At 39.1% G+C, this 977,197-nt stretch overlaps 12 protein-coding genes across 54 annotated transcripts; 7 read left to right on the forward strand and 5 right to left on the reverse strand.

Moving 5' to 3' along the window:
- Positions 1-102,088: 102,088 nt before the first annotated feature.
- On the reverse strand, positions 102,089-122,674 carry RRM2B (ribonucleotide reductase regulatory TP53 inducible subunit M2B). 3 transcript variants are annotated; one of them, XM_041470888.1, is made up of 10 exons: positions 122,393-122,657; positions 117,829-117,981; positions 116,300-116,416; positions 115,261-115,394; positions 113,579-113,673; positions 111,492-111,625; positions 106,019-106,123; positions 104,800-104,913; positions 104,157-104,326; positions 102,089-102,511 (listed from the first exon to the last, which is right to left on the reverse strand). In XM_041470888.1, the coding sequence occupies exons 1-9, from the start codon at positions 122,483-122,485 to the stop codon at positions 104,174-104,176; spliced, it is 1,098 nt and encodes a 365-aa protein (XP_041326822.1). In that variant the 5' UTR covers positions 122,486-122,657; the 3' UTR covers positions 102,089-102,511; positions 104,157-104,173. The 3 variants fall into 3 exon arrangements, with proteins under 3 accessions (XP_041326822.1, XP_041326823.1, XP_041326820.1); XM_041470889.1 differs by having other exon boundaries at positions 102,089-104,326; positions 122,585-122,674; XM_041470886.1 differs by having other exon boundaries at positions 102,089-104,326; positions 122,393-122,656.
- A 4,848-nt stretch (positions 122,675-127,522) lies between these two features.
- UBR5 (ubiquitin protein ligase E3 component n-recognin 5) lies at positions 127,523-212,224 on the reverse strand. Its single transcript, XM_041470565.1, has 60 exons — positions 212,208-212,224; positions 195,296-195,340; positions 194,737-194,818; positions 194,484-194,560; positions 193,564-193,683; positions 190,309-190,498; positions 188,455-188,614; positions 181,780-181,929; positions 179,594-179,787; positions 175,780-175,896; positions 175,595-175,705; positions 174,730-174,884; positions 172,734-172,851; positions 171,750-171,934; positions 170,873-170,982; positions 169,158-169,270; positions 162,412-162,555; positions 162,203-162,314; positions 161,842-161,996; positions 160,797-160,994; positions 159,445-159,655; positions 158,769-158,813; positions 155,559-155,685; positions 154,492-154,643; positions 154,001-154,096; positions 153,464-153,587; positions 153,039-153,136; positions 152,089-152,237; positions 151,562-151,653; positions 150,504-150,650; positions 150,285-150,403; positions 150,066-150,192; positions 149,837-149,966; positions 149,452-149,612; positions 148,704-148,943; positions 148,428-148,551; positions 147,709-147,820; positions 146,457-146,588; positions 145,554-145,811; positions 144,941-145,209; positions 142,684-142,895; positions 142,098-142,328; positions 140,233-140,306; positions 139,495-139,667; positions 139,282-139,395; positions 138,510-138,730; positions 137,751-137,871; positions 137,541-137,639; positions 137,036-137,279; positions 136,336-136,447; positions 135,666-135,810; positions 135,235-135,365; positions 134,296-134,356; positions 133,794-133,969; positions 133,338-133,422; positions 132,315-132,470; positions 131,821-131,934; positions 130,435-130,579; positions 129,771-129,856; positions 127,523-128,686 (listed from the first exon to the last, which is right to left on the reverse strand). Exons 1-60 carry the CDS (start codon positions 212,222-212,224, stop codon positions 128,474-128,476), a joined length of 8,379 nt encoding a protein of 2,792 aa, XP_041326499.1. The 3' UTR covers positions 127,523-128,473.
- A 22,894-nt stretch (positions 212,225-235,118) lies between these two features.
- On the forward strand, positions 235,119-235,810 carry ODF1 (outer dense fiber of sperm tails 1). The gene is made up of 2 exons (XM_041470905.1): positions 235,119-235,286; positions 235,474-235,810. The coding sequence occupies exons 1-2, from the start codon at positions 235,120-235,122 to the stop codon at positions 235,763-235,765; spliced, it is 459 nt and encodes a 152-aa protein (XP_041326839.1). The 5' UTR covers position 235,119; the 3' UTR covers positions 235,766-235,810.
- A 25,279-nt stretch (positions 235,811-261,089) lies between these two features.
- Positions 261,090-266,373, reverse strand: KLF10 (Kruppel like factor 10). Of its 3 annotated transcripts, none has more exons than XM_041470808.1 (4): positions 266,238-266,373; positions 264,459-264,698; positions 263,490-264,360; positions 261,090-262,577 (listed from the first exon to the last, which is right to left on the reverse strand). In XM_041470808.1, exons 2-4 carry the CDS (start codon positions 264,687-264,689, stop codon positions 262,318-262,320), a joined length of 1,362 nt encoding a protein of 453 aa, XP_041326742.1. In that variant the 5' UTR covers positions 264,690-264,698; positions 266,238-266,373; the 3' UTR covers positions 261,090-262,317. The 3 variants fall into 3 exon arrangements, with proteins under 3 accessions (XP_041326742.1, XP_041326745.1, XP_041326743.1); XM_041470811.1 differs by lacking the exon at positions 266,238-266,373 and adding an exon at positions 265,243-265,312; XM_041470809.1 differs by lacking the exon at positions 266,238-266,373 and adding an exon at positions 264,836-264,986.
- Positions 266,374-290,724: 24,351 nt separating this feature from the next.
- On the reverse strand, positions 290,725-315,006 carry AZIN1 (antizyme inhibitor 1). Of its 3 annotated transcripts, XM_041470663.1 has the most exons (12): positions 314,700-315,006; positions 308,866-309,003; positions 301,879-302,076; positions 299,689-299,862; positions 299,255-299,427; positions 296,748-296,882; positions 295,191-295,272; positions 294,296-294,370; positions 293,055-293,220; positions 292,399-292,517; positions 292,010-292,224; positions 290,725-291,390 (listed from the first exon to the last, which is right to left on the reverse strand). In XM_041470663.1, the coding sequence occupies exons 3-12, from the start codon at positions 301,978-301,980 to the stop codon at positions 291,279-291,281; spliced, it is 1,353 nt and encodes a 450-aa protein (XP_041326597.1). In that variant the 5' UTR covers positions 301,981-302,076; positions 308,866-309,003; positions 314,700-315,006; the 3' UTR covers positions 290,725-291,278. The 3 variants fall into 3 exon arrangements, with proteins under 3 accessions (XP_041326597.1, XP_041326598.1, XP_041326599.1); XM_041470664.1 differs by lacking the exon at positions 294,296-294,370 and having other exon boundaries at positions 314,700-315,000; XM_041470665.1 differs by lacking the exons at positions 308,866-309,003; positions 314,700-315,006 and adding an exon at positions 300,824-300,994 and having other exon boundaries at positions 301,879-302,014.
- A 28,588-nt stretch (positions 315,007-343,594) lies between these two features.
- Positions 343,595-361,140, forward strand: ATP6V1C1 (ATPase H+ transporting V1 subunit C1). Its single transcript, XM_041470846.1, has 13 exons — positions 343,595-343,686; positions 346,869-347,051; positions 349,168-349,235; positions 350,342-350,427; positions 351,123-351,217; positions 353,570-353,661; positions 354,731-354,829; positions 356,121-356,189; positions 357,491-357,583; positions 357,672-357,765; positions 358,276-358,373; positions 359,487-359,613; positions 360,534-361,140. Exons 2-13 carry the CDS (start codon positions 346,920-346,922, stop codon positions 360,627-360,629), a joined length of 1,149 nt encoding a protein of 382 aa, XP_041326780.1. The 5' UTR covers positions 343,595-343,686; positions 346,869-346,919; the 3' UTR covers positions 360,630-361,140.
- Positions 361,141-381,023: 19,883 nt separating this feature from the next.
- On the forward strand, positions 381,024-403,420 carry BAALC (BAALC binder of MAP3K1 and KLF4). The gene is made up of 3 exons (XM_041470903.1): positions 381,024-381,189; positions 398,003-398,172; positions 403,316-403,420. Exons 1-3 carry the CDS (start codon positions 381,024-381,026, stop codon positions 403,418-403,420), a joined length of 441 nt encoding a protein of 146 aa, XP_041326837.1.
- Positions 403,421-419,242: 15,822 nt separating this feature from the next.
- On the forward strand, positions 419,243-446,275 carry FZD6 (frizzled class receptor 6). Its single transcript, XM_041470834.1, has 7 exons — positions 419,243-419,295; positions 419,793-420,173; positions 436,719-436,915; positions 438,576-439,593; positions 441,969-442,117; positions 443,339-443,767; positions 444,257-446,275. Exons 2-7 carry the CDS (start codon positions 419,994-419,996, stop codon positions 444,411-444,413), a joined length of 2,130 nt encoding a protein of 709 aa, XP_041326768.1. The 5' UTR covers positions 419,243-419,295; positions 419,793-419,993; the 3' UTR covers positions 444,414-446,275.
- A 9,064-nt stretch (positions 446,276-455,339) lies between these two features.
- On the forward strand, positions 455,340-462,649 carry CTHRC1 (collagen triple helix repeat containing 1). Its single transcript, XM_041470566.1, has 4 exons — positions 455,340-455,603; positions 458,648-458,869; positions 460,186-460,402; positions 461,524-462,649. The coding sequence occupies exons 1-4, from the start codon at positions 455,340-455,342 to the stop codon at positions 461,664-461,666; spliced, it is 846 nt and encodes a 281-aa protein (XP_041326500.1). The 3' UTR covers positions 461,667-462,649.
- A 2,025-nt stretch (positions 462,650-464,674) lies between these two features.
- Positions 464,675-479,176, reverse strand: SLC25A32 (solute carrier family 25 member 32). Its single transcript, XM_041470598.1, has 8 exons — positions 478,912-479,176; positions 475,877-476,027; positions 474,754-474,839; positions 473,368-473,528; positions 467,376-467,489; positions 466,682-466,827; positions 465,125-465,263; positions 464,675-465,004 (listed from the first exon to the last, which is right to left on the reverse strand). Exons 1-7 carry the CDS (start codon positions 479,159-479,161, stop codon positions 465,128-465,130), a joined length of 1,044 nt encoding a protein of 347 aa, XP_041326532.1. The 5' UTR covers positions 479,162-479,176; the 3' UTR covers positions 464,675-465,004; positions 465,125-465,127.
- On the forward strand, positions 479,170-506,149 carry DCAF13 (DDB1 and CUL4 associated factor 13). The gene is made up of 11 exons (XM_041470597.1): positions 479,170-479,261; positions 480,450-480,649; positions 483,483-483,590; positions 485,279-485,368; positions 486,248-486,403; positions 487,098-487,175; positions 491,024-491,106; positions 493,020-493,184; positions 496,311-496,446; positions 504,646-504,809; positions 505,594-506,149. The coding sequence occupies exons 1-11, from the start codon at positions 479,192-479,194 to the stop codon at positions 505,679-505,681; spliced, it is 1,338 nt and encodes a 445-aa protein (XP_041326531.1). The 5' UTR covers positions 479,170-479,191; the 3' UTR covers positions 505,682-506,149.
- A 19,689-nt stretch (positions 506,150-525,838) lies between these two features.
- Positions 525,839-971,107, forward strand: RIMS2 (regulating synaptic membrane exocytosis 2). Of its 37 annotated transcripts, XM_041470623.1 has the most exons (40): positions 525,839-526,169; positions 585,648-585,680; positions 586,086-586,172; positions 612,385-612,595; positions 619,403-619,414; positions 639,579-639,886; positions 715,248-716,173; positions 757,198-757,406; positions 758,769-758,888; positions 760,709-760,808; positions 761,540-761,663; positions 766,173-766,219; positions 767,384-767,496; positions 773,118-773,165; positions 780,626-780,756; positions 783,485-783,656; positions 784,200-784,353; positions 792,022-792,048; positions 799,110-799,178; positions 809,634-809,790; positions 813,043-813,159; positions 823,206-823,271; positions 823,866-823,973; positions 827,625-827,690; positions 830,130-830,192; positions 836,160-836,231; positions 837,740-837,919; positions 839,028-839,137; positions 839,957-839,989; positions 858,163-858,252; positions 866,810-866,842; positions 877,095-877,130; positions 882,095-882,195; positions 901,785-901,957; positions 919,882-920,123; positions 966,714-966,855; positions 968,226-968,338; positions 969,050-969,151; positions 970,115-970,254; positions 970,756-971,107. In XM_041470623.1, the coding sequence occupies exons 1-40, from the start codon at positions 526,000-526,002 to the stop codon at positions 970,972-970,974; spliced, it is 5,424 nt and encodes a 1,807-aa protein (XP_041326557.1). In that variant the 5' UTR covers positions 525,839-525,999; the 3' UTR covers positions 970,975-971,107. The 37 variants fall into 37 exon arrangements, with proteins under 37 accessions (XP_041326557.1, XP_041326558.1, XP_041326560.1 ...); XM_041470624.1 differs by lacking the exons at positions 773,118-773,165; positions 792,022-792,048; positions 823,206-823,271; ... (5 more) ...; positions 858,163-858,252; positions 877,095-877,130; XM_041470626.1 differs by lacking the exons at positions 585,648-585,680; positions 586,086-586,172; positions 823,206-823,271; ... (5 more) ...; positions 858,163-858,252; positions 877,095-877,130.
- The last annotated feature ends 6,090 nt before the right edge of the window (positions 971,108-977,197 follow it).

The following is a 977,197-nucleotide window of genomic DNA, read 5'->3' on the forward strand; positions in this document are numbered from 1 at the left end:
TGTTTACACTTTCCAAGTGGCTTATATGTTTATGGTGGGTTATTGGAAACCTCAAGTGTCAGACAGATTGAAGAACTAAATATCACAGTGGGCAGTGGAGAACACTTTGAAGTCAACCAGTGCTGACCAAAGCCTTCTCTCTGAAGACAAGACATTTTGCTTTTGGGGTTGGTCCCATGCAAAGTACTGAACTGTCAACCTTTTAAATGGAGAATTTTGGAACTTCTGATCTTCTCCTACAAACATGGGTTGCTTTTTAAGTGTGACTGAGATAAAAAAGATAAAGCTTTTGAATCTTGAATTGGCAGTTTTATTGCTAAGAAAGTCTCCAAAAATGCATAGTTTCCTCAGCTGAAGAATTCTCAGCTGATTTTGATGAAATTTACTAAGTTACTCAGCATGAACTTAACACATGCCCCTCCCCTTAAAAAGCCAATAAAATATTTTAAACATTTCTGCTGTGACCACAGAATGAAAATACAAAATCTTATGATTGTCAGTCAAATTATACACAGTTTTAGTGGCAGAATTTCTTAAATTTGAGGATAATTTTTTTCAAGCTTATATTGAGAAAACATAAGACTGAAAGTAGACCTACAAATATATCCATGCTAAAATGAGATCCCAGAGACTTTGCAGAGCCTTTTCCAAAAATCTGAGTCACAATGAGCAAACCTCTGACATTGCTTTCTTTGAAGTATTTTTTTACTAAAATAAAAAATGAAAATCCATGTGCTTCCTTCTTTGATGAATTATTCAGCTACTACAGAAAAAGAGACAAAAGGAGGAAAGAAAAAAAAAAAGCTGGGAAGCACATAAATATCACTCACGAAATGCAAGAATAAATCTATGAGCTTTTGGAATTTCTGTAGAAATATATTTTAATGTTCTTTTCAACACAGGAAGCGTGGCCTCCATTCACATGAAATGAATGTGCATCAAAAAGATACTAAAGGTTCTTGTGCAGCTGCAGTGCAGCGAGCTGCAGCCATCCATCATGCAGTTGCTGCCCAGGGGGAACTGCCCTTTTATCCTAATTGTGTGCAGGGCTGTTCAGCTGTCACGTGTGACTCTGACAGTTGTTTCTGCAGTTTTGCTCATATTTTGTATACAGATTTCTGCAAATGGAACTCTGGTCTTTATTTCTCTGAGCTGCTCTCTTTTAACCAAGTACAGTGTATCTGCAAGAGGGGAATTGTGCTTTCAAAATTCCACCAGGTATGGTTCACCTTGTGCACTATCAGAAGGAAAAAATCTAAACCAATATTAAATCCTGGGAAGTTAAACATCTTTTGTTTTAAGCAGTTGATAAATGAAACAGAGACATTTATATTTTACAGTGCTGACACAGATGACTAGGATCCTCTTCTCCTCAGCTGTAATGTCCCAAATAGTTATTTCTAATGATCATCACTTTAAAGTACAGCATTAAAGACCTCCCTTGGTACAAATTAACAGACATCATATTGTGAGCTCCCAAGGGCAGAGGGCTGCTGCCCTTCTGGGCTGCTGAGTGCTTGGCACTCACGTACAGTCCACCTGCAACCTGTCCCTCCATTTCCAGCGTAAAAAGTTAAATTTGGCCAGACATGAAATTCAACTTTTAGTGGCTTCTGAAACAATATTTTTCTACTTTGTCAGAATTGCTTGGTCCTGACTAAAACCCACAACAAAAATCCCCCAAAATTATGTGTCTTGATGTGATGCAGGAGGAGTTCAGACAGAGAGGAGCCTCCCAGCTCTTGCCCGAAGCTGGCCTGGCCTCTGACACTCTGGGCTGAAAACATGGCAAGAGGCCAAATGATATTTTGTGAAAATATGCAAGTCCTTGGGAGATGAGATAAACAACCTTTTATAATAGATTCAAAAACAGCTTTCCTGGAGAAGTGACAAAGAGAGTCCTCATTTTGAAGAGTGGGGTATAAAAGATAACTTCTTGGAGGTCCATGTCAGTCACATTGATGAGAGGAAGATAAATATAGCTGCAGAAACAGCTGCTGTACTCCTGCCCATCAGATTGGCTGTGGAAACTCTGCACAGCCTCCCTTCCATCGTCTCAGAGATGATGTTTACAAGGAATTAAATACATAATTAGGCAAGCAGTTGGCAAAAGACATAATTTATCATATTAAGCAATTAAGCAGCACTGGACAGATTTGGCTGCAGCTCTGAAAAATCCGCATAATGAAACAGTGGCACTTGACATTAAAATTGAACTTTCCTTAGGTCTAATTTTGACTGCCATTCACAGGGACAAAGTTTTTTGGACCAGTTGAGTTGGGAATGTGGCAGCACAGATGCAGACCCTGGCTGTTTGTCTCCACAAGCTGCAGCAGGGCTGTACCAGCCTGGAGCAAGCGCCAGGGCAGAGCCAGGGCTGTGGGCAGGAGCAGAGCAGCCCATCCCTGTGCTGAGCTTGGAGAGCTGTGCCACCAGCATGACTGGGAGTTCTGGGGACTGGGGAGGCCCCTGTGCAATCACCACTTCCCTGCTACGGGGTGTTCCCTTCCTGGGGTCACTCCCTGCAGGTGTGCCTCCCCATGGGCCTCTCAGCACTCAGGGTGGTGGTGTGGATACTCCTGGGGTTTCAGGGTCGTGGTGTGGATACTCCTGGGGTTTCAGGGTCATGGTGTGGATACTCCTGGGGTTTCAGGCTGGTGGTGTGGATACTCCTGGGGTTTCAGGGTCATGGTGTGGATACTCCTGGGGTTTCAGGGTCATGGTGTGGATACTCCTGGGGTTTCAGGCTGGTGGTGTGGATACTCCTGGGGTTTGACTTGGTGGCAGTGTAGCGGAGAGGGAAGGGTTGACCGTGGTCTCTGCTGGCCCAGCAGCCCTGGTGGGCTGGATTAGCTCTGGCTCAGCAACAGCCACCCCAAAACTGCACAGACATTCCCTGTTGCTGTACACCACTGCAAACCCATCATGTTTATATCGACTGAGGCAAACTGATCCCACCTGAAATGGGCCTGAAACCATCCTCTCCTGGCTTAGGGAGAGAGAAGGACACTAGCTAGGACAATGAAGCACCCAAAGCACCATAGCAATGCATTTGTTGTTTCCTTTCTATTTTTGTTCTTTCAGTGAACACCAGCATTTAACTCCAACGGAGCCATTTTACATCTCACCATGATCCTTCATGATTTTGGAGCAGAGAGAAAGAAATCAAAGCACAGCCACAAAGCTGCATGCCCATCATTCATGCACTCAGGTGTGCTGCCAACAATTTCTCTTTTAAAAGATACCAGTTTTGATGTCCAACATCCTCTAGTTAAAAAAATTATCTATTAAATGTAACTTTCTTATAGCTTATGTTGTTTAATTCCATCCAGTTTAGTTGACTGAAGCAGGTGAGTTAGTTCTGCTCTCTGCCTCCCTATACCAACACAACAGTTCATTGTTTGTAGTCTCCAGTGTTGCAAGCTAAATGTTCAAATAAACTGTTCACGCCTGGAATTATTAAATGTTTGAGAAGTTTTCTGTACACAAGAGAGCTTGAAGACCTTTATGAAAACAAAATAATTATTTTAATCAATAACTAGCTAGTAATGGCAGGAGTTTTTAAAAGCTAGTGTTTATTTCAAGAGTCTGACTTGATATGCTGTAGTGGGCTTTCAATTACAGGAGCTTTGTATTAGGTTTAACTCCACAATCACTGTTCACGTTCCCTGGTCTTTACTCCTGAGATGAAGTGCTGAGGAGATGGGGGATCCCCTGTGTTTTGCCTGCAGCAGGTACCCATTATCAGTACTGCTATTATCTCTACGTACACAGCCAGAAAGGATTTTTTGTGCTGTCAGCAATCTGCACATCAAAACATGCTCAGTGCAGAACGAGAGTTAATGAGCTGCCTCTTGTGTGCAATTTTATCAGAGATCAACAGACCTGGGTATATGAAAGGCCTTTATGTAACTGAAGGCAGCAACGGAAAAATTCAGATTTTGTGAAATATCATTAAATTGGTTTTTTAAGCAACATTTCTGCTGTTTGGGTTTTCTCTTCCAGCCCTTTCAGGGCTGCTTGGCCAACATAAAACCTCTATTTTTGTCTTCATTTCTACTTTTTTCCCCTTAGATAAAGGAATAAGATGAAGGCCACTCCAGAAAAACATAACCTGCAGCTATCATATTTGCCTGCAAATTCCTGCTCAAAGCTCGCCTTGTTGAGATGTTTCCAAACATGGCATATCTAGTCACTGATACACCTAAAGCAAACTTGCTAAATGCTACTCCTAGTGTTTTGAACCTGTTGTCACCACTATTTCCAGGACAGATGTAGCTCTGCTGCCCAGCATGCCAGATGTCTGACCAACAGGCTGTTTCTCAGGATGGAAGTGCCCTTGCTTATGGAACTGCTGTGTGAGCTAACCACCCTGGGTCTGCTTAACCCGTATCTTAAACTCACATCTTGCACTATTTTGCTTCTCTGTGCACCCAGGTAAGTTTCTCATGTGCACCTTTCCTTGGGTTCTCAAGGACAAGAAAAGGAGGGATGGGTGGTGGGGGGATGCTCCCAGTGCTCACCCGGTGATGCTGGGTGCTGGCAGGGCTTCTGAGAGCAATCAGACCCAAGGTTGTGTTTGCACTATGGGAGGATGCTGGAAAAAGCCATGAAAGGGAGAATCATGTCCCACTGGTGTTCCAAAACTCAACTGATTTTATTGCAGCAAGTGTTTTTTTTTTTTCTTTTTTTTTTAAATAAAAAATAAAATAATGATTCTGAAATATTTGTTTAGGTCTGAGACAGCTCATAGGCTCTCCTCAGAACAAATCTGATGCAGTGCAGACAAAAATGCTGATTTATAGGCTAAAAGGTTATGTCATCTAGTTTGGAGCACTTAGACCTCCATGCATGCACTTATTCCAGGAAATAGAAGTCAAGGCTCAACCTGAGAAGAAACAATCATGTTTCTGCATTTACTTGATCATAAAAGACTCGAAAAACATCTCTTCTTTGGAAAAACATGACCTCATTTTGTTCCTTGTGTCTTACAAATCAACTCCTTACAGCAGGCCTGGAAGCTGAAGAACACGATCTTGTAACTATGAAAAGCCCTTTCCTCCATGTGTCTTCTTGCAGTAGGCAAATCTGTTGCCTGAGATGTGAGACTAGATAACAGCTCTAGGCTGGTGCTGCTGGAAGGATGTGCAGTTTACAGCATGGATGTTTTTCTGCCTTGATTTTCTGTGCCAGCTTCTGGGGTGTAAGATGCACCAAAAGGAGGAAGGTGTCCACTAGCAGAGGGTCCAAAAAGGCAGGCACAAAGCCTTCAGACATCCTGATGCTTGCCTGCATCTAGTCAGCACAGTGAGATATATCTCTACACATCAATCTCCCTGTCATTTCCTGAACGTATGTAACCCTGCAGGCAAACCCACAGCATGCTGTGGCCAAAAGATGAGGTTATCATCTGCAAACCCACGTTCAAGAGCTCTGCGACAGCTCTGGTCTCTCAGAGACAGCCAGGCAAATGCCTACTGCTTGCAATTAAAGTTATTTTCCTCATGACCATCTCCAAAAACTTATCCCTGAAACAAAAAGCCAACTTGTCCACTAACAAATGCCTCCTAGGCCCAAACAGTTCTTTCCCGCATGCTGGTGAGGCTGCTGTAACTCCAGGGGTTTATGTAGGGTAAACCACAGATCTGAATCAATTCCCCTGTGTCTCAGCAAGCTCTCATTCCTGGTAGGACTAATCTGCCTTTCACTGTACACACAGCCAGTGCCTCTGCTCCTCTGTGCTGTCAAGCCCACACTTCACTGGAGTTTATCCTGGCACTCTGATGACACAATCCTGCAGCTCCATGGTGTTGTACTGGGATCCCCCCTGGCCTGCCCTCCACAATCTCCCTCGCCCTGCACAACAGTTCCATCTCCTTTTTCTCTTTTGTCATAACCTTTGCTTCTATTCTGCTCTTTCTTAAGGGATCTCTACCCTTTCCACTGAACCCATACACATTTTCTGCCCTGACCAGCCTGAATGTCACTGCTTCTTTCTCACTCGTCCTAGTGCGTATGCTGCAGATGTGGTTTAGGGATCTTATTTGGGAAAACACTCACCTGAACCTGTGCATTGTTTCCACACTCATGGGAGCCCCTTTCATCCTAATGCATCACCAGCATGAGCAGTTAATTAGGACCTCTGTGTAGCTGAAAGGTGGAAACCTCTTTTTCTTGCAGAGTGGCAGAACGTGTGCCCCTTATTTCAGTTCCCTGCCGTGGTCCTTGTCCATTTGCAGATTTTTGGCTCTGTGCTCCCCATGTGTTAGTGATTAGCTCTGCTGTTACACCCAAGCTAACAATTTCGCTGTTAAGGCTGAGATCTCGTGGGTTTGAGCAGTGAACCAGGATGCACCAGTAAATACATTCACTAACCAAGCCTTCTTAGTTATTTGTTTAAAACCAGAAGATCAGACACTTAATGAAGTAGGTAATTAACATTTGAAACATATTTTTACCTCCATCTGGCCTGAGGATTAGCCAGTAAGTGGGGTCTTGCCAGGTTGTTTCCACTACAATACAACGGATGATACGTCACGCATATCCCCGGTGCAGCAATGTTTATTTATCGTATGAGACATACACAGAGTCTTGTTTCCCTGAGCACAGAGGGCAAACAAACAGGAGCAGGTTCCTTGCTCAGCAGCCCAAGCCTGCCTTTCCAGGGAGCACTGTGCCCAGAAGAAGCTCTGTCTCCTGGCTCGCTCCCAGAAGCTGCTCCTGGATCTCTTACTACAGCCCTTCAGTGATTCCATAACAAATACATTCCTCTGGAAAGTTGGAGAGCTATTTTTAACCCCCCTCACACACAGCTGCAATCAATCCATCGCCTGGCCCCGTGTTTGCCAGGACCTCTGGGGAAGCCCTCCACCCACACAGCTTGGCTTCTGCTCAAGCCTCATAGGCATGGCCAGGTGCTACTCTCTGATTACACAGAGGTGTGTTATTTGTGGCCTGATAAATACTTGTGGGGCTTTCAGCAGTGCAAGAGATGAAGGGTGTGATGAACACCATGCAGGATGAGGTGCAGACAAGGTACCAGCCATCACACACTCAGGTGGATCTGTCCTCCCATAAGGAGCATGTGAGGACAGCTCAGGAATTCTCAGCTGATCTCCTGAAGCACATATCCATATTCAGTCCTGTGGCACCTGGGCCATCGCACTGGTGGCCCAGCAGCTGCAGACAGCAAAGCAGGGTTGCTTTCTGCCCCTGCTATTGTACTTACACCTGCCTTGATTCTTAGCCCTACAATTCCTTGTGCTGCTCTGCAGACCCATTGCATCACCCTTCAGGGCTGTCCAGCCAGGAACACGTCTCTTTAGATCCACATGAGCCTGTGCTTGGTTTTATTTCTGCAAGTCACACAATGAGACAGTCAACTGTGGCCTTTTCTTTGCTGTTTTTAATGTTTAACAGAGCAAATTAATACTTTGGAACAACTTCATAGTCAAAAGTCCTGAAGGTCCCTGAGAATACAAAGCATTCAAGAAAATAACAAAGATTTGGAGTCAGGATAAATCACTAAGGAGGCACTAAGAGACCACTGTAGACCTGCCTGGGAAAACTGCATCTCTCACACAGAGAAGGTAGAAGGAGGTTATGCAGGGGCTGGAGCACTCCTCCATCTGAGTTCCAGAGGAAACCATTAAAGTCACTGGCTTTTCCACTCACTGCAACTGTAATATCTGAATGTAAACGTTTATGGAAAGAAATTGTGTCTGCAGGAAAGGAGGAGTTGTGGTCCTTTGGGACAGACCAAGGCTACAAAAGAGAGCTCAGCCCAGAACAGGCAATAACACAGCTGCTTAAGGTGCTCGTCCTTGCTACATTAAATCAGGAGTCCAAAACTCTTTTTTTAAGCTCTCCTTCATCAGGAAATCCTTGTGTCTTCATCAGAGAGGGCAAAACATTGGCACCATGTCTGCAACAGGGCAGATGCCAGCTTCCTCCCCAGAAGGCATTTTTCCCTCCTGCCCCACCACCTCTTGTTCCTGCCCTGCAGTGCAGCAGGGCTGGCTGTGCACAGCCCGGTCCAGACCAGCCTGAGCAGAGCCATGGGGGCCTGTGGGGCTGCAGCAGGGCAGGAAAGAGGAAGGCACCGGACAAAGCCACCGCCCCCTCCTGTGAAGCTTTCATACAGCTGGAGGCTGTGTAGGCACACCACAGGCTGAACTGCCAGCGCCAGAGGCTCAGCTACAGCCAAACTAAAATAAAGGCAATTTCTCTTCCTTTAGCCCCCAGGAGAACTGAAATCATACTGCCTCACCATCAGCCTCCACAGGGGAGCTCCTGCTCCCCTCCAGTCCTGCTGGTCCCCCAGCCCTGCAATGGGAGCTGTGAAGGGGCTGCTGGAGGAAAGGCACCTTGCACCCACTCCTGGAGATACTCCCCCTCTCTTTCCAAGCAGAAATCCCACTGATATGCAGAGGGTCAGCTGCTCACTGAGTTACTCCTAGAGTATTATTTCTAGCCCCAAAACACACACAGTGCCTTTAGAAAGGGGAAACAGGATGGTGGACTCCCTGCTGCTCTGTGACAGGGCAGGCTGTGCTTCCCCTCAGCACCAGCTGCATTCAGGCAGGCTATTAATTAATTTTATAGGCCTTTAAAATTTGTTATGAAGAAGAAAATGGTTTTCAGGGAAAAGCAAACACACCCTGTGTTTTCTCCCCAATTAAAGCTGACGAACTACACTGGCTCAGCCAAGACATAAGAAAACAATGAAAACAAGGCAAAAGGTTTCAAAGTGCAAGTGGTCGAATCAACAAAGAAGTGTTTTCCCACGTAACAGAAGAAAAATAATTAAATAAAGTGTTGCTCTTCAGAGCTATAGAAGGAAATGAATGTCTAAAGATGAAGATGTGGCAATGGTAAAACACAAACCCACAAGCCACAGAACATCCAGGTCTGAGAGAAGGACACACTGACCACAAAATCAGTGGTCAGAAAACTTCTGTGCAGCAAAGACCATTATGAGGCAATTGCCAAAAATAGCCAAACTCCATATTTTAATACTAAACAGGTATGTTCAGAGGCAATGGAAAGTTTTCTAGTGCAGTGTCTGTACACATAAGAATAATTATTGCCTGCAGTAGCAGGAAGCTTCATGAAAGATTTGATAAACAAAACTGCACAAAACTAAAGCCAAAGGAAAACATCAGTGAAAAGATCCCAGTGCAAGAGACCCAGATTATACAATTTCATGTCAAGTGCAAGAGAAGAGCCAAGTTATGAGACTGGGTGATTCAAAGTCAAAAATACCCCTAAGGACAGATCCCAGGGGCAATGTGAAGTTTGATGGTCTCACTGGGTCTAAGACAGGAACTGAAATATCAGCAGAGATAAGGCTGGCCTGTGCAATGTCCAGCACTGGAATAACCCAAGGTTTCCATTCAAAATTGCCAAAGCCCCAGAGAGGAAGACGTTTTCACCACTGTATGCTGGGGTGTTTCACAGTCCTGCCTCTGATTTTGCACAGACTGAAACTGGAGGGAAGCCAGGGGAGTTGCAGCAATAAGAGAAGAGAGATCATTTCCCTCATCACCACTGACCAGAATTGATGCTCTTACCAGTGCTCAATTTCTTCTAGTGCAAAATGACAAGAGAATCCTTTCTAATTCAAGATCCAGCAAGGAATAAAGAGTATAGATGGTCAGAGCTGAGGGCTGAAATCATCCTCTAAAAAATGCAAACATTCAAGTGCTCCCGTTTTGGGCAGCCACCTACAACAAGCAGCTGGAGTCTGCTGCAGAGCAACCCTGTACACTTTCAGACCCAAATGCCCAGGAGGGAAGGGAGCAATGTCTGAGGGACAGCTGCAGCAACTGGGTACTGTTACCCTGCTCACATCCAGCACGGTGTCTTCTACAGACACGGAGAGAAAAGGATTGCACAGGCTGATTTTGAAAAGAGGGAACTGGTGCTCTATAAATGTCATGTTTCACAGCAGCACAAGATTCCTTAGCACCAGTGCCTTGCCTTGCCAGCCTTGGGCTGGAGCTTTGGAAGCACAGAGCAAGCAGAAGCTGCAGCTCTGCATGAGGAACATCTCGTGCATAAAGACCAGCTGTGAGGAAATGCAAATCCAGACAGGCTTTCTGCAGGGAAAACTTAAGAATATTGACTTTTAAATTGATTTTTTATTATGTGGCATTCCTAGAGATGTGACTTTTATCCTGGCCCAGCAAATTAAAGAGATTATTTTTGGGTGATTCCACCACCAAACGCATGTGGCTCTAATACCTCCCATGCTTTTAAACATTCAGTCTTTGATTTCTCACCAGCATTTACTCCAATAATAAAATGTGGAAAACTCAAAGTGCTCGTGTCTTCTTCTGCCAAAGCAGACAGGCAAGCCCTATTCCTCGAGCCACAGAGGTGATGGGAAGAAGGCAGGTGAGGATAAGGAACGGGCAGGTGCCAAGATGAATATCAGCAGTGCAAGTCCCAGGGGCACAGCGTGGGGTTGGACATGGCTGAGTCAGGCGCAGGCAGCGCCCTTTACACACCCACTTCAAATTCTGCAGGGACACTGCCAGGGGTGGGTCACAGGCACCTGCTGGGAAAAGCTACAGGCTCTGCAAGGTTTGCAAGTGACTGTGTGTGAACAGTCCTGGAGAGCCAACAGACCATCCCTACAGCTCCAGCACATAATATTGACAAAGAGAAAATACATCTTTTTAATTAACCCTCCCTCTAGAATATTGATCTGCACTGCACAGATTCCCCTAGACCTCCATTAGCAACTACTAATGCTTAGAATATAATGAATAAAACCCAAGAGGCTGTTTATCCTCTTCCCTTTATCCTTTAGGGGTCATTCCTTCTTTCTATCTCCCCCAGCTATTTTTTCCCACGTATCAAATCATTTTACCATGCTGAAGTTGTTTCAGTACAGATGCTTTGCCTCCCACTGCCGTGAGCCCATCACACTGCTCTGCGACCACAGCCACCACAAGGAAATCAACCTCGGCAACATCTCAGCAGAGGAGCATTTGTAAGCTTTTAAAGAGCAGCAGTGCCTGTGGCAGAGCAGCCTTTCCCACTGCCACTGACAGATGGAGATGGAATAGGCTTTCTTAGTCTCTTTTTAGAGAACTGACGTGATGGCAACAACAGTCTGCAGATCAAATTGCAAGAGTCTCCCCCAGTTTATGTCTCAGCTCCCACCAGGCAAATCCCTCCTGAAGGAAGGTCTTGGTCCAGCCCCAGACACCCACATGCAGGTGCCCTGCTGAGACCTATTTTCTGCCATCCTTACCATTTGCTTCATTTCCCACACTGGTCCAGTCACTCTTTCATGGCATCTTATCCCAGCAACAGCCCTGGCCAGCACATTTTTCTAGGAAAATTTATCCCTGCCAACATCCGTCCCTTGAATGTCGACTCTCACCCCATCTGAAAGGATGTGGGGAAGCCTTGAAAACAAAGACCAGAGAAGGAACTGTGACAAAGTCATACACAAAGAAAAGTGACTTCTTTTTTTCTCCATTTCAATCAAAGTCAGAGTTATGTCTATAGTAGCAGAAGACATTTCAGGCAAAAATGGGATTTGTTGAAATTTACTAACATCTCTATATGTCCTTTTATATCCACTAATAGCTCATCTTCCTTGCAACCTTACAATACTTTTGAAGTTTGCTGTATCTGCAGACAATTCTTCACTGGGTGAGCCAGACATGTTTGTTGGCTGTGAGTATACAAACCCTTAGCTTCCCCAAATATTTTCTCATATTCTGCTACAAAGTGAACACAAACTTTTTTCATATGGTGTTACTCCCAGAGGGATGTTGTGCAGTGCTAGGAGTTGCACTGTGATAGTCTGCTGTGGGTCCCTTCCAACTCAGTATATTCTATGATTCTATGATTATTTTATATATGTTTATTATCTTTGATTCAAGACATATATATATAATTTGGTTTACAGTTTTCTTTTTTACTGCTTCCCTCTGTAAAAGAAAAGCAGCTTGACACACCCCCTGGGCTCATTGCTGCCCATCACTTACTTACATTCTTTTCAGGAAGGGCTGAGCAGACTTGAGCACTGTCAGGTAGCTGCAGCACACTTCCAGATGAGTGCCATGTTCCTCCTTTTCTTTTTGCAAAAATGCTGGTTGCCTTTTAAATTGCTGCTGCATTGTGAAGCAAAGCCTGTCCTGAGCCACACAGAGGGATGGCCAGAGATTTGTCCTCTCAAGCACACCTCTCCCCAGCAGTACCTATAATTTAGACTTTAGAAATGGATGCAAGTATTTCACATTTATTCCCTAAATAGGGCAAGCAGTGATTGTCTGTCCCTTCTTCAACTCAGCAGTAAGTCACTTTAGTACATTTACTGACAGCTAAAAATAGACTGCCCATGCCTCTGCTTCCTCTACTGAGTCACCAGCAGTTTTCTGACCAATCCACAGTTGTGCAGCAGATGGCTGGGCTCCAGTTCAGAAGGTGCAGGGCATTTAAGTCCAAGCACTGGCACGCTCATGGACCTCATCCATTGCCTTACAAGGGTGTGCTCCTTGGAAAATGATGGGCAATACTCTTACTTACAGAGGTGCTGGGCAGCAGGGAACACCAACATGGGCTCTGCATTACCTGCAGGGCAGGTGAAAGCAACTCATCTAGCCCCCAGGAACTGTGCAATGAAGCAGAGCCTAAAGCAGGATCAGTCCCAAAGAAGGGGGGAATTCCCAGGGAGCGGAGAGGGCACATCCTGGGCTGAGCTCGGGGACTCCTGCTGGAATGCAGCCAGTTTTTGCACAAGGCAGCTATAAGTAAACACAACCAGAGCTCTCCAGAGAGCTGAGCAAACAGAGCACTGTGCAAGACTTTGTCCCAGTGCTGCAAGAAGCCAGAAATGTGGCTAAATCCCTCACCTAAGTGGCTGTGTCTCTGCAGCCAGCAGTCCTAGCGATGGGAAGGGTGCCTACAGGGATAGGGGCTGTGGAAATCACAGTGCCTCATCCAAATCTCTCTCCTGCCACCCCTCAGCTGCCCTTAGCTTTGGTGCCTTCATGGTACACCTGGGTTTGGCACAGCGAGGTGCTGGCATGGCTCCGGGACCCAGCAGCAGCTCCTGGTGCCCTGCACAGCCCTTCACCAGCTCCAGGGATTTCCACAGGATGTGCAAAACCCAGGGAGGCCCAAGGCAGCACTCTGCTTTCTCTCAAGCAGCTGACAAGCCAAAGCCATGTCCCTTGTTATCCACTGTACCAGCACAGGCTGATTCCTGGCACCGTGTCGTGTTGCACTAAATAGTTTAATTAGTTGTTGTTATGCACTGGGTGATTGGGAATTTGCACAGAGTAGTCTTTACATTGCACTGAATAGCTTATGTTATATCACGTGGTTTATTATCCCTTTCCCCCATCACATGGTCTTTCCCTCACCCACACCTGTACCCCCTGGTGGTCTCTCCCCTGGGTTACCCCTGCCCTTGCCACTCTTCACTGGTATCCCATTGGCTGTGGACCTCTCCCTCTGTCCCCATCCCGGGGTATAAAAGTCCCCTGTCCTACCAGAGAACGCCTCTTTCTCCCATGGTTTGTCCACCTGATGTATCTCTTGGAATAAAGGAAAACATTTCCTGCGTGGAGGAGAGCGCTTCTCAATCTTTTACCTTCGTCTATGAATTTTCGTGGGGGCAAGGGTCCATAGCTAGCCGGAGTGGACCCCGACAGCCCAGGCTAATTCAGCACCTCCTCTGGGAAACTGAGCTGGGAACTGCCTGGGGCAGCGAGGGGGTGGCGAGGCCCTGGTGCCACGACACATCCCTAACATGATAGACACAAATGTCTAACAAGCTCCTTTAAAACAAACCATTAATTAGATTTCTCTGATGAGACAGTATGTTTTACTGGCTGGAATGGGAGACAGGATTTCTGGCTTCCTTTTCAGGATTATCCAAAATGAGTAATTTTCCCAACTTTCTCTTGGCTTGAGAATAATTATTAATATATTTGTTTATTTAAAGTCTCTTCAGATTTTTGTTGTTGTTTGGCCTTTCTGGCTTGTGTTTTTAATTAAAAGTAATTCAGTATACTTTCATATTTTTTTTTAAATCCCATTTTAAATATTCCAGGCTGGCCTCAGTTTGACATCAAGAAGGTGGGTGCGGAGATGCCAGAAAAGTTATTTATACCGTGTAACTTTGTTGCTAACTGTTTCTTTTGGGAGTTTCAATAAACCAGTTAGCCACAGGTTGCTATTTTTAAATGGCATTACCTTATTTAAAAGCGGGATGAGTTCAGAAAAGTGAGACCTGGGCTGCCACTGGCTTGGAAGAAGAGTGGAAACATAGCCTGGGTCCAAGATTTACTGCAGGCTGGGGCAGAGAGGTGCCCCCAAGTGACCAGGCTGTGTCCCAGGACATGACAGGGGATGCTGACCCCACAGGAAGGACCCTGCTCCAGAAAGCTGTCCCATTTCACCATGGTAAAACTGGGTTGTTTTTCACAGCCTCAGGATGAGGGAGCATGGAGAAAGTCCCGTCCTCAGGGCAGAAAGCATGTAAAGTAATTACTTGTCCCTCACATGACGCTGTAAAATCCAGAATAAGTGAGTACCAAAAAAAATTTCTTCCATAGGGTGGAGCAGGGTGTCAAATCTCCAGCCTTGCTCCAGCCTGTGCAATAAACCTGATTCCCCAGCCACTCACTTTGATTTTTTCCACCACCTGCAGCCTGGCAGGGAGAAGCAGATGCTGAGAAGACACAGGATTTCAGAAGGAAATCTGATTTCCCTTGAGTTTACCACTTCTCCCTCCTGGCTCTGCTTGTCTTTTTGGCAGCCATCAGCAGCTCCCATACATGCAGTACACTCCCCCCATTTCCTAGCTGTACCAGGAGCTGTCATAGTAGGAGGTTCAAATAATTGTTTTTGCAAGAGCTGCTTTCCGTAGATCCTTTTGAAGGTTGTGCTGATTATTTCCTCCCAAGCAAATAAAGCACCATGTAATTATTGCAAATTTCACCTGGTGAAAAATCACTTCCAGTCAATAATCTCAGCCTGAAGATAAATGCTGCAGCTCTGCTACTGCAACAAGTCAAATAGAAGTGATGAGGGGTCTCACATCTCTCCTGTCAGGCTTATATTTCCATGCAAAGACAATAAATTAGTTAAATAATATTCATGAGAAGCCAGTCCATAGACTCACTGCTCAGTAGCATTTGCCTGCTGGTGGATCATGCAGGATCCTGCTCTTGCCATGGCTGTTCAAACAAGACAGAGCAGGTTGTGGCTTTCTAATTCCAAGTGCAAACAGGTCCTGTAAACCTGTTACTGCCTCACAGCTGCTGCAGAGCAGGTGACTCAGTGACAAGACACCAATTTGGCTCTGCCAGGACAGTCAGGCACAGGAATGCCACTGGTCCCAGCCTTTTCTGCACTATTAGAGTCCTAAGCCACAAGAAGGTAGTATATGGCATTATATATTGATGGTGTGGAACACTTTCTCCTGTAGAGCTCTGGTTCTACTTAAACTTAATTTGCGATGATCACTATTTGGGACAAAATATTGCACATGGAGTTAATGCTTGATGTCATTGCTCTTTTTAAAAGACAAAGCTTAACAGCAAAGGTGATTCAATAACATCAACAGCAATTAATGTGCTTAATAAACATGGAGGCCTCAAATACATATATATATATATATAATATACATATATATACATATATATAAAATATATATATATGCTTATATATAAGCATATCTGTTTCAGCATGTCTGCTTATCTGTTTCAAACATCTTGGACAATCTATTGTTGTTATTGAAAAAGAATTGTTGAAAATGAGTACTTAACACACCACAGTTATGAGCACTGACCTAAACCTCTCAGCAGGTGAAACTCCTGGTTCTGAAAGCAGCTGTTTAGGTGAGACATGGTGCCTGAGACAAGGTACAAGCCTCCTATTTAACCAAGCAGAGAGGAGACCAAACTCCATACACAGGCAACTGTCAAGCATCTGTCAGGGATGAAATGCAGAGCAGAAACACATGAAGAAAATTTACCTGCTTGTAAGTGTGCCTTGTCAGAATTACTGGCAGAAGTAAAAGGGACACAGCTGACTAGAGAAAAAAAATATTAATGGCATCTTAATTTACCAAAAGTTTGAAGAAAAACTTGTAAGGGCTTCACAGGGATGAAATAGAGGAAAGAGCACGGGTGCTGTACTGTGCCATTCAGCCAAGGGCACACACCCAAAAATGGGCTACTGCCATAACACCCGTGCACCAAATTAGCAAATACAACACATATTTATATATATCTCTATTTAAAAGATTTTGTTTTGGCATTAGCAGCTGCAATCTAAGAAACAATAGTGAAGTTCTCTCTTACCAGAGCTTTGAATAAAGCTGACATGAAGAGGAAGGATTGTTTTGCAGAAATGCTGGAGGAAAATTAGTTTGTACAGATTTTTGTCTCCCTAAGTCAAAGCAGTGTTCTTGTCCACTTACTGAAGGTGTCAAGGAAAACATTCACAGATGTTAGAAAATACAGCCCCAAGCACCAATCTCACACAGCAGGACAGCATCAGAAACAAATGTCCTGGCACCCACATGCTGACTCATGACCAGGCTGGTGTCCTCTGCAAATGGCTTTAATGTAAATTACATCTTCATCAACAATTTAAATAGGGATATGAGAACAAATTCAGAGGTGTTAGAAAAAGCACCATCCAGTGGACAACTCAATGACCATGGAAATCTCCTTGCCAGAACAAAGCACATACTGGAAATCAATACAGGTATTTTACCTACAGGAAAAAAAATACAGGACTTGTGATCCAGCTGCTGTGAAGTCACAGATTTGTGACTTGGTTTGAAACTGGTCTGTCACAAAATATAGAATAACCAAAGAAATCATTAAGAAAGTTCTCTGGTATTTTCTGGCTGGCAAAGAGTAGGCAATGGAGCAAAATTTCAGCACAGGGTTAAATCCAGCCTTGCCAGAAGCCATCTCACCCAGAAATCATTATGTACCTTACTTGGAACATGCAGGGCTCCCAATGGCATGGAGCTGAGAGGCAGTGGGAGCCCTTGCTCTGGCTCCAGGCATCCATGAGAAGCATTTCTCATGTCCTGTCACACCTCCTGCTTGTTCCTATTCCCCATGGCCCAGAAGAGGACAGAGTCACATCTGTGGGATCTGGTGCTGTGGGCGCACAGCCTGTCTGGGGCACAGGCATTCCCAGGGGGATGCTCAGGGAGAAAGCAGGAGAAAGCTCACCCTCAGCCCCATCTGTTCACATCAGAAAACCATTTCAGAAGACTCCACCTTTGTGTTCTGACCCAAGGGCTCTTTGGTAAGTGACTGTTCATGGCACACAGCTGGCATCCTGCAGTGCCACACAGAACTCCTTCTGACACAGCACTGCTGTGTCCCCAGGCTGGGGCTGGGATTCCCTGTGGAGGGCAGGAGGGCTGGGCTGCAGGGAGCTGTTCTCTGCCTGCCAGCTGGGAAGAGGGGTCCCTCTCCCCCAGCATTGATGTTTCTCTTTCCATTCAGTATCCATCTGCCTCAAGAGATGAGGCAGCACGGTGATGGGTGCCTGGGGCTCAGACAGGCTATTTCTAGATCAAAGGAAGCCAGATGCTCATCAGATTGAAGGCAATTTCACCTCTGCAAGATGCAATTCCAGTGTTGGAAATTATGAGAGTTTAACAGAGCCCTTGAGGATTTCAGCATTTGTCTGAAAATTATTTGGCAAGTCTTGAAGCAACAACATTATTTTCTCAATGTATCCTAAGTTCTGACAAGTAAAACCTTAGCAAAATTCCTTATTTTTAGAGGACTGTCCAGTACTTGGTCATATTGACCTGTACCATATTTGCCATTTCTGCTTAAAAATTAAGACTGCTGTTTTCACCTGATCTGTTTTCCAAAATGAGTTCTTGATACTGATCTTGCTGCTGAATCAGGAAGCATGCTGTGCATGCTAAATCACCCAAAACAAAATAGTTCCTAACAGATAAATTATATGTTTTCAAATAATTCTCTCTACAATAGCTAAGCTAGTTTATGTTTGCTTTTGACAGGGTAGCATTTTTTCTCTAACAATCTGATAACTGTCTAACTGAAGAAATATTCCACAGACATGGAAATCCTCAGCACAGGATCCACTGTACGTTACTGTGGTAGATGTAATAAATCTCATTTAAGAGCTTCAGAGTTCAGCAATACTTTAAAATGGCCAGGAGAGAGCTACCAATTGCTATTGCACTCATTGGTCTTTTCTCTCCTGGAAAAGACAGAAGCCTGAAGATGTCATCAGACATGAAATCTGGTTTTCATCTCAGCCTTATTCTGGCCTCCTTATATACATTCTTGCTTCAGATGAGTTTTTTTGCAAGTATCATTTTTGGCCTCTGGGATTTAATTCCCACAGCTGCAAATTCTCACTGTCGCCCACAAGTCAGACCAACATCTAAATTATTTTTAACTCTGCCATAAAAAAATATGGATCCTATAACAATACATGGGGTTTTTTTTTTTTTGAGAATATAATTTGTCCCACAGCATTTCAGATTTAGTTATTTAAGATGAGCTTTTTCTTCTGAGGTGACAGGCATAAAGACTTCACCTTCCTAGCAACCAGCTCTTCAATTATATGCTTTCAATTTCTTTCCAGACAGAAGTGAGCAGACCGTAAGATAGAAGTGAGCACACTGTAAGATGGAAATGAAAAGTACTGCAGGCAGCTGGAAGATAAACAAAATCAAAAGGTCATCTTCCCTTTTGCCTGTTCACATCACACCACAGGTTACAGTAACTCTACACTGCACACAAGCAAGTACTCCATCTCCCCACTTTGCCCCAGAGGTGTTTCCTCTGCAAACACAAGTGCAGAGGTGTGCTCAGCAAGAGATCTTACAAAGGGTCACTGGAAAATCCTGCCAGGATTTGTCCCTTACACATATTAGGGATCTGGGGATCTCACCTAGCCAACACTTGTTTTTGAAGTGTTTCCAGGATCACTTACAATCCTACTGGTGGCAGAAACCACTGAGTGCCTATCCCAGTTCTCTGGTCATACAACTTTGGCCAGCTCAGGGTCAAACTTCCCAAGATGTGAGTCTGGTAAAATGCCCCTGAGGTCAAAAGAAAGCAGTGCGAAGAGCCTGTGACCTGAGCTGGGAAGACAGTGAAGCCCCAGGTGTGTGTGTTAGCTCTTGCAGTCATCAGCTGCTAACAGAAAAGGTCCCAGCTCTGAGGAAGATGCACTAGAGGAGCTAGATTTTGTCAGTCTCAGTAAGGCAGTGCTATGGCGGGCACAAAGGTGCCGTGGTTTGACCAGGAAGTGAGGTTTTGGGAAAGTTATGGTCAAACCAATCAGTGGCTAGATTTTAAATTGGCACTCAGAGTCAATCCATGACAAGAGGGAACAGGTTTCTGTGGACAGTTTAAAGAAGCTGTATTTTCTGCCATGGCAGAGCTCAGAGGAGATGCAGGTTCACCTCTGGAAAGGACACTGGGCACCTCAAAGGCACCTCAGCTGCAGGGTTTGGCCACCAGAGCAGGATGCAGCAGAGGCAGAAGGGCAGGAGAGAATGCCAAGGAAGGAGCTGAAGCCCCAAGTCTTGTTATTTTGTGCCTCCTCAGCTCTGTTGTCATTATGTGAATGTGTGTTGGTTGAAACCTCCTCCAGTCCCAGCAGACACTGTTAATAGCACAGCGTGGGTGAGGAAGGGTCCCCAGGGCCCAAAAGTGAAACAATTTAGAAACTGATTCAAAGCAAAGGCTGCTACTCAGATTCCAGAGTCAGTGATGCATGACCACCAGTCCACCATCAATGGCCAAAACACAGCAAAGAAATTGTGTTTGGAAAGTGATTTCAGCACCTCTATCAAAGCACAGTCAAGCAATCAATGAGCTTCTTTATTTTTTATCATCCCCTAGCAGGTTTTGGACCTAAAACTGGGGATCATGATGTTAAAGAGCAAGTGGGAGGGAGCATTGAGGCAGGTGAGTGTTAGAGTGGGACTTGAGGGATGACACCTCAGCTCTGAGCTGTGGTCAGCTTTAGAAGCAATGGCAGGCTTGTACCAGTAATTCTTCAGTAATTCTCTTAGAAAAAAATTCATTGATCAGGAAAGACTTCTGCACCAAAGGGTCATTCTGTAGAAGTAGAAACAAGTTAGAAATTGTAAGGAACACAGCCAAAAAAACCAAAAAAAACCACTAGTGAATGTGTTTTAATTAATACAACTTATTTTCCCTAAATAGAGTCTTTCTAGTGAGAAACCTTTCCTGCCCACTTTTACCTACCTAGCATATTCTGTAATTTACCATGCAGCTTTAGAGAATGTTCCAAGCAATCTGCATTCTCACACACACACTTTCTCCTGCCATTTGCTCTTAGCAGTGGGTAGGAAAGAGTCTATTGCAGTTCCTCAGTGCCAGTAATGCAATAATTGGATAAACTGTGAATGCGTGAATGAGCAAGGCTGGGCTGACAGCACAGCCTAAGAAGCTGACGAGAGATCAAAAAGAAACAGAGGAAGGCAAGAGCACACACAGCCTGGTGAACAAGCCCTTGGGCATTCTAATGAAATCTTTCTGTTCTTTTCTCCCAGCTGGGCTAGATGCAATATTCAGCACTCTTCCATGCAGTAGAAGGACTCAATAGCACATGCAGGGGTATGTATGTGTACACAGAGAAACAAGACATAGGTTTTCCATTGGTGCTGCATCTTCTCAGTACCCTCTGAAACAATCTGCATCATTGCCACTTTCTGGTGGTGGGCATTTGGATTGACCCCTTGAAGACAGCCCATAACTGCCACAGTCATATCTGCATTGGTTTCTGGCTGGGTGCAGTACTGAAGTTCTCCAAAACCCACCATGCAGGATTTCAGCCAAGATATAGTCATGGGGAAACAGAAAAGAAAAACAGAAAGAACAAGAAAAAGCTCCTTGCCAAACTCTTCCATGCTGGCAGGCTGTCCAGTTGACCTGATAATAGTATTTTTAATCTATAATAGGACATAGTTCTCTCCCATATCCCCATCATTGCTCTGGGAAGTTGCCCAGACTGAGAGGATTACTGCAGATGGGGTGCACAGGCAAGGGACAGACTGCCTGTTCAAAACATGGGTGCACAGAAGGAGGAGCAAAGGAGGCTGGGTACTCCCTGTGGTGCTCTCTGGTATCTGAAGGCTCAAAGCTGCCACCTTTCTGCACCTGAAAGCAGTTATCCACCTCACCCAGCATCCAGGGAAGTGAGAAGGCAGTGAGTGATTGAAGAGTTAAGCAGGACATGGGCTGGATGCTGCTGGTGGGGCAGAACCAATGACCACCAGCTTGGGTTGCCCTGCCTGTACTTTCTGTTTTCTCCTTTGAAGAGTACAGCCCATGCTGCCCCAGGTGGGCAGGACAGGAGGAGGAGCAGCATTCTTTTCTGAAGTCCTGGAAACAAAATCTATGCACTGGTCTGACCCACTGCTTGCTATCTCCTGCACCTCCTCCAAGACCAGTGCCTTCCTTCTGGCACTGCATTGTGTCTGGGAAGGGAGGAGACAAACAGCTTCTCCTCCTTTGTTTCAGGGCACTGGGGTGCCCAGGGCAGCACATAATCACTGTGCATCTCAAAATTAGGCAGGTATCCATCACAACTGGGAAATCTCAGCTGCTTCTGTTGCTGGAATGGGAGTGTGGGCATAGACTTGGTTTTATTTGAGTCCTTGTACTGTCACAGGCAGAAAGTTGCTCCCTGGCAATGGTGGAATGGCAGAGATGGCTCCCAGAGTCAGGTTCTAGGAGCCACACAGAGGAAACCCTTCCAGAGTTTCTTGGATGGGCAGCTTACCTGAGTTCTCCCTTTACCTCATCCCTTCACAAAAGTAACACATTTTTTGGCTAAACTTTTTTAGATTTTCTCAGCCTGAGGCAAACACCTGGCATGCAGAATTTTGGCCCCAGCAGTTGAAAACTGGCAAAGTCAAAAGAAAGTGTGATGCTTTAGTGGAAAGTGTTAGGCAATGTTAACACTCCACCATAGTTCCAGCTGTGCCGCTCTCTGGTTTGGGATGCAAACCCACAGGATAACCAGTGTTTAGTTGTGTTTGTAAACAGCCACAGAGATTACTGATATGAAGTTGTCAGTTTTGCCCTAGGACTGGATCTACAAGGAGACATGCAGTTACAGAGATCTTATCTGTCTTACCTACTGGGAATGTTTTCTGTCTCATTAAGACTTCTTAATGTAAGCTCCAGGCTTTCTGTTTCCCTGTGCCATTGCTCTACCCATTGAACCCATTGGCAAAAGACAGATGTGTTTTACTTCATCTGGATTTTCCCAGCAGAAAACACAGCTCAGCTGGCTCCTACCCAGCAGTGATGAAACCTCAGGTGGGAGAGATGCCCACCTCCCCAGCATGGTCACTCATGGGCCAGCATGGATATTTTCAGGTGTGCAACCTGAGGATGTCACAGGGAAGGGTTTGTGGAGGGGGACACAGCCTGGGAGAGCAGGAGGTCGGGTGTCTCTCTGCAAAGTCTCAGCCATGCCAGGATTTAAGCCTTTTGTAGCCTATCCACAAGCACCCAAAATGCCAAGTTCTTGGGCTTCTCAGCTGATCTGGGACCTCTCTGCTGGATGCAGCAGTGCAAGCCCTTGTTTGATGCAGGCGGGTACGAGTTCTGCAGCAGTCACACAGATTTAGGTCAGATACAAGCCTTGACTGATTTCATTGACGTACACTGCAGAGTGAAGCCGTTGCTGCTAAGTCAGCTTAAAAAAGTTAGAGCTAAGCTTCTGTCAGTGATCCCTGCAGCAGGCTCCCAGCAGCACAGACCTTGCTGGGCTCCCTAGCTCCGCTGCACAGCACGCAGGGACAATCCATGGGCTCCAGCACCCGGCACAGACCCCAGGTTGTAGCATGCACTTTACAACACCCGTCCTCCATGAAACAGCCCAGTGAAGAAACCTGCTCTGGACTTTCAGAACCCACTGCTGAGCTCTTCCCATGCCCACAGAGGCAGTGAGGGCACTCAAAACAGTGAAAGAAGAGTCCCAAAGTGGGGGCTCGTTTGAAAAATTAAATCAAATTCGTCCATGGGGATGATGCACCCAAGAATGAATACCCATGGGGTGTCCTTCACCAGGGACATCTTTCTGTACTAAAACTGGTCAGAAACAGCATGCCTTTTGCTGGCTTGTGTGCTGATGGATCTTTCACAGGCTCAAGGGAGGGAAAGTACAGCTCTGAGTTATGCAAAGGAGAAAAACACATTGCTAGATCATGTGGAGCTTATAAGCCTGAGTTTGCATTCCTAAAATACTTCAGTTTTAGTAACCCTTTAAATTTGACTCCCTGTAGCAAAGACACACTAACTTTGAGTATCACCTTGAGTATCACCTTGAGGTTTTATATTTGGGAAGCCCCATGCTTTTGAGCTAGGTTACTACCAGAAAAAAGGTCAAGCATCCTCCTAGCAGATGGTTTCACAAGAGAAAATGTAAACAACCCCAGCAATCCGATATGAAGTAACACTGGTGTCCAGACACTGCCAATATTTCATCCCCTATGTAAAAAGTAGTGGGCTAGTATTATTTGTAAAGGAAGTCAAAGAGCTGATACAAATTAAGGTTTTTTGAAAAACCAGAAAGCCTACCATCATATCTACACTTATAGTCTGGGCTCTAGACTAAGCACCATCTTTTAACCATTTAGGACTCTGGAAATAACTACCAGGAGAATTTTAAGTTGGTATGTAAACATTTAAACAAATGTCAGCAGTTCTAATACAGTGAAATAACACTCTTATGACCAAGAACACATAGATATTAAAACTAACCCCACCTTTTCCACTGACTTCTCATTGCATATAGGACCAGAGAATTTCTTCACATCATATATATATTCTGAGCCTCAGGTAAGGGTACATCATATATATATTCTGAGCCTCAGGTAAGGGTACATAGTGTGCCTGCTCACCTGTTAGAAAGAAACTTTAACCTGGGGAAGAGAGCCCAAGGCTGGCACACAAGAGAGTGCAATAAGATTCCCAAAACATTTGTGTGATCTTGAATACAATACACTTACTTTCTCTTCTTTCTGGCCAGGATGTCTTTAACCTGCAGGGAATGGCCTGGCTATTGTACAGCAGCCAGCACGATCCAGTTCTAATGTAGTCATTCAATATTAAATTAAATAGTTAAAAGATAATTATTAAATCAATTATTCAGGTCAAAAAACTATCCTGAAATATTGGGAGCATCTTCACCTCAGTTTCAGAGGAAGTGAGAGCTCAGCACCCTGCACTGTTGAATCCTGAAAGGAGGAAACCCACTCATGGATAACATCTGGTCTCACACAAATGCCACTCAACACAGTGATTGTCACCTCTGCTTGCCATCTGGCACACAACACAGGTGGCTTTACAGAGGTTTGTAAGAACAAGACAAAGCACCTAAAGCCCGTGGCCCAGCTGCAGCAATAGCTGGCTGTGCCATGGTCTGAGTGGGGCACTCCCAGTCCTCCCACAGCATGCAGACCACCGTGCTCCATGGCAGAGGCTTTCATTAGGAAATCCCAGATCTGCCCACTGGGCTGACTGGGCTGGGTCTAACTTGCCAATCTTACACACAAGTGTTTGAGTGGCACCATACTGGGCTATGATGAGGGGTCCCACCAGCAATTAGCCCAGCAGGAAACCCCAGCCCGCCCTTCCCTGCAGCATCCTTCACATGGGCCAACCTCACACTGGTGGTTTCCTGGACAAAGATTTGCTTGGTGATGTACGGATTTTTCTTGCCAAGAAATTTTTTGGCATTTCCGGCTCTGGCAGTGACTTCAATATTATCTAAAAAATTAATTTCATACCTCTTCTAATTACTCTTGGCAAATTGAAAGTCAGCATTTAATACTGTTTAGCTCAAGGCCTGCTACCCCAGGCAGCTGCAGCACAGGTAACCATGGTGGCTGTGGTGCAAAACAATCTACAGAACTTGAGTGAACAACATTTCCATGAGGGATGAGTGGATGTGGAAGTCATAAGCTCAGCAATGGCTATCTGTACCCTCTTAATGTTCAGCCACTGGGTTTCATTTCTGTAAACAAAACATCTTCCCCATCAAAAAAAAAATGCAGTCTGCAGACTGGATTTCAGCAGCCTGAGCTTTCTGCACCTTCCCCTCACTCAGATGTATCACCAGAAATGTATCTATACCACAGCTTTGGCTCTGACAAACTCAAAGTCTTTCCTTTGTTCCTTATTTGTTGAGGTAGGGGTACAGTTCTCGGCATCTGCAGCCATGCTGGAGTTTTGTACCTGGGCCTGACCCCTGCCACACTGGATGTGCCACCACAGGGTCCCAGCCAGACCTCTGTGCCTGCCCCTGGACCCTCCACTCCAGCAGTAGCAGATTTTACTTATACTCACTAATAACTTGAGGATGCAGTTTCAAAACTGGCACCCAAGATCATCTCATGAACCCTTCTACTGTAAGTGAAGAACAGGTTTGGGACCACTTGATGAATCTGAGTGAATCCCAAGTCTATGGGATCTGATGGCAGGCATACGGGGGTCCTGAGGGAACTGGCTGGTGTAATTGTCAAGCCTCTCTCCATCCCCCTCATGTCATGGTGATCAGATGAAGTGACTGTTGACTGGAAAAAAAAGGGGAATATTTCTCCCAGTTTTAAAAAGCACAGAAAGGAAGATATGGGGAACTGGAGACTGATGAGCCTCACCTTTGTGCCTGGCGAGATCGTGGGGCAGATCCTCCTAGAAGATATGCTGGGGCATATAAAAGACAAGGGTTAGGGTTAGGTGAACCGAGGCAGCCAACACAGCTTTGTTGGCTGCCTCGGTTCACCTAAGGGCAAATCATGACCAATCTGGTGGCCTTCTATGATGGAGTGATGGCAACAGTTGACCAGGGAAGGTGGCATATGTCACCCATTTACATTCTGTAAAGCCTTTCATATGGCCACATGGCATCTTTATTTTTGAACTGGATAGACAGGAATTTGACTGATTGGCTATTTAGTGGACAAGGAGATGGATGGATGGATGGATGGATGGATGGATGGATGGATGGATGGATGCAGCCAGACTGTTTTGGTCAATGGCTCTACGTCTAGGTGGAGGCCAGTGGTGTCCCTCAGAGCTGTGTCTTGGGACAAGTGCTCTTCAATATCTTTATCAGTGAGTGCAGTCTGTGAGAAGTCACTGAGAGCAGCCCTGTGGAGAAGGACTTGAGGGTTGTTTTGGATGAAAAGCTGGGCATGAGCCAGCAATGTGTGCCTGCAGCAGAGAAGGTGTATTGTGTCCTGGGCTGTGTCAGCCTATTACAGGATGAGGATGGTCACCCCACAAACAGGGACAGAGACAAGGCAGAGGTGTTTAATGCATTCTTTGCCTCTGTCTTCAACAGGGATGGTGGGCCGAGGGATATCAGTGCCCTGGGCTGGAGGATCATGACTGCAAGAATGATAGCTCCCAGCTGACCCTCGTCACAGTCTACAACTTCCTTGTGAGGGGAAGAGGAGGGGCAGGCACTGATCCCTGCTCTTTTGTGCCCAGTGACAGGACCCAAGGGAATGGCCTGAAGATGTGTCAGGGGAGGTTTAGGTTGGATATCAGAAAAAGGTTCTTTACCCAGAGGCTGGCTGGGCACTGGAACAGCTCCCCAGGGAAATGGTCACAGCATCAGCCTGACAAAGCTCAAGAAGCATTTGGACAATGCTCTTGGGCAGATGGTGTGACTCCTGGGGATGGTGATGTACAGGACCAGGAGCTGGACTTGATGATCCCTGAGGGTCCCTTCTAACTCAGCTTATTCTGTGATTCTGTGAAAAGAGAGATGGCCAGCAGGTTGAGGGAGGTGATTTTCCACATATTGTCTGCCATCACGAGACTGATTTGGAGTGCTACATCCAGACCTGGGGTCCTCAACATAAGAAAGATGTGGATCTGTTGGATCAGGTCCAGAGGAGGGCCACAAGAATGCTCAGAGGGCTGGAGCACTTCTCCAATGAAGACAGGTTCAGAAAGCTGGAGTTGTTCATCCTGGAAAAGAGAAGACTCTGGGGAGATCTTGCTGTGGCTTTCCAGTAACTAAAGGAGCTCATAAAAAAAGAGGGAGAGGGACTTTTTATATTGGCAGATAAACACAGGACACGGAACAATGGTTTTAAACCAAGAGAGGGCAGGTTTACATTAGATGTTAGGGAGTAATGCTTTATTGTGCAAGGGATAAGGCACTGGAACAGGTTGCCCAGAGAAGGTGTGGATGCACATCTCTGGAAGTATTCAAGCCCAGGGTGGAAGGGGTCCTGAGCAACGGGCTAGTGAAAGTGTCCCTAAGGCAGGGGGGTTGCAACTAGGTTATCTTTAAGGTCCCTTTCAACCCAAACCATTCTGTGATTCTGTGATTTTATAATGAGGAGTGCTGAGACTCATGTCCATCACTGAATGTTGTTCACAGGCTTTTAGAAAGTGGTTGGCTATATGGAATCTCAGGCCACATGGAGGGAACTGCAAGCACTCTTCCTCTGGAAAGCTATAGGTTTGTATTCTCCATTGCTCTCACTCCTCCTTTCCCTTTGCTGCCCATTATCACGAAGCCAGTGCACCTTTGTACAATAGCATCCTTCATAAAAGAAGTCAAAATGTGTGGCAGAACATTTAAACACAGCTGCATAGATTTAATTATATTATTCTCTCACCACACTTCATTCAGGCTGAGGGAAACCGGGCATTAGACAAATCCCTTGATTTAAAATGTTATTTGAAGGATGATTTTTTGAGCCATAAGGAATTTTATTAACTTGTGACATTCCTATGAAAGCATTATAATTCAGTGCACATCACTCAGCTAAGAAAATATTACTGCATCTCTATGGCAACCTGCAATGAACAACATATTGACCATCTCCAAAGACACAGGGAATTGCATTATTCCTGTACCACAATGGTTTCTACTTAGAGCATGCCTTGTGCTTATACATCTTTAGGATTAAAAAAAAACAAAATAAAACTATGACTTGTGAATCATCAAACTTCCAGCAAAAGGTTTGATGCAATAAGAATTAATTTTACTTCCGGTAGCTCCTGCTTTGCACAGAAGGGTAACTTCATTCATGCTGCCAACATTGCTCTACACAATTCCCAAAGAAAATACAAAGTCAACGACATATGTGCAGTATTGATGAAAGCATGAAAATAAGGCCAACTGCTTTCCTACCCCTTTCATGTCTGATCATTTACACTGTTCATGTCTCCTCAGCTGTTACAACACTGCACCATCACATCAGATGCTCCTTTATTCCTCAGGGCTTAGCCCAATGAAAGGGAGAAAGTATGCATTTCAAAAAATGAGATGGGTCTGGTACAAGCTGGAAAAAACCACAGAGGCCACTGTAAAAGAAAAAGGTTGCAGAGAATGAGTGGGGCACAAAGATGAGTCGTGGGGAAATGTGGCTGCTCTGCTGAACAAGGGCAGCATGCAGAAAGAAGAGCAGGCAGAGAGCAACACGCTGGGAAAGGCAGACACTGATAACACAGCAGTGGAAATCCATCTCCAAAGTCCTTTAAACGCTGTTCAGAAGGTTCACAGCAGGCTTGCAGTGGAGAGGTGCTCACTGATTCACTCATTATAATGCCTTTCAACAACATTGGGACTCCTTGGCCAGACACAATGACATTGTACCCACTCTGTGTGGTTGTAAAATTGTAGCCTTGTTAAAGGCAGCACAGTTTTCTCCAGCTCCTTGCACATGCACCTCAATAAAGCTTCAAGCTTTAGGGCATAAGTCCCTGCCAAGTAATGAAAGCTAGAAAGACTCGTTCTTGCAGAACAGATTATTCCATTTCTGACTGTTTCATGGTTTTTCTAATTTCTCAGAAGTGTATCAACCTAGGAGAGATGGTGCTGGAATAGAAAGACTGCAATATGTGTCTATAGTATGTTCCCTCCCCCTTCCTATCATTTCTACATAGGAAAATTCAGTGGTTCTGGCCACATTTAAAATGTTATACTGCAGAATGCTCCCCAGCAAAATTAAGAGGCAAAGAGCAGCAAATGATACTTTAAAAAAAAAACAAAAAACACTTGGCAATGCTGAGAAGTAGCAAACTGCAGTAAAACTATATGCCTTGCAATCCATTTCCATGATACAGCACTGGCTGCTGTGTCCAGCAGAGCACAGACAGAGCCTCTGGAGCTGGCAGCAGCAGCAGGCAGAGCCATGGGCAGCTCAGCCCTGCCAGCACCAGCTCTGCCAGGCTGCTGAGGAGAAAAGCTCTGCATTAAAATGCAGGAAAACTTCTGCTCTGTATCAGTTTGATTTGATAGTTGATTTAACTTCTTTGTGCTCAGCCAGCTCTCAGTGGCTGAGTTTTGTATTCCATGTTCTCAGAGAGCAGATGACCTACTTTTCTTGTGTTATTATTCCTGCTTTCAGCAGCCTGCCTGCCTGGGAGCAGAGGAGGAGTGCTGGTAGTGTGTTTGTGGAGGATATACAGCTGGGACTTGGTTGGTGAGTGATTTGGAGAGAAAAGGGGTAAAGCTTTTAGTGTGGCTTCAAGGGAGGTGAAAATGTATTCAGCCTGCCACACCACACCCTGCAACGGGGAAGTCTGTTTACAGAGGGGTTTGAAATAAAAATGAGCAAGATGTAAAGAAAGTAAACCTCCATGCAGAGATGGGGGGAGAGGAAAATGTGTGAAGGGTGGGCGGAGTGGAGTGAGGGGCAGCAAGTGGAGAGGGTGGTTTGGCCATGCGTGTCCAGGAGGAAGATGCCCAGGTTGAGCCAGTGCTACCAGAGCCCATTCCAGAGCTCCTGGCTCTTTACACGGAGTGGGGTGTGCAGAGAGAGGCTGTTTTTGGAGAAAGGACATAAGGAAGGATGATGGCAAATGTGTTAAGTGAAAGGGGGAAAGGATAGGATAAGAAAGAAAGGGACAATATGTCTGAAAATGAAATTATTACCAGTGTAGGTAGGTAAGTAGTTCAAATTCACCTCCTATGCAAATGAGCAATCCTTGCTGATTTTGTGTAAACAAAACAGGGCTCTTAACAGGACCTGTGCTTGCAGGCCTGTTGTAGCTGAAACCTTTTAGCATGACAGCAAGGCTTCATCCCACCTGAATGAAAGATGCAGTCAAATTTGCCTTGTAGGATCCAAAAACCCAAACCAAGGAACAGCCTCCAAAACACAGATCACACACACACAGGTGGGAAATATCTTAGATAAAGGCAGGGGGTTTTCAGACAGACAGCAGCATCAGGAGGTCAGGCAAGTGAAGGAGAAGACTTGGGAGCATATCTCAGACAGAAAACAAAGCAAGACATCTCTAGGATGAAGAGCTGTCCGGGACAGGAGTAGGACCTGGGAGCAGGTGCAATAAAACTGATCTCTGTTTCAGCCTCTGTTCCCACTTCATTTGGGAAAAAACAAACCAAGTGCATGTTCTTGGTAAGTAAACATTTTAATCAAATGCTTAAATCCATCATTTTAGTTGCCTGACGGAGCAGAGACCAAATAAAAGACAACTTTAATGGCCATAGCAAAAAAAATATTATTATTATTCTTAGTGCATCTGAGCAGCCTTTCCCACAGCCCTTTGGGCAGTGTAGTGAAAGGCTTTTGATGCTGCTGTAAATGCAGCAAGGTGCCTGCAACCAAGCCCAGAGTCAGCCAGGTATAAAAGTGAGGTGTTTGCCCTGCATCAGGAAAAGCTCATGACCTGCAGGAAGCTGTGTATTCCCTGATGGCCACCAGTTCCTTTCCCGTGTTTCAATATTTGCACATTGAAATGCATTGGTATTCATGAGATTTGATGAAAATAATTCCATTTAGTACAGCATCCAAAGGTAACGAACACTTCTCTGTAGAGGTGTAGTTTGACACTCTGGCTTAATTTTCCAACACAGCTAGAGAAAGTGTCTGAAAAATTATATAAGCAATTGTAATTGAAAGATTCTTAGTCTAATACTTTCTTCCAGTGCTGGTCTCTTAGGGCACAGGCAGGTCAATAGGCCCTGACAGAAGACAGTACTTATATATGAATTTTATCTCACACATTTTATGTACAACTTCTTGAGCAGTATGAGAGTTGATTACAGCTATTAGAAAAACACAAAATAATATGCACATAGCAGTGGCAAAACCTTGTCTGAATGTTTTCCTTCTCTTAGAAATGGCTTTTCTAAACCTCAAAGCACAAAATCAAATTACATGAGAGCAAGGAGAGAAAGAATGCTTTGAGCAAGAAAAAAGGTAAATGGCATTTGTTTCCATGTCATCCACTGAGCAGGTGGAAAACCCAAAATATTCACTGAAGCAGAAAGGCAAGAGATGTGTTGTGTCTCTACTTTATTGCTTAAATATTTTCATGCTAATGAACCCCAGATGACAAGCAGTGCAGATAATTCATGAGTGAATTGATTGCTTGTGACCCTTCAACACCAGGGAGGCATCAGCACTGCTTTCTGGAAAGCTCACCATAAGTTGCAATCTCCAGAGACCAATAAACACTTTGGCAAAATTTAAGATAAGAAGATATTTCACATAATTAACAGGCAGAAAAAATGTCACCAGCTTTTCACCTACCCAGAAACTTGTAATGAAAAGTCAATTTCACGTCTTGATTTACTGAAGAGAGGTCCAAAAATGTATTAAGGAATTCTGTATTTCTGCCCCCCCCCACCACCACCACAGGAAAACTACTTCTTAAGAAACCAGAGGACAGCATCTTTAGCTAACCACAACTGCAGAACAGCCATTGATTTAGGTTCTGCAAAGGAGCAACGGTGGCTGCTTGCTGTTTATCATCCTGCAAGGAACTGATGTCTGTTGCCCTGAGCTACAGAAAAAGGCCAATGAGAATTAATTTGACATCAAAAGAAGAAGAGCCAAGCCATATAAGCCTTCATCAAAGGAGTTCAGCAGACGTGTAATTGGGTGCTCAGAGTGAGCTGGGTTTCTGCTCACTCACCCCAATGCCGCAGTGGATGGATCTGCTCGCGTACCCAGCCCTGGAGTGAGCAGCACAGGGGGCTCCTGCCTACCCCCCTCCTCACTGCCTTACTTCTCCCCAAACAGAAGCAATACAGCCCTTCTGGTGTCTACACTGCTATTCATAGCTTGACTTCCTGGAGGTTCCTTATCAGTGGGAATAATTAGTGTGAACACTAAAAGCCCCTCGTTGGGAATAAAGGGTCAACCCCACATCCCCTAGCACGGAGCAGAAGCTCATTATCTTGCATGAATTCTCCATAAATTGTGGAAGCATATTCAGCATATGGCTTTGTTCTGCTTTTCTCCCCAGAGAGCAAAACCCATATATTTTTGTTGAGAATTTTCTTATATAAATTTGATTGGAAGTAAGAACATTTTTTTAATGGACTGTGTATTCTGCATCTGTGTTTCATGTGTTAAAGAGAAAATTCAATCATTTCAGTGCAATAGTTTTATTTACACCAGTTTAACCAGAAAATAAATGGCTACAGTAATCTTCTTCTGAGTAAGAAATTATGCAGTTCACACCAGGAGGGTAATCAGCAATGAAAAAAAGTTCTATTTTCCTGACAAAACTGGGAATTCATGAATGCTTCCATGATGGGCAAGAAACTAAGCATTGAAATTACCTCAAGTCACTTCACATGACAAAAAACCAATATTTTATTCATCTTCCCCTTTGTCTTTTCACTTCAAACAAATGCAAGCCAGATGATTAACTTGCATTCAAAATCCTGGCCTCAGAAACAGAAGAGTGTTTTCACAGCTAAGCCTGACACCGAGAGGTCTCAGGGACGCACGTCGGTTCTCTTGCAGGGCTTGAAGCAGACAGGAGCTGGAGGAGCTCAGCAAGAGGGAATCTGAATGTCAGTTGTGTCTTGTCATTGGATAGATTTGCTGAAAGAAGGGCTTGATTAGACACCACATAATAACAGTTTGTCTAATTAACAGGCTCAGGAGGAAGCAAGCATGGCCAGAGCAGGGCTGAGGTGCCCAGTCCCCGTAGCTGTGGTGACTCCTTCTCAACCCAACCCCTCATTTCCGTACTGCCCGTGGAGCTCGTCCCCTACAACTCCCTGGCTTTTCAAATCACCTTCCAAACCAGCCTCTCACTAGATGCTGATGTCTAATGCTACAAATCCTCCCTGTGACTTCGGAATGGCAGCCAAGCATTTCCTGGGATGCACCAAAGGGACTCCAGGCTGGGAAGGAAGGAGAATTCCAGAACCAGAGCTCTGGGGATAGCTCCATGATCATATTTGACTTAATATAGAGGTATAAGAAGTATTCTCTTCTGGGTATTTTCTTTTTTTTCTAGAAATTATCTACCTATGAAGGACCTGTGCAGTGAGGCAGGGATTAACTAAAATAACCCACTCAGACATGTTTCATAATGTGGCCACCCAATATGAGACTCCTTTTTTTGAAGGCCAGGATGCTGTCCTGCAAGAATGAACTACAAGTCAGAAACCTGCAGCTGTCGCCACATTTCTCTTCACAGAGAAAAACAAGGCACAATTCTTCCCAAGAATATTTCTGGGTTTCACATTCTCTGAACCTCAGAGAAAGAAAAAACAATTCTTATCTCATTTACTGCTCCTGTGTTGTTCACAAGGGGAATGCATTGTGGAAGACTGTTTACCTGAAGGGAATTGATAATTGGATTCTGGTGTGTTTTGATTCACTGCCCAATTGAATCCATGTGTGTGTGTCAGGACTGTCGACTGACAGTCGCGAGATGAGCGCAGTTGTGTGCAGAGTTGAGTGCTTGGCAGATTCAGTTTAGATGTAATGTAACATAGTGTAATATAATATAGAACAATATAGTATAATAAAGTAATTAATTAACCTTCTGATATCAATGGAGTCCTCCTCATCATTCCTCTCCTTCGTTGGGAGCAAAAATATAATCTGATATGAAGCTGCCCATGGGAATGGTGGAAACAGCAAAAAAAGGGACACTGTCACCTCCTGTGGCACCTGTCCATCCTGCACTGCAAGAGGACAATTCCTGAAAAGCAGTGACTGTCCATTGCCACTGCTGAGGCTGCAGCAGGAGGTGAGCACTGTCCCACAGGTGGGAAGGTGCAAGGGCCAGGCCAGCGCAGCGTCACAACGCGGGCACATACATGATCCCTGAGCGCCAGTTTTTCCCATGCTTTTCTCAAGGAAGTATGATTGCTTTACTTTGCTTTCAGCTTTCAGATATCAGCTTCTAACAAGAAGCCAGAGAAATCAATGTAAGTTGCTCAGTGGTACCTCTGGAGTAGCTGTAAAACTAATTCAGCAATATTATAACCTTGAAAATCCACCTTATCTGAAGTGGGATGGGTTATAGCCAACACTTTAATGACTTCAGACATTTCCTTAGTACAGCAGAGAGCAGTACTGCAGAGCAGAGCTGGCTCAGGGGTGTATATTCTGCCAGTGCCTCACAGCTATAAAAAGGTTTCCATCTGCTTTGTTAAAATAAGGTTGTTTACTCAAAATGCCTTTGAAACAGAGATGAGGAGTAGTACAAATTGCTCTAGAAAGGAGTACTGCTATTGATAATAAATCTGGATGGAAATAAAGGTGATGACAAATGCTAGTGATTACACTTGAACCATGTGGACAGGTAGAATTGTGATGGTTTTGATGTCTCTGCAAAGTGCAGTTTTCAAGCAAGAATTTGCTTTGCATCCATCTTAGAATACATTTAGATATTAGAGCAGACCTTGTAATATCCTTATGAATTTATTTTATTATCATTCTTTGACAGTAGGATATAGAAATCTTGGTCCAGAGGAGAGCTGGAAGGAAGGCAAAGAGTGGCTGTGCAAAGTAAGGCTGTATGGACACTTTTTGTGTCAGGGCAACCTAAAGAAAAATGGGGCACTGAGAGGTCTCACCAACATTGATTTTTTAAAGATGACAAATATCCCAAATGAGAGAATCTTTGCAAAGCTTGAAACCTGTCCCTTGCACTAGGCCTGGCTGAAGGGCTAGGTTGGGTCAACAAGTGGAAGCCACTTTTATGGTCCAGGCAGTGAAAACACCCAGTATCAAAGCCAATGAGCTCCTGTGTGCAGTTGTGCAGAAACCCTGCTCCCCACTGCCTGTGACTGAGCATGGAAAACAAGGTGCTGATAGCTAAAAATTGGGCTATGCACTCCCTGAACCTCACAAAAGCACCTCCCTACCATGACCCCATCTGCTTGAGATGTGTAGGAGCTTACAGGGTTTTCATATCCGTACATCCAGATATCAAAATGTGTTTTAAAAACTGAACCAGTGCCACGCTGCAATTAATATCCTTACTAGTGAAATGGCACAGGAATGACTACTGATGAAATTGCAGTGGCCTGCACAGCTCTCCCACAGGAGGTGCTACTGCATTCTGTATTATGAGGTACATGATCCACAAATTTACAATACCAGCATCCTGCCCTTGGGAGCACTTAACAAAAGGCTTTAAAGAAGAATCCAGGAAAGTATTTGAAATAAAACCTCAAAAAAATGTTCTGAAGTGTCCTTGCTGTTTTACTCCTACATTTGCCGTGCTGCATATCCAACTTGCTTCATGCTTAAGCAAAATAAATTTTTCAGTAGGGCTGCAAAGAAAACATTTCTAATTGAAAGGTAAATAGACTCCAGAGAAACCTCCTCCAGGAAAGAACTGACAAAATAGGAAATAGCAGCATAGGAGTAACACAACACTTGGGGAATAAAAATAACAGAAACATCAACAGTGTTGTAATAAAAACAAACACATCCAAACGTTATGTGAATGACACAACCACTCAGAAGTCATCATTTTTTCATCTCTTTAGGAAGAACTCAGATGTAAGCATGCAATGCCTATTTGAAGGGAAGCAAACTCGATTCTAACCTAGTTTTAGCAGATGAACATGACACATACCAAATTTTAGATCTGCAAAAGTTTAATTAAGGAAAAACAGTTAGTGGCAATTACAGAAAGTGAAGGATTCACTGCAAGCTTGTTTCTTTCACATTCTCTCTTTCCTGTTCTCCTCCAAACAGGAAACATACCACCTTAACTTCATTTTTTCCAGACACTGATACTCCCATTCTTGAGCTTCTAGTCCTGTCAGTGGTTTTTATACACACCTTGTTAGTTAACAGACCTGTTCACATAGATGAAAGATCCTGTTCAATATTATGCTGACTTAGAATTATACCTCCACATTCCTGATGCTGTACAAGAGGAGTTGTGATTCCCCTCAAGGCTCCCCGCAGCACACCCATGGGCAGGGATCCCATAATCAGGACAATAATCAGACAGGGTCACCACCTCACCAAAAAATATCTTTTTCAACTGTATCTTAAGGAACATATGACAAACATCCAACACATGGCATTTTTCACCAGTCAGCTAAAGACATGAGCTAGTATAGGGTTCTCTGCCAATTTTTGAGTTTCCAGCACCTGCTACGGAAACAGAAAGATTGTTCATAAAACATCTGTGAGAGAAAACTCAGCTTGGAGGCAGAGAAGTCTTCTTTCTTTACCAATATTTCTGCAGCTATGGCTTTGGGGTGTACTCACACTTCAGAAAGAGCATCCACCCTTGTGACAGGAGAAAATGTGCAAATAAAATAAAAAAGAACTACGAAAGAGATTGGATGAGGAAATGAGAGTGACCCATTGGACTAATGACTAATCACAGCATCTACAGCTTAGAAAGGCTGACAGATGTACACACTGAGTACTCAGCAGTGTTTGCCAGTGGGCATTGTTTAAAAGTAATGCAGGATGTGGTTACCCTTCCTTCTTGTCAGCCACAGAGTGTTTCAAAAAATGAGTATTTATTGCTACAGAAGAAAGACACCTGATTAAGCAGATAGAGAGTTAAAATTTTGTGACCTTAATGGTAAATATGTAAACATTTGCAGTGGCAGTATCCTTCATTTCTCATCCTCCACACAGACAGATGCACATATCCACACACACATTTACCTATAGAGGGAAGGCAAGAGATGCCGTCACATAGTGTATGGTAGAACATGCAAATATATAGGCATAATTAGTGTGTAAATACATTAATTATTTGCAATTTAGAAATGTAAACTGTATGACTGAAAGGGAACAGCTTAGCAAGTCTGCTACCTTGCACTGCAGCTTCTATCTTGTAAAAATCCTTGTTGCATTGTTAATGGTTTGGGCAGCTTGCTGTGATACTCACCCACGTGCCTCTAATGTCTACTTTATTTACAACAGCTCATACACAGATGGTCTTGGGCTAGCCTTGTCCTTTCCCAAATAATTGTTGTTCACTGTGATCTCTGATCTATTTATGGACAGCATCAGTGTGCCTGTCACTTTCTGGTCCCAGTGTGACTGAGCATTCAACTTGATTCGCTCTATAGATAAATGTGTGTGGATATATGCTCCTGTCTGAGGACATGAATCCAAAAAGATTGTTTAGTTGCTTGGTTTTCTTGTTCCTGAGGTGGAAAACAATTTCCTCTGCAGACAGTTCAGAACTGAGAGTGAGCTTTGTCACTGTCACCAAGCAGTGCCTGGACTCTCACATTGCTCTGCAGGCTGAGTTCTCTGGCCAGATTGCATCCCCCACACACTTGAGTGGAACGATGCAGATGTCAAAGGATACTTCTCTCCAGCAGAAATGATATATATTTTTAATAATTATAATAAAATCCTGACTAAACAGATCTTCCATCTAACTTAACAGATGAAAAAAAAAACTTAAACTCTGTTAGCAGCATTTCCTAGTAGTTGACTTGTGCACTGGAGAAACAGACAGCAAAGAGTTTTGGCTACAGTTACGCCAAAACATTCACTTCTTGCACTAAAATGAACTCCTCCTGCCTGTTTATACATCAGTTAATTAATAAATACCCTCTTTGTTTTCTTCTCTTTGTCATATGCTGATGGTTTTGTTAGCTTCTTTCATCTTTTTGTCTATAACTTGAATAAAAAGAAATAAGTCATAAGAAATAAGATGGGAAGTTCTGCTTTGGGAAAATAATTACTTGAACTTGACTTTGTGGAAAAAAAACTTAGTGAAAGAGGAGATGCTGTGAGGAAACTTGATAGGGTTCTACCAAAGATTGATGCCTCAGAAAATTACTGAAAACAACAACAACAAAAAGAAAGAGATTATCAGGTTTTATAGGTGCTTTCACAGTTCAAGAATACTTCTAAAATCTAAAGCAGATGATACACAAGTCCCCAGGCAGCACTGGGTGGAAATGATTCATACCTGCTCCAGCCACTTACAGCCCCGTGCTCTGCTGCTGGGCTGCCACCCACCTCCTCTCACCTCTCACCAGGAACCTTCCCTCAGCTCCTCATTGCTGGCTGCTGTCTGGACGGGAAACAACATTTCTGTGCCAGCATTATCTGAGGCAGACCCCCGGCCCAAGGTGGGTGGGAGCGAGCCTGCCCTGAGCCCGCATCCTCCAAACCGCGCTGTGCGCCTGCTGCCAGCCAAGCATGCAGAAGATGCACTCTCTGCGGTCCATCAAATCCTTCTGAGACTTTGCTCCCCTGCCAGGAAGAGGCACCATTTTTATCTAATAGATCTGCTTTATCCTGCTGTTTTCTCTCTGGTCTCAGCCGGCCTTCCAGTGAAATCAGCAGTGCTCTTATCCCGGGGAGCAGGATGCTCACAGTGCCATGTAACCCATTTGGCTACCCTGGCCCTGTGCTGCTCAGAAGCTATTCGCAGAGACAGAAATGGTAAGACAAACATATGGAGGGCTACAAACATAGGTCTAGCTTATGAAAAACTACCAACAGTTTTTCTGCTTGGTGCTGCACACAATAGAAAAACAGACACCACTTCTCAGGTGTGATTACGAAAAGGTGAAAATTCGGGGTTGCGACTCTTTTCATCAGCAGGCCTCCAACACCCTTCGGGGTGACTACACACTGTCAATTGCTTTTAAAACACGAAATGTAAGAGCTTCTCTTGTCCCCATCATGAACTCCTCTGAAGAGATCTCCCCCTATCATGAACTCCTTTGAAGAGATCTCCCCCTTGCTTTCCACCTCCTGATTTACAGTGTGGCATTAGAGAAATATGCTTTTACTGACCTATTTTGACCAGACAAATTTGTCATTCTGCATTTCTGCAAATCAGTTGGCAAATCTTTGTCCTTGTGCCTTGATGGCACCAAGAGTAAGTACCCAAGCAGGGAATTTTGGGACCATGGACATTTGTGTAGTGCCCCTGCAGCTGCAGCAGCTGAGCTGCAAAGAGCAGAGCCAGAGTGCAGCCTTGTGCCCTGTGCTGTGCCCCCCTCTCTGCTGTGTGTGCTTCCATCTCCAGTTGTCCTCTTCTTCAGAAACAAGGTCAAAATCAGCACAGCAACCTGAGAGCTACCAGCAGAACTGAGCAGGGTTTCCCCTACCCTCACTCCTTATCCCCTTTATATCCCTTCTCAAATGGCACTTAATGCTTTTTTTTTTCCCCTTTCAACTTAGTTATCAGGGTTTTTTCTTTAGAAAAGATTCTCTCTAAATAAAAATTCATGGTAGGAAAAAAAGGATTACATCTTCTTGTTGCTAAAGCAAATTTTGAGTTCTTAGCTCTAATAATGCCAGGTATCTTCTTTCTGATTTTGCTCAATCAACAGACACAAAAAAATTTATATTTTAATTAGGAATTTATTTTTACTTGTACAACAGAAGCCCAGTCCCAAACTGGTAGTAGCACTGATGTAGTGATTATACCTTAAAAAAAAAATGAGAATAACAAAAAAAATTAAATTCTACAAAAACCTAAAAATCTGGGCCCATTTTCTTTAACACATACTGTTAGCAGCTTGAAGCCTGACTGAACTGGTGGATTGATCCCTTTCATTAATTTAGGTAAATTTAAGCAACAGTGTTAAGAAGGACATTATGGAATTTTGCCAGTCACAGAGATTGGTAGGAACTATATTCCCCTAAAGCCATTATTAACTGTTCTTGCTATAATTACACTTCATCCTTTGTGTGGAAAGGATGCATTTTTGACATGTGCAAACATGATTTTATGTATAAGTAGAGAAATCTTTGTCTAGAAGAATAAATTACGATATTGTTTAATTGCTGGAAAAATCAAATGATATATGGCAATAATTGTATACAATATTGCCATCCAGCAATCACAGGTACAGAGCAAAGTAAAATTGCCTGAAAACATTCAGGAAAACATTCACAAAATGCCATTTCACTTAGAGTGTTAGAGTCTGCAGCATTAATTATTGAGCTCTGCTTGGGAAAAGTTTTGAAAGAATATAAATTGCCTTTTTTTTTTTTTTTTTTTTTTTTTTGTCTACCACAAGAAACAAAAAATTATTATCCAAGATAATTCATTCCCTCTCACATGGCTGCAGTGGCTGCTCATTAAAAATAGCAACCAAAATCAAACAGTGGAAACCAAGAATAAATTAAAAGATGTCATGAGCCTTTCCAAAGGAGCCTTTAGCCAAGTCTGAAATGCTCTTGTTACATGTACCAGATCAAGAGCATCTAAGCTTGATGATGCTTCAGCAAAGGCACCAGTAGAGGTTCTTCACTGCGGCTGTGCTGGGGTTCCAGAGCAGTCCCTGTCCCTGGCTGGGAGCCCCTGGGCATGGGCAGCAGGAGCCAGCTCTGGGGGTGCCACAGGGCTTTGAGGGGACGTGCAGGAGTCCACATCCCCCTGCTCTGGGCCACAGCGGGCTGCTGCACACAGAAGAGACAAGCCAGGGGCTGGAAGGCTCAGCAAGGGGTTACCTCTGGCACCAAAAGGGCTCAGGCCTCAGCTAAGAATCAACATCTTAGCCTGGAGAACTGATGTGGGAAGAGAGAGAGGAGCTACTCTTGACTAAGAGACACTGCTTTACAAACCATGAAAGACACATGAGTTATCACAGAGACAGAAGCCTTCTACACACCCTGGAGGTGTGGGAGTCTCTCCTCGGAGCCTGGACACAGGTTCTGTGGTTACTTCTCTGGAGACTGAGGGAAAGGATTTGATGTGTGCCCCACCAAACACTGGATGGTAAGGTACATTGAATCCTAAGTCATATTATTTCTTCACTAGCTATAACATTAATAGGTACCTTTAACCTCATGCTGTATATATATACCAGTAGTTTCCCCTTTTTTGTTTTTATTCCTGTGTAGTATTTGTTTTAAGTCTTATGTCTGTGAGTTTTCTATTAAATAAATAATTTATTCTATAATAGAATATTCTATAATATTCTATTATATAGAATATATAGTATTATATAGTAGAATGATATATAATTTGAATAGAATTAGAATTCTTACAGAATATATAATGTTCTATTATTCTATTCTATAACAGAATAGAATAGAATATTCTATAATAGATCGAATCAGCCATTATTAAGGAACTTGTGAATGAGAGTGAGTTTTGGGGTGCTGGCCACCTTAAAAAAGCTACTGCCTGCTGACAGAGGCCTGGGCAAAAGGCAAAGATTTATCTAAACCCCCACATCCATTCATAACAGGGGAGGATGAGAAAAGACCTCTCTGGGGACCTGAAGAACCACAACTGCATTTCTGAAGCACTCCAAATCACAGACACTGCATTTTAATAAAAATTACTAATTTCCCTAAACAAAAGTAAGAACAGTAATACTATATACTATAAAACTATACCAGCAACACCATCACTTTCCTCCTAATTTCAAGAGATGCATGCTGGCATAGGCTCAGACGTTTTTCTATTAAACTGCAGATATTTCATCTCAAAATGAAAGTCAAGCAACTGCGTTTTGTACCTCTGATCAGGACCAACTGCTAGACTGACTCCAGTATTATACAGGAACAAGATGTTCTGTCAAAACTATTAATACCAAACCTTTCAGGAAAAGGTGGACTATTTTGGCAGCAAAACCTCATTTCCAGTGGAGAATAGTCCAAAAGGAAGTCAAAGATCCGGGCTCTGAATGCAAAACAAGGACCACTTGTAAACAGTCTAGATGTATTTCCATGCAATGGGGCATTTTTAAAGCTTTTTCTTCCTTCACTCATGTATAATCTCATAAACGGCAGTCAATTAAAAGCTTCAAACAAAGTAAGTCTTTTTGAAAAATGTTCCTTACTTATCTAAAGCCAAGAGCTGGGTGTTTTTTAAGTGAAGGGCTGTGTTACACCCTCTGCAGGCACCAAGGCTGCTCCTGCTTGTCCCCAGGAGCTGGGCACTCCTGCAGCACGCAGCCGGGGTGGGTGCCTGGCTCTGCCACACCAACAAGCCCATGTGTGCAGCACTCTGCAGCTACCCACACCAGGCTCTGGGCTCCAAATCTGCCTTTCTCACCAGCTGAGATGGAGCTGGAGATCGGGAGAAGGTGATATATTGGAAAAGGGGACACTGGCAGGTGTTACACCACCAGGCAGATTTTTCTGAGCTGTTTAAAGCTCAACCCATGCTTTGGCCACCTAGGCTGCAGGGTGAATCTAATGGGCTCTTTCAGCTCTGGCACCTCAGCTCTCCAGGTCATTTCTCCTGGGCTGGGAAGAGTACTGTGCCCTTCTTGAAGAAAAGTTCAAGCTGAAGTCTCCAAAGGTGAAGTCTCAAGGTGAAGTCTCCAAAGCCAACACCTGCACTTGATTCCTGCTTCAAGGGGAGAGGGCAGTAGGGTGTTGCATTTGAACTCAACAGCAGAGCTCAGTCTGAGGCACGAGCTGTGAGGGAGCTTAGCCAGCCCCTTGTGCAGCCAGCCCTCAGCCATGTCCCCTGTCCCCAGCAGGGGCCCATCTCTCCAGGGGGTCTCTCAGCCCACAAGCACAGCACAGCTGGCACAGATGTTGCAAAACAGTGAGGTGTTCTGGCCACAAAAGAAGAAAGATAATTTCTGCTGGTTTCCTTGCTCTCCAGCATCACTAAAGGATAGTAAATCCTCTAGCATGAAGGAAAATAAATGCAGAGAAAATAGCTTGTTTTCTCTTTGAAACATCTGTCCACTATGAAGATATGGCCACCCACGTGAAGGAGTCAGCAAGGCCATGCTGCAGGTAACCACTGCTCAGGCAGACACAGAGAGTGGCAGATGCTGGTTGCTGGCTTGGACAATTTCTTAAAGACAAAATAAACACAAGGATTCTTGGTTTTGCATATTACATCATCGAGTCACCATCCAAAAACCATCTAGTCACCATCAAAACAATGAACAGAAGCTTTTAAGAACAAAACTGAGCAAGACTCGCATGTGTTGTGGTTTAACCCTGGATGGTCACTCAACCCCATACCACTACTTGCTCATTTCCCCATGGGACAGGGAAGAGGATTGGAAGAATAAAAGTGAGAGAACTCATAGAGATAAAGGGAAAGCAAAAGCCACATGCACAACCAAATCAAAATAAGGCACTCATTCCAAAGTGGTTTCCATGGGTAGGCAGGTGTACAGCCACCCCCAGGAAAGAAGGGCTTCATCATGGGTAATGGGGGACTTGAGAAGACAAATGCCATCACTCTGAACATCCTCCCCTTCCTTCTTCTTTCCCCAGCTTTGTATGATGAGCATGGTGCCATATGGTGTGAGATTTCGCTCTGGTCAGCTGGGGTCCGCTGTCAGATAGATATTCTCATTTTGTCTGCTGCATGCTACACACAAAAATTGTAATCTGGCTTTACAACCAGTGAAGAGAACCTGCTCACTAGAGCTGTTTTGAGTAAAGCACTTTTTTAGCACTCCCATTTCCAGCTGATACCCTGCACAGCACTTTTCCATGGTGCCATGCCCAGTGCATTGCCAGGACACCACAGGGAGATTGGCTGCAGACCTATACTTTCCACCAGCAGCACAGCTCTGCATCCTTTCACCAGTGGGAAACCTCATGTGTTCATTAGGCCTGAAAAACATTCATTCCAGTGCATGAGCACCACAGACCTTGAAAAAATTACTCTTCTTAGGTCTCAGTATTTAGCAAATGCTTCTCACTAGCTGGTTATCTCTTCATCAAACAAAAGCCCTGTTCATGCTGTTGACAATCATAATATGTATTGAAACAGAAGAGAGTTGTAACTAATCAAGCCTTGTTCCATGGGTGGGTATTATAGCAATTTGTTTAATTCATTTTGGAAGTCACAGAAGCAAAGCATTAAAGCTCATTTTACAACATTTATATAATTGTAATATTTGAAAAGCCCTTCTCCTTTTGATTTATCAAGGTTCACTTTAGCTGTTTGCACTCCCAGCTGGTGCATTTTTGCAGGAGCACAGCAGCAGTACCAGCACAGCAGCAGCACCCTGGGCCTGGGGCAGAGCAGGGCATTGCCAGCACCTTCCAGCACCTCTGCAGGAGCTGTCCAGGGGTACCCAAGAAAAACCTGCTTCCTCAGCCTCACCAGGGACAATGAGGATGGTCTCTCAACACAAGAGAAGGGAAAAGACATGCCAGGCAATACCTTGCCAGGATATTGTTTGTCTCCATCTGCTCTTCCAGCAGTGGCCAGTGTGTATTAAGTTGTTTTTCCCGGGCCAGTTCTTATAAGCCCTAGAAAAACACTTAATACACCCAAGGATAGCTCAGCTACTACTTTGGGGGCATAAAATAAGCAGGATGGCTTCTGCTGCGGTGTTAGAAACAAAAAAGGTTTAATAAAAGGCAAAATAACAAACAGAAAAACTCGAGCCAGGTACAGAGGTGTGCTCCTGGTAGAAACACTTCACAAAAGCCCCTCTTCTCTTTTGTTCTGTTCTTTTCTACTTGATTGATCAGGTGGGACTTTTTGGCTTCTATCCAATTAAATGTTCTCTAGTGTTTGGTGAAGTCCCTGAGGCCCTATAAGGTGGCTTTTCACCTAATAGCTGAGAGAAGCTTCTGGGCTTCTTTCCTTTTTTGGGGGACAAAGGTTAGTTTTGCCACTCTGTCATTAGGGGGCACATTCCTACAAGTGTGGAACCTCCCCAGGCTCAGACATGACCCCAAACATCATTCCGGTTGTTGAGATCTCTTCTATTTTTGTCCCCACAGCATTAAGCTGCCCATCCCATCTCCCAGTCATGCCTCATCAGCAGCCAAAGCCTGCACCAATTTTCCTACTTTTGCTGGCTCTCTGACTTAGCTGTACCAATCCCTCCCTCCATCTCTCCTGCTCCCTACCCTCCCCTTTGTTACCTCCACAAACCCCTCCAAGCTCCTCATCTCCTTTGGCAGTATAATTATTCAGCCTCCTGCACATTCCTGTGACCTCTGTCAAGATCAATTTGGATGGGGCCCAGAGCAATCTGCCCTAGTGGAAGACATCCCTGCCAAAGGTAGGAGGGTTGGAACTGGATAACCTTTAAGATCCCCTCCAACCCAAACCATTCTATGATTCTGTGATTTTCCCTCCTTTGCCAACAGCAGTCAGCAACTGAAACATCCTCACAGGGCTAGGAAAGTACCAACAATTCACATCATGCTGCATGGACAGCACTTACACATGGCTGTGGGTTTCCACCCATTGCAATCACAAGGAAAGCTAGAGAAAGGATTTCACACTAGGGAGGGAGAAGAAAAAGAGGCAGATAGTTCATGGAGCTTGTGCTACAGTACCATATCAAGTCAGAAGCCCAGTACCAGATGTCTGGAGAAAATGCAGGCGCTGAAATCACGAAGCAGCGTGGCTTGGAGGACAAGCTTCCACCCACTCCCGGCAGCCAGTGTTAGGAATGAGCATTTGGATTGCTGCCACCTCTACCCTTTACTTTCCATTTTAATTTTCACCTTTCACAAGTTGTTCTTCAAATAAGCTCATTCAGGATGACACAATGGTTTACCTGTGGCTGGGGACACGCAGTCTGGATGGCAGAACAGGTGCCAGGAAACACCAGCTCACCCACTGAGCAGCACAACTCTGCTGCAGCCATCATTTGTGCAGTGCACAGGTCCTCCTGCTCCAGTCCTAGCTGCCTTCTCCTTGACTGGGGAATGTCAGACAGTTTAAGGACGTTCAGTAGCATTGTCTCCAGCTTTCATACGACACACCAGGCAAATACCAAACAGTGCTGCATTGTCACTTATTGCACCTTCCACAATGCTCTGGACATATTAGGAAATTAGGAGAAGCAGTGATACACTGTGGCCGTGCAGGGCTTTAAAATCAAATGTACATGGACCTGAACACAGATACAGTTTCTAATTCAACACTCAGTCTTCTACAGTCGTGCCTTTGTGCTGCCCACATTGTGCAATGAGTTTGTGCAGAGCCCACGCTCAGGCCTGGCCCATCTCCACCATCTACGCTGTAGGGTGGAAAAGGAAGGGAATTACAGATCAGCACAGCAAGCAATGTGTTGCAGAATTTGTTTCTTTGGCTGGTGGCAGGAAAGAAAACATGCACCAAGCAGCCTCTTCTTCCTCTCTGGGACGAACCCATGACCCTGAACATGTAGGTAAAACCACTAATCAAAGAGAAGCTTTTAGTCTTTCTACAGAAACCAACCCTTTTGCATCTGCTCCTGACTCCTAGAATCACTAGTGCTGGTGGGCACCACTAGAAGACCCAACTCCATCCCTCTGCTCCTGTGAAGACAGGCTGAGGCAGTTGGGGCTGTTCAACCAGGAGAAGAGAAGGCTCTAGGGAGACCTTAGAGCACCTTCCAGTGTCTAAAAGAGGGCTTATAAGAAAGGTGGGAGCACATTTTTGGCAGGTCTCTTGTGATGGGACAGGGGCTATTGGTTTTGAGGTAAACGATAATAGATAATTTCAGACTATATACGAAAAAGAAACTTTTTATGATCAGGGTGGTGAGGCACTGGAACAGGTTGCTCAGGGAGGTGGTGATGCCTCATACTGGGAAATATTCAAGGTCAGGTTAGCCCAGACTCTTAGCAATCTGAATTAGTTGAAGATGTCCGTGCCCGTGGCAACAGGGTTGGACTAAATGATGTTTAGAGGACGCTTCCAGCCCAAAACCACTCCATGATTCTATGATCTGAAGAGGAAGAGGCCATGCTGACCTAGAGGCAGGACTCCAGACTTCGTCCCCTGCAGCTGCAGACCACGGAAGCACTGAGGTTTCTTGTCTCAGGGCAGGCTGCATGCCCTAGAGCCTCAGAAAACTGCTTGAGGATTGTCAAACCTCATTGCAGGGAACATGGGAGGCAAGTTTACATGGCAAGTGCGCTGTTCTGGAAGGCATGGAGCCTGGAAACACAGGCGTGGAGCCTGGAAACACAACTGACTGCCAGGGAAGTAGATCAGGAAAAATATGCTGTCTTATCAAACTGCTTATCTCAATTCAGGCAAAGCTCTCCCAGAACTTGTCTAAATTTTATTTGGTATTTCTCGGACCAAAGGTACTATGAGTGAGCTAATTTGGAATTAATACAAAATACTAGTAAATATGCTGCAAAGGGAAAATCAGATGTAGCAGAGGTAGGGGAACATTTAGATACTGCTAGGCAGCAGTTTCCAAGGAAGTTCTGATACCTGAGGTGAGGTCCATGCCATGGGCTTGCACAAAAGGCCTGTCATAGTCCTGCAGAGGAAATTTCCATATGAGCTCTGTGTATGTGTATGTGTGTGTATGTGTAAATATATATACATATATAGGTCCAAAACCATGTTGGATTTCTGTCAGCATCAGTTTGCAGACTCCTGTTGCCCTATAAGGAGGTGTTTGGTGAATGACTAATTCCTAAGTTTTCTACTTCTCCCCAAATAAACATTTTAAACTACTTTCCCCAGGAGCCACTTTAGTGCTTTCAGACATGATTTCTGTTTAATTTTTGACCCACCTTTGCATCTTTTTAGTATTCTTTAATGCAATAGCTACTGAGTGGTTATTGAGTGGAAATTTAACTTTACAATCCTTGAAAAGTTTGGTTCTAATTACGATTAAAGATGCAGAGGAAGACAAAACTCCAGTCTCTTTGGCCAGTCCTTGTGGCTTATTTCACTGCTGTTAATCACTACACATTGTTTACAATTTCTCAGCCAATTTTCAATCAACAAGAAACTGCAAACTGCTCACATAAAAGCCAGTCTGAATTACTTCTGCAAGTGAGATTTTCTCAGATGCCCAGCCAAGCTCAGCTCTTACATAACCAAGCTAAGACTGGTGGATTTATCCTAAGGATGAATTTAAACAAGTGGATCAAATTCCAGAGACTCTGACAAATCCCCAGAATCTGGCATCACCGGGTGCGGGATGGGCGGCCAAGCCTTGGCAGCTCCAGCACACGTGCAGGCAGCCGCCTGTGCTGTCTGTGGCTCCTTTAGAGGGCCACAGCCATGGCTGACTGTGACAAATGTGGCACCTCATCTCCTTTTGGTCACTCTCTGTCTGATGGGGCAGCTGCCCTGGGCACAGCTGGCACTGCTGCCCTGGGCACAGCTGGCACTGCTGCCCCACACCTTTGCAGAGCCCAGTTGTGCTGCTGTCGGTGGGAGAGAAGGACAACAGCTGCTTCCTGGCATGCCAAGGGCTGGTTGTCTTCCTCACTCTGCTAAAAGAAGCCAGCCCCACACCCAGATGCTTGCCTGTGGTACAACCTTTGATAATTCCGGCCTGGACTCTGTTGCTGCTCACAATATCTCTCCGTCCTCTCCCCATTGCCTCTCCTAATGTTCAGCTTGCAATGTAAAGTAGGGCTACCGTATCAACGTAACTTTTCAAGAGAATTCTTTTACATCTTGGAAAATGAAGTTCCGTGGAAGCATGGAAGATCCAACATTGTTCACGAGGCTGTATTTATAGCACTGTTGTTTCCATGGGGTGGATGCTGCCAGACATATTTTCAGGGCTTCCTTTTCCAGACTGGTTTTGAGGAGTTTTAGGTAATTTTACAGAGTCTTTGTTCGTCCCAGTCTTCTTCCTCCTCCAAAAAAGGCATGCACCTCCTTTAAGCCCACATTTACATACCTGCTCATGAAGAGGCCAACTGGACCTGTACCTCCCTGCCTGCTCTGAAGCGGACCTCAAGCAAGGTATCCAGCTTCTTGAGATTGGTGCTATTCCTTTTTTCCTGGGGTCCTTATGCAACAAGCTTCTTTCCAAAAGTCTTTAAATATTTCTTATCTTCTCTTATCTCTCTCATCCTTCTTCCTCACCATTTTTGTCTGACCTTTATATGAGCACATTTGGGAAGGTCTCAGAAGCATGATGGTTTACCTCTGGAAGGTATCTAAGTGTTCCTCTATACCTCTGCCACTGCTGCTTTTCCCTTTGCAGCATATTTGCTAGCATGTTTTTTGCTTTTTGTAGATTTGATAAATTTACCACGATGAATTCACATCATTTCTCTTCACCATTTTCCTATCTTTTGTCTTGAGGCATTTTCTGAAATGAATTCAAGGGTGGGAAGCAGATGACAACCTCATAGTGCATGTAACAGTATTTGGGAGACAATCACAAAGTAAGACTAAGGATTAAAAGTGCCCAGCTCAATGTTCCCTAGAAAAAAACTTCTTCAAAATGAAGACCTAAGATCTCGTAAAGTCAATAGTGAGATTGACAGAACTGATCATAATCCACCTTCCTCAATAGTTTTAAATCTATTTACAAAATGGTTAATCCAGTTCTAAAGCATTTATTCAAAGCAGGTAAATATTACCACTATCATAGACATTATAAATTTTTAAAGAAATCTCTCTTGAGCCCAAAGGGAATATATGGGACACCGAAAGATTAAGTAATTAACCTCAGATCATGAAACTCACTGGGACTCAACTACAAATCCATTCTTTCCTGTTAATAAATTACTGGACTACTGATTTTGTTAATGAAAAATATCTCCTAGTAAGTCATAGAATCTTTCATCATCCATCTTCCTGTTTTAGAGGGTTTATTTATTTATTCTGTATTTTTTATATAGTGCCAAACTATTATAGCACTACCCTGCTGCTAAATTCTCTCTAATTTTACTTGGAAAATAATTATTATAGTTCTTCACTTCTGCTTAATGGACTTTCACATTAATCCTTCACCTGACTTTTTCCCTCCTTATCTGTTAAAGACAGAGACCAAAGCACAATTTAAAGACTCAGATTTAAATATCATTTAAGCAATGTATATACAGAGTACCTACATGCCTGGTTATAAGCAAGAGCAAAATTTGCCCAATTTTAGGAATTCCAGTTGTTTTGTCCTCTATGATCAGTAAAAAAATGAGAAACAAAGATACCTTTGTCATGTGGTATCAATAATAATTCACTACTTGGGCACTCAAAAGACTGATGTGTTACAGTACAGTTAGAGCATGTAGAAAAGTTTCAATAAATACAGCTGCAAAGGGAATTGAAGGTAGGAGAGGAAAAAAACCCCAAGAATCAGTTACCCCAAGAGACTTATCATCAGAACATGTAATTTCAGCATTTTTAGGATGAAATGTCTCATTTTGTTAATTATAAAGTTGACCCCACTTCATTCAAAATGGCAATTTTCACTTAAAATTTTAGTTCTAAATTAAAGAAAGGCAAAAAGAATTTCATTTTTGACTGACTGACATAGTTCAAACCAGCCCAAAGTGATCTTTCAGATTTCCCTTCTACCAAAAAACAGGGGGAAGAATTCTCTATAAATTGGAAAGGAATTATATTTTCCAGCCTGTAGGCTTTTGTGTTTTGCTGGGGTGAGGTGGAAGGCAGACAAACAATAAATCCATCATTTACCAAAATGCTCAGGTCCTGAAACAACTTGCATCTCTTGCTTTCATTTCATTTCTGTGTGCCTGAGCACAGACGGTGTGTTTCTCTCTTGGCCTTTTGCACAGGCTGGTCCTCCCAGCCCATCTGCAGCGACAGCCCCACGTGTGGCACTGTGGCAGCCGTGCCTCTGGACAGCACAACCCCCCACAGGCAGCCCACCAGGCCACCAAATTGCAGCTCATGTCCTCCAGAAGCCTGTGGCATCAGACTGCCACGCAGGTCTTGCATCCAGCCACAAATCACTTTTGCTTCTGTTTGAATTGCTTCACCCCTTCTTGTGAAGGGACAAGACCCACCTGGACCTGCCCTGGAAGCACCATCCTTCACCAGCTCAGTTCCCCAGGAGCTTCAGGTAAACCCTCCAAGGACTCACTGCCTTTTTCCTTGGCAGCCAGTTTAATTATACTTTTCTGACCATGGCTTTTCTTCATTTTCTTCTCCTTTCCAAGCCAGATATTTCCCTCCCACGAAATCCAGCTACCTCCATACCTATCCCTGATCCCTTCCTTCCAACAGGGTACCCACCAGATGACTGTCCCCAAATCTTAGATTTTATCTTACTTTTGTTTTTTCAGCTTGTATATGGCAAAAGATGTCTCTTTTCCCAGAGGGGAGAGGGAAGGATGGTCAGCTTTCACTCAAGCAGAGCATGAGAGCTCAAAAGCCTGTGGGTGCAGGAGTGTCTGCTGACACCACGTCCTGCTTTCAGCTCCTCCATAAGCAAAACCAGAGACAGGGCTCTGCAGCCATGTGCACTGCCCAAAATGAGCCTGTGGTCATGGACAGCTCTGATGTGGTGCATCTGTAACCAGGGGTCAGCTCTGGGGAAAGAGGTGCATGACAAGGGGATGAATAACGCCCTTGGGAATTCCACTGCCTCTCCTGGGAGCTGCCCGGGCTCTCAGCCCTGGTCCCTGCCCGAGCCGTGCCACTTGCCTGGCTGGGTCCCCCACTGGCCTGGCTCCACAGCCTCAGCATCCCATCTGCTTTGGGCCCAGCTAAGCCCTTGGCCTTGCCTGTGCTCAGACAAGTCTCTAGAAAATCTTAAAATTCATACACCAGTCACACCGAATTAAAACACATAGACAAGTCTCCATGGCAACTGTATGAAAAATAATTACTACAGATACCTCTAGCCATGCTTCTATATCTAACAGCAGCAGATTGCTCCCCTCAGGTGTGTTTAATCCAATCACTAGCATATTAATAATAAGCAAAATAAAGAAAAAAAAAAAACTTGGAAGATGGTAGAAACCTTCTTCAGGAAAAAATTGCACATGGGAAGAGATCACATAACCAGAGAGTCTTCTATTAGAAAAAATATGTAAGATTGGAGCAAATCTTAAACCCCATGCATTTTTTAAAAGATGCACTCATTACATATCATTACACAGCTCGCAATTAGAAAAAGAAGTGGTTCCAAAGTCTAATTCTTTCCTTGCATAAGTGACCTACTTAAATCAGTTTATTTACTTGTTGAAAAAGTACCTGTCATCTTAACGTATTTCTTATTGCTCTCTTCTTATGGGAGGATCACTCCAAGGATCACAAGTGTTTTTCTAAACTAACATGCTGTAATCTGCTAGCTTTTTAAAACTCATATACTACATTAGGCCTTATTAGATAAGAAATCTGTCTTCCTCTACCACGCTCATCCTGCCAATGAGTATCATCCCTGACACTTTATGATAAATCAGGATTAGACATAAGGAAAGCAGTATTCCATTGAAACTGCATCAGGAAGTTTAGCCCAGCAGCATCTAATTATTCAGATCAAATGGGATATGACATCCTGGTTAAAGACAATCTGGGACCTCACTACCAATTTCTGTTTAATGGTATCCAGTAATAAGACCCATGAGAAAGAAACTCTACATAACAAGAAACAAAAAATCTTCCTGTAGGCTGGAGCAATTGGTTTGAGTTGGTAATTAAATTATTTCCTATTTATTGTTTGGCAGAGTGTTTTGGGATATTAGAACAGCAAATAACTCCACTGTTACTGCTTTCATTGTTAAAAAAGCATTTTTCTCGTAAGTATTGGAAGGCAGCAAACAAACATTGACAAAGAAAGCTGCAACAGAAACCCAAAGCAGGTTGTGGTATTGGGGAGGCAGCTGAAGTGCACAAAAAATTATGGTAATTTCTGATAGCGTTGCAGTTTTGGTGTGGGAGTCTTCATATGTAATATATTTTTATTTAAATGGCTGCAATTCCAGGAATCAGTCTTAAAAGACCAATATTAACCTCCAAGGCTGTGAAATCCATCCACAGCTCTTCAGCTGGATTTCGGTTTAGTGGAAACTCCAGATTTAATGGCTATTCTTGACACTATGAATCACAGGCACAGAGGATCTGCATTTCTGAAAAAAGAGATCATGTTGTCTGGCATCCAGCAGCTGAAATTTCAGGGGTAATTTGAGAAGCCAGCCCTAGTCAAGCTGCAGAAAGCTCATGCAGGGATGCAGCAGGCACTGCTCCCAGGACACTTGTCCTGAGGCACAGTGGGCCCAGCAGCTCGTGATGGGAACAGTCTGCATGGGGTCTTCCACGCAAACACTTGGTGAGACTGCCTCTTGCCCACAGGTGCCTTCTTAAATCACTCTCCTGACTGAGTCAAGGAAATGGGAACATGCACTGGTGCTTCAACAGACTGCTTTTGGTACATTTGCAAATATGCATTTGTGATGGAAAAATGCCTTGTTTACATTATAAAAAGTAGTCTCTTAATGAAGCATTTTCTTAACATATCTCCTTGTACTGACATGTTACTTTAAGATCTCTCATTTCCTCACTTTAATTACTTTGTCTTAAGGAGCTTTTCTTGCAGGAATTATATTGGAGCCCTTGACTGCAATATTACCAAACTCAAAATCTGTGGTTCATAGCCACACTTTCTCTGGGCATTGAAGCAGCATCACTGCAATTTGCAGCAACAGCCACATGCCATGACTTCTACAGAACTACAAGTATTTTTCTGTCCCTTTCTTAGCTCCTCTGTTCCATTCAATTCTCCCCTGCCCTCCTCTTCACCTCACTGCTATACTACTTCCCTGCTTCCTTGCCAAAGCATCTCTCTACAGATCTTTCCTTTTCATAGAAAAGATTTCTGGTAGCATATTAAAATCTGTCTTTAAGTCAGGCACCTCCTGATTGTGATGCAAGATGTAGTGACAAAAAAATCAGCAAGATAAATAATTAGAAACATTATGAGGAAAGGCTGTGGGAGATGAGTTTGTTTAGTCTTGAGAAGTCTCAGGGGGACTTCATAACTCTTCACAACTCTCTGAAAGGAGGTTGTAGTGAGGTGGGGGTCTGGCTCTTCTACTGTTTCTGCAGTGAGAGGATGGGAGAAAATGTCCATGACATGAGAAAAGGGAGATTCAGATTAAATAGTAGGAAAAAATTTTTCACTGTTATGGTGGCCAGGCGTTGGAATAGATTGCCCAGGGAGCTGGTGGAGTCACCATCCCAGGAGGTGTTCAAGAGGTGTCTGGACCTGGCTCTGGGTAATGGGGTTTAGGGTTACAGTGACAGTGCTGGGTGGACAGCTGGACTGGATGATCCCAAAGGTGTCTTCCAGCACTGATGATTCTGTGATTCACTGCTAGCATCAGTATGAACTCTCTGCTGCAGTATTATGCACTCACATTTCTGAAAACTCAGCCGTGCAACCTGATCTCTACCCATCCTCTTCCCCATCCCTTGGCGTGGGAATTAACGGCAGAGCTTATGAGAGGAGCCATGGCAAAACGCCAGCGTCTGTGGAGGTGACACCCAGGTGCACAGAACTGTGCTCTACCTGCAGCAAGAGTGAGGGCACCAATGCCTGCCCCTCTGCAGCAGCTCCTCCCTTCCTGCCCAGTGAGCACAGCTCTTGTGTGGGGCACTGGGCAAGGAGAAGACTCAGGGTTTGGGTTATGTTAGGGTGCTTTTCTTTTACCATAAAGTGCAAGAAGGAATCCAGAAGCAAACAAACAAAAAAATTTTCAAGACAATCAAAACTCGTTTTCAAAGTCTGTAAATATTTTGACTAAAAGGAAGGAAGAAGACGAAATTCAGAAAAGCTGAACACCAACCCTCTGCTCTCCTGCAGTGCAAGCCATGCTGCTCCCAGCAGCTGCTGGGCAGGAGGACAGGAGCTCTGAAGGTCCCATGAGGACAGTGGGTGAGTGATGCTGGGGCTGTGGTCCTCCTGATTTTGGGTAAGGGGTGATAGAGAGAACTATCAGCACCTCCAAATCTGGCACTCCAAATCTGTGCCTTCCTTGCCAGAGACAGGCAGAAGCACATAACAGCAAGAAATAGGCTGGAGGTGTGGCAAGAAAGGAGAACAGAAAAGAACCCCATCACTTTTCCACACATGCTGCCACCCCACTAATCCTTCTCATCCAAATGCTTCTGTCTAACTGAGGAACTTGTTAGGTAAGTTAGGTAAAAGCATACCTTTCTCTTTTTCTCTGGACCCTTTTTCTTCTTTGTGCTCCCATCATTATCATGAAGGATCTGGAGGATTTCTAACTCTTGTGGGTACAAATCCCACCACTTGGTACAACCAGTAGAGTACCCCTAGCTAAGGAACTCCAGCTGCTGCATTTTTACACAAAGATATCTTTCCTGGAATGTTATTGTTCTGTAAATACCACTGTGTTAGCCTTGTAAAAAGAAAAATGAGATATAAAATCAGCAGCATAATTACTGAGAGAGGTATCATCAACCAAAGAGCACAGATAATAGAGATGATGGGGGTGTCAGACTCAAATTATGACCCTCTCTTCATTGGAGAGTTGAGTTTTTCTGTTTGACATAATTCAACAAGTTAAACTTTTTCAGTATGGAGCAAAGTATTCTAAGTAATATGATCCTCTCAGCAAAATTAAAAAAAAAAAAAAAAGAAAATTAAGGAAAAAAGGTCCTCATTGAAATGTTCATTGATGTGGTAAAACCAGTTTTTAAAAAATAAATAGAATTAGCAATTCAGTGGAGAATTATTTATTATATCTAGTATTCACACTCCCACTGGTGCTGTCACCAAGTGCAGGTATAGGTGGAATAATAAATATATAAATAGATATAATAAAACTAAGTAAAATTAAAATTGCAATATTATAATAAATAACAAAATATAAAAGGAAATGGGCTCATGTTTTATGATGAGACAACAGTTATTTCAGTCATGTTTCAATGTAGAAAATACACTCTGACTTCTACTTCACCAGTTACAATGCCACAAGACTGTAATTTATTCCAACTGTACATCTGCAAAGGTACAATTAAAGCAGAAAAATGTACTTAACTCATACAAAATCTGGACAGAGCATATTCATTCTTATCAGTATTTAATTAAAGATAAATCAGGTCATTAAAACAACTGGCAGCTGTTCTAGCCTGGCATTGTTCTATTTCTTTTTAAATATTTGAACGCTTTTACTCCTTAAAAGCCTTTTTCTTTTTTAGAAATAAAAGCCAAACTAATTTCTTAGCTGCCTTGACATGGTGATGACAGCTCTATAAACTGGTGTAATTATAGAAAACTGAGTTCTGATGTTTGGTTTTGAACATACCATTGCAAAGAAATATTACGGAGCAATTTTTGAAAGCTCACTTGCCGAGGCTGGGGGCCGTGTGTTTGCCACGCTGTTGCCCCACAAGCCACCCAAGATCAAAGCCAAGGATGTTCCTGGGGCTGTCACTGAGAAGGGTGGCCCAGACCCCCCTTGCTGAAGGAGCCTTTGGGCTGCACACACAGAGATGCGTTGGTGCGGAGCCGCCTGGCCAGGCTGCTCTGTGGCTGGCAGCAAACAGGTGGGTGCTGCCAAACGTGGGACTGGCAGGAGAAGTAAGGCTCAGTTTGGGCACAGAGCACCGTCTGATGCATCCAGCAAACACAGGCAAGCCCATAACATGAGAGCTGTTGTTCAGTTTGGGCAAAGTCTGTTTTAACTAAAATGAAATTCATATGAATAATTTACTACTCTAGAGATATACAAAATGATAGCCTTTTCTTCCCCATAGTGTTTAAGAAAATCTAATTTCTTCTAGCACAAGAAATCAGGGAGTTAATTAAACCCATCCTTCACTCCACAGTGAAAGTTAAAACAGACCCTAATGTTAAATAAATGTACTGAGAATTGCCAGTCTTTGATTTTGGACAGCATGCCTCTTGTAATTAAATTATGTCCTAACATAATCAAGTTACTTTTTGCCTCTTACTGAGATTTGAGGGACATCAAACAACCCTTCAGTAACAGGATGGCTGTACTGGATCCATTTCACCCACCTAATTAGGCAAAGTTGTGTTTGGGCTGACAGTGGTGGGGTGCTCAAGCTTCCTCCTCCTTCTCTGCATGTTGAGAGCACTGCCAGGGCAGTTCCAGCACTGCCTGCCCCACTTCTGAGGTCAGTGGTATTTCTGGGGACTGGCTTCAGAGGCTGGAGAAAGTCAGTACCACATGACTCTCCTTCAGAAGCATCTTCTGAAGAGAAAGTGCACAGCGTGCAGTGTGAGGATGTGGAGGAGTCATTACAGTGCCAAAATATTACTGCCCTGCTAAGTGGATGTGAAAGATCCCTGCCAGGAGATTTAGATATTCAGAGACTGCCCTAAAATGAACTTGAGGGAGCATTTCTGCAGTAATTTAATACTAACAGGATTTATACATTTATTTTTAAAAATCCTTCTGCAGAAGAAATCCCCAGTGCCTTAGCGACGGTGTGTCAAGAAACCATCCTCCAGCTCCCAGGTCTCAGCCTCACTGCTGAGAAAGGAGTTTTGCAGGAATGCAGAGCCACTAATCCCAGCACAAAATGAGGTTGTTTGCTTTTTTTTCTATAAGAACAACAGGAAAGAAAGAGGAAGGATTTGAGGAGAAGAGGAATACGGGAAAGCAGCAATAGGTGCCATTTAAAGCAGAATTCAAAGTAATAAATAACACAAACACTAAGTTGAATGCCTACGTTGGTGGAGGTAAATATGTTTGGAGGAATGCAGAAAGTTGAATATGCCCTCATGCATAATAGCATATTAAAAGCATAAATGCTTTTTCCTCACATGTTAAAAATAGTGAATATAAGTACAGTGCCTTCATGGCAAGAGGAACTGTATCTCCTCAGCACTTCTGACAAGTCTGTACAGACGTACAGACTCCTGAACCAGCAGAGATCTTTGCCATTGTGCTCTTCCACGCCATCTGCCCTTCATGCCCCCACCCATGGATGTGTGTTGAGCTAGAGTGTGGTGCAGAAAATAGCCCAAATAGCCCCCTAGAAGAGACCAGGCTTTCTGAACAAGCCTGTCCTTTGTCCCCATTGCCAGTACTGCCAGCTCTTGCTCTGCCCACAGTTTGCAGAGGGAGGGTGGGGGGCCTGCAGAGGCCATACCCACCACAGCCACTTTGTATAAATCCTAAAGGTGCTGTCAGAGCATCCCTCAAGCCCTATAATTGCACTCCTACAGAATGCAATGCCTTCTAAATTATTCAGTGGCTGCCAGGGTAAATTCCTCCACCCTGGGCTGCAGGAGCACTGCCACACACCATGCTCACTTTACAGCAATGCTGGGGTGAGACAAGGCAACTCGCTGACAGTGCCTTGACACACATGGCTCCTCCAAAGCACCACTGATCAAGCAAGGATGTTCTCATTTTTTTAGCTAAAAGATATATGCAGTCTTTGCTCCACTGATTATGGCTATTCCTATTTCTCAGCTAGGCATCATGTCTTCATCATGAGCTTGACCTCATTCGATTTCCTTCTGTCAGCCACTGCTGAAGTTGTCCCCATGTCACAGCCAGTTAGGCTTGGGACCAAGTGTACACTTCTCTACAGATCAAGTTCATATGAATTCTATTTTTAAAATCATCAGGGATTCCCAAGAAACAAACAAGCTTTCCTTGAACACAGATTTCTTGTTTTAATAGAGATTGAACTTTCTTCTCTGAGAGACCAGTGGCAGACACAACAGTTAAAATAAATACCTTTGTCAAGGAGAGAAAGGTCAGCAGTCCAGACCTCCATCCCTGAAAGTGGTGCCAGGCACAAAGGGCTGCCATACAATTGGGAAAAACCACTGTGTCTCCTTCAAAGCGTGTTTTACACAAGCAGGTAAAAGAAATGCAATATGCTTAGGGAGGAAGGGATGGGAAAAAAACAACTGGTTCAAAAAGGTTTTAAAGCAGAAAAGAAGGTGGTGGCTTCTGTTGTCTGTTCAAAGTTTCCTTGTAAGACTATTCACCTACCTTATGTAAAAGGCATCTGGAAAGAGTTCAAAAGTTTCCACAAAGATCCCTACAAATCTAATTCTTGCCTAGCTGCAGAAGCAGTTTAAAGCTTCTTTCAGTCTATTCATTTTCTTGAAGTAGATCCAGATTAAAAACAATCCCTCCAAAGAAGAAAGAAAATCCGAGAACCTATTAAATCTGTTCCTTCCAATAAATCTCTGTATCTGTATCAGGTGTCCTTGGTTCCCATAATCCCCATACTTCAGCCTGCCATTCAATAATTTTATTAAATGGTAACTTCCTAAGAGGTTAAATGAAGATTTACTCTTTGACCTATATTCCTCTTTGCAGAAATGTTAAGTTTCTGATGCTCTCCTGAGGCTGAATGGAGGTCAAAGCCACTGTAACTGATCCTGTACACATTTAACTCATAAAAAGACTCTTCTCTAATATCTGCTGACTGTATGCACTGACACCCTGTGTGAGCCACCTGAAGGAAATCTACCCAAGCCTTTCAGTCTTTTGAGCAGTGCAGCCTTGTGTCCCTGCACAGGACACTTTCCAGAGATGTTCAGTGCCACAGCTGCAGGATGCCCAGCAGCATCCCCTGCCCAGGGGCCACCCTGGCACAGCTGCTGCCTCTGCACTTGCTTAGCACCTAGCACTAATCTATCTTGCTGTAAACTCCCTCAGCTCATTCTGCAGAGGCACTTTTACCTAGTCTGCTGGCCAATATTCAAAAAATATGGCTATTGTGGAGATGGTAATAACTAGAAACAGCTTTTTAGTGAAAAATGGCACTGTAGAAATGGAATAATTTACATCCCTTTAAAATTTTTTGATTGTTCCATGCTAAATAATCTTATATACATAATATAATAATGCTTGAATGTGATAGCTCATTTTCTGAAATTACTTGTACAAAGCTAATGTCAAAATAGTTCAGGTCAATTCTCTTTAGTCCCAAATAAATATTTAGATATTTGCTATTTCATTCACCCTGAGAATTCAGGGGACTGTAAACAGGAAATTATTTTACAACAGGCACAATTGCTATTATTTTGTCTCATCAGTCCTCATACCAATTAAATTGACCTTATCCTGAGCAGCAGGCTCGGAAAACCTGGGCTGCTGTATACTCAGAAATATAGGGAATTTTAATTAGCCATGACATACCCAGCAGTATCTGTCTGCTGGCATGAAGGAAGCTGCCTAGCAACAATGCAAAGGAATCCTCCAATAACCCCAGTGGATCACAAAGAGTCTGTTAAAAATGGTAATCTCTGTCACAGACAAGTAGAGATGGTTTCAATTAAAGACAGCAATTCTCAACTTGTTATTTATATGCAGTGAACTAAAATAACATTCATGTAATATAAATACAATATGAAAAGGCCATGCAAAATTACTTAGAGATTTAATTTACAGTACTTAATTTGATTTTCACATCTGTAAGCCTTTTGTTTTGCTTAACAGCAAAAACATTCCAGCTAGGTCAGACCTACACTGAAGCTTATACAAGACAGAAATCCTAGCAAATAGGGCTGGAATGGGCTCAAGGAGTTGTTTAGTCCATCCACAAGCACCAGGCTGGGATAAATTATATATAAACCATTCCTATCAATAACACTTTACTTGTTTCCCAAAACCTGCAAACCCAAGCAGTAGCCAACTTCCCTTGGCACTCTGCTCAGTTATTTGACTCCCAAAAATTAGAACATGTTGAGAAATCTCTAACAGAGAAGAGAAGAGAAGAGAAGAGAAGAGAAGAGAAGAGAAGAGAAGACAAGACAAGACAAGACAAGACAAGATGTTGGAAAGGACCTTAAGGATCATCTAGTTACAACCTTCCCTGGCCAAGGGAAGAGACACTTTCCAGTGGACCAGGCTGCTCAATGCCCCATCCAGCCTGCCTTGAACACTTCCACAAATGGGGCATCCACAACTTCTCTGGACAATTTGTTCAGTGCCTCACCATCCTCATGGTAAAAAATTTCTTCTCACAGGAAACCTCCCTTGCTCCAATCCTGCTGGCTGTAGATGAGCAGACATAAAGAACAATACACATTCTTTTAGGAATTTCTGATGTAATTGGAAATGGCTATCATGTATCAATCTTCTATTGGATAAACAACTCCAGCATTGCTCAGGCTTTCCTTATATAGCTCATACATCTTTATGGCCTGCTTTCTATATCTTTTGGATCCTTTCTCCAACTCTTTATACTCCTTCTTGCCTTGCATGTTGAGTAAAAGCACCTTCCCAATCCAAGTTGGCAGAGATAGCTCTAAGTCTGTGGCCATCACTTCTCCAGGCACTGCAGGACACAGTGGACCTTTCCAAACTCCCTTTCTTTCTCTTTCTTTCTCCTCTTTCTCTTTCTCTTTCTCTTTCTCTTTCTCTTTCTCTTTCTTTCTCTTTCCTTCTGTAGGTTCACGTCACTTTTGTTGCTGATGCTGTTCTTGTCACTGATCAATCCTCACCTCTGGCCTTTCATACAGAAAACTGCACCAGCAGGAGAACAGGAGCTAGCAAAAGCTGGAGCTGCCCACCCAGGGAGGACCCCCCTTGTGTGAGATCCCATTTCTCCCCAGCCAAGGGCAAATGTGGGGTTGGAGGCAACAAGACCCTGAGTGTGCTTTTGTCTCCAGCCCTGCAGTCAGGCAATGGAACTGCCCAGACCAAGAGCGTTGTGGCCAGGTTTGCATCCACTCCAGCCAGTTTATCCTCTGGATAACAGGCCCTGCTTCTTTGCAGATGGAGTCCTGGGGTCCCAGTGGGACTTGTCCTTCCTGCCTCAGTCCAACAAAGCACCAGACACCATGGCAACCCTCAGCTGCCCTGGGCAGTGACTGCTGCAGGCAGGAGCACCCATACACAGATTTTGGTTTCCCCAAAAGACTAACTCATTAAAGAATTAAAACTGAATGCCTTTAGAGACTGCATCCTGGCAAAACAAAGTCCCTAGTCCCTCCTCAGGAACAATGAATCACTTTTTTCTTGATGAAACAATAAAAGGACTCAGAGTCTTCCAGTGGATTAGCATAAACCTTTATCTGAACTTGGCAGAGCTGGAAGTAACAAGGAAAAGAGTCCAAGAAAGGAATAAATAATAGAGAATCTCAGTACCTAGGGTTAAAACACTGGGAAAAGGTTTGCTGTTCAACACAAGCTGTCAACTCCAGTCTTTAGAAACACACATTTTTGAATTCAGAACACAATGCCAAATAAACCATTTTAACGTTGTTGACCAGATGTTTACATTTTGTTGATATTTTTAACAGTCACCTGACAACAATTAATTGAATGCTTTTTAGGGGGTGTCACTGTGTAAAGTCTTGCTATTGGGGTAATCATCAATAGACTTCACAGTTGAGTTTGGTAAATGAGGACTCTTCTAGATCCTGCAGAACATGTGCATACTTACTGTGTGCCTGCAAAGTCTGCATTAGTATGAAAAATTAACTTTCATAAATATATATGTGTGTGTTTGTTTGTTTGTTTATTTATTTATTAGATGTTCTTCCAAAACCTACCAAATACATTAATGTATACACATATAAACATATTTTTATATTTTGGTCACTCTACTTAGTCAATTTTCACCAAAAAAAAAGGTCTGTTTTCATTTTTACCTGTTAATGTGACTGATTTCTTAGCTCATTAGTTTTATTCCTCTGTTCTTCTTGCTGGGAGTGGAGTTTTGATTGTGGCCCACTCTAGAAGCAATGAGAAAATGTGGTCATTCTCAAAGGTCTCAGCCAAAAGCTCTGTATCTCACACTTATCAATCAAGTCCAAACCTTTAAATTTGACTGCAAAAGGCAAAACTTTCCTACCTGTCACTCTCATTTCTCCTCTTCAGGAAGCTGTACCTTGTTGTGCTAACTCTCAGCCTTTGTGCTAACCAAAGTGGGTATTTCGGGGTTTTAATGCAGCTTAAGCAATGGGCTGCAGACCCATTTCTTGTATCTGCATATTTATTCCAGCAAGGGGAAGCTCTACACTCAGGGGCATTCCTTTTATTGCTGGCAACATAATAACATTTGCTTAATTGTGTTTTATTAATGTTAATATGCCCACAGGCTCAGACTCTGCCTGCACATTTTTGTAAATTGAATTAAAGGAAAAATGAATCAGAGTAAAAAGACAGCTGATTAATTTTATTCACTTGCTTAAGGGGGTTTAAGCCAAATGGTCGGCACATCTATTTTTCTTTTGAGAACAGCCTTTATAGCCACAGGGCTGAGAGAAACGTGTCAGTAAGCCATTTTCATAGTCATGCGTCAAGGAGAGCTATTTAAAGCGTTAAAAGAGGGGGACATTAGGGAGAGGTGCTTACCCCCTGCTCTGTACAAATGGCAAGTTTATACAGCCATAGTCTCTCCTGCCTGCTGCTGAGATCAGAGGGCTTCCATAAAGCATTTTTTAATGAAGCTCCCAGAACAGCCCCCAGAGCCTGCTGCTTGAGACAGGCAAGGACACAGGCACAGCTCAAACCCACTAAAAAGAGATGCTCTAGTCCACACAAAATCCAACTTATTAGCAGGTCTACCTCAATACATAGTGTAACCTAAAGACTTTTGTTGCACTGCTTAATAGGCTTTCAGCTAGTCTCAGTAGAAATCAGTTCTTGAGACAGAATTCTAATTTAAAAAAATACAGTTCATTAGAGATGCCTTCATTGGATATATATTTATATAAAGCCTGGGCTGAAATATCAGCATGGATGTGGGGCTGTTCAGTAGGAACCCTACTGTATTTGCCAGCTATTCAGAAGGGTCTGGCCTGACGAGATCCTGTACAAAAAATATGTTGGGCATTTCTGGTAACCCTCCTTTTAATGATTCCTTCACAACTTCCTATTCAAAACTGCTAAGTCAGAAAAGACAGCAAGGTAAAAATCTGAAAGGAAAAGGGACAGTAAAAATATATGCAAAAGTGAATGGCTCGAGCCCCTCTGTGTCCAGAGAAGCTACAGCAGATGTCCCTTGTCATGACTGGGACATCATATCAGGGTCAGGATCTGAATATTTTTCTATCTGATTTGTTAGCAAGGGAGTTGGAAATGAAAAACCCTAATTCATACGAGAAGGATTTCCACTCTTCCAGGTCCCATGTGTGAGATGGGCTGGAGAAGGGTCCCAGGCAGCAATAAACAATCTTCACAACACGGCCATGGCCCACGCCCTGTGTAAGTACTCAGGCCACCTTACACTTTCCCTCCTGGTTCATCCTGATGTCTCAAGTGGCTCCCACCTCTTCTTCCCAGAGCTAATGACATATGAATAATGAAAATGACCCAGGAGGATGAATTGTAAAATTTCTGGTAGTAGAGTAAGTTATTAATAACCAAACAACCTGTGAGGAGTTTTGCAGGCTTTTTCACATTCTGTGTTCCAGACAAATGTCTTGGTTTGGAAAGACAGGTGTCTGCTAAGGAAAGCAGGAGCCTCCCCTGAAATGGAAAATGTAAACCCCCTCCCTCCATACTGCTATAAATTTCAAATTAAGGGGCTCTCAGGCAAAAATATAGGAGCAGGAATAATTCCCTTCTTTACCAGGGAAGAAAATAAAAAGAGAAAATAAACAATGCAGTAAACCAAAACAACACTGACAGAGTCAGAATACAACCTGACACCCTGTTGGTCAGGGTGTTGGTAGCAGTCCAATTGGAATTGTGGCTGCAGTCCTCCTGGAGTGTCAGGTGTGGTTCTGCTGGAGCAGGGATCCTGTAGAAAGGGTGTAGTTTTTCTCTGAAGAGCTAATGGAAGAGGCAGCTGTTCCTCTGGGAAAATCCCATGGAGAAGCTGTGCTGGTGTTCCAGAATCTAACGATTATATCCGGGAAGGAATGCTTGGCTCCTCACTCTGGGTGCAGCATCTCACAATGGGATGCTGCAGTTCTTGTCAGTCATGCAGTGACATTCCATAGCCTGTTATCAGCAGATGTCTCCCTGGAGGAAGGAGTGGTTGTGGAAGAGATAATGAAAACTGCCCACTTAACAGAAGACAAGTGCCATACCGATGGCAAAGAGAATACAATTTGCTTGGCAATCCAGGACAACAGTTAAGATATATTCCAGTAGGTCGTGCATGCTGCATGCACTTGGCAAATAGTCTGCTACACCCCAGCCCATGAGGTACCCCCATGTGCCACCAGGCACAATGAGCAAAGTGATTATGCTTTGCCCAAGTCAACAGCCCCATTGAAATGTGGGAAATTTGTGGCTTTGCTGCTAAGGGTGGCAAGTTCCTCCCTTTTGGTCCCTGTGCGTGTCACCAACACAATATCCTGGTGGAATTTTTCACACCACTTGGATAATCACAGTGTCTACCAAGCTCCCAAATAAGATCTCTGGCCGCTAGCAGGATGTGGGTGCTCACATCATCCTGGACATCCACACCATACCGTGGACACCTCACACATCCAGAGGAATATGAAGTTAGCTGAACTGCAGCCCAGAGCTCTTCATTTTGCGCCCCACTCCCACCCCCCAAGTTGCCTCTCGTCTTTCACTGTTGTGTCTCTATTGCAAAGGCAATGTTCAGCCTGCTGCTGGTGAACAAGAGGGATCCCCACCAGCACAAAGGGGGGTCAGGGCTGTCTGACAGAGCGGTTCTGTTTGCAGGGCTACTGTGACATTGGTCAGAGCTTTGCTTTCTCTTCATTGTGAAGAAAACAAATTTTGCTTCTGTATACAGAGATTTTCTCCCAGACTTGTGGTGTTTTGGCTTGTCCTCTTCTGCTCAAATAATTGTAGGATAGCTAAGGATCTGGAACTGCTTTCTCTTTGCCTTCAGAAATGGAAAAAAAGAATACAAGTACATGCACATGGCTTTGGTTTCTCTAACTTAGCATAGTGTCTATTTTAGTCTCTGAGTATCTATTCTGTAAATAGGGAAAAGTGGACTTGGTTAGGGGTCAGTCACTTCAGAAGTACTCATTTTCTATTCAAATACCTAGCTAGGCATTTTTAAAGAGTAAAGAGACCAGAAATAAGATTTTTATTCTTCAGCACAGAGCTACATACTATGGAGAAGGCTGAAAGCTATGAATTTGCATGTTGGGATTGGTGTTTATGGTGGTGACTTTAAACTGTGTTGAAACACTTGAGTGCTTTACTGATTTGAATATTTTTGATGGCAGTGCTTGCACGCCAGAGAAGTCTATTGAGGGTGAGGAAGCATGCAGCTTGATGGCAAATTCAAAATAATGAACAGTGACACAGAAAATATAACATATTCAAAACATTGTTAATACCTAAGCTTTCAAAATATTTCATAGTTAAGGAAGCTTTTGGGGAGCTCTGATTTCTGATGAAAAATATCAATAAATGGATATTACTGAACTAAATGGAAACCACTGAACTATTATGTTGTTCTTTAACTGTTAAATTTAGAGTAATTTTTGTGTAAAGGGAGTGAGATGTTTAGGGTTTCTTGCCTCACTTTTTTTTTTTCCCATTGGAAGTATCTGAAGTGGTATAAGATGTGAAATGCATATCCCTTACTTAAGGATTTTATTTACCCACTAGGATGCACAATGGAACTTTGACACTCATAAAATGATAGCGTGAAATATTCCATGATTCCATGAAATTAAAATGTGGGATTGTCAGGCTGTGAATGAAAGAAAAATGCAGCTGTCACTCACGTTCCTGTCCTGGCAGGACGGAAAACCTTTGGAGCCTGTCACAGCTGGCTGGGGAGCTATCTTCTCCTTCCTGGCACTCAGCGTGCTCAGGCAGCAGCACAGAGACCTCCCGGAGCCAGGCAGGGCTCTCAACACCCACCCAGAGAAATGGGGGATTCCAGGATGGCTGGTGCACCCCTGTGCTTCTCCCAGGAGACACAGATGCTTTTTAGCATCCTTCCATGCTCCAGGCTGGGGGAGGCAGGGGTGGAAGAGGAGAAATAGCACTCTGCAGAGGGCTCCTCCTTTTAGCTCTTTATGTCCTTTGGCACTAATGCAGTTTTTTTTTTCTCCATAATCTACCATGCAGAATTAAGACTTATGATGACAAAACCCCTATTTTTAAAACTACAGCAGAAGCAGTCACTTTTCAGACAGTTCTGGGCAAGCACAGCTGCTCTCTGGGGTTTTGGCTGGTGGGCCAGGTGGAGCCAGGCTGTAAGCAGGCACTGCTCCTTTGATCTCAGTAAGTGATGCTCTTCCTTGTACTCCTGCTGAGCTTGGTCTGGAGCACCCAAAGCCCTGTAGGAGCCCATCAGCAGCCTGAGAACTTCCCAGGCCCTGCTGGAGACCCCTGAGGATTCATTCACAGGAGGAGCCTCACTTCTGAACTTGCCCTGTCAGGAGGAGAGGAATTGCTGTCATTTAAAAATAGAAATAAATCTTCTACGCATCCCAGGCACAGAACTCCAGTTTGCTTGCTGAAATTGCTTCCAGCTGAAGAGGCAGTGCCCCCAACAGCTCCTGACTGGTAGGAACCTCGTGCTGAGAAGGTCATCCAAGTTTTGGTAATGTTCAGAAAGAGGCTTTAAAACTAGCACAGATTTGCTGTCTCATAGGAAGACCCCGAGGTGCCCCCTTTGCAAAGGGAAAAACCTGACAGGACTGCTGTGCACACTTACAATGCAAATGCTGCTCAAAGAAAGCCCAAAGCATATGCATGTGTGTGAGGAGCCCAACGCATCTGCAAAGCACTGCCACACCCTTCACTGGACCCCACCACAGCAGCCAGCCGTGGTCTTTGGAAGGGCTGCCCCATGCAGGAGAGATGTTGCTTACAGCAAAGGCTTTAAATAAAAGCAATCAGCAAAACAGCTGACTCCCTGAATTTGCATTGACTGAACTGCAGTCTTCATGGGGTATTATCCAGTCTCACAAGACCACGCTGTTTGCTGTTGAATACTGGGGATACAAGAGATGCCTTGCTCCTCCTGTGCCTTCAACCCACTGCGGTGCACCATTGGAGGAACATGAGAAACAGTGCAAGATCCAGCTTTAGATGTGCATGTCTGCATAGCATTCTAGAACTGTCTCTAATAAAAGGTCAAGAAAGGGTCTCTGAGTACCATAAGCACTACAAATGGAGTACAAGTTTCCTTCAGCTAATTTACCAAGGTCTATACATGATTCAGGAGAACATTTATACTGTAACCTTCATCTGCACATCACTTTATTAATACACTGTAACATGTGATCTCATAAATTCCCTAGAAAAACTTTGGTCTACTCTGAAAAGCACCTCATCCTCTTTTAATATTGTAAAATACATTTCACACTGTTATTTTTAAGACTAAGTCTCAAAAATTAGATTTTACTTTTATCAACAAACCCTAGGCTCTAGTGGCATATTATTAGCCTCACAAAGTAACTGTGTACATACATATTTTAACAGGTCAGTTATGCCAGTTACTTAAATGAAATACAACTGTAATTACTGAAAAAACCCCCACATTTAGGTTTTCTAAATATTGCAGAATCAGAAGCATATCTCAATATTGTTATGAATAATCTGTTGATTTTATTGACTGCAGTATATCTTGTTGACTTTCAACTACAAACTGGTAAGGAGTTTCAGAGATCGGGAGCAGTTCTCACTGTTTTGCTAAATGTCAAAGAGAGTCTAGTTCATGCTTGTCACTGAAAACATCTCTTCAGAAGTGATGATTAGTTTCCACAGTTACCTGTGCTGGTTGTTGGAATAAAACCTCTGATTCTGAAATACCCTTGACCTTGTACAAGAACAGCAGGCAGCAAGAAACTGGACTAGTTCTACCTATGCTTCACCTCTCCTTGCATACAAAATCCTATGTTGCCACCTTCTCTGAAAATCCCTCTTAGTGGATTAATGTTATGGGGAAGTAAAGAATTAAATTACCTACTTCAGCTTGAAGACTGACAAAATATTTATTCAAAACATGTATTCAGCTCCAGGATTTCCACCTCATTTTCTTCAGCCTTGCACAGCTTTCAGTCTCCAGACAAGACCTTCACCTTAGAGTGAGCATGGGTTTAGGACACATCCTCACATACCAGTTTTCTCCCTGGATTTTTGGCCAGGTACAAGTCTTTCCCACTCCCCTGAGAATTTCCTGTGATGCAACAGCAACTCAGTGCACCATTATAATTACCTAGTTTGGATTCTTTTCAGTGTTATTGGCAGCTTCCGTTTATCTTTAGGTACTTCTCTCCCTTGGGCATGCTAAAATGGAGCCACAGTTTGGCCAGAAAATAAACATTTCAAATAATTGATCTGATCACTTTACACAACTTGACCAACCATTGCAAGGAAACACTCTCTGTCTTTTGTCACAGGTTCAAAATCATGTGTGTGCTGTTTTAGCCCTGCTACATTTTATCCAGCCATAAGCACTGCCAATCACAGCTCACACTAAAACAGAAGAATGATGCAAATTGTTTTTACCAGCAATGGAGAAAGCCCAGGCTGCTGCAGGCAAAAGGTGATGGAACAGGAGAGACAGCCCCTGCTCCTGCTGCTGGAGGGCTGCACAAATGAACCTCATCATCTTCCCCTCACCTCAGCAGACACAAAGAAAGCTTGTTACTGCAAAAGGCACAGCCAAGGCAGGGTACTGCTGGGAGCAGAGGCTGGACCTCTCAGCGAAGCCCCTTCCATGCTACCAACCTCTTCCACACCGCAGGTCAGCCAAGTGCTTGTTGCTTGCTGCACTTCTAGCTCGCTCTGTGCTTTTGCACCCAAAAAGAGAGAGCAACCAACAGTGAGACAACCAAACTGCTGTTTGTATCTGCCAGAGATGGAGCTCAGTCTTATGAAATGTTGAGTATCTGTAATCTCTGCTACAGTCAGCTGGATTCATGGAAGTTCAGCATGTCCTTTTAAAGATGTAATAAATCAAAAAATAAGTACTTAATTAGACAAATCCAACGTGTTAGCTGGTGTCCCAGCTGGTGGTATGCCATTTACCTTAAATTATGTTCTGGATTTATTGCCCTGTTCTAGCACAGTAACATTAATCTGATACAGAATACTCCATGTGGGAATTTTGGCCTTTAATCAAACTCAAGTGTTTTGCCCAAACATTTTCTGAAAAAATCTGATTCCAAGGGACAGGACAGCAACCACAGTTAGAAAACATTTTTGTCAACAGCCTGTTCACACACAGGATTCTCCATGAGTTGTACTCAGGTAAAAAATTCTGTGCTCCATGTAGTAATAATTGTGAAAAAGATACAGGTTCTTGAATGGATTCTTAAAAGAGGTGTAAAAGCCCAGAAGGAGCTACTGACTAAGCAACACCCCAGCTCTGTGACATGGGGCTGTTCAGCCCAGCAGGGCACTGAGTGCTGCCAAGAGGCATCACAATTAACTATTTCATTAACAGGCAGCAGATGAAACACAGAGGGAGCGAGGTATCATTTTGAAGACAAAACAGATGATCTTTCAGAGAGAGAAGCACAGTGTGCTAGCAGATGATCGGAGCTGAAATTCCAGAAAGGATACACAGACGTGATGTCTGAGTCAGAGAAAGGGCAATAGTTTCCACCATACCTTCAGCTCTGTCCCACAGTAGCTGTCTGTAGAGACTTGGCCTGTTCTACCACCCAAGACAGGGTTCTCAAATATATTATATCAGAGAAAAACAAAATCCCACCCCATGAAGAGGCTTGAGGCCCATAAGAACAGCTTAAATCACCTCTGCATGGTACAGGTTACAGGTATGTCACCAAGTACCACTGAGGAGAGAAAATCCTGGCCTAGTAAAGAGAAAGACTTTATTTCTCACTACACACTAAATCTCTGTGGTTAAAAGCTTACGAGACAATATACAGGTCTTTGGCTCCAAAAAAGCTGCAGATTTGATATACACAAACTCTTCCTGTCTGTTGCACTCTGATTCCTGTGAACTAATGCCTGTCATTAAGGAACAAAAAGCCCCCAGACTACAATTTTCACAATTCTTTGTTGATATAATAAAGAAACTGGTTTGGTAGGTGCCTTAGGAAGCAGAGCTGAATGATGGAGTGACACTTATGTGGGTTAACAAGAATGTCACCCAAAGGAGAAGTGCAATAAGCTGTGGAATGCACTGCTATTCACTCCTTCCCCTCATCTTTCATTCCTGATCAAGTGTCACACAGAAAGAGCATCCCTAATGTTCATAACTGAAACCTGATTGTTCAGGCCATGCATCAGACTGATTCTGCTGTTCAGAAGAGGCAGGGATGGCTGCCAGGCAGGCTTCCTGCTGGTTGTAAGCAGAGCTCATCTCCAGCCTGGTTTGTCTCGGAGTCACAGGGAGAGGCACGCTGCCCCTCCATACCCAGATTCCTCCATCCCTGCTCTGGCAGATGCTCTGCTCTTCCCAAAAACACTCCTCACATTTCTTCCCAGCTGGACAACGTGCCATATGAAGTGGCCATAGAGAATGAACCTGTAGAGGCTTCTGCTACTTAAAAATAGTGCAAACTCAGGCAGATATGTTCTCTGCTATTTGGCTTCCTGGCATGTAATTTTCTTTTGCTTGAACTGTGGATTCAGACAGATTTGGTCTGATCAGATTCTCTATTTTGGGTAAAATATTCCTCAGTCTCCTCGAATTTATTTCCTTAGGTTTAAATGAGGAACAGTAATTTGAATTTTTCCCATGTTATATCTATTAATAATATTTTCCTCTCAACCTCTCTGCCCCCCAATCACACACATATGCTTTGCAAAAGCCTGATAACATCTTTATTCTCTGCCATGGAAGCATATTACCAAACAGCAAAAGGAAGCTTTCCTTTGCATTTTCTCTTCCACGCTAAAATCCTTAAAAAAAAAAAATCCAGAAATAATAATTTTCCTTTTTTCCTTTTTGTTCAGTAGTGTCAAAACAATGACTATGTACCTCTGGGAAAGTGGAGCTCTGTGACAGAAAATAGGCAGAAAATGGTATTTGCGACCCTTTAAATTGAAATCCCCAATCCTCAGCAGTACTGAAGGTTAAGCTGCTTTGAGAGTCACTTGGCAGATACAGTAACCTAAAATACTCTATATAGGAAGATGGTAATTAACTTTTCCAGAAAGATACTACCTTGCAGGCACTACTTTGTCATTGCCAGCTAAGAACAGTTCCCTGCCAGGCTCTGGGGACATAGGCAGGGAAACAAGCTGCCTGTGAGCATCCAGGAGTGCAAGAGGGAAGACAAGGAGCCAGGGAGGACAAGGATCCAGGGAGAGCAAGGAGCCAGGGAGGACAGAGAGCCAGGGAGGACAAGGAGCCAGGCGCCTGCAGCTCCCCAGAGCCAGAGCACACCTCCCCCCAGCTCCATGCTGCTCTGTGACACTGGGAGCACCAGGGCAGACACCAAATCAGTGGATGATTCCCAGTCCATTGGTCTTTCATGGGGAAAAGCAGAAGGGAGTGGGAGGTCAGGAAAAGATAGGAAAGAGCAGAGAGAGGCTCTGAGATGGATTAATTTCTCTCTTCTCCAGATATGTTCTTTACAAACAGGCATGGGGAAGCAGAAGTGCAAACATCTTAGAGACCTCACTGCTGGGTGAAGTTGATTATCAAGAAATACAGCAAGAAGTCATCCATTTTTAAAGAAATATATCTTTCAGGCCCAGAAAAGCTAAGAATTTGTCAGAGCTCTGGGTCAGTAAGTGAGTAGCTGCTCTTTGCTGCTAGCTCTGCTTTTGCATTCCTGCCCACGACTTTTAATACTACACTGCTTTTACATTATTCATACATTAACAGATGTGGAGGCTGAATATGGAAATGTAGAAATTAGGAAGTAAAAATTATTTTTGAATTGTCTTTAAAACAATTTTATTGATCATTTTTGTAGAAAACCTTCCTCATTATATGAAAGAAAGAATTACACTTTAGAAAACAGTACATTACAATTCAGAGACCCGTACACAGACACTTGGATAACATGCAACATATATCATTTTAGAATCCAGCCAGTATCCACTCCAGGAAGAAACAGCAGAAAAACAAACTCATGTGTGACTGTGTACCACCACTACCTGTAGGCATCCACTGATATTTTTAGTAGCAACTAATGAAAGCCTCCCCTTGATGCTACTGCACAGAACAGGCTCCTTACCTGGCCTCAGAGGCACAAGGAGCTGTCAGGAGGCTGCCAGGGCGATTTGCTTGATGCAGAGTGAATGTTACACGCCTGCGTGCACAAGCACACACGCACTCAGAGAGCTCGTCAGGCTCAGCTGCAATCAGCAACAGGGGCAAACTTGCTGAAATATATTTTATTTTGATGAAAGGCTTTCATTTTGCAGTACCCTCACTTCTATTTTTATCATATCATCACACAGACCCTGCTACTCATCCATTTAAGGCAATAACCTTTCTCCTGGAAGGGGTCAGCATCAGACATTATCTCTCCAAAGGGCAGGTGGGGATGCCCTGCTGGAAGGGGCACTTCCAGTGCTGCAGCAGCTGGATGGGGACAAGACATGCCAGAGCTTACAGTGAATTGCATGCACATGCATGCACACGTTTGTCAAAACAGACAAACACAGTGTTTGCTATGACTTTATAGCAGCTATTCAATAAAATATTCAAAGTTTCATTTAGGAGGAAAACGAGAGCAAAGGGATGCTCTGGGACTTCCCACTTCCCTTCTGCTCTACTGCCCATACACTGTGAACACTCTGTCTCAGGCTGTATAAACCAAGTACAGACACTTGTCATCAACAGCACAATGCTACAAACACAGTTAGATTGGGTTCTGTATTTCTGATCACTTTTTTTGACATATAATGCCTTGTCATACTACATTTCAGGAAGGTTGGATGTAGTTTGCCTCTCCTTGTGATCTGTTCTTCTATGGATCTTTACTAAGCCCTTCTTTGTGCAACTCCCACTTGAAAAGTCTAGTCTGGTTCCACAGAAATTTCTCCAGTCTTTTAAATAATTTTCATCACCTCCATTGCAAATGCCTGGAAGGGTTTGGCATGTTTTTTCTTGAGGACTACCAGAACTGAAACAAGTATTCTAGATGAAGGTGTCCTATGAATTTGTGGGTTGGCATGATAATGTGGATATTTTTAAAAACTCTTCCAAATCTAGAATTTTGCTTTCTTTTCTAATCTTTTTTTTGTTCATCAAGAGTTAGATCCAGTCCAGTTCTACATTTTCATGCCCACCTCATGATTAGTAACTTCTGGGAGAGTGGTGTTTCCCTTATCCAGAACCTTTTGGTGCTCTCAGACTGTCAGATTGTCCTTCCTCCCAGGAGGATACAAGACTGGTAAATTTTACAAAGGCTTTTGAGCAAAAGGAAGGATACATGAAAAGTCCATCATAACTCTGCTTTATAGAGATTTAAAGGATATTGCTTTCTTTTCTTCTCTTAAAATGTTACAAAAAATTTAAAATCAAAATAACCTTCAAATGCTTTATGTTTCAGTTTGTCAGATTTTAGAATATAAAATATCACAATCACATGGTGACTTTTGCAGATATGGGCAAGTTTACATTAAAGCATCAAAATTAATAGGTATTTCTCTTTAAGAACATTTTTGCCTAACTGGTATTTCGATAGGACTTGCAGAAAACTCTTTGTGCTGTAAAATGCCCACTAATTACCACATGCCTAAGCCAGCTTCAGAATAATTGGTGAGATTCAGAGAACAGCAAGATGAAAACTTGAGGTCCATTTGCATTTGTCAGAAATTAATCTCACGTGTCTGGACATTTAGTAATGTGCATTCTCTGCAACTGCTTCTGAGGAGAGAGGAGGGCAGCTAAGATCTAAGCTTTATAGAGACCCTGAAGTGCTTCGCCTTTCTTGGGAGGCTGCACTTGGAAGCTCCAAGCAGTCACAATAAAATCTGAAACTCTTACTATATTTAAATTGGAGCAGACAGTAGTTACAGCATCAGGAATATTGAAATGTTGGGATTTGAGCACAAATACATAAACTATGGGGTGTTTTCATTAGGAAATCACTGAAAGGAATCACTGCACTTTTATGAAATTTTGGAGTAAAACTGTGAATGTTTCTTATGTTATTTACTAATTCTGGTGAAGTGGTGAATGCCTTGAAATCTTATTAAAATGATGGCAGCTTACACTTCTAAGCATGACTCAGAATCATGTCATACTTTGGCCTGGAAACACAAAACATTTTTCATAAAAATCAGCTGGAGCATTCTCAAAGACAGTTTCTATTGATAATAGCAAGAGTTCAGTCAAAGATTTAATGAAAAACAGTGGGAACAGGTAAAATCTCATATTCAAGTCCACCATTTCTTTTTCAGAACAAACAGACCTAAAACCTTGATATCAGGTAGCAGATAGCTATGACCAGAAAAAATATCTGAAAACCACTTTCCTCTGCTAAAATGTTAAAAAACCAGATGCATACCTCAGTTTGGATGTGCCACACACTCTGAGGGACTGCGTTGAAATACTAATGATGGCAACACCTCCTGGTTTTGATTCAGGTGACCATTTCAAGTTTAATCCCATTCCACACACAGGTTTTAATCAAAGTTGCTACTACACACCAAAAATACCCACTTTCCCATCTTTACCATTACCCATCACCTTCACTTTAGTGCAGAGAAAAGAACCCCCATTTCAAGAACGGGCCACATTCATGTGCAGACTGAAATCTTCCAGTAGATCCTGCTTCTAGATTTGTTCCAAAGCCAATGAACATTTTCTGTTCACACCTCAATTCTATTGAAATTCCTGTCAAGGCTTTATGTCCACTCCATCTGAAACAGCAACCAGAAGGAAAAAAACCACAAGGCACCTGCACAGGCTTATGTGAAACAGCATTTAATCTTTAGCAATCAGGGTAAGCTGTGACCAAGATCTGCAAAAGGTAGAGGTGAAGACAGGCAGGAAAAAAGTCAAGAAAAGCAGCAGCAGAAGGGAAAATCTGCTCCGCACATCAGGCCCACCAGTTTGCGGGTCTGTTCCTTAGGGGAACACGTGTCTCTTCTGGCAAACTGCATGAGCTCCTAACCATGCCGCTTAAAATTTTTGCACATCTCCAATAGGAGCATCTTACTACTGGACTTCCCACTTCAACATGTATCCAACATTCTGTCCAGTAAAACTCTGCCTTGCTGGCATTTTTCTATTAATATTATTAGAGTCACCCTTTTATTTTTCTGTTTGCCTGAAATAAGGCTCCAGAGTGACCTGGTCCTGCAAGCAGGACCCTCACAAGCTGTTCTTTACCATCCTTCCCCCTGTATCCTCTGTCCACCACCCACAGCCTCTTCTCTCCCCTCAGTCTCTCTTGGCAATAAAGCATTGAGTTTTATTGAAACAGCTGTGTCAGCCTGTGAAACAGCTTTGCAAAGGGTGAACAGAGCTAGCAGCACCATCACCTTCTGCAGACAGCAGGAATGATGCTGGAAGAATTGGTGCTGCCATGCATTGATAGGGCTCACAGGGCTCTCTACTCCCCCCATTTCTGGTGTCCTGATGTGGTGACCTGAGCAGCCCCTGCAGGGGAGGGAGATGCCTGACTATCCACAAACTAGAGACAGCCAGAGCTTTTGCTGTGTTGGAACAGAAGGTTCCTGCAAAATCAGTAGTCAATGACCAGTTATGTAAAAAGCATCCAAGAAGATGCCCATGGGAACTGGTAAGTGAGTGTGGCAGGGGCAGCCAGCAGCAGACTCCTCGATGTGTGAAAAACAACAGCCAAAAAAAAAAAAAAGAACATAAAAGAACCAAGAAATTATGTGCAGTGAAAGACCCCAAGGCAAGCAAAACTAATGTGAATTTACTAGAGGAAAGCAAGAAGAAAAAGAGGAGAGAATACTCACCTGGAAGAGGAGGTTGACAGCACAAATTGTCAAAGACACACAGGAAAGAGTGGAAAGATACAGCACAGAATGACAAGGAGCAAGGAGGAAAGTAGAAGAAAGTAGTGAATGGGCAAGTGTGTGGTGTGGTGCAAAGAGAAAACATCTTGAGCACAGTAACCAAGGGCCAGAACAATGTAAGAACTGGTGCTCAAGCTGGGATAATCTCAGCTCTCGCTGAGACCAAATAAGCTGTCTTGTGTGGTGGGGAGGGACAGTCGGACAAAAAGTCATGTAATAGGGACAAGTCAACCTTACTCTAGCTCATGCCATTGGAGCTTTGAGAGCCATTTCCAACAGAAATTGTGCAGAGTGTAGGAGAGGAATAACTTACATTTATGAACTCATAGCACGTGCTGCAAGCCAGCCAGTACAATAAGCAACTTATCAGAGTAGACATCAGCCTGTTTAAGATCTGCTCTTCTCTGGTATGTCAGACCCCAGAGAGAGTGGGAACTTAGTCCATACTGCAGTGGAAAACACTGACTTCATCAACCACTGATGAATTGTTTTTTTCAATTACTCGGCAGCACTGTGCCTCTAGCAAATACAATTTTTTCCACAGAGAGGGTTGGAGAAATGCACAAACTGAACAGAAATTACAGCCTAGGTCCCCTGAATTTGGGAACTGGACAAGCAGTTAAATTGCAATGTTTGGCAGCTTCTCAAGAAGTAGTCTAGTATCTCTTCCACAGAACGAAAATCTCTCACAGTAGCTTTCTGGGCGCAAGGAAACTTTGGACAATGTTACCACCAAATATTAGACCAAGCACAACTTCATCACAAGATGACAACTGAGCACCAGGAAGCCAACCAGGAGCTTGGCCTGTTCCAAGTGCACCAAGTCATCAATGGTCTTTGCGTCACTCTCCATCTTGGTCTGTATCCCACTTGTTCACAACATCAGACCTGTCTTCCATGCACTGGCTAAAGGGGTCCATAGCTGCCTCACCAAGTGTTAGGTATGAAGCTGAAGTTCAGTGGCAAGAACAGGCAGCTGGACACGAAGCAGCAAGGCCAAGCAGCAGGAAAGGATATGCTGGAGAGTAGGATGTAGGGCAGTGGTGAGCATCTAGCCATGGTGCTGTACCTTCCGAGCTCCGTACATGAAATGCCTTCTGGAAATATATATCTATGGCAGAGGATGGTTTGGTCTTGCTGGATATTTGCAGCTCTTCCTTTGGAGGAGGGCACAGTGAGCCACTGTACAAGGGCAGAACCAAAGTCTGCTGACAGGACTTCTGGTGTTTGCAGTGGTGTCAGGGGGACACAAGTCTGGATGGCTCCATGGCAGGTCTCTGCTTTACCAGTGATTGGCCTAAGTGCTCCTGATCCCCACAGAGGCAGACTTGCTGGAGCTGTCCTGTGTTAAGAGTTTGATTTTCAGACCTCTGCATCTCCCAGTCAGATGAGACAGTCCTGCTCATCTTGTTTGTTTATCAAGTGCATTACCCAAGGGCTGCTCATCTGGGTGTGGATTTCAGATAATTTTTTTGCAAGATCCGATGACTCCAAGATGTTTCTGTGAAGAGCTGCTTGTGTCAGCTGTATTGTATTATTTTTTCTTCTTTCCCCCATCCAATACCTGAGATGGATGTATGTGCCTTAGAGCAGTGAGTGGGGCTGTTCATTCCCACAGAACTCCTGCGGGTACTTGCACAACAGGGCTCAAAGTGAATAGGCAGCTCTAGCAGACAGATCTTAAATCAAGCACTCCTCAATCTACAGCAGCTCAGATAGTAAACTGCTTCTGATCAGTCCAATCAGCCATATCCAAGAAGAGTTGAAATGGGAAGAAGTGCAGGAAAAAAGCTACCAGAATTGTCAGGGGAGATTAAGAAACATGTCCTTGCTTGGCCTCTAACTAAGCAAAAGCTGAAAGGTGATAGGAGAGTTTTTTACAAATATCCCTCAAGGAAGGGGAATACCAGGGAGTGAAAAGAGCTATTCAAACTGGAAGACAGCCTTGGAACAAGAACAAATGATTATAAATAGGTCTCAAATAGTTCTAGGATCGAAATTGAGTTTTGAACCATTGCAGTCATGAAGACCTGGCACCAGCAAGACTGGGAAGAGTGTACTGAGGCAAAGTACCTAATCTCACAGCCTAAATGTTTAGGAAAATGCTTTCTGTCCTTAATTCATTCCAACAATTTAAACTCAAGGAAATCAAGAGGAGGAAGATGAAGCTCTTCCTCTAAATCTGTTGAGGAAAATGTCCAACAATCCTCAAACAACAAAAATGAAACTAGTCTCTGACAAATGGCATGCACTGGCATCCTCTGTCACAAGGCAGAACCAAAGGAGGCTGTGGCCATCAGCTCTTCATGCTCATGAGAGTGTGAAGAGCCATCAGTGGGGGGAAAAAACTCAACCTGAGCCACATGAAATGGCCAAGCACTTTCCAGTCACATTCAGAGCAGCACAGAAACAGCCCTGAAAAATCTACATGTGGGGTGGAAAGCAGATAACTGTCACTCCCTTTATCCATAGTGCAAGGTCTTTGAAAGAGAACACAGCTGCAAGACACCCACAGTAAGACTGGCAGGCACGACACCAGCTTTGCCAAGTTGCACACAGGGTAGCAGAACATGGCCAAAACACCTCAGGGAGGTCTTGTGCTGGCCAGAGCCTCAGGGCAGACCTGGCTCACCTGTGCTTTCAAACAGGCACACTGAAATGTCTCTGACATCTGCAGGAATGACTCATCACAAGGCAAAATCACGAACTAGAGCCAGGCAAACAGTTGCTGTCTGTAAACAAAAACAGCAACAAGCAAATAACTAGGCTTGCTGGAAGGAAAATGTTGAATAAGTAAGACCAGAAAACTAATTTCCCCCAGTCCATTCTGGCTTGGTGAAGAAAGTGTTCTGTTTTCTGCCCATCAGCAGTTCAGTCAGCATGGTTCCCTAAGAAGGCTCCCACCTTTCCACCATCTCAGAGGCCAAGATATGGTCCTCTCTTCCCCAAGTCCCTTGATCCATCCATGCACTGTGAGTTCCCTGTTTGCTCATTCTCTCCACTCCTCTCTGCCCTGTCCTAAATTTCTCACACTTCTTCCAGGTGAGGCACAGCTTTCCATCCCCAGGCGTGGAAACTCAACCTGTTCAGTCAGGCTGTGGTAAATAGACATTCCTTTCTTCTTACCTGCCATGCCTTTTTAAATAAAATGTGTAGCACACATTGTCCTTGTTCACAGATAGGTGTGAACATTCCTAACCTCTTTGTAACTCACATTTGCTAACACAAGGACTTATTCCCTCAGGCACATAAACTTCCTTGGTCAAAGAAACTGAAAGAGCAATATCAAGTAATGTGACTGCAGATCCAGAACTTGTTTGGCATTTGCTGTATTTAAAATTTAAATTTTTTTTCATAGTTGCATTCATAATTTTAGGCTTAACTATTTTTGTAAAGTCTAAGTCTTTTTTCACCTCAAGAATAATAAGCTGGCATGAAGATCCTTAATACTGCTTCCAGTCCTTCTGCCAACTGCTCTTGAATTTGCCTTCATTCTTTGTAAATATTTGATGGGCAGCTATCTCTTTGTAAACAAGACACTATCCCTGTTTGCCTTGGCTAGGATACTTGTGTTTATGAATGTAGCTAAGATTCTTCTTTATGACTGTAAAATATCCTCAATATTCATCTTTCTGCTGATAAACAAGTTTTTTATACTGGGAAGCACAACAGAAAGACAATGTCAAAGCCCCAATCCAAAGTAGCATCTTTTCACAGTATCACAGAATGATTTAGATTGGAAAAGACCTTTAAGATCATCAAGTACAGCTTAAGCCAACACTGAGAAATCTACCAATAGATCATGTCCCCAAATGCCATATCCACACATTTTTTGGATACCTCAAGGGATGGTGACTCAAACGCTTCCCTGAACAGCCTGTTCCAGTGCTTGGTAACATTTTCCATGAAGAAATTTTTCCCTAAACCTTCCCTGGTGCAACTTGAGGCCATTTCCTCCTGTCCTATGCCTGTTACCTGGGAGAAGAGACTAATCCCCCCTGGCTCCAGCCTCCTTTCTGGCAGTTGTAGAAAACAAAAAGGTCACCCCAAGTTTCTTTTTCTCCAGGCTAAACAACACCAGCTCCCTCTACCATTCCTCACAGGACTTGTGCTCCAGACCCTTCACCAGCTCCGTTGACCTTCTCTGGACCCACTTCAGCACCTCAATGTCTTCCTTGTAGTGAGGGGCCCAAAAGTGAACCCCAGATTCCAGGCTTCTGTGTGTATGTAAAACAACCTTAGAAGAGACTCAAATGTATCTGCACTTCTCTGGGTAGGAGCTTGAGGTCCACACACCTCTGGGACCAATCTTTCCCTGCAGAGTCTCCAGACTAAAGACATCCCTCTGAATTTCTCCTCAGGACAGAACATCTCTATTTCATTGCAGAATGGAGCAACAATTTTATGATGTTCTTTCCAATAGCATTTAGTACTGAAACAAAAAAAGCTTCCTTGGAAACCAAGATCAGATTATTAACATAGTCATCTGGATACTTTGTTAGGGCACTTTTTCACCTCTTCTGCTGCTCCAGATTTGAATTGTCTGATGAGAGGCTAAAGAACATCAACGTTTCAAATGGACTTTCTATTTCCAGCCAGTAATGCACCTATCAGTTTTCTTTGCATTTACTCTGTCTTCCACCTCCATCAAATTCAGTAGCATCTGCAGTCAACACCCACTGGGTTCTGCATTACTTCTTGGGCAGCATTCCACTGAAAATACTGAATGGAAAATGTCCTTGTAAATATTTTAAAAGGGAAAAAGTGGAGTCTGTGCAAACAGAGGTGTGGCACAATAAAGTTTTTTATTGTTTTGGTTTACTTTGGTTTGTTTCTTAAGTACTACAGTTATAATTACTTTGTGAGTGCAGAGAATGGTCAACATCAGGAGCTTTTTTTTTATGGAAATACCTTTAACCAACAGTTCTGGATTTTTAGTTTTACTGAATGCATATGAGCTAAAGGAAAAACCTCACAAAGAGGACAGCAGACATTAAATTTTATTGTAGTAGCTTTGACTCATTACCATCTAGGGAAGGGGAGATGTTTAATCCAAGAACTGAAATTAATTTACTTATATTACCATTCAAACTGGAAAACTACTTTGGAGTACCAAGATTATTATCACATTCCCAGAGCACATATAAATGTCACTTACTGAAAGTCAAAGTTGAAACTGCAAACCACAAACATCTAATATTGTTACCACAACATTTATTACAGTCACATATCTTTATATTCTAGCTCTTGCTGTTACACTATAAGTTTGCAACTTCATAAACATCTGCTGTGTGTTCAAGACACAAAAGAAGATGAGGTGTCTGCCTTGGGGGGAGGCTGTACATATGATAAATTACAGTGGGAATAGAAAGGGAGCACATTTAAGTCTTGTCATGAGGTGAAAGAACACCCTGCTGTATTTTAGCTGTTTAGTTATAATCCACTGTATAAACACTATTTTGGAATAAAAGTTAACAGAGGAAGTTATTCCAGAATGCTTTTGAGAAATGGGTATTCATAAACAGACAGCATGTCAGTTCACTTCTGCAATCTGCTTTTCAGTGTTTGTGTGTATCTGTGTGCATATCAAAGGAAAATGAGACTTTGTTTTTGATACAGGACATCCAGAGAGAATAGGAACTCAGGATAGGAGCCAAAACCTGAACTCAAAAGGCCATTAACACCCTGCATGTTCTTTCCCTGAAAGCTGATACATAAATATTTTTAATTCCTGTACCAAATCAAATATCAAGGCTCATACGTGATGACAGAAGATTTAAAATTCTGAAACATGGAAATCATGGAAATATTACAAGTGCGTTAAAAGCACTGCTCCTCATTGTGAGACAGGTAACAGTTAAATATTTCTTTCATGTAGTGATTAAGAGCTCTCCCTGTCACCCTTCTTTATGTAATCCTACCAATACACAGTGGTGGGCTGCCAGCACAGAAGCACATAAATCACTGCTACAGTGCTGGGAGAGCGAATCTGAAGTGTGTGGGAAGAAGTGCTATGGAAAGTGTATCCCACAGACAAGCAGAAGAAGGCAGTGTGAGAAGGGAGAGACAGGCTAACATTACCAGTGCCCCAGAATCCCAAACATGCTGTTGAAATCCCATCCAGCTTCTGCAGCATGGGAAGGGGTAGACAATAGTGCAAAGGGCATTTCTTCATGGTTAAGATCTATCTGCTTTTAATAACAGCTACTTTGTCAAGCCAAAAAGAAAGTAAATGGCAAGAAATTTGCTTTAGGCTGGAGTTAGGAGGAAATTTCACCTACCCAGATGGAGTTACGTAAGGCTTCATGTTTTTTCAGATCACTTGTCAGCTCCAGAAAACAAATATTATTTAGAAAGGTCTTACTTGCTCTCACTATTAAGTTCAGGGCTTCCGATTCTGGAACCACAGTGCCACACAGCCTGTGCCTCTCCTAAGGCTGATGCCCAAGCACTCATCCCTCAAATTAGTGGAAGGAGGTGGGAATGGATGGCTGTTTTTTGCCCTTTGGGTGGCACATCCTTCATTTGTGCCACAGCCTGTTCCACTGCTCTCACTGAGTAGCAGGGCATCTGATCTGCCTTGTGGCAAAGGTCCCCTCCTGTGTCTCATCTGTGACTCCATGGTGCACCCTGACAAAGCTCCAACACATCCACCAGGGAGGTTTGCAGCATCACACTGTCTGTGAGAAGGAAGGAGGTACTCCTTCTGCCCAAGCCTACATCTCCTCCATTTCCCCAGACCAGCTGCACAGGTGCTTCAGGCTCCAGCAGGGAAAGGCTTCACTCAAAGGGTGTTGTTGTCATTGCACTGAAACATTTTTGAGCTGGCAGAGCAGCTGTGTGGTAGTCCTCACCTCCCACTTTTCAAAGCATTCTCTCCCACTTCTTTCTACCTCAAAGTGTGGCTTGTTTCTCAATGACTGCCTGTGAGGAGGGAAGCCACAGCCAAGGCAAGGTCTGCTCCTTTCCTGGCATGAGTTTCAGTGATGTGGGGCTGGTCCACAGCCCATGTGTTCATCCCAACACCTTATGCATGAAGATACTCTCTTTCCACCATATTTTGCAATAGGAGGAGCTCCTGCATGTAACCCATATCAGGCTCTCAAAGCTTTCCAGAGGGGCTGGGAGACTGGCCAGCAGCACTGCAGAGACAAAGGGACACTTTAAATCTGGAGACAAAACTGACTTCTAAAGGCTTCTGTTGCTGTGTGTGGTGTATTTAGCAGGCTTCAAACCACCATGGGAACTTCTGTGGCTGTTTGTCGTGCTTGCTTCTCATGATGGATTGTTGGAGGACAATAAACTCAGGAAGATACAATGAACTCAAGAAAGGCAATTTGCATTTCTTAAAATGCAAATTCTTTTATGTTGCGGCATAAAATGTAAATAATATAAACATTTCACATATTAAACTACAGTTTTTGCTTGAGTATCTTAACATTTGGAGATCTGGCTCTGAACAACTTCGTGAAGCTGCCACTGTGGAAATTGCTTGGCTGGGGAACACCTGTCTGTGGTTTATATGGGATGTCTCTGCCAGGAACAACAGCAGGTTCTTGAGATCAACAGCTGTCTACTGAAGGTAGATCACCCTGAGAAAATCAAGCTGGAAAAGGGAAAGGACAGAAGGAAAGCAGAAAAACTTCCCAGAGCAAAATGAAGAGATTGAAAGACAGGGTGAGAGTAAGAAGTAAAAAGACAGAGCAAGAGGCTGTTAGCACAGAAAAGAGTGAACAGAAAAGACAAACCACAATCTGCTTGTGCACCTACCAGAGGCAGAGGGACTTCCAAGGGAAGGGCAAGCTCTACCTGCAGGGCATTGCACTCGGGAGGGTGTCTTAACCTGGGTGCTCAGCCTGCTCTGTCTACCCACAAAAGCAATCTCCAGAGGTTCAGAAGCTCTGCACCAAGCTGCTTCATTGCTCACAAATCACAGTCTGACTGCAAAATCTGTTTGAGTGGGGATTTGTCTTCCTTTGATAATCTTTCATCTCCTTTAGGACTGAACTTCCAGAGGGAGAGGACACTAGGCTAGCAATAAAGAGTTGTTAATTTTGATGATGGACTAATCATGGGAGAGACTGTCATCATGGAGTGGTGGGCTCTTCACTGGTAGAAATTCCTCAGTCAGAGCTGATTTATGTTCCTGGGCCTGAGGCGTGGAATTCTTTTCTCTGCTCATTGTTACACTCTCAAAAAAAAAAAAAAAAAAAAAAAAAAAGCCCCAAACTAGTATTTAGGATATTTGATGTGAAAAGCATCTTCATCTGTAAAGCTGTAAAGCAATAATTCATGCATTAGTAAGGCTTCATGGGAAAATTCTTGCTTAGGTCTGTTCCCTATGTGTTAATTATAACTGGGACCTATTTCTCTGCTAAGCTTCAAGTTACACTTCAAGAAATAAAGGTTTGTAGGTAAGTATAGAAAACCATTAACAGAGGCAGCAGCTACAGAATATGCAGCTTTTTTATGTCTAAAGAGTGGCCCATGCATGGGCAAGTCAGACAGCTGCAGCATTAGCACCAAAACTCTTGAATAAAAAGGAAAAAATGCGGGTTTATTGAGAAAAGGAGAGAGAAAAAGAAGCCTATAGTTTTGGCATGGAGCTCTGTTTTGTTCCTGCTCCCCCTGTCCTGGGTGTCCTGTCCGGGGTGGAAGGATGGAGGAGTCAGTGGCACAGCACAACCTTCCCTGTCCCCACTGCACCCCTGTCAGTCCCTGAAAATGTCATGGGAGGAGGATGCTGGAAAGCAAAGAATGAGTCTGAAGACAGAGACAATTAATAATGCAGGAAATTTCCTGGAAAGCATGAAGGAAACACTTGAAGAAAAGCACAGAGCTGCCTCCCACCCTCAGCAACTGTATCTCACACTGCATTGTCTTTAATCATTACTCAGGAACTATGACATGCAATAATCTACTTCCTCAGCTTCATTTAGCATTTGCATGACAGAGCCTTATCAAAATGGAACTACTGGGACTGCAAAACAAACACTTCATTAAAGCTGAATGTTTCTAATTAAATCCAGTAGGATGAACACTTTACAATGAATGTCATTTCCAATAGTGTCCCTAGAATGACAAAACAAAGCTGCTGTGAGTGGCACAGAGCAGAGAGCAGCACCCTACATGTGCACGTGGTGCTTTTCCTGAGAGCCCTCTCCAAAAGCTGCTGGCAAACCCTGTGCAGCACAGCCTCCCTCCCCGGAGCAGCGCCCTGCAGCCCCACGGCAGCGCGGTGGCGATGGTCACAGGTGGCACTGTGCCATCTCTGCAAGGCAAAACTGCATGAAGCAGAGAGGAAGAGCGGGGAAGTGAAGCAAAGATGCCTTGCAGCTGCAGCTGAACTCAGCAAGGATACCTGCATGTCCATGGGAAGCCAGCGTGGCTCTTGTAATCAGGGTGTTTTGGCAAAAGAGGCAGGGGACAGCAGTTAAGGTTACCTTGGTGCCCTTGCACAAGGTGCAAAGATGGGAACAGAGGAAGGCCTTTGGAGAGTTTCCTACAGAAATCCTTCCAGAAAAATACCTGAAATTAGGTTTTTCATAAAACCAGTTGCGTTCTGCCCATGAGGTACCAATGGCTTGAGTCAGCTTTGGGAGGAGTGAGTTAGTGGTGAGGAGCCAATAACAGGATGGTAGTTTCTGCCTGAAACAGCCTAAATGCCCTCAATTCCCAAAGGATCTCAACAGAGGCCACCTGAAGCTGACTTCCTTCCCCAGAAAATTACATATTTTCAAGAAAACCAGCAAAAGGTGGCAGGTGCTCCCCTAGGACCAGCACTTGTAATTATGGAGAAACTCATTCTGGGCAGTCTAGATTTGAGATGCTTTTTCTCCTCTGTCCCAGTTGATTTTTTGTCTTTTTCATTGTTCTATGTGGAAAATTACCTGTCCTTTTCTCCTGTACCGAGGCTTCTTCTGGTAATGGCCAACAGAGAATGGGTCCCAACCACCATGGCCAGAGCACATGGTGCAGAGCACTGTCAGTGCTGATGAGAGGAGCCAGATGTCTTCAGCAGTGCCATCTGTGACATTTATCCCTAACACTCATGGTCTGTGATGTACCAAACACTGACAGGCATGGCCAGGGGACTCGGAAGGACTGCTGAGGCAGCTGGGTCGTTCACCATAACCCATGGGGAAAGGCAAGGAGGACAAGGGCAGTCAGCTCGTTCAGAATGTTCTTCAAACACAAAACACACAGTGGCAACGAGATAACTTAGTTTTGGGGGGTTTGTTTTGCATTCCTGGTGAGGAAAAAGTAAAGGAGTTTTAAAATGTTGTGAAGGAGGTCTTGTTTGAGACTGGCTAAGGTGACACACTGGGTTTCACTGCCTGGGATGATGGTGGGATCCAGCACTGGAGCCTGGATTATCCTGTCAAGTACAGGCTTGGCTATTATGTAAGGACTGACAGAAGTGTGATTCATGCTGCCTTAGCCAACAGGAATGACTGGGGTGGTCTCCTGAGGACCCTGCCAGTCCTATTCTTCCATGCCTCACAATTGTTATTTCTGTCCCTTTTGCCCAGTTACAGTAATGACAATCTTACTCCTGACTGTTGACTTAAGCTGCCATATTTCCTGTGCCATATCTGAACTGCATTAAAATCAAGCCTCTGCTGATCACAGGCTGGCCAGCATATCAGTGGGACTCTGCTGTATCTGTACTGCAGAACAGACTTGCAGCAAAGTATTTATAGGAAGTCCATATGTAGAGGAATATTGTTACACACTGGAAACAGATTGCAGTCCAGAGCAAAACAAAACATAGAGAAATAGTCATTATTCACACAATCAATACATATATAGCATAATCACCCACAAGGCTGTCAAATGAGGTCAAACCCTGTTGCATTTTTGGCAATCAGTAGGCAGTGAAGCCATGTGTCCCCACCAGGAAGACAGGATTTGATCCGCAACAGCACTTGGGGTCAACATGGGATAAGCCTGATGGGAACTGGGCTACTTTCAACACTTTCCAAGATCCTCTCCCCAGGACATGTTGATCTGTGACTTTAATCAGCCATGGCAAATCTGGGGAGCAATAATGAAGTTTAATCCCCACACACATGCTCTCAGAGACTCACAGAATGGTTGAGGTGGGAAGGGATCCCTGGAAGTCACCTGGTCCAAGACCCTGCCTGGACCACCCAGAGCAGACTGCCCTGCACCATGTCCAGCTGAGCTATTATTTCTCATATCTTTATTAACAAAATTTCTTTTTTTCTTAAATTTAAGTAATGTGCTAAACCAATCAAAACATCTGGGGAAGATGTGCAGTGATGAAGACTTAACAAGATTAAACAAAAGTGCCATAAATACTTTTTTTTAATCTGATCACATGGAAGACATCAGAAAGCATCTGATAGGCAGCAAATCAAACAAAAAAGGCACAGACACATATGCAAACACACAAATACATAAAACATGAAGGGTGGGAGGAATGCCTTAAATACCATTACAAAGCTTATTTCATTAAGCAGCAGCTGAAAACATCATTGATGCAACACCACAAGGGCTGGGCCTCATTTCTCCTCAGATGGGTTTGACCATTCTCTGATCTTTACCTTGTTCCAGACCACTCTCTTTCAGACTGACAGGCTGCTGCTTATTTGGAAATAGAAAGAACATCAAGTTGCTTTCATGAGGGATGTCTTGTGAGCACTATGCGGGATGTTCAATTATTTTAGGAATCCCTGGCAGGGTCTTGGCCCACACCATGCAGTACTCTTCTGAACAAGACCCAGATGTGGGAGTTAGTGCTGTCCCAGCGGGTGCTGTGGATGCAGCCCTGCTCCAAGGGTGACATGATAACAGTGCAAGACCAGGTTGCCCCATTCAACTTGATCTTGGAACAGCTAAAAACCATGGGTACATTTAATTTAGTACTGTAAGTGTAGCCTGTAAGTCTAAAATGGAATGGGTGAGCTTCACAAAACCAAAAAATTTATACAGCAACACAGTGAAAATATCCACCACAGGACCAAGAAAAGTGAAAATTTCTGTATTTATTTATCCCAAGTAGTTAAACATAACATGTCTAGAAAATCAAATAAGGCTTTCAAGACAACTGAGATCATGCAGCAAGACGTTTTGCTGTACTTCATAAGAAGCAAACCCTGAAGGCTTCAAAACATACATTCTTTAAGCCACAAGGACCAGGTTTTTGATTATTTACCCTGTGCTTATACATTTGAAGAGCTTCTCAGTGGCTGCTGAAGGGGCTGTTACCCCACTCCATGTGGCACCACTATACCTTGGCTCCCAGCTAAACATCCTCTCCACACCACCACGGTGCAGCAGCAGTGACTGACCCATGCTGCATGTACACAGTTTACCAAAGCTGAAATTTGACTCACTGTATAATTTGTTTTAGGAAGTACAAACCTGCTTGTAATGAAAATTTAATGTTCTGTGACTCATGCTCCATTGAAGTTTACAGAAGTCTTCATGGTCATGACATTTATTAGCAAAGCAACTGGTACCCCCCTGGTTATTTAGAGCCAGCTAGAATTATCTTGATGAGTTTTCTTGACTATTTAGAGCCAGTCAGAATTATCTTAATGAGTCTTCTTGTTAGGAGTTCTCAAACAATTTTATCTTCTCTGTATAACAGGAGCAGTTCACACTCACAGACCAAAATAGGTCTCAACCAACCCACAAATTCCAATTACAGATTTTATGGGTTTGGACATTGCCTTTAGACTAAGCTATTGAATAATATATTAACAAATTGCAGTGATAATCCTACAAATGTGTTCAAAGTTATTTTCTTTTACGTATTTCTTTCCACCAATGCTATTTCCTTCAAAATACAAGGTCCAACTTTTTCTCCTATTTCACTGGATTTTATTGCAGTCTGAGACTATTTATCTTTCCTGTCATCTTTTTCACCTCAGAACATTGCTGAGAACAAAAACTTTTGTTTTTTAAGATAGCAATTGACAGATAAGAGCTTTAATATAATACAACCACAGAATTATTAGTTTTGGGCATGACAGCATCAGCAATGACACATTCTTATCCAATAGGGTTGTTACAGACCCATTGGAAACTTGGCAAAAAACAGGGATACCTAGATTTAATCCTTTGAAATTGTATCTGAGGCGTCCCTTCCTGAACCTCTCTACATTTCCTGAGGGCAACTAAAGCTCAGAACAACATTAAACTGTTGAATTACATTTCTGGAGAATTTAAATATTTTTGCCATAATTTACAGATGAAGTTACATTTCAACTAACACAGTTTTACTTTACAATACCTTTTTTTAGCCTGTTTGTAAGATATTTCAAAACAACTTAGATAAAAGGGATAATATAAATAAACATTTTTGCTCAGATTAACCAAAGGATTTTCCTTTAGGCATGTGCTTGTTCACAAACAAGTCAAAATTTTATGGCTTTTTAAGAAAGACGCTGAAGAAAATTGCTTCATACTTTGCTTGTCCCATGGTCTGTGCAATACATTTTTACACTAACATCAAAAATATGGGACTCTTGGAAAATGAACCATAACAACTTTGAAATTTGCTTCACGTGAGCAGAAAATTCTTTTGAAGTCTGATGAGAAATTAAATTATGGATGTTAATGCAATTCCATCTTGTTATCCAGTACACACAGTTCTTCAAAACTTAATCAAGAACAGGCACTGAATTTTTTTAAATGTATGTTATTTATTAAAAATTAAATGGAGATTATGTCCTACGTTACAGTGGCTTTGCTATCTTAAGACCCACCATAAAAAGAACTACAGCTCCTTGATACACTTTATTTTACCTAATACATTTTCCATTTTTCATAGCTTGTTCTATGTGAATGGTAACAAGGATGACCCTAAAAGCAAAACTAAACTGTCTTGTCCCAGCCTAAAGGCAGTGAGGAAACAACCAGCTGAGATAGTCAATTCCTCACTGTTAGAGACAACTTTCACTTACCTGAGACCCTCTTCAATTTACTTCAAAATTCACTCCTGCAAACATCCCAACAACATCAGCATGTCTGTGCCTGGCCACGGTGTATTCCTAGTGCAAGGAGTGGAGCTGGGGAGAAAAAGGGACACACAGCAAAGGGAAAGACATTGTTTGCAAAAAGGATACTTCAGAGGAAAAGAAGGCACACTGAGACTGTAGTAACAAACATCTGAGAGTTTAACTACATCACTAAATTTGCAGTTTCTCATATGACTCTGTAGTAATGTATGTGGTCTTTTAAAAGAGCTGGCATTGATGTTTTTATATGAATGGAAGTTCCACGTAGAAGAAATCAATCCCTTCCAGTGATCCCCAGCATCCATCACCTTTCCCCCCAGCTTACACTGGTGTAACAAGAGGTTGCCTGGTCCCAGCTGATGTCTCTTACACACATTTATTTTCTCCTGCTACAGTATATAGTACACTGACATCTCCACCTTCCAAGAAGGTGGGAGGACTTGGAGCTTTTTTCCTTAGATGGATGTGACAATATGAAATAGGAATAGCTAACTCATCACTTGCAGAGGATGTGCCAGTTCCCCTCCCAGCCCCAGAGGAGCAAACCAGAACACAGGAGCCACTGAAGAAACTGTGCTAAAAGGTAGGGAGAAAAAGCAAGATCAGTAAGAGCTGCTCCTAACACCACAATGTGAGGCACACTTGGCACGTGGAAAGATCAAATACTTCAGGCTTCTTGGCACTGAAGACCACGTAAGCTAAAAAAAATTCCCTGAGCACTTTGCAACAAGCAGAGGCAAATCTGTCACCCCAAGAGGTTGGTTTGACAGAGAAGATAAGGCAGATGTGACAGAGCTGATGAACCAAGATGTGAAGCTGGTAAGTGGAGAGAGAGGCCTGGCCGTGAGTGGGCCCAGCTTAGAAAATCAAAAAGAAGTTTCATGCTGGTTTGGTTTTCTTCTTTCTTGAAAAGCATCCTTTGCTTTGCAGGGCAGAGAGGACAAACCCATCTCCAGAACAATAATCGACCTCCCAAGCAAAGCCAGGAGATAAGCATGGTAGACACTGGCTTCCTCCAGGTACTGCTCCCTGAGGGAATGAGACTGCACTCAAGATTTGGTGCTCCTCAGAAGGGAGCTGCAGCTGGGGATCTACTGTGAGAAAAGCTCACTCACCAGTAAAGTTGGAAAAAGACAAAAGTCTCAAAGCAAGACTATTTATTAATATAAACAAGTCAGCTGAGTCAGGTGCATCTCACTGAGGAGGCACACCTCCCCTCAAAATGCACAGACTTCTGTGCTCTTCCCTGGCCCGTGGGGGTCCCTGTCCCTTTTTTCCTTTGGCTGGGTACTCAGGAATTCACATCCAACCCCCTACTGTGCTCCAACCGACACCTTCTTCCTCTTCCCCTTCTGTCCCCAGCAGCCAGCCCCAGTTTGCTCCCCTCTTCCTCCCCCTGCACTCACAGGCCTGGCCCTGTGCCAGTTACACCTTCGCACAGGTGACATGAGCACGTGTTCTCATGGCTAGTTACAATGGCTGAAGCAAAACTTTATTTTATCCCTCATATCTACCAAGTGTTTTCTTAGCTGTGATTGCCTTGGAATCATCATCATAAACCATCTCTACTTCTGGTGGTTCTTCATTATGAACTGATAAATTCAATGATAGAGGTTCGTCATCTGCTCCAGTTTCCAGTATGACTGGCCAAAACTGCTCCCAGGAGGTCTCAAATCAGGTCCAGCACCTTGTGGTTTGACCCAGATTGTTCCTCAGGATGCCACTTTCACATTTGAAAGGCAAGATTTGGTGCTGAGCCAATGCCAGACATATGGATCATATGTGCCTGTGTGTACAGGGGGTGAAACAGCTTCCAGCACTATCCTGCACCCATGTGCAGAGTTCAACCTTCCAGCATGGATCCAGTTCCTGTCAGCCACACCTGAACCTTTCTAGCTGCTGCTCTGGACCAGAGCCTGCTGGGTGGAGACAGACAAACTGCCATGGTTTGTGGGGGTGCAGGGGAGGAGGCTGTAGCACATGGGCACAAGCCAGGTTGTCTCGTGGCCTCAGAAGAAGAGAAGGAGAACACACATGCTAAAGAAATGATGGCAGTGCAGTGGTTACAAAGCAGCCATGGCTGAAGTTACCTATTGCACTTAATACCTGCAGCTCCTACTCAGCAGTGTGCTCGGGAAACCTTTCCTGACTCACCTCTGGAGCTTTTAACACAGAAAGTGTGACTGAACTGCTCCCTCAGGCCACTTTCAGGAATGGCAAAATTTACCCAGGGGACCTCAAGTACTGAGTACTGTACTGAAAACTCTACAGCTTCTCCTTTCTTCTGACTTTAGCATTGGACAACACAGGTCTTGCAGCAAAACCAGGAAATCCATAGGGTCAAACTTGCTGTGCATCCACCAATGTCCCAGCCTCCATGTTATTTTCCTTAGCTTGGGGCTAGAGTCCTGTGCAAGGAGCATCATCTGCAGTCTGTGTTACCAGAAGTCCAGAAGGATATTGTGCATCCCAAGGGAACACATTTAAGTGAAATCTTCCTCTGATTTCTTCACATAACAGATTCCATGAATTTTCTTAATCAGCAGCCTAAACTTGTGTGGCTGACACTCTGCAGGTTTGGAAGAGAGCTGCAAGGATGTGAGGAAGGTGTAAATTAAACTAGGTCACATCAAGATTATTCTAATTTTCTTCTTCTGGTGCTTGCAGAGTTGCCTTCCACTTCAGCTTCTGCCTCAAGCATCCCAGCTCATAACCAATACTAATTAGACTCCTAAAGCAAGATGCATGCTAATGTGTAGGCAGAAATACAAATACAATTTTACTGCATTACAGTATGACTGCCCAGCAGCAATGATCCATTCTACCTTATAGCCCAGTGCCCCTGCAAAACCAAAAGTGGTGCATAAACACCCCAGTGCTCTGGCACCAGCACCCATCTGCTTCCTCCGGGAGCTTCTCTGGGCAGAAAGCAAGTGCTTCAGTGGCACAAAGCAGGAAGGAATAGTCAGCACCCACCCCAGGGGCCATCAGGATGAGGGGTTGGTTTTCATCCAGGACAGGAGCAGAAAGCCCTGCTCAAGGGGATGAAGGGAGGGAAGGAGACACCAGGTTTCTTGGTGGCATTTCCCACCCATGGGCATAACTCATCTCCAGCCATGCCAGCCCCTGAGCAGGAGGAGCCACTGGCACCCTGGAGCAGCTGGCATCCACTTCCACGTGGGAGCATGCCACATCGTGCAGACTAGTGGCTCTAGGAAAAATAACTCATCAGTCACTAATGGAGAGCCACAGGAGATGCTCCTGCCATGTAGGAGTAGATGCTAAAGAACAGCTGAGCGGGGGGCTGTGGTTTATTTTTAATGCTGTAAAGTATATTTGCCTTCCACATGATCCTCTCATTCTTCCTCTCCCAGCACATGTAAATAGAGAGACAGTGAATGGCACATTCAGGTCCCAAGAGGCTGAGCCACAGCACAGAGCTGCTGCAGATCATGGTGTTTGCTGTGGCTGTCTCTCAGACCCACCTGCATCTTACAGAGACTTCTTCCTTTTCCTCACACTCAGGGCAAGGTCAAGTAAGGGAGTCAGCAGGGCAGCCCCACAGGCACTTTTCAGCCCGTGCTGCTTATCTTGGCTGGCAAATCCAAGCCTGGCACAGTCCCAGACCACCACACATCTGGCCACTGAGGAAAACCTCTGGATGCAAAACCCCTCCCTGGGCAGAATCATGTTTCACTCCTGGAAAGTTTATTGGCTAATCTACAAGGGCTCTCAAATAAAGTTTATGAGCCTGTAAATGCTCCCTGCCACGAAATGGCCCCAGGAGCCAAGGATAACCTGTGTGAGCTTAACCACAGCCCTTTAACTGGAGCAGTGCTGGGATGTGGCACAGGCTGCTCCCAGGGCTGGAGGGAGGGAAGCTGTGAAACAGGGAGAGTGAGCTCCTCACTACAAACATCAGCAGCTGCTTCAGCCCACGACTGCTGGGGTGGCACTCAGGCCACCTGGCAGCTGGGGTGTCCCACATGGATGGACACTGCCCTGGAGGTATTTGCTGTTCCTGAACCAAAATCTACCACCCTCTCATGATCTTATGTTCTTGCCTTTTATTGCAAAAGCCAGGCAGTAGTTATAAAATTGGGACAGCTGCTGCTGACAAAAATTAGCTTCCGATAAAATCTTCAGGGTGGTCATTGGAAAATAAATGAATGCTACTTAAGCCAGCACTGTAAAGTCCCCCTGGCAATCGCTGCCAGACCCCACCCTGCCAGGAGGCACCAGGCAGTCAAGCAAGGGGCCCCGCTGCCTTCTGCTTGCAGGGCTGGGTCCCCACCAGCACTGCACAGCCCTGCACAGCAAAGCCCAGCACAGCACAGCCCAGCCCAGCACAGCACAGCCCTGCCCAGCCCAGCACAGCACAGCCCTGCCCAGCCCAGCACAGCACAGCCCTGCCCAGCCCAGCACAGCACAGCCCTGCCCAGCCCAGCACAGCACAGCCCTGCCCAGCCCAGCACAGCACAGCCCTGCCCAGCCCAGCACAGCACAGCCCTGCCCAGCCCAGCACAGCACAGCCCTGCCCAGCCCAGCACAGCACAGCCCTGCCCAGCCCAGCACAGCACAGCCCTGCCCAGCCCAGCACAGCACAGCCCTGCCCAGCCCAGCACAGCACAGCCCAGCCCAGCCCAGCCCAGCACAGCACAGCACAGCACAGCACTGCACTAGGGCTGGCACACTCTGCCAATGCACTGCTTCTTTGTAGGTTTGTCAGTATATTTTAAATGGATTCTTGTTCTAGTGTGGTCTAAAACACTGCTGGCCCTCAGGGAAGGTGAACACCTGCCCAGCACGGCACAAACTCCACCTTCACTCTAACTTACCACCTCACCTGTGTGAGTAGCACTGTATGCAGGAAGAGCAGAGAACGGGACTTTAGAGGTGCTTAGCACACCAAAGCCACACTTCCAGTCTCACATCTGTCAGGCACTGACTGGGTCCAATGTTTCCAGTGGCTCCCCATGACACTGAAAGAGGGTAGACTTGAATTGGTTATTAGAAGGAAATTGTTTACTGTGAGGGTGGTGAGCACCGAGCAGGGTGCCAAGAGAAGCAACCTGGAAGTGTTCAAGGCCAGGCTGAATAAGGCTTTGAGCCATCTGGTTTAGTGGAAAGTGTCCCAGCCCATAGCAGGGGAATTAGAGCTAGATTCTCTTTAAGATCCACTCCAACCCAAACTATTCTGTGATTTTGTGCTTCTGTACTCATCAATATCCTATGTAAGGATCTGCCTCCCCGTCTTTGAGGTCTATGGAAAGTGCTTCTCACCCCAGCCCCAGCCATCCATCTGCACAAGCAGTATTTGTGTTGAACATCACTGATGCATGTCCAGCTGTGGTAAGCTTCCATTCTTCAGTCTCACAAGCACACTACCTGTTTGGAGGAAAAAATTGCCTTTCCTACCTCTGGCCAAAACCCTGACTTTTTGTGTGGTCGATGTGAGACTAACCAGACCCTGTTGATTTGGACCTACACTCAATAGCAACAGGGAAATGAATTAGCATGACACACATAAAACAGAAGTGGCAGCAATTGGTCTCTGTTTTATGGACTTTGGGTAACACCATTTGAGCTTAAAGTACAGTCAGGATGTGCCAATGCTGCTGCTTCCATCCAATGGAGGTGGAAGAGAAAGATTTGCTTATGCACACCACAAGGTACAGCAGCACCAAGCGTAAATGTAGGTTAATATTCTAAGTAACAGAAGAGCTTTAACATACCTCTCAAGAACCTCATGTTTTCAAAGTATGCAAATCTAATGGGCCCAAGGTGAATAAAATCAGCCAATGGGAAGGAGGTGGGAGAGAGGGGAAAGAAAAAGAAAAATCAAGACAGCGAAAAATACAATTATTTTTTAATTATACAGAGGAATTCTTATCCAGTGACTTGGTGTTGCAAACAGGCACTGCAGTAGGCCATGCCCTGCTGTGAGAATCCCTGCATTTATCTCAGCAGCCTGCAATGTTTCCCCATGAGTTTGTCTGGCCTCAGCAGCCTATGGAGAGCCATAAAACTTCCTGCCTGCAGCAGATGCAGGATGTGCATCCCATGGCTGTGGCCACTGCCTTACAGCCTCGCAGCTCAGGAGGACTGGGGGTTACACGGAGGAAGACTCATCACCTTGTCCCTCTGCCTGGGTGAGGGCTTGTGGCATTGGCCAGCTGCTGTCCTTTCAAAGGACAGGTGACACCCTCACTCTGCCCTCAGACCCTGCTCAGTGTGGGAGAAGCTGGGAAAACACTTTTTGGCTTTACACCCTGCTCAGCTAACAAGGAATTCAGCAAACTGGACCAACTTCACGGAAAGCACTTCTAACAACAGGAATCTTGGAGAAACAAACCAAGCAATGCTTTTTTAATCCAAAAACAAAGCACATGTGATAGTGGCTGTAGGAGCCCTCCAGACACCATCCCATTAGCCCACAGAGGGATGACTGAGCAGGAGACAGAGGGATGACTGAGCAAGGAGCAAGGCAGCTCTGTCAGGGCTTATCATAACACCTGTCTCTGAAGCCAGCAATTCACACACTGTGAATGAAGTAATGTAATAAAAACATTCAGTTCTCCAGTCAGTCTAATAAGTTGTAATCTAAATCTATTTCCCTTCAAATTGAAAGAAAAAAGAAATCAATAACTGATAGGCAAGCCTCTTCTCATGGGGCAGAAATGCTTGCTATAACAACTCTAAACTGGTACTCCTCTGCACCATGGGTTTTATCACTGCCCTGGGACTCCACAACCAAGATTGGAACAGCCTTTATTCACTAACCTGGCTTAAATTCATTAATTCATGGAAACTCTTCTCCATAGTTACCTAGCCAAGAGGAACTCAACAGCTGAGGTAAATTTTAAAGACACTTCCCTGCCTTCCTGGAGCCTCATTTAATGCCCATTCTCCCCTATAGTCCCAGCAACCCAGATTTCCTCCCACCTGGAGAGCTGAGATGTCTGAGGGAGAAGCAGGTATTGGGGAGCTTCTGTGCATCAAAAGATGGTTTAGATGTACCTGGATCCAGGTCTGGTCTGGAGGAGCTGCTCCACAGCTGCCACTTTCCCAAAGGACACCCCAAGTCCTGCTCCATACTCTGAGGATCAAAGCAGGCCTGAGCTCAGAAAAAGTTAACCCAGTAGCAAATAAACCAGTAAAGACCCATAGAAATGTTTTCAAATGCTGGAGACCTGATAATGAAACATTTGGTTTAGTAGAGAATCACACTTGTTCCAAAGCTGTAAATTACCTCTTCAAAGAGATCCGAAGCTTCCTGTGTCTGCCAGGGCTTGCCCACATGCACAGGCCCTGCTCTGGGGAATGAGGATGTCTCCACTGAGGGGCTGTGCCTCAGAGCAGAGGCACCTCAGTCCTTAGCATTGCTGCTGCCAAGGTGACAACAGCAACAGCCCTGCTGGGGCTGAAACTTTCAGGGCTCAGGTGTCCCAGGTCCGCTCTGGGCTCCTCATGTTTAACACTGGCAGCAAATATTCCCAGAACATGTGATTTTCCAGGCCCCCAAGGCTACTTCTGCCACGACTTCCAAGTGAGCAGATGGTAGCAGCAGTGTGACTATTCAGTACTATTATTGGATATTTATTAGTTAGTGTTTGTGCTGCTCACCATTGGGTTCAGCTCCCCAGAGCTGGGTGATGAAGCCCTCAGGGAAGCCTTTGCAGGACATGAGTGACCACACCAGCCGGTGTATGACGATGACTTTTGTGGCACTGCTGCTGGCATCTCAGCAATGAGCAGTGAATAGGCTGTCACTCCCACTGCCACCAGCAGAGTTTTTGCTTGTCATACTTTTCCTACCCAAGGCATGTCACTGCCTTCAGGATTCCCCAGCCCTTCCCTGAATGGTCTCAGTCTCTCAGGAGCTGGCTGATGTGCCACAGCAGCCTGCCTTCAATTAATCTCTCAAAACTGTCTGCGAAGCAGCAAACAGCCCATCCCCTTCTGGAGACCCTCCATGGCAGAGGCCAGCAGTGGTGACCATCATCAGCACACAATGGGCCCTGGACAAGCTGCTTGGTAACAGATCTGCAGACACAGCCAGAGCAGAGCCTGGACAACCTCCTGCATGGCAAGGCCACCAGCTGTGAAAAGGATTCTTGCATTTCCTCATAAAACAACCCAAGTATAATCTCTTCAGAGCCATGTCTGTGGGCTAAGGAATAGTGATGGGGAGGCAGACTTTCCCTGAAGCTCTCAAGTTCAGCTTAGGCTGCACTGCCAGAGGCATTTGTCAGATCAGTAAAAAGTATTTGGATGTTGAGACTTGTTCTTAACTTCTCTTGGATCTGCCCATTGACAAAAAAAAAAAAAAACCCCACCAACTCCTCTGGTATCCACCCAGAGCCTCCAGTGTGATTTTAGGAGCCTCTTCACTAAAAGAAGTAACTTATGGAAGAGGACCTTGTTTGAGGGGCTTATAAAAACCACACCAGCCTCATGAGCAGGCAGCTCCCTCTGAGCCCAGGCTGGGGCAAGCAAACATGGCTCTGGTCAGCATCTGCCCCAGTCTGACAGGCCAGTGCTCCACTGCAGGCCTTTCCTCTCCTCTGGCACTGCACTCTGGGACCAGCAAGAGCCAAGTCCAAGCCAGGCAGGACTTCAGCTTGAGCTGCAGCTGGAAGGGCACAGCAGCACTCTGCCAGCCATCACACAGAGTGGCAGAGCAGCAACCAGCAGGACTGCTTATGGCATCCCAGTGGCCTAATTTTGGTAGGAGTAGGAGTAGGAGTAGAATATGACATTTAGGAGAGACTTTCAAGGATAGCCTTTGAGCAGATCACATCCAGCTGTCACTGGGCTGGCACAGATTTTTTTCTGACATTCACTGAGCACCAGAGGGACAGAATCCAAAGTCGGTCCCTGATGGTGAAGTCATGGAAGAATACAAAAGAACTTTCCATCAGTCTGTTGATCTTATTTAATTATCTGCTGGTGAGGACCTCCCTCTGCCTCTGCAGCAAGTGGCATTTCCTAAAGGAACTGGCAAGGCCTTGGAACAAGCCCCAAAGATGGCCTGTCCCTGTGGCAGGAGTCAACACCTCACCCTTAATGCCAGGCACTTCTCTGTGACAGCTCTCTTACTCCTACATGCTCACTGGAGATGCTGCAGCAATTATGGAAGGCCATTCCCAGAGTAACAGTAACCAACAGTGGACTACAGCACAAAAAGGGATGGATGATACAGATTTGTTCCTGTGAACCCATCAGCAGCCACACCAGAGCCAATGCAGTGATGAATGGTGTTGGCCAAAGCAGTAGAAGGAGGAGGACATTTCCCAGGTAAGCCCCTCAAGCATATTTGTAAAACAGGATCTGCAGGGCAGGAGCCCCCAATCAGCAGCACTCCACAAGAAGCTGTGATATTGACAGCACTGCTGCCTGTCATGGAAATCTCATGTCTCTCATTCACAAATCCTTTTATTTCATTTGAAGGGTCAAAATTCAACAGGGAACTCCCCAGCCTGCCCACAGGAGTACACTCAAACAGTCAAATGCCAAAGTTACTGTTCAAAGCAGAAATGTGTGCTCCACACTGGCCAAAACCAGCCATTCCTGAGATTTGCCTGCGTTTCAGGCTGAAAAAACTTTAGCTAAAGTTAGCAGAGCACAGTTCTATCCCCAGGGCAGCCCTGGTTCCTAGAGCCAGATTATGTACGATGGAATGGGACCACTGCCCATCTGTGCCCAGGCCACGGGAAGCAGGGCAAGGCAGCAGCTGCTGGCAAACCAGGAATAGTATCTCTTAACAGCAATATTACAGTGCCCACCTTGCCCTTCTGATCCAGGGAGAGGGTTTGCTAAAAGCTGCCATTCAACAGCTTCTCCGCTCAGCCATGCTGGTGTGTGTGTGTGGTGTGCATGCACACCCATGTGCCAGGTGTGCACACCTGTACACACAAGCAGGGTCTGTGCACACACGTGAGCATCCCTGCGGTGTGTGGTGCTGACAGCGGGCCCCAGGCACAGGAGCATCCTCCTGGCAAACACAAACTCGGCTGCATGAAATAGCAACGCATCAGCATCGCCAGGGACTGACTCCCAGAAGGGGGGCTAGATAATACTGACAGAAACATTAATATTTGCTGACTCAAGGGCTCCACCAGGAGGAAAAAACAGCCCAGATCATCCCCTTAGGAAGGCCAGAAGGAAGATGCTCCTCTGGCAGGCTGGTGACCAGCAGGGAGGCCACGCTTGCTCTTTCAAAGCTTTCATCATTCAAAGACAAGGACAAGAAATGTGGTGGAAGTGGATCAGCAGTGTCAGCCGGCCAGGGGCTGGCTGCAGCTCTGAGGACGCTGCCACACACACAGCATCCTCACCCACTGCAAAAATGTTACCAGTCCAGAAACACTAAGGAAGAGATTGCTAACTACCCTGCCTTCACCCACTTTCTTTTATTTCCCAGCAAGGGCTGGGAATACTCACTGACCTGCTGCACTGGGCAGCGGTTTCACAGCCAGAGCAGAGCACTGGGAGCACAATGTCTGCCTGTGCTACTGATAACCAACTCATGGGATTTGCCAGGAGGCACATCTGCTTGAATGGGAACAATGGGAACTACAGAGGCCACTTTGGAATTTAAAAAGGGGGATTCTTCCATCAGCCTCAGGTCCTATTGCAGGCCCCAGAGAGAGGTTTCTACTCACCTGACCCTTGCAGACATGTTCTTCACCATGAGACAAACACCTCCAGGAAGCACCTTCTCTGTTGCACTGAAGTCACACACCAGCTTTATGCCAGCTCAGAGCACACAGACCATGCACACTGAAGGGATGCTTCCCACCTTCCCTCCCACACACACCCATCAGCTTGATGGGCACAGTGTGGGACACACAGAGCCCTCAGAGGCCCATGGGGTTTCTGCCCAGTGCCCGGCGCTGGTGGAAGGCACCTTCTGCCCATCATGCCTGCCTCAAGGAAGCACAAAGAGGCTGCAGGGACGACTTTTGAAATGACAGCCCGGACAGGGCCTACACAAGCAGGTGTGAAGCTGTGCCAGCTCAGACCCAGGTGCCCAGTGTTTGGCTTCAGGCAGGTGCCTGGCTGGCCCCAGCTCAGCCTGAACCCGATGATGCTGTGCCCAGGCAGTCAGGGTGCCTGCCACAAGGGCACGATGCTCTTGATATATCAGGTACCACCCACTGACAATACATTTTTGGAGTGTTTCCTCACTGAACCTTACAGACTCCCAAAAGATTTCTCCTTGTGCCAGAAAATCCCAATTAAAAACAAAACAAACCAAACAAACACAAAACCCATTTGTTTGCTCACTAGACTGCAAACCTATTTCCAGGAACAAGAAAGAGCAAGTCAAAAGCTCCAAAAAGACAAGACAATAAATGGAGCACTCATAACTTTCTCCCACAATCCAAAAGCTGTGAATACTGACTTACTCTGTCACATCCCAATTTTATCACTTTGGATTTCACAAGGAAGCGTGTAACTTGTAAATGAAGGCATGGGCTTCCCCACACTCAAATTTTATTGAAATGATACACATATTTTATACACAAATCGAGTGGGAGCCGTTGTACCAGACTTTGGTATCTCACATACATTTACAGAACCTGAGCACATTGCAGTTTCATATCAGAATCCTCTCCATACTCTCATCATAATTCACAAGACTCAAAATAAATACATTTTAGTACTTTCAGTGACATAATAGGTTCCATTACTCCAACAACAGAACCATTTACAGTATTTTCTCTTTCTCCCCTATCAACTCAGTATTTCCAAAATGCACTGAGTTTTCCCTCTGAGTCCACAGTTCTCTTGCAGTTCCAGGATGTTAGTGAGGGCCACCAGTTCCAGCTTTTCTCTGTATTCTGAACGTTCCACTCTGCCCTCTTCCAAGTACCTTATGTCAAATGATGCAGGCTCTTCTCTAGGAAAATGCTCAGTACATACTCCTCATCTTTTACAGAGACTAAAAAAACAGAGTCCTGCTGGTTTTTTTCTGCTTATTTTTACAGCAGGGACAGTTGTTCACTAGGAACTATGCTAAGGCAGTGGACCTCTTTCATGGAACTCAGGTACCCAGGACTATGGGTGGGCCTGGGCTGTCAGTTTGGCTCATGCCAGTATATCAAGACATTTGCAACAGTAAGACTTACAAAAGCTCTTCCACAAAATGCTGAATATTATGAAAAATGCTTGGGTTTAAAAAAGCAGAACCCTTTGTCTAGCTCTTGTATACTCACTTAATCTTGGAAAAAAAGAATCTATTTATTTGCAGATAAGTCAGGTACAGCTGAATAGCATCCCTTCCATCCCAAGTACCACCGCAGCACGTTAACCACTCTTCAATCACTCCATTCTCTCTGTGTGGTATCCAAAAATTACAGTTTTCAGGCACACAATCAAAAACCAAACAACAGTCCTTTGTAAGATGCTGCTTCTCCATACTACTGGGTTTGTTTTTGAAATGTTTAGTATCTTCTTTCAGAAGCTCTTCTGTCACAGTGGTTCCAATGATTCACATTAGATCCACAACCTGATGTACCTTCATACATTAGTGGGTGCTTCCTTACAGCCCCAGTAGTCTGTTTGTAGCACCTCAAGGAATAATCCCTTGGAATGGCATGTCTTCTCACCCCTTCAGTGCACAAGTGCAACCAAGAAGGGGAGAATATCAAACCACCAGCACGACAAGGGGAGATGGACAACACCCAGAGCTGGCTGTTTCAGTGTCAGATGATTACAAATACAAATACAGATTGCTTAATAAGGCACTTGATCAGTGAAGCACGGAAAAACAGGCAGCACAAGCCAAAGAACCACAGGATGTGGTTTTTCTCCACTGTTAACAGGTGTGCCTTTTCAATGACCATTCAAAGTCCACTGACCTGTTCAGTAACAGCTGTAAGATAAGAATCACATGTATTTGAATTAAATGCCTACCAAGACCCATCATTTTTCCAACCCAAGTAAAACTTCTTTCAGACAGAATCCAGGTTAACGGGGAGATTACACATAATTCCCAGGTTTAATAATATTCTATAGTTCAGACCTCATTAAGGTTTTCCCACATTTAATTTTTACTGTATCTGCAACAGGATGAAACAGAAGAGCTTTTACTCTGTACCAAATCTATAAACATGAAAACAGAAAACAGGAAAATAATTTAAAGCAACATTTTTACATGGAGTGATACCTCAGCTGGTTTTCAGATTAAAATACCATAACATGAGGTAAATAGGCAGTTTGCTTTCTTAAAACACTACCAAAGTCTTAAAAAAGTAGTAGCATCCATTCTAGTAGCATCCATTCCATGTCATTTTTAAAGACAGCATTGACAGCAGATGAGTCAAGGGAATCTTTAAGAGGCCATCCTTTTATAAAGCCATATAAATTTTTTACAACTGATCCCCTTTTTTTTTTTTTCAAATGACACAGAGAGAAATATATTTACTCCTCTGACAAACAACATGAAAACCCAGGAAAAATATCCCAGTACACTCTGATTTCCACGAGAGGAAATTAAGTCAACTTCACAGCATAAAGGGAGATGAGGAGAAGGAAACAGTCACCATTCATTGCCAATTTATCAAAAATCTGCATCCAGAGTGAAGACATTGTCCATTGTTTCTGCCATAACAGCAAAACGTTGATATTCTGAAACCCGCTTCTCGAAGAAATTTGTTTTTCCTTCCAGAGAAATATTCTCCATGAAATCAAAAGGATTTTCTGCATTAAAGACCTGGGGAAGGAAAACACACTGCTGATTCTGACAGAGAAATAATGCCTTAAAAACCGTACCACAAACCAAACTGTCAAACTCTTTCAAACTAGACCACCTCCAGCTGCAGTATCCTGTAGGCTCTATGGACCCCTATCTAAGCAAATTCAGTACTGCCACTCCCAGCAGTTCGGTCTGTGGTGGAATTCACTTGTGCAAGGTGCTTGTTATTCTTCAAGCACTGCAGCATCTGAGCACAGCTTACGTTTCCCATTACAAACCTGCTGAGCAGCTGAAGGGAAACAAAAGCCTAAATTGTTCTTGCTCTTTTACAGTGAAGCATAGGTATGAATGCTGTGGTTTCAGCTGTCACTCACAGGAAGTCCATGTGCTAAATATGACCTGCTCCCCAGCATGACAAGGGAGTGCTTTGTGCTGACAGTTCTCCTGGGCTGCACTGGCAGGCCAGCATTTGGGGCAATTGCATCTCTTACCTTTGAGAACCCAAGCTCCATTAGTAACCGGTCTGCAACAAATTCAATGTATTGTTTCATCAAGGTGCAATTCATTCCAATCAGACCCACAGGTAATGCCTCAGTTAGAAACTCCTGGAAGTTAAAATACACATGACATTTAAAGAAATGAAATTAAGAAGAAAAAAAAGGAGAGAAGACACCTGTGTTTCACAGTAACATACTTTGTGATGTTCCAGGCTCCCCAGGATGTTGTCTGAATAAATAACTTGCATCACTAAATTCAACAAATATCTTCTATTTTCAGTAACTGTTTGTATCTTCCCTTATTTTTAGCCTGTTACTCTGGAAAAGGCACAAGATTTTTATCACTGGCCCTCTAATCTGCCTTTTTCCAATCCCCCAGCATAAGCTTCTGTGTAAGCTTAAGCTCCAACTCCAGTAAACCTACAGACCATAGTAGTGGGAGCAGGGATAGATCAAGAAATCACCAATTTTCCTGGCTTCCAGCCAGTACAGAATGACAGATTAGAGGGCACTGATATACATGAGTGCTGAACCCTCAATGTCATGTGTACATTCAGGCACCATTCAGGCATACCTGTCTCAGTGTTGTGAGACAAAGCAGGAGCATTTGTCATCATCACAGTAGTTAGATGACAATAGGAAAGAAAGCTAAACTAAAATCCTGCCAAACACTCAGCCATGCAGAAACTTGTGCCTGCAGAAGGGCAGCACTTCGCATGAAAGAACCTGACATCAACCTCAGGAAATGCCAGAAGACAGCATGATATTCGTGGCCAGAACAGACCCTGCCTTCTCCTGAGGACAAGCAGAGATGTGAATACAACAGGGAGAGACAAAGATCCTGAAAGGACAGATGTAAACAAACTCCCCTCTAAGAGACAGCTGCAGTTGGACTAGATGATTATTGTAGGTCACTTCCAACTGTAACCATTCTATTCAATATAAAATAAGACAGTTTTTCCTCCTTCCTGTCATTAAGGAGAAAACCAGCTGCCAGCTTCAGCTTGCCCCAGTTGCTTGACAACTGAATCAGAACGTCTCTGACTCTTATTGTCACCATTAAGGAAGAGGGAAAGAATGGTGTAATGCATCAGGAATCAAGCCTGAGCCAAGTATCAAACATGGGAATCCCAAAAGTTAGAAGTTAATTTGTTTATTTTCACACTTCAGACTGAGCCTGTGCTGCCCACAATGTTGTCACAACCAGGATTACCTGCTCAATTTCTACAGCATTAACGATGATCTCACACACTCGCTCTTCTGATGGTCTGTTCACTAAATAATGGAACATTAGACAAGCAAAATCACAGTGTAGACCCTGAAATAAGAGAACAATGAAAAACATAGTCAGTTTTCCCCTCTTCCACATAGTTTGCTCTTATTTCCAGGCAGTCTCACTTGGGTTAAAGTTTCCCAGCCTCCTGCTTTTATGAAAGTCTTACTGTTATCACATGAAATGCGGACTTGTAGTTTACAACCCAGTAACATCTCAAATCTTACACATGCCACCTATGCCAAAGTAATGCTCAGCATACATGCTTCTCAGGTAAAACTCTTCTGAGGGCTGCTCTACTGTGAGTGATCTTACACAGAGCCTTGCTGGTCTCCGCCTCCTGTCAGGGATGATTTTGCTGAAAGACCTCTACATCAAGACCTGCAAAACTACTTGTGAGTTAAAACAGACTGCTTACCTGCTCTTTGCTTTGAGATACTTGATTTAAATTCTATCACCAGCATTTCTTCCCTTGCTTCTCCCAACAGCATTTTCAGAAAGGCAGATTCAGATTAAAGTCAATAAACCCAAGACTAACAAATCATCTCTTCCCCAACTAAATTCCCCTTTTCATTTCACCCAGCTATCCTACACAGAGCCTAGTAAACTGTGCTCCTTTCCAGGATTTCCAGAAAAGTCTCCGACCACAGTAAGAAAACATCAGGAGACAAGCAACCCCAGACAGCTGCTCCAAGAGGCACCTCTGCTTCTCTTTAACTTGCCTGGGTGCAGCTTGATGGTCTGGCTTCAGCCATACCTATCACTGCCAGTCTAAAGGAGCACTGTGCTACCATCTCTCCTCTCAACTTCAAGGTGGTGATTACAGCCAATAAACACCAAGAGGGCACATCCAGAGTGAAAACCAACCAGAAAGAATTTGGCAGACTATGGGCTACAAGACAATCCAATATTATCATTAACAAGGGTCAAAATAAAACCTGGGGGCTGACCCACTAGAGAGCTGTTCTGCTGCAAAGGACCTGGGAGTCTCAGTGGGTAACAAGCTGACTGAGCCAGCAGGGCTCTTGTGATCAGAAGGGCCAAGGGTATCTCAGGGTGCATTGGGAAGAGTGTGGCCAGCAGGTCAAGGGAGGTGACCCTCTCCCTCTGCCCATCCCTGGTGAGGTCACATCTGGACTGCTGTGTCCAGTTCTGGGATCCTCAGTATGGCAGAGACAAGGAGCTACTGCAGAGGGTCCAGCAGAGACCACAAAAATGATGAGGGGTCTGGAGCATCTTTTTTATGAGAAGAGACTGCAGGAGCTGGGCCTGTTTACTTTGGAGAACACTGAGAGGGGATCTCATTGATGCATATGATTATCTCAAAGGTGGTGTCGCAGTTTAGGAATGGCACTCCCCAGTTCAGTGCCCCTACCAAGACTCTCCCAAACCAGATGCCACTTGCTTGCTCTCTGCCCCCACCAAGACACCCCCAGCTTCCCCTTGTTCCTTCCTGCTATGTGAATGGAGGCACAAAAGGTAAAAATCACAGGATGAGTAAGACCAATTTACTGGAAACAACAATAAGATAACAAAAGGAATGGTAACAGCAATATGAACAACAAAACGTGTAAGACGAAGCTATTTACGTGGAAACCCATGACAAATATACACCTGCTCTTCCCACTTACATTTTTTCCCACTGGAAAGAACACCCTTCTCAAAAGCAAGAGAGGGAGCCCCTTTTCCCCACTCCTGTCAATGACCTGAGATGGCACCCAATAACATTAGGGTCTTACCCACACAGCTTCAGGCTCTACCCCCTCACAGCTACCGCAAAAAATTAACCCTGTCTTTGGCTGAAGCGAGGGCAGGTAGGTGCCAAGAGGATGGTGCCAGACTCTTTTCAGTGGTGCCCAGCAAGAGGATCAGGAGCAATGGCTGTAAACTAAAACACAAGAAGTTGCACCTCAACATGAGGAAGAATTTCTTTACGTCAAGTGTGACACAGCACTGGAACAAGCTGCCCAGGGTGACTTCGGAGTCTCCCTCTCTGGAGACATTCCAAACCCACTTGGACACACTCCTGTGTCACCTGCTTCAGGTGACCCTGCCTGGATTTCCAGAGCACCCTTCCAACCCTAACAATATTGTGATTCTGTGAAAACCTTTTTGGAAAGGCTATAAAATCCTTCTGATTAAGGTCATGAAGCAATGTAATTTGGGAAATATTCCCCCCTCTAGGGACTGCATTAGCCGCCTGCTGCAAGGCTTCCCATGGTCTTATCCAGGGCAACATCACCAGCAGGATGCAGGACATGCCTGGCTTCTCCATGAACCCATGTGCTCTGCTGACTGGTGCTCCCACCAGCTTTGCACCTTTAAGTATCAGAGATGCACCAGCTCAACAACAGCCTGGGAGCAGAAACAGCAGCTCAAAAAACACACTGAACGTTAATCATTTATCTGTCCAGGTGCATCAAAAAACAGTTTGTAGTTTTCCACTGTGGATTCTTTTTACTGCCACTGGGTTTCAATGCAGGTGCTCTGTGCACCAAGCTTTAACCTTTGTAACAGCACTGCAGCTGCAATTATTCCAGCAGAGCTCAAGAAAATTTTAGTCTTTTGGTGCTCGACTCTGCAGAAAAGTACAGTTATATTCACTCACCTGAAAGTGATCCTTGTAACAAACAAATCCTGCTCACTCAAATGGATCAGTTCATGATTACTCACAGAAGACACAAAGAAGGTGAAGGCTGAAGAACTATTTTTTTCCTTACTCATCATATCACTTTCTTCAAAAGTGTCTTTTAAAGACATATCACAAGATGTCTCATTTCAAAGCAATTTATCTAACCCAGGAAAATCACTTCTGTTATAAAAAAGCTCTTTACACATTAAGACCAACTCTGCTAAGTTACAACCACTAGCATGTTTATACTGCAGACAAAACTGGTCTTTCTACTTTTTCAGCACTGACAGTGACGTAAGCAATGCAATGCACAGTCCCCAGCCATAAACAACAGCTGCCAACTTGCAGGAAGCAAGGAAAAAGAAAGGAAGGAAGCAGTGAAAAGAAGGGGCACTTGTAAGCACATGGTCTGTCATATTTGGTGCGCTGACATGCAGCCCCTCAGACACCTCACATCTTAAGTTAAGAAGCACTCTCCTCAAAGGCAGATCTGTAGTTGCCCCCTCCCAGGAGATTCTATTGCTGTGCAGCAGTACAAGACCATGGAGAGAAGTGGTATCTGCTGCTTCTGCAGCAACCTGCCACAGCTGCCTTGGTGATGGATGCAGGCAGCTGTCTGCAAGCTCTGGGACCCACAACCAGGAGCAGGAGGGAGTGGTGCTGGGAGCCCACCTGAATCTCTCTGAAGCAGCTGAGGCACAGCAAGTCTCAGAGTCACACACTACCCAGGTCCTTGCTCCAGCCAGCCCCTCCCTGCAGCTGGGGACCTTGCAATTCCACCCCACTCCTTGAGCAGCTGGGCCTTTGCCTCCCTTCACAGCAGAGGAAAACAAACATCCCCTTCAATCTAAAAAATCCATCTTTTTGATAAGACTATATACACTGGTGTGCTGGTTTTGGCTGGTGTGCTGTTTTGGGGTAGGGTTGGTTTTCCTCAAGTACAGTACGGGTCTGTGTTTTGGATTTGTGCTGAACACAGGGCTGACAATAAATAGATGTTTTTGCAATTGCTGAGCAGGGCTTACACAGAGCCAAGGCCTTTTCTGCTTCTTGTACTGCCACACTGGTGAGGAAGTTGGCGGTGCATAGGAGGTTGGGAGGAGACACAACACCTGTCCTGAGATGAGACAGGTGACCCAAACTGACCAAAGGGACAGTCCAGACCATGTGGCATTCAGTATATAAAAAGGGGGAAGAAGAGGGTGGTGTTTGCCTTCCCAAGTCACTGTTGCACCTGATGGGGCCCTGCTCTCCTAGAGATGGCTGAACACCTGCCCATGGAAAACAGTGAATTAATTCCTTGTTTTCATTTGCTCATGTGTGTGACTTTTGGTTTCCTATTAAACTGTCTTCATGTCAACCCACGAGTTTTCCAGCTTTTACCCTTCCAATTCTCTCCCTGGGGAGAGATACTACTGGTGGGGGAGTGAGAGAGTGGTTGCATGGGGCTTGATTGCTGGCTGGGGTTAAATCACAAAGGACTCCCTTTAAAAGCAGGTATTTCTGCTGAGGAACCCAGCAGCACCCAGGCCTTAAGTTCATCAGTACGGTTTGCTGGATATAAAACTGGCTGGATGGCCAGGCCAAAAAATGTGGTAAGAATTAAATGCAGTTAGTGGCTGGCCACAGGCAGGGTTCCCCAGGGCTCAGTTATGTTATGTACGCAATATATAGCAATATATATATATATATATATATAGATACATATATATATATATATATATATATGTATGTTACTGGCCTGAGTGGCCAGTCCTGTTTAATATTTTTATGAGTGGTAAAGTGCCTTGAGTGCACCCTAAGTCAGTTTGCAGAAAACACCAAGTTTGGTGGGAATGTTGATCTTCTGGAGGCTGGAAGGCAGAGGGATGTGGACAGGCTGGATCAATGGACTGAAGACAATGGTATGAGGTTCCACAAGGCCAAACACCAGGTCCTGCACTTGTGCCACAACAACCTCCTGCAGTGCTACAGACTTGGGCAGAGTGGCTGGAAAGCAGCCCAGTGGAAAAGGACCTGAGGGTGCTGGTTGACAGCAGCTGAACACAAGCCAGCGTGTGCCCAGGTGGCCAAGAAGGGCAACAGCATCCTGGCTTGTGTCAGGAATAGTGTGGCAAAAGGACCAGGGCAGTGATCATCCCCCTGTACTCGACACTGGTGAGGTCATTTCTTGAATCCTGTGTTCAGTTTTGGAGCCCTCGCTACAAGAAGGACATTGGGGTGCTGTAGCAAGTCCAGGGAAGGGCAACAAAGCTAGTGAAGGGTCTGGTGCACCAGTCTTAGGAGGACTGGCTGAGGGAGATGGGGGTGTTTATGCTGGAAAAAAGAAGGCTCAGGGGAGACCTGAGCTCTCTACAACTGCCTGAGAGAAGGCTGTAGTGAGGTGCGGGTTCCCCTCTTCTCCCAAGCAACAGGACAAGAGGAAAGCCTCAAGTTGCATCAAGCAGGGGATTATATTTGATATTACAAAAAACTTCATGGAAATTGTTGTCAAGGGAAGTGGTTGAGTCACCATCCCTGAAGGTATTTAAAAGACACTGAATGTGGCACTTAGGGGCATGGTTTAGGGCTGGACTTGGCAGTGGCAAGTTAACAGCTTGATTCAGTGATCTTAAAGGTCTTTTCCAATCTAAATGATTCTATGATTCTATAATTATTGGTAAAAGTCTGCTTCTTTCCCCTTCCTCTGTCAAAACTACAGGTTCTTCATAAATATAATTCTACCCTTGCCCTGGAAACTCATTTTTCTTCCCAAACAGTGTGTAGGTTATGCCACATTACCTCATCTCTGCTAATAAGTTCATTGGAGAAAGTCAATCCAGGCATCAGGCCCCTCTTCTTCAGCCAAAATATAGCAGCGAAGGAACCCGAGAAGAAGATGCCTTCCACTGCAGCAAAGGCAACCACTCTCTCACCTGTTTAACATAACACATTTTTTGTTAGACACAAATTGCTCTATTGCTCATCAGCAAGAGGCACCATTTGCATCAGACAGAGTGATGCTGGAGAAAAGCAATCTCCCTTGCAGCACCAGATGCTGCCTTTGACCACATCTGTCAGCAGATCCTGAGGCACAGTGGGTCTACACACCCCACAGCACTCAGCCACAGGCAACCCCAGCAGAACTGAAGAACCACTCACTGAAACTGCCACGGGTCAGAAGCAAAATAAGGTAATTGTCCAAAGAGGCCAAGACATTAGTACTCCATTATCTCTTTCTCCTGAAAGGCAGGAAAGCAGCTGTGTAACTGACAGCCAAAACTGAGAAAATGGCCAACCTCTTATAAATTAAACAAAAAACCCTACACCACAATTTCTTCTTGCTGGGCATCTACATAAAACCATATTCTTAAAAGAGTGAAAGTCTACAGAACATAAGTCAAGACACAAATAACTATTTGTGTTATCCCACCCTTAATCTGAGGAAAGCAAGGCATTATTGGTCCCAGTTCTCCCTGCTCTCTACATGAATGTATTTCTTCAGACTACAAGACTATCTGACTTTTTAGTGAAGCCACATCACTCCATGTACACTATCTCAAACAACTTCACAGCCTCACTGTGTATGTTCTGACATGAAGAGCTTTGGCACTAAGTTCTGGTGCCTTTTCCCAATAAGAACTGCACAGAATTTTGTTTTAAAAAATAACCCAAAGTAGCCAGATGTCCCACTTCCTCTATGAGATACAAAAGTCAACCACTGAAAGTCATCTGAAGAAAAAGCACAGAGAGCAATACCACCTTACAAGTATCGCAGAAGTTATTAAAGAATTTTTCTGGCAACACTAAAAATGTTGTAGGTTACTGCTACAGAGGAATAGAGAAAGACTGCTTATAAAATATAGGTTTAATGAAGCAGAAGACTGATTACTTATTTGGATAAAATGCATTAAGTTTGGAGGCAGGGGGCACACTGCTTTTTGAGTTAGGGAACTTTCTGATTCCTGGCACACCCCACACCATTGGGAGCAAACAAAGGGATGATGAAGGGGTTTCACATTCAGCAAGCAAAGCCAGACCAGGGAGCCAGTGGGAGCTCCAGGACACAACAATGTACAGCTACAAAAAAAGAACCTCCCTCAAACAAGAGCTGTGAATAGATGCTGCAAAAGAATGATGTTCAGATTTATTTTGTTCACCAGGTTGAATCTCTCCATCTCCTACACCTTCTCAAAATATAGAGGATGTTTGCTTTAAAAAATTCACCACAGTGCACCCATTATGCATTTCAGCTACAGAAAACCCTTCCAAGTCAACACTGTAAGAATGCAGAACACTTCTAAGGATGTCCTGCAGCACGCTGATGGAAGCTGAGCCACTGTCCCAGCTCTGAAATGAGATACAAAAACTAGAAACCTGGTCCCAACAGCAAACCAGAAACACCAGAAAATAGATGGTTCTTGAATCATTTCTGTTCAGGCTCAGTCATGCCTCAGTTACAAAAAATTCCATGGATTTCTCTATAGGAACATGAACATATAAAATACCTGGACTTGCAAGAACTTCATCTGCCCAGTTCTGAACACTGAGTGAAAAATAAGAACCAACTAGAAGAAATAATCAAAACCAGAACATAAGGTCTACAAGCAAAAATTGAGGAAACAAGGGTTATTCAATATAAAGACAAAAAAAGACATAGCTTTTTTCATAACATGATTTCAGGGGGCACTGCCATTTCCTTATTTCTCTACCTGAAGATAAAAACATACAAGCTCACCAGAATTTACTTCTAGTTCTTTAGTTAAACCAGAGTCCCAGAAGTCACTACATCTGTGGAGAATTTCATTTCACGTTCCAGGGGTGCAACTTACTCACAGAAGGTCAGTTTGTGATATACAATAGAAACAAGTTTATAAAAAGCTACACACCAAAAGTGGATTCTCGGTCTTCAATCCACTTCAGAGCCCAGTCTGCTTTCTTCTTAACACAAGGCATTGTTTCAATAGCATTAAACAAGAAATCCCTATAGAAGAAAACAGAGACAAGACATCAAAATAGTGATTTAGGTAAATCTGCCCTGGTTGTCCCTTCCAGCTCCACCAGACAGAGGATCCCATTATGCAAGGCTCTGAACGAATCCATTAAGAGACCACTCCCACCCCAAAAAGGTGATGAGCTGTCCTGCCTTTGTCTGGGATAGAGTTCATTTTCTTCCTAGTTGCTTGTACAGTGCAGTGTTTTATATTTAGAATGAGAATTATGTTGATAACACACTGATGTTTTAGTTGTGGCTAAGCAGTGTTTACACGAAGTCCAGGACTCTTCAGCTCCTAACCCCACTCCACCAGCGAGCAGGCTGGGGGGAACAGGAAGCTGGGAGGGGACACAGCCAGGACAGCAGACCCCAAGTGCTCAAAGGGATATTCCATATGATGTCATGCTCAGAATATAAACTAGGGGAAAGCTGGCCAGGGACCAGTGAGCAACTGCATTGTGCATCACTTGTTTTGTATATTATTATTATTATTATTATTATTATTATTATTATTATTATTATTATTATTATTATTATTATTATTATTATTATTATTTTCCTTTCCTGTCCTATCCAGCTGCCTTTACCTCAAACCACCAGTTTTATTTTTCTCCCCAATTCTCTCCCATCCCACTGGGCAGGGGCAGGCAGTGAGTGAGCTGCTGTGTAGTGTCAGCTGCCTGCCAGGTTAAACCACAATGTCACCTGTGATAAAAAGGGCAAAGGGAGGCCAGTGTGCAGAAAGCAACATCCCCAAGGGCTCAGGGGAGGAAGGCTGTGAACTAAAACATCCCATCCCAGGAGTGCTCACCCACCAGATCACAGTCTCTCTCAGACTTGAAGCCAGCTACTTCAGACTATCCATAGAGCACAACCTCATCTTGCCCAACTCCACAAAAGAAACTAGACAAGTCCCACATGTACAGACTCTGTTCCTATGCTAAAAATCTGAAAGGAAACCTTGCAGTCCTCCCACCATCACCAGCACAGGATGCCACCGTGGGAAAGCAAGCTCTGCCCGACCATCACCATGGTGGAGTCTCTGAGGGAAAGTGCCACTTTTCAAATGTGTTCCCTTTGGACCAGGAAGTTCTTCAGACAAAAAAGGTGAAGTCAATCATTGAAAACTAAGCAGTTCAGATTGCATTAAAAAGCACTGACAACAAAAAGGCTGAAAGGATGCAATACATTGATTGCTGTATATTAGAAACACCACTTTGATCATGAGCACTCAATTTCCCCAGGCTGATCCTTTGTGGATGTAAGAGCAAGCACTGCAAGAGCATGATGACCTCAAGGACCTCATCTAACCTTTAACATTTCACATACTCCACGCTTCCAGCAATAAAAGATTTATACAAATATTAACTAACCTTCTGATACTCCCACAATAAGCCTTGGTCAGTAATATTCCTCTCCATTTTGGGGGTCAGACATGCAGGCCTTGAAAGCTTTAAGGAACTTTCCCCAATTCCCCCAGAAAGTCAGTATGAAAACAGGAGACAGCTGCCATGCTACTGTCACTGGCTTCAGCCACAGATTTCCCACCGGTTTGTTACACATCCACAGGTTTACCTTTTCTTGGGATCTTTGATGTAGGTGTCTATGAGCAAGCTGTACATCTCTGAGTGAACATTCTCAATGAGAATCTGAAAGCCATAGAAACAACGAGCTTCTGGGATCTGCACCTCCTGACTAAAACGTGCCACCTGCCAAAACCAGAAAGCATGCAATACAATAACAGTCCTGCACGTCACTACTCCGAGCTCAACAGGAGAGACAACAGATCTCTGCTACAGACACAGGATGGGAGCAGTTCTGTCCCACTTTGTTCACAGACATGTCAATAGGAGAGCTGTGATGCAGAAGAAAATAAAAAAGAAAATAAAGCAAGTAAATACATCTAAGAGCTGAAGGGCACACATACACAGGAGAACAACAAAATTATGCAGTACTAAACACTTACTACTGAACAAAGCCTCAGACTTTGTGTTCATCATTAAAAGTACAAAGAGCACGACATAAGGCATGTTCATGCAATACATGCACATATATCCTACATGTTATAAACATTCAAAAATTTGAGATTTAAACTGGGCATTTGCAGACATATACTACTGTGATGAGATATTCTCCAGTCCAGAACAGATAGCAACACGAAGAATTCCCCACCTTTTTAGCAGCACCCACCTGCAGCCCTAAGAGATTCTAGGATGTTGTTCAGTGAGAACAAAACAGATTTTACCAAAAATGAGGAATACACGGCATGGCCATGGTCTGTATTCCCTACTTTTCAATTAACATGAGTACAGAAAAATATGGGCTTACATTAATTCATTCAGAAATGCACATCCCACAGCCAAGCAGGGGCTGAACTTATAAACAGTGTCCCAGAGTGATGTGATTTGGAGCCCTGATGACCACAGCTGACCCAATTCAACTCAAACACCGTTCCCAGACAAACAAGCTGCTTGTTCCACTTGAAAAAGGTGAGGTAGAAAGAAAAAAAGTACACATTTAGTAAACCTATGAATTAATGTGAAAAAGCCAAAATGGAAAATTAATAAGACAATAACATGACTAAGTATTCAAGCCCTCTGTAAGTCTTTCTCACCAGGTTTTCATTTACAATTCCATCACTGGCTGCAAAAAATGCCAGAACATGAGAGATAAAGTATTTTTCATCTGCTTTCAGCTTGTTCCAGTGAGAAAGGTCCTTTGACAAATCAACCTAATGAAAAGAAAAAAGGAAAATATTATTGTTCTTCTGCATTTGTCATTCTGTAAAAACAAGCAGCCCAGTCAAGTGATTGAGGCAGAGTTTTGGCATTTGCTTTCAAATCTTTACATGTAGGGAATTTAAATATTTGTGACTGTAAAAGACAACAGAGACACTGCAGTACTGCTGTCTCTGTCTGCAACAGTAACATCATGTACTTGTTTCACAGTTTACACTTTTGTAATTTGGAAAAAAAATTGGTATATATTGAATAAATAAATGAGATTTTGAAAAGACTTAGTATCTTTCTGTCCAAGTATGAACACACACCAGTAACCAGACCTCATTCTGAGACACTAAAACTTCACTTGAAATAAATGCTGATACTCCAAGAAAGCTGTACCCAAGCGTGTCAAAAGATGGACTGAGGGGACTTCTGCCTTTGGCAGGTGTTCAGCCTCCATATTGTCAAAGAATGGTATGGAGCAAATGCTGTGCAACTGCTCCTGTCTATCAGACCAAACCCCAGCCATGAGAGAAAACCACAGCTTCCTTCACATGGGCCTTTTCTGTTTGTTTGTAGAATTTCTGAACCAAAACAGCACTAAACTAGAGTTAGAAGTGAAAAATGCAGAGGACCCACAGAAGGTAGGACAGTGTAAGAAACCAGTAACATAGTAAAAGGGAAATGCTGGAAAGGCAGGAGTTCAAATGCTTTTTCTTTAATGGTTTAAATGAAGATCTGCTGCAACAGGGCAGCAAGCCACCCAGCCAGGCAATGAAATACCACCTCCACAAACAGCAGCTCCTCATCATCCCATGATGCCTTCTGGTCTATATAGAGCCTGCCAGTGCTTTCATCTCACTCCTCTGAGTTGCAGGCCACTGCCCACAAATGAGCAAAGGTCTAGCTAACCAGCAACCTCGGGAAAGAACTTAGAGCTTGCACTGTAACATGGGGCAAGCACCTCACCAGGGCAATCAGGAGTCAGCTAAATGCATTTTTAGCAAAACTGTCTGTCTGTAAATTTAGGTACCTAACATTAACAGCATGAAATTTTCAAGAGCATCTTACATGGGCAAGGATGCAGGTTGCAGGTTCAGACCACAGCACAGTAGGAGCTATCTGACCATGAATCAGAACAATCTGATTTAGGATTTCTCTATAACCAGAGAAGCACCCCAGGACACAATTCCACCTCATCCTAAACTAAGCACCTCAAACAGCTCTGCTGAATCACCCTGTGGAAGCAGCTTGCTTTCCACTGTTGATGAAGGGAGTTCTGCTTTGGTGCTGGCACCTAATGTTTGATTAAATTAACTCCAACCTTTGCAACACAGAAGCCAGCAGCAGAGCTAGGAAAAATGTGCCAGGACCCCGGTGCTCTGACTGCCTTTTGCCAACCCACTGGTCCAGGGCTCACCTCTTCTGCTGTCCAAAAGGAGGCCTGAGCCTGCTTATACATCTTCCATATGTCCGGATACTGGATGGGGAAGATGACGAACCGGCGGTGATTTTTTCTGAGCAGAGGCTCCTCATCAAGGTCAGAGCCATTTTCAGCAGCACTTGATGAGCTCTGAAAATAAAGCACAGTTCTGGTTGAAGTTACCACCATTTATTCCTCCTGCTCACACAATCCCGAAGGTGCGGTCTGAAGCCCAGCCGTGTCACACAGACACTCACCCGGCCCCCTGGGGTCGGTGTCCCCCCGCCCTCCATCAGCGCTGCCCGCCCGGCTCTGCCAGCACAGCTCTCGCCAAGCGCCCTCTCTGCTCCCTCCCAGCTGTGCGGGCGCCAGGAAGCGCCTGAGTGCCCCAGACAAAGCCCTTGCAGCACAGAGGGGAAATCTGCCTGGGAGACATCAGCCACTGCGGTCCCACACACGGGGAGATACGAGTGAGGTCACGGCACCGCGCTGCAGGCTGCCACCAGCACAGCTCCAGCGGGCCCACTGCCCACATACCTCCCAGCCATCTGCTCCAGGTTCAGCCATTAGAACCTGGGTGGACTGCCTTAGGAAAGCCATGAGATCACAGTAACTAATCCCAACTGACAGACGACAGCCCTGTGCCACAGCGAGTCTCAGCATGGAGGTTCGTGTATGCAATCTGTGAGGGCAGCCCGCACAACAGCGTGGGTCTGGAGGCTCTCCCTCAAGTGCTGATATGAAGCTAAGGTGCCTCTTCCCAGCAGCTGGCAGCAGGAAAACCTCTGCCTGGAGTCACCCATCTCCACACTGATCCTTCAGTGTGTGCTTCCAGAGGACATCTGTGCACAGCTCCTCCTCAGAGAAGGAAGCCAAGCTGGGGAGCTGGGGACAGCTGATATTCAGGAAACAGGCCAGTGAAAAGGTGAAAAGTAGCAGAGAGCACTCTGAGCAGGGCCTTCACCTCACCTCACCTCACCTCACCTCTGGCTGGGGACATCTGCTCCCAGGATCAATCCCTGCATCCCTGCAGACAGGTCACCAAGCACCTACTAGAAACAACTGCTGTGAAGAGCTGTCAGGACAGCACACTGCAACCCCTGCAGGAGGGCTGGTGACACACACTGATCAGAAGTTCAGCAAGCAGGATGCCTCTCTGGTTCCAAGATCCCACCGACACTGCTGTAGATGATAACTAACCACAGGCAGTATACAAGGTGTTCCATATAATACAGCAGAGAAGGGGAGCTGAAGGTTTTGAACACCATTATTTCTACCTTCCTGGAGGTATCTGGAAGTCCTTTCCCTACCCGGTCTGCTTGTAACTACTCACATAATAAAAATCATTCCTTTACTTCAATTTGGAAAATATTCTCAAACAAATAATGCCATTCAGATCTCAAAAAACAAACAAAACCCAAACATATGTGCACATGCATAGCTACCCCAGATGGCATAGATACCCCAGATGCCCAGTGAATACATCACTTAAACACATTCTGGTTACAATTCTACCCCTTTATTCTATTTTTAAATATTACTCAATTACATGATACAGATTTCCCAGCATCGTCTTGCAGAGTCTGGTGACGGCCATGAGAATTGAAGACCTTTTTTACTTCCCAGGACATAGATGGTTACAATAACTCAGTGGAATTGGGAGAATTTGGGGTTGGCAGGTTCAGCACCTTGTCACAGCACACACCTGCTCAGGGGCTGGTATCCAGCCAACTCCATCTGGTTTTGCATCAGCTGACATCCTTGAAAATGGAAATACTGCAAAAGTCTTCCCTGTTATCCCAGCCACTGCTGGCTCATGGACAGCTTGCTGTCCTCCAGGACCCCCAGATCCTTCTCCACAGAGCTGCTTTCCAGCAGGTCACCCCCATCCTGTACTGGTTCCCAGGGTCATTCCTCTTCAGACCTGCATTCGTCTTTGCTGAATTTCAGACTATTCCTCTCCCCATCTCTCCAGCCTGCCCAGGTCCTTCTGAAGGGCTGCACAGCTCTCTGGGGTATCGGCTGCTCCTCCCAGCCTTGTGCCATTTGTGAACTTGCTGAGGAGGCCTCTGCCCCTTCATCCGAGTCACTGATGGATAAGTCAAAGAACAGTGGGCCCAGCATTGAACCCTGGGGGACACAACCAGTGACAGCCCTGAAACTAGACCCGTGCTCAATCCACCTCACCACCCTGAGCTTGCCTATGAGGGTACCATGGGAGACATTGGCAAAAGCCTGGCTAAAGCCCATGTAGACAAAATCCACTGCTCTCCCTTGTCTATTCAGCCAATTGTTCCCTCACAGAAGGCAATCAGATTGGTCAAGCACAAGTCCCCTTTGGTGAATCCATGGTGACTACTCCTGAGACTGTCTTGTCTTCCACGTAGTTAGAGATGGACTGCAGGATGAACCATCCCATCATCTTTCCAGGGATTCAGGTGAGGCTGGCTGGCTTGCAATTTTAAAAACTGTACCAGTATTTTATTAAATAGATGGTTTTGGTTGTTTGGGGTTTTTTAATTTTAAAAAGGGAAAGGTCAGTCACAGAGGCTACACCATACTATACCTCCTGCTCAACCCACATCCCACGTCCCTTATCACCTTCAGAGTGCAGAGGAGTTTCACAGGCAGGCTCCTCTTGGCAGGCAGACAGTGGCTACAAGATAATCCCACCTTCTCTAACTCAGTTTCAAGTGTGTGGCACATTCTGATCACTGCTGAGGCTTCTGAGCAGTCACCACCTTGTGCTGAAGGAGCATAATGCATTCCCTGCCTTGCCTTCCTGGATCCAGGGGCACTGGCAGGAGTGTGAGGGGCAGGAGAAGATAGAAGTCACTATGTCAACACTACCTTCAATCTGCACCCCAGATCTTTTTCTTAATGCTATGACAGTGCATAAAACAATCAACACTTACCATAATGACAAAGGGCACCCAGTTTATAATGTGTACATGCTTCGTTCTGTTCAGACAATATGATCCAAACACACAAAAGAGCTGAAGCTGGTGGGCACAGGCCAACCCTTGCACCAGCAGGGTCAACCAGATGAGGCTTCAGTATCTCCAAGGATGTACACTATACAACCTCTGTGAGCAATCTGTGCCAGCATCTGACCACTTTCAGAAAAAACAAGTGTTTTCTCACACATAAATGCAACCTCTTGTACTTCAGTGTGTGACTAATGCCCCTTGTCCCACCATGGGGCACCACTGAAAAGAGCCTGGCTCTGTCTCCTTTATTCCCTCCACTAGGTATTTTCACCCACTCACAAAATCCCCTGGAGTCTTCTCCAGGCTGAACAGTCTCAGCACTCACAGCCTTTCTTTGTATAACAGATGCTGAAGTCTCTTAATCATTAGCCCTTTGCTGGACACACTCCAGTACATCACATCCCAGTTATTCTGCAACTGTGAGAGACAAGCTCTTCTAGTGATGACAATAAACCAAATGGACAACAAAAACTGTTTAGGGGTACTGAAATGCCTTCCATTAATTTCAAATTCAGCAAACTAGGAAATAATTAACATATATATACACATACAACCATCACCCCACAGCTACAGCTGCTGGGGTACATGTGCAAGCATCACAGTTACATCAGCTGTAGCCAGGGAAAAAGCTAAAGGCGCTGGCAGAGCCAGCACTGTGATGTGGAAGACACTCAGTGGTATGGGACCATGAACCTTCACACACCCTAGTTAAGAGGCTGCATGTGCATCCCATGAGCTCCCAAAGCACCCAGGCCAGCCCTGGGCAGCACAGGCCATGCCAGCAGTGAGACTGGGAAAACAGACACCATTCCTGGGAGAGAGATGGTTTGCCCTGTAGAGTCTGAGGAGCACAACACCTGCTGGTTCCACGTGCTTGAGGGGATCACAGGACTACCACACACTTCACTACAGGTACAGCACGTCACTGTTCAGGGGGACACAGTAAGGGGTTTCTTACACTTGTATTTAACATGGCACACCTAGTATTGGATACTTCGGTTTCCCTGCCATGATGATCCTTTCTCCTCGAACACCTCAGCCTGGCTTAGCATGGTTATACTGGGGGTACAGCAGAACGTAGCTCCCAGAGGCAGACCTTCCTGGTCCACAGGGCCTGGGAAGCCGGGAACATCCCCAAACCGCACACCTGCCTCCATGGCGGCTCGGGGCAGAAAGGACGAGCTCTACCTTCCCGGCCCCGGCAGGCGCAGCACTGCCCGGACCCGGACCGGGGCCAAGCAGCCCGCGGCCTCCGGTCGGAGGCCCGCATCTCCCGCAGGTGCCGCCCGCGCTGCCCGGGGCCGCGGTGCCCGAGCGGTCCGGCCCCGCCGAGCCCGGCCGGGACAAGGGCGCGGGGGGACGGGCCCGTGCCCTTTCCAGGGCTGTCCGAAGCAGGGTGTCCCCGGTGCCCGGGGTCCCCCCGCGGCGTCCCGGCCCTGCCTGGCGGGGAGGCAGCGCAGCGCCCGGGGAGGCGGGGAGGCCGCGGGGCCCGGCCGGGCAGGGCTGCGCTGCCGCCGCCGCGCCTCTCCCGGAGCCCCCGCCCGGCCCGGCCCGGCCCCGCCCGGCCTTACCCGCTCCGGGCCCGCCGCCGGCCCCCGGCGCTCGCCCATGGCCGGCGGGACTGCTCCGTGAGGGGCGGCGGCGGAGGAAGGGGTGACGGCCATGGCCAAGGCCGCTCCTCCCCCGGGGAGGACTCAGCAATTGCATAACAAACGCAGTCGCAGCGCTGGGAGGCGCTCGCAAGGGCCCGTCAGTGGCAGTACCATTGATAGTTGTTTCTCTCCCTTCTTGCAAGCATAGAGAGCTTCAAAAGATTCGGGTGTCCGCTTTCCAGAAAGGTAACTTTCGGTACTGCTTTAAGGATTCGTGTGCCCTTAAGAATTTTGGGTATTTTTTTTTAAAGGCACCTCCCCTCTCTCCATTCCCAAGCATGGGAAGGGGGAGTCAGGCCAGCTGGGCTCCTCTGGGCTGCAGCTGTGTCCTGCGGCTTCTTTGTGCCTTGGGAGAGACGCCCGGGCCTCACCAGGGCAGGGATAAGAAAAGTTCCGTGGTGAGATCTGTGACTAAGCACAAGAACAGCTCTGGTTTTCTTACATTTCTGAGCATGTGCCTGAGCAGCAAGTGAATTAAAAGCACAGCAGGAACACACAAAAAGTAAAGGAGAAAAGGTGGATTCACATTATCTGCTGTTACCTGAGTACTGTTATTTCTGAGACATCCTTGAAGTTTTATTTCCCAGAGATACCTACACAAGCTGTTTATCTTTACATCCAACAACAGCTGCACTCATATCAGTATATGGACTACCAGGGATTCCAGATTTTTGTCCAGAGCAATCAGAGGAACACTGACTGATGCAGAGCAAACCCGATTGACCCATTTATAGACAAATTCTGTTGGTGTGTGCAATACAGAGTTTGCTGATGGTTTAAGGGGGAGATGCGTGAGTTTGTGGAACCCAAACCAACAAGCAGCAGAGTATTCATATTAAATGACATTGACTGGTCTACCAGTTGCCTTAGCCCCCAAATCTCATTGTCCTGGCTATTGTTTCAGAGTTTCCTAAATAAGGAAATGCCCTGTCCTGACAGGGATGAAGATCTACCATAAATTAGTATAATTAGCAATAGAGAATTGTTCAAGTATTTGGAGATAACTTCCTAAACACCAGCCCTTATGTTTACTTACCTGGTGCCTAAAGATGCACAGCAAAAGAAAAATCCTGGAAAGGATTAACCAAACAGCACGTGGCTGTTCTTGCACCTCCACAAAAATCTGCCAACTTCTGTTAGCTTTGTTTTATAAAAATTAAATCACATACACAGCACTGAAATACAGTCAAGCACATACAAATGAAATACAGCATTATGCACAATTTTGCACGATTTCAGATTACTCAGCTGTACCTACAATGTCCTGTTTAGAACAAGCTCCCTGGTGGTGGAAGCTGTATTCCTCCCTTAAGTTCCTCACTGCTGTGGCAAATGTAATCATCACTGTTTTAACTGTCCTACCTCTTTCTTCCCTCCTCCAAAAGGTGTTACTTTTTGGGGGAATACTCAGCTGCCTTTTACAATGGGTTATAAGTCTAATTTTGTATATGAAAATGCCATTTCAGGTAAATGGAAGAATTTTCATTGATAAAGTGAAATCTGCTTTTCAGCTTAGCACTGTTCCCCTCTCAGAAAATCAATTTGTGAATTATTTCAGTATGTCTAAAGCCTTAAATTTCTTTAAGTCTCCTTGCAGTCTCCATGCAGAGGAACCTCACCATAGGTTGTGGCAACAATCTCTTTTCCAACATGACTGCAGTATTCAAGCATACTCATTTGGTTAGCTGCCTCTGCCACTGGACAAAGGGATACTGAAGAGTTTCACCAATATGGAAAAGCCCTGAAATACCTGGGAGCAACCAACTGCCTGCCTCTTGTTATGCTAAACAGTCTACTAATATAATAGTAGTTTGTGGTGATAATAGACTAAAAATACCTTTATATTAAGCCATTGACAAAGGGGGGAAATAATCTCTCACAGGATCGTGTTTTAAGCATGACATGAAGTTACCCTCTTAGACAACTCCACAAAAAATCCATAAATAATTTATAAAAAGTTAAAAGCCCTCCACGCTTCTCGGTTCAGCAAATCTGAAATAACTGCAAATGAAAGCCACAAAAGCAATTTCCAACTAGCAAAGGATCCATCAGAACTCCTGATAAATGCCAGAAGTCCTGCTGGGCAATGACTGCACTGTGATGGAGGCCACACTTCCAGCTGCGAAGCCTGTTCATGTCCTCCCCACGGAGATCATGTGGAAACTTCCAGCACTGTGACTTCCAGGCAGTCACTGAAGCTTTCACACAACCCATTCACCTACACATTTTAATGTGTGGACAAACCTTCCACCTCAGAATAAGATAATGCCACACACGCTGAAATCCAGCTAATCTGGACATACAGAATTTTCTATTTGATTTTAGCAGACCTGTTACTAAATAGGCAAACCAAAGAGTTCAGAAAAAAGGTCAAATCCTATGAAGTTTGAAAGAGGAAGGGAATCAGAGCTACCAAACAAGGTATCCAGTTTGCCTTACAGAGAGGAAGCCAGAAAAATCCAAGTGAAGAGCACGGACAGAGAAGCAGCTCAGAATGGCATTTAGAGAAGCACACAGCCACATGATCCGCAGGCTGTGGGACCCTATAAAGAGGGAGTCAGGGCACAGCAGTTAGCATAGAAAGGAGCAGGTTAGCACAAGCTTAGAGAACAATCTTTCATGTGGTGTTAAGGGTGACCAGGAGCTGTGCTGAATTCTGGCTCTCTCTGAGAAACAACCACACAGGAGGTGGTTGGTGGTGTCTGGGGAACTTCTCCCACCTGCACACCAACTACCATGGAGGTGCAGCCCTGCTCACTACTCACTTCCCTTCACGCGCATGGAAATAAACTTCTGAAAAACAGCAGGTCTGTATCGCTTGCACAACCTGCATACAAAGATAAACCTTGTTTAAGAGTTGAGGAAAATTTCCTTTCCTCTGCCTCCCTGAATGCTGCTGTGCAAGGGTATTGGTTTGGATTCACAAGATTGCCAGTTTACAGCTTTATCACTGCTTGTGATCTAGGGACCAAATTACTAACTTGCAGGAAAGAAAAACCACTTCCAAACCACACAGGTGGGAAAGACCACTTGATGGCAATTTTTCATTCCTGGAAAATTATCAAAGCTGGAGCAAGTGATTTACCTTTTGCTGGATACAGCTAGCTAAGTAAAAGAAACCAAAGCCAAGAATTAGTCACAGAAATTAGCACTGAAGTATCAAGTTTTCTCTAGATTCAGATTAGGACCTACTCTAGTAGTTGGTTATAACATTTTATTAGTAGCTACCTTTATCTCCTCTTTCAGCAATGGTGAACAGCTAAGGATTTAGACTATTAAAAAAGTGTAAATATTACAGAATTTAACTAGTTTCTCTACCACATTTTAAGTGAACTAACAGAAGGGCTTAAGTCAAAGGGAGAGGAGGTGTATGATTTTAATAAACATTTTTCTTATTAAAATCTTGATATAGTTTAAATATACCATACAGAGGAAAAAAAGCTATTTATAAAGCTACATACATATTTCAAATCATTGACGACAGCATATATCATTCTAAATTCCCTCTCTGCTTACCAGAATGCCTTGTGTGTGTATATATGGTGAGCTACTGTGCTATCTGCATAACTTTTGTCTAGCTATACATTACAGGACTTAAAAAATGCTTAATCTATATACAGAAATATATATACATATAACATATATTTATATGTTATACATACACATACACTTATATACATATACACACAATACATATATATATACACAGTACTTTACATGTATATATGGCCTTTCATCCAAGGGCCTTGGATAATTCTCAGTACATCAAGCCTCACAAAGCTTTGTGAGGAGGGAGCTTTATTTTACAGACTGGAGTTTTGATGCCTATTCTAAACAGTTTCTTTTGTTGCTTTCTGCTAACTTTGCACATTTCAGTTAGAGGCAGTTTTGGAAGTGGAAACAATCACAGCAGTTTGATAGCCAGGCATAAGGTAGATGTTGCTTTGTACCTTTGTAACTTATCCTCCTTAGTATTAGAGAACAGCCATACCAGCATAAATTTTCTCTATACTAAAATGACTCTACCTAGATTTGTGAGGCTGTACTGCTTTTTCTTTTTAGCATAGTAAAATCAGTTTTGAACTTAAGATACATTGGAGGTCACAACAGGAAATCTAGCTCCAATTCTCATACATTGAAACTATCCTTTTCTAGGATGATCGATTTAAAGGAAGTATTAGTACTTGCAGAAATAATTCTACATCTAGTTATTTATCTGCAGTTTAACTACACAAGCCTGAAACAATCCACCTTATTTAGAAAAAAAGGATTTTCAGCATCAATTTGGCAACTGGTGATCAGAATTCGTGGTATCAACTGTACTCCATACCTTTAGCAACTAAATAAATGAAGAGGCTTTTTTGAAAATCAGATGTAGGTAACTTTTGGTCATCCTACAACTAGCTGACAGAAAGGAAAACCCAGAGGAGCTCTGGCAAAGGTGAGTTCTACTAGTATTTGGATGGAACATTACTTCAGCTCTTCCCAACAAAAGGGAGGAAAAAAAAATCATTAACGTGGACTAATGGGGTTGGAGAAGCAAGAAAGTAGAACATCACCACCACAAAATTTCTTATCCCTCAATATTTCAGTCTGCTAAGCTTTCGTAAATTTATTTTGACACTGAAAAAGTAGCTCCTTTCTTCATCAACCAATTTCTAACTCAAAAATCTCTCAAGCCTTAGGGAAAAGAAATCCTAGATTATGGTCAAAGACTGCCCTCCCCAAAAGTAACCAAGCACTTCAAAAGTGAACATACAGTAGAACTCATTACAATGAAGTTGGAGAATTTTATTCTAACCTAATTGCCTTGAGATTTTTCAGAACAAGCCACTTTTCCTTCAAACCAATTCTGTTAAAAGGAGGGGTTGCCTGGCCCATTTCTTTCCGGATTCTCTGCTAACTGTAAAATGTGGGCTAAATGTCTTCTGCATGTCAATTTTTCAGCTACAAAATTCAGATTTTTAATGACCAACAATGTTTAGTGTGTGCTGTTAGCTAAAGTATAAATGGCTTAATAAATAAAAACTATTGTTTCTTCAGTATGACTTGGTATTTCGTCTGTAATTTCTTTATTAAAAAACTGTAACAAGATACTTAAAAAAAGGCTAGATACAAAAGAAGTTAAGCAGCTCACGAACATTAAAGTTTTCCAAAAAATGTATCTTCAATAGTCATGATCTTATAAACATTTTACAGTTACCAGAAAGTGCCCAGGCTGAGTTTACATAGTTAGATAATGTAGTAGTACAAGTGTTGGTTAGAACTGGTAGTGGAACAATCTCCTGACTGTCTGTTCACTGTAACAAGGATACAAAAATGTTGATTGTGAACTATGAAATACTGTGCATTGGCCTCATCAAATATGTACAGGGAAAAAACCCCACTAAAGGTACAGATTACATGCAAAATATTAGTAATGGTATCTGATGTGCCAGATTTCAATGCAATAGAACAAAAATTGCAATGGAAGTGGTTTTCATAAGTGAACAATCCCACCTCTGGGATCTGAGCTGTCAGGAACTTTTTACAAGTTCAATATACATGATACACAACTGCAGCCAGCCACAAATTAAACACCATAAAAAAAAGTTAAAAACACAGAACATACTTAATTTTTTATTTTGAAATTCCCTACTCCCTCTATACAAGAACCTTTGCTGAAACACTTTCCACAAAGGCAGCAGTGAATTTTCAGAACATTTTACATATTTTCCCTCAGCAAAAAGATAAATCACAGTGTAAATTATATTGTTCTGCTGTCATCTTTGGCTGGGGTTAGGCAAAGGAGTTATTGACTAGCAAACTGTTGCAATCACAAATTGCTAGTGCTCCTTAGGCCTTTATGTTACAAATTTAGTACAGGAATGTTTGCATTTAAATCTCTGAAGTACCACCAGGGGTATGACAGCATTAACTTTCATAAACTTTTATAGACAAATGGAAAAATCTACAAAACTTAGCTAGTAATATTACACAGCAATACACACTTTTTATACTCTACACAAAACCAAAATTCTTGGTCTTAATGGCGAGTAACAATTTTTGTTTCAAAATCTGCTTAGAGGAATAGAGTGGGACATAAAGGCGAGAAATGCAAGTGTTTGCTGTTGGAAGATGTTGGTCATCTGGTGGCCTTATTGTGATGGATGGCATAGGCTGGAACCCCTCCTCACTGGCAGGCAATGATGGACTTGAGGTCCAAAAGTAAACCTGAAAAAAGAAGACAGCGTTTAAAATTAAGATTCATACTGCCTACAAATGGTGTAGGGATAGGTTAAAAAAGAACTACACAGTCACAGCAGGATTAATCATACTATGTGCTCCTAAATATGCCAAACTAAACTCCGCAGTCATTCTACTTTCTTCTGTAGTAGCTTCCTTCACCTCCCTTCATCAACTGCTCATTCATAAAACTGATAAAAGCAGCACTCAAAATTATCCTGTATCAACAAATCCTCAGCAAACAGCATGTCCAAAAATCCATCTGGGAAGGTGGTGACTGCCATCAATACAAATTGAATCAGGAATGTCTCACAAACCAGACGGAGACTACAGGATTTAGTACTGGTACAGCCAAAAGAGAGCAACAGAGAGTACTTGGTTTATTATCTCAAGTGTGAAATACTGAGTCACCACCAAAGTGTAAGCATAGACGCCCCTTGAAAAATGTGCTCTAGGGTTTGCACTTTTCAGAGTACTCTTTGTTTCCTTTCAGTAGACTGTGAGGGAGAGATAGTACCTTAAAGAGTAGGAAGTTAAAAACAAACTGTTTTAAGAGGTGTACAATGAATAAAATTTACAGGCAAGTTTTTAAAAATGAAATCCCCTGAACAGCATCTTATTATTTCATGCTTCTCATTCCTAAAGGGCTTTGAGAAGGACATGGTATCACTACTGACATCTTACAGAGAGGACACACGTATTACCCTCAGGATAAACAGAAGTCAGGTGAGTAGATGATGCATGAAAAGAACTTGACCTCAAAACCCTACCAGCCCACAACACAACTGAATAACCACAGTTACTCATCTTCAGAGCAACTGTGCTGGGTGAAACTGTGCTTCTGTAAGAGACCTCTGAAGAGGGAGAAGAACAGACCATGCTTACTTTCAGTTACAAGAAGGTCTGGGATTCACACCTGTTGTTTCCAGAACCAAGTCTTACACAATCCTACTACCCTGCTTTGCTACCTTAACTCTTCACAAAGTCTCTGCAGGTAGACACAGTTAAGAATAGTATTGACACCACTTATTCCAATTCTTCTGCACGTTTCCAGTGGGAATGGACAACTTACCAGATCTTGTCTTTCTGTCATACTCATCTTCTCAACTATGGACCAAAACCAACGCTTGAATTGCAAAAGCTTCTCAGCATTTTCTCCTGTGTGAAACAACAAGTACACAATTCAGCTGCTACACTGGACAATAACACTAAGAGACCTGTTTTACGTGTGCTGCAAGTTGGATCTCGGCTACAATCGCATTCATAAAGTCCTGATACTGGAGACTAGTAATTTCAAAATTAACAGCTTTGAATGCAAGGCCAACATTGACATAACTCAGTACGCTCCCACTCTGCCCTCCTTACCAAAAAGCCCAACAGCAACTAAGCACAGTTTAAAAATTAGGTAGGAAGTATTAAACTTGCATCTATCATATTTATAGTTTTAGAGAATTTTCACAAGGAAGATATACTACCAGTCATACAATCCGTGCATTTAACATCTAGTGACAGCGAAGTTGGACAACATGCTTTCTCCACCCTCACTTAACTGAAGGAAAGTATTTTCTAAGGAATGTAAAAAAATATCCCAAGTAATAACTTTATTACAGGTTTCACTGGCTTATTAACTAATGTCAGACTTAATAGTTCAAGTTTAATGCTAGTAACTACTCCACACAGAAAAAATAGTGTTAAGTTATAGGTGCAACTCTGTTTATGAGTAAGTTATTTTGTACCTGATTCATCATTGAAAGAGGTAAAGCTGATTAGCATTTGCACATTTACTTCACCACAGCCATTTACCAGGAGTCTGAAATCTTCTGCTGTCAAATCTTCTAATGAATTCTTTGGAAGTACATCCAGGAGCCCCTTCCTCATTGCCTTAAGTGAAAACCACAAAATGCAGATTGTAACCCTGTAACTTTTAAGACTGACTTTATACACATTACTCAAGAGTTTCATGTGAAATTCCCATTAACTCAAGATTCATTATTCTCTGAGCTGTTCTTTTAAAGCTTTATCATCTGAAATGCAAATGTTCTGAAACAAAGAACTGCACCAATTTTTAAACCCTACCTACTACAGCAAAAGAAAGCAGTACTGGTTTGAGCTAGTATCTCACCAGGAGCAGAGGAAAATGTTCAGGTATTTTGCTAAGCTGCGCTGAATTTGATGAGAATTAAAAAAAAAAATGCATCTTGCATATTCCTTATACTTTGCTTCCTCAGACACATCTCAACTCTGCTTCAAAAATATTACACACACAGACACACATACACACATATTCTATATAAGTAATATCTAGAAAAGACAGGAAATTCCATATTCAAAATGGAATACTATGAATCAATTTGCTTTAGAAAATTTCAAAATGAATACGAGTATAAGGATTTTCAACTTTTAAAACAAACAAGAGTTAAACTAGTAATATATGCAGACATGGAGATCAAGTATCTTAATTCCAGGAATATGTTCTTTCTGTGAGAATTTGGACCTCAGCTGCACAGAGGTAATCTGGCCTGCTACCCTACCTCAGATGTGAAGCAGGAAACCACAGTGAGCACAAGCAACAAAGTTTAGATGTAGCATCATGTGACAGACTGGCCTTCATTAACTGTCTACAAAAATATATTATTCTGTAAGTGTTATTTGACGAGGGCTTAAAAAAAGCACAAAACTTTTAATATGGTTTTTGAGTCAATTTTTACGTTTCTTGCCAGGCTAGTGTAAGTGATTTTACAAATGATTTTTCCTTAGAACAAGGATGCAAACAAATCAAAGGTAATAAATTATTATGAACAACGTAGCTGCCAAATATAAAGCCAAAATTCCAAGAGGATTTGTGCCATTTGAGCTCAAGAAATAAACATATATATTTAACCAACGAAACCCACAATAAAATAAATTATCTTTCATTCTATAAAATAAATTACTCACTCAGTCTTCACAGTACTGCATGAACAGCTATACAATTACAAAAAGAAATTAAATACTTTTAATCAGGCTGTCAAGACTTTAAAGGAACCTGATTTAACAACACCACAATGAGGAGAATAATTAACTGATGGAAATATTACAGATTTTTTTTTCTTCTTCTTAAAAAAACTCCTCTGAAGACTTACATGTAGAGGCTGCTCTGCTACTACCAACATTCGGTGTTCTGCATATTTCCGGACATACTCATATACATTCTGAGGAGTGACTGGTATATTTACACCATTGGAAATAAGTTCAACCTATGGCAAAGAAATAAGGGACATTTAAAAAGGGGAAAAAGAAAAGGGATATAAAGGAAATGAGATTATTACAACCACCACAGTATGCTGCAGAGAGATTTATTGCTCAATATACCTCCAAACCCAAGTAAAATTCACTACTTCAGGTTAGTTTTAAGGATTCCCTAGAATTGCCTACAGTTACCAGGGTCTATGGTAGGCTCTATATGGTTTTCAAAGAAAAAAATCCAGGCTTCATTATCTAAGAACACTGCACTGAATCCAAGAAGAGTAAAATGTTTTATCTGCCATGTGAGAAGAGCCTGGATTATGTGCACACGACACCCTGCATAAACTGTCAAACTCCAAAACTACAGAGCCACAATTTTAGCTGTGCTTACCTGCCCTCCACCCTCCTCCTTACACAGGTCTATTGCAAAGGCTAAATCCATTGCTGCAAACACTGCATCAGCATCTGTACTCTGGGATGCGAGGATAAGCTGCCGAAGGCTTTCATACATAACCGGATCGAAAAAAGCAAAGTCGTGCCAGTTCACCTATAAAAAAGGATACAAGTTTGAAACATAACAGGTGTTTAAGAATGTATTCGAAATGATGTGATCTGTGCCAGATCTATGCACTAGCAACAAAGGATACAAACACACAGAATAAACGTAGTTGAACTCCTACTTTCAGTCTGCTTTAGAAGGTACACTGGAATACTGGAAGGAATACATATTCAACAAGAAAAACCTTAAGAGAATAATTAGAAGGCAATCACTTTTGGAAGACACCAGGGGGTATTTAAAGGCCATTTCTCCCATTAACTCTTTTTCATTAAAGATTATACTATGTTGGGTAACTGATTATGGGATCAAAACTGAATTTAAGGAAAGGCCAGCAACAGCAAGCCTTGGTTTAAGTTTGCTGGATCAGACAGAACTTACAATGCCACTGACTAATACATCAAAACTGTCATACATTTTTAGCTTTTACTGGGCCAGGGTAGTAGTTTTGTTCTCAGACAAAATTTTAATTACAAATTAATTCCATGAGCTCTCTCAAATATCCAGAAAACTGCTTTTCTGTAAGCTATTGCCTAGTATTATCTAACACTCTCCTTTCTGAGTCTCAGGAAGAAAAAAAGCAGACAGTATGTCGTTTCTGAAGAGAGTTGAAGGCTAACCTATTACAAATCATTACATCTTAGTCAAATACCCGACTTCTAGTATATCTACTCTGTTCAAAATCTAGGAAACGAAAATATTAAATTCTCAAATGAAAGTTCTCAAATTAAAGATCTCCATGCAGTTCTGAGTATCAACTCGGCTAGTTAATACATATATGGTATGGAGAAAAAGCCCAATTCTAGAGATGAGGTTTTAAGTAATTACAGGAAATTAAAATTGTTATGTTCAACTTACCTTTCTGCCAAGTAGAACTTTGATTACGTGTCTATTTAATGTGATGGGACATAGTTCATTCTGCAACAAGCACAATCCTAGGATTCTGAAAAAAATGTGTTTGGAGTTGGTTTTGGTATAGCAGAAATTACACCAGAGCTCTTTCAGCAAACTCACATTTATGAGTTCCAATATTCTAAGAATTAAGCTGGAGCCAGATTTCCAAATGGATCGGTCACAAATGAAAATCAAGGGCATACAGAATTGAAAAAAAGAAGGATCAAAAATTAAAATTTAACAGGAAAAGAAACCTCAAGTTGACATTTGCAAATTCCCCCCTATTTAGGCTCAGTGTGAGAAATAGAGACCATATTAAAAAAAAAAGTTTTTTCCAGCTTGGATCATTGATACTCTCCCTGGTGTTGTGTATGATTGTCTTTTACGTTTTTTCAGACTAAAAAGTTAATGGTAGAATACCTGCCAATGTTTCGGAAACAATTCAGCCTTGCTTCTGTGTTTTTACCAGGTCTTGGTGTATAAAATCCTCGTTTTCCAGGTTGGTAGAAAAGTGGTGCATTATCATCCCCATCATCTGTATCGTCTAATTCCATATCTACTACACTGCGGCTGGATCCATGTCGCTTTCTATTTTCCTGGTTTGAAAGTCAAAACAGCAATTAACACACTTAATTCTAGTTACTGACACACATCAAGCTATTTGCCACAGGACCCAAAGATTCAGGTTCCATTGGTTAAGAATTCCTTTGATATTTCCTAATGATGACATTTTATACTTTTGACTAATTGTTAATCCTTTCAAAACAAAATGATTAAACAGAACTTTGTCTTGCATGATAAAGCTTCCAATTGCTTCCAGTTTTAAAATCAACTAAAACTTAATAAATAAATAAACTTAAGTAAAATTATTTCATTTAAATAAAACTTCATCTTATATAAATTTTGTGCAACAGGTCATTACCTGTACTTTATCTGAAGAGTCTAGCAATCCAAGATCCAATATACTGTCAGCACCATTCTCCCTTGAGAAGGGAATAAAAAGACAGATTTAATTTCACCATCACAGAATCACAGAATAGTAGAATGGTTTGGGTTAGAAAGGGACCTTGAAGATCATCTAGTTCCAACCCCCTGTGGGTGGGCAGGGATACTTTCCTCTAGAGCAAGTTGCTCAGAGCCCCAGCCTGGCCTTGAACCCCTCCAGGGATCTACAGCTTCTCTGGGTAACCCACTGCAGTGCTTTACTATCCTCACAGTAAAGAATTTCTTCTTGTTATCTAATCTAAACCTTCTCTCTTTCAGTTTGAAGCCATTCCCCTTGAATTGTCACTATGTGCTCTTGTATAAAGTCCCTCTCCATCTTTTTGTTGTTTCTCTTCAGGGACTGCAAGGTCACAATTAGGTAACCCATAAGCTTTCTCTTTTCCATGCTGAACAACCCCAGTTCTCCCAGCCTTTCTTCTTAAGACAGGTACTCCATTCTTCTGATCATCTTGGTGATCTCCTCAGCACTTGCTGCAACAGGTCCATGTCCTTCCTGTGCTGGGGACCCCTGAGCTGGATGCAGCAGTGCAGGTGGGGTCTCACCAGAGGGGCAGAATCCTCTCCCTCAACCTGCTGGCCACGCTGTTTTTGATGCAACCCAGAACACATCTGGCGCATTGCATGGCCAGCTCATGCCAAGTTTCTCATCCACCAGCACCCATCAAGTCCTTCTCACAGGGCTGCTCTCAATAAGGAACTGTCGTATTCTGAAACCAGTCAGAATAGATTAAACCAAAGCCAAAAAGTCACTTGTCCAAAGAAAAATATCTAGACTATCAAGAAATAATCTCCATGTATTGGAGTTAGATGGTGAACAGTACAAGTGCTTTGGCCACAAAATCAGTTCTCACTTTACCTGCCATGTGCAATAATGAGTTCCATTGCTTCATCAACTCTTGCTCTAAGGGAATCTTCACTAGCTAGTAACAGAAGCAGCTGAGCAGGAGACAATTCCAACAACATTCCTGTGATTTTACTTGCAAATGCCTGGGGATAAAGGAGTGATAGGTCTTACTATTCTCCTCCAGTTCTCTCATTTTCAAATACAATCTTAAGAATGTTTTGGTATTTTAAACAGAGAATGCATTACAAGATACCTCCTAAGCTAAAAACAAATTAGAGAAACAAAATCTTAACACAATTAAAAATAAAAAATAAAAAAAAATCAGTCTTACAAGTTCGAATACTATCAATTATGTTTCAATTATTTCAATTATGGATAAGGAATTAAATTTTTACATTACAAGATGACAAGAACAATCATTAAGTGTATTAGGGAAGTCTTACTGGTTGCATTGCTTGCACTCGAGGGTAGAGCCGTTCTCCAAGGGCTTGTCTGTGTGCTGGGAGAGGGTCAGGGTCATCACTAGGATTTCCTTCTGATGCTGGTCTAAAAGGTCGTGTGTCAATGGACAGTTGTCTTCTGAAGTCCCTTAAGACAATCAGAGCAGTTTGTACTCATTTCAGAGGAAAAATTCAAAAATCCTCTGGGAACAATATTATTTGCACACAGATTGATATTAGCATTAGCTTTACTGCTGGAATAGTAGTGTTGCTCATAGCTGCTTGGAGAGAATGAATCAGAAAGAGAGAATCAAAATAAACCAGAGATTTTAGTATTACTTGTGTTTTGGATACAGCAATCAGACATGCCACCAATGGCATTGTTGTTTCTAAACTACCTCACAATTTTATTCTAATACACAAGTTTTTGTCATTGCTTTAGCAGAAGAAACTGATGGCCCGTGGGGGAGACATAACCTATTAATGATAAAATAAGAATAATAGTTCTTTAAAGAATTAAAACTAGAGACCGAATTTCAAGAAATTACCCTGCAAATCACTCCTGAAAGAGATTTCTTTAACTGGAGGAAGTAAAAGTATCTTTCCTGACAGTATCCAAGGCTATTACTCTATTTGACAAAATATCTTCATCAAGATAAAGATTATCACTTACCTATCCCTATCTCTCCGAGAACCAGTTCGCAAGCCACTACTTCTCCGCATTTCTCTCTCTCGCTCCCTTTCCCGATCTCTCTCTCCCCTATTTCGCAATCTCTGCATCAGACCTGAAGGGCAAAAAACCTCATAAACTTAAACATCTTTGTATTTCTCTCTCCTACCTAAGTTTCAGTGTAAGGAAGACTAAGGTTTGGAAGAGTCTGACAGACATCAGTGAGAAACAACCATTTCACTTGAAGCAGTGATTGATTGGTTCAGCCAAACTTAAGAAACTACCTGAAGCGTTTGTATCACCTTAAAAATTATAAAATACTTTAACAGTTTATAGATATTTCAAAAACACTAAAATGTGTTTGTGGCAAGTCACATGGAACAGCCGTAATGAAACATATAAGCACTTAGTAGCTAAAATCTTGACAATTATTACCTTCTGGAGAGAAGGACACTCAAAAAATCTGAGCACATCTAAAGCAGACTCATATTGCAAGAAAAACAAGTGATTCCTGTTTCTGAAAACATGGGGCGGGGGGGGAAAGCCATTTCCTTGCTCCAGAGAACTAATGCATAATTTTTATGGATTCTGGGCTGAGCTAACAAGAGATGTCTCTGGCACAAGGCCAAGTATTTCTATGTAAATAAAGCACCCAAGGATTTTATTAATATTTTCTGTAGATTAACTGCTGTGCATCACTTACTTGTATGGGTACCCTTGTTGGCATTCTGAATGCAATCTAGATTTGGCAGTTTCTCATTTGACAGAAAAGCCTGTGCAATAGCAGTATAAAAGCTTCGTGCTACACCGCTGCCTTCTCCAGGCTCATCCTTAAAAGTAACTTTCACTCTGTGTACAGCCATCGGAGTGGTAGCACACCTGCGACCAAAATGATTGTTCAGCTGCCTCATGGTCTGCTGAATTAGAAGGTCTCTGTCTCGATCAACCTAGCAAAAAAAAAAAATCTTTCTTTACCAACTGTCATTTTAAGAGACTTTCATCTTCACAACAGATTTCTGGACACTGCTGCACAGATTCAGAAAATAACATCAGACTGGGAAAAACTACAGAGTAATTGCAATATAACTCACAAAGTATGATTTAAGACACCTGCTTGCAGACTCTGAAATACAAATTTTCCTATGAGTTTACTGTAATAATTCAACTTTTAATGAAAAATTATATGAAGATAAACTAACATTTTTTACCTCCAATGTTAAATCCCTTGATTGCTGGTTTCTAAGTTTTTCCATCTCCCTGCGGAATTTTGACTCCTTTACTTCAAAGCCACCTAATTCAGTCAGGATCTAAAAATTTAAAAAAAAAAAAAACCAAACACAAACACCAAAATCAGAATAATTAGGGAGAGTCACAATTTAGCTGTAAGAAGAAGTGTCCTTACACTGAGAAATACATACCGATCCAGGCTCTGCTCCAACATCTTCCATGAATACTCTACCAAACAACTCCAAAGAAAGGCGCCAACGTCCCAGCAACATGTCATGGGAAATAACCATGCCCATGAAGCTACACTGAGGCCTGACAGAGAGAAGAAAAAATGACAGATGTGTGGAATCAAGTTAAATTTCAGACACATTTTGTGTACTTCAGCTTTTCCTTACCCTCTGCATTCAACTAAGTTTTTTATTCCTGATAGACAACAACACAGTACACTAAGTCTGTGCGCAAAAGCACATGAATCTGCTTAGTTTCAGCAGAAACACAACTCTTGCTTCCAAAGGGTAATTACTCCAAAAGCATGTAGCTTTTGGTGCTGTGTGGAATTCACTGTTACTGGTCTCCCATCAACCAAGACCTTAATTTCTTTTACAACAGCTGCAATTTGAAGGAGGGCAGGTCAATCTGTAACTGTGTTGAGTGTGGGCAGCACCACCAGACACAGACGGCAAGCTGTCAATTCCAACTGCTCAGCCTGGCTACCCAGGACATCACAGTAGGTCTGCAGCAGGAAGTCAGGGAGTAAAGGAATTTGTCTACAGTTTGCACAGACCTCTTTGAAGACTGTTCAACTATTCAGTTTAGAAGCTATTAATCACAAACTACAAATCCAAACTAAATTAGGCTACCCATTTTAATTTCAAAAAGACTTTCCAGAGTCCCAAACAGCCATTTATCAGAGCAGTAATATTTCAAAATGTAATTTTTAACTCAGCTACCTGAAAGATGTGAGGGGTGGCCCTTCACTTTCTGTCAATCCTATCTCTGCCAACAAGCTGCTTTTCAGTTGTGCTGCAAGATCGTGAGCTGAAGGCCCTGGTTTTGAACTCTCAGATTCTTCTGTAGGCACATTTTGTTCTTCCCCTTCCTTCCTCTGCCGATTTTGCATGCTCATAACATTTTTTAAGTTGGCTGCATAAGACATTTTAGTTGGAAGAACCTAAAGGAGAAGTAAAATTTAGCTGCACTTTCAAAGCAGACTAGAAGGCTTTTTCAGCACATATATTCATAGGTGTGTATTTTAAATCACACAAAAATGAACACTGTAACTGACCTGTTAAAACACAGTGACATAAATCATTTCAATAAATACAGAAAAAAAAAAATTTCCCCACTGTATGTTTGCATTTAATATGCTTGCCAATTAATGTTCAGTCTGAAGGCAAGTCAAATCTACTGGAAAGACTATAGGAAGATTTAAAGCTTTTTATCAAAAACAATTATATAATTAGCATTCTAAAATTAACTCAGAATTGTACTGCTGCATTTAAAAATATTACCTGAAAGCTGCTGTAAGTCAATAATCATCAAGTTTCTATATTAAGCATACTTTTCATAAAGACTTCAAGTTTTCAGAAGCACTGGGCTTTTAAATTATCATTCCAAAAGCTACATCAAATTCTCTCTGAAAACATTAAGGTGTCTTCTTAAGGAATGAAGGTTCTAGTTTAAATTATCATATTGTTTAAAATAATAAAGCTTTACATTTACCTCAAGGCAGTTTCTATCCACTGTAACTTCCACTAAGCACTTGCCACTGTTGGCAGAAGATGAGTACAGACCCTGACTGGGTCGGCCGAACAGATCCTCTTTGCGAGCATTTGGCTGAAAAGCAACAGAAGTGCTCTGGGTCAATAATACACTTCGGTGAGGAATGAAAAAGCAAACTGCAGTTTTCTTCCAAAACACCATCTCTAATGTCACCTGTAATAGATGTGGCTGGTCTGCCAAGGGGATGGCCTCTGCCAGAGGAACCTCAAAAGGATTGGGTGGAATGCAGCCGAGGAATGTCATAGAGTCTGACCGTCTGAAAAATGGATGGTTTTGGCCAGTCTCTGCTGGGAGGGTGTCATCATCCTTGTCGTTCAGTGTAGCACCTGAATATCAGAGATTTCAAATCAGTTTTCACAGTTATAAAAGCAAAGGATATAACAAGCGAAAAATTAATATCTTTCCCTATTAGCTACCTGACTAGAGGAGAATCTCTGCAAATTTAGTACTTCCACAGGATGCTTCTGCAAATGCTGTATCTTTATTAATTTGCTTAGTTACAGTTTTTATTCTTTTTACTATACCTAGCTTTACTGAACAGGCACTCCTACACTGTATGTAGGAGTATATATTCTACTGTTTTCAGCACAGTTTCATCGGATCAAAGGATCAGTTTAACTATGACTCAAATTTTTATGTAGAATGGTAGGTAAGGGCAGAAATGCTGAAGTTTATTGAAAAAGGAGATGAAAAGATGGCCCTGAAATTTGAGGCAATGAAACAGGCAATGGCAGAAGAAACTTGGTAAAGTAACAATGCTAAAAAAATCATACTAAACCCAACTTACATACACAAGAAGCAAAATTTATTCAAAATCTCAGCTAGCTAAAGGGAAAAGGCACTAAGAAAGTCTGGCATTTTGGTATGCTATGTCAGTTCTTTTATACTAACTTTGATTGGTATCATCATCATTTTCATGTTCAGAATCTTCGTTGTCAAGACCCAGTTCCAAAAGCTCACGAGTTCTTAATAAAAAACACCCAAAACAACAACAAAACAAAAGAAAACAAAAAAGAGTCAATCATCTTGAAGAAATTATTAGGCAAAACATCTATATCTGTAGCATAATCAGGAAGTGTACTTAAGATTTATACATAACAAAAACAAAACTAAAAATGAAGCACCATAGAGAACTTCTCATTACATCCTCACTGCATCACTCACACAGTTACCCTTAGAGCCATCTGGCCACCTACCAACTTTGATCTTAAAAGTTACAGCTTTGGGCAGTGACACTTGGTTTTAAACACTATATCAATATAAAATCCTAGGAACTCTGCATTAGTGGAAGAAATATGCAAGTGAATACTATTTTGAAATTTAAAAATAATCTCACCTATGTCATTCCAGAAGGTAAATCAGCAAGCTGCACATTAAAAACTTGATTTCACTATATTATACTACTGTTCTGTCAAGAACTTTGATTACTATTAATTTCTGGCATTTATGCATTGTGAAATGTGTTCTGAAACTAGATGAAGACTGATAAAATTCATTTTACTCACACCACTAATATATCATCTAATGGAAGCAACTGTTTGAACCACTCACTTTTAATTGAAAAGGTCTAGGCCTTCACAGTTTTAAAAGCATTTCATGCAAATTTCCCAATTCTTTAATGAAGTTATTTGTCAGATTTCAGTATGTTTCACAATTTTTCCAAAATTCTGAAAAAATTTCAGGTTTTTTTTTTTTTTTGAAAAGCAGCTTCTAAAAGTATGTTATTGCCTGGAAAAGGGTTAAAGCTGTGGCTATAACTACTGTACTACAGCATTCTTACTTGTGAGGAAACTACTGTTGGTAATACTCCTTTTGGTACACCTTTGAGGTCATAACAAACCTTACATTACCAAGATAAACAGAACACATTATTGCAACTGAAGCAGCAGTCCAACATATATCTAAAATATTAATATCTCATATTTTACAGTTAAATTTGTAGAGAAAATGCAAAGTTAAGCTTGACCCGCAGTATTGAAAATTAGGAGCAAAAAGGGGCAAAGATCTGCATTTAACTGTTGACTAGGACTGCTTGGGTACATTACCTAAAAACCTAGTAAGAAATGAGAACAGAGGGTGTAGACTACCAACAGGTGGACATTTCTATTAGCATTAACTGGCATTTGAAATGAAAAAAATATAAAAAGAAATCTTAAGACATCTCAAAATTAATAAATGCACCTTGTAAAATGCCATAGTTGAAATAGCAGTTTTCCAACTCAAGGACATTTCCAGCCATTGATTTCCCTACTGTGCTTTAAATATCAGGTGAGTTTCAAATGCATATAACCAAACAGAAAACAAAACCACAAAGCCCATCATATCAGACAATGACATTTTCTCCAATGTCATCTCTAACATGTTTGACAGATATCTAAGTAAGTCAAATGCATGTCTCATGTAATGAACTGAGAAACTGTCCTGAGTATGTCTTCTAGAGGCACTGCTACAGAGTTAAAAATCCAACTCAAGTTTCAACAGTAAGAAAACATTTTACAGCATAAAAAGAAATGAAGAAGGTACTGCAACAGGCTTATCAAACACAGGTACATTATAGACCATTATAGAAATTATTTTTACAATTTGTATGTTACTACATACATTTATAATATGTATGTTACTACACACGCCCACACACAGACATACAGATTAATGCACATATTTATGTAACCTGCTGAGGAAAATACCTATGACTGAAACAAAAGGGCTTATGCCACTTTTACGTAGGTTTTGTTTCTAGGAGTCAACCTCAGTACCTTTTCCTTTCCAGCTGAGGAGTATCCAACGTTGTCTGCTGATTCATTGCCTTAATCCAATAAATAAGGGCTTGAAAAACATATGCTACGTGCTTTAGTGAGCAGACATCTAGAACAGGAAGAACATCCGAGTGCTCATCGTTGTGAGAACGCATCAAGGACAGTGCGTAGTTCAGGAAATCACCGCGTGCTGACATCATTCCCTGACGGGCACTGAGCAAAGTAGCACGTCTAGTGAAGGAGAAGGATTGAATACAGACACATCAGGCATCACAGGAGAACACGTTATTTATAACCCCTATATTTGCAATTTGGATGTAAAATCTCAATGAAAAATAGTTGTAACAAGCTAAAAGCATAAAACAAGCAGGTCAGATGCAGTACATTGTAAACAGTTAATGCTCAAGATGAATCTAGCATGTCAGAATAAACCGAATAGTAGCAACAACACAGGAAAGCCAACTTAAATCAAAACAGCAACTACATTCCAGCACTGCAGAATTAGATTCCTAAGATGTCTGTGAATAAGATTTGACTATAAAACTGATAATTCATACTGCATGCAGTAATCAAACTATTTTCATACCTTCTTCCCTCAAGTGTTCTCAAGCTGGCTTCCTCACGGGCTGTCATCCTTTCCCTTCTAGCTGAGTTCTGAGAAGCATGGAGAGGATGATTTGGATGCCCAGGATCGCCAGCAGATGATAATGCCGAACCATAACGCAGCTGAGCTTCAGTAGAGTCCATGATACTGACCATCCAATTCCAAGTAGGAATAAGCTTTTCTTCCACATAATTCTATAGAAAATGAGATTTAATTGGTTTTGCAAACAATAGAACTAGATGATGAGAATGAAATCTTCCTGGTTCCCTACAAAGAGGCTGTAAAACCATGCTCAGGAATTACTGATGATCAGTTTCTGAAAGCTCTGTTGACAGTGCTGATTTACAGTGGTGGTATGCAGCTCTCATTGCTTAACACTTTGGTATCTATAAAGCATTCTCACCACCTCTCTCTCTTTCAGGCATCTCTTCTACTCCTCTAATCATGACCACTCAGTATCTCCCAGATGCACACAACTTGACAATCTGAGCTGAATTCCTGACTTTCTATTAGCTTTAACAGCCCTCATCTTGCTGTGGAATTCATCAGCCAGATCTTTCACCATTCTTCACCCCTTGCAAATTACTCACTGAAGACAACAAAGTTAAGACCTGCACAGAGAACTATGTCTGCATACAAGTCTCACCTCCTGGTCTTATCTTTGCTTCATCCTTTCCCACTACTGGCTCTGCAGCCTGCTTTTCTTACCATCTGCTAACTCCACTGACCTGTTGGATTTTTTTGATCCAACATTAGTCTGCTTTCTTCATTCCTCTGCATTCTGGCCTTCAAGAATATCCCTCACACTTCTAATGCACTAAACTAACAAAATGCTGTCTCAACCCCATTTCTGTGTCCAAACGAAACCTCCGCTGTTCAGGTTTCCTGTTCTAATATAAACCTCTTGCTGCCTCAGCTGGACAGATCTCCTGGTCACTTTTCCCATTAAGAATCTCTTGAACAGAAAATTATTTTAGCCTCCTCCATAATAAAACTACACTCTGTCATTTCTTTTCCTGTTTGTTTACCCCAGTGTTTGTCTCAGAGTATCTTTCCAGCCTTCCTCTCACAAATCACAAGTCCTTTCCTTCCATCACACTGTGAAAATAGAGCCATACAAATACCATGTGGCTCAATTACAAAGAAATATATTGTCAGCTGTTTCCACATCCCTGCTAACAGAAAAGAGCATCCCTTGATTTCCTGCCCCCACACAGGAGCTGTGTTGTTCACAGCTGACTTCTGCACTAAATTCAGTACATACAATTTCACCCTACACACTATGCCCAGGTACAAGTTGATACATACTTTCTGAACACTCTGGAGTCCCTCCAGTCTTGCCAGTCTCTGAAACAAATGTCTATATATGAAGGGGAAGACTGCTGTCTGACATGCATTTTCTCTACAGATGCATTTTACACGAATTTTCAAAAACAGACAGTCAAGAGCACTGTATAAAAAGTATGTGCCTAACATGGAAAGGATGACCATGTCCCTGAAGGAAGGGACAGTGAACAGTACATTCACCTGTACAAATATTTTATCTGATTTAATTATTTGGCCCTTACTAACTTTCTTCTTATATAGACTCCACAGTTCATGTCAAATAGAATATGGCAACAGATGTCTAGCAGAAATCCCTAGTCAATTCTGACTTAACTATTAATTATGTACCAGTCAGACACTGTTTAAACAAAATCAACGTAAGATCCTTTTTTTGAAAGAATATATGTATATGAAATACGACCAATTTCATTAAATAAGTGACCACAGTTACTTTAGCTCACACTCTCTCTTAACATAAGAAGAGGCTGAGAATGCTGGGACTACTGGGAATAGACTGAAGAAACAAACTCAGGAGAATCTTACCAGTGTGTACAAACACCTGACAAAAAGGCATGAAGTACACAAAGCCAGACTCTTCTTAGTGATACCCAGTGAATGGACAAGTGGGCAACAATTGAAATACTTGGTACGTCTCTTTAAACTCAAGAAAAATCCTCTTTCACTGTGAAGTCTGTCAAACATTTAACAGAGCAGCTGTGGAATCTCCATCCTTGGAGATATTCAAAACCTAATCAGACAGTCCTGAGCAGCCTGCTCCTTTTGACCCTCAAAGAAATTTAGATTAGCCAATATGCCAGAGGTCACTTTCAATCTCAACAATTCTATAATTTTACCTTAAAAACCCAGTTGTATTGAAATTACGTTTTTTCTACAAAAATTTCCATGTTCTTACCTGCAAGTTAACTGCATCTTGGTAAGTCAGCTTCACTGCAGCTGGAATCTGGGAGTATACTAAGTGATTGTATTTGGGAATCAGACCCATCAGATCAGATATCTGCCGTATCACAATACTGTATGCTCTTGCTAAGCTGCTTGCAGATGTTAAATAGCTGCTTGCATTGCTGGCTTCAAGTGCTGCAGCAGCTGCTGCTGCACTTGTACTGATGGTACCACTCCGACGAAGGTTTGAGGGATCAATATAAATCAAGCCCGCTGAACTTGCTAAATACAAAAGAAAAGATTACATTAGTGAACTCATAGAATCTTTGCTATGTCATTTGTGTATTGATTGATTTAATGAAGATTTGCAGAAATAAACTTGTTAATATTACTGAAATCACAACTGTAACTAACAAATAATTACTAACTACAGTAAGCGTACTCAGATCTTAACTGCAACAGATATTTTCCTTTTTTTAAATTCAAAACTAGAACTGGAACAGTCAGGGTAGATCAGCAGTACTACAAAGAGACAAGACTTCATCCTTCAGAGAGTAAACAAAAGCAGAGGAAGGAACAAAGCCAGAGCTATCTGGCATTGATGCATGCAATTCACTCCGACTTGCCTGCTGGGGTTGACGTACTCGAGGGAGCTGTGCTAGTCGTCCTCTGGTTCTGGGTGTTGCGTACAGCCCACTGCATGGAACGGGGAGCCTGCGCAGCACCGTTGGCGTGGGAGCTGTTTGTGGTTCGCTCCAGGGGCTCATCAAGCATGAAGGTCTCCTGCTCTATGTCATCACTCTGACTGCTGCTGCTATCAGAGTCACTGGAATCATTTGATTGAGAGTCATCTTCAGAAAAAAATGCTGGAACACTGCTAGCTCCTGTTGAGAAAAATAAGCAATAACTGACAGCTCCACACCTGTGCACATATACACATATAGTGTCAGCATAGGAGACAGAGTTCTTCCATGAGAAACTACACTATACTAAAAAGGTTCAAATACCACTACTGAAAATGTTCAATAAATTATAATTATAACATACTGCTAATTCTCCACAGGTGTAACGGAAAAGCAGTCTGATTACTTACACTTCAAAATATAAATTAAGAAGCAATTGGATTTAAAAATACTTTACTGATTCTACCCCTAGGAAAAGAATTCTAAAAATTATGTTTCCAAATTGGACAGTAAGGCAGTTGCCCTCAAAAACCTGTACAATGAGTGCTCAGGTTCTGTGTATTGATTTAAACCATAAGCCATTGTTTTCAATTACTACACTTGAAAATAAGTGAGACTATTTCATTTCACTACACAAGAGCACATGGTAAATTCTAACACATGCAGCTGCTCCATAAGAGCAAAAAATGTAGGTCACATCTTAATGCATTTCCTTGTTCAAAAAGTCTTCACAGTACCTTACTATTAGAGCAAAGGAAAACCAGGAAATCTCGGGAAGGAGGAGAGTACTTACTCCTAATATCTAAATTTAACTAGCTAGATTAGACCCATAAAGATGTGGTGTACCTGCTTCTGACCCAGCAGTAGCTGCAGTGACAACACTTCTGCGCCCACTGGCATTGTCCTGGTTACTGTGGTTACTCTCACTGTCACTTTCTGTTTCAGCAGCAGCTAGCAAGTCCAACTCCATATCACTGCCTATAAAAACAATGGTACACAACATCTCATATTTAGAAGACAAAATTGTAATTACTGTGGTGACTCATATAAGACAGAAACAAACCCCAGACACTCTTACTATAGCAGAAGTTAATGGACCTTCAAATTGCGGCCACCCAGAACCACTTTTCCCATATCGGGGCAGAGACAAATAACAGCGAACCCCAATAAATGGATATGCAAGGGGGTCATAAAAGCAGTGCAGACACCAAACAATACCTGGAGCATGTTTTTTCTTATTTTCCAGCAATTAGCCACCTGCTCTCACTCTGCACTGTACATGTACATTCAACACACCGTGAAAATAAAAGCTTTTAGGATTCAAAATAAGTCACTCCAGCCACAAGACTCCACAACTCTTCATACACATGTACAAGGACAATTTACTATATGCTGTTTCAACTAGTATTTAAGGAATACTTGAAAACTTAAAAAAAAACTAATTAAATATACAGGTTCTATTCCAGTTTTAAGCTTTAAGAATGAAATGTTTAAGTATTCAGCAAATCAGTAAACAGATTTACTATACTGTAAGTGGATTGACTGGAAACACAAAGCACAGTCAGAAAGAGAAGAAAATAGCTTTGGGTCATCTAACCCCAAACTAAGTAACACAAGACAAGTCATATTAATTTCAACCATTTTCACACAGGATTGATTAATTATGTCTACAAAACACTGAATCATAATTTAGTACTTTGTGATTAGTTTGAGAATGAGCTTGCCAGGATTCAAACTGCTTTTGAGAACACATCTACCAATGTCGTGGTTTGCAACTGGCCCAACCATCAACAACATTTTACAGTAGCAAATACAAAAGGTAAAATACATTGTTAATCAAGAATATAATAACATCTGATGCCTTTGGGAATTTAATATTTTCTCCTCAACCAGAAAAAGTTCATGTACCTGTCTACTACATGTTATTTCTAATTTTACACATCTCCTTCTGTAAGATGAGCACTCTGGAACCCTTGGATTCTCTCTACTTGTGAAAATCTCCCAAATCATTTTCACTGGTGACTCCAAGTTGCTTTTCTTTTTGATGCATAGCTACTGCACTCAAGCAGCAAATGTGCAGGATGTACATTATACATACCATCCTCATCATGCTCATCATGCTGTCCTTCTGCTTCAGCATTTTCTTCACCATGTTCTTCCTGTTCATCATGATGGTCTTCTTCACCTGCCACCCCCTCAACCACCTCAACCTGGAAAGAGATCACAGTATTATGCCAGACTATCTTCAATATCAGAGAATCTATGAGTTTTCCAAAGCAGAGTGCAAAGTCTGATTTAAAAAAACACATCTTAGAAAGATGACCTCAAAATTGAACTGATGTGAACAAAAAATGAACTTACAGCCACAGTAGTTGTACGTGGCTGTACAGTTTATAGTGTTGTGGGGGAAAAAAAACACCTATGCAAATAAAACACCTTTGGATGTTAGATTTTAATGCTACAAGGATAAAACTGACTACAAAAACAACAATTAGCTTCTAAATACTGAAGAGAGCAGATAATACTGGTATTATCTGCTATTATCTGCTGAAAAACCCTCTAGCTCTCTAACAGAAACTACGTAATAGCTGCCATGTGCTGAAAGACTTTAAAACTTTTTTAACAGGAAGAAATAAAATAGAAAACAACAATTACGAAGTTCTGTTAAAAATGCTTACAGCACTGTAAGATTTCATGGAGTACTATTTAACATCTTTTTTAAAACAGATGCATGAATTTCAGATTCAGTTGTCAAAGCATGGGCTAATTAGGAGTGCTATATTGAGAAGAAAAAAAAAGTACAAAAAGAAAACCGACCTCTTCTACATCAGCTGAAACAATATCATCTTGTTCTTCATCCCTGCCACGAACTGGCTGTGACTGGCTGATTCGTCTTTGCTGAGGATTCCTTATTATGTAGGATGACTGAGATTGACTAGAACTTAAAAGAAAAATATGTAAAAATAAAACCTCAAAAAAAGTCGATTTGGACCTCTGGATATCACTTAATGCAAAGCTAACAAAGACTCCAAAATAAAACCACCTTTAAGAAGTCTTTGAAAAGAACATATAGTAAGCTTTAACAAGCTTTACCTGCTAGACTGGTCAGATGATGGTCTGGGTGGCAGAGGCTCCACAGAAAACAGTTCTTCACTTCCCTGCATGGCATCTATACTAGTGCTAGCAAGGGTAAAGGGTGCTGTAGGACGTGCAATTCCCATCCTGACTGGAATAATTAGAGACTCTGCTACATTGCACAACTCTTCAACAGCATAGGGCAATAATGCCTGAAATACACGTTTACATTTTCCAATTGGCTGTGGAATAAAATTGCTGGGGGATAAAATACAGAAAGATAAATGTCAAATACACATTTTTTTTTCCCCAAAAACTTCATGTCATTATTAATTGTCCTAATTTTTTCTCGAAAAATAGTTTTTGAGAGATACATGCATTTGCATATATAGAAAGAATATGCACCTATACAAGTCAGTGAAAAACATTTATCATTCAATAATTCAAGACTAAGGCTTGGTATCTACATCTACTACTGACAATCAACCATACACTGTAATTTTAATATGTTTAAAAAAAACTATTTCCAAAAACCCTAACAATGTAAACAAAAAGTTTTGTGCGAACATGTAAGTTTAACAAGCATTGAATTAAGTTACATGACATACCAGCAGCTATTGTCCATCTTTCCAAGTCTGTCTACAGAATACAAAATAATTCAGATGTTTCTGCCTATTGTTGATTTTTATCAACTCATTATATAGGGAAAAAATAGTAAATAAAGGAAAAAAAACCACCACAATCAACACACATCTTCACCACTTACTTTTTCTTTTTGGAGGATGCCATCTCCACACTAAGAATGACAAAGACTCTTGCCACAGAACGCAGGAATCTCATTGTAACAGCAATAGCTTCTTCTCTGCGTCCTGGTGTATACTTGTTCTGCAATTCCTTTACCAGAGTACCCAGCAAAGTATCTAACAGCTGAAGAAAGAGGTCATTACAACTCATTAGCTGCGTGCAATTTTGAAGCATGAAACAAGAGAGATTAAGACTCAAAGGGAGATCACAGTCATAACAGTATAAATTCACAAAACCAAGATTAACTTGAAGTTACTTTCAAATCGGTTTCCAAGCACATGGCCTGAGATACCGCATAATAACCTATTATTCAGAAAACCTATGTAAAAATGGCTAAGAGTGCTTACCAAAATGTCTGCTGTACATTTGACAATAAGGCAGTGTGTAAAACAGTCCAAGCGAATAGTTCCACTTTGCTGATTAAGGTAAACTTGCTCTTCAGGCAGAAGATGACCTATTCTACTGCTTGCACTAAGACTTGGAAAAAACAAGAAGAGAAGAAATAAATTTATGTAAGTCTGCAGGTGTCAAGTATCAGATCAAACTTTACATCAGTAACTATGTGTAGATACACACGGGTCTTTATTTTCCTGGGAGCCAAACATGATCATGGACTTCAGTGCATTCCAGTCTTGTAAAACACGTTCCAGTGCTAGCTGGGCAAAACGAGGAGGTTCTAAATCATGATCAGGCATATCAGAATCTAGAAAGATAAAACAAAAAAAACCAAGAAAGCATAAAGAAGAGGTACCGAAATATGGAATTTGCCATTTATTTAACTGACACAGCTCTTACCTTCAGGATTTGCAGTTTTACGATTACGATCCTCCCTGATTCTAGGTGGTCTGTACTGGCAGTGTTCTACAGTTTGCCTAGCAACTGTCTGTACTAAAAACAACAGCAGATGTTCTCCCCTATAATGAAAAAATTGTTAGTGGAAATACAATATACTACATATATATCTAGAAAATAATTTTTAACATTCTGCCCCAGTCAATGCTAATATGAACTTGCCTGCTATTTGGCATGGTAACAAGATTTGTGGTGGTAAGCAGGCGGTAAAGGAGATCAAGGCGAGCAGACTTTTGTCCAGCAATTAGTGTTTTACACTTGCACTTTTCCCAGCAATCACAGTAGGCTGTTGGGGATGTTCGTTTGAGCCTACAAGAAATAGAAAAGGTGAACTGCAACACTGTTCAGTAACATACCAAATCTTTTCTACACAAGCTGAGGGTGTTAGTGTACATGTTTATATTTCTTTCTGCAGTTTTTTGTTTCTGATAGTAGCAAAATGCCAAAACCTAGCTTAAAAAAGAGAAATACAGATTTTACATGCGGCAGCACTTGACATTTGTCATCCGTGTTTCCTACACTCATCTTAAGAGGGCAGTTTCGTTACAGAGCTTTTCACACTGTCTCACTAAAACTCATCCAAGGCCATTTATTCTTCCCTAAAACAGCCTCCATCCAAGAAAGTTAAGCTGAAAATACTTATGACATGCAGTAAAATAACTGTTAAGGTGCAGAGAATATCTTTATAATTGTATTTGTTAGCTCATTATAGCTGGGATATTAATGCTGTAACTTTTACACCCTGTAACAGCAGCACTGAATACATGCAACTTCAAAGCTTTGGGCTAGGTTGATCTGAGATTTCTTGATTGATTGCTCACTTTTCCCTTTGTCACAGTTGATTTTTAAAAGACTAATATCCTACATTTCCTTCCAAAAATTCACAAGAATGATTTCTCATCAGGATTCATAAAACACTGAGGGGCACCCAAAATGAAAACACAGTATTATTTAGATAAAATGTTCTCACAATATTATGCACTTTGAGAATTATTCCTTTACTCTAAATACTACAAAGTGGAAAGTACAAAACCACTTCAGGTTACTCCTTCAATTCTGACCTATTAAATAGATCTTATAGAGTAGACACAAAACTATTTCATTAATCTTCTGTTCTCTTCTGTAAGTTTCAAACAATGAAAAAATTTATTAAGTATCAGTAAACAAAAGGAAACCATAAAATACTGATTTAATTTTAAGAAATGGAACACAATACTTACTTGCAGTCATGTCCTTTGTGACAGACCCTTGCACATTCTGTGCAACAACAAAGCGATTCCAACAGGCCACATGTTCGGCATTCAAATATATCCTAAAAAAAAAGAGGGGAAAAAATATATTATGCATAGTTTTTCCTTACAGTGCTTGCAATCGCACACTATTTCAGGTTACAGTGAAACTGCACTTGTTTAAATTGATGCCTAAACTTAGAAGTAGGTCATTTCTAGAAAGTGAAACTTAGTTGTTACGTTAGAATATTCAGTGATTTCAAAGAGCCATGTCCATCAAAATTTTTGCCAAAGTTAGCCAGAGGGGAAAAGCCACACCCAGTAACAACCATGTCGTGAGGAACACAGTCAGCTCTGAGACTACATAGCAGTTTGGGGAGGCAGTACTTACACCAGACTTAAAAGTCACAGTAATTTAAACAATGTAATTAGTAATTTAAAAATCAGATTAGTAGACTAACACAACACATGGCTGAAACACATTCCTATTTGCTTTTCAAACAAAAAAAAATTCTTACTTGGTTAATATGTTCTGCACCAGTCCAGGTAAAACTGCATGTATCATTACAACACAAAACATACAAAGGAGAGTCATCTGGATTTGTACCAGAAGGACAAACCATTCCCATAAACACATCATCTTCTTTTTCACTGGACGTTGCTTCAGCTAAAATAATAGAATAACAGTGTTAAAAACAACCCCCCCAAAAATACCCAGCAAAAGAATCCATTCTTGGCAGATGCTTGCCATTACAAAATCTCATACAGCATTAGAAGTTTGAATAAAACCTGTTACAGGTTTTTGAGAAAACTTTCTGCCTGTCACATTATTTCTTATAGAAGCCACTGCAAATTCCTGACTGAAAAACAAAACCATTATCTCTTCCCCAGTTTTAAATTCACTAATACTTTAATCAATTCAATGAATCACCATTTTGGAGGATTATGGACCATATTCTTAAAAAGGAGTACTCCTGTCCCACACAAAGTCCTACAGAACTGTGGTATGACAAGCTCTAATGTGCTTAAGTTTTTCCCTAAATTCAATTTCATGTATTTCTCCCAAAAAATTAAATACCAATATTACAAGACAGTCACAAAATACTTGTTTGTATATAAGTCTTTTCAGGAATAGGATCTAGCTTGGCATATCATTGTATCATAGCAGGTTTTTTCAATTTCAGCAAAGAAGTTCCATGTGATACAACTGTGCTACCAAAAAACAGTACCTTAATTTATAAACAGTACTGGTTTATAAAACAGTGAAACGCCAAAAAGACTATAATCAACACAGAAGCAATAATATTCATAGAAATCTACTGCAATATACAAACTGCAAAAAAGAAAGATACTCCATAATAGCAACATTTCCGAAACATGCAGCAATCTACGGTGTTAGTAATGACTCTGCAGACATGCGAAAGTTTAGAAAGAAGCCACACACTAACAATCACTAAAACTGTTGTACCTTTAGCAATTTTCTGTGCAGTTTCTAGAATTGTAATTGCAGCAGGATATGCCCGGCCACTAACTGCTGACATAAATGGTGTCATGCCTCTTGCATCCCTAGGCAAAAAAACCCCAATAGAAAAGTTAAAACACTGAATTTTTTTCATTGTAACAGGAGACGTAGGATACAAATACATGAAAACTTAGCACCACTGAGCTTGTGCAAACAGAAAAACCACAGAGTGAATAAGCACTCTTGTTTATTTTACTTCTCTGAAACAGACATACATTTAAAGGATTGCAAGACACAACACAGCTGTATTCTAACATTTTCAATTTTAACTAACAGGCCTTTATGTAACCTTTTTAAAAGGCTTCTATGTAATTGATTTAAGATAGGATTACATTACAAAAGATAGTGAGAACTCTCATGAAAATCCTTACTTAGCTGACAGCAGTTCTCGAAGATAAGGCTGTAGAACAACACTATCACACAGCAATTTCAGTATGAAATGAGCATTTGCCTTCCGATCCTTCGATTCCACTACAGAAGGTTCTGTAGAAGGACCTGCAGTAAGAAAAAAAATTGCAGAGGAACTGTTTTTCTTCAAAAAATTACTACCTGCTAAAATCAAGTAGTTCACTGTGGTGAATAACTGGTAACTTGACTATTCAGTGGTTTCAGCAATACTTCACCGAAGTACTGTAAATTTCAGTTCCAAATCATATTTGAAATACAGAGGGTAATCCCAATTTCATGCTTATTTCCACAGTTTTAATATTTGTCACTCTCCATGTATAGTTTTACATAAAACATAGTATGGTGCTTCATTTACTTTCTGCACACTTGAAAGATTCTGCTTCAATCCAATCTTCATCTGATAAGAGGCATTTTCATATGCAGAAACTCTGTGCAAGCAAAGACAGCTTTTGAGATAATTTCCATTCTATAGCATAATCAAATAAGCAGTATGTCCTCACCTGGTATTGTGGAGGTGCTGGGTCCTTGGCCGGTGCCAGTCGCTGCTGTGGTAAGAGATCCCACAGCGGGGGCCAGGATAAAATCAATGTCACCATCTTTCAGTAAACAGAACAGCAGGATGTATATCAATACATAAAAACATCCCTAACAACATGCTCTTGCTGCAATGTCTAACACACTGCAGGTTTTCTGTATTTAACTGGTAATCTTTTCCACAAATGGCCACATTCCTAGGTCTGTAATGTAACTCAGCATTACAAAGCAGACTTCCCAGCAGTTTGACACCAGCAATAAAAAGACATACACTGGATTAAAAAACAGCTGTTAAGTCTTCAGTAAACTCTTAAAGTGATCTCTATGAACACTTGCTACCTCAATGGCATTGGACAGATTACAGTGTGAGACTAAAATAAGTTATTATTCACCTTAATAGCCATAGTTCATTATCAAATCTCTTTTACGGTCTAATGTGATATATGAGCAGACTTACCTGGATCCATTGCAGGAGGATCTGGAACCCAGCTGGGAGGAGCTATTGGTGGAGAAACTGGGTCTTGGTGATCACTTGATGAAGCACCAGCTTCATGTCTGCCCAATCCAGCAGCTCTCAAGGATCTTCTCATCATTTCCCTTAATCTCAAACTAAATACAAAACCAAGGCAGAAATACTATCATTTTCATTTATAATTAGAACACATTTAAAAAAATTCACACTGAAAAAGGAAACCAAACTCCTCTCATCACCACTTTATTTCAGCATAAATAAGAATGAGCCAAGAGATACGTTTCATTACATTTTGTTGCACCAGAATGTTTTAGCCCTGGAAGAGGAGTCACTCAGCAATGTTTCCAGTCAGATCTGAGCCCAGAAGACATCCCTAGGCACCACAGCACTGCCTCCTGCAGGCAGCAGCTGATGGGCATTCTTACTGCTATCTGACATTCCTTTTAGCCCAAGCTCACTGTCAGGAGTGTTAAGCTTTTACAAGGATGTGCTCTTGTTGCTACTGCTTTTTAAAATCTAACTACAAAAAGAGGTTAATGAAAGGATAAAAAATGGGTCTTGATAGAATTTCTTTTTAATGACTGCTTAGAATAAAATTAATCAACTTCAATTCTTCCCCAGTGGTATTATGTTGGTCTCACTATTATCCATCTGCTTAAGTAACCAACTCCCTCAGAAATTCTCTTAAAACAAGCCTGGCCACCATCACAGTAGTTCTGTGATACTTAATACTTCTTGGGAAAGAACACCAGAGCTTGCCCTCAAATTCCCTTTCCCCACAAGGAGGAACATTTCCACTTCACAACTGACAGACAAAGCATGAACCCCAGAAAACAGGATTAGTTTAGAAATATCCCACCATTAGTTCTCACACAAAAAAGGGTTCAAAAAAACTAGAGCTCTAGTTTGGTGCTTAAAGAAGTGAAACCAAATTTTAAGCTAGCAACAGAGACCAATTCTTAAACTACACCGAAGGAAAGAATTAATAACAAGATTGGTAGTTAATACAGAAATTAGCATTCAGACAACAAGAAGAAAGCATGACAGTTTACCTCCTGCTGCTTGATGATCCTGCCCTATTTCCTGGACCATTACTTGACACAACAGAGATTGCATTTGCAATAGCTTCCACAGCTGAGAGCCTTTCAGCAAACGTGTTCCTCTCAGAGCGCTCTGCTTCTGAAAAATTAAGTAAAGTGTTAGTGCTAAAATTTTACTTGGGAAAATTATAAGAAAGGAGTATAAAATATGGAATGTTACTATATATTTTTTTTTACGTTTAGAGAGACAGACTAGATTCATATACAAACTTTTACTTTGGATGAGCTTAACAATGATTCTGAACAAGCTTTCAGGATCATCAACAGACAAGGTCCTGTCATGTAACTGATTCCAAACACATGCTGAGTTAAGGCTTCAAAAAAGCCTTGATAAAAATTATTTTTTAAAAAGAAAACAAACAAAACATGAACAAAAAACAACTATAAAAAGCGCACAAAAAACAAATTAACAAGCAAAACCACCAAAACAACCCACAGCAAAACACCAGACCAGGAGAACAAGAGAACAAACCACACTTCACAGTGGGCATCCATGAACAATGCAAATGTGTGGGCTTGCAATATACACACTCTAGGTATGAACCTGCTTAGGAGAACTATGTGTTGCAGTATAAGAAGGCAGTACAACCAGTTTACATCAGAAAGAACTAGCATTTCTTCTAACATCTACAACCCTAAGCATCATAACACCTACAGGTTCTACTCATACTGAGGACTGAATTTTGTCTAGTGGGATACAGAATATTAAAGTGAGATACAGAACATGATTTTTTTAAAAAAAGGTTTTGGTACAAAGTAGACAGAAAAGGTGTATTTCTGAACAAAGAAAAGCATTTTCCTGAAGTGACTCTGATTGTTCTTTCAGGACATGGCCTCAAAGCTGCAAGGGCTAGTGCTCACTTTCGATTCAAAGGCTCTTCAAATTGAGAGTCACCATTCTCTGCACACTTATTTTCACCAGTGACAGTATTAAGGCCTCGACAGTTCCCTTTTTTTTTTTTTTTAACAGGAAAGTACTATTAATACCTTTCATGCAAAGAATGAAAAGAATAAGGTAATCTGACAGTGTGTGTCAGCTGTTACAATAAGGTTATTTAAATATTTTCACTCATCACTACCCTAAGTAAAATAGATCCTCAGTTTTGCTTTTTCACATGCATATGCAGGCTTCTTAGACAAAGATCACCAACTACCCAAAGCAGACAACTATCAAACAGTTAGCAGTAAGAGAATACAACTCTTGTGCCCCTGGCTACAAGTTAATTCATAGCTGTAAGTGAATTTCCATGGTATTTGTGCTGTACTCCTTTCTCAGACCCACTAGCTCCCACAACTCACGACCCATCACTTCTGGACCTCTCACACAAGGGGCACAGCTCTTGAGAGTGATCCACTCTGCAGCAGAGGTTTCACTTCTTCTGGAGAAAGTGATCTGTAACTGAATTTTCACTGTTCCACTTACAAAGTTAGCTTTTTTTTTTTTGGAGAACCATCAATTGTAAATGCTTTGGCTCTAATGGGTGATTTGCTGTTCTATTGTCTAATGAAATCTGTCCCAGTTCTCCAGGCAAAACCTCTCAGTTTTTATGTGTTCAGTGACCTTAGCTGAAATTCAGTATCACAATTTTTTAATGATTTCACATGCTTTGGACATTTCTTTTAGACATGCTTTTCCCAAGATCCCTTCTACTGGCAAGACTGAGGAGATAACAATTCACAGAGGCAGAGCACTTTCCCCCAGATTTTCAGGTCTGGGGCCACTTTTCCTGCAATTCATTTATCATTTATCCAACACTGCAGGAGCTATAGCAAAACTAGGCAAAGGATGTGAGAAAGAAGAGAAGAAAAAAGGAAAGCTTATCCCTGCCCTCAATATTTCCTTTCTGGCACTTAAGAAGAAATCTGTATGAGCAAGAGTGAAGAATCTCAAGCAGGTACTAGCTGGGAAGTGGCACTAAACTGGTGAGAAATTTTTAAGAAACATCATATCTGTATGTCTGGAATTGAAGCCTTTACTTCTAAATCAAACTTCTTTTACATTTTAAGAGATGACCATGTAACTCACAGACAGTAACATAAGTCACCACTGCCCTCCAGATTATAAACACAAAAAAAGCTTGTCCTAATATCCATCACTAGCAGTTACAGTGGAAGCTAAATGTGACCTGAATGTAAAGACATGAATCTCCTTCAAGAACAAGTTGTATGAGGGAAAAAGAGAGAGGCAGAGGAGTGTCACAAGCCTATCAGGTCCATGTTTTTAATTTTTCACAAAGTCAGATTACACCCAAATGAAGTTACTGAAAAAAAATGTCAAGGTTGCAAAGACAAGCACTCAAATTAGGAAAAGTCAGATTAAGTTTGCCTATGCATCCTTATTTCATCTTCCTTGCGTGCTTATAGTAACACAATCTTCAGTTACACAGCTGGGTTTTGTCTGTTTATTTTGGTTTGGGATTTTTATCTCAGATTGTTTTGTCACCCCACCCGCCCTGTGCCCAGCAACAATACCCCTGCCTCAATCAGTGCACAGGATGGACGACACACTAAAGATGAAGGGTTCTACAGAGAGCAGGCTGTCTATGCCTTGACTGCTGCTACGTTAGGGAGGGGTGTAGTAAGGCAGCAACGGCTTGGGAAGGAGAGGTGGAAACATTGTGTTGTGCTTAATGCCACTGAACATTGCTTTGGAAAACCAAAACCTATTTCTGACACATCTATCAGCACACAGAACTTCGTGAAACAAGTTTTTACCGATGATCGTGATCCATTTTATTCATTTCTGGACACCTAAAAGGTGCCCGACTCACAGAAATAATTAACATTCACAGCACAACTAAAACTACGACTAATCCAGTTGTAGAATTCAGTGTTTTGAAGTAACACCTACTCAAAATCAGGCCCTAGGATTCTCCGACAGAATGCTCAAAATTAGTTCATAGCTTTGAATACAGAAAAACTTCAAGCTATAATAAAACTCCAAGCAAGAGATGAGAAAGCTGCACATTACCCCCATTTTATAAATAGGGATATGAGGAACAATTAAGGTCCATAAATGACTAAAATTCAATGACAGCACCATACAAAAATCCCACAAGGAAGTTCATTCGTTATTCAGTGCAGGGTTTGTATGGTGTGCAAGTGTAAGGAATGGGGCCACACACTGAATGATGAGGATAAAAAGAAATATTGAATAGCTACCCATTCGGTGAGCACCGTCCATCTTGTGCACTGAATGAGGTAGTCCTGTGGAAAAAATAGTATGATGGTGTAATTAAAGACCATTTCACAATGCATACCCGTGTACAGCACATGGGTAAACTTAATTCTGCCATTCTTTAATTTTTGAGTGCTTGACTTAGCAACCTTGCCCTGTTAACATGCTTTTTACATAACAGCATTTAACAGACATTTTTAAATGGTGTCAGTAACTGGCATTAATAGGTCGTTCTTCCACATTTCTTAATACATATCAATAAAAAGTAGTGTTTATAATTGAAGGTATTAAAATATTCTACAACACTTAAAAATTATTAAATGCCATTTCTCATAAATTTTACTAGTGATATAAAGGGGATACTAGCGATACAAAGGTAGAATAGTTTTTCATCTAAAATTAACACGTGAATGTCAGAAGTTTTCATAATCAATTTAAACAGCTTAGTGCTCTTAACTACTGAATTCTTTTAGAAGTTCTCATAAAACCTTAAGAGAGTAGTAAAAATGTTGTCTCAGCACCTTTGAAAGGCCAGGGCACATTTTAGGTGCTAAATTTTAATATACCTGTATATGAAGAATGCAACCTTTATTTAATATTTTCTTGAAAATGCATGAAAATATTATTTTGAAATTATTTTCATTATATTGTTGAGCTCACCCTCTTCCTCTTTTGTTTCCTTGTTGCTGGTTGGAAAGCATACAGACACACAAGCATGCAGAATATTACGGTTTCCATCACATCTATGGCCAAGGAACGTCTGCAGCATCTGTGGATTCTGATCCAAGACAACTGCTTGCTCAAGATTCATCAGATATTGTCTGCAAGCCTCGTAGTCACATCGAAGAATGTGCTGCATCAATGTTTGTTTCTGTACTCAAAAGAATAAAGTATTTTAGAAATGTGAAGCACAAAAGGTAGAGATATAAGTTCCATAAATGCTTCTAATTTTCTTCTAATTTTGAAATTAATAGGAAGGTCTTCATCTCCAGCACTGGCTGGAAGTTAGTGCAGGAGCTGTTCAGAATATTCATCATCTCAATTATAGCACTGTTAAAAACAGAGTTGTGTACATTCAGGCACAGACAAGCAAAAGGAACGGAGCAGCAGATGCCATCACGCTCACAAAAGCATTCCTTTGGCTTCACAGTTGGATTCTTAAGATAGATTACTTCCATTTCATAGCTCCATGAAACGTGGGAAAAGTGATACAACTGAAAAAGCCTAAGGATGTACATGAATGAGTTCTAACCTAGTTCTTTTTAAACAAATTATTTATGTGCTGAGAAGTGAGTGATTAGAAGCTGTTGAAGGTCTGGGAGGTTCACCCCATATACAACCAGTTTCTCCATAATGATGGAAAACTACTTCACTGTGAAATCAATCTCAGTCTAACAGGTACACAGTACCTCCGGGTGGCAGCAGAACACACAGCAGAGCTAACAAATTACTGACAAGATTTTACAACTATGACATACAAATTCACAGCAGAACTACTCAGACAACATCACTGATGAGGACAGAACTCTACAGGTGATTCAAGTGAAAAAACCTTCACTTTCCTCTCCTACTTTCCTAGTATATGCTCCAAATAGATAATTTTTTAAAAATAGAAAAAAAAATAAAGAAGTATTGCATTCTCAGGGATCCAACCAAAAGAAGTTGTTGGATCTCTGAGAAAAACTGCACCCATGAGACAAATGAAACTGCATGGTGTTAGCAGATATAAAAAGGTAACCATTTCAAAATCAATGCCTAAAAAAACTCTACTAATCAAAAGCCTGATACAGAAGTCACACATCCCCACAAAAAAAGGGGTCTTTCACTTTACTTGGCAAATTTGTTGGTGTTTTTGTGTTTCTAAGAGAATCTTCAGTTGAAATTAGCTTCTTTCAAATAGTGAAAACACAAATCAGTATCTAAACATGAAGCTGCTTTAAGCAGAACTTTTTAATAGCAAGAGAAGAAAAAAAAAAAACCCACATAATTCCGTAGCAGAGAAAATATTTTACCTCAACAGCCATAATGATAATAGCAGCTTTCTTTTTGATGGTCGAGTTAGCAGGAAGATTTGTTAAGGAATGAACACCCATTCCAAGACTACTAATAGGTGGAAGATCAAGCCAGTCAGGGTCTCGTATCCCACCCATACAATCTTTTGCCATTGGATAGATTGTACCATTTCCATCTCTAAGAATAATAGGTGATTCCTACATTGGGGAAAAAAAAGTTTCAATATTTAGTCTCCATATTTTATACATATTATCCTTCCCAAAAGGTCCAGTTCTTGACTAAAACCAATTACAACAGTCTATCCAAGGTTCTCATTTATGTCACTGACTCCTATCATTAGAAGTGGTGCAACATAAGATAGGAAATTCCCTTTCACAAATGCCTGAAATGTGTTTAACATAATAAATATTACTAGAAGAATCTTCCTTCTGATAAACATTTATTGATTAACATTACCAGTGAAACAAATAGTAACTATACTTTTAGCTTACTTAAATGCTTCAAGTAAAGTTAAATATATTGAAATGAAACATTCAAATTCAATTATTTTGCAAAAACTGTTTCTTTCAATTATCCTGAACAAAGTATACCACGTTTGTGGAAGAGTTGCACAAAACATCAATCATTTTTAGTGAATCTGTACTTTCAGTCAATTACAGAATAGTTTTTTTTCCTTGCTAATATTTCCATTTATTCTCAAAAGTGGATTTATATCTGACCCAGCCCCAAAATATAGCTAGATCACATTCCAAAATGCAGCTAGATAACAAGCTGATACTAATCCAGAACCATTCTGTCATCTTTTTTCTTCCCTTTTGTACATTCAAGGTAGAGTTTAAATAAGATGTGCTTAGGTAAGCTGTTTGCTATTGCCCTTGTGCCATCAAAATATTAAAGTTAGCAGCAAGGTTTTCATAACCTGTTTGAAAAACTATTTCTTTGCCATATTTTGGGAAAGTCTTACAGAAAGCTGTACCATTTCATTCAAAGATGACAGAAGTGAAGTGCAGTGAGGTTAAATGACTGAGACACAAAACCACAAACCTGTCCAGCTGTAAAAATAGCAACACTTCTCTCATTCTGACCCAGGAATGCAATGCTGCTAGTAGGGAAATTATTTTCCTGTTCAGCCTTTCCTGTGGCAAGGTCAAATATGCAGTAGCGAACCCAGTTCCCAGTTTTCAGAACAGCATGCACTCCTTCAAAAACACACGAAGAAAAAGGTCAATGTTTTATGGATGGCATCCAGTAAAAAGAACTCCTAACTAAAGCACTTTCAAGAAAGTACTAATATCAATGGAAGCACTTGTTTATGTTCTTTTGAAAGCAGGCATTTTTCACTTGGATGAGAGACAGGTAATAAAGGAACCAACAGATTTGGACTCACAGGGTAAGTCCTACTCACCTTTTGAATCTACATTTACTGCTAGGATCTCTGTTTTTTCAGGAATACACAGCTTTTTGGGTGTTCTTTGAAAACAGTCAGGAACTTTTGGAGTTCCACCAGTTTTTACGACCTGAAAACAGATGTAAAATTTTAAGCTGCAATTAAGCACACACAGCACTGACACTTCTAAATACTGGTTGTTTCCTCCACGTTTGACAAACACATACCTGCAGCTCATCTATTCTGAGCAGCCTACAGTCTTGGAGGAGAGAAGAAGGATCAGGATCGGAGTTAGAACTGCTCTGACAGTTTGCATTATTGGAGGTGCCTGGAAATTTCACAGCAACATATGCACCATCCACTTTTAGCACCTACAGGCAGAACACATTAGAGTTTTACCAAAAGGCTGAACAGAATCTGATTTGCTTCAAAATAAACCACGCCTTTTTCAGAGAGAGGAAAAAACTTACAATATCCAGTGATAAAATTGTATAGGTCTTGGTATTAGTCTTGTCATTTTGCTAAAATTACTGAAATTTGAAAAACTTGGATTTTCTAATGACTTCATAATCATCCTGACTCATATCAGAGCTCCCTCCATTTCAGCATCCTACATCCAAGAGAAGCCAACATCAACTGACTAGAGAAGCTCCTACTGGTACCCCCCAGGCCTCTTTCCAACTTCCACCTCCTGGAAACAGCAGGACAACTTGATGTTTAACAGCCTGGATAGACCTTTCTCTAATTAATTTGTGCAATTACTTCTGGAAGAAACACTATTCTTGTGGCAATGAATTCCAAACAATAGCCAACAATTCAACAACAACAACAACAAAGTCTACACTGAGTCTCCTTCTTCAACTGCCCATTAGATTTTATACTACAAGATAAAGGAAAAAACCTTTTTTTGGCCCCACCTGAAAATTTTTAGTGCTCTTTCCTCAACAGGACTGTACACAGTGGCAAAAAGACCCATTAGTTTACTGGTCCAGCACCTCTTCTGCACACTCAATGATCAAGTTCTCCACTCAGTCCCTTAGGACTGAAGGATACAGACCAGTGTATCCAGATGTTCTTCGTGTGTGTGTCTGTCCTTCTCTGGCCTCCCAAGGAAACAGAAGCTATTCAACTCTACACTGACACAGGCATTTCTAAGACTGCAAGCATCTCTAAAGAGTTGCTGCCATGCATATCTAATCAAAACTGTCGAAACAGGCTTCCTTGATTCAGGAACTTCTTGTGCTATCACCAAACAGCGAGGCCCTTTGAATTTCCAGCTGAGACCATAGTTTTCTCAAAACAAAAACAAAGCTAAGGCAGAAGGGGGTGGGGAAAGAACAGACAATGTTTTAATTATGAGCAGAAATAAGAACTCTGTATGCTCTCAGTCTTGATCAAACTAGATATAAGCATCCATCAGTTTTTAATAAGCCCTAATTTCTCAAAAGTTTCTACACAGAAAGTGCTTGACAAACAAAAATCCAAATGTACCCAACTTATATAAAAGGTGTCCAACAATAAAAAACATGTCTCAAATTTTCAAGATACTGTATGTAAGAAAAATCCATGTTTCCTCCCAATTTTTCTAGCTAAGTGCAGTCTATCAAGTGCACTAGAGAAAATGATATATTGACAACCTTAAAGCATTAGCAGATTTTTTTTGTAATGAAGATTACTGTGGACAGAGCTACAGCAATTGCTCCCTAAATTATGAAACTTCACTCTAGAAGCAGAATTACAAGTTCCAGTAGTAGAGCATCACTGATAGCTGTAACAATACTACCCAAAAATTTCAAACTTCAGACCTAGTCAAAAGATTCACAAACATTAACCATCATCTGGACTATACAAAGACAGATTTCTATTGAGATTGGCAAGACAACTCTCAAGAAGAAAACTGTGGTTTAGTAAAAGAAGTTTATTCCATGTATATTTAGATGTTTCTAAGATCATCAGACTAATTTATAAGGCTGTAATCGAATGCCAATGGTTCAATCAGAGTTTTTAGTCTGACATGTAGAATATTTCTCCTTTTTTTAAATGACTAAATGTTGCTACAAGAACTTTATAAATTTGGGCTACTTTCTGATGGAAGAACACAGTAAGAAAAGGTACAATTCCCCAATCTTTAACATAGATCCTGTCTCCATAATTAAAAGGTTTTTACTGCATGCTTTCTGGCTGCTCCTAGTGCTACCAACTACAGAATTTCTCACTTATATCACTTTTGATGTGTTCAGAGAAATGATGACAGTTTTGAAGTGCTGGAACTCTTACGGCATCCACATGACAAATGTTTTTTCTTTCCCATTCTCCAGGAAAATCACATATCTTTAAAAACTGGAAAATATGCTTATTAAGATTTTGCTAAGACGACAATCACCTCTTCAAACTTAAAATCAGTTATTTAGTTAAAATTACTACTACAGATGTTGGTCATTATACAGAATAAAAATAAAACCATCCCCTGACGTAGTGAGCAATGACCTTGAGTGAAGCATTTGACAGCAACTGGACACAGAGAGCTCCAAAGCAAAGATGTGGCATAATGAGCCAGCACCAAACAAGATAGATATGCAACATAAACACTCCTCTTTAATTGAATTTATGTAAGTCTGAGATAATTTTAAAACTCATTACAAAAATAAAATGCAAAACCCTAAAGAACTGAGATGCTTTAGCTTACACAAGTAATGTACTGCCGACACTGCTAACACAGAAGTTTCACCAGTTAGAACCAAGCATTTCCCATCACTACATATGCAATATGTGCCTTACTAGGACTTAATTAAGAGAATGAACTGAATGAAAAAAGCAAGCAACAAAACGGAAAACTAAAGAATTTTTTTCTAAAAAGCAGAATACCTTTTTAGTGCATTTTCAGCTACAAGATAACAACACCTGGTCTTTTTAATAGAATAAAAAAAATTATTTAAGAAACTAAAAGATGAACACAGTTGTTAACTTTATCTTTACTATCAACCCACTTCCACAGTCCCTAACACCAGAATGCCACTGGAAATCATTGAGTCTTTCCTTCTCCAAAATCACCACATTCTTCCTCAAAACACAGCAGCAGAAGACCAGGGAAAATAAAATTTTAACTTCCTATTCAATCTTTTTTTTGAAATGGAAGAAATTTTAACATCACAGAAAGGACTTCTATCTCTGTCCCAAAGGCAGAAAGAAGTATTTCTTCACCTTCAAAGAAATACTGACACAATTTTGAGAAATACTCTATTTTGAAAGATTACAAATAGATTCATAATAGGGAGTGGGTAACTCTTCTAGGGCAAGATCCAGTCTGAGCTCTTTCAATTTATTCTTCTCATTTGGAAGGCTTCAATCTCAGACACGAATCAAAGGAAAAAAACAAAATCAAGTGACTGACTGAAATAATGCAATAAAAAATAGGAACAAACTACTCAATCCAAATCTATGTTTTACAAAATTCCTAGGAGCTGATAGGCTTTCTGGGTATAGGAACTGCAAAATTGGTAATACACAGGATTCTCACCTGGATGAGGATAACTTTGATGACCAGAAGCAGTTTGGGGAGGCCTTGGACACTGCCAATGGAAAGCCTCAGACCAAAACGAACCGCAGCTGCCAAAGAAGAAAAAAGCAGCTCCAACCCAGGTTCCCCATCCCTCTGTTCTAGCAGTGGTTTCAGACACCATTTAAGCCATTTCGGAAGAAAAGATCCAGAAGCTAATGTGGTGAAGTAGAATATCCCAAGTGCATGGGATCAACAGAAAAAAGCTTTTATCCCTCTGATACCAGTGAGCAGTAACAAAGGCTTATTTCAGCCCATATCTTTTCTCAACAACACTAAACACTCCATCAGACTTCTCACCAGTGCAGACAAGAGATGGGACAAGTGCCAGGCTATTTCATTCCATCAGTCTTTCATCAGGTAGATAATCCTGGAATGATTATCTATTCCATCTAGTGATGAACTTGGAGGAATAAAGACTTAATTTCATTCCAAGCCATGAAGGATTTAAATTGAAATGAGATTGGAAAGTAATAAATTCCAAGGAGCAAGCAGATGACTAACTACAAGAGAGTATCTAGCAGACATGCATTCTTATCTCTTTCAACACCACCTCAGTGTAAAGACTTTGCACTCTCTGGTCATTCACTGCTTTGGCATCATATGAGATCCACACTTACAAAGCAGTGTGTAAGATGCAGATTGCACAATCTACTGTTATCAGAATGATCACACTCATCTTGGATCTCAGCACTCAGGGGAGAGCTGTTACATTATCAACAAAGTGCCCAGAGAGACAGGGGCACTTTAGAAGCCAACACCTTCTACCTGCCCACTGTTCTACAGAACACATTAGGGGTCATGGAAGGATTTTAAACAAACATTTTTTAGAGACATCATGAAGCTGCTGCATACATCCAAAAGCATGGGGACGTAAAATTTCTAGAAACAAAACCGTTTCAGGAACACAGGCTGCACATCAGTAAATCTGAATTTCCTATCCCTTTCTTTCCTATCTCTAAATTCCACCTCCTGAAGACTAAGTGAAGTTTTTTTTTGTGTATAAAACCAAGAATTATATAAAAAATTTTAAGACAGCAAACATTTTGACAAAAGCTCATGGCTACCACACATTATTCATTTTATTTTGAAGAATATAAATGTTTAAACTTTCAGATGTTCTTGCAGGTAAAAGGACAAAAATAATTGCTTTATTCTACTTACTCCTTCAAATCTGAATCATTACATAAAGCAAGATTTTTGGCCTCAGAAATCAATTAGTTTAGTGTAATTGACTTCATACCGTGCTCAAAAAATATCCTCTAAATTACCATCGTGCATTTCTAAAAGATGCCCAAATATTCACATGCTCCATGACCACATATTTTACTGGATGACACTTTGAGAGAAGCTAAGTGTTGCTCCACTGACACCACGATTTGTAACATCAAGTTCTTAAAACTCAAAGTGGTTTCAAAGCCTTTCCAATTTTCTGAAACACCAAGGCTAACATGCTCCCAGGTTACACTGGAAAAGTATATTCTCCTGCAAGATGCTCATGCCACTGAAGCCACCCATAACAATACATCAAAGATGTGACTTTTCAGATTGTCAGTCAGTAAACAGAAGACCATGGAAGACCAGATTAATGCATATCTGGGTGGACTGTAAAAGGATAGAATTTCTTAACTCAAGAAGTTCTAAGAGCCCAAATCCATCTAATCACATTTTTGCAGTCTGAACCTCCATATACACACATCCAAAAATTACTTATGGATACAATAGTCAGATTATTCAGAATTCAATCCTCTTTGTGTATAATTCAGCTCACAACAAGCTCAATTACAAACGTTACTGCTCCATAATGAACAATGTTACTCTGGAGTCTGTAGGAGAAAACTGCCAAGGGTAACTCTTCTGCAGACTGAGAAGCCTCTGGTTTTCCTTCATACAATCACACAACTGATCCAAATTACAAACAGAACATGTAACAAGGCTTAAACTTGCTTATTGCCTTGTAATAAACTGCATTTCTAACTTTAACCTGGACACCACCAGGAAAAAAATAGTTATGATTTTGTGTGCTGGATTCTGCCTGAGCTGTGAAGACAAAGTATTACAAAACTGCAGAAGGAAAAACATGAGTGGCAGTATACAACACTGGAAAAGGACAGCGTGCTTCATAAAGGAAAACAAGCGTTTTTGCCATAAACAACTGATCTAGAATAGACTTAGCACCAGTAACTCTGTTCAGAAGACATGCCATATACTGATTTTAGCACTCCAGTGAAAATGTAAACATAAAAATTCAAGCTCTTTTATATTGATTATAGTAGTTCTTGATGCAATGCACAGGCATCTTTGCAACTGTATACAGAAATAGTGAAACAGTCTCTTTACTGAAAATCTTAGGATATAAAACAAGGACAGATAAGGACAACAGGGACTTTCCCAGAGATGGTATCAGAAGAAAACAATGCTTTCAGCAACTTCAACTAGATCTCAAAATCTTATTTTGAGAAATGGAAGTGTTACAATGAGCTAAGTTGCTCCATATTCCCTTCTGCAGAAATGACCTAAACTTGATAATGAAAATTCATTGTGAGCCTGCTCCTTTCAAAGATACTGCTGAAGGCAAATCAAAGTAAATACATTAGGGATGCAAGTAAAATAACTCTTACTAACTTCAGCTGCCTTCTGTTGGACAGTTATTGATCCTCTTCTGATAACATTATTTTAAATCTTCTGTTTAATCAAGTAGAAAGCAAACCAATCTTTTCCTTTTGAGGAAAACCTTATCAGTTTTCTCATTGCTTGTATTTTTGAAAAGCATACCAGAGAACTGTCTAGAGGACCTAATCCCTCCTAACATCACACAACAGTGCCAAAAGAGAAAAGGGAGTATTTTCCTCTATATGGCTCTTGAGTCAGAGCAAAGGTTTATTAGAGAAAAAATGAAAACATTACAAGGATTAAACAACGGGATTTTCTGGAGTAATAAATCAAATAACTTTTTTATCATATTAATGAAGCGTTTAATTTCTAACAAAAATATTTATGTTCTTTGCTTGCCAGAACATGAGATTCATCCAAATATTCTACCTATGTGTATGTAAAAGTCAGTCATAACAGGTGGAACTCTTCACAATTTCGCTGGACATGTGGGAGTTATTGCTCAAGACAACAAAATAGTATTTTGGATAAAACCACATCTGTTTTTTGTAATACTGTGGTTCAACTTAAAATACCAGAATTTTTGAAGATTTATCACGTTTTACTCACAATACACCCACTCTATTATTAGCATTATGTTAGGGACAAATATAAACACAGCTCAAGTCGTACTCATCAGAAATATTCTCAAGCATCCCTGAAAGTATGATATTTTTTTAAACAGTTAGCTTATCTAAAAGAAAAAACCTTTTTTCTCCCCTGCCCAAAAACAGTGGGACGGTGTATTTTAGATTTTAGACAAACCTTGCCAACAGGAACATTCTTAACATCTTCCACAAACACAACTTCCCTCAGAGACCACTGTTCTTCATTCACTTTCTCCTCCTCTTTCGGGGCAGGAGTAGATCGTCGTCGCTCTGAGACAAAAAAGTTAGCACCAAAAAGAAAGACTTGACATACTTAATCAAAGCATCAAAATGCAGTGTTCAGTAAACACCAAACCCTTCCCCCCAAAGATTATCAGCAGTCCAATGCAGAAATTAACAAGAGGTTAACAAGAATACAACTTTAACAGTCAGAGCTATCTAACAAGTATATCATGTAACCTTCATGTTTTTCTATGGATTTGGAAACTAATAAAGTCTATATGATAAGTAAAGCAATTTTAAAGATATTTAAGAAAAGTAATTAGAATATTTTTTAAAATTTTAAATAATACAGTAACTAGAATACAAAAAAATAAAATACAAGGACCAAGCCCTGTTTTGGCAGGGCTCACATACTTGTGCTGTAAGTGAAATGGCTGACACTGTGACAACACTCAGTCACCCCTGCTATAGTGCTTTGTACCAACCTTACAAAAAGTCTGCTTGCCTACCACATATGGCCTACTTGGTAAACTTCTAGAAGAATAGCAAATGAGGCAGAAAATAGCTATTTGGGCTAATGGCAATTGCAGTACAGTTAGATTTGCTGCAGACTTTATCTGAACAGCAACTGTAGTACACTCAGAATCAAATCTAAATACATAACATGGCTAAATTAACACTGACAAGAACCTTTACTCTTCCAAGCTGAGTATATAATGTAATTAACACTATCAACATATTTGAAGTAAGAAGCAGAGAACTTCTAAGCTAATTGCACAGTTAAGTCCAAACACTAGTTCAAAAGCCCAAGCAAAGTTGTAGTCAGTGGAAAATTACAGTTGAATTAATTGCAAAAGTAATCAATAGTAAAAGACTACTAGTAAAATTAGTAAGTACTGCAGATCTGAGCAGATGAGATTCTCAGTCCCTGCACAAGGCCATTTGAGTCATTATGTCAGTGCTGCTTAAAACTGCAGCTTGTGAGCAATTAGAAGAATAAGCTGCAGAGAGAAGATGTCTTCAAATGATGGCATTGTAATTACATTTTATAAATGTATGTGTTTAAATTGAGAGAAAAAATGCTTAAGGAGTCCAGTTACACAATTTGGGTGTAGCCTTTCAGGTTTTTAAGCACAACTTTCACTATGAAACATTCCTGACTGCTTTTGTATGTTAGTAAAGAATGTCTCATTTTAGACATTTTCTGTAATAGATACAAACTACTGCTTTCTACACTGACTTTCAGTTACAAGGCAAGCTGTTCAACAGCAGCTTAATCTTTAAAGAGGTTTTCCAAAACAAGTTCAACTTCCTGGCTGCAAAGAAACTCATTATCACATTGCAACTAAAAATAAATTTCTCTTTAGAATTTCCTCTTGATCACCTCCTGAAAGATACTTTTGATTCTGAGAACTGTTACACTTGCACAGATACACCTTACATCGAGGAGTCACTGCTTATACATTTATTTAACTCTGACAATTCACAGATTATTCAAAGTCTATTACAAAAGCCTTTACCTACACTGCAATATAGACTGAAAGACCAAAGGATTCTGCAATTAGTACAGAATCACCATAGAATTGCCTTTTATGGAAACTTCTTATCTACATAATTATTTACGTTTACTCTGAGCTACACATTACTTACTATATGGCATTGATGCACTGCTTGCTATTGAAGATGCATCACTACAAGTGGAAGCTGGGGATGGTGGAGGACCCATCTCAGTTTTCACTGGTTCCTGTTTGCTTTCAGGTCTAGAATAAAAGTTAGTACTCAGAATGAAGAAAGAAAAAAGTGAAGTCTTTTCTGTGACAATGGACAAAGCACCTGTGTATCCCAGCATTGTTTCTTTAACAACAGCTTAAAGGAGTAACTCCACACTTGCAAACAACCATCCTAACTGAAAATCTTGAAGCTGGGGATGGTACAATACTGCTTAATCAGGGATTAGCTTTTTAACATTAACCGAGCACAGATACACTATTACAGAAAATAAACATGATGAGCTTTGTTTCCTTCATTTGAGGAAACAAAGAATTATTAGCTTTATATAGTAACCTGAAACTCTGGAGCTGCTAAACATTTTCAAGCTTTACTTGAAATTGTTACATCTGTTTTAAGAAACATTTAAATGGCAACTGTCAACCCAAAAGATTTTTCTTTCAAACTATGGAGGGGCTCAAAGAGATCTGTTTAATCTCATGAAGAGCCAGGAAACAGCTGGTTCCATTTTCTGCTATTAAAATATAAAATCTTGGAAACCTTATGAAACACTGTAGACAAGCCTTCATTTAATACTCCTCCTGCATTTCACATGTACGTAGTGCTTTGACAGAAGTGAGACACCTTTCCTGCAGTGAGCATTTCTGCACATCTAGCTAAGCTTACAAGAAACCTAGTACCTCATAAAGATCACAAAATTTTCAAAATTATAAAAATCTGACATTCCTTTTCCATTATTAGTTCAGGAGAGTATCACATGAACAATCTGTGAGTACGTGCACGTGGTCTCCACACTTACTTTGCCTCAGTAGTTTTGCTGGCTTTCTCCATGTTTTTCAAGCTCTCAGGGGACCGAAGCTGAAATCGACAGCTGTCATTCATGTTCCAAACAGATTCCATTAGCACACCAACTTTAGGAATGCCAGCACTGATTGAAAAAGCAACTGCTCCAGCATGATAGAGGGGGTTATTTCTTAAACACACCTAGAAACAGAAATATTTGTTTCTATGAGAAAAATTACTTCTACTGAGGGAAACCGTATGTTATTTTCTTGATGGCATATGCAGTAGTCAAAATAGAAAACTTATGCAATCAGGTGAAGAGGAAAGTCAGCATTACGTATGGAAAAAGAAGCTGTTGTGAAATTCACAGCTGAAACCAACAGCTTTAGCATTGAAACTGTTTAACATGTAATATTTAGATGCTCAACCACAAAAGGAACTATGAATCCAATAACAGAGACTCATCACAGTGACAATTAGAATGGCTCTACAATCAAAAGAAATGTGCTCCCTAGGAAAGGGCTGCTTTCTCTCATATTAGTTCTAGTACTTATAAAAAAAATCCTCTGTATCAGTTATTAGCCTTTTTGGTAAAGGCTTCAAACCAAAGGTCTATCACACTGCATAAATAAATCAAACCCAGATATTAATAGTGCAGGCATTTAAATGCCTCATCATTTACAAAGCTATTTGTTCTACAGGGAATTGTATTTCTATACTTACTAAAATACAGAATCAGTAGGTAAGTTAAAATAGAAGTACTTTGCATAAGAACAGCTTGTTCTTCTGTGCAGCAAGAGTCATACTTGTAGAACAGCAACAATACTAACAGGACACTGCCATATACAGCCATATCATTCACACATACTATTTCCCATTATTGCTATCATTTTGTGCATAACTTTTTGTGCTAATTAATTTTGTTGTGTTTTTTTTAAGAGCACATTTTAAGCTCATCATATAGCATGGTAAAAATGCCACTGCTGACAGCTGTACTTGCCTGGGTTCCAACAGTTATGTTTGGCATAGAGGAGATACCAGCACTAGACTTCGGCTTTTTATTTTTCGCTCTGGCCTTTTCTAGCATTTTCTTCCTTTGGCTGAAAGGAACTACACCCCTGTGGAAAAATGCATGTTATTTTAAAAGGGCTGTGAAAGAAAAGCTTTGTTCTGAACTTTGAACAGTTTATTCCTTCTGCTTAATGTAATAATGAACAAACATTCAAGTGTGTGTGCCACCTTCCCCAAAATTTCAAAGCACTGCAGAAATGTCATCTTTTTCCATATGTATCCCAATTTTCCAAATTCATCTCGACTACCCCAATTTATAAAGAGGAGGAGGAAGAGGCAGAACACACGACTTAGTTCACTGCCAAATGGCTTTCCTTCCAGTCTGTCACAAGTGGAATACTCCAGTCACAGCTTTCAAGATGCAGCTTGCCTCTCTGAACTTGTGGATATCTTTCCCACAAATAGTGATAATTTCCAGAATTTGCGTCCTCTGGGGAACATGATTTTTGTTTCCAAATTCTAAAAGCCTCACTTTCTCTCTGGGTACATGGCTGAAGGAGTCTGGGGCTCTTACAACAACTTCCACTGCGAGAGGGGGAAAAAAACAACTTCTTTTGTAATTGGATCCCCTTGGTTTAGTTGAAAATCATGCCTGCATACACAGTTGAGCATGCTTATTATTTTGATACTTAATGTTTCAGTCAGTAGCTTATACAGTTAGAAGCTTTGATTCAAGAAGCTCTTTTATGTTAAGTAAAACATAAAAAGCATCAGTCCTGTGAAAAAATGGAAATTGGAATCCTGTCTCATGTACTCCAGATCACTGTAATTCGATATCAATAGTAACAGGAGCTTCTGTCTGTATCAATCTGGTAACATAAAATCACCACAGCTGACATTTAACCAGAAAAAGACACATTACATCATTAATTGCTTCCAAAGACTACATGTAAACACTAGTAAGTATTTCTGTATTATGCACAGATTATTCCAGTAAATACGGAAGGTTCTAATAGCCAAGTATCTCCAATGCTACAGCTCAGCAGTATCTATACAAAGAGTAATTAACGTGTGCCGTGTCAGCCATGACATAACGCAAGAGCCAAGAACCAGAAGTTTACAAGTCTAGCTACAAGTCCACTTAAATATTTTCCAGAGTTAACAGAATTTAATGAGAAAGCTGTTTCATACAATTCATTTTCAATGCTCTCATTTCCAGCTCATCATTGAGTATTGAGCTCATCCATGCCTTTAAGCCACTTGAACTTTAGGCATGATATATAATGCAATGACTCCTGACACATTGAAAAATAATGCATGCTGACAATGCATTAGTATTACTCAATTAATTCCCTTAAATTAGAAACTCATTTCAGAGCCCCTTGGAAGTATTATTTTTGAGGGTTTGTTTTTTGCTTTGTTTTGTTTGGGGTTTTTTTTTGGTGTAAGCTTCTTAATCATGAAGCTATCAGTTAAAATATTTTAACTAATATTTCATATTTTATCTCTGAAAGGGTTATATTTTAACAACGAACTCCAGAGGGAGCATTTGATGTTATTTCCCCCCTTCTTTAAGATTTAGACCACAAACTAATAGACCAAATCTTCTAACAGAGCCAGACAGAGGAACATCGACCTCGTATGTGGGAAAGTTTGTTCCATATTTATAATCTGAAAGACCCAAAAGGCATAGAGAAGATTATTCTCTGATCCTGTGTAGTAGATACAGCTGAATGCTAAAGCACTTACACACATCTCCTAAAATAATGACCTTATTCTGTTTAAGATGTTATAATTGGATCCAAAAGCTTTAAGCATTAAAAAAGAGAATAAATATGTTTCATAAAGGGAGCCTAAGATCAAGTGCAGATTTACCAAACTCAGAACAGTGGTGGCTCAGCAGTTTTGCAATGGTTCTCAGAGCCAGAGACATGAAGACACCCAGAGCATCCACACTGTTGTACACAAACACAGTATTTACTCACCACCAATACAAGTTGTTCTCTAGTTGAGCACACGTGTAAAGAGCACAACAATGTAAAGAAACAATCCGTTCTCCCTGAAGCTCTGAGTATGTCTGTGCAGTGTGCTCTAATTTAGAGGCTACGGAGCTTAAAGTTTCATCTACCCATGTAGCAACCTAACAGACAAGGAAAGAAAGGAACAGAGAAGGTAGAGGGGGGAAAAAAAAGGAAAAAGAGAAGTTTCACATCAGTTGCATCTTTAATGTAATATTTACTGGTTTTGGAATGGGGGGAAAAATGTATCACAAAACAAAGAAACAATTATAACCTTCAGAAATGTATCCCCTACCATCTTTCTTTCCCCAAAAGAGAGCTTTCCAGAATTGTTTTCCCCTCTATTTCTAGTCCTCAACCTTAACAAAAAAGGTTGAAAAAAACCAAAGGAGAAACCTGTCAAAGTATATGGATGTGTTAGTGTCTTTACCAAATCAATTTCAAGTTCACTCTAACTGGGCTGAAAAGCATATTTAGCTAACTTACTTTACATCACTGAAAGCTTCAATGTCCTTAGTTTTTCCACTAAATCTCTACAGAACACTAACAAGCTTCTCTACTCTCAAACCAGAGTCAGTTTCTACTGTAAAAGCAAAAACTCAAGTACTTCATATAATCAGGCAACCTTTTCACTGTTTCAACTCTAAATCTGATAGATTATCTTTTTTAAAAAATTTTTCCATTTCATGAGGAGGAAAGGAAAGGAATGAGCAAATGAATTGAGAACTTTCTGGTGTACATGAAGCTGAATAAACAACTTCTCTACGCTATACTGCAAGCAATTGAAAAAACCCAGCTTTGTCAAATTCAGCAACCAGCAAACATTTCATACCTTGTTATTTTCCGTGGCAACAGTTGCTCTAATACTATTTGCAGAAAGGAGCACAATCTTTTCATTGGTTAACCCCAAGAACATGGCTCGTGGATGATGTAGTGAAGGATTCTGTAGGAACAAAAAAGTATTTTAGATACTCAAAGCACATAAATAATTCCGATGGGGAATATTTAAAGCTATACCTGTGCATTTCTGTAAGGCTCTGATTCACTCCATTTCCACTGATAGAGTTCTCCTTTACTGCTAACAGCCACAAGCTCAGAATATAGAGCTCCAATAGAAATAAACTTTGTTCCATCCTACAAACACAGAAATACGAAGTCTAAGACAATTATATTATAAATACATTTATAAAAACATATAAATGCAAAAAAATGAACTTGGAATTTATTTTTTTCAGAGCACTCATGATTGCTGAACCTGAAAATAAAGCTTTATCCAGATTGCCTCAAGATCATCATGCCCCCTCACACAAAACATCATTGCTTCTGATGAAGTGTGGGAATAAAGAAAGATATTATTTCCAAGGCTTTTAGCAATAGCATATACATGGCAATTAACCTGGACAGTTTATTAATGGTGCTTTAAGAATACAACATGGCTCATAAAATTAGAGATAAGATCTTTTGACTTGCGACGTTGAAAAACAAAATTCTGCATGAAATTCCAGCTGTTTGAAATTAACAAAAAAGCAACATAATTACACTATTCCATTACTAAGTATAGTCAGAAAGGTATCTTCCAAGCTACCCAAGAAATCAGTTATCAAATTCACTGTTTTATCAGTTAAACGACTCTTATCTTTCACTTCTGAAAGTAAGTAACTGCAAACAACATCCAGTTTTTAAAACATCAGTATGCATCATTATAACCTGACATGCTGGGAAAGTTTCTAATTATTGGTTATTCCTCTTGCCCTTTTCTTCTTTTGAACATTTTATCAAAATTCATCTGGTATCTTTCTACTACTTACACAGTATCAGGTTGTTCATTTGCTTCATCCTATACCTACAGGGACCTCAGAGGTCTGATTTCCTTCCTCTTAGACTGGGTTTTGTATCAATGCAACTATACAATGTTACAATCTCACTTTTGCAAACTCCTGTTCCTCCTTGCCTTGAAACAGATCTCAAACTACAGAGAATTTGAGTGATTTCACAAAACATTAAATTACAAATGTTTCTCAGTAAACAGAATGTTTCACTCCTCCTCAGCAAGTGCAGCTATAGGACAAACATGTTCTTTCTGAAGTTCCTTACTACTAATAACTCAAATTTTTCCTCCACTTACAGCTTCACAAAAAGTGGGGGGGGATTCTGAGAAAGAACTGTCATCAGAACCTACTGTAGCCTAATGAGATGCATCTCTACTTCATCACCATAGATGAATCTTCAGAAGTTAGCTGGCCTAATTCCTCAGAGTTAAGTAGGAAAAGCAATTAATTTTTGCTCCAAGACACTCATTTTGACTTCTCATCTTGCTACCGTATCTTTTAAAAACAAACAGCTTTGTACCAGAAGCTGAATATTAGAGACCTGCCAATCAAATTTTTTCTCTCCCTTCTATCAAAATACTAGCAGTTGTGACCTAAGTGCTTCAGGATCAATGCTACATTCACCTCCAGAGAGCCATTCAACCAACTGCCCAAAGATGCAAAACAACACAACAGCTCTGTTTCTGTAAACCTGAGACTCGTGTTCAACAGCAAATTCTGATTTCAGACCAGAGAAGTTAACACACAGGAAGATGATGCAGACTACTGACAAAATCTTAATATCTCAAGCAGAACACACTTACTTGAAAAAACTAAAGGCTTGGTTTGCACCTAAATTACAGTGAGGCAGGGAAAGACCAGCCACACTTGCCATTCCTACACTCCAATACACGTGGCTCTGATACACGTGGCACAAGATTGATACAGTGCAAGTGCAGACTGACAGCATTACAGTGTAACAAGATTTGAGTTATCAGAAGAATGTACTCATTGATCTGGATTCCAGAGCAGCTGACGATGTTTATTTGGTGGAGAAAACACAGCACCTGAGCAACATGTCTATACACTGTCAGTCTCAGATTGCTGGTGAAACTGATGCACATGGGAGCACTATCAGCTTCCTAAAAGTTTCACCTATGCCTGCCAGGTTGGTAATTCACCTCCCACAAAAAAAAGTTAACCACCCTCTTCACAGCCTTCTACAGAGTTCTGTCCCAAATGCCAAAGGTAAAAATAATGAAAAACGATGGAAAAATATTTGCAAACATGACGGGTTCTTTTGTAGTGGTTTCTTGTGTGCTTTCACTTGCCCCCTACCTTACTGTCTTTTCAGTAACCTTTCAAGACCCCCTTCCTATTTTCCAAAATGGAAGAGACATATGAACTGACCTCTCTGCTAAACCATCTCCCCCATGATTTTCCCCTTAAAGAATTTCTGTTGGAAAATACCACCAAAAAAAATTCATGCTGGATTTACAGCAGGAAAAGACACAGAACCATTTCTTATAAATGTTCAGCTGAAGGAAATGACAGAAAGTTCAATTACTTTTGAATAAAAATGGAAGGCCTTTCCAGTAAGACACCTTCATTTAACTGGAAGCCCAGGAGCTGGAGTTTATATGAGTGCATATGCAAACAGGTACGTGGGAAGCAGTTCAGTGTATACAAACTGCACAGGCATACAGCTAGGTATCACAGCAAAACAAACAAAAAACCCCCACACTAGTAATAACGGCCATAGTAACGTTACCAAAACAAAGATGATGAGTCAGTATTCCAAATGTAAACTACACTTATTCATTGATGTTAAATTCCTGGAATGTCTCTCTACCAAGCTAGATTTCCTCATTCTAAGCTAGGGGAACAAAAGCTGCTAACTTTCATTGACAGAGAAGTTCAATGTTACTAGACTAAGAAAACCAAAACCAAGAAAAACCAACAACAAACCCAAAACAAACAAAGGGAAAATACTTTAGACATAAAATATCTGTTAGAGAGCAACTACTAGACAAACATTCTTTTTAGGTCTCTTAATTTCTCAGTCTGAATGCCCAGAAGAAGACACTTGCATCTAAAGTCATGCTGCTGTTAGCAGAAATAAGCCTCTATATTCACCTCTGTTTTCAAGCTTTCTATCTAGATTTAGTCTGAAATGAACAGAGACACAGAAAAAGAAAGTGTGACAGATCAAAAAAGCAACCTCACAGATCCCGTGGACAGACACAAATGGGAATACTACAGCAAGTCGGTAAAATTGGTCTACTAAACATAGATGATCACTTCCATTCTTAGGAAGCTTTTTGGTTTTTTGGTTGGTTTGGGTTTTATTTTATTTAGGTTTTTAAAAACTCATCTCCCCAAACATCTAGCTAGTTCACAAAGGCAATGACCACAGATATTCAATTACCAACATATAGCTGGTGTTTCTACTACTTTTATCTCCTGCGGTTATTACTTCTTGCCTTGAAAATAGAATTAGGGTTATAAAGAAAAACAGCTAATCAACACAAAGGATTTTGAAGGAGCAACCAAGTTACTGATCAACTCAAAACACAACTGCAAATAAATGCAAATTTTTGCTATTGTAGTTTAAAAGCACAATCCACTCAAACTGAAAGTATCTCTAGAAATAATAATGCTTATCAAAAAATGTTTCCTTGATGCAGCATAGTTTAGATTGTTTCATGAGTCTCCTACTGCCAATTAAATGCTTTGATCACCCAAATAAATAAAGAAAAAGACAACCCCAAGCTTTATGATCTACAGCAGTATCTTGAAAATACACAGAGAAAATAAAAACAATAGTAACAGAAGTGTAGCTATAAGGGTGTCAATAATTATGTGCAATCTAACTCAGTGCATAATAAGGAATATGCTTTATTATATTGTCTCACAAAACTAAGACATCATAGTCAAAAAGGCAACTCACAGTATTTATTCAGAAAAATAAATAAACAGATCAATTGCACAGCATGCAAATAATAGATTAAAAAATTTCATACCTTATCTGGCCACCACTGCAAGTCTTCTCCTAAAGAAACAGGGCTTTGAACAGGTGTATTCTTCTTGTCCAGGTTTGGTTCTCCTTCCTTACTTGTTGAGCCTCTTTCATTATCAAATGAGGCTCCATCAAGCCACCTTCGCTCACGCAAACGTAAAACGGACTCACGTTCACGCAACAGCTCAGAGTCTCTCTCTAAGGGAAGAAGGAGAACTGGTATGCAATTGGGTCACACCAGTGGGATAAAAGTAAGCCACTCTCTAGTAAAGACCCTTCAGGATGCAACTAACAGCAGTTTAATCTACTCACACAGATTAAAAGTATAGTCCTGACATGCAACATTCAACAAATTAACTCTTTCAAGAATATGTACTTCAGAATCGCTAAACATAAAATCAGCTAGAAATAAAGGCTTACAGTTTTGTTCACTATGAAAAAATGCTAGAGAAATTTCACTTACATCATAAGAGGCCAAATACATTTAACATTTCTATTTCAAGTTTTCTAGTACAATATGCAATTTTGTAGTTTTATCAATGTAGTTATAACAACAGAAGAATCTTAAGTCTATACAGTCTGTCAGATAGCTTTATGCAAACCAAAAAAGAGTATTTATTAGAGAGTTTCATAGCAACTTTCCCAGAAAAAATACTAATTTGAAAAGGTTAATGAAAGAAAGCATTAAAAAAAGCTCTCATACATGTTTGATAATCCAGCTCCTTTCATTTAAAGCAATATTCTATAGGACTGGATTTAATAAATTAAAGTGTATCTGCTTGGAGTAGATTAAATGAAAACTTTTCAAGAGTCAGAGAAGTTTTTAAAAGGATCCTGACAGAAAAATGTTCCTTACCAAAATGCTTCCCTTCCAACTGGCCTATAAACTGTCTAAAGCCAGTACTCTGCAGTTTGCTCATGCACAAAAAATTTTTAAATGAGATAATCAAACTAACTTTCCACAAGTCAACTACACATGGAGAACAAGCACTAAGAAATTTGTGATAACATCCTATATAGAACAACCTCTTAAATAGAATAACTTCAGAAAAGGAAAAAAAAGGAGGAATTTAGAAGGAGTTATGTCAGATGCTGAATATTCACACATGCACATAAATGCATTTAACCTATGAAGTACCTCACTCACGCTCACAAAAATTAACTGGAACTATAGATACGAGATGACTGCATTATTATCTCATAGTTTCAATGGATTACACCAAGTCTTGGGTCTTTTGCTGTATTAGACAAATGGGAAAGTTTTGACATAAGCCAAACACGACAGCCTGTCTTACAGATGTATTTCATGTAAGTACTGCACTTATTTTCTAGCAAACATCACACTGATCCCTGACTAATAATTTTGTAACAGGAACTTACATGTTCAGCAATTAATATATTAAAACATGTTCACAAAAGGCAACAAAACTGTGCTAAATAAACAGTCACACCAGAGGTTGGATTAACAGTTTGGAAATACTCTAGCTATTTGTGGCAACAGCTTCAAAAGGATAAGAAATTGCTGCATGGTCTGTTATAAATGTTTCAAGTGTATAATGCTTAAAAGAAAAAATGCCCTAACACTGCTCAAGGAGCTTTTTTTATCACCTGCCAATAGTTCTCCTTATCCAACTATAAAAATGCTTCAAAAAAGTAAAATTTAGATTTCTTCTCTCTCCTTGTTATCTAAAGTTCCTCGTTCCGTAAAGGTAACTTCTGTCATGGAACAACTAAGGAAATGTGAAGAACAGTGTACATAGAGCAACCCAAAAGAAAGAAAGAAGAAGAAGAAGAAGAAGAAAGAAAGTATAAAGAATGCTGCATGTCATCAATTATTATGAATTTTTGAGCCAAATTATATATTTGTATCACAATTTATATATTAGTAGGTACATACACTACAGTTTAAAATAAACTTAACATGCAATAATTTTATAATACCTTGCAACACCAATGATCAACAATTATATTTTTAATATATGACTATCAACGTTCTTGCAGAACTTACCTGCTAACAGTCAGAATTCATTAATAATTTTGATGAGCAGCAGTCTACTTGTCTACTCTGTATTTGACAACATATCACACTCTACTTTCACATTAAATCAGCATCTAAACCACCAGTGTGTACTATCTCTAGCTTTTCCCACAGCAAACTACTTATTACAAAGAAAAAAGGTGCAAAATTACCTCTGGATGAGCCTAGCCTGGAAAGTGATGAGCGCCGAAAGGATGGATAACCAAAGTAACTAATATCTTCTGAAAACATAGCATCAGCATCAATAATGACACTTGGGTGAGCAGAATGTATGTCAGCATCCAGAAGAGACATAAGATCCTCTATAAGAGGAGACAAGGATCTTAAGTGAATAATCAGCTACTTAAAACATCAGCTAGAGAGACCATCAACTAAACAAATATCGAAAGAAAAAAAATCCTATCTATTAATTGAATTTCTGCTCTTCAGATTCACCAGTGCAAACTCATGTGCCTCCTATGCAACCACATTTACAATCAAGCTTGGCAAACTAGTGAACAAAAGCAGCTCCCCTGCAAGAACTGCTCTGTCACTTACCTAACTACAGTTCCCAAACAAGACCTTCCCAAAACATATTGTTCTGTATCCCAGAAATTCAAACTTGTGACTGTCACTTGAAAGAACAAAGCACTAAAGATAGAGACATATACACACATGTGCACACACACTCATGCATGTGATGCAGAACTCCCAAGATGACCTAGAATGGAGGACAGAGCTGACGGAGAAAGGCGGCCTTTGCACAGCCACGTCTTTGATGCCAAAGACTGCACCATTTTCCATGCAATGTTTCTTTCAGAGAATGATGTACTCATCTAATTCACAAGATAGTGACTTGCAGCTCTCAATACAATGCTTTAAATGGTAGCTACATGAACAACAACAGTTATCTGGAAAAAGCACAGTGTTTTAATACCATGCAGATTAAAAAAAGACCCAACCAAACCTAAAGGCTGAACTTAAATACTGTGACTGCCCTAGCTTCTGTGTTAGAAAACTTGAGTTTCCCTGGAGTAATGATCATCATTAAAATGCAAAACAATCTCCTTCCAGTAACTAAACTAAAGCTTCTATCCACACACAAAAGAGGCTACTGGAAATTCATGTGACTTATTGAAGGCCAGCAATATGGACTGTCAAGACAACTGAACCTGACCATCTTACTACAGGTCAGTCCTACTTCCCTCCTTTATCCCTGTGGTGGGCCCCTCCTTGGGACAAGGGGGGATTTCTAAATCTACAACTAGCGCATTCACCTGGCTTGAAACAGAAGCTCATTGGGTTTAGAAGTAAGGTGGTGATGGATCTTCAGAATGACTTAATGGAGTAATCACAACCCCAGATGTGGAGCTTCACCACATGCTGCAAAGCTGACCAGACCCCACTGCTTGCTGCTAAAGGAAATAGTTCTGCCCTTCCCAAACCTTCAAGCAAATCCAATATTTAAAAAAAAAAAACAAAAAATTAGTCTCCCCAGATTAGGTTTCACTAGCCCATACAGGCCCAAAAAATCTCACCCCCATGCAAGGGAATGGCAGGATAGTGCCTTCTGGCAGCAGGACAACCTCATCAGCTTAACCCACCCCTGAAGCTCATGTGAGGCTATACACAGACTCCCTTCAGGAAACCTGGAAGGAGCACAATTCCTGCACATCCAGTTCTCAGCCTCTATCTCATAGGCAGAAAACAAAACAGTGGCTAGAAAACAAGCATTTTTGACAGCAGAATCTGATTATTATGAGTCTTTTTCTCAGTGTCTGGAATGAAACAGAGGAAGGAACCTGAAGTAGAGGGTATCAAAAAACTGAAAAGGAGACAGAAGTCTGCTCTTAGAGCTGGTATTAATTCACTTAAGACTTTCACATGCCTGCAGATCAGAATATTCATCCTTGTATTTCTAAACTCTCATCTACAGGAAATGTAACACATACCACAGACTGTCCACAGAAAAACAGCACTGCAAATCAGTGAGCACAGTGGGTTCAAGGCAAGACCTACAAAAATGTTTTTTGCATTCATTAAGTAATCCACTCAAGTGTAGGCTGTGCTTCTAAAAGCACGCCATTTGGGACTCTATAGTTCACACAGTACACTTTAGGAAGTCATCCATGACAGACTGCTTGGAAATCTTAGAAAGAAAACTGACATTTGGCCAACAGGCTTTAGCTAAAACAATTCAGATCACTCAGAGTGTCCTTACCCTGCCTGCTACTGGCTTTTCACAACTATAAAGCTGCAGTACACCTCACCTTCAGTGTCAACTTGTAAGTAACAGTTTTCAGAGCTGGGAACACAGATGAGATTCTGTTGTATTTCCCAATATTGACATACTGCTCCCTCCTCCCACAACCATCTTTTCCCAGGTAAGCTCCAACCCCTCCATACTCTAACAACTAGTTCTGATATCTTCTGGTCAGTGTCCAGGAAAAAAAAACATGCAAAGAACTTTGATCTCTTTCTAGGAACCAAACTGCCCAGTACAGAAAATAACTTTCCACCCTCATTCAAAATGGACAACACTGGATTTTTTTAAGTTAAGCTACGTGAGAAATCCTCTTGACAGAAAACACACACTAACTTGTAACACACACACACACACACACCTTCCACCAGGTCAGGCATCTTGAGTTTAGCTGTGTTTCCAAAAAAAAAAAAACAAAAAAAGGTAAAAATTCAAGTGTCAGACGTAAGAACCAGAACTATGTGGCTTTGGGCTAAATACGCATTAAGATGAGTAACGAAATGAAGCCTTTTCTTACCCTCTTATTTCAGCTTCAAATCAGATTTTAATTTTCTTCCAGTATTTCTGAAAGAGATCCCCCTTCTTCCATTTTCTATATCAGCAAAGAAAGGTGCTAAAACCAGTAGGGATAGGAGCCAAATCCACTCCCCTTCAAACATCACTGGAATTTTTTTAGCGCTGTGAAAACACAGATACTGCAAGGCTACATCCAGTTTAAGAATCCAGTTTTAAAAAAATGAAACAAAACAAAACCAAAAAAAACATTCTCTATGTCTTTATTTTCCTGCTCTTCAGACAAATCCCATGGGATTATATCACTCATCTCTTGTGCTGTGTTAGACCAGAATCAGACTGCTCCCTTCACATCTAGGTGTGATATTTCTGATGAGCCTATTTTTGTAAGAAAACATCTATGATTCTCTACTAAATGCCAAAGAAAATCGGAAGGAAAAAGAGATCTAGTTCAGAGGAAAAAAAAAATACCCACCCGAAACAAAAAAAAACAACAAAAAAAACAACAAAACCAAAAAACCTAGTTTTCAGTATGCACATAAGCAGCAATTCAAATAGCATTATCACCTGATTCATTAACTGAAGGTGTTGCTTACATCAATTCTGATCTCAAGCAGAGTTCACTTTAAACCTTTTCCCTTAAGGGGGCAATCGTAAGTTCTCTCCCCTCTTCTCAGCTGCACTCTTTTATGAAATATTCAAGTATTCAACATGTTCAGTACCTCCTCCTCTTTCAAGTTTGGATTAAATTGGCAAAACTGTGACAGTGAAGGGAGAGAAACATTTGTTTTGGTTTCCTAGGAAACTAGACTAAAACAGAACTCCAGAATTCATTCTTGATAATTATTCAAAATATTACCCAACCTGAAGTTCACAAAAACAGAAAAAAACCCAACCCAACAACAAAGAAAATCAAACCACAACAACAAAACCACAAAAAACCCCCAACCCCATTATCTAATTGTTTTCCCCAAAGGCAAACCACTGAGCTGATCCTACACTATGCTGCAGCTCCCATTCCACTCCCTGGAAGCCAGCACAGCAAGCCCTGCTGTGATACCAGCCCATCTCCGTCCACTGCAAAGCAGCCTGGATGTTGTCAAACCCACGTTTCACAAGTCCCACTAGCAAGAACCCACTGTACCATGCAGAAGTTACAGAGCAAATATGCACTCCTCTGAAATGCACAAACAACAAAACTTTTTAGCATCTACAGCATCTCTATTCCAACTATTAACAGAACATAAAGCCCACAAGAACCCTCTAATACAGTCTGGTATGCGCCTCACAGAGGCTGTCAAGACTTTCCTATGTTAAATGATCTTGTTCTGTATATTTTTACCTTGATTATTCTCCTTACGTATTTGTTATGAAACAAATGTACCCAGAGTCCTCTCTGCTAACTATCACAGAACAAAAGAAACAGGACTAGATTAGAAAAGCCAAAAATCAAAGTACACTGGGATCCAAAAATAAGTATTTAAGAGACACTCATTGATAGCGATCTGTATAGAAAAGTAACATTCTGCTCTTCACTTACGACACTCTGAAAATTCAGGAAGAATTGAAACATGTTTTTTGCTATCTCAAAAAGTCAGATGCATAACATTTACAATACTAATAATATCATCACAACTGATCTATTAAGAAATTATGATACATTAAACAATAATATATTAATTTCACAGTACCTGGAAAGTATCTCCGCTTATTAATGACTTTTTTTTTAATTATATGTAAAATTTCTTTTTAAAAGAAAAAAAATTTGGAAAGCTTAGAGAAGTAACCCCTAAATTTAAGGGTCACAAAGCATAAGACATGCAAAAGGCAGAAAGACAAAATTAACATATGCTTTTAATCGAAATGCAAGAGCCTCAGAAGTCCATAGGCAAATTCTGTCTTCTCATTTGCTTTTTTTGTGCTTGAAATGAAAATCAAAAAACTTTAAAGCATAATTTGGCATAACTTTAAAAATTTATCTTAAAATTTATCTTAAAATTTATCTTAAAATTTTCTTTATCTTTCAAAACAATAAAAAGCCTAACAATTGAATGCATATAGCATTTATCAGTTATCCACAGTTTTCTCAGATGATGCTATAGTTCCAAAGGGGCATCCAGACATGAGATGACAAGTAAAAGCAGAAAGACTGCAAAGTTTCTAGAGCAAAAATATTTTTTAAAAGAGCTATAGGCAACTTTCTCTGACCATTTGGTTTTCCTGAAAACTAACCTGCATGGTCACATGACACAAGCAAAGCTGCTAATTTTTACTATTCAATGTTTCAACAGTAGAGTTATGACAGCACTGCCTAGTGTTCAGCTAGATTTCTGATCAGTTTCAGATACCACACTAATTAATTTCTGTGCAACAAACTGATTTTCACCCATAAAACTTAGGACAGAAAAGACATGCACATTCTACAAATCAGAAAATACATCTTTGAAGAGTGGTGTTAAGACAGATCAAGTGTCATTTCAGTCATCGTTTCCATATCTTTTCCCATAAAAAAACTGGGAAAAAAGCCCAATTTCTCTGTGGGGTAAAGCAGGGGAAAAACCCAATTTTAGGACATTGCAGTCCCTTACAGGAAATTTACTCTGAACAGGGAAGAAGATTTAAAGATTAAGCCAAGGAAAATTTTTTTTTCTGGACATCCAGTGAGGACAGTGAAACTCTGCATTCTACTTTAACCTATCTCAAATAGATGAGACTCACAGACTGTAGTGGAAGCACCTTCAAATAAATGTTACCAGTCACAGGTTGTCAGACAGTCCCTATTAATTGATCCTTAGGATCACAAGGGGTACTCAGAGAACAGCTGATGCTGTTGAAGGCTGGTTAGTATGGTTAAAAGCAGTAATTTACAGTAAAAGTTCCCAACTGTGATTTGTCTTCTTAAGGTCAGTTCTGGAGGAATGCATTTGGGTATCCTTAAGACTAAGCAGTGCTTTGAACACTTGGAAACTTCAGAGAATCAACTTCCTCCAGTGCATCTGTCTAATCCTATTAAGCTGATCACTAAAAAATAAGACTGAGATTTAAGATTTTTTTCACCCCTTTCACCAAAAGAGTCTTGATTCTACAGCAAAATAAAGATGCTTGACAGATGCAACTAAAACTAAAAGAAGCAAAATGAAATGCGAAGTTTTTGTTGCAGAAATTAAAAAACCCATTCTCTAATCACATGACTGACAAGATAAAGATGGACGAAGCCCATGAACCTTCCTGGTGAACCAGATGAGCAGAAAGAAAAAACCAAAATACAACCATTTATTAGAAAAAATATCAAAACATCATTTTGACACACAGAAGAAAAGCTACTGTGTAGTCAGAGTTCAGACGTGTTCTTTTCGTGCAGTGCAACTAACACAACACTGGATTTGGCTATGTTTTCCAATCTGTTCACTCAGCAAGAAAAGATTGCCTAAATTATTTAGCCAATGCAAAAGAAGATTCAAAGTATTTTATAAAAAGCAATTTTATGGGACAGCCAGTATTTCAAAAACATCTGCATAGGATTTTGCCATTATAGCCAGAAGAGCATTTATAAGGGGAACTTGAGATGAAGACTAAATTCTCGATCTAACTGTAACCACTGTAATGTGTTTTGCCCTCTATTAAGGCTTTTTGATTTTAAAAAAGCACGTAATTTTTGCTCTAAAAACTTATATGAATATTAAGAATATATGTTAGTAGTAAAAAACATGCAAGTCATTAGAAAGTTTTAGAATTAGCTTTTCTGAGCAAGCCACACAGCAGTCTCAGCATCTCACTGAGCAGCAAAATAGACGAAATTAATGCTAGTGTTACAAAGCCTGAGATTCTGAAAAAAAAACATAACTTTCATACCCCGCCCCCCACATATCAACAGTTATTCTTCAGTGACTATTCCAATCCCTCAAGACATCCCAGTCCATCTTTTGTTTTATACATCTTTAGACTTTGTTCCTATAAGCAACAATTGTCTTTGCTCTGTACCTTGCACAGCACAGAGTTCACCGTCAGTACTTAAAGACAGAAAAATAAGAACATGTTGGCCATTTTTTATCAAAAGTTGCACGATACAAACCTCCAGGAAGATATGATTCACTTGCTGTGTCATCCCCATCATCTCCATCTTCATCATCACGACTCAACAAATTATTTACAGCAAGGTTTACATCAAGATTTGTTCGTTGGAGTTCTCGAATAATAATACTTCTGGACTTCCCTTGTAAAACAACTTGTGCCTATAAGAGCAGAGTGAATTGGTTACTGGTCATTCTCAGATCACCAACCACTATTCATAGGAAAATGCTAAATTCTAAAAAGTCTAATAAGAATCCAAAGTCAATAACAGTACATACAGACACAGGCTTCTATCAATTTTTCACAGTATCGCGTACTTGATATCCAGCCTCCTCTCAGTTCCAGTTAGGCCACTGAACTTCAACTTTGGCACTAAATTTCCCAACAGAATCTTAGAATCTACTTCTTGGAATGTTTAATGCCGCAGTTAAATAGTAAGTAAAATCTGAATTGAGAGTTTCTGTATGTTTCTGTAATTGTGTTTAAACTTAGTATGTCAATCAACAGAGTTTGCAACTAATTGCTGTGCCGAAACTACACCTCAATCCCTTTTACACTGGTTTCTCTTTCCACTGCCCTTCAAACAAAACCACTTTAATGACTCCATTTTCCTCACCGTTCTATTTCTAAAGGCTTATCATCAGCCGTTTCTGCAACACTGAAGTTTTTATTAATAAAGTGCAAATGCAGATAAAACCTCCCAAACATCAGATGCAATGAATTTACAAAAAAAGAGAGAAACTCTGATTTACTCCGCTGAGCCTAGGACTCAGAGCACTTTGTTTTTCCAGACTAGCCTCTACCAAATGTCAGACATTATGAGAGTTTTGAAAGATCAGAAATAAAAGAACTTGAGAAACAAGTACTGAGTATTTTCACAACAGAATAAAAATAAGACACCAAGTAAAGTGGTCTGTTGGCAAGCAAAACAAAAAAAAAGGGACATTCTAATAGCACACAAAGGTAAATTTTTTTGCCATGAACTTCTATGCCAGAAGTTTACAGATTTTTGAGACGTCCTAGAGTCTACAGACCATTTGCTAAGATCTTTCCCACTGCTCTGCTTTCAAGTTACCTCAAAAATGCTTTAGGCACCTTCTATTTTAAAAGTAAACTAAGTATGCTATTTAAAAAATAAAATTAAAAAATAAGGAAAAATACCACAGCAAGGGAAGTAAAGCAGATTATCTTTCACCTAGCAACTAACTTCTGTATTTTAAATGTCAACCAGCAACTAGTCACATATTTTGAATGCATTCTTTTCTTCAAATAAAGAGGAAAATGTTTTAACAGACTTAACTGCCTCTTCAGAATTTAGTGCATTAAAAAGCAAAAGCAGAGGAATATATACCCAACATTCCTCAAAGTCACATTTATAAAAAATTAAGCAGAGGTGGCCACGAAGAAAAATTACCAGTATTTTAAAGAGAATAAATAAATTTTATGTCTTTCATTTACATCTGAAATGGACCATTCCTTCTATCAAACACAAAAAAAAAGTGTCAGTCTGCCCTTCTTCGTCACATTCCTTCAAGAAACTTAACATTTTATATTATTCTCAAATATCTGATTCTCTCACTAAATCTCCCCTCTGCAACCAAACATGGCCTTCCACATCTACATTAAACATATACCTTGTCTTGGGTGATGTTTGGAAATGAAAATTCTAGAACCCAAAAGTTTATCTCTTCCACTATGTACTTAAGAATAAAACAAGTCAGCTAAGGAAAGTCAATTTCTTCAATTGCATGCCATTACTCCTCGGAGAACGGGCACTACTACAACACATTCTGGTACACATGCTCTGAGAAGCTCTCCCAAGTTTTTGGCAGCAAGCAGTTTCTAGCTCACGTACCTGTGAAATTAGTTCCTCTGGAATGACTGACGCTGGAATCACTGGTTGTGGCTGACTCCCCAGTAGTCCAGATCCTCTATCACGTCCTGTGCGTATAACTCTCGTCTGCCTTCGAGAGTCTCGAGCTCCAGCAGATGATCTACCAGAAGATCCTCCTCCACTTCCACCAACCCCTGAACTCCAGCGACTTCTACAAGATTTAGAGTATTTGTTTTTTTAATACAGCAGCATACTTTGGGGACTACTTCAAACCTCTTTAGCTTTATTATTAATAACTTATAAACAGCCTCTGAAAAATACTGCAGCTTGACTTCACAGACAAACACTACAAAAGTAACTCTCAAAACTAGAAAGAACAAGAACACTAGGAAACTGATAAAGTTCTGAAATATGCAGAAGAAATAAAAAAATCAGGACTCCAACTGGAACTTGCACTCGCCCCTACTCATATACCTGGGTGGATGTATACATACATAAACACATAAAAGGATCAATTCCCAGATTTTCTAAAAGCAGTAGCAGCAGCATAACATTTAACACTTATCTGTCAATTTCCTGCTATAAAAGCACACATGCACCAACTTCACTGTCAGTGGCTCTGACAGAACATCACTATGCTTAGGTGGATCTTCTAAAGATTCTGCTACTTGATTTACATTAAGAAATTGGTTAAGATTACCCTAGAAAAATCAAGTCATCTTCTCTACAGCAAAAGAAATCTTACACTAGATAGTTCTCTGATCCTCAGGCATAGTTTTCAAGAGACACTCTACTTTGTACGTATTCCTATTGCAGAAATCAACAACTGCACACATTGCAAAAGCATGCCTTAACTGACTGAATGGTTTCTTCACTTCTACAAATCAGCATCAAAATAAGGCAACAAAAAGACAGTGATTTGTAGAAACAGACATCTCACCATCATTACAACTATCCACTAATAATTATCATCACAGAACTGTGTCAAATGAATCTGCTCTGAATTTAAGACAAGATAATCTGCTGCCATGAAAGACAAGAGACTCTAGTTTGTTCTTCAAGGTTAACTGAGCTTTATCTTGTAATACACCTTAAAGGTTATTGGATATGGTATTACTGCTACTTAATCACCTCTATCAGCAGAATCTTCCTGCTATCAACCACTTGAAGTCTCAAACTCCTTTCAAGGAAAACATTTAAAATCAGACATGAAAATAAAGATATGTTCTCTGAAACAGTACCTAATAAATTTACATTAAAAGTCTATCATATGTAGCTATTAAAAGCTAATTAAGTAAGAATACTTGTCTTGTATTGTATGCCTTCAGTTGATTACTAGCGCCCTTTTTCAATTGGGTTTTCTTTTTCCTCCTGACAAGACCCTGCAATCACAGAGTAAGTTGAGTGTCTGCTTAAGACAAGGCTCTGTCAGACACATCTACATTTTCAAAATTCTAGCTAGCGACCACAGACAATGACAAGACAAGACCAAAAGCAGTTCAATTATGTCTTTAGGAAAAGTCTTGTCTCATGAGTTAGAAAGAGAATTCTAAAAAATAAAAAAATACTACTGAAAACAGAAAAAAAGAAAGAAAAAAATACCAAAGAATATGACATTTTAAATAAAATGAGCCACTTAAACTCTTCTAAAGGTGGGAAGGTGGCTGAGAGGAAAAAGAACAGGGCTGAGGAGAAGTCAAATTCTACCTACAGAGCAACTTTCAATTCAACAATCTGCAGGGAGGTGTGGGGTTAAAGAAAATGTTCTGTGTTAGATATTAATACTTACTACAGATCCATTTTCTACTTTAATTTATAAACTATCAGTGGCATCATTTAGACATCTAACAGTTAGAACCATTTCTATTTGTGTAATAATTCAAATACTCCCTTTGTGTCCTACCCTGGTCCTGTTAAGGCAAATAAGGACACAGCCATTGCTGTTAAAGCCATCTAAACCTAAAATAAATATTAATATAGAACAGAAATCTTTTGTCTTATTTCTGTTCACCTACTAGTTTACCACATCTCTCCACTATGCAGCAGCATGCTGGCAATTTTCCAAATCCCGTTACCTACTCTAATGGCTCCACATTTTGAATGGGTTTAGATTCAATTTATTAAGGTAATTACTCCCCCCATTTAACAGACTATTTACAGTGCCTACTGCTATTCTACTAGTTCAGTGACGTTCAACTACCTAGTTCTGAGACATTCAAGAGAAGACATTAGGAACACTTCAGGGTTAGTCTCTAAGATTCAAACAATTTTAACACATTATTATGCTTAGCTAAGAATAAGGAGGGGGAAAAAAAGTGTTACATGTCCCACAGTAAGTTCTTAAACATGACAATACTAGCTTGTCTTTGACGTTTAACAAATGGATTTTTAGGTTCAGATGCGTAATGACTTCAGAAAAAAATTGGGAAGGTTATGGGGATGGTTATTCTTCATGCACCTAAGGCCCAAATGAAATTAGTTTATTTGGTAATAAAAAAACAACACATTTTCTGGAAATTCATGGAAAATATGTAGCTCCCTTCTCCTAACAAATCATTCACATGCAGAAACCACAGCTCTCATTACTGCAATCAGTAACGTTAGGAAGCAGCATAGTTAGACATGTCTTACAAAAACGTGTAACAAGGAGCTCACTGTCATTACAGAATGTAAATTACCTTTCTATAAAAAGGGACACCATCAATTTTAAAGCTAATGATAAGAAATCTGGATCTATACAGTACATTTTGCATACAGTACAATTTTAAAGGTTCTGAGAAACAATATTTTCCAAATGTTCCTTTTTTATTCCTATGTATAGGACCCTGGCTATCAAAACACCACTTATGACGTGGGGCAAGGAAGTGGAAGGCACAAAACAATGGAGCACACAATGAAGGTTCTTCCTGCATAAATACACTCATTTCACTGTATGCTCCTAGCCTATCATGGTTTACATTGATAGTGTCCCTCTAAAAGACTGTTTTTCAAAAATCAAGGAACTAAAAAAACATTCAAAAGAAGACAACACAGCCTAAACCAAGTTACTCTTCACACATATATGAAGAACTCTCTGTATCCTATGTGCTGAAGGGTCACTTAAATGTCTGTTATTTTAACCAAGTCAATCAAGCTGGTTTTTTGTTATACCCTACCTACACAACTGCTGTGATTATACGTTCCCTTAGACATACTGCATACAATTTATATATGTGTATACACATATACTCAAATATGGAACAAACAGATTGCAGCCTCAATCCTATCAAAACTTACCCAAGGGTGTTGCCTGCCAGTCTGCCCAGAGTTTCAGAACCAGACAGAAACCATGGGGAGTCACTAGTCCTGCCTGGCCTGGATGTCCTTCCTGCCCCTGAGCCACTGCTCAACTTTGAACTGAAAGTAAAAGATGGTAAATCAGTCACAAAACAATCCCAAATGGGTTAAGAACAAAACCTGGAATCCCAGGTTGAAATTCTCAGGGACTTAGTCTGGTAACATACCAGCTTAAGCAACACCCTTGGGGAATATTCCAAACTAATCTAACTGTATATCAAGAAGTACACTGGAAAAAGAAATTGGAAAGCATGCCTAGCAGACCTTACGTACAACAGCAATCCATAACAGCACAGATGCAAATACATATTATGCTAATTAGTGATTGGAGTTAGCCACTGTGCTAAGTTTTCCATTAGTGTATATGTACCAATTGTAATCAGCAGGTGTTCTATCTATAAACCTGAGCCTGAGTATGCTACTTCAATATTAAGTGGTTTAAATTCAAATGTGAACCATTAATTAGTCCTGTTAAGGGGGACTTACCTGGACCAAGGACCACAGACCTAGAAAGTGAGCCTTGCCAGATGGGACCACTTTCAGAGTGGATTCTACATTAAGCTTAACAGTTTAATACAGCTTCTTTCTTAAGGATTATTTTTGGAGTAGTTTATTTCTTCAAGTTAAAGAGAGCCTGTCTCACTTCTCTCAGAATCACATCAGAATCACATATACTATTTCTTCCTACACCAGTTTGTCAAGCTAGGCTGTTTGGCTGCATCACCATAACCATTGTGTCTCTACTTAAAGTATCCATTTCAAAATCTAGTTTGAAAACAAACAAATAAAAACAAAACCAGAAAAGCAGCCGAGCTGCTTATCAAGTTCAAAAAATATCTTAAAAGAAAAGCATTCCTTACCCATCACTATTCTCAGGTTTACCCAATTCCAATCTGTCTGGTTGAACTGAAAAACCAATCCTGCAGACTCTACCATCCTGTATTTAGAACAAGAAAAGCAAGTGTTCAAAACTGAAATGTAAGTCAAGTTTACAAAAAAAAAAAATAAAACACAAGTCTTCAGTTATTGAAGAGTACTAATCAATTTAATGTTAGAATAACTAAATTTAACTGTATGGTTCCAAGTTTGTTATCTGAGATTTCAGGAAGTTACCTCCAGAAGAAATGCAGCGTGATTTGGTCCCACCACACACTGTTTAATAGTGGCCTGTTCCAATACATTCAAAGGCGGGTGGCTGAAAATAAAAAGTGAGAATTTATATTATTTTAGAACTTTTGATGTCTGGGGAAAAAAAAAAGTCAAGCTGTACATGAAAGGAAAAATGTGCAGTGGTGGTTACCAATACGAAAAACTTCCAAAAATTACTAAACATGCATTCATTGAAGCATACAGCACATAAAATCCAGGGAAAAGATCTTAAAAGGTGATAGTTTTCACATAATCTGATCAGCAATAAACAACAGGGTTTATACCTCATATTAAGAAGCCATTCTGTAAGATTTTAATAATATAATTTATTATAACTGAGAACCCCTCATTTTCTTCCTGTGTTATCTTAACTGTGTTATCTGAAGCATGTCTGGACTTCAGTATCAGTAGCACTGACGATTTCTAAGGCTCCATCATCTACTGTACAATCTTCTGCTTCTTATTGCTGTTAGAAAAATTCTACTTTACTAAATTATTTACAGCAGCATATGATATGCCTTACCTGTTTAAATTATATTTGTTCAGCTTCTCTGAAACTTCCCTTAATCTGAAACAGAAAGAAATAAAGCTGTTATTTGATTACATAGTCCACAGTCCATAACATCCACTCACATAGCATATTTATGATGTTATGGGAACAACTTACCACCACATTTATTGAAGTTTAATATAAATGCTACTTGGCGCTGGGAGTCTGTTTTACTTTGGAATTTAACCCTTGCCACAGAACCAACGTTTGCTTGCATTTCTGTGTGTTTTGCAAGTCACTATCAAAAAACACTACTCTTGCCTTGTTACAACCATTTACAATTTCATGCATGAAATAAATATACAAAGCAATGACCACGAACTGTAGATATACTTGCATTTCCTTGTATAAGCTTGAATACAGTATCCCAGAGGAGAAAGGATTATAATCTTCAAGGAAATCCAAGTATGTGGCATGTGATCGCCAAAAATATGACAGCAAATTCCCCAAAACAGAAAACACAAGGAAATAGATGGACAAAAGCCAACAGCAAAAGGGACCAAAACAATTTCTGACTAACAGAAGAAACAATCCAGAGAAACATCACTTTTTATAGGGTCATGTAGAACATTACCTTTACTAAAGGTAAACAATGTTTCCAAAAGCTCAAAATAACAGAGCAGAAGAAAGGGCCAATCCATATACCACTCCTGCTTATCCTGAGGATACTGCCTCCGAAAGTGGAAAGCAACAGAGTGATTTCTAAGGTAACTTCCAATCCACTGAGGAAAATTCCTCTATGGGCAGCAAAGACACTGGAGTACTATCAGGTGAGCATGTCAATTAAAGCTTGGGTTTCTTTCTTCCCAAAGGAGACAAGCAATCTGAAAAAGCCCCCAAAGAGCTTCCAATTATAGTCAGAGTACATGAATTTTATCAAGATATAAAACCAAGACTAATTGTGTGAAGATTGTGTAAGATCTTCTTAATTAAGATAAAAAAATCTCAGCTTTGGTACCATGCTCATCCTAGCATAAATCAGCAACACGTTTCTAAACCAGCACTGTTTTCCTCTGCTTGAATCCATGTCTTTAAATCCTTCATTTTTACTTGCTTCATTTCAGTTTCTACACACAGAATATGGACATCAGACTTCAGCTACTTGCAAACCCTGAGCACAAGAAAGAAAACAGACTAGAGGTTCAAACAGTGAAATCTTAACATTATCTACAGTGTTTAACTCTAAAGTACTTGTCCTAAGGGAAAAAAAATAATGAAAAAAATCTCTAAATCCGTTTGAAAAACAAGGTATTTTATACTGATAGAAGTAACTTCCAAGACCAAGAAGAAAGGAGAAGTGAAAAAAAGACAGAAGGATGGAATTGAATGTGTTTAGAATTGCCTTTTGCTATCCCAGCCAAGCTGCCAATTTGTAAGTAGGCGATTTCACACTCCCAATTTCCAGCCACAACTACTTCACACGGGCCAAGAGTACATACGCAGATAAGGTTTCTGTGAAGACAACCCACAAAAGCAAGAGAAAACACAAACTTCCCATGCAATCTGTGCAAAAGGTACCCCACAAGAGTGTACTGTGGGAGACTATGGAATGAACCCCAAACTGAACAGCGTACACTCCACACCTCATCATATGGTTTTATACAGCAAGCAGGGATTGCTGCATAATATCTGACAAGTTAAACATCCCTAAAGTTCCATGTCTTGAGTTTATCACGTAACAATTTCCCACAGGAATCCTGAACAGTTTCCCATCAACATTTCTCTCCTGGCAAGCATGAGTAATAATTACAGAATAGGAAAACCTACTTTTAAATTCATTGCACTGCCTTTAAGAAAAGCTGATGGCAAAGAAAGTAGCACTTCATTGGAGATGGTTACTAGACTAGTCTATGAGCAACATTTAAAGCTTCCTTATCTGAGCCTTGGTCACAAGACCAGACCACTACCAAAGAAATTGACATTAAAATTTGAAAAAAAATCATCATACTCCCTTTATACCTGTAAAAAATGAAGTAATAGTAAAGAAATGTGCTCAGAAAGCTAAAACTTGAATAGGCAATGAATCCATGAGTAACATCAATCTCAGGAGAGTAGGTCTATCTGCAATAAGCACAGGCCAAAAGAGCTCTAATACTGCTGAAAAGAAGCTGCTGTCAATCTTTGACAGGAGGGAACAGAGAAAGCTGTAAGCAGCAATGCTGAAAGTACTAAACTCCTCTATAGAAAGAAAAATTAAAGTAAAAACTATCTCACACCTCAATCATCTCATATGCAACTGCTGTAACAGCAAAATTAACAAGTACTGCTCATAAGCTCCTGTAAGTTCACGAGGACTTGAATCTGATGCAGAACACCAGTGGAGCTGTTCCCTGCTGGGCTGCTGGTTCCACCCTCATTCCTCCCCTTTCTTGCGCTGGCACCAGCATTCACATGAACACCAATCGTGGAACCAAACCAGCAGGAGAACAAGAACAAAGCAGAAAGATGTGTTTGTATATTTTGTATGGAGAGTCTCTCTGTGAAAATAAAAACTTGAAATAATTTCCTGCAGCAACCTAAGCCTTTCTACCTGCACAGTTGCAGGGTATTGTACCACTGACCCTGTGAAGGGAAAAGCTTATTTAAGATCAGGTTAATTTTAATTATACAGAGCAGTAATTTCAACTCACGGTGCTCTGGAGGAAAAGGTAAAGGTAGAGATGATTTAGTCAATTCTCACATCAAGGTCAACATTTTCAGTAAGACTTTTCTGAGGTAAATTAAATCTCCAGTATAAATGCCTTGACAGACTACACTTCAAAAAGGTCTCATTAAAGGCAATTAAACTACTTTAAAGGACAAAATAAATTAGAAGCAATAAGTATTTTCATCACAAACATTTTTGAAGAAATACTAGCTTGGCAACACTCTTAGACAAGAAGTTTAGTGATGATAGCTCTTATCAAGACTCGCATTCTTTAGATATTATCCAAAAATAGTTGTGAGGAAAATAAACTCAGTTTGTCCAAGCCAAGGGGGGATTTCTTTAATTTCAAGTTTTGAAGCTCCAATTTCTAGCCTCTAGAAACATATCAGAATAGAAGGGATCTATGCTCACACTAAGCAACTAAAAACGCTCCAGGTCAGGACTACCACAGCTCAGATTTCTGACATGACACTTTTACTCATCACAAGACATTACTTTTCTCAAAGTAGATTTCTATTTCCAGACAAGTTTATCTCAGGAACCATCCTTCCACCATATCTTGCTTTATAAAAGTAAATTAGGCTCAAAAATGCAAAAGAGTTACAGAGAAACTCGATTTCAAAATACTGAAGGTAAGAGTTGCAGAGGAAGAAAAGGTACTTTTTAAAAAAACTAACCAAGAAAACAAAACATAAACCAGCCAAACAAAAAACCACACACCAAAACCAACAACAAACCACCCCCCAAAACCCTAAAACCCCCAAAACCAGCTTGGTATGATGAACAACTTCAAGTAGGGAAACAAGAAATAAAGCTACTTTAGGCCTGCTGGATTTTTCTAAGTGATCAATTCTCTTCAAAACAACGTAATATGTCAATGAAGTCTCTATGCCAACATGAGACTTCCACACCAGAGCAGACAGAAGTATCCAAGTACCACTACAATGCTTTTCCAAGGGAAGGCTAATAGTAATACTAATAAAAAAAAACCAAGCAGATAGCCAAGGGGACACACTCATATGACACAATCCATTTAAGCACTTAAAAGGTAAATACAACCTTCATCCCAGACCCTCAGCTGAGATCCTGATGTGCTCTGAGCACAGCGAGCCAGACCCAAGGAAGCACCGCTGGGGCCAGCTTACAGGGCTTGGTCCAGCAGAGCTGCACAGCCTCCAGACCAAAGACCTCTCACCTGCCTGTCTTGGATCACATGGAAATGAGATCCTGCGCCAGTCTGCCTGTCACAAAAACAGTCTCAAAAATGCAGAAAATGGACACCAGTGAAAAGCTTAAGCAAATACATTCGTTCCCTAATCCCAGGATAACTCTGACACTAGATACTGTCATTGATGCAAAGTCACACCCAGCTATCTTCCGTGCCACAATACAGCATACAAAAGGATCCTGACCCTCACTGCCATCTCAAACATTAGAGAGCAGCTTCCAAGGAGGCAGCCTTCCACAGCTACACCTTTCTACTACTGGAATAAATGAAGATTTAGAGTGTGCTTTAAGTCATTCTGGGTAGAAAGGGGGAAGAATCCAAAAAAATCAAATGCTAAAGTACCACAAAAAAACAGGCAATAAGATTATCTGTAGAAAATAAAGTAATGCACGTAAGAAAAAAAGAAATCCCAAGCACAAGTACAAAATGACAGGCTCCAAGGTAACCCATACTGCTCATCAGGGTAGTGGGATAATGTGTTTAGACTATAATACACATATCACTGAAATTAACTAGATGACAAAGAAACCCACTGCTCTACTCACTTAGTACTCAGGGGAACTATGAGTACTTACAGTGTCCTCTCCACATTTCAAGCATTATAAATTATTTGGTTATTATATACTAAACCAAAACCTAATGCTCAGGAAATCCCCAACCTGCAATTCTTAGAAGTTGAAAAAGCATCACTGTATGTTTGCCCTATTCTAACACTGTTCTCCTGCTAATCTAGCACTGGTCCTGTTAGCAGAAAATAGGAGGAAAATAAGATGGACTTCTTGTCTGACTTGAACAGCTGTTCTTGTATTTCATAGTATCAGCCAACACAGGTTTACAGAACATGGATCCCAAACTTTATTTCCTATTTTGCAGGATTGACAGTTTGGTTGATAAAGGTAGTTCTGATCACTTCATAGTTCTCTCTGGAACAATGGTAACACATTGTGCTGAACCCGTAATCTGCAGCAGAATGTTAATATGGCAAAGACCAAACAAATTAATGTCCTGAAAACAGCTGTCACAGAAAAGTCTTCAGGTAATAAAATGATTGTAGAATGAAAATTCTCTAACGGTAGACCATTACTATTTAATAACAACACTGATATAGACAATGACCTAAGTTGGGTGTAAGACAGCCCACAAAAATCTTAAAGCATGACAAGAAAAATTAGCAAAAATAGAACATGTGTTTTAGTTCCAGTTTTAAGAAAAGAAGGCAGATTTCATATCACTGTAGAGAAGAACAAGGGAAGAGCAGTGTATATTGCCTAGCAAGGCTTACAGTGCTGTGTTCCACGAAATCCTCACAGAGAAGCTGTTGATGTTCAGGCTGGATGAGCAGACAGGTGAACCAAAAACTGTCTGAACATCTAGGTCCAGAGGGTGGTGATTAGTGTCACAAGGTCTGGCTGGAGGCCAGTGACAAGCTGTGTGCCCCACGGGTCATTACTGGGTCCAGTCCTGCTCAACACCTTCATTAACAATCCAGATGATGGGGCAGCGGGTACCCTCAGCAAGTTTGCTGCTAACACCCAGCTGCAAGGACTGGTGGATATGCAGGACATCGCTGCCATCCAGAGCACAACAACCTCCTGACAACCAAGGCGAGGCAAGGCACAAATCCCTGCACCTCGGCAGGAACAACCACATGCCATAGACTGTCCAGCTGGAGAACAGCAAGGCAGAAAAGGACTTTGAAGTCCTGGTGGCCACCAGGTTGAACAGGAGCCAACATGCCTTGCAGCAAAGAAGGAAAACAGCATTCTGGCTGCAATAGAGAAACTATTGCCAGCATGCTGAGGCAGACAATCCTTCTCTTTATTCAGCACTCATGAGGCCACATCTGGATTTCTGCGCTCCCCACTACAAGAGAGACGTGAGCATACTGGACAGAGTCTAACAAAGGGACACAAAAATTATTAAGGGACTAGAGCATCTCTCACAAGAGGAAAGGCTGAGAGAGTTGGGACTCCAGCACAGGGAAGAGAAAGCTCTGTAGGGGATCTTAACAACATATATGAACACCTAAAGCAAAGGTAGTAAAGGCAACAGAGCCAGGCTCTTTCCAGTGGCACCCAGTGACAGGACAAGAGGCAGCAGACACACACCAAAACACAGGAGGTTCTGTCTGAACAGCAGGAAACACTTTCTTTGCTGTGAGGGTGATCAATTACTCAGGGTGCTCAGGGAAGTTGTAGAGTCTCAACCTTGAGAGTTATTGAAAAGCCATCTAAACACAGTCCTGGGCAACCAGCTGTAGATGGCCTCGCCTGGGAATGGGACCAGATGATATCCAGAGGTCCCTTCAACCTCAGTCATTCTGCAATTGATATTGAGGACTTAATGCTTCCAATATGTGATCTCCTTATATTTGACTTGAAGGCCCAGCAGGAAAAGAAGGGGATTTGCCATTGAAAAGCTAGGAGCTCATGTTTTGCTGTACAGAATCCCTCTATGGTCAGTGACACAGGAAAAAAGTTACACCAATGAGTCAGGAAAGTGTCAGAGAGTTACACATTCAGTAAAAAAAATCATGGGTATTTAAATATCCAGCTGGAAGTACTCTGCTTCTTTAGCAGGAACAGCAAGACTGGGGGCAGACACCTATAGAATTTGTGAAATGCCTCTAACTAGCAATGAATTCTTAAGCTGGGCAACTGGTTCCTCTAGCTCAGAATCTACTTACACCCTTTCTTCAGATTTAAGTGACACTGAAAACACCCCCCTCTGAATAAAAAACCATAACCCCACACCACAGTGCAGAGGATGGTCATAGCCTAGCTCAAGGGGAATACAAAGCCAATCATGCTTTTTGAATAAGCAAACACCCATAAGCTATGAAAGTCCCCTTTTCTGAAAAAAAAAAAAAAAAAAAAAAAAAAAAAAAAAAAAAAAGTTGTAGTTCACAATCTGAATACAAACAGGAAGAAATCACAAATGGTATGATCCTGACAGGACTGCCACAGAGGAGTTAACATCATGCCTACAAGTTATTTAGCACATTTTCTTGGGGATTTGGTAGTGAAGTAGATCTATAGCTACAAGTTGCCTAAACACCTAGTGTTGTTTCTGGGGGTAAAAAAAAGAAAATACACTACAGGAGAATTAGTCAGACTCAATCTGACGTCCTTCTATGGCAGTAGATTCCCAAAAGCATAGTTTGCGAATCCAGACAGAAATCTACTCTCTGGTACAGAATGCATCAAATCATCATTTTGTGGTCCCACATTCTGTTCAACTACACAAAGTCGTTCCAGCTGTTTTGTTTAACATTTACCAGAAGGCCATGTCTTTAGCCAGAACACCACAGCTAAACAACTGGATCAACCAACTCAGTAGGGTGAGTTCTGAATCTTAAAACAATTAAGGCTGTAAGCTATTCAACTATCCATCATTTCAGAAAGTATATCCTCTTATGATAATAAAACATGAATAATGGGAATTTAGAACCACATGGTTATAAATTCAAGGATACCTGAAAAATGCACACATGATAATAGCATGAGCATTGTTACTACACTGAACAACAAAAATTGCTAGCTATCAAAACACAGCTAGGAAGCTGTATACTTGTTTAACTAGAATGAGTGAAAATTAAAAGATACCATTAAGGCAAAGAAAACTAAAAATCCCATTTTTACAGTCAGAACATTGCCGTAGTGATTCCATTAAAAATGCTATCAAAATAAAAATCCAGTCACTGAAAATCACAGAACCTTTTTGTATCCCATTGTGGTAAGATGGTTAATGTTCCTTCAGGAGTTCATTACGAGCCACCAGGGAGGCTGTGAATTTAAAGCCTGGAGAGCCAGATTCTGGTCCCAGCTGAGGCTACTGCAGGAACCCAAATCATCTCTTCACCATTTTCCTTTGCTCTAAGCTTTTGGGAGCTGTGATCACTTTGTGCATAGTTGGAAAATGGCCTTTGATTACAGCATTCAAATGCTATAAAAATATTTTTTAAAGTAAGAACTGTCACATTGTTAAATTGTCTTGACTAGAGAAAAGCAACTGTATATTTTGTACAAGTGATTTAATTAAAAACAAAGCACAAACAAGAACTGAATTCTAATTGCTTTGCTATAAAGTCCAACAACCTTATTCTCATTCTGAATTAGTTTTAGCAACAGGGAAAGATCACTTAGCATGTCCAGTCCTTTACTTGCCAATTCCTCCAATTCCAAGCTTTGAAGTATTCAACAAAAACTCTGACATCACAATGTTATCTGCATGTCACTTTTGCAAACTTGCTAAAAACTGCCTTTTTAAATACCAGACCTCCTCCTCACACTGCTCTGTCTTCCACTAAAAACACATCTTCATAACCTTTCTCTCCGACACTGCATCTTTGATTTAGATAGGAATGGACCGAGGCCTGGAATAAAGAGCAGAGAGCAAGCACTACGCCAGAAAAACAAGCAGCCAAATCGCTTTGTCTGATGCACAGTGCAGGCAAAATAAGAAACTCCACCTTCTGAGGTGCACAGCTCATCCCGATACTTTTTTGCACTGCCAAAAAAAAAACCAACTCTTTTTTCCATCTGCCTGCACCCCGGCCATGAAACTCCAGGTGCTTCCCTCAGTGTAACCAGTGTTCTGGTTCCCCTGGAAGAGCTCAGGAAGCAGCACACTGAGTACCTCCTGCTTCACATTTTGCCTAGGGCCATATTTTTTCTGGTAACAATCTTGCCAGATACAGATTGTGCACCACAAGAGAAAAAAACCAAACTTTGGCCATTCCAGCAAAACAGCCTGTTAGTCCCCAGCCTTCCCATGAGGAACAGGGCACTCCTTGGCAGATTACCTCCTGCCTACCCAATCTGCCCCACAACGACAAGATGTTATGATCCATCTCATTTGAAAGTTTAATTAAGTACCTTTAAATTACTGCTCTAGAGACAGACACATTTTGCCAAAGTCAGTGAATTGTGTATACAATGACTTAAAAAAATGGAAAATGAGAGAAGAAAAACTGCTGTTAATAACATACTGTGGTCAAAGCCGAAGAAAAGAGTTCCAACAACCTAAGAAAGATCTTTATTAAAGATCAGACAACAATAACTCACACTAAAAAAATATGAAATGGATTAAAAGCCATAAATTCTCTTCAGAAGAACATATCTTGATATTTACTAGAGAGAAAAAAATACAGCTCTGACCATTTTTAGGCTGGATAGAGAATAGCAAGAATTTAATACAATAAATGAAAGAATAAATACAGATACACACTTAAGAAAATTAATTTTGCAAAATGAACAAGAAATTAAAATTGTACCACCCTTACTGAAGGAAGTGACATAGTCCAATGGCTTCAAGCAAAAGCAGAGTAAGGCGTACATTCAACTTTATTCCCACAGGCAAATACTTATTCTCCAGCTAAGTTTTTGGAAAAATGCTGTAACACAAACATTTGTTTATGCAGAGTCAATGTCAGATTCCACGCTGACACCTACAGAGTGAAATTACAATTTTCAGTAAAATCCAGAGATCCCAATCAAGATTCATTTCACTGTATCAGAATTCCCTACCTATACAGAGAGATAATCCATGCCAAAGGTGAAAAAGGTGAGAGGTTGAGGAAACATAATGGATAACAGACAATGAAGCACAATGAAAGATGGTACGCCAATGTTTAAAATGCTGGTTTATGACAAGTTTGAATTAAAGTAATCAACTATTACAGCACATATAGAAAAAAGACAAAATTAGCATCCAGCTTAACTAGAGATGATGGCAAATATGCTGCAGAAAGTAACAACAGCAAGACCCAGGTACAGAGCAGTTTCTTTCTGGGCTATCTTCTCATGAATAGGCAAATTACAGCTGCACGGTTATTATCACCCTCAGCTATTCGAGATATTCTGAACTGATTCATCTGACAAACAAAAAACACACTCTCTCAAATGTGGATTATTTTTGGGGCTTTTTTTGGCTGAACACAATTTCAGCAACCTTGGTACCTTTATCTGCTGCATTACACTACTGCTGCCACAAATTAAACTGGCAGACCTCATGGTTGGCAATAAAACAAGAATGATAACAAGAAATCCCAACACAGCTGATGTCCAAAATAGCACTCATCATGGAAATGTTTTCAAAGTTTTTATTCTGCACTCTTTCATAAACACCATAATGTAAAAACTACTTCAGAAAGATAGACCAAAATATCTTTGGGCATCTTTTCTGATAAAAGCCAGTAACCAGTTTAATGATCAAAAGCTGTCCAAAACAACATTACAGAAAATACATGTTTCATCTCCACTGTAGATAAAAGCAATTTGAGAAATCACCTCAACTGGCTTGGGATTACAAAAACCAGCCAGTTAGACAAACTAAGATGCTACACCAAAAATCATTTTTAGAACTGCAACAAAATAATCAAGTTAGGATTTTAAATATTCACTGTACCAACATGGATTGCTGCTGTAAAACACACTGCACTTTAAAGCGCAGCAGCTAGGATTTGCTGAAAGACTGGGTGAAGCATATTTAGCATGAGAAATTCCCCTGACAAGTGCTGGGTGTAGCAGTGAGACTTGTGAGATGAAGACAAAATTTTCAAAGACAGCAAATTTAATGGTTACATCTCTCCTCCATCTAAAACTGGCAGTTTTAGATGCAAATGCCTAAATGCAGACAACCAGTGTTCCCACCTTAAACCTTTCTGTTTAGGTTTACAGTATGTTTCAACTGTTTAGAGCTGTCACACTTCACACCTTTGTATCAGTATGTGTTCTCTCCTATATAAAACAAAAACATTCTTTAAATTGAAGCAAAATACTAATTTCCCTAGAGGGGAATGGTAAGAGAAAAGAAAGCAATGTTGGTGACCTGCATTTTTTAAGCACAGAAAGACTTTCAGAAACAGAGCACAGAGTTTATTGTCAAAATAGCTCTATGCCAGAAAGAGCAAATAAGATCTGAAGTTTGGATAATTATTCCCGTAATGGAATACCTAATGCTGTGTCATCCTCACTTAAACTGTCAAGCTTAAGGGTCTGGACAAAATACACGTGTGCACTGTGAAAACTAGATTTGTGTATTTATTTCAACATCTTTTTTCTCCAAATTGTTCCTCCCAATTTAAAATCCTCTAACTACTGCAACCAGGCCTTGTCTTCAGGTTTTCTCTGGGGCACACACCGATGCCAACTACTGCAGTCTCCTACGTGGAGTTGTTGCCAAGAGCCAAATCCTTAGTGGACTTCAGTGAACTCAAGGTTAAAAAAAAGTCTGTACAACTGAAAAGCACAAGTAGTTTTTCTGTATATGTTTTTTTCCTGCATAAATGGCTGTTGATGTGGAGAAAGACAAAACAGCAGCTTTGACACTAAGCATCTTGCAAAAGTAACTGCAAATTAGATTGCTACTAGTGTAATCACTAAAAGAAAATACCTTGAACCCCCTTCTCTTCTTCATATAAGATTCAAATACACAATACCACCTATTTAAGTCACAAATTTATTAACTGTGCCAGGAATGTGAAAAGGCAGCTACAATACCTTGCAGTTTGCCAAGCTTAGGCACATCCTTGGTTGTTTTTCCTCAAGTGTCAAGTCATTTTTCATGTAAGTATAATTGTGTACTAAACAGTTATCTACTTTAGATAGTTCAAGAAAGAAAAGTGTTACACCCTTCACATTTATTTTTTTTGACTGAATCACAACTGTGACAAACATCCTACATGGCAATCAGAATATTTCATAAATACATACTATACCAAAAATTACCTCAAATGCATGTCATTGTCTATAGCTTTTAACTTTTACAAATATTTAGCACATAAATGTTGTTGACTTACTGTTCTTAGAATTAAAAATGTTGTTCTCTGACAGCTTTGACTTGCAGTGCCAGCCTTAAAATACAGCTACTAATATCTTAGTCAATTAGTCTTACTTTATTATTGGTCTAACAAATATGCTCAAACCTTACATATGATTTGAGAAGGAAAAAGAAAGCAACATTTGTGCCCCAAATACTATTTTTCCAAATTCCTTGTGACAGGTCACAACTACTCTCAGCCCAGATCACATTCACAGTACAGTTTCACATTACAGTAGCCAAAATAAACTTGCTGCTTTCAAAATGGAAGGAACTCAACCCTGCTTCCTCTTTCCCGTTCTTCACTACCAACTCTCCCTCCTGCAGCACTTTTCAAAATATTCTGACGCGCACTCAACAAGGAGATAAACCAGCTCAACTTCTTAATGCACTGAATTATATTTACTTCACTTTACCAGGGCTATCTTTATATCATTTTAGCAACTGAAGTCAGTTTCCTATGGGAGCAGAAACTTACAGATAGTGCAACGTAAGAGGCGGGGAAAACAAACCTCCGCCTTCAGAAGAGAGCAATTACTGTGACTTACAACATCTCAGGAAAGTTTCAGCAAGAACATTCACAGACAATTACATATGTACTCTCTAAAAAGCAGCATCTGGGGTGTAGCACGCAATTGTAATTAGAAGAGGACCCTGGCGAAGTCCAAAAAGGCCTAGACTGCTGGCCTATGTAAAAGTAACCTTCCACATTCAACCAGACATGAAATAACACTGTACATTCTGATGCTTAACCTCCCAAATTATTGTTCTTAAATAACAATACTAAGTAAGATCAAATCCTAATGCACTGCTGCACGTATGAATTTTGTAACAGTCTATGTTACCATAGTGGTGGTGCAAATCTTTTGAGACAGCCAAACCATTTTATATTTTAAAAAGTGTTTCCATCTAAGAAAGAGTCTGATGATAATAATAATGTCATGACAGTCATACTGTTCCCTTCTTCTCTTCTGAAAGAGCACAACCTAAATTTAGATATGCTTTCAAGAAATTAATCCTAAAACCAAGTTCAACACTTTGCCTGTTCCTAAAGTTTATCAAGCAGCTGTAACTCAGGGAACTCAAATAATACATCAGTTACGGCTTCCCAGTAATTAAATCACCTATTCCTGTTTGAGGTGGGCTACCTGCACTTTTGCTAAGTAGATTATGAAGAGTTTAAAGCATACCAAAGTAAATCTCTTAAGATAAAAGAAGTTCTGTATTATCTGCACAAAACTTGCAGATTCTCTATTTAAGAACACATCTGTCAATCCCTTCTTTTCCCCAACTTGGGGCAGCAATGCAGATCCCACGTAAGTAACAGCAGAGAAGTTTGTGCTCAGGCTGCCTTCCCCTACACAAGAGGACAGTTACTCTCCCAGCACGCCTGGGGACGTAGCAGAGGGGGTTCAGGTCGTGCAGTATCACTTTAACATGAACACTTGCATTTTCACGAGCTCTCCCTCCCTCCCTGTGCATGGCTGCTGCACACATGTGGGGCCAAGACACCAGCTCCACATCCCTGCTGGCTCCCTGCACAGCCACACCACACCCTACGCCAGCTCCTTCCAGCAACATCTGCTTGAGATTTTTAACAGATTTGCTCATCAGTAAATGCAAGGGGGGTGGCGTTTGCCAGAGCAGCAGCCACATATTCACAGATCACTTGCACGGTACCTTACATTGATGTGCAGATTAAAAAGGTATGTTCTTGCTAGCTATTTTTTCCACATAAATTCAGAGCGTGCAAACAATGCAGGCAATGCAAAGTACACAACTTAAATTTTCAGTTCAGGCACGGCCTAAAGTAAGTAACATTCAAATAACAGAGACAGGCACTGAATGTATTATTAAGGGAAAACAAAGTCATGTAAAGAACGAGATCATCCTTTCTTCCCCCAAAGCTGACTCTACATACAGACTCGCTGAAGCTTCAAATTAACTTTTCTCAGGTGTGTTACTGGTTTCAAAGATGTCATTGCCAGAAAACTTACTACATGACACTTCTAAACCCTCATATTCAGAATACCCTCTATTTAACCAAATTCATTAGAGCTCATCTTCAGGAGGAGAGAAAAGACCACATTAACATTGTGTCAATGACCACTTCAAAAATTACATCTTACTCTACACTAGGACTTAAATGGTTTCGCTGACAAGAATTTTCTTAGTACAAGGTAAAAACAAAGTCAAAGCTTTGACATAAATCTCGTCTGTGAAGGTTACTTCATGTATGGAAGGCCATTTCTGTAAGGTGAAAGACTCCCCTTCTCCTTCCCAGAGCAGCAAGTTAAACTGCTCCTGTGAGGTTTCATAACAGCCAAGAAAAGGCTATTTGTCATGGTTACACCCACTTCCTAGCCCAATAAAATTAAGAAATATACTAAGAATTTACTAAGATTAACGTATCTATGAAACTGTGTCAAACTTCCTTCACAAAGCACAAAGTCTCCAACCCTGAAAGAGGTGGATAATTGACAAAATATACGTAACTCCCATTGCAGCAGAAGCTGGACACTTCTTTTTCAAATACTAAAGCCATTAATTATCTACATCCCAAATATCCTACCGAGTTGTTTCTCAAACTGCAGGCCATACTGAATTTTTCTCCCATAAAACTCCTCATATTCAGTTTGCAGACAACAAATGCTTGGGGAAAAAATTCCAAGTTACCTGTCTTCCTTAATAAACATACTAGAAAAACCTTAATTACCTCAGTTCATCCTAAACAAAAGCTTAGCCTAGTATCCATTTCAAAAGATGAATCCTAATAAAACTACAAAATTAAGTATGACCTTGTCCTCTGTGAACTCTTGTCAGGGTCACCAGGTCCCAGACACCTGAGTGAAGAAGTCAACACTGTTTCAGCTCATTCGAGAGAGGACTAATAATTACCATCAAGGTGCAATACTAACCTACATTTTCAAAAACACTAGCTAAGAAGTATTTTCAGATGATGAGTAGATGTACTCAGGAGTCCTCTGATTATTTGTGGTTCTACAGCTACTTTCTCCTCTTTTCTTTGAGGTGTTTTGCCATTCGCACAGCTGCTGCATGAATAAGTGTGATAACAAATTACACAGAAAACCTAGTAAGAACTGTAGAACAAAATGACAGAAAATGCACCAAACCAAACTGGGAAAAACTACTTCCTCACATTTTTTTGACTACTCAAGAGCAGAGCAATACTTCAGGAAAAGGATGGTTCCCAAAAACCACTGCCTTTATATATCTACACTGGTTATTAAGCATAATGTATCAAACACTTGATTACAAAATTCAACAGTGTCCTCTATCCTGAACACACAGGGACTGCAGCAATAAATGCCTTGGGTTTTAAGTGATTACTCCTCAGAAGCAGAACACAAATGCATTACTGAAAGCATACAATACAGAAATACGATCGCAAAATCTGATTTTGAGAAACAACTATCATTCAGAATAGAGACAGAAAAACACCCTGACTGACCACTGGCTGCAGCACGGACTCAAAAAAGCCTATAAAATGAGAGAGAAAAGAAACATCACAGAGACACGAGATGTTCCAAGATCCTAACTTCCATGAGTATGTGTATGAGAATTTATTAAGCTATCTAGATCTTGATCAACATTGACAGAATAGTAATAAGCAGCAATGCTACTGATAAAACTGAACTGGCATTTCCAGCACATATGTGTGTGCCTCAACCCTATTTATGAATCATTCTGATTTCACTGCATTACAAGTTCTGATACACAGCTACTGCACTTTTAGTAAAATTACATTTATGAAGTCGAAATTTCTGACTTGCAGCTCAGATCAAGGAGTCACTTGATTTTTCAGAATAGTCACTACCTAACAGCACTGCTACAGCTTTCTCCATATATTAATTACCACCCATTTTGAAGCTTCCTGTATCAAAAAGTAGGTGTAAAAGCTGCTGCTGTGGTAAGAAGAAAAAAAAAAATTTTAAAAAGAGAAAACATTATGAAGACTGAAAGGGACTTCTATTTTATATAAATATATCAACAGAAGATGTAACATTAAAGAAAAAACATATGAGCTCTCTCACTTGGAGCAAAGAGTGATAATTACATGCTAAATGTTTTCTAAGGCCCTATCAACATAAAAAGAAAAAAAAAAAAGAAAACCCACTGGGGTCCTTTCAAGTTCAAAGGCCTAGATCTTACTCCAAACCAAAACAGTGCAAGCAGTAAGTCCTAGTACAGCATCATCTCCCAGTTTGTCACTCTAAAGGAAGACGGTCTATGCCAAATTTGAATGCAGTACCTATGGAGAAAAGCAAATCAACTCTGTAGGAATGGCTAGGCCTCCAAGGAAGCAGGATTCCGTAAAATGCATTATCAGGCTATGGGAAAAAAATACAGTTCACACTAACACACTTCAGGTTTTAGATCTGTTTTATCTATTTTTTTTCCCCTGTGTAAGCATGTAGACTATGTAGTTAGGCAGAAATTCTGTCTTCAAAACTACCCATTTTCCACACTGTACACACTCAAATCTCACCTGCTCTAAGAGGCATCTCAGCAAAGCCCGGTCTAGGAAAAGTGACATAACTACAAACAACTGTGAAGTGACCTGGACCCTGACCTACAGGTGGTATCAAAACCAGGAGAATATAACCAAGAGCTTATGCTTTTTAAGACTTAAAAATACTTAAATATTGTTCAGAATCATTAAATAACATTTATCTTTCGTGTAAAAACACTTTAGATTTCTATCCAGTGATGATTAAAGATCACGATTTAATCACACATAAATTTGTGAGAAATTAAAGATGAAGTTTTTAAGAATTCCTGTATAAAAGAGCAGACGCAAAATTTGCAAGCTATTACACATACCATTAGCAATTGCTATAGAAGAAATATTTAACAGCCACACAGATCTGTCAAATAAACGTCAAGCAGTGAAGAAAATTTGGTTCGTGGATTCATTTTCTCTCAAAGCACTCCAGTCTCTCCCCAGCCTGCAATTTCTCTCCCCCAGTCCCACATAAAGTTAGCTGCGTGGTTTCCAGGCTGGCAGCTGTCATCCCCATCTCAGCCAAGCCGCACACCATCAGTGATTTGGAGATCGGGCCTCCTTTTGTATGGAGCACCGGGTGCGCGAGCGGGGAAGGCAGCGCACACCGGCGCTGCGTGTGACAGCGCTGCCGCCTTTATCCCCGCTCCCGTCATTCTCTCACACACCGCGATCCCCCATGCGCATTGTCTGCCTCGCTCCATCCCTGATTAATATGGACACGTTCTCGTTCCTCCGCCAGGGATCCCCGGGAACCCGCTTCCTCGGCCAGGGAACCCCGGCAACCCCTTTCCTCGGCCGGACGCCGGGATTTCCCTGGCCGGCCGGAGCCCCCGCCGGGCCCGCGGCGAAAGTCGCGGCCCCGCAGCCCCGCGCGGGGTGAAGCCGGCGGCGGCGGCTGCCGGGAGAGGCCGCTCGGAGCGGGACCTCGGCCTCCGTCCCTCCCCCGGGGTGGTTCGGGGCCGCCCGGCGGAGTCTAGGGCTCTCGGCGGCCGCGGCGCTGCGGGCGCGGGGCGGGGCGGAACGGCCGCAACGGCGCCGCTCGGAGCTGGGCCCGCGCCGCGCTCACGCACGCGCCGCCATCTTGGCTTCCAGCGGGCCCTTCTCCCTCCCCCCTCCCCCGCCCTCCGTGCGCCGCGACAGGGAAGGGGCGGGGCTCGGCCGGCGCGCGCGGCGCCGCGCGTGCAAGCCTCGTGCTGACTGGCGCGCGCGGCTCCCTCCCCTGCCACTAAGCGCGCCACCGATTGGCCCGGTGCGTCGCCCTCGCGGCGGGCCGCGATGACGTCATTGCGCAAGAGGGACGTAAAGCACCACGTGCCTGCCCCCGCTCTCTCTCCCCCCGCCCCGGAGCGGCTCCCGGCGGGCGGCGCGCGCGGCTCCCCTGAGGCGCGGGGCGGGAGCGGCGCCGCTTCCTCCGGGCCGGGGCGGGCCGGGGCGGGGCGGGGCGGCCGCGCCGAGGAGCCGGGGCGTGCGGGGCCCTGGCGGGGCGCAGGGGTTCCTCCCGATGCCCGCAGGTGTTTCAAGCCCGGCGCCCGTCGGCACCCGCGGCCGCTGCTGGCTCTGTGCTTTCCAGTTGCGTTTCGTGTTGCATTTCTAGTCAGTCTTCCCTGCAGCAGCCGTGGTTTTTCACCATTTTTCAGGGAGGTTCCCAGAATCATTAGGGTTGGAAGGAACCTCTGGAGATCATGCAGTCCAGCCCCTCTGCCAAGGCAGGGTCATCCGGAGCAGGTGACACAGGAACGTGTCCAGGTGGGTTTGGAATGTCTCCAGAGAGGGGTTCACATCCCGGGCACCCGTTCCAGTGCTCTGCCGGTCTCTGCCTAAAGCAGCTCTGCCTCACGTTGAGGTGGAACTCGTATTTCACTTGTGTTTCTGGCCTTTTGTCCTCGTCCTATGGCTAGGCACCAGCAAAAGGAGTCTGGCACCATCCTCTCGACACATTCCTTTGAGATATTTATGTCTTTGGTGCGGTCCCTTTTCAGTCTTCTCTAGGCTAGCTTGGTGGCACATCAGAATAAAAGGCACCACGCTGTGGAACTCCCGGTGCCTCTGGCCTTGCATGCCTTCCCTCTGGACGGGGTTCGGCTGAGCTGTTCCACACCTTGCCAATGGAGCTGTTTTAACAAATTAACATGTCAATGTACTGCATGTTGAGTAGCAAAGTCAATAAAACAGCCATTTGTTTCTATAGAAACTAAACACCTTAGCAAGGATTGTACCAAGCTTTGATTTTGGTGATTTTTTTTTTTCTGGAATTTACTGCTTTTGCAGCCTGCTCTTGCTTGTTTTCAGGAAATCAGAAATTTGGAAAACTGGCTCGGAATTTTTTAGCATGTGAGGAATGACGGTAATCACATGATAGCGGTGCCAAAAAAATTTCTAGAACCTAGTTCAGAGAGTTAGAATTGATTTCTGAGTCTGTATAATCATAAACACTAAAAATCTCTGTTTGTTCCCCCACTTTCCGACCTTAAGGAACTTTGTAACTTCCCATCTTCCACTCCCCTTTCTTCCTAGGCTCTTTTCTCATTTCAGCTGAAAAGAGCTAATGCAAGCACAGGCTGATGCAGCTGCTTGCTGCCCAGAGATTTGGGGGGTTTGTGAAGGTTTGTTTCCCAACTATCATTAATGTGAGGAAATGTCATAGAAGAAATACTCAATTGATGCATTCCAGATTTCTTAGATGAAGTTTCTCCATATGTTCTGTTCTCAAGTGGCAGTGATACTCAAATGCCTTCAAGAATACAAATAATATCCTGGGAGGGAAATACTAACAGGTTTCTGGAAATCTACAAGTCATGGAATAGCACTCGTTCTGTGTGGTAGTGAGACAGTGCAGTAGCTGTGCTTTTAAAAACTTGTAGGTCCAAGTTTACCTTTTTGCATTTTTTTCCTGTTAGGACAGAGCATAGAGTTTATTTATTTTTTAGTTCTGTGTTTGACTGTACCTAAGTTTGTTAGGTTTTTTCTGCCTTTTTTTTTCCCAAAATCAGTCTTTATGCCTTCCCTGAAAACATTTGTGGTGTTTATCACAGTGATTCCCGTGAGCTGTGCTGACCTCAGTTATTTTATCAGAATCACTTGCATGTTTTGATAAGCACCTGAAAACCCTTGCTTCTCAATTTGACTATTTTTTTCCTAGACAAAAAAAAAAATATTTCCCTTTGGCAGTCATTTCTTTTTTCCATTGAGCAGTAGGAGGATGGGTCACGTGGATTCCCGCAGAGCCCTTCTGAATGCTGTCAAGAATTTTTGGTAGGTTTTGGGAAGGTCTAGATAATTATATTTGGTTTTCTGTTCAAGATTTAGCTCTCCAAAGCGTTTGCATTTCCAAATGCAGTGACTTGTTCTTTGGAATTCTTCAAGGGGATGGGTATAAGGAAGAGATTTCCATTGCTCTCTCCATTCAACCATTAACACACAGCCTTTAAAAGTTAATGGGTTGTGGAATCCTGCTAGATACAGGAAAGGAGTTGGGAAAGCCCTAAGGGGTGCACATCTGTTAGGCCTCAGCATTCTGCTGCTGGCCGTTTCCAAGCAATCCTTTTCTGACGCTTTATTTATATTGTGTCTCAACCCCAGTTTTAGCCATTGCTTGTGGCTTTGCCAATGCAAACACTCAGCATGACCAAAATTTAAAAAAAAAAAAATTAAAACGGATTCCAGTGGAACTTGTATTCAGAGCCAGAATAAACTTGAGTAGTGCAAATGTCAGCTCTTGTTCACACGAAGAGTTTACACTGCTGTCTAAAACGGCAGCTAAGCATAGGTGAGAGGACACACAGCCAAGTGCTCAACTGATGATGTTATTCTGACAGGAGTTTGGAATATGGAGAATGTTCCAGCTCAAGGATGTGAGGCTGCATCTTACTGGTTGACTTTTGCATTACTGGGAAGTGGCAAGCATTGAATGCCTGCTTTGGCCACTTGTTTTTGGAAGATAATTACAGGAGTTGTAGCTTGATGGCCCTTTGATTATCTGAATTTGACTTCAAATAGAATTGCTTTCTGATTGCAGAACTACTCATTCTTACAACTTGTGTTTTTTAAGAACTGCAAAATAGATGATTTGTCCGAAGTTCTCTCGATTGCCCCAGTCTTGGATGTGAGCGTCCAGTACTGAAATGTTGTTTTAAATTCATGTTTGCCAAGTCATGAAAATATCCTTAAGAATCAAACCAGATTTTTTTTCTTTACAAAATGTATCTTTAAGACAACACTGTATGTCTTGGCCTAAGAAATTTGGCTGCCTACATTGCACAGCTCCTCCATGTGTAGATAGTGCTATTTTCAGGTCTACAGGTAAAGCAGCGCTTCCTTATGAAGGTGCAGCTATAAATACACCAACACCCAACCAGCAGAACAAGTTTCTTGCTGATATATTTTCTGTGCAAGAGTTTTGTCAACTTGGAAATACCATACAAAACTCCTGTGGGATCACTGCTGTCATGTCTGAAATTCAGTTTTGATGAGAGTCAGTGTTTCTTGAAGTTTTCAGACTGGTAGAAGCACATAGTTTGGCAAGGATCTCTGGAGGTCATCTTATCCAGCCTCCTGCTCCACAAATGTTCAGTTCCAGTGGATCAGGAACTTTCACATCAGAAAAAGCTTCTGAATAATATGCACTGGGACAGATTTATTCCCCACTGCTTGCTACGCAGCAGCTGCAGGCCTGGTGGATTACACAGAAGTCTGTTCGTTCTGAGGGGAGGGGACCTGCTAAAGATGGGAGGGTTGGAGTAAGAGGACTGCAACGGACTTTGCTCTGTAAACAGTGGGAGCAGATGCCAGCAGGTGTACTAGAGGCTGATGGCTGCACCTGATGGGATGTGCAGAATTCAGGGAAGAGGCCCTGAGTAGAAGAAAAGGCTTCGGGCAGTGAAGGAGAGCTCCAGAGTGCAGTTTCCGGGCTGTTAACTCCAGATGTCAACAGAGATGACATCAGGCTGGCACTGTAAGATTGTATTTTGCTCTGGAAGAAATGAGGCCAGCATTCCTAGAGATGTCAGGCAAGAATGCTATGCAGAAAACTGCAGTTTCTAGATTGTTCCCAAGGCTGAAAAGAAGTTCCTATAATGAGCAGTAAAGTACATGGCAAGGTTTCCATCACCTTGTGTCACAGACTGAATCAAGGTAGCTCTTTCATAGCAAAGCTGATGAAAACTCATTTTCCATGGAACTTTTCTTACACTGGGATTTTCAGTGTCTAATAGTGCACACAACATTTCTCTCTGTCCTGGGATTCTTCAGCAACTAAAAAAAGTTGAACTCAGCTTTGATCTTTATCTTTCCCCTAGCTGGAGGACTAGCTCTCCTGCTGCCTCTCCAATGCTTGGGTCAATTAAGCTAGCAGAGACCTCTGAGACCAGAAATTTGTGTCAAATTTTGGCTGAGACTCAGATATTCAGAAGTGTGTATGTTGAGCTTTGACACACGGCCTGGACTGAAATACATTGTTTAAAATCAAGCAATTCTGGAGGTGCCTGATCTCCCTTCTCTTCCTTTGTCTGATCTGCTTTGCATTTCCTTTCCTCAGCTCTGCAGTGAAGGACTCCAGGGACAGAAATTAGGATTCTGCAAGAAATGTAGCCTCCAAGAAAGCTGGAGAGGGACTTTCTACAACCAAAGGCACTTAGTAATGGCTTTACACTGGAAGAGGGCAGATTTAGATGAGAGATAAGGTAGAAATTATTCAGTGTGAAGGTGGTGATGCACTGGAGCAGGCTGCCTGGAGAAGCTGTGGATGTCTCATCCCTGGAAGCGTTCAAGGTTGGATGGGGCTTTGAGCAACCTGGTCTGGTGGAAGGTATCTCTGCTCATGGCAGGGAAGTTGGAACTGGATGTTCTTTAATGTCCCTTCCAACCCAAATAAGGAGCATTGCTTCTCGCCATGTTTGCAACCCCTTACTTGCATCTTTCTCTTCCAGCTCCTGCAGAGCTGGGCATCCTGGTGAGGATGTGTGCAGGAGCTGAGGGAGGAGAGGCTGTGGGCAGCCCCTTGTGTGACTGTCCCTGTAAGGTGGCATGGGCACAGCTGGCATGCACAGCGTACATGGTGGGTGTATCTCTGAGATTTCGTGTCACCTGGGCAGGTGTTCCTGTGCAGGCAGCTGTAAAACAGAGTTGTGTTCTTTTGTATCAGAGCAGCTTCCTTTAAGTAAGGAAATACAGAATTTGTTTGAACTTTGGCAAGTTTAAGGTGGGCATTTGTTCCTAGAGTGTTGTCTGTGTTCCCTAGGCAATTGCCTTCTCCTCCTTATCTGTCTGCAGGCTGTCAAGGGAGTCCAGGTAATTAACTAGGACAAGAAAAGGGCTTTTTATTTTCCTATTAGTTTTATTTTATTGGGTTAGCTACTCTTGTCTTAACCGTATTTACCTTCAAAGAATGCAGTTTTGCAAAAAAAAAAAAAAAAATCACCATTATAAAATGTGTGAATGAAATGCATTCACAGCAATAGTTCTGTGTGGCCTTGATTCAGGTACTGCCTTCTGAAATTATTGCAGAGTAAATTTGTTTCTGGCAGGGAAAGGAATGGAGACCTTCCAGGTCAAAAGCAAGTGAATTATTCCATGGACTCTAGTGGGGCCAGGATTTACCTTTCAGCATACATACTTTCAGCCTACTTTTTAGCTGCTGTTCCTCTGTCATTAAATAGCCATTTTTCATGGATGGCTATTTATAATATAGGAAGAAATGGCAGATAGTTCTTGGGTTTTAATTCCCTTTGAAAAAAATAATAAAATGTAAACATTTCCAGAGAAGTTCAGTGTAGCACAAAGCAGTGGGTGCCAGGTCCCCAGCCATCCCCCTATTGAGGGTGGTTTTGTTGGCCAGCTCTAGCTGTTCCTCATGGACTGAACATCCACAGCTTTCCCAGAGATAACAAGGCACTTTGGGAGCAGAGTTTCCTTTGGTTTTACCCCAAGGGAGGCCACGTTGTGTGCTCTCAGGCTGCTCCACAACATCAAACAGAAGAGGTGAGAGGAAGATGAGTTGTGAGCCCAAACTGCTGTTTTGAACAGTAGCACAGGCACACAGACAGAAAGCTGAAAATGCTTGTGAAACGTCTCCAAAGCAGCCTCCGTTTACAGCTGGCACTTGAAGCAAACCAGAGGCTGTGTCATTCGAGAAGTGGCTTATAAACAGCGGCTGTTCAGGAGAAATTTGGTCTGGCAAAAATGAGTGTACACAGAGGCTACAAATCCACCATCCCTTCTGAAATATTTCTACCATATTTCAGCAGTTTGAGGTTCCCGTCAAGAGGTGCAGGCAAAGTGTCAAGCACAGCCCATTCCCTTTAAACGATGGGTTTTGCTTCCAGGGATGACTGCACCTTCTGCTAAAAATCTTATGAGCTGTTTTCTTCTTTGTTTTCTCTCTTTCAATCACTAAGAACATTCACATAGAACAGGATGGTTGTTTTTTACTGTTCTTCCATGTCCCTATAGCATCATCCCTAGATGAGAACACAGTTGCAGTGGGTCTTGCAGCCAGTCACAGAAGTGATTAAATGTCAAAAAAAGTAGATGTTGAATTCATGTGAAGAGAGGCAGCTCCAACATTTGGTAGTCCCACAAAACAGGATTTTTATGGTGATGGTCCTTCAGTACTGAAAGGCAGAAAGAAAATTGCAATGGAGACAGTGGTCAATAGGAAATGCAGCACACAAAGACTGTGCTGGGAACTGCTTTGGCAGTTAACATTTAGCTTTATTGAAACCAATGGAGGAAAGAAAATATGAATAAATAGTGTGGAAGGTTTTTCTTCCATTGCAGTTAAGAGGAAAGGGACTGTCCTAGATTGCCAAGCAAATTGTATTCTATTTGCCATCTGTATGGCAGTTGTCTTCTGTTAAGTGGGCAGTTTTCCTTATCTCTTCCACAACCACTCCTCCCTCCGGGGAGACATCTGCTAACAGGCTATGGAATGTCACTGCATGACTGACAAGAACTGCAGCATCCCATTGTGAGATGCTGCACCCAGAGGGAGGAGCCAAGCATTCCTACCCGGATATAATCGTGAGATTCTGGAACACCAGCACAGCTTCAACACTGGATTTCCCAGAGGAACAGCTGCCTGTTCTACTGAATCTTCAGAGGAAAACTACACCCTTTCTACAGGATCCCTGCTCCAACAGAACCACACCTGACCCTCCAGGAGGACTGCAGCCACAATTCCAATTGGACTGCTACCAACACCCTGACCAACAGGGTGTCAGGTTGTATTCTGACTCTGTCAGTGTTGTTTTGGTTTACTGCATTGTTTATTTTCTCTTTTTATTTTCTTCCCTAATAAAGAACTGTTATTCCTGCTCCCATGTTTGCCTGAGAGCCCCCCTTAATTTAAAATTTATAACAATTCAGATGGAGGGTGTTTACATTTTTCCATTTCAGGGGAGGCTCCTGCCTTCCTTAGCAGACACCTGTCTTTGCAAACCAAGACAGGGACATAGTTAACTGATGGCTGAACATTTTATTGTGAATAACAGAAATTGCAACACTGTTGCTTATGGCTGCCTATGTGTTGGCCATATTTCTATAGACAGGCAGGTAGCTGACACGAAACTGCAGGCCGATTTGCACATTCAGAATTACTTGCTACTAACTGAACATACAGGTAGTTTCACTTGCCTTCAGTTCACTGTGAACTGAGACTTTAATTATTGGGCCTTAGATGTTTAATACTGTATATATACTTTGTCTATTTTTTAACAAAAGTGTCAAGCAAAAGGTTTAGGTATTGCAGAATGGGAAAGGAGAAGAAATATGGCCCTAAGTCATCTCTGAAACATTTTCATGAAAATTGTAATGCCACTAGAATCTGAAGGAGGGCAGAAAAACTGAACTAAGTAAGGCAGGTATAAAACTTGTTAGCATTTGGCAGATCTGTTCACTCATGAGTACATTCTTACACTTGGCCTTTCCCCCCGTACATTTTGTACAACCTACCTAGACCCAGCTAAATTTGCCTGAAGTTTTCCCTGTCACCATGCCTTCCAGCTGGCAGGGGAACCCTTTGGCTGCTCCTCTGGGCAGAATGCCTGCTGGGCACACTGCTGATGTCCATTGGGAAATGTCTTCTTGTGTCACCTAGCTTTTGGGACAACAGAGGCAAGAGCACAAATACATTGGTTTGGGATGTCCCATTTAGAAATGCTGTTTATTTTTAGTGCAAAATTTACAGGCTTTTGCCTGAGGAATGTACAGAAGTTAATAGTATGTAAGGCACTAGGGCAGGAGTTCAAATAGGCTTCAGTCATAATGACAGGCAACTTATCCATTTGGCTTTCTATTTCCTAGGATTTATTCTGCTGTTCTGATAAGCTATGATTTAAAACACACTGAAGTGCCAGCACAGGTTAACAGCCCCTTTTCCTACACTGAAACACATCACTTAGAGTAGAAGGCACAGTGCTTTGTATCTGCCGCCCAGCATGAGGGGGAGAATAACTGAGAGGTATGGGGCTCTGCCCACAAAGACCACCTCACAGGCTGTCAGCTGAATTTAGAGTGGGAATCAGATCCAGAAAACAGATACCTGAATTTAGGTGTCTAATCTCCCACACTAGGCAGTGGAGACTTAGTTATGGCAGTCGATGGAGCTGGGAGTGTGATTCATCTGAGGAAATGTAGGTATCCATCCTCTGTTAAGCCGAATCCCTCCTGGCAGTGGGAGGTGGGACAGGAGCTCATCGTGTGTCGACACCTCTGAGTACACAGCTACAGCCTGGAAGCCCATCCCTGGTAAGGATGTGCTGATGACAGGGATTCAGTCTCCAGCTGCTGCATTGTTTCTGCAGTTTAATGAGAGGGGTGGGCTGTACCCCCGCCCCCGGCAAAGGATGGAGCTGCGGAGCCCTCTGGAGAGCCGGAGAGTCTGAGCCTGTGTAGGCAAGCTTCATCCCCTCTGTGACCACATTAAACCTTATTTAGAAGTCAAAATGGCACTCAAGGCTGTGCAATAAAGAAACAACATCTCTCTGTTAAAATTATTTTCACAACCTCTATTGTTGAGTTCAGAAAAATAGACTTAACCAAGCCTTCTTAGCATATGAAACATTAGTATTTGCCACTTATGTCTGAACCTATGTTGGAGATTTTATTTTCCAGACAAAAGAGTAATTTAAAATTATGCAAATGAGCTGCCAAAGCAAGGCATTATGCAGATTTGTGAGGCAGGCAGCAGAATGTTAACCCTTTGTGCTGCAGCTTGCTGTGGAGGAAGTGCTGCTGCAGCAGCTCTGCGTGAATTCCTTCCAGCCCTTGTGCTGTTTAATTACAACACTCCTGTGGCAGGGCCTGAGGTGTGAGGCTCACCCCCTGCGCACCCCCACTGCCAAGTGGATTTAGGTGGATGGAAAAGCTGTGTTTGCTGCACTGTTCACCTCACAGTCCTGCCCAGCACAAGCTGTACACAAATCTGGTCTGGGCATCTCAGAAATGACAAGTGTTGTAACTGTCATCCGTGGTTTCATATGGGTTGTTTCCAGAATATTTGAAGTGACTGTCATGGGAGAAATATTAAATTGCTTTTCAAATGCCAGCACTGCAGTAACACTTTAAAAACAATTGACACTGTCAGCTATAAGTCCTCTAGCTTGCTGGCCTGGCTTGTATACACAAGATACACTAGCAGCCTTGACTTTCTGCAGAGGAAAGCTATTAAACAAACTCCATGTTGTGCTAATTTGTGGGTTCAATAGCTCATTATCCTACCCAGAAGGTAGGATATAAAGGTGATGGTAATAACTCTCAGTCAGAAACAGATGGGTTTTGATCGAAATCCAAGGTCTGATCTGCTCCGCAAGTTTGCCCTGGTCTCTGCCAGGGCAAGCTGTTGTTGATGCCAACAGCTGACACAGCCACATTGGTGCAAGCACTAGTGCTGAGCAACAAATCCAATGTTTTATAGCAGTAAAGTCTGGCAAATGGCAAGAGCAGGCAAATCCCCAACATGCATGAGGATGTAAGTGCAGCTGATCCCTAGTGGAGGTGCCTGATGATGGGTTAAAATAGTGGCAGCCAAGCCCAGGGAAAGAGGGAGGGTGTTCACATTAGGCAGTTTTGGAAGGCCTGGGTTTGTGCTTCATGATCATGTGGATGCCACGCCCTGTGAATATTGGATTTGTTCAGCATCAGGCAGGGGTGGATCCTGGTGAGGGCAGGAAGGAGTCTGGCTTCAGTATGGGAGGACTTGAATCCACATTTCCTCCTGCACTCCAGTTTGTAGAATCATACAATAGAATTATACAATCATAGTTATTCATGGCTCTCTATGAGAGGGCTTACAGAGCAGTGCAGGTTTCAAGGAAAACACCAAGAATATGTATTTCTGTAGCGAATTACTTCAGGAACAAACAATGTCTCAGTGCTGCTCCAGGACACAGAAGTAATCTGGGTTTCTCTCTTGCACCCTCTTACACCCAAATCATTTAAAGTTTTCTCCACTCACCAAATTACTCCCTCACTTTCTTTCTAGTTAAAGGTGTCATTTCAAGCTGTCTGTCAGAAGCTGCCTGTCTCAACCAGCAATACTGAATAAACACTTCAATATGTTCAAACCTGGATGCTATTGGTGAATTTACAGGCTTAAAACCTATGGCCATTTTCAAACTGGATACACATGCATGCACACAAAGGTTATCTCAGTTTAGATGCTTTGGTTTTTTCTTGTTCTTAAGAGCATTTTTGGCTCAAAAATGTGATATCTCTCACATATTTGGAAAGAGTTATCCAAAGCACATGACCAACATCTGTTGGTTTTGATATGCCAGAGGAGCTATGTAAGAGATGCAGAGATCAGAGAATACATTGCTGCTGTGTATATTTGTTTTTAAATTTGGATTTTCTTTTCTGAATTTGGAGTTTTTCTACTGCTCAGCAATTTAAGCAATGGGCTGATCTGGTTAGTAAAAAAAAAAAAAAAGGCATGAAACCCACTTATATTGCTTCAGGTTTTGTTAGTTTTGGAGGAAAAGAATATAAGGATAGAAAGCTGAAAATTATATAAATCAGACACTGCTGCTGTACTGCCAATGCCTGGCCAGCTTAAAAGAACTAAACTAGTTTAAATAGGCAGAAACACTGTTTTATGATGGCAAACAACATGACTGGAGCACCAAGACCATGAAAGGAAGTTGCTACAAAACCTCTACAGTCCTCTGGAAAAGTTTTGCAGCACCTATAAGACAGTTGTCACCATGTGCCAGCCTGGGCATTTCCTAAAAACAGGGGTGTAAAATTGTAGTATACCTTGATCTCTATAAATACGGCACCAAAAAATGCCTTACAGCTCATTTTAAGTCAGTGCAGCTTCAGGGGACTGTAAGCTGTTCCCAGAACCACCTCTGAAGACTCAACACTGAGGTCTTGTCCACAGTAACACTGAAGCCCTGACTTCTGTGTCCAGACAAGGTCTGCCCAGACTGCACTCACCTTAATTAGGTTCTTAGCAAAGATCTTTGCTTCTGTGAGCTCTAACCTTGCCCGTGCTGAGATTTCAATAAGGTAAACTGTAAGACTAGCCCTCTGCAGGCACAGCCACGGAGTCTCTTTACTTTTGCACTGACCTGCATGGTGGCTTTGCCAGCAGAGATCTCCTGCAGGCATGCTGCCAGCTTAGGTGGATTCTCTCCTTGGGTATGCTTCACAAAGTTGAGGGGCATCAATCAAAAATGTTACAACTGCAGGTCCACAGTGTCAGCATGCACGTGTCAAAATCCCAATTTCGGTACCAAGTAGTTGTAATTGTGATGAAATCTTAAGGATGGTATCTTAATCCTTTTAACACTTGATTTGTTTTGTATGGCTACTTCATAGTTTAACCAGTTAAGCCCATTTCTGTGAGGAAACTGGTAGGTAAAAGATTGAGGAATCAACAGGGACCAAGTTTTTCTTTCATCATGAAGTCATCTGTCAGTGCAGCTCATGACTGGAATTAAGACAGGCAATGTCTATCAGGGGTTGCTAAGGATTGCTTGTCTACACACTTCCTTGGTAGCATTTTGCAAAAATGGGTAATGTGAGGTAAAGTGATGGAGGAATGGCTGCTGTGAGCACAATGACCAGAGCTGTGAAATTCCTAGTCTGTGAAACTCCCTTTGTGTGGGAACCCCCCCGAAGGTGCATCACCAGCAAACTCCTATTTGCCACCACCCATCCTTGTTATATACTTCATTCTGCACTCCTTGCCCACCTGGTGAAACGACCCATCATCCTACAAGCCATTTGCACTCGAAAAGTGGACAAGGGGATTTCCTGCTCCTTCAAAGACAAGCAATAAATTAGGAGAAATAAGAAATACATGTTAAACCTGAGGACACTCCTTTAAAGAAAGATTCCTTTTATAACAACAGTGTTCATTCCACAACAAAGAAGGCACTCCAGAGAAGATGTGATGCTGATATGCAATACTGATACATGAAGTATGGCTCTTACAGGATTTTCCACTCTGGTCTATCTAGTCTGTTGACACATAAAAAAGATCCAGATCTTCAGTTTAACTTTAAAAAACAAACCTCTTAGGAAATCCTTTTTTACACAGCATATAATTAATGTATGGAATCAACACAGGATATTCCTGACAGGTTTAGACTAGCTCTGCACTTGATGGTCTAGCAGCCTTTTGAGCTGTGTCCCTGTGAGATGCTGTGGGAGGTAAGGCTCAAAACAGTGTGTAAGGCCAGGAACTCAGCTGTTAATTTAAAGAAAAGCCTTTAGTTTCTGGAACAACAAAACTGCAAGAGCTATAGTAACATCTGGAGCTTTCGTTGTTCAAAGAAGGTTTTTTTCTGCATTTCAGAAAGGATTATATGCATGCACAGAAAGCAGTTCCAGTGGTGTCACTGGAGCAAGGTCACATCCAAAGACTCAGATTCCACACTTGATGACTCAGAAGATAGCACCCACATCACATGCTTTTACAGCAGTGACATCCACATCTGAGCGAGTTCCCTGCACCTTCCTTAGGGCAGGTAAGGATAAATGAGGACTCAACAGACTCAGCTGGATAGCTGCTGATGGGAATTGCCATACCCTAGCAGCACCCCTCTCCTTTGTCAGCTGCAGAGAAAATTTAAGAGGGAGGTGGATGTTTTTGCTAGAGATTTGAAGAGGTTTGAAGAGGGTGAAACCCATCTAGGTGCCTGCTGACTGCAGCTGGGGAGCGTTCTGCTTTCCCTGCTCTGAAGGCAGAGCCACCCCCGATGGGGTGCTGGGGGATGCAGGTTCCACTTGGTGCTGGGTGACTGAAGCAGGCCCCCCATGTCCATCCTGCCCCTTTGGTAGGCACAGCTGCCCCGAAGCAAGGATGCGCTCCTCCCGTGAATCATCTCCTCAGCCATACAAGTTAATGTGTCACTACATCTCTTGCTTGGTCTCTGGTCACTGCAGCCACGGGCCTAAGATTGGTGCAGAGCAGGCAGGACCTGGGCAGGTCTTGCTCAGATGCAGGACAGCTGAGTAGTGAGGAGAAACAGGAAAGGCAAGTTCAGAGGCTGGTGTGACACAGAGGAAGAAGGTGACGTAGTAACACAAGCGAGCAGACACGGCCCCGTGCAGCCTAGTGCTGTCCCCTGGAGCCCTCCCATCAGGATGTACTATGGCAGCACCATCTCCAGCTGGAAATGAGAAGGGGTCTTCCCCAAAGTATCCAGCACAGGCAGAACTGTTAGACAGGATTCTGGAGCAAACCTAAGCCTCACTCATCCTTGTGCACAGGTAATTGCCTCTTCCAAAGCAGCAGCCCTCACAGACTGGGAGGTGCAAAACATCTGGGCCATCTCAGAGATCAGTGCTTCTGAAATCCGGTGTGATTGTTACGTTCATCAAAGCACAGGCTTAACTTTAAACTCCTCAGTCAAAGCACAGGCTTAACTTTAAACTCCTCAGTCATACAAGTAGTTACTGCTGACCCTGTCTCACACCCTAACAGTGCTGCCAAAGGAGGAGGGAAAGAATTGAAATTTTATACCATGGCATATGGAGTGATTCAGAATTCTTCTAAAATGGAGATAGTGAGAATGTTTTTGTCAGGTCTTTGATCCCTTTCAAAAATAGAAACCCCTGGATGTGGTTAGAGAGGGCTCATGCTGTGAGCTGGAGTTTTTGTAATCACTGCTGACTGGAACTGCCTGTCAATCTGATTTGTGCATTTTTCCAGTCTGTTTTATAATACGATCAAATTGCTGTTCCCACATTGTAAGAGACACTTCACAAGTTTCTTGGGAGGGGACATCAAGCTCCAAGGCTAATTCATTTTTCCTCTCAAAAAATAATTTTTCCATTTTTTCTTCTTAAACTATTTAATTTTATAATTACTCACAGAGGCTGAAAATTGATTCAACAAGTCTTGGGTGTTCTCTCCAGGTGTTCTCCAGATTGGAAATCAGCAATTGAAAAGAGAAAAAATATAGAAGAAAAGAAAAATTAGTTTCAAAATTGAGGAACTTCTTATTTCATGGTACTTAAATAGTTAAACAACTTTTGTAGAGTGGCAGGTCAGGATGGATTTCCAGGTAGATGTTCACATCCCTGTAAGTGGCCCTAATCCACTGCAGAAACAAGATAACAGAAGCCCTTTGGTTTTAGCCACCAGCCTTATTTACCTCTGCTCTGAGGACACTGTAGATAAAACTTTTGAGACCCTAGGATAGATTTACAGAAGAACGTAAGGCTGGCACACCTCCTGTTTCACCATGCTTAGTGCCATGAGGTAGGACCTGTAAAAATAGGATTGGGGTTTTCTTGTCATCACAAGAGCCCATGCCTTGTTCCATCTGTGTGCAGAAAAGCTGTCACAGAAATGGTGGTACCTGGCTGCCAAAGGAAGACACTGCTAGTAGCCTGGAGTGTACAGCTGATGTTAATGAGTGGTATAAATTTAATTGGTAACTCGTTTCTTATTAAAACTGACTTTTTTTTTCTTCCTAGCATAACAGACAAGAATGGAAATGTTTCGCATAATCACTGATTTCACTGAAACTTTGACAGCATTATCAAGTACTTTTAATACATTTTGATTTTATACGAATCCCATAAAACATCCAAACACCAGGATGTAAACAAAAGACTTCAAGAAGCTTCGTTTTGATATTTCTATTTCATTCCAAATTTGGAACGAAAGGAGGCGTGAAATAACCTTTCCCAAGAAAATGTGACACCTCACACAGCTCTAACCATTCTTGCCTAAGTCTCAAGGATCTCTGCTGATGGACAAGTCTCCTCCTGCACTCAGTGATGCTGCAAACATCCAGCACACCTGCCACAAAGGGAATTCTCATTCACATCCCACTGGATGCTCAGGATCACCTTCCAGGGCAGCAGCACCAATTACCAATACCATCTTTTGGGAGAGTACTTTCTGGAAGGGTAGAGGTCTTCTGTTACTGTTCAAATAACCTGGACACATCTCTGAAGTGGGTAGGCCTTACCTTCATCTTTTAGAAGAGAAAACAAAAGGCACATGCAAACTCTTTTATTTTGAAGAGAACATGGATGTTGAAGAAATGAGAGAGTTCTTGTTAAAAGAGAGCTCTCTCATATTGCACTAGTGCCTTAGGTTGCAACAGATGTAACTGAAAGTATGTATTCTATTACCATCTGTTAAAACCAGGTAGGGCAGTGCTCTTTGTCTTTCCCACCATCCTCCCTCCAGAGGAATATCTTCTGTTAATGGGCCATTGAGTCTCACTGCATGACTGATAAAATTACATCATCCCATTGTGAGATGCTCTGCCCAGTGGGAAGAGCCAAGCATTTCTACCTGGATATAATCTGAGATTTAGAACACCACAGTCAGCCTTTTTCCACTGGATTCCCAGAGGAAGACTGGACCCTTCCTTCCCAGAGGAAGAAGGACCACCACTGGACCTTCAGAGGAGAACTGTACCCTGATTCTGCAGGATCAGTGTTTCAACAGAACCACATTTGTCACTCAGGAGGACTGCAACCACCATCTAATCAGACTGCTACCAATAGGGTATCAGATTATACTCTGGCTCTGTCAGTGTGGTTTTTTTGTTTGGTTGGATGTGGTTTTTGTACTACTGCTTTTTTATTTTAATTTTCCTAGTAAAAAACTGTTATTCCCTATTCCCACATCTTTGCCTGAGAGCACCTTAATTTCAAAATTATAATAATTTGGAGGGAGAGGGTTTACATTTTCCATTTCAAGGGAGACTCCTGTCTTCCTTAGCAGACACCTGTCTTTTCAAACTGAGACAACTAGCACATTGATTTCTACTCCTGCAGCAAAACTGTGTTTCATTTGTAGAGGACTCTCCTGGACCGCAGCAGATATCAGACTATTGACCAACAACATAGAATGCAGATTTTGTAGCAAATAACTTTTTGTTTGCACTTAGGTAGACAAGATACCTACAATGGAAGAACAAGAGCCAGTAGATTCATTACACACTGAACTACACAGGCACATGTGGCTCTTGGCCCTTGTTCACAGAGGGGGGTTTGTACCTGGGGTGTTGTACATGGATGGCTAATACCATGTACCTTGTCCGTATGTCTGAGGACTAGAAAGCACAAATAATGACCATTTTCAGCTACTCCACAATTTACATCTCTTCTGGGTGCTCAGTTATAGCTGAGCTATTTGTACTAAATGGGAACAGTAGGAATACAGTAATGTTGGCTGAAAACAAAAGCTGAAGCAAGGGGATTTTCAGAGCAGCTTTAGGGCCTGAAAACTGCTTCAGTCTTCCTCATTTTGTTACAGAAAGGTGGTAAGGAGTCCTAGAAATTACCCTGGTTGTGACAGAGAGAAAAAAAATTTTGATTTATCAGCAGGCTGCTACCTTTAAGCATTGCAGCAGCTTTCAGATACTATCTTTGGGAAGAGGGACTGGCTTGATGGAGGGAGTGAGGAGCTCTCCCAGAGTATCACTCCTCCAAACGTGCAGGATGGCAAGCAGCTGCTGCAAGGCCTGGTGGTCTGCACTGCCCCACCAGTGCAGGAGCAATGGCAGGGGTGGCCCAGCAAGGCCAGGCCCTCATGTGAATTAGCACCACTGACATTCCACTGATGGGCTTCTGCTCTCCATGGCATGGTGCTGCAGGATGTTTTAGTCAAGATCCCGTGTGCACATGGGACAGAGCATCTTTAGCAATGATGCTGGGCAGCATGATGCCCTGAAGTATGCTGGGGAAAGACTGGTCACTGCTTTAATTACATTTAAACATGCTCACCTAGAGTGAACAATCCCATGAGCAGGTCAGAAATTGATTAACCAAGCTGCTGCGAAAGGGAAGGGTATCCCCTTCCTTTTCTTCCACCTGGCCTGTTTAGAGCAGACCTTGTTAGGAAGAAGGACATTTATTCACTTAGGTGTAATAAAATATGGTCCTGCCTCTCAGATCCCCACCACTGTGTGCCAGTGGGAGAGCAGGAGTGGGAGAGAGCCCAGGATAATGCAGAAACATTATTTAGAAGGAAGACATGTTAGGACAGGACTAGGAAAACAAGGAAAAGACAACTCTTTTTTAAAAAGTTGACTAAGAAAAAAAGTTGCTCAGACACACATCAGTGTGTCTGAGCAGCAGCTTCAGGAGTGAGTGCAAAATATTTGATGAATCACATAAATTTGAATTGAAGGAATTCAACTGTTCCATTATGAGTTTCAAGTGGAGAAAGAATTCCATGAGGAAAGATATAAAAAGCAATTATTGATATAACAAGTATTTTTTTCCCATGAAGGTTAAAGAGTGTTAAATATATTTGTAAAACCAAGAGAATATCAAAGGATGTCTTGTTTACATAAACAGTGTGTTGGCAATCCAGAAATACCATCCCCAGGAGTTAATTCCACAGGTTCACTCTGGAAGTCAGTGCCACTCCAAGGAGCAGGAGGCTGAGCTGGGTCTGCTCCAAGCCTTTCAGCAATACTTGGCTGGAGGCAGGGGCACAGTTACATGGCTAATTACTTCCGTTCCATATGGAAATGAGAAGAGGAGAAAATTATCATTATTATCCATTTGAGCACATGATTACCTGAGTGCAGTGTGTGGCTACAGTGCTCTCTTTGCAATTGCACTCTCAGTTAAACAACACCTGGATTTCTTCTGAGGGTTGGTCCAGACTCAACTTCAAGTGATATCCTTACACCCCACTTAACAAAGTGATTGGGGTGTTTAGAGATTCTGCCTGATACCTGTAAATCAGTGCTTCAGACAATGTCAAAACCTAGTAGGTCTGAAAATATGTTGACCAGACCCTGAATTGATCTGTACTTGCTGAACTTGATGTGCTCTTGCTCAAAAGAGACCAAGAGAAACCTTGAAGGAATGGTTAATTCAGGAATTTTGTTTGAAAGGACAAAGAAGATAACAGTGCTTCCAGCCCTGGGAGTTAGATTTTGGGGTTTTGGAGGTTTATGGTCGGGTATTTTATTTGGTCAGGTTTTGGGGAGTGTTTTTTGGGGACTTTTTTTTTAGGGGCTTTTTTTTTTTGAGTTTCAGGTCATATGGAGTATCTTTAAGTCCATCTCTGTTTACTCCCCAGGCAATTCACTGGACTCTGTGAACTCAGAGTGGAGAGGTCCCTGGCTCTGTGCTGTGAACAAGGGGAGACAGTTACACCTGACAGCAAGCAATGAAGGACATCTGCCAGTTTCCATTGCTCCATTCTGCTTTTACATTTGAGGAGCTTCTCAGGTTCATTGGTATCAGGAAGACCTTGACAGCCAGGAATGCTTAAGGAGCCAAAGAATCTATACTGTGTTTGACTTGTCTATGTTGAGATGTTGTCTTTGAGGTCACTGTGGGAGAGGGTTCAAGACAACCTATGAGACTGACAAGGGCTGGATCAGACATGGATGCTGTAGCACATGCACTGCTTCATCCTCCTCCTCATGCCAGGTCAGAGCTGACTGTGCAGACTCCCCAGGACTGCAGCAGATACGAAACAGGAGGATTTCCTATTCCATTGATTAGTAAAGATCATTTCCAAGCAGCACTGGTAAGTTAGGCTCATTAATGGACCCACTTCCTTAGCATCCCCAAACATGGGGCTTGGTCTTCGTAGAAGTCAAAATTCACCTTGGCTTCACTGGGCAGGGACCTGCTTAAGTTGAAACCACAGTGGTGTTACCCTGCTGATTCTCCATGCGCCCAGTAACATGCAGCACCCACATACCAGCATGCCACCAGCAACTCCACATGGCATTTACAGCACCAGCTGACTTGCTGTGAAAGAGAAACACTAAGAAATCCTCTCTACCAGAAGGAGTACTGGAACTACACCACCAGCAGCTGCAGTAACACACTGTGTGCCAGAAGTCAATCCTTCCCCTAGGGAAATGGAGATGAGTTGGTTCTTGAAATGACAGACAGCACACCCTCAAGGTGGAGTTGATCTGTACTCAATTCTTATTCATCCATCTACCTTCTAGGAAGTGTTTGGTGCTCCTTTCAAGTGGGGCCACCTAGGCAGACCCACAGAAATGTGAGTGCCACTTCCCTGTACCTGAGAATCACCAGCTCCACAGTGGTGACGTTGTCCAAGTCACATGCACGAGGTTGCTTATTCCTCCAGTGTGGGCCCATAATTACCCATCCGTGCCCAGAAGGGCAGGCAAGCTCTCCCACAGCTCACAGGAAATAATTACAGAGCAGCTCACCTTCCTGCAGTACAACACTCTTCCTGATACGTCCCAGAGGCAGCAGCAGTGCATTACTCATAGTGGGTGACGTTTCCCAGCCTGATTCTCATGCCCTGGCTCAGCCATCCATCCCACTCCCATCTGAGGACAGCCCAGGCCAGCATGGGAGTTGATGCAGGGGAGTTGGGGAGGAAGTGGAGGACACGGCTGTGGCTGTGGGAAGCAGCTGATCAAGAAATGCTTGTTTAACACATGTCAGATCAGCCTGCTCAGGAGTGAGCTGTTTCTGTAAATCAAATAACTTCTCATGAGTCAGGAGCCCAACCCTTTATTACAGAGTCACATATTTTCAGAAATCGCTGTAATTCAGGGATTTTTATTGTTAACAGTTTTTGGCTTTCATGTGCCAGCCTGAGGTGGGATCTGACTCCTTAGAACTGTTGAGAGCATGGGTTTCTGTGTACTGCCAGCACCCAAAGGGAGTGAAAGCCTGTAAAGGGATACCAGGCAACCCATCCTCATTTGCCAAGAGAGACAGATCAGTCCCTCTTCTCTGAATGCTTTTGAGGGCCCCTTTCCTAAAAATGACATCCACAGACTGTAAGCTCCCTGGAGGCACTACTGGAACTGACCACATACATCTGAGAATGCTGAAATTAAATTTGTAATACTTAGCTCTGTAATCTGCTAACAGTGCTAAGTGGTAGAAAGAGGCAGCAAGAACCTTCCAAAGCTCTTTCCAAGTACATACGATCAAGAGATTAACTTGTCAGACACAGCCCACTTCTGCTCAGCCCCCAGGAAGCCCCACTGAGGATAACTGCCATGCAGATCTTTATAGAAATTTCATAAAATATAAGATGAAAAATAATTATTGAGTTGTCTAGTCTAGCCACCCATCCATCTTTTATATGTGCAAAGTGAACAATTTGCAGCAGAAGACCAAAAGTTTAAAGTGTGTGGGAGTAACGAAAAACAGCAATAGAAGCATGAAAAAAAGCTCTTTACCAACATTGCTTAGCTGCTGCAGTAATGGAAAACAAGGCTACAAATTACTTTCAGAGCTCTGTATTTCCATTGTTTTAAAAGCTACAGCCCTTTTTTCAGAGCATTACAAAAACATCTTGCCTGCAGATAGGCTTTTATGTTTTTTAAACACTGCTTGCAAACATAAGTGCAGGTATGTGTCTGTTTTGAGAGAGCCCTTGGGGATGAGGAGCTTCACACAGGGGTGTTTCGGGAAGTCTCTGTAAACCAGTGTTGCCACCCCTGGATTAATTAATTCCACAGTGGGCACTCGCTGACTGTTTCATCCGACTGCAGGATCTCATGGGAGATTTTGGGACACAGTAAGACAAGGCAAAGCACACACTGCTCCCAAGGCATGGCAATGCAAGCCAACAGCACTGCTGGGTACTGCCCTTCTGCCTGTGATGATGGGTGGGAAAGGGGGCAGTGGAGGAGAGCAGAGCTTGGCAAGCACCTGCTTGGTTGATTTGTGTCCACACACGCCTGCTTATCCTACATAGGGTATGTGGTGATGCCCCCCCAAGGTTATTTTGCCTGCAGGTCCCTCTGCTCAGTGTTCTGCTTGCAGACCATGCTGACGCTCTCCTGCTCTGGGGACAATCTCCCTGGATGAGCACGCCTATGGAGAAAAGTTCACATCCCTTGGCATAAAGATGTATCCCAAAGGAGTCAGCAACCTATGCGCACCACTGCCTGTAGACCCTCCTCAATCTCCTGTGGGGCACATGGCAAATCCTCAACCCCCCAGTTTCACGTACCAGGAAGGTTTAGCTTCAAATTATTTTTTGAGCTGTTGTTTTCCCTGCAGAAGTTTTGTTTTGATACACACCCTTGTGTTCAGCATCTCTGCTTTGTAGGGGCTTTTGCAGTCCCTATTCGTGTAGCAGAGGGAAGACAGCTCGATGCTCAGTTTGAGCGATCTGCTCCAGACCTCATCTCTTCAGATTGGGCTTGGCAAACAAAACCCCCTCTGGGAAATAAAGGGTTCAGGCTCACCAGGCAAGACAGACCTCCTGAAGGACTCTTTCATGTAGAGCTGAAGAGAATGGAGTTTGTCAGAGTTCTAAAGACAAAGTAGTGCCATCAGAGGGGTGTGCAGGCTCCACACAGGAGGGACACTTCATATGTTGTCAGCCTTTGAATTCAGCTTTTAAATAAAAGATTGGTCTTCAGACCAAAAAAAGTGATGCCTTTTATGAGTAATAAAGCACAAAGCAATTTATTCCTTTTTATGGATGAAACTACCATTCAATATAAAATAATATAAAATATAAAAATATAAAATAATATGGCTCTTTTGATTTATTGATAAGCCAAATTCATATTTCACCTTGGGAAAATAACACATCATCTGGCTTGCCACTGGGCAGATGTCTGAGAGACAAGGGTGTTGGTGCTGCTCAGGCTGGGATTAGCCTTTGTGTCACAGGCCAGTCTCAGGGAATATTTTCATGTCTTGGGCTCCAGCACTTGTCAGAGGTGATGGGATGGAAGCTGATGGTCAGTATCATTGTTGGGCATTTTGGGCAGCCACACCGAAGCAACATTGTGTACGAAACTGCATGCAAGTGGTGCTTCCCATGGCCCACGGCTCTGCAGCCCAGCCTTTGTGCACATGTCCCTGCATGTCCAGCCCCGCCATGTCCCTGCCATGCCCAGCCCGGCCTGTCCTGCTGCCCTGGGCCCGCCGGGCCGGGCTGGGCCTCGCAGGCCTGCGGCAGGGCGCGGGCCCGGCCGTTGTTCCCATGGTGACGGTGGAACGGTGGCGTCCCGGGGCCGCGCTGTCGGAGGCGGTGCTGGGAGGCTGCAGGAACAACGGCAGCCCTGCCCCGCACTCACCGGCAGATGAAGCTCTCCGGGCCCTCCAGACCGCTCTTGCCCTGACACACTTACATCCTGACGATGTCGACCCACTGTTACTTCCAGGAGGAGAACATGCAGAACCTGCGGCACATCAACAGGCAGATGAGGCTGCTGGACCTGCGCCTGCAGCTGCTCCGGGAGAGGCTGTGCGCGGCCCGCTTCAACAGGTGCGCCTTTTCCTGCTGCTGCCTGGCCCAGCCCTGCTTCCGGAGAAGGTGCCTCGCTGCAAGGAACGAGAGGTAAGAGAGAGCTGCCTGCTTTTACAGACATTGGCAACCTTTAGGCTAGGATAAAGGGAGGTTTGACATTTCTATCGGGAGCAAAGGTTGATACAGGTAAGTAGGGTGGGGGGGAAATAGCCATTTTGGAGAAATAAATTGAAAGGGATACAGGAAAGTAAAGATTGTTCTCTTGTTTTAATTCCAGAACGAAAAGACTTGGCATGATGTTGAATTCATGCAGTGGTCAAAATTTGGCTTTGATCGATGTGAAGGGTTTTGACCCCAAAGACATCACGGTGACGGTGAAGGATGGGAAGGTGACTGTGTCAGCGGAGCGCAAGGTGGAGTGCAACACCGGCTGTACAAAGACAAGCAACTACAAAAAGTTCGTGAAGGAATTCAGCCTGCCACCAGGGGTGTGTGACAAGGAGGTGACCTACTCAGTGGAATCCAAGTGCCTCGCGCCACCCAAGTGTTGCCCTTATCTCTGCAACTGAGCTGCAGCAGGAAGCCAGACCAGCCACAGCCATGCCTCTGCCTCAAGCCTTGTCCCCATGGCATTTAGATCTGTGTCAGAGCTTCTCTTACATTTTCCATTAAAGAAAACAGCATTCTAAGCAGGTTGTGTGAGCCTCATTTTGAAGGGTGTTAGTGGGCAAAAAGGGGAGTGCCATCAGGAAAACACAAAGATATTTTTGGGCATACATGACTGTGGTCACTTGCTGGGTACTGAAGGCAGGGCTGGAGGTGGCGGATTCAGGGCGTACAATCTCATGGTTTTTAAAGGCTGAGAGGCACCACTTATGATCAGTCACATTTCTGTAAGGACACTTCTCTCAATCCAACCTCTTCCATTTGATCTCTAGGGTATTTCTAGGAGGAAAATCTTGAAGAGAAACACATTGAGGGGAGGAGCCTTTTCCCCAAAAAATCAAGCTGTACCCTTTGTTCCCTTGGCTTGGTTCTTGCACAGAGTGCCTGGCTGGGAAAAGCTGTGGATAAAGAACAGAGAGCTTTTCCTTAGAAGAGTTGGGATTAGGGTAGAACTCTTACCAGCTGAGGAGGGAATGACAGCATTTCCTGCTGAATCAATGGCTCCAAAATAATAAGAAAACATTTTTCATGTTGGGAGAGGGGGAGAATTATCAGTAAAATTGCTTGAAGGCAATTTTAATTTTGCTGCCCTAGCCTCAGCACTTGGGTATGCAGTCCTGTGGGAAGTAGCATTACCTCCCACTGCCAAAAGGTGTGTAACAGAACATACCTGGTGCCTGCATTTACCAGCCACCTGGGCCAGCATCTCCCCAGTGAGCACCACCTGGTTCAGGCTTCATGAGCCCCTGGGGCTGGAGGGAGGAAGGTTGCCACCTCTTCATGTGATGCACTCCCCTGCAGCAGACTTTCCTAACAGGGAGCTCAATGTTTTAGGTTGTGCTGGCACAGAATCTGATGTTCCCTAACCTGCCGGGGGAGAGGGTGAGCACCTGTGGGCTGCTGCTGTGCAGGTGTGCTGCACAGCTGAAACTCTTCAGAGTGGAGTGCTGTCCCTGCCATTAGCCTGGTGAGAAATGCAGTTGGTTGCTTTCACCTGTGGGAACCCTGACTCCTAAAGGACCCTCACATCAACTGGATCAATGTGTCTCAGAGCATCCAAGAGGCCCCCAGTGCCATAAGCACCCACTCACTGCTGCAGCAGGGAATATTCCCCTGGAAACGCTGACACCTGAAGAAAACAAAGCCAGTCCTTTATGCACAGTCTGCAAACAGTCACTTTCACAGTTGACTTTCACCTCATGAAGGTGGTGAATCACAGGGGATGGGTTACAGAGCGGTGAGTCCATGGCTGGGAGCACCATGGCTGGGGGAGGCCCTTGGCTCCATCACCACCCACTCCTGTCCTCTGCGTGGGAGCTCCTCCAGCCAAACATGTTACATGCAGATCGTTGAGGATCAGTTTAGCTTGGCTATAAACAGCTTGGTAATTTAACTGTGATGCAAGAAATTAACTGCTTCTAGAATACTTTTAGCATCCAGCTTAAATTTAAAATAACACCTGTTAAGAAATATTAAACTTTATGGGCTTAGTGTATAGCTGGGTCAATATAGAACCATACAACCATGGAATAGTTTTGGAAGGTGACCTTGTCTAATGCCCCTACCATAACCAGGAACATCTTCCAGGCTGCTCAAGCACCCATCCAGCCTGGCCTCTGGGCAACCTATTACAGTGTCTCACCACCCTCATCATTAAAAAAAAAAAGTTCCTTATGTCACATTTAAATCTAATCTTTTTCCATTTAAAACTGCTTCTCCAGTCACTACAGGCCTTGGTATCAAGTGTCTCTCCACCATTCTTATAGACGTTCCTAACATACTGAGAGGGTGCCCATGCACAGGTAGTCTGATTCTGCTGGTGTTGGCCAAGGATGTTTAGACCTAAGGCACCCCTCACTTGGGAGGCCACAAGGGAGCCTCCAGTGAGAGCACACAGCAGGGATAGGGACTGGAGATGGACTGGGAAAGACCATCTTCCTACAAAGCAACCCACCAAGTAATAAAACCAAGACCCCTCTGTGATAGGGTTTTTGCACTTCATAATGATTTCTACAGAAGTTGTCTAAGCATGCAGAAGGGAAACATATTTCAACACCTCCCCTCTACCCGTGACTTGCAGAATACATCGAGTCCCACGGCAATCACAGGGCTGGCTATGACTGCTCTTATCCTTATTGCTCATCCTTCAACACATGCTCTTCACACGCTGTTCCTAAATTAGGCTCCTTGTGCTCCTAAAACCAAATTACACTCTTGAGCACTTCTTGACAGATATAAGGAATTTTCTGAGGAAAATTCTGAATTCGTATTACATCCTGTGAGTTGCTAGTCTAGGCTGGTAGGAGTATCTTGGAGACCTTTTCTGTAATAGAAGCAAATCACTGAAATAGTCACTTAGTTTTGTTAATACCTACATGCTGTTAACAGTTTGGAACTTAGTCAAAATCTATAATAACCATATGCTGAGAGTTTTCAAGGAGAAAATACCTTTGGAAAGCCACCATTAACCCAGCAAGCTGTAACATCATCATCTCCCATTAAAAAAAAAAATCATTTACCACTAGGTGGCAGATACTATTTTTTACAATTTACCACCGTGCAACTCTTTTATTCAGAGCAAGCACACTGAGGGTGGTATCACAAAGCAATAAAGTTGGCACACACTGGAGCTGGCATTTTTTTCTGTTACACTAATAGCAAGTGAAGAGGAGGACAAGAGACAGGGCTGTTTTGTGATCCTGGGTGTGCAAGAGCTCTCAGGACAGACCACCATCACATTAGGTTACTACACTGGATTGTATTGACCTTTGATCCTGCAGCTCTCCCCCATGGAGATAAGGCTCCTGTTTAAGGCCACTTTCATTTGCTTCAGCAGCCTGTCTCAGCCACAGTTATCAACCCAACAGGAGCTTCCAGTGGTTCATGTATTCTTCAGCATGTTGCCGCAACAAATTATTTTTGGGGTCAATCTTGACCATCCTCATGCAGCAGATACTCTCTCTGAAGTCCCTAGCATGAGGAAGGTATCAGAGAGGATGAATTTGCTCTGTAGTTCTAAATGTTAGTACATTCTTGAACTCTAGTCTTATGGGGGGCATTTATAAATAGCCAAGGAATTTGTAATGAGAGGTCATCTGAGGATGTTAAATCCAGACCTTTCCTCAGTCATCAGCTTCTAGGGGTTTTCCTACAGCCAGGCAGTGCTCTGCTGTGCTCTACACAGGCTTAGGCTGTGTTGAACTGTTATTTCTCTCCCTGCTATTGAAAACCTGGGGAGAGCAGTGCCTTCATGAGAAGGTGAAAAGATCCCATCTTTCCTCTCCCCAGGTGCCTCGGTGCCCTGCTGCTCCTGAGGGCACAGCACTGCTCGGGCAGGGGGCTGCTGCTCCCAGTGGGCAGTGCCTACTTGGCAGGGCTCTTTCTGCCAAGCACTAAATTAAATGCCTGTCACAGGGCCCAGCTCCACTGTTCACACCTCCTGTCCTCATCCTCAGAGCAGCAGCATGGCGAGGCTTTTGGCATCACCCCAGCCAGGTGGGGCTGGTGCAGCTGCCCTCCACTGCACCTTCACATGAGTATAGAAGCTTCATCCATCCATCCATCCATCGTGTTTGTGCTTAAAGTTAAATTTAACCATTGCCCTTGCTAAGTTTTTTGGCATCTTAGTCTCTTAGGTAAACTTTCCAAGCCTGTTTTGCATCATCTCTCCTGGAGAAAGCCCTAAGAATTTATAAGAGAGAGCAGGACCCATGTCTTCAACTCTGCCTTTGTACCAAAGACTCCATAGATTTGTTGTCATTCTGGACTCTGCACTTGCCACCTCATTAATAACTCTGCACTGAATTTAGGTGAGGAGTAAGCTGATCCTTCCAGCACATTTGGCATGACTGTTGTGAAGCTGCCACCTCCACAAGCATGGGACACCAGCCCTTGCTTCTCCTCTTTAACCCTGCAGGTCCTTTCCCTGGTCTCTGGAATGAAAAGGAAGTTTTCCATCTCTGTCTGTCTTCTAATTCCCTCTGCCATCCCATTTGTGCCCCTCCAATTGCTGTAGGTCAGGCCTTTCTTTTGACAAGTGATGTATGAGGATTTGCTTCTTCTCTTGAAATCCCACTCTACGTGAAAAAAGCTTTGCTGTCCTGGAGGTTATCCTTTCAATTGCCCTGCTATGTGGTGTGAAATCCTGCCATGCAGTTGTCTTTCTCAATTGCAACATCAATTATAAATAATAGCAGGTCTCTCTGCCCTGTAATTGCTTGTGCTGGTCCCTGTCTTGGGGTGTTACATAGTCTTTAAAGGCCTGCAAGTGACAATAATGCTATAATTTGAAAATCTGAAAACTAAAAATCATCAGCACCCACACCTCACTAGAACAGATTTTAACTTGCTAGGAAAGTAAAATACAGCTTCCTCTTTTTCGTTTGTTTGGGTTTGGGGCTTTTTTGCCATAGTTTTTTTGCATCTCCACACGTGTGTGCAGAAAAGCCTGCAAAAGGGAGAGCTGCCAGGGCTCTGTCTCACAGTCACGCAAGTGCATGTGGCACTTTACAACATGTCAAAAGAGAAAACAAAATCCTCTCTCTGCTGGGGTCTGGGCCCCAAAGCCCTGGAGAGTCCTGAGTCTCGACAGAAAGGAGCAGGGCCCACAACAGCCACAGCACCCGACGCTGTCCCCTCCCACCCCCTGCCCCGGGGCTGCCATCTGGACGGTCACCAGCCACCACTGCCTGTGCTTGTGGGACACAGGGCTGTGCTCCTGCAAGCACAGAACCAGGAACATCACCCAGAGCATCTGGCTATGGCCCAGTGAGGACCTCCAGGAGAGTGTGAGCAGAAGCCCCATCAGTGGGAAGGCAGAGGGACCTGGGAGAGCTTGTCAGTGTGGTCACAGCCCAGGACAGCAGCCTGACACCAGCCACGGGCAAGGCACTGGAGCCCAGCTTTGGGCAGCCACTGGCACAGACTCCTCCAGAGCCCAGCAGGGAGGGAAGGCTCTGTCCTCTGCTAGAGCAGAAGAGGAATGGGGAAGAGCAGAGGCTGGGGTCACGCAAGGTGCACTGAAGACACTCAAACCTGAGCACAGCCCACCAGAACAACTCCAAGGTGCTTCAGAGCCATTGCCTCCTGCTCAGGCCAGCTGCAACAGCAATGCTAAGCTGTGACTACCATTGCTTTGTGTCTTGGCTTTTCCCTCTCTTATGGAAACCTGCTAGAAATGTTTAAATATGAGCAGAATCTGCAGGATGCAGAAGAGATGACTGTGGTAGGAGACATGAAGTTGAGAACAAATTCGGCATAAGGACCTCATGCAGATAAATAATTAAAATCAGTGAGCATCTTTTGGTAGAGAGGCAGCAGAAGAAAAGGAAACCAGCACTGTAGCAGGCAGTAATAGCTGAATGTAGCCGCTAAAAGTCATGCAGCCTTGCTGAGGTTTTATTGACTGCAAATTCATTAAAGCTCCAGGACACTGAAAAGAGATTAATAAATTAAAATTCCAGCACTTGGAGCCCACTCATGCCATGTCTTGAGCACTTTTTATTCCCACTAAATCCTCTGGACAACAACAGCACACAGCAGAACTTTACCATTACTGTGAACACCTACACAGTTAGCACCCTTGGAGAAACACTGAGATATTTACATGACCAGGACACAGAACTAAGAGTAAAATTCAATCATCTTGGGGAAAGGGTCAAAATCCCACCTTGTCTGACCATGTGGTACCCACCCATTCTTGGCTGCTTGGTGTGCCTGGAGAGCCAGGCACTCAGCTTGAAATTCTGGGCTGGCACCCAGAGAGATTTATGGATGGTAGTGCACCAGTGTAATGTAATCCTCACCTCAATATTTAAAAATAGCCCAAGGGACTGACCTACATAAACTCCAAGCCATCCAGTCTGGACTGGGTGCCCAGTTAGCAGGACATTTCTAATGTGGTGCAGCTGACTCCATGACAATATGGTAGGTTTCTCCTAGGAGGGGTATGCAAAGTGTGCACAGAGAATGATGCTTCATATTGGATTAAAGCACCAAAACAACTTGGAGGATGGAAGCACTCACTGTTTACTTTCCTACTACTAGAAGAGCTACTAGAGAAGCAGGAGCAATGTTTGTACTGTAGTACTATTCAGCCGTTTATATGTGCTTGCTTCATCTGGAAAACAAAGGAAAAGCAAGTCCTGACATGGCAGAGGATTACTGCACGCAGGGAGGGAGCAGCAGTAAATAGGTCAGTAAACACCGGCCAGACAGTGGCCCTGGGGGCTGGGCATCCTGCTGGCTCCCAGCAGTGCCTTGCACAGGCTGCCTGGGGTCCCTGGAGGCTGGGGTCCTGCTGCCTGCAGCTTGAGCCCTGTCCTCATGGGAGCTCCTGGAAACTGGCTCTTGTCCTCCTGGCTCCTAGGCAGGCACAGTGCAGGGATGCAAGTTCTGCACCCTCGGTGCTGAGCTCCTTCAGCACCAGCCCACCCAAGGACATTAGTGAGAAGAACAAGTTTCCCGCTCCTGGGTCCCCACTTTGTGTGTTTTTGCAGGGTTGAATACCACACCAGGGTTGAATTCTTCTCCCAGAGTGCCTGCAGCCTGCTGTGGAAATGGAATCAACCACCTCAATCCCACCACATGCACCCAGAGCCCTTGCAGAGAGGATCTAGTGAGGGCAAATGTGCCACCTGTGTTTGAGGGGAAATTTCCTAAAGCACAAACAAACCTGTTATAGATGGATAATGAGATGATTGGCTCTCGCAATTAAGGGATAACTATTGTGTGAATATTAAGAAAAGCCTTAGTGATGTATAGTTATGTCATTGTAGTTTAGATGTCCTCTGTTCTCCCCATAGTTCCCTTTTCCTCCCCTGTATTGTGACCATCAGACAGCCTGGGTTGTCTAGGCCAGATAGAAAGAAGGCGTGCACGTGTCCCTTACCTGGGACAGTTGGGAATGGAAAAGCTTGTTGCTGAGGGGGTGCGGCATGGCAACACCTGATCTCCAATCAATTTACAAGAAAGCAGTCTCCACCGTTAAATGGCAAAGAAGAGCTGACTGACAGACTTTGGGAGGGGCCAAGGCTGGCTGATGTAACCCCCACGGGTATAAAAGACTGAGCATCCATCATGAAGAGGAACCAGCCATGTGGTATGCATGCGAGCAGTTCCCAGTGCTGCAGCTTTTTTCTTATGTAGTCCTTTGCTGTATTTTTGTTAAGGGTTAATAAATCTTTTTAAATTTTCAAAGTGAGCAGTTGTTTCTCACAAACCCTTAAAGAGGTGTTCAATCACCCTGACAGAAATGGAGAGGACTGAGCCAGAAGCCAATGCAGGACTTGATGTCAGCATGTGCACTTGGGAGCCACAGCACATGGGGCACCCTGCATGGGGTGCAGCTAGATGTTTTGCACACTTGGTTCATTTTGCATAAACCCTTGAGTTGTACAAGAGAAAACACACATGCACGGCTCACCAGGGCTGCCCACCCACTGCTGAGCTGCCAGCCCTGGGCCTCAGGGCCATGTGCTGCCAGGGAGCAGGAAAGCCAGTGCAACAGAGCTTGGCTCCAGCCAGGAGATGGTAAGATTTAGATGCAAGGTAAAATCTGTTCTAAAAGAGGCCATTTAAAAATGAACCATGGAGGACCGTGCAGCTGGGGAGCGAAGGGATGCCTTGCCTCTTGGTGTCAGTAGCAGCAGGCAGCTCTGCAGGCAGCACAACCAAAACTTCCCCTCTAGTAGCCTATGTGACAGGAATTTATCAGTCATAGACTGTCCTCTGGGTGCTGGTGACCCTAAAGCAAAAGCTATAAGCAAAACCTTGCTTGCAGCCAGATCACTGAGCCCTCTTCTCTGTGCCATGTCCACAGCTGCTGGAGACAGGAGTCACCCAGGATGAGAAGCAGTGGTGCCTATGGATCTGGTGGACCTGGTGGTGCTGGGGCCTTTCTGGTTTTCTGCCCATATCTCTGGGAATGTTTTACTGACAGAACAAGGATAAGGTTAGTCAATGGTGTCAGAAAAAAAAATCCAAGTAACATTTCCCATAGACAAGATAAGCACAAGCTTGAGGACATTGGAATCATTGTGTTGGGAGATGCTGCACCCTTAGACTGCCTGGGAACCATGTCCAGTACCTAAATGTTTTGGCAGAAAGCTTCTATGTCTGAGACTTGGCACAGTATGGTACAGAGAGTGCTCGAGTCTGTACCTCATCTGAGTGAAAAAAACATAGATGAAATATTAAAAGAGCAAAGAGTATAGGTTCCAAACAACACCAGAAGGAATCAGAGTGAGGGACAAATTTAAAGTAAGAGCATTAAAGTGCATGTTAGGAGGAAAGCTGACTTTGGAGCAATGCAAACAGGAAAAGAGTAGGCATGGCTACACAAATAGCTTGCTCCAAAAGCAGGGAGAGGCACAGGCTTTGGAATATGGCCGACGTGCCAAAAGCTTTGGTGCATTTCCCCCTGCTGATGGTGTGTCATGGCAATACTGGATTCCCCTCAACAAAAACTGGGGTAGAGCCCAAGGTTTTGCTCAATTCAGGGGTAGTCAGCTGAGATGTAATGGTCTGAAGCAAAATGTGCTGAGCAGATGGCCTGATGTGCCTGCTGGTCTGAAAGGCTCATTAGCTTCTACAGAGCATCCTGGGGAAGTCTCACCACAGGGTGTAGGAAGGAGCTCCTGTACCTCCCCTGCCAATGACAGCAGTAGCTCAAATCCCAGCACATTTTGTATTTTGTAAGGGAAATTTTGTCTTTCAAACCAGAAATAGATGAAATTACCAGTTAAACACTCCCATTCTTGCACAACAGGTATCTTCATACAAGAAAGCTTAATTGGTTCTTTGTTTGTAAATCACCTCAATACATCTTGTAGTGCTCCAAGAAAGCCTCTGGTTTCTCCAGGACTTGAATTTTGGTCCTTAACCTCTTTTCTTCTAGCAATATTAGGTCAGTCCTGGCCCATCCATGTTTTGGAGATGTAAATCTGAGGCTTGGGATCTGTGCAGGAGTGTCTCCTGACAGCACCCAGAGACCTGACTTCACCTATGCCATCGAGGGGGCTGGCTTGGAAGCGAAACATTCCGCAGCATTCCCTTCTCACCCACTTTGTTTCACCTCAGGGAGACCCAGACTTTCCACTTAAATTCAGGTGCCTTTCTAGGACTCAGATTATTCTTTCTGACCTATTAACAGCTTTCTACCCATCAACCTCTTTGAATTCCAATTAGAGATGAAGTTCAGTTAGCTTCCAATGATTCATGTGGGAAGGCCCAAGAGATCTGGCAGAAACAGCAGCTCATCAGTTATGTTTGTTATGCTGGAGCAGAGTATGACAAATCACAAGTAGGGAGATGAGCTGACCTCTTATAATCTAACATTTTTAGAATATTCCTTTTATTTTTACAGAAGGAAAGGTAACTGAATGTGTTTGAAGAGCCCGAGGCTCTGTCCCTTGCTTAGCATTAGCATCAATCTCTCTGACATTATTTGTGCTAGTTTTCTCCTGAGTATAGAGGTTTAACTGGATTTCAAACATTATCAAGAAGACTTAAGATGTAAAGGCCAGATATTTTCATGTTCACTTGCTGAAAAGGTTTTTATGCCATTTCCCTGACTGTGATTATAGATACACTTCTTGCTCCTTGAAAACAGTCTTAAATTCACAACTGCTTACAAAGCCATATAAAAGCAATTTATTGCACATCGCTGAACACCCTCAAGATGCCCGAGGCAGCATTAACATTTTAAAGAAAGTGCTGGTAAATCCTTTTGCACATACCCCACCTGCTCTTTTGTTCCTACCCGATGTCTAGGAAGGCACATAAATGCTTGCCAAGAGGTGCCCAGCTCCACACAAAGGGCTGAGACAGAGGGCACAGGATTACAAATCCATCCATGCTGACCACATAAGGCTGGGTTCTTCTGACCAGATAAGCCTTGACTCCTGTCCCGTCCAGGTGGGATAGGGACACCAGGCTGGGGCATGTGGCATTCAGAGGACCCAAGAGGACAAGACACTCACGCTGCCAAAGAGACTCTCCAGCAGGTTTTAAGACGCATTTCAGCTGAAATAAAAGTGACCATCACCAGCGTCATTGACTGCAAAGAAATAAAATTAAAATTTCCGAATAAAGAAAAATAAAGAACAAAAGCAAGCCACACAGGCTCGTGTTTTCCACCAGCCACAGTAATTCACTGTGTTTTCTACCAGTAAATGCCACAGTAATTCAAATTCAAAACACCAAGATAGTTGGGCTTTAAAATCAACAAAGCAGTAGCAAAAGAGTTTCATATGAGCTAATATAGATAGTGCAGATTGAAAGTCACTTGGCATCAGAGAGAAGTAAGGGAATTGCTCAATTTTTGGCCACAGTTCTAAGGGGTTGTAAAAGTTACATAAGCAAATGGATTTGTTACTTTATCAACTGACATTCCTTTTGATAAAACTTTATTTTCCCCTCTTTTTTGCTTGTTTATTTTAGGACATTCACTCCTGGTACAGAAGGGCAGCAGTTGCTGTTCATGGACTACTCTTGGCACAGAGAAGCTGCAGTTTGGATCTTGGATGCAGGTATATTTACAGAAAAGAAGCATTCAAAAACATCTGCAGCACAAAATTATTTTCTGTTTAGTTACAGGCCTAAAAAGAAAAAAAAAAAGTCTTTTCCCTGGGCCACTGCTGCACCTGGCTCCAATTCCTGCTCTGCAGAGAGCCAGACTGCAGCAGGCTGAAGGCAGCTGCCCACGCCGCAGCGACGTGCTCGCTCAGCACACCGAGGGCATCCACGTGTCAGGGAGCACCAGGAACATCCACGTGGTGTCAGGGAACACCAGGTTCACCACAGCCTCATCACCAACTCCAGTGTTTGCTCAGAAGCACCACAGTTTGTCATGCCCTGCTCCCAGCTCTGCTCCCAGCTCAGCTCTCCCAGGATTTGAAGATGTCTTGGACAGGGCTGAAATTCTTGGAGAGGTTGTTTCAGCCTCTGCTGAGCACTGAGCCCAGCCAGCTAAAGTAATTTTCTCTCCAAAATTCCATTGCAGGTGCTGGCAGGGCTCTTTCTGCAGCAACATCTCAATATCACACCCAGAGGAGGCTGCAGATTTGGTCCTAGGCAACCTCCTGCCCCCAAAGGACCACTTCTCAGGGAACCCACCAGGCAACAGCAAACAGTGGGCAAGCCTAGATCAATTCTCCATGGCAGGAAAGGCAGAGCTGGGCAAGAAAAGCCCACAGCAGGGAATGGGCAAAGTCTTCCTGACTGCAGCCTTGGGTGAGCATCTCTCCTGTGTTTGCCATTAGGAGCATCTACACCAGATGCGCAGGAGGGTGTTGTGGCTGAGGAGTTGGGTTCTCTCCCACCATCCAAAGCTGACCTTTCCAGGGATGCAGTGACCAATGTCAGGAGAGAACAAGCTTGTCCTCCTCACTGCTGCTCCAGAAGCTCTGGCATTTACCTGGGCAATGCAATCCACGGGCTGGAGTACAGGTAGGCACAGACGAATGTCCAGGCAGACACAGAGGAATGTCCCAGGCTCTTTCCCTGGGCAGGATGTGACTGTTCCCCATGCTGCTCACCCCTGACCTAGCCCAGCCAGCTCAGATCCTGACAAGTGCCTGACACTCGGGCCAGCATGTCCCCACACCAGTTCCTGCTGAAAAATCATGGGGAAATCTCTGGAGAAGAGAGACCTTTAAGTCCCTCTGATCCCAACCCTATTGCCATGGGCCACCCTAGATCAGGTTGCTCAGGGCCCTGTCCCACACGGCTTTGAACACTTCCAGTGGTGGAGCATGCACAGTGTCTCTGGGCAACCTGTGCTACTGCCTCAGCATCTTCAGGCTCAGCACCAGGATCTGCAAACAGCAAGTGGAGTGACCTGGGCTGTACACTGGGAGAGGGGAGCCCTTGCTGTGGGGTTGCTCTGGAGGTACCCACATCCCCACAGGTGGCACCACTTGCTGAACAACCTCCTGCTGTGCTGGCTTAAATTTCTTCCAGCAGTGCAGTGGCAGAGAGAGCAGTGTCATTGTGCGAAGCTCTATGTTTCTATCTTTCACTACTGCAGACTTTTACTAGAGAACTAACTTCCTAAAATCTGGTTTCCATGTAGTCACCAGTGCTCTTCATACCTCTGGAGTCAACCATAGCTTAGAAACTTCCTTTGTTACAAACTTTCCTAAAGGCCCTTATTGTATTTATGATCCCCTAAACGACCTTGGAAACACCAGGAGAATGATAAGAATCAGGCTGGAGGCTTTTTGTCAGCTTTGACTAATGAAAAACCCATTTAATGAAACATAGTGACCTTCTTTCCAAACTGCTGTGTCCATGTCCCAGACACCAAGGTCTGGGGATGGGGGACTTCATAGTTTATGGCTTCATTTCCAAATCAGTATATTCAGATTCAGGAAAGGGGAGTGGCATTTTTGCTACTTTGGTTTGGTTGGTTGGTTTGTTAAAAAAAAATAAAAAAAATTCTGAGAGCAGCTACAGGGACTGAAAAATAAACCTCCCATATTTCTCAGTAAAGCAGTATTTTTTTGGCTTGTTACTGAGTTACCTGAAGCACTGCCATCAGCACAGGAACAACTTAGAATTTAATCAGATCAGTCCAATCTGCTGAGAACTGCAATTTGCCTTTCCAATGCCAAAATAAAAATTAATAGAAGCAGGTTTTCTCTGTTTTTCTCCTGAATTGCAAAACGGGCCGTCACATGGCAGCAGAAGGGGAAGGGTGGCCGCCTTCATCCCAGCTCAGTCTGCGGGAGGAGCTCTGAGCCCCGGGGAGGCCCCTTCTGTGCAGGACGTGCCAAGCGCTGTTCTGTCCCACCACGGTGGCTCGTGGGGACTGACACGCAGGCAGAGGCAGTTCCAGCAAGGATGGGAAGCAAAGCCTTGGCAGCACAGAATGTCATCCATGCTTTGCATGGATGTTGTGTGTTACAAAACCCCTCTCAACCCCTTTTTGCCTAATTTTAGGACTACTTGGAGGAAGGGGAAATAAATTACCTCAGGACAGGAAAAAAAAAAATAAAATAGAAGACCTTGCCAAGATGAAACTCCCAGCTGCAGGTTCTGCAGGTCCTGCAGGTCTTGCCTCAAAGGAGGTTGCAGGTGATGTTACAGGAGCCACAGGCAACAGCTCTCCCAGCTCAGCAACAGCAGAAAAGGAGCTTCCTCTGCTTTTGCTGGTCTCCGCTTCCTTCTTGACAGGCACATTCAGCCCTTCTTCCCCATCGTTCCCTGTGCCAGGGACATCAGTGTTCCTGTCAAAGGGTCTTAGATCTCTGCTGGAAGAGTTCATGCCCTTGATTTCAAAACTCTGAAAGGGGAAAAAGGAGAACAGCTACAATAAAAACAGCCCGCGAACGATTGCTCCCTACGCGTCATTCCCGAGCTGCCACCCTGCAGCGTCGCGCTGGCCTTGGCCTGTGCTGGACATGGGCACGGCAGCTGCACCTCAGGGCTGCCGAACTGGGGATCCTGCAGCCCTGGCCTGGCCCTCGGGCTGCTGAGCAGGGTATCCTGCAGCCCTGGCCTGGCCCTCCGGGTTGTCAAGCTGGGGATCCTGCAGCCCTGGCCTGGCCTCCCCTCAGGTTGCCAAGCTGGGGATCCTGCAGCCCTGGCCTGGCCTGGCTCTCGGGCTGCGGAGCTGGGAATCCTGCAGCCCTGCCCTGGCCTGGCCCTCCGGGTTGCCAAGCTGGGGATCCTGCAGCCCTGGCCTGGCCTGGCCTCCCCTCAGGTAGCCGAGCAGGGTATCCTGCAGCCCTGGCCTGGCCCTCTGGGTTGCCGAGCAGGGTATCCTGCAGCCCTGGCCTGGCCTGGCCCTCGGGGCTGCAGACCTGGGGATCCTGAAGCCCTGCCCTGGCCTGGCCCTTTCGTTCTCTCCCCCCGGGCTCTGACTCAACGAGAGGAATGCGTGAGGAATGCCAACACACTGTACTTAAGAATGGGAAGAAAACAGCAAAAGGAAAACATTACTTGGGCTTATTTTTTTGTGGGAAGCTCAAAAAAAAATGCCCTAATTAGAAAGGGAAGCTGAGCTACAACTAAATTTGTCATTTTTACAGTTTTTATGCTTTGCACAGTCCTAAGGTAACATATTTTTGAACCCCGTGAGCCATAACTCCAAACTAGCAGCGTGCCCGGAGACACCCTGCCCCACCCACACCCTGTGCTCCCTCAGGGACCCATTGCAATTCCCACAATCCGGGGCAGCAAAGCCCCTGTACCACAAGCAGAGCCCTGGCACCCCCAGCAGCTCCCTGTGGCCTCCTGTGGCAGCAGCTGTCTGGCTACAGAGAGGAACAGAAAACTTTCCCAGGCATGGTTCTGAGAAGATCAGCGAAAAGAATGAGAAACAATTCTTAACTTACTGCACCTGGTATTGTGAACATGTGGAATGTGTTATGGAGCTTTGTTTACCAAAGGGTGGTTTCTTAATTAACCAATGGTGACGGTGTTTTGATTGGAGGACCAATTAGGTCAACCTGTAACAAACTAAGGTATAAAAGCTTGGGTTTCTTAATAAAAATATTCAGCCTTCTATAGAAGCATGAAGTCTATGTAGCTTATTAGTCGGTCCTGGCCTGTTACACTGACAACCTCCTCCTCCTGTAGCTCCATTTGCTGCACCACGGTGGCCGAACAGCTGTGGAGCTGGGGCTGCTGTGTCCAGCCACCACCCCCAGCAGCCACTGCTCGCCCCAGAGGCTCTGCCCAGTGGAGCACATTGTCAAAATGGTCCTTCTGCAACAGCCTTCCCCTGACTGCTGCCTCCCCCGCTGCTCAAGCCTTGGCAGTCCCTGTGACATGCTCCCCCTGCTCAGGCAGGTTTATGAGGCCTTAGAAGACACATGATGTGTCCTACACTGTCACGTAGGAAAGCTGTACCTTTCAGGAACCTCTCAGCAAGCAGCTGCACAAGTGCTGGTTCAGAATAAAATGTCAGGAATAAACAATTTTGGACATTGGTAGGAAAAAAAAGTGGGTACACACACACTTCTGTATGCTTCTCTCTGAAACACAAGGTAGTTCAGTCCTGGCTGTGGTATGCTGGGAGTACAAAAAAGGAGAGCTTAAAGGAACTCCACCACGGATTTAATTTTCCTCTTGTGGCCTCAGGATCAGGAGGGTTTTCCTAGATGTCCTTAGAAATTGGATGCAAAGGAAATAGCATGGCATAGTGGAATTTCCAAGCCTGGCCAGCCAGGAGGAAAAACAAGGCCAGAGAGCTGGGCAGCAGCTGGGTAAGCCCAGCTGGCTCCATGGTGGCACGTCCTGGGCTGCCTTGGAAATGCTTTGTCAGACTAACATGTCAACAGGTCAGCAAATGCCCGGGTCTGGAACACTCTGCCATGTGCTTTGCGGGCAGTGGTGCCTGCTGTCTGTGAGACTCAGAAGGGTGCCAGAGCAAAGGGGACTTTCAGGAAGAGGTTTGTGCACCAACTACTGTCCTAGCAAAAGCCAAAAACTCTTCATCTTGCAGAGTTTCAGATCACATCCAGTAAATTGGTGTGGTTAATTTTGTTGTATCCAGCATAGCCCTGGGGCTTCCCCCATCCTACCCAAGCCACAGAACCCCATTTCATATCTCATCTTCAATTAAACAGAAAGCAGTTGACACTGCAGAGCTACATTTGTTTCTGCAAGAGCAAGGTTTGTGCTGAGTGTCGTATGGAGCTTGTTGCCATGGGAAATATCAGTGTTTGTCAAAACTTTAAAATCCAACCCAGCGTATCAAAGCATCCCACTTCCACTTGTGCACCCACAAAGCTGGGGACAAATTACAATGATGGCAAATCAGCTGTGGAGAGGATAGGAAATTAAATTTGCTCAAAACACGTTAAAGAGAGAAAAAAGTAAGCAGCAGCAAGGAAAACAGCAAGGAGAACATCAGTGTGTAAACAAAAAGTACCAGGGAAAAAACAGGCCAAAAGGCAGAAGGGTTAATTAACAGCAACAATTTATTTTACTTTGGTGACACTTAGAGGGAGTCTTGTGATGTCAAAGCCAGCCCTGAAATGACACTGCAATCAGTACTCAGGGTTGCAAAGTGCTCCTGTAACACGGGCATTAATTACACTCACACTGGCAAGGCCTCAGCTGTGGTTCCTGGTGCAGGGGTGGCCCCAAACCTCCGCTCTTCCTGCCTGGTTTTCTTCTCCTCCTCCCCAAACCCCACATCTGAGGTACCAATACCATCTGTACTAATGCAGAGGCTCACAATGGGGAGGGCAAAGTGCACCTCCCTTTCCCCAGTCAATCAACACCCAGCAGAGGAAAAAAGAAGGGAAATGAAAACCACTCTTTGCCCTTGAGCCCAAGCGATGCTTGGCCCTCCTGACTCCTCTCCAACACAGCACAGGCAATCACCCCTGCCAAGCACAGCCAGGGCAGGTGCCAGTAAGACAAGAATCAAAGTTTTCACAGAGTAACTACCAAAGGCTCAGAGCTCCAGACAGGAAAGTGAGTCCAGGAGAAAGACACCCAGAACCAGATACAGCCATCCAAATATTGACACTCAGAGGTGTCTCCAGCCTGCAGACACCTCAGGCTGTCCCACCTGGCACTAAACCGAAGCAGCAGATATTGTAACATCTAAAACCTGCTTTGAAGCTGCCAAACCCTGCAAGCCCTGCTGAGCCTCTGTGGAATAAGGCAGTGCCTTCCCCAGAGCTCCAAGCCAACACAGACTGCATGCTGCAACAATGCAAGCAAAAGAAATGGTTTATTTACAGCCTATTTGAGCAAACCAACATTAGCAACATGCAAAAATAAAGCAGATAATTTCCTCACTGTGGAAGTAAAAAAAAAAAAAAAAAAAAAAAAAAAAATTGAAGTGATTTAAGAAAACAACATCTTTCAGGTTAAAAGGCAAAACAAAAGTTTGCCTTAGTGTTGAAATGGTCTTCAACATAGGCTGAAGTTTTTTCAGGAGGCAGAGTCTGTGTTTTTTGGACATGATGCAATGAACCCAAGACAGCACTGTCATACTGCTGAGGAATTCTCCTCCCCAGCAGCAGCACTGAAAAATTAAATCTGTTAATACTTTGTTGCAAAGCTTTTATTGATGGTGATGGTAAAAGCCACTGAAATAGCCTCACAGGAACACTTTTCTTTTTTTTTTTTTTTTTTGCTACTTACTAACACCAAAAATATTGTAAGTACATCAAATTGGGTTCCTCTTTTTGTTCCTTAAAGGCTGTGGCTAACAAAGGCAGCCAACTTTCTTAACTATGGCAAACAAAACTAACTTTCCCCAGTAAGGCATCACCTTGATTTCCCTTTGGAAACATGCTGATCTGGGTGGTTTCTTTAAAGATACACCAGGTGAGGAGCTGCCACACAGCTCACACTGCTCACTCACTGGACTGCTGCTGCCCATTCAAAGCCTGAAGTGGTGTGCAAATAGTACTGACCATATTTTCACCTTGAGTACACTCAATCAAGAGACACTGTCAACTAAACTCTCAAGATCGTCCTCCTTCTTCCCCAGATCCAGTGCTTTATGAAACTAGAGCCTAAATAAACTCCTAAAGATATTAATCTCATTAGGTGTGCAGGTGTCCCACAAACTGGGGCGTGCTGAACATCAGCACCAAGCCATGTCTTAAATCAGAACTGTGAACATTAGATCAAGCCACCAGCACATAATCCGTGTCTAAAGCGATAAAGGAAGCTCATGACCTTCTAGTCCCCCTGTCCTGTTTAAGCACCTGTTTGACCGCGCCATGACACGGTTTTGTGACAGGCTTTTGGATTTTGACACAGTGCCAGAAGTAGGGATGATGTGAGCGTAGGGCAGGGATGTGAGGACAAAGCTGTGTGAGCCACCGTGCTGAGGACCCCTCTGCACCCAAAGCATGAGGTATTCATGCAGTCCCACCCCTTCCCACAGGTACTGGTCTTGTTCTGCAAGTGGGACTTCTCAAGCTGTCAGGTGCTCTTTGCCTCCCGACAATGGATCCTTCCCTCCGACCCTGCCCAGCTGTATTCCAGAGCAGCTACAACTATCCAGAATTTAAGTGTCAAAACGCAGAGGAATGTGTATATTATACACAAATATCTGCTGTATCAGGAGACCATGCCACGTTTGCCCTTGGCATCAGCTCGGGCGGTGCTTGCCGGAGGTGAAGCTCTCGTTGCTTTCCGCCGCTCAGCCTTCTGTCAGGCAGCGGTATCTCCCGTCTGGGGATGCCCTGGGCCGGCTTGCACACGCACTAATGCCTTTGCCAGCCATGCCAACACTGCAGAATTACTGCCAAAGAGCTCTTTTGTTCGGTTTTTTCTTCCCGCGGCACCTCCGCATCCCTCCCTGTGGTACGATGGTGTGAGCTGGAGAGCCGAGCTGCAGGGGCTGAACTACGGAGAGCTTTCCGGCTCGGGGCCCGGTGCTCCCGGCGGCGGCGGAGGAGGAGGAGGAGCAGGAGGAGGAATCCCCTCCAGCCTCCTCCGCCGCCGCTCCAGCGGAGCGCGACGCCTGCGCGGCCGCGGCGATGACTCACACGGGGGTACCGGGAAGGGACACACGGGGGAGTGCCGGGCGGGGACACACACGGGGGTACCGGGCTGCGCTCGCCGGGAGCCGCCTCGGCACACGCAGCCCACGCTGGTGCCGTGGCGCTGGGGAGCGGGCTGCCCGGTCTCCGTCCCCTCCGATGGATGCGCGCAGCCTGGCTGCCGGCCGTGCCCCTCGGAGAAGACTCGGAGAGCCTCGCTCCCTGCCGCGCCAATGAATCCTCTCCGAAAATCCGTGCACGCCCTGCCAGCGCTTGCCCGCCCTCCCTCCCGGGAGGTTTGCCGTCTGGCGCCTGGGAATATGCTATCCCGCAAGAGAAGTTGGAGTCACCATCCAGATCTAACTGCATCTAGAATATATTTCCTTTCTTTCTTTTACATTTTATAAATAGTCCAGCCTTCCTACAGCGGCGGCGGCGGAGGAGGAGGAGGAGCAGGAGGAGGAATCCCCTCCAGCCTCCTCCGCCGCCGCTCCAGCGGAGCGCGACGCCTGCGCGGCCGCGGCGATGACTCACACGGGGGTACCGGGAAGGGACACACGGGGGAGTGCCGGGCGGGGACACACACGGGGGTACCGGGCTGCGCTCGCCGGGAGCCGCCTCGGCACACGCAGCCCACGCTGGTGCCGTGGCGCTGGGGAGCGGGCTGCCCGGTCTCCGTCCCCTCCGATGGATGCGCGCAGCCTGGCTGCCGGCCGTGCCCCTCGGAGAAGACTCGGAGAGCCTCGCTCCCTGCCGCGCCAATGAATCCTCTCCGAAAATCCGTGCACGCCCTGCCAGCGCTTGCCCGCCCTCCCTCCCGGGAGGTTTGCCGTCTGGCGCCTGGGAATATGCTATCCCGCAAGAGAAGTTGGAGTCACCATCCAGATCTAACTGCATCTAGAATATATTTCCTTTCTTTCTTTTACATTTTATAAATAGTCCAGCCTTCCTACAGCTTTTTTCCTGGCCTGGTGACTCATCATCGACTCATCATACTTGTTGCTTCACTTAAATAGGGCATTGAAAAGTCCCTTGCTTAAATGGAAAAAAAAAAAAAAAAAACCAAAAAAAAAAATCCCCCAGCTGCAGATTAACAACTGACCACTTCATACTGAAAGACCTGAAGTAATTCCTGCTGTCCCATGGCTGTGAGGTTCATGCTAAGATGAATCAGTGCGAGGCAGAGCAATGCTATGTAGGCCAGCCAGTCTGTAAGTGCTCCTCCTTTCTGCCCGCCCTGCTTCCCTCTGGGTACTTCCAGACAGTAACAATTTCTTTTCCTTATCTCAATGATTGGCATTTTTGACACGTGTACTGCATTGAGAATTTCACAGGAATGCTACAGTTTTCCCTTTAATTTCAAAAAAATTGCATGACTCTCTTGCCAGCACGGTTTTCCTAGCAAAAGCACATGGAGATTTCACACCACCCTCCTGAGCAGCCAACAGCTTTGCTGGCAGCCTGGGAAGCTCCAGGGACACCTCAGCTGCAGCCAGTTGAGGAGGTGAGGACCCAAAGTCACTAACATCTCCCAGGCTTCAGGAGAAGAAGAGCCCCCAGTTTTGGACTGCTGCCAAGCTGGACTGGGTGTTTGGTGGATTCCAGTGCTGGAAGGGAAGGTGAGCCCATGAGTCAGGGCCAGTGAGGGATGCAGCCAGCAGCATCAATGAGAGGTTGAAGCTGCCCAAGTGCCCCCAGCAAAGGCTGCCATGGCACAGGGCTGCTTCTGGTTTCCTATTCCCCAAGCCCTGCTCTGGGCTGCCGAAGCTGGTGAAGAACCAGGAACAGAGTGGTGCTAGAAGGTGGGGTGGCAGGGTGACTGTCACCTGCAGGTGAAAGAAATGTGGTACCAGTGGGAAACCTAATTCCCTGTGGTGGGAGTTCCTGGTAAGGTGCCCCACGGCCTAAGGGTGGGGGGGCTCCTCTTCCTAGGACTGCATGCAGCCACTTGCAGGTAGGAACAGGTGCTCTCATCTCCAGGAAGGCAGGAATCCTGACATCTCAGAGCACCTGCGTGGCACTGTGAGGGGAGGTCATGGTGGGGATAAGAAAAGGAAGTAAAACCACTTATGCTCAACCAAGAGTATTAGAGACAGCTACTCCCTAAACCTGCGTAACAACCAGATGCCAGCAGCAGCACAACACGCTCAGCTGCAAACAAGGGAATCCCTTTGGTTTTCCTAGCCCTCACTTCTGCATTTGCAGCCCCTACTGCCTCAGTCAGGATTACTTGAGGAATACTGATTGCAGCTGATCAAGTGTTTTGTCTTCATTGAGCTGATTGCACAGCTTGTTTGAAGATGGATGCTCTGTCCTCTTATTATACTGTGCCTCCTAAATGCCTTTTTATTTAGCAGCTGCTCCTCTGCTGTGCAGGGACTGGCAGTGTTACATCACAGCTGATGGGTGGTCAGGGGACTTGCTTTGTTGTTTGCTGGATGGGAGTTTCATTAACATTTTGATAATCCTGCATTTTAGGCCATTAAGGTACTCTCTGTATCTTGTTTTTCTTTCATTCCAGTCAGGTTGCATGCGATACTCTCTCTTTTGATTTAGGGGAGGTGAGGATTGCTCTTTCCAAGTGACTGCCAGGCAATTAAACATTAAAGGCTCTGTTTCCCAAGCAAAAGGGTTTTAACTGCCTGAGGTTGGTGCTCACAGTAAGTACCCCATGTCAGTTTCCTGGCTACCCCTGAGAAGATCCCAGCCTTCACCATTAAACAAAGACAATTGTATGGAATTCAGCCCAGATGGCAATAAAGAGAAGTTTGTGAAAGGTTTTGGTTTTTTGGGTGTTTTTTTTTGGGTTTCTTTGGTTTTGTTTTGTTTGTTTGTTTGTGGGGTTTTTTTTGTTTTTTTTTTTTTGGGTTTTTTTTTTTGGGTTTTTTTTTTTGGGTTTTTTTTTTTGGGTTTTTTTTTTTGGGTTTTTTTTTTTGGGTTTTTTTTTTTGGGTTTCTTTGGTTTTGTTTTGTTTGTTTGTTTTTAAAGGTAGACTTGACAAATGTCAGATCCTTTTGCATGTGCTGGAAGCACATGTCAGGAGATGAGGTGGGCACAGAGGAGACTCTGTATGTCCTAGCTATTCAAAGCCACATAAGTTTTGCTGAGGCTCTGGGGAATATTAGCTGAGGCAGGGTGTGCTTGTGCCTCTCCACAGCTGTTAGTGCATGGGCAGTCCCCACCACAGCTGTGTACAATTTTTTAGGAAGTTGTTGCCATGCAAGTACCTTGACACCTATCAAAACCTTCTGAGTAGTTGAAATGAAGTCATGGTAGCAGCAGAATTTGTTTTCCTCAGACAACTATAACTTTCAGAGTAGACTACACAATCAAGTATGAAGTTTCATCAAAACTGTGTTATCCTAAAAAACCTTCTCAATTATTTAATGCATTTTATATGATGATTACCTGATTTATATCACAGCACAGGACGTGAGTTACAAAGTTTATCTCCTGTCCTCTCATTAATATAACAAGATAGCTAAAGATGTGTTTTGCTCGTGTTCTCTTACTGCCAAAGTATCGCATTTTCTTTTGGGCACAACAGAAAGATCCAGATCCCCATATTCCTACACATGGAAGCTCTGTGTAATATGTTAAATTATAATGTAAGACCCAAACCCAGTTGTTCTAGCTTAATATTACTCTCCCTGACCACACGTTCCAGGAGAAGCAAAGTTTCCTGCAGAAAATATGCGATACAGAACTAAAAGCTTGAGCCCATAAAGCACATATTCATTCATCATTTTTCTTGACCTGATTTTGTGCTCCAGCTTTTCTAACAGATTGTTTCCTTGGTTATCCAAGTTTGTTTCCAAAGCAGACAAATGAATCATCCATTTACAGTAAAAGTGGGGAACTGCCAAGGGAATACCTGATGTCGCTGCATGTGGCATGCAAGTCTCAGGCCAGCTGATGATAAACTCTTTCCTCTCAGCATTTTGGGCACAAGCCACATCTGCACTGTGGCACCCACCCTGGCACAGAGGCTGAAGACAGCCTGTGCCAGGATGACAGGACTGGTTGGTTAAAGGTGTCTTGAAATAGTGCTGCTGAATGGTAAATCTCAGGAGGAAAAGCCTCAGGAAGCCACACTCACCAGGAAGGATGGGTAGACAGGCTGCCCTGGTTCCTGTCTCAGCTGCATCTGGGGGTCCAGACAAGCTGACCCAGCTCAGGACCCTTCTATTTTTAAAATACATATTAGTTCACTCATAGAGCATCTAAGTCTCCCACAAATACTCCTGCTGTAATGGAAATCATTCTTTTCCAAACCACAAGGAAAAATGCTTGCTTTTTCCAGCCTTCTCTCCATCCTCTCTGGAGACTAAAATCCCTGAACACTCGCAGAGTGCTCTGGACATATGCAGGGTGCCCTGGCACCGTAGTTCCCTACTTCTGATCTGTTGGGTGGGATAAGCAGACCTCAGGCCCCCTAACCTATCCTGCTGATGCCAGTCCTGTGGCCAGAATGAGCTGCCTGTGCTACACCCAGGGCAGGCAGGCACCCTCAGCCTCCCTCTCCTGCTCTCCCCCAGTGCCAAGGGAGGGACACCGAGCGTGGGGCTGTATTGCTTTGCTTTGGACACGGGCTAGCTTCCTCCTTTCCCAGGACAACTTGTTGTGACACCCCCACTGCTCTTCCCTACTGCAAGCCAAGACACGGAATGTGTCTCACTCCAGCTCCTGTAATCCATGTCAGCACTGCAGCATCAACTTTTCTGTGTGTGCATCACTTCAGAGTGCAGTGCTAAGCAGCAAGCTGGAGGGTTTATCGATACTTCCAAAATCTTCTACCAAGAATGTATGCTATCTCTTGGATCCCTTTGGATTAGCTCCCCAGAGCCAGGTGTCTGCACAGCAAATGACAGCCGTGGCCACCCTGGCAAGCCCTGCCACAGCCAGCGCCAGCCAGTGTTGGCATCCAAGTACTAATTGTGGGCGTTGCTGGGAGCGTCTTGGTTTGCATTTCTGTTTGGCTTCATCACTGAACCCAAACAGGAGGAAAAAAATATGAGGTGTGCCTTTGTTTTACATAAAGGAATAAGGAGGTTCTAATTATTTACAGCAATCTGTAGAAAATTCATAAAAATCAATCTTCCTACTATGCAGCCAAATTTGATTGCACAAGAAAGTTAGCATTGAAAAGGTGTTTAATAATGCCCTTTCAACTACATTTTTCAGGTTAGCCTTGGATTAAACCCCAAAACAGCTGATGTAATTTCCAGCTGGCCTTCACGGTTAAGCTTTAAAAATGGCATGAGGTAAATTCACAACTATGACTCTGTCTTCAGCCGAAACCAGCCAGAAGTGCACTTCTTGCTGCTAAGTTCTGTATTTAGAGGAAGAAGCTGTATTTTATTTAGCTCACAGCATGCCAGAAACAAGCTTCCCTCAGCAGCCTCCCAGCAGTGCAGCCAGTGGGTGGTCCCAGGGTACAGCCCCTGCATACCTCCACAGAGTGTTTTGCTACCCAAAAAGCACCAGCAGCTGCTTTTACTTCCGAAAACACAGGCAGCCGAGATCGCGGCATGGAAACCCACCTTCTTCCTCTCTTATTGCATGGCAGCATGAGAGCGCTTGCCTAGAAAGTCAGATTTTAAGTTCGGCTCCATGCTTAGAGAGGGACTTCAAAGCCCACTGCATGCACTGCTGAGGAGAGGGACAGGGCCATTGCACAGGCAGAATGCCAGTGCGGAGGTGGCACCTTCTTTATGCTCTTCTTCTGCAGGGCTGCAGCAGAAGATGGCATTCAAGGAGCAGCGTGCCAGGCAGAGCTGGTGAGGGGACCTCGTTCCTAGTCCAGTGACTACTTGCAGATGTGGAAAAGTCTCAGACCCAGAGCTGTTAAAATATTTTATCTCATTGCCATGAAACGAGAAATACCATGAAGCAAGATGGTGGAATGGGACTCATATCTCACTTTTCTGGGGAAGGAGCCTCTCTTTTGCATTGGGCTAAGATGGCATATCCCACCTGGAACAAGAAGGGCAATGACTCAGATGCTCCCTACGCAGGCCCTGTGTCACACAGGATAAAGTAAGGAGTGCCTCTGCCCCAAACCCACAGCAGGGAAGGGCATTGAGTCAGCATCCGTGCGATTGTGAAATTTGGGGATCCCGGCATGCAGGGATCTGAGCGGAAGGCACGAGAGCCCACACGGGCAGTGCCAATGGCACGCAGGGGCAGCAGACAGAGAAGCCAGACTGCCCAGCCTCTGCGCTGAGATAGAGAACCCCAATTCCCTGCTCTCCTCCTGGCAGGGGACACCTTTAACAGGGCAGACACACCTCCAGGCTGGAGCCCATCTCAGTGCCAGCACCACATGCCCACTGGCCCTGGGGAGGGCCACAGATCCCACACTGTGGGGCAGCAGCCACCAGCCCTGCCCGACGGCCAGGCCATCAGGAACACGAGCAGGTTCCTTCCTGGGGAAGGCAGTGCAATCACCAACATAAAGGAAATGCTTTTCACCAGAGTCATAACGGCCCACATAGGCATGATTAGCTTTGGGTGCTGAAGAAAAGCGGGGGGATGAAAAGCTGGGACAAAAAATACAAAACCCAAAATCAAACCAAAACAGAGATGCAGAGTAGTAAGCACAGACTTGAAATTCCATTCCTGTGGGCTTTATAGTGCTTGAAAAATATTAGAAAATTAAGACATGGTGTTCCATTGGTCAGGACAGTTTTATTTTGAGGTAATGTTCCTTGCAAAGGGGTAAGTTCCACTATGAATTAAAAAAAAAAAGAAGAGGTCAATATTAAAGAAAACTGGTTTATTGTAAACAAAGTATAAAGTACAACATAAGAAATGTGCAAATCTTTAAAGTAGTCACAAAAAGCAGATCTAATACACTATTTTCAAACCATTCACTTTCTGATATGTGTCCTCAACATAATATGATAAAATACAAATAGTGAAAATTGATGCATTGTCACAAAAGCTGGTTTAAATTCTAGGCCGGTGTCTTTGCTGCCTTGTTTTCCACTTTGGATCACAATTTTCTAATTTAATACAATATATAATATATCCCTTTCAATTTTAGCATCAACTGCCTTTCAAAGAATAACACAATCAAGAAGCCTAAGATTCTTGGTTTTCTTCTTTAATCAACCAGAGTAGTTTACAGCTACCAAGTTTGTCTTCAAGGTGCCCCGTTATCCGCTCATGACGAGCGCAGTGAGAAGGTGGAAAGGAAACCATAAGCAACACAAAAGCAGAAGCATCATGCGATGCCCAGGTACAACCAGCTGTAACAATCACAAAGCTTGAAAAGCAGCTGGAAAAACATTACAAAGCTAATAACGATTCGGAAATGTTCCTGCCCTTTGGCTGCCCATGCATTGCCCCTGCATGCCCATCCCAAGCCCCTCTGGACACAGCAGTGTAAAGGTGGGTGCGTTAAGCACCCCATGCAGAAGGAGATGTCTAAAATCTCCAGGAGTCTGGCACCAAATCATCAGTTATGATGGGGCTGGAGAACGGTTAAGAGAAGAAGACTCCTACCAAGCAAAGGTGGCAGAAGTAGCAAAACAGATTTAGATTATCTTAAGCAGGTGGGTTCTGGGCTTTCAAGCCTGCGCCTGTACATTGCCGCTTTCCTTGTCCGCGCCTACTGAAGATGGACAACCGACAGCTAAAACTGGAGCCGGTCTCAGGCATGAGCAGCAAACCCTCAGAAACACTTGCACGGGACTGGATCTAGAGCATACACAAGCGATTTGCAAAATTCAAAACTGGCACAAGGTGGTTGCTCTGCTCTAGAGCCTTCCCCTTCTCTCGTCACCAGTGCAAAAGACACCCGCTACTCCAGTCAGCCACTGGTTCTCCCAGCAACATTTTTGTGACTGAGTGCAGGCTGCCTTCGCTTCTCTGTACTGCTGTCAGCAGCCAGTGCAGGAGAACCACAGACCGGGAGAAAAAGCCTTTTTTCAGCCAGCCTATCCCAGCAACAACAGTTAATTCCAGCGTCTTCAGATCAAGTCCTTTCACTGGGCGGTCGCAGACGCTGGCGGCACGGCACCATCACTGAGCTTGCTCACTTCCATTTGCCAGTTCGGTAATTTCTTTGCCGACAAGTGGCGACGCGCGTGCTTCGTGAGGTGGTCGCTGCGCATGAACCGCCGCTCGCACATCGGGCAGGCAAACTTCTTCTCCCCAGTGTGCGTCCTGCGGTGCCGAGACAGTTCATCAGACCGAGCAAACCTCCTCTCACAGCCTTTCCAACTGCAACTGAACGGCTTTTCTCCTAGAAGGGAAGAAATTACAAAGGAAAAAACCCAGTGAGTACTGAGCAATAAACAGTGCTGCCTTAACTGGCAGGATTTCACTTAACTGGCAGGAAAGTTTCTATTAAGGCAGCTGAGCCAAAAATCTACGTAAGCATTATACATACAAAATGTGGAAAATTGTTTATATACTGATATTTAAGCATGCAGACTCGCTATCTGAAAGGCTAAGTAGTATGAGTGAGAGTTAAAGGATTAAAAAGGGTTAAAGGTTAAAAATTCTCCGGAATCAAATTGTTTGAAATGCTCTTCGCATCTCAAGACAGCTGATTTTAACACTCAGCTCCGTGTAAACTGCGGATAATGATGACTCAGCATGCCCAAAATTCCCCTCTGAAGCACAGCCTGCGATGATGCTTTATGTAACTGAGCTCTAGAAGTGCACTGCGAGCCTGTGTGAAAATACATGGACTCTTTCTGCTACTGCAGTTAAGGGCTGAACCTGGAGAAGTTACTCTAGAACAACCAAGGCAGGGATAGTTTGCAGTGGATTCTCACATCCTCTCATAAAACAATCTCCAAGTTTTACCCACTTCTGGCAAAGGCATTCCTGAGAAAAAGCCTACTAAGGCATCTTTAACTCTGGAAAGCATGTTCCACGTTGGGCAAGGCCTTGCTTCCAGAGATGCATTACTGAACACCTGCTGACACAAAGCGAGTCCAGCACAAAGTGCTGAGTCAACTTCCCCTCGGGGAGATTCCCGTCAGAGATTAGGCAGCATTATAATGCATGCTGGCAAAAAAAGTAGTTCATAGCTGGCCCACAATTTGTTCAATAAACAGATCCAGAAATCACTACAACTATAACAAGCTGTATATACAACCACAGTCTTTTCTACGTTAGATTTTAACATGCAGCAGCAGTAACCAACCTGTGTGTGTTCTGACATGAGCCTTCAAATGGGAGCTCTTGAAGTACGTTTTCCCACATCCTGGGTAGCCGCAAATGTGACTTCTTATTCTTGAAGAATCAGCCTGAGGAGTGGTTTTTGCTGTAGAAGGTACAAAGCCAGGAGCAGGGGCAATGGGAGAGAGTCTCGTGCCATTTGGACTAACAATGGGAGCCTTTGTGCCCTGCACAACTGGCTGGGGCACAACAAACATGACAGCACCTTTGGGAACCTGGGTGCCCATGAAGACCATGGGCTGGCAGAGAGCTGGCTGCTGGCTCGGAGCGGCGTTGGGCACCACGGCCGTCACGACGTTGTTGTTTGTGGGCAGCGGGACCATCTGGCAAATCACTGGCACAGGGGGGGCTCCGCTGCCCTGGGCAGGGGACAGCGGTGCTGCCACCGCCGGCTGCTCTGCTGGTTCAGGGACAGACTCCTCCTTGCTCACCGAGGGCTTTGTCAAGGGCACGGGACCAGCAGCTGGCTCTGCAGTTCTTCCTTCTGCCACTGACAGTTCGCTGGTTTCAGCACTGGCTGCACTCGGGGCAGAGCACACGGAGTGCTCTTCCTTGGCGTTCTGTTTCCTGTTTGTTTCCCCCCAAGCACTGTCCTGAAATTTGAGCACACTGGCCGTTCTCACAGGGCAGGTTTTGTGATCACAGAGCTGGGCGTCAGCCGTGTGGCGGATAACACTTGTCACTCGAGCTTTCAGAGGCCTGGCTGCTGGAGACCTCTCTGCTTCTCGCCGAGGTGTGGCCAGAGGAGGCTTGGCAGCCTCGGGCAGCGCCTTGCCGAGCGGATGGATCACCTGCGACATCTCCAAGTCAGAAGGGCTGTAGGGAGGGGTCAGGCACTGTGAGGGAGACAGAGGCACAGTAAGGGGGAGATGCTAACAGGACATCACCACTAATTGTTAAAAACAAGCCCACACACACAAATTGGAAAACTTACAAATGCTGGTATTGCATTGAAGTCCGCTGCTCCAGGAAGCAAAGCCTCGTCACTTTCTTCTGACATGTCAGATGCAGGAGTTATAGGTCTCATTTCTGCATGCCTCTTGAGATCTGATTTCCAGTTGCAACTCATAGAAATAAGGGCTTCTACAGCCTCATAATCACTTTTTTCAGGCGTATTGTTCCAGAAATACCTCATATCTCTCTGTTTTTCAGTCATCATCTCCATTTCTTACTCCTGTTTTGTTTAGAGAAAAAAAAAAAAAAAGAAACTTTAAACCTGAGGCTAAGTTTGAGCATTTTGCAGCTGCTTGTAAAAAGACATTGCTAAAAACAAACAGGGCAACCTGTGCAAGATAAATACACTTAATGTACCTGTCTTTTCCTGCCTTCTTCCTTATATATGTAATATTTTCCTGAAGTTGTTAGCAAGGAAATCTGGCCATCAGATGAAAATTCTATAATTACTTGAGACAAAAGAAGTACTCTGGATCTTAAGTATGCTAAAGTTATTCCACACTGCAAGAGCTGTGTCTGAGAACTTAAGAAAAATCTTCCCACCCCCCAAAAAAACTAAATCAGAGCTTCCTCCACCATCCCACCCTCCTTCTATTTTTGCTTTGGAAACACACAGCCCTCTGGATTGTACTTATTTTGGCACATGAGAAAGGACCGCATTGGGGCTGACTCACATTTTCTTCGAAAGATATTAGCAATAAAAAACGTTCTAGAAAATACTCAAAGGATCTCTCTCACACACACGTGCACTGAAGGGAAATCACCTGCTTGGAGAACCGAGATACACACGTACACACACGCGTCCGCACCCCCACTCCGTGCACTCCCTGCCCGGCCCTCACGCAGGGCTGTGGGCGGGGCTCAGCCGCGGGCCCCGCCCCCGGCTGTTGGGCGCGCGCCACCCTCACCTCAGCGCACCCCGCCGGCCGCCCCCGCGCGCACCGCCCCCGCCCTCTCCTATTGGTTCCCCCGGAGCCGCGCCGGGCGCCTATTGGTCCGCACCGAGCAGAGCGCAGCCTGGGGCGGGGCACCTGAACAAAGCGTGATCGGGCGCCGCCGCGCGCCGACCTTTCCCCCAGTTCCCCCGCGCGGCGCCCCCGCCTCCGGCGCGCGGCGGCGGCCGGCTGTGAGGGAGGGCGGGGGAAGGAGCCCGGCCGGGAGGAGCCGTCACCGCGGGCGGGGGCCGGGCTGGGGTCAGCGCCGCCACACCCGACGCCTCCCGCCGCGGGGGAAGGGAAGCGAAACGAAGCGGCGACCCTGCGGGGAGCGGGTTACGGGGGTGACGGCCGGCCGTTCCCGCAGCGCCGCTCCGCTTCCCTGCCGCCGCGCCAGCCATCCCTCGTGGCGCCGGGATCTCCCCGGCTTTCTCCTCCTCCCTCACCGCTGCCACTTGGTACATGCAGCCGCCGAGGCCAGCGCCCGCACCCGGTCGGGAACGCGGGCACAAGAGGCTGCACGGCGCCGGACCGGCGCTGCCAACAGGTTCTCGGCGGTTTCTGTCCCTCCCGCGGCTTCCCTCGCCGGCTTGCCCCGCGGAGGGCTCTCCACGCGGGCGGCGCTCCTACAGCCCACCCCAGCACTTCCAGTCCCCCACCGCGACTCAGCCCCTCCAGCCGCTGCCCCAGCCCGACCTCCCGCCCGCTGTCCCTCCTATCGAGGGTCGCCCCCGCACGTGCCCCGGGGATCCCCGTGCCGCATCACCCCCGGGGACTCCCTCCGTCCCACCCGCCCCGACCCCCGGGATGCCCGGTTCGCTCACCGGAGGAGCCGAGCCCGCCCCGAGGTGCCGCCGCCGCTCTCCTGGTTTTCCTCTTTTTGTTCGCCGCTCCCCACTCGGGCGGCGGCGCCCCCGGACCCGCGCGCGGGGGGGTGGGCGGGGCCTCTGCCGCCCGCCGGCCAATCGCCGGCAAAGGTGTGTGGTGCGGCGGCCAATGGGCGCCGGGCGGCCGCGCGTGATCGGCGGCCGCGCGGCGGCGTGGCCGGAGTGTCAGCGCGGCGTGTCCCCGCCGGCGGCTGAGTCAGGGCGGCCGCCCCCGCCCCCCCTGCCGTGCCGTGCCCTTCCCTCCCCTCCCCGGCATCCGTGTGGGAGCGGCGGGGGCGGCCCGGCGCTTCCTCCTGCATGAGGTCACACGGCGGCGGGGGAGGGAGCAGCCTACCCGGTGCGGCCTCCGCTCCCCGCAGGGCTGAGGTGAAGCGGGGCCGCGGGCGGGGGGAGAGGGAGAGAGCGGCGCGGTCGTTCCGACCTCCTCGGGCCTTTCTGGCCCATCCCCGTGGCTGGGCGCGCCCGCGGGACCCGCTGCTGTGTCCTGGCAGCGCCCTCGGGGTGGGGGAATCGCTGCCACGCGTCGGGACCACCCCAGTCTGCAGCGGGGTGCAGTCTGTCCGTGTCAGCCCAGGCGCTGCTGTTGGCGGGAGGTCCGAGGCAGCCGCAGTCTGAGGAGACCCCGGGCCGGGCCGCTCGGCCCCGCGGGGCCCGGCCGTGGCTGCCTCGCCCGCTGCCGCCGCCCGGCCGGCTGGGGAGCAGCTGCGGCTTGGCTGGGTCACTGCTCATCGCGTTACCCCGCGGGCTGCGGCCGCCGGGAGGGCCAGAGCCGTGTGATCCGCTCTGCGCCATGCAGGGTTTAAGGCGGGCTCTTTTTCCCGTCAGAAAGTTGTAATGCAAGCTGAAAGAGCGACTGTGTGTGTCAGGACCTGAGAAGCCAGATCCAGGCCAGGCTGCAGCTGTGACTGGTGTTGGGCTCCAGAAATGCCATTGATGCTTCGTTATGGTTCAGTGTCTTTCCTCCTGCTTATTTAGCCTCACTTAAGAGATTTACCCTCCTTCTTCTCCTAAGCAGTCATTTGGTGAGAGCATTTTTTTTTTCTTTTTCTTTCTAACACCACCTTTAACACCTTCTTTGCCTCAGTCTTCCACAGTAAGATCCTCAGGGCCTCCTGAGCTGGTAGACAGGGACAGGGAGCAGAATGGACACCCTGTAATCCAGGAGGAAGCAGTCAGAGACCTGCTGTGCCACTTAGATGCTTACAGGTCCATGGGACTGGATTGAACTCATCCTAGGGTGATGAGGGAGCTGGTGGAAGAGCTCGCCAAGGCTCTCTTCATCATTTATCATGAGTCCTGGCTAACCAGGGAGGTCCCACATGACTGGAAGCTGGCCAGTGTGACACCCATCCACAGGAAGGGCAGAAGGTGGATCCAGAGAACTGCAGGCCTGTCAGCCTAATGTCACTGCCCAGCAAGGTTATGAACCAGATCCTCTTGAGTGCAGTCACTTGGCACATACAAGACAACCACAGGATCAGTCCCAGCCAGGATAGTTTAGGAAAGCCAGGTCTTGCCTTACCAACCTGATTGCCATTTTATGACCAGGTGATCTGCCTAGTAGATGAGGGGAAGGTTGTGGGTGTAGTCTACCTGGACTTCAAGAAAGCTTTTGACTCCATGTCCCATAGCATGCTTCTGAAAAAGCTGGCAGCCCATGGCTTGGAGAGGAAACTCTTCACTGGGTTGAAAACTGGCTGGATGGCCAGGCCCAGAGAGAGGTGGTGAGTGGTGCTACATCCATTTGGCATCCAGTCATCAGTGGTGTCCCCCAGGGATGAGTGTTGGGCCCAGTCCTGTTTCCTGTCTTCATTGATGATCTCAGTGAGGGGATCCAGTAAATTTGTGGATGACACCAAGTTGGGTGTGAGTGTTGGTCTGCTGTGGAGTAGGAATTCTCTGCAGAGGGATCTGGACAAGCTGAATCCGTGCCCCAAAGCCAGTGGTAGGAGGTTCAATAAGGAGAATTGCTTGGTCCTACACTTTTGTCCATGCAGCACTACCTGCTGTGGGCAGAGTGTCTGGAAAGCTGCGCAGAAGAAAAGTACCTGGGAGTGCTGCTCAACAGCTACTGAACATCATCCAGTGCGTGTGCCCAGGTGGCCAAGAAGGCCAATGGCATCCTGGCCTGTATCAGCAAGTGTGGCCAGCAGGAGCAGGGCAGTGACCCTCTCCAAGGTGAGGCCACACCTTGAGTGCTGTGTCCAGTTCAAGGCCCCTCAACTCAAGAAGGACATGGAGGTGCTGGAGAGAGTCCAAAGAAGGACAACTGAGCTGATGTAGGGTCTGGAGCACAAGTCTTGTGAGGAGCAGCTGAGGGAACTTGGGGTGTTTAGCCTGGAGAAAAGGAGGCTTGGGGGGTGACCTTATCACTCTGTAACTCCGACTAGAGGCTGTCGCCAGGCTGAGCTCTTTTCCCAGACAACAAGCAACAGGATGAAAAGACAGCCTCAAGCTGCCTCAGGGGCAGTTTAGGTCGGACATTAGGAGGAATTTCTTCACATAAAGGGTGATTAGACACTGAAATGGGCTGCCCAGAGAGGTCCTGGAGTCATTGTCCCTGAGGGTGTTTAAGGAAAGACTGGAGGTGGCACTCAGTGCCATGATCCAGTTGGCATTGGTGGTGTTCAGTCAAAGGTCTCAGATGCCTTTTCAAACCTAATTGTTCTGTCATTATGTCATTCTTCCTGTCCTTCCCCTTTTCAATGGTGTCATGGTCCTATTCATTCTGCTTAATTCTTCCCCATGTCAGCCAATCCCAATTGGCAGAAGGGGTCTGGCAGCAGGTGATGTGTTCCTGTAACTTGCTGGAAAGCAAGGAAACAAGAAACACCTGTCCTAGAGAGTTTAGTTATGCCTAAAAGAGGAAAAAAAACAAACCAAACCAAAAACAAGCAAACAAAAAAAACCCCCAAAAAACCCACCAAAACAAACAAACCAACCAAAACCATCCTGCAAGAAATGAGCAGTTTCTTCAGCCTGAAAATAGAAAAAGGATATAAATATTGCAAAACATGACCATAGATGTAAGTAATTTAAAGTAATACTTAATCATTTCACAGACACGTATTGACAAAAAAGTGGTAGTTTTATTCCCAGGAAGACACTTTTTTAATAGATATATTGCTTTAATTCCAATATTTCAACTGATACATTGTACAGAGGGACTCTCTGTTATTTGGCTTCACAGTGGTACCCCAGACACATCTGGTAGGTTGTGCTCTCCTACTATGCCCCCTTGCACCAGGCTGCCAGTGGTGGGATCCCTTTCTCCTTGCTCCTACAGCTGCCACACTTGGCACCTGTAGGGAAACATGCCATAGGGAGAAATCTGCATCTCCCATCTCCTGTCTCTGCAGCCTGGGTATCTGCCTGACTTTCTGACAGATTTTATAAGATCCCTGCAGTACCTGCAGGGAAACAGACTGGCTTGACTGCCTTATCTAGAGGGAATTCCCAGAAGAGAATTCACTTCAAGATCATCCAAACTCCTTTCACTTGTAGTAACAAACAGTTGTTTACAAATTACTCCATTGGATCCCACGTCTCTGGGTGGAGAAACGAGAAAGTGTGTTTATTGTGTGCTTCACACTGAAATCAACGGGGAAAACATGTTGATAAAATGTTGCTTGGCTCCCAGAACATGCTGTCCTTTGCCAGAAGGTGCTACTGTCACACAAGGCACAGCTGGGGAGAGAGCTTCTGCCTCACTCAACACTGCCCTGGCTCAAATAAAGGCCCTGGCTCAAATAAAGGTGGTGGAATAAATACTCAATAGTTCTTGGTGAAATTCTGTGTTTGCTGTTTATGGCAAGTTCTGTCATAGTGTTTGTGATTGTAAGCGGTTTTATTTAAAACATTCCAAAATCTCATTTGAAACAAATTATTGCCACTAAAATGAAATCTGTAAAAGTTGCACCAGCCAACATAATAAATTCACTCATAAAACTAATAGTTTCTCTGTACATTCAGCAGAAAATTGTCACTTTTTCACCCTTACTTGTATGTAATGCATATATACAAATATTTTACTGATACAGCAAGAACCTTAGTGTTAAAAATCTAGTTTCCAACATGAACAGAAGATCTGTAACATGAACTACTGTCACCATTTTTAGTTTGCTTGCTATGGCAACGTGTTAAAGGTGTGTGCTGGACTGTCAGAAGAAGTTACAGTGATTCTGCAGTAATCTTCTATAAGTAAAGTGCTCTTTGGAGGGCATACAATTACTTTCATATAAAATGGAAAGGTGAAAAAAGGTGAAGTTAGCATAGTTATGTTTAATCTTGATCACATGCATTTCAGATTTGTCATAAGGGTGACTTTCAGCTTTGTTAAATACTCTGGAGTTTTGGCCATATCTCTTTGTTTATGTAACGTGAAGTAAGTTATGGCCCAACATTGACAGGTACTTCTCCACTCTGCTATGGTGTGACTATGAGAAAATAAAGGGCTGACCTGCAATGGGAGCTCATGCTTCAGGTGGCCTGTTCTGTTTTGTTCTCTTCCCACTCTTATTTCTCTCTCCCCTGTCCTTGCTTTACCTCCTTGCCCATGCTCCTGCTGGTTTCCTAGTAAGCCATTTCAGGTCTTTGTTGCTGTGGGTGCTGTGGGACTGCCCTTGGCACCACTTTCAGCAGTGATTCTCCACAGGTCCTCTCGGCTTGCCTGTCCCAGCTGCCAATCTCATGTGCCCCTGGCACAGACAGTGTTTCTTAATACCCCTTAATGCACCTTCCTTTCCATGATGTCTGTACTGCTTTTGCTCCATGAAAGCCTCTCCCTGTGGCCTTTCTCAGTAAGCTGCACTTGCTAGAGCCTGTTGTCCATCACTTATGGCCATTCAGATCCTGCTGCCTCCTCCACCATTTCTGGATCCTCCTTAATGTATTCCTCCTCCACTGACACCTCCAGCCACTGATGTTTCCAGCCCTGCCTCCCCAACTGCCCTCTTTGCTTCTTTAAACCAGTTTCTTTCAACTTTAATTTCCAGAGCAGCCCTCTGCAGCCACACCTCTCTACAGTCTGCTTGTCTGGTTACTCAGGAAGCCTCTTGCTCATTCTCCCGTGTGAGAGATTCTTCTCACCCTTGGGCTCTGTTCCCACCATGTCAATGCTTGTCTGCTGCTGCTGTCATCCAGGTGCAGGACCATGCAAGTTTTGCACTGTGCACTGACCAGCTGCAGTCAAAATACACAGAAAGACTGGGGTTGGACTGGTAGGTCAAAAACCTATTTCATTTCCCCTCCTTTAGGCCAGATCTTCAGATGAGTTCTGGGTTTGGCGGGGATTATGGGCTCTGAAAAAGAGACTGCTTGGATCGGGATGCAAGTGGGGTGAAGGACTTTTTGAGAAGGTGGAGAGGGGGTTTGCTGTCCCTGTCCTCCACAAGCAGGCTCGACTGTCATCTCAGTGGCATGCCCTGTAGCTGTGCTGGTAGCAGCTGGCCTTGGCTCAGGAAAGAGCAGTCCTCAGAAGTGAGGAGACATACCTGTTCCTTGGCTCCCACAGTCCACAGGAGCTTTGTGTCCCCCCAGAGACCTCCAGTCCCTTCTAAATGCACAGTCGGGAGCCCTGTGTGTGTGTTCATACGTGTATGTTCTTCCCCTGCTCTGTGCTCTGCCTTTGAATTACAGAGCAGAACTGTCAAAACCACCTCTCCCAAAAATAATCTCTTGCTTCAGAGGCTGGAAAATGTGACAGCTCATTTTCATATGCAGAACGATGCAGTGGGTGTCTGAAAGCAGCTGAGGCTGAGGGGGTGGCCAGGGAAAGGCAGCTCTGAAATGGCAGCTGGGGAACATGAGAGGAAGGACGGAAGGAAGGGAGCAAATGAAGAACGGGGAGGGGGTGGAAAGAGGGCCGGAGGCAGCAGACAGCAAGTCCAGGGCATGAGAGGGGTGTACAGTGTGGGGCTGTTCTTTTTTCCCTGTCCTTCTACTGTTCCTGTTCAGTTATTGAATTAGAAAAGTATCTCTGCTGCTACTGACAGCAGTTGCTAAGCTTGATATATCAGATAACTGGGGAGAGGGAGCATACAGTCAGCAACAAGACAGCTTGGTGCATTTTTCGTCTCCTTTTTCCTTCTTCATGCCCCATTTTCCTCACATATCCTAACCTTAAGAAAAATCTGCTTCATCCTGGTTCTTCAATTGCCTGTTGGAGTACTGAGTGAAAAACAGAACTTGTCATTAAGATTTCAGTTTATGGGTTTTATTTTGCTTTACCAGTCTGATTGCCAGATGGAGCAAATCCTGTTTGCCTGGCAGTGCCATGTTCCTCCCCAGCTCTATGTGATACTCACTCTGGTTTCTGTGTACGTGCATTTTACAGATTATTGCTTGTGGCCCTTTGTCTCTGGAGCATTTGTGGCTGTGCCTGAGTCACTGCAGTTCCAGTCCTGCTGTGCCTGCTCAGTGGAAGGCTTCAGAGGCTGTTGGCAGTGTTGATGTTTGCAGTGCTGCCATAGGAGACAGCCTCGTGGGGTCAGGGGAAACCTCAAACATCCCTAGTGAAGCCAAAGGGCAGGTGAGAGAAACTTCTTTTTTGGCAAGTGAGCTGTTTCCAGTGAAGTTGATCTCTGGCAGCACTGGAAGCAGCTAAAGGATCACTGTCAATTCACAAGTATTTTCCATTCAGTTTCCCAGAGAAGCTGGGGATGTGGTTTTATGCCACCCAGGAGGAAATGTGTGTTTCTTTAGGAAGATGTTTAGGATTTTGACTGTTAAGCACTTGGTTGGCTATTATGTATGCCTCTTACATTATATCTCAAGTTTAAAATTCAAAAAGACCCACTTGTCCATCCTGCACGTCATAGAATGGTTTGAGATGAAAGGGACCTTAAAGATCATCTGGTTCCAACTTCCCTGCCACAGGCAGGGACACCTTCCACTAGACCAGTTGCTTAAAGACCCATCCAGCCTGGCTGTGAACACTTCCAGGGATAGAGTACCTTATTTTTCTGAGTGAAAAGCTAAATTGTCATGGGATTGGAACAATAAATTAGAGAAGAGAATTGGGAACACAGCTAGTAATTTACTGGCTAGCTTTGTAACTGGTCTAGGGGCTGAGGCTAAGTCAGGTGAAACTACAGTCTCCTGAATCTCACCCCTCACTTAAGAAAAACAGCTTTGTTATCTGTGGCTTATCTTGGCTTTGGCATGCAAAATTAAGAAGGTGTTTTAAGTTGTTCCTTTATCCTAAGATCTTTGATTTCTACCTACAAATATGCAAGAATAATTTTCTACTTCTCATGACAGGACATCAAGGGGTATTTTTTACTTCTGATGAGTACATGTTTCACATAAGACTGTAGGATAGATGGCTATTTTAGTCAGCACAGAAAGAACCCAGATAAGTAAGTGATTGCTTCAATACATCCTAAAAATTGTGAGAGGTTTTATACTCAAGTGTTTCAGTGAAGGATTAGGTTGTATGCCAACAAGAACTTTCCTTGGGTCCTGTGGCTGTTTCTTCTGAGGACACTGTGCAGGATGGTTGGTCCTGTACAGCTACAGCCCATCTTCCATCTTTTTGGAAGGTCAACCAAAACAGGAGTCTGGTCAGCTCAAACTAGCCAAGTCACATATTCACTGGGTGTCTTGACCCAAGAAATCCTGGGAATCCAGTGGCAATCAGGAATTAATACTGGAATGATTTGTTGATTCCTTCAGTGCCTCCTATTTTACTTCCTATGGTGTGACCATGTGTTTATTTTTGTTTAGTGTCTTGTGTGATCTTTCTTCACTTGTGCAAAGCTGGTGGGTTTGTTGATACTTCCAGTGAAGTGCAACACTGCTGTGTCACATGGAGTTTGTCATTTCACAACAATATAGGTACCTTTGGAGAGCTGTGGAAGAGTGTGGCAAAGTGGCATTGCTTTTTTTGCAGACAGAGCTTGGAAAATATTAGAAAACACAACAGAGAATGTTTTCTGCTTGAGAGGATAACATACAGGTCTGTGCATTCCACCACTTGGAAAGGTATATTTAATGTATGTCAAGTTTTCTCAGTGTCATGATTGATTTAACTATTCAGTATAAAACTTAACTGATCAATTTGAATTTGTGCTACCAAAATTAGGAGCTGAACTGTCAGCCAATAAAATGAGAAGCAGACAGCCTGTAAACGTTACAGAATAAGCTTGTGTAGCTAACAAAGCCACCTGTTCCTGCTATGATCAAATAAATGTTTTTCCCAATGGAAGTGTTAGAAACACATTTGTGTCCTTTTCCTACCAAAACACAATTTGCTTGTTACACTGTGACCTAAAGGCTGCTACATTTTAAAATTATCTGATGGGCTAAATCCTAAATTACCATCATAAAGGTATGAAGGAGATGAGGTGGTGGTGGTATGGGACATAGAACTATAATATAAAAGTCAGCAGGGACGCTTTGCCTTTCCTCCTCAGACAGGTAACAGCATTTCCATACCTCCCACTGTAAGTATTGTCCTGGTTTTGGCTAGTATAGAGTTAATTTTCTTCCCAGTAGCTGGTACAGTGCTGTGTTATGGATTCAGTATGAGAATAACATTGATAACATGCTGATATTTTAGTTGTTGCTAAGTAGTGCTTCCCCTAAGTCAAAGACTTTTCAGTTTTCCATACTCTGCCTGTGAGGAGCTGCACAGAAGCCTGGAGGGAGCACAGCCAGGACAGCTGAACCAAACTGGCCAAAGGGGTATTCCAGACCATAGAATGTCATGCTCAGGTCTCCACACCATGTGGGACCTGAGCTGACATAAATGGTGTGGAATAAGGGGTGGAGAAGGTGCTGGCATTGGCTGCTGTAGAGTTCATTTTCTTTGTGGTAGCAGGTTTGGACCTATGTTTGGGATTTGTCCTGAAAACAGTGTTGATAACAGAGGAACATTTTCATTATCACTGAGCAGCACTAATACAGAGTCAAAGCCTTTTCTGCTTCTCACCTCATCCCCCCAGTGAGGAGAGTGGAGGAGGACAAGGAGCTGGGATAGCTGATCCCAGGTATATATCCCAGCGGGATATCCCACTCCCTATGGTATCATGCTCAGCAATAAACCTGGGGGAAGAAGAAGGAAGGGGAAGATGTTTGGGGCAATGATGTTTGTCTTCTGAAGTCATCATTACATGTGATGGAGCCCTGCTTTCCTGAGGATGGCTGAACACCTGGCTGTCCAGGGGAGGGGTGAATGAATTCCAAATTCCTTGGTTTGCTTTGTTTGTGTTCCTATTAGACTGTCTTTATCTCAGCCCCTGAATTTTCTCATTTTTCTGATTCTCTTCCCATGCCACTGCCAGGGAATAAGCAAGTGGCTGTGTAATGCTTAGTTGCTGGCAGGGTTTTAGCCATGACATGTATTTTGATAGAAGTCATGGGATCTAAGGATCTTCTTTCCTTTCAATCTACCTTTAATTATTTTTGAACAATTGACTAATTTAATCTTCATATGACAAGTGAGATAGAGATGTTAATAGCTCCCACAGTGCTAATTTATGAATGTAATACCTGAACCCACTGTCTTAGTTTATATTCAAACAAACAATCTCTAGATAGGAAAATTAAAGTGAAAAAGGGCAGGTAGCATGTCCTTCATCTGACACACATTAACTGCATCTAGTTTGGGCCCCTGCAGCCAATACACTCCTTCTGTAAGTGTCAGCAGGGCTTGAGCTCTCCCATGTCCTGCTGCTGTCTCTTGCCAAATTCCTGCCTCACATACCACACCCTTGGCATCATGGTACAAAACACATCACTAACACACTGTTAAGCCACCCACTTGCAATTAGTAATTGATTTCCTTATTTTTCTTAAGATTTCGCAGGAATTAAGGCAAGGGGCACACTTGTGAGACCTGTGGAGATCAAGGCCTTGTGTTTCATTTAAAGAGACATCATAAGACCCACGCCTTTGCTGCTCACATAGTCCCTTAGCAGCAATATAAGGACTAAGCAATTCTACTTTAAATCCTTAAAACAATTCTGAAAGCCAGCGTTGATGTTCCTCAGTGCAAGTATCTCCACCATGAGCTCAGACTGGCATGTGGGGCTGCAAGGAGATAGATCTCTATTCTCCAAATGCACAATGTGTAGGGACGGTGTTGGCTTGGTCAGAGACTTCAGGGAGGGAACTGCTGTCAGTGAGGTTGCCCTCATGACCAGAAAAACTTGCCCAATGATTTTGATCATTCTGCAAGATCCCAGGTGTAGCTGGAGATTGTGCAGGTTATATACAATGTGCATATGTGCCTGCATATCAAACCCTGCATGGCAGCAGGCTGCCAGCATCCATCTGCTCCCTGAATTTTTCTCTGTGTGTCTCACTTGGCTCTTGCAGCTCAGTTTTGGGGACACACACTTCATTCCTGCAGCTCTGCATGGGACATAAGCACTTTGGTCTTGCAGCTCACTGTTGGAGAGTCACCTCTGTCCCACAGCTCATCCTTGGTCCTACAGACATTCACTCTGTGGGAGCCACAGTATCCTGGTTTTGGCTGGTATAGAATTAATTTTCTTCCCAGGAGCTGGTACAGTCCTATGTTTTCAATTTAGGATAAGAATAATGTTGATAACACACTGATGGTTTAGTTGCTGCTAGTGGGGCTTGCCAAAAATCAAGGGTTTTTCTTTGTTCTTTCTGTGTTCTGCTTTCTGTGTTCTGCTAATGAGGAGTTGCACAAGAAGCAGTAGGGAGCACAGAACAGCTGACCTGAACTGGCCAAGGGGATATTCCATGCCATAGAATACCATGTTAGGTACATAAACTGTGGGGAATTGTCTGGAATCTGCCAGTCACTGCCCAGGGATGGGATGGATGTTGGACAGGGGTGGTAAGCAGTTGCACTATGATCACTTGTCTTTCTTGGGTTTATTTATAGCTCTTTTTGTTTCCTCCCTTATCATTATATTAATATATATTTCATGATTATTAATATCTTTTATTTTATGTCAATTATTAAACTGTTGTTATCTCAACTAATGGGTTTTACCTTTTTTCCAGTTCTCTTCCTCATCCCACGGGGTGGAGGGACCAGTGAACAAACAGCTACATGGTCTTTAGTTGCCAGCTGAGGTTAAACCACAACAAACAGTAAGAAGAAAAGGGACAGTATGAGCCTTGTTTGAGGTGACATGCACGGTGGCATCCTGACCTAATGGAAGCTTTTCTAGAAGAGGGCACTGTCTTGTCTATAGTAGAGAGGATACATTTTTCCAACTGGATCTGTGGTGCAGACTGAGTCCATGTAGCTGGTTATGGTACCCACAACTCTGCAGGGCCTGTGAGTGCTGTGTTGGCATTAAAGAGCTGGCAAGCAGCCTTCTAAAGACCTCATCAATCTGAGTCTGCCTATGACTGCTGTTGCCCTGGTCCAAAGTCTCCTCTCCACGAGGGGAAGAAGGTCAGTGTCTGAAAGGGTGTAGATATGTAGTCATGTGTCTGTTACAAAACACCTATGGAAGGCTCTGGAGAGTACACAGCCATGGGAAGGCGAGGAGGCCTGGGCAGCTGGGCCTTGTGCTGACATGCTCCCTTTCATCTTCTCTGTAGGTGCAAAGCATCTACTCCAAAGGATCCTTGTTGTCCGCAGCAGAGAACTGAGCCAGTTTGCAGTGTTTGACCCTGGGCCCACGATTGTTCTTGGTTTCAACAGCAAAGCATATATAAATGTGCCCAGAGTCACTATGGGCCAAGTTCATTTAAGATTAGATGTTTATAACACAAGCATCTGGTTTTATACTCTTTTTATCATCAATGAAGTGCTAATAATATAAACTACCAGTTCCAAGCAAGTTATGTTTTTCCCTGATGGGGAATGAACTACATTCTGAGCTCTGTTGACTCCATCTCCCTGATGATAATGGAAACCTGGGCAGCAACCACAGTGGGTGACTCTAGAAAGCAGGTGGGGTGAGGTGGATGCCACCACAAGTGCCCACAAGAGCCATCAGCTGGGCAGAGCAGAGTCCAGCTCCAGCGGGAGCGGGTTCGGGCTGTTTGCTGGCTGTTGGCATGCCGGTGTTACACACATGGCTGCAGCTCGAACATTGCACCCACTGCCCTTTGCTGCCAAGAGACCTGGGGAAAAACTGAGGGGAGAGAGGACACACCGTGATGGGCACTCACATTTAGAGAAGGTGAAAAGGCTGAGGGACTTGCAAGGGTGCCAAGGAAGCAGAGAAGAAGGTATGGTGTAGCTGTTGAGACGGGGTACATAGAGGAGAGTTTCAGATGCTGTAGTGTACCAGGCTCTCACAGAGCAGCTGCCTCAGGGAAAGCTTGGTTACCTCTGTCCTGCACCAGAAGCCTCCATTTTGCCCCATTCCCCCTGGATGTGCTGCACAGCATGGCAGCTGCCGCTTGCAGGTTTGCTCTGGTGAGGGGCTCTGTTCCTCCAGGTTTTTCAGGAACGTGCTTGTCCATCATGAATCTATTCTTTGGTCCCTGGCTCTGTCTCTTTGGGTGAAGCTGAAGGACTGATGTAAAAGGCTTTGTGATCCCTTTGGTTTTCAATTTAGTTTTTACAAGTATATCTTGTACTGAAAAATAATTTTAAAAGTCAGGAGACAGTCTGTGTGTAACTGGCTCCATTCTTCCAGGAGAGAATTGACATTAATTTCTCACTACTTCCAGGAACGTTTGGTATTGTAAAATGTTCTTTTTTTTTCTTTCAACATTTTTCTAGTATCTTCCTGTTTCTGAGTTAGCTTAAGGTGGGTTTTGCAGGTAAGCTCTATTTCTACACAAAGAGGATTGGCTGAAAATGGACTGATGTGTTCATTTCCATCACAGACTTTCAGGTAGCCTTGTCACAGGTGCTGTTGAAAAGTTACTGGTTTGCAGTAGTGGAAGGAGTAAATGATTCTTGCAAAATACTGTTTCATCTCCCTTTTTTAGGGACTGAAAATGCAGATACTGGACAGAAATAAAGAGGGTGTGATTCTGCAGCTCTTGATGCCACTACAGTGAACTGTTTAGAGCAAGGACTAAAAGGCAATGGGAAAGAGGTGTCTACCAGAAGAAAGCTTGCGTCTAGTTGCTAGTTTCAAGAAGCGAACAGGATGCTTTGGTTAGTTTAAAGACACCTCATTTAGTTTTGAGAAGTTTTCAAGATGGTCCTGAAGACCATCTTCGTATATTTCATGGCACCAGATGTAAAAACCCCCCATTACTGATGTCGTAATATCTGTGTGTGTACATGTGTTTGTTTTGCAGCTAGAACAGTTTTAACTATCAGAAAACTGTTATATCCTGCTCTGTGCAATCAGGGTCATGCACTCACCAGGAACAGTCTTCAGAGCCCCCCAAAAAAGGGCATTTCCAGCATCAGTGTGGGTGTGGGTGGAAGAGAAAGCAGCAAGTGAGGGTCAGGGGGTTCTTGTGCCTGCAAAAGGCTTTGTCAGATAAAGTGGGTCACATTTTCCCCACTTTTATTCTGCTTGTGTGTTCAGCCTTCAACTGTACAAACCTGGGTGCACCAGTGGTGGGTGTCACTCTCAGGGGTCGTGCTCACAATCAGTGAGAACTGTCTGGGACCAGTGCTGGAACATGAGTAAGAAAAAAAGGAGGAAGGTGGAAGCCCTTTGGGTTCCTTTGTCCTCAGGAAGCTTTGATGTTAACCTCAAATCCAGGTCAGTCTCATGAGACAGTGAATGATCTAAGCTGTAATTTATCTGGAACCTGTAATATCCATACAATTCTCCAGAAAGCTTTGCCTGCTGTTTGAGCTTCAGGTTCCCAAGACTTCCTGCTTCTGGTGAAGTCCTGGGAACTCCTAAAGCTGGTGTGACACCTCCTTCTCCTCCACCCCAGTGTTTTGTGTGAGCTGCATTATCACATATTGTCAGCCTGCCACAGGTTGGGTCTGTTTCCTTAGGCTCAGTGAATTAGAAGCTCAGTTGTCATTTAAGAGCAACTGGAGGAGTTGCTGTCATAGAGAAATCAGTGCTGTTCCCTCCTGGTCAGCACATCCATGGAAAGCAAAGCTGAGACACTAAAGTACATGTATGTGAAATAAAACCATGTCTGGAAAGCATTTCCTAAATTAAAGAAATATAGCAACCCATGCGGAAGGAAGCTTTTTGGATCCAAATTAGGATGACACAGATGATACAGCAAAGACATGTTTTTAGGTGCAGATCTACAAGTGGGTCTGCATGCACAGACCCCTCTCCTCTCTTTGGGGTGACTGTTACTGGCACAGTATCTGACCAGCCCAAATTCAAGTGGTGTGTGGGTCTGTTTGGTTACTGAAGAGCTATTTGGCAACACTGGGTGAATGCCCTTGGATAATCCTGCTGACACTGGGTGTTGGACAGCTTGAGGTTTTAGAAACTTTTGGATCAAATTTACTCTTGTTAAATAAACAATGAGTATTGATTAGATCATATGACAATCCAACAGAGCACTCTTTCAAATACCACAACTCTCCAGAGTTCATTTTTATGTATTTATATCCTCAGAATGCCTTGAAATGCTTGCTTTGGTCTGTGCTAGATATTTACTCATGAAGCTCTATATACTTTTATGTGCATGGACCTGTGCACACAGGATGATTTTCAAGGCTGCTTAAAGGATTTGGGTACTCACTTTGTTTGTTTTAATTGAAGACTTGAATCCCTTAGGTAGATTTGAAAATCTTAGCCATAATTCTTTGCTTATCTTAGTATATTGGGGTAAGACCTTTTCCACGTTAAAATAATTTCTAAGTGATCTTTTCTTGCTGCCATGAAATAAATATGTGTTTAAGTGGAATTTTAAGAAGCATTTGTTTTTCTAGACATATTAGTTGATTTTACTCATTTGCTGTTGTTTTTGGTTTTTTGTTTTTTTTTTTTTTCTACTGAGGAAGCTCTTAAATCACTGTCTGTTTATAATTTGTACTGAGCAGAGTAGCAAAGGGTTTGTCTGGACTAAGCCTACACATCTATAAAGGCCTTTTATTATCATTATTTGTACAGCTTAAATGTCCTGGAAAGGTTTTCTCATCTAAAATCCCTCAGCAGTACAGTTACGTATCTGGCCTCAGATGTGTGTCAGGAGAACACCACACAGCCCTGCCAAGGGCAGCACCACGCGCGCAGGAGCTGGTGTGCCGCGGTGGGAAAAGCGAGCCCTGGAATGTGTAAACAGAGCGCAGTAGGTGAAAGGCTGCGCTGCTGTGTTTACATGCGTGCCGAGCGGGAAGCGCTCGTGTTGCACAGGCAGTTCTGTCCGGGCAGGAAGGGGAAAGCACAGCCTGTCTCAGCTGCTCCCCAGGCACAGCCTTGTTGCGCCGCTCTCCATATCTGGCAAGGGGCTGCTTGAAGCTCGGAGGAGCCTCAGCCGCAGAGCGTTCCATCCATCCATCCATCCATCCATCCATCCATCCATCCATCCATCCACCCATCCATCCATCCCAGTGCCTTCCCAGCTGCTCTGCCACAAGTAAAACCCCGGCCCGCAGCTCGGGGCAGGCCAGGGCGAGCAGTGGAAGTGGCTGCGGGCAGGGACACCAGGCTGGCTCCTTGCGCTGTCAGCGCGGCTACCCAGCGCGGTTCCAGGCTGCACAGGGTGACTGCTGCCTCTCTGAGCTGCCTGGATGATGGAGATCAGCTGGTGCACTGCGGAGTGCTGGAGCAAACCCAAGTGTGGGGAAAACCAGCCCATCCCCAGACCTGACCTGGATCTTGTTGCCAGTCTTTTGGATGGCACTCTGTTGGGTTTGATTTCTAGTTTAGGGCAACATTTTCCTCTTTCACTCCCAGCAAGGAGAGGATTTCATTGGGAGTAACATGTCAAAATAAACACAACTTGGGAATTTGCTTATTCTCAGAGTGAGCAAGGGACTGGCTGTGCTTTAGGCACACCCAAAAGAAGATGCAACTCAATAGTTTTAGACCGGTTTTTAAACATTGCTTTGCCTTACCTGTACATGTTGAAATGCCATGGACCTCAGCTCTCAGATTTTGGTTTGCTTGCAAGTGGTGGAAATGGTGCAGGTGTTTTGTTAAAGAAAATACTCACTTGTCCTCAGGAGTTTATCAAAGGTGCCCCCCCCCCCCTCCCATTTCCTCTCCAGCTCCAAGAACGAGAGCTGACAGTTAAGACTCTGAGCCCTGGAAGGACCACATGCCTTGCAGCTATGCCTGTGATCAAAAGGGCTGAGAACTCCCATGGAGCACCAGCACCTTCTCCTGCACTCCTGCACTCCTTTTTGGTTTTTTTAATTGTAGCCTGACACATGGAGCTGGTGACATTCAGGAGGGGGGGGATGTGGCTGTCCCTGCCATGAGTGTAATCCCCTCTGCAGGGCTTGCTCAGCCAGCCTCGGGGTGTGCCTCCTTTGCACACTTGCAGACACACTCTGGTTTGACTCTGGTTGAACAGGAGTGGCCACAGAGCAGGCTGGAGGCATCAGCCCATCCCCAGGGCCCTGCTCCCTCGGTGCCTGCAGCAAGAGCAGCCCCATGTTCTGCCAGGGGCATGAGGAGTGGCCAGCAGCTCCTCTCCACTCCAGGTGAGAGGGCTGAAAGCACCTACAGCACCTGCAGGGAGTGACAGCTCTGGCTGCATCCATCATCCTTCAGTTACTCATCTACAACCCATGCCAGCTCGGGAGAGGCCTGAGGAACACAGAGTGCCAGTAGCTGGGTGTGCCAGCTGCTCACCATGCCTTGGGGGATAAGTTGCTTGCAGGCAACGAGCCATGAGTGGACACCGAGCCTTTGCCTGCAGCCGGCGGTGGGCGGTCACCCGGGGACTGCACGGCCCGATGAACAGCACGGCTGAGACCAAACATCATCACCAGACCGAGATGTGTGCAAGGCGTGTGAAGAGCAGGTGCATACACTGTGAAGGCATAAAACCTCGGGGATCTCTTTTGGGGTTCCCTCCCCAGAGGCACTCGCTCAAGCTGTTGTTGCTGTACCACAGTTAAAATACTTAAAGGAGCCAGATGTTTGAAATTCTGCTACGGGAGAGCCAGGGTGGGGACGGTGACTGTGAGTGATGTGTGTATGGAGTCAGGGAGGCACCTGTCAGTTCACTGGAGCTGCCCAGTTTGGGGTGATGTGAGTGAGACTCCCAGAGTGGCTCCCAAATGGACAGAGAAACTTCCTTAACAGTGAGACAGGCATACCACCGTGTCATCCTCCTCCTTTGCTGTTTTTCCATGGGCACAGGACAGCCTGTGAACCATCCAAAAGGACCTTTTGGAGATCTGTTGTGAAATCCCACAATCACTGATTTTAAAACATCCAAAGAAGCCACAATCATTTAATAAGCTGTCTCTACTGATCTGTCCTGCCATTTGTAGACAGTACAGACACTCTGTGAATTACAGACTAGATACCAAGCCAAACACTGTGCTTCCATCTGGAGCACTACAGTTCTGCTTCTTGCTTTTATCAGTTTGCTCAACTGGGCAAGGGAGCCTAGTGCAGAAACTGATTTTCTCTGGAAAAAAGTTAGCAATCTACTTAATGCTGAAACAATGCCTTCTGACTAGCTGTCAGGGCCTTCAGCTGGTTTGAGTGTAGCTTATTCCAGACCATGATGCTTTATATGTCATGGTGCATGTCCTCAGCTTCACCTTGTGCACCTTGTCTGAAACCCTGCTCCTGGGACTTGCAATCATTCATTTGGAATTAAAAATGAAACAAATCACCTTAGATCTCATTTATGTGGGAAGCTGAGAACTGTACTGGGTAAAGAAACAACTTTTGGTTTATTGAATATCCTGAGGACATGCTCCAGAAAGCCCAGTATGCTGTGTGTGTAAAACGCGCACAGTGTGGAAGTAGAAGCTTACAAGACAGCGTGTCTTAAGGTGAAATTGCTGCAGTGTGAGACAAACCCCAGAAGCCTGAAGGGACAACGTCAGTCTGAGTTTGGGGGCTTGTTAGTCACTGGAGAGGCAATAGAAAGTCACGGGTAGAAAGAAAATGTGATCATATGGAAACAGGCAGGTGAAGCAAGCCCAGCTGCACCCTCTCCAAGCCCAGAGCAGCATGTTGGGCAGACGGGCTCAGTCTGTGGCACAGGGAGCCTGCACCAGCTCCGAGGAATCCCAGTGCTGCTGGGGGCAGGGGGCTGTAACAAACTGCAGAGGGCTGTGGTGTGACAGGGTGTGGCACGGCACCATATCCCCTCCCTCCTCCCCTGCCAGCCATGTCACATCCAAGTGGTCTCCTGCCTCGTCCTGGCAGGTGCAAGGCTCTGGCTGGCGGCTGTGGAGGGTGCCAGTGCCTCGGCAGCCAGGCACACTGCTTGGCTGTGGCTGCAGTGCCAGCCCTGCTGTGGCAAGCAGGCTGTCTGCATTCCTGCACAGGGGCTGGTGGCCACCATCTCATCCTGAGCGCTTCAGTCCTGCATGGATGTGTGATGGGGCACTTGGCACGTGAGACAGACATCTCTCCTCTGAAACTTCTCTAATTCCAGTGTCCTCCAGGGTTTTGCACTGGGGCAGGACTCATCCTGCTCAAGGTGCATCCAATATAACCAGTCTGATGGTTTAATAGGTTTAATGTCAAAGAAACTCCCTGCTCTGAGCTGGAGGCGTTACCTCGTGGTTGCCAGAGACTGCTTGGGCCAGTAGCAGCTTTGTGTGCTGTGCCAAGCTAGTGCCTGGAGCCACAGCCCTACATGCCTGCAGCCAGGTGAGAGGCACCAGAAGGTTGTCCAGAGCACCAAGGTCTGGAGCCAGCTCTGTGTGTGAGCCGTGGGCTGCAAGGCTGCTGTGGGTTTTATGTGCCTGCCATTTCATGGCCAGGCTACGGGTGACTCCCCTTATCCTGACTTTGAGGTTTGAAATGGCTGAACTCCACAGAAATGCCCAAGCAGGTGGCATCCTCCAAGGCCTTAGGCTCAGGGGAGAGCAGCTGCATGCCAGCCACGCAGGCAGAGCAGCAGTGGCCCATGGAGGTGGGTGTGGGTGGGTGCATGCCATGGGTGCAGTGGGGCTGGGGCTGTGGGTGCCTGCTGCTGCTGGAAAGGGATTCCAGCCCTTTGGAAGCACCAGTGATGGGAGAGCCCCTGTTCCAAGGAGATTGCAAAATGCATTTGGCAGAAGCAGAAGCACAGCATGCTAAATGTGCTAGGCTAAACCAGCTTTGCTTTGTGGATTGTTTGTTTTTCTTCTCACAAGCCACCAAACACCACCTTGGAGCCTGAACAGAAGCTGGGAATGCCCCTTCTGTTTCTGCCTTTCCCCCGCTTGTCCATTCCACACTTGTCCAGCTCCTTGCAGGATCTCACAGGGCCCCCACAGCACTGCAGCAGCACCGTGGAAAAATGCACTGTGGCTCCATGGGACTCGGCATGATGGTCCCAAGGGATGGAGGGCTGGGACTGCCAGGGGAACAGCGGCTGAGCCTGAGTGGTTCTCCTGGTGGGGCTGCCCATGCAGTAGAGACTTCCTAAAGCCATCTAGAGGGTGTTTTAAAAGCAAACATTGCAAGGCATTGCCTGGCCTTCCTCTAGCTAGCAGGGGAAAAAAAATAATACCCTGGAAAGCTATTCTGGTCTCGCATGATTCTCAAGTGGAAAATTTCATCTGAACTGATTTCGTCTGGCGGGGTTACGGGAGGTGAGGCCCAGCTGCCGCTGGCTCTGCAGCACGGACGGACGGACGGACTGACGGACGGCTCCACTGGAGCCCGTGCCTGCCACGCGGGCAGGGCTGGGTCTGGCAGCGGCTCCGGCGGGGAGAAAGGAAACCTGAGCCCAGGGGAGCGCAGGGCTGGGATGCAGCCTTCAAGCGGCGTGGCCGCTGCCGCCGCTGTTACCCGTGCCCGCCTGGGCATACACCGTGCCTCTCTCGGGTGCGAGGCTCCCTTGCCTCCTCGTCCCCGTCTCCCAGCCGCAGTCGCTCCCCGCGGTGCAGCCCATGGAGCGGGCGCAGCGGCAGGGACGCTGGGTGCGGTGGCTGGCGGAGCTAATCCCTGTCCTGCGGGAATAACTTGGGCCATGTCACCGGCCCTGCTGACGGCACAGCCCTTGAGCACCTTGAGCCCTTGAGCACCGGCCTTGAAACCGTGCCACGGGAGCTCGCCTCGGGCCAGGGACCGCGGCGTGGAGCCGGCGGGGGCGAGCGCCTCGCGGTCAAGCCCAGCTGGAGAAGGGAGTGTCCGCTCCTCATCCTTCCCCTCAGGGCTGATAGCCCGGACCACGCACTTTAAAACCTAGGGCAGGCTGGGAACTTGCTGTTCAGGTGTTCGTTGTTGGAAAGCAGTAGTAATTTGTCGAAATTGCAACTTTTAATGGGAATGTTCGTATGTGTATGAGAGACCGAGTCCCCTGGTCCTGTGTCCTGGATATCTCCCACCCTTCCTCTCTATCTGGTACTACTGTGGGTAGGTCAGTCCCCATCTCACATGAAACAGAAAGGCTTTGGATCCTTATAATGGGTTTTCCAGCCAGCCCTACGCACAGCACCTGCCAGCACGGCTCCAGCCGTGTGGGCCAGCAGCGCTCACGGGGCGGTGGTGCAGCACAAACTGCAAAGGGGGTTTGTGCTGCGGTGTCAGACTCACCGGGAAATTCTGTGGGGAAGAGGGCCCGGGAGGTCCTAGGCTCAGCTGCTGGCTCTGGGCGGGTTCAGCCACTGGGTCGGACCAGGCCGCTCAGGGCTGTGTCCCGTCGGGGCTGGGAAAGCCTGCGGGACAGGATCCCGACAGCCTGTCTGGGCAGCCCTTGGCACTGCCTCACGCATCCAGACGGCTTTCCCCGTTCGCAGTTCCAGGGGCATTTCAGGAGCGCGCTGGAGCGTGACGTGGCGGCTCGGAGCGTGCGGCGGGCGGCTGTGCCTGCCCGGCGCCGCCGGGACGCGGAGCGGCCGGGCACGGCCCGGGCTGCAGCGGGCTGGGCTCTCCCTCCGCCCGGGCGCTGGAGCTCCCTGCTGGCCGCAGCTCCCGGCCGCCTGAGGAGGGAGAGGGGCTGGGGCGGCTAGCAGTGCCCCAAGGCTGCTCCGAACTCGCACAAGGCAGTACTCGCACTGGGGCTCGCTGGGTATTGCTCCAAAAGGGAGTTACCGGAGGAGAGTGTCCACCGTGGAGCCCATCACTGCTGCCCAGGACAGCCCCCGGCCATCCCTGGCGGCAGCAAGTAACTGACCTGTGGTGCACAGCTCCTCTCTGCTTCATCACCTTCACCCCGGGGATTTCCATTGGAAAGGTGTAATAAGCTGCTGACACATAGCTAAGTGCTTTGTTTAAGGGAATTGAAGAAGGGAATTCAGAGAGAGGGTAGCTGAGCAAAATATACAGTCAGGATCTAAATGCAAATTCTTGGGTCTGCATTCTCCCCTCTATTTGACTGATACGAAGGAGTTGCTCTGTACTGACATGGCACAATAGGATGAACATGTGACAGATTGGGCTCTGCATTACTGCCCACTGCAGCATTCAAGCATTTCAAGAGAACATTAAAATAAAAGATTATATTTAACAGAACTTATGGGAAGCAGCCGGTTGAAGAGGGGCGGATCAGCAGGGAGTCCCTGCTGCCACACCCGCACTCTGGCTGACAAACACAATTAGCTTTGTCCTGTGAGCCAAGAGAATAATCCTGTTAAATGCCCCTAATTCAGCTCCGAGACTGTGCAGCTGCAAATAGATGGAAATCTAGAGGGGAAAAAAGCTCGCCAATGAAGTGCCTATGTGTGCTACTCCAAGTATAAGGACTGCAATAGGAAGGATCCCCACGCTTCCCAGGTCTGTGAAAGGACCAGCTCTTAGGGAATAGCCCCGGAGTCCTGGGTTAAACAGACCTTCACCTGCCTTCTCTTGGCAGCCCCTCTGCCAGTGCCACCGACACCCCCACTCCCCTCAGCAATGGATCCAACAGATCACGCTTTTCCCTAAAACTCAGGTCAAGTACGTATGCACAAGTACTGACTCTTGCACAGTAAAGCAATAACTAGCAATAAATTGGTGTAGTGAATTACATGCTACTACTTACTTCAAGTTTTAATAAAGGAATGAAATAAGAGCTCAGAGAAGAAGCAAGTCCGCAGTCAGTGCAATACTTCCAGCAAAAGGAATTATTTGGTGTGTAACATCTGACACCCTCCTGCAGTACATGTGGCAGTCACAGATATTTTCTCCTTCAATTATGATCAGGCCAGTTAAGCCATCTTTGGTACATACCCTATCCTGGCTCCTTGCAGCAGTCAGCTGGCACTGCCAGCACCCACTGAGCCCCTCCTACGGGCAGCCACTGCCACCCTTGCTGGCATCCAGGCTGTTTCCTAGGGCTGCATTTGCTTTCCAGCTGTTGCCCAAGGCCATAGGAGTTCTCCTCTCCTCACAGAAAAGGAGACTAACAAGGTATAGTCCTGGTTCAGCATGATCAGCCTGGACCAGAACAAGGGCAGTTGCTTAGCTATCAAGGATTAAAAGCTGTTTTCCAGCCCAAGGTTTTTTTTTGGGGGGTGTTTTTTTTGGTTGGATGGCAGCTTTTTTTGTTTGTTTTAGTTTGGTTTTAGGGTTTTTTTTTAATTTTAAAAACCCTAAGGGTTCAAACCTGAGATACAGACAACTCCACACACCCCATCCCACCTCCACTCTCCCCCCACAAAAAAAAGCAAAACAAGAGCACAATAGGAAGCAGCAAAATATCCAGTGGTGGATCCAGGGCACCCACTTTTATTCTGATCCAATGTAAGCCAGTTGTGCAGCTGCTTGGGCACACAATGAAAAGTTGGAACCATTTTCTCCTGTTCCTAAGAAGTAAGTGGCAACACCAGTACCACAGCCTTGTCTGGGCCCACAGCCCTGGATCTTCCTTAGGAAATGGAAGGCAGGCTGCAGGGCTGGGTCAGGGAAGTGTTCAGGCCAAAGCAGGCAGGGCTGTTTGCCATGCACAACCATCACATCACACAGGGCAGCAGCGTCTGCAGGCCTGGGTCAGACACCCCTGCTCCTGCCACAGCCTCGGCAAGCAAGAGGGGCTGCAGCTTGTCTAGCAAGCACAACAGGGCTACATCATTTCCAAGTAATCTGAAGAAATCATCCAGCTTTCATATTTTGTAAAAATTCTGAACTGCAATTACAACATAAACAGTAGCACGCAGCAAATCAAACTGAAATACATACTGTGTTCAGACTCCAGGTTGGCTTTAATGGCAGACTGTCTTCAAGTACAGCAAGTATTTCTGCTCTGACCACTGCTGCATTTATAGAGAAATTCTTTTCTACTTATCTGTAAGTTAACATAAAACAACTTTTAAAGACCGTATGACAGAATCCTGTTGGGTTATCGAACTTTAGGCAACTGAAGTTGCATTTAGTCAAAAACCACACAGCAGTCTGTCTTGCCTAGAAAAACCTCAACAGGTAAACTGAAGAGCTTATCACTGCTTGACATGGGTCAGCTAGTAACTTCAGGTAAAAAAAAACAAAAACAAACAGGAAACCAAATCCAAACCACAAGTTTCCCCCTTTAATTTACTCCCTTTCCACTTCTACATTTAATTACAGTAATAAGCATTTCTTAGACTACATCCCCAAAGCATAAGCCATTTTGTATCTCCTAACTGGCCTGTAAAACTGTCCTGACAAATCCAAACTGAGGATTTACTGTCCAAGTCCATGAAGTTTCACAAAATTTTTGCTTTACAGAGTCAGAAAATAAAATTTCCTACTAGCTGGCACTCATGTGAAGTACACTTGCAGCCAAAGGGTATAAATTTTACCTCCAACTAAAGGGTTTAAAAAGTCCCTTTTATCTGTAGGATCCAGACCTCAGTGCATCATTTTAAAACCCTAAAACTCCCTTCTCCTCCTTCCCCCAGTTTTCAAGTAGGGAAAGTCAAAGTGAGAAAGTAAGCAAAGGACCTTGAAGAAATCAAGAGGCTGCAGTAACACAATAAAGAAATTCTCTGACCAGTTCAGGCAGTTCATTACTCAATGCACGTATATTTGCAGCAGTCTGATTTACCTTTACATTATGGATACAGCTAAATGAAGTCCAGTGCAAGAGAGCATTTGAGGTTTCTGTAGTCTTGTGCAGCCCTACCCTAGAGTCAGCACTATACAGAACTAGCTAAAGTTGAAAGTTAAGACTTTTCAAATAAACACTATTAAAAAAGGAGCCAAAGGTTCTGTGACAACATGCAGAATTGGACTAACCCATGCTGCCTCAGGGCACTGCATGCACACGAGCTGGGACAATCTCTCCGTGCACACCCATGCCTAGTGCAGGTTAGCTGGTTGGTGTGAAGAACTGAATCTAAGGTCATGCTCTAAAAACACACCACAAATTGCCTTTTAGCCTTCCAGGAACGTACATGACTTTCACTTCATACAGATTGATCAATCTTAACATTTTTACTGTTTAACACAAAGCTGAACCAATGGGCTTGAGAAAAGAAAGCTTCTCAAATCAATCACATATACATCTACTTTATCTGCCTAGCTATCTGCCTAGCTCCTCCCAAAGTTAGCCTGAAAAACAGTAAAATCTACACAAAGTTTTATTGCAATCATACAAGGGATACATCACGGGTCAAATACAACAAATACTATGATGCAATTTTACATTTATTAAACTACAGTTCAAAGCACAAATTTACACATTCTAAATACACTAAAACATCTAATGAAGTCACACTGGTCTCCCACTGACATTTGATATATCTGGGCGAAAGACAATAACTTTACAAGACTTTTCTAACAGGAATCCTTAGTATAAAAACTGTGTACTTGTATGTAAACTGTTGAAGAACCCAAGTGATGGGTTTCCATCTCCACTAAGTCATCCATTTTGTTGCATATTTAACGCTCAGGGGTTGAATGAACTTGATTTTGAATTTGGACACCGTTATCTAACCCTCCCACCCCCCACTGAATTGTAGCTGTAGCTTGTTTTGCCTGGTCCCCATTACTATCACTATTTTTTCAAGTTTTGAGGAGAATGAATTGAATTCAAGATTGTTCCATTTCTTCCACATTGGAATGTTGACCAGACAAACTACAGACTTGCAACTGCAGGTCTAAATGAAGCGTTAATGCCTGTTTAAGCTGCAGTGGAAAAGCGTTCTTCCGGGCTCAGCTGAATGCACGAAGGCACAAAGAAGAAGTTCTTCATCAATGTGTCTGAAGCAATTCCAGCATCTTGCATCTCATCCCTGCAGCAGAAAAGGTCAAGAGATGTAATAGCATGTTTTCAGGTTCAATTTCCCTTCAGAAACCAGCCTCCATGCAGCATTTGAAGCCAATTGCCCCTGCGTGGCTGGGCCCTGGCTCAGCAGAAGGGAGCCCAGCTGTGCCAGTGCCTGGCACACAGAAATGCTGCCACTCACCAGGGTGGGAGTGCAAGGCTCTGCCTGGGTGCAGGAATGGGTTACCACACTCTCCATCACCACAAGAGCATGACTGCCTTTCCTGCCCACGATGGTGCCAACACTGCACACAAGCTGCGGTTACATGTATTAGGAAAGCTCAAAGGTTGAAATTAAACAGCTTTTGTTAAGCCAGTAGAAGACTTTACAACTGCCACTGAACTCACAGGTGAGATCAGTCAGGTATTCTGCTTTCCTCTGTCAGCCTTAAAGCAAAGTAGGCATTTTATCACAGATCTCAGCTTAGTCTCAGCAATCAGACAGAGACAAAAAGAAAATCCACAAACTAAAAAGGCACATTCTTGCACTCAGCATTTTCCTGTATTTGCCACTGAATGTAATTTTTAAGTGTACACTCCTGAAGGAAGCAAAAGCAACCTTGCCAGTACCAAGATAGTTTTCTTACCAGTCACTGAAAGACATCATGTAGTAAATCAGTGGCCTCTGGTAGTCGTTAAAGGCAGACTGTTCACCCAAGGTACCAGAGCCCATATTGTCAAAGATCAGCCAATCTCCAACGCTCAACTCGGGAAGAAGACAGTTTTCCACAATTTGATCAAGCTCATCACAGGATGGACCCCAAAGGCTGCTTGCAAACAGAGGCTCATCTTCCTTGTATTTCTATATGGAAATGATTGAGGCAATTCAGGGTTCAGTTTACTGAATAAGAATTTTCAAATATACAGAAGGTTAATTTAATAAATAATATGCAATTATATATATATGAAATGATAAATATATATTCAATAGACAAGGATAGAAAGGACTACCTCTGAAGAACACAGAAGGACTCACCTTGTGAACCTCTGGGATAGTATTCAGTTTCTCAGACAATTTACTTGCAAAAGAACCATAAACACCATCATTTATGTAATATGTAAACACCGGTTCATCATCATTCCTGGTTTGCTCCACTGGAAGTAAAAAAAGAAGTTGTCTTGCATGCATGTTTTGTCATAAGTAGTCCTTTTGCAATCTAACTTAAGTCAGCTGCTTTCTCCTGACAAGGGGTTCCATATATACTGGAATAGGAGAATTACAAGCAGAGTAATCTGTATGAGACCAGATTATAAATTCAGTTATAACTTTATAGTTACAGTGAGAGGCTTAAGAAAATTAATACTTTCAGTAGTAACCACTGATAAGAACATAAATCCAGAGAAGCAGAGAAGTAGCTTGCTTGCTCTGGGACATGATTTTTTATGTTCTAATACAGAACCTTCTAACACACCACCTGTGATGCACCCAATATAGGTTTAACCTAGTAAGGATACAAGAAGTGCCACATAAAAGTGAGACACACAGGTAACATATGGTCAGAATCCAGAAGGCATATTACAGTGCAAGAACTAGGGGATGCACTAAATAGATAAACAAACTAGTCAATCCCAACTAATAGTGGGCAGTCACCTGTACTGAGTCATAACACAGAAAACAAATCCAACCCTTACCTCCAGAAGGAAGAAGTTTATCATACTCAACAGTCTTCTTTGCAATGACATTCACTGCCAGTGTAAATGCAGATGAAACATAATAACATCCAGGCTCTGCAATCACATTAACACCAGATTCCTTAGGAAAGTAGACATCCAGCAATGGCCTGATGACGTGATTAACCTAGGAAATTGAAGTCAGAGGTAAGGCCAATGAACTCAGCTTACAGATGTATCACACACACTTCCACTCAGCAGCAAGTCTAGTCAGCACACCAAATGCTTTCTCTGCTCCTCCAATCTCTGAGAAATGCCTTTACCGGAGGTCCACAATTTATAAAAAAAACCTGTAAGAAAACTGGTCATTCTGCTAAACACTGAAGATTGAGAACCATGAGTCTGAGTACCACACAGTCTCTTTTCACAACCAAAGTTCAAGCTGTGGTACACTCATAACTGCACCAGCAACTTCAGTGCCCATCAAGCACAACAGGTAATGTAAAATTGCATATGAACCCACAAGAATGAGCAAAGGGCCTTTTCATGATCAGTTCTGAATAGTATCGTATTAGAAACAGAATTATTTAATACTAATGTTCATATCTTAGGACAGATATTTGAAGATTTACAGATATTTTGACAAGTAACAGAACCATTAGAACTGAGAGAAAAGCCCTGATTGCAGTTACTAACTCCTCACTACATCACTTTCACTGTGCTGAATTCATGGAGCCTGCATTTAAGACAACATAACATTGTAAACTGGGTATCCTGTTTTACGTGCCACTTCATACTAAAGATGGCGTTTAGGCCAAATCAGAGGCCAGTAAAATCAATACCTTTAGCTTTCAGTTCCAGAGCAAAATACTGGAAATTTTCATCCAGTAGCAACAGGATTTATGATCCAAAGCATGCTAAGGCACCCTGACCCAAACCATGCAAGAGTCACCAGCTGGACAACAGTCAAAAAAACCCTTGAATTATTACTGCTAGGGCTGCTTCAGATAGTAATTTAATCTCTAGCACACTTAAATGAGCATTCACCCAGGATGAACAGGATCAAAAAGAAGTCATGATCACCTCCAAAAACAGATTACACTATCCATGATCAAGAATACAAGCCCAACTAGTGGGATCCTGAGTTACAGTCTAACATGGAACTTAACTAAGTTTCAGCTATCAATTCAAGCTGCAGTTCGAAGGCTGAACACTTCAACATCTTCAAAAGTCAGAGTTTCAACTTCCAACACATTGCATACCTCCTCCAGCTGAAGTTCTGAACCTGTGAAGCCCCCACCAATATCCAACATGTTCATCTTAAAGCCAAATTCTTCCTAAAATGCATAGGCAGAATGTAAGTACACGAACAACAGTAAATGCAAAATTATTTTGTTGCTGCTTACTGTGGTTGTTTTCTGGGTATTTAAGCTTTTGAAACTATTTAGCTGAGTACATCTAATGAGGGAGTAAGGGCCTAGTACAGCTCCATTAAATCTAGAAGCAAAGCACTGGGACGTCAATAGAGGCTGGTTACACAATTCTCCGCAAGCCCCACAGCAATACCAACTCCCATCTTGGGGCTTTTGTTATATTCACACAGTATTTGCTGAACAGGTGGTGTATTGACAAAAGACAGTTTTAGGATTTCACAAATTTTGTGGCAAGACCACTGCAACAAATTTGCACAAAGATCAGCAAGATCCTCAATTTTACTGCCCCCATATGCTACCAGCTACAGCTAAGGCACTGCAGTAATAAGAGTGAACAGACTTGGAGTCTTCTCTGTTTAATTTACAAACTCCTCATACCACAATAGATGCCAGCATACAGTTGTTCAATTTCAATGTAACCTAAAAGCATCAGTTGTGTATTACAGGACTGAGATTTGAGTATCAAAAAGCCTTGACCCAAAGTGGGAAACTAATTTAAATAGCATGTAAGGCTACTGCCTGTCAGTGGGACAGTATTCATTACCATAATTAGGACAAAGTTGGTTTTACCTCTACCACACATCACAAAGGAGTATTTAGTCCCTTACTAAAAGTTCCATTTCCAATGATTTATTCTGGAAAGAACATAGTTGGTTTGTTAATATGATTGGAATAGAATGGATCCTCTACTGTAGCAATTGCATGTGTGTATAGATGTACTTACAGCCATGTCAAACACACACCGAGCATCAGACAGAGCATGAATGTATGTTTGCAGATCCTTGCAAGAGCCTGAAACATGAAATCTGAAAGAAATAAAAACACAGTAAATGCACTGAACCATGCAGCTTTCAGACCAAGCAAATTGTTTCACCATATAAAACAGCAACAGAAGCAATTCATTCCCAAGTGTCTCAAAACGAACTTAAATGATAATATACAGCAGCTGTGCAAAGCTCAGACCACTACTGCCTTCTATTTCACTAAATTTATACTTGAGAATTGTCTTCCTCTTAATCCTAAGAATGTCCCACAATATTCTCATCTTCAAGAAACAACAGATTTACTGACTTTTTCAGTCTTCACTGTCAAAGTGGCTGAAAGTTGTTTTTCAGTAGCAGAAGAAAAAGCTGCAGAGAAGTACCGATGCCTACCACAAGCTCCTGAATCCCCTCTTGTTCCATGTCCAAAAGATTCAAGTACTGCCACATGCACTTAGTCACTGAGGTGCTAAAACAAGTGCCAGCATTCCCATAGGCTTCCTCAAAAGGAGTGTGGTCTACTGGTTCTAGACAGACCAAACGCACACCCAAGCCACAGTATTCTTTACTGCAAGTCTACTCATTTAAGGAACGCCATTCTGAGGCAAAGGTCACTTTTCAAAGTTACCTGCATGAATCCATGTGTGAATTTAAAAATTATTTAAATTTAAAAAAATGCACAAGAGCCACATGGTTTTTATAAAAGTTGGTTAAGACATTATACAAAGAGGAACGTTTTTTCAGCAGTATGTATATTCTTAAAGATATTTGTAGCTTATGCTTTAACATTCCTTTCAAACAGATTCAAAACATTTGTGGTTTAAATCATAAAAATCTGGGTTAACATTTTTTTATTGTCTTGATGACCCATTTATTTGTTTGGTTGCTTTCCTAAAACAGTCATGAGAATATGAGAGATTTGTAGCTGAAGGTAGACAGAGCAGACTTGTGCATGCATTTTTCTCAGATACAGTAAAACATCCATCAAGCTTCCAATTAAAATACCACAGATCATCTGTACAAACTTGGAACTCTAGGATTCATTCCTGCCACCTACAAGTCAAAAACTTATTTTGTCTCAAAATGATCGAAGAGTGACATAGAACCTTAACTCTTACACAACCTGACCCCATGTTCATCTTGTTCTAACTAGCCAACCTATTCCATGCTGTACTAGCACTTCTGTTATGATGTTTATTGTTGGAAAAATACAAATTGAGTTACCACAGAAGTTCCAGAGTACCGTTACAGAATAGGAGAGGCTTCTAAACTTACTTTTCATGCTGACAGAAGGAATTTATGATACTTCATTTCATATTGTTTTGATGTCCGTAATAGTTACTTTGTTTCATACTAGTTTGTGCTTGCAAGCAAAAGCTCATGATTCTACATTGAAGTGATATTGTTTGTCTGGGGTTTTTCTTGATTTTTTTTAACCTTGTAAAATAGTGTCACCAGGGAAAAAATTCTATTTTCCACCTTAAATACATCAGCCAGCAGAGGAATATGAAGTTACTCACTTGACACCAACTATTTGGACTCCCAGCTCCTTAGCACATTCCATAAGGTGCCTACAGTTCTTCAGAGTGGTGCCAAACTTCATATTCATCTCCTCACCAGCAGTAATGTCTTCTGTGGCAATGTGCAGTAAGAGCCTAAGAGAAGGGGAAGATGATTGGGGCAGTTGGTTTACATCATCAGCACATGTGAAGCCTGAAGATTGTCAGAAGTGTGTTGATTATGTTGTCAGTACTCCAGCTCCATCGATGGATGAATCAAGGCAACCTAATAATAACAATCCTGTACGGAGAAAAAACTAGCAATTAGGGGCTAAAACATGGAGCCAACAAGGACAAGGGATTTCGAAATGCAGCAACTAAGACTCTTGCAGCAGCAAGAGTCTGTTGAGTGCTGTAATAAAAAATAATGTTACCTTCTAATAAAGCATAGTTCCTCATAAAATCAGTAAGACTAATATGATTTTTCCCATTTCTGTACTCCTCCCCAGCCTAGAGGTTCCCCTTCAGTCAGACATGCATCAGATTTAGTTAAACTCAGCATCCAGGCTGAAAGCACATCTTGGCCATATCACATAACCTCCTCTTCTGGCTGAGCACATGGACTCAGGATGAGGGGGTATGGAAGTCAGTCCATTCCCTGCGCCTTCTTCCAGGACACTGTAGAGCAGAGAAGCAGCAAGTACCATTTCTTACATTCTTATGCAGTGGGACATCTTCCTCTGTCTGGTCAAAGCCTGATTTTGGGTAGGTTTGGCAAACTGCAGTGCCAATGCTGACCTTTCTCTATGTTAAAGCAACACTTGAGGGGCAAAGGCACGGTCACATCCAAACCTCTAGAGACATACCCCCAAACCTCCCAAACTCAAACTGGTGTCCACTGAGAAAGTCACACCACCACAAGATCACGTAATTAGTCACCCAGTAAACTAAACAGAGGTGGTGTCATGACATACATGCAGACTGGCAGAGCACACTGCAGTTAACCAGGATGGGGAGTGCAAATGAGTGGAAGAAACTCAGAGTGAAACAGCTCGTTACAAGACAGGCAACAAACAGAACTCAGCCTGGCCTAACATCTAGCATGACTTCTACAAGTACTTTCCAAATGTTTCATGGTGTGTTTAACATGCATTTTGTAAAGAGAAAAAAAGTCCTAAGTTCTCAAACAGGTTGCCCTGCAATCCTTGTTAATTTATAGAATTTTGTCTTGAAAAACTGACAATTTCCTGCTTCTCACTAGCAGAGAAAATTCTGTTAAAAAAATCTGTAGTCAGACAATATTTTGTGAAGCGTTTGGAAAAATATGCTAACTGTAGCAAAAAATTGCTACAAATCAAACTCTTTAAAATGTAATAGAAAAATTAAAATCCATATTATGATTTGTAACCTCATATTAAGATTAGTCAAAACCCCTCCTTAAAGACATCCAATGTTAAACCAACAAATTGTTATAGCAGCATTTTAAGGGAATCAAGATATTTTTCAAGCAAAAGCCACAGAAATTTTTACAGAAACTTCTCTCCAGTATGCACACCACAGACAGACTTCCAGGAGGATGAAGTGTAATCACCAGCAACAACATTAAATCTTGTAGTCTTGAACAAACAAAAAAGCTCTCTCAAACACCACCATGCCCCCAAAAAAACACCAAAACCAAAAGAAGTCACAGTTTTGGGAGAAGACACAATACTTTAATAATGACTTCAGAACCAAGGAATTTGTCAGGCATATCAGGAATTCAGTTTCTCCAATGACATTTATGGAAAGCTGTATCTTGAATCACTGCAAAGCACTGTAAGAGTCACTTAGGCTCTGGCTCCACATTTCTTAAAGGCATGGCCCAAAGCTAAAGCATTCATATGTGAGGGATGTGATATTAAATGAAAGGAGTGCCTATCAGTCCAAGAGACCATTATACATTGCCAGCAATAAAGTTGCCATATTTAACAGCCAGATTTGACCACTTTTCTACAGAGAGCAGCTGAGCTAATACCAAAGTGACTGAAAAAGTTTCTCACTGTTTTGTGTGGAAATACCTGTAGGTGTATTTAATAGACCTGCAGAGTGTGCCCAAACCCCAGGTGGGATCCAATGCACACGGTCATTCGCTGGTAGCTCAGCCCTGACTTCAGCCAGAGCCACTAATATCCAAATACAACTGCCTGGAAGATAACACTGAAGCCAAAACAGAGCAGGAGGAAGATGTTATTTGCAGATGATGAAATACTAGACTTCTGAACTTTAAGCACTGAAACCTTTCTGTGAAGATTGCCCTAAAAAAATAACTTTCTCCCAAGATTTTTCCCAAACCAAGGGCCATTGTATTAGGAAGCCAAGACTCAGTAGGAAAAGATGCAAAAAGCTACTTACAAAGGAGACAGAAGAAGAACAGATACAAGTGATTTGTACTAAAGAAGCCATGTACTTTGCTTGCAACTCAAACCACCCAGAAGACAGGCAAAAAGTTTCCCCCACATTAAAAGCAAAACCAGGATTTTGACACTTACTTGGCATTTGGATGGTTACGTGAAATTTTCTTCAGCTCAATATCATTGTCACAAGTCATGATGTTTATCCCTGCTTTCGCTGCATACTTGATCTGAGAGGCTTGCTTGCAAGGGTTTGTGTATATGATGTTTTCAGGAGAAATGCCCAGGTCTTGTACCAATGCCATTTCAGACTGAAAAACAGGCGCATACCAGAGTTTGACAAAGTGCACAGCACCATCTTTCCTGAATTATTATTAGATGTGCTCTACCACCACAGTAAAGAGAAAACTATCTACTGCTTCTAAGGCAGAAGTACAGATTTTCAACAGCCAGTTACAAATGAATTCACAGTTCAAATTTTATTTATAATTGTGGCACTTAGCACCAAAGAGATGAATTTAAACCAGCAGACATATGAAAGAAAATAAAGCACATAGGCAAGAAAAACTTACTTTACTGGAACATGCAAAACCAACACCAAGGGTTCCCAGAATTTCGAGTACACCTGGAGTAGAATTGCATTTTACAGGATAAAATGGCTTTATTGGTGCCATCACATTCTGCCATTGCATGTTATTCCTTACAAGCTTTCCAAGATCTCCAACATAAAATGCCTTTTTTCCGGTCTGCAAAAGGAAGAATAGGAAAATAAAATGTCTGAAATTGTAGGTTTGCTGTCAAGACAAACAACCCCAAGTCTTAAAGAACTAGGTACCTTTTTTTACCCTGCTCTTAACTTTTAGATTTGACCTTGAATAATGTTTTTCTGTTCACCTAGCAATTTGAACTAGTGTAAAAAAACCAAAGGGAATACCTACCACTTCAAAGATATTATGATTGCTATTGACAATATTCTGAGATTCCTGAATAAAAGATTCTACTTAAATACCAAATGCTGATTTTATCAAGAAACACAGATTAAGTTACACACTTCTTTCAACTTTTTATTTTCAGAAGTCTGCAGCTATTTATAGGAAGAAGATCCACTGGGATGAAAGCTTCCACAGTCTCAATGTAATTTATATCTTACTATACAAGGAATAAAATCTGATGCACTAACATTATTTTAACATCTAATAGCTCGTTTTGCTAAAAATTTGTCTGATGGTATTTTAGTTCAGGAAGTCAAGTTTGAGACTGTTCTCCACATCTTGTGAAGAATGAAGTTCAAAAGGAATTTTTAGAACTAGACTCCATGTTAAAGATGACAGAATCAAGTACATTTTTTAAGAAAATGCACAGACTTTTCTGGAACTGTTAAGTTCTGCACATCTGTTACAATATAGTCTTTCTCACTATCAGGTCATGATGCAGGTGTAGTGGATCAAACTGCAAACAGATTTTTCTAGATTTGTTCATAATGTGCGCTCAGTAAAAGTACTGTAGGTGAATGCCCTACTGTAAATCAATTAAAGACCATCACAAAATATATGATGGATCTGAATAGAGACTGTACATCAAATGTTAATTCTAGCACTTGACTTTTGCAGATATGAAACTCTACAGGTTGTGGCTTATTTTATACAAAGTCTTTATTTCTGTTTAAAAAACACAAATAGAAATTCCATCGGGTGGAAGCATACTGACCCCCTGTACGGGTCACCAGCAGGAATGGGATCTGGAGCTTTAGATCCATGGCACAGGCCTCTACCCCTTGAGCTAAAGGAGTAAATGAAAGCAGCAGGAGGCAGCTATCCTCTGTGAGCCAGCCAGTGGTTGGAGACATGACATGTTGCCAGTAGTTTACCTATTTATTTGCTAGACAGAAAAAGAATATTAGGAATCAGGATTTGGGAATCCTACACCTGAGTTCAGAAGGCCATGGAATTTAGCTATTTGCTGTACTATAGTTGACCACTTGCACATGAATATTAGTTCTGATAAACCAAGAGAAAAGTAAGCAACTCACAGTATGGCATATGAAGAACACAGGATTTTGCTTAATGAAACTTTTTCTAAAGTTTGCTCTTTCTACAGTTTTGTCTACATCTTCCTGCCTCTTCTTAAGAGATGAGTGAAGCCTTATTAAAAAATGACTATTGTATACACAGAATTATTCAACTTTCTTTCTAGTTGGCTGCTAAACTTCAGCTTTTACACCAGTTTTGCTTGAAAGATAGCACCTCACAATGTGCTTGTACCAGAGTTTCCAGTGGGGAGAAGGGTTAACAGGAAGATGTATGAATATTAACCATGATGGCCCACAGAAAATTTAAACATGGCTTTAAAAAGGCTCAGCATACACATTTGTCAGAACTCTGCCATATTTTCAGGGAAATAACAAGAACAAAAACATTCTAACTGAATATATCCACTTGCATAATTGCAGGTGCCTCATTGCTAATAAAATCTCTTCAAACAATGAGATGGGAACCTGTATTTAATTACATCAGCCAGACTACTTTCCTGCTAGTCACACTCAGGGCAGTAAGAGTTGATCACCAAATTTCCCCAACAGAATTCTGCCCAAAGCAAGAAAACAGCAAAGAAGCAGAATTAGAAGAGGAAACTACTTTATAAATAAGGTGAGTGAGGCTTAGCTGACTGTTTCTCTGTTGCTGTCAGCTCATCAGCTCTAAAATACTTCGACCTTGTTTGAAGACTTAGGGAACTAAATGAAAAGATCTGGAAAGCAAACTTACATGAGTATGTTCATAAATACAGTTGTCAATAACATCTGCAAGAGTTGCTCCTTCATCCAACAGACCAATGGAGTAATTTGCATCCTCAAGAAATCCTTTCATCTCAGCCGTATTCCACAAAGCCGACAGTCATAAACCAAGAAACACAAGGGATGGGCTTCCAAGCCTTATATCCGGGTCCTTAAATTATGCAACAAACTGTAGAAAGAAAACGTGTCAATGGAAAAAGAGGCACAAAGCATACCATGCTGCTGTTTAAAAATCAGCTTTCTATACCTGATGTCCTACAGACACTAACACACCCTCCGCAAAGACCAAAGATGTTTCTACTCTGCTCACCCTACATTTTGTCAGAGACATGGATAGAACAATTCTACTGAAGCCAAGAATAAAACAGAAGCTGGGTACTTTAAATCTGACTTCCAAAAACAACTGATGCAAGGCTGGTCTTGAGAAGAATTCCAGACTGTATGCACACTGATCTGCACTGAGTTTATGCAAACTATTAAAATACTGCAAGGGCAGCATAATTGTACAAATACCTCAGCTCAGTTCTTCTCAAGTACAGCATCTTAAGCAATGCTAGCATTCAAGTGTGCAACTGGAAGACTGCCTGTAATAGAACGTTCCTAAAATTGTTATGGAAAACTTGCAGCTTATTGATTAAATGTTACCAGTGATATTTGTGCTAATGTTCTAGTTCTTTTGGTGCTAATTTATAACCACTGCATTTATTAGACATTTTGTTGTTCTGTTCATAACATTACCTACAACACTCACAAAGGTTAATTGCAACAGAGGTTAATATAAAGAAGCCACTAGGCTAGAAGTAATTTTCAAAGTGATAATCTTAGCAAGAAGATTTGTCATAAAAATAAAGTAACAGTTACAGTCTAACTTTATTTGCATCTTGCTTATCCTCAGATCTTCACTGCAAATTAGCTTAGTAGTTAGTAGTTTATACAGTGTTTTCCAAAAGACATTCTAAATCAACAAAGTCCAAACACTGAAAAAACTGTTAAATATAGTCTTAGAATACAGATTGACTATTTAATCACAAGTAAAAGTCAGCAGACAGCAGAAAATGACAAACGGCTGACTATATACACCTTCATTTGCCTTACTTGATGAATAGAACAATCTGCAGTTTACATTCCATTAGTTGTGGGTCTCGTTTAAAAGCAGCTTATTAGCTTACATCAACCCACTGACCAGATTTTTGTTTCAACTGTCATCTTTATGACTAACACAAGATAGATTAAAACCAGCCAACTAAATAGATTCCTTCTCTAAATGAAGACCTAAGGTTTTTTTTTTTAATATCTCAACAGAAGTTGCATAGTACTTGCAAAAAAAGTGACGGTTGTTTTCTAAAGCCACCTGCACTTAGATTTACAATAGCAGAATTATTTTTCTAATTCAAAGTGTTTGTAGAAACCACAAACATTACAGCTGAAAGCCAAAAATACTTCATTAGTACTACAAAAATTAAGATAATTTTGGCTTCAAATCATCACAGGGCCATGGTATTAACTCAGTCTCATGTTTCATCCACCACCTTCATACAGTAAAAAAAACATACACAATTTGCAACATAGGTTTGGTTAATGTTGTCAACAACATGAACAAAGTTACTTTGCTGTAGTTTAATACTACCACAACTAAGCAGCAGTTGGCTCCTGCTTGTCATTATGCCAAATAATGGGAAAGGAGCCAGCAGGGCTTTTATATGCTTTCTGCACAACTCAAACATGCCCCCTGTGTTTGTTACAAGAGGAATTTACTGCCAGGTGAGCTAAGTCAGTGGCAGCATGAATATCCAGTTCTGTTCAGAAGCAGAATGATAAAGACAAGTACACTGGGTAAGAAATAGTTGTTTCACACATAAACAGCGAGTCCTATGATTATTTAAGGGAATCCTGAAGATCCAAAACAATCACAGAAGAGCAAGATAATTATCACATTGATGAAAGGATTTAATGAGTTATAAAAACAATGACTAGGTGGTAGACTATAATAACCAGAAAAGTCTTTAGTCAGTCATATCTCAGTAAGAGACTAACAACTAAAACTCCTTAAAAAAATACCACCACTAAACAAAAGAAGCTTGTGAACTAAGCTTGCCTTAGAATCAGTCCAATAAAGATGAACACCACAGTCATCTTCATAAAATACTCATGGTTTCCAGAGGCAGAGGAACAAAAAGGCTGAGTTATCTTTTTCCCCCACAGAAAGAAATGCTGGCATCAACTTTTCACTGATTTTTTTTTTAAGGAATTACTGTATATATAAGGGTACTATTTAGCTAGATTTTAAAATGTTGGGTTTTTTTTTTTTTTTTCATGCTACAAGCCACTTCCTACACTCTAAAGCTTGCAGACAGTCAAGAGTCCCTTCCACCCCAGATCTACCCTACTTGAAGGTCTCAGCACACCCACTGGAAGCAGTCACAGCCCTGAATGATTTTTAGACTCCCCAGACACACAGAGCTAGTTGCTTGTACCTTCTATTTCAAATGAAGCAGCTCAATCTAACCAACTGCACACTTTCATCTTCGAGTGTGGATGTTCATCTGAGTTACAGTGGAGTAGATTTAAGCTAGTTGTTTTATAGTCTTAAAAGACAGGCTTTTTTTTCCCCATAGTTAATGACTGTGGTGTCTACAGCTTTCAGACAGATGGTGTAGAAGCATACTTTCCTTGACAAGCTGCCCCTTTAATTTTGGGGAGACTCAGTTCAAGTAAAGCATGGGGGGAGGCCTCTTTACCACCAACTCCCAAAGCCACTATGAACAAAAAGAACAATTATCTAGTAAGTTAGTTTTGATAAAGATTTCCTAAACAAGACTTGTCTCTTGTCCATTCATCAAAAATCATCTTATGATCAGAAGGCAGGTACCAAAAGGAATATATGCTAGTACAGATTCAATGACAAATTGCAACAAACCCTAAACAACCTGATAAAACCTTTCCCAGGATGCTAAACAGTGATTGCTTTCTCTAAGCACATCCAAGACATGAAAGCTTTTCCATTTAACAAAATTAATCCAGTAGAAAAAAACCCTAATGTTTGACTACTGTCCAATTTCCCCTTTTTGGAATAAATCACATCTCTTCAGTCTTGATAGGAAGGAAATTCTACAAAGGAAAAACAAATTCCTAGAAGCAGTACTACAACACCACTACAAGACAGTGGCTAGAGAAACAATTCTTTAAGGGGTTAATACCTTACAGTAGGATTTGGGATTCCGCTGTCACCTTATTCTGTCCTGACTGGTTCCCTCCTGAGGGGGGAAGGAGAATCAGTGATAAAATTTGCAGAAGGAAATCTAAATGATGGTTTAGGACTTTTTTTGATGTCTGTAAGATGAGTCAGAACTCATTAGAGTGCAGAGCTCACTCCTTGCTGGAAATGCTGACTTGCTGCAAGTCATTATTTGACAGACTTAGTGTGGTAACACCACCCATTTTCACACCTGAAATGTTAGTCTCCACAATGCTCCAGGACATATATTTTAAGTCAAACAAAAGCTGTCAAGTGGTATGAGACTTCTACATAGGCATGTAATTGCTTTCTTTGAAGTAAGCATTACATCCTCAGGCTCTTTAACACAATGACTTCCCAGATGAAGAACTCTAAGATAAAAGTGTACATATTTAAACACTGCAATTACTGCAGACATCTGGAATAAAAGAAAATGAAAATTCTCTGAACAGAGTCTAAACACATGCTTGTCACATGTAAGCATCCACAACACACACAATTTTCATTTCTTTTCTTTACGTTGTCCAAACTATGTATTGTTTGGCCTAAGAAAAGAACTTTAAAAACCCCACCTATAGGTTTGGATCTTTCATAAAAAACTTCCTCTGCAAAAAAAGTCTCTGCAAATGAAATGGGCTCCAAATAATGCCTTTCAACCACATCTTATCAAACAAAAGTATTTATGACCTATAACAATTATGCTGATGCAAAAATCATAAAGGGCTAAAAACAAATTATTCTCTCATTCCTTGCAATACTGGTTCTTCAGGGGTAACAAATCAAAAAAAGAAACATTTTGTCACTGACACCGGCAATTCAGCACAGAACAGGTATACTAGAAAAGTATATATATTCTATATATACTCACTATACATGAATCCTCTGCTTTCAGTGTAGGGAATGCCTACTTATAATGGGAGTATCTTTTTAAAAAAATTCCAAGATGCCATTTCACCAACTTGCATCCCTGTAATTCAATTAGCTGAATGTAGCCACTAACCAGCTGATGGAAATGCTGAAACAGGTGTCTTTTTTTGCATTACTCAAGTTACCTCTCAGCACAAATCCACGGAAGGCCATAAGTAGGGTACCTGTACAGCTTAGGTAAGTTGCAGCCTACGCTATTCTCTCAGCAGTGCTCCACACAGTTAAGTGAGCAATGTAGAAAGAACAATTCTGCTGAAGCAAGGAACCGGGATTGACACCGAAAAAACAATGGCCCATCCAGCATCTTGTACAGGAACAAAAACCTTCTGCATTCTTGAAGTCTGAATACATTATTCAGACCCAATAAGCTCACAAAACTTCCAAAAGAATGGTTACTCTTCTAAGTGCACATATACTTCCGTGGTAGCTGACCAGCACTTCTCTTTTACAACAGTGCCAACAGTCACTTCCCTATTCTATCTCCTTACTCGCTCAGTGTTAGTATCTGGCCTCCCCACTGCCCCCTTTGACTCCCAACTCCCAGCCCTCCTGTTCCCTGAATGCCACCACCTCTACCTACACTAAGTCATGAAGGCTTTCAAAGTTAGCCAGTCCAGATAGCTACTGCTTCCACTTGGCATAGACAGAACTTGTTAATATATCAGAGTTCCATTGCTGATTCCCATCATTTCTGACCAACCAGATGGGGCAATAAAGAGAAAAGATTTTAAAGGAACAAGACTTCAGGCCACAGTTGCTGGACTGCTCAGGGAGTGAGAGCTTGAAGAACAGACAGAACTAAACCCCAAGTCTTTCCCTGCCAGTGTACCACAAGGAAAAAGTGAGATGGAGAAAATGATAAAAAGGAAGTGAGTTTAATGGAAATGTAAGTACACCTTCAGACAGAAGATTTTTCTTTTAGTTCCACTGGAACATTAACATATAACATTACAGTTATATTTAAAAGCTCAGTTGACCTTTTTCCCATTAAATCACTTTGCAAGTTGAACAAGACTCAAAGTACCAATTAGCTCTCTACCTTGCGTCTTAGCTGCTTTTGAGGCAATGACTTGTGCTTCAGCACATCAAAACAGATACAGATTTCCTGGCAAACACCACCGCTACCTACAACACCACTAGACTCAATACAGAAATACTTCAATTTGTGTACAATTCATTGTTGCTGAACATGTAATAGATCCAACCTCAAAATAAATACACATCATCTGAACATTCAGCTGCAAATAAAGCAAATCCAGTGGCATTTCCATTCTAGGGCAACTTATATCTCATATCATTTGTCACAGCACAGGATCTACCAGTTAGAGAAGGAATATCTCAAAGAAGGTACCAGAACAGCCTTCACCTCAAGAGTAAGCACTTCTGTCACAGCCAAAATTCTCTTCAGAACAGTTTTAGAAATTAAGATGCATGTATAGTACCTTAAGATTGTATACTTTATTCACTCCTTTGTAACAATTCTTCTGTCTTTCCTAGCTTTTTACTACTTTACTTTATTCCTGTTCAAGTGCAAAATGTCATGCAAGAGTTCTAGCCACATAGAAGAGCAAACCAAAACTTAAACTGAACAGGAGAAGCATTTTTCTCAGCTATTTTGCTTGTAAAAACCACACTAAACATAACAGTGATATTCAGAAAATTCTCAGTGTTGACTGAATTCACTTGACTAGACTATTCAACTACAAAGAACCAGATATATGTAGTTAATTCAGTAAGTCTCAAACAAAACAAAGAACATAACCTCTGGAGATATAGCCAGAAATCAGAATAAACCAAGCTCATCCTGTGCCTCAGCAATTGTGGTTTTTTCAAAGAATGAGTTTATCTACATTAAGTACCTTATTAGGATGCATACTAACACAACTGGCATTTGGAATCTTTGTGGTCTTTAAAAAGTACCTGGCTCAGTAAGATGTACTTAACCATTTGCAAGTTCTACATTAAAAAGCGTTCCATAATTTATAGGTAGTAAACCAAACAAAACCGCCTTCAGCTAGACAGGAAAAAGTAACACTGTACAAATACTGTATAAATGCATTTGTAATATCTGAGTTAAGACTATTGTTAAAAACCACATAAAGCTATTTTAAGTTAGCAGAACATGATAACCACATACATTTCATGTTTTCTGTGCTCCTTAAGATCAGCTAAGTGCATTCATTTGTTTTCCATTATCATGGTCTTGTTTTTCTTTAATACCTGCCACTTCAAAATATAAAGGCATTTATAATTGGTACACATTTTCCTTCCAACATTAAATTCCACATTCTACTGTAACCCCACTACAACTATTTGTGGAAATGGATAGCAATTAACAAATAATGGAGACGGGCATTTGGGAAGGCACACCCTTCATGATCAGCCTTAGTTACTGTTTACAATAGCAAATCTTAACTATTTCAGTATAAACTACTCTAAAACGGTACTGTACTCAGCAAGTCATGAGTTGATATTAACAGCCATGCAGTCCAATTCCTGACTTCAGAATTATCACTGAGAGACTAAAGTTACAGCATTTCAGGATTATTTCAGGATTTCTGCAGCCAACACCCCTAATTCAGAAAAGTAGCTTTATTTACCAAGTTTACTGCAGAATTTCATCAGATAATTGTACTGAGAAACAGGTGAGTAAAATGTTTAGTTTAGTCCCTCTCATCATCCTGAATGAAAGTCCTATGCAATTTTGTTAATCTACATCCAGACCTTGCTTATCAAAAAACAAGCTGTATTTTTGCAAGTGCTTATCTTCCTGCACACAGATGAAGAGAGACTTACATGGACAAGTTAGGAGATGGAACCCTACTATCATCAGCTAGGTTCCCAAGGTGGCTCAGCGTTGAAGTCGAACTGCTCTCTATAAAGCACTTCTCCTAAGCCCTCTGGATAGTTGTAAACTTGATCAGAGATTTTGCCCTGTAGGGAGAAAAATGCACACAAAAATAAAATTCATAGCCAGAACAGAATAAAAGCTTTATGATAAAACATGTAACAAATGTCTTTTCAGTAGTGCCTTTAAAGAGGCTTGCAACACCCCACCATGAAAGTTTATAATTACATCAAACACCCAGTTTTCATGAGTTAATGTAAACTCTGACCAGAACAAGCCAGATGTACAAAGAACTGCTAAAACACGAGACTACTTATTCTACTTTTCACAGTCCGAGTGAGAAGGTTTTCAAAACTAATGGCAAAGATCTCTACATGATCCTGCTGTAGGGCAGTATGCCTTAACACTGGATTACTCTCCCAGAAGTGTTTTTAACCCTGTAACCACTGCATTCTTCCCCTCCCCACTTCCTTTCTATTTTAGAATTCCCTTGCCATGTTCCTTCTCCCTCTGCTGTGAATGAACACGGCATGTGGGTGAAAAAGCTATGTGGGTGAAAAATAGTGCTTTATATAGTGAAACTGAACACCACACAGACAAATCCAGAAATGAGCAAGACAGCAAAAACAAAGAAACTTATGCTTGCCTTCAGGAATGAGGAAACATTTCAGCTGGCCCTTAAAGGCTATTACACACACCACCAAAGCAGCATTTTAAAGTACAAGGCTAGCTTACTCAAGGTAAAGTAATCACACAAACAGAACAATGAGCGCTGGCCCTTAAAGGCTATTACACACACCACCAAAGCAGCATTTTAAAGTTACTCAAGGTAAAGCAATCACACAAACAGAAAAATGAGTGTAAAAGCAGTCAAGGAAACATTCATTAGGCCTGTTGAGAAGTTACTCCTCCTAAAAGCAACAATAATTTTCATGGAATTAAAAACACTACCAAACTGGTCACATGTAAGCCCAACATACAACATGGTTTCTACAAATTCGCTGTGATATATGGCATGAAACATACCAACCTATTGTGAAAATGAACCTTTGCTACTTCCATTATTTAAGTAATACTACATGGGCTGACTACAAAAGCCTGACTTCTAGGAATCACCCAATACAAAAGGTCATCTTCACAGCCACGTTAGTTAAACTCCTGAAATATACTTTTCCACTTATTCTTGCTATTGGAAAACTAAACTAGTACACTGCATAAAGTACTGCATAACACACAGAGGTAATGCAACTCGAGGGTAACTGTTTCACAGCAACTCCCAGAGAGCAATCCCTGCAGCTTTACTACATAAATTAGCATTTACTAGCATGCAACATTAAAAACAAAACTCAGTGCTTCAAAACTGAGATATAACAGAATTTTGCTAGCTAGAATTAATGCATATGTATTACATTTAACCTTATCCTTTTCTTTCACTACAGCAAGAAGTCAGTATTAGTTCTGCACACAACAGTTTTACAAAAGGAAGGTGTTGCCAACATTTAAAATTAACTGGTAGTTACAATACTTCCTACTGCTGTTCTGATTATACTCAAGAATTCATACAAATTTTCCAGGATAGGAATTAAGTTTACCTTTCTAGCCAAACAAGCCATTAAACACAAGTGCTTCTAGGTAGAGCACATGACCTTCAGTGCAAAACTTAAAATGCAATGCTTCAGCCAAATATCACCTGCAATATTATGCCCATGAATATTCTCCCATGTCCCAAGGAGGAAAGTTTACAGTGAAAATTCCTGTGGAGCAGAAATGAAACCCAACAATTTTCTGTAGCAACAGTAAACTTTGAGCTGTGCTGAGATGTAACTACCTTTCAGAAATTCTTTTAAATTAGAATTATTTATGTAAAGGATCTACATAAACATATGTAATAGTCTGACTGCTCTTTTTGTGCAGCTTTGCCACCTCTAAACATTCAGAGGAAAATGGAACAATTTGAGCCTTTCCAATTGCAGTAATTTTAGTCTATTTTAACCAGCAGAAAGGGAATTTGCTGTCAAGTGGCAGAGCTGGGCTACCACTTTAAGAAGTGTATTAGATGCCCATAACCCATATGGGCAAACCCAGTTTTACAAAAATTGCACGTTATCAACCACAACGAAACATTCCTTGTTTAAGGGTTTTAAAGTAGGTATAAAAGTACTCTTTGCTAAGCAGTGAGCTTTGAGTTGTGGGAATAGCCAGCAATGTAGCTCCACCTTTTAATATTCAAGTGGCACCTAGATGCATGTGTTTATCTCCCATCTGTTGGTATACTCTACTAGCAGGTTCCTGAAGTTTGTCTACAGCTCAAGCAACAACAGTCACAACTCACCTGAGGATCCAAATCACCCCCCAGCAGTCCACAGCACACAGTTTTGTCAGAACACCTGCATTCCTGCAGCAAGCCCTGTAAGTGGCCAGCAGGGCTGGGCTTTTTCCAGCTCACTGGCCCCCCTCACGTCCCCATGTGTGATGCCAACAGGCCTACAAAACCAGGAATCAATCCATTTTCTTAAAAAAAAAAAAAAATCCACTGCATCTGTTTCTGAGAAGAGACCCTTTAGTGGCTTGAGCTAAAATGTCCATTAACCAAACCCTAAAAATCTAGAATTACAATGACCTTGCACATTTACACCAAGTGGCGGACTCAAAGGCACCAAAGTTACTCTGGTTCACAGAAAAACCTAGGTATTTTTGAGCTACAACAAGCCTCTTCCAGAGCAGGGAGAGGACACTGTGGCAAGGAGATCCCGGGCGGGGGAGCAGGTCCTGAAGGAAGCACAGGTCCCTGAGGAGTTCTCCCACGAACCACACTCTTGCTCCTGTGCTACATCAACAGCATCTAGAGCTGAAATCTACCATTATACCTAAATTAGCGCACTGCACAATTACGCCTCGCTTCTAGGAAGGGACAGTCTTAATTCTCCTCCAGAGCACTCTGTCTCCCCTTTAACTTGGAGGGATGGAATCATTTCCAGCAGCACTGCTGCAATCGCACACCTGCAGCAGCCTTCCAGGGAGCAGCGAGAGGCACAAGCTGTGTGTGGGTCCCGGGGCCGGCTGCAGAGCTGAAAGGCAGTAATGCTGCCTCCAGTAAAACTGTGCCCACAGGAGAAACATTCCCACAGCTGCTCACCACCAAACAACACCCGCCCCCCTCCCAAAGACCCTCCTTTTTCTGGGGTTTAACAGCCTTCCCCTGGAGCTCAATGCCCAGCGGGAGGGATGGGGAGAGCAGGCCGGGGGTCTTGGCCTAGGAGGCAGAGAAGGGAGCTCGGCACAGCCAGAGGCACACGGGCAAGGGGCTGCCTTGTCACAGGCATCAGCCACAGCAGCATTGTTCACACGGTGACAGGAAGGAAAGAACTAGACTGGACCAGTCCAGACTGGAACAAACCCCTCCTACCATCACCATTATTCACAACCCCCACCTCCCCCCAGCACCACTGCCTCCCACGTTTATCCAAGGAAGAATAATGGGCAAGTGCAGTGTCTTCAGAGACAAAAATCCGGCAGCCGGGGAGGGCAGAAGAAGCAAGGCAGGACCACCCCCCAACCCACTCGCACACAAGAGACCCAATCGCGCATCTGACTAGATGGTAGGCATTTCTACGCTGTTTTATTGGCCTTCACACCGTGTTTTCATTCAGGGTGCCTATAACCGACTGGGACTACACAATTGTATCCTGGTTAGTCACCGGAGACTGCTGCAGAGGTCTGAAACGCAGTGCTTCTCCTGCCTACAGGCACAAGGCAGCTGTGCTGGATTTTGTACTGCAGGAGATGCACTTCAGAAAGGCTCAAAAGGTTTAAGCTCACTTTCTTCCCTCTTCACCACAACCAGGTAACCCCCAGCACACACAGACATCTTCATGGGCTCAGACGGATTACTGGAAAAGATCTGCAGTGCTGTCTAATACCCAGCCATAAGAGCATCCTTTTCAGCCACACCACGATCCCGCACTTGCACTGTCCCACTTACGCACGCACGAGCCCGCTCGGTCACCATGCCTTCAGCTCCCCTACCACCAGGAACAGACAGACACCTCTACTGATCTCCCACCACTGTAACTCTGCTGACCTCCTACCACACAGGACGGCACGGCAGCCGACACGCAAACACTTCGGCTACCCCAACATTCAGATACACACACTTTACACACGTGAATTCAGCTGTCAGCTGAGCAGGAACCAGAATCTCTTCTCCATGCTTTCCAAAAGCCACTAGTACACCAGTGGCCAAATGGACCACAATATGGTTGGCAGAGGCAGCCAAGCCAAGAAGGATGAGCTCAACCAAGAGACCTCCAAAAGGACCAGCAGCACCAAACCTGCTACTGCTACACTAAGGGTCTGACCAAGGGGAAGGGTAAAGAGTGCACCCGTGAAATGAGCAGAGAACTACTCCCCGGGCAAAGGGAGGGGACTGCTAATGGGAGGGAAGGACTCCCTTTCCACATGCCGGGTGACCCCACGGCCCTTCTCCGTGAGGGCAGTCCCGGAAAGCGTCACTTGTGCAATGGCCTCACAACTCGTGCGTTGCTCTGACAGCCGGCGCTGCCACCCCGCTCTTCGGCGCGGCCCTTGCTGTCCATGCCGAGGGGGACAGGTGAGGAGGCCTCGTGCAGGCGCAGCTCAGGTGAGGGGAAAAGTGGAGCATGGCAGTGGGAGCCCGGATGGATAATCACGCTCACAGAAGCACAACATGGCCCCTGAGAAGCAGGCGAGGAGACGCCGCGGCCATGCCACCAGCACTTCTCCTGCCTTTGCCCCCGTCAGGCTGCCCAGCCCTGAAGCCCGTCACACACGGCTGCCCCCGGGGGCTCAGAGGAGCTTATGGCGTGTGGGTCACACGTGTAAAGGGACCTTTGCAGCACCCGCACGGCAGCCCGTACTGCCAGCACAGGCTACTGCCACAGGACATTGGGCAGCCCCTCACCCTGCGGGATCCAGGCGAGGACGCCCCTCGGCCCCCGCTCCCAGGCAGGGGCGCCGTACGAGAGGCAGCAGCGCCCGGTGGACGCGTGTCTCCAGCCGCGGGCACTGCCCCGGCTGCGAGGGGGAAGACACCGTACAGCCCCCCTCCGCAGGAATCCGCCATGTTAGGGCGGCCGCCGAGCCCCCGCTGGTCGCGAAGCCGGCGGCCTCGCCGCCCTTCCGCGTCCCGAGGACTGCGGGAGAAGGGGACCGGCGGCAGCGCCGCAGCGTTCACCCCGGTGCCCGGCCTCCGCTCCCGCCCCGTCACCGCTCGCACGCAGCGCTGTCCGCCATGTTAGCGCGGCGGCCGTTGACCCTCCGCCCGCCGCCGCCACCACCCTGCCGGGTGCGGGGGTCCCGCTGCCCGCCCGCTCGGTCCCCGCACTGCGGCCCCGCACCGCCCGGCGCGCCGGGGGACAGGGGAGCTCCGGCTCTGACTCATTCCGCCGCTCTCCATCTGCCGCTGCCGGTGGCAGCCGGTCTCGCCCCACGCCGCCGGGCGGAGAAAGGGCAGCGGGAGGAACCGGCTCCATCCCCAAACCTGCCCGGCAGTCACCGCCACGGTACTGCCCGCCGGCTGCCCCTCCGCCCTTTCCGGGCACCACGACCACCGCTGTCCGTCCTTCCCTGCACTGCCTCAAGCCCCGGGCAGAGGGAAGCCCCTAACGCTACCACCGGTAGCCGGTGACCATGGACGCTCCGGCCCGGTTCGGAGCTTGGGGTGGGCGTCGCCACTGCTCCCCTCCCTCACTCCCACCACCTCCCCCACGGGCGAGAGCCCCAGGACTCCCGCTCCGGTACTCACGTGAGATAACGGCCCGAAAGATTTGGTAAATCGTCTTCTCTTTTTAGGCGGAATTTTTAAAGAGGGATGTGGGAACCTACAGCAGAAATACAGGCGGCGGCAACGGCGCCTTCCAGGGCCATAGGCTGCGGGGGCGGCCGGCGGGGAAAGCGCAGCGCAGCGCTGGGACCAGAGGGCACAGGCGAAGAGAGACAGAACCGGAGCGGGCCGGGGGCTGCGGTAGCGGAGAGCGGAGACGGGAGCGCGGCCGATGAGCTGAAAGCGAGCGAGCGGAGACACAAGACGAGAAGAAGGAGCCGTCGCCGGCAGTGCTTTTATAGAGCGGGAGGGTGGGGCGGGATCCGGGCCGTCGTCACCGCACCGGGGGCGGGATCCACCGCCTTTCCCCGCCGCGGCGGCCGGGGCGCGCTGGGCCGGGGGAGTGAGGCGCGTGTCCCCGGCGGGGCTGGGGTGTCCCCGGCGGGCCGCCCGCCCTGGCTGGCACCGAGAGTGCTGCAGGAGCCGTCAAGTCTTTGGTTAGTTCCTGACACAAGCCGCCGTCAGCATCCCCCCGCGATCCCGGGCAGGTGGTTACCATACGTGTCTTCACATGGCATCTGGGATCTGTGCTTCTGTCATGGTTTCCACTAACCCGAGACCTATTCTGTGTCACTACGACTTTAAGCAGGTGGAAAAAGAACCCAGGGTTCAATGGTCAGCCAGAGGCCTCGTTCACCGAGTTAACAGCAGCCTGACAGCTCGCCCTGATTCCCTGGGCATTGAGAAGCTGCTCATAATGCTCACCAGAGGAAACTAATTACACTGCATAGCTGGCAGCCTCAGTCTCCCAGCAATTTCAGCCCTTCAAGAATCCTGTAAGTAAATACATGAATGGAAGGCTTTAGCTGACCCATGCAATTCACACAGTTTCACTGAAGCTCTGGGACATCTTCGGCACACCTCAAAGCCTGTACTTCTTTCTTAACACCCTTATGAGGGAGCGCTGCTCAGCTGCAAGTAGAAAAGAGCCACCCTATGTTGAGGTGCCTCAGTTAAAAGTCACAAAACTGTTTCATGTTGGAGCTGTGGATGAACCCTGATATACCAGCCTGGCTCTGCCATGTCAATTTTACTAAACCACACAGGGCTGCTTTTTAAAACATTAATTCCAGCAATCACAATTCTTTCCAGATACCTAAATATGTAGGTATGCAGTTCACTGAAACCCACCAAAAGATATACTTGTTCAGGAAAGTACTTCTTTCTCTCAAGGCACATTTATTTTCTTTTTAAAAGGTTAGCACAAATTTGCTTTTTTCTAAAGCAAATTTGGGTTTGTTTAGTTGTATAGCAGAGAGAATTAAGAAAAGGAGTGAAGAGATACACACCTGTCATATCATCAGAAAAAGAACGGGACTGAGGTTTCACAGCACACAGAGATGGAATTTGTTTACTCTTTTCATCTGTTACCACATTCTCTTTTGCAAATAATTTTAAATGAGGAGGAAGTGAACTCACAAATATATGTAGTCCCATTATCATGTCTCCTTTTTTTTGTGATAAAAGCACTAGTAGGTTATAGATGAAGTTAGTAAAAGCAGGTACATTGATTAGGAAGTCAGAAAACCTCTTACACACACTTGCAACAAACCCTGTATTGAAGACCAAAAATTCAATATAACAGTTTACATTGCTGTTTTTTCAGGTGTGTTCTGTATTACACCCTTCATCAGTGACTTACTTGTTTTTTGAGTTGCCATTCCAGAATGTAATTACAAGAGGAGGGATCAGATTATATTTAAAAACAAAACCAACCAACCAACAAACAAACAAAACCAAACTAGAAAAAGCTATAGAGAGATAGGAAGAGAAATTTGGGCAGAGCTTGGTTATGGTACAGTAATTGTGAATTATTAACAGGCAAAGAAAGGAGGAAGGGGTAGAGGGAAGGACAAAGGTTATCGTGATATATACAGAAGAGCAACCCAGAAAGCTGTATTCATTAGGAAGGTCGATTTTTCAAAACACATCTTTGGAAGGGATATAAACTAGGAAAAGGACTGGACTAGTTTGGAGATGTTACTATGTATTTTATATATGTTCTTAGAGGTCTCCTGTTGGTAATACTTAAAGATATCCCAGTGATATATGAGTGATCTCACTGGCACGTGTTGCTGCCACATTCATCTTCCCAGGAGAGTTTTTGTTTTGGTAGGTAGGGGATGTTTTCAATATTCTTATTGGGAGTAAGAAAACAGATGGACTATTTAAGAGGAGTGCATAGTCACGTAGGACAGGAAAAAGAACTTCAGTTTGATATGCAATTAATTGGGGGATCTGTCAACTATTTTAAAAATGCATGGAGGGAGGGAGGATTTCCTGCTCGTGAAGGAAGCAACACTTGAAAACAGAAACATAAACTTCATCCTCTCAAATCTACTGGAAAAAGAAGAGTGGCACACTATTAGGGAGAGTATAAGACTGAACTGTGTAGTAACTTTACACAAAATAAGAAAAAAATTATGGATGAATGCTTTATACAGTGTTTCTGCTACTACAGATGATATTAATGCAGAACTAGAAAACTGATGCCACAGCTCAATGTATATGTACATATTTTAGCAGTCCTGTTTTGTCTGGAGAGGCAAAATATAAAAAAAAGCTTACATAAAATTTCCTTCTGCCTCATTTCTCTGCACTCAGTTTTAATACTTGGATTCCTAACATTGTATGGCTCCATATCCACATTTTGTAGGTTAGTAGAGTAAAAATTTACATTTTCTGCTCCAAAGAGACAAAGTGAACAAAGTACAAAATGCATCTCCAGCTCTGAGTTCCCTTGCTTCCAGCTGTGAGGCACTTCTATTTTTTTTTTTTTTTTTTTCGCCTCCACACTTTCTTTTCAGTATGGTTCACAGTTGGATATAGTCAAAATCAGGTGTTATCCCTATGACGCAGATAAACAGGAGCAGGAAAGACATCCTTCCCCACCTCATCTTTTGGAGTGCAAAAAATACTAATGAGGCAACCCAATGGCCAGGAGCTCCAGATTGGTTTGGACAGATGTCTGAAGGCTGCACAGCCTGATGACCTTCCCTGCTAATCCCAAGTATTTCCTTCTCTTAAGGATGTCTTCCTAAGGGCTCTTTTCTCCTCTGGTTCTCCCATTTCCTCTCCCTCTCAGATGCTGCCTCTATCGCCACTCATCAGCAGCAGGGTCGGATTCCACTCCTGCAGTGAGAGAATGAGATTATTTCCTCCTCCATCTCCTCTTCCTCTTCCCCCACTGCTGCCAACTCCTGCAGCGGTCAGTGTTTTTTCTTAAAGCCTCAGGTGCAGGAATTACGTGATTATGCAGGAATTTCATCTTCCATTGAAAATAAAATGTTCCTAGCTACTGCAAACTCAGTGCAACAGAAGGCAAATATAAATAATGATCCACCTTTCAAACTAGGGAAAAGGTTGCTTCAGTTTCTGAGTGCTCGGACTTGAGAGTCTGTTCCCTGTTCCATCTCCTTTCACATGTAGTGGCACTTGGTATAGTTGACACTGGGTATAGTTAAAAATCTGTAGCCATCCAGCTGGAGCACTCAGCTCTTGGGGTGGGAGGAAAGAATCAGTCCAAAGTGCATTTTTGTCTGAGCTTCTCAGGGCAGGAATGCGTGTGCAAAGGGAAGACTTATGAGAAAAAGAAAATGAAGGCTGTGATAGCTCTGGATTCCTCATACCAACAATGACATAGAAATACTAGAACTTCAGTAGTTCCTCTTTTTAGTAAAATAATCTGTATAAATAGGACCTTGTAGTAGTAGTATCAATTCATACTCTGATCTTTGGACCTTTTTTATTGCTGCATACTTTGGAGCTATCACTGTTCCAGCCAGAAGACAGAAATGCTGATAACCAGTTGGAGGATGATTCATAATTATTAAAAGCTCAGAGGCAATGGGAGGAAAGACATCTCTGCCTTAACTCACAGGGACAGTCACCTTTCACCTATATTTACTGACTATTTTTCTGGATCAAAACAACTGGGGCAAAAATAGGGTTCTACCTTTCTATTGGTTTCAAAAGAGTGTAATTTCTATGGAGAATAGTAACAGAATAGATCTCATACTCAAACCAAGTAGTTTACACAAAGTTAATGGAAACATCAGCTCAAAGCACTACATAAAGACATCACAAGTAATTAAAATTAAATTTGGGTTGTTTTACAAAGTCAAATAAAAAGAGGGAAAGGGCAAGAGAAAAGTCAGTTTTGGTTTAGAAGTATTCAGTGATTTACCATAAGGTGATTGCAGTTCAGTGCTAGAACAATGTCAGCTCAAAAAAATCTAGACTGGATGGGCAGAAACTAAGAGAAAAGAAACAGCCAGAAACCAAGTATCACATTACTGCTCACTCACTCCCTCACCAGCAGGACTGGGAGAGAATCAGTAGGGTAAAAGCTGGAGAACTCCTGGGCTGAGATAAAGACAGTTTACTAGGTAAAGCAAATGCCACTCACAAAAGTAAAGCAAAACAAGAAAAGAATGAATCACTGCTTCCCAGGGGCAGGCAGGTGTTCAGCTGTGTCCAGAACAGCAAGGCTCCATCAGGTGTAACAGTTACTTGGGAAGGCAAATGCTGTCACTCCAAATGTGCCCCCCTCCCTCTTTCTTCCCTCCACTTTTTTTTACTGAGCATGATGTCATGTGGTCTGGACTATCCCTTTGGTCAGTTTGAGTCACCTGTCCTGGCTGTGTCTTCTCTCAATCTCCCATGCACCCCCAGCCTCCCTGCCAGCATGGCAGCATGAAAAGCAGAAAAGCCCTTGGCTCTGTGTAAGCCCTGTTCAGCAATCCAAAAAATTTCCAAATCATAGCCCCATATCAGCCATGGTGAAGAAAACTAACTCTACCCTAGCCAAAACCAGCACCATCCAAGCTACTAAATAAGGGCCATTTAAGAGAATATTCAGCTATGAGCATTACTTAAGGGTCTAGCCACCTGCATGCCTACTCCACATTAACTGGTAAAGAAAACTTGAAATATTCAAGTATCTGCAACATGATATGGACTTTTTACTGTAGAAAATGTTCCCAAGTTGAAAACAGATTAGAAATTGCTTGAGTTCATTGGGTTCATTGTGTGATAGATTTTGAGCTGTCTATTAATCACACCCATTCCAGTTCCTGTTATCCAGGTGCAATGGATCATCACTAATACCTGAAGGGTCAGCTGAAGACCAAAGGTTATGCCTCTGTGGAATTTATCATTTCTCATTGCAAATATCTCTGAAATGGAGAAGTGGCATGGAGTTCCCCTCTGCAGATAAACAGGAGGCGCTGGTTCCCAGAAGAGTGAATGGTCAGCAGCAATAAATCAACTTTAAAATGCAACAGTCCAAACAGTAAGCAGGATGAAGTGGTGTGTGTGCCATGCAAGGAGGTTAAAAGTATGCATATCATGTGCTGTGACTGATGGTTACTGAATGGGGAGATTCTTCTTACTAACTTTTTTTGGAATGTTGTCATTGGTTGCATTTGCAAGAAGTTTTTGTTCCCAGATGTTTATTCTCAGTCCTGTATTTCTTGTGTAAGTAGTCTTCCTCAAATGTGATCCTAGCTTTATGCAAAGATTAAGAGTTTTTTCAGGCTGCTTGGCTTGCTAGTTGTTCTTGACAGTCACGTTTCAGCTTTCTGAACATGCACATGTTTGTCTCATGATTTTTAGTAACAGCATCCCCTGATAGCCTTCAGTTTTGCTGAGCTTCCCCAGGCTGCTAGGGCATTTTGTTAAGAGTGAAGACGCACAGTCTTCAAAAGAAAGATTTCCAGCTAACCCCTGGAGAAGCACTTTCTACTTGTCAATGTCTTTCATCACCCTCCCAGCTCTGAGAGGTGGTGATGATCTCCTCCTTGTTATCCAAGAGCAGCAAGAAGGGAAGTGGTCTCTTGAGATTGCACTCCAGTGCCATTGGAGATGCCTCCAAATGTGTGCCTGCATTTTCTCTCTCACTGACAATGCTGTCTCACACATTTTGGGGTTGAGAGAACCACAAGTCAAGACAGAGGCCTTTCCCACTAGCATGAAAGGAGCAGGACTCTTACACAAAACTCAAGCAAATTCCTCTGCTGTTTCAAAAGCAAGTAACAACACATTTGAAAAGTAAAATTGACCCATTTAATATAAATCCTGTAAATCTTGTTTACTTTGCTTGCATGATTAGAGTTGTTGTGTTAGCAGGAGGAAGATGAGCAGCATGTAGCACTATTCACTTCCCTCTGTGTTTGAATTTTCTGTGACATATACATTTTCCTCTTAGAAATTGAAGGCTTTTTAAAAAATGAATTATTTTTTCTTCCACATAAAAAAAAAAACCAGAAAAACCACAGGTTATTGGTTGTCAGTAGTGACCAGCATGGAATAGTTACCTCTTTAACACAGCTCAGAGATACAGAAGGATCTGTCACATCTGTGTCACCTGCATACAGGAAGGAACAGGGTGTTGTCGTGTCCATTTGGTTGTCAGAGCACTGCAGAAATGATGCTTCTGGTACTCAGGGTCTTCAAATAAGTTGTTTGTCAACATGCTTTTGAGTCCCTAATTGTACTCAACCAAATTTGATCTTCACCTCAAGAAATTGTGCCTGTGTACCTTCTACTCATTCTCTCTAGGGCCTGGGCCTTAACGCTAAGATTTGTAGCTTGCAAATTGTTTTCCCAGCCTCAGTCTTTTTTGTGGTCCTCAAAAATGAGGAAGGAAACCCCTTTTTAATTTTGTTGCCATTAAGATCCCTGATCGTGTTTGGGACCCGAGACATCCTTGGCTCAAGAATGTGGAGCTATGTCCTGGCTCAGATACATTGTTGGAGGTGAAACAGTAGCTGTGGATATCCTCTGCTCGGGGTACTGTGTCAGTGCTATCCCCCGGCTTTGCTATTTCCAGCCAGATTTGCAGAAGCAACAGGAAAGTTAGCAAAGCAAGGCAAACAGTGCTGGGTTATTTTTGTTACATTCTGTTTCCTTGCAGCTGGTCAAAGTGCTCAGTACCTTCCAAATCTGACCAGATAGAAATGCAAGTGAAAACTGAACTTGAAGTGAGCACCAGACAAGCCTGGAGCAGTGTATTGTGTTTGATGCCCTTTGTCCTGCCCTGTTTCATCAGCAAGAGTGAGCAGCCTTTTGTGCACACTCACACCAGAAGATGTAAGTGCAAAGCCAGGAGGTCTCACCTATTTTTAACGTATCCCAAACCCCAGGGCAAGACCCAAGGAGGATATTGTGCAGGACAATGGGGTCACACCAGCCAGGAAGCCCAAGGACAGTGGGGGCTGTAGCCAGGGCCCCGCTGGGTGGCTGCAGAGCAGGAAGACCAAAGGGCAAAGAGCTGCTGAGATGAGCTGAGCTGAGCTGAGCATTCAGCCCCAGCCAGTCCTCAGGGGTCCTGGCCCTCTCCCTGCCATGGTGTTCTGCCATGTCTCTGCTGTTTACCTCCCTGCAGAGAGCTCCCAGGCCAAGGGATAGTCCCTGCAAGCTCCACTGCTGCAAGGAGCAGGGAGATGGTCTGATTTTAGGAGCTATTACTGGTACCAGTAAGCACACTGTAGTGGCCGTTTCCTGCATACTTAGTCTGCATCTGCTCATGAAAAATACTACCTAAACTGGACTTGGGCCATTAGCTTTGCCTGGTGCTCTTACACTGGGATTTGTTTCTTTTTATTAGATACAGTTTTCCAAAGGGACAGATAATTGCTGTTCCATCTTGAAACTAAAACAAAAAAACCAAACAAAGTCACCATCAACTTTCTTGCATGTGTAATTTTCTTGCATGATTTAGAATTTGTTTCCTCTCTTTTCTCCTGATGGGAAATGTGGGGTAGGGACCTAACACAGCATCTGAGAAGCTGCTGTAGTCCCATGGCTGAGCTGGATCATCAGGTGCCACAGGAGCTGGAATGAGAGACGGCTGCCCCCATGTCATCCATCATGGGAAAAAATGCCCAAAGCAGTGTGTATTTAAGGTTGCCATCTCCCAGATGGCCCTTTACTCAGATCATCCCAATATGTTGTTAGTTATGGAGCAGGGCTTTGGGCTTAGGTTTATTGTGAGAAACCAAAGGCGTGCTTACCATTTTCTGTGATAGCAGCAGAGTTTAAATGAATGATTATAATAATAACTGCAGATAATAATATATAATAATAACAGTTATAATAATAACTGTTTCTGAGGTTTTACTACATGTAAACACAATCATAAGTGTAATCAATGTCAATGACTTCCATTTAATTCTCAGACAAAGTTTGCTTTTAAATACCACACCAGATTTGACACGGTCAGTGATAAATGGAATGCAATTAGTTCTACTATTTGCTTTGATGATATGCTAAATTATTTCTTACAACAGACCATTTATTATCCAAAGCTAATGGTTATACTTTTGCATTTAACAAATCTAATATATATTAAACCGTAGCAAACTGATAAGCTTCAAAATTAGATACTAAAGGCTAGAAAAAAGTGATTCCATGAATGAGTTTCATTTAATAAATCCTTGTCAATGCTCAAGTAATAAAACCTTAAATTGGAAGAGTTTTGTATATATTTCTCATAATTGCACAAATAAAAAAAATAATTATGTTGCCTCTTAGTGATTTGCAGTCATTTAATGGATATTTAATCTCAAGGAAAATGTTCACATTTAAATGTTCTTATGGCATTTTTAACATAATGCATCTTCTAATTGTTAACAAGAAAATTATTTCCCTCCAGAAATTTATTATGAGCTTACCGTGATAATTGAAAAATTAACAGAGAGTGTAGTATTTCAAAAGACAAAAGTAATTTCCTAATTTTTCACTTTGTGTTGGTTTTGCATGGCCTGGTTTTTGGTAGCAGGGGGACCACAGAGGTGGCATCTGTGAGAAGCTGCTGGAAGCTTCCACCCTGTCTGGCAGAGCCAATCCCTGATGGCTCTGAAGATGGACATGCTGCTGGCCAAGGCTGGGCCAATTAGAAAGGATGGTAATACCTCTGTGATAACAGATTTAAGAAGAAATCAAAACAAAGGTGGGAGTTGCAGTTCTAATTCCAGCCAGAGAAGAGGAGGAGGTGAGAACATGTGAGGGAAACAACACGGGGACATTAAGGTCAGTGGAGAAAGAGGGGGAGGAGGTGCTCCAGGTGCCAGAGCTGAGATTCCTCTGCAGGCCGTGGTGATAACCATGGTGCAGACCATGGTGAAGCAGCTGTGCCCCTGCAGCCTGTGGGCATCCACGGGGGATGCAGAGATCCACCCGCAGCCCCTGGGGATCCACGGGGGGATGCAGAGATCCACCCGCAGCCCATGGGGGAGGTGCCCATTCCAGAGCAGGTGGATGCCTGATACACTTCTGCCTGTGATCCAGTATATAGAATCCAAATAGAGACAGAGGGCCCTTGCTTCCAGGTTGGAGCAGCCTTCCTTGGAGGACTGTACCCAAGGAAGTGACCAAGACCATAGAAATTTTGGGAGGACTATGTGCCTGTGGGAGGGACTCATGTTGCAGCAGTTTTGAGAGGACTGCTGCTCATGAGAGTGGATCCACATTGGAGAGGTTCATGGAGAACTGTCTCCTGTGGGAAGGGACCCCATGGTCTCAAGGGGAAAAACTTCTCTCCCTGAGGAGTGGAAGAAAACCTCAGTTTTTTTTTTTTTTTTTTTTTGATGAACTGATCAAAACCCCCATGCCCTGTCTCCCTGCACTGGTGGGAAGGAGGGAGGCACTGGGGTAGGAAAAGGTGTTTTTAAGGGCATATTTTACTTGTCATTATCCTCCTCTGATTTTGTTAGTAATAAACTCACGCTGTACCTCTATGGTGAGCCTGTTTAGCTCTTGGAGTGTTTTCTCTGGGTCCTTAGCTCATGATTCCTCTGTTAAATTTTACTCTCCTCTGTCCAGCTGTAGCAGAGGATGGTGAGTGAGCAGCTTTCATGGGTGCCTGGCATTTGGCCAGTGTCAAACCACAGCACACTTATTTCCAAATTTTCTTCTATCTTCAAAAGGCAGGTCTGTCCCATCTTGATTTATATTATTCAAAGTCTCAAAATAATGCAGGCAGCAAATTCTGGTTGTTGTTAGAGAAAATACTTCCATAACATGAGGGGTTACAGAAATGGATAAGTAATTCCTATTTCTGTGGTTACCTTAATAACAGCAAGCCAGGCCTACACCAGATTGCTCTGCCCCAGTCACCCTGCACACACTTGTCTGCCCCCTCTCAAACACCTCCTGCTCTCCCTGTTCTTCCTCCTTTCCTTCCACCCACACCTGGCTGCAGCCCCTCCAGGCACACCCTTAAATCTTACACTCTTCTGCCATTTCCTTAATGTTCTTCCTTCTATTTATCTAATTCCTCAGAGATTTTTTCTCACCCTAGTACTTTCTCCCATTTTCTGAGCTCCATGTCTTCTTGCTCCTTGTGTGCAGAGGTTATTCTCAACAGTTCAATCCCACTGAAGATGATAGGAAGAGCTGACACTAGGGATGAAGGGAAACTTAGAAAATATACCAGTGTTTCATGAGGAACACTTAAAAACATCACAAATATCATACTGGTCTCAGTAAAATCTTAAAAATTTGCAACATGGATTGCCCCTTCTGCCAAGGATTACATAGAAATGAAAAGGGCATCTTGGCATTTTTTCTTAGAAGAAAAAGAAGTGCCCTAGACATTAAAATCATCCTTCCAATTTTGTTGTCCATACAATGTCTTCATAAATCTGTTAATCTTGAATAAAAACAGCTGCAACAGGGAGATTTGACTTGGGAAATTCCACTTGCAGGCCCACAGCCAATAGACTGCTGTGTTTGGGAGCCTTTACTTTAAGGCTCTGCCTCATTATTTTCTCTGTAAACTGTCTGGTCTCTAAATTCTGATCAGAAGTAAATTCCCATCATCCAAATGACATTCTGTCTCCTGCCAACATTTTGGCTGGGATAACATTTCCCTTGAGGCTCTCCATCTAGATAAAAGAGACTTCCACAAATTCTGCATGACTGGCCTAGGGCTGCCTGAAGCTGCAAGCTCTGCTTAACTCTGCCCCTACACTCCATAGTATGTATTCATCTCCCCTGCATCTTTATTTATCATCTTTATTCATCTTTATTTTAATAAAATTCATAAAGATTTTTGACAGACAATATATACCTTCTAAACTTTGGTTTTCCAACAGAAATATCAGAAAGAGGCAGAGAGCTGCTTCTTTTTCAGTTTGAGGAAAACTGCAGACACCAATAGTAGCAGCCTGTCATTGCAGCAAAGGCAGTCCATCATATTTGCTATACCTTCCACTCAGCTCCAGTCAGATATGGCTCTGTGGTTTTAGCACTACAAAGTCTCTGCATTTCTCCAGAGTAGCAGTCATCTTTTTCTAGGGAGTCATGTTAAAATAACCCACCTGCAGAAGGTTTTGTTTCCAGATTTTTCTTCCAAGTAAAAAGGATTTATTTAGCTAATAGAATCCTCTTCTTTTGGGGAGCAGGCACTGGGTAAACACATTCTGCTCATAATTTTTTTCTGCAGCCGAGTGGCTGCTTGCACTGAGATGAGGCATCAGCAGGAGCTCAGTGATCATCTGCTCTGTTTAGCCAAACAGCACTGGCTTGGACCAACCTCAGCATACACTGTCTTCTCCCTGGCCAGTCCTTGGCAGGCTACTGCGGGAAAAGGATGTTAGGAGATATGGAGGGAACCTGGGGCTGTGGAGGAGGAGGGAGACAAGGATGGGATGAGGTGAGATAGGATTTCTGCACAAATCGTGGGAAGCAGATGTGGTTACTGTTGCTGCCCATGGGGCAAATTGTCTCCTCCTCCCACACCTCAGATGAGCTTCTATAGGCCAATGACACCACAAAGCCATGCAGTTCATGTACCATTACCTGTGCCAGAGCCCCTAGGGGAGATTAAATCACATGTTCACATGGCATGCTTAATGACCCCATGAGTGAAGTATAAAATAAAGGTAATGATAAAGAGCTGCAGTGAAATCCCTCAGGACACTGCTGAAAAAGCAGGCAGCTCTGCTTCCTGCAAGACAGGCACTGATTTCCTCCGATGGCAGCCCAAGCTCTCACTGCTTGCTTCAGCACAGGATGCCAGCTGCACGATACCATTAGCATTCCTCATCAGCCACGGCTTATGTCTCCCTGTGCACAGTGTTGGAAAACCAGGTCATTCTCTTGGCTCATCCTCCTCTGATAACTCCTCTTTTCTTTCACTGCTGGGAAGCCGAGGATGGTGTAATTAGTTTTCAGTAATGTTCAGACTCCACTTGGAACTGCTTTTGTGCCAAGCCAAAAATGAAGTTTTCACATAGTTTGCATGCCCTAAGAGGAGGAAAATTGGAGAAAAATTTGTGAGGCACCTATTTTCCTTGTATCATAATGATTCAGCTGATATTTTTCAAAATACCACAGAGAATACAAATGACATGTTAAACTTCCAGTACTCACTGAACAGAGAATAAATGAGTGTGATTCCAATGAAAATACAAAGTTAAATACTTACCTATGCCAGATAACAACTGGTACTGCAAGGCTGTCATAGCAAGCAATCTGAAATCATGCCCTTAAGCAGAAAAGCTGCCCAAAGTAGTATTTAACTGCTTGGGGTTTGCAGGCAGATCAGAGACCTGATATTCCAAAGAAGCTGTGGGGGAAGATAAAAATAAAAAATTCAACCCAAACCCCAGATAAGAAGTTCAAGTTTTCTTAATAATATAGTGGAAGTGATGACTTCTAAACCTGTGAGGAATAAATTTTGAAAGGCTTGCATAGGGCATGATACAGAGAGATAAAACAACAAACTTAATTAAAGGGCGAGTGATTTTGGGCTGTGGGTTAAATCATAAGCATAAATGCCCACAAAGAATTAAATGGCTGGTACAGTGAGGTTTATATACTGGTAGAGTAACTGTATCAGTAATTAAAGCTGCATTAATGCTTGACTGATGCTCTGAAAGTGTCACTGTAACGGCAGTCACAGCGCCAACTGGAGCAACTAAGCTGTGAGATGAGGAACTACTGGTTACAGAGGCTCCTTGTCTGGAATATGCTTGAAGTTTGATATGTTGGTACACTATTAGAAATAACAGTATTTAAATGATAATACATCCCCATCTCTCAGTATCTCAGTTTAGTATCCACTGCAGTAATTGCAAAATCAACCAAATTATATGCAGTATTTTAGGGGATAAAATATGAAGCAGAAAATGATTTAGCAGTCATTCATATCCTCCCATCACCAGGGGGGCTCTTTGAAAAGAAGTACACCAAGTTTCATGGCACTACATTATATTTTGGGAGGCTGGGAAAGATCGAAGTCACCCTGAAATTACAGTTGGATGTGATGACACTAGAAACCTTTAAATTTATCTTTTTTCAATGATGTAAGTTAAAAAGTCCTAAACGTGGCATATAAGCTGTCCAGACCTCTGAAAATACAAATCTGTTCCTTCAACTAGGTGAGAATTACAGCTCACTGGGAGAAAAATATCAGCCAGGAAAGTTTGCAAATATATTTAGTGGGAATACTTGTGCTCCTCAAGCAAAAGAAACATTTAAAAAAAACCATACTCAAGCATAGGTGATCCTAGTTGCTCAAATTCAGCACAGTAATTTTACAGAAGATTCAGACACATCAGCATTATTAAAATAGGATTTGGCCCAGAAGGCCACACATCCCTTAAACTTGTCATAACAACTCCAGATATAATAGAAGCCCAAGGTCAAACTATGCTTCAGATATGTGGTCTTAGTTGCAGACATTTGTCTTATTTTTCAGCTTCATCTCTTGCAAGCCATCAGGTTTCAAATAAATCCTGAAGAAATAACTCATTTTGGTAAATTCAGTGACCTATTACCTGTTTTCTGAAGTGGTCAATTTAATAAAAGCTACTTCAGTGTTACCCACAATCAGCACCAAAATGATAATGGATATCATCTCAATCCTTTATGTTGTGTGAAAACAGTACTTTGGTTCACAAGGGGGTAATCACAATTTCATACATATACAAGACCAATAGTAAGGACTTAATGGCTACAATGATGCACAAAGAATTAATTCAAAGAACCCCTGGACAGGAATCCTTCCTTGAACCATGTTCCAGATTTGAGCCTGGAATGTCAATTGTGCTTAAAATGTAATTTGCAGCAACGAGCATTTTACCATGACTGGGCTTTTCTTATGCATTGCAAAAAGTGAGATAAAGGAGATTCTCTGACATTGTTAGGTCCAGATTCTTGTAGTCTACATGCTTTGGTGATATTTAGACTATGGAAATATGGACAGTATAAGCGATGGTCTTTTGTAATGCAGCTACTGAGATGTTAGGAAGAAACATAAACCTTGCAGTTGCTTCCTCTCATAAATCAAACAGTGCCTTTTTCATTACTGGAGGTGCAGAGTTACGTACCCTCTAGTTAGATCTTGCAGTAGAAAGAATCACTCTGCTTTAGAAATTAACTCTGCAAATAAAAAAGTACAAGCAGCCACATTTTTTTATGTTTAATACATATCTTCGGGGGAGTGGGAGGAGAGAAAAAGAGATTTCCAGGTTCACAATATATTAGAATAAATGTCCTTCTAAAAACATTGCATAAGATAGTGAAATAGTTCTGGTTTGATTCATTTATGACTAAGGATTTTCTTTACTGATGGAGGGACACCTCTCCCTGCTGCCAGCCCTAGGCCAGCTGCTGCTCCTGGCACTTTGTGTTCATCCAGCAAACAGGGGCTCACATCCAGGCTCTAGCAGGCCATTGATCAGTTACTGACACTTTCAGCTGAGTAAGACTTCCATGGCAGGATAAAGTGACAATAGCAGGGGAGGCAGATTGTAAAAATCCTACCAGCCATAGTAACATGCACTGAAGGACAGCTTGAGTTTGCATATTAGCTTCTTTGTTTGTCCTTCTCCAACAGATGATACTTCTATTGCATAGTAAGTGAGCAACATTATTTGGTTTTATGGCTTTAATTAAAAGCTAGGAAAGCTAAGTCCTCTTCTATTCTTATTTCTTGCAGCTAACTATCTCAAAAGTTTTCACCAAAGAGTTGTGCTAATATTCACATATCAAGAAGCCGGAAAAGTAGAGAACACTAGAAACTTAGAATCATGCAGTATTCTGAGTTGGGAGAGACTCAAGAAGATCATTCAATCCAACTCCTGCCAAAGGGCAGACTAAAACATAAACCATATATCTAAAAGCATTGTACAAAGTCTTCTTGCCCACTGTCAGCCCTGGAGCTATGATCACATCCCTGGGGACCTTGTTGCAGTACAGATCTCTGAGCACTCAGCCCAAAAACCGTGCAAAGAGACCTTTTGTTGACAGCACTGTCATGGAGAGTGCAAACCTTAGCTGTGGTTGTGCAATTGTGCAGCAAGGGTACGAGAGGATAGTAATTAGCTGTATAGGAAGAGAAGGTCTGTGGGACTGAGTTTAGGCCTCAGGCTCTGAACAAGAGCCAGCATGGTGGAGCTGCTCAAGACTGCCTAGAAGCTGGTGGAGACACTGCCATGGTAACGCCTGCGGTTGTTGGATCAGGTTCAGAAGGTTTGGCTCTAGCACACGTGGCCCATTAATGTTTATGCAGTGTAATATATTATAAATGAAAAGCAGTTCTGGGGGGGTCCTTTGTGCTGCTGGTGATGAGAAGATTCTTTCCACAGTTTCATCTTTAGTAGGAAGAATGGTTTCTAGATCATGCATGTCTCGTGAAAATGTTGCTGAAAGAGTCTGTGATCGTCATCAGGTTCCTAAAAATGTAGATGTAATGTCAAGATCTATCTACCTTTGTGTGCTTTTTCATTAAGAGAATATTTTATATGCAGATCAGATCCATTTACCTCCAGCTTATTGCAGTTACACATCTAAAGCATCACAGCCCTGAATGTTATCCACGAGTTGTAGTCTTCTACCCAGTACCACAGTGCATACATACCACTAACCTCACAGATACAGTCAAACTGAGAAGGAAAATTCATGGTCCTTCTTTTCAATAAAACAAAATTTTGTGGTCACTTCTCCCTGCCTGAAGACATATTAAAAATAAGAAAAACACCTGATGAAAATATTCTGAAAAAGGCAGAGCAACAAATGACCCAGTAAAGTGTCTGGCTCTTTGAGCACCAATACCACTGAGCAAAGAGCTATCTTCTCTTTGTGCATCATAAATCCCATCTTCAATTCTTAAATTGTTCACAAATAATCTTTCAAAGCAGAATATAAAAACAGTTCCTGCATATCTGTGTTACAGGGATAAGGGCCTCCTACAGGAGCAAGCCTCACTTTTCCACCATCATCATGTTTCACCATAATCTCCTACACTTTGTGGTACTAAATGCTTGGTACTAAAAACAAAGTTTAATTACTGAAAAAAAAATTCTAAAATTACTGAAATTATTTTTAACTGCTACCTCAGAACATTTACATGGCATTTAAATATAGTCCTAAAACACATGTGGCTAGTACAAACTGTATTTGCATTTCCATATTTGTGTGCTTTTAGGAGTGAAAAGGATTTAGACCAGCAGTTAAACAATCCTTTAAGGATGATACAGTCCTTACCGAGCTACTGTGCACAAATTGCTACACACTTTTGCACTGCAATTCAGGCCCCTTCGAAGTTCCTCAAAGTCTCTTTAATGTTCAGTGATATGATAATCATGAGCAAGCAGGCATGGCAACGTCACTGACGCTGCTCGTCTCCAGGAGCCCTGAGACACCTTTGCCTAGGGTGTGTTATAGCACAGATGGTTTCAATCTTTTCTTTTATCTATTTGACGCCAGCATGACAGAGCAAACACTTCCAGGGCGTTGGGGAACCTGACACACAGAGCAGGACTGATGCTGTGTATGCTCTTGCAAGCCCCAAATGGCCAGGGACCTGGAGCCACCTCTGCCCTCCTCCGGTCCCGTGTGCTGCACTGAAGCTTACTACAGCTTTCCATCTTAGCTGGGTTCAGAGAAAGGCCAAACTGAATCCCAAACCAAACAAACAAGCCCTAAGTGCCCCTACAAGCTTATCAGCATTGCTGAAGCTTTTCTTTAATTTCTTGTTTGCTTGTTTGTGCAAGAAAGCTGCAGTCACTTAACAGACTTGGCATTGTGTGTAACTCTCTGCATCAGCAACTAGGTCAACCAGCAGGGTAAAGCACCGTACAAGTGAGAGGCTCCCTCAGCTCAGCCCATGCCTGCTGATTATATTTTGGGAATTAGCTAGGTAGGAGAGAATGTCCTCCCAGGCATGTGCTATCCTGAAATTTTAGTACATTTGCACCAGTCATTTGAAACCTCTTCTTGGCCCCAGCTGAAAGGAGTGCTAAGCCCATGGCAGCTAAAGCAAGACAAAAACAGTGGAAAGTTCAGGGGGTCTGTCTTCTTCTTTGCTCTTTTCAGCACTTGTAACTACCCAGTAATTAGTCACAGCACCCAACACTATATAGGGCTTGTGCTGTGTTCAGGGAGTATCAGCTTTCCCAAGTGATGCAGATAACTCTTGGGTAAGATAAAAGTGAGAGGATAAAGACACAGGATATTTTTACCTGGACTATTTTTATTTACCATATGAACATAATTCCTCCCAGTGCCTTAGGCAAAGACAAATAAAACTGAAAAGATGACAGCTACCCTTACGTCTAGGCAGGCAGAACTCCCCATCCTGCCAAAGCGTGGGCTTGCTTTCTTCGTCTCTGGTGGAGCTGCCTCTGTTGTAGTGCCATCAGTTTGGAAACACTGCTGCAAGAACATATTTTTGGCCTTCTCTCAGAAACTCCTGCCAGCCCTCCACAGAGCCTGGGAGACCTCTTAGGCTGTGAGCTTGCCTTTAAGGGAAAAGTCCTTACAGAATAAATGGTGTCCACATTGCTCTTGTAGCTCAAATATTACAGATATTCTGTAAATAAATAAAAAAAACACACACAAGACAACAACAAACAAATGAAACTGACAGCTCTGCAGAGCTCCACCTGGGACATACTATTGCTCTACAAGCTAAGGAATTATACCAAGATTACCTCCATACTCACCCATATGACAAAATTCTCCTTGAATCAGAGCACCAAAGCATTTGTGACTGCACAGCAAATGCAGACATGAAAAATGGAGGGACATTTCTGCTTTTTAATCTTATTTTTTTTCTACTTCTTTTTTTAATCACTTTAATCTTCCATATTATGCAGAATTTGTGAAATAACAGCCAAGTTATTTACCTACAACCCTCCCTGCCCTTTCCTTTGCACTGTGCCCAGCCATGTCTATGCACGCAATGACAGCAGTTCGCCCTATTTCAGGAACAATAGAGTCAGAGGGGCTTAAAAGAGGCTTTGGGGAAGGTCATCAACAACCTTCTGGAGGGGCTGCTTGCACAGGGGTAGCAGTGGAGCTTGCCTGGGGACACGGTTGTCCTGCCCAGATGGTGTTGCTGTGCACTGCACCTGGCTCAGCACATCTGCCCTGCTTATTGAGGTATAGTGGGAAAGGATCTGAGCTGTGGGGAGTAAGCTGGCACCTTCACAATGTGCTCTCAGTATGCAGTAGAAGCAATCTGGAAGACACTTTTAAAAGCCCTCCAAGTGCAGAGAAGGGGTAGCTGCAAAAAAGTTTGTGCAAAATAATATTGACCTTCAATTTCACACTCTAACTTCCTTAATAACAGCTTATTTCTAGGGTGGATAAGCCTGAAGATGGAAAAGTCTGCTTTAGCACAGAAACACGAGCAACAGAAATGCATCATATGATAACAATACAGAAAATGTGTAGTGTGGATTTCTATTCTCTCTCCTGATACCAGGAGGAACGGAGAACTGAAGAAATCAAAACGTGACCCATTTAGGCATGATGTGCATTTAGGCTCTTTCTCATGAGAGACAGTTCAGCTGTGGGACTGCCAGCTGATAGATATTACCCATGGCCAGAACTCCATAGGAGTTGGTAAGGGTATGAACACCAACACCAGTGTTCAGAGTTGCAACACACTGAAATTTTGAAATCAGTCATGGTTTACCCCAATCCTCAACTAAACATGATTAGGATAGTTCTTGCCCCTTCCTCTGCTGAATACTGTCAGGGAAAGAATATAATGCTATGTGAGTCATGTGGCTAATCCAGCAAAACAGCTGGTGTGACATACACATGAATGTTGCATTAAAAACAGCATGACTTTGTAATAGTTAGAGGCCTTGGTGCAGTGGCTTTCCTTTTAAGGAGTATCTCACCCATTTGTGTATTCTATGTCTTGTATAAATTCATTAAGAACTTGAAAATGAAAATGACAGAAATGTAAAATCTGGAAAATTAACTACCTAGTGACTGGATGGGAGGTGGAAGCTGCCAGGAGCCTGTGTTTGCTGCCCTTAAAAATCAGATACATGGGTTAGATTACAGGTATGTTATGGCCTTGGATATATGAGGCTAGTGCTCAACCATAATTAGCCCATGCACACTTCCTTTCCATAAAGGGGCACTTTAAAGAAACCTATTTAAATATATATAACTCTGTAAAAATAGCCTACTTTGAGTACTTAGAAGTCAAATTTAAAATATAATCACACTAGCGGAAATATCCAGCAGTCTGTGCACATCTCCAGCTCAGCAAAGGACATATCAAGTATTAGATCTCCAATACCCTGGGTTCCCTGCAAGCACCAGCTCTTATCAGTTGTCACAGTCTGGATTAATCCTTCAGACTGGCTGTGTGCCATTAAGACCAATGGGATGTGCAAGCTACCAAGGCAAAAGGTCTCTCTGCAAATGTGGTGAGACAGAGGCGGTGTCACAATGCTTGCAACAGGGACTGGAAGAGCCTACAGTATTGCATTGGTTTTTGCCCAGTTACTGCATGTTCACTAAAAGAAAAAAATAATGGGCTGTGTAGAAAAACTCAAATGTGGGGATTGTTAGTGGCATCAGAAAGGAGCAAATATCAATAAAATGTAATCATAAGGGATGTTTAAAAATTACTTATTTTGTAGTTTCTGTAGCTTACAGGCGGCAAATTGTACATTATTATCACTATTTTGGTGCAGAGCAATGAAGCACAGACATGGCACCTACTCTTTCTGCCAGCCAGCCCTTGCTCAGCTGTGTATCCTTCACACAGACACGAGATCTACTTCACCATGGAGATATAAATGGAACCAGAGAATCACAGCATGATTTGGGTTAGAAAGGACATCAATGACCACCTGTTTTCAACCCCATGTCATAGGCAGAGACACCTTTCACTCAACCAGGTTGTTCAAAGCCCCATGCAGCCTGGCCTTGAACACTTTCAGGAAGAGGGCATCCACAACTTCTGTGAGCAACCTGCTCCATCTTGCAGAGCTGTGCTGCTACGCGTGGGTCCCGCAGCTGCAGCATTTTATCTGGGAATGCATTAGTGGCACATCCAGGCTTTCTCAAGGCACTCTGTCCTCATGACCACAGCATACAGTAGCTCCTACCAATCTACAGTATAAATGTAACTCCAGATATTAGCAGACAATGACTCCTCAAACTCCAGTGATGCAACTAGAAGATCAGATCAGATCAGATCAGATCAGATCAGATCAGAATAAACTCTTGCTCATGGTAGCCTGGAAACCTGTGAGCCTCTGGGCCAAAAGATCTCAGGAGTTGCTGTTATTAAAGAAGAGGGGTGACAGAAACTCAAGAGCTACCTCCAAATCATGGCTACCACATCACAGCAATCATAGTGGTCCCTCACTTGCAGGACAGCATTGCCCTGGAGGGCTCATGGAGGGGAGGAGCAGATCAGTGTGCAAAACGTGAGGAAGAATGGGCATATAGCAAAAACACCGTGAGAAGAAGAAAAGCATATGAGAGTGAAGAAGTCAAGATAAATTAACTTGCTCAAAGAAGAAATAGAACATGCAAAACACCCTTAAAGAAAGAAAAAAAGTAGTTACTATCCCAATAGTAGTTATAAACCAAAGCAGTTGCTGAGGTTAGCATAGGGATCTTATTCAGTTGCACCGGAAGGGAAGTGATCCACCAAGTACTTCTGTGAGCAGTATGTGTTCTGCATTGCCACAAGCATTGTCTGCCAAAATGTCTCTTTAAACACGTATATAATGTGAAGAAATAAGGTTTTCCATTAATTGCTGTCCAGCTAGATGACCTTTCCCTCTGTCACAGCCAGAGAAGGCCATTTCTTTCCTTTGGCAATTATGCCCTACTTAAATACATTTTTACCTGAAACACAGGTAAAATACAGCATTTAGACAGTTGATTTCAAATATAATGATCCCAAGTTGAACTGCACCATTTCTGTCCTTTTTGAAGCTCTTCTGTGCTCATTTTCCTTTCTGGGAAGTGCATCCTTTCAGCCAGCCTTTGCATGGTAAGAACCAGCAGTCCTATTAGTAGAGGTACATCCTCAAATGCAAATCTAAATTCCTGCTGTTGATGAGAAAAGACAGCCTGGAGAAGGCAATTTCCACAGTGGGGCCATTCTTCCAGCTAGGGGCTGGAAGCCTGGATTCAATCTTCACTCAAACACTGCTTGAATGAGAGCAAGTCAGATCCCTTCCCAATGCTTCGTTCTCCTCTTTCATAAGATAAACATATATGAGAGATCTATATTTGAGATTTAAGAGTTAATGTTAAAGACATATCTTTGCTATTGTAATTTATTATTATTCACACTTTTACATGTCCTTTCTCACCTGCAATGTGTTAGGCATTACCTTACATGAAGTTTGGAACTGCATCTACCAAATTTGGTTTTGTGCCATCCAAATTGTGCTTTAGGCAAGAAAAGGTGCCTCCATATCTTAGTGCTGTCTCAAATACATGTAACAAGTGTCAACAGTTCTTCCAGCTATCCCTTTTCTTCTCAATGCATGCCTTCTCTTCAGAAGGTGGTGTTTCACATTGTATTTTCCAAACCCAGGGAATTCAGAGCAAGTTCGTGTCTATCTTCATTGTTTAATTGAAACACTGTTGATCTCATTAGTAATTCACCCAAGCAGAAAAAATGTGATTGAAAGGAATTTGACATGGAAGAATCTAGTATGTTATTTAGCCCAACTCCAGAAGAGCCTGCTAAAAAGAGAGACTTTCAACATTTTTAGTGCCAGAATAAACAAAAGGCAAAAAGATGCAAGGGATGTGATGGAATTAACTGAAAAATGTTTATTGTGTTTCTGCATTCCAGGTGTCAGACAGAATGAAATGTACTGCTTGTCTGAACTTTGGGATACACTTGTAGAATAGACTCAGAGATAAAATAGCCAAAATGCCACTGCTGGTGATCACTCATCCTCATAAATAAGGAGTAAGTGCTACCATAAACTTTAGTGCCTCCTGTGAGATCATTTCATTTTGATAAAGAAATGGGGAATATACTCAAAGATCTAAATTTACCAGCAGGTAAATCACTGCCCTTTTGGCAAATTAAAAATAAACTGGCAGTGATAAGTGTCACAAAGTCCATGTGATTACCTTGGAAGTTTGTGTGACAAAATGAGACTTCAGCTCCCAGGAACCTTGAGTGAATTATTAGCTCTGCTGCACGTCTGTGAAGAGCCAGACATACCATCGTTTATAGACTGTGAAAAACAAGGACAGAAGATAAGCTGTTCTAACATTGCCCTCTATCAGAAATTTGAAGTAAAGACAAAATTTACATGACTTATTAATTCTGTATGTAGCAGATGTTATTGTTGTAGTTAGCAAAATAAACATATAACATCACATAAACCACAAACATATACGTAATTTTATTTATGTGATGACAAGATTCAGAGGAAGTGCTGCATGGATCAGCCTCTTGCTCTGTCCTTCAAGAACTGGCACACTTACAGCTACCAAGTAGATTAGGTTAAAGAACCAATTCCACTGAAAAATAACTAAGGGGATGGAAAAAGGTTGTTTTCCAGCCACATGAGTCCACTATGTGGTTGCAGATTGCCCCTGATGGGCAAAAAGAGAGGTAATGTGGGACAGGACCAGCAGACAAGAACACAGAAGGTAGATGATGACATTATAAGCTGTCTTTGCAATCTGATATCAAGCAGTTAATTATCAAAACATACCCTAAAACATTTTCTAACATAATGCTGTGATGAGGAAAATATTTGGCCAGGATTATAACCAAAGGATTTAAATGAGAGGAAACTGAGAACTTACAAGAATACAATGAATTACTCAAATTGGTTTTAAAAAAATAATTTTAAAGGAAAACTGTCTAGGACAGTTTTACAGTAGCAATACAGGGATTTTGCCTTTCCTGTCAAAACTAATGTGGTGGTAGTCTGTACTATGTCTTCTTCAGTCAGCGACATCTGTGTTCCAATGTGTCATCTACAAAGGCACAAGGGACACACATCCTGCTAGGCTGAATGAGCGCTTCCAGAGCTGGGTGCCAAGTTATAACAGCTGGTATTTTATTGTCACTCGTATCTTCTGAATCTGTCATAAAACATAAATTGCCAACCCATTATTGCTATTACTGATGTGATTATATATAGCTTCCATTTTTCAGAATATACAGCCATATAACTCACTTAATACTACTCTGTGATAATGAAATTACCTAAATGGAATTGTAATTCAGTGTAGGTTCCCAGTAGGGTTCAGGCATTTAACTCCAGGGAAGTGATACCTGGCACCACTGGTGTTCCGAGACCTTGTTCATGGTTTCTCCCTCAGCTCCTAAAGCATCCAACCATTCTGCTGACAGACCCCTCTGGACTTGGAGATTTCTCCTACTGTACAGATTAGTAACTGTGCACTGCTTTGCTGTGCACCCTGCAAAGTCCTGCTGCCTGAGCCCAGCCAGCTGGGCTCTGTTGAAGATACAGGTGTACTGGACAAAGAGGGAACTGCCTGACTTTGGATTATTTGGGAATGGGACTAACACGAGATCTGGATGCAGCAGGGTGTGGATGGAAGCGCTGTGCAGCCACAAAGCTGAATGTGTCCCCAGGTGTTGCACACTGTACAGGGCTACAGCCTTCCCAGCCCCTTCTATCAACGCAAGCCTGGAGTTAGGGCCCCACAAGAAGCCCCCATCAGCTTGTCTCTACACCAGGACTCTCAATGAGGGGCTCTGAAACACAGATCCATGGCAATAGTGAGCTTCCCAGTGCTCCCTTCCATAAATCAGGTGCTCTCCCAAATAACAGCAGAGTATATGAGAACTCTGTTCTGTTTGGAATGAGGGAGGCAGGGTCAATGCTGTCCATGCGGAGTACAAACTGGGATCACAAATGCTGTTCATAGCTTCCTTCAGCTTGATTTGGAACAAGGCTTGGGACATGGATTTCAGCTCTGTCAGAGTACAGCCTGCCCCACAGCTTTTCCGGCATGATGGTTTAAATCTTTCTGCACCTGTCCTGAACACGCTGCCCACATTGTATGGAATAATTAAATTTATGCTCATATGCATAAATACATATAAATGGTGACTTCAATGTCAATTGTGGTACTTTAGGAATTTTAAAAACTTTGTAAAATTCAGATTTATTACCTGCCTCAAGTACTTGAACTGAAGCTGAAAGTCAGGGATGAAGTTTTAAAACACAGAAGCAGCTAGGAAAGTGACATTCTGTCTCTGGCACAAAGCTTACCTGAAGAAAAAAATATTTTCTACAGTTTGCAAACGTCTTTTTTCAAAGACTTACATTTCAATCTTTAGGCTTGTGTCTCCCAGGCAACATCAGGAAAGATTAAACTGCAGTGTGCTTTGATAGGTATTTTTTATTAAAATGCTTTCAAAAGAGCACCTCCAGGAAAAATAAATAACAAAGTAATAGAATTTTTTTTTTCTCCACTTTCTTTGAATAATTTTGGGAAAACAATAGTATTTTTTATTTCATTCTCATATCAGCCAAACTGATGGAAGCTGCAGGATGGGGTCTTATATTGCAGTTTACCCATGTTACAGAGAACATTATGACCTTACCTAATTGTATTTGTTTTTCAGATATTTGAATACTGCACAACATGATACTGGAATATAACTACAGCAATATTATTCTTCCCTACCTTTTGATCTACAGATATTATTCAGCTGTAAAATTATAACTTTCTATTTTTAGAGCTTTAGTTTTGCAAATTGTATAGCATCCTTATTTTACCACCTTTATTACCAGAACAAAAAAAAATCCCACTGATATATCAATAAAAAATAATTTAAAATTATGATCACGTTAGAACTGATGATAATATTCCCATTGTCTTCAGCAAGTTAGTTTGTCAGCTTTTCTTAGTATAGGAGAAGCCTCAGAGGACACCAAGAAGCAAGGGAAATATGTACCATCTCTGATGATCTCTGCTGTATTTGTCCACATATCAAAGAAGAACACACAGCTCTGCAATAATAATTGGAGGAAACTTGGCTACGAATCAAATAAATAAATTCAGAATAGGTGAATAATCAGAATTCAAATAAAATTCGTATTTCCCTCAAAAATGACCAGAGATGTCAAGACCCATCACAGTAGAATGAAAAGCTAAAATCTTTTCACCACGTTCATTCCTTGCAGTGAGGGGATGTGGAATGTCAGTCCCGGCTCACAGCTCAGAGGTTTCTGCAGGACAGAGCCCTTGGATGGCTCCTGGCAGCTGCCTGCAATCGGCTCTGTGGCCGAGGCTCCTGCCCAGCTGCCCTGGGCTCCTCACTGGGGACTCCCCACCGCTGCCCAGTGCAGCACACGTGCTTGGGGTCGTATAAAAAACCTGAGTAGGGTTACTTTCATCACCAGGATTTTCAAACAGCAGCAGCTACTTTCATAACCTATCTCATGTGTTCTAGTTTCTGCTCTAGAGATCTAAAAGAGCAACCACTTCATGCAGCTGGTAAAAGACGGTGTCTGAGGGCAGCCCTGCCCCCAGCACTCCTTGCTAACTCCCAGGTAAGCTTTCTCAATCCTAAGTAGTTTTATCTCAAATACCTCTGTGCAGCCCGGTGCACACTCAAGCCAATCTGTGTTTAGCCTGTGCATAATAAGAGTATTCAACAAAAACGAGTCATTCAGATAGATATTCAAAGCTGAATACAGGCCTTCACAGAGACCTGACCCAAAGTAATTCTTGACATATATTTTTATTATAGAACAAAACTTCTATGCAATGATTTAAATAGATAATTACTTTTTAAAAAATACAACAGAAAATAACTGAGGTCAAAAAGACACATAACAGTTCCCTCCTCCCTGAATGAAATTTCAACAAATAGATTTCTCAATACATAAAAAAAGAAGAAGTGTCTATTTTTTTTCCAGGCTTCAGAGTCTTCATACAAAATATCCCTGTCAGGCCAGATGGAGCAATAGTACAGGGAAATATTATTATAAAAATATTAGTGAACATATCTGTTTAATCTACCATATATCTACTCCTATTGTAGCAGCTGTGGTTTTAAGTGCTACTTACAGATTTCTCCCTAACAGCATTTATAATGATTACACATCTGGCTTGGGTTTCCCACCAACAGCTCATTTAATGACCATAATGCAGCTCACTGGTATTGTGCATTTATTCCATGGGTGCTAATATCCTGCTTGTTTGATTTGTGCTAATCACTTTTTCCTTTTTTTTTTTTTTGTCTTCTAGTGAAGAGTTATTGATTGCCTACAGCCTTGCTTTGTACCTCATTGATATCAGTTAATCAAATGGCAAATATCATTATAAAACCAATCACAATTAGGCAGTGGACTTTAGCAGATCATAGGTCCTTATTCTCAGAATCCCCTTCTGCAGTTTTACAGGCATGTTGTCATTTTGCAGGTGAGAAATGCTTGCTGTTAGTCTCTTAAAGACTTTTAGAGTATCATTTACTAACCACTCTGTTTATTTATAGATGTCAATGCCAAGTTTCCGTCTGATAGCTTGGAGCTATGGATCACTCAAAAAAATCTTATCTTGTTCCAAAAATAACACAGATAATGTCTTGCATTTGCTGGTTAGTGTTTGAATATGGCACATATTGCCACATTTTGAGGAAATGGCTTGCAATACTAATGTGAAAATGTGCTTATTGTGAAATTGTATAGGATTTTTCATTGAAAACTCAATAATGCATATATTAAGAAATTATTCTCGCTGTAATTGTTAATTTGGGATTTAAAAATAAGCTTGCCCACTTTTAAGGTAGGCAAGTTTCTGTTTTACTATGTTAGTTTAGGGTAAGTCTTTTTATACTGATATGAGAAAAGCCTCTAACAAAACTGTACCAGTAGGAGTGTGTAAGAGCATTTTAAAGGGCTGTGGGCATTTCGACAATGGGAACATTTTCAGCAGCCTCTGGTGGTTGAAGGACAACATAAATGGCTGAAGGAAAACGGATTTGTCAGATCAGGTCTTGTTTAACAACATTCACACTTCAACTAAACAGAGTTTGGAGCTTCTGCATCTTTAAATGCCTAAAGGCAGAAGAGCACAGGACTGGAGGCCTGAAGTGGCTCCCAGAGTCACAAAGCTGCATCCTTGGCTGGGTTGGAACTGTGTGAAGTCACCTTTCTGATATCTCTGGTCACATTTGTGCCTTCTCTCTGCTGCACTTCCCCACAAGCCACGCACGGCTATATAATGGCTCCAACTCTTGCTTATTTGGAAAAAGAGAAAAAAAAAAAACCACAAACAATTGAAGAAAAATAGGAACAAACTATTTGTTTCCCTAAAACCAGCAAACCAAAATAGTTGCCTTTTGTGTACAGTTTCTGCTTTCTTCAGATAATGTTGTGAATTACCATGACAGGCAGTTTCACGCAACTTAGCTAGCAATAGAGCAATTTACAATCTGCTCTTTTTCACTCAGCATTTCTACTCTGAGCTAAGACAAATGGGCTTAGGTGCCAAAATAAAACAGCAGTTTTATTCTCAAGTGCATGTTTTCCCACTGTCACCTGCATGCAAGCCTCCTCTTTTCTCAAGCCCTTCACGGCAGACTGACAGCAGTAAAGCACGCCAGCACCCGCTCCTATAGTTGTGATCCCTGAAGTACACTCTTTTCCAGCACTGTGTGTTTTCCCAAAGCTGATCTTTTCCCCTCTACAGGGCGCTTGTGAGGACGTATCTCGAGTGCTATGTGCAATTCCGGGCCCTTCAGTTCAGGAAGGACATTCAGGAGCTGGAGCGGGTCCAGCGGAGCTGGGGCAGGGTCTGGAGCACAGGTCCGGGGCGCAGCAGCTGATGGCGCTGGGGCTGTTTGCCCGGAGCAAAGGAGGCTCGGCTGTGCCCTCACCGCTCCCCACAGAGCCCTGAGGAGGCTGAGGCCGGGCGGGGGTCGGGCTCTCCCCATATGGAACAGGCAGTAGAATAAGAGGACATGGCCTCAAACTGTGCCAGGGGAGGTTTAGGTTGGACATCAGGCAGAATTTCTTTACTGGAGGAGTGATTAAACACTGGAATGGATTGTCCATGCCTAGGGAGGTGGTGGAGTCGCCATCCCCAGAGGTGTTTAAAGATAGACTGGATGCGGCTCTCAGTGGCAGTCTGGTTTACACAGTAGTCTTCAACGCGGTGGATTCGATGATCCTAGAGGTCTTTTCCAGTCTAAATGTTTCCTTGACTCTGTGTTTCTATAATCTGAGGAAAATCTACTGGCCGCAGCAAGAACAAACACACATGCTTTCAAACGCAACCATCCTTCTCTGCCCAAAGGGCAGAATCGTACAAAGCCTTCTTGACACAGGGCCGCCCTGAGCCATTGGTAGTTTTCACACCAATTCCCTAATCAAGCCCAGATTAATCAGAAGTGGCCCGGGCCCTGAGGCAGTCGGTGCCCTGAGGTGCCTGTGGCGAGAGCGGTGCCCGGGGGCGCCCCGGCAGCGAGGCGCGCAGCAGCGCAGCCATGCCGCCGGGGCGGGGCTCGAACCCGCGGCCCCAGCGCACCCGGCAGTCACTGCGCAGCCGCGTCACAGCGCCGCCTCCCGCCCCTCGTGCCCGGCGCTGCGGCGGCGTCAGCTGACCGCGGGTCACGTGACCCAGCGGCGGGTGAGCGGGCGGCGGCGCCGGGGATGGAGCAGTGACGGTAACGGCGGGGCCGGGCCCGGGAGCGGGCAGGGGCAGGGAACGAGGGAAACACGGAAGGAAGGACGAGTGTCTGGGCTATCCCGAGCGGCTACCGCAGCGCCCCGGCCTTCCCTGGCGTAGGGCCTCCCCCGGCGCCGGGCCGCGCAGGGCCTGGCACGAAGGGCAACGCCGGCCGGGCCCGGCGGTACCGCGGTTCCAGGGGCTCTGCCGGGCCTCGGGGCCGCCGGGCCCCCGCTCTGCCGCTGCGGGGGGCGTTTACCTGCGGGAGGGCGAAGGGACAGCGCGGCCCGGGAGCCCGAGCCGGCGGTGCCGGGCTGGGGAAGCTGACATCGAATCCCCGTGATCCGGGTCGGCGGCTCCGGGGGAGCGAGGGCAGCGCCCCCCGCTCCCGGTGCCAGCCCCAGGTCGCCTCCGCACAAGCGCGGGGGCTCCCCACGGCGCAGCCTCCCCGGCTGCCTCGTTGTGGCCGCTTATGCTTAGGGAACGCGGAGGCCAAGCACCAGTAGTGATTTCTGAAAAGGAGCTGGAAGAAGTGACGCTCTAGGGACTTAGTGCTGAGGAGCATCAGTAAACTGAGGTTTCCTACTGAGCTAAATGGAAGCAGTTGTCCCCTGCTCCTTGCCCTGTTTGTTTTTCGAAAAATGCAATGCTGTAGTTGAGGTTCTCTTTTGACATCGCTCTATGTTTTTCTGGGTACAGCGCTGAAAACACTTGTTCGTAAGTTTTATTTTAGATTGTAATATACTGCATGAAAGATTTTTTTTTTTTGGAAATCCATTTTCATAGGGATGAAGCAGTGTACATTAAAAAAAAAGTCCTGGTCATAGAGGTGTGAATAAACGACCCATTCTTACTGCTTATTCTAGGTTTTATTTTGAACACTTGGTATTTCCTGCTTTATCCTGTGATTCTTTTCGTTAATTTGCTTGGCTTTCATTTTACAATCGGTCTGTATGTATTTTTTCTCTGACCAGCATTTGTATCTGTTTTTCGAACCATTCTGTAGCACTTCTCCTTTCTTCAGTTCTTGTTTGGTATTCTCCATTGTTCTGCTTTCACGGCCCCTCATGTAAAAAACACTTAAAATTCTTCTACCAAGCTTTGTGTTCCATTGTGTGTATTTGATAATACCTCCATTTTACCTGAAATGGGAAATCATGTTTCTTCACATAACTGTTAGAAATGGAGCAGAGCTTCAGGAAAACCAATCACACAGACAAAAAATGGTGAGGGAGAAAGGGAAGTCCAGTGACTTAATGATTCCTGGCAGCTACAACTGTGCCACTTCTGGAAACTATAAATATTCTTTGGAGAGTATTGATGTTTGTGGAAAACATGAGAATGCAATGTTCCCTTTGTCTTCCCTGAGCAGGATCCTGGATTTCTGTGTTACTGCTTTTCTGTCTTTTACTTGGATATTTGCAAGTTGCTGCTGCCACCACTTAGTTTATCCAACATTTATTCCACAACTTTTTCTGGTCCTAGTCTAGTGAAATCCAGACAAAAACAATTTAAAAGCTTCAACACTTTGAGAGTGTTGAGAGTGTGTCAGCTGTAGTGGTCTCTCCCTGAGTAGGTGAAGTTTACTGTAACCTTGGCTGTGCTTTTATAGGGCCAGAGTTCAGTGGAGTGCAGGAAAACCTCTCTTGTGCCAAGTCTGGCAGGCATTGAGGAAGATAATGCATCATAGTAGTCTGAATAAGAGGAAAATTTGTTTTGTTCCAAATCATCAGTAATTACTAGACCTCCTGTGGATACCTGTTATGTGAGATGCTGCAGCTGGTGCTAACCAAAGGAGCCCTGTAGCATGATGATAACTGATGTTGTGTGTCTGGTCTTGTAAATATTGTGATTTCTCAGCTACCTGTACCTGCCTTGGCGTTGTCTGCCTTTGGGTTTGTGGCACTGCTGTGCAGTGCCAGGTGTCACAGAGTGTGTGCTGTCCAGGGCCTCAGGAGCTGGGTGTCATCTCCTGCTGGAAATGAGGCCCCTGAAGTCCAAGGGGATGGATGACTGCTGTGCCAGGCCGTGCTTCATGCTAGTGATTTAATGGCTGGTAAACTTCTGCTTTAGGCTTCCGAAGTAGCTGAGCAAAAGAATCAGCAACCAGGCCTGTATCTTACCTGGAATTTCAACACCCTTGATAACTTGCCACCCCTAGAATGAATACACAGGTGAAGCACCTATGTGTGTTGTTTTGGGCAAAGTTTGCTACCACATACTAGGTCTAGCAAATACAACATTTGGTTTGTTCTCCCTCAAAAAACTTGAGTGCTGTAGTCTGTGCTCATGAAACATAGCTAAGTCTCTACTCATTCAAAGCTGCTACAGAAGACATTGCAGATATCAAAATTTGACATCTAGATTCTGTCAAGGTACACTTTGATTTTGTTCTTCATTCTCTTATTAAAAATATCCAGTAGCTCTCAACCAGCTGTTTCTGCTTCTTGGTGACAGAAGAACATATGTACTCTTAACTTCCTGAGCTTGTCTGCAAAGTAAACCAACATCATTTGTATTTAGTACCAACACTTTCTTGACTCATGTACGTGTAATCTTATTGATGGTTTGCAGTTGTAACAGAGATATCAAGACTGGAAAGTGTTCTCCTTTTGGATGAAATTTTTAGCTGCCAGGAGAAGCTTCCTTACTTGAAAGAATAAAGTAGATTTTATTGCATTTAAATAATTTTAGGCATTTATTTACTTTAAAACACTGTCCTAATCTGAAAAGTTATTAGAAAAGAGATGTCAGAGTTGAGATTTGTCTGATTTTTCTTGTTTTTTTCTGGTGTTTTCAGAAAAAGTTGTCTGTTGTACAGATGCTGGAAAATATATATAGCTGTGAAAATATAATGTGGGTTTAGTTGATTTCTTTTCAGTTAGATTGTTTGCTTGTTGTCTTTCTATGAAATTGCAGTTGAAAGGTGCTAATATTGTAAACTCAGCCCACTTTAACATACAGGATAGGCAGTTAAAAAAAATTCAAACTGTGTAAATGTGATTTGAAAGATAAGAAAAAATGAATTTGAAACCACATGATACTTCTGGTAAAATCTCTCGCAGTGACTGGAGCTGCACTTTAGTAATATGGAATGAGATGTTTTTCTTCAGGCAAAGCTTTGACTGCTGTATTAATGGCAGATATTTTTTCTTCTTTCTCTTCCTTCCCTTCTGCTAGCATCTTGCCTTTATCCTCAGAATCAACAACCATCAAGATAAAGGCACAAAAATGACAGAGTTTTGGCTGATTTCTGCTCCTGGGGAAAAGACCTGTCAACAGACATGGGAGAAGCTCCATGCAGCAACTACAAAACATAACAACCTTTCCACTAATTCAAAGTTCAATATTCCGGACTTGAAGGTATGTGAACCCTGTGTCGTGTCCTAAGAAGGGTGTTTGTTTTGCACCATCTTTATTTCTCTAGATTAAAACCTGCAGATGTTTTAGAGAGAACAGCTGACTTCTCTTGATGTTTATGTGTGGATCTAAGAAATCATTCAGACAATGGTTATCTTTTTTTCTGAACTTCTAAGTTAGGTGTTCACTCTGTAAGTTTTCAAGATTCAGCAACCTGTGTTCTTTCAGCAAATAAAGCATTTTTTTCCGACAGTAGTCGTCTTGATCTCATGATGGTAGGAGTTACTTGGAGAAGAAAAATAGGAACTTATGATCTGATTATTGAGAGTTTCCTTTGACTGTTTTGTTTTGCCTTTTTAAGAAATTATTTTAATTTTTTCCCCTTCTGAATTGTCTGCTCCTTTTCTCTGTCTGAGATACAGTGAAAAGGTTCAAGTCAAAGTACAGGAGTTGATCAAAGAGCTGCACTGCCTTTTCTCTGTCCAGAAGTAGCATTCTTCTATAAGAGAAGAGGTTTATCTCTGACTGAGCATTCTAGTGTGGCCTGCCAGTGTGTTGTGGAAAATGGAAAAAAAACTATTTGAACTATTCCGTGAGAAGCAAATAGTAACAAAATCTGAAAGTATTTAATCTTGGTTTAATACAATCATCAGGGTATGGAAAAATTATGACCCAGTATATTCATTTAGAAAAAGTCTTTCCTGATGCCTCAATGTTTCTTGAACAAGAATTTGGAGCTCAGTTTAATGTAGTGAAAGCCCATCAAAGCTTACAAAATTGAAGAGAAAAATGTCATCGGTCTTGGTCTGCAGAGTGGATCAAGTTCAGGTGGCATAATGCCTTTTTCCTGTCTCTGCTAAGGAATGAGCCCAGGACACAGAGTACTTCAGTGTGCCTCTTAAGATCTTCAAACTCCCTTAACTTGTATTCACATTTGGATTGTCCTGAGTTAGAATAGGGACTAGACCAAATGTCTGTCTCCTCCCAGGATATCCTTGGACATGAGTCAGGATGGCTTTCAAACTGTAGGGTGCCTGCAGCATTTAGAGGAGTTATTGCTGAAAACTGTTGGGGCCCATCAGGGTTAGAAGCCATTTGTTTTGCTTCTACTGTGCTTCCTAAAAGGGGCAGAAGCTGAAGATACCGTATATACAGTGGGAAATAGTCTGGTTTCTGTGGTCCTAGTAAAACTGTTTAAGCAGTGAGATCCTTTAGTTGAAGCTCATTTAAACAGCGGTTTAGTCTCCACTGGACAGCAATCTTATTGCTTAAAGGATTTGCTTGTCCTGAGGCTTTTAAGTGACTAGTTAAAATGAGCTTCTTTATTCTGCTTGTGGCCCACAAGAAGGTGAGGCATGGAAAGTCATTTCATGTGACGTTTCTTAGGTAATTCTCCTTTCTGCTTCAGAGCTAAACAGAAAAGGACTAATGTGAATTTGAGTGGTCAGATATATAGAAAGTAGTTGCTAGGTTACAAATATGTTAAATGTTAATAACATCTTGGGTAGACAGAAGATTCATTTATACCCTGTAATATTTCAGTAAGAAATGTGTACTCTAGATAAATGAGATTAGGGAATAAAGTGTTTTTCTGGAGGAGAAAGGAAGAAAGAGTGAAAGTTTGTAGACAAGCTAGATATTTTATTACCCAAGATGCAAAAAGTCCAGACTCTTGTTGATCTTACTGCTGCAGTACTGTTGTATTGTCAAAGTTTTTGATGTCCAGGTTGCCTCCAGGGCTGAGACACCTGATCAGTGAAATTGCACATTTGATCTAAAGTAGCGAATTAAGTGCTGAAGCAACTGCTTTGTGAAAAATGCAATAAATTCTTAGCATAGACATTGTTTTAACATGTTTTGGATGGCTGGATTGCAGAACTGCAACTGAGCACCAAACTAGTGAGTTAGATCTGATCCTGTGGTGCTTTGAGGGGGTGTGGTATCTGACAAGTGAAACAGAGTGTGACTTTGGTAAATCAGGATGTCTGAAATCTTAGAGTCCAGCATTTTATGTAGTTCTGGAGAGATACTTGTTGGGAGATGTAGCTTTTACTGTTAGCTGGTTTTGTCTTTCTGTGTTTACATACATCTGCTAATGCATTTTGATCTTTGCTTCTAGGTTGGGACACTGGATGTTTTGGTTGGTTTGTCAGATGAGCTGGCTAAACTGGATGCATTTGTGGAGAGGTAACAATTTATTTTTACCAGGATGCAAATATTAGAATAATGATGTGATGGTTTGCTGAGTCCTGATAATACACAGGTTATTTTCAGCATTTTTTGTATCACAGTGATCCTCTGCAGGCAGTCAGCAAGCTCAGATTTAAGAAAGCTAAGGATGCTGGTTTTCACAGTATCTGTTCTTGAAAAAAGAAAAATAATCTGGATTTCTTATGAAATAGTCAAACATTATGCATTGATGAATGATGATTCTCTCTACAGTAGTGCTGTGTGGTGCTGGGTCCTGGAGAACTGTTAAAAATTTTAAAAATTGAGCCTGAAAGGTGCAGGAAGTGGTGAGGAAATTAAGTAAAAGCTTGTAATTCTAGCAGAAATACTGTTTACACACTTTGAGAAAGTAATAATGTAATTTCCTAATCCATAGAAATACTTAAAAATATTAATATTAAAATGCAAAAACGATTCATTTTGAAGAAACTAATGACCTTTTGAAAGTGATTTTAAGCAAAAGTAGCAAAATTTCACATAACCAGAACTCATGGAGCCCTCTTCTGTTTCAAAGAGAGCAATCTTAAATAGACATTTTTGAACAGAAAAGGAAACTATTTGGCCTGGCACATGTGAATAATATTATACCTGGCTTTTCAGTTAGGAAGTCTTGAGTGTCAGATTGCATTAGCAGGGTTACCCTGTGTTTAGTTTGTATTACTGTTGACTTCTGCCTCTCTACCTGTTTCTAAAAAGGGCTTAATGTTTTGGAAGTACAACAGAATTTAAAAAAAATTGCAATATAGTGACATTACACTTAAATTCAACACCAGTGTGAGGGAGCTAGCCTCACCTTGTTGAGAACTGGTGAGTAGCAACAGTAGAGATTTTAAATAAAGTTGTGGAGTACTGAGAAATTGGTCTCCTTCAGATACTGAGCCCAGCTTGTGCTCTCAGAAAGTTTGGATGTAGAGCAGTCATCATCCTTGTTTGATCCAGTCACTTTTCATCCAATCTCAGGCAATTTAAAATGAGTTTTATGAATGGTATTTCTCAAATGGCAGGTTTGGGGTTTTGTTGGTTTTTAAAAAAATATATTTTTATCTTTATCTTCCAATTTTCAGTGTTGTAAAGAAGGTGGCCCAATATATGGCTGATGTTCTAGAAGACAGTAAAGATAAAGTTCAGGAGAATCTTCTGGCCAATGGAGGTAAAGTGTTAACCATGATATCCTAATGTATTCTAAAACTGTAGAAGGGAAGGCAACGATCCTGAAACTTACTGAGGTACAAGGAAGCCAAGTGCAAGGGGTTGCACTTGGGTCAGGGCATGTGGGGCATGAACAGTTCAAGAGCAGCCCTGCTGAGAAGGACTTGGGGGTGCCAGTGTGCATTTTATTTCAGTAAAGAGCTGCACTGTTCTCTGAACCAATACTTTATTTTCAGAGCAGTTTAATAGAATTATCACAGCTTGTATGGATGCAAGAGAGGCTAGTATTGAGTGGAGAAGGGCTTGGAATAATGTCTTTTGTAGACAGCTGTACAAACCTGTCACTTCAGGAGGGCCACATGGTCATTGCTGCCTTTTTTGCCATCATAACCTTCCCTTCTCCCACGCATTTTTCACACAGAGCAAAAAGTAGTTGCACTTGTCTGTAGTTCTCCAACCATCCTTGACTTGGTAGTAAATGTCATTTATGGTCTACAGAGGTGGTGAAACCAATATCTGAAGGCAGAGGTCATGGATAATTTACAGCTTGTTTATTTTCAAATTTCTTAAGCAACAGGGTCCACACATGGGAAGGTCCAGTCTGTTACAGTTCTCTTCTGTTAGAGCAGTTCTACATAGAATATAATACAGTGGTCTTTTTATTGTCAATCTTAACGAAGTTCTTTAAAATTTTAGTTGACTTGGTCACCTATATAACAAGGTTCCAGTGGGATATGGCCAAATACCCAATCAAGCAATCCTTGAAGAATATTTCAGAAATTATTGCAAAGGTAAGGTAACTTGTTTAGTAAAACTTCCCTATTTGAACTTGAGATATTTATGCACAAAACTTGTTCTCAAAGCAATTTGTCTGTTTTGTCAGCTAACAATGCGGTTAGTAACCAAAGAAATACGTTAGGATGTGGCTAGGGTTTGCAGAGTGCTCCCTGAAGGCCATCATGATGTCTTTGCTGATTTTTGTTTCCTAGGATCACTGAACTAACAAATTGCCAGGAAATGATGTTTACATTTCAGTTTTGCTGTACTAGCGTATTGTTTGTGTGATGTTGTCAAACCTTGTGGGCTGTTAGCAGTGAACCAGGGACTTATTTACATTCTGAAAGCTGTGGCACTCACTTGTGAGGGGAGAAATAAGCCTTCATTGTTAGATGTAAAGAAAGCTCAGTTGAGAGTTATCATGCATTTTCCTTATCTTTACTTTGGCAAAGTGTTTCATACATGGAGGGTTTTATTTTTTAGCTTGCTTGTGAGCCTATACAGGTTCCTCAGCAGTGGCTGACTGATTTAGACAGTGAGAGAGTTCCCTGTAGAAAATCCTTGCTTTAAGATCTTCCCAGCCTCTTCAGGTTGTTTTTTTCCCTTCCCTGTTTTCTGTAATCTGCAGCCTGGCTCTTGGAACTGCCTGTGTTATTAACTGGAAATACATAACTTGCAAAAAAGAAGAGATTTTTCAGGTGTAGAAAGAGTCTTAGGTGGGGGATGGGTAGGGACTATAATGGGGTTGGGATGGGGGTAAGTGCTGGCAGACTTGTGCTTTGCTATAACTGCAGATTCCTGAAAGTATTACATTATTTTTTTGCAGAGATTACAAAATCTTAATAAGTGCTACAAAGCTGACTGAGAATGCAATTAGTACTTCCATTTTTGATATTTTCTTTGGGACTATTCCTGTATCTTGAATTTATTTTACAAATTACATTTAGTAAGTATTCCTGGAAAATACCTGCAGTGTGGCCTTTTGTTAAAGGATGACTGGCTGTCTTATGGCTCTGAAGATTTGCACATTAAAAAATGTCTCAAAGATATAAAATAATAATCTTAATATCTGATGCTAGCACATAGTATTTGCTTCTTCAGAAGAAGGTACCAAAATGAAGCACTGAACTTTTTACAGCTCTTTTAGTACAGCACTTGTTTTTGCAGAAATTAAATTTGTTGGAAAAGAAACATAGGACATGAAGAGATATGCCCTTTGTTGAAAATGATCAAATATTCAGTACATGTTATTCTGTGTCCCAGAGTCTGCTAGATAAATAATCTGCTTCAACAAAGCTCTAGAACCTGAACTTCAACTGTCTTACATTCTTCATCTACTTTAGGGTCCTCACTGACCTGTTTTATTGGATAGTAAATGTAGAGAAACAAGTCTGCTGGAGTTCAGCCTGAGTCATCCTGTTGGGGGTTTCCATTTTGCTTCATGTTTAGCTGTGCTTGTATTCTGTAGGGACAGCTTTAGGACATCTGTGTCATAAATCTGATTTCAAATAGTTTATAAAATATTTTTAACTGTGAGCCACAGATGTGTGTCCATAAAGTAGAGAAGAGAAGGAAGATGACTGAAGATGCCTTATGTTCCATAGAAATGACCCCAAGGAGATCATATCACAGGAATTGAAACAGTTTTGTCCCAAGGCAGAAAGAGTCCTGACAGAGATGAAGTCTTCATGTGATCACGTGCCAAAGTGAAGATATAGGAAAATGGATAGAGCTACATTAATTAAAATCTAGGAAGCCTCTCGACAGGTTGATGTTAAATAATTTGAAAAGTTTGCAAATAATGAATTACTACTTTTCCTGTTTGGTTTTATGTCATCCTCACTCACACAGGCAGCAGATTCTGATGTCTGTCAAAATGAGTAATGGCAATTGCAGTGGGGGGTTTGTCAGTTGAGAAGAAATTACAGCAGTGTTAGAAACATTTAAAATAAAATTATATCTGCTGAAACTATCCATCAGGTTTTTTCAGCTTTTAACTTCCAGAAGTTTTGCGAACGCCAGCGTCAATACAGAAGACATTTGAGATGGCATCTGTGCTATGTGAGAGCTGTCACTTAATCGAGTTATTCTTTGAATTTGAAATTAGTGACACTTCCTAGTATAGGGTACATGCTGATATGAGTATGGTTGGCAGTTTAACATGTACTAAAGTCCTTCATTTGTTTTGTGTTCTTCCACTGGCTGCCAAGTTATCTAAGCTGGGAATGCATCATTTTTGGTAATCATGCTAATTAAGCCATCCTTCTCAAATCCATCCTCCAGGATTACTTGAGCAGCAGTGGCAAGCTGACCATAAGTTCTATTCTAGTTCTTCAGACGCAGTTCCTTTCCTTTTTGTTTTTAAGGGAGTAAACCAGATTGACAATGATCTAAAAGCAAGAGCCTCGGCATACAATAATCTGAAAGGGAATCTTCAGAATCTGGAAAGAAAGAATGCGTAAGTTGTATTATTTTTTCTAATGTAGTGCAGGAACATTATCTCATCATGAAAACGTAAGAAAATGTTAACTCTAAGCTTAATGTGTTTTTGAGGTGTTTATCAGTCTTGAAGAGCAGCTGTCATAAAAGAACATTTATTACCAGCCGTCTGGTTGGTGTTAACTTAGCTGTGACTGAAAAGCAATTAAGAAATCACAAAAGCATGTACAAATAGCATAAATTGCTGGAACTTCTGAGAGGAGCTTGCTGTTAGTGATAATGCTGCTACTTAGGTGTCTTGTCTAAATAAGAAAATCTTTCCTTCACACCATCTTAACTGGTTTTCTTCCCTCAGAATTTACCAGCAGAGACAGCTGTTGGGTACACACAGACATTAAATTAAACGAGGACTGTGTGTTGTCTTGTCACGTACGTGTGATGATTATCTGAAGTACAGTTGAGGTACAGTAGTTCTTCTGTGCACATGGGGTTGATTAATGTGCCTGAACCCTGCCATTACTGTGAATGGCACAAGCCTGCTGGCTGATTCAGAGCCATGATCATGCCAATGACAGTAGGTGACAAGCTGTTTTAGGAGTGAGACATAAGTTCTGTGCTAAGCCATGGCAGTTTGCCAGCTGAACGCCATTAACCCTGTGTGCGCTCTTGGTCTTTTGTGAATACAAGGAAATACACTGCTGTAAGTTTTTATTGATGTTCTGCATGTAGGTCTGTACCACGTTAGTTATAACTCTGAGGGTTCATGGGCTAGAATCCACAGTTAATGGTTTTAATGGTTCTTGTAATTTTAAATCACTTTTAAAAAGACAAGTTGGCCATTTAAGCGTGTGACCTATTTGGAATATGGAAATGATGCACAGCAGTGGAGATACTGATAAAAATGTCTGTGACTTTGGACAGTGAGATATAGAATGCATATAAGGACATTTTGTTTGCTCTGCTAATAGCAACTGTGTAGGTAAAATGTATTTTTGAGAATGCTGTATTATTAAGCACTGGAAACTGTTATGCAGACAAATTCAATTCTTAAACATGTTACTGTTCTGGCTGTCTCTGTTTCTCTGCAGGGGAAGCTTGCTAACCAGAAGTCTTGCTGATATTGTAAAGAAAGAGGACTTTGTACTTGATTCAGAATATTTGGTCACATTATTAGTGATTGTGCCGAAGTAAGTTTATTCATCCTAAGAGTAGAATACAGTAAGAAATATAAATCATAGATCTCACAACTCTATAATACTGTCAGAATGACATCTGAATTTACTTGGGGCTTTCCTGGATGAGCAAACAGAACTGTTAAGATGCTCAGGAGAGATAAGTGAGCGTCTGTGCTGGCGTTCCTTTGTTAACAAAAACTTCTCATAAGGACTGCTGAGTGCTCGTGAATTTCTTAAAGAAAATGGAAATTAGATTTATGTCTCTTATCCATTGTTTGCTATGACTAGTCATGTTCCAGATGGTGTCCTTATGAAAATAAGTGCTGAGTAAAAATATGACTTGTTTTACATTAAAAGGCTTAATCATTAAATTATCCTGGTTAGGACTATGCCAACTTGCACACTTAGTGAGTGAACTCTTTATTGCTTTGCTCTGCACGTTTTTAGATTGCCTGGACACTGTTTTTTTGGGTTTTTTTTACTTAACTAAGTCTGTGCCATTGGAACCCTGCTTATGTCCTGTCAAAGACTTGCTGGGGGAACAGGTTGTTCTTAGTTGAAATGTTTGAACAACAGAAACCTCATAATTTCCCCTGACCAAGGAAAGTGGTGATACAGATACCCTCAAAACTGTTGTAAAATGAAAAAATGGCCCTTGGCTGGAGCTGCAAGCAAAGAAAGCTGCTAATTTATGAAAAGCCCACTGGCTCTCTTTACCACAGGAGCCATTAGAGTCTGTCGAATGTCAAACTCTAGTGAAGGAAAACCAGTTTTGCAGTGGCTTTAGCAGAAAGCAGGTGGTTAGAATATCTCAGCTGTTATTTTTCTTTGTCTTGTCTTTGCTGTTGAAAGGATGAAACCTCTTCACAACTAACTACAGAAAGGCAGGTCTTCCAAAATTCCTTCAGGCAAGTGCAGAACTCTAGGGAGCCTGTTTATAATTGTGGAAGTATTCCTCCGCTCAAAAGAGCAGAGTTGCATGAGGAGTTTCTGATTAACCTTGACAGTTAATTCCATTTGGTCCCCTGATTAGTAATGATTTAATTTCTTTGGTTTAAAAAATGTTGCACTTTTAAACTGACATGAAAACTGAAAATATGTTACTTTGGCAATCACTATAGTTTATTTATCAATAATTATAAAAGCAGTATGAGGAGAACTGAGTGTTTCTTGAGTCTTGCATATTTCTGACAACCTACACCTGAGATGGAAGATGTGGTGATGAAATGTTTTTACCTTTAAAAAAAAACTTGATCCATTAATCTCAGATTAAAAGTCTAACAATAACCTGTGTATTCTCTAGGTTAAATTACAATGACTGGGTCAAGCAGTATGAAACACTAGCAGAGATGGTTGTACCACGTTCCAGCAAGTAAGTTGTGAAATGCTAAATCTCATATTTGCATGTGCTATGTTTCTGGGGTGTTCTTTATCTGGAAAGACTTGCAACTTTAAAGATTGGTCAAAAACTTGTCAATATGTCTAGCTTTATAGCTTTATCTGATCAATCAAATAATTGAGGAAAGATTTAAATGAACTCTAGGGTTACAAAGTTATCAAACTTAACTTATGTGAGAAGAGTAAGAGGATTGAAAAGTTAATCTAGTTCTGGTCAGATATATTCAGCCTCTAGCTGGAGTGTGGTGGAGATAAGCAGCAAATGCTGGCTGCTGGCCTGTAAGCTTTAGGTCTGTATTCACAGGACTTGAAACAAGTTGTATGAACTCTTTGAAGACTTCCAAAGAATGCACAGCTGGAAGTGTAAATGGTTTTCTTGTGTACAAAGAAAGGTAGCTTGTCTCTTTGGGTCCCTGGTATCAAGCTGTGGTGGGCAAGATTAAACCACTTTAACAACCTTGTAACCACATTGAAGAAAAAGTCCATGTGTAGCACAAAGCATCGATTTGTGGTTAATTTATCGGGCAGACTGAGGTTTTGATCAGGAAAATCTGATATTACCAGTTCTGTGCCACTTTAAAAATCTGAACTTGCTCTGGATAGTTTCACATTTGGAAGTCCTGCTAGTGCTTCTTATTTAATTATTGGGAAACCATGGCCTAGGGCCAGCTTAAGAAAAGGCAACTTGTTAAACTGTTGGATAATGCTTGTGTTGAAGACACTATGACATTGAGGAACAGTCTTAATCTGTGCAAGCTTTTTTTTCCCCTAAGGTAAAGCCTCAAAATAAGCAATATTATTTTTAATTATAAAATAGTAAATCTAGGGATCATCTTTGCAGCTTAAGAAACATTTTGTTTTGCCAACCTATATATTTTTAATTTGTGTATTTTTCTATTTCATATCCATTTAATTTTTCTTTATAATACACATTTCTAATAAATCTGTAGTCCAAACGTTTCACTACTAAACCAGCCTCAGTTGCCCTTTTTGTTGAAAATGTTTTAATTTGAACAAGTATTGTATGAAGTGGTTTTGTGTGATGAAGTCTCTGAATGTGAACTGTAAGCTGCCATCGTTTATGAAGGGAGCAATTAAGAGCAGTCAGTTACATTCTGTATGAGGTGCTTAATTTGGGAACTAAATCTTGTATAATTATCTACATTTATGTCTTGTCTTGTAGCAATAAAGCACAACATGTGGTACTGTGTGACTGATCTGTGCTGACTTGAACCTGGTTAATTCTGACACTTGGTTTGTTTTCCTTCTGTGTAGTGTACTCTTTGAGGACCAAGACAGCTACCTTTGTAATGTCACCTTGTTCAGGAAGGCAGTGGATGACTTCAAGCACAAAGCCAGAGAATATAAGTAAGGTTTATTTTGTGTGCATTCTGTCTCTCATACTTTGAAGGATCTCTAGATAGGCACTGTTGATTTTATTCACTTCCAAATGCAGATTTATGGTCCGTGACTTCCAGTACAATGAAGAAGAGATGAAAGCTGATAAAGAAGAAATGAATAGACTGTCAACTGACAAGAAGAAACAGTTTGTAAGTCTTAATAAAGTGGTCATTACAGAAATGTGAGACATCTAAGACTTGTTGTTGCTACATAAAATTTTAATGAAGTTGTGATTCAGATAAAGCATTGTAGGGATGACATGATGTAGCCACCCAGCTAATCTGCTCTGGGATAATTGAATTTCATGCAGCACATGTGCTCCTCAATGCATTGAACCAAGGGCTGGTATTGCAGCTGAAAATGTTTGAAGTTTGAAAATGGACAAGTGTTTGAATTACATAATCAGATATTACTAAAAGGATCTTTAGTATAGTTAGATCATGACAACTGAGATGGGGAACTGAAAGGACAATGGGAAGTGTCATTAAATGTCTCTTTACTTTGTATCAAAACACTCTCAAGCCATTATGTCCATAGTGAACTCTGTCTTTAGCTTGTCTTTTTTATGGTACAGATATTGAGTAGCTGCTCAAACTTGCATAATGGGCTGAGTCTTTTTCTGATGTTTGAATAGCTTTTATTTTTTCCCTCTTTCACAGGGACCTCTGGTTCGGTGGCTGAAAGTTAATTTCAGTGAAGCTTTCATTGCGTGGATTCATGTGAAAGCATTGCGTGTTTTTGTTGAATCTGTTTTAAGGTAATGAGGCAGACTTGAATAGTGATTTTTTTTCCTAGACTTCGTAAGAATTCACATCTAGCTTGGGTTTACCAAACTGAAGCATGTGAATGCTGCTCTTCTGGGAAGGAGGAAGCAAAAAGTAGGGCAGTAAGAATAGCTGATGGCAATAGCTCTTGTTGCCAGTTGTGAAATATCTGAGGTAGATAATTGTGTATCTTCCCCTTGGATAGTCTTTTCACTATTGCTTTAGGAGTTACAGATACTCTGTACATAGCAGGGAGACATATTTGCTGGTTTTTAGGTTACTTTATGAGCTGCTTGTAACAAGAGCTAACTACATCTTATATTTAAATGGCAAATTTGGATAGTTCAGAATAACAACTATTTGGACTTTCAGTAACATAGCTTGGCATCATGAAATCTATGCTTTTTTTTGAGACATGCCTTTTGTAGTCTAAATTTTTCAATTCAATATTCCAACTAGAAAATTTACCTGCTTTTTTTCTTCATACTATCCACAAGTGTTGTTACTAGTCAAGAACAGCTGTAGTTGTTCTGCAAAGACCTTTATTTTTTATAGCTGAAGACATTCCTACTGTGGTCAGTAAAGGGCAAGGTGTTTTTAGCCTTGTTGATCAGTTGTCATAATGGAGAAAAGCAGAGGAGAAAAAGAAAACAAATCACATGAACTTGCATTCTTGCTGCTATGGCCTTATTGTGAAGACAAAACTTGAGTAAAGAGGAAAACTGAACCTGACTGGAATGGTGGCAGCTGTTTCCACACTCCTAGAAAGGATTAAGTACCCTGTCCACCAAGTGTCATAAGCAACGTAAACTAATGGAGTGTTCAAAATTTAGTCTATGTTCAGGTAACATTGAGAATTATGCTAAATACTCAAGCATTTAAAATAATTTAAAAAATATTTAGGCTTCTGATTTGTTATTTTAAGCTTGAAGTTCTACTTTTTTGATGCCTTATGAATTGTAGACAAGAATGGTTTTTTGCAAAAATGGAAATTATCAGAATTTCATCTTCAGCAATAGGATCCTTTCTCAAAATAAAATTCTGCTTTGAATTATGAAGGAAGGTTTATTTCAGCATTTCCATGGTTTTCTACTTGACTTCCTCAGGTACGGTTTGCCAGTTAACTTCCAGGCAATGCTGCTTCAGCCTAATAAGAAAACAATGAAGAAACTGAGGGAAGTCCTGTATGACTTATACAAACATCTTGACAGCAGTGCAGCAGCTATCATTGATGTAAGTACTTTTTAACTGCTACTAGCATGTTTAAACAAAGTCTGCTGGCATCATTAAAAAGCTATACCTCTTCATATTCTTCATTTTCTTACAGTACAGAGAATTTTGTCTCCTTAAAAAAATGCTGCTTCTGTTTTACACTTTTGCAAGGCAGATGGTGTTTAAAGTTGCAATCAATATATCTGAAGAGCTGTCTGGTTTAAAAGTCACATGTAATTTCTTCTTACTGCATTCTTTCCTACTACTGATGGAAAGATACAGACTGCAAGTTAGCATAGCAGTCCTCTGTAGTCCTCGAGGGAAGAAGGCTGAATCATTGTCAAAATGGAATCAGCCTTTCCATCTGTAGAGGTCTCATTTTCTTGTGTAAAAACTGGTTTGTTGGGAAGCTTATTCTACTAATTTGCTTTGTATTGAAAAGCGATGATGTTTGTAGTTAAAGGTTAACTGGAGATACCATGAGTTTAGTGGAATTAAAAAAAGATTCTTAACGTTATATTGAATGTAATGTATTTCCAGGCCTTTTTGTGGAAAGAGGATGTGAGACAGTTTAGGTGAAAATGAAAGATGCTGAACCTATATAACGTCCTGGATCGTTCAGCACCCTATAACATTCTCATCAGAAACTGACAGTGTTTAGATGTAGTAGTGATGATGTGTTTGCTATAGCAATGGATGTGAATTACTGATACAGAACTACTTAAATTTTGAAAAAGCACTTTGTATTTACTTTTGAAAAATACTGTTAGTCATTTGTAAAAGTTCTAACTTTACCTGTTATTTAAAGAGTCACTTGAATGTGAAAATTTAAGCTTGAAGTCTTACCTGGCCTATTTTCTTCTAAAACATGAATATTTCATCTACTTCTTAATAGAGTCTGAATTGTAAGAGTATAACTGGTTTCAAAACTTTATTTGCAGGCAACTATGGATATTCCAGGTTTAAACCTCAGCCAACAGGAGTACTACCCATATGTGTACTACAAGATCGATTGTAATTTGCTGGAATTCAAGTAAAAGTTCCCTAACATGACAATCTTCTCAGTGTTGGTGTAAACAAACAGAAGTGAGGTTGAAGTATAGTAATACTTTTAACATTCTACTAATCATATGCTTGCTTCTTATGTTAGGTGAATTGAACACACTGTGGTCCATCTCTAGACATTTTCTTTATAAAGAGCGGTGTAGGTAACCAGCTTTTAATCGACTATGTCTGTAAATGTATATTGAGAGAATTGAAGTATTTATAAACAGAGTGATTTATTTAAGGAAAAGCTTATCCCTCTTTCCTATGGTGGTCTGTGTTAATTCCATTTACTGTTGTTTATAAAAAAAAACTTGTTTACAGAAGACTAGTGTAAATGTTCATGGCCATTTTGTTCATTTGATTTAGTAGATACAACTGTGTTAACGTTGTTGAACTGTGATGTAAAGTATGTAAAATTGGTATGAAATCGTGCTTTCTGAATGGTTTAAAATTACAATTGATGCACTGTAAACACAGGGAAAATAAACTTACCTGTGCAAATGTGTCACTTTCTTCTGCCACATGAAATTGCAGATACTTGTGTCTAAACTGAAGCAATATGTTAAGCCTTTAATAGTGCTGCATCCTGCATGCACTGGTACAGAAATGCAATTGGCTTCAGCACAAGTACTTTTAGGTGATGCGGGAACTAATTTTGCTTTGTGCAGAAAGTCTCAAGTATGTTGTTTGGCCACCACACACATGTATGAATGTTTTTCATGTTTATATCTTTTTGACTCTAAAGAAAATATGTGAGACAATTACTGGGAAGATGATGGCAAGCTGGGATTTTGATAATTCTTTCTTTACAGTCAGTTGAAGCTTGAGACAATTTTATAGCTTTGAATACTGTACTATTAGGTGCTCGCTTTTTTTTTTGCCACATCTATTCTCCACACAGGGAATATGATGGCTTCCTTCTAATGTGGATAGAGAGGAGTTGTTTATTTCAGTAGCAGCTATTACAAGTATTCTACCTGAGTAGCTAAATATGCAGTAAAAGCTGCAGTATTGTTTAAAATTGACTTGAATCAAGAGTGAGACTGGAGGAGTGCTGATTTATCAGAATTCATATTTGAAGTACTGTAACCACTGTATTGTTTTCTCATTTAGTCCCTAACTGAAAATATCAGAGCTCCACAAGCACTATAGAGCTTTCAGTGCTATTTTTTAGTGGGATCTCTAATCATAACCCAGCAGCACCTTTGAGGAATTGGCTAACTTTGTAAGCCTACATTGATATCTCTAATTATTAAAAGGGAAGTCTAGGTTTTGAGTGCAAGAGTTGCATCTAGCTATTGATTTTGACAGGGTTTGACATCTATGAAAATATTTTCTGTGTAAATTTGTTTGCTTTTCTTCCTATTTTTATAGACAAAAAGGGAAATAGTGAGATCAAGTGTCCTGTTGTGGTCACATTTCTGCTTCTCCCACTTCTCAGTTCCTTACAGAAGATAACAGCTGTTTAGTCTGTTGTCCAGGTTGTTAAAAGTGTGCCCAAGTGGAAGAAGTTTTCCCTTTTATCACCCAGCTCTGCCTCTTCCACTAGCTTTTGTTACTGCTGCTCACAAGGTTGTCATCTTGGTTCTGAGCCCACTATAACGTGTACACTGCTTAAAGGTAAAGAGGGTTTTTTGTCCTGCCTCTCTAATCACAGGAGGAATCGGGCTAAACTGTTGTCTCTGTTCTTCACCTGAGTCCTCTTTTGATTTTGTTTTCAAAGCTGTTCTACAAACAAGTGCAGGTAAGGGCTTAGGTTTCCAGTAAGTGCTGTATAAAATGCTTTGCTGTGTATTTCACCCTGTTCAAGATACTGGTCCCTGCTCAACCAGCCTTAGATCCTTCTGGGATGAATGGAAGCAAAGGGCAGGTGGACAATAGAATGACACCACCATCCAAAGTGAGGGAAGCAGTCAATATGCTGAAAAACAGAGATGTGGAAATGCTGGAGAAATGGGCTGACAGGCCCTACATGGAATGCAGCAAAGAGAATTGCCAAGTCCAGTGCTGGGGGATGAATAACTCTTATGCCCCAGTCTGGGTTGGTCATGGTAGCCAGGAAGCAACACTGCAGAAAAGGAGCTGGGATTGCTCATGGGAAACTAGTTTTGCTTGTGGCCAGCCATCTCCTGGGATGGCTGCTAGCAAGAGGGTAGCCATCCTTCCCCACTGTTTGGTACTTGTAAAGTCCTGTCTGGGCTCTATAATGCAAGAAAATGGGGTACCACAGTAGAGGAAGTCCAGTGGAAGCTACCCAAGCTTGTCAGGGAGATGGAGCATGTGACACTGACTAGGAGAATCGTATCTCTCCATGCTGGGGAAGAGATGGGAAAAGCAAAGAGCAGATTTTACTGATATTTCCAACTGCCTGAACAGAGGATACAGAGAAGATGGAGCCTTCTGATGTGCCTGAGCACTTCTCAGAGGTACGTGACAATAAGGAGAGGCAAAGGATGCAAGTTTGAACGTGGGAAATGCTCACTGGAGGCTGTGGTGGGTTGATCTTAGCTGGTGGCCAGTTACCCACCAGCTGCTCTCTGACTACTCCTGCTTGATGGGACAGGGGAGAAAACAGGGTGCTAAAGCTCCTGAGATGAGATAAAAATGTAGAGATTGCTTACCAGTTACTGTCGCTGGCAAAAGAGGCTAGGCTTTGGGAAGATGGGAGAGTTGGTGTTGCAGAAGTTTACTGGCAGTTCAAGAAGATTTGATTTGTGAGAAGCAGACAAAAAGTGAAACACCTTATCCCCTTTTTTTTTCCTGAGGCTCAGCTTAACTCCTTTACTTCTAACCTCTGTCCTTCTGTCCAGCAGCTTAGCGGGATGGGGAAGAGAGGTTATGATCATATGTTCATAATAATTCCTCTCTGCTTTATCTTCCCCCTCACATGTTTCCCCTGCTCCAGCATGGCTCCTTCCACTGGCTGAAGTCCCTCACAGTAAACCTAGTCTAGCACAGATCCTCTTGAGTCACGTTTCCTTCAGGGCTTGTCCCCCTGGTCTGATTTGGGTTCTCCAGAGCTGCAGTGTGGATATGTGCTCTGGCACACACCTCTAATGAGGCTGCAGGACTGTTCCTGCTCCACTGTGGTCCCCTCTGTAGGCCATAGGGAAATAAATAACCTGCAGTGTATTTCCTTCCAATGATTTATCTAGTCTGGCATTACCTCTGGCTGAGTAGACTCAAAATTGCTGTTTAAAAGAAGGGAAAATTGCAGGGTATTAAATATTAGTAACCAGCCTGGAATAGCTGATGTCTGGATATTGTTGGGCCTTTCTAGTGATGAAGAGAGATTCTTTGGATACAGGAGCTGGGAGTCAGTTAGATTAGTTAGTCAGTCTGTTAGATTTGATTTATAGGGGAGAGCTAGAACCAGACCCACAGAATTTTACTGTTTATTGTATATCTGTGGTTCTTCAAAGATTTCTGGCAACTGAAACAAAACTAAAACTGTGCAGATTTTTCATTTTGTTTCCAAGAAGTACAGCAAGTGATTAGGTTAGAGAGTAATTTGTGTAAGAAATGAAAAACATAGTATACTCTGGAATGTGAGGAGTATGGGAATGTTATTTTTCTTATAATTAAGTAACAACAGATGATTTATGTCTTAATAGGAAAAGCAGACATAACTGGATTGTTACAATTTACGTGTCTGTAATCAAAGTCTGAGAAGGGGAGATAGCTGCTGCGCAGCAGAAGTATCTAAAATAGCAATACACTAGTCTTTGAGTAAATTTAACTTAGATCTTGAAATGCTGATGGATGCCATTTGAAAGCTCACAAATAAAACTTAGTAATGAAATTATGTGACAAAGCAATACCTGCAGTGTGTTCCAGGATCACCAGGACTGGGAAGAAGAAGCAGCAGAGAACTGGGGAGAGGCAGTAGGAAGGTGGCAGCCAGGAGCTTGTAGGAGGGGCAGTTAAGCAGACCTAGTAACTCCTTACTGAACAGGAGAGGGTGTGGTGAAGCATCACAGAAGCTGAGGTCAGAGCAGGAGAGGATTTCAGTGAATTTTAAGGAAAATGAACCATGACAAACTTGTTGGAAGAAACCAGGCATCACTCTGTCTTGAAGAAGGGCAAGAAGAGGATCTGGGGAAACTACTGATCCAGATCTACTGATGAGGTCAGGGCAGTCTGACCTCCATCTCTGAGAAGGATGAAGGAGCAAACTGTGCCAAGGACAGGAAGGTGATTAAGGGTAGTCAGCCTGGATTTGTGCTTTAGTGACCTGATGGACTTCGGCAATGGGATTATTGGATCAGTGGATGAGAGCACAGCAGTAGCTGTTTGTGTATCTTGGCCCTTGATGCTGTCTCCTGTAGCATCACTGGCAATCTGATGGAATACAGACTAGCTACAGACTAGGTTAAATGCATGGTGAGGTGGACTGAAAAGGAGGTGAATTTGTGGAGGTTTGTAATCAGTGACACAAAGTCCATGCAGAAGCCCTTAGCTATTACTGGTATATCCCAGGGTTCAATACTGGGGCCAGTATTTTTAAACATTTTTATTAGTGACCTGAATGATGGGACAGTGCACCTTCACCAAGTTTGCTGGTGACACAAAACTGGGAGGAGAGGTTCATATGCCAAATGGTCCAAGTTCAGGGGCACTCAATACACTGCAGAAGTTGGAACATGGGAACTTTATGAAGTTCAACAGAGGGAAAAGTCAAGTCCCACATGTGAGGAAGAATACCAGATTGGCCACATACCAGTACACACTGGTAGCCAACTGGCCAGGAAGCATTTTTGCATAAAAAGGACCCAGGGCTCCATTTGGAAAAGCTGAGCATGAGGCAGCAATGTGTTTTGTAGTGGAGAAGGCCAACAGCACACCTTAGGAAGGGCACTGCCAATGGGTAGAGGAGGGTGGTTAGTCCCTTCACCTCAGCACTAAGGAGACACACCACAGCTTGGCAGTGGCTGAGGTTGGCAGGCACCACTGGACACCATCATCTAGTCCTCCCTCCTCAAGCAAGGTCAGGAAGAACAGATTGCTCAATACTGTGTCCAAGAAGGGGTTGAAAATGTCCAAGATTGGATCCTCCACAACCCTCTCAGTGCAATCTTCCCTGGTGTTCAAACATCCAGGTAGTAAAACTGTGCTCTGTTTAGACAGGATAAGATGTGTCTCTGTGCCCGTTGTCTCTGTTTGGGCACCACTGAGAGGTCAGGCTCCCTTTTTACACCCTCCCATCAGTATAAATAAACATTGATAAGGTGTTCTTGAGACTAATTATTTTCTTGAGCAGAGGGTACTGGAGGCCTCTGCAGTGTTCAAGCACTTGTTTTCTGGGGCTATTTCTGTTAGTATAGCTCTTGGATATCGCAATGCACAGTGACCAGCAGATTTGTTTCAGTTTCTTTTTAATATATAATAGTCTGAAATGCTTAGCATTTAAACCTCTGTATTAATTCAGTTTTCATAAAGACGATTTTGAAAGCTTTCCGAAAGATAAATGTATCTATGATCTGCTGAACTATTAGATATAGTCCAGGCAGTGACTGGTTTCTGAGAAGTGATTAGAAAGTAACTTCTTCCCAGATATCTTTGTACTTTAATTGTGGTTTTCTGGCAGAATTCCCACTGCAGAAGGAATGTTTGAATTGTGCTCCATCACTTGTGTCAACAATTGCAGTGTTTGTCTTCCGCCCAACCAGGACTGGATTCTTAGAGTGAAAGACTCCAGTATTTGCCAGTAGCTTAGTATTTGTTTCCAGGCAGACAGTGTGTAGTTTATCTTATACTGACTTAAATATCTTTAAGAACACAATTGGTGAGATGAGTCAGAAGCAAATGATATCACGCTTCACTTCATGGGAATAGAATCCCTGCCTGGGATCATTTAATGGTGCTTCAGTTCATAAACAAATGAACTATGTCACTCTCTGTACTGTGACATTAATGGCAAGAACCATGGATAGACTAAGTCATGAATGTTTCCTCTTGCAGAGGTCTGGGGTTTGTGTTTCACTAAGAAGCTCACATTTTGTAGACTCTGGGGAAATCCAAGTGTAATGTTTGTATTCCTGCAGCTTCACTGAGTGGAATGTGGTTTTCCTGAGGTTCTTTGGAGTCTGTAAGTAGGTTGTTGCAATGCTGTATTTCCCTGAAACACTGGGTGAGATGGTGGTGGTGGCACCTGGGAATCTATGGCTGTGTGGACACTTCTGGACAGTCCTACATTGGACAGAGCCAGTGAGAAAACTACAGGGAAAACTATGTTAGGTGAAAGGAGGTGGTGGAGAGCCAGCTTTGAGCAGATGACAGCACTGTCATGCTAAAGAGTTACTAAGAGCAATGTGTGCGCACACCATCGTAGGACTGATCGCTTGGTTTTGGCCTCACTATCACTTTTCTGAAAATGTAATAGGTTTAGCTTTTGTCGTCTGTAGGCTCATCAAGGACCTCTCCTGTCTAACTCTGTCCGGGTGCGTGTTGTCACGTGTTCTTGATGAATTACTTTGGTTGCATCATCTGCAGAAGTGAAATCTGTCTTTTCCACCTCTAGAGAGCAACCTCGAGCTGCTCTCAAATAACTGCCGGGGTAAAGCTCTCACGAAGCCTTTGCTGAATGATTTGAGTTTGAACTGAAATGTTTGGTCTTTGAATGGCCTCCTGGTCTCATAGTACCAAGGAAGTTTTTAATATTGTCCATAATTCCTATGTTTTACTTCCCCGTACTCCCTTCATGTGGTGCCATGCACATATCCAGCTTCTCTCTGAAGAGCCTGAAGCAATTGGCATGTCCCAATGTTGGAAGAGAATTCTGGTGGACTCAAAATTGCTACTTAAAATGGTATATGTCTAATTTAAGGTACATTATAAGATTTCAATATTTTAAAAGTAGCTTCTTTTACTACACTGTTTACTAGTACTGTTTATTTTACCAAATATTAAATGAAGGAATTTGAGGCATCACATGTATTTTCCATCAAAGCAAAAATCTTCAGCTTCCAACCTTCTGGTTTTTTCTTCTCCTTTTGCAATGTTCAACTCTGCTCCACACCCATAGCAGCGGGAGAGATCCTGCAGCTGAACGCTGTAGAACTTTAATGCAGGTCTTTTAATCTTTTAAACAGATTTGTGAGGTTTTTGGTGTGAAAATAATTTTGTGTGAAAATATTCCTGTAGTTCCTGAGCTACTAAATTTTATTTCCATAACAAACTTAGATTTTTAAAATCAAATACTCAAAATACAGGACTTTGATAACTTCTAGTAGAGCCTGGTCTTTTCCTTTCAGACTCTTCAGGAGGAATTCCTGGTCTCTGGGGACATGTGGGAACCAAGAGACAGTTACTTTATCTTGCACCTGTCTGTTTTGCCATTCTCTGCCTTCAGATCAGCGGCATCAGTCTACAGCAGATCTGCCAGCTGAACCCCTTGTGTTTTCCCATGTCCTGGTTACCTCCTTTGGCTAAGAGAAAACAGAAAAGCTGTTTTCAACCAAACTTCACCTGTAAACACGATGGAGAAAGCAGCTGTAAGAAGTGTCAGTCTGGCTTACATGGGACAGTCTCATGTGGTAAGGCCCTGCTTTCCCACAGCAGAGCAGCCAAGAGCAGGGCCTCAGCCCTGCTAGCTTCCCAGTCTGTTCTGCTGCCACATCACCTTGGTTACATTACTCTGTCACTCCTTGCATGTTCCTTACTGAATCTCTTAATTCTCTGTCCTCCTGCAGCTACAACTCTCCAGTTTTCCCCTTTTCCCCACTTTTTTACACTATTCTACTTCTCCCTTTCCTTGTTCCTCTTGTATTTATAAACTGCCACGCTACCAGAGGCTGCATTTTTTAATGTTTTCATGTTACTAAATGATGTTTTTCCTCTCTTCTCAACAGCCTGGTTTTCTTAGAAGTGTTTAGTACCTGCAGTTCCCACTTAGCTGCCCTAAATTCAGATGCATTTTTGTGTTTATCTCCCATAGCTAAACAACTTGTCTTGTTTATCTTACCTTGCCACATTCACCCTTGTGAAAGCTTGTAGTCATTACTAAAACTGTTTTCTTGGACAATACTGTTTCAGAATTGGTTCTATTTCACAATGTATTTGTTGACTGTATTGTGTGTTGTTACAAGAGACTTGCAACCTCCTCATAAGGGATTATCCAACCTGGACCAGGCTCTGGAGCTTGTGACTTGAAGCCCATCATGCTGCAGCCATCATCAATGCCCCAAAGTAGGGGCATTTGTGAAGCAAAGGACAGGCTGTAATCTGCTCATTATGCTCCTTTGATTAAGGGTCTGGAAATACTAAATTACATATGGATTTTTGGCTACTAATGGTACAGCAAGTATTCAAGATGAAAATACACTGTTTTCACCAGCTATTGGAGTCAAACTATCCATAAAAAATTCCACTTTCCCTTTGTGAAACTGTGGATCAGAGTTACCTATGTCAGTGTTCTTTCAACTTAATTCAAAGTTGAATAGGTGTCAAAAAAACCCCAAAAAAACAAGCATCATGAGCTTAGATGAATGCAATAGGAGTACACAGCAGGTACAGCCAGAGAGAGTTTATCCCCAGCTGGCAGGCCTGTACTGCTTCTGGGACTGTGGGAGGGGTGTTAGTGCCACTGTGGCACCACGGAGGCTTTGCTAGCCTGTCACTGATACACTGGGCATTCAGATGGCTTAGAAGTGCTCAGCACCTTTAGAGACACTGTAGGGGCAAATTTAAATGTACTTTTTCAGACCATGATGAGTAATCTGTGCACAGAGAGGAATATGGGCCATGCAGTGCCCCAGCCTGTAGGAATTTCTTACTGTCATTTGCTCTAAACTAATAAGTATTTTTGGTTCTTTCTTCCCCCAGCAGATAACTCTCCATTTAAAACAGTGTTGAACCAGTGGGATGCTGTTACTCTGCCACTGCTGTTACCTGCACACAGCCTGGTGTGAGGTGGCAGGGTCTGCCTTCACATGCCATTGTAGCACTTGCTGAGTGTATTTCCCCATCTGAAAAGGATTATTCTGACACCATTGCTGTGCTGATGGATCCTGGCTCTACACCAGTGAAGCTATTGTGTCAGCAGAGTGTTGTAAGGGTCCCTGTGTCTGCGCTTCCAGAGAAACTGTAAAATATCAGGTTTTAATTCCTGGTGGCAACAAAATATGAAATTAATAATGATGAACAATTTTGTGCTAAATAGTAAATCAATTATATTTTTAACTGGGGTACATAAGTTTGAAGAATAAAGCTTATATCAATTTTACTTCATCAGGATGAAATAGAAATAGCAAGTTTCTTGCCAAATACCAAACTGGTGTAATATACTCACTTAAACTGTCCAAAAGGGTTAGTTTCTAAAAATGTGACACACACCTGTAGTGGCTAAATTTTCATAAGAATGTAGAAAAATGCTTGTAAGTAAATATCCATGGGCATCTTTGTTGCCAGCTAGAGGTGCTTTTAATCCACTTTCCCTCTGGTCTTCACCTGGCATTGTCACCCTGTGGAAATGTGGTTTAGAAAAACATCTTTGCCCAGCTTTGGCAGAGAGAGCTTTGGCTGACTCTTCTGCAAAGGACTTTTTCCTCCTCTGAAGATTTGAGGTGTTCCAATGGCACTGTAGATGAAAGAAGATGGATGAAAGAACCAAACCTTTTGGAATTGTGTCTCTGAGGGGACAGCACTAAAGCCATCTTGAAACACCAACACACCTCATGGGCTTGGGTGTATTTTTTGTAGATTCTAAGTAGACATTTACTGACACCATGTTCAACATTGTGACTGCTGTGGCAGTCATTAGTACTGCAAATAACAGTTTCGAGCCTAATACTCAGTGTTTTTCAGTGGGACCAAACTCAGTGGAAAATTGATAATTAAACTATTTAGGAAGAATTAGCCCAGCTGATACCAGAATGGGTTATGGTACCTGCATCTTGGTATTTTTCTAAAAATTACTGTGGTTAGTGCTGTAAAGTAGTGGTTTAAAATTATTTTAGTACATTTCCTAATGGAAAACATATTAATACAGTAATTAGGTAAAAATAACTTTACATTCTTTTAAAAAACCCCACTTCTAATTCTTAAAAATCAGGTTTAGAGTTATTAAATATTTCAGCTGGCCTTATTAAGAGGTATTACTTAAGACAGATAGGGGTTCTCTTTTGTTTCTGTGAAAAAAAGCTGTTGTAATAAAAAAGTACATTTTTCATTCAAGCACTTCAAATTTCAGAGCTTCAAAACTTGGAGCTAAAATGAGCAGGTTACATGCCATCCCCATTTCAGTTAATGATCTCTTGCCACTTGTTTCTGTCAGACTTGGATTGCACTCAAAATGCTATAATTTTCCTGTTGTTCTGCTTTGCTGGATGACAATTCAGGCTCCTAATTCAGGCCTTTGCATCTCTCATTGGCTCTCACACAGCTGACCCCAAGAAATGTAATAGTCAAATGAAAATAATAATACAAAATCCATTTTTGTTTAAAATAACTATGTGGATACATTGTTCCTCTTAAACTATTTCCTAATTAAAATTTTTAAAAAACCAAAAACAAACAACAAAAAACCCAAAAATGAAACCCACAAAAACTCTCTCCACAAAAAACCCCAAAACCCACAAACAAAGTAACAACAACCAAAAAAAAAACCAAACCAAAACCAACAAACCCACAACAAGTGGTCCTCCACAACAATGAAATTCAAGTTTCAGAAGGTAATTGTGAATTTCACAGCAGCCTCTGGAAGTGGATCAGCTGCTTTACAGAACTATTTTTTAAATGTAATTACACCTTGTCTTATCTTAAGCTAATATTGGCAAAGGACAATATCTAAAAGCAATACATTCTGAAGCAGCCAACCTTTTTGCATAACCTGGCAAGGGAACCAGGATGTGAAGCATTTCCTGCGAAAGAGTGGGAGGAGCAGGGTTAGCAAACAGAAGGCAGCTTAACCAAAGTGTGAAATTCAGCTCTATACAGCAAAAGTGGTGATGTCTGTGTGTAAGCTGGCTGGCTCAGCTCTCAGCATAGACAGCCTGAGCAGCACTTTGTCAGTGCTGTGCGAGCAGGGGTGGCCAGTGCTGTTTCAAACACCATAAGGCAGCTGAGATCTGCTGGTAGAATCACAGAATTGTTTAGATTGGAAAAGATCTTTAAGATCATAAAGGGTAGGATGATAGGTAAGACATGGGGCCAGTGGGAGGCCTATATCCATCTGGATCCTACCTGGATCATGAAATGCTTTGCTTGTCTGCCGAATCCCCTCCGGCTGAGCAGCTGAACTCTGTTCTTTAGATCCCCATGGACTGTAGTGGGCCACAGATAGGGTTACACATCTTCATCTCTAACTGAATCCCAAGGGCTTCATTTCCACACTGTGATGTCTCCAGCTTCCTCAAGCTGCAGCTCTTACCTGGAGCTCTCTGCAAATCACTGTTTTGCTAAGCTGCTTTATTTTTTGTGGGGCTTTTTGGGTGTATTTTGTTTGTTTGGTTGGTTGTTTGTTTGTTTTTTTTCTGTTGCTTTTAACCTTTCTTGAAGCTGTTTAAATTTGTGGGGGTTTTCCCTGTCTTTATGGTGAATCACACACAGAACATGAAAAAAAGGTGCTGCCAAGTGTGAACCCAGCCAAGCATTGAGTGCACTGGGATTGTATCAGCGATCCAGCTGTGGTCTGACACAGCAGCTTCAGGCTCATGGTTTGGTCTCAACCATCAGGTGTGCACTTGGTGCCCTCCCAGCTGCTGGTCTCCTCTGGGGCCAGCTGACTCGGGCTGTTCTGCTTGCACAAGTGTAGCACAATGCAGCCGTAGCACACAGCAGGGATAGAGTGAAGCTGAATGAACACCTGGGCACTGAAAGGATGTCATGGATAGACCTAATGGACAAAGAGGTGATACCCTCCAGCAGTGTTTTGGTCCACAGAACAGCTCCTTCTGAAAAGAGCAGCTGGGTGAATCAAAAATTCAGAGAATGTTCTGAACCTGAATGAGCCCATGTCTCCTCAAAAGCAGCTGGGATACTCCTCAGGATAGATCTTCCTGAGAGACCTCTTTGCTTTTATACATATCCTAGCTTTTACACATATGTCCTGGTTGGTGTACTGGCATGGTATCCCATACAATGTGTTCATTTATTTTGCCAGCAAACAAGGGCTGGAATATTCCCTTTTTGCAGGTTTGTAAATGAGGGAGAGAGCTAAACTTCCAAATTTCCAAATATGTTCAGGTTTGCAAATCCATCCAATCTCAATTAAATTTAAGCCCAAATATTCAATGACACTTAAATGTTATCTACTCACGTTGAGACACTGTCCTGATTCAGGGCAAATTTGGGAGATAACCCTCAAAGGGGCTCCTCTAGAAAAGGGAACAAGATGATTGGGGATAAAAGCACCATATAGTCAACTCAGGAGAGACACAAAACATGCCAGACAGAGAACCATGAAATTCATAATTTAATAGAATTTCTTAAATAAGAATGCATTAGTTATTTACTATCATCACCAGGTGCTTCCACAAGACTGAGGTAGTGTCTTACAACAGGAGAAAAACTAACATTTCTAAAAGAAGATTATCTTCGTTTTCCTTTCCTGAATCGACGGACTTCCCACTGCAGTTTATTGGACTATGGAGTTAAAAAGTGTAACAATTTTACACTGAGGCAAATGATCCTGTTTAAGTCAAGCAGCCCTTCAACTGTCACCATTTTCAGACACCATTTCCAGACTGTCACATCACAGCAAGCTGAGATCAGTGCTACCTTACGTTAATTCACAGATGAATCAACTCTTTAAGATACAAATGAATGGAACTGATCTTAAGAGAGCAGGAAAAATCTTAGCTGGAAAGGGAAGCCTCCATCATAGGAAAAGGGCTTGGTCATTTGATGGAGAGGCAGCCCTTGCCAGCATTTCTGCTCCATCTGTAAGTGAAACCTTCTGGCAAACTGAGCTCAACCAGGCAGGAGGAGCCTCCGGCCCTGCTCTGCTTCTGAGAGGAAAACGCAGCAAAATGCGTTGTCATCATTCAGAGAAGGAGTGGAAGGAAGAAATAAGTAATCTGCTGAGGTGGGAATGGGAATGAAGATATATTTTGAAACTGATGTAAATCCTGTTTGGTGACGTGCTGGTGAGTCACCAGGGTAGGTGGAAGTGATTTTGCATAATAACAGTATCATCTGCTTTCCGCAAGAGCAAACACAGGCTCTGTGCAGCAGCCAGTGAGTCATATGCTGTGTACCAACCTAAAAGGGGGAAACCTCAAAATATTTACAGTTGCATTTCACATCTCAGTGCTAAAAGGTATTGGGAGTGGGCACGGGTGGTGCACAGCTATTCTGGTTTCCCCTGGACTGACCACATCCAACCCAGGAGTCAAAACTTTGGAGGAATCTTAGGAAGATGCTGCTCTAGGCTCCATAGTGTTTCGACAGAATAAAAGAGGAGAGACATGGACAGGAGGACAGGAATTTCAGAATTAGCGTTTATAAAGAGTGAGGCTGAATTCAGAATAATTATACTGTGGTAAATTTTCTGTGGCACTTTCAAATAAGCTCAGTAGAAGCAGTGGAGCTCAAAGGAAGACACATGTACAAAAGGTTGTGCTGAAACTTAGAAATATTCACAAGTACTTATTGAATGGAGGTGTTTTTCTCCTTTTTTTGAACATTTCATTTTTTAGATGACAAAATATGGTTTAAAATTCAGCATGATTGCTCTTAATTGGACTCTTACACACTTATAACACAAATGTAATTAAGTCCAGCCAGTTTCCATCTCCTTTTTCCTGTCCTCCTGGCACTGTAGGGAACAGAAAAAAAGCCTAGGAAAAGAATACAGCAAAATACTGTATTTACTAGGTTTGTAGCTGACTGAGTAGACCCTGTATATGTAGAATTAGAAATTCCTCAACTTACAGAGCTTTCCTAATGTAGAACACAACTAATGGAGTGTCTGACTACTTCCTTTTTAATTGCATTTAGATTTTCCTGCACTGTTGCATTAGGCTGATAGAGCATCTAGTCTATTTCAAAACCTGTAAACAATTAAAATATGGCAGTACATGCTTACATGCTTAATTTTGTAATACCCAGAGAGAAAAATGCATCCAAAGGAAAAAGTCAAAGATATTTTAATTAAGACTTGGGTATTAGAGCCGTAAAATTTCAGGCTCGCTCTGCCAGGAACAACTGAAGTGCTAAATGTTTACCCAGTATGATACTTAGTTACATAAAATACTGGTTTCATAACTAGGTTTTATGATTTACCTTCTTAATTAGGAACAAAATGTAGTCTTGGAACAGAGCACAAGGTAAACAGATTTTATGTGGAGGAGCTCTGCAGAGACTTGGATAAATGAGAATAAATCCATCACTGCTCTGTGCTACAGCTCTGTTGGCAGTCTGAATTTTCCAGGGACATCACAGTTAGTGCCCATGTCAGCTTCTGCAAGGCAGCAGTGACTGATTTGCAGCCTTTTAGGGACAAACTCAATGGCTCTTTCTGCTGGGGAGCACCACCCAAGTACTTTGAGCTTTTCTCTACATTATCCTTTCTTACTTACACTTAATATCCTTGCTGGATATTACACTTGATGTCCTTTATTCAGGCACCTCAATCAATAGATATTTAAACATTCTCAAATGAGGCCTAGTGCACAGCTGACAATTGTTTTTTCCCAGAAAATAATTTTATTTTACTAGCTACCTGTTTATTTGAACAAGCCTGGGACACCCAAAAGGACTGGAGGAAGACCTCAGACCTTCTTTAAGAAAGAGACCTCAGCTGGGCTGTCACAGCCTAGCAATACTTTGTAGGATGTGTTTCCATTGGTGGCTATTGCACCCTCTAAATAGCCTGATGAAGGGAAGGATTGTTTAGAACAACCAGCAGCTTCTCCATTATGATCTTTTTCCTACCTCCTTTCCTTTTATTCCTTTGAACTATTTGAACTCACAGGAAAGTAAGAGATATTTTTCATGAGGACAAACACAGCTAGCCATTAGCAAGCATGCTATCCCCCAAGCACCCCCCTTTCCTGAAAACCCAGGCTCCACCATCAGCCAGTCTCTGCTTCTGTGCAGTGGTTGCAGTCTACTTTCTATCCTTGACTGCAAATGGGGTAACTCTGCATTCCAAGAGCAGCAAAGGGCACTGCTTCTCAAGTCACAAATGCAGCAAATATCCTCATGAACTTTGGAATGTTTGAACTTCCAATGTGTCAGATGAGGCAAATCTAAGGTTTTGTCTTTCCACATACTGATTTTGAAGATTTCTGTTCACAAAACTCACAGAAAAGGCATGATGCACCTTGTACAAACAGGCACATCTGCCCCAATTTTCAGCCACAAGGTATCAGAGAGATGCCATGCAGTGAGGATACTTTGATGCCTGCTGTGTATTGGTTTCTCACTATTTGCTGGGAAAGTGAGTATGATTATACTGATCCTAAACTTCCCACTTATGCAAAGCTTATGGTTTGTTCACTGGGAAGCATTCACTATTCACAAGGGAAGGAGACTGGACCATGGCAAGTTCAGGTCAGCATTGAACTCCAGCTGTGGTTCAAAGGCTGAGAAAACTGAAAAGGAATGACCACAAAATTTCCTTGGTAGTACTCCATCACAGGAAACTTCTGTGCTGCCAGGCTACAGTTATTCACAATTGAGAATCTAGTAAATTATTATTTTCAAACTAAATTGAAAGTTTCAGATGGGGGAATTCAAGGCCTTGCTCTCTGACTCTGTGAAATTGGAATTTGAGGTTCTGTTTCAGAGTAATTTTCAAACGTGAAATAGATGCAGTGGAAGAGTGAGTTAATTTACTTCTCTCTATGAGCTGTTTGGAGATATCTTAGCAAACCTTCACATGTAGCTAATATTGAGTATCACCCACCCATGTCCAGGAAGCTGTGAATCTAAACTGAAAACTTTCCTTGTTTGAATGGCTGTATCAGATAAATGAAGGCTACTATTTCCTTGTTGAAAGAAATGCATAATTAATGCAATTTGGAAATTATATGGTATAAATTTGAAAACTTTTAAAGACAATTATTTGAGAAATCAAGGCAAGCAAATTATATTTTTCAAGTGTTCACAGCAGTAAAGAAGAATGCTTAATCATTTACTCATACAAACAGATGAAAGCTGCAGAAGCAATCTTGCTTCCAGGCATATTGCAAGCTTGGAGTGATGATGTCAAATGGGTATAAGACAGCTAAATAATTCTATTTGTCCTCACATACACAGAATATATTACTAGAAAGAAAAAGTTTTAAATTCAAATTCTTCTCCCCCCTCTAATAATGTTCTTGAACCACAGGGATCCTGGGTAGGTCAGTAAAATGATCTCCTGTCTACTTACTGAGGTGAAGAGAACAGACTTGTGAGAAAAGCTGGGATCTGAAACTGGATTTAATACCATCTAATAAAACAAGCCGAGATGCCACACATAAAAATGAAGAGAGGCAGGACATCTCCTAAACCTCCTGTTGCTTCTTCTGCACCTAACACTGAAATGGTCATTGGGATGCAAAAAATTAACTGACCCAGTACCACCAAAAGGAAAATTAATAATGGATCCTACAACAATTACACAAAGATTTTATGAGTAAGAGTTTCTTTTCATTATTTTAAACCTATTTTAGAGGTAAATGTAAATTCCCTGAAATCCCCCTCCCTTGTTCATCCCTGCCCACCCTGTCCTTTTATTTTCTACTCCCATTATTTCAAGTAGCATATTTTGAAACCAGCATACACAGGGCAGACATCACTGGCAGCATGAGGAGGAAAAGCATCACTGCAGTGCGCACCAGGCAGCACAAAACCGGAGCAACTAAAACACAGTCCAAGCTCCACTAATAGGATCTGTGGGAGACCACCCTTTTTTAGCAATTAATGAAGAGAGGTCAGATTTTAATGCCTTAATCATCTCCCAGTGTGAGGGTAGCAGCATGACAAATTAAACTTGATCCAAAAAAATTGCATTTTTAATCCCTTTCCTGCTAGGCTACACCACCTCAGATGATGAAGTAAAGGAAGAAAAACAAATTGTAACATTTTTCCCCTCTCTGCAGTGCTCTGCAGATTTTAATTCTTCACTTGCACATTGCCATCAACCTCTTCCTGCCCTGCATCAATTGCTCTCCACCCAGCTTCACAGGCTGAGTAGTTCCCATATGATTACACTTCTGGAAGAGACGGAATCAGGCCAAGGATTCAACTGATCCTGGGGATTTTCTGTTTCTGGAGGCAGATCTCCTTGTCTGTCCACTTTCTTTCCCAATACAACTCTCAGTACAAAACTAACATTATCAAATTCCTACCCTTGTACTGTTACCTTGCTGTATTACAGATGCCATCACCATTTCATGCCAGCCAACATGCTCTTCCCTGCCACAGGCTGTGGTATTTCATAGCTACAGCACACGCCCTCTACACCATGGCTGTGTGCCTCTGTGCCTCAGAGTTTGCTCTTAGCTCAGGAGGGGATCAGAATGGTGCAGATCCATCAACATTGTGGCCTGCACGCTTAGTAGTGAGGAGTAATTTTCGATAATTCAGAATGAATTATGATAAAAGGGTACCCACAATTGTATTTGGCACTTTTAATAAAACAATGTAAATGTCTTTTTTTCTCCTAGTCTCTTAAATTTATTTTAAACACACCAAAGAATGAAACTTCCTTTAGCTATGGAAAAAAAATTTCCAGTTTCAAAAAGTAGTTCTCAGTTCCTCTAGGAGCTGATGAAAATAAAACAAAATCATTTACTTACTAGAGTTAACAAACATTTTATTTTAGTCATACAAGAAAGTCTTATTTGAAAGTATGTTTTAAAATTCAAAATCAAAATGACACCAGAAGTCTAAACATTAAATCTGTAATAATTACATTATTATTTTTCTGCAGTAATTTTCTCAATGTTCCACCAAAAGTGGAAATTTGAAAGATGATGTGAAATACTAGTGCAAGGAAAATGGACATGGTTCAATATAATGCTTTAAGACCCCACTCCACATTTATGGTCTAATTCCTCTCTAGTGGTAGTAGTAACAACAGGAAAGAAAGAGAAGCCCTTTGTTGCTCTCTCACCATTGGTTTTTCAAGGGTTTGAAAACTGCTAGGAAAAATAAGTGTCAGAAGACAGAGTTTCTGTAAGTAGAGCTAGAACTGAAATCGAAGTGATGTCAAAGCATGCATGTCAGCAGGGAGCAGCCTGCCAGAGCCCCTTAAACTTTTAAGTTAAAATGAAACAAAATACAAAGGCTCCCCCAAGGTTCTGCTCCAGTGTGTTCTTCATTTAGAGCTCTTGGTCTAGTGTTGCTGCGAACTCTCTGTGTGTGGAGACACAAGGCTTGACTCCATGTTTCTCAGAAGGCTGATTTATTATGTTAAATATTATATTAAAATGCTACATTAAAACTATACTAAAAGAACAGAGAGAACAGAGAGATCAGAAGGCAACCAACAAGAATCGAATAGAATAACAAAATCCTGTGACTGCTCACAGCCTTGGCACAGGTGGCTGTGATTGGTCATCAATGGAAAACAATCCACATGGACCAATCACAGATGCACCTGTTGCATTCCACAGCAGCAGATAGTAATTGTTTACATTTCTCTCCTGAGGCTCCTCAGCTTCTCAGGAGAGGAAAAATCCTGGCAAAGGATTTCTCATAATATCATGGCTACAGTCTAGGAAGTTTTGCACAATTGCAGTGTGAGCCACTGATGTGTTGGTCATGTTTTCATTTGAAGACTCAGGGATGTCTGGCAGTTTTTCCTAGGCCATGCACTATGTTCACCTAGGGGACACACAACTCCTGGGAAGGCAGATGTGTGTCAGGCTTCTTTATTGGCTTCAGACACCATTATATCCCATTGCCCTGGGGACTATTTGCTGGGGAGCAGTTTGATTGAAATACAATATCTTTTGAAACTCTCTTTTTATAAAAGTAAAGTATTTTTAATCTACCAAAACATTACCACAGCAATGAAAAAGTGGCTCAGACCACTGTCCCAGTCACCCTGGGATCTTGGTAGCATGGGGATCAGAGCACGGGCAGCACCCACGTGAGTAAGGGATCTCAGCAAAACTCAGTCAGAAAGTAAGATTGCTGGGAGTCAGTATTTGGCTGGGAAGCTGCTTAGAAACACCTCAGTGGTCATCTGTTTTGGGAGGCACAATGGGTGATCTGGCTGCTTGTTGAGCAGTATCTGACCTGGGTCCCTTCAGAACAAGAACACGGGACCTACTGCCTGGGGTGCAAAGCTAAGGCCTTATGGGATCCTGGTAAAGATCTCGAGCCAACCTTAGGGACCAGAGCTTTTACTCCAGAGACTTTGTGTTCCTACTTGCAGCTCCCATAATGCTGGACAGCTTGATTTTGGATTTCAGAGGATGAATCCTTTATAGCCAACAGCCATGCTGGGTAACAGCATGAAGTGCAAAACATCTGCATTGCTCTGTAAGTTCTCATAGGGGAAAGACTCATTCCTGCTGCTCTACTGCGAAACTACTCCAGGAGAGAAACATTTATCTGGGATAAAGTCCCCCCTCAGGATATGATCCACAGTGTCTAGTGTTCATGGGGTTGGTTCCAAACCAGCAGGGACCTGTGAAGCAGCTCTTGCAATACAAACTGCAATCACCATCAATACGACTCAGTGCCGATTCTCTGTCTGCCACTTAGATTACCCGAGCATCAGTTTAAATTATAATCTGTTTTGCAGGAGTCTCATGTTTTTGGTTGTTTCCCAAAGTGAGTATTCAAGAAGAAAGAGTGGAAGAGTTGAGCACTCAGTATTGCACCTTCAGTTCCCAATTATACAGCAGCAAACTGCAACACCGAAGCGGGAGCAAGGCTCTCCCGGCTGAAACAGGGAAGGGACAGACGGTTCAGTGAAAGACCCAGTCAGGGCAAACGAATTTGTACAGGCCGAGGGGCTGCTGTGCATGTACATGTAAATCCTGCCCGTCCAGACCCTAACCCGGGGAGGAGGGAGCTGCTGCCCGCCCGCGGTGTGTGTCTGTCCCCGGCAGCGGGCAGCCGGAGGGGCTCGGCAGGGCAGAGCCAGCGCCGCGGCGGCAGCCGCGTCCCCCTTCTGGGAGACACCGGCGGATGGGGAAAGATCGGGGACGAGCCGGGAGGCGGTGGGATGGGAGAGCGGAGAGAAGCGGGAGGGGAGGGAAGAGGGTTGCGGGAGGAGAAAGGGAGGGGACAGCCAGGAGTCGGGGTGGGCTGCGGGGGGGTGACAGCAGAGATAATAAAGCCGGGGAGAAGAGGGAGAAGGAAGAGCGGAGCCGGGGAGAGCTGGACGAGCGGCGATGGTGCTGAGGGCGTGAGCGGGGCCGGCGGGGCGGTCGTGCCCGGCGGGGCGATGGTGCCCGGGCGGCGGCGGCGACGGCGGCTGTGAGCGGGGCGTCGCCATGGGCTGCGGGGGCAGCCGGGCCGACGCTATCGAGCCCCGCTACTACGAGAGCTGGACGCGGGAGACCGAGTCCACCTGGCTGACCAACACGGACTCCGAGAGCCCGCCGCAGGACGGCGGCAGCGCCGAGGGCCCCGGCCGGGAGCAGAGCGGCCCGCGCCCCGGTGAGTGCGGGAGACGCGAGCGGGCACCGCGGGGAGGGGAACGGCGGCGACACCCTGTGTGTGCTCCTACACACCGTGTGTGTGCACCTACATATCCTGTGTGTGCACCTACACACGCTGTGTGTGCACCTACACACCGCGCGTGTACACCTACACATCCTGTGTGTGCACCCACACACGCTGTGCATACACATACACACCCTGTGTGTGCACCTACAGATCCTGTGTGTGCACCGACAGCCGCTGAATGCACACGTACACACACACGCTGTGTGTGCACGGACACCCGCTGCATGTACACGTACACACACGCTGTGTGTGCATGGAGGGGGTGTGCGCCGATCCCCCCGTGTTCCTGCTGTGAGAAGAACGCCCTCCGCCACTCCAGCCCCCCCGCCAAGAAATGCAGGCACCCGAGTCTGCTCTGATGCCGCGGCGCCTCGGAGCGCTCTGAGCGTCTGCCCTGCCCGGCCAGCCCCGCCGAGAGCAGCCCCGGGACCGGGCAGTGCCAGGAGCGGCCCCGCCGCGCTCCGGGCTCTGGGCTACCGGAGCCGGTTCGGGCTCTAGAGACCCTCTCGCGGCGGTACTCGGCTACGAGCGAGAGCGTACAGACGCCGTCAACTGTGAAACAATGTTATCAGAAGGGACAAGAACTCGGTCCTTGAGGCTCTTGCTGTGGAATACATGGCTTTTTCTTTTGCATGGCAAGTAATTTAGAAAGTAAATTGAAATTAGAGAAGAGGTAGCTTTCTTCCACACTACCTCTGATGCCTTCTTTCATACAGAAAGTTGACCAGAGGGGTTGGACAAGAACAGATCATCAAGTTTGAATTTCCCAGTTCTTGTCAGCATGCTACCTCCTCAGCTGTGCACCTGAGGTGTTACAGAAGCGACAGGTATGGGAAAGGGATTGAGGAGCTCTGATCTGATGTGCAGTTTAAATTGATTAAAGAATTATTGTGTATTGCAGCAGTATCTAGAAAGCTCAGCTTAAGTCCAGAAATTCATTGTGCTAGATATTGTACAAATGGTTGCTGCACAGAATAATTACAATTTCCATGTAAAGCAGTAAATGCCTATAGGCAGGTTCAGATGTAAATAAGTAGCTTTACAGACTTTTGTAGAAAGTAACAAAGTACCAGGAAGAAATTATGAAAGTGCAGGAGTGAAAATTCACAAAGGTGGGCATCACAGGCCGGCTGGAACAGGATATCACAACTCTCTGCTGACCAAAATATGATAGGGAGGGAGAAGTCACAAAGGGTCCATGTTGTACTCCTAAAGGCTCAAGAAAGACTCTGTAGTGGTCACATGGGAAACTATGAGAATTTGAAGGCGAATGGGTCTATGAATACCATATTAAAGAAGATTAGATAAGGAATTTAAAGAGGATCAAGATGATGCTGAGTAAGTTCAAATTATAGGTGACAGTGTTGTCTCCAGCAGTGAAAGCTAAACAGAGTGTTAGCTTTTTACCCACACTTACCATTATCTTAGCCATGTTTACTTTGAGTTGGTGCCTAATCATAAACAGAAGCTAGACAGTCCAAGATCTGACTCTGAATAGGAGGTAATAAAGAGGTAGATCAGTAAGTATTCTTTCTAGAAACGTGTGGTAATTGACTTTGTGTTTGGAGATGAGAATACCAGAGATAAGGAGAGGAGAACAACACAAGACCAGCAAAGACTGATGAGGACATGAAAAGCTTTATAAGACAACCTTGCAGAAGAAATTAGAAGGAAGGTGAGGAGGAAAGGACAGAGTATAAGCAAAAACGATGAGTAGGACTTCAGTTAGGGCAAGGTTCACTCTTCAACAGAGCTGTGGTGGCAGCAGTTTAAGGAGCCTGAGGAACACACACTGCTCCCAGTTAGTGCCTCAAAAGTCATAAAGTACTTCAGGGAGAGCTTTTGTAGGGTAAGGTTTGAGGTAGGGAAAGAATAGGGATAAGGAGAGGCACTCCAGGGACTATAACAGTACTTTAAATGAATTTACAGATGAAAGGGAGAGGAAGGAGCAATTGAAGAGGCAAATGAGGTCAAATATGGGTTTAAGACATGAAGAGGAATACATGACTTTATTGTGAGAACTGAAAACTACCTTAGAGTGAGAGACAAAAAGGAAGGGTAAAGGAGGGGACAAGAGCAGGATGGGAGAGATGGGAAAATGGGAGATGACACTGGCACAAGGCAAGGTGGGAAGGAGCTGTAATTGGGGCACAGAAAGGAGGAGGCAGCCAGGGAAGGGGGCACCAGCCAAACGAGGTTGGGAAAGAGGATGAAGATCTTCTCTGTCATTTTTCATTTGGAATAAATTGGTGAAATTCTGTGAAGAGAGAGACATAGAGATAGGATGAAAGAAATATTTTGTGAAAAAATATTGTTTGGGAAAAGACAAAAGCAGTAAGATGTGGTTGTGATTGCCAACAAGTCTCAGTTGTAGAAAAAACAGCAGAATTTGACATCAAAATATAAAGAGGAGTAAATCACTCAGGGATGAAAGAATGTCGTGTATACAGAATCAGAGTGTGTGCCAGTGAGGAAAGGGTTAGTAACTACCATACATTAATCTTAGTAATTTCATACCACCACAAATTTCATCATATGCTTCTCTTTTTTCAGCCATTGCATTCAGCTATCTGTGCCTGCTCTCATTGGAACTATATGTATTTCTGTAGCCAAATGTTTGTACCTTTACCAAAGCATTTTGAAAGTTTAAATATTATTAAATTAATAGGAAAGTATTGAGGTTTTTAAATTTTCTAACTTGCATTTCTATTTTTCCAATTTCAATTGATCCCTTCTTAGACTATTTGTTAATTTCCCTACTTGATTTTTTACATCCATTTTTATAAAGTGTACTGTAATCTCCCAACTTTTACAGGAAGACATAGAGGCCAGTATTAGTTGCTATAACATACCTAAAATAAGAGAGATGGTCTTAGGTTCGTGAGAAGTGACTTAGGTGATGAGAAGTCATGAACAGATACAAATATAGGTGGTTGGAACTTATATAGTAATTTATATTATGTAACTTGATGGTGTTGCAGTACACTGCTGAGGCTTTGGCAATGAGGAACAGGGCAACAAAGTATGGGTGAAGAGGGATAGAAAAGTAATAACTTCATGAAGCACTGCAGGTGCTGGAATTGAAATAACAAGTAATAACTTCATGCAGCACTGCAGGTGCTGGAATTGAAAGGCATTTTCTGGAAAATAAGTGTACGTACTGTTCATAGGATGAGTGGCTTCTGTGAGGGAGAAAAAAAGGAAAGAATCACAATGAACCCTTACAATAAAGCAATTTCTTGGAAGAACATCCATTGCTATGTGAGCAAAGAACTTTTCACAGGACTGAGCTACTGCGTAGGCTATAGCTGGGGGAAATAATGGACTACATTTCTGCTTTGTAACCATTCCTTGATCCTTGCAACTCTTTGCACAAATTGCTTTCTCTTTAGAGGGTCTGATTCAGCTAAGTAGAACTGTTAGCAAAGTAATGACTTTCGGAGGAAGTAATAATCTGTGGGTACAGATGAGTCCCCAGGGAGGTCACCATGGGTTGCACGCAAACCATGGGGAAAAGGTTGAATTCACAAAAAGCACAAAAAACTGTCAAGTATTTTGGAACACGTTTGCACAACCTATTATGTTATATTGGGACAACTTGCTGAAATGTATATGTATATGTATATGTATATCCTAGAAATTTAAGATGTACAATTTACTGCCAGAAACCAGAACCATAAATGTACTCTATAAACACATTCAATATAAACTAACAAAAATTAATTTTGTTTGTTTTAAAGCAGGTTTAAAGCAATTTTATTTCTACTTCTTTCTATTTTCACTGACGAAGTTAGCTGCTGTATTCAATTATTTTTTCTTTATTATACCTGAAAGTGCCTCAGAGTGGATATGGCTTGTTGTCTTGTGGTTAGAGACTTTACAATCAATTTAACCCGTGGGCTGCAAGTAACTTAGGACAGGATCTCTCTCTGTTTTCCCACAGCAATCAGTGCAGTAAGAGCCCAGTCTCTAATAGGGATTGTTATGAAATGCAAATAAAAATAATTAATTTTCAAATGATGTAGCAACCAATTAAAAAATAATTCTCTTGTCTCAGAATGGAAAAGTTGAATACTGATTGCCTGAGGGCTGACTTGTTCCTCAGCTATTAAATTATTTGTTGATTTTTTTATCATGATGTGACTCACAGTGTCAGCTAAAAAATTGCTTTTTAGTCTTTGAACTTTACACTTTTTCCTTAGTGAAGAATTTTTTTTTCTGAAGCATATTAAAGAAAATATTATCCATATATCACACAGACTCACCTGATCTACTCAGAAGGAAAACCTGCCCATGGCATCAGCAAACAAAACTGCACTAAGTGGTCTGCCAGGAATGAAACCTGCAATTTAGGATCAGTGAAGACATTTGCAAAACAGCTATGAAATGGGAGGTCAATCGAGTCCTTTGTAAAATAAATAGAGATAATCAGAGGAATACAGGAGAAATTTTATCACTGTCTAGCAATCTGGCTGGCTTACAGTTTATCTTGCATAATTGCCCTAATATGCTCATGTGTTTATGAGTGATTCCTGCCCTGCTCTCCGGGGCTCAATGCCTGGCTCATGTTGCTGCTCCACTGGTTTCTTGTCGCTGACAGCCATGGGATGTTTTAAGGACCAGGCTCATCATTTGCTTTGGTCAAGTCTCAGTATGCCAAACACGGCGTTTCAGAGGTAACCTTCTACGGGACAGTCGGTTTTGCATCGTGTGTGGCAGAGGCTGTGAGCTGTGAGGACTGTAAGGGCTGTGAGGGCTGTGAGGACTGTGAAGGTTCTGAGGGCTGTGAGGGCTGTGAGGACTGTGAGGGCTGTGAGGGCTGTGAAGGTTGTGAGGGCTGTGAGAGCTGTGAAGGTTGTGAGGGTTGTGCGGGCTGTGAGGGCTGTGAAGACTGTGAGGGCTGTGAAGGCTGCGGGCGCTGTGAGGGCTGTGAACGTTGTGAGGACTGTGAGGACTGTGAGGGCTGTGAACGTTGTGAGGGCTGTGAGGACTGTGAACGTTGTGAGGGCTGTGAGGGCTGTGAGGACTGTGAGGGCTGTGAGAGCTGTGAGGGCTGTGAGGGCTGTGAGCAGCCGCAGCCGAGGGCCGCGCTGAGCGGGCTCCGGTTTCCGTGACAACAGGGACCGAGGCTGGCTCGGACCGCGCTGCCGTCACCGCTCCGTCCTTCACCTGGTATACGCAAAGTCAAGAGCTTCACAGACATAAGTAAACAAGCATCAGGTTGTAAATTGAGAACCCGGTGCAGCAGAGTGTTTTTCGTGAATTGGGCTGCAGAGAAATGTTTAATAAACCATCTCTTTTAGGTCAAGAGGTAAAGATGAATCAGTGCATTACATAGGTATATCAGGATCTCTTTGTGCTCTTATGTCCTTATGTTCTTTTATTAATGAGTTGTTTCAAAATCTGCTATGTTTAATAAACAACTATAACAGTGATTCTGATGTCATATTTTCAGGACATAGCCTTATTACAGTTCAGAATTACAGTAAGAGTGAATAAATGCAGCTCTTCTGGACTGTAGACATATTGTAGCAATTTTCTTTCCATCTTAGTCCAGACCTTGGGTATAATAATGTATTGTGTTTGCATGGCAATATTTTGTAGCGAGGAGCAGGGTACAGGGTTGGTTTCTGTGAGAAGCTGCTAGAAGCTTTCCCCGCATCCCGAGGAGCCAGGCAGCTCCAAGATGGAGCCACCACTGGCCAAAGCTTAGCTCATCATCAATAGTTGTGACACCTTTGGGATAACATATTTAAGAAGTAAGGTGGGGGAAGAACCTGCAGAAGAGCAGCTGGAGAGAGGGGTGAGAATATGTGAGAGCAGTGCTTTTACCATTTCCCATTCAACACTCTGTTGTGGGTTCACCTGGGCCAGATGGCAGGCTCCTACCAAAGCACTCACTCACTCCCCTCCACAGCTGGACAGAGGAGAGAAAACTGAATAAAAGGTTCATGGGTTGAGATAAGGACTGGGAGAGAGATCACTCGTTAAATACTGTCACTAGCAAAACAGGCTCAGCTTAGCAATATGAAGTGAGTTTACTGCACTAACAAAATCAGAGCAGGATAATGAGAAGGAAAATAAGCCCTCCTTCCCAGCTCTACCTCCTCCCCCAGTGGCTCAAGGATGCAGGGAATGGGGGTTATGGTCAGTTCATCATCGAAGGCTTCCCCTGCTGCTCAGGGAGAGGAGTCCTTCCCCTGCTGCACCATGGGGTCCCTCTCACAGGAGACAGTTCTCCATTGAACTTCTCCAATGTGAGTCCATCTCACTAGCAACAGCTCTCTGTGAACAGCTGCAGTGTGAGTCCATCCATCCATGGGCAACAGTCCTCCCACAGCTGCTGCAGTGTGGGTCACCCTTCCATGGGTGCAGTGCTCCAAGTACAGGCTGCTCCAGCCTGGGGGCAGGGCTCTCTCTCCACTGGCTCTTCCACAGGGTCACAGCCTCCTCCAGGCATCCACCTGCTCCAGTGTGGGTCTCATCTACAGGTGTGAGTGACCCCTGCATCCCTTTGGACCTCAGTGGGCTGCAGGGCAGTGCTGCCTCACCACAGGCTGCACCAAGGGCTGCAGGGGAATCTCAGCTCCAGTGCCTGGAGCACCTCCTTCCCCTCTATCTCCGCTGACCTTGGTGTCTGCAGGGTTGTTCCTCTCACATATCCTCACTGTGCTCTTCTCTGGCAGGAAAATTACCACTACACTACAACCTTTGTTTGGATTTTCTTGCACAATACAGTACTTGGGGTTTGCTTGGCGTAGAAGCCAATCAAGGATTACAGTATTGGACTAAACCACTATGTATTGCTCCACAAGAGAGCATTGAAATTGTTGGAAAAAATCAGACTCAGATGATAAATACAACTTTTTGTAATGACCATATTTTTCAGCTGAACCCTAGCTGTTAATTCTTCCATTCTATACATTTTCACCTTTGCTGTCATTTGATAGTGCAATAATAGTGTAATTTCACATTTCAGTTAAAAATTGGCATCAATACTTATTTAGCCCATCAGATCATGCTAAGAAATCTACCCCACCACCTCTGGAAGTATTTTTAAATTAATTGGTTTTTAATAAATATCCACTGCCATTAAAAAAAGGATGCATCCATAGATATCAGAACTTAAGTAAAAGTGTCAGAGGCAATTGAGAGATGAGAATTTTTTTTCTATTATGACCCTTCAGCTTGCTATTCTGTGAGATGTATCAACCCAATTGCTGGGGAAACTTCAATCTTGTTTGAGAGTAGGTGGTTCAGATACTGCATGGAGCCTCCTGACCGGTCCTCCTGTCTCAGGTGGGAGCAGCCACCTCTCGGCCCTGTGACAGGAAGGGAGGGCAGGGGCTGGACAGGATCCTCCAGATGCTCCCTCCTTCCCCAGCAGCCTCTTCATTGCCTCTGGGATTTTCTCAAAACACTGCAAGAGCTGTAATGCCAGTCAACCCAAACTGTGATAATCTTACCACAAAACCTCTCAGGCTTTGATTAGTATCCATTTAGTTAGTGGCCAACAGCCTTGATAAACTCTCCCCACAGTTAAAGCAGACCTGCTAGGACTGATCACCCACAGTTGACCCCACAATAATTTACCCTCTGATAAAGTAAATTTGCTAAAAAATGTCACATACAGGAGCACTTGAATTACATGAAAGGCTTTCCCAGCTGTCACAGTACCAGAAAGCCAAAGGGCTGTTGAGCATCAATAGAGATGATTTGCAGGAAGATGAACTGGAACCATCTCTCCAAATGACTTCCCTGTGAAAAAAACCTCTTTTTTGCAGCATTGGAATCTTTAAGACAAAAATATTCCTAGTTATTGAGAGCCAAAGGTCTGTCATTAACTAAAGGAAGAGGTTTTACACTGTCTCTGCAGCAAGTGGTGGGGAGGAGGAATGGTGAGAGAGGGAGAGTGTCTGAAAGGGTTTGAGCAGGAAACCTGAGTCGTGATTTTGTCAATGGCAGATCCTGCCTGCAAAATGCTGAGAAGGAAATTGCTCTGCAAAATTACTCTTTTTGTGGAAATAGCACTCTTTGCCCCATCCTAGCCTTTATATCCTGATTCAGGACATTTAAAAATTCTTTTTTCTTTTCCTTGGGAATGTATTTACACTTTCCAGCCAATTCTAATTCTGCATTTTCCAGTTTAGGAATGTAGCATTCACAGCAAACAATTAAAAATTTAATTAGATTTAAGCGAAGATTCCTGCCAATCTCAAAGCAGAAGAGCAATGTATTGCATACAGGAAACACAGTTAAGAATGCAGTTTACCTTCTTGTTCAGTGATTAAAGTTTCCAAGGTTTCAACATAAAACACATATTGCAGTAATTCAGCATTGAAGTGGCCAAAATCTCTCTTTTCTTTAACTGTAATCAGTTCTAGAAAAATATGTCTTCATAGAAGCAGAAATGATATTGCTAGTTCTAACATTTTTCCCTCAGATGTTCCTGCAGTTTAAAACAGATTGCAGCTAAAAGAAATCTGGGGTTGAAAGTTGGGTTTTATCTTCAATTGAATCTGTAATACTTAGGAACAGAATGATCAAAGCCAGCAGTTTTTTGAAAGGCTTTCTCTCTGACCTGCACCCAGCACCCCTCTTTTCTGGAGTACAGGACGAGATCTCTGGCTGTGTGGTGAGTGTGTACATTTTTCAGCAGCTGTCTCACATGAACCAAGTGCCTTGGTCCTTTGCTGTGCACAAAGAAATAATGCAATAAGGCAATTTTATCTTGATGAATACATTAGAAAATAAAACACCAGTCTGCTTCCCTAAACTGCCACAATGGCTTTTCTGTTCTGTTTAGGAAAAATACAGGTTAAAAGTAAGTCAAAGAGGTAGATGAAGGAGTGGTGTTTTATCCATTAACATGGGCAGCTGGAGGCTGTGAGGCAGGACTTTACATTTTAAGTTTTTCCTGAGTTCACTGAGCCCCTCTGCATCACTGTTTGCTTAACTGAGCATAACATTTTAAGCAGCTGATTAAAATGAAGCAATGTTGAGTCTCATTCCTCCTGGGAGATGGAAGATTTATGCTAGCTGGTTCAGGTGCATGCTAGCTACCGAAGAGAAAAATAACCAGCCCATTCTTTATTAACTGACTAAAATATTTTGATTGTGGGTTTTTTTACCAGTTTCCAAACAGCGTATATAGTTGTGTTTTTGTCTCCATACATTCTGTCTGGATATTGTCCTCATGTTGCAATTTTCAATTTTGTAAACTGCTAGCGTTCCCCAAGTGGGCCATCAGAGTTGTTTCAAGCATTTGCAGTACTAAAAGCACTTGCAGTACTAAAAGCATCTGACATTTGCACAATGCTGATGCCTGAGTGCTTTCTGAGCGTTTACACCATGTGTGGAAAATACGGAAAAAATGCAATAGATTTATCTAGAAGATGGTTGATGGCTGACAGCCTTAAGTTTTAATGTAGTTACTGCCATCATTTTAGGGTGAGCACTAAATGTGAGTGATGCCTTTTTCACATACAGACACCTTAAAGCCAAAGAACTTCATGATTATAGTTACACTGGTTAAGTCAGCAGTATCCTTCTGTATATTCATACTGTAAGGCTGGGAATGCCACCAGCCCACTGGAGTTTCCTGAGTTAATTCCCACAAGGAACATGCCTTTGGGACATTGAGACTGAATTTACAGCTTTCCAGGGGTTGACATTTTGCTTAAGCCTTTGCAAATTATCCCAGTAGTCAATTACTATTTTTAAAAAATAAATGTGCAATGTACTACTTGGAACGTTTAACTTCAATTCCAGCTGTTGAACCATGGTAATCAAAAGTGAGGAGTCATTTCAGCTCACATTTCATGTACCTTTAAATGCTTTTCATGAGGATTTATATTTAGTCTGCCTAAATATTTTTGCTGCTCCTCAGTGTGATTAAGTGAAATGATTCATTTTGCTCATCTTAAAACTCCACATGTAACTGGCTAAGTAATAAGACTAATAATAATGCTTTCCATATCTATGTTGGAAATTAGTCTATATCATAATGAGAGATGTTTTATTACCATATCCCAAAGGAGAAGGAAAGCCCAGGTAATGGGGAGGGAGGGAAAGAGCATGTGAACACCTACAGCTGTAAGGCACTGCTCAGAACAGGGTGGGCACTGCTGTGGGAAGGATGACTGAGAGAGAGCCAGCAGCCTGCTGCTTGTTTTCCATCTCACACAGTGCTCTCCTGCAAGGCAAAATTCTTTCTTGGCATTTTAAGGACAGGTTTAGACAGGAACTGAGCCAAAAGCCAGCACTTTGGGAAAACAGGATGATTTGCCATAATTTGGATCCATGATGTAAGGTATTATGCATGGAGTGTATAATTTTTAACATGTATTTTGCACGGGCTTTATTGAAACACAGCTAGTATATTTGCATGTGGAAAAGCAAATGCTCCCATCTCTATCCTTCTAAAATCCAGTACCATAAAAAGCACGTCAGACCTTTGCTATTTGTGTGTTAGGTTTTCAGGTTGGAGGAAGGAGTGATCTGTTTCTGGCATACCATGTGGCACTGGTTAGTTCTTAATCCATTCTGTGTCATTTTCCCAAGCAAAAGATGTACTCAGCTGTCAAGGTCTTCTAAAATGTTGCTGATGCTTATTCCAAAATATAGTGAAAATTTGGTTATTCTATCTTGTACCAGTTATCAAAATTCGTATCTTCATGCATTAAACTCTTGTCTTTCTGGTTTTAAGTCCTTGCCTAGCACCATGATTACAACTCTTTCAAGTTTACCTTTTGTATCTTCCCTTGGTGGTCAGGCCAATGCCATTTAATTTAATTAATCTTCTGGACTCTATTTGCCATGAAGAACCCTTTGTCTGGAGCTTTGAAATGATCACACATTTGTTAAAGAATGTTGCATCATGCTTTTCTTATTTGGGATAAATATAAATTTTATATTCACCTTTATTTCACAGACATGGTTGCAACACTGTTAAATTTGTTTACAAGATAGTTATTCTGTGATCCTGTATCCCCATTTGAAATTGAAATATACCAATATGCAAAGATTTAGCATGTACTTGTGAATTTAGGCCATGCAAGTGATATCAAGGTTTGCAGCTTGAGAGTTTGTTTGTGCTTTAGGAGGAGCTCCCTTCAAATAAGCATTCCCCTGTAAGTTGGAGGAAGGCACAGAGCTCCTGGCTGCCTCCCCACACCAGTGGTGTGCCTGGGCATGGCTCAGCCCTGCCTGCCTGGAGACAGTTTTGGAGAGACCTCCAAAATGTGTGGAAAGTGAAAATGTGTTTGTTGTATTTTGCTTCAGTGTCTAAAATTCATATCACATTAGAGTTCAGAGAAATCATTCTGGCTTCTCTGAATGTCTGGGAAGAATATTTATTGCATAATTATATTTACAGATACAAAACATTGTTTCTGATAATATTTTCCTGCTGCAGCAGGTCATCCCTCTGTAAATCTGGATCCTTCATCCTAGCTCACAAACCTACTCTCTGCTATGCCTCAAAGTTTTTAAATTGTTTCTTGATAGGTAAAAGAGCTATTGCATATTTCCTGAGCATCTGGTCTCATCCCCGAGGCTATTGCTTTGGAGGAAATGACTTAAATCTGACTTTTGCCACAGCCCCCACTCAATTTTTTATTGGATCCTTGCTATGTCTGGCTGTTTCAGCCAAAATGTGCACCAGCCCTCAGGCCTGCAGATGTGTGGCTTTCCCAAAAATATATAGTTTCAAATCAGGAAAATAGATGGAGAAAACAGATGTTTCAGTGCTTTCTGTTCTTATTATCACTCTAGCATTAAATACAAGAAACTCAGTGATGATTGCAAACACATATTTCCTCTGGAAGCACCTGTATGTGGTGACAACACTTGCCATTTGTCTTCCCTGTGAGCTTTCTCAGAGGAGTCCATCTTTACAGTGCAGCATCTTTTTAGGCAGGCATTTTCTAAACCAGCATCTTATGCATTATACATGAGATAACAGCCATGATAAATAAAAAAGGGTGTTGCTGAACTAGAAAATGGAACCCTACTGGTTTGTTAATTGTCAGTTCCAAAGGTATAAATTTAGCTAATCAACAGCTACCTTCTCTAAACAAACGTATGCTTGTTACTCCATAACAGAACACCTGACAGCACGGGTCTCATGGGTACTGGGTCAGATCTAGAGCATGTTTGGGTCAGAATTCATGTCCTGCTTCGTTCACTACCTGTTGCTTTAAAATGAATTGGGAGAATACCGTGGCAAACACACATGGAATAATTTTCTCCACAAATAGTTGATTATTTTGGCTAAGATTAACTTTGTCTCCTCACTACAAGGTTTCATATGCTGCCCAAACTTCTTGACAGCATTAGCTACTGCAGCATTGCTGATTTTCTTAGTCACAGAAATTTTCAGGTCATCTTGAACCTTGCTAAGATTTACTCTTTGGATTAAGCCTGTGCAGGAGATCCAGGCAGAGCTACCTGTGTGTTATTTGTGGTTTGAGAAGTTTCCTATGGTCCTGACAGTTAAGGGCTACAGAATTGTCCCTCCTAGATCTCTTTTCTGTCTCTCTGTGCTAGATGTCAATCCATGACACAACTTTGCTTTTAAGACTAGTTTTACATTCACAAACTGAAAAAAATTAGATTATTTCCCCCCTTTTTACGTCATCTTTATACAAAGGTGATACAAAAATCTGGTTAGAAAGAGTAAAAATTTCCTCTCCTCTTTATGAAATACTGTTATTAAGAATAATTTGAATTCTTAGTGTAACCAGGCTATATGAAGAACTAGAGCAGCATGTATGCAATGTTTAGCTTTGTTTACATTAGTGTTGTCTTTATAATAAAAGAAACCAGAAAAAATAAGAAATACAGGTCTAATGTCTTAAATTTTCATTCTGTATTTTACATTTTCAGTGACTTCTCTGTGTTGAACACCCTGTTTACTAAAATAAATATTTTTAAAGCTTTCTTAGACAGCTCCCTCCCCAGGTAAATGTTGGGGGCGGGGTGGGGGGAAGGGTGGAAGTCTAGAGCTATATGATTTAAGCATTTTGAATGGACATAAGCTTGCAAGTCTGTGAGCAATTATTCAGACTGCAATTTTAAATATCTGTCTCCTAAACTACAAAACCGGGACGATGCTGTCTGACAATTTATGAAAACCCATTCAAAATTTTGAAATTATTGTGTTTGTTTTGTTTTATTGAAAAACACACCAAGCTAAGCTGCTTTCAGCTGCTTGTTCTGATTCCTGTGCTACCTCCCAAGTTGTGCCAGTCTGAATGCTTGCGTCACTGGGGGAAGAATGAAGTCTAGGATTGATTTCAGTTTAAAATAACCCTTTTTTCCCCCTGAGGGTGCTGAAAAATGCATTTGTCAAGTTCCAGCCTAAGGGATTTCTATTGGCATGGTAAGAAAGGCAAGACTTAGCGAGCCTGTGCAGCCCAGCAAGCAAAGAGGAAGGTGGTAAATGCTGCCACGGGAGAACAAGTTTTTTAAGCAGACTTTGTATTGGAAAAGTAGACTTGGATTTATGAATTTATGAGCAGTGGGGCTATGGCAGGGGTATTCTCCCTGTGGCCATTGAGAGACAACTCGTGTGTGCTCCTTACAAATAAACCTGATTACACGCAGTGAAATACCTGCCACTGGTCATCCATTCCTCCCCACAGAGGGAGCAGCCTGGCAGTCCCCAAACCCCAACCAGCCATTCCTGAGGGAAGGGTCCCCATCGCATTCATGGGCATTTAATAACCACCCAGAAACCCAGGTTTTGGGAATGGAGCCTTTAGAATATTGGAGCCTTGCCAGTTCATTTGAAAGTAAAACATGTATTTGACAGAGCATTGAGGTGGGATCTGCTGTTTCCCCTGGCCTAAAGAGGCCCACAGACTTTTGGCAGGGGTGCCATGAATGAGAAGATGAGAATGAAAACATTACTGAACAACATTAATTTAAATGTCTACAGTGATTTAACAACACTGATATAAACTGAAGTTCTACCATGAAAGACCAAGGAGATTATTTACCAAACCCCTGTTGTGAGGATGGCATAAATACCTCAACAGTTTGCTTGTTTTAAACCACACTGAGACAAGACCCTCAGTATTGCCACCCTGCTGGCTTTTGAATTAACTCTTAATTGAGTTAACTCCATTTTTGTGTACTGAGGCAAATCCCAAATAGCAATGCAAAAATATTTGCTATTTTAAAAGCAACCCTGTGTTCCTAATCCTTTTTAAACATAATATCTGTTTTGCAATCGTCATTTTGTGTTATATATCTAGTCTATAAAATAGGTGTTGCTTTATGGATTGCCAACAAATCTCGTGCTCTGAACACCACTGCTTATGTATTCTCACTGTAATTTCTTCTTGGTGTTCATACATAAAGGGCAAGTCACCAAAGCCATTAAACTGTTGCCCACTGTCTAAATCATCTATTTGCTAATGAAAATGAATTCTAAAATAGTTTCTTAATTTCAGAATAGCAAACATATTACAGGATAAAATAAAAAATCTTTTTGTCTAGTATTGGTGACCACTAGGTCATCCATATAAAAATATAGTAGTGATACTGGAAGGCTCAAATACTGACACCTGGTTTATATTTGACAAGTGTTGCAAAAAAGGGCACATCCTTGCAATGCAGGATGCAGCAAGTATGCTCAGGCTGCAAAGTAACAGCGACAAAAATGATCCAGATATACCATTTTCAGGATTGAGATTTTCCATCTGCCTCTGGAAACGGATTAATGTAAGAAAAAGTTTTCTGTTCAAGACCAAAAGATGCAACACAATCTGATAAATGAACAATTGGACTTAATAACAAAATGGCTTTTTAGCTGACAGATCATTTACCAAACAATTTAGTCAGAGGCCAGATGGCCAAAGAGATACATGGTGGAAAGCAATTTCATATGATGACCCCACAGAAGGAAAAACTCATCATTTGGATGTTTGAAATGTCAAAGGCTCAATTAATGGAATTAGTGTGTGATTCCTGCAGTTTGCCTGTTGAAAGCTGTGCTCAAGCTTTTTCTCAGAGCTCCACTGCAAAGTGAAGCAGTGGACTCCTGGCTGAGAGCTCTGACTCACACGTGGCTCACTGCCTCTCATCTCCCTTCCTGACAGCTGCTTTTGTCTACAACATCAGCCTGTGCCACTTACTGCTCTGCACCAGGCATTTTTTTGCCTCTCCTCTGGTCCTGTGGACTGATAGGGAGAGGTAAGACCTAAAACATAACTGGGTGGGGAATTCTGGGAGATGCAGGAGAGGTGAAGTTTGCTGTTGCCTTACTGAAGTTGCATCTAAACTTAGACACAGGAACAACATCAGTTTTTATATCTAGCAGAAAAGGCAGTTTCCAAAGACAGAAGTATTTTTTTAAAAATAAATTATAATATAATATTTTCAAGTTTCAGCTCAATTTTTTTTCTATCAAAAACTAGACGACATCACTATTAGTAACCACCAGTACAAGTTAAAGTGTCTTTGGAATACTCTGCCTCCATCTTCTGACTGCTGAGGGAAATGCAGTGACTAGTTTGTATTCAGACTTCTTAAATCACAGAATCATAGAATGGCTTGTGTCAGAAGACATCTTAAAGACCTTCTAGTTTCACAAAATTTTATATATTTTCAAGACCAAGGCTTTGAATATTTGGGTGAAACTTTATTGAGTCCAGTCATTGCCTTTGCTAGCTAATACTGACAAATGTTGCTTTCTACTGACAAATCATATTTTCTTACACATTTCTGAAAAAGAATTCAGGACTTTGCTTCCTTGTAAATATCTTTAATACAGCTCTTGAATTCCTACCTGATTAATATAGAAGATTTTGATGACACAATGTCACTTCATACAGCAATGGCTTGTCATTGGTTTTTCACATACTTTTTTTCTCCTTTAGTGTCTGTGACTCCTTAATTTTTCTAGGTTTGACACCTGCATTACCAGTTAGTAAATTTGCCTTCTTTGTTTATCTTTTTAACATAAAGCTCTTCATAAATAAGCTTTGACAAAAACTAAATTGAGAGCAACAGTCATGCATCCCACTTACTCCTTATATTTGGATTTCAGACCCATTGTTGCAACCAGATGTTGAGTGCTCTGCACCCACCATAAATGTAATTTTTGTTAATGCATTAAGATGGGAAAATTCATCTATGCTGTCCAATATCATATTGTATGATCATGTGTATCCACACAGCTAGACCAAAAAGCAAATTACTCATTTATTTGATTGCTGATAGACAAAACAGCATGAAATAATTTTTTTTTTAATTTCTCAACTTCAAATGAAAAAAATATTCAAGGCAAGGCCATGCATAGAGCACCCTTTCCATCCATATTGGTCTCATCTGTTATGCTCACATCTAACCTCTTCATTTCCCAGAACTGGAACAGATTTAAGGGGGTCTTCTCTGGATCCTACGTTCAACTCTTGGTTGAGTTGAGGCGTGTGTGTAGAGAAGTCAGTGGAGACCTGCAGGTGACAAAAATCTACTGACATGCTGCACTCATTGACTTTTTCCCAAGATTTCCTGAGCCAATGTTTCTCAGAGCAGTGGACCATAGGAAAAAGGCCAAATGATGTCAAATGTGAGGATGAAGATGCCACAGGAAGGTAGACTGCTCTCACTGTGGTACTGTACCATACCTTGCATCACTGACACGATCACAAAATGAGGCAAAATAGAGGGACACCAGAGCCAGCTGCAAATTGCTGCTCAGTATTAAATGCCCTATCTCATGTGTCCCTACTAGGTCTTCTGGAGGATGGGAAATTGGCTCACACAGGTGTATCTACAGCATCAGCCACAGCTGGAATGCTGAACCCTGAGAAGAGGAGCAACTGTGGCTCTCAGTGTGCAAACCCCATAGTTCACAGCATTGGAACTGCAACACAGAGACAGAATGGCTTCAGGACCACAGAGGTATGAGCATAATTATGTTCCCTAATGCCCAGCACTAGCTTCAACCAGGTCTAAATTACTTTTGTGACAGCTTTTCTCTTTGCAGTGAAACTGTATTCAATGTCTTGAAATATGAGAAATTTGTGCCAGGCTGCACTACAGGCATGGCATGATTGAGCTGAGCACCTCTGGAAATGCTTCATGCCTGAACAGCCACAGAATTGATGATTTATTTGTCAATCAGAGTAACACACACACACATGCTACAGTGAAAAACAGCCCCCACACTCATTTGTTTCCAACTCAGTCCAGCTGTAGCATGTATCGTGCAAACTACTTAGATTAATTATCCAAAAAGGATAATTACATGTTTTCCCTTAATTGCTGTTCTGCTTAAAATATGTGCACTGCATGAACCCTGGTTCATTCAAAGCTGGACATGAAGCTTGAAAAAGTCAATGGGTATCTTTTCAATAAGTTCAGTGGGTTTTGGATTGGATCCTTCCTCCCTTTTCCCCCTCACATACGTGTTGTGTACATTGTATACGTTGTAAGAACAAGGCTTTGGGGCTATACCAAAGACCAGCCTCCTCCTGTCACAGCTGCCTGCCCACCCACCTGCCTCCTACAGCCTTCCACTTGCTGCCCTGTTTGCATAGCAGCTGCTGAGCTGCTGCAGATTAAAGAAAGCCAAAATCTCTGGCTGGCTTACTGCTTCCTTGGTTTCTTATATGAGAAGGTGTTAGGTAATAATTTGAGGAAGGGAGACTTCCTTGTCTTCTGGGTTATCTGCAGATGTAGCAGATAAAGTCCTTTACATGGTCCTTGGCATTTCTGGGGGAATCTCAATTTCTACTTTGAGAAGTGCTTGCCATGCTGTTGTTGCTGCTTCTACTTTTTCAGGGGAGTCTCCTCTTACTACAATATCATCTAATTTCACATCTGGGGAGAGTGAGACTGTAAAAGTTTGGCAATCACAAAATGTGCAGTCATGGGTGAATGTTTACATCCCTGTGGGAATGTGTCAAAGGTACACTGCACTTCCTTCTGGGTGAATTGAGCCTTGAGGTATTCCCAGAGTGGAATCATAAATAACATCTTTTATGTCTAGTTTTGCCCTCTGTGAATAGGTTGCTCCCTGAATTTGCATTACAGTACCACAAAATTTGGCACAGCAGTAGTTAAAGGTGTAATATTGGCATTCAGTCTCCTGCAGACAATGGTGAGTGGCCACTGTCCTCTCATCTTCTTCACCATTCTCCAAAGGATACAATTGGTTTTCTTATCTGTACAATGCTGGCTGGATTGGCAGCATTCTTAAGCATAATTTTTACCTTTTCTTCCAGTTTTTGCTTTATCTCCTTTTCTTTCTGTAACTGTTTGTGCAGCTGCTCAGTTTCCAAAGATAGTAACAATTCAGTTGTTTTCCTGCCCTCTATTTCCTCTCACAGATTTAGTTTCACACTGCTATGGTTTTTTTCTACCTAATTTCTACAATAATTGTTTTTCCCTGTGCTCTATCGAAGCGCGTAAAATCTTAAAATTTTCTTCCTCAGTAATAAGCTCGTTTTTGGGTTTCCAATCTTTCTTTTATTTCCCTCTCAACAGCCAATGATGACTTTAATACTTCATTTTCTGATTTCATGATAAAGCAGCATGTCCTGTATATTTGAGGGAAGAAGGACTCTTTGATTCCTTTTTGCATGTAAGATAAGTGAGCCTCCAATACTGCACAAATAATTGCTCTGTCTTTCCAGAATTTTTGAGCCCATTCCTTGCCTGCCTGGGAAGGAGCACATTCATACTTCTGTAACTGTTTCTCCATGGCAATCCTGTTGACTACACCAGTTCTTCTGTCACATAAAAAATTAGGGAAGGGAGACCCCCACCTTGCTTTCTCTGTTGTCTGCAGATGTAAGTGGGCCTGGAGGCCTTCCTTTTCTCACTCAGTATTGTCTGCCTGTCTGAGATCCTGGAAGACCTTCACAGACAACATTTCAGAGTAAGCAATCTGACACTCCGAGTCTTGTGAGGTGCCAGAGGTGCAGTAATTCTCGTCAGGACCACAAGCCCTGATGCAAAACCGGCATGCATTGCACTGAAAGTCTGGGCAAATTCAGTGAGACTCCACATTCAAAAATAGTGCAATTTCTTGCCTCTTGGACAGAGTAAGGTCCACAAACTGCTGTTGATAAAAACACTGGTATCAGAATGCATAAGCAATAGTATTACTGTGGAATAAAGCTTACCTGATGGGTGTCCCCATGGGGGAGGAGAGAGTACAGCCTGTTGAGCATCCCAGGACACAAAGGAAGAGTCTCCTCTGACCTCGCTCCCCTGTTAAGTCATATTTTATTGTTCTCTTTGAGAATGGGGGAAAAAAAAGTTTCATTTGACACAATTTCACACTTAAATGGAGTTTGAGTGACTTTATATACATGTAAAGATTGTACAGGTTTTGCTTTGTTAGCATTCTACTTGGTGCATGAAAAGGAATATGTGTTTTCACATATTCAAGCAAATTTCAGCTTTTGGTCACTATTTGGGTCATTCTTTTGGCTTAATTCCTGTCAGTTGCATTGTTTTAAACAGAGAATGACTGCAACACCTCTGTGCAATTCCAGCCTTTGATTCTTGCCTCTCTCAGACATGAAACAAGCTCCTCTGGTGTCCCTGCTGCTCAGGCATGCACAGTTTGTTCCTGCTGAATTACTGCCAGTGTGAGCACTCCTCCTTGCTGAGCTTTGTCTTTTGACATTTTTCCACAGAAAGTGCCTCAGCACAGCATGTGGCAGAACAGCTACACCCACTCCATCAGAAGATGTCCCATCTTCATAGTCACATACTTAAACCAAGGGGTCTGAGCAAATGAAAAAGGGAATTTGGTTTGAACTTCATCTTGCATTTGCCAACACACAGCACATCAGTTTATACCTCCATCGTATTATTATCTTTTGTATTGCTATAGTACAAAGATATTCCCAGGTGACATAAAAGATACTGCTGTATCTTTTCATGAGATACTGCACCTCCAGGTGGACGGGACACATTCCACAGCAGCATGACATCTAGAGCCATGGGATTTCTGTAAATGAAAAGCCCAAATGCTTGTCATCGCCACTAGCCCACAGAGAAATTTTAATTAGTGAGGTTGGATATGGTCGAATAGAACAACATAATTATTAATCCAATTTGAAAAAGACTTGGTCACAATTTATAATTACAATGTGTACCTGTCCTACTGTTAGAGAAAATTGTCTAATTTTGCAATTGAATGGAAAATTACTTCTGTATTGCACTTAGTAGGAAGTAAGGGCAAATTCCCACAACATATTAATAACGTGAGTGTTGACTGTAATGGTACTACTCAGTGAACTGTGGGTTCCTGCCCTGAGGCCCCATAACTGAAGATACCCCCCTGCATTTTCTAGCTGAGATACATTCAATAACATGTATCTGTGCTGTTGCAGCTCAGTGCAAAAAAATTCTGATGATAAAGCCTTTACATTATTCTCCACATCCAATGCAGGTACATAAGAAGCTCTCTAAACTTCTTATAGTCAGAAAAGAAATATATATGCCCAGAGAGAAAGTGTAGTATCCAATGTAGGCAGCAGCTCTGGTCTGCTATTCTGCATCTCTGTTTTTCCACTGTTTAGGGAACCATAAGGTGAGCATATAATGTGAACACCTTAAGTTTAGATGCCCAGAGTTGAAAAGGTGATTATTGCCTGCAGCTCAAGACGTACCCATTTTATTTACCTGAACAGTCACATTGTTACAGTTTTTCTTTTGTCTCGACATGCTGTAGAATACAGTGCAATGCAGCACATGGTGCTCTTGCAGGGCTTGGGTTGTGCCATCATCCCGTGGGCTAGCAGGGGATAAATCATGTCACCTCTCTGTTTCACACTTTCTCCTGTATCAAGCTCTAAAGCAGCCATCTGCCTTATCCCATGATACTTGGTTATGACAGGGTACATCTTGTGCTGTTCAAAGGGAAAAGGTTTGACACCGTGTCTGGGAATTTTTATTATCCTCTCATGACCATAGTGTCAAAACAATTTAGAAGTAAAAGATGATGATGATGATGAAGATGGTAATAAAGAAAGGAGTGCTAATACCAGTGAAGGTAACAGGTTAGTCAGGTACCTCTCCTAAGAAAAGGTGGTATCCAGATAATGACCCTGACTGACAATAATCTGGTTGGATTCTCATTTTAGTCTTTGGCAAGAAGTTGCATGAGCAGTAGCACTGGAGGAGCAAATAGGAAAGGAGCTGGTGTATTCAGGCTGCAGAAATGTGAAATAATACACAGCAACAAATTAATTCTAGGTGTTTCTCTGTGATATGTATGAACCTTCCAGTATGTCAGTGTCTGAACTTTATCAGACATTATTTTACCTGGCACTCTTACCATGTAAATAATGCCTAATTTACCTGGCATTCCTCACACTAACAAATAGTCTCATGGAACACTGGCAATGCAATAAGCAAACCCAACTAACCCAGCTATGTGCCTCTATCAGCCCAGATCTGGGTACACTTTATTAGACCTATCCAGCTTCCTGTGCATTATGGTGCGTTGCTTATGGCAACAAGCAGACAGTCTGGGAGATGGAAAAGTATAAATTTAAATTAGGGATGCACTTGCATGCCTCAGACAGACTGACTTTTTTGAATATTGAACATAAACTGATGAATCTCTGAAAGGTATATATTGTGCTTGGATCTTGTATGCAGGCAGAAGTAAGTGTTACTTTAAAACTATATTTTCACATCAGAAGTATAAAATCAAGTACAGAAAATTCCAGCTCAGGCTAGTGATGTACAATTCACAGTGACATCAAAAGGAATCTCTAATTTTCACTTTTGGACTGAAAACAGATTTATTTGCTCTGCCTTTACAGTACACACCTGCAGAGATGATAATTATAGGCAAGAAGGTTGATCCAAAGCCTACTGACATCCGCTGCCTTTGCAGCAAATAAAAGCTTGTGTCCATGCTGAATGAGACAGTTGCTCTGCATCACAGTGCTGTGTGAAGGACGCTGGAGATGTTCTGTTTATTACATAGAACTGTTTTTGTAAATTAGGGGTTAATCATCAGTGACTCTTTCTGCTGTCATCATGGAACTCACTGTACTGTTTAAAACTCTCACAGAGTAAATGGGACACACAGAAAACGTCCACGCAAGAAGTCACCATTAATGTTACAAAAGGCATCAGACAAAGTGAAAGAAGAAAAACAAAGAATTGTGCCAATTAATGAAGAAAATTGCAGGTGAGGATGGACTTAACAAAGCTTCACTGCCCTTTAAATGTCAGTCACTGAAGACATGAAGATCTCTAGGTGTTCCAGGTTGAATACAGCAGGCAGCTGCTACTGAGTGCCTCCAGAATCAGGTCTTGTGGAAAGCAGCTGCAAGCCCTGTAGACATCTTTTGTCTAAAGCAGTGGCACTACACAGACATACACAGAAATTCATGATATTTGTTTTTTACTGACTTCCATGTTATCCCATGTGTATGTCCTGTTCCACATTGCTATTAAGATGAGGCTGAATAATAAGGGGTACAGCTCATCACAATTAAAATCAGGAAATGAACAAATGAATCTGCATTTTTAGTCATAAAGCGGTTTTGAGTGTGCACATTCAAACCCACCGAGTTAATTTAAAGCAGTCACATATTTTAAAACACAAACCCAGACATATCAAGAAAGTGAGACTAAAGTCTAGTCTTCCACTAAATCTCTTTTCAACTAGATGTATAGGTTATATATAGTTAAGTCATACAGTAATGTTTTTATATATTAAATGTTCAATTACTTAGTTTTAATTTATTGTTCATATTGACACAATTTTGGTCTTAAAAACAGTAGCTTTCATATTGGTCAGCCTTACTTGAAGGTCCTAGTCTCAATGAGCAAGTAGAGTTGTGGCTACTTGGTTGTTTTATAAATGCCCCTTTGATTATGTTCAAGGCCAGTCTGACCAGGAAAAAAGTTACCATTAACATTACAAGAAAATAACCACAATTTTTAAAGTCATATTCTAATGTCAGTTCAAAAAGTTAACTTTCTTTGATAAGACATAATTAATTCACTGTGCAGAATTTATTTAATACATTGTGAGCATCCTGTACCACAGTACTCAACGATTATAGTAAATATATATCTAAAAGGAATATAAGTGTTCAGTATAATGAAGTCCAGGAATTAATTCAACATATTACTTCTTAATATGGAAGTAATAATATATATTCTCTGTGAGTTTCCATGTTTATGAAGATAAAAGAGGTAAATTTATTTGCCTCCCCTATCAGACACATATCCATATATCCATAATATACATCCATATATTTATGTGGATGTATATTAGTATCCTTAAAGGGTCATTTAAAAGAACTATTCAAAACAGGCATACAAGAATAGTATTGTGAACTGAACCCTAGTTTATTCTGTATTAGGATCATTTTAATAGCTTGCTGCTTAGGTGTGTGAGTTACTTTCCTTGCTGTACAACAAGTCTATGCAATAGGAATTGTTTATTAATTACTCCAACAAAAAGGCAAACTGGAATCCAGAGTTAGAGACAGAATTTTGCATACCATAGCATATTCTAAAGGGATTTACTGGCAGAGAGAGTGCAGTATAAACTTGTATGATACAAGAAAGCTACAGAAAGTGATTAATGATCCTGAGCTCTTGAGTCTTGTATTCCAGGCATGAGATGTGACAGGATGGTTTGCAGGAGATGGCCTTGGTACACAATTGTCTGGGCAACAGCACAGACCTTGCTCATGCTGAGCACATCCCACGTCAGGGTGGCAGCTGGAGAGTGCTGGATGCTGCCTGCTCTGGACTGCTCATGATAATGCTCCTGAGCTACTCCAAGATCCCCTAAACCTACTTATATCCTGAAACTTAACTTTATGGCATTCAAAGTTTGGATCCAACTTCTGTGGTAAAAGCCATGTTTAGTAGCAAGCAATTTTATACACACTTCTCAAGTAATACATTACTGTTCTTATTCATTAGGCATTAGTAACTGAAAAGAAATTACATTATGTCCTGGGTGGCTTCTTAGTGTTTGATGTGCAAACTTCCAATGACCTTAATAAAACTAAGAGCAAGTTGTGGAGATGTAGATCTTGTCTCTGTACACAGATTGGAATATACTTATGTTTACTTTCCTTCTACTAGAGATAACCACAAGTAGAAACAACCAATTTATAAAATAATACCCCACTCTGTACAATTAGGGTGACAGAATCTAGTCTATACCACGTTAGACAATTTAACATCCTCATAATAGATTCCCATGTTGGTTTTAGTGGAAGAAGCAAGCCCAAAGAATCACCTGGACATTTTCACTCCAGGTGGCCTCCCTAGAAATGAGGAGTCTTATTTACAGGGTCTGTTCTTTGAGCATCATCTTTCAAATACAAATGGCTCAAAGACATCAAATAAAATAACCATGTTAAAAGACATGGACTTTCAGATGAAGGACCTGTGGGGATCTCTGTCTTATATGCCAGGATTTTTAAAATGTAATTTTCCCCAAAAAGACATAATTTGTTTGATGTCTCTCGGATGCACCTGAAGATTTCTACAGGCACACTGAAACAACACACTTTCTGCTGGAATGATTTGCCAACAGATGGTGAGTTCTTATGATTTACCTAAGTCCAGATTTTAAACAGAAAGGAACTTTGTCATGTTTCCACAATTCCAACACAGTATATACATCAGATTTTCCTATATATCTTGGTATATCTTCTTCCACCATATGAGAAATGGAATAATCCAAAAGAAAGAGGATATTGTCCAAAGAAGAGAGAGGATTTACAGTTACCAATTCATCATGAGGCAAATTAATCTTTTCAAAGACTCAGTACACCTTTATCTTGCACTATTCCTTCATCTTCTCCCTTATGATTCCTTAATGTATTTCATCATTTCAGCATCACTGTAGGACATTGACTGGAAGACACACAATTTTAATGTGTGACTGAAATGATTTTGTACTGACATAAAGAGGAAACACTAATTATTGCATAAGCAATATATGAGTACTACATTAAACATGCATTCTTGTTAGTTGAATTACTGAGATTTCATAAAAACCAGGACACAGGTATTTTTGATCTTCATAGTATGTTCATATACATAGATATTATTTGTGCATGTCTCTGCATGTGTATATTGTAATGTCTTTAGTGTGTACTTCTGCAGTTCAGGCACTTTTTTTTTGAGAACCTTTAATTTCTGTTTGTAATTCTGATACCCAAGTGTAAAATATTTTAATATTTGAACTGAAGTTTGTTTTACATGCTTCATGAAAAGAATGAGATATATAATTTGTGCACAAAAATGGTATTTGAAAAAGCAGGCTTAGTTTTATTTACAAATACATCTAAATTCAAACTAGACTAATGGGAACATTTTTGTACTCTGCAAACTAATGAAGATTGACCTTAAATTTGAAAATAAAAATAAAGAACATTTTTAAACTGTCTATTTATTACTCCACTTATTTCACATTTCTGTGTGTGTGGTTGGGTTTGCTTTTAAAACTGAGTTTAAAGAGGGCAAAGGTGTAATGAATGGTTCCCACATCTGCTATTCATGGAATCAGAATGTTTCTGTATCTGATGTCCTCAGGTTGTGGCTTTTGGACTGCTTGGTCATATGAAAGAAGGTAAAATATATATATTCCTATAAGAAATCAGTGTATTTGCCAAAGAGGGATTATGAGGTCAAAATACAGTCATACTTCTGTAATTCTAAATGGGAGAGTTTGTGGTTGCTGTCATGGCTAAAGTGGAAGACACTGGGAATCTGAGACACTTTCTCTACTAAGATGCCATGAGGCAGCTATGAGGCAGCTAGAATACATAGATAAAAAAAGCTCTTATTGCTGACTGAACTGGAGAGCAAAGGATGAAAAAGTAGCTGTGGTGTTGTTTGACTCTGCCATAGAAATAAACTCATAACTTTTACAGATAATGCTTCTTATGTCTTCCAAAATTGCATTAAATTTTCATTATATTTTTCCTCACTACCAGAAAGGCTCTTGCTGAAATATCATCCCCATCCTAACTGTATGTGCCCTGGCTGTTGCCTGACAAGTTGCTTGTTCTCTTTGATTCCTGGCCAGGATGCTGACACAACAACTGGTTTGTTTCCTGTGGAAAAAGAAGAGTAGTATCAAAGGAATGGCTTTCAGATGTGCCAAAAAAGAAGAAGGATTTAAGGACACAAGGAAACCACAGTCCAGCAGTCAGGCATGTAACAGCCCAAGGGAACCCTACAAACAGGATGCTTCAAAATCTGGGATCAGACAGTACCTTGCAAGAGGAGCTTTTGAACTCAATACATTGTTTAGTTTTGGAACACTAAACCTTCATTGTCCTCAGGCCAAGCATCCCTCATTGCACCAATCCCTTCTTTCCAGACTGGCTCAGTGAAGCATGTGGAAAAGGTGCTAGCAAGAAATAAGATATACTCTAAGATGCAGGGATGCAAGATTTCATTCTGTCCTGTTACCACCCTCCAGTTTTCAAATCTTTCCTTCTGATTTTCAATTTTTTTTCAGGTAGCCTGTGCATACTATCCATAGTTAAAAGCCATTCTTCTCCCCTTTGGTAAACTAATGGCAAAGTTGGATCATTAATATAAGATAAAAAGTGAGCTGGTCCACCAGAAATTACATTTGTTGACATATGCCACTTAATCAAGATAAAGCCCAAGTTTATTTGTAACATCTCCTTGCACAGAAAAACACTAAAATCTAGCAAATACTGTAATCCTAATGGTAGAACTAGGACGTTCATAAGCAAGGAGGAAAAAGGGAGAACATAATAGCTTTTCACTTCTTTCCGGAGGATTGAATATAACTTAAGTCCTGAGTGCAAAAAGTGAGATGCTGATGTATATCTATCCATTCAAGACTGTATAAAACAAGTAGCTTTGGGTCCCTGCTTAGGAAAAAAAATGGGATTGAAGGAGAAGGAAAGAGAGAGTGGTGTCACAGGGCAAGATTGAGCTATGCTGCCAGTTGTATTAATTAGTTTTGCTTGCACACTCTTGCATTATAATCAGTATTATTCAGCTTTAATTTAATTTCCATTAACCTCTGCAAAACACCCACATGTTTGGATACAGGGAAACATGTCTGGGGTATTACTGCATGGATAGAAAAACCAGTTTGCTCACAGTAAAAAAGCAGCTGAAGAAATGGCACCATAGCTAAGCAGCAGGCTATTCTTTATCAGCTATGAAGAGCTGTCAAATACAAAAGGCATGAAATTATTCATGTTCATCTGTATTTGGTTTTACCAGGAAATTAAATATTGGGCTTGTTCATGCAAGGCAGGTAGAGCTTTCCAGGTCACATTTAATAAGTGGTTTTAATGTTGTTTGCCTGACTCAAAGACTGATTTGAACCTAAAACACTGGATTTGTGGCCTGTCCAAGTCCCTAAACCAGCCTTTCTGCAATGCAGTAGCACCTCCTTTGCCGTCAAATTAGTTCCCTCCTAGAAAATTTTTTCCACCTTATTATTTTCCACTTTACTACTAATATGACATATTTTTGTAGCACATTATTAGATACATTATTATATTATTGGGAGTATAATTTTACCAATTCAGACATGGGCCTGAAAACTAAAGCTCATGATCACAACTGCCAAGAACAGGGGCAAAATTAATTCTCATTAACTCATAGCCACGACCCACCCAAGCAGTATCATCGTCTCTGGGAACTGTTGGGATGTAGGGAGTTCAATATTAATGTACATGTACAGTGTCCTACGCAAATGATATTCATTATTCATATTTCTGATTCAAAACCATCTTTCAGATGAACTAACATGTTTAAAATCATTGTGGAAGCCAATACTTTACGCCCATTCCTGCTCTAGCTGGGATTTAATATCTGATAAGGATTTTCTGTCCCTGGTCTGTGCTTGACATCTTTTGACAATTTAGAAGAATAATTAACAAGTATAACAGAATAACTTCCAGAATATACACTGATATATATATATTTTTTTCCAGCACAAAATTGCTGCCATCACTGCTGCACATCTGTCTGCATGCTGTATTTTCTTACAATGTATTGATTACTTGAATCCATGGTGAGAAATAATTTCTTATGTCTTCACCATTTACGTATTTTTAATTTCTGTCTAATAAGCTCTTGCTGGTATTTCATGTTACAGATGTATTTTTATGACAGGGTGAATTTATGCTGCCAAATCTCTTAGCTCCAATACCTGCTCCCGGGTCCTAGTCCCAGACCATCTGTGTTGCACACATGGCACATGTGCAAATTCACCTCTGGTGAACACACAGGAACAAAACAACCAGTTCCCTCTTGCAATAAAACTGTCTTGGTCCAGGACATCTTCAGATGCAAATTTATGATCTTATTAGCTCAGGATATCCTCACTTATGTCTGCTCAGCTCTTTGGACTTTTTCTCTTCAAATTCATGTGGGGTTTATCCCACATAGTTGAACAGTCAGTGCCACTCAGATATATTTCTGTGCTCTCAAGAACCTGTTGGAGATTTGCTTGAGCAAGTCCAGGTGACCACTTTTTTCACATGTGTATTATAATAAAATATATCTTGACAATGCTCTCACACTGCCTGCTGTATTCTTAGAAAAGTAATAGCACCTTCCACCTCTGCTGGGTATTTGGGATGTCTTTGGGATCAAAAGAAATAATGATTTGTGTCTTCACATGACAGACAAGTTTAAGCTTTGCTTACACTTTAGTACTATTTAGTATAAATTCTGCTCTATTATTTTCTTCCATATATCTAAATCTCTGTGGCAATAGGTCTACATAACATCTTTCTCCTTCCATTAACTGACCATTCTGGTTGCATTTAGCAAAGGTAAGTTCTGATTCAAGAGACACTGATTTTCACTACTACTAAGGCCATTGCATACGACATTGTCTATTTTGTTAGCATAAAAACTTTAAAGTGAGTATGGCTTGCACACTCTACACACTTTACATTGGCATTGTCATATAAAGTGACTTAACTGTGGGCTCAAATCAGTGCATTTGTATCTTTTCCTACAGTTTTGCTTATATAATTTTATACAACATGAAAATAACTTTTCTATCATTTTAGACAATACTTTATAAACATTTTTAATACCAAAAAATTGCTTTCCTGTATACATTAGTGTGCTTCTGGCTTCATTCATTCAACGTGGATTATGCTGCTGCTGTTCTCCCACAATAGAAGAAACCATGTTATTTTACTACAAATTAGTATGAAAGTAGAAAGCTCTAGTAGTGCAGGTTTGATTTTCTTTCCTTTTAATTGCTTTCAAATTCAGAAACAGATTAAAACCAGCACTTCAACTGACACAGCTAGAGCTTCTGAATATAAAGCAACTTTAGATTTTTCCAAATTGGTAGAGATTTGAGAACTTGTTCCTGGCATTCAACAGTTTCACTTACACAGTTCTTGTAGAGCTCAAACAAAAGCTTAGCTAAATTATTCACTTTACTCACAGGTGTGTAGAAACCTTGTATTTGCTAGTGGCTGAGGAAAAGACACAATGCAATTGGCAGAGATGCAGAAACAAGTATATCTTGCCAGAAAAGGCACAGAGAGAAGAATGGAACAAGGGAAACATGCAAATTATGAAATTATGGGAATGTCAGTCCATTGGATAAAATCATTGTTCTAGTTATACCTGTATAAATCAATGAATACATTAACATTTTTATATGATAACAGAACTTGATATTAACTTCTATTAAAATTGTTTCTGTTTTCAGAATAAATTACTCCACAACACTTCCTTAAACAGCTTCATCTGAGTTTTTCTAACGAAGTGGAATTAATTTGGTGCAAAATATAATGAGGCATGCAAGTACAAAGAGAATAGAAAAAACGCTGTCTTACGCTGTCTTTGTTGTTTAATTTCAGTCCCTTTTATCAAGAGCAAATAACTGCTTGAGTGGTGAAGAATGAAGTTTCTAAGTACTTATGCTAGCTGTTGTGACATCTGATGCACAAAGAAGACACAGGACAATTGAATTTATGAAGGATTTATGAATCCAAGGGCCAAACTGACAAATTCTAGTAACAGTATTCCAATTGCATTTCCATCAGAAATTGAATTAGGTGAGTTAAACTGATTTTTTCTTGTCTATTGATTTTGCTCTACTGACATTTTGAAAGGGTCCCAGAAGGCGCATTACAATACCTTTGGTATGGAATATCTTTCTCTTTCTGACCTCTGTAAACAGGGTTGCCATCTCTGGATGTCCGTGCTCCTCTTTACATGGATTGGTTGGCCTATTCCCTTAAGTGTTGTCAGTATCCTTAGGTCTGGAGTGGCTCCCAGCCATGATCAACCTTTCCATCTTGCTGCTCAGCAGACCTATAGCCTCTGCTACTATACTGGGATTGTTTTGCCTTTCTTCACTTTCCACCAAGAAAGTATCAGCTCTACAGAATGATACCACTCTGAAATTAGATCAGACATAGAACGTAGTTCCAAACTTACCCCTAAATGCAACCATGAAAAACAATGTTCCAGAAGAATGTGTACTTCCAGCATATCATGATCCAAATTTAACCTTTTGGATGGTTCTTAAACTGCCTGAAAGTTTGAGCAAAGGATCATCAGTGCATGAGGTGACAATTGGTGGCACAGGATGACTCACTGTGGTCTTTTGTGCCCATATGGCCCAGCACAGGTAGAAATGCAACTTATTGCCATGCAGGACTAACATTAAAGCCCTGAGTTGGACTTGGAAAACAGTTAAATACAACAATGAGCAGTTATCCATTGCTAAGTCATTGTCCTCTGCTACTGGAAGGCTCTGAAATTCTGTTCTGTTGCAGGACAAGGGCATCACCTCATGCTCCATGGAAGAGGACATGGACATCTCTATAATTCAAGGGCAGTTTGGGTCCTCTGAGGACAAAGACAACGATGGTGATGAGGCTGCCATTAGCAAGGAAGGCCTGAGAACTTTTCCATGAATCCTAAGTGTCTCTGTTTCTCAGAAGGCCTCTAGGATCCAGGAGCTGATGGCATGAGTGTCTTTCACTTTCTGTTTGTAATAGGGAATGCTTTATGGATGCTTCTCTGCCATATACCCTGTTTGGAAAACAAGACCATAGGCCTTTATGACCCAGTGCTCTGAGAAGGGTGGGTTAGGATTCCTGTGTCACACAGAGGCATAAATCCCACCTGGTATCTCAGGCTTCCCTTTTCTTCTTGCTTATATGCCACATTTCTGCTTTGCTTTGCCATTTTGGATGCTTTGTAAGATCCTGAGCAATTGCTCACAGCTGAGCTTTATAATTTCTATCCCCATACAGCAAGTAAACTCTCACCCAGCGTCCCATACACTCCTCTCAGAGAAGCAAAGAACCTCCTGGCCTTTCTCCTCTGCTTCTCATACATATACTTTGGAGAATCCTGCCCCTCTGTCCCCGTTGGATCCTGGCCTTCCTTCTCTATCTGAAGCTTTAATTTCTGACTTTTGGCCTCCTCTTTCACCCTCAAGTTGAACACACTCAGCTATATGTCAGAAAGTCCAAGAAGGGAAATAAAGGCACAAACATGAAATCAGTACACTTTGTACAAAAGTAATGTAAAAATACATGAGAGTAGTGGTTAGCCCCTTGTCTGCATCCTTGTGTCCCAAATTGTCTACTGTCACAGTTGATGACATCTGTGAATTACTGAAACTCTGGCATGCCAGGTGGGAAGACAAATTTGAATGTTAACTAGATGTAGTCAGAAAAAAAGCATTTTTATGGTTAGACTCAATCCCTTGCTAATGAAGCTTTTTTTTTTTCTGTTTATGACCTACTGTGATTACTACTGATGCATACTAAAATCTTCCTATCTCATTCATTATTGGCTTTGTCTATTTTAATTTTTTCTCCTGACAATATTCCATGTTCCACTTGCCTTACCCTTGCAGGTGTTTAAGGCCAGGTGGGATGGGGATCTAGGCAACCTGATCTATTTGGAGATGTCCCTGCCCATGGCAAGGAAACTGAAATGAGATGATCTTTAAGATCCATGTACAACTCAAACCATTCTATAATTCCATTATTTTATTTTCTGCTATAATTTGTATTTGAGATGCTTTCACACTCACACAGTTGTCTCCATCATCTGACTACAAATGCCTGGATGGAAAGGCTTAGTTTCCAGACACTGACTGGTTATACAATGGTTGATCTTAAACATCAAGGATGAAAAAACACGGAAGGAAGCCAAGCATATGAGGTTTATATAATTTGGAAGCCTTAAAAGTGGTCAGCACTATCTCCCAGGACATGGTATAACTGGTTCCAGAACCCTATTTTGCAAATCCTAATTTAAAACAGTTATGCTGACACAAGTCCTGGAGTGTAGCAGGTTTTATTAACCTGAGAAATTAGTTCTCACGTGGTTATACTTACTATAAGATCTAAAGAGTGACTCATTTTTGTATTGTGCATTGATCTCAGGCAAAACTGTATGTCTCAGCTGAAAACACACTTAGTATTCTGCATGATGCTTCTATTTATAATAGCTTAGGAGCACCTGCAAACAGGCTTAGGAGAAGCATTATTTTTGAGCATTAAAACCATTATTAAAATAAGTTTTTGTTGTCATAAACAGTGACCAAAAAAAGACAGAAAATGACTTGCTGTTCTGTTTGTAAAGGTAATGCATACAGTGATCATGACACTTTCTAATACATTTTCACACATTAACAGTAACCTTATTCCACAGGATTTAAAAGAAGTGTTATTAAAGAAATTGAGAAGCAATAATAATGAAAAATTTGTGCTTCTTATCTGAACTTCTTCCTTCATGGTTTAGCAAACAGTGAATCTGTTACTCCAGAATTCCCACCGGGAGGAGGTTATGAGAGGATGTATTTACAGGCAGATCTGTTTTATTTTTACAAGGTACTCTGTTATGTAGTTCATCAGAACCTGGGAAATCCCTGCAGCACAGGATTGTTATGATGAGGAGAGATGATACAGTAGCTGCTTAAGGGACGGATATAATTATCAATGTCCTGAAACACTGCTGTGGATGCTCATTAGTCTGCCTTTAACAGGCTGACATGAATCACCTCGTAGTAGGTGCCTCTGAACTTCCAAAGCTATTGTTTTCTTGTATCTCCAGCATGCTCATGTTTCAATAAATATCTTGAACTACCAACTTAAATTTGAAATCTGTGTGAAGTCACTCCTGTGTCGCTGTGAGGAGGATAAAGACGGACATAACACTTTCAAAGTCAAGCAGCAAAAGCTGCACTTTAATGTTCACAGCCTATTTTTAGACGGTTTTCAAAAGCTTTGTGTTTAATTCTAATTGGTTAGTAACTTTCTTACCACTCAATTCATTGGTTCATAGGTGCTTGTGTGGGCACGTGATAAGGCCCTCTTGTTCAACAGATGTTCACATTTTTTCTTCATGGATTCTCACAGGAGAGACTTCTTGTTTTCAAAGGTGTCAGATAGTTTTCATGAGCAATGGTTGATGTGCTTGCAGGTTCTCATGGGACAGGCTAGCTGTTAGCTATACTTAGCTGAAGTAACAAGGCCTGAACCATAGTTTTACAAAGACTTTCTTTTGTAAGGTTTTACCTATATGTGACACTCCTGCTTTGATTGTATTGAAATGGACAGTTCACCCCAATGGGTCGATGTTTTGGAGGGAGTAAAACCCAAAGCTACAATATACCTCATTAAACCAGGATTTTCTGCTTTGCTGTCAGAATTACCTGCAAGTGGACCTTGTCTAACAGATAATTTGGTTTGTATCAGTCTTTTCCATAGGAAATTACTCATGCTCTAAAACATAGGTTTCTTTTTCCCCAGCCTGTGTGACATTGTCTAAGGTGAGTTCCACTCCAGCCACAGAAACAATGGGACAAGAGGGGCTCTGCCATGAAAAATGCTGGCTACTGCTGCTACCATTACTGTCACCCACCCAGACAGGCTTCAGATTTATCAGGAGTGAAGGCAGTTGCTAAAGGTCCACAAGGAATGAAGTGTCCTTGGCCTTAAACTGTTAGGACAGTTTACTCTTTACAAGAGTACTTCCTGTTTAGTTTGCATTGTGCTTAATATCCGAGGGTAGGTGAGGTAACCTGTTTGGAAAGAAATACTATTAGCATAATCACTGTTTTATTAAAGCAATGCTGTGAAGGCATGGTGTTGTCATTTACAGACAAATGAAAGATGAAATCTTTCTTGAGATCCTTCTTACATCAAAGAAATCAGCATGTTCTTGTGTGTGGGTGCCACAACCCACACAGCTGTAATATTTTGAAGGACTAAAGTCTAAATAACATACTTTGTTCAGGGAGGAACATGACATGGGTTCCAAGTACCCAGTAATGAGGTTAATACACAGCAATGCACCAACATTCTATCTTTCTCTATATGATTCCTTCTCTAGTCTTCATTGCTGTAGTGAGTTGAGGTGGGTGACTTTAAAGTTTTATGGAAGAAAATGTTATAAATAAGGTTTAAGCTGACACAGCTATATGAGACCGCAGAAGTACTCAGAAGGCACAAACTCATCAATGACTGGATTTTCTAAATAAGTGGGAAATTACTATTACTGTAAACTAAAAAGTAAAATTTTGTCAGTAATGCTGTTATGTCTAGTTTTTTTCATTTCCAAAATGCATTTGAGAAAAAGACAAGAACTACACTTTTTCATTCTAAGTCTCACAACAGGATTTATTGGTGCCATCTGCTGGCTATTTAGTCCTTTTAAATTCCAACAAATTATGAATAATGTATTCTAAATACAGAATAATAAGAACATTATGAGCCTTATAACTGGATCAGCCAACATCAAACTATGTAATTGTAAAATCTGTAACGCTTAAATTGCATTAGGTGAAGCTATGGTACCATGTTCCAACAGTGCAATTCAATTATGAAGCTTTTAGATGTGTCAAGAGGAGAAAGCTCATGTACAAGTACTCGTGTGCAGACTCCAAGCATTACCACCACACACATCCTCCTGTGTGTCAGAGGAAGGTTTCTTCCTGACAACTGCCACAGCTTGAGAACCCTCCTTCATAAAGCATGAGCACGTGGGACACTAACATGTTCATGCAGCAGGTAAACATGGTCACCTTGCTGTTTGCCTTGGCTGGAGGGATGTCACCACAAAAAACTGGATGGAGAAAATGGTTTAGCTCATAGCCCAAGCAAGTTGTGAATGTTTCTGCTGAGGGTGGGTTTAAGCAAGCTGGAGGGAGCATGGGCTTGGAGAGGATGGCACAAAGCCTGTTCCAGCACATCCATTGCAAAGATGGTGGGAGCAAGCAGAGCTTGGAAAGGACCTGCTGTGCGTGACTGCTGAATTTCCTTCTGCTAAACTTGTTGAAAGACATCTGAGATGACCTAGGATTTAAATAAGGCTTTAAATAACTTATACTCATTGCAGTAAAAATTGCTAAACTATAATTATTTGAGGCAGTGCCAGGGAAGATCAGCAAATCAATATTAACTAGAATGTTAACAATATCTTCAGTACCAGGTAAGAGAAGTATTTACACATCTGAGTAGCTGCATCCCTAATCAGCAATACAGCTGAGCACATGCTTAAAATACTTAATCATACTTAAAAATGCTTTGCTAGATACCAAAGAGAGTGCTCACATTCCCCACTCTGGTTAGTCAAGACCTTAATAGAGCCAGAAACAAATATATTTAGATCACACTCTGAGAACCAACCTCTGGAATAACTTGCTTAACAACTAGGTTCTGAGCAAAGAAAGTATATTAATAAAGTGGCTGAAGATAGGGTTCATGCTTCCTGTTCTCTGCCTTTTCCTGTCATCTAATAAAAATATGAGAGTCTTTAGGGAAGGAAAAGAATGTTTCTTAACCATATCTGTTTTTCAGAGATTTATGTTAAAAAATGCATTCTGATGGAACAAACTAAGCCACGACTTTATATAATGCCTTAGTCAATGGAACTAGAAAGGAAAAAGAGTTCATTAGAAATCTGGTGGAGTGTGAATCTGCACTGAACATGCTTTGTCTCTGCAAGGTTTCAATGTGTCTGATGGTGTTCCCAGAGCTGAGGGCAAACAGTTCATTAGAAATCTGGTGAAGTGTGAATCTGCACTGAACATGCTTTGTCTCAGTGCAAGGTCTCAATATGTCTGATGGTGTTCCCAGAGCTGAGAGCAGCACTGCAACTTCAGCAAGGCCTGATCAAGACTTCCCAAGAAGAACTTCTGCAGAAGTAGAGTGGGGAAACTGTCCCTTGCATGCTCCTGAGACTCTCACTTCCAGACCCCTAGAGTATATGGCCTCTCAGAGCTCATGAAAAGAAAAAGATAGTATTTCTAGGATAGGAAGAGCTACTGAGAGAGACTAGGACAGAAGACAGCTGGAAGATGAGAAATGGAGCAATGACAAAGGATAATGTAGATAGGGGTTATCATACAGTAAAGTACATTAACCTCCACAACCTGCAAATAGCATTTAATTTAGTATCATTTGCTTGTTTGTACAGCAAATTTAATTCCAACTATCAAGTTACTCCATGTGCTCCAGTGCCAGAGCTATGTGGATATGCAGCAGGTAGGTATAATCCTCCTCATGATTCACAGGAGTGCTAAAGTGGTTTGGTGTAAGGGAATCTGGAGCGGTTTTATGTTTCTTTAGGGTGACACAGGCAATGACACACAAAATATCTGCACGAATAGAGAGCTTCTAGATACTTATTGTCTTCTGAACCACATGCAGGTTCATACTCTCCACACACAATCCATGGAGGGGTTCTCTGGATGAATGTGCCAGACTGCACGGACTATCTAGGGGCTCATTAGAAGAGAGGCAGTGCGGCCTGAACATCATCAAACCATGCCTAAATCTGGTTTGCATGTCTCGGCATCTGGTGTTTCCTGTTCCAGTCCTGGAGCATGGAGCAACTTGCATGGCTGAACAACAGCCTGATGAGACCTTGGATGGCTCCATGCTGAGAAATTTGGTCACCTCTACTTAGTAACCTTCCGAATTTCTGTAGTCAGGTCTCATTAGCTCAGGCCTGTATTTGTGAACACAGCTGAGCACTACTGGCCAGTACTTGTCTGGTATGTGTGGTCTCAGCCAGCAGCAGGAGCGGGAGCAGTGGGAGGACAGTTCATACATCCTCGAGCCGCGTTCCTGGAAGACAGCAGTAGTCTGAGCACCAAAGTCACCACAATGCTCCTCCTTCACTTGAACAGTCATTTCCCTTTGTTCTCACCACAGCGTCTCTTTCCTCAGCAAATATTTCTGATTACTTCCCTTTCCTTCATCAAATTCAATTGCTGAACATCGACTTCTAATATCAATCTCTTCCTCAGCTGTAGCCTCATCTACTGAGTGTCTGCACCCGTCATCTCCCGAGGAGTTGGGCCTTTTGCAGGACGGTGGCAGCTGGGGGGCCAGCAAACGTGGCAGTGAATGTAGAAACCAAGGTGGCAGTGAAGGTCGCAGCACGGGTGTCAGTGAAGGTGGCAGTCAAGTTAGCAGTGAAGTTGGCAGTGAAGGTGGCAGCAAGGGTGTCAGTGAAGGTGGCAGTGAAGGCGGCAGTCAAGGTGTCAGTGAAGAGGCAGTGAAGGTGGCAGCGAAGGCGGCAGCGCGGTGCCGGCCGCCCTGTGTCGCGGAGCCCTCCCGCCTGGCAGAGGCCGAGGTGCATTTGAAAACAATCCTTGAGATCGCTTCCAGTGGCGGGACAGGTTCATGGCCCGACTCTCGAATGTCTGTAAATTGCCTTCAGAATTTATAGTGTATTACAGATTTTACGAAAACCCCAGTGCCGAGTCCGCTTGAAGGGATTTTCACGCCGTTTTCGTCTGTGCTGCAGTCCCGGAGCCCTTCTCAGCCGGGGCTCCCCCGGCACACGAGGCGCGCTGGGACAACACGGACGGCTTTGGGGCCGCGGCCGCACGGCCGGCTCACTGCTCCCCACAGCCCGGGCAGCCCCGGCCGGGGCCCCGCCCGCCGCCACCGGCCCGCAGCCCCGCCGGGGCGGGAAGGTGCAGCCGCCCCGCCCCGCCCGCCAGACGCCACATCCTGCAGGTGCCGCGGGGCGGCCATCGCGGAGGGGCCGCCACCGGTGAGTGCGGCGGGCAGCGGGTCGGGCCCCGTCCCGTCTCGTCCCGGAGAGCAGCGACTCCAACTCGGAGCGTTGCCGCGGGGTGCCGCCGGGGGGCGGGTCCCGGTGAGGGGGCGGCGGGGGCGCGGCCCGGGCGTGGCGGGGATGCGGCGCCGGGGCCGCGCCCGGCGAGCCCCGGGTCCTGGGCCGACTGCGCTGCCGAGCCCGCGGGCGCCGCTTCCCAGGGCGGGGCTGGGAACGGGGCGTTGGGAGCGGCGGCGGCTCCGGGGCTCGGGCGGGAGCGGGGGACGAACGCGCCGCTCCTGGAGCGCGGCTGCGCCGAGCCGCGGCCCCGGCGGGTGTGTGGGGTCGGGGAGGCGCCGCGGGGGCACCCGGCCCGGCCGGAGCCGCCCTCTCGCCTGCAGGCCGGCCGGGAGGCTGAGCTCGGCCTTCGGACGGGTGGTCGCGGTCGAGTTGATTCTGCTGTTCACTTCTCTGTCCCGTCTTTGCACGTACAGGCTCGAAGAAGAAAGGATTTAGTAAAGTCGCGCTCAGCTAAAATGGGGCAATAGCTAAAGCAGCTCTGAGGAGTCTGATTGTGTGCCTTACTGCCTTGCGCTGGAGCTAGCAGAGGAAGATGCGTGTTTTTATCCTTGTGCAACGCCGGTCTGTCTAACTACTGAACAGAGCAATGTGCTGAAGTTGGAGATCCTGACAAAATGGGAGCGCTTGTGTTGTCTGTGACCTGCAGTTTACTTCTAGCTCTGGTGCAAGGGCACAGTTTATTCACATGTGAGCCAATTACTATTTCCAGATGTTCAGGAATGCCTTACAATATGACTTTTTTCCCAAACCTCATGGGACACTATGATCAGGACACGGCTGCTCGCAAAATGGACGTAAGTTTCTCACCCCTGTCTCCCTCCACCCTAAATTGTATGTAACAAATTTGTCACTAAGAAGTTATTTGGGATACCTGTTGCACTGAATTACAAGACCGATAATATTTAGTGAGTAGATGTTTCTTCAGACAGTGTTCTAGAGCTCCTTAGTTGTATAAGCACTATGCAAGGGAGCTACCAACTTCCTCCCTCCACCCTGCCTTGGATCCTGTATTAGAGTGGAAAGAGGAATGGGTGTAGCACAGCAATGTGGCTATTCAGAGCATTTTGGCAGAGCTGATCACGAATAGCTCAGGCACCTTACTGTTATACAGAACAATTGTTGAAATTCTCAGGAGAAGTAGTTTATGATATCTTGGCCTGCCTGAACTCAGTGCAAAAATCATATTTAGAAGATGCTCTTTGCTCCTGTCTCACCTTACATCTACTAAGGAGGCTGAAAATAAGCACTTTCCTTACCTGAACTGACTGTAAGTGTGGCTCCCCTTAGAATATGCCATGTTGTGGAAAGGCTTTGCCCATAGCAATACCTGTAAAGGGCGAGAGCCTCTCTGGGTGAGAGGCTTGTAAAACAAGTTTTAAACCTGTTTTAATAATGGCTTTTCAGTGGTATGAGGAGGGGGAAAATCTTAACACAGGTCTTGAAAAGCTCAGTGTCTTGTACTATGCACAGAGTGCAACAGAAGTGAGGTGAATATTAAGTTTCTGTTTTAGAAAAAATGTGTGGTGTTGGAGGTACTGCTACTAAAATCTTATTTGCATACTGTTTACTGAGCTTGGAGGAGGAGCTTGGTTCAGTTGCCGAAACATGTTTTTAGTGTTGCTGGGGATAATCAGGATTCCCTGTTTGGCTGCCAGTTGCCAGCCTGGAATAGCACAGGCTTTGGTCTCACATTGGTTTTGTCAGCTCGGTGTAGATGTGTGGGAAATTCTGGTATCACATGTTAAGCTATCTTATGCAAGCAACTGAGTTTGGCTGCAGATCTCTGACAAATTGAGGGCTTTTTAGTTGGAAGGCAGGTGGTAGGCTTCAGCTGTGAGCTGTGCAGTGCTTCTCTAGCCATCACTTCCCAGGAATGCTTCCTGCAGTGTCTGCCACTTTATCTCCTCAGGTACGCTGCTGCTGCTTGGTGTGTGTTCACTGCAGCCGTTGAGCCAGCACTTGTCATTATTTGTGCCTTCCAGTCACGCTGCTGTCAGGGCAGAGACACCACAGTGCCATTTTTATTTGGTTGCTATGACTGACTTTTTTTAACTGTCAGTAACTTGTACCTATTGCCTGTGTGGAGGGAGTTCCTCCTGGAAAGTATTCATGGCTTGCCTTACGTTTAGCTACCTACCTCTTGTATAGCTTGTATATTTTATTAAAAATTGTGTGGTAGTGAGAAGTTTTCTTGTTTTCTCTCTTTTTTCCATCCTGTCACCCTTATAACCTGGCTACTAGTGTTGGATTACTACTCGGCTGGGTGGCTGCAGGGAACAACAGTGTCTATTAGAATTTAATTTGCCTACCCTCTTTGATTTGCTTCCTAGTCTCCTGTCATTCCCACTGCCTGGTCTCTAATTTGGTAGTCCTAACTACTGTGGTGCTGTGCAGACGTTTCTGAACTGCCTCTTGTGTGGTGGTCTGCTTGCCTTTATTGTGGTCCAGCAGTGATGGTGGATTACTTGGTCAAGTGATTTTTTAAGACAGCTGCTTACAGGTGAAAGGGTCTTTGCTCCCATTCTGTATGAAGTTCATGTTGAATCCACTGCTAACAGTTAGATTTGGAATTAATATGGTAAAAGCTTATGGTGGTTCATTGCTGGGCCTTCTTTCTGAGAGGGATCAGTGTGTATCAGTGTCGTATATTTTGATGTCATTCATTCTTCATGTCATTCAGTAATGGTGCCAGTTTGTCCATAGTTGATTGCAACAGAGAACCTTCTCAGGATTGTCAAAGGGTTCTGCTTTTCAGGAGATTTTCAGTGTTGCAGCAGGGGAGGAGGAGTCACTCACTTCTGGAATAATATTTAATTTCAGTTTGCAACCATAACAAGGCAGTGGGTTAGGAGGTGGAGGAGACTTCTGTTGTTTTAAGAGCTTAAATTTTTTTGTAATTTTCAGTCGGACCTTCATTCAATACCAAAGAAAGAATTTTAATGGCATGCTTTCACTCTATAGAAGTGCTTTCCTTTGATCCTCAGTAGGAATGCTTAAAGGCTTTATTTTTTAATACTGTCTTGCTCTTCCCCCTCCCTTCCCTCTGCCTGTTCTCAAAATTGGGCATGAGATTTATGTATTTGCATGTAAGATCTCACAGGGTTTTGAGGTTGAGGCCTGCAGTAATTTGCTCCCTGTATCATAACTGACTTCCAGTAGGATCATGCAATCCTAAGGAACAAGGTAGGGACTTCTTCTAGAAATCACAAATATTTTGTGCAGAGGGCCCTAGTGTTAATCCAGGTTTATGTTCTATTCCCTCTAAGAATTTTTGGGGAGTGTTTACTCCCCAAAAAGATTTGTCAAGGGGGCAAGTCTCACCTCAAGGTAAAGTTCACTCTCCGAAACAATGGTAACTCACAATGCCCCACTCTGAAGACTCTACAGGTATGTTCTTCTGCAAGGGAGTGTTGTGTCGCAAGAAGATCTGTGCTGGGAATGTATTAAATTGGTATTTCTGGATGGTGTCTTCACAGTAATCCTCCAGAAGAGGATGATCTGGAGCTACTGTCACAGGTAGTGGTTGTCTTTGAGGAAAGCAGCTGATACATGGTTTTACAATCCTGCCTCATGTATCAGGTGTTCATAATGATGTGCTATAAACCAGAACACTGAAGCACTAGAGCAGGAAGATGACTAACTCAGTCCTAGGGCCTCTGTTATGGATGTTCTGGCTAGTGAGGACAGTCCCTCTGGGATCTTGTTTTCTGCAATAAAAAATAAGTAATTTACAGTTGCTTCCTCCATTCACATACTTACTTATTTAGTTTAATTTTGAGCTTTCAACTTGACAGACTGAGTTTTGGTTTCTTGAATTTTACTTTATATTTGAGTTCATTTTGTTTACACAACAAATGGTGGCTTTAGGAAAGTAAAACCACATGGATTTGTGGTGTGGAGTTTTGTGTATGTTTGCTAAACAGCTGCATGACTGTGGAATGTGATTATTTGCAGATGCCTGCCATCTCTGTATCTCAAAGCAGTTTATCAGTAAGTGTTCTTGTTACTACTAGTTCACATTGGGAGGTGGAAGATCTAGGGTTTGTCTGATGAGGAAAATAAGTGGACATAACAGGAGATCTGGTTCACTACAGCTGCACTTAAATAGGTGTAACACCCCCTCGTGGTCATCCACAAAAACAAGTCACTTCTAATTCCAAAGTAATCCTACTTTAACTGTCCTGGAATAGGTTGTCAACTGAAGGCATTATTCCATCAAGGCAGAGGGTTACTGTGTTGTAACTTACATTCATATCTCTTAATCTCTTCTGCTGCAGTTCTGGAATGTGTCCACAGAAGACAAGCCCTTAAGACTTCCTGATGTGGGCAAGATCCACAGATCTGTAGAAGTACAAAGGGAAAAGGCTTGCCAGTGAGCTTTTAGAGCAGACTATAGAAAACACTGGAAAATGTTGCGCAGAGAACAATGAAGTACCTTAGAGAGACCAAAAAAATTATTCAGTAGTGAGTTTTCCATTCACTTCTGAGTTCATGGCCATGTGCCAGAATATGTGTGTGCATGTCTATGGAAGGTTAAATGCAGCTGGCTGCAGCAGTGGCAGAAATTGTGTGAGAACTGGGGTCAGTTTAAACAAAGCCATTTAGAGGGGGTTAAAAAGTACCTTCCAGAGTTTAATACTGAAGTTGCATGAGTTAAAATTAGTAATGTAATGGCTTCATTTGCTTCCACTAACCCCAAATTTACAGTTAATTTAATATAATGATACTTACAAAAACCTGCAAACCTGGTGTCTGCAAGCTTAAATTGGTACATGTGTGTATACACATTGGAAGAAAAAAGCTGTCTACCACTGCAGGTTGGGAGTTTTGGAGAAATAAGTGCTGTTTTGTGAAAAGGTTATTACTGGTATAGCCTGCAAAGTAGCACAGGTGTGAATTTACTTAATCTCTAGAGACAGCTGTCTTTGCTTCTGGATTGTACACTAATATGAGCAGTGCTTGGTGTAATACATGAACCACTAGTAATTAAATCTTGAAGCTTAAATCTCAGCATCTTTTAGGAAAACAGTCAGTATTCTTGATCTGCTTGGGGTTATGTTTTGTCCCTGATGCTGCCTCAGACCCTAAAGTGGAGAAATGTGTGCAGAGGTGTGGACATTGACCCAATGGAACAAGCACAAAGGAGTCTTTAATTAATATTTTGATTGTAACATTTTTGTTGTCTCTTTACCGTGGTACTAAAGAGTAGGGAAGGCTTTTGTAAAAAGTGGTAAATTTAGAACATCATGCGTTACTGTTTACTAACTAAGGTAACTTTTCTAGTGTCTCAGAATGTAGTGGATGTCACAAAAGATTGTGGTAATGAAACAGCTAAATTGATACTTGTTAAATGGAAGTTGGCAGATACCAAAGTCTTTTTTATACATACTTCATATGGATCAAAGGAAATACAAGACAGAACAACTGACTTCTCTGCTGTTTATGTGTCAAGAAATATGGAATAGTTGGACATGAGTAATTCTTTTGAGCATCACCATGGAAGTTGCAGAAAAGTGTTGACTAAGGGTTGGAAAACATGTGAATTATCTGTGTTTGTAAAATAACATAAAAATTTGGGATGTGTGTTCATTTTTTGTGCTCTCTTGCTCTCAGGTATTCCAAAGAAACATACATCATGTTTAGTTCTTAGAGTGGTGCTTATAGCAACATTCATAAACCATTTTTGCTGATTCCTATGGGTACAGTAAATTACAGCCACTAAAAAGTGTTTGTTACCTGTAGAACTGAGGCCCTTCAAGTGTGATTGGCTTGTGCAGATTGTCTGAAAGCAGACAGGCGAATCTGTGTAATCCCATTACCCTGGCACTAAGCATATCAGTCATCTGCAAAATCTGCTGCTGCTTTCTCTGAGCAGCAGGACTTGCCCACTTGATAATGTGAATAGCACTGCCTTGCTCTTTGTTCTGCAAGGATGCTGTTCAGAATGCATGGGGGTCCAAAGTACTCCTTGCTTGGCAAAGAGATGGTGGCTGGGGTTCTTGGAGATGGTGTTGACAGTGTGATTCCAAGAGCCTCCTCTTTCTCCATCTTCAGAGGTTATGCCTACTCTAGCAAGTAATTTGGTGTTACAGGAGTGGATCACTAGGTGAAGTTGTCAGCACACTTCTTACCTGCCTGAGACAGAGGAGTTCTACTCTGGGTTAGATTTTGGCCAGTCTCACTGTGCATGGGGTCTGAAGCTGGCCTATGGAAGGCTGTCTTGCAGATCTTTGCCAACAACAGACTTCTAGTCTTCTGAGAAATACCATGGAATCTTGTTGTTTGTCTCCTGCAGATGTCTCTCCCTTCCGCAGTGCCCTGGTTAGTGTTCAAGTGTAGCTGCAAGCTGTTGGTGGTTTTTTAGTCCTGCTGTGCAGCCTTGTCTCCAATTCCCTCTTCTCCACACTCAAATCTGCAATTACTGGCTAAATCAAGGCAGTGATGGACTTAGACCTGTGGCTCTATCCTACTCCTGGAGGACACCTGTAGAAGAATGGAACTTCTTCCCTGAAACTCTTTATATAGAGAAGGAAAACAGGAACAGAGCTACTGAGTTTGTAACTACTTTGCCTTCACTTATAGGAGGCAGTTAGGGACTGAGAGCTGAACTGTCTGCTGGGAACACATCATCCTTGGAGCTGGGGAGAGTCAGCAGTGGGTACAAAGCTTTGAGACACAGGCGCAATTTCCATGTTTTCTTAGTGTTTGTATGGAAGTGGCTGCTGCCCAGTGGAACCTTGTGAACTTCACCTGGTCATTAGTAAAACCTGTCATTAGATTAGGTAGGATAGGTCTGCTGAGGGTGATGTGGTGACCATGATTTTGAAGGTCATCTTCACGTATTTTCTTTGAATAGTAGGCAAGTAGGACAAAATTGTATACTGTTATGTGCTGGTGGTCCACACTGTTTGCCCTCTGCTGTCCATGAGCTGTCAAACTGTGGGATCAACAACTGGGTAACAACTCACACCCAGTGCATTGGCCCAGCAGCTCTGGCAACAGCAACTGGATTGTCTTGAAGGATTTGATGAACCCACGTACATAGTGGGACATCTTTGCAAAGCTCCTGATGTTTGTCTTTTACAAATCTAGCCTAAGAATGGCAGAGGATCCTGATGTCTTTCTGAAGCAAGCTTTGTGGTGTTTGGCTGCAAGATGCTTTTTGCCCACAGTGCTGCATGGGTCAGGAGGCTGGATGGAGCTCAGGCCCTTGTTGTGTGCTGGTGGAGCTGGAATGCAGGCTTAGTTTTCCATTTGCAGGATGGGTGTTCAGGGTGACAAATTGGCTACAAGATGTTACCTATGCCATCCTTGATAAAGACTGTAAAAAGCAAACGGTCCAGAAAATAACCACATTGGATGGGGAATTTGTTTGTCCATGGTTTCTTTTCTAGTTTGACAGTGCAGTGATTAAAGCTGACAGTTTCTAAAACTACTGTTGTGTCATCTCTTTAGTTCTTTACTGTATTCCAAAGGAGGGGGTGGGAGTAGCTGTGCCACAAAATTTGCTGCCTTTTTCTGTCTCTCAGTGCTGACTGTTGATTCACCAGCCCTTAGGGGCAAACATAGTTCCTTTTTCACATGTTTGCCTTTTTGGGTTTTATCTGTGTATTTGTGTGTGTCTGTGATTGCTGTAACATATTGGTAATTTGTCTGCCAGAGTAAAAGATGTGTATATCTGCCCTCTTCTTCTGAGCTGTGTAGTGCAGACGAGTGGAGACTTGATAGATTTCTGCTTAGCTATTGGGAGAGGTGTGCAGGGGTGTGTAAGAGCTGTGTAAGTAGCTACTGTATATGGGGGGAGAGAGGCCTGGACAATCAGTCTTTGTAGGATAGTAAGGATACCTGAAGATACCTCTCCTCTAGACAAGAGCTATCTGGGAAGGGGAAAAAAAAATCCACCTTTTCTGTACTTAAACTTCTGGTAGATCAAGTTATTTCAGAGAATAACCACATCCTTCCAAGTTTGGCTCATGCTGTATTCCCCAGAGGGCCTGCATAACCAGATTTCTTTAGACTCAGTAGCTACTGCCACAAAACATTTAGTGGCCAAACTCTCCACACAGTTGTCCTGCACACAAAATTAAAAGCATTACTTTTCTGGTGAGGAGCTGTACCCATCCAGCCTCATGGTGACCCAGCAATACCTGTTTGCTAGGATGCCTTGTCCCAGCTGCATACTGTTTCACATGAGCTAATGCTCTTGCAAGGAAGGTACAAGGTGCACCATTCTAAGAATCCATTTGGGTGGGGGATCTTGCTGGGAATTGTACACAGAGCTACAAACAGAACATTAAATGTCGAAGGCTAACGTGGCCCACAAATCATAATGTGACAGGGAAAAAGAAAAGATAGCCTTAAGTTTTTAGAACAGGAGAAATAGGGAGGATAATGAGGGGAATGTCACCAAGATGAGCGCTGTGGGCTAACAGTAAGGAAACAGTGTCTAGTGCAGGCATTCAAAACTGGGGAGTGTCTCAAAGTATGACCAACTGGAAGTAGTGAAAGCAGAAGACAGAGGTAATGATTGCAGATGCTGAGGTAGGTGACTGCAGCTTCACGGGCTTCAGCTTGGTCAAACGACTTGTGCATGCCTGACTGACATCCCCTGCATCATAACAAAGTTGTTTTTTTAAGACTACTAAAGTTTTCATTTAAGACTGCTTAAAAATAAATGAAGTAGGCAAGAAATAAATGGTGCAGGTTTACTACTCTGGTGACTTGGGTGGTGCTGTTATGCTGAAGTGTGTCTCCACACTCACAGAGAGAGGGGGAAGCATAAATCTGGATGACTTTTGGAACCAGAGCAGTGATGGCTTCTGCTGGAATTTCTTAGAAATGGGGGGCCTTTTTAAAGATAAGACTGTCTATCAACATTATTACAGGTAATCCTTTACATTCAGTGCTACACAAAAAGTTTAGCAATAAATCCATGTACTCCTGTAACACATGGCAAATACAAGGAGAATTTAAGATTTGTGATACTTATGCTAATACAGTCCAAATGTAATGAAGCTCTGTCTAGACTTCATATGTCTGAGGGCCTGCAGTATACCTTCCTTCAGTTAACTTATAGTTGTCTGTCTTTTATGCTGTCTAGTTTACACAAAACCTAAACCAGATACAATGTATAACTGAAAATCTTTGTAAAAATAGTTCAGTTCTGTAACACTTGGGAAAAAGCTCTCATGTTTGTTAAGGACTGTAAATTGCAGAGGCTGGAATATCTATAATTTAGGTCAAGCTATAATTTAGGTTAGAACAAAAAAATGCAGTGGATTTTGGTCATAAAGATATTTGAAAAGTATTTGAAATACTTGTACTTTAGTTTGCTTCAGATAGCGAGATGTAATATTCCTGTTTATATTGTTTATAACCTTTGCTATAATTAAAAATATAGGTATATATGTATTTTTATTTTGCATGTGAAAATACTTAAAGAGAAAATATGGAATTAAGTTGTTTTACTACAGAAAGAAATTTTGTTGTTAGATCCCTGCGTGGGCCGTTCTCTTGAGTTGGACTTGGTCCTAGTGAGTCCCTTTCAACTCAGAATATCTTGCAGCTCTGTGTAGTTAGTACAAAACCATTCAGAGTGTATAAAAGTAAAAAAGCAGAATAGCCTGCTTTATCCTTCTGTGTCTGTGCCCATTTATAGTGGGCATCAATGACAACCTTAGTGCCAAGGTGTGATATTGGAGTAGTTTTATGGAGTTTGTTTTACCTTTTTTGGAAGGTGCATGAGTGCCTTGCTGTCCTATTGACCTTTGAAAACATTCCCCCATGTGCCTTAACCTTGCCCTGCTAGGATTTTTGATTTATATTCCCATAACCTTTGAATAGCTAATATGAAAGTTCAGACTAGACTATGTATGCAGACACATAGATGTGTGTGTGTATGTATATTGCATGTGTTGGGGGAGTGATGGTGAAGAGTTTTTGGACAGACTGGTTCTTGTTGCAGATGCTCTGAACGTTTCGCTGCTGGGCGATTCGGCTCCCTGCGCAGTTGCACAGCCCGGCATCTGAACTCTTGCCTGCACGGGTGATGAAGCTCAGTCCCGCCGAGCCCGCCCCCACGGACACCTGGCTGCCTGCCAGCCGGTCCCTGGGCACTTCACAGCACAGGGGTTTTTGGGATCAGCTGCCATCCTTTGCCATCCTTTGAAGATGAGTAAACACTGATCTTCAGGCGCTGAGCGGCAGGCAGCTCCTGGCCCGTCCGGCTGTGGGAAGAGCGCTGCTGGGCACAGTCCAGCTTATCAGCCACTGCACGCTGGGCTGTCCCCAGGCTTTGTTCACAGCCCTTTGACAGTCTAAGTGCATGTGTTGCCTTTGCTGTTCGGTCGAAGGACAAAAATAAGCTTGTATCTTGGCAAACGTCTTTCGGCAGAACAGCATCATTTGTACCACTGCTTATTTATTACCCATTTCTTTCTCTGCACCACCCCTAGCCTCTACCAGCTCTTTGAACTTCAGATTTCCTGGAGTAGGAAACTTAAACTATTGTCTTTTAAGCTACGGGGGAAACCTACTTTGTACTCTGACAAAATACTTCATTCTTATCTATGTAAATGTTAAGTTGATTACATTTTAGAAATGTTTGAAAAGCTTTTAGATTAAACACAACTTCATGTACTTTTTGTTTATTGTGGAAGCTGCAGAAGGTAATGCTAATTTTTTTAAAGCAGCTTATTAAAATAGAAATCAAGTTAATGTGTGTTTGATGGTTTTCTTTTTACCTCTGTTAAATCAAGATGCACTAATAATGCATATTAAACTTAAAAGTATTCAGATTTATAGTATATATCTTACATACATTTATAGCTAAAATATAAATGGTGACTTTTAGTCCTGAAAAACTTTTGTTGGTTTACCCATGTAATTTTAACTGAATTGGGAAAATACAGATTACAGCTGATACTTGCTGCTGGCAGCAGTAGTTGATCATTACTCACAGCTCAGGTAGAGACATGGTGTATATGGGCTCTCAAATGAGCTCATACCATGTTCCTTGCTGGCTTAAAGGGTGGTTGGCATTGCCCTAATGTTTCTGGGCATTCCCATGTTCCTGTTTTGCAGTTCTGTTAAGTAGCAGCTTTTAGCAGGCATGTAGCAACAAGACACTGACACTTTTGCAGCTTCCTGCAAAATCCTTACATACCAAATTAAGTGTATTTAACTTGCCTTTGATCTAAATTCATCAATGTAACTTCCAATGGGAAAAACCTAGTCTTTTCTCGATGTTGCTTTGAATCTATTGAACTTGTAAATTTCATCCTTCATTTAGTTTCATGTGTTGGGACATTTATTTATCATGACTTAGTTAATTGTGCATGAACTAGAAGTCGGAGATTCTTGGCAGCTGATTCACTGTGGCCATCAGCAAATTGCCACCCGTGCCAGCCTGTCTAGGAATTGCATGAAGGCATTAATCTCTCTGGGTGTGATGCTAATCTTGTTTGCATCCAGTCGAGAATAACTCAATTGTAACAATAGTGTAGAATTAAATCAGCAGTGCCATACTTGCTCCACTGTTTTTAATTGAAACAGATTATCATTGTAAAAGTGGCTAAAGATTCTGTGAAGATTGTTAGTGTAGCTGTGTGAGTGTCAAGAGTAATTACTGTCACCTCTTCTGAGATAGTTTATATGCACTGTGATTGACAGTGGCTATATTTCCTGACAATCACATCTGAAAACTTATATGTTTATAAATATATTTTGTTTAGGGTTTGGGGCTGTACTTCAGTTCTGTAGTGACTGGATAGTAGGTTTGTTTGTATGGTACTGTAAATTATTAAAAATTAATTTTTAATTATTAATCATTAAGATGTCCTGCAAGAAGCAAGGGAGTTGGTGATCCTTCTGGGTCCTTTCCAATTTGAAGTATTCTATGACTCTAATTATTCATTATTTAGGTAGATGTTATTTCCTGTAAAGCAGATACATAGTTACATGAATAGCAATGTGTATCTTTAATACAGGTAGGAATCTGAGGTACACAGTGTAGTACAATTGTAGAAATACAGATTTAAGCCTGCCTTTGCTTCTGTGACTGAAATACAGAGTTCTGTAAGCAACAAGGTTGTAATGTTGTTCCTTTAGTCACAAGATCTGTATCAAAGAGGTGATATGGCTTAACACTGAAACAGTTAGTGTTTGTCATTGTTTAACTCAGTTAACCTCAGTGTTAACTAGATTAATGGGGCTAAATGCTCCCACATGGTAGGTAGAGCCCAGTGGGTAGGAGAGCAGGTTGTTACTGTCTTAGGTATCTGATTCCAGCGGCTGAACAAAAGCTCAAGTCCTCTGTGTGTCTCAGCAATTCAAGGTACTTCCTGTCTCTTACAAAGGTTTGCCACAGATGATTGTAAAAAAGACCTTGATATTTCAGTCCACAGTTTTCTCTGTTTTGAAAGTGTCTCTGTGACACTAATCAGCAGAGTACAGGAGAGTGTTTTCACTTGTTTTGGTATATGCTGGTAGTTATCATACATCAGAACCTCAGAGACTGATCATCTCTAGGGTCAGACGGAGGTGAGGTACAACAGAGCATTTGAAATGTCTGCATGGAATAATGAACTTGTTTCTCTTGTGTCTTGGAGTTGTAAGCCTGCTCAGCACAAAACAGAGAAGCATGGTGAGCACAGGATCCATATATAGTTCTAGGTTGCAATTTATTTGTTGGCAAAACACATTTAAGAACATGTTTGCACTTAGACATTTTTTCTTTGTTTTGCACCATTTGTTTTCACTTGTCTCTGTTGTGTTACTGTTTGTAGAACCACACCATAACTGGATTTCTGAGGTAGCTTGTCTTTGCCGTTGGAGAAAATATAACATAGACACACCTTGTAAGGAATCTAGGACTTAATAACGTGTTCATGTTTGTTAGTGCAAAGTTTGCATCCCACAATCCTTGGTTCTTCACTGATAGTGCTTGAGGCAGTGCCCCTCTTGCTGTTGCAGGCTACATCATCTTTCACTTTACAGCTGCTATTAGTTTGTTGGTTTGGGTTTTTTTGTGTTGTTGTTTTTTTTTAAAGATTGTTACTGTATTCTAGCTTGCCTTATATTTACTGACTTTTATTTCCCATTGTCAAGAAGATGAGAATTTATATTTTATAACTTATATTGGCTGTGTGAGGCTCCTTTTCTGTTTTTTCAAGAGTGTGGTTTCACTCTATTTTTAATGTTCTCATCACCCAGTGTGCAGATTTTCATCTCTTCTTCATGTGACAGGGCAGTGGTTGCTAATGCTTGAAATGCCTTAGTTTCCTGGAAGAGCGAATTTTGTTTGTTTGTGCCACATGCAGACCGTGAACTTCCTGAAGAGAGGAGAATTATGGTGTAAGATTGTGAGTTTAATCCCAGACTTGCATGCTTAGGACACCAGTATGTACAGGCATGCAATTTACCCAGCTGCCCATGTGGGTAAAATGTGGTTTGTGGCTGGGACATCCACAGTTCAGATAAAGTGCCCTTGAAGGAGCTGAATTTTACTGTCAGTGAGCTTGAGATCTTGGCTTTACTTTGTGCTTCCAGGCTATGAAGCTGGAGGAGCAAATACTTCGGTTTTGGTAAGATTTTGCTTTTATGGTCCATCAGGAAATGCAGACATACTATTTTCTATGAGCAAACTTTTCCATTTTGGCTAGCTGGAAGTGAAGCCCACATTTAAAGATACCTCATTTTAGCAGAGTTCCAGGCACTTCAGATGTTCTTAAATGGTAAAAGTAGGCAGTTGCTGAAAATAAATCAGTGTTTTACAAATCCCATTTGTGTGTGCTAGAGGCAAAGTTTTACATTTTATAGAGGTTTTTTTTTTTTTTTTGAGAAAACTCATTGACTGTAAAATCAATTAGTTTTTTGAGGGACTCCATACTTCTGTTGAAAGGGAAAATTCAGATTATATATACTTTCAGTTTCCAAACACATGGTCACAGCCTATATTTTTTTAAGAAACTGTGCTGGTAACCCATTGTAGACTTTGTTTTCCAATGCCTGCCTAAAGAACAAGAAGAAAAGTAGGTATAAATAAATAGATATTTTTTTCCCCATTAAGAGGGATTAAATCCTGAGCTGATAGTTTCATGCTATACCAAGTAGAGTGGTTTCCCTTAGTTACTTGTACTAAAACCTCTGATAACAAATTAATTCATAAATGGATCTAGAAGAAGGATAGGAACTAAATTTGCTATCAAATTTAAACAAATGGGATGAAAGAATTGTAGAGAGATCATGTGCTAGAAGCAACTGGACAATAACATGGTAGGTGTGATTTAGGGTAAGGAAATGCAGAGTAATAAGTTTGGGGGAAAACAACCCCCAGAGTAATAAATGTGGGGGAAGAGTAACGCCCTCTATCTGTACAAGTGGGTGGGCACAGTATTTTTATCAGTTACTGTCACTTAGAAAGTCTTTGTTGTCACTGGAAATGTGATGTCAGTCTTAAAATTTAGTCAAGGCAAATAGAAGACACAGTATATTATGAAAGGAGCAGAAATCAAAATATAAAGCATTACTATATTAATATATAAATATAATGTAAAAATTATAACAAGAAGACAAAATTATGTGGAAAAAGCATAGTGCAATCTGTTAGCTGTTTTTCAAAACACATATTAGGCTGCAAAACCAGGAGTTACAATAAACAGGTAAAATGCAGTATTTTCTCACCAATGACTGCTTAAATTATGCAGGACAACTTACTGCTGTAGTATTTTACAAAGGGTTCAAACTTAAATGATTGAAAAAGGGGTAAGCTGCATTTTAGGAAGAAAGGTTTTTCACTGTCTTCTCAACACAGTAGTTGTGTTACAATGTGCAGCTTTCAATGGTTTCCTAAACCATTGATAGCAGGAAACTGGAACAGATGTCACCTTGTCTTATTACAGCCCCCTTGCTACCAGCCAGGGTGGAATAGGTGTCCAGGAGGTCAGCTTGTGTTTTCAGAGCATCAAACTTCTTGCTCTTTTGCTCATACTTTCAGGTGTCAGAAGGTAAATATTTTTAGCAAGCTGAAAGAAATAAAAGAAATATTGTAAGGACAGTTACTCTTGGCAGCCAAGTTCTTGGAATCCTACTCTGATTACATTATAGGCTGAACATAGCATTCTTCCTAAAAATTTTTAAATTTATCTTTTAGGGTGGTTTTGCATTTAAATAAAATATGCTCTTTAAACGAGTGTTTAGACGATGATAAGATGCTTTAGTAAAACTCTTGCAAACATTTTGTTTTTGCTTGTCATTCGTTATCTGCCTCTAATATACAGTGCCATTATACATATTGTGATTTTTGTGCTATTTTAGCTTTTAGGTAGCTTCAGATGACAGAAACTCTGTTAGAGTGGTAGGGGTTGGTTTTATGTCCTGACTTTCTTCTCCGGATGTTTTATTTATGCTCATTTTCTGTATCAAAGGAGCAGGCTTAAAATATGCAAGATTATTATCTGTATTGGAAAATGCTATTTAAAAACTGTCAAGTTGCTTATAAAAATAGTTGGTAAAATATCTCTGTAGGTAAACTCAGTTTCATTGATATAAATACTGAGATTTAAAAAAATCTTTACTTTCCTAGATAAGATTGATGAAGAAGTTTTTGGCTGGTAGTCCAAAACTTGCTCTAGAAAATTAATTTTACTTTTTATTGAATGAGATGAACTGTGGGTGACAAAAAGGAAGAATTCAGAACAATCAAGACAAATTCTACAAGACAATGTCAAAAATAAACTCAATTTCTGTAACAATTGAATATGAACTACCCAGGCTATTTTGTTTATCCTAAGTTCCGGGAAAAACAGAGCAAATATGAATTAACAATTGAGAAGAAAAGAAGCATTATAATCATGCAAAAGGAATTTGATTCATTTAAGGTAAACTGACTGCTTTTTTCATCTGAAGCTGTGCAGCCTTTAGGAAATAATCCAACTTATAGAACTGGAACACAGTATACCAGAACTGCATTTCTGTTCTTGTCACAAAATACTCAAATCTTGGGTTCCAACCAAGGCAGCTCGAGAGGAGACATTCAGAGAGGGGATCAAACTAATGTGTGCCTATTTTAATGGCATGTGTAGATGCAGCACACAGCTGGAGTGCTGTGAAGAGTACTGCCAGCACTTTTTTGGTTTATCATAAAGCACTTGTATGTTATTCTTCTCTGCCTTATCTTCTTCCTTCCTCCCCACACATTCCTGTATTATCAAGGTCCTTTAAGGACTTATAGATATTCCATTTTTTAAGGGAAAATTACTTAGCAATGTCTTTTCTTTTAAACTCATGAGTAAACTCATGTTCAGTAGTAAGACTTGTTTCTTGGGTAAGGAGATGTAGGTAGGTAGGTAGATAGATATGGGGTACTTAAAAGCTGAAAAAAGTAAGGATACTCTTCTGGACTCAGAATCTAATCTTTCCTTTTACAGCCATTGGTTGAATGTTTGAGACATAAATATTGATGGCAAATAATGACATAAAATTCTTACTAAATAAAAATCTTACTAAAATCTTGGCCTACTTTGAAAATTGCATGCATTCTCCCTGTTTAACATTACACATAACATTTGCACACACGATAGTATTTTGGGCAAAATAATTTACCTTAACAATAAAGCTGAGAAACTGTAGACCAGAAAGGCTGGGGTTTTTTTTACTTAAAAGCCTGTCTGACTGTGAATAAGCAATTGAATGCATTGAGCAGAAAAAGTTAAACTTCATTCTGTGAATTCTCTAGTAAGAACAGTCATCAGTTACTCACTGCTTGGTACGTGGTAATTCAGGCAAAGAAATTCTCAGTGTTGAGAGAGATTTTAAATGAGATGTTTAAAAATGAGAAATAATGTTTAGACCTCATTAACAACAACAAAAAAAGCCCTAAATTTCTTTAGTGTGAGAGATGACTACATTACACCACTTAGGACTGAAAATGTAATCTAACAGGAACTACAGGAACAGACACACCTTGGAAGACCCCAGGGCATTTGTTTAGAAGCTGATTAGTGTACAGAGAAACTCAATGTTTTACTTTATTTTTGAATATCTTGGGCATTCATAATACCTTTCAGATTTCTAACATTGTCAGATAGGAAAAATGAGGTTTGGATAGCCAAAGGTTGTCCAAGATCCTGGGACAAGGGCTGGGCTGGAAGTGCCAACGGAGCCTCTTACCACTCAGGCCAGTGGGTTTTGCTTTTTCAGAACTGCTGAACAAACACTATTTTCTAGTATCTTTTCAAACCTACATAGGATTAAATGTAAGCCCTAGTGATGAAAGTTAGTTTTGATGCTTTGAATTATCTTTTAAAAATTGCTGACCAAAGCCTTTTTCTTCCCCGTAGCCTTTCCTTATTCTTATGAATCTTCACTGTTCGCCAGACGTCCACACATTTCTGTGCAGAGCCTTTGTCCCAGCCTGCCTAGATCAGATTCACGTGATTCACCCCTGTCGAAGCCTCTGTGAGAAAGTGTATTCTGACTGTAAGCAGCTGATGGACACTTTTGGAATTGCATGGCCTGAAGAGCTGGAATGTACCAGGTATTTTTCATACTGACAGGTGGTGGGAGTGGTATCTTCATGTTTGACACAGACTGAGGTGAAAATCTGAGGCAGAATGTTTAGTGTCACCTCGCAGTAACTTGCTTAGTATGCTGACCCTGCAGTGCTTTTGCATGGGACCATTTCTTTTTAAAACTTTTTTGTTATTCAAATTATCACCTGCATTTTCTGCCTGTGACAGTTTTTGCAACAAAGCTCTGCAGCAGTTCTTTTCAATAATCAGATCCTTGTAAGAGGTAGCCTTTTCACTGTTCATTTCTAAAAGTTTAAAATATTATATGTTACAGCATAGATTTTGCTTTGGTTTCTGATCTCTAAACTAGGGATGATCATGTTTACTTTATTAGGGGTTGTAGAAGTAACTGCTCATAAGATAATGACATATAGAATATTCTGTATTTCAGCAGACCCAGAACATTGCATAGCAGAAACCTTATGTTGGTCCTAACTGTTTAAATGTGCCAACCTAGTCTTGTGTTGCTTTTCCTCTACTGCCTGCCAAAACTCCTTTTTTTGAAGTGTCACCTTTTCCTCAAAGGTGTTCACATGTCTGTTTCAGATAGAGGACAATTAATACTTCATTTGGGGAAAAGATGTCTATATATTTTAAATGGAAACCACTGGAAGCACTCCAGTGCAATCTTTTTGTGATTATGACCTCCAGCTGTGAATATTTATAAATTATTAAGGCCATTTTTTTTTTTTGTTGTTGTTAACACACATCAGGTCAGGAGGTACAGGAAAGGAGCAGAGACTGGAAACTCAGTTTTTCTACCCCACATGCAGTTGCTAATCTGTGATGGGGCTGAGGGAGAGCGTGGGCAGTAATTGGAATACTGAGGTTCACACTTCTGTATTCTTACAGATGAACATGAAGCCGATTAAGACAATGAGTGAGTGAAGTTCACTCTGTTTCCACATGTACTGCTCCAGCCTGTGGTTAATGAAAGAATCTGCCATAGAATCAGCTTTCTTAACAGTCTGGGTTTAGTTGGACAGCATGGTAGTGCAGTAAAACAAAGAACTGAAGGAGTTTTTAGCTGGAACTGAGCTTGGATACTGAATTGAGAGGCTCTTGTAATAGTGTTTGACAAAGAATGTCGAGGTAACAGAATTTTACTTAACATACACTTAAACTTGGAATGCATGTGACCATAAATCCCATTTTGAGTAAATGCTTACCTGCTTGAGTTATATGATCTTGTTTGAAGATACATCCAGCACTGCTAATATGGTATTATCCTTATAGAAAGATCACATCCTGTGTCCAGTTAAATCCTGGAGCAGTTGAGTCTTGAGCAGTTTTTAAATTAATATCACAGAACTAGAAAATTGCTAAAATACTAATAATTTTGACAGTGCTTGATTTTCTACATAGGTTGTTTTTTTCTCTTCAGTCCACACAGTTTATGCTCTTAGGCCTGAAATTTGGGTAGTTGTCCTTGGTTCCAAGCTAGGAAAGGAAATGTTTTTGTCTAGCTGCTCTGTGAAGAGAGCTTACCATCCCTTAATACGAAGCTCAGAACTACACACTAAAGCAGTACAGAGTCTGAAAAATATAAAATTTAAAACCTAAGGCATCAATTCTAGTTGAAAATGAAGGCTATTGAGATATTTCCTCTTCTCTTTACTTACTCAGGTTAATCAATTGTGATGAGGCTGCTCCTGCCACTGCTGCTGTAACCACAAACATACATGGAACTCAGAAGACCCCAAGCCAGATCCGAAGGGATTATGGATTCTGGTGTCCCCGACACCTACACACCACCAATGGACAAGGCTACAAGTTTCTAGGAATTGATCAGTGTGCACCCCCATGTCCCAATATGTACTTCAAGAATTATGAATTAGATGTGGCAAAAAGTTTTATTGGAATAGTTTCAATCTTTTGTCTTTGTGCTACGCTTTTCACGTTCCTTACTTTTCTGATTGATGTTAAAAGGTTTAGGTACCCAGAGAGACCAATCATCTATTATTCTGTCTGTTACAGCATAGTCTCCCTAATGTACTTTATTGGATTTTTACTTGGGAACAGAACTGCCTGTAATGAGGCAGACGAGAAGTTAGAAATTGGTGAAACGGTTGTTCTTGGCTCCCAAAACAAAGCCTGTACTGTCCTTTTCATGGTTTTGTACTTTTTCACTATGGCAGGAACTATATGGTGGGTGATTCTGACCATCACTTGGTTCCTTGCAGCGGGAAGAAAATGGAGCTGTGAAGCTATTGCACAAAAGGCCATGTGGTTCCATGCAGTTGCCTGGGGAATACCTGGTTTTCTGACCATTATGCTCCTTGCAATGAACAAAGTCGAAGGGGACAATATCAGTGGAGTTTGTTTTGTGGGTCTCTATGACCTGGACGCCTCCCTGTACTTCGTGCTTTTGCCGCTGTGCCTCTGTGTCTTTTTCGGTCTCTCTCTCCTTTTAGCCGGCATCATTTCTCTAAACCACGTGCGGCAGGTCATTCAGCACGACGGCAGGAACCAGGAGAAGCTCAAGAAGTTCATGATCCGAATTGGAGTTTTCAGTGGTCTGTACTTGGTGCCTCTCGTAGCTCTTCTTGGATGTTACGTTTATGAACTGGTGAACCGAAAAATCTGGGAAACTACTTGGGTGTTTGACCACTGTGATCAGTACCATATTCCTTGCCCTTATCAGGCAAGTAATGTTTTCCTTTATAAATAATACTGTAAAGTTAATTAGGAAAAACCCTTATGCATATCTGCCATGCAATGAGTAAATTATTTTCATGTTAAGTAATCAGTTCAAAAACATGGAGTGATTAGTTCCTCTTTAAGTCAAAGACAGTGGAATATTACTTTTGCTTTGAAAATTTTAATCTAATTGGTGGCATTCAGCAATTTAATTCCAACTTGCAGCTCTAACAGAATATATATATAGCATTTTTGTGAACTTTGAACTTCATGTTACAAATTGTGATGGAGGAAGGTTGTTCTTTATGATATTTGTTTCTAAAAGTATTTGCTTAGTACTTTGGTGCCAAGCTCAGTATCAAAGTACATAAGTGAATTTTCATCAATTTCAGTTGAAGCTGAAAGAATGATTCTTAAAAATTTAGACTAAATGGGATTTTAAATGCTGCGTATAACCACACAGTTAGAATCACTTTTTACTTTTTTCTCAAGTGTAGAAGTGTAAACCATGTGAAACTACAGAACGAATTTCCCGTATTTTTTTTTTCCACAATAGCTGTCATTTGCAGGCTGATTTTCAGAACTGCAAAGTGCAAAGCATTCTTTATTAAAAAACCAACAAAAAAATCAAATAAAAGAAAAAAACCTCAACTTAAAATTGTGGAGGTGGTTGTGTTTAACATTTGCCTCTTAAGATCCAACTTCCTTGGAAATACTTTTAAATTAAATCTGCCTATGTTCAGTGGATTAAATCTGCTGCAGTTGCAGGGAGTTTTATATACTGACAAGTATTGTTTCTTTCCATTTAAGAAGAAATATATAAGAAGACAACATCACTAAGAAATACAAGTGTCTCGTGTCATCTTTCATTGCATTACACTTCCAACCTGTGTTTTTGCTGCAATAAACAATCAATAAAAATGAGGAATATAAACACAGGCATTATGGAATGATCAGGATTGATCTTTTCACATTCTTAAACATCATTTATTATCCTCTGGATTGAAGTCAGTGTAGGCTGAGAGTAGCACAGCTCACAGACAACTTGGTAATTTTGGTTTCCAATACTGTTTCTTAACAAGTGTGTTTTGACTTCAGTGGTTTTATTCTGAGCTCTGTATAAACCTAAATGCTTCAGAATATACAAGTTTGAAAACAAGACTTCTATGCTTTAAAAATAATCAATAAATTTGTTTTGTAGTGCTTAAATATAACAGCTTGGCATAATAACACAGAGCATGTATTTTTAGCCTTTAACCCATTGGAAAGAAGAAATATCAACATTAAATATTACACAAAGATCTACTTTATGGGATCTGTCCCTTTGATAGACAGTGTGTGCTAATTGTGGAATAGCTCAAAGTGGTGTGCTTGGCCTTGGCTTACCTGAGCTGGCTTGTAGACTTTTGTTGCATTTGCCAGATGAAAACCAAATAAAAACAAACAGAAGCAGCTAATGTTACCTGGCCAACAAAAATAGTGACTTTCACAGATGGGTGCTGCAGATAAGACAAGTGGCATAAATTAAATTTGCAGCATGAGAGCTGAAGATAATGATCTCTCACTGAGTTTAATGTCTCAGCACCTATGATACAGCTCTGCAGAAAGGTGGATTAATTTTGCAATAAACAGAAAGCTACTGTGTAGTTCCCTGCAGCTCCTTGAAGATGCTCTCTAATCAGATTAACTCCCAACTAATCCTTCCATTACCTGAAGGGAGCCTACAAGAAAGAGGAAGAGAGGCTTTTTACAAGGGCATGTAGTGACAGGACAAGGGGGAATAGCTTTGAACTGAAAAGAGAGTAAGTTTAAATTAGGAAGATATTAGGAAGAAATCCTTTACTTTGAAGGTGAAGAGGCACTGAAATGGGTTTGCCAGAGAAGTTAAGGATGCCTCATCCCTGAAGTGTTCAAGACCAGGCTGGATGGGGCTTTGATCAACCTGGTCTAGTGGGAGGTGTCCTTGCCTGTAGCAGCTGGGGTGGAAGTTGATGATCTTTAAGGTCCCTTCCAACTCAAGCCATTCTGTGATTCCGTGATCCACTTGCTGTTCCTTTTAAGTTGAAGGGATAAATCTTTCACACGTGCCTCTGGAGAACATTTTTACTAATACTATTACTCCCAAAGTTACCTTTCCTTTCAATTTACAAGAAAAACAATTCCTTCTGACAGATCTCTTCTGTGTGTATATTCAGCTAAACCACATCTGACTTGTCTTTACATGTCTGATGTTTGTCCACAGTACAAGCCTCAACAAAGAGCAACAGTCGTAAGGAGAAAGTCTCTCATTTAAGAAATGTATTTGTTTTCTTCATTTAGAAAAATAAATCAATGAGTACATTTTCTTCTTTGCATTTATTAAATTTTGTTATCTTCTAGGCGAAGGCACTAGCAAGACCAGAAATATTTTTGTTTCTGATGAAATATTTGCTGACATTAATTGTTGGCATATCTCCCGTGTTCTGGGTGGGAAGTAAAAAGACCTGCTCCGAATGGGCCAATTTCTTCAACAGAAACCGCAAAAGAGAGTAAGAAATTTTTTTTCCTCTGTTTTTTAAAGTGTATACTTAAATTTGGCTTTCAAACATGTTTATTTTATATATAGCTCAGGTAACCAAAATGTTGTCCTCAGACTATAAAAGCTGCTTTGGGCACAGCAGAATTCCACTGTAATATGGGGATGTTTTAAATATGCAGTGACTTTTTAGCACCAGTCTCAAGAAGACAGAACATATTTTCCTTTGCTGATTTCTCTTTTGTAGAGCAGAGGGTGTGTTGCTGTGTTTAGCATTGGCTAATACATCTCTGGTTCACAGTCAAAGGAGGAAAGATAATTTCAGCCATCAGTTTAGTTCTTTTCAGGTGTTGTGACCACTTCATTTGACACAGTACTTAGTACTGCGTTTACTGGTATGCAATAATAATATCCTCTTTTCTCCTCTGCCAGGCTTGTCTTCTTTTAAAATTAATATTCATTGAACCCTCCTTACTATCACTTTTATTGCATTAATCTAGTGTTCCTTTTTTTTTTTTTAATTAAACAGAAGAATTCAGTTTTATTACCTAGTGGATTTAAATAGCTTATAAATTTTGTCTCCATTTCTTGTAGTTGTCATTTTTTTCAATTCTTTTGTATGTCTTGATTATTTCTTTTCAGATTATTTGTTACTTATAAATGATAACTGTGGTTTTAGATAATTTTGTTTCTTTGGATTTCCCAAGGCAACAGTCTCTAAGCTCTTTTTATTTTACATCTCCATTCCTCAATGGTGAATTTATACTTCCTTTCCCTCTCCCTTCTTTTTCCATTTCCTGTATAATTTTTGCTTGTGTTTCAGATGTTAATTGCTTTTAGCTACAAGGATTTAAAAATAATGAAGTCATATTTACAGTGCTTATATTTTTTCATTTGGAGGAAGTTGACTCTATATAAAGTTGTTAATGCAGTTGCTTATGAGCTACTTCTTCTTTTCTCTCTAGTACATCATTAATTCACTGTAGTCATTGAACCTATTTGCAGAAGTAAGAAATGTAGAAATCTGCTTTATTTATTTGTTCCACAGACAGTTACTTTGGAGCCATTATGATTTTTCCTCCTCTTTTCACATACAATTTTTTCCCTGTGTTCATTAACACCCAGCTCAGATTGCGTCACTGGTTGCTGTTCTTTCAAGGTTTTGTGTACTCTTTTTTGTATTATGGCTAAACTTATCCTCTTTGTTCACTGATGTGCTTGTACTCTCTTCCAGTCCAATCAGTGAGAGTCGAAGAGTGCTGCAAGAATCATGTGAATTTTTCTTGAGGCACAATTCCAAAGTTAAACATAAAAAGAAGCACTACAAGTCAACTTCACACAGACTGAAAGTCATTTCAAAGTCAATGGGGACCAGTACAGGTGGCACAACAAATCATGGAACTTCTGCAGTAGCAATCACTAATCATGATTACTTGAGCCAAGAAACTGTGGCAGAAATTAAAAGCTCTCCAGAGACGTCTGAGAAGGAGATGGAGGCAGATGGAGCATCTGCCCGAAGAGTGGAGGAAGGTGAAAACAGCGGAGATCAGACGCTACGCAGTGCTAAACTGACCGTGGATCAGGGGGAAAGGAGAAACAAAGCTGACAGCACCTGCCATATGAGTGCTTTGGCCGAGAGTATTAAGAGAGTAGGTGAAGGAAGGTAAGGCTCCTAACTCAGTATTTTCTTTGTGTCTACATAGTACCACTGGTTTTGTAAGTGTTCTGTTTCTTCTCTCTGAAGAATCAGGGTACTCTCAGGATGCACTTGACCTTCAGTAGCTGTCAAGAGAACTTGCAGACTGTGGCCATATATGTTTAGTTTCTGGGCTGTTTTGTATTTTTGTAGGACTCTACTTTTTCTTTTAAGCATTGTGTGCTTGAGCCATAGCTTGTAGGATATTCTTGCCTTGCTGAACAGTGACCCTCAAGAAACCTGTGTCTGCACTGCAATCACTTTGAGAGGTGATGGGTCTGAAAAAGAACAATGGTGACTGTAGGCTTGAAAAAGTGTACAGAACTGTACTACATTCTTTTGAAAATAATACAGCTGAATATATTTTATGATTTCACTACTCAGTTTTTTCCAGTGTAATGGAAATTAAACTGTGCTTAAATTTACTGTCTGTGTTTTATTTTTCATTACTTACAGAATAACTCCTAAAAATGATTTTAGTGAATCTCCTTCACTGCAAAGGAGCTGTTCCCAAATACCTGATGTCCCCCAGTCACCTTCCGTATCACTACTCGTCTACTCAGCTTCAGACGCCAGAAGAGAGTTGGATTCAGGAAACAGTTCTAACCCTTGAAAGATTGAAAATGTGCATGAACATTTGTATTGCATAAAACTGAAAGATTGGAAATTTGTATGAACATTTGCATTGTATAAAACTGACATGAGTTCTTTGTTACACTGGAAATAATGGATATTCTGTGCCTTATTAAAAAACACATATATCCTGCTTTGCACTTAAAAAAATGTATGTTTTGTTGAGGGGACAGCTAGCAATAATGTACTGTATTTAATCCTATCCAGGACTAAAGGAAATTGAAGTTCTGTAGGACATGGCAATAATGTAAGAAAAAGGTGAGAGACATATATTATTCCTTATATAAAGAACACTTCGTAATGAATTGCATTAAAATAATGCTTTGAAAGCACTGTTACTTCTCAAGGTATGAAATTCTGTCTGTCTCTTCAATATTTTTCAAAACTTGTTAATTTTTTGTTTTTTACTGTCTCTTAAACAACAGTATCAGTTAAGTAAGTGATGCACAAATTTCTAAATACTCTAAATTATGCATCATGCTGTAGCAATTATAGCACTGGTTTATGGTAGCTGGTACACTGAATATGAAAGGGAATCTGAAATTACAGCAGTTTATTTTGTACATAAAAATGAATTTTGTAAATAAGTGACTGCATAAGGTCAATCTTTAGAACTACTGTTTTGTATGTATTGTACAAACTTGGTAAAGTTCTGTGCTTCCCTTGGGGTGTTGCTGAAGCCAGCAGTCCCCTGGTGATCAGCCAACGTGACACAGTTCTGAGAAGAGCAGGCTGGACCTTTATCCACAGCATGCACTGATATTTGGGGTGAGATGGGTCCTGCTGCAGGGATGCTGCAGAAGGTGCAGCACTGTCTCAGAAAATGCCTCTTGGAGCCTCTCCTGGCCTGGTGTTCCAGGGCATGGTGCCAAAGGGAACACCTCAGACTCCTGGGCTCCATGGGCACAGCCTGACGTGCAGGCTTGGGGCTTTTGTCCTGAGCTGCAGCGACAGCTCGTCTCGTGCTGTTTCTACATGAGTAACTTCATTTTTTAAAAAATGCTATAAAGAAATATCTTGCAGATAACTGCTGCAAATAACTGGTGAGTTATTAATGTGCAGGCTTCTTTAACAATCTATTTACTGAGAAGACAGGCTTAGTACTTTTCCTCCAAAGCCTAATTTTCTACAAAGCCTAATTTTCTACAGCAATATATTTTCTTTAAATCAAAAAGGCCTCAATACATATAGCCTTTCTTATGCTAGGTGGCTCTCAGGAGCAAGTACTGCTGATGTGGATAACAATTTCGTTGTCTGATTCATTTAAGTCATAATTTTTTTAAGAGCCAATGGGATTTATTACTTGAGATAATTTGGAGACAGATTTTGCTGTTTTCTAAACCTGAATGTCCGTGCATTTTGTGAAACTGTCCAGCATCTTGCATTTGACCACTAATAAGGATATGTCTCAATGTTATGGTATTATGCAGAAAATTTACTGTGAATTGGGGCAGCATTCATGGTGATGCATTGAACAATGAAAATTGCATGGTACAAAGGACATGTAAATGCTGGAACAACAGGAACTATGGTTCTGATAAACCAAAGTTATTTGTTTTATCCATCATGCATTAAAAATGAAATTTCTTTATATTATAGTATCTGCATTTTAGCATTTGTAATTTATTGCCTTCAATGGGATATGCTCTTTCTTTTATAATTTTCCCATTAAAAGTACACAGAATTCTTGCTACTGAGTGGACAGTAAGAAAGATATGAAAAGGTGCACTAAATACCCTTCATTTTTCTAGTTCTGTTTGTAACCAGGTAACTTTATACCCATGTTCAGTAGTTTTGTTATTACTGTATTTGTTAGTAATAAAATATGCTGTTGTATAGTAAGAGCTTCTGAGTGGATATTTCTCAGTAACTAGATGTGGCATGTTTGTTGCTCTACCCACTAGTGTAGTATTTTTGCACCTAAAACACAAGTATTTTTTAGTAGGGCTCTGTGAGTTAGTAAGTATTGCAATGTTTTTATTTCTCCTGTGTGAGAAGCTGAGACAGAACAATGCTGGGAATTGTTCACATGAACACAGACTTATACAGGAGTGAGGAACTTGAACTAGTTCTTTCATCCTAATGTTTACAGCATCTTTTCTTTCATGACCTCTAAAGACTTCCTTTAGGTTATGTAGAATGTGTATTTCCAGACTGCTCATGCTGCCACCTTCTTAAAATATTGATTTTTAATTTTTTAGTGCTGTTCCTCCTTTTCAGGAACCTCTGGAAAAAATTGCTTTTGTGGTAACTGCTCTACAAAAGATAAATGCAAAGTAATTTTGAAGTTACAGCAATACTGTGGGCTTAAAAATCGGTAAATTATCAAAGTGTGAAATACGAAGCAATAATCAAAACATTGACTGGCAGTGAAACGCATCAGTGGCAGATTGAGACTGTAGCACTTTGTATGTTCCAGGGCAGCTGCACCAGGAAAAAGAGAATTCCCAGGGTGATCCTTGCAGGCAAAGAGGCTGTGACCTCTCTGGGTGCTTAACCACCAAGTACCCAAGCAGTGAATAGGAAGTTGAAGTGCTGTTTGAATGCTCACAGCAGTGATGAGGAGAAGGAAACTCAGAGAAAAGGGGCACAGAGATGAGTCAGGGCCTGGAAGACTGACTCCCTTATGGTGAGGGGCAGTGCAGAATCTCATAAGCAGCTTCTCTTACAAAAGGTATTTATTTATTTGCTTTCCTCTTGTTATCTGAATGAAGTTAAACCATTCGTGTTTGAATGAAGTTAAACCATTCATGTTCAAAAGGCGTTTCTGAGCCTGTGAGAATAACTTCTCCCTGGGAAAAGGGGAGCTGATCTCCATCAGCTGAAGTGTTTAATGGAGGCTGGCAGTCTTCTGGAAGATATACTGTAAATCCAGCTATTTACATTGATACAGCCATTTTAGTCTTATTTGGTGCCACTGTTTGCAAGAAGCTAGACTACAGGATACTGACAGCTTCTCCAAAGCTGGAATTACGTGTGCCAATAGTCTTTCTCTGAATGAAGATGTCATAAATCAGTTCAAATTATGCATAGCACTGAGTTTTCAGGTTGCATAGAAAATCTTTCAAAGGACAAGATAAATTTAGCATATCAAATAATATTTGATTTGTGAAACAAACAGCACCTGAAATTACCAATATGGTACTTTTATGGTGCATGTTGTTTGTACTGTATCTTACTGCTCTATTTTGCTAAATGTATTTAGTGAAAACCAGGGTAGACTTTGCCTAGAGGGTAAATCTATGCACATAGTTGAAAAAATAAGTCTGAGTTTGAAAATATAAACAAAATAATATTTGTAACATTTAAAATGTGCTATTACCAGAGGGAAAAAAAAACCTAAAAAAACCCAAAACCCCTGCAGTATTTAAAACCTGTTTAAATCCTGGTTTTTTTAGAGCAAAAACCCCAACAATTCAGCGATGGAGCACTAACAAGCTGAAGTATCACACTATTTTCTTTGACAACTGTTCAGCTGGTTTACAGAGAACTGTAGCTCCTTTTTCCTTACAGGATACAGAATATATTTGATTTAAACAGTCAAATCCAGTTGAAATTCTGAAGCAAAATAGAAAAAAAAAAAATATTAAAAGTTGAACTTCTTTAATAAAAATAAGTTTAGCATTCTGCAAAACACTGAAAAGTGCAGTAGCTGAAGAGAATAAGGAATCCTCTTTTGCTGTGGAGTTTGACCACCCAGTCTCAACGTGCTGTTTCAGAAGGCTGCACATCAAAGGACAAATTCTGCATCCTTCCCTTCACACTGGCCACTTGTTGGATCAGTCTTTGAAGGCATCTGGCTGCTCTCTGCCTGCCTGTTCACTGGTAAAGCTCCCTGCCAGTATTAACCAGTGGTATTTGCAGTAATTGAGATGGCTGGCACCAAGGCTGTTTCACAGTCTCATGAGTATAGATGTTATTTCCTGCACGTTACCTTTTTTTTGCACTTATTCCTTCATGCCTTTACACTTATCATACTTGTATTTTTTAATAGACTGGAGTTTAATCAAAGCAACTTATAGCATGCATTCATGAGCTTTCTGCTTTGTGTACCTAGAAATGGAGCTCAGAATGTATTTCTGATGTATGTCTACGGAATCCACTTCTATTTATTAACTGGATTTTACTTCCTATTAAAAAGCACTTGAGATTAAAATTATAATTAGTCTTAAAATTATTAAAAAATATATAATTTAAGTTACAATTAAAAACATGCCAGGACATTTATATCTGAGCTCTTTGTTAAGGTTTATTCCCCGCATTTCAAACTTTGATCACTGAAACAAAATGTGAAATAAAAGTTTGCTTTTTTCAGGTTTTACTAGTTGAAATAAAGTAATGGCCAATGAGCTCTTTAAACAAATAATGATCTGCCTTCATTAAATGGGTCAGAGCCAGTTTCTTAGCACAGACAGGAGCTGGAGAGGGGAGTAGTTTCTGCTGTTTGGAAGAAAGCACTTTTTGTGGAAGGGCAGTGCTAAACAGGCACTCAGTAGTGGGTGGAGGTGATGTGGAGGGACACTGACCTCCCTCCCAGAGAGCACACTCAGGTACTGCAGGATAGTCATGAGAGAACATCAGGTATTTTAAGGGGAAAGGTATTTTAGGACTCATTTTTGCCATACAAGGTGAAGAGAAATAGCAAGAAGGTGTTTTGTTGCCATTGGGTAGGTTTGTCAGAGAGGTGAGGGGAGGATGATTAGGCATGGCCACCAAAGGGGTCTTAACAGGAAAAAGGATGTTCCATGCTGGTTGTGTATGAAGGACTAAGAAGAGAATGTGTGTCCCAGTTTATCTTCCTGATGTTCTACATTACCACATGAAACTAGATCACAAGAAGTTAATAGTAAATTATTTATTAGTTGAAGGCTTAAGCTATCTGGGAAGCATTCCCTCCAGACCCAAATCTAGTGGTATCATACCTACTATCCAGGAGTTCAGGTAAGTCCTGAATGACCAAAGATGGAGCAGAAGAAGCTGAAGCAGTTGAGTGCTAGGTTTGAGTCACTGGTGTTGCCCACTGGTCCTGTCTGGGACTTGCTCTCCTCCTTCCAGATTCCTACAGGCATGGCTGTGATCCAGACTTCCAAGTAAAGAACAAGTGGATGCACTGCAGCGATAAATAATCTAGACACGTGAATCTGTGAAATGTGGGGACGTGGCACTGACCTGTGTGATGTGCCACTGGGTGGGTGAGATGCAAATGTGGTGGTCTGGCTGATGTCAGGGCTCACCATGCAAATTAATTTATTTTTCTTAAAATCATTAAATTTTTTCTTAAAATTTTAGTAGGCAAGATTATCCTGAGAAAGACATCTAAATCTGCTGATAGCTGTGATGAGGTTCTCTATGGAGAGAAAAGGACAGTCACCAAACCAGCAGGAAAAGGGAATTTGCCTTTTAAATTAATATTACTTCAACAGCATTTTTAGGGTACACATCCTGAAACTTCCTCTACTTGACAATGAGAAATGTTGAACTCATAAATAAGATCTGTAATTAACCAAGAGGTGCTGTAATTACAGCAAAGTTACAAGGATAGAAGCAAGGAAATCAACACTAAGTTATGCCTCACAAAAGATGAGCACCTGCTGTAAAAATATTAAAGAATTGCTCAAAATCACATTTTTCTTCACAGGAACCTGGTGGGTCTTTTGCTGTTCTGGCCAAACACAATTCGTCTCCACATGAGCCAGGGATTCAGGTGTTTGATCCTTTCCAATGCCCTTGTACCAGTCACTTGTTGATGCAAGTCTAATATGATTCCTATATTGGCACATAAAACAAATTAAATGCAAGAGTTTACCTGTTTCAGTATCCTCAGGGCTGAAGGATGACCCCACTGAGCCACTTGTGGTGAACCTCACCGCGCCTGACCCAGCAGCCCCTGTCCATGCTTTGCCCTTTCAGTGACAGTGGGTCATGTGTGAGCAGATGCTGGAGGTGGTGCCCAGAGGCTCCAGAGCCCTGCTTGCCTCAAGCCATGGCACTTTTTCACTGAGGTCAGTGTGGGCATGGGGAGCCAGGTAACAGGAATGCCACAGGCTTCAAGCTCCACCACTACATCCAAGAAGCAGAGCTGCAGTGATCACGTGTGTTCCCATCTGTCATTGTTTTTTGGCTCTGCTCATCTGTCTCTGCTCTGAGTTGTGCAAATGGGCAAAGTAGTTTTTTTTCTTTGGCCAAATCTTTCATCTACAGGCTTCTGTGCATTTTGTGTGTACCTGTTATGGTGGCTATAGACCTCTGGTTTCTGTAAGCCACCTGTAAGGGTTGCAGAGCCCTGCCTCAGCCCTGCTCATAGCTTGCTTATCCTGAGCAACTCCTTTTCAAAGGGTTTACTGGACACAAATAAAATAAAACTTTTAAAGTTCAAGTCTATTCCTTTAATTTCAGGATTATCACTAATTCGAGCTACTGTCTTCCAAAACTGGAAGGACAAACTTCTGGCAGTGCATTTGATGAATGGTGTAGAAAAATGCGGATTGTGCCTTTCATTTGAAGAAGCCTTCCTGTCTGAATGGAGCACTGTATTTCACATCCTAATAACCATTTATTAGCACAGGATTTAAGGAAAGTTAGCTTTTCGGTTCTGTATAAGCCTTTCTATTCATTGAGGTTTCATGAGGTAGCCAAGTGATTTTTCTACCACTGACTGATTCCCAGCTGCTCTAATGAGCAAATGCTCCTCCTGAGACTCAGCTCTCCCCTTGCACGTGATGATTCACTGGACACCCAGTGAATTTAATTCTGAACTGGACTGAAATAATTTTATCTTTCTACAAGTCCTTGAACAACCCAATCTAAGTGGACCTGCTTTAACCAGATGTTCTCCTGATGTCCTTGCAGACCCAAATGTTTCCATGACTGCAGCTGGGATTGCTCCAGCTGCTCTTGGGAGCAGACTTGCAGAGGCACAGACCAGACCCCTTCAGGGTCTGAAATTTGCAACTAGCAGTTAAGGGAAACAGTATGGGCTTTTCATAATAAATTTTGCACTATGGAAACATCTGGATGTCCTGATTTATCCTTTATCAGTGAAGCAGACAGTTCTCCCAAATAGTTTTATTAAAGTTTATCTCTCTCTGACTGTTTGTGAATAGTGTTTAGTTTAAAATAGTCAGTGCCTCCATTATTACTGTAGAAACACAGCTATAAGCAAATGCAACTATAAATCAACTGATGACTTGGACAGAAAAAAACCAGATTTGCCTGGAACCTCAGCAGGCAATGGAAGGAACTGTTTCCCTAAGTTTTCACTGGTATCTGACCTATATCCTGGTCTTGGCTTGTCAGAGACAACGTTAAATATTTCTCTCCATAGAAAACATAATCATTATGAATAACAAAAAGTGTTGATTCTCTCATGTTCTATTCTCTGTTGATTCTCTGTTTCCATTGTGTAAAAATACATTTCCTATAGTAACATTAAGAACTGCCATGTGCTTATTCAGAAACATAGAATTAACATTTACCGTCAGGATTTTTTTTTCTCAGGCTCAAAAAATGCTGTCCTCATGTATGTGAACACGGGAATTCTCTTCTGCAGACAAGTCTCTGAAGGGTGAGCACATGCCCCAAATTAGATTTTAAGATTCAAATATTAATATGTGTACCTGCAAAGTACTGCTGTGGCTATAATGCTTTTATAATTTTATTGAGAAGCTACTGGAATATATTTTTTTTTTAATAGGTGTATCTGTGCTAGTAAAGTAATAAAATAGAGGAAGAGATGTTTTGGATTTTTTAAAATATTATTCATGCTATATGAATAATATATTTAAATTAAGATGTGTTAGAAGGGACTAAGACCACAATCCCACTGATTTTTATGCAGTTCCAAAGGTTTTTTTGGTGGAAGAAGTTGGAATCAATTTCTTAAATCTGTAATAAATTACCAAAGAGCTCGTACTTTGGTTTTCTTCCACAGCAGTACAGACAGCTCTTTGTCTCCTTGATCAGACAGGCAGCCTGCAAAGAGCCATTTGAAAAATTCAACAGTTTTCTCTGATCTCAGCCTTTTACACCAACTTACAGCTCACCCTAAAATGTCAGTAATAAAGTGAACAAGATCTAAAATGATGACCTCCACAGTTAAAAGCACCAAGGACAGGTTGGCAAGGAGGCTGAGTGTTGTGATGCTGAGCACTGCAGTGCTAACCTCGAGTGCTCTGCTGTTACCCACGGTACAACAACATGCTCCCCAGAGTGATGCAGAGATCAGGCTGCCAGCCAAAGTCAAAATCCCCAGACATCCTCAGAACAGGGAAATGTATGAAGCAATAAGAGTTAAAGGCAGATGAAAAGTCCAAGTCTTGGCACTTACCTTACTGGGCCTCTTTTGTCTCAGGATCCTCAGCCTCAAACTTTCTGTAATGTTTAGACACCTAAGTCTGGTGCTCCTGGTTCCCTGCAGTTATCTCACACTGGAAAGACTAAGGACTGAATAACAATTGGATTGAATAACAAACACTCACTGGCTGAATTCAAACCAGTGTGCTAACAAACAGTATTCATAAACTGGAATAGTTTGGACAGGAAAGGCAGAGAGACCCAGTGACCCCATGGGCAGTCCCTTGAATTTAAATATGTTATAGCTGAGGTGAATGGAAACACATGTGTGTATGGGAACATCCTCCTCTCCAGACTTGTGTGTCTGGATTTTTGGGATGCTGAGAGGCTGTGTGAGGGGGAAAGCAGCTCAAGCTGCAGCAGAGAGACTGCACTCATGCCATCAGCCTCATCTATGGGAATCTGTGGTTCAAGATGCATTGGCTGTGCCACAGTGACCTTGTGTGAGCCTGCCCAGGCTGTGCAGGAGCAGACTGGCCATCTGGGAGATTTTAGTGACATTAATAACAACTCATAATATGTGCTGATATGTTTGTGAGGCCACACATAAAAGATAAACCCTATATCATATGGCAGGATGGATAAAATGAAAGAATCACTAGTTGATGTAATACGGATCATGGTCAGAGGATGCTCAGGCAAGTTTATTATCATTCCTTTGAGCTGCTAAGTAGTTAAGACAAAGTAGATCAGTAGTTCTGATTCAGTTTCAGTATCTCACCAGCATTTGGCAGTGGTTGGTGCCCTCAGAAGCATTTAAATGTATTAGAAGACCACAGAGCATAATCCTAACAGATGGCAAGGCTTGCTTGGGCTGAAGAAGGCTAAGGAGGATGTTGACATTTCTGTTTTCCAGATGGAAACGCACACTGCAAGTCAAATGAGTGCTAGGAGCTGCACAATGCACTCACCAGAGCTCAAAGCAGATGTCCCACTGTTGTTTGCTAAGACCTTCTCTTACAGTGCTCCTCAGTTTGCTTCCTCTGGCAAAGCCATTTGGGTTTTCAAAGCTTCTAAACCACACTCAAACATACGGTGAGCTAACCCAGGTGGGGAAATAATTGTGAACATCCATGCAAATTTTGTTCTCTAAAACCCTGAGTGATTGCCTTAGGAAGGTGTGCAGTGCTGCTGCACTGTGTACTTCAGCTGCTGCACCTTGCCTGAGGAAATTAATTCTGTAATGCAGAAGTTTGGCACTCTGTGAAGGGACACACCTTAGCAACAGGCTGTGTTGATGCTGAGGATCCCCAGCCCTTGGTAAGGACGCTTGTGTGAACATGCAGGTGACACAGAAATCAAACATTACCGCCTTCACAGCACTGCCACCAGCCCAGAGGCAGCAGGGTTTGCTGGCAGCACTGAGCAGTTGCTCAATGAAGCCTCTGCCTGTGTGTGTTTGTGGATGCTGACTGAGGCTGTCACCAAAGCAATTGTTACAATTAAGGGTTTACATCATTCCATAAATTTTCCCAGCTGGTTTAGGGAACCATTATTATTTAGCAGCTGTTTTTTTGAAGTTGGCAGGGTGCAACGCTGCCCTTCTTCGCAAGGTAGGAGCCCTCACCTCAGCAATGTGGCTGACGTCAGTCCCAGCTCTCAGGACAGCGTGTGACGGGGCTGATGGCAGCAGTGGGACTGACCTGTGGTGTAGCTCTCACTTCACTGCTATTGTTCCACCAGCACAGACGTGGAAAGGGGAGAAAGGCAGAAGTGGCTTAAAGTGCAGAGCCACATGAAGGGGTTCAGTCTACACAAAAATGTGGTTCCACGCAGCCTGTTTGAATGACTCAACTTCTTGTAGCATTCTTTCCTGCAGGAGAAATGTGTGGTTTTGTTAAATACTTCAGGAAAAAAAAAAAAGTGTTAAAGCTTATCTCCCCCTTCTGGAAATTCTACCTCTATAAATTCCACGTGGCTTGCAGTATACAGAAGCTACCTCTCAAACACTTGTTATTTCTATCTTGAATTCTTGAGGTCATATCACATCCTTTATTTCACAGTGCTTTTCAAGTCTAGAATGATGAAAAGCAAAGTATGATTTCGAATGAAAGCAGTATGGGATGGTTTACACTGGGTGGCCAAGAACTTCACTTCTCTTGCTAAATTGGCAATGTTCAGCCTGGCAATACCAAGTTTTTCGAAAAAGTCCAAAATCCTCTATTGTTCAGAAGGATTTTGTGTCCTTACCTTGACTTTTGTTAAAGCGAAATCTGCGACCGATGCCCAGCTGATACTTGATCACAGTTTCCCCTCGCGGTGCACCAGCATCCCGCTGTCCCGCTGGGCGGTTTCTTGCAGACACAGCTCCTTCATGGGAAAGGAGCCACCGAGTGCCGAGCAAACACCTGAAGACGTGGAAGGGAACTGCCTGGGGCTCCGGGAGAGCCGGGCATGGCCCCGCAGCGCTGCCGCCGCCCGGCTCGGCCCGGCCGGGGGCTCCGGCCTGGCCCGGGGACAGCTCGGCGGGGCCGGCCCGAGGGGGCGGGAGCCCCCGGCCCGTGCCAATGGCTGAGGGGGGGTGGCTCTGCCGGCCGTCTCGCTCGGTTACAGGATGGAAATTCCCGGCCTCCCCGGGGAGGGAGCTGGGGCTGCGCGCTCTGAAAGGCTCATTTATCGCCGCGCTGCCGCCCAGAGCCGGGACCCGGGCTGCTGCTGCCGCCGGCCCCGGCGCATCCCGCCCCGCACCATGCCCCGCGCCCGGGCCCCGCTGCTGCTGCTGCTGCTGCTGCTGCTGGCGGCGGCCCCGCCGCACGGCGGCTCCGAGAGCCCCAAGGGGAAGCAGAAGGCGCTCCGCCAGCGGGAGGTGGTGGACGTGGTGAGAGCGGCGGGGCCGGGGCCGGCAGCGGGGCGGGCGGAGGGGCTGGGGGAGCCGTGCGGACGGGGGGTGGCTGGAGGAGCCACGCAGCCGCTTTGTTATTGCAAAGATCTGAAAAACGCCAAAGATCCGAGGCTTTCGGAAAACCTCGCGGCCGCTCCAGGCGGGGCAGCGCCGGTCCCGCGCCGCTGGGCATCTCTGGGGTCAGTTAATGACGCCCTTGTTGTGCTGAATCGGGGAAATGCGGAGAAGGCGCTGCACGGGCTTTGACACAAGCCGCAGGGTTTCGGCGGCCCGGAGTGTGTTTGGGAGCTTTCCCGTCGGGCCAGGGCCCGGGATGGCGGCGGGAGCCGGCGGAGCCCGCACTCCCCGCCGTGCCCGGAGCCGGGGGACGCCGCGGGGCAGCCGGGGCAGCGCCCTGGGCTGGGCAGCGCAGCAATCCTACAGCCCTTCCAACATGAGTAGTAAATGCTGCTTAGTGCCTTCCAACATAAGCACTTAGCTGCTGTTTAGCTCCTAAAATGCTAGTGGATAAATAGTAATGAGAAAAACTATCTGCCTGCTCTGAAAATTATCTGCATGCTCGCCGAACACCCTTTTCCTTGGAGTCGCATGAATGCATTATTTCCTTTGGCGGCAGGGACTGCACACCATTGTTTGCAATTCCATTGCTACTAGAAACCTGAAAGCATTGGGACTATCCCATCTCAGGGATAGATGACAGGAGAGAAATTTTCCAGTCCTTGGAATGTAGAAAGCAGATGTGAAGGTATTTCTGTGAGTTGCTGGACTGCCGTTCATCTTCTGTAGAAAATCAGTGGTATGACCATTTCTTCCATGATCTCCAGAGAGATCCCCTAAAGTGGTGTGCTGGAAGCACCACTGCTAGCAAAGCTCCTTTCCCTTTCACACTACTTCATTGCCTTTTCACTTTTATTGTGCAAAATGAATTGCATTGAGAATCAGGAGTCTGTACACATGGATGAGCTAACATTTTCTGAGCAGTGTTTCAGGGTCCCTCATTTCTTTGAAATTGCTCGGTGCTTTTTGGGTGCAGCAGAGTGAGCAGCAAAGTGCGGATAAATCAATGGCAGCTGACTCATGCACAGCCCAGCTGTACAGACTGCTTCAGCAGAAGCCCTGCCAGGGCAGAGTGGAGGCAGGACCGAGGGGGGATCCTGCCTTCAGTGGATGTTTAAAGTATGTTTTATGCATTTCCAGCTTAAGAAAACATGAAAAAGACTTGACTTGGCAAGACAGACAGTTTTAGTTGGAGTGGAGCCCAAAGCCCAGGTGATTCTTGTGCTCCCATTTATTTTTTGGGATGTGCCATGGCTGAGGTGCTCTCCCTGTCTGGCTGTGGGTGGCAGCTCCTGTGTGAAGGCAGATCAGCCCTTCTTGGTGTCTCTGGGGGTGGGGGGCAATAGGCCAGAGCTTTGGCCTGCCCCAGCTCTTGCCTATTTCCACATGTAGGATTTCTGTGGTGAGTAACCACACGCAAAAGCCAGAGCCAGTCATCGTTACAAACAGAGTCCAGTGGGAAAGCAACAGCAAAACCAGATAGCTGTTGGTGTGTGAAATAGAAATGACCTTGCATTGTTCTCCTGGCTTGGTGTGTGCTTTGCCAACCAGCCTTCTCTCAGCTAACTTTTCTAAAACATGATTTTCTTCATGAAAATATTCCAATATTTCCACTGCCTTTAGCCAGCAGGGTTTTCTTTGTGAAGGTAGTAAGGGAAAGCTAACAACCATTAGTCAAACCCTCATCTGAATTCTTACCAGACCTCTCCATATAGTCACTGATTTTACTTTTGGTGTGGCTCCATCTAAGGCTGTGATGGCTCTGCTGGTTTTTGCACCAGAGCCTGTGAAAAGGCACAGCCTCAGTGAAGAATTCACCGGTCTGACAAGGGAAAGAGGGCAGGGGCTGTAGTTTACAGCTCCTGCAGTGCAGAGAGGGGCATGGCTGGCACAAGGGGGAACAGCTGCAGCACTGTTTGTTTTTGAAACAGATGGGGATTAGGTGGTTTAAACTAGATGAAGACAAAAAAAATGTGAGAAAGTGGAAGAGCAGAATACAGCTATCTGTGAGGATTTGGGATGAAGACTGGAGGAAGCAGTCAGTCACCAGACAGGACAGAGCACACGAAGAAAAAGCCATGGCCAGCCCCTGCAGGTTCCTGCTCAGCATTCCCATGCCCAGTGCTCCTCCCACATCCCAGCACTCAGGCTGCTGGGGGAAGGAGCTCTGGGCTTCACAGACCTGCTCTCCAAGGTGGGCAATCCCAGGTCTCAGAAGGTGAGAAGTCAATGTGTGTTAACATGGAGTTTGGGAGAGCAACATTTGACCTTTCCTAATACTGCGATGTTAGGAAGGATGTTAGTGTGCCTTCCTCCTCCCACATGTGCCTTCCCACTGTTACAAACAGGATTCCTGTTCAGCTTTATTCCAAGGTGCAGCTTCCCACACCCATATCACCATCCATTTGTGTGCATATTGGAGTCTGAATTGTGGGGCTTCATTATCACAATGTGGTTGTCACCTCCTCACCAGAGGAGCAGTGACAGAAGAAAAGTGGCATTAACCTTTGCTCTCTATGAAATGGAAAATCTTCTTTAAAAAAAAAAATACTGAACACGTATTAGCATAGAGAGTTATACAAGTAATGATGGGTTAGGAGAAAGTAACAATTAACATGTGACTTCTTTTTTTTTTTTTTTCTGTATTGAAATGTTTTGACTCTTGTGAGGTTTTCCAATAGATTTTAATTCTTGGACTAGGTAAATTTTTAATGCTAGGATTATGTATCTTTTCATTAAAAAAAGGCATCTTGTTTTACAGCAAATTCTGCTGGCACTGCTTATCTTTGAAAATTTGTTCTTCCTTTCTTTTTTTCCCTCTGTGGAACCGTTTTCTCAGAGATACAGAAATAGCCCATTGTGGCACAGGAGGGGGTTTGTGTTTTGTTGTTATTCACTTGTGTTTGGCTTGGTTAGCCTCAGAGTTGAGGGATGGAAGCAGCAAAATCTGTTCTGTCTTCCAGTATAATGGCATGTGCTTACAAGGCCCCAGTGGCGTTCCTGGACGGGATGGAAACCCAGGAGCCAATGGGATCCCTGGGACACCTGGGATCCCGGGACGGGACGGGCTGAAAGGGGAGAAGGGCGAGTGCATGCGTGAGAGCATCGAGGAGTCCTGGACACCCAACTTCAAGCAGTGCTCGTGGAGCGCGCTGAATTACGGCATCGACCTCGGGAAGATCGCGGTAAGCTGGCTCTGCACCGAGGGGCTGCACCAAGCACGGCGGGCTCCGGGGCTGCTCTGGGAGCTGGGCTGCACCAGCCCCACAGATTTCCTGCTGGGGCCTTATTCTGCATGCAAGGGTGAACTTCTCAAAGGATTAGCTACTTTGGATTGCTCTCAGCTGTGTTTCAGCTATGTGCCTATTTCATTCCTGGAACAGGGTTTCGGAAGAATTTTGTAACTGGTGTAATAGTACGTTCAGTAGACCAGATATGTAACTGTAAGGCTGAAAGTCACAGTACCAAAACAGTACCTCTAGCTTGCCCAAAACAGGGCAAGTTTCACCATTTCAATCCTAAGAAGGGGTGAACATCTTTAATCTGTTAATTGTACTCATCTTTATAACTCTTGCTTCATAGTGGTTATTCACTGAAACACAGCTGCAGTTGCAGGATGCTACTGCAAAGGATCAGCATTGCTCAGGAGCAGAATTGCCAGTGTCACCCAGACTGACACAAACAGTCTGTCCTCCACTGCAGCCCTGGGTGTAAAACTTCTAGAAAAAATCCCTGCTCAATCCCAGCTATGAAGCAAAGCCCAGAATAATTAGAGTGGTTTAACTGCTGTGCTGTGGCTAGAGGGAAAATCAACTTTTTCAGTAGACTTTTCTTACTGCCTGCCTTGTACTTGCAGAACTGTCCCTAGCTTCTTTTTTTTTTAATTTTCTTTTCCTTTAATTTCTTTTTTTTTTTTCCCCATGATATCAAGCATTTTGAAGACAGGTTAATGATCACTTAAAAACCTGAAAGTATTTATTTTTATTTATTATTTAGCTTTTATTGGGTATAAACTGCTCAGAAGTCTTGTGATAATCGTTAAGTCCAGGATTTCTGTTAGCAGAGACAGAAACTGTGCTGTTTGGTCATGCAAGGACTTGGGGGTTGGACTAGATGATCTTCAGAGGTCCCTTCCAGTCCTTATGATTGTGTGATTCTGTGGCTTGAGTGCAGCTTTCAGAGAGCTTATATCCCTTTTCATAAATCCCAGAAGGTAACTGGGCTACCAGCTTAACAGCAGGTGTTATCTAAATAAAGTTAAGAATTTCCATAATCCGTTTCTCCTTTACCATCTATGAGGAGCTGTTCTGATTTGCATCTTTGCACCACAAGGGATTTCCCAGGCTGTAATTTTTTTTTCCCCCCAGAGGGGCTGAAAGAGAATAGCCAAAACATTTTGAAATAAATATATTCCTAAATCGGTGTCCTAAATATAAATGTATAGAAAAAGAATGGGCTCAAGCCCAGAGGTTTGTACCAAAGCACGTTTGTCTCCTGTCAGGAATGCACGTTTACCAAGATGCGCTCCAACAGCGCGCTCCGCGTGCTCTTCAGCGGCTCCCTGCGGCTCAAGTGCCGGAGCGCCTGCTGTCAGCGCTGGTACTTCACCTTCAACGGGGCAGAGTGCGCTGGCCCGCTGCCCATTGAAGCCATAATATACCTAGATCAAGGAAGCCCAGAGCTGAATTCTACTATTAACATACACAGAACTTCCTCAGGTATGTATGCCGGGAGAGCGGAGATGGAGCAGAAGGCAGCAGCAGCAAACTCAGAGTGGCCAACTCACACTTGTTCTCTTACTCTGCTGTCTCAGAGTGGGCTGTTGATAAGTAACAGTATTATAATTATTTATTAAGTGGTACTTTCTTGCTGAGGTACTTTTCATGGTACTTATATCCTGAGTTTTAGAAATGGAAGAGATTTCTGTCCAGGCAGGTCTACTGATCTCTGCCACAACATGATTACAGAGACATTCTGTGCTGTATTAACCTGTGGAGAAGCAGCCTTACTGACAAGTAGACAGTGCCATCCTGGCTTAAAATACTGGTATTTGCACATTATCTGTGCAAAAGTGAGACTTTCCTCCTGCAATTTCTACTCTGATTTCAGGTGGAACGCAAAAGTACCTCCATAGTGAAATATCTGGGAGCAATTATTCATTTGCTTAGCAGAGGCAAATTAGTGAGTTCATTCACTTAGTGATATTAAGAAAAAGGAATGTAAAGTCTGTGTCCTTTCTCCATTTTCCTCCTTGTACTGTATGACTACATGAAGCCTAAGGTCTAGAGTTGTTTTAGGATTTTTTCAGCATAGGGGTAGAGCTGACTTGTACTTCACTACCCCACCTCCATCCAGTGGTGCCAGTGGAGTATCAGGAGGGCAACTGCATGTAGAAGCAGTGTGGAAAAGTGTGGAAAAGCTTAGAGGGTGGCAATCACCTTTACAGAGCTGAGCTGTAAACCAGGCCTGGCTGTGCCCCCATCACTGCTAGGAAGGTGTCTGGAAGGGTATGAAGCCATATTCCAAATCCCAGTGTGTAAATTTGGGTATTTAAAGCAGCAGGTATATCTCCCATTTAGGCATCCTGCGGCTGGTGATCTGCTTCAGGTAGTGAATCAGTCAATCAGCAGCACAGAGGCACTGCATGGCTGTAACTGATGTTGCCACACCTCTACATAATAGTTTTTATTTCTGAAATTGTTTTAAAATTCTAAGAACTTTTTACATTTAACTAAATAGCACAAGCTTGCAACAAGCTGCTGTTCTTGAGTCCACCTTAATTTGTGAAATACAAAGGGATTGTGTCTGCTGAGGTAACCTGATTTTTGTCTTTAACCAGTGGAAGGTCTGTGTGAAGGGATCAATGCTGGCTTGGTGGATATTGCCATCTGGGTTGGGACGTGCTCAGATTATCCACGGGGAGATGCTTCTACTGGATGGAATTCAGTCTCCCGAATCATCATTGAAGAACTGCCAAAATGACTTCCCTCCCTTTTTATAATACCTTTTTTTAAAACTTTTGTACTATTTTTTTCAGAATTTATTTCAATAGAGTTGGATGCAAGTACTGGACTGAAAGGCACCAAAGCCTTGCATCTGTAGCCTTTGTCTTGTTTTGCACATGGCAGAGGCTTTTTATAATAATCATTTTAGAATACAAATATCAAAACCAAGTTCATTAACGTTTTAATTTCTTTTTTGATGTAATACCACCACTGTTTTTAGAATTAACCTTAACTTTTTGTATCAAATAAATAAGACCTTTTACAAAAAAGAAATCCGGGTTATTTTATTGAACATTAATCTGTTTAAGGTATTTTACATGGTGTTATGATACACGATTTTTTTAGAAGGCTTTACAGATAAAGTTCTAAGAAAGTAAAATCAGGTTGGCTTTAGCCTTCAGAAAACATAAAATGCACTCCTGTAAACCTGACTGCAGAATAGGATGCTCTGCTGTTACAGTCTTGTCTCAAGGAACTCCTGGTGACTTAACTGTGACCTAGACAACATGGTAAGTGTTAAATACCTCATCATGAATAACTGAGCAAAACCAGACTGTCTGAGCTCTTCTTCCCTCTCTTGCTTCTCGATAGGCTGGATTTCAGTCTAATATCTATGACTGGTCTCCAATACTAAGATGCAGACATGAAATAATTTTACAGTTACAACACTTAATTTCATTGCTGCAATAAAATAATTCTCCTGGATTTAGCCTTTCACTTATACAGAATCACTTTGGTGTTGGTTAAAAGCTAGATATATTAAGCATTTTAGAAGATACAGACATAAGACAGGTTGAAATGCCTAGGCTTTCCAAAATTGACCTTGTAAAGTGAAACAATGATGTCAGAGCTGTTTGACAAGTGACAACACTGATCACGCCAACAGACCACAAGCTTCAGTGTTTTAAATATTTTCTTCCAAAGGCTGCAAGTGACATACTCAAATATTTTTTAAAACTGTACACATTCTAAAGAGAAACAACAGTCATGTTTGTATTACAAAACCAATTTTACATTAATGAAATAAAGAACTCATGAAAAGCATGTACAACATGCAAAAATATCCACTCTTCCTAGAAATTAAAAGGAAAAAAACCCCATTAAATCTGAGATAATGAATTTATTTTAGCTATTTAGCTATTAATTAAATCTCATTTTCTTTTCTGAACAAGCTGTAAGATTTCCCCCAGGCACCTCTCAGATGGGTCGCTCTTGCCTGTAGCTGTTGTTGCAGATACCAGGGGAGGACACCTGCAGTGAGGGGAGCACTTGGGCTTGCCCGACTGCAGGATGGTGTGTGAGATTTGCTGCAAGCCAGCAAGTTACACAGCTGGTATTTTGTCTCTGAAGAACTGCAGTGTTTTCACTGGCTTGGACGATGGTTTTAAGGTACCTGAACACAAACAAGTTACTATGAGCTGAGCTGAGCTGTGAACTTACAGAACGTCAGCTAACACACAGGGAGTGATTGTGCACATGCTCACAGCCTGCCCTTGCATTTATCCTGAAGCACGAGGAAGCTGTTCTGCACCCAGAGAACACTAATCCAGGCTAGTACGTGCACAGCTTTTTCTCTTTTATGATGTTTTCATATGTCTTCACAATGTATTTTGGACGCTGGGTGGTAGAGTGAACTCAGTGTTCCATTAACTTCATTCTGTGTACCACAAAACACACAAAGGCCAGTAAGCACCCTCCAAAGGCAGAGGCTGCTGGTTTGGATCTACATTATTTACATGGTAAACTTCCAGTAAATTTATCTTCAGCTAAATACACACGGAACCTTCCGTAATAAAAACCAAAGCCAGCCATGCTGGCCCCAGATGAGATTATTCTTTCCAATGAGATTATCAACTCTGTCAGGGATTGTGGAAGACAAAGTGTAAATTATTAATAAATTTAGTTACACAAAATGTGGTGTGTGGCAACAGTAGCTACAAAGACAAGCAAGTGGATTGCTGAATGAAGATGCAAAATAGCTTTCCAGTTTTTAGGTTACAATTTAAACAAAGTCCCTAATCTGTTAAATTTTTGTTAAAAATGGTTCTTTCTGCTTTAGGTTAATCTGGTAAACAGGAAACTTCTCAAAGTGATTATTCTGCTCCCTACGAAACTGATGATTTCTCCCTAACTGTTGGATAGCCTTTGCTAACTTATTTCCTAGTTAAATTATATATACTAGATACTTAATATCTTCTTACCAACAGCAAGAGGCAGATGTTAGGGTCAGTAATGTTTTTTCTTAAAGAAGTAAAAAACCCAAACCCAGAACTCTAAAAAGTACATATCCTTGATGGCAATTATTGGTGTGGAAAAAACCCATCATTATTATAGAAATTTACTGAGAAGGGAATTTAATTTATCAGTAAATTAGCAATCAATATATTAACAATCTTTTCCTTAAACCAAACCAGAAGACATTAACAGATTGTTCTGGTTTTTTTTTTAAGAAAGTCCTGTGCACAGGATTGTTTTAGACTAGAAACACTTTTTTTTCCAGAGAATATTATTGAAAGTAAATGTGGTCTTATTTGTTACTACACTGGCTTGAACACTGCATCACTATGGGATTACTAGAAAAAAATCCTCATCTTTAAAATGTAAGCCCACTTTCAAATATGCATTTTGTTAGTAATATCTGGTCAGCTGTATCATTAATGGAGACAGACTCTGACACAGAGGGAGATGGAGAGAGAGTGAAAGAGAGAAAATGAATTAAGTGGCCAGCAAGTCATGCACTTTTAGCACATCGGTCTGCTGCTAAAACCAAGTCAAAAACCACAGTGCAAGTCTGGCCTGGTATGAGACAAGAACTGAGCTTCACCAGACTTGAAATTATTCAAACACAAGAATGGACAGCTGTTTTAAAAAAAACAATTTCAGTTTCCAAACTGCACCCCACTGAGGCAGCATTTTTATGTTGGATGAACAATGGAGTGTGAAGCATTCCATATCCTAAAATCTGATGAGTAACACAGAGGTGGATTCAGACGACATTCCTTGTTTTAATGAGACTCAGAGATTTGTGAAAGTTTTGACAGGGCCCAGGGCTGCTTTCATATAAAGTTTTCCACTTGTGCAGGAGCAGAATCTCACCAACTGTTATCTTGAGACTTGCTGAAACTGCTTAGTGGGTTATTCCAGGCAGGCCAGGATGAATGGATTGCTGTGCAGCTGCCTTCACCCAGTCACAGCACTCTTATTTCACAGTTGCAGACATCTGCCTCAAGCAGGCACAGCTGACTCAGAGAGGAAGGCAGCAATGCAGGAGCATTCAACAGGAGAGATGTTGGCAGGGTTTATTGTCTCTACATTCTTTCCTCAAAATAACAGATCAAGTCACAGTGTCAAAGAAGACTGCTGAACTAAATTTCTCCCAGATCATAAATATAAAAAATAAAGGATAGATTCCTTCCTAGGAACACAAGTTCATACCTTTTAATTATTTTCTTTCCTAAAACCAAGTAAAAAGCCAGACACATTTTCATAAACTACAAAGGTAATACAGCAGGCAGGAGTCACTCTGATTACATTAGGTATAATTCCTTTGTAAAATCCATGAACACCTTCTTTCCTTTAAAGAAAAAAATCAGACATAAAACAAAGCCTGGCATTTTATTTCTCACACTCCCATTGAGAGATGTACTTCAGGTTAGAAATAACAATTTCAGACAGTGTTTAAAGTGCATCAAGTATTAACCCATTGTTTTTTCTTCTGAACATATAATAGCATTATGTAGATCAGTTATTTAGCCTAGACTTTGAGTGTTTTTTGTGGGTATTGTCCAAGTAAGGCAATTTACCATCTTGCTTCATGCTACAAGAACTGGCTAAATAACTAAGAAAAGCCAGCATTCATGTTTTGAGAATTTAAGCACCCCTTCCAGAATTTTGATTCTACTGGCCAATAAATGAGAATCTAATTTCACCCAATTTGAATCAGTGTGTCATGCTAGGGCTATTAAAAAGTTTTAGAGACATTAAATCCCAGCTCTTTAGGTGCAGGCCTCACAGGCACAGGACACCTTGGAGGATGAGAAAACAGATCCTGAGAAATGTTTGGGTGTGGTTTACACAACCCTCCCTAAGTCCCATTTGTTTCATCATGAGCTCAGCAGTGGCTCCAGAATGGCTGCACTCCACTTCACCAGAACTAAAAAGCCTTCCTGTAGCCTGCAGCACTGAAGGGCTCAGCACTGACACATCAGAGCTACTTCTGCTCTGAATTGCCTCCAGTCAAAATGGTTGCACAGCATCTGAACCAGGGGAGCTCCTGGAACAACAGAGCCTCGGTCACCTACTGAGCTGGCCCCTCTTCACAGCCCAGGAGCCCATTCCCAGCTCTCCAGCAATATGGGCCAAGCCAGAAGCACTGCCCAAAGCCACGGATGCACATGCAGAGGTGGCCACCCTCAATAACTACACAGGGCTGTGTGAAAACTCCCCTGCACTGTGCAGCTCAGGGAAGGTTTGTGAGAAGATACGAATAGGTGTGAGGTCACAGGTCTCTCAAGGTCCTACAGGAAGCTGGGACCAGACTACAAGTGCAGTCAGGCCCCAGGGTAACCCAGGGACATCAGTATAAGCAGCTCTGGCTAGCTCACTTCACCTTGCCAGGAATTTGGATTAGCCACAACTCCCAGCAGCACAATGCTCCTGTCCTATGTGACAACCCAAAGCAGTTCAAGTGAGACTTCATTCAGTGTCCCAAACCAGCCATGACAATGTTATTTTTTGGCCTGTGAAATTTGCTGGAGAAGAGAGAAGGGAGACAGAATAAACAGCAGAAACCTGCAGGGGGCATTGACTCTCTCCTATCTCCTGGGCTTACTGCTGTTGGTGGCATCTTGCACAATATGACTTTGTACAACTAACACTTTGTTTGCTCTGAACTGTACTGGTTCTGCAAGTCAGCACAGAAGCCAGTAAAGGTAGCTCTGATTCTGTAAAACTCAGTTTCCAACGTGTAGGCCTTTAATTTTGCACACCTACCTCCACGTCCTGCGGATCACATCAAACACCCCGGAATATGTGTTATGCTGGTCTTGAAGACGAGCTCGCACAACTTGATAGGGATATGTCGCTACCACAGCAAATATTTTGGATACAGCTGCCATCATTATGTATTCCACAGTGTTCTAAAAGCAACAAAAATGGTCAGGCTTGTCTTAGGTATGGTTTAAATTAGCCAGTTCCCAAAATCTTATTTGATTTTTAAATGTACAACCAAACAATACTCTAGATTTTTCCCTCTTATAATACAACACATTAAGAGAAATGTCAGCGTTTACTACATGCAGTGCTACAATGTAAAACATGTGTTGTGCCTTCTCATTCCCATCAAGACAAACACTTCTTCCAAAGGTAGCTACCTTTGCCCAGCTTGCACCCCAACAGTTTTCCAGGGTTTAATACCACCCCCTCTGGTTCCACAAGTAAGGAAAAACCCTCATTCCATCCTCTAAAATTCTCAAAACACTTGCCAAAGTAAGAAGTTGGTTTTCAAAACCAGTGAAAACCAGTTGCTTGTTCCTAAAAAGTGACAAAGTATTATCTCCTTCTGTATATTCTGCACTCAATTAATGTACCAATACTTTGTACATTTGGCCGCTGTACAACCTGATAAATGGAATCCACTTGTATTTATTTACATGCCACAACATAATTTTATTCTCAAGCATCCTACCAATTTTGTATCTGATACTCTGTTTCTATACTTGTTGTATCTCTCTTTCAAATCCTCGTAGGCCATGAACTGAAGTGCTCCATGTGATGTTCCGAACAGGCCAGGCACAAATCCCTAAAAGAAGGGCAAAACAAGGTTAAAGGGTAATGCACAAACCTAAACAAATTGACAGAGCACAGCTCACACCCCTACATTTGTCCTCCCTTAATGTACAGACTGTGCTGCACAGCAGCTGCAGTCTGACCCAGGTGTCCTTAAGGCAGGCATCACACCAACACTTAATAAATGCTACTTTTCTGACACACAGCCTAAAGTCACCCACTGAGTCACTGAGATAAAACAAGTGGCCCAGGGACTCCACCTCACAGAGCACAAGCTGGAAACACAGATTAGGATTGCAAGATCACAAATCAGGCTGTGGTCTTGCAAATGTGCCTCCAGAGACTGGCACTGAGGGGTTTGGGTCCCACCCGAGACTGGTAACACATGCTGGCAACTCAGAGAAGAGCCACCAGGAGCAGAGGTACTAAACGTTATTGTGATTGAGCCCAGGAAATAGATATGCATGTGCTTGCACTTGTGTCCCTACAAAAATGTGTGTCTATGAGATATACAGATATATATATTTCTATACTAAAAATGTTTGTGTCTATATAGAATCATTTCAGTTGGAAAAAATCTTTAGGATGATCAAATCTAACCATAAACCTGACACTGCCATGTCCACCACCATAACATGTCCCTGTGGCAGAAGAGAGTGAGCTGCTCCAGCACTGTATTTCTTACACAAACACAATACAATACACATCAATCTTTAGGTTCAAAAAAGTTGAAATGAAGGGGGAAAACAGGTACTTTCTGAACTGTCTCCACAAGAAAGAGAAGACAGGAGTTCCCCCAGGAGCAGGACTAGCTCCATTAAAATGAGCTGTCAGCTGCAGGGGCTCTGAAAAGCACTAATTCTTTTTGAAGAGTTGGTAATTTACATTGAAAACCACAAATAAATGGAGGATTAATCATCTTGGACAGAAAGGGACTCAAAAGCTTGCTGCAAACTGTTGGGGTACAACAGAGTAAGTGAACAAAATATGGTTAAAAGCACTCAAAGAACCAAAGTTTTAAAAAAACCAACCAAACAACCAAAAAAACCCCAGTTTTTCCTATGATCCATTCAGACAAGAAAAAAGAATTTAAAAATGTGCTCAGATGCCAAACTGTGTTACACTAAAAGGGAAGCCCAAAATGTTGAAGACTTATCAGAATACGAATAAAAACCTGGAGAAGGTGAAAAGGAGAATAGATCTCTGAAGGAGTCCACTGAATTGGTGTTAACAAGACAAAATAATAAAACTCCTAAATTGCAGAAAAAACCTCAACAACTAAAACTACAGCAGGAAGAAAAGTTGCACGGATAATACACAAAATACCACTTCAGGGATCAGCTTTCCAAATGCTACTTATAGATTTCTAAAGTTTTTCAGTCATTCAGGAAATGATTTTTTAGAATTTCTTTAATACATGAGGATAAATTTCTTTTCACAGTAAGAAATAATGGTCATGAACTCTCCATCAGTGACCACAAAGTGATGAAATGCATTAAGGGCTAGTCAAAGTCCCAGAAAAAAAACTTCCCCAAATAAGAACAAGAGGAATTAAACCACATATCTCTATTTTGTCAGCTGTAAGCACAAAGTGAAGTTTGAAGCCAAAGGGCCCCAAAAGAGGGAAAAAGACAACTTTGGTCTTCAGAAATCCTGCATCAGAGAAAAAAAATGAATGCAATATAAAAACAGGAGCAGAAAAAAAATTTGTGCAAAAATGTAAAAAAAAATTATCTGGGTCAGCAAAAAAAACCAACCAAAACCCAGTACGAAACTTATGGACAGTGATAGCAGGGAAAATCTTCACAAACATTTCCCGGTGATTAATCAGTAAAACAACTAAAAGACAGTGGAAGTAATTGTTCTCCACTTGGAAAGAATTAGAACAATGTATTTATATCATAGAAAAATGAGGTAATGCTTTCTCTGCCAACAAAAGAAGAACATTAAACAACCTTTAAGAGAGCTAAACTCTTAAACTTAAGCCAGAAGATTTGGATAACTCGCACCCTTGAGTCCTAAAGCATCCACTGGTAGTACTTCATACACAAACACCAGCATGCTTAAAGTCCTGTGCTGAGCTTCCAAAGACTGAGGGACCTTTAATGTTGGGCCAATATTAAAAAATCCAAGAAGGGAGTGAGGCAACTGTCAGCCAATGTGCCTCGGTAAAATAGGAGCTGACCCAGGCTTTTATTGATCATAGAAAACAATGCATTCTTATGGAAAAACGTTTCAAAGCAAAACTGATTTCTTCACAGCACTGAAATATCTTGGCCGGGGAAGTTTTTGAAACATATTCTATTTTCTTATTCTTAGAATAATTTAATTCAAAATTCTTTCTTGCCACAAAATTTGATAGAATTTCATATTTATTTTTATCCAAAATATGACTTCAAAGAGAAATTTTATAATAACTTCATGTATTTCTTGTTATTTTTTACTTTAATATTTGAAATATATCTTTAGAAGATTTTTGCCATGAAGGAATGACAAGATGAATGCTTCCTCAAAGAAGTCCTGCTTGAATTCTCTTTCAAAGGATTAGAACAATAGACAAAATTAAATATAGTTCTATATTTATATTCTATAATTAGAAACTTAAATGGCATATAATTCTGAGCAGCAGACAGGGAATAAAGAAATATTTTAAAGTTGGCTCAAAGTGCTTTAAGTGCTGAAAATCCATGACAAGGAGAAAATGTCCTGTTGGTTGGTGTTTCAAAGGTTACCCACCACAATAAAAAGAAACACAGGCAAATGTACACACTGGAAAACCTGTGCTTCTTAGAAAGAAGGGAACAAGGTTCATCTGGTGATGTGGTACTCACATCACTGCCTGAAGTGTTTGACAGCACGCAAGCCAGAACAGCCTCTGCTGTCTGTTTCAAAAGAATGCAGCAAATACCCCTTGTAATCTCTCCAGTGCTGCCTTCATTTGGGCTCTAGTGTGTCCAAGACCTGCAGCATCTCAGTGCCCTGCTCTGACAACTTGTGCAGATAAAACACTGAAGTCCTCATTATTATCTTGATTCCCTCATGGTGAAAAATGTTGCCATCTTTTATGTGAAAGCCACTTTTGCTTATGTCTCTGTGTAGAACCTGCAACTTAAGTTAAAATCAAGATGGCCAAATCTCAATGGGTTACAAGTACAAAGATATAGAAAGCTTACAAGCTTCATATTTATAAGAAGAAAAATAACAGAAGCAAAAGCATTGCAAAATAAAGAGAGCTAAGTGCCTTAGCCGTTGAGGGACCAGGAAAAGTACTTTATCCTTGCCTACCAAAAGTGAAATGCCAACACAGAAGTATCCAAATATATTTCACTTGCACACATTACTGTTATGGCTTTTGTTGTTGTCAGCATGCTACATTTTTATTCTCAGTCTTGATGAACCTGGATTTTACTTTAATCTCCTTAAATATTCTACATTTCCTGTGTATTTTACTCTTGTTTATTAAGCATTGCTCTATTTCCAACTGCTGCTTCTATATCATCAACAAAGGAGAATAAAAAATGCACATATAGAAATATGGAGGCCATGCATTCCTGACTGGTGTCTTAGCAGTCGCAGTCTCTAGAGAGAGACATCTAACATCTAACAGTTAAACACCTCATCTAACAGAGAAACATCTAACAGTTTCTCAACAGCTCAGAGATATTTTATGGTTTCCTAAAAGCACCAATCCTACAATCTTACAACTATTTTACCATGTTTGGGCACTCCTACCTTATGCTTGAAAAGAACACCACAGCACTCATAACATGAAGATGGTTGCACGACATCTATTAATGGCAAAGCAATCTTTAGAGCTCAAATCTCCAGCAGATCCATAGGTGTGTTCAAAGTACATAACCCCAAGCTGTTTTTTAATTCAGCCTGGTGTGCAGCAGAGCAGCTCTGTCCCCAGTCATCAGGGGACCAGAAAACAAAGCCCAGTGGATGGAGGGTGTGGAAGATCACTGACTGGATGAGTACTGGGATAATGAGCGAAGGAGACTCCTCCTGCCTTTTCAGAACCAGGCCAAGTCCAAGAGGAACAACTTACTGAGAAACCCAGATTCAGGCAAACTATATTTGATGAACAATCAATACCCAGCAGAGCTAATAAAGACAGCTTTGATCCCTGCTAGAAAGATTGATGTAGCCTGACATTACCAGTGTGTACCTCAAAGGACTGAAGGGATTTGCTCAGACCAGGAACAGCATCTATGCAATAAAGAGCCATATCAAATTGCTTGGTCAGAAATACCACTCTTTAGAAGACAAATCTCAAACAGCAAGAAACTCCTTCCAGATTTTATTTCCCATTCTATCTGAGACAGTTGCTCTATTTGAGATCCCTTCATTTACTATAAGGTGGTACTATCTGAGATCCCCGTATCTGCTATAAGGAATGCTATCTGAAATGAAGATTATGAGGAAAAAGAAGACAATTGTGTGTATTGCAACTCCTGACTCAGGGCAAAAACAAAGCTTTAGCTGTACAATTTCAAACAGAGCAAGAAAAAGAAAAGCTTCCCCAAACACTGAAATGGAGGAAGGCTAAATCATGTTCAAGTCAAAGAGCCATCTGAAGAGGTGCCTTTTCCCCCAGTATAGACAAGGCTGAGAGAGTCTTGACGTCAAATGGAAGTTGCTCAGTGTGCACACTTATGTAGGTCACTTAGGACCTATTTAGGTCACCTTCTTTGCAGATTTAAGCAAGTAATTTGCTCTTTCAAAGGAAGTAGCTGCTTTAGTCCCACACTTGCAGATTAACACTACAAAGAAGTGTCTAGTGCCAAAGGCGACACATGCTACATGCACAAATAATCTGAAAAGAAGGGGGGGAAGGATATCTTAAAACCTAACAGATCCAAGAAATCAGAACTTATCTACATGGAACAGAGCAGACATCCAGGCAGGCAAACCAGAAATACTGACAATTTCAATTTAGGAATAAGTAAGGTGCCTTGATCCTAGTGTTAGAATTTGGCATTCATTGCCACGAAGCACACAAGTCTTACAGAATAGGAAGGATCACATTTTTCACTGAAAATAAAATAAGCTAATGTTCAGTAATCAGAATAATTTCTAAGAGAAAGTGGTCTTGTTCCCTATCCCTGGCAGTGCTCAAGGCCAGGCTGGATGGGCTCTGAGCAGCTTGGGCTAGTGGAAGGTACACCTGCCCATCACAGGGGTGTTGGAACAAGAATATCTTTAAGATCCCTTAAAACCCAAACCATCCTATGATTCTATGATTCTGCAGCATTACTTGCAGGAGAAGAGCCAGACTGAACTAAAATAGGTTTCTTCACAACTTCCAGGCACTGATGAACGCATCTTGATGTCATGACCTGAAGGGAGGAGGAGGCAAAAAGTTCTAATCTTGTTGCCATCTGTTTCCCTAAATTAAAGGGAACAAAAAACCCCACACATATGCAGACCATATTTAGAAGTCTGCAAACTTAATACATCTAGAGCTGACAGATTACAGACATCAATAACCAGAGGGCAAGTAAGCAATTGTGAAACTATCCATTATAGTTTATATTCATTATAGAAGTAAAAATTAAGTCATGTTATCTTCCAGAAGAGGTCAGAAACACAGAGATAAGGGATAAAACGCAAGGAAGTACTACCAGCAACATAGGTTACATTTTTGCTGTCCTGCTTATCCAAATCCTAATTATAGGAAGATTCAAAAAAATTACAGAGCAGTTTATCACCAGTATAATGGCTTTTCTTCTGACTAAGCCTTTTTGCTGCAGTTCTTCAGCGGGAAAGACTCACAGAATGAAAGTGAGCTATCACAATTTATTCTTTTTGCAGACAAATATTTAGAAGTCTCACCATGCTACCGGGTGGTGCCAGGCAATCATGGAATTTTTCTGAAATGTGATTACCTTATATAAGCCACGTATGCCCTCTGTCTTGTATATCTTTATAAGAGCATCAAACATTCCTCTGTACTGCCGCTTGGATGGATCCACGCCAGCGTTATATTGTAGCACAAGTCGGGTCTTGGTTACCCATATTGGGTTTGTAATGCAGAGGGTCATGGCTCCTGAGGACAGACAGAATTTACACTCATTGCTATGCCAGCTCCACAGATTGTCCAGTTTGTTCAGTCCCACGTAACTTCTACAATGACAAAACTGCTTTTCCTACCAGAGTACTCATATTGCTCAAAACAGGTGAAGTTTATGCCCTCCACTGCTCCCTCTCTCTCCCTTCAAAGCTCACAGTCAAGTCCAATTCACTCCTGCTGTGGTACTTTTGTAGGGTACATGTATTTTTGCACATTCCTAGTACAGCCCCTTTTTTCTTTCACCTTTCCACAGTCAGTAGTATAATCTGAAGTAGACAGTAAATGTAATTTCTTAATGCACCACTGATTATCTGAGTTATTCTTCAGTATACAATAATTCAAAATTTAATGGACACCTCCCTGATGCGAAATTTGCTTAATAATTTTGACAGGTTAATAGCAAGAACCTGTTATAGCTTTATAGGTTATTGAAAATACCATTGTAGCAGAATCCATTACTGTATTTCATGTCATACAATATGCCCTATATTTCAACGTTAAATGAATGCTTCAAAATCCTAATGAAGTCTTCCAAATTGCCTGTACACCATGTAGTGACAGGAACAAGGGGGAATGATTCAAACTGAAAGAGAGCAGGTTTAGATTAAGTATGAGGCAGAAATTCTTTACTGTGACAGTGGTGAGGCACTGGAACACGTTGCCCAGAGAAGCTGTGGATGCTCCACCTCTGGGAGTGTTCAAGGCCAGGCTGGATGGGGCTTTGAGCACCCTGGTCCAGTGGGAGGTGTCCCAGCCAAAGACAGGGGGCTGGAACTAGATTATTTTAAGGTCCCTTCCAACCCAAAGCATCCAACCCAAAGCATTCCATGATTCAATAGGCCACCTCCTTTCCAGGTCCAAGTGTAAACATTTAACAGGCTAACAATCTGATAGCAGCAGATTTCTGTAGTTACATTTTGGGACCCAATACCGTACTAAATATGGGAAGTACTTATACAGAATGAAAACCAGGACAAAAGACATTTTGACAACTGTTAATTCTGCACAAAACTGAAGGACCACAGTGATCCACCTATTTGTGCTAGACATCTTTGTTTTATTTACAGACAACAAACTATTGCATCTGGGATGGAACACTTGCACTTGCCACCTGTAAGAAAAAGCTGCACTGACACAGAAAGGCAGGTAGCAGCATATGGGAAGGGTACAAGTGAACATTAATTTTTGCATTTAACCTCACCAGCCTCTGCAGCTGACACCAGATGTTCGCTCGCACTGAGACTTTCCATCTTCCCCTCCTTCTTGTAAGCTTTGATGGCATTGTAACTGGAAAATAAACAACGTAGTTTAGTGAAGGTGAAAACAGACCTACATCACAAAAAACCCAATCCAGAATGACATACCTGGCTTAAGATCATGGTGGTACACAGCCTTTGAAGAAAAGGCATCCAAACTACTGTTATTTAATTGATTAATTGTCTCTGAGCAGTTCGCTCTTAAAGTGAACCATGGAAATATATATTTAAATTGTACAATTAAAGTGTCAGTATCAATGGGACTGCATCTTGAAAATTACCAGATATCCAGAATTAACTCTAAAAGAAGTTTATTGGGACCCACAGTGCTAGGTATGTACCTTCTAGCTCAGAAATACACTGAGAATTATTCTCTTGATCCTCTTGATTCTCTTGCAAAGTTTGCAATCTTTGTTAATTAAGGAATTGCCAACAGAAGATGAAGTGTCAATAGCAGTCTACAGCAAAGCTTAAGGACTGAAGTACAACAATAACACTCTAGACAACTGATAAGTGAGCTTGCATAGGCATACCAGCTAACTAGTCCCTAAAATGTTTCAATTAATAGGGATAAGCAGTAACAGAGTTAATAAAGTAGAATATTAAAAGATGGGCTTTAAAAGCAAAGCCCATAAACTGACAAAAACAATGAAAAAAACTGTCACTAAAATGATTAAAAACAATCAAACGTTTAGTTTCAGTAGAAAACTTCACGCTCTTTAATTTTTAAGAAATCAATTTAGGTTCTTGTTTTTCATGAGGTTTTAAGAACAGTGTATTGGCACTTTTAGAGAATTCTTTATGAACAGTATCATCACCTCTCAAATTCCTTAGTATTTTCACAGCATCAAGAGAATGCACTGTACCTGACAAAGGATCAGGTCTCTGACTCAAACTGCTTAAATTCTAAAATGGTAAACCATAATAAACCTTAACAAACCTGGACTAGCTAAGAAAATTACAAGTTTGTAAGTCCCTTAGCACATTTTTATACCCCACAAAGAAGATGCAGTGTATATCTGAACACTACATTGTGCAGGCAGTGACACATTTTACAGTTCTACTTACAAGAAGAAGTAAAGTCCCCAGGAGGCCCCTGCTCCCACCATGTTTGGAGTCACCCCTTGGTACAAGCCTCGAAGCCCTTCATGCTTCCAGACTGTGCTCATACAGTGAAGAATTCCATTGTACTTTGGCCTCAGCTCCAACCCATCGCTTACTACAAAAGAAAGAAATGATATTGGAAAACATTTCAGGAAGCATAAAGTTCAACTGCCTCCAAGCCAACACAGGAGCCCACAGCCTCTAAAGCAAGCAATAAATGAACATGAAAGGTAACTGATCAACTGTATTACATGAATGTTATTTCACAAGTATGCAAGAGTTGGGGTTTACAGCTTTATAAGCTTAGAGCTCAAGAACTTAGGGGAAAAAGGGGGGAAAGGAAATAAAAAAGAGTGAAACTACTTAGTTCAATAAGAGGAAAGTTCCTATTAATCTGACAAAGCTAAATAAATGCACTTTAGTACATTTTTGATAAGCAGCAGATCTGAAGTTTTCTGTTTCTTCTTTTTAGCACTCCAGCGATTTTGCATCATATTTCAGGTGATACGGATGGCATCCTTGACATGTTTCTCTAAGCTGTTTAGACAAGTCCCAAGTAACAACCCTTAAATTCAAATTTTCTCTTTAAAATGTTCTATAAAGCAATGGGTCACGTCTTACTGATTCCCAAGTCAGTTTTTACCAGAATACTCAAAGGTTTCTTCTCTCACCTAATAACCTAACAGCCGGTTGTCCACATGTTCAGAAAATACCACTTCAAAAACATAGAAAACACACAAGTTTTTGTCTGACAGATCATGTAGAACATGGATGTCACAAAACTTGAAATTACTATTGCTCCTACCACAACAACAAAGGAGTAAGTTGATTACTGATGAGATATGTGATGCAGTCCATGGTGAGAAGACAAAAGGTAACAAACGCAAGCTGAAATACAGGGAATTTTGACTAGCACTTTTTATCCAGCAGAATGGCCAAATAATTGAACAAGTTGCCTGAAGAGCATCTTTGGAGCTACTCAAAACTCCAATACACAAGACTGAACAAACTGATCTAAGCAGAGCTTATCTGAGTAGGGGGTGAACTCCTTGGCTCTCTTCTGAGCTAAATGACTCTGTGCTGCCAACAGAGCAGCAGTTTTCATTCTTCCTACAGACGTATGGCTAGACTGCAACTGCACTGAAAACTGATCTCAAAGTTTTACAAGTGTAGTTTTTGTGTCCCCATCAAAATTAATCCTGGTAAACAGGCATTTTCTGTTTGGTGCCACATTTATTATTAATTCCCCTTGAACTCCGTGTATGGGACAGACTCTGTATAATAATTGTGTAATAATTGTGACAGACTTCAGCATTGAAGACAAAATGCTTTGCTGAGCACAGTGGGACAATGCCTCAACACCTTGACAACACTGAAAACTAGAATACAAACACCTCTTTTCTCCTTCCTGAATAAGTGTTGCTAGACCTTTCCCACAGATACTTGTGAAATTTTTACCATGCAGACACCAGATCAAGTTTATAACCATATTAAACAACATCGGAAATCAGACACACGAATGCAAGTCTTTCTGTCAATGATACTGCCAAGAATCTTCACAGAATTAACCAGACCTAATTAGACCTGGCTACTTAGGGACATGACCAGCTGACTACTGAATGTTTCCATGGTTGAAGAGATTACAGCCTGTCTGGGTAAACTTTTCCAGTATTTAACCATTCTCACAGTAAAATAACTGGAACTTTCCATGTTCACGCTTGTGCCTGTTCTTTTTCAGCCTACTATCTCCAAGAATCTGACTTTACCTTCCAATAACATTGTCATAGACCGCAATTTTGCAATCCCTCAGCCCTTCCTTTCAGAGCCAAAGGGATGCTGTTCTGTCAGCCTGTTCTATGCCATGTGCTCCAGCCCCTTCACCGGTCTGGTGGCTTCCACCGAAGTCACACCAGTGTGTCATTGTCTTCCTTCCTTGTCCTGGTAAACACAGTACTTCTGATGTAGTCTTACAAATGGAAAACAGAGAGAAAAGAGCCCTTCTGCTGGTTGTGCTTTTTGTAACGCAGCCCAGGATGTGTCCAACGTTTTGAACTTCATAAAATGTCTCTGGGATAGTTTGGTTTTGAGATCTTAAAAAAACCATGTATCTATTTATGAAAACAACCCAAAGATACAGGAAAATGTTTCAACCTCTGAAAGAAAATATGATATGGACAAGTTTCTCAAATACGCAGAAAAGTCAAGAAAAGTTGCCATGTTTCCTTGGAAAAAACAAATCAGTTACAGAGTTTTGTGCAAAACACCACCACTATTGTTAAGGACCAAGGTTATTCCACAACCACCGCTACACTCTGAGTGCTGAGAATCTTTGGCATAGAGGTGAACTTTGAACGTGGGTTTGGGCAAGCCGCCTGCTGAAAGCGGGCAGCGCTCCGCTGCCTCTGGCACCGGCGGCCACCGGGGGAACGGCGGGGGAAGAGGCCGGCAGCTCTCCCACCTGCCTGCAAACACCTCGGGGCACACCGCACACGATACAGCCCCTACAAGAGACAAGAAGCAGCTTTGGGATAGCGGGAAGAGAATGGGAGACCGTCCCTTTAGGCTTACGGCTATTTGTTCCCAGCCGTGGGGCTGCAGAGAGAACGGGCTTGGGGCAGGGAGCCGGGCCAGAGAGAGCGGGCCTGGGGCAGGGAGCCGGGCCAGAGAGAGCGGGCTTGGGGCAGGGAGCCGGGCCAGAGAGAGCGGGCCTGGGGCAGGGAGCCGGGCCAGAGAGAGCGGGCTTGGGGCAGGGAGCCGGGCCAGAGAGAGCGGGCTTGGGGCACGGAGCCGGGCCAGAGAGCGCGGGCTTGGGGCACGGAGCCGGGCCAGAGAGCGCGGGCTTGGGGCACGGAGCCGGGCCAGAGAGAGCGGGCTTGGGGCACGGAGCCGGGCCAGAGAGAGCGGCGCGGGCTTGGGGCACGGAGCCCGGGCTCGGCGAGCTCGGGCACGTCGGTGCGCCCTGAGCGCAGGACGGCGGCGGGCGGCCGGTCCGGCCTCACCTGCGAAGCGGATCTTGACGAGGTCCAGCGGGTGCAGCGCCAGGGTGGCCAGGACGCCGCCGCTCATTCCCGCCGCCAGGTTCTCCAGCCGCACGTGCCGCAGCACGGAGCGCAGCGCCGGCTCCCCCGACAGCGGCTCGCGCGCCGCGCACGCGGGCCCCGCGGCGCCCATCGCCGGCCGCGCGCGCGCAGGGGGGCGGGGCCGCGGAGGGGCTCGCGGCCTCGCGCGAGAACGGCCCGAGCGGCGCATCCGGTCACGTGTGCGCGCGGCGGCGGCGGGATGCGGGTGAAGGTGCTGAGCCGCAACCCCGATGACTACGTGCGGGACACCAAGCTGGACCTGCAGCGCGGTGAGCGGGGCTCCGGCATCGGCCCCCGGCACGGCCCGGCCCGGCCCGGCCGGAAACGGCACGGCATGGCACGGCACGGCCCGCCCGGAAGGCGTGAGGCCGGCGGCGCAGGAAGGCGTTCGGGCGCCCGTCGTCCGCGCCCCGCTCCGCTCCGGCCCCCTCCCGTCCCCTGCCGCTGCCCGCTAGCAGCGAGAATCGGGCAGTGCGCTTTGGGCTTCCCTCCTTGCGGGTGCCGGTCCGTGGCGGGGATCGCCGGGCAGACCTTGCCGTGCCGGGCCCAGGCCGCGGCTGCCGGAGCCGCAGCTCGGGGTGGCGGAGCCTGGAGCTGCCACAGCCTGGTCTGGAAGCGGCGTCACAGCAGGAGGGCGAGGCTGGGGGTTTAATCACTGGTCTGGTACCCCCAGATTGCGCTTAGTATTTCCTAGGTTACCCTTTGCAGTTTTTTGCTCTTAATGCTGTTTCATTCCTGGTATGTCGCGTTCTGCTTCTTGCACGTTCATTCTTAAAACTGCCAAAAATTGTGTTGGTTTTGCACACAGAATAATAGAGTTTTGGAAGGGAACTCTAAAGGTTGTCTAGTCCAACCCCCCACACCCTTCCCTGTGGTGAGCAGAGACATCTTCAGCTAGATCAGGCTGCTCAGAACCTTGATGGGGCATGTGCCATCTCATTGTAAAAAGCTTATTACTACTGCCTAGTCTAAATTGACCTCTTTAAGTTTAAAACTGTTACTCATTGTCATGTCATAACAGACTGTCTAAAAAGTCTGTCCCCATCTTTCTTATAGCCCCCGTTAAGTACTGAAAGGTCACAGTGGGGTCTGCCTGGAACTGTCTCTTCTCCAGGCTGAACAACCCCAGCTCTCACAGCCTTTCCTCATGGGAGAGGTAGTCCATCCCTCAGCTCATCTCTTCTCTGGACCTGCTCCAGCAGGGGTTTCTAATTTGTGTTCTTCCTGTTGCAGTTCCAAGGAACTATGACCCTGCATTGCATCCATTTGAGGTTGCATAGCCCCCATTAAGTACTGAAAGGTCACAGTGGGGTCTGCCTGGAACTGTCTCTTCTCCAGGCTGAACAACCCCAGCTCTCACAGCCTTTCCTCATGGGAGAGGTAGTCCATCCCTCAGCTCATCTCTTCTCTGGACCTGCTCCAGCAGGGGTTTCTAATTTGTGTTCTTCCTGTTGCAGTTCCAAGGAACTATGACCCTGCATTGCATCCATTTGAGGTTGCACGAGAGTACACAAGAGCTCTGAATGCCACAAAACTAGAACGTGTGTTTGCAAAACCCTTTCTTAGTTCACTTGATGGCCACAGAGATGGAGTTAATTGCATGGCCAAACATCCAAAAAGTTTGTCTACTGTGCTGTCTGGAGCTTGTGATGGAGAGGTAAGCTTACAATCCACATCAAAGAAGGTATCTTTTCTTATTTTTGTTTTTCTCTTTTGTGTTTTGTTGGGTTGTTTGGTTGGTTTTGTCACACCTTACTTTTCTGTCTCTGTTTGGCCTGTTGCCTTCATCCTCACTCGGAAGGTGAAACTTTTTGCTGCTCTGTAGCTCTGCCACTGTACAGGGGAGAAACTGGGGAGACAGATTGTAGGAAAGGCTCATGGGCTGAGATAAGGACAGCGAGGGATCCCTCACCTATTACCACCAGGGACAAAACAGACTGAACTTGGGGTTATTAATTGAATTTACTGTTAACAAACTGAGAACAGAATAATGAGAAGTAAAATAAGACCTTAAAACTACCTTTTTCCCCACCCTCCCTCCTTCCCAGGCTCTCCCTTCTCCCCAGCAGCACAGGGAAGTGGGGGAAGTGAGTTACAGTCAGTTTATTACAAGTTCTTCCTGCCTCTACTCAGGGGGAGGAGGTGCTCTGCTGCTCCACTGTGGGTCCTCCCGTGGGAGACAGTTCTCCATTCCCCAGCAGCACAGGGAAGTGGGTGAAGTGGGTTACAGTCAGTTCATTACAAGTTCTTCCTGCCTCTACTCAGGGAGAGGAGGTGCTCTGCTGCTCCACTTGGGTCCTCCCGTGGGAGACAGTTCTCCATGACTTCTCCAGTGTGAGTCCTTTCCACAGGCTGCAGCTTTTCACGAGTTGCTGCTCTGTGGGTGGCTGTTCAACATTGTATAATCCTTCAAGCAGAGGCTGCTCCAGTGTGGGTCCCCCACAGGGTCACAAGTCCTAGGAAACCTGCTCCAGTGTGGGCTTCTCTCTCCATGGGTCCCGAGGTCCCTGCCAGGAGACTTCTCCAGTAAGGGCTTGCCATGGATCACAGCCTGCTTTGGGTGACTCCCCTATTACCACCAGGGACAAGACAGACTGAGCTTGGGGTTATTAATTGAATTTACTGTTAACAAACTGAGAACAGAATAATGAGAAGTAAAATAAAACCTTAAAAATACCTGCCCCCCACCCCTCCCTCCTTCCCAGGCTCTCCCTTCTCCTCCCCAGCAGCACAGGGAAGTGGGTGAAGTGGGTTACAGTCAGTTCATTACAAGTTCTTCCTGCCTCTACTCAGGGAGAGGAGGTGCTCTGCTGCTCCACTTGGGTCCTCCCGTGGGAGACAGTTCTCCATGACTTCTCCAGTGTGAGTCCTTTCCACAGGCTGCAGCTTTTCACGAGTTGCTGCTCTGTGGGTGGCTGTTCAACATTGTATAATCCTTCAAGCAGAGGCTGCTCCAGTGTGGGTCCCCCACAGGGTCACAAGTCCTAGGAAACCTGCTCCAGTGTGGGCTTCTCTCTCCATGGGTCCCGAGGTCCCTGCCAGGAGACTTCTCCAGTAAGGGCTTGCCATGGATCACAGCCTGCTTTGGGTGCATCTGGCCTCAGTCTTCTCCACAGGTGCAGGTGGATCTCTGCACTTCCATTAACCTCCTCCATGGGCACCAGGGGCACTGCTGCCTCATCGTGGTCTTCACAACAGGCTGCAGAGGAACCTCAGTTCCTCCTCCTCCTTCTTCCCTCACCTTGGTGTCTGCAGAGTTATTCTCTCATGTATTCTCTCTCCTCTCTTCTCTGAGTGCAGTTACGTTTGCCCACTAACTTTTATTCCTTTTTAAAAGTGTTATCACAGAGTTGTTACCACCATTTCTCCTTAGCTTGGCCTTGTCCAGGGGTGGGTCTGTGTGGGAGCTGGCTGGCATTGGCTCTGCTGGATGTGGAGAAAGATTCCAGCAGCTTCTCACAGAAGCCACCCCTGTCAACTCCCACTACCAAAACCTAGCCATGCAAAGCCAATACACATTGTGGTTGCTTTTTGCTGCCTACATGACCCCCCTTCTCCACTCCTCCCCCTAAAGAAGTTAAACTGCCAGATTAGCTAGGGTGAAGGGGCACACAACCAAAAATTTTTTGGAATAACAGGGTTTTGTACTGCGTAAAGAAGGCTAACCCTGTATATATTTGATTTACATAGCTATTGTAAATAGCGGTCAAGGACACTTTAATTGGAACTAGTTGCAGAAAAAACTGCCTGTCTTTTCTGAATTACCTGTCTTTTCTCACCCTTACATTGCTCATTTGATAGTACTTGAATACTCTGAAGGTATTCAAGGGCAGTTTAAAGGTCTTCTAGGCAGTTGGTTGCTTTCTGCTTTTTTATAGAAAGTACACATGTCATGCAGTAGTATAAGGGAAGTTAACCTTTTCAGAGAGAAGTGGAACACATTTCTGTGAAAGTTCTTATCCAAATTTCTTATCCACTGATAGAGCAAGTAAAGTACTTGGTACCGTAAATACATAAAAATATAAAAAGTGACCTCCATTTCTTTGTTGTTGGTTTTTAAATGAGCCCAAAAGCTTTGAAACAGAAACCTCTGTGAGAGGTGGACATCCACACACAATGTAGTACAGCAGCTGGACAGAAAAAAATCTGTTGGTTCCAATTTCTTTGTGCTTTTGTCTTTAAAGACCACTTTCTGCTAATTTTATAACTGCTTCTGTTTTTTAGCAAGAATTCCAGTTCAAAAATAGGGGAGTGCAAAATGCAGAAAGTATACAGCTTAAGTCAGGATGGAGGGTAGGAATGAAAGAACATCACTTTTAAAATTATTTTCAAGAAAGAAATTATTAATTTTTAACATGATCAAATCTGACCTATGTCCAAGCCAACTCTGCCATTTCATTACAGCATATGTGGTTTCTTATACTTGAATTATGAACTGCCGCTGTGGGCTGTAGAAAGCTTACAGAATAATTGCTTTTTGTTTTTATCAGGTTAAAATTTGGAACTTGACCAAACGACAGTGCATCCGCACGATACAAGCCCACGAAGGCTTTGTTCGAGGCATGTGTGCCCGTTTCTGTGGTACATCATTCTTCACTGTAAGTATTCTGTGTCTCCTTAGCAGTGCAGCAGCACAGAGTACCTGCTCACCATCTGTTTTCCACTGAGAACCTTGCTCTCTGCCATAGAACATTTAAATATTGTATGACTACACTTATTAAATGTGTCGGTGAACGCGACAGTTCTATTTAGGATGAAGTTTTTTCTGATGCTGTGATATGGATGTCATTCAAGACCATCAAAGGGATAAATACCAGCAAAGAGCTAACAGATGGTCATGTAATTAAAACTCCAGTAAACTAGTTTTTGTTAAAGTAGTAAATGGATTGTGTTCATTGCAAGATGTAAAAAAGTTAAAAAGTAACCGTTTGCATATACATATACCATGTAAAAAAGTGACCATTTGCATATATTATGATTAATCTGATTAAGTTAAGATCATTTTTTATTGTTTTATAAAAAACCACAACAGGTTCAGTTGCATGTAAACTGCTTTGAAATAGTGTGTCTTCCTGTTGGCATTAAAACAGTTCGAAGACAACACAACAAGAAGTTGTTTTTGAAAACAGGAAGTGTCATGAGTTTGTGTTTTGTTTGAAGTGGTCATAGAAGAGCCATTTTCCCTACAGTATATTTATTTTTTCTAAGGTACATACTAGGTCACAGGGATGTAGTTAGGATATAGGGAAAGCCACAGTAAAAAATCTTAAGTGACTCCAGGTTAGTTACTCCCCTTTTGACAATCTGCCTGAAAATTGAGAGAGGGAGAGAAACAGCAGTAGTGCAGTCAGGGAGGGGAAGATAAACTTGTAAAGTTAACAATTTTAGGCCTGTTTTCGTGATCCAGGCACTGTACAGCCCTGCAAAAGCTTGTGCTGGCATTAGTGCAAGAGGTAGAACAAAATTTGGAGCAGGTAACCAGAGCAACTGAGGTGGAAAGTGCCTTTTAACTGATTACAGGTTCACCAAAGTGACTTCCAGAAGATAATTTGCAGCTTAGGGTGCCAGTTGATTAAAAATCACAAAATGTAGCCTTACAAAATAGCTATCATTCCAGCTCACCATTTTCCTGTTCAGCTATCTATTTTGGAAACTGGAAAAGCCTCGTGGATCAAGATGGACAGTGGAATAGATGAAGGAAAGTTGTGGTGGGAAACAAGTGACAAACTGGGAATCAATCGCCTGCTCTCAGAAGCCGACAGATCCCCAGACAATCTCTGAGCAGCCCCCACCTGCTCTTTCTGCTCCCAGTACTGCAGCTTTTATTGCAGAGCATTGTTCTGTGCTATGGGATACTCCTTTGGCCAGTTCAGGACATCTGTCACGCCCGTGTCCCCTCGCAGTCTGCTGCCCACCCCAAGCCTGTTTGCTGGTGGGTGAAGCAGGGATGATGGACACAGAGAGGGAGCAGGGGAAATGCACAGCCAGGGCTTGGGTGCTGCATCAGGGCTGTTTCAGCCACACATCAAAAACAGTGCCAGGTGGGCTGATACAAAGAATGTTCACTGCAGTCAGACCATGTACATGTTTTAATGACATGTTATGGCCAGGAGAGCTAATCTGTAGCTTGGAGGTGTAAAATGGAACAATGAACAGGCAGGAGGAAGCATGTGTATATCAGAATATTTTTTTAAAGGATGCCTGTATTTAATTGCAAAGCACATCTAGCAAAATAAAAGGGAATATATTTACATAAAACTGTACATGATTTCTCTAATATTTCCAGGTTGGTGATGACAAAACCGTGAAGCAGTGGAAAATGGAGAGCCCAGAATATGGAGAAGAAGAAGAACCTATTCATACAATTCTTGGAAAGGTAGTAAATCTGAGTTTTGATTTTCCCACATCTCTTCTTTTGAATTAAGTTTGAATCATTTCTTATCTAGCTTTTGAAGGAGAGAGAAATAATTTGATATCACCTGTTATCATAATTGGTTGTAATTTGCTGGCAAATTTTATAATGGCACTTTTAAAATATCATGTTTTTATTACACTTACTTTACATGTAACCAGAAAGGACTCTTCAAATGCCAACAGAGACTGCTTAGCTCTGTCTGTACTAATTATCCCTTTCCTGCAAACTGGTCACATTTCTCTGTAGTCTTTTCAGATGTGTATTGTCAGTGCTTAGTCTGCATTACTTACTTTTCCTACCAATATCTCACAGCCATTCAATACAAAATACTAACTTTACATCTTCCTTATTGACAAAAGCAATCTAAAAATAGATATTTTGGCACTTTGAATTTATGAAAAGCTTGTGTTAAGAAAAACATTAAATGCTTTTTTCAAATAGATAGTTTGAGACTCTTTAGTTATTGCAGTGTCTGTGGAATTCAAGTCCCCACTGAAAATACAGTTGCACTCTTAAAATTTTCATTTGCTTTAAAATCAGCCAGGATTTTGTAAATATGCCTTCAGTGCCAACTCCATTGTAAATTCACAAGAAATGCATACATGCACTTTAAATGGAAAAGAAAGCTTGCCTACTGGAAGGGGTACATCTGATAAGGCTTAGTTTCTAGTAGCAATGGTGAGTTAATTTTCAGTAATATGAATGAGAAAAACCATGTGAGACTCCACATGCTAAGGTTTGTTGATTTTTTTTTTTTTCTAACAGGACATACTTGAGTATTTAGGCATACAATTGGGTTTTAAAATTTTTGCTTTGTTTTTTGTTTTTTTTCCCTTAAAGACAGTGTATACAGGAATTGATCACCACTGGAAGGAGCCTGTTTTTGCTACCTGTGGCCATCAAGTGGACATTTGGGATGAACAAAGGACAAGCCCTAAGTGTTCTCTGACTTGGGGTTTTGATAGCATAAGCAGTGTAAAATTTAATCCCATTGAGGTAATGATTGTGTAATATATTGGAAATTAGTATTTTTCTTGAGCAGTATGAGATATAAACTCTGTTTACACCATCTTGATTATTTTTTTTCTTCCAAATTTAGATTTTATGTTTCAATGGAATATATAGGGGGATGTATACATAGATTTTGATGGTTATATTATTTTGGAATGTAGTACCATATAATTTTATCTTTTGTCTCTGTTAGTGTGGGAGAGGAGAAACAAAAGCAGGGCAGTCTCCATTCTGCCCACAACAATACATCCCTGGTACCTCAGTCATACAGTGTAGCAGTTAAGTGGCTGCCAGTTCATCTGTTCCAGTATTCTACTCCCTGTGACTGAGACTTCCCACCCTCCCCATGGCAAAACAATTTCATTTCATCTTTTACAGCACTTCTGTTATACCCCTTGACTGGGCTGTGCTCATGGGAAAAGTGTTTATGAGGAATTGTCTGTTAGTTTTAAAGTAGAGGGCACTGCATGGATTCTGAATCTTACAAGGAAAGCTATTTAAAAGTTTGTGCTGGGTAATTAGCTGTACAGAAAAATTAATGAATGTATTTTCTTGACTGAAAAGGAAACTCATGACCAGCTTTGTGAAATAGCTGAGGTATCTGATGTAAGTTGTTAACCACACTCTAGAAATATTCAAAAGGCCATACACACTGGTTTTGGTGGTTTTTTTTTTTCAGACTTACCTTTTGGGAAGCTGTGCTTCTGACAGAAATATTGTGCTATATGATATGAGAAAATCAACTCCATTAAAGAAGGTAATATTTTTCTTTTTAAGATTAATTACTGTTGCTGATAATCATACTGAATATATTAATGGCATGTAACTGTTGGTGACAGTAGAGATCGGGGAGCTCTGAAATCTGAGTTCACTGAGTTTTCATTGTCTCAGTCTTGAGTTTCAATTAATGTTGGGATTTAAACAATACAGAGTTGGAAGAGCCTTTTTCTGCATTCAGACAGGCTGTCATGCTCACTCTGTTGTAATTCTTGATCAAGTGCCTGAGCTGACAGCAATTTCATAATAAGAACTTTATGTTCCTATATTGCATTCTGTCTATGTGATTTTTTTAAAATTTTTTTTTTCACTTCCTTGCCAGAAGGAAGCAAGGTAGCTTCACCACTGGAGAGCCTTGCTGTGTGTTTGAAAAGGGGTTTCTCCTTCAAAGGAAGATAAACCCTTCCCTATACACCTACTATAAATATTCAGAAATCCTGTGCAGTGTACTCAAAATATTTGTATGTGGAACGTACCGATGACCTAAAGGTTCCTATTTAACAGAATATTTGTATTTATTTAGATAAGAGGCTGGTAATTCATACACACATATCAAACCTCAATCAAGTTCAGTAGTTCTGAGCCCCAGAACTATCTTAAAAATATTCTTCTTGAAATGCAGTATTCTGGCTTGTGAATGTGCACTCAGTGTTCTCCTGTGTTACATACTGTCTGCAGCATCACTGAGCTGATACACACTACATCATTGAAATGGTACTTAGTTATAAAAAGGAATGTTGTTGGCATAGCAATATTTGTTTCTCTCCCAATTGTGCCCCAACAATTTTTAGTGAAGTTTCATTTGGGCCACTGAGGCAGTGCTTATAGAAACTTGTAAGTGATGCCAGCTAAAGAGCTGAATGTTGAAATGAACCCAGCCAGTGCTGTAGAGCTGCAGCATCTGGTCAAAGGATGCAGCTTGATCCTTTGTGAGCTAAGTTTGAATCTAACAGAATTTTACATATATGCTAAATATATGACTGTACATACATGTGCATATAGAATTATTGTAGACTGTGTGCACTGTTGTAGACTGTGTTTGTATATGTGTATCTCATGTAAGCAGCGTGCTGAGGTGCATTTCCTGCTGTAGGAATAAAACACTGGCTAGTACTTCCTTGCTTCCATGGGCACAGTACTGGCTTTCTTCCTGCGACAGGGATGATTCTGCTGTGGAGAGTAGGTGAAATATCCATTTCTGCATTGAGAGCTAAGAGCTCTGGAACTCCTAAGAGAAGGGTTTTGCTTATTAGTGGTACCTTACTGATGCATGGGCGCTGGTTTCTGGCACTGCTATGTTCCTGGGACTTGATCAGCAAAGCAGTTGGAGCTCAGTGGGAGTCCCTTCATTAATGGAAATAGGAGTACAGCTTTTCACATCATGAAGCAATAGCTCTGTTGCCCTTTTGTCCTGAGTGTGAGTTTCAAAGCCTTAAGTTTTAAAAAGGGAGGGATGAGATAGTGAGATGCTACCTAGGTTCAAAAGAGGAACTAGTCTAAAAAAAGCTGGGAAAGATGAGTGAAAGCAATTCTGTTGAAAGACAAGAGGAAAATGTTTTGGTAGGAATTGGTACTCTTCAAAAGTCATTCTTGTGCAACCTGTGGGATCAGGAAAGCTTAGGGTGTTTTAAAGATAGACTAGCATTTTAACAGCTGACAGGAACTGTGTTTTCTCTTGCTTGATGCATTCTTAGGTTTCTCAACTAGAAACCTTGTAGGTAGTAAAGGAAAACAGGTTAATTATTTGGGTAATGTTTCTGTGTTAAAGTCATCTCAACATTTCCAGGCTGACATTCTTTGTAATCAACTGTTCACAGTTAAAATAATTAAACCCAGAGAATCAAGTCTTCAGGGACTTCACAATTTGGACTTGTCTTAATGGGGACTTAAACTCACCCATTTTCTAAGAAGATGTACAATAGATTAAAAATAGCAGTTAAAAATGGTTCTGGTGTGGGTTTAGATAGTTCTGAAATGCCATTATTAATGTATTTACAGCAACTTAAATCACTTCCAGCCCAGGCTGCCTTACATAGTTTTTACTAAACCTTATGCTAGAACTGTACAGACAATCTTATTTCTTAGGCACTATTTTAATTCCAAAAGCCACTGCTGAAATCAACTGAAGGCTTGTAAATTTTGGTGAAAAAATAAGAGATTCGGAGCATGACAGAACTTGACTCCTTTGGAAAGAGCTGGATTTTTAGCAATATTGAAGTTATTTTGTAACATGACTTAAAGTACTTACTATACATACAGTGGGTTAACATTGTGTGCTCATTTTGCAGTGGTTGATAAACTTGAAGGAATTAAGAACAGTCCTTGATTATTAACTTCCCAGTTTTGTGCAAGTTTTATAACTAGGACAATACTGAGATCTGAGCAGATTCTGGTTGTCGCATTAGTGTAAACAGGAGACATCTCAGTGTCTACTTTTTACACTAGAGATCACTTTAGAGATCTGATGATTACATTCACTTCTGGTTGCATGCAGTTCCTGAAAATAAGCAGTGTTCTGCAACACAGACTTTATAATGAACTTGATGGTGTCACCTAGGAAATTAGGATTTAGGGAGAATGAGAGGAATAGACACACATTCAATGCAGTCTTTTGGAGGGGTGTTCAGTAAAATCATCACTATAAACTTGTTTTGAGACTGTGTTAATTACTGGAAGGGTTATAATTGTGCAACTATATTCTGAAATATGTGTGTAAATTTATGGTTTTCAGTGTAGTAAGCCAAGAACAAAAATGGGGTTTGAGTACCATAGTGTTAAGCACCCAAATTTCAGGATTTTTAGGTAGGATTATAGCTGGCCTGGAGCATTGTAGAAAATCCTGTTTAGAGTTGTTCAGTTTGTTAATCAGTTGCTCTGTAATTACACATCCACTTTGTGTCAGGCATACTGTGTAGTTCTTATTTTCAAATAAATGGTTGGAAGTTCCTCTCAGGCTCGGCAGAAGCCAAAGCTGCAGTGTCTGGTGTGTCAGATGATTTTCTCCCTGCCATGTCTTGTCCCACAGGGGCCCAGCTGTCCTCCAAGGTGGGGACATCCAACATACAGCTTGCTAGTGCCTCCTGTCTAGTCTGCAGTTAGAAAGTAAAAGGGTTTTATTAGTCTGTTATCAGCTGCCTTCCTCCCACTTCAGGGCCAGCTGGCCTCTTTGTTGGCCATATGCTTACAAGCAGCAAGCAAATCTTACAAACGTGTGAGGAATGATTCACTGCTGATACAGTGAGAGTGCTGGGTACCTGACAACACAGTAACTTCTGTGTGCCTTGGTTGGCACTTCCTCAGGAAATGGCAACTGGCCAGGAGAATTGGTGAACTGCAATTTTAGACATAAAATAATGAAGGGGTAATAACTGGGGGAACATAAACATGTTACAATTGCTTTGCAAATGCTGGTTCACAGCTTCAGTGAATGACTATATCCCTTGAAGTAACCACTTAATTAGGTGTTTCTATAGATTACTTAACTAAAGGTTCCTGTAAATAGGACAGAGAAGTGAAATTTTTGGAAGTTCCAGATTTACTTGTTGACCACTAGCAGGTTGCCATGTTAAATGACCACTTAGAAGAATTAGTTCTAAGGTGATATACAGAGGAAAATTTAATTGTTGTGTAGCCCAAAGCAGTAAACATGTAATGAGGGACAGGAGGTTCTTGGGTTTCACTTTAACACTATTGAGGAAACATTCTGTCATGTACTATTCCTCTGCCATAGTTATCTATCTACTAAGTGCTTGTCTTCAGGGGATGTTTTGAACTGCAGTGAGTATTTTACTGCCTTTAACAAGGTAGCAACGTGTAAATATATTTCAGGTTATCTTGAACATGAGGACAAACACACTGTGTTGGAACCCTATGGAAGCTTTCATTTTTACTGCAGCAAATGAAGATTACAAGTAAGTGTAACCTTGATTTTTGATAATCCTGGACAGGTTATATTTTTCATCTGTATCTTGGTTATTTATGATCATGCTGAAATAAATTTTTAAAAGACTACTCAGACTCTAAATTTGAATTGCTTTATAACCTAGAGAATTATATACAGATTTTAAGAAATATGAATTGATAGTAGACTGCCTCTCTCTGTGTGTCTCAGTACTTGAGGGGTAAAGAGCAGTGTAATTTAGAATAAATGCAGCTGAACCAATGCAAGTATAACTAGAGATGGGTCCTGGAAAATAAGTACTGTTGGTCCAGTCTGAGGCAATATAAGTGTTTATTTTCTTGCCAGCTCTTGTGAAGCTTGATACATTGTACTGATCAGCTATTTTCATGAGAACATTTCTTAAAAAAAAAAATTTAATCTTTTGTGAGACAGTTCTGGAGACTGCAGTACTTATCCTTTCAATGTCTCAGAGCAGTTTTTTACTTTTGAACAATACTATTCATGTGAACAGCTAATCTGATATTGAAAAAGCTGTCTCTTCAAAACTAGGCCATTGCAAATATGCTCCATATCCTTTTTTCCAGGAAGTCAGTGATCTAACAATAGATCACTGTTTTCTTCTAGAACATAGGAATTTTATCACTTATCTTAAGGCTGTTTTTCTAAGGAAATGGAATCTGGCTCAGACCTTGAAAATGGTGTTAAATTTAATGTGCTGTTTTTCTTGTATTTATGTTATGTTATGGTAAAACTATTAGACATCCTAATCTGTTTGTTTATAAGTTTGGGTTTCTTGTTTATGAATTTGGGTTTTGGCTGGTTTGGTTTTTTTTAATTTTTGTTTTCTTCCTCTGGCTAAACTAAAAACTATAGCTGTTGCTGTCAGGGACAACTGTCCTCTGGCAGCCTAAAGCATTTAGTATGCAAAGGCAAATGCACACATCAATGCATATGCAAGTATTTGCTGATTATATGGAGTAGCAGTTTTGAATAAGATGCTGCATACTTTCTCTTGGGGAATTTAGAAGGAAAAATCAATAATCACCATTATAGTATTCAGTAAGATGTATTTAATTTCAGTTATGCATTCATCTGCAGAAGGGAAGGTGAGAAACCTGTTGAATTAAATTTTTTAACCTGATAGTTCTACTAAATAGTATATCTTAATCAGATTCCAGTAAATGCATTGTCTGTAAAGCACATATGCTTATTTGATGATCTACACAATGATTATGCCTAGCTTCTTTATTCAAAGGGAGTAGAGGTAGGCCTTATCTGAGCTTTAAAGTCCTTAAGAGCAAACCAGCTGTGGTCCAGCAGCTGGGTGTTTACTTTTAACATAATGTTTTTCTATAGATAGTGTGCTCTGCGAACGAGCGTCTCCGTGGGTAAAGACCAAGCTTTCCCTGCGCTCCTAGACTTGCTACACCAAGCTTTCCTTGCACTTGTCTGCCTAAGATAATTAGGCAGTAACAAAGGGTGCCAACCAAATGGAACTTTACAGTAGACTCTGAATTACTAGGAGTTCACAGCATGGGAATATGAAGAAACCTCTCAGAACTGATAGACTTGCTGTAATGATTAAGAGATGCTTTTACAAGTTCAGGGTGCATACGTATATGGGCAGATGGAGTAAAGGAGGCCAGTGTGATACCTGGAGTCTGACCCATGGACAGATAATGAAGTGGAGCTTATCTGTCCTTTGATAGGGAGCAAGAAACCTGATCCAATAACTAAATCCTCTGATTAACAAGCTTCTTTCAAACCCTAAACAATGTAGTTTTCTTTCTTTTCACGTATTATGAGCTGTTTTAAGGAGTTCCCTCTGCAATATGGCTCTGTCCTTTAGTGTGGTTTATGTAAAATGTACTGTTTACTTAGGACTTGTTATGATATTAAGCTGCTGATGTGTTTATTTTAAAGCTTATATACTTTTGATATGCGCTTTCTTGAATCACCCGTGATGGTGCACATGGATCACGTGTCTGCTGTTCTTGATGTGGATTATTCACCCACTGGGAAAGAATTTGTATCTGCCAGCTTTGATAAGTCCATCCGCATTTTTCCTGTAGACAAAGGTCACAGCAGGTGAGTAGTTTTACACCTTTCTCTCTTGCCATCATTCATTCCAGTGACATCCTCCCAAATCCTCAAAATTACTAATTCATTCATTAACATCTTCATTGGGCCATTTGCTTCCTTTGAGTGTTGAAGTCTTATTCTGTCGGTAGCTTGAAACTGACAGGCTGTGTAGTTGGCTTAATTCAGGAGTATGGATGAAGAGTAGAACTACTTAACAAGTAGCAGTATTTCCACAACATGGAATTAAAATTAGACTGGATTACTGTGCCCATGTCATTTGTATTTCACCATGGTGAATCCCGTTGGATTTCCCTGTCGATGCATCTTTAATGTTTTTAGGTTGCTTTCTTCTGTTTCTGTCACCACTTAAGTTGCAGTGTATTACAGCATTGAAGCATTTGGTTTTTAGGGATTGTCTTCATCCTGTGTGGATGATTGCTAAAGGCATTATGTAAAAATAGATTGCTGTGTGAATTCCTGAGGATCAGTTTGGGACCCTTTTGTGATCTGTTTCAGTTCACTTACTGCCTTTTGTTCATATTTTGTTAACCTGACTTTGATTTGTAATACAGTGTTTTGAATACAATTCACATGGAGTTTGTTTTTCATGTAAGGTTTCATAAGTCAGTATATGAAATATTTTGCTGGAGTTCAGATTGAATCTACTGTGTCTCCATTATTTTTTGGTTTTCTTTCAGTTTGATGAAAACTGGAGCAAGTTATCTGATCTTTCTGGTATCATTTGATCTTCATAAACCTGCCTTCATTATTCTTTCTTGTCAGTTCTTCCTGCTTTTTCTTTATTCTTAACTTTATTTTACTTCTGCTTGACTTCCTCTCTCCAGCCTTGTCCTCCCAGAAGGTTGTTACTAAGTCAAGTTCTGGGTGGTTTGAGGGTGCAAATGTTGAAATACTGGTTGGTGAAGGAGTATATTTGTATTATTGATTGATGAAATTGTGCATGCTGTGTAACTGTTTGTGCTCCTATGCTGCATTAAATAATGGGAGGGGCTATTTACATTCCCTCTATATCTAATCTACAGATAGTTTTCGTGTTCTCTTTGTCTTGCAATAATACTTTAAATGTAATTAGGCGGTGCATTTTCTTTGTAGGTTTGGGGTTTTTTTCTGACTTGCATTATTAAACAATGTGGTTAGCAGCTTCTTTGTAGGAATTAATAACATTCACAGAAGTGGTGATATGTAAAGTTAATACACATCACTGAGGAGAAGTTTGCAGACCCCGTAACACAACAGTAAAAGGCTTTATTTCACATTTTAGCAGATTGTTGCCAAGGCCTGTGGAAGGAGTTTTTCTTTGTACACACTTTTCCCCCTTTTGTGTTGTAGCCATAAATCTAGTGAGGAGAAGCTTTACAAATGAAAAACTTTGCCTTATGTAAGCTGATTAGAGTGTTCTGGCACACTTAAAATTTTTTAGAAGCTGGGCTTCTTTAGAATTGCACAGTTGATATTAATCTCATGGAATGGAGAAAGTCTCTAAATAGAAGATCTGATCCTGCTTGGAAAACTGAGAGGGCAGTTAGGAATACCTGTAAATAAGGATCCTGGTGCTATTCTAGTTTTTACTTCTGATGTCCTGCCAATCTGAAAAACTCCTAACTTCAATTGCTTTCTATTTTATTTTAAAATGAAAATTTAAATAGTGAAATTGTTTAGCCCTAAGAAATAAGGTTTTTTATGAAGTTGATTAAATTTAGTAAATGCTTAGTAAACAGAACTGTATTTCTGTTCAAACTTCTAAATGACAAATCCAGGTTATTTGGCCATGTTTCCTCTTTTTCCTGTCCCTGAAAAATTACATTTAATACAGTCACAGGATAGGCAAAGGTTGCAAATTCAAAGTGTGAAAAGGAAAAGGACTTAGTTCCCCAAAGATGGGTGAAGAAAAGCTTTGTTACTGAGTCATGTGATAGAAGGAAAGTAAAACACAGAAATTCTTGTGAAAGTGCAGATGGGCACACGTGTCATTAAACAGTGGAAAACTGATGTGAGTATTAATACTTTCTGATGGTAGTTGTGCTCAGTCTTCCACGTAGTTGTTCTTGTAGAGTTGCTTGCTGGTGAATTAAAAGAGGTGATTAAGCTCATTAAAGCTTATTTATTCTGATGTATTGATTACTTTTCTTTTTCTCACAACCACTTCAGCTCAATCCCACTTTAGTTTTTCCTCACCACTTCAAGGTGTTGCTTACATGTTTCTTTTACATTATTACTTGGGTTTTCCTTGCAAAAATAACTGAGTGGGAGAAAGAGAATAAGCTGTAGTGCATGACTGATGCATCAAAGGAGTGGTTATTGGTAGACAATAAATAGGTCTTACTTTTTCCTTCTTTTCAGAATGCTAATAAATAGCTAAAACTCCCAAAAAATGTATTTAGTCCTTTATTTTTACAGCAGAAATAAAATAATAAATTTTATACACACTTTATGAAAAATAGACAAAAGTTCAACTTAAATATTAGTTTAACTGCAGCATGCAGAAACATTTTTCAACAGCACTTGTTGAGCAGGAGTCTGATCAGCAGAAATTAAAAAAGAAATGGAATCCATTTTTAGGTAAAGGAGGGAAATCACAGTGAAGAGTAGCAAATCCATTGCCGTATCATAAGTGGACAGCTGGGAGATGTTTCCTTGCCTGTTTGGTGTCGGATTCTTTGGCACCTATTTTTCTGCATTCCCATTCTGTAATACAGAATACAGTTCTCAATGTAATACAATTCTCAATGCTTTTACATTGAGAATACAATTCTCAGTGTAAAAGCATATGAATCAAAATTATTTCAAGAAGAGTATACATTTCATACTGTATACCCTTAGCACGTTTTGCAAAAAGAGTTATTATTTAACTCTTTACTATAATTTCTGTGAAAGCACTGGTTTAAAAAGCATGTTATCCTAGGTGGTCCTTTATCAGTCTATCACACTTCCTTTGTATCTCTGTCTATAGAAAGGTAAGATCAGCAGTGTTTAAAAAAGTCAGTTTTTTAAAAAACAACAGCAAGAAAATACAAAAATATTTTGCCTTGAACAGAATGCTTTCTGCTGTTTGAAAGGTAATGGTGAGAAAAGTGATGATAGATCGTTTTAAAATGTTTCTCTTTGCTCTAGGGAGGTTTATCATACCAAACGAATGCAGCACGTCATCACTGTAAAATGGACTTCAGATAACAAATACATTCTGTGTGGCTCAGATGAGATGAATATTCGCCTGTGGAAAGCTAATGCCTCTGAAAAACTGGGAGTGGTAAGAGTTGCATTTTGCTTTTTTTTATCACAAGACGTTTGGGGGTTTTTATTGTTATTACAACCAGTTAGCCTCTTCAATATTTAAAAACTCCTTTATGAAGGGAAGCTGTAAAATTATGGTTTGACATTTGTGTTTAATTTGTAGATTGACATGTGCAGTACAGCTCATTGCATTTACTGCAGCTTATAATAATAAGAAGAGGATGAGATACCTCATTACTGTTACACAAGATGACTTCTTTTGGTCTTGTTTAGTGTTAATCATCAGTTCTGTCTAAACTAGATTTGAATTTTTTACCTGTGTGCTAATGGTTAGAATTCATCCTTTACCACTGGGAAAAAGGTAATAAATTCTGTTTAGCCATACTTAAGTAATTCTATTGCTAATGCCTCTGAAAAACTGGGAGTGGTAAGAGTTGCATTTTGCTTTTTTTTATCACAAGACGTTTGGGGGTTTTTATTGTTATTACAACCAGTTAGCCTCTTCAATATTTAAAAACTCCTTTATGAAGGGAAGCTGTAAAATTATGGTTTGACATTTGTGTTTAATTTGTAGATTGACATGTGCAGTACAGCTCATTGCATTTACTGCAGCTTATAATAATAATTATTATTATATAATAATAATAATTCTTATTATTATTACATCATATATTATTATGAGATACCTCATTACTGTTACACAAGATGACTTCTTTTGGTCTTGTTTAGTGTTAATCATCAGTTCTGTCTAAACTAGATTTGAATTTTTTACCTGTGTGCTAATGGTTAGAATTCATCCTTTACCACTGGGAAAAAGGTAATAAATTCTGTTTAGCCATACTTAAGTAATTCTATTGAAGTTTAGAGTTACTGCTTTTAAAGATTTTGACTGGCATGTGATTAGTTTGTGTTCATTCATGCAGTTTGTTTGTAAAAAAAAAAAAGTATAAAAAAATTATGCTGTGATAAGCATATGCACTGTAAAGTAGACTATTTGCACTGATGTGTAGTTAGACAACGAGATTGTCCCTAACCTGTGTAACTCAGATACCAGCTGGGCAAACTAGGGTGGTATCTGAAGTCTGCTTAATTCAGTGTAAGTCTGTTTGGTCGAGGTGTTCCTGGTGTGAACGATCACCAGCCTCATTAGAGAAATGTAGAAAATACAAATCAGTTATACTTGTTCAAATGTTTGTGTACCGACAAAGCCCAAATGTTCCCTTTCAGTTACCAATTGCATAGATTAATCTGCACAGTTGTGTCAAAGTATTGAGTGACTTTGGAGAATGAATTTGGCACTTTGTGTGCTGGAAGTAATCCCTTTATGTAGCTTTATATTGTTATGGTATTTTGCATGTGCTTACATTGCCTTTTCTGAGCCCATCAGCAGAGCTGTCAAATAATGTCTGGTGGAGTTTCTGCTTGATCTTGTGAAGGGTGGTGGGGAGAGGAAAGGGAAGCTGTGATTTATGGAAGAATGTGATACAGCTGAGGTGCTGGATCTGTTGCATACTAATGTTGAAGACTGCTTGTGATTACCTGAAGCTCCATCAACTTGCATCTGTAGGAGGGAAGTGAAGCAGAGCTGGGAGAGGTGGCAGGTGGAGGGAGTGGAGGAGTACTTAGGGCTACACTGGAAACAGGATAATTCATGGACTGCTGTGCACTCTGAAGCACTGGATGTGGAGTAGCACAGTTAAAACAGCTTGTCTATCTTCAGTCATGACCCACCATAGGTATTGGGAAGTCCTGTTAGTATTCTCAATTTTGCTACTGAGCAGTAGATTAAAAAATCCCACAGCTTTGTGGTCTCTGCAGTAACTGTGATTACAAATTACTGTTTAGGTTGATTTTTTTTTTACTTTAATTTTTTAACAGATACCTTTTTTTTTCTTTTTTTTCTTTTTTCCCCTGCTCTTCTGTATTGATTATTGGTATTTTCCCATGTGGTGCTTTGGTCAAACACTTAAATATCAGTTCCATAGTTGCTAATTTTGGGGATTCCACAAAGCTCATTAAATACTTTATTTTTGGATTTAACGTTTGTGTTGAATTTGTTTAGATAGTGCAGTGTTGGGTAGAAATATTATCTGTGTTCCTTCTGTTATATCCATATGCCCATGGCAACACCCTTTTCACCTAATTTTATTATATTAGCTGAAGCTTTCTCTGTTTGCTCACTATGTTTTTAGCAAGAGATCACGATGTTTCTCTTTAAGATGCTGTTCTGTAACAGAATTATCTGGTATTTTTGACGTGCATCTTTACTCTGAGCCCTTCTTGTGAAGGACAAGTGGGTAACAAGAATGTCACAAATACCTTTTCATGTAGAAGGGTTCCTAATGTTTCCAGATGTGTTCAAAAAGTTCACTGTACTGACTACTAGATGGCATTGGCTCCTTTTCTTATGAAAGAGTAAGGATAATTGACTCTGGGAAGTAATAGGCAAACACAGCTACTCCTATATAGCATAAATATTGCATACCAAGAGGACAACCTAGCTATCGTTTAAGTGTTCAGAACATAGACTGGTAAATGACATTCTGCTGTTTTCTGTAGTCAGTGAAAACTGGCCATGGATGGGCCTAAAAAAAGACACTACTTAGTTGTGACTACTGGCTATTGGATATGGTCTGCATGTTAATACTCCTGTGTTCCTTGACCTGGCAGGAATCCTACACAAAACAGCCTTTGTTCTTTTTCTTTGTGACTACAGCGCTGTTGCTTGATGTGCCCCTTGGAGGCTGCACCCACAATATGGTTCTGCTCTTGTGGGATCATTCCAGTGAAGTTTTTGTAAGGTGTGTAAGGGTGTGTATTTCTGTCACAGCACTTGCGCTGTCGGCTCCCAAGAGAACCAAATCGATAACTATCTATGACACAGGTCAAGGGACATGTGGTCTATTTTTTCCCCCCTGTTTTTTGAGTTGTTCTTGGCGGGATTTTTTTTCTGTGGGGCTGTTTTTTATAGGTTTTTTTTTTTTTTACTGTCAGTAAAAAGTGAAATAAATTAAAATCCTCCCATAATTTATCATCCTATCTTAAAGAAAACACCTCACAACACCAAAAGTCATCTTAAGAGGCAAAACTATTTAGAAATACAGGAAGAACTTAAAAGGGGCATAGAAAAATTGCTCTCACTTCACAGGATAGAGATGAACTTGTGAAGAATTACATTATAATGAGAAAAAAACATTTCACATCCCTGTGTCTTATATGGAAATGTGTTCAAGCATGGTGTTGAAGCTGTGAATTTAGCACGACACAGAATTTGAAGCTGTCTGAAGTAGCTATAGTTATTTAAAATTTTTTTAGAAGCACTATGAAGTTTTATTTTTCAGAGGTTTAGAGAGCAGTTGTAGCTAATAGGACTCAGGAGGCCTCATGGCTTATCACGCTCTTGGATAGATCTTGGGAATGTTGCTTGGATTCAGTGCAAATCCCTGTTTGATCCAGCCAGGTAGTTCCTGTGATTCTTAAGAATGCAACTGTTAATGGCTATTTAGCAGGTTCCACTGATGTTTTTTTAGTATCTGCTTATTTTTTAGAGTGTTGGTGTTCTTATCTTCACAGGCATATGCTTGCTTATTTTATAAGTGTCCAGTCATTCCACAGTCTGTGGCTATTTTTTGAATGTTTTGAATATTCAAAGCTGAACATTCAGTAATTCTGTCAGAAGTGTCAAAATATGTCTTAAATGCTTAGTTGCTTGGTCTGCTGTTTTTCTTTGCTGAGAAGATTTGATTGAATGACTCATCCAAAGGTCACTGTATTTCTGATATAATGCTAAAATCTTGCAATACATTGTATTTTAAGATGGATATTTTTTGTGCTGGGGGTGGGTAGAAATCAACATCCCGAAAGAGAAAGAAAAATAGTAATCAAATTTTTTTTTTTCCTTTTTCGAGTACTTAGTTGTTTTTTCACATTGCTGAGTTCAAAGGAAGTTATAGTGAATATATGATACTCATGTTGTAGCTGGTGAACATTTATCCACTTGGAAAGTTGTACTTTCTGAGCTGTTCCCTAGCAGTCATCAGTTCTGACATGCATGTTTCTTTTGGGTTTTAATGTATTTGGCACTGCACTCATTATTCAAAATCAGTGAAACATGAAAGAAAGAGGGAAAGTTTCTGGAGGAGCCAGAGGCATCTTGTGTCTCTACTCCACCGACAATTAAGTCTGCACAGGTTTTACATAGGGGTAACAAAACCCAAATATCTGTGTTGGAGCTACTGCAGAGGTTGCTTCAAAATAATTTTCTACATTTAGCTTTTAATAAATTTTCATTAATTGAGTAATATGTATTATTAAATAGGATGTAACAGGTGTTATTTTTAAAGCAATGAACATCTATCTCTGCATGCCCAGAAGCAAAAGACTCAGTTAAGACTTGAGAAACTCTAGACTGTTCAAATACATAAAATATGGCTTGTTAAGTATGTTTGTTGCTTTTTTTACCTGTGCTTTTGAAGAAGTTTGGGGTTTATGAAAAGATATTGATTTTGACTTTTGAGGAGGAAAATAAAGCCTGGTCTGAGTGGAAAGGCTGAAAAAGCAGCAGTCATATAGTGGATTTCAGTTAATAGTACAATTAATGTAATTGATAGAAAGGGATAGACTAGGTTTTTCTGAATTGTACTGAAAGTAATGAACCATCAGTAAAACTTGTAAAAGCTGTATTGCTCTTCAGTCTACTGCCACATTAAAAAAGAAGCTATAACTTCACTTCTTAGAGTGTGAATTCTTAGTAACTTTACTTCTGTGAGTAACGGCTGCAAAATTTTGTCTGTTACTTTTATGAATTAGAACCGAGCAGTGGGTTAGGATGCTTAGAATTTTAGTGAAACTACTGATGAGTGAGTGGACAGTAGTGGAGCCTAGGTTTACTGCTTTCTTAAAAAATGTAGAAATACCAGATTTTGAGTATGGGCTAGTAGAGAGAGGGGAAAGTGCTGTTAGAAATCTTGTTTTTGATCTAGCAAAGTGCATTAGCAGGAGCACGTCAAAACTGTCTTAAGCAATTGTTTATCCTTTCAGTCTGTTTCTAGTATGTGGTTCCATTGTCTGAGATAATGCTGATAACAAGCAGTACCAGATCCTGTGGGTCATGGCATTCTTTTCATAGTGATTTTCAGCTTGTGATTCAGTGCACCTGCAACTTCAGCCCTGTAGCTATGATTTTATTACCTTATATGTATATCTACATTGCCCTACATTACCTTTCTGGTTTTTTGCTTTTGTCATCCGTTTAGATGTAAAGAGATCAAAATTTTTGGTCCAGGAAAGAATGAATAATGAACTTCATGGCTATAAATTTAGAAGATGCTTTCAGCAGAGCAATAGAAAAACAAATAAAGACAAGCTATGGTCTAGAAAATTGCTGGGATATATCTGGATTCTAAAAATATATTGCATCTGTGCTCTTGCCTGCCCTAACGTAGAAGGGCAACCTGAAGAGGACAGATAAACATTCATTTCATATTCTCATGCTGAAGTACAGAAGTCTTAATAGTGTGGAGTTTTAAATACAGCCCTCTTGAAGAGAAGAATCTTTTAAGGGTGGTTTTAGCTTCTAATCAGGGCTCTGCAAAAATGCTTACTTTCCTTCTGCTTAGATGGAAAAATAAGCAGTCTGTGTCATCAGGAGGGAGAAGAGGCATGGGCAGTTTACTCGAGGAGGCATTTTCCTATTGGTGACAACTTGGTTGCATTTAAAGAGTTCTTTTTCCCCTTTTTTCACCCTCAGTATTTGCTGTGAAGTCCTCCTGTGTAAGTGACACAAATCAGCTATGTTTCTGCCAATAATCTTCATTTTCCTCATGTAAGAAAGAAATTGCACATTTATTGTTTGAACATACGAAAAAACAGTTACATGTCACCTTTAAGCATGTCTTCCCCTCATGATGTCACATAAATCCTAATCTATTACATATATTAAATTGGAGAGTGTTCTAGTCCCTATAAATGAGATCTCTAATCAAGCAAATCGTGCTGTGCATCTTCTCCAGCCCAAAACAGAAAGGGAAGTAACACTGTTCTCTTGGGCTGTTCACATTGACCTTTGTAAAATGACTTGCAAGAGAGAGGTAAAATTCAGTGTTTTACTGCTATGTGCCTTCTTAGCTATCTGCTACCTCTCATGAAGGAAACTTGTCATTACTGCAAAATTTTCTTTTCCCATGGTGTGGATGAGGGTGCACTTAGCACAGCCAGGTGTATTGGCCACTGGCATCTGGTAGTTGGGTTGAAAGTCACCATGTGTCCCTTTCTCTGTACCACATTACCCATAAAAATGGAGTCAGGCTCCACCACCTCTTAATCTATGTTATTTTTTAAAATAAGATGTCCTGGTTGTGTCTTTAATTTACAGATTCACCTCTTGTCTGTAGAATCATCAAGGTTATACTAAATCAGCAGCAATTTGCTCTTCTAAAATTAAAGGAAAATCATTGCATTTAATTAAAATAAAGCTCTTTAATTTGGATTATGGTTGCAGTTTTCTGCAAAGTGGGAACACCTGGGATTTACTGAGAGTGAACCAGCTATTCACAGGCTGGCTCACAAGAAGGAATTTCAGTGAAAGGGGGAGGGTAGCTTTAGTGGGCTAAGACTGTAAAATATACTCAATTTCAATTTCAGAGTCCACAATGAATGTAAGTAAAGCAGAAGCATGTGGATTTTATGAGCAAGAGGGTGTGGAGAAACAGGTTAAGAGCATCATGTATCTTTGTCTGAATAAGAATTTTTTGAGCCATGAGGAACTCTGTATCTGATACCTGGTTTCTTTATTGTCCCAAATCTGAAGCTCCTTTGGGGTAATTTTTATCAATACTTGTTTTCAGACCATTTATGGTATTCTGGACCAAAATCATCTGAGTGCGATATTTATTTATTTGGAATTCATGAGAAATTCTACCAGAATTCACACACAAAAGTGATCTCCATAGTGGAGAATAAATAGCCAATTGCTGATTTCAAGGGGAGGGAAATAGGTGTTTCATTACATTGTAAGTGAAATTTCCAACTGTGTGTGTAATAAAATTGTTGATTTTGTTACTGCCTTTTTTTTTGGTTAGCATCAGTTTCTGTCTTTTCTTGAAAGTGAGAAGTTAGTGACACTGAGTCATTTGCAAAGCTGAATAAACAGAAGTTGCCTGAACTATTGTTTTACAGGTGGAGATAGTGTGATATAAATGTGAGATGGCAAATGTCTAGTGCCGTGGTTTAATTGAAAATATGAAGGGTTTTTAAGATGTCTGAAATATTGGAATTACAGAGTTTGGGCAGGACGTTAGGAAAAAGAGGATGGGATTAAAATCATATAAATATAAAATCTGCTAGTATAAATTTGATATGAAAACTCACTAGGCTGAAATTCCCAAAGATCCAAGTAAATCCACAATACATAGAGATTGCTCTTCCTCACAAAGCAATGCATGCTTTAAACAAAACCACAGGAAACACATTTTTTTCTTTTTGATAAATAAACATTAGGACCAAAGGAAAAAAGCCGTGTTGAAAAAAAAAATTTCTGTGGATTGGCTGTCAGGAGTAGGTTTTTCTTACTTATGGTGTTGTTGGTGGACAGAATTTTAAACATTAATTAAAAATTAGTCTTTTATGGCAATACCAGCTCTCCTGTATTTCATATGATTGTGATACTAAGACTTTTCTGCTGCCTGATGAAAGTTGGAACTCTCTGTGTGCCATTTAGTCAAGCTGATACTTGAAATCTGATCCATGCTTTGTGCTTCCCAAGGGATCAGGGTACTGGGTAAGATTCTGTAAAGCTGTTCATGAAGACAGTTCCTCTGCAGCATTTGTAATTACACTGGCTAGTGATTAAAATGCCTGAAAATTTTTGGTTTACAGGGAAAGTTGGTCCTCACCCGAGGTTAGGAAAGACTAATCAAAGAGTGTTTACTGTCAGCTATTTGTGTTGTCATTTGTCACTCTACAGCACATTAAAATCTGATTCTCGAGAATTAAATTTGGTTACTTCACTCAGCTTTAAAATGATAATGTTTTGTGCTTGAGCATTGGGGTATTGTTGGAATTTTAGGTTTTTTAATACTTACCTACCCGTACTCTGAAGGAATGTACTAGAAATAAGCCATTTGAATGAAAAGTAAAAATTTTGTTTTGTAGAGCAGATTGACAGTTAAATCCCTGTTCCTTTATAACGTGCTTGTCTGTGTTATTTTCCCTGTAGCTTGCACCCCGAGAGAAGGCAGCTATGAATTACAATCAGAAGCTGAAGGAGAAGTTCCAGTTTCACCCCCAGATCCGGCGCATAGCTCAGCACCGACACTTGCCCAAGAGCATTTATTGCCAGATCAAGGAGCAGCGCATCATGAGGGAGGCTCGGCGGCGCAAGTGCGTGTTCCTCTTTGTCTCTACTTTCTCTTCCTCTGAACAAAACCCATCCCTGCAGTGCTGCTGTGGCAGTGGCCTGTGGGAGTGGTAGAGCTCCTCTGAGCACCTAAATGAGGGATCATGAGCTACTGGATTGATTGTAAGGATAACGCAGATGAGTGCCAGTGGCAGAGAGGGCTGGCTGCTTCCCAAAAGTACAGTGAAGACATGGCAACAGATGCCGTGTTGGAAGGAGCCACAGTGCTGAGTTAAGCATGGCATGATGCTCCATTGCAGTGGAAATAGGATGGGCTGTTATGGGGTGTGTGGAGGGTTGTTTGGTTTTTTGTGGGTTTGTGGTTTTGGTTTTCTTGATAATGCCAGATTCCAGGATGAATGTTTTATGCCACCTGGATCATTGCCATATTGGAATTTCTAGGAGTAGAAGGTGGCATACTTTGCTGTAGCCATTGAATTAACAGTAAAGTGGTGGGTTGTAGTCATCTTTATTAGCTAAAACCTCCTCAAACTTGAGTAGCTGATTGTGTTGACATGAAAACCAAGCTGAGCTCCCAAGGAAAGGCTCATTTGAAACCTTTCTAAATTAGCCAACTTTAAAGTTACTTTCAAAAGGGATGGTCCTTCTTCCCAAAGGAGTATGTGGCTTTTGGTTATTAGAAACAGCAATTCTTAACTTTTTTGGCTTTCTTTGTAGGATAACTTCGTTAGTAGCTTGAGGAGGAAGGCAGTATTTCTTAAACATTTGTGCTGACTACTGAGTTTCATTTTTCTGTTTTGTTTCTAGGGAACTGAATCGTCGTAAGCACAGCAAGCCAGGATCTGTGCCATTGGTGCCAGAGAGGAAGAAGCATATTGTGGCAGTAGTGAAATAATTGTTTTCACGTGTACAAAATGCCACAATGAAAGAAAAACGTCACTATTAAAAGAATACACTGTACAAAATTGGATGGACTTTGGTAAGACAGCATGTGGTTCCAGAAACAAGACTTCTCTTCCAAGTTTGTGCATCCTCTGACTTCTCAAGCCATCATCTGTTTTGAGTAGTTATGAGAATTTCCCCTGTAATGTTTTTTTGCCATTTGTCTGATGGTACTGGCCCAACACTGCATATTGCCGTGGAGTTTGACCCTTTTGATACAAGCAGATAACTTGGTGGAGAATATCTGTAATTCCAGTTCTGTTCCTTGGTACTGTTAATAACAAAAAATTATAAAATAGGTTAATACTTGTCAAAGCAAAAAAAACTGCTCCATACGGAGTTACAAAAATTGTCCTTATATGCTGTCCTTTTTAAAATTTTTTATTTAAACAAATTTAATAAAGTGACCTTAAGCAATGGACTAGATTTTGATTATTTCGACTGATTATTCCAAATGTCTGCATTATACTTCTTACAGTACAATGTATTATTTTTCTTTTATCCAGAAAAAAATTCAACAGGATTTTCAGACATCTGTAAACATTTATAATTTTGCTCTGTCTTTTTAACTATTGTTATATAAGCTGACCAAACTTCAGACTGTTAAGTTGCTAATATTGATAATTACTTAGTTGAATAATTTTTTCTCTTTAAAACTTGCAAAATCTGGATGAAAAAATTACATAAATTTTATAAAGCACAGAAACTCTTTTTGATATTTATTATAAGCTTTCTATTTTACATTTATAGAAGAAAAATGCAAGTTTCACACTTTACAAGGTGTCTGTATCCGTAAGTTCCTTTACAGTTTGCCTGGGAAACACTGTTTTTCTTCCCGTGCAATAAACAGGCTTTTACTGAAATTACCAAGGTGATGAGAAAACTCTGCTGGAATTAAACAAAGCTGTCTAGACTGAAGAGAGATATGAGATATGTAATAACTATAATGTTGCTTAACATCATCTGTACAAAAACCTCTTTTTAAGTCTTAACACAACATTGTGTAACGACACTCCTCTTGTCCTGAGCTTATGCACCAAAAAAAAAAAAAAAAAAAGATGAGCTCAATTAGAGTAAACTTAATACTTTTTTTTTTTTTTTTTATTCTGGAAATTGAGCACTTTGAGCACTTGCCTTCATATAGTATCCTGTTTAATGTTTCTGCTGACACTAATCCATATGCATTTCTGGTTCTTACTCTTTAACTTGTCTCTTGCAGTACTGTTTGGGCAAGATTCCTGAATCATCATGGCAAAATTATGGCTCTTTGGTGATAAGAGGCCATAATGTATCTTTTACTCTCTGGATCACTTACCTTTATGGGGTGATGCAGGAAGAGAAGCAGATCTGAAGAGCTATAAGTAGGATGATGAGAAGAAGTGGAACAGATCAGGAAATAGGCTGCTGCTGGCTGTGTGCCTGTTGTACTAATACAGTGCACTCTGTGCCAAATACAGTTTATTTTCTTCCTGAAATACTGAAAAATTTGAGGGAGAATATGCAGTTCAAAATGTGGCTTGTGACACAGCTGTAGTCAAGTCTTGCACGATTTGCAAAACCAGACTAATCTCCTGAAATGTGATTAAAAATTTTCAGCCTTGTCAGTTTTGCGTGAGTTGAAGCTGTTGATTATTGATTTGTTGAGTCATGGTAACCTCTGGTGTGAACAAGCCCTGCTGCTTGGAATTTATTAGCTTTGCTGCAGAACTCTGAATGTAAAGAGAGTTTTCAGCTGTGAAGTTGGTTAGGTTGTCGTGTGGCATTGGTGTGGAGCAGTGGGTGTGAGCCATGTCCAAAGGATCTTCTCATGTTCTAACACCTTTGTGAACTGTTGCTTTCAGAGAGAATTCAAGTGGTGCAACTGAAAGGATCAGGATTGGCTAAAAATTGCTAGAAAGATTGTAACTGTGCTGAAAAAAGGAATTTTAATGTTAGGAGAGTACCCAGTCTGTGCATTCGGTTGTGAATTCCTTCTCCAAAATCTGTGGATGTAGTTTTACACAGAGATTTGTCTTGGCATCAAGTGGGGCACCTCTTATCATTCCAGGAAAAAGTCTGTTTTTCAAAGTCAAGTCTTGGTGTGACTTCTAGAAACATGCTAGTTGTAAAATCAGTGTAAGTCTGAGCTGGGGCTTTCTGCTTGTAAATCAGTTATTTGGAATTTTGCAGGTGGTGGTTGCAGTCTGTCAGGTCAGAGGATCCCTGGCCATGGATTTGTATGCTGTTGGGCTAGCTGCTGTTGATTTATCCCTTTTGGAAACCTTTACAGTTTGTCTCTGGTGCTTTTTGTGGTCATCCACCTGAAGTACATAATGCCACAACACTCAAAAACATTTATTTAAATGCAGTAGTTGCCAGGTGGTAGCTGTGCTTGCAAGAAGTGCTCCTCTAAGTCTGTTACAGGCCATTGCTGAAATGGTTTAGAAATTAAAATAAAGGAGCTGGAGCCCTTAATCAGTTTTTATTTGGCTGGGGTTTTTATTATTTTTTCCCCCTCAGTGATTTGAGGGGTGTAATCAGACCTCATCTTAATTACCTTAATGGAACTACCTAGATTTATCAAAATGATTATATGTAAAAAGACTATGGATACATGAATCTGCATGTATGTGTACCCAAGTGTATGCAAAATAAAATCCTTAGTACCCCATAAAATACTGAAAATCGAAGGAAACTGGTAATGTTTCCTTTCAAGATTTTGGTATTGTTGGTTAAAGAAAAAAAGGGAAGATGACAGATTATTTTCTAACCCAATGCATTGCCTACAGACCTGCTGATTAAAAAAACCCGCAAACTTCCGTGTATGTTCTTTCTTTGGGAAGATACCTAAGGAGTGGTTTGAAAGAAAAATAATGTCTTTATTGCATAAATACTTAGAACAGTATTCATAGCCTTGGTGAATTTAGCTGTTTCATGATACAGCAGCTATGGAGTCATCAATGTTTTATTTCTGTTTTATCATAGTCAAACTATATAATGAAACAGATATTTGAATAAAGTAATTTCTTTTTACTCTTCCTATGTTACAGATACCTAAAACAAACTAAATGACCACTCAGATATGTGGAAATATATAAACCTTGTAGACCAACTGAAAATTTCAACCAGAGGGTTTTTTGCCAGTGTCTGTGTACCCTTCTTCACTTTGCTCATGATGGAGGATACCCTGGCTTTTGGGATGAGGACTTTTTTTAGTTTCCCCTCCCAAGCCAAAGGATCCCAGGCTGCTGTGATCCCTGTATCATCAAGCTTGTAACAATACAAAACAATACCTGTGTGCACACCTACACACAATACAAACAATAATCACTGCCAGCCACAAACCCCAGGGGCAGAGTGCAGTGCCTGTATTGGCACCTGTGTAAACAGAGGCTGGGCTGGGTATTGCTGCTCCTCCCTCTTCCTTCTCCCGCTGGCCAGGCTGAGCCTCACCTGTGGCTGTGCACACAGCGGCAGTGGGGCTCTGGGAGCCCCTCCAGGAGTGCCTGGCATGTTTCCCCTTTGCAGGCCCCTGGACTTTCAGGTGCCTTGGCCATGTGGTGCTGCTCCAGTGGATCACACTCCTCTTGTCCTGCTTGTGGGCTAGTCTCACTTGAGGTTTGCTAGCCTTGACAGGTACATGCACACAAGACTGGTTAGGGTGCAACAGTAATATGGGATGGACTGCAGCAGTGCAGTGTAATTGGTAAGCTGTCTACATGGGACTGGTCCCCTTTATCCTCTTTGTCCTTGGTTTTCCTGTGCCTCTTTCTCTCCAGTCTACTTTAGTCACTCCTTTTACACACTTTTCATGGTTACCTTAAACATCCCAGAGGAAGTTTGGCACACTGCTGCAATCCACTAAAAAAATAATCCTCTAATAAATTTTACCCATTCCCTAAGTTCTTATTCCTCTGAAGTCTTATAATCTTTAGGTAATCCCTCAGTTTGTCAGGTTTTCTAGGGAGTTTCCTGCACTTGTTTAGTGGGTTTTGCACTAAGCAGTCATATCTGTCGTTCCCCTTCCTTGTTTTTTGGATTGGTGAGTCTTTGCACTTGATTTTTGCTAATTGTTCTGATCCTTGCCATGGCTTTGTGTTTAATTGGTAACCTTCAGTCAGGTAACATGCTCTGTTATATGGAAGTATCTCTGCATCTTTCCCAGTGACTGGACCAAGAATGTGGTGGAGGCAGTAGATTTCATCTTGCTTAACCTTAGATGTCTACAGTGCAGGCCCAGTGCACAGCTTTGCATACCCCATCTGTACTTGCTGGGGCTAAATATTTATTTCAGGAAGTGTTTATCCCATGCTTCAGACATTTATATTTTAGTTAAAACTTTATTTTTATACTTGATATTATGATATGAAATATGACTAGTTAACTTACGACTGTCTGTCTAGGTTTGGACAGAATTGCACACAGAGGCAATGAGGTTTAAGATGAGCAAAACCAGTGACAAGCGAATACCTTGTGCCCCTTCTGTAATTCTGCACCTAAAAGTCTAAAAATGTTTGAAGAGGGATGAATGAGGTTTTGTACCTGAAGACAAATTTCTATGTATAATGGTTTGTGGGAAACAAGCTCAGTGTTAAAGTAGAGAAAGATGGAAAGGTGTTTGAAGAAGAGGGACTTTAATTGGAAAGAAAAGACTGTGATGTGCTCGCCCAAGACTTCTGGGGCTTTAGAAGGTATGTGAAGAATTCTAGCACAAAATCAAAGATCACAGTTCAAATACCACCAACTAAAAACTGCTGAAAGTGTAATGGCTTACTATATTAAATGAAAAAAATACACACTTCCTCTCAGTTGAAGATCGTGTACTTTATACACAGTTTGAAACAACCTTAAGGACTTATTTTCAAAGGTAGTGAGTAATTACTGTTAGACTAACTTAAGGCAGAGCTGATGTTTTCCAGTGCCTTCAAAGTTTGATCTATTATCTCTGAAGTTTCTAGAATATAAAGTGGAATGCCTTGAGATTAATTTTTTTAATATTAATGAATATTAGAATACTTAATGATTTCATTTTGTCCAGGGCTGGAGCAGTTTCAGCAGATACAAAAAATGTGAGCTTATAGCATGTTGCATCACGTCTACTTTTATGGCTTGTGTGAGCAAAACCAAAGATCTTTCAGTAGACAAAAGAGCATTGCTGATTATTAAGAAGATAAATGGATGGAGATGGTATTTTGTCTGTCATTGTAAAAATGTGATTAAAAAACATAATATGATAGAAACCCACAGATTTAATATAGATTCAGTAGACATATTGTGTTCATGTATTTATTACAATACTGACATCCAAGCCTCTAACTTGTATTCAGTCAGAGTGGAATTATTTGAAGAGGTGGCTTTTTTCCTAAGAGCCTTATTGTAGAATATGTAGTATTGTATTATTTCAGCAACCTGAAAAATGCCAATTATTTACAAAACAGTATATGAAAGCTGTGGTGGCATAAGGTACAAGTGGGCTGTGGGGTGTAGCAAGGCATAGGGGATCTGTTACACCTGCTAAGAGAGGCCACTGCATCAAACAACTGCCTGAAACCACTCCACCATTCATGACAGAGCCAAGCCTTATCAACAGCTGCAGAGTCCCACTCTGGGCACTCCTGCTTTTGCTATCTGGGGCAAACATCCCTGGGTAGCTAAGCAGCAGCATTCGTCATTACTCATTTCCCTTTCACTCAGTGCTGTGAGAACAGCTGTCTGCTGTTTTTCTGCACTTTGAGATCTAGGGTAGAGATCGAACAGTACCTGAGGATGAAATCACTTCTTCCTATTTGTAAAACTGTTTTGATCTGAGGATTCCAGATTTTCCAGCATTATGGTTTTCTTTATCTTCTGTTTTTGTTCTCTTCACATCCCTGCTTCCCAAAATAACACTTCAGAAATTCTTGCTTTCTCTGTGGTCATCATTGACTTGGCTGAATGACTTAGGTTTTGCTAATCAGAAAATAGAAATATTTCTTGAGGTTATTTCTACTGTATAATATCTGGGGCAATATTACCCCTGATCCCTCCAAAAATGAGGATAGTTTTGCTTTGAAAGACCTATGGTTGCTTTAATCATTTGCAGATGCCTGTGAGTCTACACTATGGTGTGCACAGTATTTGGGATGCATTAAGGGAAATGAAACCTGGACTCAAAAATTCATGGAGGATGAGAAGCCAGGAGAGCCAAAGGGGAAAGATTATTACCAGAATATAATTGCAAACTGACCAAAGGGGTGCAGTTTGGCATGGCAGGAGATGGGGGAGCTATAAGGCACAGATGAAAAAGAAAGGGTTATGTCAGCAGTTTTCTTGCTCAGTTTGAGTGAAGAATAAAGGGAAAATTCAATCCCTCTTATGCTATAAGAATGTAAGGTGAAATATCAAAAATGCCTATTTTTTTTCCCTTCACAAATGGGATAATCCAGCATTTAAGTCTGAAGGCAAAAGAATCATTGGCTCAGCTGGGTATCTAAAGGTATCATATTTATAGACCAGTTATTTCAGGAATAGAGCCTGTGTTCTTTTGCATCACTTAAGGCAAAATATAACCTTGGCAAACAAAACCACTGGCAATATTTGCAGTTGCATCATTCTCAAGTGAGTATTTCACATCAGAAAACGTTAGGACATTCATGATAAGCTGCTGTTTTTACATAATCCTATCAGTTATGGCTGTCCAGTAGCTGAGGTCCAATATCTCAAACAGAAAATGTTCACAATCACAAGTTAAAGCAGCATGGGATAGGTAACTGGATTATGACACTGATGTCAAACTGTGAAATAAACTTAATTCAGTAATTGGGTGTCTAAATGTGATTTAAAACTCAGGTTTAGTCAGAAGAGGGGTTTTTTTCCACTCCAGGAATAAAGGAATAAAACCAGAAATCTGGCTTAGTGACAATTCCTTAAATTATGGACAATGTGTAGTAATTTGCTTCAAAAGACAAATACCTTTGTGTTTTGTGCCTTACTCTGTGGAGAATCTTTTGTGTGAACAGCCCTAGACAGAGATTTTGACAGAGCTCTGTATGTTGAAGAAATGTCATAGTGAATTTTGGACAGAGCCAAAATTCAAAGGGATGGTCACACTAAAGCATGCAGTCACAGTAGCAGACACGGAAAAATGTGGCAGAACAGATCAGAACTAAATTCTCAAAAAATCTATTAAAATGAGTTTCGTTAAAATGTTTAGTAACCAAAGATTTTATTCATAAGATGGGAAAAGCTAAAATAGGATGCAGTAGATTGCTAAACTAACTAGTTACATATTTCAGTGAGAGAAATGAAGGAAGAAACTGCAAATCTGTCAGGTTCTCATTTTATCTGTCTTAATTCAACCTACTTTTCATATCACCAGAAGTATAAGACTGCCTTGAGGAAGTACTATCAGAAGCCAATGCCATCACAGTTTCCCAAATTTTCTTGCAAAACTGCTGCTTTAGTGAATACTGTGCTGAAAATGTCTCTCTGGTTTTCTTGTGTTTGGGGATGCCAAAGGTCAGGTGTTTTGAGCCACAGTGTCCAGTCCAAGATCAGGGCCTGCTTTATTCTGTGCAACTGTTTCTGAGTAGCCAAGGGGAATACCAATGCTGACAGCAGTTTTCCATCTGTTCCTTCCTGACCTGCAGATATATGTTTAATGCATAGCTACAAAAGACTCTCAGCTTGTCATGGAGGGCGTTAGATTTCCCTGCTGGAGGCCGGCCATGGCAAAGCAAAGCTTTCCACTTGAGTCATTTGCTCACACTTGAAATTGTGCAAAAGTTGCTGTTTTAGTGAGGTAATGATACTTTAGACTTCGCTCTTATGGAGCAATGCAATTCTCTGAGGTCACACTGGTTTTTATCACCTTTGTTTATTGACTTTCTGACTTCAGGACATTTTATTCAGTTCTGACAGTTCTTAAGCAGCATGTTTTTTATCAATGTCTCCAGGAAGCAGATACCATCAGCAATGTCCAGACCTACATGTGCGTGACCTGACCACAGAATTTCACTGTCTTGAAGATGTGTTACCTCCAAATACAGTAAATTCAGTATTAACTTCAAGCCAGTCAGTTAGAGATCTTGGTCCATCAATCTGGTGTCCTAATGAAAACCATAACATTTTCTGGGTATTGTACAGATTCACTAAAAAAATTCAGAGATCCTCTTGAAAGTTTTCTGAAAGTCAGTATCAAGGACCACAGTATAGGTATATTTGGTATGTGCCCTGTGTCCCACTGTGCACTGGTTGTTCAGTGACAGAGCACAGCCTGAAAATACAGTCAGTGCAAGAGCAGCTGCCAGAGGTAATCTGCTATTCTTAAGGTACCTCAAGATACAGTGATGTTACAAATCCAATTCAGTGTAAGTATGTAGAATAATTTTCTGGAGAGGACTGTGATGTGTCTATGTCAGTGTCACAGTCACTAAAATTGTCTTTCAGGTAGTTTTGTAGGTTTTTCTTCTACTTTCTTCTAAAGTGGATCCATTCTCTTGTGCTCAGTTCAAGATTTAGAGCATCATTTTGTGATTCTTTTTGCTGCCTTTGAGCAGATCTGATCTGTTTTATCCTATATTGTGGCATGCCTTCCAGTTCTTCACTTTTAAGCTATTTTTGTATTAATGCAAAATTATTTTCTCACAGTTATTGTCTTATTTAAATTAGCCAAATAGATTATTTTTCGATTTATAGGACAGTTTCAGTATGAAGTTGAAGTCTCCTCCTTAATTTGGGGTAGGGTTTCTTTTATGGTAGTGGTATTTCCTCCTTTGTTTTTTATTAGTTAATTCTAGCTATTATAAAAATCAGGAGCCCCCTTTTTGCTGTCTGCCAGTGTGATTGTCTTTTCTTCATAAACATTTATTCCCTTTTTCCATTTTAATGGGATTTTGTCCTGGCCATTTGGGAAGTTCTGCTTTGCTGGTCCCTTTCTGACACTGCCATTACACAGCATTACAGTGACCGAGCCCTCCTATTTTTATTGAAAAATACCAGAGAAGTCTTAGTTCTATTAACATATTTTGCTGAAGATACTCAAGTTTTGTTTTTGTAAAACCTGAAAATTATGCCTTTCAGTGAAAAAATTGCTTTTTAAAGAACTACATTTAAACAACATATATTTGAGTGGCTATTTTTTGTTCACTTCTGTAAGTATTTTATTTAAATTTATTTTCCACAATGGCAATATATATGTCACACTCACTGTTGGCACCTAAAACTTATGTGCCCAAACATTCAGAGGAACAAATGAGTATAAGTTAAAACCATGCTGTGCCCATATTTTATTATCACCATCTGATGTGATTTTATGGGCAGAAGAACATGCTCTCACCATTAAGAGATAACTTAGTTATCAAAGTTGGATAATGTCTTTATTGGTGCTGCTGTGTGAACAGATTCCAGATACCCAGTCATGTTCTGTCCATAATTAGTTCTCCCTACTTTCCCATTTATGCCCAGCCATGGCAGTGAGGGTGTGCTACTGTTGATAAGGTTCTGTAAGATGTTTTGGGAAGTGGTTTTGTATCATGGTACCATTTGGAGGGTTGTCATCCTCACTTACTTGAACTGTGTACCTGCTGCTTCGCTGCTAATTGGTTCCTCATCAGTCTCACAGGGCTCTTTGTGTGGTGTCACTCACAATCAGTGCAACTCCTCTGTTTTCCTCCAGCAGGGGAACCTCAGTACTTCATGATTTTATTATTGTTCTTCAATTTGATACAATCTGTTCCTGACCATCTGTACCCACTCATCCTGAGAATATCGATACTGTAATTTTCCATCTCCCTCATAACTTGAGCTGATTTTTCCAGCTTGCAGCATTGGATGTACATGCCAGGATCTTGTACATAACATGGAGCAGCAGATACTTCAAGGTTTGAGCTCCTTGCTGAGATGGGATTGGACTGATGCTTGTTGCACAGATTCGTTTGGGGCTATCCACTAAGCCAAGGAACTGAGATGGATAATGTCATGGAGACAAAGTGAAGGCTTAGCCAGTAATATTTCTGAAGAGGAAGGTGGTCAGCCTTGCATCCAGCTCCCATGATTGAAGAATCAAGAGAGAAATTCTGTCTGGCCTCTGTCTTTGATTTACCCAGCCTTGGTAGACCTGTTGGGAGCTTCCATAATCCTGCTGATATAACTTTGGATCAGAGTCTCCTAAGCAACCCAACACAGCAAGGTACCAGGTTCAGAAATGGGGGAAAATGTGGGTTTGCCTCTGTGTGGGGTGTACACGCATGCACGTGTGTGTGTGTGTTTGCGTAATTCTGGCAATTTGTATTCCACTGTGCTTAGAATTAAGCAGGTTAATTTAGCTTTTCCTCTATTTGTTCATATCTGGTGCTCAGAGGATTTGGAAAATCCTATTCTCAGCCATCAGCTAATTACATAGAACATACTGCAACTGTTTCATGTTGTCTGATGGACTATTTTATGATTGGTTTCTTTTTTGAATTTTTTTCTTCACATGATGTCTTGAAGTAAAATACTTCTAAATGACATATGATTAGAAATCTGATAAATTAAATCCTTTCAGTACTTAAGTAATCCTTCAGGTCATGCTGACTGCTACATTTGTGTGTGTGAGAATATAAGAGAAAATAAAGACACATAATGGACTATAACAGGCGGTTTCAGTGGTGTTATAAAGCACAGGAGTAAAGTTCAGATAATTTATGGTCCACTTAACAGAAACCTTTAATGGAATAATACCTCTATAAATCAAAATTTGTGCATTGCTTATTTTAAATATGTGATTCTGACTCATGAATCCATGCCCTGTAGAAATTTCTATACCTTCTTGAGTCATGCAAATGTTGTCTCCTATCACTGTAGATATTGCTTTCTTGAGTGACAAGCTCTGTTTCACCCTACACTGTTGTCATATATTTTTTACTTCATCTAACTTCACCATGTTGGGGAAAAGATACTGTGCTAATTTTTCTTTTTCAAAAATAGTGTAGAATTCGTTGTACCAAAATTGGAGAAGTACAAGAGGCAAACAGTATATACATGATGTAGAACTAAATATGAAAAAAAAAAAGTGTACACAAGCTGAATAATTTGTGCTGCTTTCTTCATGTTACCTTTTTCCTGCTTCAAAGGTCTGATCACAACAAAATGTCATTTTGAAGGACATGTGGATATCATCCACTAGGGAGACAATGTACTTCTCCTCAGCTAGTGAACAGGTTTACCTTTTCCTCTTTTTAAGATATTCTGTGAGGGAATAAAGCAAAGCTGAGACATCTTTATATGTCCTTCTCATCCTATGAACTGATAGAAAGAAATGTGACATAAAACAATGGAATTAAATGCTTGCTGGATATGGAATTATGGACAGTAACAGTGTAGGGCAATAGCAGGTAACTCTATGAAAGCCAAAGATGTTACATCAGGTGGACAAAGTCACAGGAAGCAACTTTCTGACTAGAAATGAGAAGTAGTTCCTTGTGAGAGAAGCAAACAGCCATGTGTCCAACATGTGCTCTTTGCTCTCAGGATGTGAGTCAGCAGTGTTGGAGTTGTTTGCAGTCATCTGCTACTGCATTTAGGGGCTAAGCTAAAAGGCTTTACTGAAGTCCAGGCAGACAAGATCCACAACCTTTCCCTCATCTACAAAGCAGGTCACACCATCACAGAAGGAGATCAGGTCGGTCAGGACCTGCCTTTCATAAAACCAACCTTGCCAGGCCTGATTGCCTGGTTGTTCTGTACACGCCCCGTGTTGGCACTCAAGATGATCTGCTCCATGACTTTCTCTGGCACTGAGGTCAGTCTGAAACCTCGTTCCAGCCTTTCTTGTACACATTTGCTAATTTCCAGTCAACCACAACCTCTCCAGTTACCCAGGACTACTGGTGGTGACTGAAAGCAGCATGGCAAGCTCTTCTGCCAGCTCCATCAGTACACTTAGTTGGATCCCATCTAGCCCCATAGACCTGTGGATGTCTAAATCACATAGCAGGTTGCTGGTTATTTCCTCTTGGATTGAGGGAGCTTCATTCTGCTCCCCATCTCTGTCTTCCAGCTCAGAGGACTGGATATCCAGAAAATAACTGGTCTCGCTGTCAAAGACTGAAACAAAGGAGCCATTAAGTACCTCAGCCTTGTTCTCATCCTATGTCACTGTTTCCCTCTGCATCCAGAATTGTCAAATGTTGATCTGTCCTACACACCTTGAGGACTGCAGTGATTTGTACATAAGAAGCAATGCTTTATTTTAGTGTATAACTCAGTTTTCTGTATTTTTATGGCTGAGTGTGTTACAGACTCTTTTTATACGTTTTGAGCTCTTGACGGCCATGAATACTTTTGAAAACAACTGTGAATAATGGATGAATAACTATGAAATTCACAGTATCACCAACAAAATGCCATCAGCTGTTAATGATGTTTTATCTTGGTATCTTTTGAAATAGCTAGCACAGGGGAGACTATGAACACAGAATATGGCTACTCATCAGACCAGCTCATATTCAAGACAGAAACATAGGAAAGAATGCACCCAGATAACTAGAAAAGTTTATTTGGATATTTAATGTTAACACATACAGTGGGAAGTAAAAAAGGTTATTAATCTGCCCGCTGTTATGAAGAGAAGCACAGCAGTAGTGAGACAAGCATTGTAAGGACAGGACTGCTTTCCTGAAGCAACTATAAACATGTGCCCCTCAGTGCAGCTCAGTACTTACCAATATCTGCTCAGTTTGCTCTATGGGAGAGCATGTACAATTGCTGTGAAAATATTTCCTATGGAAAAGTGAAACAAGGCTGGGAAGTCTTTCTGCGCAAGTGTATCCTCTTTGGCTTTGTAGTATATCAATTCTGTAGCACTAATCTGAACTGTGGTACGGTGGTTAATGACATTTAGGCTAAGGAGCTGTGTTAACTCAGTGTTTCATACTTTGTTGTTATTAGGGTAGTTACTGGTCTTGTTCGTTTCTTTTCCAACTCATAAATCCTCTGTTTTTGAAAGTGCCATCCACTAATTTTATAGTGGATGTAGTCCCTTTTCTAAGAGACAAGGCAGACTTTAGCAGCTGATAGTCTAAAGTACTGCCATTGTGCTTTTAGGAAAAGTTTCACAATGCTACCACTTCTGCCTTTATATATTATTTGAATTAATTGAACTTCCTGATAATTTTTTGTCATTTGACAGATGTACAACCTAGAAAGGTAGATTTCTAGATAGAAAATACCAGATGCTAAACTTTAATTATCATCCCTTTCAAGCATGTTTTCATTATCAGAGCTACTATAGTCCGGATCTATGAGAATATACTGTAGTTGAAAATCCAAACAGCTAAAGCCATGCTGCCTTTGGATTTCGAGGAAGGCAAAGAGTCAAACCAGTATTTTCTACCTCTTGCCAATGGTCAGAACTTAAACTCTATGCAGTAAAAAAGGAACCTCTGTAATGGGCTGGTTTTGTATAGATGTTACCTTGAGAACTTTCCACTCAAATGCTACTTTGGGAAAATTCTAAACAGTTCTACTGAAGCAATGATGCTCTGTCTCCCAAATTGTGTCTCATTTTTCTTCGAAGATCAATTTAACACCATCTCCTAATAACGTCTATGAAACAATAGTCATCTTCCACTTCTCTAGTGTTGCTACCTCTATCTTACTGCTGTCTTATCGTTTCAATTGCATTTGTCTGAGTTACCCATGTATTGTGTTTTGTCTGTGGCTCTCTGTGTTTTCTGTGGCAATAGGCTGTTGCCTGTGCCATTTTTTTCTATTGATTTCAAGGGCACTAGACTCTTCATACATGACTAGGCTTTCTAAGCGTGACTGTAACAATAATAATAACAATAATAATTCAGGATATTATTAATACTTTTAATAATGAATAATAAATTGAGAGACAGAATTACATAGTGCAGTCTACTAAAAAAAAAAAAAAATAAATTGAGAGACAGAATCACATAGTGCGGTCTACTAAAAAAAAAAAAAGAAAAAAAAACGAAAAGAAAAAGAGCAAACAGTCATTTCTCTCTTGTATAAAATCAGGAGATTTGGGACTTTCAAGATGTCACTACAATAGGAATGAATATATTCCTGAGATCTGGAACAGGATATTCTGTACAAGCTCTGGAGGACAATCTTATGACTGAATTAAAAACAATCACATGGGACTTAAGAATACTGGTGTTTCTTCTGAAACAGCTTGAGTTTCATAAATGCAGGAGGGGTCAGGGAAGAGGGATTAGAAGGCAGCAAAGAGGGAAGACAACGCTGCATCCATAACTTACAGGAACATATGATAATGTTTTAAGCACCAACTGTGCTAATGTAAGCCTGTGCTTTTCATCATTTAGAAACCAGTGTAGTATCTGAAAACTCCAAACAATTAAAAAGAAACTAGAGTGCTCAAGCTGGGGACAATTTTTAATACCAATAAAGGTATTAAATACCAAGGAATGGTCTGTAAGTTACCAAAAGAAACAGACTTGTATGGTTTTGGTAGGATTCTTGATTCTACAAGTCTTTTAGCTGGACAATTGCAACACTGTTGATTTATTACTATCAGGATTGTTAGATTATAAGAATAAACTTGCTGCCCAGTTACTTAGAAACATTGCTGGTACAGGTAGAGAATCAAATAGAAATGTATAAATAAAATGTATAAAGAACTGTCATTACATGGGAACTTCTAGGTTCTTTCAAAACTTTCTCCTTTGTCTTTCAATAAACTAGCTGAACAATCAAAATTGAACTGTCAAATTCAGAGAGAAAATACTGAGTTTAAGAGCCTGTAAAGATTTTAGCGTGCACCTTTAATTCAGCATGTTTTATGTCACAAATATGACAGAATGTTTCAAACTGAGCATGGAAACAGAACTGCAGGAATGAGACATAATAAAGTTTATAGCATTGATCATATTTGCAAACTTATGTACCCTGTGTCTAACTGCTCTGGACAAAATATGCAAGCTGCAGAAATCATGTTTAGCAAGTATCCCATTCATAGAATAGTTCAGGTTGGAAGGAACCTTTACAGGTCATCTAGTCCACCACCTGTCTGAGCAACACATTCCAGTTTTACTACCCCTATGATAAAAAAATTTCTTCCTGCTATATATCTACGTTAGTCTGCAACAGGCTAAAACATACTTCCCCATCTAACTTACAGACCCGCTTTAGGTATTTACAGGCCTCACTAAGGTTACCAGAGCCTTCTCTTCTCCAGGCTGAACTACCCCAACTCTCCCAACCTTAAAGCAGAAAATTATCTAATGGATCTGAGCCTCTCTTGAGTTTTCAGCCAGCTGTGCTTGGAGAAAACCTACGTGCTATGGCCTCTACCATATTGTATTTCAAAGTACAGCCTGGATCCCAGCTCCTCAGTCCACTGAGAGAAGGCAAATCAATCTCTTCCTAGCAAAACTAATTTAGAAATAAGGTTGGACATTCTCCATAACCCAAGCAGTTCTCATGATGCCCATGAAGAGCCTCCAGTCCTCTAATCCAAAAGGTTTTTGTTAATGGTTCTGCTTGAGCAGGAAAGGATTTGGAAGTGGGTAAAAATTAAGTTACATATTTAAGTACAACTTAAGAAATTCACCCTTCTGACTCAGTGAAGGTACTGATCATATGCGTAGAGTGGAGGAAAAAAATGTGTTCTCTAGATAAAAGACCAGCAGACAGATACTTAACACCAGTTAAATTGGGAGGAACTATTTCACTGATATAGTTGGTTATGGTTAGTACTATGTATACTATGGATGACCCTCTTTTATAGGGAATGAGATTAACAAACAAAAAAATCTAACTTCTACCCATAAATATCTAGTATTATTCAAATCACTTGTGGGGAAGTATCCAACTAATAGAAATTTGCTTGGATCATAAAAAAAAAATGCATAGAGAGTAGCAAAATCCTCCTGAAAGCGATCAAATGACAATTTGATGACATTATATAATATGTTTCCTCAATTTAGACAGGAGAAAGCTGGGAAAGATCCAAGACTGCACCAGAAAACCAGTTCATGATGGTTGGGTAGCACTTAGTACAGGACCTAGAAAACACAATTTGTTGCAATGTAGTTTTTCCTTCCTGTATGGGAATATGAGGAGTCCTTTGCAGATTGCTTCCATGAAGTGTCCTGCAGGAAACATTTCTTGCTGGTTATACATCTGATTTGATCCACTGAGAGTCTGAGTATGGTCATTTTCAACCAAGAATATGTCTTTAATTTCCTCCATTCACTGATCCATAATAGAATACTTTAAAGTTCCCTTCATGGCAGCTACATAAAACTGTTTTCTGAGCTTCAAACTGGGACAGAAATAATAAATAATTAGTTACACTGGATTTTTCCCCCTTATACAAAACATTATAAAGCAGATGTTAGCACTTCTTTTTCAGAGAAGACTTATACTTGACATGATTAAACAATGAATCTACCAGCTCATTTACTCTTGTAGTTGCTATGAGGAAGGAAATGGGAGTAAGTATAATGAGACCCTTAGAGAAAGACATTTTGTGGTGATATATAAAACTAGGTTACAATATCACTGTTTCCTTGGGAACCCCTCATGTCTAGCAGAACTGAAAAGGAACAGATGAAAAAAGGGTATCAGAAAAATTATATTAATAACACTGCTGGTGTCAGTACATTTAGATGACTTACAGAAGCCACTAAAATAAAGTATCACATGCCTTTGATATACAATTAGAGTGAATTTTCATTTACAGATTTTGCAGTGAAGAACAATTTCAGCAGAGGATTGTAAACCAGGAATGGGAATCTGTTTTTTTGGAGGGTGGTTGTGAGTTCAGAATGAGAACTGAAAAGAACAGGAAGGGCAGGAAACTGGAGACACATGAATGGGAAGGTCAGAATTAAAAATGAATGCTCCTTAAAAATAATTTTTGTAAATGATCATACTACATGATAGCGTGATCATTTGTTGGTTGATTATAGACTACTGTTGACCCCATTACACTGGAGTGGGTAGGGAAGTCTGTGCTGTATGTTTTCATTAATATATCACCTGAGTAATGTAAATAACAGTAACAACATGAGACAATCCTGTGCAGGCTGACAGGAACATGAACAAATAATGTTTGTTTCCAATTGCAGAAAAATGTGAGGAATGATAGGTGAAACTGATTGTGAGAAATGAAGATAGAAGCTTAGAAAGGTCAAGTTGAATAATTTTTTCATTGTCATCAAGATAGGATGTCTTCTACTCTGAATCTGCTCTCTCTTTTCCAAACAAATAGCTAGATAACATATGGGGATTACAGTTCCTGTCCCTGTATTTGTTTGTTTACTGTTACCCAGTAATGGCAGAGGATTTAGTGGAAACAATACACATACCAAGAGAAAAGAAAGCGCTTGAAATTCTACAGTAATGCTGAGAGCAAGTATTTGTCATTTGTGGATGAAACATCACAGGCACATTGAAATGAAGCAGGCACTGTAATTCCAGAGAGTTCAAAGGTAAATATCCATTGGAAAGAATCTCAGCTGAATGGGGCAATGCACAAAAAAACTGTAGTGGTGTCTTGCAACCAAAACTACAGCCTGAATACTGCTTGTGTTTATGGTTGAGGCATGGCATGAAATATTCTTGAACCAACTGTGTAGCCTGACAGGAGTGACTACTTTCAATTGGTCTGGTTCTTTGTAATCATTCTCAGAAGTGATTGAGTGATTTCTCTTGTTCTTCACTTCCCTGGGATAAAATATATTTTCCAAAGGCTTCTCTACAGTTAATTCTTCCATTCAACATTCATAGATTGCTAAAGAATCTACTATCTTTGGGAAACTGATGACACATGGTTCTAAATTTCCTCTTTTTGACTTCGATGCCAGATTTATCTAGTGCCTGGAAGAAACAAGGAATTCGATGAGAGCCAGCTGGCTGGAATCCAGTCTGAAAGGTGAAGGTGATGTGAACTAGAGGAGCAGAATGCTTTCAGGACTGAATGAAAAATCATACAGTTTATTTTACAAGGATATCTACTTAAATATAATACGCTCAGTGTCTTACACAATGGTTTATGGTTCTTACCACAGGGTCTATTATAAACAAGTTTGCATCAAGAAATGGAAGAGTCTCCATTAGCTAAGGATGCTAGTGACATTTCTTAGAAAAAATTAAAATACAATGAATATATGTGCTTGATAATAGGTAGAGATTATTGTTAAGACCTGCTTTACCGCAGCAAACCTCTCATGTCCTTCTGACAATCTGTTCCTCCAGAATTTGTTTCCACAAATGAATGGTGTTTTCACATGCAGGCAGAAGTCTTTGGTTTGTGGGCCTGCATCCTAGAATTTATTTTCTGGAAATACAGCTAATGAGGACCACAACAGGTTCTGGTAGATGACTTTTTTCCCCATGTCTTTGCACCTGGTTATAAATTGATGTCATGGCAGATAACAAATAACACCATCTCCAAGACTATATGATCTGGGATGAGATTTCAAACTGCTCAAATCAAACCTTTAAAAATCACTTTATTATTGCCGTATACACTTCCATGTTATCCAGCACTGATGTTATGTCTCATAAAGTGAGAGAACAGCAAGCAGAACTCTATTGTCTCTTACAAAGTAAAGACCTACAGATTTAGATTATATTGTTTCTTTGGCGTTCTTGGATAGGGTATTTCCCATTTATTTGGTCTGAATGGCATCTTGGGATGCTTTTTTCAGAAATTATTTCTTGCCACAAAATGACTGCTCAGGTGGGGGATTTATAGGTAGCAAAAGAGTTTTGAGAGGTTTATTTCACCACTACCTGGTGCCCGTGTAGGAGGAGGACTTTCTTCTCCACGCTTCTCTAATGGGTGTCACATTCTTACTTTTCTGGGTTAGAGGAATCTGTCCAGACAGAGGCTGGGGTAGATTTCACACCTTGCGTGAGGTGAAGGACACTCCAGCAGGACCTTATGTGGGCGATCGTGGAGCAGCAGGTCTGTTGGGCTGGATGCGCACGGCTGAACAGCGATGCTCGGGGGAACCGGAGGCCAGCCCGGCGCACACCCCGCCGTTCCCTTGATGTTGCTCTGCGGTTCTCTGCCCGAACTGCGAACCGTGCCGTGGGGCCTATGAGGGGACGGGGATATGGGTGCTCTGCCGCCCTCTCCCCCTCGCCTTTCCCTCTGCCTCCATTTCCTCCTCCCGGGGCCGGCGCTTCCCCGCGCCACATCCTCCTCCCCAGGGCAGCACTCGGGGACCGGGCCGGCAGAGCGGGTGCCCCTCTCCGGCCGCCGTGCGGGCGGCAGGAGCAGCGGGAGCGGCGGGAGACGCGGGAGCGGCGGCCGCGCAGCGTCTCCCCGCCCTCCCCCTTGCCCCCCCGCGGCCGCCGGGCTCGGTCCTCCCAGCGCGTCGCCGGCGCCTTGGCTCCTCCTTGTCCTTCCTCGCGTGATTTTTATCGCGTCCATTTTTTGTGCGGGGATAAATAAATAAATAAGGGCAGCTGCCGCCCGCCGCCCCCCGCCGCGAGCCCGCGCGGCGCCGCTAGGGGCGGCAGCCGGGCCCCGCATCGCCCCGCGCCGCTCGGCTCAGGAGAGGGAGGCAGCGGGGCGATGCGGAGCCCCCTCCCGTGACTCCGGCTCTCCGCCATGCCATGGGTTAGGCGGACTCCATCCCGCAGCCGAGAGGGCACCAGCCAAGCGAGGCGGCGGCAGGAAGCGGCGCGGTCCGGCAGAGGAGCGGCGGGAGGCGGCGGCGGCGGGAGGCGAGCGCGGCGCCCCGCGGCCCCTTCCATGGACGGCGGCGAGGAATTATGAGCCGCGGCCGGCGGCCGGGACTGGCGCTCGCCCGCTGGGGCTTTCCCCGCTGCGCGCCCCGGGGCGCCGGGGCTCCGCTCTCATACGGCACCCCGCTCGGCCCCCTCGGCAGTCGCTGCCCCCGTCTCCTGACCCCCCGACGCTTGCTCCGTCCCCTCTCTCCCTGCCTGGCGCTCGGGGTTGGGATAATCTCGCTCGCACCCAAACCACAGCGCTCCCGAGGCTAATCCTGCCCTCTCCCCTCTCCCTCCCCACCCCGCCCCCGGCCCTTCCTCTCCCGGCGCTGCCCTCTCCCCTCCCCGCTCCCCCTGCTCGCCCCCCGGGGCCCCTCCATCCCCGTCCTCCCGCTGCCGCCGGCGGCCCGGCGGGTGGGTGCGAGGTCGGGGCTGCCGGGCACCCCGCCCCTCCCCGGCGGGGCCGTCATTAGGCTGCCGGTTGATTACAGGGTATTGATTTGTATGTGCTTCTCCCGGCGCCGGCCGCTCCCGCTGGTGCTGCTGGAGTTCGGGCAGCGCTTCTCGTAGCGGCGGCGGCAGCTCCTACCAAACATGTCGGCTCCCGCCGGGCCCCGGAGCGGCCCCGCCGCCCCTCAGCCTCCTCCGGCCCCGCAGCCCGAGATGCCGGACCTCAGCCACCTCACGGAGGAAGAGCGGAAGATCATCTTGGCCGTCATGGACCGCCAGAAGAAGGAAGAGGAGAAGGAGCAATCCGTGCTCAAGTAAGGGCGGGCGCATCCCTTTCTCGTCCTCCCGGGCCCGCGGCCGCGGAAGTCTCTCCTTTGGCCCCGGGGGCGGCACGGCCAGGGCGGGAGAGAGGAGTCGGGTGGCCGGGGTCGGGCAGGGGTGCTCGGCGCCGGGCGAGTGTGGGGCACGGCGGGAGGGACCCGCGGGAGCGGCCAGGGACGCGGCAACGCTCGGCGCCCGCCTTAGTCGCGCTCCGCGGGGCGGCTCCGGCTCCGCACGCCCCGGCGCCGGCGGGAACCAGGCGCCCAACATGGCCGCACAGGTGCCGTCCTCACCCGGCGTGTTCCATCGGGAGGACGGGGGTGGGTCGGGGCGGCGGTCGGCGCCGCCGGAGGGGGCGGACCGGCAGCATCGGGCCCGGTGCCGGGGGCGCGGCGGGCTCTGCGCTGGCGGCGGCGGCCCTGCCGAGCGGAGCGGCACCGCCGGGGCCTGGGCTCCGGCCGCCTGGCTGGGTGGGTTTGCCACAGCCGCCATCTTCCCCCGACAACGTGTCTGCCGCCCGCCCCCGCCCCGCTGCTCTTTCCAAGCGTGAGCCCCGGCGCCGGGGAAAGCGGGACGCCTTCCGCCTGCCCGGCGCGGGCGTGGGGGGGCGGCCCCGGTCCCGGCCCCGGCACCGGGAGCTGTCCGGAGCGACCCGGCTCAGCACTTGGAGCTAGCTGTTCACAGCCTCCCATCCCGGCTCAGCACCGGGAGCTGTCCATAGCCGCCCAGCCCAGCTCAGCACCGGGAGCTGTCCATGGCCACCCATCCCGGCTCAGCACCGGGAGCTGTCCATGGCCGCCCATCCCGGCTCAGCACCGGGAGCTGTCCATGGCCACCCATCCCGGCTCAGCACCGGGAGCTGTCCATGGCCACCCATCCCGGCTCAGCACCGGGAGCTGTCCGCGGCCCCCCTGCTCGGCGCCGGGAGTGTCCGGGAACGAGCTCGGGGCCCGGGGAAGGGCGAGCTTTCCCCGTGCGCCGTGCCCCGTTCCCGGGGTGACACCGGTCTCCTTGCAGGCCCGGGGGTCCCGCTGCCGTGCACGGCGTAGGTCACGCCCTGCCCCAGTCGGCTGGCAGACACTGAGTAAAGTCGAGAAAATTGTTCTCCCTTCGCTGACTTCTAGTGGCTTAAAAATAAGCAAAGCTGCTGCTGTCGTGAACGTGACTTTTATGAGTGTGGTGAAGCTGAAGCTCTAAGCTCTAAGTGTTTTTTTTTTTTTTTTTTGTACCAAAATTAGCGTTGTGTCTTGGACATGTTAATTGCAGCTGGCCTTTCACACTCAGCACCTGGAAGCTGTCTGGGCTTTAGTTGTAACTTTGGAAGTCTGTTTCCAAGATTCACTGCATCATACCAAAAACTTCAAATATACTTTGTGTGACAGCTCCTAAAAGTTGAGGAGATCTCCTAAAAACATTTCAAAGTCTGTTTAAAAAGGTTTTTTTTGTTGGATGAACATTCTGAAGCACGTCAGTGTAATGTGAGCACTGGAAATAAAGTACCATATCTTCTTTTGTCACCACATCTTAGTCTCTTGTGCTACAGTTTGTTTGCTATTGGGATACTTTATTTTGAAACAATTTAGACTATTTTATTAAGTTGCGTGATATACCAAAATAAATGCAAATTTTTGTCTCAAATTCCTGCACTCTTAAAAATCACTAACAAAAATAGAAGTTCAAGTTGGAAGCTGCAGGAATTAAAGGAATTAAGGTTACATTTTAAATATATAATAATAGCATTAAGGTTTTAAAAAGGGTTCCTGCCAACTTTTGCTGTGGAGAGTAATATTTATGGTCAAATATAAAGTAAAATATCAGTACAGTACTAAGATCAGCTTAAATGGTTAAACTTGCAAATGAAGAATAAACTGTTCTCAAGTAATGGTAAGGTAAAAGTAACTTAAGAAATGAAGCAGAATTGTTTTAATTTGTAATGTTGAGAATCTTGTAAGCAGACAATGGAAAAAGAAAAGGTCTTGATCAAATCTAAGGACAAAATTTATGTGGGGTTTGGTTTCTCATTATGTCTCACTAAAAGTGTCCTCTTGAGTTCTGTGTAAGCCGTGAGGGAGATGGTAAGGTGTAAAGTCTGTATATAGGATATGGCCTAAAGGATAGCCTAAAGGATATAGCCTATAAAGGATAGCCTAAAGCAGTGCTATTAGGAAAACGCTGTTGTCAATGGAATTTGAATAGATGGCCCACAATATTTTAGAGGGTAGTGAGAAGTGAGCTGGTGTCAAATGAATAACTCATCAGTTTCATTTTTCTGAAAATGAAGTGTTTCCTTGAACCATCAGGTACATGTTTATTTTAAAAATATCTACAGATTTATCAAGCACAACCCTCCACCAAAGTCCTACCAGAATCTTTATGTAGATATTACTGAGTTTAATTCTCTTGGGAGATCTTTTCCTTCTGAGAAAGAATAAAAAAGAAACCCCCCCCCCCTCCATGTTTATATGAATGAACTACTGTTATTGCATAGAGATAAATATAGAGCTAAATCCTGCAGTCTTTGTTCAAGTGTAATTCTCCTCGAAGGCAAGCTTCTTTTGAAGTGGAAGGTATTTTTGCCTCAGCAATAAAATTGTGTCATTTCATTCCGTGGAGAAATATAGGAGGATTAAAAAAAAATGCTGAAAACAAGAGTTGACATTTAGAGATATTAACACAAGGACTGTTTGAATGTTGAAGAAAGCAGCAAGCATGTATTCCCTCTATTTATTTTTAAAATAATTTATGGTGATTGAGTGTCAATATGAATGGCTATTCCCTGGGCTCTCCTTTCCTTTTCCATTCTGTTTCTGTCTTGTGCTTTTCAAATTCTTATGCTGCTCCCATCACTGTGGTATTTGAGCATTTTCCAAAAGAGCATTAAGTAGTGTGACTCACATCTGTAATGTGGACTATTTATTCTTTTCCTTTCACTCCCTGGGGTAAAGATGTGTGGGTTTAAAATAGATACATAATTTCTCCTTATGCTTGTTTTACTCTTTTTGGGGAGAGGAAATACAGATGGTATTGAGTTGTAATCTGTAGCAACTAATAGTGATCGGGTCAGCATGAATTCTTGCCAGGATTTGATGGAACATGATGGCATGGAAAGCAGAAGCCTTCCAGATTTGCTCTGTCCTTTGGCCTGGTTTGGTCTGTGAAATACGCTGAGCTACAGTTGTGCACTGTGTTCCTGAGGTGGAGCTTCTGCTTTAAAAAGGATGGGTGGCAAACTCTGCTGCTTTGACTGTCTCTCTTCTGGAATTTTTGGGACCCTTGGAGTGCATTTTGAGTGTTATGGCTAAGAAGTTGTCTTTTTGACAAGGTTATTGAATATATATTTTGCATAATATTTAATATGCGTAATGCGTGACAGAATGAATTTATGTCTGTACTCTGGGTGTAAGTCTTTGCTGTTTAAAGAATATTTGCATATTTACAACTTTTTTCTTTGTGGATATTTTACTGACTTGGACAGAGGATAGAATTTTTGATGATCACTTTTCCTTTAAGTTATGCGTATCCTTCCTCTTATAAAATCTGGTTTTGTGTGTGTAAGCTTTTAAACAGATTTTAGACAGCACATTTCCTCTATACAGACTGATTTATGGGATCAGTCTTGTGCCTTTTTACTTTTAATTTGTACTTTATTTCTGTATCAAAGAACTGCATTGAGAGAATGCACACAGGAAAAAGAATAGATGTTAGGACGCTGCCATTATTTATTAAGACTTCTGTTTCAGTCTGTATGATGTGCATCTACACGTTCCTACTTGAAATGTCACTAGTTTCCATCTCCTTTGCTGAGCAATTCTAAAGATAAAATGCTCTCCTCATAAAGTCAGACTCAGCTCTGAAAAGACATGCATTTCAACTTTTCACGAAAGTAGTAGAGAAATTTTCCCAAGAAATTTTTTTTTGTAGAATCATCCAACTTTTCATATATTTGCAAAGCATTGCAGGTTTATCATGAGGTCCTTGTAAAAGATTTCTTTTAAAAGTGTGTGTCTTTGTCAGCTGATTTACCTAAGAAAGGTGGAAACATAGTGGGCTAGCTAGAGGATGGTGGCTCTCTGTGAACCACCACTGTCAAGTCCAGAGTGAACTTTAGGAAGGTACAACTGACTGCAGGCTCAGTTGCTGGGGTAGTGATTGCAGAGAGGTGATAAAAATGGGATAGCTACACTGAATGAAGCAAAATCTCTGTCAAGCAAACCTCATGCTTTGTGAGCTCTGTATGACACTGTGAATGAGTGAGGTGTGGGGCAGGATGCTTACCTGGGGAAGAGGTAGCAATAAGTTGATGGCCATGACTCACAGAAATGTAAATATCAGACTCACAAAGCTATTGTACCATTTTTAAAATAATTATCCCACTTTATAAATAATCAGCTCTGATTTACACTGTCTTAAAAGCATTGTATATTTTGGGTTTGGATTTCAGGGAGATATATGTGGCGATTATTGATTTTACTTTTGGAAAATGGAGATATGTATAAGAATTCCTAAAGTTTCTAGAGTAAAAGGCAAAAAGATTTGCTTTTGACTAAACAGTAAACTAGGACTCCAGACAATGTTAGTGATGTTATGCTTCCATAATTTTACACTGCATTTTGTCTGAATTTGGAGTGCTGATTAGAACAGTTCATTGCTACACTACTCATAATTTTGCTCTTGTTTCTATGTATTATAAAATCAAATATGGTCCAAGTGACTTTAAAAGTAATAACTTTATGCAGTATAAAATAAGTGATAGTGGAAGTTACACAGACATATATATATATCTATAGCTGAGGAGAATACTTGCCCTCTTTCCTGCCCTGCCATGTGCTCTTCCCTTCCTACCACCTCATTCCCCTCCCTTGTAATATTCTTTATAGTCTCCCCTTTCTTTTAATAATTTGTACTGCTTTTTGGGCCTCTCTCAAAGTTGTCATTGTTCCTTGCTCTTCACTCTTATCACATGCTTAAACATTTTATACTATAGATAATACTTGTCAGGTTGTTATGGCTTGTACAATTTTCTCTTCAAGAAGACTCAGTGTTTACAATTGTTCTCTAAAGAACCTAACTCACTTTTAGACACTGTCTACAAATGATTAGTAGTACTTCCTCTTAGTGACTAAGCAGAATATATTTGGAGATTATACAGGGTGGCAGTTACACTAATTATTTGGCTTGATAAATTTTATGTTGAGTAAAGTTTTAGAAGACCACAATAGTGCTGATGTTTCCACATTCAAGAAGTACAAGTAGGATTGGTTGGATGTAGAAAGGCTTGACATCATATGGGGCTGAGAAGTCATCTAACAGACACAGGTTTTAGTTAAAAAAGAACTCCCAAAATAGACATTCAACCCCAGATAGTATGTGCTTACTGCAGTCTTGTCAAATAAATATCTTTCTGCACTTCTTTGAAAAAAAAAAAAAGATAAAAAACCACTTAATTTTAAGTCTAAAAGAGAGGAGTGGAGATCATAATTTTAAGGTGCTGGGACTGTATACTAGAAAGCAGTGACTGGGTGACATGCAGTGGTCTCTGGGGGTGGATGGTCCATCCTGGGTTTTGTCTGCATGCGTCTCTGAGTTGGGTAACATTTAAATAACTGAGAATGTCAAATAATTGATTTTTCCATTGAAACAATGGCTAATTAGTGTATATATTGTAAGTGTCAAAATACACAGAAGTGATAGGTTACTGCAGAACTGGTGTAAAGTGTGGTTTTACCCTGCCAGTGAAGTTTTAAAACACTTGCAACATATTCAAAGTTCCATAATAGGGAGGAAAAAGTAAATTAATTGTTTGAACTTGCAATTTTAATCCAGTGGAATGGGATTTTCTTCAGCTTAATGCCACTCAAATAATAATGCTTTAGTGGCTTCCTTCAAATTTTGTTATCATATTTACAGTCAGTCAGAATGCTAGGGCGGTTTCTAAGACCATTAGATCAACCTTTTCCAAGAAGAATTATTTTGGTGTGATCTTTCCTTTTCCCCCAGCGTTTTCACTGATGATGCATTTTGACAGAAACTTGGGGAGATAAAATCCCAAGAACACACTGAGTGATGAGTTATCTCATCAAGTGATCTCATTTATACCTGTTTTACTGCAACAGACATTATACATTAAGAATGAGCTTTGAGGTGGGGATGATTTTTTAAGTTAAGTTTAGATGACATGGGCTGTTTTAATAATATGTTTTACTATATCAAGGTTATTGGCTACAATTTACCTTAGACAACCTCATCTCTCTAGGAGTGGACAAGTCTTTGTTTTAATTTAAACTCATAAGCAGGAAGAATGTCTTGAAGTACTAGTTGTCTACAAATGGCATTCAAAAGCAGTCATTGTTCAGGCAAAGTTATTCATATTATCAATCTGAAGTTCGTATTGGCCTATATTGTTTTCAATGCTTACTGAGTTTAGATCTCTTTTGCAGGACTGTATGGTGTAACAGGAGGAACTGTTACATCCTTGAAGTAACTCTCTTGAGGGTAGCTTATGGTTTATTAATAAAAATGGTTTACACCAAATCTGGTAGTGCATATGTAAACTCAGTAAACTCCAACAACTTCATCTCAGGAGTTATTTATACTTCTGGTGAGCCAGTAACATTGCAAAATCAGTGCTGTGCTGAACAGCTGCCTCTGCATGATATCATGTGGTGATTGTGTCCTCATGTAGTTTTTCCAAGCTATGGTCTTGAAGCTGCAAAGAGGTCAGTAAGGACTGAGACTGTAAGAGTTAATGCGACAAACAGTAAGAGACTGTATAGGGGAATAGCAGAGCATATAAGAAGTAAATACATGTAATTTTTGGAGAGTAAGAGTTCAAAGCAATTTCTGCTGGTTTCTGTCATTGAAGGCAGAAGACAGTATTTTTATAGTCTTGAATTTAAGTTTCAGCTGTCATCACATTACATGCTTGCAGAGTGATCTCAGTTGCATTTTGACAAAGAAATCAAACTCATTCATTTTGATAGAGGAAAAGTAATTGTCATAATAGTTGACTTTATGTATCTGTATCTTTAGGAGTTTCTAAGTTTTGATGTGAGGCCATAAAGAATATCTTTGATTTAAACTTGAAAGTTTTTATTAAAAATATAGTGAGATATCCTGTTTGTTCTAGTAGGAGAAAGAGTTGAACTCGTGTTTCAAACAAGTCTGAGTCCTTCTATTTTGAAAATTCATAAGAAAATCTTTAAACTTTAAACAACACATAAAGCCTATTATCTTCTTTGTTTACTGTCTCTGTGGGGTGGGTTCTTTCTTTTTAAATCTCATATGACGTTGCTTAAATACTTCCTGATGACCTATTCTTTATTTGACATTAATATTTTTAAGGTGAATCATTTCTTATAGCAAATATAATATTGTATTTGTACTCAGAATATTTGACAGGTCATAACATTACTAGGTATTCGATATAACGTGGCATTTTGGTTCTGTGTATTTTTGAGGGCAGACTTACTTTAGAATGTGTACTATCTTAAGCATATGAAGGACATAACATTTTTTCACCTTTAAATAAAATTGTGAGTTAGAAGCAGTTAACCTGTTTTGTGGTTCACAACCATCTTTCATATAACTTCTCAGAAATGTGTACTCCAGCATGTTAGCAAGAATCTTCTTCCATATAGTGTTTATCTAACTCTTGGTGCATTCATACATTTTTCTGATTACAGAAAGAATGAGTGAGAAGAAATGATTTTAAAGCTGTTTAAAGCCCACGAACACACAGAATAATAGAAAACATTGCTGGTTGTGACCTCAAGAGGCCTTCCAACTCCTCCTCTGCCTCAAGGCATGACCAGCTCTTAAGACTGCAGTTTCTGACACTTATTAATATAAACTAGTGATTTGCAATTGTGAGACCACACCTAACCAGTGAAATAAATAGCCTTCCTGGCTGAGGCAAGGGGACACAGCAGACAATGCACTGAATTCAAGCTAATCATCTCTGCAAGTGCTGTGTATCCTGTGTAGCATAAAGTGAAGAGTGGGCCAAGCAGATCTCAGGGTATAGCTCTTGTATAGAGTATGAAAATTTTACAGTTTTTCAAATGATAGATTACTACTGAAAGTCACTATGAGAATAGTGACTCCACTACTGACTCAACCAGGCATGGAGATTTCTTGAATTCCCTAGATAATTTGTCTCAGGTACTCAAAGTCCTTATCCTTAGCACTAGAATTTTCCCCTTACTGTTAAACATAAATCTCTTTTCTGCCATTTGCTACTTTCTCTATTTCCACAATGGAAATGCAATGAAATCTGTTATTTTTCTGTTTGCAGCAACCTTTTATGTATTTCACAAATGTGATCACATCTCCTCCTGTGTATTTTCATCACTCCTTTCTGTGGATTCAACAGGTCATATTTTCTAGACTTCTTACCATTCTTGCTGCTGGTCTTTATACATATTTTTGACTGATTTTTTTTTGTAATACAGTGTCCAAACCCAGACACATATTTCAAAAGTATGGGGAGAGCATGAAGACAAAACTGTCTTGCACGGAACTCTTTCCTTGTGTAGACAATGTTACATGTGTTTGGGGCTTTATTGTGGTATAGCACTTAGGGATTCATGGCCAGCTTGTGATCTACTATCCCTTCACCATGCTTTTCTGCAGAACTCTTGTTGAATCAGTCATTCCTCATTTTGTATTTTGAATTTGTTTACCTCAGCTATTCAGTGTTTGTCTTTAGTGCCATTGAGTTTTATTCTGTCTATATCAGATGCCTCTTATGAATTTTGCATCCAAGTGCTTAAATAAAATACACACCAGACCTTGGAGCAGGAATGAGGGCTTGCCTCTGGAGAGAGAGTATCCTAATCAGAGAGGTATTTTGACTTCGTCTTATCTGTCCGTTCTCATTCCTGTCTGCATGCTTGTATGCCTTCATTATTAGGATGCAGAATAAACTTTTGCACTTTTACCCATAACTTGTTCATTTGGGAAGTGAGAGCTGTGTTCAAATCTCTTCCTGATAAAGGAGGTCTTTCACCAACTTGGAAATACACAAATTCTACATTATTTTAAGGGAAACAGTTGCATCTGCTGCCATATTCATTCAGTAGGTGCAAGAAGTTGGTTGACTTACAAAAAATTTGACAAAAATGTGAGGTCCCAAAAATACATAATTATTAGGGGTTTAATGAAAATAAGAAGATGGGTAGTGGAAGTCCCATCTCCTGGATGGATTGTCCATAGTCCTGGTTGAAAAAGTCTACTCACACCATCCTATATACTGAGGAGTTCTTATAGGGGAGAACCAACACTGGCATCAAAATAAATCCATCATGAGGTGTGAGTCCTCACAAAATCGGACTTCTTTAAATTCAGCATGCATAGAACTGTTTGGTTAATGAACATCATTGCCTCAGTTTTGGTATCTTTTTCATTCCCACATTACATCATTTAGAGCTTGGATTACAGTATCTGAGCCCAGAAATTCTTTGGAATTCTTCTTACCAGATCTGGATACCTACAGAGGAAGACATCCATTTCTGAAATCATTTAGGTTCAATTTGAAGCAAATGGAAATAAAGAGGTGCCTTTAGAATGTGATCCATCTCATCTTAAATTAGACATTTCAAATAGGCCAGATGAATTGCAGAGCCTATTTCTGGCTGTGGACTTAAAAAGAAGATAGAGTGAATATGTCAGAAGTAGAGGTCTATCTCACAGACTTCTGGAACAAGGTAAGTTGAATCTGCCTTGCAGAGTTCTGCCTTTGAGAGTAACTCTTCACTATTTGGTCTTGTAAGAATACTATGGATACTTTGCCAGCTGACACTGATGTTTATGGTTCCCTAGAAGCTGTTTGCATATTTTGCTTATATTTCTATCAATTATTAATTAGGATGTGCTTATTTATCCATAACTTTACTATTTGAGACTCACTGCTGGGAACCTGAATGTGCTTCCCTTCTAGTCCATGGTTATTCTTAGGATTTGGTATATTTTTTATACTGAATTCAGAAAGCCTTTGAAGAATGAGTTCTAAAAGAAGACCTTGGAATATAAAATCTTTCCATCATGTGGGATTAAGCATGCCCATCATCAAAAGAACATTGCAAAGAAAACCTTCCTATGCCATTCCCCAATAAGAATGACTAGCAGATATTTTAAGGCAGAATCTCATAGATGAAGCTAGTCAGATTGCTAGATGGGAAGTCACAAACAGGATTTGTCTACTACTTGTAGGATTAAAACAATGTAACATTAAGACCCAAAGAAAGCTCTATAAACTCAGTTTGACAGTTTCTTTCCTTAACTCACACACCATCTCTCTTTTGCTATGTATTGTTTTAATGGGATTTGTTTAGCTACTGTGTGTTTAGCTACAAGCCAATAGGTCACTTTTGATGGTAGTCTGTTAAAAACATACTGTTGTCCTGCTATGCATTCTGGATTCAGCATTTTCCTGCTTTGAAAGTCTTGATAAACAGGTATCTATGGAATATGCTGTATGGTATTTAAATCAAATACCTTTTTGCTGAATCAGGCCCTAAGACAGTTTGGGAGCATGAGTTTTGATTCAGCATGCTTTCATTAATTTGGCTAGTCATTGCGATTATGATTCATTTCATTTTGTATATCTGACTGCTGCACAGTAAGTGACAGCTGAACCATTTATTATCTAACAGCTAGAAAAATAACATCACTGCCACTTTAGAAGGCTGAGGATTATGCTTTTATCAAACGTGTTTTTTACTAAAGTTAAAATGCTTCAGGAAAATATAATATTTTTTCAAACTACTTGTAACATTGCAGTAATCAAGTGATGAAATATCACAGCAAACACTATGAACTATTTACAATTAAGAACTTAATTTTATTCTATGGATAGAAAGAAGCAGCTTGTTCTGGTTTTTATTAATATATTAGCTTTTTGGATTGGTAGTAAGGTTATGACTGTTGATATTTTGATGATAGTCTGATTTACATATATGTAGTAAGTCTGATGAGCTAAGTTTAAGTGAATGGTAAATATTTCTGAAGTGTTGATATTACTTCCATGCTAATACATATTACATCAGAAGATATTTCAAGTGAAGCAGTAATTCTTATTTCTTTGTGGAACTTTACCAAAGATTCCACCAGATTTTAAAGTTAAGCAAAATCCCAATGATGATTGAAAGAAACTGTATTTTTCTTTCTAGTATCCATATTTCTCTTAAAAAACTCTATCTTCCAAGTTTAAAAATATGTATAAAAAATCCAAATCTATTTTTTTCCTGCCATGTTTATGGTTCGTCTGAAAAATTGCTGTAGAGGATGCTCTGAAGGCACTGGGCCAAGAAAAGGTGCTACTTTTTAGCTACTTTGTAGAGTTTACATGAACTTGTCTTCTGCGAAATTTTCAGTGTTCTTGTCTAAAGTTTGGTCTGAGTTATATATTCCTGAGCTTTCTAGAACACGAATATTCTCATATATAGAAGAAGGTTTTATTTGGAGAAAGACAAAATAAACATTTAGTTACATTTTTAACTTTTACTATGAATGGTCATATTTGTTCTGCACAAAGAAGAGTGATAGATTAGAATTAGTTAATGATAACACCATGTACTAACTTAATGTCTCAGCTATAAATAACTATTTCTTAGTGAAGTAAGACCAGTTAATTACAAGTAAGAAGTTTGTTTATTGAAAGGAATATGGGTTAAAATAGTGCCTTTCTTTAGATTTATAACTTTTCCTAATAAAACTTCAATAATCAAAAATCATTCACTGAATCTGCAGTTTCACTATGGAAACTAAGTCGTAGTTCAATGGGTGTTGATCATGTGGTCATTATAACAAGTAAAAGCACCAATGCATATTTTTTCTTGTTATTATTGAAATAATTAATGATATACTCCTGATTTTGTTTTTAGGTTAAATAAGAAAGACCAGTTTAGAATTGGTAACATGTTTTGTCACTCTTCATAGCCACAAGGTTTTTCTTTGATGAGGGCTTAAGAGAGTTTTATTATAGTAATCCACAAAAAATTTGTATTTCAAAGGGACTGCTGGTCCTAACATGAATAAGACTAAGCATGATGACCTATTTTAAAACAGCTCTTGCCTGCCATTGAAACTGCTGGATTTTCAGTAAAGCTGCTAAAAGAAAGATGTCAGTTTGTGTTAAAAGAGGGAAATTGCCATTAAAAATCTTCTTTCTTGGACATAAGTATATTTTATTTAGTTCATGAATGGTATGAGGATGTGGAAGAAGGTTTAAACTCTACTGTGCCTTTCTATTGCTTGGTATGTTTGGACATCATTAGTATCTTTTTAGGGACTGTTTGAATGTCTGCATAATAGTTTTTGTAACTACATCACCAAAACGTATTCTACCCTTAGTTTAAGTTTAATAAAGACTTTCTTCAAAAATTTTCTCAGTATGTGAAAAAAAGGAAGGAAAGGAGTTATTGAACTGATGCCCACCAACCCAACTATTCTTAGCCTTTTAATTCACAATTAAGTTTATATTGCCGTAATAAATGGAAACTTACATAAAAACTTATATGGAAGCATGTAACTCACTAGATTCATAACTAAAAATGGTATAATTTCTTCTGGTGTGAAGGAAGTATTCATGCTGCATTTACATGCCCAGGTGTTGGGGTGAAGCTGCAGGGGTGGCAGAAGACACCAAGACCTGCCCTCATGTCAGAAAAAACTGGTTTTCCCCAGCTCCAAAATAGATCTGACACTGGCTATATTATCCATCAGTGACACTGCTGGACAGTCACACATTATCTCTGTGGATAATGTGTAAGAGAAGATAAATAATCCTGTGAGAGAGAGGGAGTGAGAAAAATATGGGAGAAACAGCCCTGAAGATGCCAAAGTCAGTGAGGCAGGAGGGGTAGGAGGTGCCTCCAGGCAGCAGAGCAGAGACTGCCCTGCAGCCCATGGTGAAGAGTGTGGTGGGGCAGCTGTGCCCCTGCAGCCTCTGGAGGACCTCCTGCCAGGGCAGGTGGGTGCACCTTGTATGAAGCTGGGACCTCATGGAGAGCCCACTCTGGAGCAGGTACTGGCAGGCACTGCAGCCCATGGAGAGAGGCGCCCACACTGAAGAAGGTTTTTGGGCAAGACTGCTGATTCTCCAGGGGCCCAGTGCTGGAGCAGGATGTTCTTGAAGGACTGCGCCCCGTGGAAGAGATCTGGAGAAGTTATTGAGGAACTCTAGGCTGTGGGAAGGACCATGTTGGAGCAGTTCAGTAAGGACTGTATCCCATGGGAAGGACCCCACATTGGATCAGGGGACAAGTATGAGGAAAAAAGGAGTCACAGAGATGAAGAGCTCTCAACTGACCACAATGTCCCGGCCCCCTCCACATGCACTGCTCCAAGTGTGGAGGTAGAATGTTCATAAGTGAAGCTGAGCCTGAAAAGAAGGAAGAGGCAGGGGGGAAAACTGTTTTTAGATTTTTTTTTTTTTTTTTTCACTGTTCTACCCTGTTATTAAGTGGAAATAATTTGAATTAATCTTCCAAAATTACAGTCTGGTAATGGCTGAGTAGTCTCTGTCCTTATCTTGACCTATGAGCTTTTCCATCATATTCTCTGCCCTGTCTTGCTGAGGAAGGGGAGTGAAAGAATAACTTGTTGGGTGTCTGGCAGCCATCCAAGGTTAATCCACCACAATTATATTTGCAAAGTCTAACTTGAGCATAGAGATACTACTCTTCCTGGGTCCCTGTGGAATCAATACAGTAAGAAAAAAAGAGGCTTCTCTAGAAGGCAGATCGGAGAGGCTAAATTCAGCTCCAGAGCCCCAGGCAATTCCGTGCTGTCAGTGCAGCACCCGCAGCTCCATTGCCAGCCCAGCTGCTCCTTCCTGCCTGCATGACACCATCATGGCCCTGGTGCAAGTATCTGTTGAACTGCCTAGTGAAACTATTTCAGGGAGGTTAAACTAATGAAAAAATATTTTCCCCCTTCATCACTTTGGCAGAGTGTCTTTTTAAACTACAGAAAGGAACTCATCTGATTTACTATACAGTCCTACAAAATGCTGAGCGAGCACAGCTGAGGGGCTGAGAGAGATTAGCTACAGCACTTTTGGAGTCTCTGAGAGCAGTGGAATTATTCCACCACTATTTCCATAGTCTGCAAAGACTGGTTGTGTTGCAGTCATTGAGAAAACCAGCGGTCAAACATGTACAAATTAATTTTTGATTTTGAAGTTGCTGTTTAAGGTCTGTGGATCAATGCCACCAAAATTAGTGTTGAAAAAATTTTTGGTGAAGAAAACAAAATGCTCATAAAATTTTTCTGCTGGATAACTGGAGCTGGAAAGTCACTAGTGTTGTTACTTTAGATAGAACTAGGTTTTGTGTCTCCATATTAAACAGCAGGTTTTCTTCTTTGACACTTTTAAAGCTCTGATTTTCAGACATAAGTTAGTTCAGCTCATAGAATGAAGACAAAAAGGCAAGATGAAATACCTCAGATGACTTGGGTTAAGTGAATGAGCTCTGTAAAGCTGTATTGTTGCATTTTCCAATGTGATCTGGGACATAAATAATGAAAGGTGTGTAGCAAAGGCTGTAGTTGTGTAATTGCTGCACACATGCACACTTGTATTTTCACAGGTGACTGGAGAGTCTTTTTGTTGTGTATAATACTGGGAGAGCTGCTTCACCCCTAGTATTTCAGATTTTGTATGGGAAGATCTTCTGATTATTTAAACTGTGTGATGGCTTTGGCTCTAAGTTTGCAATTTACTTGAAATATAGGCTACATCAATATTTTTAAAAAGAGGACACAGAAATAGTGTGTTCTAATAAGAAATAGTTTTGTTCTAATTTAATCTGTTACTGAAACATAATTTTAAATAGAGATCTTGTGGATTACGAAAATTATGATTGACTTTCAATATGCTGGGATCATGAATTCATTAACTACTGAATGTTTTTAAGATTATGTAGAGAAATATAAAGTGTGAACTTATCATTCCTCCTGTCTATGCCAACACAAAAGAAAAAGATAGACCTTTCATCAAAGCATTTAATTTTTTTATAATTGCAGTAAAAGTAATTGATTCTCCTAAGTTGCAGGCTTGTAGACTTACTTGCATGAGATGTAGCCTCATTGGCTTAATTGAATTTTAAAAAATGACTGAGAAATGTAGCAATTAAAAATATTGCCATGCTAGTAGCAATTTTCTGAATGCCTACCTAGCATTCTTATTTTTAAGCAATGCTATATTTAGAAGGACATTTCATTCTCTCAAAAGAGAAATGAATCTATCAGGACTAGGGCTATTATGTAGGAATATTAAATATTCACATATTTTGTACTACTTGGTTGCTAATATTAGCCCAGTATTCATAAGGACCTACATTCTACTATTGGTTAGAATTTTTTTCTCTTGGATTGCTGTAACTTTCATCTTTGATTTGCATTGTATTGAAAAATAAAACAGCTGTCCCCTTTCTTATGTCTCTCCTCTAGAGAGCTGGTAAAAATTACTACAAAAGCAATATTTTAACATGTTAACATGTGTAATATCCCCAAATGACTGTGATGGTCCTCCTTTCACGATCAAAGCTCACTCTCCTGGAAAGATTTGCTGCCCTCAAAGCTGAATAAATGATACATTTTAAAAATGTTATATTCATTCAGAAGCCAGTAATTTCGTTACAACTTTGTTTTGAACTTCTTCCTATCAATGTCAGACACACATTTGTGGAGGATATAGTGAGCTTTTACCTTCTCACAGGTTAATATTTGGACTGTTTCAGTGGCTGGTTAAAAATTTCAGTGCCTGACTGTGTGGTGACTCCATTACTGGTTTGTAGTACTGGTGCCTAGAATGTCTGTGTTAGTGTAAAATGAAATACCAAAAGGTCTTTCCTCCTAATGCTGTGTGTAAAGAAGGAGCACTTATATTAGATGTTTCTCTCTCTAGAAGACGAGAATAGAACTTCCGTAGAGATCTACCTAAGATGATAATGGAATTATTCTGAAAAATAAAAGATATTGTGAAAGACATGTTCATGTTTAACAAGAATTTTTTTTCTACACAAGAAGTTATATATTTCTTCCAATGCTCCAAATAAGTTTTAAATCAAGTAAATTCTAGTTTAATTTTTTTATTTTACTTTAAGTTATATAAGATAGGATTTCCAAATTTTTAAATTTTAAATCCATTTTGTATGTACAAGTATTATGGGAGATGACCATTTAAGTCTGTCAGTCCTTTGTATTTTAATACAGACTTATTTGAAGTTGTTCACTTCCCCCAACTAATTTTCTAGAGATATGATGAAGCTTGTAAGAAAATGTTTGCTTTAGACGCTCTCACTGGGAAATAAAACCCTTCATGGCTTTCTTGTTTTGCTTTCCTGAAAATTTTGTTTCCATAATGAAACAATAGAGCTGAATTTTTGTTTAACTTGAATTCTTTTATTCTGTTAAAAGGCTACTAATGTCATTAGATCACTTCTGATTTAATCTTATTGTGAAAGAAAAGAAATTACACCCATCATTTCCCATCATTTATGTCAAAATCTATAAGAGCCATGTGGGAGTGAGAGACTACAGACCACCTTGCTCCAGCCCTGTAGAATTTAAGCCATGAATTTGTATTCCTGAACTGTCTTTGCTGCCTGAGGAAGAGTGAAGAGAACAGCAATCTGAAGTGATGTGTAGTGCCCATCCTGGTGAAATCTAGAAACAAATGAAAACACAGTCTGTCATATTGGAATTGTATTATTTGGTTTTGTGAGATTTTTTGCTTTCTTACTTGATAAAAAGGACACTTATTTTATTTTCTTATTCACTGCACAGGCTTCCAAATTTCCTGTTAGCAGTAAATTAACATTTACTGTTACCATTGCTTGAGCAGGAGGTGCATGTAGTGAAAGCATTGACTGTAGATTGACTCCTAATATTTTGCAGATGTCTTTATTTTTCTTACACAATAAGGCGTTTTCTGGTAGTTTCTGTAAAGATTGATATTATTTTCCCTTCTAAGAAGTGGATGAACATCATAATGTCTAGTGTTCCACCAAATGTAGACGAATAGATAAAATATGTAAAATAAATGTAGAAAATTGAACTGCTTTGTCCAGAAATATCCTAGCAAGAGTAAAATCACAGTTATTTGTTATAACTACTGAAATTAATCCATCTATTCACTGTACCTGGAAAAGGTGAAGAAGTTACCAAGCCTTGTTGTATCAGCACTCAATGGTTTTTGATGTTGAATGGTTTCACTAGAGCATGCTCCTTTTAATTTTTTAAACTTAATTACTTGATTAACCTCATACATCTTTTACTACTCTGCTACCTCTGGATATTTTTGTGTAACATCAATTTGTGCAATACACACAATGTAAATCTTCACATTTTAATAAACTGAAATTAGTGTGTGTTTCACAAACATGATAAAACTTTGGGTTAAAGTTCAAGAATAATCACATATGTAGTAAGTATTCTGCTTACAGTAATAGAAAGTAAAGGAGCTGAAGGAAATTACAAATTGATATTTTCACTTATGACATCAGCTTTTATAGAGATACAGCTTTAGGTTTTTTTTGTTTATAGTAGATAAAGGGAGGACAGTAGGGCTTTCAGTGGTTCTTGTTCTCTCTCTACAGACAGCTCACCTTTGAAAGCACGCACACTATTTGAGTTACATGAATCAATTTTTATACAAATTTTTCTGGAAATAAAAAAAAGTACTTGAAGAACATTTCTGATTTAAAGCTAAAAGAAAGCTATTTCAATAATAAAGTGCAAAGTAGAAGTTATGAATGCACTTGACTATTACTAAAAATCTGAAATATCCTCTGTATGGGTGTACATATGATTTTAATAAAAAACTACAGGTCTTTTTGAAAAATAAACAATAGCTACTCGATATCCTTTGGGGTCTCATTAAGAAAATCTTTCTGATCCAAAGTTTTTTACTTTGCCTTTTAAAATGCCTTAGCACTATTTTATCTGTAGTAGGCAATATGTAAATATAGCTGTCATATTGCCTAGAATAATCTTTGTACCTACAGCTTTCTACTAGCTCTTTGATGGAAAATCCCTATGTTTCTCTTGCTAAAGAAATGGGTGCTAACAAAATTAACTGCTGTCCTGAGAAATGCATCCAGTTTTGTCAAGTAAGCATCAAAGTAACGAAATTCTAAAAGGGCATATTTATTTAATGTTATTTCTAAGAGCTGGCATCTGATAGTTGAAGGTTTTTTTTGCGCTGTCAGCTGCACCATTTCCAGCTGAAGTACTGTTTTTAATTTGCTTCTGACAGACAGCCGCGCCAGTCAAAATGCGCGAGCCTGGTTCCTATCAGTTTCTGTTCATTTGCTTATTCACTTCCTTGCTTTGCTACAACCTACTTGTGCTTTCTCAGTCTGTGAGATACACTTAAAGGAAGTTGTAGTCTACATTTCTACCCTAGTTTTGTTTCCTCATGTTTCTTTATTTTAACAATCTGTTTTATCCAGTTTTAGTTAGTGCAGATTGATCTACATTCTTTGGAGGATGGATAGATTGAGTCAAAGTGCTTGTAAGAATGACACCAAGATGCTGAATGTACAGTGAAATCTCCCAACCCTCTTTCTGCCCGTACTGGAGAGGAATGCAAAGCTTTTTTGAGGACTGCTGCTTTCCATCTCCAGCTGTTATGTGGGTGTTTCCTGGGCACAAGTAGAGAGGGAATTGACCTTAACATTTGTTAGCAAGTTTTGGAATTGTCTGCACTCTCACAAAGAAGGAAGTGATTAGAAACAAGAACAAATCTGACTTAGATTATCCTTTTGCACTCCCAAAATACATTTTTACTGCCTTGAACAAATGTTGCCCCTGAAGCAGCACAAGTAGGTTTTGTTCCTTTCTTTGGGCTTTTGGTAAAAATAGAGCAAAAGCGCATCATCCACGAGACTCATATCTTAGTGTGCTCATCTTTGTCTCTCTCTTGCTGCTTCTTTTATTTCCTGTCCTTGAGAAAGGATGTTATTATTGCAAAAGTTTTCATTGGGAAGTCTAGTGATTGAAAATAAAGTTGAGAAACTTGTGTTTCAGGTAGAATATTATTCTTTACTGAGTACTGAGAATCCAAGAGTTTCTTTTGCACATTTCTCTGCAGTATCTGCAGTATGGTACATGTTCCTTTTTCTCTGGATTCAGATATGCAACTCAACTTTGACGTATGGCTCCATAAAAGCACAAAATTAAAGTGTCTATCAAGTCTCTCCAGCTTTCCTGTGTCTTGGTTTCCACAAAAAGGAAGCCTCTCTGTGACAGTTATAGTATACTATAAGAAATAGCTGATCACAGAGGTGAGGATATCTGAGTCCTGATGCATCACAAAGGACTTGTTTAGATTTACTTTTGGTCCCCTCCTAAATTCCATTAACTGCAGGGTGCATGGCATTGTAGTATCTACTGCCCATGTAATATGGAAGTATCTATTGCAGCAAAACCTGTAGCTTGCCCTGCAGTCATGTTTTTAGTTGTAGTGTGTAGTGATGTGTTTCTCCCAGGTATTCTTGTTTCTTGTTGGACATGGAGGTTGCTGAGTTTTATATAAGTTATGTTTTTGCATATTTTTTAAGGAAAACTTGAAATACTCTACATAGAAAATGATTATAGCATGAAAATGTCCTCATTTGAAAACAGAAATTTCAGCCTCCTGGATACTTAAGGTTTAAAAAAACCACTATTTTACCATCAGAACAACTGTGCCACCAGGAGAAATGAGGAATCCAGTATAACCCCATGATATTGCACTGGATAATCATTTCACTCTTAATAATCTAATCTGTCCATTCTAATGAAGCAATCAGCTTGCTGTGTCCCTAGCTGTAATCTAAGAGTGAATAATGACATTTATTCTTGTTTCAACAGTTTTGCTGTTGAATACTATTAGGTGGGTTTATTTGACCTGTCCTGTCAGGCCTTTTACATTGCAGGAAAAAAATGCTTTTATATGTCAGGAAATCTGTTGCAAGGACATTTTTGATAGATGAATTTAGCTTGCTGTCATAAATTTCCTTGGTTCAGAAATAAAGGTAATATAACATTGGAGGAAATAAAATGGAAAAAAATAAAGAAAAAAAGGGCAAGGAAAGGAGAAACCACAGCTGCTATTAATTCCTCAGGTTTCATTTGAAGTGATTAAAGAAGTGATCTGTGACAAAGTATTACTCTTTACTGATCTCACCAGTGAGCCTCAGAATCTTCCATGTATTTTTCAATTTCTTTTATGGTCTAACACTCAATTTCAATCTATATTATTTTTCTAAGTCTGTCTGGTTAAAACAGGAACAAAAATTCCTTTTATACTTTTTAAATGGGATAAACACAAGATTTTATTTGATGCATAATATTTAAGGATTAAGTATGTCTATTTAGACTTCAAAAGAATTTGGTAGCACTTGTTTTCTTTCTCATATTAATTTTTTTCTTTCTCCTGCTGTGCTTATTCCTTGTAAGAGCTTTTTATGGTACAGTTGGGTTTTGTCTAGTGCAGCTGTTACTCCACTCCTACAATGACAAGGAATTCAGCATCAGGTATGGCATTTGGGAGATGTCAGGAGAAGGAAGGCAGGAGGAAAAGTGTTTGGGTTTTGTTCAGTGCAACCACTGAAAGGCAGTTCCAGGCAAAAAGTGATATTAGGAAGTTTTTAAGAGGAGAAAGCACCTTTTGTGTAGAGCTTTCAGGGTTTTATTTGTCTTCAAATTCTACCGACAGATTTTTCTACTGCAGTTTATTGTGCATGTTCTTCTAAGCTCATTGGGATCTTTTCAGGTCCTCAGTAAGGTCTTGATGTACTTAAAGCTTCATTACACCTTCTCAACTTTTTTGGGATTTTGCATGTTCATTGAGGTAACGAAGAATTATTTTCAATTTTTGCCAGGAATTTTTTTGACAGAACTTTTCATGTGATGCTAAAAGCCAGACAGGTTTTGATATCTGGATTCTGGTGGAAGAAACCTGAATTTCTGCCAGGTCCTTTCCCCAGCTCTTTGGCAGCCTCACTGGCAGGCTGGTGGGAAGCCATATTCTGCATCCTTTGACTTGTTCAGTCCCTGGTTCTTCAGCAACAGAGACAGCTGGAGCTTCCAGGACCCTTAATTCTGGGCAGCATATCAGGCAGCTTTCTGCAAAACCCAAACTCCTGATTAAAGTGGGTCAAAAAAAGTAATTCCAGTTTGTGGAAAAATTCTAAATACGTGGTCTTCATTCTTCCATAAAACAGAATCACTGCTAGGTTTGCAGCTTGTATATTCCTTTCCTTATGTGAATTTTGAATGCTCTCCTCTCTGGATTTTTTGGTCTCTCAAATGAATGTAATGCCTTTCTCTCGTTTACCTTTCTCTCTTCTGTCAGTGACAGAACAATGTTTATGGTTAAAGAATACTTTCACAAATGAAATATTGAAATGATAAGAATGTATGATCTGACATGTTTTTCAGGTAAGATGAAAATTTCAGCCCAGTTAGTCTATGCAGTGAGAGATTCTTATTAAGTTTGACTGCCTCTCTCTTTACTGGGGACTGAAGTCTCTGAAATAACCACTGAAACTGCATAAACCAACTAAGTTTTCACCCTGAATAGGCATAAAATGTCAAATTGGTTTTGTTCTATTATTTGGTTAAAATGAACCAATGCTTCATTCTTATATTAATCTGGCAGCATAGTAGGGTAAACCTCTGCTATGAAAACTTTGATATTATCTATACCGTATAGTATTTAAATATACTTTTCTGTGTATTCAACACAGACAGCAAAAAAAACCATACTTCTAATTATTATTATCACTCAACAAGTAGCCTTCTGTTGTCTAATTTAGAACAAGAAACTTTTTTAACTCCTCAGAAAACTATATTAGTCCCATCCTTATAGAATAGCACATAACAAATTTAATTGCCTACCTTTCCATATTTTTCCTTGTCTAATTTATGTCGTTAGCATTTGTGGGTAGCTCACAGGAGTTTTTATTATTTTAGATTTTTATGGCTACTCAGGGTTATGCTAAAATTTGTGGTAACCATTTGCCTTTAAGGTTTTTTTTTTTTAAAAACATAATTGTGATTGACATTCCCCAAAGGATCTAATTTTAAATAAGCCTCTGCTTTCATTAATTTTTGGACAATCTGGAAAAGATCTCATGCTGAAAACATACAAAGAGATAAGAATAAAAATTTATAAATGTAATAGGAGAACAGTAAACAGAACTAACACAAATTTCAGCCTAAAATTTATTTGAAGGCTGAATCCATGTTAATAGTTTTTTTTAAATATAATTGAGGCAAACTGCTAAGTCAGACACATGGTGGATTTTTCTTCCTTTTCTATTTATCATCAGATATTCAAAGACATTAAGATAAAAAGTATGTAGTTTCACACTTTCACCTGTTTTTAGGGTGTTTTTTTGTTCCTTTTTTTTTCTTTTTTTTGGGGGGGGGGGTTTCTTTTGTTTGTTTGTTCACTGTCACCACCTGAATTTGAAAAAATTTAAAAGGGTTTTCCAAAGAAGGTTGGGGCCAAAGAATAACACCGTTCTTTTTCCTGGTTTGTAAATTCCTCTACCATCTGAATTTCATGTTGGGTTATTCTCCTGGGACTACTTTACTGGAGCAGTTCCAGACTCAGACAGCTGCCCTTTTAGTCAGGGGTCAATCTCTGAAAAAAGAACAGGTAGCTGCACAAGAAGAGGCAAAAGAATAAGAGAATAAGGGGAAGATCTCTGAGGTATTCACAGATAGACAGTTTGGAGAAAAATGAGATTTCTTCTGTACTATCTTTAGAATTTTTTCTAAATGATGAAGAGCAAGTGTTCTAGTGAGAAAAATGCTTTGGAAGATGCTGAGAGTGTGGTCTTACATCTATAGGATAAGAATAAATTACAGTCTACTTGACTTTTTCCATTGAGAAAATTATCACAACATCCTAAAAAACTGGAAGAGTTTATTTTCATTTTTTTTCCCCCCTGAGTTTATTTAACATTCCAGTGAAGCTTGACTTGTGGGTGAAGTGCTCATCTACACTTGGAAGAATATAACTAATTCCCTCTGCTTTTCACCATTCTTGCTTTAAGCCTGAGTGACTTTATGACATGTTTATCCAGAATTGTCTTTATTCCTTGTTGCAGGCTACACATGCAAATCTGCATGAAAGGCTGGAGTGCTGTGGTGCTGTTGCCAGATCGTTTCATACATATAGAAACAATTTTCTTAGAAAAAAAGTGGCTTTTTGAAACTTAGGAGGAATTTTTTATTATCTTGGAATTAATTTGCGGTGTGGTGATCTGTTTGGATGTTCTGAAAGTTTTTGCCTTTAATCTCTTTACCTGATATCCATAGCAGACTGAAAACATACAAAGAAATTTTGGATCAGACTGCACTTTTCACCTTTCAGCCTGGCACTTAATTCACATCTGGAGTTCCTTGCTCATTCTAAATAAGAGCTGGATTTTCTGGGAAGGGTTATGTGTCCTGATGGTGTCTTCTGTGATGGAAAATCTGTCAAGAAGATTTTCAGGGCTTCTTTCTAGACTACAACGTAGTGATGGAAATGAAATCATGTTCTTTCTGTCCTTCAGAAGTTTTGGTTATTTAAATTCCTCCTTTTTCTTCAGTTTCTATTATAAAATGGCCTGCCAAACAAAAAGTCTGAAGGAGTAAATGTCAGAAGATTAGGCTGAACAAAGAGACATTTTGAGAATTTGAAGTAAAAAATTTGAAACTTCCTTGTGTCTTTTTTTGTTGCAATGAGGTGGGAGATTGTGATGAGATGGGGGTTGTCTCTCTTCTCCCAGGCAACAAGGGACAGGACAAGGGAAAATGGCCTCAAGTTGCACCAGGGAAGGCTCAGTTTGGATATTATCATGATGTGGTTTTGTGGATATGGTGGTATTCAGTCTAAGGTTGAACTTGATGATCTTGGACATCTTTTACAATTTTAATGATTCTGTGATTCCACTGTTTTGGAAAGGAGGTGGTTTTCCTCCAGGTACAAGTTAGAAGGTAATAGAAGAGCAGTGGGAAATCTCTGGCTTTCCACCAAAAACCTTTGCAGAGTCTAGTGTCTGCCCATTTCCAGGAAGAGAATGAAGAAATTGAGGATATCCAATCATTATCAAATGGTAGCATAATAAAATTTTATAGGCTTACTTTTTGAGAACATCTATTCAAATCAGGATTTCTATTCAATTTTATGTTCATCTGGTGTCTTCTATTTCATCTACAGAACATTTAGAAAAGAGACCACCCAAAAGGTTATGGTCATAACCACCTACAAGGAATATTTTGTGCTATGTTATGCACAAATATTTTAAAGAACTTCTCAGAACATAGGCTTTTAGAGAGATTGTTAGTTTTTGATTGTTTTGTTTTGTTGTGTTTTGAAGTGGCATAGATTAGAAAGTCTGGCCATGTAAAATCACCAAGCCTGTTTTATAATTTTTTTATTATTTGCTATAGTTATGCCTATATTTAGCCCATTTTCATCTGTTTTTTGTTACATTATTGATCCAAAGCTCAACTGGCATATTATTGCCAGTGGTGTTTGAATGACTCTGTGGGTCTTTCCTAAATGCTATTTTGCCACTTCTGGGATCCCTATGGACCTAGCTTCACTTGTAAGTTTTAGCCTTGACAGACTGGGTGTGTTGTTTTACCTCTGTCTGACTACGGAACCAGAAAAGCCTTTCTGTTTGCCAAATGCACAGTGTAGGAGTTGGGATTGCTTTCATAGGCTTGTAATACCTGTAAAAAATGAAGCTATTAATTTTTCCCCAATTGCTAAAATAATTATAACTTCAAAATTGTCAATTAATGAGGCTCCTGTGTCTCAGGAACATCAGGAATTTCAGTTTCTATTTTTTGTAAGTAATTATTTTTCCAAGATAAGTGTGATAGAGAAAGCAGTCACATTTGCTACTATGCACTCCCAAGACAGCTGTCACAGCTAGGAATTTGATTTAATATTGCCAGGAGTGTGTTAGAAAATATAGTGAAAAGGGATATAGTAAAACCAGAGATTGAAAAATCTAAGGGGAAAGCTATAGGCCATTGTTTTGAGGAACATGTCACCAAAGAAATATTATGACATCTCTCAAACTTTGAAGGATATGCTATGGTAAAGGGCATAGAAGAAGCTAATGTGGAAGAGATTAAAAAAACTAATTTATGAGGCAAAATAGTCACAGATGTGTAAATGCTTGCTGAGAAAAAGTTTGCTCATTCCAGACTGCTATTTTCACTTCCTACAGTGCTTTACAATTTGTCACTACAACTGAAGGGGTTTCTAACCCAATTATGTTTGGTAATGCCTATCAACAGATCTCTTTTCTGGGCACGAGTCATGTAGTTTGCAATATCATTTGGTAACAGGTCTGTAACAGTAGGCCCTCTTGTTCCCCTGGTTGGTGAGGAATGGAATTAAAAAGAATGCGAAACCTCTTGATTGCAGCTGGGAATATAGATATCTGTTTATGATTTTTGAAACACATAGTGTATTCATAGTGGGATGCTATTTGCTATGGAATGATATTTTATTCAAGAGAAATGTAAGAGAATATTACTGATGTATTGGGGAAGAAAGTGGGGTTTTGCAGAAGAATCAGATATGACTTTGTTTTGGCTTGGGGCCAAAGGAGGCTTTCACTAATTCAGTAAATGATACAGTCATGTGCACCAAGATAAACAACCTTCAACATGAGGGATGTCATGTGAGAGCATCCTCAGACTTTTAATATTTTCACCTCAAATAGTGGTGAAAAAATAATAGAATTTGTCAACTTCTGCAGGAATGTGAGGTGCTAAGTTAGCCATTCTCTCGAGAGAATAATGGATGGGCAATAGTAAAATGAGGTTAATATAGATGTGATTTCTGTAGATAAATATCTGGAGTCCTGTGCTAAGTAATTATTGATTATTCATTGATAAATATGCTGGGAAAGAAATGGTGCACTGTGCCTTTCTCAGTCTTCTGAATGCACATTTTGCAAAGGTCGGAGACATCAGGAGTTGAAATAGTAAGAGAAACCCCAATTTCCCTGATTTTTAATAACCTGATGTAGTAAGAACCTACAGTGGAATTCGGGAACAAATCTTTAAATACTAGAGGAGACCTGTCTTTTCCCCCCTCTCTCCATGGAACAGGAATAAAAATATTTTTCCAATGTTTTTCTAGTTTTTCTGTAAGAGCTAGAATGAAATATCATTTAGTCCATCTTGACTGCTAATGAGGCTGATCTACACTGGTGTTACAGTCCATTGCAGAGTGGAGAATGATCTGGATTGCCCTGTGGATTGTAAATCTCTTTGAATTTTTGTAATAAATGCCTTTTTTTGTCTCACCTTGTCAATAACGCAAAAGACAGACAAAATAATTTTATTTGTGAATGAGAGACTAAAAGATTAATATGTACAATGACAGACTAAATGATTATAATGTACAAACTACCAAATTGGCCCCCTGCACCCATATACAGTCTGATATATTTGACAGGGGCTAGGCATAAATATGTAGGAAAGAATATCTCACTAGGCAGTTTTATAGCCTTTTTTTGCTCTAGATGAAAGCAAATTCACCTTGACCAAATTCATTGTGTTTAAATAGAATTTTCTACATGTCCCCTGAACTGTTTGATTTTACAGTTCAGGCATTTTCAGTTTAGGTATTATTCAGTTTGATCTTGGGTTCTTTAAAGTACCGTGCATAGATTTTTCCAATCATTCTGATCACCCTTACTGTTCTTCTTGTAAGTTTTTTTTAAATAAATTTTTTTCTTTCTGAGGGGTGGTAACTAGATCTGAAAGGTTAAAGATATGAGAATAACACATATTTATCAAGTAATATAATAGTATATTGTCTTTCATAATAAAGTACAAAGTTATTGCTTTTGCTTTTCTTGATTATTACTAGAAACTGATTTTTTTTCCTGAAATATAATAGCTAATTTATCAGAGAGCTTTACATCTGTTACTAGGGTTATTTTTGTCATGTGCATTACTTTTTTACATATCCACACTGACTTTTATCTAGCATTTAGTTGTAAGATTACAGCAAGTCTGTGCCATTGGGGAATTCTTTCACCCAAGTTTGTATTTTCATGTTTGCCTTGTGTTTAGATGACAATATTCAGGCTTTGAGAACTGCCCTCTTGAAGTGAGAATGCACTAGATATGGAATTAAACACATATATTTAATTAAGAACTTTGTAATGCTCCCAATGAAGGTTTTCTCAGGTTTTTCTTGTCCTAGGTACAGTCTGGATGAGATATTCCTGTAGTTTGATGATTTAATTAAATTGATAAAATCTGAAGTAGATTTGAATACAAATATTACTCACTTGCCTTCTGATGCTCCAGTTACTGAACTTAAATCTTTTTGTACTTCAGAACTACAAGACATTTTATTTTCTTATTAGTGTTAGACTGTAATAGTTATATATGTAAATGTAAGAGAAATTCTGAAAAATGTGGTCTAAACATAAATATGACTTTATGCAGTAAAACTTACCCCTTTTTTGTTTAGAATTTTTGTAAAGTATTTGGTTTGCCTTAAAAAGAGCAAAGCTTTACTAAGTGGAACAATTTAGAGAATATAGACATATGTGTATACGGTCATAGTACAAGATTTATTTACTTAGCTGGAAATCCTGTTAAAATGATATATGTGACTGTAATTTAGATAACAGAACAGATGGAGTGCTGATTTTTTTTCATTTTAAGGTTTTAAAATTTATTTATTTAATATCCATTTTCATCTCTGGGTTTTCATGGATTTTTTTTTAATTGGTTGGTTGGTTTGTTGGTTTGTTTTGGTAACATTTAGAAAATTTGGCATTACACTGCTTTCCGATAGTTTTGGGAAGGTTCTAATGTACTTACTGTGTTGCATTTGCACTGTATTCTGTGAGAGCAGTGCTTGTGAAATGTACAAGGCTCCTACAACCAGAGGATTCCACATAACACAGAAATACCTATTGAAGGCTATTCCCTAAGTCTCACCAGTATGTTTAAATATCCAAAGCACCTTTATAGCTGACTCTTAAAAATGTAAATTTTTTTTGGGGTGGGTGGGTGGGGGCATGTGTACTTAAAAATATCTGGAAGTGTTTGAGGAAAAAGGGAGAAATGCCAAGTTTCTACTGGTATACACATATTTAGTACCAAACAAAAATTTCATTGATTCTTTTGATTTTAAGAGGAAACATGACAATTATTTTTTATTTCTGTTCTTTTAGTATGTATGGAATGAATGGAAGATGAATCCCTAGACAGGATGGATGATTCTTAGGTCATAGGGTCCAAACCCTAGCTCTCAGTCAAGCAGTCTTAATAGCTTCTTTCATAACTATTTTATAGGTAGGGCTTGATTAGTTTAACTGTATTTTGCCCTCACTACTCTTATTTGAAGATGTATTATTATACCATTCTCTTTACAGCTAGAAGCCATCTTCTAATTTCCTGCTTAAACCAGTCCCAGACAATTTATGCTTGTTCTTTATTGTTTTTCTTCTTTCTCTGATATTTGGCTGTACCTTTACTCCAACTTTTTATTTCTTATTTTACTACAATTCAGATGTCTCCTCCTACTTCTTAAATCATGTTCTGTATCCCCTAATCATCCTGCTAACTCTCCAGGTGTAAAGTTCATTTTTCTTGAAGATGGATAAACAGGACTGTATGTGGTGTTCAAGGCAAAGTTTTTACAGGACCACTGTGTTGGCATTAACGCTTCTTTCTTTACCATAAGTGGCTGGATTAGTTCTCTTTCTCCAGTTGCTCTCCTCTTTTATTCTGCAAATTATTTGCCATTCCTACTTGCTCTCTGGTATGAATGACTTTTGTACTTGGGCTTCCAAAGACTTAATTTTGTATTGGGTACCACTGCCTGTAGCACTTTGAGAAGGAACTAGGAGCATGGACACTAAATGATCTTGTATACCAGCAGCACACTTAATCACAGATATATTTGATGTTAATGAGTTATGAGACCTCCCTGCTCCACTGAGTAGAGGGCAAGGCCTAGGAGCAAAGCTGGGGGTCAGCACTACAATTCCTTACATGACCCTCTGTGAGCAGAGATTATAGAGTCATGAATGTTTTGGTTTGGAAGGGACCTTCAAATCACTGGTATATTGTTCTAACCCCCTTGCCAAGAGCTGGAGTGCCACCTACTACATGAGGTTGCCCAGGGCCCCATCAAACCTCACCTTGAACAATTCCAAGAGTGGGGCATCTACAATTTCTATGGGAAACCTGTTGTTGTGTCTCATCACTCATACACTAACACACTTCTTCCTAACATCTAAATATTTCACCTTTTACTTTAAAACTGTCCCCTTGTCTTACTGTGCAAAAAGTCACTCTCCTTGTTTTACAAATTTCCTTTAATACTGAAAGGCTGCAATGGGGTCTCCCTGGACCCTTCTCTTCTTCTTCAAGCTGAAAAATCCAAACTCTCTCAGCCTGTCTGAGAGAGAAGCCCTCCATCCCTCTAATCATCTTTGTGGCCCTCCTGTGGACTTGCTCCAGCAGCTCCACATCAGAATAGTACTGATGACTGAGGAAACAATTATTTCCTTTTAGTTTGTGATTCTATAGTTCCTAAACTCATGACATTCAACAAGTCCAGGTGCAAGATCCTGCCTCTGGGTCAGGGAAACCCCATGCAAAGATGCAGACTGGGCAGGGAATAGATTGAGAGAAACTGTGAGGAGACTTTGAGGTGTTGCTGCATGGAAAGCTGGACATGACCTGGCGATGTGTTCTGGCAGAGCAGAAAGCCAGCTGTATCCTGGGCTGAGACTAAAGAAGTGTGGCCTGCATGTCCAGGGAGGTAATTCAATACCTCTACTCGTGTCTTGTGAGACCCACTTGGATTATTGCAACCAGTTCTGGTGTTCCCAGCATATGAAGGACATGGGCGTGCTGGGCTGAGTCCAGAGAACGGCCACAGAGATGCTCAGAGGGCTGGAGCACCTCTGGAGCCGGAAGACAGGCTGAGAGATGTGAGGTAGTTCAAACTGGAGAAGAGAAAGCTCCAGGGACACCTTAAAGAACGTTCCAGTATCTGAATGACGCTCACAAAAAAGAGGGAGAAGGACTTTTTACAAGGACATATAGTGAGAGGACAAGGGGGAATGGGTCTAAACTGAAAGAGGGCAGATTTAGATTATATATTAAGAAGAAATTCTTACTGTGTGGGCAGTGAGACGCTGGAATAGGTTGCTCACAAAACCTGTAAATGCCCCACACCTGGAAGACTTGAAGGCCAGGCTGGTTGGGGTTTTGAGTGGCCTAGACTAGTGGAAGGTGTCCCTGGCCATGAGTGATTTTGATAATGGTCTCAAGAACTTTGTTATCCTTAGTGACTTATGTGCAGCATACTCCTCTTCAGACTTATGTACTTTCCTCAGAAATCCAAATAAATGAACCACATCCTGGATGCCATGTACTTAAGTTGTAACAGTTGTTATAAGTTGTAACTTATTCTAATTTTGATTTTTTATTGTATTTTTTTATTACTTCCTCCCCCCCCCCCCCGCCATTTAGTTTATGTACTTATGTTTTATTTCCTCTTTTTTCCTTTCCTGACTGTTCATAGACAGTGGGAAAGTTCATTTCTTACAACTTTTCCCTGGACTTTAGTTTATTTTCTTCACAAATCTGCTTCTTAAAAAAGTGCTCTGGCTTCTGGCCTTGCTTGGCATGCAGTACAGGAACCTTCTGTCAGGCAGCCATTCTTACCTTCTTGGATGTGTGTCTGGGAGAAGACATGTTTGGAAGAATTGTGATTGCCAGATGTTTGAGCTCAGAAATAGGAAGGAACTGCAAAAAAGTCTCAAAACTACTTGTCTGAGAGTTTCAGTAGATATTTTCCACTCTGGCAGCTTAGGTCAGAATGGAAATGAATTCATTAATTGGAATGTCATATGGGCTTCTCTCTGGACTTATGCTTGAGCAAGTGAGGAATTTTCAAAATTAGTTTAATACCTAGTGTGTTTCATCTACAGAATTAGTCTTTAGAACATAATTTTGACCCTGTTAACATGCTCTTTCCCACTGCACATAGTCATTAGTAGATACTCTTCCTCTTTTGCTTTGGTGGTTTGACCCTGGCCAGCAGCTAAACACAGCTGCTCACTCCTTCCCCTCTCCTGTGAAATGGGGGGAAAAATAAAAGAAAGGCATAAAGATTTGTGAATCAAGATAAAGGCAGTTTAATAGGTGAAGCAAAAGCTATACTTGCAAGCAAAGTAAAGGAATTTATTCACTGCTTTCCACTAGCAGCCAGATATTTAACCAATTTCTGATAAGGTTGGCCTCAGAGTGTAACCATGACTTTCCCTGCTTCCCTTTCTTGAGTTGTTATTGCTCAGCAAAATATCATATGGTATGGAGCATCCTTTTGGTCAATAGGATCAGCTCTTCCAGCTGTGTGTTCTTCCAGTTTCTTGCCAACACCAGCCTAATTCTGGAGTGATAGACTGGGAAAAAGCCTTAGCACTGTGCAAGCCCTGTTCAGCAATAACAGAATTCTGGTGTGTTATCAACAGTGTTAGTCACAAATGCAAAAAACCTCAGGATCATACAGGCTGCTGTGAAGAAAATTGACTCCATCCCAGCCAAATGCAGTATACCTGCAGAGAACCTGTCTAAAGACACTCCACAACAGGAACAGGAGAATAGGGGATTATTTGGAATCTAGTAGTGTTGTGTAGAACAAAGTTGTACCTTTTATGTGTGACACACAGCTGTTCAGTGGTTTGGAGGTTGAAGAAACATTCCTTTGTTCTACTTCCAGTTCCCCAACAGTTGTTTTTTCCTTACTATACCCTGAGGTGACCTTTCTCTTCCATACAGACATTGATAAATTATATCAGTGATGGTAGGTTCATTTGGTGCCTGTGTGCCTCACTGTGTTTTATTCTCTGGCAATACAGTCATTCTTTCATCTCTGGACCAACACTACTTTTTTTTTTTGGTTTTGGCTGCCATTTTTGCCTGAAATATAGAAAGAGTCTTGTGGAAGATTATCTCTATAGTTTTTTCTCAATAAGATTTCACTTAGAAATAGATCCAAGATAAGTTCTAAAGTGTTTTCTCAATTAGGATTATTGAAAATTGTATATTGTTCTGAAACTGAAACATGGCTTCACATCTTGAATGTCACTTTCCATATGGATTGTCTAGAATGATTTACATTTTATGTGTATTAAACGAAACCATTTTGCCCTTCTGTCTCTGAATCAGAGGCAAACAAAGACCCTCACAGTAAAGCACGTAAAAATTCTTGACTGGTATGAAAGCACTAAGAACACAGGAAAAACACCAATTTTCTAATATGTCTTCTAATTCTTCAGGTCCTCCTTTTATAAACAGAAGTGAAGGTGTACAAAGATACTACATCAGGTTGCCTTGCACTGGTCCTCATAAGGATGGAACCTTTATAATGACAACTCTGATCTCTGTTACAGGAGCTAATAATGAATTAGCATTGACTGTTCCTGATTCCTCCTGAATGCATAGGAAGTATGTGATGTTGCCAGTGACTGTCAACAGTATTAGCAAAGGAATGCTCTGGGCTGTGGGTTCTGGGTTTAGCTGAGCTGGGAAATAAGTGTAACACATATTTAGGATTTATAGGGGATTATAATGCATCTCCTGTAAGATGTCTGAACACAGCAGGGAGCTCAGGAAAAGAGTCTCTCTATTCTTATTTCAACTGTCTGGATCAAAACCTGATATGACTCACAGAAGCTCAGACCTATCATTATGGATATGGTTGTGTTCAGCCCAGGTTAGAAGACTCCTTGCAGATGAAATGTCAGGAGGATTAGTCTTCTAAAATATAAGAATTCTCTTTAGTATGTGTGATCTGAAGTCATTTGCAGAGTAACTTTTTTTTTTCTGGTTTCTGTGTGATCTCCAATGTCCATCCTTTGTTAAATATTAAGACCTTCCACAAGAGATTGTTGTTCAATATGACATAATATTTTTAATTTTTTTTTAATAAAGCCATTCATTCTCTTGCAGCTTTATTTATGTAAATACAGACCATCATAGAGGTATTTAGAGAAAGAGTGAATTAAAACCTGTGATGAAGACTTTCGGATTGAATGGTCGGAAAGTGACAAAATTTTATGCAATTAAAAACAGTATTTTATAACAGGAAGTGCATGATCAATCTTGTCTATTAATAATGAAGAATATTTGTTAAATTAAACATACCTGAATTCATATGTGTGCATATACCTTTTTTTCCCTTTAAAATCAGAATGTATTATTTTTGGTTTCTTAACATAAAAAAATAATTTAGGAGCAGGGCACAGATATCGCAAAAAAAGAAAGGGTCCATGATCTACTCTGAAAACTCAATAAAATTAATTTTACATTTGGTAGGATGTAGGGGCCAATGTTTTCTGTATTAAATAGTATCTCTTTTGTACAGTGTATGAGAACAGGAGAGGCTAAAGGAACTGGTCATGGGGGTATGTTTTAAAAATGGCTAAGTGAAAATGACAGCATGGAGTTCCGCGTACGTGTGGCAGAGTCTATCACCTTTAAGAAAGCAGAAAAATGACAAAACAAAACTCTGAAACAAAAGCTTAGTGCTTCATAGTTGCTAGACTTTAAATCCTGGAAATTTTAAAGTAAACCCATGGCTTTTTTCACTTATGTTCTTTATCATATGCAAATTCATATATCAGGAAAAGGAATGTCAGTAGTTAATTTTCCAAAAATGAATAGAGGTTAAAATATATAAAATATAGCACAGTTATAAAATATATAGGTTATAGAATGTAGCACAGTGAAAAATTAGGCTGTAAATTGAAATAGAATTTATTTCATTGTCAGAACAATGCTGGATAAATAAGTGGAGGTAAAAAATTCATGAAAATGTATTTATTAATATAGGAAAGTGACTTAAAACACAGAGAGAAGACATTAAGGCAGTAATTTTAAATTTTAAAAAGATATACATTATCAACAAAAATTTGCCCTTTTTATAGTCTCTGACAATGCTTGGAGAACTCTAGAACAACTCACAACTGTAAAGGAAGATTTTTTTTTCCCACTGTAAATGTATTTGTGGGAGGTTGTTGTCTGTGAATGTACACTTATACTACAAACATGCTATGCCTCACATATCACAGAATTGAAATATACATTTGTAAAAAGAGGATTGCCATTTGTTTTCAATTGTGCATTGAAGAAAACCTTTTACACAATGAAATTAGTTTTTATGGAGAATAGGTAGGATAGTACACTTAAATGTCTGTATTACATACATTAATTCTTTATGTTTATATAAAATTTTCTCATTTTATTAAGGAGAACTAAGCAAGAAAGAGTGCCAGATTTTTAGAGAATACTAAGTGAGGCAGGTATAATCAGATTTGATGTTAAAAGAACACGTAGCTTCATTGGTGTAATCATGGAATAAAATAATTGACTTGCTGACTCTTAAAACACAAACCAGTGTCACTCTCCACAGCAGCCTGTGCTTAGAGAGGTTCTGTTTTACCTGGCACGTGTTCACGTGCATGATGGAATGTGGACCAGGAATGGTCACTTCCCATGGATGGCTCCTGGTTAGAAGGGCAGTGCTGTATCTCAGCTGTGATGCACATGGCCTGTTTCAAGCACAGAAAGAATGTCCAGATAAATGTATTTCTAGATTTACTTTCTAAGATTTTAAATAATCCTGAAATTTTATTGAAAAGTTTTTGCAGTGTATTAAGGTATATTTTTTTTCTGGGATGGAAACTTTTATTTAAAGGACTTTGTCTTCTGAATAATATGTAATATTTATATAAAAATTAAATAATATTATATATTTTGTATTTACACTCTCTTATATCAGTGTAAAAATAGATCATTTGAATACTTTATTAATATTGTAGTTGTTGATAAAATGGAAGCCTTAAATAACTGTAGTTCATGGGCCTTTCTGTCTTTGCAGAAAACCAATAACTTCTACATCATAATGTAATTGACAGAAGGAATAAATTCCATTTCACTTTTTTGTTCATTAAATTGTGTCGATTTTCTCAAATAGAATTATGAAACCAATCAATTTGCTGCTTGTTAGCAAGTTGTGTTTCTGATCTGATGGTGGTTACCCACCCTGTCTGTATATGGAATTACTAAATTACTGAATAGTGGATTATTTTCCCCTGTCTTTGTTTCCTGTTTAGTGATTGAAAATTGTGATTTGGTGTAGGAGGTGTCATTCTGTCTTATACTTCATACAACATTCAACACTCAGGAGGCTGCCAGAGCTCAGGTTAATAATAATAATAGACTAGCTGAGCTGCAATAGAGGAGTGATATTCAGTCAGTTTTGAGGGGATAAATGGGTTTAGCAAATAATTTAACAGAAGAGCAGAGCACAACGTCTTGGCCTGGAGTGTCTGTACTCGCTGTTGTACTCAGTGCTGGCTCATGGGGGTGCTCCAGTCATGAGTCTGGGGCTCTGCAGGAGGTTTCTGACCTGGTGCCAATGGCAGGGAAATGAAAGAGGAAGTAAAAGGCAAAGGAGAGATGGACAGGTTATATATCTTTCCTCCAAGTTTTTTCTGTGACTTATGAACAGGTGTTTGAGATGCCTTTGATGACAATTTTGGACTGGCTGGGATATTTCTTAGGATCAGTCCAATGTGTGCTTGTTACTGATGCTTTGGCTAGTGGGTTGCAGGAGATGAAGGGATGCAAATAGTCCTTCTGGCAAATGATGGCTAAAGACATAATCCAACATAGCCCATTCTTCAGTTGGTATTTTCCCATCATTTAAGGCTAGCTTCTGATCTTCTGTTTAGTTTACCATGAATCATTAACAAATTGTCCTTTGGTGATAGAAGTATATTTTGAAATAAAAGTTCTTTTCAGTTGCTATCTTGCTTTTTCTGCCTACTGTATCTTTTCCTGTCAATATTAATTGTTCTAAGACAGTTGAAATTTTAAGAGTAATTCAAGATGAAAGACTTATGATTTATTGCAAACGTAGGATGCCTTCTTGTACAGTATCTTCATGTCCTGAGTTGATCAGGAATGAAGCACAGCCACAGAACAGCTGAGACTTCAAGAAACACAGTTCCAATACAATAACCTAACTGGTTATTTTAAATTGAAATTTAGGTCTTCAAATCTTGTCACATTCATATGTACACTGCTCTTACACCTAGAATTCTTTTTGGTATTTTTTGATACCTCTACAGTTATCATTGAATCGGTTGTCACATAAACCTTCTACTCAAGACAGAGAAAACTGCATGCTTGCACCAGTGTAAGCAGACCTTTTTCATGCTTCAGAGTTCCTTCTTTTTATTTTTGTACCAGTTAATGTAAAAGAAGAACAAAATAATGTATACATTAATTATGTATAGTGTAATTATTACTTAATTAGAGTGGGGCTCAATTTTTTTGCTGATTTCCATTCTTATTTAATGAAAAATTACAAAGCAAAAAGAAATACATTTTAGTGGAAATAAAAACATTTGATAGAAATAAGTTAATTCAAACAAAATTTAGAGGCAAATAGTTGTACTGATTTATTTAGGATAACTTTTAAATATTCTGCTTATCAGTGTCATTACTTCAAAATTCACTTCTATATTAAATTCATAGTGAAAAATCAGTATCTTTGTGGGTCATAACTAAGTCATCATGAAAATTAAGAATGACTTCTGTTGTAGGAGAGAATTGATTTTTTTGTGCTTTATTTAAAAAAAAAAAATTGCTATTGAAGCAATAGTTATTGTTGGACATAGTTTTTTTTCATGTGATACCTTAGGCTTCCTCTTCAGAAAGAGATACAAAATTGCTGTCACTAGTCAGCTCTACGCAAAAGGTGTCAAGCTGCTGTAAACTTAATTCAGCATGCATCCTAACATTTCATAGTTAAACTGTTTGGTCATCGATTTTACAGCTATGAGAAGCTCCTCCTAAAGAGGTGTCTCTATGACCATATGGTCTAGCTTCTGTATAACATATTGCAGAATTTTTGTAGTAGTTTGTGATAAAAACTTTGGCTATGAGACCTCGTTAAAAATTATGTAGGTAGTCTTCTACATCTTCACCTTATTTTTGCATATTCAAATTTGTGGTTTGATTGCTAGCAGAATTTGTGTCCTTTCATTGTAAAACTAAAAAGAAATACTGATAAAAGCCAGTACTCATACTTTTATGAATACACATCACAGGATCTCTTGTCTTCCAAATGGGTATTAGTGTAAGCCCATACTTTAAACATATTTGGTCAATTGGAAAAATCATGAAACATAGTCTTTAAAAATTTGTCCAGATCTCCTGAGCATGTTTCATTTGTGTTCTTATTTTAATCCTTATGTTTGAGCAACTTTTCATAGTGGGACAACTGTTGGAGTTCTAAATCTCTTGTTTTCTATTAGAAAGGAAGATGTCTTTTACATATCAACTCATTGAAACACCTTAGATAACCTGTGTGAACTTCTGTGAACAGTCAAAGATGACATGCCTGTTTGATATCCATAACATCAAGATGATGAATTCATCCCTTTTGTACAGCATGTTTTGAAAATAAAAATAAAAAATGGAAGTAGCCAGTCCACTTCTTGTCAGTTGCAGTGAATCCTTTGCAAAGCAAAGGTTAGGAATTTGGTTTAGTGGTGGACTTGAGAGAGTTAAATTAATGGTTGTACTGGATTATTTTAAAGGTCTTTTCCAACCTAAATTATTCTAAGAATGTTATGTTCACTTTGTCAGATAGTGATAACTTGCTCTGTATTAAACAAAAAAGGATCAGTGGCGTCTGTTAGTACCCACCTGTCACGTTACTGGATATAACTATTTGTTAGATGTGTTTTGCTTTAGGTAAGAACAATTACAGGAACTGTGTTTGCACATTTCAGCACAAATATTCATTACCCTATTTAATTTTTTTACAGCTAGTACATTTTGTAATAAGTTCCAACAATCAAAAAAATGGAACTTCCATAGATTTTGCTGTTTCAGCTTTTTAGATGACAAAGCTAAGGTGATACTTCAACTCTTTCTTTTTGGCAGTAGGTACTTAATTGAAAAGCACAATAACTATTTTTTTACATTAGTACTTATCTATCATTTAGAAAAATGGTCAATCTTATTTTTCTAGAAGCTTCTTTGAATCCTCCTTCAAGTATTTAGTTTTGTAGACTGCAATAATATTTGGAAATGGATAGGTAGTGTAATGAATGATGACAGAATAAAATGTAATTTAAAAAGTGGAGCTGATACTTGTTTGTGGAATGAGCCATTTCTGTTTGAAATAGAACGAAAACAATGCTGATACTAGCAGTGAACAATGATGTACACTTTGCCCTAAACAGCCACACTTAACTTGAGAAAAGTGAATAATCTCCAAAACTGCTAAGGTTACTCACAGTCTTTGGAATATTTGCAAGATCAGGATGTCTAAGAAATTTATCTTCTGACCTATGCCTACCTATCACCATGCAACCTGGTATTTGCCCTAGAGAGCCTTGCATGTCTAAGTTTGGGCCTTAGCATGTGCACAGATGTGTCTTAATGGGAAGAAACAGGAGATGCAGCTTGTCACAATCAAAAAACAGCCAGAAAATTCCTAAACTCTGTCTGAGCATCATCAGACATACAGAAGGCTCACCTTATGAAAACCTATGGTTTTGAGTCTGTCATAAAAGGTATTTTAATAAGTAAATGAAAGAAAGTGACCAGAGTACAAGCCCAGACAGCAAAAGGTCCTGGGAGAACATCACTAGTTCTGGGCTACCAGTTAGACTTCAATGTCTGTGCACTACACCCTGAGCCTGGAAGTCCAGTCAATTTTTCATCTGCTTGTCCTGTCCATGTGTTCCCAGTTTGTCTAGGAGGATGCCATGGGAGAAGACCAGGTCATGAGGCTTTACATTCCCCTCACACAGCCTGTCATTTTGTCAGAGGTGGCAATCAGATAATTCAAACATGTTTGCACTCTCCTGTGCTTGGAAATGGCATCCACCAGGACATGTCCCATAACCTTCCATGGATGTCTGATAGCACCTTCATTCTCCAGGTGTTGAACCTATGACATTATGAAGAAAATGCAGAGGCTGACAGGAAAGCAAGCTCTGTAGTCCTACAGGTACAGACTTCATCTGAGAGGGCAAAACAATCTGGATTTCTATCCCATTAATTTTATTTCTGGCCAGAGAAGCTATTAGCGAAAGGATCAATACCATATTTATAAAACAAATTAATTTTTTCAGTTAAATATTGACTTCTACAAGAATATTCTGTAAAAGATAATCTGTGGTACTATTGCACATAATTTAAAAGTTCATACATGTGGAGAGGCTTCAGTCAGGCACCCAAATTTATGGAAAAGACTGAAATTCAGAAGAATAGTGTCCTTATCTTTCTGCTGGCTAGATCTGTAAAGCTTATTTGTCAGATTTAGGGTGTCTGCATTATGTTTTGAGGATACTTAACTTCCTTAATTGTACTTAGTGCATAATTTAGTTTTCTTGGGGTACTTTTTAGGTCTAATAAGAGTGCAGCACAGTAATTGCTAAATGTTGCTATTAGTCCTTGTCTGTTCAGACACTTGTGAGAAGTTAGGGATTTTCCTACATATTTGAAGTCTTTTGCTGTATATGGACTTTAACATATTAGTGGAGGAAAGGAATTGCCTGTGGCCTCCATGTTATATCATTATGCAGAGAAATAATATTTTTTGTTGGAACTCTAACTCTGTTTCTTGAAGGCTGGTTTAGCCTTGCCTTGTGTAAGACTTGTGGATTTTCTTGCCTGATACCTATGTCTGTATTGTGGCCACAGCACATGGATACGTCCCTGATGGAGAAAAAAATCCAGACATGTATAAAATAATGCTGTTATTTTTTAAATGAGAAACCTGGAAAGTCTAAGGCTCTTGCAGTTAAGATTTTTGTCTCTGAGTGCTTAAAAGCTCTAACCTATCAATTGTATACAAGACTAGTAATCCTGGGGTAGAATTCCTTCCAGGAATGATTACAGGGAATTTGTCCTTCTTTCCTGGGGAATGAATGATAATTGGTGTTTTGTTTGTTTCAGAAAGGACTTGCAGTATCCAAAATTGATTTTTAAAGATATTTAAAGAGTTATATAAATTTTAAGTGGTCATTGACATTCTAACCAGAATATATTTTTGTGGAGTTATCACAGAGGTGGCATTTTTAGATAGAATACATGAATTATAACAGTGTCATCACAGATGCTACTATTCTGGCCCATTTTATAGAAAATAGCTTACATTTCCTGTCTACTTGAAGTTTCATAACAGGCAAGACTACTGCAGCTATTCCACAGGGATGTTTGACATCATACATATATTTTTTAATTGCTAGTTGACCATTTGCTTTAATAATTCTCTTAACTTCAACTAATATTTAGGAAAATGGCTAGCATTAAAAAATATTTTTAAGTATATTACAGACATTTAAAATTTATGTACTCCCTTTATGGATGTTCATGTTGAGCTCTGAGGTTTTTAAGTAACTGCCAATAAATATAATTATTTTACAGGTTTTTAGACATAGCTTTTCATTTTTTTTTAATTATAGCTTTTTCAAAGCTACTGTTAGTGATGTACAGAGCAAATTCCTTTTTTTTTTTTTTTTATTTTTGACCTGCTGTAATAATATCTGTAACTAATGATACAATAATTATAGGAATTTGCCAATCCTAAACTTGTGGTTTCAGCAACTAATCTAGATAATGTTTATGAAGAAGTCTACCCATTTACATCGTGAAACTGTACACAGGAACAACAAAAGACAAAGGGTGTTATTAGTGTCAGTAAGTTTGACCACAGTGTTGTGGTGTGGTCATCTGTGGCAGATTTAATGTTCATTTTGAATTATAGGCTTCTAGGGTTTTGACAAGCTTTATAGCAAATTAGAAGTTCTGATGTGCATTTGTTGGTCATTCTGTAGTTTTCAATTTAATTAAATGTGAAAAAGAGATTCTGCTTTGTTTTTTATGTTATACTGTTCCCTCATTTTAGCAATATATACTGAAGTGCTAATCCCATTCTGTTCTGCAGAGGTTTTTATGCTGTCCTCATCAACATATATCTTTAGTCTTTCAGTCATGCATTAAATGATATGATTAACATCTGTTACATTTGGTTTGTTCTCTCACATTCTCTCCCTGGGGGAGGAATTTCATGTGCAGTTAGTGGGGTTTGTTATAACACGGAGGGGTTTTTTAAAATACGTATATTTCTTTGTATTCATATTAGAAGAGGTGAGATCAGTGCACTTTGTGCCTATAACAAAAGACAGGATGGTTCAGGAGTGGATGATTGCTGTCGGAAAGTTCTGTCTCCATTCATATAGACTAAAAGCATTATTATGTCTGAGGAGGGAAATTGCTGACCATGATCTTTGTCTTGGACATGTTGGACACAAGCTGCTGAGCATTTTGAACATAAGAATTGAAATGTCCCACTCGATGCTCTCTTCTCTTAAAAATCAATGCAGAGAGTAGAAAAGTAGGCCACAGTGCTTATGGTGGAAAAATGTTAAAGGGAATGTGACAATGGCTGATAGCTTCTTCCTGATGAATTTTGGATTACAGTGGTGAGGTAGGTAATGATAATGGCAGCTGATAAATATTGGCACAATTAAAGATGAATAGCAAACTTTCCTAGCAAACTAAGAAAGGAGAAAACTGCTGTAGGTGCTGTATGGTAAGCCATTGTCAGGAGGAATTCCAAGAGAATTCTGAATTCTGATTGACTAAATTGACTGATTTAACAGTTTGATGATATATATGTCCAACAAAATAGAGATACAGAAAGTGGTCTCTTGTGCCCATTTACTTTTTGTTCAGCTTGCACCAGCTGTACTTCCTTCCTGAGGTGATCTTCTTTAAGTAGTGAAACCCTGTTATCACTATAAAAGTGATAAAAATCAGCACATCCAGATGCTAAGCTGAGCTTTGAAACATCTTAGAAAAATTAGGCAAGATTTCTAAAACCATGATCAGTGCAGCTCTTCTGCTTATTTGCAAAGATATAAATACATTTTATTTATAGAATGTCTTTTTATTGAAATCAAAAGAGCTTGCTATTTCCTTCTGAGAACTGTGGAAGATGGCAGAGTACTTCTAGCACTGCTTTCTGTTCTAAGAACATTTCGCAAATCAGTGTTATTCAGCACTATTATTGTATTAGCAGTGAGAAACATTATGTGTAATTAATTAGGTAGTAATTTTATGTGCTTTTTATAGGTCAGTCTAGAGTGCTTATATTTGCAGGAGTCAGGTTCATTATCTACAGCAATATGCTAACCAGGTATGGTTTCTTCTTTGAGCTGCAATAGAAGACACTGTGTACAAGTTCTCCAGAAAGTAAAAAGATACCTTTTCTCATAATTTGGAAGAATTTGTTAATTTCTCCTTCTGAAGTTCAGTAATTTTGTATTTTTATAGTCTTATTAAATGTAGCCCTTCCTTTTGTGCCGTGCTACTGCTTTTTAATCAGTGCAGGCAGTGAGATAATATTGCATTTATTTGGGAAGGGCATTGTTTCCATTACAGCTATCAGAGATGCTGAAACAATTTTAAGCAAACTAAAAAGGGACTCTCATAATTTTAGCTATGCAAACTACAGAGATTTGTTTGGATAGTTCGTGAGAAAAATGGACACATAAACTCCCATATAATTTTACATAATGTTATTAATTGTAATTTTAAAATATCTATATAGTATACATTTGAAATAGATTTAAATTTTGTGGTGGTGGTATTGTATTAACATAAAATATGCCTCATGCATAGAATGCAATCTTTATTTTATTTTCAATGCATGTTTTTTACCCTCAAAATGTTTAAGTAGCTGTGAATAGTACTCACATACTGTTAATTTCAAATATATCTCACTTTTCAGTTAGACGGCTGTTAATTTGTCGTTAGGACATAGATGGTGACATATATGACTTGTATGAGAGGGCGTGATCAATTGAAAAAGGCTGCATGTTTGAAATCCCACAGAGGAAATTTTCTGAGTTCATAGTAAGCAAGGAAAGAGTGGTTAAGTAGATTTTAAAATCAGATGAGGGACCATTAAGACCTGGTTGCATCACATATGTGATCAATCTCTTTGAGCAATTGCATCAAGCTCAAGAACGTGAGATTGAAATAGAACATATTTTGAAATACAATAAATATTGACTTAAGTTGCACTATTATTATGAGTAAAATGTTTCAATATTTACAAAACTTAAATGTTAAAAATTTGTATTTTAGTTCTAATCTCCCCCCTCTTTCTTCAAAATGTCTCTTCCTTGAGAACAGATATTTCAGTTTATATCAATCCTATTCTGTTCTATATGTTAGGATACAAGCCCAGGCTTCCAAGCCAGCTGGGTCTTGTATTCACCATGCAGACCAACCTGCATTATCTTCTCATCCATAGCTGCTTTTCCTGAGTCAAGGTAACAGCTTGGTTCACTCATAATGGGCTTGGCTACAAACTGATATGTGCACAGTTTGCATGGTCGAGGGGCTACAGTGCCAAAGAGAAAATGAAACAACTTCACAGTCAAAATGCCTGTTAAAGTGCCTGTGTCTCCTGTGAACATACAAATTGACAAGACTGAAATGAAAACAATGCCTTTATCAATTTTCCAATAAGGTTAAAAAATTCTGAACTCAGGTCTCACATTTACCCAATTCTCATGTCACTCTTGCCTGTCTTTTCTGAACTCTTTAATGTTATTTGTCACTTTTCACCCTGTTTTGCTGTACATGGTTTGGAAAGAAAGGTTTAAGTAAATTTTTGAATTGTGTACACTGTGAATTTTGGGATTCAGCTTAGCTGCCTTTGTCTTTCTTAGAGTTCATGTCTCTTTTAAAGGGAAAAAAAGAGAGACTATCAGTTTAAAAATGTGTTGTTTCTGCACCTGTGACAAGCACATCCCTATCGCTGCATTTTCTATTCTCCATCAGGGCTGGCTTTTCAAGTAAGAGTTCAACTGTGACTAAGAATACTGAGATCTGGAGGGAATAGACCAGATAAGTTAAAGGAAATCTGGAATGTTTGATACAGGCAAGCAGTGCCACAGACAGGCCTCACAGGGTTATGATACATCTGCCTGCTCTGTCGTTGGTGAGTAGGGATCATATGCAACAATATGAAACCATTGTGCTTTCCAAGACAGTGTTGCCCAAAAGCGTTAATCAGTTTTACATTTTTTTCATTGATTAATATGATTGTTTTCAGAGAGAGCACATAGTACCTACACAGGACCATTGCCTTTTTTCAGCAATGGGAATGAGAAAAATTTCAGAAGTGGTTGCAGATATTCTATACTTTGTCTTATTCTAGAAGGTCAAGACCTTGCTTCCTATTAATGTCTTTATCCAGATCAAGGGATGTGAATAGACAGGGCTGTAGAAACTACTTTAGAAAGTAGTTTTTAACTACTTTAGAAAGTAGTTTTCCATTGGCTGAAGTAGTAGTTTAATTGAGATGCTAAGATTGTCTCTAAAATTGTGACTTTAAATTTATTTGTAAGTCACAAAGGATAAAATTACTGATTATTGTGGTCCTGTGGATTTTAAGCTATTTTAAGAGTTCAGAAAATCTGATGGAATCACTTTTTTGAATATGCTCTTATATAAGACTAGAAAACAGTAAGAACAGAATCCCCCTTTAGAAAATTGTGGTGATGTGAGTGGAAGAAAAGCCAAGGATTAGCAGTGAATCAGTCTACTGAAATTCCAAGAAAACCAGGGGAAAGAAATAAGCAAAGTTCTTTCAAGCATCTAGAAGATGAGAAATAAATTAATAGTAGTCAATGTGGATTTATCAAGAACAAATCATGCCAGAAAAATCTAATTTAATTCTGCAACAGATATCAGCTTCTGTAGACAGAGAAGTGGTAATAGATAGCTTATCTTCAGGAAGGCTTTAATATCTTCTTGAAAAACATATTCCTAAGTAACCCAGGACAGGTGATACAGAGAAAACTACTGTAGAATAATAATATTTACCCATGAGTAATGAACCAGAAAGTTTCATTTCCTATATATAGATGATTTTCTGTCTAAACAAAGATTTACCAAATGAAACTTTGCTAAAGTTGTCAAGCACATCCATTAATGTTCAGAATGATGAAATAAAGTGCACTTACAAGCATGTTAGAGAAGTTATAAATGATTTTTAGAAAACAGAGATATGGTGTAAAATTACTGAATGATATTCAAAAGGGACATTATTCAGTAAGTACTATACTTACACGTAATCATACATTGAAATTGAAGTTAGCTACTGATTATGTGTCTATTCCCAAGTGCAGTGTCTAGGCTCTAAACTTCCTCTTTTACTGAAAATGGACTTTAATTGCACATGTGGTTATGGAAAGGATACTTGCTATCATAGGTTGCATAAACATTACAATGTCCTACACAACTGTTAGGCAATAATGAACACCACTAAATGCCCAGCTAAAATGAGTTTGGTTTTCAAAATTGCAGCTCAAAATAGCAGTGTGTAAGTTGACAGTCCAGGTGAGATCCCTAGAAAACAGGCCATGAGAAGAGCTAAACACTTAAGATAAGCTTTGGGACAGAAGACTTAGGGGAACTTCAATATTTCAAAGAAATGAAAGGCTGCTGTTTTTCATGCCCTGAGTAGATGATGGGACAAGAAGTTTTGAGCTTGAGTTGCAGTTTGGGAGATTCAGAGAAGGTAGAAAGAAGAAGGTCTGAGTTTTATTAGGCATTCAGCTATTTAATGTACTGTTTTCTCATTTGCATCTCGCACAACTTAGTGCCTTGAACTTGTGCTTGAGGTAGACAGTGACTAATGAGAATAACCATTCTGACACATAGTAATCTCATCCTTCCATCATTAATTTCTGCAGTTTTGAAAAGTCTACTCCTTTTGTTGATTTTGGGTAGGTTTTAACTAAGAAATACATTTTCTTTAAACAAAAATGCATGCACCTCTTTCCTCAGAAGAAAGGGGTGAGTATTTTTGTTACAAGACAGCAACATAGAAATGTACTAATTTGTGAACTTGAGAATCACTTTTAAACTTGTTTTCTGTAGATTGCCTTTACTTCTCATTTATACTACTAGTATAGGTATAAAAAATACTGAATTTACAAAATTTAGTTTCATACTCCCAACTGGAAATTGATACTGGTGTTGTAGCTCTGCAGAATCTGTTAACTTGTGAGTTTTTCAAGGGTGTTTAGCATGTGCTACATTTTAAATCATAGAACTATTATCTGAGCTGGTTTTGATGTCACTTTGTGTTTACTAATTTTTATTTATATTTGCTATATGAGTCTTTTGATGAATCTTTATGAATGGCGGTTCTATGAATTTTAAATGTACTCTAATTGCAAACAGACATGAATGAATGTTTGCAATTAACTTGGAATGAGAACAATGAGTGTCTGCATTACAATAAAGATTTGGGAGGTAAAAGATCACTCAAAGCTGCTATGCAGGATTCCCTTATTAAACACTTAGAACTTCTGTTTAGATAAGAGTTTGAATAACATATGTTTAGGAATAATGATGTTCACTAAATAACTATTTCTACAGGTAGCATTCTGTTAATGCCTCTAGTACAGGTGTAGTTTTGCTGAAGGAGGAATTTGAGATCTGAAGTTTATTTTTTCTATCCCTGCCTTCCCCCTGCTATGAACCCATTATAGCCAGTCCCAAGTTTCTGGAATCCCAGACTGATCACTCTTATAAAGGAGTAATGAGCTTTTCAAGTAAGATGTGTGTCAGGGAGAGCATTCTGAGTTCTTAATCTGTTAGTAAATTTATTCCCAGGGAACAGAAAACAAAGGGGGAAAATTTCAGATTCTACTTTATAATGTCATGGAAATGACATTGCATCCTTTCAGGAAGTTCAGGTATTGAGTCAACATCAAAATGCTAATTTTTGAGGGAAGACTGTGTTCTTAAGTAGTGTATAATGTTTAATTGTACACTTAAAATTTCCATTAGTTTTGGTAAAAAAGTTTAGAGGTTACCAGCACTTGAGTTTGTGTCTCGAAGATTGTTTGAAGTTTTTTTGCAGCCTGACTAGGGAAGTTAATCTTAGTAAAAATATAAAAAAAAGTCAGACAGAAAATGGTAAGATTGTTACAAATTCAGGGATACTGTATTTGATTTCAGAATCTATGTTAAAAGTGATCACTCAATCAATCTTTTTCATCATTCTGGGAGAGAATTTTGACATTTATTGAAATGAATGTACTACTTTCAGGAACCACTGGGATATACTTTTTGAATCAGAATAAGGAGAAAAAGAAATGTCACAACAACTTCTGTTGATTTAAACTGTAATTTATGTACAACATCAGAGGCTAGACAGTTTGCTCAAAGGACTAGTTCTAATAATGTCTGAGTAGTTGACCTATGAAAGCCAGTTAAAGAAGCTTAAATAAATGTGGAATTTGTAAATAGTAGTACCATTTATATTTGATTGTGATCTCGCATTTTGGGAATCCAGGGCTCTTTCCTGGAGCCTGTTTAGAAAATAGATGTTTTGTTTTCACTGAGAAATGGGAAAAGTTACACAGATCAGATTCTCATTTCATTATTAATTCTATGATGCAGGCAGAAGTGGTTTTTAAGGGTTTTTTTCATTGGTTAACAAACCAATTTTCTAAATAAACTGTAAAAAGACACTAGAAGGAAATTGACAGCCAAAGCAAAAATAAATTTATAATGTCACCACAGCCTTGGAATTTAGAACAGTCTGATTCATCATCCTGCATTATAATCTGGAATGTCAAACCCAGTGGGCCCAAAACCACAAGATCTTCATAGGCTGAGTAAATCCACAACTCCTTCAACGTGGAAATGTTTCAGATTCAGCCACTGGCCACTACAGAGGATCATATATGGCAGGACCTAATGTGAATTAATAAAAATAATTAATATAGTTTAACGATTAGTATAGTTTTAGCTTTTAAAACTAAAATTTAGCATTTTCAGCAAAGGCAAGATAATTTTGATCAGAAGCCCTTACAGCTTAGATGGAAAGAAAATATTTTAATTAATTTTTATAGCAGGTCATTTAAATGCTTTTAAGCTTCTGCTTAGAGGGTTATTTGTGACATGAAAGCTATTTGAAAAACTGTGTTGCTATAACGAGCCATGCAGACAGTTTATAATAATATTCTATTTATTTTTCTAACTTTTGTATGCAGCAAATGAATCACCAGACAACATCTGTTTTTAAAGAAAACCACTCATGCTTTCTTTCAGTATCATGTAAACTGGGCATTGCATTTGCTTCAAGTATCTCATGTGGTCAGAGACATTACATCACAGATAGATAAGACTATATCACAGTAATTTGCTGTGACTTCCAGATATGAACTATAAATTATGTTTATATGAGAATAGAGAATACAATGCTATCTGCAAGTATTCCCATTTATATTTTTATTCAACTAAATATATTCTCAGGAAAAACCCCAGTATTTTATGTTTTATTCTCACAAAAATAGTCTTAATAATACTATGATAACATCATAATATAATGATATTATCATCATAATACCATCACCAGCATCATAGATAATGTATGATAGCTTCTATATTATTATATGGACTATATAATAGAATAAGGTAATAACATAGACATGATTCCTTAATAAAATATTAAATAAAATATATTTAATAATAATATTTCTAACTCTCAAGATTTATGTGAACAACAACACCAAATCAGAAAAAATGAATGATTTCTTGATAAATAGACTATATGAAAGTATTGTCATTAAATTTGTATGCATTACTGTTGTATTTCTTGCTCATTTTTATTTTCCTGGTTTTTCACTTGTTTAAATCTTAGAATCTAACCTCTTCTTTTGTAGCAGAAGTTATATTGTGTTTCTTTTTTGGGAGGGAACTTGAATTTTTCAAGCCATTTAGTAATCCAGCCTTACAGCTGAAGCACTTGTCCTGCCAGCACCCTGTTTATTATGCAATAGTGATCCAGAGCTTCATGTGCGGGGGGGCTGCAGGACAAAGTCTGCTCCAAAAAGGGGCTCTTTGTAAGGCTGGTTTGGAATAGAACATTAACAAATTAATGATATTTTTTATTTCTGTTCCTGTTGTATCCTTTGCAAAACCCTTCTCTAGGATTGCCTGAACTCTGGAAGAAATTTGAATCTATTTCACACAATTAAATATCACAGTCTGAGAAATACTAGCTTATTGTCTGCTGTGTAGTTTTTAAGCTCTAGTGTTTGTGATTTTCAGCTGGTGGGTGTCTTAGAGATAATAATATTATAAAATTGCTATTCAACAGGCAAAATAACATATCAAGTTCAAAGTAATTACCAGTGCATTTAAAATTAATTACAGAGTTAAAATTGTTTTTTTTAATTCACCTGCTAGCATCTGAGCCCATATTTCACTAGCAGCTGGTGACAGAACAAGCATCTATGAAAGCACTTTCTGCAGGAGATGCTTGGAATGCCATCTACTGTTGAAAAAGTAAAAATCCAATCCAAAAGGAACTCAAAACCCTTAGGAGAAATTTCTTTTTTAATGGTTTGTTCTAAAATGAAACTTTAGTTACATTAGAATTCAACTAATGTTCTAAAAAGGTGCTAATGTGTCTGATTTCAATATCCTAGCTTTTGTATCAATTTTAAAATTAGGTTTTCTGCTTCATTTTGTCAATTCCTTGAGAATTTCAGTTAATTGCAAAACATTTTGAAGCAGAAGTAAAAAATAAAGTCTCATCTTTCCAATACAGAATTAACAAAAATTGCATTACATAAGGAAAGTTGTGACCCAGACAATGAAATAAATATCCCTTAAAAATCCTTTTGATTAAAATTTTAATTTAAAATATTTAAGCCTTTTTTGAGTGTTTTCTAAGAAAAACTGTTGTGGGACAAAACCTTATTTAGTATTTGATTATCAGTTACTGAAGTTCACTGTGGTAAAACCGTGTTTGGAGATTATAGATTTACTAAAGTTTGAGTCATCTTTTACACATGTATGTTCCATTTGGATGTATTTATGCATGTGTTACTACTGTGATAGTAGGAAATGTTTGCATTTTGGTAATGAAAAAGACTATACAATTCACAGTCACCTTCTTACAGTCATCCTTATTTCCAGAAGTAAAATATGGCTCACTGTAATGCAGTTATTGTGGTACATTTCACACATCCTGTAGGAAAGAACGTAAAACTTTTTTTTCCCTCTATACCCAAAATATGTGTAAAAGATTACACATAATATTTTTTTTCCCTCTTGACACAAAATATGTGGCAGACCTAAGTGCTATTCCAGCACCTCTTTGGAGAAACCTGACTTTTTGAAAATAGGTACAGTCAAATGAATGCTAGCTGTCAAAAATTAATCTTTGCTAGAGTTTGGGTTGTAGAGATATCTGTAACTTCAACATTTTTTCAATGCAAATCTCACCCAAGCCTTGCTACGAGGTCCTCATAATTACAGAAAATGCTTCTAATAACAAATGTTATGTGACAATTGGACAACTTTGTCTCTATTCCTTCTTGGAAAATTAGAGGAAAGTCCAACATTTTTTTCAGATTTGATGCCTGCTGTCTCAGATTGATTTCTTTCATTCTCTGTGAGTCATCTGCCTGAAATATCCACATATCTGCAGGACTTAGGAGAGTAACATTTACTAAATGTAAATGGAGAAAAAAGTTAAATCCAAATAAAACTATTTCCCTCCAATGAATTGAAATATGCATGTGCTTAAAACTCAATAAGCTAAAACATCCTGAGTGAAGGCAGTTGCTGCTTACCTTGAGGCTGTGAACAAGTGTCAGGCTCCCATGTGGGGTGTTTCTGCCTGTATAAAATAGGAGCACTGAGATCAGAGAGAAGTCAGGGCTTTTCAGGTTGTGTGAGGGAGACATTAGTGTGACCAAACACACAGCAGGACAGTGACTGTTGTCTCAAAGCTGAACTTTTGACAGAAATGGAAAGTTATTTGTGGGAACGTTGCCCTTTTGCCTTTTTTTTTTTTTTTTTTTTTTTGTCTGAAAAGGGGTCTAGTGACAGAACAAACTGATTGGATTCAAGGAGGTATTTACTTGCATCTCGTGTCCTTGAAATGGATTTGGAAATTCATTATAGTGAAGAATGATGCAACATTAGCTGCTCTTTAAATGAGGTGATAGAAACTGAACAGGTAAACTACTTTTAAAGAAATATTTACTATGGTTCAAGGATTCCTTAAACTTGTGTGCTTTTTTTGTCTGCTGCCCTTGACATCCTTCATATGCATTAATTTGATCTTTGTTTTGTTCTTTCTGCATTTCTAATACAGGCTAATTTTTGGCTTTATGTGTTACAAGTTTGCTGGTCCAATCTTGCAGCTATTATATATGATGCTAGAGATGAACAACTGACAGATACTCGTTACTTTACCCAGAAAAAAGCAAATCTGTGGAACTCCTAATTAAAAAATATTAGTAACTTAACAATCTGGAAAAACCTTCTCAAATTTTAGGATTGAAAGATACAACTTCACCCAATATAATTCCTTTGTTAAGATTGTTTATACTGTTTTTTGGTTGCTGTCCCTCTTTGACAACTTTGTGTGATCCAAGACTTTCTGTTATTTATTACTTTATAATTTTTGTTTTTCCAAGTTTTTTGTACATGCCTCATTCCCTCAGCAGACACATGATGCCTGTGTGGGAAGCAGCTGGCCTTCTGCAACTGAGCAACAAATTATAATGCTGAGGGCTTTCAAATTCTGTCTTAGAAATTCCCACTTATTCTGTGATAACCAAAATCTTTGGTTTTTCCTTTTTTCCTTACTAAACATATAGGAAAAAGCTGCAGTAGCCCATTTTAAACTGTGTGGTATGTTTGGACAAACCCATAGACCTTTTAATATCACCTTCCTGGTCTAAGCCTCCTGCTTGCAATTTTGTATAACCTTCAAAGGAGAGCATTGATTGGCAAATTAATTATTGGAAATGTATATAACATATGTATATGTTATATACAGTATATGTATATACTATATATACATACAGTGTTTGTATAACTGTATCGAACATAATGGCTACTGTTCATTGTAGTACTTATTTATTATTATAGTTGTACTATAATAACTTTCTCATGTGCTGATTGGTGAGTTTGACACTCATTTTTATCATTTTACTGTGAACACCATAACAGATAGCAAGGAAGAAGTCTGGATGAGTTATGACATGTGAGAAACGAGGGAGCTTTCATTTGTAGAACACGGTGTCTCCATTTCCTATCCCAGAAATGAATGGTACAAACATTTCTGCCCTGAGGAGTTCTTATCCTAAGATAAGCAGAATCTGATTTATTTTGCTGATTCTGAAATAATCACAACATACTGTCATTTCTTCAGTTTTGGAGTTAAAAGTACAGGGCTGTTGAGCAGTGGTTTTGGTCACAGTGAACCACATTTTAGTAGATTTTTTATAAAAATATTAGCATCAAAATATCACTTTGCAACTTGTTTGTTTGGAACCTTAGATTAAACCATCCCATTTCTAATTAACATCTAAATGTCAGAGTAAGCTTTATCTCACAGAACTTTTTATGTTTAGGGATGATGTTCATCTGAGGCTCACTCAGGGAGCTCCTTCAGCTTAGACCATTATACAGTGGCATGTATATCTTGGTGCTTATCTGTAAAGTATGTATGGTGCCTTCTTGTTGTTTGTCATTTGGACTTCAAGGAATGTTTGACCTCTTAAACTTGGATCTAGTTAGGTTTTAATTTTTTTTTCTGTGTACCAGTTATTGTTTCTAGCCCAAATACCCAACTTCTCCACCTACTTGTTCACTTATATCAAATATCCAATTACCACTCAGCTCCTGATTGTGGAAGTGCTTTTTTGGAAACTACTGGTATGTTTGTTACAAACAGAACAAAATTACAGTAAAATCACCTGCATATATCTTCAGGAAAATATTCCTCAAGACATTACTTTGTTGTCCAAAATATGATCCTGCTCAATTCAACTGTTTATACTCTCTAAATTAATAAAACACTTGGAACAGTAATATAAATTAAAGACTTTAAGTTTGATCAAAATAGTTAAACTGCACGTTATTATGTGTATGTTCTTGCAGCATCAATAGGGTAATCAATGCAAAGAATCAATTCAGTAATATATAGTATTTTACGGTTATGTAATTGGCATGGATTTATATTTGACCTCCTTTCTTGGAGTTAAACGTACTTACATAATTTAACGTAATTAATCTGTAGAGATGCCTTCTCAAGAAAATAGCTGGTTGTATTTGAATATATGTCTGTGTTAACTCCCCTGTTTTGTCAAGAGTGGATGCAGGCAAAGTTATATACTGTGCTTGTGTCATGTCTTGACTTCCAATGTGTGAGTTTAGTCACTGCAGTCACTGCAACTAATCCTTTTTTTTTTTTTTTTCATTTGGTGCAGGGCATATAATTGAAATACTGCTATGAAGGTTTAGGAAAAAAAAAGAAAGAGTCCACAGCAGATAATCTAGGAAAATGGATTAATGGACCTTGCATTCTAAGACAGGGTGATGGAAACCTCTGAATTTTGCTGGAGCTGATGATCTCTCCTTTTCAGCACAATTAAAATGAGGGAATGGGTATTTCCACAGTGATTTGGATAAAGTTATGCATGGAATGCACTTTTTTGGACAGAAATAATTGAAGGCATAGGGAAGCAAGAGGGAAAGGAGGTTAGAATTTTATCATTATTTCTTTAAATCTATTTTATTTTCAGTGCCATTTTCAAGGGATAAGTTCCAGGGGAGGAAATTGTTCTAAATTAAGAAATATTGCCAATGGTAAATACTTTTAGAGATTATTATATTCATATACTATGACAATGGGAATATATAAATTCCAGAGAAAGCTAGTTACACACCTTCATTAAAATCTTTTCACTAGTTCTGCATTGAAAAGAAATTTGCTAACTATGAAGTGATTCTGGAATATTTAAAATCTGCTTACAATTGTGGACAGTTATTGAAGAGAGAGAGAACACTTCAAAGATGTTGGCACCTTGACTCTTGGGAAAGCTGCGTCTCTGTACTGTCCTCTGGGTGAGTGGGGTCTGGAATGCAAAGAAGGAAAAATACTAATCCTGAGAATAGTATTCAGTTTAATTCGCCTTATAACACAACTGGTTATGAACTAGTTGCCATTCATGCTGCTGTTTTTATTTGAAAAATAGCAGCTTTACAGATTTTTATTGCGTATAATATAAATCTGGGTTTGAGACAATATTATTTGCTGCTGTCTTCTCTCAACTATTTCTATTTCTTTATTGTGAACAAAGCTGGAGGTCAATGTCAGTATGGTATCTGCAGAGGAAGCAAAATGTGACAATTCTTTTTATAGATCTGAGACTGTCCCTCATCCTTCCTGCATGATTTGCTTTAGGAAAACTAGATAGTTTGGTGCATTAATATTTAATCTTATATTGGTTCTTAATCAAGTTTAGTGTAACATGCACTGCTCATTGAGACTACTGCACATATATCCTGCTTTGTCATGAGGATCTACATTAAACATTTCATACAAGTGTCCTACTCTCTGGATTTCCTGGGCAATATATTTAATAAAAATAACTCTAGAAGCATCAGCAGCTTCATTAAATTGATACCAGCAACATTACAGCATTAATAGTAATAATAAAATATATATTTAAATTTTTTTTCATGGATGAGTTCCAAGCAAAAGATTGACTTGCTTTTCCAATCTTCTCAATTTCAACAAAAGGGCTAGAAAAAACTTCCATCCTGGTCCATCCTACTCCACTGAGTTGGTTATGAAATACGGAAAACATAGACTATTATTAAGCAAAAAACTGAAATTACTGACCTGTAGCATTTTTAAATGAAAGTGATATAGTGTATTATATAGTATATGCTCAACTAAGTGTTTCTAGGAGACAGTGGGTGGACCCAGTTTACTCCTGTGGATTTGATCTCCTTGTGCTTGTAGGTCCATGGATGGCAAGTTGTGAATCTTGCGAGTATTACTGGGTTAGAGGTCGATATTATGATATTTATCCCTGCCAAGGATGGCTGATTAAAAAATCTGGATTCCCCAAACATCACCTGAGAATAAATGATAGAGATATCTAGGAGGTGTAGAGTCTGTTTTAAGGGTTATTTTTCATAGATTGAGGCACCTGAGTTCTTCCCCTATGTGTTTGTGGCTATCCATCCAAGTATGTGAAAATAGAGATGAGCTCTGCTAACAGAGTACTTGTTAGTTTACATGTCTCCAAAGCACCTTTTGGAAAAAAATATTTTATGGTTTTGACATAGTAGATTTTAGAGAGAAGCTTTTACTGGTGGCAGTAGATTGAAAAATAGAAAAGTATTAGGAGTTTAAAAGGATAATAATAATTTTTATATTGATGTTTTAATTACTTAGTTTCCTGTTTCCATTTTTCTTGTTCTCTTCCCTCTTCTGTTCTGTTCTGTTCTCATATTCATTCCCTGTGCCAGTGGGAATAGCCTTAATCTTTCAGGAAATTTTTAGTACACGGAGAGGACCTGACATCAAAAACTGTTCACTGAGGCTTGAGATTTAGCTTAATGATTCCAGCTACTGGGAAAGATCAAAGGGGTCTGGCACTTGGACTGTGTAGGCTTGCAGAGGAACACAAGAGTGATGGTGCTGTGTATGTTTCAAAGGGCAGAGGTTCCCCATAACAAAGTGCTAGGTGTAAAAATTCTTTATTGTTGGCAAGTAGAAAAATCCTGGCTTGTTTTCAAGTGGAGTAGTGTATGGAGTTGTGATCATTTAAAAAAAAAGTTGTGACGTAATTTTCAAACTCCTCTAATGTTTTAGAATAGGTGGTAAAATACTTCGTATTCTGCACTGTTAGAATACATTGTCTCAGTTACTGTCGATCAGACACATTATCTAAAAACATTATGGTGTTTTTAGATCAGAATTTGTTTCTAGTGAATAATGAGAACTGGCACTGTTCTTGGTACAGTTCTGAGTGGATAGAGCTGAAAAGACAGAGGAAGGTTAAATGAAGCCAGGTAGCTGGAAGGAGCAGAATGTAGTTATTGTGCTTGAGGTATTTCAGTTGGTCTGTTGAGAAGATGGAAGTCTGGGGGTTTGCTGACCTGGCAAGACACTTCTTTGAAACAATTGTTTGTTGCTGATTTTTGAAAGGAGGGTAGAAAGCAATGCATAAATATGGGAGTACACAATCCAGTGAAACACAAAGCAGCTCTTGTAACCAAAGGAAATACAACTCTATGTGTACATATAGACAGGGTTCAAGTTATCTGGAGTCTCTTTCGTCCTTTTCTGTCTAGAAAAAAAAGATATTTAAACCACAGCAATGCTAAAAATACATAGAGTTCATTTCATCTAATATATAATTATTTCTATCAGTTGCTACAACTTGTAATTTCATCTGAATGAAGTCTTTTGGAAAAAAAGAATCAGAAATTAGTCAGTGGTTTTTGGATTTAGATCCAGAATCTGTATCATTCTCTGACCTTGAAAGATAAATATGTGGCTGTACACCTGAAGGGTTCAGGCCTGTTGATCCACAAGGTTAATATTAATTTAAAATCATATGGTAGAATCTATTACTTCAATATATTTCTCAATAATTTCTTTTCAAATTGTAGTTTGTCTTCTGTGTTCGTTATAAAGTCAAGGAAGATAATTTCCTAATCCAGGGACTGAAGGATGTATGGAGAGTGCTCGAGGAATGCGTCACAGTTATATAATAATGGAAGCTCTTGTCCTCATATAACTGCAGTGTTGGAAAGTGGATAGTGAATGAGACAGAATTCTAGGAGGCAAAAAGGTTAATTTATAAAGGAGATATTTTGAATTGTAAGCTTATATCATATCCTGTAGTGTTTCTGTAAAATGCTGAGAAATTAATTTTAAATGCAGGTTTTCAACACATCTGATAATGGACAATGTGTTTTATTTGATGGTGGAAAACTAAAAATTGATTGTAAGATTTTCAAACGTACCAAGGGCTTGCAGCTGCAATTGAAGCCACCATATATATACTATAATGTAAATATGCTAGATCTTGTTAAAAAAGTATGTACCAAAAATTTCAAACTACACACTTAGGATCTTACACTAATTTGATCTCAGTTCTACATGTGAAAAATTATTGACCATGGTCGCCATCCAAAGAAAAGATGTTGATTGTAATCTGATTATGTGAAGGGCTCAGATTTCCTTTTTTTTACTTCAATAGAACAATTCACAATGAAATAATAACTTAAAAGAGTCGAGTTCAAATGTTTGGAAATCATGTATGGAAAGGAATGTATAGATTAGTGATATATTCTGTTTTAAATGTCCAGTTGTCAGGAAGGTCACATTTCAGTGTCTACTTCTGTGTAGGCAACTTAGGAGCTCTGAATTATTATCTAGGAGTTTTCTCCTCACAGCTCACCACAGAGCTTTACGACTCATAATGTTGGGGATCTAAGTATGGACACGCTTTGATTTCCCATCCCTCCCTTTTCTCCTGCTTTGAATTTTCTACATTGAAAAATAAGTGTGGACTATCTTGATTAAAGATAATAATATGATTAAGATGCATGGTAGAGTGGAATTGCAATGGCATGTGACATTTTTATTTTTACTTTTTTTTTTCTTTTTTGTTTGTTTTGACTTGCTTGATTTTGTGGGCCTTGTTTATTTATTTATTTATTTGTACTGGAATGTTGCTTTGTATATATATTTCTAAAGTGCAGAAGAGGCAAAACCATTAGAATACATTTTACTGTGTGGCACATTCAGTTTTCCCTTTCGGTACTCAGTTTTGGAAAGATATTAGTGTTTCTCATTATCCACTTATTTAAATCTTACGTAGTCACTGAATCCTGTTTATGGAGTTATTTCCTGTGATATTATATGGTGGATGAGATATGGAGGTATTTTGATGAGCTTTATTTTTCTGTGCAACACCAAGCATCCACTTAAAATTATGAGCCTGTGCTTCCTGTTTAGTTAGGTGAGAGTATTCTCTGCAGAGAGACATTCAGAATATCTGTATAGGAACCTTTTTGGGTTTTGGAGCCTATAGGGAAAGTAGACCCTAACTTGATATTTAAGACCAATACCTGCAATTAGAGAATGTAAATATTCCTGTGGGTAAATGTCTCTATTCTTGGGTTTTGTCATGGTTTAACCCCAGTCAGTAAGCGACGCCCAGGCAGTTGCTCACTCATTCCCTCAGTATCAGTAGGATCAGGGAGAGAATTAGAAGGGTAAAAGATAGAAAACTTGTGGGTTGAAATAAAGACAGTTTAATAGGAAAGTAGAAGCTACTCACACAAGCAAAGCAAAACATGGAAGTAATTCAGTGCTTCCCATGGGCAGGGAGGTGTTCAGCCACCTCCAGGAGAGCAGGGCCCCATCAGGGGTAACAGTTACCTGGGAAGGTGAACTCCATCACTCCACATGTCCCCACACCCCATCTTCCTCCTACTTCTCCCAACTTTACCTACTGAGCATGATGCTACATGGTCTGGACTATCCCTTTGGTCAGTTTGGGTCACCTGTCCTGGCTCTGTCTCCTCCCAACCTCCCATGCCCTCCCATCTTCCTCACCAGAGTGGCAGTACGAGAAGCAGAAAAGGCCTTGGCTCTGTGTAAGCCCTGCTCAGCAATAGCAGAAACATCTCAATATTATCAACCCTGTGTTCAGCACAAAGTCAAACCACAGCCTCATACCAGCCACTGTGAAGAAAATTAACTGTACTCCAACTGAAACCAGCACAGCTTTGGTATAGAGTATCAGCTTGCTCATTTAAGTTAAAACATGCATTTTAGATGGAATATTTTGCTTAAGACAGTGGACAATTATTAATCAGTACTAAACAGACCTACTGTATGTTATCCAGTTATTTCTTTATTTCTTTAAGCAAATCATATAAAGTTCACTTATGAGTAAAATTCCTCAGCTTTCCTTCCTTAGTTTTTAGTTATGTTGTCTTCAGGTCCTGACATCACTGTAGTTTAATAAATACAATGCAGATTTTCCTTTAATCTATTATTTTAGTATATTGCATTTTAAATAGCATATTACATGTTATAAATTTGCCTTGAACTATGACAGGCAATTTGGTTGTGAATAAAAAAGAAAGAGATTGTAGTTCACATAATCAAAGCACCTTCCTTTCTATTTGTAGCTGAATGTATTGCTGGAAATGTGTTAATGTGGTATTATGTACAAAAAATTGGAAGTCAGGTAAAGAACATTACTGATGTAATTTTTAGTTACATATTAATTTTTCTATACTTGGCGCTCCCCATTTTTAAAATTAAATGGAAATAAGCCCATAGTACAACTTAATATAAGCATACAACAAATATTAAAGCAAATCCTTTTAACTCAAAATAGGAACTTTTCCCTTCCCATCTGATACAGATTTTAGTACTTCAGGGTAGCTGTTTTCAACATGTTGCACTCAGTTGTGCAAACTTATCTTTTTAGGGTCAAAGAAGAGCAAAAACCACAGCCGACACAGTAAGTAAAGTATCTTCAAGATGCACTAGGCTTGACTTTTCTACCTTTGCCATGTTCTGCTCTCTGCACCTTTGATGGTATTAGCTTTCACTGATACCTGATAGGCTGCAGGTAGTTTGTCATCTGCTTCCTGACTGGCTTGTAAGAGAGCTGCCTGTAGCTTCTTACCCCATCCACATGTTAGCTGGATGTAGGTTCTTGCTCCCTGCTTGTGAACTGGTGACTTGTAGAACTTTACTTCCCTTTCACCCTTAGTGGCTGACTTAGTTCTTTAGTTCTGCAGCTCACATTCCCATTGGCTCTAGCTTTTCCGCCTGTCTATTTCTACTAACTTTGGATAAGAAAACATTTAAACTAGTGTGGTTTTATTGGTTATTCAGTCACATTATTTGCTTGTTTAAACAGGTGGTTTCCCTTTAGTGGGATCACTGAGCTGGTAAATAACGTTCTTCAACCACAGCAAAAACAGCAAAATGAAAAGGAGCCCCAGACGTAAGTAAGCTGCTCTCTGTAGATTAAGTAACATCTGTATAGCATTAGAACATCCTGGAGAGTATGTTATAATAATTGCCCCTTTAGAACAAGCAGGTGAGGGCATTTTACAAGCTGAGCACGATTTGCTTTCCAACCCCTCATTTGCAAAGGGAAAACTGAAAATCAGGTCTTACTCTCCTTATCAGTAACTTAAATGATTGCATTAGATTGCAATTTAAGGAGTTACTACTAGTCTATCTGTTTTTTTTTTTTTTTTTTTTTTTTTTTTTTTTTCTTTGACAAATGTTCCTTATAATCAAACTTCTGGTGAAGTGTTTTCTGTGCATGAGGAGCTGGAATGATAAGACATGTAGCATTATTTATAGCATGTCTATGCACATGCGTGGTCTGAGTCATGCATAGAATGCTATATGAATCTACATAATATGTCAGAAGAGCTTTCTAAGGACCAGGAAAATATCATGTCATTTTTTTCATGCTTTTAGAATATCTGTCAAGTTTCAAAACTTCAGCAGATATAAGGTGAAATCTTGGGTCAATCAAAGCTCAGGAAGTTTTGACTTTGATGGAGCCAGTATTTCATCTATGAAACTTTTATATGATTTTTTTTTTTTTTTGCTATCTGAAAATCTCAAGTTTTAACAAAAACTGGCAAAGCTAGGACACTGAGTCTTAGAGTAGAACTTAAAACATGGAGAGGAAAATATTCCTTTAATAAAGAGAAACTAAAAATATTTATTATAAATTTTCAAATTGCTAAAATGTATTTTGGATGTTATTTAAGCTTTAAACAGTTAAGTTGCTCTCTCTTCTTTCTTCTAGAGGTTTATGCCTTGTAGGTTCATGTGATGAAAGAAATGTTTGCTTTTGAACTCATGCATAACTGGCTTAAGGCATGCATATAACTTGCTAATTACTTTCCAGGCAGAATCAATTTTTGTTTATTTTTTAGTATATGTATTAAAGTGGACCTTCATACTTGTGGGTCATGAAAGCTGTGATGTTTTTTGAGAATACATGGTGAAAAAATTTCACTAATTAAAATGGAAAAATAGGACATAAAATTGATATTCTGTAAAGCAATGTGTTATTCTAAGCTCTCTTTCTGATATTCTCACTTAACTGCTTATAAAATTGTGTACATATTAATAGTGATTTTTTTTTTGTTATTATTAGATACTGGAAATATTACATTTTGCTTATAACACCTCAGTACTTAGTATTCCCAGTTTCCTTAACAGCAAAAATTGTTCTGCTCACTAGTGTTGTACATATGAAGCATATGGCTTTCAAGAAACTTAAAATTTTATATGGGCAGTGTAAACAGATGAGTAACAGTTAACAAAAAATATTAATAAATGATTACTGTTATTATGGAAGGATCTTTTCAAATGGTCACCTCTTTGGGAACCAGTTTTGTTCAGTGTTTTTATTATACAACTAAGAAATTAATTAATTAGTATACTCACTGAATTTTTAGATACACTTCTCCCAGTCTTGTGTTAACACCTTATGGCAAGATTATATTAAAAAATTATCCTGAAAACCCCAAGCTGTGGTTATGATGTTATTCAAAAGGAAAAATGCAAAGGGATGTTCTGTAGGGGTAGTTAATGTGGTTGACATAGGACACATGAAAATTGTAGGGAAATGTTCTTTGGCAGAGAATCAGGGAGCCCTAGTAGTATGTAAGCTGAGCTGTAGCCAGTATCCTGAAAGAGATTAATGTCACACAGGAATGTACAGACACTAGCCAGGAAGCACTGTGAAGAAATTTTCCCACTGCTAGGCTTTGGTAAGGAATAGCACACCCTTCAAAAATTATGTGCAGCAGTTGTAATTCAGTGGAGAGTAATAGGAATGAATAATTAGGTGTGTAAAAACCATGGTATATGTTAGGAAAGAATCAAACACATGAGTTAATTTAGCCTCCTAAAAAGAAAATCCCAGGGAACGAAGGAGATGGACAAGTGAAAGGAAATGATCACTTTTCCATGTTCATCTCATGGTGAAGCTGAAAGGAGTAAACTTAAGTTGCATAAGGGAGGACTGAACTTGGTAGGGCGAACTTTTTAATGGAAAGAAAACTTAAAATGCTTGCATACTTTGTTCAGGGCTTGTTTGGAAGCTGGGAAAATCTTAAGGAGCAGGTTTGTCTCCTGTTAGAGGAGACACAAGTGTAGCTGGTCCTGTGCTGGAACAAGAGAATGGACTAAATGACTTTTAAAAGTGTTTTCCAGCACTGCTTATTTGTGATAATTTCATTAATGTGTTAATTATCAGGATTTGTTTTTGTGATTATTGTAAACATTCAGGGAGAAAAATTGAACAGAAATACTAATGGTGCAGCTTTTAAATTTTATTTATTTTTCTGACATTAATGGCTTGCAAAAAAGTGTTGTACCGGGGAGCACTGTGGATCACTGGGGAGGAGAATAAATGTCTGTAGAAATTTTTACTACTATTCATACGTATTGGGGTATTTTCCACATGAAATCACTGTCAGTATCTGAGACTTTGAGATATACTGACTGTCCACCTTTGCTGATGAAAAAGCTTATTTACTCCCCCCAGCGAATCTGGAGAGGACAAAATGTAATGAGTAATAGCAGAATAGGAGTTAGTAGTGTCTGAAAACAAGGTATCATGTTACAGATTTCACTTTTGCTCTGGAAAAGGTATTTTTGTAGAACCATTGACCATGTGTGCTTATGGGCAGAGGTAGGATTAGTCTGATGCTCTTGGACATGAGTTCTGTACCACAAAATCACAGAAAGGTTGGGCAAGATGATCTCCAGAAGTCTCTTCCAACCTCAACCATTCTTCTCATGCTGGATCACCTAGGGTCATTGTTTAAAACTATGTGTAGCTGGATTTTGGCTGTATCTAGGGATGCAGACTCTAGAAAATCTCTGGGTAAGAGATACATGTTCTAGTCCTTGGTCACCCCTAGAATGAAAAGTGTTTCTCTCTGCTCAAAGGGAACTTCCTGTGCTTCAGTTTGTGCCTATTGCCTCTGATCCTGTGACTGGACACTGCTGAAGAGAGCCTGGATCCATTCTCTTTCCTTCAGGTATTTGTATTTATTGATAAGATCTCCTCCCTGAACTTTTTCTACTCCAGGCTAAAAAGTTCAAACTCTCTGACTGTCCTCATGTGAGAGAAGCTTCAGTCCCTTTTTGGCCTTTTTCTGGACTGTCTCCAGTATGTCCATGTTTCTCTTTAACTGGGGAGGCTGGAACTGGGCACAGAACTCCAGGTGTGTCTTTGCCAGTGGTGAATGAAGGGTAGGATCACCTCCTTCTGCCTCATGGTAATGCTTTTGCCTAATACAGCCCATTCACTTCCCTTTGCTCAAGGCATGCTGCCCATGCTCAGCCTGGTGTGCACCAGGACTTCCAAGTCCTTTTCTGCAGAGCTGCTCTCCAGCTGGGCAGTTCCCAGTGCACCGCTGCGTGTGCTTCCTCCCCAGGCGCAGGACTTTGCATTTTGCTTTGTTGAACATGGTGAGATCCTGGTCAGCCTGTTTCTCCAGCCTGTTAAGGTCCCTCTGGATGGCACCATGACCTTCTGGTGTATCAGCCACTCCTCCCAGTTTGCTGTCATCCACAAATTGGCTGAAGGTACCTGCTGCCCCATCATCTACATCAGTAAGTCATTGAACAGGACTGGACTCAATAATGACCCCTGGGATAGACCTCTGGGAACTGGCCTCCAACTGGACTTTGTGCCACTGACCTCCCTGCCCTAGGCCCAGCCATTCAGCCAGGCCTCAGTCTACTTCAAAGTCTGCTCACCCAGTCTGTACTTCATCAGCTGCTCTGTGAGAATGTTATGGGATACAATGGGAAAAGCCTTATTGCAGATAAGATGGACAATACTCACTGCTCTCCCCTTATTTTGATCATTTCATTGTAGAAGGTCATTACATTGGTGGAGTATGACTTCCCCTTGGTTAATGCCTGCTGACTCCTGATCACTGCTTTGTATTTCATGTTCCTAGAAATAGTTCCCAGGATTAGTTGTGCCATCACCTTCCCAGGAATTGAGATGAATCTGACCAGTCTGTGGTTCTGCAGATCCTTATGCTTCTTCAAGATGGAAGTGACATTTTCCTTCCCACAGATGTTAGGCACCTCTCCCAGTTTCTGTGATCACTCTAAAACTGAGAGTGGTCTTGCATATCTTGGCTTGATGAAGAATACTTCTTCCTCCAGCACATGCATTCTTCATCATGAGTTTTATCAGCAGTGTTTGAGATATTTCCATATTTTAATCCTTAAAGCATAAAAATACTTAGCTGCCCCCTGAAGCAACTGTTTTTGATGTTTAACAATCAGCCTACCAATTTTTATTTATTCAGATTTATAAGGTATATATTTTGCAAAAGGTGTGTTCAGGTTGTTCCTCATTAGGATTTGGTGGTCTTGTGCCTAAGGGTTTGACTTGGGGTTTATGTCTTTCTTCTGCATGAATCTTGGAATGTTGTGTAATCTCCAATCACAATAAAGGAATTCCCATGCTAGAAGGCACTGAAGATTCCACTATTGTAATATTGTATATTGGCAGCGTTCAGCCATGAGTACCTGAGAACACACATAAGGAGAAGGGTATGCCTAGAGTGGTTCTGATATAGGGATTTTAGTGACTTCCTGAGGCAGTGGCTGCATGCATACTGCTGGATTTATTCCCTGGCAATAAGGAATCTGTTTGCCACAGTTATTTGCAGTCCCGTTTTACACCTACTTTTATTTTTGGTTTCAGAACTTGGTGAAAATGAATTCTTCATCTTAATTATCTGTATGGAGAAATTGTCACCCTTTTGTTGTAAAACTGTTTCCTGATATTTTCAGTGGGAAGTGCTAGTGTTGTGTTATGTAATTTATCTATAATATGTATAACCTTTAGGCATTTCTATTATGTTCCATGCAGTCTGTTATATTTCATACAGTTATGCCTTTAAGCTGCAGAGTCAGAGTTTTTCCTTCTATGATAGGAACCTCTTCTGGTCATCTTTGTTTTCTTATCTCCTCTTAAAAGCCCGATTAGATATTTTTTAGTTAACAGTGATCAATGTCACAGTATTCAAGATATGAGAGCTCAGTGGTTTTAAATAGTGATTTAGGAAAGTTTATAATGTTTGCTGCTTGAAGGTATCCAAATATTGAAAATATGGTGGGTTTTATCCCTTTTCCTGTAAACATTTTTGTTTATTTTCAGGCTGGAAGTTTGGTTGATTGATAAGAACTGTAAGAGGTCCATCACTGAATATGACAGCAGAAATTGAGCCTCTCTTCTTTCTTTGATAGTTATGGCACATGAGTAATGAACAGTAGACAAAATACAGTCAGCATCAGAAGTCATTAAACATAATGTTTTTTGTAGCTAAATAATTTCCAAATAAATACATTATTTTATAGCCTTTTTGTACTTTGACTAGATGAATTCTAGGAGAGGTTAAAAAACGTGCCTTGCTTAGCACAGCATAGGTTTTTTTTGCTAAAATGACTTGTAAATAAATAGATATTTTTGCTTTTTCTGGAAGTCATGTTGTCATTATAAGGAAATTAAGATTGAAAATTACTGTAAGCTGATATCTAGTAAAACCTTTTTCTGCATATTTTTCTGTAAATTAAATTAATTTTTCTATCGTGGTAGACCACACTAGCAAAACAGTAAAATTTTCTGTTTATAAGAATTTCTAAATAATTCTAATTAAACTAGACTGACTTCTCTCAAATACTTAACAGAAATCAATGGATCATTAATTTTGAATTCTAAATTTACTGCATAAAGAATATGTCTGCCAACCACGAGGTAGTTTTGAATGTCTTCAAATTATCTAATGGACATGTGATAGCAAGCCCACATCAACAATTATTTAATGCAATTTACACTATATATATACTCAGTGGGTTTATTTGCTGTCAGTGCAGTTCCTGTTCAGGCTGCTTTTTTATAGAACCTGTTAAAAACAACACACTCTACTTGGAAGAATAATTTCTGGAAAGAGAAAAATAGGTCTCTGCAGCCAGTACTTGTGACACTGGAGTCATGAGAAGTCTAACATTCTGCTGTGTTTTCTTGGGCAGTAAGATAGAGAGAAAGAAAACAGAGAATAAATGAGTTAAAATTATAATTTGCAGTTTATAAAAAAAAAGAATACAGGGAGATTGTAGCTATTGCAAAATAAAATAGAAATCCACAAAATACCTCTTAACTATGAAGCCGAATTTGTCTCCTTAATATATTAAATATGAGATACAAAAACAACTTCTGTTTGGTCATTCTGATGTCATTTTGATGGGTGGTTACATCTCTTACTGAGACTATTAAATTTACCATTTGCAACATGACATGATAGTTTACTGACTGTATGGTTGTCTGGACATTTCTCTCAAAATATTTAATATAAGAAAAATTTGTTTATGTTGGTTGGGTTGTTCACAATGTTAATGAGGTTAAGATACCCTTTCAGTGAAGAAATGGCTTGTTAAGCATTGGAAGAAACTGCCTAGGGAAGAGATGAGCTCTGGAATTTCCCTGGAAGTATTCAAGGAATGACTGGATGTGGCACTTGGTGCAGTGGTTTAGTTGGGACAGTGGTGTTCAGTCAGAGGTTGGACTCGATATTGGAGGTCTTTTCCAACCTTAATGATTCTATGAATATAGTAGAACTAAGTTTTATCAGAAGACATGCTGATAAACATGTATAAAACATTATATAAATAATAAAAATGTTTGGAACAGGTAAATATAGTAATCATAAGAAATATGTTTCTTAATTGTAACTCAACTGATCTATTTTAATCCTAAAACATACATGGATTTGTAATTCAGCAGAACCACAGAATATGGTTAATTAAAAAGGAATAGATGTTACATTTAAAAAAAAGTTTATTAATAGACTTTATTAATAAGGAATTTTAAAAAGATCAGGGAAAATGTAAGAAACCTATTGTCTGTTTGTGAAAGATAGAACTAAACTTAAAAACCAAGTGGTGTGGTATAACGAAGAATTCCTTTAGGATCTGGGGTTATAAAAACAGACTTTTTGTGTTTGTGTACTTTACTCAAACAATAAACTGGATGAAAGAATAATAAGGGAAATTATCCACTTATTTATAAGTTAGGGCTGAATTTGAGCTATATCTGACCTATTTTATGTACTAAAATCTCTAGATGTTTTGTGTTATGCAACAGAAATAGTAAAACATATTATATGATTGAAGAAGGGAGTGTTTCCATATGTATATGCATAGAGGTGTAAGGTGATGATTACTAGATAATATATTAACATAGAACTGCTCCTAAAAGCTTTGTGGGAAGCATTTTCACTCTAATTTTTGCAGTTTCTCAGGGTTTGTGAATGTCACAGGCTATGGCACTACTAATATGCTGACAACATCCTGATTTGAACTGCTTTCAAAAAGAAATAGACAGTACCCCTAGAGGGATGACAGGTTGTCTGAATGAGATAAGCAAATAGATTTAGAAAATGTTGGCTTAAGCCTAACTTAAACAAGACAGACGTGATACTCTTACAATAAGAGGAACCATGTTAAGCCTGCAGCCAAATCAGCAAACTCAGTTTCAAATGCAATATTTAGGGCAGAGACAAAAGGTGTTCTTGCAAGACATAGAGGCTATACACTCATTTTGGCATTAACTGTAACCCTAATAAATGCTTGAATTTTTATTTTCCAAAGAAAAATTGTGCATTTCATTCTGTGAAGAATTGATGCTAAAAATCATGCATCAATTTATATGATTTATCAAGTCTTGATATTAGGAAGGTCAAAACTTCTAGAGAAGATCAGACCCGAGCTGCTGCACTCTACTGGCTCTACATTATTCATGATAATTTAATGTCATTCTCCTTAAAATTGCTGGGCATGTTGTATTCTGTGAGTGGAAGTGTTGTGAACCCTATTTTACATGCAACATTACTAGTTCCAAGTAAGATTATTCCAAAAAGTGGCACTGCTAAATGAAATTTTTTTTTAATGAGAAGTGACTATTCAATGCACAAACAGCTGCTATGATGTATAGAGTTTGTTTTTTTTTTTTTTTTTTTTTTTTTTTTTTTTTTTTTTTCTGAACATCCATGGGGTTTATATTATCTGAATCACTTTGCATGGCATGCTTTATGTCATTATTTGCCCTCTGGTAATTTTTCATTTTGAATTCATATTCCCACTAGGAATATAAGCCCAGCACAAAAACTTTCTGCTATAGAACAGCAGTTAGAGTTCTTGAAACTGAAGGGAAGCTTGGGTGTTCAGCAATTCTACAGCCTTCCTGCACAGACAGAATCCTTGTCTGAAACCTAACAGAGAGAACCAGAATGTACAGCCAGGCTGTGCTTTGTGTATATGATTTCTGAGCACCAGTTAGTTAAGCCAATTCCTTTAAATAACACAAAAATTGTTTTCATAGACCATCTTCTTCAAACTCAAGAGTACTGTTTTTCTAGTTTAAAGATTTTCTTATCTCTCTTTGGCAAGTTTCCAATGTATTTTATTTTGGCTATCTGTGCTGCTCCATTCTGTTAAAGTTTTCCTCACCATGGATATTTGTTCTTTTGTCAGTATTTTCTGTATTCTAAACATTTTAAATTTAATTTAATATTATTGGATTTGGAGACTAGATCAACACATTATAGCATTTTCTGCACATTATAGTGTTTTCTGCATAATCTAGTTTAAAAATATGTCAGATTAGATGCTTATAGGTTAGTATTCTTCTTTTTGGTTGAGTTTTCCAAGATAAAATAATAAGCTTAGCAGTCAGAATCATGAAATCAAAGGATGTTGGAACTAGTTAGACTTTAATGGAACTGATCTGTCTCTTCCCTGAAGCCATGCTTTTGTGAGTCATGCAGCCACCCTCATAGTACTGTAAAGAGTATGTTCAGGATGCACTCACACACGACAGCAGAGTTATGGGTGACCACCCTCATAGTACTGTAAATGTAAAGAGTATGTTCAGGATGCACTCACACATGACAGCAGAGTTATGGGTGTCTGTTTTCATCACTTGGGAAGAATAATTGCAGTTGACTTGGGCTTGTTTTGGCATTACAGTTTTTGTTTTTATATGAAAACTGCTGACTTGAGGTTTCTAGTGTTCAATACTTGGAATTAGGTGCACCTGGTGTTATAGGCTAAGAAGTTCTTTCTCCAGGGAAGATTCTCTAGACTTTTTGCGTGAGACTAGATGAAAACAGTCCTTTGGTACCTCTCCTCAATATATTTATCTTTATCTCCTTCTTTCTATTTCATTCTTCCAACATTTTACCTGGAAAAACTCAGCATGGCTTTTACCAAAGAGGAATAACCTCCCAGGATATTGAGATTATTGAGGAATCACACATGAGTAAGGGTATGAATAATGTAAAGGTGTTAACTTGTATAGTTTTTGGAGAGCAATACCTTTATCCCAGAGTAATCCTGGTTTTGGTTAGGTTTGGATTTTTTTCCATATAAACTGTTAGTAAGAAAACATAAACAGAAGATACCTTCATTTCTTCTGCTATATGTACTACTGAGTGATTGAAAAATTTCTGGAAATAACTAGAAGTTTTTAAATTATTGGATGAATTGGGAAGACAATTCATACAGTAAGATGAAGACAATTCTGATGACAAATTTGAAGTCAGAGATGTATAAAAGTTTATTTAGTAGTAAAAAATAACATTTCCTGAAACAATCAAAGTGGCTTTACTGATGACCTCTGTTTGTATCAAATACATCAGGCTTCTTAAATCAGTAGTGATTGGTACAATAAAAAAGGCTTACAAAGAGTGGTTTTAATGAACAGTAATTTGATATTAAAATATTATAAATATTTCTATTTTGAACCGCAGGTAGAGATATCAAGATAAAAGCATAATGAAAAATGTTGAAACAATATTCAGGAAAGAGGAGAGATTCAGTGGTTGAATCAATTATAACACCATAACTGCATAAATACCCTTGACATGTTGGGCTGAATTCCTGGAAAATCAGTAATTAGGTTCACAAACCAATACCAAATTTCAGAACCAGGAAGCAAGTTCTGAAAGAGTTAGTGCCAGTAGCTCTAGAGATGGATCTGGTGGATACCTTTTAACTCCATGGAGTTTCTTCATACTGAAGATGTTTGGTACTTCACCAAGGCTTCCTGTGCGGTCTAAGCCAAACGTCTTAAGGCTTACCGCTGGATGCAGGTGCTGAGAGTGGTTTGTACCTCTGGAATGATTTCTACAAATGACCCAGCTGTGGGCAGTGCTGAATGCCCATATGGGCACTTCCAGCTTCTAATGATACCAGTGGAAATAGTGATGATTTTCTTACCAATTTTCACAAAGCAGTGGGTATTTTTGCTTACTTGCAGGTTGAAAGCAGAACCAAACCTGTCAGTCAACAATATCTGGGGAATTCCTGTCCCCTGGAGTCAGGAAACACAATTCGGCTTGCTGAAAGTACAATTAGGCTTCCCAGCTGCAGAGCTTTTCAGATGAAAGTTCAGTAATGTTGGTTACATGCTTTTAAACTCCCAACTTATTTCAATAACATTTCTGTTAAATTGATACCTGTGAGTTAATGCTGTGTTTGTCTTTGGGAGGGTCTAGTCTCTCAGCTGTGCACTATTTTGATGTATTTGCAGTGGTTGTGGTACAATTTTCAGAGTGAAGATGAGCAAAGTGTTATTATCACTGTTGTCTTGTTTTATTCCCTTGATAAGGAATAGTTGTAGTATTTTCTCAAATAATTATAAAAAAATATAATTGAATGTTCATTCTTTAATTGAAGAGTTGTTGGGGGGCAACAAGGCTAGAGGAAAAAAAGTGTCTATTTATTCTCCCTTATTTAAGACAGGAAAGGATTAGACTGATTTAGAAAGGCTGACTACAGGATGTGGAGCTCTGCCATGTTTACTTATGGAAGACATACTAGATGAGACAATTGTCTTTTTTCACCAGGAGAAGATTTTTCTTATGTGATGGTAGTCTTCACTATACTTCTGGTTTTAGAGATTTGAGGACAATTGAACAGGTAGTCAGAACATTGAGGTATGCTCCAAAAGGAAGCCAGTCCACAAAATATTTATATCATGAAACCCTCCATCAACTCTTCTGTTTTACAGATGAGTGTACCTTTCTATATTTTCAACATCATCATTCCCATTTGCTTTTACTTGTGTGCTCATGGGTACTTTCTCTGATGATAGTAGAAGTAATATTGATTTTTAAAAAGTAGGAAATTTGCTTATCTCTTCCAAAAGATATTTTTCTGATTACATTCTGTATAGAGAGAAAGTCGGAGTAAATTCATAGTGATGTGACTCCCGGAGTATCTTGGACTCAGAACAAACACAGACAGATGGTGCCAGAGTGAGTTGATCAGAAGCCTGGGGTGAGGAGGAATACTACTGGGTACAAAGTCTCATCTATGAATAACATTAACAGACGGTGAGGATTGTCACAGAGCAAAAAAAGGCACTGTCACAGAAACAAAAATCCAGTTTTTACCAAGGCCTATTTGGATTTGGATTTGTCACTGACATGATTCAATTACTCCAAAATTTGAAAGCTGATCAGTAACTGAAGTTACTCTTTCCACATGTCACCTTTTTCTCATCCTTTAGGAAGTTTTGCATCCATGTGTACATTCTTTGTTTCAACAGCTGATTAGTAAGAATAGGTTTGTTGTAGGAAATTGATTTTCTTGTTTCAGTGTGAAGCTTTTAAGCAGCGAGAACTTTGATATTGTGAGCTGGGAGAGTCAGGTCTCTAATCTCAGGCGTGCTTTATCCATGTATACAGACCATGTCAGAAAACAGTTTTGGAACAGTTGTGGACACCCCTTCTCCCAGTTATGTGCCTAAGAGCTAAAGATGTTTTATTGTTTCTTGTGCAGTGTTCACCAACAGGGTGAAAACCAGTAATATTTGTATGACAAAAATCTGATTAACAGGTAACTTCAGAAACAGCAGCATGTTATCTCTTTCAAGATTAAATGTGAATTTAAATTAGGAAGTATACTGTAGTCATATCTCATCATATCTAGTGATGTTGCTGCATTCTTCTCTTTACAGTATCTATATTGAATTTCTTAAGAACATATTATGCTATGTGTTCTGTTGGAAACTATTCTTTTAAAGATTAGCTAATGGATTTGGGACTCCATTATGTACATTTCCCATTTCCTAGCTGTTACAATACTAATTACTTATGTACACTAAACGAATATTCTTTCTTTGCTTAGACAAGCAACACTGACGAGTTGTGATAATCCTAGGATCACAACTTTATCTCCTCTGGTGATTTGTTCAGGTATTGGCTGTGATATCACAGCCATGCCTTTGCCTCTCTTTTAACTCTACCTTGAGAGGCCAGGGAAAGATGAAAGTAAGATGCAGATATAATAAGCTGCTTCTCTGGCTGTCCATATTTAAAGAAGGCTTTTGGTTCCAGTGTTGGAGACCAACTGTTACAAAGATCTTGTTGTAGCAGCTTAGTTACAATAGCAGAAAGATTTGGAAATATATCAGAATTGATATTGTCTCATCTTTGAATAGTGATGTCTGATCAGTCCTGGATATACAAGACACAAAATAAGAATGGCAATTGATTTTGAACATGATGGAATTGACCACGTTCTGCAGTAGGGAGGATAATAAATATTTTTTCCCCCCAAATTTTGTTCCACAATGTCTACAATTAGGATAGTAGATTTTTTCCAAACTCATGGCAGTTGAGGATACCTCTGTGAGAAAGAGCAAAAGGAAAACCACCTGATAAAGTAAGGCTTTCCTTCTGCCAGAGTCTGCCAAGTTTGATTTGCATTGAACCCACTCAGGGATTAAGCCTGCAGATATTATTATTTAAAAAAAAAAAAGAAAAAAAAAGGCCTTCTCAGCAATTTACATGATGGCATAACAAGATAGTAATCTATGTGCTCTGACCAATAATATGAAAAAATAAAATGCATGAAAATAAGAACTATGATGCAGGAGAATAAGTGCTCGATGAGGAGCAGAACTAAGACTTATTCTTGTTGTTTAACTGCAGTTGTGCTAATACGAATGTGAGTAAAATCTATTTATATTTACAACAGTATTCAAACTTTGTAGGAAAACAGGTATTCACAGAGCTGTCAGTGTCCCTGCTCTCTCTGGTAGCTCCTGGAGCCTGCTGCTGCTGCTTCCTTCACTCTGTGGGGTTATGGGCAGCAGGCCAGCTGGTGGCCTGGCAGTTACACTCTTGTAACTTAGTTACACTCTTGTAACTAACAACTCTTGTGCAGTTGTGCTAATACGAATGTGAGTAAAATCTATTTATATTTACAACAGTATTCAAACTTTGTAGGAAAACAGGTATTCACAGAGCTGTCAGTGTCCCTGCTCTCTCTGGTAGCTCCTGGAGCCCGTTGCTGCTGCTTCCTTCACTCTGTGGGCAGCAGGCCAGCTGGTGGCCTGGCTTCATTCTCTTACAACCCTCGTGTATACCCAGTAACTCTGAGCTCTTAATGGTTAATTAATAGGCTTTAATTAAGAGGTTAAAGGATTTCAATATAGGATTAAATTCTGATCTTCTCTCTGACACTGATTAGTTGGGGTGGTTTTGTACAACTACACTTATTTGGAAAACTCAAGCATTAGCTGTCAGAAATAGTATTAGACGTACTACTATTTATACAGCTTTATACAGCTTTTAGATTTATATTATTTATGCAGCTTTTGATGCAAAAGTTTCTTATCTTTTACCAAATACTTTTTATCAAATATTTTTAATCTTAAATGAAAAAATACTGCTGCAATCTAAATTGACATGTTTTACTTCTGAGAAGCAAAGTCTGAGTTCAATGCACTTTTGCAGTAAAGGGGAGGTAGGGAGGCGTGGATTTAGATATAATTAGTGTGGGGAAAATCACACACCTTGTTCATGCACTTACAAAAAAACCCTCCTGCAGATGAGAACATCAGATTCTCTGAGCTCCTTCCTCATTAAAAAAAAAATTATATTACCATAATAAAAGTAATTTGTGTTTTGGCCTTACTTCCTGTTACTTTAAAAAATATGAGCAGTATGGAAAGTAAGTCTTAGAACTGGCAAACTTTCAAGAAGCTCTCCCCCTAGAGTGCTGCTAGCAATGTGGCTTCATTGGGCTTCTTTTACAGTAAGAACACTTACACAGTCAAAACTGAGATGCATCAGAAATAATTGCAAAAACCACTTCTGGTGGTGATTATTCACCATCAAGCATGTTGGTGTAGTTTGCTTGGGTGAAGTTGAGACAACCGTGTGTTGAGCACAACCAAGACTTGCTTACACTGGCTTTCCCAGCATTGCTCACATTTATTTCCTGTTTGTTAGAAAAGGAAAATCATCAAGATAGGAACACTCCTGTCACAGAAGTAAAAAGATATGGGCTGCTTAATAATTGAAAATGCTCATGAATGTTGTAAACAATGTGGAATGAACTCATTCTAATCATGATACTGCAATGTCAGGAGGTGTTACATTTCGGAGCCGAGACAGTCTGACCTATTATTTAGTGTGTGTTTATTTTGGCTGTGTTTGCAATTGTCCAATGAAAAAGTAATTTTTCCTTTCATAGTAAGGATAAAAACGTTTATCACAGTACCTTACTTATTTTGGACATTTCTAAAACTACATGTGTGAAGTGAATGGCTTCCTATTGTAAGTCAACAGATGATGCAAAAAAAGTAACCCGAGTTACTATGAGAAATACTATCTCTGCTGGAGATGCAGTTTATAAATGTAATAATGTTGCAATGTGCTTAATTGCCAACAACTGAATTGGCCTCTTTTTCTGGCACATTTGGTAAATACTGTATCTCTTTAGAAGGAAATTTAGAATAATGTTAATAAAAGTGTAATTTGTGGAAACAAGTAAAATATAAGATAAACTGAAACTTCTTCTGAGTGAATAATTTAGATAGAACAGTAATTTCTATACTTTTAATAATAAGGCTGTATAAAAATAACTTCTAGTAATTAAAATATTTATAAATGTGCGTCAAGTTCCTTAAAACTGATATTTAGTAGAATTCCTAAAATAAGCAATATTGGCCAAAATGTAGAGATAATTAAGGGACAACTAGATTTCTAATGCTTTTATATTCGTGTAATATTTCTGCTTCAAAACAGCATTCAAGTGAATCAGGAAGAAACATCTAACTATAAAAATCAGCATGTTTTTATCAGCATAGATACAAAAAGTAGAATTATAGGATAAAAATGGACTGTAAAAGGAAACTTTTATGGGAGCCAAGTGTATTCCTAGGAGTTTAGATTTCAGGTGAGAATTTTTGTATAGGATATGAAAGTTTGTATACATCCTGTCTCAACTGTGTGTGGAAAATATCCCAATAGGAGTCTTGAGTTTTGCATAAAGCTCATAACATAGTAAGGGTCCTGCAATAGCTGCAAAATAATTCTAATTCTAGGAAATAAAACACTTTTCTGTTAAAAAAAAAAAAAAAAAGTAATGAGATGTTATTTTCTTTCTGTTCAGCAAGGAGCTCTGACCCTGTCTACTTTTTTTTTTTTTTTTTTTTTTTAACCTGGGGGTCTTTTGTGGTTGGTTGACTTGCAAGTCTAGAGACATTTTGGTTTCTGGTTGGGATTTTCTAATAGATAGACAACTGCAAGTGTGGAGTTGAGAGTGTCATAATTCTGGGTGTGAATAATGCTATGCCTTATGTGCTTATTTTACAGCAATATACAGGATGCAGATCTTCCCTGTCCATTGTGCCTTTTCTTATAGAAATTAAGGACAGATGCTGGTTGTCATCAATATGAGACTGAATGCAGAAAGAAAGGCTCACTGTTCCTATGCACAGCTTCTGAAAACTCCACTTTCCACTGTCCAAAGTGCTTAGCAGCAGTAGTACATGATAGTACTGTGGCATCAGTAGGACTGGAGATTCAAATAGTATCACCTATTGTAGGGTGTCTCTGATGGAGTCCTTTTTAATATTCAGTAAGGCTTGAGCTCACGTTGCATTGTTACCCTTAAAATAAGAGAGTTCTAAAAGTTTCCTTCTGTTACTAGGGACTATTTTTCCGAACTTGAAACACAATTTTATTTGAAACAATTGTTTTTTTCCTATCAGAATTGGCAAAACATATTTAAGTGAAACCGAAGGTATCTGGATATGTAAAGCATGCAGATTGATTGTTTAGTTTTTATTTTATTTTATTTATTTATTTTTTGTTTTGTAATGGGTTAGTTTAAAAAAATTGACCATAATTATCTATAATTTTTACAGTTCCTGGCAGCCTACTTTTGCTGTAAGTTCAACTGCTCACTCCTGATCTTCATTGTCAGCTGAGGTTCAGTTCTTACAGCTTCAGCACTTTATCAAAGCAGCTCCTCTGGGATAGTGTGGATTACAAACACAGGGACGAGGCCATGGAACTGGAGATAAAATATTTTTAACTGCATGAATGCAGTTGTGGAATGAACTTGGAGAGTTTCCTTGGAGAGTCATGCACTTTTTCAATTACAACTGGCATGGTTAATCTTACTTTAAATGAGACCTAAAATTACCTGGGAAGTGTTGGCCTTGTTGCAAGGGTAAAGAGCAGAAGGAAAACTACCACTGTTGTGTGTAACAGTATGGATTTAGCTTACCCACTTGATTCTTAGACATTAAAACCAGTGTCGTACTGATACTTCCAGTACAGCTGGAGAGGGTAAATAATTAGTTGACAAAATCTATTAGAGGAAAAATGAAGAATTTTTTTTATGCAGAAAGGAATAAAAATGCAGCTAAGAATGTTGATTTTAGAGTCAAATGAGAAAAGCATTGTAGGAATAGACAGACTCACAATGGTTTAAGAAACGGTTTTCTAATTTTTTTTTTTTAACTATGAGCAACTATGGAGCAGCGTGAGCAGCTATGGAGAATGAGGAAAAATACCACAATGTAATCACCATATTTGCATGAAAATTGTGGAAACTTCTGTTGTAACACAGGATTGTAAATAAGATCCAGAAAAGAATAATTAGAACATTCTCAGTTACATTGAAATAAAACAAAGTGGTGTGAAAATATTAAAAGGTATAAAGTAGTTTCCATATGGACTTACAAAGGAACCTTACTTATTTACAGGTGGTTACTCTCATAACTATCAGCTATGGAGTAATTAGGGAGCTTTGTCTGAATGATTTGGTTGTTAAACTTTTGGAGCAACGTGGTATTATCTTTAATTTTAAATGCCCATATTTCTTATTATCACCAAAGAAGTGTTGGAAAAGATCTTGATAAATTGGATGTTTTACTATATTTTCTGTTTAAAGGCTTAGTTGTAATTTTCTAGCCTTATGTCTATTATAGATTGTAATAATAGAATAAAAAATTCAGTAAAAGATGAATTTTAATAAACAAGAAACAATTAGAAAGATACCACTTCTGAATTCAATCTTGCAATTAGTTTGAACTGCTACGGAAAAGGTAGAAGTAAGTATCTTGTTCTGAGGAAAACTGGAAGTAACAGGTACAGCCAGGAGCTACCTATTTCCTTTTTATGCATCTTGTCTGGCTTATCTCAATCTCATTAAACCCACACAGAAATATGACAACATTAATTGTGTCAGTCCTTTTTAGTCCATATGTTCATCTTCTTCATGCTCACTTTTTCTTGTGTTCACAGGCCCATTGTAATTAGCCATTGTTCCCTGCTCCCCTGTTAACAAAGAACAGTTTCACTTCTGATAATGAACAAAGTTAATAAACAAAGACTGCAGTTTTATTCAATACTGAGCATTATAAAGAGAAAAAAAAAATTAGCTAAAGTAATCCTCTTTATTCCAGGTAGTCTTTTTGTCTAGTTGGTGTGTTTTCTGTTGATTCATTTACAGTCATATCCTCATTTATTAAAAGACAGGGGCTTTTTTTTTTTCCACATTCTTGCTTGTCTTTGTTTTTAAATGAGTTTCTGACTGTATTAAATTAAACTAGAGTGAGTGACATGACTTCATCTGTAGTTAAAAATTTATTTAGGGTCATACCAAATTAAGTAATTCGTTCTGAGGTCAGGAAGAAAGCAATGGGGGAATATTTTCTATTTTGTGAGGGAGGTCAAATAAACTGTGAACAAAATGTGCTGCAGTGTGACCTGTAAGCCTTTGCAGAAAGCCCTTGTAAGGGGGAAAAAGAGAGAATGGAGCCAGGCCAACTTAAAGACAGCATATTGGCCAGGTGTTTTACTTCTAAGAATGTTACAAGAGTCCCACCAGCAGAGAATATTTGGGTTTATTCTCCAGCATAAATGATGTTAGGTCATAACAGAACATCTTTACATTCTTTACATCTTCTCCCTTGCATGGAAATAGAGACTGAAACAGAGATCTGGTAGCTTTGGATGCTCATTAGCTCTGATATAGTTGCCTTTTCCCACTTGAACTATAAGTGAGCAGCAGCACTGGTATGAACCAAGGGCAGCATCATTTAGCAGCCTTCCATTCTCCTTCCTTTCCATTCTCTTAGCTCTTTTTCTTCTCTTCAGCATTTCAGGCACAGTCAGTGTAATTCACTTAGATTTAGAATATATTTATGCATTAGACTAGAAGTATATGAATTTTACAGTATTTTTTCAGGGAAACTATCCAAAGACATCAAGTTCCATGTGTATGAACTTATTTTAACTCTGTTTGTGCCCTTTTTACCTAGGATCCAGGATTTGGCCATATTGTGGTTGTTTTTTTTTTTTTTTTGGTTTTTTAACGGTTTTTTTTTTGCAAATCCAGTAAGAATATGATATTGATAAATAAATACTTCACTGACTGAGAGCCAGGTAGTATTTTTCTAGGTATGAACAAAGTTTTTTCTTTTGTAAGTAAATAAATCTTTCATCATGCTTAGCGCTGCCTTATTCTCTGACTAGTCAATCCTGCAGGCTCTTTAAAGATGTTCTGCATTTAAAATTACATCACTGTTCCTCTGTGTGTCTCTTTCATGTTAATGAATATCACAGAATATTTAAAGTAAAGAATAATTCCTTAATAGGTTAGAGATTAGGAAACAAGAAAATCATGGGTCTTTTCCTAGGTAGCTCCACCTGTAAACCAACTCAAAACATAATAGGTGAAAAAGCTAAAAATTTCAGATTTGTTTCCACTGACATTTTCAGGAGGATTTGCTCTATTAAGAAAAAATGTCAAATTGAAATATCTCACTATTTGACATTGCTGAGTAGGGCTGTTATGGTCATTATATGGCTTATAATGAACCTTCTTTTTCTAAACAAAATACTGAAAACACTAGGAAAAAAATCTGTCAGTTAACTTTTAAAGTGGGGAAAATGCATTTACCACCTGAAAAAAATAATGTAGAGAATGTAATTTTCTGCTACATTTTTGCTAAAACAGATAAAAATCAGAATATTTATGCCAAGTACAACTCACAGGAGAAACTGCACACTTTTCAGATAAGCTTGGGAGTTATTGTTTCTTCATAGATTTCTTGGACTCAGAGTAGAGGTAGAAATTCAAATTAATTGGATTTTATGGTATCTTTCTGTTTTAAAAGAAAAAGTTTGTGAAAGTTTAGCTAAAACTGGTACTTTCATCAGGAATCAAAGTAAGCGCTTGTGTCTGGCTCTTTTCAATATGTTAGATTTCTCCTATTTATTGTAAATTCCAGTGCATAGATTAAAAAGCAGCATTTTTACTTGACAGTTGTATTTTTAAGCCCTTTCAATCTGCACTCTCTGAATGTATGTTTTTCAATCTAAGGTCTAAGCTTAGATATTTCACTTAGGTAGGTGGCCCTGTAGTTAAACCCACTGACAGTAGAAAAGAATTAATTTTTATTTGAGGAAATCAGACAGTTAGAAATAATGCATCAATTCCAATAAGACAGTTGAGATCTAGCCAGCAAGAAAGTTAAAGTGCTGTGAATTGAGTGAATGTTTGCAGAGATCTCTGCTGACATCTACTTTCTGTCAATATTTGATTTTCACTGATATGAATTGTGAATGGCTTCAATACTCTAGTTGTGTTAGCTGCCTGAGTATGATAACCCATTAATTTCAAATAGAATTAGATGTAAGGTTTTTGTTTGAAGTTAGATTTGAGTCTTTGGTTGCTTAATCATTTTTCTTTATCTGGTAGACTTAGAGCAGAATCATGGTCTTCTGAAGAGGAGTTTTGTGTGATGCCCTTTCTCATTTCAGTTGAATATTGGCAAAATCATGATTTTTCAATTAAGAAATGTCTTATTTTGCATTGCTGAACATTGTTGTTTTTTTATTTTATTTTTAATTTTTATTTTACTGCCTACGCATATCCAAATCAAAGCATAAACTCAAGGTTTTTCTGCCCTTTGCACTTCATAGAGTTGAAAGCAAATGTGGGTTTGTTGGTCAGGAATGAAGGGAGTTATTTGAGGGAGTTATTCTCACAGTAGTTTATGAAAAACATAAAGATCTGAGTTTTTTCTGTTAGTAAAAGTGGTTACTTATTTTCTGTTCAACACTGCTAAGCCAAATAATTCTTGTTGAAAATTTTTCCTTATGATTCTGCTTGGGTTTATATTTCATATCTCTAGTCTGATTCCATAAAGCTCTTGCCAATAATGTAACAACAGGAATGTCCTTTGAAGAGAGTCTCTGAACTGACCTCTTGCTCAGAGCATGGTTATTGCCCAGACTCAGTTAAGGCAACTGGAGCTCTATCTGGGCAAGTTTTGAAAAGCTCCAAGCATAGTGATCCCAGGGTATCTTGGGACAACTTTTTTTAAGTGCTGCATTACCTTCCAAATGTACATGCTTCTTCTAATGCCCAGCCTGAACCCCCTCACAAAGTGCAATTTTAGTGCCTTTTGCTGCTTGATTTGGATTTTTTACTACCAGGAAGAATTTGGCTCTGTAATTTTTCTTTTCAGGTAATGTTTAGAATAGATAGCTAGTTTCAGACAGGTGTTAAATCACTCTTTATTCCATTCCTCTTCACTGGATTGAGTGAAGACATGATAGTTTTCTTCTGGGTTGACAAACTGGACTTGTCAAATGTGTCCAATTTGTCCACATCCATCAATAGCAGGCAGACACCAACCTGCGCACAATAGTCCAGGTGCAGCCTTGCCAGTGCCAGTCAAAAGGAAGAAATAACTTCCCTCAATCTGCTGTCTATACTCTTGCTAATATGGACCCATAGGTAATTTGTCCAATTTGTAATGCAAGCACACACAGCACTGGCTCATTGCATGGTTTCCACCCTATTTTCCAGGGGTTCTTATCGGCAGAACTGCTGTTCAGCCTGCTGTTTCCCAACCTCTACCAACACATGGGGTTATATATATATAAGTGTAAAATCCATTAAGTGGCTGTAGGCAGTGTCAGGTTAGCTGGCACACTTGTAAAAGCAGGAACTTCAAGAGTACAGTACAGGAAAAATGTCATATGCTACCAGTCATTGCCACCAGCAGAAAAATTGTTAAATGAATGGACTTGGCAGAACTGAAAGTGAACAAACCCTTTTTGAAGCTGGATTAAAGCCACATCCATGCTCTGTGCCTGGGAATACGAAATGAGGCAAGTGCTACATCTGTAATAAAACTTTGAGAGAGAAATGAGGAAATGAGAAGTGGCTTCTACACTTACTTCTGGCCTAAACATCCTGTATTCTTTCTTAACAGTTGCCCTTCTAGTGGTAGATTTTTAGCAGATTTAGAAATTTCAGAAACATTTATGTGAACTTTTGGAAGGTAGGCATAGTTTCAGAACTTCTTGTCAGTAATTTTTTTTAAGTTTTGGTAAAACGCTGAAAGTTTTAGGGATATTTCTGGAGGGGAGGAGAAAATTAAAATTTCTGTACAGTAATAAAATGTCAATAATAAACTTGAATTTCTTACTTGCCTTTGGCATGGATCAGGAGAGACTCACATTTTGTTGCTTTTTGACTGATATTGAAATTTTCATTTCTGGAAAGGTGTGGGCAATCAGGAAAAGCAGAATTAAATTAACTCCATTCCAGAACAAAGCAAGTATTCCAATACAAGCTATATCTTGACTTTGGCAGAGCAATCCAAATTCTTACAAACAGTTGCTTTTCACACTGAGATATCTTCTATGAAGTTATCTTGGATATGTTATTTAAAAAAACCCAAACTTGTCTAGTCATATAAACCTCATGAACTTCACCACTGTAACTTCTAGCTGATACAAGTATGGTCCAGGGAAGTAATTCTCACAAGAACAGAACTTAATTATCAGTTTCTCAGACTAAATTTTCAGTATCATTAGGTGTCTGTGTAAACTCATGCCATCTTCTTCTTTTCCTCTAAAATCTCTAAAATGTATAGAAGTTGTTAAAGTACATACTTGTATTTTTGAAACAAATGTAGTAAAGGAGTGAGACTTTGCATCAGTACAGATAGGTAGCATGTGCTATAGGGGCCATTGCCAAAATACACTTATATAAGGGTCATGGATATGCATTTCTGAGTTTTCTGCTTAAATTAGCTGTTAATTATTATTTAATATCATTATCTGGATTTACAAACAAAAAAAGTCCTTCTCATGTCAAAAAATAAGTCTTTTCATTGTGGATAAAATTTTGGCCCGAAATACAACTCTTGGGCAGAACCCATTTTCTCACTGCTAGAAAGACATTGAGGTGGTGAAGTGTGTCCAGAAAAGGGCAATGAGTTTGGTGAAGGGTCTGGAGTCCCATGAGGAGCAGCTGAGGGCGCAGGGGTTGTTTAGCCTGGAGAAAAAGAAGCTCAGGGGTGACCTTATTGCTCTCTGCCTGAAAGGAGGATGCAGCCATGTGTGGATCACGCTCTTCTCTCAGGTAACCAGTGGTTGGATGAGAGGAAATGGCTTCTAGTTGCACCAGGGGAGGTGTAGATTGGATAGTAAGAAAAAAATTCTGCATGGAAAGGGTTTTCAAGCATCGGGACAGGCTGTTCAGGGCAGTGTTTGAGTCACCATCCCTGGAGGTATTTAAAAGATGTGTGGATGCGGCATTTGGGGATATAAATCAGCAGTGACCTTGGCAGTGTTGGGTGAACAGTTGGACTCAATGATCTTAAAAGTTTATTCCAACGTAACCTGTCATGGATGGCTCTTGACCTCTTGCATTAACAGTAACTCACTGGATATCAGGACTGGAAATTGTAGTCTTGGGATACTTGGGTTTGCTTTCAGTCTCTGAAGTTTGCCTTGGTACTGGTTACTTTAATTTCCCTAGTAAGTGAACTTCCGAGCTCCTCAGGCAGCAATGACTGCAGACAGTTTGAACAAAATGGAATTTTATTATGTTTTCTGAAAAGTATACATGATAAAGTTTTTGCTAAATGTGTTTCGGATACTGTGCTTTTCTAAACATCTAATTATTGCTGTGTGGTTTTAGGTTAAATTTTGGTTTAAACCTGTGCAGGCTAGATGATAAAAAAAAATATTTATCTACAAAATAGATCAAAATTTTTAAAATGAAATTCCTAAAATGAATACTCTGTATTTTGTTTTGGGTACGTGTATTCATCTCAGGTGGTTCTGCTTAGTAAATAGAACACATATTGTGTCTAACTGAGTATTTAATGGATTCTTGTCTTTGTTAAATTTTTTCTGACAGCTATCAATACACGTAATATTTTTCTCAAAACAGAAAAAGATGTAATAAGGAACAATTTTGGCAGATTATACGTTTCCTACTAGAACAAGGATTTTGGAAAACTACTCTGTATAACCTTGGAAAGTTTATACTTTAAAGGAAAAGTTATGACCTTTACATAGATTCTTGTGCCCAAGAGGAAACACAAGTGAAATTATTTCAGTACATGAGGCTTAAGATTTGGCAAAAGCCTTGTGCTTTTTATGCATCAGCGAGACTGGTAAGCAAGTAATCATACAAACAAAGGCTGTAGATTATAAGGAAGCCACAAAACTGAATGCAGCCTAAAAATAAACTTGGAGTTCAGCATTGATAATATGCTTTAAATGAAGAATGCAGTGCTAAGCAAAATTAAAAGGCAGGCAAGGTCTCAGAGATTACATGTGTTATTGATGGAAACAGGCCAGACTACCAACTACCAATTATATAGTGTTGTCAGTGTAAAACGCTGAAAAGTGCCAGGTTTCCAGACTTCCAAATTTTTTTTCAACTTCATTCAGCTCTTGCTTGTTAGTAACTCTTGTCCTGCCCCATTCAACAAAGAGCACTCAACAGGGAGCTCTTTGGAAGCAGGGAGAAGGCAGAGGAAGCCCCTTACTCCTGGCTGCCCAAAAGGCTTTTAGGGCGATGCCAACTCTGCCATCCCTTCCGATGAGATTCCAGATGAGCCCCTCTCCCTGCTGGTGCAGGTGGGAAAGGGCTGAAAGTGAGGGGAAAAAGGAGCCACTGCTGCTGGGAGTCCACACTGCTGGACTCAGGATTGATCTTGAAATGACAAGAGTAGGTACACAGAAAAATGACACATAAGCAAATGAAGTAACCTCATTCCCTCTTCCTGGGAAAGGGTCGGTGGCAGCTGGGAGCTCAGGCAGCAGGTTAGTACAGAAGACAAGAATAACTCCATCCTCCTGTCCTTCCTGTTGGAGAGAGGGAGCTGCCTGCCTGCTGCTACAATTCCTCTGTGGTCAAATGTAAAGTACATTCTTAGGGGAGTTTTCCTGAAAAACAAAGGGAATTCCAACAATTCTTGCCATATGTGTGAATATCCATGGTAAATAACTGCTTAAGTTAATTTTTAACTGATTTGTGTAATATTTGTTTTGGTAGGGGCCTCTGAAAATTCTGATGAAATAGTTTTGCATCATTAGTTTATATGTGAACTATATAAATGATACATTTATGCTTAAGGAAGTTGGTCTCCTGGATTTAGTTGTTTTCTAGGAGGATATTTTTTGTTCCATCTTATGATTCATGTGTGTTTTTTATTAACTTAATTTCAAGATTCTTGAGAAGAATAATTCTAAGGAAAAATAAATGCCTTTTGCAATATTTTTTGTCTTATGTTACCTTTTTAATGTTTCATAAAAAGTGCTTATTTTTTGGGTTTTGCCTGAACTTATTCAAGGAACTAAAAAATCTTCCTAAATTGGATTAATAACTTATAATTTACTAAACTTTACAGTCTCGATTGCAAAATTAGGCAAGTTGAATTCCATGCTAAGAATTTAAATATCACTGTTCATACCCCTATTAAAAAAAAAGAGAGAAGTCAAAGTTCTTTTTTTTTCTGTATGAGTTTGAAACTCTTGTGATATGCAATGTCACCCTTCTCATCTTTTTCAGAATCTGCAAAAGCTAAAATATTATGGCTATTTATAATGAAAATTAAATTTCCCATGACATCATTTACCTTTAGAAGTAGAGCTTTTGAGAAAAACTACCATTATAGAGCATTAAATGTGTCTGTAGGTTTGGTCAGCATGAGACACTTCCCATTATCATGTATCGAGATTTGATGATTGTGGACTCAGAAATATGGATGAATTAACATGATGAATTAACATTGCAGTTCTGGACACTCATGGCCACTGACTGCATTTGTTTCTAGTTCTGGAAATAGATGGTAAATGTATGTGTGTATCTTAAGCAATTTTTCCTGGATTTTACACTTAAGGCTGTCTTCTACTTTACATTTTACATGAGATAACAGTTCCAATCCAAGGATATGAATGGCTTAAATGATTTATAATAATTTGTTAATATGAGGTAACTTATTATTAAAGCTGGCGATTGAAAATCATTTTGGAATCATTATTCTATGCAGTATTGTTAGATAAATGAAGATAAGCTAGATCAAGAAAAGATATTTGCATCTATCTAGTGGAATTAGATAGAAGTATACTTTAAAGAATTAATTAGATTTTTCCCTCTCCTTTTGCCAGTTTATTGTTTAGCACCATGGGCTTATCACTTATCTTTATTACTTAACCTGTGTTTGCAGCTGTTGTATTTGTAGCAAATATCTGGTCCCATCCTAAAGAAAAGTTACATCTCTTTGTATCAACTGGACTGTGAACTCAGTGTTATCAATGTTGAGCTTCCTCCTAGAGTTTAGTTATAATGAAAAAGAAGTAATTCTTGATTGTAACACTTCTGGAACATAATAAATTAAATATATTTGCTTTACTACAGTATTTCTTTCTGATTTGTGAAAATTATTACATTCACGTTTAGTGACTGAAGTATTTGTGGGCAAAAGTAACCCACAACTAATGATCTCTTCTCTTCTGCAGAAAATTACATCAGCAGTTTGAGATGTATAAGGAGCAAGTGAAGAAGATGGGTGAAGAATCACAGCAGCACCAGGAGCAGAAGGGTGATGCCCCAACCTGTGGCATCTGCCACAAAACCAAATTTGCTGATGGCTGTGGCCATAACTGTTCCTATTGCCAAACGAAATTCTGCGCGCGCTGCGGAGGAAGAGTGTCTCTGCGGTCCAACAAGGTATGGAGCTGTGAGAGGGAACAGCAGGCTTCTCCTGAACTCAGGGTCTCTTACCCATTGCTTATGAATCCAAATCACATAACTACTGAAACAGATTTCCATTAAGGAGAAATCTACTCCAGGGACTTTGAAGATATCTGTCCTCATTTCCAGTAATTTCCAATTGCATATGAATTTGTGATTATGGTTTTTAAGTTAATACATATCCTTTTTTGACTAACAAACTCATGCAAGTACATTTCTTTGATTGGAGGATGAGTCTCTATTTGAGAAACAGAAGTATATCTAGTGATCTAGTGATGCTAATATTTAGATATTATTACAAAGTAGAGCAAGGATTTGTTTCTTTCCTGCTTCCCTAGTTTCTTCTGTACAAGATTAGTGTAAAATTAGTGCTAGAACATTTTATATAATATAATATAGTGCTTTAAAATATTTATTAGCAATTGTACATATACACACGTATTATCATATTTATATGTGCATACACATGCAAATGTTAACCTATTTCTGGGAAATAATTAAATGCACTAACATATATTGTTCTGCATATGCTGGTGTTTCTTGCATAACAAATGGTAAACCAGCAGTCTGAATTCTTAAAAAAGCTGAAGGATAGAGTAAAAAATTCAGCACAACTGATGTAATCACAAAAAACTCTTCTGAGATCATTTTACTCAACATTTTAGATAAAATGTTCAGATCTGATATGCAGAATCTTTCTCAGATTCTGACAGATACTTGTAGAAGATACATGGCAGAATTCAAGAAGTATTATGCTAGTCTTTTTTGAAAAGATGTATTTTGTAAACAATACAATTTCATTATTTTAATGTTTATTCAGGTAGTATTTTTTATATAATTTATTTACATAAGTCATTTTTTTTCAGTAATATGCTCATTGCAAATACCATGCAATTGGTAAATACTATCTTTTGTAAGGTAGGAGACAATAGTATGCATGTTATGTGTTTCTTGTCCTAAGACTGAAAAGTGTTTTAAATAATGGTCTGAAGTTTTTGATTAACAAAGTATAAAACAATAAAAAATATAAAAAATTAATAATAGTTCCTGATAATTAAAGTAACTGAGATTATGTGTAAATGTATCAAATTGCCTTGGTTTTCATTAAGGTAACTTAAAAATGCTGCCTTAAGTAGGCTTATATATTTTATTTGTTTTTTTAAATGACTGACTAAGTCATGTTGCTAGTAATAACAGAGATAATTTCTGTATTCATTTCATCTGATTACAAAAGCCAATTAGGACAGATATTTGAGTAATTATGCCTACATCCTTAGAAACATAGCATTAGGAAAAATGCTTCATTTCCTAATGACACATTTTGATACACCATTTAGATTCTCCTTGAAATGGATCATTTGAACTTGACAGAGAGATATATGTCTGACTTCTCTTGACAGATTTCCAATGAGATTCTTCCACAGAGTCTTATGAAATTCCACTGCTTCACCATGCTCACCACAGATAGCTTTTCTTTCTAACCCAAATCTGTCTTTCAGTAAGTCAACTTCTCCATTCAGTCTGGGACTGTTCTGCAGCACTCCTCAGCTGGCGTTTTCTTCAATTACTTTTGCTAATTTAGTGTGAGGCTTTCCTGCACCTCATTTATTTTTGTTCTAGATATTTTATGAATAAGGTGAACAGACTATCTCTAGACTAATCTCCTGTGGGGCTTTGCTGGTGAAAACTTTTGCTTAAAAAAACCCCTGATAATTTATTCCAGGTTTTTTTCTTGTCCTTTCATTAATTAAGTTTTCTCATGGATGAATTTATTCCTATTCCATGACAGCTGAGATTCTTTAGAAGCCTGTAATCCCAACTGAGCAGTAGGAATAAATCCCATTTTCTCACTTTCTCTGTGACTACTTAAAAGAATTCTAATACATGTAACAGATGTGAATTCCCTCTACTAAACACATTCTGACTTCTCCACATTTTATCATAATTTATTCATATGCTTGCTAATTTCATTGTGTATTTGGGTTTCTAAAAATCTGTCAAATGTGGATGTCAGACTTATTTGTCTATTCTTCCATTTATATAATGTTGAAATTCCTTAAAAATATCTTGGTATTTTTTCCAGCTTTTATACTTCTTATCAGTGAAAGACTTACATAATAATAATACTTAACTCTATTACAGTTACTAATTATTTTAGGCTGGAGCTGCGTTACACTAACTATAATTTAATTTTAAAAATATGGGGTTTTTTTGTTGACTCCCTTTACAGCTTCTCTTTCTGAAATATCAGTTCAAAGTATGTCCTCCAGTTTATTCTGCATAAAATAATATTCTAGAGTAAATACCTTCCTAATAATACTGTGGCAGTCTGGCAGTCTCCCTGCTTTATGCCTACACTGATTATTCTATGAAAACTATTTTGGTCTACCAAAATTCATTCTTATCTATTCTTATCTTTCCTCTTTTCTGAATACAACTTCAGTTTCTTGAAGGATGACTTCTAATAACTTCCTATTTTAAATTGTTTTTGTTTAGTAGACATTTTTTTTTAAATTTTTTTTTGGACACTTCATATATATATATATATATATGTATGTATGTATATATATATACACACATATGTCTGCTTTGACCTTACATAAGGTGATACTTATACTGTCTGAAATGTTCTTTGGTGGATCTGCTTGAGATCTTCATAATATCAAGTTTCGAGCTAAACTCCTTCCTTTTACTCCAGATCCTCCTCCTAAATTTTTTAGTACAGACCAGTATTAGCAGCATGCACCTCAGATGATGGAGAATTGCAAAGAATACTCCTCTTTCAAAAGTCTCAAGGCTGACTACTGCTTACAAGGTTCATGGCCATGAGTAGGAGCAGGGAGTGGAAATGTTTTGATTGTTGCCAGACCATTAGATTAGGATTCTCAAAATGTTTTGATGATTTATTCCTTTTTTAGTTTAATTAAAGTGCCTGAAATATATAGGCATTAGCATTCAGTTCAAACTGTACAAAAATTGTCATTATGTGGGAGTTCCTTCTAGCTCAAACAAATAAAAATTATAATGGTAGCACTTCTTCTGTACAATTTATTATCTTGGTGAATGGTGTATTTAGCTAAATGGGGATTATATTTCAAGGGAGTAAAAAAATCTTGAACAGTCATCTTTTATGTTTATGAACAGTTTCAGATTGGTTAAAATTTAAATAATAAATCATGTGAGAGCAAGCAGTAATAGTTCTTAGTAATAAGAGTATCACTGATGTATAAAATATACTCCTTTTTTAAAATGATATACTAATTTATATAAGGAAATGCACATTGAATGAGTCAGTAGACAGCAGAATAAGGTTTATGCAGGTGAGAAATCTAAATGCTAAAATGTTGGAAAAATACAGCCTCCAGATTTGGTACAACATTTTGTGCAGTGAATATAAATTTTAGCACCTCAGAATGGCAGTTCACTAAACCAACCTTTTACCGGTACAGAAAGGAAAAAGTGCTTGTCTTCAAAGTTAATGCATGCTGAATGCCTTCTTTCAGGGTATTTGGCAACTTACTAGCACTTGGAGCCACTGAAGCATCCTTCTTTCTTTGTCTTTGAAGAACAAAAGTAAGAGATTTTCAGTTGTTTTATAGGACCCAAAACTAACATGGGAAACACATAAGGTGTAAGTAGGGAACTTCTCTCAGTTCCCCCGGTTCAGTGCAAGCTTTGCACTCTGATTATTTCCCTGGGATTGTTTGATTTTGAAAAAACCATCAAGTTCCCTTTGCTGAATGATTCTAACTGTAGGACTTGCAATGTGATTTGTATGGAGTTGCAACACGAAGCTGTAGCATACTTGTGGTAATGCATAATCCTTTCCATTCTGTTGAGAATTAGCAAGCACCAAAGAATTAGTCTGTCACAATCAGGTTTTCTAAGTCACTAGGATTTGGAATAAGCTCCATGATTTGTTATTGCGTACAAGTTAGTTGGTCTTCAGGAGATGTGGTTTGCATTTTTGCATTTCTCTACAAAAGATGCATAACATGAGGAAAGAATTCCTCTAAACAGTTGGTAAACTACCATTTTGAACCAAGAGATATTGCTGCTTTCCAGTCTGTAAACTTTACTTGCAAACTAATACCTAGCAGAACTAATATTCAGAATCTGCATTTCTGTACTGATTCTTTGGATTCTCTTGATTATTAAAAAACCCCTGTGATTTTAATAGAAGCTTTGTGGATATGATCAGTCCCTTCAAATGAAAACTGCACAAACTATTTATGTTATTAATTTTATTTATTTGAAACTATTTACATTTGAGAGCTCTTTTGATCTCAATAAACAGCAAATGATGGTTTCAATTTCAGCAGAGGCTATATGTTTGAACTCTTCACTATAAAGCTTTCATAAAACTTAGAGGTTGTTATGATCCTGATACAGTGAAGAACACACAGTTTTACATAGGCTTATAATTTTAGGCAATTAAAGTGAAAAACATAGAGTCTTGAACATTAGCTTTGGCTCATGCAATCACATTTCAGATTGGCCTTGGAATAGATCTTTTAAAAAAAGGATAAGGGATAAATACTGACTCATTCTAGGGTTTTTTTGAATATAGGATGGAATTCCACTAATTTTGCTAACATTTCTGTGTGTCTGAATACTCATAGAGATAAGGCCTTTCTCCTTAAAACCACTGTTAAAATATACCTGCATTTTCATGTGGAACAGGACAAATACCCCTGTTCTTTGAAAACTGAATTGAATGATTTTTCTAATGTCTTTGCTATTGAAATGCCTGACTAGGCTGCCTTTCAGATTGTCAATCATGTCATTGCTTGCAGTGTATTGCTATGAACTCAGGAATGTCTGACAGTGCGTGTGGAGGCAGCTGAGAGGCTGGAGGAAGTCATAGGTGTTTGGTAAAGTGTGATGGCATGTCTTGAACTTCACGTATCTTTATATTTTGTACCTTGTTTCTTGAAAAAGAGATTCTTCATCCTGGACGTTATTCAACATAGGCTGATTGTGTGAATTAAGTCTTGGTTACTGTTGTGATCAAAGTATAAATGACAGGATTTTGAATGATACTTATGGATTATAATTCTCTTGGATAGTAGAGTGCATTTCTTCAGAGGGGAGGATGAGAAATCAAGGCTGTAGATGTTTCCATACAAAATGTCTCTGAACACTAATTTCTTACTTACTGCAGTGGACAGGAAACCATGCTAGGAAAGTATGAGACCACCTGGTACTGAGCAGAAAAATATGTCTCTGCAAATAGAGTGATAATGCATGGATGCCCTGTGATTTAGATAGCTTCCTATGCTATTTCCTATTTGTATAACTGAGAATACCACTAAAACCCACAGCATCTTTAAAATGCTTTAATCTTTTGTCACTGAACATAGGATCATAGAATGAATTGGGTCAGATGGGACCCATGGAGGTTTTCCCAGACAATCTCTTGCTCCACGCAGGATTAACTTTTAAGTCAGATGAGGTTTTTAGGACCTTGTTCAACTGAATTGTAAAAACTTCCTAGGAGACTGAATCCCTGGACAAACTCTTTCAGTGATTAACAGATCTTGCGATTTTCTTTTTTTCTTACATGCAATACAATCTCTTAATTGTTGCATTTTGTTTATTATTACCTGTACATCTTCAAGAAAATTCTGTCTTTGTGTTTCCTATTGCTAAACCTTAAATAGTTGAGGGATGCAAGTAGTTCCTGTCTTCCCACATCCTTCCTTATCCCAGCCTTCTTTAGGCTGAACAAGCCTATCTCCCTCAGCTTCTCCTTGTATATTGTGTGTTTTATTGCCTGACTGTCTTGTTTGGCCTCTGTTGTATTCTCTCCTGTTTGTTTATAACTTTAGGATTGAAGCCTTTTCTAAGAGTTACATGTTATAAAGTTACACGTCATACAGGTATCAGAACAACAATCTATACAATTAGTTGTCACCCTTTTTTGGTAAGCAGTTGTATTCCCAGCACAGCCAATGCTTAACCAAGAGCCTAAATTCAGTCTCTTTATTGGCATGTCAATTTAAAATACCAGATAAAAGTCATCATTCTTCATTCAGTGAAAGAGGGAATATTTTTGACTAAAAATATTTTTAATATTTTTTTAAAATATTGTTCCATTTACAATTTAGACAGCTAAGAAGACAATTTCTTAAAGGAAAATAGCCAATAGGAATGTTTGTATTTAATATTGATGGGTATGAAAAGGAAAGTATATGTGTTATAGACCTGGCATGACATGCAGTAAACACTTGTGGCAAACTCTGTCTCCTTGTGCTTTATAACTCCAGGATTTTACAGATCTCTTGAGTGACTAACTTGCAGTTTTGCCATTTGAATACCCTCTATTTGTATGTAGTAAACAAACATTCTTAATTTCACTGAACTCCTTGCAAGTGCAAAGGATTGATGAATGCTAATCATTTTCAGTACTGGGGTCCAAGGTATGAGCTAAATGCTGCATCCTTTTGATCAGATGACCTATTTTTTGTGAAAATAATTCAGACATGACTCCCAAATTATTTTTATGAAAATAATTTCCGTTGAACATTTTTGGTACAATTTTTTATTATAAGACAATCTCAATTTCACTCATTAAAAGATCATGAAAATTATTAATTTTTCACTATATCTCCTTCACCACTAGGGAAAATAAGAAAAATATATATTACTTCCTTTGATATTTATTTGTTTATTTTACTAAAAAATTCAAGTGCTTACTTTCCAAATGGACGTGACTCTTTCCTTATTTGTGTTTTTTTCCCTCCATCCTTCCTTTCTTGCTTTCGTGGATATGAACTCCAGGAGGACAAAGTGGTTAGAGCCTTTTTTCTGTTTAAAATTCTTTTCTTTTATGGTCGACTTATTTTCTGCCCTACATTTGCTCTCATTTACACAGGTGTAATTCCTACTGAAGGCAAGGGGAATTACTGTCATTAAAATGAAAGCAATGCTTGGCATAAAAGGCTTAACTGTTTTTCAAATAGCTTACTAATAACCTGTGAGTTGTGAACAGTATGCATGATATTCCTCTGTTTGCAGCTTTTGTGAGCATGCACCTGCCTTTCCTTTGCTTTTGCAATATATGTGCACAGCTTAAAATTGTTAAATGTCATTTGTGTCATATGTGTTTCTTTGATAAAATTCATTTGTGTTCTTGTAGAAGTGATCTACATAAAGGCATAAAGTGATCGTAATCATTTTTCCACACTATATCACTGATATGGATGCTCTCAACATTTTAGGTTGTAATTTTTTTGGCATGGTAGTTCAGTTCTGATTGTCAATGGCAATACAATTAGATACCAGTAAATATTAAGAAAACATATCTATCCTAAACATTTAGGAATATGCCAGCAATGTCAAAGAGTTATCCACTAATATAGATTATTTGCCAAACTGGTTTGTAGGCTTTCCTAAAATATCATGCACATATTGTATTCAGCATAATGTTGAAATAATGTTAAACGTTATGCATGTCACTGACATTCTGTTTGTCCTGATAATAATACACATACAGTAAATATTTTAATCTTTTATTTTAGCAAGGTTTAAAATGGTATGAATCTGAATTTGGGAATAAGTCTGGGTATGTTTCAATATTTTTACCAAATTAACGTAATTTTTTTTTTAATAACAGAATTGAGAAAACTACATGAGCTAGTGTAAATCTCTTCTTCCATCAAACTCTCTGCTGTATTGTAAAGAACTAAGATTACAAAAGCAATTTGCCCTGTAATGCTTGACAAATAAGTTCCTGACTGAGATGGAGTTTTAAAGAAATTCTTTAACATTCGTATACTTTTAGTTAATGTATACAGGGAATGGCTTTTTCTATAGTAAAATGTAATCTTTTCTTCCTGATAGAAGTATCAAGGCTCACATTTGACTTGCACACGATTCAGAAATACTTTGCTTCACACAGAAGTTGGAAGCCGTGTGTTGTTTTTACCATTGAGGGCATGTCTTTAGTAGCAGGCAAGTGAAGTTTGAGGTGGGTCATCTCCCAGTGCCCCAGTCTCTTAGAGAGCACGCAGCTTTCTAAAAAGCCTTTGTCATCAGAGCTTTTCAGTTAAAAGGCTGTGAAAGTTCGAAAGCTGTGAAGTAACAGAAGTTTGTAGAATACAGAGGTAGCTGTGGAATACAAAAAGCAGATGAAGAAAATGAACAATTTTCTCCTTGAAGAATGTACCCAGAGTATAACCTTGCAGGAAACTGATGCATACTAACAGTACTCATTTCCACAGTCAGTCCAACAACTGATGCCTGTGATATCATCTATGTTGGAGCCATGTCAAATACTAAATTCACCTGGAAAATTAAAAAAAAAAAAAAACACATGAAGGTTATATTATTATCTGGCTTTACCATGTACATGTGTTAAGGAGGAAGGGGACAGGAATTTCCCTAACTAATCCCTAGTTAGATTTTTCCATGAAAAAGGAACAGTGGCTTAAGTTGCTTTATGTAACCTCTGTTTCTGCTGATTTTGAAATAGATGTTTTAGAAGTTATGAAGGCAGAAAAAAAATATATTAATTCAATATTTTCTCAACTATAAACATTGTAAAGAAAGAACAGCAGTGGTATTTTTCTTTATACTTTAGTACTAACTGTAAGGTTAAAAGCTCTAGTGTATTAAATGCAGTGTAATGTATCAAAATAAGTGCCTTCAATATAAACAGTATTTTTTTGTATGCTACAGCATTTACCTGTAGACTAACACGCCTAGTGAAGCCTTAATATTAATTTTTTATCCTTCATTTTCCAGTGTTAGTGTAGAAAATCTGAATTCCATTATTTCTTGGGAGGCCTATTCTGTATTTTGTAGCCATAGAATGGGAAGTTCAATAGAAAATGCTGCTAGATAAAGCTATAGATGCTTTGTAACTATTGATAGTTTGTTGACCCAATTTAAAAAATAGCTTTGGAAAATGAGATGTATTCAAAGCATCAGATCTGTAAAGAGTTAGAAATATATTTTAGGGTAGAACTCTTGGTACATCTTTTGATAAAAATTAAGATTGCAGGGAAAAGCTGGGACTGCACACGGAGTTGAATAACTGGGAGAACCATAGAGCAGTTTACTGCTGCTATTAATGGTGGGGAATTGAGTTAGACATGGATCCTGACTGTGTTTTAGTGTTGTACCATTAATCATGCACAGAGGGGAACTTATACTGCACATCCTTCTATTCCACTCGTGAGACCCCACCTGCAGTGCTGCATCCAGCTCTGCGGTCCTCAGCACAGGAAGGACAGGTGCCTTGGAGTGAGTCCAGAGGAGGCCACCAAGATGATCAGAGGAATCAAGGCACCTCTCCTATGAGGAAAGGCTGAGATGATTCTCCAGGCTGAACAATCCCGAGAGCATAATCTGGGAAGATCTTATAGCAGCCTTCAAGCACCTAAAGGGCTCCTCAAGGAAGAGGAGGACAAAGTTTTAGCAGGGCCTGCTGCAACAGGAAGAGGGGAACATGGTTTTCAACTGAAGGAGGGTTGGTTTATGTCAGATATGAGAGAAAGTTTCTAGAGTGTGGGAGGTGAAATGCTGGAACAGGTTGGCAAGAGAGGAGGTGGAGTGGTGCTCTGAGCAACCCAGTCAAGATGAAGATGTTCCTGCCCATGGCAGGGGGGTTGGACTAGATGACTTTTAAAGGTCCATTCCATCCCAACCCATATTCCCAATGATATGGTTCTGTGATATTAAATAGCACTTCAGAGTGTACAGCTCACTGTGCCTCTTCCCACACAGAACATAGGTGTGACTCATTAATGTCTCAATCCATCCTTAGGTGTATAAAGAATACTTGTACAAAATTGAGACCCCAGTGTGCCAGAAAGGAATAATTTAAAAGAGTTAGATTGTATATGAGAAGGAAACAGTGGATGTTTTAAAACTGAAAATTAGTGTGAATTTTTTCCAACTTTTAGATGTTTTTCTTTAAGAAACAAAGGTACATTGTAAAAAATTTCCTGCATTTCTGTCACTAATTTTCAGTCAAAATGTGACTATGAGGTTTCTTTGAGTAACTAGAATCCATTAAGGCTGTTAAAAATGGAGTTGATTTAAAAAATAAAGGTACACAGGATCATCTCCCTTTTACTCAGAGTTTGATGATTATATTCCTAAGCAAATAACTTTACTGAAATGATCAACACCATTAGCTAGAATAGTGAAATTTTGCGACTATATCACTGAAAATCATGGAAAGTGTGATTAAACTGATGAGGAACTACGAAGTTCAATACAGTTTGGGCAAAAATATATCTTCATTTTAAATAGTAGAAAATGAAAAAGTAGTAGAATTTTTAATTTTTTACTCAATTTTATCCTGAATTTAAATGAAATTACAGACTTTGTACCTTTCATTGGAGACCATGACTTTAAAGTAACCACTGATACTTTGGAGACAACAAATAAGTAAGCAACCTAATACATTTTTGGAAAGAGCTGACAGGAGAAAATGAGGTTCCTTCACTTTGCTGGTTATTGTCTGACTTTTTAAAGCTGATAAAATTCCAGTGGAGTGTTTTGTTATGGACATTTGAGGTTTAGATACATTGTTTCATATTTTAAAGTGTTTGTTTTCAAGTGACAAGTTTTGTAGTGACATGAAATCAGCAGTGGCATGGCCCTCAGAGCTTCTGATACTTTTTTGGTTCATTCATCTCTTCCAGTGGATTCGGGAGCTTGTTTTTAGAGAATCTGTTTTAAACTGCTCCAGATCAAAGCCTTCACCAAAACTGTTTATAATTTCATGCAGGATAAACCTGAGGAAAAATGCAAGGGAACTTGCTTTTTGTTCTGTCTTTATTTCCTGTGCAAGGAAATAAAATATTTTGCACTTTTTTTGAAGTAAGTCTTCTACCTTTCTAATGTTAATCATTTTGAAGTACTTAAGACACAGACAAATAGCTTGCATTAAAAAAATCTATTCTGAAACCTCCACCAGTCCTAAAACCATTTTTTTCCCTAAAACTATTCTATATAAAATTACAGTACAAAGGATAAAAAAACAATTATCATAGGGCATTATTCTTTATCCCTTTATCTTTCTGCAGTTAAAACTTCCTATTCCCCAGTTTTACTTCACCATGTTCCAACCAATAATGATTGTTATTCCAGTCAGGAGAGACTTAGGTGTTGATGATAATGTTTTCTGTCACTTTTGTAAAAATTTCACTGTTAAAAAAGAAAGTTTTTCTCATTTTACTTCTGCCATTCTGAAGAGGTCTTGGGCCCTACCAATCTCTGTATTATTTCTAAACCATCAGTGTTGTAGGTCTGTACCTCCACAGAACCTGAAAACTTTCTCATCTGGAATTGAACAAATGTGAGAAATATTTGTAGAAGCCAGAGGTTGCTTCTCCTACCTCTGCCTTCTTGCTACTGGAAAATATCTGTTTGGGGAAACTCTTGCCCTGTTCTTGACACTTGACTCAAGCTGATTTTGAGTCTTATGAAGAAACAGACTCAGAGTCTCATCAAGATTTTCATGGCCTGTGTATCTTTTTTAACAAAGAAATATGTTAATTTCCAGATGACTGAAATTTGGAAAAAAATCAGTTTTTTAGAAAGAGACTCACAAAAACTATATAATATTTCCCATACTTAGAATACCTCTGACAAAAGTCTCCTGTACCAGCTATTACATAGGATTGTTTTCTGATGCTGTGGGAAGCTTAATGATTTTCCTCAGCTCTGGAGTATTGTCTTTCAGATTGGGATCTCTAAAAGTCATTCAGAGAGTTGGCAACTTAGATCTTCCTGAATCCACTTGGACCACTTGTCCCAGCCTGTTCTCTGATCCTGTTTCTCACATATCCATTTGTCTAAGTTGCTCTCCTTTATCTCACTGCGTTCAGACTGCACTCTTGTTTCCTTGATCACTGGCAGAAAACACCTCCAGTAGCAGAAGGTGAACAAACTTCTTGGTTGAAATTGGATTGCTGAACATATTTCAAAACTAGATTCTCCTTTTGCCTGTCAAAATTATCCTGCAATTAAGACACGTCCTCTACTCAAAAAATGTTATCCAGCTTTATTTTCAGTGTTTTTAGGACTGTCATGATATGATATGATATGATAGAATGTAGTCAGTATACATACAAATCTGCAAGTAGCAGACAAACTTGTCTGAAATCCTGGTGAAGACTATACATAGTAAATACCTCCTCCTAATGGTTAAATTGGCATACAAATATTTTCTCTGAATTAGACCTCATGTGTTGCTAACTTTTAGGGCCTTACTGTCGTACCAAAATACACTGTCGGTTGGCCATCACACAAAACAGGGAGATTACACTACATTGTAGTCCATAGTCCAACTTTATATTAACTTCTTTGAGTTGGAGATGTTGGGGGATTTAATTTTTTATTTTCTTCTTTTTTTCCCCCCTCTTTTCTTTGCCTTCTCTGCAATGCCCATTGCCCTATTTTCTCATGCACGGATCATTGGCTTACCCTCCACAGTGTTCAGGAAAGGGAAGTGTCTTCCTAGGAACTGCCAATCTCCTTTCCAGCTTCTGCTTGAAATTTAATTTCAAATTTAGTTTGAAAATAAAAATAAAACAACTGCTTCGTGTGATGTAACTTTAAAATGGTCTTAGCTATTTCAATCCAATGGCTACATGGGGATCTTTGGAGAGACTTTTCTTTCGTTATCTATGCTCCGTGCTCAAAGAACATAATCAGATATGTTTCTTACTTAAGAACAGAAGCAAATACAAAAAAACTGACTATGAGTGAGTCTGAAATTCTTTTTACAGTCATATTTGTACTTCTGTATTAGAAGAACAAGGATTTAAATGCCCAAAAACTTGTATAATTTTTTTGCACTCACAATAGTCAGTGTAAAAGACACTAGTCCTTCCTATAACACTTGTCCTTTATATGTACACTATGGTGGTGTAATTTTACAGTACAGAAATCAGAAGTAGCTGGTTTGGTTTTAGATGTACTGAATTTCTGAAAAGCACTAGAGGTGATTTAGACAGAGTCTGGTGAAAATTAGAGAGACCTGTTTTTGTTTTGCTAGCTATTTTTCCCATCCTGGTAGCAATAGAATTTTATCTTTTAACTTCAAATTATTCAAAATAGCTTAATTTTCCATTGAAATTCTTCTTCAAGCTATCCTAAAATAATCTTGTCTTAAAATATGTATGGACATATATATATATATAACAATAAAAAACTATAGCGCATCAATATATTTTCACTTTTGTTCAAATTAATAGAGCAAGAGCAATTACAAATAGCAATTCTGGAACCAGAAGATGAAACAGTTCTTGACCAGTAAGGTTTATTTGCCACCTGTTGCAATATTCAGAAACATTACCATGTGCTATTAAGTTCCAGGTGTAGACCTTTATCAAAGTTAGCTCAGCAAATTCCTCATTTCAGTCCCAGGTGTGTAACAGCACACCTCGGACTCTTTGGACACAGTTAGACATTATGGCACAGCAGGGGATGGTATAAATGTTTAATTATCTAGATTCAGCTTCAGTGGCTGGAAACCAGTGCCTATATATATAAATAATGAAGACATTGCTAGTAATAGAGTAAAGCAGCAAACCTCCCAAGGTGTTTTTTCCCCCCTCAACTGTTTACTTAGAGCTTTGTTTAGCTAGTGCCTTCAAGGAAGATCTTAGTGGTATGTTGAGGAATTAAGTGAAAAAGGTTTTGTGTCTGAGTTAATATCTGTTTGCTCTTTAGATCTGATGTGTGGAAAATGGAATTTGCACAGCCAGCATCTGTTGATATATGGAATATTGTATGCACAGACAAGACAGCTATTCATCTTAGTATGAGTGCACTTATGTAGGCAGTTTTAGCAGATGTTGAACTTCAGTGCATTCAAGAAAAAATTTAAATAAATGTGAAAAATCCTGTGTTAAAACAAGATGTCACCTATGAACTATAAACAGGGTATTCAAAAATTAAAACTTCCTTGGTTTGAATTATTATAAAGATGCCATTGTTCAGCATCAAGGAGATCTACAGAAAAGCCTGGATTTCAGGTAGCTAATTCAATTTTGGTCAATTTATGTGTGTTACTGTTTGTGGCTTTTTGAGAATTAGTTTCATGTAGTTCACAAGCCCTTTTTAGCATTTTAGATCTGCAAGAAATAAAATACCAAATCTTTGTAAACCAAATATATATTAAAAGGATTTCTGTTTGACATGGGGGATAATATATTTCAAAAATAAATCCCTACAATACTGATAGAATCCAGATGTATCTTTATTAAGTGGGAATCTGAGTAATTTTTTTTTTCCTATTTATACATATACCTTCCATTTCACTTTAAATGTTTAAAGTTGGTCAGTGTTAATCACTAGTGTTCATTTAACCTGTTCATCTTTCAGTTTCAGTGTAATTGCTACATAACTTCAGAGTCATGACCTGTTTAATTAAGGTGTTCTTGCTCTCGGATACTTGGTCATGTGATTATGAAAGATGATATTTATTACTGTTAACTATTTGGATTTCTTATTGTTTTAGGTAGACAAAGTATGGGATCTTTCTAAGGGATTAGAATAGTTTAATCTCTACCTTGAAGATAGGATACAAATGCCTATTTCTCCCAATGTGTGCAATTGCCTAGTGTCCTTGCATTCAATTTTAGTTAATTTTTAGATTATAACATCATGATGATTATATATTTTTTAACAAATTTGTTTTGCTTTGTAGATGTGAAGCAAATTCCTCCTACTTTTCTTCAAATTATTTTTTAGTTTTATCTAATCCTTGTTTGACTTCTATTTTTTATTAACATCATTGTGAGTGGCCAAAGAAAACTTTGTGCATAGTGAATGTCTGGCCTCAGTAACTTGGGAAGAACATAATTCTTTACATTGTTCTTAACATTGTTGTATAGCAAAATGTGAAAATTAGTTCAAAATGCAGCATATAGATCAGACACCAATTTCAAGTACTCATTAAAAATGTCTAAAAAGCTATATTTTATTCCAGAGAAAGTGCTTTATTAATATTGACCATGTTGCAAAAGATTTTTTGGTCAAAATTTGTGTTTCCAGAGTCCTTCTAGTTAATATGGTTGTTTTTGTTTTATAGCTTATTCTTGTGTTTATCTTAAGTGGCTTTTTATAAAATACTTTGAACTTGAATAGCTATGATCCTAGAATGTTAGACTTCTGTAGCTTTATTGGACCATAAGCTTAAAAAAATGCTGTAGATGTATTTATTATTATGAATGGGATTCTGACTCCATCATAGGTGGGGGTTTGCTCATGCCCCACATCCGGAGAATGGCTGCCTGCTGTGCCAGGCCCTCACTCAGAGGAGGACGTGCCACCAGTTACAACTCACACTTAGCAGTTTGGGAAGAAACAGAGGGCTTCATCAGAGAGAAGCAGACCACCATCTTCACTTTCCATGGCTTAAATGTGGGTTAGGTCTGGTCCAGAACTGAGAATTCAAACACATATAACTTAACCTTTGAAAAGATTAAAAATTCTTGCGTAAAGAAATCATTGTGTCAAGATTTAATCTCAACAAAAGTGCCTGTTTAACAACTTTTCTTTCTAAAGCCTCAAATGTTTAGTCTAGCCCATTTTTATAGGCTGCCTGTGGTGTCTTCACAAAACTGACTTGCTTCCTTTGATATTGTCTGTAGTGAATATTGAAAAAATGAAGGGAGAAGCAGAAGCCACAGGGAGATGTATCAATAGTAAGATTCAGTGGTTTAACAGGGTAAATTGATAGGAGCTTCCAGATGTGAGTTGGAATGTAAGACTACACAGCCTGTTTAGAAAGAATTCCCAACAAACAACATGGTTTTTTTAAGGCAAATTCTATGTCCTTTCTAAGGCATAGACATAGTTTCCAGCCTTTTATTCTTGTGAGTGCTTCAAATACTGATGCAAAGTTTTTCAGGACAAAATTCTTTTTATAATTCAGTAGTATTCTTTGAAAAGTCTGTTACTTAGTTGTTAGCTGCAAATTGCAATTGTATTGTGAGTTGTTTTTTGAACAGAAATTCAGTGATTGATATTCTTCAAGACACTTTGTCCATGACTCTTTTGCTCTTCTTGCTCCATCTGTATTCTCATACTAAGGTTTGGAAGAACAGGGATTTATTAACGTATGACTCCTTTGGAGTGTCAGTTCACATACACAGAATATGTACATGAAGAGTTCTATCATGATATATTTATCTTTTCCTACCAGAGGGAATGATACAAAAGAACTATAAAGCAGGAAGTGGTCATTAAATTGTAGATGCAATTATCTGAGTGAATTTGAAATAGAACTAAGCATGGGGAAGGTGATAATTCTCACTAATAATGCTTTCAAAGCCTACTAATTTATATTAGCAAGGAAGGGGAAGCGTTCACCAAGCTGCCACTGCAAGTAGCTGAAGGACGTGCATGTGTGGAATTTGTAGCTATTTTAAAGTATGAAGTAATTATGGAAGTACATAAACATATCAATATATATAAAGTAGAAGTATAGGCAGTTAATCGTATTTGCTTCCAACAAAGGGGACTATTTGACATTGGCCTAAAAAAAAAGAAAAAGAGCTTTATTTCATTATTCTTTTTTCCTTTTGTTAAATACAATTATTCTCTCCAGCATATTGATAAGTGGGTATACCTGACTGTGTAAGGTGTCACTAAATCTGTTTCTTTTTTACCCTTAGTCTATACTGTTTTGTCTATACTTAGTCTATACTGTTTTGAAATTCATGAAACAAACATTCTGACTTATATATAATTTTTAAAAAGTGCTAGATTTTCTTGCTGTTCTGTCAGGTCAGCTATGGCTGCATCTATTGCAGGCATAAGACGTACAGCTGTTGTTGCATGCAGCTCGGTGTAGGTTTCCAGGCAGGATAGCACAGCACTGAGAATGGTGCAGGGAGGTGACTGTCCCACCATACCATGAGCTGGTGTGGCCTCCCTGAGTGCTGTGTGCAGTTTGGGGTACCACACTGTACAAAGGACATCAGACTGTTAGAGTGAGTCCAAGGGGAGAGATTAAAGTGGTGAAAATTCTCAAGGGCAAGACTTATGGCTAGTGGCTGAGGTCCCTTGTCTTGTCCTGGTTGCAGAAGAGAAGGCAGAAGGGTGACCACATTGCATGACAGTCTGTGGCTTCCTCACAGGCACAGGGAGGTGGGCTGGGGAGCTTCAGATTGGACTTTAGGAGAAGGCTCTCCATCCAGAGGGGGGTTTTTCAGTGGAACAGTCTCCCCAGAACACTGGACCAAGTCTGTATCACTATAATGCTCATAGTGATATTGTTTGATTGTAGGCAGTCCTTTTAGGAGCAGGGAGTTGGAGTCCATGCTCCTTATGGAGCCCTTCCAGCTCAATATATTCTATGATTCTATATATTTTACATTTTGTCTGAGAGCTGTGCTGCTGTGACTACATTGTTAGAGCCCAGGCAGTAAGTTCATGTAGAGGTGAAAAATGTTTATGTGGGATTCAATACAGCAGGAACTGCATGATAAGCATCTCAATTTTTCTATTACCATTATGTTACACTTCATTAGAGTTGGATCTTTCATTTTTCTCAGACAATTTCAGTAATGAATGATGACACAGATGATGTAAATGGTGTAATTCTGTTGATTTCAATTTAGTGCCATCTGTGTACAGACCCCAGGCTTATTGTGGTCCTGTCACATTTCCTCTCTTTTAGCCCCCTGTTGATGTTGATATTGTGTCTTATATTTATAAATAACTTGTGAACACTTAGTGCCATTCTTCTTCAGACAGTTTACATGTGTTAATTAACAACTATGCTCAGCACCTCTGGGCTGTAGATAATTTGTTATTTTTATTGGCTGGTCCCTTAATGAAGCTGTGACATTAGTACAGATTTTTTGAACACAAAGAGGCATAAATAACATCTAATTGAGAATTTTAGGAAACAAAAGTCTCAGAATGAAATCACTTTATGATACTTGAATATTATTTAACATTGCCTTTGAGAGCAAAAGGCTTGGTAAAATAAAACAGCTTGGAAATGTCATTTAGGTTGTTTCCTATGTCCCAAATTTGGTGGAAACCAAGTATTTCCTATAATAAGAGCTCATAATAATTAATTTTTATTAAAATATTTAAGAAAATATTGTAATAATATTTTATTTTAAAAACCCCTTAATATTTTCAGACATTCAATATTTGTGTAAAAGCTGTTAATATCATTCACTTTGCTGGAAAAATTTTGAAAATTAGTAATTCTAATGCCTATTTGTATTTTCTTATTACAACCATAATTGCCTGTTTGTATTTTTTACCAAAAGAATTTGCCCTTTCTCCATCACAAATTTCTAATCCTAATTTCTGCTGAGTAAAGTTGCTCTGACAGCAGTCTTTACAAAGAAAATTTTTTTTTTTGAGGCATTAAGGGAACAAATAGGCAAAACCAATTGGACTGAGGAGTTAAGTAACTTGTTTTTGTACAGGGATGGCTAAGGATTAGTGTAAAAAACCCCCTAACTTCTTTGCAGAAGCTTAAATTATAGAAGACTAACAGAAATTACTGGTTAAACTGAAACAATGAGTATTAATTGAATACAGAAAAAGAGGGGAAAGCTGTAATAAACTTCCTAGATGAGTTTCTCCAGCCTTAGTACTAGGGAAGATCTTTAATATTGTCACTCGTGGCTTTGGCATAGAGAACAAGGAAGTTGTAATTAAATACATTAAGAAAAAGTTGGATACTTATCAGCACAGGGGAGCAATGGGATACTGCACAATAGAGAACCAGATGACCTTCTGAACTCCCATAGTGAAAATGAGTGCAATAAAACACCACTAAGTGTAAAATCAGGAATTTAAGAACTAATAAGGCTTTCTTCTCTGAACTGCAAACCAGAGACTCTGTGGCTCAGTCTTGACCAGCACTCCTGAATTCTGCTTTCCATAGCAGGGTAACTGACTCCAAGCTGCTTATTAGGAGCAGTTCTCCTGCACTGTGTGCTGGCATGGTCTGGGAGATGCTGGTTAGCAAAGGCCTGGCTGTGCCAGAAAGCATAAGAATTAGCAGGAATCCTGGGCCAGCACCTGGCCGTCTGACAGGGTTACGCCTTCCTACTATAGGCATAGTCTCAAAGAGCAAAATCTATTTGGTCTTGAAAAATGAAAGCAGAGAGGGTATGTGATTGGTCACTGTAAAAACGTCAGGCAGCAAACACTGAGGAGAGAAAGGAGCTATTTACACTTAATGACAATACTGGTGCAAGAATAAATAGTAATAAACTGGTTTGGAATACGTGAGCACTGGAAACTGAAAGGCATTCTTTCCATTGTAGCTGTAGGACTTGGAAAAGCATTTTGACAGATTTTGGGTTTATTATTTATAGTTAATTTTAAGAAAGTTTATTACATTATGAAGTTTAAAAAAAGAACATTTTCTTTGAAACAGCAGGCAACTGGAAGAAATCCATGAGGTTTCTTCCTATCCAGTGTACTTAATGAGCTTAAGTTTCCTAAGAAAATGCAGGAACTGTCTACTCAGTTCTTGTGCTTTTCTGAGACTGTTACAAATCTGAAAGTTTGTTGAACAAGTAGCTTGGTCAACCGTGCATTCTCAGTGTATTAAGTAATTATTCACATTTCCAAGGTTAAAGACATCCTTTGGGAACCATGTTGTAAACTCTCTTCACTTAGAGCAGGTTTGTTTCATGCCAAACCCAGTGCACTTATTTAATAAACCCTCATGGCCCTCTGGAGTACTGTTTAGGTTTATGGATTCCGTTTTGGAAGGAGTGCAGCTGTGTTTGTTGAGACATAATACTGACCAGTTTGTACTATGTCCAAAGCACACCCATGTCACAATAGCCTTTTTCTCACTGGAAGTCTGCACACCATTCTAGTTCGTCATGAAATCATAAAAGCTCATGAAGGAGCTAAGTATGATCAGTATGGCACTGTGTAGGAATTTTGCACTGTCTTCATTGGCATGGACTGGACAGTTTTGAGTTGTGCCTGTGCCATAATAAAAAACCCAAATTATTACCTTTACAGATCTTCAAGAATATCGGATATTTTATACATTAACTTATTCATTTTATACAATATATTTTAGGAAGGATGTGCTTTGGCTTTTATTAACCCAGCTGGATTAGTGTTCTAACAGTTTCTAGTCCTACTATGCATGTAGAGGGGTTGAAAAAATGTATGAACAAAATTACTAGTATATGTCTTAAGGATAGTAAAAGAGTGATAATAAAGAGATTCACTGTCCATTAGGATAAGTTCACCATTAGTACAAAAGAGTGTACCTTTAAAAAATTGTAGTCAGATAATTTTCTCTTCTGCTAGAAAGGTAGTGTCATGTAAATATATACTGTACCACATGCATGCACAAGAAGTGATACACTTATTTCACTCTGACTTGGTTGTTTATGGCCATAACTTTTCATACATGATGTATCCATTCACTGCAAAGTCAAGAGCAAATATAATCACTCCCCTGGTACAAATAAATTTTGTAGTGCAAATACACATATCCCTTAAAATATATGTAGAGGTGTTTGTCTCATACCAGTATTATAAATTTTCCCACTTTTCTTAGCTGGTATTGGAATTCTTGTGATATTTAATTCAATTTTGGGGGATGGATGTCCGTTTGTCTTTACAGATATAATACAGATAAATATTCTAGCAGTTTTGACATTCAGTCAAACTGATTGTAACATGAAAGTCAGTACCATAGCACAGACTAGTGGCATAGCAAAATATTGAAAAAACAGATAATCTTTATCAACTTTTATAAGAGTCACAAATTCAGAGATTAACTTTGCACATGTAATGTACTTCACTGACTAAATGCATTAATGTAACAGGAGGAAATGAAAAGGGGACTTGTCTGTACAGTCAGAACAATAAAATGAAATGGAAGATTTTCTGTTTCATTGAAGTTATAACCAGACTCTGCTGCTTACAGTGTTTGAGCACAAAGATTTATTCCAATAACTCCAAAATAATGATTTTGTGTCTTTAAAATAAATCTTAGCAGCTGCAAAAGATGCATCTGTATTCTGGACCCAAATCTCTTGAATTATGTCTCTATAGAGAGATCGTGCAGACATTGCAAAAGGCTCTGTGTTTTCCAAAAATATGAATGTTGGCTATGAATAGCACATGCTATATATAAGTCTTCCACAGTCATAGACACTTCCATTAAAAAGGAATGTCAACCCAGAAATTTTTAAAGGAAACACCTTATAGAAAACAGCACAAATTTTCCCTCAGCTGAAGTGGAAATCAGTACTCCTGGCTGTAAGAGAGAACACAGATTTCAGATGGGGCGAGCAAAAGGGAACTACTGTGTTTTTAATGCAAGCATGAGACATGTTTTGGGAGTGTATAGAACCAAGTAGATAAGATTTTACGTTTTAGCTAACTTCTTCTAGTCAGATTTGAGGAAGATTGAATTCTAAGTAATAAGCAGGGTACTAAAAAGTTTTACTTCTGACAGGGACAGCTAATAATGTTGTTATTTTACTGAAAATTTTTGGGAGATCTTAATGTATTCTGAAATAACCCAATAACCAAAAAACCAGTTCCATCTCATTTTCTGGGGAGATGATGTTCAAAGGGATCCTCACAGTCCCAAATCCTCACTTATTAAGACACTCACTTATTAAAATTATAAATTAAAAAAAAATTATAGAATTAAAATTATAGTTCCTTGGAAACAATGTTACATTTCAAATAGACAAAATGAGGAAAGATTAGCAGAAACGGGGACTAGAGGTAGGGAAGATACCATTGACCCCTGCTGTACTGGGTCTGTATTCCCTGAAGATGGACAGACTTGCTGCAGTAAATTGTAGTTTTGTGAGTGCACAGATGAGGGTGACTCACGTTACTTTGTGCCAATGCTGGTCTGGCAGTGTCTGTTCCACACTGGCACGTGGATTCTTTCGGGTGGTACCCAGGGGCAGGGTAAGGAGCAACAGCCACAAAGTAAAATACAAGAAGTTCCACCTCAGCATGAGGAAGAGCTTATTAACATTGAGGGTGGCAGAGCACTGGAACGGGTTGCCCAGGGATGTCGTTCCCTCTCTGGAGACATTCCAAACCCACCTGGACACGTTCCTGTGTCACCTGCTCCGGATGACCCTGCCTTGGCAGAGGGGTTGGGGCTGCATGATCTCCAGAGGTTCCTTCCAACCTTAATGATTCTGGGAACCTGTCATCAACATAGCGGCTAATGGAGAGATATACTACATTCCTGAAGAAACTTCCTTAGTACAGGGTGGCTTCAAACATTGCACTGCTCCCTGATGTAATGAAGTTTTGTAGCAGTGACAAATTAGGGAAAAAAAAAAGACTAGTAGTAATGTGTTTGTAATCATGATTAATTACCTTGATGACCCAAGTAGTTTTCCTACTCTTCCTTTTGTGTCCTTCTTCCTTTCAGTGCTGTAGTCTTGTTACCTTGCATAATTTTTAAAGAATTGTATCCTGAAATATGAGAACCAAAAAACAAAAAACAAAAAAAAAAAAAAAAAAAACAAAAAAAAAAACAAAAAAAAAAAAAAAAAAAAAACCCAAAAAAAAAAACAACCCAAAAAAAAAATTTGCTTAGGACTACCAGCAGCAAGTGCAGCAGTTAATATAATGCTAATATATATCAGATACTTCTGCCAAGCAGATGAACTCTAATAGATTTGGTGAAATACTATGCCAGCCTTGCACTACAATTTTTCACCTCAGCACACTAATTTGAAGCAATGTTCTAAAGGCAGATAAGGATTTGGTGTAATTATTTCTTAGGTTGTATTGTCAAAGATATCAAACTCAAGCTTATGCATAATCAAATATACTGAGCCTTTTAATCTCATCTTAAGTAAGGTTTCCATTTTTTTCTCAGGATTTAGTGTTAGACCATCTATAGCTGTACTTACAGGAACAGTGAATGGTGTTTTTTAAGGTAGCTGTCTTTTCACATAATCCTTCTGAAAATACTGAGATCAATGTCATACTATATCCTTTTATTATGTTTAGTTTTCACTTGAAATATCTGCAGATATAATTTCTTGATAAATATATTTTCCATTTCTTGAAGTTAAAGTGGTATGTCAAATATGTTTTGAAGAATTTTATCAAAGAACAAAAAATTTTAGTATCTTTTTTAGGACAATACAAGGAAGTGATTCTTTGTGCATTATTTATTTCTGATATGTAGATGTGAAATGACTTATTACTGTAGGTTTTACAGAATTTGTTTTATGGGCCCATGTAATAATAAGTGCTAATAATATGTGATGAAAGCTGCTGGGCAGTGTTAGAAGTGGGAGCATATTATGAATAATATTGCCAAAAAATAGTGAAGAAATCAAAAATGAGTTGAGTTATTAGTTCACTATGTAGAACTAACCTTTGAGAATGGAAAGCAGATGGAAGGTTTAAGGTTAATCTGTCTAATCCAAATTTTTTCAGCGTTGTATATTAAAAAAAAAAGGAAATTTTTATTCGAAAAAATGGATATAAGGGGTAATGTGAAAATGTCAGGTATGTTTAGTGCATTCTTTTCAGCAATGAGAAGTTGATTTGAACTGAACTTGAGCAATGCCTCTTGTATGCGCTAGGTGGAGTTTCAGCCTTTCCTATGGAAGAGAACATCTCCATCCAGTGCCACTAGCACCTGAGATTCTGGTTTTGAACTAGTACTAAACGTTGGAGAGGAGATTTTTTCCCATATTTTCCTTTTCAAATTGGCAATGTTCTTGTGTGGAGGATTGACACCCCCAAATTTCAACACTGATTTTTGTGTACAAAATGTGCTCATGACTGTTTTTTGGGAGGGTGGTTAGGAGAGTTGTAAATGTGTGTAGCAGATAGTGTGCCTACCCTGGAGTGCAGATTTCTGATGTGAGGGGTTGGTCCTTTTTTTATTATTATTATTAATTATAATTTATTATATTAAATTAATTATAATTATCTAATTAAGAATTAATTATAATGTGGTATAACAACAACAACAACAACAACAACAATAATAATAATTTCATTATAGTCCTCCCAGGTTTTCCAAAATGCCTGTACTGAGCATGCGGTCCACTCGTGTGGCCTTTGCTTCTCTGCAGTGCTGCTGTCACAGTCCCAGTAATCGCTCTGGCCTGGCAGGGACTTGGCAGGGACAGAGCTGCTCTGCACGTGTGTGAGCTGCTGGGCACTGTGTCCCAAGCACCCGGGGCAGGAGGAGAAATCCTGTCCAGGAACACGCCACCGTGCCGTCTGTGCTCTTCTGACACCACCTTACAGTGTGTCTGTATTTAATTGAGAGGTCTGCACTATAAATTACCAGTATTTTTTAAATTGTGAGAATGCTTCTACATGCTGCAACAAGATGCGGAAGGCAGTTTTGTCCAGTGCTGTTTGAGGGCTTGTAATTTTTTGTGCTCACTGAAAGCACAGACATTTTTGTCTATGCGACTCTTCCCATTCTTCTCACTGTGTATGATTATTTGAAGCTAAAATTATGTTAGGGTCAACACTATGAAATCCTGCATGTTGAACTTAAGTTGGAAATAAGGCTTCATCAGAAGTGTGACTTGTAATTATCATTAAACGCTCCTAGAAAAGCAGAAAAAAATCTGCAAAATTCATACATCTCTGCATTTTAAATGCCATGTGTTCAATTTTTTTTTTTTTTTTCAATCTGAAATACCCTAAATAAAATTTTCAGGAATCAGGTTAGGTCAGGAGTACTCTTCCTGATTTTACTTTTAGAGGAAATCATACGAAATCAGGGGGAACTTTTATTCTGTTGGGTACAGGAGAATAATACTGGTCATCCTGGACTCCATTGTCTGGGGAGAAAATTATGACTGTCAGCCAAGGAAAAAGTTGCCCAAGTGTTTTTACTGTAGTATCTAGCTTTTGTGATATTTTAACATCTACTAAAAGAAGTGAAAATAGCAAATGGGGACTTTGGGGGATTTTATCTCATTGTCACTCAAGTTGTTATATATTTGTATACTTACAGAATTGTATCACATCTGGTCCTTTCATTGCTCTGATACATACACGGAAAGTTTAAAAGTACTTTCAGCTGTGTACAGACCTAGAAGAAATATTAAAGCCTTTTAACTGCTATTGATTAAAGAGGGAGAAAATACTTCTGTCTTGGGTTCTGAAATTTCACTTTGCTGCTTTCTCATGTACTTTCTAGCTTAATTAGCAATGGTAAAACAGATCTGTTCTTAAATATGTATTTGAATGATGTCCAGGCCTGAAGCATGCACACTTTTGTCCTTTGAATGTCCTCTAAGGACATCAAATGTACCTCAGAGAGCAAACTGCTTCTTGGGGAGCCTCTCTTTTTTGCCCTCAGTGCTTTGGTGGTTTGTCCTGTATTGTTGATGTAAGCAGACATGAGTTCTCATAAATGATAGCAGCCCTATAAAAAGATAAGAAGGAAGTTTACTAGGATGGGGCATACCAGCACCATTAAATGGCAAGTGACACCTCCTTTTCCTGCCCCAGCCCAACAGTTTGAGAATGAGGCAGTTGGTGACTTTAGTTTGAGTCTCACCCTTGCATCCAAATAACCTTCTACGTGAAGCTCTCACTGAAAGATTTTTAGTGAGACTTGACTAGAGAGCATGGCCCAAATTATCTATTAGAAAACAACCTGAAGAATGAAAGCAAGATACAGATTGCAACTTCTGAAACCTTTTCTGGAGGGCTGAGCTAGATGTGTGGTGGAGGTAGAAACTACATCTTCCCTGTGATTCCATGGAGCTGGCTGCATTTATAAGAGTGATGAGCATTGATGCAAGCCTTTGCATGTCCTAAACTCTAAACTATTGAAAAAAAAGGCAGCTTGCTGTAGGATTAGAACTGGAGACATAACTAGATTGAAGGGTGAGTGTCGACATTCAAGGAATATATAGTAAAACTAGTAAAATTGTGTCTGTGAACTTAGACAAAAATATATAAAGAGAAGAGAAAGAAATAGAAAAGAAAGCTTAAGAAAAATGAAGATTAAAGAGTGAAGGAAAAAACTTACAGTGAATTAATACTGTCTAAAATCCAAATTTTAGGGTAACACAATAATCAGTTTGAATGTGTTCATATCAGGTGTGTTGTATTTGATTCACTGCATTCTGATTTATTCTTCTATAACATAATAGCTGAATGCTATTATGAAATTAACATACAGATAGTTGGTGTTGTTGATTTCCAGAACTGCCATGTGACTAAGGCGATCAGATACAAAAGCTTTGCAAAGAAGTACATTTTAGAATATTAAAAATTATCTCATTACTATATGCAGGATCACATAACTGGGATGGTGTAATAATTTTATAATTTAGTAAGCATATAGTGCAAGCTAAAATTGTGGGTGTGAAGTGGAAAGAAACACGACCTTATACATTGTGTTATTTTAGTTGAAAAACAGCTTTAAGTTAAAATTGCTATGAAATTGAAGTCACTTCTTGAAGTCAGCTTCTTCAAGTAAGCACTGGCTATAGAGCACTATGGAAGAAAATTAGGAGAGCATTTTTGAGTGTGATAAAATTACTTGTTTGCAACAGCAGATGACCTTTTGTAAAGGTCCTTGCTCTTCGTGGGAGAATTAAATGAATTAAAACTTCAATGATTTTTTTAAATTAATTTTTCTCTCATCCTCAGATGATAGTGTTAATTTTCAAAGCTTGCATTTATTACCATTGGAACCTCAGTATTAGAACCTTTTCATTTATATTACTACTATCTGTTGTTCTTCCTTGTATTACAAAAAATAAAAAAAAGATATTAAAATTATTTTTGTTTTTATTTTTTTTCAAAACCAGTTACTCCAAGGTTCTACAGACATATTTTATTATATTGTAGCTAAGATATTGTAATTTTAATAGAATTAAAACTGTAGTCTTTTTACCTTTGGAAATGGTAACAGTCAGTTGATGTGTGCTTGCTGGAAACATTGTATACAGTGTTTACAAGCTAATGGATTTTACATTTAAATGTGTCTGCACAGGTAATGTGGGTATGTAACTTGTGCCGAAAACAACAGGAAATCCTCACGAAGTCAGGAGCCTGGTTCTATAACAGCGGGTCACACGCTCCACAGCAGCCAGACCAAGAAGGAAGTAGAGCTCTGAGGAACGAGGAAGCGCCTCAAGAGAAAAAAGCAAAACTGCAGGAGCATCCGCAGTACCAGGGACCATCAGGTGACATATCCACACAAGCTTTGGACAAAAACAGATCTCAAGGGCTCACAAGACAAGACTCAATTAAGAATGGTTCAACAGTAAAGCATCCAGTAACGAGTGACACGTCAGACCGGTAAGAAAGTATTTTATGATTATCCTGGCAAGATCTGATGAATTTATGCTACAAATTTGATTTTATTTTTTACAATTTTGTTGTCTTATTATTCCGTAGCCTATAAAATACATACTGGGTATTTTGAAGCAGCATTGAGAAGCCTTTTGTTGGTTTCAGATGGTCATAGCCAGTGTGTGCTCTTCATTCCTTCTCACTGAAAAAATGGGGGATGTGACAGTTGCAGTGTGACAGAGTTTGTCCATGCGCTTACAACTTGGTCAAATTACAGTAACTGTGCTGTGCAGAACGTTACCATATTTCTTTTGTGGTCACTACAGCAAATCCAAAATAGGACTCAAAAAGGCAGATTAATGGAAGACAACATCTGTTCAGACTACTGAATTAAGACTTCTGGTTGTACTTGCAGTACATAGTATTGAGGATGGTGAAATCTTTGTGTAATGACTTGAGTCTTTTCATGGTTTCTCAGTTTCTTGGTATTAGTTACTGTCATTAGTATAATATTTTTTTCCTTCCCTGACTTACATTGGTGTTACTTGTGTTGTTTGAAACTGTAACTCTATGAGTGCTAATGTACATTTAGCTAGAGACTGGAGCAGGAACTTCCCTCCCTTTTTCTTAATGTGATTATTCCAAAAGGCACCAGAAAATTCTCAACCTCAGTGGCCAGGTTTTATGGGGACACAAAAATAAAACTGGTTACACTGAATGAATTTAATTTTTTCATAAGCCACACTTATGGCTTATGAACATAGAACTTTAAATATGGTGGGAAGGGAAAGATGAGAGCGCGGTTGCTCAGGTGTTTCCATGGAAATGATATCTTCACGCGCATGTGAGGGACCTCCAACTGCCTTGGAATTTGGCAGCCAGAGCAGTATAATCTGGCAGCTTTTCTCTGCTGCCCAGATATGACCTCATTACAGCATTTATTCTGTGAGCTTGAAACAAGTTCGACATATATAGTATCTTTTGCATTTAGTGTAAGGAAAATAGTTTTCGGTTTTCTTCACATCTTGTATTCCCCCATATTTTATTTTCTGTTTTTGGTCTTATATGAGAGCAAATTGAATGTAATGAATCTAACCTCTTTTATTTAATGTCTTCTGCCTATGGCTGTTCGCTCTGATTTCAGCTGTTGGGTTCAGTACTTAGTTGTCCTGAGTGCTCCTCAGTTACATGTACAGTATCTGAAAAACTCAGCTGGCACCCTAACCTGACATGAGAGAGCAGGAGAGACAGACTGATTCTCTTGTGGTTCATTTTTTCCCACTAATTTTGACAGAAAATCGGTATCATAGATAAGGTGATAATAAAAAAAAGTCCCAAACCCTTGTTAGCAGCAGCTATTTAACTCTGAAAGTGTTTTTATATTATATGCATGCAGAAATATGGAGGGAGTGATATATGAATAAATATATAATTGAGATATGCAATACGTATTTACCCTAAGTACAGTTAAACAGTAAACATGGACAGTATAAAGTAATACTTTCCAACAGGATAAATGTAGGCTTTGTGCCTGAAATCAGAACTATTTTGCTCATTGTGATCACTTCTACTTGATATATTATTTAAGTTCAGATAATTTTTTCAGTCATTAGCCTCTTCATGTTTTAGTTGGATAATAATACTGATGTTCCCTAATTAACATATACAAGTATGCTTAGAATATTATATATATTATATGCTAATGAAGGATAGAGAGTCTTCTGAATAATTTTATTCCCTAATGTTCCTCACATAGACATTTTTTCTGGACCTAATGAAAAAGATTCCTCTGTGATGTCCATTCAAAGTCCTACTGGTCAAATGGGCTTTTAGAGGAGAATATCAACAGCTCTGAGAAAGACTACCCCAGAATTCAACTAGGTATCTGCAGAAATTGAGCAACTAGCTAGTATGTTAGACCATTTGTCTACATGAAAGAATTCTTTGAGAAAAACTTGGCCATTCAAAATGTCCAAAATAATAATGAAATAGACAAAAAAGTCTCAAATATTTAGAAGTGGTTGTTGCTTGCCTTGGACAATCACAATAATGGAAGTATGTAAATAGAAATGTAAGTAGAAAGTGAGAACTATATTTTCTGTCTTATTTTTCATCAGAAGGACATTAGTTTTAACACAAAAAATAATTTAAAATGTTAAATACAACAACCACTTGTGAAAAGAAAGGTATTGCTAAGAATTTATACATTTCGGTTTTGATTTGAATAGAAAGGTAAAATACATTCTTTTTGTTGAAGATTTTTAACTCTTTTTGTTGCTTCCATGGGTGTTGCAGCAATCGTTGCTTAGAAGTTCCTTAAATCAAGTATCATATATCTTATCTTGGTCATCTAGAGACATGTTGGTCACAGAGTAAAGGGCAACATTCACTCCTTTAATCTCAAGATCATCAATGTCCTTTCTGTCTCACTCCTTACCGTGTCTTTTCTGGTTGTGCTCTTTTGTTTTTCCATCCTTGAGTTGTACTCACCATATTTTTTTTCCTGTCTTCTTTATTAGTATTATTCATTAAATTCATTAAATGAATTTCATTAAATTTTTATTGTTTCAACCATTAGACTAGTATTCTGTTTCCTTGATGTAAGCAACAGTCCCATTTGCAATTGATAGATCTCAGCCTGTTTAGACAGAGAGATAGGTACTTGTTTATAGATGTTCTCTGGCTGATCGATAATTTTTTGCCTGAAGAAGCCTGAAAAGTATGATTTTAGATTACACATTCTCCAAGAGCATGTTTCTTATATTGGATCTGTTACAGAAAAAAGCAAAATTAAAAAAAAAAAATCTGTTCAGAAGTAAGTTGTACTTAACAAGAGCAGAACAGTTTTTCATTACTTTTTTTTCTTTCTAGTTCATATAATAGAATCATAGCATGACTTAGACTGCAACCTTAAAATCACCTAGATCCCCCACACCTGCCATGGGCAAGGACAGCTTCCACTGGACCACTGCTCAAAGCCCCATCCAGCCTGGCCTTGAACATTTCCAGATATGGGGCGATCCACAGCTTTTCTGGATAACCTGTTCCTGTGCTGCACTACCTTCACAGTAAAGATTTTCTTCCTTATATCTAGCCTAAATCTACCCTCTCTAAGTTTAAATTCTTTACCACAGTATTTACAATCTGGCCTATGGTGCTTTTACTGCTTTTTCTATAGTAAACCTGTGGGTAGGGCAGGGGCAGCAGGCACACAAGTATGATTCACTAAATGCCCATGGTGTATCTGACATTGTTTCGGGTGAGACTAATGTAATTTGTTCCACAAGGAGCTTTTGTGCTAAGCACAGTCGAACTGTGATCATTTGTAGAGGTTTTCACAGACTTAACCTTATGTGCAGGTTGTATGAATGCTGATACAGTGTAACACCAGATTCCCTAAAAACTGCAAAATGATGTGAATCCAAGAAATGCGAAATATTATTTAAAGTAATCCATAGACTCAGAAGGTCTATTCTGAGGTCTGCTGAGCACAGATGGTAGATTTGTAGCTGCAGTTCTTTGATTTGAAGATTCACGTTAATTCTGGATTAGGCAAAGGGGTCTGATTTTATTTTATTTTTCAAGATCTTTCATGTAGTCTATTGTTTCCAAGATCTACACTACTCATCATACAATATGTGTTTTATTTCTAGCAGAAAAATAATTTGAGCAGACACAATCTCATTTTTTCAGTCATTCTGTAGGAGGCAATCAGCTTGTGAAATAGTTGGTTTCTTCATTCCAAGCCCATGTTTATAATGTTCTATTAAAACGTGTACAACATCCTAAAATTAAAATCTGGGAAACAAGGAACCTATGAAGCTTTTTTTATTTGTCATTCTCTTTGCCTGAATTGTTAGATCTTTATGCGGTGTTGCCATACTTACCTTTTAAAATAATTATTTTCTTGCTCTCATTAGGATCCATTGAAAAGCCATTTCAGTAATTTTCCACATATGAACTCAGTGTTTTAAATGGTAAATATTTTGTGACATTCCAGAGGTGTTGCTTCACAAACCTTTATTCTGTACATATACATAGCTCTCTAAAAGCACTAAACGACCCATGCATCTTCCCAAAGCAAGGTTACAATGACACAGCTATTAATATATATCTGAAACGATGTTATGTAGTTCAGGTAGATGTGAATTTTTGAGGGTATAAAAAAATTATTATTTTCCCTAATCTGTATTTTATGAATCCAAAATGTTCTTCAAAATTTGAAAATGATGACTTTAATTTTTTCAATATATATTTTTCAGGCATTATATTAGTGCAAGAAAAGCTTCCTCAAGGATATTTTTCATGAGAGTCAATGAAAAAAAAGAAAGTGAAAATATTGTGAGAATGTTCATTTTCATGTGTTATGAGTTAATTTATTCCTGGTACATCTATCTGAGGTTGAGCCTTGTCACAAAGAGAGAATTCGTTCTTGGTATAGGAAAAGATCATGATCTGTAAGCTCATGATCTGAAGGAAGACTAATAATTAAAGCTGCCTGAACCCTTTTCAGATTAACTGTAAGGATATGAGATTAAATCATAAAAACCAGAACGAAAACAACAAATTGAGAGAGTGAGCAGCTGCAGAGTTGCACAACAGCGGTATTTATTTTCCAGGCCAGCAGACACAGTAAAGATATATCCTACTTCCCTCTCTCTTGTTTTCTCCTTTCAGAGGTACATATGGATTTGGGGGTTTATTTTCCATCAACCCTGTTACTTTGGAAATAAAAGAGGATTTTTAAGGTGGTTTCCACACACTATATAGGAGGCTTGGAGAATGCATTTCATTCTGAGTAAGAAATGCAAACAAGAGACTACTTGGGTCTGAAGATGTAGGATTTGTGCATGTATTCTTTATGAAATGTATACATGTGCTTCCCACATATAAAGGCTTTACTCTATTGTGTCACCAAACGGCAGTAGCATTGAAAGTGGTTTCCTGTTTCCCTTTCCTTCCATTCTTGGGAGGAATGCCAGTATGAGCCGGCAGCGTAGGATTTGTCTTTTGGGACTGCAGTTAGGGATGTCAGGGTGTGAACAGAGAGGAAAAAAGAGACCAAAACACGAGAGAAAAGGAGGAGAGAGGAAAAAGCAAGCATAAGTGAGACGAGAAGCATGAAAGAGCAACATGAATTTAAAAATGAAAATTTGTGTCCATCTGTTTCATGTTTGTGTCTTTTTAAAATGCTTCTTCTTTAATTGCTGGATCATGAACAACTGACACTGAGAATAGCACTGATGATAGTTTATTGCAATTTAAAATATGACAGTGTAACATTAGAGTCAGTCAATTATACTTATTTTGGAAAAGCTGAAAACTGCCCATTTCTTGAGATTATCACTATTTTTCAGCTGCAGCACTTATGACATGTCACTGTAGTGCAACCTCTGGTTTTGATTGTTTCTATTTCTGAGTACCTGAGTTGATAGATTTCTAGGCCAGATGTGTTAAAACCCCTTTACTTGGACCCATGGAGACTAAACATACTTGAAAGCAAAGTATTTTACCTGATTCTCAAGTGAAATAGAGGTATTTTAACTTTTTTTAACCTATTTTTTTAGCTGCTGGCATATTTAAACACAGTGAGAAGTATTAAAATAATTGTGTAGAGAAAGTATTTAAATTGTGTTGGTATTCAAGAGTCAGACTGATAAAGCTGCATGCATATTTGCTCATGCTCAGACAACAGTGTCTCTAGACCTTTTAGAATTCTTTATGTAAGGCATAAAATATATGATTTTTTAAAACATTTTTGACGACCACAGTAGCAAAACCCCACAATTGTTGATAAGCATAATTACATTCTTCACTTAATGAATAAATCTAATACTCCATACAAGAAATTTCAGGTTGAGTTTAAAATTGAATCAGTATTCTCTTGCGTGTATGACTGCAAAGGCCTCACAATGACTTCCCCTGGTGTTAGAACAGAATGCAAAGGTCTTTAGAGGTACTCTACAGTATTTTTAACATATTAACAAAAGAGTTAAGTTTTACACAATTGGAACTGCATCTGAATAAGGTTTTTTATTAATCTTCCTACTCCCATTCCAGCATTTTTTACCACTTTAATAGCCCTTAGAGATGTAAAGTAAAATGTCGATCTGAAAACTAGTCTCAGTAGTTTTGCTTTTGTTTCTTGTGCTTTTCATTTCATTGTATGCTTTCTGTGATTCTTGATATAATAATTTAGAACAAATCAGTTTTTTCTTCACAGAACTCTTTTAATTATTTAATTCATCTACACATAGGATTATGGATGTGGATCAACATTTCATGGCTGTTCCAGTTTTTAGATAGAAACTGAAGCTAAGTTTATCTGCAGTCTCAATCTTAAATGATATTAAAAATAGTTTAATAATAACTATGGCCAGAGGAAGCAATTGAAATTTATGGGAAGAGAGCCAGAGAAAGCGCAGTATTTAATTATTGAGAAAAAGTACCTTGGTCTACGAAAGTCAGAAATTCTTTAGTGCAGAAATTTTAATTAAATTATTTGACACGACAAGGATTAAGCTACACCCGCTTATGAAGATGAGTAAAGATTTTGATATCATTTGTAAGGCAAGGTCTCTGTAAGGAGTTGCTGAATGATATTTCCAGCGATATTTACATTGTCCATTAACTGTCCAGACTACTATAGTGGGTACACTTTGTTTCTACCTGTCATTATTAGGTTGCAATGGGTTGGAGCATATTCATTCACTTCCAACTTCTGAAAAAGAGGTGGAGCTTTTTCTCTCCATTACCTTTGCAGAACTGTCTGTTTTCTGAGAAATGAAACTCCTTGTACAGTTCTTTGTCTCCTAATATTGGTTTTGTGGATCTCCTGCTTGCATGAGCAATGTCAACTCTTACACAACGTTCAGGACGTGAAGCCACGCTGTGACTTCAGCGCGGTTTGTGTGAGCTGTGCATTGCTTCCCTTCCTCCTCTTTTATTTTCTCTAACTGATTATGATTTATTAAAAGATACCTTTTATGATTATTTTAAGGTGAACCTTTATCTAGCTGTAGAACCTATGCCGAGTAGCACTGGGCCTCTGACCAATGGCAGCTGCAATTTTGGATCCTTTTTTTTGAGAAAGAGAATCTGTTTGTAAAAGAGAAAAGAGAACAGGAAAATTCTAGAACTGTGGCAGAACTAACCTACTTTGATAAAGGGTCTAAAACTTCCACGTTCCTTTTCAAACACCAGAGTGTTTTAATTAAGAACATAAAAAAATATTTAATTCCAGATTTAAGTGACGAAGTTAACTCAGCTGCAATCATTCTCCACAGTAAACTAATCTCATGTAGATTTTAGGAAATTTCATTTTCACAGTTTGTAATAGAGACCCTTTTCAAAAGTAATTCCATTACAACATGATGTTTTTGTTTACTGTTACTGTTATTTTATTTTTATGTCAATGGACATTTGTTGCTCCTTATTGAAAACTATCACTTACTATTTGATTTTTCTCAATCTCAAACTCAGGGAAATCTGGATATTCAGTGCTGATATTTGTTATCTTTGAAGGGGAGTTTGGGCTTCCATTGCCGTATTACATTTTTGTAAAACACAGCTATGTCTTTACCTGTGCTAAAAGACTGTTAATAACTTTAATCTGTAAGCACAGATATCATCTGTATTAGAATATTTAACATTTTTATTAAGTACTGACTGCAGCTAACATTTATGACACTAAATGTAGTTTTGCTTTTAACTAACTAATACTGTAAAAAAGCAATATCAGAAAAAATTGAGGGTAGCAGCATATATAAACTATTTATTAAAATTAGTAAGGCAAATACCTTTCTGGGTTGAGCATGTCTTGAACTGCAGTTTTGTTGACCTTGTATAAACTTAAATGTTAGAGTTCACTGTGTGCTCATAATTCTTAGTGTTACTGTCCTCTGTTCTTTGGAGGCTAGGTTCTCTTAAGAAGAATAAATAACAGATTTTTAAAATTTCATATTTTAAAAGAAATGGTGTGTAAGGGTGAATAAGATGCATTTGTGGAGTGTAGCTGAGGGAAGATTCTAACAATTGGTAAAGAACTCTGCTAAGTTAAGTTTATTATTTCTAGAAGCCAAGTAATTCTGGGATCTGCAGGAAGCAATTAAATTAAATGGCCTTTTGTTTTCATATTTTTTACCATAGCTATATAGACTGAAATAAAATAAAAAAGTGAGACTGCATGCAAATGGTCTGGTGCAAGTGGTCTGGTGTAAATTCTTTGGCTTTTCCTTTGTGTCTCTAGAATTCACAAATGGTAAAGAAATCACTTTTGTAGTGCAATTTAGCTGTCACTTATCTTTTACATGATAAGATTAAAAATTTTAGCAACTGTCAATCTATTTATTAAGTCAGATTTGAGGAAAAAATATAACAATAATGAATGTAGTAGGACCAGGGTAACCATATTTTCATAATTCAAAGTTACATTACTAAGCAATACAATTTTATTTCTACATTTTCTTTAGCATTATTATTCTGTTTCTTTTTCTGCCCCTTCTTCAAGACAAATCCTTTCATCCCCTACTCTGGAATGTCCTTTTAGAATTATTTATTTAGTTAGTTATTTTATTACCTGATTTTTTTGTGTATCAGTATCTCTTTTCCACCAGTGTGAGACAAAACCAAAGTCTGGCTAGACATTGAAAGTGGTTTCAAAGATATACCCATGATCCTTTTTGACCTAAAGACGAGCATTTTTTTCTTCTTTAAGCCACTTCTTTTCCATGATGTAGTTCACTTCGTTTCCTCACTTTACATCCAATAATTCTGCAACCATTCCTAAGCGTCCTTTCAGTTTTGTGGTGAACTAATTGGATACTTCTCTCCCAAGCTTTGAGAAATCTTAATTTTGTGCCTTTCAGAAAAAACAGAGCTCTCTGTTTTTGCTAACCATAACAAAGACAGCCACAGACATTTTAATGGAATAGTTGCAGCAAAGTAGTGCAGTACAATGTCATTTCCAGTTAAGCAGGAAATGTAGGTGACCTGAAGTCAGTGACTCTTAAAGTGGAGTTCTAAAATCCAAGGTATAGATCTGTATATGATATGCAGTGGGTTGTGTATACACGTGACTTGTTCTGACTTCCTGCACTCTGCAGCTCTGTTGCCTGTAACCATGCCCTGGTGTTTTTAGAAAATGACATCAGCAAGAGCCCGGTTCTGCAGCACTGAGCTTCCTGAAAATGCAATTAGGGGCCTCAGAAAGCGTATCATCTTCACAGAATATCAAGAGGTTGTTGCTCCAAACACAGTTTTCCAAATTTCTGCTCCACTGTTTTGTCAGCTGGTATTATCTGCTTGAATTGGCCCCCAGATGTAATTTATCTGCCTAAGCAAGTTTCTGTTATGCAGCGTGTAATAGGATGAACCATGAACTTTGCTGCAGAGACCCCATTTTCTTTGTAAAAAGAATATGGCAAGAAGAAGAGTTCTTATGGTAAGGTTGTGATAGAAAGAAATACATTTTAGCTGCAAGAGGTTACATTTGTAATGACTTCATGAAAATACTGGACTTTAAATGAGTTCTTGATCATCACATTAAAAAAATTGAAAAATACCTAGCAAGGCCAAGGAGATTAAAGCAAAAACATCTGATTTGCTTTATAACGCCAAATAAATTGGTAAGCTTCAGAAGGACATTGCATTCTAAAGTTCCAAATCAGTGCACAAACCCGATTTTTTTTTAAGAGGTAGATTAATTTTAATTGAATTTTTTGAATCTGGCATGAGGTGCTGGGCTGACAAAAAATGACCTGCTTGAGTTGCATTTTTGTGCTGCAGTTAGAACTGTGAAAAATATTTAAGGTAGAAGAGGAATCAAAATTAGTTCAACCATCTCAACCTTTGAAATAAGAAATTTGGCAACTCAAAGGTTAGTTCAGTAATTCCACCTCTTCACAAGGATGATATAATTTCATTTTATTCCTAAAATGAGCATGTAGTGATTAATCTTCCCATACCATTTATTAATAGGGTCTAGAACAAAAATGTATTCTTGAAAGAAACCAAATTTATCTTGGATATGCATTTCTTGTAAAACAATGTATAATTTGGGTGCTTTTCGTGTCTCAAGTACATGTATATGCAATGAAGACTGAAGAATTGACTTTCATTTAAAAAATATATATCAATATCTGAAGCAAGAAATTTGATCTTCTGAATACAGTAAAATTGAAGTAAAGCATGATTTAATTTCTACTCAGCAGATTTTTTTAATGCAGGCATTCTTTCCAAAATTAGAATGTCAGCTCTAAAGACCCTGAGAACCACAGTAAGAAGGAAAAGAGGAAGATATGTCACTTAAATAATGGAAAAGATAGGAATATTTTGTAGATGGGACTCAAACTCTCAAGCTTTGGATATTAAATAAAACACTAATAGTGTCTCAACTTTTCAAAAAAATTGTTTTGGATGGTGATAAAGTGCATTTCAGTAATGATTGATTCACTAACATAGATAATTTTCACCTACTTTACTTCTTTGCTCCTCCTTCAAGTAATTAAGAGCATATATAAGAATGATTGTGTCCTTTTGGTAGATATTCCCAAAAGCTGTCAGTTTTTTTCGGTGTTAAGCTTGGCAAAGCCTACCAAACCAGGAGATTTTGTTCAAGACAAAGATTTGAAATTTCGCTCTCTATGTGGCATACAGACATTTCTTTCAGAAGCCCTTTTTTTCTGTTTGAAAATGGGATTTATTTAGAAATTTGTTCTGTGGTATATCACCAAGTATCATGAGGCCTTACAGTTACAACAATCAATTATGAAATTAACCCTAACTCCCTTCCCAAGTGGCCAATGATGCCTTTATTCCACTAAAATAGAACTCCTATATTAAATGGAAATCTTTCCAAAGTAAAATATTTACACAGCCTTAATGCTTATAAAATCCAGGCTCCATGACACAGTCAAAGGAAATGAATTCCAGAAGTGTGTGATCATCAGGAAAATATTCTTCTGGTATTCCAATCAGCTGAATATAGGAGCAACCCAGGAGACCATAAATCTCCTAATGACATGAAAGGAAGATAAATTAGTCTCTTTGAACTCATCCCCACAATATGGAAGGCTCAAATTTTTAACCAGTGGACTGAGCAAAAAAAATTAATAAACAATCTAGTGCATAGATGTGTTGTCAGAGCTTCTGTTATGCTAAATGAAAAGACTGATTTGGACAATGATCTGCCTTTTACTTTGCACATATATTAGTCTTTGTTTCCATCACAGATCACCTAGACATATTGACACCCAATACAAGTTTGGACCATTAAGGATAAATCAGTCATCTGAAGGTAGAGATATGGCAATAAATCTCAAGATGTTTTCCAAGTGAAAAAAAGTAATTTCTTAAAAATTAATTAAACTCCCAAATTTGTTGTGAATGAGAGACCATTTCTGTCAACAATGTATAACCACCATGGATTTCAAGATCAATGTAATTGTTATTTTCTTTGTCTAACAAGGAACTTTATGATCAGCCTGCTCACCAAAAAAGTGCTTGCGTAAAAGATGTAAAAGATGTCGTAACTGTGTCTTTCATGAAGAAAACATCTCTTTATCTGAGTGTATATATTGGAATAATTTCTGATAGGGGCATTTACGCAGTTGATAATCATTGTTGGACTGTTGAAGGATTTATTTTTTGCTGACTGTTTGCTTAAATTTCTCTAACTTGGAGAATAATGGGTATAAGTACAAACTGCCTGTGAGCACTGAAGAAAATGACTTACACCTTGAACACTTCATCCTGAAATGGAGAGGAAAGACGGGTATCTGCAAACTGTTAGTGAGTGTATTTTCAGGTCCTGTTTTTAGAATTTTACATTATTAATCATGCACAATACTTTTTAGTAGTATCTAAATCACCTTTTTGTTTTTGAAAGGTGAAAAGCAATCATTTTTTTATAAAAGTGAGGAACAGAAATCTCCTCTGTAGCAGATGAAGTTTTCAGTGCACTGTTTCAAAAATCAATCAAATCCCTGTTCTAGGCCAGCAGTTCTTGTCTAGTGAGACACATCTCATTGGTGAACCATCCAGAACTGCAAATGAGGCATAAAGCAGGATTCATGCACTATAATGAGGTGCAAGAAAATACCAATTGATTGTAAGTCAGCTGCAGGTAAAATGGGTTGAAACATTCTATTCTAAACCACACATTCTACAAGGTGCAGCGTCTATTGAATGTTGTTTTGCATTCTTGAGTATTACACAGACTTCTGTACTTCTTCAACCTGTGTATAGAAGATTTGATGTTCCTGTTGGATAAAGGAGCCATTCCTGTAGCCAGGGGAATGAGGTCTCACTTAGATATTTTCTAACTCTGATTCTTCCACCTTAATAGTACTCCTTCAATACTTTTAGAAATATTATTTATGTATTATATACTATGTGTATGGACATGGACGAATGTATACATTCACAATAAAAGGTTAGGATGCCTAGCCATTTCAGTAAACTATCAGAACTCTAGGAAAGCAGAGAACTGATTATGGGACCATCATTTGATCCAAAGTTTCAAGAAATTTACTTTGTGGAGATGTATTTCTCCTGTAGGAAGCTGGCCAGCCCTGCAGAAATGAAAAAAAAAAAGAAAATTAGTAGCATTTATGAATTATTTTAGTACAGAATAGAATCACGCTCTTGCAGGTTGAAGAAGTGATTCATACATTTATTAGAAAAATAGGTTAGTTTTCTTGTTTGCCAAATGCAGTTTCTGCCTCAGTAGCTCTTTATATAAATTATGTCTTAGGTCAGGATAGTGGCGGAAAAACCCCATTTCTCTAGATTTGAAGGCTTCTTTTTTATATGTGACATCTGCCATAAATAGGAGCTTTGCTAGAAACTGTGAAGATCCCTAAAATACCCGTGTTATATGTGGGGAAAATGCATGAGTTGGAAAAAGGTAGAGAATGCACACACCTGTATTTTTTTCAGATATGGTGTCAGAATGCAGCTAAGGCAGGAACTGGAAAGTGTTCTCAGATCCAGCAATAGAAATGAAACCACATATTTATATTCCTGCTTCCTAAATAAAATAATTAGACAAGCACAAGAACACTTCATTAAATCTGGTTTTGGGTGGTCATGCAATTTTGGGTCACATGATTTTTCCCTCCTACATGTTCCTCTTTCTTTCTATTAATTATACAGGAAGGAAAAGGTGGCTATCTTTCCAAACTGCACTTCTTAGTCATCTACATTTAGGTGGGATGAATCTGGGTGTCTTTGTTTTTAAGGTCAAACAACCTAAATTCAACCTCTGAATTTGCCCTAAATCAGCTTAATTTCTAAGCATAGACTTCCCTAAGCAAGGAATACTTAGAGAAGCCCAGAACTGGCAAGTGAGGTAGAAGGCAGCACTGGAATTTTATTGCAGACCAAGCAAGCTGTATATATTGTGTAATATTCAGAAGGAAAAAGATATGAAAAATAATTAAAATTATACATTTTATGTAATTATTTGTAAGTATTCAATCCTTGTAATATTTAAATAATACTTCCCATATTGCCTTTCAGCTAATGTATTAAAGAGAATTCCACAGAGAGGTTGGAGAAGACATAATCTATACTAAGTTAAGGAAATTAAACAATAAGTCAAAGTTATTCATGTAAAAGATGCCTTAAAAATAATTATACTGGGAGGTATACCCAGTTGTGAGGCATACTTATTAATTTCAAGAATTAGTACTGTTGTGGTATAGTCTATCATAATAAATTAGAATGGGTTTTCAAATTATAATTTTCCTATATCCTTTGTCTAATTTGTTTGGGTTTTTTCCCCTGTCTTACTCATTCTCAGATGCGCAATTTGTGTGTGGTCAGTGCCAGTTTTTGTATGTGTCCATACCAGCCCTAACAGCAGGATTTCCCAAGTGAACATATGGCACATTTCCTAGTATCTGTGTAAGGAACAAAGTTGGACCTACCATTGTGTTGTCTGAGTTTTGAAAAATGTAGAATTATTTTATCAGTAAAAGTATTTATTGTAAGTCATCTGATATTTAACTTTCACAAGTCTTTATTTTTTCATTTCACAGATTTAAAATTTCATTAAAAAGAAACTGATAAAAAATACAAAATATCAGCTTCCAAGTATTTTATTTGTAGAATATATTCTTTCCTAAGCAGTAAGTATACAGGCAAAAGATCACGTACAACTTGTTGGCCACTTTGTAGGAAGTTTTAAAGCTGTCCTGATCAGTGGATCGTGATTATTTCTTTCATTTACTTAGACCATGATGAGATGCAGGGAAATGAGTTGTGTGCTCACAGAACTCAGCACATCTCATAAAGGACAGTTGGCACTTTTCCACTTGGGAAGTCCTAAGCTGATCTGGAATTTACCGTCAAGACTTCACTTTTTGGCTGATGCACTTTGTACTCCTTGACTTCCTTGAGAATCTATAGATGTCAAGGTTAGTTTTGTCTCTTATTAAAAAGTAGACAGTTTACCTTTTTTCCCTGTGTGTTGAAAACATAAGTACCGAGAATTTTCAGAGATGGGAATATCCAGATACCTGTAAAGGTGCTAAAGGTGAACTGACAGCTTATTTTATCCTCAGGGTAAGTAGGTTAATGAGAGCATCCTCTTTACCATTTTGGGTGTTGTACTTGCTGGTCAAGTTCGTGACTGAGGAGAAGAGCACAGACTGCTTCCTCTGGCACTAGAGCAGTTCCAGTATCTGGGAACGTGCTAGAGGCATAGTGTTGAACTGCGCTTTTGGGCCTTAATCCAAAGACTGTTGGCATGCAGTGTTATCCCTGATCTCAGTGGAATTAGGCTACTTAACACTTGATGCTACAAGGAATGTATTTCAACAGAATTTGGAATAGCAAATACTAGTATCCTATACAGCAAATAAGACAAGGGCTTGGGGTCCACACTTCCTGTGTGACCACTGGCATTACTCTTACCTGCAACTTTAATCACATCACTTAAACTTCATATCCTAAAACATTTAATAGAGCATATGCTTACAAGGCTTGTAATAATTAACTAGTTTTTGACATTTATTCTAAGAATAAATTATTATTAATTGTTCGATATTACTGTTTGGGGAACAGGAGATAAACTTTTGTGAGTTCTTTGTGCATGGGATGCCTCTAACAGCAAGTCTGATAGAAAATGAAGAAGAGGGAGTTAAATACACCTGGGAGGCAGTTCCATGAGCTCCAGAACAGTACATCCTGTAATGGAATATCATGTTTTTTCATCCTCATTCTTCTGTGATGTGGTGGAGGACCACAATAACTTAGGCATTTTTTCATATCACTTTTGATAATTTTGTCAGTTCAGACAAAGAAGTTCAGATGGCAGTGTTGTGGCTATTTGATGACCATGCTCTCGCTGTCTTTCTGCTGTGAAAGTCAATGAGTAATGGCTCTCAGTTCTACCCACTCTTCCTCCATGCACACTGACTTGGGTCTTTGTCCTCCTGTGATGATACAAATTTTCAGAGATTGCTGGAATTTAACTATATAAATACTTATGCCCTATGAAATTACCCAGTCTCCTCAAGCATATTAGTCATGATGATAGATGGTAATATGGAGGATAGAAGGGATAAACAGACTGTCCAGATTTCTAAGTCTCATCTATTGGCCCAAAGAGTGTAACTTACACTAAAGGAAGAGTACAGATTAATTTAAATGACAACGTGGGAGAAATATGAAGAGGGTCACTGAGAATAATTAAATAAATGGAATGGAACACCTCAAAAAAGAAATAAAGAAATGTGAAGATACTGAGAATAAAACACAAGAAAAAAACCCCAATATGTTGTGGTGTGAGATTAGGATGAATTTACTTTCTTTTACATTACTGTACTTTAGTAGTGGATATTTTCTGTAACGAGGTTTGGTCTCTTAGCTGGAATTTCAGTATCTTCCATTGTAGATCTGTGACCTGACTACCAAGGATTAAAATCAGTATCACTTTTCCATTCTTGATTAATGTTTAACTCAGTGAATTAAATAGTTCTTTCAATATTTAATTATTTTACGGGAAAGAGAACAGTGTCAACAGCAAAGACAAATTCCCTTAGGAATAACCAGGGGGATGTTGATAAGAACTTTGTGGGCATATTTTAGGAAGCCAATAGAGAAACCTGGGACTCAGTTTTCCATGCTTCCTAACACTGTTATAACTGCCCAACTACCTGTAATAAGAAGAATGGTGCATTTTGAATGACTGCTCAGGTGCCAGCAGAACAAGAAGATTCATTTTTACACTTCTTGGACAGAGACTGATGCTTCCCTGTAGCCTGGATTTAGGTACTTTTATCCTTTTGGGTTTGAGGCTTTATTGGTGCCCCTTTCTTTATTGCTTCCTATAGTAGGTATTCAGAATACTGGCTTCTGTGAGTCCTGTTGTTATGTGTTTAAATTTAATGTTATAGATTTTGCATTAGTTGATAAACTTCTCCTGTGAAACTGAACCTTTGAACATTGATGTGATGAAATGCAAATGGATGTGTGCTTTATCCCAAAAGAAAGTCTGCTTGCATTTCACTTGCAGTAGTGAAGTGAAATGCCCATCCTTGAATGGAATTTCCAATAGTCCTTAAAATCATGTTCCACCTTGGAGCATCAGTTTGCTGACCCAAAAGGAGTAGTCTTATAAAGAGTAATAATGCAACACTATCTAATATCCAATGCCACCATTGTTAACTTACCTGTTTGAAAAGAATTTGTTCAGAAGTTTATTCTTTTCACAATGAATGTCAGTCAAAAATTTTTGATCATGAGTATTTACCTAAATGCTTTGATAAGGGCATATTGGAGAGTGATGGTAGTGTAATACAGGTATTTATGTGCTATTAATTACAAAATTTTATGTAGCGTCTAGATGGAAAAAACAGTTGACATTAGACTTTCTGTACATTTAAAAAATCCCACTTCTATCCCCAAACACCAAGTGACTCGGCTCTACAATTTTCTTCTGCATTTCCATCAAACTATACTTACATACTATCCAATAGATTAGAATGGAATTGATTCCAAAATTGTTCTTGATAGTATCTTTTATCACAGAAAAATCTTTGACTTATAAGCTGTAATGTATAGCTTTAATAAGTTTGTATGACTCTACCTTGTTTAAACTACAATGTCCTGTGAAATCTTTTTTATATGCCTATAATAAGAAGTGATGCATGTAAGTAATGTTTGAGATAACATATTTATGCATGTTGTCAAATTTATTGTATAATAGATTTACATTTCTGAAATCTAGAATCAATTCAAGGAATTTAATCTTATGTTTGAAATATAAATATTTTATATAAATTTGAAAACCTCATATTTGGGAGATTTCTAGATAACTTTTCATCTTAAAAACTTGTATCTGGTGGAATTTCATTAAGATTCAGTTTGGCTACAGAGAAAGGTATCTGTATGAACCTCAATGTAGCTTGGCTTAATGGATCCAATGATGCTTTCTCAGGCTTGTCTTTTCACTTTGAAATAGGCTGTCAACCATGTCAGGTAGTTGTTCAGACTATCTAGTACTCATTTTGCTTTTTCTCTGCAGCATCTTTAAAGTGCTTCATCTTCATTTCCATAAAATCTTTGGTAAAATTGGTGTGAAAATGAAATATATTATTATTAGACCATAATAGAGCAAGAGCATGTACACACATCTTTTTCCAAGTATAAATACACCAAATACCATAATAAAGATCGCTATAAAAATGATCTTAATGAGGCCCTCAAAGGATAGGAAATGCTAGAAACAGAAGTGCTTGAGCAGTGCTTGGCTTACCTGGTGCTTATTAAGTACACAATTAGGGGTGCTCCAAAACAAAGAAGCCTGTGCATATCAGACCTCTTTTTCTTCTAATATGGGTATTGAAGAGTATAGACTGAGAGTCCTGAAGAGCAGAAAATGAGATCTCAAGTTAAAATCAAATAGGCAGAAAAGTAATCCCTGTCTTTTCAATATTCTTATGTGAAGCTTTTAATTTGGGAACACTGAGGGTATAATTTCCTGAGCCTTAGAAATGACGCTAAATCACTGCCCTTCCCAACAGGAATTTTTTAGTACAAGAAACAGTGACACGTTTGAAGATCCATAACAGCATTGAAATAGCATAAATAGTACCTGTACCATTTTGTTCTCAAACAATTTCAATGTACAGAAAAGAAATTTTATTTATTTTGACTTCTTTTGATTGTCAGTTTCATTCTGGTTCTCAAAGGATGGGTACTTCAGTGGGCAGAGCCTACTCTGCTCATGCTCCATTCCATTCCCTCCAGCCTCTTCTTGTTAGATCTCCTCACTTCCTTGATTCTTCCCAGATGAATGATGACATTTTGTAAAAGGTAGAAGTACCTAAAAAGAGATGTTAGTAGGAAGTCCATATAAGGGTCCTACACTACTCTAGGCCACATAATAAATAGAGGAAACAAATGCTTATTGGCTAAAGGGTCTCTTGGAGTGTGTTAGAAGGGGCAGAAAAGAAAGGTAATTCTGTTTTATTCCGTTCTATTAATTTTCGATATAAAAAATAGTATTTTAAATCAATACTACTGTCAATTTTGATAAATATACCAGATGACCAAAAACATATCTATTTGCACAAATCCCATTTCTTTATAGCTGAATTTTCTGCTAGCAGCAAGTATGAAGTATATACCTTTAAAAGTATTCTTTTACTTCCCTATGAAATATTTTAAATGGATGAGTATCTGCAGGGTGCTCTATTCCTTACTGCAAAATAAAATTAAAAAACTTAACATTTTAAATATGTGTGTTTTGTCAGTAGTTTTAGGACAATCTTAAAAAAAATAAGAAAGAGAAGACAAAAGAGTGTATGTGCTAACTTCCATTTTAAATATCTGAGAATGAAGACGTAGAAAGATGAATGTCAAATATTCAGCACTTTGTTGCAACTACAAGAGCATTTTGACTGTGATGCCCATTTATAAGGCACACAAAAAAAGGGTAATGTGCTTGAAATGTATGATAAAATACTGGTCTTGTACCTACTCCATGGCCAACATTGCCTCTGAAGTGTGAAGTTGTGCATATTATACGGATTGGAATGACTTGAACTTTTGTGACAAGACGACTGTTTCTTGGAGCAGATTAGAAAATTCGATGGTTTTTTTATGGAATGAATATAAAGGCAAATATTATTGCATTCCAAACATGAATTCTCTGTAATATAAGTAAGGTGGTTACCTAGTTAGTTTTTCATTTTATTATAGTAAGATAGCCACAAATATCCATCGGTTGCTACTTCAGGATCTCAAAAGTTACCAGTTTTGACAGACATAGAGTCTATTACTTTTATCATAAATTGTAATACATTGCACAAATACAAATGCTTTCATAATGCACAGTATGCTATGGACAGAAAAATAGGTATTAAAAACTATTTCAGGTAGTACTTTCATATGGATTTTGCAAGCAGATTTATTAGCAGACATTTTCATGATTTATAAAAAAATATTTAACATGGGTTGTAGGGGGCAGTCGCATATATATGCTTTCTACGGGGGCCAGGAGATGAATTTGTTCCCATTTCTTTTTTTCTTATAAAATCTGTGTTGTAGCTGCCATCCTTCTGGCCAGAGAAGCCTGGATGGCTTCTTCCTCTTGAGCACATCAACACACTTGAATTAGCTGGAAAGATGCTTATTCCCACATCATCTGAGATTCAAATTGCTTTCAGTGGAAGGGCTTTAATAATAGACCTCATTTTATGTTGGTTTATTTGGAGATTTTATAATTAGTGCTAAGATGTTAAAAGCAGTGGATATAAAATGAAATATTATAAAGAAAATATTTTCTATTGTTATTTTTTAATTTGACAGTGATAACTATTTCTGTATTGTTATGTAATGCCATCCTATGGCACAAGCATTGAAAGAAGAGAAAAAATGGTTTTTACTCAGGGATACTTATTTTCTGTACATTTCATGGTATTCACAGTGCATACTATGTTGCAAAAGCTCACTCTGTTCTGTTAGATGGCTGATTCTGCTTCTTGCTCTTTGATATCTGATACTTATGTGTGCCAGTACACAGGCTCCTAAAATAGTGGGTTTTCCTGGAAGCAGATGGGTTTGGAGCGCCCTAAGAAGTGATTGATTTTTCTCGGTTCTATCATGGCTGATTCAGTGCAATAAACTTTTAAAGGATACTGAAGACATTTCATTTTGAAATGCAGTGCTTATATGTAGTGCAGCCATTCCTTTCAGTAATTGTTCAAGTTTGCATGGTGAATCGTTGCCTTGATGGTGTATGTACAATCCCTGACAGAATGGTTACGTACAGAATGTGCACTGTTTGCTTCAGTCATGAATTGATGCTACATTTAAATGTTTGCACTAAAAACCTGTTATCTCAGATACAGTATAGCTTTTCAGATATGAGACAAAAGATCTATTGTTACAGTCTCAGTGCTACATGTTGTTTATTATGTGCAGATTTTTTTTAGAGTGGTCTTTCAGTCCTTTAGAATTGCCATTACATTAAAAAAAATTAAGAATTCTGCATACATGGTCATGGATATTAGTCATTTTTACAGGGGAGGGAAGGAGGAGGGGAAGATGCAGAAATCCTCCTCCTTTTAGATAGTAGTAACAGTGTGAGGATGCCTTGTCCTCCTTTTTTTTACTTCTGAGATTTTATTGCTGGCAGCCAGATGTGCTGAAACTCCTGACGACAGCATCTATTCACTGCGTGTTTTTAATAGGCTTAGAGAAATATGAGTAGAGTACATGAAAGCAGCTCAGCTTCACACTTCAGCTGGGAATGCCCAAAAAGCTTACTGCTGTTTAGAATTCTTGCTACAGTCAGGAGAAAGCTGCTCGGGTACTAAATCTTCTACGACTGAATTAGAAGAATAATGACTGTACAATTAACTATCAGCCCCTGCTTATTTAGGCACAGTTTTTACAGAGATCAGGAGAAATATGGAACTTGATTGGCATATTTGTATTTGATGGTGTGTACAAAATAGATGACTTTTAAGACAGGTGGTGAAGAAAAATAGAAGGGAAAGAAAGGGAGAAAATGCAATTTGAAACACTGCGCCAGGTCTGCAATTCTGTTTTATCTCATTTTCATGGGGTTTTCTCATCCCCTCCAAATATTTTACAAAATGATCTTTTTGGACAAACGTTGAACAACACTCGGTAAGTAGAAATGAAATATTTTTGCTTCATCATTTCTCTTTTTATGCTGATGGCAATCTATTTGCATGCTTTTCAGTGGGGTACTTTTAGAACTGCACTCCTAGATATTAATATTTTTATGGTAGCCATGAGTCTGTTAGTGTTTTTATATTTTATGTAAGGATTTACATGAGAACTAGTCTGCAGAAATAAAGCCAGCAAAGATAGAATAAAATATTTAAGATGGTTATGTATCTTTCAAATACATTAGCTGCCATTAGAAACTAGCATTATTAGCTGTAATCCTTAAAGCATATTAAATATTCATAAACAAATTTGTCAGAGAAAAGGATTTCTGTGTGGATATGGCAGTGAAAAGATTAAATGCTCAGAGATGTGTCTGTTTAACCATACATAATTTATTGGAAGATGCAAATTAGTAGTCCTGCATACCTTTTGCAAAATAGAAAGCAGTTCCTTCTTTTTAGAAGATTTAGATCCTCTGTGTAATGCTTTCCACTAATGTTTTTAACTGGTCAAATTATAGCTGATTAGTGGATGCTTTGCAGCAGGTCAGTCAGCTCTGTAGGATATGCTTTTGTGAATAGCTGTTGTTTTGTGGGAATTAGAAACGATAGGGTGAAGTTGTTGTTTATTGGTGTGAGACAGTTTTTGAATAGGTTTCTTAGGATTTTTGGAGGGGTAAAATGAATTAATAGTGCCGAATTTCTGTGTTATTATTCAGTAAACATATTATAGTACTGATGTTTAGAACTTTTTCATGCTGCTATTAAATATTAAATATAAAAATATTAATAATTGTATCTAAGAGAGTGGAAGTGCAAAGCAGGAAGAAAAGAATCCTGTAGTTTTTTTATAAAGATAGTGCACTGATGGAAACATTCTGGAAAAAGGGTGGAAGTAATAGGCAGAGACTATATCCAGCATTTTAATCTTCTTCTCTGCCTCTGTGGGAGAAATCTCTTCTAAATGTGATATAGTTTCTTAAATACAGGGATACTTGCAATTGGTACGTCAGAAGATGGTTATAATTTTATTTCCCATAATTTTGTTGTAAGGATTCTCTCCCTTACTGCTGATAATTCCTTTTAAAATATGTTGATATTTGTTACTGTTCTCAAGTTTTGTTATCTTGGTTATGAATTTCTAATTAGGTATGTAAAATTATGTAGGTAGTTTTAGCAATCATAATCACCGTTATGAATTAAGGTATTTTTAGGTGTATGTGAAATCTGTATTCAGTGAGATTTTTCTTGTATCCCTTTGGTATACTGTGAAATATTGGAAGCTCTACAAAATGGAGCAATAATTTACGTATTATCAGCTGTGATTGTAAAGCTGCATATTTCCAAGTGCATAGTTTCAGGCCTGCAGCAACCAGCAAAGCCCTTAGCAACTGTTCTAATCAGCTACCATCCCAGTCCTGATTCCCTGGCTCTGCTTTTGCAGATGACAGTACATGCTTTTTGTAGATCAAGGTGCTTTTTGCATTTTTTTTTTTTTACAGATACATGTACATGATGCTTTTCACTGTTTATTTTCCTTGTGAGACTTGGGCAAAAGCTGCATATAGTATCAGATAAAAGGAGAGAATTATTTTATTCCTTTGCTGTGCCTTCGATTAGGAGTATATTTATTCTAGAAGACTGGCAAACAAGAAAGGATTGTTAGGAAACAGCCTCCTACCTAGTATGGGCTGTTTTGCTTAGGATGATAATATTTCTGTATTTATAAGGAGCAATGTCACGTTTTTTTAGGTATCAATGCTTTTGACCTCAAGAAAACATTGTGCAATTTTTAAACAATATGCAGCAGAAATTGTGAGAGATTAATTCATGCTTTCTCTGTCTTCTGATACTAAAGTTAGGTGGAAGTATTTTAAGGTTATTGAGTAAAAAGATTCCCTTTTCCAAATAACTATTTGTATTTTAAATCTGATCTTGATGAAAGGTTTTTGAAGAAGTCATCTATTAGTCACTAAAAAATCTCACTGGAATTTATTACAGAGAGTAGTCCTTTGATTGTCTTACTGATTTAAAAAATCTGTTATATTTTTTAAATTAAATGAATGTAGTATATAATTTAGATAGATTTTTCATTTAAAGCTTTGCACGATAAATGTAAGGCACTTGCTAAAAACTAATTGTTCATGCATTAAGAGTTAATGCTTCAGAACTGTGGTGTACCTCCGGCATGTAAGAGTCTGCTTTGATGAGGTGTAGTGTGCTCTATCTCTTTAATCTTCAAAGTTATATATTTTGTTCTTTGATGATCCTTTCTCTTTTGAATAAGGCTTTTTCTGTTTTTACATCTGAAAAGTACAAGTCAGAGTCCAGGAAGATAACGGCTGACATTACACACAGAGTGATTAACTGCTACTGCCACAAAGTAATAATGTCAAGAAAACAGGTTAATGCATACAAATTGTACAGTAGATAATGAAGTGTAAAACAAAGTCATAGGAAAGGAGGTAGTATGCATGTAATTTTTATTGAATAGACATTCCTCCTAAGTTTCACATCATTTTTTCTTGGAGTTCTTGTTCTTCAGTTCTTCAGAAAGTTTAGATATGCTGAGATTTTGTTGAAGGAAAGATAGGGATCTTGGGCTTTGCTTTCTGATACTATGCTAACCATTGACAGGAACCTACATTAAACTGTTTTTTCCTATTTACCATAAAAACTTTATATGAGTTGGGTTTTTATTTGCATAGTTTTAATTTTGCAGTAGCTGATATGAGAGGGCCCAAATGATAGTAAGCTCCTTGTGAGTTAGATTGATTTTAGCACTTAAATGGGTTTAGTTATCCCCTCCCAGCAGCTTCTAATGGAGGACTATTGCTGCTGAGTTCTCTTCTGCCAGCTGCAGGGCAGCACTTTGCTGTAAGATGCTTGTGTGAGTGTAAAAAAGAAAGCTGGTTTGCTGGGCCTCCCTCCGGCTCCTACACAGCTCTGCCTGACATTCCCAACTCCAGCCAGCTGGAGCAGTAAGAGCTATCATTTTACCTCAAAATTGTGTTTCACTTGTCTTAGGGTTTTTGGTGCTATTTCCTGGGTAATAAGTTATTTTTTATTGAAAAATTATTAGAATGACCTCATGTTGGGAAACCATAAGAATTGTTCTGCATTTTGAGCATTTGGCAAATAGCTAGTTTATGGAATAAATCCATCGTGTGTCCAGAAAAGAAATCAAGAGAACTTTTATGAAAACACAGTATGTGCTTGCATTACATCCAAATTTTACAGCAGCATCTAAAGGAGGTTTGCTTTTTTTGTGGTCTAAAATTTTTCTGATTACTTTGAGTGACATGCTATTTGTTCAAATGACAAAAAACCCCAATGAAATAAAGTTTTAAAATATATATTAAACCTTTAGTAAATTAGTGAGCTGGATTTTGAGATTTCCATTCTTCTTTAGTGTACAAATATTGTGCTTTGGATGCTCTATTTGTAGCAACATCCCTTGAGAAGTCACAATTGCTTTGGGCAGTATTGAGATTAACACATTACTGCATAATGGCAAGCATCTTTTCTGACTAAAATTAGTACAAAATGTACAGAAGATTATCAATCCAATTTTACAACTGCAGTTTATGTTAGAGCCTTTTCTCATAAAATGGAAAGCGGTCAAGTTACTTAAATTTGGTTTCTCTCACATACATATTGTTAGGATTTTTTTACAGTTCACTGAAAGTGAGTTTACTGTCTAGCTTGGCCACACAGGGGCATAAGATAACTAATATATTGAGCCTAGAACCAGTACAAAGATTGTTCACCAAATTCTGTGTACTATAGAGATTTAGGAATTGTCTCATTTTGAAATTAGAAACACCTAGTTTAAAAAAAAAAACAAATTGTATTTTCTTTCATTAAATGAAACTCCAGTGTTTTTGAAGACTTCTAAGAGTTTTCACTTTTGAAATCCCTTGGTAAGCATCTTTTACATAAATACACTGTTTTTTAAAAGATGTATAAAATGCCAAAATAAATTACCTCTGGCAAAACTAGACATTTACACTGAAAGGATAATTTTAGCAGAAACATGATTTCTTTTCATTATTTAATTTTCTGTTTTGTTTCCTACAATATATCCAACCAATATATCTAGTAGTTATTTACCAAAGGTCCATCTTACAATGAAGCCATCAAATGTTGTCAAGAATTACTGTCACAGGCAATTGTTATTTTTTCTGGTGTTGATAATCATTACTTTGACATTGAAGGAAAAAGATCATTGTCCCTTCCTTGTTGGGAAAAAAACCCTGTCAGAATATTTCTGTATAATAGATTTGAGGGTTTTTTTCCCTGACTATATTAGTTCAACATAGCAAGAGATTTGCTAATGTTCTAAGAGAATGTTGCATTTTCAAATATTACCAGTCTAAGAGCTAAGAAGAAAACCACCATAAAGTTGTTAGAACTGATAGTATATTGTCCATATTCTGTGGTGCAATACTTCTGAATACTGTAATTGAAGCTGCCTTTCCTTCCTTTTCAAAACTACCTTGTCTATAGGTGCCTTTAAAATTTTAGTTTGTTGGGATTTTCACATCTGCTCCTTTTTACCTCCATGCTAGATTCATAGAATCCTGTTTTAAGTATATTCCTCAAATTTGCAGTTGATATGCTTTCTCAAGTAAAAGATACAGCTTGTTGGCAAATAGATTTATTTGTGTTTCTACAATATAATTTTTCCTTAATGTATTAAAGACACAGCAAAGCTATTTTCTTCCCTTGTTCTCAAGTGTCTGTATCTTGCCTCAGACACAATCAGAATTCCAAAATTAAGCTAATTCCAGTCCTGGACCTCTGTGTTACTGTAGGAAATATGTCAAATAATCCTCTATCTTATTTTCTTCCTAAAATTAGAGAAATAAGCCATATTCAAGTGGATCCCTGTGTGCATATATATCTATATATATGTCAACTTCTCTAAACACAAAAGGAAGACTGGCAGCTGGGACAGCAAGTTGTGTATAAAAGGCAGAGAGGAACTCACACCGCTGTGTATTTGGTCTTTCCTGCACCTTTGCCAAGCATTCCTCAGAGAGCACTCATGTCCTCTTTGAGCTGCAGATAAGTGTATCTAACTTCATCTGTCCTTTGGCTCTTGATTAGCTTCTTTGGGGCAAAGTGGGACAAGTAGTATGATTTTTCTCATCTTCTCATGTTTCTGTTTCCTTTGGAAGAAGAAACTGAACGTATTAACTTGCCCCAAAGCTATTTCTTTCTCAGAGGAAGTTCTGTATTCCATCCCATCTTGGTGGTTGTTGGGTTTTGGGTTTGTTTTTAAGTCCCTATTTCTAGGAAAAACCATTCCTGTAACATTCTGTTACAGATATTTTCAGAGAGAGAAAAGTAAGAGATTTCCTTATAGAACTGTTTCTTTTCCCGTCTCTTCCAGCTCTGGGGAGAGATACCTTCTGTTGCTTCCACCTCAGCTGCTACAGATTTAATAAGGTGACATATGCTTCCTCCATGCATCTCACAGAGCTGTGGATATTTGCAGCCATAACAGGTTTCTCTCTATTCTCATTGTGCATCAACTGCTGTTATCTGATGATGGCAATAAAATCCTAGCTGGCATATGATCCTAACCTCCCACCAGGAAGAAAAAAAGAGGATGGATCAGAGGTGGATAATTTGTCTCAATTCAGCTAGTATGTTAATTTCAGAAATTTAAATAATCCTAAATTTAGAAATGATTAAATATGCTTTAAAACTTGATCTTTTTTCCTCACCTGGGTGAGAGCAACAGAAATCTAAGGAATAACTGAGTTATCAAGTACAACTTTTTGAAGAGAACATGTAAAAAAATCTCTTTCTATTCTTGAATAACTCAGATGATTCCTGTCATTTCTCAGAACAGCTCAAGAAGATGTGGGTATTATCTTCTAGAAAAGGCAGAGATCATAATATTAAAAATGACTATGATATTGTATAGCTGAAACATTTAAAAGATTTGTTTAATGACAAGAGCCCAGTTTTTTACAGGAACTGCGTGTTGCAACATCCAGAAATCAAGGTTGCTAGTCTTGACCCTTCAGTGGATAATAGGTGTGTCTGAGGGCAGATTGAGCTGTAGTGACTACAGCAATAGCTAGCCCTATGTATCCATTTTTCTCTTCTTCAGGGTGCTGACACTGATAAAACTGGCATGAATGCTAAGCAAACCTGCTCCATCCTTCCTCAGCTGGGAGTAAGTTTTTTGTATTGGTGTGCATCAAAGTCAATACCTCAGACTGTTTCCTGTAACTGGTCAGACTCACATGCATAAATATTTCATTTTTCCCAACTGTGTGGTCAAAAGCTCCTAGTGAGAATCTTCACCAGTCCTTCTTTGCTGATTACCAAGTATGTTTAAAAATCACAGAATATTCTGAGTTGGAAGGGACCCACAAAGATCATAAAATTCTAGCTTCTGGCCCTGCACAGCTCCATCCCCAGGAGTCACACCATGTGTCTGAGAGCATTGTCCAAACACTCCTTGAAGTGTCAGACTGATGCTGTGACACCTTCCCTGGGGAGCTGTTCCAGTGCCTAGCCACCCCCATGGATGAAGAACCTTTTTGTGATATCCAACCTAAACCTCCCCTGACACAACTCCAGTCCATTCCCTCAGATCCTGTCACTGGGACTGCAGAGCAGGGATCAGTGCCTGCCCCTACTCTTCCTCTCATGAGGAAGTTGTAGCTGCAATGAGGTCTCCCCTCAGTCTCTTCTTGACCAGACCAAGTGACCTCAGACACTCCTCATATGAGGCTTCCCCTCAAGGCCCTTCACTGTCTTTGTTGCCCTCCTTTGGATGATAAGAGCTTAATCTTTCTTATATGGTCGGGTCAAAACTGCACACAATAATGGTTAACAGCACTCATGTAGCCCTCACCTTCTTTACACTCCTTTATAATTTTAGCTTTTTTCCTTTTGGGTTAGTAATCACACGCACATTTATGGTAAAATCTGCCTACTAATGGTGCTATCCCTTTACCAGGTCAGAAGCAGTAATTATACTGCATTGTAGAAACATGGGGCTTTGGAAAGCAAAACTTTCCTTACCAGAAAAAAGCTAGGTCTTCACTTTGTTCTTTGATTGAGAAGTTTTGCTGCTGTTCCTGCCACAATTACTGAAGCAATGGAATGAAGACCACTTATGTTGGTGTGCGTTTGGACATTTCTTCATTATTTCTTTTTGGTTTGTTCTTTTGGGTATAGTATAGCTATGGGTCGAAAGAGAACTTAAAAGGAAAACAAAATTTTTTAAACCTTTAATATCACATCTCACAGATGGACAGAATAGCACAAACAACATTGGGATGTTTGGCTGTGTAGGTCTGGCTAAGCTGGGGAGAGTGGAAGAGTGCTACAGCTACCGAGCTCCTTTCCTGTCAGGTGCGACAGGACTGTCCTACCAGTCACTTTACTATGGGCCATCATCCCTGTAGATTTCTCAGGAATATGGTCTGGATTTTCCACTACAAAGGCAAAATGAAGGTTTACTCATAGAACTGTGTGAAACACTGTATTTCAAAGTGGTTCAAGAAAGATTGGTATTGAGCCTCAAACGATGTACAGGGTTCTGAGAAAGGAATAAATGAATATAATATTGAGCCCTGAAAAATGGTGAAATCTGAGATGAGTTTTGGAGGTAATGGCATAATTTTAACTTTACCCTGAGATAAAAGGTTTGAAGCAGAAGCTGGAAGTATTTCAAGTGCTTGGCTTCACTTCAGCATGTGTTTTGCAATAGGGAGGCAAAGTCAGCCTTCTGAAAGCTGCTTTTTGGGTTCTGAACCTGAGAAGGAATATTTGTGAGACTGAGAAATGAAACAAAAATGTTATGTATTGGAGAAATTTGTCTGAAAGTTACCTAAGTTTGAAAGAGATTAGAGATTGAAATGCTGAAACCTTAACTTCGTTTGTTTTATAAAAGAATTGAGTTGGATATATTGCAAGTCAGAGGGAATTTGCATGGTGTCTTCATTTATAAGAATGAAAATATGTCTTGATTAATGCACTTTATCCTTGCTACAATATTTGAGTTGTCTTTCTGATTAAGATATACTTCCAAATTCCCATCTTCTGGTATTCAAGACAATTTCTTTTGTTATGAAACTTCATCAATATTTTGAATAAATGAGTTTTAAGCCCTTGTCTCTTAGAATGTAGTAGTCACATATATCATAATAGGAATAATAAACTTTAATTGTTAAAGGTATACACAACTAAGTTGACAAGCAAGTAATGCAATTATAATTGTTTTAAGATAGTTTTCATTATTAACCTTTAAAATAAGACATATAGTCACAGACAAATGCTCTAAACCAAAAAGTTTAATCTGTGGTTTAACTACTGTGCACCAAATATAAGACCTTTTAGCATGTATTATGTGTCATAAATAACACATCATTTCAATATTAAATAAATAGTAGAATAATGAAATAAGAATATTTCTTGCAAATTTTGCTATTTTTTCTCTATATAAAACATTAAGAATATTTTTAAAGTGACCAAAGGAGATGATGAATAAAACGTTACTAAAAGATGGAACCTCAGAATTTCAGGAAGACTTAACACTACAATTATTGATTATGTCTTATCCTATAAAATATATTTTCAAGTATAGCTATACAAACTTAATTAAAATAACATTAAAATCTTTGCCTGAAACAAGATGTTTAAAATCTCTCCTCTCCTCCTACCCTCTCCTCTTCTATACACTGATGTTTCTATCTACGTTTCTTGATTTTCCTAATATTATGTTTTAGGTTGTTTCTCCTGTGGCTTCAGATTGCACTCAGAAGTGCATTTTGTGTGGATTTGAGGACCCCAGGAGTAGACTTTCATTCACTCAAGGACCTCAATTTTTTCCCTGCTAATGGTTGTATTGTTCTGCTACAAAATTACAAGAACAATCAGTATTTTAGAGAAAACTCAATTTTTATCGCTCTTCTGTTTCACAGTGACTCTAACACAGTTCAAGCATTATTCAAATAACCTACAGTAAAATCTTCTAAGTGCCCTGTTTGCAAGAACTCTTCCAGTAAGACACGCTTCATCTACCTGTCATACTTTGAAAGTTTTTGAAAAGTGTCAGGGAGGACAGAAAAGATTTTAAAATGCAGGAAGGATTACAATATAAAAAACTGAATAATTCAAATTATTTATGTCCACAAAAGCTTTCTTGTGCTTAACAGATATCTTTCATGTTGAAGTTGCTCATTTGTAAGACACAGCATAATCAGGATGTATAAGTACTACCTGCAATCATAATTCAAATCTGTTTTTTAATAAAGCATGAGAAGAAAATATAGTGTTGTTCAGTCAAAGAACCTGGCAAGTACAGAGGTCTAAATTCTACACTTACCACTGTCAACATCTCCTTTGTAGTGCCAGGAAAATCATGTGAACTTCACAGCTGGAGTTCCCAGGAATATATGTCTTAATACCGCATATGCATCTATGAATTTTAATTTATAAATATTTGCAGAGGTCTTGTGATCATGAATTTGTAAATATACGAATGAAAATAAAAATTAAATTTTGGTTTTCTTTTGGAATTTAGGTACATCTCTAGACATTAGAATATGTGGCAGAGTAATTTAAGTACTTTAGAGATACCCAAGGATTTTGTGCCTTGCCCTTCATTTGCACCCTTAGTCTTAGCAGCTGCACATTGCTTCGTATTACCAACTAGATTGTTTCCTAGGTACTGACAGCTACATGCCTGATGTGTCCTCACTACAGTGATATTTTTTTCTTGAGATAGATCTTTCAGAACTTTTAAATTCAAATATTGAACATTATTCATATACAAAGAAAGCAAATGTATTCACAAAGAAATTCTTAACAAGTGTGAGGATGTACAGTAAGCATGTTAAAATTGTGGAGTCATAGAATTCTTTAGGTTGGAAAAGACCTTTAAGGTCATCACTTGCAACTGTTAACCCAGGACTGCCAAGTCCACCACTAAATCATGTCCTTAAAAGATAATAATAATATGATGTAAAATTTGTTATATCACATGTAATATATGACACACATATTAATATTATAAACACCATTGTAATGTAACATACTATATAATGTAGTGTGTAATGGAGACACTAAAAAATTGGTTAACCATACGAGATACTCAGGAACTATGCTCACAGGATTGCAGTAGTGTACAAAAAGACCCTGTTCTCCTGTTATGCACAGACAAAAACTTATTTTTAATTGTTAATTAATAATTATTTATTTGTTATTAATTCTGCACAGAATTTTGTGGCCTCGTGACAGTATGCTGGTCAAAAAACTGCAAATCTACATTTTTGTGGGTTTTATTATTACTTCCATGCAACTAATGCGAAGGAATTTTTTTTGGATTTTGGTCTTCTGATGTAATCCACTATGAGTAAGTCTGTATCTTGGAGTTCATGGCTGAATGTAGAAATAGACTCATTTCCTACTTACCTTTATTTGGGAAAGTTTTAGAAAAATCACTGGTGTCTAAATGCTGCCTCAAAAATCACTTTTTTTTCATGGAAATTATGCAAAATACATTAGTTGTATTTCATTTTAATCACATATGGGTGATATCTGAGCTGCACTTTTGGCATACAGAAAAAAGTCTGTTGCATATATTCACCTTGATTGGAGCAAGTGGATATTGAAACCAGAGTTTAGATCAGATTGAGGACTAATCTCAAATCTCCTGCTCTTTCAGCTGAAGTGAAATGAGCTAACTAAATGGAAGGAAGAATTATATATCTTTTAATACATCTTTGGCAGGACATCAGCTTTACTTGATATCTGGGAGTTTCATTATAACAATTCCAAATTTGGAGTGATGTGGTATTTATGTGATATGGTTTTATCTCTGGAAGGTAATGTTAACTCGAATGAAAATGTGTAGAAAAACCAGACTGCAATGTAAGGAGTGCAACAGGGCGAAGGTAAGATAGGAGACAGAATTTATTGTATAGACCTATTCACTTAGTTACAGTTATTTCTGTCTCTTGCCTATCTGTGTTATTTTCTTCTCCTGCTTTGGTGAAAAAATGCTGCAAAATAATAGAATATCTCATTAAATTCTATGTCATGTATCCCTCATGAAGTGCAAAACTTAAACTATGGCAATAGAGCTGAATATTTAATTATCTCCATGTACCTAAATAATACATTACTGAAACTAATTTCTCTCCTTATTACTTTATATAGGGTTGAATCTGAATTTGTTACATAAAAACACTTAACAAAAAGTCCAATGTCTTTCTTTGGTCATAACACTATCTAAAACCAAATAACTTACCTTTGTTTAAAATTTTAAAATTATTTTGCACTAATGGCCATTGGTGGTTTTTTTTACTTTCCAGAAGAAAATGCACTAATTTAAATTATATAACCAAAACCAAGAGAAGGTAACATGTTCTCAGCCTAATAAATTAATATCAGGGTTTTTTTCAGTGTTGTACTGGATTGCTCAGTAGATGTACTGAGCAGATCTAGAAAGAAAATCTATAGAAATTTTCTATTATTTGGACAGGTTTTGTGCTTAATTACTTCATACAGTGTTATTTTAGAGCATGCTTTAGCAAAGACTGAACGAGATACACTAAATAAAGAAATGCTACAATCATTAATCTGAATGCACTTTATACTGATTGCAAATTGACTAATACCAGCATGAATCTGATATTGTTGATATATCTATATACATCTACAGAAAAAAAAAAGAAACATAGTAAGGACCTTTGCATATAGACCTAGACTTTGCCTGTACTTTAAACTTATTGTGAAGCCCAATTTAGAAGCATTACTAAATGGGAAAAAGAGGTTTCTTAGAGCTGCTGTGGTGGAGAATAATGTCAGTATCACAGCAGAAGTCTGTATTAACTCTGCAGTGAAAGCATAGCCTCAATTTCACATGATTTTATTTTCTATCTGTGCACAGTGTGCTGATTAGCTCTACTTTCTGCTGCAGGGCTGCTGCATTTTATTTGTGCTATATAATCATGTATAATAAATAAGGCAGTTTGAATATTTAACCAGTAATGATACTACATTAATGCAGGTATCCATAAATTATCATTAATTAATTATGGTTCCATAAGTAATGTAATTTTTTTTCCTTCGAAGGAGAATATTTAACTTTGTTGCTTATATGAAGGAAAACAATCTCAGGTATTCCTAACATTCTCTCAGGAAAGTTAGATTGATCTGAGTATCTTGAAATCTCATCTTTAATCTTGTAAAATAATATTATAGATATATATATAAACTGGGTCTCTTTGTTTTTTAAACTCTGCACAAACAGTACAAGGAATAAGATATTAGGATATATTTTCCTATATTCTTTGTAACTGTATGATCTGCTAACTGAAAAAAGATTGTTGCTGGCTAAGGCTGCTTTTCCTGAATCATTATGGATCTTGATTAGTCAATTAAGATTTTTCTTTTTCACTCTGGTGGTTAATTTTATTTTAAGTTTCATATTCAGAAATAATTTATTTGATAAAAGAGGATTCAATATCTATTGTTACAGATGTTGTATACAGAATGATAGAATGGCTTGGATTGGAAGGGACCTTAAAGATTATCCAGTTCCAACTACCCTGCCATAGGCAGGGACACCTTCCACTTGGTCAGGTTGCTCAATGCCTCATCCAACCTGACCTAAATATTGTTGTCCTCAGGAAATATAATACAACCAAGTAGGTACATTTTGCCATAAAATCAGTATATCTCCCAGGTAGCCTTATATCCTTCTGTAAACCATCTTTCTATATGTTGGATGAGAATTTTGGCTTCTACAGAACTAGTTGGAAAAAGGAACTTTGTATCTGAACTCTTAAAATGAACATATGTTTATTGTATATCACTTAGAAACTGAGCTTGAGATAATATGGAAAATATTTTAGAAACAACAGTGAACTTTAGATAAACATAATTTATAGCATGGCAAATTTATGTTTTCCACAAAAAGTCCACAGATGCCTGCTGGGGCTGACCATGACTGGTAGGTTATCAGCTAAATAAAAAGATGTGAAGACTGTCTTTGGTTTTGCGTAGTATTTCTAATTGTTAACTATAGGGGGGAATTTGTTGTCCTCCACGTCTCTGACACCCTGATATTTGGATCACTGTACATAATTCTGGACATGCATTTTTAGCAAATCTGGGATTCAGAAAAAGCATAAAGTAAAACATTTCAGGAGAGAATAGTGAAGAGAGATGGAAATATGTCCAGGTTAGTTTAGCTAGTATTTAAAAGAGACAGACTAGCAGCAGCAATATGTATGTGATTACTTAAACCACAAGAAGAAAGATTTATTTGGGAGATTTAAAAAAAACAAAAAAAACCCCATGGAATGTGGTGTAAAGAGTGGAAGGCTTCAACTGTGAATGCCCATGCAAATTTCTTAACCTACCACAGCATAGAATTCATCCCATAGGAAATGGTATAAGCCTTAAATTAGATTGAGTAAATTCTATAAAGTGTACTGTGGAGAAAGATCTTTCATTGTCATGGAAACAAACTAAATGATCTAATAAACATTTTCCATCTCTAGCTGTGTCTATTTCTGCCATTCACTTTCAGGTGAATTTAGAAAATGGAGGTATTTTTTATTGTTTTCACTGTCTGGCGTTACAGGATAGTATACAACAGCTGAGATTTAAGTGCTATTTCAGGAAGTTTATATTTCAATAAGATCAGCTAGGAGTTATTGTTTCCAAACCATAAATGCCTAATTAAAACACATGGACTAAATCTCATTAATAATATGTCAAATATTGCTACTATTATTCCTGTTTTCTTCTGCATCATGTGAGCATCACTTCTATTATATTTATCTAATTGTGCTGTCTCTCAGTCCAATGCAAGTCAAAGAAATGAAATGAAAATTAATTACTTTTATTTACCCTTTACCTAAATTATCCCTTTGACAAGAAAGACCTTGTTTTCAGAATAATGTGTGTATCATGTTTGTATGTTACCCATTACCAAAAATTTTATAAAGTAAACTATTTGCTTGGAGGATTCTTTAAAGAATAATATTGCAGATGAAATATGTGTTTCTTCCTATGAGGTTAAAAGTTAATTTCACCTAGCACCAATCTAACACTCTTTCTTCCAAAGAGGCGACTTTTGCCTGATCATACCAGCAGTTAAGATCATCAGCAGTTGTGTTTGCTTAAATTCTGATTGTATATTTAGTCTATCTTCACACAACTTAATTCTGAAATCAAATATCTATATAAAGAAGTAGTAAAAAAATCCAGGGACAGACGGTAGAGATTCTGAAGGCATTCTTAATGCCTGCTACACTTATAGGCAGTTTCTAAATTTTCAGCAGAAAGGTTTTACCCTTTGCATTGCTAAAATAATTTTCAGTTATATAAACTTTATGAGTCAGACAGTGTATTTACCAACACATGAAATGGAGCTTATATTAAAAGTTCAAAATCTAGAAGGAATATTTCAAAGGCTAACACTGTGTTTGAGGTGTTGGTATCAGGTACCCAGAAGGAAATGAGGCTTTTGTCTCACCTGACTTCACGTGCTGCTTGGAAGCACCACAGGCCTCCAGTGAAATCAGTGGAGACACATCAGTATTTTAGGGCAGAGCCACGTGAAATATTTGTGGCAGCTGCGTTAATTTAAGTGTTTGGCTGACCTGAAGAGGGGAGGCAGTAGTAGCTTCTTTGTTTTGGGGAGCTCATTTACAGAGGAATGTGAGTGCAAGGGATGCAATTACCATTCCTTGAAAATTTCCTTGATGCCTAGATTCCAATTCATGCTCCTGGCTCACATTGCCATCTAGCATTTCACTTGCTGAAGATAATTAACCAGTTAATGGCAATTATAACGAAACTCAGAGTATTCTGAGAAAAGGACTGTGACACAAATATTAATTATCTCATATTAATATGACCATTAGAGGCACCCAGATTTTGAATCAGTTGTCTAAATGAGGTCAGTGTATCCTTCTTATAGGGATTTGAGTGGTTACTTTGACATCGTAATGCGTGGAAATATTTAATGATAATATAAAATCTAAAGAAAACTGAAGTTGCTAAAGAATAAATATTTGTTTATAACATTAATAGTTTATTTTTCCTTAGACAAAGCAGTTCCTTCTATTAGATTGTAAGATTCATGTAGAGAAAAGAATTAATGCCTCAAATAGTGTGATAGAGAAATGCTATCTTTTTCCTTAGCAGTTGGTGTGTAGTGTCTATTAAAAACCCCCTTATTCTTTCCTCTAGCTACTGTGATTGTTGATAAGAGCAATGGTGCTGCTTAGAGAATAAACATTAACATTTTATTATTAACAGTTAAATGAAATACATAATGTAAGAATAATGAAATTCATATTACCACAGCCTGAGTCTGTGAAAATTAAAATGCTGATTGAGGCTACTCAAATATATCTATTGAAATCCAAAAATAATCTTTGAATATTCTTTTAATGGGGGGTCCAAGCCTACAGCAACTTTTGTTTATCCTTGGATGCTTTGAGAGCAGTGGAACTTTTCAGAAGGTAAATTTATCAAATGATTCACTGCAACCACAATTTAATGTGATTTGCCAATAGTGAGCTCTATACTGTAATACTTGCCATAGAAGCAGATTATTTTCAACTAAACTACATATCAGAGCAGTAACTCTCAGAGTTATTTTTTCAAACACCTTCACTGTTTAACACCATTCAACTTCCTGCACTTTACAGAGATTGGTTTCTAAACTGAAAATTTCAAATATAATCTTGCACAAAAAATTCTCAGAAAATATTTCAGACTCATAAAAAATCATCATATTCCTGATTAAGGTACATTTTAAATGAGTCTATTTCAGCTTATTTAAAGTTCTTTTAAAGCTGTTCTACATCCATGATAGCCTAAGGATAACTACAGTGCTGCCTACCTTTGCTTTCCTTATGGCTGTCAACAGCAGCTGGTGCAACCAAAGACTGAAATGAAAAAGAATCAGCATAAAATATAGTCACATTTTCCAGAATATTAATTTAGGCTCTGTGTACCAGAAGAAAAATAATAATACTAATTCATTAAAAATAATAAGCAATGCTTGTCAGATATTTATCTAAGAAGATTTTTGCATGGATTCTGATTGTGTTTAAAGAATAGCCACAGGAGAAAAATCTAATATAAGTGCTTAAAATTAAACTTATGGTCTGTTTATTTCTGTTTTAACTTCATTTCATCTCCTGTGCCACGTTTTCCAGAAATTTCTTCTTTTTTTCTTTTTCTATAAAGTAGAGGCAACATAAAATTTAATTGAATAGCTCTGAAACACTGTGCAATTAATTTACTCAAACAAAAAGCATACTTCACCAAATGCTTCAGAACACATATCCAACTGCACTGTCAGACTATCTGGTTCCAGATAAGTTTTCTCTTCAGTCATTTAGAGATGCAATGTTAGACTGTAAATTATTGTCAATATCCATCAAGGATATTTTTCAGAATATGTATGCATACATAGGTACACATTTTTTAAAATAGGTGTAATAGTTAACAAAAATTTGTGACTATCCTAAAGAAGAATTACTTTTAAAAAATATTGGGCATGCATTTTGAAAAATAAATATGTGTGCATCTTGTAAATCAAGCAGTTCATAGAAACCTGTGGATAAGTACGTAGGTAGTTGATAGATCACAGACACCTACATTTTTATGACTCAATTTGCATAATTCTTACATAGTTCTGAGAAATTCTTACCACTTCTGCAATGGCTTGTCACCTAACAAGCATGTAGTACTGTATGAGGTTCCTGAGTGTGATGCCTCAGGTTTTAGCTTTTCTAATTTTCAGATTCTTTACTGTTGTACTGTGCAGTTCTGAGCTTCATATTAGGGGACAGTAGGCTCTCTTCACAGAGTAGGCAGACAAAACAATTCCTTCTCTAGCTGGGGACCAAGGACAAATGATCCAAATTTCAGGTCCAAGAGCATAAACAACAGTGGACTGAAGAGAGAAAAACAAGAAGGATGGGGCTTCATAACCTACAGCTATAATTGGACAATTAACTCCAATATGCTAATGGACAAGAACTTACAAAACTGTGAGACCTCGTGACCAGTTGTCATTTTGTGACCATTTTGGGTTCATCTTGGGTGTAGCCGTGGCTGGGCTCTTGTGCTGCCCAAGGTGTGTCTAATAAATACCTGCTTTATTCTTTAGCGCTGTCTAGTCTCTGTTCCAGGTCAGCCTTCACGAGGCACCAAGTGGAGCACTCTGGTGCGGGAGTGCTCAGAGGCAGAGGACGCTCCCAGACCTGGCGGCAGCACGAGGCACTCTGACCGTGGACACTCACAAACACTCCCAGAGCCCTCATAACATCTTAGTTAGAGAGTGCACAGCTGCAGCCTGGCATCCTCTGTCCCCCTGTTAGAGAGAAAATAAGGACATCCTAGAAGACGACCACAGCCAAAGGCTCAAAGTTGAGAGCCATGAAGCAAAGCTCTCCTGGAAGCACCAAGGGATGCTCCAGGCAATGGATGCAGGAGATGAGGGAATGAGAGTACATAGCAAAAATGCCAAAACCTACAAAGAATTTTCTCTGCTGGTGATATGGCCTGCTTCATTAGGGCCAGGGATCTGGTCAGATGTTGTAGCAGGGGCCTATATTAGTTGACTTAGGTCTCCCATATATAGTTTAGAAACAGTGGGTCAAATTCTCAGATTCCTTAATCTTCTAATTTGCTATATAAGAATGGTTAATGATTAACTTTGCATTTTACTTCCTACTTCATGAACTATTTAGGAAGCAATTGTCATTGTTCTCATACCTAAGTTCTTGCAAGGATGGAAGACTATTTTGTTTTCTCCTCTTTGACTCTGCAACCTTATCGTAGCCAGACCCTATTTTCTGATTTTAAGATATGATTTATTAGAAGGTGGGACAAACAGTTGCATGTATTTTTCTCTCCTATGTGTAATGGATATTTATGCACATATGTAATAAAATCTGACACCAGTACACATAAAAATATATCATTATCTGTTAGACTAAGAACAAGTAAATGTTTCTGTTTCAGTTAATTTCCTGTAAATGTAAAGCTTATAAAATTTCAAGAAAAAGAATATATATTGAAAGCAGGCTGTTGATGATGATAGACCCCATGAAATTGGAGAAAATAAAGGAATCTTTATAGGTTAATAGCAAGTGATTAATTTGTTGTTTTTTTTTGTTTTACTTTGATATACTGTTTCATATACTCCCTCTTACATAAAATATTGAGATTTTGGTAACTGTAATTAAACAACAGTTGATATGGACTGCATAAAATTTACTTGCTAAGCATATTAAGCAATGTTTAATGTCACTTCCAATCCAAACAATTCTATGAATCTGTATTTTTGGGTTTTGATATCTCAGTAGCCTTTGAGATTTTCCTAAGGAGCAGAAAAGGAGTATGTGCTGTTATTATTATCAATTACATATTAACCATTTGTCCATAGATTACAGATGACAAGATAAGCACTGGCAACAACAAAGCTGTAGCAGGCAAATATATCCTTTAATTTAAAAGAGACTCTGCTCTCTATTTTTGCTGTTAGAAGACTAATTTCTAGGTTAGAAAGAAACCAGATATTGATGTTTGGACTAAACTGTTCTGGGAACATTTAATTCTAAACATAAGTTGAAAAATGACATAAGTGAAAAAATGTCCAGGAAGCTCTCTATTTTAAATAAAAGTATTGTACTAATAATACAATAAGAATAATGGTCCTGCATAAAAAATATTTTGCTATTTTCATCATCCATAAATAGATAATTAATTACTTAATGAACGGATTGATTATTATTGTATAAATTTGCTGACCCACTACTGCATTCACTGTAGTCTTGTACAATACTGTAGCTCTAAGATGCTCAAACCCTAATAGAAAGAATCCCTTACAAGTTGTGGAGCAGAGTAATAAAGCAGACCATCTTCCAGCACAGTATATTGTGGAAGTGGTTAAATGATATCCAGCTGGCCTCCAGACAGTGCAGTCAAGATAGTCAATGTGATGGATTTAATGAAGGGAGTGAAAGAGGCAGGGCTCAGAGTCACAAGGCTCTTTCCCATGGTTTTGGCATAGGAAGAAGCCTCTCTGTGGATATCATAAGTGAAGTGCAAAAAATCTGTCACCTTCTCAGCGGTATGTGACTTATTATCATCATTGTGGTTATTGTGCTAAGTTATTATGGTTACTGTAATTAAATCTTACATGTGAGAAAAGAGAAAGAAGTGAGGATGCTCAAGCAGGATCGGAGGTGAGATACAGTTTGGAGCAAGTACATGAGTATCTGAAAAATTGAATGAATTACTAACATAACAGGAACTGCTCATAGGAATGTTGCAATTCCAAAGTTCACTGATGATCAGGATAAAATTCAAAGAAAATTAGTTGGGTAGAATACTAATAAAGGAACAATAAGAGTTTCAAACAGGTGAGTTTGACAATGGGGTAATGGCTTGATGAGTCAGTACCTTGCTTTTGGTGGTGACTTTTGACTTGTGTTTCATGACTTAGTTATTCATTTAGACAAAATTCTGTTTTTCTGAGAGGTGTGAATATAAATCAAGTATGACCAGATTCACCATGTGGGAGATAAGTGTGAAAAATATTTGTAAGATCATTAGCTGTAGCCAGTTTTAGATTCAGTTCTTCCGTAGGGATTTTCCCTCTGGGAAGAGTTTAAGAAAGCTCTACATTGGAGTTCAAAGTCTTTGGAAAGCCTGTCTTAAAGTTTAAGAGGCTAAAGATGCAGCATATTTAAAGAAGGTGAGATATTCACTTTGCAATGGTTGATAAGTGTCTGCTCCCTGAAAAGTTTTCTTAGGTGCAGCAAAATCAATTAGCTGCAAGGAAAGTAAGATCTCAGACTAGAATAAAGTAGAAGTTTTGTCCTCGGATTCAAAGACTTGACATCAAAATACTCTAAATCACAACTGAATATTTTTCAGAAAATTGTTTTTCAACTTGAATGGAATTTGTGGTCATGGTGTAAGAAATCTTGTAGTCTTTGTAATCTGAGAGAGCTCAGAAGTTGATAAGAATAATTCCCTTATAATGTAATTTATATAGTGACCAAGTGGAGGATATAAACCTACAAAAATCTATATCCTCAGAGATTTGAGACAAAAGGAAGATAAGGAAGTCTGTAGTAAATATAAGGGAGTAGGTGTCTGGGTGGAGATAAAAAACTGCTATATAGGAGCAGAGTGTAAATGTGCATAGCAGTAATGCAGTCTGCTTATGGACACACGGTAGTTCAAAGCTGGAACTATATCAGGCAGCATGGTCATCTTATAAATCTTTTTCCCCAAGATATTCCTGTGGGAAATGGTCACTAAGTTTATTTCTTGTGAAAATAATACTAATTCTGTTTTGTTACTTTGTCTATATAGAAGAAAAATATCAATAATAACATGAAAAACCACCAATATAAATTGAGCACAAACTGGTGAATATGATTTTACTTTTGAAGCAAAATTTATGTATCTAAGAAATTATTTTGAATTTAGGAATTCATCTTGATAATGAAATATTATACACAATGATGTTGTTTCATTTTTTCTCCTTAGACATTTGCTTTGTGTGACATTCATTTTTTTCCCAGTGAAACAGACTATTGGATTTCAGAAAATTTTGCTCTTCTTTTGACATCCTTACTAATGTGTTTTGTAGCTGCCAGCAGTCAAGAACATATATTTTAATTCAAGCAAATTTTCCATAGCAGACATTTCAAATAGTATTAATTTTACCATTGATTTTGCTTTAAAACAAGCCTTAAGGCATCACTATCTTATATGAAAATATAATTTTATATCTTGTTTATTATTTAAATATATACTCCTGTATGTTTTTAATTGTATTTATTACAGGCCTTATGTATAAATTTAGTAGTAGATTTAGTAGTAGTTTTCTGTGCATTTTAAGAAGCTTTTCCAGGTGGTGTGTATTGCTGTTTCCTACAGTGCCCATCAAAGTATTTATGATGATTCTCATAAATTTCTTTGTCCTTGTTCATCTCGTAAATGCTGAAGCTCAGTGAACTCATGCTTTTATGTTGTTCAGAAAATATTCTTATTTTAAGCAACAACTTCCATTACAATCCCTCGTAGTCTTTCCAAATGATTCCAATTCTAAGAGGGTTATTGTTAAGGAAGCACACCTCCTCTTTTGGTTTCTGTTTCCATGCATTTGATCATGTTACTATTTTTCTTAATTCAAGGGAATACCTAGGAAATTTGTTTCTCTTTTGATAAACTAAATACACTGCACTGATGGAGTCTTTATTAAGTGACATATTCCCAGTGGTTGAACCATGCCTATCTGTACTTCCTGGAGTTGAATCATTAGATGTAGACCTGATTTTCAAAGGCAGTTGCAATATAAATTTAATATAATAATACAACTTCTGTAATCAATTAAATTTCCTCAGTTCTTAGTTATAAATTCAAGAATTGTATCAGTCCCTCTGTTTTTTCTTGAAAAATGAAGTGACCACTTCCCAGTTTGGAGTCTTCCGTTCTAATGTTATGAATTGCCTGTTTTATCTTGCTGTTCAGACTTGCATTTTTAGCTCTTCTGCAACATGATTTTTGAAGTTGTTCCTCCCTTTAGTCATTCATTTAGTGTCATCCTGACAAGTACATGCCTATTTGGGAGATATATAAATGTCAATGTGTAAGGAAGTATTGGCACAACACCCCCAGTGCTTCAGGGTCTAGGAAATCACAGTTAACACATCACCTTGCTCATTGTGTAGCCCATTTGAAGCTACTGTGTACGAACTTATAAAATCTGTATCATTTAAAGATATAAGCCAATCATAACTAACATTAGAGTAGTGTTGGTACTGATGGAATGGGAAATATTGTGATCGTACCACCTAATATTACCTAATATCAACAAATCATGTGACTTCCTTCCAAACCACAGGAGAGCAATATTTGCTGGGTGTTTCCATCTGCCAACTGAAAAAATTTCCAGTTCATAACAAGGCTCATATAATTGTTAGAATTCATGTGCTCTTAACGTACTTGCAGAATACTTCATGCCTTTCTAATCTCATCTGACAAGGGATTTTCCTTATATATTTTTGTCTCCATTGCTAGGTTCTTGATAACTTCTAGTTTTATGTTAGTTATTCTCATAATTTCCTCTTTTCTGTGTGTTATATTTGTGTAACTGCTTTCACTAACCATTGAAATAAAGGACAGGTGCTAAAATGTTGTTAAGAGTAATAGATCAGAATTTCCACTTTTCAGTTCCCATTTTTTTTCCATCATTAGATTTGGTTTCTGATTTGAATTTTTTTTAAGCTTTGGAGTATAGATGACTTTAAACCCCATTGTATTACAGACTAGGACTCGACTGTCAATCATATAACATATACAAAGTAGTTGTGATAATTTGTACCTAGGATGTTACTCAGATTTAGTTCCTGTTCTTCATCATCCTCTCAGGATCCTCTCATCATCCTTCGGTCTTCGGTTGATGAAGTATTTTTTTCTCACTATTGAGAGCTTTCTAAAAAATTCTGGTACATTTTGGCATTGATAGCCTGAGATGTCTAGTATGGGGCATATTTGCTTTTTTGAATGTTTCCCCAGTATTGAAAAGGTTGCACAATTATTGCTTAAAGCTGCCTTCTGATAGCCATAATAGTATCTGGCAGATATTTTGCAAGACTGAGGTTTGTAGTGTTTTACAACTTGCCACAGGACATATAAACAAAATGTCCCTTAGGTTACTTTCCTACTTCCCTAGTATTTGCACACTTTCAAGTAAACAGCCTATTTTTCTTTCTGTCCTTTTCCTTTAGGCTCCTGTCTACTCAGGAAAAAAGCCAACAAAGCAACAACCCACCAACCTTTGCATGCCCCTAATGTGAAAAAGAATCCTTTTTGAGAGAGAGAGAGAGAGAGAGAGAGAAAAGACCTTTAAAAACTAAAATGGAATGTATGTACCCTATGGGGAAAAGTGCAAAGGTGATTCCATTTAAAGTTTTCCAAATCAATGAGATCATGTAATGAAACTTAAAAGAGCTCTTACATTCTTACTGCATTAGAAGGGCTGTGGCCACATTTATTCAAAACCCATTCAATATTGCAGCCTATAAAACAATTCTTTGTAGCCAAATTCACCCATTTACTAAATACTCTGACTCAGTGGTACAGTCTTTGTTTGGATGAGTCTTTGGCCCTTCTCAGGTGGGTTGTGCTACTAATTAGTGTCTTACCTTCAGAAATGTGTAAAGGTTCTCAAAGGGAGATAATGTCTCTTCAAATACAATATAGGATGAAAGGTACTGTAGATGAGTCCAAGCACCTTCATTGCTGTTTAGGAGCCCTTTGGTCCTTCTCAGGTGGGTTGTGCTACTAATTAGTGTCTTACCTTCAGAAATGTGTAAAGGTTCTCAAAGGGAGATCATGTCTCTTCAAATACAACATAGGGTGAAAGGTACTGTAGTTGAGTCCAATCACTTTCATTGCTGTTTAGGATGCAAACTGATACTTCTGGAAGGTTTACAAAATGCTGCATGCTACAAAGCACTGTGGCATGCTTTTTTCTGTTTGTTTGTCTTTTTTTACACTTGAAAAAATGAGATGTTGTGTGAGATTTCAATGAAAGGGAAGGAATGACAAAAAGCTTTACCAGTATCAGATATTTTTGAAAGCACTCATAGATAAGAATACCAAATGACAACACTAAATGTAGACAATACTTTAGAGAAAGAATAAATAAATCCCTTGTAATCTGATATACCTAAAATTAATTCTTGACCTCAATTACATCCATTAGGGTATCCATGAAAGGGTAAAGAAGATGTAACAATAAGGCAGCTGAGATTTTTTTTATACCATCTGGAGCATGCTTTCCTCCTCTCAAAAATCTGTTGCTACATAGAGCCAGATTCTCACACATTGGTGAAAACTAAAGTCTAGCAAAACTAAAATCAAATTATGTTCCTTGGAAACAAGAATGAGATCACTGAAAGCCATGAAGTGCAGGACTAGTTAATTAAGATGGTGGAACAAGCAGGATCCAAGCCTTGTTTTTCAGCATTTCCTTATGAATGTTAAACAGACTTCTATGTGCCTAAAACAGGTTCATATTTGTATGTCTTGGTCAGATGATACCTCATTTAAAAGTACTTTTTTTTTGTTGTAAAACAGTGCAGATTTCATTCCTCTATTACTCCATTTGGAACACAATCACAAAAAAAATAATTCTTAGATGATTAGGTTACATTTCAGTTTTTAGTCTTAGTCACAAAAAAATAATTCTTAGATGATTAGGTTACATTTCAGTTTTTAGTCTTAGTTTATTTATGACTGATGTGTCTGTATTTAATCTTGCCAGCTGAAATGCAAAGATTTAATCTTTGCGTTATCCTGCTGAAGTTGTTCCTTTCTCTCTATATGTATCTCTAATTAGAGTCATAATATTCCCTCTTGACTTTCATTTTGCATAGCTAGATAAGCCAAACTGTTTTTAAAAATAATTTTTAGTGAAATTCTCCATTTTCCAAGTCATTCCAGTAGGTCTTTGTGACTTTTTTTTGAAGGTGACTCAAACTGTACAAGGTACTCTAAAGGAGGTTTAAAGTGCATCCTACAATGTTACCAAAATTCTTTCTGTTGCCAGAAGTAACTTTCTGATTAGTCCTAGAACCATGATTGTCTTTCATATCTGGAAAATCTCAATTTTGACTGGTAAACATGAATCAGTCTGGACTGCACATTTCTGTGTTTAGTTGCTGCCAGAAAGTATATAACTATAAAACAATACTCACACAACCAAGTTTTTTGACTAAGACAAGAAAATTAAAGTTCAAAGATTCAGTTCAGGTTGGTGGTAAAATCAGAGGTTTGGATTTTTTTCTTCTGTTCTCAAGAATGGATGTCATAAATCTTCATTTTGGTATTTTTAGGATTCAGGGTCCACTGTAAGAACTATTTAAACTTATTTATAAAATTATGTGTTTGATTTTTAAATGAGAGAGCTGAGATTCATTATTTTTCTTTTTCTTTTTTTTCCCTGCTAAATACATAGATCATCTAAGTAATATTCAACTTGCATGAATTTTTAAAGAAGCAATGAGTCCATCACTTAATAGAGGGTAAAACATGGTCTACTACACAGAAATCACCATCTGATACTTTAGTGACAAAAAATTTACTAGATATGTTGGAAAGCAAAAATATTTGGAGAAAAGAGAAAAACTCTTTTGGCTGTATAGTTCCACTTATAACTGTGCACCTACTCTAATGCTATAGGACTGTGATGTATAATGATAATGTGGAAGTCTGGTTCCTTGTGCCTGTTAAAAAGGACCACCTTTATATTTTCTTTTCCCATCCTTTGGCATTTTCATGATGTAGGTGAGGCCATATGGGTCAGAGATTTCTGTACTTCAGTGTCTTGTCTCTGACAGTGATGTGCAACAGATGTTTAGGGAGGAATATGAACAGCAGTGAAAGTGGAGAACAGCTTAGCTGCCAAAAAATTCAGGGACTTTTTGAGGGAGGCATTGTTATACATAGATGGTGCCTGGTAGATCTGTTCTCACACTTTTAAACAAATTTCTAATTCCATTTAGTGTTTTACCATCCACAGACTACTACTACAACATGTGAGTTATGTCCTTTGTGGAATAAAATTTTTTCCTTTTTGCTAGTTTTGAAATCTGTAATTTGACAGTTTCATCTGGTATTTTCAGTTTTGTGAGATGCTGCGTTTTCTGTTTATCTTTTCCTTCTTACACATGATTTTATGAACTGAAATCTTCTTACATCAGCCTACAGTTTCTTTTCAACATTTAAAAGCATTATTTCTATGCTTTTGACTGCTATTGACCACTAAGATGATATTTCAGAAAAATGACCACAATGTCTCTGGCTTTTGAGTAGATAATAGCTTATTTATGGTTTTCTAGAAGTTAAATCTGCTTACTTTTTTTCTCCCTTTTATGCTTTTTAACATTTAGTATTAGAAACCAGCTTATTATCCAAACATGATTGTAGAATCATTGTTTAGCAATGTGTAATCTGATCATGTGCTACATTTTTATTAAAGTATGTTGAGATTAATATTATGTGAATTAAATATCCTGCTAATGCTAAATGAGAGAAGTTGCTAACACCTGAGTTGAAAAAAGGGGTGAAATTGGATGACTTCCAGTAAAATACCTTTTATAATGAAGCGAATATGATGAAATGCAGCTTTAAAAATGCAAGTGACTATCTTGTGCAGGAACATAGGAAAGTGTTTTGCCTAAGTTTGAATCTGTGAATCATCAATTAGTCTGCTCAGAATACAGTTTAGATGACACATTGTCTTCGACAGCTGAAGAATTTTTGGTCTGTTCTCATCTGTCCCATATCCCATCTCACACATTCCCAGCTCTAAAGACACAATTTACCATCCCTTTGGACAGATGTGCTGCAAATGCTCATTCATAGCTCCTTCAGGTTAGGTGGTGCATCCTTAAGCAGCATGCTGGACCACTTCCTATGGAATTTTAGATACTTGATAAATAAAGAAAACAGTAGTTGAATCAAAGTGAAAGCATAGATAAGGGGGACCCTGTACTTTCTGTGCTCTCACTAGGAGTTCTGCTGCACCACAGCTTTCTATTCCATTACTTGTTATTGATACTGAGTATTGATATTGATCATGGTAAAGAGAATATCTGTAAATAAAATTCAGAGATAATGTGTTAGTCTGCTTATACATTACTGGACTTTTATTTATTTTCATGCAATTACCCTATAAACTGAATTTGTTTTACATCACTCTTTCTTATACATGGTAACTCCTTGGTAGTGCTTAGGGATAATTTGCTAGTTATGCAGCTGTACATTATCCAGAGACTTTTTTTTCCCTTTGAAAAACGTTTGGATTGGAGATACTTTACTAGTTGTTCAGACTTCTATTTTTACCCTCAATGCCCTTAAACACCTATACCAACTGTCTTTGAAGGATGTGTAATTAGCTCCCATAGGCAACTTGAGCTTTTGTTTGAAGCTTCATTTAGGAGAAAAATCCCATGTGAACCACTGTATTATTTTTTTTTAAATTTCATTTTCCAGGCTGAGCTAAGAACTGCTATACATATAATGCTTACACAGCTAAAATAGGCATCTCTTACTTTCTCTTGTTACTTGTCTTTTTTTTTCTTTGACTAATGACAAGCTCCTCATAGTTATGCCTCTTAAGTAAATGTGTCAAAAGGATTCTTGCTTGCTGAAGTATTATTTTTGGGAAGTAAATTTTTAAATGAGATCACACTGTAAATTAATTAGTTAGTCATGTATTCTGCTTGGTAAGGTATTCTTGTAGCCTCTGGCTTAAATGGGCTATTCCTACAAAGGAAAGGAAGCTTTAGAAGAAAAGTATATCTTTTTATTCTTTTACTTTTGGTTGCAGAGTAATTTTTTTTTTTTTTTTTTTTTACTTGGCAAGTCCCAGTATAAAGGACAAAAGATATTAAGCATATTTTATGAAGACATTTTACTTTCCTCACATTATTTCTGCGTGGGGCTTTCTATGTGGGTCACAAGTATGCTGATATTAATGTAACAGAATATAGAATGTAACAAAGCATAATATAGCATACAGTATAACATTTCATTACCAAAAAGGTGGGGGTTATTCTTTAATGTTATAAAGAGAGGAATTTTAATCAAGTTTTTAGTGTTTGGATTTTTTTCCTTCTGTAAATTGCTTTAAAGTGAATTATTACTGTAACTTGAATGAACAAAATGTAAACGCTAAAATTTTAGCTGAAGCTGATGTTATTTTGAGATGAATAGCTGACTAAGGTTGCAGTGAACTGTGAAAGCACAATTGAGAATGCCAAGAATGATCAGAATGCAAAGTATTTCAGATTTCATTATACCATAACTACAAGTTTTTCTTTATTTGGAGTGCCTGGGTTATTTGCCCAGCTAATCTGGATTTATTGTATTTCAATTAGGCTGAACATTACTGAAACATCCTTTTGTCTCTGAACAAAGCTGAATTGTATTACCAGAATGTTCATGTAACATACCTGATATTTACCATTGAATCATGCACCTGTTCCCAGTAAATTACTTAAGAACCACTGTACATGCTGCAAGTGCTACTAGGAATTGAGCCTTCATTTTTCTTTAAGAAATAATTTGCTCTTAAAATATTCTTATTCCTTTTTTTAGTGTTATTACAAAAGCCTTTAGTTTCCAGCAGTTTTATTTAATTTTGACACAAGGTCCATTTTTTTCTTTTTTTTCTTTTTTTAATGGGCTCTAAATATATATTATTCTAGCTTCCACTGCTTTTTATGATGAAGGTTAAAAATTGCAGTTCTGTATTTTGATCTTAGCATTAAAAATTAACTATTATGGAGTGTTAATTTTCATTTTGGCTATAGATTCCCATAAAAATGTGAATTACCTTTGAGATAATATATTTTTTTTTCTTACTGTGAAGGTCTACAGGCAACTAATATTGGGGTATATTTTGATTGAGGATGAGGAAAGGAATGTTTATCTTAGCTGTTTCACAGCTTTCTGAATATTTGCACTTCTAATCCTTATACCTACTGGGTGTAAAATTAGCTGCTTACATAACTTCCCATTTTATCTTTCAAAATCTAAAAAAAATATTTAAATTTGGATTCAAAGGTCTTTGTAAGAATACCAGCTTCAATGTAGTCCTTTTGGAACTAGAGTAGCACCATAATTTCCCAGTGTGAGAGTATGTTGAAAATGGGGAAGAAGGTGCTGCAGCTTGATTGAAGAGTGAAAAGTAAGTGGAAGTTTAACAATTTAAAAACCATGATCTAAGTGATTTGACTTGATGTACATTAGATGATACAAAATTGGTTTTTGCATTGTATCGTACACAAGAAGTTTGCAAGTGATTTGCATTTCTTTCCTTAGTAAAGGTTCAAGGTATTTCCTGTTACCAAATAATTTGAATAAAGAGAAAAAAAATGTGATTGAGGATGCTTATTAATGAGGAGATACAGAAAATTAGATTTTTGGTAAAGCTGTGAGTGTTATTTGCTGTAATCTCAGCAAACAACTGTTATAGATGGCACTACGAAAATGGTTCCTTAATAACCATATGTGACTTTGAAGTGTACACTTAAACATTTTGTTTAGGGGACATTTCTTGTCTCACCAGCTGAGAATCTCTTGCTCAGGAAATGTAGGAGCTCAGATTTCATAGCAAAACAACACAGACTCTATTGAAATGGAATTAACTCCCATAAGAACCTCTTCTCCCCTGCCCTGTTTAACTGCGTGTATTTCTCATAGCCCTGCATTTTGACCTTGTGAACATGAGCCAGTTGCTCTGTCAGCTCACATTAATGCTTAAACTCAGTAAAATATCTTAATCAAGGCATCCAAGCTCAGACCCTGTAAGGGAATGGGATTTTCAAGGCAAAAGTTCCCTATTAAAGTCAGATAATACTGAACAGTGCCTGAATGTCTCTCAGAAAAATAATGAATATATATTTCACTAGCATTTACTTAAGGAAATTGTTATATTCACCAGCATTTAGAAAGAGCTTTGGCTGGGGCTGGAACTGTTCTGTTGGATTGGCTATTATATTTGGGATAATAATATAGTTCTTCAACAAACTATTTAAAAACACATATTGGCAGGAAAATTGCACATTATCTAAAACCATTGCCTATTAAAGTTTATTTCTTTGGAGTTTTTTTGGCAGGTCAGTCTATCACAACAGACTGCAGCAATGTCTTCTCTACTTAACAAAAATTTAGAATTTCCTGTAAAATTTGATGCAGTAAGATTCACTGAATTTTATCTAAACTGGTATCAATAAATTGTCACAGTAATATGGATTGATTCATGAGGCATTGATACACCTCAGGAATATGTATTCTTTTTAGTATTCAAGGCAATGTGGGCTCACAGCCCAGACAGCCAGTCCTGCTCTGGTCTGCCTCAAGAGAAGTGTGGTCAAGGGAGGTGTTCCTGCTCTTCTACCCTGCTCTCACAGACCACCTGGTGTACTGTGTCCAGCTCTGGGGTCCTCAGCAAAAGAAACCCATAACCCTGTTCCAGAGGACAGCCAGAAAGAGAGTCAGTGCTCAGCAGAGTTTGCATTAAAAAAAAAAAAAAAAAGAAAAAAAAAAGAGAAGGTTCCAGGGGAATTTATAGCACTTTCCAGTACTTCAAAGGGGACTACCAGAAAGATGGAGAGGGACTCTTTATCAGAAGGTGCAGTAATAATGAGAGGCAATGGTTTTAAACTGCAAGAGGGTAGATTAAAATAAAACAAAAGGAAAAGAAAAATTGTGAGGAGGGTGCTGAGGCACTGGCACAAGTTGTCCTTGGAAGTTGTGGACGCCCCATCCCTGGATGCGCTCAAGGCCAGGCTGAATGGGATTCTGAGCAGCTTGGTCCAGTGGAAGATGTCTATGATCCTATGATTCCGTTTCTATGTCATTTAAAGGTCTGTAACCTATATAGAATACGAACTTTTACTAAATAAAATAGCATTGTTCTTATTTGTAGGCAGAGCCTGGAGATACACATAATTCAGGGTTAGAAACTGAAAAATTGACTGAATAATGTGAAATAGTTTTATTTAATATCAACTCAAAAATCAGAACTCTTCAGGAACACTATTGATTAACTACTCAATACTCCATTATTTTCAGTTTACAAGACATCTTTAGGCTTAGGTCCTTTTCCTAGTAAAATTTTATGAAATTTTGATTAAAATATATAAAAGGATATTTTCCTATTCAGAGATCATGAACCCTGTTTAATATGAACTAAAAAGATACTTTTTAAATTTTAAAAATTTTGCTCAAGGTACATCAATCCCATAACAACTGTTTTATTAATCCTTTGTTGTTTTCTGACATTTAAATTATTCCATGAAACCACTTACTAAAATAAATGTAAAGCTCTCCGGGTTGTTTTGCAAAAGTTGTTTGATACTGTTTTGGAAAATAAGCCAAAACCAACTGAGGCATTATCAACGAAAAAGGCCTTGCTTTCAGATCCTGCTTTAAACCTGGTGAGGTCTCAGTCAATTCTCTTTTTGTCTCAAAGTTCACACTGGACATTTGGAGGGCAGTGTTGTCATCCTGGCTGTCATTTATCCAGAGAGAGAAAAGAACATTCATGCCAGATGGTCTCATCCTTTTATCAGATATGTGATGGTGACAGACAGCATGTGAGCTGGGCAGCAAGAAGAGAAACAAGACAGAGGCAAGAAATATAGATGTCAAAAATATACTTTAAATCTTTTGTCTTGTAGAACAATAGAATAGATACCAATGCAGGGCAGGTATCCTTTGCGTCTCAAAAAGCAACATAGGTGTTGTTTTTGGGCTTTGCAACATATAAAGGGGCAGCACTAGGATAATAGTGATGCAAAAATACACTATATTTTCCTCAACTTTAATTCTTGTTCTACAAGAGATTTTACTGTTTTTGGAGACTCTAATTCTGCTTATAAGATTTCAGAGAAATACCAAGGAATAAAAAAGAGAAGGCTCTAGGGAGACCTGATTGTGGCCTTCAATATATAAATGGACTTACATGAGAGATGGAGAAAAACTTTTTTTAGGGCCTGCAGTGACAAGAAAAGATAAACAAAATAGGGTAGATTGCACTAACAGAAAAAAAAAATGGTGGTGATTAGTCACTGGGACAGGTTGTCCAGAGATATTGTGGATGCCCCATCTCTGGAAGTGTTCCAGGCCAGGCTGGATGGGGCACTGAGCAACCTGGTCTAGTGGAAGGTGTCCCTGTTCATGGCAGTGAGATTGGAACTAGAAGATCTTTAAAATCTCTTCTTACCCAAACATTTCTATGTTGCTGTGAAATGCTCCCTGTTCCAGCACTAGATAACCTGCTTATGAAATTTTTATTTCTCAGTGAAAACACCAGCAAAAGGAGACCAAGATGCACAGGGGTTCTATTAAATAAATTATTTTCATATTTTTTAATTTCAAGTCATGAAAAGTTATATAATCATTGACAGACTATTAAAAGTAGACTCTTAAACAACATCTAGATCAGGTATGACTACACGTAGAATTACTTGTCTAGTTTTAGATCAATATGCCATTCATCTCAATTAATGATGCAGAAGCTGCATCACACATACCCCACCTACACAGTCCAAAAGTTAAGTACCCTTGTACTCTTATCCTAGTACATCTTGCTTTTCTTATAAACTTATTTTATAGCTTTGAGCATGGCTTTTCTATTTCTATTTTTCTTGTTTTCATACATGATTGGTTTGCCTTTATTGTTTAGGATTTTTTTTTTTTTTTGGTTGGGATAGTTTAATGCTTTTGGCTTCAGTTTGGATTCTTCTCTTTTGACATTGTAAGACTACAGTGTAGAAGTCTATATCTTTGTTGTCTAGTCTTCCTTTAGAAGGAAATAAATAAGCAGGTCTAGGAAAAAATTATCTCTTTCCATGAAAGAGATGAAATTTAGATTCTATAAGTGTCATTTCTTTCTAGTTCGTTTAAAGGACAGTCAGTCCTTTAAACTTAAGCCCTAATGAACTTAAGGAGCTTGCTCTGGAGTGCCTAAACTACTGGTTCTTTCCAACAAGGTGAAATCACCTGGTCCCTTGGGTCTGGGGTTTCTTTTTTTCCTTTTGTTTTATGAAATTTTTCATTCTTTTTAATGTAAATAAGGCTCTAGTTCTATTGAAAACAATATTGCTAATGTTTTTAGGCTGCTTTCTTTCTGGATTTGCAATTGAGTCTTAGTGATGATGATGATGATTTCTAGTTTGGACATCTTAACATGTAAGGTTCAATATCAGGCAAAAGTTTCAATTTCATTTAGAAGTTTTGGAAACTGCCTGTGTAAATGAATGATTCTTCTTTTTTTTTCTCTCCCCACAAAACATCATCCAAGAGGTGTAGATATCAGTTCTTAGCCACGACAACTGTGGTAGTTCATTCAGCCATTACAGAATGTGCTAAAATGCACCAGGTTCATAAATGTTAATTTTAGCTTGAAGGTTGTCTCCCTTGGCTCTCTTTATAGTCAAGAGAAAGGACCTCGAGGGCATCATTCAGAGAACCTAAACTAAATTTAGTTTTTTGCTCTGAATTGCCCATTAGAATCTTCTGCCTCCCTCTCCACTGACTGTAGGGGGGAGCTGGGCGAGCAGGTTCTCAGGTCTGACTTGGAGTGTTTGAATATCCCCGGTAAACACATGGGGGGCTCCGATGCTCTGGGAGCATTACGGGCCGGTGTACACCCATCGAGGTGTGTGTTGGGAATTGGGGTTCTTGTCCCGTGTTGTACAGAGGGAGTTAACCACAAGCTATTTTCTTTGCATCTTTAAAAGCAGAATCACACTGTAGCATGTCAGAGTAAAATCTGTTAATTCCAGGGTGAAATATGCTAGATGTCATTTTTGTTTTAACATACAGAATGATAGGGATTTTGGTGCATGTATTATTTAGTTTTCTAGCTCTGATTTTTTTCCTGTATATGCTGAGTTTCAAATAGGAGTTTTCAAATACACATGCACATATTCATTATGTGACAGACCGGGTTTTGTTGCTACTGAACACAACAAAAATATATTTATTGAATTGAATGACTTTTATCTTGATATGATCTTTGTAGTCTTGATAATGTTAGCCATAGCATTTATTCATTTTTACTAAATAAATGTGATTTACTAAAATACCATTATATAGGTACCTCAAAGTAAAAGAAAAAATATAATCCCTGTGTATTTCTGATGTCATTTGGTAGTAAAATAGAAATTAAATTATTTTAAACTGATAGGGATAGGGATAACAGGGTGAATGCACCTTAAGGCTCAACATGCAAAATGGTCCAGAAAAATCACTATTTCTTTGTTAGCAATACTGAAATTTAATGTACCTTTGACAGCAGCAGTTTTATGTTCAAGTTTAATTTTGTAGTGAATTTGAGAAGAAAGATTTTGTTTGTGACTAACCCTTTCATCACTTTTATGATACAGGTTTATGAATCTCTGAGTTATAAGCTTTCAGTGATGTTTCCCTGTAGTTAATTTTAAACAAGCTTGCAGAAGGATATTTAGCATTTCCCCCTTCTTAATTCTTTTGTTTTGGGAAAGCAGTCTAGAATACAACACAGTGAATTATTGGGTGATTTGGTACTTTGGGAGCAGGGATTTTTTGTTTGTTTGGCGGTTTTCTGGTTTTGTCTGTTTGTTTGTTTTTTACAATTTTAGTGAATTATTTTTAAGGAATATGAACATGCTGGAACTTGAGTCTTTACTTTCTGAACTGGATTGTAGGTTTTCTTAAAACACTTATCTCTGGGGTTAATATGGACATTTGTGGGATAGTATTCCTTTATAAAGGCTTGTAGGTATGCTGCTCATTTTGGCAGAATTGCATGAGTCATTTTTAGATGGACTTGGAGCATCTAGATTCTGCATATCAGGTTACTGTTTGTGAGTCAGCAAAAATGAGTTGCTGATGACCTGTCATTTGCCAAAGACAGCGGATGTCAATACCTGTGGTTCCAGAGGCATCCTGTGCCTGTGGAGGCATGGTACTTCCTCCCTGCTCACCGCTGAGGGCTCTCCCAGCTGGATCCTGCAGTGGCCCGAGCTGCAGGACCACACATTGCCTCTCAATCCTCACAGGGAGCAGGGTGTGATCAGTCAGGTACACCCCCAACAAATATTGATGGCCTTAAGATTCCATGGTGAGTGCCTGAGGTGTCTGTGCACCAAGGCGATACATCTCGCAGAACTCCGGTTACTGTAAGGTAAGTAATTATTCTCTTGTCTGTTCTTTTTTTTTTTCCTCTTCCCATGGTTATTTCCTACAAACAGGCAAACTGATTAAGTCTCTATCTGTGCTTTAAAGGGCTTATCTGAAAAAGTGATGGCTGCAAAAGCTATCTGTAAAAACAAATTTTGAATTGGTTTCTTTCAGCCTTTAGTTTTAAAAATAAACTACCAAAAAGTCTGCCTCTTCCCATAAAATTTTATGGATCTCCCTTATCTGCAGTCTTTAAATGATGAGTAGATAAATGAAATATTTACTGCATATACAGGTGGAAGAACTAAGTATGCTTTCAAATATCCAGAGCTGTTGTATAATATCTGGTGATTCACAGAAGAGTAAAGATAATAGTTTTCAAAAGATTTCAGTCTCCTTTTGAGGTTTTAAATTCTATGGTCATCTTACTTTTTTGTAATATAATGCTTCTAAATAAGTGACCCAGTACCTTAATTATTGTAGATATTTCTTCCCTTTTTGTGTCTGCCCTTTGGAAAATAAACAAAAAGCAGACTACTTATATATTACTGTATATTTTCCTCTGATGATTTTATTTTCACTGGCTTTCTCTAAGAATTCTGCTGAAAAATTCAGTTTGTACAGGGCACTGAATTCTCTCAGAAAGGCATCCCTGATTAGATTCTTCTGTTGTTTCTGTATCATTTAATTACATTTCTTAAGCACAGCCACAAACGTAAACTGAGACACATGACTTTTATGGTTTATTCAGTAGACCGCATTACATATTTTGAATTTGTTAGCTATGCCCTGTTATTAGACGAGTATGTAAAGAATCATGTCTTTGTGATACTAGTGTGCAGTTACATTTCATATATTCAGTGACCCAATATTTTGTAGCATTTTGTCTGAGCCATAAGAGAAAATGAACAAAGACTAAATGCATGAGTCATTATTTCCTGAAAGGACTTTTTATTCACATTTTTTTGTGCCTCTCAGAGTGAACATGTATGTTTTTTGTTTTGCAGGGATTAAAGGTTTTTTCTAGTGAATATCAGAATAAATGTGCAGTTGTCTCCTTTTGCTGTTCTTTCAACTGGAAAGTACAATGCAGCCCCAGCATGTACTCTACAGTATGAAAAGCATGGAGTTTTAGAGAACATTTAAGAGATTGAATACTATGGTGATTTTTAGAAACTGTCTCTGTCCGTAAAAAATCCTAACCTTTTAAAGGTTCAAAAATATATGCATTAGCAGAATAGAAAATCACCTTGACACTAAGCCAGTTGCTTTACATAATTATCTCATTGTATAATTAATACTGGGGAAAGATAGGTAAAAGTAGTTAAATACTTAATGCCAGAGGGATGGAAATTTTAATAACGTATTAGTGCATTTATTGTAAAAAATAATTTTGGTTCTGAATACTAGAAAAATATAATTTACTTGTATTTTGGTATATTTTCCATTCTAAGCTGATAATAAAAAGTGGTCCAACGTCATTTTCTTGAAGCAAGGGATGCTATGGATCTAAAAAGATGTGATGTGTAGAAACCTCAAATTAATGAATGTATGATTTTCAAGAGAGAAAATACATGTGAAAATTTCCAAGGCTTTCTTACTCTGAGGAGCATACTTCAGGGGCATATTGAACTTGGATAATTGAGAAATTTCCATATAAATGTCTTTGGAAAAGTGACAAATGTAGGTGCAATACTCCAAAGCAGATAAAGAAGCATCTCTCTCTCGCACATTTTTGATCCAGCAGTCATTTTATATCTTGCATAATGTCCCCATTAGATCCTGAGAAGAAAAACAGCTGCAGTTTTAACTACAACAGCATCACATGTTTAATTTTACTATCTTTTGTTTCAAAATGTTTTAGAAGCACTGGTAAATTGTTTTCTATTTCAGAATAATGTAATCTGGGATTTAGGAAAACAGATTTGAATTCTAAAGACATTTACTTGCCATGTTTGGTTTTGTGTTTACTATGAAAACATAACAGAAATATCTGTTTTACTGATCAGTGTGTGGTAAAATAGCAGTATTATGATTTATATAAAAGTATAAATCTTAATCTCTATAAAGTGGTCCAGAGAGTTCATAAACATGCACTTATTGAATGTTTCGATGATGTTAGCTGTTTGAGCCCTGAAAACTGGTTTACAGTGAAACTGTGTGATGGAATTGTCAACACTCCACTGGTTAAAATATTTGAAATTTTATTAAACTTACGGCATGATTGCCCTTTGTTTCAGCCCGCTTTCATCATGCTGACAGAGATCTGGATGTCTTTTAAAAATTTACAATATCTGTTGGTTGTGCCTGGAATTGCAATTAAAGTTACATCTACTTGGACATATCTGTCTTTCTGAAATTAGGCTTCCCACCAATACTTACTTTTAGCTGCTTACAATAAAGGCTGAGGTTATCCATATGGAAAATTTTATTTTCCTGACGTTGTGCTTTTCATCAGAAAATCTAACCTAGTATGAGATTTTTGTTTTTAATGGATTATTTTTCCAGATTTAGAGGGACTCTTTAGAGGAGGCCAAGTTATTGTTAATAGTGATATCAGCAGGAGATGATCACACATGACAAATGTAAGAATATGGTTTGTTATAAATGCGTCATTTTGAATTTCAACCAATACTTTTATTTTTTGTCTTATTTTTATCACAACAACAGGAAGGAGAAAATGAAAAGTTTTAGTAAAGTCAACTACAATAAACAATCCAATGATAGATGGAATAATTATTTCCTGATGTCAGTTCTCCTTTTTAGAAAATCCTGTTTTAAATATTGTTGAAATATCTTGAATTCTCTGGATGTGACTCACTAAGTGGACTTGATTTCATACCTTTTATTTTAAATAGGCTTTGAAACTTACTAGCTGCTGATAGTTATTCTGACTGAATAACTTTTGTGTTACTAACCACCACTACAATATGTGTGACAGGAACATCAGCTTTCAAGGAATAGGTGACTAATTCTTCAAAGATGAGACAATGCATGTTCTGCAGTCACAGAAGATTGTTAGTGATCCTACAGTAGTTTTTACTCTTTAGTATAATAGAGTCTTAAAAAATGTTTGTTAAAACAGCAGTCTGGATAGAAGAAAAATTTTTATTTCAAGCAGGCACTATTTAGATAAATTGTTTATACTGAATATTCACAAAGAATATTTAGAGTTATTAATGTTTTTCTATATTACAGTTTATTTGAGAGAAAAACATGGTTAATAGTCAGGACTTATTATTTTAAGGAACATATATTTTAAACAGTTTTTCAGTTAGATTTCTGACGTTCAGAGTGCTATTTGGCTGGGTGTTATGAACCAGCTATAAAGAGGTTTTAAATCCCCTACAGCATTTCTACTGAGATAAAAGTAATAAGAGGAAAATAGTTTTTCTGGTGAAGATTATCTGTCTTAAAGTAATGGTTTTGGGAAAAGTAATGAAATATGGACTGAGATGTTAGGCATTTTTGAGAATCTCAGACTGCTTGCTATAGTAAATTTGTTGATATCAGGACCACTAAATAGGCCTCCAAAAGTAATGAAGAGAATGTCATTTACAGTAGGTGCAGATTATGGTGCACATGCTCTTTGGCTTCCCTTCCTATTTCTTTTTCTACAGCCTCCTCTTTGAAGTTGTGCAGATGTATTCTTCACTCTTGGTTCTTTCTCTCCATTTCTTCTTGTGCTGAAGGCATTGAGGAGTGATCTGTGGTCTCATTCTGACTGCACAGTAGCTCAGTGAAGATTGAGTCATATGTCCTTATACTTTGCATTTTCCATCTAAATTCCAAATAAAGGTTTTATATTTGCCATGGACTTACTTCTTTTTGATCCATTACTAAAGTAACAAATTCAGAAGAATGAAGTGTTACTTCCAATCAGAGTATGTGTGTGTTGATGTTCTATGCATCTTGGTTTCCATACAAGAGAATATGGGCAATGAGCATTGAAACTTCCTCACACAGTTGCAGCATTGGAAGCTTTGCTTAAGTGTTGTGATTTCTCCTGAATTGTGTTCATGGCTAGCCACCACTGCACAATATTGCACAAGAATGGTGAAGATAGCATGTTAAATAATTTTAGCTTTAAAAGTAATTGTTAGAAATTGGAGAGTAATTGTACCATTATTCCTCAGTGTACTACTTACTGTAAGAAAATCACACAGGTCACCTCAAACCAAGAATTCTGGGAGATTTCTAACTAAAATTGCTGTTTTTAATCTTTCTATTTGCTTATTATCCACTTCTTATATCAGTGTGCTTCAGTTTTATCTCCCATAATGATCTTGAATCATTACTTGAGAAAAGCCTGCATAGTCCTGTTCATATGAGGAGATACCATTCAATCCAATGCCTGTGGTTTTGTTGCCTACCTTAGAATGGGCTGTCAAAAAAAATGACCCAGAAAGATAGTATGATTTGTCAGAAAAAGGGTCTGAAGAGAAATACTTTAAAAATATATTTTATTGTAAGGCCTGATTTGCAAACAGATTCTCTGATGGAAGAGGTCTGATTCACAGCACTCCATCTGAAAGCTAAATGCCTCCTCGTAAAAAATAGTGTAAGATCATAGAGGTCCTGGATCCCTCGTGTTGGTAATGTTGTGGCTTAACCAAGGTCACAAGATACTTTTGATGGTAAAGAACAGGAATATATGTGGATTCAGGAAGACTAACTAAAATATGAAAAGTCTGTCTATATAAGGTGGATTTCTTTTAATTTTCTCTTTTGCCACCAGGCATTATGTGCCTCAGTAAGCCAGTCAACTACTGGACACAAAAAGAATTGGAAAGTTTAAAAAATGCATGAACAGAAAACAAGTTTTGCAATAAAATGTGTGTTCAGGTTGTGTTGCTGGAAGAAACCTATGTTTGGGTCTTGGGCACCAAAACAAATGAACTTTTTCATTATAATATTTGTAATATTTATGCCTTGGTGTGCTACATGAAACGAACATAATTATTGTTAGACAGCAAGTAGCTTGACAGCAGAGGGGATCAGGAAAGGAAATCAAGTCTGACTTGAAGCTCCCTTTAATAGTCAACGAGCTTAAGAAAGAAGTCCGGAGGATTAATTGTCGCTTGATCTTTGGATGTAATATATATTAAAAACCCCCTCTTAAGCTGGCGCTTGAGCTTGGTCATGGAATCAGACTATAACACTGCTTTTTCACATGTCCTCATCAAAGTCACCTGTTGTTATTCACTTCTGAAGGCTGTTCATGTGAGCATTTTTGAAGGGGTTCCTGGTGCTGATATACTTATCCTAACTTTACTCATGCAGTTGTTCCTATTTTTTATAAGATAATCACCACAGAGACATTTTCAGGCACCTGCAAGCTGCAAGCATTGCATAAACAATGAAATACGGAGATTTCTACTCCTTCTTGTTAAACTCTATCATGGAGATTTACTGAAAATTAAAGAGTTTCTGAGTATGTAACATAAGGCCCTTTGGGATCTTGAATTCTTAATCTTGGCCACCCCCATATTTTTTGAGAGACAAAGGTATGGTTGTTTTTGTGTGTGTATGTGCTCTGTTTGCCTTTTTTCTTTTAAGGTGAGGGGTAAATTATTATCATCTTATTGCTAGTCTAAGGCTGATTAGGACAAGTTTATCAGTTAACTCCTTACTTTCCTTTGAGTTCATAGGCAAGAAGGTGCCATTGGCAAGAAATGCTGTCCCTTTCCAGACAGACAATTCTTTGGGACAATATCCATTCCAAGAAGGAGGCATAAGGGACAAATCATTCCTAATCATATAAAGCCTAACAAAATTATATTTGAAAACTTGAGAGTGGTAATGATAAGGAACATTTGAAAGCAGGAATATTTCTGAGCATGTGTCTAGGTGACTAAATAAAAAGGAGTATAATGATTTGGTCCTGAACAGGCATTTAGCCTGTACTTACACTGAGCAAATTATAGCTCCTGTAGAATGTACAATAGCCCTTCTTGTTTCTAACTGACACTGTTATTACAAAGGATGAAATGACAGAAACTTAGATAAGAAATATCCTGGTTTGCATTTTATTTCATGTCTATCTTTCCAATCACTGTTTATTTTTTGTTTTGTTTGATTTCTGTAGGTAGTATTTGTAAAACTGTAATCTCAATTTACAGTTCTTGTTTTTGTTTCAAATCACTATTAATCACAACTTCATTATCTTTTTGAGTACAACTTCCTCAGATTAAGAATTTACCTTGATGAGATCCTTTGCCCAATGTACCAACTAGTGACCAATACTGATTGCAAGACCTACACCTTCCTATATAAAATAGGACCTACACCACCTATATAAAATAATTAATGCAAGCATTTTATTCCACTTCACTGAAATGCATATGCCTATGTTTGTTTGTAGCTCCCCTGTATTTTTAAGATAATAGCAGTTCCCAGTCCAGGCTCTTGCAGGATTTATAGGCTCCTGTGGTAGTCTCTCTGTTCATACATAATTTGCGTAAAATGCCTATCATCTCATTGTCTCTATTAAAAACTTTCATGATTTTATTTTATGTGATGAATAGATCCATTATCATTGATAATCTGAAACAAAATCTTCAAGTCCAGGTTCTTGTCCAAGTTCTCTTTTTTAAATGCAGAATTTTTGAACAAAAAGTTACCATTTGCAGTAAGTAAGACAATATGCCCCTTCTAATGTTAGGTTGACCTGATCTGAAAATGTTGAGAAAGAGAGAAAACAGAATTTTGCATTAAGTTGAATTAGGATGAATTACATAATTGCCAACTTTTTCCAGCCTTGCAAAGTCCTCAAGTATTTTGCTGTGTGTCTCAGTCTTTGATGATTCTTGACAAAGATTGTTCATAATGTCTGGCAAAATGTTGAATCTCTTGGCTATGAATGAGTTTTTCATGTTAAGTTTCTGTCTTGCAGAAATGTGTGTTACTCCTAATGACTTTAGAAGTTTGATTTTGTTCTCATATTTCAGTATAAAAAATTTCCACTTGACATTACCTTAATGCTGAATCAGAGTAGGTGAATCTACCTTGGCCCTTGTCTCTGGAGGTCTCTGGGTTTGTTACACTGGGAGGAACAGTTCTCTCCCAACTAACGCTGGTGCAGTGTAACTTTGTTAGGTGGTCTATGGAACAGACATCACAGGGCACAAGAGCAAGTGCAGAATAAACAGTCAGCAAGGCAGGGCTTACATTATAAAGCATAAATAAAATTCTTCCCTCTTAGCTTAAAGGAATAAGGAAGAGAAAATACATCATAATGTTTCTCTATTTTTGAAATGAAATTTGTGTTTCAATATTGTATTTTCATAACATTGAATAGAAAATGCTTCTGTATCAATAATGTCAGCTTTTAGCCTTCACTTTATTGATCAGCAACTGCACCTGAGTTCTTCACTTACAGACAGTTTCTAATGTGTTATTGAAGATATTGAAACTAGACAAAAAAAGCAAAAAGGGACCAAAGAAGTGATGTCCACAGCCACTACCCCAGTGATATCTTTCAGTTCACTTTTCACAAAATTTGACCCTAGAAAGCCTTTTCTTTTCTATGAGGTATTGACGATGATAATTCTCTTAAGAATTTCACTGTATTTTAGTTGTTTTTTATCTGCTGCATAAATTTTCTAACATGGCTATAATTACCCACTTTTCTTCTCAGCCTCGTCCTCCACCCTCTGCTCCAAATTTCTATGTAATTATAAATCAAACTCAATTCCAACAGAATAGTGTTGGTCTTTCTCACCTTGCTACAGGACTTGCAGCAGTAGGGAAATGGCCAGCTAGTAGAAATGTAATAGTTCTTCAGGTTATGCTTTTAATAGCATATCATCCATATAAACCAAAATAATCTAATCCTTTGTTTTGGGAAATATTTCTCTAATGATTAGTGTAAATGAGCTTGGTGCCACTGTAAGCCCAAATAGAAGGAATTTAATTTGATTTTTTATTCCTTCTCAGCAAAGTTTCATTCATATCCAGCATTAATCTAATTTCTGTAAAAGCATCCAGGAAGAAGGAAATCAAACTACTTGATCATGGTTTCTCTTCTCTCATTTTTATATATGAATCTATTAATATTGTAACTATTTTGTGTTAGTTCACCTCAACATGCATTTCAAAATTACTATATACCATGAAATATTCTTTGCTAATTGTAAAAGTCAGATCTGTCCAACTATCCATTTTGACCATTTAAATTACAGTAACTGAATTACTGAAACTTGATCATCATTTTCTGCTCTGTCAACTCAAGCATCTTGAATAATTTTTATAGCCTGGCTCCCCAGCCTGTTATTCTTGAAAAGTGCTTCAGTGAGCAAACATTTAACCTTTTGTATTCGGGTCAACAATGAAAGTAAAATTTAACTTAAAACATAATCCTGGTCCCCAAAATCTGACAATAACAGTACTCAGAGAGAGAAAAAATCATCATTAGTCTCAGAAAGATTTTAATGAGTTGACAAAATGCTTTAATTTTTTTCTTGTTCCATTACTTCTTTCTTGTTCCTTTCTCTGTTGCCTTAGCTGATTGATCACAACCTGCTCAAGACTGAGTTACCGAGCGTGTTCCGTAACTTTTGTAATGGACTTGTGTTATCGAAGGTGCTGAGAACCTGTATAATTTGATAAACCTCTCAGTGTTTATCAGCTATTTGCTATTTGAGTCTAGTCAGTAATGACAAACCCTGTGGTTATTCTTGCACCTTTTCTATAAATTCTGTAATTGATGGAAAAAGTGACCAATGCTATGTCAAAATTCTGCTAATAGCACGGCTTGAACTTCAGTCAGAATTTCACCATTTGACTTTGTAGGATCCTACTGAAAACAATTTTATTGGGTAAAGCAGATAATGTTGGTGACAGGAATTGTAAAGCATGAATTAGTTGAGATGTTTATATACACATGAAGTTACAAAATGAGCACTCATTTCTCCTGTAGAATATAAGAAGCTGGCATCTTATTTTAGAAGCAAAAGTAGAGTAACTAAGTCTAACTTCATTGCAGTAGAATGTAGACTACAGAATGTAAAATATGGACTTGTTTATGTTGCAAGATGAAGTTTATTTTAGTTTCTTTTTAAATTGCCTTAGATTTCCACACAACTGTCTTGGAAGAAACAGTCATATATTTCAGTGAATTTTATTCAGTGCTATTTTGTTGCTAGTAGTTCTATAACGACTATTCAGTATCATTTTGTTTCCTGCTAGAAGTGGTTGCTATTTTCCTCTTTGTGGTCCGTACTGTTGTCATCTTGGTGCTACCTTCTTGTGTAGAAGCTGCTAAGCTGCCAGGTTACCCTTTTCACTTCCAAGTGTTCACTTCTACACACTTTCTAGAGTACTTAGTGATCTTCCATATGGATTTTTGCAAACATCCATGGATATATTTTTTTCTTTAGAAGGCTTCATATTGAGCCTCTTTTAGGGAAGGCTTGCTCTAGTGCAGACATCTCTGACAGATGATAAGAGAATAAAAGGGAAGGACTATCCTGAGCTGGTCTCAGCACTGCAGAAAAACAAAGTAATGCTGGTAGAAATACTTCCCTCAGAGATCTGAACTGAGTATCTAAGGATGGCTCTCTGACCTGTTGATGTTTCAAAAACCAGGCTGTTATTATCCATGTGGGGTTGTTACTTCATGGTAGTGTGGTGGGAAGATTTTCAGATAGTGTCTCTGTAAACCCAGCAGCACAGACATGGTTTCCATCCTAACCTCCTGCCTGAAGGGCTCTGAACTGAAGGAGATCTGTCTAGGCAGCCATGACCATTTGATCCTGAACATTTTGGTACGTAACAGCTGTGGATTGTGAGCCCACTGCTTAAAATGCTGTGGAGAAAGTTCTTTTGCTTAAAAAACATTGTAAAATCATGCCCTACTGATACATAACACAGGTGCTATATTTTTTACAGAAATACAACCTAATTTCCTCTAAGCTTGTGGTCTGCTTCTATGGTAGACTTAGGTGCTACTTTAAAATACAGACATTTAATCCCATCTCACCAGTATGTTGAGAATGACAGTTGAACCAGAATTTAAAGTTTTATGTACCAAGGTAATTTCCATGAGCTATTGAATGCACCTGTCTCATTCCATAGTGGTCCAGCTGATGTTCCCTAGCAGGAACACTTTTTCCTGACATCTTGGTCTTGGAGAAGCTGATGCAGACAGCCCATCATTCATTGATGAGCCACCACTGATCTAATTCACAAGATTTAATAATGGGGCTTTACCTCCCATTACTGAGGCAACTGGACATTTTCACAGCGGTTATTTTATGCTTGCTCTTTTATGGAGGCATCAAAACAGCTCAGTATGATCTATTCCATCTCTTCCAGGCTGAAATATGAATCACAGAGATATTTTAAGACTTAAGTTCATTGTATGATATTACATTTATATTGTAATTGTGGACACAATGAAAAGAGACAGAAAAAACTAGAATATGTACTGACTTAAGTTCATGAGTAAAGTTCGAGTTTTAAAAGTTCAACAGTCCACATTTATATTGTAATTGTATACACAATGAAAAGAGACAGAAAAAAAACAGAATATGTACTGACTTAAGTTCATGAGTAAAGTTCGAGTTTTAAAAGTTCAACAGTCCAAAATAGCCTCCAGATGTTATTAGGGAAAACAATTCTCAAGTGACAGTTCATGTCACTGATATTTTCTTAGTTTGGTCATTATTGAAGTAGCTTTATTTTTTATGCAATGGTGATAATGCCCACATAATAATGGAGTGTTTCTTTGAAAGAAAATTCTCCCTGTCATCAAACTTAAAGGTTTCCTTTGAAGAACCAGGATACTTCCAGCTGCTGGTAAAAGGACCTGCTGAACATTCCCTGTTGTAAGAAACTGAAACACTTAAAAAAGATTAGACTCAAAATTAGATGAAATGATGTATAGATGAAGTCTATTATGATATATTCTCTGTGATGGCTGAGAAAATAAATTTTGATGTCAGAATGCGTTCCTTAGAATCTGAACTCACTATTATTGAGGTGGAGAAAATCTAGGTTTCTGCTAAATCTTTAGTTTTTCCATGTCATGCAACTTTATCATGGCTTAAATGTGTTGCGGTCAGGTTTGGTTGGTGCATTATGTTAAATAAAATGTATTTGTAAGCTAGTTTGCATAGGCAGAAAAAACTGAAAAACTAGAAAAATAAGTTTATAATTTATTTAAGGCAAATGACAAACATTTGTTTTCTATTATTTTCACATTTTCAACATGTTTTGAATGTGAGTTTTGATGACTGCTTTTGGAAATAATTAGCCCATTGATTTTCACTGTTTTTATTTTTTTTGAAAACTGTGTAAGAAAAAATGTTTTCAGTTTTAAGGTATTTGCAGCACATCAGACTGAAATAGACGCCACAACTATTTTAGCCTAATAGTTGTAAATTATGCCAACATTTGACTTATTACTAAAACGAAAACTTCAAACTAAAAGTATGATAATACATAATTTTATTGGAGACCTAGAACATAAAATGCTGGAACTAGTATCACAAAATATGAAATACTGGACCTGCACAATTTTAAAAATAGTTTAAATGAAATGTCCTGACCAGCATGTACATTTGTAGGCAATAGTACTGTAGCAAGGCACTAATCAGCTAAGTACCATAATCCTCCTTATAGGGTAAATTCTTACTTGACCTCCAGCTATATACAGCACATGGTAACAGCATTAAACTATAACACTCCTCTCATGCTCTCAATAGCTTCCCATTGGGTCAGCTCTCTCACTTGAATTGCTGTTATTGCAGATACTAAACTTTATTTTTTTCCTAGATGCCTTATATTTTATAAGTGCATTTTGGGGGCAGGGAAGGGTTTATAATATACATACCTAAAAAATTGTGTCTCGAAATGAAGAGACTGTTTACATGATTTCACTGAACCTAGAGGATTAAATGAAAGCGCTAGCGAGAACAGAAATTGATGTATTCTCATGAACCCGAGGCTTCCAGCTTCCCAGATGTGCAGTGGCTGATCAAAAGGTAAAGCAGGGAAGAAAGATGCAGAATGTATTGTGTGAAAACAATGTCTATGCTCAGCATTTCTTGTTCTTCTGGGGGACGATTAGGGAGATATTTTTCATTTTGAGTAAAAAAGCTCAATGGAAGTACTGAAAAACTTTTTCTTGTGCTTCAGATGGATGCAAATATTATCTTTAAAATAATCTTTTGCTACCCTATAATTTAGTTTCTTAAATTGTATTCTGTTTTCTGTGATAAAAATAATTCTTTAAACATTATATTTATTTTAATAAAAATAGTATATATGTAATTTTGAAATGTTCTTTTATTTTATATTATTTGTACTTTTTAGTAACAGTTCAGCAATATATTTACTCATTCTTAGGTTAGTGTTTCTGTGACCTACTATTCTATTAACACCCTGTGTTTTAAAGTAATTTGAATCCTGCTGTTAGACAGCTGTTAATTGATTCCATCCTTCTGCAAATGGTTTCTGTTGTGTCAGTACTGATGCAGATAACAAGAATGCCCATTCCTACCGAGTATTCTTGAAAACAATCTAATCAATTTGCTATTTAGCATAGTTTTTATTATTATCTTTTTTGAGACAAAATTTTTGCTGGAAGAAAAGTGCAATACTGTTTGTTTATTTATTAAGTGGAAATAATTAGCAAAATATTAATTTTGAAAATGTTCAGAAGTGGAAATAATGAAAAATCTTGGCGTGTTAACCTATTTATAAGAGGTAAGCATTCATCAATATATCTGAATGAACACTCAGTAAAATATAGTTGTTTTATTTCTCAGTTTGCAGTTCTCTAAAATCATACTATATGATTTAAGGGCTGCTCAGGCAAAATAAAGGAGGACAAAATAATTTCTACTGTTAGTCCAGTTTTCCTATCTGTGAAGTTTTTGATTTAAGGAAAAAAAAAAGCGAAAAAAATGTATTACCTAAATATTTGTAGATTAGCCATTGATACTTGCAATCACCCTGTTTGTTCAGCAGTTTTTTCCATATTATAACTCTTTTCCTCATACAAATTGAAAGTAACCCTGCTGCAATGCTGAATTTTTGCTGAATTACTTGTATAGAAAAAATTGTATTTTTTCATCTGTCTGTGCAATCATGTCAAGTTCAAAGCAAAACTGTTGTCAGTGGTGACTTTAATTATATTAACATTTTGTTACTACAGATTTCCTTTTGTTCTGTTGATACAAGCCTGCAGTCAGTGAATTCTTATTTTCAGATAAAATCTAATAGAGATCAACATCTGCTCTACCAGTCTCATGCTTCAGTAAATTTACTGAATTGTAAACTTAATTCATATTCATTGTAAGCCTAATTCATATTCTTTGGAGATATTTAGCTGGAATGTATTCTAATGTTTCTAAGTATGGTTTCTATAAAGTGAAATCGCAAGGCATGGCTGAAATGAGGAATGAAATATTGTCTCACATGAGCTTTACCTAGTGGATTCCTTAGATGTGTGAGTGTTAGATATACTTCAGAACAATTTTTAAAAACCATATCGGTCAAATACAATAAACACCTTTTCTATTTATCAAAGTAGGCTGTTTAAATTAATTAACTTGTGAATTGTGCATTCTTGTGAATTCTTCAATTTTTTTGAGGGGGTGAGAAAATAAGGAGAGGGGAACTGACAAATCATAAGTTTAATCTAGTATAAAACTAGACAGCATAGAGGATCTGTAAAGAGAGATCTTGGTGAAAACTGAAACTGCTTTGAAGTAAAAAAAAAAAAAAGCCTCTTTTTTTCAATAAGGGAGCCATAGCTGCTTTGAAGAATGTGCAAGGTGAATTCTCCTGCACAGTATGACTCAGCAAAGGCAGAAGTTATAAGAGGAGAATGAAGAGTTAAATCACTACCAGCCAGCCTCTTAACACCACTGCCAAAATATTTGCAGATTTTTCAGTCTGGCAAACGAAGTCTGTGGAGATGGTTTCCTAAATGAGAGAGTGGAACCCTCCCTGTGAAAGGCAGGCAGACTCTAAAGTTGCAGAGCAAATTTTCTGGTTCATTTTCTGGGTTCATTGCACTCATGGGGCTTTGGGTGCAAGGTCCAGAGAGTGGCCAGCTCAGCTCCTGGCAGCCTGGGAACCGTGTGACAAGTGCTTTATCTGCTCCCTGTTGTTCTAAACAAGTGTCCTGGCTGTTTCTTGAATTCAACACATAAAAACACAAAATTTCAAATAGTAAAAGAACTATTCTTAAATGATCACTCAGGGACCAACAAATGCACTTTCCCTGACAGAAGCCATGTAGTAAAGGAGAAATGAAGCTGTGTTTAGGGAATTTGATGAGGTCTCTGACAAGAAGCTCTCTATCTTGCATGGCTTTTGTGAAAAAGTTCTGGTGAAAAATGTCAATGTTTTTTACCTTCTCTGAATTATTCTTTCATGTACTGAAAGGATCACATTTTGAGTTAAGCAAAATTACAATATATGCAGGAGAGATACTTTCAGTTTTAATTTTCCATTCAACTTTATTCCTTGATAATTTGTAGGAAAGAGAGAACAAAATTTGAAAGTATTGTCTAGTAAATTATAATTAGGTCTTACAAGTAGATGGCTAGTATTCATTTCCAAGTAGCTGATGGCTCAGGCATGCTGAGAGCATTGTTTAATTGACCCAAATTATAATTTTTTAATTGACCCAAAGCTTCTTCAAGTAAATGCATGTGGCCAAACACAGGTGGTCAAACACAACTTTAAAATGATATTTTCATGAAGGTTTTCTCCAGTTCAAATGTGTATTCTATTAGACTAAGGAAAAGATTATTAGCAGGAGGGTCTGATATCTAGTTTTGACAGTGATATAAATACATATTAAAATGTTTTTTAATATCTCTGACTTCTGAAATGTGATGGATACTTAATTTTAAAAATATCCTTTTCTACAGTACATTTGGGTCAGTTTTCTAAAAACCTAAATCAAAGCAGAAAAGTGTTTTCTCTTTAAGGCAGAATAAAAGTGAATGTCAAAGTTTCAAGATATTCAGTTCCATTATGGAAGTCATAGCCATCAAAGCTGAATAGCTGTCTTATATTCTTCTATGTTATATTTTAAGCACTTAATTCTATTGTGATATAGGGGAGTTGAATAATTTAACTTTATGAGCAGGAGTACAGATTGCAGTCAAGGTATTTGCTTTTCCATAATATTAGTGATATCTGTAGTGCACTGCAAATAAGTTTTCCATCAGTGTAGGGTTATGGGTTGTGTATTAAAAGACCAAATGTCAGGTATTGATAAATTGCAATAAAAATAAATATACAGTAATTGGTAAGAAAAAATAAGTTTCATATTCTGTATCTGAAAAAAAAACCCATTTATAGAATGTGCCTGACAAAGAGATTTTTAAACCATAATAGAGATTTTATTTTATGGTTGTTTCAAACAAGTAGCAATCACAATGGCCTGGAGGACTTTTTAGAATAGGTGTGATAACCTTTTCAGAAAATGTGGTAATCCTTCTGACAAGAGATATGTAGTGCTTAGTTCAGTTGGCAGGTGGAGGGTGCATATCACACCCTTAAAGTTCACTTAGCTTTTAAAGTTCCAGAAAAGTCCTGGAAAGGCAGGAGTAGTCATTTTCCATGGTGGATCCAGCTGGGGGTACTTGATAAAATGGCTTTATTAAGGCATCTTTAAGGTAGTTTATGGTGAGAAATGGATTAGACAGATGCTCATGAAGGTGAGTGAGAATTAGCTAGAGATCTAAAAATAGCAGCAGATTTTAATAGTAGGGACAAGCCATAAGTTTTCATCAGTACTAGTTGCCTCCTACTGTGGTTTCATAACTCTGATTTAAAATGTATGGCATTCATTGTACAGCTCTGTATATAGCAGGTATTTTTAAAATTAAAAAATTGTTGAATATTAAAGGAAGGCTCATTGTGCTGTGATGATCAGTAGAGAATGACAGACTTTAATACTAAGTGTCTGGTGACTGTGGGGCAGGATGAGCCCTCTCCTGGCAGCAGGTTTCTGGCAGATCAGGTGTACAGGTAGAGTTAATTTATTTCTGATGGACAGGACTACAGCTTCTGGTTAGTTCAGTAACTTCAGTAGTGAAGTAAGTTGACTTCAACAGGAGTGAAATTAATTAGAGAGGGGGTTTGATGATGTCAGTCAACATAGGCCAGGAATTCAATTTTTTCTGTTAGGTTGCTTTCTCTGAAGAAAAGCACTATATTTCCAGGTAGGTCCTTTTTCTTGCATGTGCCCTAGTAGCTGCCACACACAGAACAGCCATGCAAAGCTTTTTCCTTGATAAAAAGCTAGAGTAGATTGAAGACCCAGCTGCTCTTCACATTACTGTCAGCCATAGATGGTTTCCTCTTTTTATATCTTAAATGAAGGAAGAAAAATTACTGTTTGTAGTAGATGTAGCACACGAGGTTGGAGAATGTTTGTACAAGCGGTATAAAAATATAGTGCTAAATCAACACATTCTCTTCTCATTAACATAGTTAATGCTAGAAAAAACAGGTGTACTTTTTAGTAAGTCATGTGCCAGTTCATCTGATGATGCATTTCCTTAATAGACATACATTTTCCTCAGCAACAAGTCAACTGTTATGTTTTCACTTGTACAGAAATCCCTCTGTTTTATCCCCCTCAGCCTTCCTCCTATTACATTATAGCCATAATGTCGTCAGAAAAGGATTGAATCCGTATGAGAACACTGTGACATGGAGTGATATATTTATTTGTATGTATATATACACACACACATGTTTTGTGTATGTTTATATAATCTTCTATTTGTAGCTAAACCAGTTCTTACTGCTGGTTGCTTGTATTGCTGTAGATACAAGTATGTAGATTTTATTGTTGAAGCATGTGTACACTCAGGCTGCTCCAAGTCACACATGAGATTTGTGAAACCAGAATCTGTATGGCTTTGTGTGTTACACTGTTCATCATGGAGTTGATCTTATAAACCATATGTTCTAGAATGTTTTAATGCTTTGGAGGATCAAATTGATGCAAACAATTTGGCTCTGGAGACACATGATCTGTAGGTTATATAGACTGAGTATACACAGTGTGAGTATTAACAGTCTGTGTATGTGTACATTTCATGTGTACATGTGTTTGTCTCGATCTTTCAATGAGATTCACAAGGATTAATGTCTGTATCTGATGAGTGCATATTTTTCTTATATGGGGGACACAACTGGGGAGAGGAAGTTATGCACAGTTTTGCTACAGCCAAGACAGAAATTTTCAGGGATTGGGTAATTTTCTATTGGAACAACTTATTTTGGGATGTGGCATAATTTTTCATCATCTGAAGTATTTAAGTGAAAAATATTTATCTTCCTTAAATAATTTCTGCATCTAATCACTGTTGTCTTAAAGAAGCTTCTATGTCTTTGCAAACTGTCTGCATTTGTGTAGTTCTGTTGTTCCACTTGTCCCTTCCTGTTGGCCATTCTGGTTTTAGCCTTCTGAAACTCTGTTCACTTACAGAACATTAGAGCGATTCAAGTTGAGTCCCCAGTAGCAGAACCTGTAGAGATTTTGTAAAATGTACAGAGGTTATAATTTGTGCTGGTACTAAAATACCACTGTAACAAGACAGATGGGACATCTTATCTTCACTGTAAGCAAATAGGCATCTGCATGATGCTTATAGAACTTGTTATGCTTCACACAAAGCGTTTCATTTTGCAAGATTGAATTAGTTTTCTCATATGTAGATGCCATTACAAAGCTAAAGTACTTTACTATTTACAAGGCAATACTGGGTCCAAATCTTTCAAGCACAGTTTAATGATTCTGTATGGTACCTAAAACAGTACAGGATGCCAGTTTGCCAGTCACCCCACAGGCCATGCACACTCTGCACTGGCAGTTGTTGTTTTTCCTTGTTTTTCCTTGTTCAAGTCCAGAGGCTGCATTTCTTTCCTGGCTGTGAAAATAATGTTTTCTCTCCTATCAGATAGACAGAGCCTTTTATACTTTCCTGGGCACCAAGGAGAACCTCTTTCTTGTTCTCCCCTTCACAGAGTTGAAGTGTTTTCTTTCTTCTTCTAGGTCAACTGTGACAAAAACAGGGCTTTGTATTTGCTTGTCTTTTTTGCTGTCCTTCTAAACACTAGACAGGATCTCCTGGCTGCTGCCTGCAAGGCTGCCCTTCAGAATCAGTGGTCATTTTGTGAGTGTAGAAAATGTTTTAAAAGGAATCTTAATTATAAAGGTAGAACTAAATATAAGAAGAAAGGACACTAACAATACAAAAATAGCTTCTCATTTGTATTTTTATTACTTAAAGTTTGAGTTGATCTATGTTATCCCAGAGAAGGCCCACCTCTCAGTCTCTTTTATCTGCAATCTCTGCTCCAGTTTTCTGCAGGTAACTTCTTCAGATCCATGTACGATGAAAAGCCAAGCATGAATCAGGACATGTCTGGAAAGTAGCATTTTACACACTTATTAACCTGTAAGGATTGATAAATGCAAGATGTGAAGATCCAGTTTGTTTTTTTTCCTTTTAACTGATACCTTCTAGTCATGTAGCAAACAATGTTGTGTCAAACAGAAAACATAACATTCATTGTATGTTCCAGACACACTCTTTATGAAAATATTACATATAAATTAATCACATACTTCAATCTATCATTTGTCAGTGTCAGGAAAGAAGGCTTCCTCTGAAGCCTCAGTAGCTGCCTATAGCTAGATGGTATAAATGACATCAATGAGTTAATGCTTCATATGGCACAGGAACTCCATTCTGGTATTTGTCTTGCTCAAATGCTTGGACAAATACTGCTACCATCCCTAAAGAGATGAGAAGGATTCTTTCTCAGCTCAGGCAGCACTTTGAAACTCCCTTCACAACACAAAACTGTGGTTTGTTTTCTGACTTTGGGACTTCCGAGTTCATCTCATGATTCAGAAAAGTGCCACCATTGAAACTTTGTCTATGTTCTGCCTTTGGCACAAATTATAGTTTTGTGGGAACTGACATGTGTTTTTGAGCAATAACAGCTGCTAAAAGAGTAAACTAACTGAATGATCCTTCTAGCCCTAATTTCCATGGTGATTATAAAACTCCATTAAACAGAAGTGTATGGTCAATTTATATTGCTGTAAAATGATTACAAAGGATTATAAAATTTTGGTACTTGTAAAGCAGTCATGACTACAAAGTAGCCTAAGTATTTGTATTCTATATTTTATAAAGTCACATTAGCATTTTTCCTTCAAAACTGTTTTTTATTCAAACTGTGCACTGTAAGCAGATTTATAGCATGACATCCTTTCTTTAATTTAGTACAGAAAATGTGAGAGCACATTCACAAAAAATGCAATGAACGGATTTTTTTCCATCAGCTGGTCATTTTATCTTTTAACTAGCATTAACTGTATATTTGTGCTGCATAAAATATTGACAGAATTCTCTTTCTGCTTTCTTGCCGTGATTATTTAGGAAAAGAAGCCCTTCAATATCAAGAGAACAGAGCAGAAGATACGACCAAAGGGACGAGAGAGACGAATATTCACAGTATGCTACATCAGACAGTGCGATGCCCAGGTCACCATCAGATTATTCAGATAGGCGGTCACAGCGTGGGCCCCAGTTATACGAAGAACCTGAACTGGGTGATTATAGAGATTCCAACAGAAGGAGCCGCAGGCGTTCCAAGGAGTATCCGGTAGAAGAAGAAGATGCACAAAGCAGGGAAGAATATGAGAGGCAAAGGAGGGAAGAGGAATACCAGGCACGATACCGGAGTGATCCTAATTTGGCTCGTTATCCAGTCAAGCCGCAGCCATATGAGGAGCAAATGCGTATCCACGCTGAAGTGTCCCGAGCGCGGCATGAACGCAGGCATAGCGACGTCTCACTGGCAAATACAGAGCTGGAAGATTCCCGGATGTCCATGCTCAGGATGGAACGGCCATCAAGACAAAGATCCGTGTCTGAGCGCAGGGCCGCCATGGAAAACCAACGTTCATACTCTATGGAAAGAACTCGAGAGGCTCAGGGACCAAGTCCCAATCGTCAGAGGACCACAAATCATAGCCCTCCTACACCTAGGAGGAGTCCAATTCCTCTGGAAAGACCAGACATGAGGCGCTCTGATTCTTTAAGGAAACAGCATCATTTGGATCCCAGTTCCGCTGTCCGGAAAACAAAACGTGAAAAGATGGAGACCATGTTACGGAATGATTCACTCAGCTCTGACCAGTCTGAATCTGTCAGACCTCCACCACCAAAGCCCCATAAAACGAAAAAAGGAGGTAAAATGCGCCAGGTTTCATTAAGTAGCTCAGAAGAAGAATTGGCATCCACGCCAGAATATACAAGTTGTGATGATGTAGAGATTGAAAGTGAAAGTGTTAGTGAAAAAGGTAAGATTTCTAATTTTTTGATTGCTTCACTATGTAGATTTGATTTGGTTTCTATTATTTTGGACATTTATCTATTTAAATTGGTTGCAGCCACACATATACAGCCCTTCACAGATGACTCAGCTTTGTTGTAATGGGAATTGGGATTTTTTTTCTGATTTTGTGTTTCATTAACAGAGTTGAAATGAACTCCTTCCCTTTTATTAATTTATTAAATCATAAATTTAATGATTTATGTGGAAAAGAACATCACAGCTCCTACAAGTATTTGGATAAGATAAAGGAAAAAACATGCCTACTGAAAAACCTATCAATGAAATCTGCAAAATATCTAAAGCTGGGCTGTCATATAAGGCCACGGTTTCATGTTCTTTAATACCAGATTTGCGTGCTCCTGGATCACAATGAGTGCATATTTGATCTGGATCAAGTGTGGGAGCACATGATGCAGCCCTTATGCCAGTTTCATGCTCTCTGCTGCAGGTTAAAGAATATCTGATCTGAAAAAAGACCTGTGTCTATAAAGTTAACCCACTGAAGTTTTGACACAAATTTAAAATGACTGACGTGGTTTACTCCAATGGAGATTTATTTTTCTTGTGGCAATAGGATGATTTTTGGTTTTAGTACTTTTTAGAAATAGTTTTGTAGTTACTCCAATGTCAGAAAGAAAACTAAGATTGATTGAAATTACTTCCCAGCCTATAAGAGGATAATTTCTAATTAAATATGAAAGTATTGGGGGCCATGAATTTTAGCTCAATCAAATGAATAGTATTAGTTTGCTTACCTTAATGTATGTTGTTTTAACCTTTTTTTGAGTTATTACTCGTATACCAGTGAACCTTTATTACTTCCCCTGAATGGTTATCTGCTGTTGTGGATTGTGAACAGAAAATTTAATACTACTTATTATTATTATTATTGCTATCAAATTGGTTCTGAAGCAAGTAATTAACATGAGTAAGTGAAATAACTCTGAATTTTCATATGTCAATATCCATAACCATGGTCTGATAAGTAAGGAGCAAGACAGTGTAGAATGAAAGGAAATTTCACTCGGTCAAAGTAGACAGTTGTGTGTACTTATGTGAAACAACTCTGCTGAAACCTTGACCCCCTTAGTCTTCCTGATGTGTAGAAAAAACTTATACCAACTTCATGGTGTTCATGATTTTGTTCTTAGAAGCAACCTTGAGGAAAATAGGACTAATCAATACAGGGGAAGTAGTAACAAAATGTTTATTTAAGGCAATTCAGTGTAGGAAATGTAGTATAAAAGATAATATAAACAATATATTTGTTGTACACATAACACACAAAGCATATACATTTAGGATTATAAAAGCACAGGTTGGAAAAGACCTGCAAGATTATTGATTACCACTAATTTAGCATGTCCATTTCTTCTAACACATCAATAACCCTTGTCTGTGTCTGCTGCTGCATGGCTCTCTATCCTCTACCTCCGTGGAGACAGCACAATGTAGGACTCCACTAGCAAAATGTCTCTCAGACACTGGAATGGTGCTGCCTGGTTTATCTGTATCAAGTCTGGTATCCCCTTCAGACCTAGTTTAAAGCTCCCTCTATGAACCCTGCTAATGCCTGAGAAAAATCCTTTTCCCCTTTTGAGACAGGTGACCCCCCCATTTGTTATCAGCAGGCCTGGTGCCATGTAAACTGTAAACGTGATCAAAAACCCACAAAATTCTGCTGGTGATGCTGGGCTCAGAGTCAAGTATTGATCTGCTGGATCTCCCTCTCTTCCCTCCTCACTTCCTGCAACTGGGAGAATAGAGGAGAAGCCCACTTGTACTCCTGATTCCTTAACCTGTCATCGTAAAGCCTGATGTCTCTCTTTGATTGCCCTTGGACTTCTTGTTGCCACTTTTCTGCCCACCTGAAAAATCCATGACAGCTGAGGGCCTTTCAGGATAGGAACCTTTCCCTTCACAGCTGGGTCTCAGGGATACACCAGACTTTGACAAGAAGTAGGTCTGGTCTACATTTTGGGCTTTCTGCTCCTTTCAGATGGGAATTTAAAACATGCTCTACAATTCTAGGCTCTCTGTCATAATAATGATCTTATGAAACTTACAGCTTTCACTTAAATAATTTTGCATTTTAATTGTCAAAGAAAACATTCTTATTGATTACAATAGTTAATAATAATGACAATGTCATGTCTGTCCTGCTTTCTGAGGGAGTGAATGAAGCTAAATATATGTTATACAAATTAATTTTAAAAGCTTGCAAAGATTTTGCAGGGAAAAAAAAAAAGCTCCCTACTATGCTTTGTTAATCTGGATTGAATTAGCGTAAGCACTTTGTCATGACATACAGGCTGTAACTGTGTCAAAGTGGCCTAGTGGTGGCCTGCACCTGGAACTGATGTGGAGAACAGATTTGGTTTTTCATAAAGGAGAAGAGCAGCTGCTTGAAGTGGGGAAGGATGTGACTGCTTTGACTGTGTCTGCTCCCAGCATGTGCTGGGGGTCCTGGGCTGGGGGGAAGTGACCATGCATAGCACAGGAAGTCATTCCAGCAGTAACTCCTGTACCTGGAACCAGAGCCAGCTGTGCCAGGCTCAGCAGCACATGTCACATAATGGAATAATATCTTCAGACCCTCCTACTTCTCCCCTGCTCTATAACCACTGGAGTGGCATTTTTTGCAAAGAGGGATTGGGACTCCCTGAGCAAGGAACGTGGACCTGGAAGCATTGACATGAAGGGCTGGGATGGTGTTTGGTGGGATGAGATGTGCTAAGACCATGGTCAGGAGCTGACACTGACAGGTGAGTTCATTGTTTAGAAGCTCAGGAAATAGCACATGAGAACAGTGTTAAATGGACATAGCTTAGATTACAAATGTGTTTACCTGAAATTTAGGTTGTGCCAGAATTAGACATATTTTTCAGAATGAATTTTGTACAGGTCTTCACAGACATTGAAACTCTTTTTAGTGACATAACCGAGCACCAGTTTAACAGATGGCCTCTGCCTTTTTCTGTGAATAGGATGAACAATTCTTTCTTATTGTGTTATTAAATTTTTTCTGAAACTCACGATATTTTTTCCACATTATGTAAGAGACCCTTCTTCACTCTTGCTGTGAATACCAGGCTTCTGTAACTGCAAAGATGTTTCAATTTATAACACTTATTGCCAGTCCTGAGATCAGTGTAGCAGACAGTTCAAAGCTATATCTCCATGACAGGACCTCCTGCCTGTCTTAGGAAATACACTTTGGAGAGGAAAAAAAAGAAGTTTCCTATATGTTTTGGATTAAAATATTTGGTATATTGCTATTTTCCCTAATAATGAAAGGTCAAAATTGCTTAAAATGTTAGAGAAAAACAATTCTTGAAATGCCAATGTTTTTATGAAATCATAATTTTTAAATGGCTGTTAAATAACTCCTCCACTAAACCCAGGGATTATAATTATTTTATTATTATAAAAAATGACATTATAAATGTTCTAGACTGTTCAAACCACCAATTTTTTCTCAAAACCATCTCAGTTACATGGTGCAGTTTGAAGGCTCTGAGAAATGTGGCTTATAAAAAGAGAACAGTTGTGATAGTATTGTAACAGAGTCAACTATGTCACCTACAGAGGTTCAAATAAAGCTGTATTTTGTGGTGTGCAAGTTAGGCCAACCTTTCTATACTGATTGTCCAATTTAAGTGTCTTCTATAGTGAGGGACAGTTAGAGTACTTTTTTACCTTCATGTTCAGTTGATGTTTCTCAGTGCAATTCTAAGGAGTAGGCCTTAAGGGGACGTTTGAAAGGGCTCCTATAATTTGTTACCCAGCACGGAGCAGATGTGAAGCAGAGTGCTACTGGCTGATTCTCTGTGTCCAGAGGCTTTACAGATAAATTTACAAAATCAAACAGTACCACTGCCCGTGTGTTCCTTATGGCAATACTGTCACACTGCAGTCTGCCAAAGGACCAATCTGAAGAGACTCAGTAAAGCTTGTCATCCCTGGGGTTGTTTCACCCCCACTCAGAACACAGGCACCAGAGAGGTGACCTGCGCTGAAGCTGGGGTTCTGTCTGCCCCTTCCCCAAACAATTGAGGGTCTTAAAAACAAGTCTTTACAAATCTCGCAAGCTCTAGGGATTCAGCAAGAGACAATCTCTGCATGGAAGAAGAGAATTCATTCAAGGAAATCTAGGTGTGTGATAGTTCTAAATATTGCCCTAATTTATTCTAAATATAAAGTAGGACATAGTAGATTCTCCAATGATGGTAAACAGTTCAGGCACATGTGCGTACCACGCTCCCAGAACTTTTCAGAGCACCCTGTGAGAGGTATCTGTTTGCACAAATGGTGGCTGACATCTAATGTGGGTGGAATCTGTGGTGGGAAAGCCAAATGTGTTTGTGTTTTGTCAGTTCTTAAATTTAGTGTTTGCTTTCACTCTTATTTTATTAAAACATGATAGATAGTTTTATTATCAAAGAAACTCATATGCATAGAAAGATAGGAACCTTTAGATTGGAAGAGATCTTTGGGATAAAGTCCTACTGTTAACTTAAGAGTGACAATTTCACCACTAAACCAGTGTCACATCCATGCCTTTTAAATGCCTTCAGGAGTGTGAATCAACTAGTCCCCTGGGCATCCTGTTCCTGTTCTAGTGTTTGATAACCCTTTCGGTGAAGAATTTTTTCCTTATATCCAGTCAAAATTTCCCCTGCCACACCATGAGGCCATTTCCTCTCCTTTCTGTTTCTTCTTACTCTGGAGAAGAGTCCCACACCCACATGGCAGTGACTCCTCTCCGGTAGTTGTAGGGGGCAATAAGGTCCCCCCTGAGCCTCCTTTTCTCCAGGCTAAACACCCCCAGCTCTCTCAGCCACTTCTCACAGGACTTGTGCTCCAGACCCTTCACCAGCTTTGTTACCCTTCTCTGGACTTGCTCCAGCACTTCCATGTTTGTCTTGTAGTGCGTGGCCCAAAACCAAACCCAGTATTTAAAGTGCTGAGTACCAGAGGAGGGTCACTGCCCTGGTCCTGCTGGCCTCACTATTGCTGATACCAGCCAGGATGTGACTGGCCTTCTTAGTCACCCAGGCATGCTGCCAGCTCATATTCAGCCAGCTGTTCACCAACCCCCTAACAAAACATGTGGATAGGCTTGAGCAATCTTAAAACATTAAACATCCGTGTGTTGTTGATGGAAAGCTGTGGAGCACAGACTGTCTGAGCAGAAATGTGTGCTTGCAGGACCAGGTGAAAATACACTGTTCTTTGCCACTGAGCACACTGAAAACATAAATATATAACCTTGCACTGGCTGTGTTGTGATCATTTACCAACTTGTGAAGAACTGTCCTTTCTCATGATAGAAGTTAAAATATCCTCATATCTGGAACCTACTTGTTCCTTCCAGGACCTCCTTGATTTTTGCAGATTTTAAACCAATCTGGTAGATATCCAGTTTAGTTTTTGATGGAGAATTAGGTCTATTTGAAAACAATATGCTTGTCACAAGTTAGAAAAATTATGGTAGCTCATGGTGTGAGGAGCAGAAAGCACATTTCCTGAGTGCCACTGTCAGAACAGTGCGTGTCTTACATGAGCAGAGATGCCAAGGAAGTGAGATTCCATCAGAGAGCTCTCACTTTTAAATTCAGAGAGAAAAGGGACCTGATTTCAGTGCTGCTTGTGCCAGTTTCTTACATCTTCAACAACTTTGGCGTCAAAGTTACACTGAGCTAAATTAGACTAGAACAAGGTCATTGTTTCTAAAATTTTTTTCATTCAGGTTAGAGATTTCCTGAAAGTCTAGCTTCTCTGGAACAAATTATACTAGAAGGCAAAATTTCAGGATTGAGCTGCAGCAGTGGAACAAAAAAGACTTTGAATTTTCACACAGTTTCAGTACAGAAATATCTTACAATTCAAAGGACAAATTTTAAATGATCAAAAGAAAAATGATTATTTAAAATAATAATGCTGGACTTGTTTTATTAAAACAGATTTCAGAGAGTGAAAAAATTTCCTTTTATTATTTCATTTAATATTGCAGTTTAGGAGATTGTGTTTTGTTTTTGTAATTAAGTAATTTTTATTTTTATAGACACCTCTACCTCTTATGTAAGATAAACGTAACTTAAATATATAAAGAGTGTGACTGGAAATTCAGAATGCTATTATTCCATCTTTTAAGTGTACTCTTATGAATTGCCTCTATTTTAATATTAATTTAATCTTAATTAAATAGAAGAAATATTGAGAGATAAGAAATATTACACTTTTCTATGTATATTTTTAAGCAATAAAAAGTCACTGCTTTGAAAGTACTTCTTATAACACTACTTTAAAATATTAGTATTACCTATGATATTTTTTCTAGAAAAATATTTTTCACACCTGTATTGATGAGAATAGAAGTAGAAAGTTTAAAGTTACAAAAATTTCTCATTGTAAAGAATTTAAAAAAAAAGTCTTGCTAAACCTTCTCCTACTTACACACTTCCATGGTACTTAAAATATATGAAAAGGGTCTCTACTGTAACATATTTTAAATTTGCAGTAATTTAAGATATTTGCATAAGGCAATAACAACTCTCATTGAAAAAGCCCTGCCTTTTCCCTATTCTTGGCTGCATATTCACATCCTTATTATCACTCCTGCTGGCAGAAGCGTTCAGGCAGGTACACACTGCATCAAGCCAGGAAACTTTTGTGAGGCAACTGTAACTAGGTGAAAAGATGGTAAATATTAACATTAGAAGCTTCCTTATAAAATGATGGTTGTCCTCTAAGATATTAAAAGACATGCTGAAAAGATGGTGTATAACTTATGCATTCTCAGAATCTGAGGATAAACAGGGATTTCCTGAAGTCAGGAAGAAGAAATATTTTCATGTAGCAATCAGAGCATACAGAATATTTTATAATAGGTAAATGAACGTGAATAATTTCCTAGCACTGAAATTCAAACAAAAATATCTAATATTCAGTTTTATTGATGAAAACCTTGCCTAAATTGCAATCTGAACCTCCTGTATACAAATGCACAGGAATAATTAAAACTGTAGTTCTTTAATCATGTTTCCTTTTACTCCATGACTTTGCGGGAACTATGGCTGTAAGGGAAATGTTGTCTGGGCAAAAGATTAATAATCTTCTGAGATGATGCAACACAAGAACTATGAGTTATTAATAAAATCTATAAATATCAATTAATTTTTTAATAGTGATGAAAGAAATTTTTGTACAAACATGGGTGGAAAAGGTGTCGTCCTATGAAATGCAAGGTAATGCATTACCTTGCATTACTACCTTCCAATGTAGGTAATTCTTATCTTATTGAACCTGCTCCACTTATTTCAAACTACAATTACAGTTTAACTAAGTTAGAAATTTTTACTTGGTAACCAAATATTGCATCAGGGCTAAGTGCTAATAATTAATACAGATTTGGCACAGATAAGACAAAATTCAGACCTGCTGGATTCTGTGTGAAACATTTCAGTTCTTTACAATGCCATGCTAGAACAAAAAAAACATCATGGAGTTTTTCTTTTGAAGTTTTCTGAATATTTGTGTAAATACTGTGATTTAGTCTTTTTTTACAGAGGAGTCCCAGCAAACAGAAATAATGATAACACAAAAAGAATAAAAGGCATGAACTATCTCAAGAATATGTGAAGTGTGTGTTTTTCAAATTATAATTTTCTTCATACTTTGATGAAATCATTATTCTTCTAATAAAACAAACCAAATCTATCTGCCACAGATTAGACTTAGTGTCCTTTTAGATTATGTTAGTGCTTTCCTATGGTATATTTAAATTGATTTTGCAGGTAATTTTCTTACTTCTTCAGTTAACTATCAGAAACTAAATGGGCCACTGTCAAATAAATTTAATTAGAGAAAAAATGATTATTTAGTTGGGAGTATTTTACCAATTTTTTTTTTTTTAATTTTCTGTAAACCATGTCTTGTTCTGTTTCTATTTTGATGTGTATTTCATTCGGGATAGGATAATCACTATGGGAGAAATAGAGGAACCAAAGTGAAGGGGAAATAAGCAGAATGGGCTGTACATATGTCATTAATGTGAGAACTGCTCCTAAAATGCTCTGTCCTTTAACCCTGTTGTCTCAAGCTCCCCAAAATGTGCCATTCAAGACCTGGAGTTTTTCACAGAAACTGTTTGAGATTAAATGTTGTTGAGGGTGAGACCTGGAAGCATATGCTTATCAGAGGAAAGCATGTTCTTTCTATCTTCTTACAGCTCTCACTCCATCCAAGTCTCATCCATTACAATTCACAATCTGGGCACCAGGAAGAAAGATTTTATATAAACAGTCTGGATAAAGTGGCACCAGTTCCTGTGTCCTTCTCTGTGTGGCTGTAGTTTCAGCTGTTCAGGAGCTGCTGTGTAACAGTGAAGCTGGTCCTGGGAGGAAGGCACTGGCACAAGTGTGAGGGGTGAGACAGACACTTGGGCAGTCCCAAGGACAATCCTACAGAAACCCTTCCCAGTCAGAGCCTCAGCAGGTGCCGAACGATGAGTACCTCAAAAATCAGGGCCATCTGCCGAGGAATCTGATTATTGATTTAGGAATGCAATTTCACCCTATTGCCAGCTAAATTGAAAATTCTAGCTAACTTTTTCCAATAATAATATTCTTTTGAAAGTGTATTTAAAACCCTATAAATGTGTTTTAAAGTGTTTGGTGTCTGTCAGTAACATCAAAAAATTATAAATGCATTTCTCCTGTGATGGTCCACTAATGTTGAAATGCTTATTTTAGGGGGAAGGTAGAAAAAAAAGCAATGTAATGATAATGACATTTATGACAATTAAGAAAATATTAAATAAAACTCTTTGAAGAGGATTGGGTCATTGCAGTCTATCAAATTAGTGCTCAGTGGTTTTGTTGTAAAGTTGTATTGAGAAATTTGTTTTGCCTTGGAATACAAAGTATCTACATCTTTCTTAAGAGTGAAGTTTTATGCTAACATATATAATAACATTTTTACCTTTTCTACTGAAGTAGTCTTATCTTTCATGGAAGGGATAAAGACTATTGCACAAAGAAAAGAAGAATGTTTAGCCCCCATTGCTTTTTCTTGGCTGTAAATCATAATTTTTTTTGTCATAAAGCACCTGGCTTTGAAATGTAAAAGGATTAAAAAAATTAATTTCTAATTTACTTTGGAAAATATTTCACACAAAATCTATCATGTTTCTCCACTAAAATATCCTCTAATATTCAGCTGTATTGAGGACAAAACAGGTCTGCAGACTTTAGGTCCTAACTAGTACTGAACCTGGTTGGGCATTGTCTCATGTTTACAGAACCATTAATAAAAGAGAAGGGGGAAAATGGAGAAATATCTCTCCGAAATTTCACTGAGTTCCCCTAACAAGATTGCCATTACTTACACTGCAGCCTGGTCCCCCTTTGTATAACCCATCAAAGTCTTTACATTACTCAGTGGTTCTTCTTCCCTTTACAGAATTTTCAGTTTTTCTCTTCTATAGGTTTTTTTCACCCTTCCCTCTTTTTTGAAGCCATGTAGTTTAGGCAATGATTGTTTGATCATGCTGCAGCACTTAACAGGCTTTCAGACTTGAAGATACTTTTAAGAGTTTATTTCAGTTAATTTAACTTGCTAAATTGTCAAAAGTGCTGTGGAAGTCAGGTATATCTGATTTCTCCATTTCACCTCACTGATTAAGTAAGTTGTTTCCAAGGAATATTTGAGTAGCATTTGTGAGCATGGAGAAGTAGATTGTGAAAGAAGTGTGTGATATTGAAGCTTCTGGTTTGTGTCTCATCTGTTGCAATAGAAGAGTGAACCTAATAGCCTGTATTCATACAACTCTATATTCTGTGTTAAGATATTCTTTTGAAATGTGTAAAGGCAGATGAACTGAATGAATATGTGCATAAAAAAACACCTGTGTCACACACTGAGGTTTACACCAGATTGCAGGTACCAGTTCTTATGAAAAGGTACTCAGATCGATGGTATTCTAGAGAAATATTCTATAAGAAATACTTCCTGTGTTTATACTTTCTGCCTTTCTGAACATTTAGATTATGAATATCTTTTAGGTTCCTAGTTACATAATCTGTTTACTTGGAAAATGTAAATTTATGGGCATTAGTTATATAATCTAAATAGAATCAAATAAAAGTTTTCATCAAAAACCTCCATTACTATTTACTGTTTTGCCTATTTATAGGCCATTTTCTGTATACATCTGTAACAAGGAAAGGCTGAACTTGGAATGCACTATGAAAAATGTTTAGATACCATGCTTCTTACTACTCTTAGGAAGTGAATGTATGCAGTACGTTTAATTGGATTTTATAATTTCTAATAATTTTGCCATTTCTGCATATTATAATTTGGTTTTAATTTTTTTTCTAAGTTTAGTTCTGAAAATCTGTTCATATTGAATCTGTTCATCTTCTAGAAGATGAGTTCCTTTGAAAAGTTTTCATGTTCTGTTTTAATCACACAATTTAAACACACTTTAAAAAATAATATTACAAAACCACCATTTTTTAAGGCTAGGATATTGATGTGTTGAAGAAATTGAATTTATTCTTGAAAGCTTCTGACTGAGGAAGGTCATCAGAATTAGGTTTGAACTTCAGACTAATATCTATCCCAGCACAATTTAAAGGACTGCTTTAGTGTACAAAGTATATTTATGAGGCTGAAAGTTACTTACTGACATATGTAATCCATTGCCTCAAGTCAATCACTATGAACCTTTAAAAAAGCCGAGGCTGGTCAGTAGCTGAAATCTTCATAGATGTAATTCAGTATAACCAGAGGTAGTGGGAGAAGGTTTTCTGCTCTTTGCTTTGTGTGTGTAGTATTGCAAGAAAAAAATAATCTCTTCAAACCCATGAATTTAATTGTGAATGTATAAAATTTTCATGGAAACTCAGACCAGTAGAATGGGTGAACCAATTTAAAGACCCCACAAAAAGCAAAGTCACCAAGTGCTAGGGTCCCACTTCAAGAGAATGAGAACACAAGGGTTTATCTTGTAGTGTGGCTCAAAAAGGTGAGCTGTGGCGAGCCAGAAACTCATTGTCATCTGGAATGAAATCATCCTGTCACCCTCATCCTACCTCATGATTGTTGATCTGGACTAAATCCATCATTTACCTGACTTTTAGTGAGCCATTTTAGGTGACTACACTGGTATGAAACTAAACTGCTACAATAAATGAACACACTCCTTTCACCTTAATAAGCTGAAGAATTACTATGACATATCCCATGTTTACCAGAACTGGCACAAAAGAGCACAACATTAAGCAAAAAAAAGTCACACTGCTGGAAGCAGCATGGAGAAGAGTGAGAGCCATGCTCAGTGACAAAGAGCTGTTAGATAACTCAGCTGCCTAATGGACCACATTCCCACTAAGCAGTAAATAATAGTATGACTTTCAAGCAACACTGGCAACATCACAGGCAAAATTGCAAATTATAAGGGGTGATGTAAGTGACAGCTTGAGAGGTGACAGAGTAGGTGAGAGCCTCTTGGTATTCCTATTTTCCTAAAATTGAAACCACATATCTTATCTAAAGATAGGTCTGCACTGCAGCCCAAAGTATGGCTGTAGCTCATCTTGGCAGATGCAAACTAGTTTTGAGAGCAGCAGTTGAAGTGCTGATAGCTGGAGCTGCAGAGTGCTGACTGCTGAGACCCTGGGTAAATATTCACGTGATGAGTGTGCGCTGAGCTGCTATGCCCATGTCCTTGTTACTACAGAGGCTCTGCTGGTGTACAGATACCCTGCCAGATAAGCAGCTTTTCAACCCTGGCCTCTTGGAAGAAGATGACTACTCTAAGCAGTAAGCTTGTGCAAATAAGAATCCTTTATGGCACCTGTGTAAGATGAGAACAAGCATCTAAGAAAATGCCAATACTTTGTGTTACTACTGTAGGTTATGGTCACAAAATATATGGTTGTGGCAAACTTTGTACCAGAAAAATGTATTATCTGCTTAATGTTGTTGCCTTTTTTACTAATAGTTTTCTGTAAGAAAGGAAAAATGCAGCAAAATAGATACATATTAAGGCATCTTGACATGATTCTCATTCAATATTTTCTGAGCCTGAATTACCATTGTTCCCTTTTCTTTTTATCTGTACAAAGTAAATAAAAAGTGGGTGTAAGAAATTAATATTCTGATTTGCTAGCATTAATACTAACACCTTCCTTGTGTTCACTCTGCAGTAGATCAGATGATTAGACAACAGGCATTACAGGGGAAGATAAAAGCTTTATTTTTCAAAAGTGGTAAAGTCTCAGTGTGTCTATGAAATTCAATGAAAGCACAGAATGCTTTAGTCAACACCTTTGTTCTTTTTAAATATCTGGAAAGAGACTTGTACACAGTGCCCTGTGTCTTTGAGTGGTTTACATTTGTGTCATGTGAGTGTGAAATCCCATCACCCTTTGAAGGCGCTGACCTTCAGTGACTGCACAGATACAGCTCGCTGAGCATTTGACAGAGCTGTGTGAAGCTCAAGTTCCCTTTTTACTGACAACAGTAAATTGTGCTGTAAGAAGTACTATGAAAGTACATTGTAATTATGTAATTTTGTTCCTAATTATAGCCAACAGTTGCAGATCACCTGTTTGAAAAAAATACCCCAGGTTGTAGCTCTGTCTCTGACTTCCTGCTTTGTCTTTAGGTTCTGTATCTGTGAGATTTGGCTGTTTATGCTGTAGTTTTCCTTGCAGGATTAGTGCTGCAGGCTGATTTTTTTCTTTCTTTCTTTTTTTTTTTTTTTTTTTTTAATCTCCATAACAATTCAGAAAATGTAATTCAGCCATTTTGAAGAGTGAGTCTGCAGGAAAATGTCTTGTTTTGTCCATGTTAAAACACTAATTTGAAGTGGTGCATAACCTTCCTTCTGAGGGCGTGCATTTTATCTCACTGAGAAAACTGGCAGAGTTTATTATGAGCCTCTGAACAAAAATCACAATTCACAGAGGCTTAGGAGAGAATTGTTAGTATTTGGCTGTTAATATCTATGGCTCTGCTGAACTTCTTGAGGCTGCTGTGTACAACTGCAACATATAGGGACCTTTCCTAAGGAATTACCTTGTTTTGTCTTGCATACTCATGGCCACAAGAGGATTTTCCCTTTAAGTGCTCTGAACCAAGGCAGTACAGGATCACAAGAGAAAGACTATGTATTTTGTATGCTTGATAAGTCTCCTACATCCTGATGACCCCAGAACTCCTTATGTTGGTTGGTGAGAATTATGTTAAATATTGTTCAGATAGTAGTCTCTGCAATTTAATTAAAATAATTATCATAAGTTACTTTGACTTATAAAAATATTGTTCCTTAAGTAAATTCCTGAAGTCTAGGTCTCTGGCAGAGACGCACTAGAATACATTATTAAGTGATTTCTTTGGCAATAACAAGCCATAGGAACTGTCTCTCCTGTTCTCCATTACAGGGTTCTTGTCAGTTTATCGCAATGGGATAAGCAAGCTCAAAAAACAAAACTTCAGAAATTGCATGTTGTGAAATGAATTTCAATAACTTTTTAGTTTTTAATATATTTCATCATTCTTTTAGCTGCTCTATATTTTTCTGAGTATTTGCTGTTCTTTAGATCTTTCTAGCTGAATGTTTTCTCTCCAGTTTCATTTTGAAAACTCTGATGCTGTAAGAGTAGAAGTTATTAAAGATTTATCTTTGTATGATTGCAGCTAGTACAGTTGCCAAATTTTTTCTAATCATATTTGTCAAGAGGTGTTGTAAATAATTTTCAAAAGGATTGCCTAATAGCAAGTGACAAAAGAGAGCACTTGTAGAAGATTGATGGATTTGAGTTTTCCCATGCATTTTAGGCTTTGGATCTGTATTCACTTGTAGATCCTACCTCATGAGGTTTGTTTATTTTATGTGTCATTGAAGTTACATATACAAAAGATCCCAAAAGCTTTACTGTTCTTGGAGGACAGAGTGGGTAGGGCGTCAGTGTGGGAATCTACTAGGGACTCTGGTGGATACAGTGCGGTTCAAGTGTTGCACAGCTGTGACTGGACCATATCACATCAGCTTGCAATGTCCTAGTGTTCACTAGAAATGTAGATACATTCTTTTACCTGTCCAATTTATTCTTTATTAAGCTGAGCCTTGCTGGGGTGCAGAAATATTTTGGTTCCACAAGTATATGCCAAGTGGCTGCCATTTTAATTTCCATGCCACCCCAAAACTTTCTCAGCCCCTCTGGCTCATCAGGAGCCTGGCTAAGCCTGCTTGGATGGCTTAGGAGTGCACAGTAGGTCTTTTTCAAGGCCAGGGATCTGGCCTGCCTATCAGAGGTTTAAATTTCGTATTACATAGCATAATCCACCAAATGCTTTGGCTGTTATATTCCCTGTAAAAATAAAGCAGATTTTGCTGAACTAGACAGCCCCATTGGATCATGTACGTGCAAACTATTTATGATAAAAACATAAGCATAAAATTGTAGCTGCATTTTCAAATTACGGGCTGAGGAATAGTCAAGACAGTCCTAATCCTTGACTGCTGCTTTTAGGTACTATTGCAGTAGAACCAATGTAGTGCTGTCTAGAGTCTAACTTGGTGGACTGACAATGCTTTATTGAGCAGGAGAGCTCTGCTTTAGGACTTGTGGAGTGTTTCTGCTGTTTTTTTTTAAAACTGTTTTTATAGCTTCACAGAATTTAGCATGAATAATTACCATTACAACATCTAATGCAGCCTGCTATTTATCACAGTCCATTCAGTGACATGCTGTTAATTTGTTATTGAGCTCAATAACTTGTATTAGTGCAGAACATCTCGTGCTTGATCAAAGGGCATTTCTTGAACGGCATCCAGCATTTGTGTGAAGGAGAGATGAGAATCTATGATGTCTCTTAAAAGTTAATTTAAATAGATGATTTCTGTTGTCATTTAAGGCGAGGATTTACATTCAAAACATTAATCTAGCCTTGCATGTGTTTTAAGCCTTCATCTTGAAAGACGCAGTCTTAATTTTATGCATTCTAAATCATCCTGGTAAAGTCAGTGGTACTATTCTTAAAATATGAGTTTCTGCATTTGCCTAAGACTGTGTGTGAAGAGAAATTGAGAGCAACACTCATAGCTATATGTAATCTGGGCTCCTAGGATTGCTGCAAGTGGTAAAACTTCATCTCATTAAACTTGAATACATCTTCATTAATAATTACGAGGACTGAGCCTATCTAAAAAAGACAAAATAACCTTAGTTCAACACCTAAACAGATCTCCTAACTGCTCTGCTCTGGAGTTCAGCTAGATGTCTTTTTCATCTTTTAATATGAGAAGTTTTGAATTTAAAAGATGTGAAGAAATAAGAAGAACAGATTATACTGTGTTTTAATTATAGAATGATATTTATATTTGAGACTATGCATTGCTGTGTGCCTCTGGCTGATTTGAACTGGCTGATTTGTTTTAGGTTTTCAGCATAGTCTAGATGTTGTGAGCTAACAACCTGTAAATAGATTAATATTATTTAAAGAGGAATATTAAAATTAGATAAAAGTTTATATAGGAAAAGGTTTACAGAGAAGAGAACAATAGGTTTTTTTTGGAAGAAAATTTCAAAAACAATCGCATTTAGAGTAAGTTCTTTCCTGCTCTTTAAAATGAGGATCCAAGAAAATGGTTTTATATCATTACCATACCAGGAATAAGAGAGAATAAGTTATATGATGTAATAATTTAACTATGTATTTTATTAGAAAAAAAGATGCTTAGTGAATTTAAAATCAGGGGAGGCAGTTCTAAAATTATGTGAGGAGAAAATAGAGATTCATAAATTAGGCTCAAATTATTCATTAAATATGTTTTGTGTACTTGAAAATTGGAAATTTACTTGGAATTACTGAATTAATGACTGTTGAGGTTCAGAAGTTCAATACAGTATTTTTTTACTCCAAATCTACATCAAATCTAGAAGCTGTATTAATTTGATGAAACAGTCAGATAACATTTAAAGGGGAAAAAATGGGTTTTACGACAACTGAAACTGAAATATTGAAGAAAGAAAGAAAAAGAGCTCAATTTCATCATCTATTTCCTGATGAATGCGTTTGTCAAAGAGTGAGAACAGACATGAAGTCTTTTTCCTGTGGACTGCAGAAGAGCTTCTGTTCTTTCAGATTTTATTTTCTTCCCCTGCAGTTTTTGTTGCTGACTAGCACACTGTAAGGTATGGGGCACCCCTTTGGTCAAGCTGGGGCCAGCTGTCCCGGCTGTGTCCCCTCCCAGCTTCTCATGCACCCTCAGCGTCTTTGCTGGTGGGATGGGCTGAGAAGTGGGAGAACAGTCCCTTGCCATCTCTTTTGGGGCAAACACTGAGCTCCTGGTGGCACAGGGGATCCTGCAGCAGGCTGATGCCAGGGAGGGTTTGTGCTGAATGCACGTTCCTTCCTGACCGGGTGAGCAGATAACACCTGCCTGAAGGAGCACAGGTTGAATGCTTGGTGAGGCTACTTCTACCCTAAAGTGCATGCAATGAACTAAAACAAAAAATATTTATGTAAACTGTGGATACTCAATAAACATCACATAATAAGCATCACAGATTCTGTGAGGCCTTTTCATGTAGAAGTGACATATTGAGACTATTAAAATAAATGAAGTATTTCATGTCTGCTGAAAAGAACTGAATTTTCTGTGTCTCTAAAACTGATGTATTATGTTACTTGGACTGGCTTGAATTTCTAACAAGATGCAAATGAGTAAAATTAGCAATTGAATGTATCCTCAGAGGTAAGTGCCAGCCCCTTGTGTGCTCTGAACTGGAGCAGCATTTGCCATCAGCCATTTCTACACGTTTGTGTGTGACTGGTAATAAACTCAATAGAGTGGCTGGGGTTACCAGCATGATCACAGTTTACATAAATACAATTATGCCCTTTCCAACTGAGGGTTTGTTTGTGCATCTTTGGCAGAAGTGGTAGAAGAAGAAAGCATGTCGGACTTTGCAGTTGATTGTGTAGATAATGTCTTGGATGAGTTTCAGGACTAATCTAAGTAGGCAGCAGCCCAGAATAATTAGGGTTGGTGAAATTGCCCAGTTGATTATTTTGCATGCTGAGCTTGCTGTTGCTGCTGTAAGAGAGGTTAGTGTTTGGTGCAGTGGCTGCTGCTGAAGACAGGGAGAGGATGAGCTGAGTGGTTGCCTCAGACTGCAGTGACAGCCATGGCCTGAAGGAAGCAGGAACAACAAACCTGGCCCTGAATCCTTAACCCTCACCTCCATCTCCTCCGCCTCCTCCTCCTGAAATACAGGACATCACTAGCCCTCAGTGCAGAAAATTTCACTTCTCTCTACAAAATTGAGAAATGTTTCTTTGACTCTCTACATGTCTGCTAACATTTCTGGTCTCCTGCAGAACAGAGGAGATCAAAGGATGAGTAGATGTCTTTCTAATGAATTTTTTCAGATCATAATCTAAACCAGCACATTGACTACCCTCCCTTTGTCTCTATAGATGATACCTATTATAAGGATGGGAATAATACGTGTAAAGGTGCAGCAACAGAACAACTCGTTATGGTTGGTGGGCCCTTAAAAACAGTTTTGTCTTCCACAGAAAGAATTTTTTTTGGAAGTTATTGCAACTGACATCTATAATCTCTATGGTCAAAACCAGAAAATGAATTGATGACTGGAATATTAAAGTGAAATAATGAATGACTCTTTTTCTTTCATATTCTATAACATCCTCAGAAGGAAAAAAATCCCATCTGTTAAAGGGACTCTTGTATGTGCAAATTGCTACTACTGGGGAAAAGGAGAGGTAATAAAATGAGGATTTTTGGCTCATTTGTATTTGCTAACTTTATTTCTTCAGTTTAGGATCATAGTACTCATAAAAAAAACAAATAAGGAAACTTCTTTCCCATTAGTGGTTTTTTTTTTTTTTTGTTTGTTTGTTTGTTTGGTGCAATAGGTAGGGGAATATGAAAACTTAATATTTGAGAATAGGTAGGCTTTAATCTCTGGACTTTAGTTTTGGGCTGTACTAATTGTTTTGCTTTTCTCCTTCTTTCCTTTTGGTATCAGTCTGGACAATATTAATAATTACATCTGAGTTCCTCATACTAGTTATGATGGTGATGATAGCATGAAGTCAATTCAGAAACTGGGCAGCTTTGGAACTGGTTATATGGAAGTCAAGAAAATGACAACGAAGGAAATGGAATATGGTGAAGGAGAAAATGTAGCAGTGATTGTGAGTGTATTCCTGAAGGCTGTTTCACCCAGGCAGCCTCCTCACAGGTTTCTGGTGTGACCCATATAGGTAATCAGCAGGAAGAGCAGTGCCTTCAGGAGCGGTGAGTAAAGCAGTCAGAAAGCAAAGATTTGGTCCCTGGGATGACAGGGTGGGAGCTGCAGATCCCTGATGGCCAGTGGCATCTCCGTGGTACTCTGCAATAGAGAAAGCTAGGCTCTGCAGTCAGTGGGAGTTCTGTTCCTTTTTTAGGTGTAGCCAAGTTTATTTGTTGAGAGGGGCATTATCATTGATTATAAAACCGTCAAAGTGTGTTTCCTACATTTAACTTTAACATAAATTTATATGCAAATGTGTATTTGAAGAGTTTGCACAAAGACCTAGACAATGAGATTGTTTTCTGTTGAATTAATCTGGTCAGAGTATTCTTGGCTTCCCTGAATTTAGTAGGAAGTCTCTCATATGCATCATTTGGAGTGAGGATTTGTGTTTTAATTACAAAAAATGAATTCAGTTAACTTAAGCACTTTCAAGATAACTTATTTTAACAAATGGAAATGCTCCACCACTTTCTGGCAAAGACTGATGTTTGCATACTAGATTTTTCTGCTAGAAGCCAATAGAAGCTGAACATTAAAGTTTGTGTAAGTTTTAAGTGGTCATTTGACTCAAATTTCTTAAGAAATCTTCTCAAGTAAAACAACATAAAAATTGAAAGTGGTAGAAAATTTTAATATCAGGCACAAGCATGAGGGAAAAAAGATTGTTAAGTAATAAATATTTAAATATCTGACTTTGAAGCAAGTCCACATTTATGTGGAGGACCTGTAAAATACCTGGAACAACTTCTGCTTGGTATATACTACAAAACTTTAAAAAAGAAATAAACAAGAAAGTATTTTGCTTGCCTTGTGCACTTTCAATGACAATATTTATATTTTCCTAATTTGTATTTGGAAAAAGTTTTGAAAGTCAATCCTGTTTTTCCTGGGAGCCATAATTTGAATTAAATATTTTTTGCCTTTAAGAAAATTTGAATTATTTTCTTTAAGAGGAAACCAAAACTCTGATTAATTATTAGTATTATAAACCTTTGCTATGAGAATGTATTGGCATACCAGGTAAGGTCTGCTCTCAAATGTCTGTGCAGATGTGACTAAGTGAAGCACTTATACATCTGCTGTGAAAATCATCTGCACATAATTATTAATTGCATCCGTGCCAAGACCACAATGTTTTTGCAAAGCTCTGCCTCATCACTGATTGAAATTTTTAGTCTTCTTTCCAAATACATTGATGTTTTTTGAGGCGGTGTTTGAATTACATCTATAGAAATACTTCAGTAGGAAGGCTGGTGAGTTATCTTTATGATTTTCTGAAAGTTTCTTTCTATAAGCATATTTAGAAAAGAGTTTCATAATGAATGTAGTTTCAACACTGCAAAAGAGAAGTGTATTGGTGGAAGAGTAAGATTCAAACCAGGGAAATTCCGACTGGTGGTGGATAGCAGATGGACTTTTGAAGTCCAGGGTTAAAATATCTCTCTGATAAGAAGGTTGTAAGGATTACATCTTTTTATAGCATCACACATATGACTAAGCAGTAAAAAGCATGTCATCTACATTCTTTTTTCTAAACTAGGTTGTGCTGTAAAACTTGATTTATGTCATGATACAATGCAGGATTGTAATGCAGTTGAAAATTGTGCATATGACATGTTTTGCTTCCATGATGTGCATTCTTCACAAAAGAAAAGGCTCACAGTCTGCATAAATTATAGATGAGAAAAAATTTAAGTTATATGTTGCTTTTAGCCAGGTGCTTCAGCTAGAAAATTATAAAAAAGTGTTTTGGCACTACAAGTTCTTATGTATTATAAGGCTAAGATAATGTAATTTCAGAGTTTAATTTTTTAATATTATGCTCAGGTAAAGTGACAATAAAATATAGTGTTTAATCCAAATTAACCTCAAGGTTTTCTATTCCAGATTTTATTTTTGCAGTTGTAGATATTTATGTCTACAGGGAGTTTAATTTTTCATAATTAGCTTCTTTATTCAACTTATTGGTAAACAACCTATGCATTCTTATCTTTTGTTTGACATTACTCACATTTGCAGAACAAGTTCATTTGAGATGGAATACTCTCCTAAGCCAGTGAGAACAATGCAACACATTATTTTTTAAGAATGGAAAGGATGAGAGAATACAACCATTACAATGTAGTGCTCATTGACTGAGGTGAACTTCAAAGGGCAGACTTATTAATTGTGACCTTCTTTCTATGCTATAATTTCTCTGTGTTAATGATTTTCCTTATGAATGCAGCTTGTGAAGATTTGCCACACAGGACACTTGCAGTGTAACACTTTTAAAGTGCTGAAAAGAGATGGGGGATATAACTGAAAACTGAGAAATAAAACTCCGTAGTGCCTTTGCAAAGTCTGTAGCAATCCAGAGTTTGTTGTGTGGTTTTGAAGAATGCCTATACTGTTAGGTGTGTCTAGGATGTGAGAGTCTTTAGTCAGTGAAAGATTATTCATTTTTTCCCCTCTGTTTACTTTTAATGTCCTGTGACATGAATAAACAACCATCTGCCCTACAGAAGCTCCATAATCCTCTAATTCAAGTCTTTGGGATTAACCACCTTTTATCCAAACATATTTCTGTGTCTAGTCTTTAGTCTTTTTCATGTTCTGGCCTTTTTTTCCCTGCTAGTCTTGGTTAAATCATTGCCCTTCAGAGAGACTTTTCATGTAATAACTGTCTTAGAAGATGTAAGCACCACCATTGAAATTTCTTCTGGTTTTTCTTACATTAATATTTTTACTTCTTAGCAAACAGAGAAACTAGGGATTTTGTTTGTTTGAGAAGAAGAAAAAGGCTGTTTGTGACTTAATTAAATTAAAAAAAATTTGACAGCGTAAGATTGGATCAAACATAGTAATCACATTCACATAAGAAATTTAATTAGGAAACAAACAACTTAGAACCTTTATATTATGGATAAAAATTTATGTTGGTTTGCTTGCAATTTATTCACACTGGATTCATTCCTGTGCTATTTTGGTGGTAAAACACTTGGCAAGTAATTTCCTTACATTGATGGTTTAATTAAGTGAAAAATATGGGTAATGAAGTAGTCAGAAAATATCTACCAACCTGAGGAATTAGAATCATAGAGCAGGACCTGTCTTTGCATTTTCTGGCACCCTAATAAAGAAAGGGAGATAAAACATTTGGAACAGAGAGCAGAGAGAAGAAAAAAATAATAGTGGTAGCAAGGAAAAGGGAGAAAAATGGAACAGTGTGAACCTGGCAAGAGGCATTTGCGACACAGAGAACTGGGACACAGGGCTGATGTAGGTCTAAGCAGTAGGATAGGAGGGCAGTAAATCCGGGCTAACACCCTGGATTCACACGTAAGAGCACAGAAGTGCAGTGCAGCAAACAGAGCAGTCACGGAGATAATGCCTGTCATTGACATGAGTCAGACTGATAAAATGGCTAAAAGCATTTCTAATGCAAATCTTCCAAGTTCTCTCACGGCTGCTCACTGCATGGACCTTGTGAAAGATAATTCAAATTGTCTGTTTCTGGAGCTTTGTATCTTTTACTGCAATTTCAGCTTCTTGAAACAGCTGTTCTGTTTTCCTGAAGTTCAGTGCTGGTTTGGTCAACAAACAGGATGGAATGACATATGTTTTTGAAGAGAAAGTGAATATCAGTGGGGATGAGACATATTTTCTACTCTGAACATTTATCCTTTTGCTTGTGTGTATCAGATCAAAATAATCCCACTGACAGCTTAGCAATTAAAAGAGAGATACAAATAAGCAGTTCTGCATATAAAGAAAGTAAAGGCATCCTTTCTTTTCAACTTTTGAATGATACTTTTGAGAGAATACATGAAGCAAAATTTGCAGTTTATTTCTCTTCAATGCTGTTAAATTCCATACTCTTAAGTAAGTCTATACAAATTCCCACTGTTTTGCTCTTCCTTTCCTAATCTTTCTAATTTGAAATATTTTGTGACTGAGATGTGGGATCCAGTGCACTCTCACAAATCTGCAGACAGCAACAAGCTGAGTGGTGCTGTTGAAACACCTGAAGGATGGGATGCCATCCAGAGGGACCTGGACAAACTCAAGAAGAGGTCCAGGGGAACATCAAGAGTTTCAACAAAGCCAAGTGCTTGTGCTGCATCCAGGTCAGGGCAACCCTGGTATTGATCCAGGCTGGGGGATGAACAGGTTGAGAGCAGCCCTGCGCAGAAGGACCTGGGGGTGCTGGGGGGTGAGAGGCTGGACATGACCCAGCAAGAGTCACTCACAGCCCAGAGAGCCAAACCTGTCCTGGGCTGCATCCAGAGCCCTGTGGGCAGCAGGGTGAAGGAGGGGATTCTGCCCCTCGGCTCTGCTCCGGTGAGAGCCCACCTGTAACACTGCACCCAGCTCTGGGTGTTCCAAAATAAGGATGTGGACCTGTTGGAAAAAGTCCAGAGGAGGCCACCAAGATAATCAGAGAGCTGAAGCACTTCTCCCATGGAGAGAGGCTGAGAAAACTGGGGCTGTTCAGCCTGGAGAAGAGAAGGCTCTGAAGAGACCTTAGAGCACCTTCCAGTACCTGAAAGGGGCCTACAGAAAAGATGGAGATGGATTTTTTACAAGGGCATGTAGTGATTGAATAAGGGGGAATGGTTTTCAAGTAGAAGAGGATAGTTTTAAACTACATGTGAGGAAGAAAGTTTTTTTTTAAAGGGTGGTAATACACTAGGACACGATGCCCAGAGAGGTGCTAGATGGGAATGGGGATCCCTGGAAATTTTCAAGGTCAGGTGGGCTGGGCCTCTGAGCAACCGGGTGCAGTAGAAAATATCCCTGCCCTTTGCAGTGGGGTTAGTCTAGGAGTTTTAGAGATCCATTACAATCCAAACCATTCTATGAATCTACAGGATTGTATTTTTAAAGTATTCTGAGATTAAATGGTGAAATTTGCTATACTGGTGTTTGATAAAGAAAATAGGCAAATATATGACAGTAGCCCCTGGTAATGCTGTAAATCCATGTTGCATGCTACCAACATTTTAAAACAATTTTTTTAATATATGAAATAAGTCCATTATACCAGAGAGATTTATCTGTTAAGGCCTTCATTGCAATATGAATTGCAATATAAATATTTTTTGTATTATTTCACGAGAAAAAAAATTACTAGCATCAGTAAATTCATGAACATCCAGAAAAATCCATGGTTTCAGAAATGTTTCCTAAACAATCAATTCACTAGAAAAAAACCCAGATTGTATGCTATACAATAATCTAAGCTTGCTAGACACTTCACCTGTTTTGCTTACATCTCTGCATTGTTACACAGAACTCACAACTAAAGAAACAGAAAGCAGAGACAAAGCAGAGAATTTGACTCTACCAAAGCATTTGCCATTTCTTATTAATTTGTTTTGTGACTGTCATGATTTATAACAAAAATTGTTTTAATATATTTCATTATATTACTCTTAGTGATAAGTCCTATTGTTATTTGATTTATATGCAAATTTATAAATAAAATATGGGGAACAAATAAACTCTGAAGTTACTTTCTAATTCAATGTAGAAATTCAGAAAAGCAAAGTGTTCATTAATCTTATGAGATAGTATTCTTAGCCCAATATATTTGTTTAATATCAGTTGTATTATTCCTTCTTTAGCCTGAAGGTGTTTTATTTCCTCTGAAAGATGATTTTAAAATTGGTGTCTTAGTGAAAAGAGCTGCCATCCCTGCCAAATCTCTTCACTCCATTAGTGCTCTTTTGCTGTGGTCGTTGTAAACACCCCAGAGATGTGGGAGAAAAAAATGGTTTATTTCTCAATTCCAAAAATCAGAAAAATTCTGCTTGCAAAGCAATTTCCAGTTGGAGTTGTACAAGTTTGAAGAGGCTCTTGAGGTACAGGCTGACTTTCCTGTGGAAACAGTGCCTTTTAAACTTGCAGTATGGGCAGATTTCATCCAGAAATCACCAGACTTCAGTATGGAGCTCCACATTTTTATAGTTCCTTTCAGCTGAACAACGACTGGAAATCTTAGTTCTATTTGTGATGTTCATTGGCAACTTTTGTGTTTTGTCTGGGCAAAGGTGACTTTCTTAAGTTCTTGTTTTGAAAGTTAGAGTTATATGAGTTTCCACTTATGCCAGCTTCTAAGAGATTAGATGCTAGATATCTTTTACCCAACATCAGGCCTTTACAACTCTGCAAAGAAAATGGCAGAAAAGTACCAGCAATTGATAGTGGAAATCCAGCATGGCAAGTGCACGTGATTCTTAATGTTGCCATATTGAAAGTTCTTCATTAAAGTATGGAACTTGCTGTAGGGAAAGATTTTAATATGCACTGAAAGATACTTTTTGCCTGTAGGTGAGAAGTATTTCTACTGGTAGGAAAGTGTATGAAAATTGAATTTTCTTTTCAATTTGAAATGTTAATGTGTGCTGGTATCTGTTATCCTCAGTCATGAATAATGAACAAGGCAGAGCAAAGGGTAAAATATGCAAGTCATGAATTCAGAAGTCAGCTGAGAATTTTTCTATTTTCTTTGGAGGCATTAATACAGATTATGGTTATCTTTTCTACTAAGTATAATGTTAATGCATAGTCAAAGCTAGAAACCTAGTAAGCTTGTTAATATCTGTAACTTTGTTGTCATTGCAGCAAACAATGTGAAACAATATGGTAATATGAAATAATAGGATATAAATTTCCAGGAATAAGTATTGAAACAGTGTGGTAATATTTTAAAATGTTGACTGTTTATAGTAATGTTGAAGCAGACATAATACCATCATTTTTCTTTATCAAGTGCATTGTGTTCTCCATAGTGTGCACAGTGTAGTGCAAATTTTGGAGGAAGTTCTAATGAGAAAGAGGCTGGGGATTTATGTGCATTGTGTGTAGAAGGGCTAAATACTGAAAACAATTGATGTAGAACTGATTAACAAAGCAGTATTCAACATCTGAAAAATGAGTATTGTTTTACTGCAATCAGATCTTTTTCGTTGTGAAATTCTGGAACAATTACATTAAATACAGCATTAATTGCTTACAGAAAGACCAAAAAGTTTGCAAATTTTCACATAAGGCTTTTGTAACTATGCACATTCTGGCATAATATACCTCATGTGACCCTAGTCACCAAAGGCAAATTGTTTCAAGCTACAAAAGTAATTACTCCTGACAGATGAAAGTGATGTATTATAATTTTTACTGTATTTTAGAAATTCAAAAATGAGAATTTTGTATATGAAGAAACATATTTTTCCTCTCAATTCTAAAAAAAAAAAGTGTCCATGAATACCTTCAGTGTATTTAATGTAGTTTAATGAGGGGCGTGCTTTTCTTACAATAATCTTCATTTCTGTAATGTTAGCAGAAAGCAAAACAAAAGCCATCTTCCTCACATCTAGTTTAAAACTCCTTTTCTACTTGAAAACCATTCCCCCTTATTCCCATCAACACTTACTTAAAAGGGCTATATCTATATAAAACAAAGCCAAGTATTTTCCTAAGCCAGAAGAAATAAACTACTCCATAAATACAACGTGAGAAATGCCAACCAAATTCTTTCTCACATCTGAATTTGGAATGCAATCTGACATTTTGGGTGATGTCAAATATGGACTGAGAACCATATTTTGATGTTAGTAAATACAACATAATACTTGCTAAGGTATAATTAATGCTTTTATAATATTGACATTAACAATATCTGAATTGAGTAAAAAAGTATGTGTGTATACTCCCAAGCATCACAGCTGTGATCACATTTATTTATTTATTCTTTTATTTTATTTATACATAGACCAATTTAATTTACATTAGCTTTGTGTGAAATAGAAGAACTAGGTGAATTTTTAATATAATTTCTTTCTCTTTTCCAAGTTATCATTTTAGATTGTGATTTAACTCAAAACCAAACAAGAACTGTAAAGAAGAGCTTTTAAGAAAAGTTACTGGTGTAAAAAATTAAGGTTATTCTTGAAAACTAAATTCATAGTGTGCCAAAAAAAGATTCTACATATCAGCCAGATGAATCTAAACTCTGGGCATTCACCTTTGAGAAGGTATTTGCTCCTTTGTGCACAGAATTAGAGCCCATCTCTCATTACTTCTTCCCTTGAACAACATTATTGTGTTTCAGAATCACGTATGAATTTAAAAAATGTAAGTAAGTAGATTGCATGGTCAGCTGTATTTTGCTTCCTGAAATATTTGATTTGTACTAATCTCTTTTTGCTTATTACGCCATGGTCCTTTGTCAGCATCTGCCTTTTTCACTGTAGGAAATGGATGGTATCTGGAGAAATGAGACATACTTATTCTTTTAATTCTTATTAAAAGAGCCTGGATTATTTTAATGGTCCAATCTTTTAATGGTCCTTTGCAGAACACTCATCACAGTAGTGTTTGAATGGCTTGCATTCACTTCTTTATCTCTGTAAGTGGAAAAAAGCTTTATTATCTTGGTTTTATGGCCTGGAAATCAATGGATCACTGTCAGAGCTAAGCTTAGCATTCAAATCCCTTGTATTTTGAATACTTTGCTCATTACTCTTTTGTGAAGAACCGAAGATCCACATTTCAGCTAACTGTTTTTATAATTATTAGATTTCAGTTGGGGTCGTTTGCTAAAATCTGGGTTCTGTTCAGGCACAAAGCATTTAAACAAAGCAAAAGATCAATTTTTTTTCCTTCATTTAGTTCACTTGCCTCTAACTGGCAGGCTTGCTCCTTCAACTTTCTGCGTGACTTCTTCTGAAGTCTGAAGTCTTTTTCCTTCTTATGGGTCTTGTAAAATTTGCAAAAATCAAAATCTCTAAATTCTTGAACTCTGATATGCATTTCACTCTCTTCTATTAGCATTTGTTCATTCCTGTGCATTGACTTCACAACCCTTTTTTGGTGTTCAAAGCTCTCCCATATTTGCTCTTTTTATGATTAATCTCTTCTAGCAGATTAAGTAACTAAGGCATTGCACAAGGCCAGGGCTGAGGACAGGGCCTGAAGTCTCCAGTGTGGAACGTCTGCCTTTGTTGCACAGCGTTTGAGGAGGAACAGCCCACACCGCTGCCTCCTTGTGCCGTCTGCCCACTAGGTCTCCTGATGGGTGCCTTTAAACCAGGGAAAGGATTGCAGACTTGACATCCACCATACCCCATTTGCTGGTTACACAACAGCTCTGGAGTGTTTGTTACTGGAGTAGACAGCTTCCACAGAAGCTAAAAAGGAATGAATCTTGCAGAGTCAACTATTTTATTATGCCTGTCTTAGATGACACAGCTCCCATTCCTCAGTGTACCCTAGCTGGCAGGATGAGGTCAGTGGTCCTGTAGGTCTTCTGTTACACTGTGGATTGGTATCTCATAAGCTATGGCTTACTCTAAGGTGTCACCTGGAATGCTTCCTTGTCATGTGCAGGGACACAAAGAATGAAGTATGAAAGCAGCAGCTGCCAGTGAGAAGAATGGCATTGTACTGGCTCAGAAACTTGTGGTTTGATGCAGGTTGGGACAAGTAGCTGAGTAAAATTGCATCCAAAGTTGTCTTGCTCTAGGATTGCACTCACCTATTTATTTAACTCCCATGTCTGATTACACAATGTTGGTTGCATGTGGAAATAAATATAAAAGATTTGGAAAATAAGTATAAAGGATTTTATGGTTGCGAGGGACACTTCAGTTAAAGGCTTTGAAGGATCCTGTTGAACTTCTGTTCTTCCTAGGAACAGACAATCTCCTGCTAGGTTCTTGGGGTGTGCAATAGCTGAAATTAAAGACAGAGAGCAGTGAAGTTTTAGCTTCCCTCCATTGGAACACTGTTGTACTTGGAAATATACGAAGGTCAGGAAATAGGACTTTTTAATTGTAAAATTTTATTACTTCTGACTTCAAGAAATAACGAATTCCTTATTATGCTTTCCTTATAAAAGAAAGGATGTTGCAAAAACAAGCAAAGAAGAAAATTACAAGAAACATCTTAATAACACAGTTATTTATGAAATTGAATATTGAAACTAGAGAATCTTCCCATCCAAATAATTCTATCATTCTATGAAATGCATTTTTTTAATGGCATAAGATCTCATTTGAAATCAACAATGAAAAAGAAAAGATGTTGAATTGTGGCAGAGAAACAGTTAAAATCTGTAACTGTTTACACTGAGATGAGTAGTTTGCCAAAGTTGTTATTCCCAAAGCATATCATATTTTCCAGTTCTTTATTGGATTTGACAGACAATGATCTAAAAAAAAAGGAAAAGCAGAACAGCAATGTCACCCTAAAAAGTCATTAACTGCTTGTGTTGTGTACATTGTATAGCTGTGAGCATAGCCAATTCTACATTTGCAAAATCCAGTGGTGTCTCTTTATTTCAACAAATTAATCTCTACATTTGCAAAAATGTGGTATATCCTTATTTCAACAAATTCAAGAAAGGGAATTACAAATCATAGTCCATTATAAAATGTAAAATAATAAATGTTAATGGTGTCACTATTTGTATATTTTCAGTATAACTAATCAAAATTTCATTTGAATCCAATTTTATTTTCTTTTCATAGATATGAATAGGCTAAATTTACTTGCATGATAATAAGCAGCAACAGAAAAATACTGACAGCTAAAATTATTTCTAATCACCATAAAATAAGTAAAATATTATCACAGACTTTTAAAAAATGGCAGATTCAGGTAATACCATAGTCTAATCATAATAAATTTATTATAGCTTATTCATGCTCTGCATTTTTATAAAACCTTCACTCTGACAAGACTGCAGTTGTTCCAGTACAGCAAAGATGTTCTGTGCAATTTTGTCTGCACTGAGCAGACAGAGGCAGAAGAGTGTTTTGAGAAATCTAAGAAAAATTTGCTGAGCAGTCTTCCAAGGGACTAATGGAGGCATTTCCAAATGTTCACTGCCAGGTTTAAATCAGGGGAATGATCCTTTTGTTGTTTACAGATCAGCTGGTCATATCTGTAAGGTCATCGTGTTGACACCTGTGCCAGCTGGAACCCACACCTGTTTTTTTCACATCTGAGTTTATATTCATTTGTATTAAGAGTGCATAATGAAAAGAGACAGCCTCTTTAATTTAAAATGGAAAAAAAAAATCCCAAAACCCTCCAATCAGTCAAAAATATTTACATGTAATTTTCATATTTCTTGCTGTGTTTCTTCATGAAGGACTTTCAGCTTCATGCTGCATAGAGATTAATAAGTAGTTCATGAGTGAAGTGCATAACTCTTTGGACAAATTATGGAGATAACATGATGCCTTTTCTGTTAGTCTTCTTTAGGCAGTAGCAGGTTAGTTTGCTAGCAGTTTATCTGAAAATTAAATTGAACTGGACAGCCACCAGGCAAATGTAAATCTTTGGTTTGAAGAGTTGTGTTAATCTGGATAAATTATATTGCCAAGTAAGGTGCACACTAAGGAAATGAGCAAATGAAGAAAGGGAGAGGATGGTTTGAAACTGGCTGTACTAGAAGTGTCTTACTCAACTCTGTCTGAAGTCAATTGAAGCCTTTTGAAGTATATTGCTTTGTTGTCTTAAATACATTTGGAACAGGAATAAGTTACTGACCTCCCTTTAAGCAGTAGTCTCTGTGTTTACATCACAATTATGCACCTTCTATTTTGTGATGTAGCTCTTCTACCTGGAGAAGAGAAGGCTGGTCCAGCCTCTGTTACACAGTGTGTTTCCTTCTGAAAACCTTTGTGACCCAGACAAGTTGCATTGTCTGAAGGACTGCTTTGAGCAATGAGAGCCTCCATAGTGTAGGGCCTGGTCCAATTTATGAGGCAGAATTCCCTGATGGTTTTGCAAGCATTAAGTATTATGACTTTGTTTTCTTCTCTTATCACAAATTTCCAGAAATTTAAACATGAACAAGTAGAAGATGCGAGGGAATTTTCCTTGAAAAGTAGTGGAAAATACTGACCTTTTACTTAAACTCATTCTGGAAATATTTAGCTTCAGGAGATATATTTTTGGGTAATTGTGATCATACAAAAAACAAGAGACTGAGATTAAATCCCTTATGTAACTTTTATTACAGCTTCAGCTACCATGAAGGCTATAATTATGAGTGTAGTTCTTGTTGACTGTGGAAAGGTCCCTGAGCAATGTGCTTCTTTATATATTCAGTGAAATGAAATAATTGCAGAGCTAACATCCACTATTCTTCTGTGGACACTTCTTCCATTGTTTTTTATTCTTCTGAAATAATGAAGACAGAGCAAATTACAATGAAAAAAAGATACCTTTTTTCAGTAGGATTCAAAATTAATTTAAAATGCAAATTGCATCTGTATCTCTCTATTTATTACTTTAACAATCTCACCCTTAAATCTCCACAGCATTTTTTAAACCATATTGGTTTTCTTTGAAGTACATTCTTAGGGAATTTCTGTTTGAAGGAGGTTTTCATCCAGCTTGTATACATAGACATGAGCAATCTGGGAGAAATGTTGGGGATATGATTATTTTCTGTTTGTTTTAATCATATAGTAAAATTTACTGCATATTTTGCGAGTAGATTTGGGTAAATTCTTGCTATTTTCTAAGAATAGCTATAATAGAGCAGGGGAAAGGCAGGACTAAAATCCTAAAAAATATGGAAACAAAAAAATCAAGCTCTCTATTTCTTATGTTTGGCACTGAAAATTGTTTGGAACATTTCAAAGTGTTTGATGGTACATCTGTATATCAGCAGCTCATTTTAAGAGGTTAATTGCAACATCTTGTTCGTTTCATTATACAGACAGTCCATAAAGAACAATTCCTTGAATTTAACCCTGACTCCTGGAGAATATCCTCACAGCACCAGAGCTCTCAGGAGACAAATAATTTTGCGTTTAGATCTGCATTTAGATTATGTTCAGTAACCAATGAAAGGGGTCATTAAGTGAGGAAACAATGATATGAACTAGTTATTTATTTAAGTTACATCTTTTTTTTTGTACACAGAAGATCCATTGTGGGGATGGGTGACTTTACCGCAGTATTATGAAATATCATACATAAATACTTTTGTATAGGGACTAAATAAAGGCTTCATGACAAGCTAAGTCTTGTATCACCCTTACCTTCTGAATATTTAATTTTTCAACCTGACCTTCCTCTTAATGTAATGTGTATGGGAATTTTCCTGCGTGTATGTATAAACATGTATACATGAGCAAAATAACCTTCATTGTGCTTAAGTGTCTTAAAAAACAACTACCATCATTGGTATTTTATTTTTGCACATCTGTTCTTTAAGCTGTAACCCAGGTGTAACAGATCATTGCTCTGAACTAATTTGATTATACAGTATCACACTGTCAAGCACATGCACAGTAGGTATGAAACGAAATAAGACAGTTGGATATGATTTTTACTTCTGGGATCCACTGGAGTTTCATTTTGAGGTTTTCTGTTCCTCTTTAAAGACGTAATTAATTTCCTTCAAAAGAAGGTGGTTTGACAAAAATAACATGTAACCAAACTCAAAACAATAGGTATTTTTACATATACCAAATTACTTTCTTCATCATGACTGCTAAAGGGGAGATCAATAATTAATGATCCCATTACTAGTTTACAAAGGCTTTTATTGCAGTGTCAAGGTGATGAAAGAGCCTCTTGCACTGTTTGTTTTTTTTTTTTTTTGCTTCCACTACAGCTAACTGAATCAGCAGATGCACTGCGTATTTCTAGATCATTTATGGCATGTGTGCTGCTAGGGATGGATGATGCTTTGGGCTTACACCTGCTATTAAGCTTTTGTTTCTTAAAGCAAATAATTTTAAAACCAAAGTGAATGTATGTTGCATCTCCTGCAGTTTAGTTTTGAGAAGGTAGCAGGTTAAAAATTATATTTGTTTGGACAACCAGAAAGTTATTTATACACCACGTGTGAAATGTTAGGTTTAAAAAAAAAACCAAACTGCTATGACTTGTAAAAAAATGCTGTATTTCTTTGTTACACACAGTTTGAAAGGTGACATTTGCCACAGTAGTTTTATTTCCCTCTTGATCGTTAGGTTGAATTTTGAAATTTGCCCATGTCTTCTGCATCATGTAAACTGAGAATTACAGACAAGAAAATGAATGAGTTTAACTTCTGGATGATGATTTATTATTTAAATACTAGTTGTTCAAGTATATAATACAGAGGATTTTTTTAAAGGTTATTTTTATTTCTGTTCTGAAATGTGCACTTCCTCATCAGTGATCAAGACATTTAGAGTGAATTTAGAGTCTTCTTCTGTACCCCCTGAGAGTTTGTAAGAAATTATTGGTAATACTATGCTTAAAAACATGAACTGGACCTTTTTTGCATTACTCTTTCCCTTCAGTTGTCTTTGTAGGATTACAGCCATGTCCAAGGGTGAAAGTAAAAATATATTTTCATCCCAAATAAAATCTAAAAACTGAGCAAAAAAGGGCAGCAAGTATCAGGAGCTTAGATACTGGTTTGGTTATTTTGTAAGGCTGTTTCACCTCAAAAATGTAAAAGTTTTTATATTTTTAATTTATTATTATTGTTTTTGATGATGAATTTTTCTATTATATAAAATAATTATATACATTATTTTTATATTGCGTATCTCTTACTGAAAATCACAAAATGAGTAATTCTTAACATCACTTTTTTGTGGCAAGATGTCAGTGATCTTGACTGGAAGTATTGGAGAGAAAGGAAAAAGATGTGATCAGTGAAACAGCTGGGTGATCCTCAGTCTTGATATATGAGTGGCTGCTTGGCTGATGATGGAAATTGATTCTAGATAATGATGTGCCTATGAAAGGAGCTATCTCTACGTTAGTAATGTCTCCTTTCATTAGGATTAGCTCTACATGACACTGAGGATAAAAGATAGGAAATTGTTATGAGTAAATATATTTATGTTTCTTTAAACCTGAGCTAAGAGGACTTTCCTTCCTGACATGTTCACTATTTCAGTTTTACTTATTCTCTTGATGAAATTAGTGCAGCTCTGTCATGAGTACAACTGGCATGTTAAGTCCATGTCCTTATTTGTAAATTTGATATTGTGCCTTGTGAAGAATCCATTCCTTTGCTGTCTTTCTTGGTCTCTTGTTGTCTTCATTTTGCACATTTGAAGCTTACTTATTAATTAAGATATACTGATTCAAAGTAGCTTAGGGTTATTTTTTGTAGTAATTAATGTTGGCATCAAAGCAGTAAAGACTGAAAGTAAATAAGTACACAATCTAAGGGAGTTTTTTTGTTTTTCTTTGTTGGCTTCTTTTTTCCTTTGTTAATAAGTATTAGAAGGAACTATGCTTATAGAAAACATTATTATAGGCTCCTTGTCAACATATGTCCATTACTAAAAGGAATGAGAATGCACCTGGTTATACACTGCCTCTCAAAGGTAGAGGGCTTATTTCTGTCCAAATAGAAAGAGGGTCACACTTAGGATTCCGTTCATGTGAATTAAATCCTATGGGCCTGAGACTTGGGGATGCCAGGTAGCCTTTTTGGAGCTACTCTGACAGTAACTTTGGCACAGTCACAACTTCAGGATATAGAAAGAGTGTATATCTGTGGAAAGCTGAGTATAGGGTAAGCCAGCACGAAGTGAATTGCATAAGCAAACGTGTCTACTAATGCTAAATAGTTTTCCTGAAGCTACTTATTTCTTCAGTTTAATCAAGCCTTCTTCAGTGAGTGTATATAAAATGGTAATGAAAAGTCTAATGGAAATAGATACTGAGAGCACACAAACCCCCAAAACTGTTTCCTAACCTTTGCAGCTGTTTCTCACAAATTTTTGTAGTGCTCCAATTATGAACTGTCTTCACTTCCAGGGGGCTGTAAGGCTTGTTTCCAACTGGCTTGTCAGGTTTTACTGTTGCCTTCCTGTTGGCAGCAAAACAGTTGAATTTGCCTGGACTGGTTTCAAAGTCTGAGGACAGAATTTCTTGTGCATGTGTGATTTGGTTCCCAGTTGTGCAGCAGCTCCAACACATCGCAGAACCGTTGGATGCTGTGCTTCCTTAGCACTTGTCAAGATGGCTCTTTTTCTGATTCAGGATTTCAGTGATTCAGGAAATACAGGGTTTTTCTTTACCTTCTAGATGCCAAATAATTCCTCTGTACATTATGTCCAAGAACTTGTTAACTTTCAGTAGTCTAGTCTGTGAAAAATGTTGGGCTCACTGGGAACACCTAAATGGGCTATCTGGTTTTAGTTGATGAGAGCATTTTCACAGTATTGCACAACACTAAGCTGCTGAAACAAGGGCCAGATATGAGATTCTGTAATAGGATTAGTCTCCCCTGCATTGTTTCACCTTTATATGAGTCCCTCATTCAGGTGTAGGCAAGCTGGTATTGCTGATTCTGGTTGCAGGCTTGAGATGGTGAAGAGCTTGTGATGAAGCTGCCAGTTGCAGTGCTAAGGGGAAGGGATGCATGGTCATAACACACAATCAGGAAAGATGTGTGAGGTCAGCCCAGGAATACATATGTGGTCTTTGTGGATGTGAATAGGGAAGAAAAAGGAAAAAAGACATTGTTTAAAAATAATAATGAAAGAGCAATAAATCGCTTTTGATTACTTGCCACTGGGCATTATCCTAAAATACTGTCTTAATGAAACTTTTCAATGTGTGTTTTCCTTTGCATTCTGTCAAAAGAACTTCCTTTTTTCAGCTACAGGCTCTAAATTTCATAATGGCAGAAGGAAGAAGGGAAAAAGTGAAAATGCGACAAGTAGGGTAAAAAGCATAAAAATAAAAAGCATAAAAAAGCATTTGAAATAGGGTAAAAAGCATGAAAAGCATTTGAAATAAGCATCTTCCTAAGATAAAATCTTAAAGATAATCAAGCAAGAGAGAAACACATAGGATGTTATACTTAATTAGTTCTAGTTTTCCCTGATCTTATTAAAGTAGCAAGGGATATGTAACACAGGTGTGCAAATCTGAAAAGTTTGAATCCTAATAAGTAAACAAACTGGGACCACAGTATAAAATGTCTGGCTGACTCCCAGTACTAAACTGTACCTGTCCATTTTCTTATTGATTAAGTTTGTGTACTGAATCATGTGATAGAGGTCATGGTGTGGCATATAGGTGTCATCTGAGAGACATAACTGTAAGTGTATAAGGTCATCCAGCTTGTGTGTTGAGCTGTGACCAAGTGTATTTTCCATGTTGATATGCTTTCTTTCAATTTATTCCAAGGAAAGACATTTGTCAAGATATGTTTGACTAACAGACTGAGCATAATTTTGTTTTAGAAAATGTAATTTTGAAGAAAGTATTTTCTGCAATTTAAATCCTTCCAGCAAAACATAATTAAAAAAAAATACTTCCAGGAAATATTTTTCTATTAATAGTGATCTTAAGTCTCAGTTTCATAGAGAGAACCAGAATGAAATAGACATGCTGAAACCCTTTCACCTTTACATTAATTAAGTCTTTACACCAAGAGTAATATCTTTTCTGTTAAGCAGTTCTTGTACTAGTACATAGTTTTTGAGGGTAAACCAGGGTCTTCAAGTAAAATCTTTTAGTATCCCTTAAAACAACAACAAAAAAAAAAAAAAAAAAAAAAAAAAAGAAATTCAGGATATTACTAAGTTCTCAGTGACTAGCCCGTGAGGTCCAGAGACATTTCTTTGGTAGCAGCATCTCTATTCAATAGTTGTATGGTGTCAATGTCATCATTCTTGCCACATGGGTATGCACTGTTACCTGCTCCCACCTCTCCCAGTCTTTTCTCTCACCTGCCTTGTGGAATGCAGCACTCTGCTATTCACTAATGGAGATTTATATATTTTTTCCTCTAATTGCTGCATTTCTCTGTATTTCATGTATTATAGTCAAAATATATTTCATATCCTTTGCATAAAAAACAGCTTCTCGTTTTTTGCTTTGGTAGGAGCAGATCCTTCAGACATTTTCCTAGGCTGTTCCATGCTGAAAGCTGATAAATCCAGAGAGATAATAGTTTTGCAAGAAGAAATGTTGAAATGCATGGTAGGAATTTTCAAAGCCTGCCGCAAGCCCTGCAGGAAGGTGCTTCTTTTTGTAATCAGTGCTCAAACTTCATCAGTGACTGTGCTGGAAAGTATTTCTGTGCTTTACAGTCAGCTGTGTGACAGGCAGCTTTACATTTGCTCCTGCACCAAAAGCTAGAATGTCCCTGAGCTGACAAAGCAATTGTTGCAGCATTCATATAATCACCTGCAGGCAGTTCTAGCTGTGTAGCTCCTCTTTGGAGTCACCCACTGTGTGGCAGTCTGGATGGATAGTATTGCAAACACAGAAAGTAACCTGCTTAAATGGAAGCTCTTAATAGCTGTAGTTCACTTTTTACTTCACTCCAGAGACCTTCTGGTACAGGGCTGCACTGGGAGCTGTGCAGTTAGGAGAAGGATATAGACACGTGGGATGTGTTCAGCTCACTGAAAATTATGCTGAAAATTAGCTTGGAGGGGGAAAATACTCACTTAATTGCAAGGTTAAATAATTTGCAGTTTTGAGTAATGACATATATGTACCATTATTGGCTCAAGTAGTCAGAAGTATGTGTTCAGTACCGTGTGGTCAGGTAGTCTCCTCAGCCTGAAGAATTTAAAGTTATATGACTTGTTCTTTTTGGCAATGAGATTTGAATTTGAGGACAAGTTTTTGGTTTGTTTGGTTCAAAGCAAGATTATGTTTTTAGTTTACTAAGGGAAACAGTTGGAGTTCAGAGAGGTCTTGGTTTAGGTAGAAAGCACCTGGGTTGTGCTTATATCCTATGTGAAGATTTTGAGCACTTTAGAGTGTCCAAATAACTCTGTATGAGTAGAACAGCCAATAACATAGAATGCTTTATGTCTAGCCTGTTTGGAAGGTAAATGGCTTTGGACTTGACCATGAACTTAAACAGCATTCATAAAAGTGTAGGCATACACCTTGTATGTTAGATACAGCCTCCTTAATGCTTTATAAAAAATACTCAATTTTCATATTTCTGTGGGTAAGCCATTATGGGAAACAAAAAACTACATAACCAAACATTAAAATACAAGGGAAACAGAAACTGACCAAAATTCTTTCAAAGTTCCCATTTCTACAGGAAGGTCCCATTACTGGGGGTTCCTGAATGTAGAAGAAAAAAAAAGTTTTCCTCTGCCTTTTGGTTTTGTCTAGACAAAATAAGAAAAGTGCACTGAACACCAGTGAGGTTAAAGGCTTCCAGCAAGGCTACAAAGTAGGGTTACAGTAAGGTTACCAGTAAGGTTACAAAGGCTTCAGCTTAATCCTGTTTCTGCAGAAGGGCAAGGTTACTGATGTGGTTCTCCCAGCCTGATTAGTCCATGGAAGCTTTCCATATACACATAGAACTCATTGACATTAATAAGAGCAGACCTCACATATGTCCTTTCCTATATCCAGCTGCACTCCTGAACTCAAAAGGCATCTGAATATTGTTATAATGGCATAAACTAGGATTGTATCTTCCTTAGTAATATATTAGATCCCTTTCCCATGAATTATGATTTTGATATTATATCTTTTGTAATTTATCAATGAAGTGACATTTTTTTCCTGTGTAATTTCTGCTGCATACCCTAAATGTATATATTCTCAATAATAAAGTATTTTCTATAGTGGATGATTAATTTCTAAGAGAACAGCAAGTGCATTTTCTGGTACTCAGACTTACAACTATGGTGTCTGTGTTACACAAGATCATGGTTTAAATTTTATTTATTTATTTATTTAGTTAGTTTATTTACTTATAGTTTTTTTTTCTTGTATGCAAAGACCTATGGGCTTTACATATATTACTTTTAATTTTACAAGATTTCAAAAATCATTTACCTAGTCAAGATTTTAGTATTTCTAGAACTTCCATTGAAAAACTGATGTCCAGTGGCTTTATCAAGCTATTCGCTTTATTTCAAAAAGTTGTAGGTATACTAAGCCATACATGTCTGTCACAGAAACGTAACGCACTACAGGGCTTCCAGAGCTTCCAGGCAATCATCCTTTTATTAACTTGCATAGCATTTATGCCTGTCATTTAGATCAATTAATGCAGTATTAAGGGCAAAATCTATAAGATCTACAGTGGCTTTACAACTTCTAATTTGTATGATAATTTTTGGAAACATATAACTGCATATTTTACACAGATAAAACCAAAATAGTTTTTGGATGGAGTTGTTGCTTATTTTAATTTTTCATTTTATAAATGCCAATTATTTAGTGTTTACTGTGAGATACATCTACAATAAAAAAAAAAAGCCTTCTACATCTTGTTTGAAAAGGAGAAGGGAAAATGGTCAAGCAAGAAGACAGAGCGCTTTTATCAGGTAACAGGCTCAATTTTGCAAGTGTTCCGCTGTGCAGCTTTAGTTCCAGGGATTATCATTTGATGAAAAGTAACTATTTTTGCAAAATGACTGAATCCAATCTTGGACACATACTGTTTGTGGATACAGTAGTAAATGGGTAAAAGGACTTGGAGTAAGCAGAAACCAGCTATACCAGCAGATGAGTCTGGGTCCAATGCTTGAAGGTCCCAGGGAATTTGTAAAACAAGCAACATGTAGGCTGGAACTCTTGCTATCTTCTGGATATCTCTAAATGTGTATATATGAGTAAGGGCTAGATCTTCATGAACTCACTGATGATTTCACTCAGTACCCCTTGAAGAAATGTCTGGAGGCAAAAGTAGCACTGGAAATTCCATTGCGGAAGTAGCTTTAGCAAAATGTTGCCAACTTTCAAAAGAGTGTTTCTTTCCCCTTTGACAGGATAGCCACACTTTTATCTGTAATACAGGCAAGATGTTAACATTCATGGCAAAACAGTTTTGGTAAGAATTTGCCATTTTTAAATGTTATTTTCCTTTCAAGTGTCAGGAAACATAGTTGAGAGATTTACAGCCTATTTATTATTTAGAAAATATGAATTAATTGATGCCTCAAAATAATTCTATGAAGTTACTTTATCACTGTTTTTATGAAAGAAAAGACTACAAGACAATATGCTGCAAGATTTCTGCAATGTGTAAGGGACTAAGTTCAAAGTATCTTTTTGAAAACAAAGCCTTTGTATTTTGAATATTTCCTTTTTTAAAATGAAAATGAGACTTGATTGTTTTTTTCATACAGCATATGCGAGTCTATTTTAGGAGGAAACAAGTCAAAAAAAATTTTCACTTGTTTTACTCATTGTACATATACAATATACTAAGTTGGACTTGATGATCTCAAAGGGCTTTTCCAACCCAGTTAATTCTGTGATACCTCTCCAAGGGGAATGTTTTACTTTACTAAAACCTCTATTGGTTTTTTGTAGTTTTATGGGGCTGTATCTGCACATCCTTTCTGTAAAGTTTTCTAGACAAGTGTTAAGACAGTGCTAAGACTTGTTAGTTACATTTCACCACCCTACTGATGTAGTTCCAGGGGAGTAGCCTGAGCAGTGTTGAAGCAGGATCTGCAGTAACAGGAATAGGAAAATGTTTTTTGAGGTCTGTATTAGGGAACCTTGAACTACTTTGCTTTAGTTTGGTCAAATTTGACAGAAAATGAAACATTTGATTCCTGCACATAGTACTGTAAAAATATGCAGCATTCAGTAACAAAATGTTTTTCATGTAGCACATAGTAACAACGGTAAGGGGGGAAAAAAAGAGAGAAACATAATAGTGCAGAATGTGTGGGCATAATTTACAGTTTGAAGTACCTACATAAAAGAGAATGTTTTATTAAAATACATGAGTCATTTCCTAATTCTTTGGACAGCAGCATTAATTTAGATCTCTTCTTAAACTGTTTTTCAAACCTTCCTTTCTACCATGTGTCTGCCAAGGAGGTTAAATTCTGACTTCATGAAACATTTATATTTTGTCAAAACCCTAAACACTCCCATTTGTGGGGTATCTGTACTTACTAGATTTCATCCTTATATTTGACCAGTAGACAAAGCAAAGTTAATATGCTTTTTATTCTCAACATAGCTTCTAGAATTTTTTTTCATTTAACCTTCCTTAACATCATCTACTCTAAAGTCAATACAGAGTACCATTTTTTTAAGTATTGCATTGATGTGATTAGAATAAATACTAATTTGTGTTTGTAGAAAAGCAAAGAAATAAGTTCCTCAAGACTTTCCGTATTCAAATGCTTTTCCTTCTGGATATTCTATTAGAAATACAATTTGCCTTTTCATTTAATTTACTGTAAATAATTTTATAGGGACAGTTAATAAATCTGGCACGGGGATGTTTTGCTCTGTACATAATTTTATGCACACCTAGACACACACAAATGTATCTCCTTCCTCACAGCTTTTCATATTCCATGTACTCTGTTGTTGAAGCCTTAACTTTTTCTTGGAAGCCCTTTGCAAGTCCTCCTGGCAGAGGTTACGAATCAGATAGGATAAGCAGAAGTCTTTACAATTTTACTGTACCTTTGTCCTTTCTTTCACCTTTCCTTTACTGCACTATCTTGTCTGTCTGATTCTCGCAGGAGACATGGATTACAACTGGTTGGACCATACGTCTTGGCATAGCAGTGAGGCATCCCCAATGTCTTTGGTGAGACATGTGGAGCCTTACCATTTAGTTTCCTTTATCATTTTACATTTCCTTGGTTTTATTTACACCTTTGCATGTTTTCTTTTTTTGTATCCTTTTTTTATCCCACACCTATAGGGGACAGTCAAAGGGGAAAAAGAAAAACTAGTGAGCAGGCAGTTTTGTCGGATTCTAACACCTTATCCGAGAGGCAAAAGAAAATGGTCTGCTTTGGTGGCCACTCTTTGGAAGAGGACTTGGAATGGTCTGAGCCTCAGATAAAAGACTCTGGGGTAGATACGTGTAGTAGCACAACTCTAAACGAGGAACATAGCCATAGTGAGAAGGTACTGAGATTATGGAGCCTGCATTTTAACCTGCTCATTTGGTCTTTGTTTGCTCTCTGTCACTCATTAAAATAGTGCATAAAATGAAAGATAGGGTGTTTCTAGAGACAATATAGCATTTCTTAAGGTGCAGAAAAGAAAAACAAATGAAAAGTCTTTGCATGCTTGCAGCTTTTACTGTTTGGCAGCCTAAGAAAAAAACATTGAGAGGCATAAAGGAATGTTGTTCTTATGGTTGCAAATTAGCATATCTGGATATTACCTTAAAGAACAAAGTAATTAACAATAAGGATTCTACCAATTGGCTTATTTGATTTACTATTTCCAAACTCCTGGGGCTGAAATTAAATTAATAGTTTAAACCCCAGGTGAAAAAGGGAGAAAATTGGGTCTCTCTGCACAGAAAAGTTGTTTTTCTTTTTTCCCTTTCACTGTCATGGTTGTTCATTTGTTTTGTTGCCATGTAATTTTTGTGCAGTACTGTGCAGAATTAAAGGCTTTGCCATCTGCTTTGGTATTTTTTATTTTTGCTTTCTGTTTGGTGGAGATTATGAGAAATCTTTTTAGAGTTATTAGTTGTAATGGGAGCAGATTTATCTGTGCCTGCTAATTTTGCATGAAATAGAGCATGAAATAATATTTTTCTGTGAGAAAGTACTATGATTACACAAAAGAAAATCTTAACAATTCATTAATTAGGCCAATAGACAAGTATAACTGTGCCCATATATAGTAATGGAATAACAATGCTCACTGTAACTGTGCTTCATGTATGAATTAATTATTCTGAGAAAGAAACAGAATATTAAAATGAAGTAATGAAGTAACGAAGTAACCTTTTAACAGTGTTTTTTAATTTGAATCTACTACTACTGAGAGAAAGTAAAACACTAAAATATTTGTTGGTCTTGGATTAAATTTGAAATTCTTGAAGTAGTAGAAAAATAAGACCTTTCTGGTATCAAACTTTCAGTTTGAGTTAAACTTCTTTTCCAGTATTATTTTTATACTAGACTTTTAGCAATGTTTTTCTCAGTACTCAAGTGTGAATCTCATTGAGTCTAAATAACTATGTGTAGTTGTCTATATCTGTCAAATCAAGACTGAAAGATCATTCTAGATATTTACAAATTTGATTTAGTAAAATAGATAATGTTATTAAATATTAAACATCCATTTTGATGAACAATATGTCCAAATAAATATTTTCCAGCAGTTTTCTGTCATTTTTTATATTAAATTTTAGTGTGATCATAATACTTTCATAGCATTTTTAAAATATATAAGCAAATGAAAAGTATTACTGAAATATTTTTCATTAAAATTCTCTTCACTGTATTTTCCATTAACACCATATGATAGCATCCAGTAACTTGGCAACCATCCAAAGATGGAGATCGTCTCATTGGTCGGATTTTGTTAAATAAGCGACTAAAAGATGGAAGTGTGCCTAGAGATTCAGGAGCAATGCTTGGATTGAAGGTTGGTGATGAACAATTTTGAAAGTAACATCTCTCTCAGTTAAACTAGCTACTTTTATAATTAAAGTATTCTCATACTGTATGGTGCATGCATACCAATATTGATAATGCCTTATCATTCTCAAAATTACAATACAGACATTTTATATTCGTTTACCTAGAGTAATTTTGCAGGGTCCTTGGCAGAATTAAAAAAATTGCATTTTTCTGAAAGACTAGACATGTTTTCAGAAGTTTTCTGAGCATGTCTTCTTAGCAAAGTACGAATTGCACCCTTGCTAGGCAAGTTGAGTCCTGTCTGTGTTCTTCAGTATGGAGCATTGCACCATAGTATAACTTTTATTTCCCAAGAAAGAGAAGAAAAATGAAAAATAAATTATCTCTCTTGAAGACCTAACCTGTGAGTTAATGTTATTTTGATCCAGGTCAGAGTATGCCAATGGAATTTCCTCTTTTTGAATTTTTCTCTTCTCTGATTGTTTGATTTGCCACATTTTAAATACACAAAATGGAAAGTTGTTTAATATTATTGAGTTTTATCACAAAATAATGTACTCTTTTTTAATGTGTTAATGTCTTTTTCATGATGCAGTGCTCTTTAAACACATCATGAATTTCTTGCTCCCATATTGATCTCAATTTTGTGTGATATTATTATCTGCAGTTCCAGAAATACTAGTACAAGAATGAGAACAAACTATAAACAGTGAAAGAAACAAACTTGTATTTATTTTGATTCCATATCCTTGCTGTAAGAAATTATTAAGAAGTTTAAATTTTCTGTTCTCTATTTAACATCACTTACTTCACCTCAGGTGTACAGATTAGGTTATTGTCACACCCTATGAGTAAGGATTAAATCAGTGTAGGTATGGGAAAGATCTATAACTATATATATGTACTAACATTGGAAAGATTTTAAGTTTTTTATTTAATTAATAAATAATTTTATTTGAAGTCAGTGGAGAAGCCAATTAATCATCAAGTTTTATATATTTATTTTTCTCTTATCAGCAAATGCAAGACATTAAGAGGCACCTTTTTTTTTAAACATCTATGTTAAAATTTCTAAAATCTCATATTATGAAGGTGAACTCTTCAGTGAGATTCATTAATAGTTCAGATTCAAGAGTAACTACTTTTTAATTTCAATAGACATCTGGAAAGAGTGATTTCCAATACTGACCTGAATTTCCAGGTATTTACATATTGAAAGTAAACTAAATTGGATTTAGTATTACAAATTTTAAATCCCAGTATGAAGACTGTTAAGAAACCTTAAGAATTTGAAGATTATTCAGTTATGACTTATTCTGACACGCAAGTCTGATTCTAAGATAAATATTAAGGTCAAACCTGTTGAAGTTCCCTGTAGAGAAATTTTCAGTGTGACAAGTGTTTTCACCTGACTTGCCAAGCCAAAGGGAATTTCATTGCTTACTGTGAACATCCTGAGTTCTGTTACATTAATATATCTTTTTCTAGCTAAAAAAATAATGAAATGAGCAATCAAATGATCAATAACTTACATTGTTTTGGTTGATAATTTGTAATATAATGAGACACTATGCATGTATTTGCTAAAATTTAAAAGCCTTGGGATTATCTGTTTTCACTGTTTTTCAATTGTACAAATTGCCAGAACAGCTGCAAAAATACCCTGTCATAGCCAAACTTCTGTGGTATTTTTTTCAAGTGTATATGTGTTACCTGGACTACATAAAACCCAAGGAAAAAGCTGAATTCTTCTTTCTACTTCCAGTACATTTAAATAATTTAAAGTAATTTTCATACTGTGAAAATACTTCCTATTTGAAACAGGTAGTAGGAGGAAAGATGACTGAATCAGGTCGACTCTGCGCATTTATCACCAAAGTTAAAAAAGGAAGCCTAGCTGATACAGTGGGGCATCTTAGACCAGGTATGTATCTACTATAGATCTGTACTGCTGAGTTTCTTTTCTGAAGGTGATAACAACTGAGCAAGTTTAATTACATGTGAAATTATACTAAATAGATATGGTGAAATACTGGAGAATGTAACTGACACTGTTACTAGATGGTTGCTTTTATAAAATATACACTCATGTTGTTAAAAAAATATTTTAACATTTTTGCTCATTTTTATACTCAAAGTAATATTCCATTGATGTCCTCCCCAGTCATTTTATGGTGTATATTTTGTTTAGAGCAAACCAAGCTATGACAAAGGCATGAGCAGAACCACCTTGGCTAGGAAGCTGCTTCTGTTCCAGCACGCAAACCATAGATTGCTACACTGGAGCATGTTCAAGAAATATTAACTATTAACATAAGAACTATCTGAACTAAGTTGGTGAGATTTGATGTTTTAATTGTGAATTTCTAAAGAGCATGTTGGGATTTCTGTAAGCCACAGCTGCCAAATCAAGTAAGAGGAGCATCTGACTCAGTAGGGGTCCTACTGATTTCATTGTTGTTTTGCAGAACTTTACATGTTTGAATCTGAGCTGCAGAAAACCTTTAATACTCAGATTTTTCCTGCATGAAGGCCTCCAAACTTGTTCTATAACACAGGTTTCACAATCCAATAAACTGACAGTAGAATGGCTTAAATCATTATTATAAGTGCTGTCCGCAGGAAACTTCCTAAGCAGGGTGTTATTACTTACAGGTGATGAAGTATTAGAATGGAATGGAAGGATACTACAGGGAGCCACCTTTGAGGAGGTGTATAATATAATTTTAGAATCCAAACCTGAGCCACAAGTAGAGCTTGTAGTTTCAAGACCAATAGGGTAAGTAATTTAATGTATTTTTATATTAAATATGATAATATTGTTCACTTTTAAGATGGAGTATATAAAACATTCATTAACATTGTAAACAGAAAAATCTTATGCAAAATTCTGTAAACCAAAAATGTAGCTGGAATGATAGATCATGCCAGCGAGTAAAAAGAGCTGGTGTGAAATCCTGTGTTCTCAGAGTCTTGGGCATCATCTGCTATTATGGTTAAAAATAGGTTCCCTTCTCTGGTTTTTCAGTTGGTGAGCCAGCCTATATTGGCTTTAAAACTGTGGTTTTAAACTCGTTGTTGTAATTCTTGACTGTTGATTTTTATTTCTCCATTCCCATTTTTGATAATACATACATAAAATTATGAGATCATATTTGGTCTATGAACTGATGATGAACTCCATTTACTGAGAGTCTGCAATATAGAATTTTGTGTGAAATATAGTATGCTAATGAAAAAAATCAATATGCTTGGAAAGTCTCAAATCAACATTCACGTCACCTTCACCTATGGAACTGTTAAATTATGGCTTGTTATGTAATACAGAACACATCTGAATGAATAGGTAGAATTGTATGAGACTTTATATTTGGTGCTGTACATTGCCCATCTTTATTAACCTTCAAACTTACCTCTCAATGTCTAAACTTAATCTTTTCTTGCATAGCAGTAGTTGCTTTGTTGTGTTGGACTGTGAGTACTTCCTCTTCAATTGTTCTTTTTCTTCCAAGCTCCTACACCCTAAAGGCATGTGCACCACGTTTTTAATTCTCCATTGGAATGTGACCATATCACATGAGAATTGTGAGAGGGGGAATGATTATCACTGATTTTGAAGATATTTGCAGTCATTAAGAATTTTCTTTTGTTTGCCCAGAATTTTTTGTGACACAAGACACAACTGGACAGGGTGATAGGTAATATCATCTGGATTCCCTTTTCCATTTTAGGTTGGACCAGATGATCATTCAATATCACTTCCAACCTGGACTGTTTGAGGATGCTATGATTACATTTTAATAAATATATATATATCTTTATTTTGTATAAGATGCACATTAACTTAATATAAGAAAACATGATTAAAAATGAAGAAGTACTAAAAAAAATCTAGAAATATATAATCTAAGAACGACATTTCAGTGAGGATGACTGGTATGGTTTCAGCTATAATAGGAATTTATTATGTTGGACACATCAGGAACTTAAGGTGTAGGAACTTAATTTGGTATGACAATTTTAAACAAACTTGATAATAACAAAAAACCAGCTTTATCTTGTCAGTGAGATGAGATGTTATGTCCTGCATACATATGGAATTGCAACCCCTTTAGGGTAACAACTGTATCATCTGTCACATCTTTGCACAACTTGGGAGGTGTGGGTATTATAGTAATGCCAAGGGACAGACTACATTACTTGTCTCAGAAAAGGAGCTCTCAAATCAATTTTATACACAAATCTTCCAGAGTATGTCCCAAATAGAAGTTTATAGCAAAAGTTTCAAGTAACAACTCACATCTTGAAAATACCGACTTTTAAAAATCTTTTTGCATTGTTTTCATTGTGTACAATCTTCTGTATTATTTCTTGTGCTTTTATATTTGCTGTCTCTTGTTCAGCTTCCTTATCATCATGTCTTCTGTTATGTTGCTGTCACTCAAGCAGCTCATTTATAATTCTTAAGCAAAGTGGTGTGGGCTCTCAAGATGCCTTTTTCTACATTAAACCACTTGCCTCTCAGTCTGAAGAACTGAGCTAGATCAGTGATAAGACAGTTGTTCAATATATTTGATTCCCAGTGTCATTTTACAGTAGATGTAAAAGAATCTTAGTGATGAATACTTCCTACAAATTGGTAGGTTTTAGATTTTGGTTAGGTGTGTGTAACTCTTTGAAGTTTGATATTAACAGCATAATGTCAGAAATGTTTTTCATGAGGTTAGAGCTGATGAACTGGAAAGACTATTACTTTTTTCAGTTTAGAAGGTTTCAGTTCATAATCAAATGCACAACAAAAATTAATAGGTTACATTTGTCCAAGGAGCTATAACTTCATAGGATTGTGTTCTGCTCTGGGAAATAAAGTTTCAGTGTATGTACAATATTTAAAAGTTCTTATTTCCTAGATATCAGGAGTGATATTTATTTTATTAGAATTATTGATGCCCAGTTGAAGGGTTTTGCTTTTGCATTGAGATAAATCCTATTATTTATAAGGAGAATTTCTTGGCGGATTCATGGCAACACTTTAAATAGTTCAAGAAATCTTCAGTTACTAGCAAATAACTTAGCTGAGAACCCGTTCACATCCTGATATTCTGAGAACAAAACCAAATTCCAGTAAACACAGTTATTAGTTTTTCTCTTGCAGGCTGAGTGCTATGAAAACTGAAGATGACAAGCTAAGCTGACAAGGCAGATAAAATTGAAAGCCATTCTGAAAAAATCCCAACAAAACAAAACATGCCAGTTTGTCATGCAATTTACCACTTTTTTCATCTTAAAATAAAAATTGATGACCAAATTGCAAATCAGTGTGAGTTGACTGTCCCTTATACAGAGGAATTTACCTGTTTTCTGTCTTCTTATTCTCAGAAACAGATAACTTAAATGCTTATTATTTTCATGGTTTCTTCAGTTTTGAATTTGGAAGAAATAATGTACTGTTTTAATAATTACTCTATGCAACCTGTGTGCAGTGGAACATAACTTACTATGCAAAGTGTTTATGAAACTAATTTTACTTCTCCTCCATCTCTTTATCTCTGTGAGAGTTCCTTGTAAGAAGAGAGTTCAGCTCAAGAGTGTAGTTTTGAGTCAATTACTAGGCGAGTTTTGGATCCTGTTATAAATTCTCCTTATACACAAACTTAAATATTTGCTTCTTCAGTAGTGCTTGTGAGTTTCTCACAAGTTTTGAGTACTAACAACAGAGATTTTTTTCATGTCTGTTGTGGGCACTTAGAGCAGTTTCATGCCTTCTGGTTTATTTCATTTATTGGATACTGTGCATCAATTCACTTGGAAAGATTCCTCAGTCTACTTAGTAAAGCTGTCTTTCTAGTGAGTCTTGAAAAATGTTTGGAAAAGATATACCAAAAGTATTATGGAAAAGCTCTTCTAAAGAAAATAGATAAGTTATTTATGTATCATGCTGACTCTTTCATTGTATGAAACAGTAGATATCACTGGAACTTTTTTCATTACCCTTTCCTTTTCATTTACCTTTGTGGTGGGTTGACCTTGACTGAGCACCAAAGACTTCCTCTCTGCAATTCCCTCCTCAGAAGGACTCGGGGAGGAAATAAAATGAAAATGTTTATGGGCCACTCAGCAGTTACCACTGTGGGCAAAACAAACTTGAGGAAGATTATTTTGTTAGGAATTAATACAATAAAAGGATAATGAATAATAGAACCAAAACTGAAGCCCCCTTACCCCTATCTCTCTTCTTCCTAGCCTCAAACTCACTTATTTTTCCCTATTTTTTTCTGCCTCCTTCTCTGCCAAGGAGTCCATGGCACAGGGAAAGGGGATTGCAGCCAGTCGTCCTCCTCCACCTTCTTCCCTGACCTTGGTGTCTGCAACATTTCTCTCATGGCCTTTTTTCCTCATTGTTTTCTCTCACAGCTGCTGCACAGCTGTTTTGTCCTTTATTAAATATGTTATGGCAGAGGCACCCAAGGAGCCAGCTGGGCCCAGCACGGTGCAGCCCCAGCCTCTCCTCACCATGGCCGCCCCTCAGGACTGGCTGTGGCCTTGGGGAAACCGACTGCCCTGAAACGCACAACGGGATTGTAAATGTTGGTTTTGCTGTGGCTCAGAACTGAAGCTATTCATCTTGCTTGGTTTTGCTCAAATAGCTCTGAAATTGTTTATTAGCATATTGATCGCTTTTATTAGCATGCAGTAATGTTTGTCCTTCAGATATATTCCTTTGCCTGGGGGGATGTGGTTGCGTGCTTTAAAATGACGTGGCTCTGCACAAAATTTGACACAGGTGTTGCAACATGTCTTGTATATGAAAGAATGCAATTTTGCCAAATGAACTTACACATTTGATTTGGTTATGAAAAAGGTAAGATTGATTAAATTTGTGGTTCAAGTTCAGTAAAGAATGTACTGGGATAGCCGTGGCAGCCAAGTATGTTTTGGTGAGCGTCCACTAAATTTAATTAATGTATAATGTCATCATAGAAGCTACTACTCACAGTTTTAGTCTACCATTAGCTCTGAGATTGTTCTTTTATTTACTGAATAATTTCATTTGTGACTGTGTAGGCTGTCTCCTGCATCCACCAAATCTTTTTTGTAGGATTTAATTTGACACTGAAATGATTTACACAGGATAACAGATAATCATACCAGTAGCTGAAGACAGCCAGCAGATTATGCACCATTCCTGAGGCATTCCATGGTGGCTTGGGAAGTGTTATAGTGTAATTGAAATTTAAATATGCTTGTTAGATGAAGGATCAGCCTATCTTAATTTTCCTGATTTCAGGGACATTCCCAGAATACCTGACAGCACACATGCACAGCTGGAGTCCAGTAAGTTTCAATTGTGGGGTAGGAAAATCTTCTCTCTCTTTTGTGTAAGCACAAATAGAATGAAAAATGTCCTCTGCAGTCAGTATAGGTCTTGTCTTTTTGTGTATATTTGTCTCAATATGTCATCCTACTGTATTATCTATCTACCTTTGTTTAATAATAAGCTATCAAAACTCAGGATATTGTGATTTAGGTTCGGCATTGGTTATACGCTTAGATGAGTTTTGATTGAAGAAAGTATAATTCTAATAATATGTAAGAACATTAATAGCAATTTTTAATTTCCTGTTCTCTTGCTTTGCATTTCAATTGCATCTTATAAACTAAAAATGAGAAAGAAATGTTCTTTGTTTACAGCCTGAGTGATAGCTACTTTGAACTCAGAATACCCTTACTTTATTAGAACCACTCAGTGCTACTTAAATTGACTGAACCCATATTTCATGTAGGGAAGAATAACTTGTTCTTTGGCTTGGATCTGATAAGATGGATTTCAGCCTGGAGTTATTTTTTATCACTGTTTTAGAATGCTATTGTAATAGAAGCTATGAATAAATGAAATGGCATAAGCTTGATTATAATAATATGAAAATTATAATAATATGAAAAACTCCTTCAATGACTTTTTACTCATTGCCCAGTTCTTAATATTAACTTTATGTTTTGTGAGATGTAGATTGTCTTTTGTATTTATAAAAATACTCCACTTTTCCTCTATGTTTTGTATGTCAAAAGTTGTCCTCTGACCATTTTCAGACTTTGTAAATTTGAAACAAAATGCACAAAAAACATAGCATACATCTTGTTATTTTTTGTAAAAATCTAATTAAAAATTAGTTGATTGGACAAGATAATAAGTCAGAAGACTGAATTCATTTGACCACAGTAAAGTGTTTATTTTTGGACCTTCAACTTACTGACATAATTACAGTCAGAAATATCTGAATAATCTATATTCCATTCTATAAATAAAAGCTCCTGATTGCATCTGATCACCAAAAGATTGAGTATCATCATTTGGTAATTTTAAATAGATTTTAAAAAGTGATATTTATCGCAACTTTACTGCATGTTTGGTTATATTTCTACAATTTCTGCTTAAAGAATGTTGAAATATATACATAACTGCTACTATGTATAAAATATTATTGTTTATAATTACAGGTTCTAGTTCATTTGAATCTCAAAAAATGGACCGACCTTCTATTTCAGTGACTTCTCCTATGAGTCCTGGCATGTTAAGGGATGTTCCACAGTTCTTGTCTGGACAACTTTCAGTATGTAAACATTTCATTGATATTAATGTTGTACTTTTTGCAGCATATACAACTCTTACTGCAGTGCTAGCTACCTTTAACAGAAATTTCTTGTTAAACTAAACTAGCTACATTTTTTGTTTAATGCTATACATCTCAGTCTAGGCAGGAACAGAATTTCATAATCACATTCCATTTTATTAACTTTTGGAAATTTGACATATACATGTATATGTATCTGGTAAGCTAGACTGGTAGAGTCAAATTTTCAGAGAGGTCTTATCTTGGCCTCCAGTTATGTTTGTGCTGTTCAGAGTAAACATTTTTCAACTGTCACACTTGTGTGTAGAGTTGGTAGATTTTATTACCTGTGTGCCTGGATGTTACAACTGCTTATTTCTTATGAACTAACTTTCACATATAACTTCCCCAGATATCCCTCTGATATTTTACTCATGTTGTATTCTTTGTGCTGATGTTCCTCAGTTTTGTTCTTCACTCTCACTGAGAAGAAAGTTCATTTTGTGAATATTTTCTTTTAAAGGGTATTTCTTTTGTAATAAACTGAAAAAGTTGGGTTTGTGCATCTTTCCATGTTATTTAAAATTCCAAAGTGTGATTTTTCAAAAGTGTTCAGTTGAGGCCTGACATATTGAAAAGGAAAGGCAAATGGAATGGAAGCAGTGCAAAACTGGTGTTAAACAAGTTTGGAAATGTCACATTCAGGTTACTTCCAAGTTGTATATATTGAGCGTACCATAAAAATATGCATAAAATCCATATTTTATGGCAGACTGTTTCTAGGTCTCACAGAAATGGTTTATGGTATGGATAGAGGAGACAGAGAATATTTTTGTCTCTTCAGTGGCCATATTGGCTCCATCTTGCAGTGCATGAGACATTATTTGTTTGCTCATCAGAAAAACCATTTACAATGCATAATTTTCTGTAGTTGTTGTACTTAACAACTTTGAAAGATTCAATGCTTTGGATAAATGGAAAACTAAAAATCTTGACTGTAGAATGCAGAGTGCTTTGCAAAAGTACAATGACAAGGGAACATGAACTGTCAAAATACACAGACCAAAGTTTCTAAAAACCCTCTTATTTTTACAAGACAGTAAAAACTGTTAATAGGGGAGACAGGGAAGAAAGAAATTCCTTTTTCTAACCTTCATAAAAGATTAGGCTGTTAAAAAGTGGTGGTGCCTAGCTCCCAGCAGGAAATTCAAGAGCCAGAGTTAGCTGTTCAGATGACCAGTGCAAACACAAGATGGAATAATTGTCCAAATAGAAACCACATTGAACTGACTTTCTCAGTTTCAGATCAAAATCATAATGAGTTTAAGATTAGGATTTTTTAGTGAAGTCAGTAAATCTTTTGATTAGTGGTTTCATAGGATACTGAAGTTTAAAGTATGTAATCATAGCATTGGGAAATTTTGAGGTATTTTGTAATTTATTGAGAATAACAGAAATCCAAATGTTTTATTTTTCAGAATGGCATATAAAATTCAGTGTTTAACTCAAGAAGGCATAAATTCTATTTTTATTTATTTTTTTGAATGTTTCAATATATAAATGCCTATTCTAAAAAGTTTCTTTCTATCTAAGGAAACTCAATAATATTATGAGACACCAGAAAATCTGTCCTTTTTTTTTTTGGTACTTCCTTATCTACTGTTCTATTCAGTATCTATTCAATACTCCCTACTTCATATTATCTGTGTTTCCCCCAGAGAGCAGCTGATATCTATCTGAGCACGCAAAGATCCAGCTGGGCGAAACTGGTCAGAAATGCTCTGTAACTCTCTAAAGTTGCAATTTAGACATCTAAAAATAGTAGACACTTTGAAAGTTTGGATGCTCGTCTTGTCTGCCCTGCTAATGAAACACTGGAAATAGCTGTATTTCATGTTAATCATGTTAAGGGCACAACCCAGCTCCTGCTGCTGTTGGGTCAAGACTTTGGGAGGGAAGTACTAAACTTTTTGCTTTGCTAGCAAAGGTGGCTGTCATAGTGTCTGAAGATGCTCTGCATAGGTGGCAACATGGGATCTAACTGGGCAAATTGCAATGTATAGGCTAATAAGCATCTTTAGAAATAGAGGACTTTATGAGAATTGAAGTATTCTACAGGAAAAGTGTTTTCAAAACAATCAATGTAGTTTCTTTTTGGACTGATCCTTTAAGATAGTTTTGAAGAATTAAAAATGTTGTGACATCAGATTTGGGTGTTTATGTTCTTGAAAGTAGTATGATGAATAGTTTTTCCTTTGCTTTTTAATATTTTGGTTTATCATTCTATAATTTTTAGAAGTTTTGAAACTTTAGAAGAGTTAGTGAAAAAATCCTGTTTGTAAAGTTGGAGATGTTTTGAAAAATTAGAATAGACTGTGAGATTTTCTGATTTTGGACCTTTAGCAAAGGTGAAGTAGTAAGGTAAAACTGAATTTTAAAGTTACAAAAAATATTTTATTTGGAATGCTTCAAAATGGATGTGCTTCAGTATTTTGGTTTTCTGTGTCTTAATCAGCTCTTTTCTAACAGAACAATTGATGGATCGCATATTCATTCAAAATAGCTGAGTAAGGGAGAAATGAAAGGAAATACTAAATTCTGAATGTAATTGTGAATGTGCTCTTTATGGGGAGTGCCTAGACAGGAGAATAACTACAGAACCCTGGCAACAAATGAGCTGTAAATTAGTAAATGAGGATGCTGTTCTCCATGGAAGTGCGGGGTCAATGATATTCTGGGTGATGGTGGCTGAATTCAAGCAGGTGTGACGGGGGAACAGATGAAAGGCAAGATTTTGGAAGTGTTTTCTGTATTTTCTGTGCCTTTGAACAGTAGCATGTATCCTGAGGGGTTGCTGTTAGTGCAGATGTGGTTACTGGCATAGGCAGTGAAACACAAGGGTTGTTGGCAGAAATGGAGACACAACAGTTTGGATGAAAGTCTGAAGTATTTGAATGAATACTTGAGTATAGGCTTATTCAGACAATGCTCTAGATCGTTAAAGCATTTTTATATATAAGTAGGATTTTGGAATCTATTTCTTTATGTTCAGTGTGGTTTTGGCTGGTTTAGCTGCAGCAGTGCCACTGTAGCATTCAGGGATGTCTTCCTCTGTATGTTCAGTTTTCCATGTTTTCCTCCCTGCTGGCATTGGTCTGTGTCAGTGTTTTCTTTGTGGAGGTTACAGTGTCAGTCTAGAGCTGACTAATAGGATTGACCACAAAGTAAACCATCACACACTGACAGGAAATCCTCTTTACATTAATAATTGTTCTGCCCAAGTACATATTTAATTGAACAAATTATGTGCAACTACAGTAAACTATTGTGTGTTATAACTTGCTAATATAATTTATCCATATTAACTGTGTTTTATTTTATAGCACTTTTTATTCATGTTGTTTTTCAGGGGAGTATCTGGCTGTTATTGCAATTATAGTTTTTCTATTATTTGCTTTGTCTCATTCCTGTTTCTGTATTTTTTTTCACTGAGCTGTTTTTCCTTTAATATCATTTTGAAAAAGTCAAAAGTATTCTTTGTATGTTGGTTCTCTTAGCTTAGCTACTGAATTTTGTCTACTTTTTTGATATTGTATGAAAAGTATAACTTGAAATTCTTTTCCAATAGTTAGGTTTAGGGAATAACAACATAACTATGAGACCATGTGAATGGATACAAGTATAAAATCACAGTATTAAATTTTTGTACTGGCAGAGTTCTAGCAGAAAAGGGGTATAATTTATAAAATTAATCTATTTCCCTATACACTTGAACCACAGAATCACTTCAATAGATTTTCCATACATATTCAGTTTATAAAGCAGTAAAAATAAAGTTATAGTAAATATAGTTGTAATATATGCAACATAATTGAAAGCCTTTATGGTACGTTATGAAAGGCCTATATGTCAGCACATTGAGGGGATGAGTTCAAGTACAACACATGCTACCCCTCCCCTTTCACGTGTTCTTTTTCCTTTTCTTCCTTCCCTTTATACCTGTACAAAATTAAATTGCTGTTTCTCTTACATCAAAACCTGGAAAGTTCTAGGTAGTGCACACAATGTGTTGATTTTCCTCCATTTCCGAGGCAGAATATGACAGGTGAGGACGCTTGGTGCATGGTGGGGGAGATTCTGTCCTCTAAGGATTGCAGTATCCTGGGATAATTTATTTTTTCCCTTGTAAAATGGAGCTGAAGTGAGCTGAAGATCTACTTTTATTGTGACTAGGTCACATTCTGACACCCTTAAAACTGGGCTCTGCAGTTCTGCCTGTGCAGAGTGGCAGGCAGAGTGCAGCTGCTGCGCCTTGCGGAACGCAGGGAGCACATCAGACAAAACCTGTGATCCAGACTGCCACGTTTTTTAATGTATCCTCTTTCTTTGATGTAAGAACAGATTACCTCACACATTTTATGGAACAGATTTCTTGATCATCTGTGCATGCCAAATAAGCAAGGAGGGTGGCAGAACCATCATCACAGTGCCTATTTCCATGCTTTGAGTACATTTCTAATGGAAGCGAATATTGAGTAGTAGCTTCTTTCTATCAATTTGAATTAGATCAATAATCTCAGGAAAACTGAGCAGAGATAAAGGAGATTCCAACCTGTCAGATGGCTGTGATTATTGTGACCTACTCCATGCTCCTGTTCTCCCACTCACCAGCCCTCTGAGGTATCACCACATGCTCCTTTTCCTGTCCATGCCCCATGCTCTGCACCAATTCTGTGCCACTCCATCAGCTGTTGCCCTATGCTGGAGGTGGGGAGTGGTTTCTTGGAATTTGCAGCTAATCCAGGAATTTGAGTTGCCTGTACTCGATGTAATCTTGATGTAGCTGATGGAGGCCACAAGGTTGTATGTGGTCTGAACTGGTACAGCACAAAAATATGTTATAAATGCATCTGTATATGAGTTTGCTAAATTTTCTAGATCCCATTTCACGCAAGGATTTTGTGTGTATACCATATGTCATTTCTGTCATGCTTGCTAGAGAATTGAAATACAGAGATTGTACCTTCCCCCATGTAAAGTTAATACCAGAGAGCACTAACTTTCTTTTAATTTTTTTCTAAGTGTTTAGGAGGACTTTTAATAGACATGACTCTCAAAAAAAAGAGAAAACCTTTTATTTTACTCACTTTCCAAAGTAACCAAAGCTGTCAGTATGTGAATTGTGCTTGTTTCTCTCTGAATATGCATGTACAATCTCCCTGAAAGAGATGATCCACCTTATGTTTCCAACCCCACTTTTAAATCACACTTTGCCTACTTGTTGTTTCTGTTACATGTTATTTCTAAATCTATTGTAAATGTTGTCTATAGACTTGCAAAGAGAAATCCTTGCTCCTGGGGAATCAGTGGCAAAATTCCTGCTGACTTACCTAAGGCAAGAATTTCCACCCAAGGGTTTTGATATGATTTGGTAACAGATTTGCAGATTTAATTTATGCATTGCATTTAAATACTTTTTGTTAGATAAATATGTTGTTGGTGTAAAGCTGTGTTTAAAGTAATAGTTATGTGTCTTTGTTTTTACTTTTGGTCTTTTAGTTTCCAGCGTGTTGTCGTTTTTGGTTTTGTTTTATTGCTTTTTCTTTAATTTTGCTTACCAGAGCCAAAGCCTTAGTAGAAGAACAACGCCTTTTGTTCCTAGGGTTCAGGTAAAGACTTCGTCTGCCTGACAGAAACTAAAGTTGTGGGTTTTTCTTTTGTTGGTTATGGAAAATGCATAGTAGGAAAACGTTACATTGTAGTCCGTTTTCCCATATTTTGAGTGTGTTGCTTTAAACCATATTAACAATTTTCATGTCATCTTGTGAGCAGCTTGTAAAATTCTGCATGGGGGTTAAAATATTAAATTAAAATTTAAAGAGACATCTGGTTTTTCTAAATGTCCAGTATTAAACTTATATGGGTTTCAATAGTGATGGCGACTATGCATCCCACATACAAAATTTGTGTATTGTTTAAGCAATAAATAATTTTGTACTTCAGTTTGTTGTATAAAGATGAATGTCTCTTTAAATCATTCATTATCATTTCTTATTTTTTTGCATTTTCCACATAATAGTAGCGCCTTGAGTAGAAGATGGGCAAAAAATTTGTACCTCGTTCAAATAAACAAATTTATTGTTTATGGAACTTGGTTCTTGCATTTTTAAGTACATCAATATAGACAAAACTTTACTTGAATAAAAAATGAATTCTCCCATTGTCTTACTGAATTTATTTAGCTTTGATATTCTGTTTCGGTACAAGTTGTTTGCCTTTTTTTTCATTAGGAAGCTTCTAAGGTACTATAGATTTATGTAAAATAGGTTTTACTAATATTTTACAATACTTATCTTGCTTTGCTGCATGTTTTTCATTTTTTTAAAACCAGAATATTATCTGATTTTCTTACAAAATATCTTTATGGAGATGTTAATCTTTTGTGTGACAGCTTTATAAATGTTTTTCTTTGATTAATTGACCAAAATGTAAAGGATGATCTAAGTGATCAGAAAGAGATGACTGAATTTAATTATGAAATGGAAAAGAGATCATATATATATTTATAAAGGAATTCTAAATTAGACTGTAATTAAGACATCAAATATGACTCATATTTGATAAAGTACACTTTTTTTCACAATGCACTATTCACAAAAGTATTCCTTACAACTGCTTAAATATAGATTCAAAATTAAAACTTCTAAAGAAAAAAGACATTATAAAATAATGCCTTGGTTGTATGATTTAAAGCTAATATATTATGTGATATTGACATAAACTGGCTTTGTATGAAAAATTTAAAACATCCTTTAGCTTTATTAAGAAAGTTGGATTCTGCTCATGATAATGAAATCAGAGAGGTACAATTGCAAGTTGTTAAGTAGTTCATAGAGGTAAATATTATATATGGCATATGTAGTTTTTTAATATTTATTTTCTTTTTATATATGTGCTAAATAAATTTAAAAATTATATGACAGTTGATTGTTCAATTTAAAAAGGAAATCTCTGCCTGAAACCTGCATGTTTCATGAAATACTGTAATGTAGAAATAACATGTAGTAGTTCCTTATTTTAAATCCATTATACAAAATAAAGACATAGACATAAAAATTGTCTGTTCTACTTAGACTAATATCCTCTCGTGAAACAAAAAAAAATACTTTGCTCAAATGATTATAGTAGTTGAGAAAAGAAAAGAAGTGTCATGTTTGCTAGAAAATATCTAACAAGAGGTGAAAATGTTTAAGGCTTACTTGCTCGCTCTTTGGATGCATTATTTTTTATATTGTAGGTAAGAATTTTCCTTAGCCCCAGTTTTGTCTACAAAATCAGTGCCTGTGGAGTCCATGTGGACCTGTCTAACAGTTTTCTTTTTGCAAAGCCTAGTAACAGTCAGTGCTAAACATAAGGATTTTTACAAGAGTTCCTGAAGAACTCAAAATTATGACCTTAGCGAAATCTTTACAATCTTTCTACTCTGAAACAAAAAGTCATCCATCTGCCCACTTTTAGTGGTGATAATAGATAGTATAAAAAGATTAATGTTAGATATAGTTACCATGCAGGCTGCTGGAAGAAGAGGAATTCTCCAGTGATCTTCAAACAAGAGTATTAGGATCACTCCTGCAGCAGTGCAGAACTCTGGTTACTTTTTTGGCATGACAAATTCACTAAATCAGAGCTCTGAGCTGCTGTTTATGGTTGTCAGGAAGTATACATTTCATTGTGGGCTGAGGTATAGCTGTGTCTGTAGAAGTCCTTACAAGAATGAGAATCTCCAGACATTCTGCTTATACTTATTTGTTTCATGGCTCTCAACAGGAAATGCGTATCTTTATTCTTGCTTGCATCTTCTTTGCTTGTTAGTCTGAAACTGATCCTTTCTGGCAAAGCTCCTCTTCCACACTTCCCTCCATGACATTCCATTCATCTTCTAACTCACTGGATGATTTCATAGAATCATCATTATTCATTGGGAAGAAAAACACTCAGTTTCTTTCCTATTAAATGCCCACTGAGCTTTTACTAATTTTACAGTACTTGTAAAAGTACATCTTTATTTCCTGAATTTTTAGATTCAGTTTGGCATACCAGTAATTGTCGAACTTGCAGAGTGATGCTTTATGAATCTTTGTAGGGAAAAATCTGTTCTTAAAATTGTATTTTCTATGCAGTATCTCTTGTTTACTTGGCAAAACATTCTTTTGAGCCAGAGTTGCCTCTGGGTTTTTTCTAACTTCAAAAATTTCAGCCATCCTTTTGGCTTTCATACAGATCAATATATTTGATCATGTATAAAAATATGTAAAAGGTAAAACCACTAAAAAAGAGATTTAAAAAAGAAACTTAGATTAGGGCAGCCTAAGTACTTCTATAATTTCCTGGCCTTTATATCCTACAAGCTTTTCCATTTGACAGCCTTTTCTTGTAGTTGTTCAAGCATATTAGACAGCAACTGAAGCAGAAAGCAATAGTAGTTTGATTTAGCAACCCTCAGTGCTCAGGATTTTTAGAGGTGTGTTTAACAACATTCAAAACTGGCCTCAGCTATGCCAAAGACTTCACCACCTTAGGGCAGTTTCAGCATCTACATAAGCTTAAGTCCAATAAAAAGATTACTGAAAGTATTTTTAAAAATAAACTGAGATTTTTATTTTTTCCAAACAACAGATCCCACTGGTATATCTTTGATTTCAGAATAGTGTCAGAAAGAAAAGTAGTATATAATTTTAAAATAATAATAAACATAATAAACATCTATGTAGGTTACATGAAAAATTATAATGAGCAACAGAAGAAAAAAACATGCCCAGCCAGCTGTCTCTAAAAGCCAGTGATGTTTGAGTAGGTTGTGGTGGTAAAAATCAGCTGTAGGGCAGATGGTCTCTCCCAGTGGCACAAGTTTTATCTCTTTTCATGAGATTCATGGAGTAACCCTTGTATAACAAAGATATAACTGTAGCATAGGATTTAAAGCTTCAAATATTCTCTGTTTCTAAATCTAAATTATGACTGAGGATATGTTTTGCCTGTATGTCCTGTATATAAAACTATATTAGAATTGCATAGTTGAGCAAACAGTCAAACATTCATGAGACAGGAGTATAGAAAGTGCAACAATAATATTATCTAGAATTTCTTAACTGATTTCCTTATCAGGGGAAATAAGAGTAATTGTTCTTATACATGATTACTTATTTTCTAATTTTTAGTGAAGATGAAATCTAATAAAAAAAGATGAAATCTAGTAAGCTGAATTTATATCCTTAATTTATATAACTTATACTAACTTCAAATACATTTGAGGTGCCTTGAGGAAGAGCTTTCACTTATACAGTTGAAGGAAAGATCTAAGTACCTCAATACCTGCAGAGAGTGATTAACCCAAATAAAAGACACCTAAGCCCACTAACTCTATTTGAAACTAAGGCTGCTGCAGAGGTGAGTTGATTCTCCAGGGGAGGCTTCTACTAGGCTTCTACCTTCTACTGAGGCTGCAGAGAACCAATCTTACCCATTATTCTGTGATTCTGTGAAACATGAATACCAGCTAGATGTACTAAATACCTGCATCCTCACTTCTCAGAATGCAACACCAGCAGTCAGCTTTTATATACTGTTTGTGTAGGAAGCTTATTCCAGAAACAGAACACATGCTGTTTAAATGCTGTTTAAATACTGTTTAGACTGAAGAAGTTGAACCTGTGTATCAAAATAGTTCCTTTATCATCAAGCTGTGCCACATCCCATTCTTTGGAGTATGAAGTCTCATCTGAAGCTGAGATACCCTTTGGCTGGGAATAGAAGTGTGGTGTTATCAAAGCATTCTTCAGTTTAGCATAGCAGGTTCCAGACCTGATACCCTACATGAGTATTGCTCTTGTATTTGACCACTACTGGTTAAAAACCAGAAAGAATGAAACTGGGGTCAGACCCACATCTCTGTTTCCTTCAATCCTCTGAGTGCAGAAGAGTTCCTGTTTCCTGCACTCTGTGGCAGTTATTCCTACCTGGCAGCCTGTCTGCAGCAGATGCATCCCTCTGTGAATAACAGACCATCCCAGTGCACCTCGGTATCAGGATGCACTGAATTCACATGTCTGTTGGCCTGAATGTAGGTCACGGTAGAAGCTTAATAAAGCATTAGGTGCATGTCTGGCTGCTGAAGGAGCCCAGGGAAGGAAGGTATATGAGCATGTGTGTGGCTAATTGGTCTCCAGGACTTCAGTGTAAAGTGGGAAAGTATTCAGGTTGCACCACTTTCTAAGTGAATCTTAGGTGCCTACATCCTAAGTAACCTAGAGAGACAAAATCCCATTCAAGACGGTTTTGTTCAAGTGTTAGTCTTGACATTAGCATCAGCCAGCATGACTTTTTATGTAGCTGATTTTATGTGGTGTTCGTTTAGCTTTTCCTTTCCTTCATTTAGATCAGGATTGCTTTGTTGGCTTTGTTGAAGTTTCTTAGATGTTCTAAACTTATTAAAGCATGTGTGTGTGTGTGTGTGTGTGTGTGTGTGTGTGTGTGTAAAAAATCTTGATACATTTTTGTTCATCCCAGTCTCTCTTTCAACATATTTTGTGCCAGTTAGCATGGCTAGTTCTTTTGTCACCTTATAGCATTTCTCTCATTCATTCTACTTTTGCCCTTCTCTTAATCTCTGGTCCCTGACATTAGTGGTTCCATCCTTCCCGTGTTTCACCAAGAAGTATCTTGTCTATTTAACTTTCACTGTAATTATAAAGCAGCTTTTTATTTGTCCCTTCTTCCTTCCTTTAATCCCATAAGAATGCAATCCCATTCTCCCCTGTGTGGGCTTCTTTGACCATTCTCTCACAGTTTCTTCCTTTCCTCTCCTTGAATCCTAGTCAAACGACTGCTTGGGTTACAAGTACCTGTGCTGTGTATTGGAGTGCTAGCAGTGTGAATAGAGGAGAGAGAGAGCTTTCTGGTCTTCATTCTGACTCCTGGCTTTTCCTGTAACAAGGCAAATTAAAGAGCATTAGAGGGAAAATATGCCCATTAAGTTCAAGTTTTTCCAATTTTTTTATTTAAGAACATCAAGGGAAAAGTAGAAGGTACAAGTCAATGCGAATTTTGAGCTCTTGTTCCAAACTATAGTTTTTAAAGAATCTCAATGAAGTGGTGTCAGATGATTTCAGTTTCTGCTTAAGTAGTTCTCTAAATATTTTGACTGAAGTTTTCATGTAAAAATTCAGTCTGAAACAAATATATTTAGCTTGCATATGAACACACAATTCTGGTTGTATTTTTGATGCCTATATCTAGATGATTTCACATTCATCAGTCATGGTTTGTGATAGTGTCTGTATCACAAATATATTTCATTCTCCTTAAGCAAGCATAATTTTCCACAACAAGCAAATGAAGAAGATTGTCTTCAGTGCTATTCCCCTCGAGATGTGGGGCAAACCAAGTCTGTCTTTTGCTTCAGGACTCCCAAGGAAACCTGCGGGTGGATACATTTAGTGCCAAAGAATATTTAAGTTGACTTGTACTTCAGAGGTCATTAAAGCTGTACTGTCGGTACAAAGCTTTCTGCTTTTGGTCTGTAGCTGGATGGAGATAGCTAGAAGTCCAGAAAATTCTCAATGTAGAAAAAATACTGTCAAAGCCCCTAGCTTGCAAGAATGTAGGAATGACATCTAAAATTCACACACAGATGAGTAGCCACAGGGCCCTTTAGCTATTAGTACCAGAAACCTTTAAAGTTTGTAGCAGGGCCAATGACAGGGTAATGAAGGACAAATATCCCATTTTTAATATCCATTCCAATGGTTGTGACTACAGGAATTGCAAGATCTGAAGCAGTGAAGGAAGAAGTACACTGCCACCAATAACTGAGTTGGCGTGTCTTAGTGTAATCTCACTTAGTGAATTATTAGGAATGGCAGAGAGCTAAATCAGCCTCTTCTTTATGGGTTAAAAGTCTTGAGAATTACATCAAGACCATTCTTTAGGAGACTGAAATATTGACGATGAGGAGCTATGATAGTAGATGAAAACCCTGTCTCTGAAATTAAGTGAGATGGTTTCCACAGAAAGTGCACCTTCCCCTCTTTATGTCTACCTTAGCTAGGGTATATTCATGCCTAAAGGTGTATTGTCTGGTTAGGTGTGCAGCTGGGCATTATCCTCTCTGATTCCCTTAAGTTCAGGCAGAGTCACTGTTTTCTTTAAATGTCCTAGTTTGTTCTGTCTCAGGCAAAGTCTTCATAAGGAAGAGAGCCTCCTCAGTGAGCTGCAGCTAGTGGCACTGCAGTGCTACCACCACTTATGAAGAGAGCCTCCTCAGTGAGCTGCAGCTAGTAGCACTGCAGTGCTACCACCATGTAGTGGCTCCCTGGCCATTTGGAAGGCTTTGTTTTGCCCTAACTGCACCATTTTCCCCTTCTGCAGTGACTGCTCTGAAGTAGTCATATCCCTTTCTTGGCTGATGTACTTGCAGTCATAGAATTCAAACTGAAATAGCTACATAGCAGCTTGTAATGACTGTAGTGAAAAAGGATAGCAAATCAAGCCTTAGACTGGTTAGTAAGAATTACTGCAAATGAATAATAGTGTTTTTTTACCTTGTCACTGAGTTGGACTTTGAAGAGTGTTGGATTACTAAGCCTTCCTCTCAGTATTTATGGAGGACTTATATGATTTCAAATTAAGTGTATATATGTTAAAAAATATTAAGTGATGTGAAATTTTTATTGGTTTATCCCATAGTCTCTTTAGCACAACAGCAGATGAAAAATTATTAATTCATTGTGCATAAACTCCTCAGAGATGTATATATATGAATACCATACATTAGTAATGCAAATAATACTATACAAGGGAGAATAATCCTAACCAGAGCACCATGTGAAATACAATTAGTGTGAAGTAAGGTACTTATAGTACAGGGTTTTAAAAAAAGAGTAACTCCTGGTATATACTGAAGCTATTACAATATTAACTTATTTTTATTCTTTGTTATAAATGAAAAGTAGAATAAAATATTTTCTGTTTAAGTAAATAAATAGAAGCTCATGAGCAAAATTATTTTGAAGAATTAATATACAACTTCATTGTAGAAATGAGTTCACTAATCAATATTTTCTTCCTACAGATAAAACTGTGGTATGACAAGGTTGGTCATCAGTTAATAGTGACCATACTGGGAGCGAAGGATCTTCCTTCAAGGGAAGATGGGAGGCCAAGGAATCCTTATGTTAAAATTTACTTTCTTCCAGACAGAAGGTAGGGTGAACGCAAAGACAAGGAATATTTGAATTAATCTGATACTCAGGTGACATGCACAGCTGAGTTTATCAGCCATACTTGCATGGAAAAAAGCTTACAGTGTTGAGCTCTTGTGTTGAACATGGTATGTAACAGCAAGGTGTCTTTGAACACTAAGCACAAACTTGCTTTTCCTGATTATATTATAAAATACTGAATAGAAAAGGAAAGGTAAACATATGTCTTTGCATGGGGATCTGTTATTTGCAAAGAATGTTATTAGTGTATTATAATGCCTTTATTTCCTATGCCAGTTATTCTTCTCTGGAGCAAAGAAGATGCTACACAGTCAGGTTGATAAATTTCTGGACTGATGAGTGCAGCAGTTTAGTTTACCCCACCATTATACAATAAAGCAGTAACAGGTTTGGCATCTGAAACCCACCCATTTTTGTTCACAGTATAAGTCAATTAAGGCTGAAGGGGACTCAGCTCAGTGTTCCCATTTGCACTTTGAAAACTTTCCCTAAAGCACAGGACTCATGTTAATCTGGATGGTATCATATATGCTCTTAGGAAAAATTAAACTGTGGTAGGACCCCTATTCCTGAAAAACTCCTTCACTTCTTAGTCCATGATTTTCTGTGTTTAAATTTAGGTGTTGGGAAGAACAGCAGAAGAGATAGTGTGTTTTCCAGTTTATTTTTTTTTTTTTAAATTCATGTTTCCTCAGATTGTGTCAGTAGGGGAACATGTTTACCTTTATTTTATAATGTATCAACCAAATAATTCAAAGCTTTAATATCACTCAAAATAATAGATCAGTGGATTGCTGAATCTGTAGAACAGAATGTAACTTTTATTTTTACTTCCTTTGCTTTTCCCAGTAGCTAAACTGGGAAGATGCTAGCTATCTCCATTACCATTTGGCTTCAGCAGGAATTAAAGCTATTTTGTGTTTTGGAAGACTTTTCCAAGTTGCTTTTCCACTTTCATTGTATACCATATGTTGACAAGCAAATTTTCTGTGACTACCTAATTTGCTGTGTCATTGATGATTAAAAGGTTTTGGATAGATTTTCTCAGGCTCACCAGTATTTGAACAGTTGGTTTAGATCCCTGGTTTATTCAAACTGCTGCAGTGTGTTTCTAGCTGCTGAAGCTGTGCTAAACTGAGAAGCAGGTCTGCTTCAATTATCTTACCTTCTTTTTCAATAGTGATGAGTAATTAATAGGCTAAAAAATGTGTGTTCACAATGTTTTGCAATGCAAATTGTGATAACTAAAAATATATTAACATTAAATTTTATTAATCTATAATTTTTCCCATTTATGAGAAGTATTCAGAATTTTTCTTTGGTTGTTTTATGTGTTTATGATCAGCAATTTGTCTTACAGAATTGTGGGATCTTTTCTGATGTGGAAACTCATTTTTCTTTCCTTAGATTTAAAAACTAAGTAAGCAAGAGTATATTTCTTGTGTAGTAGAAAGAAACATGCTGGAGGTAAAATACACTTAAGTAAGTCAAGCATTTAATTAGATGAAGATGCTGAATTCTCTTTGAATTAGGAAATTTAATTGAAAAATGTTGTACAGTATAACTTATTTCAGTTCCAAGGGTAAACAAACCTTTAGTATGCTAGAAATAATTTATGTTTCTTTTTAACAGTGTGTCTAAAATATTTTTACTTAGGTAATTTTTTTATACAACTTCCAAGTAATAGTTCACAAATACAATGACTTTATTACAATTGCAAGTATTAACGAATGGACTTTATCTGCATTGCCTATTAAAAAATCCTTATAAATTAGTATGGCAGCTGCATTATGCAGCAATCAGCAGGTTTAAAATAAGCATTGTTATGAGGACTCTTGTCAGTATTCTCAGTAGAAGGAGTGTGGGTGTTTTCCAGTGAAAATTGTTTCAATCAGAAAATATTCATTCTTTCAAGCAGAAATATTCTGCAAAAACATTGCTTTCAACAATGCCCTGGAGCCAGAGCCAAGGTTGCCAGGGTATCCTTGCCTGGAGACCTCACCTCGCAGTGGAGGTGCACCTTTAGCCTGGGTGATTCATTGGAGTGACCAGAGGATTTGGGAAGCTGTTTTGAGAATGCTCTTTGTTCCAGTGTTGCTGGAAAAGAACACGTAACTCATTTTTGGGGCTTTTGGTTTCCCAGGTGGATAAGGAGCCTTTAGCCAGGGAAACCCTGCACTGTCCCAGCTCCCTGACCATTCCTTTGTGTGAGCCAGCTGCTCCTTCCCGCTCTGCAGTTGGAAGGAGCCGCTGTAGGACTGGAGCTTGAGTGAACCAGCTGGATCATTTTTTGAAATGCCGGTGTTTGCTATGCCCCGTGTTGTCTGTAGAGATGTTCTACTGTCAGACTTTGCCTTGTGGAAATCCCATTTATGGCAGTACATTTTACTTTATAAAATGCTGCTTGCAAAATAAAAGAGAATACACCCAAAATCATAATAAAACATTTGTGGATTTTGGGAAACATCTTAAAATTGGAATTGGCACTTAAACTTGAAATTACCTAACCTTAGTTTTTAATATGAACTTATGAATTATCCTCAGTATATGCACTGATCATTATAATAAAGGAAAATTTGTAATGTAGACTGTAGTACCCATGATCCTGCAAACTGAACTGCTGATTTAAGATTTCCTATTTTCCATTATATACTTAATGCAGTTTAATGGTGTTTTGAACCTATTTAATATTTAACTGTTTTTTTCAGTGATAAAAATAAAAGAAGAACAAAAACAGTAAAGAAAACATTGGAACCTAAGTGGAATCAGACATTTATTTATTCTCCAGTTCATCGGAGAGAGTTTAGAGAACGAATGTTAGAAATCACTCTTTGGGACCAAGCACGAGTTCGAGAGGAAGAAAGTGAATTTTTAGGAGAGGTATACAAGTATTGGTAGTTGCTATAGAAATACAGTTGCTCTCTCATACTCATGCGTAGATACTTATTTTTGAAAAAATTACTAACTGTGCAAATCAAAGCTGGTTTTATTGTTTTATTTTTTCTTTCACTTAGTAGTAAACAGTGATCTCACACATATCATATAATGCTGATATGAGATTCTTTCTGTGTTTTTTCTGTTTTAGTAACAGCATGAATGTGGTTTCTTAATTTCTAATTGTTCATTAAAATCCATATTATCCATAGTCATATTTTACTAAAACTTTGGAACGTTGCTCGTTTACTTATTTGAAAGCTGTAAAGGCTCTCATAAGGTAATAAGGGTTTTGTGAATGATATTTGGGTATATTTAGTGTTCTAAAAGGCACAGAAGATTCTTTCATATTAAAGCAAGGTTTTTATATAACTTCAGACAAAATCCTTAGCAGTGTAAGAATAATAGAATAACATTTATAAGTATATCTATTTTAAAATATTCTGTCATGCAATGCTTTCCTACTTTTAACCATTCTTTCTTTTTTAGATTCTTATTGAGTTAGAGACAGCATTACTAGATGATGAACCCCACTGGTACAAACTTCAAACACATGATGTCTCTTCATTGCCACTTCCCCATCCCTCACCATATTTGCCACGCAGACAGCTCCATGGAGAGAGTCCCACACGGAGGTTACAAAGTAGGTTATTATTAGTTTTTCACACTGTGTATAGTTCATTTGAATTAATGCATAATAAAATCTATTAAATTCTTGCAAATGGAAAGCTGACAGAATTTTTATGTTAATTTGTAGCTGTTATGTATTAGATCATTGTGCTTACTGATGAAAGTCTGACAGGCTACAAATGGTATCAACCACTGTGCATTGCACCATTTTTTTCTTATAAGACAACTCAGCTTGAGAAAATTATCTTGGTTTTCGCAATGTGCTCTTTTTATCATGAAGCTCTTTCTTTTGTATTATGTTCATAATTTCATTGTTTAAGCATAAGTAGATTTACAGGATCTCTCTCTTAAAGTAACCTATATATAACATCATATGTAGATAAATTAATACCATGGCCTGTTGTCTTGCTTTGATGTTATTTTATGTGTTTAGATTCACAAATGGAATTTCTTTAAAAATTCTACTTTGTAGAATTTGTTATACCTGGTCCATAGTAGTTATCAGTAGATTTTTTGAAACTAGAGTATATAAAATATGGTAATAAAAATAGATAGATAAAAGAATAAGACAGTAAAAGGGAAAAATCTGCTTCTTTAACACTTCATGGTTTCTCCAGTTTAACTGTTCGATACTGCCAGTGATTTAAAGCTCTTCTTCACAGAATAAACTTTAAAAATACATTTGGCAGTTATTTTAAAAAATCCAACAAACCAAATCAACCAACCAAATTAGACCCAAAAGACCCACCACCACCACAAAAACCCAACAAAACAAAACAAAAGCCCCAAAACAAACAGAAAAACCCTAAAACCACAACAACCCCAATGCAATTTTTAAGATTTACTTGGAGTTTCTTTGAGTCATTGTATGTGAGTGTGTGTGCATGTTTCACACAAACTCACAGAAACATGTGTGTAGTCATGAAAACAAGCTTGGATATTTCATATGTGCTATGTAGAGTCTTTATTGCATCACCCATTATATACAAGTGTTGCAAGCAGTTGATCTGTTTTGCTTCTGTGCACTTGATGGTGAGAAGGATTAAAATGCTCCATATCATAATATTCTGAGATAGACACACTGTCAGAGACTTACACTGCATAGCCTTGAAGTTGTAAGATTATGCTTGTCCCCAAACGGATAAAATAAGTGATAGTTAAAAGGCAAGGAGTTCTATTGCAATTCAATCCTTTTCAGTCTTCTCATATGCCATGACTGTTATTTAACTAAAGTTTTAAAACTATATTTCTTATATGGTCTATGCCATCTTTTAACATATCTTAAGTTTCCATCTACAACTATTTTTACAGACCAGTTGCACTCTTTGTATGTGAAGTTAGTGAAATTCTGGTTTTCAGGAAATATTCAGTCCTGCAAACAAATGCTGTTTGTCTATCAGAATTTCTGTCAGTGCAATAAATAACTGCCATTAAGAATGAATTTAGGATTTATTTTTTAACAAATTTTAGTGATGTTTGAGTAAAGATCTATTGGATGATATTGACTCAAAATTTGAAAGACATTCAGGTTTTTTATATAGTAATCTATGTACTAATAAATAATAAAAAATAGCTAATAAATACTAATACTCATAATGTGGTCAACTGAACAATTGTACATGCTTGTCTGTAAATATAGAGGAAAGGACTTAGCAAAACATCTGTTTTAGTGAAATACTAATATTTGGTATAGAAGTTCTGCTTTTCAATGAAGATGGTTAACCTGACTGTTCCCAGAGCACTAGTTTTTCAGCCTCTGGTTTTAAAAACTTCAAGCAAATAAGCAATTTCAGATGTTCACTATTATTGCTGGAGAATTCAGATGTCCCTACACTAAATTATCCTATTTCCTTTTGTACAGAGATAGACACCCGATAATGAAGGATTTTCTCTAGTGGCCTAGGAATATATTCATGTCTTGAATATTTGTGTATCATAAATAATTTTCAGTTTAAACAGAAAGTTTTAAATGTACAGAACAAGGTATCCTAGAATTAAAACCCTTGCTTTCTGGGTCTGAAAAAGTATACAACTGGAAATTTAGCATCTGATCAGAGCTCAGCTATGGCAGCCGAATCCGTTTAGCAGTGGGAAAACACAATTTTTCTTTTATTGCTGTCACTCCTCCGAAATGAAAATAAAAGTACTTCTTGGTGTCCAAAGAGGTTGTGCAATGTCCTACTGAGAGGTCCAGTACTCAACTGAAGAAGGCTGTAAACACTGCAGTGTAAGTTGGCCAGGCCTGAGACAGGCATTGCACCAGATGGGCTCCAAAAATGCTCTTCCCAATCTAAATGTCATCACCAGGGACTGGTGAAGGGCAGACAGCACCTCTTTAGCCTTTTTGCCTTCACTAAGTAAAATATTTATACTATATTAATAATACATAGAAGTCTAGGATTTTTACCTTTTTTGAGGTGTCAAAAGAGTATGAAGTCAATATATTAGTTTCTTGTGTCTGAAGACGTTTTTGTATCTTTCAATAACATTCTTGTATATGATGAAACAGATGTTATCCAGCAGGACATTATGACAATGTGAAGAAAATCTCTAGAATAAGGCACATCTAGCATGTTTGTCAATGCTTTTCAAAGCATTTTTTAGAACATGTGCTGGGCTGTTATTAAGCAGGCTGATTTCAATTTTTTGGGGGTGCATAGTCTGAGCAGCTCAGTCCTCCTACCTTTTGTTCTTTTCTGCATTGCCTCTATGTATAGAATTGGTGATGAAAGAATTTATTGAATACCCCCAAAAATTGTTAGTGTGAGAAATGACAGGAGAGATATTTTGAATTACAAGGTTGTTTTTTGTTTGTATAAATACGCATTACACTTCTAAGCTTTTTTATCTTTATGATTGTCGAGTAGGGATAAACATATTTATTTGAAGACAATACTTAAGTGTTACTCTCTAAAGGTAGTTTAAAAGAACCACCTACACTTACCACTTCTATTCTCTTTTTAATATCACTGGATTGCAGTGTTCCTGAAGAAGAGCAGACTGTCAGCCCTGAGGAGTGAAGTTGTATTTACAGATTGCCAGTAGCAAAGTGCAAGCTTCCCACAGAGCCCCATATGCTGGTTTTTTAGGAGCCAGCTTTCAGAGACAGTGGCTTAGTTTCTACATATATTTATCTCTCAATACCTTTGAGTGGGCAGTGTGTTGTGGTACAGACTGATCTAAGTCAGCTGTCCACCTTCTCTTTCCCAGTCCTCTGATCCATACATTCCTTTAACTTCCTAGTGATAAAGAATCATTCCCATACTTTCTCCTTTGTGTTTTTTGACAGACATCTACTTAGAAACTGGAACTAATATAGAACATAGGATTATGACTTACTAGCTCTTTCAGCTAATTATATTTGAGATTTTCATAACCTGATCCAATGAGTATATTTTAAGCTTTTTATTATGAGAAATGTGGGGTAATGGGTAGGTCTATTTTACTTATTGTGTTCAACTTTCAAAGTGAGTTTTTAAAATTACTTCATTTTCTCTAACATTTACCATAAAATCAGCCATACACCCAGAATTCCAGGCAACATTAATTAGAATTACAGCCAAACTGAAGTTCTTTTTATATTGCCTCTGAAAAAGATTGTAACCAGAAAATTAAAAATAATTTTAGAGAATATTTAGGAATACCCATTTTTGGCAGGCTATTTTTCTATCTCACATTAGCTAAGAATCTTGTTGGAGAATACACACAAAACTGAATGTGCTTTGGGTGCTGTGTCCATGGTTATTAGGATGTGGAAGTTATTGTTGGTATTTCTATTTGTTGAGAAATGATACAGAAATCAAACAAGGTTTATACCATGGGATTGGATTGTGTATCTAAAGTTAGTTCCTCCCCATGAGCCCAGAATATAGAGATGGAAATCAAATTGGATATGATGCATTCTTATTCCATCTTTACAGTTATATCCATGTAATGTGAGCATTTGTGTAGTGTGAGCTGATATTGTTGAATTGAGAAAAAATATGGGGTTATTTTTTGTTTTGGAGAACAACAATATTTTAGTTTTATATTGATGCTGAATTTGTTTAGAAGCAGATTTTGTTTTACTCCAAGTTTTAAGACTTTCCCAAATACTTAGGATTGAAAAGCAACTGGCACTAGTTTTCTAAGTCAGATTTTGCAGCTTTAAAATGAAGCTGTCTGAATTATTGATCTGCAGCCCACAGAGAGTGCAATGTGCAGTGTAGGTAACAGCTAAGTGAGCAAATAAGAAGAAATGTTAATATAGCAATAAACCAGACATTTTCAGGTCTCTTGCTGCAGCATAGGTCTGTACAGCAGCAGATCTCTACAGCTTTTGAATACCATGAGAATTCACAATATGGTTTAAAAAAAATATATATTTTGAGCATCCTCAGTAATGGAGAAGTAATAAATGTATGGGAGATAAATTCTGCTGAGAACAAGATATCAAAGATTTTAGAAATTACAGTGTTTGAAAACCAAATATAGAAGTCAAAAATGGGTTTTTTTCCCAAGATCAGAAGACCAGAAAAACCAATCAAAATGAAAAGAAATGTAAATAGTCTTTGGAGTAGTTTTCTTGTAAATGGAATTCCATCACTTTTAGAATGAAATTCATCAATGACTCCATTCATTGAATTTCATGATTTACCAGGTCCTTAAAAATCTGGAGGGAGAGAAATTACAGTAATGAGAACTTAAACTGTTGGGGCAAAATTTGGCTATGGTTGCATTCTAAAAAAATCTGCATATGTTGTGCAAAAAGCTATACATATCTTTATTTTTTTTCAAATTTTATTCATTCTTTGGATGGGAATAAAGAAAATCTATAATGTGTAAACAAAATGTTTTGAGTAACATGAAAAATTTTGTCATCTTTTCAGTTTTTTACTTTGTACATCTTTCCATCAGACTGTATTTTCTGCAGCTATGCTGAGACCTTAACATGATAAAAATTATTAAATCTGACTAGAAAAAATCAAACTGCTAGACTGAATTAAAAAATAGATAATCCCATTACTTATTAAGTTTTGAAAAACATTTTCAGATGAACTTGTCATTGCTGAGTGCTGACAATTTTTAGTTTTTGAACATTCTGTGGCTCTACCATCTGATCAAGGAAGAATGTCATAACTGTTAATTTAATCCCCCTCTTCCATTATTTAAATGGTAAAGCTATCAAGTCTATATTGTTGAACATCAAGATATACATTTCGTAGTACCAAAATCATTAAAGTTTAACAATAATTAATTACAAATGTATCTGAAACTTTAATCTGTGAAATATAAGCCCCTGTGAAATGATGGCCAATGAAAATTATTCACTTCCTTGAGCTCTGTAGAGGCTCACTTTACTGCAGGATCAGGATCTTGCTGTCTCAGCAATTTCCTGTTAGTTTGTTGTGAGTTTGGGAAGTCAGCACGATAATTTTCAATGAATGTCACTGAACCTGACTTGAGGAAATGATAATAATGCTGCTGACTAGTAGGTAAGTGAATTGTAATTAATGGACACACGTGTCAGAGACTTTTTTTCCAAATTATAATATGGAGCATTTTATGGTCAGTGGTACAGGCCATGATTAATTTATTATATGAATTTTACCCTAGAGAGACAAAATGACAATTAATTTTCTCTTTCATGCTTCTTCCTTAGTTTTTTCTCTTTCTTTGAATGGAGCACAAACCTTAAGCATGTTATCTTTTTTTGCATGCATTGATATTTTATTCACAGAATATGGATATATATACCAGTATTGTATTTATTGTACATCTATTATTTATTTATTATATTTTATTGTACATCTATGGTTTATTAAATACTTTAAATAAAAGGTATTTAACATGATACAGGGATGTCCAAAAAGGCCTTAAACTGTCAAAATATTTTTGTTTTTCTAATAAAAGAAACTCATTTAGGATATTAATTTACTAAATTGTAATTAAACTATAAAAATACTTAAAAACCTGTTTTGAAGCAGTTTAAGAGAATTACTTTATTTCTCTGATACTTGATAAAATCATGTTAATAAATTACTCTTCTGTTGTTTAATGAAGTTGTTAGTGAAGTTTTCAGATGGTTTTAATACTATTCTGACTTCTTCCTTTCTGTGCTGTGACCATATAGAAACAAATATTGCTTTCCTAGTCCTCAATCCCATTATAATCTCACTAATTTTATATTCTTGTGCTCTTCAAGAAGCTCTATGCTTTTGAAGATCTGTCCAGCAGTTAAATTCAGAAAGCCCATGAGTTTTAACTGCATGAATAATTTCTAGCCTGTGTTAATAGATTTTTTTTTGGTCGCATGTGGCATGCTTCCACCTTTGGTGTTCAGGTAACACCTGTAAACTAGGCAAAGTCTCTAAACTGCATTTTTCACAATTTTGTAGCTAAATAATTGTCATTTTTAATGAAGTTCATAACCAGAAGAGATTAGTATTAAGAAATACAAATATTAGAGAAGTTACACAATAAATCACATCTAAAAGGTTGTAACTGATGCAGAAAAAGCCCCTATAATTCACTTTGAAATTAAATTGCTTAATGGATTTCTGGGTCTGAGACATAAAAATGTATTATATTTATCAAGAAACCAAAGTTGAAAATATAGAGGGCTAGAAATTGTAAGTAGTAGGTGAATTAGTAATATGATCCATATATTCAAATAGTTAGTACCTGGATGTCAGAAAAAGTGTGACTTGCCAGAAGGCACTTAGTCATCCAGTGAATCCATTAACAGCACCATTTGGCAAGAAATGGAAATTTTCTCTAACACTGTCATATCATATCATCTGAGGTGCATCATTTACTTACAGACTGGCACTCTTTTCTGTTTAATACAGTGTCTGTGAGCTTTTCAACTACAAGGAATAAAATTATTCACAAAATCTTGCTAATGACCAGGTATTATTAATGTTATTCTGGCTTCCTGCCTTCTTTGTATTATGACATCTTTTGGAAGTCACATTTCAAAATCTATGAATGCAATTAATATTTCCTGTTTCCAGAACTGTCCAGATATCCACATCCTATTCTTTGGTTCAGTTTAGAAAACTTGGTATGATTGTTTGGAAAGCTAAAATACATAAATCAGTCAGGCTTAAGGAATGCAAACAATAAATCAGGTATTGCAAACATTTAATCATTGAGCTCATTCTAAAATTCGGTGGTAACAACAGTATGTAATTAAGGTTCTCATGTATGTACATGTTTGCCAGGTCAAGACCTAGCAGGAGGGAGAAGATTGGCACATCATTTCAGAGTCTGTTAAATTTAAAGTAGGATTGAAAGCTACATCTTGGGAAAGTTCTGCTAGTGCTGCAGTGCCAACAGAAGCATGCAATATTTTTAAGGGTAGCAGCTCAGATTGTATGCCTAGAAGAAGATACATTTTGCCCTTAAAAAGTTAAACACTGATAGCAAAATATGCAACTGTCTTTCAAAATTGGAAATGACTGAAATTGCTGTACTAGATCTCTGTGGCTGTTGATCCAGAAGTGATTGGCATTTTTGTGGTTTAATTTCTCTTAGCTGCTTGAGTTTTATAATTTTGAAGGAGTCTGGCCTACACTATCAAATTTTTCCGTCTCTGGCAGCAATTATAAAAAAGTTTAAGGTTCTAATCATCCCTGTTACATGTGAGAGTTCATGTATTTTTCCCTGACGCTACTTCATTTCAATATTTTTTTTCCAGATAAAGGCTTATATTCATATAATTCAGGTAAATTTTCAGCATGCCAGAAATGCTAATTGCTTCCATATATGTGCAAAATTTGATATTTTATTGGTGTGCTTTTGCTACCTATTGTGCAGATACTAAATTGCATAAAAGTTCTTTGGCTTTTCTTGTCTGCTTTTCAGTAATAAGTCATTTGTTGGCTTTCTTTCTCTATTCTTAATGTCTCAGTATTGGTATTGGAGCAGTGTTGTAACACCATACTTGCTTTGCTTGCCTTAATTTTAGGTAGAGCTATGGTAGGAAAACTGTAGTGAGCTTTATTAACTATACTAGGAAAATGCTATCTAGCTTTAACTGGATTAAAAGGAATGCTATTATATTACAGCTGTTTGAGAACTAGTGTAAGTATTTTTAAAATACAGACATGGGGTAAATGAAGTACTGACAAAATCAGTATTTACACTGATATATATTTTTACAGTTTCTTGTTGATATAAATCCCCATTACAAATCCAGCTCCATTTGAGGAGTTTGCCTTAATTAAATATAGTAAATTAATAACATTCAGTTTTTACCAACTTAAATTTTGTAGTGCATTTCATTTGGGACATTTTGCAGTTTTTGCAGTTTTAATTATTGGAATCTCTTTGAGAATTGGTTCAACTAATTATCTTTTAGTTATGTTTAAAAAATGACACTCACATTGTTATGAAAATAGATCCATACCATGATGGAGAGAAACAAAACCCCCTTAGGGCAGAACTTTCTTGAGAGAAGTACTAATAAAATCCATTTTCCATTACATCTAATGTCAGTCTCCCATATTTCTTCTACTCCTTTCTCTCTTGAAATAATCCCACATTCTTCTCATGTTTTACAATATCTTCACAAGGGGAGAGACCAAGTTTGGTGTGGCATCTGTGGGCCTGCATACACGTGGATTAGCTGCAAATTTTAGCTGGATAAAGTTTCTTTTTGATTAAGGACTTCCAATTTGTACCTCTCTCTTCTATCAAGAAGTGGTATATCTCTCTTTTATCTTTCTCATCTCTCCTATTCTGAGCATTTTCAAAGACCTGTAGGAACTTAATAGAATTTGTTATTTATACTCCTCCTCTGTCAGTGTAGCTGTAGTTGGTTGAAAGCCTCTAAACCCCACTATCATGTGCAGGATGATAAAGTGACAGACTGACATGGAGACAGCAGGACTGCATGAGAAATTAGCTCACACTAAGGACCTTTGGGCACAGGCTGGATGAATATCAGAGAGCAAATTCTTAAAACAGTTGTTATGAGACTCTTTTGGGGGTGCTTATATGTCAGCTCTGAACACAGAAGAAATACAGGCAATGCTAAGTGACTTTAAGTGGTTGTGGAGGCCTTCTGTGAGCTCCAGGGAAGGAGCTGCAAGCATGCTTCACTACCCTTGGTTGCCCCAGGGAGTCCACAAAGCCTTGTAGAAGCTTTCTGCATTGTAAGGGACAGGATTGGGAGCCTGGTCTGCTTTCTTTTCCCCCCCTTTTTTTTTTCCTTTCTCCACAAGAAAAGCACAGAATTCCTGAGCCATAAATTTGGCACTTTCTTCTGTATTTAGGCTGATGCACACTAATTTTATTTCTCATTCTATCACCTGTCCTAGTTCATTTTGATAACTTTGTTGGTTGGTCATATGCACTTTAGTAGAGCTTTGAACCTCCTATGTTAGTCTTCTCTTGAGGTCTATCAGAAATGTCTGTGGGGAAAGTATTAAACACAGAAGGTATTTTGTATTATTTCCTCTGCATATTAATAAAATGATGAAGAAAAGCTGTGTGCCAACTTCTGTTGTCGTATGGAAGGCAGAAGGTTTTTTGGAACCCTCCACAGATTTTGGTTGCTTTGTGAGTAAATATTTTTATTTGCATATTGTTTCAATCATCTGGGAGAGTTCCAATTATTTAGAATGTTGTTATGGAGGGAAATGTGATTCTGATGAAATAGAATCGAATATTCCAGCTGGCAGGGACCTACCACAACCTTCTAGTCCAAGAGCCCAACCATTCAGTGCTGACCAAAAGCTAAATATGTTATTAAATACATTGTCCAAATGCTTTTTAAGCATGGACAGGTTTGGGAAAACCAAAGAATATTCTGTAAACATTTTTTCAATTGTCCCCATATTATTTTTATTTTGAAGTTGTTAAAGCTTTCCATGGCCACCAACACTGCATCCCATGAAAAATTTACAAAAAAATAACTATTTTATTAATGAAATTGAATGAAACACCTAATTTTTCTCTTTACATTACTTCATCCCTGAGGATGAATAATGGAAATGTTTTTATATTAAGAAACTACTGTATTATAAATTCCTTTTCCATGTAATAGAAAGTAAGAATGCAAACAGTAAGAAATTAAACAGAAAGTATTTGCTAAATTGAAATAGAAAATAAAAGTCCGAATGGTTTTTAGGTGACAGGGTTTGTCCCCACCCCTGAAAGTGCTGTGAACTTCCAGTTCTGCTGTGCACATGTTCTCACAGAGCTGTCATGAGAACAGCTGCGTGAGGTGTTAGCCTGAGCAGCATTGCAGGGAAGGAGTAGAGAGGTGTGGAAGGGCAGGAGGATGCTGAACTTTGGCAAGTTCTGATGGGGAGGTTTTCCAGTGTCCCCAGTATAAACTCTCCCCTGAAAACTTTTATTGACAGCTTAAGGCCGTTAAACCCAAACTTGCTAAATGGAATAAAAAAAAAAAAATTTGATTTCCCTGGGGCTATGCTGAATTAAGGCATTTTTTGAGGGTTACAGTAGCATGGGATCTATTTTGCCTTCAGTCCATAACTGTAATAATTGTTAATCTGGGTGGAAGGGATTTGAAATTCTGTATTTACCATCTATTACTGCTGGATTATCAGACAAAAGGTGAATAATACCTCCAAAAGACATTTATAAATAAACTACATTCTAGTGGAATGGCATCAAAGAAAAAGTTAACTACAGGCAAACCATTGGCACCAATGCATTCATTTAATGTATACAGTATCCTGGAATATAAGATTTTTACTGAATTCTGAATTTATGTAAGAATGGACTTAAACTCCTTGCTCTTGATTTTTGGACCATATTTTATAATGTATATGTCAAAGAGTTTAAGGTTTTAACTAAATACTAAGTAACAGTTTCATTCACAATATTAATTTGCAATAATTTGTAAGAGTCTTCAAGTGTCCCATTTCACTGATAAGATAGGAATTGTTCTTTCTCTTTTTTTGTAATCAGTGGTCCAAATTACTTAATGAAGTACTACTTTGAAAAGACATGGCTAAGGTGGGACACATGTCTAAATCTTCACAATTACATTGTCAATAGATTAAAAAGAAAAGTATCATCTAAAATTAATATAAAGCAGATTAAATTACTCTTGCAAAAACTCCAAGAAATATTAAACTAATCTGCTAGCAATTATACTGACATTACAAATACTTGCTTCAATAAAAGGCTTTGACCTGTGCACTTTCTAGTTTGTTCCATTTCTGAAGTTAATGGAAGAGGTTTTAAATATGTATAATCTTGATTTCTTTGCAGAAATTACGTATTCCAGGCAGTAGTTCTTGACATTTCACATTTAATTGACATAGCATTGTTTTCCTTTTCCCTTCCTGAAAAAATTGATTGCCAAAGATAAGACCAAGTCATTAATTCTGCTTTAAATTTCTTCTGACATCTTTACTATCATTTAAATTTACCTTTGTAAGAAAATTAAAAATATTACTTAAACACTGTTTTTTTTCAATAGGTTTAAGTATGTAAAACCAGACTTAGCTTAAGTCTGCTTAAAATTCTGGTTAGCTCTTGTTAAAGCCAGCTCTTAGTTAGGGCTGACTTGTAGCTGCTTGAGGAGATAGAATGGATGATCTGAGCTGAACAAGCTTCATATCTCATTTTACAGATCAAGCTTTCATATTTAAGGATGTCAGGTGTTGCAAGAGACTCTCCTCTCTTCAGTGGCAAAGACAGTTTGAGAAATCACTGAAATCTGATTCTTCCCTTGCTTTTACTCTTTTTCTACTCCCATCCTTTGGGCAGGTCTCAGTCCTGGCCCGTTCACTTTCTCTTGCACTGGCTCTTCCCTGAAGCTCGGATCTCTAGATCCTGGAAGATGACGTGGAGCTGAGGTATTAGGAGAGTCTGGAACAGGTGGATGTGTCTTGAGAAGACAGAGAGAGAGAAAGAGAGAGAGAACCCTGTCTTTTATGCCTGTGCTCTGTTGAAGTTTAATCTCTCTTTTCTGCCAGATGTATCCTGTGACTACAACAATATATAATTTTAGCTACACAGCTGGGAAGTGTAGAGCCCACTGTGACAACAGCTGACTATTTTCATCCTCAAAGATGCAAATATCTCCTCCTGAATACAGAATATATATTCTAAAAATATGTTAAAGCAGATGCACTTAGCTGTAAATATAAACATAAATAAAAAGCAACCTCAGTTGTAATTAATTAGATTCATTCATAAGAATGAATTAGTTGATGAGTAAATGACATCTATTCAAATCATAGTTGATTCAGCCTTTTCACATCTTTCATGATGAAAACCTTTCCAAGCAGCCACGTGATGAGCATCAGCAAACTCAATTTCCCCCATCTTCCCATGCCACAATCTGATCTATCTCTGATAGGGCCTGAGGAACATTAATTGCAGCCACAGACCCACTGCAAGATCAGTGTCAGGGCTACCCAAAGACAGAATCCCACTGCTTTGCGCTCCCTTTGGGGGCTTCTGCCTTCAGGTCCCAGCCACAGCCCAGCCAGCTAGTAGGGCTCTCTTGCTTAGTGCTTGGTCACAAATATTGTCCTCTCTTAATGGACCTGCATTTGAATCGGTGGCTAAGAGGAAAGGAGACTAATCCTTCTTGCTCACTGGCACTTGTATCACTACACCATTAGAGGCTTCTCCTGAAAATGGCAACAGGGACAGTACCACAGGTGGAATGGATGCTTTCTTGGGGGAAAAAAAAAGAGAGAGTGGGTCTTTGTAATACTATACTCAAGAAAAAAATCAGAGGAGGTTGAAACCTTTTCCTTAATTTCTGCCCTCATCTTCTAGGTTTTCTTGAGTGCTAATCGTCATCACTTGCTTGTATTTTTTTTTGTTTTAGAGAAAGACTACTTGTTGTTTCTTGTACCCTACCCATTGTAGCATGGCTATTTCTAAAATTTTATAATAAATTGAGCTTCTATATGAGAATTGCATGACTTCCGCTGAACTAATTTTAATTTCCTATTTGTGGGAAAAGCATCAACCTTTAGTTCAATTAAATAAAGACAATTAAAATTTCTTTACTGAAATTGCATAATGGATTGGCAGGCTAAATTGTTTTCTAAGAATTAGTACATATCATACTTGCACCATTTTTTAGTTGAAAAAGTTTTAAACTGAGAAATTTTTATCCTCAAAGAAATAGTCTGCAGTCTAGATTACAAATTCATACACCCCACATCTTAATTGCTGCAGTGACTTCTGACTTCTCATATAAGGCACAGAAGAAATTGAAAATATACAAACAAATACAGCAGGAACAATCAGAAATATTCAAAGGTTCACATGTATGAAGGAATCAAAGAATGATATTTCAGCTCAAAAAAATGCAAACCAAAGAGATAACTATAGCAGAAAACAGAATGCTGATTCATGTTTCTCAGAACACAAAAGCTTGGAGAGCATTGGAAATGAGATAATGGAAATAAAATGTAGGGAAGTTGATTTCACACAATGCATACCCCAACTGCAGAATTTACTGACATAGAATATTACAGAGGCCAAGAGAATACTGTGACAAAAAATGAAATTATATGAATTTGTGGAGAATAAGTTGATTACTTATTGTAAACAGGACGGCTTAGGAGAAGTCTCAGATCTTGTAAGCACACTCTTTCTGATAAAGAAAGACCTTCCACTATCCTCTAGTGGGTAGGTAAACAGATGTTCAACAGTCTAAAATGACAGCAGTTCTTATAATTCAAATAATTTCTAAAGTTTCTTTAAATTGAAAACTCTTTATTTTTGTCAAAGCCACCCTCAGTACATGATCTCCCAGTTTTTTGCTGGGAAAGGAGGGTAGACAGCCTTCTGTGCCAGTTGCTCAGATAGAGTGTTGAGACTGCTTTGTCCTGCGCCTCTTCAGGTTTACTCCAAGTTTTTTACTGATATTTTTGTGTCTGCATTTTTCAGAAAAATTGTCCTGAGGCAGGGGAAAAAAAAAATCTTGCATGTGATTGGATGTGTGGTGACAATCAAAGTTTCTGCCTCCTAATTACCCATTTTTTAGATGGTTTTAGAAACTTAATAGACACACCATCTTGCTGAAAAACAGGGAATTTTTCACATTTAAAATAAGTGAATGAATAATTATCAGTCACATGCCAGTGTTTAACCCTGATATCAGCAATCAAATACTGTTTAAATATGCCACAGAAGACTGAAGTAAATTTAGGCTGAAAAATATGCAAAACCTTGCATATTTACTTTTCCTGTGTGACCTACATTTGGGTTCTAATTGTGGAAGAGGAATTTGCTTTTGCAAACTCAGCTCTAGATATTTTGGCAGGTATACATTTAATAGCTTGCTTGTGTTCCATGGCACACTACATGTGTGAAGCTTCCTTTTCTCCTGATAATCCTTATTAAGAACTTGAAGAAAGTACTACATGCATTTAATTTTATTGCTATTAATAATCTTTCTGTTATTCAGAGGCTTTGGGGAGGGATGGTGCCTTGTATATGAAAACTTGGAAGATGAACAGTGTGATGCCAGTTTCTGTACAGAATGAATACAAATATCTGTGTATATGGAATGAATATAAACTATATTAAAATATTTCATAAGAGCCATATTGTGGAGATGTATTTCAGCATTTCATTTTATATTACATTAAAGATTTAACTGAAATAATTGGTGCAGTCATATATGTTCAGCAGTTATAACATGAATAATTACCTTTATATGCTGATGTTAATGCTTCATGGTATAGTATGAAATCCATACATTAATTTATGTATTATTGACAGAGGGTAGTCATAACTTACAGGAAGGAAGATGATGCATGTCTTTTCTTTTTCCAGGATCCAAAAGAATCAGTGACAGCGAAGTCTCTGATTATGACTGTGATGATGGAATTGGTGTTGTTTCAGGTACTGATGTTTAAATTTACTTCTCCAAGTTCAGTAGAAATATTTCTTGTTTATAATTTATTATGAATTTTGCAATGTTTTTCTGATGAAAACTAAGTGGAAATTAAGTATATATGTTTCTAAGAGACGCAAAATAAATATAATGTATAATCTCAAAAATTACGAATGGGGGAAAAAAAGTCAGTGTGTGAATGTTCTTATTGCCTTTATATAATGATACAAATAGCATAGGTAGTGTTTTTAATAAATGTCCAGAAATGTTAATATCTTTTTTTTTGACAGACATATGTTGATATATCCTGTAAAATTTCATAATGGAATAATAACACTACCAAAGGTCTGAAACATTTAAGGCAGGACAGGAGATAGCAGATAATCTGTTTCACTAAGTATTGTAATTGAGCCTATTTGAGAAAAAAGTTATCATGGTCAAAGAGTATGTCTCCCCTTCTAAGAGAAAAGATAATACCAGATAAAAAATATTTATAGCTGAAAACACTAAAATTACAACCATATGCTTTTCATTACTACAACAGAGAATATATTTAAGATTATAGAATCATGGACACTTTTAGGTTGGATCAAGTCCAACTGCTAGAACTGGAAAGTTCACTACTAAACCTTGCCCTCAGTCCCACAGCCACACGTCTTTTAAATACCTGCAGGAGTGGGGACTCCAGCCCTTCCCAGCCTGTTCCATTGCTGGACAGCTCTTTCAGGAAGATTTTTACCAGTATCCAACCCAAAGGAGGCAGCTGTGCCACCTGTAACCAGCACTGAGGGCTGATGCTATCAGCACAGAGTGGGGTACTCCTCTCAGTGTATGTTCTGTTACCCTGCTGCTCTTCTGAGATTTTTAACACTCAGGGTTTTCTGTGCTGGATAGTTGCTGGTTCTCTTGGGTGAGGTCCAGCTCCAGTGTTAGACAGTGGGGTTTGGGAAAGGCTGAGCAGAATAATCTGTCTGGACTACAGCAGCTGTGGGAGCGTGATCCGCTCAGGTCGGTCAAAGCGTGTTCCTGCCACGCAGCCACCCATCAGCACATGGGGCACAGCATCTTCTGCTGGAGGCTAAGGAGGGGAGACAAGAAAGAGGAATGAGAGCAGTACTGCTCACCTTGGAATTAAGAGTGAATAAAAAGAGTGAGGAAGGCAATCCTGAATATTGCGAGATGGTGTGAAGCCAAGTGTTGATCAATCCAGACATTTAGTGAACTATCTAATTATATGAGTTGGCCTAGTTCTGCTTTAAAATCTATTACCAGTCTGAGATGCATTTCTATTTTGTCTACATAGTCATGCTTTTATTTCCAGGATATTTCATGGTTAGCTCATAGGCTGTGCTTAATTTTTGACCCTGGTATGTTACTATTCCATGCTATGGGTCTTGCACTTACTAGGATAAGGAGATATCTTTTACTTTATTTTTTTTTATAGTAAACAGCATATAAATTTTATGAAAAAACCCTTTTTATAAACTGATAAAATTTTACAGACTTTATGATTTAAACAGGGCAAGTCATATTTGTGCTAAGGTTCCAGGAGTTTTACAAGATAAAAAAAAAGAACACTAGGCCTGCAAAACCACTGAAATTTCTGTGTTCCTTAAAACATTTATCTTCAAACAGTAACAGGCTATTTGTTCAGATTATTACCTTAATTAGAAATCTATTAAGGAAAGTTTACAGCTGTTTTATATTCCCACTCCCCTGTTTCCTTTATTACAGTCAGAACACAGGAAGGACAGAGAGCCAGTGGTGTGAAGTACTGGAACCAAAGAGGCAGCCATCCTCAGAAACCCTTGGTTGCTATTTACTATACTTTCAGTCTTTGATGACTTTGATTTCGGTCCTTTCAGTCTTTGATGACTTTGATTTCGGTCTGTAATTAGTAGTCTCTAAGGCATTCTGATTGCCTGTCCTCCCAAAAATAAGGGTTTTCATATTGCTGTGGGTCAGTTAAATTAAAAATGTATCAATCTAATTTAGGAGCTTAAAAATAAAGGTAGGAAATAACAGCATTTAATGGATATATTTCTAGAGTGCCCAGTATAGCATCATTTTGAAAGTGATTTTTTTTTCCTGTTCTGGAAAAGGGTACCAAGTTTTGCAGGTTTTTTGTACCAGGTGCTTGAATATCAGCAGGATTCTTATGAAACACCTAGATTTACACATTTGATTCAATAAATTTATCATTTGACAACTTGTAAAATGATGGTCTTTACAGTTGAGTGAGCCTACTTCCCTTACCTGAGTTTCTGACATACCTTTAGTTTTTTAGGATCTTTAAGCCATTGAATTTTTGCTGAACAACTCTATACTTTAGTTGCATTTTAATTCAGCCTGGCTCTGTGGGTAGGAAAATTTGATAGTTTTTAGGTTTTGAAATATTAATTTAGTGCCTTACTTTTTTTGTGCTGCTGCCACTATGTTTGTAAGTCTTCTGGTTTAGTCTTGTCTTACCCTCCACTCTCCTTATCATTCCCTCAATTGTTTTAAGTTCCTCTATTTGTTTGTAGACTCATCAAAATCTTGGTTTAAATATGCACTGTTTGCATGAAACCATTTGTCTCTCTTTGTTTTCTTCCTTTCTTACTTACCCCAGTTCTTTCATTTTGTATTTTCAGGTTTTATATAACATGACACTTTGCTATTCTTCTGTCTGCTATATAAATAGTGCATTACATGAATTAAGCTTACCAACATCTTTCAAGTACTCTCAGTGATCCTTTCCATAAAATCAATTCCTAGTATCACACCTGTGAACTAAAAATCCTTTAAGAAGAATAAAAATTATCTCTTTGCTCCTCTTCAATTTTCTTTTATTCATAATGGTTGACTAGATGTCCTTTAAAGTTCCCTTCCAATTCAAACCATTCTGTGATTTTATGAGCTCTTGGAAAAATTATTTACCAAATCTATCACATCTTGTGGCTTGGATCTTAGCCTGCTTAGACAAATGTATTAAACTTCAGTCTGTTGTTTCTGTCAACAGGAAAGGCCTTTAAAAAAATAGTGATAAACAGATTGAAAAACGTCAATGTCTTTTTTTCTGGCTACACATATATTCTCCAACAGTAATTGTTACAAAGAGTTATAGCATATTACGTATTTAAAAAGCAAATTTTTACTGGATTCTAAAATAGCTCTCTTCAAATATAATGTACATTCTTCTTGGAAATGCTGGAAAAGTCTCTATTAATATTTTGTCTTTGTTGGCATTAGTCTTACCATAGGATAGTGGAATGAACACCATTCTGGTTATGTCTAGAGATTGGTTATACATAGCTCTCAAACAATTTAAAGCATTTATTTTGCTGTCCTGAACAATAAACCTTCGCCCTCAAAGTTGTCTGTCACCAGAAGTTCTTTGTGGGAGTACACCAGCATCTACACCTGCCCTTTGGAATGTTCTTACATCCTTTTCAATAAAAGCTATACAGTATTTTTATATTGATTTTATTTTAATGCCAGAAATGTTTACAAAAAATCATTTATATTATAACAATGAATACAGCTCAGTGAAAGGCAGGTTGGCTTTTTGGGTGGTTTTTTTTCATTCTAGTGTCCAAAGTTAAGCATGCATTGCAGTTAACAAATTCAAGGAATATGGACTATAATTTCTAAATAGTTTTCTTCCCAGATACTTTCTGGGGTATGTTGAACCTAGGGAATACAAGCAGCCTATTGGGTCTGACTTTATGAACAGAGACATGTATTGTCAAGATCATTTAATCATAAAATTCTCACCTATTGTTTTTGTAACACTAAAATGTTAAGTAAGATAATAATGTTTAAAATTCAGTTCTACTCCAATATCTCATCTGCATTACAACAGATTATGTATTATGAAACACTTGCAATCTGAGATATGCTTCAACAGAAGCAACAAATGAATCATGGAAGAATGTAAGGCAATGGATTCTACACAGACTGCATTACAAGTCTCTATTATAGAGAAGACCTTTTCTGAGTAAAAGAATGCAGTCTCCAGCTTTGAGAAGAAAAACATTTATAGTGATAAGTTTTTTATCATTATGCAGAAGATAGCTGTATGTTTCAGGAGGAAATAAGAATACAAAGAAGATATTTATTCAGAGGATAGTTAGGTCCATGTAAATTAGGAAAAAATAGTAACCATCAGTACAGAAGTTATTACTGAACCTTCAAAAATATTTCTGTGTTTGAAGAAGAACAAAAAGAAATTATCCATTTTTGCTTCACCTCTCAAAACACCTGAGGAATCCGTTGTTCAAAAGAATACTTTCACTGTCATGTTGCAGCCTTTGCTGCAGAGGAAATGTGTTTTTCTCTATTTGCTGATAACATGAGCTGAATTTTTATTCCTGAATCCTGTGGTGATTGTTTCTCAAAGCAGATGCAGAAAACACACTTTAGTTACAGATTGAAACCAACGGCCTCAATAGAAAGACATCTTACAGCATTAGCACATAGAGTGGATTACTTCTATCCCTACTAAAATACAGATTTCATTGTATTACCAGATTACCAGCTAGCCCTAAATGGGAGCCCATAGTGACCCAAAAGCCCAGTAACTTCAGATGTAAACGCTGACAAGGTTTTTGTTTTATTGCATGTTGATACCAAGTGCCCTGCTCTAAAATCTGTTCTTTCTGGGTTCTCTCTTGATTTAAGAATGTTAGTCTGTGTATCACAAAAATCCCTCTTCCAAACTGAAATTCAAGCCATGTTAAATAGTCCTTATCTGACTGATAATCAGACTGACTGCCTAGATCAATGGATCTTTACCCATTTTCCTTTCTTTCAAACAAATAATTTGTATATTTTTTACAACATTTTGCCTAAAGTTCTTTACACATTATTATAATTCTTCAAGCTTTTCTTTCATTTATAGTTTTCTTTCTTAATATATACTGTCCATTTTACATGTTCATTATCTTATTTAAATTTTGAATGTAATACTTTTATTATCTAAAAAAATAAAGAAATTCTTCAGTATCATTTCCTCAGCTGACAAATCATCTTTCTCTTCAAACATACATATTCTCTCAATGCTTTTCTTTAAACTAGTCAAAACTAGTCAAGACTATTTTTAAATATAAGCTATATCACTCCACTTTGAAAGTAAAGATGTAACTTGATTCAAGTTTTATTTTCAGATTATTACTAATTATCAAGAGCACTCTGAGGAAAGTTAAGGAAATATGAACTCGGTGTGTTAGTTTATATTTTACCACAGTCCTATATCTGTGGAGTGACAAAGGCATTAACAGACAATGAAAATTGCAATGATATTGCATTCCTATCAGAGATGCTCTTAGTGGATACTTCTCACAAAGGGGGTCACTCGTTGGGGTGGGTTGCATTTGTAGTAATTTAGAAGAGCACTTCTAAAAAGGAAATGTAGCAAGAAAGACAGATAAATTCCAATCAACAGTGTGAAGAGGAGGCTAATTGAGGGGACTTGCTGGACAGATGCAAATATACATGGATGAGTGCTTAACTAAGAAGAAACATCTTTATAGTACCTGTGGTGGTTTGGGGTTTTTTCCCCCAAGCTTTGCATATCAAGCACTGAAAGCTCAGCAAGCTCTAGTTACTGTGTGGGAATGCTTTTCCATAAGAAAAGAATTGTCTCAAGTGTAATGGGCCCATAAATACAATTAGTGCTGTAGAGCTAAATATACCTGTGAGGAACTGAGTTGCTATGCAGCAAGTAACCAGTTGTTCCTGCTGTAATGTTTACTCGTTCCTTTAACTGTTCATTCATTCTTCCCACATTTGCAGAATAATATTTAATAAAAAAAAAAAATTCCCCAAAGCAATTCATAATGTATCTCCAACTTATAAAGTATTCAGATATCAATAATTCAATTTATTTGATCAGTGACTGTCAGCAATTTTTTTAGAGGACATCTAATTTCTTCATTTAGATGTGCAAATCACCCCAGAAGCTGAGCACATTTGTATGAAAGAACTGAACTCTCTGTAAAGTGCCCATATGTGAAATGTTAGTATGTTAAGCATTTCTGGCAGTTTGATTATATAATTGTTTTTAATTAGTGCTTGTTCAAAGCCCAACCACTGTGAGTATTAAAAAGTTAAATATCTGAAAGCTTGATGTTTCAATCAAATACAGATGTTAAAGTGGAGAAAAAATCACTTAACATCAGTGTCAGAAACAAGTCAATTACGTTGCCTGTGATGAGCAGCCATTCCAGTACTGCCTTTCTAGAACAGTTTTCATGCTAAGAGTTTCTTTCAAGTAAATCAAGCAGCAAGGCATCTAAATTAAAATCTTCATTAGTACACTTCCGTTAATTCTTTTCAGGGCCATTTTAGGGCTGTTGATGTGAACCTAATATTTGGAAGTTTGTGATTTTCTGCAATTTTGACCTGAGAGATTCATAATTTAATAACAATTCAATCATCAGTATTTACTGAACATGTACCCTGCATAGCATAATATTAGCACAGTACAGCGATACTGTATGGATTAATATTTTAAGTCAAATATATTAGTAGTCTCTCTTAAATCAGTTAAAACTAAAACTTCAGGTCTGAAGAAGCTGTATTTAGTGTGCTTTGTAAAATCCCTCTCTTCATATGTGTCAGTTTTTAATGAAACCTTCCCATGACAGAAGAAGGTGGTGGCCTTGCAGTTGTCTTTATCATGTGTCTGTCTTTTAGGTGTCTGCAGCTCACAGTTGTTTACCACTGATTATCTCTACACTGATTATCAGGTGTTGTGTACTCTCTACGTTGATTTAAGAGGCTTGCCATAGTTATAGAGCCTTTGATTCTATGGTAATGACTCAATATTTATAGCTGCAAGCAGGATAATGTTTATCCTATTTTTACTACTGCTATAAATATCTGCTTTGATCAATAGCAACTCATTGGTCAAACTGCCCTTATGACCTGTCTTTTTTGTCTATAATTTCTTTCAAGAAAGTGTTTTTTACTTAACTTCTCTAACCTTATTTCCAGGATGTGCAATAGTTTTTAAAATTGGAAGTTAAATAATACCTACAGTACAGGCAGTTAAATCAGAGCTACATTAACTCTACAAAACTGAAGGATAACTTTGAAATTACCTCATTAACCCAAGTTAGTGGGTTGTCTTACTTGAACAGTTGCTTTTCAATGTGTGACCTGTTGGAAAAAGAGAAGTTTGTAAATATAATTATTTTTGTTTAAGGCAAATGAATTATAAATGACAATTTTTCTGGCAACAGTATTATTAGACAACATTAATCTATTTCTTTGATCACAGCTAAAAACCTCTAGTTTTCTTCAAAAAAATAGCAATAATTTATCAAAATTGAGCTAAATTCTAGGAATGCTGATTGTTTCTGCCTTTGTTATTGTCATAAGGAAGCAGTACCATTGTTAGTTACCAGAAAGCAATGCATGACTACCTCAAAATTGATGTAAAGCACATATTTGATCAGGATTAGACTTGACAATTAATTACAAAGTAATATATTTTGATTTATTGCAACAATACTGCTCATTTGGTCAACTACAATAACAAATTAGAGCTGGAAAAGGCTTTTTGTTCCAAAGTAATTAATTTGTTTCTATGTGCAGATTTAATAAGTTCAATAATTTTGATTTACTTGTTCTCACTTCTAGAAGTTTTTCAGTCTTTTTTAGCATTTTTTAGAATTTTAAAGGAGGGGTTTTTTGTGTGTTTTGTTAATTGATTACTTTGCCCTTCATTATGTTTGTTCACCTAGCAAATCTTACAGTATTGCTCATTCCCCTCACATTTTGAGGTACATACTTCTGTACATACCAAATATTATAGAAACTGCTGATTTTTTCAAAGAATTTACCTATTTCTTCATCTTACTACTCTACATTGTTTTCCATCTCCAAATGCAACAAATTATCCTTGTGTATGGAGAATACAAAGAGAATACGAAGAACCATCTCTATCTTTTCTGTCAATAGATATGCATTATTAGGGTAATAAGACAATATTTCTTACTGTTCCTGTACTGTAAATAATGGAGTTTTTTTATTTCACTATCTAGAAGTTTATAATAACTTGCTGCTCATTTATGTGTGGTGGATTGACCCTGGCTAGGTGCCAAGTGGCTGCCAAAACTGCTCCGTCACTGCCCTCATGAGCTGGACATGGAGAGAAAATATAACTGAAGACTTTTGGGTGGAGATAAGGACAGGAGGAGATCACTCCCCGTTATGATCATGGGCAAAACAGACAACCAGAGAAATTATTTTATCGCCAATAAAATCAGAGTAGGATAATGAGAAAATAACCCCCTGAAATTTTAAATCTTTGCCCCCATCCCTTCCTTCTCTCTGGTATCAACTTTCCCCCTGGTTCTTTACCTCCTCCCTCTCAGCTGCACGGGGAGACAGGAATGGGGGTTGCAGTCAGTTCATCACATGTTATCTCTGCTACTCCTTCCTCCTCAGGGGAGAACTCTTCAGTCTATCCCTCTGCTCCAGGGTGAGGTCCCTCTCATGGGAGACAGTCCTTCATGAACCTCTCTAATGTCAGTTCATTCCATGGGCTGCAGTTCTTCACAGACTGCTCCAGCATGAGTCCCTCCCATAGGCTGCAGCCCCTGAAAACTGCTCCAGGCTGGGTCACAAGTCCTGCCAGCAAACCTGCCCCAGGGTGGGCTTCCCTCTCCACAAGTCCACAGGTCCTGCCAGGAGGATGCAGGATGGGCAGGATGGGCTGCTCATCTGCGGCAGGATGGGCTCTCCACTGCTGTTACTTTAGCTTTTTTACGTCTGGTTAAAGAATTGCAGAATTGAAGAGTGTATTGATTTCCAGAATGACTTGAAAAAATTTATTTATCTCCTACACTTTAGTGTAGGAGATAAATAACACCCTGTTTCAAACACAGATAAAATATCCCCTGTTTTGCCTTTGGTGATCTCAGAATTATGTTGCACTGGCCCCTATAAGTTTTCACAGTGCTTATAATAATAAATTTACTTTGTATATAGGATAAAAGTCAGTATTTCATTACTGACTTCATTAGCTGAAGATACACATTACATGATTTGACTGTGGTGTAGTGAGGAGAGACTATGTCATCCTCAGCATCATTATATTAGTGGAATGTGATGGTGATGTGCTTTTTCCGCCCCCCCCTCCTTTATGTATGCATACCAGATACACAAAAGGCAGTTTACACCTAAACACAGGGGGAAGAAGTTGTTTACGAATTAGGATTGTTTATATATATCCTTGGTTGTAAGGCCATGCAGTGAATATGAGTACTCAGTTGAAAGTATTGAACATACTTGGAACCATAAAGTGGAATGAATTAATAAGGTTTTGTTTAGGTCCTAATGAACATTTTCCAGGAAGAAAAATAAGAAAATCATGAGCAGAAGATTATTCTACTCTTGGAAGATTCTCATGGGAAAAGTATAACAGTTGCATGAGCAAGAATTTTTCCAGTGCCGGGTGGATCTCTCTAAGTATTCTTTTCTTGGTTACTGTCTTTGGAACAAAGAAATCAGTTATATCAATTGTCATAGCCACCAGCAACTCTCTGAAGACCTATTCCTGCTAAGCATTGTAATCAGGTTAACAATTGCAAGTCTTCAATTTTTTATCATCGTGTTTTAATTTAATCCTTACAAAATTTGGGGAGACTTACTTGAAATTGCTGTATATCTAGCATTTTTTTTTCCGCAGAGTGTATTGCACCATGGGACAGTGAAATCAACTTTTTCAATTACATTAAGACCATCACTTTTAATACATCCAGATTTTTAAACAGATTTTTATTAAAAACCTGTGTTAAGTGTCCATGTGGTTGCGTTTTACTCCAGTGTAACTTGGAGGCATTTCTTAGACCATTTATGCCTTCTATTAGGCTTATTTACAATTAGGCCAGGGTTCTTGCTATTTGTGAAGAAATTGTGAGTGAAATTCAGAATTGTGAGTGAAATCTGATGTCATTGATTCATTGTTACTTTAATTATTTCTGAAATACAAATCTTTCTTGAATCCAATTTCATTATTTAACTCCACAGTAGCTTCCTATCCCAAATTTGTAAACTAAATTTTGGATTAATTTTTAATTATGGACATTTCTGTTTGAAAAACATTATTCACAACATTTGCAGTATAATTTTAATTAAAAATGCCATAGTTAGGGTTTTTATTATAAGGAAAAATCAGTTTAATTTGTTTTATTATTAATACATCATATTAAGTGTAAATGGTAAGTCTCCAGTTTGGTGCATGGTATTAATTTCTATACATTTAAAGTATAACTATGGGAACTGTAGTTGTACATAAATAAAGTATCACAGGAGTCAACTTTACATAAGTATGTTTTACTATAAAACCCAAGAACACACGACAACATTCTTGGTCAAATCCCATCTTTTATTGAGTTTCTCACTACTACAGACACGGCAGGAAGTTGAAAAGTGCAACTTCAGATTCACTGAATATTTGCATTTCTTTTTAGATTACCGACATAACGGGAGAGATCTTCAAAGTTCAACACTGTCAGTGCCAGAGCAAGTAATGTCATCTAACCATTGTTCTCGATCAGGGTCCCCTCACCGTGGAGATAGTATAGGACGGACTAGATCGTGGTCTCCCAGTGTCCCTCCCCCACAAAGGTAAACTCTTGTTGAATTGTGCAGTTATGTAAATTAAACTGGTACTGATCTTCTACCAATGCTGGAAATAATCTCCAGACTTTCAAAATGGCAATGAATTGGTTATATCTTACAAAATTATGTAAAGCTGATGATGGGTATTTTACATTATAGTGATGTGCCTATATATAAATATATATAAATTTAATAATATATAAAAGTGTAATATGATGCCTACTTATAAATATATAAATTATATTACTTTATATATAATTCTATGTTGTTTACTGTTTATTATTACTATATTATTTATTATTATTATATGATTACATAATTGTCTCTTACTTCTGCCTATTTATATCTAGTTTTTAATCAAAATTCAGTACAGTTTAATCCAAGGCAAGAAAAATATCTCTCCACATTTTCATTTCCTAGAACTATTTACAGGTGCCATGTTTTATAGTATGTGATAGTTAGATATTTCTTTAGCATTCATATGACAGTGAATGTTTTCAACCCTTATATTTCTGTAGAATTTCTGTAGAGTTAGGATTCTAGGGAGCCTCCCTTGCTGCCCAGAGTAGCTTCCTTTCTACTATTTCTTTCATACTTCTATATCATCAAGAATAAACTGACAGACATACAATTTTATAGTGAAAGATATCATCTCCTGATCTTGGCAGATATCTGATAAGTATTTATCTTGAGAAAAGTAGACCAGGAAATTTCTTCCAAAAGCTAGTGCTTTGGATAACATATAATAATTGTTTTAGTACTCTGCAGGATAAGCTTTCTTAATAGAAAGGAAGCAGAAGGATAGATGTAAATGGGAATGAAACCTCTTTTCCAGCCCTTTTGTTGCTATGTATGCTATGTTGTTGCTAAGCAAAACAATCCATATGTATGGGTAGGTTTCCAGATGATATAATTCAGTTGAAATGAAAGTGGAAGTTTTCTCTTTTGCCTGTAAAGTTCACAATTCCCCTCTGATACTGAAGGTCTGTTATCCCATATTTCCTGGCAGGTCCGTGTTCCTCTCAGTTTCTTTCAGACATCTCTTGTATTTTGCTTTCCTTTCTACTATCTTTGTTCTTTTTGTTAAGTTAAAATTCTCTTGACTTCATAATGTTTTACTTATGTTTTTACTTACCATTTCCTCTAATGGATGTAGCCTATATGATACCCTTTTGCATTAGTGAGATATTAGGATTCCAAATTATCTCCCATCATCTCATACAGCTAAGAGGCAGAAACTGTGTGTTTCTACTTGAAATCTAAACCCATCTAAAACCAAGTCAGCCTGACTTGAAATGAGATATAAGTGGTAGACAAAAAGGGACCTATTCTGATTTTTAATATACTGATTTCAGCCTAAGTAATTGCTATGCTGAATCTCTAGAGGTTATTTGTCTTGGATATAGACATAAATATGAGCAAAATCTCTTTGTGTGTATGTTTGCGTTTTTATGTTTTCCTGTCTGCACGCATGCTGGGTGCATTTTTGGCAGAACTTTTACCCAAGCTGGTGATTAATGCTTGTTTAACACCATTGAACAATCTACTTCTAATTTTCTCGTAGTCTTGGCTTTCTTTACATGTTCAAAATCTCTTGCTTTTTAACTTTCCTAAAGCTAAATTTTTAAATATAGTTTTGAATTTATTGCAGCTGTTTCCTACAATGTCAGAATCAAATGCATTATTTGAGTAATATTTCCCTGCCCACGCACCAAACAAATTCTTTGAGGACTTGTTGAGCTCAGAAAATTGGGTTATGAGAGTTTGAGGATTTGCAGAAGAAAAGTATAAGCTATGGGTTACAGAAATATCATTTTTAGTTCTACTGAAAATGCAGGCCTACTCAGGAAATCTACAAGAATTATCAATTACATTTTGCACCCTGTTCAGGTGGATTTGTTATGCATGTGCTAGTCTACAGATGTCCTAATTGCAGTGAGCATTCTGCATGCCCAGAGATTTCCCATTACTGACACCTCTGCAGCCAGGAGATTTTGGGCCATAGAAGTTGCTGTTATTTTTTAGAAACCATTTTGCAGTCCTCAATCCTACTTAGTTTTTTAATGAACTCTGCCAAAGTCCCACTGCGTGGTAGCTGACAAGATATTGTTACTGCTCTTGTTACTCTTTACTAGCCGGAGTAAACCCAGTATTTGGATTCATGAATGCCAGAGTGGAAAATGCTTTATGACAAATGAGGTAGAGCTGAAGGCAAAAGTTTATGTGTAATGAAACATCTTTATAGCACTTATATGCAGAAATAAATAATGTCATGGCAGCAGCTGTGAAGGATACATGTACAAGTTAACACTAGTCAGAAAGTGGTAAATGACTAAGGGTAAGTATGACAAGTACCAAAAGGGCAGACAAAGTGACAAGAAAGGAAAGGGAAACTGAGTGATATAAAACTAAAAAAAATAAAGGAAACTGAGGCCCACATTACAGCAGATTGCAGTAAAGGACAGGAGACAGAAGAATTTATTGGTCTTTGTGTGGAAGGAAGCATCCAGTTTGTTATTTTCAAATCGATACAAAACAATTATGTTTTCATTATCCAATAATTATTACAGTTAACCATGGTCTCCTATTTTCCTATTCTTGTGGATTTGTTTTACAGAGCACATAAAAGTAAAGTGTGTGTCAGTAGGTATTGATAGAAAAACTAAGCAAAACAATCCATAGGCAAAGCTTTGGTCTCAATTAGTACAGGTGATCTTTACCCAAGCCTGCACTAACCCACTAAGTGGGTACCACATACAGTCCTATTTTTAAATTCAGGTGACCATGTTTTCAGCAGGCTGCACTCTACTGTAACAGCCACAAGTCCCCATTGTGTCTTACTGCAGTTTACATCTTTATAGTAAAGCCAAAATCAAGAACTCATGAAAAATTATTTACAGTGTAAGTTTCCATCATAAATGAATTTTTGCTTAAAGTCTGGAAAGACTAATGAAATGTTGTGCAAGATTAACATTTTTAATGAAGGAAATGAAAAAGCTTTCCTCTTATTTCTAGAAGAAACACATTGGAACAAAAAAAGAAAACTCCATCCCTATCATGGACTTGGCACCATTTTCTAAATGAGAATTTTTTTTTTTTTTAACTGTAAGATTTAAAATGATTTTACTTCCAATGCATAGAAAAGTCTGGTCAGCTAACAGATCTTGTTACCAGCATGATTGCTGATAATTGTTTGTAGACACCAGTGAGAGGATGTCATCCAGGCAAAACTCAGCCTGTGATATTTTTTTTCCTTAGTCGGAATGTGGATCAGGGACTGCGAGGGACTCGATCCACTGCTGCGCATTACAACACCCTGAGCCGCATGGACAGACACCGAGCTGTAGACGACCACTACTCCCCAGACAGAGAGAGGTAAGCACCTGGCTGGAATTAGGAACGGCTGCCCAGGCATCAACGTGAGTAACTTCAGTCTGGTAGCTTGCTAAAATAAATTACATACCTAATCCCAGAGATTAGCATTTCTCCTTTATCCACTGGTGGCATGACATACATTACAAAATATCAGTGCACATAAGGCTGGCAAAACTGTCCAGTGAGTGTGTGTTGGCCAGGAGGGAATCTGAAAAAATCTGTGAGAAAATGTATAATGTAGTAGCTGAAGAGTTTAGTTATCCTTTTCAATAAAAATATTTTTGTTTTGTGTGTTATGTTAGTGAATTCTTTAAGTACTAAATATCTTTTTAAAAAATCCATCAGCAGACTTGGTCATTTTTGCTGCTGAATAAAGAGGCATAAAAATAGATAATTTCAGCTCAGTATTAATGTAATGCTCCTTTTGGATACAGTGCAGTTCACACGTAACAAAAGTATATTCTAGTACTGTGTTCTGGTTTTGTCTTTGCTCAACCTTCTGAGACACTTGGTAAAAAAGAAAAGAAAAGATTATTAGGACGGCATTTATGAAATCAATCTTTGTGTTTAGAGGCACATCTGACTATGAATAATGTTTTGCCTAATGGAACTTCCCAGACAGTAAGCAGAGCTTTAGCAACCTCTGTGAATTTTAATGATGTAAAAGAATTTCAGCAATAATTGAACAATGTAGTTAATTTTACTGAATTAATTGTGGCAATGACTTTGTTACATTAAAAAAATCATTGGTCTTTTCCACCTCATTGTCTTCAGGTAGAAAATGAAAAAGCATTTATTACCTTTAATTTTTAAATATTTCAGCTCTTTTGCACCAAGTTGAAATTTCTGCACTTTATAATGAGAGGTATAATGCTAGCTTTTGTCTTATTTTATAATTGCATATACCAAGGAGTAATACAGATATGTTTTGTAATCTTGAGGAATATAGGACTACTATTTGAAGTGAATGTTTTTACAGATAGCTATCTCAGGTTATGCTTCAAGTGACACCAAAACACATGTTTGGGTTTTCTAACAGTAATACAAAGAATTTGAGAAATCAGCTGCTTTTTGTTAGCAATATCGAACAGAAAATATAAATATTTCTTAAGAGACCAGTAATGTGATGGTCAATGATCATATGGAATGCAAGACAATACTTTTCAAAGGATTATAATATTTTAATTTCAGAAGATAAAAATAATAATTAATTTTTCCCAAAGATATGTTACAAAAAAGTATCAAAAGGAATTAAACCCCAAATTTAGTCAAAGTGGTTTGTAATTTAATTCGGAGAATAAAAAAGTCAAATGGGCAAAAATAAAGCTAATGAAAAAACAGTGGAGGGTTTATCACCTAGAAGAGGAGCTGTATTCATCACAGTACAGTAGCTTATAAGTCAACCTCTTTTTTGTATTAAAATATTTAATATTACTGTTTAAATGTTGGGAAAAAATCTATTCACTTGATTAATTAAAATATGATTTTCATACAGAAGGGAATAACTTGAAGATTTTGAGCTGTTTCTTTAAAATATTATTATAGAATGCTTTTGGGATGCAATGTTATGTTGATTTTTAGACCAGTCATCCTTGAAACAGGATCTAAGCTCATCCTTAGAGCCTGGGTATGCCTTATGGAATGCTCTGCATTTGCTCACTGTGTGAGTTCATTTGCTGCCTCCCAGATAAATACTGTGCAAGGTTTCTTGAAGTTCGGTACCACAATGTTTTTCCATCCCTTCAATCAAATAACCCCTCCTGGACTGACTTGATTTAGAGAAAAATAATTTGAAAAATAATAATACGTCAGAAAAACAATGTCAGAAGGAGATGAGATTGGAGAATGAGATTATTGAATTTTCACGACCATTCTAGATTAACAGGGGTTTGCTTGAGAGGGATGCTCTGAATCTCTGAACATGGTTTTATATGTCGTCTGTATTTTCCAAAACACACAGAGAAACTCTCCTCTTTGCACATGGTGAGTGGTTGCCTGTGCAATCAAATTATTGACTAGTTATTCTTCTATTGTTATATGCAGTCTGTGAACAGGAAAACCCTATTTCCAATATTAACAATGGATTTTTTTTTTTTATATTCATTGCTAATTCATCAGTGATTTTGTGCATGGAAAGGTTATTAAATTTCTAATTTTTTAAATGAATATTTGTGATACTGTCACTGCTATATAATAAAATCCCAGTAGTATCCCTAAAGTAGCTCTTTAATAGAGTTGTTCCTGAAAGCTTCTAGAAGTGCAGGCAGTTGGGGGAAGTTGAAAACTGCATTTTTGTATAGGTTTGTAGTCTCTCTACATGTTATCCACACTTGGCTCTGGAAACAAATCACATATTTCCCTCCCACAGCTCTGATGGCTTCTTGTTTCCATGAAACAGCTTTTGAAGCTGCTTGCAAAAAGGGGATTTTGAAATAGCACCATCTTATAGACATGCTCAGTTGCTAAGTTAAAATGTGACTGAGAACATGAATAAGAAAATTCTTTCCTTCCTTTTCTACATAATTCAGCATTAAGTTCTCTAAGGTATATTGCACTGAGGAGTTAGTTGAAACCACATGAAAACAGTCTAATGACCTCAAGTCTAATGACAATAAAACATTCCTTCAAAACTGCATGAATAGTTAGAATAGAAAATAAAATGATTTTTAAAAACCCTGCAAGACACATTTAGAGATAATTTTCATTTCAAACACCAAACCCTTATTATGTAAAAGATGGCCATATAATATACTTATTTTTGTGAAATGTGAGGGTAAATTAACAGTTTAAATTTGTATCTGTTGCTGTATTAAAAAAAGTGTGAAATTTCACTGTGTATACTGCTAACTCAAATTGAGAAACCATGTAGATTTTTACCTGTATATATAATATAGGTCTGCTAGTTAATTGTTATCAAAATGTGAGGTTTTTTGTGGGTACTTACACTCTTATGAAATAGCCAAGATTTGTAATCTAAAGAAATATGAATGCTCATGGCCTAATATGGACCCAAGTTCCATAAGAACATTTATGTGTAATGGGATAACCTCATAAATGTCAGTTGGACACGTTTTGATAAATTCTCTAAAACTGATTTTACCTCCCTTGAGAAACTGAAGCTAATCAAACTATAGAAACTATTGAGAAAATTTTGGAAACAGCTTGATTTAACCTCAGAGTTTTATATTTAAACAATTAATATAATTGGGTGAATTAGAGGAAAAATGTGAGAATCTTAGCATAGTTCCATAAAGAAAAAAAAACAAACAACAAAACCACCAAACTATATCTGTGTGTTTCTTTCTGAAAGGTATATCAACAGCTAAAAACAAATACCAAGACAGTGTGAGAAAATTGTACTCAGGCCCACAACTTCAACAAACTTAGATATTATTTAGCAGCTATTAATTTAACTATATTTGATATTCAAGATGGGTTCTCCCTGAGGAATAACATTCTTAATGGTGAATTTAGCATAGGTATGTTAAGCCAGAGTATTCTAAGAATGCCTCACTCAAATAGTCCCGCAGGAGAAATGTATGAGAAAGCTCCTAAAGTGTTTTTCTGAGAGGCACTTAAAAGAAAACAAGAGAAAAGAGAAATTATCCACTATTTGTTCATCAAAGCTATTGCACACTTTCCATTTGAAAGAAGAAAAGTTGCCACCTGTTTTGTTAAACTAATAAAGTAGTCATAAGCATGGTTATTTAGAGAAATATTGTCCAATATTTTAAAATCAATTTAAAGATGTTATCTGGATGTGCTGGGACTAGCAGGACTATCACACCCCTGTTATTGAGAGGAGATTTAATTCACATATTTGAATACACACTTGGTTGGTTTTTTTTTTTCATTCTGTTGAAAGCATGTAGCTTGGATTTTCTAACATGAAGTAAATGTTGAAATACATGCCAAACAATTCCATTTGCTATAATCAAACCAGTGAGGACCAAAATAATTCACTACAATGAGCCTGTTAAATGTTAGCTAAAAAACAATATAAATATCTTCTATTATTTGACACAAAATTAATGGTGGGCAAGAGCAACATAAATTTTACATTTCTAAATGTCATCTTAAACCATGCAGTTGCTTTATCTATGGGTAGGAGGCTCCTTATCTAATACTGTTATTAAACAGATGCCAGATTAGGCCAAACTAGGTAAAGATATTTTGATACATTTTTCCATATAAAAACACTGAAAAGAACTGATTTTTTTTCAGTCTTTATTAAATACATACCTGAATAATATGTAACTAGGTAGTCATTTATTATTTAGTTAAATTTTACTGTAAAATAATTTAAATGCAGATTAAAATACAAGGATATTATAAAGTATAAAGGGTTCCTGATGCTTTATTTGGAAATTTTGGGATAATTTTTTCAGGTTTCAGTTGTGTGTATCATGTGGGTAACATACCCACATGTGATATATAATGTCACTGCTTCGCTTCTTTGAATACCCAGTAAAGTAAAATAAAAGCATTGCTGAAAATTTGCTTATAGCTATGGCATAAAATGTTTGCATCAGTTGGAATCTCAATAATTGCAGTGTGTCTTTAAGTTCTTTTTCTCCTTTCAAATCACTGTTTAATTGCACAATTATCTGCACCACCCACCTGGTGTCTCTGTGAGTCTGCTGCAGGATGATTATCTCCAACAGGGATGGCAGAGTAGGAAGGTGGTAAAGAAGCTTTGAGCCAATTTTTTTTTTTTTAAAACCCCACCACCAAGAGTCATAGATATATTCCTCAGAATAAAACGCACAAAATGCACACACACCCACCCACCCACACACACACCCCCAAAAAACCAACAAAAAACCAATAAAAAACCCTGTCTGATAAAAGACTTCCGTGTTACACCTTTGGAGCAATGATTTAAAAAGCAGTATGGGGGAGCACTGTGATAATGTGATACTGATTTTCTTATCTAAAGTCATCTTGATTGAATGCGTGTCAGCTGATAATTTTCTGCTGATAATTGCTATTGTTTCACAACTAAAGTCTTCAAACTGTCAGTTACATTCAGATGGAACATTTCTAGGATTTCGTTTATTCCAGGAGATTAGCAGAAATTTCTATAGAATCAGAGTAACAAAAAGCATCCATACCATTATTGGTGAAAAAATTGTTGATGTTTATAAATAAGGAAAATCTGTTTTTTTCTTTAAAAAACCCAATTATTAAATAAATTCATATTCTGTGAATGTATTCAATGAAATGTAGCAGGGGAAATTACATAACCAGTGCTTTATTCTTGAATGGCATTTGACATTTTCTAAGAGTTAAGAACTTGACTTCACATTTTGTTCACATAGTTTGTTGGTGTGATTTGCCAGGTGTTTGGGAAGCAGCATGGAAAACATTCTACCACAGAGAACATTAACTGTTGCTTTATTCAGATGGGAATATAATCTTTTAGAATGGTATACATGGACCCTGGAAAAATTAACTAGTTTTAGTAGTTACTTTCCATTGCTGAAATGAGTAAGCTGCTCATAGAGCTGTGCCTTTTCTCTGAAACCTCATCACTTTATTATTCCTGGCTCCTTTTCCCTTGAATAATTCTGTGTTCAACCTCACAGTCAATGTGGTCCCAAGCACAATTTTTTACTTCATTCCTTCCCACAGTACTTTTCCTAAATTTCATATGGCAGCTTTCTCTTTTCTGCCACTTTCAATGGCTCTTTCCCCCCTAAATTTCCAAGTGGTTGACCACAAGAACCACCTGTTTCTTACTCTACAGTCTGATTAAACTTATTTATATTTTATCACACTGCTAGTTTTTTAGAAAATTGTAGCTTGAGAAATGGGGGAGTATTTGGTTAAAGGCAAATTCATACCAGTAAAAAATTATATTTATTTTTTAACAATTTTAAAAATTTTATAATTTTCCTACATTTAATTTGTTATTTCAGTTGAAAAAATCTAAAGGAGTGCTACTAAAATAGAGGATAATACTATTGCAAATGATACAATGTATTGCTTTAATTTCAGTCAGGTAATACACTGGAAAAAGGTGAATGTGGGAATAGATAAACAGTGATAGGATGAGAGAAATTTCTTGTGTCAACTGAGTTTCATTCATGCAGGCTCTAACAGAAAGGAACACAAAGACTTGTTTTGCATTCAGAATTATTTATGGATATTCCAATAAGCACAAGGTATAATAATACACAGTACTTTAGCCTTTCCACAAAAACACTTGGGGGTCTGCTGCCCACTGTAGTAGTGAAGCAGGAATGTCAATCAAATTTTAGGAGCTGGTCACACAGAGTGAAAATTGAAAGGAATAAATTATCTCCTAAATGCCTCTTTACTATTAAATAAAATATTCCAAGCAATAGAGAGCAGGTTAAACTCCCCTTGCAGTGTAGGAAGAGCAGGAAGGTATTCCATGAGGCTCAAGGGAGCTGCTCTTGTGTGAGTGTTTTCAAGCGTGCTTCTGAGACTCTAATGGTGTGCTAAGCCCGATCCTGGGCACTAAGTACTTCCAATTTGGCAATTTAATCAGTTGCTGGATCACTGATTTCTTACCCTAATGATTCACTGAATTTTGTAAGGAAATGGACAAATAGGTGAGCAGTATCAGAAAAAATTTAAGTAATTTTCTGTTCACTTTTACAAAGGGAAAGCTATCCTGTTTACCTGTGTACCTGGAATCTTCTTGTCAGAACAGTGGAAATCACTTTTCACCTGATATGGTGTGGAAGGGGAGATGGTTCTGTGTGTGTGTGTATAAGAATGATGATATTGCAAGACCTATAATGCTGCCTTATTAGACTAACTTCATTATTTTAAGTAAAATGAATTGTTGCTGCAAATTTTCTGTCGATTCTCTCTGTAACAAAATAGGTAATGTTTGATAAGTCTTTGAGGATGCAAGTTAGGTTCATTTTGCCATACCATCTTTTTACATACTAGTGCCACAAACTACTATAATGTAGGAAGTTAAGAATGTGTGATAAGAAAAAAAAAAAAAGGCATCCTGGAGTTCTTTTGTCGTATTAAAAATCTGACATATCTAAATTTTGTCCACGTCTCCATTGTCTTCTGAGAATTCCCATGTATATGTGCATATAGACTAATGATTTTTATTAACAACTCAAATAATATATTTAGTTGAGATGGAAATCTGGAACACTACTGGAGTTCTTTTGCACTTAGGCAATGCAAAGCTTAATGTTTCTACTACATTAAAATACATTTACTTTATGATTTTAAGAGGTTTATACTGGGGATTAGCCAAACAAATATGGTGTATGTTTCAGTTTTGGACATTGAGAATGAGTCATGGGCATTTTTGATGTTGCTAACATATTTATAAAAGCAAAAGGAATTTCTTTGAACCTAAATATATAAAAATGTATAGTAATATATTTAATGATAAAAAATAAATTTGTGTGGTATTGGCTGGATGCTCAGAAGAAAGATGGCATTGAAGCATTTTGCTCTGCATGTTGAGTCAGGTTGGATATTAAGAAATATTTTTTCACTGAAAGAGAGTAGAGTCTATGCATTAGAACACACTCCCCAGGAAATGGTTGAGTCACCATTTCTGGAAGTGTCCAAAAAATGAGTAGAAGTGGTACTTCACAATATACTCCAGTGGGCATATTGATATTTGGTCAAAGGTTGTGTTTGATGATCTTTGATAGTAATCCTATGATTCTATTAAGTTAGGTAGCATGGTTAACACGGGCTCTGAGAAAAAAGGAAAAGTATGAATAGACAGTAATTCCAGAGGGTCAGGTCAAGTATAAGCTCAAGCTAACCCCACTCCTATATATAGATAGGCAAAGTTCTGAGTGATGAGGAAGCTTATTTTAAACTTGTTACAGGTTATTGCATATCAAATTGTATAAGTGGATGTATCTAAATGCCATCTAAATGCTATCACACTCTGATTCTGAAATCCTGAACTGAATGAAAAAAAAAAAAAAAGAAAAAAGGGAAAAGGTTGAACTTCCTGCCAGAAATTCCTAAGAAAAATTCCCAGAACTTGGTAAGGACACTGGAGTTCTGAGTTTCTAGAAGTATTAGAACAACACTCAGTGCCAGAAGTTGGGCAATCAACCTAGTTTGGTGGAGATATGGAAAGTCGTTAGGACTGAAATCCTAAGCAGAACATGAACTGATGGTGTCTCATTCATGTACAAATAAGTGAAATGAACAGTCTGGGGTGTTCCTTCTTATGGGCAGTAAGTAATCTGCTTGCAAATAGCATGTGCATTTCTGTGCACATTCATGTTCTGGAACACATGTTCTGCCTGAAGTCCTAGTTTTGTTTAGATGTTGGTTTTTAAATAATGGTTAATATATTATACTTATTAATGTCATATATTTTTCAAAGACTAGCAGGAAAACCTGTCAGCAGTTCACTGGAAAGATAAAGTGAATGGTTAAAATTAAAATCTACCAGCTGGAAACACTTCATTGCTTATAATCGTAGAGCAAGAATTTTGAGATGTTAATTCCAGGGTTGCACCTGTATAATTTAAAGGCATATTCATGTGGACATAGCCTGGGAATGTATCCATGTAGTGGAGAGAATAACCTAGTATGCAGTTGTTTGCCATCATACTACATTTAGCTCCTGAGGAGGACTTCTACATTTTTATTTGATTGTTCTTCCTGTGGGTGTGCATATATTCCAAAGAATATTTTAAGATTGTGGTGAATTTTTTTTAATGTTTCTTGTCAACATGCTGACTGACAGGCTGTTATGGGTAGACTGCTTTTGATACTTAGGTCTTTACATTACTTTAAAAACATTAATAGTTTTTCATAGCTTGCAGTGTAAACTCTATGACTATTTTAATAATTAGTAGTCCTTCTTTAAATTTTAACTATACCATGTCAAACTGGGCCCTGTTGAGCTGTCTACAGCTCCTCATTCTGTAACAAACTGTAAAGTTTAAATTGCGTAATCAGGGATTTAAGTAAGTTGTTTATAGTGGAAATTCTTTTGCATTTATTTGACAAGAAGTGAACACGAAGACCTCTCATACTATATATAATTGACCTAATATAAGGAATATTTTCATGTGTGTTATGGTGCATTTTATCCTCATGCAAGAGAGGCAAATATAATAAGTGTAGGTAATATACCTACTGGTAACCATGTGTTTGATTACTGGCAAAACAGTAATCATAAGCAAATTAAGATATGAGAAATAAAAATGAAGGACTATGTTGTCCATGTTTCTTGTGAAGTCAGTTTACACTTCCAATGTGGACAGTTGTGATTAGCCTTCCCTTTAAAATATCCCAGCTTCATGGAAATTGTAGTCACTCATGGCAAACCCCTCTCTTTTCCAAAGCCTTTTCCCTGTACTGTGTGCATATATTTATAGTAAAAGTAAAATTACTTTCTTCTATTTTTGATAATTGGAGAATATCTAGCATAACAAATATATTTAAAATATATAAATTTTGATATTGTTTCATAATACAAGCAAAATATAAAGTTAGTTTTATTATATGAATTACATATGGGTTTTTTTGGCATATTCTGGTACTGATGTTATATCTCTTAATTATTTATTTAAATAATGAAACACTTTGATCTAAATTCACCTTTTATCACAATATGATCAGTATTAGGAGGACTTAGAAATGGGAAAGCTCTGGAGCTATGTGGGGACAGATTTCAAAGTGGTGGTAGACTTTCAGACAGATTAGTTTCAATGATATTATTCATACTAAAGTTATGACTGCTTTCAAACAAGGAAATAAGTAATCTGACTTCTTGACTTGCTTTCAGAGATTTATGCATTTTTTCTTCCTAACTGAAATACTGTAGAAAATCCCAAATTTTAGCTATCGTCTTGATCCATAATCTCCCACTGACTTCTCAGAATAGATATGTGAATCATCTAGATGATTTTATGTTTAGAAACATATATCTTATTATTTTGTTAATGAGTCCAATGCTCTTAAACCATAATGTTATGATTATAATGTTTTCTGTTTTGTGTTGTGTATCATTCCTTCTCCATCTTATTGTCTCATATCTATTTTTCTTTCTGCCATCACCTCAGTCATTATGTTACTTTACCTCGTTCCCGGTACACCCAGTCCTCAGATCACCATTACAGGGATGTCAGGTATATGTTTTCCTCTGTGTGACTCTGTGTGGGTAATGCATGTGCTGTGTACCTACATGTCCACTTCTGGTTTTATTTGTCTGTCTATAGTGGTAGAAAACTTAGAAGTTGAGTTAGTATCATCATTAGATTTGTTAACATAGCATGCACACAAACGCTGGTTAATTCTTCCTGTGTTTCACTTGAATATTTTCTCACTGCCAATAGTCTATAATTGATGGTCCTCAAAGATAATTCTTTATTTATATCACTCCAGTGTCTTTTAGAGAATATATAAAGAAAATAATCTAAACCAGCAAACACTGATACCTGCTAATACTGTGATTTTAGTGTGCATAAAATCATGTATGAGTGACTGTGTTAAAGGTTATGACAAAACTGGAGAGTGATACCTTTCTCAGTCTTGTAGCTCTTGTAGCTGTGAGCCAATATACTTAAAATTTTAACAGTAATTTTGCCAAGTTCACCGAAGTTGCAGTCATGTTCTGTTCCAGTGTTTTGTTTTGTTGCTGACATTGCTTGCTTTTCATGTTGTTTGTCTTAATTTCATCTTTTTGTTGCTTTTCATTGTGTTCACCCATTCTGTTTTGGCAGCCAGGATCACACAATGTATCCTCTGTTTTGTGAAGATGCAATCAGATTGCTCCGCTCCCGTACCATGTGCCGTACCTATTCTGAGGGTGCTTACTATGATCTTGAGAGGTATAACTGATGTGGAGTATGCCATTAGCTCTGCCACACTGACACTGCCATGTGTCATTTACAAACTGGGAATGTGATCTGTCTTTTAAGAGATAAACACATGCAGTGCATATGTTTTTATAATACTCTGGGTATGTATGCATCTTAAAACTGAATAATTGGGGCTGTGGGTAAATCCCAAGAGGTACCAAATAGCTCTGGAGAAGCCAGTTTTAAATAGATTATATGGATATTATATATCTGTGTCTTTTATAACCCTTATTTTTGCTGGAATTTTCCAGAGTGCTTGTAGTATTTATTATTCTCTTTGAAATAACAAGGAAAAGCCTATCTACTTTAAAGTACACAGAAAGAGTGTCTTCTGAAGTCTCATACTTTGCTTAACTGAAAAATAGAGTGAAAAGTAAAAGCGTATGCCTATGTAAGCTTACGTTGTATATATTTGTATATTGCATATTCTGTGACTTAGGAATACTTGTACACACTCACAATACCTGTGGGTGATTGCAGAACATCATAGTTCCTATTTACACATTAAATATATGGAGACAGAATTTGAGCCCTTAATAATTTCTGTGAAATAAGTTGCAACTTGAAATACAGTGGCTTTTAAACTATGCTGCTCAAATACTGTAATTAAGATATTTTCAGAAATGTTGCAAACTGAAAAAGTTTACATAGTTGTTTGTAAATAGAAAGAAGAATATCAACCTGAATACTGTAAGCCAGTAAAAAGGAAGTGGTGACTTCAGATCAGATACAATAGTCAATAGAGGTGTTGCTTTACAAGAGGGGCCGTGTAAAAATTTCCAAAGCAAGAAGTAAAGAACTCTTTATATATTAACTTCATGGCTGCTCTCTGGATATGAGTCTGAGAAGTTCATTAATGCTTGCTCTGTATTCAGATCGTATGTCACCACATTTTTAAGTGAATGTGAAATTACTTTTGGATGCAGAAACTAAAATGGATCTGAAAAATCCTTTGAAAGTAATATTTCTTTTTTAAAATTCTCCAAAGCTATAGTATATTAAACATTTTGACATTTAGAACTCAGTCAAGCATTTGAAATTATGCTGTTTTACACGAAACCTAGTTTAAAGGAATTGCTTAAATAGGTATGTCCACATGTAGAAACTTCAATAAGGAGAGGGATTTTTTGTTTGTTTTCTTAAAATGCATGATGACATGTGCAAAATTGTATGCTATTTCAATAATTAATTTTATATACTTTTTTTTGCCTTAGATATATACTCTGATTTGCACTAGTTTCTCTGAACCTGTTTCAGATTACTGGTTATGTCAGTGACTGTTTGGATATTAGTGAAAGTTGGAGCTATTCTCAAATTTTCTTACTTTGAGGTTCTTGATTTGTAAACCTTAATCTTTGTTTGTGAAATTAATCTCTCAAAAATAAAGTCAATGAAAATAAAGGGCAGAAGTTACAGTACTTCATAAAGATGAAAAAGCTAGTATTTAAGCAGTTGGAAAATCTTCTCCAGGGCTTTATGGAGCAGAAGGCTATTCAAGCTAATTCTTCCTGGGATCAGAAATGAAAATCTGACATGAAGTGGAATATTTCTAGCTCACTGTTAGAACAGTATCTCGATATTCCTTGGGCCTAGAAACTGATCCTGGATTCTGTAATCCTCTAGAATCCAGGCTGCCTGATGGTAACATTAGTGTTCAAGTTACTTGAGTCATTCTACCAGATATGAACTCCTCTTAACACTTCCCAGCCACAATTGTAGCTCCTGGATTTTCATCCTTTTTTTTCTTCCTGTATTTTAACAGCAATTTAAGAACAATTTATAGCATAATTGTTTTCCAGTTTCTCTTTAGACATTGCAAAACACTAAGTAATTTTCTATTCCTCATTTTTTGTAAATATATGAGCAATTACTTTTTAAATAATATTTCCTCTTTCATCTTTACACTTTTCACCAGTTCAGTGCTTACTCTAAAATACATTATTTTGTAGGCCAAGGTGTTATTCCTGTCTTCTTTGTTCCACCTTCTTAATTAATGTCTTGTTGATATCAAGCAATCACATCTCTTCCAGTCTTCCACTTTATCACACATACGAAACAACTTTCCAGTTTCCACTATTCATCAAAATAGCAAATATTGCTCTGTACAGTCCAGCATTCAGGAAAGAGTTTCTCATCTGAGACAGAGAGTTTGTTATCTCATGTCACTCTGAATCCATCAGTATCTGTGTCCTACAGGCAAATGAATGATATAGACATATTAGTCAAAATTACTTGCCTTTGTTATTCATGGCTCCTTTTATTGCTTATCTTGTAGTCATTCACAGCCACCCCACTAACTCTTGTGGTCTCTTCTAATATTTTTTTCCTTTTCTTTTTTCCCCACAGAGTGACTACTTGTTTCTCTTTCATCTTTTCTCTGATGAAGTTTGTGTCAGTCACTTTATCTGACAGACCTCAGTTCACTAGTCCTAGAACACATTTACATTATCAAAAACCTTAATTCCTGAGGTCATTCTTAGGTTATGGCATTCATGATTTTGTTTTCCTGATAGCTCCTCCCTTTTGAAGAAGTCCAGCTCTTTCCCTCCCAAAAGGAACAGTAGCATTCACAAGATATTTACACCAGCATATGCCTAAGAAAGGCAAAAAACCCCTGTGCATCTTCAGGGACTTCAAAACCCTTAGGACCTGGGGTCTTCCCAAGAACATCCTGCTGCTCAGTGCCATGTCCCAAGTTCCCTTGGCTGTTCAAAGTTACAGTCAGCACGGCAGCACCAGCTGGGATCAGCTCACCCTGCTGCAGCTACTCACACTGCAAGTACACAAGGCACCATGGCTGGATGTGCTGAGCTTTACTTACACTTTCATTTGTATCCCCCAGTTCAGAAAACTGCAGAGTTATATGGGCTAATTCATAATTTGACAGTAACACATTTAAAATTGTCTGACACACCAACGATCTCAAAACCACAGTAATGTTCTCAAAGTTCTTATTCTTAACCTTGTCCTGATATTTAAAAAAATATTAGCAATTCATTCCAAATAAAATTATGCTGAAAACCTCACTGTATGAAATTCTTTCTCAACTTACCTACCTCAGAGCTCAGCTTAATCAGCAAGAACACCACATTGTGCAATTTATTTTTTCCACTTAGCCTTTAAGTTTAGTGTTTGCAGGTTCGTAAAAGCTGGTTTGTGCATGTTTTGTGCAGGATGTGAGGTTTCTTTCAGGCAGAATTTCTGTTGTTTCACTTAAGGAAATTAGATTTTTCTTCTGTCTTCTTTCCTGACTTTTGTTTTACCCAGCAGACATTTTCTAACATCCAGATCTTACTTTTGGTGAACACTCTCTGTTCAACTACTAGTTTTCTGTCAATGTAACTTTTTGCTTCTATGACATATGTGTGCATTGATCAAGTGTTCTTAGTAAGTTCTTAGTAAGTTGTTAAGAAAAAAAGAATAGAATTTGAAAACAGAATTTTAAATTTCATATATATACATATATATATATATGAAAATATGTGTTCAGAGTATATAGCTGAATTGAAGGTAAATGAGCTCTATCTTCATCATAACTTAATAATACAGTAAGGGAATAGATAATGAAAAAAGCACCCTCTAAAATGTCTGAAATATCTGTGCTATTTATTCCATATTCAGGAGGACTAGGCAGGAGAGAAGAGTGCCTAATTCATATTATGATGACACAGCCTATACTCCTGAAAGGTATTTTAATTTATATAGTAAAAATAGATAGAGTTGAGTAATAAATTTTTATGAAGCATAGTCTAAAATTCTAATTGACCTAGACTAATGATATTTAAATTTACAGTGCACTTTATGCCATATTTCTATAAATACAGAACAACTAATCTCCATAGTTTTAAGTACCTAATTTTCTTTTTAGCCCTCCATTAATTTGACTTTGGATTTTTTGAGCATAATTCTTAACTTGAAAAATTTTTTATTCATTAGGTGTGGGAGGAAAACTCAATAGTACAGAGGAGCTTAGGTACAACTGAAGGTTTTTTCTCAGCTTTACTGCACCATAATTCTAATGGCTAACCTTTTCTGTCACTAGAGGTGATTCTAGGGCAATTTACTTAATTTCATTCTTTCAATAACCTGAGTACCCTAAGATGGTACTCAGTTTTTAGTATGTTACTGCCCACACTGACTTAAAAAAGGGCTAACCAAATGCCTTCAAATTGGTTTTGAGTGTTTGCTGTGCTAGGAACCAAAGTGCTATTGTTCTTCCTAAATTTTGTTATGTGTATAATGTATCATAATGAGCATAATATCACTAAAATCTGACATGTAATCTGAAAAGTTTCAGAGTGTCTCTGGAAATGGTTATTTGATAACAGCCTTTCATGTTTAAACAGCTAGGCCAAAAGAGAAGGAAATCTGAAGAAAAGAGCAAATCAGTGTTCCTGTCCCTCTTTAAAATTAGATGTTTTATACTTCTCTGTCCATTTTAAAGTCAATGTCTGATTTTTGTCTACTTTATGGGAACAGGTAAAGCAGGGATTTTTTCCTAACAAATGGCAAGGAATTTTTCTTTTATTTGATTGCTATAAATAAATACAGTCATATTTAAGAAAAAATAAAGTGCACTGCAATTTTAATCCCATATTTATGTATTTATGGTGTCTGCAATAAAGTAGTTTTATCAAAAACTCTCATTTAAAATACTGGTTAACTGGAGAGACTGGCTTCAGTTTTGAGGATGAGGATATGGATTATCAGAGAGAGTGTAATGATGTACCTGTCATACTCCAGCAGTATTCTAATTTATATGGGATTAAATCTAAATCTAATCTAAAACTCAATTAGATTAAACTGAAATGACTTTCATCCAGCCATTGATCTGGCAATAAACCATTTGAAAAAAAAAAAAAAAAAGGTCACTCCCATAACCATCCAATTGGACATAGAATAAGCAAGGGTAGCTGATTGACATTCAGATATATTGCACCCCATATGGTCTTCCCTCAACATAATATCCAGGAGATGTGAGGTTATTAAGTTTGTAAACATACTGCAAATGCTCAGATTCTGCAGCGTGAGAAGTTTGGAGAAAAGGCAGACAAGCAAAAAAAAAAAAATACTGCTGTGATTCCCAGGAACAGATTCATGAAAATTCTTGGATCACTGTCCTTTAATCTATGGCTAATATTTTAAGTACATATAAACAGGATGGGTTTTTTTCCAAATTGGTGATATAGAGTGTCTTGATATTTTCTGATAATCCCTGTCTTCTCACTCACTGTCATGTGGAAATCATTGAATACAGACAACATAGGAGTTCCCTGGCTTTACCATAGAGAGATCCTGAAAGTACAAAACTCCAGAGATTTAGTTGAAACTCCTTAGCCAAATGGTGGATGATTTGTATCTAGTTTTAATATACTGGAGTAGTGGCACATAAGCAGTTTATCCCCTCATTTCTTAAAGCAGTTTTTTTGTCCCATTATTTATTTTCTTGATGTTTTTTCTTAAGATAAAATACTTCTATATGTGTTTTTTGTTGTCATCAACTGATATGCTGAAGTGCTGCTGCAAATGCTTGGGCAGCCCATATTCAGTACCTGGAAGAACAATACCACTATAAAAATTAATTAGTTTTCATTGTTTGATCATTGAAGTGAATTTTCTTCTTCTTCTTACATACCTGTGAGAAACCAACTACCCTATCAAATAGAAAAAAAGAATATAACTGGCAAGGTTATGTATTTGAAGTTAAATGCAATATTTTAAACTCTTAATGTATGTTATTTTTGTTAATGTTTTGTCTCCACAATTAGTTTTTTATTATTCCACAAACTCAATGGCCATTAAAAACATGAAGACATTTATGTATGCAAAGATAAGTGATCAATTAGTCTTTATGTAACTGAAGTTTATGGCTTAACTGCTGAAAAGACTAGAGGTAAAATATAATAATTACATAAGGAAAAAAAGCCCTATAATTTTCTTGCTGTTTGGTTTTGAAAAAGTTGATTTTCTTCATACCTGAAAGAAATATGAAACGTACAAAATTATTTTAAAACATTTGGAAATCTTCCCATTTTTTTGAGACGTGGTCATGTCACATGAATTAGAGTGTTAATAGTAATACATCACTTTTTAATAACACTTCTTTATTTTGACTGCATTGTAAAGGTGGTACAATGGTGCAAGTTCATGGGCAGATGATATAGTCAATGGTTCAGCTGAAAAATATGGGTAAGTAAAGAGTGTAGTGTTGCAGATAAAACTAAAATGTATTTTGGATCTTTATAATAATTGCACTAAATTTATTCCTAATAAATGTATTTTTCTTGATGCCTTTCTTTCTTGACTCAGAACTAAAGCACTTATGTTCTAGTCTTTTTTCCAAGATTAAACTTTTATTCAGTTACAAATAGAAAAAGAACGTTAATTATGTTTGAACTATTTTTAAAACATGTTCTCACTGTTCAGGGCTGCTTTAATGAAAAGCGGCTTTTTAGTGATACCTGCCTACATCTGCAGTGTTGGCAAAGGTGTCTTTGAGACCTGATTCTTTTCTACTTTTAGAAATAATCCCACTTCTATCTGTCTAACCTATCTTCCTTTGTGATTGACGCATAACCCATGCAAAATGCTGTGTGCCTTAGAATCTGTACTTCTTCCCAGTTGTAGCTGGCTTCTGATCGAGAAAGCACACAAATGTTCCTTGCTTTTAGTTCATTGACTTTACTGCTTCCCCCTCATTTTCTTATTGCTCTTGCAACAATTTTCTTGTTTTTTACTTCCTTCCTTTGTGAATGTGAACAGAGAACACGAGAGACTGTTAAACTGAAATGCAAAAAATCTGATAAAACCCGGAATGAATCCATCAATATTTTAACGTGGGCTTCTCTCTTGTTTAGAGAGGAAGGATTTGTGAGGGTCTTTTCCTAAACATTTGTGCAGTTGCAGAGACTTGAGACTGTATATATTTGCTAGATTTTTCAACCACAGTGCCACTTTTCATTGGGTCTTCATTTTTAAGTGCACAGCAAAGGCCATATTTATCACTTCATCCTGGAAACTGTATAGGCAAACTGAAAATGAAGAGCATTTAGAGAAGGTTGGAAAGTGCTTGGTATAACTAAAACTTTTGCTTTTGATAATCACATGGAATAGTCCTGTCTTACTTCCCTTTTCTTACTTTTTATCCTGAATAGATGCCAACATAGGTAAATATCATGGGTATATATCTAAAAATAGTTTTTTAACATGAAAAGAAACTTATTAGTTACTACTCTCCTTCTCCATTTAAATATAGCTCCTAAAATGTTTGGCGAAAGAAAAAAAAATATTTGTGAATGTGAACCATTTTATAATGGTTCACATTAATTCATAATGTGAACCATTATGATTTTAAATAAAACATAAGACCTAGATATTATATCTATGCCTTATAACTATTATAAGGCATCTATTCTAACTGATAAAGACTGCTGAAATGGATCAGATTATGTACAGATCAATGGATTTAGAGAATGCCTTTAACAGAAAATGAATGCTATTTTGCTCATTCATAATTTAAGAACTTAAAAGATTGTAAAGTCTTACATACCTGCTGCTGTTTGAATGATCTGATTGAAATCCTGGTCTCATCAAGGGACAAAACTCTTGATATCAGAGAGGTCAGAATTATGGATCTGTTGCCAAAAATTAAGAAGAAGAAAAACACGTAGCTGCAGTATATATACATAATAACTGCATATACATAATAGTTACGACTCTGGTTGTGGTAATTTACTATTTAAACATCTGCCATATTATAGGTGTTTGAAAATGTCACTGAAAAAAAAGGCCAACTATGTATAAGTGCCATATAGAAATAAAGTTATATTTCATATCTGAGGAAAAAAATCCCACAAAATCCATCAAGAACCAAGTACTTCTCATATTTTGCACTTAGTACTACACTTTAAAAATGCATATTTAAGTTACATGATTAGTTTTAAGCCTACAGCTACTTTAATTGATTAGTCTATAGTCTAGGTGCTCTGCTGAACTACTAATTTGAATATTCAAGCTTTACTAGGAAATTCTTCTTTTTCATTTCTTCCCTCTCAAGGTCCTCTGTGCATTGTCTTATGTACCACTATACTTCAGTCATAAGACCTGTTAATTAAAACCCAGGCCTGTTCCTGGTTTTGCTCATACATTGTAGTATAATATTCAAATTGAGTGGGTGAAATATTGTGTTCTGAAATGGGAAAAAATGTGGAATATATTTATTATATAAAGCTGAAAGTGTGAATATTTTGGAATATTTCCAGTACTTTAATGGAAGTTTAGATTATTATCTAGAGAGAATCACTGCAGTAGATTCAGTTATAAAACTGAGCTGGGGTGAAGGAGAGGAGAGGATTTCAGCTCTCATCTTTGAGAATTTTGAATTCCCAGCTAATCAGCTTTATCATGATCTTCAGTGAGTCATCTCATGAACATAGAGATGAGTATTCCTGCAGGGCAATTCTTTTGCTTGTGTCAGTTGAGAGTCTGTTTTAAGGATGTTGAAAGTTAGAAGTAGTTGGCAAAATACAAGATACTGTACAAGGCAGCTGGCTATATAAGTGAAAAGTTCCTTGCAAGTACTAGAAGCAAAAAAGTAAAAACCCTCTACAACTTTTTTGCAGATAAAAATGGTATGAAATGCATATAATTTCAGTCTTCCAAGGATTTACAATAGTTATTTTTTTATTGATATTTAGTTGTAATAGCTATTATAAAGCTCTAACTGCATCAGAAGGATCATAAAATAATTTGGGTTGGAAAAAACCTTGTCTCCTTCAACTCTCTCAGTGAAGCATGACTTCGCTATTCCTCAGCAAATATATCAATGATGACACATATTTTGGAGAGTAAATCTCAACAGGTGTAGGTATGTATGCTTTCCTTAAGCATTTTTGTAATTGTACCATGCCATGTGTTAGCATGGTCAGCTGTGTCCACAGCAGTCACGAAGTGAGTGCAGTGTCAGGTCCAGACACCTGAGCAAGCTGTGAGCAATTGCATTCTGTGGCTGCAGCAGAACACAGGAGTGTGGAGCACAACGTGCCTGGGATCATGGCAGTGTTCCCTGCTTTGTCTGCTCAGCTGAGTTGGCAGAATAGTTCAGACTGTCATGTTGCAGTTTAATCATGCCTGTCACTGGCATGGAGATATACTGGTAGTTATCCCATATACCACAGGGTAATATGCGTGTGACCAGATCATACAGTGTATGGATGCATGTATATATGTGTATACGTGTGTGTGTGTGCATCTATATTACATATATTAAAAATTATAGACTATTATATATAATTATTAAAACATTATATTACTATTACAGTATTATATTACTATTACAGTACACTATTACAACCAAAATATCTTGCTTTACCTTTTTTTTTAAACCAGAGTACCTAAAACCGTCCTGTCCTTTAAAAACTAAAGCAGCACATGATTTTATATTAGGTTCCTTTATGAGTATAGATGAGTTTCCCTTTATGAGTTATTTGCTGAGATATCCTGTCACCAGTTTTTCTAGAGATTTGACAGTGTGCTGCTCTTTCCCATTTTCCATTGCAATATTTATGACTCAAATTTAAGTTGTTTTGGTACTAGAAATAACATTTGTTTTTAGACATGCTTATCTATGTTATGCTAACAGAGGATCTTGTGTCTGTGACTAAACAGCAAAGTTCCTATAGCTAGTAGAAGAATAACATGTCCAAGGATTGAAATCCAGCAGCCATCCACAGACACTGACAGGTATTGCCATTGTATATTAGCTGGAGTTTGAAATTATGATACTTAGAAAGTGTGTTGTTGTAATTTTCTTGTTCCGTTCAGTGTTTCTAGATTAAAAAGATGCACTAGGAGCTGAATTGTAGTGTACTGTAATCCTACAGCAATTCTATTTTTATTTCTTCAGTTTTTTGTTACAAGAAAAACCTAATGTTAAAATGATGATAGGCATGATCTCATAATTTTTACAGAGTAAAAGAATTTAACATGGGCTTTTAAATAAATGGTTTTCAGTGATTTTGGGGAAAAAAAAGAGATCTATTTGTTATGTAAGCTGTTACAATTGCTTACTGTTGGAAAATGTTAATCTTTTATAAAACTTTTTCTATCCATAAGTTTAGATCAATGACTATAATAATTTGTTGAAAATTCTTTTTATTTGTTAAGAAAAGTAACAAATCTGAAAAATTAAAAATCAGAAAGTCTTATTTACTGCATAGGGAAAAGAGTTCACATTTGAAATTTGCAGTATATATATATATATATATATATATATATATATATATATGAATGGAGATAAATCAGTATATAAAATACATTTTTTTAGCATGTTTGGTTAGGTACTACAGCAACTAGAGTTTACAGTGGTACCTAAATGATATTAGATTCTGGTTCTAATACTTGATGGATTTGGAACACGAAGTTAGACTGTGAATACTCACAGAGCTTTCTGTGTAGTGACTTACAGAGAGCTCAGACAGTCTCATAGGGATTGGCTTGCTTGGTTAAGAAGCAAACACTGCTGTACCATTTCCTAAGAGTAAGGGAGAGTTGTGCTTACAAGTCTTGCAGACTTTGGCATGGAAATTAACCATCTACCATGCCTGTCTTCCCTAGCAAAAGTAGAAGGCTGCTACAATAGGCAGTACTAGATGGAGGAGGCCATTATTTGACATTTTATTAACTGCATTTTCATAAGGAAAAGTCTGTTAGCAAAGGTAAACAGTGCTAGTGTCCATTAAAATGTTATATGGATGTTGAATAATTTAACTAAGACTACCATATTTCCCTCTTTAAAAATCAAGTAATTCATATGATATGATTTGTAATGAGAAAAGAAGAAATTTTCATCTAGAAAATTTGTAAGGATAAATCTTTAAGAATGATATCTGAAAAGTTAGAAAATTCAATTTTTAATTTAGCTTCCTCTCATAAGTATTGCTGGATTTTGATATTCATGCATAATTGTTTACAGTGGTAAGCAAGGGGTGTCACTGCACAAGCAGCTTATCAGCTAGTTTTCCTGTAAAAGGGACAGTTGCTGAAGACTGGGATCATGTAGTACATGTGTTTACTGTTAAAAGGATAAAAGAATAAGTGAGGATGAAGACCAGAGAGTAAAACTATTTTTTGAATTGCTCTTTATATGCATATGATGTAAAACCACAAAGTGAAGCTTTCAAGTGGAAGACTGTCCCCTCGACAAAGCCCTCCATTTGCTGTAGTCCTTACTGAGAGGATTGCAGCCTGTAGACTGAGGGTGACAATCAGTTTGACCTCAGGACTCAACTTAGTCGTCAAATCCTTCAGTCTAAAAAGCAGCATTGCCTCAGCTTCAAAGGTTTACTGCCAAAATCCACCCTCTCCTTCACTTCGGAGAACTCCCAGCTGTAATTGCACTTGAAGGAAATGCCCACTGGAGGTTGTAGCAAACTGTGTATTAGCTACTGAGTGTGACATTTTTGAGGCCTTTACCTGTTTAACTGCAGTTGCTCCATGTTGTTCTGCAGAGCATAAAACCTGCCTGCTAAGCCATTAGTATTGATCCCAATGGTAAGAATGCCTCCTTCCTTCTAATCAGGCAATAGGTCAGACCCCTAATATCCTAAAAACTACTTTTTATACCTATAGAGCTAAAGAGAATGAGGCCTTAAGAGTAACAAATGGGAGCCTTAACTTCTCATGAAGACTTTATGAGAAACATGTGGTTGCCACTCACCTGTTCCTCTGTGTCCTACTGGCTGTTGGAAGGAGAGAGGAATGGAGCATGGAGTGACACCCTTACCATATTGCCCAGTCCCTGCTGCTGGGTGCTCCAGCAGTCCTCTACTCACTGACAGGAGAAATGCTGACAGACCCAAAAAAGTCTCTGTAGGCTCATTAATATTCTTAAATATGTGGATAAACAAGATAAGGGTGGGTTTTTCAAGACCTGGATATAATTATTTGTAATTTTGTTGAACTTAGGTGTATTTTTTCTTGGAATTTATTCCCATAGTCAAAGAATGTATTCTATGGTCATTTCTTGCCATCATGCAGATGGGTGACATTTTTCTCACCTTCCATAACACTGAAACCTCACTTAAACTGTTACTTAAACTAAATAGCATTCCTATCAAAGCTAAGGTTGTGTTTCTCTGTCTATCAACAATGTAAAAGAAGCGAGACAGTGGATGTTTTTGCTGATGAAGCTTCCTATTCAGAAACAGAACTGATAGAAGAAGAAGTGAGGTAACCTTGTTGTGGTTTTGTGCCAGGCTCACTGTACTTTTCCTACAATCTTTAGTGCCTCAGCTTATAATTACCATTTATGTGTCTCACTGTGGTGTGTTTGCTTGTTAGGAGCTTATAGATGTAGGTTCATGACGTATTGTATTATTCTGTATCTGTCTGTGGCAAGTCCCTCGTATGCTATAGGAGTGCAATTATGACCTCATGGAAGGCCTGAAAAGACTGTTTTTAATGAATATTTTGTAAACACATTTGGCAAAATCAGCCACTATACTCTTTTTAAATGTTTTTAGAAATAAAATGCTGTTACTAACATAAAAATCTTCATAATAAGGCTGTAGTGTGTCTCTCTCCTTTTTGATACTAATTAAAATTTGACTTCTTGTTACACTTAATCACCATCAAGCCACTCATTGTATTAACTGACTTCATTGTAAAATGCATGACTTCACTCAAGGAAAAGTTCTGAAGGGTACACATTCCCCATTTGTATTCTGTATCTGTTCAGTTACTCAAGGAGAGCTGGGAGGAGTGTGGTTTTAATAAATATCTCCATTAGGGTCTGGATTTTACTTTTTTAATTGCCTTGATTTAATGTATTTCAGGATATTGCTAACAAATATTACTCCTTGAAAATAGACCAATTACATTGAGAAAAAGGTGGGGCTTGATTAATTTCTGAAAATAATGGCCTGATTAATAGCCTAAGATAGTAGAAGATATCAAGAATATTGCTTGATCAAGAAATTCTCTTTTACGCAGTCTAATTTCTTCCCATTACATCTCTAACAATAACTTTTTCCACTGCTGTTTTGGTACAGTTCCATAGGCTATGGGTTAAAATGATTTTTGAATTACAAACCAATTTTTTTCTAGTTGTTGGAACCTCTGTAAGTACTAATGATGTAGATTTTCATCTGGTTACAGTCTCAGCACCACATATGAATCCATCACTTATTGACTAGCCTATATATAACAGACGTCCCCAAGTCTAATAATAGTTAACAGTGCTACATGGTAATTATAACATCTAGACTGTGGACTTTTCTACGAACAAGAGTGGTACCTCTAGAGACAATGCAATCTCTAAGAAATCTGTAAAAATCAATTCATATGAGAAAAAATGCGCAACTAAACTGCACTATTAATGAGTTCTTAGCTTTATTGAGACTATATATTATGTCAGCTACTCTTTTATTCACAGGTTGATACATTAATAGACAAAATAACAATATTTTAACCCAGAAGTTGTCAGGAAACAGACTATTGCATGGATAGTCATTACTGAGACATTGGAAACATTTCAGCCCATTTATCAAGAGTATGGAGCAAGTCAAATCATACGTGTGAAAAAACTATATGTTATCAAGAAGTTATCTCAGAAAATTTATTCCCCCTAAAAATGTATGTAATAAAATGATTTGCTCCAAACCAGTATCATGCAGCATATTTTATAACTAACAGAAAAGTCAAAGTTCAACTGAGCTGCTTTTTGACTAACATTACAGGAATTGTGAAGCAGCAGATAGACAGCCATATCAAAGATCCAGATCAACAGAGCAACGTCCTGTGCTAGAGCGGACCAACTCCCGCTCCCGATCCACAGAGCGTCCTGACTCAAACCTCATCAGGTCGATGCCTTCATTAATGACTGGAAGATCTGCCCCTCCTTCACCTGCCTTACCGAGGTGAAACAGACAAATCAATCGGACTAAACCCCTTCTGCCCCACCAGCTCACCATTTTATTTTCCCAGTAGCTAATTGGTATCGCCTCATCCTTAGCTGATTGCTAGCAGCAATAGATACTAACCCTTTCAGTGTGAACACACTATTTATATTCTACTCTGGATATAATGGTGTGGCTACCATTGCAAATTGCTTGCTAACAGTATTTAACTATATTTGTTTATGATTTCTCATTTGTCAGGAATCCTGGATGGTTTCCACATAAAGCACCTCATAACTATCATATTCTTCTCTTACAGAATGAGAAATTATTTGTGTTCATCAGACATTGCTTATGGAACAACCATCATAACATCAAATGAAACTATTTTTTTAAAAAAAAAAGTTTCTTTAGATGCACTGTACTAACTTTGTCTATTACTTTTCATTTTAACCACCATTTTCTCTGACTACATTTTACTGTGCCATAGTCTGTACTGTTCCTGTTTGAGTACCCCTTATTGATATTTTGAGGATTTCTATACATTATTCTTAGCTTAAACAAACATAATACAATAAAAAAGTGAGCACATTCTAGATCATGTTCAGGAAAACCTCTCTGTATTTTAGAACTGCAGAATACATTCTTTTGTTTTCTGAAAGTTAGAGTTAGTATCATCAAATCCCCAGTGAAAATTGAGTCAAATATCATTGTCTTTCCTCAGTTCATTACTCTGTTTAGACAAATTCATGTAATCTCACTGCAACTCAAAGGTAATTTAAAAAACAAGCTGAGTAAAGATAATTGAATTTGACTTGTGAATAAATTTATGTGTATATGGCTATTATATCCATATGCACGTGAATATGCACACAACACATTTTCTGGCTTAACTGTGTGAAAAACCTTGTTATGGAAGCATCCTCAGCCTTAATTTGGCTTCCTTTTAATGGAGAGATTTCTCTTTTTAATCAGGTCTTTTTCTGAATAGAGATAATAGTTTCCCTCTTGGACTGCAAGGGTCCCAAGTGATGTAAAGTCTATTTAGTCACGTTATCAGTTCTTGATGATATTTAAGAATGACCTTGTCATTTAATGGCTGTGGTTTGTTTTGATATGTGTCTCATAGGTCACATCCTCGAACTGGGTCTGTCCAGACAAGTCCATCAAGTACTCCAGTAGTGGGGCGAAGGGGCAGGCAGCTACCACAGCTCCCACCAAAGGGGACGTTGGAGAGAAGTAAGTGGATGCTTTTCTCCCTAATGACATTACCAAATTGCTCATCAAGGTCGATTATATTCATTATTTTTCTTTTGCCATTACAGTTGAAATCTCTTGCGTTTTTGTGTACAGAGTTGGGATTTGATAATGGTATTGCATTTTGTACTGTGTTTTCAATTAGGTTTAAACACCTATGAGACTCTTGGCTGGCATGAATAATCAGCAGTATAATGCACGCAAAACAAGGCGGACTATTACCATGATCCTGTTCCTTTTGAACTCAGTAGGTGTTTTGTCATTGACTTCAACAGGCACAGGAAATGATCCTTAGTATGTTGTTTAGTGACAAAATTCTGGCTCTTTTGGGAGTCAGGAACCTAGTTGATGACTTGTGGGCTCACCTGGAGTGTATTACAGAATGCTTATATAAAACCTCTGCATCTTGAAAGAGGAAGAGCACGAAGACAGGTAATAATCTTTAAAATAAGAAATGTCAGATATTTTCTGATTCATGTTTTACTGGTACTGTAATTGTGCCTACTTTTAATGTCTATTAAAAGCCCTGGTTGATGGAGATATTTTCTGAAATGTTTAGAGACAAAGGTATATAAATGCATTCTTGACAGCAAATACATTTTCATGATTATGTTTCTACTAACTAGGTGTGCCATGCAAAATCAGTCTAAATGGCCATCAACACTCCTTTTTTTTAATCCTTCTTAACATGTATATTGTATCTTTAAAAAAATTCTGTTGTTTTTAACCCCTGTGCTTTGGTTCCTTTTTTTGTTGTTTTTGTTTTTGTTTGTTTGTTTTGTTTTTTGTGACTTTCCGTAGACAATGGAGACAAGGAGATAGAGTCTTATGAAGGTCTGTACATAAAGAAGGACTTGTTTTTCACCTGAAAGCCTTTTTTCAGAGGCTGTATAGGGAAAAACAAACCCAACTGCAATTGATGTTACTTGATTACACAGACATAGTCAGAATTATTGTCATAATGATTTAGTCTTTATTTTTAGGCCTGTGGCTCAAAAATTTTACCGGGTTCTGCATGAAAAAAAAAGACAATATAAATAATACTATCTAAATATGATTGTCATTATAAAAGTACCTAAGCCTGTACCCATTTTTAAAAACCTAGAATTTGCCCTATGGCAAATAAAAACATTTCAGCAGTTATGTATGTACATTTCCAGGATTAGCAGATATTCATGCACATGTTTATAGATAAACATTGGAGGATATTTCACATGCTTTATGTTAGCCATTCATTTAATCAGAATAATGTTTTTATTGCAAATATTTTATATTTTATAGTGTGATACATTTGCTGAATTAGTAGGCAATTTGAAAATATTATGGGAAAAAGTATTGCATTGAGATAGTCTTTCAAAAAGTTAAAATATTTTTGCTTAAAATAAAATCCCCTTATATTTTACAGTATTAAAACAATTTAATTTACTTAATAACAAGCCACAAGATATCAATTGCAGTCCTTGGTTGTACCACTGAGGGTCTTTATGTAGTATTAATGTGTTTGTCTCATCAAACTTTTTAATTTAGTATTTCCAATGTTTACAGTATTTATTTCCATTTTGGAAACAAAACTTCATGAAAAGAAAACTCTAGTTTTCTTGGATCATCACTCTATTATATTAATTTCTTTGTCACCTTATGTGTTGTGAATTGCTTATATGAAATAGAGTCTAGATATTCCAGGAAATAATCACATCTAATCACATGATGTTTGCTGTCATTTCTCTATATGCTTTTATGTTTTACCACTCTTCCCTGCTCTTTGCTTAGTATATCTATTTAGACTCTGAGCTCCTCAGAGCAGCAATTGTGAAGTGCTGTATATTTTTACTGTGTTTCATTAGAGAGGGTAGAAGCCTTCTTTATTATTTACATCATAGGTTGTATAGGGAGAAATGTAATATATGCAACAAAATAACTATTTTTAATAGGAATTCTAGAATTTTTTCCTCTGGTAAGTACTGCTGGGACTTGAGGAAATCTCTTTTTACTCGAAAACTGAGTACTATTTTCCTTTTACTTTGTCTTTTGAAAAAAGTAGTCTTTTGGAAAATCTGGGTTATGGAAAATTGTCAGATCCACAGATTCTGATGTTCTAATACGCAATCAAAGCATCATAAGTGACTCAAGATACAGCAATAAGAAGTTTCATATTGAACTTACATGTATAAAGATGGTAAACACTCTTAAAAACCTAATCCATAGGTACAGCTTTCATAGAGCATTCTATGTAATTTTCTGTCATGAATTAAGAGCTCATATTCTAATACCAACAGAGTTTTTCTTTGAGGATTTTTCTATCCTTCTCTAGGATTTTCTTTAAAGGGAGTAATAATTTTCCTTAAAAAGGGTAGTCTCTGTAAGAACAGCAGATTATCTAACTTTGTTCAGTGACAGAATATAATTAAGATTAATAGCTTTACTGTGGAGAATTGAATTTTACAGAAAGTTATTTTAGGCAAATGAAGTACCAGTTACAAAAACTGAAATTTAGTAGAATTGGAAACACTGACTATCATAGAAGCAGTTTATGTTAATATTTAACAAATATAGCATCAAGTAAACCTGCAAATTTTGTAGATATTTGAGTATGTTTCAATGCCTTTTTTTTAAGCCCCAGTGATAATCAAAATTTTTTGTGTGGTTGGGAAGGTTATATGACCAGATCAAAAAATGTTGTCATAGAGTAGTCCTTTCTGCTCTTACAGAACACATACTTGACTCAAATGAGAGAGGTGTTTCCATATTGCATGGAAATGTGCTGTGAAGGTTAAACTTTCTGTATTTTGAAATCAAGGATTTTACTGTCAGCTAGATTAAATTAAAACCAAACTGATTAAAAGAGTTAGTTAAAGGCATCTTATAGGCAATGATGAATTGAAAGTCATCTCAGCTTTGTAAAAGAGGAAAAGAAAGAAGGAAAAATATATCTGTTGCAGACTCCTACAGTGGCTCATTTAGTTTGCATACATTTGAATAATTTGTATTTCTTGCAAGGTTGTATCTGCATACCTTTTCTTTAAATGTTGTACAAATGCCAGAACTCAAGTAGAAAGAAGGGAGTAATTTGCTGCTGGAGATATTTTTTGTTACAGGGCAGCACTCACTAGAATGTGGAATATGGTGTGCTTATGGCTGTCTGACTAGAAATGCAAGGGAAGGAATCTACAGGGAAAACCCCAAGCCTTTGGGTAATTGTTATCCAAATTAGGATCAGAATCAAAAAACCATTCATTTGGATTAGATTTCTTTCCATGAACTGTATTATGTGGTTGGGAGTTTTTGCTCCAGGACGTGTAGGTGCCTCTTGAATACTTTATTTCTAAATAGCCCAAATTGTTTGCTTTCAAGAAAGCTACCTGGGAGTAGCTATGAAGGACCATACCTATCTGTGGTGTACCGATCCAAACATTTTAGTCAGTGTCCCACGTGCTCAGTAGAACATACAATATTCTTAGTTACGTTGCATTTAGAGCCTTTTATGGTCATGATATTTTTGCTAATTCCTTAGGTTGCCACTGCTCTGTTTATTGCAGTATCAGATTTTCCTGTTGAGAAGAATGACTGGGTATTTCTGAAATGTTTGTCATTGCCTTGTCTACCCAGGCTAAACCTTAGCATCTAGGCAGTTTGGGTTTTGTTTTAGATTTTATGACTTCAGTATATTTTCATGTAATGTGCCTTGAAAATAGTTCTGAAAAGATGTCTGGGACCACCTAACAAATTTTCACTACTGAAATGCCAGAAGACTTTTTTTTCAGCTAAACTTTTGCTTGTATATTTTTAAATTACACTAGAGATAGAAATATCTTGTTTAAATGAACATTTGTAGAAAGTATTGTTAAATTGAACTTGGTTTTAGTGCTGAAATGTTGATGTACTCTTAGTGTTCTGTATTTTTCACACTAGTTGACAAGAAGTGAATAATGCAGTATTTATAGTTGTTAAGGGTTAACATTATTTTTTTTACATTTATATGTGGCTACAATGTATTTCTTACTTGCCTTGGCAGAAGAATGAAATCACTGACTGCTTGCTCCTAATTAAAATGGAACACCATAAAGTGAAAGTTTTCAGTACATTGTTAATTACTAATCAGAGGGAGAGTACTTTTTCCTGATATAGGTTTTTATTTTTCCTTTTAAAAATAAGCTTAGCCCTTTCTTTCTTCTCTCCCTAAAAGATCCTCCAACCATTCACCCAGTCCCAAATAAATAGAAGATCACGTTAGGCCAAACAGATGTAGTAAAACCTTAAAATTTGGAAATGAAGTGCTCAGAAATTTAACAAATAATAGAGCTCAGTAAGGATTTGCCTTTCTATTTATGCTCTATCATAAAGACTTTAATTATATGATCTTATAATAATCTCGTGTCTTGGGAAAGTTATTTCAGAACCTGTTAAGGTCTGACATTAATGCTGATTAACTGTCCTCTTTTAACTTCAGGTGTGGGTAATCTTTTTCCAGAATAAAATTAGATATTAAAATTAACAGGAATATGGAATTAACAGGAATACTTGATTAGATTTAATCAGGGATAGCTAGAAACCATTAGTTAGTGTTTGTACCTCTCAGATACAGATTTAAATCTCTTAAAGGGACAGAGGTATAGTGACAATGTACTGTTGCAACTCACGCAGCCTGGAATGGAAGCTGCAGAGACATTTTGATGGTTAGGAAAGCACAGATACTACTGACAGAAGTACATGCCATTTATTTTAAGGGGTTTTATCTCATTTAGAACATAATTTCTTTAAATGAGAATTCGTTCTGCAAAATGAAAAGGAATTTTATAGTTTTTTACATAGCCCTACCCTACTTGGATGGGAGACACAGAAAGGTGGTTATAATGCAATTGCAGAGGACCAGTATTAAGACTGGTCAAGATACTCTATCAGCTCTGATTTTGCAGGGTTTTAAAAATATATGGCATATGGGTATTTTGTTTGATAAAAATGATTGATCAGATGTATAAAATATAGGAGAGGATCTTAGATTACCTTCAGCTTGGCTAGAAACTTGATGTCTTAAGCAAACATCGCAGTCTAAAAGATGGAAATATAGAACTTTGCACCGTTTTTGTGTGGATAGTTCTGTGGTACTGGCTGTACTATGCTAGGAACCTTCATCCTTGCACAATGTAACTTGCATTTTGTGTGCTTGACAGCAAAGTGAACAGAATAGGTTAGTTGACATCAGTAACATGGCTTTCTTGGGATACTTTCTGAGTCTGCTTTGGGGTTTTGATTTCAACTATGATTTTGCAAAAATACACCTTTGGGATGTGACTGTGGATGCTTAGTTCACTTTCCTGAGAGGCAGCAGAATCCTCAGACCCTGAAGAGTATTAAAATATTTAAGTAGTATTGGTACAATTTCCATAGAAAAACTTGAACAAACTTTACCTGTAACCCAGAGTTTAAAGTGCTTAATTAAAAGGTTCTTACCTTTCAAGGGAAGTCATAGTTTATAAATTTCTCTTGGATTGGCAAAAGCAGAAATTAAACAGCTTTATGAAATTTGAAGATCTTACTGTATAGGTCTGAGACTACAAAGGGCATAAAAGGAAAATGACTGAGAAGTCATACAGTTGTGCTTATGGCAGACATTGTTCATTTACCTTTCATGGTATTTACATACCAAAAACATTTTAATTCAACTCTACTGAAAATGGTTTTTTAAAGTCTTAGACCCATCTTCTATGCATTTGTTTCTATGAGAGAAGGTTGACTGTATAGATTATATCCCTGCTGAATATTTTAATTGAAATTTTCAATGTCCTGATTTGAATTGAAGTTTAAATGGCCTGGTTTTATCATGGAGTTGTAGAGCAGAAGTCTAAGCATAGAGTAGTTTGCATTGCACTGCATTGATTATAGCCTGAATTTCTCTATTTACAATACCCTCCTAGAACCAGTAGTTTCAAAATTACTATTACATGTTAGCTAAACCTAAAGTCGAGTAATTCAATGAGCTATTTAATTGAACATAAACTTATACATGTAATGAGTAAACTGGAAAGAATTCTGGAAACAGAGAACATGAAAAATCAATAAGCAATCAAAATCTGAGCCTTGAAAAACTACACTATATTGAATCCCATCAAAGCTGTTTTATAAATAATTGACATTTAAATTAAAGCAGACATATGGTATATCAGTAATTCAGTTTGACACTCTTCAGTATTATTACTGTTGTTACCCTCATGAGCTTTGTCACAAAAGAAAGCTGTGGTTCTTTATTAATGACACTAAAAATATATTGGTGTTTCTTATTGTTAATGGCACTTTCACTGTTGTTCCCAACAGTATTCTCTAGTATTTAAATATGCTCTAGGCAACTGTAGGTACTAGTGGAAAATGTCTTTCTTTTTGTGTTCTAACTACTCTGAAATCCAAGTTAAAAAAGCATAGTATCTGGCAAATTGAGGATATTTTTTTTTCCAAGCTGAAAAAACATTTGCTTTGTTTCTTCTGCTATTTTTAGGGTACCAAGTATGGCCACTAGTTTATGATTAATATACTATTTTAAATATGCTGTTTGAGAATGGAGGCTTGGACTTTATTCCCAGAAAAACTAAAACAAAGCCAAGCAGAAGATTTAATATAATTATCTACCAATATCTGTCTGTTTTCTCTGCTTTGCTACTTATTTTCTGCTTTCCAGTTCTTAAAAGTTTAGTAAGAAATTGGTGACAAAGAACATTAAGGGCTGCATACAAGCATCATTACATGCAGAAAGATCTCAAGGGAATTAGCTAGAGATATAAATTAAATATAGTACAACAATTTATTTCATCTTTGATTCACTAAAAAAAATAACTTCTGCCACAGACTGAGGGTTTGTATGTGATTGTGGATGTCTTTTGTTTGATGTTTTTCTTTTATTTGAACAGCTTGTAACAAAGCATGCGTGTTTTTGTCTTGCTTTTTCTCCCTCTCCCAACCCTTGCTTATCTAATGCAGCAGGAGCTGAAGAAAACAAGCATGCTGGAGTTGAGGAGGCAGAGGTCGAGGCAGGTCTGTCTCACCACAAGTGCCTATCTCCTTTAGATATGTTTTCCCCTGAGTATATAGGGAAGCTTTACCAGCCAGCTTGTAAATATATTGAACAAAAAAACCCCAGGGAATATTTATGTAATTTTATGAAAGAACAACACAAACAAATTCATTGAGTTTATTTGTCAGTTGTGAATGCTTAAAATAATTCAACATGACAAAAAGTACCCAACTATTTTACTCTTTTTTATTATTTTTTATGTAAATACTCTGTCACTATGCTCAAGTAACAGACTTAGTAGGTCTGGGTGGCTACCTCTTAGATTTGGTACAGTCTACTTTGCATTAATAATTTTTACATGCAAGGCAGTAAAATTTTTTGTATCATGACAGGTTTTTTTTCCCTTAGTTTGTATAAGCAGACTGATGCTGGACAAAAATAGTAGGCAACTGCATTAAATGGAAATACTTCAACCATTTTGTATGATGTCCTCCATCCTGCTTGGAAGACAGTTCAGTTATTAGTGTGATGACAACTGACAATTCATGATCAAATCAAACAATTGCAAATATGTTTTTCCACTCAAATATGGTGTGTTAAAACATAAATTTAATTTCTAATTTCAGGAAACACCCAGTACTGGTTCAAAGATATGCAGAGATCTAAAGATATAATTTCTCTGTTCTTCAGTTTCCTTTTCAAAGGAAGAATCATAAATGCATACATTTGCATTTACATGCCTTGTTAATAGGTTACATTCTGTTGTCCATAATTAATTAACAGTTAATCATTTCAAAAGTGGTGAAAGTGTGGTGCACAAAAAAAAAGATGAGTTGATCAAGAAGCACATTTAGTACTAGCTGGTAGGAAAAATTACTAGCTTACAAATGTGTCCCTAAGATGATAAATCCTGCTTGCCTAAGATGATAAATCCTGCGCCCTGAACCCTCTTCCCATTGTTATTTAAGAGAAGAAAATACAGATTAGTTTTTTCTTCTATAAAAAAAAGTCAGGAGTAATTACTGTGATGGGACTCATTACTTGTTCAAAACTCTGGATGCTAGAGTAATTTCATTATTTCAGTGGTGCAAAGCAGGTTTACTTTTTTAAAATTTTAGTTCTCAGTTAGGCACCCAAAGTGTTCTTTAAGATCTTTGCCTTCCTATTTTTTGCTATAGTACAGTTTGCTTTTTTATTGCTGTTGTTATGCTTCTGTCTCTGTGGTGTTCAGTGGGGTGTGTACTCTGTGCTCTTCACTCTGTGTTTTGTGGAAACTCAAGCCTAGTGCATGGAGTTTTGCTCACATAGCTTGCAACAGGTTTCTGTGTGCTTGTACTTACATCATTCTTCATAGTAACTGTTCCAACTGTTAATCATCATTATCTGTTTTTAATGTTGTAAAGACTGTGAGGAAAAACATCAAACCCCACCTGTTAATGGGCGAAAAGGCAAGTTGATTATGATATTGCTTATGAATTGTGGATGCTTGAGAAATTGAATTTATTTTTTTGCTGCATGTGTGTGTGTTGCTTAGTTCTACTACTTCAAAATTAGTAAGTTCACATATGTTCAATTCTAGTGTGTTGTTTTACTTCTTGGGTATAATTATTTTGAACTGAGTTTTAAAAATATTTCTTGGAATCAAAATCTCCAGATGTTTATGTTTTTCCAGCTAACTGTATTATGGAAGATATAGTTTACACTAGGCAGATATGTGATCAGGTTGGCTATGGAGAGCTAAGGGGGTAGGTTTATATTTCTTATTATTTTGGAATTCCTAGGCTGCCTTGCCCTAAGAGGCCAAATACAGTTTGCAGACACCTGCAAAATTGTCTGCATTGTCTTTCACTTTTATATCGGGTCTATATTCTTTTATGCTGCTTGGATATATATTTTACAAGCTTGTCACTTTTCAATGTGACTAGAAAAAATTGACCATTTTAATTATCATATGCTTCTAGAGAAAGGCTTATGTTATCAGCAATCATTTCTATTGTCTAGTTTGTAGTCATGTTTGATGTTCTCTTTCAAATGCTGTAGAAATAAGCTTAGTTCAAAGCACTGAAATGTTAACATGAAGATTTAGGTTTCTTATCTAAAAAACAGTACAAGAAAGTTGCAATGAACAACCATAGCTTACTTTGAAGTTTTACTCGAGTTCATGCTTCTAAATTGCTTTGATAATTTTGAAGAAGTATGTTACTACTTTTCCATGTACTTCTAAGACCTTATTACATGTAGATTTTGTGTCATTGATGTCTTCTGCTAGTGAATGAAATATAAACTAGGTAGTGTCTTGGATTTATTAAAATTTGGTTTTCACTCTTACAGTTCCATCTCTACCAGGAGCCTACAAGGGGCATAGGCCCAGTTACACTGTCACGGACCATTCCTAGCTGTCTATTCCCCAGAACAACGTGGCAGAGGGAATACAGATATCAGGAGAACAGGGATTGTATTTTGTGTGTGCTAGTTCGTTGTCTGGGAAGGACAACCACATCATTTTTATTTCTTTTTCTCTTCTACCAAGTGTAGACAAGACCAAATGGAGTGCCTTTGCAGAGAAGGGGCCGTGTCACCAACCTGTCAGAGCAGTCTGAGGGGTCACCTCGCTTGCTCTGGTGGCTGTGCCAGCATAGTCCCAAATGAATCCAAATCTGGGAGTCTGCTGTTGTAACTGTAATCCATGCTACTTACCAGACAGTTCAGTGTCTTACTTTTAAGATCTAAATTCCAATTGTAATAAGATTGGAGGATTTTGCCACTGACCTGACAAAGCTGACAAAACAATTGATAGTGATTTAGTCAGACTAAAGTTGGTTCTGTTCTTGGTTTATCTTCCACTCCTTCAACAAAACCATTATTTTATACACTTATAGAGCCTGAAAGATGAACATTGCACAATAAACTAACTGCTACTAACCTCTTTTTAGATACTGTGCTTCATACTTTTGTTAAGTTCTTTAAGGCATCCATAGTGTCTACTACTGAATTTCAAATATTTATTACCCAAACAGTCATTCCTTTCCAAAGTTCCTCAGGTCTTTTGCATTTCTTTTTCATGTATTTTGTATTACATCTTTTGATCATTTGAGTTTGTGAGAAAAGGATCTAGGTAATTCTGCCCTTTACTGTCTTAATTTAGGGTGCATAGAAGATGATGTAGTTACCAAAGAAAAATTTTATGTGTTTCCAATTCCCTCACTCTTCGAAATATTTTACAGGATTACATTACAGCTATATTATGGAATCAGGAATGCTTTGCAGTTCTCATCTCCCAGATCAAGAAGTGTCTGGAGCATATTTGTGTCTTGTGTTTATAGCAAGACAAGAGCCAAGTCTCTGAGTCCTGCCCTTTCTGTGCACTCTGGTTTCCAAATGCATGGGAGTCCCATCACTCTGTGAGCAGTCTGGGTGCCTGAAGGAATAGAACTGAAATTATGTTGCATTCCAGATTATTCTAAACTGTTGTGCAGTTTAGACACAAAGTAAAGAATTTAGGTGACTGAAGGGCAAACTAGCAGAATAGAGGGACTCCAGTCAGGGAAGTGATGACAGATGGACCTGCTTAACTAACTTATAGAAGTAGTGTTCAAATACACTTTTTTGAAAAACAAGCAGGTTCCTGTCAGGCCAGAGGACACTCTCATCTTGATAGCTGATCCGAGCATCATCTTTTTCCATTCTAAGCCCATTTGGATTTGTGCAATTAGGGCATACACTTGCCTGAACTACTGAACATGATTGCTGTGAGTCTCCTAGGTGCTTTCTCTTCCTCTGGCTCACTGACTCCAGACTTCACTAAGGCACCACAACAGCTGCTGAATTTTGCATGAGAAATGATACTGGATGTGTTTCACGTGGGTTGTGAGAATGCTTAACATATTCCTAAGTGTTATGAACACCTAGAGAAACACTGCATTTTCATTAAATTCTAGTTCAAGCAAAGTAAGGTTTAAATAAAGTATAGACCTGGTTAGATTGTGCTAGTTGTAGACAGGAACATACCTTCAATTTGCATGATGGGAAAGGAGTGAAATTAGAAAACCCCCACAATACAACAACACAAACCAGTAAAAATAAAGTACCATTAAAATGCTCTAGGCTGAAGAATCTACATTCTGCTAAAATTCCTTATGATATAGGGGGCTATTTTACAAATTTAGCTCTAAAACTACCAGGGAGATATTACAGATGAGAAAGAGTCTAGCTACTATCTGTAAATACCTTCAGATTTTACTTATTAAAAATTTGAGTTTGTTTGCATCTTTCAAAAGTACATGGCAATAGCACATGTCATTTCTAAGACTGGTGTGTGACAATGGGATGTCATTTTATCTACTAGACAAACACAGTTTGTCTGGTTACTAACCTAATGTTTCAGAAGTAATGCAGTAGAATGAAACAGGCCATTTTGTGCAGAGAGTATTTGCATGTAAAGATGCATGTACAGTTTCCATGTAAATTTGCATGCAAATTTGAGCAACAAGAAAACTTTTATGTTATTAAGTAACATTGACATTCAGAAGAACCTAAACCTTTCTGAAGAAACAAATCTGTATTTTTCATCTTTGTGTAAGCTGTTGATTGTATTTTCTTTTCTTCTTGGTTGGTATTTAGTGCTTACATCTACTGGCTTTCAGACCCTTTTTGTGAGCAGAATGACTTTTTTTTACATTTTAAAATGGTACCATAAGCTTCAATCTTAGCTGCATTTAGAAAGGGTAGAGCACCTGTGATTGCTTGCAGAGCTTTTATTTTTTGTGTGCTTGTGAGAGATGTATAATCATATAATACAAAATTATCTTTCTGCTTAGAAAATGTTTGAAGACACTATAAGATTGCATCTTTTTCAATAAATATAAAATAAGATGGAAAGAAAATCCTAAACCCTATATCAATCTAAACCTTACCTTCTGAATTCTACAGACTGAATTTGTAGGCTGTTCACATTTCCTTGCATGCACAGAGTATTCCCTGACATACATGGCATGGAAAAGCAAACTGAAGAGACACTATGGAAAAGAGCTTGTACTTTGCTCCATATTTATTTTGGACATTACTTGAAATTTATTTTTTTTTAAATTCATTATTCATTAAATTCTGGAGATATTTTGTTTTTTACTGTGTTTACCTTTTGCAGCAGTATGAGGATTGCCATACCAGCTCCTGACTAAAAATCCATGTAACCCAGTGTCTGGTCTTCAGTAGACCAGGTGTGGATGCTGAGGGAAAGGGATATAAGCAGGACAAGTATTCCTGTGTTGGGAATGTGTGGTCAGCAGGAGCAGGGAGGTTATTCTTCCCCTATACTCAGCACTGGTGAGGCCACACCTTGAGTGCTGTGTCCAGTTCTGGGCCCTCAGTTTAGGAAGGACGTCGAGATGCTTGAGGGCATCCAGAGGAGGCAACAAGGCTGGTGAAGAGTCTGGAACTCTTCAAGTCCTGTGAGGAACAGCTGAAGGAGCTGGGGGTGTTTAGCCTGGAGAAAAGGAGACTCAGGGCTGACTTATCACTCTCTAACTCCCTGAAAGGTGGCTGTGGTCAGGTGGGGGTCGGTCTCTTTCTCCAGACAGCAACTGACAGAATGAGAGGACACAGTCTCAAGCTGTACCAAGGGAAATACAGGTTGAATATTCGGAAAAAGTTTTTAACAGAAAGAGTGATAAAGTACTGGAATGGTCTGCCTGGGGAGGTGGTGGAGTCACTGTCCCTGGGTGTGTTTAAAAAAAAACTGGATGTGGCACTTGGTGCCATTATTTAGTTGAGGTGTTGGGGCATGGATTGGACTTGATGATCTCGGAGGTCTCCTCCAACCTAGGGATTCTGTGAATTCTGTTCAGTTGTGTAGTGAAGCTTATCCAGGATCCTGGCTGCCCAGTCTCCTATGCCTTGTGTCTCAGGAATCTGCAAAAACAACAGAGGTATCTTTGAAGGGCGTCTTCATCTCCCTCATAGGTTCTCTGTGCTGTTTCTTCCCCCTTAAATCAGTCCTTTCAAAATGGCCCTGGAGCTCTTATCCAAGCAAGGATCTTGGGGCAGCTGTCCTTCCAGATGTCCCAGAGAAGCCGATTGAGCGTGGCCCCGCTCCAGCACAGCCTGCCGTGGTGCAGGCATGTAACCAGAAGAGGGAGCAAAGCTGCCGTATTTTAAAAACATGAAAAAAGATGTGAAACAAACAACTCCTCCCAATGCCCCAAATGGTACTGGAAAAAAAAAAAGTCTTGATAGTGGCTTACAAGTAATATCTTTGTGTTATTGAAATGTACTTTACTAAATAATTATGCACTCATGTTTAATATAACATTAACTGACTGTTTCCTTCTCAGCCATATGGAGTATTATTTTTTTTCTGGTGTTTCTTCATGTTTTACAAATCCATTGTATTTATAAAAGCAGCAACGTGTTACTCTGATTTTTAGCTAAAGATAGGCTGAGTTTACTGATTGTTATTTCAACAAGGGTTCTCTGGGTCCTTGCTTGAGTATATCTAAATTTTTTAATAAAAATAAACAATAGAAGATTACAATCAATTAATTCCCCATATAGAGGAATCCACTAGCAAAAAATTTAAAATATAAATTTAAAATAGAATTGACTGAATTTGCAGGTAAAGAATATTATAAGAGACTGCTACTGCACTAGACTTAAGTGATTTACAGTTACAATAATACAAATAATGAATGTAGCTTTGGAGTCAGCTTGAAGAAATCATTTCTGGGGTAAGGAATAATCTACAGTGCACTATTATGTTTTTAATGTTAGTAACAACAATATGAACTGTAGATATGTTGCAGTACTTTTTATTGCTGACCTGATGATTTACATTGAAGTTCTTTTAATGTATTCCAACTGCAGCCTCAGGAAATGAAGTTCAGGGTTTGGGTATTGGGGTTTTTTTGTTTTTTACTTTTTTAGCAGAATGTGTATGTAGTTCAGAAAGAAAGATGAAATCAAAACAATAAATAATTAAGATATATCAGAAATTTTATTGGAACACTCTATTCATTATAAACCATTGTATAAGCCATTAATGAACAAATTATTTATTTTAAAATTTTATAATATTTCTTAACCTTCATTAGTTGATTTGGCACTAATTTGCAAATTATTTTCATATGAAAGTTATGTGTACATATGTGTATGTGTGTTCCTGCCTTTATACTGTCCACACTTTTTCAGCCTTCAGGGCAATGTTCTAAGGAGCTTTTAAGATTTTGAAGGAAAGACAGATCATCAGGTCTCAGATAAATGCCTTGATCTCTAAGGTACAGAAACATTCTGTAAAGTATTCTTTCACTGTATGGAGAAAAAAAAGTAGATCAACTGTTACTGTGAGAAAAGAGGAAGATAAAAGATTATGTCCACAGGTTGGCTGGGGAGGCAGGAGGACTTGTTCTGTATTTGTCAGAAAAAAGACTACATGTGTTCCTGCTTGTTTTTGGGTACTGGATGAGTCTTGTTCCTGTTACATCAGGGTAGGGAAGCATCAACACTGTTTTAATGAGGCACCTGAAGGTTTTTCTGGTGTAGGAACATCAGCAGACTGGCATAAAATCTTGATTGCTGACTTTGTGTCACTTTGAGTTGGCCTTGATGCCATTAGCAGCACACTGGTGCTGCAAGGTGGGACTGGATTCATTCCAGATGCAATTTAGTACGTCTGGGACGATTCATACATCGTGGTTGAAGCCATTTGCTTTCCCCTAGTAGAGGTTTGACACACTGAAAATATTTCTCTCTGTGTGAGCTCTAGAGACTGATGTCTCTTTAATTTTCTTAGGGACCTTGTTTCGTAAAAAGTAAAACTTGCATGCCATGAATTTAGTCTTAATTAATTCTTCTTCTTGCATTCTTAATGCTTGAGTTGAGATCTTGAGTGTATGATTCAAAACTGTTTCTCATCTTTTGACAGTTTATCCCACAGTTTTAATGACTTCTTATTGTGCTGCATTGGTTTAAGAAGCACTAGCCAAATCTACTTTTGACTTATTTTTACAGTAGTTGTCACCATATATTATTAATAACATAATTTCTTTCTGAGCATTCTTCATGTAAAATTAAAAATAGAAAGAAGTTCTGAGTACTTTTCATTTGCAGAAAAAAGATTACGAAATTAAATATGTCCTAATGAAAAAGTGAAGACTTTATGATAACCTAATCAAGTCTAAAACTAGAAATGCACTGATAAAAATTGGTTCCCAGAAATGTTAGGTGCTGAAAAAAAGATAAAAGCTGAAGTGGGTTTAATTAAAAAAAAAAAATACAATCCAGTAAAAGAGAAATCATAGAAAAATGTTTCAAGTGAAGGGTAGTTGTGAGAAACACTATGTCTACAAACACTACTGCTTGTAGTATTGAGAAAAGAAGGGAGGAGGCGAGTATTGGCATAACAAAAATTCTCACTATTAGTATCTGGTATTTTGCTGCATCATCTTGTACTTCTGCAGTTTGCTGCATCATTTCCAATTCAACTGCAACATTCCTGGTGCTAAGCTGGCATGGTTAGAAATTCAGAAAAGCTATATATATACAACTATTCTTCTCATATATTATTTCCACATTTTTAATGTTTTTCATATTAAATATTCTGAACAAAAGTGTAAGAAATGCCGAGGTTGTACTTGACACTGTGTGCTGGAGCACACCACGCCCCCTCTCCCAGGCAGCACGGGTGAGTGTCATTCTCACTGGGAATGGCACAACACCAAGTGTCACCCAGCTGCATCATTCACTGTGGTGGGCAGTGCCCAGGGGTAGGTGCAACAACTCAATCTAAAGAAATAACTGCATCTAAAGATTGTCCATTTCATTCTGGTGGAAAAAATCTGCATCGAGCACCTGTCAAATCCTTCTAGCCCTAAAGATGCATCAGCTGATTGAAATACTCTGACTCAAGAATGCCATATTTTATGTAATCTATATAAGATCTTTTTGTATAAATATTTAATATTTTTTCATCTCTCTTTATACATAAATCAAAGCTGATTATTCACAACTGATGACAGGATGAAATTTATGTTTTGGGAAGTGAGAGTGATAACAGGAGACTGATGATCTAGAAAATGTATGGTTTCTTTCAAAATATTGACTATTTGACCAAAGTTGGCTTTGATTAAAACAAGGGAATAGACAGTGGCCCTTTGCCTTGGGGAAAAAAAGAGATTTTAGAAATGACATTGTGCAAAGTACATTTTTAACTAAACTTATTTGTCTAACCAAGGAGTATATGGGCAACACTGACATTTTGGCACTTTGAATAAGCATCAGCATCTCATGCTAGTTCCCAAACAGAAAGCTGTCCTTTAAGCTCTCCTGAAAAGATATTTTCTCATCTTTGTAAAACACAGAAATGGAAATGAAATTAGAAAATGTTTAAGAAAAGGTCAAATGTTTGGTTAAATCCAATGGGTATATCTATTATCTATTTTTATTTCTCAGATGAAACAATAACCATTATTAGTAAAACTCTTGCAATGTTCTAGAAGTTAGTGAAGCTTTTCACTTGATCTGGAGTACTGCCAAACCCCGTATACTCAATCTAAACGTTATACTTAACTGCTGACAAAACTAAACAGCCATTTGAATTTAATGCTGATATGCCATAAATATAACTGAAGCTGTAGAAAAGAGGTCATTCATTTGGAACCTTTTCTGGAAGTGTCTCTGTGCTTATGCTAAGACTTTCCTCAAAAACATACAGTAACCTGTCTTGCTTTTTGTAATGTTGTTGGTTTTTCTTTTTAAGGTTAACGTGAGGCAAAACTATTTCTTCAAAGAATGATATTTTTATTTGATTTTTATTTCCTCGCTCTTGTCAGTTCAAATGTTATTAACACAGTGTTACTGAGAGGTTTAGCTATTTTCTAGATAGTGAGCTCTCAACTATCAAGATTCAGTAAAGCTTTTCTTTTGATAAGGAACTTTTTTATAATAAGTGATTTTGGTGGCTGAGACAGCTACAGTTTTTAGGTTCAGAGCTAAACCAGGAGCTCTGAAAAGGACTCTGACATAGAGTCAGAGAGAGAGAGAGAGTGTGTCTTCTAAAATTTGCATTAAAATAGCATGGAAATCACTGGACTTCCTGATAGTCTTCAGTATTTAGATTGTTTGTTGTATGTCATGAAAAATTCCTTTGGGTTACTGTATGCCTACTTTTTATCTTATTCTAAGTACAATCTCCACTATTTGACTTGAATTATAGTTAGTGGTGTTTTTTCCAACAGTGACTATTCCTTAAATTAAAAAGTAGTTTTACTGAGGTCATTGAGTTTTTTGATTTGCTAGTTAAGAAGATACTTCTGGACTCATTTGAGAAAAAGAAAGGATAAATGACATCAGTAGATATTTTACTGTGAACTGTGTATATTCACAGAGAAAAAGAAAGGAACACATTCTCGCTAGGAATAATCATATTAAGATTTTATTTCCATAGTTTGGTAACAGAATGTTCTGTTTGACATTTCTCATTTAGTACACAGTACACATGATACTTCAAAGATGATAGAGTCTGTTTGAGCTTGCGTGTCTGTGGTGTCATGAAATCATTACAATGACAATTTTACTTGAACCTACCTTTCTATCAGTTTCAAAAATCAAAGTAGCCTTTTATAGGACAGCAGCCAGTCATGGACTAACAACAGCCACAGAGAAGAAGGCTGCAGTGTGCACACAGATAACACTTTCACAAGTTTACATTTTGAATGTTAGGTATCCAGAAGTTTTCTTGAAAAAGGAAAATAATAATAATAACAATAGTAATAATAATAATAATAATAATAATAATAATAATAATAATAATAATAATAAAGTCATAGGCTAAAATACTTTGTGTCAGTTTACTTTGAATTGGTAAGATTAAAAATGTTTTCCAAATCTGTCATATTGTTCTCCATCACTGGCTCTTCCTGTGACCATAAAAGTGATTACATCTGTGGGCAATGGTTGTGAGGAGCTTCATACTTAATGGGATAAGCAAAATAAGCAGATTCTTAACAGCCCAAAGCAAAAATGGAGTTTTGAGTATGCATCTCTCCTGTTAATTGGTGCAGATTTGGTTTTGCCATGAGATTCCAAAGGGTTTAAACCCGATAATATTTATGCTAATTACCTAGTTTGTCAGAAGATAGAGAATTAAAGTGTAAAAAAAAAAATTCGACAACCTCAAAATGCTAACAGCTCTCAGTTCTAGAGAATGTATTTCTGTGGAGCAGTGTACATGCTTCTTTCTATAGCTCTTTCTCTGTGCAGTTACATCAGAAATGCCAGTTTCAGATACAGGAATAATTGGTGCAAGAGTTCTTATTGAGTAGTTTAATCTGCCCAAATTAAAAACTTAATTTAAATCAAGTTCCAGATTTTGAAAATAAATATGACTTCGTTTTGGTTTAAGAATTGATTGTTAAAAACACTTTTTCAACTTAAATTAGGCATGCGTGGTTGCTTGTTCAGGTTTTTTGTTAGTTTGCTTGCTTGTTTGTTTGTTGATTTGTTTTGTTTGGTTGGTTATTTTTGTTAATTATATCGTTGCATAGACTTTTACCAAAATATTTCTAACTTCCTGTGTAACTTACAGAAACACAATGATAATAAGAATCTATAGTAATAAGCTATATATATACTATAATCTCTCTCTATATATACTATAAGCTATATATATATATACTATAATCTATAGTAATAAGCTACAGAATGTAGAACACTAACTTTTAAAAATGGACCAAATTATTGTGTAAACAAGCCCCTGTTTTTTACGCCATTTGTTAAATATTAAAGACAGCGGAATATTTGACAAGTTACATGGATACTAACTTTTGGATAAGATGTTCTCTTCCAGAATGTTTAAGATGTGTAATAATTCTCTTCACCCCGGGCCTTTAAGAACTAATATAAATTTTATTGTTATTGATAATACATTTGTTTAGATCAAGTTTTCCCAAATGATATTAGGTGTATTATAATGTAAGTTACATAATATTTCTGATTTTTTTTTTTTGATTTACACTAGAAGTTACATGGGAAGACCAGCAGAAAAAGGTGAATGGTACAATAACTGATGACAAACCATTGCCGAAAAAGAAACACCATTCTGAGACAGGTTTGTCAGGGTTTGGAAAACCACATGAAAGCATGAGACTATAAAACCACATTTCATGCTTTTGTAATGCGTGTGTGCTTTATGTACCTTATTTTTTCACTTTGGTGTGAAATATTTAGCATGTAGAGACCATTTAGATTTTATAGTTCTGTTTTAGAATAGCCAAAATAGATCTGCTTTTGTAAGCAATTGTGTTAGAATGCGCATACATTAGAAAAGAAGTGTCCTGGCGCAACATTAGACATAGTTTGCTTTTAGTTTTGAATTTTGTTATGACTTAATATATTTGTGCAAGCCTCAGGAATCCAAGTATAATCTATGCTGATTCTTATTTAGTTGACCAAACCAAGGTATCTATTGCATGTATGGTGGGAAAATCTACAGACTTAAATCTGAAACCTTCTTTTGCCATCACACATGGCAGAAATAATGTTCCAGTGTAATTTTTTATACAAGCTGCAGTTTATATCCTCATACTTGGAAACTCTCAAATCTAAAAAACCTCTTCTTTCCTCCATTCTGTACACAAATAGAATTCTTCTGAAACTAAAAACTGTCATAAACTTACTTTCTCCCCAAATGGCAAGTTCAATTATTCAGCTAGCTTTGTTCCTACAAATGCATAGCAATAAAATGTAAACCTAGTAATAATAACAATGATTATAATAATAGTATTGTTCTGTCTTCATAATCAGAGAATAAAAGGTCCTAATCACATTCATTTATACACTTGCAAAGGGCAAGCACACTTTAAGGAGTAGAGAAGGTAGGGAGGAGAGAAGGAAGGGGAAGGGAAAGGAAAGGGAAATGGGATCTTTATATTGCAGGTTCCATCCTGCACTTAAAGAATGATCCAATCTACTCAAGTGAATGGGATTTTTAAGTTGCAGGAACACCTTAGTTCAGTTTTGTGTTGCAAATAACTCTATTGGGCATATTAGTTGTCTCACTCTAATAAAACCCTTCTCCCAGTCACACAAATTAAAATTTACAGGATTGTGTCACCTCCTAAATTAATAGTGTAATCTCACCTACATAATAATAAATACTGATAATATCCAAATGTTTTGCTGAAGTTCCACTGTTGTGCAGCTGAAAGTGCAAGACTCAGAACTGAAGAAAACCAGGAAATCTGTCTTGATTCTAACCTAGGAATTAGATAACCTATCTGTAAAAATCCAGATGTGCCCTTGCATTTCCTGTTCCCCAACTTTTTGATGCAGAAGTTACAGGATAAAACAAATAAGAGAGACTCTGTTTATAAGAGTCAGGATCAGAATGTGATATATCTTTTTTTACAGCTTTTTAAACTGTTACATGATAGATTCAAAATACAATGTCTACACATCTGCGCTGTTGTCTTTCCAGGGAGAGTCGAGCAGAATAGTGCCTCTGCCCTGACTTTTCCCTTATGTAGTATCTAGGTAGGAACATTAACTCCATCTTCCAGCTGAGGTGGGCTTAGGACTGTGTTCTAGACAGATAACTTATAGTTATTGACAGTACTTTTAGGGCCACCTTCTTCATATTTTAGAAAGAAGTACCATTTTTTAGATGGCTGCTCTTGGGGCATTCTACATTTTGGAACATGAGTAAAATCTTATAATTGAAAGACACAAACAGGCAGAAGGATAGAAATCTGAATCAAATATGAACAACAAGAAGTTCTCACTTTACAGGTGTTCTGTATATTAAAATGGTAGTCATCTGATTTCTATATATTTTTCTGTCTGGAACAGAACCACTGATCTCTAGTCAGAATTGGTTTGAAAAGCCACAGTCACCATTAAAGTCTAGAATAGATACAAAGTTAAGTAAAAGCTGTGTTCTTCACTTAACAGTCCTAAGTCTTTCTGTGAGGGCTGATGCCTAATAAGAGCATAAATTCTGTTTTAATTTACATTATCAGTAAAGTCTTGTAATCAGTAATGCATGGGATGGTGATACATGAGGAAGAAACATTGAGGTGGTTCTGAACAAGCTGCAATGGGCCTCAAATGGCACATCCCCACATTCCTCAGATGCTTTTCTGAACTGAGTCTGTCAAAAAGCTTTATGAACTTCAGTAGTAGGAGTGGAGCAATGCAACTTCCAGGACTGGCATAATCTGCTATGTGTGCACACTGCTGTTCCCTGTAGACATCCCTGTATCATTTCAAAAATTACCTTTCAAGGCATAGCAGTCAGGACATCTAGAAGAAGGTGCCACAACACTGTACTCACATCTGGACGTTGAGCTATATTATATCTATGACCATGATCTAACTGATGCTGCCTGACAGAAGCTACCTAAGGAAGCTTCAAATTCCTTGAACCCTTACAAGATGGGATTTACCCTCTGCACAGGAATGCACTTTCTTTCATCTGAGAATTCTTCAAATGTTCTGTCTGCACAAAAACCAGTGAAGCTATACTAATGAAACTTAGTTCCTGAATGCAGAGGGTGCAATGGAGGCAAGAAGGAATAGGGACACATCATATTCCCCTGTTTTGATTGCCTTTTCATCTGTTGATGAGTTTTCTGATATGACCTGTTATGAAAGCTTATACCGTCTTTAAGTGCAGGTTGTCTGTTAAGAATTTAACCTAACCAATGCCATGGAAATAGCCATGGCAGTAGTACAGCTAAGAAAACCTGGGAGAACAAATAGGCATTGATTACATGAGTACCATGAGCACAGAACTGAGATCTGTGAGCAAATTGTGGAGAAAAGCATGAATAGATAACAAAAGTAATTTCAAACCCCAGAAAAATAACAGTAATACTGTACCTTGTAAAGCATTAATATTCAAGAAATATACATGACTGGAAATGCGATTAGCAAATTTATTGGAGGACAATTGAAGGTCATTAAATAACACAGCAAAATGGTTCTTGTGTTGCAGACTTTTCAATAAAGTTGATGATAAGGTTTCTCTTCCTGAATATCAGAAACCAAAATGATGATTTTTTTTAACAGTGTCTTTAAGCTCTAAGTTCTGATGCAATTTGCAGAATTAGTGTTAACCATATTTCAAAGACTCAATTTTATTTATGTAAATATTTTGAAGGATTGGAAGGGTAAAACTGCAGAATCGTAGGTAAGCATAGCACAAAAATTCAAGCCACGTTTTGAGTGTGTGCCCTTCCTTTAGCTGATGTCAGTACTCTGTCAGAGAATACTGCATTCTAGACACCACTAAATCAAAAAGCAGGAGAAACAGTTACTTGTTCATACCTGAGAATAGTAAGTACCTTCAGCACCCACCACTGCGTCTGAGCTGTAATAGATGGTATTTGAAAGAAAGTGAATAAAACTCTGGTCCTCTAATCAGATTTCATTTTTCAGTGAAAAGAAAAGAAAAAGCAGTACAGCAGGCAAACATTTTCATGTGATTTTGCATTTTTATATATGAGGCCTTAAGAGAAGAAGTTGGAAAAGAGGGTTGTGTGTAGAGAATGTGTCCTGTACTGATCCAGATAAGGCTGGGCAGGATACTGTTTTTCTTAAAAAGCAATTACTTCATCAGTATCATCACTAGTGTCTTTTGAGCTCATCAAGGTAATTAAAATGGGAAAATGACGCAGTTTAGGGTACCAGAGATACTAATTTCTGTTCCATTTCATGATCCAAAATATTGGAAGCTGAATATGGTCTAGCATCCTGTGTCTCCATCCAGAGGTGACAATACAGAAACTGCCTTTGTAGAATAGCAAAGAAGGCAGTATTGGCTTTCCCTGTTTTTCCTACAGAGAGGCAGTAGATTTGATGGCTATTACCTGAAGCCATCTGTAATGGTTTTATTATCACTGGTTGTTGAAAACATTGCAGTGTCACTAAATATCCAATCTTTACAACAGAAACTTTTGATTTCCAAGGAGCAGTTGAAGAACAGAACGGTGAGAAAGTGCTGAACATATATTAATATTGTTGAACAAAAGGACACAGGGTAGTTAAAATGGATTTATAAATCTTGGACTGGAATTAAGTAAAAATTGAGTGTCCTTGTAATTATTTTGGGGAAAGATGTATTTCTGTAATATGGAAGTAAAATAAAGTCTTAGAGAAATCATAGCAATGGTAGGTTAAACACATCAGAAAATATAAAGTTAATGTGTGCTTACAAATGGAGAGTCTTTAGATGTGTAGATTTGCTTTCCATTTAAAGGGAATCATGCTTATTTTCATCTGTGGAACATTTAAGTCTCTCTCCTGGGTAGGACTATGCCATGACACCTACATACACAAAGACTTTCAGAATCTAATGTTATGTAACGAAAACTAATTGTAGCTTATCTATTACCATGAATTCAGTCGTAGTGTGAAAACAGTAGTCCAAAATAATTCAAAATTGTATTTATTTTAATAGAAGTTTGTAGTCAGAATTCATGGTATGAGAGACTGAAAATTATGAAAAGGGAGATATGGTTAGAAATGAGTTGGAAAAGGCAAAGTAATGATAGGACCTAGAGAGAAGTAATTGCCTTCTCAGGATTCATAATAATTCCAGTCCAATGTGTAACTATAATGCATTAATATTTTGGAGTGTTATTATTTTGTCTTTTTCCCCCCTTATAAAATTACCATGTGATCTTTATTCAGAGAAGTAAAACAATAAAAGCTCTGTCTGGATTCTTCATTTAGTTTATCTTTCAAGATTTATGGAAAAGTTATGCAATCTACATGGTTTAATTTGAATTAGAGATTTTGTGATACTGAGAATATTTACAATTTCTTCTGTTATTTTCTGCTGTTGTCTCTACTATCCTTATCTTTGGATAAGAGTTAAGATTTTTCATACTTACTGTCTTTAGCTATTGAAGGATAGTAAAGGATAAGAGTAAGATTTTTCATACTTACTGTCTTTAGCTATTGTGTTTTTTATATAGTGTATATTACATACAGTCTATATTATGTAATTGCAGAATTAAATGTATTGCTTTAGCCTTTCCTGTATTTTCTTGCTATATTTTTGAGTAAAAATGTCAGCATACATCCAGTATACAGATGCTATTTTGTGTGTATATGTTTATGCTTTAAGGTAAAGGACTATAACTAAGAGGGAGCTACCTCATTAAAAAAGTTCAGAAGTGTGGGACAGGCTCTATATCTAGTTGTGGCTTAATGCTTTTGGAGAATATTAAGTAATACTGATTTTATTCACATCTCAATGTAGAAAAATGGCCTTTTTGTCCAAATCTTCTGCTAACAAATATTGGTACTCTCAGCTTTTCTATCTACTCTTGTATATATGTATGCTTAGCATTGCAGTTAGAGTGGTGTCAGGGGATATCTTCCCTGAGGGTTAAATGTATTATATCAGTCTTCAGGTCTAATTTCATCCAGATTGATGACAAAATTTTATGGAACATACAGACTCTATGGAGCATTTCTGTCTTAGAGTCTCTTCTGTGTTTTAAGATGATGCTTATTTGATTGTGCTATTGCAGATCATATTTTGTGAAGAGTGTACAGAAATGAGACTTTACAAATCTGAGATTCTGTTTGCAGTGAAAGATCTTTGGTTCTTAGGAAAAGATAAAAACGAAATTAAGAAAACTCTTGAGGGGAAAAAAAAAGAGTAATTAACTTATGTCTCTCTGTTCTCTGCTGCTTTAAGAATTTTAGTTGGGTGTGTTTGCCGTGTAAAGGTTTTTTGAACACTGAGTTCCTAAATACTTCTCTTTAATGGGTGACGTTGCTTACAATGAGCAGTTCTGTGTCAAAGCATGATAAAAGAGATGGTACTTATTTTGGGCAGGTGTCAGACAAAGTTTTTGTTAACTTTTTATGTTTATTTATTGAGATTTTCATTTGTTTCTAAATCTGTATATAAGAGCCTCCTACATACTACTCTCATACATCGAGATGAACAATTGCTGCAAATGAATGCTAGTTCCACAAAAAAGCAGTAACTACAAAGGGAGACTGACTATTGACTTGATGTAAATTTAATAGAATTGGTGACATTGTTTTATTCTTGCATTTAAATGTATTTCTATCAAAAGGATTACTTTGTAGATTAAAAGCTACAGAAACAGAATTTTCAAACTATTGTTTGAGATTTATGGCATGGCATCTCAATCAGGAGAAAAAGTGATTCACGTAAGTCGTGCTGTTTTAAAATTAATCAGTCTGTTAGTGTACTTTCTTCTTCACATCTTTATTTGAAAGAAGTTGGTGCATTACCGTGCCATGACTTCTACTAATTCTTTAATATTTCCAACAATAAATACAAAAATATTATAATCCATTTATCTCAACAGATGAGGTAGCAGTCGATCAGGTATCCGCAGTGAGATGGCAACTATTATCTTTTTTTCCCCTCTGGCTTCTATTAGAAATATTCTTCTAATATGTTTGATAAGTAAAAATCTAAAACTGAAAAATATTTGTAATTAAGAATGATTTTTGATTGCCACTTTGATATGTAATTTTTTTTTCATAACAAATACTTTGCATGAGGACTTTTAAAAAGGCTATTGTAAAAAAATATTGGTATATGTGACTGCTATGCATGCAAATACTGGTCATTTGATTCTAAAATATTCAAAGAGAGCTTCCTTGCTATTCAGTTGTGTCTGTCTGGCATTATTAGAATACCTTGCATTATCTTACCAGACATATTCCAAGTTTGGAAATTATGTGATTCAATACTTTGAAAATGTATAGAGAAGTATTTCTCTTACTGCAGTATATGTCTCAAAGCTACTCATTCTTATGGATATCAAAAAAATATACTGTGGATTAGTGGGGTCTTGGTAGATACTTTCTAATAACTGGCTTTGCTGTAGTAGGAATGCTCACTTCAGGGCTATACATAAGTAATATAAAATATTTTCAGAACATTTTGAATACTTTTAGCTGTGTTTTGGTGGTGCAAATAACGATTTATTTAGCACTTACAGCAATTATAGCTACATTATTTTAGTATGAGTGTAACATGACATGGAGAAGTAGCTCTTTCTATTTGCTTATTTGTATTTCTTCCAATGGATTCTTTGTACTTGCCCAGATTAAAAAAATATTTATACTCCATTATTGTTTTTTTTTAACATGCAAAGACATAGCAACCTTTGTCAAAACTGACAGCTGCTTTCACACTACATATCTCATATATAGCTCTAATGTGTGTTCATTCTATAAGCAAATTTAATTGCCTAAAAATGCATTCTAGTTATGCATGTTTGAAGCTTCTTGGTTTTGCAACAATTTTGCAAATCTTGGCATTTGCAGTCTTGGCATTTGATAGTAGATTAAAATATAATCTAACACTACAATATAAAATTATTGAAGTATAGAAGACAATGGTTATCGGATAAAATTTGGTGTTGTCTTTAATTTTGTTTTACTGATTTATGTTGCTTATTCTGATTTTGCATTTTTTTCAATGATATTGACTGTAAAATGCTGATAAAATTACAGATATTTTTGTGGTGTCTAAAACTTTCTGGACTTCTTTATCTAGTATCTTCAGCATTAATAATTTATGAGCAGTGTTTTGTGACTCATTGGAAAACTGCATGTTGAAGTTAGACCAAGTTTATAGTTTTTTTTGTTATTTCTGATGATTTTTGAGAGAAAGCATTTGTTCTGCTAGCAACAGTGGCTTCACAGTTCTTTGTAATTATTATTACTTTTCAAGATTAATTCCTCCCATTCCTTTGCTACAAATAGATTTTCAGTACATAGCATGGCACTGTCCCTCAGATGTTTTCCATGTCTAAAATGGCAGTGTGCCTTTGAATGTGAAGTAATAACGTAAGTAATGAGATAGCTGCTTTGGCATTTGACTTGCATGCATTTGTAGTAACTTAGACTTCTGTGAGATGAGACCAGCATTGATTCTGAAAAAGTTTCCTGAACTGACCATGAGAGTTAATAGCTATACATTCTCTTTTCACACATTCTGTATTTTGGTCTTAATAATTTTGCCTTTGGCAGAGCATTACAATAATGCAGTCCTTTCCAGAGTGTGTTATGTGGATTCTGAAATGTCTGAGCTTGTACATACATTTGCAAAAAAAAAAAAAAAAAGAAAAAAAATTATTTTCTGGTTTGGGTATCTGATGTCTGGTTCAGCATAAATTACAATAACTTCATAACTGAAAAATCTAACAATAGAAGTCCCTTGAACATTAAACTGAGTGTTCAGTACTTGAAAGAGAAAAATAATATTTGCGTTCAAGTAGATAACGTTCAAAAAATTGAACAATCATGAACAAAAGTATTTATGCTAGTTAACATACCTTTTACTATCCAGCTTTTTCTTCAGCATCATTACAGGGATTGACTTTGCTGCCAGTTATAACTTTTATTATTTCCTCAGCTTCTATACTAACTCTGTCTTTACTGTTCTTTTCCAACAACAGTAGTTTAACCACTTCTTTCTCAGCTTTCTTTTTTCTTCTAGTGTCTTTTTTTTTTTTTTTCTCCACTTACTAACTCTGCTCTGCAGACTTCTCTCTAAAACAATTTTTGGCCCTTTCCCTCAGTGTCAGTTTTAACCTTCTGAATACATCCTCTCACGCCCATCTCCTTTGTCTATGTCTGTACATTACACGATGTGATCACAGAAGAAGCGGAATCATCAAGGAGAACAAACTCAGGTCTGTCTCTTCTACTGCTTTTCTCTGTGTTATTTTTTTTATTTTACCTTTCTATAGATTTTATCACAGTTCACCTCACATACTTTTCCCTCTCTTCCCCCCGCAATAAACTGGCAAAATATTGTCAAGGTGTAAGAATTTTAGTTTAAGACTCTTATGTAATTTCTATTACTTATGAACTATGAACTCTATAAAAAGTGATGAAAGGTAGCTGATGACAAGCAGGCTATACCTTAAGATTTTAAACTGATTTGAATTTTGTCACATCTGTTCTTATTTCCCATCTCAAATCATCTGAAAATTAGCCTTTAAAGTTCCAGTTAACACATGAAAACAATCTATAATTTGTTTTATCTATGCATTTGAAAACTGCTACAAAAACTGCAGAAACTTCTATAAATAGTCCTTTTTTACTCTGGGAGGATATAATTTCAAAACAGAATAATTTCAGTAAGTTAAATTTCATGCACTGGAATTTCAAACTTAGTGTTTGAATAAAACCTGTTTTGAATAAAGACTGTTTCAATTAGAAGTAGAGTTTTTAGTGAACAAAAGCTCTTTTCTCATGCCAAAAAGTGCAAATCAAAAATTTCTGATAGTATGAGAGCAAGAAGTTAGAACACTGAAGGAGTCCTCACTTAGCTGCATTGTTTATGAGGCTTTTATTTTATATTGTACATAACCTATGGTTTTTCTTCATAACAAATTTTAAGCTGCCATTTTATTGAATTTTCCATGTACTTTATATTGCTGGCAGAGAACTAATATCTATCAAGGCATCCTAGCTCTGAAAATGCAGTATAAATGCAGTATTTGTTCACATTTCCCTGCTTGTTCAGATGTGGTATGTAGAACAACAGCAAAATTCCCCATATTTAATGAAATTAAATTCAGCTATAAAATTTGAATTTTACAATTACTGTGTAAAAGCTTTAATTAATTTCCTGTTTCTCTGCTATTATCCCAACAAATTAGAGAAGCCACTTGGATGCCATTTAGGTTAGCAAATCTGGAGAAGTTTTGGGGTACATTGACTGGACCATTAAATTTAGGTGATACTTAGTGAAACATTTTTGTCCTTTCTCTACTATGACTGGCTCCTTCAGAGCTCAGTTTTACCTTTCGTATTGGTCTTGTCCTAATTAGAGTCAGAGATTATTTTTACAGAATCTTGCAGATGTTATTTGCTGTGGTTTTCATGTTAAACAAATCTCAAGATAGAAATTGTTAAAATTACAGGGTAAAAATAGTTGAGGATGGGTAGGGAAGACAACTGGCAGGGTTTTCTGAAATCACTCTTCTGTAAATCACTACTCTTAGGTATTAATAAATTATGCTGTAGAAAGACTTGAGTTTACTTACCTTGTGCTTATGATTCACTGCCAGTTCCTGTGCAGTGATTCTGAATCTCTTTTATTACAAAAATGAACTTAGGACATTGGTGACCCATTTCCTATCTGTTCTTAATAAAAGCTGTAGGCCTTTTTATTCAAAAACCTTCCGCTGAGTTATTGATTGAATCAATATATTAAATCAGAATATGGAATCAGTCCATATCTCTCTCAGTGCTGGAAGAAATCAGACCTTAAAATGGTCAGAAAATACCATTTATTTACTTCACCTATGTTTCTTGAACATATATAAGTAGGTAATACTCTGTATTATTCATTTTTTTTGACATTGCAGTTCTACAAAACACTACTTAGCTCACAGTGTTAAGTAAATGTGTTAGGCACTGATGAATTTAATTGTTCAGCACACAAATTTAAAAGCGTGATCAGCTCTGCAGTTGCAATAGTTGTTATTACTGCCCTTAATCTCAGGAGAAAATTATTGTGTGTATAGTAACATATTTTCAGACGCATGTTTGAAACAGGTCCTCTTCCATGTTTGCCTTAGTAAGAAATGAGGTTACATGTTTCAGTACAAGGCACTTGGAGCACAGCTAAAAAGAAAGGTTTTATTTCAAAGGCATACTTTAGAACAAAGCATTTTCCCATTGTTTTAGAATTTGTTTTAACAAGTGTGAATCTAGGATTATCACTTTACGGGTTTTCTTAGGAAATTATTTTCACATAATTTATTTACCATGGTTTATTTTTGATGCTACCAAAATTAATGCATTCCAGAGGATTAGCTATTGATTTGCGGTGTTATTAGACCAAGAAGTCTTGTGAAAGCTAAATATCTGAATTTGTTACAATTGTATTGATAGAAAAATGTTGCAATTTCCTCTGTCTGGATATTATAATCTATAATTGTAAAAAATCAAATTTTATTCCTTGAAAAACTTAGATTTTTTATTGAAAAGTTTTATGAAAGTGTGTGCAAAGCTTTTGCTGTAAATTTCAAGCACAAAACATGTTCAGAAAGATAAGAAGCAAAAGTATTTTATTATGAATTTTGTTATCTGACAGCAGTAGAGCTTGATAGCATCCTTAATGATTAAACCCTGTTTTTCTTGGGTGAAGGAAGAGCTTTGCAATACAGGCTTTTCACAAACCTGCTTTGAGATGCAGGGTTTTCATATTTTTCAAATTAATATGTTTCATAGGTTTAGATGTTGTGAAAACTGTTGAGGAGATGTGTGCCTGTTCATAGTCCCATGTCTTCACAAAGAATACTTCCATTCAGGAGAAGTGGAAGTGAGCCATTGTCTGCCCAAGAGCCTTAGTGAGAAGCAGATATCTTTATTTTCATCTCTAAGATGGGAGACACCAACCAGTTATCATCATAGCAAAAATTGCTGGCAATTGCACACTGTGTTCTTCAAACATATGAAATACAGAGAACATTGTTCAGAATTCCAACAATTGATCTAGCTGACTCAAGTGACTGCCCAAAAAATGATCATCAAAACATTGCAAAGGCAGATCCATGCCAGTACAAAGGCAGTCAGTGCACCTGCAGCAGAAATAGTGCTGAGTGAGTAATTCTAAGATGAGAAGGGGTGGCATAGTGATACCCAGGCGTTCTAAATTTTCTAACATGGATGGAAGTTAGAAGATAGTAGGGACTGTTCCATTTCTAAAGGGTGGTGAAAGGCATGGAAATAGATATTGAAGTACTTTTTTTGCAACCTCTGGTGTAAAGCTGTCATGTTAAGAGCAAACAAAGGCTTGATTAGAGTTTTTGTTAATGTTCAGCGTGAAATTCAAATAGACAAGGGCTTTGAAATACGTTTTGTTTTTGGTGCTTTATTATGAAGTTTCTTTGTAATAACACGATGGATGGAAATGAAGCTAGCAAACCCTACTGAGGATGAGTGACCAAATTGAAAGAGCTCATAGAACTGGAGAGTGGAGGGCCAAACAGTGAAAGGATGTGGCAAATTTACTGTAGGAGAAAACAAGGACAAAAAAAATGGCACAGTTCAGTGTTTAAGAAATCAGCTGCAGTAGAAGGCAAGGAGCAGAGAAGGATCACAGGTCTTTTAATTTATTCTTATCTTACAGAACTGTGAGAGATTTTTCAAGTCTTCCAAGAGTGAATCTTCTGTGATATACTTACCCTTTATAAACAGAACATGACACCCCTCTGCTTTTGAGTTATTATTATAGTCAGTATTCTGCAACACACTTTCCTTTAAAGAGCAGGATGACGCCTTGTTCTGTTTCCATTTTCCTTATGTTGAAAAAACATTTCTGGGTAGGATTTGTAACATTTTAGCACAAATATGATTAAATTACTTGTGCATCTGTGAACACTTCTGCGATATTTAGTTTGACAAGCTTATTTAAAATCTGATGCCTTAGATTGTGAAAGAGACATTTAAAACACCGACATCTGTATTTGGTCAACAAAACCCAAAGGGTAAACTCCAAATTCAGTCTAATTTTGTAAACTCTGAATTCAATCTACAGGTACTTAGCACAGTAATAGATGTATCATACTGGATGGCTGGGCAGCTCTTTGTCCTTATTTTTTATTTTGTTTAGAATTAAAGCCAGAAGCCAAAGACTTCTGAAGTAGCCATCTGTACTAAGCCACAAAAATAAAGGCTGATGATCAGTCTGCTGAAGCTAAAACAGTAAATACATCAGATTATGTAATTTAAAATGACAGCATAATTTTGCAAAATGTTTGGTAGTTTAATTTGTAACTATTCTGAGTTCTAAATGCAGGTGATGATTTTGTGTTCCTTGGTTAAACCTTTGACTATCTTTCTAGTTATTGAGATGCTAATGAATATATCTTGCATTCTTCGATGGCTGAAGAATCTCTATTAATACCTGTTAGCTTTTCTGAAAGCAGAGGCACCAAATGTTTATGCCTATGATTGGAAGTGGCTGTATTAGAATGTGAAATTCTCGGTGGTTATGCTGTGCAGTGTACCACTGGTGGGAACTCTGAGATGCATGCTTAGCAAACAGGATGTTGGAAAGGTTTATAATAAGACAGGGCTCAGGTTTTCCTGAAAACAATGAAGAGCTTATAGTGTGGTGGATCTGAATGGATATTTATGATTACAAAATATAAGGGCCCACTGACCACTCAGATATTTTCCTTTCACACTTTCAAAATCCTATTTCATGTCATTTATATAGAGAGGATGTGCCAGAATTCTTGGAAGAAGCAAAATGGGATGTTTTAGCTAATATTTGACTTAAAATGGGATGTTTTGGCTAATATTTGACTTACTACTTCTTTATTCCATGCTTTTTCCACATAGACCTCAGTATTTTATGAAAGCTACCAAAATGTGTGTACACCTTTGTGTGAGGCACAGAAAAACATCACTGGCTACCCTGCAAAAATCACCATGGAAAAGAATCGAGGCAGCATAAAAAAAGGGCTAGCCATAGCCCTAATCATCACTTTAATAAATATGCAAAATAGAACTTTTCCAACTTGCTTAGAAAGATGTTCGTCCTTTACCATCTGCACTGATCTGTACCTAATGATGGAGACCTTAGCTGACCCTGTCAATTTATAAACCCAGGATTGTAGAAATTCTTTAACTTCCCTGTTTAGATTACCACACCATTTTATTCAGTTCTTTTACTAAACACTGCCATGTATTCTGCAAATAATCCAAAGAAACATTGTTAACATGCTTTTAGCATTGTGATAAAAATTTATTTAAGTGGCAAGAAATGTCCCCTGGGTTTTAGTCTTTCTTTAGTGTGTCAAGCTTGAAACCAACAAGAAAAAAAACCAAAAGAAAAAAGCTGTCAAGCAATCCTCAAACAGAAAACAGGAATGTGAAGCCATGTTCCCTGCTAGGAAGCTGACTGGCTGAAATAGTCTTCTTTTGAGCATGCCCTTTTAAGGGAAATAAGTTACATTTAAACAGTAATATTAAGTATCAAGAATATATAAGTAATATTAAGTTGAAGAACCCTTCAACAACCATTAATTATTTTTTCTTTTTATTCAGACTGTGATGTGGATCACAGACTTGGAAAGAACTTGTTTGCTGCAGCAGTACTTTCTTTTTATATTTGCCACAGATCAGAAAAGAAGGCCTGGAGTGAAGTTCAGTAACCATTTATATCACAGCATCTGATACTTTGCTAGACCTGTACCAATTACGCAGTTATATTTTTCACACTGTTGAAACACAGAATGACAAAATTTAGAGTTAATTGCTTAGAGGTAAACTTGGAATTTAATAGCTCAGCGAACAGGAGGAAATGTAATCCTTTGTGTACAAGACCTTTAACTGGCAAGTTTTGATGGTCAAAGCAAATACTTCTACATTTTATGATTTACTTTCAGGAGACAATCTTCTTTCCTTTGCCTGATTTGATAATAGGATGGTGCAGGGGCTTGAGTAGAAGCCATGCAAGGAATGACTGAGGTGACTTGGTCTATTCAGCCTGGAGGAAACTTAGGGAAGACCTTGTGGAAGTTACAACTTCCTAGTGAGGGGAAGAGGAGAGGCAGACACTGATCTCTGTTTGTGGTGCCCAGTCACAGGACCGGAGGGAATGGCCTGAAGCTGTGACAGGGAAGGTTTAGGTTGGATATTAGGGAAAAGATTCTTCAGCCAGAGGCTGGTTGGGCACTGGAACAGGCTCCCCATGGGTGACAGTACCGAGCCTGACATGGTTCAAGAAATCTTTGGACAATACTCTCAGGCCATGGTGAAACTCTCAGGGCTGCCCTGTAAAGGGCCAGGAGTTGGACTCACTCAATGATCCTTATGGGTCCCTTGCAGCTCAGAAGATTCCGTGATTTTGTGATGTTGTTTTAGGGATTTTTTTTTGGAATAAAATTGATTTCCCCATGTTCACATGAATAGCATTTCAAGAGAAATCTCTAGCAAGAAATTCAGCTAGCATTTTTTGAAGTACTTATCCAAAGTTAGCATACTACATGTATATTCAATTTTAAAAATAAAATGTTATTTAATAATTTGGACTGCTTTGAGAAATCAGACTCAATTTTCAAAAGTAGAGGAGCTAATTTGTCCACTTCATAAATGGAATTCCTAGTCATATTGTTGATATTGTCTGCAAATATGAAAAATAGAAGGTTAAAACCTTTTATTAGTCACTGCCATATCTTATGCTTAAACTCAGAAACAAACGAGGACTTCCATATCTGTCTCTTGCAGTGATATGTGTGTCCTCCAGCATTGGAAGCTGCAATTTTTTTTCATTCAAAGTAAGGAGGTCAAGATTTATTTTAGACCTCTTTTCAGTTTATGCAAATCTCATTCACCTGGATCCCCGGTGAGTGAGAAGAGAAAGGTCAAGACAGAACCAGGATCTAACCTTAAGTTTGGAGCAGTCACCTGTGAGAGAAGGGAGAAACTCTGGGAAGCCCAGCACCTCTGAGTTGTAACCTTAAGGCTGCAGAATCAGGCTGCCCCTTATCTTCACCAGGAAGCCAGCAAGTTTGAGCAGTTGTTCAATGCTGCCATCAGTAATTTGTACTTTGTAAAAAGTACATTTCTCTGAAAAAAAATTAATTCTTTAATTGAGAACATTACACCACAGGACACAATTTGAGCAATTGTTCAATACTGCCATCGGTATCCATGACTAGGGAGAAATCTGCTGTCTTGCTTCCTCTGTGGAACTGTTATTCTAGTCTCTCATCTGTTCCAAGGAGCTTGGAGTCCCTGCTACAGGAAACTTCTTGGTATGATGTGGTTGAGGTCTGATGGGGCCCTGACACCCCCAGGGACCCATCAGAAGAGCAAAGCTCATTGAATTAAGGCATTTCCAAGAAAATCAAGGCCATTTTAGATCAGTTTTAGTTCTTGACAAGTCTGCTCTTGTGTTCTTTTCTATTAATTTTATTCCAGATGCATATTAGATTGTTAGATATCTCTCAGATATTAGGATCAGTTATAAAAACCAGGGAATTAGGGGAACACGGGAGCATGGCTGTGTCTACTATTAAATAAAATGTCAGTGGTCATTATAATAGCAATGTCTACTGTGATGGTAGAAGAAGGTTTTGAGAGAGGATATTTTAGCATTTCAATCTCTCTATATCTATAGTTCATTTCTATATTTCATCCATATACTTAAATATATCTGCATTCTGATCAAGCAGAAAACATACAGTTATTTTCTGTAATGTGCAGAAATATCTCCTTCATGAAAGCATTGATTTTTTTTCTCCAAGGTACATTTCTCTGAAAAAAAATTAATTCTTTAATTGAGAACATTACACCACAGGACACAATATATGCTCTTCACTTTGTAAATCAAGGTTAAATTAAGTAATGTAGAAAAATAATGACTAATGTGATGATACTGGTCATATGTAAAAAAAATCAGATCAAGATATTTTAGGAATGACTGGTGACTTTGTCTTCTCATATTTTTCAGTTTGAGACAATTTAAAATAATCTCATAATGATTTATGGGTTTTCAGCAGTTTCAAGACATTAAGCCTTGTTAGAGCTTTTTTGTTTTGAACACATTACAAACAAAAGCATTAATTACTTTAGTATCAACATCCTGAACCTGCTCTGAATTCCTTTAGAGGTGATGTATGGGCCCATAGCTGCAGTGATCTTCGCTGCTGTGACATTAATATTGTTTTATTTGGTAAATGGATGATATCAATTTTGTTCAGTCCTACTGCTTCCACCCAAGTAAGACCTTTCTCAAGTCAATCTTCAGTCCTTTCTAGTGCTTCTTCAGGCAGCTCTTCACAATACATACGAAACCTCAGTTTGAAGAGTAGGATCCACTGTGTTGAGCTTTCTACTAAAAATCTGAAGAATATATCTATTGTGGAGATTTGTCACAGCACTTCAATTACACTTTTAAAGTTCCAGAATCTAATAGACTTGTGTGTTTGCTAATACTATGATATTAATTTCTACAGTCTGGTTTGAAAATATTTTTCTATATATTTTGTATATTTAGAACAAGAATGAGTGAAAGTTGGACAGGTTTCAAACTTCTTTATTTTGATGATGCATTTATTTAAAGATACATGTTTGAAAGACATCTAGACATAAGGATGAATGGACTTCTAGGCCTCTTAAAAATTATTACCCTATATATGATTTCTATATTAAGATAATATTTAGGCAAAGTAAAGGTTTCTTTTCACTATGCATATAGACCAACCTAGAAATGCCATCATTCTCTCTGAGCTCAAGCTCATGGGTGTTTTAATGACTCAATTCAATTTCCTCTATTGCGCATTATGTTGAATCAGTGATATTGCTATCAAATTGCTTTCTGCTTTAGAAAGTAATGCAACAATAAAATACGTTGTATTTGTAGATTTTATATTGGTAACAGCAATTTAAAACTAAAAGAAAAATAAAAATATTGAAAGGTTGAAAAGCAAACAAAACTATCATTCTCTGCTAATCTCCTAGCACTGTCCACAGCCCACATCGATAGTAAGGCCAGGCTGCCCAAAGGCCAGCTCAGAAGAACACAAAAAGCCTTATTTAAAAATGGTGTAGAGTGTGGGGCAGGAAAGGTCAGGGAATGGGAGAAGTTCCAAGAACTGATCCAATACCCACTGATTGCTGAAAATGTAGGCTTATGACCTGCCTTATCTGTTTCCCATTACTTTGCCTAATAGTTCCACTAGAAATTGCCAGTAGAACAATAATCGTGATCCCACGCATGATAGGAAGCCAGGTCCTATTGAAGTGTAGCATATTTATGCTCTCTGTAGGAACACATTTTTCCTTCTTATGATTCTACCTTGCTTGAGTATCATTTCTCTCTGAATTTGACTTCATCCTCTGCTTTGATACCCACCTACAAAATTATATTTCTTTAAAATACAGCAACTCTTGTTTTCTTCTTCAGTCTGTGAACTGTAAATTAGATAATAATTTTTTGAGCAATCCTCAATAACCAATAACTGGAAAAACGTTTAGTTCTAGCAATGTATACTATTTTTTGGTGTGTAGCTTGGGGGCTGTTGCTCCATATTAATGGGATTGTTTTAATTGAATTTAATATAGTTTTGAAAAGGAAACAGAACCTATTTCAAAGTTAATGTATTTCTAATTAAAATAAATTTCATTCGACTTAAAATTCTTTCACATTATTTACCAAAACTGGATTTCAGATTATTTATGGGCTGCCAAATTATTTGATAGAGATCCAATGTATTTTCATTTCTTTGTGACAGATGAATGCCCTGAGCCATTTGTAACCTTTGATATGTATTCAGAGTTGGCGTCAGTCAGCTGAGTTTATGTGCATGAACTGGGTTTCTGAGTATTGATTGTAGTGTCTTTTGTTCGTAACTTTTAACTCTAAGACAAGTTACAGTAATATCATTATTAAACCTTTTAACCTGTAGAAGCTATGAGAATTGATTAAACCAATGAAGATTTAAAGTAATTGCCAAAACCCATTCTGACACATTCAATTTTTATGCCTGAACCATTAGACTGTGTCTTGTGTGTGCACTGCATAAAACCTACAGCACAAGCAAATTTTTTTTACTTCTGTTTTTGTGTCATCCTGATTAAGGGAACTGGAAAGTAACTCTACCTGACACCTGCCTTGCTCTCTTTTTCTTGAGTGTGTTAATGATTCTGGAAGTGCACAAAATATCCATGGGTTCCCTTCAGTAAATGTTTAATAACAGCACACAAATGTATGCACTAGCATGCAGTGAATATGCCTCTGGATTTAGAGCACCATACTTGGTTGGTTGACTAAATTATTCATGTTTTATTAATTTGGTGAGTTTTGTTAATGTTTTCCTTTTTAATGCATTTTATATTACTTTTATTATTATTTCTGCATTTTTTTTCTCTCCCCTTCTTTTTGCTTTACATATTGCTTTCATTTGTTTATAGAAGAAAAGAAAACAGATCCAGAGAATGGGGATACAGGTAGGGTGACTTATTAAAAATATTTTTGTGTTTCTCCCTTTGATCTGTTATGTTTGAGCAAATATGTAGCAAAGAGTTGGAGTGCAATTTTTATGTCTTTTGCAGATTTCAAAATCTAGACACTAGGAAATGGAACTTAAGAAAGGGCTTTCCCAAATGTATTTCCTTTGCTAGTTTAAGAGTGTCAAATAAGGGTGAGAAATGGTAAGGAAGAGACCAGAAGCAGCTAAATGCAGATACCATACACTTTAAGACCTCTGTTCTGTCGTCCCCTCTCCAGACACAGAACGTGCTCACCTGCGCACATTTTTCTGCTCTATTAGAGGTTTCTGATTTCCAAAATATCAGTCTTTATCAGTCTTTAGTCCCCTCATCATTAGTTTCTTTCCCCCATGCCTTAGTGGCTGTGCCTCCAAAATTTTCTATCCTTTTTGTTCACATGTATTCAAAACTAAATCTGTTCTAATATTACAAGGGAAACTTCACTTTTCTTCCATACCAGATTCCCTTTAACTCTTTGTGCCACAAAAGCCTCACTGTAGAGCAAACTCCTCTTCCAAACTCAGATCCTGCAATAGGATCTCCATCACCAGCATCTCTAGGAACTAGACTGGTTTAATAAGTCCCACTGGAGAAGACAATGAAAGAAAGAATGAAAGAGCAGAGGTCCCAGCCGGTTTTATTTTGATTTTTAACCAGATAGGTGTGCCTTAGGCTGAGCTGGATGATAAGGCCAGTTTGTTCTCCCTTTTGTCTCTGGTGTGGATCACAGGCTATCAGCTGAAGAATCTTACCCTAGAGAGGAGCCAGTATTTGACCAGAAGAGCAAATAACAGTCTTTAGCTCTAGGCTGAATTCAATGATCGCTTATCTCCTTGTAAAACCGTGACTCAGTGAGCAGCTCAGGGGTTAGGAAAAGTTAGGTATTAACCAAATCACTGATTACAGCCCTTCACTTTAGTGGTGAAGTAGCTGAATCTTATCTTGTTTCATCTTGGCTTATTTCAAGTTAAAACATGAAAATAATGTTTTTTATTTGAAGATGATTTTAATGCTTGTCCTGAGTCCTGTTGTAGGAATGGAATTATACAGCCACCACCTAGACCATGGCAGGAATTATGTGGATCTTACCTCAGTAGGGCTAGCTTCCACTTCAATAAAATTATCAAGCAGAGTTCCTTTTTCTGCTATGTTTAATAGGCAATAGTAGTTACAGTTCATGCTGGGTGCCTCTTATTTGGGGCCCTGCCTGTTGCTTGTGACTGGATTTTATAGTCTCCATAGGTGGCTTCATTTTCTTATTGCACTCCTGCTCATCAGATGCTGCAATCCTGTTAGCAGCATCTGGGGTTTTCTCTTCTGATTTACTCCCACAGCCTCCAGGCATCCTTTTGTCTGTGTCTTGAGAAATTTCCTACTTCTGTTACAAAATATTCTATAGCTAAAGTTGAAATTATAGTTCATTGTCTAGTGGTTACATTTCCATAGATCAAACAAAACAAGCCATCACATTCATGTGGCCCAAGGTTTAATTTACTGTAGCACTAGAGCTAAGCTCTGGCACAACATTCTCCCACTGCAGTCCTTGTGGATCTGAGAGATTACAGGGCTGCACTGCACAGGACTTCTGTGCTTACTCTGGCATTTCAGGAGTCTTTCCTGTGTAGTTATATTACTTTCCCTCAGCACGTTCTCTTCTGAAAATATGGGGAATAGCTGGTAATGAAGTAGCAGTTGTGTCAGCCAGGAATTGCCTTGTGCCCATGAAAACCCCACTGAACTAACCTTCAGGCCATGGGGTTTTAATGCTAGAGAGTTCAAAATAACCAAAACTCTAGAATGTTGCCTACAGTGCAATGATCCCAATTATGTCTGGTGAGCAGCACCAGGCTTTGTTCTTCCCTTCAGTCTTAATTTTTTGTGTTCATATGGCTGGAATTTTAGTGTCTCATTGGATATTTCTGTTGGAGGCACAACTACTGTTTTATAAGCAAAATTCTGGAAAGATATTCATAAAGAAATGAACTCATTTTATCTGGCCAAAATTTGGTTGCGTACACTTTGATACATTTTGGCAGTACTTCAGTGTATCAGAAGCAACTTTAAGTTTTCTAGTGCCAGTCTTTATAGTCCTGAAAACGTGTTGTACTGGGCTCCAGCTCAGGATCTAATAACACAAGGGCTCAGTCAGCCTTTGTCATTCAGGTGTGTGAAAGCTTATGCTCCTACATTTTAACCCCTGTTGATAACTAATGGTTAGATTCAGGTTAGTTCTGGTTTCTTGACACATGCTCCATGAACAGCTCCTGACTGCAGTGGGGTCCTTATGGTAGGACCAATGTTCTGCCTTGGTTACCAAACTCATGCTAAAAGCTGAAGCTTTAATGCACCCAGACATTTTACTGAACTCTCTCAGTATTTTCTTGTCCTGCTAAACCCTCCCACACAGGTGGGAGCTTAGCAGAGATTTGCCAGCAGGAGTGGAGGTGATGACCGCCCCGCATCCCACCACTCAGTGTGCCATGCCTTTGTGCTGGGCCACGGGAATGGGGAGTGCTGTGACACTCCAGCCTGTCCTGCTGCCATGCAGGTCCCAGCTGCCCCTGGCTGAAGTCTCAGCGAGCTCAACCCTGCACTCTGAATGTCAGCTCCAGGCACAGCAGAACCAGCTTTCTTCTGCTTTATGGACTATCCACTGTCCTCGGCTTTTCCTCTTTTTCCTCATAACTGAATTCACTCACTTGTTAGAGACAGTTTCAAAAATACAAAGGAAGTTGGATTTTCCTTTGATAAGATTTTATGGGAACTGAATAATTTTTTTTCAACATTTTTTTGTCTTGTTTTTCTCTTGAGAAGAAATAAGCTACAAATTTTTCTTGTTTTGTTGCAGAAGACTCACACCAAGGCCTTATATCTTGTGCTCCCCTTTTGAGTGGCATATTTTGTACATATCGTAGGCAATTGAATTTGTGGAAATCTAACATTCACTTTGCCAACTGATCATAAATAAGAATGAATATTTTCTCAAATAATGGTGAAGTTTCTAATTTATGCTCAGGAATTGTTATTTCTTCATTTGCACTTTCCTGAAATTTGGCAGAATGTCTGAGGACAGAGAAAACATGTCATGATTTCATAATAAAACGCAAGAAAAATTGAAAAAATGTCCCTTTTTTGAAAAATATCTCCTTTCTGACATTACTGAAAAAGGACAAGAAGATTTTGATTTCAGCAAAAGATGATTTCTTTCTTTGAGATGAGTCTGGAGTATTTTACTTAAAAAAATTATGTGTTACTTCTGTCATTGAAAAAAGAGAATATTTTCCAGTGTAACTTTTTGTTTTCAAGAGAAAAAAACCAGAGCTTTTAAAACTAGATCCTAAACAATTCACTTCATCCTAGTGATAAATTGACAAACACTGCTATGGGTTCTATAATGGTTGAGGAAAATTATGATAGGAAAAATTATTTTAGAAATTGTCATCTGTTGCTCTGTTTTTCATTTTATTTCTCCCTATAAAACACCATTTATTCTTTGTCATTAATTTTTCTTCATTTTAATTTCTCTTAGAATTTTTGATGAAGTCTTTTCTTTCATGTTGTTATAGAGTGTAAAAATAGAGACTTAGAATACAAAAACAAAAAGCCAAAGTGCTTATAGAGAACAGAACAGCTTAGTGGTTTGGCATTCCCACTTCCTTTTACCTCCTCTCCTTCCAGATTTCCTATGAAGTGCCACAACATCTACCTGGCAGCTCTCGTAGGTGCTACCACCCCAATTGTTTTCAAGAGAGAAAACAAAGCTGAGAGGCCCAGGTTCTGTGCCAAGCCCCACTTTGCTGTTAGATCATGACTTTCAGCTGAGGTTTAGAGTTTAAACCAGGTTTCTGTACTGTAGTACACTGGCATCTAATATTCCCATCTCAGTTCCATAAATGCAGTCCATATTGCTCAATACTTACAATATACAGAAACTTCTGTTTATCATTAGCGGGATTCTGAAATTTTTGTCCTAGACAACTTTTGCATTAAAATTATGGATATTTTAAGACAAATGTCATTCAAAATGAAAGCCTTTTAGCATTTGGTGGATAATGATTTATTCTTGACTTACAGTAGGTTAAAGTGGAAAAGAATCCTACTTATGTGTGTATGATAGCTAATTATATTTTGTTTTAAAATCTTTTCAGAGCTGTTGTCTCCCTCTCATTTTTCTGTTTCTCAATCTTCCACCTCAGCTTTGGCATTTCCTTATTATTTTACATTGTAAGTCATGGTACAGTACCAGTTTGTTGAAACCAGCCTGAGTCACGTAGTGAGACCCCATCCCTGACTAAAACTAATCACATATGGAGTGAATCCTGGAGTTGTTCTTGAAGCTGCGTTTCATTAGAATGTAATACAGTGATGCCACTGGGTGGCTCTTTAAGATTCCATTAGTCGTTCTTGGAATTTTTTGAGCATACTAAGAATATACTCAAATAGTAAATGGAAGGTCTGCTAGTCCGTGGCTGTTACTTGATTATTAATTTGATATGTCAGACTATGATAAATGCAGAACCAGAATCTCTACCCAAAATAAGCAGGTTATCTTTGCATTCCTCCTTATGAAATAAAATACTCAATTTCTCTTGAATATTCATAAAATAGTAAAATTATATTCCGTGGAAACACTGTGTTTCATTTATATTGAGTTTTTTCACAAAGTTGGCTTCATTTAAATTGTGTAGATAATACAACACTTATTAAGATTCTGCTGAAATACTTTGCTATTTTCCTCCTGTTACAACTTTTTGGTTTTCTGCAAAATCATAATTCAGGAACTAAAATTACATGCACGGAACTTAAATAAATCAAATTTCATCTCTTTCTGTTAAAACTTCCATGAGCTTAATTTTAACCTTGAAAATGATGACTTCTTGTGTATTTATTTTCTTTTTTTCCTTCTGTTTTTAACTTAACAGGTGCACTGGATGTAGAAGAAAGGAATCGCCAAATGAAAATGAGCAAGTACAAACAGGTAGCAGGATCAGATTCCAGGCTGGAACAAGATTATCATTCTAAGGCAAGGGAGTTTTGTTTTGAAAAGCAACAAAATATGCTAAACTGAAATATTCAACATCCTATTAGAAAGTAATAGATGAGTGCCAGGTTGTTTCTTCAGTAAAAGTTTCTTATGTGTCTATAATAAAATTTTGGAAATGTGCAGCAAAACTCTTATCACACAATGTTCTTGATTATTAAAATTTAAGAATGATAAGTTAAAACAAATGAAAGAAGCAGTGTAATTATCTATCAGAATGAACAATAGTGCCATGATTTAAAAGCTCAGGGAAGGAAAAAAGATGTTCATTGAGTGACAGATGGCATGAGAGCTATTGAAACTTGTTCATGGCTTTCATATAGTTAACCAGAGTTATCTTGATCTATTGAAAACTGGAAGATGCAGTTGCTTAGTTCAATAGTGGCTTTTTGGCACTTGGGAAAGTATTTTATACACTAAGAAAAGCTTTTACCCCAGCTATGGCAGATTGCCAAGAATCTGAATATCTGTGTAGTATTATAGCCTTAAATATACTATCCAAAATTTCCTGCTATCTGGAACAGGGTCATGTCATATAGAGTATGTTAATTAAAATAATCAAGATATTTTCAATTTAAATTTCTATTATGCAAAAATAATTTAGTGTCCTCTAAAAGTCTTCATTAATTGAGGTCACATTTTAAGTGGAAAACACGAGACTTCTGACCTATAAAATTTGGCTGAGGAAAAGATATCTGGTTTAGACTTTTATTTCCAGGTTGTTTTTCCTTGCTCCCAGGACTGGCAAAGCTACTATAAAATGAGACATTTAGTATTTGAATGCAAAAAAACCATTACATTTATTAAATATTAATTCTTAACTATTATTATAATTATTTGTTTCGCAGATAATTTAGACTAATACACTTCATATAATTACTTTCTAGAATATATTTCAGTGTGGGAAAATAGAAGTGTATTTAGCAAATACACTTTACTTTACATTTAGCAAATACGACTTTAGCAAAGTCCATTTCCAAACAGAAAGCCCCACTAATGAAAATAGAATTGACAAAACTAAGACCATGAAAATGGCTTAAGATGCTTTAAAACTTCGTAGATGTGCTGCATGGTTATTTGGGTATTTTGCAAATGTAGTTTTAACTGCACAAGGCATAGGAATGTTTATTAACATGTAAGAGGGACTCGGATACTGTTGTGTTTAGCTGTTTCTTTTTTTTTGACACTTATGGAAAGTATTTATATGTTGTTGGCTTTGAAAGGTGTTGCCTTTGAGAGATTTCTTTTATTTTGACACTTATGGAAAGTAAAGTATTTATATGTTGTTGGCTTTGAAAGGTGTTGCCTTTGAGAGGTGAGCGTAATACTGTGAGTGGACCTTATCGTAAGTGTTGTGACTGTATGTACCACAAAAATATGACTTTATGTATTGTATGTATAACCCTACTTAATCTGCTGATTCTCCTGCTTCCTCAATGCTTAACTGAAATTTGAGTCAGAAGTAGGACTGCTGCAGATTAAATTGGTTCTCATGTAAAGGAGTGAGATAGAACATGACTACCTAAGGAAGTATTTACTACCCTTGTTTTTCCATTTCACCTACACCATACTATTGGGCATCACTCTACATCTTTTATCTTTTTAATTAAAATTTTACCTTCAGTATTATTGGAATGTATTAAAGAGGAAAATTATAAATTGAATTATTTTATGAATATGGTGGTTTATTTATTGCACACATCAAACAATGTCTCCAGAAATAAACAGTTAATTTATTCTTCTGCTTAAGTGTAGTTTCAGTGCTTGAAAGTGAGTTATTTATTCTATCAATGAAACTGTGGAACTAGACACTGAATATTCACATATATGTAGTAATTCAACATGCATTCTTAAAACTGTGTAGTTTCAAAGCCGTGTGAGAGCCATAAATCTCATAAGCCATATGAGAGTTCTGTCTTCACTTTTTTACTACCACTACTTCAATTCCCCTTAATTAAATTCCTATACTATCTAGAGACAGAAAACGAATAAGTAAAATTTATCTACCTGGTTTCTACAAAAATTCTTTTGAAATCATGAACTGAAACATGTTTGTTGAATGCTGACTGTAATGTTCTGTACAGTGTTCAGTGACTTTGATTTTTTTAGACTTCTCAACTGGCAGAAGCAGGCACTCATGAGTGCCATGCCTGACAAAAATATCATTAAGTAGGCATTAAGCCATGTTCAGAAAAGTCAGCACATAGAATTTGCTTTTACCTTTTCTATTTCTTTCTTTAAATAGAAGTCAACAGGTCAACAGCATCTTTGTGTCCCTCTTGATTACTTTAACTTAAGAAAAAATACCCGATATCTTTCCTTGCTGAGAAGGCAAAAGCTATAAAAATAGAAGTTTTATTAAATATAGAAATATTAAAATAGGCACCCAGTGTTGTATCTCTCTAGCTTTGTTCTACCTCTGGAAATCAGTACTACAGGCTTTAGAGGAAGGTACACACCCTTTTGTGGTGCATGGTCATACATTAATAAGTTTGTGGGAAAAGTTTAATTCCAGATCTCAGTGTTCTTAGAAGCTGATGAAATATGAAATTGATTCCCCTTATATTTTTTCCTCCAGATTGATAAAGATTGTATTTCTATTATTCTGATACATGCCTCATTATTTTTGGAACAATAATTATTCTGCTTCCATAATATTTCATATGCATTAGTTTAGTAGGGTGCAAAAGACATTTCCTTAAATAACTTCCTTCAGAAGCTGCTGGTTTCAGGACAGACATATGGAAAGCAAGTAATATATTAACTTTCATATAAATATTTACAGCTAAGCAGATGAGAGAAAAACATTGTAGGCACTAAGCATGAGGTAAATTAATTTCTGGTATTGGAACAACTATTTATTTCTGCTTATTGGGTACTAGTAAATTTGTACTAAATAGGATGTATACTAAAGTCTGAATTGCAGTGCTGGTAGATGCTGACATAATGGAAAACCTGAATTGTGGAAATAAAGAAAAAATGCTCAATAGCACAAGAGTGTTCCACCAGAGGCAAAATTAGCCATTTACCATACTGTGCCTCTGCAACCCCAGCCTGATTTGTGTCATTTCCCTCAAGAATCTTTCTGTGACTAGTTTATTGTTTTGCATAAGAGCTAAGCTTCCCGGTTCTAAATTGTTAAGGAAGATGTACTCTGAAGAGGGAAGGGCAAGATGAGAGCTGAGCAAGCCACATGCTGGACTCGCATAACTCACATTTTGTAGAGCTGGCTTTTGGAGTCACTTCCCAAACTACCTCATCAAACCTCTCTGAACCTCTCTGCCTTGCTTCCTGCTTTTTACTCCCACCATTCTGGCAAACAAATTGGTAGTGCTGTGTTTGGTGAGCAGCATCTTCCTCTGGCCATTCCCACCAGTCCTCAGATACAGGAATTCCTGCTGACAAAATGAGGATGGAGGATGTGAGAAATCCTGTCATTCCTCTCTCCTTGCTCCCTGACTAGAACATGCACAGTGGATCAGCTGAGGAGAGTTAAAAAGCTTTGTTGTTACTGAGAAAAAAAAGAGAGAAGATACTTCTGGTATAAAGAACCCTAGAAGTGTTTGCAATCAGTGTGAAATCAAGAGAGAATTCCATTAACTCGGGCTGATGTTAGCCACTACAGAGAAGTCTGGTCACTGATGTCAAACTAAAGGGAGCTGGATTTATGTAGGAGTTGCAGCAGTGAAAAACTATGGCTTTCTTTAGGAACAAAGGTAAAACAGAGCTGACACACATTTAAACATCTAAGTATCTTGAGACTCGTTTTATTTGTTTTATTAGGAAAAAAATAATGACCTATAAAAAGGCAGAGAAATCCAGTTACATAATATAGCAATTAGTAATAGTCAGTAATGTAGTAATTAGCAATAGAGTATCTTAGAGCAACAAGGAATAAAGTTGGGATAAAAGAGGGAAAAGAGCAGATGAAAACTTGATTTTTTTTTTTTTTTTTGCTGAACAAGCTTATTTAGCCAAATGTAGAAAAGACTACATCAAATACAGAATTATACAGAACATCAAAGAGGATTTCCTAACTCCACCTTTAATGATTCGTACTGATTATAAGACTGAAACTTTCTGCATCATCAGATATATATAAAGCTGCATTTCCTGATAATCAATAACCACAATTTAAGTTTTAGATATAAGCATAATTCTCTGTGTTTGGTGTAGGAGAATAGTACAGTAAGGCATACTAGCATGCTAGTTTGTGATCTTTTAGCCTGATAACAAGACCAAGACAAATTAAACTGTGGAACCTTGTGGTTAGCTTTTTGAGTAGCGTAGATGCAGCATGCACAGAACAGCTGCAGCTCTTCAGAATGAGACACTTGGATCCAGCAGTGAATCAAGTACAACCTTAGGGGATTTCTGTGTGAGAGAATATGAAAAAGGTAAGATCTGAAGGTGGAAGAGGCTGAATTTTAGTGCCTCAGAAGCAGATCTTAATTGTAAGGTCTTGTAAAGTGCAAAAGTGCTGCCAAGAGTTGCCTTTTCCCTCTGAAACCTGCAGTAAGTAGGTTTGCCATGGGTACAGCTACATGTGGAATCCTTTGACCTCTGCTGTCAATTGAAAGATTTCATATAATGGTGTTTTGGGAATCCCTTTGTCTCCTCCTTTAAAATCAAAGCAGAGCAGTACACAGAGCAGCAAAGAGTGCTAGCAGAAGCACTTGCCTCCTTTCTTCTTGAAACACCTGTGGAGAAGGGAGTTAAACAAACATTCAACTAAAGGGATGTTGGGAACTTTGATATTTGGCTGCATATAAGCTGTATTTGATTTATATTGGTTTTATGTTGACAGCTGTTTTAGAGTTCTTGGAGGATCATGAGATGCCCAGTAATAATTTGATAATTTATAATAATTATGAATATACCTCTTTGATCTATAATTGTTTCTTACAACTGATGCTGTTAAGGATGTAATTAGAAATATTCAAAATACTAAATACAAAATGGAGGCTATTTAGATATCCATATGCCCTCAAAACAGTTCATAAATTGTTTTGTATATACTTCTTTTTAATATAACAGTTTAAATTTTAAAATTTTAAGTATCTGAATAAAACTTGGAGAAACAAAATAATTCTAAAGGAGCTGTGCTGGAGAATAGTTAAGAAAGCAAAGACTAACACAGATAAGACCACACACAAATATTCAGTGCAATAAATTTCTGTAGAATGCCCACGCAGCTAAGGGCCTTACCAGTGGAGTTTGATAGGCTTACAAAGGGAATAGCACTGTGTAATTCCCTGCATCTTCCCATTGCCCACCCCCACACCACTAAGCTCTTGTCTTTGGAAAATAAACCAAACACCAATTAGACCAATTGAGAATTTCCCAGGTGAGGAAACATTTTACTTATTGCCTGTTCCATGGCTTTCGTGCTTTCCTATGGACTAATGAGTATTGTTCTTTGGGCCAGAAACCTGGGAGCTCCTCCAGCTGGTCTGGAAGGACAGGTCCTGCCACTGCCAACAGCCTGTGGGTGCTCAGCTCATCTAATCCATCACTCATGTGTGTGTTGTGTGATCTGTAATGAATTCTGCTGGTCAGTGGCAGAGAGTCTCTCTGGCCCATAGTGCTGGTAGCATTTCTATTTTCAATCAAGTATTTCACTGTATTTTTATTATAAAATTTTTTTTGAATAAATTGCTGAACTAGAACTTCTGGTTCCTATAAGTACAGCATTTAAAGCTCAGTTATAAGACTTAAAAATATGTCTAGATGAAATAAATTCAGAATTCTAGAATTGAACTCTATATACATGGTAATGTAGAAAATACCTCTTCTTTCATTTCTATTTTTACCAAACTGTATTTTGCTGATGCATTAGAATTGAGTGACTTTGAATATAGATATGGGTTGCTGTGATTTCTAGTATTTTCTTCTTCAGTAAAAGGTGTGCAGACTCTTAGAAAATATTTCTGTTGCAGTCATTTTTCTTATTCATTAAATTCAAGCATTCTATTTATTTATTTTTGCTTTGATAATTTTTCACTTTTTTTTTTTTAAATCTTGAGTAGCCATGTCTCTATCTGAAATTTAGGGTATTTATAAATGTAATACTGTGTTTAACAAAAATACTGCATTCACATATGATGATTGTGGCTGAAATTTAAACATCTGAAAGCAAACTGATCTGGCTGTCTTTGGCTGTCAACAGGCACTTTCTGTTGTCACATTTTCTTAGATTTTGTGTAAACTTCTATTGGTAATCATGTTTAGAAAGAAGAGGTTAAATACATTATAGAATGTTATTGAAGTACCTTATAATTTTACAATGAATCTCAAAGAGAAAAATTACCCCGAAATTAAAAAAGTAAAACCACCATTCTATTTTGGCTCTGAATTGTCATTGGTTATAGGAGTCTAATAGGGAAAAAAGCGCTTTTCAATTGCAGAGAATTGGGTTTCCGTTAAAAAAGCACAAATTCTAACACAGCCTTGTGTTTTATAGCAATGAGTTAAATATTCTTTTGCAAAGAGCAAGTACTTTCAAGAAAAAAATGTTTTAGTAAGCACATAATATATATATATATCTAATATACAGCAAAATTTATATCAAAAGCTTTCTGTAAAAGACAGGTTCAATTGAGCATTGTAACCATTCCATTAATAATCACAATTTAAACTCACCTGGGAGATGTTTTGATCAACTTCCATCCAGAGCAATCACTGCAATCTATCTTAAATCCTTTTATCCTTTTTGAAATAGAATGTATTTTCCTTTCTGAATGGCTTTGTATAGACAAGTGAATTGCTAAACTGTTAGTCTTTTGGTTCAGAGACACTGTCTTTTCATAGTAAACTCAATTATTTCTGTGTACAGTTTTTATCTGAATTTAAGCTGTAAAGTTCCAAGATGCTATTGAACTAAGTGAGAAAAATACTGTGACTATGCTTGAATTAATTAAGTTGTTCTGAAACTGATGTTATGCTGATAATATGTGAAAAAATCTACAGGAAAAAAAAAAAAAGAAAAAAATTAACTGGGAAATATGTGTTAAATATCTGGGTGCCAGGGTGTGGCATTCAAAAATAGAGAACATATGAAGTTAATTGAATTGCTGCAACAATCAGGGAACTCTAAGAAATTAGAATAATAATCTGTGATTACATGTATCACAGCAGTTTGTGCTACTTAATTCTGTGCCATGCAAATATGTACAAAAAAGTCATTATTCACATTTGAAGTACAAAAGACCAGTGGCTCTATGACAGAAACAGGTTTGTTAGATCAATCTTCTAGACTGCTGACCTTGAAAAATTGAGGAAAGTGTGGCACACTTAGAAAGAACAGACCTAAAATCTCAGTGCAGGGCTTGCACAGAGCCTGTTTCAATGTGTAGGATTCAAAATGAACCACAGACTCATAGAACGGCCTGAGTTGGAAAGGACCTTAAAGATCATCTGCTTTCTATGCCCCTGCTTTGGGCAGGGACACCTTCCGCTAGACCAGGCTGCTCAGAGCTCCACCCAGCTGCGTCTTGATCATTTCCATGTGTGGGGCATGCACAATTTCTCTGGACAACCTGTTCCAGTGCCTCACCACCCTCGCAGTACAGAATTTCTTCCCAATATCTTATCTGTTCTTTCAGTTTAAAGCCATTACCCCTCATTCTATCACTACAGGCTCTTACAGAAAAATCCTTCTCTGTCATTTTTTACTGAAGGCTTCTCTAAGGTCTCCCTGGAGCCTTCTCTTCTCCAAGCTGAAGAAGCAGGACCTTTGTTTGCTTCCCAGGGGGTGGCTCAGAAGGGACAGAGCACTGTCAGATTTGCAGGCAGGAATGCTGGCTGGCCCCTCACCTCACACCTCTCCTGCCCTGTCCTGCTCCAGGAGCTGCTCCCTGTGGTTTAACTAAGCACACCTTAGAGGAAGGATTTGCCCAGAGTTTACTGTTATCATTTGTAACTCTGGCTATAATAATGTTTTAGTGGTGTGGATGTTTTATTCACATCTGGGAGTTCTCCTCTTTATTAAATAGGTTGATCTTCTTTGATAGCAACTCCAAAATTATCAATGAAAATTTAACCAGCTTATCACATTTTTCCAAGCAATAGGTTTGTGGTTTTGAGGAATTTTTGCCAGCTGTTACACAGGAAAGAATGCTGTGTGGGTCTATCAGATTTCTCTGTGGATTTTTGATTCTTATTTTATTAAGTACCTTAACTGCCTAAACTCCTAAAGTTATTTTTCATTAATATAACTGTGGCTTCAAGCACCTGTACTGCAAGTAGCTCATATGAAGGATTTACAAGGGTGTACCACAGAGCCATTATTGTGAAAAAGGTGGTTCTGCACAATGGAGCTAATCAAAGTAGGGTCAGGACCTTGGAGTCTCAGCATAGAGAGGTTTTTGTAAAGCCTCAATGCCTTCAACAAGACTCACAGTGAGAGTGTTACTAAAACATGAAATTACCTCTGTGTCCTTTCTAACCTGTGGTATTTTTTATGGTTGTTTCTGGGAACTAAAGACTTTGCTTACAAGAACTAGTATTTTTTAGTGCTAGGAAAGAGAATATTTTCTTTAGTAATTTATCAGGAGGAGTATTATCCTCCTTCTGCAGATGGAAATCATTGTTTTACCAGAGATTTCATTGACAGTCTGGAGTTAGTGAATGATAGCAGGAAATAACAAAATTTTATCTGAGGTCCTGCTTGTTCTATCACAGTAAAATTATTCTGATATATCTTTTTTCTTCAAACTGTGTAAAATCTTTGAAGGATGGTATATTTTTTGCATTATATAAAGCATCTTAGATACATTAATTTCAGAGAAGCAGGATGCATAATTCTGTTTCTGCTCTCTCTCAAGTGACATATGCCATCATGTAAAAAACAATTCTGGTGATTTGCATAGTTCTGCAGTTTAATCTGAAACTACTAGCTAATTAATAATATCTGAACTTTAATTAGCGTCTGATTTTCTATTAAAAAAAGTTCAAACCACTGTGACATAGTGTTCTGTAAGTGAGGGACAATAACTTAAATTCACTTCTGGCTAATAGGCTGACTCTCAGTTTCAAGAATTGTAAAGAAGCAGATTGGATGAAATTTAGGAGGCATTTTTGAATGTTTCCTATCTGTCATCTAAGCTAGTTTCTAGTCACATAAGTTTTGGGAAATATTATGCTAATGCTATGCTGAGGAAATGCTTGTAAAATGAGAACAACTTCAAGATCCGAATTTATTCCAAGTATTCATAGACATTAAAGATCTTCAAAACTGTTTGTTGTAGAAGTTTTGATCTCAGAATAGTTCCAATCTAAGTACCTGTCTTGCAAAATGAACTAAATTCCTCATGTGGTTTCAACTGATATTTTTTAATTGTTTCTTTTCTGCAGATGTTAGGTATTATTGCCCTACTGTTTAAGTGGTTTCTGTTGTGAAGATGAAATTGTAAATAATATTCATAGATGTTGCATGTTTTCAGTAAAAGTGAACTCAGATTAACCTTACAAGTGAGCAAAGGTAAATCACAGTACTTAAAATGAGATATGGGAGACATAAGTAGTAAATGTTTTCTAATTACTCCCTTGAGGACAATGACTAAGAGAAAAAGAGAGTTCAGTTTTTCCAATCTGTAGGAGCTGTTTGCTTGCTCAGGATCTCCCTGCGACCCTTTTTTTTTTCCTAGTTGCAATGAAACAAGAGTAAAGCTGCTGAGGAAATATGTTTTAAGGAAAATAATATTTTCTAAGCAGTTTACCTTGTTTATGGATTGATAAGGAAATGATGGTATCTGTCTAGCAGATCTGTTTCTCCTTTAGCTTGACATGAATCAGCAGAAAATTTTCAGGAAAGTTATCAGCTGAGCTTATATTTTCTTATTGTGGTGAGATTTTCCAAGATGTATCCTAATAATCAGTGAAAACAAAAGACTAAGAAAAAAGATTATGTGATGTCCCCTCAAATAATGCTTGATTTCACAGGCTATCCTCTGATATCTGTAGATTTAAGGACTTGGAAAGTGAAATCATAGATGTAGAAAGATATATTTATATCCTGTTCTTGAACAATTGTGGCCTTAGGCACTTCTGCTTACAGGAATAAGCACTCACCAGATGGCCATGTGTCAATCCAGCTGTTCTCTTCAGCATGAATTCTTTTGAAGGTGCCGTGTCCCAGCACAAATTTGGTGAAAGGCATATTAAATGTCACATAATGAAGGTAGGATTAAGGGGAGAGTTTGTATTTCTGTTCTTAAGCCATCAGGCATGCTGAAATAGTTAACAGGCTTTTGGGTTGAAATAAAGTGTAATGAAATAGAAGTTCTGTGATAAGAAAAGATGGTAGCCTTGCCATCTTTTTATTTTATTTGTACTTGTTTTTGTGAGACCAAAGGATTGAAATCAAATTATGGAAATAAAGTTTAAAAGCCAGGTTAATGTATAAAAAAATGCATAAACTGCATATGATTTGATGTCCTAGCTTGCATTCGCAAAGCAACATCTCAAAGAAGCCCAAATTAGGTAGAACAACCATAGACAAAAGAAGGGTTTTTTTAAAACAGAAATTCTGCCTTGTTACTCTCTTTAAAAGTAAGCTGTTGACTGCTTTCTAGAACTATACGAACTGCAAAAGATTTTGGGTGCAGTGGTGGCAGAAATGGCATGTGGACCACTTGAAGAATGGAAAAAAATACAGGAAGCATGCTTAGATTCTTTTTATCCAACGTGAGTAGGATGTACTAGTGTTAGAAGACCAATAAGGAGCAGAAAAAACAGAGTTATCACTCAAACTGAACCCATTAAGCAAGTGTAGGCTCACCAGGCTGTCCTAGAAACATTCTGAAGTTCAGCAGGAGTTAAAGTACTGGAGATACTATTAAATGTAATTGCACAGTAAATTGGGAAGTCCCTGGATACCTGTCTTTTGCAATTACCCTGACTTGAACAGCCCAGACTTTTGACAGTGAACTGTGTCTGTGATGATGCATCTTCAGGAGTCTTGACATGGTGCTGTGGATTTCTAAAGGATTGCTGGTGTCTATTTTAAATAAATTTTTTTTTCAGTGTAAGACAGAATAGTTAATGTGTGGCAGTCAAAAAGATTCTGGGAAGTGTGAGAAGATGTACTTTAGAGTTGATTACCCACCCTCACATAGCCAGACTGTGGACTCATTCTCTAAAGTGAAACTTAGTGACTGACTTAGCCCTGTTTTAAATAGGAGTTAAAATTCTGGTGGAGATCAGCAATATGAAAGGGAAATTGGATAGTAAATGTTTCAAAGAAATCATTGGAAGAGCTTTGTTTTATTTTCCATTTTGTATACTTTTCTGAATTCTTTTCACATTGGAAAAGGGGGAGTGATTGTTGGATATCCTTCTACCCTTAATTATGATTGCAAGGTTCTTCCTTTGAAGCTTTTATTTGTTCACCTTCATATTAGGTAGACTCATACTTCTTCAAGATCTTGCCTTTTTTTCAAAAAATGTTGGGAATATTTTGGTTAGAGAAATGCGTTTTGTGGTTCACTTAAAACTTGATACAAGGCATCAGCTCTTGTAACAAGATGAAGTTCATCCACAGGGCACATAAGATTTTCTATTCCTTGCAGCTTATATAGTCAATGAAAGCTGTTTCACCCTAGCCAAGTATTATATCTGGGTCACTCTTTTGCCTCAATTAATCTGTCAGAATCAAATTTATTACTCCAGCTATCAAAACTCCCCCTAAACATTTCAATTTCCTTGATAAATAATAGAAAGCTGTTGCCTTCACTTTTAAAAATTATCTCTGGTTATCTAGTAGATGAGGCATACTACCAAAGGGGTCCATGGTGTTGCTGTGGTGTCATGTCCCAGAGTCTTGTTTCAATTATGTTTATGATTTTATGTAGAAGTTCTCTCTATGTGTAATTATTTTGAGGTAACTTTTGATGAGATATTAGGTGACACCTGCTTGGCCATCATAAACCCTATATTTTCACTCCAGTATGTAACACATCTTAGATTTCGTTTTAAGACATTTTTGTGGTGATGTTTATAATTATTCCTCTCTTGATTTATTTGGTTTTTTTTTCTTTATCTTAAACAACACTTTTTCACTCACTGTGTTTTTCAAAAAAGAGATGGGATTTTAAACAGTGTCTTTGTGATTTTGAACAGTCTGGAATAGTGTGGTAACTTTATAAATTCCAGCAGAGAGTTTGCAGTTCTCTCACCTTTCAGAATTTTTAAAATTTGGTCCTGACTTAAAGTAAGATTAAATAATAACATTTAGTTCCCTAGACAAGACGGAAGTAATTTGTGAATTAATTCTGCATCAATAACAGCTTGATTTCAGATCAATTATTAATGCAGTTGAAATTAGAGGTTGCCTTGATATTCTAAGTCATAGTGTATGAAAAAAACCCATGAGAGAAAAACTACTTGGTGATTGAAAATTACTGCAGGAACATATTCTTTTGTAGGAAGACAAAATTGTTGACAAGCTAATTTTCAAGCTCACTTAAAGACACAAATACTTAAGAGTTGCCTTACTGCTCCCTATTTTACCAAATATTTACAGGGTCTGTAAGTTCTCTTGAAGTAACGCCAGAATATTTTCTAGTATTCTCCTGTATTTATATGACATTGTGCACTTTGAAAGTTCTTAAAATTATACCATATGCCAACATATGTGAAGCTAATAATTTTTTGTCTTTTGATTTGGCTTGCCTCTGGACTACTTCCCTCTAGAATTACAGTAGTCCCTAGGCACTGATACATTGGTGACTTCTGTATTACTTCTGCCCTTGAAATTTTAACTTCAACTCCTGGATCACCCAGAGTAATTTGGGTTGGGAAGGACCTCAAAAGGTGTTTAGCCCAACCCCTAGCAGGAGTCCAAGGCAAGGTCAGTGTGACATCAATACAGCTTCCTCAGGGCTCTAGCTGGTCAGGTCTTGAAAATATTCAAGGATCAAAACTGCACAACTGCTCTGGGTAATGTGATCCATTACTTCACTGTGCCTATGGTAAAAGTGTGCCTTCTCATGCCAGTCAGAGCTGCTGTGAATTGCTTGGCTCTGTCTTTTTGACGTTCTCCCCTGTATGACCTGATAAACTGCTGTTAGACACTCCCATAGCCATCCCTGCTCCAGTCAGAACGAGCCCAGCTTCTCCAGCCAGCTTGGTGGCCTTCAAATGAACTTAATCTAGCTTATTGCTGTCAGTGTTTCACTTTAGGTCTCAAAACTGCTTACAATCTTCTAGATACAGGCTAATGATTGCTGAAGAGAGGGGAATGATCTCTCCTCTTCTTCTCTGTGTGTTCAAGTCAGTACAACTGAGGCTACCCTTTTTTCCTGCAAAGGACCACTGCTGACTCGATCTTTTTCTTTGTTGTTTTCCTTCCCTAATTTAGCAGTAGGATGCTATTTGCAGCATTGCTTAGTTCCATAGTGAAATCAGGTTTTAGGAACTCCTCTGTAAGACTGCATATGTGAGTATTGGTTAGTGAAATTGATAAATAGATGACAAAGGAAAAGATTTCCAAAGGAAAAGATGTGAAAACTGTTGAAGAAAGTTTTTTTCACATGTTCAATAGAAATATGAATGTTCCTTTTTATTGATGTTTTAGTTGGTGGTCTAAATTTTTTGGAAATTCAGATGGTTTAGAAGGTGGTTTTACAAATCAGATTACAGTCGGTTCTTTTTATTCAAGGTAGAAGTGGATTGGAATGTTTTGAATACTGAGGAAAAAAATTATTGCATAAGAAATGGGAGTGATGGATGAACGTATAGAGAACCACTATACAAACAGCTAAATTTACTGGTCCAGGCACTGTAGTGCTCAGAAGTAGCAACACCATAGCTCTCTCCTTTATGTTACTGCAAGGCAAGAATTCCAGTAGAGGTGCACAGGGCCAGGCTCAGGAGATCAAAGGATGCTGAATACAAGGCACGAACTGGGTGAAAGGAGAAAAGTTGAAACAATGCCAATGTTCCAATGACTCATCAGAACAAAATTATACTGTTAAAAAAGTAGAATCCAAGAATTAGAAATAGAAAAGAGGAAGATAGGATAGGATCCAAGACTACAAAGCAGAAGACAGGATCAGCAGCCAAGAATGAGTCTAAGGTAGTCTGGCTGCAGCTCCATATTGAGAAGCCCAAGGCAACTGTGGATCTCATTGTATACCTGACATCTAATACAAGAGTAGTGCAAGAATTCATCTCCTGAGGGACTGCTGTGTGCCATGTGATAGCTAAATGAGAACTGGCAAAGGCAGACTTGGCTGGCTGTACCTAAATTTTCGTGATTGATCTTGACAGGAGTGACAAATGTAAATACAGATTATTGAGCTGGCTATGTATAAATTACATAAAAGGGCAGATTAATCATAGCCTTCATCTTGAGTTTGTGTGTATGCAAGATAGACATATATTGTATGTATTCATGTGTATGTGGTATTTTGTAAAAATGTCTGATTTTTTTTTGCTTTATATAAGTCTAATGTTATTATTGTATTATTAGTAAGTATTTGGCTTTATTTTTAATGGCAGACTTCATTAGGGAGCCATTAACAAAAGTTTTAGAAAGAATCAAACAATCCAGTAACATTCATTCAAATCATGTGTGGTAATAACTAAAATTTGCAATGCCTTTAGAGGTTGTGAATTCATACCAAGAGGTATAGAACATTTCAAATTGCTGTGCTCTGGCTGCTTGAGAGCTTTTGTTTGTGAGCCAAAGAACTATTGAAATAGTCCAGAATGGTTCTTTAATCTTCTGGTCGTAGCACAATAGACAATTGTCTGAAACATCTTCCCAAAATTTTGATCACTGAAAACATTGACCAGATTTGTATGTCCCTATTTGCTATGTTAGCAAATAAAACCTATTTTTATAGTCTACTCTGATGAGACTATAAAAAAAGAAAAGATAATAAAATAGAAAGACATTTAGAAATCACTGACAATGTCAATTGCCTGGACAACTGCATGACTGTATAGTCCAAGATGGAAGACTGGTAACAATAGAGTAAAGCAATATGACACACTTTAAAGCTTCCTTTGAACTAGAAGTTTCACAAATAACAGCATCCGTGTCAGACAAGTTGCAGCTCTATGTGTCCTGTCAGCCATTTACTGGTAGTTCACAAAGAGGTCAAAATGTTTGCAGAGGTTGTTATTTTAGGAAGCAGAGTAGGTATTTGTTTTTCAGCTTTAATAACCATGAATTTGTCACTAAAGGACAGTAATCTCTTGAAGTTAAAAGGCATAGGTACTAACACCTAACTGTCCTTTTGTGAGGCTCTCCAGCCAATTATTCTGCTAACACAGATAAAAATGCTTTTAGAAACTTTGGAATACTTGTTTGATAGAATCTGTAATAATTAAATTATTCTCATTCTTCAACATTGCAAAATAGGACAAAACCATCTTATTATTAAAATTTCAAAAGCAACTTTTAATCAATCCCTCTGCTTTCAGCAGACTTCCCATTTTTTAAGCATCTTGAAGAGGTTGGCTTGACTGCTTAATGGGTCGTAAAGTCCAGAATATTGCCTTTATTATATGAGTCTTTATTGGGGTGGAAATGAAAATTTAACCATATTCCAACAATATTTCCAGCCTGGGGAAAATCAGGAGATAATTTTCCTACTGTTGGGGCTGGCATTTAAAAAAAAAAAAAAAAAAAAAAAAGAATCTGAAAGAAACCTTTTAGGAAATCTTCATGTGAGAAGGTACATTTCACCACCCCCTGACCACCTAATTGTTCAACCCAGGGGAGGCATGATGCTCATTACTGTCCTTGCACTCATGTTTTGTGCTGAGGGATATTGGAGCACAGGGTAGTTTCTGCAGCCAATGATCGAAATCAGTGGCCATGCTGATCCAGCCATGGGAACTGCAGTTCCATGTCAGTGTGCAATCAGATGGTGCAAATCCTACAGCACAGGACACAGGAACAGCATTGGAGAGGGATGGGAAATGGTATCTGTTTTTCAGATGTAATGGGGGGATAGCACTTGGTTAAAAATTACTTTTTCAGTCCAATAGTTGATCTTGTCATACAGTGGGTGACACTTAGGAAAAAAGGAAAGTGAAATTTGCAGGAAGAAAGAAATTTGGATGTGAAATATATGAAGATGTGATGCCTTGGGACAACTTTAACCACACAAAAGCTGAAAAAGCAGTAGCACAAAAGTGAAAAAATGGTTGCATTTTGCAGGTGGAGTATATGACATGAGGACTAAATGCTTTTGAAAAAATCAATATTCACACAGTGGAAGTGCAATTTTACTCTTGAGGCAGTCAGCAAAGGAGCACTTCAAAAGCTGCCTTGTATAGAACCTCAATTTAAGAAACAAATTCGAAACTAAAATGGCAACGTGGCTTCTCTCAGACAAACAATGTGGTTCCTTTGGTCTTCTATTCTGGAGTAACAGAAAGACTAACGTGCAATATCCTACTGTAATCAGTTTCTTAAACAAAATTAAGTCAGATATAAGGTTAAAATTACACCTCAGCAGCAGAATAAAGGGTAATTAGGAGCAGTTAATGAGTGAATATGAGGTATCTGAACTTTGTCTAGCAAGAAAGACAATTTAATTTCATTTACATTTTATTTACATTTCCTTGGTAGGCGGCTTTTTTGTGTATATTAGAGCAGGTAACTGTTACTCAGACAAGGTACAAGAGACTGTAACTCAGACAAGATATAAACAAAACCTTTAAAAAATATTGTATATTAAGACATTCCAATTTAATGAAAAGATCAATTAACTTTCCCAGTTTTAATCTTAAAACATCCTGAAGCTGTAACAGTCAAACAAAATTTCAGTGACATCTGTCTCAACAAAAAGCATTTAATAGGAAATACCTTTATGTACAACTGAGAAGAAAGACAAGGTAATGATTTGAAGACCTTTTCCACATTATATTTCTAAAATTATTTACTTTTAAGTTCTCAGTCTTCACTCTATATCACTAGATTATTACTATTGCATTGTTTAAAAAAAAAAATGAACCAACACAATAAGAGTTTTTTTATTTACGGAAATGTCTGATTTGTTATATACACCACATTGCTATGTAGTAGTTTAAAAACTGACATTCTCTAGGTGTGGAAATTAAGCAGAAAACCAAAACCACATATTTTTGACACTTTGTGTACTGCAGAATGACTCTACAAGAACTTTGTGCAATGCTGATTCTGTTCGCCACTTTCTGTTTAATTTAGAAGGGCTCATTTCCATGGACTGCTGGGCAAGCTCAGTGTAGGATCTGCAGGCTGAGTCCTGTTATTCTGAGAGTCACCACACCCAATTATCCATCCCCCAGCTGCAATAGGATTAACAATTCCGTCAATGGCTTACACGTGGTGCTGTGTTCCCCGGAGCAGAGCCACGCCAGCTCTGCCACGCCAGCAGCGCACCCAGCGCCGCGGGCAGCAGGACCCCTGCTCACACAGCCACCGATGTCTTGGCTGTCCCTTGGCTTGGTGGCATCCAGTGGCAGTGTGGCCATGGCAGCACAGGCTCTGGCACAGCAGTGACACCTTCCTGGGGGCTCAGATGGTGCTGCAGGCCTGAGGGCAGCTCTGCGCTGCCTTTGCCATAGTGTGTGACGGTAGCCCACTACACCAGGCCGTATTCCCAGTCTTGGTAACTTTAGGCTAAATCAGCAGAAACACATTCATAACTTTGTCTTAAATGAAGAATCATCCTAGGGAAGGATAGGTGGGGGGATAGGACTCAATACATGAACAATTCTCTAGGCACAATTATTTTATATTTCTCTAAAGGGCTAAGTAGTTGCTGATTTAAAAGGACACTCCTTCTATTCTGTTATAATATTCCATTATCTCTGATGATCAGGAAAGCTGTTTAATCATTGTTTTTTCATTCTCAATTGAATATATAATAATACGCACTTCATCAAACAAAACCATTAATGGGATCAATAGAAACAGTCAGTAAATAGTAAAACTTTTGACCGTTATAAACACAAAGTTACTCTGAGTTTATGAGTGGCTAAGTTCACTTTTACACTTAAAGGCTGGTAGGGACTTGAGTGGTTGTTGATGAACACAAGTATGGTAAATTAGTACAGATCAGGAAGAATGATAAAGATTGGCATAGAATGTGCAACCATTTTTGTGAATGTGGAGTTATGGCTATGATTGGTCACTCTGCAGCAGATATACAGTCTAACTTGCATGAGCATTTTTGTCTTGTTCATTTCCCTGTCTTAAAATGAGCAAAATAACTTACTATTTCTACATGTAAAAATAATTTCTGAGGAAAGGCACTGAAATGCTATTTTGAAATCCTATTGAGATATATCTGAAATCCTATTTAGATACTGCACAGTCTTTCAGAATATTTCCCAGTGTAACATTCCTTGCAAGAGAGCAGAAACAAATGATCTGTGTAGCTCATGAAAGACAGTTCTTCTAAAACTATAAAAAAGGGACCAATTTAATGACTAAACCTGGACACCCTTCTCTTCTGCAGTACTACACAGGTCTGCCATTTTACATTATGATTTATTTTCTACATGTGGCTGAGTACTATGTTGTGATCTCCAAGAGTTCAACAAGCCACTGATGTGTTGGGTAGATTGTTGTGTTGATGTGTTGATGTGTTGACAATTCATCTTGAGGTACTATTTTTCTGAAAAGGTTACCAGTAGCAGCCCATCAGATTTCTGTATACACAGAAATGCCTGTATATAAAGAGAAGGAAAAATATCTTTCTGCTATTTACTATATTTGCATATAGTGCCATGCAGAGTGGCACAGATTTAACATTCATTTAGCACTAATGTATAACAAAAACTAATATCCATTGTATTTTGTTAAGATCAAACCTGAATACTGTTGCATGATACTGTCTATGTTGTATGAGCTTACTGCTGATCACCAGTCACCTGCCAGTTCTATGTTTGATATTACTGTTAACAAGCTCAAATACCTTTGTAATCTTTTAGTTTCTGAGGCAAATGTACATTTTCCCTACAAATCACCTCTAGTCCAGTCCCATCCTTTCAGGCTTCCCAGCCCAGCAGTTCAGCAAGATGCGTGTTTGTTTGCACAGCTGCAACACCACTTTGTCTTTTGATTTGATAATCTTATCTATCTATTTACTTAGAAAAGAAAAAAAATAACATTTGTCAGTTAGAAGTTCTTGTAAACAGGCTAGGCCCCAAAAGAGACTTGTACTATACAGATAGCATGCAGCACATTCTGTCTCCTGTTTAATCTTTCATGAGCTCAGTAATCATAGGCAAGTCACTAATCTCTCTGCTTTCCTTTCTGCACTGGTGAAACAGTTGTGGTAAGAATATTCTATGAGGGTTTAGATGTCTTTTCTAAGCTTTGTGAAACTTCTGGACATGCTGGAAATTTTGTACAAGTTGAAACTGAGGACCGGGATAGCAAAGCAGAGTAAAATTAATACATACCAAGACATAACTTCTATTCTGTATCAGGGAAAAACTTCATTTCAAAAGTTCAGGCAGTGTGGTGACAAAGGCAGTTTAGATAGCAGGAGGGACCAGTTCCACAGCTGCTCTGTGGTAGCATGTCACAACAACACCATATCTTTGTCCCTTTGCTCTTGCAGTATCGGTCAGGGCGGGATCCTCACCGAGGCTCAGACAATGTTTCCAACAAGTCTTCGGACAGTGATGTCAGCGACGTCTCGGCCGTGTCCCGGACCAGCAGCGCTTCCCGCTTCAGCAGCACGAGCTACATGTCTGTGCAGTCAGAGCGCCCAAGGGGAAACAAGAAAATCAGGTGAGCATGCTGAGCTATGGTGTCAGCCATAGCTGTGTCATTTTAGTGATGGAACACTTATCAATATTTGTATTTGACATTAGCATTTCGCCCAGATGGACATTTGCAGGGATTTTGCAAAATTCTGGCTTAAATGTCTTTTTTACCTAATGCTTCTTGAAGTCTTAATGGAATTTGTTTTCAGCCAAGTTTTGTTGTTTTGGATTATCTAACATACACTGAAACAACAAACATATGCTGTCAGCAAGCATTAGACACGCTTTCTGAAAACCATTTTGTAAAATATACTTAATATGGCTGAAAAGACAGTTTAACTCTAAAATTTGTGCCAGCAGAGGCATCTTATTTTTCTTTTCAATAGAACATTGAACTTTTATAGATGTATTATTTAATACTTACAGAGACCAATTCAATTTATTTAATACTTACACTAGTCTGATTCAACTGTAAGTGTACAATCATTGAGCTGCTCTTCAACAAGATGAACATTGTGTATCTGTGACCAAAACACAGCATTTTCTTTGCCTGCACCCTGTTTGCCCTCAGAGGAGCTTTGGGTTTCATTTGGTGCACAAATGAAAGATAATTTTTCTAGAAGGTGTAGCCCACCTCCATCACCTGTAGTAATTCTCAGAAAATTGTCCTCTTAAAAGAAAGCATTTGCAAATTTAAGCATCTGCTCATATGAGCATTGTTAGGACCACACTGTTTCTGTCACACATTTCTTTCTAAATGTGAGGTATTGCCATGCAAATTTTATTTGAATAAGGACTTACTAAGAAAATGCTCCAAAGCTCTCTAATGTAGGCTGGACTCCTAGCAAGTATGACGTACATTATGTGTGCTTCTATTCCTTTGTTTTTATTTCATTTCTTTTGCATTTCCTTTCTTCATGCATGCTCTTCTCCTAACTTTAATTTATTCTTTTCTTTTTTCTTTTTGCATGCCTTTTCAATTTTTGTTGACTTCAGAAGGACAAGGGATATAGAGGGGAAAAAAGAGGGAGGGCTGGAAGGGGATGAACAAGATGAAGTATTTCCTGAGGAGGAAGAAAAAGAGGAGGAAAAAGCAAAAGAGCAAGAAATTAATGAAAAAGGGGAAGGGCAAGAGGTGACAGAGAACTGTGATAAGGAGGAGATCAAAGAATCAGGGCATGATGAAAAAGCTCAAGACCAAGCTGAGGAAGGGAAAGAGGATGACAGGTAAAACATATTTCTGTTTATGTAGATCTATTCTTTTTCCTTTACCAGCACCCTATTTGTCTTCCCTTTTTATTCCCTTTGCTTGCTTATTGCCTATGCTCTCTGCAGCTCTTTTTTTTTTGTTTGTTTTTGCTTTCAGTCATCATGCTTTCATATTTAATCAAGTTTCATTCTCAGCTTCAATGAACTTGTTCTGCATACCAAATGAGGCAGCACACCAACTTGACTCATTGATATGCATACAACTGCAGCATATTATTTTTTAAATTAGTTTAGACTAAAGTTTGGGTTTGACTGTAATAAACAGTAGAAATTGTAAGCATCTTTATTAAATTTCCTACTGGAATTATTATTTAAAGGAAAAATTATTTGTTAAGTGAAAACTCAGCAATATCAAAATTATCTTTACTTATATTTATGGCCATACTAAAGAAGAAAAATTGGATTTTTTTTCTAGTCCTCTTTGTGCATACTGATTGACAGTCATTGTGGGTAAAGCAGAGTCTTCCTTTTTCTTTTTTTTTGTTCCATGTGAATAACTGTCAAGGATTGCTGTATTGTGGAAGGGTCATGCACTTCAGCTGCTGTGTTGTATCCAGAAACATTGCAACACAACTGGCTCTGGTTTTATCAGAAAATATTCTAGAATTATACATTTTGCCCCAAATCCTTAAAACAATGTAAATGTCTGACATTTTGTATTGCAGAATCCATGTGTGTTGCACTGAAAGAAATACAACATTCCTCTTTTCTTCATTAGAAATATTAGTTTCAGATTTTATGAATATTCTTGAACTCATTCTCAGTCACACAAGACTGGCAGAAAATCTCAGAAAAAATACATTTTTTTTAGCCTGAAAATTCTGCACTACTTCTAAATAACTTATGCCTGTAAAATTGTGCTGATATACATTAGGGTAAGCACAGAGCAATCCATGGAAATCCATTTTCTTTCCTTGCTACACACTTACACATGCGCATACTTGTATATACTCACATACATAACATACTCAAAACAAAGGGGATTCAAAGAGAGAGTAAAAATGACTAGTGTAGTCTGGGTGATATGAACTAATATAGCCATACTACTGCCTTTATGTATTTTTGCCAGCATTCCTTCACTTATGTTCATGCATTTTAGATTTTAGCAAAAAACAGTTGTTTAGAACCAGCTGTCTTTAAGAGTGCCTTAGCATATGTGTTCCAGGGACTGTTGTATGGTAGTGTGTGAAAGAATTATTTAAAGACTTTTTTCTCTTCAATTTCCCACTAATTTCCCAGTCTAATAGATCTGAAAGTCCTGCCTTTCAAAAGCATGACTCTGTTCCAGGTTTCTAGATTCTGCTTAAGCTGGTCTTTAGCCAATATGCTGTCTCCCTTAGAAAGTAAAGCCCTTTTTGAGAAACAGCTCCTCGTTTCCTGAGCCAGCTTGTTCTTCTGGTTGCTAGCTGCTCTCTGCCTTCAGGAAGAAGTGACACAAGTCAGGAATCTCTATAAAGAAACAAGATGTTATTAAGTGACTGTTGTGTAGTGACTTTTGTTTGTGTTAGATTTTAGTTCCCTTCATGGAAATCAGACTCTAACGTTATTTCCCCACTTTGCACATTCTGACCATTTTTAGTATGCAAGTTGTTAATTAACAGAAAAGTTTATATTCGCCTCCTTTACTATGGTAGAGTCAGTGCTCATTTCTTAACATTGTCTGAGCATTTTTCTAGGGTAAGAATGAAACAGAAAAGCCAGATTGATTCCTGAACAGGGGCAGCTATAGATATGTATACACATTTATATACACACATAGCTCTGTCTCATTAACATATTGAAATATTATGACTTGTGTATTCAGTGGACAAGCCTGAAGGCAGGATCAGTTGTCAGCATTTTTGAAAATTCAGTGCCTTCTGCTCATTTCTCTGTCAATTTTTAAAATAACAGACACTTGGAAATTTTTAAGATAAGGTAATGACTTCAGCTTCCAAAAAATAATGTTTTCAGACACACCACAAATATTAAAAGTAACCAAACATATCAATTAAACATATCAATAGATATTTGAGAGACCCAGCAGAACAAAGGCAGCCAATTCTTCCTTGATAGAATAGTAGTAAATTATTGTGTAGTTCTTGAGATCTTGGGCATCGAGGAAAGTTATATTGCAGATGGGAGTTTTCAAGATATTTTTTACTTCAGAGGTGCATCTGTAGTTGGGCAGCAGCCACCTTTCCTCCAGGCACTGTGGAATGCAGGGGCTGCTCACAATCACTCCATCATCAAAAACTACCTCATACCTCTTGATGTTACTGTGTTTATGTACTTCAGGAGTAATGGTAATAGTCCCACTAAGGTCTTCAATCTGCTGAGATCATGGGTGGATTGAAATGACTGTAAACACAGACGTTCATCACTAATTCATCCCATACCTATTTCAAAGAGTACCTTGGCACAATAAAAGGCATTAGCTTTTGGAGCACTGGAGTACATTAAATCAGTTAATTTTTTGGCAGAAATAGTTGCAGCATCAGATTTTGCCTTAATTAATCCTTGTAAAACTAAACTTTGGCATATGCTTGACTTGTAGGGAAATCGTAATTGTGTTCTTTCTCTGCAGTACATGTTAGCAAGCAAAGGGTGGCTCCAGCTTTGCTGTTGAGTATTTTTTATGTAGAGTTCCCCAACTTTTTTTCTTATTGCATCTCCTTGGTAATCTCAGGGCCAAAAATAAAGGCTTCTTAGATATAGTCTTTGATCATTAATACTTTTAATTGAAGGTAATCTGTTTAACACTGCCCTAAATTTTATTCCTTCTTAATATTTTTTAAAATATAAACCCCAAGCATTAATTCTGATAGTCACAATAGTTTTGTTATACCATGTGAGTACACAGCAAATGTGGTGACAGAGCAGGATTTCACTGTTGAAATACAGTAGAAAAATAAAACTTCTTTTCCAAGTGCACGGAGTATAAATCATGAAATAACATATGAGTCCTGAGAGGGAAGCACTGAAGAAAAAAGAGATCTTCTACAGGATATAGATACAACACAGTGTTGGGGACATCTTGACAACAGAGAATGAATGCTAAGAGGATATTTGAGGAGAGAAAATAAGATATCTTTGTGAATGTTTCTTGAGAGCTGTTTTCAAGTATTCAAGACAATGAGGACAAAACATGAGGTGCTTGCTAAAAATATATCAAGAGCATGAGGGGCAAGTTGGATGATCAGTTATCTTTCAGTCCTGAATGAGAGACGATAAATATGATAAGGAACAAGTGCCAAGATACTATGAAATAAAGATGAATTATGTACAACTGTGTAAAATAGAGTGCAACTTTTTACTGATATGTGGAGGAAGATGAGACAACCAAATAGAAAAGCTATGAAACTTATCTCTTCTCTAGTATCCTGGAAGGGGTTATTGGGTAAATTGCCAGGACTGGAGAAAAGCACTGCAGTATCTGTCATTTGAAATGGTGAGAGAGTGGACAAAGAAATTGTCTATGCTGGTGCACAGAGAGGGCAGAGATGGGAACAAAAAGCATGTGCAAGTCACAAAGTTTTGCTATGTATTTGGAAGGAATTAGTGATATCTCGTTTGAGGAAAGAAAGTGAATTCTAAAAGATGATATAAGGAATAGAGCTGATTAACTAAGAAGATGACACAACCAAGAAAGGAAAATTTGTAGTGGAAAAATTCAGCTGGGATGTAATTTTGCAGAGCACTTAAACATTCAAAAAACAGAGTGCAATGTATGGCTTTAATTAATGTATTTCTTCAGACGCAAAACTGTATCTCTTTCTAAAGGTTCTTAATGCTTGTTGTGCCCCTTCCATTATTAGGTACAAAGATTCATTTCAAATTTACTTTCTAGTTCTAGTTCATTCAGTAAAAATAATACTTTGGAGAATTTAATTTGTAGGTTTTAAAACTGATTCCTGATGAGTATTTGTTCCTTAGTTTTTCATTAAATTGTAATTTTAGTATTTCCGGTTTTATGACCCTTCCACTGTGACTGCAGCTATTAACAGTTAAATGTAATATTTTTCTGGAAGAAAAAAGCATGTCAGTGCAGTCTTTGCAAGCTCCTTCACAGGGATGGAAGCCAGTGATGGTTTTGAAAGTCTTTATTCTGGTAAAAATATAAAAAAATTTACATAAGACAACAGACACTAAGAATCCATTTTCAATGTGTATGCGCTGTTTGGTTTCTTAAAGCTATTCCAAAAGTATTTCAATGACTGCTTCAACTGCCCTACTAGATAAAAGAAGTTAATTGTATCTAACCTTTGTAGCCAAACAGGCCACATGTTTGGAAGAGAAAATGGTAGCCTAAGACTCTTTCCCCACTGCATGGTCAGTCTTTTAGCAGAATTGCAGTACAGGTAGTCTGTGCTTCCAACAGAGATAGATGAGATAGATAGATAGATAGATAGATAGATAGATAGATAGATAGATAGATAGATAAGGTTCACCCAGTGTCATTTCTGCCATGGAAGGAGAGAGAACCGGGGTCCAGTTACATCAGTGTTCATGTTGGTTTTTTGGGAAAGCTTGCCAGCATGCAGTTTTGCAGTTTCCTGCAGCTCTCAACAGAAGATGTTGGCCTTTTTCAACTTTTTCAACATGACAACAAAGTGATTTTGCCATTCCTGGGATGAGGATGGCAGGTTGCAGTACAATGTTCACCGGCTCTTTTCAGCTGCAAAATGTTGCATTATCCAGGCAATTGGGGCAGGTGTGATGCACTGGGTCCTTCAACAAGAAGCAGCAACTTTGTTTTGTATCTCTCTAACATAACTCTTCTGCACTGGTGACCAGATAAGCAGAGCTGCTTACATATTGCCAGTCTGTGTCTTTAAAAACAGAGGACTCCAAAAAAAAAGGTTTTTCCAGTAATTTTTCCCAGTATTATTGATCTGGGTGGAATCTGTTAGGAATTTATGAAAAACTTTTGCCCATTTTAAGCATACATTCAAAGCCACTACTTTTTAATGTAAGATTTTTGCCTTTAATTTCTACAGAAAGGCAAATATTCAAAAGCTATAAATTAATAGAGCTACTGGGTCTGTACCAACACAACATGGAAAATAATTTGGCCATTTGTTTTTTTACATTTTCATAGATGACATTTAGAAGGAAATTATCTGTAGCTTCTGGAAAAATATTATGGAAAAACATGCAGAAGATCAATGGTTCCAAACAGAATTATATGAACAAAATATATTTGTTATGAAATCTGTACTGAGAATAGAATAAAAATAATTTAAGAAATCTAGTAAAGTCGCCTGTTTCTAAGTTATTTATCACTGTCTATAGAACCCTCGGAGACTTATTTTTTCCTGTTACTTTGAAGTAAATACAAAAGATATATAGGCTCCTTTACAGTTAGTAAATTCATTTTGATACACTGGGATATAATAAATTAATGAATTTGGAAGTACACATTAGTGACAGGTGAACAGCAAAAACAAGTAATTTGAAACAGTCTGCAGCTTTGATATAAGGCATCCAGCAGGGAACTCAAACATTTTTACTTTGACTGCAATGCAATATCTTTGAGACTGCTTCCCTCTCCATGAAATGAAGACTGCACTTTTACCTCTGTTGAGCCAGCTCTGACCTGTGATCCATAAAGCACTGATGCACTCCTGTTACTAAAGTTTATTTAAAAACTGTGCATCAGTAGTTTAAACAAAACCACAAGAAATGCAGGGAGAAAGCCATGTAGACATTCAAAGAAGAAGAGATGAAGGAACAAATTAAAATGAAGGTTTGAAGCAAATATAAATGGTAAAATTAGTTTTTGCACTTTTAAGTGTGTTATAAAAAGATTCATTTTCTAAAAATATTTAAAGCTAGATTGAATCATAAGGTTTTTAATAGACAGAGCTTTTTATCTTTATTTGTACAGGATTGAGCACAACAGATCTGGTGACAAGAACAGCAACAGCAAAAAGTGGTGTAGAAACATATAAAAACAAGGGATTGAATATTAAAGTTATAAGGCTTTTCTTTTTTGGACATTATGATTGGACAGATATGGCTCTGTCTTAGTGATGCATGTTTTCACTCTTTTTACCTGATAAGATTTACCTGATTAAGATAATAGAAGAGTGATTAGGTTCTGTAAAATTAATACATATTGCTAAAAATGTAGTTCTTAAAAATTATTAATAAGCTTATCACTTAGCCTTCTAAGAAGCAAACATAAACTTCTTCATGTTACTTCTTAGAAGTATTTCTAAAATGCAGTTGCTGGATTTGTGCTGTTGCCTTTGAAACACACTGCCAGGCCCATCTAGCAAGTACTGTATCTAACTAAGGATAAGGGGCCCAGTGTGTGTTTAATAGCTATGGAAAGATAACGCTTCAGTGGTCGGGCATTGCCCATATGCCTGTTTTTAATGGTTTTTGACCAAAAATCTTAACATTTTCAGTAATTTCACTGCACCTGTTTCATGGTCATACTTCTCCTAAAGTCCATAAGGCTCTAGCTAAACAAGCTGGGAGATGTGTCATCAGGTAATCCCTAGGAGGAAATCAGGCTTCCTTACAAATACCACTGAGAGCCCAGCACTTCCCAGATAGCCATAACATAAACATGATTCCTGTGGAGGCCCAAGGTAAAAAATGTGTACGTGGTGTGCCATGTACACATTGTCTCAGCAGGGACATTTGGTCATAGACCTGCCTTCTCCAGCTCAGAAAAACAAAGGCTCCAGGCTCGTGTTCAGAAGAATGTGAGACACCTTTTCTCACATTTTCTTTTTTATGATGGTCTTAAGTGTTCTGTATGCTTTTATAATTTCCCCCAGAGACCAAAAGTGACTCAAAGTCATTTTGTCAAAGTGACAGAAGTCAGACAGGCAAGATCATGATGTCCCAGATAATGTCTCTTTGGTTGAAGTAATTACGGCTTCAGATCTCTTGCTCGTGTCCGTTTAGTTCTCAGTCCCAGAAGATCAATTCAGTGACATGCTATGAGTTTTGGAGATGTTAGCAGTGCCTATTCTGACCCTGATTTTTCAGAGTCCTCAAGCAACCTGCATTCACAAGGATGAAGGAAATGTTAGAGTTGTTTTATTCTTTAGACAACCACTGCCAGATACAGGCACATAAGCATTAAAGTGAGCCTGAGCATATTCCCTTTGTGCAGTACCAATCAAAGAAATACAGTCTTTCATGAGTGAAGTATAGATGCAGCTATAGTGAGATCCATATTTCTGACAGCAATTTATTTAAATAAAACCCTTTCAAGACACTGGGCTCTTCCCTCTGTATTATGTGATTTTTCTCTTAATGTAATCTCAGTAGTGCATCCTGTCTAGTTCCCCTATGTCTATCTTGCAAAGTTTTCTAACTGTCAGTGAGTTTCCTAAATAAGTAAATCTCCCTCACAGCAATTTCAGTTTATCAAGATGATAAATCATGGTACTTCTTACCCTCAGGCAAAACATGATGTCTCTTACCTGTATATTTTTGATCATTTCAGCCTTCAGGACTGACATTTTTCTCACTTTCCTGACTTGATTTTACATTATTTCTCTGGTGATTTGAGGTCTGGGACACATACTGGATTTAATGTCTGGTTTAGCAATTCACTGCTTGCTTTCCATTTCATAGAGCTCTATTCAGCCCTTCAAGAAACAACACTGAGCAGCACTAAGCAAGTTTGCAGTGTAGATTGTGACATAGCAGTGTAAATACAGAAAACTGGGCCCTCTCCTCCCTCCCTGTTGGAAGACTAATTAAACTACAGGTTTGAACAGGCACACAACATTTAACTCTCAAATTAAGTACATGCAAGGCACATTTCTGCCAGAGAACAGTCTCAATTAAATCAGGTTGCTCGTGATCAATTTTAATTTAACAAGCTAGTTGGTACCCAGCTTTTACAAGCTGTTTTACAAACTTTTACAAACTTCTTTGCCAGGCTGGGTTAAAGAAGATGCTTTCTAAGCTCAAAGAATTTGGATGTTATTCAAAGTTCACTCGGTCTTTGACTGCAATGTGCTTTACTGCCAAACCTTCAGAGCTCATATGGACTTCTTTTATTACCAATGAATATGACAGCTGACTAGTGCAAGACTTCTAGACCTCAGCTAATTTTCTTGCTAGACTTTTTTTTTCATCCACACGGAGTAAATAACTGGTTTAGTTCACTGTATCAAAGAAAGGGATTCCATCACAGATTCATTACTGTTAGCAGGGTAATAAAGCTTTTCTGTAACTTTGTAGAGGAAAACTTGAAAATTTATTGACACTAGATGGATATTAATATAATCTTCCTTATAATTTCAATTTAAATTACCATAAAATATCAACTGTATTCTTATTTTTAAAAATATCCAATTAGTCTATCAGAGAAGGTGAGAAATTTTATCAAAAATCTCTGAAGCTCTGTGTACAATTCAGCTGCTAGTATTTGGAAACACCTAGCTGTTACCGTGTTTTTTGTTCATCATTCATTTTCTGTGGCTATGATTTGTAAATAATCTAATGCCTTGACCCCAAATGATTTTGCTATTTGTTCATATTTGAAAAAATTTTGCTTGAGATGGCATGGAATACTTCCATTAATTTATAATAATAGGGTGGACAGCTTTACACCTACCAGAAAGGGGGAAATACAGCTCAAGTCAACCTATGTACTGTAGCAGGTGAGATATTCCTGATTTGTAATGGAAGAGACCTTTGAAAAAAGATATTTCATATCAAAATATTGCTGCTTATATTTGAGATGTGGCCACTAGTTTTATTTTAATAGCAACATACAAAACAAAATAGATTATAAACACTGCTCTATTTTTCCCCCCAACTTTCTTGTTATAATTTCAATAAAATAAACTTCATAATTAAGTCAGTCCAGTAGCTGTTAGAGATTTATACCACCAATAAGTTAATAGAATAATTTTTGACCAAGTGGATCTCCAGAGATTAAGTCATTATAATTTTGAACCTGCAGTGTCTCTCTTGGATGAGAATTGGCAGACGAGTACAAGTATTGGCCGGAAGCGTTGTTCCCATGGAAATGTTGTTTCCGACATCGCAGCTGTCCCCATAATGCTGGTTTTGTTAAATTTCTTCAGTAAATTAATGAAATAAGAACATCTCTGATTGAGTTAACAAGTCTACTAAGAATGGCATTAAAATTCATCTCCTGCTTGTAAAAAGCAGTAAACAAAGTCTTCAATGGCTCTTCCAATCTCACAGGAGACACATATTAGAAAATATCTTTTACAACAACTGAAAAATTGCTAAAATCCTTTCCCTGGGATGTCACAGCCCTCAGCTGTACTACACACTTGGCAACATGAATTTTCACTATTATGGATGCCTTATTTTCCTTAGGGGTCATTATAAACAGAGAACTAAGCTGGAAAGCAATAATATTAATTTTGCTTTGACTTTGAAATAAAGAAATAAAGAGACCTGCAAGGTCTGCCAAATGACTTGTGTAAATCTGATCCTCTGATACATATGTTTATGGCAGAGCAATGAGATTGCAAGTTGTCATTTCCAATACTGTTGTAAAGACAACTGAAAAATACAAACAGCATCCTCAAAAATCCTACCAACAACATACAGTACAATGGATTGTATTGATATCTTCTTCTTCTTCACATTTAAAAATATTAACAGCATTGCAGATTGGAAAAATGCCTGTGCTTCATAACACTGGTTTTCATTTAATTTCAAGTGTATTCATTGATAAGTGAAAAAAAATCAAGTTTTTCATAATAATTTTGGTTTACCAGTCACTGAAACAGATAAGATCTTAGTCTTTGTAGAATAATTTATATTCTTTGTATTTGGTTAGTGATTACAAAATCACTGGGTATAAGGATTCTGTACTGCTCTCTGTGCTGCTTTCTGCCACAGACTGGTGTGGTTCAGAGCCAGGGCCTGATTTAAAAGACCCTAAAGATTTATAATCTTTTTTAATCTTTAGCAGTACATCACTACTGCAGAACTTAGAAGGTTAGTGAAAAGAGAAGATGAAGCTGCGTGGCAGTTCTGGGGTTTCTGTCACTGGAACTTATTTTGAGCTGGCAGATGGATTGTGATATCACTGTGGGGTTTTTAGTTTGTGTTTTGGGGAAGGGTTTTGGTTTTTGTTGGTTTTTTTGGGGGTTTTTTTTGTTTGTTTGTTTGTTTGTTTTCTGGCCTAAACAAAGGATTCTTGGTGAGACTTGGCACTTACTGTATGAATCAGTCAGTTTTTAGAAAATATTTCTGTTGCTGTAGACAGGAATCTGACCACAATGCCTTCCAACTCTGCAACTAATTCAAAAACTGCAGCCATAGACTGCAGGTTTTTACCTATGGCAACAGGACAAAATTTTCCATTTAGTACATATGTTACAATGAGCATTTATTGTGTCTGCACCTGCTTAATGGAAAATATAACAGCCAAAAATAGTAACAAATTGTTCTAAAAATAATGTTTTCTTGTAAGATTGTTAAATGCTTTCAAGTCCATCAGAAATTGAGAGAGGAGGATGAAGCTTCTTGACTTGTTTTTTATTAGCATCCAAAACTATTGAGTGAACCAAGTTTTTATCTGGAACCTGTTTAGGATCTGGAACATTTGCCCACAGTGCAGTCCATCTTACCCAGTGCAAGAGTTACAAGGCATATACTCTCCCAGGTGAAGTGGTTTCAAATCAGTTTCACTGCCTTTAGGACAGGATTCTTTTGTATTGTGAAATCTCCCCTCTCCTTAACCCAAACCTCACAAAGAGCTTCTTTCCATCTTGGTCAGATATCAAGGAAATGTTCTGCTTAAAGCAGGAGATACCAAGACTAAATCAAAGATCTTGTAAGACCTATTTCTCTGCTTCTCTTCTGTGAGGGTTTCCTTAGCCACTTTATGGAATTCCTCTCTGGCTATGCAAAAATTCCAGAAAGGATTGTTTTCCAAGTAGACAATTCTAATAATTGTTTTTTGGAAGTTTCTCTGGCAGTGTTTTCTAATCTTTCTGTAATTCAGTATTGACAAACTGGAGAGAGAAACCAGATAATTTCTGATTATCTGATCTAGTAAGAGTCTGGAAGACTTTGAAAGCACATTTTTTTCAGACAGTAATTACACTCTTGGTTTTGAAAACAGGTGAGTCTCTGCAAAAGACAGCAGATTAATGCCTTTAAGAAATCCAAATCCTTAACACTGCAATTCCAGAAGGCTGTGTTTGAGCAACAGTTTTATAGTTGCTTACTGTTTTTCTTTAAAAGCATTCAGAAAAAGCTTATGGGCCAGAATTGGGCTGTTGAATATCATAATTTGAAAACAATCTGAGATTTCTAATCTCATCAAGGAATTTAAGGCTATGTCTAGACCAGTAAGCAAAATAGGGCTAGGACGTAGTCTTGATCGTCTATATGATCAAGACTTTAAACAAGCTGTTTAAACAGCTTGTGTTCTCTTTGTTGTAGGTTTGTGCTGGACACACTGATGAGGTGCTCCTGATTCAGATCAGGGACAATTCAGGAGATGGCATAAATTGGGGTCAGTTTCCTCTGGGCAGGATGCCTGATAAAACCCTGTTTTGGGAAGGATGTAAGCTAGTGTAAGCTAGACTGCTGTGTGTATGCAGGCTGTCAAGGCCAGAGAGCAGGCCTAACACATTTGATTAACTGCTCTAGGTGTGGCACAGAACTCTTCACTGGATACAAGGACCATATTAAATTTAACAGACTTATAGAATCTCCTGAGCTGGAAGGCACCCAAAACAATCATCAAAGTCCAACTCCTAGCCCTGCACAGAACAGCTCCAAGAATCACACCATGTGTCTGAGAGCATTGTCCAAACACTTCTTGAGCTCTGTCGGGCTTGGTGCTATGACCATTTCCCTGGGGAGCTGTTCCAGTGCCCAACCAACCCCTGGGAGAAGAACATTTTTATAATATCCAACCTAAACCTCCCCTGACACAGCTTCAGGCCATTCCCTCAGGTCCTGTCACTGAGGGACCACAGACAAGAGATCAGTGTTTTCCCCTCCTCTTCCCCTTGCAAGGAAGCTCCAGATTGCAATGAGGTTTCCTCTCAGTCTCCTCTTCTCTGGAGTGAACACACCAAGTAACCTGATCTGCTTCTCATATGGCTTCTTCTCAAGGCCCTTCACCGTGTTCATTGCCATCATTTGGGTGCCCTCTAATGCCTTTATATCGTTCTTATTTTGTGGTGCCCAAATTTGCCCCCAGCACTCGAGGTGAGGCCCCGCAGTGCAGAACAGAGCAGGAAAATCCCCTCCCTTGCCTGGCTGGTGATGCTGTGCCTGATGTCCCCCAGCACACGCTTGACCCTCCTGGCTGCCAGGGCTCTGCTGACTCATGGTCAACTTGCCTGTGACCCCTAGGTTCCTTTTTGTGGCGCCAATCTCCAGACTCTTTTTTCCCAGTCTGTATGTACAATCCCCATCCCATGCAGAATCCAGCACTTTGCTAAACTTCATATGGTTGGTGATTTCTGAGACCTCTGATTTGTCAAAGTCTCTCTGCTGAGCCTTTCTGCATTCAAGGGAGTCAGGAGCTTCTCCTAATCTAATATCATCAGCAAACTTTAGAATACCTTTAACATCACAGGTCTCTGTCAGTCTGACTCTCCTCAGCTGGCTAACATAGTATATTTTTAAGAATACTATTTCGTGGCTAGGGCTCTCATACTCCACCATTGGCTTTAAATTACAAATACATATAGATATCTCAGTGTAATTTCTTTTCTAATGTCTTATTTTTCTCCTGTGTTTTTTTTAAAGGACCTTTTGCTTTATCTTTGAGAACGTATTCCTCTAAAATTTATGCATCTTTCCTTTTCCTTTTTTCACTGGAAAACTGAAGTGTCTGAAAAGATATTTACAATAGGACCTGCCTATAGCTCTTGGTTTCCTCAAGAGGTTTCCTGGATTTTGGGATAGTGCAGGAAGCAATGTTCCTGTGTGAGCTTTGCCCTTCATCCTGCTTTTGTTGATAGTTTGGTCCTGTCAAGCCAAAGGAAAGAGCCTGGCTGCCACCTTCACTCTGCTCTTGCTGTAGGCTGTGGGCTGCCACATAGCTGGGGTTATGTGCTGATTTTGTTCTTGGTTTGGTTCTAATAATGGTATTATTATGTCATTATGCACATATTATTTGGACTAGGATTTTTGGACTTTATTTCCCCCTTTATTTCCCCCATTATTTTATTCTTCCCCCCCTGCATCTGGCTGTATATTCTCTTTGGTGAGGATATATTAAAAATTATTATTATCTTATAAGACACCTTGAGAACCCTATTTTTACTGCATATCTATTCATTGACTCATATAATTTCATAAATTGCTTTTATATAATGTCTGTTTTAAAATACTGTTGAACATATTAAACTGGATGTGTGTGAGATTAGATTTGTGTATATGTACATATACAGAAAACTTCCAGTAGTTTCTGTTTCCTTTTAAGGAAAAAGGTTGTATGGTTTACTCTCTAAATTTTACTCTGAGGTCAACCTTTCTATTAGCTCAGAAAGGAACCACATCTGACATACAATACCCAGTTTTTCTGAGAATGATCCATTTGTGGCACCGCCAAAAGGCAGGCTGGGTAGAAGGTTGGTTTCTACTGGAGAGGGTATCAAGTATCTGCCAAGAAAAATTAGTGAATGAGGGTCTGGATGGCCAGAAAGGATTCAGAGTGCTGATGAAGGAAGTGCTCATGACCACTCTGGATTTATTTTGAGGCACTATAAACCACTCATAACTCTCCAAGTATGTATTTCTCAAAGGTTATTTTGCTAAGAGAGGAATTGCAAAAAACCAAAATCCCTGCTATGGGATGGCTTTCTCCAAGGGCTGTTTGCTGGTTAGGACTGTAGCAAAGATGTCTTATCTGCTACTTTTAGAGAAGGGAAAAACTCCCAAGCCTTTAATTGAAGAAAATAGTTTTAGAGCTCTACTGGGAAAAAAAAATAAAGGTTTGTGAATGAATTTTTAGTATCAGCCATTTGTATAGTATTTGGTATATCCACTTAAATCTAAATCCTTTCCTTTCTTCTCATTTGAATTCCCTTTCCTACCTTTCTCAAAAAGTTGGCCAAGAGAAGGTGTCTGACTGAAGTCTACATCATTACTGGCAGGAGTACAGAGCAAAAGATTTTGTGGTACAGAAGCCTTTAGACAGCAGCCAAGAAGGAAACTTTAGTAATTCATAATACTTTCCTAGATAACTGCACAGTGAAACTATAGCGATCAGCCTCTTTAAGGACACTGATTTCTTTAATAAGGGCAAGTATTGTAATACATTCCACTTAAATAGAACTGCACATCTTGGAAAGAACACAAAAAAGGCGTCTCAAAGGCACATTCACTCAGGAAATGGTGACTTTCTCTTCCGTGTAATTTTTATATTAAAATGCAAAATATTTCTGTTTTCACTGATGACATAGGACCTTTATTGAATGATAATATCACTTATAAAACAATGCATTAATTACTATTTTCTATATGATAGGAACTCACTGATTTTCTGGGTATTATTTTTGAAAAAATAGATCACTGAAATAGGTTGTTGTGCAAGCACTGAAAACCTTACTTCTCCCACCAGCCTGTATCTGTGAATGAGCTTCCACTAGGAGAGAGTCTATGACTTCTCCTGCAGTCTTTCCCCTAAGAGGCATGCATAAGATCTCTTGCCAGGGATTTTAAAAATACTGAGAAGAAAGACACTTGACTGAAAGCACACATCAATCATATTTCCTTTGAGAACTTGGATTAAAAATAGCATTACTGGAAAGGGGCTCTAATTTTCTGATTATTAGTATAACTTTGCTTAAGATAAAGTTGAAGATACTAGCTCTTCACAGCCATGTTTTTCCTAGACCTCTAGTATTTTTTACATGCAAGATAACATTGAAACTGAGAACAGGTTTCTGTGTCATCTGTTTTCTTTGACCGAATTCTCAGAGGTTTTAGTTTAATAAAAAATACAGCATGTGATGTTATCATCTAACATGTAAGTTAATATAATGCTAATAAGACACAGAAATACAAATTCTCTTTTACTGTTTCCCTGCCTTCCTCTTTACCCACATCCTATCTCACTCCTCCCTTGGTGATAAACATACTATTGAGGGTCAGTGTGCACTAACACATGACAACAAAGAGAGCTGAAAGAAAAAAGCTTTCAGGTTACCACTGTGTTCAGTCTTTTGTGATTGTGTGTCCAGGCAAGGCCACTATGGCTCTCTGAGTTTTGTTTTGTGCTTCTCCATCTGCTGATCCAAACTCTCATTCATATTTTTCCTTGTAACTTCCCTGAGAAGTACACTCAGTATTTTTCAATGGTAAAGGTCTACTTCTTTATGAACCAGCTCTTATCTTTCCCTCTAGGTTGTGGCTAAGCTGTAAGTCTTCATTTGCTTTTGAGTGCACTGTGTTAATTCCATAGTTAAGTTATTGACAGAATATGTATTGCAAAATCTTCATAAAGAAACAATAATGCAGTCCTTTTCTGAAATCGATTTCAGGCCTTACTGATAGGTAAGGGAAAAGGAGTATATATTTTTTCTATACTCAGAAACATTCGCTCTAGAGACATTTGCTGAGCACTAAAGCTCTAGCAACAGCTTTTGCATGTATTTGAAAATCTGTTTAAGAAGCAAAAATATTCATTTTAGCCTTTATATTTTGGTGTTTTAACAAAAAAAAAGCATTTCCCCTGGGTTCCAGAAATATTCCACAGTTTTGTGGATTGTTTAAAATGGCATCTCATGGGAACTTTTTTGTATGAAGTACTGTACTGAAAAGAATAATAAAGGTCTAAGTTCTGTGCAAGAACTTCATTGAAATAGAAAATTCTCTATAAATTTTCAGGCCCACATGTACCCCCGAGCTTCCAGTTCTGGTTAATTTTTCAGACACCTACCATTTAGATGTCAGAGCAAAATTTAGATAAGTGCTGTTGTCATCAGTGTAGATTGCCATTTCTGAGGAAAGGAAAGGTCTCTTAGCCTGGACCGCTGGCAGATCAGGTTCCCTTGGCACACCTGAAATGCTGCAGCGGATAGTTTAGATGCATAGAGCACATTTACAGAGTCTCCAAACTATTACAGAAGATACATTAGAATTTAATTCCATTTTATCAGTACTGATGATCTATGCCACATAATAGTCAAGTGTTGTGCGAAATACATATCTAGTACCTGTATTTGTTGATGCAGAGATGGAGGAAAAACCTGTGGGTGTTCATTACTGTACGATGACTGAGCTAAACCATATTACTGAGAACATCCTTGAAATATCTGAATGCATAGTAACCAAAACTGGGCTTCAAACTGATGTTCTTTTCCACTCAGTAGTGAATATAGGTTATTTGTGTGTATATATGTAAGAAGAAGAGTGCACAGCACTGAGGGCAGAACTTAAATTTTCCAAACAATAAGTGTTTATATGATATATGGATGCATTAATTCTTTGGTATGCTTTTGCTGGTAATAAGTTTTAAGTCAATCAGTAAATAAGAGCTTGTTATTTAAAACACAATTTTGATGAGTCAAGTATTTTTACAGTAGACCAACCAAGACCCTAGAATTAAAGTTTCTCCTTTTACCTTTTAAAACCAAACCCTACCTGTGTGATTAGCTGCTTTTACCCTCTAGTCTCCCAAAACCTTCCATCTGAAACCTGTCCTTTTCTGTCTTCCCCTTTTTACTCTTTGTCTGCACTGTTTATCCGTCAACTGGCTGACAGTGTCTTTACATCCAAAATGCAAAGCAGACAGATGGCCATCTCAGGAAAGAACATGACTAAGAGCACCAGCATCAGCGGGGAGATGTACACGCTGGAGAAGAACGACGGCAGCCAGTCGGACACGGCAGTGGGCACTGTTGGTGGTGGCAGCAAAAAGAGACGCTCCAGCATTGGTGCAAAGATGGTCGCCATCGTGGGGCTGTCGAGAAAGAGCCGTAGCACGTCACAACTCAGCCAAACTGGTAGGAACTGTCTCTCAAATTTTTCTATCTCTCAAATTATCAGTCAAATGTACGTAATACTTATGTACTTACAGTTTAATCATTTGAAGATCCTGTTGAAGTTGCCTCATCAGCAATATTCTATGGAATGAAGAAAATGGTCAATTAACTTTTCTCCTCTGAACATTTGCTAAACTTTTTCTTTTTTTTTTTTTTTTTAAGCAAAGATCCTTTTCAGGTTGGACTGAAGCTTTTATCTTCTGCTTGCCGGAACCTGCTTAATACACTAATTCCTTACTTTTCAGCTTTTCAGGAACCAACATGAGCTGTACTTTCATTTGAGGGGATTGATTCCTTACTGAAGTTTCTGAATGGTTGCTGAAATGCTGCAAGATGCCTTTGGTTTTGTCACAGACAGTGTTTGTGTATTTCAACATGAGGTTTTTCCACCTTTATACATGCAACCTTATTTTGAAACAAAGCAATTTTCCTGCACAAAATTATATGTTATGTTACTTCAGTGCAAATGTTTTATTGTGTTTTAATTACTTTCTTTTCAGCCTACAAGTGTATTTGCCATCCATAAAAATTTTCTTCATTTCTGTTTCTCTCAATTCAAATTGGATACTTCAATGTGCTGCCTAGGAAAATGGAGAGTTTTTCTACTTTGATGCCTAAAGCATTTAAAATCTCACACTTTTTTTCTATTTCTTCCTATTCTGGAGAAAATCCATATAATGCACTCTGAAAAGCTCAATCTCAAATAATGACACTGCATAGGACAAGTGTATTTTACTTGGAAAAAAGTTACTTGTGTTTGAATAACATTCGTACATTCATATAAAAGAAGTATTTAAGCAATTTATATAAGTATGCATATATATATAATATATATTTTAAGGTATATACAGAAGATTTGTTGTATTCTCAGTATTTAAGAAAAAACTGTTGTGATGTTTTCATACAGTTCAAAGTAAGTTTACAGTGTCCTGCTGTGTGAGGTCCCATCTGAAGGTCTCCATTGTGCTAACCACCATTCAAACACAGATAAGAGATTTCTTGGTTCTTTCCAAACCAAAAACAATGATTTGCACTGTCAGAAACTGTGGTAAATTTTTCAAGTAAACTTTTGGGAAGTGTGGGCAGGATTTCAAGTACTGTAAAGAGTAGAACTGAAAAAGAAAGGAAAGAAGGAGAGGTAACAATATGGAAGAGGGTGGGAAGCTTGACTGTGTGACTTATTGAATGCAGTATGAACAGGAGGGAATGAAGAAGAGGGGAAAGAACATCTGTAGAGAAAGCCCTGAATATCATGCAGACACGATGACTCTGTCAATAGGCAAGTCTTTGCAGCAGACTTGTGTTTTACCAGTTCACTTGCAGGTTATGGAAAGGACAGGTTCATGTACCATTTCTATTTTCTTTGAAATAAATGACAGATAAAAGATGAAGTCACCTTTAGACAAATCTGTGAAGTGTCTGGTTAGGCAAGAAAAAAAATTAATCACTTGCTTACCTGGAAGTCTTCTGCCTTGTGATAGTACAGAGCTATGTAACTGTATAGATGCATTTGAATATCAAATCATATGCAATGCACTACATTACTTTTTATTATCTTATCTGGTCTCTCTTGCCATAAGAGCTATTAAATTAAGGCTGTCAGCTCTTTGTACATTGCTTAAGTATGTCTCAGCACTAGAGAGAATCTGTATTGTGTGCCTGGTCTAGAACTGATTTAAATACTGTGGTGTCTTTGTTATTTGGTACTTTTAAGCTGAAGTTTTTCTCTCTGTTATATCCAATCAGTTGCCCAGTGACTGATTAGATGCTCCAGTCAGGGACAAATGTGAAATATAACTGTCTCAAAGAGTTCTCAAAGTCTTTAGACCCACTGTTAGGCCGTGAAAAGGGTGTTCAGACAAACTCTTGGGTGAGGAGCTGTAAGTCGGTGCTGTTAGAGGAGCGGCAGGAGCCGGGAGCTGGCATGGCTCTGGCTGGCCGCCCCTGTCCCTTGGCTGCTCCCCAGACTGGCCTGTGCTCAGGGCTGGCCTGGGCCTGGCCCCAACCAGAGCAGCCAGAGCAGCTCCTGCTGCTCTCCTGCAAAAGCCCCTCGTGTTGGTTGGGTACGGGGGTACACGTAAGGGAAAGGGTGGTTTTGTAGAGCTGGTACTGCACGCCTGTTCCTGCTGCTCTATTGGACAAGCATCTCCAAGGGGCCCAGTTTGGTGGCCATATGTGGCTGCTGCTACAGGACAGCACAAGCACCTCTTAACAGCTGGGTCACATTGTTGGTTGTAGTGAGCAGGCCTGTGGCTGCATGTCAGGCCCTGGATGAGCTGTGTGCATGGTGCTGTGTCTACAGTGACATAATGTGATGGCTTGTTGGATTGATGAGGGTGACATCACACCATGAAGAAATACCTTGCATGTCTTCAGATCCCTCACAATGAGAATAGTGAGACACCAGAAGAGGTTGCCCTGTGGATGCCTCATCCCTGGAAATGTTCGAGGCAAGTGAGATGGGGTTCTGAGCAACCCAAGTGGAAGGAGTCTCTGCCCCTCCTGCAGGGGGGCTGTAGCTAGAAGGTGTTTAAGGTCCCTTCCAACCCAAAGTGTTCTGGTTCCATCCATTGTTGCATCTTACAGAAAGTGTTGGAAAATAACATTGTACATTGATACCAGAGTATACAACTTGCAAATAAGGTTATTAATGAATTTATAAATTTCTCTGGCTTGTCTCATCATGTCCCTTTTCTCAGATGGTGGGTGCCTGCACAAGGAATCATGGTTTGGAAACCAAAACACTAATTTCCTGTAGGTGTCTTGTAAGTACAGTTTTCTGGAACTGAGAGGCAGGAGATGTTCAGGTGTCAGGGCACTGGTACCATGTAGAAACTGGATTAAGTATAAAAGTTTCTTAGTTACTTTCTGAAGATATTATAGGGGCTGGCTAAGTATCTCCTTACATATCAGGCTTGAAAAAGCATACCAATATCAGAAGATAACACTACTTCTATAGAAAGTTGTGATCATATGGAAATCAGTGTAGAAATGTCTATCTGTATCTCTGAAGTTTTTTTCAAGTGTTTTGTAAAGTACAGTTTTACTTCAGTGGTTTTCTTCATTCATATTTTATAACTAAATCTATGCCAGAAGTTTTTCTCAAAGTAGGTCATCATAACTGTTTTCAGGACTGTGTATCAGACTTACAATACATGCCTTATAAGGTCAGTCTAAAATGCCTTTTCAAATAATATTTATATTGTTTCCTGTTATTTCATAGTGCTAAGAAGTTGACACTGAAAATAGATACAGAAATGTATTTTTTATTCTGGTTTGTATTCCTTTTCAGGTAGGAACAGTTGTTTTATGGGTAAAGAGCATAACACAAAAGTAATTTTTCATAAGGTAGACTTGAAGTCTTAAGTCTTTTACTTAAGACTTCAGTAATGACAAGATTCTAAAGAGTAGAGTGGCAAGATAAATTAGAATTTATTTTATTTCTGGTTCCTGTACATTTCCTAAGCTCCAAATCCAGCTAAAGGTATACTCTGCATTCTTGAGTCAAACTATCAGTTCTGAAGCTAAAATTTGATGGATTAGAATGAGTTTATGTTGTAATGTTCAGGTCCTGATTCCACAAGGATTTTTCCTTGTGGAAAAGATGGCTTTCTTTACTGAGGAAGGTAGAATGCAAAATGCAATTCTTAACATGCTTAGCTATTCATATCTGGAATGAAATTGTTTTCCTGCTGGTCAGCCCTGAGGGAACTGATCAGACTTCTATAGAGATGCAGACTTAATTCTTAGTTATATTTCATTAATGAGTAAAATCTTTGTCATCCTCTTATCATGCCATCTTAGGCATCCCTTTTGATTTACACACACTCTCTCTGGTAGGCAGACACCTGGGTGCCTTCATTGCCCTTATTTAGCTGACATTTCTCTTCAGTGAGGTAAATATTTTGTCTTTTCTTTAGTTAGCCAAAACCTATTGTGTTTGTAGGCTGATTATAGCCAAAAGCCAAAGCAGTTTAATGCATGTTATCAGAATTTGGGGCACCCCATGGATCATATATACTAAAACATCACATGTGTATGTTGGGTCACCCGTATGGGTCCAGCGCACTCTCAGGGACTGAGTCCCATCCTGCCTTTGGGAATGCAATTACAATAGGTGGAATCTGTTAAAAGAGATGAAAAAAGCAAGTAACAGCACAACTTGAGAGTGACCAGTGCAGTAATGCCTGCAGAGAGGTGTAACTGTGTTTGGATAGAAATCAGAGCCCTCGCGAGTCTCTGCAGAGAGTTGCTCCGAGGTGCCGCACTCCAGAGGGTCCTGCACATGTAAACGTAGCAGGTGGTGCTGGGGGCAGCTGATGCTGCATGAACTGCACTGGCTTTGTGCCAACATGCGCTCCATGTCACCTAAGAACCCTTGCTAGGATGCCAAATGTGGCATGAAGTTACAGGGCTGTGAAAGTGGAATTTTGAGACAGTGTTAGGAGATATTTTGGCATCCTTCATAACTTTACTGAGGTTAAACTTCGCCATATATTATTGAAATTATAGTTCTCTATAGGAAAAGTACAAACAGCAGCTGATTCTGTGCCAACAAAATGATGAGTGATGTTGTGTGAACTCAATAGTTTTTATCAAAATGAGGTATTTCCATTTAATAAATTCTGGAGAGGTCCCAAGTGAAAAGAGATTAAAGTATTTAGAAATGTTGATGTTTCATGGCTTCATCTTAGAAGAAATGCAAGAGAACTAGGTCTCAGAGCAAAACATTTGAGTGAGATTTTATTTTATTTGTGTTTAAAAACAAATTTTGGATTCTGTATGGTTTGAAGAGTGTTGAAACTGCAGTCTGAAGTGCTGTGCTTATAAGTAGAACAGTTTCGCTTATGTCTGTTAAGAACCAATGATGTAGCTGTACAGCAATTTCCTCGACTTATGGAATAATTGAGAGGAATCTATTGGTAATATTTGTCTTGGTGTAGTATAGAACTTCATGTTTCTCAATTCAAAATTTGATTTATATAAAAATAGTCTTCTACTACATATAAAGTCAATGTTGTTCCTATTAAAAAGAGGGTGCCTAATCACTTGGAATTGTTCTGACTACAAGAGAAACTACATTGATTGCCTTTCAATGTATAAAATAAGATAGCATATGGTAAGCATACAATTTACTGAATAAAAGTGTATGTGTTTGCATAATAGACATAATTGTTTACAATGTTTACATAATTGTTATTTTCTATCCTAGAATTAATTTATGTAATCAAAATGGCAACTGAAATTATCATCTACTACTTTTAATTTGGACATGTATTTTAATTTTTTTTATTAATTATATGTATATAATACAGGCCATTTGAAACAAGGCATTTTTTGGAGGGTTTATTTCCTCTCCTATTCCAGAGACAGACTGCTAATGTAACAGATTACTTAATGTGTAGTATTACACTTGCATCAATATTCTTGATGTGTAATCTAATTTACTTTCAAAATTAACACATAATACAGTGATGGAAATACAGAATTAGCAGTTACAAGAAATTAGGGTACATTTATCTTATTCATTAGTTGAGAATTGTGAACTGAATCCTTTACCAAACAGAAAGCACTATTATAATAAATACATTACCAAGAGCATTAATCAGCTTTTACTAAATAAGCTCTGAAAAGTATGCTAATAAATAAAGAGACTCTAATTGCAAACTAAAAAGTCTATAAAATGTCATTAAAGTCTGTTGTTTACCTCTATATGTAGGAAAAGACTAGGAAAGGAGATATGGCAGTACAAAATTTATGCAGCTCCCCTTAACAGATTTTCTGTAGAGGAAGTAGGTGTATATTTGAGTCTTCACATGTTCACAAAGCTTTTCTGAGAGGTGGATGCAGTGAAAACAAACACAGAGTTGAGATGCCAGAACCGAGCTCCAGCCAATGCTAGCTGTGATCTTACAGAAGTCCTCTGGAAGACATTTCTTACACACCAACTGTGGGGGACACTTTGCACCATATATGAGGAGAAATTCCAGGAAAATGAGAATGAAGCCCTGTGGTGAAACTAGGGAGTAAGAATAAAAGGCTTGATTTTAGGGAAAAAGGTGCAGATCATGTACATCATACTGCCTCAGTCGCGAATAACTCATCAAACTTTTCTGCAATATAGTTATCAATATAGTACACGCCTGTAAGATTCCCATCTGCCTGTGGTAGAAGTAGAGCTAATCCCCCTGGTTGTAGGCATTTATGAGATTTAAAATCCTTACTTAGCAGTAAAAAAAAATATTCTCTACATTTCTTTAGTTAAAAAGAAAGTTTCTTCTATTACTACCTGAACTCATTAGTAAGGGGGAAAAAGGAGAAAGTTCGAAGTGAGATCAGAACATTTAGCTTGACCTTCCACAAGATTTTTTTCTTTCCATAATTAGAGGTAAAAATAGAGAGAAATGTAGGGTGATCTTTCTTGGTAAGGATACTGCTAAACTATTTTTCTTTTTCAGAGTGGAAGAATTCTCATAAGATTCCTGCTAAAAAAATATACATCTCATAAAAACCCCCAAACTATAAAGCTGTTTTACTCCTGCTTTTACAGTAAACAAGATTTGGGGGCTATTTGTGTTGTTACATAAGAAAAAATTTAGGCTTTTCTTAAGAAAGTTTCTGTTTAGAAACTCCTTTTGGGATTTTTTAGTCCCTTAGTTAACATGTGATATAATATATGAGAATTTCTTGTTCATTATTCTGTGAAAGAGGTCTCTGATTTCAGTCTACTGAAACTTGAGAGTGGAAAAAAAGAACTTTATAGGGCAATCTCATACCTTGGCAATTATTCAGTTTTCACTTTGCCTGAAATGTCTGCGATATTTATCTGTAGTTACAATTCTGTGTATATATGTAGTTTATACTTCAAGGAAGAAAATTCAGTTGGGTTTTTTCTCAGTTTAAATAATATCTCTAGTTTTGTCAATTTTGTACATAGCCACCTCTAGAATGATACTCTTTGTATCATTCTAGAAGGACAATATTAATCTAGCCATTGCTCTGTGAGCCGTTGTCACTAAATAACACTGGGCTGTGAAGGGAGATTTACTTCAGTCTCCAAAGGCCAGCAGGAAAAGGGCTGTAGTTGAACAGTTCTGTTCTGTTGAACAGTTATCAGAGACATGGTTTGCAAACCAAAAATAAATAAATATTACAGTTACATTTACAGATTCGTTAGAGCTGCTTATTTTTTTAATTTAACATTTCATAGTAATACAGGATTTCTTTCTTTATACTTAAATGGAATGAAGTATTAAATGTCTTTTGGCAAACTGTTTCTTAATATTAAATTTATGGCTTTAACACTACCCATGCTATCAATGCTATTAATAACCCTTTGATAAATAGAATTCTCTTTCTAAGGATAAAAATGAATTAATAGAATAATTACCTGAAAGTAAAAAAGTCATGAACATAGCCTCAAAACAAAAGCTGGTAACAGAGGCATGCTGTGCAGACTAATTCAGAGCAGCTCTCTGGCCTTGGCTGGTGTGACACATCGCTGTGTCACAGAAGTTCATTGACTGCACTCTCCTGTTGCTCGTTTCAGCTGCTGCTGGCTCTGCCTTACAGCACAGCCATCCATGCTCTCCATAGGATAAAACGGGGAGGGGAAAGTCACAGAATTCCTGCTTTTAAACACCCGACAGGATGGACAGCCTGTGGGAAATCATGCAGGTAGCGAAAACACAGCTGTGCTATTCATATTTCCAGGCACTTTGTGTATAATGAACTGGGCTATGACTCACAGTGCACCTCCAGGCTCTTTAGACTGGCTTTGTATTCCACAGAACAAGTGTCACGATACTATCACCCAAAACTGGCATGTGCCACTGACAGTAAACTCTTAACAGAGAACTCTACAGGAGAAATGATATTAGCAGAGTAATTTAATATTATTTAAGTGTACCATTGATAAATACACAGGCAACCATTTGATCAGGAAGCTGAACCTTTTGCTCACGATCAAGAATCCTAACTATTAGCTTACATTCAAGTCTCTTATCCATGCTTTAATTCCCATACTGGGTCATCCTTTTTCTTTTTTTGGGTGCTAGCAAAAACTCCAGTTTGCAAAGTAGTGCATCTCAGGTATGTGCCAGATGGTGTATGCCAGGTATGGTCCAAGAAACTGGAAACTTTTCATTTTCCTTCAGCAAGGGAGGGGCTCTGCACACAGATCTCCAGTCACAGATATATGTTGGTTAGTTCCAATATGAGACAGACATTTGGTCTCTGCTTCTTTAGAGACAATAAAATAAAGCAGCAGTCAAAACTCAAATTTTTGAGCCAAATTCTGCAGCTGCATTTTTAAAAGTTTGCCAGATCTGTCCCTGAGGCAGAATGTGCAGGACCTGTGTTTTCTGAATGCCCATGTGTAGGGCTCTGCCATCTCCATGGTGGCAAGTCAGTCATTTCTCAGCTAGTATAGAATCAAAATTAGAAGGAAAATTAGGATAAAAATACTGAATCTGAGGAACTTTTTTTTTTACTTTGGAATGAGATGACAGATTCCTGTGCATTTAGGAACTGGTATCCAATACTAAACAGTTTTTAATTCATATGTGAATTTGCAGTCTGTATAGAGAAGTGAAACAAACACAGGGGAGGATAAGAAAAGAACAGAAAAGAGAAATTGCTTGAGACCAGCAGAAGCCAATGGAGTGCCATAATATAAACTTAAAATTGTCAATACTCTACTTTCTGTTTTAGCACAACGAAGAGGATTTTGTGAAATTTTTTTTTCTGTCCTTCTGGATTGCACATTGTGCTTCTTAACTATGCTATTGGAGAACTCCAGGTTAAAGTTTTAGTTTTTTATAAATTTGAGAAAGTAAGACACATCCTTATACTTTACAAATACCAAATGCTTTGGCAATGGCTACTAAGGAAATGGATGGATTAAAAACATCCCAAGTGCATCTAAATTAAGTGGAAACATGAGAATCTAGCTCAAGGAGTGCAGTGGCAAACTGTGTATTTTTGATGCAGTATTTTATATTCTGGTAGTTTACAACTGAGAAATTCTTCCACTTTTTATTCTTGAATGTCAGTACAGGTTTTCTTATTGCCTTTTGAGTATTTCTTGAACAAAGTGATACAATTTTCTCTAATACTGTTAGGCATATGTGAGTTCAGTTAAACTTGCTTTTCATGCTCAGGGAGCCAAAAATTGTCATGGAGAACATTTCATAGAAGGACAAAAACATTTAAGTTGTTTGCAAACCATTTGTAACGCAGTTTGTCTAGGAAAAGATGAATTGCTTCTTAACAAATGTGAAAAAATACCTTTTTCCTTATCACCTAAATAATTTGTGCATGGTTCTTTGTCTACCTATATAAGATAAACAGATCCTTTGGGAGATATTTTTTTAGCAGTCTTACATTTTTTTGGTTAAGTAAGCAAAACATAGTTTCCTTAATGGTGGGAGGGGGTTTCTCCTTTTATATTTACTTTTAGGAGTTTTTTCTGTGTTTGCAAGTGCTTGTGTGAATGACATTCAAATTTTACTGTCATGATCATTTCATTTAATGAAATGTTAAACTATATATGTTTTCTCATACTAATTAAATCTCTGCTCCAAAAGTTACAATCAGATTTTATTCATTTTTGTAACTATAGTACTCTAATATTGTGGGTTTGCCCTTGTCTTGGTTAGAATTTCGTGCCAGCAAGAATTATTTTTAGCTCAGTCTATGAAATCATGTTGAGACTTAATTGATAATATTCACAGTAATAAGTACTGTTCTTGTTACTATTTGCTGCAGTAAGACCTGTCAAGAACAAATTTGTACTGTGAAGGAAAAATTACTTCCCTCTGATTAACTAAATTAATTAATAGTTACCAGCACTATGGTTTTTTTCATAAGGTGGATATCTTTAATATTTTTTAAAATTTTAAATTAATGCAATATCTTTTGTATAATCTGCATTGTCAAGGCACTGCCAATTTAAATATTTATGTAGAAAAGATAACATAGTAACACATTAAAAAAACCAAGCTGAGTTCTATAGAAACTTTCTGTTTTAGATGTCCTAAAATTTGTAACTTATATGTTCTAGCAAGGCAATATTCTACTTTTTTTTTAAAAAAAAAAAAAACAGCATAGAAATTTGTTATGATGTATGAACATCAGAAAAATACCATTGAATTTGAAGATCTAGTGAGAAGTATTGCCTGCTCCACCAAAGCATTGTTTTTCTTGAACAGGACAAAGAACTTCTTCCTGCTACCTGCTGTATTTCCTTGTTCTGTCACTCTTTCCCAGTTGCTATGTCCTATTGTTTCACTAGCAGTGCTGAGCTCCCCGCTGCTCTTGGACCTACCTACAGAGCAAGCATTTGGTTCATTCCTTGGCTGAGTTTGTAGGTAACTGAAAAATTTCTGGTCCTAATCTCTGTATGCCAGGAGTTGCATTAGTGACTGAAAATTGAGCTCCCATCCAGAGGATGAAAATAAAATTGGTTTGTATGAATCTGCATAACTTGAAGGAAGAGAAATGTTTAGGCAGACTTTTTATTGTTTGTCTGCTTTACAGACATTCTGATTTTATTTCTGATATTGATTTTATTTCTGAGCTTGAATATTTTTTATGTATGTTGGAAATTAGCTAAGTACAGTGATTACTAAAAAGCATATGAGTAGCTGCACTCAAGTTAGTAGTTCATTTGAGGAAATCTGACCCTCACACAGGGGAGGAAGATGTGAATCCACTTTTCACACACAGGCAACCCCGTTTCTCTTCTGCTCTCTTTCTTTGGTAAGACCACTAAGGGGCAAGAATTAGATGAATCTTCTTAATCTCTGTCACTGCTGCCATTGCTATGCTTTGTGGTTTAACTTCACCACCCAATCAACAGCCAAAGTCATGTCTTCATCTGGAGGAGGACAGAAATGCAGGGAAGCTTAGAAAATTAATTGCAGTCAAGTATCTTGCAGTTTTCTTGCAGTTAAATAATGCACATGCAAGTCTGGACAGAATGGTTCCTGTGCTGTCCATCAGTGGCTGGAGACCACTTTGCCATAGGAGTTACCTTTAAAAGCAGCTCTTCTCAGCAGTGTGCAGGCTGGGAGCCTCCTCACGTTCTGTTACTGCACTGCCAAAGCCAGGTGCCAGCAGCTGGTAGCCCTCAGAGGTCAGGCTGCGTGGAAGTACACAGATCAATCATTTCAGCGGCTTTCCTATGAAGTCTTAAGTGCTCAGTGCTCAGTAGAAGTCATTTACTTGCATGCCTTTTGCTATTCCGTTTAAGCAAATGCTTTCATGCAGTGTGTTGGCTGATTATAAGAATTGTTGAACAGAACCCCACTGGGAAAAAAATTCTTTGCAATTTTGAAATGAATTTTTTTCAGATAGTTAAAGCTGGATCCTGGATTTTACAATGCTTGTCTTTTCTGAGTGGGCAGATGAATCTAAGCATGTGCCAGCTTTGTCCAAGTTACATATTCTAACCCCTTCAGAATTAAGAAAGAAAATTTTTGCCATTTGATTTGACCTTAGTCATCTGGCATTTGAAGGTATGCAGTATATGTGGAAAGGAACATGAAGGTCTCCTTCTGGAAAGACTTCTAAAGCTCTCAATCTTATGATCATTTAAGGTTTTATCTGTAAGGATAAATAAAATTATCACAGTCTCTGGTATTTTAAACATAGCCTGAGAAAATTATTTTTGTGCAGTCACTCCTACATGATGGAGGATTTATTTGTCTGCATGCACTGCCCATAACTCCTTTCAACTTTATAATGCCTTGGTTAATTTCATCTACATATGAATAAGTAGACCACAAAAATAAATATCTTGAGGAGAATAAGGTAGATGGCAGAGCAATGTGCTCATAATAAGTACCTACATGTAAATCCTATTGCAGGCTCTGTTTCCACATTTTTTAAAGTGTGGACAGGATAGAAGTGGCCAAACTCACAGTCAGTGATCACACAGGTAAAACTCATTAAAACCCTTTAACTTATTTTCCTTTTAAATTTTTGGCATATGACCAAGAATTCTATTTCCATATGAAAATACTTTGTAGGCAGTTAGTTAGCCATTTTCAGCTAATTAAAGCTCCTTCCCTTTATCAGAGTTAACTGTGTTTTCCAGCTCCACCTTCAGCCCATCAATTCCTGCTTTTTCTCTGTGTCTCATCCTGAGTTATGGCATGTCTGTCCAGTGTCTGAGCACCAAAAATGTGAACATATTTGGTTGCTTTTTTTGTTTTCATCACAGACAGTTTAGATCTCACCAAAAGTAAGTGTCCTTGACCTGATATCAGATATGAAAGAAGTGACATCCTAGGAATTTTCTAGATTCTAGAAAAAAAGGCTTAATAATTAAAAATATTAAGAAGAAACTTTTCTGTACTGTGAAAACAGGTCTTTAAGGCATGGGCCTTAAATCAGTATGAAGGGAAGTTGCTAATATCGTGGGATAATGCTGGCATCAAAGGAAGGTGGTGAGGTAGATCTGCTCACTAAAAGTGTACAGGTCCAGGCTGAAGGGCTCGGGTCAGTGGCTGGTAGCAGGGAGCCTGTTGAAAGGAAAGACTTTCAGCAAAGATGAGCCACAGGCTGAGAGCAGCAGTGATTGATTAGGATGAACCAGAGCAGGAGGCAGCAATGTGGACTTTAATGTGAGAGAAAGTCAAGAGGTGAGGGAAGTGGAGTGTGGAGAAATCCAGCAATTATAGCAGTGAAAGAGGGAGAAGAAGATACACACAGGAGGGGACTAAATGACAGCGTGGCTCTGGCTGCACATTAGAGTGTGGGAATCAGGAACAAGGCAGTTAGAGGAAGACTAGCAGCTGGGAAAAATTATAGCAAAAGACAAAAGCTTTTGTGAAGGAGAATTGTGTAGGACAGTTTGGAGTGACCAGGGCAATCCTGAGAAAGCAGAGTACACGAGCAACTCAGAGAGCAATTCCTTTTCTTATGCTTTCTTCTTCCCCATTCCTTGTAAGACTTAATTATCTTTCTGCTGTTAATTTGGCTCAGTAAAAATATTTACATATTTTTAATGTATCCCCTGTTGGTTTTAATATTAATTATTAAATAATTAATATTAAAGTAAATTTAATAATAAAAAGTGTTGTTGTTTCTAATAAGCAAAAATAGTAATTGAAAATCATTGCTTTGTTTGGGACAAGAAATGAGGTTATAATTTCACAAAGCCATCCTCAACACATTAAAAAATAAGACAGCTGTGTTAAATTCTCTTTTTATTTTGATTTAAAAGATCATCTGGATTTTTGTGTTACCTTAAGATGCCTCTGCGGTGGTTTTTTTAAGTATCCCTTTTAATTTTATAATGAAAAATAGAAAATGTTTGATTATTTGAAAACAAATTAGATTCAACAGTCTCAAAGCATACCTGATTTAAATGTGTTTGAGTGGTACACAATTCTGTCATGGATTTCTAATAAATACACATATATATGGGCGTATATGTATTCTCTGTGCACATATTTTAAGTTTTTTATTTCTTCCTAACTTCAGTTTTTCTACAAATATTAGAAACATTGGAGGCTACATCTCTTGTTGGAAGAATAAGATCACATCTCTTATTCAGCCTACAGCAGTTCTTGTTCAAACCTCCTCTATCCATGGAGGTCTCGGAGCTCCCTCCCACGTGCCCTCCCTCCTGTGGGACACGAGCTGTGCAAATGTGACTGGCAGAGTCCAGCCTGAGCTCCTTGGTTTCATGAAACCCCTAGGAAGTTAACACCTCCATCTACCATGGGTGTAAATGAAAATGTTACTTGGGTTGAAAAGTTAGTTAGAGGAGAATGCCCACATGGGCAGACAGGTAACTGTGTGAGAACCTTTTATTAGGGGTTGCTGAGGAATTGCACCCCTGACTTTTGTGCTGGGCAGCTGCAGTGACCCTGCCTGGCTGCAGTGCTGGGCACTGCTGGGTTCTTGGTGCATCAGGACAGGATAACCAGTATTGGTGGCATACTTCAGTTCTGAAATGGAGCTTCTCTCACTGTCACTGTCACTTTGCATTTCTGGGCTGAGCACAGAATTGCCAGCTGAATGTGTGAGCTGGCTCGGGTTCTTGCTCGTGGAGTTTGCAGTGTCTTTCTGAGAGACTATACCATGAACTGGTTTCTGAGCCAAATTTAAAGCCAAATGTTTGTAAGTGAAGCCAGTAAATTAATGTCTTCCTTACATAACAATTAATGGTATATTGTAGAAAGGCTGAGTTATTTTTAGAAATGCAATTTGTGCAACATACAGTAACTAACAGCTTCATACTGATAGAATTTTTGCTCCTTTCCTGAATGGGCTTCCCACAACCTGGCTCTGGCATTGACAGTGGGTAGCTGGATTAACAGATTTCTCTGTTTCTAATTTCTGTAAGGTTCTTGATGAAAAGTGATATATTCTATATATGTGATAGATATTATTCTAACTGAACTCCACTCCCATCTTCCAAACTGAGACATGATGAGAAAGTAACAGTGCCTATGCTTATGCTTTCTCTGGAAGCCAAGCAACAGCTTTTTTTCTGACTCATCCATGCAAGCTCATCTGCACCATAGTAGTTTTTCAGTTCATTTTGCAATATCTTGGCACTAAAAGGGTATGGGATTTTTTTATTTCTGATCTGTCAAGAGAGCTTCAGGGACCATCTACTGATCAATCTCCATATGCAGTTCATATGCAAAATTTAATACATTTCAGTCATGAGTGAAGAAGGCCAAAGAAGTGCTCCAAGCAAGAAGAGTGAGGTTTGCATGAAGGCATGGAAATGATTTCTTAATGGTGACTATTACTTCCACCCACTCCTTACCAGATTGAAAACACACCAAAGCTTTGTTTTGCAAAAGCCTAAGCCCTAAGCAGGAAGAAGATAAATTGAAAGAATGACTGAAATTAAATTAAATTGAATTAAATTACATTAAATTAAAGACTTCACCATTGATTATTCCTGGAGCTGTTTTTTCCTGTTACCTCCTTCAGGACTTAATTGTAGATCCTTGCTTAGCTTCATAAGTGCAGAGTACTTATTTTTATTAGGATGGAATATGACAGACACAGGAATTATGAGACTTGATATTGGGCAAAAAGAGATTAGTTTTAGTAGAGAAAATTACAAACAATTAATTTTTGAAGGCAAACAGTATTTTACAGTAACACTGTTTCCCAGAGTAGTCAAGTTCTATTGTTGTACTGTAGAGTTCTGCGCTGTATACGCAGCTCAGCCCAGCAAGTTTTGGTTTCTCCTGTATATCAGCAAACCCTCATGTACTTGGTAGTTAAAAATAATTTTCCCTACCTACTGCTCTGACAGACTTTCTTCCTTTTTATGTCCATAAATTTGAACTCAAGTGTCCTGAATTTCAACATCCCTCATGATTCATCCTTTTGTCCTGAGTTTTGCTCCTCATCAAGTTACTTTTCCTTTCAGTCTCACAGCTAAGCTAGATACACAGACAGAGTTTAGACTGAAGAAAAACTAGAAAATTGTGTTCACAGCTGTGGGTAGATCATGGCAAGGACCGTATTATCAATACCTATTTATACATAATTTTTGATTAAATTATAATTATAATCCTTTGCTCCATTATAAAATACAGACTTACATATTTATAAACTAGGTAAATGATCTCCCTTTTAGGTAAAAATCTCTCTTTTACAGTTTTAGGCCCTCAGGTTTGGGTTACATGGTTTTTCAGTGGCTAGAAAACAATGGAATATGTGAACAAAGTGTTTTGTCTCCATTAAAAAGAAAGAGGGGAAATGAAGAAGGTTTATTATGGGAAGAGAAGATGATTGTTCTTTCTCTCACACACTCTGTTTACATATACATGTACACCACTGTACATCATGGAAAAAATATTTAGATTATTATAGTTCAACGGGGCAGGATAGGTGAACATTCAGAAAAGAAAGTTTGGGAAGATACTCATTCAGTTATGGAAAAATTAATATAAGGTTGTCAGACAGGGTAGAGCTCAGTGGAATTAACTTTTATTAGAAGATTAGTCCTATGCATGGTTGATGTGCAGAGTGTATTAAGTGCCTAAAATTATTCCGCCTAACCTGCAGCTCTGTTGTGTCATTGGATTTCCCAACTGTTTTGACAGAAATGTATTCTGCACACTTGGTGCTTTTCCCACTTCCTTAGTGAATGTTGGACCTTCATTTATATCATCTGATGAGCATTAACATTATGCCAGTAAACTTATTTTTCATACACTTCTTTTTGCACCCTCTTTTGTCTTACAATGCCAGAAAACCACACTCCTTTTGAGTTGTATCCCAGCTATTAACACTCAATATTTTTATACTTTTCTGAACATTATTGTATTTTACTTCATCTGGTCATATTAAATTAGAATTAACAAGTTTTGTGGCAATTAATTACATAATATGATCTTAAAATGTAGATCAGGACTTCTCTGTTTCCTTCTATTTTGTCGAACAGTACTGTATTTGCTCATAAAAGTGATAACTTGCAGAAATAGAAATATAATATAGACAGACTGATGGAAAATTGTGTCAGTAGAGAAGCAGGCATAAGCAGAATGGAGCAATTTCACAAGTGCTTATGCCAGTGAATACCATGTGTTCCTTTTAAACATTTTAATACAATACCAAAACTGTTAGCATAAAAGGATAATTACAATGTTACTTTTATTTGTTCTGAAAATAAATTGCCAGTGAACAAAACCATAAAAGGAACAGGAATGAGACTTCATTCCACTCTCAAATTCATCATTTAGACATTCAGAGCATGTATATTATCTTTTCATTTTGCAGAAGTATTTAATAAAATGTTAAATAATAAATGTGTATTCTTGAGAGTGCAGCTTTTTAAAGAAAAGGTCACTAAAAGTATCTCAGTTGTAAGGAAGAACAGAAGTGTTCCTTGCTATTGAATTCCAAAGTTCTTTTAGCTGTTTACCTAATTTTCATATGACTGTTTATCCAGATTCATTGTATTCAGCACTTATGATGCTAATATTATTTTACCTAAGCATCATTATTTCTTACCCCAATTAATCTGCATTTGACTTTTCTCCCATATTCCCACTGGTTAATCTTCCTAAACAGAACTGTGGCAAAGAAACAGATCTTGAGGCTTAATGCACCTTTGGCACTTCTGTGGAAGTCCAAGGAAAGCAGGGCAGGTGGCACAAAACATTTAATGCATCTTGACGACAGACTGAAAAATAACAATGTGATCATTGTTTAGCAACAATGTGTAAATGCTGTGTTTTCAAACCTCATGGATTCCAAAGTCCTTCAGCCAAGGAACTGCAGCTCCAATGACCAAAGAAGTTCTTTCCAGACGTCTTTTGGATTGAAACCCCCTCCAGTGGCCAAGGCACTCGGTCAGACTTCTTATTCAAAATGGACCTGATATAAACTGAGGTTAAAGGATCCTCTCTAATGAAATAGTTGATTTATAAACACAGTATCTCACAGACTAAACATTATTTAGTACTATGATCTTCCACAAGTTTCTTACATTTTCTTAAAAGATTCTTTACATATAGTGTTGTTTCTAAAAATTAAATCCTAAGGAAGAAGGAAAGGTTCACAGACTCCCCTAAAATTTAGTGATTCCTGATCTTTAAGCAGAAATAAAATAGAAAGTGAAGAATCTTTTCTAAAACTAACCTTCTCTTGACATCTTTTCTGTTTGATAGATCAGGTACAGCTGACACTCTCTAGTGGAGTAATTGCAAAAGGAGGAGGTAGTTCTTGAGGTAGCCATGACACAAAATGCCTAATCTTCCTAATTTAAAAGCATTTAGGTAGCTTTTGTGTGAGAATTTGTATGTTTGAGTTTAAGCTGTGAATCAAAGATATCATGCCATCTTATAAAACAGCCTTCACGTGTTGGTAAAGGTAAAACACCGTTCTAGCAGTAACCTTGGATATGATGACAATATGTAGGACCAGAGTGAGAAAGCACAAGCAAACAAAAGAAAATATTAACTGAAAATCATAAAATCATAGGATGATGGAATAGTTTTTAATAGGTTTTTACTTTAAAAATCGTAACTCCAAGCCTTCTGCCATGGGCAGGGTACCTGCAAAAGCATTGCAGAAAAAAAAAGAATATTGGAGTCAGAGCTGCTAAACCTTAGTCACTGAGCAAAGACTCCCTCTTTTACTGCCTCAAAGTGACTGGAGGTTGTGATTTAAAGTGTAGTAGTTGGATCTCTGTCCCAAGAGTTTGCCATAGCTGGCAGGCAGAGCTGGTCAGGGTACCAACTGCAAGGACCTGCCTCCCTGCACCTCAGGGAACACAGACTAGGGACTCAGGGCAGTGAAAAAGGCAATGACCACATTACTTGATGCTTTAGCCAGTTGAAAACAAAGTCAAATTTCCTATAATGTCAGTCATGTGTGTTATCTGGGCATTTGGTTAGGAGTCCAAAACATAATCAAAGCCTCTGTGGTCTCTGTAACAAAAATAGGCTCAATTCTCTGCTAGTTTCACCCAATCCAAAGGGATAAATTTGGAACCGTTCAGTGGCTCTTCAAATCTCACAAGGTAACCCTCCCAGCACAATCTTCTGAAGCTGTCTTCAGCAGTGTCCTCAGTCTATTTTCCTCTGCAATTGTTGCAAATTTCCTCATTTTCCCAATCTTCATATGATTGCTGAAGTTTCCTTTCACAGTTAACTTTTTCTGTTTTAAATTGTTTCTCTTCCATAAGAAATCCCATCCTTGGACATATTGAATTCAAACACTGCACCAATTATCTGTCTTCCAAGTGCTCTTTTCATGTACTTGCCTATGTCAAAAATCCTTTTCCTAGTGTGCAGAGCTAGTAGATGGCTATTCAGCACTTATGTCCCTGCAGAATTTCACTACGATCACCATGCCTCTGGAGGCATTAGGATTTTTGTCTGCAGGTTCCTTTATGTTATTTGGGCCACAGATTTTCTGGGTAGTTGGCTACAGTCATTATTTTAATTCATTTTTATCTGTCTATCTTGAACTGCATTAATGAGATATTTTTCCCCTTCCAACTGAAATTTGACAGTGAGGATCAGTGATTTCTCCTAGTCTCATGTAGAAATTAATTGCACAATCTATGTCAAACCACAGACTGATGTATTTTCCTGTGTTTTAGAGTGTTTTCCAGTTTCCATATAGATCTTTGTCATTTCTTGAGGGGCACCCTAGAAAGCAATTACTTTTGTTTTATCATTCACTTATATATGATCATCACCTAACGTTTCTCTCTTCAGACATGATTGCTGGCTTCCTCTGACAGATCTCTTTAGTTGTTTAGCAACAATTTAGCCACTAATTTTCCTTAATCCCATCACAAAATTCTAGTGACACTCAAAGACTTTTCTACTTAGGAAGGCAAAAAAAGTTTCCCATTTTACTCTATACTTTCATTTTGTAAAATGGTCCAAGTTTATCATTTTCTCTCTGTCAATTATACATGAACTTGAAATGGGATTATCTGATACACTTCAGTCATGCTGGATGCAACACAAACTAAGCATTGTACCTGAGTCAAATACTGTATGCTGAAAGAGGCACAGGTCCCTGAGTTCAAGCACTCAGAGTCTGCTCACTGTCTGAACAGAAATTTTTATGTGACAAGGCTTTCCAAAATAAAAAGAAATATTTTCATCATTCTTTACAGCTTAGAAGTTGTTAAAAAATGAGAGTTCACTTCTTATTTAGTCATCTCAAATTGAAGATGTGGTTTAATGTTTTTCCCCTCTGTTTTGTCTCCACACTCAAATTCCTATGTGCTTTCTTTCCCCCAAAATATGAAGCTACAATTGTTAGGAAAATAATATCACAAAGTAGCACAGAAAACATAATTATTCTGATGTATCCACCTCTAATGGCCCCACAGCCTCAGAAAGGATACAGAGCTAAAGAAAGTAGGAAGAGATTGCAGGAGGGATGATGAAGAATGTGAAACAGGATTTTTTCAGTCCAGAAAAAAAAATCTGAAGGAGATGTTTGAGGCCTGTAAAGGCAGGGACACTGTGAAAAAGGTGACTACAGAATGATTTATTCATTGCTCCCACAATGCAGGAACTGGAGCATTGCAGACAATTACCAGGCAAACAAGAAAGAGGAAGTAATTCACAGTACAAATTTAAACTAAGGGACCCATTCTATAGGATACTGCATGGACTTGATGTATATACTGGCTCAAAAAGAGATTAGACCAAGTAAGCTGGTTTGATCTAGCAATGGCAATTAAACACAAAAAGGTCTAACTCAGCCTCTAAACCAGCAGTCAGCAAAATAGTGTTCTTTCCCATACTTTTCTTTTCTTACATATATTTCTTAGGCATTGGTATTAGCCATGCTGACAGAGGACACTGAATAATTGGATCTTTGGTTTTTTTCCTGACATGGCCATTTTGATTTTCTTATGTTTTGTTCATGTTTTCCTCTGGTCTGGGACTCGAAAAAAGCAGTCTGACTGCTAGATTGTGTGAATGTTGGAAACCAGAAGTTTGTGTGACTTATCTAGCATGGTAGATTCAGTTCTTTAAAGTAACATCTCTTTCCTCACTCTGAAGTCTTCATCTGTTATAAATTTTGGTTGGCTTTTGGCAAAAGTCTAAGTAGCTCATATCAAAGCTGGTTTTCATCATCCCAGTTAAAGAGCTTAACATTTCGTTAAGCTTTTTTATCTTTACTACTGCTCAATAATATATTTCTACTACAAACAATATTCTAACTATGATCTTAGCTTAATTATAAATTATTTTAAATTAAATAAGTGCATAACTAAACTGATAGCTGTGCTTACCTGACACATTTTTATGAAACCTCAAATTTATTGATAATCTAGAGAGGTTCATGGAGTAGCTACATATTCACATGGGTACAAGCTAAGACAGGAGGGATCTTTAGTAGACATTGGCACCAATAGTTTTGCTGTGCAGTCTGTACCTTTTGGCTATATATGACATTTCATAGAGTAAAATAAGGCTTAAATTAAAATTTAAAACATTCTCTAAATATTTACAGGGAAAGAAATGTTCTCATATGCTCATTTGTCACATTCGTTCTTGGAGGACAGTCTTCTCTCTTTTCATGCATACAGAACTGAACTCATCTGAGTATTAAATGACCCTGAATCTAAAGATATTCCCCAAATACAAAGATATTAAGATTATTATACATGGACAGACTGCATAAAGATAACTATGGAGAAAATTTAGTTTATTGACTAAACTTTATTCAAACATTAACTAAAGACTTGCATTGCAAAACTAAGAAAAGTCAACTATTTTTGATCCACTACATAATAGGCAGATGTAGAAAAAGTATTCAAATAACTCATTTGCTCAACTTGGTGGGTTGCTTCTATTCTAATTGAATTTTCAAGAGCTCTAAACAAGAATGCTGGTGCAGAATCCTGACATTTGTTAAATCCACAAAGGATTATTTTAGAAAGTAACAATAGCCAGTATTCATACAGAAAAAAAAAGGAATTTTAATTAACAAAATGTGTATCTTTTTTGGTTTTTTTTCTGAAACAAAAGAAGCAGGGTAGAAGGGAAGAAACAAGAAAAGAATTATAGGCTTGATTTTTAGGGTTCTGAAAACCCAGAGTTCCTGAAAAATTGCTCAAAAGAAGTGGGAGGAATATTTCTCAACTCCCGTGTGAAACAGCTTATGTACTATTTAGCTGAAATTTATGAAGGAAGATGTAACAAACATACATTTTTTAAAGAAAAACTTAGTTATGTTGATTATTTGAGTGTTATTTTTAGCAAATCATTTATATATACGAATACTTCAAATTAAATATACATTGTTTGTAGGATATGCCATACAGCTGGGCTGTTGCCTTGATTGCTTTCATCAGTCCAGCATCAACTCCTAAGAACTTCTTTTTCCTGTTCAATTTTTCTCCTGTACAAAATACGATACAGACACAAGTGGGTGGGAATAAACACAATATAGCATTTCTTTATGTATGAATATAAATATGCATGTGCATGTAGACAGACACACGAGGGTGTACTGCAAAGGAGCAGCCACAGTCTGGACTGGGGCTGCAGGTGACCTGCCTATTTCATCTCTCTGTGAAATGGCCCCTGAGCTTCTGGGTAGGTGAGTCAGAAGTTGTGTTTTGTACCACCCTGCACTCTTGACTTCAAATCTTGGTGCCTTTACTAGTGCAAAAAGGTTTGAAAAGCCCTTTTACACAGCTGAGAGTCACCAGCTGAGTCAGATTTTTGGGGTTCTGTCATCTTCTAAGTTTGGTTCTGATATTTCTGTGGCTGTGTGTAGTTGCTATTGGAGTGCATAGGCTTTCTATTTTCAGTTGGCATTGGCTGTTAACTCCTCTGGGACTGAAAATTCATTCATTTGCTATAGTTGGTACTCTTGCATTGCAGTCACGTTGCTTCAAATTTTTGTCCATTGTGTACAGAGGCAGCCTGGGCAGCTGGTTTAAACTAGACTCTTAGTTTTGGCATGCAGAAATGAAATGAGATGACTCTTGGTGCATATCATGGCCACACAGCACAGCAGGGTCACAAATACCTGAGCTAACTCCAGGCAAACAAGTGACATATTCTGCAAAACTATTCAGCCTGGCCAGACCCAGTTTCCAGCACCTGAGTTGGGGTTAAAGTACTGGGTCCATTGTGCTGTGTAAGTAAATATATTATGTCACTCAGCGTGAACCATTGGGGGTTGGCTTTTTTCACTTTCTCTTTAGTTTAGTTTTCTTCTCTAAACCAGAGAAACACCTTTGTCTTTAGATTAGTCACTTACTACTAGCAATGGGGACTGCAATGACCCTTGAGAAATAATAGAATTCTTTAAATTATATTGGTGCTGCTTTTTATTTTAAAAAGGTAATACAAGGAGATAAAGAAAGAGGCACACATTTCAGTGTCCCTTCCACTAAGGAAATCATAATTCTCACTTCAATACGCCAGTCTGAAATAACACTAGTGAGAAGGAAGTTGATACAAACTCTCTCTTAATATAGAAACATATGAAAAGATTTGTAGGATGTTATTTGCTAGTACATTTGAAATATTCTGTGCTGATGGAGATTATCCAGATGGCAGGAAGTTTTTGCTGCTGATTTACTGGGTGTAGTGTAAATTTGGTGCCATTTCTTTCTATGTTGCAGCCTGAGGTTTTTATCTGCTGTACCATTAAGATTGCAAACTGTTTTAGGAAAAAAAACTCAAATCATGAGTTCATATAGTGTTTTCTATATTCATGTCCAAGCTTCTAACTAAATTTGCAGCAAAAGGCAGCCAGATTCTGAAATACAAATAGCAAGTATTGTATAATCCTGGCAAAACTGATCAAATTTGTGAAGACCATTCACAGACCTATGCTCATAAGTGGTTTTGCAGATGAACAAAATTATGTTGAGGTTGACATCAATTGTTTTCAGTTATTTACTCTTTAGGTGACAGTCTAAATTGTACATGGAAGATAATGAACTTCATATCTGAGGGATCTTTGGAAAGTATGATATATTTAGATCCTCTTGGATGGGACACCTTACTAGCTGGAGAAGTAAAATTTATATCTTAAAGGTCAGCATAAGTAAAGAAGCTTAAGTTATTCGGTATTTTGTAGGATACACCAAAATGCATTGCCAAATTTGTATCAGGACATCTGGTCTGTAGTCAATATTAGCTAGTGCATTAGTATAAATAGTAACAGTAATAGTAGAATCTTAGTCAATGAAATTTTATTGCTTTCCATCTGTTACTCTCAGTCCTGAAATGCTAGATTGTGAAATGATGTCCAGTGTGGCCTTACATGTATGAAATGTGAATGAAAGCTTTCTAAGAGTTCCAGGTTATGCACACACATTAAGCCTCCATATATGGTGTTTCAAATCCCATTTGAACTTATTAATATGGTGATAGTATGGTTAACTGGCCTTTCAAACAGCTAACTGAGGAAATGTTATTTGTAGCACAGTGACTCTGAGGTCAAATAAGTTGTAAAACTTCATATTTTACATCTGCAATTCAAATCCTGCCTGGTAGTTTTAAATCTGTAGCAGTGTCATACCTGAGAGAAGGTTCTACTGTATTACAGTGTTAAATCACACAGGGTGGTCCCCTAGCACTGAGGCCAGTTGGCACAGCTACACAAATCCATATTGTGATACACCAAAACAGACTTTGGATGTGATTTCTGGCCCGTTTGAACTCCTGAATCAGAGGAGCATCTTTGGAGGTGCTTTACAAATTTAAGCTGATATTGTGCTAGAGACTCTCTTGAAAATGTAGCAGTAAAATGATCCAGTTCCTAATAGAAGCCTTCCAGTACCCAAAAGGGGGCCTATAAAAAAACCTGGAGAACGACTTTTCACAAGGGCATGTAGTGATAGGACAAGAGGTAACGGGTTAAAATTGAAAGAGGGAAGCTTTAGATTCGATATTATGAAGAAATTCTTTACTCAGAGTGAGTAAAGTGGTGAGGCACTGCAACAGGCTGCCCAGAGAAGCTGAGAGGATGCTTCACCTCTGGAAGTATTCAAGGCCAGGCTGGATGGGGCTTGGAGCAATGTGGTCTAGTGAAAGGTATCCTTGCCTACAGCAGGTGGGTTGGAACTAGATGATTTTTAAGGTCCCTTCCAGCTCAACACATTCTATGCATCAGAACGTGTCTTGATATTGTATTTGCTCATGTAGACGTAGCTGTGGATTACCAGATATAAACAAATGAAAGAGAAAAATTGTTTTCCATTATTGGCATTTTGGGATTGGTGGATTGTGTGAGCATGTCTGAAGAGACACTGCTATGACTAAAACACCATGGAAATGAGAGACATTTAATGACAACAGCACAGATTCCTCTGCCAGAATTACAAACAACATGAAAACTTACAAAATAAAATTGAAATCTGTGATTTTGTCAGATAAACATTACATCAACAGATAAAAATATATTTAAACGTTGTTTGGAAAATATTTTTATTATTATTTCTAGAGAGATTCTGGTGCCCACCGACTCAGATTCTAGTCAGTGAGTTTAGTTCTGACCATTAAAATTAAGGTGTTTAATTAGTGAATATGGTCCCTTTGTAAAATCCTAGTTAAGGTTTAAAGTGTTTGCACCCTATACATTTGCACCCATAAGAAGGGACATTTATGAAATCATTAAAATGGTGTAGCTTCCACTGACATTCTGGAACTCTGAGGCATTCAGAGATTCCTCTCTACCAGCTCGCAGTAACCATATGGATGGTAACCATAAGGTTATAGATGCAACCATATGATGGTGACAGCCAGCCTGGAAGCCAGGCTGGCTGATGGATGGAGCTGGTTCCCTGTGCACTACACGGGGCAGGCAGTCTGAAAGAGCTTGATTTACCAAATAGATGTGGCAAGTCTCTGCAGCACTTTGCAGATCATAAGAAGCCTCAGAAAACCCTGTTTGGTTGTTCTGCACTGAAATAATGCACAGGACTCTGGCACAAAATATTTTCAATGAATGTAATCTGTGGTCTCAAGAAAACAGATAACTTAATAGGCACAGAACTTTGCAAAATCACATCACCTTAATATATATTAACCTTCTGCAGGATATTTCTAAATTACCTGACTGACTTGCAAGACAAATGTCTCTTCAACGCTGACATTTGGACTCACCAAGGCTTTTGACACTTGATGATAACATATTACTTTTAAAAGGCAAACATATTGAACCAGACCTGCTCTGTCCTTGGCAAACTATATTCTCTCTAGTCACTGCAGCTCTTGAGTGCAGAGAACAATGTGTGACAGGTACACACCTTGCTTTTCACCCTGTTGTTTACATGTTCATAATTTTACATGTTGTTTGTAAAACGGGTTTAATCTCAGCAGGATGCTCTTTGTATTTTTTTTTCCTGGCAGAATACAAGCACGAAGATCATAGAGTGCTTTTCTGCAGTACATTCTCTTCAATAACATCAGCAGTTTGCAGCCCCAACAGAGGTTCAGGACACTGTGCTCCACAGGCCACTCAAGTGCCAATAGTTCTTCACTGGTTTGTCCCATCTCTACTGAAGATGGAATTATAAGGGAAACAAATCATGCTTCATGAAATTAGAGTGTCTGAAACTAATTACACTGTCTTCCTCTAAGACATTCTGAAAACTTTCAGTGGAGTACACAGGCAGCTGCAATAATATAATTTGAGCATATAAACGAATAACTACAGCTTGTTTTTAAGCTCATGGGTGTGATGAATTATGAAGGTCATTCTCAGAGACAAAAAGGTGGATTGGGATCAAAACAGAGGAAGGAGATAGAATGTATGCATTTATAACCAAAAAAAACCCCAAACTAAATCAAACAAAACCCCACCACTTGCCTTTAGTTTTTCAAACTGCTTGATATTTTTCCTATGGGTTTCTTTCTCAACACTTCTTTCCTCAAAAAAGCATGTAGCTTTCTATTTCTGTGCTCTTGGTTTCTTTCCCTGATGAAGCATTATGAAGTAATACTTTTTGCCAAGCTCCAAGACACCTTGTGATTTGCAGATCACCTTGTGATCATAAAGATGTGAAATTATTTTAATCAAAACAGAAATAGTCAGCAGTGTAGAGCTTCTCTCTCCAACCTCTTAGCTACTTGTGAGCTATCTATATTGCATTGCTTCATGCTAGCCCATTAAAAACTCCTTTTTTTATTCAGAAAAATTTTTACTTTATTTTGGTTTTGTGGTTTTCTCATAAACATTGGAGGGGAAAATAAATATATTTTGTTTAAATAAGAACAGACAGCTTTCACATGTGATTAATATTAGCATTAAAGCAAAAGAATTACTTTTATAGATTTCCTTTATGTTCATTAAAGAAAGCTTAGTGCAGAAGAGAATGTAAAACTGCAGGACAAGCAATCCAACTATATTGTTTAAGAAACTAAAACTGGTATCTTTATGCATCTGAAAGCAGCCTATGTTTCCAAGAAAAAAACCAAAATACTTTTCCATTTCTACCTTTTAAAACATTATTTATGTTAAAATTTCCTGATTTTATTTTTAGAAATTGAAATTTGTTGAGTGTTTAAAAGAGATGTAGTGAAAGTAATTTCTTTCAGCTGTTCAAATCTGTATCCTTTGAAAATGTGCAAGACTTTGAAATTATCTCCACATGGGCTGAATTACTTGAAGTTAGAGTCCCATTGGCAGACACTGTTAAGGTGATGGGATCAGTGGAACCACTATTCCCATGCAGGAATGCAGGAACTGTGTACCAGTAAATGAGTCCTAAGGTGGGCATGCAAAACATGCAGTTCTAGGAGAATCCTGTTTTGCTGATATAACTGCACTTGCACTAACAACTAGGGAATTCTCCCAGAACAGCTGTGTCAGTCAGCAAAGCTATTTTGGTATAAATCTGTACTGTGTACCTAGCTTGATATTTGGGGTGGAGTTGACCTTACAGTAGAAAATGCCAAAAGAAGTGGGAGAATGGAAAAATTTACTGTTACCATGTAAGCAGACAGAAAAGTGTATCGGCATTCTCTGGGACTGCTTAGTAGGGGATGCTCAGAAAACCCAAAATGTATAATTTAAATAAAGTAAAATTTAGAAAACTTATATCTAACTGCTAGATGTAGAAATAATGTAGGAATTATTGTTATATCATGAAAATTTAAGAAGAGTAGGAGGCCACTGAAGGTCAATGCTGCATGGGAGCTATTGCCCTGGGATGGAGCTCATGACAAAGGTCATGACAAATCAGGGACCAACTATTTAGCACAGTCTGTTGTGATAGGACAAGGGGTAATGGTTTTAAACCAAATGAGGGTAGGTTTAGATAAGATATAAGTAAAGGTTTTTTAGAACAAGTAGGGTAAAACTCTGGAACAGGTAGAAGTCTCAGCCCTGGAAACATTCAAGGTCAGGCTGGATGGGGCTCTGAGCAACCTGGTGTAGTGGAAGGTGTCCCTGCTCGTCACAAGAGCATTGGACTAGATGACTTTTAACTGTCCCTTTCAACCTAAACCATTCTATGATTCTTTGATCATGATCAAAAAAATACTAAGTCAAGAACAGTGAATAAGATGGGATTCAGTAAAAGCAGCCATTACTTTGTGAAGGATCTTGTCGATTTCTGGAATCTGCCCTTTCAAAGTGCTGGGCAGGAGCTGGCACATGCCCGTCTCTGCAGGGAATGAGGACAGCCAGCACAGTCCTAACATTTAGCAAATTATAGGCAATAGCAGCTTGTTATTACATGTTACAAGTTTTTATACATAAACCCTGTTTTACACGAACTGGGCCATGTTTTAATGATCTTTTCAGTGTATTGTCTTAGCTTTGCACAAAGGAAAAAAAAAGGTTTAATTCAGTAATAATCGCAGTTGTATATTTCAGTGATAGTTAATCTGGACAAATTACTGGAAATTGCTTGAATAATTGGAGACCCAGTTGGAGAATAACATTTCTTCCAACCAATACTGGTATTTATGTTTTCTTTTGTGTCTTCCTAGAATTAGATAAATGCTGGGTTTTCAAACTGGGTTATTTTTTGGAGTGGGAGACAATTCATTTAACTCTTTTTGAGGTCCTTGTCAAGTATTTTTTCTCTGTTGACATGCTGGCTGTCTCTGATTAGTGAAGACTGAGGGCATGAGAGGTAGGCAAAAACTCAGTGAAATAAAACACAGTGTGGGAGCTGTGGGGGACTCTCCCTGCCGTTTTAAGAAGAAGCAGTTTGCCCTTTTTGTAGCGACATGTTGCACAAAGATTTCTTATAAGTGGGAATTCATTAGTAGTTGGAATTACAATTTTAATATGTTATGCCTAATAGTTGATAGGTGTGGTGCAAGTTAAAGATAATTAACCAGCATATAAAGCTCAGCAGCTGAATTGGTTCTTTTTGAAGACAATCACAAACAAAATAAATCCTTTCTGTATCCAACAAAAGAAGTCTGTGGGCAATGCTTGACACAAGAGGTGACAAAGAAAAGTCAATAACTCCTTTCCAGTCCCATTCCCAGGATACCTTCCTTAATTGCAGGTTAAGGGAGAAACTTTAAATCACACCTCCATAGTGACTGCCCTGGAGAATCCTCTCCAAAATGTGCACAAGAGCTCAAGAATTCTTTTATGGCAATGTGTGCTTTTATCTTGTGTTCAGAAGCTGAAGCAGGCTTTAGGAATTAATCCATAATATAGGCAATAAAAAAAAAAAAAACACCATAAAAATTATTGAGTTCTTCACTACAGGGAACTACAGGGAATTATGGCCTCTGGGTTCACTACATAGAAGCAGAAATGGGAAGTGAAGAAATTTCATTTTCCTTTTGTTTTTCTTTCCTTGATAAAAGGTATGATTCATGAAGGAATCACCGAATCATTATTTTTCTGAAGCATCCCCATTTTAAGTCTAATAATTAGGGTTTATATGAAGCAAGCTGGCTGAAATACACCCAGTTACAGCTGAAACATGGGAAAACATTGGGAATACATTAATTTTCATGCTACTTTGTAAATTACTTCACATGGCATATCTACATAAAAAGAGAAAGGTACATTTATTCAATTCAGAATTCTTTTATTGGCTGGCTGTATTTAGAGTAGGTTGACACCAAATATACAGTGCCACAAATTCATCTTCTAGTAATTTTCAGGGAACACAACTAGTAAGCAATTGCTTCCACAGTTCTTCAGATGAGCCTCCAAAATATTTTATAATAAATCCAACCTTGCAAATAGCAGTTCTTTAGGACAGTACATACATTTATAGAAGGTGTTTGACCTTGTTCTGTTTGACCTGGATTCCTACAACATAGTTTCTTTCAGCAAACTATGAAAATGTTCAAAAAATAGCATACCTGCGAGTCTCTTGCTTTGTCTTAATATTTAGCATTGAGATGGGAATTTGGGTGCTGTTTCTTTAACAGGAATTTTGTTCACTTCTACCTGGTGAAGCAAATCAATGAGTGTCAGTTAAAATTTAAACAATCAGCAAAACAACTGGGGGATGTTATGAATGTCAGGGTAGTAAATTTGTTTTCTGCAGTTCAGGATGTGTCTAGATTGCCATCAATTAGATTATTTGTATAATGCAATCATTAGAAACTGAGGGCAGCCTCCCCAAATACCACGAGAATTTATGGATTTCTCACCTCAGTTCTTTATGTCTGTTTTCATTCTTCCATTTAAACATTTATCTTAAAGAAAGAAAATTAGGACAGAAGCATATTGAGGAAGCTTGGATGGGATGGTGATCCAGTGGTTTTTTGTCACAGATTTTTTTGCATAGGTGCCTGATATCCTACTGTCTATTTGGGGTAATTTGTAATTGACTACAGATGGTTGAGGTTTTAAAGTGCTTTTCTTGGTATAGGCTGATTTTATCAATGACAGTAACAGGTTTTTTATATACAATGCAATTGCTAATGCAATATTAGCAAAAATGTCAATTTGTTATTAATAGCTTAGAAGTCTCCTGGCTTCTAAGCAGGTATTTCTTCTACAAGAGATACTTCTAAGGGGAGTACTTACAAGGAATATTTATAAATGTGAGTGAAAGTATATGAAACAGATATTCCAAATCAGTAGCTCTTTTTTTGAATATGTATTCTAGAGTTTATTTATATTTTTGTAAGTATCTCCAAGTCACCCAACTGTTGTTTTGCCTTTCTCTGCATTCTCAATGTCTTTTCAGTTTTATTCAACTGTTTTTGTGAAAGTAAACAGTAATTCATCTGAAATGTAAAGAACATTAACTCATTTTTGTTATCAAACTTCTCAAAAGCAGTCATGAATTATTATTTAATGGAAATTTACTTTTCTGACAAATCTTACATTGATAAAAATGTTGAAGGAAGTTATTTTATCTGCTTTATATGTTTATAGATAGAAAATTCTATAGTCACCAAGTCTTAAAAAACTATCTTTAGCAATTATTTCAACACATTTTATTGGGTTTTGCTAATTACATGATTTTGTATATTAGATATTTATTATTCTTATTGCTACCATTACACTTTCTTTTAGAGTTGTTTGCTTTCCAGTATTTCAGTAACATCTTTTTAGAGTAAAGTGTAAACAGGAAAAGCTCACTCTACCACTTGAAAATCCTTTAAAGGGATGTAATGCAAAGGGTGATTTTAGGGGAAGAGGTGCTGCAGGCTGACCGGGTGTCCACCACAGACCTTGGCAGTCTCTGCCACCATGGAGTGCCTGTGGGCCTGCCTGTGGCATACAAGAGTCTGTCTGTCTTGGCAGCTCACCTTCTTGTTAATCTGTAAAATATCACAGGGAGGGGACAAAACTGGGCAATTGACCAGAGAAACATGATGCGCAACTAAATACACATTTTGGAACATGACCTGAATGAGACATCTAAAAGATGTCAGAGCCTAGAGAAGCTGCCATGGGCATCTTTTATAGCTAGTAAAGAGGAAAAAAAGGGATGTATGTTCTTCTAAAATAAGTTCCTATGATGTTACATGAAACGTGCTTTATTATATTATAGTTATCTAGAAATCAAGTTATTGGGCAAATTGTAAAAAATAGCTGTAAAAACTCACTGTTTTGCTGCGGATTGAGTGATAATGGTTCCATCCCTGAATGCTAAAGTTCCAACTAGTTTTCATTCCTCAGCAAGATAGTGTTGGCTAGTTTTAATGTCTTATCATTACCCTTTCCAATCATCAGCTCAAGGAAACACATGGTGGGTGTGAAGTGTATTACACTCTACACACTTCCTTCATGAAGAGTTTCAGTTCACTGCAATCCATCATTCTGTCTGCAAAGTTTGTTAGATCAAACCCTAAACATTATTTAACCATTATTTTGAGAGAATGATTTTTTTATTTGAAAGAAAACTGAATGCACCCCAAGCCCTGCATTTACTATCATTACTGTTCAAAAGGCAAGTAAGGAAACAATAGTCATGTGCAAGGTTTGATAGCACTTTTGCACTGTCATGAACTATAGTGGAATAAGTTACTGATGCTTCAAAAGATTGCTCCACTAGCTAGTACCTCTTTTTAATCATGTCCAGTGCTTTAATTTCTTAGCGTTTCAGGGAAAAGGTTGCCAGTTGCTATATATTCAATCAATGTAACATACTGGATAAAAGAAAAAAAAAAGTAACATGAAATAGCATTGAGGAAGATATGGAAGTAAGACTGGATAAAACCCCCAAAATTATGTGATGTAGCTACAAGCAAATCCTCTAAGGACTGAATTCAGAAGGTACACTCGTTTGCTAAGGAGGCAGATGTGCTTTAGAGAAACACAGCTTGGCCTAAAGTGGAAAAGAGAGGAAGGATTTGCCTGTGGCTTGCAGAGCCAGCTCTTCAAGAGACGCTTGACAGAAGCAATGGGCACAAGCTCGCAAACAGAAGGCTCACGCTGAACATCAGCAAAACCAGTTTTTCACTGTGAGGGTGAGTGAGCACTGAAGAGTGAGGTTTCCCAGAGAGGCTGTGAGTCTCCATCCTTGGAGATACTCAAAGCCGTCTGGCCCCCAGTCAGGGCAGCTGGCTCTACTGGCCCTGCCTCATCCCAGGGACCCCTTCCCAGTCCGGCCTTTCTCTGCTCCAGTGGTTCGTTCCCTGTTTTACAGACCGCCCCCGAGAGCGGACTGTCGCCCGTGGGCCGCAGGTGTGTCCTGCCCGCCAGGAGCGGGGCAGCGCTGACCGGCCCCGCTCCCGCCGGGGCCGCTGCTGCGTTCTCCGCTCCGTGCCGAGCCACGGGGCCGCCCCTTCTCCGGCCTCCCCCCGCCTCCAGCATCCCCGCGAGCCCCCGGCCAGCCCCGGCGCGCCCTCCCGCCTGCTGCCGCTCGCCAGCCCAGCGGGAACCGGGCGGAGAACAAAGTCTGCGGGCGGCGCCTGCGGGACGTCCCGCCGCTACCGGCCGGCGCCGTGCCCCGGCCCTGCCTCCGGCGCGCTCGGTATTTACAGCCGCCCCGGCCGGGCCGTCCCGCCCGCGAGTCTCGCACGACGGCGCCGTCCCGCCCGAGCCCCGCGCCGCCGGCTGCCTGCTCGCCCCGCTGGGAGGCGGCTCCGTGCTGGCTGCGGCGGCCCGCCCCGCCGAGAGCAGCGGCGGCGGCAGCGGGGCAGAGCCGGGCACAGCGGGGCAGAGCCGAGCTCCGCGGCGCGCAGCCCGCCCAGCGCTCCCCGCCGCCCTCAGCCCCCGCCGCCAAGACGCCGCGCTTCTTGTACCGCGCCAAAGGCGGGTGCCGCTCGGCCAAGATGGGCCGGCAGACGGCGGCCGGCGGGCGCGCCATGCAGCGCTCGCAGAGCCGGAGCAGCCTCTCCGCCTCCTTCGAGGCGCTGGCGGTCTACTTTCCCTGCATGAACTCCCTGGAGGAGGAGGACGGAGGTGAGGGGCCGGGGCGCGGTGGCCGCAGGTGTGCGCGGGGACCGCGGGCGCTCCGGGATCGGGCCGGGCTCGGCGGGAAGGGCTGGGGGTCGGGCTGGGCGAGGAACCGGATGGGGGACGCGAGGGATGGAGAGTGGCTTGGGCTGAGAGAGAGATTGGTAGCACCGTGCTTGTTCCTGGAAAGTGAGGTGGGATTTAACAGATGATGTTTATCGTTGCATTGGGAATGAAGCTGCTAGCTGAACTTCAGTTAAGTTGGGGGGAGATATAAAAGATAGAGGGTCTTTCCATTCTTTCCGTTTTCTGCTCATTCATACGAAAAACAAACCACACTTCCTCGCAGGTGCTTTTCCGACAATCTGCGGGCTTGTTCGGGTATCCCATGTCTGTCCTTACAACATAATCTGTATAGTACCCCAGAGCTGAGCAATTAAATACTGGCCCCAAGTACTCTTTCCTTAGAGGCAGCAGTGTAGGTGGAAGGCTAACAAGAGAAATGCAGTGGATTTTGAAGCAGTGCAAGGCTAACAAGAGAAATGCAGTGGATTTTGAGCATAGCCATGCCCCCCAAAAAGGTTTACTATTTGGAATATGCAAGTGTACATACATAGTTATGCATGGTGCTAAACTGTCTAGGATGGAACTTGTATTTCATGAGTTTGTTTTGAGTATACTGGTTTCATAAAGAAAGTAATTTGTTGTGTTTGAATATGTTTATGTATACAATGAACTGATGGGCTTTCCCTTGTTTTATCAGAACTAATTCAAGATTTTTAATTTCATTAAGATTAATGGAGCAAATTGCACCTTCAATAGACTTGAACACTATAAAACAGAGAAACCAATGTCCAGTGCTGCTACACAAAGATGTATCAGCTGTGTGTGTACACCATTCATGATCTATTTAAAATATCTGCATGTTCATTTATCACCTTCCACAGAGTTCAGTGGGTAATGTGTGTCCCCAGTCTTTGGTGTTTTGATTTATCTTTTCACTTGCAACAGTCTCTGATTTTTTTCTCCAAAGCACCTCTCATTTCTGATTGAATCCCAAGTATGGTCCCTTACCTTATCCCTGCTCTTACTCTGGGGCTGGCCAGCTTGTCCCTTTCAGTGGAAAAGAAGTGGCTGCCCCCTGGGGCGAACTCTGCTGTCCATCAGTACTCTCATCTGCTCCCTGCCTTGAACAATGAAGTGAACTGCAAAATATTGCCAGTAGACTGCAGGGTAGGCTTCAGATGGCATTTTTAATACTATTGATGTGCTAATAAACAGTATGGCTGAAAGCACACACTGAAAATATCATAAATTATCCTAAATTAGGTATTCTTTAAAGATTATTTTTTTTATCATTCCCAAAGCTTTTTCAGTCCTGGTTTTTAAATATAATAATTGCATTAATCCTGTGTGAAATCAGAGTATTGATTTGTTTTGTTCTACTTGGTTTTCTTTACTTCTCTAGGAAGCATTTAATTTATTCCTTGGTGGAATCTGTGCTTGCTTAAAACTGTTCTCTGGTTCAAAGAAATATAAAGTACATGGAAGTCAGTAGAGAAATATCTGTAAATTTAAGGATAATTGTAATGATTTATTTATTTTGTGGCAAATTATTCAAAGAGAAGTGTTAAAAGATTGTATAATGATGAACATGGCATATGTTGTGTTGATTTATGTTATCAGATCCTATTTAGATGTAGGCTACACTTGAAAATGCATTTCATTAATTCCCATTAATAAAATAGAAATGGAACTGCTATGCAGTTTTATGGATTTGAGTTTCTGCTTCCTCAATTTAGGCATACCAGGTTGCGAAGGGAATGGCAGGCATGACAGTGAAGATCATTTCCCAAGTGTTCTCAGTAGGATTAGAAAGAAAAAACTGTGATGTGTTCTCTGGATGGCAAGTCACCTCTGCACTCAAATTGGAATTTGTTGTCTTATGAGTGCTTATGCAATTAGATTAATGGAATGTGATTAAAGTAGTTGTGGTACATGCACTCCATGTTCATATACAAATGTTCTTTTACAGTTTAATCTGAAAAAGGTGTCAAACGCACTTCATAAGTTAACTGTCCTCGCGATATAGTTATTTCTGTATGTGGTGGATAGCTTTAAAAAAGATAACCTGTTACAAGGGTGCTTTTATTTTTCTTTTTTTTTCTTCACATTTCACACTCAGTCATATTTTTAATAGAAATAGAAAATCTAGAAAATCTGACCTGTTGAGGCATTTATTTGAGATACTCTCTTGGAGACTTTTTTTATTAAGTGCTGAAGTGGATATATTGGTCCAGAGGTGGTATGAAAGAATATGAGTACTGTCAAGTTCAGAAATAATTTAGTAGCAAGTAACTCAATACAACAAATTAATAATTTTTGAAGCTATTTTTGAACGTGATGACTAAGTTCCCTTTATGTGTCAGCTGATTTAAGAAGGAGGTCTCTTAAACCCTGGCATCCAAGCTGTGATGTAGTGAAGAAGTGGGCTGTGGAAAGGCTGCTGTTTGCTGGTTTTGGTAGCCATGAATTTGGATCATGGAATCATCAAGGTTGGAAGGGACCTTCAAGAACATCCAGTCCAGCTGCCCACCCAGCACTGTCACTGTAACCCTAAACCCCATTACCCAGAGCCAGATCCAGACACCTCCTGAGCACCTCTGTGGTGGTGACTCCGCCGTCTCCCTGGGCAACCTATTCCAGTGCCTCACCACCCTGACAGTGAAGTTTTGTTTCTAGTATCTAATCTGAGTCTCCCCTGACTCAGTTTAAGACCATTTTCTGTCATCCTCTCACTGCAGGCATGGCAGAAGAAGCTGACCCTCACCTCACTAGCCTCCTGTCAGGTGATGAGATCCCCCCTGAGTCTCCTCCAGGCTAAACAAGCCCAGCTGCCTCAGCTATTTCTCATAAGATGTGTTTTTTAGAGCATTGTTGCCTTTCTCTGGACACCCTCCAGCACCTCAATGTCCTTGGAGAACCCGAAATTGAACACAATACTCAAAGTGTGGCCTCACCAATGCAGGCTACAGGGAAATTTGTCATGGCTAGGCCTAAACTTGCTGTGGTTGGCCAGGTTTGCAGTACAGGGAGCTGCTATTTAAAATAGCATTTCTTACCTGCTGATCAGTTGAGATGAATCCTTCAAGTTTATGCACATTCATTATTTAGGAGTTCATTATTCTTAGCCACGTCTAGTAAAAGGTGTTAGCAAAAACTTCTTTGCATCATCCATTTCTTTCTGGCGTGTCTGCATGTATACACACAGGACTAACATGGTGCCAGAGAAAATTATTTATGTTGTCAAAGTATCAAGGATTTTAAAGAGCTGTCCTTTGTATTTTATTTTGTTAGGTTCATTGATGATAAAATGTATGGCCTGCATACAGAAGTGATGATTGGTGTCAAATACCACTTAGAACAGACTTAAATTACATGAAAATTGTTGAAGAGGTATGGGGACAGAGTACAAATCAGCATGTGTGTGAATGCTCTTGAAGCATTCCAGGCCTCATATTTTTTCTGAAATCTTGGCTTCACTGAAGTTAAAGAAATTTTGTGATTGTCAAAAGATAAGAGAATTTCCAGTATAAGTGTGTGTGATATCCTTTTAGATGTCTGTGTAGTCATAGTGCAAAGTCTCATGCACATGATATATTTACAAGTAGTGCATGAGTGTACTAAACTTCCCCATGAACAACTGAGTGAATGAATTCTTATGTACAAGAAGCTTACTGGAGAAGAAGGAGAGTTATCCAACATGCAGGGAAAAGAAGAGAGGCTGAGGTCACAGCCTCTGTGTGTGATCACAGATGTGATCACTAAAAAACCTATGTCTGTTTTTATGAGTGGGACTGGTAACTTGGTGCTTCCTCAAATTACACTGTGTATTGTTTACTGTAATAAATTGTAACTATGATTTCCTTGTTATACTTGACTTCTGATTTGCATTTACACTGAAGTGTTGTTATAAACATGTTAAATAGCATGTGGCCAGGAGTGCAGCTGTGGGGCTGCTGGCCATGGCAAGGTCTGTATGCAGAACTATGCCCACCAAAAGAGAGTATATTTTAATTTAATATCTTCCTTTGCTGAAGTTTTTGGCTGGTAGTGAAGCTATGAGATTGAAGGGAAAAGCCAAATGCTTTGCAGGTGCTGAAGACAATTTAAGAGATAATTTATGATAATTTAAAACATAAATTAATTCAGAAAGAGCTGGAAAGCATCTTGGTCTCCCAGTATGTTAGAAAAACAAAAGGCAATTTTAAAAAAAAGCCACAGAATGTTCTTCAGTCCAAGACAATCATGCCAAAAATAGCAAAAATTAGTTGCGTTAGCTGAGAAGTTACGTTACAGTTTTTTATATTGATGTCTACTGAAAGAGGTGTCTGAGTGTTGCTGCAGGAGTTCAGCAGGAATAGAAGCACATTCTACTCTCCTGTCACCTGGCTGATAATTAGCTGGGAAACTTGCTGGAGGGGTTGCTGGATCCCACATAGGTGTCAGCAGTAGTGCTGCCCCTGAATGAAGACTCAGGACTTATTTAAAGGTACGCTGAACTGCTCAGCTGAGCACTGGTAATGGCTTCAGTGGCATTTTCACTGATTGTTCACTGCGCATTGGTATAGCTGGAATAAAACTCAGCAGTTCCTGGATTCTGTTCCTGTGGTTAGACCGCCAGATCACAGTGTCCCTCTGGAGGTCCCAGTAGACAATAACAAGCAGACAATAATTTGACCAGAAATAGAAAATGGGGGAAGTAGTAACAATAAATTCATTAGCGCAGTAATTACTGAAGTGAAGAGAATTCTGCACATGAAGTAGTTACCATTTAAAATTACCATCTTAAAAAGAATAAAGTAATATAGGAGTGTCAGGCTATGAAGAAAACGAAAATAACTACATCATCTTAGGGGAATTGGCCTACATTTTAGCCTTGGTGGTAAAGATGACCTTGTTTATATGGAATGTTCATAGGCAGAGCCAAGGAAGGATATAAAAGAAGGGTATAATGCCCTGTGACAGGTTATCCTGTAAGAGATGGAGCTTTAAAGATCTTTCATGGATTGATGCTAACACACCAGAGATGCACATTGCATGCAGTGGTGGGGTCACTCATCCTGGAGGATAAAAAGCACTCTGAATATGCAATAATAATTGTTCTATAAGAATCTGCATGACATTTAAGTTTATCATTGATCATTTTTTCTGTTTGCTGTTAGGGCACAGTTCAGGGGCTGACTTGAGTTAGCCTTTCCATCATGGTGGTGGGTCTGTCCCATTTCTGCAGCTCCATGGCTGAGTTCAAGGGTGGAGGCAGTATAGCAGGCATTTCAAGCAAGTCACAAGTGTTTTTACCAGTTATACTCAAGTACTCTACTAATGAAGTGACTGTAGATGCCAAAATTGATAAGACCTTTAAAAAAATAAGCATAGAAAAAACTGTACTGTTGCTGGCAAAGTAAAGAGGGTGACAAAAAAAAATCACGTGTTCTGGAAAGCTAAGGGAAAAGTAGAAAAAAGTTAGAAATGCTCAGTACATTTTTAAAGCTGTATTTCTCTTATAGTTGTGTTTTTCTTCTGAGCTGCTGGTTACACTGCAGTGTGTACCTGAATAGCTGACAGATAATTTGGATATGGCTGTAGCAGCAGCAGTGAATTTACAGTTGCATCTCTGGGGGTACCTCCATAAACATGTAAAAACCTGTCTCCTAGCTGCATGCTGTAATTGTCATTTTTCAATGTCAAGGTCAAGAATGTAGTCAGAACAGCAATGCGCTGTGTTGTCATTGTTTCAGTTTGGAGAGGTAAATGTTTAAGCGCAGTGGTTTGAAAATAGGTCATTACAGTGTGAAATTTGCTCCGTTTTTTGTGAACTGTGGTTATTTAAATAATGGTATTTGCATAGGATCATTATTCATCTTAGACAAAGCAATGGAGGAAGAGCTGTTTCTAATTTGTGTAATCTCAGTAGCCATCCAAGTTCTTGGCACCATCTACTTCATTAAGCCTTAATAGATGGTGTTGAATTGTTTCAACACATTTGCTACATCATTCAAAAATGCTGCCCAGATCTGTCTGATAGTGTATGCAATGACCCTTGCTGCAATAAAAATAATCGAGGTTGGGATAAAGAATAGTGTTACTGCCATTATTCCATATTTAGAAAGTATCTCTCACTTCATATAATGCAAAAAAAAATCAATTCTAAACTCCTCAATATATGTACTCTTTGCTGCTTAAGCATTTTTAGTCTGCTCTTGACACTGCATGAAATAATGGTTATTAAAAAATACATAAGAATGGTGTATATCCAGAAAATTGAATGGGCACGTAAACATAAAAATCATTTACATCTTAAAACTGCAGAAATGGTTTCTGTTTACTTTGGATGATCATCCTTTGTCCTTGGCAAAATCAGAGACTGGATGTGAAGAGTTCCTGTGATGAAGATGTACACCTATCTAGTTGAACCTCTATATTCTTTATATAAATGGTATACAAAATTAGAATGTAATTCCACAAAATTACTTTCTCTGTTTTTCAGGATTTTAATAGATTGGTGGTGAGACCAATTTCCCACTACTTTGCACTTTTTATAGTTATATAGATTGTTGTAAAGGATGTACAAAGTGGATATAAAATGCTACCATTCTGTTTTGACACATGCACAAAATATGTACAAATTATTGGAGACCTATTATATTTGAATGATAACAACATTTGTCCGTGTGGAGATCATAACTGGTCTAAATGAGGGCTCCTGAAGATCTGTTCATTCAGGTCACTTGTTACATTGGAGGTATGGCTGTGGGCTACAAAGACGTTCTTTTTGTTGTCCTGTCTGTGTTCAGGTTTACAGCAGGTAAATGGCTTTTGGCAGGTAAATCCTTGGACCACACCTTGAAAACTGATGGCCTTTTCCGTAACAGAGGGGTCTGCAGTGGTGCTGGAAGGGCCTGAGTGGCTGTGTGTAGTTCTATTCCTGATCTTCATCTCACTGTCAAGATCTCTAGTCAGCACCTGAAAAAGAATGGATCCAACCAGACCTGCATAGGCTTTTTGTTGTTATATAGTCAGAGCCAGGTAACCAAAAGAGAAGTGGAAATTAGTCAGCATTAAGCCTTCTTGTCCTTACAGCTGTGGTTAATTAGTTTTGATTCCCTAGGACAGCTATCTCTTATCAGGGCTAAATTCTTAGTTAAGGGAATGGCCAAGCATGACTGTGCTGCAATTCTGCATATACTTATTTGGGATTACCAGGAGTATAACTTAGTACAGATACTGAAAACAAACCATGGGGTGTTCAAAACGGTTATGCATCCTTTTTATATGTAGCATGTGATTCTGAATAATAATTCCGGGGTTACTAAAGTTTTAGGAACATTAAGTACTTATTGTGTATGCAGGAAAACAGCTCTTTGTTTACAGTTCAGTCCTGTAAAAATATTTCAAAAACCTTTTTGGGAACATGAAACCATAAGTTGAAGATCCTAAAGTGATGGGTGCCACACACAGACAAAACCAGTTTCTCTTTTCTGATGCTCTTAATAATTTGCTGAAGGATCAGTTAAGACTGGAGAATGGACATCAGAGCAGCAGTGAAATTACAGTGGCAGATGTAATTAAGATGTGGGAGAGAATAAGGAGCAGGTGCTTGCCTGAAACCACAGCATTGCTCAGAAGCCATGGGGTAAACTGACTTCACATCACGTGGCCACACCAAGGCACGGAGTTGGCTGAACATATGACCAGCCTTGCCATGGCAGGGAAGTAGAATGCAGGCAAAGGATGCTGCAATCTGGCCAAGAACAAATGAGATTCATGATGCCTCTTGGGTCCTGCAGGAAATTCATCAAGAATGGGATGCCAAATCTTCTATACCAGCATTTGAACAGAGGGCAAGCAACAGTTTTGCAGTTGGTTATTGTTGATTATTTAATTCAATTCTCTCTTACATTTGCTTAGGTGCTATCTTGATTAGCTATGCCTCCTTTATGGCCAGAGGAAGAAACAAAAAGAGTAGGACAAGAGTGAAAAAGTGTTTCTTGGCCAAAAATGAAAAACTAGTAAGGCCTCCCAAGAAATTTAAAAATACATGGGGCAGACTGAGACAGTCAGCCCAGACTCACACTTTCCAAACCTGGCTGCTCACACACTGAAGAGCTTTCTTGCTGAAGGCAGCTCTACTTTGGGCATATCAGGGCAGGCCATTCCTATCCCAGTCAAAATTTATCAGTATTTTATGTTCAGATACTTGTGGAAGCAGGAGCTAGAATGCAGACCTTTCTTTCTTCCTTACAAGTAAGAGAAAGCCCTTGGTTACAGTTTCCCCCAACTCTGAAATGCTCTTTGGGTTTCAGAAACGCTGACATCATGTGCTGTGAAAATGTCCATCGGAAGGACTGTAACACAAAACTTACAAGCTGATTGTTAGCGCTGGCCTATGAGAATCAGTGAAATGAGCTCAAACTCAAGTGGCAATGGAATCTGTGTTTCCCAAATCCTGCTTAAATTAAGAGATCCTAAACCATGTCTTCTGCTTGGGGTCTGTGGGTAACACAGAGAAAGAAGTAACTTGGCTGTGCTTCCTAGTGCTTCAACAAGAGCTAAGTGCCTTCTTCAGTGCAAACAAAACTTGGGCTACTCCAGAAACAGAGCTGTGCAGCTGCAAGGGAATTTGAGACCTACCCTGTCCCCCTTTTCTTCTGTAGGTTCAAATTTTCTTAGACTGTCTTTTATCTAGCCAGTTGTTAACATATCCGGAGCAGGTAGCTAGCTATGCAAATAATTTTAGTCTTAAAAAATGGGCACTTAAAGGCAGCTTGTTCTGTTTGTGGATCTAACTCCTGAGTTGAGGTTGCAACGCTGAAGTTTTTGTGCAGCTTTTCTGGTGAGGTGGGGAGAGCAGAGAGGAGCCACCTCAAGCGCTTAAGTGTGTTTCTGAAGCCACAGCTGCTCTGTGCTCCCTACAAGTCCTACCAAGAGATCGCATACCAGCTGGGGACTGGCATAGCCAGCCTGCCTGTGCCTGTGCCATGTCTTCTCTTGGCTCTGTGCCTGCTGGGGAGCAGTGTAGGAAGTTCCTGCCGAGAGCAAGCTGAGAGCTCTCACTCTCACCGCCAGCCGCGGATTTCGTCTGGCTAGATCCCAGATGATGGAAGGTAATCTGTTGTATTCACTGCAGTTTTTGACTTCTGCTCATCTGCTGTTGAAGATTGTATCAGTAGTTTTGCATCCCTAATTTGTAAGTGATTTGCACTCCAAGTTGTGGGAACAAATAATTCTGTGCGTAACTTAGAAAATGTGGCCTGCGGATTCTATTTGCAGTAACCATATTAGTTAAATTACCAGTGTGATTAACTGTAAGAATGAGTGTGCTTTCATAAATACCAGAGCAATTATTTCTGGTAATTTATTCCACTCCTTACAATATGGCTACGAGAATCTGAGCTAGTGTTTTTCAAATAATATATTCCATATTTTGTTGGGAGACTTGAGAGAAATTTCTTTTTGCTAGGGCAATTAGCTTATACTAATTCAGATAACATTTTCAATGTTCTTTATTAGAGTTTAGGAAATTATGAGTAAAATTATTTTGATTGTAGGTACTCAGCAATGTAACAACAAAGTACACTTCTAAGCTCTCATTTCCGTGTCTTTTCATTTGTTAAGATTAAAACAGCATGCATAACATGAGTGTATAAGTATATATACTTTAGGACTGTAAAATCAACCCCCATTTTTACAGTGACACCAGTTAGATAGTTATTTCTGAGTGTTTCATTCCCAAGTTACTTGTCTAGCTAGAGGTTTGTAGTGCCTTAGTTGGGTTCATTCAGCTGTTTGCTTGTCTTGACAGATATCTTTTCTGAAATTATCTATCTTGAAAGAAAAAGAGCAACTTTAAATCTTTTTTTTTTGTTGTTGTTGTTCCTTTTGGTTTGGGTCCAGTATGGAATGCAGCCATGTGAGTAGTTGAATTAACATAAGAGAGGAGGTTTCAATTTCCGGGCAGGAATGAGGAAAACAGTTTGGCTTTAGTAGAGTGATGTGATCTTCAATCAGATGCTCTACCAGCTACAGCTTGGAAGTATGGCACCAAAGGCTATTTCTTTAAGCTGAGCAGCTACTTTGTGGTTTCATTGCTGCTTGAAACCTTTTTAATTTTTTAATGCTGAATTTATGAAACATTAATTATGGATGACACAAATTCCATCTTTGCTTTTAAATTGCTTGAGGAGTTGTAGGATTATTTTTGATTTATTAACATTTTTCCAGGGACAAATACATTGCTAGTATTGGGGGCAATCAAGTGGGGATATTTCTCGTGTATTATTATGCATTAGTTTAGCCGAGTTTCATCTGAAAGAATATTCATGTCAAACGCCGTGGCTCAGGAGTCACACCACCCAGATCTGGGTCTCCTGTTAATTTATTCCAAGTTGCCATTTTGCTGTTAAAATCTTCAATTCTAACTTCAAGAAGCATCAACATCATGATTAGGAGCTTTATTGATGAAAGAAAGGTCAGATCTTTCTCTTTGGATACCATTCGAGAGCACTGCCTGTTTCTGTTGAAAATTGGGAAATAGTTATTCACATAACCTCCTTTCAGCCCTCCTTAAATTCCATGTTAAGGTCAAAATAATTATGGTCTACCACTTGTACTTATACAAAAGTTGGATATACTACACATCTAATTTTCATGCTGTATCAAAGTTGTATCTTTGTGTGCCTGTTGTCTTGTGAACCAGACCACTTATTTCAGTTAAAATGAATGTGGGAAAGTAAAACTGCTTTAAATTAAGGTTTAGAGGGATGCTGTAAACATGTGTGTCTCTATGAAGGCTTGAATGGCAGTTGCACGAGTTCTGCCTTGATTTCTCAGTAAATTGATGTGCAAATGGATATATTCATTTTTTCATTCTATTCTTCTACAATGAAGGCATACAGACTTACAATTCTAGTTCAGAAAAAAAATCTGCCTTACAAATTAATAAAAGTTACTATATACTCCTTCACATATTACATAATCCTTCACATATTACATAATCAAACATATATTTCTCCCAAACTCCCAAATCTTTGAAAGATGTACAAAGATACTGAAGAATCATGCAAGATGAAGGTGTTCTTTTAAATTTGCATTAGGGGCTTAATGTTTACAATAATGAATTGAGAATGACCATCATTCAGTGAGGCTGAATGAAAATGAATGCTTACTCATCAAAACAGTACTTAGAACAGAAGAGTAATGCCCTGTGGGGCTTCAGAGTTGTATGCCTTTCACATGTTACTATGATGCAGTGTACCTTTTCTACAAAACTACAGCATGATATTTTCCTGGCAGTTTGTGGAAATATTTCTTTGAAATGAGTGCTTGTATTTTAGAACAACTCTGGACCACTGTTGGAAGTCAGCTGCCGGCTTTCATTAGTTGAATATAAATGATCAACCAGCAGGCACTTGGAATGGTGCAACCCAAAAGACATGAAATTGTTGATTTCTGACCTTCATTTTCTGTATGTTGTAGTAGCCTCGTGCCTTTTTTTTTTCTTACATCACCTTTTGCATTTCTTACATCAGGTATTGATGGGCATTTTTAGAAGTAATTTTGATGCAAAATTTATTTTTTCATTCTCCTGTGTACTGAATTCATTTGTGTAGCTGAAGTTCTAGAGGAAAATTTTTACTTCTCTTATTGTTACTATTTGTATGTACTGATTCAAAGTGATGGTCTTAAGGAATATGTAGAAGGCTTTTAATAAGCAATGTGGTTTGAACCACTTATGATACTGCTGCAGAAATGTCTCACTGCTGCTAAATATTGCAGTTATTAATCTTTCTTGACAAGGAGGCAATGGTTTTCAAGGTATTTTTGGTGTCTAGTTCCCACATCACTACATTTCCCATGTTCTTTATTGACCTACTATTCCTCCTGACTGAGGGGCCTGGGAGACTTCAACCCACGCTGCAGCCTGTATGACAGTGACAATGAGTGCACACATGGAAATTGAAGTCCCTCTCCTATTCCCTGTCTGAGGGTGAAGATCCTCTTACTCTAAGCCAGTCCCTGTGCTCACACATTCCCCCTGGGTTGTGGTAGTCCTCATCCCAGGACGATCTCCTCCTTTTGCTCATTTCCTTTTACAAATCCCTAAAGCTTCACCATCCTTACAGAAGTTCTTCTGACCTCTAGCAGATGACGAGGCAGAGAAGGTGTAAAGGGTACCAGATGTTACAAACAACTGCAAAGGAAGTTGAGTCCATCGATATCCTAAGATACTGGATATTACTCTACCCTCATTGTATCAGTATTTAAGAATTGTTATTATTGTAGTGGTTTTAAACTTTTTTTCTCTTTTATAATATTGGTATATTACAGATCACTGTGCTGCACTCAGAGGTGTATAGAACAGATTAAAAGAAATAAGTATTCAGCATTCCTTGTTCCATTGCAGGGAACAGCATTTAAAATCAGAAATTACATGGAGTGGCTGTCTTATTCATGAAAGAAAAAGTGAGGCTTCATTCCTACTCTTTTCATCCAGTTGAGGTCTTGATCGAAATTCCTACACTAAAATGCTATTATATTGTTTGAGTATTTTTTCCCCTTGTCTGATACCCAGACATCTGTCTTGTTGCTGGTTATACAAGTAAAATTAAACTATGCAAATAGATAGAAAAATTGTTATTCTTGAAGGTGATAATAAAGTTTCTTATTGTGCATAAAAATACTGTATATTTTAAATATAAATTTAAATTTACCAGGTAGTGAGTAGAGAAGAAAGCATGAGAAGGCTTCTTGATTTTTAGTTTACTGTCCTCACTAATGGATATCTGTAACTTGATTTAGGAGATAATGACCAAATGCTTTTAAAACAATAAGCCATCTGAGTTAGAACATTTCTCTTCAGGTTTTGACATCATGGTAACATTTTAATTGAATTCCTAAGAGGGATTTATTCATCCAGGGAAAATATATTTTAAACACTCTAGACTGTGGATTGTTTAAATCTGGTTACCTCCGTGGGCCGACTTGTGTTGTCTGACCTTGGAAGGCGGTGACAGAACTAAGATCCTGATCCTGTAAAGAGATTTATGGTGCTGTTTTCCTGATACTAAAAAATGGATACATTTTAAATGGAAGTTTTCTTACAGGTCATTAATTTGTGGCTCTGACTGTTTGTGCCACGTGGAGCAGGGGCGTGCACGGTTGCCCAGCTGCGACAGCACAGTGGCATGGGGGCTTCTCTTTTGTCTCCAACAGAAGCAGGGGGCAAGAAGCTGCGGAGCACCGTCCAGAGGAGCACGGAGACAGGGCTGGCTGTGGAGATGAGGAACTGGATGACGCGCCAGGCGAGCCGGGAGTCGACGGATGGGAGCATGAACAGCTACAGCTCTGAGGGAAAGTAAGCAGCATTGACAGCTGTGGGGTTCTCTCCATGAAGCTGGGGGACGTTTCTCCATGAAACTGGTTGTTAGGGAGAAGCACAGTGAGTGCTGTGGGTCCTGTTCAGTCAGAATTCCCTTCACAAGCCAGTGTCATTGATAGACTAAGCCTGTCTTCCCCTGTGACTGAAAAGAGTCTCCCACTGTTGGTGCGGGAAGGAGGTGGATCATTTCTGCTGTGCCGTGAGAAGGGCACATGGTGTGTCAGATCATCATCGTGAGGTGTGTACGGAGGGGAAGCAGGTGTAGTACACCATGTAAAACACAGATACGGACAAGTTGTCCTCCAAAAACTCCTGGCGTACGTCAGTGCTATGCAGAGCAAGGCATTTCCAGAGCACTTCCAGCTCACTGGGCTCAAGAGTTTTTCAAAGATTCTGCTACTTTTAACCTGAAGAAATTATCTGGGCACAAGTACAAGTCTGTTATGTATCATGGTTATCATAGCATCATAAAAGCCGAAGTTAAAAACTTCTGAATTGTATATCTGAGACATGACCAGAAAAGTCTTATTGAGGGTTGATTTATTAGTGGTGTTCACAGCCCTGGACAATCCCTCTATGCTGCACAATATATTTTATGTTTCCAAGCTGGTGCACTATATGCATTTGAAATGGACATTTCTTAATGATTGGTCATTACAAATTTCATTAGTTCTTGTTGCTCTGTAATGGGTCACAGATAATTTATGGCAAGCATTTTAAGTTAGTTTGGTCGTTTGCCACAAGGGATTTCAATTCTGTTATTGAATAGATGTCTCAAAGACATTTTCAACAAAATATTTTGAATTAATGGCAGTTTTAAAAATAGCAACCAGTATTTGGTCTAATGTCATCATTTCACTGTGTACGTTTGATATTTAGCCATTGAATTCGTAGTAACTGAGAAATGTGGGCAATTTAACCTTCATGTAACTAAATCAGTGGTAAGGGTGTGTGTTAGTATCTTAATGAACTGGTCTCATATCAATACTTTGATAATTAACAGTGGTCTTTAATGCATTAGAAAAGGAGAACATGATGGAAGAATACAAATTTGGAAATTATTGAGGAGAGTGCTTTCTTTACCTGTTTGTTTATATGCTGGAAGCTAAATTGCTGCTTGTTGAACACTGTGGGATTTCAAAAGTTACAGTAATTGTTTTGTAACTTTCTTACAGTACTACCAAACCCACAAACATTAAGTGCAAAACATCTAGAAAACAAAAAACAAACCCAAGCCAAAACAAAACAAAAAACAAACAAATAAATGAAAAACACAAACAAACAGAGGGCAAATTTAAGTGTATTTTTGTTTGCTTTCTTTTTCAATATGATTTCTTGATTTCTAGTTTGATCTTCCCTGGTGTGAGGTTGGCTGCAGACAGCCAGTTCAGTGATTTTCTGGATGGACTTGGTCCTGCCCAGCTTGTAGGACGACAGACATTGGCAACCCCATCAATGGGTAAGTGTTTATGCCCTCTAGATATGACATATTCTATTTGGTCAGGCAATTAGAACATAACATTTGTCTAGAGTCCCTTTAAATATGGATTTCTCTTGTGATTTTGAACAACTCAGTTAAGACCAAAGCTGTAACCTCGGCTAAAGTTGAATGTAATCATGGATGCTTATGAAGACATGCAAAAGTTGCTTTGAAAAGTTCAGCCTTTTACCTCTTTTTCAGTTTTCCATCTTTAAAAAGGGGCTAATGAGACCAAACTTTTGTCTGAATCACTTGGATAATATTGTGTAAAAACTGGTCATTTAGGTGCAAACTATTTGTTACCATTGTGTTTACAGGCTTGTATATTTGCAAGTTATATTTTCATAACTTGTCCTTAACTAGGGACATGGTGAAGAGATTTCAAGCAGTTTTACGGAGCTGCTTTGTTTAATATGAAACTCCTGGGAAATAGAAATTAATTTGAAGTATTAGAGGCATGGAACATGGGAGAGAAGGGGTTATTGCAGAGGTTTTAAATTGTTTACTAACATAAACATCAGTGAAGAGGGTAAATATTAAATTACATAGTAGTGTTAAAATCCAGATCATACTTATTGATGAAAAACAGACTATACAAGTCACCACATATTCAACTTAGAAGTTTTTTCAACATTTTATATATTAAAGTAGTTCTGAATTACAATGCTGGGATTTCTTTTTGTTATCTAGGAGATATTCAGGTGGGAATGATGGATAAGAAAGGACAACTGGAAGTAGAAATAATCCGAGCCCGTGGCCTTGTTGTAAAACCAGGTTCAAAGACACTGCCAGGTAAGGAAGAAAAACCTCAGTAACAATCTTAGCACAGAGACAGGGGTTGGACTTCATGAACATAATGGGTCCCTTCCAACTCAGTATATTCTATGATTCTGAGAATAGCATTCTACCAGAAAGGTCTGTGGCTTTTCTGTTCAGCTTTGCCAACCCTTAACAAGTTCAAATCTCAGTATGTTATAATGTTGTATACTGAAATGCATACTGTATTGAAATGATACACCAGAAATCAGCCCTACTTCAGGAGGAAATTAAAAATCAGGTTGCCAGAAGACCCAAAAATATTTTTGGTAATAGCAAAGGCATCCTTAGTTATGGGGTAGGAAGAAAAGTATATACTGAAGATTTTATATAGGAGTCTCAGGAATGAAGAGGGAATCCAGAGATGTGGAATAGGTAGCTACTTGAAAAGTAGACCAATATTTGATACCTACTCCTTATTTTATAATCTGATGTCCTGTAACACTATGTGAAAAGGACAATATAATGATATTTTTAGCAAGCTCTTCTCCAAAATAGAAATTGTGTCAGAGTCCTTTCTTCACTGATTTTCACCTTGTAGGTAATTTTAAATTATTAACAATTTGGAGCATTGATCCAGATTTCACCAAAGTCATTGCAAGTCTTGCATTTACTTAATGGGCCTATTTTGCATATTGTACAGTATAGGGATGCTATATATAGGAGTACTTGATTTGTTCAGGTCAAAATCTGAATTGTTTCATGGTAAAAGAGACATACAAAAAGAAGCCAAGAAAAAATTACACCCGAGGAGAATGGTAAAGAAAACACATGGATGCTTTGTATGGGAATAATTGTTAATATTTCTTGTGGAGATTGGTTCTTACAAGTTATATATCCTTTAAAAGCAGATTTTTATATGGTGATAGAAAGTGTGTGTGTTGCACAAAAAAATCTGGACTTTTTTAACTTACTGTTCTCTATTTTCATTCTTCTAAGCACCATATGTAAAGGTGTATCTATTAGAAAATGGAGTCTGCATAGCCAAAAAGAAAACAAAGGTAGCAAGAAAAACGCTGGAACCACTTTATCAGCAACTTCTATCATTTGAAGAAAGTCCCCAAGGGAAAGTTTTACAGGTAATTTGCATAAATATTCCTCTGAACCTGAAAATATCCCCTGTACAGTTTTCACTGAATGAGTTTCAAATTTCTTTCAGGCTTTATTTGGCAATAAATGTTCATACTTTATTTACTTGCTGAGTTAGATAAACACAACAGTAATAGCTATTTATGCAAGTAGAAACTGAGTGTGCAAGTAGAAGGGAGCAAAAGTGAGTTACAGATTTATTTTGCTTCTTCTGTATGTATGGGCTCCTCTCCCTGGGCTTTCCCTGGTATTGTGGATAATTGTTGCTGGTGCCCAGATCATTTCTGTCTCTGCATCATGATTAGGATACACAGAACTAAACTATGTCAGCGTAGTTTAGTTGGATATTTCAGTTCTTCAGTTGGATATATCAGTTGGATATTTCATTCCTTACTGTAATTAAATAAGCAGAGATTTTTGACAAATCAGATTAAAGCTTTTGACATTTTCACTAAAATTTTTCAATTTTCTTGTGTTTCTTTACCTAACAGATAATTGTTTGGGGAGACTATGGACGTATGGATCACAAATCCTTTATGGGAGTGGCACAGATACTTTTAGATGAACTGGACCTGTCCAACATGGTGATTGGGTGGTTCAAACTTTTCCCTCCTTCTTCCCTAGTAGACCCAACCTTAGCTCCTCTCACTAGAAGAGCTTCCCAATCATCTCTTGAAAGTTCAACAGGACCTTCGTATGCTCGCTCATAGCAGCTGTGAAACTGTTGTCATAGCAACCAGCGTTACAAAAAAAATAAATTACAGGTCGCAAACCCTGGTAACACTGCATGCTTAATGTTGTGTCTTCTGAGCCTGTTTCTAGGGCTGCAACGCGATCCTGTGTTCTCAAGGAAGTTGCACACATTGTGCCCTACGGAAGGCCCTCAGGTGATGGACTGAAATCATGAAGAACTGATAGGTTTGGAGTTCAGGGACTCAGTTTTGGTCCAATCTGAAGCCATGGACTAAACTAAAAAAAATCAATCTGTTTCATGCAACAAAAGTCCTTTTCAATGGCATATCTGTTTTGTTGCTCCCTTTTCTTTATTTATCTGCCCTCCCCTCCTAAAGTTTGGTTATGCCACAGAAACGGAGTTACCCTCCCATGGAGCCACGTTACAAGTCAGTGGATTAGCAGACATTGGAAGAATAGAAGAAACTAAGGATGCTGGGAAAGTCAACTGGCACTTGCAGCAGTTGCTTGAGATCTGAAAACTCTTCATATTGAAAAGGTTCAAGACTTAAAGTGGCAGGCTTCATACCTCCAGCTGTTCACACAGTGAAACCCCAGACATGATGGACTCTCTGAAAAATAAAGTTCTGTGGATATACTGTACTGTATGAAATTAAGAAACTTTTTTGCATGGACACAGATTTAGCTGAACACTTAAATTATTTTCTTGGGGCTGCAACTTGCAAAAAAAAAAAAAGAATAAATCAGCCATTTTCAACAGTTTGTATTATTTTTAAAGATAAATTTCACTAGTGCATGGTTTTAAAGGGAAGAGAATGCAACAGGGTGATACAAAGACACACCACGTTTATCATTCTTTAAACCAGTCATGGTCTGTGTTTTTGCAGACTTATATTAAAAATAAAAAAATAATTTCTAGCAAATATTTAAAATTCTGTTTATGTGACAAGAAATAAGTGTAATATATTAAATTTATTTAAATGTAAAAGGTACAAGCCTTGTAAAGTTCAACATAATGTGCAAATTGTACACTTCTTTTACCTCCTTCTTTCTCTATATCTCCTCCCAATCTCCTTCTTCCTTTTGCTCTTTTCCCCCTCTACCTCCCAGGATGATCAGCATATTCTAAAATGGCTACCTTTTGACTTATTATTGTCTTATGCCCCATATTTGGTTCAGGGTTGCAGATTGTTCTGCATTTCTGAATTATTTGAGAAAAATATTGTTTAAGAGCTTACTTTTTTTCAAGCATGTTGAAAAGGATTTTGCAACATGGCTTGGGAGTACATTAATGTAATTCAGCATGTATTTGATAAAGAAGATATTTGAACTTTTGCAATTTATTGTACAGTGCATGGTAACTTATTTTCATTTTTTCTCACCTTCAAATTGAATTCTACAGCAAAATACTGGAATCATGTGGCCATTGTAAGATGTCTTCAATAAATTTGTGTTCAGCACCAGCATCTTTCATTCAAAGACTGAACTATTATTTCTTGAAGGTTTTTGGAAAGAGGAAAAATTAAGTATCTGATTGATTTTTAGGAAACAAATTTAAGCATTTTTATTTGCACTAAACCAAATTGATTGCTACATTTTTGAAATAACAGAAGCAACAAAGGTTACAAATCCATACAGTTCTTCTGCTGTAAAGTTCAATTTTCATAAATTACATTTGCGTTGCAAAAGACATAATTAGATAATATCAGTCTGGAAGGTATCAGTCTTTGGTTGGTAAAATAGCCTTAAAGAAAGCTTATCAGTACCACTCTGTCAGCTATTTGACACCATTACCAGAACCTTGCTGCAGTTAATGGATCTTCAGAACCCTGGGTTTTGTAGCAGACAGTAGCTACCATCGGGTGGTGCTGCAAGTTCAAACCTCTCATTAAGTTTCGTTATTTAAAGGGAATGTAACTGGCTAATGTTTAATTACAAAATACCCTTTTCTTTTTCTTCTTTTTCCTGGGTCTTGGTATGCCTTTAATGCCTACTAAAGGTTTAATATTGAAATCTTGCAATAATTTTTCAAGTATGTTACATTTACCTTTATGGCCACACAGAATTATTCTGATTTTATTTGAAAGTCTGTTGAAGTTTCCCATTAACAAATTGTACATGCCTGGTAAGAGGGAAAAAGTAATAACAGTATCACTTATAATGCCTTTTACTTTGTGCAATATCATAGAAAATGAGATTGTGTCTTGTCTGCAGAGTTTATATAATGGATTATTGTTAAGTTAATAGACAGACTGGTAAAATTATATTTATTGAAACAGTTTAGACACCTGTCTACCAGCAGCAAATAAATACTACTAACATGCAGTCTACAATATCCCCTAGATATTAAACAAAAATACATAACCATTTTCCTGACACTGTGAGATGTGCTCACACATTCTTGTATGCATAGTCCTCTATAAATTATTTCAAATTTTAAAATCAAGGACATGACGCATGGAAGGTTTGTACATAATTGTCATTATGCAGTATTTATTTTAAAAAAAATTAATGTATTTTTTTTAATTTTCACACGTCTGCAATTCTACTTATGGTTTAGTCATGTAAATAGTACTATTCCAGTGATCACTGCTGTCTTGTAAATAGTACGTTTTAAAAAGTTAAAAGGAATTACAGTTGGGGGAAAAACAAGGGCAGATTAGGCCTGTAATGAACACCAACTAATGTAAATCAAACTCATTCTGGTGATGGTATTTAACACTTTAAATAAAACATTTTCTTTACAGAATTTGTGTGCAGAATTTTGCTGCTTTTCTCAGCACCCTTCCACACCCTTCAGTGGAGCTGGTGCACCCAGCTCACGCAGCTGGAGAGCAAGCATCCTTTTCTTCTCCCACAGGGCTGCAGGTGAAATGCCAGTGCCGAGGTGCCACTGTCCCTGCCAGGCTCGGGAGCAGTGGCAGCCAGGTGTGCCTGTCACCAGCCAGGCCCTGGGCTCTGTGCTCCGGCCACTCTCGGGCTCCCACGTGCCAGTGCACGGCTCCCAGGATGGAGCTGGCTGCCAGCTGCCAGCTCTGGCTGCCAGGACGTGCTCCAGCTCTGATAGAACCAGCACTAAATGTGCTGAGACCATGAGGAGGAGCCATCAGCTGCTGTGGAGTGGCTGCACCATCCAGCTGGACTTCCACCCTACCCCTAGATACCACCTAATATTAGCTGCCTTTTTTCTTCATGAGCAGGGTACAAATGAGGACAGAATGCCCACCTGACAGTGGTGCCTGCAAGGGCTCATGCAGCCTCTGCAGAAGGGAGCAGTGGTCCAAGACCTCTACAGCAATTAGAGGGTTGGGTGGAGATGGAAGAGCAGAGGATTTATCTCTACCTGACCCCTCAGAGGCAGCATCAGCACAGGCAGTGGTGACTGGGCAAATCTTAAGCACTTATGACTTGGAAATTTACTGAAGAGTGGGAGGCTGGCTGGCAGTTTGCACAGCAAAGTGTGTGTATTTATTTCCAGATATGAGGTGAAAGAAAAGCACTGCACTATTGCCATGAGACAAAACCACCAAAATTTGGGCCGAGAGCAGTTCTGGGAACTGTGAAGATAGGAACTCCATTTCTTGCACTGCATCTGCAAGTGGGTTGCTGGAGGAGCAGCAGGTTTCTGGTGTGCTAAAACACTAATACCCCAGCAGGTCCCTCTTCTGCTGATGCTGACAATGCTGTAGCAACATGTCAGGCAAGTCTCTGGGTGGGAACTGGACTATGGGGGCAGGTGAGACTGCCCCATGCCCAGGAGCACATCACTTCCAGCCCTGTGGTGAGCGAGCAGCAAAACACCTCCTCCCACATCTAACATGAGACTGTGTCTGTCTTTGGCACTTGTTAGAAATGCACACCGTTACACTCAGCTAATCCTTGAAAAGGCCCTTTGTACAGACCAAGAAAGCTACAACATATACTTTTCTAAAGGGTCCTAATCTCTGAGACAATTTCTCAAGATTGCTTGCTGTTTATACTCTCCAGTTAGTTCTTGTCTATGCCCACTTAATTTCAAACCAAACAAAACTAGATCATTTTAATATTAACAGTACGACTTTACTCATGACTACTAAACTTTGGCTCAAACGGCTGATTCATCTGGTTATGCTGAGAAGAGTTTGTGTCAATAAAAAATGCAGTATAATACCATGGTGCCCTGTGGGGCTTTTCTGTTTCCATGCCTTTACTTCAGATTTACAAGGCTTAAGTAGCGTGATGGCATAGTAGTATTACGTCAGGCACCATGTTGAGGGTGAGCATGGGGCCAGCACCTCCTCACCAGCACACCATTGCATTCTCGCAGTTTCCCACTACTATCAAATATCTGTTCACAACTGTATAATACTTAAAATGTAATACCTTGTATAGAGAGGCTTAATATGGCATAAAAGATAACAAAGCAATAGATTTCATCACTTCCTCACAAAGTTAGATAATGCTGTGTGGGAGTCTAATGTTCCCTTAGCACATTTCTGTGTGATTCTCACCTCTCTGATACCCAAGCAGCAAAGAGCAGACACCACAGCTGTAGATATCACAATCAGCTTCCAACTGTGACTATCCTCTCTGTCCCTTCCTTGGTAAGTATTTACAGCAATGCTTCACCAGGAGCAAGCAGCAATGCAAGAAAGAAGATACATGTGTCCAGCAAAGAATGGTTCACCTTCAAAGGACAGGTTTATTATGGAACCTAGCTTAGCTGGCAAGAAAAAAAATACAGCTATCTGTTACTTATACCAAAGACAAATTAACTTCTGGCATTATTTGCTTAATACCTGCCTATATTTGATGTCTTGTTTAGGATGGGATGAGTCATGCTGGGGACATCAAATTCTCTCCTTCTCTCTCCATTGGCCACAGAGGCAGAAAGTGATGACTGGCTTGTGTTGAATTTCTACCTTCACAGCAGCTGTGCTTAGGAGAAGCAGATCCAGGCCAGAAATAAGAATAAGGATTCCTTCAGTAGTCCTTCAGTAGCAAGACCTATCTGAACTGTCTGTACAATTATCAGAACTGAGGGCATCAGGCAGCCAATAACTGATGGGTGTGAATTAATTTCCCAGATCTGACACACTGTCATGTCAGGTGACTCCTCAGCTTGGCCTCAGGGAGAAAGAGAAGCAGCCATACTGATTAAACCACAGAGCACTGATGCCCTAAAATATGCCATGAGGTCACACGGAGAAGAAAAAACATCCTAGATCTGCAGAGGGTGCAGGGCACGGGACTAAGGAAAAATTTGTCATAAGTGCTTGCCTGCTGTGACTATTCCTGTAACCAGGAACAGTTCATCAAGAGCTATCCAAAATGTAGATATAATGGAAGTGATGTTGGCACGAAGATGGAATATGTGAGTGGTGCTGGATTCCGTTAATTTTATAGACATGGAGGTTTAGGATACCTTACTGAGGTGGGAGCAGGTTTGGCACTGGTAGAGTGTTTCAAGCACAAGACTCACGAGCAGTGGCTGAAGTCACTTGGCTTTTTCAGCTTGGAGAAGGATAAGGAGTGACTCCTCCACAGTCTAAAGCTTCCTCCTGGGGACCAGTGGAGGGGGAGTTGCTGATCTCCTCTTTGGGGAGCAGCGAAAGGACATGGGAAATGGAATGGAGCTGCATTGGTCTAAGTTCAGATTGAATATTAGGGAAAGGCTTTTCAACAAAAGGGTGGTCGCTCACTGGAACAGGCTCTCCATGGAAGCAGTCTTGAGTTCAAGGAGGGTCTGGAGGATGCTCTTAGTCACCTGGTTTAGGTAGTCCTGTGAAAAGCAGGAAGTTAGACTCGATGCTCCTTAGGGATCCCTTCCAACTCAAGATATTCCATGATTTCTTTGGACAGGTGGGCTCATGTAAGAGTTGTTAGTCAAAGTCCTTCTAGCTGTCTAGATACAGTTTTGGTAAAGGAATTATCAGTGTTTTAAAGATTATATTTGTATTAAGGTGATACCATTCACTGAAATGAAAACAAACCAAAACACCACAATTTGCTAAGTCAAAACTCAACAAGTAAGTCCTGCTATGCTGATAATGCAACTGACACATGAAGAAAAGGGCCAGTACTACCCTTGCCAGTGCATGTTAGCCTAGTTTGAATGCAAATATTATTGATTTTTTTCTCATCCTCTTGATGAGAGTTGAAAGAGATTTAGGTAATACTGAGGGATTAAATAGTAATGTGAAATTATCAAAGTAGCAGATACTTTATTGATACCTATTCTGATCCCCACCCCCCCCCACC

Source organism: Pyrgilauda ruficollis, unplaced genomic scaffold (assembly GCF_017590135.1).
Source record: "Pyrgilauda ruficollis isolate IOZ18807 unplaced genomic scaffold, ASM1759013v1 scaffold25, whole genome shotgun sequence".
In the NCBI taxonomy this organism is placed as follows: domain Eukaryota; kingdom Metazoa; phylum Chordata; class Aves; order Passeriformes; family Passeridae; genus Pyrgilauda; species Pyrgilauda ruficollis.

Excerpts from the sequence above, each read along its gene's own strand:
- RRM2B (XM_041470888.1), bottom strand. The coding sequence starts at position 122,485 with ATGGCCGTCACCCCTTCCTCCGCCGCCGCCCCTCACGGAGCAGTCCCG. Across the intron at positions 113,674-115,260 it reads ATCAAAGATCCCAAGAAAAG|GGATTTCTTGTTTAATGCTA; the intron begins GTAAACCTGTGG and ends TTTCTTCTATAG. Across the intron at positions 104,914-106,018 it reads ATGCTGTAGAAATTGAGCAG|GAGTTTCTAACTGAGGCATT; the intron begins GTAATCCTGGTT and ends TTTAACTTCCAG.
- UBR5 (XM_041470565.1), bottom strand. Across the intron at positions 150,651-151,561 it reads CACAAAGGACATGACTGCAA|GCTCAAACGAACATCCCCAA; the intron begins GTAAGTATTGTG and ends TATTTCTTGTAG. Across the intron at positions 149,613-149,836 it reads AATGTACAGCAGACATTTTG|CTGTTAGATACTTTGCTGGG; the intron begins GTAAGCACTCTT and ends CTCTTTCTTCAG.
- ODF1 (XM_041470905.1), top strand. The coding sequence starts at position 235,120 with ATGCAGAACCTGCGGCACATCAACAGGCAGATGAGGCTGCTGGACCTG. Across the intron at positions 235,287-235,473 it reads CTCGCTGCAAGGAACGAGAG|AACGAAAAGACTTGGCATGA; the intron begins GTAAGAGAGAGC and ends TTTTAATTCCAG.
- KLF10 (XM_041470808.1), bottom strand. The coding sequence starts at position 264,689 with ATGGAGATGATGACTGAAAAACAGAGAGATATGAGGTATTTCTGGAAC. Across the intron at positions 264,361-264,458 it reads TCAATGCAATACCAGCATTT|TGCCTGACCCCTCCCTACAG; the intron begins GTAAGTTTTCCA and ends TCTCCCTCACAG. Across the intron at positions 262,578-263,489 it reads TCATGTCAGAACACACACAG|GAGAAAAGCCGTTCAGTTGC; the intron begins GTTGGTTACTGC and ends CTTCCCTTCTAG.
- AZIN1 (XM_041470663.1), bottom strand. The coding sequence starts at position 301,980 with ATGAAAGGATTTCTTGAGGATGCAAATTACTCCATTGGTCTGTTGGAT. Across the intron at positions 294,371-295,190 it reads GGTGTGTGTTTGACATGGCT|GAAGAATTTGGCTTTAAGAT; the intron begins GTAAGTACATCT and ends TATGCATTTTAG. Across the intron at positions 291,391-292,009 it reads ATGATGTCTTTCAGTGACTG|GGATGAGATGCAAGATGCTG; the intron begins GTAAGAAAACTA and ends TTTCTGCTGCAG.
- ATP6V1C1 (XM_041470846.1), top strand. The coding sequence starts at position 346,920 with ATGACAGAGTTTTGGCTGATTTCTGCTCCTGGGGAAAAGACCTGTCAA. Across the intron at positions 347,052-349,167 it reads TCAATATTCCGGACTTGAAG|GTTGGGACACTGGATGTTTT; the intron begins GTATGTGAACCC and ends CTTTGCTTCTAG. Across the intron at positions 356,190-357,490 it reads GTTGTACCACGTTCCAGCAA|TGTACTCTTTGAGGACCAAG; the intron begins GTAAGTTGTGAA and ends CCTTCTGTGTAG.
- BAALC (XM_041470903.1), top strand. The coding sequence starts at position 381,024 with ATGGGCTGCGGGGGCAGCCGGGCCGACGCTATCGAGCCCCGCTACTAC. Across the intron at positions 381,190-398,002 it reads GCAGAGCGGCCCGCGCCCCG|GTCTTCTGGAGGATGGGAAA; the intron begins GTGAGTGCGGGA and ends TGTCCCTACTAG. Across the intron at positions 398,173-403,315 it reads ATGGCTTCAGGACCACAGAG|AGTAAATGGGACACACAGAA; the intron begins GTATGAGCATAA and ends AAACTCTCACAG.
- FZD6 (XM_041470834.1), top strand. The coding sequence starts at position 419,994 with ATGGGAGCGCTTGTGTTGTCTGTGACCTGCAGTTTACTTCTAGCTCTG. Across the intron at positions 439,594-441,968 it reads ATATTCCTTGCCCTTATCAG|GCGAAGGCACTAGCAAGACC; the intron begins GCAAGTAATGTT and ends GTTATCTTCTAG. Across the intron at positions 443,768-444,256 it reads AAGAGAGTAGGTGAAGGAAG|AATAACTCCTAAAAATGATT; the intron begins GTAAGGCTCCTA and ends CATTACTTACAG.
- CTHRC1 (XM_041470566.1), top strand. The coding sequence starts at position 455,340 with ATGGAAATTCCCGGCCTCCCCGGGGAGGGAGCTGGGGCTGCGCGCTCT. Across the intron at positions 455,604-458,647 it reads AGCGGGAGGTGGTGGACGTG|TATAATGGCATGTGCTTACA; the intron begins GTGAGAGCGGCG and ends TCTGTCTTCCAG. Across the intron at positions 458,870-460,185 it reads TCGACCTCGGGAAGATCGCG|GAATGCACGTTTACCAAGAT; the intron begins GTAAGCTGGCTC and ends GTCTCCTGTCAG.
- SLC25A32 (XM_041470598.1), bottom strand. The coding sequence starts at position 479,161 with ATGCGCCGCTCGGGCCGTTCTCGCGCGAGGCCGCGAGCCCCTCCGCGG. Across the intron at positions 476,028-478,911 it reads CGTCAAGATCCGCTTCGCAG|TAAGCGATGGGTTGGAGCTG; the intron begins GTGAGGCCGGAC and ends TTTCTTTTGTAG. Across the intron at positions 465,264-466,681 it reads GTGATCCGCAGGACGTGGAG|GAAAGAAGGTGTTCATGGAT; the intron begins GTAGGTGTGCAA and ends TTTTCTTTAAAG.
- DCAF13 (XM_041470597.1), top strand. The coding sequence starts at position 479,192 with ATGCGGGTGAAGGTGCTGAGCCGCAACCCCGATGACTACGTGCGGGAC. Across the intron at positions 486,404-487,097 it reads TAAAATTTAATCCCATTGAG|ACTTACCTTTTGGGAAGCTG; the intron begins GTAATGATTGTG and ends TTTTTTTTTCAG. Across the intron at positions 504,810-505,593 it reads AGGGAGGCTCGGCGGCGCAA|GGAACTGAATCGTCGTAAGC; the intron begins GTGCGTGTTCCT and ends TTTTGTTTCTAG.
- RIMS2 (XM_041470623.1), top strand. The coding sequence starts at position 526,000 with ATGTCGGCTCCCGCCGGGCCCCGGAGCGGCCCCGCCGCCCCTCAGCCT. Across the intron at positions 760,809-761,539 it reads AGTGGGGCATCTTAGACCAG|GTGATGAAGTATTAGAATGG; the intron begins GTATGTATCTAC and ends TATTACTTACAG. Across the intron at positions 783,657-784,199 it reads AAAGTGAATTTTTAGGAGAG|ATTCTTATTGAGTTAGAGAC; the intron begins GTATACAAGTAT and ends TTTCTTTTTTAG.